General features: G+C 42.0%; 7 protein-coding genes across 12 annotated transcripts; 2 read left to right on the top strand and 5 right to left on the bottom strand.

Annotated features, from left to right (window-relative positions):
- Positions 1–10,454: 10,454 nt before the first annotated feature.
- SEMA5B (semaphorin 5B) lies at positions 10,455–140,622 on the bottom strand. The gene is made up of 21 exons (XM_066323069.1): positions 140,278–140,622; positions 125,535–125,634; positions 110,626–110,671; positions 87,700–87,762; positions 78,622–78,720; positions 77,678–77,891; positions 74,792–75,077; positions 70,386–70,521; positions 66,656–66,863; positions 64,327–64,534; positions 49,367–49,484; positions 43,656–43,837; positions 40,543–40,686; positions 38,934–39,081; positions 37,462–37,687; positions 36,616–36,834; positions 34,598–34,768; positions 33,554–33,703; positions 32,634–32,678; positions 29,258–29,463; positions 10,455–12,248 (listed from the first exon to the last, which is right to left on the bottom strand). Exons 1-21 carry the CDS (start codon positions 140,429–140,431, stop codon positions 12,093–12,095), a joined length of 3,279 nt encoding a protein of 1,092 aa, XP_066179166.1. The 5' UTR covers positions 140,432–140,622; the 3' UTR covers positions 10,455–12,092.
- Positions 140,623–302,947: 162,325 nt separating this feature from the next.
- PDIA5 (protein disulfide isomerase family A member 5) lies at positions 302,948–400,416 on the top strand. Its single transcript, XM_066323078.1, has 17 exons — positions 302,948–303,151; positions 314,570–314,696; positions 317,664–317,751; positions 331,282–331,365; positions 332,119–332,164; positions 337,775–337,867; positions 339,238–339,298; positions 342,848–342,915; positions 347,290–347,381; positions 347,486–347,557; positions 351,975–352,111; positions 368,772–368,842; positions 370,149–370,312; positions 372,873–373,003; positions 387,682–387,752; positions 396,578–396,712; positions 399,144–400,416. The coding sequence occupies exons 1-17, from the start codon at positions 302,963–302,965 to the stop codon at positions 399,222–399,224; spliced, it is 1,710 nt and encodes a 569-aa protein (XP_066179175.1). The 5' UTR covers positions 302,948–302,962; the 3' UTR covers positions 399,225–400,416.
- SEC22A (SEC22 homolog A, vesicle trafficking protein) lies at positions 386,307–433,500 on the top strand. 3 transcript variants are annotated; one of them, XM_066323082.1, is made up of 8 exons: positions 413,017–413,072; positions 416,523–416,754; positions 418,235–418,438; positions 419,750–419,913; positions 420,975–421,169; positions 425,760–425,878; positions 429,005–429,070; positions 432,303–433,500. In XM_066323082.1, the coding sequence occupies exons 3-8, from the start codon at positions 418,257–418,259 to the stop codon at positions 432,501–432,503; spliced, it is 927 nt and encodes a 308-aa protein (XP_066179179.1). In that variant the 5' UTR covers positions 413,017–413,072; positions 416,523–416,754; positions 418,235–418,256; the 3' UTR covers positions 432,504–433,500. The 3 variants fall into 3 exon arrangements, with proteins under 3 accessions (XP_066179181.1, XP_066179179.1, XP_066179180.1); XM_066323083.1 differs by lacking the exon at positions 413,017–413,072 and adding an exon at positions 413,491–413,644; XM_066323084.1 differs by lacking the exons at positions 413,017–413,072; positions 416,523–416,754 and adding an exon at positions 386,307–386,321.
- Positions 433,501–436,814: 3,314 nt separating this feature from the next.
- On the bottom strand, positions 436,815–642,003 carry ADCY5 (adenylate cyclase 5). Its single transcript, XM_066323077.1, has 21 exons — positions 640,959–642,003; positions 520,964–521,113; positions 515,802–515,923; positions 493,755–493,866; positions 493,450–493,577; positions 489,703–489,861; positions 489,364–489,505; positions 480,391–480,531; positions 467,635–467,657; positions 462,988–463,132; positions 461,258–461,355; positions 458,452–458,539; positions 452,091–452,207; positions 451,202–451,366; positions 448,768–448,943; positions 444,469–444,495; positions 443,530–443,662; positions 442,143–442,406; positions 441,613–441,817; positions 440,754–440,878; positions 436,815–439,390 (listed from the first exon to the last, which is right to left on the bottom strand). The coding sequence occupies exons 1-21, from the start codon at positions 641,958–641,960 to the stop codon at positions 439,262–439,264; spliced, it is 3,651 nt and encodes a 1,216-aa protein (XP_066179174.1). The 5' UTR covers positions 641,961–642,003; the 3' UTR covers positions 436,815–439,261.
- A 7,939-nt stretch (positions 642,004–649,942) lies between these two features.
- Positions 649,943–670,863, bottom strand: HACD2 (3-hydroxyacyl-CoA dehydratase 2). 2 transcript variants are annotated; one of them, XM_066323085.1, is made up of 7 exons: positions 670,709–670,863; positions 664,688–664,805; positions 664,391–664,409; positions 661,646–661,734; positions 655,509–655,630; positions 654,655–654,833; positions 649,943–653,956 (listed from the first exon to the last, which is right to left on the bottom strand). In XM_066323085.1, the coding sequence occupies exons 1-7, from the start codon at positions 670,837–670,839 to the stop codon at positions 653,874–653,876; spliced, it is 741 nt and encodes a 246-aa protein (XP_066179182.1). In that variant the 5' UTR covers positions 670,840–670,863; the 3' UTR covers positions 649,943–653,873. The 2 variants fall into 2 exon arrangements, with proteins under 2 accessions (XP_066179182.1, XP_066179183.1); XM_066323086.1 differs by lacking the exons at positions 664,391–664,409; positions 670,709–670,863 and having other exon boundaries at positions 664,688–664,775.
- A 2,914-nt stretch (positions 670,864–673,777) lies between these two features.
- On the bottom strand, positions 673,778–873,267 carry MYLK (myosin light chain kinase). 2 transcript variants are annotated; one of them, XM_066323075.1, is made up of 32 exons: positions 873,090–873,267; positions 817,291–817,448; positions 795,849–796,056; positions 794,240–794,288; positions 791,603–791,768; positions 789,559–789,724; positions 786,776–786,812; positions 784,424–784,974; positions 782,570–782,773; positions 781,366–781,500; positions 773,714–773,866; positions 757,439–757,576; positions 756,617–756,814; positions 755,179–755,425; positions 747,710–747,790; positions 746,461–747,350; positions 736,746–736,862; positions 733,348–733,428; positions 722,086–722,136; positions 720,347–720,474; positions 716,784–716,937; positions 704,585–704,887; positions 700,966–701,001; positions 700,781–700,874; positions 699,568–699,771; positions 695,224–695,441; positions 689,689–689,812; positions 681,178–681,330; positions 680,079–680,202; positions 678,767–678,896; positions 677,740–677,859; positions 673,778–675,905 (listed from the first exon to the last, which is right to left on the bottom strand). In XM_066323075.1, the coding sequence occupies exons 1-32, from the start codon at positions 873,250–873,252 to the stop codon at positions 675,652–675,654; spliced, it is 5,835 nt and encodes a 1,944-aa protein (XP_066179172.1). In that variant the 5' UTR covers positions 873,253–873,267; the 3' UTR covers positions 673,778–675,651. The 2 variants fall into 2 exon arrangements, with proteins under 2 accessions (XP_066179172.1, XP_066179173.1); XM_066323076.1 differs by lacking the exons at positions 773,714–773,866; positions 781,366–781,500; positions 782,570–782,773; ... (6 more) ...; positions 817,291–817,448; positions 873,090–873,267 and adding an exon at positions 768,422–768,494.
- A 22,505-nt stretch (positions 873,268–895,772) lies between these two features.
- CCDC14 (coiled-coil domain containing 14) lies at positions 895,773–905,641 on the bottom strand. Of its 2 annotated transcripts, XM_066323070.1 has the most exons (13): positions 905,597–905,641; positions 904,547–904,602; positions 904,007–904,070; positions 903,242–903,314; positions 903,008–903,148; positions 902,032–902,268; positions 901,850–901,944; positions 900,337–900,895; positions 899,666–899,807; positions 899,049–899,128; positions 898,390–898,608; positions 898,171–898,303; positions 895,773–897,172 (listed from the first exon to the last, which is right to left on the bottom strand). In XM_066323070.1, the coding sequence occupies exons 1-13, from the start codon at positions 905,627–905,629 to the stop codon at positions 896,197–896,199; spliced, it is 2,808 nt and encodes a 935-aa protein (XP_066179167.1). In that variant the 5' UTR covers positions 905,630–905,641; the 3' UTR covers positions 895,773–896,196. The 2 variants fall into 2 exon arrangements, with proteins under 2 accessions (XP_066179167.1, XP_066179169.1); XM_066323072.1 differs by lacking the exon at positions 902,032–902,268.
- Positions 905,642–963,432: the final 57,791 nt, after the last annotated feature.

Here is a 963,432-nt window from a genome sequence, read left to right on the forward strand (position 1 = left end):
CCTCAGGATGCTGCAGGCCAGCTGATTTTGCTGGCTCCCACCACCACTGTCTCTGTTGGGGCTTTTAGAAAGGAGACCCTTTTGCAATATCCTTCCTTATGTTTATCCTGCATTTAATTGAAGTGGACCCTACCTGGCATCTCTTAATCCATGTTTATTTTCTAGGACCAGCTCTTCAAGAACACCCTGACTATTTACCAGGGCGAGTTTAAAATAGCCTCACATCCTATTAGTGCTGGGAAGAAATCTGTCAACTCTCATGTCATGGAATATCTGGGCCCCACTATTCTTAGCAACAGTCTCTTTCCAGGCTATATATGGGAGCTTAAAGCACCTCTAATGATACAGTTCCCAGTTGTATTTATCTTTGCCGTGTTACAGAAATCTCCATCCTTAGGGGGATGAGAACTGAGGGTCTGTGTCAGACCCCTGATGTAGTTTTGTGTGTTGGTGAAGTCCCTGTGCTCCTTCTTTCTCAGTTTTTTTTCCCCATTTTCTGTTTTATCTTTGCTGTTGTTGAAGTCTGCTGTTTTCCTGGCACAAAAATGACATTTATTCTGCCTTTCCTGAGAGAGTGCCGGGTGCTGGCATCTCCCTCTTCAGCTGTGCTGCAGTTGCACATGGGGGAGCAGCTGGGCTGGGGCCAGCTGGTTGAAAGCTCTTGGTGCTGTGCCCAGATGTGCCCAGATGTGGGTGAGCTCTCACAGATACCTCATGTCCTCATGCAGCCATGGGACCTGCAGAGGCTGGGGAAAAGGTTGGGGCCACTTGTGAATGCTGGATCTGTGTGTTTTGGGATCTTTGGGCTGCAGCCCAGCACCAAGGATGCTGATGCTGGGAAACAAGAGCAGCATTCCCCCAAGGCAGGTGGATCTGCCTTTACCCTCTGGCCATGGGTCACGAGAGCTGGGCAGCTGCAGGGCTTTACCTGCTCCAGGAGCATGATTTGGGCTCACAGCAGGGACTTCGGACACAAGGCATTCCCCTTTAGCCGGCACAAGTCACGGATGTTACTCTGTACCCACCACCACGTGAACACAAATTTCCAACCAGGGATTTTTTTCTTTTTTATTTGCCACGACTTGAGTTTGTGCCAACAGAGGGGAAGGTCCAGAGAATGCACCATGCCAGGAGTCCTCACGGCAGCTGCCAGGAGCAGCACACTCCCAGCGCAGGCCAGCCACCCACTGAGGTCATCCTTGGCCAAGGGCTGCAAAAACCACCTTAACTCTTCAGGAGTCACATGGGCACGGGAGCAGGAGCCCTGGAGGCTTTGCAGGTCCCACGGCCACAGTGAGGTTTCTCTTTGGGAGCTTCCTTGCTTTGCTCCATTTCTTTGCTCTGTATCTGCAGGCAGGTCCCAGGGCTGGGGAGGTTCTGCCGGTGGCACCAGGATGGGCTGGACCCCTCCCATCCGTCTGTCTGTCCATCCACCTGCTCGGCCACGGACGGACAGCCACCGTGAGCCCCCGGCTCAGGCACTGAAAGGAGCGGGCAGGAGACACAACCTCTCCCCGGGCAGCACAAGGGATGGCTCAGGAGAGCGGAGGAAATGCCAGCAGCCAAGGAACTGGGACTCCTCCCGGGCTCCCTAAACCTGCCTTTGATTGCAGAGCTGAGCGTCGGGATTGCGGCTTTACGCCGAGTTGGTGCTGGAAGAGCAAAGGGTGATGAATGAGGGTGACAAGGAGAAGGTGGTTCTGAAGGGTTTGGGGTGAGTGGATGAGCAGCAGGAGTGTGAACACACATCACACACACAGATCAGCACAGCTCACACAGAAATGCCTTCACCGCCTCTGATGTGCAGAAAAAACGTTTGGAGAGAGGTTTTCAGCATAGGCCTGAGCCCATGGCAGGCACTGCAGCCCGTGCCACCTCGTACACTCAGCGTGTTAGAGTTCATTTTATCTGCCTGGGGTGGGGTGTGGGGCTCTGGGCCGGCGTGCAGAAGTGATGCTCAGAGTACAAGTTTGTACCTGTTCACTCCAGACCCTCCTTGGCTCCAGCAGCTCCTGGCACGGTGGGGCCTGCCAGGGGCTGAGCTGCTCCCCAGCACAGGCAGCTCTGGCAGGCAGGAGGTTGGTCTCCTCCAGCGCCAAAGGAGTGATGGATCAGCAGAAGACAGCAGTAATTGCCAGGAGGCTTTCAGGCAGAAAGCAAGGCTCTCGCTCGAGGGCAGGCTGATGTAAGTCAGCATGTAAATTGGGGACAACATAAAAATAATTCCAGCCAAGCTCACAGGAAGAAACCTATGAACAAAAAAATGTTGTAGCTAAGGAATGTGAAAACAGAAAACAATAATGTGGCTCCTGGCAGGGTAATAAAAGTGTATCAGCGTTGTGCCCGCTCTCTCGCACAGATCGCTTGCTCGTGACAGTAAATTAAGTACTGCCAAAATGGGAACAGTTTTCTCTGTGGCCGTTGATGCTTCACATCATGGAAATATCAAATGTTTCTGATGGCTGTTCATTACCCTGTGCTTGAGAGGGGAGCAATTCTTTGCTGGCTCCATTATTTCCATGACAGCAAGGAAATGACTATGGGAGGTTTAAAAATGAAGGAGTACAGCAAGGTTAGATGGATGGAACCTCAGCAGCCTGTTGCTGTTCACTGTGGTCAATGCTAGCTCTGAGTCTTGGAGACACCTCACTGTCTCAGGAGTGATGGAAAGCCAGGACTACCTTCTGCTTCCAGCTAACTGCCAGTTCACAAACTGTGAAGTTTGACCTTGAAAATCTCCAGAGATGTTATCTTGAAGGGTGACAGTGCTGCAGCACAACTGCTCAGCCAGAAAACACTTTCCACAGCTCCCCCACAGCCAGAAGGAGCTTTAAGTGGTTGCTGGATTCCAGATCTGCCTCAGATAATGTGAGGACCCAAAAAGTTGCACCTTCCGTGTTCTGTACAGATCCACACCACAGAGCTGACAGATGGTTGTGGCTGGTGTGCTGCACAACGTTCCCTTGTCATCTTAGTAGTTTTAAAACAAAAACCAGCTGACCTTACACACGTTTGAGTTGCTGTGAGGTGTCAACATAAGGCCAGCTGGAACAAAAAAAAGAATGATAAAACTCCAGGTCACAAAATAAACCTGGGCTGTGATCACACGGGGGCAGGCAGGAAAAGGTGAGAGTCTGCCCAGCTGCCAAGAGCCAGCTTTACATTTCTGTCACACCACCAAAATCACCTTCAGCCAGTTCAGTCCTTACCACAGGAGGATGGTTTGGTTTGGAGATACTGTCAGCAGATTGAAGGGTTGAAAGGGTCTTTGGGGCACCAAAGACAGAGGATGTGTGCATGAGGTTGGGTTTTTTTCCTTTGGGCACAGCTGAACTCTGTCACCTTCTTGATTAATTTGAACTTCAGTTTTTTAAACAGAAAGTGCAATGACAACTCTGTCAGTGTTTTTTTACGAATGAACAAAACAAACCATGTCAAAATGCATTTCAACTCTTAGCAAAACAGTTTGTAATGAGTCTCCAAAGCTTTTGGTGACTGAGTGTGTGGTCCCTCGGCTGTACCCTCGAGGGGGAAGCACACACGAGGTACCCTGGGGAGCAGAGGTTTTGCATTTGAGGGTTGACTCTCACAGTGAGGAGGTGCTTGTTCTGTGCTGATCCCTTCAGCACGGCTGCATTGAGCTGATTTCGGCCAGCACAGGGAATGTTGCCGAGCCTGGGGACCGTCTCCTTCCTGGTCACAGCAGCACGTGGGCTCTCACAGAGGAGTGAAATGGTTGTCTGGGCAGAGGGAAATTCGGGAGTCGGCGCCAGGCCATGTCCCCACATGGTGATGGGGGGACTGGGGGCACTGGTGCCTGTGGGGGCACTGGTGGGGGAGTGGGGAATTAGTGGCAGTGCTGGCTGTGGAAGTGGGGGATTCACCTGAGGCTTTTTTACTGCTGCAGCCTGACTGCTTTCCAAGGAAAGTGCTGCACAGTGCTCTGCCTGGACACTGCTCCTGGCAGCATATGGGGCTCATGTATGGAGAGTCAACAGCCTTGCTAAAATCAGGCTGCAGGGTATTTCTTATCGCCATGCTATCTGCAGATGTGGTGCACGTTCAGAGGAGGAAATTCACTTGCTCTGACATGACTGGCTCTGGATACTGCCCGAGTGCCCAAACACATCTGCCCAGCTGCTCTATGGTGGTTACAACTCGTTCATCCCAGTCCCTGCTCCAGTGTTTTCATGAGCACGGGCGTTACCTGGGCTGGGCTGCAGTTCTCTCACCTCCTCACCTCCACAGCACCAAGTGCTGGCAGTGCCCTTGCCCAGGCGAGTGCCCCACCAGCCATGGACACTTCCAGCCCTTAACAGAGAAGAAAACACCAGCAAATGGGCTTCATATGGAGGGTCAGGGCTGGGACAGGTTTGTCACTGCAGCATCTGGCCCACCTTGTCCCCAAAGCCCCTCTTGCAGGGAGCTGGGAGGAGACAGGGAGACCAGACACGAGTCATGAGGAAACTCCTGTTCTTTCCTTTTCCTGCATTTTTTTATCCTGAACCTCAGAGCACTCCCAAAGGCAGGTTGGAGGGGTCTGTGGGGCTGCAGCTGTTGCTGTGGTCACCCCAGACAGCTCCACAGCCTGGCCTGGCTCCCTGCTTTGCCCACGCTGCTGGGGTTGCTCTCACACCTCATGGGGAACCCACAGGACAACAAAACTTTCTCTGTTTTCGACACAATTAAGGATTAAAGAGAGAAAAGGGCACACTTGGGATGCACAGTGTGAAGGTGAGAGAACCAAATTTACTGAGGCTAAAAGTGAAACTGCTATGTTAATGAATCAAATTAGCAACTAGAAAAAAAAATGTGGTGGTAGACACATTTAAGGGAAATTGGAAATCGGTTCCAACGTAATAGTTTGCTCTAATTGTATGCAGAGGTGTCTTGATGCAAAACAAAACTGTTCAAAAATGACCTCCCTGTGTTACCGTGCAAACTAACTGGGGAAAAAAAATCCATCTTATTCACAGCAAGTTTGTTTTTACTGATCTTGTGCCTCTCAATTACTTTTTAATGGTCTGCATTGAAAAGAAATTCCTGTATGCACACTTGAGAATATGAAAACACCCAAATGATAGCTTATGATTTAGTAGGATTAAAGTATTATGTATGCAGGTGTAGCACGTTTCAGGTTATTAGCAACCCAATCTATTTTTTACGACATTATGGTGTAATTTTCTGTATGGAACTTCAATATAAGTCTTGAGCTGTATCGGAACATAAACTAAAATGTTCCTGACTCTGTCACTTTTCATGGTCTTTACTTTGATTAATAAATGCAACAAGAGCTATAACGTTCTTCAATACGAGGCTACGATCATCCTTCAATCAAAATGTGTCCCTCAGCTTTTTCTAACTTTTTGCATCAATATGTAGGGCTTGAGCAGCAGCAGCAGCAGTGACAGGATTTCATTGCAGCTGAGCACATACAGCTGAAAGGCTCTGCAGAGGATGAATGTCTCTTTGCTGGCTGCAGAGAGCAGTTGTGCCCTTGGGGGCTCGGTGTCACCTGCAGAGAGCTGAGGAGCAGAAGGGAGACACTGCAAACCTGGACAAGGATTTGGCACCCTGAATTTCATATCTGATCTTACCTCAGCGGGAACCTCACTCAGAAATGTCTTTTTTTGAAAGGCACCTCATGTTTGGTGTGGAGCTTGTGATGGGAGAAGGGAGTCTTACATTCAGTAACACAATCTGGGGTCCACAGAGACTACAGATAGAATCCAGACCTGGGCCTCAGGATGCAGCCAAAGTGCAGACAGGGAGGAAAGATGGATGCTGTGATTCCCCATCCCCACTCAGACAGCTGAGTGGATTTTGCATGGCCATTGGCCACCAAGGTCAGGAGGAAGCTCCTCCTCATTCCTGCTGGCCCACCCTGCCAGCACTGTCAGGAGCCCCAGCCCTGCTGTGCACCGGCCACAGGAGAAATAACTCACAGGCTTGTCAGGTTGGTCTGTTTTATTTCTGAATTATTCTTTACATTGTACAATATATAAAAATACAGAGTACCCAAAAAAAATTCACAGTGTCTAAAGGCAGTGATTATAGTCTAGGTCACCTTTATGCTAAAGTACCATCAAGTTCGATTGCATAGGAAAGGTGATGTGCCTTCACAACAGAGTCCAATAATACTCTCCAGGTTTTGTTGTTTTGGGGCAAGCATTCTGTGTTCACGTAAGTGTTTCCCATGTATCCAAGATCCAATATTGCATCTGTCACTCTCCCACCTCAACCACAAGATAAATCCTATCATTTCCATCTCACATACCATGCATCCTCCCTAAAGCTTCCTCTGTGGGAATGCTCCCAGTTAAGCACATGGCTTTTAGGTATGGGCAGGTCTGGATGCTGTCTAAGGACGGGTGTGGAAAGAAAGCACACTGCTGTGCAGCTGGCGGGCTTTTACACTGTTTGACATTTTGGTACTAATAACATTTTTGCTCCAGTTATTAATGGCCCATCCACACCGACCTCTGCTTGACTCCGTGGCCTGAGAATCAGCAGCATCCTGCTGGTGGAGGCGTCAGAACCAGAGTGCAGTGTTAATACTTTTCATGACCAGATTTGTTTAAACCCAAATCGTGGCTGGGGCCTGCAGAAAGCCAAATGCTGCTCTTATAGCACTGACTCCTCTTGAATAGCAGGGGTGAGTTTGCAGCTGAGGCTGGAGGCAGAATGGAAAAAGGAACAGGTTCAAGACCCAAACTTACACTGAATGCTATTGAGCATTGACGTTTGTGGTTATGTAAATAGTGAGTTCCTGGTTTTGCTTCTCCAGTCAGGATTAATGCAGACATTAATTTTTCCCAGAGGTGCTAATGAAGGAATTTCCAGGCAGAACAGCTGAGATTGGGTAAGTCCCATAAGGACTCAGCTCCAGCGGGGTTTCTGCCCAGTTTTGAAGGCTCTGGCAACCAGGCAAGACAAAGCTGCACAGAAAGCTCTCTCACCTACCCCAAACCACTCCTGGAGACACCTGGAACTTCCTTCCAGAAAGCTTAAGGGAAAGATTCATCTCTTGGGAGTTCAGGCCTTGGCCATGAGGGGATTTAAGTGATTTGCTGGAGAAGAATGACTCCTTCAGAGCTGACTGACTGGGTATTTCCCTGCCATGCCAGCCCTGAGGGTGCTGTGCCCTGCCGTGTGTGAGGGCTGGCTCCTGGGGGTGGTGGGGGCAGAGCCTTGGTCACTGACATGGAAAGCTCCAGACACACCCATGGCACCAGGTGTCTCCACGGCCTGGTGGGTTTTTTTGGACCCTTCTGAAAAACAAAAGCCATGGGTTCACAGGGCTTCTTTTCCTACATTTCAGATAAAACGTCCTGGTGTGACTGTAAGGCAAGGCTTGTAAAGCTGATCAATAACTCAGAAGGCAGTTACTGACTTCTTCAACACGGAAGATGACATTTTCCCTGTTCTAACAGATGATGTCTTTTGCTCTAATAGTACAAGACTTGTTACTCCTACTTGCTATTTTAATTTTCTTTGCACAATTACTTCCTACTTATAATTAAAAAAACAATTGAGCGATACACATGAGAAATTTAGGAGGCTTATTATGAAAATATAAACAGTATCAAGTATCTCTTTCTTAATAACTCTTAACCAGAATGATTTAGGAGAGAATCAGCATTTCTAACTAGAAAAATCAATTTATTTTTCAATTAAAAAATTATATTTATTTACCTCAAAACTGGGTTTTTAAACCTAATGGAAAAGGTACTAGATTTTTATTGGGTTTTTTTTCTTCAGTTTGTCCCTGTGGAATTTGAATACCAGCACTGCCTTTCTTATTCTAAGTTTGCTCTGCAGGCATTTTGCTAAATATATATATTGCGTGTGTATATATTATAAATATATACTGTATCTATCCACTGATAGATGTATACACTGTTACAAAAAGAAGAGTAAGTTGTTACAGAAACTTTAAATTTACATTTTTATATATATATTTATATATATATATATATGTATATATATAACTCTCCCCCACTACATTTGGTACAAAGAATAAATCAATCTCAATGGACAGCAGTTTTCTCTCCAGGTGGGCTGAACAGCAGATTATCACTGGAGGCATCAAATTGTCTGCGTCAGACACAGGCTCCATTCCTGCTCTCTGTTGGTTTCAAAGCAAACACTTCATTTTCTGGACATAAGGCAGTAGGAACAGTGGTTTTAGGCAATAAATGTTATTCTCCTATGGTATCTGTACAGGTCATACATTTAAGAGCAGCCCTGGCTCATATGCTGAACATTCAAGTGCACCTTTAGAGCAACAGTACCTCTTATGTGAGGGTTTGATCCTCAAGTGGTTTGTCCGTCAGTGAGCTGTGAGTTATGGAAACTGCTCAAAGAAAACCCGACAGCAATGGCACAACATCCCTGGGCAGCAGCACCAGGCACACCCCCTTGGCTGGGAGAAAGGCAGCCGCTTCCATGGAAAAAGAGAGAGTGGCCTAATTACAGATGTTTCCACTACATACTTGGCTGTAAGATTTCCATCATATTTCATGTCCTGTACACCTGAATCCTGTCCAAAGGGCTTGCAGAGACACAGAGTCTCCAGACCTACAGAGGAACCACCCAGGGTTCCTCTTCTCTGTCTTAGAAATAAAGGGAAAAAATTATATATATAGCATAATGAACTTTCTGGAAAGCAATGCTCCCAAAGGAAACACATTTCCACTCCAGTTTAAGATGGTGTTAGGAATAGGAAATTTTATCAAGTTTAACATCCAGCTGCAGGAGCAACTCAGACTTCTTCAGATATTACAGACCTGGTGCTCAAGGTGCCAAATTACCTGGACTGCAAGAATATCCCTGCACATGGTGTTGTTAACCTGCCACACATCAGACAGCTCATAAAAAATGGAACTCTCACACCGCATTAAAATCGTCCTTAAAGAACTGCCCTCTCCTGCAAACATTAATTGAGTAATAGTGTTCTGATTTCTTTTTTTCCCTCTCTACTGGATTCTGCTTTCTGCTCAAATGGAGACTACAGCCCCTTGCTGTGATTGCCAATTATATGAAAAAGGGCCAAATCCATTTGGATGGCTGATAAGAAGGGATGTCTTGATGAAACTATAACCACATGCACCACCCTCAAAGCATCTGCCCTCCAATAGCCTACAAAATATCCACCTCCTGAGCACAATGGCAGTAATCACCCATCTTGGTGACTTGAGCATTTAAATAATTTCATATGGTACTCCGGGAAAAAGAAATCAGTTTACATCATTTTATTCTGTGAACCTAAAAATGGGGGGAAAAAAATTAAAGGGGGAGTGGGGAAAAGAGAAAGGAAAAATAGAAAATTGAGATAATTGCAAGGTTTGATTTGCTTGCATCCCCTCAACCTCCAGCTGCAATCTTGCCACGTGTATGGTAACTGCAGAGTGTGTTACTACAGGGGATCTTCTGATGGGGAAGCTCAGAGACAGCTTTGATTTTCCAGTGGCTGGAATGATCTTGGGAGCCAGTGTTTTCTCCCGAATCACATAAATTAACGCTGGGAAATCCCATCCTGATAGTCTAATGTAATAATTTCCAACCCTTGGGCTACATACTTGTTAGAACTACTTTAAGTCAGGATTTTAAATATTGCTGAGGGGCATGTGGAAATTCAGTGAGACAGGGTGAACTCGTCATGGCACGAGGCACGAAGTCATCACTCCTCAAATGGGATTTAGCAGCCTGGGAAGAGCCTTCCTGAAGGCGACCTGCCACCAGTGCTGTCCTGCTTCCCTGGTGATCCTGCTCTGCTCCAGCTGCTCCTGCCTGGCTGTGCTGAACCACTCCACCAACTTGGAGAGTTGGAGAAGGTGTTTCTAGGTCTGCATCAGCTCCTGACTCTGCTGCTTAAAATCTATTTAAGGGCATCCCTCTCTCTCCCTCTGCCCCATCTATTTCACCTGGTGAGACCAGAGCAGAAACAGGATGAGCTGCTAAATAAGAAAAGCAGCTGCTGAAAATGATGGGCACTGCTGAGCCTGAGGTGTCCTCGTGGCAGTGCTAATAACCCCACCTTATTGCAAATATCCCTACAGCTTTCAATCACTGCAAACTGAAGTCAAACGAAGTAATTTAAAAATGGGAGGCTGTTTTATACTTGCCCTCTGGTCAAACCGCCGTAACACACAGGCTTGCAGAGTCACGTTGGCTCTTCCTCACAGGAAAAGCAATATGCTTGTCACAAGCAACACAGGCTTTCTTCATTCCCTACCAGCTGCCTACGTGAAAGAGCTGAGTACACGGCCCAAGCCGGGCTTCCAAACAAGCAACTGCAAAGGAACAGCACCGAGAAACAACCGATGTGGGCTCACAGCGAAATCCGAAACCAAGCGGGGACAGACAGGACAGCTGGGAACAGACCGAGCCCGGGGCCCGGCACTGCTGGGCAAGGGGCAGACAACAAAGCCAAGCTCAGGACCACGTGGAGCTCATGCGTATTTCAGGGTGTACTTTTATCTCATGCTCAGTACTGCGACATTCTAAAATACTTAGCATCAGGAGTTCATCATAAATATTTAGAAACACTGAATGATAACAGCGGTGAACTTGTTCACGTTGCTAACACACTGGATGTAGTTGTACATTAAGCACCAGCAATAAGTTTCCTTTTTGCCAAACAATTATGTCAGACAAACATCTGGCTGTAGACAACATGGCTTCTGCATCAGACTAATACAGTTCTTATAGACACAGTCACACACATACACAAAATTACATTTCAAGGCTGGATATACTGTTTAATAATGCTACCGCTCCAATTTACTTCAATAGCTGCAGCAGCATTTGGTTGTTGGGCTGTTTTTCCTCAGAAGAATTAAAGAAATATTGGCAAACAATGCACATTACTCAGCTGTGTTACTATTTTATAGAGTACTGACTGGAAGATGCTATAAGAACGTGCAGCAGACTTTCTGGGTCATGTCAGACTATGGAAACATTCCTTAAAAAAATACCTTCCCCCTGCAAAGTCAGAATCACTCATTTTTTGAAAGTATATGAACTAAACCCCAATAATAAAACAAGAGGAAATATTAGCTGAAAGCATGGTGATTTCCCACAAGAAGAGCATGGCCTCTAAAGTTGCCTCTCCTGGCAGACACAATCAGGATCAAAGCTAGAACAAAAGGAGTTAACACTGTCTCAGAAAAAAAGAAAAAGGAAGAAAGAAAAAAAGCCCATGGCTCTTGTGCGGCAATCATCACATCTCTTTTTCCAGTGATATAAACATCTTTGTTTGTTAGGCACTCCAAGTTCATGTCTCCAATGTTATTCCAACATTTACTTTTCTCAGTGTCTCACTGCCTGTATAATTTTCTTTTAATTAAGACTGGAAACATTCTGGAAAGCTTCTTTGGATAATGCACTTCGTTTGTGTGTTGTTTCTCATCAGCTGAACTGCATTTTACCAAAGAAGGCTGCAGAGAGTATTTCCTGTAATATGAAAAGATTCAGTTGAAGATACAGGGAACACTGCCCTAGAAAATTACTACTTTTTTCTTTTCTCAGAAACATAAAAAATCAAAAATAAAACCAAGAATTAAAAAAAAAAAAGGAAAAAGAAAATGTTCTTCAAGTTGTTGGCGTGATGGAGTCCTGTTTGGTCTGTCCCATGAGCTGTGTGTCATCCAGCACACCATTGTTGTCCTGGCTCAGGAAGGATGCATCCAACCCTGCTCCAGGAGGCCACCTCTTGCCGTGCTTGGAGTGCTCCCATGTGTTGTGTGTGGCTGCTCAATGGCCACCAAGCCCAGCACACAGCCCCTTCCTCGAAAACCTCAGCCTTGGACAGCACGCTGACCTTCCAGCCAGAAACAGTTGCAGTAGAAGAGCCATCTCCAGACAAATATCCACAAAAGCTCTGCAGAATGGTCCCTTTGAATTTTTGTCCTTATAAGGAGATGTGCTGTTTACAAGAAACACAATTAACCAAAGGGAAAAAAAAAAAAAAAAAAAAGACCCTACTGTACAATATTTACATCTAGAAGCTGGGCCGGTATTTGGTCCATAAAATCAATAAAAAAAAAATCATATAGGAAGTTATCCAGTCCCATAGGATCTGTCCATCATCAGCTGTTGGTAAAGGTCCTTCCAGGGGAGGTCTCGGGCCTGTAATCATATTTATTCAGTGTACTGGGATAATAGGTTGTTGTGTACACATTGGTTTGCTGCAGCGGGTAGAAGTTGGTCCTGTCGTCTGGTATCAAGTTGTTCTTGTTAAGTGTCTGTAAAAGAGAAGAGGAGATGACAGGCATGGCCACAGTGCCCCACAGTTACTCTCTTCTATCTGCAGGCACCTCCCTCTCACCTGCACGGACTCTGCTGTGGCCACCACCACCTTCCCTCCTGCTGGGAGAGCAAGCTGGCACCTCGCGCTCGCTACGGGCTGGGCTTGGGGACCACAGCTCCTGCCAGGTCTGCCTCAGCATCCCTGAGCTCAGCTACTGCTGGGGATGGACCCAGAGCCTTCTCCAGGGACACGGAGTCTCCTGTGGATGGCGCGGTCTGAACACCATTGTCACACAAAGCCATGCTGGGCCTACACCAAGGCTGGCGATTAATGGCAGCGCTCAGCTCTAGCCTGGTCCAAAATGCTCATGGTACAGCCTGTGACTCCCTCTCCAACTGGTGCCCAAGTGGCAACTTTTCCTCTTTGGAAGAGCAGGTGTGCATTTACCTGATCTCCATCTCCATTGGTAGATATCCAGGTTTGGACCCCCCGATATTAAGTGTGTCACTTCTGTAAGCTACAGTATAAGTAACAAATCATGGTCACTTTTGGAAAATCTAAAATGACTTAAAAAATTTAACAACCACGTAACAATTGTCGGAAACAAAAACATAAAAAATGAGAATGACAAATGCCCGTTTTACCAGAAAAAAATAGAAATTATTTTTTTCTCCCTCCCCTCTTCCCAACCAACAAGCAGATGTCCCCCTCTCCCCAGATTAAAGCCCATTGCTATGCCAGCTGTTACCTATGTACAAGGATAAAAACCACACTTTGTGTGTATGTGTCCAGTTATTCTATGGGACTTTCTTCTACCTCAGAGTCATCTGATTTCTGTGAATTTGTCTGAGATACTTTTATCAGGTTTTTCACCTAACCCCTGGCTTAAATTTCTTATGCCTGTCTCTGGTTTATGTCAGTCCAAAGTGCACCTTTAATGGCTGTTGTGCAGGGAACTCACTCCTTTGATCTGGGAGTCAACACTAGGCGTGCTGCTACAGCATCCTTATCTTCAGGGAACATTTAATTAACAGCACATTTAAAGAGAGTATGAGCATCTCTCCTGTCAGGAGCAGAGATGGAGAGGTCTAATGAGCCAGCTAGTCCTGGGCCCTAATGGTTGCTCTGGGCCCTAATGGTTGTTCTGGCATGATCCAATGCTTCTTTAGTGATGAACCACTTCACCTCAGTTCCCCCTTGAGACAAACACCTCATATCTGACCCAGCTCAGGGCAAGGTGAGAACTAATTAACTAATTCTCAAGCCCAGGAACTACCCAGCCCCTTCAGCTTTACTCGACCCACTGAACTTCAGGCAGAGTGGCTCTGTCAGCAAGGTGAGAAATCTCTGTTCTGCCTGAGGACAGTGCAGATGGAAGTTTCTGGGGAAGGCTCTGTTCCTCCCCACCCAGCTGCAGCGGGGTGACCTGACAGCAGTGGGTTCCCTACAGACAGGGAGCAGGGTCTCCCCTTGTGCATGTGCCCACTGCACAGTCAGGGTTTATCCACATCCCAGCTGTGAGCACTGAAAGGATCAGCTACCCTGGGCTCAGAGGCCACAGCCAGTACACTTATCTCCCTATTTCTTTGTAATCAAATCATTTTACTGCATGGGGAAGGGGAGAGGAGGAGGAAGAAAGAAAATGTTTTCTTCTAATCAGCAGACTGACAGCTACAACTGGGAGCTTGCAACTCCCAATTTCATACAAGACATTAGGAGGAAAAGCTTTCCTGTGACAAAGCTACCCTGGCAAAGAAATCTCCCAATTGCTGAACTACTGAGTAAGTTTTTCAGAAGTGAGCACTGCCTGAAACATCTCATACATGAAAACTGGAGGAGACCCAGCCCTCTCCTGGTCTGACTGCGATCTCCCCCTGCCTGGAGTCCCTAAATCGATCCCACAGCACACCACTTGTAGGAACCAAGAAGAGAATTTGTATAGGCATGCTATAAGTGACAAATATTTTCAAGAAATGAGAATTTGTGCCCTTCAGTATGGAAGTAAAAAAGGGAATGTCATGCTTTGCTCCCAGTCACCCAAAGAAATATTGAAGTACTGTGGCCAACAGTTTGCTGCTTTGTGCTGGAGGCTGGGAAACAAGGAAGCCAGCCTCAGTCCTCTGGTGCTTGCTATTTTTTTCCATGGGAAATCCAATTAACTGCTCTGCACTTCCATGTCTTCTGACCCAGCTTGAGAAAAACAAAGTTTGAGAACCCCTGTAAAAAGGCACTTTACTAAGCACTACCACTGAGTATTTGGGGGAGTTGCTCTCTGCTGTTCACGCTGGCTGTACATGATGGCTCTGTTTCCTAATGATGTTCCTATTCCAGGAACCCACTGCCAGCACTGTAACTCCATGGCCACAGCAGGGAGGAAGATGAAGAGGCTGAGTCCCACTGCCACAGTTTCTCTGGACTCTCTTGAAGCTGGTCCAGCACCCAAGCCTTGTCTGGGTTGGTTAAGATTCATGACAGGACTGCCACCTCTGAAACTCAGTTAGATGAAAATCCTGACCTGTACTTGCTCAGGGCCATCTTGCTCTGAGGACAAAGACCTCAGGACTCAACTTCTTTGGCTTCGAGATGGAAAATCTGTATGAGTTTCAACATGTTCCACACTATTTAAAACTAGCCCATTATAACAGATTTAGCAATTAATTAACATGATTTTCATTTTTCCTTCTCTCTTCTTACATTCATATAATACTTACTTAGGAAAAACCCCGCAACTGGTTATTTGCTCCTTTTGGTTTTATTTTTGATGAAGGGCTCGTATCTTAGGGAAATACCTCATAAAATGGTTTAGTGGAATTTATAATGCAATTAGCTGCAAAGAATTTGTCTCTGGAAATGCTGCGATGGCAGTACTGTCCTAAATCAGGATGATCAATGTGCACTGCCTTAACATTTCCCCCCACAAACTTATTGTCTGTCTCATTTTAATAAACAGATGATTAGGTTCCTTGGCACTAGAAATTGGTTGATATGCTGTAGAAGGGAAATTAGGCGGCAGTGAAATTTAGAGATGTACACAGACACACTCATGCATTCACTGCAGGAGAAGAAGATGCAGTTAAATCTCTCTGGGTCGGTTCCTGTGCTGCTTTGCTCAGAGTTTTAACCCCTGCTCTCATCCCACAGCTCTTCACAGTGACAGTACAGAGATGGCCAACAACTTTCCTTTTGGAAAGCATTTCCCCACTGCTGTGTGGGTTATGCCATCATGGTCAGAGCTCCTGACAGCCTGAACTGCCTGGAGCTCCTGTGTGATGGGAACAGCCTGCTGCTCCTATGGATGCCCCCAGCAATATGGATCAGCTCCAACAGGAAAGGCAAGAGTTGTCACCAAAGCACAAGTACAGCCTGTCACAAAACCCAACACAGACCAACCAGACCCTGGCTCTCAGCCCAGCTCCTGCCAGTGTTTCATCCCCTCAGCCCCTGAGCCAGGTTCCCAGTATTCCCAGGGCCAAGAAGTGCTTCCTGAAGACAACACCCAACAAGTTCTCCTAGAAGGGACAGTCCTTTGGTGCTTTTGCAGGGACGTGTCAGTGGCTGCAGCAGCTGAGCTGACTGAAGCAGCCCAGCCAGCACTAGAGCTCAGGCTGCCCTCACCAGAGGTTTCAGGGAAGGAAAAGAGACCTGCCTTTGCAACATGAGCCCTCCTGCACCACTGTCCTGCACCCTCCAGAGCGAAAGATGTGTCTGAGGGGTGGCTCATCTCAGCACCTCCACACCCGACTAATGACATTTTTCCTGACACTCAGCCTGTATCTTTTCTTGTCTGCTTCCTCCCGTATCAAACACTACTGATTGCCCTTGCCAGCAACTACAGTCTTTTACCACTGTCTGCTCAGTAAGCAGAAAGAACCAAAAGACCAAAAGCCTATCAATGCTTACTGCTGCAAATTACTTGTGGCCCAATCTCTGTGCCATTTACATGACGTATTCCAAACACCAAGGAAAATGCACTTCAGGCCCTCATTTTGATCCTATCCTGCCTTGAGAAGAAAGAAGCTCCTGGTATTTATGCAAGCATAATGTTACACATAAAAAGTTAGTCCAGACTGAGCTAATATGAAAACCTGTGGAATGTGCTTAGGAAAAATACTCCATTCAACTAACAATTGGTTCTTTTGCCTGCTTCCTCCCTCACAGTATGAGCCATGCCATCCTGGCATAACTGATATAATTTGTTTCTTTTGGTCTGCTCACCACTAACCTCAATTCAAGGCCTGTTAGCAGAAGGAATGCCACCAGCATGCTCTACCCCAGCCAAGTGGATCTCTCAAAAGCAGGCCCAACTTCCACTGCTTTCTTTAAATGATACTTTACTAGGCTGCATTGGCATATGACTAATATAATTTAAAAAATCTCTGACCCAGGAACTCTGCTTTGTCAAACAGGGATGTTTTCAGAGGGACTAAGATGGTTATGGCTTTCACAGAATGTAAAAGAATGGCAGCTTGCTACGTTATATGTGATTTGTCCACTAACCAAGAGGTCCAATCTTGTTGTCAGTGAATTGCATGTCCATGCCAAGCACAACAGAATCCCGGGTATTTCAATATTTATGGAATTATATGAACAATTTGATCGCTCATGCTAGTGTGTTTGCAGTTGGAGGTGGAGCAGCCTGAGGGGAAGGGTCACAGATCCTCCCCTCGTGTGGGGCTCTGTCCCCGGGCTCACACCAGAGGCAGAGCACTCACAGGCTGCTCCTCCCAGTCACAGCCGAGCGCTGGGCGTGTTAAACATGACTCTACCGTACCATATGCACACATTTAACTTTGTTCAGTTTTCTCCATGGATATTTTTAGCCCAAGCCATCATTCAGATTTTCCGTTTGCTCCTTTTTCTCCAGCAAGGCCTTGTCACTACTTCCCCAAATTCTGCCTCTGCTCCAGATCATTAAGTCATTATCCACTGACCTACTTGCTTATATTCTCCCACATGTATCAAAACATCTTTACACGTAACGCTATGGGACTTCCAGTACTACTCCCAACTCCCATCCTACAGCTGCAAATATAAGCTGTGTAAACACTTCTTAACACACATAAACAGATCAAATGCTTCAATTTTCAATATACAGTCATGAAAATTTCAAAACTTGATTTAAAAAGTAGATGGGCATCTCTCCACTCCCAATTAAAAGGTATTCAATATATTTTTGAGAAGCTAAAATGAAAATAATACTTATAAAAGCATCTGCTACTCGTACAACTAATACCAAAATTAGGGCCATAATGTAGTTCCTACAGGGTAACATATGATGGCAAGATTTCCTTAATCTGCTCATGTAGAAAGCTCTCAGCTTTTCAGAGCTCAGCATTCTCTCTGAGCTCCAGATCTTCCTTTCTATTTTGAGGGTTGTGGAGGAAGAGTCAGCAAGTTTCCCGGGAGTTTTGTAGGTTAATCTTCACCAGCTATGCAGCACCACAATCCCAGTGAAGTCAGTGAGCAAGGACAGTTTCCCCCAGCCTCACAGTTTCTCCACTATTTCTCTGTGAACAGGTACAATTTCACTTCTTCTACCACCTGCCCATGATACTTTCCTCTTAAAAAAGTTAAAAAAGAAGAAATTGGGTGGCCTTCCCTGGGCAGCTTCAAACCATTTCTTTCAGTGTTTATGGTTACCACCACCTCAACCTGTGAAGAGGCAGTGCACACCTTCCCATGGCTCATCAGAGCTGTGCTGCTTGTCCCAGGGCTGCACGGGTTTAAGTTTCCACCTGGGAAGTTTGTTTGTAATGTTGAATGTCCCAGTGTACTACAGAGAAAAGCTTCTCCTTTCCTTCACCACGGAGTGAGTGCAGGCATGAAGGAACCAGAGGTAACAGCTCCAACCACTGTTAACCCTGGTCATCCACTGTGAACACAGGAGAAGGTCTAAAATCAGGGCCCAGGGAGCAGACAGCAACTTTGTAGCCAACCCATTCCTCTCAGTAAATCCAAATGAAGCCCACGTGCCTTCCTCATCCTCCTGCTGCAGAAATCAAGGACAACGCTCCTGCTGACCTCAGTCACACAATTATCCCTAGAAGAATTGAGGCAGCCTTTCCAACTTTCCTTGTAACAGCATCCAACAGACCTCCTGTAACAGTGGGATGGCCATTACGCCCCCTCATTCCCCGGGAAAACGGAGGGATAAGGGAATTGTGCAATGATGTAATGAAACCAAGTTCCAACATTTAGTTTCTTTTGCACTCCTTTTAAGCTGTTTGCTTCTTGCAGCGAAATCGGATTGAGAAAAATGCCTTTTTGATGCAGATCAGCTGTTCCATGGAGCTAGCCATGCCTTCTTGCTAAAGGATGTTACTTTTTGCATTATAGGAACATTAGCCAAATGACTCAGGGTTGTGGAAATATATTAATACTATGAAACATTTCCCAAAGCTTGTACATCTCTGGAAGTACCAGGGCAGAGATCTTGGAATAATAATTAACCACTAAATTTGGGAATAATTAGCATAATAATTACATCTCAACAAAACAAACCATACAACTAAAATAACCTCTTTTGGCAATAACTGACATCAAGAAAATACATGACGTCTGGCCCACCCACATGCTCCCTTTCTTCTGATCAACTGGATGCCACAACACTGCTGTGCCTCTCGAGCTAAGAATTACAAATAACCCTGGAAAGATGGAAAGTTGCCAGAAAGACCTTATGAGACCCGTGTATTTACTCCAAGCTAGGAGTGATTTTTAAGACTTGAATGGTTCCTCTTTCTGATTTTTCTTTAAAATTTGCTTAGTGTCTTATGCCAAGCAAACTATCTCACCTGATGCTTTTATAAAACCTCTCAAGCTCTGCCTACAGGAAGTCAAAGAAAGCAGCGGCCAGGGTTTATGTATTGAGGTTTTTCCTGATGAATTCAATAAGGCTGTTTGCAGGATTTACAGTGAAGTGTAGATGTACAGATGAGGAACCTATTTTCTATATAAGAAGGTTATTCATCTCAAAAAGAGATACAAAAAAAAATCCCACTGGGACTACTAAACTTATGATTGCGTGTTCTTTTTGGATGGAAGCTTACCATATTTTTAGACTGGAGATTCTTTGTTCACTGTTATTGGTAAATAAATTAAACAACCCCCAAATGATGGCAGCATCTGTAGCTGTGCTCAGGTTGACAATAGACCTAACATCCAATTATCAGAAAATGAATAGCCTAAGTTATCTATAGCTGTTTGAAAATAGCTATTTTATCCTTGCACTTAGGAGGGAGTGAAGTTATATTACTGCCATTGTAAACTTATAAAACCCTTCAGAGCTGGCAACATAAAGGACCATTGTCAGAAGGATGCTTTGGCACATCTCTGACTCCAAGCACATGAGTAAGATGGCAAAACAAACTGCATGTAATAGTAAGGCAAACCGAAGTATTTTTCTGAACTGGAAACTGAAGTCTGAGGAGGTCATGGAAATCTTCCCACTGGCAAGTGCAGGTGTCTAGCCCAAAGCTTGCAATTTAGCCCCAGCTTGCCTATGATTTGCTGGTGGCAACACCCATGACGTGGTGTCCAGACACAAAAGAGGAATTCAAGGCTGCCCCAACTGCTTCCCAATATAGCTGGTGCACAGGATACAGCAGACATGATCTCAGCTGTGTGGGAAGGTGTAAACTGTCTCCTCACTGCACTCCTGTGTCTTGGTGAATGCCCTTCCTGGGTGCCCCCCCCCCACAAGAGTGTTACTAGAGAGGCTCAGCAGCTCAGCTACAGCACCTGAGCCTGCACATGCTCCAGTACTCAGACAAACTCACCAGAGGCATAACCATGGCCCTTTAAAACTGACATTAATGGTCACTCTGGATGGTTTGGAGCACTGGCCTCTACTGGGCTTCAGCTGATGGTGACTAGTCTGGGGCTATCTGAGGGGCAGCTCCCACTGCCTCACTGCACTCTTACTGTAGCAAGCAGCCTTGAGGTTTTGGATGGCCTCAGAGCTGCTTGTTCTGGTGAATTACCAGCACAAATTGTGCAGCCTGGTGCCAGCCCACAGTGCTGCATTTAGACTGAGAATTGCAAAGGTGCAACTGCAGTGGTGAAAAAAGAAGTAGTAAAAATAAAAATAAAAGTAAAAACTGGGTCCAATTTGCCATCTGTTAGCTTCATTCAGTCTCTTATAGTCTTACTGCTTTCCAAATTCTCCCACCCTCTAAATAGCTGCTTTTTGATTATTTTCCTCAGGATTGCTTTGTTTTCTCCCCATGTTGCCTCTCACCTTGTTATTTCCTCTCTACATTTGTAACCTCCTCAGGTCATTTTCCATTATTTCTATACCAGTGGCTGTTTTTCTGACACACCTCCCAGTTTAATATCTTCTGCTCATTTAATTAACACACTGACTGCACTCTCTCCAAGCTCATTAATGAAGATATTAAATAAAGCCAAACCTTGCATTACTGCTTGCAGTGCCCCAAACAACTCCTCCCCATAGCCCTGTTTGTTCCCATCAACAATTGCCTGATGTTCACAGTCCATTAGCCAGGTTTCAATCTCTACAGCAGCCTTCCTGTCCAAGCCAATTTCTATTTACACATCACAAGATTATTTAAGACACCAATACCACCCTCTTTTCTTCAGATGTATGGACAAGTGAAGCTACATTTTTAACCAGCTGAGAATCTGCAGCTCAAACTCTGTGCAAAAAGCGATTATGTTTGATTTCTCCCTGCTCAGCATTAGGTCTTGGCTCAGCTGTCAGCTCAGCTGAACCACCTTTCATTTCATCAGAGTATGTGATATGTTGCCTCTCAAATATTAATTCAGATCTTCCTGCATATTAATACTGACACAGATTTGTTTCAATGAGTTTCCATTGCTGTAACTGAGAGCACAGTCGAGTCAATCCCATTTGTTTCTCCTGGTTTCACTCTCTATGGCCCTGACTGCCAGATTTTACAGACAGAGTGGGATTTAACACCCCATTGATGTGCTTGGTTGAATGGGGAAGGTCCAGGCGTTCTCTAGTGGTTCATGCTCACAGATGTTTTGTCTTATGCCCAAAAGCAACTGACGTTTCCCACACAGACTTACTGGAGCTACTTGTGTGACTTTAGTGTATTGGACTTCTGTAGCTTAACAGTGCCTCAATTAGCAGGGCAGAAATTGGCCTGCTTTCTCACTAACACTTGTGTATTACCTTTGCAATTCATGGCACTGGGGGTTTGCCTAAGGTCCATGATATTTATAAAGGTAATTGGAGTTGTTCATTAGCTGGTTCTCAGAGACTCTGGGATACAGTCCATGTGGATTCCTTCATCCACAGATTTTCAGTCCTTCCCCTTATTCACATGCCTTGTGCCAAATCTCAGGATGATATTAGAGCTGACTTAATAAGGATTCCCCCAGCTGTATGGGAGTGCAGGCAGAGTTATTCCTGCTTCCCCTATGCCAAACCTCTCCTGTTTATATAAATCATGCAGCAGGGAAAGTGTCTGTGGGTGTAGTGTTGCCCCAGCCTGTGCAGCCCATGCTGTGGCAGCAGCCAGCTCATCTGAGCAGCCCAGAGCTCACGACGACTCTTCAGGACTGGGTGGTCATGGTCCACAGAAAAAAAAAAAAACTCAGGTATTTCATCTGTCCTCACTCAGAGCTGCCAAACACTTTAGAAACTGAGCTCTAGTCCTGACTTCTGACACAGCTATCTTTATTTTGTAGGCACATAGCTCAATTTCTTTATAACTCTACTTAAGAACCCATTATTTGCAAGTGGAACTGTTCAAGAAGAATAGCAAGGCAGCTCATCTCCAAGTGCAGCACAAAAGTTAGATGTTTTCTGGTATTTATTGTTTTGTCTAGTATTATCCTCTCCCTTTACTTCAGCTCCCTGCCTCTTCCATGGCTCCCTTTAAAGTCCTCTGCAAACACATAACTAATTCCTCATGCACATCTTGCATCTTGGTGGTGCTGAGGATTTCCTGGTTCAGCTCATACACATAACACTTCTAGCCAGGGCTTCGAGATGACAAAGGAGAGAGAATCACCCCAAGCACCTGGACCAAGGGAGAACCATTAACTTCTTTCTAGCAAATGAGGAAAGGTTATATTTGAAATATTCCTCTGCTGACCAGTAGAGGGAAGTCATGTAAGCAAGCAGCAGCAAGTCCAGTGCAATTTTGTCATGCCGATTCCTGTAGTTCTTCAATTAATTATTCTTCCAGCACAGTTGGGTGGGTGCAGGCATGTACATGTCAACCCCAGAGAAATTAGGAAAAGGGGAAAATTGCAAGAAAAAGGTAATATCAGTCATTAGATCAATGAGTGTAGCTGGAAAATCAGATAAGCTTTAGAATACATCTGTCTGTCTTCAGTTCTCAAAGAGCAGCTCACATGTTGAAAAACCTGCCAGATTTTCCAGAAACACTCATTGATCTAATTAAAAACAAACCAAAACTTGTCTCCCTACAAACAGATTGTCACAGCTGCACTAATACAACTCCAAAGAAAGGCTCATGTGAGCATCCATGATGATTTAGCCTGTGAGAAGGCAGAGCATGGACCATATCCCCAACCTGGCTGTAGAGAAGGTATGCCTGGTTGTAAAGAGGGAGCAGAGAGGGCTGAGTCAATTAAGAGAAAAACGTGACAGGATTACTGTGAAGCATCTACCCACAGTGTTAAAATTTCTTAACATGGCTTAAAAACAAGAAGTCATCCCAAAAGCCAGACTCCCTTAAAAATGGTGAGGAAAATGGAACAGTGAGGATTCCCATCCCACAGGGAGCAGCAACAGCCCTGTGGAGGTGCAAGGGTTTGCATGAAAAGCAGATGGAGCAGAGACTCAATTCCCACTGGGGGACTGCTGTGAGCAGCTGCTTAGTATCCCAGAGGGAGCAGAAGCAAGGTAACACTCAGATCCGAATTGGCAGTCTCCCCTACTCTTAAATACTTTATCTATGCGAGTGTGTATCTGTGACACACACCGCAACCTGCTGAGCCTCTGCTGCCACGGGGTAAGGACAGCACCAGGAGAGGCACATCCCTCTCTGGGCACAATCATCCCAGGACAGCCACACCTCCAGGCATGCTTGACTGCTCAATTTGACTCGAGCCAGTGATATAAAGGGAGAAAAGACACTAACAGATTTTGACTGAGACACACCACTTAATCCTTTTTTCCCCATCAGTAAGCTCTCTTGCTTTCCCTTCATAGTAGGCATTATGCAAATCAAGAGTCCCCTGAAGTGATATTTGCAACTGCAGGATCATACAAGAAAGGGCACAATGCTTCTTTGCCAATTCAACCCCCTGCCCCTACTATTCTATTTCACATAATACTATACTCATGGTAAGTACTAAAAATACGTACTCTACCATTCAAGCACTTAATGTTCTTAAATGCCACTTTGTTCAAGGAAAATAGCCTTTGTTAAACGTGAAATTCACTGGGAACAGAATTTATATTTCAATCTGATTTACTATATATACATACATACATCTATCTATCTATCTATCTTTTCCCCCCAGCTGATTATATCAGGTAATGCCACGCAGCTAAAGCAAATACTTCAGGGAGACTGTTGATAACTTCTTGATAATGTTGGGTATCATCAACTACTGCTTTATATATGAACTTTACAGCCACTTCCTGGGGCTTGAACGATGCACAGTGAAAGGTCACCAGGGGGGAAAAAGCTTATATCACAGTGCTATCAGTGTATGTGCTGTGCTCACCAAAAATAAATGGGTTAGCCAATTTTAGTTGAAGTAGCAACACATCAAATTAAGTGGCAGGACACTGAAACACAAAGTTTTCCATGGAGAAGCAAACATCCTCAGAGACCAAGGCTGACTTTGACAAACATTCCTCTACAGCACTTGACAGCTGTTTAAATAGCTTTAACTTAAACTACTGGCTGCCTTCTCTCTATAAAAAAGGTGTGATTTTCAGCAGCAATGAAAATGACCATCACCAAGAGAGAGACATTTAAAATCCATACAGAGATTCACTTTCCTATTTCCTAAGCTCTACTTCTTTTTCACAGAATAAAATCACAGAATATTCTGAACTGGAAGGGACCCACAAGGATCATCCAGTCCATCTCTCAAGAGAATGGCCCATACAGAATAACCTTGGCATTAAGCACTGTGCTCCAACCAACTGAACTAATCTTCTTTTTGCTAATTTTTGCAAGGTTGAAAGCCACACCAAACACCCAGCTTGTTGTTTTATTCAGAAGGATTCATCTTCCAAAGACAGAATTGGTTTCTGTGTCTCAGCTCTCCATATTAGTATTTTATTGCCAAGAATTATTTGGGATTAGTAATGAAGTGTGGATCACAGGGCTCGGAGTCCTTCACAGGGGGTGTCTGCTCTGCACTCTGTCATTTGTTTCCCAACAGTATCGTTCTCACTTCATTAGAAAATATTCATTGCAGCTTCTAATTCATACAGAGTCCAAGTGATCTGCTGATTATTCCTCCCATTTTCTGGTAACTGCATCTATATTTGCTGTATAATTTCAGGCAAGTGCAGGAGTCACAGTTCTACTGAAATTAATGTGTATTGTTCTAATGTTCTAGAAAATTCAGATATCAAGCAATAGATCAAACACTTTAGTTTCCCTCTTTCATTGCCATATCCTGCAATCTCACTCAGTTCTCACCACATCTTTTCCCACAATAAATTTAATCCTTGACATAAATGACTGTTTTCCTTCAGTGTTTGACCCTTAGGTCCTACCACAGCAGTGCTGATGCCAGAGAAGATGCAATGCTCAGGTGCTTCCTCAGCTTATTTGAGGCATCAGTACAGAGAGTTTTACTGCGTGACTCACGACTAAAGCTGTGTTGAAGGAAGGAAGGACAGAGGGAGGTCTGTCCAGCACAATCACAAGGAAAATCTGCAGAATCATCATCAAAACCATCCTGCAAACTTACGTTTCTCACTGATCCCATCTGGCCTGATCCAAAGGCCATTGGATTTTGGATTTGGACCAAGATGCAGACGCCTTTGTGCAAATCCCGCGTAGAATAAAATGTTGGCTCTGTTTGTTGGCAGAGGATTTAGCAATAGGAAAAAGTTCAGTCCAAACCCTTTCTCCATGTGTGGCTGTTCCAAGAGATCCTAATTCACAAGGGCTCAATCTTGACCCTACATCCTCCTGCTTCTACTGCAGGATCATCTGGCTTTCCATCAGCACAGCTGTGGTAAGTAACTCACACAAGGCACGGAGCAGCTGAAGCAAGACGTTAAAAAGAGGATCTCCTTGCTGCTTTGATGGTCAGTTATTATCTAATCGAGGTGGCAGTACTGGGAAGGGTTGTAGGTGGTTCTCTAACCCATCATGCCAAAATGTGAAGAGCAGATAATTTTTATTTCATTATGCTTTTGTTCTGCACAGTCTTCAATATTGTCAGATTGTTGTTTGAACTTCAACCAATTAATGAAACATAAACTGCTTATTAGGTGACCCAAAAGGTCTCTCCCTTACAATCTGTGAATACCAAGTCAAAATCAACGTGTTGCTGGTAAATGCATATGCATAAAATCTTTCAAGACATCATGGCTAAAATAGCTAAAAATAAACCCCACATCAGTATTGAGAAAGCAGAACAGGAAGGGAAAAGGAGCCAACAAAAATAAAACATGCTTCTGCAAAACACTGCCTATGCAAGTTAGCATCAGCTCCATGATCAATAGGTCACCATTATGTATGGTATTTACATCTGATCTGCATTACTGCACTGCTGTGCTGAAACGGCCAACAAGGCTCCTATCAGCTAGCACTTGCTTCATTAAAATCTGACTTCATATAAAATTTACCTTGATTTATGAGTTTCCATTCAGTGCTGTACATTTGAATGTAACACTGCCAAAATTTCTACAGTGTTCACCTGCTGATTGTAGAGCAGAGATACTTCAAGATGAAAACAAACTAAAGATGGTTGCAGAAGGCTTATTATTATCAAAGAGTGGAAAATAATAGATTTGTGCATATGGCCAGCCTTCCACTACCATCATGTCATTGTGTATTATCATTTTCTCTTACTGAAAAGTAGTCTACACACCCTCTCTTTCCTTAACCCTGAATTTATTAACCCTTATACACAGACACACACACATACAAACCTACAATTATTCTTTTGGTTTCATTAAAGATTGTTGAGGGTGGTTTTCTTGGTATCTGCTGAATTGAAACTTATTTGGGTTTAGAATCTGGAATCTCAGGTGCTTTCACTTTCTTTCACATGTACACATTTTAAATTCAGATAGACCTATATCCAAGCTCAGTCCAATCCTCCTTTGCAGGACGGGGAATTTTAACTCCTCCATCATTTTAATGTTTATTTAGTGGCATCACAATAAAACCACACATGGTCCTTAAAGGCATGAAAAACTCCCTCCTGACCCTTAAAAAAATCTGTCAGCTATTCCTAAATATAAACCTGGCTAATAACAAGTTCCATAAGTAATTACACAGCACAGAGCACACAGAGCCTTTCCTTTTACTTCATTAATGCTATATGCTTCTAGGGAACACTGAGGAGTGGCAGATTTGTAGTATGAAATGAGAATTTTTCAGCCAAGAGCTTAGGAGAGGAGGGGCAATAGAGAAGGTGAGCAGAAGGAAATACTCAACAGGGATGGAGAAAAGGAGGCTTCACTTGACAAATAGATTTTACCCTTTCTGTAAATCTCTTTGCCTCATTCACCACGCTGAAGTGTATGACTTTGAGTTCTTCTCAGCAAGTAGCCCCTTGCTCCTAAACATTTAGCTTTGGTCTGTCCAATGACTGCAGATTTATGCACTTGAACTCTTTCACTTCCTAACATTCTGTAAATAAGTCCCATCTGGTCTATCTCTCCTTGTGTCCAAGTCCCTTCTCCCCCCAGTGTAAGTCATACAGTCTCAGTTAGCTAATGCCTTCCTTTAAATAAACCAGACTTTTCAAAACTTGATCTAATGCCTAAGCTCTTTATGTCCCTCGAAAGAAGACTCTAACAGCTGCTCACTGTTACTATACACTAGATCAAGTATTCAGAGATGGATCTATCAAAAAGGTCAACTCCCTCCTGACACTACATTAACTAATCTGCTGCTATTTTAAACTTTGCTTAGCTTTGTTATTACTTCTACTTCACTGCACCACTTGACACAGACATCGTGCATTTCATAACCCATTTACCCAATTGATCAAGATTGTTCTGTGAACAACCTCATCCTTCTAAATTTTAACCATTCTGCCTATTTTAGCATCATCTGATAACACATGATAGCACAGTATAAATCAGGAAGATAATGTTAACACAAATCCAACCCTCTAACTACCTGCTTTTGCCCACAAAAATAAATTTGTCTCTTTTCTTTATTGTTTGCTATGTAAGAAACAAGGGAATACTCTTGCTCATTTCTTTATCCTTGCAAGCCTTTTTAATCTGGGTCTTCCTATTGACTTTGCCACAGCAGCTCCCATAATGGAAAGGATTACTTGGAAGTTTGATGCTTCCAAGATCAAGTTCCTGTTCTTTACCTGTCTTAATAATTTATTACTCAACCTGTATATGCAGAGTGTGTAGAATAATACATCCCAGGAAACTTTGTTAAAAGTCTGAAAATCCTGATATGTCTGCTGCTTCCGTCCGATCTAGATCAATATTTATTTAATTTTAAAAAGGAATCCAATTTGCTTGACATGATTTGCTTTCCAAAAATCTATGCTGACTTGCATTATTATGCTGGAGTCTTATTAAACTGTATGCAACTGTAGTCTTCAGCTTGCTGGGAAATGTGTTTTTTGGGACTGCAGCAGGAGCCTCTGAGAGGCTGCAATGCCCAGCAAGGATTTCACCACATTCTTATTACACTGGTCAGTTATTTTCCAGCTCACACTTTTTTCCTTTAAAACAGCAAAACAGCACTGACTCTTCTCAAATTATTTGATGCAAACTTTTTTTTTCTTATGTGTATTCACACTAAAAATCATAGCCACGTATCAGGAGTAGTCCTGTGCCCAGCATTACACAATTCCTACGTAGGAACAGTCCTCAACACCCGGGGAGTTTAGACTGTGGCAATGGTCCCACCACTGATCTTATTGTTGGGTCTTAGTGAGAAGCTGGGCCAGACCAGCAGAGGCAGACAATCAAAATGTCAACAGCACGTAGCTGTAGGAAGGAACAAGCAGCTGCAGGGCTTCCTTCTGGCTTGTGTTCATGACCCAAATAATGCTCCACACTGTTCAAGTGACCCTCGGCAGGCTGCTCCTCCTGAGGTGACGTGAAGCCCCTCCACCCATGCCACTGCTCACTGCTCTGATCCCACGCTTCATCAGCAGACTGCTGCTCAAATCCAACGAAGTGCTGCTGTCTCAGGGTATTGTCTGCAGCACCCCGGGCCCTATCTGCTCTGATAATGGGCAGTGCTCCCTTTAGCAAGCCAACATGCCAACAACACATGCCACTTCAGCACTCATCTCCTAAGGCTTCAGCTCCCCACTCTGCTACTGTCACTGAATTCTGCACACCTGCCTGGGGTAAGTTCTGTCCAGTACTGACAGAGGGGGGCAGAACCCTCTCTCTGCTTTCTCATTCACTCCAATTTGGCAGTTACCAAAGAATTTCCAAAATCTCGTCCTACCAGTGCACATTTTCCCAGCTATTTGTGCAATGAAGTTTCCATTTTTATTCTTCCTCCCCTCCATTTCCTCTTACCACGCACTAACAATGCACTGAACTGAGCTCTTACTGATTTTTTTAGAGGACAATTTGTATACATTCAATAGTCAGAATGGGCTGGAGTATCTTGGTATGTACTTGCCAGACTGGCATTCATCAGGACTGTGAAACAGAACAAAATCCCACTGCAGTAATGAGGCTTTTTAACCCCTTTGTGACAGCACAGCTAAATGCCCTTTCAACCCCATGTATAATGCCATCAGCTGGGCACAGAAACACAGACCTACCCAGTTCCAACCATGACACGAATACAGAATTTATTTAGGCAGTATCAAGCTGTTTGTGGTATTTCTCCTCAAGTACCCTACCTTGAACTCCATGGGGGTGTACTTCTCGTTCTTGGGTGTTGTGTTGCCCTTGTAATGGAGATGGTTGGGAGTGGTTGGGTGGATAACAGTGGACTCCTGGGACTGCCTCTGGCAGCGCTGGCAGTACACGTAAATCACAAACGTTAACAGGCTGGAGCCGAAGAAACAGGAGACCCCAGTGGCAATCAGATGGATGAGACTAAAACCTGTGAGGGAAATGACACGAGATGCTATTTTTAAAGAACAGCCCTTTTCCCTCCCCTGACAAGACCACAGGTGCAAATCAGAGCAGTGACATCTCGGGATCAACATTAATAAGCTGTTGAAGCCAGAGTCTTACGTCCTAACATAAACTGACATAATCTCCCTGCAAATCGGTCTCCCCACTGCAGCTCTGCCTTGTGCAGTTTAACAGGTTCATGCATTGTTTCCTCAAAGCTCCCTCCCTGTCTCTCCTCTCTCCCCTCTATTGATATTGAAACTAAACATTATGTTAAGCTGACAGCTAAAGAAATGAGCCATACAAACAATGCACATTAATGGATTCCAAAGCATGTGCATGTCATGGAAATAAGGGGATAAAAATGCTCAGTGTTTCTCTGAAGGGGAAGGAAGGGAGGAAAAAGCCCTTTCTGTCAGCTGCCCAAAATGCCTATGGGTCTGTGTGGGGTGGGGGAGATACACATTCGTTCCCCTTGTAATCCAAGTGTGCTCAGCATTCTTGCTTATTCATGGCATGGCATTGCCTTGGTCTTGGCTGCACTACCTCTGAGGTGTATTTGTACTGCTAACAGTGAACTAGGGTTCCTCTGGAGAACGGGAAAGATAAAGTGGACAAAGGAAAGGGGGGCAGGGCTTGAGAAACACTTCTTTGTTGGCTTTCTCCACAAATTGCAGACATAGGACATCAGTTGCAGGCAGGTGCTGGCGGGGTAGCTACAGTGCAAACACTTCAAACAGAAAAACTGCTGGACTGTAAAAGCCTCCTGCAGAGATCTCTCCATGAGGGATTGCAAGAGCACCCTTCGAGGCCAGCACTGACCCCTGGAAGGGATGCCCCCTGTAGCTGGGCATCCCACACACTGGGAAGTATCCAACTCACAGCTCTGACTGGTGAGGGAAGACAAAGTCAAACCGCGCTCCTCATTCCTCCCTCACCTCACTGAGTCCCACACCCATGGTAAAACCCACCACCACCACATCTCCACTGACAACAGAACCAACAGTAGTGACCATTAGAGCCACCAAGTTATCAAAGCAACCAGAGGCATTATGGGATGGCAAAACTTTATGACCCTGTTGTATTTTGCTATGTGCAGGGGGTGCTACACAGAAAATAATCAGCTATTTGACTCCAAATGCTTCTGCCTTTCCTCTGCCTTTGCTCTGTCATCTTTCAAACAGGGATGGCAGAGGCCCTAGAGCCCGAGGGGACCCCCTGACTGCTGGCCCCAGGGCAGCTGTCCCGGGGTCAGTCACATCGCCTCAGTGGCGACTGCAGTGATAAATCTCCTGTAATACTTAAAAAGCCAATTCATTTGGACAGGCTGCTGTGTTGACTTGACTGTGTGCAGAGAAATGGGGCTACTCAGACACTGGCTTTAGAGAAGGCTCATTCTTAGTCTGATCACGGTGTGCAGTTTTTTGGTGCCATCTTACATTTTAAGTGATATGCTTTTCAAATAGCAGATTCTGCCCATTAGTCAATGGCTCTCGTCTAATCTTTTAGTTAAAAAATATCCTTCTGGTTTTAAAAAGAACAAAACCAATAGAGTTCTACAGCAAAGTAATGCACTTCAATCATAATTACAGTATGGAACATGCAGAATTTGTTAGATTGATGAGCTACATTTATTTTTCAAACCACACTATGAAATTCCATTGCAAGATTACAATTTTCTATTGTTTTGGATGATGCAAAAATGTTATAATTTCCTACTAAATGTCACAAGACTTTTTCAAATATAAATTTCCTTTCTAAAAACCTCTGCCTGTTTTGCATCACTCACGAGACCTAAAACATAGAATATGCAACTGTGTTCAGTACAGCCACATGACACGCTGCCACATTCTCCTCCTGCCCAGCTTTGCTTATATTGTAGTGAATGCTTTATTTCACTGCCACATTTGCAAGTCACAACATAAAGCTCTCTTCTATTTCACTCTCACCTTTGAAACACCCATCTGATTTTTGAAATGAGTTTTGGCTGTATCTTAGGGGGAGAAAAATCATATTATTTTGTTTGCAGCATGTGAGCCCCCAGGGGGGAAGCTTTCTGATTCATCACTTTGAAAATATAGATTTTCTAAAATGCGTCAACAGAATTTCCATTGATTGGCTTCTTTGCCAAATATTGTAAAACACTACATTAATAAATAATATTAGCTATGGCAAAATGTAGATAGCAACAGCAAATACAATGGTGGTGGAAAAAGAAGGAAATGTGGGCACAGTGCACAACAGTAGAGTGCAAGCTATAGCAAGCTATTCCAAGTCCTGGAATCAAAGCAGAACCTTTGCACCCTCTGAGAGAGAAGGAGTGACGCAGGAAGCCAAATGTTACGTTGCAGGGGCTGAAATCTTAATTCCACTGATTGCCCTCAGCTGCAAACGGAGAAGCCACATTTCCATGCCACAGGTGGCATCCCGGTTTTTGCCACGATCTCTACAGGGAGAAGAGATTTTGGCAGCCTGAAGATCATCTAGATTTCAGGAAAGCAGGGATGTGACGCTAGCTGGAATTGGCATGGCCATTAGTGTGAAACTAGCATTTTAAAACATTAAAGGAACCTGCCATTTTCTTCAGTCTGCTTTTTCACCATAAGGGCTCCCAGGGTAATGGAAAAGTGACACTAATGACTGGATCTTTCCAAGTTACATGCAGAAAGGAGACACAGTTTCTGTGAGAGGTGAGAACTTGAGTGAAAGGAAGTGCTTGGAGGACAAGTATAAACCTCTAATCTCATCCTATATCAGTAAACGATCTGTCTAAGGGACCCTGTTCCCTGAAATCTTTATAGGTTATTTAAAAACACCTGCCTCCAAACAGCTGGAGGCTTACTGTGGTGAATGGGGAATAACCCTTTCTTCCACCTAAACCATTCACCCTGGAGGTAGAGAGACACAAGCAATTGCTCTCTGGTAATTAATGACCCTCAGTGGCCAACCCAAACTTCCAAATAAATAAGAATCTTGGAACTGACAAGTGGACATGTGATACATTCCTCCAGTCTGACTCAGACAGCAAGACTCCAGCGGAATTAAGGCTATCAGTGGGATATGAGCTGTATAGATTAATGGTTTGGTTGATACTGCACAGGGAGAAAAGAAGTCAGGTTAAGATAAAAATAAGATATATAGTTAGTGGTAACTTACCTCCACAGTTTGTGCTCTCATCGATGCTGGAGGCTGGTAGGATCACTAAACAAAGAAAAGAAGATTGGAGAAAACTGTCATTTTACCATCCCTTTACTTCAAGTAATTAAACCCTCTGTGCTACAGACACGAGAAGGTGCTCGTATGTTCTGCAGTCAGCTGAGAGTCTCCCTAAATTGAATTATAAGCTCATGGTTGGAAACACATGCAACAAAACCTCTCCAAAGATGTTACAATTCCAGGACTGTTACCTGATCACTCTTTAGCTTCTTCAATTTAGGGTAAAGATGGTAGCTGAGAAAACCATGAAAAAGAATACCATTGCCTGGAGATCTCAGATTTTTAAGTCAGTGTACTCTAATCCAAAAAAAGAACATGTGGAAAGGCACCATTCAGTCTAGACCCATATCAGATATTCACCTGGGAGATTCAGTTTCCAGAAAGCACAGGGTGGAATATGCTGATGACCATCTGTCCATCAACAGTGTTGCTTTGTTAGACCCCGGATTAATCTCCCACCATCACACCCCAATTTCTGCATCTGCCTCACCTTAATTCTTTGCTCTTTTGGGATGCTTTTTGGATACCTGAAATCAACAACCTTCTGTTCCCCATACGCATACTGAGAACAGAGACATAACCCAGCCTAAGACAAACTATAGAAGTTTTAAAGCTTCAGTTCAGGTGAAGCAATACTAGTCATTTGTTACGGATCAAGGTAATTCTGTTTAAAAGAAATGTTAAGCTGCTTAAGGGAAAGCCATTTACCCTGTGCCTGCCAAAAGGGAATTTATAATGTTTGTCTATTTCTGATTTTTTCTAGAAGCATCCGAGCCCAATTTATAATAGCCTTGTTTGACAGTGCAAGCACAAGCTGCTCTCCCAAACCACCGTGTCCTCCTCAATGACAGGGCACGTACCAGGAATTTCATTGTACAGGCAGTCCTGGAACTGAGTGCTGTTCCCGACGCACTGGGAGGAGTCCGGGCTGTGCACCTCGCAGTAGCGGCTGCGGTACTGGATGCCCTCTTCATTGCACAGGCTCCACTCCGACCACTCCGACCAGCCACCTGGAATCCAGGGTCAGGAAAACACACACAGCATTACCAACAAGGAAAAGGGTGCTTTGTAGATACTAGACTTCTCCCATGCTGAAGAATCCTAGGTCCCGGCCTGGGTCTCTCTCACACATCTATTTCATGGGTCTTTAATGGATTTAATTTTCTCAGTGCAAGCATCACACCCTACTTGTCAGGTTGTAGTTCTCTTAATATGGACTAAACCGACCCTTGGTGGAGCGCTGCACAGAACAAAGTTGTCTTAAAAGCTCCTATCTCAGCTCCCTGGTTAAAGACATACAAGGAGCAGGGTGGGGCAACGTTGCACCAGGACCTCCAAGCTTTTGATGTAGCCTCCCAGGGATACCTCAAGCAGCCAGCAAAAATTAGAGCATTCAAAGAGTTTTGCTGAGGTTCTTAAGGGCAGGAGTCAGCCTGCACTGGATCAGAAATACACAAAAGTAGTTCAAAAACAGCACAGATCTAAACCGTATCCTCTGAGTTGTAGCACATGCTGATTTGTTGTCTGTGAAACAAAAAGTAAGGACCGTCCCTTCAGCAACTATACAGACTGCTGCCTCATGACCACTTTTGTTTGTGAACTTCCACGCTGAAGAACCAATCTCTCACTTCCTCAGTTACTTTTTCAGTTACTTGAAAAGGATCAACCATCAGCAAAATTTGCTTGACTGGCACCAGAATGTCAGAGCAAGGGCCAGTGAACAGGCAAAGACAAAGGGGTTGCAGTGCAGTTAATGCTGGGATGTCTCCTTATCCCCTGGCTCAACAGACATCAAATAAATTACCAAAACACTTGTTTCTGATTTGTTTTTTTCAACATTTTGCAGCCGTGCCTTGCTCCCACCAGCACGGAAGCCAGCGGGTGCAGGGCTGAGAAGCAGCTACCTTGGCAGGGGTGTGTGTTGCAGAGGGCCTCCTCGGTGTGCAGCCCGATGCAGATGTCCTCCCCGCTGGATGGAGCTGGGTTGGTGCAGGTCCGTGTGCGCTGGTAGTGCCCACCCCCGCAGGTGGCTGAGCAGTGAGACCAGGGAGTCCAGCAAGACCACGAGCCTTTCACTGCAGGGCATTGGGAAGCAAGCACAGACAGGCAGAGGCCACTGGTTACTCCTCTCCCTGTGACAAAGCTGGAGAGCCCCAGTGTCTCGCCTTGCACATCCACCCTGCCCACACTAGCAAGCAGTTTCCTGCACCCCAGGACATTTGGGCCTGACAACAAGAACTTCCAAGAGAGGGTACAAATCCACTTCACTCTGTGGATGCAGAATGAAATCTATGCAGAAAAAGACTGCATCGTAAAGTGCCAAAACCAGAAAATATTCTTTGTTGCAGTCATTAATATTCACTGAAATATTCTGCTCCATTCTGTTCCTTTCCTTTTTATAAAACAGCATTGCTGCTATTATTATTACTACTACTACCACAACAACGACTACTATGTTATCTCCTGAAACTTCATAGCAACAGCAGATTTACTTGGGAAAAAAGTGCTGTAGCACCGAAGTGGAGCTTATCTGGCACCTTTCTGTGGGAGGCCCAAGTCCTCTAGTTCCAGCCTTCAGGAAACAGAAACACTGAGGCTTTATTTATTGATCCTGCTCATTGCAGGGGCATTGGTCTAGGTGACCTTTAAAGCTCCCTTCCAACCCAAACAGCTCCATGATCTAAGCATAACCCCATAAGAGGTTAATAATAAAACTAGGGAGGGGCTTAAGATCCCTGAATCCCCCACCCCCCACCCACTAAACTGCCTGGTTTGCAGGTCCACATGCCATTAATTCAGAAGATAATAACCTGATGACTTAGAGCAAAATAAACCCAGGATTTGTGTATACACACTGAGTGAGGCAGGGAAGGAAGGAGACACAGAGAAGTAGTAATCATGCACTCAGAACAGATTGTAAAACATCAGTGTCCAAGGGAAGAAAACAGCACAGAAAAAGGGCACAGACATTAGTGAAAAGCCACTGAGAGCTTCCAAAATAGTACTAATAGCTGCCTTTATAGTGCTAGAGTTATTTCCTTTTTATAGGCCATAGAGTGCAATATTTGACACTCCTGCTATGCTCTTGCTGCACATTCTGATCATATCTGCATTTGAATTTTATCTTTGTATTGAATTTTAGAATCATAATAATATTACTATAATAGAGCATTTTCAAGTGTAGGCCACAAACTGTATTGCCAGAGGTAGATAATTGCTGGAACTGCAAAGAGGCAAGGTAATTTGTGTAAGATCACTTAAATTTACTTTAGACAGTTATTACAGAGCAAGGAGAAGGATAAGTGAGAGAGAATACAGTAGTCAATGGTCTATTACTACTATTCTGGACCAGGAGTGCAACATAAACATGAGGACAAACTCGAAAACCAGGAAACCAGGCAAGAATACTCCCTGCTGGCTGTGCAGGAAATGGTAACTGATGTCAAGAGTAGATGCCCATCGCAAGAACAATACGTAAGCAGGAGAGGGGGAAGAAACAAGTGTTCACAAGAAGAACCACCACATCAAGCATCTCTATACAGTATTAAGCCACATTTATTAAGCCTGCCTCCTCTCATCACAGAGCAGATGCACCATGATGCCCTCCACTGGATGGAGCATCAAACCTTCCTGAAGCAAAGGATTGCTACAAGCCACCATACTACTTCCTCTAGAGGATGTGGCTAGGGATGTTAGTCTCTGAGCTGAGGTGAAGCCTAAGTCAGCACTAAAGATAACATACGTGGGTCATTACAATAGCTTTAAAAAACATAAGGAAAAATCCCCCAAATTAAAAAAAAAAAGAAAAAAAAGAAAAAAAAAGGCAGCTTAAGAATACTGTTTTTGTGGTTGCTGTTGCTGCTCTACCATTACGATTTGGGAAAACACCTCTGAATTAATGCAGGAAGATGATTGTAGTTACCTGGGCAGGGGTGAGGATTGCAGTCTTGGTACTCCATCGCTGACCCCACACAAGGCAAGCCACCATTTTTAGGTTCAGGGTTTGTGCATGTTCTCTTCCTGATCCTAAAGCCCAGCTCACAGTCCCTGGAGCAGGAAGACCAGGCCCCCCAAAAGGACCAGCCCCCATTGATAATCCGTGCAGAGGTCTTACCAGTCTTGAGGAGGTCATCAACAAGAGCTTGAAGGAAAACAAACAAGACACCATAATATCACAAATTACTCATTTGTTGGGCTTTTAAAAGCTCATTAATAAAATCAGGATCAATGTGGCCTGCAGAACAGTTTCTGTTGAAAGCCCTTGGCAAGAGGTTTTTTTTTTTCCCCAGAGCTACAGCTAAGCTAGACAGAAAAATAAATTTGTACTCATACAAATTGAGTCTGCTGGTAACCTTGATAAATGACCTCCCTGGGCAGCAAATTGTGGCAGTGTAGGCTGTGCCCTCAAGATGCTGCCTTGCATCACAGCAGTCCTGCAGAGAACAACCTGAGAGACAGTGCACAAGGGGAGCTCCACGGAGAAAGAAAAGACACACTGTCCTGAGAATAGTCTTCTCTTCTTTACACCCTCATCACTCGCCTGTTGTCTTTGGGGCAGCCTAGCAGGAGCAAGAACCAATCAATACACTGCCATAAGCACAGAGCTCACCACTGTGTATATGTCACAGGGCTCTCCCCATCCATGCCACTTTGCAGTTGTCCATGTGCACACTACTGCAGACGCAGTCAGGGGCTCACTGTTCCAAGAGCATCCCCCTCCACCACCACACCGAGGGCTGCCCCACGGCCCCCAGAGCTGGGGACGTACCGTCAGTGTCACACACTGCGGAGCCATCGTTGGGGCAGAAGCGGCTCTCGGTTTTCTTCCTCCCGAACTGCAGCTCGTGGGGGTCGGACAGCTGTGCCCTGCACGTGTAGCGGAACCGCTGCTCCTGCCGGGCCCCACCCTGGGTGATGTTGACGGGCATCCACGGGGTCCAGGGCGTGTTCCTGCGCACCTCCGGACAGCTCTCCGGGTTGCAGGTCTTATATTCCTGCCAAGAAGGAAAACCATTCCCTCCTTACTTATTAAACAGCAGCAGCCTAACTGGCAGAGGCCTATTTATGCTTCAGAAAATAAGGGGGTGCTCTCTGGATCTCAAACAATCCCCATCCACCTTATCTGACCTCACAGGAACAAGTCAAATGTGGTGACTGTGTAGGCAGTCATGGTGCATAGGTGGAACTTCAGGGTAACCTGTTCTTGCTATTTTTATGTCTCCCTGAGGTTTGTGTTTCTTTGCTGACTCAAACTCCTTTGGGGCTTCGACATCTTGGTTCATTTTGGGCAGGAGAATAATTCAGGCAATAGATAATAGTAACAGAAAACAAGTTTTCTGGTCTGACCCTGAGATGCTGTTTTCAGGTCAGCCTAGAGAAGCCTCAAGAGGACAAAATGTCAGTAAGGTTTATTCCTTGAAGGTTTATAATTTTATTTTTAATATGGGTTTAGAGCATATCTTTTTACAGCTATTTTTGTTTGGTTGGCTTTTCAAACTCTCTAGTGAAGGTTATGAACCACTTGTCATCCTTGGTCTAGAGAAGCCATTGAGCATAGACAATATTCTGGCTGGCTGGGAACGGGGAGATTTGAGGGTTTTACAATTCTCATCACTAATGGGAGGAATTCCAGTGACAAACATTTGTGCCCTTAATTTAAAATAATTAAATAAGCAACTCTTTTCTGGCAGAGGGGAAGAAATGTAATGCTTCAGGACTTCATGATTCTAGTGTAAATGCCAAACAGCTTGTGAAGAAGAAATGGGAGGTTCCAGATCAAGTCTACTTACATCAAAATGAAACCCCACAAAACCGATTAAAACAGCTACACAAAACAGCTGCCAGAACAGGAAAGTGAAAGTAAAGAGAGCAAATGGGGTGTTGGATCTGTTTTTTACTCAAGTATGATAGTGCAACTCATTTCTGATGTGTGTCTGGCCTCCTTGACTCAACAGGATCATCCTTGGGAGCGGGTCAGAAGAAAACAACATGTATAGAGCTTTCAGGTAAAGGACTTGGTATCAGCCTACAGAGGCCTAAGGAAGAACACCAGTCTGTCCCTAAATCTGCCACCTCTCTGTTTCCAAGTTCATTTCAGCACCCTCTGCAGCAAAAACTGAGGACAGCATTTTCTTCTTGCTTGAGAAATAAAACCACAATGGAGAGAAAAGCTAAATACCCCATTCCTCGATGCTACTGTCAATAGGTGCCCCTCATGCAATGTCAGGAAATAATACATACCACAGCACAGCCTGGACATGTGTTTCCATTTTCACAGGACCTCTGCCTTGAATGAATCCCTCCACCACAATTCACGCTACATTTATTCCAAGGTCCCCATGAAGACCAAAAAATCGGTAATGGACATGGACTGTTTTCATTACAGAATCTGAAAGGAGAAAGTGCATTGCTCAAAAAACTCCATGTCAGCACATCCGAGGGACGAAACTGTGCGGGACGCAAGACTGCACACTGCATTTGGGCACAACTGATGCATGCACAGAAAGCCAGTGGAGGCTGACACAATGTCAGATTAGCAATATTCCTGTCCAGGGAGAGAAATGCAGCCTTTGTACCAAATGGGAGTGGTTAATCAGGCTGAGCTCAGTGAGGGTGAAACAGTTGGAGTAAATGGTCGAGATCAGGTTTTCTGAAGTGCTCTGTCTCAAAACTTTTCCACAGAGTCCATAGAAGAGGTCATAAACAGAAGAAGTGTCACAAAGAGAGAGTGGATAGAAAATATTCTAAACGAGATGACTGGTGGGAGGACAACTCAACAGTGATCTGTCACTAATGGCAGGTGCTAAACACCTGACAGTCTTCTCTTCACACAATCTGGCTTTTACTGCTGCCTCGACCTCAACAAGCTGGAGTTTGCAACTGGATCCTATATACATCCAAAAGCAGGCCTTAAGTGAATGCTATTTCATGTTCTCTGTCAAAAGGAATTGTAATTTTGTTCAGCTTTTTAATTAATATTGTTCTCAAATTTAATCACATGGAACTGCAACTGACTCAGAGGTAGTTGTTAAACCCAAAAAGGACCATTGTGAATGGGCACAAATCAAACCAAACATTAAAATGTCCTGAAACATGGAACTTAAATGAATTGCTCTTTTTTTTCTGAGAAATGCAGAGACATACGTCTTAGTGACCACTCAAGGGACAAGCAGCAGCCTATTGCCAAGCAGAGGTGGCCTTTAATGAAATGTCAGGCCTGCAAAGAAGTTGGGATGCCTTGAAGCATATATTTCATAAGGGGTCAAGCCTGAAGAAGCGTTATAGTGCAGATGGCTCTGTAGGTTCAGAAAGTTTTGGGGTTTAGTAATTTTATGTGAAATTTTCATAGTTTAGAGGGGGAAAAAGATGTTTTTCTGATACCATGTCCTGCAAAAACTCAAGCCTGAATCTGTGAGTTAAGCTATATTTTGCCTTGAATTGCTTTTAGAGCATCACCACAAGTAATAGAGACTTGGGAATGATGCAACTGGCCGTGAAAACTGCACATACTCAGCTGCCACTCCAGGGACAGATCAGAATGGAGTAACTGTGTCGATAAACTCCACAGTGCCAACAGCAGGCACAGCTTCTCCCTTCGGGAAGGAAGTCAGCCCTCTGTGTGGGACAGGAATGCTTGCAAAGGTCTCAAGGGTCCTGCTTGGGAGTGAGGGCAGCTCAGAAGTGTCTGATGTTTCAGGCTCACTGAAAGAGAGTGTCCATGCACAGAAACAGCTGCATCCCTCCCAGACTCTGGGACTGCTTCTGCTCTGTGCACTGAGCCCAACAGCCTCAATCCCAGGCGCCACTTCCAGCTGCCAATGTCACAGCCACAGAAAGGAACAACCCTTACCTTTCCTCCCTGCTCTGTCCAACGCAGACCCTGCCCCCGTAGCGTGGAGCAGGATTGCTGCAGGATCGCTGCCGGACCTGGAAGCCGATCCCACAGGAGGTGCTGCACGGGGCCCAGGAAGACCACGGTGTCCAAGCGCCATTCCTAGCAAAAAGGGTGAGAGAGAACAGAGTATGGGACAAGTGTTGAACTGATGGGAGAATAGATGATTCATTCCAATCAGACTTTGTATCAGGGGAGTTTTTAAAAGGGTGTTTCAAAAGTGTTTTACAGTGGCATAACTTTCCTCCCTTTGAAGTCTTGAAGAATTGGAAAGGAAGACAACTAAGACAATGCTGAATGATTTTGAAAATGTCTCCTAAGATTTACTGAGCAATAGTGTGGTTAGTGTCATTTTCATTGACTATTACCCTATCATCTTCCCCACATATCATGACCCTGCTCTTCTGACCCAGTGGCTGATCCCAAAGTTGTATGTCCTAAACCTTTCCGCACAAAGAGTTCAAGTTTTGAGGATCATGAATGCCAGTTGTACTGAAGCATGTAAAAACCCTACTCTCTCCTAATTCAGTAGGTACTGATGCTTTAAAATCTTCTAGAGCAACACCACTGCCAGCTCTCATGTTTTTATCACAAACCTCATAATATTTTGTGTTTTCCTAAAGCCTTCAGCATTGAATCCTATTAAGTGGAAATCTCGAATTTCATTAAAAATAACAATAATTGCTTCTAGCTTTCATGGCCGCCTGCAGACGTCACTGTAGTGTGACCTTAAATCTGTAGAACCAGAGGCAATTAAGAGCTCAGGGGCAGCATCGAGTTTCATGGTTTAATGAGTGATCACATCTCTGCTGAACAGTGGTAACACAGCCTGAAGCCAGTGTGATGTAAACCCCCCTAGTTCACACCTCAGCGCTGGAGACATTGGCAAAGCTCCTGTGAGAGGCTGAGCACATGCAGGTGCCTCAAACATGTGCTTACACAGAAGCCAACATTTTCATCTTTAAAATCTTGCATCTATTAAGGCTCACCTTCCTCTGGTTTGGCAGCACTGGGCCTTGAAGCAGGAGAGGAGGAACCATATCTCATCTATTCTGTGCTGCAGGTTTCATTTCATATGGAGCCAGTGGTAATGCTCTGTCTTATAAAACTGCCTAATCTTGACACTTCAGTGCCTTAAGCCAAAAAATATCTTTTCTGGGTTTTTTTTTTAATAAAGAAAAACCTTTCTAAAAAGTCTAGTCAAAAAACAACTCAGGTGCTCTCTGACTCTTGAAAGCTAAGCTTGAAAACAGATGTTAATTTTCAAAGCATTTACTGAACTAATAACACTGCTGGCAAGAAATATTTTCTGGCATAGCACCAACCAGGGCAGAGGATGAAAGTTAAAACCCACATTGCCCTTCACAGTTTTTGTATTTTTTATCAACTCTTGCCTGTTCTTGGCAGCTTTATTTCAGAACCCTGTTAGATCTTTCCCCCCCTCCTCTTCTTGTTCTCTCATCCCTTTCTCCCTTTCCCTCTCCCACCCTAAACAAGGTCAAAGAACAAGAAATCCACTCATAAAAATCCTACTATTCCATATTATTCTGCTATGTTTTAAACCACCTACTACCTTGCCATTCTTTAATCCAAAAGAATGATTATCTATAAAATCATAAAAAGAAAAAAAAATCAAATGGAAGGTTGCTGTTACTGCTGCAAACAGGGCAAGTAATTTCTACTAAAGAAATCCTCAAAACCCCAACAATTCTCAGAATCTATTTGTGTTTCAGGATTTTTAACAGAAATAAAGACACTTTCCACTTTCAGATCTCCAGCTTTTTAATAGAACTCATCTTTAAACATTCTACTCCCTCTTTGCAGAAAGAAATCTCAATGCCATATGAAGTCAATTAAAGGAAATTTGAGGGCTGAAGCGGATGTAGGATGACCAGATGTCCCTATTTTTCAAACCATGCTGTTTTCGTATGTCTTAAGATTGAATAATCTGTTTTTCATCCCCTTCTTAGAAGCTGTTCCTGCCTCTTTTGCCATCAGAGCAGTGCTGAGAAATCCATCCCACTGGCATGTTTTCCATTTGCCACTGATGGAAAAAGCCTGCCTGGGGAAGGCTTTGCTCAGCCCATGGTGGGACACAAGGGCAGGAATGACTGCACACCTTTTGGGCAACACAGCCCATAACTGGAAAGAGAGATGCCAATTAAAACATGAGTATTGCTGAATTTTTGGTGCCAAGGCCTGCACTGATCTCCAGGGATGAGTCAAGAGGCAGCTGTCCTTAATGGAATGAATGTTTATGGAGAAGATAAAGTAGATAAAAACTGTATTGACCCAATATTTACCAAAATCCTGGCTGCCCCCACCCTGATTAAATAGTGCTTACACTACTGCATCATCTTCCCTTGAGTCATGACATGATGTAGTCTGAGGGTGGTGGGGTAGCAGGGACACAAACATGGCTATGTTTGGGCACCCTACAGGAGGACATTTAGTTTCCATGCTGCCAAAGCTGAGCTTCAGGCTGCCGTGGGCAGGCAGCACTCGGGCACAAGCTGAGCTGCCTGTGCTGTTCCAGCACCTGCTGGCTGCCAAAGGATGACGTGCTGCTCTCACCTGCCCAGCAGACAGACTGTGCTGCAGACAGGTCACAGACTCACAGAACAAGGCAAACAAGCTTTGCCTGGAGCTAGGCTCAGCCCTGTCCTTACAAGTGTTGCTCTGAAGGAGCTCTGCTTGGTTTTGGCGATGTGGCTTGGAACCCAAACTCTGAAAAATTGTGAGCTTATTGATTTTTTTAGTCTGTTGTTCAGCTGCCTGACAGCTACCTCTGCCTTACTCACCTGATGGGTCACTACTCACTGTACTGAGGGAAACCAAGGCCCAGTGTAATGTAGTGTAGTGTACAGTAATTTGGGGTGCTCATCTTCCAAGAGCCTTGGCTGAGGGCCCATCACTCAGAGCCTTTGGGTTTCTTCCTTTTACACTGACTCCAAGCTGGACCTCACACATCTCACTTTGGCTGAGACACGGTGACATGGTCACAAGGAAGGAGCAAAGCTGTGGACAACACAACTCTTTCTCCCATAAGAAGCACAAAGATGCTGAGGTACCTTGAACAATTTGCGACCTCAATCCTGGCCCCTTCACAGCTGCGACCTCCACAGCGAGGACGAGGGCTGTCACATGAACGTGACCTACACATACAGGAGCCTGTGCTGTCCCCATCTGAATGCTCACACTGTTGCCATGGGGACCAAGGCCCCAATCTTCCATTTGTTGTCAGGTTTTTCACCTAATTTTAAGAGGAAAAAAAAAAAAGTCAGTAATAGCAAGTTTAGATTTCTGGAGACAGGCCCACAATAGAAATGCCAAACAAAGCTGCCAGGGGGATTAGGATGCATCCTAGATGGGAGCTGCCTGTGCTTGCGAGCAGGATTCAAAACAGAGGGTTGTTTTCAGACAATGCCACATCAATATTTACCCTCCAAATTCCACACTGCATACCTAACATGTGCACACAGGCACCGAGCCGACCCAGGCAGCACCACACCAGGAGCAAGCATCCATCTGCCGCACCACACTCCCTGTTCCACACTGCACAGCCTCAGCCTTTCAAGCAACACCATGGCCAGTACTGACCAACCCCACTCTATCCTATTCCAGCCTCTGCAGGGCTTCCTGCAGAGCGTTTCCCAAGGCAGTGTTCATATAACCATAGTGACCAGCTGAGGCTGGGGCCTTACTGAGCCTGTCCAAACCTGCAGCAAGAGCTGTCTCCCTCTCTAAACTGAGCCGTAGCCTAAACGGCCATGTGGATGAAGAACAAAAAGTGAAGGAGATGATGGTTACTACCATTAATGCTGAGGATCACACAGTCACGTAAAGAGCAAGAATTCATCTCGAGATGATTTATAGACCAGACCACGCTGCTTTCTGTACCCTCTGCCCTTTGTTTCATGCCTGCACAGCCCTGAACAGACTGGGACTGGACAGCTTTCTGCACACTGTAATGAAGGAAAAATACAGTAGTCCTGGCAGACCAAGAACACAGGAAATATAACTATTTCAGGGCTGGTGACGACCCTCCAGTAGACAGGATGTCAGAGCTTGCTCTCCTGTGCCCTGTTTTAACCAGTGCTTCTAGCAAAGCCCTAAGCCAAGGTTGCTGGGGCCCTTGCCCCTACGGCTGTCTGGAGAGGATGTGTGCTACCTGCTTCTCCTGGAATCACTCCTAGCCACTACCGCCTTCTTGTGCCTACTGCACCACTGCTGCAAAATCCTGCAGCCCAAGACCATGTCTTGAAAGCTGCCCTGAACACCCCTGTCCTGGCATCCCCTCTGCTACTGAGAAACACGACACAGAAAGGGATGGGTGCTGGTCCTGCCTGCGTACGGCTACTCCCCTGTACCAGCACAGCACCATGATGCACTCCTGCCCTGGTGGCTCCCTCCATGCTCCCCACCTCATGCCCCATCCCAAAGTGCCAGGCCTTGCAGGCAGATGGCACAGATGGTGGCTGCCTGCCAGTGGCTCATGCCTGTGGGGTGACCCATGTGGTGGTGGGGTGCTCAGCAGGTTTGGTAAAGCCGCTGGCAAAGGCAGCACTGGATTTGGCCTCGGTGTTGCACATAATGAAGGGTGAAGGAAGGAAGAGGCTCGGCCCCTGGCAAGCAGCCCTGGCCCCAAATCTGAGCCAGCTGCCCTGACAGTTCTCACTGTGCCGTGCCTCACTGAGCTCTGCTGCCAGCAGGGTAAGTCCCCCTGGGCTGCCCCAGAGGGGGAATGATTGTTCCTGCTTTATAGACAAGGAAACCGAGGCACGGAGTGGCTGTGAGCCTGCTCAGGAGTCATGCAGGGAGCCAACCATAGCCATGGGAAGAGTGCTTTCCAACACTCATCCTCTGAAACATGCTGCTCTGTGCTTATTCTTGAAGATTGGCACTGCATTTAACACTCAGAATGTACCTCTGGTGGGTTGTCATCTTCCCCTCTCACCCATCTACAGCAACATCAAAAATATGCAGCAGTGGCATGGAAGCAATTTAGATCTGATACTGCACTCATCAGGCTGCAGCTGGGGGTTTCAGGCATCTGCTGTAAGCCTTTGTTTGCAATAGATTATCATGTAGTTGTAAAAATTTGCTCTGGGCTGCAGGTTACAAGGCGAGATGCCCACAGAGGAGATCACTGAGCTTTGTTGTTGTTGAATTTGCTCTTTTAGGCATTGTTTTAAAATCAATACCGTTGGGTTTCTAGAAGTTGGAGGGGGAGAGTCAAAGTAAGTGCTTTGAGATATTTAATACTAGATTTTTATCTCTTTTTTCCTCTTGCCTTACGAGAGTCATAATCCAAGTATTGGATCATTTCTACTAATTTTTGAGCCAGAAAGCCTTGCTGATTCCAGCAGGGAGTTCTGTTCAGAAATCAATGGTATGATACGGCCCGTGGCATCAATTAAAAAAAAAAGCTAACAAATAATTATTGGCTCCTAAATGATACTGGGAAACAACCCAAAAATTAAACAAATAAGCAACCATAACCAAAATGTTGAGATTTATAAACATGTCACACTGTGAGTGTGGGAAGTTTTTATGCTTAAGAAATTACATATGGATTATTATTCCATCTTTAAATTCACAAAAATATCTTCAAAAGAGCAAACTTGGGAAGTGGGATAAAAACCCACATGCACTGATCTTTTTCAGGAATACCTTTACAAGGCAAATCCTTTGAAGCCTACACAGTGCCCATCAGACAGAGAGGACATCTTTAAAAACACATCTGATCAAATGCCCTTCTCTCACAATATTGCCAATTCTGGAATCCTTGTCTTTTATAAACTACCATACTCACACCAAAGGCCTCATCTTTTTCTTTCTACCTTGTAGAATCTAAAAGCTCAAGTGCAGGATCTAAAAATTCAGACTGACCACTCCTCATCCCTGCTACAAGAATATTTTCCATGTTTGTTCTGATATTACTAGTAAGACTGGATGCATTCCTCGTTCTTTCAATTCATCTATTCTTTATCTTAGGATTCAGATATCAATTGCTTATAATTTTGCCAAGCTTTAATTACTTAATCTGGAAATTTCCATGCTAGCTGTTTGATGAAAGCTGAAAATTCTTGCAAAGTGCAAAAACTACTTAAAACCATTTATAAAATCAAATATAGAGGAAAGACTGTTCATAAGTAGCAATATTTTCCTTGAAATACACTAGTGTTCAGAACAAGGATCTGAATTTTATGTCCTTCTAACACCTTTCTGCAATTCCCATGAAAAGCCATTCAGAACTGTCCAGGGTATAAAATCCTTGGGACATGGCAAAAATTTAGTTTTCAGAAATTCATAGATTTTAATCCCAGCACCCAAAGACTTTTCTGTGCACTAGAGATGCTTCAGTGTGGGCCCAGGCACAATCACCCTGGGCACTGCAGCTCTGAGCAACTGAGTCCACATGAATTGACAGCAGGGTTCAAGACACCCAAAAACTGAATGGGGAAACTGCCACTAATTAGCAAGAAAATGAGGTAGCATGGAACAGATTCAATGTGACTAAGATACGGGTTTGCTGGAAACACAGAGGGACTGGGATGAAAACCTGGAAGGAAAATCATTGTTTGGCTCAGGATAAGGAGGACAGCACACTTTACTGGGAATACTCAACTCCTGACTTGCCAAACACCCTCAACAGTGACACCATGAGTTTAGCTAATAGCTTCTTAGTTAAAGTTCCTTTCCTGTTGGTGGCTCATGTTGGCATCAGTAAGATATCACAAAATAGGATGTGTCTGTTTTTCTAAAATCAAAGTGCACCTCCCTCCCTTCTCCCAAGCTTCACTCCCTTCTCCCAAGCCTCACTCCCTTCTCCCAAGAAAGCACGTACAATCCTGTATCAGGACTCCCTGATAAAGCATGGGCACATGCACGGAAGAGTAGTTTAGTTTGTGGAATTTGTTTGTGCTCCCATTTCTTTATGTTAAAAATGGTTGACACTGCAACCTCAGTAGTGAACCCTTAGGAGATCCTGGATGTTATCTAGTAATAACATACAGTAACCATTACCCAATGTATTATGTTAATACTGCATGATTAAGCCTCTATCTAAAGTCCCCTTAATATTAAAGCTGGAGAGTGGGAATATGTGGCATGATGTAGTGCTGTACAAAGATGTTCAGACCAGCTCTGAACAAGCCTGTTTGCTCAAGAGCAGCAGTCAAGTTGTGTTAGTGTTGTGGTTGACTCACACAAATGCCTGGCCCATGTAGGATATAATTCAATAATATGCCAGTTCTGGCTATAAAAGTTGCTGAATGCCAGTCTCTCAGCTGTGCCAGGACATCTGTTTGTGGGCTAGGCTGCAGAAGAACTCACTGACATTAGCTGGGTTAGGAAAAGTTTATTTGGGAGGGGTTCTTTTAATCTACACCATTTCACACTTGACTGTGATCTCACATACAGCTGTACCAGCACAGCTGAGTGCCTGGTGCTCAGCCCAGAAAAGTAGGGTGGGAAAAGCCAGGACTTCTTATGATAATAACTCATCCAACTAAACTCACAGACAGGTCTTTTGCAGGAATGAAGTTTGGCATTGGGTCACTACATTCCCCCTTGCCTTTCACTGCTCATCTGCACATGCTGTTCTAGACCCTTGCTTCTATTGACCATGACCTTTGTCCAGCACTGAATACAAGGAAATACTTGGATAGTGCTGATGTAGGTGCTTAAATGAGCCATCCCACTCCAAGCTAGTGTGAATTTGTTCCAGTGAGTGGCAGGGGTTAAAGAAAAAGCAAGAACTTGCATGTGGATTTTAAACAGCTTGGCAGCCTGTCAGTGAAAGAGGACAAGGCTGATATATGTAACAGAATAGGAGCATCTACGCAGAAAATAATCTACAATGGAATGTTAAAATAAATGTAAAACTACCACCCTAAGAACAGGCAAAGCTCCTGAATATTCTGTGCTGGATTTTTATGACCTTGAAACAATGATCTGGAATAGTTTATTCCCTAGTGTGCACCACAGCAGACATGTTCAAACTAGAGGATTAACACCTCACACACCTATCAACAGACACAGGCATTAGGCAGGACGAGATAACAGCATGGGCAATCAAGAAGCACTGCATCCCAGTTCAACACAGGAGGGTTATAAACACACAAGCCTCCGAATCCAGCAGTGAAAAACTTAAGCCTGCCAAGCTGAGGATGGATTGAAGTAATGACTAATATTTCCTGGGAAAATATCTGAGGAGTAAGAAAGATAAGGGGAATAAACATCCCAGCACCTCCAGACAGAAATAGCATACTGAAGATACAACCCATCCAGTCCTCTCTCCCTATCTACTGGACTTAGCAGTATTAACATGCTAATTGACGTTAGATAATAACAATGAACATTAATGACGATTTCTCCTCCACCCTCAATTTATTTAACAAGGCTGGTTTTTCATCCCCAGCCATCTTGGAGGTACAGTTCAAGCAGCAGGAATTACACTCGGCCAGACAGCTTCTGGGGATCACAGCCAGTCACTGGATATTGTCATCAGAGAAGGGTGGGTGGCTGGGAAGGGATCTGGAGAGTCAACTCCAACTGATTCAAGAAGAGACACTTCTTTTCTATATGCATCTCTTGGAGACCAGGGCCAGGAAAAAAGGCCATCTCTTTGCAATATCATGTGGATTTGGCCTCAGGTCTGCTGGAGTGAGATTAGAACAGCCAGACCACTTCAGGCTGCCACAGACTCACCTTTCCTTCTCCCTTCCACACATACACACATCAGTATATATAAAGTATTTCCACTCCGTCCACTTACTGGGCACTCAGTAATATTTTGGGTCCAGAGGCTCATGTCGGAGCTGTCCTCAATGGTAGTGCATCGCTTCTGCTTGCTATCCCAGCCACAATAAGGGTCTCTGGCTCCCAGGCATTCCCTGCATGGGCAAAGACAAAATATTAAAGCCCTTCAAGACTGTCTAGCTCTAAAGACATCTCTTCAAGTATAGTCGTCGTATATGACAGCTGTCAACTGCACCAAGGCTCAGCAGAAGAAACAATTTCTTTAAGCAGAGGTTTACCTGCTTGGAAAGAGGAAAAATGAATAGAAGGGCGATAGGACACAAAGCAAGTATCACCTCATAGAAGCTGTAGATTAAAAACCAGTTCACTTCTCTCCAAGGCCTAGGGAAAGAAAATGACTTTACAAATTTTAGTCAAAGAACACTTGTCATTGAGATATCTTTGTGCCCCCATGTAATCACACAGCAGGCCAAATCTCACACAAAGCAACCTCTGTGACTATGTTTTCTGACACTGTGTCCATCCAAAGGGGTTAGACAAGCAGAATTAGCCAATGGACCGATAATAAAGGCTTTCTATTAGTCTTGGCCTTTGCTGGAACAATGGTTTCATTTATAATCCCAGCATCAAGATGTCAGTTTGGAAAAGTCACAGCAGAACATTATTTCTAAGCTTTTGGCTGCTTTGAACACTGCCGTATTCATTTTCTTCCTGAATCCATATTTACAGGCTAAGTGTGTGTTCCCAACATGTGAGTTGCTGCAGAAAAATATCTAGGGCTATTACTGCCACTAAACAGAGAAGATCAGTCACAGAAGTAGTCTGTACCAATAAAATTCAGCTGTATTGGTCGTTCCCATGAGTTGCTTTCAAATTGTTAATTTTCATTAAGAAAACATAAAGGTACAAGCCACATCATGCATGTATTAGTGAAAGACAAAGAGAGGACTAAACCTAAAAAGATTCACAACACTATTTTTAATCCCTGTGATCTATTCTCTTCTAGCACACAAAAGGCTGATAAGATCTTTCAAAAAATCCCAAATGACTTGAAAACTGCCAATTAGACAGCAGCAAGGGACTGAGGGGAAAGATTCAGTTCAAGAATCCAAACAGGAGAGTAATAAAATGTATTCTAAGTCAAGGTATCAGTATGATTAACAAAACATTAAAAAGAAAAAAACCAAAAAAACCTCAAATGCAAGGAGATGTTATTAACTGTTCCCTCCCAGAAATCTTTGAAATCCTATTAGCCTGTAATCAGCTGCAAATGAAAAAGCAAGTCCCTCACACACAGCTGAGAACACTCTATTAGTCTGTACTGACTCCACAGTGATTTGTCTCAAAGCAAACCCCAGATTGTTTTGATGTCTGGTACCCATCACTTTATATATATCTATACACACACACATTTATATTTTAATTATGAGTTCCCAGTTTGCCCCACTCCTACATTTCCGCTGCTTAAGATTTCACACACAGAGTTGTAAGGAATGTAACTTCCTTTTTCATGCTTTAGGAAGGTAGTTACAATGATGTCTCTACTGTAGTTTTGCTTCAGTTGTTTCAGCACGCCCAAGGAAAAGGCAAAGATGATTCTACCCCAGCCCCAGGCAACAGAACATCAAATATTGACCTAGAAAATTACTTGGGATCCTCAGTCCAAGGACACAGAAGGGACATGTGCAGCTTTGCTCGTAGCTTTGGCTGAAGACCCCTGTCCTGCTGTTTTGGCAATCCACATCACCCCCATGCACAAAGTAGGGCTGCTGCCACATCCAGAGCTGCCTTTGGGTCCCTCAGCAAGGGCAGCACCCAGTTCAGCACAGAGCAGACCCTGGGACATCTGCCCACACTACTGACAACTTGGCACCTCAGGAGCAAACTGGGCAGTTTCTAAAAGGTAGAATTAGAGAAGGGAGGGTGGCGTGGGGGGAAGGCCCCGCGTTTCGTCAGAGAGCCTTTTGGTCAGGTTTTCAGACCCTGACACCACATACACTATTGTTTCCAACTGCACGGAGCCATTTCTCGGGGCACCCAGCGAGCTGAGAGAGGTCATTGTCATTCATAACAGGGAAGGCTCTTGCGAGCATCACCCTATTATGACACACATTTTCTCTGAATTTAATTTATAGGAAAACATGTGCTGCATAAATTCAGGAAATAATCTCCATATGTTCTGTGCTGCAGCCCCACTCGGCAGGCTGCAGCACAGCCCAGTCAGGCACTGGCCACTTTGCTGGCACTACCATCATGTGTGTCACGGAGCTCATGTGCTGCTCTTGGCGGGCAGCGGCGGGCCCTGGATCCCGAACAGAGCTCTCACCGAATGAGTGCTCCCTCCCCGACACTGCCCTGAGCCCCGGCTGACCGCCCGAGGGCCCGAGCGGGACCGCCGCCAGCCGGCACTGGGAATGGGCTCTGGGAATGCTGGCACAGCGGGCACTGGGGATGGGAGCTGGGAATGCTGGCACAGCGGGCACTGGTGATGGGCTCTGGGAATGCTGGCACAGCGGGCACTGGGGATGGGAGCTGGGAATGCCTGGTACAGCGGGCACCGGGGATGGGATCTGGGAATGCCTGGTACAGCGGGCACTGGGCTCTGGGAAATGCCTGGCACAGCGGGCACTGCTGATGGGCTCTGGGAATGCTGGCACAGCGGGCACTGCTGACGGGCTCTGGGAATGCTGGCACAGCGGGCACTGGGCTCTGGGAAATGCCTGGCACAGCGGGCACTGGTGATGGGCTCTGGGAATGCCTGGTACAGCGGGCACCGGGAATGGGCTCTGGGAATGCCTGGCACAGCGGGCACTGGTGATGGGCTCTGGGAATGCCTGGCACAGCGGGCACTGCTGACGGGCTCTGGGAATGCCTGGCACAGCAGGCACTGGGCTCTGGGAATGCTGGCACAGCGGGCACTGCTGATGGGATCTGGGAACGCCTGGCACAGCGGGCACTGCTGATGGGCTCTGGGAATGCCTGGCACAGAGGGAACTGGTGAAGGACTCTGGGAATGCCTGGCACAGAGGGAACTGGTGAAGGACTCTGGGAATGCCTGGCACAGCGGGCACTGGTGATGGGCTCTGGGAATGCCTGGCACAGAAGGAACTGGTGATGGGCTCTGGGAATGCCTGGCACAGAGGGAACTGGTGAAGGACTCTGGGAATGCCTGGCACAGCAGGCACTGGTGATGGGCTCTGGGAATGCCTGGCACAGAGGGAACTGGTGAAGGGCTCTGGGAATGCCTGGCACAGCAGGCACTGGTGATGGGCTCTGGGAATGCCTGGCACAGAGGGAACTGGTGAAGGACTCTGGGAATGCCTGGCACGGCACCTGTTTGCCGGGAGCTGCAGCCAGCCCCGTGCTCTGCATCCAGGGTGTAACGAGTTCCTACCCAGCCCGGGCTCTGCTGGGCTGTCAAAACACGCACTCTGTAATTTAACAACCATCACAGCCCGGGACTTCTCATCTCGTGGCAGGCCCTCAAAATCATTTGAAATCTAAAACCAAAATAGCTCTGCTGTCTACCTCCCTTCAGGACTCAGAGCACACTCATCTGCCTCAGCTCTGGTGAGAAACCTATTATATCAGCTGACAGCGATGCACTTAGGGGTGAGGAAAAATGTATTTACTTACACAAAATTTAGCCCATTTTTCCCTTTTTAAGCAGGAAAAGCTTTGCGATGTACATAATGCAAGAAAATGACATTTCTGGCAAATATTTCCAGTGAACACTTCAAAAGCCATGCTAATTTATATCCTTACAGTATCTTTAGAATATATATATCCCTATTTATGCCATTAAAAGATAAAACCACATCAGCAAACACATACCAAAAGACAAATAGATGCAAGCAGACATGCACACCCAAATCAAAATGCTTCAGAAGTACTGTCATTCTTAGTAGATCAGGCACCATGGTGTGGAAAATGCAAAGATATCACAGCATTTCCCTGTGCTCATAACACAAAATAAATTGAAATGTTTACATGTAAATACCATTTTGTATTATGATACTACTGAAAAATCTCACAGAGACCACAGGGCCTGCAGTGTTGCAGGGTAGTATATAAATACTGTGAAATAAGATACAAAGGAGTTTACATACAACAATGAAATTCTGATATTTTAAAGGCAATGGGACTTCTGCCACTGGCTCAGTTGCCCAGATTTTATATTGTAGATAAAGGGAACATTTCACCTAAGTCTCCTCAGTAGCAGGCTGGGAATGCCTCAAGGCACTAATGAGACAGTATCCTGTTATCTCCCGGCACAATTCCCAGGGGTAGAGGGAACCCATTATCCCGGAAGACCACATGAGCATAGCAGGTTAACACTGATTCTTACTGCTAATGACTTAGTTAATGGAATCCTACAAAGTTAGATGCTTATAAGAAGATGATGTTGATGATACAACACGGCCCATGCCCTCAGTTTCCCTCTGGCCGCCTAGTAACCTCACATTCAGCGAGGACTTGGAGCCTCCTGACCAATATCTAAGAGGCTGGATTTATTTTAATAGGACATTACTATCAATAGTGATTCATTTTAATTCATTGCCTCACAATAAATGTCTTGTGTGAGACATAAAGGCATACACTGAAAAGTTCAATTGAAAAACAATTCCATTTGTGTCTCCTATTCAAGGTTTTTTTTCTTTTTTTTCCTCCAGTTCCTCATTCTCACTTACTAAGGTCATTTGCATGAAAATAAGACCTTGCTCGTAAGAGCTCACCTGCTGTCTGCTGTTTGGGAGCTGTAAGCCTCCCTGTTGTCGGCTGTTGCAATCATTTCTACAGCAGTGATCTGGGATAACACAAAGGATTAAGACTCTGTGAGAGGGACACTATCCACAACCCACTAAAATCAATGGGAACTCTTACCTATGACTCAGAAGAGTTTTGATATGGTCTTTAACACCTGGTGTGCTGAGCCTTCACTTTTGGCATGTGCTGTAAAAAGGCTTCTGCTTCCAGTATGCTGATGCTGCCCAAGATCCCTTTTTTGTAATGTCCTGAATGACATCTTCTTTCAGAATCTTCATTAAAGCTTAAACATCTGTATTTCAAAAGTTTTTCATTCCCACTTTAATTTGCTCTGGGTCTAGACAACCTCATCTTTTGGTCATTTTTTCCCTGAGACTTAAAATTTTAGACTGTATAATAAATGAATCATCAAATCAATGGAACCAGACCCAAGGGGTTAGGCTTTGACAGACCAAAGGAAAGAATTACTGTAGCCTCTTCCCATTCTTACTACCAGACAGAAGACACATAAAAATGTCATTTTTTACCAAGAGCCACAAAACTCATGCAAAATATTCACAGCTAAGAACTCTGCTCCTTTCATCTGTCAGTTGTGCTTACTCTCCCAGTTTTCATTTCCTCTCCTTCATTTAACTTTTTATCACTCCTTTTTTATGACTAAGAGTAAACAGGAATGGAATGGCAGGACATTGATGTGCAGAGGCAGGGCTCTATACCCAAAGGCTGAGAAGTTCCTTCTCAAACTGTGTTTGCTCACAAAAGCCTGTCACTGCACCAGGAGACAGTTCTGTGTTTTCACTCATGAGTTTGGAACCTACAGGGAAGGTTTCATTTGTCAGGAGACACAAGAACTATCTCTGTACCTAGTCCTTTAGACCCCATGGGCATCACCAGTCAGTCCAGCAGAGGCACATCCACTGTGCAGTGCAAACATTTATAACCCTGATCCTGCACGGCACTGAACAAGCCCCATCCATGCTCAGCACCTCAGGAGCATGGGCAGCATAGGAGTGCCCCTCTCTCTTTTGGGGAATAAGACCTCAGAATTCCAGTTCCACACTGGTTTGTTGCACTCTTAGAATGGTTACCTGCGAGAGAACAGCCCTTTGCAAGCAATAAAGGCTTAGCTGTTAGTTGTAAGCATGAGGCTGTGTTTGGCAGACAGGCATTTCCTGACATGGTTAGCTTACTGTGTCCCATTGCTAGCAACCTGCAGAGGGGATGAACTAAACAAATAATCATATTAGCTTCCAGCCAACCGAATCATAATTACTGACACCCTCAACAGCTCGTGCAAGGAAGAGTGGACCTGTGTCTTCCCTAAAGCCAGATGGCATGAAAAGAGAAGAATGAGAGTCAAAAGGATGATTGTGGCTTAAGAAAATAAGATTATAAAGGGGAAAAAAAGCACCACACATTCTAACAATCCCTCTAATTTTGGTACCTTTAAAAATTCAAACTGCAGAAATGAGTTAGTGATCTGTACAAACCCATTATCTTTCCCCATGAGAAGAGAAGCCAAGTGGAATTGAGCTGCTTTAGTCGGATGCTGGTCAAGTAGCATTTCTCATTTCTCAGCTGGTGAATATAACATTCCATTCCAGATGTTACTGCCCTTTCCTCAAGACCAGGAGCCACATACTACGTAGGGAATTCACAGGGCTATTTGTGGATCAGGGCCCTGCTTGGGAGGAGCATGCTACAGCTCACAGGTACCACCACTGTGAGGGGAGCAGTTGATCTGGACGGACAAGGGTTGGTATTTTGGCATGTGATATTGGATGCAGAGGCAGAGAAGCTGAAGTGGGCATGTGTCATTTATCACCCACACATGCTTAGCATCAGTGATTGCTGCTCTGCACATGATTTGCTTTGAATGCATAAATTAAAGCCATGGTGTAAAACACCCTCCAAAACTGAAGTCCATTTATGAGTCAAACACATGTTACATATTAAATTAAAAGCAGTGCACAGAGAGAGGATTTTCACAGGCAGTTTCATCTAATTTTCTTTTCCACATCAGGGACCTGGGCTTGCTAGAGTTCACCTTCTGGCCTACCATTTTCAATATCACTTTAATCGATTGAGGTTTATAGATTATGGCCTCGCACAAGCTACACAACTATTCAATTTCTTACTTTCTGACATCCCATTCCATCATCTTCTAGCAACAGTGACTTCTTTATTGGATAGGAATTTATTTTTATCTTTAAAGCTGTGAAATAAAACAACATTTCATTTATTCAAACATGAAGAATAATGCCATCTCTGATTAAATTTGGATTTATGTTTACATCAGTAAAACAGATTAGTTAAAAAAAATATATGAGTGTTCCTTCATGAACACTTTTAGAAACTCTTGTAACTGTGCCAAACAAAACTGACCTCTAATAAAAACAAAAGTACAGAGGGTCTCTGACTACCAGTGACAGGATCATTCATCCACAAGAAAACTCAGATACTATTGAAGTCCTAATGAAAGCAATAGCCAGAAGGAATTCCTGAATGTGGGGCATGTTTGTCTGGGTTGCGAAGCACCACTGTTTCCAAGCCTCAGCAGGCTTTTGAGCCTTAAGAAAACATGCTCCCCAGGGCTGCCATATGGGAAGAGGCAGAGGGGACCAGGCACCCTTTTGGAAAGGCAGCTTGGGCGAATCAGTGCACTCAAGTGCAAGACACAGTCTCTGCCCTGTGTCAGTCAGTGTCTGGAGGCAGCTGTCAGATTAAGTGCTCTGCTCCTGTGCTTCTGCTCTGTGGTTGCAGATCTGAGACTTCTGTGTGAACATGGCAAATTGCTGCAGAGTGGTGCTGTGGATGGAGACAGGCAAAGGGTGGCTTAGGCAAGAGCAAATCCACTGCAAGGGATGCAAACAGGTGCTTTATGCAGCCTCTGCAAGATATTGATGATTTAAGAACACAAGTTACACTAAAATGGGAACTCAGGATGGGAAAGAAAATTGCAAAGGCAGAAAACTTAGAACACAGTGTGAACGATGATAAAGAAACCTGAAAATAGCCTACAGTTGTCACCTAGGCTGCACTAAGTAATCCATATTCAAGCAGCTCCTTTGTGGAAGTTGGATTTTGTTAAGATCTGGGTAATTATTTTCAGCTCAACAAGATGCAGATTAAACTAGATAGAGCCTTTGTATATTAAGGTGTCTTGGAAAAGGCAAATAAATATTAGACCATCCATTACAGCCTGAGGATCAAACACATCTCCTTTCTAATGCAGGGATATTTTAACACTGTATAAGGAGGAAAATGGTCTCTCACATATTCGCCAGTGCTTCTTTCCATGTAATTATAAAAACACCATCAACTCTTTTTAAAAAGAGAACGTCACTTAAGTAAACGGATATTCTAGAAATCCAGCTCTACCTCTTGCAGACTGGAGTGTTCCCATAATTCTACAATATTTGGGTATTTTGACAGATGATACCAGCCTGTACAACATTATGTTTTACTATAACCCATACATATTTTATGTATTTATATGTACTTAAATTTTAAACTTGAACCAGCAAAACCAAATTTGGTCTGACTCCAGACACTTCCTCTTCCCCAAACAGGTAAAACAGAACATCTCCTGATAAAAAGTTAATGATGCATCTGTAGCAATACATTAATTCAGTATTAACATTGGACACATTTGTGTTTTACCCTGCAAATTCTGCCTGAAGCTTGAGACATGCAGAAAACGAGCCACAGCAGCAGTAAGACTGCAGACCCCTTCATCAGGAGCCACGTTTCTGAATGTGACCATTGCCTAGAATACAAATCTTATGACATAATGGTAGCAAATGGCAAGAATTGACAGATGCAATGGATATCTGCCCTGGGGCTTGCTGGTAGCTTTAGTTATTAATCTTGTTTGTATAACAATAGCATAGATGTCATCCTAACACAACATATTCCAAGAAAACTACATGCGTTCCTGTCAGTTGCCACTGTGTTGAAAGTAATTTCACACAGCCCACCTAGCAGGCATCAGATGGTAATGACTTTTAGCATTGATCTGAGCTGGCCTAAAGCCAGCCTCTTAGAGGTAAAAGGATCCATTCACTAAACTGTTCCTAAGTCATGTTGGCAGGATGCTTTAAAAATAGGGAGCAAATAAAAGCCCTGGCATGTTTAACCTATGCCCTCCCTCCTGGTAAACCCAAAAGGAACTGTCAACCTAGTCATGATATGAAGAAGACAAAAGGAAGCGAGTCCTGAAATCAGCTGATTTTGTTTGGCTTCTTCTGAAGTGACCTTCATCTGTTTCAGCAATTGTGTAACTCTGGACTCCAGCTACTGCTAAATTCTCCTTCTGTTCATTCAGGGTCATTTCCAGACTTCAGAACTAAAAGTGGGAGCCTAAAAGTGTACAGGCTGCTTAAAATTAATATATGTTGTTGGTTTGAGCATTTAGTAGAAACGAGTAAAACTGTCATAATTCACCTAGTTGGGAGCAGAGCCCCTTCCTATTTTGTACCTTCTCTCTTTTTCAGTAACACATGCACCAGAAATCTCAGCACAGGCTTATTCCTCAAACTCAGCCTCTTGCTGGTTTCCCTGCTGGCCTCGCACTGCATTTCTATCCTCACTGTTATTTGTGATTCCTTCATACTTAAATGCCATCTACAAAGTATGCTATTTTCTTTCTTCCATGCCATTAAAGATAATGTCAAATAAGATGAAACTGAAAATCAGTCTCTCTGGCATCTTACAGGAAACATGCCCCAGCTCACTACCTCACTGCTTGTCCTTGTCTGCTTTTATTTCCAATTTCAGACACGTCCCTTTCCCAGACCATTCAAGTGAAGCTCTTTGACTGCTATTCTGAAAGCCACATTCCTTAGGCCTTACCATCCCTTCAAACCTTAGAGGTCCATATCCTGCAAATAGTATGGATGCACTTAACTTTACATATATAAACAGCTACATTAAAGAAAATGGGAGTAATTGCCTGCTACAGCAGATGCAAATGTGTTGTCAGGAGAGAGAAAATGGTATAATTTTGTACTTCTATTTAAAGAACACAGATCCATTTCATCTGCAAACTTCATTCTTTCCAAGAGCTTTAGTGATCATGGTTCTGTTTGATGTCTTCATTCTCTGTCAGTGGGAGTCTCGCTATTTCCTTAAATGCAACCAGAATGTCAAACCAGATGTTTAGTGATTTATTCTGATATATTATTGGATACTGTGGATGACAAAACATTGGGCTGAGCACTCTCCTTTCTGCCTATGAAGTCTTCCAAAGCTTTTCAGCATTATTGGTGATACAATAATTAGCTAATTCCCTTAATTGTGGAGAGGCCATATCAGCCAGAACAGATGGAAATTAATGATTAAGCTTTACCACAACATTTTTGTAGTCTGTTACCTTTCCTTTTGCCTCTATTTTTAAACGGATATTCAACGTGCTGAATGTTTTCTTAAACTCTCAGGGAGAAGATCTTCAAAACAAAATCTGGGCCAGATTTTCAACAGCCTCAGCTAAGAAAAAGGTGTTGGATTTTCAAGATCTCTGATGAACAATCTGGCCATCAGTGTCAACTCAGTGATCTGCTGGATGCTGGGCTCCACTGAACAAGTGTCTATGTTTTTCCCCTCCCCTATCTTTTTAAACATTTTTCTTTTACCGAACAACAGTCCATTCTTTGTCTTCCAAGGAACTATCATCATTCTGATGAAGGAATCAGAGGATTTCCAGCCCACATTCAATTAAATCCTTCCCCAACACTGGAAGATTTTTAGACCCCTTCCCAGATTATGTTATTTCTCCAAACGAATTCCCCAACAGCTTCACTCCTGAAATATGGTAATCCTGTAATTCAGGTTTTAGAATCCAACATTCAAGTGCTTCACTCCTTTGTTACAGAGGATTTTGCATCATATAAGGCTTAAAAAAAGAGAAGAACATAACATTTAACTCCAAAGCCATCCTCCATGTGATATCTCAACCCCCTCAAAGGTGGACATGGTACAGTGATCATGCTTGAAGCTCCAGTTCCACTTTGGAGAGAGACAAAGAGGGCAGAAAACTCTCTGCTTCTTTAGTGTAGCTGCTGACCTTTTTCTTCCAAAAAGTCCCTGGAGCCATTTCAGGAGTTACTCACCTATATGCACTTAGTTTGTCTGATCACTGGCCCAGAGCTATTTAGAGGTGAGCTGAGCTTCTCTCACAGATATCAAGTCAGCAAATAGGAGTCCTTGTCAGCTGAGTCATTTCTGCCAGCTTTGCATTAAGTGCCATGGCTGGAGGGGATGTGCAGCAGAATTTAGGCCAAGCAAGAGGGCAAAAACCTCACCATCACTCAACAGCAAATCCCCTGCAATGGGGTCAAAAAGCAGACAAGGGTTCAGGTAAGAGCATGTCATAGCTGCGTGCAAGAGGACCTGGCTCTGGAAGCAGGAGGATCCACATTAGCATGAAGGTAACCTGAGGTGGCACTGACACAACCTGTACATCCAAAATTACAACCTGCATCACGTTAACTGCAAGTTTTAGGCAGAAAAAAAATTCTGGAAGGAATTAAAATCAAGATAAAGTGCATTAAAATAAACTGCTCAGGACAGGGAGAGGAGAAGGGCTGGGTATTCAAGAGACCATCTGGTCTTATTTCCAAACATTTTCTTTTCCTCATTTAAATGTGCAATCAAAACCCTTGGCCCACCTCAGGGTTTCTGTCAGCTCAGAAGCCCAGGTTCTTAGGTTGCAAAGAGTCAACAGAAAGAGATCATAAACTATTCCTTCTAACAACCAGCTTCATTTTCCTATCTGTCTGATTGCAATTCTAAAAATGAGTAACTGCACCCTAGCCTTTGAAAAAATTACTGAACTATGCCTTACAGATACATCCCACCTGAAAATAACGCTGCAGATCTGAGGTCCTCAGCTCTCTGAAATTCAGATTTGGGATTTTGCTCAGGCACATTCTAAGGATACAGTGATGTCAGTGATAAGGCTGCAGTACTGGTTCTTCAGATATTTCTCACCAAAGCTTAGGGGCAACTTGAAGTAAAAGAATCGAAGCTCATTTGAAAATTGCAGGGAAGTTCCAAAGATTTCAAAGCCATGCAAAATTCAGCAGCAAAAGCACAGCCAAACTACCACCCAGCAAAGCAACCTTCAAAACATTCTGCATATTCAAAGGGCTCATAGGTTTTGCTCATGTTGGCCATCTTCCTAAGAGTCTCCAGCGAGTGGGGAACAGCAGCACTCCAGAGAGCAGGAAAGACAAACACCAGGAACACACACGCACAAGGCAAGGTCCCTGCAGCCAAGTCCAGCCTGTAAATTTGGACAGCTGACATTACAGATGTCTTCCCATTGCCCTGTTGCTAAGAGTGGCTGTTCTGAAAAGACAGACTGAGACAGGTCAGTGGGCAAGCACAAAACACTGCTCAGACACCCACTACATCAAGACACGGGGCTGAGTTACTGGTCACCATTTAAGAGATTAAATCGGTGCCGTGTCAATAAACAAACAGTAAAGGAGACGGCAGAAATCCTTATCCCTTTCCAGCTCTTCTGTTTGCTGCTGTTTTTCCCTCTGTCCCAATTCTGAGCCCTGGTACCAAGCCCCGAGGTTTTGAAGCAGCAGAGCAGCAAAGATCGCTGCTCAGGATCAATGCTGGGGTCAATTTTCTCTCGATACACGATTGCCTGTTCCAGGGAGATGGGGGAAGGCAGGTTGAAGGCATCAGCTCTGTATCAGCAATCACAAACCCACATCAGCCCCCAGGGTCTAAAAGGCTGAAAAGTTTCCTGATAACAGAAGGCAGAGCCTACAACAATGTGATATTCCTGCCTGGGAGGCACAAATTCTCTCCATCATCTCCAAGCTTCCCGAGCCGCCCCACCAAAACAATTACATTATAAAAACTGCTGAAACCAGAGCTTTTCGAGGAGGCCAGTCACGAAGTCACAGCACAACAAAAAAGTAAACAGGGAGTGTTGAAGAGGTGGGAGCCCTTCTTCCCATAGTGGCTGAATATTGGCGTGTATTAAATATAGACACAACAATAAGCAATAAATCACAGCCCAGGAGAAGTGCCAGGTGGAATGCACTGCAGGAAATTAAAATATCCTTCTTGATACTGTTCAGGATTGAAAGAAATACAAAGGAGGTCAAATTGACTTATCACCTACACAGCCAGGGTGCTAAGTGGAGAAAGGGTTCCAACATTTGCAGCTGAAAAAATTGCAGTTGAATAATTTCATACGCAAAAAACCTCCAAACAAACAAACAAACAAAACCCCACAACCAAAACAACAAAAATTACTTAGCCTAAAATGTAATATTAATACCATAAACATCCTCTCAAACAAATAAATAAATGATGGAGTTTCTTGGGTTTCCTATATTATCTTTTTTTCCCCTTCCTTTTTCCAAATGCACAGTCCCTCCACAAGACTCATCTACAGGGCAAAGGATCCTTTGCAATGTGCACAACACCAAATGGTCAGCACCCAAATTCAGCAAATTCTGACCTCCCACATCACATCCCACCAGGCCATCAGGAGGCCCTATCCCTTGTACCTTGCCATTGCCCAGTGGCTAGATATTGGTGATTTCTATCATGAAACTAGTCAATGGACACAAAATTTGCATCTCCCAATCCTGAAGAACTGAGCTGTTCTATTATTTCACTCAAAATTGCCTCCAGAAGGTTTGTTTTAGAAAAAACCCAGCACTGGTACACAAACTTCCCAGTAATTTCAGCCAGGACTCAGTGCCATGCAGTGCATAAAACTGAGGATGCTTTGGGTCACCAGATGGCAAGGGAACCTCTGTGAGGATAGGTTTTTGTTTACCTGGGATAAGCTTATAAAGACTGCTGTGAAGCCTCCAGGACCTAAATATGCTGCTCCTGTGAGATACCCCACCCTGACTGCTCTCCAGTAACTGCTTTTTTCTTGCTTGCCCAATTTTAAGGCAATTCAGCAAACCTCCAACATTTGAATTTTAATGGAAGTGTCATACAAAGTACTTGGGCAGGCTGAAAATAGGACAGCATCTATAAATTACTGGTAAGCTGAACTGAAGATTAGGAAAGGAAAGGAAGATCTTGAAACTGGATCATATATATGTATACACACATAAATATTCTCAGACTGAGACTATACAGGACAGCCTGAAAAAGACAGCTGTTATGTTCTACCTTTTAAAATCTCTGCTTTTAAGGGCTGAGGACAGGATGGCATTTTCCAGCTGTGGTTTTCTCTCACTAAACACTTTTGTGTCCATCTGTTCTAGACAGACATGGATTTAGTACAAGCTGATAGATAACCTCTACCTGTTGAAAATAAAATTATAGTGACATTTTCTATATCAATTTTTTTTGGCAAGAGAACAGGGAGATCTTTTAGTAGGCCATAGAAGAGGTAATCTGTTTAAATCCTTCCTCTTGTCTAGCACAGAGGACATCAGTTTCGTACAAAACTCTCACATCAGAAAGCAAGGCAAAAGCATGAGAGAAGTATTTTCAGAGATGTAAACAAGTCACTGCAGCACCCAGTGAGATTACTTGAGTATCTGTCTCAAACAGTTGCAATCACACTCTTTCCCCTGCTTAAATGGAGAGGCACCATTTGGATGCAAAAACCTTGTACAGCTCTCTGTGGAAGACTGCTCTGGAGCCAAGGCAGATAATTAGAAAAAAGTCATTTTCTTACTCTCTTTATGAGGTACGATCAAGGCACAGAATCTATCCAGGTGTAAGAGGTGTCACACACAGTTGAGATGAACTATTGATTTCCAAAAGCAGTAACAAGTTGCCACACAGCCCCATCCTGCCTCATCGTGTATTTGAGAGGTGATCACTCAGATAAGCAAGGGAAGGCTGGCTGCAGCCCAAATTCAGAAACCTTCAGCTATACTGCCAATAAGAAGCACCAGGAAAACACATGGGCTTAATAAAAGCAACACTATAATATGAAGTTGAAAAAAAAGATGTAAATATTGTAAGCACTTCCTTGGTAAACATATGATTAATTTCTGAAGAAGGCTAATTAACATTTACAAAACAAAAAAATTGCTTATCCTCATTGCTCCTGTCATGAATGTATCTATCAGAGGATGCACTTCAGCAGTGTTTCTTTCACTGATGAAACAAAAAGCCTTTTAAACCGAATCACACTGGAACATGTTACCGTGGTTGTTTTTTTCTTTAACCAGAAGTGGGATCAATTAGAGCTGTAAATTTACTTACTCTTCTGTTCTGTACATGGAGCATCTCTCCAAAGGAATTTTTAGCACTCCATTGTTTAGACCCACAAAGAGTGACCTGTCGCTGTGCAGGATTTGGAGACTCTTGATTGCTTCCTGTTGTCCATCAGGGAGGATCTGCATTTCCTCTAAATAACAACTCCTCAGACTCCTGTTAGTGGTAGAAAGGGCCTTCAAGATGGTGCCATACTCTAATAGAACAAGAAACAAGGCACAAGTAAATCTTGGAGGCAATGACTTCATTTCATACCTGCCTAAAGAGTGAAATATTAATGTCATCTTTACAGAGCTGGTTTGACCTAGTTCTGGGTCACCTGCTGCCCATAGTAGAGAGCTTCAGCTACATCGTTACAATCCTCAGCAGAAACCACCTGAGAATGCACTAAAATGGGAATTCAGAAGGATGTGAACCATCTGGACAGTGAGCACCTGGCAGTTTTTCCCAGCTGGAGCACTGAGGCAGAGTAGTCTGGACCTGTTACCAGAGAGTTACAGAGCAAGGTGACCCAGGATGGCAAGAATAATTTCTGGTGCCTTGAGTCTGTATTTCCATTGGTTTATGGAGCAGATCAGTGTGATTTGATGTCATGACAAATGACAACAGATGCAGCAGCCCTGCTGGAAATCTCTGAGGCCTCCATAATGACTGCATGGGTCACAGACCTAATTGATCCTCTTCCTGGAAGAAGCCAGCTTGACAAGGGGGTGTTATGGCATGAGGAGTGCATACACAGAAGCATATATGTTTGTGCTCACAATGCTCTTACCTAAACAATTTAAAGATCTGCTAAGCTGTGGGAGATTAATGCACACCACTTTTCATCGAAACCCCCAAGAGGTCTGTCAGCCTGATTGTTCCTGAAACCTAATCTTCCTGTTCCAGTAACTTCTGCATTGGTGCCAGAGCTCAGCAATTTATAGCGGTGGGGTTGGCCGCCACATGAAGTTTCCCTTTCAGTTACATGTGGAACAAGACTGAAGTTTGGGCTCAGTTAGTTTCAGGACTAGGTTTGTGTTCAGGGCTGCCTCTGGGCAGGGCTGTCTCTACTGAAGATACACAGGTTTAAACATATCCAGCAAATCTTACTCTTCAGCCACCACTAAACACGGCCATAAAGGAAACATGAGTAAGTAGTTACAGCTATGGCATTGGACCTTTCTGCACTAAAGATATGAAGCACAAAGTATTCCAGCTTTCTGTGAGGCTTTGTAACTTGGACTCCTCACTTTAAATATCAAGATATTGTATTGGCAGAACCGTGTTGTATTTCCATTTAACTACAATCTTCTCACCATAATCAATGGTCATGGAATTCCCATACTGCGAGTGTTGCTAGAACATATAAATAATGAACCAAGATGATCACTTTTGAAGTAAGTGGTGGTAAATGTTGGATAAATTATGACACAGACCTGAAGGTCTATTCTCCTAAACATGAGAATGAGGCAATGACTGCATTCAGATGTGAGATTAAATTAACACTTATGGAAGCAATCAATCTTATTCTAAAGGCAAAGCTTCTGCAATAGAGGATAACAACATTATACCCATGAGGCTGGCCATATGCTCTGATTAATCAAACTATTTAATTTAACCTCTATCATTAGTATGAATATGTGCTAAGACAATAATTTATAACACTTTGTCCTTCTTCAGCATCTTCACTTATCCAAGATACCTGTGCTTTTCAGAAGAGGCAACATGCCCTGGTAATTAGAGGATGGAAGTCAAAATCAAGAGACTAAATAATACACTTAATTCTACCACTGTGTGCTATGCTCCCACAAAAAATCACTTGCCTCAGCTTCCCTATCTGCCTTAAACTTCAGTGCATGCCCATTCCTGAAAGCATCGGGAGTCATACACCAGTAGGGACGTGGAAGTGCAAAGAAAGACATAATTAAATCCCAGGGCAAGCCTGGAGGTTATGCATTATTATTGTTTATTCAGAGATGGGTCTGTCATAGCACTGAGAGGCAACTGACATGCATGAAACCACAGAACATTCCAGCCACCTCTGCTCTTGCCCACTGTTATTTATTAGCCTGATTAGTTGAAATATGTTTTTATAAGAGGGAGAAAAATGTTATTGTTCTTTTTAAACGAAATGGAGATTTATAGTCTGATCATTTAGGACTCTGCCTCAAGTCCTCCATCCTGCTTTTAATTTACTCAGGCAAACAACTTCAATGAGGTTTTGTACCAAAATCATAATGAATGACAACTGTTTAAGGACTTCACAACTGGGTTCCCAGGGCTGCTAGGTCTAAAAGCAAGCAGGAGGAACTGTTTGAAGCCCTCATGCTCTTACCTGTTCCAATATACATGACGTGGTAGAGAGTATCCTTCCCCTGAACAATATCAACCACGAGTTTGGAAAATCGGATGCTGTCCTGAGTCACATATGGATCCACAGTCACCGGCTGCACCACATCATTCATCAGGAACAAGCGCTGTGCATCCTGCAGGACCCTCTCTGTCAGGTTCTCGTTAGGGCTGTCATCGTTCAGTGTCCCACACTAAAATACAGAAGATTGAATTTCAGAAAGTGCATCTTCTCCCCAGCCCAGCATGGAAACACATGTCCTGTTGATTTCCTGGGAAGGTGGCTCTGTGTGAGGGTCACAGGACTAAGGACATAGCCTGACCACAGGTTCTCAGCCTAGATTTGGCCTGCAGCCCACTCTGAAAACTTTTCTCCTAGGTGGTCCACTGACCAGCATTGTGGAGTTTCATTCCCTTGTAGTACCCTCAACCAGCACAGCAGAAGAGCAAAAGGCTTTAACAAACCATGGAGAAAAAAGAAATAATTAACACTAGCTGTAGAAATATTTAAAGGCAGCAGTGGAGAGAATGTTTTGTGATGATATCTTTGAAACATTTCAGACAATCTTTGGACTCTACCTAGCATCTCAGTCTGTATAACCTGGAGTTTAAAAAAAAACCTGAAAATGGACTGGTTTTGCATCAAAGAACCAACCTTCCACACTGCTTTTCTTTGATGTGCTACCTTTTGGACAGGCCCCCTCAGCTGCATCTGAAGCAAGGCAGGTTAACCCCAAGCTCCCCCCACCCCACACTCTTCTCTCCTGATAGGAAATGGCAGATCAAGCCATGACTACTCATCCTCCAGCACCAAGGAAGCCACTTGACTGGGAAATAGCACTCAATTCCCTTGCACAGCAAGAACAGAGGAGAGAAAGAGCTTGTCCTGTGTCTTTTAAACAGTGTAAGTCCTACCAGGTGGATAATGCATTTTAAGGCCTGAGTTTCAATCTTAGATTAATCTCTAGAACTCAGTATTTTCAAAAGCCAATGCTAGTTTTTTAATCCATGTCAGTAGCTGGGGCTGGATCTCACTCTTCCCCACAATATCATGCAGAAAATTTATTACTCCAAAAGGCAGCAGGGTGACTGGTAATTTATCTTCCCAAGACCATGAGAGACAGTGGTACAACTAAATCCTGCCGAGTCCCATACTCAGTCTATGAACAACTTCACTACTCACTAAATGGAACCCACACCTGAGCAACTTCACTAGAAGTAAAATCTCACACATTTCTTTTCCTTCATTTTGGGTCCAGGTGTTTGGGCTTTCCTTGAAGGAAAGTCAGAATACGAGAATTAGGATGTTGGTTTACAGCACTTGAGCTGCAGTGTACAAATTTCCCATGTGCACACTCAGGATACTCATCACAGCAGCTCTTGGTGCTATCGCTGCCTTTCCCTGGTGCACCATGCAGCCCTTCTCCTACCATGTGCTAAAATGAGTTGTCAGGGATTTAACACATTCACACAGTAAATATGGAGTCCAATGGCTGGTGTACTAAGCCTTACAATATTCTAGAGGGTGTATGAACTAGGAGAACACAGTTATGTTAATTCTCACCACCTATAAACATGGTACTTGTTAATCAATTTAAGCATCTTTCTGAATAGCCAGACTAAGGAAACATCAGTGGGTTTTTTATGTGTCCTCAGGTGGGTTTTAATGCTTTATTTCTATTGCAATGATCTTTTATTTAGTTCATGACTCATCCCACATTCTAAAGAGTTCTTAGATCTCTCTCTTTTGTTGTATCCTATACTCCTTCTGGTTCACACCACTGTCTTCCTTTGGATGCTTTTCTCCCCATGCACTTTTCCTTCTAGAGCATCATCTAAAAGGAGTCCCAGTGGCAGGAATGTCATTACTGGTTTTGTTTTCTGTTCTCGGCAAGTCACAGATAATTCTTTTGGTCTGTTGGCAGCTTATGTGCTGACACAGCATCCCTCTGGTTTGGTTTAATGTTGTTTTGTTCTAATTTCCTGATTATCTGTACTGTCCTGATCCCCTGCATCCTTCAGTATTTCTCCTTCCTCTCTGCAAGAAAAAAAAAATAATTCTGGCATGCTTCCCTCATCCTTCTTTGTGAACACTGAGGCAAAAAAATTAATTTAATGTTTTTGCAATATCTGCCTCTTCTGTCACTAAATTACCCTTGTCACATCCCTAAGGCTCCTCACTGACCTCTTGTTCCTTCTGTACTTGAAAAACATCTTAATCTCTTCTTGCAATCTTCCTTTTGTCTACCACGTACCTCTTTTTCCTTTCCTTATTTTCCTCTGACCCTTTTCTTTCATCTTGCTGCTGCAATCTTTACACTCCACATTTTATCTGATACTTTTCACTATATGGAAATGTTTCCCAAAGTCCTTTAGTATTCTTTCTGGGTTAGCCTAGTAAGGGACAGAAAGTCCTTGATTCTCAGTTTGCCTTAATATTCCCTTCAAAACAAAACAAAACAAAACAAAACAGAACAAACAAACAAAAAAACAAACCCAAGAACGACAGCAATAAAAACCTGGCATGTTGGGCATGGCTGGACCTTCAGCGAGGCTTTGTTTCTCGGTTTTGAGTGCACCAAGCTGAGAGGGTGATCAAGAGGCCAAGCCTGTCCCATCTTGTATGGGCAGGAGCCCTCATCAGGTGCCAAGAGGGAATTCAAGAGGAGAAATCAGGTTCCTCAGCAGGGAGATAAGGCTGTCCCTGCCTGCAGCAGGGATCAGCCTCCCATCTGCTCTTGCTGCAATTTCAGGCGACTGTAGAGTTCTTTTTGGAAGGTCCTTGACATCACCAGTTTGAAGGCAGATGGCACTTGCAGGCAGCCTCAGCACATTTGCCATAATAAAGGAGAGGCAGATTCAGACAATTGGGCTGAAAGGATTTGCTATGGGGAAGAAGGACATGAAGACAAATCCATCTTCCCCAGGATTCCTCTGCTGGGAAGGGGCTGAGCTGTAAAATGGGCTCATGCTTCAGAGGACTGAGGTTTGTTGGAGCTGTCTCACACATAGTCTGCCCCACTGGATCTGTGATAAAGCACCTGAAGCTGTTCTATAATTTTCAAAATTGTTTTCTTTAACTGGTAATCCTGGAAAGTTGCTCATTCATAAACTCAAAGATTTTTAAAAGGAGAAGGAACCCCTGTGACAATCCTCATGTGTCCCCTTCCACCAGCTACTGTGGCAGCATGTCCATGGCTTCTGGCTGAGCTACCATGTGTTAGAAAGTCATCCATCTTCCCCTGAAGTGCTGGTAGCCTTAGGGGCCCTATCAAGTGATGGTAAATTCATCACCTGCTTACAGATCACCGTGGTTAATTACCCTTCTTGTTTACAAAATACAGGTTGTCTCCATTCTAGTTTGACTTTGTCCAGCTTCAGCTTTCAGTCCTTCCCAGTTCTAGTAGGGACATTCTTATGTCCTCTTGTGAGAATCACATCCTCAGAGTACACGTGTCAGTGGAAAGTGCAACAGAGATTTAAATCATTCATTATTATAAAGAAATACAAATATTCTTATTATTCCTTAAACCATTCAATTTTTGCCACGAATTCTGTGGCAAGGAGTTCCACAGACTAAAACACTCATAAATGTGGAGAAATATAATTTATCTGTACCATGGGTCTACCTGGAAAAACAAACCCTACACAAATCAACCCTCTGAAGTGACAGAACACCAAAGAGAATGCAGCAAACTAAAGGGCAACAGCAATACCTGGAAATTAGGGATGGGGTTTAACGTTGGCAGCCAGGCTGATCTTGGGTTTTCTTGGTAGCGGAAGGGGCCATTAAATGCCTGAGTAATGGCACTCAGATTGAAGGCACACACTGCTGAGGCAGCTATGCTGTTTCTGGAAAAGGGGAGGGGGGGAAAAATCAATTTAATCATTCGATTATTGACATTTTCATCATAACAGACATCAAACTCCACTCAAATAAAATACATGTAAATTGCTAGGTAAATGTGCAGTGATCCCACAGGGAGTAAAAATAAATAAATAATTAAACTGTAAAATGCAGATGATTTGTGTGACGATTTTGAGAAGGAATTTTAAGTTTGGTTTTAAAATGTCAGAGATTTAAGGGCCACAGAAGCAGTTCTGACAAGAAAGGAATACAGTTTAATTTGCATGGATTATTTGTGTCTGGTTTTATTTTCATCTTTTTAACAACCCATCTACCTTTATTGATTACAAACAAGCTAATTTTTAATCTCTTGTCGTTTCTCAAGGTGAAATTCTGTTTCTACAGGTTCCTGAAATCTTCAGCTATAAAATATGCCACCTAATATTGTATTTATACATGTGCAGTGGAAGGGAAAAGGTGACAGTGACAATCCAGCTGGTTCTTCTGACAGCAGCTCAGCATGCAAAAGGTCCTGATAATTCGTGGAAACCTCTGTTTTCAATGACCACAGTTCACTTCTGTCTGCTCCCAGGTGGGAACAGGATCTGTCTGGGACAGAATGTTCACCAAGCACACTCAGCTGGGGGAGGTACAGCACAGTGAGGGAAATGCTGCTGTGGGAAGGACTCTTTGGAAAGGACTGTGTTTTAAAGATGCTGGGCTGCCCAATCACACAGATCAGTTGGCCTTTGCTGTCCCATTTCAGTCCTGGAGAACCCATTTCTGCAGGGTCCTGAGGCAGCTCATCTCCTCCTGCCTCAAGAGGGTTGGAGGGCACTTCCTAGACGGTGACCTCAACAAACCTGACCCAGAGGGAGATTTGATAAGTGATGACCTGAAATTCAAACCTGCTCCCAGTCAGTTCTTCCCTTCCCACCACCCTCCCTATTTTTTTTTTTTTAAGTAAAGCCACAAGATTTAGAGAAAAAGATATCAAAATAAAACTAAAAATAGGGCCAGCATGAGACTGATTTGTCACGGTGCCTTTTAAATAACCCAAGCTCTGCTGTATGTATCTTTCTGCTAATTAAGGCAATTTAAATTCCCTGAAAAGAACACTTTTTTTTTTTTTTTTTTTTTTTTAACTAAACCAATAATTACACTCTCTTGCACACAAAAAAAGCCTTTCTTCACCACTCCAGGCTGGAAAGCAGAAGAACAGATTCTTTCAGAGCATATTTCTTCCTAGCAATACAACATCAGGAAGAACTTCCTGCTTTGCCTTCCCATTCCCTGCTCCCCCCTGCCCCTTGCATCCCCAGAATGATGGAGTAGCTCACTTTGAACATGTCAAAGCAACGCCAGGCAAACCTTTCTCCACTTTTGTCTGAACACTGCTGATGCAGTGCATGCTCACAGACAGCAGCTTTTAAGACAAACCTAATGATGGATGACAAGTAAATGCCTTGAGGCACACACAGGAAAAAAAAGACAATGAGGGAGAAAATGAAAAAGGAAAAGAAAGAATAAAATTCCACTAGTCTAATGAAAATACTTAGGAAAAAAAAAAAAAAAAAAGGATATTTTTAGTGCCCTGCTAAGGACTTCATAGTTTTGCCTTTTCTCTTTGCTGGAAAGGTGAAAGCAAAGAGACTTTCCATTAAATCTGTAGACCATTTTCTTTTCCATCTGTGGCCTGGCATATTTCCCATCCCTCCTTATGAAAAGTTTTATCCCAGTCTCAAGCCAGTGACATCAGCTGGTGCAGCTGGCCCCTGTGTTTTGGTGTGAAGTGTAACTTCCTTTATTCCCACCTCCTACCTCCTGTGACTAACTAGCTGGTTTAAAGAACGGGCTAAGTTCAAAGAGGTTTTAACATTGTCTCTATTACCTCCCAGAAAATTTTAATAAAAACATATTAAATATTTCATTAGCAGCTTCCCCTAAAAGTTCTCTTTCCCACTGATTCAGCTGGGTATAACATAACATGAAGCAATAAATCTATACGTGGGTGTTACTACAACCACTAATTCCCCTTTGTTATAAGATGACCTTAAATTCATTAAACATGAACCTTCCAAAGTAAAAATACCTGTATAAAACAGCAACAAAAAAATCATAGTTTTGTGTTGCCTTGGCATTTTATCACAAAGAACCTCAGACTGGTGCATAAATTAACCCTCTTTGGTATGCAGAGCTCATGCAGCATGATATAAGTCCCAGTGAAAGTTAAAAGAATAATTACCATTATTTCTCTGGTCGGATGACAAATTGGAACATTTTCTCTTTGAACTTTTAAAAGAACACCATGTTGTAGACCCAAAATGCTATTTGATCTAACTTCAGCTGTTATCAATTACTAATTTCTTCAATTAGACAAATGTGCATATTTTATTGTCTTCAGAAGATACAAGAGAGATCCTATATCCCTGATGTACAAAGAATGCTCAAGTGTACCCAGAGGAGACTGGTAACACTCATCACAGCTCATGTTAAACTTGGGAGATGGACACAGCAGAAGACAACTGTCCCATCCAGAGCTAATCTATGTCTCCCCCTTGATTGTCCAAAAATGTCACCAATTTGATAAATCAAATACAATTATTATTAGCTTTCTCATTTCCAACTTCCATTTTTGGCTTTATGAATGGACAAATGGATAGATAAAACATTATCACTATGGGCACAGAAGTCCTCGCCACAAAAAAAAAAAAAAAAAAAAAAAAAAAAAAAAAAAAAGTCAGCTCAAATGCCCAAAGCAATAGCCAGATTTCCTTTTAATGTTCAGGAAATTTGGCTAATATCCTCTAAATGTTTTAAAGAATGACTCATGTGCCTTTCAGTCTGAGGACAGATCTTCCCCTAGTCCACAGTCAAGGTGCAGTGCTCAATCATGTTTATTTTTTCTAGGTGCTTCTCTGCTGGCTCACTTTTGACTGACATTGGTAATGATGGAACAGAAACAAAACATGGAAAGAGGGACGAGGGTGGCCAAACACTCGCCTATTTCTTGGAATTCACAGAGGGGGAAGAACATTCAGGCTCTGTTGACTCACTGTGAAGCTCCCCAACAGCACTTTAGCTCACGAAGTTGGGGCTAATGCTTTGTGACTTCAGGGGCTGAAGTTCAAGCCCTGTCACACCAGCAGGTGACACATTAAAACAGGAGGGTTTGTACTTCAGTGGGGCTTCACTTCTCTGGATTTCTGTGGGCTCCCCAGGAAGAGGCCTTTATTCATATTGGGCAGTACAGCAGTGCACACAAAAACCCCAAAGAAGTTGGCTGCCCAGCACGAGGAAGGCACTTTGAGCATTTGCCATACGGAGTAACTACTCAGATTTTCATTCTCTAGTTTACGTGTCAGGCTAAAACCCCCCTGGAGAACATGTATTATTGAAACTCAATACCATGCAGACTGGTTATAGCTTGAAACTTATCATCTTAGCCTTAGGCATCAGAGAAAAAGTTATTTGAGTTTTCCTGACTTAAAAATATACATTATGAGTTTTTTAATATATTTTTTAATTAACTCCTCTTCTCCTTTCTGCTTTCACAGCTACAGTAAATCATTCCAATTACAAGTTTTTTCAATATCAAGCCAAGAAGAGGTGATTATGAAGTATCAGAAATCATACCTTCCCCTCAGAGTTCTGACACTGCTTTTGATTTGTGGACGTCAAACAGTTTGTGGCAGAGGAAAACCCCCCCGCCTTGGGAATGCTAAATGGCTTGTGACCCTCATGACCTTGCTATTACAGTGTTGTTCAACTGCAAAAGATGTTTTCAGTCTAGGCTGTTGTGATCCTATCTGCCTCATTCTTCTCCTTCCAGCCCTTCTCTCCCAAGTGTGTGCACCTGTCCATCTCATGGACAGCTCCAGTGTTCACACAATTGTGGCACTGTCCAGGCAATTAGCCTGGCTGGAAATTAATGTGTTTCTGTTGGGTCATTTTTAGATCAAGTCTCTAAACTACACAAGTTGCAATGTCCCTACAAAAAGTCTGAAGTCTGTCAATGACCAAGTTTGTATCAAATTAATTTACCCTAAAACTGCACAGTCATCTTTTACGGACTCCAGGAATCTGTGAACCGTGGATTAAAAGCACTGTCCTAGAGGCCATATTGTCATGATGGATAACACAGACCTATCCATTCTTTCACGTTTACCAAACGATCTTTCAAAAATCATTGCTCAGACTGTCTAGGAAATCAATACACTGTCAGTCCCAGACTGCTGGGGATAGAGGAAGGGCAGTAAAGCCAGTGCAACTTACACATTAGTAGTGAAGACACCGTAGATCAGATCTTGCTCAGGAAGGTAGAAGGTGCTTTGCAATTCATTGTAATAGAAAGGGATTTCTCCAGCACGGGAGCAGTTCAGTCTGGCCTTCATGAAAGTCGTCCATGTGTCCTCCAGCAAAAATCTCCCCCCAATATCATTTTTGCAAACCCTTGCCACACGAGAATACACTGTTTTCCCACAGTCATGTTCCACTGCGTTCTCACGGAAGAAGAAGTAGGTGAACAAGCCGATGTCATAGGCAGCAATAAAGTTAGGCTCTGAAAAACAAACATTTGAAGAGATTTATATAGGTTAAAAATCAATCCATGCTCACTGACTTGCTCAATGCATTGCGCTGCCAGCTCCATTTATGCAGTCTGTCAAAGCTGGGAGCACTGGGAGTTTGGAGTCAGTAGAGGACATAAAAACAGTAGATGGGAATAATGATATATGAGGATATAGCCCTAGTACCTTTTTTGAGATCTTGGAAAGGCCCCATTGTTTCTCCACTTTATTGGCAAAGCTGCTACTGATTTCAGTGAAAGCAGAGTTCAACACTTTGCATATGCATGACTATTCTCTGTACCTATACTCATTTTACAAGACAAAGCCTTCCCATTGGGCTGCTTCACCTATTCACTTTTGAAGTGGACCTTATGATGTGTTAAATATGCTGCGTGCATCCGCTGGATTCCCCAGACAGCTGCACTGAAATATTCAAGGTACTCTCCCAGCACTGTCACATCTGGCTTTTATCATGAAACCTTTCCAGTTTCTAGGCACAAAAGATTTTCTTATGTCCATGAAACAAAACCATGCCAGATACTGACTGTAGTGAAACGTGCTCTCCTTAATGTTTTTTCTCCTAGAATCTTTGGTATTATTTTCACAATAACTGAAAACAACCTTGAATTTAGTAGGCTTAGTAATAAATATTTTAATTGGGGATATAACAAAGCTTTAAAGTGTATAGTCTTTTATCCTAGAAGTTTTTTTGGTAAATGAAAAATTTTTATTCATTTACCAAAATGAATAATGTTTGATCAAACAAACAAGCAAACAAAAAGCTTCCCCGAATCTGTTGGTTTTATAGGATGTTTTTACAATGCTCATTTCTGAATAGTGACCAAATGAAGAAGAAAAAAGGGAAGTACAGAATTCCTTTAAAGCTGCAGCCCAGGAGTGAAAGGAGAACAGAGAAAGGCAGGCCACTGCTGATGCAGGGCAAGTTTAGGAGGCAGATGATGGTACAGCAGGGAGGGCATTGCAATCATCTCCTGTCAAACTTTCTCCTTCAGACTAACCATGAACCTTCAAGGGACCACTGTGATCCCTAATCTGACCTTCTGTCTAACACAAGCCAGAGAATTTCACCCTGTAATTCCACCATCACATCCTGTAACTACCAGGAGAATTAGACCACATCTTTGGAAGTAGATTACTGGACATGTCACCTGGCTTTACATCCATCACTTTCCTCAGTGACTAGTTCAAATGACTGAAGACTGACCCAGCTGCAACCTGTACTTCTTTTCCCATTTGACATTATCAGGTTTCAGCTTCCAATCACAGGTTCTTGTCATGACTTGTCTGCTAGATTTAAGAACTTTATCCTTTCCAAAATCTTCTCTTGATGTAAGTACTTCCATATCATGAACAAAACACCTTTTATCTCCTTTTCAGAAAGATATATAAATTGAGCTCCTTAAGTCTCTCTCTGTGAGGCAGGCTTTCCAAGTTTCAAATCACTGAATGGCTCTTCTCTGAATCACCTTCAGGTTTTCTGTTTCTTGTTGAAAAGTGGCCAGAACAGGACGAAATTACTCTGATGTCACTAATGCTGCACAAGGTTATAAATCCAAGAGTCACATTAGTTTTTCCAGTCACATACAAGAACTTCAGTTACTGCTTGTCTTCCTTAAACTCCCCTGTTCCAATGTGGCTTCCTTCTGAATCTTTCTCTCTTCTGAATCTATGAATTCATGCATAGACAAGAGGAACATGTTTCCAGTGAGTGTACATGGGCTATGATGCTTCTTGGTCCTAATTTGCAGTCCTTCCTGGTAACATCCTTTTCCTTACACTCCAGGTCTCCAAACGAACTTCAGTATGCCTGCAGAAGCCTAGTTCAGCCTTATTAAGCTCCAGAGAGTGCACAGTCCCACTGCCCTTATCTTTAATTGAAAGGTCCTCAAATCTAATAGAAAGATTTCAAATATATGGTCAATTTACCTGGGTTAAAGGAGATATGGGGAATATTGGGGACTCCATCACTACAGTCTACTCAGATGAAAGTGCTTTGCCCCAGTTGGAAGGTGTGGACTCAGTGCAGGATTACTGGTTGAAATTCTATAGCTTGCTTGATGCAGGGTATTATCACATTGGAGTAAGAGTTGCTTTTTAATAACTATAAATCCACATCAGCTTGGACTCACATGGAACATAATGTGCTGTGAAATTTCTCATTTTTGGAGTGATCTTGCACTGAAACCAGGTATCTTCAGCTGAGTTAGTAGAAGGAAAAAGTGCCTATAACTCTGCAAAATTGGGTCAACAATATGATGCTTTAAGTTGATTTTGATCTTCAAATCTTTGAGCAGTTTTCTTGTTAAAATGATGTATTTGGTCATCTCACAAGACAGAGACCCATATATATGTTAAGTAGCCTGTAAGACCCACTTTCTATATTCTAAATCAACTTTTCTGAAATAATTCCAGGGTCTTTTTAAATGTCTTCTAAGCTGCATTGATTATTGCTCCGGAAGCCCTTCCCCATCATAACTCTGGATCTCAATATGAAAAGAGAGAGAAAGATTTACAAGCCTGTCAAGCTGACTTTAATACATCTCTTGCTCAGATGTGACCCACATGACTTTACCATTGAGCCATTTGGAGTTGTATTGTGCCGTCCTAAGTGGGGGAACATTTCCAAGGCTGCGGTAAATAGCAGGATCCCGTCCAGAAAAATCAATCACAGTTGCAGCATAGAGCTCTCCTCGTGATGTAATCACAGCTGTCGAGTTATGCCGAGGGTCGTATGGGCACCGAGCCACTCCATTAATTCTATCAATGATTTTGCTGAGGTTTCCTACCTGTATTTAAAAGGACAGAAAAGAAAATTTAAAGAGCATCTGACTTTCTTAACGGTATAAAGAATTTGGTTTGCCCATGAGTATCCATGAGCAAATCCCTGATTTTTAAAAATCAGGTAGCTATGAGAATGTAATCTTAGTGATGACCAGAAATTGATCTTTACAGTCATCATTTGCCCATATAAGAAGTTGTGTCTGAGCCTCACTGACCCTATTGCTTTGTACAAAGGGTGATTCCCCAGCCAATAAAGCCCAAACCCACTTGGTGTGATCAGGTGCTCCTGGCACAAGCACAGGTTTTTAATCTTCCATAGACACCTCCTGAATACATACTGGCCTCAAAAAAACAGACAAACATTTCTCTGGGCCAGCTCCTGTCTGCCTTGAATCCAAAGGGAGTTTTGACACTTATTTTAAAGCAACTTCAAAGTATTCAGCTCAGGAGGTAGTTTCAGCTAAGCTTGTCTATATCCCCCATTTTCAGTGCCATGCCCAAGGTTTACATGAGCAGCACTTTGTCCAGACCAAACTCACCCATAATGTGAACTTTCTGCTCCCCAGCTGCAGACACACTCATTGCCCCAAAGCAGCCCAAAGAAGAAAACCAACATAATTTCAGTCAGCTACATTTGGAACGTATTTTGTGCAGCCGTGATAGCCTGCCAAATGATGTCCTTCCCCAGAGCATGTATCCAACCCTCTCTCTCACTGCAAAAGAGGCAAAACAGACCTGTCGACTGGAACACACTGGTGAAAAGGCATTGGTACCACAGGTAAACACCTTCTTGCCATAAACAATCAGCACTCGGACATAGTTCTGGCACTCTTCCTATAGAGACACAAGACAGAGACAAAGGATTTTTGAAATATTTTTTACATTTAAAAAAAATACCTGTATTGCAGCAGGAATGCACCTTCCTTAGCTCTTGGGCTTGGGCTGAGGTTTGTTGCCTCAAGCAGCACACAGCTGTAGGGAGCCAGCAGTCTAAGTGAGCGAGGCCAATTTGCTGGTTATTTCTCTAACCACAGCCCTGCACAGTCCTGGGTTAGGATGTTATCCATCAGGTCAATTTTGTCATAGATACAAGTACCTCTTTCTGTGCTCCGGTTAGATTGGAGGAGAAACTCTCCCTCTTTCCATGATGATACTTCTGACCTATTTTCCCAGTAATGCTGCAGCTTTGAAAACATTACCCAGACACCAGCTCCAGTGAAGGACAACAGGTCTGTCTGCACTATAATTCAAACCAGTGCCAGCAAGAAAACAGCAGGAACTTCTCTTTAAGAGACCAGCCTGGTCAGAGAATCTCGTGCTTGAGCAGGCTGTTACTTCCTGAAGAAGACTGTGTGCTCAGGATTGTTCACAGTGGAAGTTCTCTTTCAGGCCAGGCCAGTGAGAAATAGCAAGTTCCCAGTCTCAACTGCTTGACCAGTTGCTGGTACCAATAGATAACTCTCTCCATGTGCCAGTCCCCAAAGGTGTGGGGGTCCTGCTGTCCCATGCTGTGCTGGGGTGGCAGCAAAAGGCTGCAGTTGCTTTTGTGTTCAGAAAATCACCTTCATGTTGCCAGAGAGCCACGGTCTCTCTTTCTCCCCATGGCCAGAGACCTGTGGAGTGCAGACCTGGCTAACTGAGCATCTGCTGGAGTTAGTTAGTGGGAATGGAGGAGGCCACAGAAGACAGGAACTTTCTAACAATACACACAGGAAAAGGGAGGTGAGACACTAGTGTGCAATTCCCAGAGGCAGTGCGAGAGGCTGCAGAGCCACCTGCCCCAAGACCACCCCAAGAGCCCCACTGAGCCATGTGCACCAGCCTGCCTGCCCCAGGCCCTGGGCCACCTCAGAGGAGACAATCTGAGCAACGACTGGGCTCCATAACAGAAAGTCTATTATGTTATAACATAAACAGAAAAGGAAACTTGTTAAAAAATAACAACCTCAGCTGGGTTACCCGGGCTGCTTTGCTTTCTTCCCTCCAATAGATCATCATTTGCCACTAAGCTGAGCCTACAGCTGCAGACACCACTTCTCCCTCCTGTAAGCAGCAATCATTCAGCAAGCTCCCGTCTCACAGCCCTCCATGCTGTTGATCATTTCCCTGAAGACTTCATTTGCAAGACTCAGCAGTGTAAAAACACCCCCTGTCATCTGGAAAGGAAGAGGCTTACTTAGCTGGATTACACGCTATCTTATTTAATTTGCTCTATGGAAAGGATTCAGCATAGAAACCTGCCAGGGTTAGCCACAGATGGCCACTGCATGGACATGATATGTGATCCTTGCTTTTGAATGGCACAGACTCACTCCAGAGCCAGCCCAGGAGCACTTGCCCAGCCTGGAAAGAGGCTACTGAGTGTCACAGAGCACATGCTGCCAGTCTTGAGGAGCAGCAGGAATCAGATACCCAATCCTTGGCACCCAGAAATGAGGTGGGAGCTTAGATTCACAGCTGGGTCACCTCATTTTATTTCAGAAGCAGATCAGTCATGGTGACTGTGTATCAGTCTATCAAACAGGACCTTGAGAAGCACTGTCCCACCTGCTGTGTGTTGCGAATAGTGGTCTCATTACTTCCTTTAACGAGACAAAGGGCTTGCCAGCCTCTCTGCCCTCTCCTGTCATTGCTGCACGGTGCTGGGAGCCCTGTCAGTTCCTTCTTGCCCTAGAGATGTCTACGTTTCACGTCTGGGTTAAGTAATTCCTCTTTCTGTAGAATGCAGTTATTCAGTCCCACATAATTTTAGGACCACTATATATTTGACTGCAAAGTACTAAAAACTCTTGAATGAATGCTGTTAAAAAAAAGTATTAGGTTGTTTCTCTAAAGAGTGTTGCTTTCAGAATATGACTGATTTGCCATCTAACCTAGAATGCAGTTCTGTACTCAAATTTCACATAATAAGAGAATACCCAACTGCTCCCCCTCCACTGCCACCATTCTCTGCTTTCTGCAAGGTCTGACCACAGCTTCTGAGCTAGAACAGCTAAGACCAGTTATGCTGCTGGACCCTTTCCTGCCTAGCTACTACAATGTATTCCTAACTAAAGCCCTGTCCAGCAAAAATCTAAAACCCTAATTTGGAGAATTGCCTTTATTTGCACAGAGCTGTATTACAGATTAACAAACTTCTACTTCCCAGCTGAGAAGATAACACACAAAAATAATTTCTGTGGAAGGTTATGTGCTGCAGTCTACTGGCAGTGATGAATCTGTTACACACTTTTACCCAATTTTTACTGCTTAAAAACAATGCTGCTAGGCGTGGGCCATGTCCACCTGTAGCTGTTCCTGTGAGTTAACTGAGCAGGCATTTTCCCTAGACCTGCCTTACTGATGGTGGTAGCAGCACTCCATGCTCCTGGAGGAAGAGCAATGATAATATGCTCATTTCATGCACTGGTCTCAAAGCAATTTAGACACTTTAAGTAATGTTCTGAAACAGATGCACATTGTCTGCCCTGCTCTCTCAGCCGGGGGAATTGAAACAATGCAGGCGCTGAACTCACTGTGGTGACACACCGGGTTAGAGGACACACACAAAGGTCTGACTACCTCACCACACCTCTCCAACCTGCCTGGCCCAAAGAGGCATACAGTGCTCACCTCGTGTTTCTTATTGCTCTACCCATGGCCAGTCACATCAGTCCATGAAGCCTCCAGCAAAAGCAAAGAAATAAAACCACCTAAATGCTCCAGCTTGCAGGATTTTTCTCAAGACAGTGTCTGGGAGATTTAATTAGATCCTCTTACTACCCCATGCTCAAAATAAATAGCAAGGAACAGCATCCTCTCTGTGTTCTTTACACCAGCCCGGATTTGCTCTGAAAAGTCATTCAATACAGTGCTCTCTGCAACAAGTCATAGCTGAGGCAACTGGCTACTCAAATGATCTTACAAACCCCTACAGAAAATAGGAACTATTTAATGCAGTTTCTTCCATGTGTCTGGAAAACTCTAGGCACACAGGAAGCAAAAATCAGATGGGCTGTAATAGAAGCAGAAAATTTGGCAAGTTTGAACCCACCTCTGTCCAGACAAGACAATACTTGGATCCTGCTCTCACATTATGGAGCAGACAGTTAAATCTATGTATGATCAGTCTGCAAATCTCATCACCAGAAGATATTACAGGGATCAAGAGATTAAGGTTTTAAATAAAGGGGGAAGACTGCATATTTATATGGTTAATAAGAATAACTCAGTTATATTAGTTAGGATTATTATTAAATATATGGCAGAGCTGATAAAAACCTGTAGCTCACCACCAAAGAATTAAGCATATTTCTGATTTTCCTGTGAATGTTTATGTTACATACTTTGAGGTTCTTGTTCCTTCCCCAGAATTACCTGGTACTCATCCCTTTATTGAGATATGGCCATAAATTTAGAAGGTGTCAGTTTTCTCAGTCTAATGACCCTTGTTTTCCTACAAAGGAAGAGGACATGACTTCTAACGCTCAACGCTACAGGCCACAGGATCTCACAGTCAGAACAAACTGCACTGAAGCCCCTTCCTGCCACCTCCTCAGTTTATGCCTATTCTCCTTAATTTAATTTTTTGTAGTATGTAGACCTACTGTTCAAGCACTGTCTGTGAGTGCTGTATGTCCATGACTGTGGACAGGACCAGCTCTCTTTCTAGCTCACAGAGACATCAGGTTGCTTTGAGAGCACAATTCAAACCTGAGAAGCAAGAGTGGTGCCCTGTTACTGCCTCCATTCACATGGACAGATCAAATGGAGGGGCTGACCTCCTGCAGCTTCCATTTGAGGTAAAATTCAAAAAGTTTCAGGCTGCTGCAAATAAGCTAGCTGTAGGTGCTCCTGAGTTGTTTATTCTGTCATCTCTAAACTCCAGAGTTCCAAAATGTTGTAAACCCTTAATCTCATTGTACAGATGCATTTTTCTTTCAAAGCATAGCTATATATAGGCACTACTTTAATGGCTTTCTAGTTTAAATAAACTACCCAAGCCCTGTTGTCAGAGATCTCCTTTTTAATTATTGGTTAACACTATTTCATCACATACTGATCTATTTTACAGTTACACACTGTATAGAAAAATAGCTGTTGCAGACAGTCTGCCATGCTCACTAGAGAAACACAGACTCCTGGAGCACAACTTGGAGTTCAGAGAATCAGCCAGCAGAACTCCAAATTACCCCTTCTGTGACATTTTAGAGTGCAGCAAACATTTAGTTTATTAGCTGCAGTTTATCCCAATTTATTAAAAAATAAGCCAGACACAACTTGGTTCTTGAGCACTGCTATTGATACACTCTCAGGCATCTGTATTTACTTCTTTGGACAAGCAATTCTGTTAATCATTTTAAGCCAAGGCCTCAACCAAACTACTCTTCTCCTCTGAGTGGAACAGATACCAAAGAGAATTGCTAATGATTTTTCCAGCCAAATGTTCTTTAATAAACTTCTAATCAAATTTATTTGGGGGGTGATTCTGCATTGATAGCTTAGCAGAAGTAATAGGAATGTAGGTTCAAGTCTCTAGGAACAGGGAATACACAGGGGATAAAAGTATTTGGTAGCCTCCCAGTTATTTCTGTTTCCCCAGGGATTTCTCTTTTGCCTCTCCTACCTGGATTCCTATTACTTTTAAGTGGTGTGGAGTTTCCCAGTTCCACCAGATAAGCATCCTTTGTGTGACACATAGCCACTGGAAGGCCTGAGGTAGCTCATTCCTCCTTTAGCTCAGCAATTTCTATGCATTGATCTCGTTCCACTGGGCTGAAGCCTTGGGCTAGGATTTCCCTGTAACCTTGTGCATCCACAACAGAACACCATAAAAAAAAAAAAAAAAAAAAAAAAAAAAAGCTATACTGGAAATGCAGTGGTGCAGTGGGACAACCCAGCTGGATGCCTATCAGATAGTACTCTCACTTCTTTCTTGCTCCAGAAATGGTATTACTGCATCATCTTCCTCCTGGCTACACAAAGCACTTAGGACAGAACATAAGAGCTGCCATTTTTCACTGTCATTTTCACAAATGGTTTCTTTACACAGTTTAAAATGATGGTGTGCTGCTTTTGGAACATTAACAAATAATTTGGTGTTTAGACAAAAGAAAGACCAAAGTTCTAACGTTTAAAAAGCCACAATTTTCCGTGTTAGGCAAAATTCCTTAGATGTGGTGAATGGCCATTGTTATGCAGAGACAAACCAATTACAAACTAGGAACTGAGCAACTCCTAATGAAATTAAATACAGCTCTTCCCCTTCTGCTCTATCCATCATTCATTTTAACTACAACTTCTGGATGATTTCATTTGGAAGACACAAAGAAAGGCAACATAACACTGACTTTGTTCTCTGCACTGTCTCAGTAATGTGGATGTTTTCCAGGGGACAGTTTAAAGATATTGATCACTCTACATGATATAAATGGTGCAAAAATAAGAATGATTACTTGTGAAAGCCAGCGTGGCTCTCCAGAGACATGGCAAGCAAAGCATGTACACTTCTTTGAGGAAACCACAAGTTTCAGTAGATAAAAACAACATCAATGAAAGAGACTTTTCTGAGGTGCTTGTTTTAATGCTGCATGATATATTGCAGAGAGTTAATTTTAAAATCAGGTTCAGGGACTTATATATTAAGTGATTAAAATCTGATAAATTACTGTGATGAAAAAAATCCTCCAAGTGAAATTACTCATAAACTTGCTGTTCTAGTGGAGCCCCAGCTGGGGTGGTACTAGTCCAATATCAACATTTTTCTGAACAAACATCTGACCTAAAGATAGCACGAGTTGCAGCTATCAGTGGGGCATATATACAGTGACATGTGCCAGGCTGGTTGGTGAGCTGAACCTGACAACAACAAAAAAGCATTTTTAAAAGATATTATGCATTAAAGAAAGAGGAACAAAAGGACTTTATGTATAAGCACAGAGATGACAGAAGAGTAGTAAGTGTGAAAAAGATTTTGTGGTCACAGTGGCCAGGCAATTCTGCACAAGGAGCTTACAAAACTGCCATGTATATGAGCTGGGGAGGGTGGAAGGCTGTTTTAATCACACTCAGGCATTAGAGAGATTGACAAGGGAATACAGGTGAAAAATTGGAGTGTGCAGAAAACAGACAAAAAGTATTCAAGGGTGGTAGGAAAGCTACTTAAGAGAAAGAGGCTTGGTGAACTCATCTTTTTACTTTATGAAAAAGCCAAAGTACTACATTGAAAAGAGCATATAAGTGCCTCTGTAAAAAATAAATATTGGTAACTAAATGGCTCTTTAATCTAGCAGAGAAGGTCAAAACAAAATCCAGCCACTCAAAACTGAAGCCAGATCCAAATCAAAACTAAAGTACATGTTACCAGGGAAGGTGATCTGCCATTAGAACAACACAGCAAAGCACAGGGAGCACATTTGCTTCAGTCCTTCAGTGCAAAACTTTCCACCTTTTTCAAAAAGGTACAGCAGACAAACAGAGGTACTGAGCTCAGTTTTGGAATAAGCAGGTGAAATTCATGGCCAGAGGTGTCAGAAAAAATGGTACCTCCTAACCCTTATATCTGAGACCCAGATTTTTCATCTGCCTCTTCTCTAGACAATAGGTACTCAAATGGGAAGTAACTATTATAATAATTACACTTCTGTGATATGCGTTTTATGGCTTTTATTCTTGTGCTTCTTATTTTTCTTTGGGTACAGCTCTGTACATTTTAGGATAAGGGTTTCTAAGCAGCAGGAAGAATCTTATTTAGATATTCAACAGGCACAATAAAAAAGGCATTTTAATACATGAGCCAGTTTTGAAAGCTTCACCTAAAATACATATATTATTAAATGGGCAAGAAAAATTTACCAGTCATATAACTTAGGGAAACTAGATGGTGAATCAATGTAGGATCCAAAGGTTCTCCTTATTTCTTGCCTCCATCACCACATTTCTAAGTGTCTGACAATCCATAACCTATTTATCATCAAATCATCTGTGCTGGGTAGAAACCTGCCATTAGTCAAGTTTTGACAAAGCAGAGCTGAGGCAGACAGAGCTCTGCACCTTTTACCACCATTGCACAGCAGAATCAGAGGTGTTCACGACAGTGCTGCCCTCAGCTGCTGCATTTACCCAGCCAAGGGGAAATCCTGGGTCACATCTGGACTCAGCTGGAGCAGAGCACTTCAACAGCTGCCTAGACTGAACTCGGTATTTTTGAGCTGTGCTGAGTCATTTCTCTGCACTGTAACTCACAATGTATAGGGGGACTCAGCTGTGGACACAGAGGTTAGAGCAGATACAGACCTGGGAGATCAGAGACCAGGGAGATCCTTCTGCCTTTGTAGCTTCTTGTCGTCTGGTCAGAGTCTTAGTCAACACCTTTGTTTGCCATTAACTGTATATCAAGAAGTGCCTAACAGACTGCTTGACTGCTGCTCCTCCAAACTTCATGGTCACTGTAGCCATCAAATGATTTCAGACTCTGTGTCACAGTCAGCATAAACTCAGCTGTTCAGAGCATTATGCTCATGAATTTTTTTTGCAGAGTGAGAGGGCAGCAGTGAAGATACTGAGATCATTGCTTACTTTTGGCATAACAGTAACAAAGATTGAAATTACCCTAGAATTTGTTCAGTCCCATTTATCCAACGTTTGACAAAATATTTCTGGGTTATAAATACAAATTCTTCAGGAACAAGAAGATACAACCTAAATCTCACAGACTTTACAATGAAAGAAAAGAGGGAAACCCTTCTTTGCACACCTAAAGTGAAAATTATACAAATTCAAAAATTCCTCATGTCTTGGGTTTTAGAGTTTTTCAATTTTGTCCTACTTCTTCTCATTGCTGACTGTGACTTTTTTTTTTTTTTTTTTTTTTTGTGTGTGTGTGTGTGTGTGTGTGTACAAGTTAATACAGTAATCACATGAACTTTATTATATAAAAACAATATTGTCAATGGAACATCAGATAATTCCATGTTTAAAGCAGCAAACTGGAATGTGGCAGATTCTAGCATTCTGGGTCAGCCACACAATCACACTCTGCTTGATTGTCTGTGCCTAATCAAAGGTTCTGCTTATTCTGTCTTATCTTTTGTCCAGCTCCTCTGGTTTGGACTGAGAGCTCTTTGCAGTATTAAAGATAATGGACACCTCTCAGTTGAGGACTGAAGATTTTTTAAGGGCACGAATATCACATTTGAAAAATAAAAAAAAAAATCCTGCTTTTAGATAGATGCCTTCATTTTAGCTTCTCAGAAGAAGGGTGGAAAGGCCCCATGGCTGGATCAGAAATGCCTGCAAACTCTGAACTTGTGGGACAGCATGTGCAAGTTCAAGCAATCCTTACTTCACACTGCAGTTTAACAGAGTGCACCTGCCTCCGAAGCAGCTCTGTGATATTCAACCTGAACAGATTGCAGTGTGTGAGCACATTCAATTCTCACCTTCCAGGGAATTATACAACTATGAACTCCAACTGCAAGCAAACATTGAATCCCATGTGGCTGAATGCCAGTGGCTCGGTGCTGAGGACCTGGGCTAAGCCAGCCTGCCTGGCCTCACAGCACTCTGCAGGATGCTACCCCTGGCTTGGCACCACTCCGCTCTCTGATGTGTCACAAATTGTGTCCTCTCCAGCAGTGAAATCACTTTTAAATTTCATGCAGAGCAAGTGTAATAACTTGGACGGGGGGCCTTTGAAGTGGCTTGCTTGTTGGTGCTCATCCCCACGTGGCAGTACAACTAAACTGCTGCAAATTTGAGCTGGTGTCAGACATTCTCCGTGTACATTTCACATGTTGCAAATATATTTACCCATAACATCATTGCAAAACTTACCTCTGTTTTCCCTTTACTTTGACAGGACCTCCTGGTGTCTTCATCTGAACCCCATGCTGTTGCCTGAAAAACCAAAATGCACAAGTCACACAAGAATGCCACCAAGCACCATGTCTGGAGACTCCCAAAACAAAAGCAAGCATCTCCAGCCAATTTACACAGCCCAGTTTAAAAGCAGCATTGTGACAGTAAACATGTATCTAACTCCCACTGTGCTCACAGTGCACACAAATGATAAATAGATGAGAAGTTCAGAGGCAGAGGCAACTGGAATCTTCACGGAGAACAGACTTTAATTTACATGTAAATATAACTTCTGATCATCATTCAGCTGGAAGGTCCAAGACATAAGCCCCACACACCAAGTCATCACTTTAAAGAGGACAGCGCTGTATAAAACCCCAGCTTTCATTGCCAAAAAGAAAAATTCCCTACAGCAAAGTCCAGCAGTTCTGCACAAATCTGTTGGTCTTCTTAAATTTACCCCCTAGATTATCGCCTTCTGAGTAACCCTGCAGTGAATCAAGCTGGATCAAAACTGGGATCTGACAGGTGAAACCCAGAGAGATGGGAAGAGGGGAGAAAGGCTGATGGTGATTTGTGATGCCAGACAAGTGGGGTCAGGTCCTGGTGTAGAGTAAAACACATTAGGGCTGAGGGCACTATTCACTGGAGGCTGAGAGCACGTGGGATCCCCAGTCACCTCTGACTGCTTGAAGAGGTCCCTTCCTTGACAAGTAAAGTCAAGACCAGAAGAGCTGCATTAGAGAGAACTTTTAGATTTAAAATATTTAGCAACATATCCAACTATTCAATGCCCTCTCCAATTTTCCTCCCTTCAGCACTTTTTAAAAATAGTCCTAACAAATTCAAGCAGGTATTGTTAGCTGCAGGTGAAAATACATATAAATATCCATACTATACATAATACATCATTCTAAGTACCAGAAAAACAGCTCTGTTACACAGGGAAAGGCCAGGCTCACAAAGTTCAGATAAAGATCCAAAGCTCCCTTAACAAAGCCAGATTTTCTTTATTTTCCTCAGTCCATTACCAACAAAGGAAATAGCTTCAAAGTTCGGTCCGGATCTGAACTCCTCTTGAACTTCTCACTGCAGCCAATATGCTTTTTAAACCCTAGGCTGTCATAGAAATTGTCCTCTTGACACAGGATAAATCCAGTTTTTTGCAGGAGAAAGTTGGGAAACCACTAAAAAGAGAGGACGAATTTTCCTACTCCCACCTCAGGTCCATGAAGACATTTATTCAGAACTACAAGAAATGCAACCAGCCAGGAAATGCATTTATATACAACATTTGGGGAAGGGATATTTCTATCTCATTCAAATGAAAAAAAAATCATATCTCCATTAGCTGAGCATTCAATTTTACTTCAAATAAAGACTTCATGAGCACAGGTGAAGATCTGATGTGAGAAGAGAAGAGCACAAGTCTTCTCCTGGAAGCCACTTGGGAAATACCTCCCATATTCTGCAGTCCAGTCCAGGGTGGAAGCCAAAAGCTTGTGCCTCAGAAAGGTTTTTGTGAGAGCTGGGATAAGTCCTTGCTGAAAAGGATCATTCAGTCATGTCCTGAGAGGGACTGCCACTGAACAACGGAGCTCACATTGTAAACCATCACAGGAGAGCAAGGAACTTTGCCTGCTGACTACCAGGAGTCACTGACATCAGCAAAGCAACTGCACAGTACGATTTTGGTCTGTAACCCCAGCTCTAGCCCATGCTCATTAAAACACAGTGTCTTTGTACCTTCAATCCAGTTTTGACAATTTTAATTTAAAAAAAAAGAAAAAAGTTATTTAGAAAAGACATCATTTATTGTGAGGCACTTATTCTCATCTTAAAAGCAGAGACAGAGAACTTTCCATTATACAGCCCAGTTTACCTTAACAGTGCTTGACAGGAGAAAATGAAAACAAAAATTGTTGGTTGCTTCAGCAATCGATGCTGCTTCTCTGCAAATACTCTGGGTCATCTGGGATTGCAGCAGTGCAACACAGAAGAATGTGGCCTGCCAGGGGTCACCCAGCTCTTGCTGCCAGACACCTGCACCACAGAACTTCAAGGCATGTTGCAAACACAGCTCCAGTCAGAGCACTGCTCTCCTCCAGCTATGTTCTAATGTGCCTAAATGTTTTCTTCTGTTAGGCACACTGCCCCTCAGCCTTCTGAAGCACTACCTTGATGACTAGTGATAAAGATGATCTTGGTGATGGCCCAAATTATAGCAACATGTTGTTTGTGCCTACACCATTAGTCAGGGTGCACTTCATTAGAGCTAAGAGGATAATTAAGCAATATGGCAATCCAGAGCATGTTTTACAAGTCCCACACATGCCTTTGGCAGGACAGGGAAGAGCTGGCTTAAGGGCTGAGTAACTCCAATGACCTCTGGTGACTCAAAGAAAATATTCATGACCCTGAGAAGCAGAACATCTTGACAATAATAAAAGTATAACTGCAAAGCCAAGCAGCTAACGTGCACTTAAATATTTGCACTGCAAGGTCTGCTGACCTACAGACTAGATCAGTGCTGACTCTCAGGAGCCCACACACATCTGTGGCCATGGCCTGTGGCTTGGACCTGGCTAGGCTCTGACCTCTGATCCTGGGGCTTTCACATAAGCTCTCCAGCACTGTTTGGTTTCTTTACTTGACTGACCAGCTGTCTTTTCAGGTCAAAATGTCTCACCTGTGTCACCTCTATTGTCTTGGGCTACTCTGTGCAAACTCCCCATGGGATGCTGGTGCTCTGTGTCTTCTCATGTCCAACCAAAGCCCCTCTTCCACAGATGAACATATGTTCTTCCTCTGCCTTTGATCCATTTTGCCCCAGGATCAAACTACTGGACATTTGACAGAGCAGAGCAAAGACTCTCTCTGGGGTGCATCTGTATGAACCCATATATTTATCAGCAAGGCACAGACCCACTTAACACTTACACAACACCATGGCAGCGTAAGAGATGCTTTGTACTTCGGCTTCTTTACCTCATCATAATGCATCTTAAAACCCACGTTCTTGAACAATAGCTTAGGTGCCTCCCCTCCCTTTCCTCCTCTCCCTCAACAAACCAAATTTTATTTTCTCTTTTTTTACTGCTTTAACTGCCTCTGCACACTTGGATGAGATACAAACTGTATCCACCAGATGTTTTTTGGTCACTCTGTTGGGATATCATCCTGAATTTATGATTAATTTTCTCAGTTGTCTGAGACATTTCAGTTTCCCAGCCCCAGAAAACACATCTGGGATAATTTTTATACCTCCTGCTACATACGTCAGTCAAAAGCTGTACACATCTCTGGACCCATATGCAATAAAACAATTTTCATGGCATGGGTTGTGGAAGACAGTTTGAGGATGTGACAAACCTGGGAGCAGGGCTATATCCAAATACAAGATAGTATGTATCAGCCATGAGCTTAAGCAACCAAGCAATCAACATTTTAGGCTGTCAGGGGGTCAGCAATTCCTCCCATTTCATCCATATAGAGAGCACTTCAGCTTCTCAAGCTACCTCCTTGCAAACCCTGAAGTATTTATTCCCTCATGCATTTCTAGAAGAAATGCAGTTTCTCACAGTGTTTCCAGCCACTTTGAAGACCTACTCTATAACCACATGGCCCATTTGCAGGATGGGGGTACCCAGACTCATGTGCCATGTGAAGGAGCAGCTCGGGGCTGCAGCTGTTGTGCAGGATGAGCCATGCAAACCATGGGCTGGACTGCCCAGTCACCTGTGCAGACAGATCACAAGCAACTTTGCCCCTGAACTGAAAATGCAGATAAAAATGCCTTCATTCAGCCTGTTTGCAAGGTCAGCTGGTCATTCCCATCTCTGTTTCTTGAGTTCTACGCAGGCAGATTTTCTCAATCATAAAAAAAAAAATTAAAAATTGCATGTTTGTGTATTATTTCTGCATTTTTAGAAGTCTCATGAGGGAGACAATCCCAGAGAAGCATTCATGTGTACAATCACATGTACTCAGTGTGACATTGCCCAACTAGAAATTAACAGAAGGGGCCACAGTAGCTAAGCCTACTCAGTGCATGTCTGAATATTCAGAGGTCACATCCAGACACAGAAAGAAAGAGTTAATGTCTCTCCCAATAAGTTATATGCATCACAGTTTGCTACCAGCTCTGACTGCAGATCAGCAGTGCTCTGGAATTCTAGCTCATCATGTTCTGTCACATCAGTTATTCAGCAGGCACTGCTGAGAGAAGCTTTCTAGATACATTTATTTAATTACCTGCACATCCCAGTGTTGGCTTCTAAAGTACCTGCTTGTCACTAGCAAGTCTTGTTATCAATAGTTACATGCATCCTCAGCTGTTAATGTGAAAATTTCTTAGAGTTCTATGGACCAGCTTTTACACTCAGGTCAGCAATTTATACTTCACCACCACAGTATGAATTTATAGATTAAGCATACACTAATCCCTGCACTGTACTTGCACAATAGAGGTTGCAGGTTTTCATGCAAAACCAAAACACTGCTTTAAAACTGGAAAGTTAAGATTGGATGAGAATATGTTACATGCATATTGATCAATTAAACCCACTGTTATTTAGACCTATCAAAGGTGTCTTATTACAAACCTACCCATCTGTTACCAACTTCACTTCCATGAAACAAGTGCTCCATGCAAACCACTTGCATGCCTGCAGATAAACCCACAGCCATGTTGTTCTCTCCTATTAGGAGAAAAATGAGTAATACCAGAATGCACGCTGTATATATCTGAAAGGAAACAAAAATCCCTCAAGTACAAGCTTACTAGAAAAAAACAACAAACTCAACAAACAAAACCACCACAAAGCAAACAAGCCAACACCCTCCCAAACCAGGTACAGATTCTGTGAGATACCAGCTTTTTCTACAAGGTGCTGTGTTCCTCAGGTTTCTGCTGCTGTCAGCAGATGCAGAAGCAGAAGCAAAAGCAGCACCTTGTGTCCCAGGTGTGCAGTGATTGCTGACGCAGGAGTTTCCATTTCCATCAACCCTCTGCAGTGCCCACAGGAGACTTCTCACCCTGCCCACAGAATGCGAGGTGATTTTGGTTCTCTGCCTGTGCTGCGAGGGCACCCCGAGCAGAGCCTGCCAGTCACATCAGCCTTTGCTGAGTTATGCATGAGGAAGGAGGGCAGGAGGTGCTGTGCTGTGACAGCTGTAGTGCACCAGAGACCTGAGCTGGCAGACTGATTCCTTTCCCAGTGTAGTTATCTATATCTTCCTTTCCACTAACTGTACAAGGCACAAGTATGTCCAGAAAAATGTACCTCTGGAAAAAAAAAAAAAAAAAAAAAAAAAAAAAAAAAAAAAAAAAAAAAAAAAAGAGGCCAAAACCTTGCTTCCTAGATTCCATATACAGGCCAAAAATCTCTTCATCTCTTATTTACATTCACAAAATTGTTTTGGATCAGCTCATTTCACAGCAAGGTATGGAAGCTTTTCTTCAAGTCTGAGGAGAGAAGAACATAGAGGGACTACGTTTCTGCTCTACATTTAGAATCTGCCAACTTCAATGTAAATAAAGCACATATTTACACACCCTACTGGACCAGTTTAGACTAACCACATTCTTAGGGACTTTGCTAAATTGGGGTGCAGAGCCATTCCTGCAGTGCCTGCTCAGAGGCTGGTTCATTCCCTTACAAAATGCCAGCCTCAGTCTTTCCGTACACACCGATGGACAGATTTCAGACCTCTAAAATATCACCCATAGATTATTGCTGATAATGACAAATCCATTTCACAAGTGTTTCCCTATGTTTCTAAATACTTTGTAGTGTATACATAACATAGCAGCAGTTGAGATCTACCCTTCTCTGGGCAAATGCTGCAGCATTTTAAAAAAATTGATAAACGCTGGGTCTTACGGTACTTAGAAGAAAAAAATTTCAAAGAATTCTATAGGCTGAATGCAGAAAATCCATGAAGAGGTTCTTCTATTTCTATGACGTTTACAATGAAAACACTTCTACTTTAGCTATTTCCTCCCTATTTAATCCTCCAGAACTTCTCCATAAACACTTGCTGTTTTAGTCTAAAACTGAAAAGTTAAATTCCCTTTTTGAAGCATTGGTTTTTGTCTCTTGAGGATGAGGAAAATTTACAGTGCTCCATAAATAATAACTTTTTGAAATCTAACTTCTTTATAATAGAGAACAGTAGCCTAATACCCTAGAGGCCATTTCTGAAGTTCCAACACTGGTAATTTATTAAAACTGTGATAAGCATGTCTGATAAAAAGATAACTAATACTGAAAGAACAGAATGCCAAACTTCAATAATTAGTTCTGCTTCACACTGCAGTATACGAATTGCAGATCACTGCTGTGTGCAGTGACAGGTATGAGGAATGATCACAAAATTCAGTCAATTCATTGCAGAGAGAGGAGGGGGTTTGGATGAAGGGAATTGCGTTGTGTTTTATCAAATTATTAATTGATTTCCCTTAAGTGATCTCAGATCCTTCAAGATGTGGTAAAACTCGAGCTGTTTGTTTCATTTAAACCCGTGGTGACTAACAATAGACTGGCCCAGCCCCATGGCTTTTTCTGGAGTGGCTGGACAGCAACCCAGCTGGGGAAGACTTCAAATGTAACACTTGGAAGATGGGAGGTTGGCAAACAAACAAAAACAAACAAGTGGAAAAAAATCCATCAGTGGGTTTCAGTTCCTATAACCTTAATCTCTGAGTCAGACCCTCTCTCTACAAACAAGTGTCAGCGTGTCACTGTACAGGGATTGTTTTTGGCCCAGCATTTATTGGCTGCTGAACACAATTGCTCACTCTGTTTATGCCAGAGAAGAAGTGGATGCTTCATACTGGTATAGTAAGGATGGAATAATCCATCAGAAGAAGGACATGTCATTTTAAGAATGGCTATTTCACTCAGTTCCAAATAATACCATCTTTGGATATTCATGATTCTCTGTCTCATAGACTGCTATCACATCCTTGCAAAGGGAAATGCAATAGTCTGAGCTACATTCCTCTGGCCTGGTTCACCTATTGCACAAAATACTGGTGTCCATCAGCATTCAACCAAGAGACAGGGAGGAGTGTTTTCAGAAGACAGACGTTGTTTTCTTCAGCTTCATTCTTAAGCCTTGTTGAGTTAGAGTAGTCTGTCTCTCATTTTAATTTTCCAGGCACAACTGGACACTCTAACACCAGGCAGAACAGGGCTCCAGACGCCAGGTAAGTGAGCTCTGCCGTTTTGATCAAGTTATCCTAGCCCAAATGAGGTCCTGTACCTCAGCTGAGTCATGGTAACTCACTCTGTTCATAGTCCTCCTGTATCTCAGATGCAAGGTAAAATGCTTCACCCTTCTCTTCCTGTGCACAGCTCTGCAGCAAGCAGGTAAGCTCCTGAACCACAGCTGGGTGTCCAAGCCTAAAGGCACAATCTGCTCTCAACTGCAAATATTACTCTTTCAGAGAAAGTTCTTAGATGCTGTGAGTTCTTCTTTGGTGGTCAATGTTACTGATTTTCTCTTTCACAGCTTCAAAATCCCTTGTTATTTACTTGTATTATAGAAAAACATAGAGGAGTGAACTGAGATTGTGACCCCATATTTCTAGGCAATACACAAACATGCTGTGGGAGAGAATTTCTGTCTGAGAGCACTTAGAATCTAAACAGAAAACGCAGCCATATGGGAGGAAGGGAAAACTACATGCACAGAGAGGTCAACTGACTAGGAAAAGCCACCGAGCATGTCAGAGGCAGAGATGAGCACTGACCTTTGCTCTCTTGCAGACTAAAAACTTTCCTGTCTAGCACAAATGAGTTCTTAGACAGCACTTTTTTGTCAGTGCCACAAAATACATCCACTGATTCAGTGATGTGTGAGGGAGTGTGGTTAGAGATTAGAACAATGGGCAAGACTCCATGCATCCTGTCCTTTCTGACATCTTGGGGCACAGTCTCATCTGCAAAAAGAAATTTGAGGTTTTGTGCCTTCAGCTTCCATTTGTCCTGCAGGAGATTCCATTAAACAACATAAGATCTGTAAATCTGACATTCCCCCCTCTCTGCAGTGTCAGGTAGGAATTTACAACTCCAGACTATGCATTCCCTTATCTGAAAGGAGCATTGTATGAGGCTTAACAGATCACAGTTTCTAGTGTACCCAAATAGAAGCACTATACAAGTCCAAGGTCTTATTATTAAATAAGATGATTGTCTAAAGATTTAGTAAAGAACATTTGATACCAAGTACTAAAACTAAAACGGTGTTTTCTAAGATGAACAACAGTCATGTACAGGTTACAGCTTTTTTCAGCTCTTCAGGAATTTTAGTGTACAAAGAACATGTTACAATGGAGCAGCTGGCTCAGTCTTAGGTGCTGTCAAATTAAAATTCATATTTGAAGTAAGCAGATTGTCGTGCCACTGCTTTAAGTGTATTTTCAGTAACTCTGCTGTAAAACATTTGTAACTCGATGCTGAATCCCATACAGAAGAGATTTTGAGCTATTTAACATAATGGAACTTTGTCATCCAGATCTGCAGTTTGCACAGGACCTGTGAGCCTCCACTGCAGCCCAGGACCACCCCCGTGCAAGCCTGTGTAGGTACAGCCTTGTCAAAATGCATTAAAAGTGAAGTGCAATAATAAATGGGGCATCAGGTAGCAGCGGACAGCAGAGCACTGAGAGAGACAAGAGAGCACAACCACACAAAAGGGAAAGGTCACAGCTCACCAGCCACATAACTCATGGTGAGGTTTTCGTAAGCAGAAGAGTTTTATTATATTAAGGATGGGACCCAAAGTGGACACATGTTGAAAAGCAAGAGGAGAACGCACATTAACCAAAGACAAGAGAGCTGCTGGCTTAATGGGCTGATTCAGAGTGGGGTAAACTTCTCACTGACAGCGATAAGAAGGTTTGTGAAAGACCCTTAATGGTAATACAAGCACTAATGCAGTGCCACAAGGATAGATCCAAAGAGAGGGGAATCAGTGTAAGGGTACAAGGATGCTGGAATGCAGAGCTGTCCATAATGATGAAGAGAGGAGTGCCCACTCTGCTCTGCCTGTATGCTGAGCTTTGACAGTTCCATATTTACACAGCAATGTTAGATCAACACGCCAACACGATGCTTTGGAAGGAAGATACAGCTCTGAAGAAGAGAGATAAAGATGGCACTGCATTTCTGTTTCCACTATCTAGTGTTTGTATTTTTATCATTCTATGTAAAGAAAAATGTCAGTCTGTGACAATGATTTCATTTAGCTGTTGATCTACTTCCTTTTGCTTGAAAGTGCTTAACAGTGTAATGATTTAGTTGAAAGTTCTATATGGGAATGCTTATCTTTTTTTGAAAGCAATTGCTTTTAAGCATGAAAAAGCATGGATGGGGCCAAATATAAATTGACAGTCTCTGTAAACTGGGAGGATAGTGAAAAAAGACCTTGAAGCTCTCACCTACAGCCAGTTTAGAATGAATGGCAACATCTGGAACTGGAGAACAGCAGAGAGGATGTTGGGGAAAGATGACAATGTTTTTCCTATTAGTGAAGATCGAAAGCATACAGAAACTGAGATGAGACTTTCTGCACACTGGGTAATTAACTGCCACAGCAGAATTTGGTTTCTTGCCATGTCACATTCAGTTTACAGCTTAGGATAACAAACATTTACAAAATGTACTGGAGACTACCGAGACATAAGATTATATGTTACATCAATAAAATAAATAAAGAGGTTAAAAATATACTGAGCGGGAAATAATTAAAGAAAAATTTCACTGCAGTCAAGCACAGATCAGGAATGTAAGTACAGCTGATGTAGGCAGGTGCAGTTGTCACTGGCCAGGTGGGTATCACACAGCCCAATTTCTCACAGCACCAGCACTGTTTATTCTGTAAAGAACAGGCTTTGTTTGGGATTTCTTTTCTTCAGTTGATACAAACAAGGTACAACAAGCTATTTCTAAGAAGTGAGCCAACGAATGTAGTCACAGCAATGGTTTCCCTTGATATAGTGGAGGCAATTCTTCTCTCAAGGCTCCTCTACAGCCAAAAGATGTCCATCTCCACCCCTTTATGTTCTTTGGCAGAGTCGCCATTCAGAACCAAATCCCTCCTTCTTCTTTGTGGCCTCTGCTGATAGATGTGACAAGACTTCTAAGCAGCCTCCTCTTACTGTTTTACACAATGATTTCTGGAGTAGGAGGTTCAAAATCCCCTCCAATGGACCAGCCCATATTCAGTACAAAATCAATTTACCATGGCTATAGTCTCCTTTGTATTTCTGCATCAAGCAAAGCGATTTTGTTCTCCTTCATTTTTCTACTCTGGGTTTCCTTGCCATTGTAACTCTTCGAAGCTCACTGCTTATGGAGAGATGTTAATGGTTCTCCACTATAAATTTTTTGCGTTCCCTCCCCCTCTCTTATGGACAAGTCCTGTACCATCAACTGAGTGCAATTTTGTGCACCCACATTAAGGTTCAGCAATATTTCCATATATGCTTCAAACAGAAAATGCAGTCACTGAAGCCCATGTGAAACGTCTGTGTATTACCAGCTTTCCAAGCACGGAAGTCTTGCATTCTTTATTCCGCTCCAGGTTACATCACTGAATGTACTTGTTCAGCATTTATTTGTTTGCTTTGAGAAGAAGCTAAAATAAGTTTGAGGAACTGTCCAATTTGGATCTGATCCTTACAACAATTAGGCTAAGACTCAGGAATCAAAATCAGCACTTCCTGCAGTATTAAAGAGACTAATGAAGAACTAAGATGACATTTTCACTGTTTTGTGCCTCTTATTTTTCTTTAGGGAAATCACATCTATTGCATTGGGAGTTGCTAATACTCTTTCAGATGACAAACAATGCAATATATTCTCATTAAAACTGTGTAAGAGGTTGAACATGGTTTGAGTCTTGCCTTGGCTTGGGAAAAAAAAGAGGGCAGTGTGAAATTAAACAAGTAAACGTGCACATGATTAATTTTTTCCTATCAAAATTCTTTTCTGGTTTGCACTTAGGCTTGGTGTAGTACAACCAAAAGGGGAAAAAAAAGGCACTGGAAATCTTTAATTAAGTGAAAGCTGCATCATTGAGACCAAACGAAAGCTCTGAGACTACTTTAATGAGCCAAGGCCAGTCTTGTGCAAGCCAGAGAGACAAGGAAAGTTTTGCAAGGCAGGCTGAAAACAGAGATCCTGCCTGAACCACAGGAACTTAAGTGAAACCAGACTCTCCCTCTTGCTCTTCCCCAGTTTAAAGTAATAGTTTTTGAGCTTCAATAATATGAGCAAAAAAATTCTAAACCCTCAACTAAAAAGGAGTCTTTGTACTTTCCTGTTCAGCTCAGCAGATGTATGTGAAAACTTCTATTTGTTTTCTAGCACACCTAGAAAAAAGATCCAGATCCTGTTCCTACTATGATTTTGACACATACTGCAGAAGCACATGGACTATGCAGCTGCATACTGCTAGTCATTTCTGTTGGAAATTAAAAGGCAATTCTGCCCCAGTGGGCCTAAATCCTAGCATAGAGGTGAAACCCAGCACATGGCTGCAAATAACAGGCAGAAAGAACGAGAGGGACCAGTGAGACGGCTGATATTTGCAATCAGGGAGTTCACATGGTGCGCAGGCAAGTGTGCTGTAAGCTTCCCAGGAAGGTTTGTTGGCAACACACATAGATTTTGACCTTTAAACTCTCTGGCTTCTATGGGGCTTGGTGGTCAGCATCACAATCTGTCAGCAAAAGGCCATTTTTGATAAATCACTAATAGCCAAGAATAAGTAGAACCTTCCAGAAATTACCAGGCTGGGCTGGAAGAGAAAGCCAGCAGTGAAAAGTCCTCCATGTTTCATAAAAGTGATTTCAGTATTTTTTATTGTTCTATAGCTACACTGTGCATTAGATCGCTGCTTTCCTGCACCAGGTGCCTAACGCTCTTGATAAGCTAATTACAGCCTTCTGCTTATTTCATGTCAAGCTTAACTCCCAGTCTGAGCCTAGACTGCACTTCTGGCATGTATTTTCCTCAATCTAAGACCATCTGTGCTCCATCAGAAAGGAACACTTAAATACAGAGAAAGTGAAGAACCGAAAGTGTAGAATTCCCTGTATCCTGCCTCCAACTCCTCTAGCCAGCATTACCAATTAAGTGTGAAGCCAACATCCATCCAGTCCTAAATACTCTGAAGGCTCAGAGGAGGCTACATTTATCCAGAGATGCAGCAATATTTTTCAGTGGTCAGTGTGGAAATGATGAGCCAAAAAGGACCCAAATCTCTCAATTTCTTCTAATCAAGAGCTTCATAATTCAAATACCACCACATCCCCAGCAACATGCGCAGAGCTTGAGTCCAGCACTTGATCAGTGTAAATCAAATACTCATATCGAAGAAGCGGTCAGTTTGGGGAAAGAAAGCAATGGGCTTGATTTATCAAGAATCCAAATGATATTTCTCAAGCCTATTTTTTACTGGAAGTGCACTACAATTTAAATCAAAACTGGACTGCAGTGTTAGGGATGACGGCCCTCTGTCACTACTGTCCCACCACCAAAATTTCAATTGTTTCTAAGCCCTACTCTCCCCTCGCTGCCCAGCCCAGCTGAACACAGCCCCCACCTGCTGCCACTGCCAGGGGCCAGAACCTGACCACTGTGCACGGCATCGATCCACCCATCATCCTCCTCAGGCTGGGAAACAGATGCCTTCAGGCTCCCTGCTTGGTCTGTCACAGTTTGCCTTGCTTCTGCCTCCTCTTTTCCAACACCAGACGTCAGCACCTGATGCTGTAGTAAGCTCTGCCAAGCTTCATCTCAACAAGGAGTGTATTTGGTCCTTCTCCTGCAAAGATGGCTCTGGTGCAGTGTCTTTTATTCCTTCCTCCCAGATCCTCTGTTCTGTTCTCCAGTCTGCACTCTCCTGCCAACCCAGGATTTATTTTTCAATTCTGTTCAGTTTGACTCCTGCCCTAACATTCCCACTTCCACCTGGCTCTTTCCTCACCTCCCCTCCAGCACATTTGCATTTGACCTCTATGAAGGTCAAAGGTTCCATAAATGAGTTTTGAGAATATGCCTTATAATTAAGATGAGGGAATACAAAATGATTCTGCAACAGGATTAATGCAGCATACTTCTTTGTGCTTCTTGCACCTAACTCCTTTCTGGTGGTTTTCAAAGCTTTCACATTTATCTTGTATTGAAAAAAATTCTTTTTCTTTTTTTGCCTTGTTCTTAAATCTTCTATAACTGATCTCTCAGCAAAAGCTACTAAATTTGTAACAATCATATTAGCCACATACATTTTTTCTCTTGTCACTGTGTTTACCACTATTATATTTATGAACCATTGATCATTCTTTTCTGCCCCATGCATCAAAATTCTCTCCTTTTAGGCAACTGCAGTTTGTCTTTTAATATTCCCAGGCTAAGTTAGGATTTTTTTTCATATTCTTAATAAAGCTTAAATCACTTCTCTCTGGGTGACCTTGCAGCCTATTCAAATGGCTGCAGCCCTGTTAGCCCTTTTTCCTTACTTATAAGGAAGTAAAATACTCTTTTTCTAAAATCTCAAAACCCTGCTTTGTCTCCTGTCTGAAGTGAATAACTAATAATTAAAACAGTGTATAGAATTCTTGACAAAAAAGTGTTTCTGATGAAAACATATTTTTATTAACCCTCCCCCACATTCCTTCCAAGCCGTTCTCTCTTTTACATTAATTTGCCAGTTTATTCATAATCTAAGTATTTTTATCTGAAGGGATACAGTTGTATAGCATTCTTCTCCTAGCAGACCCCAACTACTCTATTTTTACATTCAAAATGTGTAGAAAACAAGTAGTGAAAAAGGAGTCCATTTTAAACACATGGACATGCTGGAATTGCCTAATTGCTTACTTAAAAAGCAGAGGTGAAGGTAACAACTGCTTAATACTACATCTACTATGAAGCAGAACATGACAAGTTTGTAGGCTCACAGTTAAGGCAAATTTCCTATATTTACAAGCGTATGTAATCACATATAACATTCAGATCTTAAACAGAAAACCACGTATTTCAGAGCACTTCAAAAGGACAAAGTGTCATTATCTCAGCTTCACATCTGGAGAAAGGGAAGTTCAGACTGGGGATTGCTGGAAACCACCTTACCTCTTCACAGCTGTCCGTAAGTGAAGCAACCAGCCCATGCTACCAAACCCTTTTTATACAGAATGGAGAAAAAGATGTCATTTTTCTGTATGTGCCCTTCCCCTGACTCGCCACACCTGGTCTCTGCAGTCTCAGAATAGTCTACTTGGTCATGTTAGTGATAAAAATATAACAGACGGCTATAACCATGGTGTGGTTTCTTCTAGATGAAAGGAGCATTTCAGTGACAGTAGAATAACTTAAGATCATTGTTTCTATTAACTGCTCAAGCTGCAGGGGCACTCAGGAACTCATTTATGTCCCACAGCCACATTCCCTCACCCTCCTCCAGTGGTGTAACCCACCTTCCCTTTCCTATTGCCCACCCAGTAGCAGGAAACCCACAGCAGCTATTGCCTGATCTTATTCAGCTGAAGCTTTGCTGCTGATCCTCCTCCAGCCCTGAAGAAAGGTTTCTGAGGATGCAAACTTCCCACCCTTCTCCAGTCAGGGTGGCTGGAGATGCCAAAGGCACAGTCAAGGTTGTGCCCATTTACTCATCTGTCCTTTTAGACTGTGAGTTGAGCTCTCCTTGAGCTCAGCCTTGGGGAGGGCAGGTGAAACCTTAGAGGCCAAAGCTCTTTGAGGCTTTCATAGGATTCAGGGATTCAGCTGCACCTGCCATGCTGAGACAGGATCAATATCCTGTGGGAGTCATGAGCAAACTGTTCCCATCTCAGCTCCCCAGCTCTGGGTGTCTGGTGACAGCTGTGCAGGGCACGTCTGTGACTGCTCCGGAGCGCCGATAATCCCCTCCTATTAGTCATTCACAACGGCTGCGCTTAAAAGAAGCTGTAAAACACACATCAGCTAAACTGTTACTAGCAGAGAAAAGCAGGATTATTTACCTAGGGAAAAAAGTACATACAGTAATATGAAATGTGTTTACTATAAAATATCATTTTTCTTTTTTGCAAAGAGCTCAATAGTTGGTTTTAGAGCAGACGTGAGGTCATTTGTGGGCCCTTGAGAGATGCAAATCAATAAATGGTGATTTTTGTAATGCTCTCATTATAAATGACTGGATGCTAACAGGGTCAAACTTAATCCTGTGCGGAGAGCCACTGCAAGGTACATGAATCATTTAGATCTCTCTTAAGCTCTGCTTTGAGAACAAAATGTAGATATTCCTCTCTGTATGCTCAGTCTTTAAGAAGTGCCATCCTGGAGCAAGTCGGAAATGCGTTCTGTGCCTTGCAGTACGCCAGCCTTTACAGCCAGCGAATAAACCACTCCTGCGCCTGAAAAATATCCCACATACCCAGAGTAAAAAAGCCTATTTTTGTATAAATCTCATTTTGTGTAAATGTTGGCTCAGGTAAGGTGTTGCCTACAAGAGGCTGATTTGCCTCTCAGAACATCTGCAGGGCGGCAATTGTTGACAGCACCACAGCTGAGTGAGTTTGTCAGAGAGCGGACAGCACATAGAGACCCCCCAGAGCCCCCTGGAACTGCTGGAGTGGGAAGCAGCCCGCAGAGAAAAAGGGCTAAACGTGCAACCCAAAATGTATTTTGCAATGATAAAGAAGTAACATTGGTAACAGGAAATGAGAAGTCCAAGGAATTTATTTTTCTTTTGATTTTCATTTTTTTTTTCTCTTCCCTTTCTAAAGTATGTCTAATGGTCCTGACTGTAAGTTGCAAGAAATAAGAGCATTAGTCTTCATTCCCTACACATAAAATGCCTGACAGGGTTTTATCAAATAAAGAGTCCAATATGCTACTGTTATCAGTAAGTGACTTCAGCAGCTAATTAAATTCTCAGTTCCTAAATCCTGCTCATAATGTCTGCTGACAAAGACCAAAACCTCTGTAGTAATTCTGGCTTTTAGGCGAGGTGAGGCTGGGAAGGAGGGAATGACAACTAAGGAATTACCCAGGGAAGCAGGCTGGCAATCCACAGCTGACATCCATCATGTAAACCTCACTTGACTGAGCATTACAGGGTAGTTCCCCTCTGGATGCAAATCAGCTCCTTGGCCTTCATTACTCCAGGAAAGCTGCCCTGCTTTAAGTACAAATCCAAACAGGTACAGCTCCTCCTGGACCTCCTCTATAGGAGTGCTGCCCCTATGTATGTGATCCTCCAGTGTATAGGTATATATACAAAAATAGATATGTAAAGAAAAAATATATATATATATGTACATAAAAAAGAACTTTCTATAGCAGGCCTAAATACTCACTTTACAGAGCAATTAAATTGATCATGACTAGACAGTAGACTCTGAGCCAGTTTAGCAGACCTATGAATGTGCATTTTGAAACATTTTTACTCACTAAAGCATGCAGTATGTTCTTAACTTAGAGAATTCTCAGAGGAAAGCTGACATTTATTTAAAGTTAAACCTGGGCTTAAAAGCTTTTCTGGTTATAAATGGACTCATGAGCTGGGTCCTCTCAGACAGAGGGGATGTTGTGTTCAGAAATCACTCAACACTATGGACTGTGAGAAGAGATTTGCTTTCTCTGCTCTCTGAATTTCAGCTGATGAGTAACATCAGCAGAAGTTTGGTTCACAACTCAGATGCTGGAGCCCATCAGAGAGTGCAGTTCCCTGCAGGGAGGACTGGAGAAGTGTGTCCTTGAAGGATGAGGTGTGGCCTTCAGACATGGCCACCTCCAGTCTGGCATGCATTATTTCTGTCCCTCATCTCTCACTCCACACAGAAATTTCTGTCGTACATAAATCTGGGGAAGGATGACTTGCACCTGAAAGCTGCAATCTAGCTCCTGACCAGTCATTTTAAGGAAGAGAATATTCAGGGAGTAGATTTTATTTGCAGACCCAAAACCATAAGAATAAATAGCTGAATTTACCAGAAAGTTTTTCCAGCCAATATAAGCTTTATTATGGAATAGCTCTAAACCTCTGGGCTGAGAGTGAGAGGTTTTAGGTGCAGCTTTGGAAGGTGATTTATGAATAGATTTATATGTTAATCTGTTAATAAAAAATGTTTCATACTGATAAAATATGTGACAACCAGGACTCAGCTATGAGCCACATATTAAAAACTGCATCTGCTCTAGTGGAGGTCTTTTGATTATGTTTTTAAATGAGGGAACTGCATTGGCCTGAAAATAAAGAAATAAACGTTGTATCTAGAAATATGTGCCGCATAATTCAAATGCATATCTGGAAATCTGCAAGAAACAAATAATAAACTGCTTCTGGAAAGTGAAGCTTATTCCTGAACATTTGAAAATAGAGTTCCTGTCAAGAAACTCAATGGTACATAAAGATAGGCAAAGTATTCTTACTCTTTTCCAAAATTACTTCCCAAACTGGATTTTAAATTGGATGATAATCTTCACATTCCAGCTAGATTGAAGAAATAAATACCTTCAGTAAAGTTGGATCAGCCCAGCCCTGGGCTTGCACTGCCTTATCAATGCCTAATTTTTTCATGATCTTTGAAAGGATATTTTGAAAAATAGGAACAGCTTTGGCTCAAGGATGTTTCTGCAAGGGAATCTGAAATACAATACTTTTAGGCCTCTTTTACTGGCAAACCCCACAGCACGATATAATGGAGTGCTACAGCCCTACTTCATGTCTTGAACGCCAGGCAGACAAACTGGGCAGATTAACTTTACCTCAGGCATCCATGGGCAGAGCCAGCAGCACGAATTTGGCCCTCGAAGCCACATCTGGTGCCTCTCCAGCAACTTTTGGGGATGGAAAATTCATCCAACAGTTGCAAGTTTTCTGATAAGTGCCCGGGCTTTATGAACATATTGTGAATCCTTAATATTTGCCAGTGAAGTGTTTTCACCAGGAAAGATTACTTGAGTGGCAATTTGTGCTGTAAACGATATTACTCACTGTTCCCTGTTGATTTTGTTTATCATATTTTATTCAACTATACAGAGAAAAACCAAGTTAAACTCTGCCACCTCTCCTCACACTTCTATACCCACTTCTATGCTAACAGAGCATGTTTCTCATCAGCAGATGTGTGGCACTACTGAGCCCTAAATAAGTAGAAAATAATACATTTAATGCTTGGTTTGATTCAAAGTGCAAAAGACAAAACCTGTTCCGTTCGTTGCTATGTGACATATTGAGAACTGATAGGCAAGTTTTATTATTATTAACTACACTTTGTTGATACATGCAGTTGATTTACCAGTGATTATGCCACAGAGTTAAAGATCCCTTCAGGGAGTAGCAGGGAGGGAAGTGTGTCTTCAGGAGCAGCTGTGCAGTTTAAGAGCTTCATCTCTGTAGCAAGGATGTTGCTGCTTCTTAGACCGAGAGAAGAAAAACTAGAGTAAAACCATCCTTATCAGAAATGCACTGGATAGGTGGCTGCAGTTTATATTCTACAGGACACTACGGAAATGTTTTGTCTCTATTTCAGGTTTAAAAAAAAAGCTTATTCCAAAATCCCAAGAATATCAGCAGAAAGAAATTTATTTCAGTAAGGTTCAGATCATGATTTAAGAGAGCATACTGCCTCAGTATATTGATAAATTTACTTTAAGCTTGGTTTTAAGTCTTATGCCTCAGTGGGACTGAGAAGTTCATCAAGTTTTTGTCCTAGTGACTGGGTAACACTATCATAAGTGCTCCTATGAATACAGGGGATCTTATTCAGAAATGGGGAGCCAAATTTCAGAAGCAAATGAAGTTATGTGTTCTGTAGCATTTTTGTGTTTTGCAGTGGGGTACCAGTAGATCTGTAATTGTAGACCTAGGTGCTACTGGACAGTGTGGAACTCCACAGGGAATCCTTCCTAAATTAGGTTTATGAATACCGGGGAACTCACACACTAACTCTCTGCACTTAAGCCACACTTCAATTTTTCTCCGTAGGAAAAAAAACAAATTGGCAATTAAAGCTTGCTGCTTGTTGTTGCTGTTGTTGTTGTTGTTAGGTGAAATAACTTATGTCTTCCAAATAGTTTTGCAGTAGGTGCACTTATTTATTCTTTCATGGTTTGTTAAAATACAGTACAAACTCTTGAAGTATTTTAAACACCTAAAATACTACTAGTCTGACATACCAGCACACAAACTTCACAGGGCTGCTTAAAAACTTTTTTATAAGAGATCTTCCACAAACAATTGAAATCAAAGTATTTTATTAAATTCTGGTATTTTCTATTACACTTACCAGATGAAAGTCTTAGATCCATAGAGAAGAGAAAAGGAAATGAAAATAAGAAAGAGGAAAGGGAAATGAAAAGGAAAGAGAAAGGGAAAGGGAAAGGAAAAAAAGGAATGCCCCAAAATTGTTTGAGATGAAAGAAATGCACATGAAAAATTTCTCTTTTGATGCTTCAGAAAATAACTTGACCCAGAGAATTTGCATGCAATTAACCACATGTCTATCTCATTCTCCTTCAGATTTTACAAATATGTCAAAGTGGCTTGTTTTCATCTCAGTGCAAAAAGGCTGGAAATCTTTCTATCTCAAAAAGGTTGAAAAAAGAATTTCCTACTCATTGAATTGAGAACTAAGAATCCAGGTAAAATCACAGTGAGTAAAGGGGTAGGCACTGTATTGTGATTTACGAAATGCCAGCCAAACAGCCTGCTTTTAACACACACCCCAGAGCAGCAGTCCTTGCTAAGAAATCCCAATCACTATTGTAAGTTTTAAAAAATTTGCTTAAAAGCTTGTTTTTAAAATGACCCTTCCACCTACTCTATTAATTACCAACTCCAGTATAAAGCTGACTTTTCTATGGCCTCACCACGAAAGCTGCAGATTAGGAGCTAGCCTTGTTTCAGATCCATGCATAAATTAAACAGCATGCTCTCCAAGTGCACATCATTTAAAAGAAGTGTTCTATAAAATGTCTAACAACAACAGTTTACAATACATATAAGACAATCATTTAAAGACAGACATGAAACAGAGATTTTGTTTGAAAGAGATGCTTAAGATTTAGGGAAGAGTATCCATTTTAAAACTGTGCTTCTTGACGGTTGCAAGAATTTAATGCTACATGCCAAAGTTTCAAATATTAACAGATGCTTTTGGATACCCCACCTCAAGATGCTGATTTTCAGTAATCCCTTAATAAAGTGTTTCAATTTTGGCAAGAAAAAGAGGTAGACAAAATCACAAATGATCTCCAAAATACCTGGGCCATAATTTCCTTATGGATATTGAAGATCAGCCAAAATGTTTTTCCAGGAAGTATTAACCACCACCAAAGTTCCCACACAAGTAAAACCCATTTGGTGAAAAGCTTCACAGATTCTAAATGGAATTCTTGAAACCCATTTTGGAAACAAAGAGAGGAGGAGGAAAAATCTCTGAGAAGTTGGTACATTTGGTTCTGTGGAGCAGGAAATGAGCTTGTTCTGTTTCAGTTTTTGCTCTACTCCAGTTTTTTTTTGCTCCACTAGAACTCACTAGTTCCCATGTAAAAGATTAGTGCCTTCTAGAAAAACCTCAGCAGAACCAACAGAAAATTCTAAGTGAGGAGGAAACATCAACACATAGTAGAGCAGATGAGAGATAAGAAAGGAAAGGAATTGACCCCTTAACTGTAAACGGGCTCGAGAGCTGACATATCCCAAAATCGACCTCTCTTCTTTCACTCCCCTGAAATCAAAATTCTTCTATAGAGTAATGCTGGTTTTTTACACAATTCCTTATCAATTTCCCAGTTAATACTAAATTTTGTCTTTTAGTTTACTGCAATTCCAAGACAGTAACTTCCTATGTAAACTGTGTGGCATGCCTCTTTCCCACAGGAACCATGCAGCCTCAGGATACAGCACAAGAGCACTTAGGAAAAAACAGCTTTATACTTCATCGAGCCATGCTTAGAGGGGTACATTCCTCTCACTGCCAGGCTTTGTCCCACAGCCAACTTATCCTGATGCCTCCACAGACCATGTTCCTCATGTTTCTGCCCTCACCTCATGGAAGTACAAATGCAAGGGAGCAGATATCTGTCAGCACAAACCTGCACCATGCAGCAGATTTAGCACCACTGGCAGGATGACAGTGAAGTTGCATGAGCAGAAATAAATCAGAATACAATCTCAAGATGAAAAACTGGCCCGATTCAGGCCTGGCAAGATCCAGACTGTATTTCATTTACAAGCAACGAAGAGATACAAAATATTGCAAATAAACATTGTGATTATTTCTTGAACTGCATTCTCACCCTTATAGGACTAAACACAAGTTCCTTGCGTTTCTTGTCTCACTTTCTGATCTGACCTTTAAAATGATGCCCGGCAAAGGGAAGGTGGTTCCTTTAAACCACATCGTGAGCTTTATGGAGAAAAGCCAAGCAGCTACTTAGGCAACCATTAGGTCGGGAAACAATCACTTCCATCATTCCCAACACGTGTGTCAACATAATTCCATGCTCTCTTTGTCATGCAAAAAGTCTTGGCAGAGTAACCGGATACACCCAGAAAGCAGGAGCGAACTAAGCTCATTATGTTAACCGGAGATCCCACAGCAACCTCCAGTGCCATAGAAGGAGACTTCCCATGTTTTGCAGCGTAGAAAAGGAAACTCACTGCACTGAAGAGGGCCAAGCCTGGCTTCAGAAGTGCATGAGGGCGATTCACAATTGGGTTTTGTGGAAGGGGATTCCTGACGAGCACCAGAGGCTGTGTCAGGCGGTGTGATAACTGGTGTTGCAGAGGGTATGACACCTCTCATAACTACGAGACTTCTCTCTCCTGTGTGCTCGCTGGAAACCTTCCAGCCATGCTAATATGGCTCTGCAAAAGGGAAGGCACTGCCAAATGGGAGTAGCAGCTTCGCTAACTCCCTATTGTTGTCATTGGTAACTCCGGACTTTGTTTTCCTTTTGAAGGAAGATTCAATGCATTTTACAACCATTAAACATCTTTTCTTCTCTCCAGCTATACTTGTAACTCTTACTAACAGCAAAAGGCTTGTGCACATCAGAACGGCTGGCAACACTACTCTAATGGCTTCTTTGTGTCGTCAGGTACAGGAGCAAGGCCTCTCAGTCTGTCTGAAAAAATGCTGAATACTTCTTTGGTGATCTAGCAACTATAGAAGATCTTAAGTATGGCAGAGCACAAGTGTTAATTTATTTAAAGATAAGCAGCTGGTGTTTTCATTAACAATTTTTGCTGCATCCTTCAATTCCAGATTCAGTGCAGTGAGAGTAAAGTCATAATAGTGCTGGATATTTTCAAACCACTTTTAAACTTCAGCTGCTTTACCTTGGTAAAGGCAATAGTGACACACATTTTTCAACCCCTTTTGCCTCTTGAATGCTTGCAAGTCCAATTGCAGTTTTAGTAATACATTCAGCAAAACACAGCTCCTCAACAATCCATGTTCACAAAGGCCTACAAGGTCTAAAATGAGGATGGATGAGAGTAGTAAAACCTTCTCCAGCATGTTGCTGACATCTCTAAAGAAAGCCAAGGATTTCTATTGATTGTTGTGTTTACGCCTGTATCAGTCACACTACATGCTTTCTTCCTTAAGATACATACTTTTGGCAGACGCCATTACCACCCAAATACTCAAGAATCAAAACCAGAGAGCACCATCCAAGTGAGCAAGTGTAGCAGTACCCTTCCCTCAGCATTATCGCTGGAGTAGGAATAAGCATTTGGTTCTGACTTTGTCTTCTCCCTGCTCCACCACTTCAGGCAAATTTACATTATACAGGCTTCTGAACATGTACATCAAATATTACAGAACTTTCATTAACAAGTCAAATAAAATAAGAGAGTAAAAAGTGAACATACCTGAATAAGAGAAACGTTGTGTAGACTAAGTCTGAAGAGGTAGTTCCTGCATGAACAAGCAGAAAAATTACAAACTATTAGGCTACCAAAGAAGGAAGGGAAAAGTTATTAAAGCAAGTAATAGTTTTTGGTCATTCATGTCTACAAACAAAAGTTTTTCTGGACTCCCCTCCACAGAATACAAAAGCAGTTATATGCCTGTTCACTGACTTGTTCATCAGTATCTGAGTGAACCTGATAGCAAAGTTCTGAGCAGGTCCTACTATTAAATATTCCAGAACACATAATGAAGAACCACAGTGAAATCCCAGCCACAAAGGGTCACTTGCAAATTCTCGGCAGGCTTTAGTTGAAGTCCATATGGGCTGCAGTCATGTTTTTCACTGAATTCTGAGAAAACTGGGATTGGACAGAAGCCAGCTGGAGCAGAGCTGACTTCCTAGTATGCTCTCCCAAGCCTGTTCTTGTGGGAATTCCCATTCAGGACTTCGTGGAAGAGAAGAGAGCAGATACTTCTCAGTGGAATCTCTCTGCACAGAAAATCAGCAGGGAAATCAAGGCAGTGACCGCAGATATTCCCAATCCTCCTGTCATCGTCTCTTCACAGGCAAAGCAAGGGAATTCCTGACAGAAGTCACTGTAGCATGAGATACCAAGTATCAGCTGAGCTCCTGTCACTCTTCTTAATGTTCATATCCCATCACAAATAGGAGGCAATGCATATTTGCATAAACATTTCTACATAAGGCTTATTTAACAGGATTTATCTCGCATTTTTGCTTGTTAAGACAAGGCAGTTACCAGGAATCAGCTGATATAATAAGCCATACAGACTGGATTGTGTGCTTGAGGCTTTTGGCCATGTCTAACTTCATTATTTTGCATCCTATCTGTCAGAAGGTCTAAAGAGCTGTGATCCTTTTCCAACATCACTGACACCACAATCTCCCGGAGAACACACATTTATATCATACAAGGTGAATTGAACTCCACTTCTGGAGGTGGCTCTCTTAAAATGGTAGAAAGTGCAGTTTTGATGATATAGGTTCATCTGCTCTAGAAATGCCAATATACAGACATTCCCCCATGGAGTGAAAATGCAAATTCCAGTCCTAGGTCAGTTACCCCAGAAGGAAGACCCTATAATGATGAAAAGGTCGTAAGGACTCTTCTGAAGAGCCTTCTTTAGGATCAGTACAGCAGTACACCCTGACTAGGCAAAGAAAGAAATTCAAACTTCAGTAGTGAGAACTTCATATTGGGTCACAATGACCACGACAAGGCTTGAGCAATTTTCCCTTTTTCTGTTATATATCACTTGTGTATCATCTAAGCCATAAGCATGGAGTTGCCTGCATACTTTTTCCCAGTTCTATGAATAAATCAAAAGCTCTCAAATGCTGCTGACTGTTAAGAAAGAAGGATGGGGACAAGGATAATGGGGAACTTAGGATGTCAAACTCCTGATACTAAATCTTCAGCTGATACAGCTCTGACTTGCTCTTGACTTGCACCATTGTATCCTGTATTGGGACTGGTTACCCAGAGAAGAATGAGATCCAATAGCAATATCTGAAGAAAATACATCAGTGATTATTATACCTGCTATAAGTACACAGAGAAGTATACAGACACACACACAGAGGAAATCTCCATCCACTGTCACTGAGGATCCAGCAGTTCTTTTGTACAGTCTGAAAGCCCATTCTGTCTCAAAGGGCTGCATACCTGCCCCTCTCCAAAAAATTTGTTAACTTTTTAGCAACTGACTTAAATAAAGGTGCATGCAGCAGACCAGAAGCACTAAACTACACACAGCTTAAATTTCAAAATGGAGCTAAATTCTCATCCAGTGTCAGATCTGATTGCTCTCTTAGAAGAGCACATAGCTACTCACACCAAAATCTTCATGCAACTCCAGCACATGAGGTATCATGGAATAAGCCTTCTGCTGGGGAAGGCCTCCAATCTTACAATACCCTCAGAAAAAAAGTTCTCATAACTAGGGACTTGGAAGTTTCACTCCTGTTGTTAAGCATGCTATTTAAATGCATTGATTTTGGAAGGCTATAATGCAGATTTCAGCTCCTTGTTCTAGGCTTGAAAAAAGCTGGACAGTTTGACTAGGTAATAAGTTTTAATATTAGGGTTTTTTTTTTCCCTGATAGCACTGCAGAGCAAATTCAACCAAAATATCTTTAATGAAAGAGACATATCCAAAGGACACAATTTTCATTGCACTCAGCCAAAACAGATGCAGACAGGGATAGTGTCCATTTCAATAAAGCCAGTCTGTTCTCTCAGTGACTGCTATGTAGCACCTGGACAAAGCCACTGGGGTGGCTGAGACCTAAACCAGGCAGGAACACAGTGCTAATGTGAACAGCACAATGATCTTCCAAAAGCTTTATACTAACTTTAGCTCTCTAAGTCTGACCTTGGGGCTTTCTTACAGAAAGGAGGGTTTCCCTATGTTTTTTATCAGCTTGCCTCACCTGGTGTCTGTACAGGCACTGGCAGTTCCTTTTTGTTTGTTTGATCCTTCTCACATCTTACCAGCAGCAACACAAACACCTGTAGGCAAACCAGGCTATCAGAGACACCTACTGACTCCAGTTGACCTGCCCAGCTAGAACAGACTAAATCCTTAATTAATAACATGCTCTTTTGAGCATACTTGTTCTGTAAAGCTGTACCAGGAGTAAAACGCCAAAGGGAAACATCTGCTGAATCAGACAGTGCCATTTTTATGAATTGCATTTTAACTGCAATTTCAGTCCAAGAATGAGCAAGGTCTCTGAATTACAGGCATGCTTTATTGTAGCTAGAATTGCCCCATTTGTGTCCTTTTTTAGCTTGTGTTTGAAGCTATGTCTGTTTAATACCTTGCTGAACTATAATTTAAAGCAGCTGAAGGTGCATGATTAAGAAGTATATAAGAACATTGAGATCTCCACATGAATGCATGAGGTACCTTCTTAGTATTTTTTTTTCTCTCTTTTTTGCTGTCTTTTTCTTTCCCTCCTATCTTCTCTTGTGAGTGAATGCTGGTCAATTCCTTTCTCTCCTAAATTAAACCCACTGGACTAGGCCAGAAGAGCAATTGCCTGGTGCAGCCAGGATATTCCATTATCCTCCTCCTTCTGTATGAAAAGCTGGTGCACAAATTTGGAGGGATAGGACAACCTTCTTAATTGCTGTCCTGAAAGGTCACACAACATCACAGTATTAAACCCAAGCTTTGTTTTACCCCAGATTTGGCTGCATTTCAGCCATCTTCAGAGTAAGTGACTACACTCCCCTGAGTACTCTGGAACAAATGACAATATGCCTCAATCTACTAATTAATATTATGACTAACCTTATTTTTTCATAAACATCACTGCCTTTCTGAAAATGCCCATGTTAAACAGTAATGCCATGAAGTCTCAGGCAAGGCTGTGGTTTTGTTCCATTAAGACATAGAGTGGGTTGATGATGATTCCTCTGGAGATTGATTCCCAGCCAATGCCCGTTCAAACAACCTGAGGGCAGATCCTCTCTCTGTCACCTCTGATTGCAGTGGGATATTATTCCCCAGCTCAGATATAGAAAGTTAGCTGCTCTAAAGACTGTCCTGCTCTATAAAACCTAGGCTTGAGGAATTTGACATCTGAATATATACTGAAGAGAGAAAAAGAGACATCATTCTCATTTAATTTTTAATCACAGATTGAACAATTTAGCCAACATCATAGAACAGATCTGCAGCACAACCAGAGGATGATCTCCTGGACCATTAGTTTATGCCCTAGTTAGGAGAATAACTCACACCCAAAGTTGGGGCACAGAATGTAAAGTGTCATTTACACTCATAAATAGGTGTTGAATTACTTTCTTGACTGGGAGCTCTATCCTGTGTGCATATGAATGGAGTCAAGCTGCAGCAGAAATCCTTTAAATGAAAGTATTTGTTAATTGGCTTAATAATTTGTATTTGGCTGCTTGTAAAATGATTAAGTGCTCACTGTGCCTGGTACCACAAAACACACATACCAGAGCAGCAAGAGAGCAGCTGAGATGTGATTCAGGGAAGGGTGTGGAAGAATATACCCACTTAAATCTGTTTGCCATGACATTTACAAGTCAAATCTGCTTATTAAGTATTTATTTCATGTAGCCAATAGCACCCTGGGTGAACTTTCTAACATGGTGCCCATGCATTTGTTCACACATTGCCTGGCCTTGAAACAGTTTACTTTGAAGGCAGAGCACTTTGGCTATGATACCACTGAGCAATAGAGATACAAGACAAATTTAAGCCTTTTCATTTGGAAGCCACATAACAAGAGTGCCTGAATAATAACGGAGACCCTTCTTGAGAGCTCTGAAACCATAAGCGTTGCAACACGCTTCAGTCACTCATTCAGGCCTCCTCCTCAGTGCCTCTTTTCAGGCACCACATCTGTCAGCACTGTACTGGCTGATTAAAAGGTGCTTCCTCCTAATTAAGAGAGAGCAGCTTTTCAGTTCTGCTGTGGTAGATCAAGAGGAACATCCCTGCAGTTGATGGACTGATCATGTATAAATAAAAGGCTATCTTAACTTCAGATTTTTTTTTTTGTATTTAAATGAGTGAGGCTTGTTCACATTTCCTAGCTCCTCACACACACCAAGTAGGTAAGTAAACCTCTCTATATTTCAGAATAACCCCCCTGCTATCAAATTTGGAGCCATGAGAGCTCACATGTTGACCACTACCAGAACGTCTCAGGACTTGGACATGCACACAGAAACCAAGGATATGCTGCCTTACCTCAGCTGGTCTCTATCAGTATATGCTACACCTGCTCAGTTGTAGCTACTTCCCTGCACCTTACAGTACGTGTAAGAAGTTCCCCCCTCCCTCCTTTCAGGGCAGGCTGTCTTAAGCTCTCTCTCTTTCTAGGCAATTACTCTGCAAGTAGAAACAAAGCCAAAAGAAGCTGATAATAATGTTTGATCATGCATAAAAAATACACGCTGAGAGAATGTTGTGGTTTAACCCCAGCCAGCAGCTAAGTACCATGCAACCACTTGCTCACTCCCACCCTCCTCACTGGGACTGGGAGAACTGGGAAAAGGTAAAACCCACAGGCTGAGATAAGAAGTATTTAATAATTAAAACAAAGTAATTTGTTGATTTTGTTGTTGTTTTTGTTGTTACAATAATAATAATAATAATAATAATGAGAAAGAGGAATAAAGCCCAAGAAACACAGGTGCTGCACAATAAAATGCTCACTCCTCCTACTCGATGCCCAGCTCATCCCCCAGCAGCAACTAGCCCCTCCTGGCCAACTGCCCCCAGTTAGTCTTCTCAAGCATGGTGTTCCAGGGTATGGGATATCCTCCTGGCTAGTTCAGGCCAGCTATCCTGACCACCCTCCTGGCTTTTTGTGCATCTGCTCCCTGGCAGAGCATGGGAAACAGGAAAGTCCTTGACTTAGCAGAAGCACTTGCTTAGCAAAAACTAAAACATCAGTGTCTTATCAGCATTATTCTTATACTGAGTCCAAACCACACCCCTGTGCCAGCTATGAAGAAGAAAATTAACTCTATTCCAACTAAAACCAGGACAGGGAAAGTTGAAGAATTACTGTCCCTTTTGAGGACTAATATTGCACTGCTCCGGTCATGCAACACAGCCTGGGTGAGGTATTGGAGCCTCAGATAGGCTCATGATGCTCTGGGAAGAGGTTCCTTGTGTAAATAAAATAAAATGAAATAGACTATTTCAGTAAAGAAATGCTTCCTAATGTCCAGTCAGAACCTTCTTTGTCACAGTTTTGAACCATTCCAATGCAGCCTATCACTGGATGTCAGGAAGAAGAGATCTGCATTTCCCTCTCACTTTTCCTCTGCAGGGTGGGATTGTGCTGCAGTCCAGGTCCAGGTCTGCAAGAGGGTCTCACAAGTGTCACAAAGTAGATAATAAGAAAAATAATTAACAGAATGGGGTCCTTTGGGTGATATGAAACAAGACAGAGGATTATGCATATGACAACTAATGCTCCCTTCTGGCACTCCTGGAAGCCACGTGCTGGGCTGAGCCTTGGGCCAGGAGCCAGCAACTCCTGTCAGCTCTTCCTATCTTTGCTCCTGGAGGCCTTAGATATACTTTGTACTTCCACACTACATGACAAACACAGCTTAGTCATGCTTCACAACTCCCTAGGAGCTGGTTAGGATCATTCCCCCCTTACACTAATGGAGAAAATGAGCCAGAGAAAGGTTAAATGACCTTCTCCAAAGCACACAGCAAGCCAGTGATGGAATCAAGATCAGACCCCGGGGCTCTTGGCTCCCAAATCTCATGCTAGATTAATGCACAGTGCCTCTATGCAGGTCCAGCTGTGGCTGAACTTTTCAGATGGTTATGCACATTTCAGAACTAGCCAACCATATTAAGAAACCCAGCTCCTGAAGGAGGATTCTGGCCTTTGCTTTCAGGAGGAGTTAATTACATGCCTGATCCAGAGTGTGATGTGACAATCCATTTGCAAATGTTACTCCAGTGGTTCATTTGAAGCTCCTGGCAAACACTTGCTGGAGAAAAGGTGGAGGACCAGCAGGTACCCTACAAGCTGGATCCTTATTCTTCAGTGATTTTGTTTCTATTGAGGAAAAACTTGTCCAGTACATCATTCTTCCTCAAAAATCAATAGCTGTACAACAGAGAACCATACTAAATGGCAGACAGTAATATGATGCAGTTGCTGCATGAAGAATTACTTTTCCCAATGCAACTTTTCTTGGTTATGAATTCAGAGAGAGTTGGAGAAACAACCTCTTAGAAGAGGATCTTTATGCAGGCAGCATATCATTCCTATTAAACAGCTTCCAGATTAAGCCAGGGGCTCAGCTACTGTTTCTGTGTTGCACTGAAGCCCAGTTAGTACTTCTCTGTGGAAATGAGGATGAAATTCCTCTATATTGCATTCAGTGGAGAACTACCATCAGCTTTAATGGCACAGGGTGCATGGCACAGCTCTGTTCCTCTTGATGTTGTGTATTCAGGGCCAACTCTAGGAAGAGTCAAAAGAGGCAGACACAGCTGCAGAGCAGGCAAGACAACAGCAAAGCTGAGGCACACTTGGGCTATGCCAATATGCAGAAATCTAGATGGATGGATGCTGCTGGGGTAGGGAGAAGCAAAAAGGGGATTAGCCTTTGGATTGACAGCCTTGTCCCCTCTTCTATCAGTTTGCAAGGGGAATAGCAAGCTGGCTCTGATGTCTCTGGCCCTTCTCTTTCCTCAGGGCAGGTGAGGAAATGCCTCACTGCAGAGTGATTCCAAATCCTTGGGGGTTATAGTATTTACTATGCTCCTGAGACACTTCAAAGAATGGGGATGGGGATTTGTTTTGTAATATTGCTTGAATGTATTTATCAAATTCTTTAAAACCTCAGAGATGGAAACTGAGCCAAATTTTTAAAAGTCATGTGTCGGTCTGTTCTTATTTTCCTGGAAGAGTGACTCCATCTCTCAGACCATCACATATTATCCCATATGCCACCTCAAGTCTTTTTTGACATATGGCTGACAGCTCCTCTCTTCCTTTCTCATCCAGCTGCAGTCACAGAGCACTTAACAGCACCTTGAGACACACAAAGACCTTTGCTTTCCTATTTGCTCATCACTTTCAGTAAGTCACAACATAAAATTCCTCTTCTTCTGATGCACTGATTATTGTTCAAATCTTCCCTGGCAGCCTCCCCACTTGCCTACTTAGGCTGATAAACATCCTCATTTCTCTAGATGCATTCAACATGACTTGTATGTAAATACTGATAGACTTGGCCAGTGAGATTACATTATTGCACAACAATCCTATCTCTTTGCTGGGTTTTTACACCTTTGCAGTGGCACAGAAGAGTAGGCTTAGCACCTAAACATCTGGATATAAAGTGATATGCAAACCACTGTGGTGAGCTGTGCCATATAAAACTGACATATCGCTGCCTTAACCAGAGCAAGAGAAAGTATTCTCAGTAATGCAGAGGAAAATTGCTCCGCAGCCCCACTCTGTGATGCTGTAAAACACATTATGTCCAAGTCTCCAAGGCTTTTGCCAAAGTATCCTGACCTTGTGTTTGCACCCATCCCACTCTCAGAAACACAATCTCCAAACTTAATTATTCTCAGTGCGTTACTAAAGCAAGTGAGCCTCTCATGGGTGGCTGCTTTCGTGATAGGGTATCACCAATTTTCATTTTATCTGGAATATGAGATATTTTTCTAGTGAGGCCTGCAATTTGCTGTGTAAAGATGCTTCCTATCAGCCTGTGCTGCACGAAGATTGCCTTTCACACAGCGCTGGCTGTGCAGGCACTGGCTGTGAAAGTGCTCAGCCCCACAACAATGCTGAGGTCACTTGCAGAGAGGTGGATGGTGCTGCCTTGCAGGCAATTTGAAGGACCAACAGTTTTCCCTGCTGACAAAGATGACAGACCAGAGACTGCCACTGCCTCACCCTCTTCTCCACGTGCAACATTAATGTGCAAAACTGCCCCTCTGCCCTCCTACAGCTGCAGCTTCTTCTGCACATTGATCCCTTCCAACCACCTGACAGTATAGCATTTTATTTGATTTTTTTTAAATTCTGAGTTAACTAAAATTCATATCCTTTGCTTGAAAAAATGAACAATTTTAAACTAAGAAAAAAAAATTTACACTTTGAACAGAATTTTGGCCAGGCTCTAAACCTTCCAGAATCCCATCATCATAAAACCTGTCCTCCATCCTATCCACACGTTTTTCTCTACACCCCAAGAGGTACAAGGCAGGGACAGCATAGATTTAGGGTATGCCCCATTCACACTGGCTGCAGACCAGCAGAGGAAAGCAAACCCTATAGGCAAAAACCAGACACCCCAGTGAGGCTTCACCCTCCACACTTTATACAAGGGCTCAGCTGACCTCACCTGGCAGAGTATCAGAGAGGAAAATCTCCCTTTGAACCATCCCAGACTCAACCAGAGAGATTAAAACCTGCACTTTAAATCACACTTTTGTTCCCTTTGGAAAGAAACTGTGCACCCCAACTATGGATTTAACTAGCTGCAGTGTCTAATCACAGCTTTCTCACCTTCACCACATTCTTTACATCACAGGTCAAGCAATGTCTTTAAAAAAATCTAGTCCTTTGAAAGTTTCTGTTAATTTCAGAGACTGATCTGGGTTTTTTTTTTCCCCTCACACTGCCATGTCATCTGCCCCTCTCTAGTCTATGATACAAGAATGCAACCTTAATTAGAGCATTCTTTTGTCTGATAGGAAAAAGTTACAGTGAGAAAGGAGGGCATTTGTTTCTCTCCATTTCTCTGCACTAGCACTTTCAGCTGCCCACCTATGATCTGGATATAATCAAAAACATTATCATGCTCTTTGCTTGCTCACGTCCTCATTAATACCTGAGCTGGCAAGGTAATTTCTGAGCCCAATGCGACTTAGCAGGGGGTAAAGCTGGCATAAGACTGTGCAAAAATAACGCAAAGCCACCAGAAATGGTTCAGTCCATTTTTTTTTTTTCAGAGAAGTATTGAGAAAAATCCTGTAGTCAGATGCTAACAGGGACAAATGGCACACCACTCCTGGCTGTTCCAGGGCAAGCCTGTGGACTGTATAACTGTTGGCTATGTTCATGTGGTTGTGCCCAACGTTAATTGGTTTGCATGTTAGTCCCTCCATGCTATATGGGTTTTTACATTTTGGCCATGCAGCAGCCCCACTTTCCCAGTGTAAGTGCATGGGACTCACAGGCTTTCATGGACATTTTGCATCTTCTTTGGAGAAGCAAGGCTGAGAGCAAGTGATTAAAATACCAAGTGTTTACAAGAGTAAAGGGCCCAAATTACACCTCTGCCATGGATTTTCTGAGCCCAGAGAAGAGCTTTGGCTATGTCTACATTAGTCAAGTGCAGACTGAGGTTGTGCAGACCTTGACTGGTATCTTCAGAAAGTGCAGTCTCACTGCAGCTACTCACTGCAGGAGTAGCTATGTTAGGTGCAGTACTGTAGTACTTTTCAGATATGCTATATATTCATGTGCCTCAACATCACAGCCATTTCACAGGGCAGGGTGACTCTTAATCCCTCTTGCCCTTGGATTCCCATCCATAGTGTGAAATTATTAGTGCTTTCTTGCCTCACTGTAAGAATAAATGTTGGTGAGAGGCTCTGATCATTTAGCAACAGAAAGTATTGCTGACAGATTTGATACTCTGTGGATCTGTGGAACTTCTCTGACCCAACTGCTGCCACTGAATTTTCTGGTTTGTAAAATGCTTTTTGCCTAGACAACATTATCTATGGAGACTTAAAGGTTTAGTGGCAGTCCAGATGTGGAGAGATTGAAGGTGCCCAAGGGTAGGAGTGATATTTTCTGACAGGCACAGATTCTGAGCATTTTACTGCAGTGCTCTGGAGCTTTCTGCCAAACAGGCAGGAAAGAGCCCATGTTCAGCCACAAATCTGCATGTAACCTGGTGCCTGACAGATTAATCTATCATACACCAGAGACTTTCAATAAACTCAGGGTGCCAAACCTGCTGGTTGAGGGTCCTAGAATATATTTACAATTTGCCATATTTCTGCAAGCTGCAGCTTGAAGGAACTCTTTTGGGACATCAGTCATTCTACTCAGCCTTCAGCTCCTAAGCACACATGATCCTGACTTTTTTTAATGCTTATACAGCCAGAAGCATAATAGTCAGAAAAGGGTGTGCCTAGGCTGCTGTGCTTTCCCTAAAACAAGCCTTGAAAATTCATACAGCACCTTCCCTGCTCCCCAAACTAACCATATTGATGTTCCATCCCTGGAAGTGTTCAAGGCCAGGTTTAGTGGGGCCCTGAGAAACCTGATCTAGTGGGTGGCATATTTGTCCATGGTGGGAAGGTTGGAACTAGATGATCTTTGAGGTCCCTACCAACCCAAGTCTTTCTATGATTCTGTAATATCTCCTCTCTTGCACCTCTCCACTTGGCAGTAACAGGCACATTCAGATCAGCTCTAAATCAAGTAGGAAAATCACCTCTGTCAAGCATCAAGACTCGCATCACCAGCAGCTTAGTAGTTTTACATTTATTGCAGAGAAGTCTGGCAGTCCATAATGATGAGCACTTTACTTGCCAGTTCAGAGTCCCCTGATGCAGCTTTTTATCCCTATTCTCCACCTCTGGGCTCTTGGTAACAGCCAGTTGTGACAAGGGTTCCTGAGCTGCACTTCCCTGTGCAACAGCCATGGGGGATGATCTTTCCCATCTCCTGATGGAGCTGACAGCCCTCTTGGCAGGCAGAACTGTGAGGGCTTCTGGCCATGACTCTTTATGGCTGGTTCTCCTCAGTAATACCTCCACTCACTGTGAATGGCTGACCCTCGTAGCCATGCCTCTCGCATCCACAGCCCCGCCAGGCTATGGCCCCAAGCTCACACCCGTGTAGTTTCCTTCTGGAAAAAGTCAAATATTTCCCTTAGGACTTCCCAGACACTGTACAGTCATTTGTTTGGATGCCATCCTCCTGTTGTCCAAGCTGTTTCCCTTCAGCTTGCCGTTGTGCCAGATTGTCACACGGTGTCTCAACCACCCTCCTTTACACCTTTCATGTTGTCCTCGCCAGGGAGCTCTTGTGAGGCATGATTTCTGGCCTGCCTCCAAGCAGGGTCTTTCACGTCATCACTTCTTTACTGGCTCCTGTCTGTGCCCCAGCCAGCAATGAGACAGTCTCAAGGAGTAAGGCTCCTTGAGGAGGTGGAATGTCACAGCTACCATGTCCCTCCTCCACAAAACTCACACTCCCTGGGGCCTGGGCACCCTGCCTACAGCACAGGTGAGACAGCAGAGCACTGCTTTTCTAACAGACAGGTGAAATCATTGTGACCATATTTTCAATTTTTTTTTTTTTTTTCACTAAAAATGAGGTCTAGATTACAGTTTTTCCTCCCATTAAAATAAGCTCAAATAGCGATCACTTGTGCTCAAGAGCTGCAAAAAGCAGCAAAATATTTCAAAACAATCACTCATTCACAGAAGAAAAACAGTGCATTAAAACACTAACACTATATCCAAAACAAAAACAAAACATGCGAACTGTGAGTCAAAATGAAGGTTATGAATTTTTGAAATGTGTGTTTTTATACTTAATGAAATGTGACTCATAATATGGGTAGTGTAGATTTACAATGTTCTAAACTATTCATATCCTTTCTCACAACCATTTGGATTTTACAAATGATGTGACAAGTAAATACGTTGCTTAGAAACCATGGTGGGCTTTTGAAACTAATTCTTTTGTTTCTGGGATTTTAACTTGGCAGGTGTTTGGTGCAGTGGAGTTATCGAACTCCTCTGGTTTACTCTCAGACAGCACCAGTCATTTAAGGAGAGCTCGTAGATAAGGATAAAGCTTAAAAATCTGAGGCTCATGTTATTCCAGCTCCCTGTCTGCATGGCATGCTCTCAATAGCTCTTACAGTTTCAGTCACGCTGTGTCCAATTCCTGAAACCAAAAACTCTTGTGAACCCCCTGGTTTTCTAGGAAGTATTTTCTATGAAGCTTTGAAACACAGAACGAACTAAGCCAAAGAGATGCTGTGGTGAGATCATACTGCTTTTAAATAGAGACAGACAGAAGTAGTCTGAAATAATTTATAACACTATCATCTAAGAGAATGATGTTAACCAGGAAATTGAGAAGTGGGAGTACTTATAAACGCCACCCTGATCCCAAACTCCTTCCACAACCCCAGAATAGCTGGCATTACTACTAATATGATCTACAGCAGCACATTTAAACATGGTTAACATTTAAATTTAGGTTTCATAAATTACACCCTGCAGAGATGGATAGAGACAGCTCCTATCTCTTTGAGGTATTGTTTCATTTGCAAATTCAAGCAGATGGTGCACGAGCAACTAATGACTCAAAAAATCACCCCTAAAAATAGTCCAGAACAAGGTGTGGATTTATCAGGGAAGGAGGGAACAGAAAAGGCTTTACATCCCCTTCTCATTTCTCAGGCACCACTCCAGAAGCTCAACACACCCAGAGCCATGCAGCGCCAAGGACCCCATCCACACCCCATTTTTGAGAACCTCTCCCCATCACCTCCCACAGGGTGGAGCTAGATGGGCTCAGCACTCCCCACTTTCTCCACACCAAGCATGTGTATCCAACCAAAAAAGAAAAACCACCCTGGGAAATGACATCTTCATTAAATGTTCCCTGAGCTCCTCAGTCCAGCTGTGCAGCACCGCTGAAACTTTCAGTCTCCCAGTCAGGTGGGCAGCGCTTCATGAAAACTGACTTTTCCAAGCAAATTCTATAAATACTTGTCACTGCTTCCTCATGAGGCAATGTCCTGAAACACAGTGAAGGTGCACTGGGAAGCCAGCTTTGCTGTCACTCCCCTGTTTGTGATGATGTTGTACCCCTGTCTAACCACACTTGTACAAACTCTCGGGGAGGCAGAGAGTCCCTTCAGGATGTGCTGTGGGGTTTGAGGAGGGGTGAGGGACTGCGTGGGGGAAACCTGCCATGCAGCCCAATTATGTAAACCACAAATTCCTCTGAGCACTGTGCCTGTGCAATGCCTGGCAGAAGGCACTGTTCACAGCCATCCCCAAAGCAATGCCGTTCTGAAGTAATAAATATTAATCATTTCTGGTTAAAGATCCCAGCACAAGTGAAGCCGCAGCTTGAAAAGTAAAATGTTTCTGTATGAAAAGCAGGAGGGCCTCTGGCAATTTGAACAGCTACAGGAAGGTAAGTGTATTTTTTACTGCACATATACAGGCAGAAAATGTATATTAAATTACAATTCGGTTGTTGCTGTGAAGCATAAAACTCTCTTTCTGCTACATATCTTGCTCTTTTCTGTTCTTCGTACCATGAGTTCTTCCACCTCTGCTCCTCATGTCCCTGTCCTCTAGTGCTGAATACACTGGGAAGAAGGACTCTCCCTCCATTTTTGTTGATAGCAGAGACTGATACAGCAATGTTATCTGATTCTGAATGTTATACTTTAACTGATTTGTTAGACCATGCTTGGCTGGCTTTGGGGGAGGTGTGGGTTTTTTGTTTGTTTGTTTGTTCTTTTGGGGTTTTGTTGTTGTTGTTGTTGTTGTTGTTTTGTCTTATCTGGTTCTTATACAATAAAAAATAGTTGCTGTTGGGGCTTATGATTCAACCATTTCCGACATATATTATTTCACTGAAGCATAACTCTTTTCCCCATTACAAATGGAGCTCTAAATTTCTAAGACCTTGCCTGTGCTTATCTTATGTGTTTCCCCTCCTCCTGTGACATCCTAAATAAAAATAATGTTTAAAAATAAAGGAAAATATATGATAATTATATACAATGGACCAGAAGAAAGAGTTGCACCAGAATGCATTGGGTGAGGATCTGACTGCATCAGCCAGAGGAGGCAAACAAGTTCTGAAGTGGATTCAATAGAGAGGAAAGCAACCATTCACATTGGCTCTATCACTTACACAAAGGTGTATGGGTGAACCTGGTTCTGAGCTGAAGTCTTGCCATGGCAGATAAACCATAAAGTCAAATTCTGTGCTGACAGAGGGATGATGCAGAATTATTTACTGTAGCTCTTCTAACAATCACGAAACTGAGTGAGATGCCAGCATTCTGCTTCATTAACCAGTCTTTTTGATTGCATCTTTTTTTTTTTTTTTCTTTTTAATTGTAGTAATTTTCTCTTCTTTGCAATTACACTAGATGTCTAAATCCCTCTACATAAATTATAGCTTTCTTCTCGATGGGGGAAACTGGCCACATAAGCTGGAAACACGCTCTCCTCTGAAGCCAGAACCTGAAAGGAAAGAGCTTGAGCAGCAACCCTAGACTAATAAAAGGATTATCTTTACCTTGCTCCCACAATGAGCTGGTTCCTGTTGGCATCCAGTGCAAGCTGAGAAAAGTCATGCACGCCCGGATAGGTGAAATTCGACACCCAGGGCTTCAGATCTGCAATGGAAAGGAGAAAGCAGAAAACAGTAAAGCTGCTCCAGAAGCAGTGAGTTCACCCGGACATCCACTAATGGATTTCCTACTGAGCTATCTGTCAGGGGAAGGCTAATTAATAATCTCTTTAAAGTGTTTCTATTTATTCTGATTCTCAGCAGAATGTGCAAAAAACCCACACATAAACACAAAGCTGTCTCAGCAGTTATTTTCACGTTCACGATGGAGTGTCAGCATTGGTTTCAGAGACAACAGCAGCTCAATTTTACTTCTTAAAGTAAATTTTACTCCTTAAAATTTTACTCCTTAAAACTGAGGAAACATCTTCAGTTTCAGGATTAAGTGGTGTAAAGGGATGAGGCTGCCTGCTGTAACAATTCCCCAGCCTTGCCTTCTGTGCTAATCAAGGGGAAACAGCTGCCAGAAAGAGAAAGTTGTGCCAACTGATGAAGAACCAAGTTAGAGTACTGGTGGTCTGCACTCAAGACCTGGCTGCTTCAATGAAAGATTTTGCCTTCTATTTCAGGCCTTAGGTTTTCTTCTAGGTTTCACTTTACCTAGCATTTCACAGCCTATTAGCTAAATCTTTCCCTCATTTTTAGATGTCAGGATGTTGGGTGTCATCACAGCATCTCTGTGGCCGAGCAATTGCACAGGCTTGGGACTATCAACTGCCTTGGATTTGCCCATCTAGGTAACTGTCCAAAATGCAAAGCAATAGATCTGGCTATGTTTTGCTCGAAGAGACAAAGCTTTTCCAGAAGCTACATCTGTTAACATCAACTGAGCAATCTAGGGCAGGAAGTCCTGTTGTAATTTAAAAATATACCTGCTTTAAAAGAAAAAAGGTGAATTACCATTTTTAGGGTACCCTCAGGCCTGATGCTAGGGCATTCACAGCATCCCATCTTTCAATAACACTACTAACTTTGACCTTGTGTATATTACAGATCAAAGAATTTCAGTATCTTACCTTACACCTTTATTGCACAAAATAACTGGGAATATATTTAAATGTATCTTTCAGAAAGTCATCCAGCTTTACTGTGAGTATTTCTCTTGAGAATTTAATCTGTTAACTACTCTGGCTGTAAAATACATGGAGAATACCAAATACCTCAGGGGGCAAGGTACAGATGAGACCAAATAAGTATGACTGTAGTCCCTCTGTGACTTGTTGACAAGTAGCCTTGCCTCATCCAGAGACTGGTTGTTGAAGATCCAGGAGACTCAGCATGGGAGGTAATATCTTCTGGTCTCATGCCAACAGGACACCAATAAATGGGCCAATGACGCAGTGACTCATAACAATAATGACGTAGTTCAGACCAGTTCAAAAGAGCTCTGAAAACACATGTTCCACTGTCATTTTATATCCCCAATGATAAATTGAGAAGTCTCACTGAAGGCAGGTTTGAATGTTTTGTTGCAGGCGTTGGTTTCCCTTTCCACAGGGGCAAGAGGACAATGCTGATAGGAATCTCACTAAGGCCTGTGGTGTCTTGGCATGTTTCATAGGATTACAGATGTGCAACAGTTTAAAAACTTTTTATAGGGACACTGTCTAACAATTTCAAGTCCTTTCTTCTTCCAGGGATGGATGAACCTTATCAAGCCCTTAAGTTATCAAAACCTTAAGAAAACACATATAAAAAGTCTCTGAAGTCTACAGGGCTGCCTCTCTTTCCAAAGCAAGACCTTGTCTGCCTCTGCCCTGAACATCATCCATTATCATAACAGCTCCTATAGCCCCTCACCACGAGCTGGACACCATCTGGCCTGGCCCCAGGCTCTGCCTATCTGGACGCTGCCAGGGCCCCTTCAACAGTGAGACCTCCATCCTCACAATAATAGAAACTCTACTGCTGGGAGCTGGAGGGTTTCAGCCCTTCTCAGCATTCCTGTCACACTGTGTAACCACACACAACACGTGTACCTCCTCTGCTCTTCAATGAAAAGGCATGAGTTAAGGAATAACTCCTCTAACCTTCAAGCATCTCCACCTCCTACACTCCTCTGGGACCCTTAATGATGTACTAGCACCAGGGAGGCACTGCAGTTTCACCTCTGGCATTCTCCTAACTAATGGGGCTCTGACTTCTTTTCCTGTAGCTCTTTAGCTGCAGAGACATTTCTGAGCCAAGCAGCAGAACCAGCAACAATAACACCTTTCAGGCAGGTTAGCTGGCTGACATGCTGCAGATCTTCGGGCATTTCTGTTGGTGATGGGGGGAGGATTAGAGGATTGCTATATAATGATGATACCTTTTAAGTATCCTGCTTTTAGGCCATAATTTCTCTTGTTATTTTACCTCCTCTTCTACTGACTCTTTCCTACTAACTAACCCACTGTTAGAGTGCAGTGGCAAGAAGAATATTTCTTCATCTGCTGCTCTAAGCCAAAGCTCACCACTTCAGAGAGGTACACTCATCAGTGCTTCCCTTTAATGGCAAGCTCTGACAAACTACAGGTAAAAATATTTTTTTTTTTTAAATTAAAGGCAGTAGTTTGCTTGAATCTTTCCAAGTTGGCTCAAATGTCAATCAAGCCCCAGAAATAACAGGCAGTGTCTTGATTTCTGTTAGTACTGCAGGTGGTACAACTTATAAAGAAACCCTTCCCAGTTATTAAATTAAAGGCTGAAAGGCATGCATCCTCATAGCAAAATTAAGCTTTTATAGGCATGTAGTTGGAGATTATTAAACCCAGCATGGTCCCAGATAAGAATGTATAAATGGAGGTTGTCAGAATTAATGCCAAATGGCACATTTTCCTTCCCAAACTTCTTTCTTCCTGTTAGGAGGGAATGCAACTGCAACCAAGAATCAGGACATGGGTCTTTCTTCATTCAACACATTCAAATCCACTGCTCAGACCACAGGCATCCGTGAAAACATTTTCAGCTTCACTCTGAAACTAAATCAGTACTTCAAGGTAAGTGCTGCCTTAGGTACATCCCATATTAGCTGAAGTTTACACATATGGACCCAATGAACTCCAGAGATTGCTTGTATTTGACCTTCTTCTGAAGGCTGATTTTTCCAGTGCTGACTCTTTAATTTGGCTGGAAACCTTCAGTGCTGGGGTATGTTTACATTTGCAAAAGTATCTGTTTAAAAACAGTATGAAAAATTAAAAACCAAGGCTCTGGCTTTGCATGTCAGCAGCAGGAGACGGAAAACTAGGAACCACATGGCTTAGGGGCAAAATGTTCATCAAGGCCTCCTTTGTGCTTTTTGTCTCTAATCATTTCCAGGGGGTTAAAGATCCATGCTCTCACTTCCTGCACATGAAAACCAACGAACAAAAGTTTAATAGTTTCCAACATCATCCATCTCCAGAAATCTGATTCAGAACCTCTAAAGCTCTGCAAGTCGCTCTACAGCTCAAGGTGGTTCAGGTATCCAGCTGCAAAGAAGACAAAGCTTTGAAGGAAATGTAAGTCTGCAGGCACAGCTGTGCTCAGCTATTATGCAAGCCTAAGATAAGGTCAAAAGAGGCCCTCTGCCATTTCAGAGAGTGCTCCCTGCAGCCTCTAGCACACTGCTCTGCTCTGACTTCCTGAGAGCACAGGGCTAAGACCAGGATTACTCAGGTTCACAAAGGACAGCAAGCCAAATTACAGGAGCTGGATTTGAGGGCCTGATCCACAAGCTTTTCAAGTCATTGGTGCTTTTCCACTGAGTTTGATAGGTTTTGGATGAGTTTCTAAAGATGTGGTAAACCTGGTAATACTTTAATATTCATCTCCTCAAAAGCAACTGCTCCCCACCTCATCCTTACTCTGTGTGTTTTGGAGGGAGGAAATATGTAAACACTGAGCTGAGGCTTCCCTGTCTGAAGGACATCATTCACTGCTTCATCTCACTTAAGCCCACTTGTTGCTCTCATGCCTAGCAGGCTGTTAACAGCTTTGTGCACCCAGCACACATCACACAAGAGCAGAGAGGTTAAATGTCTGTGCCTCGAAATCAAAAAGTCATTGTAGGTGCATGGAGAATGGCTACCCACAGTGCAATTCAAGAACAGCTCTTGCAAAATAATTCTCAGCAAGGATTTCCTATTTGAAGCAAAAGAAACTAAACTGAACAGGACCAAGGATTCTTTGTGTAAAATGAGGGTATACCCACAAGCACAGACTAACCGTGCTCCTATCCTAGGACTGCACAGAAAAGCTTCAAAGAGATCATAAAAAGATCTTTAGAGAGATAAATTCAGAGGGTCCCCATCCCAGAAAAGATAACCTGAATCCCATTCCTTACGTAAGGCTCTGTAAAACAGGCTGATTCAACAGTAAAAGTTTGTGCAATGAAGTAGAGCATACACAGCACTTTGGACCTGTCAGACTCAATGGCAATAAAGAAGTACCTGTTCTGAAGATACTCAGACCTACTTTTGTGCAGTGCTAACTTGAGCACACATTTAATGCTCCCCTTACTGCCTCAGCATGGTCTTGTCTAAGTTCTCTTCACTTACTAGTTCAGGACATGCTTAATTACTGTGTGTGAGTACTGAAGCACTCCTGGCAAGGCCCAGATGACAGCCATGACTTCTGTAACTTGTACAGTATCCTCCCCTTTTGATTTGCTTCAGCACAGAGCAGATTATGTATAGTGATTGGCAGATACTCCAGTTTGCAAGTGCTCAACCACTCAGTTTTATTTCAGACCACCCACTAGGCTGGAGGGCTCCCAGGATGGGATTTGAACCATGACCAAGAGATGCAAATCATATTGTAAAACAAGGAAAGGCCTCAGGCTCTCTTCTTGGTACAGCCTGAAATGTCCCCTTTTCAGAATCAGACCTACCATCTCAGTCCTCTGCTTCAATTATCCTCCGTATTCAGAGATTTTCCATGAAGCAGACAGTTGCCTGCTAAGGCTGAGGCCACAGTTTCCATCCTGGGAGGCCCCTGACCAGACCCATCAGAGACAAGGCAAACAAGGCTGTAACCAAAGCTGAGAAAGCTAATGATTACCAAGCCACATTATCACCTGTCTTCTCAATTGCTGCAAGTGTGGACATTTCCAACAAGAATGCATAGAAGTTACAGTGAAATTATGGCATTATCTTTATTGGACTGACAATGAATCATATTTTAATATCAGCTTCATTTTAAATTTTAGCTCTCAGTTCTAGGTCACACCACAGGTGAGTGCAATAGACTTTGGACATTAACTTTCACTCCCACTCCATGCTGAGTTTTAAGAGTAGCCTCCACAACATGAAACCACTCCACAATTTAGCAAATTTATCAAGGGAGGGAGAAATCTTTTGCTGCACGAGCAGAGCTGAGCAAACAAATGTGTCAGCACTCAGAGCTCAACTTTACTTTTGAGGCCAAAAAACTCAATCTGGCTTTACCCCAGAAGTCCTCCTACACATACATATCACCCTGCTGTCTTGTCTTCCCATCACCACCTCCACCTCATTACTGGTATTCTTTCTTTCTTTCTTTAAACCTGATCCATTGAAATCTTTAATTGTACATTAAATATGTCCTCATCCCAACTGCTGCAATTTCCAGTGTCATTGTCTTCTCAAATCTCTGCTCTCCACTCGCAGCTTTGAGGACTTAGAATGCTGTTGACAGAATACATGTCCTCCTACAAAACAGGTCAAACAGCAGTTTCCTTCTCTCACCCCTTAATATCTAAACCCAACTCAGATGTTCTTCCAGCTGCCTCAGTTTCATGGTTTCATTTGGTTTACCCTTCCGACCCCATATTCACCTCTCCTCCCATTCCTGCTTTCTTTCCTAGCAGTCTTCACCTTCTAGACATGTTTCTACCTTGTTTCCTGCCCACTCAAAAAATTTCTCCTGTCTTGACCAACTACAAAACCCCTTCTCAGATGGAAGAACAATGAACTAACCCATGAGTGGCCTGTGAGTCACTGGATAGCAGCTTGCAGTGAGCCATTCCTTCTCCATGAGATCTGAGAAGCAAGAGTTGCTAATGTCCCTCTCCAAACTGTCCTAGAATACGTGGAAAGGAGATGACTGGAAAAAGAAAGAATAAGACTTTTTCTCTTGGTCTTGTAAAAGAAGGAATAGTCCTATCCCTCAGCTATCAAGGAATAGAACAGGACAGAAGAAAAGGCTCAGTTTTTTACCATCCTGAAGGAAAAAAATCCCCAAGCCAAAGACTCAGGTCTTGCCTCCACAGAGCCATAGGAATCACAATAAACATAGTGACATTTAAAGATCTGGAGGATTTTGTGCCTCTTCCCTTAATGTCTATAGCTCCTCTCTGAACTGATCTTGCTGAGCTTCTTCCACCCCAAGAGAGAAATGACAGCTGGAGATGTAGGCATTGTCCCAAGAGCCCAACAGCACTGACACAGGAGTTCTCTGTCTTGAGAAAATCATGAAACTATTTAATGTCTCAGTGGTTCCAGTTGTTAAATGGGTTTAGGGATACTGGTTGGTGCATCAAGGTGTAATTATCTGTAGCACATGTGGTGTACAGGAGGCACTAAGTATTGCATGTTGCATGCCAAGCATTTTGACTCTTTATTTCCTAAATTTTAATCGTTTCTTCAAAACAAGTGCTGCCAAATTGTTTCAATATGAAGAATAAAGGACTTAGTCCAAACCAAATTTTTGCAAAAATACAATTATAACTGCTTGTTTATTTAATTTTTTTATTATTAATAGGGAGCAGCTGGCAAAACACACCAATATATGAGGAAGAACCCAAGAATTCAATCCCAGATAAAGCAAACACTAACTAATAGCATGAACTAGTGCTCACTTCCAGTATGGCACAGTATGCTGGTAAGTTGTCCTGAGGCCACGTCAAGGAAGGATATTGAAGGACTGCAATCCACATTCCCAATTTGGCACATTTCTACAGTGTGCAGCCGTCTGTTCCATCAGAGAGGTCAGTCTCAGCCCTCTGTTCCACTTGGGCTCCTAATTTGCACATGGGGAAGAGTGGGCAGATGTTCCATCCAGACCTGACCCAGGGCAAAGCTGGGAGACTTCCAGGAGCCAGGAGACGTTCACTTGGTAAGTCCCCAGGCCTCAGGCTGGGGATTGGGAAAGAAGTCCTGTAACTCAAGGGAGGTTCTTCTCTCTTCAGCATGGTTCCTATAGCTCAGGCTTGCCAAGACCTCAATCCCCAACTAACATGAAATGATTTCGGGTGGAAAAGATGTCTAAGATCAAGTCCAGCCATTAAATTCATTAATTCAGCACTTCCAAATCCACCACTGAACTTTAAGTTTAAATACTTAAATACACTTTAAATACTTTAAATACACTGAAGTTTAAATACTTCCAGGGATGGTGACTCAAATACACCATTTCAGGTTCGCCATGGCAAATGAAGAGCAAGAGGGGATGCCACAGAGCTGCAAGAGTGGTGGATGTGGATGTGTGTCCCTGAGACATAAGCATGTCTGTTTGCCCTGCCTGAGATTTACAGGAACAAAGGTGTGTGTCTGCATAGCACAGGACTTTATGGAAAGAATGGATTTGGCTTTCCTCAGCTGGCTGTCAGCTGGGACAAACACCACCCTAACACTTCCTCCCATCCTCAGCCACCTTGGCTGTGACCCCACACAGCACTGCAGTGTCCTGTGGCCACAGCTCTGTGCCCCACCACCAGCTGGTGAAACTTGGCTAAGCAGTGCCACACACAGCCCCACTTGAGTGAACCCAAAGACTTCTTGTTCTCATGAGGATGTTGCAGAGTGTTTAAGTATTGTGATCTGTTGTTTACTGAGACAAGCCCCGCAGCTGTCACGCAATCTCCCTCACTGAGAAAGATAAAGTGAGTGCTCACGCCTCACTTCCAGCTTCCTATGACATTCTGATCAGTATAATCCCTCTTTTCAGACAAGAAAGGAAGCTGCATCCTGGCTCCTACATCCCCAGCAGTGTGATGGGGAAAAAAACCAACACTCCTTTGTCATCATTCAAGGATCCTTCAGCCTTCCCCCTCCACACCTGGTGGTCAAGTTTTTTCACTGTCCTTACAGTTACATGTCTACATCAGCCACTTGTGCTGATTTAGAGGTGGTGCAATATGCAGGACAACCATTTTCACTAGTGAGAAGGTAGGAAAAGGCAGAGAAAGCAGGGCTAAACTCTCCTTGAATTTTTCCTGCAGGTAGCCAGATCTGCCACAGAAGCAGAAGTTTCGGATTGTGGTGAACATCTGAAGCAGAAGGTGATGCTCTTTGCTGGTTAACCAAAGACTGAACTGGAGATGCCCAGTTTAATGCATGCTTTGTGCTGTGTAGCTGCAAGCTTACAAGGACTCCTATCTTATGCAGACAAAGCTCCCACCATGAGGCAGTTACAGCAAGGAAGGAGAGCAAAGGCTGCAAATTCCTGGAAGAGTTTTGAAATTAGGCTGTTCTCATAAGAATCAGTGGTTTAAATTGGAATCTGGCTAATAATAAACAACCCCACTGGCTTCAAGAAAAGTACATATTCAGAACCTGACTGAGCTGAGACTATCTGTGGGCTTTCCAGATATGATAAAACAAAAATATTTCTTATGAGATTGCTAGTACTAAAGTGAACTTTATCAAAGCATAATGTCATCTTTGAATGGAAGGTTTTAGGAGAATGTGATATATTAACACTCACCAGAAGTAGATGTGCTAAATAAATGAGGCCTGCTGTACCACTGCTGTATCACAAACTTGTTCAGTTAGGAAACTATATTAAGTCAGACTTGAAATTGAAAATGAGGTCTCTCCAAGGGATGTCTTTGTTTGCACTGAACCACAGAAAAAGAAGATAAGCACTTCACTTTAGATTTCCACTCTATTCCCTTTCTCTGATGTGTGCCTGAGATCCAAAAAAAGGCTGCCCATCTCTATGTCCTAGATCCAACCCCTGTGCCAAAGACAGGACCATGCACATGTTGCCATTGGCCTCAGTGACACCAGTGGTACCTCTGGAAAATATCCATCAGCTCCTCTGTTGCTCACATGACGTTTTCATGGCCTTGGTCCACGCAAAATGGTGAGCTGAGGACCTGCTGCTCCATGCTGTGAGTCTACCTCACTCAGTCCTGTTGCTGAGGATGCCTCCCTCTCATGAACATCACCACTCATGGTCAGAGGCTGCACCTTCACTTGAGCTCTTGCACCTCTTTAAAGTTTTACCTTCCCTCACTCCCCTATGTAAGTTACCTGATCACGTCACTTCCTGAAGCTTCACTGCAAAGTCTTCCTTTTCTCTCCTGCTTGACATGATTCATTCCATCTAAAGCATTTTGTGCATGAAGGGCATTCTTCCAACTCCCCCTTTCTTCCTGAGGTCCCAAGAAACAGCACACTGAGTAATTTTTTCAATCAAATCTCATTGCAATAACTTGTCAAGTGCTTTGGACACCATTAATGAGGAAGTCTTAAAGAACTAGCATCCTTACTGTTATAATTATTATTATGGAATGAAACATACATTGAGAGCAGTTGGGTGTAATTTTCAGAAGTTTTGCCTGAGAGCAATTATTTCCCTAACTACTGTATATTTATGGCTTTATCAGTCATAATTTTCAAACAAATTCTAAGTCAAATCCAAAGAAGAAAGTTCTAGTTTCCATTTCCCACAGTTCTATTTTTCAAGATTAAAAGGAAAATTGCTACAAGCCCTGCTTAATGGAAACAAAATCCATCCTGAAATATTCTGAAGCACCCACAGGATGCCACCAGTTTCCAGTCAAAACTCCATCATTAGTTAATGTTTGGATTCCCTGTATGGAGAACCAAGGGCAGCAAGGCTATCATCTAGAAGACAATTCTCCCATAAGATATTGTGCCTTCCTTTAATGCTTACATAGATACACCTCAAATACTTCACCTCACAATCTTCATCCTTTGTTAACTAAAATTTTGGTTTGGATTGTCAAAATCTCACTTGCTTAAGAAAAGGGTAAATCTCGTCCAGAATTTCCTGTGGGGCTTTCCCAGCAGGCCTTTGGAGTTGATGAATGCTAATGTGCCTTTTTTTACCATCAGTATACAGTAAAGGGAATAATGTATTAGTGACCAATCCAACAATACTGGGGGTGTTTGGTGAAATGTCAAGAACTTTCCAAACAAATAAATCATACCTTATTATCCTCTAGCCCACAAAGTTAAAATAGCTTTTGCTTCCAATATAAGAAAACGTTTAGCTGCTCCCCACAGGTTTCAGTGTTTGCATCTGGCCACATTTCAATAAAATGTTTTTTAAAGAAATAAAATATTGAGAAAATACATAGCAAGCTAAATTCAAGTCTCCTGGATCACGTTTATCTGGTAGGAGGTAATAATTACAGACAGTCTGAAGTAAAGCCCCAGATTTAAACACTCCCAAACTAAATCACTCTGAAAACCTGAGGCAACAGACACAGCAACTTGCCTTCATCTAGGAGAGCTTGAGGATTAGACAATGGATCAAATGCCAGACACTGAGAACTCACATCAGCCATAATGATACAGTCTGCAATGCTGAGATTTGCAGTCCTGAGAAGGTCTGAGATATAAACTATTTAACCAAGTCCACCTCTGTCCTGTGCCTCAGTATAGGATCAGCTGAGGTGTTTTTATGGATGAAAACAGGCTGCAAGTATTAAAGCAGGGACAAATTATGTTCTTCCAGCTTACCCTAACTGCCATGACCCAGGAAAAATGGCTCTGAGAGACAGAACAGAGAAAAATCTGGGAAGTTATGATACTTTTTCCTGAGCATACTGATTTAATGGCTGAAATTAATGGGAAATAAATAATGGTAGGAACTGTAAGTGGAAACCTGTCTGCAGCTCATTTCCAGTGAAGCTGTGAACATCCAAATGATTCACGTAACACAAGTGAGTTTGCAAACTTTGAAGCACTTCCTTGGTAAACAAGCTGAAGCCAAACACTCTGCAGCCATTACAAACATGAATGCATGTCCCTCGTGGCTCTGCCTCTAGAAATAACAAACCTTATATACTATTGGCATGGAAGATGTTTCTGGTTTTCCCAAGAGTCACATTACAGAGGAGCTCCAAATGTCTTTAAGGAATAGCAAAGGTGCTTTATGTCCAAGAAGGAGCTGTACAACAATGAAGCATACTCCTGGCAACCAGGATAGTACAACACATGCACAGCCCAATTGCAAATGCAAGCACTGATCTATTGGCAGTAAGATCCATACAGAAAAAATGAGAAATATGAACATGATTGACAAGAAGTAGAAACAAATTCTCTGGTGTTTGGCTTGCCAGAGTGGACCACAGGGGAGCTGTGCTGGGATGACAAACTGTTTTGTGTAATGGGACTTGGATGCATATGTACATGCATGTATAAATAAAAAGGGATGCACTAAGAATACACTTGACTTGTTTCGCTAAATTCTCAACTCACTGAAAAACAAACAAGCATGCAACATCCTTAATGTAGCTACTCACTAACAGTCAAATAGGTAGTAAGACACCAGAAACAGCCTCCTGGGAAGTAGAAAATCATTTTCTTATTGATCTAACAAGGGAAATCAAACTTTAACTGAATTTCCTATAAGCACAGAGTAGAACAATCTAATTATGAAAAGCCCAAACTGGGTACGTTATTATCGCTGGTGAACTGTACAATGAGCACCATTTATAAGCCCCAGGGAAACTGGGGCACTGTTGTGTTAGTTTGGTACTTTGCAAACACACAGGACGGTGTTTGCAGCACACAATTTCTATTGTGTCTCTCAGGATCTCCATGCAGGCTGCAAGGATAAACCACTCAGCTCATGGCCCCTTCCCAGCCCACATCTCTCCTGGCAGAGCAAATGTTATCTTTAGCATTTAAAGTATGTATATCTAGAACCAGAATTTATGTCCCTTGACTTGTCTAGACCATTTTCTCTATGTCACAAGTAATGGCACAAATAATTTTGGGAATGGAGTCTGTAAAGAAACAGGCATTTCTTCAGGTCTGAACACAGCTAAAGCAAAAGCATTTTACAAACATAATCTCCTTTCCGCTTTAATGAGTAGGACATGTACTGGATTCTATCTTTCTTACCCACTCTTACCCACTAGCAAGACAAAGAAATACCAATTCAAACAGATGACTGGCTACTGTGGATGAGATAAAATAACAATAACATAAAAAATACAGAGTTTCTCAGGAAGTAAGAGAAAAATAGACAGAACAAAGTTTTACTTGGATTTTTCTACAACAAGGATATTATCCAGTCAACTGGATGTTAAGAACATAATCTAGGGCTAAAGTATAATAAAAAGAGACTGAGCACAAGCAAAGTGGGAACTGAAGACTAGAGAACACAAAACATGCTATGGCATCCCATTTGTCAGGTGATGGGAGTCCTGCTTCACAAGGCTGTGAAAAAGAATCTATTCAATCCCTTTCTAACATAAACTGTTTTGTTAACCTATTCATTCTGGCAGTAAATTAATGTCCCCTGTATGACTGAATGGTATTATTATTATGGCCCATCCACAGAAAATTGCTGGTGTAACATAATCCTTTCCCCTGGCAGCAGGAGCATCAGAAGGGCTCTGCTGGGGTCACTCTTTCAGTCTTTGCACACTCCCATTGTGTACCAGGTTGTGATTCATGAGTCGATGCATCTGGAGACCCACAGAAAGCCCCTAAGCCTGTTAAACAGAGGCACCCTCAGAGCAGTCTGGGAACACTACGTAAAATTTAGATTCCCCTACTTGTCTATTGCAGGCTAAACCCGCATGTGCCAGCATCAAAACAAGGTACAGCTTTAAGAGAAATCGGATGATGCACTGAGGTGTGGTCTTGGACATGTGAGCCCTCTTTACCAGACCTTAAAAGCTATGTGCAGTGGACAAAAGGTGCCTTGAATTTAATTCCTGTGTATCTTCCAGCTGAGCTTTGCAGCAAAAAAGACAAGATTAAAATGTATCATGAACGATCATAAGGAAAAAGGTGCTGTGAAAAAACGTAACTCTGAATCTAACTCGGGGTTAAGAAACTCAGATTATAATCTGCGTCATTTTCTTGACACATCTGCAATTTCAACCTTTCTTTTGCAAAATTGTCAGGTTCTAATTAACTCACCAGTTTTTGCCCTCTATCATTGAAGACAGGAAGGGAACAAGAACAGGAGAAGAGGAGGACAGATTTTTTTTTTCCTGTGAAATATTGATGCCTTATTAAAACAAAGCAAACTGGCAGATTATGAGTGTGTTTACACAGCCATCAATTCTGCAGAGTAGCACTCATATTGAGTGCCAAGAAATGCCCACCAATTCCTCAGCTTCAGGAACTGGGACTTTTAATATCCCCTGCAGAATGATTTACCTCAGTGCAGGATTGCACAGACACAGCCTCTGCAACTCGAAGTTTGGTGTTCCTGGTTAACAGAGAGAGCAGCACTTTTTCTCTTTTCCATACCTATATTATTCTCATTATTTTTTTATCTATTGAACTGATTTTCACTATTTTTTAACAGCAAGGGCTTCTCCTTTTGGCCCTCCCCAGTTAAAACAGATGGTTAGATTTATTTAGCAATTAAAATCAAGGTTTACTTACCAGAGCAAGGTTAGAGCCAGTGCCATATATGTAGGTTTAAGGACTCTGCTAATTTATTTTAATCCACTTAAGCCTTTAAGGCATAGATAATGGAAAACAGACAAGAAATCTCTTAAACTTTCCAAATTAAGAGACAAGAGTTTCCTCTTCTGTGAAGAATAGTAAAGCTCTCTAGAAGAACCCTGAAAGGTCAGCAAGGAAACCTTTGACTACTTTCTTCCTGGAAACCCTATCTCAAAGGTCACAAAACCACTAAATTGCCTTTAGCAAAGAACCTTAACTAGAGACACATTGCAAGGTACAATTGCCTTTAGCAAAGAATGTAACTGGAGATGCATTGCGAAGTCTTAAATGGGAACCAAAATCGATATTCCAACATTTTGGAGGAAACCATTTTTAGCAAGGAGACGCAGCAGCTGCTGATGCTGGCACACTGAGTTGAACACACTAGTCTGGAATGAATTTTCAAATAATAGTGGTACTGATATAAAGATCTGGCTGTTGTGTGGATAAGCGGACAGATTATCCAGACAACAATTGAGGAGTACATGAAATGTACGTTCATGGGATAAGGACGAGAAATCCCACGCTTCAAAAGAACAGGAAAAGAATTGGCCATTACAACACAAAGGCCCCCTCTCACATTCTAGTTAAATGCCCAGATGAACGACAGAAAAACTACTACCCCAGGTGACAAATACATAACAAAACCAAATGCTACAAACAAAAGCTCAGCCACTCCCTGCAATTTTAAATCAACTCACTTCTCTCGAATTCAAGCGTGTCCAAATTTTCTATCACATTTCACTTATTAAGTGTCTGGCTCCAGCAAGCCAGGTGAGGCATTACTGAAACCAGGTAGAGAAAAGGAAACTGAAACAGGGTTTCAGCATGGCACAAGATTACAGGGAGCCTGTAACAGAGTAGAAAATTGAGATTCTTAGACCAGTAGTCCCAAAACTGCCTGAATTAAGTGACTGCTGTGAAACCTCAGAATTAAAACACTGTGAAGCATCAAAGGGAAAATGATTCGTCAGGCTACTTCCCCTGGCCTGTGGATCATAGTTGTAAGGAAAAACAGCACAGACTAAACCTAAAGGGATCATCCAATTGGAATCTGAAACAGGAACAGAAGCTCTTACCTTCAAAAGAAATTGTGGGGTGTTCTTTCCTAACACATTGCTGATGTTCAGCTTCAGTGTATTCAGGTACATTCTGTGACGATGAGAGATGAAAAGCAAGAAGAAAAAGGCTTGGCAATGACAGGGAAATGGCCTTTAATCTTGAAACAATCATGACTGGAGGGAGGCTGCAGATCTAGCTTCCAAGATAGGCCCACGGAGGATACCTGAAATACAAATAATTCCACTTTCAAAAAGGTGAATGCTTATCCAGAGCGTGTAACATGGGGAAGGGTGGACTTCTCCTTTCCTACCAACCCCACTTGTGCTTGAGTACATAAGGTAATATTCCACAAACAGCACAAAAAAAAAGTCAAAGCAAAACAAAGCAAAGCAAAAAATACCCCACAAAAACAAACAACAAAAATTTTTAAAAACCCACACCAATTTACAAGCACAAAGAAGGGAAGTGCATGGCTCCCTAAATACCTATCTCTGTATGCTTGGGGTGTGCAGGTTATGAAGCACCTGGTGTGCAATGGCTGGCACTGACAACACGAAATTTCAAATATCCCAGGTGTAAATGCTTCCCCCAGCGTGGACACCTCCCTCCCCAGTTTCATAAGGTGTCCATAGTAAACTCCATGCTAAACTCAAGAGATTGCTATGGGGAAAGGCCAACATCAGTCACCATGAAAACACATGGGCAATTAACACTGTTCTAACATGCAATTCATACATCTGACTACTGCTCCTTTAAATGTCTTGAAACAAAACAAGCCAGTATAAAGGTCTTGCCAGAAAAGTGATAATTGAGGTAACATAAGAATAATTTAAAGGGGAAAATGATGAGAAGTTTGTCGATTGTCTTCATTATTATGGGATGCTATAGCTCCCAGCCACAAGAGCTGAGGCACAGCTAAAGAGGAGGAGCATTCACTCTCAAGAGAGGAGAGAGGAAAGTCATGCCTTTTCTACGTGAGCATTTTTAACAACAGTAGCAGTAAAGGCACAGCTCTAAAGATTCCCCCGGGCCTACCAGGCCCGAGACAGGGGTTGGAGGATTAATTAGTCCATGCCACAGGCTCCCCAAGATGACACTGCAGCTTAAGAGAATCTGTATTGCCAAATTTAATCTTATTGATGTGCATAGTTTATTTTCCTATGTACCTTTGTTGAATTATTGCAGACACATGATTTCAAATAAATAGAGTCTCCCACCTTTAAATCTTATCTAGTGATAAAGCTCATTCTGATTAAATTCACCCATAATGAGATTTTCAATTCCTGCAGAGGTCATTCATAAAGTTAGTGTAACAGTCAACACCTGCAGTGTCTGATACTTCTGTATTTTTGTTTGGAGTCTCCAAAACACTGTCAGTGACCTGAAATGGGCAGGCTGATGGCAGGTAACATGAGGCACTGATGCACAATGACAGGCTCGTGATATGGAGGTAACTCCAATATAGGGGACAATATTGTGACATCAGGCAGCTTGAAGAAACTTGTAAATGTCTCCAGATATCCCAAGAGCAATAAGGGACTGCTTACACCAGAAATGGGGTACAGTTGGATTGAAAAATGGATCCTGTGTTTTATTCTTAACTGTATTTCTCTGTGATTTTAAACACACATGAAGATGAGCTGCCCGTGCATCCATTCTGCATGTCCTCAGCAGCAGCTCCATACCTCTGACTGAGAACAGCATTGGCATTCAGGGCTCAGGGTAGCTCTAGGGACTTGGTTTCCCAACCAGTGTGAGTGAGACATTACAGCATTGCACATTTTTTCCATCCCCGTATAGATGCAGATTTTATGCAGTGATATATAAAATCCCTTTCCAGCTCTCCAAAAGAGGTTCTACACCACTTTACTACAGAGAGAGGCTGTTTTTAAAAACACAGCAAATATAATGTTAAATTAAAAAATGGGGCTGGCAGAAGGAAGAGATGTGAAATCATTTAAAGCTAAAGCCAGCGCAGCATTTAGTCATTAAGCACACTGCAGGGTGTACACCACTGAGTACTGTGGCACCTCACATGATGGACATGTTGTATGAGCCACACTGTAATAAAAATTATTGATGATGAAGCTTCACATTATATTTTCAGCCACTGGATTAAATGATCCTTTTTTTCCAGTAAAGATCCAGAAATGAAGCACAGCACAGAGATGTGAAGACCAGGGAGATGCATTTTATATAGCTTTCGGATACACTTAAAGTCAAAGCCAAACTTTCCTAAGATAGGAGATGGTTGTTGTGTGAAATGCTCAAAAGGCAAAAGGACTTTTTCACTGTCAGATACCTTTGCTGGAAACTGGAAAAGACAGTCATGGAAATCTCACTTTATGCACACTCTACCACTCCCAGTGCAGCCATTACTAGCTAATCCTAGAAAGAAGGTAATAAACTAGAAACACTTCTAGTTCGAAACAATAGGGCCATTTTCACGCACTAATCATCCAAACAATGATCTCAAGTTAGGTGAAATAAGATCTTTAAACAAAACACATGATAGGGTCCTATGCCCCTCTACAGCCCTATGTGGTGTGGTGTGCAATTAGCAGAAGAGTAAATTCAAGTTTCACACTCATTATGGTCATGAAATGATAAAAAGTTGCATACAGGAAAGCTTTATAACATGCCACAGTCTATTCTGTGCCAAAGCAGAGTACATTTACTAGTGTTTTGTCTGGACTAGTTGTAAAATGTGCCAAGCATCTGGATTTCTGCCACTTTCCCTGGGAGATTTTACCACAGTCCAAGAGACTTTAGCGTTCCTTAGAAAGCTGTAACCAGTATCTGGGGTAAAGTTCCATCTTCTTTTTCCTTATTGTCATAGGGAAATTCAAAGTGTGCATGAAAATAATGGCTTCGAACTTGAAGTGCAAAGTAAAAATGACGAAACCAAGGTGAAAAAGAAACATTACAAAAACCTCACATCCCTCACTGTGTTCTCTACCTCCTGGTAGAGGAAAATCAGTGTCCTGTGCAGCCCTGAGTTGGTGTCTTACTGGAGTCAGAGTCAGTGGGTAAATGCCAGCTTGATCAAGGGCAACAGAAGTCAGCCCTAGAGCTCAACAATATTGAGACAGTAGATAACACTAAAAAACCTGAGTCCTTCAACCTGTCCATTCCCAGGCTGCCTTGTTCACTTTTTCCCAATATTTTAAGACCCTAAGTTATTATTTCCCAGCTGCTGCAAATTTATTTCCAAAAATAACCCACACTCCTCGTGTGAAGCAGTGCCATGTGCAACGCAGGTCAGCTGTACGCCAAGAGCAAGCTCGTAACTGCCTGGGAGAGTCCAGAAGTTATGAAGAGTTTTAATGAAATGAAATGTTTAAATTTTACTGGAGGTGGTCAAAGCCAAGCGTCAAATTTGCCCAAGCTGCAGATTTTCACTGTGAAGCCTGGAGTATGACCAGTGCTTAGGGCAGTCCCCATCCAGACTGCTAAAATGGGGCACGTCCCAAGCCCAGACTAGTGCTGCTTTGCCCTGCTGGAACTTGTCCTGGCCTTAAGCCATATAGATACAGTTAAATGCTACAAAAAGAGCTGTTCTTATTAAAATGCCTGCTCAGAATGGCTTTGGGCTCAAGAAATCAGTTGTCAAGGATTCAGTGCAGATGAGAGACAAGAGCTCAAATCCCTGGTTAAACTGAAATCTCAGACAGGATATATCATTTCAATTCTTTATTTGCTCATCTTGATGCATCTTTACCACCTTAGCTATTCCTCTCCCTGGCCCAATGCGGACACATTGAAAAGAGTTAAAAACGTCCAAAAGTATTATCTGTCCAAATTTATCTGTCTTGTTCCTCATGAAAGCCTGTCCTCTGAGCTGCTGCACAGCCCCAAGGGCCACTGATGGGGCATCTTTCTCCCCTTTTCTACTCCACATAGTGAATCCCTACAGTCCTCTAACAGAAAAAGGTCAATAAATTCAGGGGACACTGGATTTGGTGAAATTTGCTCCACAGACATGTATTCTGTAGAGAACCGCTTCTGCCACCATCCTCTTGTCTCTTCAGTCAGGTTTTCTCAGCTTGTGGACCTCCCTGACTGTAGTGGCAGCAGCAGGAGATGGGGAAAGAGCTGCTCCATCTGGGAAAGGCAGGAGGTCTGCACACTCGGAGCATCTCCAAAGCTGAGATTTGCAACCTCAGTGCCCATGTCAGCCCAAACCCACTCTGCTTGTCCATCTCCCAGCCAGGACATTCCATGGCAGCCCAAGAGGGACAGGGTATAATTCTGCTTTGCCTAACTCCAGCACAAGGGCAGCGTTCAGGGGATTGCCCAGAGTCCCTCCCTTATTTATTGTCAGGGCAGGAATCTTTTCCAACTCACTCCATATTGTATCATTGCAACTCCATTGATTTCACAGGAACTAATCCTGATTTACAGAGGCTAACTCAGATCAGGCCCCTTTTGACTAAAGCTTTGTGTCTAAAAGAAAAATACCTTCAATCAATTTCCAGGGCTTTAAAACAAAGCACACTTTAAAAATGGCTGTACCAGGAATTCATATCCTGCTTTCCTCTGACTGTAACTATCATTTTGACTTAATAAAATGTGACAGTAAAGTTAAAGGATAAAAGAAAATGCTTCATCTTTCATTTTAAAAGAAAGAGATGCCTTTAAAAAAGACTAAAAAAGGAACCTCCTGCAAAAGATTTAATTCTTCTGTTCAGGATCTTTTGTGATTGCCACAGTTATGGTTTTATTAGACTGGGATAGCAGAGGGAAGAGGAGCAATGGAAAGATGTGGACATTAAAGTATTTTTAAAAAGTACTGGAAGAATAAGGGAAATAAATATAAACATTGTAAAGCAAGACAGCTCAGAAATGTGGCTATGACAGGCAGGCACAGGCAGCTCTGCCCTAGAAAACAAAGCTCCAATGCCAACAAAACTATGGTCCTTTATTCATCCGATGCTCCTCACCCTTCTCTCTCTCTCTGGCTGGAATCCATCCCACCCAACTGGCTCCAAGGGCCATTCCACACGCTCGAAGAAAAGGCACAGCTTTTCCTCTGCCCCTGGCCACATCCACACACTGGCCCCTCAGCTGTGCCCATGCTGGGGACATGGACCTGTCCTACAGCCAAAACATGGCAGGCTGCACTTGTTTGTCCAGAAGTCAAATCTCATATGCACTGTTAGATTGCCTTGTGGATACTAAATGAGTTTTTCTCATTTATTTAATTGTGAGGCAGATCTGTGGAAATGGTCAAACTATGGTTGAGATGAGAATCTGTGATCTTGTTTTTCTTTAATTAAACCACCCTACAGCCTTCTGAAGAATTGGTGAACTCACTTTGGATTTCATGGCAGTTTATATGCCACAGATTTTGCTCTGCCTGTCACCAGGCTTACGTGTACCCACCTTGTTCAGGGCTCCCCACAGCCTCAATTGCAACATCATCTACGCGTCTCACACTGAACTCACTCTCACAACACCTCAAGAAGACAAACCCACATTTTCATACATGTAATGCAATGGTTATGTTCAAACACCCCTGCAATTCAGCAGCAGGGTGCATCTCAAGTGTATGCAGGCAATATGCTGTCCTGTGGCAGAGCAGAAGTTTGAGCTCCATGCTGACCCTCCTCACAGCACCTGCCTCACAGAGTCTGCAGGGCACCACTTGCAGTATCATAGTAGCTTTTGTATCAGGAATAAAACAATCAAGATTTTGTGACACAGGTCAATTCATTGAAACCCTTCTGTTATCTAGATCTGTATAAATAATTCAGGTAACTCTTTGCAAAGGAGAAATCAGTTTTTCCTAACACACTGTTTGGTTCATGGCTCATGAAGCCTGTAGTGGAGCTGAATAGTAATGGTGTATACTTTGATGTTCTTAGGACTACATTCCACAAAAAATTGACAGTGCACTTGGGGGCACTTTATTTCTAGGGCTCTTTCTGATTGCTGATCAAAGCCATCCAGGACTGGTCAAGGTCCGAAACCAAGCCCACAAAATGCAACGGGATATTTTCTTTCAGAATAGGTGACAGAGACAAAACTCTTAATGGTTTAGCACAAAATGAATTCGTTGTTGTCAGGCCACTTCTCTATGGACTGGTGTAGGTCCTCAGTAAACCATCAGCCACCACTTGGTTACTTGGCCTTAAAAGTGCAGTCTATTGCCACAAGGTCCTGGAAACAGAACTGTTTCCTCACCTGTAGAGGAAGCCCTCCAAAACAAGACCCTATTATAGAAAGCCTCCATTAAATAAAGCTGATCCAACAATTAAAGTCTGTGTGAGAGGGTAAAATATACTGTACCCCTGGGTTCCTGCCAAATCCAGTGGGCATAAATAAATACCTGCTCTGCTGACACTCAGACTTGCTTTTGAGTAGTGCTAACCTGACCACACATTGAGTGTGTCCCCAAGCACTTCAAGAGGCTCCCCAGAGAGCTCTGGATCTTTTTTTTTTCTTACCGGCTACACTTAATATAACGACATGAGAGGCTTTGTTAGCATTTGTTTGGGGTATGAATTTAGCACTTGTGAAAAGGAGCCTTGGAGTCTGAAGTCTTCTGTTTATTCAAAGATTGTATTTGGCAATGAAGGCCCACACTCATTTATCTCCCTGGTGGTATGCTGCCCCTGTGCTCTAGCAAAGTGCCTCTACAGGGAGGATGGAAATATCTTCTATTTACTGTTCACAGAATGCCCTCTCAGAGAAACGTCAAAGTTTCATCAAATAATTACCAAATTTTTGGTAATTCCTGGACTTGGACTGGCTATGGAATTACTTTTATGTCTTCCATCTGTGAAACACAGAGATGAAGGCAAAGCCTAACACAACAGCAGAATGTAATGGATGCTATGGTACTTAGCACAACTGCAACTCAGACATGACATTTACTGGAGCCTAGGTGTAGAATCAGGAGCTCCTGACTCCCAGTCAGAGTCTCTGGATGCTCAGTCAAAAAGAGGAAAAGTGTGCACAGTCCAAGAGAGGAGCCATCCCAGGGCTCATGAGACAGCAGCAACAGTAATTTACACAGTATTTACTATTCCAGTAAATAACTATTGCAGAGTTATTCCTATTATAACTATTCCTGCCTGCAGCAGGGGAGCGTGCACAGGGCTCAGCACCCCTTGCAGTGCAGTCACCTTTCTCACTGAACATGTGATTTGGAATCCTCTGCATAAGGGCTGTAAATCCAAGTTGCCAGACATGCTGTTTAAGTGCAGATCAGCTACTTAATGCAAGTACAGCAGATTCAGCATCACATTTACTGCAAATTGTCACCTGGCTGCAAGAGTTCTTTCTGGCTTGAACTCAACCCATAGACTGATGCCTTAAGCCTGTAGCTGTTACAGAAACACCAACACAGCAGCTTTTCTTCAAGCTGCTCCCCTGCACAACATAGTTGGTTTGTAAATGTGTGAAGTAGCAAGGCCACAGTCCCCAAGACTGCACTGTACAGCCACTGTCACTCCAACACACTCTTGTGCTTCACAGTTTGGAGACAATCCTCTATTTTGCAGTGACTTCCAGACATGAGATGCTCCTGCTCACACACCTCCCCACTACAGCTGTGACATTACAACTGAGGACACAAATTTGTCATTCAGTCACTGGTATCTGCAGACAGTTTTAGACAGAGACAGAAAGAAGAATTTATTTGTCCTGACTTTTCAAAATGCTTTTTGGTATGGGCTTGTCTTTTGTCTCACAATATGAAAACCTTAAGTGTTATTGAATTTTTGACTTACTAGAATATTAACCATTTTTTTACTGACACTACTTTTTTATTCAACTCCAATTATAGGGTCTACTGCAGACATCCCATGGATGTTTAGTAAGGAAGTTAGTGACAATAGCTCCAAATTATATTAGACCTAATACACTTTGGTAACTGACAAAGTTTCTCTTCAACACCATGACAGCAATCTGGGGTCAAGTGCAGTCCCCAGACTGTGCCATGCAGATAAGCAACCCTGATAAACTATGTAGAGTGTCTGTGGTGCCCTTGTGTCCACAGAGCTGGGAAAACAATAGAAGGAATAAAATTTTTTAAAAAAAGCACATCCTAAAAAATCTAATTTTCCTCTGACCTAAAGAAATTCCACAATTCAAGTCTCCAGAAGACACACACCAAGCCATGAAATCATTACACCAATGAATCTCCTGCCTGAGAGTGAGCCGTAACATATGGGCTGGCCTTTCCCAGAGGCTTGTTTTTCCTGTTTAAAACCTCTGGCACTACCTCCAGCTTCTGACACCCACTCCCTTCTACTCCATCCAACAAATCCTTTTGCATCACTGACACAGCCCCACACGCCAGGGTCAAAGGCAGTTGTTGCACATTGCAAACCCAACTCATCCCTCCCAGCAGCTCCTTCCTCCACCGCTGTGTTGGAAAAACAGGATGAGAAGAATTTTTTCTTGTAATGCTTGCACATGCAGGAGAAACCAGAGCTTGTTTTGTCAAAGATTTGTCATTACCCGGTGCCACATAACACACACTCATGGTTTAATTGTAACTCTAGGAGAAGCAGCATAAAATATCCCTGTAGCACAACTCCAAGTTTCAGCCTGTTTGGAAACAAGAGTATGTTTTGCTGCATTGTCTTCTTGGCACAGCGCAGCATCATTTATCATAGAGAAACTTTTGGCTAGAAAGCATTCAGCCAGCCTATATATGCCCCAAACGTGAACAGACAAAACAATAATTGTCAGCCAGACTCTTTTTTTCTCCCGCCATGCTCAGCTTTTCTCATATTTTATGCAACAGCAGGTACCTGTTGAGCTCTGTTAACTGTTCCCTCATTGGAACAGCAGGACTGCTTTGGTCTGCCCCAACTCTTGCACTGTACTTGGGATTCTGAAAAGTAGGGCTGCTCTTCCCAGATCCTCCTGGCTCCAGGGCAGCACTGAAGGGAAGCAGTGCAGCACATACACAGCTCACAAATTACAGGTTATTACTGACTGCTGTGTTATAAACAAAATGGGACTGATTCCTCATCAATTTTTCCTGTGATCAACAGTTTCTGAAAGGACAGAGCTCCTTCCCCCTCCTTCCACACATGCTATGCAACTTCTCTGATACGAGGAGCAGGGTACTGTGCTACCTGCTAACTGAAGCTCACCAGCCTCAGAACACAGGCATTAATTACTATGCTGGGTCACAGAGACATCCTTTTAGAGCTTTTCTCAAAAAGAGTATTTAGGCAAAGGCAAGCAGGACAGCTGACCTTCAAATAGGCCTGGGGTGTATTCTTTTAAGGAACTGCAGTTGTAATTTTCTCTGTCTGCAGATTTACTTTAAATAAACAGTACAGAGTCCCCATCCTGTAGTGGGACTCGCTAAATTCCCAAAGACATCACAGTGATCCAGGACTTAATGCAAATCCAATGATGTACAATTTAGCTAAGAAATTCCATTCTGGAATAGAAGGGAAGAATGTCTGAGAGTGAAAGCTGGGATCCTCCTCTGCACTTATGGTTTTGACAGTCAGATGTCCAGCCAAGATTGGGTATGTGAATATTTTCCCACCAGGCAGGAGAAGCAGCCTGCCAGAGGACACCCCAGCCCCAGGGTGTCAGCTCTTTGCCTCAGAAAAGCTATAAAAAACCCAAACAATCCCTCAGACAGAACCTTGCCATCATCTCCCAGAGGCAGGGTCTGAGCAAGCATTTGGGAGCTGATATAATTTTAATAGACTCTGAGGCCAGCCTTCCTAGAGAAAATGAATTATTTGTAATGAATTCCAATCACATGGTGCTCCAGCCCCCACACCTTCATCCTGCATATATAACCAAATTAGTTTAGGAGATGTAAGTTATTCAGGGACTTAGCTGTTCAGTCTGGCCTTGGAGGATTTGCTCTCATTATGGCTTTTATGCAAATTCTGTCCTCCAAATCTCTTCTGAATCAATTATTACTAGATTAATTTAAACATGTCCACCTGGGGTGCCTGTATATCATGTGCCTCATGTTAAAAAGTAAAAAGGATGATAATGAATTCAGGAGGTGACTGAAACAGATTCCTGCTTTGTGGAAATGTGACCTTTTTGCATAATGTCATAAAAGAAGTTCCTTCAAGAAACATGGCAGATAGGGTCGTTCATTGGATCAGCTGGGCTTTCAATCACTCTTTGGATATTAGCATGATACAATAAAAAATTAATAAGAAATTTAAAAAAATATCACTTTAATGCTCCAGACTATTAAAGTCTTTGATGGACTACTAATTGAAATGTAATGCTTAATTTTAAGCAATGCCATTTTATTAATGGTAAAAACTTGAATTAATGTCATTAACCAATGTTAATATTACAAATCCCCTGAGGGATAACAAAGCAATTATGTTATTCACAGAACTGAAAGAGAGAAAAAGATGTAATCTGTACATGACTGCACCAAGGCAGAGAGACTGCTTCCATCTGCATTTCCTCTACTAAGAAAGGGGGTTTGTTTGTTTTTTTGAGCAAAGAGGAGGGAGAGGAAGAGAAGAACTTGTGCTAAGTTAATTACTGCTGATTTTCAGGCACTTAATAGCTAGGAAATTATTCTGTTACTCAAACACCATACTGTGGGGACCCTGGAAAAATAATTTGGGAATGAGAAATTGATTACAAACCCTCCTTCTTGGAGGTCTCCCCTGTGTGTGCTTGGATTCTAACACATGCACTAACAACCTTCACCTGATGAAAAGCCTGATGCAAATATGCAGCCCCACACCTGGCAGCAAATGGCTTTATGAAGCTGTGCTGGTTTGTATCTGCCAGGGATCACCAAGGAGAGCACCTTCTGCACTACCGAGTGCCCTCAATTTCATGTGAGGGCAGGTGCTTTTATTTTATATAGTTTAGCAAGTTCAGCATCTTGTCAGATCCACTGCTCATACAGCAGGGGAGATGGGGTTAGACTTAATTAAAGAACCAAAACCAATGCTCTTGCTAACTTGCAGAAGTCACATTGCCCAGAGGGAGTAAGAACTTTGCATGATGCTGGTATAATACTGCATTTACTCCAGAATAACCATGTTTGACATAAACCCTGAATTAACTGTATTTTTATTGTCTGGCTGATAATTCAGAGACAATGGGGAGATTCAGCAAGCCAGAGCATGAAGAATTCCCCAAGGAGCTACAAACCTTTTTTATTGCTAAGAATCCCAAAGGCTTTTGTTTTTCATTTACAGAAAGTGAAAGTACTGCAATGCACCCAACACACCATTGTCAAAATCCAAATGCCTCTTTCAGTGTGCACTTTTCAATGCAACCAGTCAAATGTGTCACAAATTCACAAACAGTATTAATCCACAGGAAGAGATACAATAATTAATTTCCTCTGTTGCATGTCACATGACAATGCTCTGGTGTAAACCAGCACTGAGGATGCTCAGGATATTCTTCTGAAACTGTCCTGCCAAGCACTTTTTAAAAATCAGGTTTCTTCACAAAAAAAGAAAAGCATTGACACTAATTACTACCAGACTTCCTATTTATGTTGTACAGGGTGTAAACCTCAATACCAACTTAAAATAAATTAACTGAAAAAAAACCCTAAGGCTATGAGGGGAGTGAGAATCTATGCCTAAACTTGGCTGGATGTAGTAACAAGGATTCATACTTGGTGGCTGGGACCAGAGTGTCTTTCTTTGTAGACCAAGCACAGAACACCCAGGTGCCTCTTTATGTTTCTGTTCAGGATATAACTACAGCTGTAAAACACGATGAGATTTGGGGATTTTACTTAAATTGATATATTACTTAGCAATGGTATTATAAATGGCAGAATGAGCAAGGGGAAGAATTACTGCAAGGTTTCCACTCTGCTTACCAATGAGGTCCTGCATGTGGTAGGCTTTAGTTGGTGGAGCAGGTTATGCTTGACACCATGATAGCTTTTCTCCTGCAAATTCACAAATCGTTGCATTTTCACCTCCCAGCAACGGTTCCTCTCTTACCTCTTGTCTCCCCCATCTTCTCAAAGAACAACATCAAATCTCCTGTGTAGTATCTCCATTCTGTCACTCTTCCATTTTCTGGTCCAACTCCCCACTCCCGATTTGAAAACGAGGGAGGGGAAGCCACTGAAGACACCAAGGTCAAGGCAGAGCGAGACAAAGTCAAATTCATGCAATCATTTAACACCACACGCCATCAGACCATTACAGAGACATGAGACGTTATGGATTGCAGCTTAATAGATCGCAATAGAGGATGATGGGGGAGAGGAGAAGAGAGAAATGTTCCTTCTGGGCTGAGACCTGCTGATTAAAGTGCACGAGTGGGCAGGGGACAGCATTTGTGTTCATAAAGCTGAGTCTTAGCTCTCGATATTAATGGACACACCACTGTCGCCAGACGCAATGTTTTGTTATTGCGTGATTAATTGAGAGTCACACGCAATGACATATTACAGGCAGGATAAAGCTGTCACTTGAAAGCAATTCTTCACAGTAATTCCTGCCAGTCTCTACAGTCTGAAATTGCATACCTCGTTACAGACGACCCCTCAAGCACAAATGCATTACATATCTTTATATAAATAACAGTGACTAACAACGGCGGTCTGAGGTAATCTCTGTGGGATGTGAAATACGGAAAAAGGTAAGGCAGAGAAATTGCCTTCAAATATTAGTAAGCTTGTCTGTGCTAATCCCCATAAAATGAGCCATTTCTCTTTTCCTTTAAAATAAAAACTGTTCCTGCTGGAGACACAGAAAGTGTGATAAAAGGACATGTTGTGACATAAATGACAACTAGAAGCCTTACTTCTTCAAAAGGCCACTAGTACTAAATCTTAAAAACTTATATTGATCAAGACTAATTAAACTTCCACACAGTGGCTTTATCACTTACTTAGGTCAGTAAGTATCAGTAACTGGTCCAGCACACTTTTTTAAAGCCACCAGATCAAAGACTCTTTTTCATTTCTTTTGGCAGCAGCAAGAACATATCAAATCATTAATTTTCTCCACGCATTTTATTTCAGTCAGAATCACTGAGTTCAAAATACAATACAGGAAAAAAAAATTCAATTGCTCAAGGGAAAGGACATAGCCCAGGGGAATACACGTGCCCAGGAAAACCAGCTTGCATCACTTTTGCTCTGTGTATGACAAATTCCTGACTGAATTGCCAGTTGCCTAATCTCCAGTTGGCATTCAGCATTTCCCATAAAATTGGCTAATGGTCAGATCTGTTGCAGTGCTCTTTTCTTCCTGTCTGATTGGAGCCAATACCCCACAACTCGAGTGAGCAATATTTTAAAGACTGACCATCAAATAGGGTGGCACCATCCAAAACCATCAGTAGCTTCTCTTTGGCAGCCTCTCCATCAGAGAGTTCCATTTCACACCACCACTGAGACACTGTTTTAAGCCATTTCAAGCTCAACCACTGGGACTTTCTGTTACCAACCACCTGTAAACTAAGGAAAAGTCATGGAAAGGTCTTTACCTGCTTGGAAGATGTTCTCTACCTCCTCAGAAGACAGGCTCTTGCAGTCTCTCATAAATCTGCTACTGACAGGAGCCAAGAGAAATGGGGACAGGAAAGCACAAAGCCTGGGCTGTCCTGTGGCCTGGAGGCAAATAGCAATCTCTGTCTTCACCTAACCAAACCAGAGCCCTGCAAGAGAGTAAATCTGTGTCCACTGGCCTTTTTAACAGCCCCTTAATGACCGTTAACTTTTTTCAGCCGGCCATTGATTCTAATGGCATGTGCATTCACACACAATAATACCTCAGACGGCCTTCATTAATTTACCATGCATAATTTCTCTGAAAGCTTTTGCCAATAGAATACCCCTAAACTGACTCACTAACTCATGAAGATAAAGCACTTTCTGTGTGAAACCATTATGCAGATGCACAGCATTCTCCTCAAATAAGTTAAAAAGTAGGTATTGTTCGGTGTCTACCCATTTTTTGGACACAGCAAAGTACCAGGGCTTGAAAATGTAAAGCTGCTGCTGGAGTATCCGGTGTGACAATGAATATGTAAGATACTCCAGGCTGAAGAAAGAACAACAAGAAAAAAGGCAAATTATATGAAAAAGCCTTTCTGCTGTGAAGTTCCTAGAATCTTTTACAAATTTCAACAATGGGAAGTCCTAAAAGTGAAAGGCTGTTAAAATACCAAAGGAAAATGCAGCAATATAGATATTCACAGGCCTAGGTCCATTCATCCAGAGAGAGGGTGGGGGAAGATCCAGCAAAGGGAGTGTATTAGAAACAAACCATCCCAGAGAACAAGGGTTTGGAGCTGTCAGGAGCTACAGTGCTGCCGTTAGCCTTGCAGTAAATTATGGAGCTGTCAGCATTTTCCCATTATAAATCGCTCAAGCTTCCTCTTATGTACACTGATGTAAGATTCAGGCCTCAGTCCCATGGTGGCAATGATACTGCAGACAAAAGCATCACAGATCCCCCTTGGAAGTATAAGACCCATAAATATAACCTGTGGTCTTATAAACTCCCTAAGATTTGGTCATAGGGAAAAAAATAAAAGGTCAATGTTTCTTTTTTTTTTAATTACAATTAGTTTGTCTTTAAACAGAGGACGAGAAGTGAAGAGCTGATTGAAAAGGTGATCAGGAATAGGCTACTCTTTTGCACTACACTCAAGTCTTTCATCAACCTGCAAGTCTCTTATCCCTTTCCGGAGGATTGATCACAGAGCCCATGAATGCTGCGACTCCACTTCCAAGGTTATAGGTGTTGTCCTTACTCATGTAAAAAAACCACCTTCCATAGACAGTCACTTGTGAGGCCCCGTGATATTAAATGTAAAGGTAAAATAAAGATTAAAATAAAATTAGATCTGAAAATTTAATCTGTCTCAAATTCATGAGTCCTGGGACTCAGGGTTTTAGTTTCTCGTCAAGGAGCAGTGAACCACTTGCAGGCAGTTCAGAAGCCACAGAGCAGGTGGATTAGGAGCAGAGCTCTTCAAAAATTTTCCATTAATACCAAGCCTCATATTTTTAAGTAATTGGATTTTTTGTTGTTATTTCAGGATATAGGCTGCAAAAGAGGCCCTATGTACTTCCATGCAAAGAAAAGAAAAAAAGGAAAAGAAAGATAATGAAGAGTGACAGTTATATGTGGGGGGAATATGCTCACATGGAGTTATTTTTTAAGTGAAAACCACCAGGAGGATTTTGGCAATATGGATTTAGTACAAAGGATATAAGCCATTATCAGCATTAATGTAATGAAAACGAAGGGAAAACACCTCTGCCTGGAGTTAGTATCATTAAAGACCGTTAATATTGCCACTAATTACACACACGTAACTACAGCTCCACCTGGAACTGTAACATCACAACATGCCAATAAACTGTCTAGGGAGTAACAACCTGCTTCAAAGGTCCCCAAATATGTGTTTACAGATGATGAGGAGTCAGATGATGATGATAAGTGATTTCTCACACCTGAAGAGGAGCATCTCCTCTCTTTATGTTTTTCCTTTTTTTTTTTTTCCATTTGCCCTCTCCAGACACCAATCCCTTCCTCCATGCTCTTGAGGCCAGCCCAGGATGCTGAGCCTGGCCTGTCAAACCGGGCACACTTGGGCAGGGGCTACAGCTCTCCCAGTCACCCAGGGGCCAGTAGTAAATCTCAGCACCACATACACGCCTGTACTAGGCATCAAGTAGTGCGTATGCTGGAGGAGTTGGGACTGCAAGCAGTCTGTCTGCTCCAGATAAAGTAATGACTCAAACACAAGGCAGGAGACACTCGAGGCTCCCAGTGCGTGCGACAGCCCAGCAGAGTTACAGCCGCCCCCAGCCCTCCATTCAGCAGGAATAGCAAATCACTCCTCACGTTTTGCTAACCCTTTAGCAGTGTTTCCATAGAGTACCATCCTTTGCTCTTGGCTTGTGTACTATAGGAGAAAAAGTAGGACAATGACTCCCTTCTTAATTCTTGATTTTTACTATTTTTTAACTGTACAGGGTTTTTACTGGAATCTTGCAGTGTATCTGCTTATAAAGTAACCAGCATAGCACTCTGCTTCAGTGAGAATACATAACAGCAGAATAAAATTCTATCCATATGTCCGAAGTACAAGAGGTTCACAGTAGAGCTGGCAAATGGTGTAATTAATCCTGACTGCATTTCAGCAAAGACAAATCTAGAAATAATGTACAATTTCTCTCTTTGTGAATTACCACTTGAGAAAACTCCCTGCCTGTATCATATATACTCAAAGCAATTTTTGCAGATTGTTTACAATAAATCAAATTTGGGACAGTGCTTGACTGATGAAATTTCAAACACCATCTCTTTATTCTTTGGGTGCTCCTTTTATAATGTCAAGTTAACAGAAAAAACACAGCGGATACACAGACGCCAGACACATTCAAAGGTTTCCATCTGGGCTTTAATTACTATCACAGTTGCCTCACTAAATTGAATACGTTCCTCCTCCTCCTAAGGGCTTTGCCTTGTATCTGATTTAGCTTACTTTGCCTTGATGAACAAAATCTGGTATAATAATTTTCTATGATGCCCCAGAGGAGCATCATCCCATGTATAAACTTGCTGCTCCACAAGTCAGTTTTTTACATTTCTTTCTTCAGACATTATCCTGAACTGTACTGATTATTTTTTTTTTCTTCAGGAAATTATTTTGGAAAAGTCCTAAAGCAGATTTTCTCCAAAAGCCACATTTAGATTACATTAAGTCACTGTTGTTATTGTAAAATTTAAAAAGAGGAAACAACGTCCAAACCACTTCTTCCAAATGCAGAAGACAAACAAACCCCCCTTTCTCCTCTCCACACAGCATCACCTGTTCCTGACCCCACTGACCGGTTCATTATTGCTTTCAGATGGTAATTAGTGAGGCCAGACAGCCTGAGCTTTGCCATTTCTCCTGACCTGTTAGGCTTGGCCTCCCCCAGTTATTATCAGTGTCATTCTCTAGGTGTTCTCAGAGAGCAGGGAAGTGTGTGCCATCTGTTTAAGCTCTCCTGATTTGAACGGTTAAATAAAAACACATAACATCATCCACAAGAATGCCATTGTTAGGGTTCTGCAGCAAGCTCTGAACCCTTTATAATTAACTGCAGACCTACTTGTTGGTTTCCAATAAGGTCATTCTTTCAGTAATCAGAGGTGGTCCCAGGAGGTAGTACATAAATAGCCTATATTGAAGCCTAAATTAGGCTAACTCAGAACTTCCTGTACTCTTCACTGCAAATAAAGCAAATATTTATAGACCCTTGCAATCTTTGAGGTTCCTACCTAAGAATTAGCATCAGAGCAGCTCTTCTTGCTCGTGGTAAATCAGAATCCTAGCAAATGTCCTGAAGCTCAGATTCTCAGTGTATTATTTTTATTTGAAACACCCCTCATTACTCTTTAGATAAAGTAAAATAAAATAAAATAAATAAATAAATATGAAAAGAGATTTTGAAGGAAAACATCCCTCTGTTAAAACCTTGTTAAGTCATATTGCTATAGACTTGGAACATCTGGCTTCTATTCCGGGCTCTGCCACTGATTCTCTCTGTAGCCTCAGGCAAGTCCTTTCAGCTCTAAGTCTCCATTTTTTCTTTCTTTTCAAACAAGTAAGAGTTTTCCTTAATTCTCTCCTTTTCATTCTCCCTTGACCATCCAGAGCCATAATTTTAAAGAAGGCAAGTAACAATACTTCTCACTGGATGCACCAAACAAGTAGACACTTCTCTGAAGGATGGAGGCTCTGGACTGTAAACACTTCAGGGTAAAGACCATCTCCTAACATTTCTGAACTCTTCTGTTTTTTAGAGTATTTAGAGAAGGCTAATGTTATTCTGTAGGAGTTTCTGGAAGCAGCTGGCTGAGTTTCTGCTGGAATCATCACTTTAAACATTGTTGGGATGTCATTGTTTTATTCAGAGGTGTCAGAATGCCTAGAGCTTTGGCCAGCCATCTTCTCTCATTAGTAATTTTCACACAAGTCTAAATAAATGTGTTTGTACTGTGCCCAACGTAATGCAGCTCCTGTGTGCCACATTAACACAGCTAATAAATAAAAAATCCTATTCAGGATATTCTTACACCAAGCCAGCAGTAGAAAATGGCCACTCATCAGGGAAGTGGGAAGCATTAGTGGCTGGGGTGGATGGTGTTAGCAAACAGGCTCCAGCTGGAAGAGCAAGCAACTTTATCAATTATTTTCAATAGCAAAGTGCATTTCCTTGCCCCTCTACTCCCTCACAGAGAAGGTCTGGTGAAAAGCATTGTACCCATTTATCCTTAGCAAGCTCTTGAGCCAGCAAGCTCCTTTGTTAAATTTTGGCCTGAAACTGAGATCTGAATGATCAATGCTGTTCGGCTGCTGCCTCTACACAGTGCAGGAAGAATCATAGCAGTGGGCAGTGAAGAATACTCCCTCAGTAGATGCCACCAACGTGCTAGATGCTTTTCAAATGTACAACATCCAGCCTAAAAGTGATGTCAAAGAGCTCTCAGGCACCACTGGAACACAAAGTTAACACACAGGGGAATGCCTCTGTGAATACATCAGCAGAACTCCATGCCTCGTGTCTGGACTGCAACCAGCCGTGGTGCAGCTTCCTCACATCTCCTTATCACTGTCAATAATTTTATCATTCCATCTTACCTGGAATGATAAAATTATCTCATTTCACAAGAAAGTGTTTTGAGAACAAAAACTTGATTTTAGAGACAAACATAGTTAATTATGATAGCATAATTACATTACATTACAAATTGTTTTACATTACAAATTGTATTCCACAGAATAAACATATTTGAACAAGTGTCCCAGAACCACAGTATCTCCATTGAACTCCCCCCAGTCTGTGGGCTTACAGAGCAAAGGTTTCCATCCTTGTCAGCCAGGAAACAAGCTCCTGTCCTTTTAGGACTGGACAATACAAATACAAATAATCCTATATCATCTTACTCAGATGCACTCAGTCTTTGATAGAAGCAATTTCATGAACAGCCTGCAGAAACTCCCCCTCTCTGCAGTCCCAGTTCAGAGTTCTTTATTTCCACTGCCTTTTTCTTCACCTCTCTTTTTCCTCAGATGAGCCCAGCTCCCAGGCTCAGACAACCACATTTTTTCCAGAGCAATGGAGCTAATATTGCTCCCAACAAAGTTCAAGCGAGTTACAACAACATTCATGGCCAAGACCCCTTGCCTATGAAGACAGAGGAGAAAGATGGTGCCTTCCTAACCACCAGGCTTGCAAAAATCCAAAACAAGAAATCGCCTGTGCTCTTAAAATAATACTTTCCTGTGATTTTTAAAAGCGAGCTACTGAAATCTAGGACTGCTAAAGGAAAAGCAGCCTCCTATGAATCCTGGGTGGTTCACTATGAAGATGACAGTTGCCCTAGAAACCTCATAAACTGGAGTGGCAGATAACTGAAGTAGATGAGATCTGTCAGAAAAAGTTTGGCACCATCAAACCAATGCTTTGAAAGCATAAAAATGACTAATTGTCTGTGTTTTCTTTGCCACATCAGACAAAAGGCTTTCCTGGCAGTGAGGGACAGCTTTCTGAGCTGTGTTTTGCTATTCACTCATCTGCTTAAATTTTGAGTGTAGGATTTAAAAAATTTAAAAGCTTATTTTATCCAAATGAAAACTAAGTAATGGGTTTGTGTTCTTTCCCCTTCTTTTCCAAAGGTCTGAATTCAGATAACCTTCTGAAAAATTCTGGTGTCCTGCTGGTCCTAAACCTTACTCAACCATACAAATGCCACCCAATTCAGCCCAGGTCTTATTTTATGAACAGGAGATAATCAACAAAAAAAAATTTTTTGAAGGTCTGACCTGTGATGCACTGATGCACCAACCTTACTTTGAACAGATTCTGAGTTATATCAAATTTACAGAATCACAGAGTCATCTGTGTTGGAAAAGACCTCCCAGATCATCAAGTCCTACCATTAACCCAGCCCTGTCAAGCCCACCACTAAACCATGTCCCTAAGGGCCATATCTACAGGTCTTTTAAACACCTCTAGGGAGGATGACTCAACTATTTTCCTGGGCAGCCTGTTCCAGTGCTTGACAGCCCTTCCAGAGAAGATTTTTTTTCCCAATATCGAATCTAAACCTCCCCTGGTACAACTTCAGGCTCTTGCCTCTTGCCCTATCACTTGCAGCTTTGGAGAAGAGACCCACCCTCACCTTACTACAGCTTCTTTTCAGGTAGTATATAGAAAGCAACAAGGTCTGCCCAAGCCTCCTTTTATCCAGGCTAAAGAAGTTGAGTTTCCTCAACCACTCCTGATAAGACTTGTTCTCTAGATTATCTGCTCGAGGTAGTGACTTTTGCCAAGCCCACTAATCCTGATTTCTCATCTACAGTAAATAGACAGCAACATTGAAAAAGAGAAGGTTGAGTCCAAAAAGAAAAAACCCTTCGCTATGGAGTATTTAAACTTGTGTTTCCTTATTTGGCCTCTTTGTTTCTCATTCCTTTTCCCTCCCTTTAACTGGCCAGTAACCAATAGAGGAGAAGAGATAAGCAACAAAAATTGATTATAAGCAATAAAAGGAATTTCAAACTTTCTTAAGGACTGAGCCAGAGGAGGAGGGAAAACTTGGGAACTGTGGATTTGCTACATTCTTCTTCACAGGTCCTGAGCAATGCCAGTGGATCTGTGCAAGGAGCACACAAGCAAATGGCACAGCTGTTTGCATTCTCTCTGTGCACAGGGAAGCAATTTCCCCCTTTTATTTATTATTCACAACTTGCTGCAGCCATTCTGCAAATTCAGTACATCTCCTTTAATGCAACAATGAGATTGAGATGCAGATTCTTTCCCTTGTGCTGTTTGTGTTTTGTTTTTTGGTTGGTTTTTTTTCCTTGAATACCGAGAATGCTGGATATGGGTTTTCTTTGTACTTAAATTTCTCTTTTCAATTTGGAGATGATTTAAACTATGCAGAATGCAGACAGGCAACAAGTAAGGATTTCCTGCTCTGATCCATGCATTCTCCTCCAGTCAAGCCTGCAAAAATAACCCTTGAATCCTCAACATGGACACACCACTTAGAATTTAGAGAAGATAGAATTTAGAGGAAATAGTCCCAACTCTCACAAAAATGGTTTGGAATTGAATGGCTTCAGAGAAAATGCTGTCTCCTTTTCCTCGCTACACTAATTGTACAAACCACAGTCAACTCCTTTGCAAAAAGTAAACATTTAACACTGATAGCCATTACCATTATTAACTCCCTGCTTTTGAAAAAAGCCCTTGACTGCAATCCCCAGTATTTATTCTCACTTGATGTTAAGATGACAGATTTGCCAACCAGCTTGGGAGGTGAAATAGCATCAGTAGGCCACCTGCTCCCTTGAAGTTTAGCTTTAATAATGCAATCCAATATCATAAGATGAAGTCATCTGATGCAATTGATGCAGGAGGAAAACGTAGCTTTTCCCACTCTCTCAAAAAGTTTTGATTTAGGCACCAAAATAAGCTGTATTGTTGTGCTCCTACACATCCAAACTGAACAGAGCAAAGTTAGATCCATCCCTGGTGTGAGCCTTGGCTTGGCATGGGGCCAAAAAAAAGAGCATAGATTTCTTCCCACAGTGCAGGGTTGGCAGCCACCCTGCATTTCTTCTCCAGATAAAGTGGAATATCTTTGTTTTGCTTTGAGAAGTTAATAATTTTATCATTGAGGCTTCATAACATACTGCATAGTAGTGTCTCTGGACAACACCCCTCCTGTGGCTCAGCGTGGTTGGTTACCTGTTCACTCACTACAGCATCACTGCAGTTTCTACACTGTCAGGGCTGTGTGACACAGATCAGATTTCATTTCAATATCTCATTGGTGTCACACCCTGAACATGAAAACAGTTTGAACACAACATGTTAGGAGCCAGATTGCACAGCTGGAACTCAGTCCAAGAGCACTGACAAGAGCAGAAGTGCATCATGCACATCAGCAGATCGCCTGGCCAGGTCTGATGTTTAGGGGCAGAACTGCCCAGCAAAAATTCTGGGTTTGAATCTAACACAGTCTGGGCAGTTCTTTGAACTTTTATAAACACTGACTTCCTTTTTGATGATGTGGTGCTTAGATTGCCTGTTTACCTTACCAAATCTTAGTTGCTTAAATTTGTGAAATGCATTGAGATTTTAGGGTGAAACAGGCTGTGGGGAGTCTGAGCATTGCTGCAGATGTGATCAAATGTGCTGTACACCATGGGGAATGTTACAGTTCTGCCAACATATGCTAGCAGATTTCTGCCCTGTGTAGCTTGATATGATTGGCATGATACAAAGGACTAAGTTTCAGAGGAAAATTTAGTAACATAAGCCCTCTCATCCCAACCTGGCTATCTGCATGACTTACACAGGTTATTGAAGTAGCCCATCTCCAACATTCACAATTCTATTGAAGATTATCACTCCTGTTTAAGAGACACCAAGTAAGTCCCCTGTTCCCACCGACGGGAAATCCTTTTAGGAAAATTGTGAAGCTTTAGACTGCATTCTAACCCAGAAAGCAGGGGACCCTGCTAAATAAATGTGTAAGCCTGGGTTCTTCACCATCAGTTAGGCTGGGATGAAAGCCCTTCTTTTCATAGACAGGCTGATATATTAAATGTGAGGGTCCTGACAGTGAGATCAGCTCCAGGTTTAAATCAGAAAGCAGAAAATCCCTGTGTAAATTCAGTAGTGCTACTTCACTGAATAAATGCTTACACCAAATTCAAGTCAACCCAAATGTCACCAGTACTGGCTGGTGTGACATGCAGTGGGTAAGGGTTTCTCTGTCAGGAGCAGGTATCTGCAGAGCTTCTTTTCTACTTTTGCAGGGAAACAGGAACTGATCATTTACAGAATTGCAAATACACCTGAGTATCATATAAGGCAGAGCCTCTATCAGAACAGAGTTCTGTTATCAGTTACAGGGGCTCATGTTGTTGTTTCTCCCCCACTGAATAGGCTGCTAAATGAACAAAATCAATTTGATCTCACACATCTAACTAGCATATTAGAAAAAAATTCAAGAGCAGCTGCTGCCTACCTACAACTCTCTAATTCCAGCCCAAACAATCTGTTTCCCAGTTGTGGGAGAGCAATCCACAGAAGGACCCAACAATCAGAGTCAGCAGAGACACGATGTTGTGCCTCCATCTCTAGCATGCAGCTAATTACAAAGGACAATTATTATAATTAATACCAGTGGATGTGGCCAAGTCTCCCTGCAACTGCTGTGGGGAATTTCTACCCCTACTTCAACCAAAAACCATCTGTCAGACAGGAAAAGCACAAAATAAAACCCCTCCTTGCCAAAGATTCTCAGTAAAATGTTTTATTGCTGCTAACCTGGCAGTAAGAGAGAGATCACACAAGTTTCACACTGAGAAGTGAAAATCCCTGACTCCATATTCTCTGCCCCATCATGTAAACAGTTCACTGATTTATGCAGCAAGAGGCTGTTGCTGGAGAGGCTCAGGGATGGATAAGTTACACACTCATGTTTGTCATGAGCTGGTTTGTTTTCTATAGAAGCAGAGATCAGTTAGAAAAAATGGACTGGAAATGCGGCTGCTGCAGAGCTCTATCAAGTAGTGAGTTACTCAAATCCACTTGATACTGACACATTTAAATTTTCGCATCCTTGTACCTCAGTGACCAGTTGAAAGGCAACAGGAATAAGGACAAATCATGAAAGTAGATATATCATGTTCCTGATTGATCCATACACACATTGTTAAGAGGAAAATTTGGCTAATAAGGAAATGTGTTGACTGTGTTAGGCTTCCTTCTGTGCAACACACAAAGTCCACATAATTGTCATGGTGATCTGATTTCTTCTGAGCAGATCTCTTGCTGCTGAAGATGAGCTCTCATCAAAAAAGACCCACCCAGTGATCTCTTTATCACTTGCTTCAGGCAAAGTATTGGCACCCAGGCCACTGTAAGGAATTTGGTGATGGTACTCAGGCGTACCTGAACCAGCTGAGACTGTCACAGACTCAAGAACTTGTTGTCCACTAGAGAAAAAAGAAAATGGCCAAGACAAAAGCCTTGCAAAGCAGAAGTGTTTTCAAAAACATTACATAGTGAATAATATTGGGTTTTTTTTTTCTTCCCAAAGGGTAATTTTTACTGGCATACAAAAATAATAGCCTATAAAGTTTCATTACCTTCTTCTGGACAGTACAATCATGTTCTGCAGTCTCACCAACTCAAGTGAGAAGCCTCTCACATTTTAGGGGTGATCTACCCTGTCTGTGATCCCTAAGCCAGGTGCAAATACATTCACAGCATCTCCAAAATGTGTACTAGAGGTATCATCAGCAATTTAGGCAGGGCAGAATGGAGCACAGCTACACATCCTGCCTGGAAATATCTGAGTGGTAATGCTGCTGGAAAGACTCAGACTCACAGCACATAGCTGCACATTGACACTGCCTGGTAGACAGGCTCCAAGGAGTTGAAAAGGCAGAACCAGAGCCTGCTGAAGAAAGAGATACCTGCCGATGAATCCACAGCCATTCACTTGCACCAAGTTGTTACAAGATCAAAGAGGATGTGAATTGGGGCTAATAAGCCTGGAACACCTGGTTCAGCTCCTAGCACTGCGAGAGGTAACTTATCCAATTTAATGCAGGCAAATAGATATGGGCAACTTACTAGTATGTGCAAAAGCATCTGGGGATATATTTCTATTCACCCCTGTTACTGAAATAATTATTGAAATAGACTTCTGCTGTCTGCAGTGCCTCATGGGTCTGAGTTAAGGTGTCTTTGCAGGATATTTCTGTACAAGTGCACTGAATTACGTACATGGATTGATCTGAGCTGAATGAAGATTTGTTCTTCTAGTTCTTGTTGATGTACCACTACGCAACATTCAACATAAGTTAATTAAAAACTGCTCAGTAGTCTTCACACATAGGCCAATGGTGAATACATCTGTAAAACCAAAACCATTACAAAGGACAGTTGTTTTCAGCTGGAATGCACACATGTAGGTTGGTGACATACTAGAGAAAGATGAAATATTACTATTTAATTTAAACACTTTTAGAGTCATGACAATTATTATTTTTAGCCCCTTTAAAATGTTTGCCTTATTTGTCATCAATATTTAATTCTTCTCTGCTTAATGGTTAGCTCTAAAAGAGAATAAAAGGCTCCAAAGGAATAAGGAAAGCAATTCATAACTTTCAAGAAAAATCATCTGTGTCTTCCAGCTAAGTAAACCAAGCTCTTTTATGATATAATGTGGGTAAGACAATGTTTATTCTAAGGATTTAAATGTAAAAATGTTCCCAAAAATCTAACATGTTTTTTACGTTTGAAATAACTCTTGCTCAGACTAGTGAGAGAAAATAATCTTCTTAGCTTTAAAAAACCCCAACATCTGAAGCAGTTTTCTCACCATGGAGGGGGTTCAAATGTTGGTATATGCTTTTTCAATATCTAAAATTACTTCTGTTTTCATATTGATTTCTGGAACTTCAATGAGGAAACAATCTTTGTATCAATGGTGGGAATCCCCTGAACTGCCTGAGCCTGAAGAGAGGAGAAAAATAGAGATGTCCAAGTCAAGGAAGGTAGTTTAGTATAATAACTAAGCACGTGGTACAGCAACTGTTTTTAAACCCACCTTCCTGTCAGATAACATACTCATAAATCCATCAGCACCACATCACTGCTGCGTCCCTCTTGGGTGCAAATGTAATTGAAACCTCACAGCCACTTAAAAGCTGTTGTTTTTCTATGTTTAAGAGGCTAGAGAGGTTAGACTCAACTGCACTAATAGAGCAGATCAGGTTGGCATTTATACCACCACTGTCTAACTGCAAATCTCCGTGTAAGCCTACAGACAAATGTTTTGCTTCTGATTTGCACCAGCTTGCTGTACACACACCCAAACCACTCGGCTGTGAGAGTCAGGGGAGATGAGCCTTTGGAAGAATATATAATCAGTTAAAGGTGCTTAACATCTGTTACTTAACTACATTATGTCTCATCAGTAAGATTTGATTCTACTTCCCATTGGTGTTTTTCTTTATCCTTCTATCCTCTTTCCATTATTTCTGTTCAAAGGAGTAAAGAGAGTAGATGAAATTTTAAAATTATTTAGGATTTTCAGCTGTAAGAAGAGTGTATAAGCAACATTTAAAGTCTGTTTTCAGTGTAAGATAGGATATTTGGGTAAATCAGATATCCCAGAGCAATTTGGCAGCTTGGAATTGTTGATTAAAGAAAGATCTGCTGTTCTCTCCCTAGAATGGTGAAACACTGTGTGTAGCTGACCTAGGTATCTTTTAATTTTTTTCTCTGTTCTTTCCTTTTTATATAATTTTTGAATGTTGCCTTCTTAAATTTTTAAGTGTAATTTTGTACCAGGTGCTGTAGACTCTAATGGAACTGCAAGATTGTTTGCAGCACAGTGTAGACAAAAGTCTGCAGGGCCAGGTCTCATTTAGCTACATCTGGAAGAGGAGGCAGCTGAGCTGAGACACACAGACATTAGCACAGGTTAGCCACCGAATTCAGGCACCTCAGCGCAGGCTGACTTCTGCATTGCTGCAGCCTCATTGATGCGCATTCTCTGAATGGCAAAGTGCTCAGAAGACCAGAATAAAAGAGTTCAATGTTGAGGGCAAGAGGCATTGTATTGCCCCTGTGCTGATAAAGTTTTCTATAGGGGACTGGAGATGTGCTGAAGCTTTAAAATATGAGAAAAATCCAAGCTCAAGTCAAGTTGATTTCTACCTGAGAAGACAAGAGGTGGACTGGTGTTGCCTGTGAGCCTGCCTGGGCAGCAAGGTCTGCCTGTCCCTGAGGGCAGCAGGGGAAAATTGCCTGTTACACCAGGGGCCAATGGACTCCACGATCTTCAGTCCTATTCTGTTTCACTCTGCTGATAGTGTTGGGTGAAAATGGATTTGCCCACATAACCATGGCTAAACCTGCTGCCATTCTGCAGCTTGTGTGGGCCTTTCTCCAGCAAATGCCTCCTTAAAATTGCAGGAGTGGAGTCCCACAATCACACTGTGTCTGTGCCTCCCACACCTACTAAATCAGCCAGCAGTGCCTGGCACCCTGACATTGCACAGCCAGAGAGCAAGAAACACACAAACCTTATTTGAATGTTCTTTTTAATAGTGTTTTACAGAGCTGAGTGGAATTCTTTGGGATATTTAATCTCCTTTTGTTACAGGGAACTACCTGCTAGAACGATACAGCAGAGCCTCCCAAGGCAGGTTGATGTCAGGGTTGGCAATGCTCAGGTCTGACTTGCAGGAAGGATATTTTGGGCTGATGTTGACATCCTGTACATTGAGATGTTATAGCCAAGTTATCTGTAACAATTCTGTCTAAATTCTCTCTTCGATAGGTGGGAATTAAGAAATTACAAGAAGTCAAGTGGCCCAAATCTCCTACATGGTTATTATATCAAAACTGAGGGATCATTCTGCTGACTCAAATACATGGGGAAAGAGCAAAATCACAGTCACTCAAATATAAAAAAGCATCTAAAAGTGAATGCAGACTGTGGCTAATTAAGTAATGAGGAAAAAAGCACACCTATTTTTCATTTGAGCTCTATGTAATTCAGATGCTCACAAGTCTTCACTGCTTCATGATAGGCCATAAGAACTCATTAGCAAAGCTTATTTTAATTCTGAGAAAATTATTATAATATTTGCCTATGGACTTGCATAAGTGATTTACTTAATTTATCCAGTTGAAAGAATGGACTAAACTGTATGGACTGTAAGTGATAAATGTAATGAAAATGGAGCATTTCTACTGCACTATTTAAATTTATCCTGACCTTCCCTGGTTCCACAGCTGGCCAAGCCATACTGGTCCAGCTACCTTTGCTTCCACCACTGTTCTGCTCTGTAACATCAGCATCTCCCTCCCAACATCCCTGTATGCACCACGTCAACATGCTTCAGGAGACCAGCCAGCTCTGATGGCTGTGAGTGAGAGAAAACTCCTTTACAGCACCATAAAGATGTTTCTCATATCTTCCCTAAAGCATGTGACATTGGATACTGCCAGTGGCAGCACACTGGAGAGAGAACGACTGCCGGTTTTATCTGCATCTGTCAAAAAGAACTGCTTAAACTATGCACCCTTAATTGTTGAGCCAGCACCCTTCTGGAGTCCTGTAGGAATATACCACCCACAAGAATGATATAACCAACATCCTGCTGAATGAAAGCTATCTTCAGGAAGGTATTAAAAAAATATTGCTGGATACCAGATACTGCTACGTTCACTTTTTCATCTGCACAATATTTGCATCATTCACAAACAAGGGGCTGGTGCTGCACAACCAAAGTAACTCTGGAGAACAGACTTTGTCCTATTCTGCCCTGTGTATAATATGCAAAATTAGCAGCCAGCTTCCTAACCCAGCCTCCTCAGTGCTACTGCATCCCTTTAAAAAGCAGGAGGAAAAATTGTTTTCTCCTCTACATAAGAGGAAGAGTTTGCAGTGGTCAGTGACAGAGAAAAAAACCTTCTAACCTGGAAACTGGCTGGGTTTACTGTGTGAACATTAATCAGAAATAATTAAGAAATATCAAGGTATGTATTGCACTGTAGGCCTGGACCATGCTCCAATGTTCATTACTGCCAAACCTACTCACTAAAGTAGGAAATGCTGCAAAGAGGGGGATCTGAATGCCAGAAAAAGAAGTCAAGGCAACAAGGGTAAAAAAATAAGCATAAAGAAAAGACAAGAGTTTTAAAAAACTGGTTATTTACTCCTGGGAATATGGGGAGAATGAAGAAGAGCACACTCAGGGTCTGTGAAGAAAGAGCTTCAGTGACTTCCCCTTCCTTTCCAGTCATTCAGTCCTGACAGGCAGGGACAAACTGAATAAAAATCAAAACCTCTGAAGGAAAAGGGAAAACAACACTTTTCATTAGCTTTCATATCTGACAGTGTGGTGGGAATCCCTGGAGGAGTGGAGCAGTGTGTGATAGCCTGGACACAGAGCTGCAGTCCGTGCCCACAGACTGCGTGAAAGTCGTTTAGAGGCGGGACAGAGCAGGCAACCAGTTAAATGCAAAACCAAAAGATCAAACAAATAGGCAAGTCCTAGAATCTTAAAAATCAACCAGCTGCTTTATTATTGGGAATCAATCTTGCTCCCTTAGGAAAGAAATAAGATAATGGAAAGACTTGCACTCAGTAAAGAGTCCTTCACCTGAATTCTGTACAGAAGGGCAGCAGTGACTCAGAATAAAAATGGCCAAACCCAGGCTGAGACAGAATAAAAGCAGACAGCACTTTTCTGTACTACCACTGAAATGAATAGTCTTAATTCATGTGATCAATTTGTCTGCCTCTCAGGCGCAGAATTTCTCTTTAATATCACCCTCTGTTTCAAATAAGATACTTTTCCTTCTTTCTTTGCAAAAATCCAGGTTCTACCTTTCTACTGCTTCTTTCAAGCCTCATCCCATCACTTTAGGTCAATTCTTCCATATCATCACTCATCCTGATCTTCTTACAGCTTTCCACCCAACAGTAATATTGACCCAATGCTCCCCTGGAATTCACCATAAAACAACACAGCAAGCAAAAGGGTGACTTACAGCTGTCTGAAGATACATCCTCCCTCTTTCCCTCTTCCTTGCCTGCTTCCACCCTCTCTCCTATCTTCTAGATCTCTACCACATGTCCACTAGGTCCATCTCCTCTACAGGTTGGAGAGTCCTGGTCCGTTTTACTCATTTACAGAGAGACCTGGTGATAAACTTCACTTGGTTTTCTTACAATTAAGGTCAGTTATTTCACTTCTCAAGATCAAGTCTAAAATGCAGCTGAAGGCTGTAACAGCACTCCTGAGCCTCCATGATTAGGGTTTATCCATGAGTAGCCAAGACCTCAGTGCACCTGATGCCCTACAAACACCCTCAGCCCAGCTCAGCACTGGGAGCAACAGCATCCACCAGAAATACATCAAAACTACTGGTGTGTCCTGAAAGGGTCAAAGTAAAGATGATAAAGGGTTTATGCTCAAGATTCTCATGTATTATTCTGGCTCTCCTTGCAACAGGCACAAGTCAGGAGACTCCTTCCAAGGCCTGATCTCATTAAACTGCAACAGAATTTCACCGAACATTCACTCAGTTTTCTGTGCTTTTTGCCCTTTTTGGCAGGAAAAGGTGCTTTTGATAGCTCGTCTGTTTAACAAGGAAATTCCTCAGAGGGTCTTTTCTGAGAACATACAAAAATCCACTGACAGCTGCTGTGATGCTTGCTTGTGTTTGGGCTAACACACAGTATTTAGACAGGAAGCAGTTGAGGAAAGGTACAATTTATTAAAAACAGGCTCAGCTCCAAAACTCACATTACGGTACAACACATGGCACAGAGACAACACACTCCCACTGCAGCTACCTGCACGGACAGGCAAAGATTCCCATGTTTGTGTGAGCCTGGTGCAGGAGCTGCACCTACTCCCAGGGAGAAGGGGACCCACACCACTCGCAGTCCCTCAGAACAAGAACTCTGCCATAAATTCCTTTCTTAAAAGACACATCCTGCTTTTCCACATGGTGCAAAGTGAAGCCTAGTTTTTGGATTTCTTTTTGCATCATTAAAGCAGTTGTCAGATAGAAAGCTCTTTCTGTCTCTCTGAAAGACTCATACCACAGTGTGGTCTCTCAAACCACAGCTTCAGTGTGACCCTAATTATCTTCACTGCATCTTTGGGAAAGATCTCCAACTTACAGGAGGGGAAACTGAGTCAGAAAGCCACTGAGTGGTTTTGCTTGGTGCTCCCCACTGTAGAGTAGGATGATAGTCACACTGACTCTCACAGAATCCCCCCAGCAGTTATCTCACTGAAAAACACTGAGATAAGTGCACATTTTCTCCTCCACTCCAGCACTGGGGCAGACATGGGGTTTTGTCCCCCCTTCCCCATCCTGGTGGCTGCAGAGAGGCTGCAGAAGCCTCTCCCCTTCTGCTCTCCTACCCCCAGGGAGGCTGCATGGCTTTGGTGGGACAATTTCAGTATGTTCCAATCCATGAACCCCACGGGGACTCACACTGAGAGTGCTGGAAAATGCCCATCTCCCTTCTGGCAGAGGAAAGACCCTGATGTGCCCTGCCAGGCACCAGCTCACACCAGCACAAGGTTTGTGCTCCAGACACACAGACTCCCATTCTCCTCAAGTACCCAGCAAAGAAAATCTCTGAAGCAGGTTCACAAAGCACCTGATGTCGGCCTACACAAAACAGCAACAAAATGGTCACTTGCAGAAAATGGTTGCTATAAAAAGAGATGAGATTTTGCCATCCACTTCAGAAATTCCCATTACCAGGTGGTGACTATTTTACCCTCTTTACAAAAGCACAGAAACTCCCACCTCCTCCTCTCCCTGCCAGTGTCTGCAGGCTTGCTGGGATGTTTTCATGTACACCCACATTTGTCTTTCCTCACATGATATTACAAAAACATCTCAGTTTGCTCTTTTCATATGCTAGATTCCAAAGCATTTCTGTCAACAGGGAGCTGCATCCCCACCATGTGTGTAGTCAACTGGTGGGCAGCCATTAAATCCCACATACAGCCACAGCCTGTTGGTAGAGACGAGGATCAGCACAAAGCAATGACACACCACAAGGACACAAACACACACATGCCTCTCCTGCCCTCACTGCAAAGGCTTTTTGCCCACTTGAAGCCCCACATAAGCCCCTGATGTGCGAAACAAAACATCAATGAAATTTGTTCACACACAGATTTCCCCCCCAGCAGCTTGTTGGTGCAGGTTGTGCAGTAGCTGGTTGCTGTACCAGAGGCACCATGGGCACTGGTAATTTATCGTGTAGATGGAGGATCTGGGCACGGCTGACATGAAAGTCAGAGTTTCTGGGCATTTAAGAACTAAGTCCTGGCTGCTGCACTGAACACAAGAACTTCAGCAGGGGCACTGAACTGTGCTTAGGGGGAAGAGAAGCAGTGCTTGCCTAAAAGTGGTGGTACTTTGCATTTTTCCACAATTAGAAAATTCAGCTGTGGCTGAATGGATTTATATCTGAAGTATCAAAAAGAGTATTTTTTCTGCCTCCAGAGAAAATAGCATCCCAAGCTCTAATTTTTATTAAAGCAACTGTAGAGAGCAGTCTAGAATGAAATTGCCATCTGAATCTTAATTATACCTTCACATTGAAACATTGTAGCGAATTACATGTAAGATTAAAAAAAAGGAGTGATATTAACATATAATGAGCCTCATCAATTACTATGGATCAGGAAAAGTAGCCCTCATAATATTGAAATGGTTTAATTTGCATGACTGGATGATTCAGATTCTTCTTGGTCATTCATTCAAATCTCCCCAGAAGACATAGCCACAGAGAAATGTCCCGTAGCAGTCTTGGCCTCAGATAACTAAATTAAATACACTGTTAGTTACCTTCTCATTTTGCAACAGGGAAATTGAAGAGATCTCCTATGGTAAGTCCAGGGAGGAACACAGATCTTTAGCCATTACTGAGCTAACTGTATATGTATATAAAATTAGTATGATTTTTATAGTGCAGTAGTATGTAAAATGACTTGCATATTTGAGTTCAGCTTCTCATGGACAGAGGCTCAGTCCCATGCTGGAAACAGGAGATATATTTTAACAGTAAAGCAAGGAATGGACTTCAGGATAAAGATCAGTGTTCCCACCATTTGAAGAAGAGCCCAATAACTAATAAAACAACCCAGTCAACAAATAAACTACACTCAGGTCTAAGGTTGTGTGTGCACTTGGGTTTAGTCCCAACTTAGCCACTGGAGACAAGTAGTTGAGAGATCTGGGAATACAGTAGCACATACAGGAGAACCACATTGAGATGTTTCCTTCAGTTTTGTCAGTCTTCAATTTTCTTGGCCATCCTTCTTGGCCTCCACATCCTGTGGAGTTTTCCACAGCTATGACTGCACTGGTTTATGACAACAAACAGCTGGATGATGGGCACAATGACACAAGTCAGGAGCTACTTGGCAATGTTTGGACACCACATTTATCCTCTCTACTTTAATATTCCTGCTCAACAGTTACATTATTTCCCTGCATTGCAAGGACATTGGGGCAATCCATTTAATACTGTTGAGCAGATTAAGATGTTGAATGAATATCGATCACTAAACTCATTCTGACTTTAGTACCATATACATACATAGGCCAATCTTCAGGACACTTCTGATGATCAGCATTGACTGATTATATTTAATGAAAACTAGTTTAGAAACACATTTGAGTCAGGTATCATTCATTCATTTCCAGATTCAATCAGTAAAGGAGAGGGCAAAAGTTTGTTTCCGTTTCTGCAGATTAAAGGCTGTGTCTGCTTTGAAAATTAATCACTTTGTGCTGTCATGAAGTCCTCCAAGAAGAAAACTGATGGATTGGCATCAAGTTACTCACAATAAACAGATATCCACATGCCTGCAAGCTTGTAAAGATTAAGGATGGAAAAGGATTTTTGGAGGTACACAGAGATACCATCACGAGTAATGACTTGAGGAAAACAAAGGCAAAATCTTAATTTGAAAATCCACTGTGGAGTGTTTATGAGAGAATGGAGCAGAGATAAACTTCCAAAGAGAGTTCTGAAAATTTCATCACTTGCAACTGGGTAGAAATGAACCAGACAAAGCACCTGAGAACATACTATCAGGTGCACTCACATTTTGGCGGGCAAATCACTCAGGTAACTTAAAAAGCTCCATTTCTATCTGATACTCCGGGAAAGCCCATAGATTTTATTACAAACCCCTGGTCCACTGAGGCCCTCAATGAGCCTGGGCTGTTAGCAGAGAAAAGAGGAGAGAAAAGACCAACATATCCTTGGGACACTAACATTTTTCAGGAGCACAACCCAGCCATGCACCATGCCCTGCTCTTTCCCAACCCCCGCCTCAGTCACCATGCACAGAAAAGAGCCTGCAGGCATTTATTGCCTTTAAAAACTTTCTATCTGACAAGGGACTGCCTGGCCGTGTCCTGGCTTTAAATCAGAGAGATGGCAGGACATTCAAAACATCCCCTGTGGTCCACAGGCATCCTTGTGCCCTCACCAAGCCACTGGTGTCCCAGCCATGCCCTTGTGGTGGGCAGCACAATAACAAAGACTGGATAATGACTCCAATTAGGAGGTGTGAATGTCATTCCACTCCCCCTGCTCTCTTCCAGGTCACTATGAATGTGTTTGAAAACTACTGGCACAGCAATTTAGCGATAATTCAGATTTAATTTGCACTCTGTCATGTCTGTTTTTTCTATAGGCTTTAATAGTTTAATTTAACAGTCTTAAACACTGTCTATATTACCGAGACATAATGTGTATTTGAGATTTGAGCAGCTGCATGGCACAAAATAATATTTCACATTTATACTGTGCCTTTCATGCTGAAGATGCTGAAAAGTGCCTTGATTACTATATCCACAGAAGAATCAACTCATCCATCACTAAAATGCAGTCACTTCTAGGTTGGAAACCTCATCAGTCTTTAATAATTGAGGCAAAATAGAGCAGAATATTCCACTCTATGAGGAGGCAAGTTGTGGAGGTGAAATTAAATTATCCAAAACTGCAGTTGGGCAGGGCTGTCTCATACGCTCACCCTCATGACAGGAAGTTTTTATGACACTCAGATATCTAATCAAAAGGCAGTACCTGCAGGAACAGTTTCCCTTACACCAGCATGGTTTATTACCAGTCCAGGGAAGGAAGGCTCTATTGTCTGCTGCCTGCCTCAGCTCTGCCACTCCCCTCGGGGTCAGTAGGTCCCAGTCTGATGCCAGTCAGAACAGACCCTTGAAAACATAAAGAAGCAGTGAAACGATTTCCAAAGCTCCTCACTGCGGCACTGTCAAAGCCAGAACCTTCAAACCAGCAAGAAAGAGCCCACTGAGGTTGCTGTGCTCTGGATGAGGCCCTAATGAAGCCCAACCTTGCTCTGCCCTTCAGCCCCATGCCTGCTCCCATCACCAGCTGCCAAATTCCCAACTGAACAGGTGCCTGGGGAGAGCAACTTTCATGTCTTGGTGAGTGCTCTGCTCAATCTTTCAACAATGGCAGAGGAGAGCTCTCTTACACACACAGATAGAAACCATCTGGTGATGAATTTGGCTCTCATTTCCTTCAGCTGCCCCATGACCCCTCCTCTGACCAGAGCAAATCCATGGTGTTGCAGCCTCTTCCCAAAATGTTATGTTCTCTAGGCCCTGGCAGCCATGGAAACTCATGCTTTCCCATATAGTATCCCAACTCAAGCTTTGTCCCACAGCCATGTTTTTGTGAAGGTGATCCAGGGATCAAAGAGAGTAACAGGGAAGTGGGTGGGTGGAGAACAAATGTGCCAAGCTTAATAAAGATTCTCTCTGTTTCCAAGGGCATTATTATCCATGTTCATCACTTATGAAAAGGCTTTCATTTATGAAGCCTTTAAAGCTCAGTTTAATAACCTGCAATCATTACTTGAATCACAAAATTTGCTTTTTATTATATTGTGTAAATGAAGCACTGTAGCATTTAATGTAATTTTTTTTCCTCTTCCTCTTTTCTCAATGTTTTTAAAACCATTATGATCAGGTGTTTTTCTCAACCTCCCCTAAAAATGCACTGCACAATATCTGTGGGCCCAAAGTAACACTGTCCCTGGGATTTGAGTACAGCAATGAAATGAGCAAAGATAATAAACCAGCCTTTCCTGTGTGCTTGCTGCCTCTGAGGTTTCTAACTAGATTGTTCAGACCATTCACCTCCATAGGGAGAGGCTTTAGGTCCCCTTATATCCAGGAGACATAAAAAAGAATTTGTTCATTATTAATACACTGTCTCCAGAAGACTATATTTTTTTAATCAGAGTATAAATTCACAATTGAATTTATACATATGCAGATGAGAACATGGCACTGTCGATGGGCTGGTCTGGAGTTATGGGTGAAGGCACAGTAACAAAACCACCAGTCAGATTCTGCAGCTGGGGACTTGCCAAGACTCATGGCATTTCAGGACAGTAAGAAAGATATTTGCCCAGGGACTGGCCTTACTGGGCTGCCAGGGTGGCAGCAGGGGCAGCCACCTGCCTGCTGAGATGGCACAAAAATGCTTCTCAGCCCCAAGTGTAGTGCGAGCTGTCCCAGAGTGTACAGGCACATCCTGAAACCAAATTATGCCTCTGCAGCCCCCGTGGGACTTATGAGCACGTCTCACATCCTTCATGAGGCCGGTCTTTCATGGAGACAAAACGAAAACATTAAAACACCTGGAATACAACCAGAAGGGAAAATAAAACAGGAAGAAAATTTAACACTGGAAACTGGTCAAAACTGCAAAGCTGAGAGACGTGGATCCAAAATTTGGAGCAATTCTAATCAGGGGTTTGGTTCTGGCTCATCTGTAATTGAAATGAAGTAAAAAATCTGCCTGAGACAGTCAACAATCTCAGCTGTTTCCGAGATCTGGCTTTCATTAATTTCATTAACATCTAAAATGCATTCTTACTGCTTGTTCATATGCTGAAGAGTAAGCGAAAGAACAACACACCAGGAACAAGTTTATCTTTGTCTTTGCAGAGGAGCAGATGCAGTATCAGTCTCAGGGGCACACAGACCCCTTGCATGGAAAATGACAGCAAACAGTTGTGCTAGTGTGGGAATCCTTACCCTGAAAAATAAATAAATTGGAACTAGTACTTCAATCAGCCCCTCATGCACTTTGGGGAGCTGCACCAATATTATTAGTATTAATCAGTGTGACAATCTCAAGCTACACTTTGCCCACCTTGCTCCAGAGAAACAGTCAAAAAGACAGAACTCATATGGAGCCCTCCCAAGAACCCGTGCTTTGTGAAGCCAGATCTGGGGATCCTGCAGAAGGCTCACACCCTTCCTGATTCTCATGGAAGGATAAATATAAAAGACCAATCCATCCTGGGCAGAGGGATGGATTAAATGTGCTCCAGTTGGGTGTATGTAAATGGCATTTCCAGGGTAAAATGGCATTTCCACCCTTCCCTTCAGATAATTCAGATATGTAAGAACGGGGTGAAAATGGAAACTGTGAGGCTGGTTCCTCATACCTCTGAAACAAAGCTGCAGCATCTGATGAGATGAATTTCCCGTGTGCTCTCCACTGCTCTGCAGGTGTCAAACCCCAGCCCGTGTGGCAGAAGGGGCAGTGTGTGTCCGCAGCCTCAGCAGTCACAGTGAGGGCTGTGCCCTCCCACCAGCCCCACCAGAATCCCTGCACTCACCAAAGCCACATCCAGCAGCTCCCCGGGGCACACACCACGTGCCAGGGGCAAGGATGCCACTTTCAGCCTGTGGAGGGTATCGGGGCACAGAAACCCTGGGCAAACTTTTAGTCAAATTTCCTTTGATCTGAACCATTTTGCCAGATTCCATCTATGCTCTAGTGTGAGGCAAGTCACCAACAGGGCGACTAGAGGGTGCTACAACATATATGGGCCTCAGATTCCATCCCCTGGCATTTAGAAATTCATGGCATAAATTAACTGTTCAGCTCCGTGATGATGCTGATGTGCTTCACTTGGCATAAGCAGATATTTTGCTACAAGAGAGATGATACTTTCTGAGACCTGTCATCTTTGGGTTTTCAAATCCACTGGCATGTTTAATAGCAAAAAATATGAAAGGCAAAAATAATCTTGTACAGATAAAGACCTCCGTGTCACAAATGACAATTCAGTTTAATTAAGCCAACTCACATATATTATATTCCACCCATAAAACTTAATATCAGCTAAAAATTCCCATCAAATGCAAATTTTCTTTAGTGATTTATTTATGCAATTGTGAGACAGAGAAAGCACACAAAGCAGTGGGAGCTGCAGGCTGAAGTAAACAGTGCTGTCAGAATATGCAAAACAAGGGAAGAACACAAAAAAAAAGAGAGGGAAAAGGAAGGGACAAACATTCTCTAGCTGGAAAGTTATTGAGTGTTTGGAGCCAAAGGGGAGTGGAAAGCTTGGAAAGGAATTCCTACATGTAACCTACAGACTCTACCCTATTTCCACCCCCAGCATCTCTCCCATTTAGCTAACAAATGAAAAATCTTTTTGGGGGTAGACATAGGGTTACATTTGTGGTTTTAAAGGTCATTGCCTAAAAGCAGCACCGCAGCAGGCAGAAAGGAGCTTTGCAGTTGGTCGGCTCGGCGGATCCCACACTTTGAGGAGCGCTGGCAGTGAGGTAATCCCTTAGGAATGTGTGTGCGGTTGGATGGCTGTGAAAAGAGAGCGGTCAGCTACCAAAGCTCTGTGCTGAATATTCACGTCACACACACACAATCATTTTTCTTGTTAAGTATTGAGAAGAATGGGAACATTATAAATGCGGTATCTTCTCTGGCTACAAGTTTAGCTGCTTTAAAAAGATCTCCCTCCCCGCTCCTCCGCTCCACCAGCTGTGCTGCACCTCCAGCCCCAAACCAAATCTGCACACACTGAACTTTACAAGACATTAAAAAACTGGGAGAAAAATTAAATACAACTGAACTGAAGCTAAAGAGTAGGAAGTTTAAAAGGTGATAATGCAGAAAACTGTTAAAAGCATTTCAAGGTCACTTGTCTGTCCAAAAATGACTCTTTATTGAGCACATAGCCCCATGCTACATGACTGGGTTATATCCATATCCACAGTCAAAGCAAGTGCTTTCCTCTCTACGTGTTGAGGAGTCCTTCTGCCAACAAACAGATGAGTTTGCTTTGCCAGTGCCAGGTAGTATTGATAGTGCTGGTTGTTGACAATATTTTTATTTGCTTGAGGCACTTAGCAATTTGTAGCAGAGAGAAAGTCTTACTCGGGCCTCCTAGACCAAAATCAAGAACATCATAGAAAGTTTCCCACTTATTTTACTGAGTTTTTATCAAACCCTAGGCAGCAAAAATGCAATATAATGATTTCAGTCAATTTTCTGATCATTTGCCAAAAAGGCTAGACAAATAATCTTCCTTTTTTCCTTTTATTTTCTTTTTTCCCTCTTCCTTTCTTCCTGTTTCAAATAGGTCTGCATTGGCATTTATCTATCCATTTTCATATGTACTTGGTCACCCTCTGCTTACTTCTGGGGGCTAGGGCTCACAGTTTGCCTGAACAGAAGCAAGATAACAGCACCTCAGAAGTAATTTTCAAATTAATGGTATCAACAAAAAAAGAGAGAATTAGACCAATCACATGCCTCATTTGAAAATAATATTTTTTTCTGTTTTCTAAAAAAAAAAGTTGCAGATACTTGAACTCACAAGACTAGATTAAGTTTCTAGGTCAGTAAACTCCTGATTATGAGATGATTAACTTGAATGGCACATTTAAATGCCAATCTCTTTTCTTGCAGGAAACAAGCAGTTTAAACATGCAATTCTTGACCTACTCTAGTACCTTTAAACTTACTATTTAACACAAAGAAAGAAAGAAGGGTGGTGAAAAGTTGCCAATCCACTTCAAAGCTTCTTCTATATTTGTGGGTAAGCAAAGTCCAAAAAGGATTAATGAATGTACTCAGATGAAAACTCACTGGGAACAAACTTTCTAGAACTAAGCAGCAAAAGACTCAAACAGATGCTCTGTACCAGGGGCCAGAATGCAAATTTGCTTCAAATGTATTACAAATTTTAGCCTTCCACTTCTAAGCATGCACATAGAAATGTCTTTACAGCTGTAACTAATTTCAGCACAGAGGTCTTCAACAACGTGGCACTGGGGAAGGTCCTGGATGGTGTTTGGTACTGTTTATTTCCAGCTGAGGATTGCCCCACAGTGTAACTTCTCTCCCTCAGGAGACATTAACCCTCCAGAGATACTAATTGTCCAGTCTTTACAATCCAACTATTCCCTCTAGTTCAAAGCCCTCAACTTTACTAGTGGGAAAAGTGAAATACAGCCCTCCCAAGGGGCCCTAAGGTACAATTCCCTTGTCTCTTGGGGAATTGAAGTCTCCTGTGAGACCACATCTTAACACTGTCCCCAGGTATTTCACAACAGGATGTGAAATGCCCACTTCAGACAAGGAGGACCACTTTTTCACTCTCCATTAATGAAGTTCATTAACTCACACAGACAAAAGGTGCTTTCTGGGTTTCTATTTCTACCACCATGACTACAGCAAAGTCTGCTCATGCTTCATTTACAGAATAGTTGCCCCCACTAGAATTTTTGCAAACAGTGCATCTCCCATGCAACGTATCCAGGAAGCTGACTGTCTGCATGAAATCATTTCCATAATTTTGAAACAGTCCCAATTCCCCATGTTTGGAAGGAGAGAACCAGGGACAACGGTTAAAAAAATTACACTACTAAAAAGTTATTTTCCTTTCAACTATTGTATCAAGTTCATTAATACCTTCTGCTGTTGGTGAAATGATCCCCCATTAACATTTCCATTTATTATTGCTGCTCCATTAATGAGACCACAAAAAATGGAAATGAGGCCTATAAATATGCTAGGAGTTAAAGTCACGAATCGTAACAGCGTGTGCACTTTATGAGTAATGTTTCGGTACCACTGGCATTCAAAACAGCATAAGGATCTGGATTAACAAACAACACCCCAAAAGGTCCAAACTGAAAACCACAATTCCTGAAATGACAGGTTAAATTATCAGCAGAGTCAAATCAGTCTTAACCCCAGTGCTGAGTTCCATGGGATTCATTGTTAAAATGCTTTTGGAGAAGGACTTATTCAGTGAAGGTCATTGGGATTGTTAAACTTCAACAAGCAAATCCTGCAGGAGGAAGGACTTGTCTCCATGTCCTTTGTTTAAAAAACCTCTTTATTCCATGTTAAATATCTGCTTACTAGCACCACATCCAGTACTGGGGGACACTGATCTCTTGACAGTGCACATCATATCTTTCAGGAAAAAGGGCAAGCTACAAACAGAGAATTCCAGTCTTGGGATTCATCTGAGAAATAAATTTATTGCCAGGTAGCCTTTTAGATCCATCAGGCTCCCACAGTTCTTCTGTTGATATTTTCTCCAACAAACAGTGAATATCCTCCATGGGTCAAGAAACATCCTCATGCAAATGGCATTACTGCAACTTGCATTTTCAATTATTAATATTCCACTTCCCATCTTACAGATGTTTTCAGAAAAGGAGGAAAGCAGAAGCTCGTTCCCCCAGGAACAAAACCACAAAATGTGATACCTCAGTGAGTTAGGAAAAGAACGGTCCTTTCAGCACAGGGATGTCATATCATCCTAGCAACACTTTTGTTTCTGCATTTCATTTCTCTCTGCTGATTAAAAATGATCAATTCTACCCCATTTTTTGAGCATAGCTGACAGCACTAGGCTTATGCTAGATGAAATGTGTAGCACTATAACTAGCACTATCATCTTGCAAGGAATAAACTTATCATTATTACATTATTTTTTCTGATTTATTTTCCAGGAATCTCAGATTTCATGACAGGGACTGGCTTTGCTCTGAGGTCCTGCAATGCTAGTGAGAAGAGAACACTGCAGGCCATGCTGCTTTTAAGCATTAACAGAATGGTCTAAATTAGCCAGTTTGCCACGGCAGCAATAGTAGGTTTGGGAAAAACCCCAGACCTTCAGTAAGATGAAATAAAACAAAAACATGAAAAGCAAACTATTTAATGAGAGCACAGGCTATTTCAATAAATCTAGTTATTTGATAAGCAGACTGCCACTGTCAGCCTTTTATCATCTGTAAAAATGCATGATGGATCTTCTCTGTTTGCTTACAATTTCAGACCTTCACCCTCTGATCAACATCAGCATTTTGCTCCAGTGCCTCTAGGGACATGGATTGCTAGCAACCAGCCAGATTCCACCTTTCAGGAAGACTCTGAAGACTGACAACACAGGCGTGGCTCAGTGCTGTGTACATATGGCACACAGACTGGGTGGTTCAAGGCTGTTAAATGTTCAGCCTCTTCTGAATTTGCCTCAAGGGAGTGAAAATGGTTCCCGTGGAGAGTGTATGCACATAAAGCTGTAACAAACATTTAATTTTAGCTTCTCTGAAACGGAATTAGTCTGTGCATTCTTCACGGCCAGTTATTAGTGCTGCTGCTCAGATGAGGTGGCTTTGGAGGGTTATTAATTCCCATATTAATGGTCGGCCTCCCCTAGAATGCTGAAATATAGGCTCCTGAGTGCATTTCAGTCTTACTTTCCCACACTTCATTCAATTCTTCCATAATAAGCAGATAAAGTCATTATTTGGATGAAAAGGCCTTCAGTCCAGCACAGGCTCACAATACTTTATCCAGCTTTGTGATTCAACTAAATATTTTACCTTCACATAAGAAAAAGCCTGGAGAAAGAAAAAAAAAAAAAAAAAGTAGAAAATAATTTTAAATGTACAGCAAGTTCCAGGGAAACTGCTGAAACAGCTACATCCTGTGTGCACTGTTTGTTTGTGCTGAACCAGTTAGCAGGAGAGAAAGGCTCAGATATGATTTTTAAACTAGGCTGGTGAAAAATGTTTCACTCTCCAACAGAGTTGATTTGAAAGGATTATTTCTCTGCTACACTCTGAGAGAGCAATGCTGCCAGATGTCATGAATCTAAAATGCTTTATCTAAATCACAAGGTATCGCCTGAAATAATGTGTACTTTACATACCATGCAGCCTCTTTCTGTCCTTTTGCTGAAGTTTAGGTATAAAGCTTAGAGGTACTACTGAAACGACCCCAGAAAACTCTGTGGAGATTGAAACTGCTTGAACTGGAGCAAAGCAGAAGTTACTCCATCAAAGTCAGCTCTTTAGTACTGAAGTTTATCTCATTTATGCTGGCTAAGGATCTAACTCTACTATCTACAGATTGAAAAATGCTAAAAAAAGGACTATTTTTATATGCTCTACCAAGTATAAAATATGTGAGTGAAACGTAGGCAGAGATTCATCTCACCCTACTTTATTCACCTGAGCTAAGCTAGGCTGCAAGGCCTTGGCACGTCAGCAGGAGATCAGCAGTCCCAAAGGTCAGCTCTTGTCACCCATGGGAGGGCCCTTCTTGTGAGTCACCCTCTGGAGATGCTCATCTCCTTCCTCCCCTCCTCAACAAAACTGGATTATGACAGACCTTCCCAATCAGTTGTTACAAAACAATCTGATAGCTATGTGCAATACTGATCCTCCCTTTCTTCTCCCTCACTATTTTTGTGTCAGCAGGAATCCACTGACTTCTGCAAGGTTATTCACACTCAAACCCATATAGTTATTATACTCTCCATAAACCACGTTCACCTGGACTGAAAGTTGCTGAGGATGCTGATTTCAGTTGTCCTAACTTCTCCAGAAAAGGTGCCCAAAACGCAGGAGACTCACAGATCATGCTTTCATTCTTTTCATCCAGGTTTACCTCAACAAGAAGTTTGGTTTGACACCAGACAACTCTACCACAAAACCACTGTGAAATATAAAATACTGTAAAAGCCCCTTACCATGGGACAAATTGTCCTGGATGTGAAGCAAAAGCAGATATTGTTCACACTTCACTGCATCACTTTATAGTGAATTTTGCTGAAGTTTTTGAGAGTTAATAAGCTGCCTGCTTCTCTTTCAGTGTTCAACAGTGTCAAGTCTGTATAGAGAGAGGTACAGAAACAATATCTGATCTAAAGCTAGAAACTAAAGAGCTTATTTCCCCTCATCTGGCGAAGAATCCAGTAAGCCTCTTAGGCATGTAGTTGAAACCACAGTAAGGACAGTATAACCCTTCCTAGAACTGAAGGATCAGGAAGAAAACAAGAAACAAGGTAAATGAGTTGTTAAATAGAGTATGCTTGGGGAGAGCTTTAATCAAAGGTGATGCACTGAGCAGGTCCTTCAGCAGACACCACAGCACTCACTTCATACAGGGAACTGGGATTGTGCCTAGTCTTGACTCCGGGCTGATTCCACCTTTGAGCACCTCTCCCTTCCCCATCTGCAAAATGGTGATAACTCCTTATGAATAAAAATCAGTATATGGGAGCTAAGCCTTATCCTTCATGTCTTCAGGCAGGCAACACCCTGGGGAAATCAGCGTGGGATTTCCAAGGCAAAAGGTTAGAGGACAGAGCCCAAAGCTGTGGGACAAAGCCTGGATAAGGGGGAAGGGGTGACCAAGTACCATGCCCTTCACATATCTCCTGAGTGGTGCAAAGTATTTCCCAAGTTTGTTGTTGCAAAGCAAAGCTGAGAGATATTGCTTCTCTACAAACACAGACATTTCATCAAAGGACATCAAAACAAGTTTTGCCTTTGTCTTGCCCTTCATAACTTAAAAAGGCCTCTCCCAAATAAACGAATTCCCTTCTTGTTTCATTGTCTTCAAACATGGTGCTTCCACCTGGAGCCAGCCTCTGCAGCAGCTATCATTTTTCTCCAATATGGAAAACGACCTTTCTTCCTTTCCCCCTCCTCTCCTATGTGGGGAATTCAGCTGCTAGCAGAAAAACTTGAAAAGAGAAAAACTGAATAAAATGTTGGCTTCTATGACCCAGAAATAAGGACTGAAAAAAAAAAAAAGTGAAACCTTATGCCTCGTCCCCAGTGGTTCAGAGACTTGGAGCCAAATCAAGGCCATGAAAACAGAATATTGCTCTTTGTTTACACTAAATAAATAAATAAATAAAGGACTACTCACTCCTGCCCTTTGGGATCTGTTTTCTGAGGAAGAAATTCCCCGTGGAGTTTATTATGTGTAGAAGGGATGTGTGCCTCCTAGGGAAAAGCAGTGGGGGTAGTTTTTCCCTTGGTGATTTCTTTCCCACCTTTATATCACTTTTTTATTAATTTTTGCAAGTCTCACTCCCCTCCCTTCTGCAATCAGTGAAAGGAACACAAAGGAACGTGCAGGTAATTCAGCCACTCAAAACTACACAGCATCTCCTCTCCTATATAAACGATCAGTGTGTGGCCTGGGTTTCATTTGCAACTGTAAATGAAACAGGCCTACAACTGTGTTCATAATCCTCCTTAATTGAATTTCTGTGACAAAACCCAGACAAAATTATTACCCTCAAGTTAACAGTTTGTGCAAAGTAGCCAAGGGTTCCTGGGAAGCTTTAAAACAAATGCAGGACAAAACTGGATACCACAAAGCAGCTATTTGGTGTTGGTACCATTTGTTTGAAGCGGAGGAGGTTTCCCTGGAGGAACAAGGTCATTTTAATATGAAGGACAGGCCAAGAATTCAACACAGGCCAAAAAAAGTGAGAATTAAATAAGCAGTGGATGAGCTTGGATGTAAACCAGCACATACTGCTCACACCACAGCTACTGGAAGGAGGTATTGGGCTGTCCTGGCTGTTGGAAAGGCAGCATCATTCACAGCTTGGTGTGGCTCATGGGACAGTTTCACAAATCCAGAAGGACTTTAGGCAACTATTAGGTTTGTGTTGAAGCTCACACCCCATTGAAAGGGTATCTCCTTTAAAGTTCTCATGTAATAATTTCCTTCAACTAGATCATCAATTCTATGGTAAACATGCAGAGCCTTAGTAATGATGTCAGGCTGCTGGTAAAATATCTAAACTTGCTTTTAAAATGTGAGAACCACTGCTAAATGAAAGCAGTGATGAAAAAGGGCACTGTCCTGCAGGGCACTCCCACAGTTTGCAGAAGAAAAGAATTAAAGCCTTTCCTGTTACCCAAATTTAGTATTTGTTTTTCTTTTAGATGATACAGATATTTTCTTGACAAATTGGATGTGAACAGAGACGTCTGTTTGCAACAGCTAATTTGGAGTGTCATGGCCATGTACTTGGACAAACATTTTATATTTTACCCCAAAGTACCATGTTTAAGTCATTTCTGTATCAACTGGTAACTAAAGCAAACTAGCAAAGTTATTAGGGATCAAAGCAGGCTCTTTATGCTCCAGTTTACAGAGTTGATCAGAGCAGGAAAAACCATGTCATCCCAAGGCAGTGCCGGCCTGAATTACCACCCCACATGCTCACAGAAGTTAATACCCTTTGCATTTGAAGCAGAAGGCAAGGCTGCAAGGGAATGGGGAAGGCTGAGGTAATGGAAATAGAAATCCTACAATTCCTCAGTATGCGCCCATGGTTTGTGTGTTACCCAGCCCTCTTTGCAGGCAGAGGTGATGGAAATTTAGGGGTAGAGGAGGCTGGCGGGGCCTCATGTTAAAATTTCCTCCAAGTAAAATATTGCTATAGGTGATTAAATGAGCATTCCTGTTCAGAAACAGGCAGGCAGGGACCAGGACTCATTTCCACAGACCTCTGTGCCATGGGAGGATACTGGGTCTCTGTCCCCACCCTCTGTTGCAAGGCACAGCTGACATAATGAGGGACCTCACAAGAGTTTCCAGGAGACATCTCCCAGAGGGGTAACAATCAGGTGCTACTGCTTTCTTCAGTGTCTCTGCTGCGCCAAACATTTCAGCAGTTGCATTAATACTTGACTTTGAGAGATTGCTTATTAGCCCTTGGGTCCTGTGCCACTTTAAGCAACCTTTTCAGAACAACTTTTTTATAGTTTGTGTGCTCTGTTTTTCCTCAGGCCACAAGTCAAACATACTGAACAACACCGGAGAAAGAAATAAACACTGAGTCAGAAATAAATAGATGCATATGCACATGCCTAATAATCACACACACACACACAGAGTCAGGGCCAGAGATGAATGTGTTCAGGAAAAGGCATGAGGGAACAAATTATCACGGTGCTTTGTCAGTGGTAGCAAAGGAAAGAAAAAGGAACATTCAAAAGGGTGATGAAATATTACAAGAAAAAGCAATATATATTTTATGTACTTGTAAAATCCATTGCCAATGATTTTTCTGGTTAATTGGTTTCATCTTATTAAACTGAAAACATATTTGTAAAATCCAGACATATTCAAGCATAAGTCCAAGTTCTTCACCAAAAGCCAATACACCATTTCAAAACCGAAAATTCAGCAATACAAACCATTTTCAATTAGCCTGAAATCACAGCACTCTTATTGGGAAGAGAAATTCATAGAGTGCTTGACTTCTCTAAAATGAACTTTGGAAAAGTCACGTAACTCATTTACCCCAAAACTGCTGTCCTTTTCCTCCCTGGCCCTGTGAAAATGGATGAGTATTTTTGGCCCAGTTATGCGGTGATTTATAAACCAACATTCTGCTATCTTTCCTTGCACTTGTCATGTTCAACTTCTTCCCCTCTATTAGACCACTCTTCTTCCCATTAAATAGTCCCTCTGTCTCACTTGCCAAAGAACTGCCAATGGGCCCCTGATTTTACAGAAGAATAGACTCAGCTTTACCAATAGAAAATGGCCTCTAATGTACCATGGACACAGCACAGTGAAGCATGGTAATTTGCCTGTGTTAATGATGCTACTTCACAATGATCAGGAAAACAAAAAATCTCTAATAGCTAAATGACATCCAGTCCTTCTGTGGCCTGTTGAATTCAAAATCAGTGGGAGCAAAACCCAGCATCCTTTAGGACATGAGCTAAAAGGGGTTGCAATGTTTCCTTTCTTTCCCCCAAATTCCTGATCAGCACTGAATCATTAAAATGGGTGATTTGGTGCTGTGAGCAGGACAAAAAAACCCAAAACCAAGTGTTTCAAAATGCTTTAGCAGCTCAAAAGCAAATGGATGAACATATGTGTAAATATTTTTGGACATACTTGACACTGGCATGATTTTGTGTAAAATGCCACTATTAAGCATCACTAAAATATAATTCAAAATTTTTTCCTTTTTTAGGTGAAAAGAGGAAGTCATTACTGTGAGAAGGACAGAGCAGCAATCTGCATGTGCCACTGCTTACTTCTGAAGATGCTCCAGTTCCACAAAGCTCTGAGCTCTTGAGTGCTAAATCAACCCCGAGAAATGTCTTCAACCACAGTTCTCATCAGAAAGCTTCTTAGATCTGGGTTCCCTAGACTGCCTGGCTGGGCAAAGCACTGATTGCTTTGGCCAAAGAGTCACTGGTCCAAAAGTCAATCTTCAAATACAGCACATTAAGCTACTCCGTGGGAGAAACTCTGCTCTCATATTTGGCCAAACACAACAGGCAGAACAGCACCGGCTTTGATGACATTATTTGGAGTGCACAAGAAGGGTCCAGGGATCATAAACAATCATTTGGTGCATGTTTGGTAATCCTTTGGCACTGTTGAAAGGTTGGAGAATAGACTCAAACACAGGTTTATGAAAAAAAGATGAACAATATTTACAATATTGCTCATATAAGAAAAGGCTTCTATGATATTTTCCAAGGGCAGAGGGAGTCATTTGTCATCCAGCTGCAGTTCTGTGGATTTTGTAGCAGTCTGATTGGCACACTCCACACGTTCCTTGTCCAAAACTTTCTGGTACAGCTGTGCAAAACAGGAGCAGGACTTGAATTCAAGAGTGGCTGAGAATATAGGACCAAGCCATTTCAATTTCATCTCCATTTCATTTCACAGACTCACACAGAATCACAGAATCATTTGGGTTGAAAAAGACCTCTGAGATCATCGAGTCCAACCTTTGACTGACCTCCAACTTGTCAACCAGACTATGGCACTGAGGGCCACGTCCAGTCACTTCTTGAACACCTTCAGGGGTGGTGACTCCAGCACCTCTGTGGGCAGCCCCTTCCAATGCAATCCTTGTCCAGGCATTTTTCAATCCATGATGTTCATGACTTAATAAACCCTGAGGTAAAACCCCATCCCTATTAAGAGACAGCTTTTACTGTAGAGTGCTTAGGGTGTTGTTTGGGATGGAAGTTGAGGGGGAAGGAAGATTATTTACTGTAGAGCTCTACACTTGATTCTCCTGTGCTTACCACAGGAAAAGTTTGTCAATGCAGGTTGAAAATAAGCACCTGAAGACTCTCTAAATACCTGTTTATTCAATCTGGAGTGGCACTTAAGGGAGTACTAAAATCTTCAAGACAAATGCCACACACCACATATTAAAATTTCTCCAAAATGCTGTATTATTAAGTTTTTTTACTAATGTGCCTGCTTCAATGAAAAGACATGATCTAAAAAAATCCACAAGATGAGTGTTTCAAGTGCTGGCTCACTGATTTGCAGAAAATGTGTCTATAGCACTAGCAACCAGCCCTTGGGAGAGACATAAGCAAAGGAGCAGTGACATGCCTTATACACCAAAAAATTTACTGTGATGTTAAATATTAACATTTTCTGAATGAAGAGTTTTGATATCTTGCGTCTTGTGCTTTGTAGACTTTGCCAAGTTACGACCATAATACTTATGGCAGAACCATGGCTGCCTCTGCAGAGGTCTGATATTTGAGACCTGCCAGGCAATCTGACTGTGAAGGGGCCAAGGAAACAGCCCCAGCTGTGGCCCAGCAGAAGTGCTTCTGCAGTGGAGTATTCAGTCTCTCAACCAGGCCTTGCTGAAAGCTGCTTGGCAGGGTGCAAAAGGCATGTTGTCTTCCAGGGGCTGAATGCAAAACAAACTTCACCCCTGGCGCAAAATTCACACCTCTGGCAGAGCTTAGCAGAGGTGCTGTTTCAGGTGGGCCAGGGCAGGTAACCAGAACAGCTCTCACTGCTAGCAATGAACAGCCAGCAGAGCACAGAACCACCCCCACCTTTGGGCAGCAGAAGCTCTGCAAGCAAAGCCAGAGGCAGGGACAGGGCAGGTCCACAGGCCACAGCCACGTTTACTGTGGACAGGGACATCCCTGTGGTGCAAAGCCTTGGGCCCCTCAGTGATCACATCAAGGGAGGCTGCACATCATCCCTCCTCTGCCCTTATCTAAACAACAACAACACCACAATAAAAATGTGAGCAGAAAGGCTGGAGGAGCTCACACAGCCAAGTTTCTTTCTTGGTGTCTCTCTTGATATCAAACTGCTCCTGTGAACAGTACTGCTCATCTACAGGGTTGCCAACACTTGGAGATGGTGCAAGGTTCTTGTCATAGCAACTTAAGTATTACCCATTATTGTTCCTCTAGATTTTGCAAGATGAGTGCACAGGCAAAATCATGACACCCTTTAATTTTAAAGTAGTAGTATCTCTTTTGCTTGCTGCTTGCCAGGCAAGTACAGCCAGCAAGGTGTTCAGCTATTAAATGCTAACTACAGTTCCAATCACCCTTTTTTATTCTTCACCTTCCTTTCACTGTGCATTTTCCTCAAGATCTTTCTTCCTTGATTTTCTTGAGAAAAATGGCCTCCTTTATTGATTAAATTACAAATTCCAATGCCGGATGATTGAGTTATATGATAACACCTGAAGAAAGACAATTGAAATAAATGGAAAAATTAGCACTCTCTTTATTACAAAAGGTTTGGATGTTGAGTAGCTGACTGAATTAAATGGAGATTGAGCAGATCTGAGAGAACTGATTAGGAAAAACAATGCAGAATTCAGAAAAGAGATACCAAAATTAGCACCTTACTAATTCACCTTCAAAAAAGATGGCAAATGTTGAGAAGGAGAAGGAAACTGTATCCTTTTTGTGCATTTGCGACCAGGAATTGCCCAAAAGCTCACCTCTGTGATAAGATTCCTAAGATACTGAACTCTGATATCAAATTACCAAAGGCTAACAAAAACAAGACCAGGTCAGCAGCCTCTAAGGTTCATTTGTTCAGCTTCTAGTAGGTCTTTTTAATTAGTACCACAAGCAAAAGAAGGTTCCTGGCCTGTGTTCTGTGCCTGGGAACCAATGGCATGCCAGCTTTTGATAATGTATCATTGCATTTTATTCACTGCTCATAGATGCTAATGAGATATTTTTAATTTTGTCTGTTTGTGACATTTCCTACAATACTGACAGATGTCTTGGGCTTTCTTCCTGCGGATTAGGCAACCATTATTGGAGATCTTAGCTTAAACAAGAAGCTGATAAAGGAAAGCATTTAAAATGGCACGATCAAATTTGAAACCATGTCTTCTCTCAGTGACTTCCCTGCAAGCTTGTTGTGAGGTACACAAAGTCTAGCAAAGATGAGTTCAAGCAAAGCTCTGGAGAGAGTGTAAACACAGCTCTTAAACAAGGGCTGCAAACACGTTATCATTTACTTACAGCTTCTGCATTACTGAAGTGTCATATTCGAAGTCATGCTCCAGGGAAAACCTTAAGTGACCTGTGGAAACATCAGAAAACGAGTCTTCAGTGGATATTTCTAAGTAAATCTCCTACTAGACAGGGAAGACTTTTTACATTATTTGGAAATCGAATGTAATGAAAATATTATTTAAGTTTAACCACAAAGCAATGTAAAAATGTTCCTTAATGCTCACCTAAAGGTTGGTTCAAAACTAGCTTCAGCTGCAATTATTTGCTTTCTGCAAAAAATCCTAGCCCACAGATTGGGGAGCAGAAAACCTTTGTGGAAACAATAAATATTTTAACACAATCGATCTGACTGTGAAATTTTGCAGCCCTGTCTGAACTTTTCATAATCCTAAATGCTTCATCCTCATAGAAGGATGAAGGAATCACTCTTCTCCCAGTTTCCAAGTGGGAGATCTGCACCAGTGAGAAATGTGGGCTGCAAACACGTATCTTGCTCCTCATTGCAACGCTCTCTTTGGGAAGACTCCTGTCCCCACCATCCATCACCCTGCCTCATCATTCACTCCTCCTGGAGTTCACTGCACCTTCCATTCTGCCAGTTGAACTACAAGTGCACTCAGGTTAGTCAAGAGTTATTTGAACTGCTCAAGTCAATGCAGGAGCTGCAGCCAGATGAAGATGTGTGAGTGCAGCCTACACGATTTGCCCCCAAGTCTCACAGCAGGTGTGGTAGGGCAGAGCCTGCACACTGGCTGTGAGCCATAAATCCCCTCTTTCAAGCACCAAAAGCCCAGCTCAGAATGAACAGATTTGCTCAAGAAACCCACATCTGAAAGGTTATTCTCACTGTTTTCACCCTTGTGTCTTATCCAATCCCCACAACAGTCTCATGAAAGTAAAAAGGCAAAAATTATGACAAATTCTAACAAATTCTAGATTAGTCCTTACTAATTTATCCTTTAGTTATGGCAGCACCACAAAGCCTACCCTGTGCCTGAACTCTTTGCATTGAGCAGAGTGCAGACATTGGCCGTGGTAGTCTCTGCTCCCTGGAGCTCATCAGCAAGAGATCAAAGAGCTAAAAGTGTAGGCAGGGAAAAGACAGAGACAGCAAAAATTGGAGGACACTTTTGTACAATGGCTTGTGAGCTCGAATCCCACTCAGCCAGTAAGAAATTAATCACTGTGTAGAGATTCTGACCCTGGTACCTATTATGCTTGACAGACAAACTCAGTGAAATAATTTATCTAGTTATTTACATGGCTTCCATTAGAGCAATGTCTGAGCATTCACAAACCAGATGGGTTTTGCTCCTGAGAAGGAGCACATGCTGATAATGGTACTATGGTATTCCTATATCATAGAGGATATAGGAATAGAGATTCTAAAAAAACAAAGTGCTTTTCCCAGGGAAATTGGTATCTGATCTGACAAAATTCTATATAATGCCAGAGGGTTTCTGTAGGTTAGGGGATGGGCCATCAGGCTTTAGCCATAGACAGACTTCTTACCACCCTGGTAATTCTTTTTTGAACAATGGCTTCTATACAGTATGAATCAGGAAAAGTGAAAGGGAAAAAGAGAAAGGGAGGGTAAAAAGGGAAAATAGGAAAAAAAAAACATTATAAAGGAAAGTCATGATAAATGTAGCACTATCTGAAAAAAACCAAACTGCAGAAACAGAGGAACCAGTCACGCAGTTCACTGAGAGGACTGAAGCAATTGTTTCCTTCAAGAAACCTCATTCATCACATTTCCATAACCCAGAAAAGGCTTCTCACAGTCCCCTCTTTCAACATATTAAGACTAACACGCATACAGGCTCTCACATTCCCTTCCTTCTCCATTAGTCTTTCCTCATGGTAGAAATCATAGGAAAGGGATGAAAATGTGAACATTTCTGCAGCTGTTCTGCCAGGGCTGAATCCTGAGGGTGGGACACCCAAAGGAATCCAGGGGTGACAGAGCACCCACCAAAAGGACTCAGTCTTCACTGTCAGATAACTCCTGCTTCTTTAAAATGGTGACAGTGGAAATGCTTTTTTGGTGATGTCCCAGGAGGCAGATCAGAGCCCAGCATATCAGTTTGTGAGAAAGCAAGATCCATCTGTTAGCTCAAACCTCCAGGACTGACAGATCGTCTTTTCTATGGTAAGCCACTGGACATAACAAACTCTAGGTTTCATCAGCAGGAGAATTCTGGTCTGCACACTGCCTCTCTAAACATAATAGAGCTCCCCTTTGGCTAGAGAATAGAGGATTCCCTAAATGAACCCTTTGATCTGCAAGACACTGAGCCTTCTTCTGAAATTTCTTCTCAGATGTTTGAATTCCCTGCCAGGTTACAGCATGAAACTTTTCTCATCTCTCTATTAAACCAGCAGATAGACAGATGGGATAGTCTTCATCTTTCAGGACCCTTGAAGTTCACTTCCCATCAATTTTAACAGGAATGCTCAGAGCTCCTGTTAAGTTTAAGAGAACCAAACCTATAGACTGTGCTCAGTCAAAGTCAGGAGAATCCCAAGCCTGGTAGTCCCTCCTCCACAGGGCTGTCATCAATTAAAAAGCAGCAGCATAATATAAATAATAGAATAATGGCCAAACTTCCCCTTCCACATACATTGCCAGATTATTTTTTAACACTCTACGAGCATTGCAGATAAAAAGCCCAGTGAGTGCTGTTAGTGGAGGTGGAGCTGTACCAGAACCACCACTCGGCCTAAATGTCTTCTCTTCATTAATAGGTTTTATTCTCTCTTTGCCACCAGTCGAAGGAAACAAGACATTATTGCCCTTTTGCAAGGTATAAAAAATCCAACACAGCAGATGGATTGCACACCTCACCCAAGGTCCCTTGGGACACCCACGTTTCCACAGAGATCCCAAAATGCCACATACCCAGTGCCCTGCCCTTCCCTCCAGCCCAGCCTGATTCTCTGAATTTCATCATGATTTTAAAGTGTCCTTAAAGCCCCTACACCTACGAGTGTATGCAAGGAATTAAGGCTGAGCCAAAAAGTTTTAATTGAGCAGCTCTGGTTGAGATTCTTGGTAAGAACGAAACACAGAGCTGGGACGGTTTAACCCAACATGGGAAAGTGGGTTATGATGTGAACCCCCAAGAAGATACAGCAGCAATGCCAGTGTCCTCCTCCCAGTCAATCTGCCCCATAAACCCTCCTATGGTACCCACACAGCCTAGCCAAAGCCTTGTTTGCATAGCAAGTGCTGCTACGAAACAGGAAAAAAAAAAAAACCAGATACAGAGGAAGAGCTCCTAATAACTCTTGTGTTTCCCAGTGTAAAAAGAGTGGCCAGGCACAGTTACACACTGAAAGGAAAGGCAGCCAGGAGAACTGACAAGGTTCATAGACACACAGCCATGGTTTACTACTCAAACCATGCTAAGCTCTTTAGGTAAGCTTTGTTATTACAGATGGTATTGCTTGCCCCAGATTTGATGTCCAAATGGGGTTGCTCTCTGTAATCCTTCAGAGGCTGCTTATAAATCAGAGAATGCTTCACCTCTTGACACATGGCACTAATAGATGATAATGTAAATGGTGCAGTGTTTTAACCTTAACAGGCATTTGCTTAGGTTATTGTAGACAAAAATGAGGTCAGGAACTGTGGTCACGAGCCTTAATCTCAAAGAGCCTCAGTCTGGAGTCGTCTGGAGCCCTCTGGCTTGTACAGCGCTGACTGGTACAATGAGCAAAGGGCTGAGGTGCCAAGGGGGGCTCTCCTGTCCCACCTCTGCAGGGCTGTACCCCACAGTGCCCCCTGCACCTCCCAGGACCCTTCCAAGCCACTTTGCCTAGTAAGAAAAAGCAACTGCAGTAACATAATTGCTTGAAATTATTTTTAAGGCATCAACCCCTAAACACAGAGAGTAAACAAAATCTGCTTCTGTATGAGCTCTTCCACTTTTCTCAGGCGTCTGAGGGATGTCCTTTATAAACCATGAGATAAGAGCAGACTCGCTGTTCAGACTGCATATCTGGTTCCTTAGATACCAACGAAAGCCCAAAGGCACGGCTTGGCATCTCATCCCCTTTGTATAAACTCTTTCAGAAAGTTACAGCTGATTTTGACACAAAGATGATGAGAAATGGGGAGCTATTTGTGCCATTCTGGGGAACATGCCAAGCCCTGCATTAACACCCCCAACCCTGTTAAAAACAAAATAAAGCAAAAAAAACCCCAAAACCCAGCGACCAAACCAGCAAAAAACAACCCTCCTGTTTGCTACTGATTAGGCAGCCGAATTAAAACTGATGAAGTGATTGGATAGCATCCAAAGCTGTTTATCTGCACATAAATCACAGACATGCTTTACTCAGCCAGTATGGATTTATTGAGCTAGAGGAAAGACCTCATACTCAGAATGCTGATTATTATAGCAATTAAAATATCAGTGAAGCAAACATTTTTGGGTAGAAAGCTGTTAGGGGCTACTGCAGAAATCATTCCATTAAATTTGAATTCAATTAGGTTTCAAATTTTTAAAAAGGGAGTTTTAATAGAGGGTTTCTTTTCTCTCATTAAGTATATGTTGTTAGAAAAATCAAATTCAAAGGAGGAAAGACACAAAATAACTAGCTGGACATGCCAAAGGAGATTAGAAAGGAAGGCTGATACATATTTTATGATCACAAGGGAATTAAAAAAATAAATTGAGAGATGTACTGTCAAACCAGACACAGTGTTAATAGCTAAAGTATATGGCAGTAAGAACTGCTGTTCCCACAGCTATTAATGTAAAATTGAAGATTTGGAGCAGGCTGCAGCAAAGGAAAATAAATCACACTTCTTTTTTTTTTTTTTTCGATTTGAAAATATATATAAAATAAATGCCTACCCCCATCATTCACTCTCTGCATCTCAACCCCCCAGCATCAAGACTGTCATTTCAGCAAGCTACAACTTCCAGGCAAGTGAGACAAGTGACAATTTCTTCCTATTAATCATTGCTAATTTATTTATGCAATTTTTCTACTTATGAGAATCACTGGCCTGGAGATTATTTCCTCTTTCCCCTTTGAGTCCTGAGAAACTATTTAACATGGGAAGTAGTTAAGGGGGGGTAAAGAGGGGAGAGTGTCATGTAGCCAAGTTACGCATCCCAGCTGGAATTTGGGATGATGTCTTGCAGTTCTGACTCCTTCAGCCAAGTTTCATGCAGGAAGCACGAATGCGCCAAGGGCGCAGTGAAATCCACTGCAGCCAATAAATAGCACTGGACTCCATTAACACGCTCCTGCTGTGGATCCCTTCACGAAACCCTCAGTCACCTTGCACCCAGTTTGCTTATGAGGTAGCCAACAACTTGCACAGGGGAAAGGTTCAGGAGCCAAGAGGATCCTCTGATGAAGCCTCACAGATTCCGAGTGTGTATGCACGTGGGACGTGTATCCAGAGCCCTTCCAGAAGAATCAAACACTGCTGATATATAAGGCTCATATGGAGTAGTGGCCATGGAAGGTCATGGTGTCACTAGGGAGGTAAAGGGCAAATTTCAGAGAGGAACTCCACGAGGCCCCTGGAAGACAGCTCGCTCCTTGCCCAGAGGCTCCTCTCCAGGCCTGGGATGAGTCCAGAGGTATCACAGAGGAGCAGGCATCCCCATCAGTTCATGCAGTTTTGGCCTATACACCTGTTCCAGCCAGGAAAAAGGACTAGAAACACATTTCTAAAATTTGTAGATTCAAATTTTGTAATGCATCCATTACGAGTCTGATTGTTATTTCAAAGGTATTAGTAGCAAGAATAATTTCACCTAACATAGAAATATGTCTGTGATAACTTTCTGGAGTAAGAGATAGCTTTTGAGAAAAGTAGCTGACAAATTACTTGACAAATTTGTCAACTACTTTGGAGCCATCAAGATAAAAGGCTTTATATGTTGTATGATTTTTTTTTTATGTATATATATAAAACACTTTTATTGGGCTGTTGATAAAAGCCTGAGCTACAAAGGGACTTTTTCCCCCAGCTGAGAAAAGGCAAGCTGCTAGACAAATCAGTTCAATCTCTGCCTTTCAAACAATATAAAGCAGTATAACTTTCAGGAGTAACACCTCATCTGTTTTTTTTTCCAGACTGCCTATCAGGAATCAAGCAGTAAGTAAACATTTGAAAAGTGTTCCTCTGAGAGCAAAGGTTTAGATTTGAGTCACAGGATCCATTGAAAAGAAAAATTGCTTCTGTGCATTGGGACAGTGCCTTCCCTTCTGAAAAGTTTCTAAAAAGAGCAAATGGAGATAATCTTTTTACAAGGTATAACTCATATGGAAATTCATTATTGTTTCCCCTTAAAAAAAGTCAAGACAGTTCAGAAAGTGAGAATGAAATCACTATTTTAAAAAAGGTTAAAATATGCAGAAGATTTCCTAACAACTATAGCCAGTAAAGGCATGGTTAAAGCGCTTTATCATGGTCTAAAATAAAGCTCTGATTGATGAGAACATAAGATAAACAAAAGACGTAAAGAGGTAATAGAGCCCTAAATCACTAGGAGTATTTAATTCAGAAGTGGGGGCATTTATACCCAGTGATTGTTGATTAAATATTTTAAGGATCTATTCTTCTCCCAGCACAAAACACTGCTAGAGTGGCTTCAGCACTGCAGCTCCCTGAAGGCTGCATTACTGCTCGTTATCCCCGTGCAATCACCACTGTGGATGCAGAGCTGAAAGGAATCATTGTTCCTGCTGTACAAAAGCTAAACTGAACCTCCAGGGAAGGTGAATGATTTGCAAAGGATTTTACAGCAAACCAGTGGCACAGCTGGGGGAAGGGGGGAACCCCAATTTATGAGCCGGTGCCTCCCAGACACCATTCCTCATTGCTTGTAAGAAAACCCTGGAGTTAGGCATTACTTTCATTTCTGCGTTTTTCCACAGACAGCCATGACTATTAACTTAAGACTGTCACCAAAAGCATGTACATATGCTTGGAAGGTCACAGAAGCAGGGCCCGGGATAGTGCTCGAAGACAATACTTAGCTCTAGGTTCTACTTCCAAGAGGTGTGAAAGATAAACTCTTCCCTTCAATGGATTTAAATTGGAGATGAATAGTTGATCCTAAAGGGCCTAAAGTAGAGCTACAGCTGCTTGGAAATAGTTTTCTGTCATAGCCAGCATTTGTCCTGAATTCAGTCTTATTACACAGCATTAAGTACAGCAGGCACCTGAGGACAGAGCATAATCCCACACCAGAGCACACTGGATACACAGGCAAGGCAGGGTAAGTCATGGAGCCAGACAGAGTGTCCTGGATGGTCACACCAAACTGCACATTTTTTTTTAACACTAATTAATTGAGGTGGTTAGATGAGGCAAAAATTCGCAGGGAGATGTTTTAAGGGACAAATGATCTTTTAAACATATGGTTATGCTTCTCATTAGCACTAAACCCATGAATATGAATATGAAAAGAATTCAAGGAGAGACAGGAAATTACTGCAAACATCTTTAGCTAAAGAAAATTTCTATTCTTCCTCCAAAGAGTACAGCTGCACCATTCTGGGCAGGACAGATCAAAGAAATAAAAGCCACTGAGCTAAGTTCACCTTTCACATTGTTTCTTAGCCAGACCCAGGATACAGGGAGCAGCTCTGCCCAAGACATTTCCAACATGACTCTTTCCTGATTAAAGCTTGATCTGCTGACATTGGGAGATCCAGACTTTTCCTTTTGCCGGATCTTTCAAAGAAGAGATGTGAGGGGACCAGGTCTGTGTTGCTGATCCTGTCGGCTGCTCAGCTCCCCACCTGGTCACACTGCAGGACGTGGGTGAAACAGCCAACGAGGCCAGAGCTTCTACAGGCCAGAGACCCCCAACCTCAACCACGGCCAGAGTTCTTTGATAGGCCAGTGACCCCCAGCCTGCAGCAGCCATGCCATAAACCAAAGCACTTGGACTGGAAGTCCAAGCAAATTTTAAGTTCAAACTCGCAGGGCTTTTAGGATCCCTCATATGCAGTCAAACAGTTCTCAATAAAATGACATTCCTCTGCCCCTAGACTGTCCACAGCACAGGAGAGACATGCTTGAGCAAGCCTCTGGAGCAGAAGGAGCACATGACTATCCCTTTTTCCCTAGGCACGGTGGCACTCGGTCGCTCTGGATGTATATTTTTGTCTAGGAGCAGAATTAGGTCATATGATCCATGTCCATCCATTTTCCCTTGTGAGATGCTATGCTCAAGTAGAGCAACCAAGTCTATGCTCAGTATAGCAACCTGCAAAGGAACAGTGTATCTGGGATTTCTTGGGCTTTCTGAACACGTCTCTGCAGACTGTTGCCTGCTAATGGCACCACTTGATTGATTGATTCCTGCAGCCTCCTTCACATCTCCTCTCTTTCAGAGGACTCCCAGCTGGGACCTGTCTGCAGGACTGAAACTGACACTTCCCCTGGAAAAACATTTTCTGGACCCACATGTCTTTGCCAGACAGACCAAAGGGAAATGAATCAACACAATAGGACCAGATCGGTTGTTCTGGAAAACTCTGTGTTGGGACCATCGTTCTACAAAATCAGAGAGAAACACTTTATATTTCTGTCAAAGTAAAAAAATTAATTTTCAATAAGGAATTTAAAAACGCCTTTCCATTTTCCAAACTGAAACTGCAATCTTTCCAAAGTGGAAACTCTTCCTAGTTTCAGACAGCACAAAATGAGCACAAACTATAAATAGTACCTTCTTGTAGTGCTCCTGTGGAAAATCTGTTGAGTTTTTGTGGGATATATTCTAGGATCAAACAGATCAATTTCTACTCAGCATTCCCCTGCTTATACTACATCTATCTGTCCTGAGTAACTGAGAAGTAGTAGGTTCTTGTGTAATAACGAACTGTGGCAAAACACACCAACATTATTTTGGATTTGAAGTAGTATATAACCAGGTCCTTCAGCAGTGATCCACCTTTTTAGTTAACTGAGATTTCCCTGCCCATTACACAGCAGCTAAAAAGTTGCATTAATTCCCTACACGGCAGCAGGCACATATTTTTTTAATAATCAAAAGATTAGAGGAACCTACATGCTTTATAGACAGTCTGAAATATAAGGTTCTCAACAAAGTCAAGAGAGAAAGTCCCATTGAGTCTAGTGACAGCAAAGTCATTGAGCCACTGGAAAATGCAACATCTGATGTCTGTCATTCTCTGCCTTTTCCAAAATCACAAATAGGCTGTGGCAGCCTCAGGAACAGTGGCCAAGTCTTCCAGCTCCCAGATCTGTGCTTTAACTACTTTGACATATCCTCTCATCACTGGAGCAGGAGATAGAATGATCAGAGACCAAAACCCCTCACACAGAGCAATCTGAAAATATCATGTTTCAGCCCAACAGAGACGTGTGTCCTTCCATCACTAACTCACCAGCTCAGAGGACAAGTCCAAGACAAATGTCCCGGCAGCAGTCCAAGGTGAGAGTCCCAGAAGGTAAACCCGTCAAGAATGGGTGATGTAAACACTTCCTCTCAGAGAGAGTCCCACTGCAGCCTTCTCTGAATCCCTTGGACTCCACAAACTTCCTTCTCTGGCATGCCTCTTTGGACTTCTTCCCTCTAATTTTCACATCAGTTTGTTTGTGGATGATTTATCTATTTTTTAAAAAAGGCACATTTTTCCTTCATTAAAAAAGAAGAGCATCTGCATTTGGCTGATATAAATAATGATGTTATAAAGCCCTCTTTGAGGAAGGATCTCTCTACTTCACGTACTTCCTCTTTCCTGAGTTATGTGACAAAGATCCTGGGAAAATAGCTCATAAACTTCATGGTAAGCACCAGCTCCCCTTCTCCCTTTTCCCTCGTCACAACATTTTTTGAACCAATTTAAATTATCCCATTGTGGGCCTGAGCATTGAGTCTGATATGTCATCATTTCTGAAGGCCTACTTTTCATCCATCACTGACCAGGACACAGAATCCCTATTCAGTGTAAACATGACTCAGTTTAATTTTCCCAGAGACCATTTGTTTTTACTTTCTGGTATACACAAGTGAATAAATATTACTTGGTAGGCTAGAATTTCATGAAGCCCAACTAAAATGAGGACACTAGATCACTAGATGCAGCATAAACATATGGTGAAAACTTTGTAATCATCCCCAAGACTACAGAGACATCCTGTGAGGCAGCCAGGAAAGGAACTGAAGTCAAAGTTTTCTGAGTCCCTGTGTAGAGCCTTAAACATAAGCCATCTTTCCTCCATATCTCTGTTCTCAGAAAACACATATTTTCTCCGTTTCTGCCTAGCTAGCAAATATCAAAAGCTAACAGTTTTCTGTCTCCAGTATCAACTCCGTTACAACAATTTTAATTGCAACTGGTTTTCTAAGTCATCATCTCCTCTCACAGTATTTTTTTCTGAAAATGCACCTCCTGTCATTGCATGGGCTCCATTCTCATCAAGCTACACTGTTCTCTCCACACTTTTTGGCACTGCATTTAAAAATCAAAGTGCCAAATCCCTCTGTGAACTACTCAGATGCAGCACTTCTATATGCCTATCAAATTCAGAGAGAAGTCTAACTTTGACCCTAAGTAAGTTGATATATGAAAACATGACAGTGCTGCTTTGGCTAGAGGAAAAAAGAGATTACTTATAAAGACTCTACTTAATTCTTTGTGTCTGCATTACAAAACAAGCAATTCTAAATCTCCTCAGATTGTTCTAAACAATACAAGCAAACCTATCAAAATGAAATGCACATGCCAGCATCATAAATGCTTTTCCAAACAAACGTTAAGCACAGTTGCAGCATCGCTTCAGGTCAGTGCAGTCCTGTAGTAATTACAAGCGCTAAGAACAAGGCAAAGACCAGATTCAGAACAGAACCCATCTATTTTCACCTATAAAGAAAACAAATTCCAGGGAGAACCCAAGAAAGAGTGAGGGAAACTTCAGAAAAGCAATGAAATCCCCAAGCCTGCCACTATATGCAGAGCTAATGATGGCTCTGTTAGTGAGCTGAAGAGGGATGGCACAGAGGATGGAGAATCTGCCAAGCCGAGACAGAATGAAGAGTTATAAACAGTTATAAAGAAAGACCTGTGTTCCCCTGGAGATGAACTACTCTGTTCAACTACAAACCCAGGGCAGGCACAGGATTTAGTCCATGGCATCTAACCAAAAAAATGTGACTGACACCTACTTAAAGGAGGGAAGATATTTTAAGTAAGTCCTTAGTTTAACAACCCAGGAAAGAGTTCCCTCATCCCACAAAGCATTGCCCATTTCACATAGGGATAAAGATGAGACCTGCTAGGGGAAGACCACCTGGCATTTGCACTCTGAGGAGCAATTCAATGCCACAGCATAAAAGACTAAAGCTTGAATCAGCTACATAGCTGGGTCCAGTACATGCTACATATTAGTTGATAAACACTGGTCATGTGCTATATAGGTCCAAAAAATATTTGACAAAACACTGTGGAAGTGTTACATTTCCTATGGTCCTGGAACGCTACTAGTATAACTTTCATGGGTTATTGTTCAACTGCTTCACTGCCTCGTATGAGAGGTGGATCAAATCTGTGACTATCCCCAGCTTAAAAGATTGAGTTACTGCACCAAAATCTCTTGCACTGACTCCTGATAATTTGCATTTACTTTCCTCAGCCTTTACAGCTTCTTTATTTGACATTTACTGCCAGTGCAACTGCTGCCATTGCTTTTCCACAGAACAACACAAACACTTTGTTACTAATTTTCACCAAAGAGCAGAGAAGATCTGAAAGCAATTAGGATGGCAAGTCCTCCAAGCAACATACAAACTTTTGATTGAAACAGAAACCTAGAAGCAAAAACTTGAAATGTCACAACTGGAGTGAAGAATTTGCAGCTAAAGTGACTTATACATCCAGTAAGGGTAAGCTGCAGAACCAAGAGACAGGACAGATTGCAAAAATGGACTCATTTGCACTGCAGAGGAAATAATGTCCACAGCAGCACAGACCATTTCCTTCAAGTGTTTATGTGTTTGAACTGGGAAAAGAAATTGACTAGCAACCAGGTTTCCATCTGAAACTTTCTGGTAGCTGGAAACTGCTAATTTTCCACTTCTCCAATGAAAATCTCAAAGCTCAAAGCAGATCTCTATAAAGCAATGCTTTTACAGGAATAAATTAATCTTCCAGCAAGCTCTCTAACACACACATCCATAGTAGCATGTAACAACCAGTGCTAGTATTTAGGCTGACCTATTTTCCTTGCTAAAAGCAACATTACCCTATTTCTCTTTAGGACACCTCCCATTTTCATTTCAGGTAATTACAGAATAAAATCTACTGCCTTCTCTACTTCCATTGCTGTTGACAGAGACCAATGCCTAAAGACTTATTTTCCAGTGTACAGTTAGATCCCTAGCAAGCTCTGCCCATCAGATTATTCCATTAATTTTCCAAATGACATGAGATCACAGTTTTACATTCATTTCCTGATGATTATCAAGGTCCTGGAAAAAAAACGCATTTAATTTTGAGCGGCTCAAATTCTTATGAGAATTCTCGTTCTTAAACACAGTAATCGTCAGCTGTTTTGGACAATAGAAGCCACTTCCATGCACTGAATGTTTCATTTTGAGACACTGCAAAACTCATCAGTTGGCAATTGTTAACTGTTAGCTGGGATCCCTATGCAACCTCATAAATTAGGTACTTTGTGCCTATCAGTGTATTTAAAATAAAGCAAGAACTATCAACTGCATATCTGTGCTATAAAGAGATAAGCAGTTTTGTTAATCACTTGTCTTCATTGTATCAGAATCACTGATTTAAATATCAGTATCAATTCTTGCACTGTTCACCAATTACAGTAAACTTGCACTCAAAATATATTTGCTTCATTCTTACTCAGATGTGAGGTTCTGGCAGTATGCATTTGTAGTCTCTTTTTCATAAAGTCCTCCTGGGAAGGAGGTGGTTTCAGACATGCTCCTAAAAGAGCTGTAAGCAGGCAGGAGCCCAAGAGCCCATTTGGAGCAGCGAGCCCTGCAGGCAGGGAATTGAGATCACCCATTGCATAACAACAGCCTTGGGGTCAGCTCTGCTTCAAGGAAACAGTAGGAGCAGAATACAAGAGTAGGATTAACAACAGGTACTTCTGAGGTGTCCACAGTTCTCGGAACAGTGAAGAGTGAAGCATCCAAACCCCTCATAAACCGATGAAGAGTTTACCCAAGCGTTTCTCTGACATTGTTCTGACCAAGCACAAACGTCATGAGGCTGTAAATCCCCATCACCTGTACAACCACAGCACGCTTAAGTTTTTGTTTCATATTATGAAGATACAAAATATCCAAAATATCCAGTTTCTTTCTTCAGAAAAACAAGAAGAATTCTACAATGCCACCCTAGTGCCTTTATTCAAACACGGATTATTAATGCCACTGATGGTCATGATGGACAAGGCTGACAAAACACCACTGGACTCTGCCTTTGAACCCACTGCATCAGGCAGGAAAGACTGAACGCCACACTTGCTGATTTCAGAAAACAGAGTATCTCTACCTAGTTTGTCATAACTACCTCATTAAGCAAACGATTTCCCCCTCTGCTGCTCCTAACCATCTAAAAGTTTAGCCTCATTTCCAATTTGAATCTGCCCTTTATTAAATTGAATTCACTGTTCTTTGTGTTACTACTTGCGTTATGTATCATTTCCTTTTCCCGGTATTAAATGACCCTTAAGATGATCATCCTGCCATTAAGCATTTCTCTAGATGAAACTGGCTAAATTCATTCCTGCTTCTGTATCTCCTTTAATGGTGCAGTATTCCTTTGGAGTCTGGTTTCTGACATTAAGAGCATGATCTTGGGGCATGATGCTACAGGGGTGATCTTAGCAACAGCATGACACATTTGTGAATTCTCTTACCCCAACCAAGTTGTTTTACAACCTTCACTAAAACAAGCAGTGTTTTGATAACTTCCATCAATAAATACGTCTTTTCCTGACTGCTTTCATTTTGCATCACTCATCTCAGGATAGATTTGCTGATTGACACCAGACTTCCCTTGTGGTACCACAAATATCTGTACATGGAATTAAAAACCCGCAGAGTCTCAGTACTGCCCAAGCCTTCTGAGAGCTGGCAATCCAGTTCACAGTGATGTGAGAGGCACTGGCTCATGCTGTCAAGCAGGAATGAAGTTAAAAACTCATGTTTTCCTAAATCTTGAGCTGTGGGATAAAGGATTTATTGTAGAGTTAGGCATCCAACACTGGTAAGGTTAATGCAGTTGTGAGTTTCAACTGAACTGCCTGTCCCTTCATTTACATGTTCTTTTAACTCAGCTCTTTTTCATATGCATTCTACCTTCTCACCGTTCAAGTGCGATTTGACACAGTCATTTCCTTACTCGTGATCCTTTCCTGTATGCCCTTCTCTAGACCTGGACCAAACCCCATTTTGTAAAGATATTTCTGAGCTACCTTAATAGGCTCAGCCTCCCATATTTCAAAACAGTATCAATGGACAGAAGTAGTAAAACTCGTCTGATCAGTGTAAGTACAGACATCCCTCACAGATGCTTACTGCATGTGTGCACATGCAGTCACATAATCACATGTGCTTCTTCACCTGTAGGGTCAAATCTCTTGAAATTCTTCCATTATTAAATTGCAAATAACTTATAACCCAACTAGAGACTCACTTAGAAGTCTGCTAACAGTACCTATATTCTGCCTGCCAAAGCTGTTCGCTCCTAAGCCTTTTTTTTTTTTTTAACAAATATTAACATGGACATTAGTCTGAGCACATATATGTGTCTATATCTATATATGTATGTGTATATATGTCTGTATATTTATGTATGTAAGTATAAATGTATATGTATAATTACACACACTTATTTGTAATTCTGGTCTCATATGCCTCCAAAGAGCAAAACACTCGAAAATTATTCTTCCAGTAGGGCTACGGCAGCATGGTGGAAATCTCTCTGCTCTTAATTAGTCAAAGGCTCTTAAACTCATGTAGTTATAAACTGCCAGAAGTAGAAATCTATTGAATGTAAGAAATGTGCTTTAGATAAGCAGCAGAGAATAAAATACAAGATGGCCCAGTGTTACTTGGCTTGGCAAAGTTTTACTTTCCCTGGATCAGCAGCAGAGCTTTCAGTGCTCCTTCTTTACTTTTAATGAAACTTTACCACAGAATCTCCCTTGCACCATGACCTGGGATTCATAAAAACAATGCAACAGCCTATATATTTTTCTGATTCTATTTTCCAGACCCAATTTCACACAGACTGTTTATAAGCCACTCACCAGAAAGCAGAAAAGAAAAAAAAAGAATGTTTTCCATCTCTTTACTGAAAAGCAAAAAGCCTCAAACCAAACAGAATTGTACACAGTTGTGTGACACCAGCAGCGACTTTTATGATACCATATGCCCTGCTGAATGGTGTTTCACTCAGCTGATGTAGCCCTACTGAAAGGTTAATAAAGAGGCATGATCTTTGGCAAATAAAGGTAGAGTCCATTATAAAGGAGATATATTTCAATTTGCAAGGAGAAAGAGGGAAGAAAAGAGACAGGCAGGAGAAATCTCTGCTGAGGGCACTGTTGGCATGCCATGATTTGCAATGCAAGGACAAGGGGCCTTTTATGGGGTTTCACTATGACAGCACATGGGGCAAGCAGAGCCAGGACCTGCTCCAAAGCCCCCTGCAGGGTTTTTTCTCCAGAGCCACACGGCAAACCCAGGGCTTGTTTTTCAGCTTAAGGATAAGAGAAACCAACGTCTCAGTTCTCATCTGCTTCTGTATTTGACACTATTTATCACTGATGGACTGTGTTACAATTACAAAGTTATGCAGGGTTGCCAGCCTGGGAGGCTTTTTTCATCTAGGTTGCAAAAGAAAGTCTGAGATGCAAACCACTTTAGAAGCACACACATGGAATTGTGAGATGCACTGTCCCTGAGAGATGGGGCTGGGCCACCCACAGCACCAAACAGCCTTCAGAGAAAAGATGGATCCTCGCCTGCCCTTTCTACCACTCAGAAAGTGGGAAGCAAAGATGATTTTTACTGAAGCAAGCCTCCCTTTCACATATGCAGACACTTCTGCAGAGCCTGGCAGGTTTCTTCCAGCCTTCCAGGAAAGCATTTCCAGCACACCCTGTCCCAAGACCCTCTATTCCCCCACACACACTCAAATCCCATCAAGGTAAACAAGTGGTAAGACTTCAGGATTAGGTCTACTGACCTCAGAAGGAATTTTGCTCAAACAAGCATTAAGCCTGGAAGGATTTTGTCCTTACTGAGAGGCTTCTAAAGGTTTCCCACATAAGAGTTTCAGGAAAATGACTTGTGGAATTTACATCCCGCTTTGCTCCCTCAGACATTTTGGCAGCTTATCCTGGAGGACACCAGAGCTGGCACTAAGACAAGACGTCAGCTCACAGCCTAACAAATTATTGATTTTCTTCTCACTTTGAAGCAAGGCAACAACAAACTCCTAAATGCACTGCATCCTTCAATATCTCCCTCCAGAGAAATACCCATATGTAACACTGGCAGTAAGGGGCTGTTTCCATCTCAGGCCATCTCAGCTGGACAGAGCTCTGTGCTTACGTATTTTGTTCTCAATGATCAGGTGAGATTTCTGCACAGAGCAACTTTCAAATCCACACTGAGAAAAAGACAGACATATATACAAAATTTTGAGTGCACATATATGAGATAGATTGAATTTGGAGTGCGGAATGTGTCCAACAGAAAATGGGGTTAAAAGTTTGTTTTCCCCAGTATTACATTATTAAGAGATAAACAGAACTTTCCATGCGTCACACACTTAATGAGCTCCAGACTGAAGACACAAAAAGATCTTGACATTGGCTTGAAGAAACAAAATGTTCAAAATGATCTTGACAAATTGAGGCACTTCATCATAAAAGGCACATCACCACATGAGCATCAGTTTTTTGAAATTCTTGTAATTTCTCTGCAACTAATAGCAACATGACCCAAGCTTTCTTGTTTTCCTCCATCTCTCTTCACTGCGCACTCACTAGGGATGTAGGTTCTCCCTTGACCCACTGCTCTGCAAGGGCTGTGCCTTCTCCTGCTGCTGATGGCCCAACTCTGCAGCCCCCAAATGCCAAAACCATCATGCAGCCACCAAAAAGTGATGGTGACTCAACACTAGACTCACGTCACAAGCAGACTGAAGAGTAACATCTACTTCTACCTCTCTGAGTGTAGTTGTGGGAGCAGCTTTCCCTTGTGTCAGGGGCTAGAAATGAGGTCATTTGATGGAATCCATCACGGGATGCCTTGTTGGGAAGTGCAGGAGAGGCCGGGAGCCAAACCCAAGAGCTGCAGCTTGCAGTCATTTGATACATCTCATATGCGATGCTTCCCACTGCCTTGCACCAGCTCACATTAGGACTAGAAGGGGTCCCTTGGGCAAATTCTGCATTCTCACAACTTAGAATACAGATAAATCCAGCAGCTCATCTATTCTGCTTTGGAATGCTTCCCCTGCACCTGAAATCAATATGGTCTTCATGCAAATTTTTACTACATGTGCTGCATGGATTCTAAACATTCATTCAGTCGACACACCTAAATAGCTCAGAAAATGATATTACAGCTTAGCAAGTCAATGATCTACAATTTTATATCTCCCTAACCACATATTTATAAACAACACTATCAACATTGTTAAGCCTACTGTGTGAAACTCTTATACCATTTCTAAATGTATTTTTTGCAAATGTTACTTTTATCAGAAATATTAAACAGCTTTTTTTTTTTTTTCCTCCAGGTACCCTTTTCTGATTAAGATTGATACAACAGAGATTTCAAATGTGCAAAATATTCTGTACCACAAATACATTTTATTGTCCCTGTGAATTGCAGTATTCCCCAATTTCAACAGTCTGCTTTGCTTTAGATAATGTTCCCAAGTTACTAAAAAAACCATCAGCAGTGGACTGTTTGTATCCCAGGGTCATAATAATGTATCCTGGTGATACTGAAACATCAAAATGTAAACAATAAAGAGACAGAAGGATGTTGACCCAAGTGGCCAAGGCTAAAAAAACTGCATTTCTAAAGCAAAGCAGGATTTTGACCATGGGATAGTACTGGCATAGGTACCTGCAGAACTAGGTGCCAGTTTTAGCATTTCTCAGATGGATTTGCAAACTGAGTTCATATGTTGGGCTCACAGCAGAATAGAAACCTCAAAAGATGCAGATTCCTGTATACTGGAGAGGCTGGAATGATCACTCCTAGCCTCAAGGCAGAGAAACAGGAGAACATTTGTTTTCAATATTTAAATCAACTAATGCTGCAGGATATCTCATCATTAATACAAACATACATAAGAGGCAGAGGACAGCACTGAGACAGACACCTATCCTGCTACACAGGTTTGCAGCCTTAAAATACCCTGGATAGAAATTAAATGAGCCACATTAGCTGCAGCAACATTTTTTAGAAGATGGACTGATAGCAAGACAAGGCAGATCGTGAATCTTTTATTGGGCTGATACATAAGCTGAAACACACGAGCCTTCAGGCCAAAGAAGTCTCCAGGGGCTGGCAGCAGAAAGAACATTTCTGGCCTGGAAGCATATCAATGTTTCGAGCCAACACAAAGTCTCTACCTCTGCCCATTTTATCTCAAGCAGCTGAAAATATTTTTTTGCAGCCTGCTTGTGACAGTGACAATGACAACCTGCACAAACCCAGCAGGCCCAACAGAAAAGTCCTTACTGTTTAAGTGCTCAGTTTGGTCTCTGTCCATCCAGGCTATTTATAGATATTTATTTTAGAACAGGCACAGGGACGCTCACAGCCCAATCATGGTGAGGCGAGTTTTGCAAGAAATACAGTCACAAAATTAACGATTCTCTGTGAAAACACACTATTATTTTCCCCTGTCACTAGTACTTGGATGTCCCTGGAAGTGACTGCTGCAAATCTCTTGCAATTACAGTGCAACTTAAGGGAGGAAAATACTGTTGTCAAGGTGTTTCTCAGAGACAAAGGGATGTGTCCAGGACTGACTTTCATCTCTTCTGATAAGGTTTCCATACAAACATAAGGGCCACTTAGCAGAGATTTGAACAAAATGTTTCCAAACTAAAAGACTGAGGAGGTGTTGGTTGAGTTAAAAAGCTGGGCTCTGAAATTTAGCACTGCAATAATTCAGACCCTGCAGAGACAACATAGAAGCCAAAAAGAAAAACAACTTTATTGTTGTTCACATAATATCACAGAATTTATGAAGCACAGAGAGTTTAAGCAATCTGGCCACCAGGATCAGAAACTTAACTGTGGTCTCTTGCATCTGCAAAACATCTTTTGCAGCAGTCAATGGGATGGATTTTTCAAGTCTCTAGGAAGCACATGAGTACTGAAATAGGGTTTCCGGCAGCAGTAAGGTTGAAGTGGTCAGAAAATCTTTGGGAACATTTTTCCTTGAGCCAAAACAATTTGTGGTATCATATCAGTTCTGCTAAAATTGTGTCTGAAAGGCAAAAAAAGGGAAGAAAACTGGGAAAGCTATCAAAAGGGGAAAATCAAACATGGAAAAGCTTTGAGAAGCATAAAACATTCTGAAATAAGGTTTTGCTTCTGCATGCTCAGTATTATGTGTCTGAAGATAAATATTTCTTAAAACAAAGCATTTCTGTGAACCCCATACAAAGCTTCCTCCTTCCCTCACCTCAGAATCTCCTTTCCAGTTTTGAAATTTTCTCTGATGCTAACCAGAGTAAGTCAACTATTAAAATCCTACATAAAACATAACTTTTGTCCATACCATAACTTACACCTAAAACTCCATTTTTCTTTGTAAGGACAATGTACCTGAGCAGTTCACAAAATGTTCTGTGCCTCTTTATTAGGCATCTAATAAATAATTATTTTTTTTAATATATATAAGCTCAGCTGCTTAGGAAGACATGAAGCCAGGTAGCCCTAAGCACACACCAGACTCTTCAGACATTTTCAGACCAGTCAGTTAGAAGCATAAGGCTATAAATAATTTGATCCCAAATATCCCAATGAACAGGAAAAAATGATGAAAGAAAAGGGGAGAAGGAAGGAATTCAAACAAGCAGTGGATGCATGATAACAACACTGCTAGAGCATCACTGTCGTGTAGCCAGGCTGTGGCAGGCGATAACATTCACTCCCCAGAGAAACCTTTAGGCTTATGACAAATCAAGGATGATGCTCAACAGCCATTTGATGAGCTCTGCAACAGCTGCTGAGGTCTGCACGCCACTGCAACACAGCTGGAAATGCACAGTGCCACAGCATTAACTGGATAATGACTCAGGGCTTGCCAAGCAACTGAATATCAGTAACTTTTTCTGATGAGTTATTTGTGCCCATAATCATCTGTGAAACTCTTTAGGAAAGATGTTCTCTGAAAAGGAGGATTTATCTGCAAAGCAAACCACTGTTGTTAATAAAGTCGTCTGGCCTCAAAGCCTCAACAAATCAGACTCAAAACCACTTTGCAAGCTTAGGGCAATTAAATATTTTCCCAGTGATGGAAATTTAAGGAGTATTTAAAAGACAGAAAACACGGTAAATTAATGAATTTGTGGACCTTTGTCTATGAAATGGAAGATGCGCTGGGGGAGCAGAAGAACTACAATGCACTCATCATAGTAGGATCAAGGATGAAAAATTTTACATCACTGGAGGGGCATTTTTGACTTGGAAAAAAATCCTAATAGTGCAATCACTTACATCTTGATTGTAAGATATGTGATAAAGGCTGATAAAGGCTGGCACCAGCTTTCCCAATGAGCAGAATCCAGGGAACAAATTGTGGCACAGGCAGTTCTAGTTCCCTCAGTCTTGCCAGAGAAAAGCTGTATCCACTTCACTGCAAGAAACATTAAACATCAGGCTGTGTGCAGCCACCCTACAGAGAAAACAAAGGGCAGAACCAAGTTTGTTGCTTCCCCTGACTCTGTCATGGTGAAATGAGCCACTGTAGGAGGAAATATTGTGGACAACACAGTGGGGGATTAGACTCTACTCCCCTGTGCACAGGGACAGGGTCTGGCTAACCCAGCTCTTCTAGTTTGGCTTTTATTGTGCATAATGCAAGAAAATCCCTGGCACAGCTCTAAGCCACAGGATCTCTCCTTCCACTGAGTGATTGCTCTGGCCAGTTAAGGAGCATCTCTCAGCTGGTGGTGGAACAGCACTGCAGTTGTCATCACCATTCCTGGAACTGGAATCATCAGCAGCTGCCATGTTCTGGGTGAGCCCATGAATCACTGCCCACAGAGAGGTGACAAGGGAGGGTATGGCAGGTGAGGATGATCTGCAGAAAGAAGGCAGGGGGTACATTCCTGTCTTTGCCGAAATACATGAAAAATCAGCCTCAGTCCAGGCTTAAGACATTCACACATTGCCACACAGACCAGTCTTTTCCCATCCCTCACGGGTCAAAGGCATCTGCCTTAAAGAAAGTAAATTAAATAACAATCATTGCCTTCTTCTTTATTATACTAATGCCTAGAGCACGGAAAGGGGGCAGGGGGAATCTAGCAGAACCTTACTCTGATTTACATCAAATACCATTTGTACTTTTCACTGGCTGCCTGAGGGGGAGGAAATTCACAGAATGAATATGGGGGGTCTTTATCACCACCAAAAGAAGAGAAGCACAAGAGAAGAGCAGATGGGAGAAGGTGAAAAGAGGAAAAGGAAGTATTTCATAGAAGTGAGTTTATAACTGTTGTTTCTTCAGCATTTCACAGGTTCCTTCTGAGCACACATGCTGAGGAAGGAGAAGAGGTTTCTGCAGCCAATAGCAGAGGCTGTAGCACTTTTCCAGAGGTTTCTACTACTCAGAAGCTGAGTCCTAGGAACTATTCCATAACAGAGTTTTAGGTAGGACACTGATGAGAGCACTGGTTTTGCAAACATTAGAGGAAAAGGACTCATTTTGATGGATCTCAGCATGCTTGACATGCCTAGCAGGGACAGAGCCCACAAAGTTAGTGCATTCACTGCAGATGCCTGTTCATGTCGCTGTATCAGGGAGTAACTGAAAGAGCCTGCTGGTGCAGAAGGTTCCCCAACAGGAGCTACAATGCTGAAAAAAGCTGTATTCCCCATATTTTCCTTGGACAACCTGGTAATGACTGCGCAGAGCACAAACTCCTCTTACTCTCCTCACGTGACAACCCAGGTGTGTCACACTGAGCTCACTGAGCTCTCACAGAGAACGTGGCAATCAAGCAGAACTAAAAAACATCCAGCCTGGTTGGACTGTCTCCTCAAACAGGCTCAGTGGTAATCAGGCCTTTTATTCCCTTGTGCATGATGACCCATCAGGAGAAATCATCATTGTCAATGCTCAATTTTATCCCAAATCTTGCACTGGCTGGTCATTCCTTTAAAGCACTGGTTTCTATAGTTACACAAAAAAGAGTTCCTAAGTTCCTGGTTCCTAAGGAAATGAGGCCAAACGCGCAGAATGGCTTTCTCTTCTTCCTACTAACTTGAGAACTCATGGACCAGCTTTTATCCAGAGCAGAGAAGAGTGGAGGCTTCCAGTTCTCACAAATTTCATGAGCACAAGCTCTGGAGAGGATATAGCTCCAGGAAAGGCTGAAATGTGAACTGAGGCTGAGGAAGACACAGCTCTGTCTCGCTACAGAAGCAAAACAAAGAGAATTCATCCACATTAATTTCAGAGAAATTACCTTTCCCAAACATAAGGTTTAAAACCATTTGTTTCTAAGGATCATCGAATTAATAATCATGAAAACCAGTGCTTTTTCCAAAAGTTATTTTATTTCCCATCATTAATTCAGCTTCTTTGAACTGCTAAAGATATGTGCACACGAATGGCAAACTGAGGGTGTCCTACAAGTGCGACATCAAGATGATGCTATGAAAGGCACTACCAAACCCTTTGTTCCCTCACTACATCTGCCCTGGGGATAAGTTTAAACCATACCTATGGGACTTAGCCAAAACCCACTGCAGACCACAGCAGAGATAAAGCTGGCATTTCTGGTATTGCCTTAACTACAGCTGTTTATGATGCCAGTATTCCAGGCTTCCTGAGCAGGTCTACCATTCATTTTTCATTTACATTGTCACTGACGGAGGGGGCACCCACAGAGAGTTAGAGCTCTGAAATTATCTCCATGCAGACAGGGCCAAAGAGGCCTCCTCCTCATGGTGATTTACTTCACTGCAGCAATGAAAATTCCTGTCTGGAACCAAGTGCCTTACTGCAAACTTACCACAGCTCCAGGGCTAACAGAGTCAAAAGGTCACATTATTTATTTGTTGCTCTTCCAAGATAACTTTCCCATGAACTAGATGGATTCTCAAATGCCTTCTCTTGCACAGAAGACTGTGATTAATGTAAGCCTTGGTTCAATTTGGGACTAGCAGTGTTTTCTTAAAAAAACTGTCTTCAATTCACTCCTTGGATTCTTAGCAGTTTTAAAACTGGACAATTAGTTTTAAACTAGAATATATAAAGGTCTTCTTTTGCTAAGCAAGTATAATGACTGCAGAAAATAAATTGCTTTAATTCTTAATGTAATTCTTTGCCCAGCAGAGGAAGAATTCCATGTTCAGGATCTTCAGCTGCTCTCTTTTTCCCCTCTGTGTTAAGACATGGAAGAGATCTGTCCTGATCCCAGTCCTGCTACCCACCCTGTGTGCTGTTGCATGTAAAAATCAAATTTCATGTGTGTTTTCTCAGCTAATAAAAGTGCTTCTCTGTCTCTGAAGTATGGTATTAATTTTTACGTAATATAATAGAGCATGATTTTATATGATATCTCATAACTTTCTCTTCTTCACAAAGCTGCAGTTCCTGGAGCCATGATGTTACACAAAATTCTCATTACACCAAAAATTAAAATAATAAAAGAAAAAAAGACAAAAAAGGCAAAACCCCTCAGCTTTTAGTGCTCAGGGTAAGAAAGAGGAGATTGCAAAGGTGAAAATGCCACAGGTTCAAAAACCAGACCAGCCCTAGCAAATTATGTTAGAGCAGTTAAGTCATCACCATCCCCAGATGGCTGGCTCAACCGAGGTTTCCATTGCTTGAGGCAATGGCAGAGCACAACATGTGTCGGCACTTAAGCACAACAGCTTAGAGCCAGAGATCTCTGCTCAGCCATCAGCCTCAGGTTTGAGCTTTGGAGCTAAAGGGGAGGTTTTGCACAGAGCTGGAGGCAGCAGGGGCCCTGACAGACAGGGCTGCCCAGACAGTGGGGCCACGTCTTGGGCCCCAGGTTCATCTGCCCTCATTTTCTACCCCAGCATTTCACAGAAGCTGTTTTGGAAGCAGCAATGCCAATGCTGCCATAAAATCCAAGTCAGGCTGGCTTCCATGCTCAGTCACTCTGTAACCCCAGCTCATCAGTGTCCTCTGTAAGCCCACCTGGCCTTGCAACATCCCTCATCCAGATCTGACATCCCCTCATGACAGACTCTGTCCCACACCCCCAGCCATGGGCTTTCTCCCCAGACAGCCTGGCATGCCGAGCTGAACACTGCCAGTCACTGAGCTGACAGCCCAGCCCACTCAGCCACTGTGGCACTGAGGCAACTGCTGCTCCATGGAGGCATTGATTTGGCTTCCTGTCCCCAATCCAACTACAGCATTTCCATTTGCCAGTCACAGGAATGCTTCTTGTGCCTTTCCAGGGGAACACCTGTGTGTCAGGAACCATCAACACCACTGATCCAGTGATCCAATTGCTCTGCAAAAGGAGCTTGGGATACAGATGTTGGCTACACATAACCTAGCCATGGTTTAGACTCGTGACCTTGGGGGTTTACTCCCTCCAGATACAACACTTAATTATGAGATTGCCTTTCCACCTCAAACACTCATCAAAACATTAATAAGGCATGAGGTCTTATATGCCAAAATGGGCACATTCCCACTGGGAAAACAGCCGTTCCAGAAGTCTCAAGCCTGGCAGGCAAGAGCCTGGAGTTATGTGGGACAAGCTAAATGATGCTACTCAGCAACTGTTTCCCAGAGAAATACAGCAAGGGCCATGACAAGGCCAACAAAGACTAAAAATATCCCAGAATTCAGCCCATGCCCTACATATTGTTCCATTTAACGTGCCATAATTAAGGCTTTCTGTCCACACAGAGAGATGTATGAAGTGCAACACCGTCACACAACTGGGAACAGCAACGCCTGAGAGACTCAAAAACAAGGGGATGGTGTTGCTGTTCAGCACAGAAGACACTGGAGTCTGAGGGATAACAGCAAACCGAGGGGGATGCCTCAGAAGGAAAATATCTTCTCACATGGTAATGGGAAGCTGGAGTAAAAAATCAGCACTTTAGGTGGATCCCAGCAATTTGGTAAGTGTAGCTGCCTTCAACATTTAAATTTCTCTGAGTTATGTCTACAAATGGTAGTTATCTGAGACTGCAAAGCATCTGTTTAAAGCAGGCTCTAATTTGAGACATTTTTCCCTTTGATAACATGACGGCATCAAATTCCAAAGTGCTAAAATCCAGACAAAAATCAAGAGCTGAGATGCTGCAAGATGTGACATTTTTCATGTAACAGCAAGCCAGTCTGACACTCACATGGATCCCAGCATGCTGTTACTGCATGAAGCTCTAATGCCATTCATAATAGTTAAAGGATGGCAGCTATGTTTCAGAAGACAAAAATAATTTAAAAACCTTGAAGTGCCTTTAAACAAACCGTACTGAAATCTCTCCTTGTGGTCCTTGAATTCCCATCGGGTAGACAGTATACCCTTCATGTAACCCCTGGCTGCTGATTAATTAAACTTGGCAAAGGGTAGCAAAGCCATGCCAAAGGCAGTACAATATCGCAGGTTTCTTCAGATCCCAGGGGTGAAAATGCATAGACACCAACACCACCCCCCAATCATTTTCTGACTTCACTCTAGCAAGAAGTTTGAGATAAGAGTGCTCAAATAGGCAGAGCTTTTCCCTCTGCGTTCCTGACAATGGCTCCACATTCAAAGCAATCACAGCCATCTCCTGTGTACAATTACAGCCTTTTACAGTCTCACCTTGTCTAACTCCCCACCACGGACCACAGGTCTAGTCAGACACTACGTGCATTTGCAGTAAGTTCTCATGTTGTTGCCTGGATCTCTGGCTCCTGTAGGAACTCTACTGTCTGCAAAGTTAACAGGCATGAAAAAGTTGGATACAATTCTCACGTAAGCTAAAACTGAGCTTTTTGGATCATTAGTGTTCATAGCACCTAATTATGCTACTGCAAGAATAACTAACCCTTTATATTCTGCACTGGTCTGAGCTGCAAAGGCCAAACATCCAGACTGGCTATGTGTTCATGTTCTACATCACATCTTCGTTTTATTTATGACTAAAAAGCAATAATCCACATGCCATGTGATCAGATAATCTATACTCTGGTCTGCTCTCTCTGCAGCAAGATTCAAAAGATAACACTCAGCAAGCAGCAGCATGCCAGCTTTGTGTGTACAAACCAGCAGCTTGGGACCACTGGTGCACAGATAGGTCAGAGCAGCACACTGCAGTAACAACCAGATACAGCCAAAGACCTAAAGCAGACTAGCCCAAGTCCCAGGTCTCGTCTGGAACAAGAAGGAATGCCTGTTCAGCCAGAGCACTGCAGCACCCGAGATACCCCCAACAGACCCTGTGCAGCAGAGAAGGAGAAGAGCCGTGTTAAGGGGAGAGTGTAACTCGCTGCCTGAGCCAAGGGCAGAGCCAGTCGTTTGCTGCTTCACTGTGGCAGTGCTGCCAGAGATGCAAAACTCAGGAAAACCCATCGAGACAAGTTTGCACACAGCCTGACAAGTCAGTGCTAAAAAAAACCCATAGAGATTTCCCACCTTGTGCAATGCCACTATTCTTCAGATCAACAGTGGGGCAAATGGCTTGCTACATTACAGCAATTAACTTTTATGCTGTTCGGCCATTTGTAGACAGAAATCATTTCGAGCAGGGATCTTGGATGTAAGTAATTATTTTTTTTAGTCAACTAAAGGAAATTTCACGAAATGTATCCTATGTGTCATATATCATGATATGTGCCATGTGACATCTTAAACCCATGCTTCTCCCAAAGCTGCACCTCAGTCCTACTGCTCAAAATTTGCCAGCTGTCCACGCCTGGTGGTGGTTTCCATGGCATGTGGTAGAGGATAGGTGCTGTGCATGCACTACGGCAGCAGAAAACCTGTTGAAGACATTCCAACAATGTCTGGCAGCAGCAGTGCAAAATCCCAATCTCAGTTCTGTTTTTGATTTCCTCCTGTGACCCCAGTTAAGCTTCTGTGTGCCAGCTTTCCCACCAGAGCAAGACCCCAGTTCCTGGGGTTCTTGTGAAGATTACCTTCTGTAAGGTTCTTAGGAGAATTAAAATTAAGTATTTCCCTTGTGGTTGCACAGACGTCCATGTGGAAAAGTCCTGGGCTTCTCAACATAAAAGCAACCAAGGGCTTCTGCAGCACTGCAACCACGTTCTACAGAAAGGACCAAAACCTGCATTTAAAGAGAAGAATGTAAGGCTTCTGGGAATAATTTTTAGCCAGCGCCTAGGATGCTGCTTCTGGGAGCTTGTGCTCTGCAGAACTTTACAGGATGATTTAAGAATACTCAAAAGTCCGTTTTCCTGTATAAAAGAGTGAGACTGGGAAGGCTAAAAAAGAAGACTGGGATGACAAAATGCAGAGAGAAAATATCAGACAGGGTCTACAAAAGAAATGCAAAGTGTTAAATGTCTAGGGAAGACAGGGCAAGATAGGAAACAACATCCCAGGTATGAAAACCAGAAAAAGCGAGGCTATAAGAAATCTTTATATAACAGTGAGTGAGCAGTAGCTCCTCTGGGAAGAGGTCTGAAAGAATTAATTCAACAGTGAAGTGGGAAAAGGCAATGAAGAAAGCACTGGTGTGACACTTACAGACTACTCAGAAACGTCATGGGTAAAGTGCTGATGAAGTGCACACTGTTAATTGCCACTGAGCCCCCCACCAGGCCAAGGTGCAAGATCATAGAACCTGAGCAGATGGGTTTGCTGACCATCCCGTCACAAGCCATGGTTGAACACCAGAGAATTTACAGGGGCTCATAAAGCAGGTGAGGAAAAAAGGTTAGAGCTGGGTGATGGGAAGAAAAGAGGGATGTGTACGTCCTCGTTTCTCCCCATGGAGCTACACACTGTCCTTGCCACAGCAGCTCCATGACTACCCATGCACCAGGCTAAAAAGTAGCAGCACAGACCCAGGTGCCACATCCAGACCCACCGTTTCTTGGTTGTCACACACCCAGCACTGGCTGGATAACAGTACATGGCACTGGCAGAATACCTGTGATTACCAAAGCACTTTGCGAGTATGAATGCAACCTCTGTCACTAGGAGACAAATTAATATTTGTCCTCATTATACGGGAAGGAACTGAGACACAGAAAGGTTACGTGATTTGTTCTACACAGCAAAAGTGAACAGCAGAGCAAGGAGGATGATGACTGACAGACAGTCACCAAATTTCCTCCACACTCCTGGTTTTCCTCTGCTCCTGGCTCTGACAGACTGCAATACACTTGTACTGGCAGCTGTTGGGAGAAAGTACAAAACACAGAGCTGGGGCTGGGCATTCATACTGCTAATAAGTCTATCCAGCTTTGTGATGGCAAACTGTAGACAGGGAGAGGCAAAATGTTTTGCAAAATGCTACCCATTTCAGAGCCAATCCCTGGATATTAGGAGCTGGGAGAAGACATTCACAAAGAACCATTTATTGCATGCACACACCCCACAAGGCAACCAATTTTTACCAGTGTCAGAACCAGCAGATGCACAGCTCAAACAGGAATCCAAATCCAGGCAGATTCCCACCAAAATCAGAAAAGAGACAAAAGTGCAGAGTGGACTTGTTACTAGCTGATACATATGACGAGGGACCTTGAAACAATTCAGTTCCTGGCTGACATATCCTGCTTTGGAGCTATTTTCAAACCAGCAAGAAAAAGAGAATAAAAATATTTCCTCCATGAATCTGGACTTCCCTCCCTTCCTATAATACTTTTGCTGTGCTTGCCAGATTGGAAACTGCTTCTGGCCAACACGTCCCCCCCAGGAACAGAACAGAAACTGAGGTGTCTGCTCTCAATATCACCTAACAATACAGGAAAGAGTTATTTCACTTGCAGTCCATGCTGGTATCTTTGAAGGACTTGGAGAGCCATGCATTCAGATGGTGATTTCATAAACCATAGTTTAAACTTCTGATATCTCCTTCACTGCTGAGCATCAGCCTCCCTGCAGGCTAACACTGGGTGCCTCATTCACCTTGGCCCTGTACCTTGTGAATTCACGAAGCCTGTGGTCAACGTGGTGTGAATGTGCTCAGCTTCTGAGCTGCACACTCGGAACTATTTCAAACCCAGCCCCCAGGCTGAGCCCGTCACACTGCCAGCAGTGCAGGCATAAGCACAAGTCACTGCTGCAGGTCAAGTGAGCTGATCATCACTCATTTCTCACCCTGAAACCCCTTTGCATGCCCAGTCCAGCCTCGTCCCGCAGCGGAATGGACCTTTGCAGATTTTGTCTCTTCTCCCATCTCTAAATTAGGCTCAGCTCCCCCTCCAGCTCCCCAAGGCATGCTGTATGTATTTCATGGCCTTCAGCCACACGGAGAATTTAGACTGCCCAGAACTTGTAGGGTCAGAAATCTTGGCCATCTCTACATTCAGCTAATGAAAAGGAAAGGAGCAACGCTAGATCTGGAGACAGCTGCACTGCTCTGGAAGAGAAGTACTCAGAAGTACAGCTGCTCCTTTCCCACATGACAGTGGCAGCAGGCAGGGACCTGCAGCCCCCTCAGGCTGCACATTTTGATCTGCTCACACTCCATATCTTTTTTGGATTAGTATAGCTTACTGCAGAAAGCAAGCAGCAAAAAAAAATCCCACCCCAAGAGAGAATAAAGATTTCAATGAAAGAAGGTTGCAAATGTCAGGGTGCATATTAGAGGACAGAGAAGTAAACACAGGTGGCTACTACATTAAAAATCAACGTTTGCAAACTCAGGGTGGCTGAGTTTACTTTCTTACTGTCTTTCCTCTTCCCCTCCCACACTTGATGGGGGAGCCTGACAACCTATAAAAACCAAATGCCAAGAAACAGCAGTTTTGTAATAATTTGTGCAAGTCAAGATTATAGGGCTGGACAGGAGGAACTCCCAGAACACCTGAGAAGCAAAAATGTCTCAACCTTCACATCTAGTGCAAGCTCCAGAAAATTCACAGGAATTTCCCCTACTAAAAACCAGACCTCAGTACCAGGATCCCACGGGGCAGCTGCTCCAGCCTCCACCCCTCCTTGTCCCCCCCAAAAGGGAAGGAAACCTCAGTGGGCCAGCTCAGAGTGTGGAGGCAGCCCTGTGAAAATCAGCAGGGAAGGAGCTCTGCAGCTGCTGGTGGGGTTTTGCTCACCACAGTCCCCAGGGCAGAGGGAGAGGCTGTGGGAAGCACAACCCCAAGGGCTGGCTGGGAAGGAAAGTTCCCTGATGGTTAATGTGTCTCCAAGCAAGACAGAATCCACCTCCTTCCATGGAGAAAAGGTGAAATGTGGGGTCCACACAGCCTTACATGGCAGTGGGAATGCTGCCTCAGCATGGACACTTTGACCTCTCTTCCAAGCATATGAAAACTATTGCGCCTTATCGCCTCTCCTATGCTGGAAACCTCCCGCAATCCCATGCTGGGGACTTAGAAGGAGGTCAGGGAGAGAGAATTTTACATGCTGAATCATTCCCAGACAAATCGTTTCCTTATTATACATGGCAGCCTCCCACGGACAGACTGCCAGAGGGCTCTCTGAAATCGTATTAGGTGCCTTTGCCTTGCTTCTCTTTATCCCCCCGTCATCCTTCTCTCGCTTGAAACGTTATAGCTTGCAGTCCCACTGGAGAGGGTCTGGGGGTCATGAGCACGCAAACAGTCCAAGGGGCCCAAGGAAGGGAACAGCACAAGGGCCTGCTGTGAACAGCTCCAGGCTCAGCCACTCCTGCATGGAGCGGCCGCGCTCCCAGCTCATGCTCCCAGCTCATGCTCCCGGCTCACACTCCCGGCTCACACTCCCAAACTCACACTCCCAAACTCACACTCCCAAACTCACACTCCCAAACTCACACTCCGGGCTCACACTCCCAAACTCACACTCCCAAACTCACACTCCCGGGCTCACACTCCCGGCTCACACTCCGGGCTCACACTCCCAAACTCACACTCCCGGCTCACACTCCCAAACTCACACTCCCGGGCTCACACTCCCGGCTCACACTCCCAAACTCACACTCCCAAACTCACACTCCCGGGCTCACACTCCCGGCTCACACTCCGGGCTCACACTCCCAAACTCACACTCCGGGCTCACACTCCTAAACTCACACTCCCGGGCTCACACTCCCAAACTCACACTCCCAAACTCACACTCCGGGCTCACACTCCTAAACTCACACTCCCGGGCTCACACTCCCAAACTCACACTCCCAAACTCACACTCCCAGGCTCACACTCCGGGCTCACACTCCGGGCTCACACTCCCAAACTCACACTCCGGGCTCACACTCCCAAACTCACACTCCCAAACTCACACTCCCAGGCTCACACTCCGGGCTCACAGTCCCAGCCTATTGTGGGACTTACAGCCAGATGTCAGGATCCGGTGAGCCTGCAGGCAGAGCTGCCCTTCAGCCCCGCAATGCCTTTGCTGTGGCACGCTGCCGATCGTGCCTGCAGGTCAGGTGTGCGCACCCGTACCGCTCTGCTCACAGCCCGGGCTCTCTGGATGCCGACCAGCAGCCGCAGAACTGTATTGCAGAGAGCATCAAAGGGGAGTTTGTTAATACCCCGAGGAGGCACTTAGCGCTGTGCCATGCCGAGGCTCCGGTTGCAGCCTCCGGGCTGGAGCTGACTTGCACCCAGCCAGGCAGAAGCGTGGGGAGAAGGGGCTAATTCCCTCTCCAAACCGCAGCACCCCGCGTGGGGGATGGCTGGTGCTGGAGGCTCCTTGCTGAAGGGCTGCGTGCCCGTGCCTCCCGAGCCGCGGCTGCCTGCGAGCGGAGGACGGGCAGCGGAGAGCACAGCTGCGGCTCCCGGCCCCTCCGTGCGGCCTGGGGACAGCAACGAGACACTCAAACTTCACATGGGCGGCTTCTGAACTCAGCACAGTGTCTTGACGGCACTACAGCAGCATTATTGTGCACAGCTGGGGGGTAAATTACTCCTTATGTAACTTTTATTTAACATAGCAACTTCCCTTGTAAATCACGCTGCTTGGGCCTCAGTCACTGCAGGGACGCTGCCAATCGAGGCTGTGACAGAAGTAATGCCAGATCTGAATCAAACACACAAACCCTTCTGAGGTTATTCAAAACGTGCTCAAGAGCTTTTCAGCAGGGCTGGGTCTGCAGGCTCACAACACATGCTTGGGCCGCTTCTGGTGTGTTACTCCGATTCCTCTGCTAAGGAGGGCTGGGGCTGTCCCACAGCATTCCCGGGTTTCCATTTATTCCCACAGAACCGAAGATGCTGCCTCTCCACTCAGATGCTTTGGAGCCATAAGAATCATTAACACGTCAGGGAAAACAGAAATCTTCTATACATACTCACAGTTTCCTAAAAATTTTATCATCAGACCTGGCTACCAGCCATGTCTCTCTGTTGTTGTTTGTTTTCTCCTACCCTCTGTGCTTTGCTTTATCTTGGGGAGCATCTACCCTGCAGAGCTCTCTTCTGTTTCAGGAGGGTTCACTGGAAGCCCCACGATGCTGTAACAGGTACAACATGTAAGGGTGACCTAGCACCACGAGGCCATTTAAAATGCAGTCACAGGGATTGGTAGCAAACTGTTTCAGGTTCCAGCTTGGAAATGACTTGTCACCGTAAGAACTCAGTCTCTTAGTGTCATTTTGAGCATGAGGCTGAACTCAAATGGTGTCTGTCCTACGGAGTTACAAATCCCATGTTAGCCTCTAGGTTCCTCTGAACCTTAACAGATGCGCTGTGAACCTCAGGTAAGTAAAGCAAGTATCAGGCTTGGGAAATGAAACAAAAACTGCAAGTAGACTTTTATTGCTTAGAGTCTGCCCTGAAATCTGGACCCACAGGAATTTGCCCAGCACACACAGTTTCTCCTATCAGCACAGCACCTCGTTGTCCCTTGTGGCTGACGTGGCACTGCATCATCACAGAGTCCTTGTCTCCAGCACACTCAACAGAGACATTCAGCACAACTGTGAGAGTTCTCCCCAGAGAGGCATTCCTGCAGGCACCCATGAGGCACAGTTCTCCCAAGCCTGGCAAGCACCAGCTCCCCACCCTCTCATTCCATCTGTCCAAGGCCTGAATCAGCTCAGGGTGGCCTGGGTTTTTGTTCTGTTTTTCCTGCAGCCCATGGAGCCCTACTGTCCCATTATTGCATTAGGCAAAAGAAACAGAGACCATAATTGCCCCAAGTGGCTCATATGCAAAACAAGAAAGAAAAAGGCTGGGGAAGGATTCTCCCTACAACTGCAGTACTGACAGGACATGGAGATTAACCAACTCACTTGGGGTTACACAAGCAGTCTATGGCAAAGGCAAGAATTCAACCTCCAAGAACCGTCCAAGTCCTGTGCTCGTGCCCTTACCACAGGCCTTTACTCTCTGCCTCTAATGGAGTGTCTTCACCTTTCAAGGGCAAAGCAGGAAAAGTGGCAGTGCTGCTTTGTTCCCCTCCTGCAGCACAAGCAGAAACGAGACTTAGAGCACAGCCAGGTGAGACTGAAAACAGAGCACTTGGAGCAGCAATGTCAAGGAGGTAAACTTTTTTGACAATTAATGAAGATGTGCTACAGGCAGAGACCTCCCTTCCCCCAGCTGCTTCCAGCTCCTGAAGTGTTTAGGTCACTTCCCCATTCCCTCTCTGCACAGTTATGGAGATGTGGACATTTGAGCAAGCAGAGCTGATTTACCTTCACTTGCTTTGCTTCTCACCAGTGCCTGCATCCCCTCAGAACATCTGCTATGTGTTTTATAGCAGTTTTAATTGGGAGCAATGCTGAATGCTTAGTAACTGGCTCTTTTGTTCAGTTCCACAGTCAGGCTCTAACAGTATTTTTTATTTCTAACTGGACAACTCCGCCAGGGCAAACCTGAAAGCACAACTGAGGCAAGTAACTGCTGACACTGTGTGTTTTGAGAGAGAGTGCCCACACAATCCTTTTCCTCAGTTTCCTGCTCGAACAGTGGGACAGAAAGATGAAGATGCATTTGATCTTCCTAAATTGTGAGGGTGTCATGATTTGTGACTACAACTTTTCTTCAGCAGAATGGGCCAACCATATTTTTAAAATCAGCCTTGAAACATCAAATTAAGAAAATCAAGTCATATAATCAGAACAGAGACTGACCTATACATCCCTGAGTACTTTTTTCAGGGCCAGATATTTCAGATGACCACTATTCACTCTCTCTGCTGACAGAATTAAGCTGCCATATCTGGATGTTTCTCAGATGTAAACCTCATATCAAAATGACATGAACAAGCCAACTTTAGTAGTCTGGAAATGAAAAAAGTTTCTATGATTTCTGATTTGATTTCAATCCTGAAATATAGATAAAGGTGACTGATAGACCAGTGCAGGCTTGACACAGGGCAATGTTCATTTTCAGAATCCTGAAAGTCCTGATAATAAAATAAATAATTTCTCTGTGAGGTGGTAAAGAAACAAAGCAACTGGCACCCAACATTCTCCACCCAGCCCCAGACTGCCTTTCTACAGAAAACAGATTGTTTCCAAACAAAACTAGTTTCCAAGCCTGCCACAACAGCCCTGCTTCATGCTTTAAAAAATTTCTGCATGCATTCAAGCCTCCTTATGCACTCAGGTGGAAATCCAATACTCTCCATGATAATGACTGAACTTGAAGCCAATCAGGTTTCCAAACTTTGTTTTGAGATCCCAGCTTCATGCAATATGAGGGCTCCAGGCAAGAACCCCCCCAGTGTAAGCCAGCCAGATCTAAGGCTGGTTATTACCCTTTATACAAGCCCAAGCACAGCAGAAACAATGAGCTTTGATATAAGAACAGGGAAACAATCATGACGGTGAACATCTGAAATGCCATCAGAGCCATCAGTACAGTTTTTCATACGTCACTGTGTCATTATATCACAGGTTGGTGGACAAGAGATGGGTCGATGACCAAGTCTAATTCCAGCCCTAACATTGTTGTCTCTTTGGACTGCATTCAGTCTTCATTTAATGAGCTGCAGTTTTAATGATTTACTTCCAAGTATGCCAAGTCTCTATTTAGTTGGGTTTTTTTTTGTGGCTTGAGGCATATGTTAAATAGGATCATAATATTTACTTACCTCACCAAAGTGGTGGGAGATTTAAAGCACTAACTTTAATGCAATACAAAAAGATAATATCTGAAGCAGTTTCAGGCACTATCCTGAACTCCACCATTCTGTTTTTAAGGCTCAAAAAATCATATATTTTTGTGATGTTCTTTCTATTTTGTTCTGCACAAAAAGGTAATGAACTAAAGGTAAAAGCATTAGAATCCAAACAGCCCCAATTTGCAATACTGCCGATTTGCAGTAAAAGCAGGCTGGAGGGAATGTAGCTAATTTCTTTTTCTTGATGTTTAGTGATTTGAGCCAGTTAATAAAGGAAAAAATGAATTAAAATTTCATCAATCACAACTTTGACCAGAAAAAGAAGACAAAAAGAAATCCATGGAATTTTCCTTTCCTTATTCTATGAGCAGCATTTATTACAGTACTCAGGTAGGGTTTTTAAGAAAGTATTTGAAAATCAAACAGGCAAAACTGATTTCTTGGTCGACACCAACTCTTCCAATGTGTTTGCAACACATTTTGAAGATGTAAATGATTACTGTAAGTGTTAAAACATTATTCCTGACTTTACTGGGAGAGAACTTCAGCACAGGTCAGCCACTGGAGAGGAACAAAACAAACTGACTGGCAGTTCTGAAAAACTGTAACCCAAGAAGTGCCCATGATGTGCTCTGACCCTGCATACAGGTGGATTTTTTATGGAGATTGCATGACTTCAAGCAGTAAACTTAAGGCACAGCTCTGAGAAGTAGGCTTAACTCTTACACAGCCATTTTAATTGTCATACTTAAAGGCAGTATTTACTCAGAACTCTGCATTACTAGATCTGTTCTCCATGATGGGACATGGATGGGGAACACATGAGAGCTAAGGCTGTAATGGATGGCCCGAGTCCCAGCTCAGTTTTGTGGGCACATCGCTGTGCTGCTGGTCCTGGTCACACGAGGGAGTGCAAACATGCAGGAAGACCTGGCCAAACCACTTAATGAGACTGAGCTCTACAGGAAAAACTAAGGAACTGCCATCTGCTCAACAAGGAGATAAGACTAGGAGGACCATGCCCCATTAACCACTTTGACTTGGATGGGAAAGAAGCATCTTATTCTGCCTGGACCAATCCCTCTCTGAGTGTTTATGAATCCTTTCACCTACATCCACCCATCTCAGCTGTTTGCCTATTCTTTAATCTCTCCAGTAAAACATTAACATGGGAGCACTTGGAACAGAAGTCAATCAAACAGGAAGCATTCACTCCTCTCCATGCCTTCCCAAACACAAACAGTTTGTTCCCAGCGCCCAATTAACATCCCAAACACTCCTTCCTTTCTTTAGTAATCACCTGAGCAAACAGGTGTGTCTAACAGACTGCTCTCAAGCCCAGCAAATCTCCTGGGAAGCAGCTCATGGCTAAGCTGTCCTGTCTAATAGTTGATCCCCTTTTACATCCTTGGGTGAAGACAGGACTCGTGGGAAACCTAGCAGGCAGTGCTGTGTAGATCAGAAGCTCTGGTTTCATTTTCAGATCTAGGCTGTTAACTTGTGGTGCACTGGCACAGGTCTGTCAGACTCTGCCTCCCAAAGTGCATTCACTATTTAAACAGCAAGCCCCTGGGAGAGATATTCCTGCTGTCTAAATGAGGGAGCACAGGCTGTGACTACATCAGATAATTTAGGAGCAGTGTTAAAGTGCAGGAGGGCTGGGAGAGCTACCAATGCCTTTTTAGCTTTTGCCCGTCCTGGAAAATCTGCAACCATCTGACGCTGTCTCCCAGGACATGTTTGTAGCTGCCTATTGTAACAGATCCCTGGCTTTTGCCAGACCTTCCTGGGTGTTAACCAAAACAGCATAAATACTAGAAGGCTGAGGGCTGTCTCACAAGACGAAATAATTTACATCTGTAGCTCAACAGAGTGTTTGAACCCAAGGCCATTGAAATGAACGGCTGATATCAGACATCCGCTACACGACCCACATCACCCTCCCACACTGCTTTGACCTCAGCTGAAACCATTTGCAATTTACTTCTTCCACAGTGGCAGGGATTAATGATTGATCATGAACCTTCACCATGAATCTCCAGGCTTCTGTCAGCCAGTGTCACAAACTTAACATTATCTAATTGTAAGTTTTCCCATTTAATTGCAATATACACCTGCTCAATGTCCCTCTGTGTGTGAAAAAGCATCATACTTCATTTAAAAAGCCCTCATTTAAATTCAACAGCTAGCTGCACAGATTTAACCATTAAACTGATTTATGTTGCATAAAAGATCAAACCAGATCGCACCTTGTGGCCAAATAACCATAAAAGGTTTCTGTAAAGATCATTAATTCACCTCCCTGGGCAGTTAGTTTAGCAGTAAATATGACTTAGATGACTTTATCCAGTTAACCTTAATCAATTTGTTATTATGATTAGTCACCCTAAATAATAGAAATGTGAGAGGGGAAGGTGCTACAGTTCAGCAATGAAGTGGTAATGAACAGGCTGCTGGTGTGCTGACCCCAGATTCCCACACTCCTGGGAAACAGGAATCCATCCTCTGCCTGCACCTCAGGGGACCTCAGCCAACCTGTGCTGGGGAGAGCATCTCAGAGGCTGGGCTTTGCCTGATCCTTTCCAGTGGCCTGTAGGCAGGCAGCTCCCCCCATTGCAACCCAGGAGGGAGAAGAAAGGGTAGAGGGGGACAGAAGGCACGAACAGCCCATCCATCCCTTGCCACGAGGAAAGCTGGCCCAGTCGTCCACATACCAGCTTGAAACCTGGCAAGGTTTAATTTGGCAGACCTTGCTCTGTCACAGATTTCCACAGTGACCTTGGCCAAGGTATTTCATCTTACTGTATCTCAGCTCCCCAGCTGTTAGACAGAGATGACAGCGCTTCCATCTCTCACAGGAGTGGTCTTTAAGTTTGTGAGGCATTCAAACATCACAGCTCCGGGAGCTATAAAATCTCCTGAAGTAGGTAGGTCCATCACTCTGGATGCTCTGTTCTCCTCTCACCCTGCATGGCTCCATTGACTTCAACCCATCTAACCTGTCACAGAGAATGTGAAATCAGATTCAGGCCCTTGATCTGACAAAGGGATTGCCTCCTCCTCACAGTCACTGCAATAACCAGCAGAATGGCACCCAGTGGTGTCTATAGTAACCTAAGTGGCCATCAATTCTAAAGGAAATAGGCTCATATCTTGGCCACCAAAGTTATTCACACCCGAGCAAAGCACATTATACTGACAGCCCAGCACTCCCTGTGCAAACTGCTGGTATCAACTAACTGCCTTTTACACCAGTTTGAAAATGGGGGGAAGAGAAGATGAGAATGGGCTTAAATCATAACATCCATACTGGTATAGGCCAGCAGTAAATTCATGCAGTCAGTGGAACAATATCGGTGTAAGGAAGAAAAGAGGACTCGAGGTGTTTGGGTGTCTGCCCCCAGGCCCCCATAAGGGCAGAGCCTTGCTCTTGTCACAACTGCACCTGGTATGCAGTCAGCACATCATAAATCATCACTCCCTGCATGAAAGGGCTCATTCTGTCTGGGTGCATTTCTATGTCTGTGATCGCTCTCATTAGCACAAGGGAAGAACTTTATCCTTCATTTTTATGCTTAGCCACATGCTTCTCCAGCCTTCCCACGTTGTGTACACAAGTGAGAATGTAGAACACGTCTCTTTGCAATATCCACAGATCTCCACCTCCCAGGGAAAGGACTCCAAACTCCCACCTGTATTCAGCATGAACTGCTAGACGCTTTCTCATAAACTCAGTTTCTACTTCAGTGTTTGGTCTGAACAGAAAACAAGGGTATCATCAAAACTAGTAAGGACCTTTTCACTAACCCCAGCAGGCTTTAGTTTAGAATCTCTGTGTTCAATTATTTCAGTCACTATCACTAAACAAGAGGCTCAAGCACATGCAACCTTCAAATCTGCTAACGTGGAACACAGGACATGAGAACAGACAATGCAGTTCACTTGAGAAATGCAACATGCTAATGGAGATCCCTTCCTCCAATGTCAATGATGTTTTCTATTAACTTGGTCATCTTCCCATGATCATCTGTTCTTGGATGTAAGTTTAGCTTGCTACAAGTGAAGAAGGGGGTTTGTAGACTTGCACAGTGTACAAGAAATCTCTGTGCCTATGAAAACAGTTTGTACTCTTTGGATGTGGCTGTAGGACAGTGGCCAAAGCAGTATTGTGGAAACTATATAGTCTATTGCCATTTTTAGGGACATTTCCAAATCCACAGAAATTAGAGCACCAATAAAGTCTAAAAATGAAATCTGATGGATTTTAAGAAAAGTGGGGCCTCACTTTTAAGCATTTAAGAAGCATTTCCTTAAAATTCAGCATATGTCTAGGGGTCATTGATTTCAGTGGCTTATTGGTGGGTCCATGTTCTGTCTTGATCTGGGATCTGAAAGCTTCAACATTAGAAAGAAAATGCACACTTTTCATTTTTATGATTAAAGGCATATCACATCAATCTCAAATAACAAGGAGTCTTTATTAATGGAATATGATATTAAATCTGGATTCCTCTCAAATACTGGGAGTATTTTGTTACAGTATGCATCCAGGTGCTACATGTGATTTTGACAGACAGGCTCATCTGAGAGGTGCCAATTAACAAACACTCTCAGAAGCAGAGCGTGACAAAAGTCACAACACCATCACAGAAGGAATGTGTTTTCTCTCACAGGAGGAGGTATCAGTGAGGAAGAAGTTCGTTCATCTCCTCCAACAATATATGAATAGTTTCCTTCAATTACCCCATTACTCCTTTACTGACTATAAAGAGACATCATGAAGAAACGAATATATATTACATTTCTATTTTACATAATTCATCTCCATCATTACTAACGAGTCAGAGAGAGTTAAAACTCGATGAAAAGGTTGTTGATTTTTTATCATCATGTTTGCTTTTAAACTTGCTGGAGTGCTTAAGCAAGCCTGTGAGTTCCACATTTGTTCCTAATTTGCTCTGAAGGCAGGGGGCCAACGGCAGGGCAAAACAGGCAGTGTCTGGCACTTCTGCTTATTTTCAGATAGAGTTTAAGGCAGGAGTCCAGACCTGGAGGGTGTTTTAAAATACAGACCTTGAATTTCTACAGTACTTTCCTTGGGAGGAGATAATGGTGTCTTATACACTATGGCCACAACTCTACACTGAATTAATTCAGGCTTCATGTATGAAAAAGAGAATGAATTTGAGAAGGATTGGAGCTACAGATCACTATGGCCACTGCTTAATGCATGCTTGCTGTTGAACAGTACAGAGAAGAAAATCCTACATGAATTCTTATTCTATTATATCTGCCAAGAAATAACCATGCAAAATGGAACAATGACTTCTTCACTTTTAAAAACTGCTAAGTGATAATTAATGATTTCAAATGTCAGAAACTTTATTTAATATCTTTTCTGGGGGACTAGTGACTCCGTGCCTGACCAATTCATCAGGAACAACTCTCTCACCAATGTCACCATCTGCCAACACCTTGAAAGAGTCTTTTCTTTAGGATCAGACCTGTTCAAATATAATTTCCTATACAAGATCTGGCAAGGGCACAACATGCCCGAGGCTGTGACTACACACTGCTGAGAAGTGGGGCTTTGTGTCCTGCTGGTAACTGAAAATGGCCCAACTCACCCCCTCCAGTCATGTCTTTAGACAAGACCTGTTGCTGACTCACATCCTGCCAAGTAAGTAACAGTCTCACACAAGAATCATCTCAGACCCTCAAGTTGCTTCCTACTGGGTGTGCACAACCCACACCTCACCTGCAGCATGAAGCAGGGAGATGCTTGTTTATGCTACTAAACTCACTAAGCAAGAAGCTTGGCAATGCAAGCTTGTTTTTACATATTTTGTCTATACCTTCATGTAATGGAAAGACAAGATATTCAGCAATGAAGACATCAATGTGTTTTCAAGTTAATTGGTGCGAGCTCCTTGATGGTTAGTTTTTCTTGTGATGTCAAGTGAATTGCCTTTAAATCTTTCCTATTTCTGAGATAAAGCAAAAGATCCCATCTTGTTGGGCAACAATTTTAATTTCATGTTTTATCAATCTCAGACAAGGGTAGCAGGTTAGTTGCTGTTTTCATTGGTATAATGAAGGCTAATTATAAGGTGTGTGTTAAATTCTTATGTTCTAGCCATGTGAGAAAAAAACAGATCAAATATACCCTCTACATGCAGCTATCTAAAGTAATAAAAAGTTGGAATATCCCAGGTAACAGAAACAAAAACAACAATAACAACAACAAGATAATTAAATTTATAAAGACGCCTCATTACTCAGCATGGATTCTGCACTGCCAGCTCTGAGACAAAGCTGAAAAGCTCTGCCTGGTCTGCACCAGCTCCCCAGATCTCATTAGGCTGAGCTTACATGCTCAGTCTCTACAGAGGTCCTTTACAAGCAAATCCTTCGTGTAAGCAAATCCTTCTGGACCTGAGGGCCAGGGGGGGCTGCAGCCACAGAGCTCTCTGAGTGCTCTGCTGGTTTGGACCCAGCCCCAGCCATGTTTACTAGTTCCAGCTGTGCCAGAACCATTCCTGACCCCCTGTTCAGGGTGGTGGTTACAGCACAGGCTCTCCCCTCTCCCACGGGAAACATAAAGTGTCTTGTGGGCCACCCTGACCACACCTGTAACATGATTCTGGCCTCAAAGAGTTCACAGAGCTACATGCTAGTTTAAGAAGCTTACTAATGGACTTGGCAAGAAAAAGTGTAGGATTTAACATTTTTCTTCTTTCTTTAAATGTGGAAACAATTTGCAGATGCAATTAACCTTGTGTGGTCATCTCTTTCCACAACTTCAGGCAGCTAGGTAACATTCTCATTCAAATTGTTCCTTCGGTGCGAAGCTTCTCTTCAGAGAGGTTTTTTTTTTCCAATTTTCCCTCCCTCTTCAAGTGGTCTTAAAGAAAGGATTTGGTCAGCTGGACTTCAAATGACCCTTGAATGCTGTGCTTACTTCCACAGCAGGATGCTTCAACTGCTTCATCAAATAAGTCTCAAGCTGACAGGTTTGTTGATTGGGAAAGCAAAGTCTCAAACTGAGGGTAAAGGGTATGTCACAAATATTAGTGTAGGTATGGTGAAGACCCTATATCCTTGCAGAGAACAGTGTTTGCCCTAGGCTAAAGTCTGTGCTAATATTTTGAATTTATATCACATCTTCTCAGCTGATCTTACGGGAAAAAGGCCAATTGGATTTTACAGCTCAACAGCTAATAGGATTCTACAGGATTTGATAAAGAAAGAAACTGCCGTTATAGGTTTAACTATCCTGCAACAAGGAACATAGAGTTCTGTTAAATTTCAATATTTTATAAAATATTTGCACTGAAAACAGAGCTGCAAATCCATGTTATGTGTTAATAGTTTAAAATTAAATACCTGGATGCCTAGCTGCTGCTGAACCACATACTGAGAAAAATAAGTTATCCTATAATTTTACAGCCTGAATCTCTGACATCTGCAGTATCTTCCACTTCAGGTGTTCCCTTTGCTTTGGAAATTTGGATTCAGAGAAGGAAAACCGGGACTCTGCAAAAGCTTAATCCAGAACCAAGGTAGATCAAATGAATTCAGGCACTGCTGCTTACAGAAATATCCACTGTGGTGGATGGCACACTAATGAGACCCTGGGCTGATAACACCAGTTATTTCCTCTCCTGAGGGAGAGCAGCATCTGGGCTCCCCCCCAACATGTGTGAGCCTCCTTTTTTGAGTACCACTGGTGCCTTCAGACAGGGATATGGCAGCCTGAGCTTCTCCTCCAACACAGAGAGCTCCCAGGGGCGGTCAGTGCTGCAGCTGCCCACAGACAAGTGCTAACACCAAAAGATACCAAGAACTTGTTGTTTTTACCAGAGTGCTTTTGAGGAGAACTGAACTGAACTAGCAGAGAAGGAAAGAATCATTAAAAATTTGTATGGAGGCCCAAGGGTGGAATCAGATTGTTAAAGAAGGAAACAAAATCGTGAACTAAGCATGTGAGGGACCTCAAAGTCCCAGGTGGACAAGACAGTGAAGCATGGACTGAGCCCAGCTGATGCTGACAGCTCTCTACAAACATGACCCATAAGAAAGGTAGGTCCCTCCTGAGAAGCTGATGGGGAGAAAAAGAGCAAACTGGACCTTATCAGAGAAGAGCCAAATAAGTGTATGACAAACACCACACCTGATCTAGGGAGAAGATCTGACATGCCACACTCAGGAGCCAGAAGCCATTTACAGTGGCAGCAAAAAAATAAACTCACAACTATAACCTTGGAAGCAACAGGCTTGCTGAGCCAAGCATCATCTCCCAGATAACAATCTAATGAGAAATCTCTCCCCAGCTCCCTTTCTCCTTCCCTCCTCTGTGTACATCCCTTTGATGTACAGCTGCAAGGGCTGGCCAGGTGCAATCTGTTTCAGTGAGTAATATGCATATAGCTTTGTAAACTATTTTCAAGACTTCAGGTGAACCTGGGTTCAATGTTTTATGTCTGTGTCAGCTCCTGATAGGGAAGTTCAGCAGATGCTGGCTGAGTACACCTCCTCACTTGGAAGGCACTGTACCTCCCCTCTCCGGCTTGGAGGCACCTGAATAAAGGAGCTGAGGTGCAGGACAACCCTGCATCTTCCTACAAGAAAAGGCTGAGCAGGGAGCTGGTTCTTGGGGAGGGAAAGGTAGTTGAATGTCAGTTTGTAAGGGATTCAATCATTTGAACTCTCTCTAAACCTGCAGGGTTCTGCCTGTGAACTGAGGACTGAAGAGAGGGAAGGGGCTGGAGATTTTTCATGTGTTGGCTTCCATAAACTGGGCCACCAGGCACACATGTACTTCCCCATTACTCAGCTTCCAAAGTGAGGCCAAACTGTTCATCCTGGCTATGACTCCTTTGCACAAGTCCAGCCACACACTGTGAAGCTGGTTTGGATGACTCCCCTCTCTTCACCGTGCAAAGATGGGTCTGTTTAAACTTGCCTCCATCCCCAAGAGTAGGTGTCTGGAGCACACTGCTGGGCAGACACCCAAGACAGCTCTCGACAAGCTACACTGAGCCTTGAGAGAAACAAAATCACTTTCTGTTTGGCACCTGGGAGCAATGTAACCACACTGCCAAGCTGATGCAACCCGCTTCCAAGGAAGACTAATTAACCCCAAAAGGCATCACCCTGGTGTCATCGCCTGGCTCTGGACGGCTAAACAGGCACCTCCCGGGCTCACCTGGGCATTTCCGAGAAACGCTGCTCAACGCTGCTGTGCCCGAGGTGAGCTGCGTTCCGGGGCAAGCCGTGTGCCGCCCCGGGGCACACACCCAGCGAGGGGAGAGGCTGCGCGCACAGACACTGCGGGAGCGCACCACGGACACGGCACAAAGGTAACTGCAAGGCAGGCGTCTTTTCAACACACCCAGCTGCTCAGCGCTCATCACTGTCCTGCTCATTGGAGCTACTCTCCTGTATCAACACGTGCCGCTCCCTTGACCCTCAGGAAGTGCAGACAGGAGTGTCTGAGCTCAAAGCCCAGTGCCAGCCTTACACAGCATGTACAAAGGTTCGAGAGCATCCATCCCCTTCTTTCTCTGCCAGGGAGTCAGTGGATGCTGGATTCCATCTACAGGTTTTTGCCTCTCACCGCACAGACAAGGAGCAATTTCCAATATACACGCTCATTACGCTCCAGCGGAGCAGACAATAAAGGACAGGGAAGCGGCAGCCAGAGGACTGTCTGCACACGGCAGCCAGTGATGGGGAAGCTGTCCTCATCGTGCAAAATTGACTCAGACACTTCCAGAAATTCACATCAGATATCCAGCCTCTCTGAACAGATAATAAATACGTCTGACCCAATAATCCAAGTGTTATCTGTGTTTCAACTACCAAATCAAACAATACAGCTACACACCTGATGTAATTTTAATAACATAACACCACAAAGAGCAACGGAGCGCAATAGTGAAAGCAGACAAGGGAACATTGATTTTCAGATTGCATTCCACTATAAACATCAAGCTGCCGGTGGTTTACCTGAAATATAAGCAGACCAAAGCAGAGCAAAAGGGGCTGAAGTTCATGCATTTAGGCTGAAGAGTGCTTTATGTGCCAGCCCCAGAGGATCCTGCAGGCAAACTGCCTCTGCCAGCCATAAACAGGAATTCTTCATTCAGGATCAATGCAACTTCAGCTATGGTTGTACTAATTGTAGTAGCTTGATATTGACAATGTTCATGTACATGTTATGCATTAGAGCTTCCTGCCTACAGGGGAAGAATTTAAACTTCTTTGAGCACAGATACTTTATCTTAAAACCTTGACCAAACTCCTTATGCTCATGGCATGTAAGTTTTAACATCCTAAACACATTCAGCTCTCACTGACTGCTTGTAGTCCCAGGAAGTTTTTCAAGTACAGCCTCTGGGGAACCTGTCCATAGGAGGAGGCTCACTGCTGGCTTTTGCTGTCCTTTACTTGGTTATCAACCAGGTATAACTTCCCTAACATCAGATGAATTATTCTTTTGTACAACCAGGAAATAAAAAAGAGCAAAATTTTGTACACTGTACTTTGCCTTTAATTAGTGTCAGATAAGAGACCTGAGTTTCCTTTCAGAACCTACTTTCCACCTTTAAATACATACATGAGCACACATAGTATGTTTCTTTGGCTAAACCTTAATCCCTTAATCCCTCAATCTGTCTCCTCTTCCAGAAGACATAAGATTCCAAGCCATATACCAAATGGCACACTTTAGAAAAAAAGGACTTAAAACTTTAACCACCATCTCTACAGGTGGGTTGAATAAACCTGTATTCCTAAATCTAACACTGGCATGAGCTAAGAAATGTGGATTTATCTTCTGGTGAAGATGAGCTCAAACAACTTAAAAAAGGGCCAAGGTAGGAGCACTAAAGAAGACTTCACCCCTGGATGCAGGGAGAGCTTTCTAGGGATGAATTCTCTATACACTGATGCAATGCATGCTGCATGGATTCTGCCCTGAGCATCTGCAGCTGCCTGCTGTCAGAGGCAGACACCAGGAGAAATGGGGCTTTGGAGTGCTAATGTCTAGTGAATGACACAGAGGAGAACTTCTAAACTCTGATGGTTTTTTGATCCTGTGCTACTGGAACCAGGAGGCAAATTTCCTTCTTTACTGGGACACTGAACAAACATCAAGGGACCTCCTTCTGTCTGGGCCAGCAAAATCCACAGCCGGATCTCAGCAAAAAGTCAATACTTATTTATAGCACAGTGTTACTTTATGCTTGGATTTCTCAAGAAGTGCAGTTGTCAGAGAATGGAGATGGCTGGATTAAGCAGGTACAGCCTCCAAGGAGATGACAGTGGTTGGATACCCTCTTCCTTCCATGGGATTCTGAGGAGGACTCCCTACTGATTTCATCAGCAACAGGATCATCAAGACAGATAATTCACTCACCTAGCTGATAAAAACATCATATTGGCATTCACTGGTCCAAATGTTCTCTGAAAGAATATTTTTTCTTTCTGAGCTTTTAAAGCACAACAGAGGCTCAGTGAACCATGAGCATACTTCATCATAACTGAAACATTTACCAGTATGCAAATATTTAAAATTGTGAATTTACACAAGGGAAGATGCTTCTAGACAACTGTCAGTTTTTCTTTGGCAGAAATACAAAGCTGGTCACATTTTGGAAAGTATTTAAAGCCTAATCTTTTTCAAAGAGCAAGAGCATCTACAAAATAAATAAAGCACAGAGCTTGATTCTCCATTGGACACCTCCAATTTCACACCAGTGCAGCAGTAGCAAACAAATGGCCAAGAATGATTTATGGTCATTCTGGGAAACACGTTTTTCTGTGGGAGATTTAGAGAATTCAATCATGTTAGCTTATCAAAGAGCAGGTTAAGAGATGATTTGATCACAGTCTGTAAGTACCTGCACAGTATCTGGTCCTGGGCAGTCCTTTAATCTGGCACATCAAAGCACTAGAAGGTGAAATTAGACAAACAAACTGGAAAAAGCAGACATTTTACTCTCTACCTACTCCTTCAACATGGGATGCCACAGACTGTGAATTTCTTAGATGTCTCAGTTTGAATTACTCCCTAGTATAGATATGTTCGAACAAGGTAATATATTATTGTATTAAATTCCAGAATTAGCACATGAAATTCCATGTTCTGAAGTGTTACAGAAAATCAGGCTAGACACTCAGAGGCTATTCTGCCTTAAAAAGAAAAATAAATACACAGTAAGAGTTATGGAAATGGCATGAAATTAATTTGCAAAAACATGCAATGTAGTAACAACACTTTCGGTTACTTTTTTACATTTAGAATACATTTTTGCAAAAAAAAAAGCTGTGTTGATTATGAAACAGCAGGTAAAGCATTGTTCCAATTATTTGTAAGGAAGTTGGGTCCCTTGCTTTGAAAACTCATGCAGTTTATTTTGAGGTTAAGTGAGAAGCATTGGGCTTTGTTCGGGTGGATTTCTTGTTAATTTCTCCCCTATAAAATTAATATTGAGGCATCTTCCCAATTCCCACACATGGAAAAAGCACATTCATAACCATGAAAATCATCAGTTTTCAGCCTGGAATGCAGCTGACCTTTCCTTTTTCAGCCATTGCAGTTTCTTAGCTTCCACAAATGGATATTTACTCTTTTTTCTTTATTTCCTTTTTTTTTTTTTTTTTTTTGGAAACATTCCATTCACAATGTGCTAGGGGATTTCACTCAAAGTAACACATGCTCCACAGATTAGCAGGCTCTTAAAAATATGCTTGTTTCTCTTTATGGGTCTGGTCTATTAAAATGAAGTTAACGGAAAGACACCCATTACTTCTGTGGGTATTGGATTGGGGCCTAAATTATTGCTAGTGCTGAACATGCACAGTCAGAAAGCATTTCAGAAAACATGTGCTTTTGAGTTTAAAGCGGATTTCCCTGAGATCCTTTCCAAACTCCAGTGACTAGTTCTGGAGAAGACATCTGCTCTCCCACGGAGCTTCTCCCTCTAATGATGGGCAGGATCAGGCAATCCCTGAGTACTCACAGTGGGGTTTTATATCACTTATCTTGGGCTTTTTGCCCTCTACACACACACACACAGAGCTCTTTTATACACCAGATTCTCCACTTCCCATCCTGCCCTGGCAGCTTCTCCTCTCCAGGCCATCCATGGGAACAGTGCTGGCCTCTCACAAATCCCGAATTGTGAGTGAAACACCGATTTTGATGTGGTCACATTCTCCTGTGGCTGCACCATGCCCCATATACACACACCACGTGTAGATGTGCATCAAATACATCTTGTGAGCTGAGGTGAAATGCCTCAGTGGATCCAAGTATTGCATGTGATGTACAAAGGCCATTTTGCAGAGTCCTAAACATTTCCCTGGCAAGACCATCAGTGAACTCACCAGTTCATTACAGAATGCTAATTACATCCCATTAAGTGACCTGAAACTGCTCAGCAGCACTGAGCTAAGTATTCTGCCATGGGAAACACCAGAAAGCTAAACCTCTCCACAGCTGGCTTAGAAAAGATTAGTTTACAGAGACGTCTGCTCCTTGTCAAAAAATTCCTTCCATTTCTTTCTTTCATGTTATACACAGACAGATCATTATTGGCTTGAAATTGCAGAATCCATTTCTTCCCCTTAAGAAAATCCATGGTAAGTCTTACTGGGTTAAACTAGTAATTTAAAGAACTAAATGAAAACAGGCAGAAACAGGTTTCTGAAGATAAACATAGGTTTAAAAAATAGTTTTAGTTTTAAATGGAAGCAGAAGTGCACATATAGAGAGCTGATTTTTTTTTTCCTAAGTGAAACCAGAATTTGAAATCCAGTTGTGAGCACTCTGGATTGCTCAGCCACTCCCACTTATTCCAGTTACCTCTCCATTTCCCTGCTACTGCAATGCTCAATTATTGCCTCTTTAATTAGGCATCCATCCCACAAACTGTTTATGGCAGCAGTGTCCCATTAACTGCAACAGGGCCTGGGGTCTATCAAGCTGCACAGAACACTTGCCCCTCTGTACAGGGCTTTGTCTGACTTACACTGCCTATTTGAAAAGCATCCCATATGATGAAGACCAAGTCCTAATAGAGACCCCTCAGGCAAGAAAGAACAGGAGCCTGCTTACATCCTAGTACAAAAATTTAAACTTCCAGATTGTTTTCTAGCACCAAGTCATTTCTTTATTATTACAGCTCTCCCATGTTATTTTTTAACTGGTTTTAAAGCTCTCCAGAAGGAGATAAGTCTTTATTTACAAACAGCAAAACCTCACAGGAAAAACTGATAGCAGAAACAGAACCTCAGCTCCCCAGTCCTAGGCCAGCACCAAATGCACTAAGCTACACTCACCTCTCAGGAAGCTGCTACAATCAACTCCTTTAATCTCTTGTTGCATTAGCACTTCTGGGATAATTTTAAATGCCTCCTACTGAGGGAGAGCAAGTTAGCTTGTGCATAAAGTATACTCATATGCATTTCTGATTTGATGTCCACAGCATCCTGTGTGTTTTATGCTAAAGCAGAAGAAAAAGCTTCAGGATACTACCTGTTTCCACTGCTGAAATGGCAGAGTATAAAGACATGCATGGGGAAGGCAGGAATTGATTCACATAAATGTCCTATCTGTTCCAGTTCTGGCTGCATTAACAGTGAGGCTCCTGTGAGTCTTTTCTGCTGGGTATGCTCAATGTCAGTTTAGGGAAGGGAAAACTATTCAGCTCCTAAAGAAGCTCCTGCCTTACCAACACTATTGTGGTACTGCTCAAAATGCCAGACACAGTGGAGCTACAGATTTTAAAACTAAACTCATCAATATGGAGAGGGGAGACAGACATCTCTCAAATCTGCACACTCACCAGGTCTCTTTTTTTCCTGACAGTTTTGCTTCAGCCCATCTCAAAGGTGCACTCTTGAGCACTGCAGCATTTGAGCTCTGCCCTCCTCACAGAATGTGAGCTGTCTGACCCCCGTGGCCCTGAGGTGATAGGGGTGACAAGTGACATCTGACAAAGAGTGACAAGAGAGAACACTTGCAGAGCTGAGAGATGCCAAAGAGGAGCCTGGAACATGGAGCTAGGCTCTTAGCTGGAATAGGAACACTTGGGTCCACAGGTATTAACTATTTGAATTTGATCACACCCCCAGTTCTTGAGGAACAGATTGTGACCAAAACCAAAAAACGGACCTGGCTAAGGAATGCAAAGAAAGTAGGAATTGCCTTTAATAAGGGATGTATTCAGTTGGTCCTCACAGTCCAGGTGTGTGCAATATGCCCCAGACTTCTTTATATTCTGCTTCTACTAAAAAAAAAAAATACAGTTAATTTAATCAAATGTTGGGGGGAGGATCATTCATCTAGAGACAAGAATGCATCCCAGAAAGCTAAAGAACTGCTTACAGAGCTACTGCTTTCCAGGAAAGGAGTCAGGGAGTCAGAACAAACAAGGAACTCAACATGCAGTGGGATCAGCAAAGCCATACATCAACAACAAATGGAGAGCTGAAGCAGAAAGGTCATTTAACTTGAGCTGAAACAGTATATACTCTACTCCAGCTCATCTGCACCAAAACAGCAGGCGCATTCGCACCCCTAATGAGCAGCTGACCTAAGAGGGCAGTAACACCAATAGAGGTGGAGCCTGAGGAGAATATGGGAACACAGATTTGACATTTAAAAGCTGGAGAAAACAGAGTGAAAATGGTGAAGACAGCTCTGTATTTCCTGAGCTGTCTCAGAAGGGTGGAAGATGGGAAGCAGCAGTACCGTGGGAATGTCCTCTACATTTCTAAGCAATTTGAGAGAACGTGCTTCTAACTTTTGCACTTCCAGACTCCTTCTTTCCTCTCCTCCAGCAATTAACACAGAGGATATGCCTGACACACAGGATCACACAACAGGAAACAGCTTTGGAGACCTTTGGGAAGCACCCTGCACTGGGGTGTAACACTGTGCTGGTCCTGTTCTCCAAGCACAGGCCCTCGGTGAGCCCAAGGATGCACTGGCAAGCTGCACCTTCAACAGGGGCTCACCAAATGGGACAGTGGTCCCAACACACCCCAGCAAATGAATAGCAGATGCTCTCAGGGACTAAGAGAGCTCTCTGTAGATGTGCAGCCAGGACAGATGTGACCGGTACATGACCATGCTCCTTGCTGCTTGAAGTATTTTCTCACAGAAACACCAAAAATTTTTGTCTCTGACTCAGCAATGGTTAAACACATATATCCAAGTACTTGCTATAAAGCAGAAAGACTATCAGCTTTCCTTCAACCATGGCCTGGAAAACCCACAGTGATGGTAGAAAACAAAAACCTGCCAGAATGGCTCAATGTAAGCCTGTGCAAACACATCCAGGATCCATATTCCATGGTGGGGAGGGCAGGCTAAGCCACCCTCACAGTGTATGCATACCAAGTGGAGGCTTTGCAGTGCTACCAAAGAGAATACATGAGGTGTCTCTTTGCCCAGACAAACACAGTAGTCAGATTCAAGTATTCTGTGTGGATGGCTCAGAAAAAAATATTAACACACTAAACAGCGTTCTGATGAGAGTCCCATTCCTGAAGACCTGATAGTTCAATTTATATGGGACAATCTTGTCTGCATAACTGGAAAAAAGGATGGCATACCTAAAATGTTCAGAATTGCCATATGATTTCATTTGCCAGGTGATTTTCCATGTCCTCCTCTCCTGTGCTTGGCTTTGGCCTATTGTCTGATAATACAGAATGTAAAAGAGGGATTTCTGTTGGAAGCCTCCAACATACCATATTCTAAAAACATTCAGGGTTAATGAGAGGAAACAAGGCTTTTCTTAAAAATGCTGTTTTCTCCACACTCAGAAGACATGGAAGCCCGTTAAGGCTAGAGGAAGCTATAAATTTAAAATGCAGCTCAGTGACCTAAATGGTGGTATCTAGAATTAAATACTGCAACACAGACAATCCAGGGTCAGTGCTGGTTCTGCCACTGACCCCTGCTCAGTCCCCCAGTCACCTGCAGCCCCGATTATCCTGGTTATCATAGTGAAAATGGATTGCAAAAATGGAGTCCTAAGCAGGCAATGTGATTTGTGCCTGTACTACAGCTAGTTAAAAAGGTACCAACAATTCTGGGCAACTATAACAATACCACTCTGTGGATTTCACTTCAGATTCAACTTTTTTTTTTTTTTTTTTTTTTTTTTTTTTTTTTTTTTTTTTTTTTTTCCCTAGACTGAAAGAATGAGCTAAGACAGCCACTCCTCTGGTTGTGTCAACTAAAAACTTGTAGAAATTTAAAACCTGTCCCAGAGTCATAGGTTTAAGATCCACCATTTCAGCTTGGACTCATTTATAGTTTAAATCACCAAGGAAGAAAATTCCTCATTTGATTGAAACCACTCATGTACAGAGCTCTCCTTACTGATCGAAGAAAAGTGATTATCTGCCTTTTTTTTTTTTTTTTTGAGAAGGAAAACGACTATTCCTAAAAAAGAGCTCACAAATGCCAATGTCCATTTTCTATAGAGTTCTGAATTACATTTCACAGCTCCAGATAAAAATTAATGACCTCTGCAGTGTGGAGAATGCTCCAACTGGGATCACTTTTTCTTTTATTCTTAATGCCTTACAGCACAAACACTGAGCAAAATGTCCTCACAGATATAATTGTGTTATATCACGATACTAGACAGACACGGTGCTGAGACCAGACAGTAATTTACTCACCGAAGCTCTGATCCAGTTTCATTGAAATCAATGTAAAGGCTTCCTCCAACTTGAATGGCTATTGACTGGATCAATCTTTTTCTCTTCATAGCTGAACACAGCAATTTCCCATTATTGTTCTGTGACCTTGCTTTCTCATTAAACTTCACTCAAGGGGTTCATAAGATACAGAGTACTGCACATGGAAGATAACTCAAGAGATTTATTCTACCCAATCATGTCTAAATAAAGTAGTGACAAGCAGAAGAACATACTTCTTTTCCTACCAAGCAGTCTGCTTGCCATCATGAGAATGTCAAGTTTTACTTTTAAAGTAAGGTAAAATCTTACACATAATATCCAGACTTCACCCTCTACAAAATCACAGAAATGTGTGCAGTGGGGTAAGCTAAGGACGAGCTGAACTGCAGTGTTGCTGGGGTTTGTTTGAATCGGACACTTCAATGCCTATAACAAAAGTTTGGCTGTTTGTGCTCCTTTATTGAACTCTGCTGGGTCATCCAGTCTGCTGCTCTCGCACACAGCCACACTATTGATCCTTTTCATAAACAACCACGATCCCCACTAAACACACTCTCCCTTTCAGAAGCTGTGACAGAAAACTGCCTCTCACTTCTCCAGCGGCCAGAATTTTACAGTTCCCAGTCTGAACTCACAACCAGTGAATACACACCTAATCCTGTGCCAGCCTAGTACTTCAGCTTAAATCGTTCTTTCCTTCCCTGGTGTTAACACTCCTGATATATTTATGAACACTTATGTCCCCTTTCCACCTCAGCTCTGCTGGGCCAAGCAAGGCAGGCTGTTTTCATTTCCTCTCTGATGATGGCTCTTCACTCTGTTTAGAATACTTTGTACCTTGCAGTACTTTAAACTACTTGCACAAGTTTAGACAAATCATTATATTTTAGAGAGAGATTAAGCTATGACGACCTTCTGAATTACTTAGGGTACAGAATATCACCTGTAATTCCTGCATCTTGGACATAATTTCAGGTTGAATTAGGTCATATATTTAATAAGCAAAGAAGCAAATTCGTAATACTCTAATGCATCAGGTACTCCAATGTGCTCAGGTACCAAAATGGTCAGAAGCTCAGTGAAGGACATTCAGAGGGTAGAGCAGTAAAAACCAGCAGCCATGAAAAATGCTGCATTGTTTTAACAAATACACGTTCTGTGATATGCTGAGCATCACGAAGTGCTTTCAAAGTTAAACTGGTTATTTACCCTACATTTATATCAATACCAAGCTTTTCTTTACAAGATCTTTACAATCTTAGAAACAGTTCCGCTTGTTTTTATTTCTGTGCAAATATTTAAAATCATTCCAGGAGTACAGAGGGAAGACAGCAACGAAGAAAACACAGAGCTGGAAAGGGAAATTCATTAAAGATAAAAGGCAAACTAGCTTTGTGGTTTTGATCCAAACCAAAAAAACATATGGAAAACATATTGGCACCATTGGATCTTACATTCTATTTTGAAAACAACAATGTAATGTAACAATAGGCCTTCATGCAACAGAGTATGTTCATCCCTTGGCCATAGATCTTCAGCTGGCGTGGGTGTGCAGCATGCAGAAATATCCTATCAGGATCCAAGACTTCCGTGGACTGACCCTTCCAAAAAGAGCTGAGGCACCCCTGGGCATCTCACCCTCCTTCATTTCAGTGACTCCAGTCATCTGGCCCTGGGGGTCACTCCTACAGCAAAGTGCCTCCTTCGATTTGGGATTGCTTTGAAGCAAGTGGAACTATTTGCAGATGAGGTACTAATTTTACATGAGCAAACACAGCACAACCTGTGGCTTAGCTTTAAGAGGTCCTGAGCCCCCACAGCTTCCATTGGCTGCCTCTGAAGCTCAGAGTCTTCAAAAGCAGAGCCAGCACATCCTCAGGACCTGATATTTCCCCAAGCTCAGAAGCACTGAAAACTAAAGCACAAGGGTTATCAAAGGAGTGTGTGGAAACGTACTAGATTGTATACTGTACATTAATACTGAATGTGTATCTGTCTAGTGCTCCCTGCAGCTGGTCTGCCAGTGAGACACCAACCAGGACAGTTCCACAATTGGAAAAGCAGATGGGCTGTGATATTTCCATTACAAAGAACCAAACAAGGTCTTGCTGCCCACAGGTCCATGGACATATGCTTCCCCAGGACTGATGATTTATGAGCTAAAAAATGTCAAGGCACTGCACAAATCTGTGAAGGTGTTCTAGTCTAAAAAAGATCTGTGAACACCGGGGTTTTTCTGTCACTGGCCATGTAAACACTGCTGCAATAAGGAATATGAGTATTGTTAAGTCTGAATCTATAGCTTTCCTGTAATGTCTGGATTTAATTTCCAATAAGTCTGCACTTTACAAGAACATATTTTTTCCCCAGTTTTCTTTGGCTCAGTTTTCCAGGACCTTGTATTTTGTTACAAGGGAAAGCAATCCATAAATTACTTTAAAAACAGTATATCCTATGGATATAGGGCAAGACACGTCTTTAAAAATATGAACCAAACCTCTGTCCTCTGCCCCTTCAAAGGCTTTTGCAAGTGTTGCAGTTATTGCCCTATCTTTATTTCTGAAAACAATTGTGCTTTAAGATCTGGCCATCCCTTCTTGCTATCAGCTTCATTAAAAGCTTCATTAAACGAACTGCTTCACTTTGTACTGAAACAAATTAGGAATACTTACATGATCAGTCAGCTGAGCAGCAGATAATGAACAGCTGAGAGACAGTAACAACCTAAATCAGTACAGCTGTTTAAAACGCAGGGACATGACTATCTTTCAAAAACTGCCATATCCTGGTGAAATAGATAAATACTCTAATAGACACACTCCTTCCACACCTAGATTTCCTGATTACCCTTGTGTGGTCTGTTGTAGCCATTTGGGATCCAGGACAGAACTGAGGGCAGAAATCAGTTTATCCTTACTGCACCTACTTCTCAGCTGATCTCACCCTCGGGTATTGACAGTAGCACCAGGCAGGATCCCTTTCTATGTGAACTCCCCTCCAGCAAATTCCTCTTAACCAGCATTGCAAACGTATTTTAGTCTACAAACAGCGCTAAGGCTGATTTTATTGTAGTCCAGAAAGCATTTGCATTTGAACAAAACAAAACAACCCAAAAAAACCCCCACACCACAAAACCCCAAAAAAATCCTAGACAAAGAACTATCACTGAGGAAGTCCCAGCAGTTTCATGAATGCTCCTGTAAATATGCTTTGGCATGAACATCTGCAAAACGGACTCATTTAAGCCCCCCATTTTTAGTGAACACATCTCCCATTCACTCAGACTGATGACAGACTCACATGTGGCTTTCGTACATTACGCCAGCGGCCACCAAAAAATGAGAGCCATGCAAAACCACAATGGGCTACTCTCAAGCAACTCTAAAACTGAGATTTGTCTCCATAAAAGCCTATGTGAACACTTACTTTAAGTAACAAACAAATTTATCAAGTCACAAATCCCTGTGTGAAGACAAAAACCAGAGCTGTGCTTGCTGAAAGCAGTTGCTGTGATTTAGATAAGGGATCTCAAATCACAAAGAAGCTCCCTGTTTAGCACAAGCCACTGATTTACAGATGCAGTGGCCTAAGCAACACATTGCATTTTCTAAAAGGGCCATGGCACCCCAACTACCAAACAGGCAATATAAGCTCTCATCACACACAAAACCAGATTCTCTGTGTGTACACACAGATTCATATGATAATCTTTAACACAAATCCACCCCAGAGACACAGGTGAATATGAAAAAGTCTGAAACAAACTCCTACTTATTTCTAATCCAGGAAATCAGACTAAAAATCCTCAATGGGGTTTGGGTATTCTATTTGTTGTATTTTGTTTTGCAAAAGGAGAAAATCCGTACTCTGTACTCCCAGGATGAGGAGATGCTGTATGCCAAATGTCAGCATGGAGCACATTTTTACAGCCAGCTTCTAAACCCATGAATAAAGAAAAGGGCTTAGCGGAAATACTGACAGAAGTTTAACCACAGTGGGCCAAAGTTAGCCCTGTGTAGGTGCAGGCAACTCCACTGATGTTAATGGACTTATACCAAGGCTGGAGTTGGCCCAGTGCCTCCAGCTGGCACAGCTAAAATCTGCAGGCATGATACAGAAAGACAGCAGCCTGGAGGGACTGGACGCTTCCCTCTGAACCTGGCGGGATTCATGTTCGTCAGAATGGATTGCATCAATTCCTTCATGAATGAGCACCTGCAGATTCACCCACGATCAGCTCTAAGGAAACTCAACGATGCCAGTTTTTCATGGGGCAGTGATTATGGATTACAGTGCTCCCAGTAAACTGTAAAGCCTGAGGGATGATAATGTGCCCCTCACTGGCAGAAACCTCCATCAGGCCTCCTTCTGCACACAGTGCTGCGCTTTGTTTTTTTCCCTAAGAGAAAGACCACACAGGGATTTTGACATCCTGTAAATGGAAAGCTGTAGTTGGTTTCTAAACGTGATGAATCCGATCCTGAGGGCCTTAGCTTCAGCAGGGAATGAATGAGCAAGCTCAGGAAAAACAATGGTGCATTATCAAATTAATTTCACAGCACAGATCACGTGAGATTCCCCGGAGTCCCTCCAATGCCAAAACACAATCCAATTGTGTGGATCAGCGGCACAACTGCTGTCATCAACGGTAAATTAACTGGCCAGACTCATCCCCTGGTGTAACCTCACTTGAATTACTGAATAGGACAGTGGGATCCTGCAATAGACAATTTTAATATGGAATTTTCCCAGTTTCAGGTTTTGCCAGTAAGCGGAATTTCCAGTCTTTGCCTAGATTAGCAGATTTAGTAATATTGCATAAAATCCTGCTTTACTGAAGAGCTCCATATAGGCATAAATTTTGTCCATATGGAGTTCCACTGCTTTGAAGTAAATCATGCTTGCTCCAGTTTCATTAATGGAATGACAGTGGGTCACAGCAGGTGACCTCCAAATCCTACACACAGAGGGAAGGATAAATACCCTTACACAGCCTGACATGGACTGCATCTGTATCACAATCAAACTGAAAGTGATTTAGGCTACAGTCCTGCAAAGATTTCTGCATGGGCACATCTAGAAATGTATATTGCTGAAAAGCTGCCTGAGCAAAGCAGCTTTGTCTTAACATATGCTGAGTACCTTGAAGTGTGCACAGACTGAAATAGTGCAGCACAGCACAAGATCTTGCAACACTGTGGAAACCAACATGACGGGTATGTTGGGGATTTAACTGAAGACATTCAGAGTTAAGTTATCTTCTCCCATGAGCTGAAGGATGAAAACTTTCTGACTGCAGCTTCTGTAGGTTCATTACAGACTAAGTCCCTGCAGATGAGGCAGACACTCAGGAAGTGCTACAGCAAAACTTGCAGCCCCAGTTCTCCATCTCACAAGCTCTTAATTCAGCAGTGTGCTCTAAAGAAAGGTGATGCTGATTCACAGTTCAAAAAAATGTAGTGATACAGCAGAGAGCAGTGATATCATACATGATGTAAGAGGTATGAATCAAGAAGTCAAATAAAGCAAAGGGCAAGATTGGGTACTTAAAACTCAGCAAGAGTATTGTGGATATAACTGGCTGGAAAGAAAAAGACCTGGGTTTATAACTGCATTCACAAGCCACTTGAGCCATTATCAGGGCATAGATGTTAAAAAGACAAATGAAGCTACATCATTGTATTAAAAAACATTTTTCTAGCAGAGGTGAAAAAGTATTAACAGAGTTGTGCAATACAGTTCTATCTTGTACCCAAAGCAGAGGAATTCAAATTTGAGTAGATCCAGAGAAAAGCTACTCATGCTATCAGACACTTTATGGATCTCATGAGCTTAGACTGGTTTAGGAAAACAAAAGCTAAGAGAGGATATGATTACTAACTATAAATATATCAGTATAAAATAACTAGGTTAAAAGAAAATGTTCATACAAGAAATGAAGTTATATAAACTATCTCTGAATAGTATTAGCTTACACCTTTGAAAGTATTTCTGGCTATCAAAGGGCTGAGTTTCTTCAATAATGTTCCAGTGAGAATCGTGGAACAAGACAACTATTAAAAGTAGGTCTTGCTGGGACTGAACAACATACCACCTTATCAAGAGCAGGGAGCAGGGTCAATAGTCTGGAGATGTCATCCCAATCTTGCTTCTCTGTGGGGTACTTGGGACTCCCCAGCCTTGCTGAGGAATCAAAATCCCACTTATACATGGGCTTATCACAAAATTATGGACTCTTACTATACTGTAGCTTTGCTTTTCTTACCTGATAGATTCAAAAGGGCATCCTACTTAAAAACTAATAAAATGATCTGGCCAAAATTTAAGGGAAAATTACAGGATTTGAGAGCAGAATGATTGGAGGGGAGTAGCAGCTGAGGAAAAAAATACTTCATCAACAGGAGTGTTAATAAAAAGGTAAATAAAAACATGCAACAACTACAATCTAAGCAATAGCTATGCCTATAAAGAAAGTAACAACAGTAAATCTTGTGGTAGCATGTTACCACTTGCCAGATGAAGATAAAAAATTGATTCCATGACTGCTTCTAGCCCATTGCAAATGAGTGAAGCATGTTAACCAAAACAAATAACTTCTAGCAAGATTCTGGAGATGAGCAGCTGGAGTGATAACATCTTACTCTAGGTTGACTCCAACCACAACACATTTGATGGCAGCCTCCACTGTGCAGAGAATCAGCCATCAAAGAGTAGCTCATTACACTGTGGCTATGATGTAAGTAGTCACACCAGTGTACTGCAGGCAGCTGCAGCAATAAGCCTTCCCTGACACTTATAAATTCTATATGATTTATGTATTTGGGGGTGTAAAGCATAATTTGCATGACGTATTTAGAAAGTTCAATTAATTTAGTGATTGATGCTCTGAAACTACTGAGTGAAGTTAAGACTTTTGAAAATTGTTAAATTATATTTGGGAATTAACACGAGCAGGGCTGAGTAATCACCACTTCATGTTCATGTATAGATCATTCAGTTCAATTAGGTTCTTGTATATAATGAAGAAGAAAAAGCAGCCAAACAAAATGCTTGTGCAAGAATCTGGGTGACAACTAGTACAGTTCACAGAAGAGTAAGAAAAATAGTAGATTTTCTTTAACCCATTAAAAGAAAGCAAGTCTGAGAATTATTAAGAAGGCAGGATATATACTGTTCATGGTAGAATTATCTCATGCTCAGAGTGATGAAATATTTTGTGAACTATGCTTAGAAGACTTTCCATCCTGCCCAGCAATACAGTTACAGGTACCTGTTTAACTGTATATATTATACAGATGCACAAATATTTTAGGAGAGAAGAGAAAGAATACCATAACCAGTTGAAATACTATGGAGAATTACAAGCAAATTCAAATACAGGAGATCTTGAACATTCCTTGTTATAGGGAACACCTGGAATGCTTCCTCTTGGAGAAGAGGCTAAAAGTATTCCTATCTCTTCTGCTTTTACCTTACTAAATACCAGTAGAGAATCAGTGAAAAAATAATAACAATATCGCTGGCATCAAGGATTAAAAGAGATCAACTGGATTTTTAGGGAAAAAATATGTGTAATTTTTTAGTGTGTCTCACAAACTGGTTCCTGAGCTTACTTGTAACAAGTCTGAGGAGGTTAATTTAAAAGAGAGGAGTTGGCTGATACACCAACAGCGAATATGAATCCAGATTATCCAAACTCATCAATCCTAATTCTTTGTATGTAGAAATTTCTGCACAGCCCCTCTCTCTTGGTGTAAAAGTTCAAGAAAATCAATCAATACCTTCTACTTTTGTTATTAGCCACACACATTCCCTCCAGTTGTGCCTGCCCTGGTCCCCTTGGGGACATTGCTTAGTGCCTACTCACACATAAGCCCAACACACATTTCTCTGGAGATTTATTCTCCTCTGTATCTCACCATGGCACCAAGAATACAAATTGATCCAATTTGCCACCTGTCAGGACTCAAGGACTCAAAAGCAAAGAGCGCTGAGGTATGAAATGGATGGATACTGACCGTGATAAAACAGTTCAGATTATCAGAATTACTTCACCCCTTAAAGATAAGGACTCCAGCAACATCCTACCCTTTGGCAGAGGAACTCAGCACATGAATAATAATTATCACCCTCAGTTCTGCACTGAAGATCTGGTTGTATCTGACTCTTCTCAGCTTGTGAGACCCCTCCAGTCCCACCCCAGGCAGAGATCTGCAGCCTGCCAGTCCTGTCCTCTTCACACCATGACAGAACAAGGCACTGGCTGTCAGCAGAGGTGCTGGGATCACAAACCCCTGGTGCCTCTGGTTTCTCTGTACCCATGCTGACAGATGCAACTGCTGGTGATCTGTCAGTGAGCTCTCCACCTGCAAGAAGTCCACATCAGAAAGACAAAACCTTTTACACATCCATCTTTCTCAATTTGCCAGGCACACCAAGAGGAGAGCACGAAGTGGTGCTAACTGACTGGAGAGCAGATGAACACTGTAACATTGTGCTGCACAGGCAGCACAGTCAATTCCTGCAGCAGACACTCATTTGATCAAAAGTGGTTCTGCTGGCAATTTACTTTTCTTGATCCCACAGAAAAAGAGTTTTAATCTCTGTCTTAAACTTGACTTCTACTTGCTGCCCTGAGGAAAATCAAGGCCAGATAAATGATTTTCAAAGACAAGACAGTTTCTTTACTTCCAGATTCAGAAAATGATTTTGTCTTGATGAATAATACAGGCTTTAGTCATTTAACTCAACTCTGAGCTACAAAGCACCTCTGCTCTCTCCAGGTAACCAAGGACACATGCATTTTTAACACACCTGTTTCAAAATGAGTTTGCAGGGCAGGCAATCAAAAATCTACCCTGTAATCTGGATAACCAGATGTAGAGCCATTTGAAACCACTCAACATGCAGCCCCATGCTGTCACTTCTCAGATTCATTTTATTAATGACAGCTACATTGTAACATATTTCTCTTTGGGGGGGAAGAAAAGAAGTTGGGCAAAACTAGTATTTTTTGTAGCTAACTGCACTTGCACTTCACAGAAATCTGAAACCCTACCAGAAAGTAGACAAAAAGACTACTGGTTATTCGACAACATCAAAGCACAGATAATTTAAACAGAGAAAATAGTTTCCTCTGAATTTTCTGGATCTGATACCAAGATTGTCTTGACATGTCCTTATCTTTCTCATTTCTGATTCCCTCCTTGCATCCACACACCAAACCTCTCCTCTCCACATTCTAACCACTTGTGCTTTTGATACCACATCCCAGCGTATTTCTACATCATTCAACATCTCCACCACTTGGTTCCTGAGCAAGGCAAATAATCCAACCCCACATCAAAACAACAGGTAGGAGCAATCTCAAAACTTCACAGGTGTCTGTAATGGAAGACAGCAAGGAACAAGCAAGGTCTTATTGCCAAACAGCAAGGAAAATTAATGAGGCTTTCAAATGCCCAACTGGCAGCAATAGTGCGTTAAAAAGAATGTAAAAGGGGGGAAAGGACCATCTGCCTGCCAACTATCAGCACTCTCTGGCTGGTGCTAAAACCTCCACTGACTGCTGGGCTTGAGATTCAGGTGTTAAAGTTTAAGAGATGTGTTCAAGACTTTTATGAAATTAATGTGATTTACACCAAAAGACACAGCCACTGATGCTTCTTATCCTCTCTTACTTTTACTAGTCTTTTTCCTCTAAATGGATTTTCTGGATCTTTGACCACCAGTAAAATTTCAGGCTTCCAATAAAGGATTCTTTTTAAATTACAATGAATCAAAAAATATATGAAACAGGGGTTGACATGCAATTCCAGATTGCTTGGTCACTGAGCTGAAAAAAAGAAAATGGTGGTCTAATCATCAGGCTGAAAGATGGCAAAGATAGCCTAAAAAGAAGTATTTCCTCTGAAACCTTTCAGATTCAGATCTGATAAAGACAAAAGCAAAATCTCTAGGATTTGGTGGTAGCTGAGCCTATCTTGAAGATAAGGCGTTATTTGACAGAACAGTGATTAGTATTTGGTCAAATATGAAGTGAAGTTTTACAATAGTCCCCACAATTGACATTACCCCTAACTCAGAGCTGGGAAGCCTGAAGCATCTCAGTTACATTTGCACCCGTCTATCACACACACACACAGACACAGTTTGGGGACAGCAATCTGTACTAATCACACACAAACCTCCATTCTTATCAAGTAAAATCACTTTCCTAGGGCAATGAAATAATCAGGTGTTCACATATCAAAAAAGGGGGTTAGTTGCTTTCTGCTGCATGGACTCATCTTGTTCCAAGGCTATGTTTATGGTAGTAGTGTAGTAATGCCACATTTTTAAAGGTATCCAAAACAACAGATTTATGCAGAGCCCGTAAGATGCACAAGTTAGTTTAATGAAGGACATGCTGTTGTTTGAGCTGAGCATTGAGTGGTGGCACTGGAAGATGTACATCTCCACAGTGAAACTTGTAGTAGTATTAAACTGCAATTTGTAAGAATGAAGCCTACTGATCACTCACATAAAGCATGGTACCAACAGAGCTATCTACAAATACTGGAAAAGTGTAAAAATCTAGAAAGAGTTAACTGAAGGAATGGGCAAAAAATTAAGGAAAGTTTAGGCTGATTGCTATACAGAGTTCACTACTGGTCAATGATATGCACTCCCCAGGAAAGCAGTAGGTGCTTAGTTATTTAAAGCCACATTAGTAAGAGATAAAGTGGATAGGCTGACAGCCTTTTCCAGTTCTAGCTAGCTTATGATTGACTAATAATTCTTCTTTGGGTTAAAAGGTTAAGACTCCCACTACTCTTGCTGGTCGCCATAAATGCACGTTACCCAACAGATTAAAAGTTCTCCCTGTACAATATGCTGTACTGTCACCTTGCAATTACCGAAATATCATGCAGTGAAGCCTTTTTCACCACAGAGATTTTACTTGCCAAATGATGGTGAGGATCACTTTAACTAGACCTCCTTGCACTTTGCAAAACAACAGAGCAGTTGCACTCTGTCTCTCTGAGACTGAGTGTGCCTGGAAGTTATGCCTGGATGAAGAAAACAGGTTGTGATTAAGATCTACTGAGATACCTGGAGCAATTCCGGGCTCTGGCTACAAACACTGTCTGCATTCCTAGCAGCTGTAATGCGCTTTCAGCTCAGGCTCCAAACTTCAACACATTTTGCATCAGCCCTAGACTAGGTGGACTAAGAGCCAGGCACATCTCACACTGCTCCTGGAAGATGACATGACGCAAAGAGAAGACAAAGTGAGCAGCTTTATGTAAGACAGGACAAAAGATGTGCTAAGAGCTGGACGTGCTGGAGCAGCCAGTTATTTCAGGTAAGCAGCAAGGAGAGACATTTGGAAAAGGAAGTTTCCCCATCTGTGGAAAACAAAGAAAATTGTTGTCACTCTAGAATTAAAAGCCTCTGTGTGTTACCAGAGATGAAGGAAACAATGTAAGGGGAGAGAAACAAAAGGGGGAGGTTTTGCAATGATTCAGCTATCAGCCATTAATTTCCATGTTCAAAGGGTGACTCTGGGATTTAGAAGAGAAGCCAAGCATGGGAAGGAAAAGAGATTGTATACAGACATTTTTTATACTCCCTAGTTTTCTGATGCCTATTCTGGGAAGGACAGAGCTAGTAGCTTAGGAATTTTCTGAAAATCCTATTTCTCTGATCTATCACACAGATCTAGAGAGACAAACTGTTGTCCAGAATGAGCTGGGATCTAGAAATACAAGGATACAGGACTGAAAAAGAGCCCATGAGAAACCACGGTTTACTCCCTGCTCTTGTATGACGGTGGTTAAAGGCACCAAATTAAAATGCCTGTGGTAACACATTCCTGCCTTAGCCAGGCCGAGGTGAGCCTCCCGACCAGGAAGAGCTGCGGGGCACACAAAAGCACCAGATGTTTGCCTGCTGAATGACTAATCGTGCCCTCACCCTCACTGAAGTGTTCGAGTGGCATGAAGAGACACATTCTTGGCTTCGTAAACAGCTAACGTTAACATTCAGGAGAAAATGTCATTAAAAGTCCGTACTTTAGCCCAAAGTTGGAGTAGCTTAAAACTCCTGGTTCCCTTACCACCTCGACCAGCCCCCCAGACAGATGGGGAGGCTTCCTGGGGAAACACAAACAGCTGTATTCACTTGATTAGGTACAGTTCTGGGGATGAAAGCAAAGGACAGAGTCCAAGCACTGCAGGGACTGGGCAGAGGGAGGGAAGGGCAGCAATCCTGTCGGCAGCAGCCCAGCCGGCAGCAGATGGGAGCTTGCCCACTTCTGACAATGCAGATGGGAATTGGGAAAGGAACAGAGGTTACAGGGCAAACAGCATGGGAAAGGTTGGAGCTCAGCCCATTTCCATCCAAAAAAGCCACATAATTAAAAAAACCTGTGAGAGGCAATTCAACTGCAGCTTGCTCTTGCTCTTGGGGCGATTTCTGACAGAAAAACGACAGACCTGCCCTCCTGCGTTCAGCAGAACAGTTCCACAACCTCTAAGGAGAAGCTAACACAGCGACACTTCCATGCATCAGGAACTCTAGGCTGAGAAACACTGTCCTCAAACCCCTGCCCAAAGAGGGCAGCAATAGCCAAAAGGCTCTTTCTGAGAAGCAGTAACTGCGATTATCCTTCTCACACCGATTTCAACCAGCACCCAGGAAGTCCTTCTTTCTCTAGCAGGTAAAACACCCCTAGCAGAAAAGGACTCAAGTTGTTACTTGAGTCCTTCCTGATGGGAATAGGATGCCAACCAAGCATGCTTTAGATTTTTTACTAAAACTACCTGTCAGGCTGCCAAAGGTATTAAATAACAAATCTGCTTATTTTCAACCATGAACACAGTTCAGCGCAGCCAAGTGAAAACAGTCCCTCACAGGTGGACAGCATATAAAGTGCTACACCCAGGCCCTGGAGAGGACACCCTGCCCTTAACGATGTGTATTCCAGCTGTACTGCACAGATGTACAGTCCCTGTTCCAATTTAAAAAATACTGACTTTGGTAGACTCACTAGTTTAAAGGTAAAATATGCTATTGGCTCTAACTTCAACTGTACTACACTGATCTATTCTACCTTCTATTAAAACACAATCTTGGTAGCCATCCATGTCGGATGCAGTAATGAAAACCAATCAGCTTCTACAGACCACAAGCCCTTCTAAATGAGAGGAACTGTTAACTGGGCACGCATGAAGGAGTGAAATGAAAAAACTCTGCAACAGTAAAGACATGCCCAGTCCTCAAGAATACTTGGTTCAGATTAAAGAAAAGTATTTTCAAAACATAGCCTCACCCAAAGACAGTGGAAAGAATTTTAAGACACTCTCTCCCTTTTATGTCATTGGTCTTTGGATCAGGTCCATAGCTGGAAGTTCATAGCCAATCCATAGGTTTTAAATTCAGGAGGAGCAAATACAGTAACTTCTTAAGTAACTCCTAGAGGGGTAGTCTATAAAGACAACTTGCTCTCAGCATTTCAGAACACATCAGAGCTGGTGCCAGCTAATCAAGCTGATGGAAACTTCAGTGGTCGCTGGATGTACATTTGGAGAGGAGAGGATGGGGAGCATCTTCATTTGCAGCCCACTTCAAAGTGAAGTTATCTGGGGAATCGTAGGAACACTGAATACAAGAGAGCTTTGGCAACTCCTTAGTAATCTCTTAGTCCTGAAAGGAAGCTCAACAATTAAAGCTAGCATGTGAGCCTTAATGCACCAGAGAGGTCTGGCTTTCAATTTGAATGCTGAGGTTTGGAGGCTCATTGCCAACAGCAGCCACAGAGTCAGCAGCTTGTTTCCAGTTCGTGAACTCCATATGCAAGCTGGATTTCCACTTCGGGGAGAGGTGAAGGGAAATAATTCAAGTTATCATGCCTTTAGGGTCTCTGTTTTTTTAATTTCTTTTTCTTTTCCACCCAGGCTGGCACATGTCACTAGGAGCAAAGCCAACACTAGACACTCAGTGTGTCAAAGTGACTCACCGCTGATCACTGCATGTTACTGGGAGCACAGATGTGGAGGAATCTAAGAACTGGAAATGCAAACTTCTTGCACCAAAGGAAGTAAGGGCAGCTAATACCAGCTGTTCTGCAAATAATTTAGGCAATTAATTCAAAGAGTTAGCAGCAGCTAACTGGTGGGAATCTACTTTTTCTGAAAGCACGGCTCTGGCAGGGTGTGTTTCAGAGATGATGCTGCCAGTTTGAACTAGAACATCTTGTTTTTAATAGCACATATCTGTCCTTTCTGCTATTTTGATGAAAGAAAGGGTCATTTCAAATGGAAATGACCAAATGGGAGCTGTGTTTCAGACTGATTATTTCCTATGCATATAACTAATATAGGGGGATTAGAAACCATTTAAAATACATAGCACTTTTCAGGTAATCCTCTAAAGCAATCTTTGATTCATTCTTACAACTCTAGAAAATGCTGTCTGTCTCCTTTTTTTTTTTTTTTTTCCTTAAGCATTATTACTTCAACAGAGAAACCTGATACTGACTTCCCAGTGTTTGCCCAAGGCATTGAATGAGCTGTTGGCAGAGATGAGTTTAGAAGTTAAAACTCACCAATTCCCAGGTTTGTCTTTAAGCAATCACAGCACATGTCTCTCTTTCTCAGTTAATTCATGTCCCTTTCTAACTATTGCCACAGACCAAAGCAGGTGACATTTATACAGAATTACTTGAATGCAACCAATATTAATACCTGCAATTCTATAGCTGGCCCAGATTAAATGTTCCCAGAGCTTGACAAATCCCAGATGCCAAAGCCTTACAACATCCCTGTGCAGTACTATTTGCTTTGTGGGGGGGCTGAGTAACGAACCATGGAGTGTTCATGGGACATATTCATATTCACAGAGTAAGCATGTGACAGGACATGATGCTAGTCATGAAGTCCAGGTCATTCCCAGTTGTTTCAAGTGTTCTCTGAGTCTTCAACCAATGTTCAGCTCAAGAGTCCATTTTGCCCTTCCTTCAGTTCAGTTTTCAGCCAGAAATGTTCTTCATAAGAGGCACAGAGAAGATGTAGGAAGACCGTTCTCAAACAACCCCATTAAGGACTGACATCCACACACAGAGGTTTTGTAGGGTGAAAGGACCAGTCACAAGAGACTTTTGTTTTGTTCTCTAAACAAATTTTGCGGCTGTGTGCAGTGTAACGTACATACCATTTAACCTTTTAACACTGTTAGTTGTAGGTGCCAATAAACTCAACAAGGGAACATTTGAAATCAGTCTCACCTAACTGTAAAATCGATGCTACCTGTCACAGCACAGTAAAATGCTACAGCTCCAGCTGTACCGTATGACTGCACCCACCCCCCAATTCCATGAAAACACACACAACGTTCTCTATGATGTTGCAGTCCCGTTAAAACTATTTTCATTAAATGCCTCAAAGAGCTAAAGAGATTGCTATCAGAAAACACACAGAAAGCATTTAAACCACAAGGTGCTTGGATTTCAGATGGATTCCCACTGCTATTTGAGTTAGTCAGGCAGAGGTTCCACATGAGTGGCACTGCGTAAGTCGCTATCCACAGAGTAACTTCTCATCCCCAAACAAGTTTTGACCTCAATGAACAAAACAGATTACAGGTACTCTAGTGCTCATTCATGGCAGAAAGTTGAGAGAGCATTCATCAGACATCCTCCTGGAGCTGGTCTAAACTTCCTGTCCCAGCATTATCTGACCTCTGCATGAATTAGAACTTCCTGCAAAAAGAAAATTATTGCCCAATAATCCAGGATGTAAATCTAAATTGCATTAGGTAATTCCTATTAACACCCACGTGGATACTGTATTGCACAGTCAGAGCATCTTCTTGTGGTTGAGGGGATTACAGTTAACCACATAAAGGCACTTTTTAGTTATCATTCCACCTCAGGCAGGAGATGCAACCACTGCACAGGTAGGCACACCTGTGATAGCTGATAAGCAGAAGGCTGTATTAGCACTCCCAGCATCCAGGTATTTACTTGGGCACTCAACACCTTTGCTGCTAAACTAGAGCCCTCAGGAGCCATGAGGGAACAGTGAGCTTTCAGAGCTCATGTGCACAGAGAAAAAAATTCTAAACCTAAAGATGCTAAAGAGGTTTTTGTTTAAGTGACATATTTGTTCCTTCACAGTTCATCATTTGACTAGGTTCAGCTACATCTGAAAATCTCCAGTGAGGAAAAAAGAAAACAGCAACTGTCAGAAGACAGGACTTTTTAAAGTACATTTGTGAGTGATGATGGTTTTATTAATTTAACTCAGCCAAAGACAAGTAGGTGCCAAGAACTCTTCCCAATAACATGGTATCATGCAGCATCCCATTGGCCCTCAGCTCTGATATTCCAAAGCCTCCTCCAAATGCATACTCCATTCCCTGCAGTCCTGAAGAAAAGCCAGGAAGAAGCTCACCACATGACATGCTGTACTTTAACAGCAGAAAGGGTGTTTTGGCTGCTGACTCCACAGTAAACCCTTTCTTTTCACTACGGGTATATCCAAACAGTATTTTACTGGCAGACACGGACTTCTGCTTAGACTCAAGACAGTCATTTACAATCCTTGTTCACCTGCATCCTTAATTGGGGATCTGATTTGGCTATGATCTCTTACCACTCTTTCCCACATAAGAAACTCCAGCTCAGGAGAGGAAGTGCTTTGAACTCTGGTTATTTAACACAGCAAGAGAAAGTCAGAGCTCAAAATCTATCCTCCCTATCAGAAACTCCTTACTCTGCAGTTAAGAAACATAAAGATGCTGACAACTCTTAAACACTCCTCCCACAGGGAATATATTTCTCCCATAACTTCTGGGGAATTACTCCTATACAGTCCCAACATAAAAAAATCCCAGTAAACAGTGACACCCACACATACACACACCTTCCCAGAGGCAAGCACAGAAGCACTGAGGACAGGCACATGACTTTGCTATCTACTACTCACATAGAGCTTCCAACCTCCTAGATGAGTTGTGAAGACAAGGATATGCATTTGGGACTAAATTGTCCAGTTCTGGCACAGCATGTTCAGGAAACTGGACACCTGCCCTTCTCTCTCAGCTCTGCACATCCCAGCTGTAAGCCATTGAACCCTAGCAGCCAAATTGAACAATGAGATGCCCTGCTGGAGAGTCGTGGTTCTGAGATCCCTATGTCTCTGTCATGACTTCTATCTGCTTTGAGCTTTTAGGACCCCTGAGACTAGAAATGCACTACCAGACATCCAAAAGTAGAGGCTGTACCTCATTAGCCTCTGGGAAAAGCCAGGTATGTCCTCTGCTGTTCTACACAAGGAGCATACAAGCATATACATTTTAGTACAGCTATCCCTTCTAATACAACATGGGGATGTTGCATATGGGCCCTAGTCTTCTCTCTCTCCCTTTCACTTTATCCTTGCCTAAAACGTAAATAAATAATACCCACAAAATATGGCAAAACACTTTGTAATCCCCAAATGAAGGGTTCTGTAGGTGTGAAGTATTCATAAGATGTATTTATTTCCAAACTGCAAAAAAACTGGTTGCTGTGTTTCCTGGCTGTGTTTAGCAGACCTCTCTGCTGTGCACATCTGAAGCACACATCAGGGAAAGAAATGCTGCAATAATCAACTCCAAATCCCACAATCTATTTGTTCTAGTAATTAAAGAAATATTTGCTCAGGAAGCAGGTTTACACAGGACGAATAGTTTCTAAGAACAAATATGATTTAATTACGTGTAAGTGCAAGAAGCATGCTACATATTAAGTAGATTAATTTATGCTCACTAAAAATACACACAAAATTGGTGCTTGGCTATTAATTTTCAGTGTTGGAGAAAAGACATGGTAAAGAAGTGCTCACAGAGTTTTATAAATAATATATTATTCATATAATATATATATTTATATATAAATATAAATAATATATTTATTTTATAAATAAATTGTATTCTGAAGTGTCAGAATTGTTCATTTAATGACACTGAGGATAAAACCCCTTTTTTAAAAATACTTACCATAAGTATTTGCAATATATTCTTCAACAGCATTTGGCCTTGTTTTACAGGAAAACATAATTTCCCAGAATGTACAGGGACTATTTCAAGGCCCTTTTTTAACATAAAGAATCCATCATATTTCTGCTGTCAAACAAGAAAAAATGTTCGTGGCTGCAGGACTGTCTTTCACTGCCGCCCTCTATGAGCTTAGACAAGAGACTTATCTTCTCTTTGTCCCATCTTCTTCCGTGGTAAAAAATCAATTTGTTCACTTAAGACTCGTAAAGGACAATGAATGAGTGTGTTATATTACAGCTGGAAAAGGCACCAAATAACAATGATGACTGTTTTTGTGAATTCTTCTTCCTGTCCTCTGCATGTGCTACTAAATATAGTGGAGCAAGACAGTTCTAATTGATTCTTGTCTTTGTTCCTATGGCTGCCTTTCATTTTCTGCTCGAGCTTCCTCTCTTCTCAACATCCTTGAAAACCAAGAAAAATTTACTGGCATCCCACCACAGTTCAATGTGCTGTTACCACCTAGTTTTATCCCAAAAAGAACGATGGCTTTTCACGCTTGCTCCTATGTTTGCTATTAAGAAGACTTCAATTCTCAAAGCCTACAAGTAAAGTTTTTAGCAGTCTTGATGAAATGGAATATCATTAGCCTCATGTGTGAAAACTCAAAAGTTAATACATTTAAAGGCATTTCCAGTTCCTATCATGGTTTAGCTACTGCTGAGCATGTGTTCAGCTCAATGGTGGAGGTTTGGTTGATGCTGTTTGAGCTGGAGGAATGGACTAGACAATGTGCTATGGTCAGTTCTATGAAAGTCTGCCCACAATATATTAAATTAGTGTCTGCCTTTATCAGATGCAGCTCAGTATTTCATTATAATCTTTAAATCTTAGCCTTTAAAATATACCAAACAAATTTAGAAGGATATGAGAGAAAGGAAATACAACCTTTGAACTCTACTGTGAAATGGAGGGCCAGCAAAATAAAAGGAGCTTTGTAGTACTTCGGAAATTAAGAGCAGACCATTTCTATCAAATAAACGCTGTTGTAGCTGAAACAACACAGATTGCAGGCACATTTGTAGATTTCTGTTTTACAGAGAAGCTGAAGTTTTTGGTGAAAGATCTTCCTGCATCAATCTGCTTTGAAGTGCTTCCGACAATCATGATAATCTGTTCCAGAAACCGGTCATAATAGAAAACACTATTTCAATGCAGCCTACAAAGCACATTTCTAGAAAAGCTTTCAGTTACACCTTAATTGTAAATATGCCACTGAGCCACTCACTTCTTCACTGGGGAGAGTTGGCTGTGGTAAGCACACGTTTCCTCATCTCCTGCCTTCTAATCGTGTCTATCAAGTCTTTGTGACTGACAGATATGTTAGCTCTGCTATTCAAAACAAATAAGAGATGCCTAAATTATACTGCTGCATCTTAAAGAGGCACTGTCAGGTTGGAAATGTGGGGCCATCTCCTGCATCTCTGACTCCTGTAGTGTGCCAATTTCAAAACCAAATATTCTTTGGGTAAGAACTGCATAATGTGAAGTTTGGGGGATTTTTTTAAGGTGAAAAATACTATTCTAACTTTCAAAAATTGAACTCTTCCTACTGATATCCCTTGTTGCAGGGTCAGGCTCTTGTCTCCTCGACAAATATCTTAGATGATTAGAACTACATATATCAGACTATTTCCACTTCTTTAAACTATTAATTTAAACCTCTGCCTCTATCAGGTAGAAGTCTGCCATGGAAATAATCCTGCTGGCTCAAGGCTGTTGTGCTAACTTCACTGAAGCACTTCAGTAGTTCATTTGGTCTATTTGTGAAGAGAAGTCTTACTCATCTCAAGTTAAATCTTCAGAATTTTTTTTTTTCCTTCCCCAGTTGAATCAGTTTGGGAAAGGAAAAAAATGCAAGCCTCATTATTTTACTTCTGTCTCTAATCAATTACTTCTGCATCTTATGCTCAAACATGTGGAAGCCTAAACTTCAGCAGAAATAGAGATCATGTTGATTCAAGTTTTTGTTTTAATTAAAACTAAAAATGCTTTTCTTGGTGCTGGATTTTGCAACAGCAATAATGTGGCAGAGCTCATTTTGGAGAGTGTCTCCAGACCACTATCATCCCTATGCAATCTGGTTCCATAGGTACAAACTTGTCTCTGATATTTTGGGCTCGCATTACAAGGCTCAGCCAAGCACAACTGCAGCTCTTCACTGAGGTTGCACTCATCTATCAGTAGGTAGAATTGGGCTCTTGAACTTTTCATGGACATCCAAGCCCTCTGAGAGCTTTGTAAATGGATAGCAGAGTAGGCTGCCAGAAAACAAAGGGTTTTCATTAAATGATAACATCTTTCCAAACTAAGAAATTGTACTACTTATGGGAAGATTCGAGTCTCTCAAACCACAAGTATCACAGTTAAGGTTAGTGCAACCCAACCCAATGCTACTATAACTTTTGCAAATAATTTAACTATTTGACTTGTGTTAGCAATCCAGAAGTCAGGCCAGTAAACTCTCATCCACAGGTCATTTTACTGAAATTAGTAACACCCTGAGTTTGTACAGATTGCAAAAGTGAGTTTGATTCTACAGGCTCAGATCTCACACTTGAAGAATGGAATGTCTTCCTCACCAGAAATTCTGCCTGCACTCTGCCCTCAGTTTTGAAGTGTCTCTTTTCACCTTGCCTGCATCACAGTTCTCCTGAATGAGAGTCTGATTATGCCCAGGCAAAGTGCAGACAGATGTTTTGACATTTCCCCACAGAGAGTTCCCCTGACACAACACTGCTCGGACTTACAAGCAGTGCTGCTGCTGCTGCTGCAATCCCCACCCAGCTCCAAGCCACCCTCCTCTGCCAGTAAAAACCTGCTGTCACCTTTAACCACTGCAGCCACTGCAGCTCTTCAAGAGGCATGTAACACACCAGGCTCCTCATGCCAAGAGCTTCCTACACCACTATCCTTTTTTCCTGTGTTCCAACTTTACAGTCCTTATCTCCTGCTGTCTATGTGCTCATTTCTGCTCTACAACCTCTGCTGTTTCAGTTCTCCCAAACCTTTGTAGCTGTCAGTACTACTGTCTTCTTCAGCCAGTAGCATCCTTAGAAAGTTCAGGGAAGAGCCATCAAGCAATAAGGATTGAAAAAACATTGGAAAATCCAGTTTCATACTGAATTATCACAGAAAAATTAAGAGATCACTTGACTGCAGATCAAAGTACTTCCACAGCAAGAAAATGTGATGCTCTCCTCTTTGGATGAGAGTATAACAGGACCAAGAACCTAGCAACTAAGGGGCAACATTATCACAAGAGTTGCTAAATTTTAAACACTTAACCAAGAATTTCAGGATGTTCTCTCCCTTCATAAATATTTAAATCAAAATGTTTAATTTCATTTAGAGCAATTGACCAGCTTGAACATGAATCAGGTTGGGGAAGTTCTTTGCCTTCAGGGAAGACAGAAAAAATGACTGGAAGCACCTTCCAGAATCCCAAAAATCAAAACTAAAATGCAAACTAAAGGGTAAAATGCTAAAACTTGTGTTCTCTCACAGTTCAATGAACTCCATTTGAATAAAGACCAAGTGACCAAAGACTGCTCACCCAAAACACATCATCCTCAAATCTGCCCATGAGTTTTCAATGCAAAATTAAATTTAGGCTTGTCAGCCTTGATGTGCTTTGTTTTGATGAAACCAGGAATGAAATATAGCACTGGCAGTAACCTTATCCAGTTATCGTAACTAATTTAGCATTTTGGATGCTTTAGCTTACAAACTTTGCAAAGAAATTTTTGGCAAAAATAGATGGCATTGTAATTTCAGCCTTCTTAAAATGAACTCACTCCAGCTATTCTCAGTAGTACCATCATTATCTGTGAAACTGTGCGCAAATGAAGAATCAATAAATAAATATGAAGAAGAAATTTAAGGGGAAAATGAAATGCTATTAGCATTCCAGGAGTATAATAAACTCATAATTCTCCGAGGTAAAACAGTGAAGCCTGGATTTGCAAAGCTGCCATAGACAAGGAGGTGTGCAAAATTCATTCCGAATATAAGCTGGTTTAATATTTCAAAGACTCATTAGAGGGAACACACAGCATTAGTAAAATCACAGTTTGTATTCCTGTGTACAGTCCTAGACAAATACAGAACGTGTCTAGTAAATTACTCTCTCGGGAACAATTTCTGTTGGTTAAGGGGGGGAAATGTTAAATTTTAAAGATGTTAATCACTTGTTTTTATTTTATTTTAACCGGTATAGATGCATGTCTGGTATGCATATGAAAATGCAAAACACAGGAATAATCCCTAGTTCATCTTGAAAACGATGAACCAATAGTGCACATGAAAGCAGGGTACTTATTTTCTCAACCCATAGTCACACTAACTTACACTGAACTGTTTAGATGAGTAAAGGATTTGTACGACATACTGGCAGTGTTGTGCATGGAGATAAATGCACAGTCTTGCAAGGCACGAGTTTAGGGCTTTGATGCAGGAAAGCAACAAGATAAAGCATTTCACTCATAGGACTTAACTACATTTACAGAATTAAGTAATTGAGTAAGTGTTTTCAGGGCTTGTAACCTTGCCTCTGCTACTAACATACTCTACGACCTTGAGCAAGTCACATCAGACCAGCTTTTCACAGACCTCAAAGTTTAATATGTACAGATTTCAGTCACTGGCAACCCTACCTGGCACCCATCTGCATCATTATTCATGATATCTTTAACAGATGAGCACAAAATTCTCCAGGCCACAGTCCTTTTATGCCTCACTTTCTGTCTCTGATGATAATTACTTCTGACTGCTGAGCCTGCATGTTAAAATGGAAATAAGGTAAGTTGTACTATTATATCACTTGATTATCCTCGCAAAGCAGAAACTGTGAAATTTTTTATATTATGTGTTACCTCATCCTTTGTCAGTATTGGAACAGCACACAGTTACTGTGCATATTCCTACTTTGCTCATGCTGAGCAAGTATGTATCTTCATCCTACCTCAAGCCACTAATGATATTCTTCCCCCTGTTGTTTTTTATTTTAAGTAGGTGGTTACAAGCTGCAATTACAACTAAAAGCTAAGTTCTTTTAGACTGGAGGAGCACACTGGACACAGGGAGAAACTGAGTCTCAGCTTTGTGTTTCTAATGAAAATGCCCTTCATATGTGGAATGGACCCCAAAAAGATCAGAGAGTGAAATATTAAGTGTTCTATAAATATAAACTGATTGCCCTGTCCAAATCATGTGTTTGAAAATCTCCTCCTGGCAGAAAATCATCTTCCATCAGGAAGGGAAAGCAGAGAAAGGAACATGAGGCAGGGCAGTGGGATCTGTAATCACTCTAACAAACTTCTGAGACATAGCCAATTTTTCCTTCCATGTGTTATAGATATACAGGCTCCAAATGCATCTCCTTCTGCATTCCTGAATTTACTATATTATCCTGTTGAACTGAGTTATCCAGAGTGAACTTCCTCCCCTTTCCTTTCTTGCCTTATTTCCCCCCCTATCTTTGATGTGCTGTAAATCAGCACCATAGGAGATAAATAAGCAACCTTTAGCTGAAACAGCAGGCTAAACAATTTCCACGTGGCCAAGCAACACAGCAAAGCAATTAAACCTGCCCAACAGGCCATCCATAGTCAAACTCCTCTTCCCTTAAGAGGCTGGCCCCAAAGTATTCCCAGATTTAGCCTAATCCTACCTTTGAGTTGTGCAGATGGTTCCACAGCACCCCCTCAAAACCCCTTTGAAGTTACTATGAATCCACACATCTGGATAAGCTTGTTGTCCCCAATTCTGCTGCAGGAATGAGGATGTGGCCAAAGTCTCATGGAAGTTTGCTTCCTGCCCTTCAAGAAGACAAGCAGGATCTGCTTCTTTCCCACAAAACTAGTCATAACGGTCACAGCCATATTTTGGAACCACCAATTTGATCTCTGAGTCAGGACACTTTCATACAACATAAGATATTTTCATTCTGTTATCCTTTCAAATAAAATTGAAGCTATTTTTTTCATTTTCACTCTACATCGGTAACCTGCACAGCGTTTGCACAAGGTTTGCACTTGAAATGAAAAATACTGCTTTTAAAATGACAAACACTGAACACAGGACATTTGTTATCACTAAAAAAAAGCTTTCTCTGTCTGTGGAGAAGCATAATTCATTCACTGATACATGCACCCACATTTTCTCCAGGGAGTTTCACAAATTCACATGCACTCCCAGCACTAAATTTTGCATTTCAATCTAGGCATTAGCTATAAAAGATGTGTAAAATCTTATGTAGTCAGACAGAAGCTGTTCCCTATTGGCTACATAATAAGCACCTTAGGTGGCTCCAGGGTATAAAATTATTCCAAAAGGGGTGTGGAAAAAATTACACTGCATAAATTGATTCCAGATCCACCTGTTCCAGGTGCCAGCAAATATATTTTGTTAAAGCCATCTGGTTGTCTAAAAAGCTAACAGTTTTTGAAGACTACGGCACAAACAATCTGCAAAATACACAAACTTCCGAAGCCACAAACCCTGAAACTGCAAATGGCTTATAGATAATTTATGCAGGACTCAGCTGGGCTGTTTTGCAGGACTGTGGGTGGCATCCCTGCCTAACATCTGAACCTATCCAGCATCAGGGTACGTCCTCCATAGCACAGAGGGTTCAAGGCTACTGGAGGATCCATTTGGCATCACCAGATCCTCATGTGATATTCCTAGTTACAGAATGGGTTTGCCTCATGGGTCTGAAGTTATGATGAAGCTTTTGAGCGCAGCACAGTATTTGGCAGAAATGAAACCGATGACTGTGGTTCTCTGTAGGTGGCTATGTCCTGACTGGTCATGTGTTGCTGCAATTTATTTAACTTGCAGCAACAGCCTGTTAGGGAGTATGTTATCTAGACTAACAAGCCCATAAGCATTTTGCCTGCTCACAAAGCCACAGAGGTCAGACACTGCTACAGTTTGTGTTTATCAGGCTCTGGTTGTGCTGGGTGCTGTTTCCCAGAGACGCATTAACAACAATGAAGAACACGCAGCACCTTGTAAGATCAAGCTCCTTCACAGCAGCTTCTGGGAAGAAAACACCGTGTTGTCTCCACAAATGACCCCTTTCTGAACACCAGTGAAATTACACATATGATTTATAAACTTTCAAGGTGTTCACAATTGATTTGGGTATTAAAACCAGTAATCAGCATGTTTACTTATTGTCTCATTTAGAGCTCACTAAAAAGTAAATAAAGACACACCAGTCCTTAACCAGCACAGTGCTTTGGTACATGTTTAATTATAAGCACATGAATAGCCCTGCTACCAATTCAGAGTCATACTTTGTAACTTGGTAACATCCTTCACATGCAAATTACCTCCCCGAGTTATTACATTCGAAAACAAAACAAATCCACTTAGTCTGTAGAAACATTTTTGGTAACAGTAACACTTCTGGACTATTACTACTGATACACTCATATTCAGAAAATCACCTTGAGTGATTTTTTTGTGGATCTTAAAAAATTATGCTTTGTGTGAGTTCTGAAGCAGAGGTAACTTTGGGAGTCACGGCGCTGTAGTCAAGGAGACCCTGCGTGCTGAAAGTCACAGTTGTGCTGTCAGAGCTCTGCTGCACTTTACTCACATGGTTTGAGCCTGGGGTAAGAAATAACGGCTGTCAGGCAGTAAATTTTTTTTCGGACAACAATGAGAACAGCAGGGAAATAAATACTGAGGTTAACTGTGCTTGAAGAATAATCTCCAGAAAGCAAAGTGCTGTCCACACAAGTTGCAGGCTCAAAAAGCTGTCAAAGTCTCACACTCAGCTCGCACTGAAACTCATGAAAATTGTCACCATGGACAGAGATGGGATGAGTCCTGATACTGGGCACACTGGACAAGTCAGCAGTCTAAAAGCAAGAGAAACAATCCCGACAATAAACTATCTGACACAGTGCCTTCAGTGAGTTAATTTTTGTTTGCTTAAGTAACAGAACAATAATGAAGAGCTGTTGACTTGATCCTCAGAAGCAACATGGACACAGCCCATTTCAAGGCCCAGCATGGATAGTGCAATATGCCACAGTTTGTTTCCTGCACTAAATCACAAGAATCCAACACAACACTGTGGCAGTTCACCTTCACAGCATTGTCTGTAAAAGGTAAGTCCATCATTTAAGACTGACTTTGTGATTTCTGTGTGATTTGGTACTTACACAGCTGCTACACATTGAACACTGATGAATTTTAGCTCTCGAGGACCATTCTGAACTGTCTCCACCACTCTCTGCAGGTAATTAAATTTCCCTTTTTCAGTTTTATACCAGAAATTATCTCATGGGCATGATCTGCAGCAAGGCAAATCCAGTTGAAGACTTCACACTGGACTGCACCTGAACTCTGAATCTCAGCACCATCCCTGCAGTGGAACATCTTCACATTGCAGTGACTGACTTCCTACTCCTCAGCACATCCCATCTCTTGGGGCTGGTCTGCCCCTGCTGCTGCAGCTCTTGTCATGAGGGCAGTGAGCAATACTTAGGAGACCTGACAAAGCTGGAGTCCAGTGCATGACTTTTCAATGACAGACCCTCAGTAAAATTGCCCATGGCTCCCAGTAAAAAATGAAATAAGAAATGATAATCTAATAATCCAGGCATGTAGATAAATGAAAGGTGAAAAGGCTTTTAAACGCATTCTAAAACCAATATTTTATGAGATGGATCAATATATTTCTCTAGGCTGGAAACAAATGAGTTCTCAAAGAAAGTTAAATTTGGAGAAGAAACTGTTTGGTTTTCTTACTACGGAGAACAGTGATGACAATTCCTTGGAGGGCATTTATACCAACAGCACTCCAAAGCTAAGGCTTAACCATGCTTTCCCTAAAACCAGTACAGAAAAAATGAGGGTGAAGTGACTGCTGTCAGCCTACTAAACGTGAACCAAACTAGCTTTGCAATCATACAGTACTGTCCTTAATAACCAATCCTTCACCAACACATGGAAGTGATGCAACCACGAAATAAAACAATTACACCTTTGATCCTGCATCTTTTAGACAGTCAATTAACATCTCTGATGTCTTTACAAGGAATCACCCGAATATGGGCTACCGTCTAACACCCTGAATTCCCAGATCCCAGGTGACAGAGCATGCACCAGCCAGCGCTCGAGAAGGGAGGCGGCAGCGGCAGATCGCTCCCTGGCACTGTTGGATACTGCCCCCTTTTGCCCAACAGCAAGGCAACAGCCCCGGCTGCACACTGAAACTTTGCCCGGCATCTATTTGTTTTCGGGAAGATATATTCATGCAGATGGTCTTATTTAACCCTAGTATGTCTGTTCGCACCATTGTTTGTCCTGGCTGAAATAGAAATCTATCGTTCGAGCCATGTTTAACATCACAGAGTGAGCCTGCTCCCCAGCAACTTTCCCTCTCACAGGGCCTTATCATGTCTCAGCCCAAGTCAAGCAGCACTTTTACAATTGACTACAAGGTAAGAAGAAAAGAATTTACAGTCTGAGGGTATGTTCCCCCAGGTCAGCCGTCGGCCTGGAGAATAAAGGGCAATCACAGTGGATGACCAAAGCCATTTTGTCTGGGAACTTTTTTCATCTTACTGCAAAGCAACTAAAATTCCATGGCACCACTTGTATTAAGCTTTTCTCGGGCTACCCACATTCCTACTGAACCCATCCCCATGCCATCGTTTCCAGTCAATGTGAGCTGATCAAGGCCAGTTTGCTGAAAGTAGTTTTCTATGCAGAACCTCAATCCCCCACATCTCTCTGTTCAAGCCTTTTGTCCTCCGGGGTTGTGCTTTTTCACTTGCTGGAGTTTGCACATTTTCTCCTCCCTGGTTGCCCCAGCTTTTTGCAGGGAGGGAGGGAGGTCACGGAGGGCAGCCACTGCCAATTCCATCAGCCTAACAGGATGGGGGGATGAACAAAGCAAATATCTATATTCTGAAGAGTGAGATCTCTCTCTTTCCCCCATGACTTTAGGATTAGCATGTCCCTGGCAGGGGAGGACAAAAATTTGGCCTCTTTAATAAAAGAAAACCAAATAGAGAGAAAAATAGAACGACTTGCCTAGACTTCAATGAAAATGCAAGAAGCATAACACAAAACACCGAAATTCCCTCTATTGCCTAGGACTGAGTCTACTTATCATCCAATCCAATCAGAAAAGTTTTAGTGCAAAAGGAGAAAAAATGAAAGATACGGATTATTCAAGTGTCTGTTTAAATAACAAATCCACTGCCACTTTGTCTGCAGTTATGACCAGTTTTCTACTCTGGTGCTTACAAATCAGATCACGAGAGTACTTTTCTGTATGAGTAGTTTGTTGCAGCTACCCTCACTCCTCCTCCTTGCCTTCGCTCACCTGGGATCTCTTTAGATCTAAAGCAGCAGTAAGAATCAAAGCCCATTATAACTTCTAGCTTTGTTGGTTTCTATTTTCTTCACAGTGCAGTCAGTCTGGGGTCTTAGCCTACCCCTGAACCTATCCAGAGGCAAAGACATCAAACCTCTTGCAGCTCAGACTGTAATTTAGGAAAAGAAGTATTTTCTGTAATGAGAGGGAACACTTGCACAACAAAAAAAGGAACTTTACTATGGTTCCTAACCAATATATCCATACATAAATAGTTTGATGAAAAAAGAAATAGGAAAACAAATGTAAACCCCAACCAAAACCAGATAAATAAATTAGGGGGAAAAAAGAAACAACAAAACAGGACCTGGCATCTACCATGTTTGGAGACCTTTTTTAAGGACAGAAAATTATCTAAGTGTCTAAACTGAGCCAAGAGAGGAGAGTGAACCTTTAGGACATAGAAACTCCTCTATACTTAATGCTCCACCTAAAAGCCTATGAAGAGGCAGGCTCAGGACCGACTTGGTAAGCACACCTTTTGTTTGTTTCCTCTGAGGCGTAACAGTAAGCGTGCTCCTGGGCAGCACCAGGAGCAGATGGTAGTGCTGGAAAATACAGCTCTCCAACTTTGGTGCGGATACTGGAGCTGGATCGACAAAGGTTGTTTCTGGCAATCCTACCCCCCCACCCCCCCTACACTCCCCGTAAGTTTCTAACAATGCGCGGAGCTAAGGAGAAGCACAAGGCTCTCTGCTTCCCTCTCCCTCTCCCCTTCGCTTTTGATCTCCATCAGGACGTGAGCTGAAATTTAATGGGCCACCCCTACCACAAAGACAAATTACCATCTGAAAACCAAAAAATCATTAATAACCCTTCGTCTAGGCTGTCCGGCTTCCCACCACTGCACCCCTTCGCTCCCGCCACAGCCCCCCTCAGCGGGTTTAGGAAGAGCTGGAAAGGTGGCGGGGAGAGAAGGAAGAAAAAACACCTCCACTGCCACCTCCAAGCCAGCGTGCTCCCAGCGCTGCCGGACTGCGAACACAGCGACGAGAAAAAGAAAGCCCCTTTGCCTCCTCGGCGGGCAAGGGGCACAAACACACCCCCACGGCCCGCAGGTCGGCCCCGGCCCCCCATCATCGGGCGCTGCGCCGGGGCCGGCGGAGACGCGGAGCAGCCCCGGGGTTCCCACCTCCCGGATCCCCTTCCCGGCGCCGCCCGCTCGCCCCGACCCCGCCAAGTTGGGAAGTTTGCGCGCCCCCCGGCCCGGCCCGCCGCCCGCCCCCCGGGCCGCCGCTGCGCTTACGGGGTGGCCGCCGGGCTCCCGGTGCGGGGCTCACCGGCACATCGCGCTCCGGCTGCCGCAGGAGCGGGGGCAGCCGCGGCGCCGCTGGGCTGGGCTGGGCTCGGCGCGGCTGGGCTCGGCTCGGGGCGAGCAGGGGAGCGGAGCGGCGGTTCTGCCCGGCCCGGCGCTCAGGGAGTGCCGCCCCGGGCCATGCGAGCGGCGGCGGGCAGCGTCCCCGCCGTACGGCCGGAGTTGGGACCGAAGTCCTCCCGGGCGCTCCGCTGTCTCTTCCAGGCGGCTCCTATCAGCACGGCTTCAACTCTTTCCATCGGAGACCGAGGGGAGGAGGAGAAGGAGGCGGAGGAGGAGGAGGTAGGGAAGAAGGAGGAGGGAGCTAGGGGCTGGCAGCCCCAACTCGCACTGATGTCAACTAATATATTCAAAGTTCAACAGGGCATTTCTCTCGCAAGCGAATCGCCCTCGCCGCCCTCCCCGCTGGTCGCAGTCGGTCTCCCCGGGCCGGTGGGGAGTCCTGCGGAGCACAGCGGCGCTCCCCGGCCGGAGCCTGCGGAGGGAGGCCGGCGGGGCTGGCCCGGAGAGGAGGTGGTGGTCGAGGATGGGGGACGGCACACTTTTCAGGCGGGCAGGTTCAAGTGCCGCCGGTGTGGGGAGGGCTAAGGGCGGAGGTGAGGCACCAGGCAAGAGCGAAAATAATCCACCGAGCGGCGGAGCGATGTTTGTGTTCAAATCCAGCCTCTTCCCTCCCTGCTGGAAGGGGCAGGGCCGGCTCCGTTGCTGTGGCTGTGATGGGAGAGGTGCGCGGGGAAGCGGCTGCGCTGGGGCTCGGAGTGGCTCCGCGGGGCTCCGGGCGCCCTTACACCGCCCGGACACGCCGCTCGGCCGGGGCTTGCACCGAGCCCGGAGCGGAGCGCGGTCCGCTGCCCGTGACTGAGCCCCTCACTCGGGCCCGGGGCTGTGGCCGCGTCTCCCCGTGGCGATGTCCCCTTGTTTGCCGGAGGCTAACGGGGTCGAGATGAACCCGGAGGGGAAAGCGGCAGTTTTCTCACGCCAAAGCGCAGACAGCGGCGGAAAATCCGCGACGAGGAGCGTATACGCGGCGCGGAGCGCACGGGAGAAGCAGCGCTGTCTCTCCGCGGCCCCAGCGCTGCCCGGGGGCCGCCCGCGGGGAATCGCTGCGAGGCCGGGGGCGGCTGCATCGAGCGAGGTTTTGGGAAGGCTGATGTGCCGCGCTGTCCCCGCGGTGATGCGCAGCGCCTGAACGCCGTTAGCGGCAGCCGCATAAAGCCGTAGGATGGATGGACCCTGCTGATGGACAAGCGGCCCGGCAGTCAAGGGATAAAAACACATCTGGGCTGGTCTAGTGACATATAAAAATCGCCAGAGAAGAGCTTCAGTTATTTATCAGCTGAATACCCAGACAGAATGGCCTGCACTGATGCCGTTGCATATGTATGTGTGCATACTTAATGAGGCTGGGTTTTTTTCCTTCTGTAAACTGATCCTGTCATTCATGTTGACAGTATGTTATAGCTATATAAAAACAGTGTAATTGTATGATGGCTCATCAGTGCTATGACAGCCAATTGTGGTGGCAGTGGGTGTGCTCCCAATTCTCATCTCAGAGAAGTAACTGCATAGATCTGCTGAGATGATCATTATACAACATGTAGTTGTTTGCCTGTCCATAATTTCCCAGTTCTCCCCTAATCAAGAAACTATATCACTACATCTGCTTGTGCAGTAATGCATTTTTTGATACCTTGAGTGAATATATTATTTATATATTCAATATACTCAATATTTCATATTGAGTCAATATATTATTTATATGCATAACATTTTTTATTTGCTTTCCATTTTAAAACTCACACTGGAAAGCATAGGACAGGTAAAGGATACAAAACAATTGCAATTTAGCTATGTATTCTGCTCAAAACTCAAACTCTGGTAGAAGACTTGAATCAGGCATAGTCTGGAAAGTGCTGAGCAAACTGCCCCATTCTCAGTAGCATCACATTTGTGCCTTTTTTCTTCCCAATCTTTCATAACACTGAAAAAAACCTACCCCTCTAGCTGGTGGTGGTTTTTGGTGGTTTTTTTTGTTTGTTTTTTTGTTTTTTTTTTTTTTTCCCCCTGTTTTTGGGTGTAATAGTATCTTCTTAGAATATGGTCTTAATTTACATGTGAATAAGTAAGTAACAGTCCCTCCATTTCTTTAATATATAGGATGATATGTTTCAATTTAGTGAATTGAATTTTAAATAATGATGTACAACAGCCTGGGTGGACAGAGGAGAACACAGTGAAGGTTGGCTCTGTGCTGGGATACTATTTGTCTTCTTTTTCAGTTTTACTGTAGAGCGAGTCACTTGGTTATCTAAGCCTCAGGGACAGATCACCTCACCAAATGCCATAACTACACATGTAATTGCCAGAAGACAGCTCAATCTTTGCTCCTGCTAAGATTTCCAGATGCAGCACTGAGCATTGAATAATACATAGCTAAAGACCACATAAATGTCTGTCAACATTTAAAGATATAATGGGTAGTACTTTTCTATTAAAGAAAAGATTGTTTGTCCTAAAATCTTCTATCATTTCCCTGCCACTATTTTGCTGTTTCCCCCACAAGGGTGGGAGAAGTTCTGTCGGTCTTGTGTGTGTATGCATTGCTCAAAGACTAACTAATAAAATGTGCGCATAAATAAAAGTTTTGTAATGTTTCCATGGACAGTCAGGTCCTGACACCTTAATGCCTTCACACAGCGTGGTATCTGGGAAATCACTGGCCAGACAGGGAAACTACTCAAATCCTTTTGGTAAAGGGCTTGTGACGCAAAGCGCTACAATTACAATTCTATGAAAAAGAGAAATGTCATGGGAAAAGTCAGGGTATTGCATGTGAAGTGATCTGTATCAAACATTTTGTTTCCAGTCTCCAAAGGAGAGGATGTACCGGGTTCCTATTCTGGGCTTGCAGAGGCCGAGGTCACGGCAGGACTCATCGCAGTTGCTCGCAGAAGTGTTGAACCGTAACCCTGTCCAGAGCCGCCGCCGCTGGAGGAACGCCCTTTTCTCGGGGGGAAGAGACGCGGCCGGTGCGGCTGCGGGGAGCGGGCGCTGGGCGCGGCTGTCACCGCTAGGGGCTGCTGCTGCCTCCCGGAGCGCCGGCCCCGCGCACAGCGCTCCCGCCGCCGGGCCGCCGGACCTCGGGGCGCCCGGTGAGCGGGACCGGCACCCCGTGAGCGGGACCGGAGCCCCGTGAGCGGGACCGGAGCCCCGTGAGCGGGACCGGAGCCCCGTGAGCGGGACCCGCACCCCGTGAGCGGGACCGGAGCCCCGTGAGCGGGACCGGAGCCCCGTGAGCGGGGCCAGAACCCCGTGAGCGGGACCGGAGCCCCGTGAGCGGGACCGGAGCCCCGTGAGCGGGACCGGCACCCCGTGAGCGGGACCGGAGCCCCGTGAGCGGGACCGGAGCCCCGTGAGTGGGACCGGCACCCCGTGAGCGGGACCGGAGCCCCGTGAGCGGGACCGGAGCCCCGTGAGCGGGACCGGAGCCCCGTGAGTGGGACCGGCACCCCGTGAGCGGGACCGGCACCCCGTGAGCGGGACCCGCACCCCGTGAGAGGGACCGGCACCCCGTGAGCGGGGCCAGAACCCCGTGAGCGGGACCCGCACCCCGTGAGCGGGACCGGAGCCCCGTGAGCGGGACCCGCACCCCGTGAGCGGGGCCAGAACCCCGTGAGCGGGACCGGCACCCTGTGAGCGTGACCGGAGCCCCGTGAGCGGGACCGGCACCCCGTGAGCGGGACCGGAGCCCCGTGAGTGGGACCGGAGCCCCGTGAGCGGGACCGGAGCCCCGTGAGCGGGACCGGCACCCCGTGAGCGGGACCGGAGCCCCGTGAGCGGGACCCGCACCCCGTGAGCGGGGCCAGAACCCCGTGAGCGGGACCGGCACCCCGTGAGCGGGGCCAGAACCCCGTGAGCGGGACCGGCACCCTGTGAGCGGGGCCAGAACCCCGTGAGCGGGACCGGCACCCCGTGAGCGGGACCCGCAGCCCGTGAGCGGGACCAGAACCCCGTGAGCGGGACCGGCACCCTGTGAGCGGGACCGGCACCCCGTGAGCGGGACCAGAACCTCGTGAGCCTGGATCCGCACCCCGTTAGCGGGACCGGCACCCCGTGAGCGGGACCGGCACCCCGTGAGCCGGACCAGCACCCCATGAGTGGGACCCGCACCCCGTGAGCGGGACCCGCACCCCGCGAGCGGGACCAGAACCCCGTGAGCGGGACCCGCAGCCCGTGTGGGTTCTGTAGCACCGTGTGCGCAGCCTGCCTGGCCACCCAGAGCAGGGATGCGTCTGGCACAGGCGCTCCGGGAACACTGTAGGGAGAAGGGGCTCCCACTGCTTGCAGGGATGAGAGGCCGCCTTTGCTGCCTTCAGACTCCGCGGTGCAGAGCACGGAGAGAGTTCAAGAGAGGGGAAGGAGACACGCTGCAGGGAAGAGGAACAGAACTCGGATGGGAGCGCTTTGGGCTACAGAGCAGGAGGAAGCAGGATAACAGGTACAGCTGGGCTCTGGTGGGGACGAGGACCTGCCAGTGTAGAACAGAGCTCTCTGGTGAAAGGAGAGACCAAACCCAGGCTTTTTGTGAGTCGGGTCATCCAAAGACAGTCCCCCAAATTGCAGACAGAATGGTATTTTTGCAGCCTAACCACAGCAGTCTGTAAGCCTGCATTTGCACACAGGTCAGTCTGTTTATGACTGACCTGACTGCACAGACCTGCTTGAGCTTAAGCTGTTTTGAGCATTCAGATAAGCTTTCCGGTAGATGTTTTAGAGGGTGATCTAGAGGAACATCAACCCCGGCCTCATTGTCTGGAGGCTAGGCAACAACATTGACTCACATGATGTCTACAACATGAGTCCACACTAGTAGCAGTCTCATTAGAATATTATTTCTGCTGTAGATACCCAGACCATTTCACACTGACTGACAGTGCATACATCAGTGGCAAAAATATTTAACTATGCTGGAAGTTAGAGCTGGACACATATGTTCATGCAATCATTGCACTGGCCTACTACAAGTTTTTATTTCCCCATAGCACTGCAAGGGACGAAACAGAGTTGCCTTGAAAAAAAACAGTCAAAATATATGCAGCAGACTATCTCTATGCTGATTCAAATGCCTGACCCCGAGTGAAGCCCAAATGCCCTTCTAGTGCAGTTTCCTCAAAAGAGATAAAATACATTTCTAAACACAGTATCAGCAAATACTCAGAAGCAATGACATGCAGCAATAGCAATATAAGCATTATCTTGAATACTGAGATCTAGATCTGAAGCCAAATGGCAATTAGCCATAAAATATTTAGGTGTATGGCTTTTTTCCTGAATTTAAAATAGATTGCTAAATAGCCACAGTTGTGGTTTCCGGGCTCAGTCTGGTGGTGACAGTAACATTTTAATTTTTACTAAAGATAAGTCGAATTTAAATCCATGACATTAACTAAAAGTCAGATGACCTTAATGCAGGGGAATACAAATGAGCTCCCTGGAGAAAAGACACTGTGATGAAACAAATAGAATAATATATAAGGATGACTTGACACTGTCACCAGAGTGACAGTATTTAACTTCTTTGGAAAGAAATTAAATGAGCTTAAATTGGGACAACTGCTTTATTTTCAGAAAATTGCTTCTGAAGCCTACAGACAAGTGCTATACAGTTGTTTCCCCCCATGAAACCAGGGGCCAATCTTCATATGTCAGTCGACATGACAAAGTCAGCAAATGTCACCACACTTCATAAAGGCAGGCCTGAGTATTCCCACTGAGTTTCACAAAAGTAGAAAGTTCCCTTTTTGCAGACAAAGACTTGGGAAACATAAAAGTTGTGTTAACATGATACACTAGGAGGAAGGGAAACTGAGACACATCTTGTTGCCCAGTAAGCATCTACACTGAGGTAAGATATACAGCACCTAGCAGCCACCTATTTGTTGGCAAATAAAAAGAGCAGTGAAAAATTAGTTTTTTAACAACACCATTAGGAGGTTTAGCACTACATCAAAACTTGTTTTCCCCCTCCTCTAACTCAAGCCTAGTGACTGTGTTTATTGTATATTACTTTTGCCTTGAGACTGGAAGTGTAAAACCCAGCACTGAACACCTTTATAGTGCTCCTAGACACATATTATCTGAGGGACTGAAAACTTCCTTGGTAAATACAAGTGGGATTTTTATTTTTTTCCCTGGGAAGTAGAGGTACCTTTACAATTAGCCTTAACTTTTATTTAAACACGTTGTTTAGCACATCAGACATCTCACCAAACACTCTCCAGAAAAAACACATTTTAATGGAAAGTGAATTATGGACTGTTGACAGCTTATCTGCTGACTTTCTATCCCACCTTAGGCAATTCAGCTGAAAGATGAACTCAACGCTGCAAGTTCCCATTACAGCCTTTGTAGTATCTTGTCCTATTTTAATTTTCCTTTAAAAAGCTAAATTAAAAAGCTTTACAGGAACCCTCTCATACAACAAACTGTTATGTCCAGCAAGCTGAAAAGTCCAAGTCTAAATGTGAGTAGGTTTTGAAAGTATTAATATTCCTTCCTCCATTTGCTTACATGATGACCAATGTCTTGATAATGCAACTTGCAGTGTCTGGTTTGGATAATGCAATTCTCAGTATAGTGGAATGTGAACATGCTGATAAAATTGAATATCTGTTCTGCAGACTGTAGTTCTCTTGTAGTATTTTAAACTCATGACCTGCAAAGCCATTCTGAGGATTTAAGAAGTTCACAGCTCCCAATTAACACAGGGCCTTCCATATTTGCATGTTTTTAATGAACTTACTAAAACTAAAAAACATACTGTACCTACTCAGTCTGTGATATTCAAATGGTTATAATTCAAATCAAAACCAATTTACTTTCAAATCTCACCCACTTTGGCTACAAGTCTGTTTAAACTAAAGTGTCAGGAGAAAAAAAAAGATTTTTAAAAAAACTTTTTTAGTCTTTTCAATCAAAATATAAAGTGCCTTCAAACATATACTTTTATCCTTAGGCAGGGGCCAACTAGTTTAGATTTCAGCCTTCTATTTTGGAGGTTTTCAGATGAGCATTGAAAATAAGGGCTTAGAGCAGAGACTATTGTAGCTTCAGCTACAGTGGTTGTGAGGAAGTCACCAAATCTTTCATCTCTTAAGAAAGAGGCCGTTAGAACTGATGCAGACAGGTCAGTGATTTTGGGGAAAATGTGGTTCCAAATCCGTAGAAAGGTTAGCTACAATTTCACAGGTTGAGACGTTTCCTAACAAACCTGAAATGTCACAAAAAGCTCTTCCTGCTACTTTAGGGAAATGTAGCATATTGTAGCCATGTTCCCTCTCACACTGCAGTGTCTCCCTTTGTGACTTGGCAATGGAAGGCTCTGCATTAAGGAGGAGCTGGAGGTCTCCCATAGAAAGCCCTCTCTGCCCTTTTCACTGTTTGATTCAGTAAGGCAAGGTGGCTTCTCAGCCACACAGAGAGAAGTGTGGTGGAAGAAGTTCTGTGATGAAGGAGAATGTCTGCCCTAAGCTGAGAAGTAATATGTTAAACATGAATATTGCTTGTTACTTTGTTGTCGGAAAATCTAATCACCAGGAAGAGGCTGGGCTGGATGTTTCTACAGTGTGTAGCCTGTTTTTGTTAAAGAAAAAAGTTGGAAGAGATAGACACCTTTTTTCTTGCAGTACCTCAGCAAAGAGATTGTGGCATACTGCAAACCTTGCAGTAACAGAAAGCCAAGCACACTGTCACATCAGGCTGCACTTAACGGAGAGTGCCTGCTTCTCTTCACCAGGAGTGTCAATAAAGGAGAATGATTGCAGCACTGTGGGTTAGTGCACCGAGAGAAGCTTTCTGCTTTCTATTTTCAATAATTAAAAACACTGTAGCTTCTTCTCCAAAACATCACATCCTTCCTTCAGCTTGGCCATCAGAACATAGAGTGGCGGCACCTCAGTTATAAGGCACAACACAATAGCAAGCAAGAGCTTCATAGTGCCTTCTGAAGTTACATGGTGCAGTCACACAGATCAGGGTGGTTGGAATGGGCAGGGTCAGGTATTGGGTCCCAGGTATCAAGCAGTGCACTGTTATTCTACTCAGATAATCCCAACCATTTCCTTTATGTGTATGCAATGATATATTACTGATTATCTATTTTCCATTTCTTTTCCATGCAAAGTTGTTCATCAGAAATACCTTTACCAGATTAAAACACATTTGGATATGTATGATCAAAATACAATCTCTCTCTCTCTCTCTCTATTTTAATTAGCATAACATACTGCAAAGTATATTGTAAACTCAGTCTAGTCTAGTGGCAAAAAATATTCCATGAATTCTGGTCAACAATTATCAAGAATTCTACTCCTGCCAGATAAGCTGAAAATTATCACTCGCTGACTACGTCAATATGTTACCCTGCTGCTATGCCATATGGCCCTGAATGCTGAGACACAACACAACCTCATCAAGTGACACCCAAACCGGAGGAGTGGAACACTGGAGAGAGCAGGGTTTCCATCTGAAAGGACCTCAACAAACCAGAGGAGCAAGCTAGCAGGGACCTCGTGAGGTTCAACGAAGCCAAATGAAGTTGTGCACTGGGGTCAGAATGTCCCCTGTGCCAGGCCAGGCTGAGGGCTGAGCACACAGCCCCACAGCTGGAGTTTGGGGCTCACACAACAGCAGCTGCTCACAACCTGGAGAGACTCCAGGGAAGGGCTGCTGAGGCAATAAGGGAACCACAGCACCTGAGGTACAAGGAGAGGCAGAGGCCACTGCCTTGCTCAGGCTGGAGACAAGACAGGATGCAGCTACAGTCTTCCACTACCTTAATCCATTGGAGAAGACAGACATAGACATTTCTCAGGACTGCACAGCAAAAGAACAAAAGGCAACAGTCACAAGGGAAATACTAATTGGGAAGGGGAAAAAAATCATCTCGGTGGGACTAGAGCATCGCTGAAACAGGCCCAAAGGGGCTGTTCAGTCATCCTTGGAGATTCTCGAAACATCTCAACTCTTGGAATAATTTGATCTGATTTTGAAGCAAGTCCTGCTTTGCGGGGAAGCTTGGAATACAGAACTCCAGATGTGACTCCCAACCTAAAGTTTTCTATGAATGTGTCTCACAAGATGCAGTTCTGTAAGATACTATGTATCCTTTCCACCAGCTATAAAAGGTGCTCAAGCCTGTCAGGGGTCAACAGAGATGGCTTTTTACAGCAGTGACCTATCTAAATCTCAGTTCTGATTTGATTTGATTAATCAGGCTAAGTGAAATCAATTATTAGATTGTCTATATATTATATTCAGATTATTGTAACACAGTGAAATAAACAAACCTTGACTCTGCTCTCCTTTTCTTCAAAAATGTGAGATTCAACAGTGATAATGAAGGAAGAAAGAACAAAAGATAGAAACTGCTCTGCCCTGAACAATGAATGGAACTGCTATATTTCACGTAAATATTATCACAGATCTATGATACAATCATATCTACAGTCAACAGGCTCATAATATTCCTTCCTCATCAAAACATATAGGGTTACTCAATACAAGTAAAGGGTTGTAGGCATGCAAATTAATTTGTAGTAAGATGGTTAAAGTTCTAAATCATGTATTAAATTACTTCTATTGTACAAGTTTAACTTCATTTTCCAAGCTAGTCACATGCAACAGAGATGCAGTAATGTAGGTATTCCAGCTGCACAGTGATTAGCTGCTGGTGCCTTCTAAAACTAGATTTGTAAGTCAGATCATTGGAAAGATCAGTGGTTTGTTTCCTGGATATCATGAGACCAGAGAGGTGGAATATTGGCAGAAGATTAGGTTTATTTTGTGTATGTGTTTGAAATATTTAAACAGACTAGGATAGAAATCAACTTACAGGGTTATAAACCCTGATCCAGCAAAGCAAAAAAGTCATATGCAAGCTCATCTCAGGTGTATAAGGAGCACAAATACAGATTTATCCTTGAACAGAGGCTCAAAGTCTCATTAAAGTTCAGGGAAGGACAGTGATATTCAAGCACTTGCTTAAAGATAGGCATGTGCTTAAATGCCCAATGGTCTGGGGTATTTTTACTTGCATATCCCTGAGTATAAAACAGGGAGCTTTCACCATCTTTGTTAATATTGCAGGTGTTTCTGCACCTCCTTGTTTCCATATAGAACTATACTCCTGGCACTTCTGATTTTGCCACAGAAGAAAAGTAGCATTCCAATATGAGTTGTCAGCCTGGGTCTGATTAAATCAGAGAAGTCAGCCACCAGTTTCTGTAGGGGTCAGATTTGGCCATAAATATTTATTCTAATGAATAAATATATTTGGACCCTTAAGATGCTTTGGCAGAAAGGTAATGACTTCTGAACAGTCTGACTGGGACCAATACACACAGTTAGACTGAGATGCCAGTCAGTACCTTTACCTCCCTCAGGATCTTTTTCCTTTATTGTTTGTAGGTTTACCTGTGAAAGCTCATCACAGTTACAGGCTCTGACTCAAGAGCTGTCATTAATCACTGCCTGAGAACACTGCATCAGGTAAGTAAACACATTGGATGCTGAGCTGAAGCAGCAGTACTCAAAACTGTCATTTGCTCTTGACATGACAAGGGAAAAGATTTTCCAGCCTAAGTACCAATAATTTTTCACTTCATGATTTGAAACAAGCTTTTGAGATTGGTGCCACATTGCTACAAATGATGGCACTGAGGTTTCATGAGGGTCAGTGGTTGGCACTGAAACACCATCCTGTACCTCACTGCATGTCCTGCCTTACACCCACTTCTACTTACTCAGAGGTTGATGAGTCTGAATAACAGTGTTAGAATTTAGGTTCTCTCAGCTCCCAAGTTTGAAAGCTAGACATGAATAATCACATTTTTTGACAGAGCCAGATACATTTTATGAGAGCTCAGATTCAGTTTAATCCAGATTGTCACCTGTGTTCCATCCCTAATTCCTCGTCTGAACAGCTAGAGGAAGCAAGGAAAGATCTTTGCATAGGTATTCAAGTATTTAGTGGTTCAGTTTCCAGGCAATCAGCAAATGCAGCGCTTCTCAAATTTCAATCCACTGAGACCACTGCTGCCAGAGTAGTAAAGCATGTGTCAGTCTCAGGGCTGTGATGTTTCGCTGCTGCTTGGAGCTCAGGTCAAGATTCATTTAGGATTTCCAAAAGCTTTTTCAGGTTTGTTTTTCTTCCCCTTTGACCTGGAGCTTGGTGGTTTTGTTTAGTTTGGTGTGTGGATTTTTGTTTGTTTGGGGTTTTTTTTTGATCAGCTCTGAAATAAGCATATTTCTTTGAGCTGTTTCTGTATCAGGTATCTCTGGAAAGCAAACAAAACAAAAAAAAAAAACAAACCAGCCATGAGTGAACTTTCAGCTGCTGCTGAAAACAAGAGGGCAACAAACAAGAGGAGAGAACCAACACACTGAGTGACCTGGAGAGAAAATTATATGTCTGCATGCAAAAAAGTCCCCAGTAACAAGTGTAAATTCCTAACACTTCTGCCAAGAGAATGCTGAATGACAGCAGATGCAGGGTGCAGCAAAGCAGATACACACCTCCTGTTTGAAGGAAGCTCAGTTTTATATTGTTGCCAACAGTCACTCTAATTTTGCTTAACTGTTTTTATGGTAACTCCAGTGTATGTTAGAAAGTATTGAGAAAAAGGCTGTGACACTGGAAGGAGAAACAGAATCCATTAAAGATCTGAGGTGCAGATTGTGATGATACAGTATTTGAAAAATCAGTAAATTCATGCATTACTGTTCATATTTGCCATGTGGTTTCAGGAAGAGATGATATTCTTCCCACACAGTGTTCAAACTGTTCATTAGTGGATCTTGCAGCAGCTGCTGTTTTGCAGCCAAGGAATGACTGCACTTTAGTGGCAGGCAAAGGATCCCAATAGCTCCCAAAGTGCTGGGGCATTTTGCTATGTGGACTTAAAAGTATATAAAGAAATATGTTTCTAATTTATTACCTTTTACACAGATGTGTGCTTTATGGGAAAAGCTTGATACAACTAATGCAAATTTCACTTTAAGATTCACCCAGGAGTTCTTTAAGGTCAACTTGTAGTCTGTATATTTTGAAGAACCCCATATTAGTGCCAAACTGGGAATGGCAGCAGGACAGCTGGTACAAATGGCACCCTTCTTCCCATGTTTTCCATATCATAACTTTTCTAAACTGGTATGTGAGTTGCAACAGGATTCCATGTCCCACTTATTGTTTGCTGTGCTGATACACTGGCACATCCAGAGGTGATTTTTCATGTGTCATCAGAAATGTTACAAGACTGGATTGGTTTTGTAAATACAAGAGATTACCTAAGTGATGGAGTATTCCTGTCTCCTATGCACACAAGAATAAAAAGGGAGGGCAGGAGACAGAGAACAAAGCCCTACATACCAGATAAAAGAGCTGAAAACCTGAATTAATTTGTGGAAGCAATAACATTTTTGTCAGTTATTCCTCCTTCCTGAAGGATGGAACCTCACTGATTGAAAGATGCTCAGGTCAGATATGCTTTCAACTGTCAGCAGTTAAGTTGGCATGGCCCTTTCAAAATCCAAAATCACATCTCTTTCATATCCCCTGTTGTTTTCCAGGGCTGCACACAGCATAGAGTATAGGAATTTTCATATGTTATCAACCTAGCAATCCGTTCAGATCAGTATCCTCTCTAATTGTAGTCTAAGAGGGCAGTGCTATAATCTGGTACTTTTTTTTACCTGCTTTAAATCTCAAGTTAATCTCTTGAGAGACTCAATACTTCTCTGAAGCACATGCTTTAAAATTTCTCTGAAATCTGACATAAATAATGCCAATGCTGGGCAATCTTGCTATAACATAACTGACCAAACCCTCTTCAATCTTTTTAAGGTCTTGGCCTCAGCGGCTTCCTGTCACAGGATGTTCCATGCTCAGCAAAAGTGCTCATTTTTATCAGATGCTTCTTTTTGTGGAATTCTCTGCTGTTTAATTTAATTTCTTGCCCAGTTGTGCAGTAGCTTCCAGCCCATTGCCAGGGCCCTGTGTGCACTTTTAGACCTGAATGCCCTGATCGGCCCTGGAGCCCTCAGTTCCTGCCTGTGCTGATGCAGCAGCACCAGTCTCCAGCTCCCCACAGCTCTATCCATGGGTCCCATCGAGCTGATCCCTGTGTAGCTCCAGGGAGCTACTGGATGCCTGGAGCTGGAGCTGCCCCGCATCCCCTTCTGCTCTGAGCCCTGGAAAGGGATGTCCCGCCACCTCCAGAAGCCAGGGAGCTGCCACTTCTTATGGCTCCCTGACACACGTTCGCTGTGAAGCAGCACAACAAAGGTTGTCTTTTCCTTCCCCTCCACAAATACTTGTTATGAATTCACAGAGAACCGTACTATGAGCAGCAGCCCCGGAGCCCAACCAGCTGGCAGTGCTGACTGCTGCCCTGAGGGCGACATTCCCAGTGCCGCTGTGCCCAGCAGGGCAGCGTCCTCAGGACCTCTGGACTCCAGGGGCTCCCTTCACACCTTCCAGCAGCACCTTCCCCAAAACCACTCCGTCCCTGTACAGCGAATGAAATCACCTCTGGGTCAGGCAAGCACTGATAGCCACCCAGAGATCTCCCGCCACACACTGGAGAGACGGTCTACAGAAACCCAGGAATCAGTTATAAATGAGAGTGTGGAGCTCTGAACACCATGATCCGCCATCACCCCAAGGATGACAGCCTTACCTCCTCCTGGATGACAGCCGCCGGAGAGCTCCGGAGAAGGCAGCGGGACCCGGCTCCGCTTCCCTGCCCGCCCGGCATGTCCGGGCACCGCAGCAGCCCCGAGGGAAGGGCGCTGTCGGCACGGCTGAGCAGGAACACCATTGTCCGGGGAGCCATTGCCCGGGGAGCACCATTGCCCGGGGAGCCATTGCCCGGGGAGCCCCATTGCCCGGGGAACACCATTGTCCGGGGAGCCATTGCCCGGGGAACACCATTGCCCGGACAGCCATTGTCCGGGGAGCCCCATTGCCCGGGGAGCCATTGTCTGGGGAACACTATTGCCCGGGGACACATTGCCCGGGGAACACCATTGCCCGGGGAACACCATTGTCTGGGGAACAGAATTGCCCGGGGGAGCCCCATTGCCCGGGGAACACTATTGCCCGGGGAACACCATTGCCCGGGGAGCCATTGTCCGGGAGCCCCATTGCCCGGGGAACACCATTGTCCGGGGAGCCATTGCCCGGGGAACACCATTGCCCGGACAGCCATTGTCCGGGGAGCCCCATTGCCCGGGGAGCCATTGTCTGGGGAACACTATTGCCCGGGGACACATTGCCCGGGGAACACCATTGCCCGGGGAACACCATTGTCTGGGGAACAGAATTGCCCGGGGGAGCCCCATTGCCCGGGGAACACTATTGCCCGGGGAACACCATTGCCCGGGGAGCCATTGTCCGGGAGCCCCATTGCCCGGGGAGCCATTGTCCGGGAGCCCCATTGCCCTGGGAGCCCCATTGCCCGGGGAGCCCCATTGCCCGGGGAACACCATTGCCCGGGGAACACCATTGCCCGGGGAGCCCCATTGCCCGGGGAACACCATTGCCGGGGGAACACCATTGCCAGGGGAACACCATTGCCCGGGGAACACCATTGCCCGGACAGCCATTGCCCGGACAGCCATTGCCCTGGGAGCCCCATTGCCCTGGGAGCCCCATTGCCCGGACAGCCATTGCCCGGGAGCCCCATTGCCCGGACAGCCATTGCCCGGGAGCCCGCCGGGCCTCGGGAAGAACAGCCATTGCCTGGGAGCCCCATTGCCCGTGAGCCCCATTGCCCGGACAGCCATTGCCCGGGAGCCCGCCGGGCCGCCGGCCGGACAGCGCTGCCCCTCAGGCCGCTCCTCCAGGGGCCGACTCTTTCTGAGGGGCATCCCCGGCCAGGTCTGCTCAACCCGTCTCTGGGCCAGCACTAACAACGTCTCTAAGTTCTTCCCTTCCAAATTTAGCCGTGTTTTGGCCGAGATGCCGGAGGCCCCGGGAGAATGCTGGGATTGTCCTTCACGCAGAAGAGGTGCACAGCTTTAGCTGTCCAAAGCCCAGGTATGGTCTCAAATGGCGACACGTCACGTCTTCACTGAAGATTTTTGTGGTGCAGAATGGTAAAAATTGATTTTACTCAGGGAGCAGACCCAGAGAGGGGGAGATTTTCACATCACAAGACGAGAGTCCAGCCCTTCCCAGTCCTGCACTAAAGCCATAGCTACAAGCCCATCCTTACTCTTTAGTGACAGCTCTCTAATGAAATGTGTTTTCTCTAGTCTAATCCACTACACTCTGCTCTGCACCGAGGTTGTCAGCTCATTGTAACAGCTCCGGTTCAGGTTTTGTTCTCTTTTTAAATAACTCTGAAACAAATTCATCTGTGAGCTGTGGATTAATAGCTGGCATGGATTTGGGCCAAAGTACTTGGATGTATTCATGAAATGTCGCTTCATCCCTGGTGTCTTTTCCTCAAGAATAATTTAAATTTTCAATTCTTTCTTTTATCTTTGTTGTGTTTCACTTGCTTGTAAATACACATAATACATCCTGATTTTGTTTGCATGTTGTTTGTCTTTCTCGGGAAAATAGATAAATAATTAATTGGTGAATAAGAGGCAAACTGGTGTTGGAGTTATGCCAGATCTAACCTTGGGTCTTCTTTGTTTCTTTATTGTCATTGAGGGAAAGAGAAATGAAACGAAGAAACAAGAACATTTAAGCATGTGATAAATTACTGGCTGTAAAGAAGAGCATTACGGAAAACTTCCATTCCAAGAACATCTTTGGCTTATTTGATACAGTGCTGTTGTCAGGTGTATTTGGGTAGCTTTGAATGGAGGATGATGAACAAATGTTGTTTGTATGATAATTAAATACAGCCGTCTACAACTACCAGTCAGGATCAAGTTCAGAAATTTTAGCAGCAGAAGCACAAATTCCTAAACTGAAGGAGGAACTCCTTCATCTAGAAATGAGCAACAGTCTCTGCAGCCAGCTGTAAAAGGGAAGCATTCAGTACACTGCAATTATGCCATGCATCATAACCTCTGCAGTTATGTGCAGAGTAAATGTAGACTGATCATTATTAGCTTCCAATTTTTCTGAAGAATCAGCCTAAGTACCTCCCATAAAGGAAAATAAACTCATTAGAAGATGATGAAATATGAAAAAAGTCTAGGTTTCTTTTTTTCCTTTAAGTAAGTCTCCTCAGTTGTGTCGTTGTGGATCCTTGGTTTTAGCGCTGCCTGGAAAATGGACAGTTAAGGAGACCTTGTTTTATACAGAATAGACTGAAATGGCAGGAAAAAAGAAAAATATTTTGATTCCTAAACATAGCTGCTCTGCCTCCTGGGAACTGTGGTCCAGGTATTGCAAAATTATATTCTTCATTGTAGGTCAGGTTCCATGTAATAAATAAGTAGATCAACCTGCCCTCCTCTTCCAATTTATACAGGGAAATGGTGCATCACAGCAGTCCACAACACACCAAAGGGATAACACTGCCTAAGCAGAACAGTATAAAGCAATCAAAATAAATATATGAAAGACTCAGTAATGTTACAAAATTGTTATAGTAGGATTATTATCATCACTGCTTCAGCTGCATTTTTCTACAGAGAACAAGCACCATTGACCAGAAGCATTTTTAATTAAAATAGTTCTATAAAAAGCTCAGCTCTTCACCTAAACTAGAACAGAATTGTACTTCTTTTGGTCAGATTTCCTGTTGACAAAATGAGCAGACACTGCTTCTGCCTGCTTCTTTCTCAGCCCCCTGTGAATCAGATTAAATGATGGGGGCTGCTCCCTCCAGTTCTCATATATGAACTGAAGTGCTAAGATGCCTTTATGGTCATGATCATGCCTTCTAGCAGAGTTTGCTTCTCCAAAAGCTTGATAGAAACAACCCTCTTAGAGAGAAAGGAAGCAATTTTTTTTCCTCAGAAAAAGTCTGTAGGAGAAAACAGCCTTCTCTAGATTCTGGCACAGTAGGTTAAGTATCGTTTAGCAGGCATGCAGAAAAAGGCAGGCCTGACTGTTTTCTGACACACAAATCCCACCTTAAATAGGCATTCAGAAGGGAGTGGGGCTTTGTGGAGGCTGTTGTTTCTGGAGAATTCAAAGGAACCCAGTATATAGTGTTGGCTGGTCCAGAAACTGGCATAATACTGAAAATGAAGCAACAACAATGAATCAAATCTACTGGAAATGGCAATGTGCTAGGAGAAAAATGTAATCCAGGAATGATAATACTAGCCTGTAGTTTTACAGACTTCAGTGTCCTGTAATGCCACAGATTTCCCATATCCATCTTTTAAACCTGTAACTTCTAAGGGATTAACACCTTTCGATGCTGGTTTTATCAATAACAGAAACACTTTCAAATAGTTCTGGGCCCAAAATTAGAATGTACAATGGTCTTTTTTATAAGTTTAGATTAGTGCAATGCTCCTAGAGTGTAGATTCCTGCATCATTGTTCTTTTAAATTTGATAGGATGAGTGAACCTAAAGTGTGTTCACGTCCAGTTTTAAAAATTTAAATACAATTCTGAATTTTGAATGCAGGGATCTCAGCCTACTTAATGCTCCAGCAACAAGACCTGAGATCCTGGCCAACGAAACAAAATCCTTACTTTAAAAAAGCTAAAAAGAGAAAGATGCAGAAGAAATAGATAGGAGAGAAAAAAGATCAAGTAGAAAGAGCAACAGACACTGATCTCTCCTCACTGGTGATTTGTGACAGGAACTGAGGGAATGGCATGAAACTGTGTCCAGGAAGGTTTAGCTTGGATATTAGAAAAAAAGTTCTTCACCCAGAGGGTGATTTGGCACTGGAACAGGCTCCCCAGGGCAGTGGTCACAGCACCAGTCCTGGCAGAGCTCAAGTGTTTGGAGAATGTTCTCAGGAACATGGTGTGGCTCGTGGGGTGTCCTGTGTAGGGTCAGAAGTTGGACTTGGATGATCCTTGTGGGTCCCTTCCAACTCAGGCTGTTCTGTGATTCAATGAGTCAATGAACAGGAATTCAGTGCTTGTTCAAGTTTAAGCCAAAGCTGGCAAAAGCAATGAGTCACCAAGGTTTTCCTCTATGGCCTGATCTGCTCCAGCAGTGCACTGGTGTAACACAGGTGATGCAGGAAGGAGCCATTAAAAAACGTCTCACTTTCCTTTCATGACCGTCTTAAATCTTCTTCAGTCTTTTTCTTTTTAATGGCCCTTCCAAAGATTTGAATAGCCGATCCCTCTAGTAAAATAGAGATGTCAGCTTAATGCAGCATATTCTTTTCTAGTTGTGTTTCCCTTTTCCTTGCCACAAATGATTTTAGCAGTACAATTAGGCTTTTTTGTTTGGATTAATCCAAGCCTATTCCTGCTTTTTATAGACAAATCATTGTTACCTTAAGCAACTTAGCATATTGGGCATATGAAATAGTCACAATCATCTTTTTCGTCTGTTTGTATAGCAGCTAACGAAATAGAGCCATGCTCCATGCTGGTGTCTCTGCACAACTATCACAATGTAAATAATTAATAATAACAGTTGTTCAACACTTGAATAGGAGTCTGTTGTTTGCAAACAAAGAACATTTATTTTCTCTGCATTTCTTATTACATAAAACATAAAACTATTCCAAAGGAAGGAAGCTGTCTTACTCATACACTTGTTGAAATTCCTCAGAACTCCACAACACATCAAAAGTGAAAGGTCAAATGGATTTTTAAAATTATTTTAAATATTTTTTACTAGCAATGCGGGCAGATAAATGTGGTGTTTATGCCAACAAATTTGGCTGCCAAAATGCAATTGTAAATCAAATAGGCCTTGTGGTATTATTGTCAACATTGTAAGCGAAAAACAATGAACAGATTTAAATAGAAGGAAATGTAAAAGGACATCTTACTACAGTATGTAAATCCAATTACAAAAGCAAAACTGTATCAGAAGTCAGCTGGGCTTTTTCCACACAACATGCCTTAAGAAAGGAACATGAGTTAACATTGCAAAAAAAATTAACTTCTTTTGCTGAGTCTCCATATGTAATCTTTATTGCATGTATTGTAATATTTAACTATTAATAGGAAAAAAGACAAAAGATTTTGATTAAAGCTGTCGGTTTGTAATTCCAGAAGATTTAGAGAGTCATGATTTTCCATTGCATAAGGCATATCATCCCTCTTGTGGTACAAACACTGAGTGTTTTGATTTATGTCATCCAAATATACCCATGTTCCTTATCACAGAATTACATTATATCTATTTGCCAATTAAAGAAAAGGTCCTTGCCCTTAAAATCCTCCTGTAAGTGCACAATATTAAAAACAGGTTCATTCCCACTTCAAAGTTTGGCATTTATGCCTATATAACCAATCAGATACTAATGTGATGGGGAAAATTATAAACTCAAGGTAAGGAAGGTGGAAGATAAAGTGGTAAGGAAGAATTCATAGATGACACATAATTGAACATTTCCATTTCTGTCTTTTTCTGACCACCTCAGGAGTGAATCAAGAGGAAAAGGAAAATAAATATTTCTGTAACTACATGCAACACACTGGTGGAGAGGTGTTCTAATCAGATCAGAACACTGGTGCAAGATGTTATCTAGAGAAAAGGAGATTCCTCTTCCAAAGAGATGACAGCAGAATAAAAGTGCTTATACCTTAGAGCTCTTGTCTTGAGGTTTGCTAGAAGAACATAAGTGTTTGGTAATTCTTCTTTTAGGCAAATTCACTGAATCCCACATTGCTCATGTTCTCCTCAGAGCAGACTTTAAGCATAACCTACTGAAGAAGATACTTGGTGTCCTTTTACTTCTGGAGACTCTGCACACCCAGCCCATCAAACCCTCACCTGCAGAGAGGAGCTGCAGCTCAGCTGCAGTGGCAGTAACTCCCTGTTATTACAGCACTAATGTACATGCAGCCCTTTTCCATGGGACTCAGAGAAACCATATGCAAAGTGAGATAAAAGCTTACACATGGGAATTCACAGAGGAATAGGTCTTCTGCCGATGACAGAAGATTTTGGGTGCTTGGCCTCTTAAGGAGTATTTTGACAGAGCTGGGAACAGTGTGTCCAGCTGACTTAGAGCAGGGCCAGCAAATCTGGCAACAGGATTGGCCCAGGAATTTGACAAAAATGGGTAATGTGGGTTCTCTTTTCTTCACTATAGCAGTAAGACCCCTTTCTAAATGATGCTTAGTACCTTGCACTTTCTGTCTTTCCACAGTAATATCACAGACATGTGCCCTGTCATGGTCTCCTGTGTGAGCTGCCCAGATGTACTGCTTTCATAAACTTGAAGAACTATGGCACACTTCAAACCTGCAGCATTTTTCACTGTCGGCCTGTATTTCTCAGGTCACATTTACTGCACTGCCTTGCACTTTTAGTGCTACCATTTGCTGCTTGTCATTGACAAGAGCCTTCAGCAGGTGCTCACTTTTCCTGCTGGATAACTGGCAAAAGTGAAAAAAAACCCAAACCTGTCCCTTTCAGCTAAATTCCTTCTGCAGCATGTGTGGGGATATGAGCTTGAGGTCACCCTGGCAGCATCCGCTAAGCCTTGTTCTATTGTTTTATACAAGTTCAACTGGACAATGCCTTTGTGGAGACTCAGTGCTCTCTCCCTCATATACTTCACGGACTTCAGTGGCTGTTTTATGACCATGCTATCCTTTCTCTTATTTTTAAATGTATATTGCTTTTTTCTGGGTTGCTGCCAAGACACGACTTGTTTAAAAAATAAACCAAACCCAGATCCTGGCTTATGTCACCCTAATAACCTCAACTCCATGATTTTGTCTCTAGGGTGTACAATTCATGACATCAAGCCACTTCATAAAATTGAACTGGGTTAGATGGCTTGTGGATTTTGCTCCAAAACCCCTGAAATTAACGAACTTCCCACTGACTAAAATTGTCTTCGGATTCATCCTTTGAGTTATCCTGGAGTCACTTGGTAAAATCTTACAGTTTCCATGAAAAGAAAAATGCATTATGTCTTTTGGCAGATTTCACCAGCAGTTCTCCAAGCACTTTGCTTGCAAGGAAAAGTATCATTATCTCAGTTTTATAGGTCCTTAACACATTTTTGCATAGGCTTGACAGGATGTTTTTGAACACATTCTTGTCTTGTCACTGCTCGTTTCCTCTAAAACTGTTTTCTTCGATGAACAGGCATCTGTTAATATTTGACCATACTTTTTCCCCACAATCCCTTTCCTTTTTCAGTGTACAATCCCTTACCCTTTTTCAGGGGTAGAGGGTGCTCAGTAGATGCATAGCTTTTCATATTTTAACTTCCATGATCCCTGTGTGTTCCTTGCCTCCCTCCCTGTGTGCCTCTGACACTTGCCTTTGATGTGAGTTATACCTCTGCATGCTGTTTATCATTTAAGAGCTCGAATGCTTCATGCCTGTGATGAGCTTGTCTGTGACATAGTAGAACAAAACAGGACGTCTCTCCGCTTCATAGATAGGGAATATATGGTTGAGTTCTCTATTTTGAATGTAGAGTTTAGCAGTCAAAGATCTCCTATTTTGGAATAGTCAGCTGTACAGAGAGTTAAGTACTCACTGCATTGCTCCTATTCAATTCAAGTTTCTCTTACGAGTGCTCAGCATTTCTACAAATCTCTTCAGATACCAAGCTGGATACTCAGAAATGGAGATATGAACATTTAGAGATAATGTGGGGAAATTTTCATTTAAGCAATTTGCCCAATGTTACAGAGGTCACATTGCATTAACGATAAGAACATCTTTTTCCTTTCAGTTATCTCCTGTCTTTAATTATACATCTCCCAACTATTGCAACAAACAGCTTAGGCAATCTGTGAGGAAAAAATAATTGTGTCATTAAAAACCCCATTCCACAAACTGCATTCAAGGGAGGCTACTAAAATTTTTCAAAAATTCTTAATCTAGCATCTCCTGACTTTTTGAGTGAGTGACTTTGTTCCCTCAGAACAGTTTTGTGCACATGTGTGCAAAATTCCTATTTTTTTAAAGCAATCCAGACAAAAAAGGTTTCCATTCTGAAGGTGATGTTCTATCTTTGACATCAGTAAAATTCCACATCATCATCCTGGTTGTTGAGACACCAGAATTAACTCATAGAAATAGCAAATTGCCATCTGTAGATAAGAGTGTGTTGAGGCACATACTGACTGAGAGCAGAAATCTGGGAATCTAATGGCTCTGGGGGAGGGTGTGCCAACAGCTTCTGCTGTCCTGCTAGCTCCTGTCTTGTTACCTTACATTTCATCCACCAATTCTGAAAATTCAGTTGCGTTTTCCTCATTCAATCCATCATTCAGTCCTACACTCTGTTCCCAATGTCCTCATGCAATCACAGACTCCTCATCCACCCATGAGTTTTGCCCACAGCCCTACCTGCGCCTCTACGGTCTCTCTTGGAGCTGCCCTTCACACTGTTTCCTGAGCATGTTTTCTTGCCCATCCTGATCTCCATCAGACTGATGTGAGTTCTGATCTGATTCTGGGGGTACTTTTCAGCCTGTGAGCTCCCAAGAGGCCAAAACCAAAGTCAAGTCAGGTGTATGCACATTTCAAGACAAGAAAATGAGAAAAAAAATATTTTACAGACATATTTCCAGAGCTTTGTGACAGGCAACAGTCAACATTCTTTGAAACAGAATTCAGGTCTCCTATCTTCTGTTCTTGGCCTCCAAAACAATCTTGTGCTTATAGGATCTATGCTAAATGATATATTCATTGCTGCAGTGGAAGCAAGAGGCAAGACCGTGTCTTGTTTTGACACTGAGCTCTTTCCATTCCCACTGACTTCTGCAGGGCTAACCCCAATACCCAAGGGGAGACCCAGGTGCACACAGGGTGCTCCATGCACAGGAAACCTCGAGGCAGAGAACACTTGGGAGCCATGGTGCTCTCTACAAAGTGCTGGCTTGGTGCCCAGAGAAGCTGGGACACAGGGCATGACAGGAAGCACATCAAGAGGTGGTGATTCAGTCACGGTGATGGGGTTGTTCTATGTGAAACCAGCTTAAAAACCAGGAGCCAATGAGCTTCCTGCACAGTCCATTTCACAGGTTGTTCATTTTTTTTCCTCACTCCTCTCTACTTCTGTTTTAGTGGCATACGCTATTACTCTCCTCTGTCTTTTTTCCCTTGGCACTCTACCTTTTACCCTTTCTGGTTTTTTCCTTTTTCTTCAGTGCTTTTTCTTTCTTCTTTTGTTTCCCTGTTGATTCTCAGCTTGTTTTCCTCCTTTTTTTACCGACTTTCCTCCCTGACAGCTAGGGATTGAGCCAAATCCTGCTGAAGTCAATCCATTACATTCAAAGAGTTTAGGATCAAGGTCTTATTCCCGCTTGCTTCTCTGCTTATTCTACAATCTCTTTTCCTATGCAGCATTCTCTGTGGTGTTTTCCTCCTAAAAGATGGGTTACTGCAATATGCAGGGAAGGAAGAAGGTTTATAGAGAAAATCCTAAGGACCTAGTAAATTCCTTACGGGATTGCTAAATTACTACTCTGAGTGCACAGCTGCAGAAAGCCAAGGAATTTGATCATAAGATTAGGGGAGTTTTTCATGCTTGCTTCATCACAGAACTGATTCTTTCAAATGGCTCTGAGTAGTGGTCTTTGCAAAGATAAGGTCTTCCAGGAAGAAAATCCCTCATTAAACTTTGCTACATTACATGTTGTAGCTGCTGACTGCATAATCATACACTTAATTCAGTCTGCTGATCTTAAGCTCAAACAGGCAGTGCTTAATCACACAAACTAATTCCAGGAAACCTGAAAATGGAGGAAAACCCACAATATTGACTGGATATTTACTAAAATAAAATCGTGTAAATCCACAAGGCATCTCTAATATGTGTGCATGTATATGTGTGCATGTGTGTGTGTGTACACATGTGTAAAAAAAGTAGATACAAAGTTATCTATCTACATATGGAGAGGGAAAAGTACTGAATATGTGGGATGGGATCTATATATATGGGATGTATTGGTTATGTTCTCATAGGATAGATGTATGAAAATATTTTAGTAGAACATTGTCTGCAGTAAATATGTGCTGATGGTTGAATGTTAATACATTTTTGGACATAATAGGAAGACATGCTATACAAACTTGCATATTGAACTCAAACATTTTGCCAAGAGAAGAGCGACCTATATTGTTCAAAAATAACCAGACAGGCCCCTGTTACTAGAGTATGTAGGCCATCACCATCCAGGGGGTATTAGCTAAACTCCATTTATGCACCTATTTTTGATTTATAGGTGGAGACGTCAGCCCCCACAGATCACATGATGTGTAAACCCTCATGCAGGAAACCTGTGGTTGGACTCTGCATTGAATTCAGATCTCTGCCCTCTTCACAAGCTCATTGTTCAATACTTTCCTGATGATACAGTAAAGGTAAAGCAGCATAAATATTTTATAAAGCTTCTGCAAATCACTGGAAAACTGTTGACCACAGTACGTGGGGAACATGCAGCAGTGCAGCAGTCAGTGCACAACAGCTATATTCCAATGGTTGTTTTAATCCTGTTTAACTATTGTCTCAGCAGGTAACTGTGAGACATAAATTATCTACTACCTGCCAGCAAGGTGCCTGTACTGTAGAAGCTTTTCATTTTACTCAGGAACACATTATATCCAGCTTTGGAGACTCAGTCAAAGAAACGACAGTGTTCTTAACAGTAGGGCCTCTTAAATGTAAAGGGGCATGCAGACCTCAGACTTAGCGAACGCAATAAGAACTGTAATGGGAAATATCTAGGAGGAAATACTTGGAAAATATCTGTACTCAACTTTTAACTGACTCCTGCAGTACCGACTGGTTTTTTCCTCTCCTATATAAAGAGTGTCTGTCTACCCGTGGTCCAAAAGTACTTTTATTCTAGAATGAAGGAAACAACAACCATAAAGTACAAAAGTAAAATCCCCATGAAAGCACACTGCATGTGTGTATTTTTCCCTTGTGCTGTTCAAGGTCTGTACAAACAGTCCAGAGGCCTTCTAGGTTTCCAAAATGTAAAAGGATATGACGTAGCAAATGGAGGCCCAGAGTTCTATGCTGCGTAGAACTCCATTGCAGAGCATTGCTATTGAGGCATTCCAACTAAACTCCATCCCAACTTGTCTCCGTGCCATTCCCATTGACCTCAGTGAGCGAACCGGGTGAAAAGCACAAATATGTCACAGCTTGAATAATAGCAGTCTCTTGAGACTCATGATGTATTTTAAAATGGTGTGAAAAAGAGTTCATGCAACAGTATGAAACTAGAATGTGTGGCCTAAGAAACAATCTTTTATGTAACAGCTGCACCTTTGTATCCATGACCATGGTGTGCTAATGGTATTCCCTGGAACTTGCTAGTTGATGTGTATGGAAATGCTGCATGTGCAGCCCTGCTGTCAGGTGCTGAGGAGGCTGCAGGAGTGGAAAGCTGCCTTCAGGCTCTCCCCTCTGACAGACATCAGCTGGAGAAAAGCAATGTACAGCTGTGCCTCTTTTCTGAGACCACTCCCACGTAAAGTCCTACAGGGGCTGGTCCTGTCTCTTTTCCTTTTCATCATGTGCTGAAAAGCTTAAGAAAGGTCATGAGGAGCCCAGGGCTATGATACCATCAATCTGTTGATGGCAACCAGCTCGTATGTCTCTTCTCAGCTGATGCAATCAGCACCACAGACACAGATGTCACAAAACTTATAGGAGGTAAGCCTGCAGATCAGAATCAGTTGGCTGAAGAGGAAGGAAGGAAGGAAGGAAGGAAGGAAGGAAGGAAGGAAAGACGGAAGGAAGGAAGGAAGCTTTGTGTAGTTAAGGCAGTGAGCAAATCCTGCCTCCAATTCTGGGCAAATGACATGTAGTTTTGGGTCCCAGCAGAGCCTGTGTTCTTCCTGGATTCCATATGGCTTGAAATTTGACTTGTATCTTTTTCTGTCTGCTCTGCTATCACTTTTTGTGGTAAAGGTGATTCATTTTACCTTTTGTGAGAAGCCGACAGAGACTTGTTCGGGTTAAAAAGAGAACAAAGAATAAAACTTGTCAAAAATAGCAGAAACATAGAGGAAATGTGGAAGGTGTAATTCCTTACAGACATACTTACTGTCAGTCCAGTTTGTATTTTATTCTTGGTAGAAGAGGTGTTTGAATGTAGAAAGTCAAGTAAGGATTAGCAGACCCAGTGCAGGCTTTGGAAATGAACATGATCTGAAACTGTCTGGTTTTATAGCCTTGAGCAAATCATATAACCTCTCTGTTACTGTTTTCTGATCTATAATCCAAAGGTAGTAATGTTGTCTTCTCCATGGTGAATAAATGAATGCTTTCACAGTGTTTTGAAGTGCTATATACAAATATTACAATTACAGAGATGCAAGCAACATATGATATTAATGTCAAACAGATACGGGGTAAACTTGGGATGCTGGATAGCAGTGCACTGAGATACAACTGTAATGAGTTCATTAGTAATGCACGACTGGATTGATTAAGTAGTTGCCACTGTGTAAAGCCTTGTCTAGAGCTGATACTTGATATATTATTTTGACCTGCGACAGATGCTCAATGATCTTGTCTCTTAAGTTTTGGCAGTGCCTGTCATGTCAATACAAATTATTGAGCCAAACCGAATGAAAGAAGCTGTAGTTGCCACATGGATACCTTTTTTATATTCTCCTGTATATAAAAACTGCAGCTTCCCAAACTGGATTTTTTATATAACCTTTCAGAAGCTCAGTTTGAAATAGCTTGTCTTCTTTTTTTCTTCCTTCCTGAGAACGTTTCCTCTTGCCGTCATGATAAAAATGTACTGCTGTGACAAAACAACCATGTTCCCATGATTTTATCCTTTCCTATCACAATGGCAGCACATCCTTTATGGTTATGACACAGCACAGAAAATTCTACCACACTGAGGTTACTTTTACATTGCCTGATAATGGTAACTGTGATGTGAAGCATCAGAAGATGTAACATTTTTTCTACACAAAAGAGTCACAGGAGGACTCAAACACTCTTTGAGGATCTGGATATCCAGCTGAGATTAGAGGTCTGGATATGTCAAGGTAGTTGCATGCAGAAGCTTTTCAGCTGTAGGCTGGGGATTTGAAGATGATCAGCATCTAGAAGAGGTTACCAATTCCTGGAAGTTTTGACAGCTTATTTGAACTGGGATTCAGCTGGAGATCCAGACCTTTTTACTATCAGGCTGATTATCACAGACTGGGAAGTTGGCACCAGCAGTGATAGTAACTAGTGCAGAACATCATCCATCCCTCCATCCATCCACCCCAGTGCAGTCAGTAAGGACAGCAGGTGAGAAGTGGCAGTGTGGATAGCACATGTGTTAGGGGTACAAATATTTGATATAAAGGATGTTTTGTTTTGAGTCCTTCAACTGTGAAGTGAAAAGATTCAGTTTTTCCTTCCCTAGGTCTCCCCTCAGCCATCCATCCCTTCTAATCCCAAACAGCTTCTGATGGCTCCTGGGCTGTGCCTCATGTGTGCTTTCACTGGCATTTTAGTGAGAGCTGAGGATTGCTAACCTTGTTTTAAGGCAGGTTAACCGAGGCCTTTTGCAGATGAGAAGTGAGGCATAGCACTGTGAAATGATTTGCTAAAGGTTATCCAGCTGTGACTGAGAAAGTGTGCTCTGATTCTGCTGCAAAAGATGCCACAAAAGCATAAACGTTAATAGTAATAACTTTCTCTATGTGTGTTTCTGCTTTACAAAATTATATCTCCACCAGGGGACTTGTTAATGTCAACGTCATTCAGTTTTCATGATCACCACTTGAAGTGATCAGTCAGCTGTGTGGATCTACAAATTGCTCCCTTGCAGCCAGCCTCTTAGTCTAATGCTCGGGTGACAGTCAGTTGTAAGGATCAGACTCGAAGATGTCTTTGATTTTCCTTTGATGTTTCTGAGCCAAGGAAGAATTTCACACAGCCACTGGGCGGTAGGTGAAGATCCCTTCTGTTTGTGGGAAGCCAATTACAACGCGGCTGACCCGCCTTGACCTTAAGATTACTGGCAGGACATCTGGGATGTCCTTGCGAGGCACAGCTACCTCCCTGGATGCGCCAGACTCAGGGCATAGACCGATTTGTTTGTCTGGATGCAGCAACCATTCCGATACAGCGATTAGAACGGAGGCTGCACAAATTGATCCTGGTCAGACTCACTGTATTTATTTATTTGCTTGCACTTTGGCATCATTGCTGACATGTGAGGATAAACAGGGTTCACCTTTAGGATTTAATGAGTGGGAACAACTTACAAGGACAACAGATCCTAGTTTCTAATCCTCTCTACCAGTTAACTCTCTCTCCCTTTTCATTATTTTTTTGTTCCCTTATTTACCTCTTATTCCAGATCTAAGATCAGCTAAAGCTTTTAAACCCCCTGACAAACAAGCATCACGAAAGAGGCTGTGTGCCAGAAGCCTCTTTGGAGTAAAGCACACGCCGGGAGAGAGGCGGAGGCACAAAGAACCCCCGGACGGGAGGCCAGTCAGAGAAGAGCTGGAACTTTTTAACCTCTGCTGAAGCAAACGAGCTGGGGGTCGCCGCGTGACTGCCGGCAGCATTTCGGCGGGGGCCAGGCGCGTATTTCCCCGCGCGGGCGGGCTGCGGGAGCCGCCCCGCTGCCGGGAGGGACGAGCATCCCGGGCGCGGGCCGGACTACAGCCCCCGTCATGCCGCGGCGCGGGCGGGCGGTGGCGGCCAGCGCGCCTGCGCCGCCAGACGTGGCAGCAGCCGCAGCGGCGGCGGGTCCGGAGCGGGTCCGGCGCGGCGGCGGGATGGCAGCGCCGGGGCAGGGCGCGGGGGCTGCGCGGCGCCGCGGGCGGCTCCCGCCGCTGCCGCTGCTGCTGCTCGGCCTGGCGGTGAGTGGCGGCGGAGGGGCGGCGGGGACGGCGAGGGGCGTCCCCCGTCCCCGGGCCGGGGCGGGGGCGCGGCGCGGCCGGCGGAGTTGGGCGAAAGTTGGGAGCGGGACGGGCCCCCGGGGCCGGGCGCGGCGGCTCCTCCGCCGCCCGCACCCGCCGCCGCCGCGGGTGGCTTCGGCTCGGCACAGCCCGGCGTGGCTGGGCTCCGGCAGCGCTCCTCCCGGGTGTCTTCCCGGCGCTCAGCCCGTGTGCTTCTCGCCTGCTTCCCCTTTCTCAATCTTCCCAAAGCGCCGCCCGGAGAAAGCGCATCCCCGGCGTGCGGCGGCGCCTCCCCGAGCGGCTGCGGGCCGGGGCCCCCGGCTGCCCCGGCGGCTCCGACCCGCGGCGCTTCGGTCCCAAGTTTCGTGTGAGAAGCGGTGCGGTGGCAGGGGGTTCGCAGAGGGTTTCCCTCGGCGGCTCGGCTTTGTGCACCTGTGTGCGGCACCCCCGGGCCGGGCACCCCCGCCCCTGCGCCCCTCGCCCGCGGCGCTCTCCGCCCCGGCGCTCCGGGCTGTCGCGCTGTGCTCCGCTGACACTGCGCTGAGCGGAGCACCGCGCACCTCGGGGAGGCTCCTGCACTTCCAGAAAGACTTTAAAGTCTGATTTTTTTTTATTTTTTTTATTTAATCCGCAGAATTTAGCATGAATAGCTCGAAAGATTGATGAAGGCGTGCTTTAAAACACTACTTTATTCACTTTATTGTTATGAACTGCAGTTCATCCTTCTGCCTGGACAAATGAAGCTAATAATTAATGAAAAATTACGTTAATTTTTTTATGCACGAGTGATATGAAATGTATTTGGAAATGCATGACCATGGAGTGCTCATCTAATTCGTACAAATCAAGTGTGGAATTGCTAATTTCCCTATGCTTATCCTGTACTAATATTAGAATTGCCTTTGTGGGGCAGAAAGATTTGGCCCTGTCTGATGTAGCCTTTTGCCCCTGGCAGGGCCGTAGCTCTCGGCTCATTCAGGAGGGAGAAGAAATGCTGTGCATTCTGAACAATTTTTGCTTTGTTTTAAGCTTGGTCTAAAATCACAGACCTCTGCTATCTGTACTTTATTGATTTCAAGTGAAACTGAAGTCAGGCTGAACTCTCCCTAAATGCTGGAGAGGTCTTACTGTGGATTTTTTTCCTCTGTGGCTCATTTTTAATATATACAGTAGTTTTCTCAGTAATACTTGTGGCAGTGCATTCCTCAGATTGGGCATATACTGTGGACCAAGTGGACTGAATTTTCCCTCCCTTCAAAACAGCTAAGCACATGGAGTCATTTCTGGTATTTCCTACTATATCCACTGTGACTGTCAGACCTTATCTTACTGTAACATTCATTTTATGTTAATGTAAATATTTTCCTGTGATTTTTCTTTGTAGATTAAAAGATACTATCCCCATCTTTCTTCATATGAATCTGTAGTTCCCAATTGTTCTGGTTTCCCTCTTTGACCTTTTGTGTTGCAGAGCTGGTGCCTTTGATTTGAACAGAGGGGGCCTGCTGTTGTCAGTGAAATTATACAAAGCCATTTTAATTTATCCACATTATTCTTTCTTACCTTCCTTAATTTGCCACAGCAGTTTATTTGCTCTGTGATGCTTCATGCTGAGCAGATGTCTTCATTGAGCTGTTGATTCAGCTAATTCTTTCCCCTTTGCTGTGTACAAGTAGTTTAAATTATTTCTTCCAATTTGCATTATCTTGCACTTGAAGGTGTGATTTTTCATCTTGAAATATGTAACTCGCTGTACTCCACGACCGAAAAACTAGCCTACAGCTGTGACACAGCAAAACCTGCGTTTAATTTTTTTGAGTTGATGTGAGGCTGTTAAATCAGGAGGTTCTCAGTGTGTAAAGCTAAGGTAATACCAGCTGCTTGGCAGGTCAGTGAGAAACTTTTTTTTTTTCTTTCAGCCAGTCCCCAAATATGTTTTGGTTTTTTTGGTTTTGTTTGTTTGTTAGTTTTTCTGGAAGTGCTGACTACTTGCAGTGCACCTGGAACAGTGGCTAGAGTTGTGCATGCATAGCACTTCTGAAAAATAGGGCTCATTTTTTAGCTCATTTTTTGACCCAAAATTGGAGGTGGCTTTTGAGAAATGAAATCTTTATCTCCGTAAGACTTCCTACGTATGTAAAAGGGAACCTATAAAGCTGGATAAAGAGAACATTCAAGTATCTTCTAATGTAAGCTTTTTAATACTAATTTGTTACCTTCAGCATCACTGTGGGTGTGTGAAACACACATGAGGAAGATGGTGGAGTGATCTCTGACTACTGTGAAGTTTTATTTCTTGAATGAGTTGGAGAGCTGTGAGGAAGTTGTGGGTTCCCTGCTTGGTTTATCAAGTGGTTGACTGTATTTTGTGCTCAAAGGACTGAATTTACTGTTCAAGGCACGGGGAAGGAGTTTCACACCAAGGTGGATTAGCATTTCCTCTGATGCATCAGGTGCTGTGCTTTCCCTAGCAGGAGGCAACCCCTGCTTCCAACAGGATTACACATCTGGGTCCGTTTGCTTTGCAAACACCAATGAATATTATCTCATACCAGTGTGGCAAAGATCAGTTTGTCTTCCGAATGTTGGCTTAATGACAGAGAAACAGAGTCAAGAGTTCACCTGACTGAGCGCTGTTGGGAAGCAGACTTTGTGATCTGGTGCTACTCAAATCCCATGCGCTCAAAGAAGGGCTTGAAAGGAACATCTCAGGCTTCTGGCTCCTCAAGTACTTCCTTAATCCTTGCCTTGTAGGGTCACAGGAATGCACTAGTGAGCACTGATATGTGAATCCAGGCCTGCAGGGAAGGCTTGGGCGTGATTCACTCTGTGTTTCAGGTAGCCCTGCAGAATGGGCAGCAGTGACTTGCCTCTGGTGAGGTTGCAGGCAGGGTGTGAGCACTGCTTCACCACTTTGGGCTTGAATTCAGAAATGCCTCTTCCCATCCAGTTATTGTTTGTACTACAGGAGCCTCTTTGGACAGTGTTTCCTGGCAGTCAGAGGGAGGGTACTGCAGAGAGAAATCCCTCACTTGCTGTCCCCCCACTGTATTCATACTTTGTCCATTCCCTCTTCAAACTATGGATTTGTAAAACTCTGATGTCAGCTATGCTGTGTGTCCTCAGATGCCCTTCCCAAATCAAACCTTGGCTTTGTTACTCCACTCCATGTGTTATGGAGGGATGTTTTCAATCCATTGATTTTGGTGCCACGGCACCTGTTTACCTCAGAGGCCCTGGGATGTTGATGCAAGCACAGTGTGGTCATCAGAAGTGATGTTTCTGCCCAGGGATGAGTTCATGGTGTCCTGAGCAATTGGTCATGGAAGAGGTGCTTGTTCTGTTGTTAACCATTTCTTTTGCCTTTTGATGGTGGAGTTCCTTGAATTCATCTGTTTCAGTAAAATGGAGGTAGTGAGGTGTTTCTTCAGAACTGTGGCTGGAGATCTGTGAATGGAAAAACTCTGGTTTTGGTTGCAAATTGCATGGCACTAACTAGCATTGCCTTAAATTTCTTGATGCAGGCAGGGTCACTTTGGAAGTTGTTGTTTACCTTGTTCCTGCCACCTTTTCAAGCTTGTGAATGGCAAAAAATTGTGATAGCAAAGCACGTCTTTAGTTTTGGCACTGTGCTAGCTGTGAGTGGCTGGTAGCATTGGTGGAGAGTGCTGTGAATTGCATTCTTGCAGAACACAGATAGCAAAGGTAATTTAATTTGTGACTGTCTTGATGATGTCCTGTCGCCTTTGGGTTTAGAGTTGTATAATCTATTTGCTGGGTGATTGCAGAGAGAGTCTTTCTCTCCCCCTCTTCACTTTTCCTGAATGTGGCACACCATGACTGTGTGATTGTGCTGCTCTAGGATTAGGTGTGTGCTGGTTTGTTCTGGTGCTGCCTTCCTTTCACCTCTTGCAGATCACTTCCTTTCTGTGTGAACCTTGCTCCAGCTATTAAAATTAAACTTTGCCTCCTATCACCTGGCACAAAAATGTAAGGATTAATTAGTTAACATTTGTCCAATGCTTTGAAGATAACAAGTGCAATATAAAGTGCTAGAGATTTTCATGTGTCATTTTTTGCCCTCTCTTCCTTATAAATCCCATTAATAGTGGTTTTGTCTTCTTTTTATAGTACCTCCTACGTGCTTCTTGAGTAGGTGGTATTTCTTTAAACTTCTCGAAAACCCAGTTTTTAGTGGAGGATTATGTGGCATATGCTTTGCTCATGCCCTTAACTTCTGTAGTCAAATGTGCTCATTCAGAAGTGATATCTGAAATATTATTTCATCAGCAGCTTGTTTAATATATATGTATGGTGCCAGTGCCTGGCTTGATGAGAGAGAGCTTCACAGTCATAATATAGAGAAAGTTTTTTTGTCAGTGTTAGTAATTGACCCTATTACAGTCAGTTGTTAATTAGTAAATAGTTGCATGGGTTTTCCTTCACAGAGCATTTGAAACCCGGTATAAACCATACAATTAATTTGCCACTCAGTGCCCTTAAGAACATCCTTTAATATAGACTATTATGCCTGTAGCTTAAACCCCACTGTTTAAGAACAATATGAACAGTAGAGTCTAGTCAAATCTTGACGTCTCCATGGTATTTTTTGCTACCTTCTATATTTGGAAAGTGAACATAGCGAGCACCACGTTAAATGGAATGTCTTATTTGTAGCATTCTTCAGCCTAAGTTAAAGAGTACCAAGACACTCTGTGTCAGGGTTTTAATTTGCTTTCCTTTGAAAACAAAAGAAAACATGACACCTGCCTCTTTGCAAATATGACCTCCCACAACAAAATGTCAGTAGTGCTTCAGTTTCTTAATATCTGGAATGGCTTGAGGAGTTAACTGATCTGGATTATGTATGCAGTAAGAACGTGCTCTTCCACAGAGCTTGTGGGAATGAACAAAGCCCAGGAAGTGTCCAGTGGGCTGTCTGCAAATGTAAATCTGTCGGGCAGACCCATGGTTTTGGAATGCTGTCGGTCTTGCAGTGCAGTTGTTGATTTTCCCGAGTGTCTGCTGGAGCCCTCCTCAGCTGGCCCCATCCCATGCTGCTGTAGGTGTGGCAGTCGCTGCCCCCTATTCGGATGGTGGCTTTTTGGATGGGTCACAGACATCGCGGAGCAGCCTTTGTTCTGGGAGTCTTCAGCAGGTTGCATTTTGTGAATCCCTGCAGGGGCAATTGGCAGAAGACGTTTTGAGATTCCAGTGGGATTGCTGAGACTACTGCACTTCAACTGTGACCCCTGAAGTCTGAGACCCAAGAGCTACTACTCTTTCTCTTCCCCACTCCACAAAGTAATTTTTTACCAGGCTTCCTTGATGTACCTTTGGGTAACAGAGCTAACCTGTTTCCTCCCATCTGATTTGATTAAAATATTTCTACAGCTATTTTAGATATTAATCATGAACGGGAAAAGGGGACTGTCCTACTTATCACTACCCATCTTGGAAGGCATTTGTTACAAATGGCTCAGTGATCAAAGCAGCACAACCCTGAATGTAAATAGCAGCAGAGGGAGGGCTCCTGAGTGAAAAGCAAGCAATTATTGCACAAGGTCAAGAGTAGTTTGTATGATGAACAAGGAACATAAAGCATCTGCAGTCAAACTGTGATTCTTGTAAACAAGGGGGCTTTGGATTTGAACATCTTGTATTTTTCAGTGGGAAGGAATTGGGGGAATGGAAACAAAGGGTCAGTTTTTCCCTTGTGCTTGCCTGGAGATCAGTTAGACCCGCTATTGTCAGTACGTGCACAGTCTGTGCACCACGGGACTTGGCTGTGTAACCAGCTGGTCTGCAGATTTACAAACCTCTGTCACCACGGTACGGGGGTGTCCCTTCAAGCCAGCCTTCCGAGGTTAAGTGCACAGTCCATCATAGGGCTCATTTTGGGAGCTGAGTGGGAAAGGAAAGGTGATTTCCTGTCTTGTTGGAATTTCTTGCCTGTTCCCCCCCTCCCCCCATTTTAATGCAGCAGATGAGAGCCTTGTTCAGAATGTGAACTACTCCTTTCCTGAAGAAGTTAATAATGAAATTAAATTCAGTCATCTCCATTACTGCTTGGAATTTTGAGGCAGGTTTCCTCTTCAACTAGACTCCTATAAAATGCCTTGTCAGACGCAATCTGTTTCATATGCGCAGGGTTGCTGATTGATCATATTTACAGTGGGTTGAGTGCTGTTGTCCCAAAATGAGAATGACACCAGTGGGTGGCTAAGCTAAGGCAGAAATTTGAGTCCATGTCTTCCTGAAAAAGTGGAGTTTAGAAATTGTGGTCGAGTGAGTGTAAGGCTGTGTGCCTCCCAAGCAGTAGTTGTGCTAGTCTGTTGTCACAGCCCCAGCATTCTTGATGAATAGTGTGCAAATTGGCTGCCTAATTATACATGTGTTAGTGCGTGCATAAAAATTGCATGTTGACATATGGATTCAGGCACCTAAGCACTGTTTCAGCTGCATATCCATTTATACTTTTTATGCATTATTTGTGTCCAGGGAAGTATATGTTTTGGGTTCTTGAGCTGGAAATAGGAGAAATAGGGAAGACTTTTTTCTGTCTGGTGTATATTGCTACTCTTCTGATAGAAATCAAAATTAAATAAGGAAGATCTATTTTCTTGTTTTTAAAACAGTGTGTTTTCATTGCCCTTGATATAAAATAAATACATAAGTAATTCTCCAGATATGCTGCTTATCCTTAGCAAAAGACCATGCTGTCATGAAGCTTTTGTGGGGAGCAGCTCATAAATTGAACTGGGTTCTGTGGGACAAGTAGTTAAGCATTTATCACATTTAATTTGAATAATAAATGTAAAATATGAAAATACATTCTTGTGGCTGTTTGAAAGATATTCCCTTTTTTCATTTTAAAATGAGATTCAGAGAAGAGTACAAACTTGAGAAATAAACTCTGCTTTCTCAGATCCTTTATGATTCTGAGAAAACACGGCCTGAGGGATGACCAGGTTTTTCAATAGTGTCAGTCCTGGAAGTATAATTAGCAAATAGTTACTTGCCTGTAACTCTTTGCCTCTGGGTTTCAGAAAGTTCAGATCTTCCTTGGGTACCAATTCTAAGGGAGTGGGGTTGTGCCAGTGTTTACTGCTCTTTAACACATGCATATGTTTGTCGGCTCTGCAAGGAATTGCTAGAGAGTGAGGAAAAAAAGAAAATTAAACCTTTTTGGCTGATCAGACTTCTGCCACTAAGCTTGCAAGATCATATATTAAAATACATCCTTTGAAGAACAGAGACATCTAGAACACATGGGGGTTTTGTCCCTTGTACTTGAATAGCCGTGTCTCAGCAGTTTTGAATTGGCTGTCTTGAGGATTTGGGTTCACTTATGTTTTACTTGAGAGTCTTTCATGCATCTCAGACACTATGGTCACATGACTGATGTGTGACCTACCCCATAAAAATTCTGTGAAAATAAATTCAGATTGCGATTTTGAGCTGGGGAAAATCTGCAGACTAGAATTGCTATGAGATTTGCATTTCATAGTCTGCCACGTGTAGTCTGTCATTTTTTGAAGGTCTCCACTAAAGTTTCCTGCATCTGAGAGCACCAGGTGACAGTCATGTCACTGAGCCAGCCATGGATGAGGACCTGTTATGATAGGCAACTGTGCAAACACAGCATGGAATAAAATAGACCTTCCCTCAATTTCTATGCAGTTTCTCATTGCCATAACTGGCTAGGGTGGCAGAGATGTTGCAAATGTTGGTCCTATTATGCCTTTTACTTTAGCAGGTATCAAGGTGGGCAGCTTCTTGAGAAAAATTGGAGCATTCCTTAACTTTCTGGGCAGTGGACGTGAATAGATTTTAAAGCTTTAGGATGCTCAAGTGACAAGAGAGTTTAGCTTGTTTCTTATTTATAGATTTCCATATGTGTGAATGTAGCACTTCCTGACGCATATGAAAAGAGGCTTCCTGCCCAGGAGGGACTGTCACCTTTCTTGACCTCTTCTTTTTTTAATATGCGCTCATCTCCTCTTGTGCCCTGGATTTAAACAAGAAGCAGTGTGCCTGATTGGGCAGTGCCTGGCTGATGAGCTCTCCTGCAAAATGTCTGGAGTAAATCTACCTGAGTCATGTCTTACAAATAAATTCATGTAGCACAGTAAATGCAAATTAGCTTCGTCTTTGCTGCTGCTTTACCTATAGGCTGTGCAGGAACATGAGTTTGTTGTTTTGTGGAAGAGTATAACTGCTTCCATAGAATTCTTTTTTCCCATCCTCTTAATTTTACAGTGTTGCCTGTTCTACAGAACTCATGGCTGTAGCCCTGATGAGGCTGTAGCTGCTGGTACAGTTGTCACTGCTGTGACTCTAGAGCAGGGCAAAGCAGCCCCGTGTTTGGGACTGGCATCTTGTAGAATTGACTCCTTGATAGCCCTTGCCTTCAACAGAGCCAGAGCTGGTAGGGAAGGCAGAGGTTCTGCTGGAGGTTTAACCATAAACCAGCCTCTCGTTTATTCTGGGTAGGGTCTTGATTAATTTCAGCGGGAGAAGGCTGGAGAGTGCGGAACTACTTAATTCTTATCAGTTTGCAAACATCGTATAGGGCAAACCCGAACTGGGGCTGGTGAATTTCTCCGCTCAGCCGATAACCTCCCAGTGTTGCTGTGACTGCCTTAGATGTGCAGGCAGGGCTGTTCTGTCCAACTGGATGCCTTTGGCTTGGACTTTTAGGGTTTTATAACCAGGAAAGGCTGCAACATTAATCTTAATTAAAGGGAGATGATGATTTATTCAGCTGGGCTGACTGGTGTGCTTGTATGCACAATGCCATTCCCAGTGGGTTTTGGGCTAATCCATACGAACAGAGCGGGCTACTGTAGTAAAAGTGTAGGAAAATGAGTAACACGTATTGATTTGATACCTGGAGAGGAATCGGGCAAAGAAGCAATGGGTATATGCAATGTGACATGCATCTCCCTCCAAGCACCTGCTGTTCCACCAGCACAGGGAGTTTTCTGCTAGTGGCAACACTGACGAGGCAGTAGTTAAAGCTCTCATTGTTTTCAGAATCCAATTTTTCAAGAGCTTTACAGCTATGCCATTATAAGGAAGGAAAGAAAGAAAGAAAAAGAAAATTCCTGAAATTGGCAAAACAGCCTTTCTACCTGGAAAAGACGTGGAATGCTTATACTTAAAACCATAAAATGGTGTGGGTTGGAAGGGAGCACAAAGATCATCTCATTTTAACACCTCTCTTATGAGTTATTGGTAAACACTTTAAACAAAGTTTACAGTATCTATAATTTGGTGTCATGTTGAAAGCAGCTTTTGTGGGGTTTTTAAGTCAAATTGCTTCTTTTTGATAGGGTTCACAGACTAGGGTATCCTTAATTGAGTCCAGTTTTTTAAACCAAACTAGCAACCTGTAGTTTCGCTTTTTCCCCTGTGTTCAGCCTTTCAGTTAAGCTTATTTCTTGTCTTCTGTAACTCAAGGCATAAGTAAAACTATAAGACACTTGGATAGTTACAAAAATTGAGGTGAAGGGGAGAGTTTAAAATAGCATTAAAGAGATCTGCCCATAATGTTGGATTAATTTCTCTTGTGCAGCTCCTGATTATGGTGGTTTTGGGCAGGATTATTCACGTCTGCATCACCTCACTTAGCCCAGCTATATTTGCCTGCTTTGATTGGCAACACCATGTATTCATCTCAGAAAATACACAAGTGGTTCACGTACATCAGCCTGGAATAGGAAGGTTGAGCTCTGCACATCTGGGTTTAGAAGAATCTGAGACTTTCGGTCGAATTAAAACATCAAGGACATTTATGATGAATGCAGAGGCTGACTTGCAGATGTGCTGACTTCCTTCTCACAATCTGACAGTCTGGTCAGCAGGCCTGGTGCTGGGAATCCTGCCTGTGGAGTGGGGTAACTTGTTCACTCTCAGATTTTATGCTATAGATGTATTTTCTAGTAATTTCTAAATTCTCAAACATCCTGGTTGTTTTGAGGATGATCTCCATCTCGGCTCAGCATCTCTCCATTACCTCGTTGTCCCAGGATTCCCCCCTCATGCCCTTCTCTTTTCCACATGTAAAGACTTCTGGCATTTATACAGTCTGTGTCATAGGTGCAGGTTTTGTTTCTGTGCCTCAGTTACTGTGGTGCTTGGAAATAGCTGAATTTGAATGAAGTGCGTGCCTGGGGCTGTGTGTTCTCACTTCATTGGCTTAGTCCCTCCTTAAATGCTACATGATGTAACACATGGGATGCAAGAACAGCCTTTTACTTCTTCACATTCACGGTGGACATATTTTCCAGCCTGGTTGGAGTAAGGCACAATCAAAATCAGTTCTGTAATTAAGGAAATGTTGAACCTCTTGTGTGTGTTAGGCAAATGAGCTAAAGCTTTTAGCCAGGCAATTAAGTGTTTTTACTGTAAGGTGAATGGAAACTAGATAATTTCTTCAGCTAAGCTTCACTTAATCATTCCATTAGCACGAATTCAGTACAGTGCAGAAGGGAAGCAGCATAGCCTGATGGATAAGATTATTATTATATTATTATTATTGAAGATGATTGCAGTAAGAATAAGCAGTAAAGGCCCCTGCTGAGGATATGGTCATAATTTGGTAGGAGTTTTACTTTATGACAGTCAAACTCTGCTCTGGAATGGTCGTGATTTAAATAGACTAGAAGATGCAGTGGAAAATAACCTGTTTGCATAGATCCAGAACTGAGATACAGAGAGATTAAATGCTGTGTGTTCCGTGTGGCCAGTGGAAGCTGAACAAGACACTGCTGTGTGTGTGTTTGACACGGTGTGGGCACTGGGGAACATGAGCCCTGTTCCACTTTGGAAGGGTGGGTGGCAGAGGGTTGTGCTTAGTGCGGTAATGCGGATGCTGGATTTCTGCATTTTCTGTTCTCATTTCCTACATCTGCTCCCTGTCAGTGTGGGTTATTTTAACTTTATGGCTCTCGCTGTGTTCTGTAGAGTATCAAAGTACCGGATTGAGTTTGCAGCATGTTCAGAGATGTAGGGACAAGAGTGCTTTCAAAGTGGCAATTTGCTGCTTCTCTTGGTAAAGTATATTAAATTTACATAGGAATTGTTATCTGGTTATCTGACTTGGGAGCAAACTTTTGAAAGGGCTGGCATCTTAAGTAAAATCATATTTCTTGATGTTGTGTTCATTTTTTCATTTAAGGCTACTCGTTAGGGATGTAGTGGCCCAGTTTCAATAAATCACATGCCTGGCATTTTTTCTTTTGCTGATCAAATCAATGTGATAGCCTATTTAAGGCAGCATGTCTCAAGATTATTAAAAAACATCATGGCAATTTGCAAAAGCAGGTTGTCTTTGTATTTGTGACTGATGGTTTTGGCTCTCTGTTTCCTTAGGCATTCCTGCCAGCATTCGTGTACTCATTGAAGGTGTCTCCACTCATAGAAAAAATAAGTGATCACAAGGATTTTAAGAAGCTTCTCAGGACACGGAACAATGTACTAGTGCTCTATTCCAAATCTGGTAAGTCATCTTTTGTTTTTTTTTTTTTTTTTGATGGCATGGCTCTTTGTGCCCAGCAAGGTTTATACCAAGGGGCTTCTATGTGGCTGCGAGGGCTTCCTTGAGACCAGTGTTCTTTGTTTTAATTCAGAGGCTCTTGATGTTTCAAGATTGGAGACCTCTTAGCTCAGCCTTCTAATTGCTCTGTCACATTGGCAGAAATGTACTTTATTCTGGCTTTGTCTCCAGAGCTGGCTCCCTGTAATAAGAGCTTTCTAGTGTGTTTATCACGGTAGTTTGCAAGTTTCGATTTCCTGGTGACACTGAAAGGCATAATGAATAGTTACAGTACTGAAATCAGTCCATCTTTGCTTCTGACAGTTTTGAGTGTCCCCTGGTTGTCTTTCAGCTTTAATTAACAAAATACAAAAATAAAAAAGAACTGTTGTGTAAGATGGAAAATGACTCATTTCACATTATGCCACCTGTCCCCTTGAATCTTCTTGTTGTTTCCTCTGTCATTCAGGCTCACCTTTCTGGCTGTTTGGTTACCTGTTTGCTCTTCATTTGCTCTGTTCTGCTCCTACTGTACCTTTTCTTCTTTCTTGCCTTGTCTTTTTTTGGGGGGTGTTTTGTGTAATGCCACATAAAATCAAGAAACTATCTTTAAACTCCATACACAAGTGCAGAATGCTTTTGTGAATGTGGACATCATAGAACAGCAAGACGATGTGTAATAAAGATGATTTTCCTTAATGCTGTATTGTTATTTTTGTTGTTGCTTCCTTCTTCTTCCTGTAGGCAGACAGGACAAGATAATGCCTCGTTTGGGTGTTGGGTCCTCCTTTTCTGACCTGTCGCAAAGGTCTTGTGTCAATTAAACCCAGTGATTGTAGAGGTGCTCTGAGTTCTTAGGGTAACAAATTGGAGCAGTATATGGTGACCAATATCCTCCTCCCCATGTCCCCCAGCACCAGAGAATTTTGCAGACAAAGATGTGCAGGCGCTGGAATAATTAGCTTTATTTCCTAGAGATATACTTATTGTGAAACAGTTAAAATTATATACGTGGCTTGTTTTTTTGTTAAAATACTTGTGTTTTGCTATAGTGGGGAACTTTGAGGGCTTGAACTTGGCCAAATGGTTTTGTAGTAACAGGTTCAAAGTGAAAATCATAAAAGAGTTTCTAATGCTTTTTGATTTTTGAAAGGAACACTTTAGATAAAAAGACGTCTGTATTATTCAGCTTCTTAAAGGGAAAATTTTCTTTTTACGCTTAATATTTTAAGTGGTGGTTGCTTTCATTTTTAGCAGCACAACCAGAACACTTCAGCTGTGACACTCATCTAATAAATGTTGCCCTATGGGCAGTGTTCAAAAGCCATGTTATGGAGATTTCTTTTTTTTCTGTTTTTGTTATTTAATTGGTTGGTGTTAGCAGTCTAAAGCATTGCATGCAGAGCTGACTGTGGAATTAATGTTTCTTCCTGGAACAGTGATCCTTGCACAATTAGAAATCTCTTGCTCAACAGTCATCCAGAAAGAGGGGAGAAAAGAGATGGGAATTTGGAGGTGCAATTTCAATCCCAGATATACATCCCCCAGATATGATGAGATGTTGGCTGGCATCAGGTCCTACTGCTGGAACAAAGGCTTTACTTCCCAGCTGAGCAGAGCTAGATGTCACTTTCTATTGCAATCAGAAAATTCATTGGTTTTGGGAGGTGTCATAATTTGTAGGAGATGTTTAGTTCCCTCTACCAGCTGGGTGTCCTACTGGGTACTCAGCTACTGAGTCTTCTGGGTTAAGTGGGGCCCTGAATGCTTATTTTTAAAAGCGTATTTGTCAAACTGTTCCACTCCAAGTACATGCAAAGAATTTCCCCACCCGTTTAAGTTCCTATGTTGGTGAGAGGTGGCAATTACATGTTCTGGGTATTGGGGGTATGAGAGTTTCTTGAGAGCTGATCCGTGTAGGTTGGTGCCTCTGGTGGCATCAGGCCCAAGCAAAGTCTGTCCAATACAGAGAGGTTGTTTCTGGCTCAGGAGATCGCTGAGGTTAAAATTGTGAATTTTAGAGATTATTTGGTGGGTTATCCCTGCAGGCTGGCTCTACTTGTCTACTCTGATATCTACAGGCCCTCACTTCCTCAGATGCTGGAGACAAGATACTGGTCTACAGAAGCTTTCTGTCTGTCCCAATATTGCATTCTTACATTCAGTTACTTGAAGTAGTTGAGGAGATCTGGAAGAGGCTCTTGGTTTCTATTTTCTGTTTATTGAGGAAGGAAACAGGTCCTCTTAGATTTTTTGGGGGAATAGATACTTACTTGTACTGCTATATTTTTCTATTTTCTGTTTATTTTTAATATATTTATAAGACTCTTGGAATGATAGTGTTTTGCAAAATCTACACATGTGGCATGGCATTATAAAAATCCTCTGTTGGGTGTTTATAATACAGCCAGTACTTGGAAGGACCTTTTCTGGGTACTGCTCATGACTTGGTTTGTGTAGCTCCCAGGGTTATTACGAGAATAAAGTCTGTTATTTTCTGTGTATGATTGGGGTAGAATTATTGAGGCAGAGATGGATGAATGACTTGCCCTTACAGCTGATGAAAGTCCTAAATAAAATTGCTCTAATTAGCAGGCTGTGGTACAAACTGGTTCCTTCCCAGCCACAGGGGAAAAAGGCAGTGTTTGGATGGAAGCTGTAGGAGAGGACACAGTATAGCTTCATAAATGTAGCTCAGGGAGCACGTCTGGAAATACCAATTTCATTGTCTTGTTTAAGGGGGTAGAGGGAAGGAGTCACCCAGCTTCAGTTTAGAGAAGATTTTGCTGATCCCTGCTAGGCTGGTTTCTTCAAATGACATAAGGTGTTCTTCAGGTGTTTCGGAACTTAGAAATGCAAACATTGTATTGTTTTGTGTGGAGTAGTAATGCTGTTGTTCATTTAGTTTTATTACTTAATTTTGTCTTCCAGCTGCTGCTGCTGAAAGTTCACTCAGATTACTGTCCAGTGTGGCCCAGGAGGTAAAAGGACGAGGTACTATAAGCTGGATAGACTGTGGGTACGTGTCATGCTCTTTTCCTCCTTATTTTCCCTTTTCCCTTTTGGCTTTTATTGCTATCTTAGCTTTTTTGATGGCTCTGAAACTTTTTGCCTTTAACTGGACCCACATAATTCTGTGCAGTTTATTCTGTAGGGAGCTTACATCTTGCCATCTTCGCTTCCTTTGAACGAGTGGAGGGAAGTAATTTTTTTTCTTATGGCTGTTGTTACTTCTCTGACAGCATGTTTTTCAGCCTGAAGTTTAGACCCCAGCTAGCATTTACTTTCATAGGGGACACGCAGGGTGCAAGCTTTTTTTCCACAAACTGGGGAAGGAGAAATCTCACATGTTGTGCCTCAGCTGGAGGGCAATGGAATTCTGCTCTGACAGCAAATGTTGTGTGAGCAGTAAGGCTGTTTGCTTGGTTTTGAAGCATCCACCCATTTGTGTTTCTCAATTAAATGTGCTTTCTTTTAAAGACCTTCCTCTGTGCTGGCATAAGTTGCCGCTAGTTTTTAATGTGAAGGCAGAGAAGCTTGCTTTTGTAAGTGGTTGTGTGTGTGGGGAGGAATGAACAGGTGTGTACTTTCTGGTTTGCAGATGTGAAAATCTCCACTGTGGTTCAACTCAATAACAGTTTGCTTGTGGTTTTAGCTTGTGTATCGTAGCGCCTCTGCAGCTTTGAGAGCTTTGCCTGCAGGTGGCAAGGTCCCCTTCCTGCACTGCAGAGGAGCAGCTTGCAGCCTACCTGTGTGTTTGGGTGGATTGCCATGGTATGAACAGACTGTACACTGTGTACAAATGTAAGTCAGCTCTGCACATCATGTGGCTCCCTGAAAATTACACTTTTGAAACTAACCCTCATCCATCAAACAGTGACCCAGGATAAGTCATTGGTAAATGCAACTTAACGTGGGTTTGTTACTGTTAACCTGCCCGGCTCCCCCTCTGCCACCAGGCAGGTGTCTCTCCTGTGGAGTCCTCTGCCTCTGCCTTCTGTTTGCATTCTGCTGGGCTTGTCCAAGTGCACACACACTTTCATCTCTGCCCAACTGGTGGGGACAGAGTTCCAAGTCATCTGCTGGCAGAAAGCAGGGCTGTTCCTATGAGGACAGTGAAGCCTCAACCACTTGCTACCTGCTGAGGAGCCAGTGGATAAATTGTATTGACTGACAAGGTGAAGGTTGTGAGATCTGGCATACCTCTGAAATCCATGAAAACCAGTCTCCATTTCTAACAAAAGCACTGATAAGTATTTTTTTGTTGTCAGCAATGAGGGCTACCAAATAGGATACTGAGCCAACCTCTTGGCTTCAGTTTCTAATCAGCTTCAGTTTCTGGTTATGGACTGGTTGCTACCTTTTTGTGTCTTTTGTTTTGGGCTACCTCTGCGTTGGGGGACTTACTGCTTACTCTGTGTGGGTGTATGAGGTAAATACAGTGCTGGATGATGAGGCTGCTCAGCTCGCCCTTCAAAATCCTGCTGTAATAGAACTAAACAATAACTCCCTTCAGGATTTATTTTAGTTCTGGGTTGGAGAAGGAAAGTGTTTAGGTGTTTAGGACTTCAGTTTGAAATCCAAGGAAGTTTTGGCACTTAGTTAAACAGGTCAGTCTCCACTCCTGAGTTTGTAAGTAATGGTGATAGAGAGGAAAATGTATTATTTGGTTTTGCTGTAAAATAAACTTCAATTCATCAAACCCTAATATACTCTCATTTTCCAAATGTTGACATCTAGACCAAACTTTGTTATGGAAGCTAGTTGCAAGAAATGTATTTTCAAGTCTCTCCCACGCAGTGCTTTAGTACTTTTCATAGGAAGCTTGCTACTTGCACTGCCTTTCCTCTCACCATGATGGGGAAATATTGAAAGGTGAGTTAATCTCCAACAGTGAAGCAGCATGGTGAAAGTCATGCTGTTGGGAGACCTGGGAATAGATTGGTAGGTTCCCAAAATTTTCTTCGACACCAGTAATGCTACAATCAGAATGCCACTTGCCAAGTGGCAGGCAGTGACCAGGATGTTGTAACATCGCAGTAGATGTGGTTCTCTCTTTGAGGCTAAAGCAGAGCTGCCATTCATGCCTCGTTTGACAGGAACCTGGAAAAAATAGCTGGGTATTTTTCAGAGATGGACTTCTATCCCTTCTGTCACTCCTGCTAAGGGATACCATAACAGAGTTTGTGAACTGGCTTCATGGGACAAGGTGAGCTGGAAGACTGTCTTGTGGTAAAGGAGGTCTTGATGGATGCAAAAAGTAACCCTAAACCGGTAGTTTGAGCCTAAACCAAGTTTTGTGGTTGATTTGCTTGTTAAGCTTTTGAAGCATTCTGAAATCAATCTAGTAGTGTTGAGGTAACTTTTAAACAATTTACTTTTTTTGTGAAAGGTTTTTTTTCCTTTGCTTGTTACTTTTTAAAAAATTGTATAGAGGTGGCTGCAAACTACTGCCTCCCTTGCTGCAGTGACAATACCAGAGGCTGCAGTGGTGCTGTCTGCCCCAGGTCACAGAGGGCCAGTTGTAGGACCTGGACAGCTGAGTCCTACCAGAGTGGGTCAAGCCACTCTCCTGCAGCACGTGTGCTGGGAGGCTTATTTGCTAGTATTCGTGCTGAAACAAACAGCACACAGATGCAGGGATATTTACAGCACAGGCTCAATTTGTTTTACAAATACTGACAAGAAATGTCTTGTTTGGCAGCAATATTTAGCGGGAAATTTTGGCTTTGCTTTTCACATCCTGCTGCACTGGGCTTCTTTGCCTTCAGATCCAAGCGTTGGCAAGGCTGGCGTACATGCAGAGTTGTGGTTTATGCCTCTGCTTCCCTGTGGTGATAATGGCAGTCCTTTTCCTTTACTGGCAGTACTTTTTCTGTTTCTTGTCGTTCTCCTTCCCCTCATTTTCAGGAGAAGGCAAGAATATTCTGCTGCACAGACTGAGATCAGTGTGGATTGCTGAGTCTCAGCAGCATGTTCTGGATTTCATGCGGTGGAGGGGAGTGTGCAGATTTGTGTCTGGAAGTGTGGCCTTCAGGGCTCCTTTAATGCTGGTTTGCATGGAAACCATGCTCCTTGGCCTTGGCTTCTGTTGTGTCTGTGGTATAAGACAGAGATTAGATTTGTGCTTTCAGTTCCAGGTTGGGTGGTCTCAGGGAGAGAGGGAAGTTACTTTTCAGCATGATGTAGGGAAATACTTGGTTTCTTGCTGAGACAGTGTGGAGTAGAGGAGGTTGCCATTTAGTTTGTTGCTTTGTGCAGGGTAGCAGAGATCCCCAGAGTGCTGGGGCTTGGGAAGTGTAGGGCTGGGGATGCCATGTGCCTGCCTTTCCTGCACAGTTGTGCTCACTTGTGCCAATGCTGTGCTGGAGTGTGACCCCTGCATGTGGCACTGTAGATAAGGTCCTCGTTTGGGAGGGCTCAGTCTGTTCCTGCAGGCAGATCGACACCTCCTCCCAGAGATGAAGGGGCAGCTCGAGAATTACTCACAGCATTGAAGTGGTCACTGTTTACTGCTCTGTGCTGAGATAGCATATGTGGCTCTGTACACAGTTCAACACGAAGCTATTTCAGTTGTGAATGAAAGACCCAGCAGTGATGTAACAAAAACATGTTTTATTTTAGCCTTTACATGTTTTAATTAAGAAGTCCTTGCTGAGGCATTTGATGTTGAACGAATGGTAGTGTGAGAGACAAAAGAATACTGAACTAATTATGCCTGGTGAGATGCATGGTGTTGAGGATAGAGCACACCATTGCAGGTTGCTAAATCTTCAGTGTTCCAGAGAGATGGATCAGGCACCTTGGGAGCAAGTGTTCTGGGACTCCTGTCTGGGGAGATGCCACGTTAATAGGAGCTGGGAGTCATAGCTTCTGTTCCTGACTCTGCTGAGGAGTTACTTCTTGTTACTTCGTGCAGTTACAAAAGGTGTATCAGTTTTCCAAGCAACTGGGTAAATATTGCCTGATTCATTAGTCAATGTTTATAAAGAGTGTGGAGAACTTTGAAAGGAAAAATGCTGCAGCAGCATGAATGGGTGCTCTTTAGGGCATTCAGGTGAAGTTGGAATGGGCATGTAAGAAAGCAGGAGGTTGGGCTATTTATTGAATTATTTTTTTAGTTGTAGGCTGATAGAAGTTTGGAAAATTGAAGGGCATCGTAGGGGGTTAAAGGCTTAGGATATCTGCCAAAAGGCACAAAAGGACGTGGCATTTCTGTGTCAGAGACTGGCTGCTGCTAGCTCTGACAGCAGGTTGGGTTTGTGCTGCAAAGCCTCTGCGTCCCCCCAGTCTCCCAAGAGCTCTGTTTTTTAAGGCTTGGTACAACTGGAGGTAGGCACTATGTGGTCAAGTAAAAGAGGAGTTTTGTTAAAAATAGAAACTCCTGTCAGATCCTTGTGGTGGCAAGCAAAAGGTACAGTGATGTGCCTGGGAACACAGGAAGATTGAGTTACCTTTTAAATGAAAGGCAAAATTGTTGCTGTTTGTATTTAAAGCAGACAAAGCTCTAGTCTCAGTTTGTGATGTTCTGAGGTGTGGCTTAGAAGAATAGTCATTAGAAAGTTATTCTCTAGCCTTCTGAAGTGGGTTTTGTGATAGACCACAGTGTGGCCAAGGAACGATGTTACTTCAAAGAGTAACTAGTTTGGGTGAAGTGGAAAGAAAGTAAAATGGCTTTGTTGAGGAGAAGAAAATGTGTTTGGCAAGTTATAAAGCACATTGTGGTCAGGTGCAGCTTTGAAGAGGTTGAAAGTAGCTCTCTCCATCATGAATATGATTTAGAGAATACTCCTGGGTTCTCCAGTTACTGAATTGTCTCGAGTTTTTATTGGCTATAACTCCCGCCCAATTGTGGATTGGTATTTTTTTTTTAAACACCCATTTCTTTGGCTCTGGGTAATTATTCTCTGCTCAGACTTGCATGGTTCCCTTTACTGTAGGTCCCAAACATAAACAAAGCTGTGTGATTTCCATCTGCTGTCATAGCGCGTGTGCTTGGCTTTAGCACATCAGACTGCTAGGAAGAGGAAATGCCATCTGGTTAAAATGTCTGACTAATTTTTGTTTGGTTTTAATCCCACTTCTTCTGCTTTTGTGTGTCATTCTTTTAGTCCCTTCTGTGTGTCATGTGCATCATTCTTTGTAGACCCCCATCTCCAATAATTACTTGTTATTGTAGCAGTCCCATGGCACTTAGCATAAAGGTGAGACCATTATTTGGCTGGCAAAGCAGTATGTTCAAACCTACACAGCTAAACATGCTGCTTCACAAGAGAGCCAAATCTAACAAGTATTTGTCTTTTCGGGGGTTTTCCCTAATATCCCTGCTTTTCCGTCTTTTAGGTGATGTCTTCCCAAATTTCTAATTTCCTATTTTTAGATACAGAAAGGCTTTACCTATCCAAACAGTCATAAATAGATGTGTTTAATGCCTTGACATAGCAGGGAGAAATTTCAGAAATAAGGCTTGGCAGTACAGATGGTGTTACAGTAATTTTGCTCTCTAGTTTTTACCTTCATCTAATAAAGACACTCAGAAGTAGGATTTATTTAAGAGAATAAGTCTACTCATCTTTCTTACTTGTAGCTGAATTTTAAAGCTGATGAAAAGCTTTGAAATTGCAAATAAAGCTGACCAGACCTAATAGAGAGAGAAAAAAGAAAGGAGGAGTGCTGCTCTTGCCCTAGTACAGCCATTTCCATCCAAGCAGATTTGTGACGTCTGGGTTTTCTGCATTTTTCTACAGTAGCCTTGAAGGTGAAAGGCAGCTCAGGAGAGGATGGCTCGTAGTGCCAGCCTGGGGGAGGTAACAGGGGCTCTGTTTGCTACTGGTCCAGGGGAGGTAAGGCAGGTGTCCCTCAGGAACCCTTTGCAAGTGAATTATACTGCCAGTGTGAGTGCCATTTGTATGGGCAAACTGCATTTACAACATAGATTTTTGATGCCTTCCTCCTGTCTCTGTTGTAATCGGTCTATGTGGTTAATGTTCATTCACATTAAAGCCTTTGTATTTTACTGTAAGAGTGACCATGCAGGAAGTGTTATCCCAATCTGAAAAAAAAATCCTTTTTTAAGTAAGCTCTCAGTTCTTAACTTAAACCCATTCAGTCTGGTGTATTGCATTAATTCAGAAACACAGAGCAATTAACTAAATCCACAGTAATGGTTGTGTGTATGAGCCTGAGGTTATGTCTGTTTCATCTTAAACTTAAGTATTCCGTGGGTTTTTTCCTAGCGTTGCTCATTAGCTGAATCTTCAACGTTGCTGCTTTTCTGACCAAAATGAGCAGTAAGCGAGTTCAGATGTAATATAATTTTTACTCTGTTTTCCTGCATCCAGTAATTCATTTAAAGCATCCTCTAGCATCCATCCTCTCCAGGCCCATGGTGCACCTAAAGGTCATAAGTGGGTATACAAAAGGCTGCAGTAATTGTGTGCCCATGGGTGACATGTTCAAAACCAGCATTTTGGGGTTCTTAGATTTGTGTGAGCTCAAAGACAGAGCAGTAGTCATCTTGTGTCCCACATTAAAACAGTGTTCCCCTGTGCCATGGTGTGGGATGAGAGAAGCTGCTGCTTTGCAAAAAAATTTGAGTGTTCAGTGGTTTTAGAAGTTCCTGCAAAGCCTTTGGTAGCTCTTGTTAATGTGTTTACCTTATTTCTGTGCAGGTATGTGGGCTGCCAAGTGCCTCTTGCTAATTTATATTTCCATGGAAAGTATTGTTCATCATAACTTCTTGACTTTCTGCAGGGGCTGGAGCTTATAATTTTCCCCTTAATTGTTTTAGCTTGACGATATGATGATACGTGTTACCTCTTCTCGGTTTTCCTTCTGCTTTTTGGCTTGCTCTTGCTTGCAGTAAGAATTAATCTCATGGGGTTTAATTTTCAGAAAATACTTCTTTTTAATTTTATTCCTCTAGATCCCTGGCCTCTCTAATTGACTAATGGGCACAGGGAGTCGTTTGTATTGGGTGACAAGTGGTGCTGGGTCTCCACAGCACATGGATTATTCTGTTTGCATTCCTGGCACGTTCCAGGGGAGCGTTTGGAGCAGAAGGCTGCAATCATCTGCAAGGTGATTGCAATACCCCCTTGAAGCGGGGATTTTTGCTGCATCCTAGGGGGTAAAATCAGGCCCTAAGTTCACATGAGACTCTGTCCTGTTCATCTGCTAATCCGTATTTTTAATTCTTTCCAGCAGTTTATTTTCTGGTTTTGGCTTTCAAGCTCCCCCATCCCTTAAAAGGTTCAAGCTTTTCATGTGCCGCACTGTTTAACTGGTTCATTTCTTCCGTGCTGTGGAAACCTGTTGCTATTGTTACTTGTTCTAGAAGATAATTTCCATCAGGAACCCAGAATGGGTGCAAAGCAGTGCTTTGTTTTTCAAGACAAATCTTGTGTTTAAGCTTCCTGTGCTCATTACTTCTGCATCCGTTTCTCCTGGGTCCTGTTCCTATTTTGGTGCCTGCAGATCCTTAAACCCCACTCAGGAGCAGAGTGTCTAAGTGCCTTTCTGCACTGATGGCTGAGAATGGGTTTTCTGATCAAGTGGGTGTAAGCCATTACCATCCAGCTCTTTGGAGAAGTGCAAGCCAGCGTGATGGTTTGAGACGTGATTTTTTCGCTGGGATTTATTTTTTTGTTTCTGATTTCAGATTGGTCTTGAGAGAGTGATACAGGAAGGTGTGAGATCATTATAGAATATGAGGAGCCTTACAAATGTGACATACTGTTAGCAGCATTTATGGCAGCTACTGGCCTGGGATGGGAGGGAGAAATGAGGATGACAGGGAGGCAGGCAATGGCTGCAGTCTGAGAAGAGTTTTGCTAGAATCAATCTGGTTTTGTTTGGTCAGCAAAGTACACAAACTGCTGTATTGTAAATGGATCACACAGTCTTTGTTGGAGAGTGGAATCGATGACTACAAGGAGCGTAGGTCAAAATCCCGTGTTGTCCCCAACAATGGCTAATAAATTCCCTTTTTTATTTCAAAACCTTGTTGGAGCACATCTAACTATAACTGACTGTTAATGACTTCCTCTTTCAAATTAGGTTTGCAAGTGCAAATGTGTTTCATACTTTCAGGAGGTTTGAGGGAATTTTTGCTGCTAACACTTCTTTTGCTGCTTTTTTGGGGTCACAAGCTCAATTAGTTGTTTGGCAGGATCTCAACTCTGTGCTTTCCCAGGATGTTCATCAGTCTGTTGTCTGGAGTGTGTATTTTATGGAAGGTAGCCAGAGGGTATTGCAGAGGCTGTGCATTGGGCTGGGAAACCTTGTTTGATAGTTCACTTCTGACAGCTGGACGGAAATTGCAGTTGAACTTCCCTGAAGTTGTAACTGGACTTCTCTGTGATGGTTTTCACTATAACATAGAAGAACGAAAGCACCTGAACAACAGAGACAAGAGTGAGAGAGTGTGCTGGTAACAAGACGACAGCTTTGACTGTGTTGGGAGCTTTTCCAGTGTTGGGAGGCTTGCTTTACAGTCAGTCTTGCTTCTGTTTTGCTGTATTCCCTTGCTCTTGGAGCCTGCTGTTTCTCCTTACCCGTTCAGTTTAGTCTCTTCCAGCTGTTGGGACAGTGACAATGTTTGTACAGTCACTGATACAACAGAGCCTCCATTGCATTAGAGTCTACAGGCACAACTGTGATTTCAGGGACTGCTGAAGCATAATTTACGTGGATTGTTGAACCCTGTTTCAGATAGTACAGATAAAAGAGAAAATCTGTTTAGAAATTGTGAGGTCTGTGGTTTGCATGTGGTTACATCATATGCTGATAGAGGAATGAGAGAGTTTTTGTGCAGGCATATTTACTGACCTGGTTACTTAAATTGGTTCTGTCAGCACTTTTATTAATTACTTTTCTTGTGCCTGGAAGTCATGTAGGTATGGATGAAAAAGCAAGCTGGGTGCAGTCTGCATTGCAAGGTGTTAGAGGATGCCAGGGCAGTGGTATGGAAGTGATGTGGCCACACAGCACTTGCACACTCTGCTGTTACATTGGCAACTGGAGACCTGAACGTTTTGGGATGGCATTTTTGTCATTGCTGAAGAGGGGATTTGACAGTCATTCCAGATCCTTCCTCCCCAGAGGTGTGGTTGTGGGGCTGTTTTCCTGTCTTCATGAGAGGCCAATGGGCAGCATTACATAATCAGGGAAACAATTAGAAAGCTGCAGTTATTTGTGCTCATGAAAGAGAATTTGTGCTCATGAAAGAGTGCTGAGGATGTTTGACTCCTTTGGGACCTGACTGGGCAGTATTTGAATTTTCCCTGAGGAGAGGGTTTTTCACTTTCACCTCCATGCACCATTTTTCATTTGGGATCCATCCAGATTGGACTAGTTTTGGATTTAGAAACTATGTGGACTTAACTGCAGCAAAACTCCTGGGTCTTATTTTGTGTTTCTTCTGTCTGGCTTTAGCCTCTCTTCTTTCTCTCTCCAAATTACCTGCACACATTGCTGCAATAGCCTTTTTCTGTGTTTCTCCTCCTGCCACTGGGGCCTGCCATCAGCATCTCTCACTGCTTCTCCATCCTTATGGCCATGGGTGTCCAGACCTGTGGGCAGTCCTGGACAGGCAGAGCATCTTGTGCCACTCCTAAGGCATGGCTGTGACATGTCCCTTTCAGGAGCTGGCTGCACTGGTGGTGAGCCAAAGGAGGCCAGATCTCCTTCATGAGTCCCTCACTGCCCTCCTGCCCTGGTAGCAGCTGGCTGCCTGTGCTGAGGGTTTATTCATGCATGACAACACTGACAAGGGACCCCAGAGGTTTACAGGGACTGCTCCAGTCGGGCTTCCTGCCAGCTCCACTGTAACCCCCAGTGACAGAAATATGTCCCAGTGGAGGAGATGGGGATGAGAAGGAGAGGGGTGAAGTGTGCACGCGATCTTTGCAATGCACGCTACCTTTGTTGTTAGACTTCTTGCTTAGGTCAGCTTGGATCGTTCATTTCATTCTTCTTTTTACCAAGCTGTCATATGTCTTCACTTCTCCTGCAAAGGCACGTTTTGGAGCCCTGGTCTGGTTTTGTGGAAGGGGAAGAATAGAGAACATGCCTGTGGGAGTGGAAGGAAGCTGTGCCATCCATGCCACTTAAGGTTTGACCTTATTACCACATAGACAGCTGCTGTGGTCCTTGTGGTATTGAAAATAGCTTGATGTTCTGGATGATTTTCCAGAGAGATAATGCTGAATTATTGTAGGACTGCCTGCAAGGGTGCCTTTGGCAGTAGCACAGCAGGGACCTGCCAGGGTTCAAATTGCTCTACACAGAAATGGCAAGAGGCAGCCAAGGATGGCTGCTGGGGACACATTACTGACCTCATCCTCAAGCCAGTATTTCCTGAGCCTGGTGCCTTGTCTGGAGTGACCTGGCCTGGGTTGGTAGAGTGCTGATTTTGGGAGTAGTTCCTGGCTTCTTAGGTTGTGCTTTGTTGGGGCTTTTTTGGGGGTTTTGAGTTTTTTTCCTTTTATTTCCTGGTTTGGGTGTTCTGTTTTTTTTAGAGGTTTTTTTGGTTGCTTTTTTTTTTTTTTTTTACTTTTAGTCATTATAACAAACTCTTACACTGCCTCTTCAAGTGATATAATTAAATTGCAAGAACCGGAGTCCTAATTACCCTCTCCCATGTGAGAGTTGAGGAGCTCATCTTCAGAGAGAGGCTGTTGGCTGAGATTCAAAAGAGACAAGTCTCAGAGCAGGCTGCATCTGTGTTGATATTTACTCTTATTAGAATAATGGTCATTACCAAGTGATATCAGAGCAGGTTGCTCTTTGCAGGTTATTTTTGTCTGTTTGTAAGTGAAGGCAGAAGGAAAAGCAGACGGGTCCATCTCTGCCATTTCTGTACATCTCCTGCTTTTTCTGAATAATTGTTAGCATAGAATCCGAGCTGGTGGGTCTGGCATGTGCAAAAATCGGCACTGATGCATGAAAAAATTACTGATACATATTTAGACATTTCCTATTCTTAGAATTTGCTCCTCTTCTGTGCCGTGCATCAGTGCAGATAGCTTGCATAAACAGGCCTAACTCTCAATGCAGTGGTGCAGAGAATCTGCCCACTAAATGGTAGGAGACATACTGGAGCAAACTGCTGCTTTCTTTCCTGTGATAATGTCTGTGCATTCAGGCAGCTGCGTGAATCTCTGCAAATGGAGAAATCCTGAAAGCAGGGCACACTTAGATCCAGTGAAATAGCTATTCTTATCTTTCTTCTTTTTTTTTTTTTTTTTTTTTTTTAAATAGAAACTCATGCAAACAGAAAATTAATTGCTAGGAGTTGAAGTGGTAGGAGTTGCTAGCTCCTTACTCACAGGTATAGCTCAGTAATAATGCTTTGTAGCTTTTTTCCCACTATAAACCTGGCAGAATGTAGAATGTTAATATCCATTCAGATCTCTAAATGACACATAAGGGAAAATTACGCTTTCTTCCCTACATGGTGAGAAGTTGCACCAAATAGGTGGTAGAACAGGCACAGGATTCTCTTGATATGCAATTTAGTCCTCTGTTTATGCCAGAACAATTGTCTGCACATCTTGGGGTTTCACAAACCCTGCTACTGAAGTTTCAGCATTCTGCTGTTTGCATCAAGCACCTAACATTTGTCCTGGAAAGCTGAGAACAGCCACAGATACACCTGGCAACGTTTGGGAATGCCTAGAAGAGCATTTATGAATGTTGACTGTCCTGTGGGCTGAGTGTAGTTAACTGCTTGGCATTCAGCTGCAGCAGGGCCACAGGATCTTCTCTGTGCCTCTGAATCTGTCTGGGGTAGGACAAAAGGATGGTCTGAAACTGGTGTCTGCTCTGGAGATGCCTTGACCTTCAAGTCATTTAGGTTTAGCCCATGGGACCACTGGAGAACTGCAGGGGAGAGAAGACAGAATATTTCTGACCCCTGGGTTTGATGTTGCTGCAGGCTTTTTGTGTGAACTCCATGTGCCAAACACAGTTTTTTGGCGTAACTACAAATCCAGGGCACTTGTTCCGTAGTCTACTTTTGTTACAAGGAGACGTGTCCACATTATTCAGTTCTCGAGCTCAGATCTCCAGCCTCCCAGAGAAGCAAAGAGAGTGTTTATGGGTTACAGTGATGTGAAAATGCAAAACTCAGATGAATTCAGTAAGGCTCTTCAGATAAATACACTTCTGTTCAATTGGGATTACAAGTGCTCCTTCCTGGCATGGTAGTTTGTGCGCTTTGTTAGTTCCTTAAAATGTTCATCTCTATTTTCAGCATAATATTCTGATTTTGCTACATGTGTCCATGGCACATCCCTCCTATTTCCATGTGCCATAAGCATTGGGAAGTTTCCACTAAAGTGCGTTCTCACTTGCAGCTTACTGTGAACTTGGTGTTTGTTGTTCTTCACATTTTTAGAAAGGCAGCTGGAGAACATTGGGAGAATTAGCACCAGTGCTGGCAGCAGCACTTAATTTGGTGAAGCTCTTGCAAGCCTTGCATCTTGTTGTCTCAAATCAGTTTAAACTTGATGGGTTTTCAGTGTTTTCATTTTCTAAATTGATTTATCTGCTTAAAAGGTACAAGTTGTCCTCTGCTGGGAACAAGTTTCTGAGCTGTTTAATCTTGCTGTTTGTCAATGCAGAGAACAGCCTTGTCAATGTGAATCATCATCTTTTCTGTTTTACTCATCTCTCCAGCTCTTTGACCAACTTCTTATTCACTTCAGCTTGAAGTCTCCTTATGGCTTCCCCCTGCACTGTTTAGGAGAGCAGTTAGGCTGTTACCTGCCCACTGAAACAAACGTATTTGAAGTTCTCTCCCATGACCCTTCTCTCTTCTTCATGTCAGCCTAATCTGGTGCTGGAACCAATTCAATCTTGTTCAATTTGAAGACCACCTCGAGCAGGTCTGTCTGCTGATACCTCCCTCCTTCTTTAAGAACTGTTTTTACCTCTGCTTTCCAGGTGTGGCTCCAGGACACGCCTTTCATACCTAGAATAAACGGGGTTGCTGAGCTTGGGGCTCCAGAATGTCAGTTGGTTTTTGTTTTCTGCAGGACCTTTTTGAGGCTGAGCACTTGTGATTTGGACTTGGACATACCATGAACATGGGGGCTTTTTGCTTTTTACTATCTTCTGCAAAATGTAAAAGCTGACCTGCTCTTTCCTTTTTCATCTGTTCACAAACAGCGCTCTTTGACCACCACCCCAACAGTAGCATTGTCTTACTGAAATCTGACTTCCTAAACTTTATGTTAATCTCATGGCAGAAGATCTGCTGAGGTCCTTGGACATGCTGGAATGAACTGCTTCTTTACTGGTTAAGGCTTGGCTTTGGAATGTAAATTTAACACAGTTCACTGTGTCCTGACCAAGCAAACAGAGAAATTAAATTGACTAATGGAGCTTTTCATAATGCTTGTCCCACAAACTTAGCTAAACAGCTTCCAAATTACTGTTAGTTTGAATTAATTGCTGATGAGGAAGCACAGCAGTGAGTTCTCAGAACTGAATGCATTTGATTTTCTTTTTTGGTAACCTTTCTTCCAATATGTGTTTTTTGCAGTGATACTGAAAGCCGAAAATTATGCAAGAAGATGAAGGTAGATCCTAATTCAAAGGAGAAGGGAGTGGATTTACTCCATTATAAGTGAGTGCTGGGCTGGGATTTGTAGTTCATAATTGTTATTGCCCCCATTAAGAGTGTTCTTCTTTCAGCCCTATGCTGCTGCAGCATTAAGATGACTTATTTTTTATCCTATGAAATTAATTGCTGTTTCTTCACTGTGCAAGGATGTGTTATGACAGAGGTTGAGTTAAATTTATTCTGTTGAACAGAGAGCACTAAAAGCATGAGTGGGGGCAGGGAGAGATGTCCAATGGACTAGAACTGCCCAGTGCATGGGGCTGATGCCTGAGATTTGAGTTCTCTTGTTTTCTGTCACTTGCCTGCTGGCATGTGCCTTGGACAAGTTTCTTCACCTCTCTTGTCTTTCTGACTTGAGATAGTCCTTCATAATGTGAGTGGAGAGAGGCAAGTATTGTGAGACAGCAAGGGATTTTTCTTCCTGAAAATAATAGGAGTGGGAGTACTGTTAGGTGCACCAAGCAGCTGCATCTCCAAAGATCATGCCACAGTAAATAATCTTGTTAATGTGTCAGGGAGGAAATTGTTTACCTGGAAACTGTTTTCTTTACACTGGTTTGCACCCTCCCTTTTTCCTTCCTCTTGTTCCTTCCCACCCCAGCCCCCCCTTAAGTCACTGTACTGTAAATTCTACTTAGTTCTGTGGCTTCAGCTGGATAATGTTATTCTGGTTAGGGAGAAGTCAGGAAGAGCAGCTGTATGAATTCCAGTAATGCTGCTGTAAGTTAACTCTCTTCCCCACTCCTCGTTTAACAGGGACGGTGCATTTCATACTGCATATAACAGAGCGGTCACATTGAAGGTAAATTCAAATATTCCATTATTATTCTTTTGGTTCTGCTAGATATGGGCGAGACATTTGTGGATAAAAAAACTGGTTTTGATATTTTTTCATGCTGAAGGCATAAAAGGAAGGGGATTAATCTTCATAAACAGCTGTCAGAATGGCCTAAAGGCTTTTGTGTGCATACATGTCTGTCAACTACAGATCCAGGAAAATGGTTTATTATTTAAAAAATTGACCCCATGTTGAACTAGAAGGTAAATTTTAAGTTAACTTAAACACTAGTAACAAATAAGGATTTTCTTGTTTTCATTACAAGGTGCTCTTTGTGGTAGTATAACTAAAAGTATTAGCCAATACTGCATTTTGATAAGGAGTTCTCTGAGGTTCTTAGATTGTGTGTTTATAAACTTTAAAGAGAGCTGAGTGGCCTTATCTTTTATCAGATTGTGGAACCACAGCTCCTATGAAAGTGCTTTGAGTGCATCAGGTATAAAATGACCTTTCTTCTTTTCTGGCAAATCTTGACATAAAGCAGCGGAAGGCAGTGTTCAGTGAGCAAGGGAAGAGAGAAGGCATGAGGCATGATACAAATGTGTAGATCCAGGTGATTGTGGAAATGGTGGACTAAAAGTGCAGTGAGCAGGCCAGAAGTGTGCAGCTTTCCTTTGCAAGGCCCTGGTAAAGTGCTGGGAGTATCCTGACCTGAGGAGCCCTGCAAAGACTTGGCTTCCAGAAATCACTTCTCTCCAGCTCTGATGCCCAGTTCCTGTTTCTCTTCCTCTTCCAGCAAACTGAGCTCTGCACGGTCATTGGTCTTTTGAAGGCTTGATGACATCACCCCAGGTTGACTTAATTCCATGTACATCCCCCTTCTGGCTTGTTCAGGGCATTGCCCTGGGATGGATGAAAGCCTATGTGAGATGCTGTGTGAACCTGAGTCTGCCAGAGTGGCTGTTTCTAAGTGCACTTGCTCTGGACCCTGCTTTTACAGCCAGAGTTGGAGAGTATCTGATGGAGGACTGTCTTGGAAGTGTGCCTTGACTTGAGTTCAGTCAGTCTTCACTTGAGGCTGTGATGCAGATTTGTCTGAGATGGGGAGAGTAGGGCCATGCATCTTCCCATCTCCTGCAGCAGAAATCTTGCCTGGCATTAGGAAGGGCAATGTTAAATACCCAGCCCAGTCAGCAGCTGCCTAAACCAGCTTCTGTACTTAGTGAGGAATTGGAGCTGGTGATTGTTTTTTCCTTCATGGTGGGTGATGGGTTAAGGGAGACTTGCTAGTTGCCTGAATCTGGGTGATTTGAACAACACATGATGTGTCTCTCCTGCCCTCCATATAGAGCTGCAACCAGGAATTAGTGCTGTGACTCTTCCTTACAGATCAGATCAAGTGGAAAGCACCTGCAGTGCTCCAGGGAGCACTGGGCTGAGAAGCAATCATAGCACAACAGGAACCAGATCATTTATTCTTTCAGCTGTTCTGTGATGAGCATTTCACCCTACCCTTTTGCCCTGCCTGCTGGGAAGAAGAAAGCAGCATCCCATGGACAGGGATGTGGAATTCCATTGGGGTGGCAGAAGAATTTTGAAGCTCCCTCACTCTAGGGGCTAGAGTCTTTCTCAATTAAACTGCCCCAGTGAAACCAGCCACTAATGATTTACAGGTTGGGCAGTGGATCAGATCTGGGCCGTGATCAAATAATTCAGCTGTTTGCTTGTTCTGCTGCTCACAGCTGCCTGGATATTTTCTGTATTTCTCCCTCTGTTCCACTTGTCCCTGTTTTCTTCTGTTGAGGCAGTGACCTTTGTTTCTCTCCCTCAGCTGTGTTTGTCAGGAGTCTTCCAGTACATACAAACAGAGAGTAGCAGAGCAAGACAATTACATAGGGTATCATATTTATTTTATGGACAGGTGGACACACTGAAGAACAGGAAGATTAAAGGATTTGTTTCACATCATTCAGCAAACTTATGGTAATAAAACTTGGATCTTTTTTCCAGACATCCAGTAGACATATTAATATATGTATGACATTTTGGAGAGCGATGGACACAGCTCTGAAGAACTGTAAAGGAATTCTTCTGGAGTAATCAGCAATTTCATAGATGTGGCTGATGGAGCTGATAGTGTACTCAGGTTTTTAGAAAAGCTTTTCATTTCTTAAAGTAACTAAATCCTTATGTAATTAGCAGAGATGCCCTTCTGGTTTCGCTGTTAGAAAAATGAGGAATAAAGGATGGCTCAGTGTTCACAGTAGGGAGAAGTTACTTGGCAGTCAGAACCTCCTGCTGCTGAGACCTGTGTTAAGATCTGAGCAGTTTGGGGTATCTAGGAAAGCGTGATGGAAGGCAAGAGAACAAAATTCAGTGATGCAAAATTATTAGGAATAGTTTAAAAAATACATTTCTAATTCTTTGCACCTAATAGGATTTAGGTTCTCACAATACTAAAAAGGATTGCTGGAGGCAGTTCCAATAGAGACTTCTGTGAGTAGCTTAAAAAAGGGAGTGATTACTTTTTTTCTCCAAATTTGAGGGCAAACAGTGGCGTTTTGGGATGGCTGATTTGAAAGAAATAACTGCAATGTTAAAAAGAAATTGGAAATAGTAGCTACATGTTGTGAAAGCCAAGAATTTAGGAGTGTGAAAAACGGGTTTAGATAGTCATAAGAGATAGATCCATTGATAGTTAGAAAGCCCAAAGGTCCATATACAACAGCTGGTGCAGAGTCTGTAAACTTAATTCCTTTTTGCCAGAAATTGAGACCATGTGCCAGTGTAAGCTATATAAGAACTGTAAGTACTACTCTTATCTTCTTCTCAGGTAGCTGTAGTCATCTGCTGTTGAAGACCTATACTTAGATCAGTCTTTGATCTTACCTGGAATGTCTGTTCACATTGCTGTTGCTTGTTGCTTCAGCCGCAAGACGTCTAATTCTCAAGAGAGCCACAATGCCAGTATCCAGGCTGTGTTTATTACATGATGAAGCCTTTTCTGGAGTATAAAGTACAGAGAGAGTTTTACCCTTCTTCTAAAATGGAGAAAACTCACTTAAGTACAAATCTGCTTAGTAGTAGCAAAGGGAATAGACTAACTCAATAAATTGGTCCTGCTCTAAACTCTGAATCCTTTTCAAGTTGGCTGTTGCAAGGAGTGTATGTGTGAAATTGAGGCAGGTCTTGTTATTAGCATCCTTACTGCATGATACTTCAAAGGAGTGAAAAGCACAAGGATGTGTTTGTTTATATTTTCTTTCAGGTTAAAACCTTAGTCTGTGTGTATGATTATGGATCAGCTCTCCTGTTAAAACTTGCTTGTTTTCTGCAGCATGCGCTGGATGAAGCATGTCCTGTACTCTGCTGAATTGAGCTTTAAGGTTCAAAGCTGGCACAGCTGGTTACAGCCCGTGGTGCTTCTGCCCATGCCGAGGGGTCGGAGCAGGTCCTGACCGTACCACGGCAGGACGAGAGTGGAGCTGGTTCTACACCAGGGTTACTGCGGCCTCTAACACAGCAGCCTGGGGACCAGACTGCTTTTCTGTGATTAGAGAATGCTGTGGTTTGTTTGGGTGTTGTTCTTCCCCATTTAAAGTAAGAGAGGAAGTTCTTGTTCACTGCATGAAGAATTGAAGGCAAGGGAACGTACTGCCTGCTCCTGCCAGAAGACATTACACATCTAATTTTTTTCTGTCTTGGCTGAGAGGGAGATGCTGGATGAATTAAATCTCTTTAATCCCCCATCCTCTAACCACATCTGTTTCTACATGGCTGAATTTGGCATGCAGGAATTCTTGAAACTAGCAGAGTCAATTACACTCATTAGCAGTTCAAAATGTTGACCCCTCTCTCCTCCTCTCCAGTGTATAGTTGAGGTCTGTGCATGCTGAGGGTGAGCAGAACTTGATGCAGCTGTCCTAAAGGTAGAATATCTCTGCTGTTTTGTGCTCATCTTTCCTTCCCCCATGTGTTATTAGTTTTCTTAGGATGTCATTTGGGATGTTAATGCCTGTAAGTCTACAGCTTTTTACATTGTAACTCCATTGTAAATTTCTTGATTTTATATATATTTTTTTTCCTAACTAGCTCCTTTCCCTGATAATGCCACTGTAAAAAAAATTTCTTCTGGAAGCATTTGTCGTCTTCACCCTTTAGATCCTTTTTACTGTGTACATTAAGTGTTTTGCTTGCTGTCTGGTGACTGATACATGCTGCCTCTTGTGATAAGACAAATCTTTTCAATATTAGCTGTGCAAGCAGACAGAAACATAAATGCAATAAATGGATCCTGCTGTAAGCTCTGAATCCTCCTGATCCTTGCAGTACCAACTGAGAGGCAGGGAAATGAGCTAAACTGTTGTACCACAGCAGCCCCACCAAAGGCAGACAGGCAGCAAAAATGTCTCTGGACCATTCCAGAGATGGGACATCTCACCAGGCGTGCTGCCAGCCTGCTCCTGAGAAAGTGGAGTACACACCCAGGCTTTTAGATAAGTAGTCTTGGTGTGTGTTGGTATAGCCCAGTGCTGGGGCAGCTTCCTCCACTCACACACTGAAGGAAGCTCCTCAGGGACCTCACTGTGTTACTCATGTGGCAGAGATCCTGTATGGGAATGGGCACAAACCTACAAGCAATGCCCCAGACAAAGCAGTGAGGACATTCTGAGTGGTAAATGAACATGGAATACCAGGTATTTGTTATGTTTCCTAGAGCACAGACTTCTGAGGATAAACGTGATCAAGCCTGTGCTTGCATGTACATCTGGGAGCAGGGAGTAGTGTGACTGCCAGAATCCATGGAAAGTGTCTCATTGATTTGAGGGGCTAGAGTTTACTTCAGGCCCAGGTTGAAATAGACCTACCAGAGTATATTTCCTTATGGTAAGGAGAGAATATCTGTGGTCTGCTGAAAGAGATTTTTGGTTGCATGTCAGTCAGGTAAAGTGGTTACAAAGCGTGTGTGCAGGTGTACTCAGTTTGTTGGATGTGGGAGCTGCAGAATCCTAGGGTTTTGTATTTCCCACTTCTCCTGTCACATTTGCTTCTTATTCTCATACTTGAAATTGCACTCAATGGATTTTTTAGGTAGGTGGGTCACACAGGGAACTGTTGGTGGATTATTCTTCCTTTGACCAAATGAGGATTTGATCTGTAAGTGTGTTCATTTGCTTTTGCTCACAGCGAGTATCAGTGTGCCCTCCAGCTAGTTCTTTTACTCAGATACAGTGAAGGGCATGGGAGCCTGACCTCTACATAAAGAGAAGTGTTTCCTGCTAACCCAGGGACTCGCTGGGGAAGGTCTAGTACCATTGAAAGAGCTCTCTGAAGGATCCTTGAAGCTATTCTCTGTGTGTGCTGGTGCACTTCCACTCTGTTTTCCACAGGCTTATAGTGGGAGTGGGAACTGGTAAGTTGGAATACCAGTTATGATGAAGGTACACACCCACGTATCACTTGGTTCTGCAACAGGAGATTTGTGCTAATCTGCATTAGAGCAGATGAATAGATGAGCAGAAAAGCAAAGGCACTAATTGGGTGGGGTTTACATCACAGCATGGATTTGAGATTGGATATCTCATGGTTTCCGTTTGTGTTGCTTTAAAAGCTTTTTCCCCCTGTTTATTACAGTCCTTGGTGGCCTTTCTGAAGGATCCAGAAGGTGCTCCACTGTGGGAGGAAGATCCTGAAGCCAAAGATATTGTGCATGTCGACAGTGAAAAGGTACATTAGCTGGATAGATGTTCTGTTGTATTATAAATATATGGTATATTTATAAAATATATATATATCTTTATATAAACATAAAGCTATTCTGTTGTATTATAAATATGTGTAAAACACCATTATTTTGTTTCTTTGGAGGGGAAATTTAAAGCACCCAGCCTGTTTGAAGTTATTTGACAAATTTTCTGGGTTATGATAACCTGCTCTGCCTTGCATGTGGTTATGACCTCAGTCTGCCAGTTACACAGCAAGTGTCAGAGCTTGTGGATGGTGTTGGGGCACAGCCCTCTTTGTCTCAGGAAAGTGGAGCAGCTTGCAAGGTGCAGTCACTGCAGAATGCAAGTGTGAGGTAAAATGCTGCACTTCAAACTGCAGGTTGTCACTGAACCTTGGTTCCCTCATGTGCCTGAGGTTAGGAGGTGTGAAGCAGGAAGAAACAGGATCCAAATCTTGAGGGATTTAACTTGGTGCACTAACTGTCTTCTCCATGTTAAGTGGGGAATGTGATGAAACTACCTTGAAAAGCCACCAGTTACTCATTATGTTCTTTCTAATAAAATCAGCTTGGTCTTTTATATTAGTTTTCTAGTCTATAGATTTTTTAAACTTTAATTGATTGGACTCTAGCTGGTATTTTGTAAAGGGCTTTTTCAATTTTCTGGCTTTCATTTTTAATATTAGAAATGGTTATTCTGACATTCAGTTTTTGTAGGGAGATTAATTTTTAATGTTCACCCTCTGTACTCTATTACAAGGCTTCCAAGGGTTGCATTCAATTTGAAAACTTCATCTACTTTTTCTGTCGTGCTGGTACTGAAAAATCCTTTTCACATGGCATCTCATAGGTTTGGCAAGGTTTCATAGTGTGAAAACCGAACTTGTTTTGTTATTATTGAGTCTGACTTTTTGAATTGCAATATGGATTTTGGATGTGTCAGCGAAGAAAGAGTTTCCAGGTAGAGATTCTGCAGTAAGAATGAACTAAACCATGGAACTTCCACATATTAACAATAAAGATAGTGGTCTAGGATATTCAGCAGATAGCTGAATGTACAATACATTTTGTCATCTTCTTTCAAGTTAAAATTGAGCAAGGAAGAAAAAAAAATGAGTCCTGTCTGTTAGGAAAGATGAATCTTTTTCCCTCAGATCAATGAGCCTGCATTCTATGAATACATATATTTTTATGAATTACATCTATTTTACAAACATATTTTCATATCTGTAATATATGTAAAATAAATATATTTTACGTATATGTATTGACATATGTTTTATTAATACATACTTTTTTTAAAGTTGTGGTACAAATAATAAGAGAGGTCATTGAGTATAAGTGGTTTTATTTTCTCTGCTTCATTCATTAGGAATTGAGAAGGCTTCTGAAAAAGGAAGACAAGCCCTTACTGATGATGTTCTATGCCCCATGTAAGTAGCCCAGCATGTCCTGCCACCTCTTTCCCCCTTCTCCACTGAGAGATGTCCAGGTCTGACTAGAAGCTTCACCTGTGCTTCTAATAATACCATCTTGTGCCACCTTTATCATTCAGCTCCTTGTGTTGTTCTGCCTGTTTGTCATCAGTTCTTCCCTGGTTGTCTGTCACTTGTATCACATTCTTGTCTTTCTCTTGTCATGATGACTCTTGCTCGATGTTCTTTTAAGCAGTTACTTTCTGTAATTTTGTTACCTGTTGTCCTTTCTAGATTTGTGCTGCACAGAACAGAAACACTGTGCTGCAGGCAGAGGGAACAGTGCAGTTGTCAGGAGCAGGATTATTGCTCCTGCTCCATCCCAGAGGCACCCTGCACTCAAATGGGAGTGGGGTTTCAGGAAGGGGAGAGCACACTGGAGTCTTCCCCTTTCTTTTGTGACCTGGAGCTTGTATTGCTGCTATCTTGTCGTTGCACTGGCTACTTGTTCCTTAATGTTACAGATTTACAGCTGCTTTTTTGTGCTTTTGGTAACTGCTGTGTGAAGCTTTCCTGCTCTTCTAAGCAAGATTGTGTTGCACTTGAGTTGTTGCTCAGTTCAGGGAGCAGGGAAGCCAGGAGAAGGGAAGAGATCTGTGACCTAAACCAGGAAAGCCTCCCAGCACTGCCCTGATAGGGAAGTTGATGTTAGTTACCACAAGCAATTTGCTGGCACGTTCTCTTTAAAACTTGTATCCCATGGCAGCATTATCTGGTGTTCCTCAATGCATTTTCTCTTGTAATTACTGCCTGAAACACCGGTCTACCTTTTTATTCTCATCTGAGTACAGCCAATATGGCCAAAATTGCCCAAGACTTAGTCTGATGCATCACAAAGAAGATGATTTTTCTTTTAATTGAATCACTCTGCAGTGGCATGGTGCTGTGTGGCCTGGCTGGTGTGTGGCTGTTCCCAGTAGCTGCTGCCTTGGATCAGCGGGAGATGATACGGCTGCTCTGCTGGAAATCGTCCCTTCAGGGAGAGATGGCCTGCACTGTGCTTTCACAGTTTACCTGTATCAGGAATAATTGTTTTCCACAACTGAGTCTCTATCTGAAATGTGCCTTATCTAACCCTTCGTTCTCTTTGAACCATTCCCCCAGAAACCCTCCTCCTTCCAGTTTCTCTTCTTTGAAGTAGCAAAACACCTGCTAGTTTTCAGTGCTGTAGTACTTGTGCTGTTTTCCAAACTGCTGGGAAGGAAGTCTACTTGTGAGGTTTTTTTCTTCCTCTGATTTCTCAGTTTGTAACTCCCTCATCTTTTATTTAACACACAAGACCTTCTGAATTGGTTGTTGTCCAAATTTTTTTTTCTTGCTCCTTTTACTGGAGACAGAATACATCCAGCAGTTGCAATAAAACACGGGCTTTGAGCAGCTGAAATTATTGGTTACATACAGGTGTTACCTTTCATAACTGGGAGCAGCAAATCAAGACTGGTCACTAAAAGAAATTCTGCTTTTCATTACTTGTAAGGGAGGTCTTTGGCACGAGAGGACATCAGAGGCTTTGTCTGGAAGGCTGTGGGGAAGACAGCTGCCTTATTTCTCTGCTTTGTTGGAAGCAGGGGCTTTAGATTCGTTGTGGCAGATTGATAGGAAATGGGCCCTTTCATTATGTACCGGTGCAGAGGGAGATGAAAGCAACCACAGACTTAGATGTAGTTACTTTAATATTTCAGGAATGCCTGGTCTGGGTAAAACAACTCAAAGCAAAGGCTTGCTTTCCTCAGAAGATATTACCTGCCATTTGCAGACCTTTCACTGTACTTTCGGGCCTATATTAGGAAGTCAGACAGCACTAAAGATGAAATACTAGGTATACTTGAAGGCATTCAGATTTATTTGTAGTTAACTCTGTCAAAGAAGACTCCTGCAGGAGACTCTCTGGATTTGGCAACAAGAAGGAGCTGTTTATAAATATGATTGAAAACAAGGTTATAAAAATGAAGGTGTTAACTAGTGGAAAGACTCATTTGTATTTAATTAAGTTCCCCCTTTTGGGACAAAATGCAAGAAGAAAGAACATAAGAAAATTAGTTTTTTGAGGTTCCCCTTTTATGCCTGTTGAGGGGTATATGTTGCTTGGCAGCATCCTGAACAATATAACCCAGAATTACGAGGACAGGAGAGGGTGTGCTGCAGTGGGTTTGGGAGCAGTAAAGTTTGAGGCAGCAGCAGAGCTGGGGTGAGGAGGATGACAGGGGTGATGGCTGGGTGGAAGAAGCTGGTGTGTGCCTGTGCTCTAGGAGGTACTCCAGGGAGCAGTAAGAAAGTGAAGAGAGGAAGATAAGGAAATTTGCTGCAAGACTTAAGGGCCTGAGGCTTCTGAGGAGAGAAGAAGTAGAGGATTCAGAAGATGATGTCTCTCAACTCATCTTTTGATGTATGTCCAGTGGTTTGCATGAAGCTGCAAGACCTCAGTCGGCCTTCAATGAGTGGTCTGTGCCCACCAAGAAATTGTCATTTTGACCAGCACTGATTTAACAACCTCATTGTCAATTTGAGCAGAGAGATCAAAGATGGAAAGACCACAGAAACAAGAACTTTCCTTCATCAGATTAAAGGATGTTCTTTTCCAGGCATGCTGATGTGATCCTAAATGAGTGGCTGCAAAATCTGTTCCCCCTTTCTGGAAGATATTTTCAAGACTCTCTGTCTGTTTGCCAGAACAGAAGTGTTGACTACTGTCCCGTGGTGGACTGAGGCTTTCCACAATAAGTGTCTGGAGAGCTTGGCTCCAGCCACCTTTCTTCCATGCTGTCTGCACTCCTGCCCCTTCCCATCTGCATGCACAGATTTTACTTGGCAGGGATGAAAACTGCTGTTTACAAGGTGATTAACTGCTAATCTGCTTAGCACTGCAGAGCATCATCAAACAACTCTCACTCAGCACAGTCCAACTACACATTGGTGGTCTTCCTCACTCGCCCTTTGTCTTTTCCACAGCACATTATTGTATCTTACAAGGGCTGTTGCTTCTGAGCTATGTCTGCTCAATTAACAGAGCACTGTTTAACACTTGATGTCTGAGTAACGTGTTTAGGAAATGTGTCTCAAATTAATTTCAAAGCCTTGTTAAGCTGGGATGAATCTGAAGTACCTTCCTCCTGTCCCTTCAAAGACCAGAAATGCACGAAGCTTTTTGTTTTGAGTTCATAATTATGACATCTTCTGTTGACTTTTGATATGTATGTTTCATCTTGTATTCTCCTCTGGGCTCAGCTCGGAGCCTGAGGAATACAAGGTGGTTTTACTCTCTTCGTACTAGGATGAGAAATGAATATGAAAACGAAAAGCATGAAAAATGTGCAAAAATAGAGGCTTGTAACAAGTAACATCCTTGGAAACTAAAAATCTAATAATGATTTAGTGAAGCAGATAAAGAATTTTTGTTTAATTCTTTTTAATATAAAATATTATTTCATATGTTTTGGAACATAGGTACTGTAGAAGATGCTGAATAGAGTTGTTGGCATATTACTTACACAATTTATTTTTTATCAGGGTGTGGTGTTTGTAAGAGAATGATGCCATCTTATCAGCAGGCAGCCACAGAACTCAAGGGTAAATATGTAAGTGAGACAATGAGATTTATATGACATTTTAAAAATAATTTTAATACTTTTTTTAAAAGTATATAAATTGACAAATATTTATGAAAACCAAAATTATCAATATTTAAGCAAGCTGAAACAAAACAGAAATAAACTACTCTGTTCCAGATCTCTTCAGGATTCTCTCTTGGTTTTTTTTTTTCTTCTAAAACTTCAGAGAATGAGATGTGAACTCCCTTGCCTTTTAGATCCACTTTTCCCCATAGAGGTTCTGACACTATAAAGATTTATGTTTAGCCTCTAATTTGTGAGTTGGTAGGCCTTTTGAGCTCATTTTGGTAAAGAAAGAAATGTTTGTCCAAATGGGTTTGATCAGCTTTTTGGCCTGATGTTTCATAGCAAGGTCAGGGATGGGTGCCCTTATTGCAGTCATTAATTCACTTCCTTAGTGGAGAATCACGGTGTTATGGGGAAGGAAATCCCCCTCCCATAAGCTACTGGTCACCACTCAGCATTAGTAGAATCTTACAATTCAACTGTAGCTCTGTGAAAGTGAGCATTGATGTCACACTGATATGAAAGTAAGTTTTGACTAATAAAATACAGCATTCACAATAATTCAGCTACCCCTTTGTACCTATAAGCTGTATTGATCTCCGTAAGCAACTCAAAGGCACTTGTCTAGTTGAGATTTTGTAATGTGCTTAATGTATGATTTATATGATGCCAGTAGTACATAAAGGATGAAGAAATAGGATTGTTGTTTCATGTCTGTAGCAGGATTTGGTCTAATCCTACCTCTTGGATCATCCCCTGCTGTGTTTACAGGTTTCCTTGTGAGGAAAAGATGAAGCACTGCAGTTCATTGCTAGGGCAGCTCTGGCCATTCCTTCTCATGACCACTTGGTGCTGTCAGACCGCCCAACATTCTCCAAAACTAGTTGTTTTCAGAAGTGTTTTCTCTAAATCCTAGTTTGCTTAGGGCTGAAATGAGTGGGAGTTACTCAGATTTATTTAGGACATGGCACAAGCCTTAGAAGATATTTTCAGGAGTGTTTTTGTCCAGCCAGGCAGCACTCTAAGGCCATCTCCCCTCAGTGGAGCATGTGCTGCAGGCTTTGGGAAGGCACTCCTGCCCTGCATGGCAGTACATTGTGGGGTGGGAGGGATTAGGAACGTAAAGCATCACCTATAGAGACAGTGCCAGAGAGAAAGCATGCTGCAGAGCACTCTGTCCTCCTGCAGTTATCCCTTCCTTGTCCATGTGCAGCTCATTTATTAAATTCAGACCAGAGAATTTAAACTCTAGATCTATTCTGGTTTGATTATTTCCTTCCTCACTTGGAAATCGTTTCTATAGATCCGTGCTAATCCTGCACAGCTGACTGACAGGCCTGAGACACAGTTTTTTGCAGTGGAGTGTAGTAGAGCAGAATCAGTTCAGAGCAAAGTCTGGTTATGCCACTGCCACGTGTGTTTTTTACAAAAATCGATCTCTTTGTCAAAATTTGACCCAATTAGCTTCCTGAGTGGGATGTGTTCACAGCTTGCCATTTCTAAAGTTAATTGTGCTGAACCCACACATTCATGGAGTGCCTTAGAGTGATGCTGACCTCCAGATCAGACTTAGCTGCAAAGTTTATGATTGATTTGGATGATTTGAAGGTTTGGCCTTTTAATCTGACCTGTCATTAGCTGTCAGGATATGCCAGACTCAAAAGTGAATATTGCTGTTATACAGCAGGAAAATTAAGTACAGTATCACCTATTGAAGAGGTCATAAAAGTGGAAGGGTGAACTGTACCTGTCACTGGTCACTGTGGTCCCTTGGGACTGGTTGTTTCTTGTCCCAGTGCTGTTACTGAGAGGAAGGCAGGGTGGCATTTTTAGTTTGTATTATGGTTGTACATTTGGTCTTACAATGGTCTTACAATTCCATTGCACCCAGTGCAGAAGGAAAAAGTGCTCCAAATCAGAAGTGGACTTATTTTATCCTTGGCAAGAAAAATTCCTGTGGTTAGAGGGTTAACTGGACTTTGGTGAGTGACTGTCACTATGGCCCCAGAGCAGGGGGGAGCTGGATATTAGCAAATCATTCATCATTTCCCTAAGCCCATGAACTTTAAGTGTAAAGTGTTCCAGAATGTTCTGCTCAGTGAAGACCAACTTGAGAATATGCTTTCTCAAGACCAACTTGAGAAGTGCTTTCCTCCTTTTTTTTAAAAAAAACTTGTGTTCTGTAAGGTGCCAGTTTTGGAGCAATCCCATCAAGAAAACTAAGAATCAGGGTAGAGGGTCACAACTAGACAGGAATGGCCAGAAGCTCCAAATTCTTGGGCAGCTAGGAAAGGTTCAGAGTTGGTTTAGATTATAGGTAGCTTGTTGGAGATCAGATAAGTGTTGAAATGTGTCAAGTGTCACTGCAGAGGTAAAAGGAATAAACAGATCTTTGTTTCTGCAATAGTTATTACAAGTAGTAATGGACCTAAATTGAAGTTGGGGTCATTCAGTCATTTGCTAAAAGCAGATTTGCCAAACGTCTGGCAGGAGGACCCTGGCTTTGGGCAGTAGGTGTGTTTTGATGGTCTCTGGCAGCCTGATATTTCATAATTCTGTGGTTATTGGCCAGCTAAAGCTGTTACTTTTGTCAATTAAAACAAATCCCGTTGTAATAAGCTTTTTGCTAAATACGCTTCATATAATGTAACGAACACTAGAATGAATACAAGTTATTGACTTTTATCAACCACCATTAGATGGACACTGTGAAATTGTCTGACATGGCCAGGAGTGCCCATTTAAATCATGGGAAAGCCTCTGAAAATTGACAGCAAACATGGAATCTGGTAGGCTGGTGTTAATTAGGGAACTAGTTAACAACTCTGGTTCTTGCTTTATAAAGCAGCCATAGTATCTCGATCCTATTGAATTCACCTGCCTTTAGGGGCTGACATGAAGGATAAGGAAAGGAGAGAATTGAGTCTAGATAATCTCATACGAATTAAGTGTCAGTCTAGTTGTTTGAACTACAAGGAAAATTCAAAGAGGAAGACTAGGCCAGCAGGTGTAAACCTTACCTTCTGTACTCTCCTTGTTCAATTTATCCTTTCTTAGGATAGGGAAGAGAAAACAAAGTATCTTTTTGTGACTTTCCAGCATATTCTTAGGAACGGTTGACCTTCAAATGAGGATTTTCTGCTTTAAGATTTATTTCATGCTGGCTCTGAGCACATTTGGTTGGTCTGTGCATTGCTGCAGTCAGGAACATGGTATTAAATTCTGATGTGGTATTTCAGCTGGAAGGAGAAAATCCTGGTTTTGGAGAGGGAAGGAGGAGGGGGTTGGATTAAGACCCTGCTGCTAAAATGATTTAAGCCGTCAATGCCATTAAACTAAGTTAATCAGGAAGTGGTATCTCAGCAACTTGCTGGGTCCAGGTTTGACAGCAGAATGACCTCTGTGTGAATTGCACACCCACAAAAACTTGGAATCAATCCCATCTTCCAATTTTCATGTCAGAAATATTTGGAAGACATTTGGACAGGGCACAGAATAAGTCACAGGAGCCCTGAACCTGAAGCTCAAGGATTGCTGAGATGAAGAATAGGTTGGGGTGGAGGAGAGTTTTTGTTTTTCATGCTGGTCTGAAAAGCTACTGTGCTTCTGTGCCTCTCTTTCCAAGACTGTAGGACAAAGTTAATTCTTAACTCTCATTATACCCTGCCCTATGTTAAGTTAACATATTTAAAGCATATAAATGCCATGTGCTATTTCCTGAGCTCATGGAAATAGGGCACATTTTATTTTCGCATCAAAGTCATGCCGATTTCCCCTTGCCATTCACTAAGTGCTTTTTTGAACTGGGTAATGTCTGTGCTCGTGGTTGTTGGACATAGGCAAGTTCATTGCTGGAGTGGAAACTACAGAGCTGAGGGTAGAATTTCTGGTGTTCTGTTTAATGTTTGGGTATGAATTAAGAACCCTTTTTTTTCCCTACTTGCAGAGGAAGAAAAAAATCTAGTTGTAGCTTAAAATCCAAATGTGTAAAGAAGAGCACAAGTGCTGCAATTGAGAGGATTCCATTTAGGTATTTCTGTTACTGGGTGAATGAAAAGAAACAGAGATGCTTCCAGAGCCATGAGGAGGTGACATGCTGACTGGTGTATGTTTTCTCTGGGTTAGACTCAAGTATTGTTCTCTTCCCCCTTGCACAAAATCAGAAAAACTTCAATGCAGAGAGCCCCTTGGACAGAGAGCCCCTTGCTTGACAGCTCTATGAATGAAATCAGAATCTGCCTAGATTGAAGTGGGTTTTACTTAAATCTTCAAACAAATGGTGTGATATTCCTGCTCTTTTGCAAGAATCAGTAAGATTATGCTCTGTTTTTCCAGGTTCTTGCGGGGATGAATGTTTACTCTGCTGAATTTGAAAGGATAAAGGAAGAATTCAATGTCCGGGGATATCCTACAATCTGCTATTTTGAGTTGGTTATGTTTTGCTACTATTTTGGAAATCATGCACTCTTATATAATTGTGTGTTTTTATCTTTTAGGGCAAGGACTAAAACTTGTTTTGTTGCTTTAACAGGAAAGGAAAGTTCCTGTTCAACTTTGAGAACTTTGGTGCTACCGCAGCAGATATCGCAGAGTGGCTGAAAAAGTAAGGCACTGAACTTCATGCACTCCACCTTTTATGTACTCTTCATTATTTACAGAATGTAATGGTGTAGGAGCAGACATCTCTCCCTCCTTCCCTCTGCTCAGAAGAGCAAACAAAACTACCCCGCTGAGATCAGCTAAACTCATAGAGAGAGATTGACTAATGTTTGGTTTTTAGCATGCATGCCTTGCATTTCACAATTGCATTTTGTCTGTAATGGGAGACTGACTGTGGACTAAAATAATGCAGATACACAGATCTCAGCTTCATTAAAAATGCCAGCTTATATTTCCAGTGATCTTGGGTGCTTGAAATTAATACCTTGCAAAAGGTTTGACTTTTGTTGTGGTGTTAAAAATGTATTTACCAAGTGTGCAGTTTTTGTTGGTTCATCAGCCTTTAGCTGAAGCCTTTAAAGTGTCTTGCAGCAACAAACTGAAGATCAAGGCACCCTGGATAAGCAGTCACTTTTACAACATCTGTGTTTGCTGTCATGACATGAAAGTGTAGAAAGCACCTGGTTCTACCTAAAGAGAGCTATTTGCAGTTATAAACATTTCAGGGGCTGAATGAGCCTGTGGGACTAGCAGTTCAGAGACACACAGGAGAAGTGCGTGTGTATAGCTGCTCTGCAACATGTGGTGCAAATCCACATGGTCAGTGAAGCTGATGGAGCAGCTGGAGAGAGCTGAGGTAATGGTGATGGAGAAATCCCATTTGCAGATAGCCCAGGCTCTTGGGCGTGGTGTCATCTTTGTAACCCTCCCTCCTTTGCTTCAGTTGAGGAAACAATACTGAAATTAAGCTAATGAAAGGAAACAAACACATGGGAAGGAACAGACTGTTGCAAACTATTGTAATAGTACAGCTTAGCAAAATTGGCTCAGAATAAATGTATTTTTGCTGTACAATGGGGCTGTGCTGGGGATGTGCACATGGTTGCAGGTAGCCCAGGGTCTCCAGCAGCAGTAGGCTGAGTGCTTCAGGATTTAGAACCCACAAATGAAGTGAGAGCAGCATCCTGTTAGCATCAGGAGCTACAGACACTGCAAGTGAGTACTGCCCAGTGACTCAAACAGGAAGAATTTAGATAGTCATTAAACCCTCCTGTAGTCAGTTAAGCCTTCAAATGTGAGTGATCAAGATGGCAGCTCCAAGTTGAAGGAGATGATCATCCCTTGGAGCAAGGATATGGCTTCATCACCTGCACTTTGTTATGCTTTTCAATTCTGCAAGGATGTGGTTATCTCTTGGCTACCATATGTGAAACATTAGCTGTTTGGGGTGTTTTTTTTCCCCTGTCTGCCCACATAATATCCAGATAATCCCTGCAATATGCAGTACCTTTCTATCAGTGCTGTGACAGCAAGTGAACACAGCTACTGGAGGCAAAGCAGAACAGCTGCAAGCTCTTTCCAATGATAATCTCTGCTAACAAGCCACTGTGGGCTTTGGCTGATACTTCAGCAGTCCAGAGCTAAAGACAGCTGTTTGTCCTCACTTAGTGCATGCTTATTAGTTGCCCAGAAGATGATCTGAGCAGTAGCCTTGTGCCTATGTTTTGTGTAATACATATAACTTTTAAGGGAACCACATTGAGTGGTTATGTGTACTTACATTTTGCCAGTAATGTGTGCTTAAATTATGATAAATTAAATTGTTAATAAAACCACATAGAGTAAACATGCTACATACATAATATACTATTCTGAAGAATCTGCAGTACAGGTAGTCAAAATGGTGTGGCAAGGGCTTTAGGAAAGCCAAGGAGTGCAATGAGATAGCTGCAGGGTGTACAGACTATGTTTCAGAATAGCAGTATTAAAATATTGAAAGGTTGGTTTTGTACAGAATGTTACTCAGAGGACCAGAGCATGGCAGGGCTGTGGCAAGGAAAGCCAATGCATTTTTATACTGTGCATGCCTGTCCTGTCATTGTAGAGTCTTGAAAGCAAATCCAGCAGACATTGAGCTGTATGAAATGGCCCATTTTGTGTGGACAATGAGTATACTCTGCAGAAAAGCAGCTGTTCTCCCTCTTCCTCTTCTTGTTTTTTTTCCTCTAAATATTACTGGTAAAGTGCTGAAAGTGGGTGATCTTAGGCTCATTTATGGGAAGAACATGATATAACTTAATGAAAGTTAGAATTATTTAAATTATTGTCCATGCTTTTTCCTCTCAGGACAAGAACTGATAGTTTGGAGGGCTTTAATAGTTCTTTTTTTTTTTTTTTTTTTTTTTTTTTTTTTTTTTTTTTTTTTCTTCCCTACTTATTAAAGGTACTTCTTTCGTATACTGAAGTGTGCTAATGCATCAGTCTTACAGATACTTCACATTTTTTATCATCCCAATAGGCACTGGCCACTGTGTTATGGAGATTCAGATGTTTTTATGAGATGATAGAGATGAACCACTGCCTTAATCCAACACGAGAGATGCTATCTTGTACATACCACTTTTTTGTTAAATCTGATGCACAGCTGCATCAGCCTGAGTGGTAGGCAAGCCCAACAGCTTCTTGCTCCCTTCAACAGCTGCTTAGTTTGTCTTGCTGGTTTTATAGACTCTCCTCAGGCCCTTCCTTAGCATCAGCTACTCCGTTAAATCAAGAACTTGTTCTGTACTCTCAACTGAATTAGCTTTTCATAACTCTTCTGGACTTCTGTCATCCTGATCAGGTGTTGGGTATGCCTTGTCTCAGTGTTAAATGACATTTTAAATTTTGCTTGTTGCTTTCTCCAGGCCTTGAGGTGTTTCTTACCACCTCCTGTACAGGCTCATTAGCATGCACAGCATTTTAAATTAGGCGATTTGAATAAACATCCCGTGCCCTGCTTTACTAATTCCTGACTGAAATAGGTCATGCCAGGCCCTGCTAAACACCACCAGTGCTTTGCAGGCACTGTGTCCATGTTCACCATGCTCTGCTTACTCAACCCAGCTCCCAAATCCATGGAGGTGTCGTGGTGTTTGCTGGAAAGCCTTCACTCTGCCAGGATACCTGGACATTACTGCTCTCTGGGCTGCCTGGCCAGGTGCAGCTCTGACCTCTTATTTGATGTTTGCTTCTCAGTTTGGTTATCACAGAAGCAGCAGCAGAAGTGTGCATCACAGTTCTGCATGGATTGCTTAATTCTTGGATCACACCCATTGCTTACATCAACAGAATTTGCTATCTGAATCTGTGTATCTCTACTTCCTTTTTTTTTTTTTTTTTTTTTTTTTTTTTTTTTTTTTTTTTTTTTTTTTTTAAATCAAACTAGGCTTTCAGCCTAGAAATGAGTAAGGCAGGATAAATGAGTTATCATCTGTTTGCCATTCCTTGTTCCAGGCAGCTAACACAATAATACGTTTTAATCAAAATTAGTAAGTCTGCTTTCAGCAGAGATGGGGCCACATCCAGGCCTGTACTTTGCCAAAGAATTTGGGGAATTTTGGGGGGTATTTGGAACTCATTACTGCAACTGATAGAAATAGCTTCAAAGTCTGGCTCCCAGTGTTCATATGTTTGGGTGTCTTTTCTGTGAACACTGCTTTAATAAATAAAATGTCAATAGCATAGTTTAGTTCACAGCTGCCAAATTAATTCTCTTTTTAATGTGCATTAATAAAAGCCAAAACCAATTGTTTATTGGGATGATGAGCTCCAGAGGAGCATAGGTTCAGTTTCCAGACTTGCCACTGTGTCTTTGAGCAGTCTCTGTGGCTCTGACCCATCAAAGAGAATTGAACTCAGTTGCAATCATGGTGAAGTTGGTAGAACACATCACTTGCCTTTTAGGTGAAGCATGCAGCTGAGTGTCTTTGCTGAGTTATGCCTATAGGCCCACTGCAGAGTAAGGACATAATGATGCTTCCCTGGCTCACAAGAGCTGTTCAGGGAAAAACTATGGATTCCTGGGGAAATGGTGTGTGTAGCTGGCTCATGGTCCCAACACTGCTCCTCCTTTCTCTGCTGGCCCTAATCATGCTGTCAGTATCCAAGGTGATGGGTTAAATTGGCTGTTTCTGCTCACTGCTTTTTTCTTTCATTGCAATGGCTCCTGTGAACTACAAAGTGGGAATGCTGTGAGAAAGGGAGCATCCTGCTGAGGAGGGTAAAAGGGAAATAGAAAATGCATTTGATTTCTATAATGAAATAACCAAGCAGTCTGGATATCTCCTTGCTCCATCCCCTTCCATTGCCGATCTGTCCTCAGGAGCTTCTTGCAGATTTTTTTTGTTCCTCCTCCAGTTTTATCTGTGTTTCAGTGCCTGTGAGTTCTGGCTGGGTACAGTCATGGAAGCTGTGCAGTAGGGCTGGTGTGTCAGACATGTGTGAACATCTGCACAAAGTGGATCCTTACAGTTTGACTTGCCAAGATGACTGCTCAGCACCAGAGAGCTGCCTTTAAGCTGTGTCTGTTTGTCTTGTAGCCCACAGGCACCTCAGCCACAGGCTCCAGAGACTCCCTGGGCAGATGAAGAAAATGTAGTTTATCACCTGACGGATGAGGACTTCGACAAGTTTATAAAAGATCATTCATCTGTGCTAGTGATGTTCCATGCACCATGTGAGTTTGTTTTCTCTTCTGTACTCTGAGCCGAGTGCTTGCTAACGAAATCAGTGAAGTTTTTCCATGGAAATTTCACAGAACCATGAACTCAAAAGTCCAGGCTTTTCTTGTTTGTGATGACTGTTAAATACATAAGGCATGAAATGTTTGTGAAGTTGCTGAGTTCACATTTAGGATGGAGATGTGCCTCTGAAAGAGGAGCACTTTGAAGGCTGAGTCAAAACATAACTGAGGAATCTAATGATGCTTAAGTAGTCTGGGTACTCCTCAGTTTGTAGCATGCCTTCCCATTTTCAACTTCTCTTCAGTATCATTTGCTTTCAAAGCAGGACTCTGGTTGATTGCATAACACAACTTGAGAACCTTGAGCTCCTGGGTTCTTGTCCATGGCTGCTGCTATGTCATTTTGAGCATTTTCACTCCTATGTCCCAGTTTCTCTGGCAGTATAAAGGGTGATTGTCATTACATATTGTGCTGAACTATGCCAAAACTAGGCCTAAGTTTAGAAAGACTGCAGGACTTCTGATTACTAATGCAGAGTTGGTGGTGATACTACTTATTGTTCTGCTGAGACTGCATTGAACTGGTCTTTTTCATGATTTGAGATTTTAGCTTGACAAATAAAATGCAGTGGGTTGCCTTCAGGAAGCTGAAGGGGGCTCCAGCCACGCTGCCCTCCTGTATGCTCTTGGGTGGAAGAGTGCATTAACCTCTTAGTTCACTGTGGATGTAACTTGCTTCAGATACATATCTGGTTCTTCCAGTTGTTTGTGCCTGTGATGGACAGTTCAGGCTCCAATCTGCTACTGTGACACAGCTTCTGTCTCCTCTTGCTGCTGTGCTGGCAGCAATACTTGGGTGAGATGTTCATTTTCAAGGGCACAGATTTAAAGGTTAGGACTCTGGAGGAAGACTCTGTGCTCACAGCTGAGGGTCTTGGCACAGAGTCTGAAATCCTGCTTCCCTTTGAGCCAGCAGGAGTTAGCTCTGAAATGCCTTTTTTGCAGGTCTGCTCATAAGACTCATTTGAAAAACATACCATAATGAATTTCCTCTGCCTGATGAAATGTCTAAGAATTTGGTCCACTGAAGCAGGGCACTGACTGCTGTTTTGTCACTGTGTTCTCTGGATTATTTGTACTAATGAAGGTGGGACCGGAGATGAGCGCCTGGTCTGAAACCCCAAACACAAGTAGCAGAACTGATGAGGCCTGGTTTGCTCAGGAGTTATCCTTCGTTACCCAAATACTTCCTTCCTCAGATTTCCCTGCACCCCAGTGTGCAAGCGACAGCATGGGCTGCTGCTCCTCAGCAGCTGTGTGCTTGCTGAGCAGCTGCTGCTGAGCACAAATGTAACTCCTAAATTTCCCTCCTTTCCCTCTCTCTCTGCACAATGGCATGGGACGAGTGTCCCCTCTCTCTCAACATGTTCACAGAGATTTAGCAGTACTTTAAAGCTTTGCCTTTTTTTGAGTTTGTAAATGGGCAAAGGAGTCTGGTCATGTATTCAGGAGGAGGAAGAAATCAACAGTTGGCCCTGTAAAACTTATTCCTTCAGGAAGCCAGATGAAAAATAGATGAATACATACAAATGCAATCAAATTTTATATGTATATTTTGTATGATTCTGTTCAGTTTTAGTGTTTTTTTAGTATTTTCAAGAGCACAAGTAGCACAGTTTTGGGAGTAACAATATTGCATTAATTATTTTGAGAGTAGGGGTGCTTCCACACAGGTATGTTTTGTACTAAGGTGCATTCTGCACTAAGGTACAGCAGTACTTTGGCAAATGCTGTTTTGAAAGTAAATCAAATGCCTTAATTGGGCTGTCACAATCTTCTGATAACATTTTCCAGCTGCTCAAAACTGGGATAGAGAGTGTTCCTTGCTAGAATAACTCCATTTTAAATGCAACTCAACTATCTGGGCACTTTATTTACATTCAGGTGGTAATGGTATGCCTGCGTGCAGCATCCAGCTCCTACATGTGTAAACGATGTGTGTTGGTAAGAATCCTCTCTGGGCATCCTTAGCAGAGAGTATGAGGCTTGCAAACTAATTAATGATAGACAACCATAATAAACAGTTATCTCCATGATTAAAAGCTCTTCTCTTAGCACTTCTTAAATGTGCTAATGGTGTCACCTTATGAATATTAGGAGATAAATTATTCCAGTAAAAGAAGTGGTAAAACCAGTGAGCATCTTGTTTTAACCTTGGTAGCTTAGGCTGAGGAAGTTTTTTTCTAAAAATTATGTATTAATAATGAAGTTGAAACATCTATAAAATAGGCTCATAACACAGGATATACTTCTGTGTGACTACGAATAATCCAGGGGATTTCAGCACTGGCCTGGAATTAGCAAGTACTTAAAGTCCTGTGTCACCACGCAGCATACATGTGACTTCGAGTTTTTCTGGCACACTGTTGTGGTTTAGCCTCAGCCACAGCTCAGCCCCACACAGCTGCTGTGTCATGGTGGGGTGGGGGAAGAGTCTGAAAGCCAAGAAAAGTCATGGGTTTGTGAGATAAAGGTAGTTTATTAAGAAAAGCAAAAACCATGTACAGGCAAACCAAAACAAGGAATTTGTTCATTACTTTGCATTGACTGGCAGGTGCTTGACCATTCCCAAGAAAGCAGAACTTTATCACACACAGTGCTGACTTGGGAAGACAAACTCCATCGCTCTAAATGTGCCCCCTCTCCCTCTTCCCCAGTTGTATGGGCTGAGCACATCATGTGGTCTGGGATATCCCTGTGGTCATTTGGGGTCAGCTGTCCTGGCTGTGTCCCCTGACAGCTTCTTGTGCACCCCCAGCCTCCTTGTGGTGGGATGAAGTGAGGAGCAGGAGAGGTCTGGATTCTGTAAGCACTTCCCATCAATAGCTAAAACATCCCTGAGTTACCATCACTGTTCCCAGCACAAATCCAACTCATGTCTCAATACCAGCTACTGTGGAGAAAATGAACACTATCCCAGCCCAAACCATCACATGTACCTGAGGAGCTATTTTACTAGAAGGGAATTATTTCAGTGATGCTTTAATTGTGTATTCAGATGGCCAATGCGTTAATAGAGTGTAGTATGAAAAGAGGTGTGGGGAATTGGCAGCTTTTTATCTGCCCCCTGCCCCCAGTGCTGAAGATACAGCTGAACTTAACATATCCCAGGTAAATACCTGTGAACTGCACCATTAGGCACTGTGATGGATGTGGCCAGTTGGGTCTCCATGCCTGTGGCTGCTAATGATCATCCCTGAGGAGCACACTGTAATTATTTACAATCAGTTGCGCTTAGTAGCCCAGTCAAAGGCATGGCAACATTTAAAGTGCTGCCTAGCATAACTAAGTTCAAGGAGAGCAGCTAGTCTGTTTTTTAAACACATCAGGAAGGTCTGCAGCATGCAGCTTGCACCTCTTGGGATCAGAGACACCGTACCTTTTGTGCAGTAATTTATCACAACCATTAAACAGAAGATGTGCTGCTTCAGGTCATTACTGCTGGCTCTGAGCAAGGGTGGGCAGGATGAGTTCATCCTGCTTTCATTTCACAGGTCACTGGGGACACAGAGCAGGATTTCTAACCTTCTGAAACTCCTTTGTAAAGCCCTTAAGAGGATGTTCAATAAATCTGAATATTTAGCATAGGTAAACAGTGGTGACCCAGCCAGTCAGGGTCTGAAGGCACTCTCCTCCCCAGCCATCTGTGAAGGGTGTGTAGTGTTGTGCTTCTTACCTAAGCATTTTGCTGAAATTTCATAATTTCTCCCAAAGGATTTGGAGTTTTTACTTGGATTGATTATATTTGGTAACAGGAGATAGCAGTTATGTTAGCAGACCTATTTCTGAGTCTATAACAAAGGATTTATTGCACCAACCAAAGTTATTTCGGTACTGTAACATAACTAAGGGCACCGTTGCTGATTATGATAAGCTTCTGCTAGCAATGAGAATAAAGACTCCATGTCTGTATGTGCTTCTTGATATCTGTGCCTACAGCTGATTGATTTATTTAGATGCCCAAGATGACAGCTGGGTTCTGAATGTCTCTAAATTTGGGTTATGCTGCCAGTCAAGCGTTGTTAAATGCTTTAGTGTCATGGGTGCTCACTGGGGACTCAAAATGCTCCTGAGTCACTTGATCATGAAAAAATAGCCCTGTTTGTGTTTTCATTTCCCTCATCAAACTGTTTGCTGAGTCCAATGCAGTTTTTAAAATAATTCTGTCCAAAATATTTGCCAAATTAGTGAGGATTGCAGTCTTTCTGACTGTTTTGTTGAAGGAATAAACTCCCTACACATTTATCTTTTCTACATTTTCCGCACATTTTCCTCCAAATCACATCTCAGTCACAAAATAAACCAAACCAATTCACTGATAAGTCAATTCAAATGCCACTGAAAGGTTTTTAAAGTCCAGGATTGAAATTCAAGTCAACTCAGAAATGGTTTCTGGAAGTGTCTGCTGTTCATGCACAGGAGTTACTTTTCATTATGTTTTGTTAACACAAGCGACACTGCTAACATTTTAAAGGATACCTGTTCTTGCAGCCTCATGCAGAATAATGTCCTGGTGCCACTGTGAGCTGTAGCCTCCCTCTATACCTTCAGCAGGCACGGGTCTGAGGAGTCTCTGATGCTGCTGGTGGCTGTAGTCTGTCACCCCAGATGTTTGCTTGGGGCTGCTTTGCCCTCCCTCATACCCCATTAGCCAAAGTTTGTGATACAGCACTGATGCCAGAGGTAATGAGGAGAAAAAAGTGCTATGACTGTACTGTTAGTCTAAAAGTGCATTTGCTTTGTAAAGGATTAAACAATTAATATGTTCTCCTGCAACATTTCTACCTTGTATGCAAGCTTAAATTCAGGTTAAATCTGTGTTCCTCCGAGTCCTCTTCATAGGGCTCCTTCAGAGACTCTATAAGCTGATTGCAGGACTTAAGGTTAGAAAAAATGTCAATAACCTTAGTCGGGTATTGGAGCCGTTGTGGTTTTTCCTCCATTGATAAAGAGGGAAAGCAGGGAAAATGCAGCCTAATAGACCTTTGCTTGCTTCCTCCCAGTGGCGAAGGGAGTGCAAAAATAAACCTTGAAATGATAAAGTGCACCACAGTTTTCATGTGATGTTGAAATGTCCATGAAATTCCTTTCCTGTCCTCGGATATTTTCTCTCCCTTTATAAACCGACCCGATAAATTATGCAGTTGCTGCTTTCCAATGTCAGCTATTCAGCTGTTCAGGGTTTTAATTGCACAGGGAGTGGCTTTATCAATTTAGCTTTGAAAAACAGCTTTTCACACCCTTCACTCCTTCCCTCCTTCTTCCAGTGCATTTAAACCCAAGGTTTTAAGCGACTTTGTGAACTCATTATTAAGGATCCCAAGCAATTAGCCTAGTACAAGAAGAAGGCCTCAGCTTCTAACCAAGTAGTGAACTTGGCTCTCTCCCTGCTTTCAGTGGCCTTGTTTTTGTTTCTTACTGCTGCATGTGGTGAGATTGGGATGCAGAAATCCATTGCTCGCTTTAGATATGGAGCAAAGTGAACCCAAAATATGTGCACAAAATCAAATCTATTTCTTCAAACCATGTTTTACAATTATAAATAAATAAGTCTCCCTTTCAGACCCCCACTGGTTCCTTTTGAAAACAAGCTATGTTGCTGTGGGCTCTGATTGGGATGTCTGTTGGCAGCATCAACAGAAAGGCCATGAGTTGAAAAGGCTGAAGAATAATCTACTCTACAGCCTGAAAAAAATGGCCTTTCTAGCACAGGTCAGCAGCAGCCTAACATTGGCAGCCTGTGATAAATAAAGAAATTAAATTACTTATAAATAAATAAAGTTTTTCCATGCTATTTCATGATTCAATCAAAGGGTGTTTTTTTTTTAAATGTCAACCAACACAGTTGTTCCAGCAGAGGTTAAAGGCTTGTGGGTTATCCAAACACCCAGCAGCACTGAATGTGGATGGAAGCATCCTTTAATTTTAATTTGTCTGTGTCATATATGGCACTTGTGATTTTCAAAATAGAACATTGGTTGTGTTTAGTGGCTACATATAGAGCCTTTGGAATCTGTCTTCAGCTGTAGAGGCTCTGGGATCAAGGCAGACAGGGGGTAGCAGGGAGGCTGGTTTTGAGACCTTTCATGTCTGGATTACTGGAATTTTGTAGTGTGTTGTACAAGCTGGAAGGTTGTAGTGTGTAGGGCATATGGAATCTGATCAGATGCCATATCCCCATGATCCAGGTGCATATACTAGCCCATAGGAAGCCACACAGGGAGACATTTATGTGTCGGGGTGCTTGCTGTGGGCTCAGTCCTGTTCATAGCAGAGCCTGTGAACGTGTTCTCCTTGTTTCAGAGTAGAGAAAGCTTTGAACAAGCCAGACTTTCTGGGCTGTTATGTGGGTCACAGACAGTGCCTGTCTCTGGTGGGGTTTTGGTGGAGCAATGCAGATGTCAGGGTGGCCTGTTGCAGTGCCCACATCACTGAAAACTGAATTATTGTGTAAGGGCAGTCTGATGATGAATGTTGCTGTTTAAGAGTCTGGACAGATTGTTGAAGAGAAAAGATCTGCTTCTATTTCAGAATCGTGTTTCCTGACTCTCTTATGTCCCATAGGCTCCTAATTTTAATGTTGCCTTAGAGTATTTTTAATGGAATGTATAATAAAATACTTCCCTGTACAAGCATAAATTGTGCCAACTTTCTGTGCATTGTATGTGTGTACTTCTCAGCTGAAGATTCCTGGCAGGCTTCTGGAGCAGATACATTCTTCATGTAAACCAGTTAGAAATCGGTACATTCTTGGCTTCAGAATCTGCTTCCACTGAGATGAGCAAGTCCTGACTGTTGGTTTCAGAGAGAGGAGATCTGGGACACTTAGACTGTGTTCTTCATTATTTAAAAGCATGGAAGTCTATAGCAAAGTGTTGCTTGATACTACATATATTTGAATATCACAAGAAATCTTAAGGAGTTCAGCGTAGTGACCTGCCTGTGCAATGACCTGTCTCATTAAACTAATTACAGAAATTATTTTCAGGGAGATTGAATCACACATTAAAACAGAAGTTCTTGGAAAGGCAGCAAAGCAGTAAAATGAAGAACCTGACATGGATTTTTCCTTTTAATGACAATACCACTCATGTATCTCAAGGATCTAAAAATAAAAATCAATAGGGGTTTTTAGTGGTACTTAATATAAATAGGAATGTGAAGAGTATAAGAATCCTGATAATTATCTTGCGCAGTAAAACTTGATAGGATACCTAATGAAAGGGTCGAAGACAGTAATGACTGAGACCATTGTCTCTTTTTTGTCAGTCTTCTGATACTGGAGTACACAGTTCATATGGGATTATTGTCTCTTTGAAGCAGTTTGTGCTCTTTGAGCAGGGCATGGTCATAAAAAAGGATGATCCAGTGATAAAAGCGATAGCCTTGGCCTGGAGATGTAAAAGTTTAGTTCTTTGCTTTGCTTTGATTTGTACAGTCACAACCCAAGTCACTAAATATTTGTCTCGGTTTCCAACCTGTGAAGTGGAGATAACATTTCACCTTGTGTGGGAGTTTTATCTAGCAAGCCATGGCCAGGCTGCACGCTGCTCCAGGATTGCAGGAATTGAGATATGGAAGGTGTATGAGCACTGCAAAGTCTTGATTAACGTGAAGGAAGTAGGATTTTGCCTTTGGTGTTCCCTGGCTTGTGGCAGACATCAATTTTTTGGCCCCCAAGTTTAGGAAACCCCATCTGCCACTGGGTGAGCACAGAGCTCAGACAAGATTATCGCTGCTGGAGCTGATGGCTCACAACCTGGTTACACCTCATGCCAAGCCTAAAAGGGGGAGCCTTGACTTGCTCTGGTTCAGCATCATGACAGGGAGTGGCAAAAAAAAAGTGGGGTGCTTTGGGCTGCTCTACCTTTGGGCTGGATCTTGGCTTGCTCTGTGGCATGATGCTGTTCTGGGGGCGCAGTGTGTACACTGGATAATTTACTTGGAGGCAGTCGTGGGTGTTGAGCAGAGTGCAGGGTAGAAGTAAAGGAGGAAGGAAATGAGACCAAATGTGGGTTTTGGGGGCTGTGAAATTTGGGAGGTTTGTTTGAAATGCATTGCTGTGCGCTCATCTCCAATTGGGAGCAATTACTTTCTCTATTAAAGAAGACATTTGCAAAGGCTATTCCAATCAGAAAAAAAGCTTCATGTGAATGTGTGGCAGGTGGTGTGAAGGGAACATTAGTTTCTTTGGGGATTTGCTGCCTCATTTCTCACATTATTATTGCCTTCCCTCTCTCCTAACGAGTCCTTATCGACTGACTCAGCCTGTGACATAGGAGTAGCTGCTGGAGCACCAAGGAGCAGCTGAGAGGTGATGGTTGAAGAGAGACTGGCCTCATTCTCTGGGTATTTGTTGTAGGTTGTTTAGGTGTTCAGAGGGGTCTTTTAGAGGACTTAGGTAATTCTAGCTGTTAAAAATCCACATTTGAGTGCATGAATTGGGTGACTGTCCTCCTGGCAAGCTTGACCCCAGGGTACATATAAGCCCTTACTGCTCTTGTGGTAAGTTCTGATAGGAATGAAGCATAACTTATTTTATAGGTTTACTTTGCTTGTCTCTAATGATGGAGTAACAGTAGGAATTAGCTTTAAGAATTAGACTCCAGGTTTATTTTTTCTTAAATAAATTAATTTTCTTGCTTGGATAAGCTCAATATACTCTGCAGGGCTCTTGTTAGGAAAGTGCCTTACAGTATCTCTGCTACTTCAGTCATTACCAGTGGAATTTTCATTGTCAGGTTTATCTTCCTAAATACTTTATGGCTTCAACTTTTATTCTGTGGAAGGTAGAGAACTTATCTAAAGGGCAAATAGTGAACAGAGACACCTAGAGTGAGATATTGCTTGCCTGCCTGTCTGCTCCTGGTGCCCTTTCAGACGGTGAGTTGGCAAGTGATGCCATTTTTCTGAGTTACTAATAAATGAATCCATTGCTTGGACACTGAGCCATTGTGCTGATGGTGGAGCTGTGTTTACTGGGGTTCTGGCTGCTTGTGGTTGGCAACTGTGCCTGCACACTTCTCCTAAATAGGTGAGTAGATCTCAGATGGGTGCCACTTCTGCTGTGGCTTTGGACAAAAACTGTGCATTCTGCATAGCATCTCTTCTTGATAATGTGACCTTTCCAGATATCTTCACAGTAATATTCAATGTCATCATTCCTTTTAACACCCCTGCCCCATGAGCTTGAGTTCCTTGGGATGTACCTTTCTCGGGAAGATCTCTTTGCATGGCAAGTATTTTGCTGATGTCTTGTATAAATTGCATCGTAGGAAAGAATTCACAGGTTATGCTGTTTTTGTGAGCTGAACATTCAAGGCTCTTTCATCTCACCTGTGTTCTCTGATATTTTCACTGCTAAATTCAAAGCATAAAGTCTTCCATAGTAGGGTAAGAGTGTGAGGGAAAGCAATGCAACTTCTCTTCCCTCCTTAAGGTAGAATTTTATTGTTTACCTGGCAGTGGAGAAGAACCTTTTTTGGATGTAAAATAATTCTGGCTTAATTGAGAAGGAAACCTTCTGGTGGTATTTTTCATAAACTCTCAAGAGTTTCACCTTAAGGCAACCATGCTGTTGTCTCACATTTCAATAGGGGAAGATTAATTTTCAACACCTACTCAGGGCCATGTTCCTCAGAGCTGGTGTAGGAAGTGTAATTCATATCTCCCTATGCCAGCTGATCCACCTTCCTTCACTTCTTTTCCCTCCCAAGAGGGATGGGAGGAGGCACCATCATCTCCCAACACTGATTTCTGCACTTGCACCACAGTCTTGAGTGAGAGTGTATATGTGCAGTTTTGGTATATACGTGCAGTATAATCTCCAGTAGCCAGAAGCTGAAACCACCTTTGGAATGAAAATAAGGAACCGTGTGATTTTTTGTTTTAGTTTATTTTACTTAAAGATGATGATTAACTTTGAGGTTGTTCCTGGATGTGTGCTGGAGTCTGTGCTGTGCAGATGGGGTATATTTTTTCAAAGGCTGCTTTCAGGAGTCCAGCTCAGCCACGGCCCCCTGTGAGCTCAGAAGCAGAGAATGCACACTGAGGGCAAGATAGAGCAGAAATCTCTCTCCTTGCCTGACTCCCAGGAATCCTTGGGAGGCAGCAGCCTCTGACTGACATTAGCCTTGGAGAATATTCACCCTTTCCCCTGGGCCTGAGTCAGCAGAAGATACGCTCCAGTGTGACCAGAAATAAAGGCAGAAGTGTGTGTTGTGCAGTTCACCAGAGCTGCTGTCTTTTAAATCCCGTGGAGGCAGCCTGCAGGACCCACTCCATGTTTGCCCCCCTGTCCAGGGCTGTTGCTGGCTAAAGGTGGCCCTTCTGGTGGAGCTGTGAATATGGCTCAGCTGCAGACTGAGTTCCTGGAGGATATGTTTAGTTGATCTCTCTTCCCAGTTTGATCTGATTTATGAAATGCATCCAACTGTCTTTTTTAAAAATAAATAAATAGTTTTAACTCATACTACAGCTGTCTCAAACTGTTACGACTCTTCTCCTGAGCAGTTTCAGTAATGCTGGGAGGGAAGAAATTATGCCACCATAGAAAAGATAAGATGGTGTCTGGGTTTGGGTCACTACCGCCTCAGCAAGTCATACAGACAGGAGAAACAGTGACCAATTTGTAATGATTTTGTGCCCCAGCTTCGCACTGAAGGGCTCCTGGACACAGGCAGAGACTTTCTTCTGTGTGCCCATGCTGGGACTGGATTTGCACAGCTCATTGCACGCACAGATTGCCTGTGGTAATGCCAGTGAGGTGGTGATGATGGCGGGGCCGAGGCGCTGCAGTGCTCTGGGATGAACTGTGCAGCCCACGCAGCCGCGGCATTCGCTGCAACCGCGTAGCATGACTGCAATAATCCAAACTGCTGTAGTGCTTTCCTTTTAATTCTGTATTTCTAGTTCCTCTGAGTCTTTTCCAGGCTGACCTTTCATAGGCTTTGTCTTTTGTAAAGCCGTAAAGCTGTTTGCTTGTCGCTGATCTCTAAGCAATGTAATGCCTGATGGAATCAAACCTGCCTTTAAAAATACAGTGTTGGGGGTGGGGTGTCTGGATTTGTGTATGTATGTGCACATTTCTAGCTGTTGGAAATTTGAATTCAAGGTTGAATTCATGTTAAAGATGTTGAAAATACACCTCTTAAAAGAAAGCATAAAGTCTTGAAACGTTGTCTTTAAGTATCTGGAATTTCACCTGGGTGTGCAGTGCTGCTGGTGAGAGGATGAATGGTTTGGTGGGAGTAAGTACCCAGAGGGAAAAGATTGTGCAAAATTCTTTGAGCTCCTGATCCTTCCTAAAGTGATTTTTTTATGTTCATTCATGGAGATCATGGCATGGCCTGACTGCTTTGACCATTGTGACTATTAAGTGAACATGCAACCAACATGATTGCAAATTCATACCTGTGATTATGGGGACAAACAGCTGCTTTTGTCATCCTCCCTCCCTGCCAAATTTGTGGATGATTTTCCATCAGATGTCTGCAATGCAGATGGCTAAATTATGCAAGGGAGTCTGCAGCTGTTGTAGTTTATGCTCTCCTACACTGGTGAAGGAGCTGTAGACTGCCTCATGTCAGACCTGAGAGATCCTCTTTTACAGGACGCATAAGAAGTCTTTGCATGTTTCAGACTTCCATGGTAGAAGAGAATACATTTGTGTTGTTGCGTGGGTGAGAAGAGGGCTGCCTGGCATTTGTGTGTCCTTGCTGTGGCTGCAAGGACTGTGTCTCCCATGCTCCATGTAGATACTCCTGCTTTTATATGTAGGCATGCAAGTTCAAAGCTAACAATGTTGACTTAGAAGAACTGGCTATTCTGCTGTTTTCAGAGGTCACTGCTCCTCTGGGAATAAGAATGGAGAAACCAATGTGTTATCCCCAAGTGTTAAATGTTTAGAGGGTGAAGGTGCATCTGATTTTTTTTACTTTCTTTTCTTTTCTTGAAGTTGTTTGTAAATCTTCTATGAGTGTATTCTGAACTGCCAGTGGCCCACTTGCTGAAAGCAGGGCATGTTTTGTGCTTCAAATTTGTTTTCTCATCAGGCTAATGGAGGTATTTTTGGTATGCAGCTATAGATGGATATAGAGTTGGCATGATACGACAAATAACTGGTACATGATAACAGTATTCGAGCAGTTCTGTTGATGACAGAAATGTAATGATTCTTTAAAATCTTTATTTGCAATTTAGTTTACCTCTAGGGTTCTTGATGTCAGAAATTGCTTCTTCACAACTGCTTGGATGTTGTCTTTTATCTCTTGCTTGTCACGCACACTTCAGATCCTCAGACAATGTTGTCTTGAAATGAGAGGACATGGCCAAAAGCATGGCATTTATTTATATAGTCATAATAACCTGAAAGCAGCAAACAGTGAATGACAAACAGAGATTTATATTCTTGGGACACCACTGAGATAGCATATGCAGGAGCTTAGCTGGAGCTGCTTGACTGGTTTTCTGCCTGTAAAACCTGGTTCTAACAGTAAAAGTACTTGTATTAGTTCATTTCTGAAAAGATTTGGAGCAACTGTGTTGCAAGTCTTTGCCATGGTGCTGAACAGGCTGCTGTAACAGATATTTCCTTGGGGAAAGAGTTGCTTGGTACATCTGTTAGGCTTTCCTTTGTCCTTGTGCTGCTCGGCCATTCACTTCAGCATTGCTCTGTCCACACTTGGCTTTTGCCTCTACATTTGCATATGGTCACACTACAAAGGACAAAGTGCTGAGCAGGTGTTGTCCTCTGCCCTGCAGTGGGGCCTGGAGGGAGGTGACTTGTCTGCACTGGGGTGATATGGGGTCCTTTGATCACCACTGTCTGGGGGTGCAGCTGAGCTAAGCTGTGTCACAGTGACTACACCAAAGGAAGGAGCTGCTTATCTGCCCATCTGCGCAGTGCAAGTGAGAAGATTGATTATAAATAAACTGGGAAAGGAGAATTCTTACTTCATTTAGACATCTGTTTTAAAAATGGTTAGCAAGGGTGCATACCAGATGTCCTAGCACTGATTGTTGTAAGTTTTGACTTCTTTTCCCTTATCTTGTAACACTTCCTTTTTGCTTATTTATGTGCTCTTTCAATCCAAGCCTTGCCCTAGCAGCCTGGGGCTCCTTTTGTGCAAGAGGAGCAAGATGAGGTGTGAGAGCTCAGAGGAGTTGTCCTGCACTGGTCAGAAGAACCAGGCACTGAACCTGGACTGGTTTCTGCTGCCAGATGGAGAGTAACTCTGTCTTGCACCTCTGGAGCAGCTGCCTGTCTTCTGCAAGAGAAGACTGAGGCTGTGGGAGTTCTCTTGGATAGACACCTACAAGACTCCTGGTGTTCCCACCAGCCGTGACCCACAGAGGCTCAGAGGATGGCAGTGCTTGGAGTAGGCACAGGACATCCTTGTGTTGACTGCTGCCCTTCTTCTCACCTGGGATTGAATGAGTCACTTCCATTGCTTAGTCTTTTAGTTTTAATATCAGTAAACACTGAACAGGACAGTGCATCTTCCAGAAGCACATCTGTCACAGATGCCCACTGCAGACCTGTGGGCTCCTTCCATTGTCCCAGCAGCACACAGGAGCATCTGGCCTCAGGGCCTGTAGGGTTCTTGTTATTTTCTCCACTCATTTTATGATCAGAAAGCTAGAGGAGCGTAGCACAGAGGGATGAAGCTGCTGCTGAGCACCCTAATGTAGCAATCAAAGGAGAGGCAGTGACCTTGGAATTAATTTGAATAACTTTTCACTGGCCTCAAAAATTTAATGGCAATATTCACAGGATTAGTCAAAGATAGGATAAATAATCATAAGAGAGATTAATTGATTTGCAGTGTGTAGGTCTGACTTCTAATTTGTATGTCCCCTTTTCTACAATGGTAGGTGAAAGCAGGCAAAATTCTCATGAAGACAGTCAGAAAAGCATAGTTTATTGTGGGAGAAACTCTTAAAATTTGTTGTCCCTCTCTCAGGTTCAGTTTAATGCTGTGATTTTTTCCAGGCTAATACATCATGCTGTCCTCTGTCAGGAGTAGAACAAACATTCACGATAAAGATTTGAAGACTTCAGTTTGCATTTAAGTGCTTTTTAAAGATCTGATGTTGCTTCCCTTTATTTCAAGCTTGAAGTGAGTTAGCTTTGTGGCAGTCAGTAGTGCTGTGTCCGTGTGATGTTCATGAAAAAGCCTGGAACAGTGACATTTCATGGTCTGGATATCTTGATCCAAAATATTACTTACATGATTTTCAGAGGCTTGGATATTTTTTCGTTTTCTGGGTAAAATGTGCCTGTGTTATTGGTTTGGTTTTTTTCTCCTCTGCATAGCTTTGTGAAAACTCTGGTTTTTGATGCCTTTGGTTGATCAGATCTAATTAATGATTGTAGTATAATTTGAATATAGAGTGGATTACATGGATGCTGTGGCTAGAGCACAGTATGAACCTTGCTGTGGCTAAGGGACACACTGTGTAAAGCCCACCAAGGTGAAGTTAGCCCTGCAGAAAATCATTGTTTGTACAGACTTAAGCTACCTAATTCAGAGAAGTTCCCAGGTATCTGAACTGGGAATTCGCTTTGGTTAAAAGCGAGGAAGAGCACAAAATGAATAAAGTTCCCTGCTCCTAAAAGGAGAAATAAATCAACTTGGGCAGGTGTCAGAGGGATCTGTCAGCCCCTTACACAAAGCCATATGCCTGCAAGTTTTCTGTGGGTGGCAAATAAATCATTTTGCCAGCCTCTTTTGTGCTTTTAACCAAGATAAGCAGTGCTGAGACAGTAACTCTTCCTCAGCCTGTCCCCGCTTCTTCCTGAATTCACCTGTGAAGCTGTCGCATCAGATTCCCAGCATTCTCACACCACGGTGCAAAATAAGGCAAAGTTTTCTCCACCAGCTGAGCTCCCCTTGTTGTGCTGCTCCTACCACATTATTGCTTTTTGCTTAGAAGAATGGCGTGGGGCTGTTCAGTGCTGTGGTCTCTGTGCAGATGACTAAGCGCTGTGGACTGTAGCTGGTGTTTGAACAGGAGCTGGTCTGAGATCAACAGCTTTGGTATTTGCTGTAGTTCTTAGGTGGGATTTGCAGTTGTTTTTCAGATGTGTTCACCCTGTTGTATAAACATGCCCTGAAAGTGTTCCATGATGTGCTGTGGTGGCTCTGTTTGCTCTGGTGAAGTTACTTACACCTGGACATCTTACTGCTTCTTGCTGCAAACACTTTTTGACTTGTGCTACATAAAACATGTTTGTCTGGTTGAGTTCAGGCTCAGCTTTGTGTCTGCTGGCTTCAGCAGTCATCCCATTAGAGAGAAACAAAGCAGCACTGAGCTTCAGAGTCTTTGGTTTATTTTCTTTTGGACAGAGGTATAAAAATAGCCCCAGCCTTGTTCCCCGAACATCTCAGAGTCGGCTTTTGCTGGCAAGCATTGAAACACATTTCTAGCTATATCTTCTGGTACAACTTTCAAAAGCTCAGCAAAGTCTGGGCTTTCAAGTGCCCACTCCAACAATAACAGCTCAGGAAAGCGAGCTGGCTGCTGCTGCAGACAAGAGGGAGAGGTGCAGCAAAGCTCTGCCTGGGGATTGCAGCGCACTGGGCAGGCGAAGACAGCACACCGGGGCTGTGCCAGCGCCTTGTCCCAGTGCACCTCCAGTCTGACCACCCTCACCGTGCTGGGTGGTCACCCCAGCCACCCTGTCCCTGTGCTCTGTCACAGAGGGGCTGCCACTCCCTTGGGGACAGCGCAGGGGCTGTCACTGAGGCTCAGAATTGCACTGGAGGTGCCAAAGTGTAAAACTTCACGTTGCAGCAGGAACCCTTGCCTGGGCCTGAAAATTCAGCCTGCCTGCAAGCAACTGCACCAGCTGAAAGCAGTTTAATTTACACCCAAATAATTTATTCTAAGTCTGCTTTTCTCACTCATGCATTCATTTTACTTTATTGTAATGTCAGCACTTAGCAGTGAAGTAATGGCAGATCTCTGGAGAACTTCTCACAAGCGAGAAAGCACCATTATCTCAGTTTTACAGATCCTGCTTATGTTGGGAACATATGTGGTGGTGTAATTACACTGATGTGATTAAATCAGTGCAAATCCTTGCTACAGGGACATGCTGCACCACTGTAAAGCAGGGCTTATTATCAGTGCAGTTGAATTCAAATTATATCATTCTATTAAGCCTCCAATGAGTGTCACAAAGTCACGTGAGGAGCTGTGTTGTTTCTTTTTAAACCAGATAAAGATTTGGAAACTGAAATGGGTGAGGTTGTGCCTTGCCCAAGAGCATGCTAGAAGCAATGGGCTTGACAAATGTTTATAGTACTTTTTGTAAGGAAAGAGGTGTGGGTGTGGAAGCAGGAGTGTACTATTATTGTTGTTGTTATTATTAATAAATTGAATTCTTTGTTTAAATTCTTTATTTAAATTCTTTGTGTCCATTTTGGACAAAATCCTATATCATACTAGACTTTACAGATATATTAAGTAAAATGTGTACAAAATTCTAATAAATCTTTATTACATTTTGGATTTTGATAATGGCTGGATGGGTCAATCAATAACCATGGTGTATACAACTTAATTGTATTTTTTTTTTTTTTGGCAGGGTGTGGGCACTGTAAGAAAATGAAGCCAGAATATGAGAAGGCTGCAGAGGTTCTCCATGTAACCAGTGATGTAAGCTAATTTCCTCTATTATATCCTTCAAATAATCAGTAATAAATAACTAGAGTAATAAAAGTGACTTTTCTCCCTACAACAAATTCAGCTGTTCTCATCCTCCCACAGGACCCTTCAAAATGTGCTTCCAAAGTACAGTCTCATCGCTAATGCATGAGCCCTGCCAAAGTCTGAGAAAGAACATTCTGTCTTGAATGAAAACAAAATCGAAAAATGTTTATGTATTCTGCTGTAGGCCTTATACATAATATGATCAAATCCAAAAATGGATTTTTTTCCCCTTACTTAAAGGCATTGAATGTGAAGAAACATAAGCTTTTATTTATGAATTAGACTTGGAAAAAAAACAAAAGGGTTTGATCCCTGTTGCAAATATCCTGATTTTAATGGTTGCACCACTCCATTAGCTTCATCATAAGTGCCCCATCAGCATGGCTGGAGAAGAGAGATCCAATAATACAAGTATTATTGTTATTGATTCAGTCTCATGCTGTGTATGCCATGCAGGAGGAGAAGTAGAATCGGTCTCCCCCATACTTTAGGCATCTTCTGTGGAGACATCTAGAGTTCCTTTGTTGCTGTTGGAGAGGACGAGATGAGAAAAACAAAGATCTGATGAATCACGCTCTACAAATGCCTGTTCTTCTGTGTGTCTAAAGGTGGTCCACAAAAAGATGTCCACAAGTTAGGGAAAGATGAATTTGCCTTAAAGTCAACTTATCTTTAGCAGTGCTTGTTTCTTCTGGGAGAAACAGGGATTTCTGGGAGGAAATGCAATTTCTGGGAATGGCTCTTAAGCATTATAAAGTGAATTATATAAAGAAAATCCTTCAGAAATGGGAGGGGAACAAGTAAGACTCTGGTAACATTTAGTCCATAGTATGTCCTCTTCTGGTTTTGCATCAGTCCTCTGTGTCTTTCTGTATGGCTGTGCACAAAATCACAGAATTAATCAGGTTGGAAAAGACCACTGAAATCAAGTCCAACCCATGACCAAGCACTACCACGTCAACTAGACCGTGGCACCAAGTGCCACATCCAGTCTTTCCTTAAACACCTCCAGGGCTGGTGACTCCACCACATCCCTGGGCAGCCCCTTCCAATGGCTAATCACCTTTTATGTGAAAAAATTCTTACTCATGTCCAACTGAAGCCTCTCCTGACACCACTTAAGACTATGTCCTCTTGTCCTAGAGGCAGCAAAGGCAGCTAGACCATGAATGATTGCCCTCAAGCTCACTGTGTCCCGCTGAAAGGGTGTGTATATGTGGCTGGGATTTACTGGAGGTGATCTCTGTTTCAGAGTCCAGGTGTCCTTGCAGCAGTCGATGCTACTGTCAACAAGGCGCTGGCAGAAAGATATCACATCTCAGGGTTTCCTACTTTGAAGTATTTTAAGGATGGAGAGGAGAAATACACTCTGCCACACCTCAGAACAAAGAAGAAGATCATTGACTGGCTGCAAAAGTAAGTTTTGAGGGTTTTAAGATAGTATTTGGGTTCCTGGTCAGTGACTCCTCCAGATGGCTTTGGTGAGGAACTAAACAGAGCTTCAACACTGCCTAAATCCCTTGCTAACAAAACTACACTGAATTCCAGTATTCAAACCCACAGAAACATGTATATTAATCATGGTCTCTAATACACCAAATCCTTTATTTGCTGTGGATTTTTTCATAGCTGCCCTGGTATTTCTTTCCCAAAATAAATATTTTTTAAATATACCTTAAGCCTTTCCCCGGAAAAGGAATAGCAATGGCTCTGAAAAATAAACAGAACATTTGTTGTTCCCTCTTTATACAAAGCAGCAAATCTTAGTGTTAGTAACTGAATTTCTACAGTTGCACTTTTCTTTTTCCAGCATTTCAGAGCCAATGCCTAGAATTCCACCCACGTGGGGCTGAAGGAAAGCCAGTGAGACCAACAAAACCAGCCCCTCTGAGTGCAATAACCAACTTTCTTTGTGTGGTGTGCTGAAATATGCAGAAATAAGTTTGATATGAAAACGATGACAATAATTCCATTTCAAATTAAATTGCTGGTACAATTCTCTCTTTAAGTTTGCATTATATATGCATGTATGTAAAAGTATGCATATATATATATAAAATATGCATTTTCTTTAGGTAAGCCTAATGTATTTTCTGCATTAGTCAAGGGGAAGAAAACCTGCCAGAGTTTTGTGAATATTTTAATCATTTAACTATTACATGCAGTTGGTATGAGGAGTGTAATCTTTATCTTCCACCTCTTATTTGCTGGAGAAGGAGGTTGTGCTAGGTTTTTTCTCTCCTCTTCCTCTTCCTCTTCTCTCTGACTGCTTCAGAGCAGGTAATAGATATGGTCTGGCAGTATTGTTGTGGCATGTTGAGGAGCTTTATCTGTATTTTACTTTTAGACATGGTTTTCCCTTGGCCTCCCTGCCCACGCAGGCTCCAGCTACTGTATCTGTATTGTACATTAAGTCATTGTCCTCATTTCACTGCTTTGCTTGACTCTTTTGAGCACTGTGTAATTTGTGGTGAGTTAAACAGTCAGGCTGATGCTGCCTGTACATACTGGCAGGTGAATAAGCAGTCAGGAACAGGGAAGTAGTGTTAATTCTTCTGGATCCTGCTGTGGCTCTTAAAGACTTCTGTCTGCGTCCTCAGCTAGTCAGCAATACAGGTGAAGCCCAGACAGCTTGTCTCCTGCTCTTGGCTCCTGGATGTTCTCCCAGATAGAGATGTAGTAGAACAACATCCTTGTTTTCTGACCAGGGATAGAATTGACACAGCTGCACTGAAACTGGTGGAAAGAGGGATACATTTGGGGTGCAGGCTGGTGATAAAAGTACAGCTTGTGGAGACCTGTCTCAGTGGGTGGCTGCAGCCACATGGGTTTTGGCTGTGGTTCGTTTCTGGTGGTTGTGCTGCCACACTAGGCTCTTACCAGTTGCTGGGTACCTTATTCCAGGTCAGAATGGAAAAGTTTGTGTGAAAGTACATCACACCTCTGTAACTGTTATCAGTGATAGCTCATAACAACTGTGTTCATAGAGGAGTTCAGCTAAAGGACACACTGTGTAACTCTTCTCTTTCTCTGAAACACATCTAAGTCTTTCTCTAAAAACTGGAAAATCAGTAATGGTGGAAATACAATGAATGTTCACCAAGTGACCTTGAGAAGGACTTTAAAAATTGAGTTTTTCTCCATTTGGTTTTTATGTACCTGATACAACTTAAAATGGTGTCATTCAAAGTGTCAGGAAAGTCTGAAAAGCTAATTTATTACCAAGGCGACATATGAAGGTCTTTATACCGTGGCACCATTCTGATGATTTTATATAAGTAATCACTATTTAAGATACAGCAGGAATGAATTTAATGAGTCTGAGAGAGGTCTGTGAACTACTGAATAGCAGAATTTTTGTTAGAGACACTCTAGGTGTGCGGGACTGCTCTGATCTAGCCAGTATGTGCAGTCATAATTGAAACCTGACATTCTCTACCAAAGTAAAATATTCTGGTTCAGTCACCCCCAGTATTCCAAGTGGAATGATGCTGATTTTTGCATCCTGACTTTAATATCTGAATCCTAGAGAAGGTCATTAAATTCGTTACAGAAGTTTGCCTGATAGCCATAAAGAGTACAAAAAGGATGTTTGAATGGAAGATGCTGTTCTATATCAGTTGCCTTTTGATTCCACCTGCTTGCTGTCTTCTCAGTTCATGCCTGTGGAAGATACAGTGGTATGTATCAATGTTTTTTTCCACCCAGATGTTGGATGCAATGCAGGAAGTCTTTATTCGACATTTCTATTCATATGCCTGACTACAGTCACTTAAATTATATTTTTATTGAGTTCCAGAAATTAACTTACATCTTTTTTGCTGTTGCCTCATGTTGGAAATATTGAGTATGTCTTTCTACTGCACAGGCACCCTGAAGGATTTTTCACATCAGTTTCTGCATGCTAATTATGACCAGGATGATGCTGTCCCTTTATCTGCTTTCCAGAAACATTTTCATTGTCTTTCTTTTCTAGTCCCGAAGCACCACCTCCACCTGAGCCTGCATGGGAAGAAAAACAGACCAGTGTTATCCACCTTGCTGGAGAAGACTTCAGGGAGTCCTTGAAGAAGAAGAAGCACACGCTTGTCATGTTCTATGCACCATGTGAGTAAATAACCTTTTATAAGCCCTGCATTTTCTATGAAATCTTGAATGAATTCCCTTGCTGTCCCCAGACATTTAAGGGTAAAGAACTGATTCTGAATATAAGTGCATGGGAGCATCATTGACACCATCATTTGTATCTTTATAAATGGAAACAAAACAGTATATAATGGTTATATTATTTAATGCAGATACCAAAGCAGGCAGCCATACAGAAACAAAACAGATTTATTTTCCTCTGCTGTATTTTATGGTCCATATAACAAAATGGGATCCTTTATAGTAGCACAGTGGACATGGAGAGCCTGATTCATTAGTGCAGCCCTTCAGTGGTGAAATCAATACAGTAGTGTAGGAGGAATCAGTCCACGAGGTGGAGAACAACTTTTGATGGAATAAATTTTGTCTGTCATAAATCTGCATTTAAGTCTCCACTGGGACTAGGGGCATAGCTTCCTCCTTCCAGATTGTTTTGCATGCATCACATAATCACTTTGTTTTTGAAGTTCCTGAGAATATTTCTAGAGAAGTTTAGAATTGGGCCTTTTATAAATAAGGTGAATGAGAGGGACCTCTTCTGTTTTCCTTTGCTGTCCCAGAGATAGAGACACTAGGTACAAGTTAACTTTTGAGAGGTTTATCAAAGGCAGAAGATAATCCAGGTATTTAATATTAGATGCTATTAACATGCCTTTATGGCACCATGACTCAGCCCCCCACAGATGCAAAAAAATCTTCCATATCGTATGGCCAGCAATTAATGGATAACCTTCAGATAAACAGCTACCAGCTTGTTCCCATTAAATCAAAGGTATTTTCCATAAAGAGAGAAAAAGGTCCTTAATGTTTAATCAGGCAGCCCCTTATTTTGCTTTTCTGTTAGAGAATTAAACATGAATGCTTTGGGGCTCATATGAAGGGATGTGGGAGAAAGCAGGGGTGCTGTTCAGGAGGGAGATTTCTGGAAGGTTTTAAAAGAAAACAGAAGGGGACATAATCCATTCTCCAGCCCAGTTCCCACCACCTATTGACTTAAAATTGCCTGTGTACCAGGAATTTCTGGTTCATGGACCTCAGCTAGTTAAGAGCAAATTGTAATTTTAAAATTAAATGATTGCACATGAAATGGTAAGATTTAGGAGTTCACTGTCTCTTTGAGTTCTCTTTACCCGATTAGTGACTTTCTGCATAAGGGGGATTTATTTCACTTTTGGTTTTTAGCTGCATCTTTTTAAGACAGTTTGCTTTAAACGTGGCCTTAAAAAGGACCAAGAATCTAAGAGTCTATGTGCGATGAATATGCATCTCCCAGGGCTGAAAGCATGAGGGAACTTGCCTGATGGGCTAATTTTTTTGCCATTTGACTTCCACCCTTACTTCAGAAGGGGTGAGTAAAGATCAGCCTGGCCCTTTCTGTATGAGCAGGCTGTAAAAGCAAGGCTTGCATGATGTAAAACTGTTGGGTCCTTTGAGGCTGCCCTTCAGACACATTTTTGCACTGTTTTTGACACAGTGCTGCATGAGACCACCTATACACAGGACGGAGGGGTGTTAACTGGAGCCCCATCTGGCCTTCCTGTGACTCCTAAGAGCATTGCTATTGTGGGGTCAGTACGTGGGTCACGCAGTTTCTGATTTGTCAGAGTTGTTCTCTCTAAGTGTGGAAGTGTCTGTGAGCAAAGCACAAAGCAGGCACACGCAGGGAATGCAACAAGCCTGCACTTTGTTGGGCGTAGGGGAAAGTACCAGATGAGTATTTTAAATCTCTGTTTTCTATGAAATAAACATTAATGCAGTAGAATAGTTACAATTATTCAAATCACTATATGTTTTTAGTTTTTGTGCAGTGATAATGTGCTTCCTGATAAATATGGTAGATTAGCTTTTGCTTAGCATCTTCTCAATCTTGAGACTTCTTGGAGCTTATATTGCCAATTAATCTTAACTTGCTTATTTTAGTGCAGAAGGAACACTGCTAAAATTTCAAGGTCCCATTACCTCAAAAAATTTTCTTTTTCTATTCAAATCCACAGCTTGGGTCAGGGCAGACTCTCAGTATGCTACTCCATTCACTTGTGGCTCTGTGGCAATATTTGTTACACTTACACATATGCTGAGATATTTTAGGATTGGGGGGGTGTGTATACATGCATATATAAAATATGTTTATATATAAATATTTATGCTAAGAAATGTATCTCTCATCTGTCATTAGAATTTAAAGCAGAAAGTTGAGTATTCTGACCTTTGTCAAACTTTCAGCTAGAGTGACAAACCTTTAGGCAAAGGCCAGAGATATATATCTTAGATGCAAATTAAAATGAGATCTGGCTTTCCTGTGGCAGCTTCCAGTCCAATTACTTAGTATGTATAGGAGAGCCACCAATCTGCTGCTGCGCCGATAACTCAGGGCTGAGCTGAGCAGGGCTTTAATGGTACTGAACAGAGCTTCACAGTGATTTACCTCTGCAGGAGAAGACTGCTACATCCACATGGAAAAGATAGGGAACTCATTACTCTGTCTCCTGGAATACGGGCGAAGCGTAAAGGTTATTCCTCGTGCCTGTGGAATATTTTAAGGACTGAGAATCAGAATCAAGACTCTGGAAATTATTGGGGGAAGAAATCTGCTCCTGTGGACTTGGCATCTCAGAGATCTTGATTTCACATTCCCTTTCCTGCCTGGTGGCGTCTGTGTGTGCTCTAATGACTGATTTGGGGCAGGAGGCAGGAATAGGGGCAGGTTCCTAGTACTGACTTGGGAAAAAGTGCCTGCTGCAGAAAACCCAGTGCTGCTTGTGCCAATAATGACTTGGGAGCAGATCTTCCTCCAGATGTCCTTTGGGTAGGTCTGTACCATGCCACACAGTGTGGGCTGGCATGTGTTAGAGCTCCTCAGGGATAGGACTTGGGGCAGGCTGCTGGCATCTCTGCTGCACAGCACCTGGCCCAGATCTTCTCTGGACCCTTGTGCAGCTCTTGTGAAGACGTAATTGCCATCCCACTCATGTACCTTTAAGTTCAAAAGTGCCTAAAATAAGAGGAAGACAATGGTACCATCTGCAGAAGGGAAGCATGAAGCCTCAAGTGTGTGTATGGACTGCTGTGAGAGGTTGGAGCAGTAGGATTAATGCACCAGCATTTGAGAAGCTTTTGGGGAGAGTTTATGGGATTTGTGTCTGTATTTTTTCCATCATTCAGTCCTTGGAGTACTAGTTCCATCAGCTACTTCAGGTTTACTTTTTTAACTGCTTGGCTTTGTTCAGAAATGGGGAGAGGAGACAACTATTGTGAGTATGGTTTGGTGTGCACACGGAGCTTGGTACATGGATGAACAGGATTTGGGGGCTACAGACTGTATTGGGAAGTGAGCCAAAAGGACAAGAGCAGGTAGACTGCAGTGCTGAACAGTCAGGGTGGGGAGGGCAGTGGCTGCAGAGCTGTGCTCCACACCCAGAGCTTGGTTCAACACTCGCAGCACTAAACGAGTTGTCCTGGGCCGACCCGTTTGCATCAGCGCCTCTTCTGGGATCAGTGCCCTGACTTTTCTTTCTTCTTTCTCTTATGTCCTCCCTGTTCATGTAGCTTATCTGGATGTGTTTTATCTGCATTTTTACTTTTATGTGCTCTCTCCACTCCGTTATTCCAGATAATTGAGATTTGACTTTGACAATGCATTAAATTTTAACCTCCTACTACCGTAGCACTGAAAACTGTGCAAAATAGAAGCAGTTGGTTGTGATTAGTTGTCAGAATCACAAAGGGTAACAAAAGTTCCAGTAAATAATGTCTTTGTGGTTGGCGATGTTTTTGCTGCATTACTCAAACAGAATTGAGGGAAAAAAAGAATGATTGAGGCTAGGTGAGACTCTCTGCAGTGCCAGGGAGAGGACAAGAGGCAAAGGGCTCAAATTGAAACACAGGAAAGTTTGCTTAGACATTTAAAGGAAGTGGTGGGTTTTTTCACTATGGTTGGGGTTGAATATTTGAACAAGTTGACCTAAGAGGCTCGACCCTTGGAGATATTCAAAACCCATCTGGAGACAGTGCTGGGCAACCTGCTGTAGTTGACCCTGTTTTGAGCAAAGGAGTTAGACTAGATGATCTCCAGAAGTTCCTTCCAACACAGCAGTGCTGTATTTCTAGGAATACTGAAGTTTGAGACACACAGTGGGTTTTAATTTGGTTTGGGGTTTGGTTTTGCTGATTGTGGTTTGGGTTGTTTTTCTCCTTCTCATCCAGTTCTGATTTTGTCTAAACAGGAAAGGTTTAATTACACCCCCTGCTAATTCTTGCACAGAAACAGAAAATGTCCACTTTTAAGTTACAAGAATGTCATTTTTTGGTTGAGATTGCTGCTTCCAAAGAGACTACAAATGAATCAACTGTGTCAGAAAGGAATTATATATAATAAACCAGTCATTAACAGGTCCAAATGATGAGGAGGGGGGCACTCTGTATTTAGATCAGTCATTTTTAGTGGCAGGACTCAGCACCTATCAAATTCATTCAGTTTCTACTTTTAGTGTCAAAACACAAGTTAATAAGCACTTTTTAAAAAATAAAGACTTTCAGCAGCAATGGGAAGTAGTCAGGGGAAAGTGCTCCTTTTTAATGGTTCATAAGGGGGGCACTTGCCAGTGTTATTGACTTGCCAAATGGCCTCAATTTGTGGGACTCAACAGGGTTCACAGAATGGGTATTTTTAATAAATGCTTTGCTGGGAGCTGATTTCCAGTTCTGTGTTCAGCAGTGAAACTTTCACTTCACTGAAAATGAATTTCATCAGCTGGAAAAAGTTATTTTCTGGCGAAGCCTGACTCACAGGGGTTACCCAAAGAACACCCAGAAGTAAACCATCCTGAGGATGGTTTTAATGAAGTATTTTTGGATAGAGCAAGTGGCTGTACTGCTGCAAGAGGATGTGCAGTTAGAGACATTAGCCTCCTTGGTTCTTTACTTAAAACCTTTTTGTAGAGTTTTTCTTTCAGGGCTGGAAGAAGTGAATGAAGGTACCTAATATGTGTTGCATCTGATAAAGTCCCAGAAGACTTTGGGATGTTTTTGGAGCCATTAAAAGGCTGTGTGTTGATGTAAGGTGTTTGTGGGAGACAGTACCTGGGTATTGTTCTGATGTAAAACAAAGAGAGTAAAGCAGGAATATTGACATCACTGTTGTCTGATGGGTCAACTCCTGGCCACCATTAGAAGTCAGTGAGAAATCAGGTAGGACTTTCCTCAGCAGTAAGAAATCAGACAGGGATCTGACTGAATGAGTCACGCTCATCCCTGTGTGTTTCATCAGGAGCACATAAAATGCTGAGAGCTAAGCAAACCTGCATTCATTTTACCCACAAAGTTTGTTCAAAATTCTAATTATTCTGTATTCTGGTATGCTCCTTCTCTGTGTTTTCACAACAGAAACTGCTTGGCTTCTTCTGTCCAAGTTATGCATCAAGGAATATCCAGTGACAGAAAGCACTTGGCTGAGAGTTCTTGCCAGAGGGGGTCACGCTGTGAGCACGGAGGGTGCACATGGCTTTTAGCTGCTAATGCTGCCAGCCAGGAGGGCAGTGTGCTCCTCCCGCCCTGGGGCCCAACCTGTCACTAAAAAGCTGTTCTGAAGGAAGCAGTAGTGTTTCCTTTTCATCCTTCCTATTTTTTGGAGCAAGCTTGGACAAAGCTGGTTGCACCATATCTCAGCCTTTGCACAGGCAGTTTTGGGGAGTTAATGCTGTGTTTTGGTTAAGCTGCACTGCTTTAGGAAAACATGGCAAATTCTGTTGGCTGAGAGGCCTCAGCCTGTGGCTGCTGGGCCTGGGATGAGCAGTCTGGGTCTCTGCTGGGTCACTCAGCAGACTTGGGTGACATAGTTCTGTGTGAAGGATGCACAGAGGGGGAGAACATACTTGACAATTGAGTTTATGAGTTCAGATGTGCGGAGCAAAGCAGCAGCACAGATGAATTTAGTGTCCCATGATGGCCTCAGATTGGCTCCCACCAAGAGGTTTTCCTGTCACTTGCAAGCACATCTTGTTAAGTTTTGATTAGGAGGCTGTATCAAAGAGCCTGAACAAAATGTGTGCGTTTGTAAATGAAGCTTAAGCTATCAAAAATTATTAAAAACATGCTGAACAGAAAGAATCTTTTTCAAGGCAAAAACCCTTGCAGGAAGGATTTTCTGGTTGTTTTCTGAGGCAGAGGTAAGGTCTGGACCCTCTGATAATGAGGCTTTAAATCCTGTGTGGGCTGGCACTGCAGAATTTTGATATGTTAGCTCTGCCACTAACTGCTTTCTCTCCTGCATCAGTGGTGCTCTCGTTACCAAGGTGTGTTCCTGTCGCTGTAAATAGTGCTGAGCCACAGAGACCCTTAACAGGCTGGGTTTGATAAAGGATGGATTTATAGAGTGGGCTCTGCAATCAGGCTGGCAGAACTGCTCTTAGCCCCAGCGTTTGTGCCGAGGAGAGTAATTAGTGCCGAGAGAACAGTTTGAACTGCTCTCAGCTCAGAAGTTGAGGCGCTTCCCCAGACTCTGCGTGACCGTCACAAAGTGCTCACAGCGGCTCTGGTGGAGTGGTGACATTAAACTAAAAGTTGTTGGGGTGATCCAACCCCTCTTCCTTTGTAACCCCAAAATGTTACAGTTTCTTGATTTGGCGTGCAGAATGTTGCCTGTATATAAACAGCTCCAGCTCTTGAGAAGGGAGGAGGAGGGAAGTGCGTGCTCTTGCTCCATGGAATTCTCTCCTCACAGACACACAGCTGTGTTGGTGCAGTGTCACTGTGGGTACATTAAGAAATTATGAATATGCCACCCATCCTTCTGCACTGTCACGAAACCCGTTTCCAATAATACAAATGATTTTTTTTGGTGATGTGTAACATTGTCTTGACAGGAGCTGCTTTTAAGCATCAACACAGCTGAAATTCCAGTGCTCTGCTGGCTGTTGCTAACTTAGCAGTGTATCTTCTATTAGTGGTGTCCACTGGCATGTCAGATGGCAAAATTACTTCGTTTGCTCTGTAACTGTGTTTGCAGTTAGCCAGGGCTGATGTTGGCTTGGTTAGCTGCGGCTACACAGGCCAGGGCCACAGTGGAAAATGCAGGTCTGCTGGAACTAGAGCTCAGGTTTGTTCTAGGTGTAACTGCTGACCTTGACACTCTTTCTGTCCAGAGGTGACTTGCTGTACAGCTTTCTATCTCAAAGAATTGCTTGTTGCCAAATGCGGAGTGGTGGCATGTCATTTGTAATTCAGTCGGTTATATCCTTGCTTTTTGTAGTGGATGAAACTACTGTGCCAGGTCTTTTTACACTCCTCACTTTACAATTTGTCCTGTTCTGATGACTTTGTTGCTGCTGTTGCAATTGTTCGTGTCTCATGGCTCTGATTTCCCAATAATTTGAGGTTTGTATATTTTGTCTCATTTGTATACCTCCAAGGTGTTACAAAATAAGAGTTCAGATAGCTTGGGAAAAACTCAACAAAAGCCACCAGCAGGCTATGAAATTTGAAGTAGTTTGCCTGTTTTTAAGATTAGTCAGACAAGCCTTGGTTGACCTGATGCTTAACTGAAAGCCTCATAACATTCTTCAAATCAAAGGACACATCACCCTCTTTCAGTTACTAATATCTGGTGTCTTAGAGATATGATTATACCATGGTGTCAGGTCACGTCATCAAATGAGCTTTGGGTCCAGATGTGCAATAAAAAGGCCCTCCAGTTCTCTATTAGTAAAACAAAGTGATTAAACCTTTCAGTTACATCTGCAAATGCCTTCCTCAAGTCTGCCTGTGGATTCAGTAACTCCTGTAGCTGCACAAATTGCATTGGTTTAGGCAGTATACCCTTTTTCAGCTCTTATCTGCGCAGTTACTGTCTGTGGCCTGTCTTTCCTTGATTGACCAAGTAATATTCTTGTTTTAATTCTAGTTAATCGCTTGGAACTCTTGAAGTGGAAACAGGCTTTGCTTGGCTCTGCAGTGTGGAGGCTCCCGGGCTGGCTTTGATTGCTGTGCAGAGTTGCTGCTTGCACTTGCTTAGAATTGCAGTCATTTAAAAACCAATAACGGAGGGCACTATCTACCCCTGTTATTTAAAAGGTGATGATTTCAAGCAGAGATGGGGAATTGGAAAGTCATTCTCTGCTCTGCACTTTGCACGCTGAGGGCTCCATCCTGCCACGTGCTGAGCCCTCTGAGGCCCTGATGGTTTCACAGCTGAACAAATGGAGTCAGCACCTTGCAGCCCAGCTCCCTGTCAGGCAGCATTGTGAGCCCTGTGAGTCACTTAACCTCTTCCTGACTCTACTTAACCTTGGATGTAATGACAGAGGGGGATAATCACGTCTGTCTCTCTTAGGGGCAATTTGAAGCGTAATTAATTGATATTAGTTAAAGCATTTGAGATCACCCGTTGAGAGGTACTAAAGGAAGCCGGGGGCTGAGGGGGGAGCAGAGCCCTTTCTCATGCTGAGGGTAGAGCACAGACACAAATGCCACGGTCTCACAAATCACTGGGCAAATCACAGACCCCCTCTAAGGAGTTGGCCAGGACTTGGTTACGAAAGTACTGACAGTTTAAGTTAGTGTGTTTAATATGAAAGCGGTCTACATTAAGATGTGTGCGTGATTAAACTATGTCCTTGAAAAGAAATCTCATGTAAAATATATGCACACCGCTTTGTTACTTTATTTATCAAGATTTTATTGCATACGAGATGCTGAAAGCACGCACGGCAACAACAAGGGTAGGGTTATAAATCATTATGTATTAATGGTGGGCAGAAGGTATAAGGTAGTGCTTTCTGAAGTCAAAATGCCCAGTCTGTGCTGCTGTAGTGTTCCAGTTGGGATGCTCAGGTTAGGATTGGCAAGGGTTGTTGTCCTTGCCTGACCCACGGGCAGTGCTGGCCTCCTGCAGCTCCAGCCACTTGGAGATGGTGACACAGGGACAGCCAGACTATGTCACTGCTGTGGCAGTCTCAGCTCAGCGATGCAAGTCAAGGACAGCTGTCTTCTGATCAGGTACAGAGCCACTGTGTGAAAGCATCTCTTCTAGAAAACCATTTCCTTTCAGACTAAAAATCACTAGTGATGGGGAATGTGAATTTCCATCTAAATTTGACCGGCTTCAGCATGCAGCCAGCTCTGGAGCTTACTCAGCCTTTGGCAGCCAGATTGAATAGCTCGTTATAATGAAATCTAGAGACTGACTTTTCTCAATTTTTATCACTTTTTAATCTTTGGATTTAAGCTGTTGACACACTGAGCTTCTTGACTCCCTTCGCCATGAAACACATCTTTCAGTTCTGTTGTTTTTCTTATGGGTCTTCTGAACCCTCTCCAGTTTGAACTCATTGTTGACTTGTGGGCCCAGAATTGCAAACAGCATTTCAGAGGTGCCAGGCATAGAAGCCCTCTCCACATCTGCTTACTATTTTAATTTATATATTCAGTGAAGCTTTTTTTGACAACTCCATCATTTTCTTTCAAAGCTATATTGCTAGCATTATTTGGATTTCTTTTGCTTCTAATACATTTAAAGCCCCTTATATACTTAAAGCATCATTATTACCTCTGCTGACTGTAGATACTGCTTTGATGTCCATTTGCTTCCTTTATCTATTTTGTACAAATTGTTAGCTTTTGATTTATATTCATTAAAAAACAGCTTCACCTTTCTTCTCTGTGCTATGCTAATACAACTTCCACTCTTCTAAGGAAACTGAATTAACCTTGTACTGTTCAGCTGTAGAGAGGTTATATTATAGCACTGGGCTTTGTAGTTTCAAATTAAACAAAGCATGAAGTAACCTAACTTAAAGGATGTTTTTCATATTTAAGAAAATGGAAACCTGTTTTTTTGGAAAGAGGACTTGATTCCTTTAGGCAGTTCTGAAAGTTTGCCACAATTTTATTTTAAATGTAATGAGGTGACTGTTGTACAACAGGGTGCATCTGTTTCATGCACTACTCTCAAGACATCTTTGGAATTGCCATCTGGTCCTAATACCTTTGTACACGGAAATTTTAAGACTCTCTTAAGTTTTACTTTTGAGTCACTATTATCTCTAAACAATTAGTTGGTTAAAAAAAGAAGCCCTGTTCAATGGAAAATTCTCCATTTAAATGTGATAAAGATATGTAGGTTATTCACTAGGTTGTTCCACTGCTTTGAAATCCTCCTTGCATCCCATCTGCATCCCATGGGATCCTGCAATTATGGAAAATGTTTTCACAGGGTATTATTATTATGTCTGAAAATTTGTCAATTGCTACCATATCATATCAATTTTGTGTCATTCTTACCTTATCCAAAAAATGTGTTTATGTTACTTTTTCCTCAGTCTGCTTTTTGTTTAAAAAACAAAAAAGCAGTTCACAAGGTGATGGGAGCATTTAATTAAGTTTTTCTATTTCCCCATGTGCTATCTTTGTTTTGTATCACGTAACAAATGTGTTGTGGCATCATTTTGGAAATCACATCCAGTTCAGCCATGCAGTTCTCTTTACTTCTCCACAGTCCTCAAAGCAGTGTTTCCATGAGAATGAACTTCCAGCCCCTTTCTGTGCCCAAACCAATGCTGGCTCCCTGCATCTTTCCTCGAAGATACCTTGAGAAGGTGCTGAACCTTGAGGTTGTTCTTGCTATCAGTAAATCCAGTCCATGGAAAATAAGCTGGGTTATATATTTTCCATCACTCCATCTCCCTAAAGACCCAGTAACTTTCTTTTCAATGCCTCTCTAATTAGAGGAGATTTAATCTGACTCCCTCTCCCCTCAGTGATAATGGCTCTGAGTGAAGCCTGCTTGCTTGCTTGCTTGATTTCCCTCGTCTGCTGTTCATAGACCATTCCTCTTGAATTTTTCCCACAGAAACCATATTTCTCATATACTGGCTCAGTTGAGAACTACTTGCTTTTCAAGGTGAGGAATGTGATGGTGCCTGCTGTGACTGTACCACATCTCCTACCAACTTTTCAACATGAATGGTGGAGAAAAACCTTGTAGAAAATACTGGGTTGGTGTAAATCTTTTAATTTGTAGTACAGAGACAAAAAGGACTTCAGAACTCTTCAGTTGCAGGTGTTTTCACAAGGATCCAGGGACTTATGATTTAAGCAGGCAGCCCTTGTGCCATCAGATGCCACGATGGACTGCATGGGGGTTTTTCAGAGAGCCAGATTCTGAGCACAGAGCTGAGTGCCTGGCCAGAGCTCTATTAAAGCTGTATTGTTTGCTGATTGTGAACAGAGAATGGTCCCAGCACATGCTACTCAACTTGCCTGGGGTGGCAGGTTCTCTTGTTTTCCCACCAGGTGATGCAACTGTATTTCAGCACTAGGAAATGGAATTATCTTGAGATGTGCAGGAATGATAGAGGTTTTGAGTGTCAGTACTGGGATCCTGTGGAAAGGCTGGATGTTTCTTTCACGTTTCTCAAGTCAGGCACAGGAAATTACTGTTCAGTTCACATCTGCTCTTAACCCTGTTGAGATCAAATTTGACACTGTTGTAAAAATGAAAAAAGAAAATTGTTAAAGCAAAGCCCTGCATCTCTGTCAGAAGGCTCTGCTCCCAGAAGTGCTGCTTTCAGTGCTGCTCAGTAAAAATTCCACTTCTTGTCCTTGCAGGAAGTCTGTGTGCTTACCATAGGATCCAAATTATTGAACTAAAATGAATTTTTCCACTCGTTTAGTCCATAGTGACTGAGAAGGGGCAGGGCTTTTTGGTTCTTGACAACTAACCCACACCTTCATACGCCACCGGTTTAATCTCTTTTCATTGCAGCCCATCTGAAAAAGCCTTTGTAAGGAAGCTGCACACTTCCTATCCTCCTGTACTGTGCTCAGTACATTTCCTTTCCTTGCACTTTCGAATCTAGAAGATAGTGTTAACACTTAAAATAAACGTGTGATAGTGGGTGTGAAGAGGGAATGGGGAGAACAAGTTTTCCGTCTGTCAAAATGAAGACATCAACCTCTGCTTTTATTTTTTTTGGCGTGTGTGCTTTAAATAGAATGACTGGGTTGGGTGACTTCCAAGTGTTTGCTGCATTTGGCAATCCTTCTAAGTTGTAACAGATGAAGTTCTGCTGTTCCATATGATGTGCTCCTTCCCCCTTTTTCAGTGACTCCTTGAAACTCCTTGGGAATTCAGTGTAGCATTCACATCTGTTCCGTGGATGGATGTCCAAGGCTAACAAAATGCCTACTGGACTTGGAGGCAGCTCTGCCAAAAGCCATATGGTTGTGTTTTAGTTTTGTGAGCACAGTGCAGTAAAGAAAGGAGGTTGGGCCAAGAGAGAAGTGAAGGGAGGAGGGATGGAGCTTCAGATGGGTAAATGAAGGTAACTTCTCATGATTTGGTACCGGATTTGGTATTTTTGTTTGGATGAATATGCTTGTCATTTGTGTTCTCATTTTCTTGCGGAATGTGGCTCATGAAGAGCTCTTACCTGCTACAACTTCACTAGTGGCTTTGAGAGAGGCCTTACTGTCCTGAAATATCTTTTATTGAGGGTTTAAAAGATGTTCTCTGGTGAAATTTAAATTTCAAGATCATAAGCAAAAAAGGGAACCTGAAAGGTTTAAGTTTTTAGGAGCATTTGTGTTTTACTGTAACAGTTGGAAGTGCTTTCCAGAAAATCTGCAGCATGTAGTTAAGAACAAGTGTTCCTGTTTTAGAGGTGCCTGATTTTTATCCATTTTTTGTTTCTGAAATTCTTTTTAGATGTTGTCACCAGTTCTGATTTATTTGTGTAGAGCAGTGTTAACAAGTCAACCGAGGCAGTCCCCCCCAGTACAGGAAATTATCCAACATTTGTTAAGAGGCAGGCTTGAATTGACCTGCAGGCTCCTCAGTACCAGGCAGACAGGCCAGACAAGTGGAAAGAGAGAAAACGGGTCACCAAAGTGGGCTGATGGACTTGGGAGCAGCCTGAAACCCTAACCTCCTTCTTCTCTTCTTCCTCCTCCTCCTTTTCTTTCTCGGCCATTTTCTTCCAGGCACATGATGAACAACTCAACAAGGTCAATAGTTTGCAAACTATAGAACGTTGTGCTATCTACCTCTGAAACACAGCTGCCATCGTGCTGCATAAAGAGTTTGAAGCCATTAAGATGGATTTACACAAGTGCCTCAGTTTCCCAGGAAACATCCCCTTGACTTTCTGGTATTCTTAGCTACTGCATAGACTCTCAGTGTATTTACACAGTATCACTGCAGTGCTTTCAGAATCCTATTCTGAAGGAAAAAATGCTCTAAAATTCACAGCAGTGCATGTAAGCAATGAAATTACATTTTGGTGAAGTTGGAAGGGGTATTTAGCCTTTCCTTTGTGGAAGGGGGTGTGCAGTGTTTATGCACAGATACTATTTTTCTTGCCAGCTGAAAGGGAGAGTAGCTTAGGAGGGTGGCTGCAAGTCTCCTGAGAGGGCATTTGTTCAGTCCTGATTTGAAAGTAACACAGACTCTTGTTCATCATGTAAAATACTGGTAAAGCTGTAATTGGTGCTTGTGAGCAACTCATTTTGTGATTTTTATGTTCCTATCCAGAAATAATACCAAGATTAACTCCTTTGCCAGCACTACACAGGCTTGACTCAAATGCATCCATATTCCTTTTTTAATGTGCATCTAAGCAAAAAATAGTGTCCTGAGTCTTTGCTTGGGATCAGCCTCTGTGCTGGGTTTAAAAAAATAATTTATTACACATATGCAGGTACTTTCCTTTTAAAAGCCTTACTTAGTATAGTAATGATAATTTGAGAGTAGTGTAAATTATTAATAGACAATAATTTGTAGGCATTGCTTCTGAATTAAGAGTACTCACATCTGAACCTCGAATCAAGAGAACAGTTCTCATTTCCTTTCTGTGACTTTCTCTGAAATACTTGAGTAAAATCAGTGTGTATTTGAGGAAGGGATCAGCTGGCCTTTAGTTCAATGCTGCAGTGGTACAAAGAAGTATCAGCCCATTTCCCATACAAAGCTCTGGGGTTCCTGTGTGCTGTGTCTGTAAAACTCTTCAGGGGTTGCCCGGTTGTGGTGAACAGCAGGAAGGTCTCCAGGACGGCCAGCAGCAGTCACCCTAACCCAGGATATCTGGACATCTGCTCTCCATCCGTGAAAGATGTCTGGCCTGTTGGACTTGCTTCTCTTCCCCTCCCTTATGTTCCCAATGGCTTGGCTTTAACACAGGCCATTTCCAAATATTATAAATGCTCCCAGCAATTTCCTTTCCAGCTTCCAGCCTCCTTCTGTTCCCAGCTGTGCTGTCTTTATTCCCATGCCCAAATGTAGCTGGTATCTGTGGCGAGCGCAGCAATAACCTACCTGGCAATACCAGGAGGTGCAGAGCAGGGCAGTGGAGTGCCCTTATGGCACTGGTGATGGAGAAAAGCCTCCTGCACCATGGGCCCTATTATGGGATGTCTTGTAACTATAAATATACACCTAAAATACAGGGATTTAAAACATGTGCTTACTTTCACGTGGCTGACACATGGTCTACACATGCTTTGTCCTGCTCATTCCAGAATTGGAGAGCTCCTGTCAAGAGCAATTTTTAATTCAGATTTTCCACTGATTCACCTTGTGTCTTGACTTTGTCCCAGTATCTTTCCTACAACTAAAGTTTATGATGTCTTTTTCTTCCTGTGTCAAACAGGGTGTCCTCACTGTAAAAATGCCATTCCACATTTCACAACTGCTGCTGAAGTCTTTAAAGAAGATCGCAAGGTAACTTGCTGTTAATTATTTCTGTGATATTTAAGAATGTTTTCCAAATTTTTTCCCTTATAGGCTTTCCTTGTTGATAAGGTAATAGGTTTGTAGATAAAATTGCTATTACACTAAAAGAAATGTATCTGCATCATATGGGTTCTGTCTTTTATGGTCAACTTGAGTTACATTTCCAACCTGTTCTGTTTTCCCTAATTTGCTGTCTTTTATGTTTAAGTCTTTGTGTAAGAGTTACTTTGTATGAAAAGAAGTACAGTTCTTTCTCACTGAGGGATTAAATAAAGATAATTCATATTATCTCCATTCCCCTTCAACTTTTGTCAGCTGTTGGGGTGCATGTAGAGAAAACACAAGTTGTGTGATAGTCCTGAAGACCTCAATCCTATAACTAACTAGTCCTTGCTTGCATAGCACAAAGTATAATACATTTCTATAAGTTGGCTGACTTGAGCCCAGGATGCTGTTCTAGGGCCCTTATGCTTTGGCCTTGAAAATGCATCTGATGGCTGAATCACACTGGGTAATTTCCCTTCATCAGCTGAACCATTTTTTAACTGAGCACATGCAGATCTAGGATTTTAAAAAAACCAAACACTTGAGCCTCTGTATTTAACCAGACAACTAGCTAGGAACCTGTTTGATATCTTTCAGTGAACCATATTTCATTCTGATCTCTGAATTTGTTCCAACTTCACAATTGCTTTGTGTTTAGGTGTGGCAAGAAAACGATTTGGTAATTTAATATGGAAGTTGCTATTCACACTTTCCTCAGGAGGGGAAACAGGGAGATGCTGAGCTCTTCTCCCTGGAATCCAATGACAGGACACATGGGAATAATTCAAAGCTGTGCCAGGGGAGGTTCTGACTGTACAGCAGGAGACACTTCTTTACCAAGAGGATGATCAGTCCCTGGAACAAGCTTCCTTAGAGAGGTGGTCGGTGCCCTGAGCCTGTCAGCATTTAAGGGACATTTGGGACAACATCTTAACAATAGGCTTTCACTTTTGATCAGCTCTAAATTGGTCAGGCAGCTGGACTAGATAATCCTTGTAGGTCCCATGCAGCTGAAATAGTTCATCTATTCTGTGTTCTAAATAAAGATGTAATTTTGTAACAGTTGTACTCCAGAACAAGAATTTTTGTAATTTTTTTTCTTCTCCTCTCAGCTGTTTTGTAACTCACAGAAAATGCATGAGATTGACAAGAAACAAATCATTCTTCTATCACTGACTGCCTAAATTAGGAGTACATCACTTCTGCCCTCTGGCACACAGAAGATTCATAGGCATGCAGCTTTTGGTTCTCCTACTGCTGTAAATTAGTTTGCTCAGATGCCTTTTGGTTACTCCTTTGTTTCCAAGATCTCTGAGAAAGTATCCTTGTTTTCCCACTTTCCTGGTAGTTCCCAATGAAGCCTCTCTCTCCTGAACTCATTAAAATTTCAGTCAGAGGATGTGAAACAAATGTACCAAACAATGTGAAACTTGCTTATTAGAGCCCCAGGATGTATTAACAAGCTGAATCATGGCACAGTAAGTTGGACTGGGTGATGGTGGGAAATGCAGAGGCCTGGGAAGCTTTTCCTTCAGACTGCAGGTTATGAAAGGACTCTAAGGGCAGAGCTGTGATTGACAGTTGCAACTCTTGACTTCAGTTTAAGACTGAAGTGGGGAGATATAAAATGTAATGAGTTGGAACTGGAGAGCCAATAGGGAATATTAAGGCTGGTACAGTTTTAAAGAGGTGTGTGCAGCTAGGGAGAATGATGTTATTCCACCCCAATGACTTATGAAAGTGCCAGGGACTGATTATGTTGGGAGCCCCTATTTAATTGTGTACAGCCATAACCTGCCAAGGTGCTTCCTGCTGCCAGTTTGTGCCACTGTGGAAAAGAAAACAAACCTGTTTTAGACTTTAGAAGGGCATATTGCTGTTCCCACAGTACAGGTCATATTCCCATGTTTCAAACTGGACTGGGCCTTCAAACTAATTTGTGGTTCTGTAGGGTTTCAAACTTCGGTAAAATCAGTGCTTAAGAGAAAGGAAGTATTTATTCTTTCAAAAACAGGGCAAGATTACTAATTTTCATTTTAAGTAGTAGATTCTTTTCACTACTTCATTTCTATAGTAGTGTTCTCTTTTTTTTCCCTGGAGAAAGGTTTTCTATTTAACAGAGTATTTTAGCATTTAAACTGTATCTTCTTCTTAAAAGAAGGGTCTTTTAATTAAACATTTAATACTGCAGAAGCCAAAGAACAATCAAAACCATTCCAGCCTTGAATTGGTTATAAACAGTATCCTAAAAGGTATCCTTTGGGAGACTTTGAGTCTTTACATTGGAATTTTGAAGATGAGCAGAGCTTGAAGCTGTTAAATCCGTGTCTCTGGCTCTGCAGATTGACTGCAAGGGGGTGGTTTTGGCACAGGAGCCCCTCCCCCGGGGCTCTGTGTAATGCTCTGTACTCTTTCATCATCTGCACTGCTGGAGTTGGAGTTTAAAAATGCAGTGCTTGGAACATTCGCCCCAGATGTCAGCTCTCGTTGGCCACATCACTGCTGGTGGTTTTAGCCGGAGTCCCCAGTCTGCTCACTGGCCTGGGGCAGTGCTGTGGCTGCTGCAAAACACAGCTCAGCCTGAGACCACAAACCAGAGCTTCAGTCTTTCCATCTTCCTGGAGAAATTCAGTGCCAGTAGGACCAGATCAGTGGAGAGGCTACTCCAGTGGCAGTAAGGGTATTGCTTCAGTTATTTAAAAGGAAAAACCCCATCTGGAGCATTCTTAGCTTGGGACGCTGTGGCCTTAGCACACAGCTGCCAGGGAAAAGCCTTTGGCCAATGCCCCACAGCTCAGGTTCTGGCAGTGACCAGTGAACGTCAGAAAATGCAAATGTGAGGGTTGTCACTTATCTGCACAGATTGGAGAGCAGGAAGGCATGTTCAGTAACTGCTCCACAGTCCCTCTTAAAAACTAAATCTTTAAGAAATCTGTGTTCTGCCTTTTGGCTGATCCTAAAGCTCAGCTTGAAGGAACTGATTTGTGATGTTCCAGCTTGGATTTGCTGAAGGAAAGCTCTTGACTCTTCAAGGCCTCTCAGTAACAAATCTCTGGCACTCCTGCAAAGGAGCTGCTCTTTGACCAATCTTCCCCTTTTCACTGTTCCTGTACAAATGCATTGACCCAAATCAGAGCACCACAGCTGGGTTCTAGTGAGTTTCCCAGGGAAAGAGCTGTGGCAGCAATTGCTGGAAAGGATGCAGCAAATGGGGGGAGCTGGGCTATTAGTGGGTCAGTCAGCAGTGCAACTGGTGGGTCCCCAATGTTTTGTGAATCACAGTTTAAAATTATTATACCAACCAAATGACTGTACAGAGTTGTTCAAATGAGTCAATATTTTAGTTTGGCACGGAATTTGATCCCTGTTTGCTTAAAAAGCATGTGCTGAACTTCTTTTTAATTAGACTCACTAAATATGGTGATGTTAGCACTGTACATCACATTGTACTAATGGATGTCCCCTTTGCAAATAGGCCTGCTTTGAGAACAGCTGATGAACTGCACCTCCTGTAATGGTGCCATGCCACATCTGGGCAACTAATAATGAATCTCCCATTTGCAAGGCCTTCCAGAGAACAGTAGCTGAAATACAACAAACTTCAGCAGACCAGTCCCTAACTGCTGTTAGGATCCAGAACAAGTGATATAAATAGAAACCTATGGAGTAATCATAGGGAAGAATGCACATCTGTCTTATTTATAGGTGCTTTCAAGGTGGTTGGCAACAACAGACTTTTTTACTAGTAATCAGGTAATTGTCATCTGGAATTGATTATACTTTTAAAATGTTGTTTGGAAGCATTTATTTCCATGCTGCAGTTTTGTTTTTACTTTTTTTAAGCTTATCAAATATCATTCCTCTCTCAAATCAATATTCAGTTAGCTATTCACTTCCATTTTCATAACAAAAGTCAATATTAGCTCTAGCAGAGATTTATTTTCTTAAATCAATAAACCAGTGTGTGGCAGTACATATTTTTACAGGAGAGCAGCTAGGATTGCAGGGGGTTATTTTTACTACATCATCACGTGGTGACTGAGAGGCAAACTTTTAAAAAGAAAGCTTTAAGGACAGAAAAGAGTTACTTGGAAGGTCAAGGGATCCCACTTTCAATTTTCTACACATCTGTTTGAACCGCTGAATGTAATTGTGTTTCTTACCTGTAAGATCCCTCTAGAGCAAAAAGTTGTTTCATAATTCGGTTGGAAGGGAACTGTGATTCCTGATGTATGATTAGATTATACTCCAGTACATCTTTTTCCTTCTAACACTTAGTAACAAAATAATGCATCACCCTTCTGTTACAGTTGGGGCATCTGGAGATCAGTGGTCACATTTTCAGCACAGCTCCACTTCTACTGAAGCACCTAAAAGAAAAGTTCTGGGTTTTGCAACAGCTCAGCTTTTGTGATCAATCCTCTTCATCTGAAAAATATGCCATGCTCTATTTCCTCAGAGCTCTTCAGAGCTGCTCATACACTGCTCACAGTCTATTGCCATGCTGAGTTAAGTTTGCAACTGTAGTTAAGGTCCCATTTTTTTGGTAGAAACATGAAACGTTGGAGGGTTCCTTTTTCAAGTAAAACTTTCCTGTCTCAGATGTTTCTAGACTCATATTAGCCTATACTGACTATGGAGAATTGCATACTTACTGAGTGGGTTATTCTTGTTGCTGTTGTTATCATTACTGTGCATACTCATACTATTAATTATTATAGAGTGCATACCAGTTGTGAGGAACTACTTGTAAAATTAAGGAAGTTGGATGTACTCCAAGAAACCTCCTTTGGGGTCCACAGTCTCTGATTGATTATCTTTTTATTTGATAACATTTCTTTTCCTGCTACAGCTACTGAACAAGCTAGTCATAGATCTGAACAGCATTGGCTCTGGAGAAAGGACTTCTATATAATGATGTATGGTCAATATCTAAGACAGCAGAGCTTTGGGTTATAGAGAATCCATAATCCCGAGGAGTTTTGTGCATGTTGCAGATATAGCCCTTACAGGTTTTTCTCCCTGAAATGCTTTTTCAGTGGATTTTCCCCTCTGGTTAGAGGAAAGCTCAAGAAATTAAATTTTAGCCCTAACAATCAAAATCTCCATAAAATCAATCTTGCCTTCTGAAAGCTGTTACACTGGATTTTTCCATAATGGACATCTATACACACACAAACACACACACATTAGACTAGTGTTAGCAGAGTTTCTTTCTCTCACAGATTTTTAGAGCTCTTTTCCCTCTTGATGAGAGGGAATTTGTGAGAGGGGATGCTCCTCGACACCTATTACAGATGTCTCATGCTTAATATGTCTGTAGTTTGTGGTTGAATAAATGTAGTAGGTTTGCAGGTCAAAACATGTAGGTCTTTCTAACTTGTGCTCTCCAGTGCACTTCTGTGTAACTTGTTGCTGGTAGTTGAATACGAAGACCAGTGCTGAAAGGAAAATTCTCCAGAAGTCTGTAACCACATTTTGAGAGAGGTTTTTTGGGTTGATACTTTTCCTGACTCAGTTTACTTCTTTAGTGAGGCAGAAAAGCTGATTGTTGCTAAGAGGGTTGAGAATGAGGGGAAACTTTTCCCTCATTTCCCTCATACACCAACAGTATATCACCACTTGAGCCACGATTCTGGATCTTTTTACACGCAGCCTTTCAGTAGAGCCATGCAGGAATTCACTCTGGTAGGACACACCTCTATCAGCAGTGGAGCTCCATATTGACAGTCTACGAAAATGCAAACTGAAAGAAGCAAAGGGCATCAGTGTTATTTGCTGAAATTCTGGTGTGTCTCAGAGTTCAGCTCTCTGGAGTTGATGGAATGGAGATGAGAATTGGTTCTCAGTCCAGAAGTGTGTTTTGCTACAAGTGTTTTCCAGCATCACTTTTCTCTCAGTGCACTATATTTGATCTTCCGCTGTGAGACAGGCAAGACAATTAGGACGGTGATGCTATGATAATGAGTTCACAGAGATGGTAGCAACCTCTATATTTAGGCTGCCTTAACATTTCCACTCTAAAGTAATCACTCAAGCTCTCCTAAGTACTCTTACTCAGCCACTGTTGGCAGCAGGCATTGAAATGCAGCCTCAGATACAGTCTTGGGAATTAGATGTTCCTCTATGAAATTTTGCTCACGTCTGTATGAGTTACAAGGCTTTTGAAAATCACTGTTCCTGTTCTCTCACTGGCTGTAAAAATAACCAAACGTATGTGTTCTGAAGAGCTGGGCTCAAAATGGTGTTTGCAGTGGTGGGGCTGTGTGGGAGCTTGCATTAGGAGCATTGCAGAGAGGACAGACCATGGACACATCCCCCAGATGCTATTCCAGATGTGCCATTAGACTTGTTGGATTAGACACAGCAGTGGGCTCATGTGGCTGCTGTGGACAGACTTAGACTGGGATCTCTGTGAGCACAACTGATGCACAGATGGGCTCAGGTTTCCATGTGCTGTAGAGGAGAGCTGTGCCTCAAGGACGCTACTGAGCATTTCTGTCAGAAGCCACCTCTTTAACATCCATCAGTCATCTGTTCTGAGGTAACAGGTGAAGATGTTCTGAACAAGGTGAACAGTGGCTCATGCATTTCTGTACTGCACCCTCTCGTCCCTGGGGGCTGTTCTCACAAAAGCCTTTTGTAAATGAAATTGGGCTTTTTTCCCCAGCCAGTAGCAGTTTAGATATTTCCAGAGGTACAGACAGTTTCTCTTCCTTCTTCCTTCCAGTGTAGCAAAAACTAATTTTCTTAATCTCCAAGACACTAAGAACAGATGGGTCATCAGTCGCAACAGTTTCATGTCTCAAACCAGCTACTAAGATCTGGATGAGCACATGCTGCATACCTTCCTTTTTATCCTGGCTGTAATCCCTCCCTGTGTGATATTTAGAGCAGTGAGAAAAAAGACTATTTTATTTATTCTTCTAGTTTGAAAGAAATCAGGACTTCTAGTATTCTTTCTACCTTCATGCTGTGTCATGAAATAAATGTTTGTCTCCATTGTAAGCTTTTCTTTACACAGAAGTAGCCAACAGAGCTCTAAATTTTGGCTGGCTGCTAAGGTCAGGAAGGCAGAAATACTTAGATGAAACTCTTGTGCAGTTTATTATTCCTAACTTTTCATTTAAATTGGCCCTGAATGTGTAGGAGTCTTTGTGTTTACAAAAAGAAAAAAAACAGGATCATACCTGTTTTTAACAACTCTCAAGAGTCCTGGTTCTGTAATAGCCTTATTAATGTTTAAAATCAGAAACCAGGTATTTAAGGTAAGAATGCTGTTCACTTTATCTAGTATTTTCCACTTGAAGACAGACCAAGCAAGATCACACTGAGTATTGTCCTGTCAGGCTTTCAAAGCCAAAACAAAACAAGCAAATTAACTGAAGTTGGCTTTGCCAATCTATTTAATTACTGCTAGGATAATGAGATCAGGTTTTCTCATTTTGACAGTGTCACCATGAAACAGGAGGGCTTTGTGGAATATTAAGTGATCTTTTAATTATGGAAGAACAGTTCAACCGCAACTCTAAAGTCATACAAGCAAAAGGTATTTTGATCAGCTGTTTGAAGGAGGCTTGTGGAATGGAAACTTCAAATTAAGATGTGTCTGCTATGAAATTAGCGCTTGATAAATTGCAACCCACAAAAAAGTTGCAAAAAGTAATTCCTCTTAATTTGTTTGGTTTCGTTACCTAGGTTGTACTTTAACATGCTTGTCCTTCAGCAGGGCCCGGCTCGGGCTGTGAAGGCAGAGCTTCTGTGAGCAGCCTGCATTCAGAGCCCCAACTGCTGCTCACAGGAACAGCCAGGGTGAAATCACAGGGCTCAGCTGCTTTGAGTGGAAGCCTATGAATTACATTTTGTTTCAGCATCAGAACTGTTAAGGACAGCTCCTTCACAGAGTCAGGACTTGAATGTTTGGAGGTGCTGCTCTGGGGCGCTGAGGCTCTGTTTCCTTGCCCTGCCTGTGTGGAAGCAGGCACAGACTGAGGGTGTTGCTCCACTGTCAATAGGCTGAAAGTGTGGCAGGCTCTTTCCTACTCAGGGTTTGTCTGTGTGACAGTAGCATCTAGAGGTTTCAAAAGGAATTAAAGCCCACTTTGCTAATGGCTGCATATAAAATACAGTCTGGAGGAAGACAGGAAAGGAAATACAAATCCAGGCTGAGACTGTAAGCAAGCCACCTTCTTCTCTACGAGCAGTGCTTGGTAGATGATGCTCTGGCCTCTCACCCATCCCCATCTGACTGCATGGAAGAACTGCATAGAGTTTAGAAAAGCTATTTGCAGTAGAAATTTTTAATCTCTGAATAAGCTGCATAGGTGACCAGCCATGTTTGGTAACTTTTCCAAGCACTGGAAAAATTGGGTTAAGTGGATCATTACTGTCACCAAAGCCACTGTTCATCACTTAAAACCAAAGTGAAGGGAAAACATTGCAGCATGACAGAGCTGTGACCATGTGCCTGGGTTTGGTTTTATTAATCCAGACTGTGCATTTCCTGTTTGGAGTCTAGCACAGAACTCAGTGGGAAGGCTGCAGAGGTGATTTTCTGCTCTGTGAGTTGAATGTGCCGTGCAGCTGCACAGGCCAGGTGATGACCATCCTCTGCTCTCCTTCCTCAGCTGAGCTCTTAGAGAAGCCTTTGCATGTTTGGCAGAAGACTTGGGTCTCTCTCAGTGCTAAGGCTAAGCTGCAGCAGCATCACCATGGAATGGGCCCTTGCTTTGTCTTCTCCTGCCTCAGTGTGATCTCTTGTGTTTCAGATTGCCTACGCTGCAGTGGACTGTGCCAAAGGACAGAATCATGACCTGTGCAAGCAGGAGGGGGTCGATGGCTACCCCACCTTCAACTACTACAACTATGGGAAATTTGTGGAAAAATATACTGGAGATCGAGGGGTAAGTGAAGGCAAGAGTCATCACCTGGTACAGGGAGGAAAGTCTCCTCTGCCTGTCCTGCCTTGCAAATGGAAACTGTGGAGTGAATTTTTACCATGTCTCTGCTGCTGTCTTACATGGATGAATCATAGTGTACCACACCCCTGTACATCTCTGCATTAGGAACTCTCTTGGTCTATTTTTAGAGGGAAAAGAGAAGAGGGAAAAGGATTAGATTTGGTAATACTCTTTGTATATTTTATTCTTTAAGCTGAAATCTGTGAGTGAATTTGGACTGAGTGAAAGGAAGGGGTTTATTGCATGTGCTGCTGGCAGAAATGCCAGAAAATCCAGGACTTAACTCCTCTCAGTTCTGGATCACATGGACACTGCAAACATGTTACAGGTCCACCAGGCTGCCAAATGGTGACAGACCATTGGTTTTATAGCCAGGACAAAGCTGTCCTTTGGAGACTAGAGGAAAGTAAATATCTCATTTGCCCTGAATCAGATTCACTCCTGGCACTCAGGATGGGAAGAAAAATCGTGCCATCTACCCCCGGGGCTGAAGTTCCATTCTTTTCTCCTGCTGTGGCCAGCTAATTATATGCTATGAGTGCAAGAAATGGGGGCAGAAATGGCATAATGCCTTCAGGAGTTGTAAAGTGCCTGAAAATGAGGAAGCAATTCAATTATTTGTGGGCTCCCTTTGTCAAACTCCTAGAGGGAGGTTACTCCTCAGCAGCCATTGATTGCCTGGGGTCTGCAAGAAAAACTTGGGGTCTTTGAGCCATGCAGTGATTTTGAAAAAAGATTCCTGCCTAAAAGTTATTGCTGCTGTTAGAACTCAGAAAATTATATAGAAGCATGAATTAAAAAGCCAGGTTCTGAGGTTCTCTGTTAGTCAGGATCTTGGGGAAGTCTCCATGGAGCTTCACCTTCCAGTTTTCTTCGGCATACTTGGACTCCAGTAATTACCATTTCATGGTGCTGATCCAGCCGTTGTTATGGATACCGTGTTTGGTTCCAGTTCTGGATCTTTTCTTAAAAGTAAAGATAGGTGCAGTAGCCAACAACTGAAGTAAGATTTCAGCAGCAGTTCTTGCATCTTTAACCCATTCTTAGAGAAACGATACATGAAAGGAAGGATCCGTGGTGGCTGATAAAAAGAAATGGTGCTCTGAGGCCACAGGAGTTAGGAGATATTTATCCATATGCTGGAAAGTGGACGAACAAATCCCCTATATGCAGCCCACCCTTTCTGGGGTAAAAATTACCCAACAGGAACATCCCAGTGTCTCTGCTGATGGCTGCTGTGTTCCCCTTCCCCCTCTCTGGGGCCCTACAGTCTTCTGCTTGTGCAGCACTGAATTGGGGTTTGTTATCTCTTACCGTGGTAATGCTGGAGGCAGTGCTTAGCACAGTGCCTGCCGTGGGGGCTGTTGATTGCCAGATGTCTCCAGGTGACAAACAGCTGAAGCTTGTCACTTCATTTATTTTCAGTGGAAGAATAGTCAGTAGCTTTAGAAAAGCTTTTTTTTTTTTTTTTTTTTTCAGCCTTCTAAAAACTTTCCAGCCTTGTGGTTTGGTTTGGGTTTATTTTGTTTTGTTGTTCCTCAACATGGCTTAAAGTCTTTAACTTCTGTTAGTTGCTCTCTACTTTTGGTATTTTCCCTCTCTGTCACCACTTTTGAGTGGTGTGTTCTGTGATTGTTTAAATGCAAAAATGGTCAGATTGGGTGGGAGCAGTGTCCCTTGCCCAGAAAACTTCAGTGTTGGGGTACCAGTAGACAGTGTATTACAACACAGGTGTTCACACCTCCACCCATCTGAGCCTTCTGAAATGCCTGAGAGCTGTGTTCACAGCTTTCCTTGGAAAAGGAAACCGCTGGCATTCAGCAGCCCTAAATCATAACTTGTTGAAATACAGAGGTTGGCATCTAGACAGTTTTGAAACTTCTGATAATAATTTTAATAGTAACTTGAAAAAAAAATTCCATCATTGGAATGTTTATAGAAGGAGGAAAATCGTGATTGAAACTATTACAGAATGAATGGCAAATGTGTGTATAGTCAACAAACAATCCAGTAACTGCTTTTAAAATGACAAAAACAGCATACAAAGGCAGCTTGAAAATGTCTTTTTGAGTGTTTTCAACAAAAAGGCATCAATGGCACTTCTAGTGACAAATTTTACCTTATCCTGTGAGTTTTAGGGACTTTTTCTCTGTGTCCCATCTCTTCAAAGTGTGACATGTGGGATGTGGATGGATATTTTCCCCTTGCAGTGGAGCAGCACACAACCAGAGCATGGCAAGATGAGGCAGTGCAGAAGCAATGACTGCTCCTTAGTTTATATTCTGCTGGGATACAGAAGCTCAAAGTGTTCTTGATGCATTGTTTTGCTTTGTTGGTAAATATATGACCCATATTTTTCTTCCTTCAAAACCAGGAGTCTGGATTCACCACTTTCATGCGAACCCTGAGAGAAAGAGATCATGAAAGAGTAGGAAAGAAGAAGGATGAATTGTAGTTTCTGCCTCAAAAGAAGCTTTCCGCTGCACTGTGAATGGTTCCAGGTCTTTTGTTGATGCACCTGAGACTTCACATATTCTCAAGACAGAGACTTTTTTTTATAAACAGCCATGGCCATTTTGTACAATTTTGAAATAAAGTAAAACCACTTGATTTTTAAAAGGAAAATAAATTAGAATGTTGCCATAATGTTTTAAAGAAAACTTAGCATTTTCTCTCATGTTGGGAGACTATGCCCACTGACACTCCTATGCAATATTTTTGTAGTCTGTAGTGTGTCTGTAGGTGATGTTGTTTGTTAGGGTGAAATTTTTGTTCTGGTATTGCAGTACATGTAAAAAAACAAAGGGGAGGGGACACAGTTTGTTTTGGGTTTGTTTTGTTATGTTTTGTTTAAATCAGTGCAGGAAAATGGGATTTATAAGACACAGATTTATTCAAATGAAGTTCTACATTCTTGTGAAATAGTTACTTGTTCTTGACTGAGATTTGGGGGGAACAATTTTAAGGTGCTCAGGGATAAATAAGGTGTCTGAGTTAATGAAGACATTAACATTGACCAGTCCAGATCTGTTAATTTCATTTAAACCTCTCTGGTCTTTAAATCAGAACTGTTTACATACCTTTATAAAATGTATTGAGTGAATTAAGCCACACATTAAAAATCAGCAGAGCATGGTGCAATCAGACTAAACCCTCCTTCTTTGGCATCAATACTGTCAATGTATCTGTGAGTTATGGCAGGAATGACTATCTTATAGGGTACATGATTACTCTTACAGGGTACAGTTTCCCTTCGAGTTAGGATTGGGTCATATCAAATGTGTGTTGTAAAGTGTTATGTTCAACTGTTTTGAGAAATGCATAGTACTAAATGCATAATACTTCTGGTAATGCAGTAATTGTGTGTATTACCTGTTTACATTCCAAAAGCTTATCTGCATTCATAGGAGGGATTTTTCCTTTTTGCTCCTTAAGGAGTTGCACAAACAATCTCTCTCTGACAGTCATCTCTGTAAAACCTGTATCAGCAGCAGTTGAAATGTGTTACACTTTTGATGCTTAAAAAAAAAAAAAGTTGATCTGGAGGTACTTCTGTCTTCACAGGAGGGGAGAGTGAGGGGCAGGAAGTTGTGATTCATTTTGAACTAAAAATAAACTTTTAAAAGGCCAAGTATTTTTATCATTAATCAGCCTTGTTCAGCTTCTTCCCCACTGGGCAAATGACCACAGCTGGTGGTGGCTTAGGAAAAGCTGGTGCCCACAGGACGAGTTCACTCCGCCTGCAGGTGTGTGCTGGTGTCAGGGTCCAAGTCCCTCTGCCCTGGCACTCCAGGGGACACAAAACAGCTTCTCACAGCTGAGAGCTGTGACCTGGGTCTGGAACGTTCCTCTTGCTCCTCAGTCTGCCCATCTCATTTTCTTCTAGTTCGGATCTGCCGGCTGTGCTGAGGGGCTGCCCAGGAGGTGAATGGCATCTTACCTCTTTCCTGGGTGTTTTTTCCTTCTCTCTCTTGCCTAATTAATGGCGCTGTATGTTTGGCACCGTTAAGCTGCTGAAGCCATTAGTGAGTATTGTGGAATACCAGTAGCCTGATTGGCCTTGTATGGTAGCCAGCTTGTTAACCACAACAGCAATTGGAATGGCCATGGGGCTCTGCCAAGTATCTTCTCTTATTAGGCACCTGATGAGCCTCTTCACCCAAAAAAATCAGCTGCCTGATAGTACATAATATCATCGTTGTAAAAGTAGCTTAATTTATGAAGACTCTTACTCTGTTTTTTCCCTTTCAATTAGCACAGTTAGTTATGTTGTGCATAGCACTTTTGCAGAAGATCGTGATAATTCTTTATTTCAAGCTGTCCTCACGTAAGTAGTAGGCACTCCACCCTGCATTTAGGGAACAATACACATTGATGCCATTTGATCTCCAGCAGGAATTCTTCTTTTAGCAAACTGTCAAATATGATCAGTCCGTAACTTGCTTCATCTCGTTTGATCTCAGAGTCAAAGCAGCTGGCACTAACGAAATACAGCCTCCAGAAAATGTTGAGCACTTCTCTGCATAGGCTGTGCCTATGTTTGTGCTAATTGGTGAGAAATTTAGACTTCTTCAAAAATAGGAAAGAAAAAATGATAGCTTGCCAATGGTGACTTCACTAGTCAGGATCATTCTGAATTATAGGCTTTAGTAAATGTTTAGGATAAGACAATTGCACACTGTGCTTCAGACCAGTAATTCCTTACAGTTGGTTACACCATAATAAAATTAGGAATTCTCATTTTTCCCTTCAGTCTTTTGTCAGTTACTTCTTGGACTTGGGCATTCATTTTTTCTTGGCTAAAGAAAAAATATGTTGTGCGTGTGTTAATGCACGAATATAAAATATTTGAGAACAATTTACTTTCTGTTACAGGGTCATGACTCATCGGGTTTATGGTCTGAATGTTTATTGAAAAGTACAGTTTTGAACACCATAAATGATTACATCGAATGGCTGACAAAAGCCTTAGTTACTGTGAACTAGACTGTACCAGGAGCTCAGAGCTTTGCTTTCAAGCCTTTTTAATTAGTAGGCCAGGTCTGGATATCAGTCACACTGTTTTAGTTCTGTTGCCTCCAGTAAAGCAAAAGTTGGTGTTTATATTTGCTAATGAAGTCAGTTTATGTTTATATTCACATCAATCACGTTGAAGTATGTTATTTTCTACAAATTGTGAATGAAAAATATATGTAAGAGCTCTTATTTTCTGTATTTAAATGGTTGGTCATTTCACACATTCAGACTTCCCAGCCTGTCACAGTAGATGCGTAGCCCAGGCGTTCATAATCACACAGGAATTTCTGCCGTGGTTAAAAGTGAGTAATCTGGGCTTTCAAGTCATGAATCATTTATCAGCAAGAAACTTAATTGCTGATAACAAATGGTTTGCAGTGAATCAGAGATTCTGCTCTTGCAATTATGGGTTTGGTCTTTCAGTCTTTTTAAGGTGTGATTCAAAGGTCTTGCACATCCGCTACATAGTTAACCCTAAGCTGATTAAATCTTGTCGAGGAAGGGTAAAACGTGTACACAGCAGAGAGGCTGAGCAAGGATTGTGCATCACTTTGTTCCCCAGTGTTGGCTTAAACAAGATATAAATAGCCCACGGGCAGTGTTAGTCCTGCTGTGTGGTTGGAGCAAGAGATGAAGGGCAGCAGGGCCAAGCATTTTGTGCATACTGGAAGCTGGAGAGGAAAGGGTTTTCCCATCTAATGAAAGAGCCTGAGATATTGGATTTGTTTCATCCACCAAAAGGAGGGAAACGTTCCCAGGAAACTGAATGCTCTGGGATATGGCAAGCACAAGTTGGGAGTCCCAAGATAAGCATAACTTCTATCCCAGCCCCTGTGACCCCAGAGGATGATTTGGCTCTGTTGTAATCCATCTATCTCTGACCCAGTAATTATGTCCTTACTTGTTCAAAGCAGAGCAACTCCTCCAAGTGACTGGAAGAGACTTGCTTTCCAGTCTGAGTCAAGAAAAGCAGCCTAACTAATCTCCATTTCCTCTTTCCTCCCCCATAAAATTGCATTTTAGATCTGACAGTCACATTGACCCCCAAGCCCCTCTTAAGTAGTTGCAGTTGGGTGAAAAAGCCTTGGGAATTTTTTTAAACTCCAACTCAGACCAAATTAAGTCCCCAAATCTTGCTAATTTAAAATCCTTTCGATAGGCATCTGCAAAGATAGATTGATATTACTGGTGAAAAAAGATTAGAGGTAAGGTCTATGTTCTTGCAGCATTTAATTTGGGAGTAAAATAGCAGATAAAACTCCCATCATGAGTAAGCTCTAAGAGAATGCTTCAGAGAGTCTTGTTTCAGATGGAATTGCTTTATGGGTGATTTCGATTTTAGAGGTGAACTGCTTTCCAAAAGAAAAGTCAAGACCTGGCGACATAGCCTACAGATGTTTTGTCTGTTTGCCTTTTAAAAAATAAAAATCAGAATCACTTTCCATATTCTTGATAGTGTTATATTGCAATAAAGAAATGTTGCCTACATGGATTTCCTGGAATAACACTGAACCCCTGCCAACTGCGTTTTACAAACTATGAAACAAGCTATTTGCTCTAAACGACACTCGGGGGAGTGGGGACTGCTGCCCACGTGCACCTCGTTTTAATTTAATAGCTTACTTTAGTGTGATTGGGTCTGTAATGGAACACTGGGATTGCAGGAGTAAATTCTGAAAACTGAGAGGTGGGGGGGAAATCAGCTTTTATCAGCAGGTGTTGAGCACTGTAGCCAAACGCTGGCATTTCCTTTGCCTTTGGCAGCCCAGCATCCCTGAGCATTCCATGGCTCTGCAGGAACCACAGGAGTGCAGCCCTTTGGCTGATCTGGTTGTGTACATTACTGCTCTGTGCTGGAACTGATTGGAAACCAGAATTTTTCCCATTCGTTTCTTTCACAGGTCATAAGAAGATGCTATGTTTTCTCTGCACATCCTGCTTTTATTTACAGAGTGAGGAAGGAGGATACCTGGGTATCTACAAAGGAAATGAAGCCAAATGCCATTTTTTCTGCTGGCAGCCTGGATTCCTGGGGACTGACCATTGCTGCTGAAATACTCCCTGCACAGCACTGTCGACTGGCTTGGCTTTTGCAAGGTTTTGGAAGATACTGTGTGATGCAATATTGCAAAAAATCTCAGTATCCAAGGCAGCAGTTTCCAACCTCTGGTTTCCGAGGAGTTAAGCTGAAGTGTAAACTCTATTCATCAGCCCAGTGTAGTTGGTTTTGAGATAGAAAAAAAGATTACTGTTAGCCCAGAATTTAGGAAATCACAGCTCTAATGCAGGCCCATTGGATGGGTGTTTCCACACAGCTGCCCTGGTCCTTGGTTTGTCAGATTCCTGCCCCTGGAAGTCATGCCCTCCTGCCCAGAGCACTCGGCACTGCTGCAGGGAGACAGCACTCCTTAAGGAACAGTTATTCTGTGTTTGCTTAGAAAGCATAATAGTGCTAATTATTCTCATTAGCTTTGAGCCACTAATAAATTATCTTTGCTATTGCTCTTCCATCACTCAGTAATGAGAACCATTTAGCCAGATTTTGCAGATACTGCTTGCTCCCTCTCTACAGCATGATTCCCTGCAAGCATTCATCATAGGAAAAGAGCTACGTGAACAAAATCTTTTCAAATTAGTCTCTGGTGCCCCAGTTAAGTGGGTGTCTACATCGCAGGCATGCAGAAGAGCCTTCTTCATTAATATGTGCAATTCTGCACGAGCTGATTAGCTCTTGCAGCTCATTTGATAGCAAATGTGTAAATCCGTCACACTCTAAATGCCAAATATGTGCACAGCTAAATTATGGAGAAGTAAGAAACTGCAAGAGTTGGGAGTCTTTATTTGGAAAAAGAGGTCCTTATCCCATGCATTAAATTGGAGCTCTGGGTTTATCTAGAGCATTTGTCACTCCTCTGCTTTGTCATTTTACTGCTGGCAAAATGAATAATTCTTCATGTCATGTTGCTGGTCCTTTCAGGATGTGTGGGTGTTTAATTTGGTGCCCAACATTTGTAACAGACACCTCGTATCCAGCCTGAGTTCCCACAAGACAATAGTCACAGCACAATGCCATCTTCCTTGTGCAGGACAGGAAACCAAACTAATCAGTTACAACTATGTATCATTAATAATGCAGTTACCATCACTTCTGTTCTTTTTTGTTTTGTAAAAATATAATGAAGGAAAGGAGGGGGATGACGTTAGTTATTTTTAACATTCACGTTTTTTAGCCAGGGTAGTGCTGCACAGTGTAATTAATGTCGTGATGCATCTGCCAGCACAAGGGAAGCACTAAAGAGTGTCGCCTGTCAGCATGGACGGGTTGGTCTGCTGCTGCAATACAAGTGCCCTCGGCCAGTTACTCTGGGACCAAAGAAGGAAACTGGCCTTAAGAGCTCCTAATTTATGCATGTTTTTCCTCTTCTCCATGCCAAGTAGCTGCAGAGCCAGCCCAGCCTCAGGGCCTGGATACACCAGCTCAGGGCAGCCAAGCACCCTCTGTTTTATTTTCTCTCAGCACGCCGAGAAATCACAGGGAAATCATGAACCCAGCCTGACCTCCAACATATTTTGGCACTACCTTCTGGGCATACAGGCTGGGGGAAAAAGCTTCCCACTTCCCAAAAGTTCTGGCGTGGGAAGCTGTGTTTCTCCAAGCTGAGCATAAACTCTTCAGAGAACATTTCCTAGGAGAATGTGCAGCTCAATCACAGATCTCCAATCCTGTGGCCTCCAGGTTGATGGTGAGGGGATGCTTATTGCTGTATCCCACCCCACAAGCACAGAACAGGACGAGCACATCCAACATTTCCTACTGCATCCCCAAACGTTCTGAGACTCTCCAAGGGTGTAGTGTTTGCTTACCAAGAAGACAGCTCCGTGTTGGCCTCACCTGCAGTGGGTGCACAGTTCTCTGCAGGGCCAATATGGATGAGAGGCTCTTTCTTTTCCCTTTTCACAGAGGGACAAACATCCTTTAAGGCAGATCTTCCCTGATCCAGCGGGATGTGAATGGGGCCACAGGAGAGCTGCTGCAGAAATGCAGAGACGCTGCACAATGCTGCCTGGTTCCATGCAATTCCCTTTTGACTCTGAGGTCCATTGTGCCTTCCACCTGCAATACAGCACAAAAGCACTGTCACTGCTTACCTTAAACTTAACTCTCTGCCAAGGCTTTCCTCAGGCAAAAGAGCAGCACAAGAGGAGGGACTGCAGAAATCAAAAAAACAGAATTCACCGTGGAATAAAGTCATGTCTCTCTGGCAAGGTACTGTAGTATGAGGTGCATTAGGTATAATTTGGATGAATGTATAATCTTAATTGTTGTGTATTGTTTGTGTTGTAGTCCCAAGATCCAGTTCCTCATTATTCTAGATGCTGTACAAATATATAAGAGTCTGTCATGCATGGAAAGGCTTTTATTATGTAAATAGTCAGGTTGGGAAAAAAGAAATAGTGTTATCTCTGTTTTACAGATGAGGCAGTGAGACGAAGAAAAAAAACATAAAAGCATTTTGCCCAAGGACACACAGAGTCTATGGGTCAGTAGTGGACTTGAAATTCAAGTCTTGATTTTGTTTCTTACTCGCTCTTCTTTCAAATTGTGTACTGCCTGCAACATAATTAAAATTAAGCACAAAGAAGACAACACTCTCTGCAATTTATCTTTATCTGAAACCATCACCCAGCACCTCTCAGCCAAATCCTCCCCAACTTTTCTCTGTTTCTTCAAAACATGCATTTTTGCCACACCCAACACCTGTAATCTCCACACAAGTCACTGTACAAGCTGTGCTCTGATATTCTGCAACATGTATCAGTTAACTGTAAAGCCCTTCAGGAAAAGACCCTGTTGCATGTGGGGCTGTGTCTCAGTTGGACCAGCCTGCCAAATTTGTATTCCAATCCTTTTGAAAAGGGATACTAACACTATTTAGAATAGAAAAGGATGCATATACATTTCTGTTGGGAATATAGAGTCAACCAACCTATAACTGCTGCTCAACACTACCTGCTAGTCAAAATTGTATATCGATGTAAATAACTAATCTAAACCACAGACAAATAAAACATGGATTTTTCACTGGAAAAACACAATATAATTTGTTTCGTGTACAGCAATATTTTACGTCAGGCTTTTGGAAAGAATGTGGGAGGAGAGAATTGTGAAAGTCATGACAGTCATTGGAAAGCAGAATGAAATGGAACAGGTATTTACCAAGGCTAGAAAATATCAAACTAATTTGATAGGTTTCTTTGATAGAATAATTAATTAGCTAGACAAAGAAGGGAAATGTGGCTGTCTGGACTTGAATAAAATAGCCGATGAGGAGCCATGTATAGATTTATATCTCCTGCATGGAGAAGTCTGAGATTTATAGAGGAACTGCAAGGCATACATGGTGTTGGTAGATAAGCTGAACTGTATTGAAAGGGAATTATTCAGAGCTCCTAAACTGTAAGTCAAAAGACTGATTGTTATTATTTTCATCAGTGACCTCTTTGGAAAACAGAGGTGTCTGATCATAAAAATACAGTGAAGTCACCAAGTTAGGAGGTATTATCAATGTAGAGAAATATTCAAAATATTCACAATATTCAGAATATTGCACAGCAAGAGCTGAATATCCTTGAAGAGTGAGGCCACAGAAATAGTAATGGAGGTAGCAGCAGACAAAATTCTGAAGGAAATGACACTGAAAGATTTCATGTTTCAGTGCTGCATGGGCATGGAAAAGGCAACTGAAGCTCTAAAATGCAGTCAGAGACACATTTCTAGCAAAGCAAGGGAAGTATAAACATCCCTGAATAAGACTCTAATAAGATTTTGTTTGGAATAAAATGCATAATTCTGATTGTGTTAAAGGAAGCTGGATTCTTAATGAAATGGGTACAGCAAAGGGCTGCTAAAAGCAGACTGGAGAGCCTTTCATGAAAGGACAGTGTGCATAAGGGGCTCGTTCAGCCCAGCAGCTGAAGAGTGAGATGTGGTTTGATTACTTTCTGTAAATACATCAGGTAGGGGGAATATTTAGGGTAGACCATCCGCGTGTATGAGCAAGTGGGTATAAATTGGCCATGAATAATTTAGACTATCAATTAGGTGTTTATCCACCAGCATAGTGAGGGTATAAAAATCATAAGGATGAAACCATACCTAGTTTTTCATGAAGCTCACAAAATGTATTAAGTGGACCATGTGATCCAGTTGTCTTCAGTAGCTGGGGACTGGATTTGATAATCCAGAGAGTTGTGCCTATCCTGTGTCTTAGTGGGTTTCTATTACAGTGAGCCATCATCTCCATCTTATAATCTTATTAGATATTTCAGTACCTATAATCCCTTCAGTCCTAAGAAACCTTTCTATCCTTCTGAATTAAATTTCAAATAGAACAACCTAACTGTGGATTACAAAGCCATATGTGTTTTCTTTCTTACTCCATAAATTTGTTGTGGTGATTAACATAAACAAAGACAAATTTCATTATGGAATAAGAATTAATATAAATTATGATGTTTATGGCACAACTGTACTGACAAATAACGATTTTTTTATTTATTGTAATTGTTCAAATGGCTCCTAATGAAATTTTTGGCCTCATGAAGTGATCAGCTTGGAATGACTTCCCCTTTCTATGAAAATATTTAAATACAAACAAAGTCTGCCAATGTGTTCAATTACAGTCATGCAGGGAACTAAAGGGATTATGTGTACTAGGAGTATATTCATGTGGCTTTTCAGATCAGCTGCTTCTCCCAGAAAGGGAATAAAGTAAGCAGAAAACCCCCAAAGAGAGCCCATCACTGTTGGAATGGCTTGGGACATGATCATCAGAAAAGCTCACTCATGTAATTTCCATAAGCCCATAACGCTTATGGCCCTGTAAATAAAAATACATTAACAACACATTGCTTTTCAAACTAATTGAGATGCAGTGTGAAGATTACTTTTCAGAAATAGGATGTTCTTTATGCAGGAGATCATACTGGGCCCTGCTGCAACAAGAGCCATTGGGATAATGCTGCATTTTGTTCCAACAGCTGCACTTATTACCAGTGAGAGACTTTCTGTGACAGTATGAGGTTGCTTCAGTCTTGCAAAGCCCTTGAGAGGTAAGAGTTCCAGGAAAGAAACTTGTGGGCCCAGCACAGAACCGTAAGACTGAATCAGCAGAGGAGATTTTTAAAAAAGAGAAGCAAGGAAATAAACTGCATATTCTGCTGATGATTTTTATGACCTTGCTCACACTTCTGCTGATGCTGTGTTAGCAAGAACAGTTCATTCCAGTGAACATAATCCTTGCTCTTGCGATTATGGACACAGGTTTCTGTAAAACCTCTGAAATCAAATGCAATTTTTTAGAGTGGGAAATTGTTAGAAAGTCAGTGCCATGATTTCAGGAGCCTGATTTGGAGTGTAAAGGCCTCATGATGCAGCTGGGCTGCACTCCATGTGAATTCACTAATTCAACATACCTGTTTTTTGTGGGAATTGACATTACTATCCAAGGAACAGCAAGAATATTAATGGTTGTTAGTCTGTTTCTTAGCTAAAGCCCCAGGTTGAATATTACCTTCAGCTTCAAGCACCAAACTTTAAGAAGGATATAACAAAATAAAATGGAACAGAGAAAGGAGTAATAGAACGAGAAATGTGTAGTAAACAGAAGGGCTTTTTTTTTTTTTTTTTTTTTTTTTTTCCTTTTGGGTTAAAAAAAAAAGGAGATGAAGGTTTTGGGTTTAATTAGTCTAAGTCAGAGAAGGCTTTTATTTTCCCCATAAAAAAAGTTACAAAGTGGATCAATAATCTGATATATTCCAAGTTTATTTGCTGAAAAAAAACCCCTTTAGTTGAATTTTCCTTTCAGAACTTCACTTTTGTGTTGCTCCTGTGACTCCATCACTGATGAACACAACTACTGCCAGCTCCTCAAGCTGGATATTTTTCCTTGGGGAAGCCTGATTTAAAAGTCATGTTTAAATCCAGTGGACAGAGCCCAAGGGTTTGTCTTTCCTACCTTTGCTCATCCAAAGCCGAGGTGTATAAATGCAGCTGGACATGTCTGCTCCCTGCAGTGACTGAGGAGAAATAGCAACAAAGAGCTTCTTCACAGAGGGCAATTTCCAGATCACTGAACTTTGGTGAGGGAAATCCTGTCCTAACTCATCTCTGAGTATTTGCTGTTGGGCTTTGCTTTCAGCTGGCTGATGACACACTCAGCAAGTGCATTGGCTTCTCTATCTTGCTCATGTAGAGGCCCCTCGCTGGCATCTCTGAGGGGTTTGGCACCGTGGGCACTCCTTTGTCACCTGTCCTTCCCACCCCGCTCTCTCTTCAGCCTCTGACACTGTTCACACCTCTTTGTCCCCTCATCTCTTCTCCTTCTGGAACGCTTCATTCCTCCACTTTGGCTTCCCTTTGCACTGACTGGATTTACTTCCTATGAATCTGTTTTATCTCTGGCTGCAGCTTTCACTAATGCATTCACTGCACGCTGCCCCTCTGATGATGTTTTACTGCTTCCATGTCTTAGGGGACTCAATGGGACAAGAAAAAGACGCATTTTAAAGTGTAACTGGCTTGTTAGCCATGCAAATTCTTGAATAAAAGATATGATTCAAGTTCACCATGAGAGCTGGGAGGGCTGGAGCTGTAACCTCACATCTGACTCTGCCACTACCTCCCTCAAGTGACCCTGTGTGATTAATTTAACCTCTTGGGGCCAGGTTCACTTGAAAATAAAGAATAATGTGGCGTTTTTTCCCTAGTAATCTTAACTAATAGATGTATATACAATACTTGAAATCCTGTTTATGTAAATGCAAAATGCTTATCTTTTTTCTTTAAAACATTTACAGAAGGTTAAGAGAATTTTAGGGTTGAAAGATAAACAGTTCAGAAGAACTAGAAAAATTAAAATTACACATGTATGCACTTATCACAGACCTTTAGACAGCCTCTAATTAAGTAATCACTAGTTCTCTGCATTACAGTAGATGCTATCATAAGCTGTTAAACTGTGCAGCAGCTTGTAATACTGTGCACTCTGTTTATGCTGGATAAGGACTCTCTGGATATTATTCAGATTAATGTATCATCTTTTGAACATGTGCTTTACTTGTGCATAGTCAGTCAGGATTGAGATGTTCCCATGCTCCAATCTACAAAAGCCGGACTGGGAACAGCTTTTTCCTGACAGGCCAAGGTACTGGCTTGCAGATACCAAGTTGTGTACTCAAATCTGTAGATGTTCCATCCCTTGTGAAGCTTTAGCACGACCTGTCCATGGTGCTTTCACTGAGAGAAGGATGCTCAGGAAAGGCTCTCCTGGACATCACTTTTCTTCAGCTTTTATGTTCAGAGAAAAACTTGAAGCAGATGACCTCTGCTGCTGTGGCCCCTCTGGTCGCTCACCAGCTCCTTCCTTCCTATCCCACACTTCCATGCCAGTCCCATCTTCTGACCCCCCTCTTCACCACTTTTCTGTCTCAAATCTGCTTTAAAAACAATTCTCCCTTTTTGCTGGTTTTCCCTGCTACTCAGCCCCAGAGCCACAGTAAATCTTGTATCCCTTGCTGTGGCCTTGCTTGACTCAGAGACCTCGAGCCCTTGGCCTGGCTGAGCTTTGCTCGAAGCATGGAGAAGAAAGCCTGGAGGCTGAAAGGGTGAAATTAATCTTCAGCAACAGCAATTTACTCCTCATTCTAAGATCCAAGAGATCCTTTTTCCTCACCTGGATCACTGGAATAGGGAGTGAGGTGATGCTCCTCTGATATCCAGGGCTGCCATAGGTATCCACTTAAAATTGCTTGGAGAAAGCAGAATAGAAGTTGGAGAGCACTGATTTTCTCCAGCACCATCTTCCTGATCCCCTTGCTCCTGAGTAGAGCTCAGGAGATCCTGAGAGTCCAGAGTGTGAGGTGTGTTACCTCTGTCCCAACACTGCCATGCTACAGGCACTTGGATAGTGAAGTAGTAACAGATGGAAGGAGAAATTAAAAGGCGTTAGTGAGGAAATAAGCTGCTTTCATTTCAGATTTGAGCCAACAGACTAAAACTGTGCGATTTGGTAGGAAACAGTGAAGTCAAAGAGCGGTACAGGGAGAAAATTATCCTTGTGCCAGTAAAGAAAGTAGTTTTAAAATAGGAACCTTACTCTAGGGTTACTAATGAGGTTTGCAACCTTTCACTTTTGTATTGTCATTTATTCTTGAAACACGGCCAGTCAATTTGTTGGGAAATGAGCGAGATTAGCCTAGCATCTCAGTCTCATCTCAGTGCACTTTTGCTGGTGGCTGTTCTGTCCCCATCCCACACATGCCAGCAGCCACGCTTGCTGCCCCAGCAGAGGACCCCAAACACACCTGGTTACTCACACAGTGCCAGGCATATGCCAAGGGCTGTGTGTTCCATTAAACCTGGTGGACATCAGCCAGCTGCTGTCAAAGTTAATATATAGAGAACCCAAAGAGCACAGCTCCTAAAGCTCAGCTGTGCTGACAACAGAGCGAATTATCCTGGAGGAGGCTCGGGGGTGAGTTTCTCTCCCCACAACTCCCTGGGATGAGCCTGGAGCCAGGTGGGGTCGGCTCTTGTCCCAGGGCACAGCACAAGAGGACAGTCGATGCACCAGGGGAGGTTCAGATTGGTCATTGGGAAGCACTTCTTCACAGAATGAGGGACTGGACATTGGACTGGGCTGCCCAGGGCTGCGGTGGAGTCACCATCCTTGGAGGTGTTTACGTAAAGACTGGATGTGGCACTGGGTGCCCTGGTCTGGTTGACATTGGTAGTGTTGGTTCATAGGTCGGTCCTGGTGATCCCGGAGATATTTTCCAACCTGACTGATTCTATGATAAATTCAGCCTCAGGCAAGGCTGTGCGAGAGGCAGCGCTGGCGGTGGCTGGGCTGCTCCCGCCCGGGCGGTGACAGACACACACGCCCGGGAGCCCGGCAGTCTGGCCGTCTCACCTCAGCCACGCAAGGGCGGCATCCTCTTCTTACACAGCGGCCCCGGGCCGGCCCCGCAGGCCCCAGCGCGGCTGCTCAGGCTCCGCGGGCTGACAGGGGGGCTCCCCGGGGCCCTCAGGGCGGGGCTCCCTCAGGGCGGGGCTCCCCGGGGCCCTCAGGGCGGGGCTCCCTCAGGGCGGGGCTCCCCGGGGCCCTCAGGGCGGCCCCGCCCCGCAGCGCCCCGGCCGCCACGCGCGAGGGCGCTGCGGCGCGCGCGGACGTGTCCGCTCCCACAATGCCCGGCGGGAGCCGCGCGCCGCCGCCCCGCTGCCCAGGTACGGCTCGCGCCCCCCGCGCGGGGCCGGCGCCGTGAGGGGCGCGGGCGGGGCGGGACCCGCGGCCGGAGCCGCCGCCCTGCTCTGCCCTGCCCTGCCCTGCCCGGCCCTGCCTTGCCTTGTCCTGCCCGGCCCGGCCCTGCCTTGTCCTGTCCTGTCCTGCCCTGCCCGGCCCGGCCCTGCCTTGTCCTGTCCTGCCGTGCTGTGCCCGCGCCGCGGCCTCGCCTCCCCTCTCTCCCCTCCGCTGCCGCCTGCCCGCCTCTGCCGGCCCCAGGCCTGGCCGCGGAGCCTCAGGGCCGGCTGCGTTCGCGCCTCAGCCGCGGTCAGCGCGGGGCCGTCTCGGGGGTGGTGGCGGCGGCAGTGCCGCTGCCGCGGGCAGGGCGGGCGCGGGAGGCAGCGAGGGCCGCTCGGTAGCGGGAGCCGGCTGTGTGTAGGGGTGTCCGCCGCTCTCCGGCCTCTGCGGGAGGTTGTGTGAAGTTTTGTGACCTGGAGCGGTGCGGAAACGCCTCAGTCAGTGACCACTGAGTCAGCGCTTCTGCTGCGGCTGCAGATGGTCGTGTCGGAGCTGCCACGTAAGTAGGTGGTAGGTGAAAGGGTCAAGCTCCCAGACTTCGGGATCCAGCTTGTTCCGTTCCCTTAGTTTTTCGTTGTTTGGACGTTAGGAGGAATTCCTTCAGAAGCGGTGATTATATATTGTATTGGGATGCCAGGGAGGGGATGGAGTCCCTGTGCCTGGAGCCACCTGTTAAGGACGTGGCGCTTAGTGGTGGCTGGTGACATGATGGTGTCCACTCACAGGCTGGACTCGAAGATCTCAGAGATCTTTTCCAACCTCATTGATTCTGTGATTCTTGATTCTGCCTCTGAGGTCTCTTTCCCCCTGGCTTTATGGAAAGGATTATTTTGACTGGTGATTTAGGATTATTCTCTTGCCTCATCGTACCCAGTGATGTCAAAATGGCGTTATTTGTTGTGTCCTTCTGTAGTGCTTCATTTTGTAAAACGAATTTCTGAAATATGATGTAGAGTGGAAAAAATTAAGGCTCTTCCCTGTGTAATGAAGCTGTCACAACACTCAGAAGTGGGGACAATAAATTGTCTAACAGTATTTAGGTACGTTTGAAGTAAGCACAGAAGTTTTATCCTTATTCTGTGTCAGACAGGAGTGCAGCTTGCACACACTTCCCAATTTTATATTTTTATGAGAGGCAGACATCCCAGCAAGAAATGCTGTGATTAAGTTGGCTGAAGGCTACCAAGTGCTGGAGGGTAGGCTTGCCATTGCACTTGATCTGCTCAGAATTTTGAGAAAACTAGATTTTTTTTTTTTTAAAGGGGAAGTATCCTGAGCAAATCATAGTCACAAGTAACTTTCAAATACTTGCTAAAATGTTACAAGGCTATCTCAGATAGGTTAAAAACAGTTAACTGTCAGGTCACAAGTTAGATGATTAATTTGTTACAAAAGGCTGGAATGTTCCAGTTTCTGTTTTCGGTGTTTCTAAGACTTTTCTAGATGCTGCTTCAGTGTCAAGTGCCGTCATAACACAGAAATAAACAACATGATAATTGAATATGTCTAAAAAAAAAAAAATACAGTGAAACAGGCTCTGGTTTCCATCACCTGAGGTTCCTTGTTCATGGGAGGAAATGAGACTAGGCACATGTGCTAATTCCTAGTTGTGGAACAGTGGATGCTGACATGTGCATGAGGGATTGGACAGCTCTTGGGAAGGTGGAGTGACAGCCACCCTGCTGACTCTTACATGTCTGTGGCCAGCCTTTCCATGCTTCTCTTTTCCATGAGTTCTCCCTGTCCTCATTGCGGGGAGGGCTGTGAAGGGGAAGTCACAACCATGGGGCAGAGGTAAATACTAACTAAGGGAGACAAGAATGGTGCAAGCATGGGGTGATGCTTCTGTGATGTACTCTCCCTGTTGGTGTTCATGTGGGGGTCAGAATCCTCTGAGCAAAGGGTTGTGATTTGGTTTTAGTACCCCTGGTAGTTTTTCTGTGAACTTTTCCAGTTGCCTCTTCAATCCATGTAATGTTGTAGCATGGACAACAGCCTGTGACAAGGGGTTCCACTGGCTGGTGACATGTTTTGGGCCCTCTGTGATACCTGTGAGCCAAACACCTGCTGGTTGGATTTGGTATTCCACAGTTCTGTCATGGAGGGAGACAGTGAACCCAGTCTGTTCATTTCCTTGCAACTGTAATAGATTTATAGACCATTTGTAGTGGAAGTGCAGTCTTCTGTTATCTTCAGGTGGTTGAGGGTTATAGAATTTTTGGAGAAAAAAGGATGAAGTTTGTAACGATTGGACGAGCTACTTAATGCAGCTTTGAGTAGAAGTTTAAAAAAGACATTTAGAGGTAGCTTTAAAAGCACTGCCTTCAATCTCTAAATATGTAAGTGCATATCGAATTTACCACTTGGCTCCTTGTGTAAACTTGTATTGTTTTGGGAGCTGGATAAAGTAGATTTAGTAAACTTTTTTTGTTTATCAGTACATTTTCAGGCAAGGCTGAATGTTCTGTTACAGTATGTGCATTATACATTACATACGTATGATGTTCCAGCCAAAGTGATTTTCTTTTATTAGCTTTTGTTTTTAGGTAGCTTTCTGATTCTGCTGTTAGGAGGCTGAGAAAAAAAGTTCATATTTTCACTGGGTGGGTTTTTGAGCTGATGGTAACAAAACCTAACTAGTGTTAAGATCTTCAGCTCAACACAATTTCTACCTTGTGTGATTTCATGGTATATTAAGAGAATTGTCAGGTTTCAATAGAGGGTTGTCTTCTGTTATAGAGCTTGTATTTCTCTGTAAGCAGGAGTTTTGAAGAAAGTTTTGTTCAAGATTTATGCAAATATTTATTTACATACAGGACAGACATAAAAGTCAAAAGAATGCCTCTCAAGATGTCTTTATCATTTGCTTTGTGTGTTGTCTGAAAATACGTGCTGTTTTTGGTGGTATTATGTGCTTTGTCCTTAGCTGTAGGAGCAAAGCAACTCTGATGGGATTGAGCCTTGAAAATCTTAATGCCTTGGAAATAGAGCCATGGTGGTGCTGTGTTTTGTTCCTGAAGTGTTCTGAGCAGAGGAAATGATGGATTAATCCAACATAGTGGATGAGGGGAATGATGGGGTTCTGAGTTAAAGGTTGTGCAAACCTGAGTTACTCCTGTGCTGTGCAGACAGGTAACATGTTTTCCCATTTTAAATGCCTCAAGTGATGGGACTTCTTGAACTTCACTTAAGGAACACAGAAGCATTTTAATATCTCTATGATCCTAGTCTTCTTTTTCTTTGATTATCTTTTGAGTAACCTGGCTTGGCTGTGTTCAGGCCTTTCTAACATGTATGGCCTCACAAAAAGAGCTGAAGCTTGTTATTACCCAGTAAATATATTTCTTAACTTCTTGTGTTTGTTCTTATCTCATCAGAAAGCTCAACATGAACTTTAACCATCGAGATCATTTGAGAAGTGAAGAGAATAGTATCTGTTCTGCTGAGAGCTGGCTGTGGGATTCTGGGGTTCTCCTGCAGTGCAGTCCCATTCACTGCCTTTTACTGGAACAGGACATGGAGCTACACTCCTTTCTTCATGTTAAGTGCTGAGGACGTTATTTGTTTCATCAGGGGAAATGCAGATCCATGAAATTGCGTTTTGTGCAAGTAAGTTAATGAAGGGGTATTTAAACTTTGCCATTGCATCATTGCTCTTTTGTTTGTATTGGTACAGCTCCCACAGGCCCCTGTCAGGATTGAGTTCTGACTGGTAGAGATGGTTATTGTCAGAGAACCATTACAATTTAATGCTCCTCTGCAGTTTTATTGTGCTCTTGAGCTGCTGCCTTGGTTATATGGTTAGCAGCATAGTTAAGGAAACGAATCCACATGCATTCCATGTGAATTGTCCTTCCAGGAACACGTGTGTGAATTTGGAGATAGGTAAAAGTTTTTAGAGCTGTTGGTTTAGTTTCTTGAATGCATGATGCCAGCAAGCTGATCCAGAGGAAGCCCTGGAGTTGGGGCTGTTTTCTGTTTTTGTGTCCAGCTGATGGAAGCACTTTGTTTAGGAGGGAATTAATTCTCTAGTGAAGTGCTGAAATAACAAGGACACCTGATAAAAGCCCCAAGGTATTGAGCAGACTGCAGTCAGCAGTGGCTTCCACTGCTGTTACAGCTTTGAGGAGAGTCTGATGTGCTGTACAAGTAAAATATGAGGGTATTAATTTGGAATTTATTCAGCTAATGTGATGGATCTCAAAGGAGGTTGAAGTTTGACTGCTGATGAAGCTGAATTTACTAAACTGAAAATGACAACACATTTTTAGTGCTTAGGTTATTATATGATTCTTTCTCTCGGAGGAGTAAATAACCTTGAAAAGGCTGAACATTGTTGATTATTCATTAAGTATCCTGATGGATATATAATCTTTGGGGAGTGGGAAATAGAGAAGACGAGAGTTCAGGTAAAAAATAGCTATTTCCTGTCTCTTGTGAAGAGGTAGTGTCTTTTTGGGGAAAATTTGGATTTCTGACTTGTGAGAATGCAGTCATTCAGCTGCTGAGGCTTGTAAAGCACCCTTAACGTCATAGTTTGAAAGGTGCTGTAAACATGTCAGTATCACACCCAAAAGCATATTTCAGCTGTATCCAGAAATCTGTTTCCTTTTGCAATTTGTGACTGTATGGAACTTGAGTAGCATCATCTGAGGGAGGCAAAAATATTTTTTCATAGTGTCTGAAGTGATAGGTGTAGTATATGGTAGGAGTCTGCAGAGCAGTGTTAAGAGCTGAGGAAGTGTTTGCTTTTGGCTTCATACAAATTCTAGCAGTTCGCCCACTTGAAGGAGAACAAATTTGTGTACTGATGCTTAGCAAATAAGTAATCCTTTTAATACTTGCCTTGCTAAACTTTGGAATGTTTAGATTTAATGTAAGGTTTGAAAAATGATTTTTTGGCTTATGTAGATTAGTAGGTTCTGTTCAGTTAAGACTCTAGTCTGAATTATAGCTGGAGATCCTAACTGTGCTGCAGTTGAGGCCTGAACCCACTGTACAGCTTGAGAAATTTGATTATTCACAGTTGACTCTGTTGTTTCTGGTTTTGCCTTAATTCTGCTTCCTCCTGATTTGTGTTTTGTTGCAGGTGGTCATTAGCACTGTTGGCAATGTCTATGATTTTATCTGCCTCTGTGGTCCGTGTGAGGGATGGACTCCCACTTTCTGCGTCCACTGATTATGACCAGAGCACGGGAATGCAAGAATGTAGAAAATATTTTAAAATGCTCTCAAAAAAACTTTCTCAGCTTCCTGATAGATGTACTCTGAAGACTGGACAGTATAACATAAAGTAAGGCTTCTCATTTAAGCATTTGCAGTATCCTAGGTTGTATCTCTCTGTAAATGGAAAGTTAACTGTTCACATTAGAAGTGCTTAATCAAGCTAAGATTCATTCTTGGCACTATTTATGTGTCAGAAATTTAAAACAGAGAAATTTGAGAAAGATTTGAACCTATTCAGACTTATAAGGAAGTTCCTTTATAATGGCACAAAGTCATAGACAACATCATGGGAGGAGTGGCTTTACACTGAAAGAGTAGGTTTGGATGAAATATTCAAAAGAAATTCTTTATTGTTTATAGTTCACTTGCACTTCAGCTGACCTAAATTCTGATTCTAATTTAGGTATTTTAAATGAGATATGTAATTTCATCTTAACCCCTAGTTAACCATGTAGGAGTTACAGTGGTGGAAAGTGTACCACCTGAATGATCCTAGAAAATCCTAAGACCTTTCCATCTCCTATAGGGATATGTGAGTTTCCAGCTTTTCTTGGATTAAAGCCCAGGATGGGCTAAATTTTTTGAGTCTTTATTTTCTTTTGATTTTTACGGGCCAACTGTAGTTGGCTTGTAAACTGATTAGCTTAAAACAAGCTTTTAAGAATGAGATAAAAGGCTTAATCAGGGTAGATTTTACTGCTTTTGTCTATGATTACTTTTAATACTGGAGGTTATCCAGCAAGATTTTAAAGAAATTTGAATGTATCATGAAAACCAGAATTATAATGAATTGCCTAAATTTACATATATTGAAAACTGTTCTTTTCTGATTTCATATTTGCCATCTCTGCTAATATGAAACTCTCTTGCAACTATCTTTAGAGAATTATTAATTCTGCACTCTACAGAAGAGTTTTATTTCTTGCCATGTTCTAGAAAGAGCCAACAGCCCTCCCCTCAATCTGAAGATAAGGTTTTGCAGTTTTGGTCTGCACTAGATCACACATTGTGCATCTGAGTTGAGTGAAAAGCTGTTATGGGACAAACCTGCAGTGTTTGTGCATTTTAAAACCTCTGTTATTTTCTGTTTCATAAGTGTGTGGGTATATGTGTGCACACACATATATAGATACATACATACCTATATGTGTAAAAGGCTTCTGAGATGATTGTACAATGTAGTGTTCAAGTAAGACATTGCCTAAAAATAACTTGTTTTTCTTCTAAAATACTGTTGGACTTTTCAGTAAACATTTATTCCTTTGCTATCCCAGATAAGTTTTTGTTTTTCTGGTTGTAGAATATAAGATCAGACTAGAAAAGCAGTCAATTCACTGAATTTAAATTTGAAATTTTGAATATGTTTTCTCTATTCTAGCTTTATAAGTTCTCTAGGAGTAAGCTACATGATGTTGTGTACTGAAAATTATCCCAATGTCCTGGCATTCTGTTTCCTGGATGAGCTTCAGAAGGAATTCATCACTACCTACAATATGATGAAGACAAATACTGCTATCAGACCATACTGTTTTATAGAATTTGGTAAGGATCTGACTTTTTTCCCCTTCATTCTCATACTAAGACAAATGAGCAGTAAATAAGTGCAACTTAAAGCACACACACAAAAAAATGTCCAAAGCAGTTTATAGCTCTGTTTCAGGTGGATTTACAATCTGATTTAAGTCCTGTCAGAATCAATAAAGAAATACTTCTGGGGGCATTAAATTAGGTTTTATCCAAACTTAATTCTGTTCATTCTAGTAGGTTTTGATTGAAGCCTTGTCTGACCAGCTCTGGAGTTCATCTTCTGGTTAGTAATACTAGGAGTTGTTTGACTTCATACCTGTTGAAGAACTTAACCTGTGAAGTCATTGTGCTTCACACATTTCTCACGTAAAAGATTGCAGCTTTGTGTTATCTCATAGCTGTGCTGCCTTTTGTTCAATACATGAAAGGGAGAAACTTTTATTTCTTATGATGTAGTGGAGCATTTAATCTTGAAACTCCAAAATGCAGCTCGTCTCATATATATGTTATCACCAGATAACAGCTGTTAGGAATTCCATTAATTTATGTTGCTTTAATACTATATATTAGAAATTCCTGTAGTTAGATATTCTTATAAAACACATTAGAGCTGCAGTTTTAGAAACACAGGGCAAGATACTCCAGTTGGTTAATTCCTGTCTATAATTCAGTCAGTTATTGACAATTTCTGTTTAACATTTTTGTCTTGCTTGTGAAGATCCCTATGAACACTTTGTTTCTTTCAGAACATAATTTTTTCATAAGGATATTTACTAAACTAACAGAAAAACTTGAACAAATGCAGCAAATCCATTATATTAGAAATGCATTCAAATGAAAAGTCATTAGTTTATTCAGTTATTACATAATTAGATTTTTAGAGCTTTATTTTTAACTGCAGAATTAAATAACGCATGATGCATTAGGCACAGAACAGAAATAGTGTTAAAAATCCAAGATAAATACAAATATATCAAACTATATTTCAGTTTGTGAACTGGAAAGCTGCATGATCTTGGATTATGTAATTAACCAATTCCATAGAAAACCACTTTTTTATTTTCAATTTTGCATAGATAATTTCATTCAGAGGACCAAACAGAGATACAACAACACACGTTCTTTGTCAACAAAGATGAATCTTGCTGATATGCAGACAGAAATCAAACTGAGACCACCGTATCAAATTTCTGTGTCAGAACTTGGTTCAGCCAATGGCTTTTCTCATATACCAGTGGGGGAGTATAAGGGTACTGGTAAGATATCTGCAGGTAAGTTCCAGACTTCTGTTGTTGTATCCTTGAAAGAGACAGATGCAGCAAAATTCTGTTTTTTCTTTTTTTCATATTTCTAAATCATAAAGGTGATATGACCTTATGTGTATTTTAGCTCAGATGTCTATTTTGTCTCCTGCTCCACATGCTTACCTTCCCAAGGCACTCAGAGGAAGAAATGGACTGATTTATTGAAGTAAAAAAACCCTGAAAACAAAGATGAGCACTTAGCAAGAAGATGATTTATATTTTTTGACCTTTTAAGATTTCTGAAAATTTTTGAGATTTCTGCCCAGTAAGAACTCAGTGTTGACATAAGCTGAGAGCAGTGTCAGGAGTTAAAGCAGCTGAGGGGAGAAGCATCAGTTTAGGAAACCTCTGCAGTGGTGAGAATCCAAAGAGCTGTGCTGGCTAAAAGATGCACTCTCTAAAATGAGTGCCTTGTGTACAAGGTTAAGAATTGCAATTTTGTATAAAACTGCCAAATTCATTGAAGGAGTCGTTAATTTTTTAAACTAATTTCCTTCACGTATGAGGTAAATGTGGAATTGTGGGGTTGTGTTGGGTTAAGGGTTTGTGCTATTAAGGGAATCCTCTGAATGGGTTTGGGGCCCACCTTCAGATATTTCCCAGCAGGACAGAAACAAAATGCCAAATCCTTGCACTGATACATGGACTCCACATGTGATACTGACATCATCTGATCTCAGTCCTCCAAGTTTAGTGAAGCCAAATCATAAATAGAATGGAAGGAAGTGTTGATTTTAATTAGTTAATATATTTCCCTTTTTTTTCAGAATTACTTCTGTCTGTAAATTACCCTGAGCAGACACACACTGATGCAGTTCACTTTACAGCGTCAGGGTGCAGTCATAAATCATAGAATTGCAATTGTAAATCTAAACACCTCCTACAGTGTTGTAATGAATGAGATTTTGTGCAGTTTATGTATATGTATATATTAATAGGATCTCTTTGCCAGTATATTATCCTTATTATGTGCTTACTCATGAGGATTACTCCAGAAGATTGAAAACTGCTTCTATGGAAGATGAAAACCAAACAAAATCAGTAGGGTGCCCTGTTTGTGCTCTGGGGCCCTGATTCTGAGGGCCATGTGTTATTCTGAGGGCCATTCCCATGTGCTATGAGATAGTGCAGAAATAGCTTACAATCTCTATATTTGCAATTAAACAGTGTTGGACTTAGATTCAGGAAAATTAAAAAAGGAAAAGTGTGAAGGTGTTTAAATTGTTTAAAAGAGTGCAATGTTCTAAGCAGCACTGAACATACCTTTGTCATCTTTTTAAATGTGTGGGCTCTTCTTAAAGGTATATCATGCTCTGATGCCACTTTTGATATTTGTACTGTTATTTACTCTTCATGTTATCATGTAATCCTGCTTTGTGGAAAGGGTTATGGTGGCAGAAGGGGCAGCTGGTTATCTCTGAAAAATGTCCAGATTTGAACTTCCTGCAGCTGGAAAAAGAAAAAGCAATAAGCACTCAGCTTGTGTCAAAATTGGCCGTTTTTTAAAAGTTGTCCATATAGTGGGAGATGCGGGTTTTTATCACTTTTCTGAGTAAGAGTGTTGGAAGGTCATATAGACCTAAATTAAAAAACATAGAGACCATTTCCCTTTTAACTAAAAAAGAAGATTCAACAATAATTGGCAGGTGATAGTCTTTTTTTTTTTTTTTTTTTTTTTTTTTTACTTACCTCTCCACAGCTTCTTACAGAAGCAGTTCTGTTCTCTTTTCTTTCCATGTCATTATTCTTCTGTTTCTCTTTCAGTTACTTTTAACTTTCTTCTTCCTCTGAATTCCATAGATCTCTGTTCAGTTACCCACTTCCTTCCTTGAGTTGCTGTAGAAACCCACCATCAAAGGGCTGTACATTATGAGAGGCTGGCACTTTGCTGCTTTTTCAGCTCTTCACGTTTTAGATGCTGTTGAATAACAGTGTCTTTTTTAAAAAGTCTGCTGATGGTTTTGTAGTTCTTTACATTCATCATTTCTCTCCACCCTTGAAAAGAATTTTCTCTGGACATTTGCTGCCCACTCAGTTGGCTGGACTTCCAAGTTTCTCCTTTGCTCTAGGGACAGATTCTCACAAAAAGATGTTTTGCCTGGTGGAATTTCCTGTATATCCTGTACTGTTAAAAAGTAGGACTTTCTGGAGTGCACTGTGTTAAATGAAGTTGGGGAGCATCCAGAGGTGGGAAGTCAGGTGGATGCAGATCTTGTTTTGTTGTGCAGGGTGGTGGCAGGGAGCAGTGGCTGACACTTGCTCACACTGAAACTGGGTGTGGAGTCCTGCTGTGCTGGCAGCAGCAGCCCTATTCCCTCTGGGGGCTGTGCAGTGCAGTGAGGAATAGGGGAAATTCTGCGTGTGGGAAGCACAAAGTGGGCAGATCATGGATAGAATCTTCCTGAAAAGGTACATGTAGGTGTTGGCAGGCATTAGAAATAGGGTCACAGCATGCTGATGTGTGATGTTTCAGGTTAGGATAAAATTACTGTTTTCTCAGAGTTTTTTCAGTGAAGAAACAGTTGTCAGATCAAAGTTATTTTTTGCTTGATGGTATACTCCATGCTTTTAGGTTTTTTTTACATTTTAGTTTTAAATGAACTTTCTTACAAGTAATGTAGTTTCTCATGTCATATAAATTGCTGGAATTTTCATTTAAATGTAAACATTAAATTCAGAATTTGTGCTTTATTTGAACTGAGAATTTTTGATATGGCACTTAATCGTATTTCTAAGGTTGATGGATGTACCACTTCAAAGTCAGTTGCCCTTTACCCTGCCTTCACTGACATTCCTTCTTCGTTCTTTTAGTTTTGCCTCCATCTTTTTGTATATAAATGTTTCTTGTTGTTTTGATTGTAACACTAAAATTTGTTGAGCCCTGGAGAGTTTAATGCCATTAGTAATGGTACATAATGTCCTTTATATTTTTTGGATTTCTTTTTTCATATTTTAATAAGAGAGAAGTTACTGTTTTATGGACCTTCATGGACTGTGTTGATTTAGCTGACCAGACTCTTTATTTTTCTCCCCACGGTTCTCAAAGAGGATTTTTAGATGCTGTTTTAGCACACGATGATTTTAAGTTAGCCAATACGTGGGGAAAAGAAGATTTTCTGGAGAGCTGCAAGTGGAGAGCAGTGAACTAATTTTATCCACCAGTTAATGGAATGGAATTACTTTTGGCTAAAAACAGTCATATACACCCTCAGCTTTTTGCCACTCTCTAGATGAGATGGTTTAAAAAAAGCCAAAACAGAACAACCACTTGGGAGTCATTGAAAAAGAATGGTTTGGTATGCAAATAGCACATCTAGCATATCTAACCTTAACTGAATGATTGCTGGGAGTAATGGGCCCTACAGTTAGACAAGCACTGAGCTCTCAAAGTTAAACATGGGTTATGCTTTTGTTTAAAAAGAAACCAACCCAACTGATTAATACACTATTAAATTCAGCACAAATGAATTAACTGAACTCATCCTGTATTTTATTTTTGTGTTATTTTAGACTCATAATTAGACAGCCCTGCCAGCTTATCAATGTGAAATAGCTTTTGTTGGGGCTTTTTTATGTTCTGTAACTTCATAAACTGTTTGAAAAACCTTTTTCCTGGATCTGTGCAATACAAACAACCAGGATTGACACCCCTCTCTCTATTAATGTTACAGTTCATTAACCTCATTGTTCACATCTTTACACTTGGTTGATTTGAGCAGAATGATTGGAGTACAGCTCAGCAGTCCCATTGTTATCCCAGTGTCGCTCAGACTGTTCACAGTTTTGCATTGTTTTTTCACATTTGCTTTCTGTTTTTCATTATGGAAAGGGGCAGTAATGAGGAACATACAGAACTGTTACGTGCTTGTGACCCTAGATAGGTTTGAAAGAGTGGGTGTGCATGGAAAGAAAGAGTGTTTTAATTTTAATGTCTTCTACTTGAAGAGGCTAAGCACAGTCTGGAAGGTCCTATAAGATTGTGCTGTAGATCCCAGCTGTGTTTCAGAGCTGTGTTTCGGAGCTGTTTCTTCATGTGTGTTTTTAGTAACACTCACTGTGTTTTTTAAGGAAGGGGACTACTGTGATTACTTTGCCTCAGTGTTCTGTTCAGCAAACAAGCTAAATCAGTCTCAACATCTCACTAATGCATTAGTGTTAAAGAAGAGTGGAGGTTGTGAAAGAAGCTCTTAAGTATGTGACTTATTAGGTGGTTACTAATTTTGGACAGATTTCACTAGCAAGTGCATCTTTTACTATTGATTTCCTGGCATGTTTGAGCAGCCATCAGTACCATACTGAAGAAATGGAATGTATTGAGATAAAGACTAAATATAACAAGACAATATTTATGTGAACTGGAGGAAAGTTTTCTTTTTGCTAACCCTTGTGCTGAAACGTTTACAATGTTTGGTCTTTTTAGAAAACAGAAATGACATTTTGTGATTTACTTCAGCAATCTCTTGAGCTAGAAGCCACTGACAAATGAGATTATTATTTTACTGATTTTCTGAAGGCACTGCTTTGACCTGTGATATCTTTTTTTGATCTGCTTTGCAGCTCCTCATCAGCGGCTGGAACCTGTGACTCTGCCAGGAATTGTCTCATTTGTGCTTAGTCTGTTATGTGGAGCTTTGAATTTAATCCGTGGCTTCCATGCCATAGAAAGCCTTCTCCAGGTACTGCACATGTTTATGAATTTTAAAGTTATGCATTGTAGCAATCACAATTTTCATTTTAGAAGATGCTCTATGAGCTGAGTTGTGCCAGTCTTATTTCAGAAGTAGTTTGTGAGGTCAGGCCTGTGTTACAGAACCTGAATTGTTTGTGATCTGTGCTGCCTCATTCATCAAGGCTGGGAGTTTCAACAGCAGTGGAAGGTGGGTGGCCAGCTCCTTCCCTGGTACCTTGGTAGCAGTGAGGATGTGAACATAATGTTCTGTTTTCTAAATTTATGCCAGGGTATGATGTGTTTAATTTCTATAGATGCTATTTAAAAACACTTGAGTGAAATGATGAACAGCTTTGAAAATCTGGGCAGTTTTTTAAAAAAAAATCCACAGAGAGGGAATCTTTAAACAGGTTTTGTAAAATTTTTAGAGAACTTTTGTAGTTTTTCTGTTTGTATTTAATGAATCCTATTTCTTATTGTGTATTGAAAGGATTGGTGGCAGAAAATTGTCACATGATTTCTTCTAAACTCCCCTCAAGAAACAACCTTCCCCAAACATTTTTTTTTTTTTTTACTGTAAAATCTCTATGACTCTCCCTGTAGCCTTTCAGTTTCTTTCTATTCCATTTCTTATGCTGGTTGTATTCCCACAAGTGCCACAGTGTCGCTAATAATTGTTTATGCTTTCAAGCAGTTCAGGTGAATGTGCTGGTAGTACTTGGCATGCACAGAAAGTTCATGTGTGTTGCCACAAAAAAACCAAAGACTTCCTTACCATTTAATGGCTGTTATTGTGGTGATAGACATAGAAACTGAAAAGCCCATGGAAGTTTTCTGAGAGAAAATGGTAATCGGCTTGCTTGGCTGGCTGGTAGATGGTAATTTTATTCGAACATAGCTGGACTTCATAGAGTTGTTTAGGTTGGAAAAGACCTGAGTCCAGCCATAACCCAGCACTGCCAAGTTCACTAAACCACGTTCCAAAGTGCCACATCTACAAGGCTTTTAAAATTCCTTCAGGGGTGGTGACTCAACCACTTCCCTGGGCAGCTTGACAGCCCTTTCAGTGAAGAAATTTTCCCCCTGGTGCAACATGAGGCCATTTCCTCTCATCTTACCCTTTGTTACCTGGGAGAAGAGCTCAACCCCCACCTTGCTACAGCTTACTTTCAGCTAGTTGCAGAGAGCAGCAAATTCTCTCCTGAGCCTCTTCTCCAGGCTAAACAGCCCCAGTTTCCTCAGCTGCTCCTTGTGAGTCTTGGTCTCTAGGCCTTTCAGCAGCCAACTGCAATATTTTTGATACCTAATGGATTTTTTTTTTTTAGGGAAATAAGGTAAAGAAGAATACCTTCTGTATTGCAGTTATCTTACATGGTATTGATATAATAATAACAATAACATCATATTATATTAATATAATAATATACATAATATATATTTTATATTAATATATAATAATATATATTTATTATATAATAATAAATACATTATTATATTATTAATAATTGATATAATAATTGAATAAACAGTACTGTTGAGTCTCAGCATTTTGTGAAGACTAGTGGATAGATGAACAAGGTTAATGAAAATGTTCCATGCTAGGTTCTTCATCTTGAGTTGTCTTTGGTTTGTTTTTTAAAGAAAGACCAAGTGAACCTACATCTCTACTTTATCTCTAGGTTTTTCTGTGTTTTGCACAATTCTCTGACTTTATAAATAATAATGATTTTGAAGTATACTGTAATACAAATAGTACTGAACAGAGTTCTGTTGGTTAGTGTGACGTTGCTAAAACTTACTTTATTACCTTCCTGCAGCTGATTTTTTAAAAATAACCCCAATGTTAGATTAATCTATTTAAGTGATGACAGGACATCCAGTTAATTTTATTCTCTTTTATTGCATCTGGAGGTAATAGATTGCAGTACAGATGGAAGATAATTTTTGTTTCTGACAAATGAGGCACACTAAAAATCCATTAAAATTTCTCTTAATTTACTTTATTATGGAAAAATCCACAAGGTCTAGGGAGAAGTAATTCAAAACACAATTAATGAAATGTGTTCTGAGAAGTCATTCAAAAACGTCACTCTGAATTACTGTTTGCTTTATAATCAGTGGTTTTATTTGGCTGTTAATAAAATTCTGTTACAATCTGTAACTGTACTCCACCAAATATGCAGTGGCACTGGGGCAAAGACTTACACTCTGGGTAGAAGTTACTGCTTTGTGCATGTGATTTTTATGTGCAGACATGCAAAGTTTTTCCTGGTCAGCACAGGACATGGAAATGCTTCACACTGAACATGCTCTCAGCAGACACAAGTTATACTTGTGAATGGACCACCATCTTCTCAAGTGGTATTTGCTCTCAAGGACAGAGATTTGCATGAATACGCATTGTTTTCCTAGGAAAGTTCTTGGTGGTTGCAAAGGTTTGCTAGAAATGTAGTTAGTAGTTATTGAGTATGGAAATTTACTCCACTCAGCTCTGTAGGAATTTTGACAACCCATTTGAATAACTTAAAGGATTTGTTTTGTTTTCTAAACACATAGAAAAATCTGTGACTTCAGTTAAGTTTTTACATCTTTCCTTCAAGAGAACCTTATTTTCCAAGTCTCTCTGATAAATTCTTGTGCTGCTGTTAGCTCTCACTGCATGAGCAGAGAGCTGCCTTCGTTATTCTGTGTGTGGAGTTTTACCCCACCCTAGTGGCCAGTTTGGGTCCTTTGCTGTTACCTCGTTTCCATTTTGTAAAGCTTTCGGAAGGCACAATTCTACGAAGTTGCTCTTAAAGGTAGTTGCCCGTGTTCAGACTTGAATTTTCAAAGGCATCTGGAGAAGGTAAATGCCCACTGTTACAGCAGGACTTCTTTAAAGCTTTTGAAAATATTGGCAAGAGTTGTTGGTTGTGAATAAACATTTTGGTCAGACTCTAGATCACAATTTTGCTGCAGACATGTCTGTAACCACTGATGAGTCCTAATCCTTGGTTTAGTGTGGTAAAGGAATCGCTTTAAATCCCTGTGTGAAACTATTTTAACGTGCAATAATTCATAACTTTCATACTGTAAATGCCTGGTATTTCACTTGTTTCATTGTAAAACATGGCTTTTTGTTTTATTCTTGCAGAATGAAGGTGAAGATTTCAGCTATGTTATTGCATTTTTTCTTGGAACGGCAGCGTGTTTGTACCAGGTGTGTTTTTCTGTTTGCATAATTCACTAGAGTTTAGAAACATTACCCAGTCATGCATAAGTGCCACCATGTTTTCTTAAATGTCACAGATACTTGAACAAGGTGATTACAAAAAATATTTTCTGCTCAGTTTTTTTTTTCATTAATCATAAACTATTGTGTAGTAGTAGGTTGATACAAAAAGATTCTGTTTGCTGCATTTTTTTCTCCAGCTGGATAATTAAGACATTTAATTAAGACAATTATATCTGAAGTCACAAGCAGTGAAGGTTATATTATTTTCTTGAAATAATAGTTTCACAGTTCAAGTAAATGTAACCATTGAATAAACAGCTTATTGCTTCTTCCCTTTGGGCAGATTTGAAGTAAATACAGTAATACCTAAGCACTGCACCCCGGGATTTTCCTCACTTTCTACTTTAATGTGCATCTCCTTCCTTTTGAAAGCTTGTGGCCACTTTTCACTGTCTTCCTTTTCCTGCCTGACACTTCCCCTTGCTTTCCTTGTATGTCAGTTTTCCATTTCTGCATCTGAATTTGACTTTCCTTTATAATTTATAGCAAGATGTCTACTGGCATCTCTCATTCAGTGGCACTGCTATTACATTAGCTTATGTCTGTGTCTGTCATTCTCAGTTGCTGCTATTATAATTACTTTGACTTTTAATCTTAGACTTCTGGAGTATGCAGTTTTTACTTGTTTCTGTGTGCCAGTGTTTAGTACTGTGTCAGACAATAATATAAGAAAATGCCTTTCTATCAGTCTTTTATCCAGGCTATCTGTAATCTTCATTCTCTACAATTTATCTCTAGCAAAATAATGTGGCAGTGTGACTTGTGTTCTTCACCACTTGTTGACTTTTCATCAACTTCTGTGTTAAGTAATGTAGATTTGTGTTAATTTTCCATGCCAACAGTCTGTTTCTGTTCCGTATCAGATAAAGTAGAGCTCCTCCATTCTTTTTCTGTGTAAAAAGTACACTTTCTCCTCCTCTACCAAACTGGAAACCTTACTCTTTATAAAAGTATTCGTGTCTGTCCATTGATACATGAGGATGTATGTCTTTCCTCCACTGTTTGCCTTGAACAGAGGTGTCTAAAAGAAAAATTCATGCAACTTGGAGTGTAGGCTTTTTATTAATATTCAAAATACATCCCTTGAAACTCTTTATTTCCCACCCTCTGGTATCATTCCTGCAATATGTGATTGGTCAGTTTTCAGAATTGAGGGATGTTGGTTCTCTGGCATGTTGTGATGTTCTTTGGCTGAGTTAAGAGCTCAGGACATTAATTCCCTGTGTTCCATGGCAGCACATTTCAGTGTTGTTCACCCACCAGGTGTCCATCATGCTGTATTGTCTTGTTCTGTTAATAACAACACAGCAGTATGTCTCCAGTTCCCAACAAATGTTTGTATCTTGGGTGTGCAGGCAAAAGAACAGGACTTACATGGAACAGGATGTTGTAGGCTCACTGACATGGTAACACTTCCCTTTAGTTAGCAGAAAAACAACCCTCAGGAGTTTCATAACAGTACTTGTTATAGTAAGCTATTAAAACTACACTGTTTTGGCCTTTTGACTGTTTTTTTGCCTTTTCATCTGTTCTGTAAGGGGCACATCCAGTAATTCAGAGCTACACCAATGAAAGATTCTCTTCAGAATTAATTTCAAACAGTTCTTCAGTAAAATTCACAGTCATGTGACATCATGTTACAGTAACATTTTTAAACTACTGTTTTCAAGGCTTTATTAATCATTTTGATGAGGCATATCCTGACTCTTATTTTAATCTTGGAAGCAGTCACACTTGTTCATACATTGTCAGTGGAAGTGACAACACTAGGAAATTATCTCAATTCTTATTGCTGAGATACCAGTACCAACTAATTGCTCTTTTAGATATGATTTGTGAAGTTGTCAGCACAAGTAGGTTGCATTTACTCTGCTCAAAATGGCCAAGCAGGTTCAGAACACTTCTGTCTTGATTCTGAAACATGCAGATTATTCATCTCCAGTTTTACTCTGCTTTGGAGGAAAGACATACAAATCTTATTGATAGTGCTGGTCCTCACCTCTCTGACAATATTTAGATATCCCAGACACTGCAAATAGCTTTGTTGCTCTCAGCCACACTTGCAGTGGAAATGCATGCTTTATAACAAAGTGGTAGAGTTGAATGGAATATAAAGTAACCTCAATAAATTGCATTGTTCAGTTGCCCTTTTTTGAGGAACATGAAAAATGAAAAGAAAATTAAGTAGAGTTTTTTTGACTCGTAAAACATGGCAAATGCCCAGGAAGATCAGAAATGGCACTTAGATAATCTGATGATGGATGCTGTTAAATCTCTGTGACCATAGTTATAAATCCACTGGGAACAAACAGATCTGGAATAGAAAGTAAGCATAAATACTACTATTATCTACCTTAAAGCTCAGAAAAAAAAACTTACTTCAGCAGAAATGACCTGATTCCAGGGAAGGAGCAAAGGATTTTTTTTTTTTTTAAATTTTGTAGCAGTTAAGGGAGTAGTTCAAACAGTAGAAGAAATAAAAATAATGTCTGGGAAAAACTGAGAGAAAAACTAAGGCAAAAGAACACGTTTCCAGATATAGTAAGAGGGCTGAGTAGGGAGCTGTGGGCAGTCCTGACAGGCTGTGTTACACCACAATGGGCAGAACCTTGTCTAAAATGTGGTAGAATTACAGCAGAGTAGTTGTGTCCCTCTCCAAACGTCATCAGCCCTGCAGCAGCTGAAGTGGACCTCTGCATCTGCCAGGTAACCCTCAGCATCACCCCTGGCAGGACTCTGGGAGGTGTCTGGGGGATTGCCTTGTGCTGAGCTCTGGGTGTTGTCCTGTCCTTCCTGTTGCATTCCTGAACAAGACTTCTCTTATTCCTTCTCCACTGCTTGAGTAGAACAGAGTTTATTTTGACCAGAGATTGCCAGGAACATCCACTGTCTTTTGTCATGGGCCACTCATTGCAGGCTGTAATTAAATATTATGAGAGAATTGTTGTCAGAGAGGGCTTAATACAAGCAGAATGTTATCTTGTAGTGATACCAGATTCTCTTAATCCTTCTGTGACTGCTAGATTGGTACTGTCTTCCATGTTTGGCTCAGACTTTTCCTTGGTTTGGGCTGTGATTTTTCAGTGACCAGATAGCTTTTCTTCAGTAGAAGTTATTTTCCATAGGGTAACCTGCTTTCTTTTTTATTTCCTGACAGTGTTACCTGTTTGTGTACTACACAGGCTGGAGGAATGCCAAATCCTTCCTGACTTTTGGCTTGATCTGCCTGTGTAACATGTACCTGTATGAGCTGCGCAACCTGTGGCAGCTCTTCTTCCATGTGACTGTGGGAGCTTTTTCCACCTTACAAATCCGACTGCGACAACCCCAGGGAAAGTCCCCTGATTACAATGTCTGACAAGTCCTGGAACACTGAGACCAAAGTCTTGTTCCATAGTTACTCTCAGGAATGTAAAGCTGATCTCCAAAAGAAGAAGCTGTCTGAATGGAGCTTTTTTTTTTTTTTTTTTTTTTTTTTTTTAAATAAATCAATGTAAGATGCCTGTGGACATTTTACACTTGGTGGTTGAACCTTTTTTTAATTATTTTTTTATTTTCTTGAAAAGGACACAAAAGAATATGGGACTGAAGGAGGAGAGTGAAGCATATCCATGCAGTGAAATGTATGTAGAATGTGACTGATGGCATAAAAAAGCTTTGTTAATACATTCGTGGAGATAATCTGATGTGGAATTATCTGATGGTATTACATGGTCACATTATCTGATGGTAATGTGGAAGCACATCTGTAAATTAATGGAGGAACGTGTAGAGTATGTTCTGCATATCCTGCAAGCTTTTCGCTTCCAAGGTCAGTTTTGCCTTTGTGAGGCAGTAGAGAATAGGCTAAATAAATAATAATAATGCTATTGCATATTAGCAAACTAGATGTGGAATATGTAAGATACTAAATTTTGGAATGTTTTGTTTCACATTGACATAGATGTGAATGTTTTCTTAATTAAAATGTAACCTGGAAATTCAGTTTCTGGGGATTGGCTTCACCTGTGGCGCTCCATCTTGTGCTGTAAGTTCTTTAATGTGTTTTCATTCATGATTTTCTTTTAATTATTCTTTGAAAATGGTTTATGTAGATAGGGCTCCTTTTTTTGTAATTATTCAAAAAGTTCTGCCACTAAACCCAGGATTCTTGGACACTTCATGTGTTTGGACTCTGGAAGGGTTGAAAGAGAAGGGATTGGTGAGTAAATGGAGTGACTTGCACTTGTTGGAATACTGTTCTTTTTATATGTTCTTCCTTCCTTTCAGAAATGAATGAATAATTAGCTCAAACCTGAGACAGACAACTGGTGACAGGAAAATAATAAATCAGTCTGATTAGCTTAAACATGAAATACAGGGATTGTGTTGATTCTTTGGGCTTTATGGATTGGGTATTTCTGTGCTAGGATAAAACCTCTGTGATCTAGTTGAGAGAGCAGTTGTATGCTCCTAAAGCTGGTGAATCAACCAGCAAACCCCAACCGACCACAGAGGAGCACCACCACATACACTGGGGTTTTATTTTTATATGACAGTTACTTATGATGATTTATAATGTACAAACAGATGTAGTTGTAATCAGCCTTAATGGCAGAGAGGTTGCAATGCTTTTGTGTTGCTGGATTTGGGAATTGGCAGAGCTTTGCTGTACTATGAAATGTTGGCCCAGGCAAATTTTCTTGGTCATTTCATACCAAAATGTTATGTTTTTAAAGAAGTTATTTAGTATCAGATTTTATGACCAAGAAAAAAGGAATTGGATATCTTACTTTCTTTTTAAATTGATGGAGTATTTGTTAAGAAAACTGTGCCTAATACAACCAAGTAGAACCTGCAATGGGAAGAGCTGTGTCTCAGAGTGCTGTCTGAGGTGTGCAGGCTCCAGGGTTGGTGCTTTGCAGTTAATTCTCTTCCCTCCCCACTCAGAGACAGGGGAGAAGAAGGTGTTCATGAACATGAGCAGCAAACAGCCTTTGCTTAGCACCAAGAATTGCTTTAGCATCCAGTGCTAAGGATGAAGAGCAGTCCTTTACTATTTAAAATCAGTGATTAAAACCCAGAGCTATTATGTTTTAAGTATTATCTTGTAAGTATTTTGCTTACAGTGTCTAGAAGAACACTTATATACCTGTCTTTTAACCTCCATTGATAGGCAGGGGAGCTACTATGAATGCCGCAAGTACTGCTTAGTTTTTAACTCAGGTCATTGTGCACATACAGAATTTTTTGTTGCATCATTTCTTCGGTTTATATGTTGGCAGAGAATTTCATTTTTTCTGAAGCACTGTCTCTTCCTTCTATTCCCAAAGATCCATTTTTAAGGAATGAAAACTTCCTTTCTCATAGCATCTGGAGCCATTATTCCATTCCAGTTATGCTGGCATTAAACTAATTGCTGATTAGCAGGTATAATGAACAAATGCAACTGCCAGTGTAACAGAAAACAGTTGGGGTTTTGTTTGCTTGTTTTTATAGCACTGATAAAAATCCCATTTCACGATGAAAAGTTAATGAGCGAGACTGTTCTTCATTATGTGGTATTACTAGGTGCTAAGAACATGGCTTCTTAGCATGTTTTGACTGTAATATTAGAACTTGCTGACATTTGGGTGTGAGATCAGAACCAAGATGCAGCAGGCCGGGTTGGAGGTGAAAATTTATTGAAAATTCCCAGGATTTCTCAACCCTCAGGCAGGGGCTTCCCTGCTGATTTTACCAGATACTTGAGTTACCAGATTTAGGGAGATGAATTCAGGAAAACTGATTACTCTCTTGAACAGCAGGCTTTACTTAAGTGTGAAGTGCAGATGGTCTTAGTGGTTGCTCAATTGTTCTGGGGGATTTAGTAGAAGCAGAGCCCATTTCATGCTGTATTTATAAAGGAAGACCTCCTGAAGGTTGGAATGGCTTCACCCAACACACACAACAGAACGTTTATCAATAAGGTGTCACTGTATTTGCTTTCAGGAAGGAATGACCAAAGGCTTACCTGACTAACACAAGGTAGGTATATAATGCCATTTCCAGTAGATGGCAATAGTTATTTGCATCTGGCATTCTCTGTTAAAAGCTCTCTGGGGCCAGATGCTTACAGGGCAGCTCGCTGCAGCTGCTGTCCCCTGGAGCTTTTCCTTGGAAGGCCAGTGCCGTGGTGCCCCAGCCGCGCTCCGAGCGAGTCAGGGCCGGGCTCTCAGTGCGGGAACTGCCGGCGGCACAGGGCTGGCCCCAGCACTGCAGCCGCCTCGCCTGCACTGGGCAGGCAGGGACTGAAAATACACAACTCTGCTTTATACAGGAAACTATCTGCCTCCCAAAGGGCAGGAAAATACTGCTGCATCTGCCCGCCCCCCCCGCCTGAAATTCAGTTTTCTCAGTCCTCCCCCCACCTCCCCGAGCCTACTTGCTCCTTCAGTTGCAAGGACAGAGCGGGGCCAGAGCATGGAAACTTGAGTTTTCAGCTTAAAACAGCTGAGCTGCCCTTTTCCCACCAGCAGCCCAAGCTTGCAGTCTCTGACAACTCCTGAATTTCAGTCTGGAAGTGATGGTGCCCTGAGGAGCAGTTGGAAAACTTAACAGAATGAAAATATTTGCCTCTGGGCATACTTTTGGCCAGGTGCTGGTGTGTGTGGATGTTGTATAACACATAAACAGCCAAGCCAGAGATACTTGCAGTGCAGGACACACATATAAGGAATTCAGTGTGTCCCAAATGTATCATTTTATTAAGTGCAGGCAGATACTTGATGTAGCCAGATCTGTGTTGGGGAGAAGTGGCTAAACACCTTAAAATTCATCAAAATGCTTTCTGGGTGGGAAAAAGATGCGTTTTGGGAAAACTATTCAGCCAGTCACTGTACAGTAATTGAAATGAGAGGGCCCAGTATTGGAGATTCCTGCCTTTCCTCCCCTGGGGAATACCCTTCTCCACATAGTTAAAAAAAAAGTTGCTTACATCAGACAATGTCCTAAACTGTCCTAAATTTAAGAGAGCATAGCATAGAAAGTATTAAATAATTCTCCAGCAATTTTCATAAAGACTGATCCCTTAATTACTTCATGGCTTTTTGTTCCTGCAGCTGTGTTCTCAGTACACCCATAAAATCCCTCCTAACCTATAACAGATTGTAGGGCACTTGGTTTTTAGCTGCCTGTGTAATGTCTTCTCAACTAAAAGAAGTCAGCAGGAAGCTGCAGGGTGTTGTTTCTCAGCTCTACCTAAAGCTCCTGTTAATTGGTAGTCACCTGTAGTGTTTACTTTTACCTGTAAAGATTGAAAATGTTGCATTAGCAGCAGTGCTCTCTCCTTACGGTGTCCTTGAGAGGACAAGTATCGACGTGCCCGGGGGATTCTTTGGCAAAGGTGATGTGCTTTTGAAAATACAAACTTTTTTTTTTTTAAAGGACATAGACACAAATTTAAGCTGTTCAGTTATGCCAGTATATTTTGTTAGCTGCCCTGAGACTGATTCCAAGGGCAGTTGGGAGCACAGGAAGGCTGTTTGCTGGGCAGCCAAGCCCTTGGGGCTCTAAATGGGGCAGTGCAAAAGATCAGGGCATCCATCGGTGCCAGGCAAGACCTGGATGTTTCTATTTGCAGATCCAGCAGCTCCTACACAACACTCTCCACCAGCCAAATGAAGCTAAAATAAAACAGAGACACTTACACTTTACCAGTGAAACAGTGTTTAATATAGTTAAATTACTTAAATAGATTTCAATTTCCATGGGAAATCATAACTGTATCCATTTTTGCAAGATCCAGAGTAAAGAGTGTGTGAATACCCCTTGAAATGATCATGACACACTGTCAACAATCACAGCTAGAGATACTGGGGACTTGAAATTTCATTGACAACACAACTTCATAAGATGAATCAAAAGTTAAGAAGACTGCAGACTTTTGGAAAGCAGAAAGCAAACCTAAAACCAAGTGTATGGCATGAAAGTAATGAAACTCAGTGAGGGACAAAGGGGATGGGAGGTGGAGGAGGGGAGAAAGGCATAACAGCGTGATGCAACTTAAGTATTTTGCAAACCAGGAAAGATGTAAAGGAGCAAAAGTATAGTACAAGGGCAGACTTGGCAGTTTTACAGAAGTCAATATACTATACTTTTCAGAGATGTTTCCTAGTGGAAGGGAGAAGGAAAGGGGCAATGCCATTTAAGCTCATGTTTAAATGGCTTAATGCTCAGGTCATGCTTAGCAATACAGCAAATTAATTAAGACAGGTCCATGGATTTTCACTTAATCTCATTGTCGAGTAGGAAAAAGAAATCGCCACCACCATAGTGCAATCATTATGCTGTGAGTACTACAATAATTCTGCCCTGAGAAGAGTGGAAAACAAGTTTATTAAATGTCAAAAGATTGGAGTAATTTTTAGTGCTAGCCAAATTCAATATCAAAACTTTCCCCTCATAGAATATAAAAAATATAGCTTTTTTTAAATTATTTTTTTAATAAAATATCAAGGGATTTTTCTTTCATATCTAGAAAAGGTACATAAATGATAACAGTGAACTATTCAGAAACCCCCCCACTAGTGATAAAGATGCCCAACACAGTATCAATGGCACTGTCTTAAGGTAGACCACCTCATAATACACACTTGCCATCATAATCTTTTCTGAAGATCACCTAATTCCTGAAAATTGAAAATCTGTGAGTCAGTTTAAATAAGTGCTTACTACAGGAAAGTCAACTCGATGCTGCAGCACATAGTTCCTTGTAATGTCACATGGCAGTTACAATGTCAGACAACTCTCAGATCAGCAGCATTCTATTAAGACCATCTATGAAAAATTATTTTTTTTAAAAATAAAAGTTCAAATGAGCTTTTTTTCCTTTCCTTTTCTCATAAGAGCTCCTGTTAAGAGTTAGAAGATGGGGTTAGAGCTCTTTTTGGCATGTTTGATACCGTCTCAGTAGCTAAAACTCAAAGGTCCCGTTTCCATTGGGAAGCCGCCACCCTCCGCTGGAATGCTGCACGGAACAATTCTGTGACTACCGCGGGTTTTTCCTCTTCTTTGGGGTTGTAGATTTTTCTGGATTTTCATTTAAAAATGCATCTGATTCAGCCTGGAAACTCACCTGTTTGTTGTTGGTTGACTGTATAGTGATAATCTGAAAACTGCCAAGTCTGTGTTCAGAGTATTACACAGAAAAAAGTTACACAAAAGTCTACAGGTTATATACACCTCCCCCCACACCTCGGTGTGGACAGCCTGCCTTCTAATTTATATATAATTTACAAAATATAGAATTTGGTATATCTGTTAGATCTCCATGTTTTCAATATTACAAAATAAAAAATACAAAAAAACCCACAACAAATTTCAGGGGAGTTCCCCCCACAAAGTGTCTCTTGTTTACATCTAGTCTTTCCCATGTAAACTGATAGATACCAAAGAAGAGCACAGATGACTTTTTAATAAATATGGTTGTAGAGCCATCTTCCTTTATCCTGATCTTCCCCTTCATCAGGTGTGCCAGCCCCACTCAGAGGAGCAGTCATTTAGCCATGGAGAAGAGGGGAAAAGAGGGGGCCAAGGCTACAATGTCTTTTCACACTAAAACATTACCAACGCCCTTCTAAAAGGCCTTTTTGTGTGCTGCAACAGTGGGTGTCAGTTTTGAAAGCCCATTCAAAACAGCTAATAAAAGCACAGTGGTACAATTCAAATAGCTGGCAGTATGGGATGGAAATATTATGGGAGTGCAAATCCATTCCAAAATAATGCTTTGTAGTGAATCATACATTCCTTCAACCAAGTAAATGTTGTGTTGCGTCAATAAATACTTAAATAGCTTCTTATGCCATCCTGTGGTAGCAGCCTTTATAAAAATGCCGAATTCATGTCTTATCTGTGAACTCTGTAGTGCACATCTTTGGTCAGCTTAGCACTCAGCCAGGAACAATTCCAAGGTGGTTTCGTTCCTCCTCTTGCCTTTCTTGATGGGTGGCCAAAGAATTTGCTGATACCAGCTCTGGAGTCATGGGGTAAAATTTCAACTGCGCCGCATGTTCAGCTTCACTGCTAAAAAATGATTCTTCTCCAATTCACAATCCTGGGTAATGCAAAATCCATCTTTGTGTGGCGCTGCAGTCAGTGCTAACTAATTGGAGGCCCTTCATTTAGAAAGTAGGTGGTCATTTCTCCTTTGCCTTTGACCTTTATGACCCCTCGATACTCCAGCTGGTAGTTGTTGGCTGCTAAAACCTGGTACATGTCTGTGGTTACCTGCAGAATAAAGAAGAGTAAACAGATGCTTGCTTTGTCTTCTACAGAGTCTTCCCTTTTGCTTTTGGAGTAATCCATGGACAAAATAAAGTGGGATCAACTGTTGTGTTTCTAAGTCAATCAACATTTGCACATCAGTCACTAACTGAATGGTTGGCACAAGGTGCTGAACAAACACAACCCATTAGAACCTGAGAAAGTACAGATGTCACATGCAGTTCACAACTGGGAGAACTGCGTGTTTCAAGGAGGTCACTGGATAAAGCCTAACAAATCTGTCATATTTTTTAAAACACACCAGTGAGTTCAGTCTACTCACATGCATTAATTATATTACTGGAGTAGCGGTAGGAAAACAGGTCAGACTTACTAAAATATCCTCAAAAATTACCTAGAAGTTACACAGTGGATGTACAGCTTAGGAGTCAGGGGTTGTTTTTATGAAGGAGAAGGTAGTGGGCAATGGGAGAGAACTGATCAAATGGAATACTGTAGCCTGTATCCAAACTGTCTCTGCATATGCCAGTCAAAAATAATCACTTGTGCTACAGAACAACAGAAATTTAAAGACTGGATTTTCTGAGGTACTTATTTATTACAATGTATTTTCTCACTCTTTTTCAGATGGCTTTACAGACCATCTTGTAGGGAAGTTAAAGAGTGATGTATAAATATGGATCCAGTTACTGACAGGCAAGGAAACAGCGTGGCTGCCTCTCTTGGGCTTTACATCATCTGCTCTATTTTTATAACCCTTCAGTATTTTCCCAAGGAATGACTTTCTGTTGCTGTGGACATTGGCTCAGCAAAAGCAGGACAGTGGAACTGAATCACTCACAGGCAGGGCCACATCTGAAGGCCAAGGAGATGTGTGATTATCAGACAGGTCCTATTAACCCCTTAAACAATCCCCTTTCTCTGTTGTGTATCCCCATCCTGCTGATGCCTGGACCCTTGCTGGCCTCATGGCACACATGGCAAAGTGAATGACAGAAATACATAGCTGAATCAGACCCTTGGGAAACGAAACAACCACCACACACAGCTGAACAGCACGTGTGAGCAGGGATCAGACAGGACTGTGCTCAGTGCCAGTGAGGCACACAGGGAAGGAAGCTCAGCTCAGCACTTCCACCCGGAGCTAAACTGCATGTTTTAAACAAAGGTTGCAGTGTTGTCACAATTAAAAGATAAAACTTGCTGGTACCATCAGATTCCCTAAGTGGCTTTTCTTTCAGTTCTCTGTAGGTAAATGTAGGTAATAAAGGGATAAAATGAACCCAAAATTTCAATTCTAATTAAGTTTCAAAATCCGTAAGTGACACAGGGCTGGCAGCGTAGTGCTTTCCTGGGCTTGCCTTACCTGAATCCTGTCAGGCACTCCTGTGCTGTCCATTCTGCTGGCTACATTCACTGTGTTGCCCCAGATGTCGTACTGGGGTTTGCGGGCTCCTATCACCCCAGCTACGACAGGACCGATATTGAGGCCTGGGAGGAGAGGAGAAATACACTCACATCCATTTACTCGAGGCACGTTATTATTCAGACAGTAAAAACCCATCCTGAGGCTCAGTGGTTCTAGCTGGGCTTTACCTTGACATGTAAAGCTATGGCCAAACTGTGGGGAGAGAAATGTTAAAAGAGAATTTGGCTTCTTTGATCCATTATGCCCAACTCACTGGCAACTGGGGCTGGATCTGCCCAATCCAGAGCTACTTCCCAGTGCCAGATAATGAGATAAAGTTTGTTTGCCACCTGGCTAACAAGCAAACTGCTCGCTTGAAGTCAGCACATACCTGCTGCAATGCTGAGGGCCTGCAAGGCAGCAGCACAGAGCCTTCCAAAACAAACACCACGCTTGACATCCTCACATTTCTTCTCCCTTTCCTGTTGCTTTTTATTCCCTGACTTAAAAGACAATTTAATGTCCAAGAATGCCAGAGCTGCAAGCACAGGAGCAAAATGAGCCCAAGGTAACCACCATGTAAGACTATGCTGTGGTAGGTGCTACGGTGCTTCTAATTATCCAGGGAGCATCGGTGATGCTGCTATACCCTAAAAAACTACTGTGATGTTTCACAGAGGCCAAAGTGGTCACCAGGCACCAGACAATCAACATCACCATACAGCCAATGTAATATCTGTGGTTTTTACTGTTCACAAAATCCCCACCTCAGAATGACCACTACCTACATGGAATCCTGTGAGCACAAGGTCATTACCTATCTTCATCTGGAAGTTGTTGAATGAATGCTCATTAATGTATTTCATTTGGTCCATTAACCTCATGGCAAAATCCGCCAGAGCTTTGATGTGTGTCTTCCCTTCCTTGTCGTAAGTGGAGTCATTGAGGCCTGAGGCTGCCATGTAGGTGCTGCCAATGGTCTTGATCTTCTCCAGCTGCCGGAATTGGTCTTCACTTATTATCTGTGTCACAAGAGCAAAAGAAGCAAATAAACCTTGACAAACACACAGATGCCGGTGATGTCCATGCCACATGTCCCGCCTTGCTGCAAGCACTGCAAAGTAGTGGACAGAGCCAGGGAGACAGAGGAAGAAAGGGGATTAGATATTCAAAGGAGTGCCAAGGGAATAGAAGGGATTTCAGTGTGGGAAAAAACCCTGAAGATTCCTAGGGTAAGGAGAAATGAACCATGGATTTGATAAACCCCCCTCCTTAAGGAGCTCAGCAAAGCCCAGCTAAACTCATGGATTCAGTCCACTTTGTTCACCCAGATTTTCTCCGACTTACTTCATCAAAATCAGCAATGATCTCATTGAGCAGCCTCAGACACTCCACCCCTTCATTGTTGGCTTCCAGCTCCACATAAAACTCAGAGAAGTTGCTTATGGAGGCGAACATGACAGCCACACACTCGCAGGACTGATAGTACAGTTCATCATTGCGCCGCTCCTGAGCCAAGAAATGGGCTGCCACATCCTTGGGCAGAATGTTGTGGAGGAGGCGTCTGTTGTAGGCCTGCAGCTCCTCCATTTCCTCCTTCTCTTCCGTGGCCTAGTTTAGGGGGGAGACACAGTGATGCACTTACTCTTTTGGTAGCTGTTCTGGAGAGGGGAAAAAAGCTGAAAATCTACTTGCAGTGAGGGCAGAAATAGAACAGGGGAAACTGCAAAGGAGAGCAGAACCAGAGAGATGCAGAAATTTGTGTTTTGCAGTGGAAAATGTTCTATCTCTTCGTGCACAAATGTATGGAAAAGCAGGCAGAGAATAATGCCAGAATCCAGCGTTGTATTTCTGAGCCCCGAACTGGGTAACCACTCAGCTCAGCTCGCCCCTTCCTTGTTTTGCCATTTATAAATGAGGATTACAATGTTTATCTGCTTCCCAAGGAGCTTTAATTAATTGTTGCTTCCTCAGTGCCTTGTACTCAAACCACAAAGACCTATAATTAGAATGATGTCCTGCCACCCCAGAAGGTAGAAAATCTAAATAAAACCTGCAGTCCTGTGCCCCCCCAGCCATGAGTGCTGGCCAGAGCCCAGGCCTGTCCTGCCTGCTTGGGAATCTCACACAGGGCCCCAACATCACTCATGGGCACAAGCAGTAAAAACATTAACAGTGAACCAGGAGCACAGTGTGGCATTATCCACAGTGTGTTGGTTAGCCAGTACTGCTGCCTGGGGGCTAATGAAGGCTGGACATTGAGCCAGTTCCCACTGCTTAACAGGAAACTGAATGAAAATGCAAATGTGAATCTTTCACACCCTTGAACACAGCAAACTAAAGCTCACTGAACTCTGGGAAACAATTCAGCAGTGGATATGAGCTTCCTATATTTATAAATTGTGTTACATCACATGTTCCTGCAGCAGTAACAGCTCAGTTGCCCAAATTCAGTAATCTCCACGTTCAGATCTATAACCCTTTACCATGGGGACCATCCAAGGTATATTTACAAGGAAAAAAAGGAGTTTTAGAAAATAACTGGGATGAGATCCACAGAGCATGCAAAATACCGAAGAAGAGCAGAGCATTATTAGCATGCCCAGTTATAAACCAGATTCAGATTAAATTCAAAGGCACTTTATCACACTCCTCAACTCCACAGTGAAGACCTCAGTCATTTCACATTATCACCAAAGACCACATGTGATCCTCCCAGCCAACACCCACTAACCTGAAGTTTCCAGAGGAAATCAAGCCTTGCAGTGGATTCCACTTGCTGGGCATGCAAGTACAGTGCCAGGACAAAGACAGTAATGATGACAGGGGTCACAATCTTCAGTGCCACTCGTGTTGTCACCGGGGGGCTGCAGCCAAGGAAAGAGCAGAATTTCCCTGTTACTGGAAGCACACAGCCTCATCACGCCCCACACTTCCCACCTGAAGGCCAACTAGCCTCTCAGGAAAAAGCTTTTTTTTTCCTTTCCCCTCAAAGCCTGTGTTGGCAAAGGGACAAACAATACCTGCAAAAAGCTGGAGACTCGGGCTCGTGGGTGCCACTTTCTAAAGAAGGACTTGGAAATTGGAAATGTAATCCAACTTCTTAGAAAGGGTTGTCACTGATATAAAGGCCACTCTTCAGAGAATGGCCACACATGTTAAGGGTGACAACAGTGAAATGCTGACAGCCCCTCAGACTCTGTTCATCCTGTTGTCTGCACTGGCTTCCCCAGGCTCCTGAGTCTGGAACTGCTCTAACTCATGGCTTCTCTAATTAGTCACTTCTTAATGGGCTTTGTCGTGTAAGTGTTCTGTAAGCTGAAAAGAGCACTAAGGCACATTCACACCTCCTCTGACAAGCAGGCAAATAAAAACTGTTAAATATGAATTACAGAGTTATACAGTACGAAAATATTTTGATAAAACCTTTAAATTGTATTACAAATAAGCCCTGAGCTGACACAGTCCTACAGGAAAAAGGATGCTCTGAGAGTAGCTACACACACAAAAGGGCAACAGTCCACTCAGGACATCTGCACTGTGTTGTACCAGCCCACAGCAACACACAAACACCAGACACTGATGGTGAGTCCATGTGCTGATATTGCACCTTGTGAACAGAAAATACCTACCAACAAAAACCTGAAAAATATTTCATGTCGAAGTGACTCACCATGAAGATGTATCATTTGCAGACACGCTGGAAAAAAAAAAAAAGCACAAACACAAGGTCAGTGGAGTGTCTGGCTCCCTGCAGCTCTTGCCCTTCTGCACATCACTGCACAGCACCTCTGCAGTGTGGCACCTCTAACGCTGTGAGGGGCTACAGCTCTTTTGAAGCAGAAAGCTACTAAAAGATGGGAGGAGAAAAACAGGCTTCTGAGCTACACTCGAAACTCCAGAGTGATCGTGTGACATGGTTAATGTGGATGAAATACCTAAGGAGCATTAAGAGTGAGAGAATAATTTGGGATTTTAATGTCAGTGTAGAATGCCTGTGCATCCATCACTATTTCATTAGGTCAGACTACAAAATTCGACCTAAGGAAGAAAACTTTGAGCTTTTTAATCTTGTGAGGGATAGCTCCTTTCTTCTCCTTATATTGTGGCATGGAGATGTGTTTAATTCCTTTAACTCTAATCCTGATCCCTTCTTCTGCACATTCCTCCCTGCCAGCTTGTGCCCAGCCCTGGGTACCACACACAAGGGCACTGAAGAAAAAACCCTTTAGCATATTCCTGTTACTACTGACAACTCTGCAAATACCCACGTGTACAGAGCTGCTGGGGGAGATGGAGGGTGTGCTTTTTGACACTGAAAGCATGGAATGGAGCTTTCTGCTAGGCAGCAGCTGTCTGAGCTCCTGATTGATTGATTAATGCTGCTGGCTTTGTTCTCCAGTGCGGGAGGAGTATTAGAACCATGTGCAAGCATCTTTTAAAACACTATTTAAATGGAAGGAAAGAGATCAGTGCTTAAATTACTGTAGTGTCATCAATGCAATTAGAACTTTGCAGGCTAAAAACGTGATATTAACCTGAGAATGTGACAGCTCTCTGGAGAGCTTCAGGCCACAGTTTTATGGGGTTGGAGGGAATCTTGCTACACAATCAGGCATATAAATGATCAAAATCAAAATAGGCAAGGGAACCTAACTGCGAATCTAAAGGGAACATAACATCAAACATTAAAAGAATAGCAACTTTCTAACCTTGTTTGTTCCAAGATATTTTCTGCAGTTCTGAGCATGGAATTTCTTCTAACATGGATTTTGCAACCCACTGTTGTCTTGCACACAATCTATTGCATGGCTCTTGGCCAGCTCCAGCACTGAACATGTGTGCCTGGACACAGACAGGGTTTGGAAAGGCTGGGGACTCCCACATTAAAAGCTGGATCTAGCTGGAGACACTTCCCACATGCAGCATGATTCCCCTGCTTCCCTAAATCACCACCTGGCCAAGGATGACTGACTGCCCCCCTTTATCACTCTCTTACAGTGGGAGCACGGCAGACTGACCCTTTGTCCTGAGGCTGCAGCTCACTGTGGGTGTTACTCTTGCTCTAAAACCTTCATCAGAGACTATGAAGTGCAGCAAACCCAGTATTTACATTAACTCTCTGGGTAAGTGAGGATGCCCAGCGCAAGGGTGTTACATTGGTAGGTTGTTCCTCCACGGAATAGACATTTCCAGTAGCAGATGGTTCTTTAATTACTGGAAGGGAACACAGAGAGAAGCTTGCTAACTACACTCCTGCTCAACTGAAGTGCACATTTTTAGCAGGAAAGGCAGTTCATTTTAGAGACAGCTCCCATAGGACCAGAGCATCTCTCTTTCCCCAGCTGCAGTGGCAAGGACAGACAGCTGGAACAGAAATGATGGGTTTGATGAACAAATCACAGGGCAAAGCTCTTAGGGCTTCCCTGTGCAGGAACTGTTTAGAAGATCACGTTGGTCCATCACACCTTTAAACCAATGCATTAGTTTTATCTCCTGCACAAGAAAAAGGTAACCCAAGATAGCCCTGTGCCTCCAGTGACACTCCATGTGGCACACACTGGTGTGGCTGCAGTCAAGTCTAGCAGCTCCCAACGCGCTGTAATCAGCCTTTCAGCTGCCTGCATGCTGGGCTGGTTTGTACACAGAACTGTGAAGTGACATCTGCATCACTTCTAATTAGTCAGAGCACCACAGTGGCTGCAGAGCAGACACTAATTATGTAGCTACAATGGGCACCCAATTAAAGCAGTATGAGGTCATGGTGGCTTTTCTGTTTTCTTAGTATCAGCTGGACAATAAGGTCCATCTCTGAACTCTGTGCTACACGCTGAGCTCCCATTTCCCACAACACACAAATGGCCTTCCAGACACTGAGGCAATAAATAGCCATCCATGGGGCTCTTTGGACAAAACAAATTGTCCTGGATACCACTGGAATAGGGTTAAATTTCTTCCTAGCTGGTGAAGTGCTGTGTTTTGGATTAAGTATGAGAATGATGTTGATAACATGCTGATGTATTAGTTGTTGCTAAGTACTGTTTATATTAAGTCAAGGACTTTTCAGCTTCTCAACAACCCCAGCGAGCAGGCTGGAAGGACACAAGGGCACATCCAGGACAACTGACCCCAACTGGCCAAAGGAACATTCCATATCATATGGCATCATGGTGAGTGTGGGAACTGGGGGGAAATCTGGCCTGGGGCTGCTGCTCAGGGACTGGCTGGACATTGGATGGCAAGTGGTGAGTAATTATATTGTGCATCACTTGTTTTGTCTATTCTAATTCTATTGTTATTTTTGTTATTATTATTATTTTCTCTCTTTTCTGTCCCATTAAACTGTCTTTATCTCAAGCCATGAGTCTTCTCTCTTTTCCCCTTCCAACTCTCTCCTCCAGCCCAGCACAGGGCAGTGGGTGAGTGGCTGTGTGGGGCTCAGCTGCAGCTGGGGCTGAACCACCACACAAATCCCACTTATTGAGAGATAATACAGCATCACAGAAAGCTATTTCTGGGAAAACATGCTAACCTTCTCCCCTTTATTACTGACATTCTGATTGTGAAGTGATGTAAATTATACTTCCAAGTGCTGTAATTTCACTTAGTGCTTGAATTACAAGAATGAAATTATATTTGAGATACAAAATGCTTTTATTTCACTAATTGTGTTAAAAAACGCTAAATAGCTTCTGCTGATGGAACACCTAATATCTGAAAAAAGGGGAAGAAAACCTCATTCTCCTTATACCTCCCCACAGAAAGCTCCATGGGGTTTCCTGCCTAATTTCACTCACTTGAGTTAACAAAATAATTTAAGTGATAACTGCCAATGGCAGCAAAAGCTGCACTTCCATTAACTGGCAATGCCAGCAAAAGCTATATATTCATTAATTATTACTGGACACACAGGAATGCTGAAATCATGGAATAGTCATGTGAAAGAGAGGAGCAGCCAGATGCATCAGACTTGAAGGGTTGATGGTTAATGGCCATCCTGAAATCTGAGCAACTACAGAAGGTATTTCATAACACACAGAGTATGGGAATCTTCTCAAACACCCTCCTGTCCAAGGCAGGAACAGCCACAGCTATCAGCCTTGACAAATAGTTCACCTAAACTGGCATAATTTGATTCACTCACACTTAAGTACAGCTTATAAGGGGAAATCATCAAAACAAGGAGTTAACACAACAATGCAATTCCCAGCAAGAAACAAAACTTGTGGGGGAGGACAGGCTTGTGGATGTGCCAAACTTCCCTCCCTGGTGTGGGGACCTCCAGGAGATGGGGAACCACCACAGCCGTGGAAGGAGGCTGCCACCAGGATTTAATGTGTGACCTGGTGAGAAGCCAGCTTTTGTCAGTAAAAGGGCAACTGTCCACTCACACTGAGCCCAGACCCTTCTGCTGGGAATTGTGCTGAGCCCAGCTGTGATACTGGTTTTCAAACAAGGACATATGTCCAGCAGCAACTGGCAGGAGATCGCTGGCCAAACATCAAGCACCACCATTCCACCACCCCAAGCTGGGTTTGATATGTTATGGTGGCTCACATCACATCCCTGAGTGAGCTCAAGTCTGTTGGAAGATTGTTTTTTCCCTTGTTTGAGAAATGACATTTCTATATTGGGAGTGTAATATCAGAATTAAGAATGACTAACTCCAGCTCCCCATTTCTGGAAAAAAGGAAATACAGATCCACTCTGATTCCAGTTATATTCTGTTATTAATAGATAGTTCATTAGTCAAGTTCCACATTAAAAAGATCTTAAAGGGAATTGTATTCTCCCACTTGTCTGAGGCACAGAGCAGCACTGGCAAAGCTTTACCTTCCAGCCATGCCTTCCCTGGCATCCTGCACTTCCCTTGCCTGCACCACAGCCTTGGCACTCCCATCCACCTAATGGCACACTGAAATCACTGTGTGAAAGAAATCAGGTGAAGATTTCAGAAGGGAAAGGCACTTACTAGGTGTTGGCTGTAACCAGGAGATCTGCATTGTCAAAAAGGTTGACCCCTGGCACTTCCACAATGAGAACATATATAAATTCAATGATTAACATAAGGATGAATTTTCCAATACAGCTGATCTGAAGGAACACAGAGCAGGCCAGGAGACTCAATAAGACACTGTAGGTAAAGTACTGTATAAAGACAAAAATGGGAAAAAAAATAGAAGAGAGATGAATGTCAGCTGGATAAATCAAAACTGAAAACAAAGGAAACTAAACACAAGGATAGAAAGGGATTGGTGGTTTTGTAGTTGAGCTGGCCAAACATATAGACCTGGGACTGTCTGTGGAATTCTCCCACGTCACAGAAATTAAAACTGACTGGATGAAGAGGAAAACTGTGGCATTTTTCTCCAGGCATTATGTGCTTCACTCTCGAGAGGCACAGGCCTCACAGTTGGACACCCGAGGTGGTGACATGGCTTTTCCCTGGACACAGTCACTGAATTAGCAAAAAGAATCACCCAGTTATGCTGGATCCCGCTGCGCTTTAAGGCCAATTCTAGACTCAAACTTGCATATCTGCACAACACATAGGACCAAAGGTGTTGGCAATTCACACTCCTGGACAGGTGCCCACAGGAGGCCAGTGGGAAAGCACTGTCCCCTCTGAGGTGACACACAGGCTCCGTTGGCAAGGTCCAGCTGGACAAACGTCCCCCTGCCCACCCTGTGACAAGCCCGTGAGAATCTGTCCAGCCAGCAGCTGCAGAGTGCACATGTGTGGCTGTGGAGCACCTCTGGCACCCCTGGGTGGGGCAGGAGCAGCTCCTGCCAGGCTGGGGGCTGAGTGCTCAGCATGCCAGTGCTTCCCAGTGAGACTGTGGGTGCCATTTATGGCTCCTGGGAAAGATAGCAGGGATGCAAATTGAAGAGAGGCATGTTATCCAGCTCACCACCTTCCTGCTATCGAATCTGTGAAGATTTAAGCTTCCACTCTGCCTGGCCAGGCCTATTTCTGGCAAAAACCCCATACCATGTGCCTGAGGCAATCCATCCTTTCAGTTAAAAGCAAGCCCTAGTTGAAGTCGAAATATGCTTATGTTCTGAGCTCATTTATTAATAGTCTGATATATTAAATTAGAGAAAATAACTTGTACAGCTTGTACTTGACTCCTCAGTCATGACTGAGGGGTAGGATTCCATTGTGTCCTATGTGGGGCTCAGGGAGCAACAGGCAACACCTGTAACAGATCCAACCTGTGCCCTGCAGAGAGCAGGCAAGGGACTCCTCACTTCTTAGCCCACTGAACAGAAGGACCTGACTCAGGGCTGCCAGAGCAACCTCAGTATGCAAAATGGTTATCCCTCACTGCTTAAAATTCCTCTCTGTCCTGGGCCAGCATTCCATACAAATTCATGGTGGGCACAGACTGTTTCTAGATCTCCACTGTGCCAGATTCTGCTCCTGGGTCTTTCTGCAGACCCACTAAAGCCTCTGCAAGGTCACAGTAATGGTGGTCTCAGAAACCTCACTGAATCACACAGGGACCATATTCCTGTTAAGTTAAAAGGAAATATGTTCAGTAGGATACCAGGACTTTCAGTAGCACCTTGGACATCTGGGTGGTAACAGATCCACCATGAATCTGTCAGGTCCCCATAAACCCAGATGACCTTGACATAAATTCTGCCTCCATCTTAGACAGAGGGTTTTTTTTTCCTTTTCAATTTCCAGTAAACAGCACATGTAACAGCCGTGACCTAAAAACTCGGAGAAAGGTCTTGAATAGCTATGCAAAAAGATTTTTTTTTTCCTTTGTAAAGTATTCCACCAGTGTGAAAAACATATTTGGGCTGGTTTGGGTTGTGGGTTTGTTTGGGGGTTTTTTCTCTTAGAAGAATTTTAATTTTTTTCTCAATGAGATGTCCTGAAGACACAGGATTTGCATTGCAAATTGAAGCAGACCACTGTCTGGGCTGCTGACCTCTCTGAAGCCAGACCTACCATACCTTGGGAAAGAATACAGAAGCCAAGTTCTTCATCAGGATATAAAACAACGGAGGGAAGCATCAAATCTATGACTAGACATTGATTTTCAGAGAACTGATTTTTAGGTAAAACTGAGCACCCACAAACTCCTTTGAAATGACGTGCAGTTCTGCATGCCATTAAAAACCTCATGGAGAGGGACGTTTCCCCTGCTACAGACAGGACCAAACTATTTTAAAAAGCCTACTAATTATTCCGCCCTGAAGGAACTCAGACATTAATGTGGATTCATGATAATAACTTCAGACACTTAAGTCTGTGTGTAGCAGCCTGTGTCAGTCCTGTAGTGTCAGTCAAGAAGAACCTTGTTCTCCTCAGAATCACTGAGATTTACCACACAGGTTCTATAGCCTTTTTCCAGACTGACCCCTGAAACCCATTTTTTTCCAAGCAATACCTCTGGAAAGTTGCAGTTGGGCAAAGGACTGTCACAGAACCCCTGCAAGGTGCCCAGGCTGTAGTTGGAAGTCAGGTTGCTGATAAGGCATATGTCCACCCGGTCAGGAGTGATGTTGTATTCAGCAGCCATGCAGCTGGCAAGATCCACAGTGCTGCACATGAACTGGAAAACAAAGGTGGTATTAAGCTCCACAGCACAGAAGAAGAGAAGAAAACAAAATAGTTTGTATCAGTTTAAAAGCCCCTTGGAAATGGCTGTAGCAATGTGCAAAATATGCAACATGAAATCATCAGCTTATGTTTTACTGCAGATGCAGTAGCTATGCTTTTATTCCCCCAAAATATTAATTTAAAAAAATTAATTAAAAATCCAGGCTGCAGAGAACAGCCCATCTCTCTCTGAGCCTGAACTCAGCAGTGGTGGTTGGAATCACAGCCACACTACCTCAGTCTCAAAAGTGCAACTCAAAGCAGAGTCATCCCCGTGCCCATGAGCTGATCTCTGACTCCAGAGCAGGAGGCAGCACCGTGCAGGGCAGGCACAAAGCTCAAGGAACACTTGCATCCCACTCAGTATGGTGGGAGTTAAATAACACATCAGCCTCGTGCCAGCCCTTCCTGCAGGGATACACATCAGCTTGGCTCCTGCACTTGGAGCAGAGGCATTTGGAGAATCACAAAAGGACCTGGGCACAAATCACTGCCAGGCATATAATGGGCTCTAGGGATGGAGCTGTTGGGCTGCCATTTCTTTTCTGTGCCCAAAAAACAAAGGGCATTGACCTCAGATGCTGTCAGGCAGGACCATGGTAAATTCACAATGCTGCAGAGCACCACTAAGAAAACAGTGCAGAATTGAATGGATCCAAAGGAAATAATGGACATACCATGTTGACAAAGGCAGACAGGAAAACCAGGATAATGGCAAAGACTCCAACTAAGGTACTATTGGTCCTGGACTGTACAATCTTCTTAGAAAGAGTCTGGAGAGGAACTGGGAAAAGCTGCATGAGAGGAAAAAAAAAATCACACTACACATAAAACCCCTGTTTGTTTTACAGATTACAACCTGCATTTGAGCAGCCTGCATCCTTCAGCATGGGTCTGTGTGGATGCTGCAGAGGGGCTGGAGGATGGCGATGGGGGCTGGCGGCTCTGGGACAAGGGCGAGCAGAGACGTGACTGCCTCATGGCAGCAGGCCCAGCTGGCTCTCCAAATCTACTTAGCCTTTCCTAATGGGAGTGATGGCTCCTGAGCCCAGATAGCATGGCTTGCAGGGCTGTGCTCATCCTGTCGTGAGAAGCAAACCACAAGCCATCTGTAACTGAAATAGCCAGGAGCTTGAGCCTGGAAATTACTGGAGCAAAAATCTAAAAATGCAGCAATGAAAATACACGAGTGTCCCTTTGATCACCAAGGCGTATTGCAGGACTCCCCGGTGCCATTTCAGACACAGGTGGTGACACAGCCCAGGCAAGCCCTTGGATCTGCCAGACCCTGGGCAAAAGGCTCTGCAGAGCTCAGCTGGCCCAGGCTGGTGGCGGCTCTGTGCTCCACGCTCACGGTGACACAAACCCCTGTGGGTGAGGGCCCTCAGGGCGCTGCTGCGGCCCCACCACCACAGTGGCTCCCTGCTGCTGGCGTGGGCACTGACTGCAGCTGCTGCACTGCACTGGTGCAAACAGCCTGTGTGTCAGAGCAGAGCCCGAGCCTGTGCCCGTGGCAGCCTGGGTCACCCCTGCTGGACCTGAGGCCTCCCTGCATTGCCCTGGCCGCAGGAGTGTCCAGGAGACAGCCAGGGGAACCCTGTCCCCTCACGGGCCACCGCTGTGCCAGTGGAGGCTCAGGGCTAGAGCAGGAATGCCAGGAAAGCCTCGTGCCCTGCCACATCCCGTGGGAAATTGTCCTCCCACAGTGTCCACACCACCATGCCAGGGCAGAGGGGCTCTGCCCAGGACTACCAAAGCCTTTCCCAGAGCCCAGCTCTCCCTTCCCTTACTCACTGCATGAATAACCAAGCCACTAGAGGGTATTTTTAGAGACACAAAGAAACAGCAGCGCAGCGCCATGGCACTGCAATTTAACTATGACTAATGTTTCTATTAAAAGTCTTGCTTTTCCCTTTTATCCTTCACTCTTACATCTTCGGATATGCAACATTTTGTCAGTGCTGTGCTTCCCACACAGCAGCCCTGCAGTGTAATTACCGAGTGCTGGAGCGGCCAAGGCGCTGATTAGCTGGTGAATTTTACAGAGGCAGGGAGAGCTTGTGGCAGGAGTTCTGAAAGAGGTGATTTCACCTGCTACCAGCACATGCTGCAGGTGAAAGGAGAGGACAAGGCTCTGGAGGACTGGAGTAAAGGGGAAAGTGGGGTTGTAATTTATTTGCACTGAATGAGGATCGATTGAAATACACTGGAAGCTTATGCAATCCTTCAGCCACGCTAAAACAAAGGAAAACACCTTTCTCTCAGAAATGAACCTTGACACAGAAATCCTTAGCTTTGATGATAAGCCATGAACTAAAATATCCCTTGCTCTACCACATCCAGCTGTGTCCACACAGATGTCAGCTAGCAGATTCCTACTAGAATAGGGAAATGGAAAATCCAGTGGGGCTTTCCTCTGCTCTAGCCCCTTTAGGATTTGGAAGGAGAAGGAGGATGTCTACTGCATTTAGACAGTTTTCTCACTAGATTAGAGCAGGACAGGGTTTCCTGCCACCTCTTTGTTTAGGCCTTGACCTCCACAAAGGTATTCAGGGATCAAACCTCCATCTGTAATCTCTGGGAAATCAGGCACCTAAATAAAACTTTGGAGTTTTTTGTTGTGGATCTTGGCTCAAGCCCCTGCTGCCAACAATCCGAAAAAAGCCTGACTTTGAACCAAGCGTGAGATATCAAGCGAAGCCATCAGTGGAATACACTTAAATTCTAATGAAAACATGTTTTCTTTGTATTAATCTTGGTTCTCATTACTTTGCGAACTAGGGAAAATTTTAGGTCAGTAAACAAGTACAGCTGGGAAAAGTCCTGAAGAAGAAAGAAATGCCAAACCCCACAGGAGGTCAGGGCTGCAGTTGAGAGTGCAACAACACAGTCAGGCCATGTATCTGAGGAACCTCTGCCTCAGGAACACTGTTTGTAGCTCTGTCACACCAGTCATGCTCCCCCCATTTCACAGAGGCAGGTGGAGACCAGGAACACCTGCAGCTTGAAGGACTTCTATGATAGACATGGGGAGCCCACGTCAGGTCCGACAGTTCGGCTCCATTCTTGCAGTGCTTCCTTCACAAAATCAGCCACGAGTCAGGGGTATTGCACAAAAGTAGAAAAAAACATGACTTTCCCTCCCATTTTTGAAAAAAAACCACCCTAAAATAAGGCCTCTTCTGTCCTCGTAAAAGAAGCAGAGTATCAGGACATTAGAGTACAGTGAAAATCTAAGCAGCACTGCTGGTTGGCCCATTGGTTTGTACTGTGCAAAGTGACACTCAAATCCTGCCTGACTGAAGAACAGGAGATCTGATGAAATGGCAACTCCCAGCCTGCATCTGCACTACTGAGAAGGGGCTGAGAGGAAGGAGGTGATGCATTTGGGGAGCTCAGATCTGTGTTTGGGCAGCCACACAAGCGTGGGGTCACTCAGCACTCCTGAAATCTCCATGTGAAGGAAAATAACCCCAATGGGAAAGAAGGAAATTGGACTGTCCAGCTGATTCCAGTTCACTCTGAACTGAAATGCGTAAGTGCAGGTGAAGAAAGGGCACTGGTGTGCAAGTGAAAGTACAAGTTTAAAAAGTGACCCAACAAGTCATATGTTGCACTGAAAATAATCCATAACTTCCAGTCATTTGGCTTTAAATTACTCTAAATAAAGCCCATTCTTTGGAGCAACAGCTGATCTAGGACAGAAGAGAAATACTTCTTTTTGTCTTCTTAACATGTAGTGTGGGTATGGAAAACTGCTTAGATAATTGCTGTTATCTTGTAAGATGAGGTCCTCAAGGTCTGATTTTTCAATTTGTAATAAAAGCCTTTGAGTCATTTTGAAGTATATTAAGATGCTTCTGGAGTAAAAGACAACATCTCCAGGCAACTTGATAGTGCAAGTCCATTTATGTAACTTATTTCACAGTGATTTATTAGTGTATTAAAAAAGTACAGTTTTCAGAGGGTTCTATTTTTCCTCATTGAGACAAAACCCCCAAATGCTTTAGGAGCATCTAGACCAGCTTTTGGAGGCAAAGAAAGTGATAGGCAAGCTACACCTATGTAGAGCTACAGAAAAGGTTATTTTCTCATAAAGGATAACTTGAAATTTCTCTCCTATGTGCTCCCAGAACCATGCAAGAAGTTGAATTCTACACAGTAGTGTAGATGCCAGAAGTTTAAGGATTTAAAGAAAAAAACCACACACTTGGTAAGTTAGTAGCAAAACAGATGTCTGTCAGCAGAGTATTTGAGAAGGGACCCTGGTTCCCATGACCTTAGACTCTACTGGGAAGGGACACCACCTCACAGTGGCCAAGTCTTCATGGAGCATCAAAGCAAAGAACTGGAACTCTCTTGTTTATTACAGCTGAAGAAACTTGGAAAGCCAAGCTGGCTGTGCTGGCAGTTCCAGCATCAACTTCTAGTCCGTGGAGAATTTTATAGTGGAAGATAATAATGACAGAGAAGGAAAATAAAACATGATCAAGCTGTTCAGAAAGAGCCTGCTGGCCACTGTCAGCGCCACAGAGGGAGAGGCCAAAACAGGGAGGGAAAATCTCACATGAAAGTTGGAAGGAGGAAGAAAAAAGAGACACTTACCATGTAACAGCACAGCAAACAGTCAAAAGTTATGCTTATGCTGATGTCCTGGGGTGGACACCTGCTTTCCAACTTTGTGTGGAATGAACCATTGGTATTTAAAACACATACTCATCTATCCCACATCTGAGTGTGAAACAAAGCAAACAATGCTGACATCTCTGGCTTCAGGGATTTCATCTGAAGGATCTGTAAAAATGCCTTCCTTCTGCAGGTGTGTAAAAGTGTCTCCTGGAGCAATGTGGAGTACAGAAATAAAGTAACATCCCTCATCCAGGGGCTGAGTAAACCCATTGCTTAAAAATCAAAGACTTGAAGCCCCAAGATCTGGATGACAGAAGTGGGCTGGAGCTATTAGGAGCTGCTGCCATCAGATGTGGAGCTGACAAGCTACAAGTACCTGTTCCCTAAACAAGCCATCTCATAATCAGGTGCTGTCAGCAGAGGCTAATTTGCAGCACTAAGAAGGGACTGGAGCTGGAAGGCCCAATATTTTCAATATTTGCAATCTGTGCACAGAAGCCAACTCTGGATGTTATACATGAGCTTGTTGTGAGGATGAAAACTCACTGCTGGAAATGTCTGGGGCTTCAGAAAATCCCATTAAATTCTGATGTTATTCTGAATTCCCTCTGATGTCTTGTGCATCCAGAGCCTATGCACTGAGGCAAAGCCAGCCTAGAAACAGTAGCAGGCACCACTGAACAGACTGCTTCTACAGGAATTTGGAAGATCAAGTTAAAGAACAAAAGAAAGAATGAAATTGGCCTACCATCCCAGGGACTGAAAAGTCCTGTGTGCCTTTCAAATTAATCAGTGATTAAAATCAGTAATAATTTTAACCAAAAAGCCCAAACAGAACCAGAAGATTTGAATGATGACAGAAGATCAGAGTGCTGCTGTCAGTATGTGGAAGTGGCCTGTAAATGCCAGTGGTGACAAACAGCTCTGAGCCTTGGAATCTGGCTGGCTGCAGGTCAGGCAGCTCGGGTGCTCCAGAGCTCCAGGCCTGCCCCAGCTCTCATCCCAGCAGAACCAGTGACTTGGGGTGACCCTGTTTGGCTGGCAGAGTGCTGGGATGGTGCTGACAGAGAATGCAGTGTGAGGAGGCAGCACAGCTCCTGTTCTCTGTGGCTGTGACCAAAATCTCGTCATATTGGTGGTTAATTAACTGCTAATCACATTAACTGCTGATACAAGTTTACAAATGGATGACTTTCAGTAGCATTCTCAAGTGTGACCAGGCATCCCTGGGTGCCATTCCCAGCTCAAGGCACCCAAGCCTTCCTACCAGGAGGGTTATTTCTGACCCTGCTTCTCACTGCTGGTAAACAAGCAAGACCAATTGGATGCTTCACTTACAAACTAGGTTCCCTTTAATGTTGTCATAAGGCAAAAGGAAACCCTGTGAGTTGAGTTCAAATAGAAATTGAAGCTTCTTTCACTGGGAACAGTCTGCAGCTCTTATTGTACGAGAAGACAAAGTTTAATTTCCAAATCTAACTTTAAAAAAATCAAAAAGACATGTAAGGTGCAAGTCTGTCAAGAGCACCCACATTCAACTGTTGAAAATGGCAGAGAGAAGATAATTAAAGTGAGACAAATCATCTGCCTGACATTATCCATTATCCCACTGTTTCTTCTGCAGGAAACCCAGTGCTACTGAGCTATTTTGTTCCAGGCACTGAGGAACAAAGCTGAGCTTGGGCAAAGGAACCTGAATCTGAACATGTTCCATGTTCAGACACTTCCAGACTAGAAGGAGCCCTAAAACTGAAACACATCAATGTTTTTAATAGGAACACCTTTGAGTGAAATAGATGAACACAACACCCTTCCCACAGTGCTCACTGCCAATTTACCACAGGCTGACAAGAAGAATTAATATGTTTTTGGAACTTCACACAATGTATTTCTCTTCTGATCAAAGCCAGCTACAAGAAAGAACCCAGCAAATGTTGGAAGTTCTGTACACTAATCTGAGACAGGCTGATAAAATTCTATATGTTTATGGCCTTTACTTCCCTCCAGGACATTTTTCCTTGATGATATTCTGCTTCTCATTATCTGCCTACCCAAACACGTATATGCAGCAGGGGTCAGTACACAGGAGACACTGCAGGAAGTTTACAGGGAGGAAATGAATGGTCAGGATTTGGTCCCACATTGGAAAATGTGTTCTTCTTATATCAATATGAGAGTGTCTGCAGGGGACTTAATAGACATGCAGATCTACAGAGTGATTACTTCTTGCTGAGCTACAGAGATGCCAACCCTAACATCTGTTTGCAGTTCATTCTGCCTTATCAAAGGCTTTTTCTGTAACCCTTATCACATAGTGTGGAAAGGATGGCTAACAAAACACACTCTGTGTACTGAAGAAGCAGATTGCTGATTTTAGGCAGAGGACTACAAAGAAACCACAGTACTCACCTTTACACAGGAGTAAATGACTGAAACAAACACCACTGTGGTCAGGATCAGGAAACAGGTCAGGTAAAAACCCAGCATAAATGTAGAGCTGAAATCAAGGAGAGGTTTGGTTGGTTTTGTTTTTTTAAATGCACATTGTATAGAATAGCTACAGCTCTGCTCTCCAGAACACATTTGTACAAGCTATGACACACTGCACAGGCTTTCCAATTAGGATAGCAGTAGGAGACACGAGGTGCCTTGAATACCAACAGATACTCTGGCCTATTTAGAATTATTCAGACAAGCTGCAGAATAGAGAATGCTGCATCTTTTACAGCAATCACCTTCCTGCTGGGGTGACAGAGGGACTGAAAAACATTTCATGCAGGAGAGGAGGTGACAGAACAACTTGTTGTGGCAGTGGCCCCCAGCTGGCCGTGGCCAGGGCACCCCTGGGAAGGAAGGCAGGCTGAGTGCTCAAGTGCAGCTGGGGGGGAATAGTATCAGTGGGAATCACTGCCTGTCTCGCACAGGGAATGTCTGTGCAGAACCATTCTTTGTGCTCTGTCTTGTGCATGGGATGTGAGCAACCACAGCATAAGGGTAGTCAGGGATAACAGCCTTATCTTGGCCAGCTTGAGAGGTTCCTGCTCCTCCCAGCTTGGAAGTACAAAGAGGATTCCAGGGCCAACTTTGTACTGTGGATTTTCATCTGTTTTCCTCACGAAGATATTCAACACCAGTTTCCCGGTGATTGGTCTCAGTGTGACAGGACAGATCCCCTCCCAGGAGTCAGCCTTGTTCATAATCTAAAGGAAGTATTCTTGTGATGTGACACTGAGGGCAACAACACCAAAGCCAGCTGGTCTCTGTTCTCTCATGACTACTAAGATAATTGTACTTGCTAATTCACTGCTTGAGCCTTTTTTGAAATTCCTTAAAGCTATTCCTCTTTATCATAATAAATTGACACTGACATTCTGTCTCTAGTTTCAAATTCAGATTCCACGGTGTGTCTTTCATGAAGCTCTGATGGTGACACAAGTGCACCTGTGGTTTCAGCTGGTGTTTAACTGCTACCTTCAACAAAAGACCAAAGCTATGCAATTGAAATATAAGGAAAAACAAAGCAAAAGGTGAAGGGAAGCCTATCTGACCTGCTGTTAAAATATAAAATTTTATTTACTCTTGAACCAGATCACCTTTCAGACAGGCCACGCTGACTAAGGACACTTCAGAACTTGCAAAAAGAAAATCCCAAATAAACAACCACCCTCTTTATGGGCAGGATGGAAGGAGACTGAACAGCACACCACTTACACCCCAGTGCTGTAAGGGATTGGCTCCTGTGTAATACAAAGGAGGCAGCCATATGTTGCCACACATCAGAAATTGTCAAGTTGTCATTTAAATGTTAAACTGGGTTTTATGGAGACAGCGTAGTGGCTGCTTAGGGAGTTTGATGAGCAACACAAGGCTGGTAGAGGGCCTCTGCAGGTGTGGAATTATGACAGAAATATCCAGAAATCCAAAGTGTAAGCCCCTGTTAAATTAGTTACTCTCAGAGAACATTTCTGGATGTAATTAACAATGGGAATTATCTAGTTCCAATTGTGAGCCTCTTTCAGCTTCACTTGCAGTTTCCCAAAGCAGACCTGTCTGTTGACACAGTGCATTTGTCCTGATGTTATTTTGCTGATTCAATCCTTCTGTGAGCACTCCTGCCTGGGAGAGTGAACGACAAACATCAGACTACGTGTTGTTTCTGTGACCTTCCAAATATCTGATCTGAACACTACAAACCAATCTCTGTCCTACAAAAGATCTGTGGTGGGGACACACGTAGAAAACAGTTGTAATGGTATAAAATAGTGCTGGAGCTCTCTTTAGGGACAATTTTTTTGTCTTCTTGTAAGGAAGATAAATTTGGAGCATTTTCAGAGCTTCTGTGATCTTGTTCTTCAGTTTAAAAATTACTAACTCCAAATTTATTTCCACCACAACATTTCTCAGTGAATGGTGCTAAACCAGAGCATAGGAAATACCCACATGCTGTAATTTTAAGTGAATTTTAAAGAACTCTTTGAGAGGAAGTCCCATTTCTGCAGAGCTCACTGCTGGAAAAGATTTAGTGGGCTGTGATGTGCCTTGCAGACAAAGCTGCAGAGCTCTGCAGTGGGCCAAGAGCACTGTGCCCCACAGCCCTGAGGAGCCTATGCCATTCTTGCCTGGGGAAAGGAACGACTGCAACCCTTAAACCTGGAGCAAACCACAAGCTCAGGCATGTGCAGCTCAGCCCCCTTTGTACCTCTCTTCTTGCCCAGCTGCTCTGAGTCCAGAAGAATAAATGTATGAGAGATTATGCCTCATTTGCTAGGCAGGCCCTGAGACCTCAGTGCTCTGAGCAATGAGGCTGTGATGGGAGGTTTTCACCTCCCTGTCCCACTGTGTTTAGATAAGAGGACAGCCCAGCCCTGTGCTGTGAGTGTGTGCTATGCCTTGGTAGGCAATCCTTCCTACTCACTGATATTTGTTTTCCACAGGCTTATAAATGTGCTGAACTGATTTTCCTAAGACAGAGGTAAATTATAAGAGAAATCACATTGGGAAAACAGATATCCTCACATGCCAGTGAGGAGGTTTTAATCTGCACTAGATATGGCTGAAAACAATAAGCACCATGCATCACTTGAGCATGAATTATTTAAGGATTTTTCTCTTCCCCTTGGTGTTCTGAATTTTCAAGGAAAAAAAAAACAAAAAAAAAGTGGGCTGGAATAGAAGAGGGGAGCAGATGGGAGCAAAGGGATGAAAGGGTACTCACTGTGGCACGATTATGATTTGAACAAAGCAGATGAAGAGGAAGACTAGGGAGGCACAAGCCACATAGGCTCCAAACCTGTCATCCACCTGCTTGGAGTACTGCAAAAAAACACAGTTACGTTAGTGGGAAATTTGGCTGGCTGCCCTTTCTCCAAAACCACCTCTTACTTGGCTTTTGTCTAGGTCTCTTGGAAAGCAGTGATGGTAGGAAACATTCCCAATTCCCCTTCTCCCCCAGGCAATCTGTAAGGGCTTGAACAGGCTCAAAGGCCAGGCAAGGAACCCACAGAGCTGGGTGAAGAGAGGATTCCCAACTGCCCCTTGCAGACAGGAACAGAAATGGATTCACTGGGACCGAGATTCTCGGTCACTGTCATCAGACCTAAACTTCTTTCCACGGGAAGTTTCCTCCAAGAGGGACAAATGCTGCTAATGAGAAAAGCTGGCATTTGGTGCAGATGACTTGAGTTGTTCTAATGACAGTGCAAGGCTGCTGTGGTTTTCACACAGCCACTCCTTCCAGCTCCCTGTCAATGTATTGGCCACGTGGGAGCTGCACCCGATTCCCAAAGATGCTTTATTCAGCTGGAAGCTCAGGTCTCAGCACAGACCGTCTCAATGTTTGAACCACAAACTAAGAGATGCTCTCAACAGGTGAACTGCTAATTTCCCTGGCAGTTTCCACCTAGAATATTGAAGAGGAGAAGTGGGGGGAAATAACACGCTCGAGCTTTTATTCAGTTCCACACTGATTCATTGAACAGCTGTAAATCCTGAAAAGCTCTGCTTTTTTAATAGATAGTCATTCTTGTCAAGGAAAGACTGTTTCGAAATAAAATTATAAAATAATGCAAACTTATGAAGTTTTTTTCCACTGAATGATGAGTTTAACCCAAAGACCACTCAAGCATTGCTTGAACAAAAAAATAAAATAAAAAAGGATTACTTTCTTTGTGCAATTAGACCCACCATTTCTTATGGTGCCTTTAATAATGTCATCCAGCTACCTCTAGATTTAGAAATTAGACTTGGAAATTTAACTTTGCAGCCATCTAGAGCTGATGATAGCTGTTAGTCTCTACTATATAGTCAGGAAAATGATCTTTGCCTCACAGCAATATCTGAAACCAAATCAGGAAGAAATCAACTGCTCATGAGCTTTAGGTCTGTTACTCCGTTTTCTCACATTTGTGGGATAGAGAACTATTTCTGACTTAAAATGGGCTCCCAAAAATATCCAGAGTACATATTGCATCCCAATGAACCCTAGTAGTACCTGGGGCTCTTTTGGGGGACAAAGGGCAGGGAAAAGTCCCTCCAGAGGTGTTTCAAGGCTTAGGTAGGCTGAAGTGTGTTTCTCCAGTGATTTGAAGGAGATAAGGGGTGACTTATCTTGGTCGACTTAAGATGGTTTGGAGTCTCAAAGTCAGCAAAACAATCTGCTTTATTCTGGATTCCCTTTACTGCTTGTCACTGCATATTCACATGTATCTGATAGAAATGGCTTCATTTTCCTGGCCAGGGCTCCCTTCAGATGACTGTGATGTTTTTTTTTAGGACAAGTTATATTAAGGTTTCCATGAAGAAGCATGGATTTTTTAAGATCACAACCCCACCTCCAGCACCTAAGCCATAGCTTAAACTCTAAACATAAAAGCCTGACCTTCTGCAGGAGAATCAAAACTCCCAGCAAGCCTGCCTGATGCACTGCAATGGTTTTTTGGACATTACCTTCTTCTCCAAGTCAGGCTCCCTGAATGTCAAGAGGAATTTGCGCACGTGCTCGGAGCGTAACCGATCGATGCTTCTGGCGTCGATGGCCCGGCCCAGAAACTCATCCACTTCATCCTCTGGGTTCATACTCTCCTGGGTACTCCTGAGGGGGTCATGGAAAGGGAGCATAAGAGCACAAGATAATTTCTGCCTCTGCACCGTGTGTTATCACTGCAGTGTATGATGAGCTGGAGGTTAATGGCATTTTGCTTATGACAGCCTCAGTTGGGAAAGGGGCCGGGAGCAGAGTGGAGTGATGTCAGCTCTAGAGCTCACTGCCAGTCCCCTGCCATTATTACAAGGCTTCCATTTCTTTGCCCTTTTTCTGTACTACATCTGTCTCCTGACACCCAGGTCTAATTTCCATCCCTCATTCTCTAAAACCACTGGGTAGCCTCCTTCCCCTTGTCCTCTGACTTACTCTTCCCTGCACTGCCGTGCTGTTGTAGCTCTTAGTGCCTGCACTGAAAAAATTATTTAAGCATCCAGTCACATTTCTTGCTTTCTAATAACAATTTCTGTAAATATTACTGTGAAAATTTCCAAACTTGAACAATTCTCCTTTTTTGAAAAAAAAATTGTTTACAGAACAAACATGTGGAGGAAAAATGTGGCTTGACTCCCCTTCACACAATTACTTAGGAGTATAAAACATAAAACAGAAAGAAAAATCTGTTTACAAGATATTTACTTAAGGAAAAGTTGAAAAAAAAATCAACAGAAGAAAAAAAATACAAAATAGATTCTGCTTCCTAAATATGTCAAACAAGATTATAATCTTTTGTGCCACCATTTTTCTGAATCTCCGCTATAGCTTCAGAAAAATGAAGCTGATTTTCAAAAACTGTTGAGAAGAAGTAACACCGTAAACTCATTTTTCCTGAGGCATTTTGCACTGAGGATCAGGAAACCTGAAGCACATCCTCAGATTCTAGTTATTTTTAAAATCTAACAGTATTTTAATGACTTGATGCTGTCACTTTAATGGCTGCCCTCAAACGAGCTATAGGCAGAAATTAAAAGCTAATCCTAAAGTGCTGTTTTTCTGCTCTGCTTGCATGATTGCTCAGGTTATCTCCAGGGTTTGCCAACAGTTATCCACTGAAATACGCCCCTCCCTTGCACTGGAGTATATTCCAGCAGATAACTATTTCTGTCTGCAAACCCCACAGTGGCACAGCAACTTAAGGCTCACGTTGTGTGACCCTCTGTTTAGGCACTCTGGAGGAAAAATCCTGGGGTCTGACAAGCATGATGAAAAGCCACTCTGCTTTATTTCCCTGGTTTCATTTGTAGTGCACCAAAGCACACAATGCACTCCGTGTTGCTGCCAGCAGACTCCCACAGGTAAGGCTGTGCTGGAAAGCAGCTTACAAACCAGAATGTGACTGTTTTAAAAGTTAAAGGTCCCTTTCCAAAAGGAAGGCTCTTTCAAAGCTTTCAGAAATTTTAAGATTTTAAGAAGCCCTCTGTACCTCAACTCTTCTGTGCAGCTCTAGGCAAGAGAAAAATAAATCAAGTAAATCTGCTCATTTCCATTCTACCACTCCTTGCCTCAGCCAGTGGGTTGAGTGTGTCTGCACCTTAGCAGGGTCAGGACAACACACCAGGGGCACCTATTCAGTGCCCATAAAGCAATTACAAGCCTAGTTTTTCTCAAGGTCTAATCTCTATTTTAGCCAACCTTAGTATTTCACAAGGGTTGAGGGAGGTCTTTTTTTTTTTTTTTTTTTTTTTTCGTCTCTAGAAGTTATTTAGTTCCTAGAAATTCATATAATTAGCTTTGAAAATAAAAGTGGATTTTTCCCTACAAGGTCAGGACATTCAATTTACTTCCTCAGAGGAAGTACATCTGCTTGAGCATTCAAGGGGAAGCTGCTTATTTTCATTCAGTCCTTGCAACATCTCCTGGGCTCATAAAAATGAGCAAGGAAATCATTAGGCTTTGTATTTACAGAATGTCTTCCAAGGTCCTGTGAGTTATGTACACACTTGGGTCATTCACATTTCACTATTTCATACCACGCACGGGAGACGTGATGCATTTTCTGCTGGAACTGAAGCAAAGGAGTCAGCTCAGCATCTCAGCAAAGCACGGGCAAAATTCAAGTTTCAGTCTGAAAACGTCACTCAGGAAGGTGCCAAGAGAAGAACCTGTCTGCCTGGTCTCTACCTCGGCTGCCTGCAGGTGTGTAATAGGTGGTTGGACTGCTCAGGGTGTTTCTAACACTACAGTAAACTCCAAGGCTGCAGGCTCTATAGAAACACCTCTGCTGGTTTTAAATTGCCTTGCTGGGACATTGGCAGTGGGCAGCTACCCTCACACAGACTGCAGGAAAGCTCAGGCACCTCGCACAGACTGAGCTGTTCAGGTGACTTTCACTGCCCACTATACCCAAGCTAATTACAGTACAGTAAGTTTGGGTACATTTGCATAAATGTAATTTTAAATTGGCATATAAAAGTTCCCTGGGCTAAGGAGTGCCCTGGAGGCAGTGCCTGTAAGTCAGAGCTGAGGTACTGTCATAGATTAATGAAATTCATGTGTCAAAATGCCTTTTGATACATTGATAGCGTGGTTGGGGGTAGGGGGGAATGAGGATTTCAGGCTGCCATGAAACTTCCAAAAACACATCCTAAAAACAATGTTGAGATTTCTTCAAATGCAGCCAACAGAAAATTGTGTCAAGGGGCAGGAACAGCACAAACAGAGCTTGTAGCAACTTTTTTCACTCTGCTTGCAAATGTGAACACTACCAATTAACCCAGAGATGCTGGCTTCAGAGCAGTCCAAAAATGTACTGCTGATTTAATTACTTTCTGCCAATGCAGAGTGTGACCACTGCCAAAGCTCCATGTATGCCATAATTTTAAGTGCTTCATGCTTAGATTCAGTAACTAAACCTGCACTCAGGCACGTAAGGTTCGGTTCTGTTTTCAGGGATGTGTGGTGCCCACGTCTCCCCTTGCTGCCAGACAAAAGTACTGACCCTCAGTATTACTGCTCCAGAAGGAACTGTCTTGGTACTCAACATGGTTTAGGTGTCTAATTTTAACCCCTCTCACCATGAACATTCTCTGCTAGGGATTTATTTTTGCCAAATCTTTGTAGTTGAGTTAAACAGATTTCTGGATAAAAGGAAATCAGAGGCAAGTAGTAGCTTCTTTTGGTACTGAACAGAAATGCCAATACCTGTATAATAAGCTGGCACCACGCTGCGTGAGACAGCTCAGCTATTGGCTGTAACAGCCCAAGGAACCTTTCCAACTATAGGATGGAGAACAGATAGTATGGACCTTGGAGCAACAGAGGAGATGCTGCTCCTCAGCTCTTGGGTGACTCTGCTGTGGACCAGCACTAAGGTAGCTGATTTTTGTGATTTCTTGCAGAAACTATGAGGAAAAATACTATTTCATGAGGGATACTGAAAACTTCTTTATTTCTATGAATTATTTTGTTGTAATCTGTTAGCTCTTTTCTGCCCAAGGCATATCTAACGTGAAATGAATTGCCAACATCCATGGATACAACAGGCAACATGAAACAGTGGGACCAGGGAAACATCCCAAGGTGCACAGAGCTAAATGTTAAAATTCAGTTAGCAGGGAAGGGCAAGAGAAGGAGAGAATGACTCTTAAAATTGCCATGTTCAAACTCATCACTTTCCTTTTCCTTTTAGGCAGCTGGTCTCAGTGCTCAACCACCATAATGTGAATTTTCCCACAGCTGGATGCCTGGAGCCCACAGGAGCATTTACCTGTCCCAGCTCACAGAAATCCACTCAGCCCTGACCAGCAGCCTGAGAAATATAATGAGTAACAGCAACATAATTTAGGCAGCAGTCTCCTCTAGTGTTGCCTAACTTGCTCAAAACAAGCTTATAATTAAGGCCACTCAGCAGGACTGAACAAGAAAACACCTTCAACATAGGAAATGCTTATTTTATATACAGCTGTAGAAGTTTAAAAGTGAATGTATTTGGGTTTTTTACTCCAAAGGCAATTTTTCAAAATAGCACTCTCATTAAATTGTTATTTAACCATTTCTCTAAAGTTCTATAGGAAAAAAATGAAAATGCTGCTGAAATTTTGCTATATTTTAGAGTACAAAACTTGGAATTTACTTTTTCTAACAAGCTATCATTTCTGACTGTTTTTATATGTAGAAATAATAATACGCAATAATGAGTAATGTAAAATAAATACAAATGAACTCAGAAATTTTACAGGCATTTCAATACATACATAAACCTTTCTTATTGGAGATGTCCAACACACATATATACTTTAGAGGAAGATTTTGTCTTGGGTTATTTTTAAAGGGTGGAGATTATCTGGGGCGAGGGGAAGTGCAGCAAAAGCATTTTAATTAGAAAAGCGAGTTAGAACCACCAAACAAATAAATGTTTTGAGGGCAGTGGCTGTTCTGAATGCACATCAGTCAATCCTGTGCCCTCAACTGCCTGTCCCTCCAGGACAAACCTCTGGGGAGTCCAAGCATTATTTTTGGCTTCTGGGCATCAATTTTTGTCCTTTTTTAATATGAGAAAAAAAAATCCCAAATGTGTAAACATAACAGTGTATGACAGAAGTATATTTGCTTACTTGTCCTTGGGGTCCTCGAAGCCCTGAAAGAAAGGAAAAGGGCACAAGGGTGAGCAAACAGGCTGACCTTGAGAACACAAAGCATCCCGGGAATGGCATCTCACAGGGGGCTCTTCAGGGAGCTCATTTGTTAGGTGTGGATTTTCCCACCCACAACAATATTTTGTGCAGCCAGAGCAGCTTTGGAAAAACACATCCCTTCAGATATAAATTCATGGAAGTGCAGAAAAAGGAAATGACTGCTGGCACACTTTATTTCAGGTGTCTTCTTTTTAGCAGTCACCATTACAAATGATACAATGGAAATTGTACTGATATTATAACTGAGGATGTAATTTACTTGAAATAAAATTCAGAACAATAAGAGAAATCAACCTCTGTATCCAACAAGGCTGCATCTCTTTGTGTCAGGGCTCAGCTAAGGGCAATGGATGTGTTTTGGTTTTCATCTCCCCCAGGGGCCTCCCTGCTCCTCCCCTCATCATGCACACACAGAATATGCTTTTGTGAATAAGATTTCATGAATGATTTATAATGACTGCAATAGCCCAAATATTCACAATTCTTTCAGGACCACCTGAATTGTGGCATAAGTGTAAGTATTTATGTGAGTATTTATGTAAGTGTAAGTATAGTTAAGTGTAAGTATTTATGAGTCATCCACAGTTATAAAGGCTAGAAGGCCTTAGACAAAATTTTACGTGGAGGCATAAGTTTGTATGTTTAGCATTAACATACCTAACAAACCAAATTGCATCAAAATTGCCATTTTGCATGGGCTGCAACAAAATGTGCCCTCTGACATCTTGTCTTAAATTTAACTGTAGTCAAGACAAGCTGTATATTTGACAAGTAGGGTCAAATACTCAGGCACAGAGTTTGTACCCTGTGTTCCAAAACATAAAACGAATGTAGCTGGGAGATACAAAGAACTGCTTTTGTTTTTCTCCCAGAGACCTCAGGCCAAAACTGCTCAGGGCACGAGAGGATATTCCAGCTGCTGGACCTGCAGCAGCAACCATCCTGGGGTCAGCACACTGAGATCCACCCTGACTGGAAATCAAACATCTTCGGACAAAAGTCTTCCCACAGCCGCCTTGTCCAGCACCATCAGAAACAACAGTGACCAGATACTAAGGGAGAACAGATTTTACCCTTGCAATGAGTCTGCAATGTGGCCACATGGCAGAAGGAAAGCCAACACAGTGTCCCTGAACAGCACCAGCTTTGCCAGAGGGAAAAAGTGAGGTCTGTCACTCAGGTCAGCAGCCAGGACTGTGATTCACTGAGAGCAATTTCCATTTTTACATACTCGGTTTCAGATTAAAACCACACTCCTAAACTGAAACTGCCGCTTCAACTTAACCCATCAGAAATTCAGATCAAGAAGTCCCTCAGTTCCATGTCACAACCACCAGTGGGGAGAAGGAAATAGTAATGTTGATTCAAAGTTAGCATGTCCAGCTATCCAAGCCAAAAAAAAAAAAGTACTTTCTGATTTCACAGAATCAGAGTGAAGTGATCATTCAACTTTTTGTTGTGTGATTTTTTCCTTCTTCTTTTGCCTAATTATTTTACAGTTGTCAGAAATATCTGATTGATTTATTTATTTATCTATCCTCTAAGTAATCCTACAACACAGTGCCAAAGTAGAAAGCTCGCTGATTAATCATGGAGACAAAATGCTCACTAATTTGTCTGGTGTCATAGTCAGGCTGCAAAGAAAAAAGAAAATCAACTGAACATGAATAACTACCAGCCAAGAAATAAGCAGAGGGAAGCAATGAGAAAACAGCCAGTACTTGCTTATTAGATAGATATCAAGGTCACATTTTCAAGCTTGGCCTGCTGGGAACTGGAGAACTGACTGCAGTGGGACAGTCCCCTAAAATGGTCTGATTTTCTCAAGCAGCTGCGTAACCATCCATCCCTGAATTCCTCAAACTAAACAGAGATCTCACACTCCTGCCTTTGAAATGCACAAGTTTGAGGACACAGGCTGACCAGGTCAAGTTACTAGAACACCTCAGCAAGCACATCCTCAAAAAATTCCCCAATATTTCAAGTGTGGGATAATATTTAACTGGCCATTTATATGGGTGAACACTTAATCCACATAGAGTTTGATTCTGCCCTGCTTCTCTCCCTCAGCAAAACTGTTACGAGGAAAGTTTCTAAAGTGAAAAAGAATTAATTGATCTAGCTTTTCAATTCACAATACTAAACTGTGCTTGAAATGCTGGAAATTATTCTTGCTGGTAACTCAAATTAAATTAGTGTTTCAAAACTAAAGACCAAAAAAATAAGTATTTCAGGTAAAGCAGAAAAGGAAAAGACTTACCACATTTTCTTTCCTGGATCTTTATTTAATGAGGTTAAATATTAAAGAGTGACTTGAACTTTAATTAGGGAGAATCAGCTTAAAATTAAATGTTGTAGGAACCTCTTTAAGTTAAGCAAATTAAATGATTCACTTCAAACACTCCCATTTCATACTAAAGATTCTTCAAGCAGACTTGCCAAAAATGGAATTGTTATGGATAAAAGTCTGTGGGATCATTTTAGGAAAAAAAATCCTTAAACACAGATTCTTAAATCTGGTCGTTTAGAACAGATATCTTTCTTATTCGCACTGGAAGACTTTGCCAGGATATAGAGCAAATACACCTCTAGGATCTGGCAGTGTCCAGAGACTTTCCTCCCTCTCCACTGAAGCATCCATGTTTCAGTCACTCCCCAGGAAAACTCAGGTGGAGGAGTTGATCTCATGCTCAGAGCCACGCTGCCCACCCTGCTTTGGATTGGGAGGGAATTTCCCCCTGGGTTTTGGTTAATGTGCTCTCACCTCCTCCAGTCTTGTGGGCAGGCTTGGTTCATTGAAAAATCTGCACTTCAAATTATTTCCTTCCCCTTGCACAAGGCCTGAGCACTAATGACATACTGGTCTTTTTTTCTTCCCCACAGCTGGCGAACAGTTTAATATCTTCAGGAGTCAGATGTTTTGCTCCAGTTAAAGCCCTTGGCTCAGAGTAAGGCTGCTCCCATCAATTGGAATGGTTTGTCTTTTATACAGGATAAACACACAACCCATCCTGCAGCAATAGGGTCTACGTGGATTTTCCTTCATTCCTACTCAAAATCTGGGAGCCAAACTTCCAAACTCAAGCAGGAAAGTGAAATATGAGGGGCTAAAGGCACTGTCCAGCACTCCTCATGTCATCTGTCTGTGCCCCACTGTTGGACAGCTGAAAAGCTGGTAAAAATGAGGGGCCTGTCATTTAGGAGAGGGGGTGTAAAGGGATCGGAAAAGAAACAACCAATTCCTGGAGTTAAGAATATAAATCCCCTCTTGCCAGTGGTTTTCTAGGGCACTATGAAGAATAGGCTGGAAATTGTCAGCAGGGATGACAATGGTAAAAGTAATGATGGCTACAAGAATTGGACAGAGAGGAGCTCACAGGAGCTCAAGAACAGCTCCATAATCATGATGATAACGTAGTCTTTGTTCAGGCCAAAATTCCTTTCCTCCAGAAGGGACCATAAGGCATGAGATAGGCCTTATCACAGTGCAGTACTAACGGACTGCTGCACACAGGACCTCGTGCAAATTTTATCCAGTCTCATTTTAAATATCCCTGATACTGATGGTTTTCTCATTCCCCCAGGAAGCTGTATTACTCTGCCATCAGATTGCAAAAGCAAAGGTAATAGCATTTAATAATGCTCTGGGACCAAAACAGTCCTCTCTTTGACTTCAGGAACATTAACCCAAACTCAGCTGAACCAACTCCCTTAAAGGCTCTGCTCTTTTGTCTTTTCTGCATGAGATTATTAAAAAAGCCTTATTTTTTTATGGCAGGTCAGGTGACTCAGAATCTACACTGACAGCCTCAGTGGGAGTAGACGTGCAGGAGGAAGAAAAGAGGGAATGTTATATTGCTGCATCTGTCCCTATGGCCCCTAAGGCTTATTACTTTATGGGGGATATTTTATGAATATCTATTGTGCTAAAAGCTCACATGACTGCCATCTCTCTGCTTGACTTCTAAATTAACTAAGCCCTTTTCTTTGAAGATTAAAACTGATTCCTTAAATAGAATGATAAAGTGTTTGTCAAAGACATGACAAACTGACTGCTATACCATAACACTTCAAATCAAGAACGATTAGAAATAATAATTCTAACTTCGAGAACATTGGCTGCAATTATTAACATATCTTAAGTATGCAAAGAAAAGTGGAATAGATTTTATATGCTTTTAACTTTTCATTTAACTCCAAAAATAAGACAGCAGAGGGGCTGATGAGCTTCATGACCTTCTTAATGGCAATGTGTGTGGGAAGCATGAATTCCACCCTCCTTAAAAACTTCATTTTCAACTCCAGCAAAGATCTTAAGAGCAAAAATGACAAAGAAACTAATTTTTCTTGCCCTGTTTTCATCCCCAGAACAAAGTCAAAATAGAACTTACATGATGTTAAAGCAGAAATCGAAATAACTTCGGACTTAGGGACAAAATGAGCTTTTTAAGAGTTAAGGCCAACTTGCAGAGGTGCTTCCCAGAGACAGTGACCATGGAAAACAGAAAGGGAGAGTGACAGGCTGAGAGTGGATGTTGTTAAAAACAAACCTGTTTCGGCTCTACCACAAAACTAATTATTCACATCTATTTTCAGCACTGTTGTACCTTCTGCTTTGTCCCTGTGGTCAAAAAGACAAGGCTATGAAGATAGATGCTGTCAGGTGTAAATGTAGAAGCAAAACTGAAGGACTTCAAAGCACTCAAGCCAAAAATAACACAATTTCTGTTTCCAGAGTCCAGAAAGAATAAAGCCTGATATGAAGGATATTTAACAAGCATCTAAGTGCAGAACAACAGACTGGCAGAAAACCAGTTTATGAAACAGATTAAATGACGAGTGTGTCTGCTATAACTGGAACACAGACTAATGAGGTCTGAAAAGGAAAGTTGAAGTGCTCCTTTTCTGCAGCCCACCCCACTTGATAAATAGACTTCCATTCCATGGTGCTGGTCACAGATGGTGAAACCCTCTGCTTTCTTCCGCTCAAAATGATTCTGCAGACAGTCCTCAGCTGGCAGACCAGACCTGGCCAATGCCACGAATGTATCTGGGCCATCAGATTTAAATCTAGAGACCGTAAGAGATTTTTTTGGTTGAAATAGTCTTTCTCCACCTTACTTTTAATTAACTTCTGGCTCTGAACTCACACATCAGAAAAGTGCAGGTTGCTCACACTTTCCAGTTTTCTGCGAACTCTGAATTCAAATTTCTCCAGTCCAAAGGTCACATTTTCAAGTGAAATAATTTCTGGTTCCGTGCTTCATTTGTGAACAGTTTTTAGAATTTGCAAAGCAGACATAAAAATAAGCAGCCCTAGAAATGCTCTGAATTAGTTCCTGGCTCCACAATCTCTGCCCTTCCATGTCTACGCTCCAAACAATGATCAACACAACAAACTTTTCCAGAAGCTACTGTTAGCCTTCTAATCAGATGCAGACAGACTGGATCCATGCCTAACCAGCCTTAATTGAAATTGCCCACTGGTGCTGGCCAGAGCTGCTCATCCTCTCTGAAACCCAGACCCAAACTTGCTGACCTGCAGCCTTTTGACATTAAGGCTTACTGTCTGCTTGAGGAAGCTTTGGAAATCGTTCTGGTAAGTGCCTCAAATTCACCTGTGCAATGCTTTCATGAACATTGGAGGAAATGTTCCTGGGAATAAAAGGGAACTGTATCTTTATTTCTGCAAGCTAAATTTAGCCCCACTCAAAACCAGTCTGACACATTTTAGTACTGTCTCAATCCAAATGACCTTTCCCACATGAGTAAAATTTATTCTAGAAGAGGGTGTTGAATGGTGGAAAAACTATCAGGTCAAGGATTCCAAGCAAATACTAAACTCTATCTAGGTTTCTCAATAGCAGCTGCAGATCTGCTGTTGCATTGATTAATTTTTTAAAAGACGGATTCTTATCCCTCTTTTAAAGAAGTAATCAAGGATGATTGCAAGTCCTGATCAGCTAGAATAAAAGTTAGCTTAGCAGATGAGGATACAAAACAGTGCAAAGCCTCTGACAAATTGAGCAATGTACATGGTACTCCCACTCATTTATATGAGTTCCCATGGATCATGTGCACCAGGCAAACCCTTTCTCCAGGTGAGCACCAAAGCAATTACACAGCATCACTGCTGGATGGGATTCCTCCCCTTGCTATTTGAGAGCTATCAAAACCAAATTGGCCCTATAAAACCTAGACTAGAGTAACAATTTCCTCCCCGATCTATAGCAATATGTGGAGATTACAGCAGAAAGGATTTTGAGAGTTTCTCCCTGCTTGATTACAAGTTAGATTACTACAATAGCAGTGAAAAAATAGTGGGCCTAATTCTTCTCCACTGGGGGCCCCTGTCCAGCTTTGCTGATGTCACTGTTGCAATTACCAGATTTAGCAGATGATTGCTGGAAAAGAGGATAATGATGACCTGCAGTCAAATGAAACCTCTCGAAGGAGGGTGAACCCTCGGTGCCTAATTCATGGACTCAAATCCCATTCTCTTTGACAGAGCTGACTGAGGAAAACTTGTCCTGTGGAGCTTTTATTTTCAGTTTTAATTGTTTCTCATATTTAAGAGGTAGAATTGGCACAGAACCAGCTATGGCATCTGTTCCTCTGAGGCACCTGTTACCCAGTTTTGATTTCCAAGTAACAAGAGCTATTGTAAGGGCAACTTGGAGACATAAAGAGAGGAAATGAGCTGTATTTACAATGCAGAATGATTTAGGACAGGGGGAACAGGACAAAGAATTATCTGAATGACCCTGCTTGTAGCTGAGTGCTGTTTCATTAGAAAACAAACACCAAGCAATCAAATATCACCTAAAAGGATGTGCAGAGCTCTGAGCAGCACAAGGACAGCACCTACCTGAAAGAGCCTGTTCTTTACCATGCCAGCCATATCCAGGATCCATTTTTATAACCTTGTCTCACATCTTTAACATCTGCATGAAGTAATATTTCCTACACAAATATAACCTCTATTTGATTTTATGTCAGTTTTTACTTTGTAACTAACATGGATTTCACTGCAAATTAAATGGCTCATTAGCTGTACTCAGACTCATGACAGGAGCGTGGTCAGACTGAAACCAGCATTGCAATCTTCAGGGCTTCCTCTTTCTTTTCCTAAACTTCCTAATGTTAAACCTCTCCAGCAGCTGGAAAATGAAGGAGATCTGCCAGGCATCTACATGGCACTCAGTAATCCACTCTGCTCATATTTGATTGTAACAATTCAGAGGTACCTGCTTATGAAGCAAACCTTCCCCAAAGCATGTACCAGTGAAACAGGCTAAGCTGTTATGCTTCGCAAATATGATGGCTTCATGGCAGCCTTAAGATCCAACAGCAGGACTTCCCACTTACAACTCATGACACAATGCTGTTGCTTTTTTTTTAAGCCAGACAGCATCAGACTCTGTCAAGTCGGGTTATAAGACCTCAAAAATGTCCAACGTATTCTGGGCAGCACTCCTGATGTGAGAATGCCACCATGGTACTGTTGTACAGGGAACTGAAGGGGCATTTTGTGACGTAATGTCCAACGTTGTGGATGCCCCTTCCCTGGAATTGTTTAAGGCTGGATTGGATGGAGGTCTGAGAAAGTTGTCTAGGGAAAGGTGTTCCTGTTTGGGGTTGGAACAGGGTGACTTTTAATGTCCCTTTCAACCACGCAGGCCATTCCATGATTCCCTGATTAATAAAACCCCAGGATGAGTGCTGGGTTCAGCAAGGGGACTCCCTCTTACCCATGAAATGGCAAGAGCTCAGTGGGAGGAAGAACAACCATCGGGCTGGAAAGCACCGACTAGGGCACAAACTTGATGTGGGAACCAGAGCTTTGCAGAGGCCTGGTAATAGTCTTCAAACACAGAGAAGATAATGGTAAAGGAGAGAAAATGAAACTGTCTTCTATCTACTGTGAATACATGCAGCACCATGGTGCCCAACTGAAGTGAGGACATGTGAAGTAAATCATCAAGAAAAATCATAAAACTGTTGAAGAAATGCCCAGAAAGACTGTGGAATTTCCATCCTTTCGGGTCTTTAAACAAGGGCTAGACAAGTATCAGCCAGCAATGTTGGGGGTGTAGGTGACTCCTGTACAAAGGGGGGATCGATGGCATGGAGCTCTCTGCAGCCCAGATTGGAAACTTTCTAAAATCTTTACATGTATCTTATATTATTCATATATTATTTATTCCCTATACATTCTCCTAGTAGAGTATTTTTAACCTTATTGTTTCAATATTTGCAAAGGATTTTGTGATTCCACTCCAGACTGAAAAGCCCTGAATAAAATAAAGTTTGTTCAGGAAAATCAGGGATTTCACAAGCTTCTTATACAGTCCGTTTCTTGCATCTAAGTTTTTTTCTTAAGTTAGACCTTCCTTTCAGTAAATTAGGATGATTATTTTTAAACCTGCCCTTTACAGTAATGGAGAATGATTTATCATTATTTTTTGTCCTTATAAACATTCCTGTATTTGAAGACTTTTGTTTCTAATCAGTCTTCTCCCTTCTAGGTTAGAGCAAACACAATATTTCAGAGTACACACAGTTGAAACTCTGCTAATTCGTAATTTTGTCCACTAGATTATCTGTAACTCATCCACATTCTCCTAAATTATTGTAATCCCAAAAATGGGTGTGATTTTCTGGATACAAACTTAACAATGTTGAGCAGACTAAAAGATGCAAGAGAATAATTTGTCATCTAGAACAGCCTTGTAATTTTGGAAAGTATCAACATTTGCCTTTTTATTGCTGTTTACAACAAACCTCTTTCAGTTTACAGTCAACTACAATCCCCAAATTGGTTTTTCTTTAATAGCAATTTTGTTCTGCTGATGAAAACTGAGACATGAGTATTATTTCCAGAAGTCTAAAATTCATCAATATTTATAAAAGCCCTCTGAAATATATACTGGGAAAAGCAGAGTATTTCTCAGTGGTATAAAAATATTGTTGTAGCTATAAATATACCTGTACTCTCAAATGCTTTTAAGTCCACTTATTTTTGACTCTTTTGCAATTACAAACTGGACTAGTCAGACAGTGGGGAAGACAAAGCTGCAGTATGGAGACTTGGGGGAACGAGCAGCATTCCCAAAGTCTCCATTTCCAGAGAGACACACTGGTCCTGGAGACTGATTGCTTTTGTTTAGGAAATGAGAGGACAAGCTGTAGAAAGCAAGACAAAGAGAAAGCAGCTCTGCTGCTCTGCCAGCCTGTGGCTGTGTTCCTGCTCTGTGAACAGGCACCAAGCTGATCGTGTGCACGTTCCCTCGAGCTGCTCCCTGTCCCCAGGACCAGCCCCTGCAGCAGCCTGGGCTCCCAGCAGCAGGTGCCAGCTCAGGGCAGGGCTCTTGGCCCTCCCAGGGCATTGCTGTCTGACCTTCCCCTGCACATTTACCAGTCTGTCTGGGGCAGTGGCTCCACCAGCTAATGGAGGGCAGGATCAGCAGTGTGCAGCATTGATGTCTCTGGGCTGCTGCCTCCCTGGAGGCTCTGCAGGGCAAGAAAGGCCATGCTAAGCAATGGGAAGGGGAAAAGAAGGATTTGTGACGGTCTGGAGAGAAGACCAGTGCACAAGGAAAGTGCAGGGGCTGGATGGGAAGAGCTGACAGAATTGCAACCCCATCTGACTCAGGTCCCAGGTAGACAGGGTAGAAGTAGGAAAGTGACTCTCATTTTCCAGGACATTTTAGATTACTACCACATGGCCACGTGTAGGATAATTTATCTTATTCATATGTGCAATTGTCTGCAAAAACTCCTGTGTGCACAAGGGAAAAACTTTAACTAGAAGCATCATGGAAAATCTGCTGGACCTGGTGCAGGTTAAGGTCTAAGCCACAGCATGGAGAGAAGCAGGGACCAAGGGCCTCCCCATGGCACTGTCCCCACAGTCCCCACCAACTGCACTGGTGGTGTGCCCAGGCAAGGCAGCACATTGAAATGCTTGACAAAGGAGGAGGAGGAGGAGGAGAAAAAAAAGGCATATAGGGCTACATTTGAAGCTAATCCGTCTCCTCAGACTACTGCTAATATATCCTAAGAATAGAGACAGCTACCAGAGCCAGCACTCATTGGAAAGAAAAATGGCCAAAATAATTCTGTTTTCTATTAAATATAACAGTGCCTTCCCAAAAATGCAATTCAGGGAACTTTAATATTCTCTTTCAGGGAATTGTAAGTAGAGCCACAAAAAAACTGTGTCTCTTTTTTTTTTTTTTCTTTTTCCTGAAAATATGGTTGTCTTTAAAATGCAAAATGTTTTCCATTTGTAACAAAACCCAGTGCCCTCCATAACCATCTGTATTATTTACTATACACAAATTTGTTCATATCTACACATTAATATAATGGAACTGCACATCACTGCAATATCACCTGGCTCCTGCCTGAGGACCATCTCACAATTACCCTTATACCCTGTTTTGAAATCACAGAGCTAAGGAGCTCCAGGACTTGAAGAGAAAGGCAATGCTGCGCTGCCTGCCTTTGGCATAATACTTTGACTAATCCAACCTTACACGTTCACAGCTTCCAAGAAGAAAGACTCCATAAAACAACATGCAAAAGGTCTGGGGAAAGGTGGGTGATGTGAAACAAAGAGCACATTTTCAGGAGGTTTGAGAGCTGGCGCTGCTTACCAAGATCAATGGCACGTCATCCCAGAGGAGCACCAATAAAAGCCTCTGTAGTTCTGCTCCCCTTCTGTCTCTCTGTATTTCTAAGCAGGCAGTTTGCAGCCAGCATGCACTCTGCATGCATTAAGCTCACACAGCATACATGTAACGCAGTGTTAGAGATTACAGAGTACTCTGCAAAGCTGCGTAGTACAAAGAAATGCATATTTAAATCAGAAGTTGACACGGAGGGAGTTGAGACAGGAGACGGAGAGGTTGGTCCTGTGTTCTAATCACTAAAATGTCCTTCTAGCAGATATTAAAATGGGGAGGCCTTGGGCAGCATGTTTACATTTTCACTAATGCATCTCAAACACAACAGATCTGTAAATAACAGATTTTAAAAAACAGCCCATAAAAACAACAAAAAGTCTAGCTGAAAATAATACATCCGAATCAGGTTTCACTTGGTTTCCAAGAAACAGCCTGATGCACACAACATCAGCTTCTCAAAAGAGAGCTTAATACAAGAGGAAGATTGAGTAGAAGAGACTTTCTGAGCTGTTGAATTTTCAAGAAGGTTAATAGCATTGTAGAGAATGGCTCAAGATAAGGGAAAAAAAAAAAGTCTTTCCTCCTACAAGTGAGGGGCAGTGAAGTTTTTAGGACTCAGCTTGGTATTTCAATAAATAATTATGTTTTTCCAACTGAACAACCAGCTAGACACGGCAAACTGTAATTAACACCAAGAAGCATAATAGCATTTGGCATGCATACACCTTGTTTCTGAACAGGAGGTTTCAAGAACCCCTTAAAAGCTATTCAAAGAAACTTATAATTATAATTATGTGCTAGTGTGATTAGTCTCTTCTAATAATGCCATGCCTATTGAGCACACCCTATTGAAAAGCCCACATAAAAAATGCACAGTTCCACTGATCTGTATGTTCATGTCAGAAGCCCTCATTTGGAGACTTGAGGAATGGAAGAAACTTCACTATTACTATGGAGACTATGAAACTTGGTTTAGCACTGTAAAATAATATTAGGATTGAATAATATTAGCACCAACTATTAATAAATGTGGCAGCATTTCCCTTTCAAAGATATTATATGCAGTTTCTTATAGCTACGCCTAAATTTTTAAACCGTGGGATTGAATCTCATATTCATAACTTTTTTAAAATACTTAAAGGTTTTGGTGAACTGGAGCAGAACTTTGACTATAGACAACAAAGTGAGTAACAAATAGACACTTTTGACTGTGCATTGACAGCATAAATAATGTTATAGAACAATCCAAATACGCATGCAATTATACAGGTGCTAAATATTAATATTATTATTAAAAATAGCCACTATAATATAAGCTATCTTCCTAATCTTTCTTGCAGAAAACAGAGATATCATCTACACCTTTATGTAAAATAAGCCATAAAAGTTCTCTCAGTGCAGTTGAATTGGTAATTAGCTGTTCATTTTAATTTAGAAAGACTGTGGAAGGTACAAGGAAGAAATGAAGATGCCTGCTACCTTAGGCCAATTAATCCATGCACTTGTGAATGTATTCTCTGGGATTAATCATGGCAGTGACATCCCTGGGGCCCCACGAGCACACAGCTTAGAGAGGAGAACAGCACCTGGCTGTGGCAAAGCTAGCCAGAAACCTCTGCAGGTACTGAGCTAATAAAAATGTATTCAAGATGCCTCTGGAACACTTGGGTTACGGAGCAGTTTTTGCAGATAATCACATCTTCTCACACAGCCTGGATGAGTGTTCAGAATGTGGGACAAGTCAGACAAAAGAGCCTTCTTTGTGCCATTCAGCCTCCCTTCCCCTCTCAAACAACCTTGTGCCTCATCTCACCATCACTCACCTCCAGATGTACCGATTATTGTTATTTCTGGAGTCAAAGAAGAATTTTCCACCCCCATTTGGAAAACGCCCTCAGGGCTGTAAAAACCCTCAGGCAAAGCAGGAGGGATATATAACGCCGTATTTAAGAAGAAACTAAATTCCTGTCCATAAAGCAATTACCATTCTCTTCATCTCCTTGGAGACCTGGTGACCTCCGAGGTGGTTGTAGAAGGGCCGGTCCACGCCCCAGTGTGGTGGGTTATGGCTGATGGAATTGGCACGCTGGCGGTTCATCTTGGCTATCGTGGCTTTCTCGTCTTTCTGGAGCACAAACCAGAGAGAAATGCACAATAAATTTTCAAACATTCACATGGCAGTCATTCCCCAAGCATCTCTCACTTCTGAGCTCTCACTCCAAAAGCTGGCTTTGCACCTTGAACCCTATGAAGCAGCCACTGATCAGAAGCAGTCCCAGTCCACCATCTCTTATTTTTAGAACACTTTACTCTAAGTGGTGCCTGTCATTTTATTCCTGTACTTGTTCTGAACAACCAGCATAACCTGTGTAAACATAGGGAGCATTCAAAAATGGAGACATCTATTTTCTTTATTAGCAAATTGAATCAAACTAAATAATTTCAGATAGAAAATTGCAGCTCCAAGATGAGATACTACACAAAAGGTCCTCAAAAAGGAAAAGAACAGTTATATCTAGAAGAGAAATTACACACAGAGTGATTTTGTTGAAGAACAGGAGCCTTGAAGCTCCTTGAAGCTATGAGAACAGAGGACACCTTTCTCCATAGGCACAAGCAAACAATTTTCCACACTTGAAATTGAATATTCCCAGGCATGCTAAGGAAAGCAGGTAAATCTTGCAAAAAACTGTGTACACGTTAAGGGTAATGCAATTGCAGAGTGTGACAAAACGGTCTTCCTGACTCCAATGCTAGCTTCCAATATGCCATTGACACCAATTCTCCTGAAGTTTGGACAAAGACTTCGATTTTGTTATCAAGGCTTTGACTCCTGGCTGTAATGGAAGCTTACTGTGAGGCTGGAAAAGGATGTGTCGGTCAGGTTTCATTGGAGCTCAGGGCCACTTTCAAGAGCACAGACGTGCAACATGTAACTAGGCTCAACAACAAGCAGATTAGCTCCTGGTTTTCAATATAGTCCCTAGCCAAAAAAACAAGCAGGTTTCTACATGGAATGTGTTTTGTGGACAGAAGTCCCTCCAGCAAGGGCTGCACTGCAGACTGGCTCAGGGAGGACTGTGTGAGTTACCTGTATGGACTCACAAGGCAGAGGGGTTATTGTATCTTTGCTTAAAACAGACAAACTCTGGAGAGCTTGAAAATTTGGAAAGTAGAGATTGTTGTTTATTACTTGAGGGATTAAACCTTTTCAAGAGAATGCTTCAATGACGTTAGAGAGGAAAACAGACTTAATAGTTAATTTTGGATTTCCAGACAACTGAGTTATTTAAAAAGAAAGCTTCCACTGCTTTCAACTCTAGAATTTTGGTTCAAATGTTATTTGACAATACAAGTAGGACTGCTGCTTTTCTTGCCTGGAGTCTGCATTCCATACCTATTTATTTCGATTCCCCACTATTCAGTGTAACTTGTACCTCTCAGGAGTTTGCAAAATACCTGGTGTTATCTCCATGGTAACCACAGAGTTAAATGTCAAGTGCTATGCTGCCTTAAATTAGGGTTTTTAAAAAGAAATTTAAAAAGGCTTGCTGAAATTCAGAGCTGGAGAAAGCTGCCTGATTGACAAGCATGGGAAATCATCTTCCCTTTCCTTGCAAGGAAGAGACAGCCACAATGACAACATTTCCCTCGAGACCACGGCTCACCACGCAGGCACCAAATATTGCTGAGCACGTGGGGCTGCAGCTTCATGGCCATGGGCTGGGGAAATGGGGCCGCCTGTCACAGGAGCCAAGTGGCCCCATGACAGTGCCAGCAGGGTGCCAGCAAAGACCTTCACTCGGCCAGAATGACAAGGTTCACAAGGAAACCCTGTGGGAGCAGAGCTAAGGGAGCTGTCAGCTCCTCGGGATGACCATCAGGAGAACCACAGGTGTTCCCACATGGATGTCCCCAGGACAGCAAGTGCCTCCCACATCATCTCTTCCCCACATTGAACCCACCACGGGTTCATCTGCAATGGCTGGAAATTCCAGCACTTGGCACCAGCTGAGTTTCACATGAGCAGCCATGACGGAGCCACTGGATAACCTCCAGGAGAGACATCTTTTAAATGTTTCTAAAAATACATTAATGTGATGAAATCTCAATGTCCAGATTTGAGTTGGTTTGAGGTTTTGTTTTTTAAGACTCGCTGCTCTTTATACACTTTGCCATCATTTGTAGTACTTTCTTGTGGCTTTTTCACTTATGCAATAATTTTCATAGTTATGATTCTTTCTTTTATGATGTGATGCCAGAAAACTGGTGGGAAATACAGTTTCATTATCGTCAAGCAAATAGATATTGTTTTTCAATAATACAAGTGACACTGTCAATCCTTTGTATTCCAACTAAGGGGAGAGTTTTCAACCAAATGGAATAAAAAGACCCAGATGTTGAAACTAGTCTGGGGACCCATAAAAGCAAAGCTATCTGGTTGCTTTAAAAATGCCTTTACATCAACAGATAATAAAAGTGATGTACAGCAGGTTTCTGCCCCAGGAGTTAGGAAATCTGGTCAGAATTTGAGAAAAGCCTTAATGCCAAAGTCCATGAAGACATACTACCCCTCTCAGGCCATGAGTGATCCTTGCCTGCTGCAAGTGCTAGCGAGTCTGAGGGATTGCTTGATGAATTTGAAGGAAATAAAAGACCTCATACATATTTTTTGACACATCTGGATTGAGGTAAGGACAGGACAAATGGGTAAACATGTAATTCTGAGATTGTTTCTAACCATGAGGTCAGGCACCATAAATTTTCCATGGCTTCATGATCTCTGGCAGTATTTCCCCCCCACCTCTTGTAGGAAGTTTCCACTGGATTGTGGACTATGTTTCAGCAATATTTCCAATCAGATTACAACACATATATACAAGCACAGTGCACTTTTGCTTTTCCACATTACATAATGTGCTACTATGTCATCTTGAACAATAGGCCTTTGCTGTTAACGTCAACACTTATTAAAGAAAAAATAAAACCTGTTGTTTTAAAAACTTGAGATAATTTATTTTCTACAAAATCACTTGTTCAGTGGGTGATGAAAATAACACACTTAAAAATGAAGCATTAGATGGGTCACAGCTCCTCTGTGGAAATTTATGAGGATGCCTCCTCTGTTTCTTTTTGGCCAAGTGACAGCATAAGGACAACTTGCACACAAGGCTGCCTGAGGCATAACAAGACTGGAAAAGAAAAATAAAGAAAGAGAAGTGAAGATACCTTTCAGTCCTACTCATCACAGGTAATACCAACAAGAGAAGAAGGTGCAAAAGTTTCTGACAGCAATGAGTTTTTCAGATTTTAGGTGGCTAAACTCCAGAAAGCTGTTGTGGGAACTTTTCAAATCTGGACTCACAAAGAGATTGTAAATCTGATTCCCAGGGGTTTTATTGTGTTCCCACCACCAGTTCCCACACACTGAGCTACAGTATTGCTACAGTAAAACTGCAGAAAGAGATGAGGTTTTCTTGTACTTATCAATTGAAACAAGAATGCCTGCTACTTCTTTCGTGTGTGTGTGACAGCATTTTCCAACATATTGATCACTACCGGTGCAACAGTGAAATCTGATCATGGATCAGCCATATCAGATTTAGCTACATATTATTCTTTAAATTTTCTTTAAGTCCTTCTGACATGTGCTTGATGTTTCTGGTAGTGTTACATGCTCCAAACCACTGCCTTCATAAATCTACATGAGTGAAACCCTGCTGAGTCCTGATTAAATGTGTTAAATTGAGGAATCATCACATCAGATTGATTGTGTTTTAGGAGAGTCACATGCTTAACATTTAAAGGACCATTTTGTTTCTTCAGCTGGATGGAATTCCAGGGCGCTATTTAGAAAAGAATGAGAATTGTTTTTCTAGGAGTTACAGCCAAACTTTTGTTGAGCTGTTTTAAGGCCACCATCAACAATCCTTTCTGAAACTGGTGTGTACCTGCTATTGTTAAAAGAAACACCCAAGTGTAATCAATGGAAAGACATTAGAAAAAATAAACATTTTTTCCCTTTGCAGACTTTGTGCACTCAGGACAGCATGTTTGGTCAGCAGTATTGCTCATCTGTTTGCAGGCACAGTTTGTTTCTACTCGTGTTTAAAGCAAAGCATTCCCCTAGATTTCTGACCATGTTGAGGATGGTAAAACTAGCTGTAAAACTGTGTGCCTTTAAAACATTATTCACTTTAAGGTCTGTTTCCCACTCCTCCAAACACACACTTTTCTACCCTTCTCAGAGCAAAACTTTGAAGTGTTGGGAGGAGTAGTTGTGAGGGTTTCTGCAACACCTGATCTCAGAGAAGAGCAGAAAGTGAGCAACAATCACTGAGTGACACACTCCTGTACAAGCATCAGAAACCTGGGCAGCACAAGAACTGGGAATAAATGGAGCACTGTAAGAACATGAGGGAAGTGATAAGATACCAATAATGACTGGGACAAATGTTTTGAATAAGATTCAGAAGGGCAGATATGAAAGTTGTGAAGGTGGAGGGCCAGAGTTATGCAATTACATATTACAGTCTGCAGGGTAAGCTAAAAATGCCCTGTGTAACATGGATAAAACAAAACCACTCTGGGGGAGGGTAAAGACATTGTTGTGCAGGCAATTGCAATGCCTAGGGGTTAAGTCTGGGAATCACTAAAATGTGGGCAACAGTTTTAGTAATTCTAGCTGATAAATTGCTGTTTATCTGGAAATACAGACTTTCAGGTAAAGAATGCCAGTAAGGAAGAAAAGCAAAGATCTCCTTGGAGAATTCCTGTTTTTCCAACATGATAATGTATTAAGTCCATTAGAAACCCACATCCAAATGGCTGTGAAAATTAACTGGATAAGAACCGAAGTCACCCTGTGTAAATCACCCTATACCACATGAGGATAACAGAAACCTAAAACTCTTCATTACTGTAGAACTGAAGGAGCAGGTTGGTTTTTTTTCCAGGTAATCACTACTGCCACAGTAGAGGCAAAAGGGAAGAAGGCACATAAGCATAGGGTTATAATGGAAAGTATTGAATCATAGAATCATTTAGGTTGCATTTAGGATCATTAAATACAACTGTAAATACAGCACTGCCAAGTCCCACTAAATCATGTCTGGAAGCAAAACTTAAAGTGTGATGTGCTGAAGTCAGAAAGACAACCTCCATTCAAGATCTGTGGAAAACTGCCAAATTCCATTTAAGTTCTGGTAACAGACATTTTTAATAACTATTTAGATCATGATACAGAATTTGTAGAGCAGCAAATGCTGGGTTTGGATTAACAGCCTTGAATCCAAGTTCTTCTAAAGAGAAAAAAGTGCAGTAGCTGTCACTGGCTTTGTTTCTTCCATAGAGCATTTGACAGAGTGCTGTGCTGGAGAGTAAGGGCTAAGACATGGGGAATGTGAAGCTGGGAAAAGAGCCTGTTTCTAGTGAAATGGCAAGAGACAGTGTTGAATAAGGAAGTATTAGTCTGGATGAAAGTTACTAGCAGAGTTACTCAGTTACTGCTCCCAGGGCATATTTGGTTGAATTTTTTTGTTATCTCACCTGGTGGCAAGTGAGCAGTGACAGATTTGGCTAATGAGACAAGCAGAGGTGTATTTGATAGGTACGAAGGAAAGAAGCACTAGTACCCAACATTTGAGGACTAACGTAGTAGAAATGGAACTGGAGACTTCCAAGTGTACAAAATGCATGATCATTCCCTTAGAGATCACAGACAGAAACTTCATTTCATTATCAGGAATCACATTAGTTCATCACAGAATAAATAGAAGACACTAAGATAACCCAACTTTGCAAAAGGCAAAGGTTTCCTCTGATGAGCAAGAAAATATGAGAGCTAGTGCTTGTCTCTTCTTTGCTGTGTGAAGACATTAGAAGAGTCTGTCTCAGGAGAAAAAAAAGGAGAGGAGATACAATTGCTGACAGCAGACAAGCAGAGCAACTGGGTTTTAGAGCAGCTCAGTGTTAGCACTAATGGGAGCAAACTGCAAAAGATTCAACAGACCTTTATGGCAGAACCTGCTAATTTCATCTTTTTATATGCTTCACAGGTAAGTGCTCACCCACGAGGGCAGCAGAATCACAGGACAGGGCAAATAGGTAAAACCAGATCTGCAGATAAAGATGAGGAGAAAAAAAAAATCCAGAAAGACTGGATTTTAAAACTTTGCATTTTACTATATTTTCAGGTCTAGCAATATTATTAAAGACTGAGGGAGCAGAATCCAGCTTTTTTCTCTACTAAAACTGCACTGACTATATTTCAGTTAATAGCATTTTTAAAAAGGAAAAAGAAAAAAAATCAGAGAAGCAGAAGCTATTTTCAGTTCATGGAACAAAAATACTAGATAGATGTTCCTCCCACTTACTCTGTGCCCAAGAAATGGCCTTAACATGATGAAAAACTCAAACAAACAAAAAAGACTGAAAATCCAAAGTTGTGGCTCCCCATGACAACAGTAAGCAGGAAGGGTATGGAACACTTACCCTTATATTTTATCTATTTATCATAACTCATGGTATTGTTGGGGTTTGATGGCTGTGGGACTGCTGAACCAGGTATTTAGATAATTTTGCTGTGTGAACTGAGGAACAGCTCAGGCAGTTACTTGGATCTGCTCTCAGGTCAATGCTGATGCCAAGCCTTATGTGTGAGGACAACAGGAACCTAGACAGAACTCACAGGAACTCTTCACTAAGTTAGATGAACATTTTTTGGCCATTACTGGAACAGAATGAACTGAAAACCTGTCTAAACACATCACAGGAAGTCATTAAGATCAAGTAGAAATGAAAGGAAAAAGTAAAGTACCAGATCTCTGCCTGCCATCAGGCAAAAGGTTCAAGACTGACTGAACTGACAATGGGAAAAGCTTTTCTCACTTCTGATCTTCATGTTATGTGAAAAAAGAGTTTTTGAACAGGGAGAGATCTTTAAACACTAGAACAGGTTGTCAAGTGGAATAGTGGATGTCCCATCCCTGGAAGTGTCCATGGTCAGGCTGGATGGGGCTTTGAGAAACCTGGTCTAATGGAAGGTGTCCTTGCCCTGACAGGGGGCTTGGGACAAGATGATCTTTAAGGTCCTTTCCACCAAGGCTCCTATGATGCTATGAAACTATTCACAAAGAGGTAAAAAATAGCTATGGGAGCACAGAAGTTGCAACACTATGAGCAAACCAGAAACTCTTCTAAACTCCAAATACCTAATACCCATGACAGTGGGTAGATGCGTTTTTATGTTTCAGTTTAGGCCAATAATTACCTAAGTCATGCAAATGTCTCAGTTTTTAGCTACTCTGGGATGCAACAGCACTATAGCATTGCTCAGAGACTTCAGCTAAAGGCTACAATGTAAGAGAGCTGTGATAAATACATATAAAGCAGTGAAAGAATGGTCCATTTTGTTTTCCTGTGGCAAATCAAGGCATAAAGATGCAAGTTCCTAAAAAGCTCTGTCTGGAATGGAATCCACATCTCTTATGAGTCTCTGTCCAATCTCCTACTCAAAATACATCTCATGTTCAGAAATGAAGCCAGGTGGCAAGCACTCTGAAGTCTCTGTTTCTGAGGTATTTTGCCTACACTTGCAAACAGCAGAATCCTGATCTTATGTCTTCATCTTCTCTCCAGAGAAACTTCAGGCTCTCCATAAGAACACGCAGACAACCTGGTGACTACATGATTTAAGATGTCTGTATAGGCTCTGACTCCAGGAGATGAGGTCTGACCACAAGAGTATTTTGGTTTATATTCTTAAATCTACCCAGCAAGAGGAAGTGACTTGGATACCTAAACATCAGCTGGCTCACTGACAGGCAGTGATGCTCAGGAACAAAAATCTTGCACTGCAAGTTCTAATCCTCTTTCGAAGATTGACAATTGTTAATGAGATTTACTTTATGAGCAGATAGAGACCAAAATATCAGCTTCTCTCTTCAGCAGATGATAAGGGATTTTCTTGGAGATTTTTTACACAATATCCATTAAGGAGATTTGAGGCTTCCATTCTCTCAGGAAATGAAGCAATGGTAGCAAAGTCTTTTTGTACAGGTGTTGGTTATTCAAATCAACTGTGCTATTGCAACATGTCACAAACACTAATTCACTTAATCTCATGGCAGTCATAGTTAAAGACGAGGGAAGGTTTAATTTGCTTTAGATTCAGGAACATATGAAATTATTTTCAATGCAGGCCAATCTGTATATGCTTGCCCACACTGTGAACAGCAAAGTAGAGGCTCCAGTGCAGACATTACTAAGAGAAATATTATTGGCTATGCTCAACTACACCAAAAAGATCCTTTTTTAGTATTTCAGTCTACTGTTTTTAAAAAGAATAAAAACTAGTGATAATTTGCTATTGGCAGTGTCACAAAAAGAAGATTTATCAGCTGAAGTCCACTTGAGTTTGACTTGATTCAAGTCCAAGTCAGTAATGCCCTCATAGCCTGACCCATGTCACAGTTGGTATGATCTCATCTTGCTATCATGGTGAAGATCGATAACTACAGTGGACCAGCTTTTCTCATCTTCACAAAGAGAGGCAGAAAACCAATGATAGGAAGTGCTCTAATCTTCACGTTCATTCACCTGGTGAGCAGGCAGACAAAATCACCTCTGTAATCTGACAGAGAAAAGATCTTTGTGGTTTTAATCTATTCCTTTAAGTACTTCTACAAAGTACATATCTATACTAACAACATTTTTCAGCATGATTTTGAAAATAACTGAGAGTAATTTCTTTGAAAGAACTAGCACTTGATGCAGACACCTTTGTAGATGGTGGCTATTCCCTTCTATGCACATTAAACTTCAGGAAGAGGAGAGAGAAACGGGAATTTTTGTCACTGAATGTCAACTGTCTCATCTATAAAGGCTCTACTCTGGTGTGGCAGAGACATCAGGTTATTAAAGGTCCCTAACCCTGCCTCAGTCTGTCTGGTCTTACCCGCTTCTGGCTGCAGCGCACGATCAGGAAGGTCTCGATGCTGTGCTCCTTCAGATAAGCGTTGCGCTCCCCTCCAAAGCCCAGCTCCACCTCGTAGTCCCCATTGAGATAGTTCAGGGTGGCTTTTGTTATGTGGATGCGCCTTGAATGAGACAAAAAGATGAGTTTTGTAGACTCTGGAAAGTGACCACCTGAAAAGCCAGGTCCTGTCAGGGAGGGGTTCCGTGCACGGGAACAAACAAGCAGTAAACCCCAACTGATTTAGCCATGCCACCACTCTTACACATTTAGTGCGGGAGTTTCATGGATAAACACAACAACTTCGATGAAGCAACTTACCCAGCTTTGCCCCCAGCTTCCATGTGGTTGGCTAATGTGACATCGTTGGACCACACATCAAACTGCCACTTCCTCAGGCCCAGGACCCCGCAGTGAACTCTCCCACTGTGGATTCCGACCCTCATGTTGACATTCACACCTGTAACCTCACGGACCAGGCTGAAAAGAGACATGGGGGAGAAGGGTTATTACTAACAACTGAGGGGTTGCAGTCAGCGGCACACGCTTGCATCCAGAACATAAAAACCTGTAATGACCCATAAATTATTTACAGATACACATGGTGCAGCTCATCCACATCAACAGGACAAGAGAACAAAACTGGACGAGCTGTACTGCTCTCGGATGGCCAGGCTGGCCAAGAAGAGCCCTAATTAGAACGGGGAGCTCTTGGAGTAAATCCATATACACTAATCTCAGGATCAAGTTGAGAACTCATAAAAAATTATCTCTGGGGCAGTAAAAGGAATAAAGTGCTGGTCTCTGATTTCCATACCAAAGCTGGACATAACCTGCCAGCATTCGGCCTCATTAAGAGTAATAGCATGCTGCAAAGAGAAAAAGGAAATGATTTCAGAGATCTTAATTTGTCTGTATGGCACCAAGCATCAACTCTTCCACAGATGAAATATGATATGTGTGTGAAATACCCCACTGAAGCTGGAAAGCTTGAACGAGCTTTACAGCAGTAAAACCAGAGAACCACATCTATTGCAGTCACTCCAAACAGGCAGCTACGAATACTCAAGTTCTGAATGCAATGAGGTTTTGGATGCTCTTCTTAATCCCAAAAAGACTGCTGGAATACTTTGTGGGTTTTCCCCTTTAGGGCAAAAGTTAACTTCAAGAGCTGTTCACATGAGAAATATATTTAGGAGTGTGGGTAGGGAGAAGTCTTGATGAGGCCTTCAGAACCACTCTGCTTCTCATTATTGCCAGTCATCATTCCCAGAACATGCTTCACAGGCAAATTCACCTACTCACATATCACTGTCCCTTCCTTTGAACAGTAAGTTCCTTGCAGCAAGGAAGTACTTTATACCTATCAGATTTCAATCTCCAGTTTTCAGGTTCATCCAGTCCCTTCTAGATAACATCATCTGGATAGGTAAGTCCTCCCAGCTCCCTTCCATCAACACAGTCCTCATATTTCTGCTTTAGTTATTAATGAAATTGCATGAATAAAGATAGACCACTTCTGGACTCCAGTTCACTCCTAACAGTGCAGCATGTCCCTTAAAACAGTGTCCAAGATGACTTCTTGTTGAAACAGCTCCTATCCTCTTTGAGTTCCTTTCTCTTTATGATCCCTATCTTATGTTTCACTACCCACTTGCTGAAGTGACATTCATTACTTTTATTAACAAGCAGCAGAGCTTGTCCAGCAGGTAAAGGAAGCTGATACAGGTAAAGTATTACAGGCTTCTGAACTGCAAGAGCTCCAACCACAGCACTGGGGAAAGGAACAGGAACTGGAGTAATAAAAATGTAGCTGCACCCATAAACCTGACAGCAACAACACAGCTGCAGTTCCTCCCTCTACTTGGTGCCACAACCCCACCTGCAGCCCTTGCCAAGCCATGTTACTGACACAAGACCGGGGAACTCTCCTCAGTAGAGTCACTGGTGAGCAGGTGACTTTGTCCAGACTTTGCAGCAAACAAATAAGTTTGCTTATTCTTTATAGAGTAATGAAATATCCTTTGTTACCGTCCTTTTTTTTCAGCTCGTTTATACCAGCAGTACAGTGAATACAATTTTCTTGAAGTCTTTCCTATTTGGGGTAACATTCCCTGCTGTTATTACACACAGATGAAATCAGCCTACGGGCAGGGCCCAGTGTTGGTGAAGTCTGCAATCAAATGTTCAGTAGTTATTTGTTACCTGCAATCAAGTGTTCAGTAGCTATTGGTTACCTTAATTGTGAAACCTCTTATCCTGATCCTCAGGGGAGGAGGGGAGAATAGGAGAGCAGGGATAGTGAGAACAGAGTCACCTTCCAGACTTATTAAGATTGTTGAATGCATTCATTATACAGGGAGTGGGAAACAAGTTTTAAAGGCTGCTGAAGAGCTATTTGTAAACAAACACTGAGCACCTCAGCTCTGTGTTTATTCCAAGTAAGGTGGGTTGCAGCTAATCAATGGAGTCTAGACTTCCTGGTGTCATTTAGCCTTGTGGGGAATTACACAGCAACACGTGAAGACCTCTGGATTTCATCAGGCCAGTCACTGGGCAATGAACACAGTATTCTGTTTGCAGGGCTAGTGGCTAAGGATTTCTGCTTCTCATGTTTGACAAGATTCTTTGTCAACTACTGCTTAATTTTATCTCATGTGGAAGAAATAGCATTCTTTCAAGGGCTACTGGACACTAGTTACTTGCAATTCCTCTTATTTTGCACACTGCATACAAACCCCAAAAGAAGATTGGTGTAGGGCAGTGGAATTTAAAACCAGTAAAGAAGAGGTAGAAAGTGTACACTGTATACAAAGCAAGGAAATGCTGTTTCACACTGTGCTTTGAATGGGGTCTCCTGGGTGAAAACACTGCTTTTCACCCTGTGTATTTGTGTTACAAAAATGAGGTTTTTCAGGGGTGTACTGATGTCATTGAAGAAATTCAGGTGGTTAGGGATGTACTGAACCGAGCTCAGCAAGGAGGTGCCTCTAGATTTTATCAAGCTGAACTGGAAACTCCATCAATTTAGTGTATGGAATAAGAGGAGAACTGCTGAGAGATCTTCTGCTTCTCTGTTGGTACCACTAATACTTCAGAAGATGCTTTCAGAAAATAAAAAAAATCTAAGAGAGAAGGGAAAGAGCAGGAGAGTCTCTGCAGCAGGGATGGTGTAGATATCAAGGTCAGCTCAGCTACCATCCAAAACTGACTGAACTTTGCACCTAAACTTGCATACACTCAAGACGAACACATAAATCTTCCTTCCCTGAATTCTGAAAGAATTAGCCTGTGGAAGCACAATGTACAATGCAAACAATATTCAGCACTGTCTGTAATCCTCCAAGTAATAAAACTAGAAATGGTTCTCCTATTGGTTACTCTCTAAATACAGGAATGCTCTGGACTAACAGACAGTTGCTTGTTTGACCTCGGGAGCAGGCAAAGCATCACCACAGGTTTTAAAAGAAAAAAAATAAAGACAGGGAAGTAAATGGAATTAAAGAAAATAAAGGAAAAAGATCATGAATCTGTCCCAGTCTGTGCCAGAGCAACTTCATGCTTTATTTCAGTAATTAATTTAACTAAAGTGATAAAGTCTTGAATCTGACCCTTTTGGCATAGGGCCACACGGAGAAGGATTAGTTGAACTAGACAAGACAGACCTTAGCAGAGCAATTTTAAGGTGAGTAAAAAACTGATTTAAAGACATATAAATGAATAGTGACTGAAATTTAATGAAGTTATTATTAATCCTCTGAATTCATGATTCTGCAATTCACTGGAATCCTTCTTTGGGAATGAGACTTCCAGTAACTGCAATAACCTTTGCCTTTCTCATCAAGAGACTGAGCTCTGATATCCACATGACTGTATGCACACAAGTGTCTGCTTTGTTGCTGTCAAACCTTAACAGCACTTTGGTTTTTTGCTCCAGCTGGTTTCCCTCTTTGCTGGCCAGAGTTCTCTGGCTTGGTTACCTTGCTCCTAACATTAAGAAGAACTAACAGGAAAAAGAAATCTACTTGCATTTGTTTTGAGCTTCTCTATGGGGAATATGGTACTTACGAGATGGCCTCTATCATATCCATTCCCATCTCAACACAGCAGTGTGCATGGTCAGCTCTTGCTTCTGGCAACCCAGACACACAGTAATAGCAATCACCCAGGATCTTGATCCGTAAACAGTGGTTTTCCTAAAAAAATACAAGAATAATAAAGGAGAAAGAAGCATTCAGCTTATATTCATGCTTGCAATAGCTTGCCTTTTAGGGCAGTGAATATTTAAGAAATCCAGTGAACCAGCACAGTATGTCATTCTTGCAACAGGAGAACAAAAACAAGAGGAAACAAAATTATAATAGAAAACTTACAGCTGCAAGCTTATCGAATCTGGCAAAGAGCTCGTTCAGCGTCATGACCAGCTCCTGAGCAGTGCACTGGGAGGCCAGACTGGTGAAACCCTCTATGTCTGCAAACAGGATGCTTGGGAAAAGAGAGAGGAAAAAAAAAAAAAAGAGAAGAAAAAGGTGTTACAAATTTGTTGCTGCTGTTTGTGTAAGTGTAAATTCCATGGCAGAATTCTGGGGTGGGAAGGCATGTAGGGGTGTCCCAGCCACAGGGAGATGAGCAGCCCTAACTGCACCTTATGATGAAGCCCCTGCCCCAGCTGTAGCACCCAGGAGCTCCTCTCAGCAAGGCTGAGAGCACAGAATGCCCAATGTGCTGCCAAATGACAACTGCAGACATGGCCAAAGGAGGCCAACAGTGACATAAGGATATCACATCACACATCCACCCAGGACGGACTGGGAAAGCCCTGTGAAAGCAGCCTGGACTGTTCTGAAAGCACAATTATTTGAATCACAAGTATTATTAATGACTCTTTGATTTCAGTGAATATTAATGCTGTGCTGCAAGGACAACAGTGGGTTAACAACAGGTTTGTTTTAAACTGCACAAAGATTCTGTGTTATTCGTAATTATAACATGGAAAATACCAACTTGCAAACAAACCCAGCCATAATGGCAAATTTAAAACTATTCAGTAAAACAAACAGCAGACTTCATCTATATAGATCTAAGATCAAATGTAGACATGCACACACATTTATATAAATAGAAAATTCATAAGCCCTACTTGTATATTGGAACACTTATCCAGTGGTTGATTTGTTCTTTGAAGTTGATTATTGCCATCAAGATGTACTTGGAAAAGAAATTAAAAGTCTAAATAACAACCACTTTGGAATTGTTTCTTCTTTGTAAAATAAAACTCCAACATGTTTTAGGCAAATTGCAGAGGTATGTTTTCAGCTGGAATTCCCTGCAATGCCTTCAAGTCAGAAAGCAAAACCAACAAAAATATTTTCACAAGCATTTTTTGTAAAAATCCTGAAACACATTTAAATTCTGGCATGCTTTTCATATTTTCCATCTAGATTTCAACTCCAATAAATCACCAACCAAACATATTGCATTAAGTACTTCTTTGTTAGTCACACTGATGCTAAAATGTACAAGAAAAAAACAGGATAGGAATGCAGGGATGTCTGAATCAAAATATACTTTGCCATTTTTAAACACTTGAGAAAACACACAGAAATAAATCAAGATTCCACATATTTACAAATAAAAGTAAACCTCCTGAAGGAACACACTTGAAATCAAATGAAAGCTTAGACAAGTCTATACTGCACATAAGCAATTCAAGTATGTGCTAATATGTAATGTACAAATGGGAAATGTCTCCAGTTCTGGTGGCAGTAACAAAATGTGTCTTGTTGCAAGCACGTTCCTCTTCCAACACGGGGCAAATTGCAAATCACTCGTTTTTGAACATGTTCACACTCTGCTTGGGTGCATGTTGCAATAGCCTTGTGTTAGAACAGGAGAAATCAAGATGAGCTGCTGCTCTGATGTTCAGCTATCAATGGGTGTATCTGAAAATATTACACAAGGATACCCTGAGCCTTCTCCTCATGCCTAACAAATGTGAATAAATGACTGAGGTTGCTCCCTCCATTCCCCATGACAATCATGCTAGATAAATGGATGAGACATTTCCAGAACTGAAATGCTGGCAATATTTTCAACCACACAAATGAAGCAATCAGCAGAGACCTATGGAGCTGTTCTACACAGATTTGTGTCAGCTAACTGAGCACCTGAGTGCATTACAGCCAGCCAGCAGTGTGCCCTGCCCCGCCACCAAACAGCTACACTACTGAGCTATTGGAAGACACTCTCTGGGACAGATGGGCTGCAGGGAATGGAAAACCTCATCAGGGCATGGAAAGGACTGCATGTGAGATGGCAGAGGACAGAGCAGCTATCTGGTGGGGCAGCAGAGAGGATAGACACATTTGTGTCAGGAGACTGGAGAAGGAACAGGACACAATAGTCAGAGAAAACAGCTCTTGAGAACAGGAATCCAGCCTGAGGTCTCTGCCCTCTGCTCTCAGTAAGGAACTCTGAAAGCCACTAAATCACATTTTACTCCTCTGCCTAATCTGTCCCCTCCACACACTCACTGCAGCTCCAGCAGCAGAGACCCCAGCCAGGTTTCTCAGTCCCAGCCCTGCTAATGACCCACAAGGGACGAACAGGAACCAAGGAACTTCTGTTTCTTCTGTTATTAGCCCTTGTAACCCTTCAATTCAGCCTGGTCCCTGTAAAATACCCAACAATCCAGCAGTGACTAGGAAAAGAGATGTCTCTTGGTAGCCATCAGGGAACAGCACACAATCCTCATCCTGTGTTTACTCAGAGCTGTTATTTGAAAATGAAGCCTGTTATATTCATGTCCTTAAACACACAACACATGCAGTGAGATGCCTGAAGCACCTTCAGAGCCTGCCAGTGCAGCTTACCCAGACTAGCAGCCTTAGAGATCAAACACACAGCTTCCCACTACCCTTAACTCCTCACTCCACACTTCAGTCTTACATGTCAGACTACCCTCAGCAATGAAAAGCTTTTACTAAAGGACCATGGTGTTGGTGATTGCGATGAAGGGCCCAGCTCAGGCCAACTATTTGTCAGTCTTCAGAGGGCATGCCATTTCCTTGCTGGTGGGAGGATAATGCCAGTAATAGGCCTCCTTTGTGCCAAAATGTGCAGTAAATGACAGTGGTCAACAAAAGGCCAAATGAAATAATCATTGTATCTATAAAATATCATGAGATAAGTAAGGCAGTGGTTTAGCAATACTATTAGCTGAAGCTGATTAGAAGGGATTGACCACACAATCTGCAGCCTGGGCATCAGCAACTATTATCAACCCTGAGTCCCAGTCCCTGCATCTGGGAGGCTACTGCTTTGTGGAAAAAACAGTTTAGCATGTAATTAAAATGTTGTAATGGTTTCAGAGCTCTTGATATATTTTCCACTCCATCACTGTCTTCAGATTTACCATCTGATTGGGTTTTGTCCAGCAGTAACCAGGGTATGACCTCAAAAGATACAGAAAATGGTTTATTTCTGGGAAATACAGAGAAGAAAAGAGGAGTTATCATTAATTTTATATGTATTTTTAAGTTCTTTCTGTTTTATTTTGGTTGAAAAGTACCACAAATTGTGTTTTAGGGTAGAGGTGAATACTTTCCTAAGCTCCTATTTCAGTTCCTATTTCCAGCAAGGACTGGCTCAAGATTTCATAGCTGTACAAGGCAAGCTCAGTTCTGTGCCTGTTGCCCTATGTGGCTCATGATACTGACAGGAAAAAAGGATGAAAAAGAGCCTGATGGCAGATCCTGCCATCCTCCTCTCTGCTTAGGGACCAGCCTGGTACCTGCCTGTTCCAGGCAGGGGAACAGGGAAGGTGGATACAGGGACTGAACAGCCCACAGATGCTGGCTCCTATGGATTGCAGCATGTCTGAAGGGCAGCACAGGGCAGGATGGGCTCACAGCTCCAGCTGCTGCTGCCATGGGAATGCCAGCCTCTGCCTGAGCTTGGCTCTGCCCAAAACCACCAGGACACAGTGGACTGCAAGGCCTCCATGAGAAGGATGTCTGGGTGCTTTGTGCACAGTGCTTCACAGAACTGCAAAGGCAGACTGAACTGAAACGGGAGGCACAGCTGGGATGCAGAGACAAGAAGAGATAATTCCCAACCTGCTGAGTTCAGCTTTCCCATTTTTTGGTCTGTAATGCATTCACACAACAGTTAAGGTACACCTGGACAAGCAGCTCTGGGACCAGCAGGAGCCTCAGTGCAACATCCCAAAGATGAGGTCAAGTCCATCTCACTGCACCTGGAGTCCTACCACTGCAGGTCCTTTAAAGCTATCTCCTGGAAGTCAGATAGATGATCCTTGCACTACTGATGTACCCTGAGGCAGAAGCATCACAGGATCTTTGGGATGGCAAAAGATGGCAAAGGAGACCTTTCTTTGCAAGCGTGCAGAAGGGAAGAGATTTGGCAGAAAGCAAAGAACATAAGGAGTAAGAAGAGCTAAGGATAAGGTGGGAAGCGGAAAACCACGAGATGTTTAAAAACCACACATATCTACAGAGAATGATTTTGCAGTGTCTGGAGCTAATAGAGTTATCAAAGGAGGGACATGACACAAGTTTCCCTGAAAATGCAAGATTATTCAAAATGCTAAATTAAATTGTGAGTGCTTCTAATGTAAAAACAAAAAAACCCAGTCATGTTCTATTTCAAGCCATGTGCGTGCCATGCACGCCAGCCACAACATAAATCAAGCAAGGCAAGAAACACAAACCCTATCACCATCACAACGGTAATGCCAGTCATGAATATAAACACCATGTGTTGCTGGAAACCAAACACCACAGGCACTGCATGAGAAACAGAACAAAAACCCAGACTCGGTGAGCTTTAATGGCTTATAATAACTGCAAAGTGCTTTTGACTGGATCTGAACCAAAGCCATGGTATTTTACCACAATGAACACCACCTACAAGAGAAGAAAGAGTTAATGTTCCATGATAAAATAATCACTTTTCACTAGAAACAAACATTCATAAGCAAAGGTGTAACAAGAATGCCACTGGCTATAGACACAGCCTGCCCTTGTCAGTGAGCTCACCAGGCTGGTGGGTGAGGACAGGGTCTCAGGGTGCTACAACACCATCCACTGCAATTGCTGCTGCATGCCACTGAGTCATACTGTGAACAAGCAAGAACAAAGAAGGATGGACCAGGATGAAGCTGACAAAACTCTCACTTGAAAGGCTGGGTCAAGCTCTTAAAACCACAGCAGGTTTTCAGAGAACCATGGTAATGTTGAAGTGGGAAGGGACGTCCAGAGGTCATCTTGTCTAACCTTCTGCTCAAGCAGGACCAGCTAGAGATGGTTACCCAAGGCCATGTTCAGATGTCTTTTGATTATTTCCAAGGTGGGAGCACCTTTTCAGCATTTTGGTAAATGAGTCAATTTTTGCACTTGGATGTCTGTTTAAAAGCCAGTTCCCCTCCAGCACTGTAAGCCCAGAATCATTTTCCAGCTCCAGTGGCATAAACATAGCATTAAGTTCATCTAGAAGTTCCTGGAATAGACAAGACATCAGGAGACATCCAATCTCTCCTTCCTAGCTATAGCTACTTGGGGATGAGATGGCACGGAGATCCTCTGTGTCTTCTACTTACCCTGTGCACAAAATAGGATTCCAGCTTCCATAAACACTGAGAACATCTCATCATGCTCTTTCCCTGCTGAATTTGATAGCAGCAACAAAAGGACAAACCAAAAGAAGCCGAGGACAAGTTCACAGCAGTGGCACAGTGACCGTGGTCAGGCTGGAGTGTGATGGGAAAAGCATCACTAATGTGAGCAGGGGCAGCACAGCCCAGCTAGGGAGGCTGAAGTGACCCACACAGATCACTGTGCTCAGTGACAGCCCAGTGACCAGTCCAGCAAGCTGCTCCTAGACTATCTCAGGGCTCAACAGCACGTCAGCCCTGCCCTCTGGGGATGTCTGTGTGACAGGATAAAGACATGGTCTTAACGATGCAAAAAATGTTCTCCAGAACAGCAGGACATCAGACAGACCAGAGGTTACAGTTTTTCCTTCTCCTACAGTCATGGGAAAAAACCAAACACAACAGTAAAAAGATACACTCTCTATCCTAAACTTATATGGTCATTTCAGAGAAGATCCATCTAGTATTGGAAATCACCTATTGTTTCAAATGAGCCCTAGCACTGCTGTGACACATGAGCTGGCACAGCTCTCCCCTGGAAAGCAGGACTCAGTCTTGCACCATGTTCCATCTTGAGATCAGTCCTGCTGGCTCCCACTTGCTCAAGAGGGTGAGAAGGCACACACGTACACAAATGCTGTGGTAAGCAAAGGAGTACTGGTGAGAGAGACAAAAACACAAAATAGGAGGAAATACACAAAAACCCCCTACAAAACCAAAACCCAGGAAAACTGTGAGCCTTTTCACCTTTTTCTCTACAGCCAAAGGCAGGAAGCTTCCCTCCCATCCCTCTTCCAAAGCTGCCAAAAATATAAACCAAACCCACATGCCGTATTTGAGAACTTCACCCTGCAAGGCCATACTAAGTGACTGTGGTGACAGCAAAAACCAACAAAGAAGCAGGAGACCAGATGGCTCTGGTAGACACTGGTGGCAACGTGCAGACTGCCATCCACAGCCACTGCACGATGACAGCCAGGCTCACTGCAAAGACACAAACTGCAGAGCCCTGCTTTGACTTGATTTTCCCAATTTTGCTCTCAGGTGAGTGTTACTGGAGGTTGGAACTGCCTGAGGGACTCATCTGGGAGATGCACATCTCCAGCACAAACACTGCACGTTTGTGGCTGCAGCTCTGTCTGCATTAGCAGTGCTGGGAATGCCCCATGGAAAGGGTCTGACCCTGCTGATGCTCAGGAGCTGCTGAGAAAAATGGCACCATACTGTCCATCATGGTCAGTGCTCCTCACCTCAGTGCCTGTGGTCTGTCCCTCACTGACAGCATAGGAAATGAGAAGAAATTTAGATCCTGAAATCACTAACCAGAATGGGAAAAAGGCACCAGTCATGCAAAGAAAAGTTTTTCCATGACCTCCCTAGGTTTGCAGTTTACAAGCATGAGCAGCATCCCCAGTTACTGGAATATAGCTATAGCTAGGCAACATCAACTTTTTTTTTTTTTTTTTTTTTTTTTTTTTTTTTTAAACATGAAAAACTTGCTATCCTCTCCTAAACATTTTGGGTTACAAGATTTTCCTATTTCAGCAGACTATATTTAACCAGATTGATTTTTCACTAGACACAAGAGTAATAAATAGTCTTTTGGGAAGAAAAACTACTTTAGAAAGGCAAAACCCAAATAAAAATAGATATGTAGGAGCTACCAGCTGAACTATAGGTGTGACACTCTATCGATGGCTTTGAGATGAGTGAAAGGAATTTTAATCCTCCATCATTGCCAGCTGAATTAGATGCTGCTGTCTGTCAAACCCAAAAAGGAGACTCAACCATTTTAAATAAGACTTTGTGTTATTAAGAAGGAGGAAATTCAGACCTTTTTCATTTCTCTAAGGAGGGACTAATGGGAATACCAATTTTTTTTCCAGTTGTTCGGGTCAGAGGAAAAAACCATGCAAATACGAAAGATGTCAATTCTATCTCCAAGGAAGTTTAGGAGGGCAAAGTTGAAGGATAAGCCTTTTGCAGGAAGGAACCATGCACAGTGCTGACCCCAACCACGTGTCTTTGCTGTGGCTCTGGGCAAGCCCAAACCCACCCATCTCTGCCTGACCAGAACAAAAGAGCTGGCAGGTCTGTCCAAACTGGACTGAATCCAGCCCACACCAAAATAAATCTCAGATGCATTTTTGTTCCACAAGACAGCCTGAAATTCAGAACTGAATGTAAAACAGAAAGGAAAAGCCATATTCTGGTTTTCAAACTTCAGGTGTGTTTTTTTTCTTTGACCGTTCCGGCAGTCTGTCTTCTGGGATTAGAACAATGTCTGGTATCAAAATCCTGCTGTAAGCCAATAAGTAGGACATCAGAGCTAAGTAAATTCTGAAAAAAGGGACCAACACAGTTGTAGTTCTGTGCAGGGCAGGAAGGCACTATTCCTTCCACTATGCCTTCTCTTTGAGACAATTGCAAAATTGACTGAAGCTGTAGAAGCAGCACTGTAGGAAAGACAAACAACTAAAAATTTGAGCATTAAAGCAAAAGAAAACCTGTTGCAAAGAGACTGCGTCCCAGCAATCAATTGGTTGTCAGAGAAGGCAAGAGAGTAATATGTTCTGTCACAGTTAACAGCTTCACAAGTGTATCCTGGCTCAGGCACATGGCAGAGAGATGAAATTGCCTCTAATCAGGTTTGAGATGCTTTCTCTTATATATTGCTCAGGTCTTTGTATTTGATGGAGAAAGAATGAGCTCTTCATAGCTGTGAAAACTGCCTTCAGTCTGTTCTTCTCTGGTATCATGGATATTCAGGCAAACAATGATGCTTTTGTACTCCCCAGCCAAAGACCTGCAGTAATTTCTGCACACAGCCATCAGTTCAATCTAACCTTACTTCTTTGCTCTTTCCCCAGCTTTCCCAGTGTCCTGTCCTCTTGGGATTTATTTAATTTGTCATTTCAGCAAGTCAGGGTTTTCCCTCTGGAAAGTCACAACATAATGAAAACATTACATCAGTATATAAATGTCATAATTTAAAACATTAAGGAGCAATTGTGCCTTTCCCAAAGTGGGTAGGTAGCAAAATACAGACTCCCAATGGGTCAGCTGAGAAGGGGCAAACAATGTGATGTTCCGTGCACACGATTTCCATTGGTAGATTATTAGATCAATAGTACAAAGAGGCCATTTGGTGGGAAAACTGAGTGCTGGAGAACATGAACCTGAGTCTTCCTGCCCCTTTTGGAACAGTCAGCACGAGTGGACTCGCTGCTCCCTCGCTTTTACATTTTTAAATGTAGTTGAGCAGTTGTGTTTTTAAAATTACACTGGAAAGAGAAGTAGCCCCAAAGCACTTAGAGACACTTAACAGTGCACACTACATAATGGTCACTTTTCTGAGAAACACCAACGAACATCAGTGGAGAGGAACTGTAAAATGAAGACGTAATTCTTCGTCAGGTATTTTGAAAGTTAAAATGGCTGTCCAAAGAAAATGGTACAGCTCATTAACTGAGGGATCAATGTTGTTTGATTAATAAACAAACCCGATAATAAATTTAATAATAAAGCACATTCATGTTTTCAATGACAAGGGAGATTGGCTGCAATGCCAGAATCAAATGAAAAGGAAAAAAATCCTGCAGGAAATTGAACTCGTTATCTGGTTGTTGTACACTGCATTAATTTTTCTTACCTGATTAGAACCAATAATGAATAGACACCCTCAACTCACAACTAAAGTCTCTCAACTTTACAAAGGCTATAATTTAACATTAGGTTTTTTTTTCCTTTTTAAGATGTCACCTACCATCACATGTGAATTTGACCATGGTGCTTGGGTGGATATCTATCTTCTGTTCCCTTAGGTGACACAGAAAACTCCAGCTTCCATTGAGAAACAAGGTAAATATGATGAAATTCTGTACAACTGGTATCAGCAGTAAACCCACTCCTCCTCAGAAGGCAGTTCAGGTGAGTTACTGCATAAGGATTTCTATGCCAAGATGGTCCTTGAACAGGGAATATGAAATTCTGTGCACCTCTTCAGCCCCCAACATATCTCATATTCCAAATACTTGGCATATTTCCATGATTTCATAGAGAGTGAGCAGTGACATTAAGCAACTGTTAAAATGTCATTGGTGCTACAAAAGCAAAACCACACTATTTTCTGGAAACAGCAGTATGGTCTACAGCTAAAATACATAAAGATGCTCAAGGTGACAAGGGAAAACCCTGGCAAAGCAGGAATGTGGATCCTGGCCTCCTAAGTCCAGGAAACATCCACACAAACTGTACTTCTGACAGGCTGGACCAGGAACCATGGTGATGGCAGGTCTGCTTGCTGCATATGTAAGTCTCTCTAAGTTTCCCTTAAATCTCCCCTGATTTTTTCAATCACTGGTTTCTTCTCATAATGAAGCAGACATATAATTTTAACTTGATTTCAAGAGAATTACTGCAATTGCTACCACCAGAATAATAGAGCTTCATATAAAGAAATGGCTTTTCTCTTGCATTTTCCAATGGAAAATTTAATTTCTGTGTTAATGCATTAAGATATTTCACTAAGACGCTTGCTACTCTCAATATTCGCAAAATATTATCATCAAATGTAGTTCCTGCAAACAGCTATTAGTTTACCAGTGTACTAGTATCAATAAACTCAGTAGAGTCTGACCAGATCTTTTCCAGAGCACAGAAAGCCACCTTGGAGACCACTTAAAACATATAATATGGTAATGTGTCTCATAGCATAAAAAGAAAGAGGAAAGTTGCTGTTTCAGATCTTTCTACATCTATACAAAACCAGTCTAGATAATTTCTGCTTATTTTCTATATCACTGCAGTAGCAGCAATTTTAGTTTCCACAGAGCTGCATGAAATGGAATTTAAGTGCCAGGGAGGACACATGCCCATGTGAAGTCTAACACAACTGACAATAAAATTGTGGCTAATCTGCAGGACAGACAGTTGGAACTTTCCCTGTTGGGAATCTGGGGAAACCAGAGCTGAATCCACCTGTGGAGAAGGAAGGAGTTTGAACAGACTGCCTCAAGTGAAATGCCTTTTAGAGTAGCCATGTTAACAGCCACACTGATCTTGTCCCTAGCACTGATACATTCAGGTTTCTAACAGATGCCTTGGATTAGAAAGATTTGCTCTTCCAGACAAGAGCAGCCATGACCATAGTAAAGTGTTTCTCAAAGAACACCCCCGTGTTCTCCCTGGGGCTCTGTGCTGTAATGCAGGAATTGATGTGGTCCAAGTGCCCAGGGTGAGCAGGGCCTGGGGCTGCCAGGCAGAGCTGGAGCAGTGCAGAGGGCAGCAGAAGGAAACGGAGCGTGCAAACGGAACACAAACCGTAAAAATCTTTGAACAGTCTGCAATTTGCAAGATGCTCACTAAGGCAAATGGCAGCTGTGGTATTTGGTGTTTGTATGGCTGGGTTAAATGCTCCTGTAGTGCAGATACCAGGACATGATTCCCTATTCTTACACACCGAGCCACTCTCAGGAAGCCTGAAAATGCTTAGCACAGCTACTCTATTTCTTATATACCACAATAAACAAACTTGCAGAAGTGCTGGATTCTAATAGCCACTGCAAAGAAAGAAAGAAAGGGGGGCAGGGGGGGAAGCACAGCAGCCCACATGACATCAAATACTGGTAGGCTCAGTGCTAAACAGCAGATGATTCTTACTGAATAAGTGCCCTAGATTTTGCAAACAATACAGGGAACAAAAATAGAAACCCATTTACATATTGCTGTTAATAACTTTATTTATAGTGTCACAGCTAGAGCACAATAACTGCAGCCATGGCTTAACTTGAAAGCCATTCACTGTGGAAGAGTCAGACAGATACTGTTTTCTCAATCCTTATGCAACTGAAAAAAAATCCTGCTAACAACACCCAGTCACCAAAATCCTTGTAAACAGATCCAGAAAAGAAGTTAAAAGCAGTCAAAGCTAAAAGCACATCATCCCCAGGATCCCCTTGGCTTCTGCACCTTCTGGCTTAGGACACGCTGTGGTTAATCAAAGACCACTGGGGCTAGAGGCCCGGGCAAGTAATTCTTCACTTCAGTTTGAGCCTCGTGATAGCACCTTACAGAAATACTTGACTGTTGTTTAATTTACTTCTTTGGTTGTCATTTGTTTGTTTGAATTAAGAAATACAGACGGATCTCAGACTAAGTCAGCAGCTACAGTAAGAAAGAGCACGTGTCCAGGATTTAAGAGAATCCCTCCCACATCCGTGCTGCCATTTACATGACTGGAGCCAAATCTTACCTGGGAGCCAAGATTCCTGCCAGCTAAAATACCACCGGCCTGACACAAAAAACTGGCACATCTTTAAGGTACAGAAACATACACAGAAATTTGTGTTTTTGATTCCATAGTATTTTGCAAATGCCTGATGTTTATAAGCAAATGGAGTGAAATTGAAAGCAAGAAAACAATCTCCTAAGACTTGTCACCCAAGATGTGAGGAAACATGGATCTAATTTTCCCTCTGCCTGAATCCAGCCTGAACTGGACAACGGGCTATTTTGGAATGGGAACAGGGGTGCCCTCAGGACCTCATGCTGCAGCTGCTCATTACATATAAAATACTCAGAATAATTAGAGGCAGAGACAGCAAGCGCTCCGCTCTGCCCTGCTGATTATGGTGCACGCTGTGACATGGGACAGTGGGATTCAAGCCACCGCTGCGGGGTTTGGTTCTTTTATAAAAAAAGGAAACAGAATTAACAAAAGAGAATGAGGATGCCTTCTTCATTTATGGCCTCTCCTAGGAGATGTGGCCTCAAGCGCCCTCTGGCACATGAGAAAACCGAATTGGGATAACCTACCCTGGTGTGGGTCGAGCCTCTACGCTCCCGATGAGCACAGTGTGCCTCATCACTTGTGCCTCTTCAGGTCTGCACTACCTCTGTGTTGTCCTTTCTGCCACATGGAATGTCCACTGAATGAATGAATTCTCTGGGTTTCCATTTCAGTGAGGCACAGAAAGATGCTCCTCTGGCTCGGCAGCCCAGCTGAACTCCCCCAGAGATGCCACCATGAGGAGCCAGCACAGAGTGTGTGTGTCTGTGCACATCCCTGCTTGCTCCTCAGAGCCTTCCAGACATGGGCATCAGGACATTTCTGCAACGGGAGCCGAGCATTTCTGAACTCTGATCAGCTTCACTACCAAGTCAAATTAAAGAACTCACTCACTGTCCATCTCAGGTTTTAACTTTTCAGACAAGACACCATTTTCAGTTCACTTCTTCCCCCACTGCATACTTGCAAGGAAAAGCAGCTGAGCAGGTAAGCCACACCTGCAATCTCAATGGCCCTGGGCTTTGCAAGAAATTTGTAATCACTTCCAATTTCACCAACAAAATTTTACTCAGCTGAAAATTATAAACAGCACTGGATAGTAAGAACAGAATATCACTTCCAATTTACACTCTGTAACACAGCTTTGTCTGTACATGAGACCTGTCATCCTAAACTGATCTGATGGCCACTATTCCACAGAAGGGATGAATCTTAGGAAAGAAAGGCAAGGACGTGAGTTTTTTCTCATTTTTAATTGAAACGAAGTAGAACAATTAAATGAAAAGGCCTCTTTTTCTCTTGCTTGGAAAGGAAATGAATCTCACAAAGGGGCTTACAGTAGTTTTGAATGCAATCCAGAACAAAAGGTTCCAAATGAAACAGAATAATTATACTTTTATGGATCAGCTCTTGGCATTTGTTGAAGCCTGATCTGTAACTGCAATTGCTCAAGTTCCCCTGAGCAGAAGCCAAAGTTTTGTTTGTTTTGTTCTACAAATTGATTCTTATTAGCTGACTCTTTGGAAACAGCCAAGGCACAAAGCAGTGGTGCATTGCTGTGCATGCTCCTGGGAATGGAGGCTGTCCACCAGCACTGCTGTGGCACATAACTGTCCACCATCCACATCTGGTTTCCATCATCCCTTCTCTTTTCCTCCAGACATGCTAACAATTGGTAAATTTGCTCCTTTCTTTCCAAGGTTTTTTTTTTTCCTCTTCCCCATATTTTTTTGCCTACCTCTCCTCCCCACTAATATGCCATCAGCTCTGTGACACAGGTTCTCTCAGTTCCTTCATGGTACAGGGAGTTACAAAGCTCTGAATTGCTGCTTCATTCAGCACTGTTGTATGGGTCTGCCAGGCCTTGGAGATAACAGAAATGAAGTAGTTGTGAGAAGAAGAAGGGTTGTCCTAGTAACCCTCTATTAGCAGCATTCCCCACAGTGAGCAGGAATGGAGCCAGTGGATGATCACACTCTGCAAAGAATCATGCTTAAATTAAACACCTACCCAAACCACCACCATAAAAATCCCCAAAACAATGAGCTGACATGGTGGATCTGTACTCTGTCACTACTGTAACTCTGCTGGGAAAATTTCCCACTGCCTCCTACATGCACCTTCCTCTTCATGTGAGAGGGCAAGTCATGTTCCTGAATGCTTTGCACAGCTGCTGCTTGGACAAACGGGTATTTACAGCTGATCCTACACCTCAACAAGCCCTGGTCACCCAGCCTTCTGCACGCCACTTACTGGGGACATCCCTGCAACAGGAGGGTAGGAGAGAATATTTTGCTGATGGTCACACAGATCCAAGTTTTATAAACAGTCACACCAGGTTTTTCATCTTGGAGGTTGGTTCTGTAGGACTGCAGATGAGGAAGGTGGTTTTGAATGTTGATGATCCTCCTATATATTTAAGGCATAAGTTTAGGAGGTTGCCTCAAAAAACAGACATACTTACTGGTCAAGAACATCCTTAGACTTTTCTCAGTGCCTTTGAAAGCCTCAGATGTTTCCCAAAATCACACACAGCAACCACAAAGAGCTTGGCTGGTCATGGTATCAAGGAAGATAACACCTATATTGCTATATTTTTAAATATAAATTGCTTTTGCTTTTAAAAGCAAAATCACACAGACACTTCCCAATCTCTGAAAGCTACCTGCAAACTTCCAAGTCCCAAGAATCTACGCAGTTTTACAAATCTTTACTCCCACCATTTAAAATTGTGTGCATCCTTCTTGGGACTTTGTAACAGAAACACAAATGGGCACAGAAAAACCTCAGTTTTCTAAAAAGAGCACTTCTACCATTCCACAAGGGCAATGCCATATCAGTGGAATGTGTGTGATGAAATTTTTCAAACCTTTGGTCTTTTGCCTCCTTTGCTCTTTTGTGCTGTTCTCTGGTACTCCTCATTTCTGTTAGTTCTGGTTCTGAGGTGACCTGCCCTTAGCTTGGTTTCTTACAAAAACTCCACTTATGGGATGCAGACTGCACATAAAGTACCAACCTCTCCCCAGCTTTTTCACCACTTATAAATAAAGCAAAGTATAAAGCAAAGTTAATAAAAAAGAGGAAGTTTAGAAACTACACTATGACTTTCATTTACTGAAGGGCACAGACTCAAGTTAGCAATGGTACTAAGTTGAGTCACAGGATGCCAGACCACTCGAGAGCTCTTCCCTACTAATTGGTTTCAGCTTTTGTCTCTTCATTATTTATCCAGTGTCAAAATTATATATACACCAGTAGGAACAGATGCACAAATTAGCAGCAATTGTTGGGGGATATAAATATAGTATAAAACAAGAGAAGTTAATCCATCTCCATCCAAAACTGTGCCTGTTTTATAGCTTCTGTAAGAGAGCTTCAAATGATTTTGCAAAGTTCCCTGCATTACAGAATAAAAAGTTTAACTATTTTCTGCTTTTCAGTCATTATCATCTAGGGAGGAAGCAAAAGGTGGGATGATGATTTTAATAAAAACCTCTTCAAATGTTATATAAACTCAATGTTCTTAAAACCACTTTGCATGTTAACTACAGTTCATCAACTGAAATTTCACAAAGTCTTTACAGGAGAAAAGCAACTCTGTAAAAGCAAGTCTTCACAAAAGAAAAGTTTTGTTCAGAGAATACTCAATTCTTCTTGTCAAGGTTACTAGAGAGTAGAGAGGAGTGGGAGTGAATTAGTTGAATAAATATAATTTGATGGAATTTTTAACTAAAAATTTGACACATTTGTTTTAATCAGACCAATCAGTAGTCATATTTACATTTTAAAAAATTCATCTGTTCTTAGCACTATTGAAGAAAAAAGAGAATCCAAATAACCTTGATGAGTTAAAATCCTGTAAACTTCTACAGGCACCTTCAGTATTCTCTCCAAATTACTCTTCACAGTATTTCATCATTAAAACATCTAACACTCTTCAATCCACGACCCTGTGAACCTCACAGGCCCTTGTGTAAACTCAGAACTGCAGGGTGTGAATTATACATCACAGGCCCTTCCTAATTGCTGATGGCTCGCTGGTGGCTGCAGATCTGCAGTCACCTGGCACTGCACTTGTGGGATGTTATCTTTATTCCAGCACATGTGTTCAGGGGGTGCATCCAGCGGGGTGCCCTGCAGCCACTGATTTATCTGGTTTGTTCCTCGGAGGGTACAAGGCTCGCTCACGCCCCTGAAGACTCCAGGGGCTCCCAGCAGGGACCAAGATCACAGTATATTCCCAGTTCAAAGGGGAACATCACAGAGGAAATGAATACTTAAACAAGTTAGCAAGTATTTGTTCTTAAAAGTTGCTTTGCACATGCACAAAGAGGTAGATTTGTTAAAATCTATAAAACTGCTGTATTTTTTGGCTTCCGAGTTTTCATGACTGAACCATCAATACATTTATTATCTAGAGGGAGTGATCCTGGGCTGAACCATCCTCTGTAATAGTAACACCCAGACTGATTGATGAGCTTTGAGGTCAACTCCAGGTGTATCAGGGCTGCAAAGTAAGTGAATTTCTTTATATGTGAATTTTAGCGTGAATGACAATCTCCAAAAGACAGGTGACTTTTTCCGCTCAAAAACAACAAATTGATTAGGAAGAGAGAAGTGGTTAGTGGTGGTAAGAGCAGAGTATTTCACCTTCATCCAAGGGTGAAACCTACTTCTGCACTTCCTTAAACTTATTGCCAACTTGAAAGGAAAAAGAAAAATCTGCAACGTTAAAAAGCAAAGATTCGCACCTGCCAGGCATAGGTGAAACCCCCAGGAGCTGGCTCTTGACAGAGAAAGTTCCTGCTTAGGTAAAATTCACTGCTGTCATTTGGGGAAAGACGTGGGCAGGCTCATCTTCCTCCTACTCACTTTTCTCGTCCTCCAGATTCAACCAGAAATTACAGCAATTAAATGCTCTGAACTCACATGAAACCCACAGCTACCCCTCACCTATGGGCAAAAATAACTTTCTACTGCTCGTGGGCACAAGCACTGAATAAGGAAAAGGAGGGAGAGGTCGTGCCAAACTTCATTCTGAGAAACAACCAAACAACCCATCAATGCACTCTGGAGGAAATCAAAGCTCATGGCCTGGCACAGAGAGCAGCAGCAAGGATGCAAGACATGGAAAAAAGTGGCTCTTGGGCTTTCTCTTGCTTAATGCTGCTCTTCCTTGTTTTTAAACAGAAGCCATCAATTTTCATTCTGCCTCCTCACAGAAAGGAAAGAAGACAAGGAGGAAGATGGATTATACAGTAAATATTAAAATATTTAAAAAGTTACTGCTCCTGCCCTTTCCTGGCAATGAGGCCTTCCAGAGGAATTAAAGCTACACTTTGGCTGAGCTGAGGGATTGTGTAATACCTGAAAATATTCATGGAAGAACTGTCCGAAATTTATACCTGCCATAATGTAATTTAATTTGTTAAGGAGCATAAGTCTTCATCACCAGGAAACATTAGGAACGGATGTCCTGCATGTGAGGACAGTGGGAGAAGGGAAGAAAAAGATGTTTGCTTAGTTGAATTTTTCCTCAAATGTCATAGTTCACAATTCCATAGAACCCTGCAATCTGGGAATTTAAAAAAACTTCATAAGCAACTAATTAGGCATCACAACACCTAAAAGGTGAAGAGGTTAGGTTGACACAGCTGGTCTGAATACCCTGACACTCAGCCAAAGTCCAACTATTCGGCTGTTTTTAAGGGGAGAATTTTTTGGTGTTAGAATGTCATTAAATCAGAAGACGAGTTGCAAACGTTTTTAATTTAAAAAGCTGAAAGTAAATGGTCTTGTTTCATTTCTGCAAATGGTTTAGTTCAAGTTGTCAAGAAGTTTAAGAAACTCTGAAAACAGGTTGATGTTGTTAATGTTGTTGAGTACATGATTCATAAGAATTATGTGAAGGGGTGAAGAGAGGAAACTGTCACTTTTACTGCACTTGGATGCCAGCCCTAAAATAAGCTTCTAGAAACAGTTCGTCAAAGGAATTTCAATGACAAAGCCAAGCTTTATCCCTTCACAGAGGACTTCAAGCCTCCTTTTATAGCACAGAGATTACTATATTTGGCCAAACCTAGATAACATTAAAGCCATTATCACTGCAGTGAGACACTATAAATAGCAATAGTAATGTAAGACACTTAAAATTCTGTCTGGGAAGCATGACAGATAAACAATATTATCTATGCATAATTCAGGGTTTGTCTATCAGGCATAATCTCATTCATGATAACATGAACAAATTTAGTTACATAATTCACCTTGTTGTTTACCCAAAATTACTTGCATAGTCTTGGGAACTCCTTTCCTGATTGCTTTTGACAATAGACTTTATATTTAACACACACACATATGTGGGAAAGGTCAAATCATGCTCTGAGGTTCTGGATTTGTCAAAGTTAATTCTCATTCAATAAATCAGAACAGGAAACTTTCATTCTCTGTTTAAAAGTTCTGTTCATGTGCATTGAAAAAGAGCGTATTAACCTCAAACATTTGCTTTATTGTTTTGTCACCACACTAAAATTTTCAGAAGAACATAATCCTGAAACAAATTTTGCTGCCAAAAATTACAGGAAATTATATTTTCATTGTGGATAAATTAGTCTCCGAACTTTACTTTCCATAACAATAATCAGGAGATTATGAACTCATTTGCAGGAAGTCCAGATAAAAAGATTTGCTCAAAAAAGACAGTCTTTTACCCATTCAGGTCAAAATGACCACAGTATTTTGCATTTAAAAAATCATATTTTCCTTATGGAGAGATAGCCCACCCTGTAAGAGAAGTGTACCATGGTAAGCAATATCACAGCAGAGCTGCTCCTTGTTAAAGGATCATGGCTATGTTTTACTGACTGACTGCTTGTACTTGAGGAAGATCTCTTCTACACAGGTTTAAATTGACTTCTTTTTTCTTAAACAGACAGAGGGAAAAAAAAAAAGAAGTGTGTAATCTCTTTCTCTAAAAACAATAAATCAAACAAAATCATGTAACACAGAATCTAAAACTAAGCATGTAACAGCAGAACTGTAAAGTTAAGGACACTTCATTTTTCAACTAGAAAAGAAAGCCTACACACATTAACTTCACATAATTTTATATTAACGTTTTCTGCTGGTAGAGTGGTTTGGTTTTTAATTAAAATTAGAGGTGGTCCCAAAAGCCCAGATCCAATCATCCCTGAAAATTAAAATATTTTATCTTGTCTGGAAGAGAACTTAGTAAGTCACTTCTCCCACACAAACTGTCAAACCAGGCCAAGTGTACAAGACTTTGCTCCTGTGCCTCCTGAGTTCAAAGGACCCAAGTTAAACCCATCTGCGTGGAAACCTCCAGAGTCTCATTATTTCCATGTTGACAGTGGGTTTGGAGAGCAACCTCACTCTGAAGATCCAGTAAAAATCAAGATGTCAGGTTCCAGGCATTAAGATGACAATCAAACTTTTAAATCAACAGCTAACAAAAATTCCCATCCATTATACTTTCATTTAAAATCTACCTTTACACACAATCTGGGAGAATGGGGGAAAAAAGGGATCGCTGAATACAGCTGATGGAGAAGGAAAACCCACACCTCTGTGCAAACATACAGACCTTCCCACTCCTCTGAACTGCAGAGGAAATGCTCCTGCTGATAAATCATCAACAGGAAGCCAGATTCAATGGCTGGGCACAGCACCCTTGCACTGACTTCACATACTTCTCAATTGCCTTGACACAATAACCTTTAGCTCATAAAAACTTAGCTCTTATGACATTTTTGAATAGTGACGAACACAGAACAGAATTGCTTGGAGCGTTCTCATCTCAAAAGCCTCCCCTTGAGCATTTCCCTGTGCAAAGTCAAGAGCATGCTTGCTTTTATTCAGCCAGTTCATTAATCAGCATCACCGAGATGCCACCTCCCCCTTCCATGGTGTTTCTGTGTGCACGTAAATGCTTCAAAATCATCCACAGTCATTCCCACCAGAGGTGGTTTCAGTGCACCCAGGCAAGAGCAAAGGCTCTGTGCTGAACTCCTGGTGTGAAATGAGTCATTTGTTCCAAATCATGTTTCCTTTCTTTAATATTCGCACTTAGTTATTCATTTCCCTAAAGTACATGAAGATGAGATGTTCCTGAGTTATTTTCTATTTGCTCTCAGCACACACACTATTTTATTCCTATTTCTTATCTCACTTTTCCAGCCTTTTCCATGATTTCAGTGGGCTTTGATTTAGGACCTCACAGGCACAGACAACAAACCCCACACTTTGAGGAAGATATCATTTAAGTTGTTTCCTCTGTAGATCTTTTGAGACCTTAGAGTCCCTTTGCACTGGAGATAGCTGGCACCTGCAAGGGCCTGATTCCTAAACACTCATTACCATGAGGAACAGAGTTAAAATTACTTTTAAGCTGCAGACGTGAAACTATTACATAAATGCCTATATTATTGCAAGACATGAAAATTAAATGTTTGCAAGTGTTCTGTTAGCTACCCGTCAGGAACCGACTGCTGCACACACCCATTTGTGTTTCACCTTTCATGTTTCTTCACAGCCATAGCTGAAAGTCACAGCACTTTTCTCTTTCTATACTCTTAGCCACGTGCCATTTTTAATGCATCTTTTGAGATCTCCATGTCTCCATACCCGCCATTATCTTCGGTCTATTTTTTTCCAGTTGCAATAGTTAAATCAGATTCCCCTTCCCCCTTTAAATTTTTTCATTTGAAAAGTTAGTTCATAATTGCTTATTTACTTTTCATATGTGTAGTCATATAAATTAAAATTTTAAATCAGTATCATCCTAAATATTTACTAAGATTTGACTACTGAACAACTTTCAAACCTGCAAAATAATGACATATGGAAATTGATGTGGAAGACTAAAATACCATAGTCTTATGGCATAGCTAATGAATTGCACTTAGTTTGAATGTCAAGTTGACCTTTAAGTAATGGAAAAAGTAAGTCACAATCAGTATCTATCACAAGAAATTTATATACCGACATGAACAAGCTCAGTGTCATTAAGGAAATAATGAATGTGAAGACAAAATTTAATTTACTGTAGCACAAAGTCTGCTGAGGGCACTGTGGATGGCCTCTTCCCCTCCCCTTCATCACCATGTATATATCCTTTATTTTTCATCACTGAACTGTCATTGTCTTTGATTTCTGATACTGTTTTTGCCTCCATTGTATTGCTAGTGGATCTTTATCTCTTCACTGAGTCACAACCAAAAGAACTGAAGGGCTGAATTCCACCCAAGCCAGCAGACAGACTCTCCCTGATTTCAGTGAGTTTTATATGAGACACTACATTTCAACACTGAAAATTCCCAATTTTCTGCTTGTACATTGCCTCTCCCAGCTACCCTCAATCCTAAGGCAACGTCTGCAAACGCATCAGAATTTCAGGTGGATTTTTTCACGTCAGCTATTGGAAGGTGCAGTATGGTAGAAACTCACTTTTATTTGTTGAGCATAATGTATTAGAAGATACAACTCACCAACATACTAAAGCTGCATGAGAGAGAAAGGCTACACGGGGAGTCCACAGGAAAAAACCTCTTGTTGTAAGGGGAGATGGAAAAGGGAAAGCTCTCTGTCCCCAGTCCCTGTGTCTCAGAAGTATTTACAGACTGACAGAGCAGTTACTCAGTTCCAGGACCTGGCTTATCTGAGACATAAGTGATCTCCAAAGACATCAGGTGCAACAGCAAAGGGGAAATACATTAAGATTAGGTTAAACTTTGCAACTGCAGCCTATAAAGCAATGAAGCCACCTGAAATACTCCCTTATTGCCTTATCCCTGGGAAACTGGACAATGGGAACCAGGAGATGTTCAGAAGCTCCTGGGGCTGGACTACCCCAGCAACACACACAGGCTGAGTTTGATTTTGTGTGACTTGCCAGAGACTGGATCTCAAACTCGTCTCCTCATCCAGGTAGAGCAAGGAGCTGGGTGGCTGAGCAGGTGTCAAGGCTGTCACTAATGGACCCTCTGCTTGTCATTCCAAACTGTCAGAAACCACTCCAGAAAACCTAGACCTTAGCCAGGCTCTGCAATTCACCCTGTGGGAAGTGTTCCCAATTTTTAACTTGCATTCGATCATCTCTTTTCAGAGGGGTGCTTGTAATTGTCCAGAAATAATTGACCCCCCAATATAACACCTCCTCAAAACCATCAACACTTACTCCAGGAAAGAAAAAAAGAAACAAAAAAGGAAAATATAAGAAAAGAGATCAGTTCAAGTCACTTGTCAAAGTAAGATGGTGCACGAATGAGGCAATCCTCCTACCATCCTATAAACAAACTTTCAAAAGTCAGCTAGTGACACTGTAAAGTCTTTACACTGATTTTGGGTTATGTGTCACTGACATTGTCCCTGGGTGCTCAGGGCCAAGCACTGGGAGGGTCCCTCCTTCCCCATGGCCGGGAGACAGGCTGCTGTTCTTACCTGACATTGTCATGCTTCTGGATGTAGATCTTATGAAACATCATGTCTTCCTGTTTGGCATTAATGTCAGCTTTCATCTCCATGGCAACATGTCGAGGAAGTACAGAGAGCAGGAGACGCTCCTGTGGAGTCAGACAGATGAACCAATTAAAACACCTGCTGCCCAGTTAACAAACACACTTTGTTCCTTACTGGGGAGAAATGACTCATCCCTTTGGTGAGAGATGAGTACAACCAAGCAAAATGGGCTCCATAAACCCACTAGCTGAGCCCCTAACCAGTCATCTGCAATTCTGTTCCCAACCCCACAGTCAGAACTCAATGGCTTTAGAAGAAAAAGTATTATTTTTCATTCCAGATGCACTGGGCTTGCAATTCATGGTTGCCAGTTCTTGCAAATGAAGGAACCATGCAACTCAATGAGTGTCCGTGCACCGTTTTTGGAAGGACTCTGATAATTGATATTGTCTGATCTCCCACACAGACTCTGCACACCACCATCGAGGCTTCCTTCGCCTAACACCAGAGGAATGATACCCCAACACCCTTGGGCACTATTTAAAATTCCTTCCTTGCTTATCTAATTATCTAAGCACATTCCCCCAGCAGGCACAAACTTGCTCTTAGGAGCTAAAATATCGTAGAAATGCCCTGATAAAAGCAGCATGAAAAGTATTACACTGCTACACTTTAAACTGCTATTTATGCCCAATTGCATTGAGATCTGTAAAGCCACCCACTCAACTACAAGAGTATTTTTGATAACCACATATCATCAACAGTTTGTGGCTCTCCTTGCCCCTCACTTGGCACCTTTATTTACTGATCATAGCTTTTGTGTGACTTTTGTAACATTATTTGCAAGCTGTTCCTACACAGTATGCAAAAACTGACAAAATTACGACTTTCTGGTGATTTTCCTAAAAACTCACATATAAACAAGTGCTTGTTTTTATTCTAAATTTGGTGCCAATTTCACACAGAAATTATAGAATTTAAATCTGCAGGTAATTTGTGCCCCAGGGATGCATTTTTGTATATTAGGAATCACACCTGAGAATTCTGCCCAGAGCTTCATTCTATTCCCAGTCACGCCCCGTGAAGTTCAAAAGGCGTTGTTGCTATGGCTCATGAGGGTGGGCAGCATCTCCTCTGGGATCAGCTCTGCTCTGGTCTGGTCCAACCTGCAGGCAGTGCTCTGGCATAGCTGAAGAATCCCAAAAGCGTGTGCCACTCTTGTCTTTATTTTCCTTTCCCTGCAGTGAGCAGGAGGAAGAAAAGGCCTTTCCTTCTTGATGACCCAGGCGGAAGGTGGTGCAAAGGAAGGTCCCCAGCCTTATCTAACAGCTCATTAATCCCCAAGAACACAAAGGGCAGCAGGGTTCAATCACAGGCCTGACCCAGAGGGGTCAGCAATCCTGTCCCCAGTACTCACATCACCAAACCACTTGCCCATACTGCAGTTATAAGCACATTTCTGGGTTCTAATTCCTAGTTTTAACTGAAAGTTCACCATTTATTTCTTCCTCTAAGGAGACAGAGGAACCCTGGGGGAACCAGAGGAAGATGAATTCACTGAAAATGTGCTCAGCATGCACTGAGACATTTTATAGTCTGTAGCACTGCTCAGTGTTTCTTTTCCCCCTTTCAATGTGCACCTTAAAGAGACTGAGTCTGCCTTCAGTCTTTGAAGAGATAGTAATAACACAGAAGATGTGTTGAAGGGATTTGTATCTCTGCTTAAAACTGCAGCAGTCATGAAAAGATACTTGTTTTTTAAAGCACTGCCACCGTCACTAGCATACTGCAGGTGCTAACAGTTACATACCCATTTTTTTTTTAAAAAAAGCAGCTCATGAATCATGCACGTGTCCTTAGGCTTCTGTCAGCTATTGGTGCACTCCTTGAGTGGAAAAGCACAACACATTTGTTTGCTTTCCAGAATAAATGGTGTATACACTGTTGTCATTTGCATATTCTAATAGGCATCCTCAAATGTGTGAAAGCTGCTATTTTATGTGTGATTTTACACATCCTCTAAATAACTTGGAGCTTTATGGGAGGTTCAGGGGCACCCACAGGTTTGGAACATTCCCTGTGGGCGCATGAGCATGGAGGGTTTACTTGCTTCCAAAACAGAGACAGGAGCCTGAGTGTCTGTCATGAGCACTCCAGGAGATTGTCACCTACATTTCCGAGTAGTTTTTCCTTGAGAGCCCCCAGCCCTACTCTTCCTGACACCACAGGCACTTGCTAGATTAAATCACCAATATTTTCAAGACACTTGAGATCTCCAGGAGCTGCACTAGCGCTGCTCTGAAATAATAATCAGGGAAAAAGATAGGATCATCAGGTGAAACAAATGCATGTGGCACAACATCCCTTCATGCAGCTACTAATTAGGGAGTTGAGCTGTGTGACAGAGCTGAGATTATCTTTATTCTGTTTGCTTGGAGTCATCACAATCACTGAAAACAACCTCTGAAGCTAACAGGAGAAGGCTACAAGTGCATTTGTAAGGCATAAGCCACATGAAACGGCCTTCAAAACAACAAAATCCCTATGTTTGATTTCAAATGGAGAAGAGAAATCAGGGTCCCCACTAGAGCACAAATTTCATTTTCATACAACAACTAGGAAATGCTGCAGCCCTCACTGTAAAATCATTTATTATGCACCAGTGAGGTGACTAGGACTGCTGTTTTACAAGTATAACAAGGCAGCATTCTGACCTGATAAAAAAGCAAGAGCAAACCCATATATAATTCTCACTTCAAAATAACATGCAAGTATAGTTCCACTGAATTATACATTAACTGCATCTAAGAAGCACTAGTCTCTAAAAGAGGCACATAGATGGAGGAGTTCAACACAGATCTACTCTGTTTACACCCGTACACATGGATACATGTGCACATGGGCACACACTTTCCCACAACGACTCTGCAAAGGAATTTCAACTGTTCATGAAGTCCTCTCCCCAAATGACCTCAAATCACTATCAATATTTAGTATTTTAGGATTATCCATTTCTCCTCAGGTTTACTAATGGTTACTTCTTACCAAAAGTGATGCTGAAATAAAAAAACAAAAGGAGAGAACACCTTTACAGAGACAAAAGAGATGCAATACTAGAATTAAGACAGTGCTGTCCCAACATCCCATTTCTCACTCAAATGAAAGAAACTTGATTTTTCATCCAAGAATATTCTGTTTTGGGCAAACAACAGTGATTCCTGTTACGGCTCTGCCCTAGATTATCTCAAGTAATGAAATCACAAGTCATCTCTTTTCTGAATAGAACATTTTGGATTTTTTTATTTACTTTCAGGTTACTTTTGGGCGCTGGTAGATGCTTAATAAAGGAAAATACAAGGTCATTTGCCTGAGAAAATGTGCCTGCCTTCAACAGAGAACAGCACACAGGAGCACCATCGATCTCCAGAAAAAGACAAGCAACTATAAATAACGGTGTTGGGCTGTGCAGTTGTGTTTTCCTCCACCCCTGTTTGGAGACTGGCTCTCCTAGATGTGGGCTGAGCTGTCCTTATTTGTGTCTGCTGTCACCTCATGCTTATCTCAATGCATTATGCATAGAGAGGCATCTGAACTGAACCTGGAGATCAATGTCAGCGCAGGCTGTGGCAGCAAATAATCTCATTAGGAATCTCCAGCTGCCACGACCCACAGTTACTGCTGGAGGGACTGAAGAGCACTTGGCAGTGACTGGCTTTGACCCACGTTTTTTTGATGTCCTGGCTTTCTTATGTATGGTATAGTACTTCCTGGAGAGGGGGAGAAGAAAAAAGCAGCCAGACAAGGCATTTGCCAGGACTGCTCTCGGGAGCTGCCTCTGAAACAGAAGAGCCCAAATCCAGCCCAGTAGAGGCATCTGAGCCATGCTGCTAAGGCAGACTCTCAGCAGGGAGGACAGAGCTGTAATCAATAAGTAAAATGGCATATTCTTTTGGTTCAATCCTTTCCTTCACTTCAAGGTGTGGAAGGAGAAGTGGCTGCTCATTTCATCTTTCTGAGACAACATTCGTTGCAAAGGAAAAAGGAGTCTTGAGTGTGAATCTTGTTTTCATACAAAAAGTACCAAATAAGCACATGTGAACGTTATTTCACAGTAAGGATTGAACAGCAGCTATGTCAGCCAGAGGTACCCCATGAAACACTGCCAAAACACAAATCCTACATGCAGATGGGCTGAGACATGAAGGAAAATGAAACCGAGCTGCCACAGAGATGCAACGACTCCCCAGCTGATTCATTCCCCTGACCTCTTCCCAAACCCACAACCAAGCCCTGAGATACCTCCCGAGGGATGAGTGGATGCCCCATTTCATGATTAATTTTGAATTGGATCACACAGACCATGAGATGTACTGCAGGGCAGAGATGTGTGTTAGCAAGGGAATAGTTAAGCTGCCCCAAAAGACCTTCTGTGTCCAATTCCGAGGACACAAGAGATTCATTCAAGAGAACCCACAAACGCATTAGGGGAGCAGATACATTCAGTACCCCGACAACTAAGCTGTATGTTGGCAGCAAGAGGGTTTTTATAGCAAAAAACCAATGAAGCTGACGATGAATCTTACTTTTTGAGCACATATAATTCATTTGAAGCCAGTAAGATACAGAGAGGTGTGTAAGCAGGTAGGAACCTTTGGGAAAAGAGGGAAGAGGACCTTCTTTGGAGGTATCAAGGAATGTTATGCTGTGTGGACCAATTCTTGCCTGCCTTACAGCTACCTTTTGGCAGTGGCTTGGCTGACAGTCACGCCAGGCTTTGACCTCACAAAGAGGGTCAGTCCAAAGCCTGTGTGTTGCATCTGCGTTTAACACTCGGCAGCAATGATGGATGCAAAAAAACTATGCAGACTCCTTGTGTACTGTGTAATTTTAATCCACAGAGCACATGCCACTGGATATGTTGCTTGTCTCTGGAAAAGTCCATCAGAGTATTGGACAAGAACTACACCCCTGAGCTTTCTTTTCAACCTTTAAAAATCCCATCCTCTAATAACAACCTATTCTTGCCTGGATTACTCACAAAGCAAGAAGCTTGCAAATCCCATCCTACAGGAACAATTTGCATGCTAATTCTGTTTCACTGTTTTGGTTTTTTTTGTTTTTTTATTTCCAACTGTTGCTCTTACCTGCTGCTGGTTTTCCCTTTGAGAATGCAGCCTGGCTTGTATGCATTCCCTGGTTTCCTGGAAAGCCTGTCTTTGGGACACCTCTGCTGGGTAGTGGGTACACACGCCTACAATGTTTGTACAGGAGAAGATGAGAACATTGGAGACCAGCTGCAACAAAAACAAAAACAAAAACAAAAACAAAAAAAAAGAAGAAAAAAAAGAGAGAAAAAAAGAGAAAAAAACCTTGGTTACTCTTCGGTAAACTGCCATTGGTAACAAAGCATCAGCCAGAATCCAGCCCCTTCCATGACTCCTTAATCCAACACATATTTAAACTTCAGGCATTTAATTCCAGTGTATTTTACCTCTCTAGTCTTTAAAATATAAAACTCCCATATATGATCTCAAATATATTTTCTTTCCACTGTGTACTACTTCACAAATAAAAGGTGCAATTCCACTCGTAATTCTCCAATCCTGCTTTTGGTTATCTATTATCTGGGAACTACTGAGACACAAATCAAGCTAAAAATGCATCATTGCTCCATCACTGGAAGGCACCTATAACTCACGGAGAGAGATCTGGCAGAGGAACACTAATATTTTCATGTTTGTGTACCTACATATCTGGCTCAAAAACATTTCAAAGGTACATTAACCATTATTTTGGAATAGTGCTTAAAATACTGAAGATAAAGTGTTGGTATTCACGAGGTTTCAGAGCAGTTTTATAATCTAGTTCAAACTCAAAATTTTATGTTTCTAGATAAAAACATAAATGTTTTGCATTTCTGCACGGGTACAGAAAAGAGTTGCTAAGTCTGAAGCATATTTCAGCTGGACAAGCATGAAGGAAGAGCTATGTCACTCTTCCACTCCCATGTGTGTTATGTTTTGTACGGAAACAGTCACATAACTTTTGCTGAAAACTTGTGTTGCAACCTTTTATTTCCCAACTCTTTTTTAATAAAAAGGAAAAAACATTCATGCCCACTGTTGGTATTTGTTTCAAGCAAACTGCTCAAAGCCTGTTCTCATGGTGTAATGTAAATATTTCCCTTAACAGGGGAAAAAATCCGACAGTTCCAGTAGGAGCTTTTGACACTTGCACAAGCTGTACTGGATCACCCTTTGAGGACAGGCTGATTTGAAACATCTCACATCTCTTACAGGGGGAAAGACTGTCAGACCTCCAAGATCTTTGCTCTATTCCCTAATGAGCCCAAATATATCCTTTTGCCTTTATTAATTTTTTACTTGCAGAATAAAAAAAGCAGTTTCCAGCCCAGCCCATTCCTTGAAAATATGGAGCCACTCTGAAGGGCAGGAGAGCTGCAGGACACCCCTCAAGCCCTGAGCTCACAGGAGGGCCTCAGGACTCCTCAAACCACCCTGGACACTGTGCAGGAGAGAGGAGCTGTCCCCATCTCAAACATGGACCCACACCCCAAGAGCAACAACCTTTCCATAAAAATCTGACTGCTATTACTCCAACTGTTTGACTGCATCCATATGCTAAGGACAGCAACAATTGTTTTATGGACAACTCTGACTCAAAACAGGACTTAGGCAGAAAACCCTCACCTTTCAGCTCAAGATAAGCAACACCATCCCCTACAGCCAGAGGAGGGACTCCTCTCTGTGGATGGCTGCCAGAAGATGGCAACACTCCAGCTTCCCAAGCTGCTGCACCCAAGCTCTGCGTTTGGGCCACGTCCTGCAGTGAGGGTGTCCCACATTTGTGTGCCACACTACAGCACAAGGACCTGCCAGTCATGGACACCCCCAGGTGACTGTCACCAATCGAGATGTATTTGCAGACAACTGGTTTCCTAGGTGTTGGATGAAATTATTCTCAACTCCTACAGATGGGTCCCTCCATGCAGAGCCCACGGTTCGCATAGAGGTGGGGCTGTTGAAGATGCAGGTCACACACATGGACATGAAATAAGTCCCAATTCTAAACTCACACATTCCCTTCTCAATTATATTCTCCCTCAGCTCTTTATGAGCCCGGCTGGATCCTGCCAGATCCAAGGTTCTCCACCTCTCTCCCCCAAGTTGATCGGACACCAATCAACCCCCTCCCAGATCCTGCCCAGTTAACTTGAGCCAGTGCTGCATCCAGTGGGCATTTGACGGTATTCTTTTGGTGATAATGATGGTTTTTAAAAATGAAAAATCCCCCCTAGCATAAAAAACCTCCAGCCAGTGCTTATTATATTGAAAAATAGCCCTATTAAAAGGGTGCCAAAATAGTGGTTTCCTGGGATTTACTCCATGGGTGCATTGATTGAGACTCTCAATCAATGAACAGAACTTGTACAAGTTCAATCTGGTTAATATGGGCTCAAAGAGGTTAAAACTAAACAGCATCTTTTGCATGCCCAGATTGCAGCATGACTGCCAAATCCTTGCTATTGGAGTTGTGCAGTAATTAGAAAATTTGTAAGACCATATAAAATGGTATAAGCATTTAAGATAAGTTTTAAATGAATAAAACTGAGAACAAAGAAGGTTTTAAGGAAATAAGTAGTTTTCCGTTTTAATCCCAAGACTCTGAGATTTCATTTCACTTACAGTCACTAGCACAAACCCCAAAAAACATCCCCAAAACAAAGACTCAAGTCTTTCACCAAGAACAGGAGAAAATGGGTGGTTTAGATGCCAGGCAACACATCAAGAACTGACCCAGCAGAAAGAGGAACACCTCAGTCCTGAAAACAAGATTTTTTAGGTCTTCCTGGACAAATTGGTGTAGTGCCAACAAAAAGCCCCCCAGTGGGGTCCACACACAAAGGTCCAGTTGCTGTGATGATGCCTTAAAGAGCCAGGCTGCACTGTTCAGGGCGTGTGGTTCATGTTGGACACGGAGACAGGGAGTACAAAAAACACCACCAGAATTGACATTATTGATAATATTTTGGAACACCAAGAGGTTCAACTTCTCAGCACTCACTAACATCACCCTACACAAACCCAAGGGACTTCACAGACTGATTTACAAGACAGACTCAGACGACCATGCTTCATCAAGTAAGAGCAAAAACTATATTGAAATGTAATTTTTAAGTAGCAGGGGGACAGGTATCTGTATTTATTCTGTTTAGCAGGAGCTCATTTAATTCATAGTATGGCATCAGCAACACCCCGAAACATAGGGAGTGAAATTATTGTGTAATATCTGTGTTACTGTGTAACTTTTCTGTGAAAATATTAAAGATCTTCAGAGATTTAAAACCAACTCTCCTTTTATTTGCAGCCACACTTATTAGTGAGCAAGAGAATTTTGTTCAATATCTGTTCACAATATTCTACACAGCCATTTTAAAACACAATAAAGGAAAAAAAAATCTAGGAGCAATAGGTGTTTTTCACAGTCCTCTGTCTTAACAAAATAAATTTATATCCTGTTTGCCAAATGGTACTACTTGCTTATCAGCTTCCTTGCCATTTTGCTATGGTAACCAGCTTCAGTCCCAAGAGGAAAGAGATGATGTAGATACTAAAAATCTGATTCCTAAGCTCCATGGCCTGAAAAGTAAAAACATATTATGGCAGCTCTTTCAGACAATCTGTGCTTGAAGAGCTGTTCAAGGCAATGGAAAGATAAAATTGTCTGTTTTGTAGTTGCCTTCCGTCCCCTGCCTAATTAGAGATTTAAGGTAAGAAGATTCCTGCCTTTCTGATTTTGGAAAACAATAGTTTATAAAGACCATTTAACTTCAATATAACTCCTAGACAAGGTAATAAACCTGCCTGCCTATTGGCACATGTGAGTATTTCATAAACTAACACGTTTACTCTTCCCTGACCCGTGTGAGGCAGAGAAATGCTGCTCTCCTGGTGTTTCCAAGGCAGGGCTCCTCAAAGGTGATTCAGTACCTAAGGAAGAGCTTCGTGCTATGAGGGTTTTCAGAAACCACTGTGACTCCTTAGTGCCACTGAAATAATAGATCCCTCAATCTCAGACAACAAAACAGTTTCCAGTTGCTTTGATTTCATCGCACAAACAGAGCACTGCAACGCTTTTGTTGAATCTCCCGCAGGAAACTGTTTTCAATAATTTTTTCCCCTGGTGACTGAAGGGGAAAAAAGACAAGAGATGGAAACAGTTTAGTTCCACATGTTCTAGCAGTTATGAAAACCTGGTATTACAAAATCAAAACTGAGAGCTAAATTTGGCCCTCACACCAGTGTTACAAAATTGATGTTTTGGGCACCTCAGGCCAGGCTGAGGAAGAAGCTGGATGTCTCAATGGCCAGGAGAGAGCCTCCAGCTCACCGCAGCAGAAAAAGTATCAGCTTGCATCAATATTGCCACACTTCCCCCTGCTGTGTTTCTATTCGATAATTCTTCAAACACCAGATGCTATTCAATATGTAATTAAGAGACAACAACATGCTTAAGAGAAATAGCATCAGGATAAATTTAGTTAGTTCCCTACCTCTGCCAGACCCAACAAGGCTGGCTACTGACATGGGAAGGTGGGCCATATTCCTTGCAATATCACTGCTTATTATAAAAGTCACAGTTTTTTGCCAAGTTACTCTGCTTTGGTCACTTCTGTTGCAGAGGCTCAGGGTTACTTCTGTTCTAAGATCACAGAATTAGGCTAGTCCCTTTAGTCTCCAACACCACTAACCAGTATTCTGGTTCTCTATTTATTTTTCATTTAAATCAAAATATTGTTTTGATATTTTTGTAAGGTCATGTTTTGAAAACAATTGCTTTTGAAGCTTTTACTGTGGGGCAATAAAACTGTCACAAGGAGAAATAAAGCACATATATGGAGATTAAAAAGTCATGCAAAACAACCTGCAACAAACACCAAACCATGTACTCCTTTCTTCCAGAGCGTGACACTGCTCTGCCTCAGCTTTTCAACTCTCATAATAATCATCCAGTAGCAATTTTTTGTTAAAGTGATCATCTGTGCAATAGCCACATTAAAAGCAGGTAACACTCGACTTTCTATGCTACATTTCAATGTGGTTGTATATTGAATTGGAAAAATGGTCCCAATAGTAATTGCAGGGGCAGACACTGAGATTATCTTTACTTTTGAGAGTTACTTTTTTAACCTTTAAAAATGATTATGAAATCTTGAATACTTACTGCAAACAATATAAGAACAAAAATATGGTGATGAAAAAAGCTCTAACCATCCAAGACAATTCTGCTGCGCCAATATGTGCAATCATGAATTAGAAGTATGGATAAATTCTAATGACAAAACCCACAAACATTAAGAGAAAATGTTATTGTTGTAAGATATAGCTGGTGCTGTTTTTTAAACACTTTCCCTGAACAGCAATTAACCCTCTACTGCCTCTTTATACAGTACTGTCTAATAAAAAAATTGGAGCAGCTACAGAGCCAAAGGCATAATGAAAATTAAAATGAAAGACAACATCAGCTGGCTCCAAGATCAAATTACTCATGTATTTGTGTTGTATATACAACAACATCTTTCATTTCCCAGAGCTACAGCCAGCAGAGTACTAAAATAGTGAAAACTTGTAGATTATGCTAGAAAGATAATTAAACAGTTAAAGTCACATGGTCTTCTCCCACAGTTTGGCCAGTAAAGAACAGTGTAAGTACTAGTGAAGAAATCAGGTTTCAACTTCAAACGTGGCAAGTACTTTTACTGAGTATTGAGAGATAACTGCAGCATCCAAAGATTACATCAATCCACCAGAGCCTGAGAACAAATTTTCTGAAGGGGCTATGTGGTGCCTTCCCCCTGTTTGCCACTGCCGTTCAGCAGCCACTGTCTTGAGCAGAACAGAAAACCAGTTACAGCCACTGCCTTCCAAAGGCTTCTCTAACACAAGAGCAGTGCTGCTGAGGCCAGTGTCAAGAGTTTAAATGCCTCCCTAAGTCATAGTTCAACTATTGCAAAGTGGCAGAATTCTTTAGAGAGTATTACAGAGCGACGCTCTACATATGCAGTTAATCCCTTCAGCGGATGGTGAGAACAAAAAATGTCTCTGCAGAAACACTTCTGAAACTCTTTTGATGTTCCTTTACTTTGGTGAGCCTACAAGGAACAAAAGCTGCCCACTCCACTCTTTCAGCTAGATTCTGTATTTGGCATAAAGTTACTTGTTGAGAGTGAAACGTGTTATTTTATCTGAAAACACTAAAAGAACCCTTCTGCCACTTGTGAATATCTCTGTTCACAAACTGCAGTCAACAAAAACATTAATCTGATGCCATCCATTCTGTGTATTTCAGTGACCATCCCACTTTCCAGCCCCAATAATACACTGATCTCTCAAACGTGATGATCTTCTCCCAGAGGAAAGCTAAACTAGCATTTTGCCCCACATAAGTTCATTCTTTCTTTAGAATGAAAAGAATTATTATCTAATTTACTTTTTAAATACATAGTTGCATGTGGAGACATAATACATTATACCCCTAATGCAGGGCAAAAAATCAAGATATTTATATTTTTCATTTCTCTTGTTTCAGAGCATATCAAAATCTTTGATGCTGCATTCTTAATTCTAATGCTTCACAACTTATTCTGCATAATTTTAATTCATTTACTGATTGTTGCAACTGCAAACCTTCTGCGCATTCTTGCCCACCAATATTTGTACTGTCACGTAGAATACAGTATTTATGATTTGGGGGTTTTATCATTAAAACCTTTAAATCCTGCTTTTATGAAAGAATAAAATATTATCAATATAGATTTTTTTTAAAATGAAATTTCTCAAGAGGAAAAGTTCTTACATAAAATAGATAAATTCTACTTCCCTATCAGCATTTTATTAATTTTTCTGCTGGGATTTCATTTTCTTTCATTACTGACTGATAAGATGAAGAAGCAGAGAACATATTGTCCTAACCAAATCTTGGTGTAACATCAGCTAAAAGAAATATTTGTGTATCTCAGTTTTCCTGGCACTCTATCACAATCCCAGAAGAGCATCCTTTGCACGGTGGCACAGCCTGGGGGGAGGAAGTGCTGTGCTTCTCTAGCAATGAAACAGCAGGGAAGGAGATTCCTGGGTCTGCCATCCATCCTCAACAAATCTCCGTGGCAAACAAGTTTTTCTTTGTCTCCACACTAAACATTAAGAGCAACAAATCAGCACCAGTTTTCATGCAAGGATCCTCAATGCTGATTCAGATGGAGCAAGGCAAAAGCTGCACAGGAAGCTGGAATTCCAGGGAAACACCCCGTGGCCAAGAGTGAGACTCTGAAACAAATTAGGGGGAGGCTTCCTCCACTACAACAGAGGGATTTCTTCTTTCCTTTCCCCTGCTGACAATTCAGCCCCTGCTTTTTTATTTAAATTACCACCTGAGTCTTTGCAAACAGCCTGTCTCCTTGAAATCCAGTGGCTTCTTATCTGATCTGAAGAGATGGAACACCAGCCAGGTGCTTCTACTGAGCACAAGCTGCAAGTTTGGCCTGTTTCAAATCTGCTGTGGCAGCCTCCCGAAGGAACAACATGATAGAAACGGAGGACCTGGATTGAAACACCTCTCATGATGCACAGCAGTACTGTGCAGTACCCTGTACTGTATTTTTAACATTTTAACCCTCCAGCTCACTTGACCTGACCCTAGTAAAAATGCATTTGTACCACGAGTGAGTTCATCTCCCTGGAAGTGTGGTTATTTCTGATCCACAGAGGTGACAAAGACTTCAGCAACCAAATACAGTCTTACCAAAATAACAGCCCTTCAAACGGGCCTTGAAACATTAGGTACTTCTCTTTGAGGATGTGAAAGTGGATGAAAGCTTCTAGACTTTCTGTGCATGACTCACAGCTGTCACTGGATAAACATCTTCCCATAAAAAACATGTCAAGATAATTTTGACAACTGTACAAAATCTGCCCAGATGCATGATAGCTTAGGCAATTTAGACAATGACTTTAGTTAAGAAAATTAAGCAAAGCTCTGATATTCCAGCAAAATCAATTGTTCTGCAAATGATGGTAATCACGTTTGAGTTATTTTCATGCCAGTCCCACCTGTCCTCGTGCTCCCAAGACACGAGGAGCTGGTAAGATAAGAAGATACAATAGGTGTTAATAGAAAAATATTGTATTTGAATAGAAGTTGGATTAAGATGTCTGGTTATCCAGATTCTGCAAAATGTCTCTGAAGTTAATGAGAGCTCTAATCAATGAGGAGAAAAGTCGAGAAATGTGCTTTATTCATCATTTATATCCCATTTCTTTCCATATCTGATGGATGGGATGTGAGGGACAGAAGACAAATGCCTAGGTTTTCTATCAGGCTCTCTTAAAATTAATCTGCTACACTGAAACACATATGTAAGTCCATTAATACACACCAACTAACTCAACAAGCAAATACATGAAGTGATCTAAGCCATAGTGGGAGTAATATTATGTTTACTTTGCTTTTCTGGATTTTTTTTTTCCCCTTTGGAAGAGGTTGTGTCCCCATCCTCCTGTCCAGGGGTGCTCTGCCTTTCCCACACCCCACACAGTGCCAGCAAATGCTGCACAGAGAAGCACATGCCCAAGACTTGTGGTTGCATACAATGGCTATGGGAGAAAACATCTGTACTAAATAGGCAAAAACCATGAAGACAAACACCCCTCTGCTTCCCCCTGTCACAGTGAATCCCAGTCCTTCGTGTTCCTGGGAATATTTCAGGCAGCCCTGGACTCAGATACAGGCAATGCATCACATCTCTTATCTTCCATCGTCATTTAAGCACAGGAGTCACCTCCAGGTCACTGGGAAAACAAAAATATTTATCTAGTTACATGAAAGTCTTAGTTATCTGGGAAAAAGGAACATTCTCCACTTGCTCAGCAGGCAGAAATGAGTGCCCTAAATATGGTCTGTAAGATATAAAAACTACTATTTCCCAAGCATTTAGAATGTGTGTTTTTGAGAGGTGGTGAGTTCGACTGGTTTTGTTTGTTTGTGTGGGAAGAAATGTAAAATTGAAGAAAGAATGGAACACAGATGGGTATTTTGGTTTTGATTTAAAAAAGACCTCCTTTCTTCTTCTGTTGCTGGATTTCAAATCAAGCCAGAGCAGCTTGCCCACAAGCTCCATTCCTTCCTATTAACATCCCTATCCCAACATATATTTTTAATAAACAAAACTTACCAAGCACCACCAGCAAAGTTTGAACTCCTGAACTGAAGCAGGGGCTTGCACTAGATGAGGTGAAGGAGAAGCATTCATAGCAGATCACAAAGATTGTGCACAGCCACCACTAATATCCAAGTCAATCTGTGAGGGACCTGGCTGGATCACATCCCTCCTTCAAAGGCTGCTGTGTGGTTCTGCCAGGTGTTACAGTAAACTGGGCTTACTTCTGCATCACAGGGGTGGCACACAAGTCTGAGATCTGTTATCTTATCTGGCTGCTCCAGCAGCTGAGCATACTGATCTATGAGCAGATTTGGATTCAACAGCACGAAAACTCAGTAAGCAAATTCCTGACCAAATTTTAACCCAGCCCAATGATCAGCTTGCAGGCACATTACTTGGCCTTCAGCTTTGTCACGCTGAATTTCAAAAGGCTACAGTAATATAATAAGGATTTTATGGAGAAGCTCTAAAAGACACTTCAGAACTGTTTATGAAGGCAAGTGTAAGACAACCCAACAACATTGGTTATGACCGGCTCTGTTTATAATACAAATTACAACATAATTTAGCCTGCCTCGATTTCACCGTACACAACCCCTCTGCTCTGTGCCTTTGGAGCTGCACTACTGCACTCTTCATGAGTCTTTCATTCTGCCTTCTCTACACGGTAAATCCTGTTATTATCCACCCTGCACTTTCTCCTCAGCTCCCCAGTTGTGCCTGTCCCCAAACACGCACAGGAACACCTCACGATTCCAGGATCAAACCAAATAACTGGTGGTAAATTAGCCCAGACAAACCTCATTCTCTTCCAGCAGCATCAACAATTTGGTCACTTGCTACTACGTGAGTTTTTCACAGCAAATTCTGCAAGCCACAATTTACATTGCTTTGCGGAATCTGAAGGAAAACATTTCAAGGTAAATTTTCAAGGCATATGTATTGAAAACATGATCCAAGCCCCACACCACAGGAGTACACCATTAATTTCTGCAAGCATTATGAAATGGCAGGAAGCTGGATTCTTGAATCAAGATATGCTACAGGCAAAGAATATTTTAGTAGGATCTTAAACCTCCTTTTTATTACTGTCAAATGTGTAAGATGAATATACTGAAAATACTGGAAATACAATACTGTAAAAATTCCACTGTTTCCCAGAACAAAACAAATTAACCTCACTTTCTTGGAGATGCACAGTTTGGAAGTGCCTTTGAATTCTGACAAGTGAAATAAGTTGGGTTGGCTGGGAATTGGGTAGGATATAAAGAAACTAAATCCAAATTTCTGCTGCTAGTGGAAAATTTTGAGCCTGTAATTGAGCCTGTACTTTTATTCTCTCCGAGATCATTACCAGAGATTATGCAGCTGAATAGGTTTTCTGAGGTGAACCTAAAATAGACTGAATATCATACTAAGTTCCCCAAGAGGATACTGTACACCACAGAACTGAACTTTAAAAAACAATACATTACAATTATTTAAAGCAATCTAATATGAGGAAGACATACAGAAAAAAATAGGGAGTATTTCTTTTCAGAATTTTCTGTAATATGACAACAGGACAGGACCTAAGAGACCTCCTGGACTATACAGCTCATTTCCCACTTGCCTCTTAAAAATTGTCATACCAAAAAACTGATACCACAAGTCTGTTGAAGTCCTCTGAACAGCAGTAGTTGCTTTTCTGGTATTATATGCAATATTTCTCTTAATATATTCCAAAGAGAGATTTTTTTCTTGGAGTGGACAATATTGACAATAAACAAACTAGATTGCAATATTCTTTCCTTGTCATCATCATCTGTTCCACTACTGCTTAAATATTTAGTCACAGCATTAGATTTTTAATTTCCAAGAACACAGCTCTTATGCACTTGGCCTTGCCTAGCAAGCCTTTCACAAATCAGCCCTTGTATCAAAGTCAGATTAACTAGTTCACTTCAAAACGAAATGAGTTTATGGAAAGTCATTCAAACGTGGAAGATAACTGGATAAACAACTGCCTAAAGAGGAAAAACAGCCGAGAGGTTTTGCTGTCTACTGAAAACCAGGTACAGTTGTTGCCTTTAAATCTAGGAAATGAAAGCCACACAAATGAAGATTTTAGCAAGAGACTATAATAGAAAAGTGCTGTGAAATGTTTCAGTATGTGATCAGATCCATGACTATGGCTTCAAATCCTCAGCTGGTTCTTTGCCATGCTACTGTAATGTGATAGCATTTGTCAGTTTAAATCCAATAGAGAGCTCCTAAGCCATTTGGATAGGATAAAGATATTGGAAGCAGTCGTCTACTCTTATCAGTTTAACTGTATCAGCATAAGACAGAACTAGAGAAAATTATTAATTATATCTCTAAGATGTTATTTCATCACACACTTCTTTGTGCTTTCTGGTGAAGCAAATATGACCTATCCCTTCAAATGTGAAGTAGGTGGTCCTTGACAGCAGTGATAGCTGGGACATCCTGCTGCAGAGCTGGCAAAATAACACTAAACAGAAAATAAAACTAAACAGAAGAAAAACTGAGAGGATGGAAAAAATCACAAATCACAAATCTCCTGCTATGCAACGTAGGAGAACACACAAACACAACAGACTAAACCAAAAGACTTAAAGGGGTCATTTTTGTCATTGACTTCATTCACCCACTGAGATCTACAAGACAGTCTTTATAAGTAGCCAACTGCTCTTTGAGAACAGCAACAGCAAAATAAACTGACTCAGATGTACATTGCCTATGAACAAAGAACCTCCAAACTACTCCTTTTTAAGAAACCATTTTGGAAATTTATAGCAGAAATCAGCTGGCAAACACAACTAGTCCAGCAATCAGATGCTAAGCTGTTGGTACAATATCAGGCATCACAAGCAGCACTGACCACTGCTGAGTTTGTCTGGTGCTTTTGTTATTACCATAGCCTGCTCGACAATTTCTTATGTGGTTATCATTTACCAGTTTTCTTCTTGCATTCATGTTTAACTGACAAGTTCACAAAATTTTTGCAGCTGTGGAAAACACACACACACACACAAAAGTCAGAGAGAAGGGAGAGCACAGTGAATCCTCAGAAGGGGCAGAACTCACACCAAATGGGATGGGAGAAAAAGATGGAGATCAGAACAGAGGACCAAGAGTGGTAAGTTATGGACAAAAAAGCACAAACAGCTTTTTGGAATGATTACATATTTCCATCCTTTAGAACCTGAAATCAAACCACTAGTTTTTCCCCACTGTTTTTTCTGCCTCAAAAAACAACCTCTGCTGAATAACAAACTACATGTACAGTGCCTTCAATGTGGAAAGGACCAAATGGACTCTGTTGCCATCCCTTGCACAGAGAATGTAAGTATTAAACACTGTATTTGCCCTGAGACTGCCTTGAACCAGAGAAGTGAATTAGGGCTGCACAGCAAATACCTAAATGCTGAATAATGTTCATCAGCTCACAGGCAAGTTTTTATCTGTTTCAAGCAAGGCTCAGTGGGTAATGTGTCACATTTCTGGGCACGAGTAGCCAAGTTCAGAGATTCCATTTGCCCTTAAAATATTATTTTTACAAGGCAAAATTGCTATATCTGATGATCAGCACTGCACAGATCACGAAGAACTATCTTAAAAAGGGCTGTTTAATTACTTCAGAACAAACTGTGCTCTTTTGAAAGAGAAACTATTTGGAAAATCTGCATCATATTTTATTGGAATTTCAATACATATGTCAGACAGCTGAATATTTAGGACATGGACTCCAAGGAGAATATTTACCTTCCCCATCATTTCCTACCACTGTGCATGGGTCAGATGCAAGATATCATCTAACTATGCATGCATCAGTTCTAAATGCTAGAAAATTGCTAGAAGTTACCTATCCACAAGAAGAATGATAATTAGAGCTTGAAAACAACAGAAACAGGAAGATAAATTTGTTTACTACCCATGTGTTTCTTTTATTCCAGAAACATGAGCAGCACGAGCGGAAAGGTAGAGAAAAGGAAGACCCTAAAGTGTTCACTGTCCTAAGTCCACTGCCATAAAAGCCACTCCAGACCTGGAGCCAGTGTGGCTGACACTGACTAAACAGTAAAACAGTTTGGTGGATCATGAAGAGCCTGTTGCAAGCATGCCTTCTCAGCTCTGCTCCTGGCAGCTCCAGTGCCAAACATCAGCTCTGCACCAAAGGAAAAAAGATACACCTGGCAGGAACAGCTTCCACTTCAGGGAGAAGAAAGTCAGCCCTTGGTCTGAAAGCAGATGGAAAATGTGCTCAAGTACACTGATTCCCAAACTGTCGGGAAGCAGATGAAGATCCCTGACGTTGAAAATCATCTTATTATCAGCAGGTGCAATTCCCTGAGGGGAGGGGAATAACTCCATGCAATGGCATCTCAGTCTTTCTCCAGCTCTACAGAATTGCCTCAGCCCAGACACACTTAAATCTCACCCTCCAGGAGTTCCATCAAGTCCCCTTTTTACCTTCTCTGCCTGCAACAGCTGCATGAAACAGAAAACACACATTTCTTCATGTTACCTTACACTTCATGTAGTCAAGAAGTTTGTGCTTAGACCCATAAAATACTGACACTGTCACAAGTATTTTATTCAGACAGAGAGATTTTATTTAATCCCTGAAGCTATTCCCACTAATTTTTACTACTATCACAGAGGGAGTTATCTTTTCAAGAAATTATTAGGTTTCTCAAAATAATTTGTTTTTATATATTCTCCCTTTCAACACAGTCTGCTCTGATCTTTAGGCCTCAATTACACTGTTTCCTGTCCCCCTGAGTATAATTCTAGTCCTTCTCTATTTGGCAAGATACACAGAAACTGGACTTACAGTCCAGACTTCTAGGATTAGGAACCAAACAGAATTTTAGCACTTCCAGGAGACCTTTTACTTACCAGACATCATTATACCAGATCCCTTTCCATGTTCATTTTGGTAAATCAGACTTTCCTGTCTTTTGTTTGGCTATTACCACCTTTTCTCACTGTGTGCATTACAGAACCCAGTTTTAATTGCTCTGCAACACCTGATTTAAAAACATCTTGGGCATATTCAAAGTATGCACATTAGAAATATTCTCTAGATCTTATGCTGAGGGACTCAGTCACTAATCCATTTAAGCAGCACGAAGTGATAGGAAAGTCATGTGCAAATTCAACCAGAAGATTAAAAAAAATTGCGTTTTTTTCCTGGTCCCACAGGGAATCAATTTTTGGCATTTCTGCCCACACACTCAAAGATCTTTCAGGTGTATAGCTGTCACCAGTTCATTAAGATGCTTTGATGAGGTGTTTTTGGGATCTAAAACTCAGGATCTGTACAGAAAGTTAAATTTGTAAAAGCAGTTTAAACAAATGAGCTGCTCCCACAGTAAAGCATTTACTTTGGGCACCCAAAATCAAATGCAATTAATGTACTTTTTAAAACTTTAAAAAACCCTTTAGTTCTTGTTCCCCTGTATATTCTGGTTGAGCAATTATATCCTGAGTTTCGATAGAGACAGACACTAAAAGGTATTAACAAACACAGTGAGGATCACTGTTCAGAAGAGGAGAGGCTGTTGATTTTATTTCCCACTGGAATCTACTGGGAATAAATGAACTAAAGAATTCCAGAAGAACAGCTTGTTCTCCAGGCCTCGCTCAGTTCAAACAGGAAAAACATAAGTTATTAAAATATATACACAGAGCACGAGGACTGAAAACAGGCTGTGAGTTCTTTTGCTCTCCAGATCACAAGCCTGGACCAAATGCCTTTACTCTTCTTACTGCTTTTTATTACTACTAGTGACATGTCAGCACTTCTGTCCTTGCTGCCTCCCTCACCATACTGTCAGAGACTGCCCATACCACAGAGATTCCCATTCCAATCAAGTTTTTGTAGTGGTTCCATGGCAAGGGAGATAATGACTGCATAAAAAAGGGACAGCAGTCCTCTTCAAACAGGCTCAGTTTTCCAAGCTAACACACAAAACACTAAGTACTGCTACCTCTGTTACACAGCAAAATTCCAGTCCTAATACTTCAGAGAAAGATACCTCAAGAAATTCTACATTAGACCAATGTGTCACTACAATAACCCACACAATACTCCTCCAAGAGCCCACTATTTTGATACATCATGGTTAATGTTTCTTTTGCTATCCTGAATGCAATATGCAAGGGATTCTCAGGCAGTCCTCTTTGTACTTACCTGCTACAGTCCCTGCCCTACCACCCGACTCTACGTTTAGTTCCTGATTTTAGATCTAGGAAGGACAGAGTTAATCTATCCTTTCTACATCTAACATTAACAAGTGTTAAACAATTTCCTACTCGATCATTAACCTGTCAAATTCAGCATAATAAAATCATCACCACCTTAAGGAACTACAAAGGACTTGTCATGGAGAGAATTTTAAGAACACGACAATCATGTATAAATTTAAAAAACTAAGTGATGATCCTTTCTAAAGCTGGATCTTGAAGAATAATTTTCCACCTTCACACAATAAAAGCAAATGCTTCTGCAAGAAGTTTTTTTCTTTAAAAAAACTTCTTAAAACTTTCTGAGCTTTTTTGCAAGGAACTAATTTGAATCACAGAATCAGTTGATGTGACACTTTAATGCTTTTCAGGAATTAGGCAGTGGCCTGGTATACTTTAAGTTCATGATGTATATTTCCCTGTAGTCTATCACAACCTATTACAACTATCAACAAGAGTTAAGGTGGGAGAACTAACACAGTAATTTTCCATCCACATTATGCCAGCACTCAAATGCCAGACCTCTACTCCCGGTGTGTCTGCAGAGCCTGCAGAGGCAGTGCAGTGAGTATATTGCAAGCCGTGAGCAAGTTACTGCTGGGCAATTTTCTAATACAGCGTTAAAATGCAAGAGATAATTCCAGGATCTCCACAAGCAGTAGGAGGAGGACAGTATTCCAGGCACAGTTTGCACTCCTGAGTTTGGAAACATCTGCACTATCAGATAAAGAGCCTTTTAGAAGCAGTACTAAATTAATGAATTTCTATGAAGTATAAAGAGAGCCACAGAACAGAGATGCTGAAGTGGTAGCACACTGACAGATGAGGCCTATAATTTTGTGGGAGGAATTTCGGTGTAACTGCTTTTCCCTCACTCAGTTGTTTCTTCTGGTGACCAGCTCCACTGCCTACACCCTTCCTAGAAAGAGGGCTGGGATGGCAGCCAGGGCTTTCAGGCTCCAGGATCTACCTGACCACGCTGCTGCCACCAGGTTTAGCGCAGCAGTCACACTGTCACCTGACAGAAACCGTGAGGGTCAGAGCCACGAAAAAGGTTTGTCCTCAGGACTCAAGAAAAGAGGGTCTTCAAGGGCATTGCAGAAGGCTTCACATCCTTATTCTGAATAAATGACAATCCAAGCCCTTTGGGTATTCACAGAAAGGAGGGCTGCTGGCTAAGGTCTGGGTGTCTCCACTGAGCACGTTTTAACACAGCCAGTATTTCACTGCTGAAGTGAGCAGACAGTCTTAGGGTGGCCTTGTCTGATAGTGATGGACGAGACTGTCCTGTCTCATTCACTCACTGCTTTGCTCCTAGCCCTGCTTGATTTATTTGTAGCAGCAATGCATTAATGTTGTCTGACAGCTTCTATTAAAGTGTCACAAGCATGTGTATGCAATAACACAGATGCTGCAGGGAATTTGCTGCAGGCCACTACCTCCCAGGCACAGAAACAAGGGGAGGCAGGGGAAATACCTCATAAGAGATTGACTCCTAATTCCTCTTATTCAGAAAGAAAATTGACAAGGAAAACTACTACAGAGACCAAGCACAGGCAGAAGGCATGGCAACATTCAGACAAAGTGAATCTTCCGAATTTTCCCACCTGTGTCCTGATGGCTACAAATCCCAGCAAAAGCAAAACTAAACACAGGTACCCACAGGGCAATGTCCCACCCAGGTACCCCATGCAAGAAGGGCAGACTCACGTGGCAGTGCTGCAGTATGTAGAAGGGTGATAATGGGCTGCTGGAATAGTAGGAGACACAAGAAAATTCTTCTATCTTCACTTTATTTTTCTTTACAGCAGTGTACAAGCGTGGTGATAAAATGGCCTGCCTTTGGTTGGTGACATCTCCTGCCTCCTTCATAAACCCTCAAACACTTACAGATCTATTCTTATACCATGCTTGAAAACGAGAGATAGTACCCTCACGTCTCATACATACAGAACAAGCAAATATTTAGTCCAAGGTCACAGCAAAAACCGGTGGCAAAGCCAAGATTTGCATACAGATTTCTTAGGCAACAGATTATCCAATACTTTAATAAAAGCATTCACCATATTCTCTGTCTCAGCCTGAGACAACAGCTAAAAAACAGGGAGAACTAAGCAAAATATTGCTGTATCACCTAAAGTCAGAAATGTTACTCTGAGTTCTGAGAAGGGAAAGTGACTCGAGGTCCATAACTCATGAAGGGCTGGAAACACTTGACAGCGGCAAAAATCTCAGACACTGAGGAACAAAATCACTCTGATCTAAAGAACAACAACTTCATAACAAGAACAAAAAGAATTATTTCTGTTCTGCATGAGACAGGGCTTTTTTTATCTGCAAGAATGTGGAGGACATGTAAGGACCTCTCTGGCCCTTTTTCATGGCCTCACTCATACCATAAAGTAGTTTGTCCTCAATATTCATGGATTATGGATCAGAATGATCATTATTATATTCACTGAAATTCAATGCATCAGGTAAAACAATATCATTCTGTTAATTCTTCAAGGAATGCTCAATCTAGCCTCCAGAAAGACAGTCTGAACTGGGCTGTTTTTCACCTGTCAAACATACAAAAACCTCTTTATTTTATTATTAGGACAGCAGTCTTATGTCCTCTGCTTCTGTACTTTAAAAAGTTAACAGTACAAAGCCCTACTTTCTATCACACAATTACATTTAAAAAATAATTTGTCATATCTTCATGTTGCTTGAGTTGACCAAGCCAGCTGATGTGGCCTGCTAATCACAAAACGAAGCAACACTCATAACTGAGCAGAGTATAAAGAAATGTCAAAAAAAGGTTCTGCTCAGTATTTATTGGTGCCTGTGCCACCATTTTGACGTGATTTGCTAAAGATGCTACCACACAGGGCCTAGCAAATGCACAGCTGGAAAGGCTACTACATCTTCTCACGTCAGAGCACTCTTAAACCATCAGTGCAATCCACTTTGCTCAGCCACCTCCATCACCATCCTCCAAGCACCTCTCCTTCTACTCAGCAAGATGGCTGATGCCCCAAGGATCGTCAGGAAAACAAGCTGTATGACTCTAATAACTGCATAATCTACTTTCTCTCCTTTTAGTGCTAATATGGTCCAAAAAAAGGGTATGGGTAAGATTTGCACAAGTATCTAGGCCAGATGTGCAGATAAGCAGTTAGACTATGTAGACATACATTAAATCACCTTAAGTGCCTATCTGCACCGTGTTAAACTGAGCTTCTTTCCCTTTATCAGATTCATAGTAATTTAATGGGAGCTGATTAGAAATTAAGGTCTCCAGGGCCAATACAAAAAGTTTACACCAGATCTCTCCAAGCCACACTGCCAGCCACAAACTGCTTGCTGTTGTGCATGCAGAGACCCAGAGCCTGGAAAGAGGTGCCAGGTGAGTGAACTGGGGAGGGTGGGACACTCGTGTTGTGGGGGACACAAATCCTGAGTGTGAGTTCTGCAGAGGAACAGAGGAGGAGGCTGATGATGGCTCTGTTGGTGTGCTGCAGCCAGCTACATCTCAAGCTGTGCCTTGGCTTCAAGTGCCCCAAGGGGTAAAAGTGCACTAAAAACAAAGGCCAAATAAAACATGCTTTAATTCGCAGCCATTAAAGCCCCAGCTGCAAATATAACTGAAGCATGTTTCTTTTTAAAGAAGCAACACAACACTTTCTCCCTCCAGCCCTGTTGACTTCAAAGGCTTCAAAAGAAACTTGATGCCACGACTAGAGGCAAAGCTGCCATTAAGTGCCAACTCCCGCAGTTGCAGCGATTCTGAGGCCCCAAATTCTGTTTGGATTATTTACCTTCAAATGAATTAAAAAGCGAAGGAACAATGACAGTAAGTAAGATGGGAGGCAGTTTCCAGCGTGGCTGTCAGTGTGCCTGCATGCGTGACAAGAGCTGGGGGTGGGTAAGTAAGTGCACGGAACCCACAGTTGCAAGACATAACCTTACAAATACTTTTGATACACTCTAGTGAGAATCATCTCTGCCTAATACTACACATGGCTCGCCACAAAGGATTTCTTATGTCCCAACCAGCCTTGATCAAGGTGAGTCCTTGCAGAGAACAAGCCCGAAACCCCTTTTAAAGTGACTTCTCTGGGATGCATATGTCACAGCTCAGGGTTTAAGTCAGCAGAGCTTTATGCCATGATTTAGCACATCAGCTTCAAAAGAAACAGGGTTCCTGCATCCACACCACATACACACAGAAACTCCCTGAATTCAGCTTGCTTGGCCTGCCCTGATTCCTGCTTTAGCCTCATGAAACCCTCCCTGAGCTGGAGCCACAGAGCAGGGGCCAGGTGAGCTGTGACTTCAGAAGACTAAAGGCAAAGGGAGCCAAGGCACCCGCCAACTGCGCTGTGCCGACACTGCCAGTCCTTCCACCTCTGCAAACCCACCGGGGCACAATCCCTGCCTTGCCAGGACTGCTGCACTGCAGCCTCAGCCCTACTGGCATGTCCACGTGCTCAGCTACACAGGACTGATAGAGATGAGAGGGGGGGAAGGAACAAACAAGAAGAATGGGGGAAGCCCTGTGGCTACCATGTTCTTTGAAGAAGGATTTGTTCCTTGCTTATGCCGCTGATGTTCTGGTACAGACTGCACATGAACAAGACATTCCCAAGCTTTTAATTTATTTTGGTGTTCCCAACGAGCACAAACTTAAAAGTTACACTTCAGAATTTTCTGTCCCTGTATATTTAAAAATAATGCAGCCACACCAAAAACTCCTTGGCCACTGCTGGATCTGTGGAGAGAGGAATCAATTCAGACAATAGTCCCCTCTTTGCTTTCCAATTCTCCATCAAACAGATGAGAAAGCAGGGAGAGAAAAAAAGCTAAGGAGCAAATAGCTGAGTTGGTCACATCTTCAAAGTGTCCATTTAAAAAGACCAAACCAGAATGAATACAAGTCTTCATATAAAAGTGTTTTGCATAAAGGCAGATGCTAATCATAAAATTCTAAGTTCAAATTAACACACATCCCATTTTTCCAGTTTAATATACAGGAATCTTGCAATCTTTCAGGTAAACTAATAGGGGTAGTAGAGGATTGAGAACAAATAGTCTTGAAGGACAAGGCTGTAATCCAGCCACACCTGCACGTGCATCTACACCACCCTCTGGACAAGACCTGATGGAAAAATTAGACCAGCTAAGTGAGAACAAAAATAATAAAGAATTATTTTTTTTTTTTAGCATTTAATGACAGCACAGAAGACTTCAGCCCAGCTTCCACCTCTGCAGCAGACCTACTGTACAACCCACAGCTACCCGCTTAATATCATTATGTGCCAGAGCTTGGTTGTGATTATTTTTGTTTCATATCCCTTCTCATATTTAACCAGGCCTCTCAGAGAACAGTTTACTGTTTTTGTTACTATGCAGCTCCACAGCCTCTAGCACAACGCAGCTCCAGTCCTGGCCCTATGGAGAACAGCTTAAACCATTTATTACAAACAGTGTGGCCGGCCAGTGGCAGCACGGAGAGGCTGCAGCAAGGCACAGAATACACAGCATAATTACTCTTCATGATTCAAACCCACAGTCCTGTCCCTTGGACGAAGTCTTAGTGCCTTCAGCTGGTCAGATTAATCTCCTAATTTCTACCAAAATTAAATCAGTGCACTTGCAGCAGCATCAATAACAGTTGTTTCCTATCACCTACCTCTAAAACCTCAACCTGTTGAATCCCCTCTGCCACCCAAAGCCCCAAACAACGTGCTGAGTCACAACAGGCAGCCATGAAGGCTATCATCAAATAGCAACCTGAAATATCATTTCTTCCTTCCAGGCCATCCTTGTCTCTCCCTGAGATGTATTTTCCTACAACAAATAAAACCTGTTTTACTTGTGTTCCTTTTAAAAGCAATTTGTAAAAAAGAAGCCGTGAAAATAAGAAACAAAACAATGCTTTTTTCTTTAAATCTTTCCAACAGAAAATAGGAAAGAATGCCTAAAGGTTTCCAGGCCAGCACAGTTTTCTTGTTTTGTTTGTTTATTTTAACATAAGTAATTCAGAAAGCATGAGAGCAGGACGTACTGGTACCAACTATGTTATCTCAGTAGTGCTGCAATTTCCCATAGCCCACACTATCTGCAGGACCTCTGTTTCTTTATGGTCATGAATTCAGAAACAATGATGGAGCTGAATAAAATCATGAGCCTTGATGAATAATAAAGCACAGAAATCCTGCGTTTGACCAAGGCTTCCTGGCTGGTGCCTTATTGGAAAAAGCCTGGCAGGGGAGATCCTTATAAACTCAAGTACTTACTATTCAAAAGACACACAAAACCTACACTGCCCTGAATCCAGCCTTATCACCAGTCTCAACTTTTCCTCATTACCTTTCATCTGCAAAGGGTATTGAGTGTGCTGAATACGCCTACAGAATATTCAGAGGCAGAACTAATGAGTGCCACGGACGATGCAGGCAGGCAGAAGACCATGTGGGTGCCCTGATGACAGCAGTGGCCCTCCTAAATTCAGCTCAGGACCCTGGTAATGCAGCCACACAAATGCTGGGTGGCCCAGCCAGGCTGACATCTGCCTGCAAAGGTCCTGAGATGCAGCCTGTTTCTCCCTGTTGAGGCTGGAGAGCCTTTCCACTGAGCAGCAGGAAGAAGGAAAGTCTGAGCAGCTGAGTCTTAATTTCTTCAACAGTCACAGTCATTTTGCACTGACAAGCAGCTCTGGATTGTGAATGCATGGCACATCTGAAAACCTGGTGGGGAGATCTCCACAAGAATTCACTTGGTTTTAAGGTGTAGTAGAGGAAAGTGCATTTCCCCAGCTCAGGGAAGGGTAAATGAGAGGGGATGAACCTACCACATTCTCCCTTTCCCCAAGTCTAGAAAATAGCAAGTTAGCAGCAGCACAGCGGAGCTCACAGTGTAATTTCCCTCCAGACTACTCTCAACTTGGAATGGGGGTTTTTCCAAATTTATTGCTTCTCTGATTTCATAACAAATTAGCTCCATGTACCATTACAAAAATTGCTTTGCTGTCAGCCCTGCAGGCTTAATTTGGGGTCTGGGAAGCAGAGGGCTCTTCCCTTCTCACACATTGTCAACAGCCACACAAGGTTTTGAACACTGAGTTCCACCCACGCTTGTCCTTGTACAACCCCAGTGAGGCCTTTCACAAGGTTGGACAGGTGTAAAATGACAGAACTTGACCTAAAACAGCACTAAAAAGACAAAGCTGAGGGGAAAAAAGAAGGCTGTTTCTCTGACATTACTTAATAGACTTGAATCAACTATGTTTTCTGTTGGCATTTTTTTATTTATTTTTAAAAAGAACATCAATGTATCAAATCAGAATGAAGATGACTGAAGGAAAGGGGTAGGAGGAAAGAGAATCGCTGCCAACAGTCAAGGCAATACTACTGTTTACATAGAGCATGTATTCCCTTTAAAAGTGGTCTGAAAAGCCAGAGCAACAGCCATCCTGCTACTCCAGCACTGTGAGAATGCAAAACAGGTGGTTGGAAACTGGGCCTGCGGTGTCACAGGCAATCTCCCAGAGATTTATGTAGGTGACTCTTGAATCTAATTAACTTTTTCCATCTCTACTACGCAGATCTCTCACTGATCATAAATACAATGCATCCAACTAGCACAGAAAGAACTCCTGTTCTATAGGTCAGAGCAGGCAAACAGGAGCAAAGGCTGCAGATTAAAATAATCCAAGTTAGATCTGGATGTAGTTGCACACACTAATTGAAAAGATTGCCCCAAAGCTGCAGTAGTCCTAAACACGCTGAGCACACGTGCAAGCAAGCATGCTGTCATGATGCTGACAGATGATGAATTTGTTTGTGCAGTGAATACATACCAGGAAGAAGCAGCTGGAAGTGCATTGTAATGTGTGCTCTATATGAATCTAATCTCTGCTAGTATTCTTTGCATTCTAGCTGCTGGCCAGCCGGGTGCAATCGTGACAACTTTGGTATAAATTTCTGTTTGTGACTAAAGGACCTGAGAACTTTAGCTGAAGGGCAGATATTTGAGGAAGGGCCAGCACAGGCTATCCTAAAATAATGTTGTTTGAAGGCATAGAAACAACAATCTTCAGCTCAAATTAACTTGCAGCCGCACATTTTTGGTTTGAACACTGTCCTCTGATTTAACTCAGTCTTCTCCTGTTCTTAGTTGTCTCATTTATACATGAAACAGGGTAAACAGCTGTATTTTAAAATATTCAATGTTACTTCTTTGTAATTAAGGAGAAGCTATTTCCTTTTAATTTCCCTATGTGAGAGAGACACTCTCCGTTCCTTTGCTAGCCCCTTCTTCTTCCACACATCTAATTTCAGGAAATTAATTCCCAAGCCTGGCTAACCAAACCTGTATGCAGTATTCCCAACTCCACAGGGTCTCATTCAGTGTACAACAGAACTGCTAATCCCCCCTTGGACAGGGAGCACTTCACCGAATGCATCCCAGGGTTGTACTTGTCTTTCATGGCTGCACTGCTCCAGCAGCTTAGTCATTCTCAGACTGACTCATGCACTGTGGTGTTTCTCCTTTGCTGTCATTTCCAGCTGAAGAAGGCTAAGCACAGAGCTGAAATTAAGCCTGTAGGATGATTTAACGCCTATCAACTCATAAGACACTACCTCTAAGAAGGAGGGTGCAGCTGTAAAAAAGGGTTTAAGGCCAAGGTTTCTCTTTGTCAATAAACATCACAACAGAGATCACCCAAAAGACCATCCCAAAAGTTCACTCAGATGAATTTCTTTTCTCAGATATCTGTATTTGCTATCCTTCAGACCTACGGCATCATCTACAAAATAAAGCGTGCCTTAAAATCCTTGTAATTCAGTGTAACACCATTTGCCTGTTACAATTTCTTTACTGATTTTCTCCCCATCTGCACTTCAGCATGCTTAAAACTTGCTTCCATTTAAATATGTCAATTACACCATCACTTCTCCGTATCTCTTCCTTAGCAATGCTCCTTTCACCTCTTCTCTCCCTCTCCCCTGCTGTTCAGCAGTATTGTCCTGAGGCAAAACAGTTATTCACCTTTAATCCATTCCTAGGTGGTCTTTAACTCAAACCCAGCCTTGGCAGCTGCTATTCTTCCCTTGCTCTATTTTTATCTTTGTAAATTTGTTCAGGCAGGCAAAAAAGGAACAGGATTGCTGCAATTAGGTGGGTAGTTAAATGACAGTGTGATAAAGAAAGCCAGTTTGTAACACCTCAGAACCTCGTTCTGTAACCCAAGAGGCAGAAATGCGGATCAGGGACAGGTGAGATATTGCTCACAGCTCTGCCACATCGGCTCATTCCTAGGAAATAACAGGGTTATTTCCTGGTATGGTATCCTTGTATTGTGTAGGCAGTTACAACTTCACTGGCTGGCAGCTCACCTCGTGTTTTTATTACTGGTCAGATCCATTTTTTCTGTTTCTGCAAGGTCAGCTTTAAGAAATAACAAAAACTGATTCACACCAACAAACCTCAAAGCAGTCAGAGAGCATGGAATCTTTTGGCAGCATATCTGGAACTAAATATTTACTGGACACGTTTCTGATCTAGGGACTTGGCCAAAATGTGAGAGAAGGCAAGTGAAGCCAGCATTTTCCAAAGCAAGCATAAAACCTCACACACATAATGCCACACATCCCCTGCTGAGAGATCAGAGAAACCTGGCCGCCCCAGAGATCATTCATCTGAAAGGAAAAACCAGAGTGGACTGGTAGGCTGGGGGGCACATCACACCGCCAGCTCGGCTCTGGTGTGCCAAGGAATAGCTGCTTTGACCCTGCCCCATGCTCCTTTTTCTCCAGCAAATATCGCTTCTTGCTCCGCTGAGGCAGAACCCCAGCAAATGTTTGCACTATCACAGGACTAAGGTAAGGCTTAAAAATACCCCGTGGAACATGTTACTGAACGTGGGATTGCCAGCATGGGCTGAAATGAGCTGCTTACTTTTGTCATCGCCTTCCTTTTCCCATGGCAACCCTTTCCAATCAAATAATCCTAACTGATCTTGGAAATCAATCAAACTTCCATTATGTTTACCTACAATAGACCACCATGACTCACTTTCATCTACAATCTTTAAGCTTCAAACACTGGTTTAAAACAGGCCCCAGATTATTATAATCATGTTTACACAAGAAGTGTAATATGCTAACCTGTCAAAATATTGTCAATATTTATTCCACATAAATCCGTCCCCCAAAATTGAAGCAAAAACTTAATGAAAGATTAGAACAGAGGCAGGCCGGAAAAAAAGGTAGAAGCAAATATTTGAATCAAACACTAACAATATATGGATGAAGTTTGAAAAAAAAACCCCAAAAACCTGAGTATCAAAAAGAGAGAGACTTCTCCCAAATAAATTAGGCAGCTTCACAACAAGCATAAAGCACATTACATTAAAACTTTCATGACCTATAGAAGACATCAATACCAAAAAGAAAAAAAGGCAGATTGCCCTTAAGAGTCAGGAGAGAGAAGTGCTGTGCAAACCTGTGTCAGAGGAGGAACAAAGTCTACCTACGTAGAAAAGCAAGCAAGCAACATGCCTTGCTTTCAAAGGATGAAAAAATATAACTAGATGGCCAAGCATCATGACAAGATGAACTACATTTCTATAAAAGTGGAAATTGGACATGCCTTTTTTACTGCCACTCCTCAAGGAAAGATCAATGTGGGAAGGGGCTATGTTATGCTGAGGGGCTGCAAGGAATCTTTGAAAACAGACTGAGCTCATTAAGCTGCTCCATGTTTCATGTCTCCTCAAGGAACCATATTTTCTATTACATCTGGGGAAAAACAGAGCTGATTTCCACATCATTCAGTGTTTTTTTCTGAGAGATTCTGCTCTGTCCTGTGCAATGCAAGCTTGGATGGATCTCAGTGGGAGTTAGCAAGTGAAGTTTGCATACAAATGTCAGGAAGGAACTCCATGTTATTTGTATGTAATCTTATTTTTCCATGTGAAGTCATCTGGGGAAGTTTTGTTCCTGCTGGAACCCTGCAGTCCAGGGGAGTTTCAGGTAATCCATATCTTGAATTAAACATTGCACAAACAAAACGGCTGACACATGAAAAAGCTGAAGTTCTCTCTGTTTTATCCAAGTTCAAATCTGTACAATATGGGGTGATACAAAATAAACTTGAAGGACTCATGAACTAGTTCTTATTTCCATATGTTTTAATGGAAATAATCCATACTCTCAGATTTGCTGCACAACTCTCAGCTCTATGAGTTTACAATAAAATCCTAAAATTAGAAAAACCTGACACAAAGATGAATTCAGTGGTTCAGAACATGAAAACAAATAGAGTATTAACACTGCTTACTAGTAATCCCTTACATTCCTATGGGCTAGAAAACATCTCTGACAGAAGTTAGAGAATATTCTGAGTTAGAAGGGACCCACAAGGATGATCAAATCCAGCTCTCAAGTGAATGGCCTGCATGGGCATCTCTTGTTAGGAGTTTACACAGTGCTCACTATAGCAAGGCCCTGATCCCTCACTGCACACTTACAGTATCACAGAAATTACGGTCTGTGAGGAACCAGTTAATGGTCATCTCAGTCCCCCCAACGCAAACAAAATTGTTTCACAATATCAGTTATTATTACGGCCATTCTCTGCTGTTACCTTTTCAATTTATCAACCAACTCCCACTACAAATCTGTGTCTTTTCATTACCAAGTTATTTTAATTGACTTCTGATCTCTTTCCCAGTTACTCTCTCTAAAATTCTTAAGATCTTCAATATCTTCAATGACATACACATATCTTTATTGCCAAAAGAGTTTTCAGCATTGAATCCAAAATTTGTGAGTTTTTTACTCTTGCTTCAAGAATATATGGCAGAACAGCATCGGTTTTTAATTTTTCCCTGTTTTCTTTGCTCCTCAGTACTCAAGTTTGTCCCATTTGGGACATAAAGCCCATAGAGAACTGATCACTAGTTTGATTTTTTGTTGTATGAGATATAAAACAACCTGTAATATAAGCATATATAATCAATACAAGATTCAATGCAAGTCTGATCAGTGATCATGGATCAGGTGATTATCCAGTAATTGATCATGCATGGCAATAGATAAAGTAGAAGAGCAAGAAACTCTTCAGAGTAAAATTACATGATAAACTGCCCACAGAAGGGAGCTTCTTCCTAACCTCCATCACTCACCATAATTCATGGTCTGAAGCAGACAAGTTTTTATCTATAAAGAAAAAAGGGGGAAGTTACTGTTGGATATGTTCCAAACCTTGGGGAGGCATCATTTTGTTCAGATCTCATTACTTTTCTACCTAGGATGCAGCAGTACTAGAATGACAGAAAATGCCTACTAATAATAATGGAAAATATTGTTTGCTGTCCTCTTCTGACATATGTTCTCTTAGATCACCACAATACAATGAGCAGACATGCTCATTCACCTTCCCACAGTGGAAGCTCTAGAAATAAATAATTTTCTTCCTAAAAATATTTTTCCACCCACAAACAATGGCTGTTAATTTAATTCCCCAGCATGCACAAACCAGTCTTTTTACTCTTTGTTCTGTGACAAAAATGCATTTAATATACCATCATGTCCATTCATCTCATTTTGCCCTAGTCTTCCTTAATCTTCATTAACCTCTACAGTTCCCTGCCATATTGAACTATTCCCTATGCTTCATCACATTTTCCCAATTATATTCACAGTGTCCATGCATCACAACATGAAATACTGGACTTGTACAAAAGGAAGTATTCCTAAATCTTTCTCTGCTGTTTCTTTGCAGGATGCTCAAAGTAATGCTACATTAGAAGCTGAAGCAACTCAAGCAAAGAGGATAACTGTGTTAGTGAGTAATTCTACCAGCATATCGTGACCTAGGGGACTCCCCACACGTAATACAATTATTTGCTTCGGAAAAATAGAGAACAATGATGTTTGCAATCCAACATTTAAGGAAACTTTGTGCCCTTTGGCATCAGGGCCGGCTGGGGGATGACAGCTTCACTCAGGTTCTCAGTAGCTGAACATACCTAAAACACAAAGGAGGTACAGGCCTTTGAATTCCTCTATTCCCTGATAAAGGAACCTATGGGTGGAGCTGGGGATGAGTGGGGTGCTGAGATGGATGAGTATTTGGTGAGAAGCATTTCTTCACTGAAAAATAAATCCTGCTGAAGTTTCCACAATTCTGTTGGAGAGTGATTTTAGGCACTAGGCTGACCTGGGAACAAAAAGCTAGGATAAATTAAAGAGCAGTCTTCCCTTCTCTCCCATGGCAGGGAATCCACATTTTCCAACACGCTATTTCAAGACAATGTGAGAATCTTAGAAAACTCCTTTAATGCTCTTTATTCCCAAATGCTGGCTTTGGGTGGGCCAGTACTATTTGTGCCCCAACATCTCCCGGCCACTTCTCTGGCTCACACCGCTTCACAAGATAGCAGCAAGGATGAAAGCAAACACCTCCTTAAAATTCTCACTGCAATCCAAACAACAGCTGCTATTCCTTCTGAGGATGGCACACATTTTTCAGCCTGGTTATTTCTCTCATCTCTTTTAAATTCACATGTTAGTAGATTTGGATTTTTTTCTCCAATGAATCTTCAGTTATACCCTGAAGCTTTTAATTTCAGAGCTGGGTACAACAATAAGGACAGTGTGTCTCTGTCTTTTTTTGCTTTGCAGCTTAAGTGGTAACACATTTCATACTGCCCTGGATTGCTGGGTTCTAAAAGCCTTTCCCTTTCAAAACGACAGTATAATGCATTACTTCAGCTTCTGAGCCTGGTCCTTAACCACAGTGTGCTCTGCACACATCTCAGGGCTGGCCACGAGACCATGACAGCATTCAGTCCTGCAGCTGCTCCTTCAGAGGTTCGGATCTATAAGACTTTTGGCCTCAGGTGAAGGATGATCCAAACACTCTTTCCCTTGACTGATTCAGTACATGGTACAGATCATCATTTGGCCATAACTCTGAAACTAAGAAATTCTATGAAGCTTTAACGCATGCCCGGTTCTGTTTGAGTTCCGGTTTTAATGCAGAATTAATACTTATTCCATTACATCTATATAATTTGTCCTGCTTCAATCCTCTCCATGTCACCTGTGGTCCAAAATGCACTGAAGAAGATAAAACCTTTTACAGTTGCTTTCAGTTTAGATCATGAGATCCGCATGATTATCAATCTCAACATCAATTTGCAGAATTGTTCACTAGGAAACAAACATTAAATTAGAGGTGCTAAAGTAGTTTTATTCTGAGGGATTTCTTACAGGAGAAGGAATAAATTAAATTGTAAAGAAGTATCCTAATGGGAAATTTGAAGTCTACCATAATTTTTGAAAATTATGCATTTATTACAACTGACTATGCTTTCCTTCTTTTGCATTTTTTAGCATTAAGACAAACATTTGCTTTATGGTAAACTGTTAATGAGGTCTAATACAGAAGCACTGTTTGCAAATATTATTAAAATAATAAGCAAGAACTTTATTAGTCTGAAGTTTCTCATTTATTTCCCTGTTTTATTCCTAATCTAATTTTCTATGCAGTTTTTCTACCTGAAACTGAAGTATTGTGGGTTTGACACCTTTCAGAGTGAAAATGCTCAGGGAGTCACAGAAGATGATTAACTGTGAAAGAGCAGAGTGCTAGTCATGCAAATTCCCTTTGAAGAGATGGAGTTCTAGCACATGGGCCTGGAAAGTTGGTTTAGCTGAAGACATCCTGCGTCCCTCAGGTTCAAGACTGAATTAGTTTAATAATGATACCAAACTCTCCCAAGAGCTTGGGACAGCTTTCAAGCAGTCCTTCATCTCCTTTAGATTTGCCATCAAATAAAAATTTATGGGGGCTATATTCCATTTATGGCCAGACACAGAAACCTTAAGTTGTTCATCTTTTAGGACATCTGTGAGGCAGTGGACAAGTTTACATGACAACATGACAGTGCAAAGAGACCTGAGTTATTGCTGGCCCAAGGCACTGTGTCTGCAATGGCATAGTTCAAAGCTATGGAAGTCTTACTAACTCTAGTTGAAGGTGAGTTTATTATGTTGCACTACTGCTGATTTAAGGGGGTCCTTAGTCAGTGACATTCAACCTGAGTGCAGCCAGCCAGCTCAGGTGTCTTTGCGCTGAATTCCTTAGCACTGTAGGCTGCAAGGACAACAGAGACAAAGGTGCAAGTCGTTGGAAAGATGGAAATTATGTTTCCTCAGGTCTTCAGTGGCAGCACTGAGAGGCAGTTTTACAGTTGATCTCTTTAAGTTTCTATCACTCTCTCCAAGTCAATCAACACAGGCTGTGGTGCTTTCTGCATTTTTATATTCCACCTGAACACATCTCAAGAACATGAGGAATACTGAGATGCCATTACACTAATGATATTGCAAAAATGTTCTGATGCTCAACAAAATCAAGATCCAGATTTGTGCTGGGAACAATCCAGAGATCATTGCTGAAGGAATCATTTCGCCTTATTAAGAATAAAGAAAACCACAATACTACAAGACCCTGTGAGACAGTAATTTGTAATTATTAACATGAATCAATTCAAAACTAATAAAACACAGCATAAATGGTAAACAATATAGTTGCTACAATTTCTACTAGCTTTCTCTATTCCAGCTCTTTACTTCTCCATTATCCTCACTCTAATTTCAACTTCATCTGATTTGCTTTGAACAAGACCTGTTAAGTCTGGCATTTTCTAAGGATGTTTTCCTGAAAGCAAGATAAATCAACCATTGGTAAAGACGTGAGCAGTTTCTTTGATTTATCTCAGTGGCCACAAACAACTATTGTTAGGAATCTCCTTCCCTGGAGATACTCTAAAGCCCCCTGGATACCATCCAGTGCTCCAGAGGACCCTGCTTGAGTGACCTCCAGCTTTCTCTTCAAACCTTACTCAGTCTGTGATTCTGTGAAACAGAGAAGGTGAATATCTACCAGTGTTCCCTATAAGAACTACAGCAAAACTGTAATGTTAGAAACCAGCATTTAAATTACAAAAATACTCATTCCCCCTCTATATACCATAATCCAACATCTTCACCTCTTTTTTGTAAGCAAAACTACATGATGCAGTTGACATGTATTTCATCACATGATATGAAATTAACTCAAATATTAAAAAAACAACAACAGAAACTCTGGTACTGGTGTATAAACAGGAACCTGGTCTGCATGACACAGACAGCAGTGCTGCCATTCTGCTCCAACAGAACACAGATGATTAAAGTAATACTGTAAGAAGTAGAGCAGCTGCAAGACTGACATTATAATATATGAAAGGCTACTGCAAAACCAAGGAAAATCATCTGTTCTGTTCTCCATGTTCTTCTCTGTTAGCCAGGACAAGAATTTAATAGCAAAAAAAAAAAAAAAAAGCAGATTATCATCATTAGTTTTCTTCTCTTTTTTTTTAAGGAACAAACACAACTTTCTAAATGTGAAGATAATTAAGCAGTGAAACAGATTGCCTAGGGAAGCTGGGAAATTTCAAACTCCAGAGATGCTACATAATAATTGAGACAGGTCAAAAATGATACTTAAACCTTCCATCTTGCCTTTTTTAATTATTATCTTACAAGCATGACTTTTTAAATGGCACAGTTTCTTAATAAATATAGTGTGTCAATTAACGTGTCTATGGATTAGACATCTCAGTTGGCTTATGCTAAGAGAATGAAACACTGAATAAATATACAAATTATTTTATTTATTAGAAACACTTATTTTCTAATTAAGAGGAAAATGCACTCTTGCTTGCATAACTAAGGGATTCAGCAGTGTTCCCAATGAGGCCAAAACTCTCACCCATTTCAGTGAGATAGCAGTAATTATGAGCATCATCATCTACATAAGACTTTTTAACACAAAATCAAAAGAAAAACAAAACAGAACAATCTTTTGCTTAAGAAGAGAAGAAGCACCCTCATGCTTTGCCAAATGAGGTTGGCATGGATGATGAGTTCCTGCTGGATGAGGGAGAGAGCAACATACTAGCTTCTTCCTACAATGTGCTTATTTTCCTAATTGCATTATATAAAAGGAATTTCATTCCATCTGCTTCATTGGTGACAATTTGCTCGTATTATGGAGTTACTACAAAAGTCAATGACACAAATATAACAAATGTGAAACAATAAAACACATGCAAAGTAAGAATGACTCTATTAGTTTAAATGTTCAGGCTGGTTTTCAAGTCCAGTTTCACATTCTAATGAAAAAACTTGTTCATCTTTCTAATCACATCATTTTTAATACGGGTTTTATTCACTGCTACAATTTAATCTCTTCAGACACTGAAGTCTTTATAGGACAGAAGTCATTTATCTGCTTAAAGCAATCTCAGTATTGCAATTTGGGTTCTGATGGGGCTCTGCTTCACTGAGATCTTCATAGTTAATCACTAAATATCTAAAATGAGAATTTTATATCAGCAGAGCTTAAGACAGAGCTACAGAAAAGGAAACTCATCCATCTTCCAAATGATAAATGTTCCCTTTCCATAAAGGTGTGGGAAAAACTTGTTTAAACCAATGGTTTTCTCTCTTCTAGAAGACTGTGTGCAGAAGTATTCTCTCCATTAAAAAAGAAAAAATAACTTTCTAACATTTATAAACAAATGACAATGATCAAGGGCATGGGAGGAAAAGGTGTTCTCACAAAATGACACGGGAGACTGGAACTGTGTACCTGAAGTAAGAAAGTGAGTGACAGAAGTATGTGCTGTCACAAAATATCAGCAGAATGGATATCAGAGTCCTTTACTGTCTTTCATAACTAAACTCCAATGGGTTATTCAAAAATTTACCCAGTCCTTAGTAAAGCTTGAAAAAAATCTAATGATGCTAATGAAGCCAAAGTCTGATCAAGGTTCAAGGAAGAATTGGACCCATCTCTGGACAGTTGATCACAGAGGCGTCCAGAAATGAAGTTCAGAAATGGCAAGTGGTGAAGGAGTTACATGTCTCATACTCTAGAGTTTATGTTAACCTTAAAGCTATTGGCTTTCAGAAGAGTAACTTCCTTGGGCAGAGTAACTGCTTTCTTCTGAGCTCTGTAAATTGACCTCTGAAACACCCTGCACTGGTTACTGTCAAACACTCTGCAGATGTAATACCATATGCTCCTTCCTACGCTTTGTTTTCAGAAACAGTGCCATGGAGATGCCCTGAAAATGCCCACTAACTGGTATTTTCCTCAAAGAAGGAAGTCTTTCTGCTAAGTTTCCTAAAAAGAAAACTGAATCATTGCCATTTGAGTAAATCTGTGGTTTAAAATCAATGCAACATTACAACAATCAAATGTTGCTCATATTATTTAACCATTAAACAGAAACTTAAGGAGTTGAAGTAATAACATTTCCATTGTAAGCAGAGTTCACATGTCAAATGACTTAGTCAATTCTACTTTGTGACTGCATACTAAGTAGTGTTATAACATGTTTGGCCGCCAACCTCAAAATTATTAAATTCTCACCACTTATTTCAATGTGGGATCCTCAGCTGCATTCAAAACACACTCTTCCCATGAATTTCCAATGGACTTCTGCTGTGTAACGCAAGCGAAGTGCCGACAGATTCTACGCAAGGAGAACAATCCTTCCCCCCTCCATTTCTACCATACAGCAGATTCCCACACCTGGAGACGAGAAGGGTCTTTGGAAGCTAAGCCTGTTTGCCTCCACATAGTGAGCAAATGTTGCCTTGCTGGACTTAACAGCGAGCCCTTGATACCTAAGGCTGTGTATGGATGAATATTATTTTAACTAGCCTCATTAATTTAAAAAGAGGGTTTCCATCTTGTGGAATGCACAATGACAAACTGCCTTCTGGGTTGCGCTCTTAAAACCTCACTGCAATAGCTTTTCCGACTGTCTTTCAAAAGGAATTTTAATTCTGCCTCAAATTCATCTGTTTATTAAAAAGGGATGCTACTTCCTCACTTTAAAGAGAAAGGGAAACGTAGTGTTAATTTGTAGTAGTCCTAATGCACGAACCGTTGCCCTCTTGGGTGCAATACCGCCACTGAAAAAGCAATGTGAGATGTTATCGTGGTGGTAATAAAACCAAGAAAACATTTCACAACACCAGAGTGCCTTAATCCCACAGGCTTTACAGAGATACCAGCAGAGGAATTGCAGCTCTCTGAAACGCAGTCACACACACTCAACTTGGTGCCATTGGATGAACCTGTTGGAAAAGGCTGAGGCAGCTCAATCACACACAGGACAGCAGAGAGGAGGAATTGAACATCACCATCTCTGAGGGAAATTCCAGTGGAAATTTAGGTAGATTGAATGCAACCTGGTAGTTAAACAGATCTTAATGTTTCCAATTATACAATTTTAATAATAAATATTCAACATGTGCCAGAAGTCCCATTTTTCAATCTCTTGTTGGATAAACTGGTCTCATATTTAAATGACCTCAAAGAGAAAGAAACCTTATCCACTGTCAAGGCTGCAAAAGAGCTACTTGGAACAAAAACACCCCACAAAGTCCTGTAGATGTTAACTGGCCTTTGAGAAGTCATCAGATACTAGTATGACTGACAAGCTTTAAAACAGAAAAATGTCATACAGAAAATTATCTAAGCATCAGTATCTCAAAAGACACAAAACATTGTCTTTAGCTGTGAAATACATTGTTCTAAAGCTTTTGTGCATGAATCATGGCTTTTTTTGTTTGGTTTACTTGTATTGCAGTGATGAGCAGAAAGACAGAGGAAGGAGGCAGAAAGGCAGAAGGCGCTCCTGTCTTACTAGCAGGCCCCTAAAAGAGCCCTCAGTTCATTAGAAAAGCCCTGGAGAGTCCCCTTCTCTCAAGCTAATCATCCTGGAGAGCTCATTTCTCTGCAGTCTGTCTGTCCGAGACCAACAGAACGACCCTTTAATCTGTGCAGGCTAAATTGAACCAACGGGGGCTGGCTGAATCATTAAATTAATGAATCATTAAAGTTTTTTTTCTTTGTGAGAAGCAAGTGTCTGAGTAGAAAAATAGCAATAAGGAAGGCTAGAACTCTGAAGTGCAGTGGTTTCATGCTGGCTGCACAATATCCATCATAGCACGACTCAGAAATCCATCTTCACATAATGTTCCATCCCACTCCCAGTAAGGCCCTGGGTAAGTCCCATCTCTCAAAGTCATGTAAGTCAAACTGTACTTATTACTAATTCAGGCTGAGCAGTGCAACAATATTAACTCTAGCATGAAATACCACAAGCAGCAGATGTCCAGCAACAACTGTTTTCGTACAAATAAGCAAACTAGAGCGCTGAATTCTTGAGTAACATCTGAAGAACACCAACGTTCACTCAGAGACCCAGCAGAGAACTAAAACAAAGCAAAGCATACTGCTTTGAGATGCTGAACTTCCTTATAGGGGCAAAAAATGTCTAAGAAAGTCCAATGATATCAAATTTATATCCCAGAAAGGAAGAAGAGGAAGAAAACATCCATAGATTGAAATAGCTTATTTTATTGAGCTTTATGTAAATAAAGATGAGCTTATGTAACTCCACCATTGTTCACAAAGAAGTTCTCAGTGTCAATTCAGTAAAAACACTTTAATTAATGCTTTGAGTAGACACTTTTTACATGTAATTATTTCAAGCACTGTTCTCTACAAACAGAGCTATCAGCTTCACAAAAAGTGGGGATTAAAAGACTGAAGAATCAAATTATTCCCTTTTTTCAGAACAACTTGCTAAACTCCCATTTTCCCCCAGCTGCTAAATATAGTTTCCCATAAAAGGAAACTACTTTGCTAACTTGAGTTCAAAAAAGACAAAAAGTCTTTTTGACCTTGACCTGAGAAGTACCTGCATCAAAACTCTTTAGAGAATGGAAGAAGAAATTTCAGTATGAAATCTAGTGTTTTCTGCGTGATGGGACACGGTGGGCTGAGGCACAAAGAGGAGTGTTCAACTAAGAGAACTTGGGTGAATGAGCTGCTATTACAAAACCATTCTGGGATTAATGCCACCCACACAGAGACTTATTGGATCCAAGAGACTTCAAGGCACAGAGTGACTGCTACATCTTCAGCATCCCTAAGGCAGCCAGGAGCAATTAACCCTACTGATATTCTGCACCACGTGCCAGAGATTTCTAAACTGCTCACAGCTTAAACCAGTTTGAAACAAGGGAATCAGGAAACCCTATTAATGCTGAGCTATCAGACAAGACCACAAAGAGTTCCTTGTTTCACACCTGGAGGTTCAGCAGATGAACAGCAAAGTTCCTCTTGTAGCCTTCCCAGTTTTGCTATGCAAGACTTTGCTTGGACACTTCACATGTCCAGATTTATTGTGCTGTGCAATTGGAACAGCCTTCACTCCTGAGGAGGATGAGATGTGCTTTGGGACGGTGAGAAATGTGGCACATACAGAGCGCTACCACCGCTCCCTGCTGACAAGAGTTTGGTACGTTCATTGCTCAATGCTGAGCCACGCTACCACGATGACTTACCATGAGCTATCGAATGCCACTGCTTAACTGTTTTTATGCTACTGCCCTCACAAAAGCAAATATTTCCTTAAATATAATTCATGTGTGCATTTTTCACAGCTGCCTCGTGAGCAGAGAAAACATTCCTCCACTCAGGAGCACTTTGCTTTGGCAGGGAAATGATGCAGAACGCTATTCCTGCTACAAAGCCATCACACTAACATCTTTTCCCTCTTTCCTGCAAAAAACTGCTTACAATGTTGGCTGAACAAGCCAGCTCCACACAACACTGCCAGATACCAGCCACAAACACTTCACAGATTGACTGCAAATGCTTTCTAGAATCTGTGTCCAGAACTAACTCTCTCAGAAACCTCACCACAGTATTTTAAGCGACATTTAGACCTCAGACAAGAAAGGAGCGTGTTTTACATCAGTGGCACCACTATTTCATTTAATATATAGGGCAGCTGTTGAGTTAGATGTCCCTCCACAACACACAATACCCATTAGATTGCCTGGAGCTCCTTCCTCTGTTTGAGGACTCTGCTAAATGCAAACTAGTTTGTAAACAGCATGTATTGTGTGTGAATAAGGCCAGGAAAAGAAGGAAAGAATCTAAAGAATATCCTCACACATAAATGCTAAGGAAAAAATAATTCTATGCTTTTTATTTATTTACAAGGAAGCTGCCCAATTTAGAAAAGACAGATGTCATCCACATTCACAATCTTAAATATATATATATATAATATATATAAAATAATATATAATATATAATATATATATAATTATTATAATAAATAAATATATATATATATATACTCTCAAAGAGTACACCTGGCAGCAAAAATTAATAGATTTTCAAATTCCTGTGATACAATAAATCTGAATAAATTGAATTAGGCGCTTTAAAAATACAAACTGCTTTGTTCCTATAAAATCAGTGCAAGGGATAGAAATGCAAGCTTTTCATTTCCATTTCATCTTGATACAAATAGAAGAGATACTTTCTATCAAAAAGTACATGAGATGTGAAAGCTTCCCGCTGGAAAGCACTACTAAAAAGAGATAGATCCTCTTAATTAAGGTTGTCTTGTATTTGTCTCCCTAAAACAGACATGATCAATAGGTGCAGAATAAAACTGATTGCTGCAGCACATTTCATTAGATGAAGCAAATGTCTCCATAGAGAATAAGCATGTCTTTAATATCAGAAGGTGGTAACACCTGTCTGCTTCAAATTTTGATCTCTCTGGGGCAAGGTTAAAAAAAAAAACAAAACAACCCAGATTACTAGTAGCTGCATAATTCTTACTGCTGTCTGCCCCACTCCAAATCACCAAACCCTGTATTACAGAAATTATCTTTAGGGCCCTTATCTAATTGACCCTTTGTACTAGCACTAAATGTCACATCCGTCCCTAGCAACAGCCGCTCGGCTGAGCAAGGTCCTGCCTGTCACACATATTTCTGCATCGAAGTCACCCTGGAGCTCCAGCAAAAAGCAGCTGGGGAGACAGGGAATGGTCCTGCATGGCCAAGACAGGAAAGTGAGGAGGGATTCTGCACCCTGGAGGGGTGTGGGGGGAGCATCTGCAGGGCAGCACCCAGAGCGAAGGCCCCTTTCAGAGGGAGACAAACGGCAAGGACAGCTCTCAAGGGAAGGGCTGAGCACAGATTTACTGCAATTACTGCCCTGTGTGTGCCTTCTCCCAGCTTCCTCTCACCCCAGGTTTCTTTCCACATTGCCAAGTCACCGCTTTAAAAGGAATGCAGCCAAATGGTGAATAAGGGACCAGCTCAAGGGAGTGAGTCAGGGATGGATGGATGGATGGATGGATGGGTGGATGGATGGATCACTCCCACTCCACTGCACGTGGGGAGTCGGATTTGGTGAGTTTTGCTGCTGGTTCTTATTTCCAAAAGGGGTTCTTGGTTTTTCTTCTCTTTTCTCCAACCACCTCACCTGTGCATGGGGGAATGAGAATGCAGAAGATGAGTCTGGCACCACAGGAAGTGTTTTGCATCAGTGAAAATGACTAACAGAGGATGTGAAGCCCTGAAAAACCAATCTCACTATTGTTTTATGCTTTCTTTCGCAGAAGGGTAAATAAAAACGCTTCTTGGAAGCCAAACAATAGGAAGGATGAGAACAGAAAGCAGCTGAACCAGCATTACTCCTTCATCCTGCACCTTTGCTGAAGGGAGAACTATTATAGGACTCCAGCTATTTGGAATGGCATGAAGCAATTTTCTGCCAGCAAAAGCCCTGAGCTGAGGAATTACTCTGCACTCAGGCTCAGATCCTGCTAGAGCTTCCACACAGCCGAAGATTCATGAAACGTTCCTCCACCCATGTTGAAGGAATTGTTTTCATTGTAACTACAGTCGCACCATCTGTCTGAGTTGCCTAAACAGTACCATGTGCACAGTTTGAGCTGCCCTCTCAGTGCAGATATTTACATGCTCTTGCACAATACACTTACTGAAAGATGGATGGAAAAGGAGGCATAATCCTACTGAGGCAGCTGCAGGGAAAACTTAGGGAGAGGCACTTGGATTTGGCATGATTTGGGATGTTCAGCAAACCATTAAAATGTTCTCATCAACAATCCACAAACACATCCACATCCATGCACATGATGGGAAGGTAGAGGCCTGGGAAACAACATTCCCACTTTCCCCATTCCTACTGAAATTTACACTCCTGTTGCCAACTAAAAGTTTAAGTCCTGCAAGATGTGAATGAACAGTGGTGAGTTCTTCACTACATGTGGATTCTGACTTGAGAAAATTTCAGTCAACTTCGGACTTAGAAGAACCATCACTGTAAATAACTCACTTGTTAATGGTGCGCTTTCTAAAGCAAGGTTTGTGAGCACTTCACTCTTTTCATGTTTTCCCTTCAGAAAACCAGCAATGAAAAAAACACAATTTGTACTTAAGCAAAACCCACACAGGAAAGACTAACAGGGTAACTACGAGCATCATCCACCAGCTTCTGGGGCTGAGGTTTGTGTCTCCACACTCTCAGACCTGAGAAATCCACGACAAACAGTTTTTTTGGGTTGTGACTAATCGTTCCCAGTGAAAGGAGGTATTGGCCAGCCTTGTCTAAACAAACCAGATGAGGCATGTTCAGGAAAGGTGTTAGCTAATGTTTTAAACACCACTTAGCTTCTACTTTAGGTAAACAGTTTAGCTAAAGCAGTTGGTAAACACTGGCCATTTTCCTGGCCTGGACAGTGGCAGAAGTTGCTTTGTCCAGATTTTCACTCTGGTGGTTTATATGAACTATTTTGCTTTAAACAATTCCTCAAATGGCATTGGCTATGATGTCCACCAGGAATTTTCTTCTCAGGTGTGGCAGGGCTACACCACAGGATCAGGGGTCACATCCACCCCTTCCCCCTCCTTACCACCTACCCAGAAACAACAGGCTTCTGCTGAGGTGGGATGAGGTAAGCCTATCCTCTAAGATAAAACAAGGCTTGTAAATTGAGGGAATATGTTTTTGTTGAACTGACATAGCAGAAAAAGCAACTTAGAGACACATAAACTATTTTTTTTTCACTTCTTCTGGCTCTGCCCTTGGATGGCCCCACTTCCAACAAAATTTCTTCCTCTAATGAGGAAGACTGCCCTACTGGTACCTGTTACTTACCATTGTGTAGATGACCACCCTGAAGTACTGCCAAGATTGCACCAAGGTTTATGGATCTACATCTACATTTAAATAATATGAATCTCAAAGACTTGACAATTTATTTAAAGGAAACTCACTTATAATGGGACTAACTCTTTTTAAAAACTTGCAGGAAATTAAAATAGAGGTGGTTTTTGATGTAGCTTTGGTTTACAGGGAAGAACCTTCTCAGGACTCAGAAGGGAAAGGTGACAGAAATCGATGTTATCCTCTGAGTGTACAGACAAAGAATAAAAGCAACGAAATGAGGATGATGTGACTTAAAAAGGCTTCACTAAATTCAGGGAACTAGCTTCAAAAAGAAAACACTGAAAAGCTGCCAGAGAGAAAGGGTAGAAGTAGGACAGAAGCAGGACAGCAGACAAGAAGGTATTAGCTGCTCAGATTCACAAGTTTTGAAAATCCAACACAGAAACAACTTCTTGTGGCTGAGTATGAATGTGAAATTACAGAAAACCTCTCTTGCCTCAAAATCAGAAACTACATCACAAGAGCGATGCATGTACTGAGGGGCATGAAAGATGAAAAGGGAATAGTCTATAAATATATCAGAAGGAAGGAATCAACCATTGAGAAAGACGAAAGCAATCCATGCTTTCACTGCTCCATGTCTGTACAAAAAAAGTTTAGCTATGACCAGAAACTTCACACAATTCCAAAAATCAGTCAAAACCACAAACTAGAATAAAGAAGGAAGCAGCTAAAAAAGATAAGACAGGGTAAGTGCAGTCAAGCCTACAGTTCTGGTGAAATCCAACACTGAATTTAATCAGAAAAACACAAACCTGTGAATCATTGCCAACCATCTTCAAGAATCTCCCATTAACATTAAATACTCAGCAAAATGGGATAGTGAAATGTTGCAATTCTCTCTAGAAAATCAAGGCTTTGGGGAATAATTAGAAGCAGAGGGTGAAAGATCTGGATTAGTTTAAGAAGGAATGTGAGAGGACTACAGTAACTTAATATATTCTAGCAATATTTAAAGAAGACAGCAATTAATCATTCATCACATTTACAGAGTAAAAGACAAGTAGTTGGCTCTATTTGCAGAAGAGAAGGTTTATTAGGGTCAGACTCTAGGGAATTTTTCCCTAAATATGGACAGTCAAGGATGGGAACATGTCCCAGGAATACTTGTTGAACTGTGTTCAATAAAAATGCTTATGAATAAAAAGACCAGCTTTCAGGAACATCTTGGGATATTCAGTTGTGCAACAAAAAAAGAGAGTGAGTCATGAAAAATGAAGCTGTGTAGTTTCTTGAAGTCCCTTCCAGGGGTAGATTAAATTTCTGATTCCCAAAGGTTTCGGGAACAAAGCTGAGCTGGGAGGGAGGGGGAAAATAAAAGTACAAAGCAGCAGAAAGCAAAGCCCACCTGCAGGTAGCTGCAAGTCTCACAACTTCTGGTTCTTTCAGAAAAGCTGAACTGACTTTGCAAAAGGATTCAGAAGAATATGCTTTTTTAGGACAGTGATTCAAGCCTGAAGCTGTGCTATGGGTGCTCTAAACTGCTCTCAGAAAAGCCTCCTAGTTGGCTCTTTAGGCTGAGAAAACAGCCTTCACAACTAAATCAATCCTCCCTAATACTATTCACTGCTCTTGACGACAATGACACATCTTAGAGCGTTAACTACTTGAAAAAAAAAAAAAGCAAAATCCTGCTTGCAATGAGGGATAATGTATGTGACCCATATTAGACGTGGACTGGACCAAAGTTCTCTTTCTCTAAGCTGCCAGCAGCTCACAGACCCTTGCATTTAATCAACTACTGAACCCTTCCTGGGGGGACATTTCCTGAGCACTGCTGAAGTGACATCACTGGTGTGAAGAAGAGAATTTGCACAATGACTGTAACCAGAAGTTTCTGTGCCATTGAGGTGCCTTTCTAAGCAGAAAGATTCTCTCAACAGAGATGTCCTGCTTATTATTATCTGCTGGACAACAAAATTTACTGACAAAGTCTTTGGTGGATGAACTCAAAAAACGAACATTTCTTTCTTTTCCCAAAATAAAAATGTCATTCCAGTGAAAAGAAATTTTTCTCTTGCTTTTTATTTAAATAAAAAAAATCACAAGTGTTTTTGCAGGGGCAGGTTCCTACAACAGGAGGAGGCACATCATCATACCTTACACTATTACCTGCCACAAGCAAGGCTTCTTCTACCCGAGTAAAGAATGCTGCTTACACCACCAGCTCCTGCCTGCAATGCTCTGCAGGAGTCAGGGAACATCATCCTCTGCCCAGGACTAGTAAATGTTTCTAATTATAGCTAAAAGAACCCTCTACTACGGGGGGGAAGTTGCTGTCTGCCATAACGTTTATAGTAGTTACACACATTAAAATGTTGGAGAAACATGATACAGTGAAACTGGCTCAGAAAGAACCACTGTGAGATTGGGAGGCTGATACAAAGGTATTTTTAAGCAAGCACTTGAAAGCAGCCCTCTAGTAGTTTGCTGCTCATGAACTCAGTAAGGCACACAAACAAAAATATTTTGGGAAATTTAATTTCAGGATTGTTTTTGTGGAGAGAACACGTTCCATATGAATGAGGCTTTGGTAAGTTTAATGCTCACCATGTATTGTAAATAGTCTTCTGTAAAGCCACACAGCTACAACCCAGCGTGGTGAACACAGACTGTGTGCAGTTTCACGTGTTTAGTTTATATGCAGACAGAACATCAAGCTATGAGTAAACCTTCTTTATGTTCCTTTTCTTCTGACTATTCTTGTGAAACACAATGAACTGAAAAAAACCCTAAATTACAGGCTGACTTGAGATCTGTATCTTATTTTGGATCACTTAAGCTACATCCCTGGATTTTTAGTGTAGTATTCTACAGCTATTACAAACATAGCAGATGCTCAGTGTACTTCCATTGCCATCAGCAGCATTCCTACAGTTGTCCTGAAACACAAATGCTTAGCAAACTTTCTGGGGAAGCTCTTCAGCTTGTGGGTTGGTTAAAAGGAAAAATGGGAATTATAAGCATGTACCTTATAAAACAGCATTATAAAAATTAAATTTATCCAAGCAGTAAACTGAACACCTGCCAAAGGAGAGAAACAAAATGCAACAAGAAGCCAGTTTAGTGGCTCCTACCCACCTACACCTTTATGTTATCTCTAGTAAATATTATCTTGAAGAACTGCCCTTACGTTATAGTTCCTTGAACTACAAAATTTCCACAATTCTCACACAATAAACAAACCCAACTGCAGATACTCTGGAGGGAAATTAACCTTAAAGAAAAGAGCCCTAACAAAGAAATACAGTTCTTTTCAGTGAGGAATGACCCCCATCAACATTTTCGGGCCATTCCATAGTCTAAAATCTGTGCTAATAAAAATCCCTCAGGAGGGGAAGCTGAAAATTCTTTTCTACACCTTAGGCTTGTACTCCACAAACACCATTGTGGGATCCACTGAGGCCACTCTCAGCAGTTACTTGAGAATGCTTGCCAGGGCAAAATCAGTCCTTGTCACTTTTCCTTGAGCAGGCAGCACATGGCACATGCATCACATCACCATCACTGTGGTGGGTTTGATACCAGAGTATTAGAAGACCTAAAGCCAGGTTTACTCTACTATCAATTACTCTCTCTGAAAAAGCTGAATTTATAACACAATTTTTATGAATGCTTTGTCATCAAATGGCTTCCAAGCAGTTTACATGTCTAATACCAGAGAAGTCCTAAAAAGTTTAATTTCAATACAAATCCTGTTTTTACGCTGCATATAAAAAAGCACATCCCAGTGAAGAATTCAACATGGTTTCCCCAAATCTGTCAGCTTTGAGTGCCAGAACTTAACTTTCAAGCCACACAATTGGGAGATGCATATGCTCACTAGTTGTAAAGATTCTGTGCTAACAACTACTTTAGTTTTTGTTTCAAAAATGAATTATTCTTTCTGAAAGCTTTCTGTACATTCTCCAAGATCAGGGAAAAAATTAGAAGGGAAGCTACAAACAAAATCTAGATGAATATATTTTAAATATATTTTCAGTGATGCACTTCATGAGACATTGCTTATTTTTGCAAAAAAACCCACACTTAAAATGAAGAAGAGTCATTCATCTCTGGCTCACATGGCACACAGCACGGCATAGTGGAGTATTTTCTTAACTTTGAAAAAGTGAGTTTTGCAAGCAACACTGCTTGTGGATGGCCCCTCATCCCTCTAGTCACAAACAATCGCCATATCTTTGCTATTCGGAGAGAATTTGGTGGAAATCAGCTGCTAGAAGTTTCTGAAGCTGGCAGTTGGAAAGCACCTTCTACAAGCTTGTCTCCCTGCTCCTGCCCCCTGTGCTGGAAGTCAGGACACACGGCCTCAGGCTGTCAGGGCTCTTCCCACAGTGACACAACAAGTGCCATGTCCCTCACGCAGCACAAGGCTGATCCTGCAGGAAGAGCTGCGCCCAAGGGGCTCTGCAGTGCTCAGAGCAAGCTGCCCAGAGTCCAGGGAAAACCGGGGTCCCACCTCATAATTCTATCCTGCTCCTCTGTCGCCACAGCGTTTTGGGGACACATCCACCCTCCCCCAGAGGATGCACGTACACTGACAGGGACAAACTCTCACGGTGCCAAGGGAGCCACAGGCAACACAACAAATGACAGCTTCACTTTCCGTTTTCCAGGAATGTGCAAGAGAGGTTTATGCTGGCTCTACCGGAAGCTGTGCTGCAAACAGGGCTTTTACAGGACTGCCTCATGTCCCTGCGAAAAACACTTCATTTTCTAGCAGATGTCATGGGGACAGGTAAAGAGCAAGGATACTGGCATGTTCCTCCAATGCTCAGCAGAAGTTGGCTTCATGTCCTCGGGCCATGGCCATGCCCTTACCCTACTGCCAGCAGGGAATGGCGTATGAGGTGACACAGGGGACACTGCACCAAGCTGGATTTTGGCTGGGATTCTGGCTGGGATCGTGGTCTTTTCCATCATTCTGATGCATTTCCTGCCTCAAAGGCTCTGGTTATGTGAATTGAACTGTGACTGGAGAGACGCTGAGGTGGCTGAGCAGGATTCCAAATCCCACTGTCCCATCTCCTTCCCTCATCAGGCCATGCCTCACATGACTTTAAGGGCCAAACCCTGACTTTTCAGTAACACAGCTCCTTAAAGCTCTGTGTAAAAGGAAAGCACAAGTGAGTGCAGACATTCAGCACGTCAGCTGAAGAAAGGAGACAGCCAAAGTTCAGTACACACGGAGGGGCTGATTTACACCTCGTACAGGTTTTCTGCTCTTACTGTGGCACCCCATTTCCCTGCCCCTTGGCAAGGAAGGGCCATCCATGGCTGCTTCACCCTTCACACTGGGCACCCAACTGCTGCTCCTGGCCCCAAGTTTTGTCAATCTTACCCTCAGCAGGGCATGAGCTAGGGTCGCCTCCCTCTCTCCAGATGTTATTTTACTCAGTTTCTGGGAGCCTCAGTAGCTCTGGAGACCTCTTCTGCATTGTCAAATATGGTAGAAAACCAGCAAGCTAGTTTAAATCTACCCTGGTGAGGGAATGAGGTGAATTCACAGACAGTGTGATCACACAGCCTTATTTGCTTGGAAAATCAGGCTGAAAATCCCAAATAGAAACAGAAAAGCCTGTCAAAGGTTGTTTCTAAGATCTGCTGGAATGAGAATGTGGGTTATGAGGAAGAGCTCCAGGAGCTGGCGTGCTTCCTCCCCCATCCCACACACAGGGAAATGGCTGAAGGTCCCCTTCACCAGCACTGTGGGTCCTCACCCTCCTGGCCTGGCCCACAGGGTTTGTGTCCCACAGGAGACCAAGCATCTGACAGAAAACAAGCAGACACAGAGAGGGAAGTTAACCAGGCCCGTCCTGAGGTATAAAAATCACATTCCTTCAGACCCCAAACCCTCAGTGTTCTCTCCAGTCAGGGTTGGGCTTTTTTGCCCAGTATAAATAACAGACTTTCCCTTTTTTAAATATGAAATTCAGAACAAAGCCCTGTGACTTAGAAGGCACAGAGGGGTTTCCAGTTTTGCTTTCTGCAGCCCTCCACAGTCCCCCTCTGCAGTATCACCTCCTCCTCACATGTGCCCACCCTTGGCATGAAAAAGCAACAAGAAAATCCCCAGGACCCAGGTGAGCCCCAGTCACTGGCACTGTACACCTGCACTCCAGACAGGACTAAACACAAGGCACAATGCTGTTTTGTTTCTAGTAGTACATAAATTGACTAGAAAAAACCTCACAAGCCAAACAGGGTGAAGCTCCAGGCGTTCATCATCTGTTCACAGAAATACAGCCACGCTAGCAGGGCTTCATTTGTTGTTTAAGCATATGCAGTCTCGGATCCCTAAACTGTCAGCAATTTCACTGGCATACATACAACTGACAAAACCACTCAGCCTCTTTTGCAAAAATTTCCAGTCCTCCCATGATGTTCCAATTAGATCTGCTACTAATAACTGTCAGCTTTGCGAAAAATTTCACATAATTCACTTGGGCAGAAATCTTCCTTACAAATCCATGACCAGGATTGAAATAATCAACCATCACTCACTTTCACACCATAAACCAGCCACATTTCATCCCATTAACTTTCCCTTCAATGCCCCACAGCGCTGCCCTAGTGACACTTTTCTATGTGTTTGTTGAATTACAATATACACAGAACATGTGAAAGTGGGAGGACCCAGGGCAGCAGCTTTGGGTCCAATACAGTTTTCTTCACAGCTGAAGGATTGCCCATAGCCTTTCTTAAGGCCCTTCTCCCATGTGGAATTCAGGAGAGCATATCCACTCCTTAACTCTGATGCTACCAGTCTATCTTCTTCCTAATATGGGAAAACGATTGATTAAGAGTCATGAATCTACCCCAAACCAGAAAAGCACAGGTATTAAAATGTGCTCAACGGTTCCATAAGCATGGCAAAGTGCAAATCTGACCTGTTTGTAATGGGGACATTTTTCTCTACTTTCTACTTTACTTCAACCCAGAGAAAATACATGGCAGTCAGTGCAGCATGCAAAATTAAATCTTGGCCTAGCAATCAGACAAAGCAGTCAACAAAAGCTGAAGAATTTCTTTCATCTCCTGGTTTTTGTTTTAAGAAATGCATATCCACTTTGAGCTTTAGATGGGGAAGCTTTTGATGTTGCAGAGCAATGGAAAGGAAACCTGCAGAAGTTTGCAGCTCATGCTCTGTTGGCAGAGGGCAAACTTTCCTTATCAGAGCAGGCACAGGACAGGAGGACTCCTCTTTGCCCTCAAATTGTAGCTGTGGCTTGGGATGCATTTCTATTATTACCTGCCCTGAACTATCACACAGTGGTGCAGAACTCTTCTAGTAAGTGGCCACATTCCTTTTCAGAGGTGGGTGCAATGACTCATTTTCTATATATAGACTTGGTGAAGTACAAAATGCTGCTGCTTTTTTTTTTCCCTTGTAGTTGTTCTCAACATATGCTTTTTCTCAACATATGCATTTCTCATTATTATGTTGCTGAAACAGTCTGCTGAATATTTATGAGGCTGAAATACAAGTTAACTGTGCCATTCCTAATAAATGTAGATTTTAAAAGTTTCTCATCTTTATTGTAAAATTTTCATGATTCAAAAGTAATCTAAAAAAGCATTCCTTGACAAATAATTCCCTTGACCAGTTTGTCAGGTCCAGTTTAGTTGTTCAAGAGTTACAAGATTAAAAAAAAAATCCATCTATGTTTATATATAGTAATACATTAGAATATAATAGAATCCAGTCAACAAGGTAAATCTCTTTTGTGTATTCTCCACTTGTCTGTAAACCATCTGCAGTTTCATTGTTAGAGGTCCATTAATGAGATCAATACAAGCTATAACCACAAAGGATTAGTTGGCTCATATGCTATTGAAAGACTCTTGGGTTCAGCAAACTGTTTTGGTTCTCATGTGCAGTTACACCTAACCGTGCCCCTCCTTTCCTCCTCCAGCAATCCAAAACCTGGAAATGGAAGTTCTCATTCTTCCTCAGTAACAACTCACACACACAAAAATCAGGCAATAAACAGATTCAGGGATTCTAAATTTATCTTTAGCGGATACTCTGGGAATGATGGGGGGATGTAAAAGAGAAGGCTCTCTGCCAGATATTGCATCTCCTGTATTTATTAACTGATTTTTTCCCAGCTCTCCTTGCATTCAGCAGTTTCAGTTTTGGTTCCAGCTGCAGTTGTTGCCCCCTCATATCAATAGCACTTAATGGCTCTCTTGTACCCTCTACTCATACCCAAGAAGTCACAGCTTCTATTTCTGGATAATAATAGGTGCAGGTGAAAAAAAAAACATTAACAGACAGCAACAATAATTTTAAAAACACTCCCTCCACTTCCATGCTCCACTTCCATCCCTAGTGTAAAGCAGCAGAAGAACAATAAACACGGAGCTGCAGAGAACAAAAGTCTGTTTGTTTCTCTGGGGAAGAAGAAACCATCAAAATGTGCATTTGCCATAGAAGAAACACTGCCTTTCTGGGTGTGTGTGAGCTCACATGACAGATAAAAATTGACATAATGCTGCAGTTATTTATCATACAGTTGTTTAAAGATGCCTCTTAATAAAACACAGTAATCACACAAAGTACTACAAATCCACCAGACCAGGAAAACTAATATTTACTCAATACCAAATACCTAATGACCATGCAAGCCTCTGAGGAACCAAATTTGGTTACTTCTTTGCTACTTGGAAAGCCAGAGCTTCAGAGAAAATAGATTATTTGGATTTTTTTACCAAGCTTCTCAGCTTTACATTTTCCATCAAACAGCCAGTCACAGCACACAAGTTTTCAGTTTCCAGAAATACTGTGCCTTTCAGCACATCAAATGCCAGTAAAGTGGATTTTTACCTTTGCATTTGGTTTTGCATTGGTTTAGCACTCATGCAGGAACAGGAGAAAGGGTTTGAAGAACAAAGCAGACCTTGACTCAAGTCACATCTGTGTACCAGGAGGTAAGGAAGGAGCTGGAGGAAAGCAGGGTCCCTTGCTGCACCCTTTGTCCTTTGCTTACACCCCTCTTTTCCTGCCCAGGTGGCATTTCCTGCCTTGCCTTTGCGAAGGACAGCATGAAGAAGCCTTCATCCACTTTTCATCTGTTTATTTAATGAATTTACACAGTCATAATCTGCCCCAAATATACCACATAATCTTTAATGTTAGCTTTTTTTTAATGTAATATTAACTGCAAATTTTATCACTCAGAGAGAAAAGTACTACTGAGAGACAGCTTCCTCTCGGAGCAGTTTCTGTGCAGGTAGAGACACGCTAGCACAGTGCAGGGCTGTGTTAGAACTCCAGAGCTAGCTTGGATCACAGGACAATGAGCAAATGGCTCATTTCCCCCTCACCACTTGGTATTGCTTTGTACAGCAGTGGAAAAACCTGAATTTGAAGAAATTGCAATTCAGCTGAAACAGACAACAACTGGGGCAAAAACCTGCACATACATTATTTGCTCAGTTCTGCCCTTTGGGCAAAGATACACGCTATAAACAGCAGGAAGGAAGAAGGCTGCTTTGGGATACTGGGAAATACAGTGTCACTAAATGCAATGGGCTACACATGGATAAGACCCATAGAGTTTCTGCATACACAGTTATGTGCTTTAAGTTACCCTTTCTTACTCAGAACAGAGATCTTGAAATCATAACATGGAATTCTCTGAAAAGCGCCAAATTGAATGCTTGGGGATGGTAACATGGAAAAACAGTGTCACAGATGATTACAGAAGAAACAGAGAACATAATTTCTCTGCATATAAACTGAGTTTTGCCCACATCTTCATTAATGGCTGCTGTTCTGAAATGGATTTGAGATAATTAGAAAAAAAAACAGGGAGAAGGAAGACATAAATAGCAGAGGTACAAACCAGGTTTTTTTTACAAGAAGAGATTACCCAGATGAGAACTTTGCAGCCTGCAAGAGAGATCACTGTGGAGAAGAATATGATTATAGTCTAGTATCAGGAATAGCACAGAGACAGTGAGCAGGAACAGCTGTTCTCATGATGCAAGAAATAGGGGGCACCAAATGAAATGGTCGGACAGTTTGCTTAAAACAAGAGGGGCCAATTTTATTTTTTTTTTATTATACACTACATAATTAAGTTGTGGAACTTATTGCCACAGGATGTTTTGAAAGCCAAAAGCATAAATGGATTAAAAGAAAAGCAATTAGAGAAATTCATGGAAGAAAGGTCCACCATGGGCTATTAAATACAGTGATGCAGATACAACCTCTGGCTGAAGCAGAACCCAAATGGCTGGCTGCCAGAAGCTGGGAAAGAATACTGCTGCTGGTGCTGCTGCTACACTGGCCACAGCAGATGCTTTGGGAAAAGAAAGAGAAGGGCCGAGCTCTGGTCTGAGTCATAGACGGTCTTTTCTGTAACCCACTGTAGCTGTTTCAATGCTCCTCTGAAATGGACTAATTTGTCTTTGATAATCTGATGCTTATTAATATCCAAATTTAATTCCTTCCCTATACCACAAATTAACAGAAATATTACAAAGAGCAATTATTTAAAGTAATGTGATTACCTATACTTCATACTTTTTGATTGTCTTTTATCTGGGCATTGCTACATGACTTAAAAGTCACTTCAGCTAAACCTACTGCTGCATGAAATTTCATGTCCATGACAAAAGCTTTCTATGCCACGACAATAATGCCTCCGTGTTGAAACCAGAAAAACATCTTGCTAAATGCACAACAGTTATTGCTTGGAGGAAGAGAAATGTATCAAAGCAATGAAAGGCCCCATCTTCTCTCATATATATCAGTATAAACTAAATCCGGTGCAATGAATTTCCATAAATCAGCAGTGCCATAGAAGGGCAGGATCACCTCCTAAAAGCCATTAAAGACATGCTAGATTGTCTCAACAATACAAATTAACAATTGCATTCTTGCAAGTTTCTCTAAGGGCAATGCAAATATGCAGAAAAATCCATTACTGAAATAACAGCTAATCAATAATTCAGGGCTATGCAGAAATGCATATGCACGAGGCAACACAAATCACTGTCAGCTTCTGGAGTTCTTCTGTTCCTGCTTTAATGTTTCCCTAGCATAGTTTTAGAATATTTAGTTATTCAGGTGCTTAAGGAACAAGATGAAGCAATTTTATCAAAGTGAGATTTGATCCTCCTCTGCATTTTCAAGAAACAGGGAAGATGAGATTCAGGTAGGTGGACAGGTTTGAAGTGAGAGCAGTTTGCACTAAATCTTTTACAACTTTCTAAGAGTTCTCAATGTTTGAAAAGTGTCCATTCCATTTCTCTTTTAGATGCTCCTCACAAAACAGGCTGGAGAGGGCCCTGTTCTCATGCATTCCACAAAACATTTGTGGGGGAAAAGTACATACTGAGAAAATGGTTAAAGGAAAATGTTATATCACCCCAAAGGGATTGCTCTTAAATTCAAGATTCACATTAAAAAGACTTAGCGTGGTTGGCTTCTAAAGCAAGTCCCTAAAATCAGCTGTAATAATGAGCTATTGAACATAAAAGGGGCAGCTTAACCCAAACTCCACCTCCTCTGGTTCTTCTAACTGGAGTATAAAGTCCATGTAAGGTCTGTAAAGGGATGTTGTACACTCCCCTCCTTCGAGAGGCCTTCAAGCTGCAGACCTTGGATGCAAAGGGGAGCACTGGGACAATCAGCTCGAAACCTCCAGAGGCAGATGCTACTCTGACACAATACTGTAGGTTTTCTACAGATAGTAGGTAGATGCCCTATACTCGCTCTCATGATGGTGTAGAGCTCTTTGTCAGAGGCTGCACTTCCCAGAGTTACATGCAGGGGAGAACTGGAAGCCCCGCAGCTCACTGTCAGTATGGTCCTAATGCTAAAATTCCCAATGCCCACAAATCATCCTGAGGTTTCCTGCAGTGTCTTTACAGCCAAGAGAAACCAGGTTCTGCCTCGTCCTGAAAAATCTCTCCTCCAGATCAAGGTGATTCAAATATAATGAGCTCTTAATGCTGGATGAAAAACTTGTAGTAAAGGACCATAAGAAAGGCACAACTTCAGCTTCCACTCCATCTCTGGGAAAAACAGCTCAGTTACCATGGGAACACAGTACCACAGTACCATAATCTCCCATCTACCATGATAAATGCAGTCCAGCACCTCAAAACAACCCCTGCTTTGAACAGTTCCCCTCTCCTCTTGCACAGGCACACAGAAGCATGCATGTACACACAGGCACAAAATTACCCTGTGCTGCTACTGGCTGGGATGCACAAGTACAACAGAGACAGAACTATGCGCTAAGTGAGGGAAAAGCTCAAGGAAAATGTTTTATATTTTCACCATCTGGTGTCGATCTAAGGCCACTTGAGCCACAGCTTCTCCAAAGGAAATCAAGGAATGCTAGCTAAGGAAATGCAGCTTGATAGGCTTTTTTACACATGTTAACTCCTTATTGCAAAGGAGCCTGAAACGTTCTCAACTGACCATCACCATAAGAATATGAATAATTCTTTTAATCTCTAGACAACTAGGGTAAATTTGTGGCATTTGGGAGCAGCAACCTTCCTCTGAGACCATGACATATTAGAGCAAGAATGAGTGAAGTATTTAAATCCATACAACCTCCTGCTTTAAAAACACACCAAGCCCTATTTGTAACAAACATGGTTTACCTGGAAGCTTGGAAATGCTTGTTGGAAGTGGGGAGGAGTGGTAATCCATGGCATGCTAGAGCCAGTTCATTTAGGGCTGTACATCACACATGCGATTAGGTCAAGTGCTGGGACACAAGAGATGGCCTATGCTTCCAGTCACTCATCACAGTGGAACTATTTCAAAACTTTTTCATGCGAAATGGTAATGAAGTGCATGGACAGTTCAAACTTAAAAAGAAGCACTTCTGGGGAATCCTTACAGAAAATGATGATTCCACACCAGTAATTGTAGTGATATGTAGTTGATTAGCTATCTATCTCCAGACCTACAAACACTCAAATTATTAAGAAGAAGCACTTCTGATCCTAGACAATAGGGCAGGAATCAAATGTCTGAGGAAAGTTACTTTATCAACAAATAGATGTCGGATTTAACACCAATAGTCTATGACCCCTTTTATCTCTGGGCCTCAGAGCACTTTAACAACATTAATTAGCCTCGTGACAGAGCTCTGATACTCATTTTATGAGCACAGAGCAATTATGTCCATGCATCAGTTAAGGGCACCTATGAGGTCAAAGGAGAGCTCTAGTATCTAGTCACCAAATCTATCCAGCAACTCATTCCACTAGTAATATATTTAATATATTATATTAAATACTTATATATTTATCAGATTAGTTCCCATCCTTGGCTGGACAATCTGAGTGAAGCTTCAAAGATCTGATATCTCCCACAAGTAGACAGCCAGGAACTGCAAAGCATTCCCCACTGTGCAAATCTATACCAACATCCACTGGATGGCAAGTCTCAGAACCAGCATTTGGAGCTTAGAAACCGTGTTTTTCCCATAACTGAAGTCAGTATTTTATGGAGACCCCTACTGCCATACAGATACCACAGTGCATTCATTCCCTCCCTCACCTGCAACCACGGACTAGAACTGAGAGACCACAGCCAGCCAACACCACAGCAAAACTCAGTTTTGCACTGATGATTGTCAGAGAAGCGTGGCTGAGAGGAGGAGGGGTGTTCCCACAGCACGAGGAAGGAGCCTTAATACCACACTGCCACTAAAGTGGGCATGGGCACAAAGAGGAGCTCTGCTCAGTCTGTCAGCCACAGGCAGGTGTTTTCCTCTCCTGCAGAGCTGAGAGGGAGCAGTGATCAAGGCACTCGAAGGTTTAACGTGTTCAGTTCTGTGACTGAACATCAACTTGTGGCGTGACTTTTTACATGCTAATTCACTCTTGTGTTTGTCCCTTCTTTAGTAAAAAACTGAGAGAATATATTTCTTTCCAAATTCAGCCTCCTCTGCTTTTAAGTTTGGGAGATATGCTCTCTAAATTCAGCCACTCAATATGTATGGAGCTGCAGATCAAAGACTTCTCCTTTTTTTGAAAAAGCTGTAACCAAATAATCAAAAAATCAAAGATTTTTTTTTTTGCTTGTTTGGGGTTTTTTTTTGTTGTTTGGTTGGTGTTTTATTTTTTTGTTTGTTTTGTTGTTGTTGTTTGTTGTTGAGGTTCACAAACTGACTGCTTTATTATTATTAGCTTCAAGTATCCAGATCATTTTTTAAGGTTCAGATCAATTTAAAGGTAAGGACACAGCTTCAAAACAAAACAGAAAATGCAATTTACCTCTCCTCTCAGCTGTTTTTCTTCTTAGACAAACCTGAATGAACTTGTGAATAAGTTCATCAGCTCCATCTCAAAACCAGCATCTTCATTTCTCCTTTTTTTCTCTCAAGGAACTAAGTAATAATTTGTCTAATTTTACCTGTCTACTTACAAAGAAAACAAAGCAGTATTTCACCACAGAATCTCAAGGTTGGAAGAGACCTTTAAGATCGAGTCCAACCCATGCCTTAACATCTCGGCTAAATGAAACCATGGCACTGAGTGTCACATCCAATCTTCTTTTAGGTACATGTGATATAAGAGCTACTGTGTAGTTGCACGTGTGAAGATTAAGAGTATCTTAATGCATCACAGCTACCCCAAGCTCTCTCAGAGAGCCTTAGATGCTGACATTTTGTAATTGTAAATAAACGACATGCCACAAACCCCCTTCCCCAAATACTGCCTGTAGGCACTGACTAAACAGGATCTGGGGCACGTTTGTAGGAATGCAGAGTGCAGAAAGTGCTTTTGGATTGACACGCTGGAGGGAGGACTGGATACTACTATATAAGAACAGGACAGAGCACCTTCTTTTTTTCCTTGCAACAGCATCTCAGGTTGCTTAACCAACAGGACTGGCCTTTGCACGGGAAGATGATCTGGTTATTATTTAGCCTGGTTAAATTCTGTAACTGACTGTGAATTATAACTTATTTTCTCCTCAACAAACGTACAAATCGATGATGTAAATACCAGCCAGTTTCACCCAAAGAAAAAAGTGTCTGAAAGGGGCAAGGCTTGAACAAAACCTTTTTAGAAGCACAGTGATAGCCCCTCTTGCTGAAGAAGCATGCTCAGGACTTCCTGGAAGCCATCAAGCTTCTCAACACCCAGGGAAGAACAGCTGTGAGACCAGTGATTTGAGGAAACAAGGGCGAGAGAAAAACTCCTTATAATGAACAGCTTTCAGTTAGTTCCCTTGGGGACACCCCACACTGTCCTACCCTTTCTCTTTTTTTTTTTTTCCATCCTGTGACCACCAGTGACTGCTCAACATACCCTGGTGACACCACGCCACAAGGTTCAGATGCCTCCCCACCACTCTCAACTGGCACAAAACATCAAACCTGGGCTGTCATTTCTCCCAAATTACAGAAAGGCAGGGCAGCAGGGAGGAAAAAGGATGTACAGGGTGGTAGGTGCTTCCAGGATCTTCCTGTAGCCTGGTGAGTGGAGAGATTTTAGCAGATGAAAGCCATTCCCTGCTCTGCACTGTCATCTTCTACACAAATCATGCACAAACAAAGGAACAAAAGAGATGTGTTTGTTCCAGTTCTATTAGAAACACAAAGACATTGTTTTGGTTGACAATTTGTTTGCTCAGGAAAGCTCAGCTCAGTTGCAGGAGTAGCAATTGCTGTGATGTCCTGCAGATGATTTAAACAGATAAAACTAAAACCCCTCCATTCAAATATCATAGGCATTATTTTTATCATCATAGAGAAGTGACCCTGGTTTGCTTGTGCAACTTTTCCCTGTAAAATAATCAACATGAAAAGACAAAGCTTCCCTTTAGATTAACTTGTACAGTCATTAACTGTGTTCACAAGGTGCTGCACCCACAACAGATACTCATCTTTCTTGGAAATGGGACTTGCACTATTTCTTCTGAAGTCTTGGTCGTGTACAAACAGCATCCACTAGCTTGGCTTTGTCTATCTTATGGCTTAATCCTTAGCTGACACATTATGTATGGATGTTTTACATTGTTTCTATTCCAGACTTTCCCAGCAAAAATGCACAAAATCTTGAAAAACAAGCATATTTTTTTAGAAGTTCTTGGATGTATTCACTTATAAAGAAAAAGCAGTCACATCTGTGCTACATGAGATGCATTAGAAGGCCAAGATGTAATTATCTCATTGGTGGTTTAAATATAGCTTTCACCAGAGAGAGTTCATCTTCACCCATGCTGTAAATTGGGTTAATTTTTCAGCATGCCAAATGGCAATTTGTTCTCTTAACATGAATGGCTTTAGTAACATCAGCTGCAGCTTCACAATATTAACATGTACCCTTTAGAACTCTGAGAAATGAATTATTCACCCTAACTTCAACAACTGCTTCATTCTCAAATCAACCAGGCAATATTAACCCTAAATTATTCTGCATTAGTCTAAGCAAGAGCTGTCTGAAACACAGATGAAGTCAGTATTTACTCCACTGAAAAATCAAGCATCTGTTTAGACATGCAAGTCTGTGACAGTGTTACCTACGGGAGCGAGAAGTGCCGAGTTGTGAATGTGCAAAATTTTGCAAAGGGACTGCTCAGTTAAAATAGCATTGGCTTAGCCCACACAGGATACAGCAAAGTATGGATTTATTTAAATGAATTGCAAAACTCATGGTGGACTAGTTGGCAGGTACTTCCACAGACATAAAATTATGGAGAGTTTGAAGAGACATAGCTGGTCTGCATTTGTGACAAGGCAACTTTAAAATAAACTTCTGTTGATTTCAGTGAAAGTTCCATGATAAAACAAACAAACAAGCCAACAAAATCCCCAAAACAAACAAGCAAATCCCAGAAGTTTTTATCTTTTTTTTTTTTTTTTTTTTTTTCCTCCTGTGGCAACCTAGATTCTAAAACACTATTTTCTAAACTGGGAAGATTTTCTACATGTTTTTCTTGAAACTGCCCTATTCAATATTTCCAATATTTTATCCTGTTTTTTTTAGAATATATTTATATTTGAGAGCTAGACTACTTTCATGTACAGTAAGCTGAGATCACTTAACTACATAAAACAGATAAGAGTCCTACCTCCATATATATGTCTCAAAAATATGTTTGGAAATTATTTTCAAGGACAACCTTTCCTAATGAAAAAAGCTGATGAAACTACAGGTATTCCAAAGGCACTATTTAGTATCAGGTAAACCTGGAAAGTGTCAGGTTCCCTTTTCCACATTTCCACCTACAGACCTGTGCACCTCCATGGGTCTGTACGAGTGTGGAGAGGCACATCAGGTACACCAGAAATCTCTGTGTTTTTTCTCAGAAATCCGAGAAGAACTGCAAAAGTGGAATTACACGACTGGACACAGGCTTTTCCTTCTTAACCCCACCTGATACTTTGTATGTGACACAATTGTAAAAAGTCAGACATCCCACAAATTCTGACATTTCATCCTTCCTAAGGAGCGGGGCGGAAGTGAAGATTGACTCTGAAGTGCGCACTTGGACTTTCCCCCAGTTTGTGTATTTCTGACCTCTAAGAGAGAGACAATGGAGGTATTCCAAGTGTGTGATGGAAGCACCTGTCCCATCTTTCCTATTTAACATTCCATGTCTCCAGTGTGAGCAGGTTCCACAGGAACTGTAAGGAGCTGAGGTACTGTGATCTCTCTTGGAAGGACTAGTGGTGCACCAGTTTCCTCCCAGACAGAGACAGACACAAACCTGTTGCCAACACACTGTGGCTGCCAGACCTGGTCTAGAAGAACTGGGTTAACTAAGCTACTCTGTTTGTAAAGCCACCTTCATCTGGGAAGAAGGGGAATTAATTCCACAAAAAGACAATTGATTACATGAGGTTAATTCAGTGCAAAGCACCAGTGCAAACTTCAAGGATTGTTATTGCTGGAGTATGTCTCTCACTAGAGATAGAGGGGTCCCCTATCAGCCCTACCTCCTTACACACAACACTTCACTCTTTTCGTGTTTCTCCTGCCCATCTTTCCCTGACTACAGGTAAATATATATTTACACAAAGACTAGCAACAATAGGCCTTCGCTGTGATTTAAGGAAAGGGAATTTAACTTTAGAGTCTGAGTAATTGCCAGGAATAAAAGCTGGTTTAAATATTATGGTTTATTTAACACTCCTCTTATTCAAAATGTAGTGCCCTATTTACAACCTAATTAGAAAGTTTTATAGAGTTTAAAGAAAAGCTATTCCCATTAGGAGGCCATCAACAACACAAATCCTGTGCAGATGTCTATAAGACATAAGCTGGCAGCATCAATCACCTGTCTTCACTGTCAGTATAGTTAATAAATTATTACTATAGCACACGAGCTGAGCACAGAACCACCAGATTTAACCTAGAAAACAATTGAACCAACAACCAACATCTTCTCCAGACCCTGAATATCGACACATGTAACAAAAATCTCAAAGTTCTACTTTATTCTTCTGTTGGCATTGTTTATGATAGAACAAATTAATGTAAGATGCTGACAGGTCTATAAAACAAACCTGTGTTGTCCATCAAAAGCAGGAGCAGTTTTGAAGCCTCTCCAAGGCTATCTCAACTTTGCAACAGACAGCGAACACGTTTTCAATACATAATTCCTTCTAGGTCTTTGAAAAATATGTTAACTTAATCTATTGACTTTGGAAACCCATCAGGAACATGAAACGTATGTGAGTGAAAAACCCAGTCTCTAACCTCTCTGTAATGCATCTTTGGGTTTGATGCTCCCACCCACAACCATCTGAGCACGCCAGACATCAAACCAGACTGGCTGCCATGCGTTTTCCAGCCTATTTCCTAGGGGAGAAGAAACAATCTTCGCAGGGTCTGACAGTGGGGTGAAAGGTGAGTTACACTGATAAAGGTGTAGCTGCTCGGGTACCATTCTGCCCTCTTCTCACACTCCACCTGTGATGCTAAAATGGCAGTCACATCAGGCACCTAACACCCAGGCCCACCCCCTTTTGGGTCACAGAACTCAGCATGCACAGTCCCTACAGGCAGTAAAGGTGTGCCTAGGAGCTCCCTGATTAAAATCCCCTCAGGCAACACACATATTTCAGTAACGTGAAATGACAGACCACTGCACTGCAGCTACAAATCATCTGCACCACGCTGAACTGTAATTTTAGCCTATTTGTTTGCAATGCAGTCTGGGTCTCTGTAACAGAACCATTTTGTATCAGCAATTGCATGTGGGAGGAGGTGTGGGCAAGTGGATGGCAGGTGCAGTATAATAAAGCCACAAACTCTGCAGTGATGAGGTTGCCCATAAATAAAAAAGCCTTCAGGTAGCCATATTTCTCAAGAGCAGTGACAATCAATCAGACTTAAACAGATGAGCTGGAAATATCTCTTGCATTCCGTTTTATCTACACTTCTCTCAATATTTTCCTTACCCTCTGTTGTGAAAAGGAAGACCTTAATTCCACTCTCCCAAGATCATCAAGCTTTCCAGTGAGCAAATAAACAGTGAGTGCACATTCGAGAGATAGAAGTGGAAATAGGACAAGAGGCAATGGGCAGAAACTGATGCACAGGAAGTTCTACTTGATTATAAGAATTTCTTTACTGTTCAGGTGACTGAGCACTGAACCAGATTGCCCAGGGTGGGTGTGGAGTCTCCCTCCCTGGAGGTATTCCAGAACTGTCTGGACACAATCCTGTGCCATGTGTTCTGGGATGACCCTGCTTGACCCAGTGTGGTCCCTTCCAACCTCACCCATGCTGTGATTCTGTGAAATGTGCCCACAGGGCCTGCAAAGAGCAAGGTCTGTGAGCACACCTTCACACAAAGATGAAATGGCAGTTTAAGGTGAGTTACCTGCCGCAGACTGAGACAGAACTGCATTATTGATTGTTGTGACTCTCTCTCGCTCATCACTGTTTTACAGGACACTTGAGAGCCTTCTTAATGCAAACTAGTATGCACAGAAACATTGGAATATGTCCCCCCGAGCATCCAGTGCTCTCCCAGTCTGTTTCATCTGAGTTCCCAGCTTGACTTTCTGTCTCTTTGGTTATTCCAATTTCAGTATTTCTAAGGTTATTCTCCCTCAGAAGGTTTATCTACAGAAAGCCTTGATTCTGGAATGAGGCATAATAGCTTTAAAGTGCAACGACCATTTCAGAATATGAAATAAAATGTTGCTCTTGCGAAGTACTTTATCGTACAATAACTGATTGGGCCAGCTTCCTGCAGAAGAATTTGCTGTGGTTGTACAGGAAAGAATACGATGAAGGAAAGCATCCCTTCCCTGTGCCAGAACACATTTCTTTACACTCCAGTTCAAATTAGTCCAATTATGATTGTCACAAAACTTTGGCTGTGAAGAGATATCAACTCTTAGAGTCTGCTCGTTGCAATGCGAGGCATCACCATCCACAGCTACTTGCCACCTTTTCTCGGTATCACAAGAGAGAAACCTGTCAGCAGTAGGGCAACAGTGGCAGCAGGTACCCCATCTTCCCTTGGACAACAGGACGTGGAGCCCACACAGATGTTTTCTACACCCTGCATGTGGCAAAGATGGCAAACACACAGGTGGAAAAAATCCTCCAAATTGCCTTTGAACTGTTTGGATGCTGCCAGCAGCACGTGCAGTCCAGCCCTAACTTACAGCTCTAGAGAACTGCAGGGGTTGCTGCTGTGCCTACCCTGAGGATGTATCCCCTAGTCTCAAGGCAGGTGAACTGCATGGGCAGAGCAGTGCTGTCCATGAACTCCATCCCAGTGCTGTCCATGGACTCCAGCCCTTCCCAGGGCTGTCCATGGACTCCAGCCTTTCCCAATGCTGACCATGAACTCCATCCCAGTGCTGTCCATGAACTCCATCCCAGTGCTGTCCATGGACTCCATCCCAGTCCTGTCCATGGACTCCAGCCCATCCCAGTGCTGTCCAGGGACTCCAGCCCTTCCCAGGGCTGTCCATGGACTCCAGCCTTTCCCAATGCTGACCATGAACTCCAGCCCTTCCCCGTGCTGTCCATGAACTCCATCCCAGTGCTGTCCATGGACTCCAGCCCATCCCAGTGCTGTCCATGGACTCCATCCCAGGGCTGTCCATGGACTCCAGCCCTTCCCAGTGCTGTCCATGGACTCCAGCCCTTCCCAGTGCTGTCCATGGACTCCAGCACATCCCAGTGCTGTCCATGAACTCCATCCCAGGGCTGTCCATGGACTCCAGCACAGCCCAGTGCTGTCCATGGACTCCAGCACAGCCCAGTGCTGTCCATGGACTCCAGCCCTTCCCCGTGCTGCAGCACTGCGGGTTCAGGTGGTGCCATCGGGTGTTAGCCCAAGGTACTGTCCATCCACGGAGCACACTGCACACACCCTGCCCTGCACAGCAGCATCACAAAGCTGGGGGAGTCAGTGAGTGGAAAAAACAAAGATGACCCCTGGCAAAGTTTTTGTGCTTCCCCTATACATTAAGTCATGCTGTCCCCTTCAGAAATCAAATAATTTAGTGTTTCTGACACAATGCCCTGGCCCTTCACCACACCTGCGTTATACTCCCATTTATGCAAAGCTGGTATTTTGACTTTTTTATTGCCCTCCAAACATTCCCTGGGTCCTGATGAAATCCCAGGCCCTCACCCTTTCAATCACCTCTCCCTCCTCAGCAGAGAGGCTGGGACGTCCCTCACGTTTGACCTTGCCCCTACACAAATATGCAGCACTGCTTCGTTTCCCTTTTATGGTGTCTCTGCTTATTGCTGACGGTGGTAATTTTAGTTTGTATCAAATCACAGCCAGATTGCTATCCCATAGTGTTTGCAGTCTCCTTAATGTATATTTTGGAAATGCTAAGGAAAACATTTTTTAAAGAGGAGAAAGGAATGACATTCAAATTGCTCACAGAGCACGAAGAAAAAAAACCCATCTTGTCAAGATTTACTGTGGGTCACTAACACTATCCTTTATTATTTAATGGCAGTCACAGGCTCCCATGGGGAGAAACACACTACAGAGCCTTCTGAAAATCACAATGCATTTTTAGATTTGAAGTTTTATAGGGTATAGGATTTGAACCTGTCCCTGATACCAAATCTGATCATTGTTTGCACATGAGAAGATTGTTTTAATCAAAAACTGGAATGGTTTTTCCAAGTAGCAACTCATGCACTGAATACAGAAATTTTCCAGGGTATGCCACTAACACCTGAGAAGAAGCAAAAAATACAGCTATAGTTACAAAATAGCTGGATTCTGCACTCTGCTCCCTTTGAAAGGAATGCCCTACACAAAGGTACAAAACTGGTTACATTCTCCTCTGTGCAGACCTCAAAACTCATGCTTCAGCCTAAATTAACATATATCTACAGTATTGTACTCTTAAAGGAAACTAATGAACTGTTTTGTATTCATCTTTCTCATTACAGATCTGTTACAGCTTATCATATTAATAATATTCCAGCTCTTAAAGGGGGGGAAATTCCCCTGTGCCAGAGAAAAGTATCTTGAATTCTCATATGCACTTAAACACTAAGTTAATCAAATAGTAATAAGTCATACAAGTTACATTTAAGCTGCTAACACAAGATGAACTCCAGCTTTGCTGTGCACAGGATGAATTTTTTAATGGTGTTCTCTCTAGCTGTAATCACTGATAAGGCTTTTGCAACAGTTTTAGAAAGAAAATGATGTAATTTTGCAGCATTATGCATTATTCTGGGAGTGAAATAAGGGCAAGATTTCATTCCACTTCCGTAAAGAGGAGCAGTTCAGAATTCAGAGCCTAAGGGTAGGACAAACTAGAGAGACTTAGTGTCACCTGTTGGCACTTCTGCTTGTGCTCTTCTGGCTGCTCTGACCTTTGGGCCTTTCCGAATTATGGTAATGTGTGAGGATGTCCCATGGGCCACAGCACTGCTCAGAGGCTGTGCTGCATTAGGGACTGTAGATGTGTCTAATCACATCAGCCCTGCCTATAAAATCACTGCCCTCTGAAGCTTTTATGCTGGAGGGATCCTGCTGCAGCCACACACGGAATTAGAGCATTTACAGTCCCTGCTAGCAGTTTAAGATTGGAGGACTGTCAAAGGGCAAGGATTTCACCCAAAAGAGGAAGCAAAATGGCACTTACAAATACCATGCAGGGTGCTCAGGCTCATTCAGCCTGCCACTCAAAGAACAACACGAAGCTACAGTTAAAAGCTGGTAACTGTGCCTTAGGGGGTACAGTCACACCTACCCCTATCTATGCAAAGCTGACAACATGAATGCAAACTGCATGTACACAACCACAGCCTTTCTGGGCTAGATACTTAATTTAATTTATTGTTAATGTGATTAAAAATAAGAACAATCCCAGAAAATTTTGTCTCCTGAGGCAGGCAGATGCTCAATTCTCATTCTGAGTCAATACAGAATTTGGAGAGCCTGAAATCAGCAGGTTCCAAGTGTACTGCACCAAATATTTGTCACCAGAACTTGCAAGTTGCACCTTCAGCAAAGGTTCTTGTTCAGCAGAACAAGAAAAAAAAATCAAAAAAGGTTATGGCTAAATACATTGGACAGGCATCTGGAACTGGCACATCTGAATGTTTTTCACTATCACCAAGGTTCTTGTTATACCAGTGGCTGCCATCTGCCTTCTGGAGAGAAATAGAACAAAACCTTCTCCTGTGTCCACAAGAAGCAGCTCTGATAAAGGAGGAGTAGACTGTGAAAAAGGTCTTCAGAGGTGTACCAGGACTGAGCTGGCTCTGGACCTCACAAGCACCAATGGATTAAAGAGTCCCACTACAAATAAGGCACTGGACTGGTCACTGAACAGGTACTATTGAATATCAGCACTGCCTACTACTCCTCTCAAATCACCCTGCTGATGGTAGTCTCTCTCCTCTATTTCAACTGTAAAAATGACAGAACATACACAACTTCTCTCTAAATTTAAATTTAATTTGTTGCTGACAGTGAAGATTCAGAGCCTAGATTTCAGGGTCTTGAGGCACTCAAGTGATAACAGCATGGTGTTTAGAAATCATCCTTGAAGCACAATAGGGATAGTTTCTATCCCAGTGAGCCCAAGGCTTCCTTATGCTCAATAAGTTTACCTGTCCAAAGTTGTTACCACCCCTGAGTTATTTTAGATTCATGGACTGTCTATGAATCTTTGCTATCTTGATCAGCTGAAAGGCTTCAAATTAACAAGATTGGCATTAAGGGTTTAATTTGGATTAGAAATGGATCTCAGGGTCTACTTCAAATACTGTGGCATCTTTTCTAAATACAGTAAACGATTTCCAATCCTAACTTTTTCTTAGATGTCCTTTATTCAAACAAATAGTCATTTATTAAAACTTCAAACACACATTTTCCCTGACTATCAAACAATTTCAATTCTGTGGTCAAAAGGATAAACACATGCAACATATAATCACTGGTTTTTGCCCACTCTGGCATAAATATAGCTAATTAGATCACTAGAGCAGCAACTTGTTCAAAGTCAAACAAATTTCTCAAAGATATCAAACAATTTTTTAACAATATGAAGACTGCAGCTTTCATCTCCAAAGATCATAAACACAACTGGAGAGAGAATCTGCCAATTATGAGAGATATAGAGGGGCTTTTCAAGTGTTCAAAAGTTGATGGATGATGTCTGACCTTAGCAGAATGGATCAGCCAAAAAATGATAGCATTTTTAAGTTTCCTTTTAAAACCACAGACACATGAGAAACCATAAGAAGTCTCAGCTGTGGGACTTTTCCAAGGTGGTTAAGTTTCCATGTTCATTTAAAGTGAAAAGCAGCAACAAGATTCCTAATATCTGAATACATTAAGTCAATCTACTTTAAAATATATAAAACTGACCAAGGTGCAAATGGAGTGAGGCTCCAATAAAATTTTCTGAACATTTCTTTTTTAAAACTTCAAAGCTTTTAGAATTTGTGACTTACAGGTTGTTTTAGTGTCTAAGAAATTCACTCCCAGAATCTCACTGTAAGTAGTTCTCCCTATATAAATAATGCAACTTGATACAGCAAGCAACAGATACAAAAAAAAAAAAAATTCTTTCTTCTGAAGGTTTTATATGTTTAAAAGTTCCAGCCAATTCTGTAGGCGACCAAAACAGGATTAGTATTGTTTCAGCAGAGGTAAAAAAATTGCTTCAAGATATTAGAGATCAAAATGAGGATTAATCTGTGCTGAAATACATGGTAGGCCTTCTAAAGACCTGTGAAATCTCAGCTGTTCAGTTTATTTTCATGCAGGATGGATCTTTCCATAAAATGGGAACTACAGTGTTAAATTCCTGCTTGCTAGTTTGAGGTTTTAAAGGAGATATGCCAATTATACTATTATTTATTTAGGAAATGCTTCTTTGGATGAACACAAAAAGAAGCTTAAAAGGCATTCCTCTATTTTGTGAATTTGAATACAGAACACTACATTACAAGATTTATGGTAGTTATACCCAGTAGCAAGATACTTCTCTTTACTGGGGGCTCAGATAACCCTCTCCCCTCATCATCTTTTTGCCTAGTTTCCCCATTTCTCTGCACTAAGTTCAGTTTCTGCTTGCCCCATCTTCAAATGTCCTTGTTTAGTTGTCTGCCCTTTCTTCACAACCTTTTCTTCTTACTTTTTCATTTCCTTATGCCAGCAGTACCAGTGCATAAGGTCTTTCAATGAGAAGCACTGCTGACTGAAAAGCTGCTAAAACCCCAGGAGCTCACAGAAGCTGAAAACCACAATATCAATACATTTCTAAACAGATGATGTATTGGACAGTGGGTAATGAGAAGTTCTGGGAATAGATTCTAATCCAGGATCTTTCCCTTGGAAAGGATAGAATAATAATGATGGAGCTTCAATCCACCCTTAACCTTTGCCCTCCACCTCCACACTTTAAAATCACAATCATTGCAGTTACCATTGAGTATTGCTTTAACTGCAGCTGCAAACAGTGCTCATCTCATTCTTTGAGGCAAACACTCTACTCTGGGCTCCTTAAATTTGACAAAGTTCATTTTTCCTAGGCATTTTCTGGAACTCATCACTGGGTAAAAATAGTAAAGAGTTGGCCCGAGGAGCATTTTTTCCTGCCTGTTAATGTATTTCCTGCTAGCTCTGTCTTGTGAAATTAAACATGTCTCAGAAAGGAGTCTGCGCTGAAGAACCTTCCAATAGCTCATCAGCTTGGAGCAGACCTAGAATTCATTTCATCTGACAAAGTATCACCCCTGCCTTGAGCAGACCAGCAGCCTCTTTATCACATGGTGTATGAAACATCTGTACAGCAAGGCCGAGCTGCTCCTGCTGGGTTTATTATTTCGGCCACTTCCCAGGCAAAATTAACTGCTTTGTCACCACGTTCGTTTTGACTTCCCCACAGATTAAAGCCATCAGTAATCACTCCCCATCCCTGCAGCTCTTTCCAGGGCACTGGACTGTTTGTTCCCACACTATCTTCACGAGGTGGGGTTGTGCACTGCTGATGTAAAGAGCCGGTCAGTTTTACGGCGGGCGTTATCGTCTGCTGCTGCTGCTGCGCAATCCCTGACCCGCTCAGCCGCCCTCCAGCCTCCAGCAGAGACCTGCCCATCACACAGCCCACACAAACTTCTGATTAGAAACACTTCTGCAAAAATTACATGATAAAGCATCGTGACACAAGACAGACTGAGTAAGAGACAAGTCTTACAATACGCAAGACCATATCTAAATAAGACATTTAGGCAGACGTTCTATGGCCTAATTTAAGGATCCTTAATTAATCGAGGATCCTTAATACTACCCACAAGTGAACTGTGAATCAGTGTTTTGTAGAGAAGCCATTAGCCAGGTCAGGATCCTACTGTCCACTCCAGGATTGTAAAATAACAACTATGTCTAACTGAAGTAAGTTATAGTTTAATATCTATAGCTACATGACTAACAGAAGAGAGGTTAGTGGGCAAGAGGGATCAAAGCAATGCCAGGATGCCTCAGTACTAACACAAGTTTAAACTTACTAAATTTGTTTTCATTTCAAATCAATGTATCATTTGAAGACTCATATGGCAGACAGCTCACTCACCTTGGACCCTCTCCTAGAAGCTGGCTCTGTTTCCCACCTGCAGTCACCATCCCGTATCACCCTAACACTGCACAAAAATTAAGTTACAGAGATTTGTTTACCAGCTACAGGAAAGTAAAGGCAAAGGAGAGTGGGGAAGCACACACTGAGGAATGAATTCCTCAGACAGCAGCCTCACTGCTCATCAGGGCAGCCTAAAAGTTTTACTCCAAGTCAAGCCTACCTAACTAGCTGGGTACCTTCTGTGGCACGGCAAGATTTGAATCAGCAATTCTGACCCTATCCTGAAGCCTTCTGTGATCTTAACACTGGGTGACCAGTTCACGTAACAGTGGCTGAGTCCAGGAGCTGAGGACACTTATACCACATAGCAAACACCGTTCTGTGGATCAAGATCTCATTCAAGTCGTGGATGAAATAGCACAGCAGGACACTGGCTGTCAGCCCCAGTGCAATCCACAGAAAAGGATGCTTTTAGCACAGATTAATGAAAAAACATACAAAGGAGGAGTTTGACTGAACTGCAAAGGCATAAGCAGAGTTCTGTTAAATGAGAGTCTGGTTGAATATAACAAACAGTTATTTGCAGCACACCCTTGCAAATTAACAACCCAGAGAGTTACAGAAGCTCCAATAATCCTACTTTTTAACTTTTTCCCCCCACGTTTCCAATCAAAAAGTTTCATAGGCAAAGGTAATCAAGAAAACTTTTTTTGAAGTAGCAAATATATTTCACATTTTGATATTTCCATGGAAACCTTTAATACCTTGTGTAGCACAATATGTTCTTTAAACCCATTAAGCTCATGAGAAGACTGCATTTTGTCAAGAGAAATGGATAGGCTTGGATTACTGCTGGCAACATTTTTAAAATAAACATTGTCTTGCACTTTCCTTCAAGTGTGTTTATCCTACATTTTCCTCTGAAAGAAAATGATCCCACAACATGGAAATAGGATATTGAATCCCATCAAGTGGCTTAGGGCTGCCTCGTGCAACAGAACTGCCCAGTACAACTCTGCTCTGATGGCTGCAGCAGGGCTCAAACAGCTCATCTCTGACATTGGTCTGCTGACATAGTTCTCCCTAGCAATTTGTCCATAAAAATAACTGGCATTCTTATTAATGTGGCTTGCCAAGACCTGGGTGGGTGTGAAAACTGAAGCTGCAGGGCTCGTTGTTCCAAGTCAAGGAGCAGACACCTGGAGATGGGCCTCTTTGCTCCTGCCTGTGCTGCTCATGCTGCATAAATAGAGTTAAACTCCATTTGCCAGAGGGGTTGGTCCAGTGCAAGTCACAAACATTAAAAGTCGTCATTGTTATAAATTACAGCCACAGCTGCCAACTGGAAAAAGCTTTGCATAGCTGTAACTGATAATTGTGCAATGCTGTCAAAACTCTATCAGAAACTAGATTATCACACACACCCTAAAAAAGTATCCTGTTCCACCTCATTTTTTGTCTTAAATCGTGTGAAGAAATTGCAGTTTCCAAAGAAACACATACTTTTTCCTCTTAATCTCTGCCATGGTTAAACACACACACTGATGAATACCAAGGATTTTCTGTTTGCTCCTGTAGCACACCCACCACACACAAGGCACATGCTATTACACACTGCACTTGTACTCCCACCTGCTGTAAATAAGATAATGAGTTTGCAACACAAAAGTCCAAGAAAGGTTCTAACTAGATACTGCAACTAACTGAATAAATTTAAGCAGTCTGGTGTTTGCCACCGGGAGAAAAACATTTAAAACTGACAGGAGAGTTAGTTTTTATTAAAGTTGTATTTCTAATGCAAGTACTATTGAGGGAACTGGGTAATCAGCATTACTTCATAACCTAGTGAATATTTCTCTGAGTTTTGGTTAGATGCATGGGCTAAAAACAGATAAATTAAGGGAGGATAAAAAGGATGCCAGCACATCAGTATATCACCACAGAGCTGTCTTCCAGGCACAAGGTGAACCATCAGGACCTTCTATCTTGTTTTAAAATTCACTCTCCTTGAGCCTAATTCTTCTTTAGGTCAGAGACAAAGCTCTTATTGACTTCCAATGGGAGCCAAATGGGGTCAAAAATTAGTGTTTTTGAAAGATTTTTCCACAGACCCAACATCAGGAACGTTTCCTGTCTAATATATCATTGCAATGAGATATTCATGGCCTGTGGAATTCACTATCTAAATAAGCAGGAAAGGTAAAGATTTTCATGCAAATTGTCCAAAATGGCAGAAGGAGCCTGTGGCAGAACTACCACCATAGATTTCCACAGTGCTGTAGAGCTATGTTCAGTCCTGCTGTGTTCCACCTCCATCAGCATTTCGTGCTCTGCATTGATAAAAAATGTCAGCAACAACTTCACGCTTTTTCCTGGTAAAAATTAGGAAAGCTCCTTCCAGAAAGGAGTTTTGGCACCAAGGCAGAAAAGCAATCTGGTAAAAGCTTGGGGAGCCCACACTGGTCTACAGAGACACACCCTGAAAGCTACAAAGCCATCAGGCTTGGGCAGTCAGGACTATTTGTATGAATGACACCTCTGTAGCAGATCCTTCGATGCTCCACCTCAGCCACACAGGCTCAGTTAGCTCAGCTTCACTCCAAAAACTGCAGCCACAGATAACACACAAGGAAGCAAACAAGAAAAAAATCCTCCCTTAACTTCTTTGGTGGCAAAAACAAGAGAGACCCCTAATGAAAAAGAACAATGGCAGCAAGAAAAGAAGTTTATAAGGACACAAGTTTTGTTCCATCCAAAGTCTTCAAAGGACAGCTTTGCAAAAGAGGACAGAGTTTAATCACCAAGTCCAGTATTGCAGTTAAGAACATAAATCTACTGTATTTATGCCCAAGAGACTTTGTGTCTTCCCTTGTAACAATGTGCCAGTCCTTTCCTTGGATGCTTGTTCCTGTCCAAGATTCTCCTGTCTTAAGCAATAAATCCGGCGGGTTTGTGTGCTAGCAGACTCAGGTTGTGCATGTTTCCAGAAACAGACACGTCTCTGGCCTGTCCTCCTGCTGCCAACATTCTTGTGCCTCCAAGGGAGCCTTTGTAAACACGATGTTAGGAATAGCTTCTGAGACACTTCCCCAGGTAGAAAATGACAGATACAGACCCAGTGAAACACTGGCAAAACAAATCCCAAAAACCAAATCAAAACCAAACCAACCAACTAACAAAACTCAACAAAAAATAGGGACTAAAAATACTTGCTGCAGTGATTAAATTGCCAAAAGAGACAGAGAAGTCCATTGCAAGACTTTCTTTGAATCACTACCTTACTGTCAGATTTCTCTATTTCACATGAATTTCATGTCAAAAGAAATACCAGGAGAGAAAGCTGAACTTCTAGATCTTCTGAATCTTACATATTTAAATGGAAAAAGACTTCTGTATGTATTTCTATCTGTTTCAATCAGATATGAGACACTTATCCCTATCACAGCTATACAAAACCCATATACTACTCCAGTCTCATGGAATAGTATTTTCTGTTGTATTTTCATCCACCTAAGCCTAATCATTCAATGTACTCATCTCTCTGATAACAGGTTCCCTGACCCATTTTGTTAAAAACAGCCCAATATGACTTTACACACTGGCATGGGTACACACACAGTGACTAACTGGTCCAAGAAAGGACTTTCCCAGTCCTTTCAGATTCATCAGCATCTTCAGCTTTCAGCTAAACATAGTAGAGATTCACAGGAAACCAAACACCTCAAGCTTAACTGAAGTACTGTCAAATGATTTAGCTCTCTGCTTCTCCAGCTAAAAGAACATCTTCAATAAAAAAATTACTCCCCTCTATTATTATCACTTCAGTCCCTTTCATCCTACCAGGTGATTTGGTAACTAAAAGAAGTTACCAGCTAAAACTGATCATGCATGGAAGACAGTTCATTCATTGACATACAAAGTTCATTTATTGCCATACAAAACATGGAGAGATCATTGCAGATTGCATTTGACAGTTCCCTGCATCACATATTTTAACTGTAGCCCTGCACAGCTGCATGCATGCACATTCCCAAAGGTTCACAACTATAGTTTAGTAACCCCAAAAACGGAGATATTATCCTCAACATTGTCCCAGTATCCAGAATTGTTGTCATTTTAACACTACTGATGGTCTGTATGATAGTAACTAAATCTTAAGTCACTTTCAAGTGAATCTACTCAACTTCATGACTTCACCATAATTTTTAAGAGGAACACTCAGGTACTCTCCCTGTCTGCCACAGCAGTTACAGGTTTGCTCTCAACCTTCTTTTCCAAGAAGTAAAACTTCCAGCAGAATATGCTTCTGAACATCACAGGGAAGTCTGCAGTACTTCTCCACTCTCCTGGGGAAACAACTCCTCCACTGTTCACCAGAAATTCCATTTCACAGCCTTCAATCACAACCAACGCAGCACCATCCAGGCACTCATGCAGGAACTGTATTCCTAAGCTTTTGAAAAGAAACAATAGGAGTTAACTGTACCTTAGAGGAGTCCTTCTTTACAAGCTATTCTTTTTAAGGCTGTGCTACAGAAAATTTAGAGAAGATTTTAACCAACCTATACATGTTATGACAAAACGTATAGAAACAGACTTAGTTCCATATTCTTTGATAACAGAGAATGTTTTTCTTTCTACCCATCCTTCTCCCTTTTCTGTATTCAGAATTACACTGAAGCATATGTTCCCAGTACCATAACCACCACTGGATTTCTTTCAAGCTTTCACATATGAAAAGCCTGAGATATACCAGCTTCTCTCAAAATTATTACAATGAATTATTCCCCAAACAGGATCTGTCCTGATTTGTGGCTTACAAGCAAATATCAGGATGACCTGTCACATGAAACAGATAAAAAAAATTGTTCATGGTTTTTCATACCATAATTTTGACCTTTTAATTTTCTGATTATTTCTCCCAATAACTGAAAAGATTTGTTTTATGATACTCATAATTTAGGAGACCTTGGCAAGTGCATACGATATCTTTCAGCATTGCTGCCAAACAACTTGAGTTAAAGCAATAAATCAAGGCCTAACTGTCCTGTGCTGATAAGCAGAATTACCAGCAACACATGTTTTATAGCTTTAGGATATCAGTTATTTGTATAATTGAAGTCCAACCATCACCTGAGAGAAATGCACACAAAATATAGTCACAAAGCATCAATGACACATTGCACAAACATGGCTAATAATTTTAACTTTATTGCTGCCCTTCCCATTGTGATTTAGGAGAACATTACTGGTTAGCAACTGCAAGCAATGACACACTTCATTCAGAGAAAACTGGTGAAAGAGGAGTTTTATTCTTCATCGGGACAGAGCCTATTCCTTTCATACGATTTGTTCTCATTTCAGCTGCCTGAACTTTGGAAAAGCAAATGCTTTAATAAACAGGCACAAAAGCATTGCAGGGTCCTTGACACCTCTGTAAGGCTCATGCTGAGGTCCAGCCCTGCACCAGCTCTCTCCTATCCAGCTGTAGGTACTTCAAGTCCCTTTTTCAGTGTCACTTTTTTGTCTGAGGAAACAGCGTAACAGATGGGAAAGAAATGCACCAGCAACTACCTGCACACTGCCATGACTCGTTTTATTTTGTGTGCAATCAGGGTGAAAGGACTGGCATTGGTTTGTACAATATCATAGAATACTAAAGTATGAAGCAAGCTGCAGCATTGTGCATCCTTTGCCATGCTCTGAGGTGAACACAGCCAGTCTGGAAGAAACTGCTTTAGAAAAGCTTTACAAAAGGAAGGGTATTGCTTGTTTTCCATCCCTCATAAGGCTGACTTGGTGCTTTCTTTTGGCTGTCCAGTCCCTGCCTTGCTAGGTGTGCCTGGTCAGAAAGAGTTCTTCACCCAAATGGGATTGGCTCTGCTCATTAGGACGTGCAACGATTCCTCATCAGCTTTAACCATGAGGATTTTCTCATGGTTAAACTTCTCACAAGAGCTGGAAGACCCAAGTAATGTGAAAGAGAGCACAGAAGTGCCGGATTCCATCTGCCCTGGAAGAGGGGAACCCATGGAGCAGCAGCAGGTAGGAAAGCAGCAGAGAGTCCATCATGACACATCCCCCCCTGCCCCTGCCATGGGGCTTGGTGAAGGCAGGAATGGCAGACTCTGTGTGCTGGGCCCTCAGGAGAAGCCGAGGGAGCAGATGACAGCAGAGCTGTACCTACCCCCCTGCCCTCTTTGCCAGTCCCTAGTGAGCTCTAAGCAGGCATGCAGTTGAATCCAGGGATAGTGCAGTAACCTGCCAGCAAGGGCCAGTAGCTCCCTCCCGGAGGGATTTAGGTTGAATTCCCCATTCCTCCTGGCTGACCTCTGGGAGCTGTCTGGCCACCTCACATCCCTATGCACCAGCCATGGCCCCAAAGGGGCAGTCACATCTCCCCCGAGGCTTGTGTGACTTGGCTTCTCTCTCCCTGCCTTACAAGACAACCGTGGCAAATGGGGCACTCAGCAGATGATGAGAGCTGACCAACCCTCATCAAAGCTGAGAGGGCTGCGTTTACATCTGGAAAGGTTTATTTGTTTTGCTGGAAGATAAATACAGGCATGACCATAAAACAAGTATTTTTACACCTAAAAAATACTGCCAAAAGGGGTTCAGATTTTTATTTGCCAATTATGAAGACATTCTATCTCTAAATTCAGAGCACTGAGATTCTGCACCAAAAGGCATGCTATTTCACTGCCAGCAAGTTAATTTTTCTTCTTCCCTGTGGAACCTATTTTTCATTGTGGCAGTTTCTGAATACAGAAATGTGAAACAGAAGAAGCCTGGAGATCTAGTGAAATTCCACAGGACTGAAAAAGTCTTAGCCTCTCAGTGCTGTGTGGCTGGGGGTACACTTATCTCCATAACTGCCCAGAAGATTTCCCTAGAGTTTTGCCACCACAGAAAACTATCTGTTGTAATGAATTTATTTCTAAGCACCTATCTCAACTGGAGACAGCAAGCTGCTATGGACAGAAGGAAAATGATTACCCTATCGAGAGAAAGATTTTCTTTGGGGAAAAGTACTGAAACATACAGTAAGAAAACAGTCTATAAGACAGATCTGCAATGTCAAATGTAACCTTGAGTTGCTGCAGGGCTTCATTTGTCCATATCTCTGTCTCCCCTCACCCGTAAAACCAGTATTAGATCTTCATTTGCAAAACTGTTAAAAATGCACTGCCATTCACCAACTGTTCAACATCCTAGTAGCCTAGTCTTGACATGAAACACCTTTCTCCTGGCTGTCAAAGAAGCAGAGTTGCAAGAGTTGCCAAAGAATCTGCCTCTTTCTGAACATTATCATCTTTACAAATTATATTAGCACTTTAGGAAACTAATTTCAATTGGCAGGCCTGGCTGGTCACTTGAAATGAAAGGCAAGAAGGAAGAAGGTGATATTTAAAAAATGCATCTCAAATCACATCAAGGAAAAAAGCAGTAGAACTACACATTTGTCTGGCACATTTTGTTGACTCAGAACTCTGAAATCTGGCATTACCTTGTTACAAAAGAAGCATTTTCAGCTGCATGTTATTTTTCTACAGGGATTTGACTCATTTTTCCAAACTTTAATTTAGAATCAATTGTTTGCTGTGTTATTTTCACACATAAAAGGCAGCATTGGCTCTTATTACCCCACAGAGATTTTTAAAAGCCTAGAATACAGTTGTGGAATAAGTTGCTCCTTTATTTAGGGAGAGGGCAGAGAGGGGGAGGAGAAGCACAAAAACACCTTCAATTGCTTGAATCACTTAGTTAGCCAAGCATCCTAATGCCTCTGTGTTTCAAAGAGCAATTCTCTAAGCCAATAGGAGTTGCAGGTTTGTAAAAATTGAAGGCTAATAAAACCATTTGACTGTCATTTCTGAGTGGGTGGAAGCTCTCTTCTGAATCCATTTGGAAATGAAATCACCCACACATTTCCATACTTGATAAAGACCATAGGGCAAATGACCACCTGCCAGCAGAGAGAGGGGAAGGGAGGAGGGAAGACATAGAAGAAACCCCAAACCCTAACACGAGATATTTCATGCTGTGTATTTGTGACAAGATGCTAGAAATTAACATTAAACTAGTTTTTATTCCTCAGTAAACCTACAGAGCTATGGAAAAGTACTTTTTTTCACAAGCATTTTTTTTCTACTTCTCAAATAGGGCTCACAATTACACACAGACTTAATATAAAACAGTTCCGCAAATTCACTAAGATCAGTACTGTGCCTTTTAAGATTTGTCTCAAGCAAGACTTTAATTTGTGAATCAGAACTTTGCATGAAAAGGGTGTGGAGATAATGCTGCTTAGAAATTAGGCATCTTCTCCAAGCTGCAACAGTTGAATCAATCAACTTGTTATCATTATGAGAAACATGTACTGTCTGGAAACCTGCAGTCAGCTGAAGCAGCAACATTACAGCCATTTGTATGCTGAACTGATAAGACATATTCCACAAGTGGGATGTGGAAGAGGCAATGAAACTCACTTTAAAAAGAAAAAAAAAAGAAAAATCCCAAATCCAACCAAAAATACAAACAAACAAACAAATCCCTCACCAAAGTAAACAACTAAAAAACCCAAAACCAAACCAAAAACCACCACAAAAATTCATATGAACTTTCCTGGGAATTTAGAATTCCCCTCTCTGTGCTGAGGATCTCAATCCTGACAATAGTCCTGTGTTCATCAATGCAATAAACTACAATTTTGGGAAGTCTAGGTCCTGTATCTGACCCAGAGGCCCCTTGCTGCCTTGGCACTACAGAAGGACTGTCCTGACATGCATTTTACTAAAAGCCCCCTCCTACTCTAAAGCCCAGCCTGCACAAAAAAAAGACAAAGTCTGAAAAGGTTTCAAGGAAAAATTACTAGAATGATCTGATCTTGAGAACTGATCATAAGGAGCTCATTTGCCCAGCTCGATGAAAGCAAGACAGAGAGACAATTATTCATATGCAGAAAAGAGCACTGATGCCACAGAGCTTTGAGTCATGCAGCTGAACACGATCGGAATGTTTTCCATTGAAGCATCCCAATCATCAGAATTTTAGAAACAAGATATTCAAGCTGGAAACAGAAGCACGTTTTTACCACACAGGTAGTCCCTTATTGTGATGGCTTAGAGAGGACAACTGTAATTAACTATCATTTAGGACCCACTTTAATCTAAACTGAGTATTTCACATGAAGATTCTCTAATTCATCAGTACACATCCCAGCTTAATGCAAAAATTAGTTAGGACTCACACAATGTGTCATTTAGGAGTTTAAGCTGTAAGTCTGAACACAGCTGTGGTAGAGGATGAATCTACTCTTTGCAGGGCTTTCCCAGCTGGGAGTTTGCAGCGATTCAACGCGTGTCCCTTTGTACAGATATGCAGTTATCATCTACAGGCATGTTCCCTTCACTGTGGAAGGGATGGCTCCTGAGCAAGGCCGGACACTGGCACATGCAGGGCACGAGGTGAGCTGGTGGCACTGAAGGCACAGTTCCTCTCACATGCAGTCCTTATGGCTCCTCCACTGCCACCCCCAGGGCAACACAGGGCTCTCTTGCCCTGCACTGGTACCCGTACATGCTCAGTTGGATTTTATCAATACAAAGTCATACAGGTTTCTAGAATATCCCCATTTGACAGAATAAAAACCATTTTCCCCCATTTTCTACGCTCATTTACTAAGCACACCCACGTCACCTGGTGGAAGGTCAAATGGACAGCTCTCATGTTTCGGAAGGTGAGGACTATGACCTCTACACCATCAACATCCTGCAGTCAGAACAATGTCTAAAATTTACATCAGAATGCAAAGTAGCAAATGCCAATTTTACACGAACAGAAAGCCCAGATTTGAAGAATTTAGCTTATAGCCTCTAAAGCTCAAACATGTCATAGCGGGGTAAATATTCTTTTTATTAGCAGTCATTCAGAATACGCTACACTGAAGTGATTTTGCTGCTAGCAAATAATGCACTACTCTTGAATTTTCTGCAATAAAAGCTTTGTACCACATCATTATTAATTTATCTCATAAATGCTATTATCTTCAAGATGTTCTCCTTAATAATTCCTTCAAAATTGTGAAAGCTGGCTGAAAGCCAGCAACAGTGCCACTGAAATGAAAATAAAAAAGATTCCTGAAAGCTGAAACAGAGAACGATTCTCATCAAAAACTAAAGCAGAATGTCAGTGTATTTTAGATGTTGACATTTTAAGTAAACCATGATGACCTTATGTCTCTGAAACTTCAGTGTAGTTGTTATATGGAACCAATTCCCCATTAAAACTTTGAGAGACATAGTCATTAAAAAAATGTAGAGAAGAAACATCCAGCTCCTTCAGCCTAAGCACATTACATTTGATGGTTTCTCATGCTTAAATACACTACACAGTACTTGACTGTGCACCTTGTTCTGAGCTGTATGCTCAGAACAGCTGCTCTGTATGCTCAGAACAGCTGAAGAATGATGCAGAGCCAGAGAAATAAATGCCTTCATGTGAACTAAGAGCAGACAGTAGTGATGAAAAAGAGGATAGGCAGTCAACAAGGTGTGACAAAGACTGAATTGCACGTAGGTCCTTATGTAAGGCTGTTCTTTAGGCACCACCGAGATGAAACTTCAAGCGAGGACATGCAATTTCATAACATATAACAGCTCTCACCACTAAGCAAAGAGAGAAACTAAACTGCAAGCCAGAAGACTTAGCTTTTCTTTCTCCTGCTGCTGTTCTGTCACAAAAGCACAGGAATCACAGAATCTCCCCAAGTCACAGCTTCTTGCCAATGGAAGACAGAGAAAAAGCATCTCAAGACGGTTTTTTTTCCTTCTTTTCTGGGACAGAAATGGCTCATGTTTGTACAGTGATACAAAGCTGAGCAACTTCCACAGCTTGTTGAGCACATGCAAGCACAGTTCCATGTGCCTGGGCAGAAACACCAGTTCTGTCACTCTGATTTCAGGACAGCTCTGCTGAGCTCCAGTGAAGCACACACAAGAATATAAGGGGGACAGAGTGAAAGTGAGACTGAGCTTTGTGAGGGAGCTTGCCAGAGAGGCCCAAGGAAGAAACCCATCTGTTCTCCTGTTATGACTAAGAGAAGAACATGACCACATGACTCGTCCAAAACACTGCCATTCTCCGTCATCAGAGATCAGCACAGCCTTACAAAACAGGGGAAGCAGTGGATGAGGCTGTACAAAGCTGGGGGTGTCCCAGCAGGAAGAGGAAAAGCTGTTTTGGTTTTTCAGAATCTGCTCTCCCATTCACTGGTCTGTGGGGATAACTTTTAAAAATGTGAGGTTCAGGCAATTTAATTTACCTTGAGCCCAGTAGCAGAATATCTCACTCATTTAAAGTAACGCAAAATTGAGAAACTTTGCCTGTCTTTAATACAACTGTCAACTGAGGGGAGGGAGGTAAATCACCATAAGCAAAGTACTTAATCAACTGTTACTGATATTCTGAGTGCTTTACTTCAACTTCCTTCTCTTGATGAGGAAGGTAAAAATGAAGGATGTTTTGCAGCAACAGTGCAAGAGGCTATGAAGAATGTCCCTGCTGATTAATTCTAATACGGACCAGGCTTTTGCAAGACTCAAATTTAAGACAATCCTGATATCCCACTTTCATCTGTCATAATTCAAGTTCCTGTAACTGAGGCTTTCATTTTTGCAGAAACTGTTTAATTCTGCCACAGGACATCCTGAGGCAGTTCTATGGATCACATGAAGAGTGCATAAGGAAACTGAGGTGAGAACAGGAAAAAGAAACTGAAATGTATCTGATCAATGCGCACTGTGAGCCAAGATGAAGCAGAGATCAAAAAAAGAACTGGGATTTCATAAGCTGAAAGAAGATGCTGCTTTTTCCTTACTGGTCTAGAAGGGATGATCCAGGATGTGATGCAGGAGGATGGGCTTAGGTCTGTATGATTTTTCAGAGGGAGGAAGGCTAAAGAAATAAACTTGGGTTTTAGTAAATATGAACAGCATTTTTAATTAAAGAGCCAACTATTCTCTATATGGTAGACACTAAACACTGGCTTAGAGCTGCTCAGATCAGCATCCCAGTGCACTATCAACACTGTTAAAATGGAAATCCCTCCAGACACTGCCACTGAAACCAGCTTTTTCATCACAAAGTCTTAGTTTTACATAGCATTTTAGGCCTGAAGCAGAGTACAGTGAAAACAGCTCTCAATGTACTTGAAATAATTAAAGAGAGACTAAAGGAAAATTGAGGGAAAATATCTGGTTGAAAACTTCAAGATCATAGGAACTATTTAAAATATCAAGAGAAGGGAAGAGCAGAAATGGGACAAAAAAAATCACTTGGAGGCTATGCATCATGGAGATGAGACTGTAAAGCCCAGGAGTATAACTAGGATTGCTTCTGCTTTGAAAAACTGTTCAGCAGTATTTCTATTTTGCAAAGAATAAAGATGTCATAACAAAAATTAGAGATCTTAAACAGTAAGAACAACTGAAGGAGGATTTATTTGTTTGTTTGAATGAGACAGAGACAGCACACACATACCCAGGAGGCCCTTCTGAAATCCCAGCCTTGGGGTTAACTGGCTTCCAGTCTAGTCTCCAGCAGGAGGTCCTCACGCTACAGATTACTGCACGTAAACACAATCCTAATGTAAATCAAGCTACAAACACAGGTATTGCTGCCAGTTGATACAGAACATGTAATTCCTTGAGTCCTGGAATCAAAGAGGTGGTTTCCTGAGAATCTGCAACTCCAGCTCAGTGATATCTCACAGCACAAGCTTCCAGCAAAGCTCTTCCCGTGGCTGGAGCTGTGTTGCAAGGCTGTGCCCTGGGCAGATTTTTCAGGGCTCATAGGAAAAAGCTCATCTGTAGTAACACAGTTATCCTTGAGACTTCCACCAGACTGTAAAATTTGGCTGTGATTGGCCAATGGGTTAAAAAAGGGAGGGGAAAAGAAGAAGGAAGGAAAATATATACAGAAGGAGCTTCATCTTGTGTGCTCGTTTCCTATGGAAACAAGGCTAAACCCAACAAATTATGAAATGAACACTCAGTTTGGTGCCAGTTCTGTTTCAGAGCATAAGATGACAGAGACACCTCAAGCAGCAGAGAGTATGTGCCCTTCACTGTGTCAAGCAAGAGTGTCAGCAATGATTGCACTGATCCGTCTTTCATGATGCATCACATTATGGCAGTGCAAGGAGGAGGGGAGGGAGGAAGGGAGGCCAAGGAGGCACCAGTAGATTCTGAGCACATGGTTAGCACAGAGATACTCCAACAATGAAAGGCTGCTAAAGAGCCAAATTAATGATGTCTAACCAGATAGTCTGGACTCTTTTTATTATCCCATCTCCTGCACACAGTTCATGGAGCTTGCTCCTCACTGACGTGGTTGCCATATATAAACAATACATAGTACACATACAGGGAGGGTAAAAAGAAAATATACAGCAATCCATGTATTTTAGCTTGCCAAGTGGTGCCATTTGTCTGTATATACAGATCTCAGAGCTACTAAAGAACAGAAAAAGCTCAAAACGCCTTTGCATTTCCAAGCATCCGTTCTCTTCTCTAGAGTGACTCTTCTTTTAATGTCAAGACGAACATTCTAAGTTAGCCAGACATATTCCAATCCAGCAGAAAGGAATTATTTTCCAAGCCCATTCTAAGTCACTTGCTCTTAGTGCCATGTAAAGCTCTGAATCATCAAGTAAATATAACTTACTTTTAGGGAGGCAGCTTTGCAGAATAACTTCTGTTCTTCAGCACCCACAAGGAGCCATCTAAATTACCCACATGCAGAAAGACACTAACTCCACCAGGCAGATAACCAAGCTAAACACCAAAGGCTCAAGCACCTTGTACACTATCTAAAAGGAAAGCCTGATTAGGTGAATCGACAGCAGAATACAAAAAGTATTTCAAAGACTCTCGGATCTGATTCTAGCCAAATTCCTTGCTGGCTCAGCAAGTGCCTTTTCCAGATCTACCACTCACCTGTGCATCTGCTGAGGATAGACACCTCTGTCTACTGCTTGTTTCCCCAACAAGGCAGCTTTGCTGGTGGCTTCTTTACACTACCAGAGAGCAGACTCCGGGATCTGCTGCCAGACAGATAAAACAACCTTCAGCTTGCACAGAATTGCTTTGTCACAAAAGAAATATTATCCAAGAACAACAGCCTTTCACTGTGCTAACAGGGTTGCAAAATCCTCTGAGAGAGGAACTTGCAGCATTGGCCCTCAGTTCCCAGCACAGGAAAAGAAAGGCTGCTCTTTGGCACTGCTCAGGGGAAAATCATGACCTTCACTTCACTCAGCCAGCTACTGGGCAATGCCACGTCACCCATCTTTCTTCCAAGCTTCACCCCAGTACCACTGAGTTACAAGCATAACATTTCCCACTGCAAAACACTGATGCCTCCCTACAGCCAAGTCTGCCATCACATTTCCAGCAGTACTCCAACCTCTTTAATAAAGACTTCATGGACACAGAACAATCCATCTTCTGGTTTTGGTCAGAAAAAATGCTTCTTCTTGATCCTTTATTTAAATTTCAGGTTCCTTACCATCAGATACTATGCTATGCTTATAGAAAGATGTACTCTACCTACCCACAATCAATAGTTATCTGAGATCTTGTCTTAATATCCCTCTTGGAAAGTTAAAGGACACCATTCTGACACACAAACACTGCCAATTGGTTATACAGGGCCTTATTTTCCAGTAGAAATAGTAATTCACATATTCATGCAACTGTGCCTAGAGATCAAGCCTTTTTGGAGACAACCATATTACCAAAAGGCACAGACATTTGCCTAGTCCTAATTTAGTCTAGCATTTTACCAAGGAACTCTATAGCTTTTATAGTCAGTAGGTTTTCATTTAGTCAGAAAAAAACCAAAATCTGCACAAAATTAATTTCTTTGTAAGAGTAACCCACTAACTCAACTGGTAACAGAGAGGTAAGCCAAAGGCAATATCTTTATTGCAGCCACCAAGACTTGACAACTCAGTATAGTCTAGGACAGCAGTAGGACAGTCCACTTAAAATATCTGGATGTAGAAGACAATCAGTGGCTGATTGTAAAGCACACTTTCCATAACAAAAGTAACTTCCTTTTCCCCAGGTGATTTTGAGACAAATAGCAGGTCCCTTGCTGCTGCCCGTTGGGAAACACGAAGCCAGAGTTTCCATGTCATGTAAAAGGAAGGTGTCATCTTTCTGTGGTGTCACTTACTCACTAGCTCACACCACCCACACCACTGCTAGAGAGGACTCGGCTCTGAGATGGAGCAGGTTTTCCCCAGGCAGGGATGCAAACAAGCCAAGGTGCTAAAACAGTCAGAGGGAGAGAAGTGACATGCAGGCTGCACACTCACTCTGCTGTGGAATCCTCTGAGTTACCTGCAAACTCATACCTGGAAGCCCAAACTTCCTGAAATGCCATGTCAGCCTCTGCCCCTTCTCATCCTCCCCACCTAACGCTAAATATTAGGTTATTTCACAATTTCCACGTCTCCCAGGACTCTGGCACCATAAAGTAGTGAAGTCAAGTAAGTAATCACCAGCAGAGGTTTCCTTTATGCGTCTTCTCTAATGTTAGAGGAGACCAGCATATTTGATTAGCCCTTAGCCCAGCTCAGGGAACCTAAAGTACAGAACCAGGTGTTGGGGCTCCCGACATGGTCACTTAGGGAGGACTGGTATTTCAGAGAAGTGGTGCTCCAGACTCACACGCCATAACAGGAAGTTACCTACATCCCACTGTTAGTTTTGTATGTGAACATCTCCAAGTCCCCATTTCTCCCTAGAGGATACAGGTGTTGGAATGAGAGCTGAGCACTGGGTATCTTCATGTAGCTGGACATGAGACCCTGACTGAGAGACCTGAGCAATGAACATGAGACTCACTCTGAAGGTTTCTTTGGAATATGTGTCAAGCAAGAAGGAGGTCATGCTGTCCCTGCTCAGCTTTAATTAACAGTTTATTCAGCCAGGAAAAATGAAAGATGTCCTACTCAGTTAAAGAACATTTACAATTATGGTACCCACCTTCCTGCACTATCTGGCTGATCTAGATGAAGGCACTCCCTAAATGCAGCCAGAAAGCAAACGCCATGGGAGCAGAAGGAAAACATGACATCACAGCCCCATGGTTAAAACACTTTCATGGATGTGGGAGAGCTCAGTGCGAGGTATCATTCCAAGAAACATTAAACATCTGAAGTGCTGGAACTACATCTACGTTCACCCAGCTCTCCTCCCTAAGGATGTGGTTATTGCAATAGCATAGGCTGTTGAAAAATCAGGACTGAAGCATGCAATTCTGATGAATGATGGCAATAAATTAGCATGTGATGAGTCTTCATCTTTTAAAGGCAGCTCTCTCCACTCATCTCTAGTGCTATGGATCTTTACATTACTTTGAAGAGATGGCAAGATAAAAAGCACTGCAAAAGCATTACTGAATACTATTTTCTCCTCTCTCCTCTCCTTCAATTTATATTTATCTCATCATTTTGCCAGTGAAAATCTTCTTATTTGATAATATCTCTAAAATCTTCTGAAATAATTTTAGAAACCTGAGTCAACTGGATGTTGAATTTTGACAAGTTTTTGAGAAAAAGAATTATGCTTAACATGTGATCCAAAAAGGTAGTCTCGGATATTTCAATTTTAAAAAGATTTTCTCTGTAAAAAACCAACCTAGATTTTTCTTCAGACTTTTTAAGCCTGTCTGTCTTCCCTCAGAGACAGCTGCTCCCTTGTTAGTAGTAGCAGAAGCAAAGAAGTGTAAGCCTCATGACTGATGATAAACACCACATCTTGCCATAGTTTCCCAGAGAAATGAATCTCTAAGATCAAGCGTGTCATTAAAAACACCTTCTAACTTTGCGACTGCAAACTGTACATAAGGAGGAGCATCTCTGACAGACTAAGAAAGCATAAAATCACCTGGGGCATCTGGTAGAGCATCAGTAATGCTGCATGGCTGCTTAGCAAGGAAGCAGCATCTCAGATGTGCTGTCCTGACTGAGACACACAGGGAGGTTTATGAAATGCCTTTTTCACTGAGCACTAAGTTACCAAATGCCAAACCGGCAAATCCCAGAATCCACACGTAAGTAAACCAGATATACTTAACTCATGTATATGCATGAAGGAAGGAGGCTGTGAAGGATATCATGACTTCATGGAACGGTAAGTTACACACAGTGCGTGCCTCTTGATGGACTGCTGGGAGTCATCAGGGCACAGGGACTGCAGGCAGACTGATAAGAGCATCAAAGGAGGCTCTTACCATTTGCATTAATGTAATTGGCTGTAGCACGGGGATGTAGACAAAAGATAATGATGCCAGTAGTTTGTTATTCTCACTCATTGTTCCTCCTTCTCCTCCTGCAATTAGAGCGACTCTACTCATAATGCAGTGCAAAATTGTGTTGCCCGAATTCAGCGTACCAGCCCCAGCAGACAGTTTCTGTTTAGCTTGTTGTCTTCCAACATGCAGCACAATGCAATATCAGAGGCTTAAGATAGATAGCAATAAACAGCACGGGCTCCTTACCAAGATTCATTACTGATTATGCCATCAGCAGAGCTGTTTTTTCCAAAATGAAACATTTGTTTTCCAGCAAGAGAAACATAGCTATTTCTGTGGCAGAGTCCTGTTGAAGCACCCAGTTTGTAAACAGGGACAGACTATGTCAGGTCTGTTTAAATCTGGGATGGGATAAAGTCACTCAGGTTTTGCTGAAAGGACGTATTCTCCTGTTATCTGGGACAGCTCCTGTGTTCTGTCAAGATGCAGGCGTGATGACAAAGTGGCTTGGCAACCATCTTGTCAGCAGCAACAACAAGAAAGAAAGAAACAGCTTAGAAACAAGAGAACAAATGCACAGTTTTCCACCACGGTGACCTTTTCCTCACAAAGGCAGAGAGTGCTGTTATCAGGAAGATATTAGGAGGGACCTTGGGAGAAGAGCGCTGCTTAGCCGACTGGTGGAGATTGTTCTGTCCTCATTTGAAACGTTCAGGAGAACATTCTGAAAGTACAGCAAGGAATTCCTAAAGAAAAGCACAATAACTGATGACCTACAAAGGGCAAGGAAAGGTCTTTAGCTGATGTGTTGCATTACAAACCCAATTCTACAAATTTAAAAAAGCAAGAGTAAATACATAGACATTTTGATATGCAACAGAGTATTACAGTGGAACACTTTATAACTTAAAGAGCACCACTAATTCTCCATATGAGAGCCAGAAATATCCTTCATTTGCTTATACAACAAAAAGAGTCATTATAAAGGCAGAGTTTGCTGAAGGTACCATCAAAACTAAAAACTAATGGAAAAGGTGAGTGCACTTAAGGATAACAACACTAATCATCCTTTCATGGACCCTGCATCAAGGACTAGAGCTGGTGTTTCTTCTGGGTTTCAAAGGAAAGTGTAAGCACCCGTGCACACAGGAGTACCTATCTCACTGCACCACAGATGGGCCCCTGTCTGTCCATGTGGGCAGCTCAGAGGTTCCAATTACTGGATTCCTCACCCTTACAAAATGACAGATCATTAGGACATAACATTCCATCATGAAATTAAGAAAGTGAAAGAAATTACCTTCCCTACTTTAATCTTACGATAAGATCTATTTCAAAGGGCAAGGTTGCTTTTTTCCCAGCTTGCCTAACATACATTCTTCAACTGTTTCTGTTTTGCACATCAAAATGCCTTGGATAAGATTAAGTCAGAATCAGTACTATTTGGCAAGGTGCTATTTACCAATTCTTGTTGCCTTGGTAGGTAAAAGAATACAGCTTCCCAGCGAGGTTTTTTCAGCTACTTTGTTTCCTGCTTTACATTACTTAATTCTGGATACAAGACAGAGAGAAAATATGAATTTCCCTGGTAACTGAGCCCTCAAACACAAAGCACATCTGTGCCTTAGAGACAGGAGAAATTAATGTTGGCAATGAGCTATCACTCCAGAAATATACCTTTCTACCAGGTGGGATTTACATTCCAGCTTGAAAACAAACTCCTGCTAAAGGAACAAAGTTTCTGCTTCAGATGGATTTTACACAGAGCTGAACCTTTATGATCACCATTCAAACATGAAGGCTAAATTCCTATTTCTATCAAAGCTGCTTAAGCTCAAAGCCTCCCTATGAGAATTTCCTGGTTCCTTATCCCAAGGAAAACAAGACGTAAATGCAAGTGGGAATTCAGCATCCTGAAAGAAGCAGTATTTGTCAACTAAATCATTTCCCAAAGCAAAAAGCTTAAGAGATGAAAACTTTGTCCACATGTGAAAGATCTGAGTGCCATGGTGACAACAGTGGGAAACACAGATTCATTCTCTATTAAAGACCTTTTGCTTAACTAGCAGAGTCACACTGCACTCTCTCTGAGTACTCTGAATATTCCTGAAATAAAAAGGGAGTCTTCCTGATACAAGGTGAAGAAAGACACATTCAGGAAAACATTTTAAAGTAAACATGTGAAAGCTCCAGCTTGACTGGTGTAGCTGGAACTTGGGAATGATTTATCGAGACTCCGCTAATACAACATTTAGAAATCTTAATAAGAGGAGCTAGCAGCCACTAATAGCAGCAATATGCAACTGAGTCCAGAAATGATGGACTATTTCCAACTCTGCCACTGACTGGAAGTATGAAATGGTCTGAGTGACAAGGCAGCATGATTAAGACAGCATCAGTATGAATTACTCATTTTTGCCACTTTAATGCAAAGGAAAGATCTCTTTGTAGATTAATAGAAGCACTGCTAGCTCTTCTTCTTGTCCCCAGAAAGTGGGATCTGTTTTCCTCACTTCATAAACAGAGCTTAAATTTTGCAATATCCATTCTCTCAGTTTATATGACCAAACAGGTGCATGAAGACACACTATATAGGAGTACAAGAGAATTAGGTATCTCAGCCCCCCCCCCCAGTATCTGGTTTTGTTCCAATGACACATACCCCAAATTCTTAATTCAAATAGCTAGGGAAGCAACTTAGCAAGATTTTGAGGAAACAGGGATAAAATTTGCTTTCTTCTCTATCTCAGTCACCATCTTCTATGTATGTAAACAAAGGTTTTAAGCTCACCTGTGGTTCAGTCACCACCTTATAGTAAGTTCATCCTCACATTTCACCAATGCTCTACTTTCTCCCTCTATCACAAGTCATGGTCCACAGCTTTTTGGACTTTAGTATAAACAATTAGTTTCCTTATTGCCATTGGTCTTCAGTGTGAATTGTTATCAGCTAAAAAGTTGTCTAAGCCCACAAACAGCCATCAGAGCAAATGAAACTTTCAGCTGCAGCACAGGTAGTCTGAACAACTACAGAGGCCAAGTTGAAAGCTTATTTTGTTCTAGGTAATAGCAACACATTCAACCACCTAAAACTGCATGAAGTAAAGAAAGGCAAGGCATTTTACTGCTAACTCTTTTTCTCCTTTGCATAGCTCACCCCAGCCTTTCCCTGAGAGAAGGGAAGAGAGCTTTTAATTATGGTGTCCAATGCAAAATAAATTCTAACATGTCCTTGGTTGGCCAACAGGGAAGAAAAAGAGACCTTGCACACCCACTGTCTCCTGCCTCCATCTAGCAATGCCTATTCCAGAGGTAAAACCTGGGCAAACCAAATCTATCAGCCACAACAGGAAAGCCTCATGGGTTTTGGGACAAAGACCTTCAGCACAGAGCTAACAGATGTGTGCTTCAAGATGTGACCTCTGCCAGAGTTTGACCACAGGGAAAGTAGAGCTGAAGTTTTCAGCTTTGTTAGCAACTGCTGGACATCCCTAGGCTAAAGCACACTACGTTTCCCCATTTATACAAAGAAGAAATTGGAGCAATTTTAACACAACAGTAGAGCATTTTATATTAAGGGCTCAGGGAAATACATTTAAATTATCTGCAGCAGTTTGCCTTCAGATTTTTATAGTCTGGACAAAAAAAAACCCCCAAAAACCCCCCCAAACCAAACAGGCAGTACAAACACTGGGAAAACAAGTGATCCACATAAAAATCCCTCCAATATCTTTTCAGTATTTTCTTCAAAGGTAACTTTATCACTAAAACAGATATTATTAGCACAGTGTCTCTAGGGCCACTGCTAACAGCAAGACTGGGGGCCTACTCACAGGTTATGGAGCTGCTGTACTGGGCATTGGACGAGATAAAAAGCAGTGTGCTTACATTTAATTTTTCACACAGCAGTTGACCTACTCAATTTTCACTGCTAAATTCAAGAGAAGCAACCAAAGCATGATTTTAATCCTTGAGAAATACAACTACTGCTTAAGCATTTAGCAGTGAAGGCAGCACATGGAAGTCCATTTAAAAACAACTAAATGCACTGATCAGCATTGCAGAGAGCCTGTTACTTTTGCTGGTTTTCCTTCTATATAGCTGAAAAGGAGCAGAGCCAGGTCATAAACACATTTCAGACACTGGTTTTCCCCAAATCCTCTGGAGCCAGGAAACTGCCTGCTGAGAGCCTGGTTGTACTTGCAGAGTTGTCCCAGAGCTGTTCCAGGTTCTGGTTCTCAGGTTCCAGCCCTGCAAATGCTGGAAAGAGACCCTCAGCCCATGCCATCTCCCCATGAACAAGGGAAATAAATATAGTTTCCCACAGATTTACTGTTTGGTTTGATGAGATTTACTTTAATTGTTGATTAAAGCTTTTATTTTGCAGTTGAGATAGTCACAACTTTTTTATTCTCTGAGCATTCAACATGGCAGAGGTCAATCTTTCAGTGTTACCATCTGTCTGAACGGGCTCTAATGCATGAGGTGTCTTGTTCTCCACTTGCCTAAATACATGCTAGTATATCTGAAATTGCTACTGTATCAGGGTCCTATTTGGTTCAAAATAATGGAAGTTGCTAACACTCTGAAAGTTACAGTGAAGAAGAAAGGAAGAGACAGGAAAGAGCCTGATTTTCATTGGAAGCCAAGCCAAAAGTATCATAAAACTATTCATATTAACATTTTATGCTTTATACCACCTCCTGATCTGTAAGCTGGTCCTCTGAATCCCAACAGCATTCTTTAAGAATGCTGTAGAAATCCATGTTGTTTTGCGTGTTTTTCAGCATCTTGTTTCCAATATGCTAATTAGAGGGGAAGCAATTAGAACAAAATTAATTTACCCATCTATATTTGCTGTTCCAAGCTTTCTCCAAATGCTGAAGGAAATTGGCAAAGTCAGCATGTCAAAGAGCTATTTCTAGCCTGTCATACAAGGTGTGAAGAAATACATGGCATTTGACTGGTTTCTCCTGTCCCTACTGAATTTATGGCTTTAAGCATCAAACTGTCAGAAAGGGTGACTGTCACTGACTGTAAATGGTAATTACTTCCAACAGCCCATGCAATGATGCTTGTATCACTTTAACTGAGGCATGCTGTCCAGCCCAGCTGGAGACAAAAAATAAAAAAAAAAGAAAAAAAAAATTAAAAAAATCAAAATTTCAGGAGCACATCTGTGCCTGAATTTCATTTCTGTGTCTGCCTGGGTGGTTTGTTTAATGTGCTCCTCCTCATGACGTGCCACGTCTGCTGGGTCAGCAGACACACTACAGCCTGGTGGAGTGATATGGGGAAGGCATGGGGTGACTGAAAAGCTCTGTAACCTTCAGGTCACCTTAGTTTTTATCAGAAAGCAGGTCTGGCTAACCTCAGCTTCAAATTTCCACCCCAGTCCTGGGACAAGATCAACAGATATTCATCACTGATTACAACCAGTTTGGATTTTATTTGTAGCCTTACAGATAGAGGCCAGAGGAGACAGATCAGGTTCAAGGAGAGGTTTCTGTCTCACCCCCACTACTGATGGACTTACAGTTCTTCCAGGGATTTGGCCATCTACACATTTGATAGCTGTATCTCTTCTGCTAAGCACTGAGTAGAAACAGTTCCAGGAACCCTCATACCTACAGAAGCATTCTTCAATGGTGAGTCCTTTACAGCTGTGCTGGGATAGACAATCATTTTTGTCTCTCCTGTCTGACCCCAAGTGGGAAAATACTCTAGATACTGTTTACTTCCAAGATTGTTGTATGAAACAGAGTGAGAAGCTGACCCACAAAACTTTACTGTTATAATTTCTTTCACTGCATTTGCAGAAGGAAATGTGACTATTTGGATGCCATTTGTTCTCAGCAAAGCTACTTTGGCTGTTCCTCATCTCTCTGTTATGACCCAGCTGCTTGTACTGCTGTGCTATTATTTCTCTCAGATTTTTCCAGGAACTGAAGCTTGATGGATCTACAATTCCCCAGTACTTCCCACTCCCCTCTCCCCTTTTTTAAAAGGCAGGCATTATGTTCGATACTTTCCATCATTCTGTTACCTCAATGACCTCTCAAATACAACTAACCCAGTAAGAAGGGGGTTTCAGCCCCTTCTTTAAGTGTTCCAGCAGGCCTTCTCCTGACAGCAAATGGGGCTTTTAAGAAAATGGCTCCTACCAACACTGAGAGAAGCACCTCTGCTCCAGTGCCCAGAGCACAGGTTGTCAGCCTGAAGGTATGACAAACAATTTTCTGCCAGATTCATCAATCACTTCTCTCACCACATGAGAGGGTCACCAGAAGTTTGAATGCAACAGAGTCACATAGTTGCTCCTGAAACAAAAACTCTGAAAATCCAACAGCCTGAAACAAAAGCCTTGCTAACATCCTGATGAGGTACACATCTAGCTCAACCACTCCCATGGAAAACAGTAAAACTTCCTCAGCATGGATGAAACTGCATTACTGTGAGAACACTTAAAACATTTTATTTATGTATAAAACCACAAGTCTTTATAAAAGGTACTGCATGCTGTCACACAACTGAATACAAGCTAAGAGTCATGTTGATATAAGCCATCATCACACTTCAAAATAAATACTCAGCTGCTAGAACTCCAAGGTATAAGCCAAGCCTAACATGTCTCATAGCCAAAAGCAACTCTCCCTTTTAATGTGACCATAGACTTCCACAATTTTCTAAACACTTTAATTCAAAATGGATAGATACATTGTGTACAATTTCATATCGATAAAAAAAAAAAAAAACAACAACAACTTCTCAAACCAATTGCAATGAGGTACTTGCAGAAAATTCACACTTAATCTTGCTGTCAGAAGAATAGCAATTTGCCAACTATAATATTTAGGAGCTACTCCTCCTTCAGCAGAGGAAGTTTAAAAATATTTGTCTCAAAGAGTTCATGAAGTTCTGTACATGCATTTGGGAGTTTGTCCTAAGGGACAGAATTAGGAGATGAAAATATTGTTTTGTATATGAGTTATCATGGGCTCATCTAGAATACCTTAGGTTGATGGCAGCCTAGCTGGTTTCCCTGGTAACTAGAGATTATCAACAAGCAAAGTTTGAGGAAAAGTGCCTGGTACAAAACCATTTACACAAACAAGAAGCTATTCTGAAAGACTCGCAAAAAGTCATCGAAGAGGAAATGTCAGTATTCCAAGAAGCCTCATGGTGCTTTGGCTCTTCGGCAGCCTTGCCTTAATCTACAGAAAAGAGCTTGGAAACACAAGGCCACTATTAGTAGTTCAAAATCCCTTCACAAGGATTCACACTGGGGCAAGGGCCTAAACTCATCCCCTTTAATTACATAGTTAAATACAAGAAAATTCTTTAAGCTTCTTCTCAGCAAGCTATTGCTTGTCTGCATTGCACTGCAACGTCCTTTGTAGAAGGAGCCCATGTTGCCTACAGTTGAGCTGCTGATTCCATTCTGGGATGTAATCATGTAAGTTCCCAAGACTTTATTCTAACTTAATCTTGAGCCAACAACCAGCTTCCACCTTTGCATCACTTTTTTACCTGAAAGAATACAACTGTATTAGAATACCTTGCTTGTAGAGCAGATTCTGATATGACACTGAGAGGTTTCCATACTTCTGTTAAGCCCAAATTTCCTCCTTTATTTTCATACTTTGAGTTTAAAATATTCCTATTCCTAACCTTAGTAGTTAAAATGGCACAATCCACGACAATACTATTTTCAGTTACAACATAAAGGCAATAAAACACACTAGACACTACCCAAAGCCTGTAAATTCAGTTCTGTAGACAGTTCTTCACTACTGATAAATGCTGTTCTTCTGAAAAACCCCCTTGTTAAATAGGTAGTTTTAGGTGAAGGTCCCAAAGGTCAGCCTGCTTTGGCAGAGATTATTATAGAATGGGCAGCTGAGGGAGACTGACATCCACGTGCAGTAATTTAGAGAGCCAAGTGCAGGAGCTCTAAGCCGGGAAATGGCACCTGCGGTATTCAGCAGAGATCCAAATTTCCATCTCCATTTAGGCACTCCTAGAGGAAAACTAATGAACCTCAGAAACAGTGAAGGGTGGAACTGTCAACAGAAGCTATTCTGCTCTGCAGGGTAGCCCAGTTTCCTACAAAGGCAATGGAAAGAATCCTAATGGTTTCAAGAAGGAACTTGATCACATTTGCATAATGCATCTAAGTCTGAAATAGCTCCATGGATGTTTAGCTCCTCAGCCCATCCAAGATGCACTGCCTTAAGAAAGTGAAAGCACACATTGCACAGCATCTGCACAGGCCTTGTCTGAGTAAAGCTTTCTGCAATTTGATTAGTTCTGGGGGGAGCCTGACCTCTGCCTATAACCTATACAAATATATCCAGCTCAGACAGAGGAAAGGTTTCTCTGGATGTCTGATGCTTTTTATTTGCAGAAAGTACATTGATACCAGGGACTCCCATCCATTTATTTTAGGCTGATCAAACTTAGCCTTTATTTATTTCCTGGTGTATGTTTCTATAGCTATATTAAAAGTCACATAACAATGTTGATAAATATAATTCAAATTTTCTTTTTTTTTTCCAATACAGGAGATATGGAAGGTAAAAGTTACACAGAATACTACAATCTCTATCAAGTAGTTTATTATTAACTTTCTCCTTCAAGGCTAAGAATGAACAAGCCATCCTGTAAACCAGAAGGAAATGCAGGTACTCCCCTATCTTCCCACTCACAGAGGTGAAATGCTGCCAGCTAAAATTTGGTTCTCAATTATGGGTTTGGAGGACTGTAGCCTCCTGACCCTTCAATGCAATGTTTGTGTATCAGCACCAACCACACCACCTGACAGCAGAAAGGTAAATGGCTATAAGTCACCAAGAGTGATAAAATTAAAAGTAAAAGGCTTTTAGGTAGTCTCACAAATGTGCCACTTCACTGCTTATCAGAGGATCTAAAAATACTATTCAATTAATTTACCCTTTAAGGGTAATTCAAATTCTAATTTAAATTAACAGTGCCTCAGTCAGTCAATATTGTTACTTGATGACAAACACAGAAAATAAATTTGGAAAATAAAGGGAAAATCGGCAAGTACTCAGCAAATGTTATGGCTGTAGGCAGAAGAGCTTTATCCAATTTCCCTGTGTTCTCTGTGAAGCAAATCAGCTGGAGGGAAGGTACAAAAAATTCACCAAACACTGACAATGTTTATAAAAAAGTGTTTTTAGGAAATTCCCACGCAGCATAGGTTAGGTTAGCAAAATGAATCTCATTTCTCTGGAAAAGTTACCACCACCTTGAATATTCAATTATGAGCACTGGCACAAGATGGAAACATTGTGCAGCATACTCCTTTGGAGCATGGACTTCCCAACTCATTTCACAATGGAAAGATGAATTGAAGAAGGAAATATTAACAGAAAGCCAAAATGCAAAAATTTGGGAGCCAAGTTGAATTTAAAATAACAGCAAATTTGACACACAGAAAAACCAGCAACAGATCACTGGAACGTTTTTTTGTTTACCTCACCACGATTTTTAAAAGCTTTATTTTTAAACATTCAAAAATTACTCCATAGCTAAAGGTAAGAGACACGCTCTTTCATGTTTCACACAACTTAAACAAGTAAATGAAAGGTAAACAGCTTTAATTGCAACATCCAAGCACATCTTCAGAGATTCTCAGCAACTCTCTGAGATTATTTCACTAGTGCAATATCATTTAGGAATCTAGTGCTAGGATCTAGGCTCAGCTGCTGCAGCAGTCTAGCTGCCTTTTACGTGATGCCAGTATTTTATGTTTTTCTAAGTCCATGCTTTTTTTTCAACAAGACCATTACCACTGCTGCTAGCATTCTGTGAGATAAAACACACTCTCTTCCCAAATGTTGTAGGACTCACTGGTAGTCGGAAAAGTGTTCTACAATTTTCCTCATTTTACAGATAGGGACATCCCTCAGCAATGATGCAGATCAGAAGGTTAGTGACAGCCAGCACAGGAATCAGTCTGATCCCATATTCCTGTCCCCTGTAAGACACAGCTCTCCTTCTGGGCCTGCAAACCACAACTATTTGTCTGAAATCTCCAGCATCTTCTCTACTCCTGTGTACATTTAGAAGATAGAGAGAGACAGAGTCAAGAGGAGTGAATCCAAAAGGCTGGTGGCTAAAGGTATCAGGATGACACACCGGGACAGGAAAGACAGAACCAGGGAAAACTGACAATAAAAGCAGAGGTGATGAACACTAACCAAAAAGATCTGGATACAGGGATGCAGTCAGAGCTACTGGAAACAAGCCAGCAAAAAATAGTGATGGAACACAGCAAACACAACCCCTTCTCCCTGTATGCAGCAATGACCTGGGAAAGAGACAGGGGCTCAAAGAACAGACCAGTCTCTTGGTGGATGGAAAGGTGGTGAAAAGAGTAGAGAAATGAAACAAAAAATTATCTGAATCAACAGAGAAAGTGGTGGCAACTTCAAGAAAATAACACGGGATCCTGTCAGTGGAAATGCACAGTTGCTGTCGGTCACAGACAAAGTCTTCGCCAAAGACTTTGAAGTTTGTTTCTTGGCAGTGATCACGTGGCATGGTAAAGGTGGCTGCACAAGTAGCTGACCACCACCATTTCTGAAACAGCAAAGGACCCCAGAGCAGGGCTCTGTGGTCTTGATGGGATAACCCAGGGACTAACTGCCCCTCCTCACTGCCATGAGCTGCAGGCTCTGCTTCCCTGAGCTCGAGGAGCTTAAGTCAGAACAAACTGTTCACTTTTTGTCTTCTCACAAGTGGTCCTTGTAAAGAGATAACTCAAGTGGGGGCTGCTCTGTGGAAATCTCCAAGGAGCACCATCCAAAAGGGCTGGGACACATGGCAGGGGGAGGGGTGCTCAGCCATCTAAGCCATGGCCTTTCTTTCCTAATTACACTTTTTTGCCAAGATGTAATTATTTTGCCTGCTTTGTCTTCAACTTGACAGTCTGCTGATCTCAGAGTCACCACTCCACATGCTGGCCTGGCAGAGCTCCTCTCCATCCTTTCCTAGAATAGGGGTATGTTTATTTAAAGCCCTTATAGACAAGATGGACTCCACAAAATCAGCAAAACTACTCCTATGATTCCCACTTCAATAACTGCCTTATACCTTTGGGTATAAAATTTCACCCAGCTCTTCTTCCCACACCTACACAAAGCATTTCATTCCAACTATGCAAGGAACAGAAGCTGTAAGTAGATATTATCAGCATTATCCCAGACCCTCCAAAGTCAATGAACTATTAAGTTAAGCATTCACTGCAGCAGGATCTGCTCATTTAACTATGAAATAACTGAAATTAACCAGCCTGTCTTAATGCAAGGTTGTCCTATGTCCACGTTAATACCAGGTGAACTGCTACAGAACACAGTTACAAAAAGTACTTCAGTCTTCTGAGAATTTGTACTTAGATAGTTCCTCTAGGATGGCTGATAAACCAAAGGAAATCCATTACCTTCCAGGTTATGTAGGGTCACAGGTGATGACCAGAGTTATTCAACTTAATGTATTTCCATGACAAATCAGACAAATAAGTCCAATTATGCTACAGACGAAGAAGGAATTTTTCACTGTGGACAAGGACTCCCTGAGATGAGACCAAATCAGAGCCCTGAGCTGTCTGGGCTTGCTCCTTGCAATTTTCTCATCCCATCAATATTACAGTGAAACGCTGAAAATTATCTCACTTTTTCACTGATGCAGTATGCACATCTGGTGCCAGGGGAAAAGACAGAGCCCTGTCCTGTCACTTCAGTTTTGTCACAGAAACTGAGAAGAGCATAGAAACTCCAGAAGAGCATTTATAAAGGCCCTTATTTTATATCACCCTGCAAAGGGGCATGGAGTTCCCAAGAACAGAAAAACTCCAGGGATGCAGCTAAGGCCATTGATTTTCTCTCTGCATCTTCTCCTCATAGGAATGATGCTTCCAGAGCAAATTCCCTCCCTAAATCTGGTAGCTGACAGTACAGGCATCCCAGAGGCCTTTTGCTTACCAGCTTTTCCCCACACATGACTTAAGATTGCTGAATCTTAAAGGCTGCTTCAGGGAGATTCATTTGCCTTAGAAAAATCAAGCCCTAAAGTTTCACCCGGAGTTCACTTTAAGCCTCCTCCACAGATTGGCAAGCTTTTATAAAAACAGTGGCTAAATCAATCAAAGTGGGCATGATGGGTTTCCTGATGCATGGTTAGGGAAAAAAATAAACCTACAAATAAATAGAACTGTAATCCTAGTCTGTGCTTAACCACAATTTTCCATGGATGTTCTCAGTGTCCCTCTTCTACAGGTCCTGTGCAAGCCCTCATCCTGCATTCCTGCAGCCAGAGCCCTGGACAAGTGGACTGGTGCCATGGTAACTCCTGATTTACCATACAGCCTCCCTCAGAAACCATGTGCACCCCTAGATGGCCCAAAGTGGGGTAGATATCTCAGATATTGAAAGGGATTTCCTCTCTCTCATTATCCCGTGTCACCTGAGATTGTCTCTGGTGTTGGAGACAGAAGTATTTTAATACTTCTCCTCTTCTGCAGTCTGCTGGCCAGCCACCCCCCAACTGCTAACAGCTTTATTTTACACTCCCAGCTCCAGGTGAGACCACTGACAGACACATCCCCAGGGACACACTTGCATGACAGGAAATCTGGAAACCACATTTATCTTTGCTACCTTGCCAGATCTCTATGCCAAGCATTATTAACACAGACAATAAAGCTGAGGGAGAAAAAAGAGATACTGTGCCCAGCCTTGTCAGTGAAATAATTGTACCATGCCCCAAACCAGCCTTTGCTGGAATTTCCATGCCCATACCAGTGCAGCAGGTGTGTGCCTATCTGGGGATGTTTGATTATCCCACACTGAGGATTTTTAAAGCCCGTGGGAGCTAGAGTTAAACCTGGTTGCCACCCGTTCCTACTGTGAACACTCTCTCAGGAACATGCCTACAGAGGAGCAAGTCTGAACGTTTTGGTGGGTTTAAAATAGCTCTCAACCAACTTGAGAAAATCAGGGCTGGTTTGGGGAGTGTTTCTGGCAGGGTTGGCTGAGAAGGCACAAGTTTGCATTCGTACTTTTGACTTGTCTGTTGAAGGCATGATAGTGCAAGAACTCTGCTGATTGTTGTGTTTTGGTATGTCCAAACAGCTTTGCTCTTCCAAACCTCTTCGCTTCTCCTTAAAGGGGGAAAACTAAACACTTTTACTCTAAACCTCCCCACCTGCTGGCAGGCTAATTCTCACCAGAGGGCATGCACTTTCTTGGACACATACTTTCCCAGACATTCTTGATAGAGAAAACTGTCTGCCCAGGATTCAGATGGATGTCTTCCAGGTCCTGGTACCACATGCTGTGAATATATGGCATGATAGGAAATGGGAATATAATGGCATGAGGTGTGACAGCTCCTATCCTAAGATACATCTTGTAGATTGGTGTGGGACATCACACAATGATTAAGTCACCCTGGGGATTAAAATGGAGCCCATTGCAGCATTGGCTGAAAAAATCAGAGCAGGCTGAGCTGACTGAGCAGTTGGCACTGCCAGAACGTACAGAGGCTGCTTTCCTCCTCCTTCCTTACATCTTGTGGCCGACCCACCTGCTCCAGCTGAGGCCTTTCTGCAGTTTTGGCACTTAGAAAAGTTTTGCTTGAGTTGATGCCCCAACCTTCGTGCAGGGGAGCATTGACACCTCAGCATTTCACCTTCAAGTGTGTGTTCCCAGTCACTGCTGGGCCAAGAGTCCCGTGTTCCCACCAAAGCCCTGGAGCCCACAGCAGCGGGTAGCAGGCACAGCTTCCATCTGAGTGGGGAAGGGAAAGGCACTTTGCAAAGAATCTGAACAGACCGATGTGAGCGCCACAGTCTGAGTTAACATCAGATTTCAAGTGGAAGAGCTGCTGGCAACTTGCCCAGATTCCCTGGCCTGCTGCCTGCCAAGTCCTCAGAGACTATTTTTATCATTATTTATTTATTAAAATTAACTGTCTTGGGGCTGGACCGCAGACAGACAGAATCTAAAAATGCAGACACTCAGTGGAAAGCTAGCTGGGAGGTAGGTGGAAAGGTTAATAACAATATCTGGTCCTGTCCCATTGAAGGGTGAAAACCCCCAACCTTCTAAGAGAGTTTGTGGCTTAACAGGTTTAAATTCTTGCAATTCTTCTAGGCACCAGGTTGCCTAGAAAGACAAGGTGCTGGTTCACCAGGCAGGTACATGTGCCATTTCCATATAGACTGGCAGACTGGGCCCACAGCTTATGAATTTGGAGAAAGGTCATGAACGAGCAAGAGCAAGAAAACAGTACTGTGAAGGCTGACAATCCACTCTACCAATAGCAAATGGGAGATCACTTCAAGGAGCAACCTGAATCAGTAACTGATCCTTCACAATAAATCATTTTTATCTGCTAGGATGCTCTACAAGGCACTCTCCTCTTTTTTTTTTTTTTTTTTTTGGCTGCCTGAGACCACCAAATTATACCACATAGGTTGCTTGTAAGTGAGCAGCCATGTCACCTTCTGCTTCTAGATGTTTCATGTTTTTCAAGTGCCTTACAAACCTAAAGAGAAGTTCTCCCCAACCTGTGCTGAAACCAAGCCAAAGAGGCCATATATCCCATATTAAGCCCAAACCACACTCTGCTATTTGGAGAATGCAAATAGAGCCAAAGCCACAAACAAAATGGATTGTTCTAAAATGCATTTCCAGATGGATTGTGATGAATGAAGTACAGAACACCTACAAAGAGATTTTCATCTTTCAAAAGGAACCGGTGCATCTGATCTCCCCGAAAACTAGGTCTGGAAACGGGGAAACTACGGAAAGGGAGACTATCTCTTTCTACAACAGAAATACTTCACGCTCAGATGAATGCTTTCCACCCACAGAACATAAAGCATTTTTTCTAAAAGCAAGCACTATTCTGGTTTCACTCAGAATAGCAGAAGCAAGGCATGTAAACCACTTGCTCAGGGTCACGCAATACAATATGGTATTGTCAGCTCTTTGACCTTGCTTTTCCAGCACTTACCTTGCCCTATTGTGCTGCCTGGACAATGTGTTGATAGACAACAGGCCTTCTAATCCAGCAGAGCCCTGTAAATCACAGCTACCAGCCTGCCCACATCGTGCCTGGCTTTAACTGATTCAGGAGCCGGCGGCTGCTGCCAGCACAACACTGATGCAGGAAACCTCATGGTATTCACACATGAACAGCATGAGCCTTGCAATCATGACACAGCACACCGCTGGGAGTGCCACGCAGAAATCACACTCACTTTGGATGCTACTGGACAGACACTCTTCTGCAGGGTGTCAGGAGTTCACATGACTCACACAGCTATGCATATCCCCGTGGTAACACATTTACCCTGGCTTCAGTGAGATCTCTTGATGCAAATGGATTCACAGGTATCATGATGCTTTCGCACACTCTGAAAAAGCCAGAATGTGTGCAGATGGCCTCACAAATTGAAGGTCTCTCCTTTTTGCACTAATCCAGGCCTGGAATTTGTGTGCCTTCCTTAGACAGATTGAAATCACAGCCCAAATCATTTCAGAGCTATCAGCACAAGATTTTAGTAACACCTTGCAGACTATATGAAAATATCTCCCTAAAGAAAGCTTTGCTTGTATTCCAAGCCTCACAGCCTACCAAACATAAAGCACAAAATCTTCTCTTCTCCCATTTAGAACAACACTTTAACTGGGAAGGCCATTTCCATGAGATGTGCACACATTTCAAAATGTAAATATAGCAGAGCAGGAAAAGAAAAAGGACTCTTTGACTGCTAATGAATCACCCTTGTTGAAAGCTTCCTTTGGGGCATTCTGCCATCTGAGTCACTTTGCTCTGCACGCTTCTTAGCTTGGCTCTCTCCAGGCTTCATTCACCTGACACATCTCTCTTTAGGTTGTAGGGATATACTTTTGTAATTCTGTATTAGCTAGGCAATGGGTGAACATATGAGTATAGATATTTTAAGGTGACTGTAAGAACAATGATGAAGGAGACAAAAGCATTCTTTAAAACATTTTACTTTTCAAGAGTAATCACGGTACAGTCAGATTAGCACTTGTATACCACTCCTCATCTTCAGGAGAACTCTGCTAAACATTAACCAGCTGCTCTTCATATCAGTTGTGGCATGGACTCTATAAACATGCATTAATTTCCTCATCAGTTTAACAAAGATGAAACTGATAAATTAAAATGAGTTGCTAGACAGCAGGGCTTAAATTAAAGACATGCATGAGGACTTGGGCCCTCTCAAGCCCTGTGATCTGGCCTACCTGTTAACAAAGGAAGCGTTAACTGCTTTCTCTTCTTTTTCTCTGATGCAATCCGGGTCAGACCCCATTAGTGAGATGCATTAAACCATATATAACCACTTCAAGAGCTGTGTTCTGGCCACTTTCTCTCACACTGAACTCAAACACAATTTCATCCACACAAGCACTAACAAGCATGCTACATGTCCTGTCTTTCCCTCTATCATCTCAAACTATCCTTCTCCCCCTTCCTCAGGTGATTTCAGATCCAGTCAGTTCCCAGATTTGGCTCTCCACACGCCACAAAACTATTTGTTCTGCCACAGCAAATGCTTCTTTTGGTGGCTGTGCCAGGCTATGCAGGTTCATAGTGAGCATTAAACCAGACCAGAAGATTTCTCTGCTGCCGAGGAGAAATCGCATTTGGTAAGCACATCCCTGACCAGCACTTCCTCCACCAGATCCTGTCAGAGTTCCCTGTCTTAATGACCTAAGTTGTCCTCATCCTCAGCAGCTCCCTTTCCCTCCATCTAGCCCTGGCAGTCTCCACCTGTTCCTTCTAGAAGAGGCCTCAGCAGGTAAAACATGAATTCAATCCGAGCATGGGAATAAAGTTGTATGAAGCACACCCCATGCAAAAGCTTAAGACCCCACAGTCAGGATTTGCTTTAACACAAGATCCAGTGCCCTCCAAGTAACACTTCTGCACACAACCACTGATCTGTGCTGCTGGGCAGGGGCAAGCAGAGGGAAAAGTATTCTGCAGAGCACTCTGCTTTGTCTCCTGAAGGTTTTCTGACATGATTAGACACCATAAAACACCCTGCAAAGAGAAACTGGAATACACCTGCTCAGCTGCCAGGCTGACTCACTCCCTGAGCCACACTAACACCCAGCGTGACTGTGGCTCAGGTGACACTCCAGCTTCACCCATTCCTGGGTCTGCCTGCTCCTGGTAATTCTGCACGTCCACATGGACACCACCACACTGTGGGAAGTTTTGATCTGCGAAATTAACTGTCCAATTCCACGGGCTGGAGCCTGGAAGAAGAGGTGGTGGCAGCAACACAAAGACAGGGCATGGGGGCCTGCCAGCAGTGTGCATTAGATGGACACTGACCCTTAGATGATTGAGCCTGCAGTCTGCTGTGTTTACAGTTACACAGCAGATGGTTCCTTTAAAACAGAAAAGCTCAAAACAGGAGGTAGCCCTACCACCAAGTTGTTTAGTGAAAGTTTCCTACAATTTTTCCATTGTCAGTCCCAGCTGAGAGATGTTTGTTATAGAGAAGTCACACGTGCAAAAAGGACAAGCACGTGCACACCAGGAAATTTCTGTGTTTGTCCCAGTATAAGATCAGTGACAAGACATTGTGGGTCTCATTTTCAGAGTGTTTCTTCTGTTCAGACCCTTGTCCTCTCCTCCCTTCACCCTCTTCTTTGAATCCTCCTTCATACAATACTGAGCAATGATTACCCATTAATCCCGTTGCCATAAACCCACAGCCCCCTTCCAAGAGAGCAGCAGGTCTTGGGCACACTTGGCCATTTTGGTGCCACAGTGAAGCCTTTGCACTTCCCTGCTTTGCACTACCAGACTGCTAATTCAGCTAGCTTGTGAGATTTTGCTCAGCAGGCAACAGGTAACACTTCACAATTGATTTTAATTGGAACTTCTTTGTAGTGTTTGCCTTTATTCAAGGGAGAGAAGAAAATGAAAAAAAAAAAAAAAAGTTTGATCCAGTCCAGATTATTACACTGATCCTTGCTTTCAAAAGAACAGAGACAAGCTTACTCTGAAAACAACAACTCCAAATGACAACTCACAGCTGTCTCTCCTCAGCTCCATGCATCGTCCTACTGATCCTCCTGGTCTCTCTCTCTCAGGCTGTTGCCCTTGCCATCTCCATACAGGCTCACCTCCATCTCAGCAAGGTGTTCACTGTGTCCCCATTTGGATTCCATTTTCAGTGTGACCCTTCCCAGGGTCCCACAAACCTCACTCCACCATCCCATATCTCTCACTTCGTCTCAGCAGTGGGCTGCCACGGCCTGCTCTTTCCATGGATGGCACAGAAGGGGTGGAGAACAGAGGGAAACGGGCAGGCAGGACTGCAAGCACAGAATTCAGCAAGGAAGCTGTAGGGAAGCCATCAGCAACTCTCAGTGCTCACCCTTTACCTGCACACCACAGACCAGGCCTTTCCCCTTCAGTCCAACACACAAAGAATTGTCAATAGCAACCTCCTTCCTTTTGCTCCCCCACATTCAGATTTAAAGCTGTATTCCCAGGAATAACAAAACCAGACACCAAGCCTCCAAGTCTCCTGTATTTTTCTTTAATTCCTAGCAGAAGTCTGCTGTTCAGAGTTCAGTCAAAGGCACTGTGAGAACTCTTTCTGCTCTGCCACACCAATTTCCACTGCAGATCACATCAGTAATCAGCATGCTGTGGTATGCAGGAGTGGTCAGGCAGCTCATGCCCGTTCAAGTGCAGCTACATTCAAAAGTTGGACTGAACAGTAGGAAATACAGAAGCCCACAAGCTCATTATTTATTCTGTAGAAATGGCTAGAGGCAAGAGGAGGCAGTCACACTGTGTAGTCAATGAAAAATGCTCTTTAGGAAGATTTTACATGTCTAAATTCACAAGACCCACTTGGGAACTTTTAGATGCCTGAGGCATACCATGCTGAGAGCCAAGGCACCACAGGAAAGAATGGCTTTGGAAACTTCATTTCACATCTTAACCAATCCAGTAGGATGCAAGAAGGTTCTACTCCTTCCTCAGACCTCCCCTAAGCTCCCTCATTACTGAGGCTGGAACGCCAAGGATCTCAGGAAGCCATAACCACTGCCTTTGTACTGCAGGGTAGATGGGTCAAGCCAGCTGTCCCATAAATTCACTGTGGCAAATATGAGATGCTGCACAACACAACCCAACCCACTTTATTCTGGCACCATGACCTCACCATGATCAAGACAGACAAACTGTGCATGCTCATCCAGGAGGATCAGACCACCATCTTCATCACACTCCTCAAACATCCCAGCACAGAGAGGGATTCTGCTGGCTCAGTGGGCTGAGCCAGCCCCAAAGCTTGGATTAGACACAAGATCACTGCAGTGGGCTATGATGCAGCCTCCCAGACTCAAAGCAAGGGAATGCTCACAAAGACAGCTGTGCAAAACAAAACAAAACAAAAAATCTAGCTATAGCATACACTGTTCCCTTAGGACAAGTTATTCTGGTATAAAAACAAAAACAAAAAAAAAAAAAAAAGAAAAAAAAGAAGTAACTTTTAGAAAACATAGCTTAGTGAAAACAAAGGCCAGCCAGCCTTTTCTGCACCTTCAAGGCAGATGCTAACACACATCTGTGCATGCAACAGCCCCAGAACATGATCCAGTTCAGAGCATAGATATGGAAAGAGGTGCTGGCACAGCTTCCTTGGCCCTTGCTGACAGTGCTGTTTTGTTCTTCCTTAAAGCTGTTTTGTTTAGGGCCTTCTTTGAAAATTCCATCATGACACATGTGCAAAGTGCCAGCTTGGATAAATGTGCTCCTCCAGGATTATTTTCACCATGGTTAATATTCTACCTCCCACAACCTCCCCAACCACGGTCTGTTCCACATGCTCATTACTTCACAAGGACAATATGCAGTCCTGTCCCACACCGTTTCTGTCTGTCTGCCCCTGCTCCTCCCAAAAGTCACCAAGCACTCTTGGGGCAGCTGCTTTTCACGGATTTTTGAAGCTGCTTTGAAGGCAGCTGGGATGACAGGGCTCACACATCCTTCATGAACTCCATCCACCTCCGTGAATCACATGAGCCAGTGCTCCTGATGACACAAAATCATGGCTCGCTGCACACTTCTCTTCCAGAAAGTGTGTTATTCATCAGCACAAGAGCCTAGGACCTTGGCACAAGGAAGTCAGGAAGCACTTGAGTATTAATGCTAGCTAAGTAAAAAACCTCCTGATTTCCTCAGCAAAACAGCACTTGACCCACATTTTCTAGAAAGCAACAGCTTGCATGTTACTCTGTGCAAACTCTACTTAGAAAGAAAGAAAACTGACCCACATTGAACTGTCTCAGTAATCAGTGGTGCATAAAAAAGGCTCCCAAAGTAACACCATTAACCCAGCGTGTTATCTGCAGTAGATGGGCTCTCTAAGACAATTTTACAGAGACTAATGCTGAACCTTTTCTTGCCTACATCATCCACTCAAAGCAAAGCTGATTACTACATACTCCCATCCTGGGCAATCGTATCCTGCTTCTGGGGAAACAACCAGATTTGACCCCAAAAATATAAATCCTAAACTACCAGCTTCCTATGAAGAAACACTCTAAAAATATGACCTTTCAAGCATTCAAACCCAAACCCAGCTGTGTGGTCCATGGCACAAGGTGCAATGAGGAAAGCCATATACAGGAAGGCCTGCACCAAAACTTCATTATCGATTTAACATGCTCCAGCTACACTTCTATGCCCTCTTCCTACTGTCAGTGACTTGTAGGTCTCTTCTAGAATTTTAATCCCTCATTTTTTCCTATAATCATTGAGTATTCAACTGCAAGCTTTTTTGTCCGACTTTTCCTATTCAGTTTAATTTTTAAAATATTCTGGAACAGTTAAAATTTTGGTTAGGAATCATATCATGTCACTTCATGTATATGGGACCTACACACATGCCATCTATACCCCAGCATACACGCCAGAGCCGTCATTGGTCACAAATACACACTGGATATCACAGACACTTGAAGGCTCCCATCACTGTGATACCTAGTTCAAGAAGATGGATCTCAGAAGAATTGCTCTGCAGTTTCCCACCAGCAGGTTCCTTCGCCAGAAGCTGCCTGCACTTGCAGTGCAGCTCATCAGAAACCAGCCCAATGCTCTGCTGAAAGGAGGTCAGAAACCAGGAGTGACAGAGCACATCAGGGAGAGATGATGCTGGATGTCTGTGAGGCCCAACTGCAGCACAGGGGCAAGTCACGGCCTGATTTGCCAGAAACAGGGAACATTTCCTCTGCAGCACTGGTAGCAGAGCAGGCAGGTGGGCCAGGCGTGGCAGCAGAAGAAAGAGGCAGGATGCCAACCTAAGCCTGAAGCAAATTAAATATCAGAAGGCAGCAGGTTCCTTTGAGACTGCTTGGTTGCTCTTTTGGCAGAGGAGAAAAGCAAGCCATTAAAGAGGCAGAATACACCCGTGTCAACTTCATTTGCAGCACTAATTGCCATGCACGTGCGCTAATTGCCCTCACATCAAGTGCAAGGGACTGGGCACTACTTGAATCCCAGGCAGTAGGTGAGTCTTCCAAACTAACACTTGTTGGATCATGCTCTCACCACACATTCCACTTGTACCAAAGAAAAATGGGAGGAATCAGTGCAGTCTTGTTTTTTTCATAAAGTTATCCACTGCAGCTTACTTAGAGACCAAAAAGGAAACTTTCAGCAGACCACCAGAGATATTCAAAACATTAGCGAAGTTTGGAGCTTTTTACCAAGATAAGAGAAGGTAACAGCCACTGAAACAAACTGTTCCCTGCTGTCACTCTGGAGGACAGGGCAATGGAGATCTATCCTGCTGCCACCTTCTGTGACTGCCTTTTCTTTTGTCAGTTACAGCAACACTATTTGACTGCTCTCAGTAAAAGCTGATGGCTGCCAGAGCTCATCCTAGTTACCTGCACAGGTAAAGTGCATCAGAAAAATAAACCCTGGTGGCAGGAACACACAGCCGCACAGCCTGGGAACTGCTGCTGGGCCTGTTTACAGCACTGAGGAGGTGAAAGCAAGGAAAAAGCAGAGGGAGGGAGGACTGCAGCAGGTGGACAGATCATGCTTGGTCATCCTCCTTTTCCTTAAGGGTTTCCTGGAAAAACAGAACTGTGAGACAGTGGAACAGATTGTCCAGAGAAGCTGTGGCTGCCCCATTCCTACCAGTGTTCAAGGCCAGGATGGATGGGGGCCGAGCAACCTGGTCTAGTAATGTCCATGTCCATGCCAGGGGTGCTGGAACTAGGTGATCTTTAAGGTCCCTTCCAACACAACCATTTCATGATTCTACAAAAAAGGGGTTTATGTCCTTCCCTCCAGCAAAATCTGAAACTAGCATATGTCCCTATCAGGATGTTAACATGTCCTTAACATCCTTCAGCTGCATGTGCTCCAAGCTCATTAACACTTCTTTCTCACTAGATGATACCAACCCCTGTAAACTCTTTGCTCGGGTGTGCATGTGCACCTCCTAGACTATTTTGGTCCAAATACATGGGCTAAACTAACTTTGGGTGAGTTAGGCTGCAAAAAACATTTCAGTTACTGAGTTTGACTGTTAGGCAGTAATGGTATTGCTGCTGAAGCACACGCAACTAAAAAAACCTGGAAAATGAGACTCCATGATCCATTACCACATAACTGAAGAGGAGGAAATGCACCTCTCACTACTACATTTTTTTACAGTATTTCTTCCCAGGTTTGTTTGTTTTGGGTTTTTGGGGTTTTTTTTTTCACCCCAGGACCTACAGAGAAGTCAGGCTGGGGAGAGAGACAGGAGACACTGCAGACACATCTTCCAACAGTGTGTCTCTGATATACTGCAGGATGCCTGGAGAAGACAGATGCCTCTCAGTAATGTGAGGATTGATCAGTGTAAATCAGTCACTATTGTTCTACACCAGCTGTCCCTTCACAGAGAAAAGCCCTGAGGGGAGTTAAAGGCATTTTGCAAGCAGCCAGAGGGAAAAAGGTATTTTTGGTGACAGGCAGGAGGCATTTGGATTCCAACTCATTTCTTGTTGTGCTAAATAAAAACTAGACAAGGCAACAATGATTTGAGGTATGGTTTGAAAAGAGGTAAGATTCCTTTTAGATCTAATTGGGACAGGGAATAGCAGAGGAGAGAAGTAAATGTCATGGCCATTAAGATTCAAAAGTTAGTTGACTCAGTCCTGGAAATTGCAGCTCTGCCCTAGACCACTGTTACTGCAGAAGGCACCCTTCAGGTTTCTTTCCCTTCTCCTGAAAGGAAATCAACACTTTCACTCTGCCCAGACCCAAATGCTGTTTCAATGAGCAAGCCAATGTTACAATGCCACCCATTTGAAGGGAGCACAATATTTCTCCAATAAGCTTCAGCAGGAGGTTTGGCAGGCAGGGAGCTGTCACAGCATCTCCCCATGAAGTCTGACATTCAGAAGATACGCTCATATTGCAGCAAGGCACTGCCTCAATAGCGTATGGAGTATTGCAAATGGCTTAAACAGAAGGAGAGCTGCTAGAAACCACGGGAGCTTCTCTCAGGAAAGACACAGAAGTGCATCACCTGCCACTTCTGTGGCATTCCAGGTGGCAGCCTGGGATCTTAGACATACAGTATTTTGTCCTGGTCACAGCTGCTAAGGAACTGGTAACGAAAAGGTTTGGTCTCAGTCCCAACCAAGAGGTCGGGCTCTGAAAGCAGATCATTTCTCTGGTGGTAAGGATGAATTGTGAGCAGTCACCCCTTGCACAGAAACAGCCAGAGAGGGCACACTCGTGACCAGGCTCCTGAAAAGCAGCTTTGGAAATGGGGCCAAGAGCTGGCTAAACATGACAGATAAGCTCCTGTCTTGACTCTGTCCCTATCACAACCAGCCCCAACTCTTGCCAAGGGGGAAGGCACACAGCACAGAGTTACACTATCTCTTCTAAAAGCAAATGACATACAAGGGCAATCCACAAAGTTAGTAGTATAAAATACTCCTCACTTACATAAGCTACAGTCTTAGCCTGAAGATATTATGGTAAAGATTGGTCTGTTCAAAAAAGTTCATCAAAATAAATTGAAGAAAATTATTTAAACCTGTGAGAACACTTCTTTTAACAAGCATGACTTTATTTAGTTTGCATTCCCTCTGGAAGTGAATTAAATTAACTAGGTCCATTTGCATCTAAAATAGACAAGTAAGGTGGTTTCAGAAGTGGACTACAGTTTCTGTATAGTGGGCTCTATATTGTGGTTTAACTAATCCACAGAGTGTTACCTTTCCTAGACACCATTACTTGGACAAACCTTCAGTGTCAGAGCCAGATGCTCCTCACCTGCATTAGGGAAAAAGGAAAACAAACCAACACAAAGTCGCAGTTTCCTACCTTTCTCTCTTGAGATACGAAAATATTTTCCGGAAATGCTTCCTTAAGTATTTGTTCACAGCCATTTCAACCACAGTGCAAAAGTGCAACCACACTTTTAAGAGTCCCTGGAGCCGGCCTGGAGTTCTAGGGAGTTACCTAAGTACAACTACTCTAACAGCTGAGCAGGGCCAGGCACCAAAAAGGAAAGGAGGTCACCTGTGAAAGGATGAGTAACCTTCAAGCTCACTGCTTGTACTGCAGTGCTTTCAGGAAGGCCCCACTCAGGAATGAGAGCCAGCTGTGCCAGATGTCATTGAAATGCACTCTTTGTGACAACAGAGAACGGCAGGCTCTGGGTGGGGTGGGAACTAAAAGCAGCCAGGTGAGACAAGGAAACTAAGCACCAGTTTCATCTGAGAGCAGCCAGAGAGCTCTAGTCATGGACAGCTCTTTACTGTCTGCTCTTACCCAGGGCTGTGCTTGCTGGTTTGCTTAACAAAAACCACCAACAAAACAAACACACCAGAAAGCACATCAGTGCTTTTGTGATCCCTGAGAGCACAAAGGAGGGGTTTTTTTCAGACAGGTCTGTGACTAGTACCTGCCACAAATGGTTTAGGCTGACTTGGTCTTGTCTTGGTGCAGCAGGAAAGCATATCTGAGCTCTGGAAGTATCCTTCAGTCATAGCATTTCTGGTTTTGTACCTTTCAAAAGTTATCAGTACATCTGTCATATGAAGGGGGTAGCACTTGTTCTAGCACACCGACACATCCAAGAAGATAAAAGCCTGAGCTCTAGTCCTTCATTTTCCTGGCTTGTCAACAGCCTTGCAGATTTCTCAGTTATGATAGTAAACCCATATGCACAGCATCTATTTGGTCATGTCCTGCTAAGAAGTCCAGAATAGACACAGAGCAAAGAAAAATGCCCTACTCAACATCAATTAAGAAGCCAAGAATGTAATTATCCAGTACAAAATCTGGGCATGATGTCAGAACCCCTTCACAACTAACATGTCCATCTGTGTTATATTTAAGTAGATGCCACCAGAGCATCTCTACTTTTTGAGCAGAGAAATATCCCCAATATGTTCCCTCACAGGGTATTAAAATCCTGTCTTACTAAGTGGAGAGAGGAAAAATTAAGTATTGGATCAGTTCACCTTCAGTTCAGAAATCACTGCAGACTGCTTTTTCAACTGACAAATACTGCACAATCCAGCATTTAAACTTTTTTTTTTTTATTCCATACCATCTGAATGGAAGAATTTTTAAAGTGTAGGAGAATTGTTCATTAGGTACTGTTAAATGAGCTCAGAAGTCCATCCTGGCCTTAAGATCCAGAGAGTTCACCACTCAACAGCAGTTCCCACACTAGTAACCTACTTCATGTTCAGCGGTCTGAAAGACTGCATTTAGCTTTCAGCATGAGTGAGACTGACACTGTGATTACACATTCTCCCACCACACTGCAGAGCCTCCTCTTTCCTTGGTAGCACAGAGCCTTTCTTGCTCTCCCCTATGAGATTACCAGTAACCACCTGCCCCCCAAAAAAGAAATCCCATTTAAATGGATACATCTTCATCAATAACACGTCCCTTGGTCCCCCCCATTTGTGCAATTCTGTGTATAAATACCCACACATTAAGCAAGAATACACAGAGAAAGCTGCCACTGGGTACCTCCCAGCAAAGGGAAAGAGTTCATCACTCAGCAAGCATGTCTGAGGAGCTCTGTCATCTGTGGGCTGACCAGCAAACTCCTGTTTTTAGAAATACTGATTTGAGTAGTCCCTTACCACACTGCTGGCTCTAAGAATTCAGTTTGCAGAGTGAGAGTGACACAGGGATCAGTGCTTGCAGCATTTAGTCTAGAGCAGGGAATTAAGGGAAGGAGGCAAGGCTTTTTCTGGAAGGGAAGATACAGCCAGGGAACTGTTTGCACCAGCAACATTTTATGACAGATCCTTGCAAGCAATGTCATAGCCTTTTCTTCTGACTATGAAGCGAGACAGAATGTCTTACACAAGCTGCAAACATATCTGAAGAATAAACAGTTTGTGTAAGTTGCCTCTTTGAGAGATCAATTTCTAATGTCAGGGGGGAAAAGAAAGAGAAAACACAAACCTTTCTTTTTTTCTATTCCCTCTGTGTTGCATCAGCACAGTCCTTTGTTTACTGTCTGCAAAGATGCACTCTGATGCTAGTGGAATGTGTATATTGAATTTGGAGAGCAGCTTTAATTCCCAAAACTCAACCTCCCAAAAGCAAAGTTTCCCAGGAAAACACAGGATGATGGCCAAGCACAGCAATACCACAAACATCCAATCCACAGTAAAAAATTTGATGGGTATTACATGGGTGTGTAAAACTTTTCATGAAAAGAAAAGGCAGTTTAATATTTCATCTGGAAACTCATCACTCAAACTGCAGAAGAAGCGTCTAGGTAAAGGAATTAAAAACAAAATCAGGGCAGGATTGAGGATGCTTTGAAATATACTTCTCTTCTGCTATTTCTGCTGCTATGAAGTAGGAGAAGCCACAAATGATGACTATACAATGCACACTACAGACAGTCCTGATAACATCTTAAATACACAAATCTGATTTGTGTTCCTGATGTCTGGGGCAGGGAATAAAGATACATGGCAATTACATTAGTGACATATAAATATGAAGAAAAAAAGTACATAATGATGTTTTATTTGCAGAACAAAGCCTGACAATACAATGAAACATTCTATAGTGAGTGCTGTAACAAAAATCCCACTTGGCATTAGTGAAGCCAGCCTGGCACCAGAAGCAAGGCTGTTGGTGATGCCAATGCTGCCCATTAATTCTTCAGCTGTGGGGGGTCCTACCATTTGTAAACACATCATCTTTGTGGTGCAAAACCGACTGCGTCTGGCTGAAGCAGTTCACAGGCTTGTCTACCTCCCAGGCTCCTGGTGGGACAGAACTTCCCAAGTGTTCAAAAAAAAAAAGACTGGAAGAAGGCAGCAAAATTTTAAAGTGTTCAGTCCATTTCTCTAAGTGTCAGAACAAGACCATTCTAGCATTTAGCAGAATGCTAAATTCTATTGCAGGTCTGCTGAATGATGCCATTCCTGTACCTGCCAGTGATGAAACCAGCAAGAGTCAGCACCATCATAAAACATCACAGAGTTTCACTGGGAGTGGTCCAGTTGCAGGCGCTAAAAAGCATTTTGAGTCTTGTCTTGGCCTGACAGCCATTTTATGTGTGACCTTATTAAGCGCTAGAAGCTTCAAACTTTCTTATGATAAGGTGAGAACATTTAGGAGTTCAGGAGACAAATATTAAAATTCTTGTCTGTTTCCCACACCCCCTCATAACTAGATTATCCTTTTTAATATCTTTGGGGTTGTGTTTTTTCATTCGCATGAGATTTCCCCTTGGGTTTTTACCTAGCCTAAGGACTCCATAATAATTAATCAAGTTTTTGGCAGTGGCAGGCCACATCTCAGGTAAAGACAAAAAAAAAAAAAAAAAAAAAAAAAATTAAAGTATCACCAATGTCAAAACAAAAAGAAGAAAGAGCATCCCATGGATGAAAGATATCACAAGTTCAGATCACTAGGCTAGACTTCAGAGGGAGGGAAGGAACTAACACCGAGCACATCCCACATCAAAACACAGGACTTGCAGGAGATGAAAAAGTTACATAGCAGTTAGACAGGAACCCCACCCATTTCCCAGAAGCTGTAAATCTTCACATTCCTTGCACACACTCTGTCACTGTCCTACCCCTCTAGGCCATAAAAAACCAACATGTAGCACATCATGAAATCATGTAGCAGCTGAAAGGCTCGAGGGAGATTCTGGCGCACTCCAGCTCCCTCCGCACTACCTCCTCTGGGTACAGATTACCTGTGCAAGGTGCCAGGTAAACCCTACAGTATAAAGCAGATGGGAGGACAAACCTTGCCCAAGGCTGGTAAAACCTGGAGCCCTGTCATCCACATCCACTTTGAGGGAAATACCCTCAAAAGTGGGTATTTCCTCTGAACTGCACCCACATGCACAAGGAAAAAGAATGGGAAAAAAAAAAAAAAACCACAAACAAAAAACCAAACCAAAGAAGATAGGGGGAGGAAAATAAGAACAGAAAAAAATAAAAACAAGTAAAATGAGACAAGAAAAAAATATATTAGAAGGAAAAGAAGAGAAGAGAAAGACAGCAGCTTTTCAAAGGACGGGTTCTCAGAAGCCACTATCAGCTACAGGGTGGATCACCTTACCACACACACGGAATCTGCTGTGAAAATAATTTTGATTTTTACCTCTCAGTTCTTCAGCTGTTGCTGGGAATTTTTCACTGCATCTTCTACCAGGATTAAAGGACAGTTTTTCTGGTTCGATTAGAAAATGAGAGTAATATCCAGTAGTACCAAAATATGATGACAAACCAGCTACTCCCAAAAGACTGTAACTATTCCAGCCACTGCAATGGCTAAAAAGTTAGCGATTGTTCCACTTTTCTTAAAAGACAGAGAGGGAGCCATGGTACATGACTGAAAGATTAGCTAATCAGACACAAATTGAATGCTTTTGGAGAACAGCCTGGTGCCCAAAGTTCACATTCCAGCTGGGCTGAGTCCCAGTCCTCTTCCACCCCAGACCTTGGCAGCGCTGCCCGCACCACAGAGGGCTCAGAGCAAAAGGGCGTTTAGGAAGCACTGGGCCATTCAGGCTCCAGGAGGGCACAACCAGTTCCAGTGAGCCTTGAACACCAGGATAATCAGCATTTTATATCCACTGCTGTTCAGGTTGATGAATCATCTGAATGAGGTTTATCACAAAAGCCCACATAAATAAGATGTCCTGCCTTGGACAGGTCTCTGACAGATGATGGGGTCCTGCTGGTGTCAAACTAAGCCACCAGGACACCGAAGGACAAGTCAGTGCCTGCTTTGCAAGACGAGGGCGTGGAAGTTTATCCTTCTGCCTCCTGCACCTTCATCAATCCTGATGTTGCGCTGAAGTATCTTCACCTCTCCAGAAATAACCAGAACTAGCACACCCTTGCCTTTTCAATCATGTCATAAAAAATGCCTAGAAAGACAAGTCTTTTTACTGTGCACCTCAATCACCTCTATTAGGGGTTTTTTGTCAATTCACCAAGATCCAAGCCACCTATAAAAGTGCAATTACTACCACAAGGCTAAGAGAAATTACACAAATAGGTCAGTTTATCAAGACAACAAACCTATTAAGAATCTAGGAACACAAGAAATTAAACACACAGGACTCTATCACACTAACAGGTTTTGATACTGGTGAACATTACAGTGAAATATTAAACTAATTTATGGGGGGGGAAGGAGGATAAAGAAAGGGGATAAATTAGGAGGTGGCAGGATCACAGGGTAATTTAGGAGATGATAAAAACAGATACGCCTTTGTAAACCTCCAGCAGTATATGCCCAAGAGATAAAGACAATATTCTTACAAAGGACTAAATTGATACACAATACCTCAGGGATTTACTTAATTACTTCTATTGCAGAATTACCCTAGGAAAGCAACTATCAATGCAACAGTTACTGAATATTTCAGGTTACCATTTCTCTGCCCCTCTCCCCCCCCAACAGAAGACAGCAAATCAATTTTCACTAACTCCGGTGCAATTGCTGCACAGGCAGATTTTTCAGTAGGGAGCAGTGCTAGAGCTCTTCTTACTGCATGAGAGCCCTACTGACATCAATGTTTATGCAGAACAGAGCATTAAATGCTGTTTGAGGCATCCAGTACCTGGACCCATGTGGCTGGGCACCTTAAAAATCCCATCCTATACGAACATTACTCAAATCTATTTTCCAGGACAAAAGTAAAACGGGCAGCACATAACCATAGGAGAGCTGACACAGATCCATCTGCATTCCAGGTAGTTCATCTCTCCTTTGCGATGAATAAAGACAATGCTGCTTGAAGGAGATGAAAGCACAATGCAAGAACTTGATTAACACACTGCTGAGAATCTGTCTGTAAATCAGTCATCACTTACATATATTAAGCATGCTGAGGCTGAGATGGAACATACAGTACTACTTCTCTTACTGTGTGACTTCTTGTTGAATGCCATTCAAATTGCCAACTAGCAATTGAGGTGCTAGGAGATCTCCACAAGATTCAAGGTGATTCCCTCTACAGTAAGAAATTGTTTTTAGCCTTGCTAAACAAGTTACAGTAAGAAACTGTTTTTAGCCCTGCTGAAGTGAGTTCATTTACGAAAAGGAGAGAGACTGGTTTTCATACCAACATCTTCTGAGAAACAGCTAAACTGGAATGCTGCACTTTCCAGAGAGCCACCATGCGGGTGCAATCAATCATCTACCATGAACATGCACTGACAGAGAGAAAGGCCAACACATACACACTTTTCCAAAGTGAAGGATGAGGAGTGCTAATGTAATGTTGTTATGATGGAGACATAGAAAAGGATTGAGTGAGAAGAAGCCCTGAATTAGAGAGACAAACAAAAGACATGTGCTGAGGTAGCTCAGAACTTTGCTATCCGAGATCCTTTGCAAACAGTTTACAGTAGTATTTGGGGAGAGAAGAGATCAATTCATTTCAGTTCCTCTTTCAATGAGGTTACTGACACAAGACAAAAAAGGAGGTATTTATTTTTCGTGGTATCTTAACAGTCACCCACTCATACAGAGTTAATAAACTATAAAGACTTAACTGTATCCTTGAACAAGGAACCTCAGAAAGTTACAATAGAACAGGTTTGGATGGGAAAACAGGAGCAAATCTAACCTCAGTCCATGGGCTTGTTTGATGTTTGTATGTGGCATTTTTATCCCCTACTCCTGGTCCCCCACCCACTCCTACACACAATCCCCATCCCTTTTTAAGTCTGATTCAGAGTCCAGTAAACTCTCTTGTGAAATTCCCTGTCCCTTAGCCCATAGGCTTACAAAAATGCCAGTGCTTACTCAAGACTATGTGTGCTGAGGGCAGCTGGTCTCCTCACATGACTTCAGTTAAGCATCTGCACCCACAGGCTGAACCTCTTCCCATGCGCCCGTACAAGTCTGCGGGTCAGCTGGGCAGAGAATAAATCTCGCTCTTATCTCTGCTGGGAGGGCAAGGCAGATCACTGATAAACAGTACACTTCTCTCTCAGTTAAGTATTAGAAAGCCTCATTCACATGTAAAGTAATGCTTACACGAATTCTAGAGTTGAGTGTGTTTTCAGAGCCTGAAAGTGCATCAAAGCCAACACACAGAAAAGGCTGGCCTGAAAAGAGGTACCCTTACATGCAGAGAGAAGATGACACTTCTATGCAGTGAAACATATTTGTAATCTGTCCCAGAATAACACAAGGACATAAACCTGAAGACAAATACAGTCATCACCCCCCACCCAGTAAATTTGAAAGCAGCTCCTCTAGAGCTAACTGATAAAAGGAACACATGAAAAATACTCTTTTAAGCAGTCAGGATTTGTAGTTGGTGGAGCATCACTTACTCACCGTGTTCTGCTTCCAGCAGCATACTGCCTTTGGAAACAAGAAAATTCTCAAACACAGGATTTCTTTTTCTCCCCCTCTCAGCATTGGATAACTTTTTTAATAGAATGCAATAATTAGCACTTTTTTATTCCAATCAAACCTCAATTCAAGAAGCCAAGATCATTGCCTCTAGCTGATGAGATTCACAGAGGTACCAACTAGACATCTTTTTGACAGAGGTGCTTTCTCTTTTGAAAGACAGACTCCTCCAGGCAGCAAAGAGAAGCCAGAGCCTACTTTCCAAATCCAGTGACCCCAGAAAATTTATTTTAAGCAGCAGCTCAGTTAAGACTGAACAATGGTAACTACTTTTACTCCTGTCACCTTATAGATTCAGAATCAGCAGACTGCATTAACCCTTCCATGAAGTCTGACTAGCATAGCCTTGGACCAGAGAGTTTGGAGACAGAAAAATCCAGCAATGACAAGAGAAGATAATTCAGACAAACTCAAGCATCTTCAGCTAGGGAATCCAAGAAGCTGCCTTTCCCCCAAAAGGGACCTTCTACCAAGAATTTCAGTCTCTTGAGAAAGAGGAGTTTTTATAAGGCTCTGTTGCCTTATAAAAGTGCTCAGGAGTCAACACAAGAGTCACTCTGCTTTAAATGTCGGTGGATCATAACAAGACTGTATTATTTCTCCTGGTTTGGAAACCAGGAGAATTCAGAGAGGATTAAAAGCAAAAAGCACAAAGGAAAATTTGTTCAAGTATTATAGTTTAAAATGCCACGAAAAAGAGAAGAAAGGTGATAATACATTCTAACCAGCCTTTCTTCTGTGACTGCTGGCTGTAAAATACTATCTGGTTACACAGTCACAAACGCATTCCCATCCACTCCTTCTCCACAAAACCCAGGCTGAGGAGACTGCCAGCGTGAAGTCACAGAAAATATCTTAACTCCCTCTTCTTGACTTATCTGGTCTTCACCTGCCTTTGCCTCTGGTAGTTTGAAAGAGGAAAACAGGGTTTGCGTGCATTAGGGGGGCACAGCTGAACACAACAGATTTCCACAGCAACGAGATACAGCCCCAGTGAGGAAGGCTTGCTAATAGCTGTGAGGCAATGTGCTCAGCAGAACAGATTTTTCTATCAGACAGCCAGAGATAGCAGCTCGTGTTCATACACAAACGTGTGAGGAATCTGATGCCTGGCCTTGTACAACCCCACTGAATTCAGCCCGTGCTTCGCCAGTGCAGACAACAGCAAGATAGAGACTGTGTTCGTAGGAAAAATACACAGGCAACGTGGAGAGACGCTTTGCCTTTGAAGACAAAGTAAGAGTGCTCCTAGGACATTCCTCATCAGCTGAGCATTTATTGCCAAACCGTAGGAAAACCCCAACATTACTATGAAAGTGAAAGCAACTGTACAATGCACAGATTTGTGCATACTGTGCCATCACCTACTGTCCATGCCTCTACCTTTGACAAGTGCACATACATACACAAGCCAATAAACAACCTGCTATTTGGAAAGGCAAGAGGTTGTAATTGTTCCAAATTTTCTACTGAGGGAATCAATCATTTGGCCTTTGTAATTTAGCCTCCCTCCTACTAAAATACAGTTACCAACATTTTCCAACATGATGACATTTTATTCGTTAGTATCCTCCAAACTCTGCTCACAACAGACTGCTAAATCTTCTAGCTGCGGTCATGATGGGATTTGCCTTGACATGAAAGGATACGGTCTCCAAACACACGGATTTCAACTGGAGAAGTATCAATTTATAAAGCAAAAAAGGACATATGAGGTTTTGCAAGAACAGAGCCCCAGTGGGGAAGAGCTGAGGCCATTAGCAAACTTTTTCAAGTCAAGCAGAAAAATACCAACTGTCCCACGCACAGTGCATGCTCTGCTGGAAATGCAAAAAAGCCATCTTTATCAAACATAAGAAAAATATGTCACGTACAGTTTATAAAAATATCTGTAGGAAACTAAGAACAAAGCCAGAAACTCTGCAAGTTGGCTTAACCAGGCAGGAGGGAGAAGAGAGTAATTTCAAGAAGAGAGAAATTTGTACAGCAGAACAGCGACAGCCTCACCATGATGAGGTTTTCTTTAAGTCCCACAACTTTTCTTGCCACTGCAATAGGCAGAACTCAAAACAATCCAGAACTAAGACTCAACGCAGGCACTGAGTGTGAGGCTTTATTTTGTGTTAGGGCTGTAAAACTACCAAACACCTGATTTTAATAAACAATTCCTGGTTACACACAAGCATCAGGGCTGACTGTGCGATAGGCTCATCCTTGCCCAGAGTCCTGCACATCAGAAGGATGACAACTGCCTCACAGCCTCAATGTTTTATGTGTGGTAAGCTTAAAGCACGAGTCCCAAGGCTGCCTGCTTCACTTGAAGAGTGGCGCCTTGTACTGCTGTTGTTTATACAGATATGGTAATTAAAAATTGCACTGTAATGCATGTGATAATAGTCTTATTGTTCCCGTAAGTTGAACTGCTTCGGTTAAACATCATATCAAAGCTAAATAACAACCAGCATTTATACTTTTTTTTTGTACTTTTTATCCTGTCTGTAGAGGAACTCCGGGCTTTTTCACATAGAGATTTGCAGCACATCTCAGAGCAAAACATTTTCCTTGTAAACCAAAAAGCCTACCCCACATTCCCGTGGAGCATGCTGTTCTAAAATGCCTAAGCTCTGCACCAACACTGAACCCAGAGTGATGCTCAAGGATAACCTCTACCCGATAAAAACAGCCAGACTTTCTACACATTTCTCAGTAATACAACAGCATGCTTGGATACTGTTCCACAGGTGTGCTTAGCACAGGGCTGTTTACATTAAATACAACTGAAGGGAATAGCAGGGCTAGCTGACAGTGCTGGAGCAGCCGTCATGGGAACCCAGCAAGGCACACTTCTTGCATGTTTAGAGCCTTAACTTGGATCAGAAACGAGGGAACACCACAGCTATGAAAAAAGTAAATTACAGGCTAGCCACCACACTGTGCACCATTCCACCCAGCAGCAGACAACCTAGGAGTTCAGCTGAAAGTCCTGTCAGCCTTCCAGCATCAGGCAGGCCTACGGAAGTCAGACTACCCCACTTCCCTTGCCCTTCAACGCTGAGCACAAATCCAAATCACTCAGGGCTTGCCTACCTGCTTCAGGAGGAACTTATCCTCCGCGTTGATCTTGAGGGAGACGGCCAGGTGGATGGCGGAGAGCACCACCCCGCTGATGACCGCAGCTCTCATCCGCACGGGCAGCAGCGTGTAGATGCTGTAGATAAAGAAGACGGTCCACCAGATGCCCTCCGAGGCGCTCCTGGGCCACACCAGCAGAACCCCTACCACTTGCACTGCCAGGATCACCAGGATGACAGAGTAGCATGCCAACCACATGTGGTCCTGGTGGAAGTTGTTGCGGTTGCACACCATGCACAGCACCACCATCAGCACGATGGCCAGGGAGAGCACCACGACATAGGATACCTCATAGCGGCCGTGTGCGGCATGGAAGATCAGCATGACCACACAGACCAGCACCAGCACGGCCATAAGCATGGTGAGGCTGCTCTGGTTTAGCCGAAAGAAGTAGCGCTGATAGAGACGTTCCAGTTTCTCAGACTGGAACTTCTTGGACCTGAAGATTTGCAGCAGGCTATTGCAACAACTGCCCATGGAGAAGGCCGCCTCGGAGTCCCCCTCGTCCCCGTCCTCTTCCTCCAGCTCCTCAATCTTGGCCTTGATGCGTTTCTCGTCCAGCCCCAACTCCACAGAGCGGGGCCGTACCTCCCCCTGCTCCCCCAGCTGCCGGGGGCTGGCATTGTTGGGGGCAGCGGGGGAATCACTGCCGGGCGGGTGGCGGGACCGGTGACGTCGGCTGTCGTCACCGTGCTCCTGCCAGGCGGATTTGGACCGAAAGCTCATCATCCTGCAGCCGCTCTCCCCGCGGGTCCGGGGCTCGTAGTCTTCCTCGCTCCTCCACCTGCTCGACATGCGGGAGGCCTTCTTGCCCGAGGACCTGTTGGGAGGCGGCGGGTAGGAGTAGCCATTGGCCCGGGCCTCCGCCTCGCCCCAGGCCGAGCGGTGCTGCTCGGTGCCTGCCCAGGGCGCCGGACCGCCGAAGCCCGGGGGGCTGACGCTGTTGGACCGGGACATGCCCTGAGGAACGGGGCCGCGGGCGACGGGATGAGCCGCCGGGAGAAAACCGCAAAAGGCAGCGGGGAAAGAGAGGGAGAAAAAAGAGGGAAAAAAAAATGGGGGGAAGAAAGAAAAAAAAAAAAAAAAAAAGAAAGGAAAAAAGGCAAAACCCGCAAATACTCCCAAAGTCTCCGGAACGGCCGGGCGTCCCCAGAGCCGGGGTGTCCCCGGCGGGACGCTCAGGCCAGTGCCATCGCCGGCCCCGGCACTTGGACACCGCCGAGCGCGCTCGGCACCGCGGGACCGGGACGCCCCCGGCTCACGGCCGCTCGCCCTCAGCCGCGCCGCGGCGGCCGCAGGGGCTCGGGGCGCCGCTCGGGAGCCGCATCGCAGCGCGCCCGCACCGCTCCGGCCCGGCCCCCGCCGCTCGGGGCCGGGCGCAGGGCGGGCGCTTCGCCGCGGGCCGGTCGGCGGGGAGCTGGCGGAGGCTCAGGCTCGCAGGGATGCGGCAGCCGGCGGCGGCGGGAGCATCCCCTGCCCCAGGGGCGCGGCGGGCGGGCTGCCCGGGGCGGACCGGGCTGCGGCGGCGCTCCCGGCTCGCCTCGCCTCCCAGCGGCGGAGCCCCGGCGGTAAGGCACGGCCGGCGGCAGCCGCGCCGCTCATGCACCCGGCCGCCGCTCCCGCTACGCCGCGGTGCCTTCTGGCGGCCGCAGCGCCTCTCCCGCAGGCACCGGGGGAGAGGGGAGAAACGGCAAACCCGAAAAACCGAAAGGGCAAGGGGAAAGAAAAAAAATTCAAAAAACCCCGAGAAGGAGCAGGGGCGGGGGCTCTGCGCCGCCTCCCCCGCGCTGCCGGCGGGGCGGCGGTGCCGGTGCGGGGCTGTAGCGGCGGCGGCGGCGGCGGCCCCGCGCGCGGCTCTCCCGGGGACGGCGGCGCCGCGTCCCGGCCGCGCTTTGTGCTCCCCATTCAGCCGCGCGCCGGCCGCGCCGCCCCCGCCCGCCCCCATTGGCGCGGCCCCGCCGCCGCGCGTCGCCATTGGCCGCCGCCGCCGCCGCCCCGCCAATGCGCGCGCCCGGGGCGGGGCGCAGTAACCCCTTCGGCGCCGGCCGGGGAGCCCCGGGCCCGAGTGAGGGGCGGGCGGCCTCCAGCACCGCCGGCCCGGCTGCCGAGCTGGGGAAATCAAACCGCGGGAAACCCCCCACAACATCAGCACCTGTTACTGCAGCTGCCTTAACACAGAAATTAAGGGTAAAATGCACCACAGGTAGGTTCACGCTGTTTTTTTCCACCACTTTAAGTTACAGCCCTCACCTTAACCCGACAGCGCTGTGACACCGGTTTATGGCATATTCCCTAACCTGGGAGGGAGGCATGACGACACCACAGCCGTTCCCAGCAAGTTTCCATCTCCAGACTCTTCCACAATGTTCTTTCAGGTGAGCCACTCTTTCTGCAGATGCGAGGGAGCCAATTAATGATTTACAGTGTTCTGAAGGTAAGCATCATATGTACTAAGAATAATATTATTGCTTGATGTTCTGCATCATGTTTTATTAAAAACAAACTGTCAAATCAGATAACTCCTTGGTTTAAGGTGCTGAAAGTGGTAATTGTCTAGATGTTTGTTCAAACATTGAAAATCCCTGCTCACAAGTAGTCCTTAGCAGTAGTAGTGCTGAAGCTGTGGTTATCAAGGGACAGAGATAAGAAACATTTGCAGAGAGGTAATATTGCTGGACACAGTTGGGGAAAAGAAGGCAAACCAGATAACCTTCCAAACAGAAGCCCTTCACGTGTCTTTTACATGTGCAAGTAACTCCACAAACGACAGCAATTTAGACCTTTGTGCATTTCAGTAGTTAGTTAAACCATATGCTGAGTTTTCAGCAGCTTCTTCTGCAGAGCATCTTTTACTTACCAGGACTTTGACTAAAGCAATACACACAACTATTACAGTGGGGCTCACTTACATGGCACTTTCCTGACAGATGCTACACACTGCACTTGATCACTACTGGTCTCAGTTTGCTTTTCACGAGGAGACATTTTTATATATAAATACCACTGCCCTTCAGATGCAATTTATCATCTCTTGTGATATTATACAACGGTGTCACTATCCATACACTACTTTTGTTCTACTTGAGTAGAACAACACTCAAGAATTGTGTGGTTGGTTACTCTGGCTGCACAGTGCCTGAACCCAGGGGATAAAGACAGTGAGACAATTCTTCAGTGAGCTGTAAACTGGGACAGGTCTTTTTGTTTTGTACACAAAGTCCCATTCTGGACTTCCTCTCTCAAAGCCAGCAGTAAAAGATCTCTCTTTTTCACACCAAAACCAAGGTAAAGAAGAAAAGTGATCCAAAAATTTAATTGGTGACCTTAAAATTAATTCTCCTTCACAGAAAATATCTATGAAGGCATGTATAAGAACAAAGCACATTCAACATCCACATCTTGTTACATTTAGTTCTGGGTATCACCAAAGCATTGCTCAGGTAACAGAGCAAGTAATTGTGAAGTTTTTATGTCTCACCACTGAGAGTAAATGAGGTCTTAGCTTTTGCATCATGGTAGTTTCTGGAAGCCTGAATCCTGGGCAGGGCTCCAGTCACAGTAAGCTACAGCCCCTTCTCCAGAAAGTTTATATACAGAGGTACCAGGAAGATGGTAGTTTCAATTCTAGGGTATCATTCATGTTTCTTTTCACTATATCATTTTGTTTGACATACAGGTTTGCTTTTCTGTAATGTCTTAAGAATTGATGCTTAATCGATTTTAGGGTGTTAAAAAAAATCAGCCAGAAGGGAAAACAGTTTTGTCTTTGCTACAGGGGAAAAGAAGTCTTCAAACAAAAGCTTGTAACTTTAGAAACAGGTGGGTAAATATGAGGTGTTGAGTTTAAAGAGAGGTAAAGGAGCATTTGGAAGAGATTCTGGAGAAAATCTGTAACTTGTGAAAACGAGGATGTAAAGAAGCTAGAAAGTCTCTTATAAGCTAAGAGCAGCACCAACTCAATGGGTACTTCACACAATGAGGACATAAAGGGCTATGACAAAGTAAGATTCCACATGGATAGGAAAAATCTTTAATGCCCAATTCTAGCTAATGATGTTACTGGGTCACACAGAACAGTAGTAGAACAAAGGCAACAAGCAGGATATTTTAATATTAAGGATACAGACCATAATACATATACCTTATCTACAGCTTTCCTCTTGACATGCAGTTTCTTCAAGCCCTGGCTCTCGTTTCTAATTCAGGAACCTCATTACAAATGGCAGTAAGATACAATGTTTGTCTCACCAAAAAAAGTTATGTACAAAAGCAAAACACTGCATATCCTGGGTGGCTGTAAAGTCATTTAAAAATGCCTAGCATTTATTACAGGAACATTCAGGCAGTCGTTCTTTGTTAATGAATTATGCATCGATAGGAGTTGCCTTTTTCTTTTACAACTTAGCCATTTTCTGAAGGATGAGTGTAAAACTGAGGAACTTCTGTATCTCAGTCCCATCATGGCTATACACAGTGATGACCTTAATCAATTCAAGTATGCTTTGCACAGAAGTCCATATAAAATGAGAATATTTACTTATTTTGTTCAGAGATCAACAAACACAAATACCACAATACTGTGTAGAAAAACAGAAACATCCTATTCCTTATCCAGAAAAGCTAATGTTAGACATTCCAGTCTAGCCTAGCCTTCACAGATTCTACCCTCCCCATCATAAAAGCTTTTTTATTATTATTATTCTTTGTGGGTGGGGTGGGGTAGTTGAGCAAAATTCCATTCACTACCTTCAATCATACCCTAATACAATTCTGGATTAAAACTGAACCATGCTTCTTTTTCAAAAGGTATTTATCCTGTTAAAGTAATACCTAAATGGAAGTAAACACTTGGAAGATTTAGAGAATGCTTGCACAAAATCACTCAGATGATGTCACCTCCTCAAGAAGCTTCTGGAAGCCATGAGGGAGTCAACAGAGACCTACTGTGGCAGCTCTAAACTTTTTCAACATACAAGTTCACATAAATTCTGGTTTCACATGCAGTCTCATGATTTGTATAAAAACATTTTTTACTTTATTTTTAATACAACAGGTGCAGTAGAGAAACATTAACATTTTTTTCTTTCCATTATTTACTTCAAATGGGGAATACCAACTAGATAGTGACCTCAGAACATCTGTGTCACATTTCACTCTTCATGGTCTTCATCCACTACGAGATTCAGGAAGCATTAAATCCAGACCAGTAGAATATCCAAAGCAGCCCTCTGAAACCAAGAGATAATCATAGAGTCCAGCTTGGAGCCATGAAATACTCAAGATGAACAAGCTGCTGTAACAAATTCTCTCCACCCCCCCCCCCAATAATCTGATGATTCAAAAGGAATAGAACCAAAAGTGAGAAAACAGTGAAAACACAAAACCACAGTGACTTAAAAAATAAACAAAAACCCCATCCCAAAACAATCTAACTCATTACTGACTTCTGTTTTTTTTAGGGATACACATGAAGCCTAGCAAGACAAGGTGCTTACTGAATCACATTTATCAGTTTTTTTCACAGCAGCACTCATATTTTACCCCGAATGTAGAAATAAAATATCCTGCATGCCCATGCTGTTTAGTACAAGTAGGGCTGGGGTACAGATCTGCATGTGCACGTTTGCAATACAGGAGGATTGCATCATGAAATTCACCATAATGCACGTAATACTGACATTAAGAAAAAAGCAGCCAAGGATTCCAGTTCTTGACACAGAATGTGAACACAGCAGTTTATTTGTTAACTGAAGCAAAGATTTGCCTGCTCACCTTTGGATAACAGCAATTAACAGGACTGAAATGTCTGAAATTAGTCTCCTGGAGCCTGCATGAAACTCAGAGCACAAGAGAAGGAGTTTTACATCTTTCTATAGGAGTTTTACATCTTTCTGTCAGCAGTTTATTTCTTCAAAACCCTGTATGCTTAGGCCTCATCTGCAGTTATGCATCACCAGGAACCTGGAGCACAGCAGCCCATGAATGCTTACATCTGTCCCTTGTCTGAACACACCTAGAGCAGGTTTTCATACATTGTCTGACTTGACAATACCTTTTGAAGAATAATTCAAGATTTTCAGACTGCAGTTTGCTTCTGCTGAAAGGCTCTAACAGTTATCAACTAAGTAACCACTTATTAAGTAACAGTATCCAGTCTTACTAAATAAACTAACCAGCGATGTCTGATTTTCAATTTCACATCCATTTTCTTGCTGATGCAAGACAGCTTTTTCCACTGTTCCAGTTTGCTAACAAAGTGCCGTGTTTACTTAATTTAAATTGCACCAAAAAGCTGGGTAAGGAAACTCATTTGATACTCTCAAACCAGCAACTTTCCCATTTATACACAGAAATGGAGGACTAAAACAAAGCACCTAAGTCAGTGCATCCAGTTTCTTATAGTCAGTCTTGTAATAAACACCTGGAGGAAAATAAAACCAACTTCATGTCATCAACACACTAGACTAAACATTGCAGCATCTCCATTAAGTGCTGCTGTTCAGTCTTAATAAACAAACAAAAAAATTCTCCCAAAACCCAAACCCAAACACCACCACCCTCGCCCCAAAGAACAACAACAACAGGATTCCAAAGGGAACAGGAAGAAAGTTTCATGTTTCATCAATGCCCAAATGTTCTTTGGGAAACACAGGGTAGAGCTCTATAACCTCCAGTACCTCTCCTCTTCCATCTCATCATTTTATTGACAGTCATTAAGTAGAGAAGACCAGCACTCATTATCTTTTTTTATCCAGTAAGTGAAGAGGATGTATTTTATCCTAAGAAACCTTTAAATGGCAAACTGATTTCATAAAAGCCATCTAGTGTTAGGCTGATTAGAGGGTCCTCCACTTTTTATATACTCTCCACAACTGATGGATTTTGTGGGCATGCTGCATGCAGAAAAGAACTAAGTGCTGATCTTTACATCCACTTACAACTAATGTTAAAGAAGATACCTGAAATGCCTCATCCCTTTATATGTATCCTTCAGATTATCTCTGTAGAGTGAGACTTATCCACTGTCTTGCCCAAGAGGGCTGAATGTAATTACACAGGAGCTACAATTCTGCAAGTTCAGGTGCTCAAACTAGAAAATGTCAGTACTGAAGTTTTTCATGTGTGCTTGTTCAAGTGGTAATAGAATGTCATAGAAGATTGTGCAGACTGTCTGTAGCAGGAGTCAAAAACACAGGACAAAATGCAATTCACTGTTCACAGTTCAGTAGAATAAACCTCTGCAAAAAGTTCCACCAAACAATTTCCCAATAATAACATCCTCATTTAGCACCAGGTAACGTAAAACTTCTATGTACAAACTGCACAGAATAAATTAAATCTACAGAGAGGCAGTTTGTGCAAGTATAATTAGACATGGAAATGTTTCTAAATATTGTGAATTATGATTTCATATAAGGAGATTGAAATAATATACCTACTTAAAGCATTTGAAAAATTAAGATATAATACTGACAGAAACTTCTCTTTCCTTAATATAAGCACATTATCAATGTCAGCACATCAAAGAGAAAAATAAACTTTTGACAATACTAAAGCCCAAGCTAACTTGGGACGCCATAATAAGGGCTTTAGGATATTTCACATTCGTGAAGTATTATTCTGGAAATTAGTGATCAACAGTATTAAAGGAGTTACAAAATTTTCATCCACATTTGGAATCGCAACTACTTCAAAGGCAGCCTTCAGAAATCACCTAAGAAGCTTTATTAATTATCTTACTACTTTAAGTCTTCTGACAAGTGTGGAAGAGCATTTGTTTAGGAGACAGGAAACAGAATTTAAAAGCCACTTGATATTAAATGGAAGTTCCAGGCAGTTGGGTGGCTTGAATCAATCACTCCCAACTGTAGAAATGCTCAGTTCACATCACATGAAACTGAATCACAGAGATATTCACACCTTTTTATTTTACATTCAGCAGCCCAGCACAGATCCCTCCTCTAGTCTTATGTCAAGAACTGCCGATGCTCTAAGATGAGCCTTACACATCATTGTGGCATTAACTTGCTGACAACCACAGAACCCTTATGCTTTTCAGACTTTTTCCTGTTACCCTAGGGAACTAAAATTGTTTCCACACACGGAGTTTTCAAAATGCAGAGAGGAAACACCAGTAGCCAGTGGTAGTTACTGTAAGGCACAAACAGAGCTCAGCACCTCTCCACGGCACAGCATTTCCGAGTTTTTAATTACACAGCAGCCCTAAGTCACAGCCATCATGCGTAGGACACGTGCTGACGCGGGACATGACAACACCATTTTATCCCGTCTTCAGTCAACAAAAAATCACTGTAGTTGTGCAATCTTATGACAAGCATATGCCTAGAATAACAGCACTCACTCTGCAGTTACCACTCAGTTCCTATCAGAGGATCATAACTTGTTATTTATGAGCATTAATGCCATCTAGACGCGGTTTTTAAATCTCTCTCAGGAAGTGTTAAAAATGCTAACACCGTTGCCGTGGTAGCAGACATATTATATTTAGTAAATGAACTCTGAAGTATTCTGCTGCATTAGTTAAGCATTCCACTATATTTATAATACTCAGTTTTGTTTTTGAAGGAAACCAACAGCACCCAGAGTACAGATAACAGCAGGAGAACAAAGAGCTCACACTCAATTGAGGATCCTTCAGGAAGTTATGAGTGTTGACACAGTCAGTTAAGGTGTTGTTATGAGCACTTCTTTTGAATGTGGAAAGCAGAGCATTAATAACAGTATGAAGTTTCTTACTTCTTTTGTCTGAGCTCCAGAGTTACATATGCTAAAAGAACTTGTAAATTAAAAGGTATACACTGAATACAATACAGCTCTAAAGCAGATACTTGTAAAGAAACGTGTATCTGCTTTTGTTCCTTAAACAGTAACAATACAACATATTGCTTTTGTTCCTTAAACAGTAACAATACAACATATTTTGTTCAGAATTATTTTATTTGGATTATAGCATTAGTATCACTGATCAGTTGGCCAAATCCAGGCAGAGAGCACAGAATCAATTTCACAAGGCAACAACACAGACTAGTATTTTAGCATACAAACCATTTCACTGCATTATCAAGTTGAAATATCTTTCAACCACGCATAAAAAAATCTATGCTTAGTCTTTCAGAGCTCCAGGTAATACCAGATTCCTAAATATACAAAAAATACATTTAACTTATAATAATCTTAGTGAATCAAGACTTATAAAATTACAATTTTATTCTTCACAACATAGAAAAAATACAAAAATGACTGTTTATAGTTTTCACCCAAGTTTCACTGATATACATCAAAATATATGATTTGATGTATACTTCTGAAAATTTTAAGCTGAAAGATAGGTTTTAAAATGACACTGCAGATTGGTCCCACACAAATGCCAACCTTCATAATGATAAAGGAAAAACCCTCTAATAAAAATATCACATTGTGAAAAATTACAATTTACCTGCACTGTAACCTGCATTCTTACTGTAATTTACAAATACGAACATTTCTACAATTCCAGTTGTAAACTACACACTGGTGAAAACCTTGGTCTTTTGGAGGGTAGTGACTAACTCAGAGCTGGCAAGGTAGAACAACGTGCTGTCAACTGAACCAGTGCACACAACAGAGTACCAAAGCAGGGGAGGCCTGCTGGTTTGGATATGCTGATAGAGAACATGCAAGCCAAGTAAACAGTCTGTGAGGAAAATAAACCCCTCTGCATTTGTGACACAGTACCAATCAAAGCTTCTAGTATAGAGTTCATGGAAACCACTTTATAATTTCAGTGACAGATGAGGGGAAACGTCTTTTATGAGGAGGAGAAACCCCACATGTGTCAGCAAAGTCAGTATTAGGGAACAACCCAAACAGTTTTAGGGCATCACACTACAGTTCTCTCTAGATTACCTTCCAGTGATTTCCAAGGAAGATAAACTTGAAAAAGCACTTCCAAGACAAAGCGCTGAATTTCTGTACATAGCAACTGCATGTTCAGACTTCAGAATGTAATTTATAAATCAACTTTGCTGGTAAGAACTCTTACTGTGAAAGCAACTTCTTTTTCTTTTGAAAGGAAAAGTAACTCCATTTTCTTTTAAAAGGCCGTAGTTTATTTGCATTTGTGTCATAAATTGATATTTTCAATAAAGTAAATATTCCATTATGAAGCCTATTCAGTAAAGGTGTTGGTTGTAGAAACTTTCTCCCTACTGGCAGCTTGCTCTGCTTTTCCATGGTGCCAGTGCTATCTGCTGTAGATCTGTACTGTATCTTTCTCATCAACAGAGCCAGGAGTTTGTTTCATGCACAAGTATTACACAGCCATTTTTTATCTCCAAATTGGACCAACAAATTCGAAACCAAATCTTTTATTTGGGCACAGAAATCAAATTAAGAAAAGTTCAGGAGCTGAGCATTGACAATATCCAGTAACCTAAGTACATCAGGAAATCAGATCTTTTAGATGACATCCTTCAGAAATATTGACATTAACTTCTTTAACAGCAAGTATAAGCAAAAGGAGACGTTTTGTTCAGAGGTGGAAGTTTACAATTTCAAACAATGAGTTAAGAATAATACAACATTTCTCAGATCACTACAACAAAGCACATAACCTAAAACAGAAATGAATTGAATTGTTGCATCTTTGAACTCAAAATAATTTTGAGGTTCTATATGGCCACAGTAATAGCATCACAGAATTGTTTGGGTTGGAAAAGACCTCCAAGATTGAGTCCAACCATTACCCTAATACTGCAAAATCCCAGTAAACCGTGTCCCTAAGCACCACATCTTCTGTTCTTTTAAATACTTTCAGGGATAGTGACTTTATCACTTCCCTGGGCAGCTTGTTCGAATGCTTGACAATCCTTTCTATGAAGAATTTTTTTCCTAATATCCATCTAGACCTTCCTTAGAACAACACGAGGCAGTATCCTCTAGTCCTATTGCTTTGTAACTCTGGAGAAAAGACCAACTCCCAGCCTGCCAGAGCCTCCAGTGTTTTTTAATCCAGTCAATAACTGGCTCCAAAATGTTGAACACAGAAGCAAAGATTATTACTGTCTCTTATCCTCTCTCTGCTTATAATAGTCCTGTTTGTGTTGAACAGGAAAGGCTCTATATAGTCAGAGTTAGGAAAATTCAGCCCCTTTGATTGAGCCAAAGAAAATTACTGAAAAATGCCAAGTTGTTTTTTTTTAATATAGCTCTGACAAGCATAAAGCTAAATAATTGTAAATCCAGCTTTTCCCAACTGCTAGAACAGAGGGTCAGTGTCCTCAGGACTTCCTGGCTGTGTTTAGGGAGAGCTGGGATGTGTCAGACACAGCTGGGCCATTCCAGGGGAGGTGCTGGCAGGCACAGCACCAGGCAGCACTGCAGGTAGCGTGGGACTGGTCACACCTCGTTTATGGACTAAACCATGTAACAAGAGGGAACCTGAGAAGCCCACACGGTCTTGTCTAGTGACTGACTGGATGCAGACATGACTATGTGCCCATCAGTTCCTAACAGAGCAAAGCCACAACCTACACTTCGTGTCTGCTTGGATATCCACTCATTTTCCTTCTTCTTTTGCTCCTTTTATTCCAAATCAGAAGTTCCTTTAGACTTGGGGCACCGCTTACACAGCTCTAGTGCTTTCTGCCTCATCACAAGACTTTCTCAGCTCTTTCATTTTCCTTCTACCTTCCCAAAGGAAGGTTAAGCCTGAGAACCCAGAGAAAGCACCTAGGAGGAAGTAACTTTTTATGGTCTTGAATCTTTCCAAAGAACAGATGAGGCTGGCTTGTCCAGTCTGCAAAGGCAGCATGTAACACATGAGATAATCTGCTCTGCAAGGGGCAGATTATGATTTTGCAGCACTTCAGAAGTTGAATGCCTAGAACTGCCTGCTTGGATGTGCCAGAGTGATGACCTCAGTCACTGGAGAAAAGTAAAGTTAAGGAACAAGGCCCCCAAACACAGCAGACCAAGCAGTCCTCAGCACTGAAAGATGAGTATCACAGACAATGACTAGAGATGATAATTTATACTAAAAAAGGGAGAACTGCACCTGTTTCTGGGTGACCTACCTCCTTACATTGTTTAGATTCATTACTGATACCACTAGAAGTATTACAGCTAGTATTAATTGTATTTTGGTTTAATATGTAAAAATGTATTCGGGGATGCAGTACTTGGGGTAGTTTTAATATTTCAGATAAGAATTACAGCCTCGGAATTAATATTAGCATTTGAGTGATCAGCTTAAACAAGATCTTCAGAGAACACACTCTGGTCAGACACTGTACTGTTTAAATTCCTAAAGAACCTCATTCCCCTCATTTTCCGTAACTGGTTTCTTGTTCTTGTTCCCATCACCTTTTAAATATACAACCTACCTTTCTAAATTCAAAACTTTGCCCAGATTACATTCTCCACTGAAGTCTCTGACATTATCCTGAAGTATTCCAGAGCACATTGTTTGCTTTCACGGCAATACATACAGTTTCTGGCATGCAGTCAAGCACTTAAAAAAAGAGGTATCAGTAATATAATCCCAATTCAGGCATTTAGTGGGTACAACTTCATCACTCATACTGCAACCTTCAGGCATTTAGTAATAAATGAAAACCATTTAGCACATCATTTAAGGAAAAGGTTAACTGCCAAGCCATATAAAGTTTAAGTTTTCTGAAGCACTGCAAGCTGAAAATTATTTCAACGTTTGACATCCTGGAATTTCACTGAAATCAGATTTATTGGTTATTCTTGCTAAATTATTGGTCTTTTACCTCTGACTTATCTTGGTATACTCTTTACAAATGTGCTGGGTATCGAAAAACTGCAGCATTTTGATGTTTGAAAAGTTCTGAAAAAGAGTTGGAATTACTCTGATTTCTTGTGTTCTTCAGTGTGGGAGAGTACTTTTCGCCTCTGATGCAGCATATGGAAATACAGCTGAGGGAATACTGAGGAGAAAACAGACTCAAGTCAATGAAGTGTGAAGAGAGGCCTGCAAGATGCACAGTCACATGGTCAAGGTCACCAATTCTCTATTAGAGCATGTGTTTATCCACTTTTTGCTTAAGCTTTCTATTGCCTTTTCCACTCTTAAAGGGATGAACTGATATTGTTCTTAGGCTTCAGGTACTATTAATTTTTTTGCTAGAGCAATCACATCCTTAATTAAATGCAAGATGCCTTATTTAACTCTGAATGTAGAGGCAGATGACAAAAGTTGCCTTAACTACATGCACACAATACAAAGAAAACAGACTGCAGGGCAGAAAAAGTCCTTCAAGGGAAATTTCCAGATTTGTTTGATTTTTTTGTAATTCTCGTGTTGCCTTTTCAGACTCTAAGGCATTTTACACACATCAGTGCCTCTTTCATCTCTCTCTCTATCCAGAGCTTTTTCTCTTCTTATTTCTAAGACTATGGTACACAGTATGTTTGCAGAACAACAAAGAAAGGGATGGAAAACATACATATACAAACAGCAAAAGCTGTAATTCCCATGAGATACTAAACCTTTATGAACCATGCAAAAATTAAACAAAGTCATCAGCAGGCTAAATTCGTTACTTTTGTGTATGTTAATCCCCCAACTGTTTGCTTTTCCCAGTACAGCTGTTAATACTAAGAAACCTAACAAATTCATACTTACTTGGAATGTAAGAGATCATGACCAGGATCAGGAATGTATAGTAGTCAAATGAAAAATTGTACTTGTTAGGTAAACTAATGGAATACAGGCCAGACTGCCTGACGAAGGGTAATGCAGCATATATTGTGAGTAATTCGCCTGAGACTCCCATTGGATACAATACTATAAACAAAGTGTACCTAGAATGAAACGTACACAGAAAGAACTGAAAGTTACGACAAACTCTGAAAAAATATTTGTTAAATTATATTACAGATACTCAGATTTTGAATTCTCCATTCAGTATTTATTTTTCTTAAATCTTATTTGATTAGAGCATGGCAAGGTATGAACATTATTGCAAGGTAAATATTCAAATCAGCAATAGTTTGGAAATATTTAAAGATTTTATCTGAGAATCTAAAAACTATCTTTAAAACTATTCTCCCCATTCACACAATTTATTACTTTGATTTCTGAAGTCTTTGGTAGAGGTCATTTTACTATTTAAAATGGGGCCAAATACAGTTAATGTTAATCAATGAGCTTAAAGATTATTTCAAGGACAACCACTGGATTCAAGAATTCCTGCTAAATGTCATTTCACTTACTGTCATCCCTTACTGTTAAATATCAGTTTCTGCCAAAAAACTATTTTGTAAATGGAACTGACTTCAGACAAACTCTTTCAGCTTGCAATGCAATAGATTTTTGTAACTCAGAAATCTGCTGGAAAGAAACTAGGCAGTCACGTTCACAAACAAGGCAATTACCTGAAGCAGAATCTAATTTTTTTGCACTGCAACTACTTTACAAGATAAATCCCCCTGTCAGATCAGTGCTTTAAGGCTGTAATTTTTTATTATGCTACCGACCTGGCCCATTTGATGAGATAAGGGAGATGGTTTAACAAGCTGAATGTGTAAAAAGAGTAACGGATTATCTCGGTGATTGTCCAGGCCACTACAAACAAGAGGACACTGTCTTCAGTTTGTACCTGTGAGAACAGAAAAAAGGCTTTGTATGAACTTGAGCATTACTAGTTACTCACCAGACCCAAGAAAACCTCACAGAAATCCATTCCTGTGGGTGGCTTTACTGCATCATTTTAGAGAACTGACTCCAAGAATGAGCTTAAAAGCAACATTAGTAACAACAGTAAAAACCCCTCTTATCGTGCTCTGTATTTTTCTAGTTGCTTAAGAATAGCTCTGCTTCATGATTGGGAAACTTCAGCTCTCATACTGAGTGCAAGGAAAATTGGCACACAAAACCCCTGAAATTATGAGTATAATTCTTAACTCTTACCATTCCCATAGAGTCTCAGCTTCTATTTCAGCCCTACAATTGTCTCCTAGTGCAGAAAGAATGGTCTAACACTTGATACCTGGTTTACACTTAATATTCTGAATATTAACAGAAGCACTGTTTTCCTTTCTCTGGTCAGAAAGTGGGTCCTACTTTTGAGCAGCAGCCAAACCCTAACAGCAGATCTCAGGCTGGGAGAACGATGCTCAGATTGTCTCACCTCAGGCAAGCTTGACAGGTACCTGATTCACTGTTCCTTGCTCCATTTTCTGCTTATCGTAACTAGCATAGTTTCTCTAATGTTACACTCAAGGCAGTATCATGTTTCACTGCTTTACACCTCTTGGAGCTTTTATGTCAGTCACACATCAGTGAACCAGCTGTAACTCCCTCCACATTTTAACCCTGAGATCAGCCCAGTTGGCCTGAGCATGGTGCTAATAATGCCAAGGTTGTGGGTTTGATCCCTGGATGGGCCATTCACTTAGAAGCTGGACTCAGAGATCCTTGTGGGTACCTTTAAACTCTAAGTATTCTGTAATAAACTGCCTTTATCTGTGATATAATCCTCAAAAGCAGGTACTTTGAAATGAAGAGTCATATTAATTAGATTATGAAGCATCATTATGAGGTTCAAGTTCCAGATGGATCAAGTATATATGGGGTCACTTACCTACATACAAACTCTTGAGGGTACTTTGTACCCACGTACAACCTCTTGAGGGAGCAGACATGATTTTTATGCAGCCTTCTCCCTCTCTCCCTCCCCTCTTCAACAGAACTCCCAGATGTATGAACACCTTGAGCCCAAATTCAGTGGACTGTGGGAACAAAAAGAGCTCAAACACAGGGGCCCATATTTTCTCTTTTCCTCTAACTCTTGGAAAAAGGAAGTCAGGAGATGTGGGTAGTGCACTCTATTCATCTTGGACAAAGTATAAACCAATAGGAAAAAAAAAAAGGAACAAGAACATTTATATATATGGACAATCAGAAAATTTTTAATAGGAGGGGTCTGATCATATACTTTTGGGTTAAAAAAAAAAAAAAAAAGGATTTTTTTTCAAGGAAATTACCCAGAAAAAACTTTGTTACAGACTGCAAAACCCAGAAAAATTTATACAGAAATCTTGAGCTATCCTGGAATGCAGAGCTGCTGGTAATCTGTATTGTGCTGTAAATCTATGTTCTGCTGCATGTAACATTTCAGGTCACTTTTACTGCATTTTGCAGCAAAAACACCTTATTCTTTTTTTCCACATTCTGACAATTTATTTATTAATCTCCCTTACATCATCATAAAAGAGCAAAATCCAAAAATTATTTGAAGACTTTCAGAGAAGAGACCAAATCTATTTTTACACATTGCTGCAGGATCCTAATCCTGTTTGAGGTCTGCTTTATAAGCAAGATTTTGTTCTCAACACGGAAAAGTGAACAGCACTTCCCAGATGCTGCTGTTCCAAAGGAGGAAAGTGCTTGACAAGCACTCCAGAGCTGCATCTTCTGGTCAAATCGGGAGTAGCAGCTTAGTGATGAATGCACCTAAACCTGTGAGTAACAGGCTTCAACCTGTGCTTTAAATCCCACTTCTTTCCCCTAGCTATGGTAAAGTCAAAATGCACAAGTTTGTAGCTTGAAGTAGGCTCCAAGGATACGAGCAAGGGCAAGAAACTGGGACACTAACAGTGAATCACACACATGGAAGTAGAAAATTACAGCAGTTACAGTCCAGTTCTATCACATGACATCTCTAACACTGCCTTCAAGGTCTGGTCTCCCCCGCTCCTTTGTATTTTAAGTTATTAAAACAGTTTACAGCATTATGAAACACACAACCCTGTCAGGTCACTTAAAGAATCACTGACATTGTGCCTTCATTGCTTGTGTCCCTATTTAAGGAAGAAAGAAGACTGGAAAGTGGTGGTTATCATTATAAAGTCTGTTTCTTGCACACTCACATAGCTGTCACCAGTCTGTCACTATCAGAACATCTCTTCGAGCACTGACAGGTTTTCAGTACTTTATCTAAAGATGACTGAGATGTACATTACCAACCCCCTTTGAACTGATTCACAAAACAGTTTCTCAGGAGTTTAATTCTTCCAGCCACTGCTAATGCTGCATTTGCATCATTCCTGCTCCAGGCTGAAGAGAGGACAAATACACAGTAGACCTTTAATAAACCACTAAGGCAAATGCTCCCTGAAAATCCAATTCTTCTTCCACTACTTTTTTTTCATGACAGTCTTTCAAGGAAGTCTTAGACACAAGTCAAAAGACATTTTGTACTTTATTTACACCTTATTTGTCCAACTCTCTTAATAGGGGTCAATCAAACAATAGGCATAATATTTTGCCATGTGCTTCAAGCCAACGTACCATCAAGGAGAGTCTTGAATATATTTTAGCTTTTCCTAAATACTGTGAATAGCAGACAATGTTTGCTAAAATATAAAAGAAATCACTGTCTTTTAAGATGGAAAGATGAGAACTGGGAGTTGACAAAATAAAGCCTGAGAGGTTTTTAATGTTTTCCTTAAGATTGGAAAGGGAAATTTCTCCACGTTAAGAGCAACAGTTTGACAAATTTGCAGAAAATTTCAGCTAAACACATAATTAAGCAATCCAATGCAGAAGAGCAAAACCAGCAGCACTATGCAAGTGTAATGATGGAAAATATTGGAACAGCACGTCTCTCTCCAAAGAGCTGGTTCTCTGGTACAGTAATTAAAAAATAAAACATAAAATGAAGGGGAAGGAAAAAAAAAAAAAAAAAAAAAAAAAAAGGAAGCTTCACAGTAGGCACAAAGGGCCTGACAGACTATTGTGTTGTATGGTATTGCTCTAATTTTACATAGATGTAAAGCAGTGATGAGTCAGGTTTTTCAACTGTACTTGGCCATTCAGAGTTCTGATCCTTCCAGCGTGGACTTTTTACTACAACTTAGTCCTAAATATCCTAAGTTGAGATCTTCTTCTCTCTTTTAAGTAAGTATGCTTTACTACTGATTGAAGATACCAATTCCCAACTGCAGATACTGGAGTCCCAATCACCAGCTCTGCATGATTTATGTGTTATTTTCACAGCATCTCTTGCCTGTGTGTTCTACAAAAGTTCCTCTAAATATGTATTACACTTTTTTGCAACTTTTCTGTAACTGAGCCCAATGGGATAAGCAAAAAATGCCTGCTGACACCATTTTTTTATTACCCATCAGAACTGGGTGCAGAATTATCTATCAGAATGGAACTCCATGAATGCTTGCCATGACATAACCAGATGATCTCATTGCTCACGCAAATTCAAACAGACCTCTTTTGAACTGAAGGGCACTTTCTGTTCTCCTGTGCCTACATACTCCCAGCCCTTCACACCAGGCTGCTCGTTCTCCACCCTCCTTTGCAGGGGAAACAGTAAAATACACTGAACCGGCTCCTTTCTGACCTAATGGCCAGCACTGATGACATACCAGGCCCTCCACAACCCCAACAACTGCTCCTACAGTGCAGGTAAGGAGAATCTCAGTGTGCAGTGCTTTAACATTTGCCATGCTTGAACATTTATTGTGAATAACTTCATATTGAGTTTAACGACACATCAGCACTGAAGTCAACAAAAAGCACAAACACGTTAGTGGCAAGAGCATGCTTCAAATCACATCACATTTCTAGAAGTGTATCCTGACAGAAGGAGGGATGCAATACACATTTCTTCTTTTAGCTGTATTATATATAAAAACAGTCTGGAAAAGCAAGATACTGAACAAGTCTCACTCAAAAAGTTAAAAGAGGAAAACTGCATTTTATTTTACAAGAACCTTATCATGCAACTGCATCGCTTACAAGTTCCATAAAGCTGTGTGAGAATTTAATCCTGGCCTTCAGCATGGAGCTCACTTGTGCAGACAGCCCTTTAGAGAAAGTAGAACACTTGTGACACTTGCAATACATCTCCCCAGGTGAGCCTGCAGGCTCCCTGGTTGGGGGAAGGGGAGGGGTCAGAATACAGCCTCTTATTTGATTTATTTGCTCAAGTCACAGGTCAGAAACTCATCACAGGCTTCCTCACCCTCGCCATTCTTATACCCACTTTCTAAGACATTAAAAAAGTAACATATAATACAGTCTCTTGCAAGAATTTAACCAGAAGACCACACAAGTGTGGGGGAAAAATTCTGCAGGGAATATTGTTGAAAGAATCCTTGTTAAAAGTCAAATGTTTGGCTAAACTCATTGCTCCCATTTTGTCTCATTTTGTTGGTTTTCTCTGCTGAGAATGTGGGCATAAGCTTCAAAAAAACCTAACCCACAATCATATTACAGGTTTTTCTTTGATGTGTAACAGACAACACATGGAATAATTCTAATCCATCCAATCTAACCTAATATTTGGGTTACTTTAAAACCAGAGGGCAATTCATAAAACAGATTACCACTGTTCTTTATGAAGCATCAGATATTCCAGCATCATATAGATAACAAGCGAAACTCCAACAGTATTTATTTTAAAGTATTTTATACATATATATAAAATCTAATGTCTTGAGATTATGGCTTGCATTTTTTTTTTGTTCAAAACCTAGTTCTTATTTCTAGTGAATTAACAGGGAAGTCCATTAGAAAATAGGTTTTAGGTTTATTGAGAAAAATAACATTCCTCCACTTCAAGTAGCATGAAACTAAAGGTTTACATGAACAAGCACCACAATACCAAAAAGGACTGTCAGTCGCTAGGAACTACAGTGACTTCTGTTACTCTACATGTGCATGGATACTCTGGTAACAGGTTTGGAGGAAGAGAAAGCAGCTTCCCTCAAGACTTTGCAATAAGACAAGTTCCTTAAGACCATCTCCATGTCAAGTCACAAATAATCTTACGCATAAAATGACTGACGCTTATTTCAGGCACCGATGCTGACACTGGTATTGAGACTGATTTCTTTCTTTAATGAGAACAAAACCAGTAAGATGAGTTTGCTAAAGCTGCAGCAGAGGTGCAGCATATTTTGGCTACTACAAGGATTGAGATGACATGAGTCAATCACCACAACCTGTGCCAATTAAAACATGTCTAGATTTTTAAAACAGCTGTCAGGAATAATCCTGAAAAAACACAGCTTCCAAAAGATTCTAGAGAGATCTGCATAAAGTACAGCACTATCTGGTGTGGTGAGCAGTGAGAAAAAACACACAGTCCTCAAAAATTACTTACATTTAAATGTAAGAAAATTAAATGAAGGACAAAGGAAAGACTATCCTGGAGAGTGACAATGGAGAGCACTGCTGTGCATGAACAATTGAGGGGGAGTTTCAGGTGCCACAGGAAGTGAATTGCATATGCAGGAGGGCAACAAGATTTTGCTTTTAATTATGGCACTAATGAGATGAACACTAGAAAGGCTGTACCAAATTCAGTGTTCTGTATTAAACATTGGAACCAGTTTAACTGTCAGTAAGGACTGCAGAATCTATCCAGGAGCTAGATGTCTTACAGGGAGAGAATCAGACCTCGCTCCGTTTGACTGTCAACAAAAGATGACATCAGATCTATTTTTATTTCTTTTGATCCACAGAAATTTGTATGAACAGTTTCCCACGTTGAGATACAAATGGAAGACATTTTAAGGACAATAAGACAGCAATCAACACTTGCTTTTCAGCATGGATCAATAGTTTTCTATCAATTTTTAGCGTGACTTACCTCTTTTACACTGTGTGTTACTGCCCACGTCAGGAAAACCCTTGACATCACTTGGAAAGCAGTCAGAACAACCGAAGAGGGAACAATGCCTGGAAGATATTTTGCAATTAGTAAATATTCCTGACTACCAGGGTGGGGAAATAAAAGACAGCTAAATCAAAGTCCAGTTATTTGAAATTTCTGGAAGGAAAGCATTTAATTTTTTTTTTAACTTGAAAATATGAAGTCAGTTCTTCAGTGTGTTTATACAGTGTAATGCAGTGCAATTCCCTGACAAGGCTTTCTGCATCAAAATGCAAACAAATGTAATTGATCTTGTTGCAATCACAGCGCATTCCTCAATACACAGAACAGCTCAGTAAGATAATTTCAATCAGCTTCTATCTTTCAAATAAATTCTGTTTGATTAAAATATCCAAGATACTCTTCATTACTGTGATTTAAAATGTAAAAATAATAAATATGTTTTGCACTGTATATCCCAAAAAAACAGCCACCAAAAATTTTAAGTATTTTTTCAGAAACACTGATCTAGCCCATATTTTGACAGATAAAAAGTTTGTATTTCCTTCCTGGAAACACAACTCAAAAAAACACCAAAAAAAACCCCCCACCAACCACCAAACCAACCAACCAACAAATCCAACCCACAACAAACAAACCCCAGGGAACAGCTGATGCACTGGGAGGTGCAGAAGCAACTTGGAGATTCTCTCAAGGAAGCAGCTATCACTGGTTCATCCAGCAAGTTCTGATGTGCCAGTTGGCCTGCCATTAAAAGGACCCTACACAGCCAGGTCTGACAGAGCAGGGAGAGTTTTAGACTGCAGATTACACAAAATTTCTAAACTTTGCATCACAAAGTTTTATTTTCTTCCAGTAGCCAAATGATAAAGAGCAGGTGTAGCTCCTAAGAAACAGTAAAAAGTGCTTGTAAAGCTAATGCAAACCACAAGCCAACCTAACAGGTTCAGAAAGATGTAGAGACCAAAGAGGAAAATGTAATGACAAGAAAGAATGACGAAAGTCAAAAGCAAGTTTCAGATTAATTATTTTCATTGATATGTTTGGCTCCTTTGAGAGGAAAAAGGAAAATCCTACAGACATAGTTCACTTTTATCATGTTGTCTTGGTCTCTGGGCTACATGTTACCTCCTTTTCAGGTAGAGATCTGCACTTTTTAAATCTTTGTCATATGTCAAAGTCCTGTTCTCAACCATGCTTACACAGACACTCCCCTATCAATCTTTGTTATTTGAAGGACTTGTCTCACAGATGCTAACATTTCAGATTCTAGTGGAAAGATGTGGAGAGAAAAGTTATGCTGATACACACAGCCATCTGTCACACATAAGCTCTTCTATTGACAAAGAATTACAGCTCTAGTTAGAGCAATTAGTTCAGCAGGGGCAAAGGAATCTGCAAATTTCCTGTTTCTCCTTGCATAGAAACTTTTGCTACAGTCAGTAGGACTGCAGCAGACAGCAGCAGTGCATCCAGCTGTGCAAAACCCCCTCACTACTTTATTTAGCTGACAAATACTTCCATTAACAGAAAAAAAATATAATCCACAGCCAGTTATAAGAAAACCAGTCTTTAGGAAAAGAGCTTTGTTAGGGAAAGCAAAAAGATAGAATAATAACAGCATAAAAGGTTTGCCACTTTCCCCTAATGGCTCTCTCTAAAATTAAATTGTGCTACTAAGGATAATATGGGCTAAATGGATCCACTCCTCAAATCAACTGAGCCAGAATGATTAGTTTTGCACACAGGCAGGCTGTATAATCATCTTATTTGCTGTTCTGCATCAGCCTGGAAGGTGAAACACAGCTCTCTCCTGCTACTCACTGATTTGATGGATATAGACACCCAACTGTGAGGAAATGATAATCCAGTTCCTTTTTTTACATTCTTAGTTTAGTACTAGTAAACACTGGTGTCAGCATACCAGTTTAGCTGAAGGAAACACCAGAGCATTATGGATTTAGAATGGTAAAACTAAGATTTATCTGCAAGGTTTTCTCTCCAGTGTTCCAAGATTTAACTTTTCCTTCTTGCCACTTGTTAAATAAGTTCTGAAAAATGGCACATTTAAACATAGATTTTTGAGAATTTTTTAAAAAATGGTTTATTCTGGTAAAAAAAGAGTAACTGAGATTTAGTAAAATTAAACAGCATTGGAAGGACTGCCTTGGCAGCACAGGCAAATAGACGACACACACAGTTTATTCTGAGAAGCCTTAACATTAATTTGGGGTGCATAAGATCATTCATTTCTTGGGATGACCTGTGCACAGTTTATAAACTGCCTTTTTAAGACATTTTCAGAATAACCGGATTCAGGAGAGTCAGAACTACTTCACCAGCGACAGAACCAGACTGCCCTCTGCTGACACATTCCTAGCACCAGTTCTCCCAACACCTCACTTGGTTATTAAAACACCCCACAGAACTCACCAGGAACCTACAATCCAACAGCCCCTTGCAGCTTTAGGAACCTCAACGCCATCTTACTCTATTTAAATAGTGGCTAGTGAACATTCAGATAGGAGCTGAAGCACTGTTTTATTGTTTTCTGACTTCTCAAATTAGGGAGTAAAAAACTTGAATGTATTTCAAACAAAAATTAGTAAGTTATGCAAGAATTAAATTCAGCAATCACAGACTGTAACATTTTTCTTGCTAATGTATTGCTAGAAGTGCAGTCTTCTATAAAAATAATAAACTGAAAATTTGCAAGCTTACCAAGTGCACAGTGCAGAATCTAGAACAAAAAGAAAAATTCAAATCACTAACATTTCAAATTAAGCAATTCAGACACACATTTAGTTCTGTTACAAGAGCTTAAGATTCAGTATTTGCATTTCAATGATTAAAATTAATATTTAGCTCTGCTGCCCAAGGTAAATAGCAGAGAGTAAAACCCCCTCATGGCTTGCTAAAAGGAAAATCCAGCTTTTGTGTGAGCTGTTCAGTAGAATTAAAGTAAATGTAAGAAATACAACACATTCATGCAAATATTAGTAACAGGGCTACACCCACCTCAAGCAAAGCTCCAGTTTGGAAGAATTTCAGGGGCTTTTCTATGGAATAGTAAAGGCTGTGGTAGCTGCCTTTAGCCAGATATGCCCGAACTAGACCAACTGCAATAACGAGCCACCTGAAAGAGAGAAAAAGGGGGACATTAAGCAAAGCATACATGAAAAAGAATCTTTAATCTCTCTTTTGATAACTGAGAAAGCAACAGGCAGAACTATCCTGAAATACACTAACTTTGTAACACTGGAATTGTTAAATATTTGCATCTTCTAGAAATTAATCCAAGTGAAAGATGATGCATTTTTAAGCATTTTTCAGCACCAACATGGTACCAATATCTCTAATGTCTCAGTTTATTTTTCAGTGAGCTCTATTTAATTTAGTTGTGGGATGTATTCATGGCAGATTGGCATCACATTTTATTTAGTTTAAGCAGAAAACCCCAGACAGCTAGTCAGAAACCTATTACCAACTTACAGCAGCATGACATAAACAAGATTCAGAAGGCATTGATTTTAACATTTCAGTTCAAAGTAAACCCCTAGAGTTTATGAGAGGTCATTCAGCTTAGTTGGCAGCATATATTGTATGAGAAACAGTTAATAGATAAATAACTGCAAAGAAACTGAGCCTGCTGAAGCCCTGAAGGCAGCATGGCAATTCTCATTCCTCTTTAACCAACAAATATATCTGAGCCTATGTAAGTAGTGCCCATTTAACTGCTACTGTATGTGAACAATGTGACCTGTTAACCCCTGCTGATTTTCCTTCAGGTAGTTTAAACAAACCCAAAATATCCTCATCCTGGCTTTCACCAACTACCACAGCTGTCCAGAGCTGGTGCTTGCCCACAACATGAGAAATTCTTCAGTCAAGTTTATGCCAAGCCACAACAAGGTGAGTGATCAACCCTGGGCAAACACTTTACGTTTGAAAGTAGCATCTCTAGTTAACTTTAGTTTCCAATTGCTTTTGGCAAACATGGGGAGAAGGGGTTGGTTGGTGAAGAAGAATCCTTACCGGGGCTCCCAAACTTTTCACTGATAGGCTCATCCTGGCTGTCCTACACTCCACTACTCTGAATGCCACCCAATTTTACCTCCATCTCCCTCCAAACCCCTCGTGTAAATCACCAAGTGTCTCTGCTAACAATTCACCTCAACACACAGACATGTAGCAAGCCCACTGACTATGCAATAGTTTTCACCCTTTGGATAAAGGTGTGTAGCTGTGGTTTTGTAATGGGGATAATGAAGAAATTCCCTTTATTTACAGCATAATAGAGTCTTACAAGTACCCCACTAGGTAGGATATTGTGAAGAATGTGCACATATTATCCCAAATGTAATAATTGTTTGAAATACAAAGTGAAGTTCAGATTTTTCAACAATAAGTAACTCTGGCATCCAAGTCTGTGTTTGAAACCAAATCCGTTAGCAGATCTGAAAGAAAGCTAATTAATTTCTGCCTTAACTTGTGGAAGACATGCACCAAAGAAAAGTAGGGAGAGTGGGGAAGATAAATGAGAAACAGAAACAAGTTCTCCCTTTTTCAGTGACAAGTTATTTCAGTTGAAGCCATCTAGCAAAACCAAAGGACAAGCATTTGCCAAATAAATGTTTACCAAGAATAAATCAGATTCATTTTGTATTTGGACTCCAGTGTAGAATAAGCCAGCAAGCACTACAGCATTTGTGATTCTCCCCTGAAACACCAAGCACTTCTTCTTTAGAACAGGAAATCAGAACAGGTTGACACTGGGCTCTTCTATCTGTCAAGTTTCTCTGTTTTTCCTGATCTTCCATGTTTGTTGGGAAACAGCTGAATTGAGCAATTTCTCCAGTTGCACAAGATGCCAGTTCTTGGCTGTGCCTGCAAACCGTTCTCACCTGAACCCAGACTGGTAAATCCCACGGCTCCCAGAGGAGCTCCAGCCTTTGGCTCATCTCCACCCTTGTGCCAGATCACTGACTCCAGCAAGACTGTACCTTCCATTCCATTTACTATCCCTCAAAAAGCATTTGATACAGATCACGGCACTAATCCACACAAAATTAAAAGCTGAGCGTAGCTTGTGGTGAAGCTTTTAGTTCCTCTGTCCTGCTTCTGTGATTCTTAAATAGTTCTTCACTCCCTAAGTCTAGACAATATGGAACAGGAGAAGGTGAAACCAAGGAATATCAGCTGAAAATGGAACTTAGCAAGAAGTTCAGAAGGGCAGCAAAAGGCACGACTGTCTCATGAAAGCTCATTTCTGTGACCTACACTGAACTGTACCTGATAGCCCAGCTGGAGTTATACTTCATTAAATTACTGCTACCCTGTCTGTAAACTCCAAACTGGATGATTACTATTCTTTGATTAATCCAGAATAAGACAAATGAATACTGCGCACACAGTTTTTTTTACTTTCGTTTGGTCGGACTTGATGGACAAGCTTTGTGCTCAGGTCCTTAGGCTAACTCCCTTCACTCTCTCACAGGTCATAAAAAGGCATTTTCTTATGCAAAATTTACCGAGGTTCTGTAACATTTACGCAAGAGAATGCAGCAGAGCTATGCAGTGAGTGCACCTGAAAGGGAGAAGTGTACTTTGACTCTCAACAAGCACTCACTGAAGACATGGACAATGAAACTCATAACCCAGAACACTCTTTGCTCAACACTGATTAACACAAACTCTTGCAAATTCAAAAGCTATTATATTACCATTGACCTCACTGAGTGAAATCCTTTTTAAATTCATTGTTTATACCACCACAGCTACTTATACCCAGAAGTACTAGTCAGTTACAGCACTTGACTAAAAATAAGAAACATAATCACCTTTTAAAGCAGCTTATCTAACATTTACACTCAGCTCTAACAGCATGCCGTGCTGTCTCTCCCCACCCAGCAATATTCAGTGATTTTGGTCAAACACAGTTTTTAGAAAAAATAATTTCTATGTCTCTAGAATGAGCTTCCCATGCTCAGGTCAGGCACGACTACACAGCTTCACACTGTGACGGGAAAAGAGTCAGCCTGAACACAAGAGAAGCAGGATGCAGAGCTTTCTGCAGGGCTCTGCTTTAAACCATGGGCAATAAAACCTGAGCAAGTACCGCTGAGAACCAACTGCAGGACTGGTCATCCCTTGTTGTGCCATGTTGGTCCCGTTTCTGAAAAAAACCCAAACACCCAAAACATGAATCAAATGGTAAGAGCATGCAGCTCCAGTCAGGGATCCACAGAACACAAGCTTTTACTGCTGTTTTGCTCTTGTAAAAACCACTGTATGTTTTTTTTTTTTTTTTTTTTACGTAGGAATCCACACACTACGTGCACTACAGCATAAAACTGGAAACAAGATCTATTATTTTTGGAGTAAGTTGTGTTTTCTTTAGCTAAGTCAAGATAAATGCAAAGTAAATACAGTAGCTATGCTGAGATTTTTCAACTGTTACTTGATCCATTTAAATAAACTTAAGGCAACTATGGTTTTAAAACATTTACTTTAGTACCTATTTACTGCATATCGACGTTGTTGTGTGCTTCAGTTTATAAGCCTTTTGTAAACCAAATCAAACCAATCACTTCAAAAAAATCCCATGTGCTGTTAGAGCACCACTTCATCATCTGGGCACCTTGAATTTTTTGGTTTCTTCTTTTGCACAATTCTCTTTCCAAGGCAGTGCAGTTGGAGAAACTAAGTCTGTGCATGCTGATTGTCATGGGGTCAGTAAACAATCACTGCCACCAGCGGTGTATCTATCTTTTGATCTTATCACCTGAACAACTGAGCTTCTGTCAACCAACTCCACAAAAACTACCTTTTTAAAAGGCTTCGCAATACTAAGAAAAAGACGGAGCTTTTTTCCTGAGCTCAACCTTGTGTATTGTGGAATTTCAGCAGTGTCCAGGGGAAGCACAAACTCCTCATCCACTTGAAGAGAAATGATCACTGAGAGCCCTCGGTGACCTACCCCAAAAGAAAAGTGAGAGAAAACACAGAGAGATGACCATGACCACAGAACTCGTATGGTAACTCCCCAAACTGCAGAAATCATCTAATCACAACCATGTCCTGAAAAAAACAGCTCATGTTGAAGCTCCATAAATCACATCCACCCAAGAGTGAAATTTCCTAAGAGGTTTGGTGTAAATCGAGAAAACAGGTAACTCCGTGATCAAGATTTACATGACAACAGAAAGCTAAATACAAGTTTGTGTTGTTTATTTCTGAGTTTCCAGTGCTCAATTTTTTTTTTAATTTGTTCTTCTGAAGAAAGAGAAATTTCCCACGCTCAGGAGCTTGCATGCCATGACAAAAAGTTCATGACCACAAAAAAAACTTTCCATTTATACCACAGCTTCTCTCTCAGGTTTTTTATACCTTTTATAAACACACAAGTAAATTGCACATGAGCAGCAAAATAAGCAGGGAAATGCTTTTATTTCTTAGAAGAGTTCAGAGGTGAAGCTGTTAATATTGTGCAGAGACACCAGAGCAAAACTGAAAAGCCCTACTGACTGCCTGCAATGTGTTGTATTACTCATGTAATTATTTTTGATTGCTTAATTCAAACTGGTGGGTAATTATCCTTGCCCTCTGAGTGAAATACCCTGCAAATATCCTATGGAGCCACAAACCTGCTCAGTCACATTTCACAGTAACACAGCTGTTGGGTAACGGGTTGTACCAAGCACCTCACAAGAGCTGAGCTCTCCCTGCTCCCCTGCCTTTGAGCCACACAAGCGTAAATATCTTCTAAGCTGAAGTAGCACCAGCTGCCACCAGCAAAGACAAGAATCTTCATATCCAACTGCCTTATCGAAGTGAATCGTATCTGTATTAATTCTACACTAACCTGCCCCCCAAACATGACACTACCCTGTTTGCTCACCACCTCACCTGCCGGGGTTTATCTGGCAGAAAGCACGCTCACTTGGGATTCATTTTAAAGGCTCTTTTCCCCTCCCACTCAAATGTCCTCAATCTTTCAAAAGATGGTTTTATTTTTATCTGGATTCTAATGAGATGCCACAGCCAAAATTAATTAATTAATTAATTAATAAAGAAAGAAAAAGTCTCCCTTCTCTTTAGAGTCCCCACTTGCTGCTATTTTTATTTTTATACCTAAGAGCACACCTGAGCAAGCATCAGCTGGGCCAGTCTGCATTCTGCCACACAGGGCAAGGGCAGAGCACCTAGCTGCTCCAGGAGCTCACACGTCCCAAAAGCAGCTTCCAGCCTCAAATCACACAGCAGCTGAGGAGCTTATGGAGAAATCCTGCAGGGCTCAAGACCTTTGCCTCTAACTACTGCTGTGGGTAAGTTCCCTGTATTTAAGGTCACCTCTCCAGTGAAAACTGCTGGAATCTACACCACGGACACGGCGATGCAAGGGATCTACAGCCACCTGGACGTGAAAATTGCCGCAGCGCAAATGACCGTGTCAACTGTGAGACCCGGCGGCGCCCGGGGAACGCGAGGCGCGGTGCAGACCTCGCGGTGGAAGGGGCACGCCAGCGAGGCCACGCTCGGGGCGGGCAGTGCCGAGGGCTCCCCCGGCCCGGAGCTGCGGGGCTGGCACAGGGACAGGCTGGGGACACCCCGGGCCCAGCCGGCTCACGGCCACAGCGCACGGCGGGCGGACGGGGCAGCGGCAAGGCGGCCGAGCGCGGACGGGCAGGAGCCTCTGTCCAGCACGGGCAGCACCGAGCGAGCGGCCGGCTGTGCGCTCCAGCGTTCCCCGCAGTGCGAGACACGGCCACCACAGCACGGGGACACGGGGACACGGCCCCGCGGCCGGACCCGGCACCCGGGCGGCGCAGCCACACGGGCTCGGGGCGGACGGGAGGGTGGGCACGGCGCTGCTCCCGGCCCGGGCCCGCTCCCTGCGGCAGGGGCAGCCGCCCTGCCCTGCCCTGCCCTGCCCTGCCCTGCCCTGCCCGCCGGAGCCTCCCGCGGCCGCAGCCCGGCCGAGCGCAGCCCCGCCGCCCCGGCCGGGGAGCTCCGCGAGCGGCCCCACCCGCTCCTTACCCCGCCGTCATCACCACGTTGTAGATAACGAGGTAGCCCGTGGCCAGCGCGCCCGGGCCCCTCCTGCGCCGCGCCTGCTGCCCGCCGTAGCCGTTGTCCGCCCGGCTCCCGCCGCTCCCGGCCGCCGCCATCTCGCGGCCCCGTGCCCCGCCCGCTCCGGCAAGCGGCGGCCGCGGGGCGGGACTTCCCGGCGCCGGGCGGGGACAGCTCTGCGCAGGCGCGGGCCTGAGGGCCGCCGGGGCCGGGATCGGGATCGGGATCGGGATCGGGATCGGGATCGGGATCGGGATCGGGATCGGGACCGCTGTTCCCGCTGTTCGCGCTGTTCGCCCCCTGCCGGGGGGCAATGGGTGTGCCTGTCCCTAATAGCCTTAGTTGTTTTGGGGCTGTCTCGTAGGTTTTCATCGCTTTTGTAACATAGCTCAGAGGAGAGAAGACTGAGAGGCCATTTCCATTAATGCATATAAATACCTCAGACAGGTGTCAAGAGGATGGTGCCAGACTTGTCGGTGGTGCCCAGCGACAGGACAAGGAGCAATGGCCATAAACTAAAACACGGGAAGTTTCACCTCAACATGAGGAAGAGCTTGGCAGTGAGGGTGGCGGAGCGCTTGGACAGGCTGCCCAGCGACATCGTGGAGTTTCCCTCTCTGGCGGCGTTCCAAACGCGCCTGGACGCGGTGCTGTGTCACCCGCTCGGGTGACCCTGCCCTGACGGGGTTGGACGGGATGATCTCCTGAGCCTCTTCCCACCCTGGCCAGCCTGTGATGCTGAGTGAATAAGAAGTTGTAACTCCTTTCCTGCTCCCTACAAGAGCAAAAAAAAGCATTACTTTCCCAGCAACAAACATAGAAGCATCCATGTCAGGGCAGACAGAGCTGCCTTTCTGAACAGCCACAACAGAAGAATTTTATTTTTTTTCTCCCGTACAGAAATTGTAAACACGTCGTGGGGTTACTCCTCCGCTCCCATAAACATCTCTCGGTTTATTTCCCATACATGTCATGGTGCCGTCCCTTTATGAGCAGTGCAGAATAACAGCATAAGCCTCAGTCCCCATCTCAGAAAAAACCTCCTTCCATTTGAGTGTTTTTGTGGCCTAATAAATTCGTGTGCATATCTCTTGCAGACAACATGGCTCAAAATGCAAAGATTTATGAGAATTCCACTTTCAAACAGCTATGCTTTACTGCAATATTTCAGTAAACATACCAAGAAATTTTAGAGAAACAAATCATTCATTATTCATGTATGCAAGTAAAAATAAACATCTGTTTGCAGAGTGTGACAGCCACTGCAGAGGAGAGGAGAGGGCTGTGCAGTCCAGTGCTGTCTTCCTTGTCAGCAAAGGGAGGCAGGGACCCAGCCGACTGCATGCCGTGCATGCAATTAGCAAAGGTCTCCTCATCAACCAGAAATGTGCACAGGATGCTCGGGAGGTTGTGCAGGACAGTCATTAAGTAAATTAAGTTTCTGCAAATCCAGAAACACAAGTGAAAAAACAGCAGCCAGTCCCAAATTCTCCGTTGTCTCTTGAGAAGACTGAATGTCATACAAAAGAAATACAAGGAGAATTAAGTGGTCCACCTTGGGCAGTAGCAGTGTCTTGGATAAACTCTGCTGTTGGGCTTTCAGTCCTATGATACCCCAAGAGTGGATTTCTTTTTACTCTGTATATGTATTTTGTACATATTCTTCATTATACAAGGAAGGCAAGGTTTATAGAAAGAGGTAATGCCTTTTATTAGACCACAGCTGGCAAAATGAGATGGGGTTTCAAGTACATAAAATATCTTTCTTCAGTGGAAGTAGAATTCTATTCTTCAAACAAAACAAAAAATTCAAGGTCAAATACAGCTTGGAGTCAATTACTCAGAGCTGAATCAGATGTGTGTCACGTAATTTTGGAAGTAGAGGTCATTGTTTCCTGCAGACTAGAATGGATGTGAATAGGAAGCTAGAGGGAGATGGTAAACTCCTTGAAATATCCTTGGAGCAAAAGAAAAGTAGGCAGCTTATGGCCTGTAGAACACAAAAGGAGTAGTGAAGGAGGAGAGGAAGGGAAGGGAAGGGAAGGGAAGGGAAGGGAAGGGAAGGGAAGGGAAGGGAAGGGAAGGGAAGGGAAGGGAAGGGAAGGGAAGGGAAGGGAAGGGAAGGGAAGGGAAGGGAAGGGAAGGGAAGGGAAGGGAAGGGAAGGGAAGGGAAGGGAAGGGAAGGGAAGGGAAGGGAAGGGAAGGGAAGGGAAGGGAAGGGAAGGGAAGGGAAGGGAAGGGAAGGGAAGGGAAGGGAAGGGAAGGGAAGGGAAGGTCTGTGCAGGAACAGCAATTCTGAGTCTGGGAGCTTTGATACCCAGTACATGCAGCCACAGACCTTGCTGTGCCCACAGAGCAGCACAGCAGAGCCCGACCTTTCCCTGCTTCAGGCGTGTGCCAAGCTGGATGGAAACCAGCAGCCACTGAACAAGGCCAGGTACATTCACAGGACAGTGGGGCACACCTTGCAAAGATGGCTTGTTGAATGGCTGAGGATTTGCTCAAGAAGCATGTTGCTACAAGCAGGGTGTTTGCACAACCTTTGCTTTAAGGCGAGTCTGTGTGCTCCTGTGTGGTCTGTGTGACGTGGGCTGCATGTTAGCAGAAGTCTGAATAAAGGCAGCACAAGCAGATTTGTCTTTATCTCTGTCTTTACAGTTTTTAGGAACATTGGTATAAATCCATATCTACATTGAGACTTCCCTGATTTCCTTTCTCTCATTCAGAACTCTAGGTTTCCCCGCCATACGGGAATTCCCAACTGTGAAACCACCCCAGCGCTGCCCTGGTGCCCCCTCCACGTTCCCACTGAGGGCTGTGAGGACACTGAGACGTGGCAGAGCACGAGGCCGTGAGTGCCAGCCCCAGGCTGCAGCTGGCACAGCACAGGGCAGGAGAAGGGCAGCAGCAGCACAGACATCAGGGAGGCCCCGCTGTTGCCCCCTCATGGGTTGGTGTGGCCAGCAGCTCCCAGGGGCAGGAGGGGAGGCTTGGCCAAGGTGAGCGCGGTGACACTGCAACAGAGCATACGAGGAGTGTGCTTTGTGGTAGTCTTTATTTAGGAACCGTGAGTAACTACAGCCGTAGCGGTCTCATCTTTGCAATTTTGATGGTTTAACAAACAGGGAGAACATTAGCATATTTTTATTAAGGTACAAAATACACCCCGTTGTTGCCTAAAACATTAAAAAAAAAAAAAAAAGTGAGGAAAGCTCTGTATGCTCTAAATCAGATTCCAAACCTTTCTGTATAAGGAATTGTGGCAATACTGTGTTTAGTATAACAAGAGGTTTTTTATCAATCGAAAAGAAAAGACATGCTGGCAATCTGAATTTAGCAACAAAGAGTAAAGCAGTTACAAACTGTTGTGTCATCCACATTAGTTGAGCTTTGAATGTAGAAGAGCAAATCATATGAAACACATACACAACTAGGTAATATCAAACAACCTAAGGTTGATAATGTACACACCTGTATTAAAGTACACTGACTACTTAATGGTGAGGATTTAAGGTAATGTCTTTTTTTAAAAGAGGTAACCTTTGAAACGCAAATGGTTGCACTTTACACACAAAAAGTGGAAAAGAAAAAAGAATCACTTTTGGAATGATACATAGATATAAGACACACTGGTTTTGGATTATGCATAATCACCTTGCAGCCTCTGATATTACCTCTGAACAACAACAACAAAAAATTTAAAAGTGCCAATATTGTGAAAGGAAAGCAAAATTACTAAGTCTGAGTGCGTTAACTATTTCTGAGGAAAAAAAAAAAAAGGGTTTGGATGTTTTTGTTTTGTTTTTCTGCGTTTTTAAAAAACGCAACAGCCTTGCTGGTGCAGGTTCAAGACAAAAACAAGACAGTCAAGCTCATAAGGTAGAAATAGGTCCTATATAGGTTAAGATTCTTTGGAAGTTGCTAAGAATAGAGGAGTTTGTAATCCAGGCTACTATCTTTTTGGCTACTTGAAAAATCAGTGGGAGTTTCCAGCTTATTATCAGTTGAAATCTGTTTTGCAATTGCCAAATAAATGCAAGTAAAACTTTAACTAACCTGGGATTCCATTCACACACATGCACAGAGAAATCACTGATTGTGCAATAACCTGTTTTTTCACAGCAGCATATATATGAATCATAAGTCTTCATTAGACTGACCAGAAACACAGAAAATATTCTCAGTCTTTGTGTTTTCAGTCTGTTTCTTAAGTAGGCAGCTGCAACTGCGCTGAAGTGACAGGTTCCATAAGGGAAAGATGACAAAGTGGGATCAGCTGGCTAAAAGCAAGATCAGGAGTATCTCAGGAAACCACCTGGATGTTTAATGCTAGCCAGTCCTACAAGGGCACTAATAGCTCACCGACAGAGGCAGTGAAAACGTCTGAAGGTTGGACTGTGAGGGATGAACCATGCCAACATACAAATTGCAGTGCTGGCTGTGTCAAACCTTCCCTTACAGAAGATACAGCTCAGGGGTAGCCTGCTCCTCAGGACTGGAGACATTCACTGCATGTCTGGCCAACGATTCCTTTAAGGTAGATCTTGGGGAGCCAACTTAGCTGCGGTTTTGGCTGAGAAAAGTGATGGTAAAGAGCAATGAGCTCAGTAAATAGACTATTTTTCTTTAAGATGTTCAGAATAGAACTTGGTTTCCATACATTTGATTTTAAAAGTAGTCTGGGCAACGTAGTTGATGGCTTGCTTAAAGTCAATCCAATCATGCTAGCAACTTAAAAAGCCTGCTGGTTTGAAGTAATGCCCATACATAAAGCTAACAGGTATCAACTGATCATGCTGAAATAACAACCCCCCAAAGACCTACGTTTCACACAAGGTGCTTTTGATAACTTGGTTTTCTGAGCCTTATAAGGAGAGTCTTTAAATATTTAAATTTTTTTTAGCCTTGTTTCATTCCTCCTCTTCGTCTTCTTCTCCTTCTCCCTCTCCTTCTTTTGCCATTGTTTCCACAAGGAGCTCTGCGGTGCACGTGGCTTCTCCAAGGCTGTTAACAGCTTTGCAGGTGTATTTGGCATCATCGTCCCCACATACTTCAGAAATAGTCAAAGAACAGTTCCCTTCCTCATCGTAATCTATCTGGAAGTGACGGGACTCCTTGACAGGCTGATCATCCTTGAACCACATCACCTCAGGGTCGGGATAGCCTGGGAGAGCAGAGAGAGAACAGTGACTGCAGTAGACGAGCATTAACTCAGTGCTAATCACCTTATGCTCTAATTCCTGTGTATGGACGTGCCAATGTGTTGATAGACAAGTATTTCATAGACTTCCATGGAAAATAAATGTGGATGATGTGAGGCTTTTTTACTTCACATTTACCTGAATTTACCATATTTTTACTTCACATTTACCGTATTTTTCAATGAATAGCAAAAACTGCTTGTGAGCACTGCGGTACTTGCTGGATTCCTCCTTCCAGTCCTTGAGCAGTGCCTGCAGACAGTTTTTTGTCTGCTGGAGCCATCAGCCAGCAGGGAACTCCTGACAGTGCATCTGAGGCTCGCGTTACACTGCAGCCTCTCTGGAGACAACAGTTCCCAACACCGAGATTTAGAATTTCAAGGGTAAGCTGTTTTTTGTGCTTACAATTTAGTATCTTTCTCAGGTTGCTTTGCTGTGGTTATTCGGAATCTTCCTGCTCCTAATCTGCTCCTTACAAGCCAGCCTGTCCTGTACACTGCACTCCCCTTTTCTGTGTTGGTTAGGGTGAGGAAGTCTGAGAGAAGCATTTTGATTGTGCATCTCACCAGGAGTTTCAGAGCCTTTTGTGAAGCAAATGGCTCTGCTAAGCCTCCAGAGCCGTACAATGCCTGCTGCAGAACAATCCCTTATACAGTACTCTTGGCTGCTGTAACAAATTGAAGGTTTGTGGTCTCAGCCAAGTTCTGGACTGGGAGGGGAGGATAACTCCCCAGTGAGCAGAGATAAAGTGCAGGAATCCCAAATACAAAGCGAACATTACTGCAATACACTGCAAAGTTTGGAACATCAGCCGTGGTACATCCATCTGTTTTATTCCATGCAGTGCTCGTGCATGTACCCCTCATGCTGAGCATCCATCAGCAATAATAATCCATCCTCACATCTCTGCTGTGAGGTAGGAAAGCCAGACAGGAAAAGATTGGGAGCACAGAAACCAATGACAGAAGGTCGATGAGGCAGTTTCTGTTCCTCATTTTAAGATTATAAATTAACTTGTACACATGCAGGATGGTGCTGACCCTACTCATTTTGTTTTCACAGCTCTTCTGTCAGAATTTCTAGTTTTCATTCACAGCTGAGATGAACAAGGTTCAATCTCATTGCAGAAGTGCCAGTGGTCTTGGCCTTTAGACTCTGGGGCTGACCAAGCCCACGCCCCTTGCATGTCTCCTCATAAACTTATACTTTGCATATTCCAGTCCGAGGTTTCTTTCTTGAACTCATATGTTAAAAAACCCCAGACAACAGAACAGTATTTTCTAGATGTGACTTATGTGACCAGCACAAGAATATTGTCTTTACTTCTTATGCATAATCAGTTAGGGACTTGTATGCCTTTAATAAAATGTATGTATAGCTTAAATTTATTTTGAGGTGACCTGAAACTGGTCTGGCATTTCAGACAACTGACCTATTAATTCTTGGTCTCTATCTGGCACTCTCTAAGAGTAAACTGTTGGAATTTATGCTTATAATTTGCATCTTGCTTTTACTGTTCCCTCAAAAATCAAATGACAGTTCCCACTTGCTATTCTAAATTAGTGATTCACACATGGACTCCTGGAGACTTCTGTTCTATGGCAAGCACAGAACAAGCTCCAAATAATTTCTGTTATTTCAGCGCATTTGTGCAGTGACATGCAGATACTGGTAAAGCAAAATGGCACCAACTCAACAACAATACAGAAGTAAAAATTGAAAAAGTGAAACAACTGCCCAGTGCAGAAAGATAACAAGGAAGGAAAGAAAGAAACAGACACACTTATTCAGAAGTACCTTCAATTTTGCAGTCAAATCTAGCAGCACTTCCTTCCACAACTTCCATGTCAAGGATTTTTTTAGTAAAATAGGGCTTTACGTGGGGCTTTTCTTCAGCCACTTCTTCGAGGAAAGCATCTGGAGGAGAGCAAAGAGGTAGTGAACAATTTTACTGGCATGTTCTCAGAAGATGTATTTTAGTTTTTAATTACCAGATGGTAATGAAAGCATCTTTTAGTTCACTTCATTCTGTCAGACGAAGAGGACAGTGAGAACGCGGGCTGCTTATCTTTGTTCCAATCTTTTGCAGCTGGACAAGGATTCAGGCCATAAATAGAAAGAAATGGATGTGCAGGGCCACCATGCTACAAATCCTCAGTATTTTTCCCTTGAATTTGTTTCTAACCAAACCTGGACTTTTGCTAGTCAGAGGGATAAACAAGCTCCACTTGTATTAGGCCCACAGTCTGTGTGGATTTGTCAAAATTACTTGCTTGATTTTCAGCAGTGTCAAACATTTGCACCTCTGACTGTTACACCACTAATTCACATTTCATCTGGGGATGTATAGGAGTAATGCAGACATTTCCTTAAATGCCCTGTCTGAGGAGCACGGTTAATGCAGGGTGTGTGCCATGGTTACAGCAAGTGTTAATACTTTATTGCTTGCTTGCTTGGTTCTTGCATGAGAAGGCAATACATCACTGTCATCTTTGTATAAACATGCATTCCCAAACTCAGAGAAAGTGCAGCTGACAAATCTGCCTTAATTCTTTGGCTTTAAAAAGAAAAGAGTTTACTGCCTGTGCCTATACTGTGGCATTTTGAGTAGCAGGACAGTATAAGAACAGTGAATTTTTGACAGATTTCTTTAAAAAATAGGAAGATAAAAACAGAAAGAGAGAGAGAGAGAGAGTGAGAGAGAGAGAGAGAGAGCTAGGACAGGAATATCCAACTCGATGGTTGGTCTCTAGCAATCTGCTAAAAGTTTTAGTAGGATTGATTCAGAGAAAGGTGAAAATATGGGGCAGAAAAAAATCCTTACCTTCATTCTCTGCTTTGTCTGCATTTATAGGGCTGGTAGGCGAGCTCCCAGAGGCCTTCCTCCCACTCATACCAGAAATCATTGCCATGGACGACAGTCTTCCTATTGCTCGGACAGCATGGCCTGTTTTCTAAGACATAACAGAAAGACTTCTGATCAATCCAATCCAACAGGCATGTGCTTTTCTGCAACAATCCTGCTTCGGGCAAATTATCTGGGATCTCAGCAAGCCTCACTGGAATTGGTGGACAAACTGCTTATATATAGCTCTGTTGTTCTAGGAGAGACAGAGCAGGCTGGACTGAATTACCAAATTTAGTTGCAGATATAAACTTCCCCTGATGAACTCATACCTAAATGAATGTCTCTGTTAGCTGTGGATAAAAAGCACTGTGCGAGAGGAGGGCCAGCAGAGCAGCCCTGTCCTGTGTAACTGGAACTGAACTCTGGTGGGGGATGCCTCTCTCCACAGCCTTCTGGGCTGGGCTGAAATTCATCCAACATGGATAACGAGCTGATATGAATGAGAAAGCACCATCTGCATGATGGGAGCAGACCTCTGACAGGACCCAGGATCAACCACCAGGCCACTAAAATATGCTCCAGCTATGAGGGCTGTAGTACAGACACTATGGCATGAGCTTCAAGAAACAAGTAGAACACAAAAGGGAATATAAGGTAGATTTACACAAATTAGTAATTTCTAGGCTACTCAGAAGGATCCAGGATTTCACACAGCAACTCCTGTAGCTAAGAGCATTGCACAGAGGGACCTGGTACTCCAGTTCCAGCATTAGGAAAAAAGAAGATACGGAGACTGAATATGTGACAGAAAACCAGTCTGACTGAACGCACGGGAAGCTGGGGAGGTACCAACAAGGCAGAACTCTTGGCTTAGTAGAATGAAACTGCCACAAAATTAGGTACCTTTAGGGAGACCAGGCAGGTAAGTTTTACCTGAACTGTTCATGTTTGTTAAGAATTACACAATCCCCCAGCTCACAGTGGCATGGAGAGGGCAGGGAAGAGAGAGAGGCGTACCCCCAGAAGAGTGGAAAAAGCTATACTTGAGCTCATATGCCTTTTAGTAGCCTGAAATGGCTGTGAATCCTGTGTAATGGCCTGAAATCCTGTGTAATCCATCTGCAGCTGCAGGAACCAGACCTGCAGTCCTGCATTCCCACCCTGGCCACGCCGGAGCTTCCACCAGCAGCAGGAACCTCCTGGTGTGACGTGTTCCCCAGCATAATAAACATTAAAAATATAGAGACTTAATAGGATATCTAGCCCAATTCCACGTCCTCTTCATTACCTGCCATTTTCTTCTGGCCATATATTTCTTCATCCTATCTTTGGAAAGCTTTTTGGCTTCCATGTTTTTGGTGTCTTTTTGCAGCCAGGGATGCTGAAGACATTGAGTACAATTTAGGCGACTCCTGTTTTTGTATAAAAAGACAGTCAGTGTTGCCAATAACGAGAGAGGAACCTACCTGCTGCAACATTATTTTGTGCTCTCTTTTCTGGGAGCTGATTTTTCTGTTTCCCAAATTTAGCAACAAAGATCACATGGTTTTGCTTTCCCAGCCATTCTAACTTCTTAAACTCACTTTCCCAATTTCTGTAGATCTTTGTGAGAGAAAACTGTGCATTTTTAAGTGTTAAAACATTATAAAACAAAGCAGGAAAAGCCATATGTTTTAGGCATGGTACACATACAGCAGAGCCACAATGGCAATGATTCAGCTGGCAGAACCCTATCCCAGATCTCCTTTCCTTCACTTACAGATTTCCCCATCCCACCACTCAATATCCTCCTGAACATCTAACAGAACAGAAATGTCCAAATCTCTTGCCACCCCTATTCTTCACTCTGCTCAGCGTGCACAGGTAAATAACCCTCTGATCTTCATCCATCCACTTGCAAACTCATTGGAAGAAATATGTTTCCTTTCCTTGGTTTGTTCAGACACTTCTGCAAAAAGGGCTTCCAACTCAGATTTTTTTTCTTGCCCAATTACTACTTGTACAGGGAAGCTGCCTACCCAGAGGTACCACGCTTAAAAGCGACACACGGCCCAGCTGCACGCCGTGCAGGGCACGACAGAAGGTGTCATGCAGGAATGTGTGTCACACAGGAGTGGGGGCAGAGCGGCCACACAAAAGCCGCGGGTGCCCCGAGGGCAGGGGAGAAAGAGCACAAAGAGCCGTGGATTGAAGCGAAAGCTCCATTCAGCCCCTGCACCCTGTGAGTGAAGTGAGGAGCGCTGCCCACGCCGGGCACAGCTCCTCCTGAAGCAGAGGATAACAGCCAGAGGTGCTGCAGCCGTGCGGAGATCCACGGCGGAAACACGGATGGCAACTTCAGCTAAACCCAAACACAGAGAGCGCGGCAACTCATCCGGCAGCTTTACTTCATGTCTTTCTTTAGCAGATTGCTGATAAAGTCCTTGGCATCGTCAGAGATTTCATCGAAAGCCTCATCATCGAAGTCCCACGTTGCTGAGGTGACGTTGGCAAGGGTTTCGTTGTCGTTGTCTCCCATGAAAGGAGAGAGTCCGCTGACCCTGGGGACGGCACAGACACAGAACAAACCACGTCAGTTTGCAAATTACCGGAGGAGCGCGCTAAAATCGCCTGTGACATCTCCCGTGCGCTGCAGTTCTTTATCAATAAAAGCTTGCTTTAACAACCAAATTAAATTTAAAGGGACTCAAAGCTAATTACAGAGAGTCTTATGGGAAGGAAACTAGAATTTTGTCAGCAAAACTGAAAGGCGCATTTTTCTAGTTTCCTTCTCTTTTCCCAAGACATTGGAGAATTAGAATTAGATGAAATTGGAGCAAAGTAGTTTGTTAAATGACTTGTCTAGTTCTGCATAACTAATACTGGATTTTTCACACCGAATTCGAATATCTTTTTTTTTTCCCCTGGTATTTCCTCAGAATCACAGAATTGTTAGGGTGGGATGGGACTTCTGGAGATCATCTAGTTTCAGGGTGATGTTGCTGCCTTTACTGTCAAACCAAGGAGGGTTTTCTACATTTTATTCCATGTACTCCTGCAGAGAGACCCCAAGAAGAAAGATGAATAATGAAATCCACAAGGCTATTTTGTAAACAAGCCCACCCTGAATTACACAGACAGATAAAACAGTGCTGCATCACTGCAGGCTGTGGAGTTATGCAGATGCATCCAGAAGTAATTCAGTCTTTATGTTCTCCATCAGTCACGATGATGCATGAAATGGAAATAATGCTCTCCTATAACCCGAGTTATAGGCTTTCTATACAATATAACTGATAAATTGCCAGTGAAAGGCCATTACAGAACATCGTGGTGTCGTTTTTGCAGTATCTTTCCAGTTGAGCATTATCCTTTATTACACTGTGCATCTGGATACTTTTGGTGCCATTATATATCACACTTTCAGGAAAAACTTAGAGGTGAAAGGTTGCTCATTCCTTAAAACTACAAGTTACTCACTATCCAGGTCTTCCTGTCATGCAATTTACAGAACAACCTGCTCTTCATGATTTTTTACAGACATTATTTGATGTCTATGTACAGTTGTGTTAACCAGTACTACTCCTTTCTTTTAAATATAGAAAAATAACTGTAACTTATTAGGGTTCTGGAAATGATACATGGAAATAATACTATATGAATATCATGGTGCCACTGAATATCACAGAACAGACTGCTTAAAAAAAAGATTGGGGTCAAATAAAGTGAGCTATTAGATTAATAATATTAGAATTATCTCCTTCAAAGTTATTTTGCTTCTTTTTTGGATCTTTTTACATTTAAAATGTGATTTGTTCCTAAGCATTTTTTTTAAATAAGCAAAGCAGAAACACACACTCTTTGAAGTCTCACACAGAGCAGACACTAAATCTTTTACCATTTCTGGAAGTTGTGTGCAGTACAGCAGAGTCTAGAATCTCACATGTATACTTCAGAAACTTCTTAGTAATAATACATGAGCTGAAGATAAAAGGTTTGTTTATTCTCAGGCAGAACGAGGTAAATCAGAACAGAATGTATTTGCTGTCTTACTTTCCATTATTAGTGATGCAACTGTGAATCCTGACTTTGTAAATGTGTAAGGTGGCATAAACCCACGTATGAAGATGTAATGGGCACAAGTTACCAAAAGCCGAAAGATGAATGTTCCAGAAATGCCCCCATGAATCAACTTTACCACGACTGTTCTCTGTGTTTGACACTTGCTTTAGTGGAGGGGAGAAGGTTTGTGCCCTGCAGAGCTGGCACAGCTGCAGCAGCCTGAGGCTCTGCTCTGCCCGGACGCCTCCAGCCCTCGTGGCCAGGTACATCCAGGAGGCACAAGGATTTCTGTCCTGGAATCACAAAGCATTCCTGCACGGCCTTACGCCCATCTCCTCTCTGATACCTGAACATTTGCTCAGTTATGGCAGTGTCAGTGTTCTCCATAATGTTTTAGCAAATGAAAAAACAATCTCAGGCAGACTGCGGTTCTGATTTTGGGTTCCATATACTGGCTGCTGCTTTGTCTCGTTTTTACCTTGTGGTAAGAACAACAGTCTCAGCCAAGCCAGCAGCTTATACAACGACATGTCTGTGAAGTATTCCTTTAGCTCGTGTCAAAAGAGGGGATGCACATTTTCTCTTCATCCAGTCAGTCTTCCAGAGGATTTGCACTTGGGCAGCCGGAGCAACAACAACCCCACTTCCCTTCGATCTCTATCGAACTATGTCAGAGGTGACCTCTGCACAGTATTACCACAAATAGTGCTGTGCAGGTCTTGCACTACACTGGACAAGATTTTGGCCTGTTTCCAGAGGTTAAAGCTGCAGTAGTGAGAGATCATATGCATACTAAAAAACCTGCTATAGGTACAGGGACATTGCTTCACGTGGAAACACCACTGTAAGAGGCACTGCTTGTACTGCATGTGCCACACAGCTTTTGAAGGGCGAGGATAAATTAAAGGATGAGAAGATTAGAGAAGGAAACAAATCCTTTGGTACTTTTTGGGTTTGTTTGTGTTTTTTGTTTTTGTGTGTGCGTATTTGTTTTTTTTTTTTTTTAAATTTTAAAATCGTACAACAGAATTATTGGATAAAATTTTAAATGCTGAGGTAGCATTGCTCCATCTCATGCATTTGGTAAATTACACGGTGGGTCTCAGATAAGCCTCCACTCACTTTGTTATTTCTGAACACTAGCCCATTCAAACATTTAAATGAAGTTATTTTAATATTTCTGAATGTGCTGTTGTAGATTTACAAAGCTAAAATAATTTTCTCTCTCTACTACAGTTTTACACTGTGAATCAGTTGCCTTGTTGTGGAAATACTTCTAAGGAGAACTGGATCCTTTTCTGTATCCAGCAACTAGTGTAGATTATAGCCATAAATTATTTTATCTCTAGCACAGATTTCACTGACCAAGGTCTTGGTTGTTCATTTCTTAATAGCCATTTAAAGTAATAATGGTCCAGCAACTCTTTTGACAGATAATGGAAACAATTTCTTTTTGGAATGCTGAAGTGATAAAGATGAGCTACTGCTCCAGAAAATTAACACTGAGCTTACACTGCAAAGTTACTCTTAGACAAGCAGCAGGCTGTTGTTTACTGAAAACATTTTTCCAGCTACTTTACTAGGCATTTTCCTGGCATGTTAAGAACCATTTGTTTAGAAAGTCTTTCACAGTTTCCACTTCTAAATAAAGAAGAAATGTATTTTATCCTCTAGGAGTTCCTTAACATGTATTGGTCTGTTCGAACAAAGCTCTGAGTGCAGACTTAGAAATGTTGGGATAGAAAGGGTCCAATGTGGATGCATATTTCATTGCCTGTGTAGCAAACACCATGGCATTTCACCTGGAAATCTCTGCGCTGAGACTCCCACTAATCCAGGGAAGTTGGCTTTGCTGCTTGTCTCAAAGGGTCAGACTGTGGATGCTCCTCTGCAAGCAGTGCTTGCAGCACCTGGGACTGCTGGCACTCAGCTCCTCCTTGCAGGCTGTGCCTTGCATTGGCAGCACAAAAAAAAGGAACAGATCTCAGTAGGAACAGATCTCGGTGTCTGCTTCTGATAAACCTGTGCAGGGCGTGTCAAATCAGCATGGGATAATGACACTTGCACCCTGGAGATCGTGCAGAGAATTAATTCTTTTTCAAGTGAACTAAGGCAAATAAACAGTTGGAGGATACTTTGTCAGGGACACACATCCATGGGACACTTAGCCCACACTGGAAGATGCAGACCACTGAGCCCATGTAAAGGAAGACAGCTCATTGCTGAAGCAAGGGCCTTATTGCTGTTCTCCTTTCACATGCCCCGTGGATTAATGAGGAATCACAGCTTGCCAGTGCCACTGAGCAAATAAAACATTTTCTTTTCATGGTACAGTCTGACATTAAAGCCTTCCTAACTCGGTTTAAGGAAAGAACAAGGAGTGCTCTCACATCTTTAATATAAAGAGGTATAAATTTTTAACATAGCACAGAGCCGAGTGTAAGCCAGCAGTGCCTTGCTTTATCCAGCTTCCAAGCCAGCACACCCAAAAGATGATCGATGCTGAAAGATCTTTCAACCAGCACAAAGTGCCAAACAAGGGAGGGATGAACACCACAAAGGATAAAAGGAAAAGGGCATGTTTGAAGAATCAGGGTGTGTGCTGTTAGGAAGGTGCTGAAGGAAAAGAGTGTACAGCAAAATCAAATGTGATATTAAAACATGGTGTAGGATAAAGTATATTAAAAAGTAATAATTGACAGAGATGAACTACACTGAAAAGATAAACACAACCTGGCACTGATAGAGCAAGGAGAACTATTGGAACAGAAGCTGGGGTTTGCATCAGCCACAGACAATTCCTCCCTGAAACTAGTCGGATCCTATGGTGCCAGAAGGAAAAGGGCAATCCACATCCAGTGTGTGCCCATGCAGTGCTGAAACCTTAGACTAAAAATGGGTTTGAAAGAAAAATCAGAAATTGTTTCAGATTATTAAATGTTCAAAACAGTGACTATCCAAATTGATCATCAGAAAAGAACTAGAAACAGAAAAAACATGTGAATTCAGCAATGCCCAGGAGAATAAATGGAACAGAAAGAGTTGGAGACAATTCAGGAGGCTTAACCTTAATTCAATAAAGATTATTATAAATGCAGAAAGAAACACTGAAATAGACATAAATGGAGATGATATACCCAAGCTATAATATTTGTGGCCTGTTATTTCAAAGGCAATAGATCAACTTAAGTATGTGGAACAGTACTGTGATGCAGAACAGGACAGAGTACAAGATAAAAATGGAAGATAAAAAACATGAGGTGGAGAATACGAACGGAAATTTAAGCAAGAACAAAGACAGATGAAGAGACAGGACTGAATAACTTATCCAGGAAGATTAAAAGGATTTAATATGTAGTTTAAAAATGTGGAAAGGGAGCCCATGAACTGTAGGATGGCATTAAATCAGTGCCATAAGGAAGACAGATGCAGTATCCCAGCAGGGAGTGCAGTATCTCTACTTACATCTGCATAGCAGAGGGCTGGGGAGAGGTTTTGCTGCAGGGTTTTGGACGAGTGCTGTCACCCTGCCTCCTACTTAAGATTACATCCCAACCATTTATTCTTCTGCAGGGAAGACCCTTCACTCACAGAGGTTACTTTAGCAGCTCACTGCTAAAGCCAGTTTGTATTCTTTGTTGTGCAGCACATCATGGAAGCCCAGTCACTTTCTAGGCAGGTGTTGTCAAGTGATGCTGTCGTGTGTTCCCTGCTGTTTCCCTGGGGACAGATGATGGGCACCGCAGCTCTGGGCCATCAGCTGCCTGTAGCAGAGCTGCCCTTGAGTCCAGTGCTGTCCTCTGCCTGCATGGCCCCACTCCCAGGGCAGGGAGAGAGATGCACATGCCCAGCTACGAGCACGCTGATGTGAGATGGACGCCAAGTGAGCGTGCCTTGCACTTCGGGTGTGAGATTTGGCAATTCTGAGCTTACAATAAAAATGGGAAAGCAGAGCTGCAGCTAAAGAGAGATGCAGATCTCAGTGACCTTTATATGCATTCTGTAACGATGCTGTGATATTTCATTTTGGATAATCACTCATAGTTTTGAGTCTGTAAAAATAACTGGGCTGTAAGAAAGTTAGGACTGATTGGGAACCTTTGTCAGCGTAGGCTGGAGAGGTAAAGTCCAAGTGATGACTCACGAGCCTTCCCTAACTTCTGCTACTTCATTCTTATGGCAAGAAAGACAAAAGCTGATTATCACTGCTAATTACTATTATGGCAGTAGAAATGCATCAAAAGAAATATTTTTCACTGTGTTTGGGTAATGCAGATTACCCCTCATGACAGCTTAAATGAGCTTAAATATACCTTAGCAAACAAGTAATTTCACAATATATTTCACAAGGCATATCCGATCAGCTAAATGAGTGTAACACCACCCAACCCCATCAGCTGAATGGTACAGAACCCAAATATCCTGCTTGGCACAGAGAAACTGGGAAGGAAGAGGCAGGCTGGTCTTTGGCAAGTCATGTCACCTTTTCCCCACTTGTTCCCTTCTCTTGGTCTCAGCCGACGCCGCCGTTCCCCAGCAGCGCTTGGAGCGGCCGCATTTCCCGGGAACCCTCGGTGCCAGCACCGGCCTGTGCCTGGCTCAGCCTGGGAGCGCACGGAGCCTCGCCAGAGGTAGAAGGAGCGGCCCCGGAGGACGGGCGCTCCCCGAGGGACGGGCGCTCCCCGAGGGACGGGCGCTCCCCAAAGGACGGGCGCTCCCCGAAGGATGGGCGCTATCCAGGGGACGGGCGCTCCCCGAGGGACGGGCGCTCCCCGGAGGACAGGCGCTCCCCAAAGGACGGGCGCTCCCCGAGGGACGGGCGCTCCCCAAAGGACGGGCGCTCCCCAAAGGACGGGCGCTCCCCGAGGGACGGGCGCTCCCGAAGGACGGGCGCTCCCGAAGGACGGGCGCTCCCCGAGGGACGGGCGCTCCCCGAGGAACGGGCGCTCCCCGAGGGACGGGCTCTCCCCGAGGGACGGGCGCTCCCCGAAGGACGGGCTCTCCCCGAGGGACGGGCGCTCCCCGAAGGACGGGCGCTCCCCGAGGGACGGGCGCTCCCCAAAGGACGGGCTCTCCCCGAGGGACGGGCGCTCCCCGAGGGACGGGCTCTCCCCGAGGGACGGGCGCTCCCCGAGGGACGGGCGCTCCCGGAGCACGGGCGCTCCCCGAAGGACGGGCGCTCCCGAGGGACGGGCGCTCCCCAAAGGACGGGCGCTCCCCAAAGGACGGGCGCTCCCCGAAGGACGGGCGCTCCCCGGAGCACGGGCGCTCCCCAAAGGACGGGCGCTCCCCGAAGGACGGGCGCTCCCCGGAGCACGGGCGCTCCCCAAAGGACGGGCGCTCCCCAAAGGACGGGCCGCTCCCCAAAGGACGGGCGCTCCCGGAGCACGGGCGCTCCCCGAGGGACGGGCGCTCCCCAAAGGACGGGCGCTCCCCAAAGGACGGGCGCTCCCCGGAGCACGGGCGCTCCCCAAAGGACGGGCGCTCCCCGGAGCACGGGCGCTCCCCGAGGGACGGGCGCTCCCGGAGCACGGGCGCTCCCCGGAGGCGCGGTGTCCGCTGCGGCGGGCTGCAGGCGGCGCTGCGGCACCGAGCCGTGCCCGGGCCGGCCCCGCTCCCGGCCGCGGACACCGCGGGTCTGGCACCGCGCTCCTGCCTGGGTGGGCTGCGGGGCTGCAGCCGCGGAACGGCCCAAAGCGGCTTTCAGCGTCCAGAAAGGAGTGCTTGGGAGTGAATGGAAAATGGAAGTGCCGTAAACAAACCGACAGAGCGAAGTGACCTTGAAGCGTGGAGCGCACTTCGCATCTGAAACTGAAGATAACAGAAATATTCCTGGGAGTAAGAAAGAGTTGATGTGGTAGCTTTCGCATAGGCCAAGTAAGGAAATTGTGTTGCTTGGTTTGGAAATGAGAAGAGCATGAACAAGTGCAGGCTTCTGAGAAAAGCAGGAGCAGAGAACGACTGAGTAAAACTGAGACAAACAACTGTGCGTTGCCAGGTGTCAAGGAGTCACACAGCCAGGGCAGAGGGGACTCCTTATTAAAGGAAGAAAGGAATTGAGAGGAGTTTTTTAAATGAACCAGTGCAAAGCAGTTCTGCCACTGACTTACTACTGAAGCTGGAAGAAGGGAGAAGGAGCCATGCTCCAAACTAAGCTTCTCTTTTGACTTGTGTTTATATGGCATTGAATGTGTAAAATCACTGCTGGAAGGAAACCACTATGGAGATACAATTTCCATATACATTTCTCTAGATTCACTGATGTTTATAAACATGCCGTATCAATTCATATACAAAGATCAAATCTAATACTGAAATAGATAACCAAGAGCTGCAGCCAAACATCCTCTAAAGTATCTCCAAAAGCTTAATCCATGCTGCTTATAAAATGTATTAATACAGTGGCTTATGCTTGGTAATAAATGAAGATGAAAAGATATGCTAATGCTGGGATACTTCAATATGTCCCACAAGACCCCAAAGTTTCACAAAAATTGTCTCTCATGGATGAAAGAATGGAAATTATTGGTTATTAGTGCATGCCCAAATATTTCTCTTTAACATCTGGAAAGGAAAAATAGTTTGAAGTTAATAATAAAACAGTCATATTGTCTTTTTAAATGTGGTGAAGCACTGCTGGTTTATGATGTAAGATTCAACACCAGATAGTTGAATTTCCAAAAGTTCCAGTTCTGCAGTTTACCAATTGCATCCTTCAGACAACAGCAAAGTTTTATGAAACATGCTGGAGCTGCTAATTACAACACAAAAGGCCTGAAAACTTTAGGAGCTGATGAAAATTTTGTATGGTCAGCAACTGTCAGAATTTGTGAATTTAAGAATAGAAAAGTACTCACAAAATGTAGCAGATAACTCCTATACTCCACATATCTGTTTCATATCCAATAGGTTCATAGTTTATAACTTCTGGAGCCACAAACTCGGGTGTCCCAAAGAGAACTTTCAGATCGCCTGAATTTTCTGTGAGGAATGAAAGAGAAAACCATTAACTGCTGCACAGAGATTTTTTTTTTAAAGTTGTTGTCCAGTAACAGAAAAACCAGACTTGCCCTAATATTCCTGACTTTGTTAAAGAGCCGTATCAGAAGGAATAACTGATGCCTGAATTGCTGTTTCCTTAGCTGATACATGTCTAGCAATAAAGGATAATTTATTAACACACAGCACTGTATAAGGCACATCGGAAGGTTCCTATTGCAAGGAGCTTCCACAAGACCAAATCAATGAAACAGGACAGCCATCAGCACTTAATTCAGATTTGTACATCCTGAAGTAAAAAAGTGTTTGAGCCTCCATCCCTTTAGCAGTTGCACAAGGGAACTGCAGGACTCCAGTGTCAGAAAAAACTACATTTTTCACAAATTATTGAACATTTATCAAAGCTTGGGGCTCTGCATGTTGTGGCAAAGAGAACGAGCAGTGGTAAAATGATAATAATAGGAAATACCTATTTCAATCTGACATATTTTCTCCTAGTGTAAACAGGAAAGAAAATCAATAGTGGGTTGAGTGCCTCTTAAATTTGAAGTGGCACAGGCCAGCAGTGAAACAAGAGAAGGAGCAGATGATGTGCACCAGTCAGATCATCACCTCACAGGTAAAACTACAGGTGTGTGCACTTCTTGTGCTGACCCACCAGTATTGCCCTGCTGGAAAATACAGCAATGGAGGTAAGAGAAAAACCTCTTCATAACCAATTACTGCCAGATTTTGCTGCCAGTGTGCAAATGAGTGATAGCTCTACTCTAGTATAGTGTGAAACAGAGAGTCATTGAGTTAGAAATTCTCAGACCAATCTCAGCAGGCTCATTTTCATCTGTGCTTATTCTTTTCTTCTTCTTGAGAAGAAGAAAAAAATAATTAAGGTCAGGAAGAAATAAAACAAAGGAATACTTTAGGGAGTGGGGTGTTACTATTAGGGACATGAAAGAAGGAAGCAGGCAGCAGAAAGGTCAGCAGGAAAGCTCTTTACTTTATTTTTCTGACTCCAACTTACATACCCTTTGACAAGCAGGTCAAAGATTGGCTACACAGGTAGCCACTTCTTCGACCTCGCTGGTGAACATCACCATCAATCATCTTTTTCCTCCCAGAGGAGAAATATGTAAACAAAATAAGTAAATTCTAAAAATATACATAATTTTCTTGATACTGTGTGAGAACAAAATACAGTGAAAAGCAAATTTAAAGCAACACTGCAGGGAAAACCCCACAGCCCAGTAATAGAAAAGTGTCAGAATATAAATCATGTCTGATTTGAAACAGGCTTGGATTTAGGTTGAGAAACTCACATGCAGTCTGCACATCTGCCTGAACCATCAGTATATGCCTCAAGTGAGATTCATTGCATTAGGTTTATCTTTTGTGCAAGAGCAGCAGCCAGACTAGGCACAGTAGAATGTCCTAGTGGGGAACCACTGCTCTGCCAAAGAGATTACCATCTAAACAAAACAGATACGGATGGGAAGGCAAACAGATGTAACACATTCCAGTCCTGCTCCTGTTAAGGTTACCATGAAGGATTACAGGGATTTGCAGCTCTGTAATAAAGAGAAAAGCTAAAAAAAATCCTCAAAGAACAGCGAATCAAAGTTTTGAGATGTCTACTAAAGAAGCAACCTGTCCGCAACACTGAACTGGAATAGAATTTTATTATTTACCAGAACTTAATTTACCAAGTTTTGCAACATAAATACTGATCCCAGTACAGACTGCACTCCAAACTTAGCTCCATTGAAACCTCTTAAGGCATTACATGAAATGTAATCAAACACCTGAAATAGTTCTCTTTTGAGGTACACAAATTCCCAACTCAACAAATGAAATCTGAAACATAAGATAAATAACTTGCCTAATGATTGAACGCCATGGTTGAGGCAACTTTTGAGCACAACTACAACAATTTACTTGCACTTGTGCCAGTTTCCACTTTTAAATGCTGTGACAACCTTTTTTACTCTGCTCAGGTATTGTTATAGTAAATTAATTGTAGAAACCTGATTTTCACAGGAACCTAATGGTCTCACCATTTTTAGAGACAGAAACAGAGAGAAGAATGCCTGGGAGCAGCTGCTGGGAATCACCGAGATCCTCCTATAGAAGTTCAGCAACATCAAACCCTCCTGGTCTCTGACTATCCTTTAAAAAGCACATTCAAAAAGTGTTCCACAATATCCCTACAGTCACATAACCAGAGTTTTCGTGCTGCAAAATGTATGATCATTTTTCTAACATGGCATCTAAAATAACTCAGCCTTTTCTCCTCAGTGTCAATGAAGAGTGAGATCACCTTCCTTTTCAGAGTGCCAATGGGAAGTCTAAGATTCCATTTTCCCATCCACCTTCATTTTAAAGTCAACAACTTACATTCTTCTTTCAAACTGTCCTTACAAGAAATTACTGAAATTTATCCCTCTGAACCTGTTTTCTAAAAGCTTCATCATGATCATCCAAGTCTCAGGCTCAGATTTTCACATCCAAGTTTGGAGGCTTTTCTGTGCGCTGTGTAAACTACCATGAGCAACTGTGTATGCAAAAGGCTGGTGTATGAAATGTGCTGCCCACAGGTCAGAGGAGTGTGGGGTTTTTTTTGAAAACATGGCATTTGAGTGCAAGCACACAGTGTGAAACAACTGACACAGCATTTCTGTGTATAAAAAAAAAAAAAAAAAAAAGAAAGGAAAAGAGTAAGACCCTTTCTATGCAGTTATATGTCAAGCCTTTACCCTGTTGTTTACAAGCTTAGTACACAAGTAAGGTCTGTGTTTGAATATCCCTTAGTTCAGACAGAAAGCTGACAAGCTAGCTGGAAACTGCTGCTGACACTGTGTATAATCAACTGATTAAAAAATATATCTTTACAGTACTCAAAAACCATTCTCTTTTCTCCTCAAGAAGTTTATCTTAAACAATTTTCTACATGTGTTCCTCAGCACACCAAAAAAGGTCAGGAAAATATCCCACTGCAGCTTTGGTATTTCCTGACAGTGCAAGAGAACTAATTAGCTGCAGGAGATGACTGAAGAAGGAGCTGATCCTAATACATTTAAAACTGATCAAAACACTGAATTTTTAGAGGCACTAGTTTGCGCTAGTTACAAAAAGTTAAATCTCAGAAGCTGAAGTGCAGAATCAGCCACTACTCCCTTCAGCAATCCCTTGGCTGAGCAGTTTCTGCTCGGTCAGGGTCAGGTGTGTAGGAGGAGGGCTCTAATCCCACATCTATCAATGCCAAAGTGAATTTGACAGCCAATTTCAGAGCCACAAAGCTTGAAGGAACACAAGGAGGAGGAATGTGCCCTCAGTGCACCGCATAAGACAACTGGCAAGAAGCAGGTATTAGCGAAGTGTTTTAGCTGGTTCTGTAAGTAAACGAACCAGTAAGAGTTGCTTTCTACTCTAGGAAACCATCTCAATTGTTACAATTCTTTGTTGCAATTAAAACAGCACTTATGCCTTCTGGGCCTGGAATGGAAAAGGACCTTTCTCTTCCTGGGCAATGCCACCCACGATGGAGTTATCCAGAATGGCAGGCTGGTGAATAGCAAATACCTACAATGGAACCTGCAAGAATTAGCAGCATATTAAACCAAACGAACGTACTGTGCTGTAAAATCAGAATCAGCATTAGTGCCCACAGCTCTCATCCTTCCACATGGAGAGAAGTCATCTGGAGTTTAGAGATTTCCTTCCTAGGGCACCACTGGAGCCATGCCCTGCACTGTGGTGCCATGAGATTAACAGAGAAGTGGGAAAGCTGATGGATATGAACATCCCACCGGAAATAGGACCTTTTGTTTGCTAAACGTGGGTTTAACTGTGGTCTGAAGCTAAAAAGGTAGCTGAAGAAGTTGCTATAAGAAGGCCATTCTTGTTCACTTTATATCCCTTGCTGATGAAATCCACTCAGTGCAGCAGTAAATGTACAGTTTGCAGGCTCACAGCTGGAACATCATGGGCTGAAATCTTTCCCACACCTCTCACACAAAACCACCAGCACTAGAACTCAGTTAACAGTTCCTCTGTTTCCTGGACAAGAGCTGAACCAGTTCGTGTTCCCAGAACACTACTGGCTCTATACTGGTGAAGGAACAAAAACGGCAGTTATCTCTTTTTTAATAAATAAAATAAACATCTCTGAGTTGACAGTGTACATGTGACCAAGATTCATTTAATAACTTTTGGAGCAGAACATCATCTAAAATTCTTCAAAGCAGGCTTCTTTTCCCTTTTTCATTCAACAAACCATTCCTAGTTTGTTTTAGTAGAATTATATTCTTGGGAATGTAGAAGTCTGTTACTCAAGTGTCAAATGAAGTAGGATAAGCTGCATTTAGGCAGATAACAAAAGAGAGGTGGTAGTAATTCATCTTTACTCTATTAAAAATAATTATTTACTTTTTAATAAGTATTAAAATTTTTTAAGGCAAAAGATTTCAAGTAAGAATCCAGCTGTGGATCTCGTTATAAACAGAGTAGGAATTCATATAAGTTGTCCCAATCAATTGTCCCCATCAACTCAGGAGAGTCACAAATCTCAGTTGTCCCAGTGTAACAGGTTCATAAACTATTTTTGTTCCTTCTAATTCCTGGAAGGATTTTTATTTCTTTTGTGAAAATACAAGATGAAAAAGGATCAGTGTAGGATGTTGGTATTTTTTAACACTGAAAATAGAGCTGAAGGGCTCCTTTTTAGAGCTGAACAATATGAAGACAAGAACCTTTGAAAGTCTTTGGATTTCAAGTTTCAGAGCATGTTGGAAGCTTAGACCAAAATGAATGATAGAAAGTAGCTAAAAAGTAGTTTAGGAAGAGGAAGGGCTTGTCAGATGGAATTTCCCCCTGTTGCATTATTTTTAAGTAGTGCTATTACACAGCTCTTTATAGAATTCCTCTTTAACATGTATGACAATATCCTGCTGTTTAAGATAAGAAATGATAAAAAATGATGGGAAAATGTAAAATTGCTGGAATTATCTGAAAGGCTTCTAGAGCATCACCTTAATTTCTGCTGTTCAAAATGTTTCAAGGGTTTGTAGTATTCGTCATTTAGTTAGACAGTTAGTGCTTTATGGTACCAAATGTAAATATTTTTTTTAATATTAGTACTACTGTGTATTTTAGGTGGAATCTACAGGGATACCCTGCTGTAGAAACAGGTAGATTCTTTACACCTCACTGCAAACTCCTCTTGAAGATGAAGTGCCCTACTCTCATTCTTGAATGTCTTCTTTTTCCCTTTTCTATTTTTTCCTGAAACCAGAAATATTAATAGGAAACATCTATTTACTCTCTATATGATAGTTAGCATTAATTACTGTTTGTCCTGCCCTCTCTCCCTGTGACACTGAAATAGGCAGAGAATTCTTTACCTAATCTTCTTGCGAGTCCGAAGTCAATGAGTTTGATACTTGTACCAGTCTTGTTGACACACATAATATTTTCTGGCTTCAAATCCAAGTGGACAATACCCTGCTTATGAATGTATTGAACTCCTTCTGAAATCTGCTTCATGTATTTAATGCACTCTCTCTCTGTCAATTCAAAGTCTTCATCAATGATTCGTTCAAAGAGTTCTCCTCCAGAAACCCTATGAAAGACACAATAAAAAGAGACTTCTGTAACATATTCATTTGGGGAATAACCAGTCTTTCTTTTTACAGCAACACGGAGTTCAAGCTTGCAGCAGTCACTTCAGGATGCAATCTGTGTTTTATGATGGCATTTTCCACAGACACGAGGGTCACGTGGGAAGAATCCCCTCTTGTGTGTAGTATAAATCAAAAGAAGTTTTCTGTTCTGAATCTCTGTCACAGGTGAGGACTGGGAAACACAGATATTGTTATTCCAGGCAGGAGAGATTTACATCCTGCCTCTAGGACTGTGTCACCTGCAGCTGACAGTGAAGTGTGTGCTCTGTGATTGCCACTCTGCCCACAGGAGCTCGTGACACTGCTCCCAACTCCGAGCACACACTTCCCACTGCTTCCTTCCCTCCTATGATCCATCAGTGCACAAATGCACAGAACAGAATTTAGAAATAAAGCTAAAATATATGGAATGGGTGCCAGGGAAAGAGGACAAAACTGCAAGCAGATGAGCAAAAATTCAGCGAGAGATTGACAGTGACAAAGGGTGAGGGAGGAAGAATTCTGATGATATGGTTAACTGGAATGCAAAGCTCAAAGGGTAAATTACTGACCGAAGTGAGCTCAGAGGGAATTTCCTCCTTAGCTATGACAGGAGAAGGATATAACCCACAACACTTTCTGTGTTGGTATTTTTAGCTGAGCCCTCATCACACTCCTTGTAGGTCAATTCCATTTTTGTGCTAATTTAGGATGTGAAATAATTGGTCTTTCCAGGGTAGCATCTCCTGGATTGAACTGTTCATGCAACTGAAGTGGGACATTTTTAACCCAGATTTAATAAAGCATAATTTAAGTTGTGGCTTATTTGGTTTGGTGGAGCTTTTTCATTCTGTTTTTGTTTGAGTTTGTGTTTTGTTTTGTTTCTTTGGGATTTTTTGTTTATTTTTTTTTTAATTTTGAGGAACCACTCAACTGGTTTATCTGCTTGCATCCAAAGATGGGAAATACTTTTTTCTTATGGCTGCGGGTGAATGACCCATAAAGGAAAGAGCCCACAGTGAAGAGGAGCTTTGCTTTTAGAAATTAAACACACCATGATCTTTATATGGTTTAATATTTTGCAGCATTCATGGCTATTGCCAAATGCAATTGCACATTTCAGTTGCAGAAGGAAAACACACAACTGAAAAGCAGGTTTCCAGATACATGATTATATCCCTCATGTACCCTCAAACTGAATTTGAAACATCTGAAATTCTGGATGCATTTCTTGCTTTGGCTATAAAATTTCAGAAAATATGTAATTAGAAATAATATTGTGGTTTCCTATGAATATGAACATAGTAAGAAGAGCATGTGCTTGACAAACGGAGAGGTTCTGTTGGATTAGAGCACATTTGTAACATAAAGCAATAGAACTGCCAGACCTGTTGAATAAACAGTCAGGGGATCTAGTGTGTTGTTGCTTTGCTAAGACATTAACCAATATGGGTGTTTATGAAAACATCTGTAGGCAAAATGTTTATAGCTGGAGTATTCTGCAACTCCAAATGATTATCATCCTCACACTAAAATGCACCAGTTGTTTCTGAATGTTTAATGCAGACAGTGACGACTTGTCTGTACTATAAAAGAGCCACCCTTTTCAGATCCCTAAAGGGAAAAGTTTTCAGAAATTGTACCGTTGTCTCAAGCACCAGTTTTTAGCACATTTTTGTAAATGAACCACTGTTAATACACCTGCCTAATGTTTTTACCATGAGAGCTCTCAACACTCGGGTAGCAATGGTAGATTAAACTGCAATGCATTTATGGGATGAATACTATTGCATTTTTATCAGGAGCCAAATCCAGTTTGATTCTTGCCAGGTTAGGAAGATAAATAAAATCAGTGTGAATGAGGTTCTGCACATACACAGAAGGAGAAGTTGGCTTTGTTCACAGCTAGTTCAGAATCCAAATCTCTACTTTTTCTGGATTGTCCTCATTTCAGTCTTCTCTACATGAGTAATTTAAGAAAATATTCATATCTATGGAATCACAGAATACACATCCAAGGTTTTGGTCCAGTAGGAACAGTGAGATGAATCGACCTTGGAGTTGCCCAGGCAAATATTCAATTGCATTTTCAAAAAACTACCTTACAAAAAAAGAAAAAATACTCAAGTAACTTGTACTAGCTTAAATCACATCACACAATAGAACTTAGTGCTGAGATTTTCCTCCAATAATCTTAATTTGCAATACAAGAATCTCCTTCTGATCTATGTAAAAATAAACTATGTGAAGCATATAAAACTTTTAGGCACTTAATCCCCAGTGCTGAATTAAAGTGACAACGTGCTACTATTTTCAGATTTACTTTTTCCACTGAGATTCTTACGGTGGAACCAATATGTTCCTATATTTGAAAAGGAAATGCCTGAGATTTGCCTCTGACTTCCAGTAAATGTTAGATGGAAAGGTTTCCAGGCAAGAGCACATCATTATTGTGTTTAATTTAAAAGTAATAATAAAAAATCTGATTTTATTTTGAATATGAAATCAAACCATATAAAATAGTGTAATGAGAAATATTAAAAGCAGAGAGTATGAAGCTTAAAAGGTTCCAGGAAAGGTATGGTAATAAAATTAAAATGAACAATTTAGAATAAATAGCAGGAAGAAAAATCAAAGGGTGGTTCTCATCAATTTGAGTAGAAGGGGAGCTCCCGAATGCCAGTCACTGCTAAAATCTGATTTGAAGGAGTCTGATAGCAAGTGAGCTTGATTTATTTGAAATCCACGCATTTACACTGTAATGGAAATGAAACAGCTTCGATTGTAAGAACTTTTAAAAGTATTTCCCACAACTTCTTTGATATGCAAATAAATATTATATTAATAGCTACAGCAGAAATGATCCCTTGGAGGCTCTTTATATACAGGGGCAGTTGCTGGGCTGGGATTGTGTCAGCTGGGGAACAAGACAGTAGAGAGGCTACCAAGTCACCTGGCACGAGGTGCCACACGAGCCCCTCACTGCCCAGACCTGCTCTGCTGCTGCTCCACACAATGGAAATGTCAGGGGGGCCTCAAAAACCACAACAGTTGGCCACCCCAAACTGAAACCACATCCTAGTGAGGCTGGGTAACAAAACTTCTTTAAATTTGATTGCAGTTTTGTACATTTTTAAAGAGTAAAACCCGTTTGCTGTCGGGGGGAACTAATGGAGTGCAAAAGCCATATGCTATTCCAGACTCTTTATACATCTCCCAGTTTTCCATCAGGCCTGCCAGCTCTCAGTTCCAAGCTAAGTAGGGTTCCCTTCCCTTACCATCATCAGTTTGCTCAACTGCTCAATTTAAAAATAAAAACACCTTCCTGCACATAAGTTCCAGGGTTGTAAAATCCAATCTCTGAAATATGCCAGTGCAGTAGTAGTTTGCACATAATCTAAGCGAGTGCCAAGCAAGCAAAATAGACAGAGAGTCTCTTTTGCCTCAAACAATTTTTACCTTACTTAGAACTTCCAGCCAGCAAAAAAACTGCTTCTCCTTGCATCAGAGAACACATGAAGTTGATGTGGCAGAAGAACTGTAACTAAAGTGACTTTTTGGGAAAAGCATCAGCACAGATCAGGATTTAATTTTCTTTCCAGCTGGTACTGCCACAACTATGGGGTTCACACTAAGCAGGTGATTTATGGATGATGTAAACACTGGTAATATTGGCCATTATTGTTTGTTAAGACTGTTCAACACATATTTTTTTTAGTAAAAAATGTTCTCCTCCTTAAACACATTCTAGGTTCTAAATGAAAGTCCAAAATGCAGCTGACCTTGTTCTCACCTCTCCCAAGCGGGCAGTAAAACTCAAAACCCCACCACATGTACTTTAAGAAACAAGCAACTAGACAATAACAACTGTAGCACATTTTGGCTGATTTTTCAGAGATTAACAGAGATTCACTTACACAGTTTAAACAAGTTGGAAAAATAATTAGAAAAACTTGCAAGATCTGAAATCCAGGCCCTGCGAATCCTGAAGCATTTGACAGTCCTGTGTCTGTAAGTTGCTACTTTTGTACACACAATCATTTTCAACATTATTAACTTCGTTAGCGTGCTCTGCTTTATACTTACATTTCCAAAACCATAACAATGTTGGCTTTTTCTTCAAAGGCATCTACACACTGGACAAGTTTTGGATGGTGTAGGCAGTTCATGATGCTGATTTCTTCCCTTATGTTTTCTTTTTCCTTAGCAGAATATGCTTTGAAAAATTTTCCTGCCCAAACTTTTCCATTCTTCTTTTCAACAAGCCTGAAGACTTGTCCAAATTTTCCCCTGAAAATATATAACTATTTCCATAAAATATATTTTTGCAATATATGGGCCACCACCAAATAGCAACAATTTACTAAATATTCCAGCACAACAATCCCCTAAATATTCCAGCACAACTATTCCATTCTGAAATAAAACTATCTTAGTATCAAGTAGTATTCTATGCTGATCTGCAAAAACTTTTGAATGAATACCATGTTTAGAGATATTCTGCCATTCCAGTTAACAAGTCTTATATAGAAGGGTTCAAAAATTGGGACTCCTACCAGGCTTTAATTCAGGGTATTTTTGCACAGTTTTCTATAGGTCATACACCTCTGAAGGTGATGGAGCATTCCAGGTACAGGATTTAGGTGAAATCCGAATCTGAATGCTCGAGGCTTCAGTGCTGTTGTTTCCCTTTGCTGTAATGTACAATTCTAGCTCTGTGTTACCCTTCTCAGGATTTGTTCATGGCAGCACAGAGGATCCCCTGGCCTTCAGCACTGGTCACTGAAAGATTATCGTGGCCTGCAGTTCACACCACCACGAGCTGGGGCCCTGAGAAACACAGCCAGGCTAATCACTGACCTTCTCTCAGCAATGGTATTAATGCTCTTGGGATTATGGCCGCTGTCAACAGAGATTCCAGCCCGTAGGCAGGATAATCTTATTACCACTAATGGATATAATGGAAGTGCAACTACACAATGTGTACCTTTTTTTTTTTTTTTTTCCAGATAGCTTTTAGGGCACTGAAAAACGAATGAATCCTCTAGCTTTGTTCATTTGTGGGCTCCATTTTCCTTGCCAGAAGTACATGTAGTGCCTATTTAAAATTATCAGCTAATCGGAGCAAAGGATCTTTCTGGAGCGGAGGCCAACGTATGTCGAAATCTATTTTTACCACAACAAAGGAGCCCAACTGGGATGTTGCAAGTGCAAAATGAAGAATAAATGCCCATGATCTTTATCACTGGCTGCCTGCCTTGAAAACTGTGTGTCTTCAAAAGCACAGCCCCATACTTACGATCCCAGCCTTTCTTCGATGTTATAGACATCTGACACCTTCTGTTCAGTGTTGATCGTAACCGTCCGATACTCGACCTCTGTTTCCTTCCCCTCTACAAAGAAGCATTAAGGACCGTGATTAAAATCCTCCAGAAAATGAGGATGAAGAGCACCGGTTTCCTGTTTAAAACATGCACTTCTTACCATCGTCAGACAGCTCCGCTTCGTCTTCTTTAGGTTCTGTGATGAAAATAAAAACACATGAATCAATTATTAAATGGGATGTGGCACTAACAGAAAATATTCAAATTACTCACAGTGACATGGACAATGGATAGACCCTATGGCAAAGCAGCAAAAAGCAGTTGGGGAGTTTGTGCATTAACTTCATAATTAAAATCTCTTCATCACTTCTTCATCACTATTGACTATCCAGCCAGTCTACTCACCATTCCTGAATAAATCAAGTTCCTGTGGTTTGCAGTACTTGTCAATTATGCTTGCCTACTAGAAACATCAGCATACTGCATCAGTTCAAAGTAATCTAAGAAATACCTTTAGAATACCTCAGGGAAATAAAAAAATGAATATAAAATATTAAAATCAATAATACTTCTTGTTTAATGACATTTTTTTCTTGGCTTTGATGTGCTTTTTTGAATTGTGAAGCCAAAAGTTAGGCAAGTTTGTACATGAAAAGATTCCCTGCAAAGATCCCGACAAACTTCAGACACGAGATATTGAGAAAATCTGAGCAGCATGCATTCCCCTGGGCATTGCTGAATTCTGCAATCATTGGGATCCAAAAGGACCCTCAGTTCTACAGGCAGACTCAAAGACAGGGGACCCAGTGACCTAAGTCAGAGTAAAAGCTGGCCTGAGTCTCCTGATTTTCATTTCTAATTTTCATGTACATTAACTGCCTGTAGCACTGCTTTTTGCCTGTGGGTGTGAGGGGAAGGGGACTACAGCTGGAATGTTGTTATACAGTACTTACACTGCTTGGGCTTGCTCCACAGACTGTGGCTGTGAGCACTGATTTGAGAACCTGCAAAGGCTGTTTGTTACCTGGTGACCTGTTAATTCTCCTGCAGCTGCTGAAGCTGCACTTTGCCATAATGGAGTGCAAGCCTAACCAAGGGATTTATGCCCCCTGTGTCAACAGATTCATGTCATGAAACATTAATGCAGCACTCTGGGCACTGTTATGTGCTTTAAAGCACAGAGTTAGATGCAGAGGATGAGAAGGAACCAGAAATAAAGAGGGCAGGGGGAGCAGATAGGTGGTCTGAGGCATCACCCTTTCCCATCCTACACAAAATGCTGCATCTGCGTGCTGGTAGCAAAGCCCATCAAGTGGATAAAATCTGTTGCTAAAGCCTTCCTCTCTTTTTTTTTTTTTTTTTTTTTTTTTTCTGGAGCTGCAACCCTTGCATATTCCTGCCCAGACGAGCTGGTTTGCAGAGCTCTACCAGAAGAGCAGGGAGGGAAGGGCGCCTTCCCCACCCGGGGTAGCTGTCCTCAGACCTTCCTCAGGCACAAACCACTCCTGCACAGAGCACATCACATTTTCCTCCCCTTTTAAGGGCTGTGTAAGGGAGCTGCTCCCAGCCAGGCTGCCAGTAGGTAATGTCTGCCAAATGCTGCTGAGGCAAGGAGTCAGTGCCCGGTTCTGCAGCGACACTGCATTGAAGCCACGGAGTAGAAACATTTTAGTCCACCAGTGGAAGCCTAAATTATTTAAGTGGTACATATCTGAGCTTGGTAAGTGCTGAGTAGCTGTGCTGAAACCTTTCTCGGAAGTGAGTCAACAGTACCAAATTTTCCTCAAACATGGCAATGGAGGCTCTAATCTGTTGTGACTTACAACTTTATTTTTTTTCTTTAAATGCACAGTGAAAATTTAGCCATGCCTTTCTTCACTAAGACCATACTGACATTGCTAATATGTGCTGTACCTCAATATGAAATTCAGTAATCAGACTTCCTTTTCTAATCAGCCTAGAAAATCCAGAGTTGTTCAGCTGTTTACATAGATGGCAGCTTAGAGTCCTGACTTTGACAGGTGTTCAACACATGCATTTTCCACTGCCTTTAATTAAGGCACGAATTATATTCACACACTTGAAAAATCACACTTTAGATGATTTGTTCTTTTCCCACACTATCTGCAATACCAAGAATTGAAATCAATGGGCCCTGGAATTGAGAGCACGAAGACAATCTCCCCCCTCTTGCAAACAGAACACGTTTTCTTTTTGCTCAAAACAACTTTTTTGTTGCTTTTTTTAATGTGTATTGCAATGACTCATACACTTTCTAGCCTTTTGTACTAAATGTATGTAAGGAAATGCTCAGACTTAAATGGAAAAATAGCTTGTTTGCTTTGGTCCAGAATAGGCAGTTGCTCTAGAAAAACCACAGAGGAGAGTCAGGTCTCCAACCCTAGAAGGTGTTTGTCCTGCAACTAAAGAAAGAGGGCATTCAAGCACAGGAAATTTTATTATGAAGAGCCAATACCATGGAGCTTCTTTTCAATTTTATTGCTACTCCTAATGTTATTTTCCCCGCTTTGAAGAGAAGGTGCATCTTGATTTAGATTTGTTTTAAATCTTGCAAATAGAGGGAAGTAATTCCTCAGCATGCATCCCATTTAGCACTTGAAGAGAAATATTATTTACTTTTGTTTGAGAGGCTTACATGGTTGTGTGATGCTGCATCACTTTGCTCTCATTTTGTCTTCCTTTAGCAATAAAAGATAACTTCACAAGGGTTATGTGGAACATAAAGCCCTGCACATGTAAATGAAGAGGGAGAGATACAAGACACAGTTCACTCCTCGAAGACAGAAAAAATGGTAAAATTTGTAATTCCTGGTCTGGGCTTTTTGGTAATGTGACTGTCAAAGTCATCCTTGCACAGTAGGTAGATGGAGGTGTGCACAAAAATATGTGGTCCCTTTCTGGTTTTGAAAAATAATGGTGACATTTGCGTGTTTCAAGTTTTTTACCAGTTCCTGAATAATTTCTGCAATGATCCAACTCTCTCTATAAGCCCTTTGAGAAGATCTTAAGCAAAAACTAAGAAGTAAAAGATACTGAAAAACATTTTTAAAAGTACATGCAGCTTTAACCAAAAAACCCTAAAAAATATTTTTGGCATCCATAATGCTGCAAAACCAACATGCTAAGAAGGATGGCCTTGAATTCAGAGGCTGGGTGTACTAGGGGGCACAGGACTGAGGTGCACGAGTGTGCTGGGATTGAAAGCATGGGAAATACAGCTAGCTGCAAAGTGCCAATTTATTTTCTGCTGCATATTCTGTGCTTGGCTAGCAGCAAGCACATTCATTATTTCCAAAAGCAAATTTGGGATGGTGTTTATGGTTTGTTTTTCCACAGCGGGTCCAGTATAAACTATAATAAATCCATTGGTGTATTTCAGGTAAGCCACCAACCATTTTCCAGCTGGGCATGGACTGAATGTGTAACAGCTGCGAAAGGTTTCATTTCCCATTACCTGTGGACTGAACTGCAGAATTCTGTCAGCCAGCACTCACAGCAAGCCAGAATGAGAATTAATGCTTGCTTTCACAAGGCAGGGATTTGGGATCCCTGAAGCCAAGTTTCCACACTGCAAATATGCAAAACTGATGTGCTCTGACCCCCAGATGAAGTCTGTGAAGGACTTGAGCACAGTTACAATCCAGCACAAACGTTCACCTCAGAGACACGTGGGAAGGAGGGTGTGCAGCTCTCCGGCCTCGGTAAGGAACTCTTAAGGAAGAGTTCAGCGAGCTGTTTTTTCCCTTGCAAGAACTAACCTTCCTGTTTCTCTCCGACCTTGACCAGCTCAGACTCCTGGCTGGGCTCGCTGATGCCGTAGACGTTGGCCGCTCGCACGCGGAACTTGTACTCGCGGTCAGCCTGCAGGTCCTGCACGCTGAAGGACGTGCTGCGGCACGTGGTCAGGTCTGTCCATTTGTTGTCCACCGAGTTCCAGATCTCCACGGTGTAGGACTGCACGGCGCTGCCGCCGTCGTACGAGGAGCCGTACCAGGAGAGGGTGAGGGAGGAGCTCCGTATGTCCGAGGCACAAGGAGTGCCGGCAGGTGGGTCTGGTTTGTCTGCGGAGACACGACACACACCGTGAGCATCAGAGCACAACTTCCACCAGGGTAATCCCGGCCCCAGCTCACAGCCCTCCTCTTCCCATCCCACTGCTCTGCCTCGCAGCTGTCACTGTAGAGACTGTGGAGACTAAAACCTGTCCCAGCAGTGCCTGCAATCTCCCCTCCTTGGTGATCTTCCTTGGAGGAACAATCCCATGGCTGTGATGTGCTTCCTTCAGCTCCCTGCATCCGCTTCCACACTGCAGGGCCACCGCTCACCTTTCACAGCCTCAGAAGGTGCCCCTCATCCAAACACACCTGGGTACAGAAACACTAGAACCAGTTTGTTGGCATGGAAACGAGGCCTTGAAGGGTGACGAGTTTATCTGCCAACAGTTTAATGAACAAATTAATCTTTGTGCTGGTTTTGGAAGTCTAGTGCACTTTTCAGTAAGAAGGAGTTCAACTTAGAATATATAATTCAAATAGTGAGATCTTTTTAATCTTATATGCATTTTGGACACTGTTGAGGAAGCAGAAGATAGAAACTTCTGTTTTTCCTCAGAGGACTGCTACTGAAGTCCTCATTTAGATGAGAAGATTGCATATCCCCAGAATCTGGTGTGCAGATGTGCAGCCAACTATGCAAACACCTGAGAAAACACAAAAGCCTTGCAGTTATACAACTTCTTCAGGATTTAGTCTAATGATTAATTATTGAAATTAATGTTCTTCTAAGACAGAAAAATGATGACTTTTAAAATAAATTGCTGGAAAATAGCTGTGGAAGTTAAGCACTTCAAAAGACTTTTAAAGGAAAAAATAGCTTCTCTGGAAATAATCCTCTCAGAAATAATCTAGCAAAACCTACAAAATAATGATGATGTTGATGTGGATGAAGTAGTGGCAAAAGGTTGGAAGATAAATCAAAGGATGGGATAAATGAGAGAAAAGGAAAAGAAAAAAGATAGAAAGTGTAAGATGCTACAAACAGTAGCTACACTGAACACAGATTGATAAAATCCTGTCCCATTTTGCTTGTTCAAGCTGCTAATGGACATTATCATCTTCTCTGTAGGAAAGGCAGAGCTGACAAAGCAGCCAAAAAATACTGCCGCTTTCTCAGCAATAAAAACATCCACATGCTGGGGGAAGCTGTTGTAGACTTTGATCAAAGTCTCACTGTGACAGACTATATCCTTCTATACTCAAATTATCATTCCTAGGAAAATTACTGAGCTGACAGAAATAGCCACCATTTGTCAGAAACACGCCTTTGGTTCTTGGACAGAGGAACCTCTCCTCTGAGTGCTGTGGTTTAACTCCTAGAGAGGGAAATTGGGACAGTCTAATCTGATCAAGATAGGTAAGTATCAGTTCACTATTTGGAAGAGTTCAAGTTTCATTGCCCAGTGACTTCCCTGAAAAATACTTTAGTTCAGTTAAGATGGAAAATACATCTCCCTCCACAACTTAAATATATTACAAGAGATATAAATAGAAATTTTGAAGTATAAGGGAAAAGACTGAGAGGGAGGAAGGGAGGTGGACACCGAGTATGCCACTGCATTCAGTATGAGAACCCCCAGGTGGAAGAAAAAGTGACTGCCAGAATCAAGATTATCTTTCTTCATTTTGGCAACACTTAAAACAGCATTCCACAAGGAGTCATCGTTATACAGCACTCTCTTGTTAAACACATGGCAGAGACCAGATGTCCTTAACTTCTGGAACAGCTTATTGTCCTGCTTAGTGGTCACATTTTACTCACCTCATTTTCTGGCAGAATGGAAGGGGCTATTAACAAGCATGGATTTATAGTGTAGATATATAATGAACTGAATCACAGAGGAGTTACATGCTTTGTCTAAGAAAAATGGATTGTAGTAAAGATGAGAACTGAATCTTGATCTCCTGGTGCCCAAACAGCAGCACTCCTCTTGCCTGTACTGAGTGGTCCTGTCCCAGCCTCCCTGGAGCTGCAAGAAGTGAGGATTCAGTGCCCACACCATTCACAGTATCAGCACGTTTGTACCGTACCCACAGCAGCCATCAGAGAGCTGCTGGCATGGCACACATGAATTCTACAATTTTAGTCAGACAGTGGCAACAGCATCTTCACTGTAGCTGGTTATCCGTGCAGACCTTGCTGGGAATTATTTTCTGTCCTTCTCAAAACCTTTACAGAAATGGAATATTCAGCCCTGTGTCTTGTTTTCCTCCCATGTAACCATCACTGCACCATCTCAAAATGCAGACAGAACTTGAATAAGTAACAGCCAATTCATCCTTAATCCAAACAGAAGAGTTGCAGATAGGAGGAGGAAAAATGCTCTGAAGAAAAAGCCAAGCCAGTAGTCCATCACCTTACAGGGGCATCTGTTGAGGTTTGTCAAAGCATTGCAGATTCTCTGACATCTGCTATGCACATAGCCAAACCTGGATGCATGTGTTGCTTTTAAAATAAAGTGTTAGGTTGCTTGAGTGCTGTCCACTGAATTTATATGAAGAAAGTGAACTGCTGTGTTTCAGTATTTGCAGAGCACAACAGCCTGCTTCCTGTGCAGGACATGAAAATACACTCTCTCATTGCTGACTCTCAACACACTGGTGTTTCCAAATGAAACTCGGGGCATGATTTATCAGTTTCTCAGCCCTCAGTTTCCTCAGTGAGCTCTCTTTCCATGACTCACCTAGACAACTGGAGTCCCTCTGGCCAGCATGGTTTACAGAAGCAAGGCTTAGGTATGTGAGCACTGCAGAGAAAACATTCATGGCCGAGGGGACATCAGTGGCAAAGGAAATGCTGTGGGGCTTTGAACTGGTGTCTGCTAGCCTTGGAAACATTTCTGTATTACTCAGGCCTTTTTCCCAATAGGCAGAGATGAAAACCTGCAACCTTGGCTGGACTCTATCGAGGCAGAAAGATGCATGTTCTGTTTGAAGTCTATCATGTGCTGCTGCTTGCAGATCTGTTCAGTGCATAAATACTGTAGTAGCTGCTATGGGAGATCATAAACAGGACTGAAAGCGTAATCTTTGCTCTTTTTTAATATGACAGATGTATATGTACCATTTTACCATGCTTAAAAATGACTTGCTATCAGACTGGATGGTATTCTACAGCTCTGCACATTCAGAGAATCTGCAGATGGTCTCTCCATGTGTCTGTTTTGTTTCTCAATAGTTTATTCTATGGAGATTTTAAAGGTTACCCTGTATTCATCTGTCTGTATTGAAAGCTAGAATATTTTGCCAAACTACATTCCCTTCTGGAATAAGAAATCTCTATCGGCACAATTAACTACTTCCAATAAAAACTTCCTATGGGTTGAGGAGGGGTGTGGAAGACAAGCACAGTTCTCTATTTTGTCCTTCTGTTTTAGTGTTTACGATACCATTAACGTCCCTGAGCTGCCTGTCTCCAATATTCCACTGCATGTCACGTGCAGTTTTTGACATGCACGATCACATTTCATACTTAGGTTTAAATTATGAGGGCTTTACATTGGCTTTAATGGACCACAATTTTGTTCTTCCTCTTCTGGAGCAATCCATAGAATCCATACAATCTAATATGTGAACTAGAAGGAAGGGAGAGCACCCAAAAATGTACTTGTGCACTTTCCTATAGGAGAAGCAACTAATTTAAAATATTGAGCTCTAACTTCAATTTCACTGTTACATGCAACAAAAGAAAGCCACCATAAGGTATCTTAACGGTATGAAACTAGGAGTACTCCAGCCTTGGCTAACCTACAGCACATACAAAATCTAGATTTAGGATATTCTGGATTATCATGGTCAGACTGGCTGTATCCACACAGTCTTGTTGAACCTGGTCAGAATCCTACAAACTCCCATTCCTTTGCAGGTAAATCTCTCTAGAAATGAGGAGGGTTGCCCCTAGCTGGCTTCCAAGGCTTTGTGGCAGGCAAAGGAGCTGGATAAGAAATTAATATGGCCTCAAACGTGACTCAAGGACTGTTTGCACAGCAGCACAGAGACTGCATTAAGCTGCTGACACCAGCAGCACAGAGGGAGCAGCAGGAGCAGCTCCTGTGTGCTGTGAGCCATAAGCCAAGCAGAGAGGAGTAAGAGGAGACTGGAGGTGATGTGAAGGAGGGCTCTACTGCTTTGTACCTCTTGTGCTCCAGCAAACCAGGCACAGGTTAAAACTCCTTGCTTCTCAACAAAGGGAGGTGTAAATTACCACTACCCCAAAAGCGAGGAGGTCAGATTCCAGTTTATTCTTTGTGGCACATATTCCTTAGGGCATAAAGTGATGAGCTGCTCCCACATGAAATGTTTAAGCCACTTTTAAGACCATACCAGCACTGAAACACACACTTGTTATTTACTGTTAAACTGAATTCAGCTGCACTCCTTCCTCAGATAAATTCTCAGAAATATTTTGGTAAACAGGTTTTGATATACAGCCTGAAGTAAACTTTAATTAACTTGTATTTGCTCACTCTAAGAAGCATAGAACATACGCATGCTCGGCCATTAAATCATTGCTATTTATCAGACAAACTTGACCTGATGTCGTTGCCTTTTTTTTTCAGTGCTGTATTGGTTAAAGCACGTTGCTAATGACATTTGTTGTGGGTTCAATCCCTGTACAGGCCATTCACTTTGGGCTGGACTTGATGATCCTTGTGGGTCCTTTCCAGCTCAGAATATCCTGTGATTCTGTGACAACTCCATAAGCAAAGGGACTTTCTCTCTTTCTGCAAGGAGGCGAACCCACAGCTCATCCAGGACACCCACATGACATGAGACTGTGCTATCTAGACCTCACTGCCTTCTCCACATGGCTCAGTTTACAGAGCCCTCAGAACACAAGAACCATTCCAAGAGACCAAAAAAGGCAGCAGTCTCCTTATCTAACTGAGTGCATGGACATAGAAATTGTTCTGCTACTTGCTGTGAGGGTCAGGCTGAGCCAAGGCAAGGCAACAGGTTTTGCTGTGCATTAAGAGCTCGCACAGCCCTGGCTCTTAAGCAGAGATATTATTTTAGGAGAAAGCCTCTGAAAACTGAGAACAGTATAACCACAGGCTCTGAAAAGTCTTTTTCCCCTTTCTTTTATGAACAGAGACAGCACTGAAGCAATGTCTCTGAAGTAGTTTTCTTTATCTGTTCTCAAAATTGGTTTGTTTTCTTTCTAAATCCAGTTATCATATTACTGTATAACACTATTATTAGCTATTGCGATATTTGTCTGCCAGATAAAGAACAGACAGAAAGAAACAATTTAATTCCATTCCACAAGCTGTTTAGCCAGGGAAGGTATTTAATATGCTGCAAAAGCCAGTTGAACACTGTCCATGCCGACAGCACTGGCAAAGCTTTCATTTGAAATCCATCAGCAGGAGAAAAGCGAAACCATAAAAGGTCATAACTGAACTCGGCACTATCGCTGACAGGGCTCGGGGTCATGGCAGACCTCGCTGCTTTGCCTGGAAAACTACGTCCTGCAGCTCCTTTTCCAAGGGAGAGGAGTGCTAGTGCTACCCCTTAACACCTGTAACTAATGTACACCCTGTATGTTAGTGCACCACAGGTTCAGGATAAAGTTCATCTAGAAAATGCCTGCATTTTCCTGCAAAACAACTCAAGAGAAACTGGAATGAACACAAGTTTTCTCCTAATGAAACAGCCTCCCCAGCAGAGGTGAGGACCCCATGGTAAAAATTTCTTAGTCCAGACTTGGAAATCTGCACCTCCCCTGTAAAATACACTGCAGAATACTCTCAACATTGCTTCTCCTGACAACTCTGACATAAAACTAACTCATTTACAAACTGCCCTTTTGAGACCTGGGGATAAAGTAGCTCACAAATACTGGGGGCCAGAGCATGTTGGGGTAACTGAGGCATAGAAATGTAAAATGACCTTGCCCAAGGACACACAGGAGAATGGAGCTGGGAACGAAACCAGAGCTCACCACTCCCACGCAAATGCCCTCAGCACAAGAACATCTCCTTCTGCCACAGCCCTAATGGAACAAACAAATATATAATGCATTCTCAGGAGCCTTTTTCTAAACCATCTGCTCCTGAGTCTGAATCAACAAGCTGTTCGGATTACTCATGGGCTGCACGTTAGGTATCTGCTTTGATAACTGAGTGAATTAGAGCTCCCAAACCTGCCCACTGAAAGGCAGAATAAATTTTAGGAGTTTCTCTAGTAGGAATTACTATCAGTCTATTAGTCTCCACTGGAGTGAGTTTGGGCCCTAGGAACCTCATGTTTATGTGCAGGAGTTGTGATTAATCATTTTTGAGTAACTAGGTAAAATACAGGAATTTTGTTGCACTTGTAAAGATATTTATTTACTTCCTCAAAAAAAACCTGACGGTAAGCATCAGGAAAAAGCAACTATGCATGGAGCTCTACTGCAGTTTCTCCTAACAGAAATGACATTGAAACTACATGGCCTTTCAAGGGATAAACCTGGATTAGTGTGCCAGCACTGATGCACAGACCAGCATAAGCTGGTTTTCCTCTACACCTTTTTTTCTTTCTGTGAAAATTTAGTTTTGGTACAGCTGCAGTGTTTTTCTACTGTGCTTTAGTGGGAAGCTGACAGTGGAGGTTACTATACTCTCCAACTACAACAGCAGCAACATAAGACATCTCTCCCTTAACAACCAGTGTAGTTGCCCTTTAACCATAAAACCAGTGACAAAAATACTCCAGCAATCCAGAGGAATCTGAAAGGTTGAAGGTTACAGAGCGAGTCCACCCACATATTCTTAGGAAATTCACTGCATTCTTGACCTGACTGTAAACAGGGAATCACATGGATACTGCAAGATACAATCTGATGCTTTTCCAAAGAAGAACTTCAGAATCATTCATATTTGCACTTGTGAGCCACAATACTCAGTGTCAAAATGTCTATGGCTGTCTCGCTTCACTGTCTGCTTCCCAGATGTCTGCACTTAACTTTTCCAGAGAGGGAACACAGAACCCTGACCACTGGGTCCTCTCTGTCTGAGTGGTGAGCACTGTGCCAGATTTCTCAGGATCTCACACAATGTATTCACAGTGCTGAAAGGGTCACTGTGCACTGCTGGTTTTACTTCCACCTTTCCCTTTAACAGAGTTTTGGGGCAGAAAACAAATATTAATATAGCTTGCGTATATGTGACCTGTGGAACCAGAACCAAGCCCTTCAGAGCAGCAATTCATAATCCTATTATTACATTCAATGACTATTGAATCTAGTGATGATCAGACCTTGTTCTCAAATAAACTTGTATTTTTTCACTTATGCCTGGAAAGACTGTGCTTACAGAGATTCTGCTAAAGACATATAGAAGTAACACTTTCCTCACAGAAAGTAACTTCTCCATCCCAAGTCAAGAATGGAATGGAACAGAGGAGCAGGTATTAGTGAGTTCATGTCACACAACTTGCATACCTGTGTGCAACATGCATATATATATATATATATATATGTGTGTGTCCTTGAGTACTTGTTTTATCACTTTCCAACAGTAGAGAAGGATGCAAAACACAGTGCATGCACTAATACTGGGAGTAGTAAAACCACCATAACTTTTAACTTTAGGCCTCTCAGGATCTAATGACATTGCTCTCATTCTTTCACATATATCTACCATAGAGCTTACTAATCACCATGATACTTACATATGTGTGTGTATAATACATATATGTATATAGGCACACATATATACACACAAAAACCACATCAGGAACAGTAAAAATCCCAAAGGATTTGTAAAAGACAAAAAAGGTTGGTCAAAATTAGCCCCCAGTTAGGTAGTGTGTGTATTTCTACTTCTGTCTTTAAAAAAGTAGAAGACAGCACTAATATCCAAAGCATTCACTAAACACTGATAAAAAAGCCTCTGCATAGTAGGCATGGAAACATGGAGCAATATGCCCAAAACCATGTGGCAAACTTGTGGCCTAGCTGCAGAACAGATTATTTCTCTAGTGCCAGATACCCTTGCTGAATACTGTGTTGTTATTCTGACTCTGTATCACAGTACCCAGTTTTAGCCAGTAGGAAAATCAAGTTTCTTTTTCAAAGATGGTTACACACCTGGGGCTAAAATGTTCAGAATCATATTTTTTTCATAAATTTGATAAATATATCAATATACATCAAATAAATGGCATGAAAGGAATGAATATTGCTTGCTGTCATTGTAAAGTGAGGGCTCTACCTTGCCTAAATCAGTCATATTTTACACTAAGCTCATCGTTGTCTCATTTAACAGCTTTGGCAACATAAGTCCACTTCAATCTGACACACTGTCTGCTATAAATCATTAGCTCAATCTCACATCAGGCTGCTTCGATTTTGGAGCAGAAACATGTTACAAAATCTCCCTAGAGAGATCAGTCAGCTAAGGAAATTGCTTCTTTAAGAGAGCTGATAGTAACAATAGAGAAGAGCTCAACATGGACATTTTGGGACCAGTCAACCCTTTAAAAGAAGATACTGCTTGACTTGGATGTCTCACAGACTTCCAGGTCTCCCAGTATTATTAGTGCTTGTACAGAGTTACACACTGAATCACAAGGCTCAGTCCTTGTGGCTGAGGGCTGTGTGCTCAGCATCACACCATTATTTAAAAAGTCTCCCCTAACTTGTTTATGTATCAGTGCATCTGCTCTGTGGACTGCACAGCTCACACTGGAGGCTGAGTGCAATGTACATTTTGTTCATTGACATTGATTAAAGGAAATAAAACCCCTTAGAATGAAGTTGGGCTTCTTTCAAGAGCATCCTTTCCCATGGCCTAAACTGCACCAAATCATAAACTATTTAAAGCTTCAAGTGTCAGAACCCTTGCACAGTTCAATTGTGATTGTTGCTGAGGCCTGAGTCTGACAGTTAAATTTAAGACTTTGGGAGTTAAATTCAAAGGAATGCAGAGTATCTTTGTTTCCCTAAATGTCCTTATTAAAAATAATCTCTACAAGTTGTACTCAGATAGAGTTTACAATCTAGGACTCGGGGTTTAAATCATAGCAGGATCATTTCTGATTTGAATCCTGGCAGATAAGCTCAATCCTTTGTCCTCTGATTGGAGGTTAAGTCAATAATGTTATTTTTTTGTGAAGAAAGGTCTTTGACAATTGCAAGTATAAAACCAAGATCCAGGATGGTCTTAAATATCCTCAGGAAGGTCTTTAGACCTTCTGTTCACAGCAGGATCAGCTATAAGGTCAGACCAGATTGTTCAGATGCTTATCCAGTCTGAGCCTGAATACCTCCAGGAATGGAGACTGCACAACTTTGCTGGGCAGCCTGCTCCTTGACATGTGTTACAGTCTGAATTTAATTTGAGAAATGCCTATTGGAGTCTTTCACATAAGAAACTTGCCCATCAGCATGAAAACTTTGAAACCTACATGATTGTAAGAGGTAATAATAAAATAAATACATGTTCATTTCCAGATGTATTTCATTTTATATTTTAACAAATGTCTTTGATTTGGTAAAATTCAGAAGAGCCAAGGCTGTTAGCTAGACCTTTGAGAAATGCAGCTCTGGGTTCTGCTCAGTCACACTCCTCCAGAAAGCAAATGTTCTGTATTTGTAGTTTCAACACATTCAAGGCTCAGTTTTGCAGTGTGGTCAGGCACTTTGAGCACACAACACACACATGGATGTGCCTTTTCTCAGTAAACTTACAGGGAAGCAGCTCACACAGAATTTAGAGCCTTATTAAAAAGGCTGAGGCAAACAGAGCTGATCTCTAGCACCAGGACTTTCTCCACCAATGCTTGTTATCAAAGTGGGGTCAGGGCAGGGAGAGCAAGTTTCTTTCCAGTGCTTGGAATGGAGCAGAGAGAATGGACAGGCAGGAATTTAGGACTAAGGGTGTGCTTTAGAAGATCCAGAAGTCTCGAGTTTTGCATATTCAGAGAAACATAGCTTCCCTATTTGACTGACAGGCTTTAGAGAAAAGTACCTTTAAACTTCAGTGAATTTGACAGCTTTAAAGGTGCAAACAGCGTGAAGGATTTTATCTCAGTAGTGAGATTAACCCCTTTCCTCGAAGGAAGACGTTTTTGCTCCCTTTTCCCACACTTTTGAGTGCCCAGATGGAAGAATCTGGCCTTAAAATGCATGTGCAGCAAGCCTGGAGCAGTGAGGCCTTGTCATGCCTTCGGCACTGCTGACATCAGCGAGATGTCTCACTGAAGAGCTTGGCAATTTTACAAGATGGAATTTATTCTTTTTAGTTGGAAACAGAGAGCTTGTCATCAGCCAAAACACATGGCAAACTCCTGCACATTGTAAGGATTCTTCACCCAACTCGCCCAAAAGCATCTCTGGGAATCCCACGGCTCTCTGGCACATTTCTTAGGGAAGAGCAAAGCAGGAGGCTGAGATGTAGCTTTATAAGGTTATAGAATTCACAGACTTTCAAACCAATTAACTCCCAAGGATATAAACCAGTGACTTATATAATAACGAGTCAAGGCTCACACAGTAACAAGATAGTAGGAATTGCTGGCCTTGTGCAGCTAAAAAATGCATCTTGCCCAATAACCTGCTACAGTTAGCTGCCTGCAGCAGTTGCCTAGGAAAGAGTGAAAAGGAAGGAAATGTAAAGAGCAATTAATCTCCTGCCATTCCTTCAGCTGCTGATCGGCTGTGTTGGGGTTTTGCAGCCAAAACCTATGCCCAGACCAAAGTATATGTTTATTCAAGGACCAGTGGTGTCCATTTTTAACCTAGCTGTACTTCTGACCTGTACAAGCCACTGTTGGAAGGGGCAGTACAATTTATCTATGCATCATGGGAAAAATGCTGATTCTATTTTCTTCTGTTCTTGAATTCTCTGGCATGTTGCTGGAGTCTACTTGATATTTATACTCATCTGTTCAGTTATCTTTTAACTGCAATTAAAGCCACAGACTGGATGAAAGGAATTAATTTAAATAATCAGGAAGCTTCTATTGACAATACGTAGAGCAACATGCAATTGAGTCACCTTCAGTCTGCTTCAGTGAATATTGTACCTGATTGTACTCATTAAACTTCGTGTGGTATCCACTGGATTACTGGAGTGAATCTCCAGCCCAGCCTGGGTTAAAGGTATTGTGCCATTTGTTTCACTGGGGTCAGACATTCATTTCTTGCCTGGCTCACAGCCACGTGGCTGTTAGGGCATCACCGTGTGTGACAACCCCTCTGCAGGCCACAGGTAACAGAGCCCAGAAACAGAGACATCCCACAGAGTAATGTTTGAGCCAAATCACACCTTTACCTGCAGCACTTCCCTGGGTTTCCCTGGCAGCTCTTTGCTGTGCATCCACACCAAGGTGGCTTCAGCCCTTCAGCTAGATGTCACTGATCTAGATTTCAGCTGCAGTTTTATCTGCAAATAAACTGCAACTGTCTGCCAGTCTACATCTCTGTGCAGCTGCCCTGAGTCTGCTACAACAAACCTAATGTGCTGCAACACCTGTGAGTGTCACCTGACAAGGCTGTTTGAAGCTTTGAGACACCTGTGTCAAAGCCCACAGATGAAGGGCTCCACATTCAAAACAACTGTCTTTATTCACTGCTTTCTGTCCCTGCAAACAATAGACCATGGTAGGAATTTAAAATGGAAACATGAGCTGTTTTTTATCTTGTGGGGGAATTTTTTTTTAACCATGACCTATTTTATATATTTTATACCTTCATCACCATGGAATTAAGAATTTTTCCAAATAAGCACAGTATAGCCCTACTGATCTTTCTTATAGTCCTTATTACAATGTCGCTGTCCATTTTTTGAAGCACTAGCTTTTATTTCAGTCTTCTTAACTGATTATTTTATTTAACCTGTTGCCTATCATATAAAATGCAAATGTAGACTGATGTCTGAAGAATAAGTATATAAATAAAATATTATGGACTTACCAACAACTGTAAGGTTGACTTGTGCTTGTCTGCTGCCAAGTTTGTTCTCTACAACCAGGGTGTAACATCCACAGTGTTCCTGCTTTGTTGATGATATTGTTAGCTTGCTACTGTTTTCAGCATTCTCAATTTTAATATATTCATTTTCTTGAATCTGCCAAATTAAAAGAAAAATTATGTGATAGACTTCTTTGTATCTGAAAGAGCTCAAAGCACAATGCAATGTTATCATATTAAGTGTAATCTGCAGATAACTCTATTACAGAAGTGATTATGTGGAGCTGGTAAACTGTGTATTTGACACAAATCATCTGTAAATGCAGCACAACATTATGATGGCTCCAGTCCTGCAAAGGCCGCAGGGAGACTGATGTTGCTGCAATCCCACTAAGGAACAGGACTGTCACTTTTTAACTTCTCTTTGAGAGGCTGAAAGCGCAAACTGTGCGATTGTCAAAGGAACAACGTTTGGTCTTACAAATCTTGGAGAAAGCACAGTGGAACAAGGGTTTAGGCTTAGTTCAGTTGCCATTCCCCTCAGAAGCTCAACGATCAGACCATCCATAGCTCTGATTTTTGCCCTCTTGTTTTAACCAGGCTTATCCTGTTCTTCCACGCAAACCAGGGTAACAGTTTCTTGGGTTTGAACAATTGAAGACAAAGTTGTATGAAATGGAGATACAACACTACGGCTGTACAGAGAGACATTCAAAGAGCAGATGGAGCTTTCCTAAAGCATTTTAATCTTCTGGAGAAGCAAAAATTCAAATCTCTGCTCAGTACCACAGGCGTATTATGAGCTAGTTTTTCATTGAAACGGAGCTGTCATAGCATAAATGGCCAAGGTGACTTAGATTTTAATCAGCATTAGCTTGAGACACGACAGTTCTTTAAAAACCTCATAATGCTACACTGCAATTACAGAAGCTGTACACTGTGTTCTTATGAAACAGACAACATAATGTCAATGCCCTTCTTCCTCCCACCACTTCCTTCTTAGATAAGTGACTCTTCCAAGCCATTCTCAGAATTTAATTAAAAATGAGGCTATTTAGTTTGCCTTATCTTGTCCCATATATTCAGAGAAGAAGAAATCAAAAGTTTAAGAACAGGACTTTCCCTGCTCTTTCCTCAAACGAGACAAAACACATGCACAACTATCTGCCCAAAAGTAACTTTAGAAGGATTATCCTACAATAACTCAAATAGAAAGTTAGAAAATGGGATTAGGTAGGGTTAAATTATACTGGAAGTTGTTCCACCCTGCCTACACACTTCTGAGATTCTAAACTGTCTTTATGTCTTGCTTCATTAAAATCAGTCAAGGGGCGATAGTAGGACTAGATCTGGACTATTCAGAGAAAGCCCAGAAGGGATACAGAGAAAGCCCTGAAGGGATAAAAAGAAATCCTTGAAAGGAAGAAAAGACAGCCCTGAAAGGGTGCAGAGATAGCCCTGGAAGGATGTGCAGTGGTTTACAGTGGGGAGCCTGGGTTGGATCCAAGGGATCCTGAAAGAAAGACTTCGGTTGTAGTTAAGAAGCTTCAACAGCTGGCAGTGTTCAGTGATGGACTCAGCTAATGAAGTAGCTTTTCCAAGGCTCTCCAAGGTTTTTCAAGGCTTTCTGTGGTTTTCCCCTCTTCAGCTCAGCACAGTTCCAGCAGCCCTCCACTACACTGCCATGGCACACAACAGTATGGGTCACACATTCATGACATTCCCTTTCTTCAAGCAAGAGAAACTCTTTGGGAACGTGCCTGAGAGAGGCCACTGTGGCTCTCCTGCACCTGAGGGAATGTGAGGAAAAAACATGGAGAGGACACTGCAGCAGGGCTGAAATCACAGCTCGCCACTTGCTGGATCAGCTCGAATAACAACTACAAATAACTCCCAGTAAATTGTCAAAACACTTGGCTGGTTTTCACCTTTAGGACTGGGAATGGAACGGAGTTGAAATCAGCCACAGTTATAGAAAAGGAAGAAATCCAAGCGTAAAACAGTATGTGGTGAAGTGTAAGTGAAAAAATAAAGCAAAATTATGGTGCAGCACAGGACACAGTAAGTGGCACCCTTTTAAATTAATAAATGAGAGACTGCTGCCCTCACTTGTCCTCCTACAGTGCTTGGTAACCTTCCTGAAGTTTTTTTGCTTTTGTATCATTCATCACCCTGAATAATTTAAAAGTTTTTGTCATTTTAATTTATGATTTTGCAATACTTCACTTCGTCTCATAGTGGATAACTAAAGAAGAAAGTATAAAGTTGGTAAAAAATAGCATTTTAAAAAGGAGAAAATATCTTGAATCACAGGTTATGGATCTGATATGGGCATTAGGAGCTGCTAGTCCCTGTTATCACATAGATCTTGCATATAGAAAAGGCCTTAAAATAAATAGCATTGTTGTGTTCAACAATAAACTCCGAATTCTGCACAAACCAGAAACTCACTTTTGAGGGGTACATTTTACCTAAATGTTAAGACAGAGCTTAGCAAAATCAAACACTGAACGTCACTGAAGCTTCTAAGACCTATTTTTCGTGGAAAGCAGTGGTTAACTCCAGTCTTGAAGCTAAAGAAATTAAAGGAAATATAAGAGTTCAAGAGAAAACTCACCCTTTCCCCTAAAGCAGGAGGTTATTTGGAGTTAGAAGGATGGACTCTGGAATACCCTTTGCACTAACAAACTGTTTTGAATTCTTTCAATTAAATGCTGACAAGTCTGGATTTAGAGTCTAAACTTCCTTCTAGGAGGAGCTTTTTTTATCTGTGTTCTATAGAGTGCATAACAAGTCCAGAATGAAATAAACAGAACAGCAGCTACAGTAGATATTTGCTCTGTCCTAACGTGACACTTCATCTTCCAGTCTGAACTTGCATATTGGGTTGATTTAAAGTCATTTTAAATAGCTTTGTTAAAGCAACTCTCTTTAGACACTGCCCTTATGGACATGTGACACAGTTTAAAGATAATAATTCAAGTAGAAGGAATTTTAAACCTAGGGAGTGAGGGCACTGATGGCATGGATTGCAGTTTTGCCCAGTATGGTGACATTTGTGTTGCAAGACAATTCACTCAAGTTTTTTATATGGCATTTTACCCTTCTGACATAACTTTAGATCCAGCATCAGCTAAGAAGAGGTCATTTTCAAAGGAGGGAAATGTCCCCTATGACAGACACTTTTCAGATACCTGTCTCTTTCCCATCACTTATCCTTTATTTCATGGTCTTTTCACAAAGAACTTGCCATTTGTTACAGGAGGGGACAGGCAGAAAAGGGTCTAAACTGTAGCAAGAAAGATTTGGTTTTGGCATTAGGAAAAAAAATTCTAACATTATGGCTATATAAACACTGCAATAATTTGCTAATGGAGGTTGTGAAATCTTCATCAGTGAAATGTTTTTAGCAGAGGTGATGAAAACATCTGCAGGAATAACATGGACTTTGCCAGTTCCTCAGGAAGGGAGAGGGAAAAATGGGACATAGTTATTGGTGTTATTGGATAGATATTTCCAGCTCTGCTTTTTCAACGATTGTCAAAAGAGACCAGAAAACTATTTACCTGCTTACGGAATTTCATCCAGGTGCAGGTTATGGGTGCTGTTCCTACCACCTTGGCAAACAATTCCACTGATTCACCTGCACGGACTTTTCTGTCTTCTGGGAACTGAGTAATCTGAGGAGGAGCAGCTGAAGGGAAAAAAAATAAAAATAATAAAATGTCCCTTTTAATGATTATAAGTTTTCTTAAAATTCAAAAGACATACATTTCTCAGCTCAACTATTTCAGAGTAGTCTTTGAAATCCAAATTAGCAGTTACCTGTTGCTCACAATGAAAAATAATTACGTGGATTTGTTATTTCTAGGGTAGTGAAGCAATAACAATTTACCCATCCAAAGTTTGCTCATGAAAGACCAAGATACAGACATCCAAAACACAAAAACGTTGGCACCTACCACCAATCCCAAATAGACAGTTTGTGAATTCTTGTTGTGGGTTTTTCAGAAAATCTTGTTTTTCTTTTGAACTTTGTATTGTTGAAGAATGGCTCCAGTTACCTTCTTATCAATTTGCATGTGCTGAGGGGGGTCTGCAAAACTACTCCCTGATGTTATCAACAAAATTCAGAAAATTTAAGACTTAAGCTCTGTCTATGAGGATTCTGGCTTCAGTAGCTGATAAACATTATGTGGCACTGAAACATCATGAGATACAAAGAAGGAAATTGATGTCTGTCTCCATCACCCTAAATTTTGCTATGAGCATTGATGGATCTTTTTGTTTGTATATAACAGTGCTTCCTTTAAACCTTGCAGTCCCATTCATTCCCCTCTACTCATGAATCAGGAATTCCTCTTTCTCTTCCCTCTCAGTGCCTGAGTATCAATAGATGGCAGAACATCTCCTGCTATCAGTGCTCCTTCCTGCCTCTCAGCTGTGCTGCTGAGTGTCAGACCCCTGGTAGCTGCTAAGCACAGATGCCAAAAATATCATGGGCTGGACGACTCCGGGGTGAAAGCTATACTGTTGCTTATAAAAGCAGCAGGAAAAAAAAATTTTCTTGTGTGTGTGTGTATGTTGGAGAGGAAGGGGGCAGACTTGAGGACATATTGACACAAAAGGTAAGAGGCATTCCCTAATATTGCAATGACCTCACTGCCAAATGTAACATTCTTTACAAAGCACAGGGCTACTGTGAAAAAAGTGCTTTCTTTTCCTTTTCAGTAATTAAAGCTATTAAAACAAAGCAGGGTTCTCCCTCATCTCACTCTAGGCTTGATCTTTTAAAAGTCTTTTTGTTTTGAAAATACCTGAAGGAAACTAGGCTGAGGAGTATATCTGCCATAGAAAGCAGCTTGAACAGTTTAAAAGTCTGGTGAAGTTTCAAGACACGGAAAGGAGGTTCCTATAGAGGAAATTTCCTTGTAACATTAATTATAGATAGCTTTACCTTGGAGAGTACAAACAGGTTACCATAATGCCAGTGATGAGAAAAAGTAGAATCTATCACTCTCTCTGTGGTAGCTACTCATGCAGAGGATTCTGTGATACACAGAAAGATTTCTTTCACGGAAGCCAAGGTTTGTTGTGGATATGCAAAAGGGCGGAAGTTACACAGTACTGACACTTTTTAGGCTCTTGCTGTAGTCCATCTGAGAGTAACTTCTTTGGATGCTCATAATTTAATTCTTAGTACAGTGTGAAGTTTTATTTTACTACCATTTAATCACATATGCAAACAATCTTAGTAGGCAAACAGCTGCACTGGTAAATGTGTGTGACACATGAAACAAATTACCTGCTTTTGGAGGAGTCTTTGGAGCTGGTTTCTTCTTCACTGTTGCTTCACCTAGTTAAAAAAAACAACAACAAACCATGTGAATTCAAAGGTGAGCTTTGCAAGGTACCAGACTAACCACAACCATCCACAGCAATGCTTTGTTGGCACTTGAAAATGTAGTATGTTCTTCCAGCATATTAAACTAAAGAATTAAAAATACCTTTAAAACTACTTTTATTATCCTGGATGATCCTTAGACTATTCACAGGTGAAGCTGAAGCTTTTAAAAGAATCAAATAAATCTTCTATACTTCTTCCATGATCTGTCATCATCCATTCCTTATAGTAGTTTAACAGGTGAAAACACTGGGTCAAGACCCATCTCATCCTGAATTTCTGCTCAGATTTCCAGCATAATCAGTGCTGAATGATCTCAGTTAAAAAGGTAGTTAACACCCTGTGCTGCCTCTCATACCACTTGTGAGCTCACAAAGAAACAGTGATATACCAAAAATAAGTATTAGCACCACCCCTCTGCCTCATCCTCTTCCTACAGCTGGGATAACTTTTTGCTGTATTCTCAAAAGAAAATGTCATAGCTACAAAAATATGGCTTAGAAGTTGAAATCTGGACCCATGAATTTTTGGAAGACAATGTTCTACAAATTGTGCGGGGTAAGTAGAAGAACAGTAGAGAAGACATAGGTAGAAAATGGCTATTAACTATTTTTCACAAAATAAGAACTAGAGGCTGTCCAATTAAATTACCAGAGAGCAGGCATAAGAGAAACAGCAAGTTAAATATAACATCCATAATCTGCCCTCACAAACAAGTAATGTTTTACAATACAGAAACATAAACAGGTTCAAAAGGACAAATTCATAGGAGTTATGTATAGTGGTGGCCTTTAAATGCAACAGTCTGGATGCCTTCAAACCACTGAATTCCAGAAGTGGAGTTCATTCCTTTTACAGCACTCTCTTTTTGCCTGCTATTCTAAGCATCCTGGTCAGAGAATGGCCTCTGCTGTGAAAGAACATTTCATATTTTCTTATGCTCAACTCGGCAGCATGATTGAAGTAGTCTGGCTTTTAAGATGTTATTGCTTCCAACGGAAGCAGCATGTGCTAAGTGCTTTTGAGTATCTGGCAGACTATACAGAGGTGCCTAGTGATAGCCATAACAGATGCAGAAGTTTTGAATTTTTTGGTCCATTTTTTAATTTTTTATTTAGTTATTTCAAATTAGAAAGACACCGAGCAGCAAAATATCCCCCTGGTTTCACAAAACCAATAAAAAACCTTTTTTGATTTTAAGCATTTTGGTTGCAGCGAGCAACAAGCTGTGCAGGATACCCTGGAACACATCAAGTGATGCTACATGAAACTCATGAGCCATGAGCTGCAAAACCACTGCGGGAGCCCAATGCTATAGCTCAAACAACAGACAGATTGATTTTTAGAGCAACTGGAGAGAGGGGGTGATGTGGTATAGGATGTGAAAAGACCAAATTACTTTAAAAATATCTAATGGCTTAGGCTGTCAACAACAGTGTTTATTCAGTTCATTCTGAAGAACTTTATTCAGTCAATACAGAAAATTTTTTTCCACTTTCTTTCCATTTTTTAGTAATTTTCCCTAAAAGTATGCTTGGCTATGCTCTGAATTTATTGATTTTGTAGCAACCAGAAACACAAAAATAGATATTCTCACAGTACTTATGGCTGAGACAAAAAAGGACAGTTGGATATTTCCCAAGGAAGCTTTTCTTCGACAATGCCAGCCCACCAGAACTACTTAAAACTTTGGGTGAGTACTTGGGAGGTGTTTGTCCCAGTATTACTGGACTACTACAGGGTGTAAGCAAGGTCTCTGTCCTGACACATCTTCCAGGGGGACTTAACCCTCTCTAAACTGAGGCCTTCAAAAAACACAACTGCCCATTAAAGAGACACATTACATTTTGTCACAACAGAGTGACATGTGCCCTGGCTGCTGTGACAGGGTAAGTGACAGCAAATGAATTTCTACATCCTCTTTCCTGCCCAAACTGTACAAACAGAGGCAGCAAGTGGTGTTTGCAGAGCAGCTTCTTTGTCATGGTGTGGTCACACCCTGAGCTGAAACTCTTATTTCTGGTTGGAGCCATGAAACTCTGTATATGATCAGGTGCCAGGTGGAAGGTCTGTAGAGTCTGGCCTCTGATCTGCTCTTGAACATCCCTACTAATGGAAATAACCCACTGGTTGCTCATTAGATGCATAACCCCATGTAAACTCACTCAGTTATATGACTTGGAGACATGTAAACATTTTTGTTTGTGCGTGTGCTGTATTTGACAGCAGATTCTCTTCTCTAAACTGAGATGAAGTAGCTGTTGGGTCTCTCTCAGAGCTGCAATGGCTTCTAATACAGCCACAATGACAGGAATTTGATTGCTTCCACACTCCATTAAGCCTGATATAAACAAGGAGCAACAAGGATGAAGAAAAATCACCTTTTGTCAAGTGCCATCTTGGGTTGCAGATACCTTTGCTATTTTTCAGAAAAAAGCAAATTACTGAATCCAGTTTGATTTTCACTCAAAGATCACCTCTTGGCCTACATTGTGCGTTAGTTGCAGTACCTTAGCTAACAGGCAAGGAGCATGCATACTGGAACAGCTCTGCTTAAGCCAGTTTAAAAGACTCTCACCTCTGAAGATTTCCATAGCAGCAAAGCAGAGAACATGAACTAATCACTTCATTCAGCTAGGGCACTGCTTTTTATATATAAGTACAATTTTTTTGGTTTAAATTTTAGTTTTTACCCACTAGGACGTTATATTCACTTAACTGAGGATACACAGACTGTCACTGGACTTCATCAAACCATGCAGATTGCCAAGGGTTGCTGGAAGGTCTGGCTGAATATCCTGTTTTGCAGACACAAATAGCCCTGAGCAGAAATGAAAGGCTGGGGCAGGATGGAAAGGGATGAGTACAAGGACAGGTCTCTGGCTCTGTGTAGCTGGCTTCTTTGGCTAACAGTTCTTAGCTCCACTGTTCTTAGATCTTCCTTAAGAATACCAACTCATCTTATGCGTCTCTTTGAAATGCAACCTTTCTTTTTTCAAAGGCTGCTGGAGACAGTTAGTGAAAAAAAATCTACTAAGATTACTCCAATTTGACAAGGTCAAATGATTGCTTTCATTAAAATATTTTTGAGCCTCTTCGAAATGTTAGTTCAAGTCTGCTTCTGCTGCATTTTTTTTTTTTCTTAAACATGGTTTGTCTTTCTTTTGGTGTTTACTTTGAAACAGGCTGATGCTGAAAATCAGCCTGGAAGTAAAAAGAACTAATATTTCCCCTTTAAATGATTCTGCCTTCTAGAAACAGCACAAACATTACAAGGCAGGTAGGTTTGCCTCTTACAGAGCTTGTTTTTGAGTGGGGGGACATAAAGCAAAAAGGGGAAAAAACCCATGCAGGCTGGTAGGTGCCAGACATTTGGTTGTGCTCTTCCTTTCCCTGATGGTGCAGTCGTGAGAGCAGATATGCTCAGAAGCCTCCGTCTTTCTTTTTTGCTTCCCTTTTTTGGAATTTTACTAAAAATAGGAAGAGCCCTCCCCTGAAATGGCTCTCTGCACAACTTGCTTTCACAAAGCATGAAGTAAAACTTCTAGATCTGAAAAAAAAATCAGTACTCAAGATAATATTTCCAACCAATCCATAATTCCTACTGTCTTCCCTGAGGGACATGCCTAAAATTATGTGCATGTCTTCTGTAGTGATGGATTTCAGCACCTGGTAAACAAGTACAGTTAATACCTAGCTCCATGAACATAAGGAACAAAACCTATCCCTGCTTCTGTCTGCTTGTGGAACAGCCTCCTTTTAGCTCAGGAGAGCAGAAGGGTTAATGACATACTCTCATACCACAAACTATTTTCCCCGCATGCAAAACATGTCAAGATTTCATCTTCCTAGAGGAAATAAACTGGGTTTTTTTCAGCATTTTCAGAGTTCAAGAGAAACTCAAAGAAGTCATGTCTGTAATGTGTCAGACACCGTGGTAAGAAGAATATTTATGGAAATTTTATGGAAAGCACAGATTCGAGTATCTGCTCCTTCTTCCCCATCTCATTTGGATCCTTCAGGCCTGTGGGATGTGAGATCATGAGGTCTTCTCTCATGTAAATGAATCCCAGTGTAACCTTCTTCAGACCCTTCTGGGGATAGATATCCTGCTCTGAATCAAAAGTCACTGTTCTCTGTCAACCTTCACTACTGCCTACTCTGCCAGAAAGCATGGAATGACTGAGAGCTAGTAGTACAGAAAAAATGAAACATTTGGCCTTGTGGTCAAAGTAATCAATTGTTCTGTACTATCTTTGCTTCTGTCACAGACTTCGTTTTTGGTGCAAAAACACATTACAGATTTTAGCACAGACAAGATGAAACAGGAAGAAAAATGATGGCTACAATTGTAGCAGGAAAAGACAACACATCATTACCTACCAGTTTATTCCTACATTCGTGACCCTGTGCTAATTGCTAGAGGGGAAAATGACAGACACAATGCACTGAACACCAGGAGCTTGAAAACTTCCTCAAGGTTTGGAAGTTTAAACAGTTTCCCTTCATTGCGTCTCAAAGAGCAAATTTCTTATGTTTCCAAATAACTGTTTAGTATCTAAATACAATAAAACAGAAAGCAACTCTGGCTTAAATGTGATGACAAGCAGAAACAAGTAAACTTAATTCCATGCAAGTCAGTTATTTGAGTTTATGTGCTTCACAACAGCTTTTTAAAGCTTTTATTTTATTTTTCATTAAAAACAACTGTCATTTTGTTGCAACATCCCATATGTAGTTTCTAAATCATGCCGAGATTGTCCTCAAATTGAGAAATATACAGCCTCTGCCTTGTGGAAACAAAAATAAAACCCAGGAAATACTCACTTTTGCATTCCAGTCACAAGAGAGCTAGCATATACCACACTCAGAGCTTCAATAATATTATTTGGTACACTGAAAATAACTCAGTATTTGAAAACAGCTCAGATGAAGGAATAAACAATTCCACAGCAGTTTACTAGCACAGTTCTTGAGCAGCTTCTCTGATTAGAGCAAGTCTGAGCAGTGCAGAAGAGATCCAATATGAAATAGAGCTCACAAACAACCCAGACCACGTCAAATGCTCTAAGAGCTGTGGTGGGAGCAAGACAGCAAGGTTAGTTTCTCAAGTATAAGTTCAATTTTTTACCTTTTTTATGTCGTGGGAGAACATCTACAATTAGACACTAAAAAGCTGTGCCCAAGTGTGTAGGGACAGGACCCTAAGGCAGGTTACTGTCCTGCTACCCAGTCTGTTCCTTAGGAAAACACTGCCAGGTCACCTGACATTCAGGAGCTCCAAATGCTTTCAGTAGGAAAAGAGAGGTGCTTTAAGCTTTTGGACACCAGTGGAGCCAATGGATTTAGCTCCTGTTTTATAGAGGAGAAACTTAATGTTTCTGTTATATGCCTATAATTATATATGTGTACATGTGCAATTTCTAGCCAAGGACTTAATTGGAAATCAATGAAGCATGACACCTCTTCAGCTGAAGGTCACATTACAAAAACTATTCCTTCTTCTCTGCATAAGACAGTCAATAAACATTTCTATCTTCTTCTGTCAACATACAGATACGTAGCATGGACTCCATGAAATAACCATGGAAAATACCATTCTGTGCCAGTATTAACTTAGAAAATGTCAGTACAATGAGAGCTGTAAAACAACTTGGCAGAGATCTGAAATGCATGCCCAGCATTAGAGAAACAGTGCTGAACTGGGCACTCAAGAGAGGGAATTTGGGCAACAAATTAGTGTTTCTCCATTGCTAATTGTATAAGAACAGTGGCAGATTAATTTTTCATCTGTGGAAGTGACCAACCTTCAGAGTGACCAGGTTAAATCTTGCACTGCCTTTTTACCTCAGCCCAGCTTGGCTGTCGAGCCTTGTGGCATAGATATTCACTCTTGGACCCCCAAGCCTCAGGAATGAAGGCAGCACCTTTCAAAGTTTAGAGTTTCAGAGAAATCCTATTTAGATCTTAAAAATAGCAGACTGCAATTTGATTTACATGCAGTAAGGGTGGAATTTTCAGCTTAGGAAAAAAGATTAATTTTTCCTTTAAAAGTTTGGTTAGAAGCTTCTCTGACAATGTAATTTATATTGTTCCAACACACTTAGTACTTGCACTCACTGTGCAGAAAATATCTTGGATATCACAACAGCCAGGAGCAGAGCAGCACGAGCCTTCTGGGAAATGAATGGGAGTGAGGGAACTGGCTTGGACAGCCTCACTGACCCTAAGAGCATCTCAGACTATCCCAGCCACCAAAGAGGTCAGCAGCAGCCACAGATCACAGCTGCCCAGTGCCCACATTTCTGCAGTTAAAAGATTATCTCTGAGCAGAACAGTAACTTCCTCAGTAATTGAGTTCTTCACTTAGAAAGTGGCAAGTTTTACACTTAGGACAAAACAATCTGTCATGAAATGAAGATTTTGAAACATTTCATATTCATCTGTGCTGTGTTTCATGTTATTTTCATAGAATGGAAATCAATAGAAAACTTTAAGTCTTTACTGGTTTAGTTATATATTAACTAAATTGGGCACATCAGGTTTAATGTTTTGTAACATTTTCTTAAAATGGTGCTTGCAGACTTGGATTCTCTAACAAGATCTTTTATTGAAGAGTAAATAACAGAACTGTATGCTAATCACTTAGCCACTGACTCATAATTTTTCCAAGGTGATTAACAATTAGAATTCTCCCTACTCTGGAGAAGACTATCTCCCTGCTATGGACAAGAATATATTAACATAATAAGGGGTCCTGTATAGCATATTTATTTTTATGGTGCAGTGTTTCAGAGATGTCACTGCTCAGCTCTGCATTCAAGTACCAATAATGTTAAAAATTCAGATCTGGGAAGGGAACAGTGAAACCTTCTGGAGGATTTGATCTGGACAGTGTCAGTGGTGACATTTTATTATTAACCATCAGCAAGAGAAGACAGATACTTAACCAAAAATGTGCTTGACATGAAATCAAATGTTTTTTATGGTAGCATGTTAAAAATATTTCTATCAGCAAGCTACCAAATACTGCTGAATAACTTGCAGGTGTGTAGCTGAAGTTATTTTTTTGATGCAACTTTATTTTTAACTGAGTAGAAGAACTTACATTTGTGCAACCAAACTCTGTGCTGGGTCAGCCCTTCAATGTATGTGGTCTGGATATGAGCACAGTGGGTTCAAGAAGAATTACTCAGATGAGGGAATCCAGGATATCCTGTTAGGTTTTCATAACAATGATTGTGACAGGTGATAATTGCCATTTCTTAATATTTACTGGAAGTAGTGCTGTGAATTAGCCCTACAAAAAACACTGGGCATTTCTTTCTAAACACTTTAATCCAATGCTTAGATTTATGAGGATTATTTTCTAAAGCATTAAAGTCATTTTTTTTCTCAGTAGCAATAAGTGGGATACAGTTTCTTCCTACTATAGTAAAGTTATGTTGCACAGCTCAGCCATGGGGAAGTTTAAAAAATAGAATCTAACTGCTGTAGTACTCCTTTTTCATCAGCAAATCTTGAAAAAAGCCTTTGAAAAAAATTCTTTTGGAAACTCATATTTTATGTAAACTATTGTGATGCCACTTAAAAAATCTGTACTATCTTAAATACTGCATGCAAACTAATCCTGAGAGTGAGGATCAAGAAAGCTGGGTTCTAGACCTGCAAACAAATCTGCCTCATCTTGGCCTAATTCCTTCTGTTTTGATCCTCTGCTTAAGACACATTAAGGACAACAAAATATTTGCAAGTGTGCAGTACTAATATTTTTTTGGAAAAAGGAATATTCATCTTTAAACATTCAAGTCTTTATTTATTCTTAAAAATCTCAAGCAGCACTCTGATTTTTCCACAGTCTGTTGCGACAAAAATTTATTTAATAGGCACTGAAGATTTTGCAAGTGGCTTTGGTAATTGAAATAAGCAATTCCCTTTAAGCTTAATTTGCAGTAAGTTCTAATTTCAAAGGGAACTGGGTGCCTAAATCCCTTCATGGAAGTTTCAAAGCTTTCTAGAGAAATGTCCAAGTGGTGAGAATTTTTGGCTTCGTGTTCCTGCTACAGGGCTGTGTCCAGCCAGGGGACCCTTGCATTACCCACTGCTTGTTCTGGCATGGCACGGAGTATGCAGCTTGATAAATAATGAAAGGGTCCAATTTTCCACTGCCTCTTTTAGAAGAAACGTAACACTTTATTATTGTAACTCAGTAACATTTGAGATCCACTGAGCAAAGACCCAAGTGACAGAGCCCAAGTCAGTGCAGCCAGTAAAGGATGAACCAGTTCCAGAGGTGCCCTTCCTCTTTTCTCCCTTTTATTTCACCCAGATTCAAAGGTGAATCTGTTTCTTATTCTCAGAAACAGCATTATTTATTCTATTTATCCTTGGAGGGTTGCATAATTATTACTAAATTCTGGTGACACAATATTAATTCTAAGCAAAAGGAAATACAATGTAAGTTTTGTAATTTGCCAGCATGGGAGCAATCTTTCTGCAGTAAACACTGCAAGAATCCATTCAAAGATGCTGTTAATCACTGAATGACACACAGCTTCCTTCTTCATGTTCTTATTCTACACCAGAATCCAGTATGTATTGCATATCAAAGGAAGCAATGCCCCAAATTCTGCTTACTATTGGATCTCTGTAGCTTACAAGCCCCAAGCTTGCAGTAATTAAATTACATTGTCAGAATGAGCAGCCAAAGGACATGAGTCAGCAACTATTCTCACAGGGAGACAAATTCTACAGGTTAACATACTGACAACATTCACTCTCTCCCACAAAAAGAAATGTATTGATATTTACTTTCAGGAACCTAAAGTTAATTACTTTCCTTGAAGTTTCTACTAGGGAAAAAAAAAAACAAACCAAAAAAACCAAAAAAAACCCCAAAAAACCAACAAAACAAAACAAAACAAAACAAAAAAAAACCAAACAAAAAAACAAACAACCAAACAAGGATCACTTGTAATTTATCTGAAGGTAGAAAAGGGTGACATAGCTGCTAACCATGAAATTTCACTTGCACTTCTTTACAGAATGTGGAAAATAGGGATCTTTTCCCTGAAAAGTATTTCTAAAAAGTACAGACAGTATATAGTCTCTCTATCCCATGGAGCATATACTGCTGTGACTGAATTCACTACTCAAAATTCAGAATCTGTTAATCATTAATTCTAATCACATTATTAGGATTCTTTTTCTTTCTTTCTTCAACCTCCACCTGCACACTCTACTTGCCATCAGGACTGTTGGTAACTTGATGTAGCAACAAAGACCAGAAAAGATCAGAATAAAAATATATCTCCTTATTAGACTGGGACATCTTAATTCACAGTTATTCCCTATTACCCTTCTTTTCAAGAGGTATACAGTAAAGATAGAAAAACATCTGACTTCTAAAGTCCATTCTCTTTCAGGTAAGGAATTTTACCATCTCTATATGTGATAAGAATTTCAGTGTAGATTGAAACTGTGTAGCCCACTAGATCTGTTTTGTATATTTTGCCCTGACAAACATAGAAATAAAAGCTTATTTCAGAAGACAAATACTCACATTCCTCAGAGACTCAGATGTCAAAAAACACCTGTGAAATCTCTGCTGCCAAATCCTTTTAAAATTGAAGATGCATTTTTCAAAGCTTTTACAAAAACTCTTTCAAAGCCCAGTTTCCTAACATTCTCTCTGGTTACCTTGATGCTTACTGTGCAGCAGGAAAGATATTTCAAAGTTATTTTGAAAAAAAGCTTATGAGAAGTTCAAGAACTTGAAACACTGAAATTATACACCATGTAGAAAAAACATTCCCCATTGTTTCAATCTTCTTTTCCCAAATATTTCAGCAGCCAGAGTTGGTAGTTCTGTTTTGTTATTTTAATTTCCACTAAAACCAGATGCAAAAGGAGCAGGATGTGGATCAGGTCATATATCTCCATATTTAGACTAAGTTCCCGACTCACACTTTCTCCTGGGAAAGCTGCAATTGATAACGCTGCTGGGAGAGCAGAGGAAATGTGTGTGTTGTGTGCATAGAAAACACAATTCAAAACGCTGTTCCACAGAGGTTTAAATGGCTTTAAAATTTTCTTTTCTGTTGATGTTCAGTGATGAAATCATTGCTTTTAATTGCTATTATTTATGGCACTTGAAGCTCATGTGCAGAGGTGGAGCATGTCAGTGTGACTCTTCCCATATCCCCAAAGACAGGCTGGAGAGGGTTACAATGCTCAGCCAGCAACTCAGAAATAGCTGTAGCCCAGGGCGTAGTTTTATGCAAGTCACATTTCCAGAAGCACAATTATTACCTGTGATCATCAATCAGTATAAAACTGTTCTGAGTACTGCTGAAAGCAGCTGAAAATGTTCTTGCTGGAAGACCAGATTAGAGTTTGTTTTTTATTTTTTGAGAGAGCTAGATAAAATATTTAATGTTTCCATTAAATCACGTCTTCACATCTTTTTAGGAACTTACATGGTGGACATGTTAAATAAACAATTTTCAAAGCCCAGTTTTGATTTAAGAGATATTTGTATCTCTTAATTTCATAAGTAGTACTGGTGTTGGTTATTCCTAAACTGACATTATTGTGCTGCCTTTACCATTTAAAGTTTCCATTTAACCATTGCATGCTGAGTAGCAAACATGGGAATTTATAGCTAATTTATTATTTCAGATAGCATTAAAAGCAAGTTAAGCATTTAGGCTTAAAACAAAGAATGTAAAATGTGCAAAGCCACTCTCCGTGGTCATGCCAAAAAAGGACAGATTATTCTACAGGGCATTTCAGTCAAGATGCTTTGCCTACCAATAGTAAAACTTCATATTGTCTACACACAACCCAACACCAATTGAAGCAAACTACTCGAGCGTTTCTGTGCTCTTTGAGAGGCAGCCAAAAATAAATTGGTGTCACAAGTTTATTGCACCATTATGAAAAACAGAGAGTAGAGTGGGTGAGGTCTGAACTCACAGTTTGGGCTCTTACTTCTAATCCCCACATGGCAAAAACTCATTTCACATGACTTAAGTACAAGGGCTAAAGAAACAACACAGGCTTCTGATACTATGTCTGCAAGCAGAAGGGAATGACCACAGAATCCCAAAGCACTCTTTTGTTTCCACTGGAAAGAAAGCAAATCGAATCACAGTCACTTACTCTCTGTTGGCAGCACTGGGGGAAGTGTGGTCTTAGGCTTCTTGGTCTTCTTCTCAGTAGGCTTTGAGGTCTTTGAGGCATCTGCAATCAAAACAAATAATAAAATACAAATCCTATTTGAAAATCAATAATGAAAAAGCTGTCTAATAAAAGGTTTATTTGGGATCTTTCTGCAAAGTTAGAGGAAATTGCTCTCCTTTAGCCTTTTAAGAAGAATTTTCTGCACAGATTTGCTGGAGACTGCCACATTCTGAAAGGAAGAGGGAGCAGAGAGGGAAAAATCCTCTACAAAAGCAGCTCAACTAAGAAACCAAATAAGCAGCTAGACTAGAGGTCCCATCTAAGCTGATAGATATTTTAGCTGAATAGACCAAACACAGAGTGCACAAAGCTGTTTAGGCAGTGCAGAGAAAAGGGAAACAAAGCCGTATTAAAACATCACTTCATTTAAAATAATCTCTTGCCATGTAATTCTTCTATTCCATTGTCTGTGTGATCAATTCAGATTAACCCATTTTGAAGAGTAACATTTCCTCAATCTGTTTAAATCTTTCCAAGAAGATATTCTTGACTATTTGTTTATTCCAAAATAGAAACAGCAAAAGGGACACCACAGGACTGAGGTTTGATGGATTCTAGTATTTCACAATTGCACAGTTCTTATCCACAAACTGCTCATCACTGCGGACTACACCAACAGCTAAGAGCCAAAAAAGGTCCCCTCCATGCGTATCCCACATGAGATATAAATAAAAGATACAACTTTTGTTTAAGGTTATTCCAAGCTGAGCACAATCACAGGGCTGGAGCACCTCTCCTATGAAGGAAGACAGGCTGGAGAGCTGGGGCAGTTCAGCCTGAAGAGGAGAGGGCTTTGGGGAGACTTTAGACCTTCCAGTAACGAAATCAGCTCCAAGAGAGCTGGGGAGGGACTTTTCACAAGCATCTGTAGTGCCACATCAAGGAGGAGTGGCTTTAAGCTCAAGGGGGCAAAATTTGTATTAGACATTAAGAAATTTGTCGCTGTGAGGGTCATGAGGCACTGGCACAGGTTGCCCAAAGAGGCTGTGGGCTTCCCATCCCTGGGGCTGCTCAAGACCAGGCTGGATGGGGCTTTGAGCAACCTGATCTGTGGGAAAAAGTCTCTGGCCATGGTAGGGGTTGGAACAAAATGATCTTTAAGGTCCCTTCCAACAGCAAACCATTCTAGGATTCTATGACCTAAAATGCAAATCTAACAAGCTCTGCTTGTTAGATTGCTTGATCCTGACATTTATCTTTGGAAGAGAGATTATGATTATAGATTATGATCTCAGCAATAGCTGTATCACTTTACAGCTTTCAAATATTCAGCTTTCAGAGTGAGTGAGAGAGCTGTTAGCTACCAGAGAAAAAGATGACATAAATGTTATGGAAACAGCTATTTTAGTCACCTTCTTCTAGGTGCTAGTGTGTGAAAATTCATCTAAGTTTCTTAAAAAGTTAACAGAGGAAGAGAGAATGTCCTAGTAAATAATTCAGAGCAGGAGGCTGTGTAAGAGTTCAGACACTCAGATTCTACAGATCTGTCAACTGAAGTCAAATGTCTCTCCAATCTTGAATCCCTGATGTCAAAAGAAATATAATGATTATGGTTACGTAGTCTAAAAATCAGCATCTGGAATCCTGACAGTGGACTGAAGAAGGGAGAAATCTGAACTCTTCTTTTAGATCACAATCCTAATTTAAAAATAAGCCATCCTCTCTGCCAGTCTCAGACACGGGATATCAAATGGCGTCTTTCCTAAATAGCTGGAGTTTGCTATGGTGCCATTCGTCAAAAACCTCTTCTCAGCAGCATGCCAGTGGAGAATGAAAAAGGCCCATGAGGCAGCCAGTATGGAGGTGAGGAATGTGGCCATCCTGGTGCCCAACACGACGTGAGCAGTAAGCTCCCAATGCCGTGGGTGCCGGCACCACAGAAAGCCAGAGAGCTGAGGTAATGTCATTCACAGCACCAGGCAAGGAGCTCACAGCCTCCCATGACAGAGGCTCTGTGAGCCAAACTCTACTGCAGCCTCCTAGAGCATGCATTGTCCAGCAGGAAACCTGAAGTGGGATATAGGCTAAAGGAAGCTTCAGGAAGAAAAGCTGCTACTTGAAGGAGATCAGAAAACAGGAAAAACGCATAAGTGACTGAGACAAAAGTTGCTTGGACAGCTGTAGAGAACTACTGTATGCTAAGCTTTTGATGATCTAATCCCTCAACACTCTGCATCTCTGGTGGTTAAGGTGTTTCAGGGACTAGATTTTGCTTAAAGCCTCTTCTTTGAACTTCAGCACTGACAAAATTTATTACTTTAAATTACAGAACCATAAGCAATAGCTTATCAAATATTTAAGACAGATTATGCTGTAACCATAATATCAGAGAAGGTATTTGTATTGTAATTGTAATTTTATGTGTGATTAATTCCTTTTCCAGTTACATGAAGACTGACCTTTAGTGAGGAGTTACAGAACCACATTCTTACCTTGTGTCATGTAACATTAGGAAAAAAATAATAGTTTTCTTTTCTAGATATCCTTCCATAAATACCACAGCCATGAAGGTTCAGTACCCCAGTTCTGCTCTTAGGCTTTCTGTCTAGCTTTGTGCTCATTTTAATCACAGTGGAAAGTCTCAGAGTATTTAAAAATAAGCTCACCAGAAGGTGAGTTGATAAGGACATTTTGTTACTTAAAACCCCTTAAATAATTTAAACTCCATGGCAGCTTTATAAGCCTGAGTCTCACTCAGCCTCACCTAGGCCTTGTCCAAGGCCAAGGCTGTTTGACAAGAGTACAGTGTCATCAGCATGACCACAGCTGAAAACAAGTACCTCAGTCAGTAAATTATCCATGTTCTAACACTGTGGAACTCAAGGCTGGTTGAGCTGGTAATTTGTTTATTTTTGCTCACTTTCAGTAGAAAACCAAAAAACTAAATATCTGTGAATGCAAAGAACTGGGGAGTTGTAGAGTGAGAAATGTGTCACACAGTCCTGAGGCAGACTGACACCCAGACTCACACAGGGGGTTCTCACTGTCTCTCAAATGATGCACACAGCTCAGAAACAAATCTTACAAGTTCAGCTCACTGCTCTGAAAACCTTCTAGAAATACAGTGGGCAGCAGGAGAATACAGATTATTTCACAGAGCATCCGGAGCCCTTGGTTCTGTACTGTCTCTCTGCTCATGCTTCTTCATGGGAGACACTGAATTATCTATTGATCAAAAAGTGCGAAGGAAAGGGGGTAGAGTTCTTTGGGGGTTTTTTTTGTGCATGTAAGTAGCTCCTAATGGTCATTCTTGGGAAATAAGTTGGAAAGGAGGAAATTCTAAGGCAGGGTTTTCTTGTACCCAGCACAGCACTTACCTTCTACCACCACTTTGCAAGCACACTCAGCTTTCCCTGCTGGGTTCTCAGCTATGCACTTGTACTCGCCCCCATCTTCAGGCATGGCCTTCTCAATGGTCAGTGAGCAGAGTGTCCCTGTACAATGGAGGGAGAGATTAAACACATGTTAGGCTGCAGCTCACAAAAACCTTAGTGCTAGTAAGGAGCAGAAGGCATCAAATGAGCCAGTCCTTCATTACAGGTGATCTTCTCTGCTAGAAAAAGCTGTCCTTAAAAATTCAGCCTTATCAGAGCTGTATTAATGCTAAATAAATCAAAAATTGAATCTTATTGCTTTTCCCTAGGATACTCCAAGTTGTCCCTGCAGCCCTGAATTAAAGGTAGAGAAGACCCAGAGCAGCACCTCTAGAGCTGCTCTCCTTTGTCTTTCAGCAGTGATCAGAAGTCCTCACTTGGGTGACTTTTTTTCCAAAAGTGCTCATAGTGTAGGACTGTGAATAAGAGGGTTCCTGTCCAATGCCCATTATCAAAGTTTTGATTCAACCTTGCCTCTAGCACTCCCCTGAGCATTCATGTGTGAGAGCAGAACTTCAACCTAGTGCCTAAGTTTAAAAACAGCACTGAAAGACATTTTCTTTTAGCTTGAACTGCCTAATAAATAACTGCCTGTAAAATATCCATTAGAAAGTCCATTATATTAGTGGCAATCAAATTTATCACTGCAACAAATCCATTTCTTTTCAAACAAAACCACAAAATTTGACTTAATTGGGTTTGCAGAAACAGGATGCGACATAAGCTCGTTATTTACCGAGGGAAGCTTGGTATGACCCAAGGGAAATTCATTTCCTCTTAAAAACTAAAACTCTGTGAACCCAAACAGAAGTTGTTCCCAGTAGATGGGGGATGAGGAAGAAGAACCTTGTCCCTTACTTTCACTTGCACTGCTTGGAACAATGAAGGACTTTCCTCCCCAGGGTTGACCCCAGTTAAAATGTTCCACATTTTCCCATTCCAAATATCCCTAATTAAGTGAAGGTGAAGTGTGGGTTTGCTTTCTCCTTCTTCATTGGGAAGCTGGGTTTGTCCCCTAAACAGAGCTGAGGCATTGTGCACTTCTGCCCGTTGCTGTTGGCCTGTCCAGAACACCTCCACCTTCCACTTACCTCAGCTGCAGTAAAACCTTCCCCCTTTCCTTCATTTGCCTTTCTCACAGCCGTTCCTAATTAAAGAATTGAAGGGATGGGTTTTTTTCAGATATTTACCCTGTTTCCTGATATGTAAGGAAATCTCCCAGCACCTTTCTCTCTATGGTAACTGGAAGCCTCCCAGAGTGCTCAACCCCATCAAATGCATCCCCTGTGATGTGGGAAATGGCGCAGGGACAAGTGATACTGGTCCATGAAAAGGACCTTGAGAAGAACTCCTCTCCATCTGAAGGACTTTAGGAGTTTACTGGTTCTCTTTGGAGATGAGCTCTGTTTCTTTGTTTGGACATGGCACTTCTGCTCTTGGCATTCAGATTTGTCTCTCATTTTAAACCTGGATGTCATTATTCAAGAAAAATCTTATAAAAACATTCAAATGGTTTCCAACAAATTTGGTCAGCCAAAACCACACATCCGTTAGAAGAAAATTATTTTTTTCCCTCTTTATCATTCTCCACAAAATCAAGCAGCTCTAAATGATGACTATTATCCCCTGAGAAATGATGTGAAAACTCTCAGAAGAGGAGCACTGACCCCTCACTCACATGGGCTGTGCTCAGCCAACCACAGGGTGAAAAGAAAATCCACGTGCCCTCCCCGAGGCAACGCTTTTCCATGAGTCAGGCTGAAGCCAAAAATGTCACGAGCTGCAGTTCCATTCCAAATGGAGGAGAGACAGTAGAAAAGTATTCATGCAGGCATCTAGCAAATATAAATTCACACGTCTCTGCTGTTTAAAGAGACGTTTGGAGAGCAAGCCAAAGATAACTTCCAGTCTAAGAATTTATATAAATCTATGTAACATGATTAGAAAAGATTGCAGATTGAAACCTAAAGATGCTATTGAAAAAGCCCATAAGCTATGGAACAAAGACACATACATATCAAGGAGACCTCTGGCCACCTTACTGCAGGAGAGGAGCCTGGCCTGTAAAAATAACTGTATCATTAAGGGACTGGAACAATGCAGAATTTACTTTAGCTTCTGCAGGAGTTTTCTACCTGTTCAAAAGCCCTTCCCCAGCTCATTGAAGACTAATACAGGGTCACTCCTCAACACTCATTTAATGAAGTGATTTTGTGAGAAAGAGGGTGAAGGAAATCTGGTTTTTATCAAGTGCCATGCCCTTTTCCATCCTAACTCTCACCTCCCAGAAGAAATAATCTGCATCCTATTTTCCTTCACTTCTTCTTTCTTCCAAGGAACTCCATGGGAACAGCACATGCAAAATGCATGGGGACTGCTGGGCTTCTTGCTACCACCAGATACAGCACTACTAGCCCTCACTGGAGGAGTGAAGGGAAAATGAGGCAATTTGGGTCACTCTCCTTTATATAGCAACTAGTATTCATGAAAATGTGGACCACTAGAACTAGGTATGAAATTGGCCAATGGATCAGAAAGATTTGGCCAGGTTGGATCAGGAGTATAAGGGAAGGCTGAGGGAGAAGGGAAGTCAAAACTTCATTTTCACAGAAAACCAGGAAAAAACCCCAAACTACCAAAACCCAGGCAAAACTTGATGAGATTTCATAAGGACAGGAAGCTTCCCAACCTTCCCAACCAGGCCTATGTTCTGTGATCTAGAGTCAGTTCCCGGGGCTAGAAGGGCAAATGTCTTTCAATGAAGTATTTGGTATTTCCTCTGCAAACCCCATCATGCCCTGAAACAAGCTTATTTTCTCAGAACTGCTAGAAAGCCCAGACTGGTTATTCTGAAATCCTGGCCCTTCACAAATCCCAGTCAGCTAAAAATGCTTGCTATCTATTTTGTCTCCCTCAGCCCTCTGTTTTTGTTAGGAACCAGGCCATGGATCATCCTTAAAGACTGTCACCGAGTGCAGGATTGGAATAAACATGAATACTGGAATCTACCACTTAGACATTGGGACTGGTGCAGCCCTAGAACAGACCTTAACAGCCACAGAAGCTGATAGTTTACTGGAGACTCTGGTGTAGATGCGGAAAGCCTTACCCTTGAATTTTGAGCTATGAAAGGGTTCTCTGACTTACTCAAAAATAGTGCAAGACAGTTTAAAATATCTCCAGGCTTCTACATTCTTTCCATGAAACTCCAGAGAAAGTCAACCTCAGATACAAAACAAATACACAAACCAACAAAACCAGCTCCTTAGTCCCATTCCCCAGACTGGCACCTAGCTGGCCAAACTCCTGATTCCAATGGAGGATGCAAACTCCAGTTTATGGCTTTCTCATTTGTATCCCGTGGTATAAGAAAGCGCTGTGGAGTATTTAGGCAATATTAATAAACACTGGTCTGTGAGAAATTGTGCCTAATTTTTGAAAGGAACTCATTGGCCTATAGTGCTAGTTTTCTAATAAATCTCAAATTGTCTGGGCAAGTTCAAATATTTGCTAGTATCACAGTCATGTTTAAAAATGAGAAGTGGATTGACCAGGAAAATATTGACTGCAGCTACAATGACAACAGGAAAAACAGTGAAACAAACACATGAATTTCAGAGAAGAAAAAAATGTCAAATGTAATTATTGATAATTGATAGAGTTTTAAGGAAAACAGTGTAAGAAACTTACTTTCATGATTCACAACATTGACATTTAACCAGCAAATGTATCTGTGCAAAGGTAGTTTTCTTAACCCATACTGAACTATTTGTGATATATCACAATTTTCTGCTTGTAATTAATTTTACATTACTATATTAATGACATTGACTTATGAGGAGTTAGAGCTGTTAAAATTAAAATCTCCTGAGGAAGCTGACAATAGGAAATCATCGCTCAGTTTGTTTCTAATGGATTTCCTCTGTGATCAGACTAGGACCCAAGCTATTAAATATTTTAACCTATGACGTGGAAGTACTCATAAACTAACTTTTGTAAATTTACAGATGCTAGAAAGAATCTTGGAAAGGGAAAAGATAGCAGGGCATTTATTTATTCATTTTCTTGTTAAGCTGAGTCCCATTCATTCAAAGAAAGTGGGGCTTGAGACTGTGAGAAGGCAAGCACTGATGGCAGCAAGGGATGCTGGATATTCAGGAGGTTTAAAGGTTTAAAGGAGAAAAGACAAACTTGAATTGTGAGGTAGAAAGAGGACCAATAACCTCCAGTAAGAGCAGTAATAGTAAGGTGATCTCCTCACTGATGCTGATACCCACACACAATTCTGCTTCCTCTTTTCTAAATAAGATAATAAACTAGCAAACAGCAACTGGAGAGGAGGCATTGGAAAGAAAACCAAACCAAAACAACGCCAAGCCTCCAAGGGCTGGATGAAGTGCATCATGGAGAGAAAGTTAGTAAGAGATTGACTTGTCAAGTTTTAAAAGAAAGAGAAAGCTATCTTGGTTACAGAGCCATAACCTTTCTGTCATGTTAGAAATAAGGCATTGTTCTGTTTCTTGATTTAATAACAAAACTCTTACTAGAATAGACTTCACAATAAATTGCCAGTGGTTATAGGAAATCTCTCTCTTTTGCTGTATTTAAATCCACACTATATGCATTTTATGGAAGAGGAGAGATTCAAACATTAATGACAGTGCAGAGGGAAATGTGGCCTGTGACAAACATGGTATTGTGTCAGAACTGACCCTCAGATGATCTTCCTAACCTTAAATTTTCCCAAGACGCTTCTATAAAGTGCAAAATGTATCTACTTTCAGCAGTACATAGAGTGGTGTTAACGATACACCAAATTCTTGCTCAAATTTAATTAAAAAGAAAACAAGTCATGGCAGATCCTGGCTAGACTGGCATGATTGATAGGAAGATTTAGGAGTTAAGTCACAAGAAAGTTGTTAAGGCATTATTGCTAATAAGATTATCAAATCTTTATGCTGCCAAGAAACTTGGGAAGCAAAAAATGCTTGCTTAGACAAAGCAATACAAACTCAGGCATTTTCTAAGCTACACCATCACTGCTACCTGAGTGTATATCAAACAGTTCCTCTTCCATCTAGATAGTCACAGAGTACTTAATGTATCCAATAAAAGCTGAGCAAGCTGACTTAAAAATGGCAAATGTGTGAGTTTAGACTTGCATTCACCTGTACACCTCAGCTGGACAGTTTACTAAGGATGCTGTGCAAAACCCTTTCACTGCCATCTTATAGAACAGCTTTTGGGACCATGCAAGAACTTTCTCTGTGGATTTTCTGTCCAGGAGCAAGTCATACAGCAGGAGAGTGGCACAGGGAACTGCTGGGCCAGTGCTATACAAATGTAAAACAAGATGGGTCCTGCTTCTAAAGGGTTCACCCTGTGAGGAAAATTGTTCTACTCAGTCCTTATATGTCTAACTTCACTGCAATGTCTGCTAGAGCCTTCTTAAAAACTTGTTTTCCAAACAAAAAGCCCCCTATAACTTCAAGTAAAGAAGCCTCTCATTAAATTGCCTCTTCACCATGCATCACCTACCCCATACCGTACAAATGTATAATGCTCTAATTTATGGGAACTTTTTATTGCTAGTACCCATTTATTTTGATCTTTAATGGGCAAAAAGCACATGAATATCTATCTCAGGAATGTAGATAATTGGACTCTGACAAGTTTAAAAGAAGAAAAATATAAAATCAAACCATTAATAAAATTGTACCGCCTCAGAAAAATAGTACAAGAGCTCACTTTTATCACTTCGTCATAAAAATGATACATGAGGCAAAAAATCGTGCCAATCAACCAACAGAGTACTGTTTGGGGAACTGTAAAAAGGAATGGAAGAACAAGTGCACTGATGTTCATGATTTCAAAGGGAAAGTAGTTGAAATGTAAAATGGAAGGAACGTGACACGCTATCAGCTATTGTTGTAATTGTGGCATTCAGGATAATGCTGCCCAGATTCTGACTTCTAACTACACTTAACCTTGGAAAAATGGAATACACTGCAAGGCCCAGATTAACTACCATAAATCAGCACAAATGCTGCATAAATATGCCTGAAGATGAAGATGATTTTTAGAGCAGGGTTTAGCTTTTCTTTTGGCCTTACCAGTCTATTCTGATGCTGGTGTTTGTACACAGGCTTCCCCAATGGTACGGGGCAGGGATAACACTCTCCCTTCTCCTGCACTCCAATGGCTAAACTGCCTTGGGGGGGAAATTCAGTGTCAGTCAGGCTCTGCCAGCACAGAGAAGACCTGTGAACAGCGTGGCTTCTAACTGGTCAAGGGCCTCCCTATCAACTAGGACAAATATGCCAAGGAAAGTTATTTTCAGTGGGTGACTACACATTGTTTTTACACAGTTTGCCTGTCCTCTTATACTTCTAAGTTTGACCTTCCTGGCCAAATAAGCCACTGTTTAATCACATGTTCCTGAAACTGAATTTTAAGTATTTGTCTTCACAATATATTTGGCACCAGGTAATGAGCAAATTTCTGTCTCTTTTCTCTCACTCTCTCTCTCTCTCTCTCTCTCTCTCTCTCGGGAATGACAGAGAGGAATAATTCAGTTTCCAAAATACAAATACATAGCATTCTGGGGGTTCGTGCATTTACTTACACTGGCCAGTTTGTGGGACAGTATTCCATACTAAGATAGGCTAGTACTGTGGCTAAGAAGCAGATGGACATGCATTACTCTAGATATGGAATTTTCCAGTATCCAACTTATTAAGAACATGTAAGTTATTGTGAAATACCGCTGGTGAATCTGTAAAAAACCCCGTGGTCACCAGCAAACATCACAACAGCACAAAAGCAGTTGGTGAAATGGCCAAGAACATTTCTAGATCTATCCTCTTCCATAGTGGATTTTGTTGCTGAACACAAGGAGGAGCAAGGTCATACCAAAATGGCTTTGCAAGCCCACTAAGGTGAGCTAGGTCTGTTTGCTCTGAATTGCTCTTCTTCCCCACAGACTTAGCCTTCTTTCAGGTGAGGATGACTCTAGGACATTACCTCCAGGGCACATTAAATGCTGCTCCCAGCTTTGCTAAAGGCACTGCTGCTGAAGTACACTTGTGGGTGTGATGGTGTTGCATTTTTAGTGTTTGGAGCAAAGGATGGATCTTTGCCTTTGGCCTGCTGTGTACTGCCTCCAGTGTTATTGTTGCTCTCTATGTTTAAAGCTGCTCCAAACTCTATCCATGAAACTAAGCCATACAGTTTCCCTATTGAACAGTATTTCCTGATAGTGAATGAATTTGCTATTTCTCAGTTCTATTCTGTTATAAGAATAATTTAATAATAATAATAATTCCAGTTATTCCTCCTCCTCTTTTGGTTCCCTCAAGTATGTATGCGTTCCTAATTAGGGAAAAAGAGAAAACTGAATCTCTATGAAATCTGGAACTTACTTATAGTATCATGCATACTTTAAGTAAGTTCTTAAGTAATTACTTAACAGTTGGCATGAAAGAATCTTATAGTGAGAGAGCAGCAACACATTCTTCTCCAAGAGCCAAAGCTAGCAGGTACTGTCAGGAAAAAATCAAAATTTGCCATCATGCAATACACGCTCTCTGTGTACTAGAGGGTATGTAATAAGGTTTAAAAAAACAGCTCTAACCCTCATTCCTTGTCTTTCCATTAAAGGACAAAACTTACAGCCCAGTGTAATATTTCTTTCCAAGATCCTCTGCAAATATGTGCAGAAGAAAGCCTGCCTTTGAGGTACTGATAACACTCACTACTAAGCATGATTCAAGTGTAGCAATGCAGGTACTAAAGGAACATAAGGACAGTGTCTTCATTCCCTGCAAGAAGCTGTCCTGGAACAGTGGATTCCTTTTGCAGGACTGGCCTTTGATCCTGACCTCGGTGGAAAGCACTGTGAATGCCTGACACCTTGGAGTGTTGTGACCAGGTGTGTCACCCAGCCCAGACCGGATGGAAGAAACCCTGTGCCCTGCTCAGACAGGTGGCAGAGCCTTTCTGGGCATCAGGATCACTTCACTGTAAACAGCTACCCTTGATTTGCAGCTCCACAGTACCATTTTATAGAGGGAATAGGAGTTGGGGGATTGTAAGAGTCAATTACTCAGGTGATTTCAGTGAAGAAAACAGCTTTCTGCAGCACCATGAAAGCTCTGGGACTTTAGGGGGCTCCACCATAGCTCAGAAGCTTTGCTACAGAGGTGCTGTCCGTCTGATGTACTTTGACAGGAGTCATGGAACTTTGGGATGCATAATTTCTTTTTCACTCTGAGCAACTCCAAGAAAAGCCTTGAAATCTTGCTTTCAGCATAAGGCTAGCTAAACTGACTGATTCTGTCAGTCCTTTTTATAAGAATGGCATTTCCAGTCAGTGTTTTCTCATGTGCATGACACTTATTCTATACAGTCCCCTTGGGTGAAAGTTAGTGTACTCATTAAAAAAACCAAAAAGCATTATGCTACTTCAGACACAGGCCAGACACAATGCACCTGCTACCATTTGCCTTTCTCCATCTATTTACTCTGGTATCTCCTTAATGCACCACCTGAGTACCCCCAGCCTCCCTGAAGACAATATCTGACTGCATCCACTTCAGGAGAATGCCCGTGTTAGTCTGCTTGGGGCACTGCACAAGGATTCACTGCTTGTGAGGAACTGTTCTGTACACTAATTTGGTTCTCCTTTGGTAACACTAAAAATAGTCTGGATCAAATCAAGGAAGATTCAAAAGTAAGAGTGCAGACCCCTGTGTCAAGCTACAATTCTCACTGTGAGCATGAACTTTTTTGCTATAGTGTGCCAGAGGGTATCATTCTCCAGATAATTCTCTCAGTGTTTTAGGGAACACATATGAAGTAAAGAAGAGGTTTTTGTACTATCAATTGTCCTTCCTTCCTATTTTTGTCCCAAGAAAATATATTTTATCTAGATACAGCATTAGCTTTCATGCAAAAAACAGTCTAGTGAGTTTGATCACCCAAAATGTGAAATACAAAGGAATCACTCAGTTTGAAAACAATAAGTATTCCCTTTAGGGACTTCTACCAAATTCTATACAGCTTTGAAGTTAGTTAAAAGTCACCAAGCTAGTGGAGTTCAAATATTTCAATGCTTGTAATGGCAGCAGAAGCATCTGTGGTGGGGCATTAAATACACTGGAAATCTGTTCTCAACTCTGATCTTAACTTCCAGTTGTAGTAACTTCTTTCTATGACACAACCCCTCTTTGCTTCTGTGTTTCTTATTGCAATAAAAAGTCTGAAATATTAAACATACAGAAGAATTCAATTAGAATTTGTAAACCAGCAGTAATATTATTATGTTTTCAATGTTCTAAATCCTTAAAGTTCAGTTTAAATAAGCATCATGTACCAGCTCCTTAAACAACGTTAGCAATGTAAACAGCATTTAAAAATGCAAGAAGTTCAACTTCAGAAAATTTACATCTGCAGGCTGTTAAAGGGGAATCTGCAAGAAATGTCAAACAATGCTGTTCCTTGTGTACCCACTGAAATAATAAGAAAGCTGCATCTGGAAACAGTTACTGGCACAGGACTTAAATAAATATTGCATTACCTTTAATGAACTAAATATTATTAATCAAGAGCCAGATATAACAATATGCCATCCAGCTGGCTTGTAATGCAATTAATTTACCTTCTTGGGAGATGACAATAGACTTCGACGATTTGATGGCTTTGCTGTCTAGAGTCCAGGTGACAGCTGCAGGGGGATCAGAGGAAATCCGACATTGTAAGACCAATTTTTCACCATCAGCTACTTGAGCATCCTGAAGCTTCTCTGTAAAGGAGGGTGCTGTTCCTTTGCTTGCTGGTGGTTTGCTTGCTGGTGCTTTGTTTTCAGGTTTTTTCCCAATTATTCCGCCATCCACCACTGCACACCCATGTTCACAGTTTCTGTCATTCTTCTCCTCTTTTTTCACCGCTGGTTTGGCAACAGGGGCTTGAGAATTGGGGGTCGCGTTCTGGGCTTCAGAGTTGGCACGAGCATTGGGTGCAGGGGTGCCAGCACTGCCATTCTCTGCAGGTGGCTTTTTCTTGGCGCCCAGCACAGACCTGAAATCTGTCACTGCAGGTTTAGGAGGTGGCACCTTCTCTGGCAATGGGGTTTTTGGGGTGCCCTTCTTGCCCAGCACAGAACGGAAGTCCACCTGCTGGGGAGCATGGACTTTCCTCTCCTCCTCTGACAAGGTCTTGGGTTTGACCTGCCGCTGCAGGTTTGCTCGGAAGTCCATTTGCTCGGCTGGGATTTCTTTCAGTTCCTCCTCAGAAAAACTTTTGGTGCTGACTTTCTTGCCTAAAATATCACGGAAATCAAGTTGTTCAGCTTCCTGCTGCCTCAGGCTCTCCTCTGTGTGCTCCCGAGTTTCCACTCGCCTCTTCAGCACGCCTCGGACGTCTTCCTGCTCTTCCTCAGCTACTCTGGTTACACTGCTGTTCTTTTTGAAGCCACTTGTTCTACCAAATGTTAGTTTACCATGATCTCCACCATCTCTTTGCTCTCCAGAGCTGGCTGATTCCCTCCCACTATGATCCGAAAAAGAAAAGAAAGAGAGAGCCAGGAAAGGGGCTGGTTTAAAAATGTCAGGGAACAATCTCAGAGCAGGAACAAAATGTGTTTATAGAAGGGGAGGTTGATTAGAGGAGCATACTCCATTAGTTTATTGCATCAATGATGACTTCAGGAGCCATATAAGGGCACAAACAAAAAAGATCCTCTCTACTCTGGCTTGGTACAATGTGCTTAGCTTGTATGATGAAAACAATTTGTTAGGTCACATTTGGGGATTAGGTTGAACAGCAGCCAGCCTGGGTCTGTAAGGGCAGGGAATTAACGGAGCAAAAAATAGAACCCACCCATGCAAGTCCCTGGGAAAAATACTCACTCTCTGAGCATTTCTGCTGTGGAAGCTGAACTCTCCCGCAGCATCAGAGACACCTGGCAGCTGCATTCTCCAACTTGGTTCCTGAAATATTTAAGTGAAATCAGAAAAACAGGGTTTTTTTCCTCTGTAACTTGCCTGAGCTAAGTGATTGTGTATTGCACTAAAGGAGCTCAAACCCAGTGTGGCATTCCCCTTTTCCATGCCCACCACTGTGGGGATTGACTGGGTGGATTTGGTCCCCTTATTTTGGAGCCAAGCTATCTCAAACAGCTTTTACAGATCTGTTGCTATCTGCACTGGGAACAACATACTCCCTGAAGAAAAATCAAAGCAATTTGCAGAACGAAGCAGCTGCAAACAAACAAGCTAAAGGAAAATAAATACAAAAACTGGAAAATCAAGACAGAGGAAAGGGCTATTTTGCAAAGCTGAAAATCTTTCCAACTCTGCCTACTGTTTATTTATTCAAACCCAAGCTCTTAAGTTTTCTAATGTTAAGATATTAAAAACAGGGTCTCATTTCCTTCCCTCCCCTCTGGCCCAACCAATCAGCAAACCCATCTACACAGATTGCTCCAGCCTGTACATGTTTATATTAAAAAACATAAAAGTGTCACCATATATGGTGCTGAGTACTTATTCTTCCTTTTGCAGAGGAATGCCACGGATGCCTTCAGCAAAGGGCTCCCATTAAAGAATTCATTTAAAGTGCTCCCTGCTCCCCTGAAGCTCCCTCCCTCTCGCAGATATATATCATTCTTCCAGCCCCAAACAGCTCTTCTCTGCTTAACACAGGAGATGCCAAAAGCAAAAGTTAACTCCTCCAGGGCAGCAGTTGTGCAACTATCGCCACCACTCCCCTGACTGCTATTAAAAAACCAGAATTGAACTGATTAAGGACTAGAGAGATCTTTTATTAGTGAAAACACTTCTGTCCTTCCCAGCTTAGGTATAAGCTTGTAAATGGACTAGAAAGTCCTGGATTGTTTGTCTTTTTTGAACAAAAATAATTTTTGCTACTGGAAACATTTCCTGGACATGAGCAAAACACATATGTTGGAGGGGAGGGAGGCAACAGAGGCAGGTTTTCCCAGCTGTGCTCTGCTTTGAACTTGCTAGATAAGAGCACCTTGAAGTCCACTTAGCCCTGAAGTTTGAAACAGACTCAGGACTGTTAGCTTGCCATAAATATATTGTCTGGCCTGGTTTTTAAATAGAGCATGGAAATACTTTCCTAGATATGGTTCTGTTTGGGTGAAAAATACCCTACAATTTCACCCATTTTTAACTTGCAGTGAAGGCAAGATAATTAACACAGATCACAGAATCAAAGATTGAGCACAAAGCTTTGTCTTTGTAAGAGCAATTAATCACCTTCTCAGACAGATATCCCTTGATTTCTGCTGCTTCAGAAAAAGAAACAGTGGATCAGCCAAATATGAAAACTAAAAAGAAACTGGTAGGTTTGATCACAGTATCTGGATTGTAAAGACCCTGCTGATGGAAACATATCTTGACTTTAAGGCCACTAACAAGAAGAAACCAGACAAATGTTTTTAACCCTTTCATATCCAGCACTTCAGAATATGTACACTACAAACTGCTAATGAAGGCAATCCATGAGAACAGCACTGAAAGCCACAAGCGTCGTTTCCTTTAATACAAAAAACTAGATAACATCTGAGTAATCAAACAGAAACTGTCCAAAGGGCAGGAGAGGATCCAAGTCAATGCAGAGAGTATTTAAACTCAGCCCTGCACTGGACATCTGCCATTCTTATTCTTATGTGTGGCCTCCATTTGGAAGCAAGAGAAATAGAAAGAAGGCAAGACAAATGGAAAGATAAATAAAAAGAATTGCACGTCTCCTCCTCCCAACATAATGACTGGCATATAATTGTGGCAGGGTGGCAACATTGCTGAAAACATGTTTTTTTTTCATACAACGTGCTTCAAGCTGGCCCCTTTTGCCATTATTGGAACTCATGAGGTTTTTTCTCTGCTTCTCCCAAGTTTTTAAGGAAACTTTTAAGACACACTCTGGAACTGCTCATTCACCAGTGCTGCAGGGCTTTAACAGGCTGTTAGTTTACCTGAAGAGTCCTCGTGTTCAGGACTTCACACCAATCCAAAGCTGACACAGGACAAGCCATGCATGCTGAAGTATAGACAATTTGCAGAGCACATTAAATGTTGAGGCACCCCTGCTCAGCTTCTGTCATGAATGGCTGGCAAAAATATTTGTCCACAAGAATTGTGTCACCAGTGGGAGAGGTTGAAGGGACAGAGACAGCACTGTCCCAGGAGAGGAATTCAGGGATCCTGAATGTGGTCCTGACCACTGTGAAGAATGGTAGAATTTCTGCAGGACCAGTTTCTGCAAGGCGTCTTTCCCTCTGCAAATTCTTCGCATATGCGAAGAAACAAATAAGGCAGGCAAAGTAAATCCTTCTAAAGTAAGCTATTTTTCACAGGGTTTGGAAAATAAAGGAGGGGGTAAGAAAGTAGGAGATCATTTTGTTCTTTCTATTTTTAAAACCTTGGGAAGCACTTACAAATTATGGCAACAGTGGGTCATACAAGTACCTAGATGGAAAAATGATTCACAAGGTAGTTTTTTGATCTTAATTATGATTTCTGATTCAAGTGAATAGCTGAAAACCAGACTACTGGATACAAACCTTGAGTCTGTGTCTGTTCAAAAGTGTAGCCTCCCCAGGGTAAGGCCTGCTCCCAGTGAAATCAAACTGATGATTTTAAGAGCAGGGAGAACATACTTTTGTCTTCTGAATCCAGTGGCAGAGTCTAAAAAGGTGAAGTTAAAAACACTGACCCACCTTGGAGATCACAGAATGGAAAAAGAGAAACAAGCCAAGAAAAATTAAGAGGGAATCGGTGATTTAGATACCAATCTCAATCAAGAGCAATTCTGGAACCTTGGTAATTATTTTTACATTTATGCAATTTCAGAATCTAGGCAAGGCAAAGATGCATGGGGGCCGTTAGAAAAAAGAGGACCTTGCAATACATGGGCACTTCTTCAAGTCTTTTCACGCCTCTGCTGTTTGGAGTCTTGGCAATAACAATATTACTTGTGTGGCTTGAGGTTCTCTGTGTTGGCATTTTATCAACAAAATCCTAGACACAGACAGATCTTAGTGGCTCTGTTATGGTGGAATAACGATAGACATGGATAAAACCTGTGCTTTGTAGCTTTGCTGTGAAGAAGTGCCTGGAAGTGTTTACTTTTGCAGGACTGTTCTGTAAAATGCTCATGCACAGGACTAATCTTTAAAATGTCAAGGAATATTAATAAAAAAGCCCACCAAAAACAAATAAAACCCCAGCTGCAAAGCCCGAGGCAATTTTAAAAATAGCTCTGTATCCTATTGTGGGATCAGTTTTCCCTGGAATGGCTTTTATGTTCAAAATATCTCGAAATACTAGTTTCTTGGCAGAACCTACTCAAATATTTTCACTGAACCTTAGATGAGACTTATTGTCTGCTTGTCCCTAGGAAGCACAAACTCCCTGGAGGAACAGGAAAAAAGCACAGTTGTAATTATACTGGGGGGGACATTCTGAAATTTCCTACCAGCCTACGAAATGTGAAATAAAAATTGCAGAGTAAATGACTTTTTTTTTTTCAAGAATGAACTGAAAGGGGCAAAGAGGTCTATCCCTATTTACAGCTGGTGCCTCAGTGCAGGTAACAGCAAATCCTCAGGAGGAAGTTTAGCAGCTTTTCTGTGAGTTAAATGGAGAGACAGTCCAGACTCCAGAAATCTTGAGGCCCAGAGAAAGCAACTAATCTACTGGATCACAACTCTATCTGGTAAAAAGCAGAACAGCTCTACTGGCTTCAGAGGATGCACTGATATACCTCACTTGAGGGTTGTGGTGGGAGTGGGGGAGAAGAAAACACTTAATGTCTGAGAAGACAAAGGTTAACAAAGCAGATGATTTGTTTAAGGAACTGCAGGATGGTTCTGAGGTCCCTCATGTTGACTGTATTGCTATAAAGATAAAGGTTTTGCTCAAAAAGCAATCTCTGCTCAGTTCTCACAGGGTTTTTGTTTACCTCTTCATTTATGATGTACACACTGAGTGAAAGAACACAGAAAAGTCATATTGGGATAACAGGATACCAGTGCCTGCATCACTGGAAAGATACAAAGGATGAGAGGGGAAATAGATATATTTATTTTTATGAGTAAGGAAAAAGATTTTTATTTTCTAGATTAAGCATTTTGCAGGCTGTAAAATGTCTAAATTTTAATAGATGGACTGCAGAAGTGGCTAAATCTGTTCTTTTAGCATTTATGCAACACTATTTCTCTGAGCCTGAGTCATAAGAGGTTCAATGGAACATTATTAGGACAATTAAAATGGAAAATGCAAATATAGAGGAATCATAGGCCTGTGTAGGTTTAAAAAAAGGACCAGAAGAGGCTACATTGACTACTCTTCAAAAAGCCAGACTTAGCAGTCTGCTAAATAGTAAAAGGCAAAGCAAAGATGTGTTCTAAGTAATGCTGAGGGGTGGTAAACCAGAAAGCCAACGAGCAATCATGAATGGATCACACCAGGATCTCACTGGGCTCCACGTCCTTGTCAGCTCACTCTGACTGAAGGAGAAACCACCAGCAAGAGTCAAACAGGTCTTTTGTTAAACCCACATTTTTAAGACCAGAGTTTTAATTTGTGAGCAGCCAACACAAAAGGGCAATTGTGGAGGTATTAGGATTTAGAGCTTAGGAATAATGGAGAAGGAAATTGGAAAATAATTAACACTAGTATGAAAGTATGCCCAGACTAAATTAAAAGTTGGAGAAGGAGTAACTCCCTAAGAGCAGCTATGCAACCTGCTTCTAAAATTAATATGTGAAAAGGAGCTGCACATTTTATTTGAAATGAAAATGATTATGTTTAAAAATAGCCTACTGACAACTCTGTAAACTCTTTAGTGAATTGACTTATGTTTTCTCAGTTATTCCATATTTTTTAATAGACTTTTTAGGAGTTTTTGAGAGAAAGACACAAAACACAGCTCTCTGCTCTTCAGGTACTGTTAAAACTGTTTCTGAATATATAAACAATTCTCAATCAAGTATTGAAGACAAATGCAGCCAGTTCAACAGCTATTTAGTCAAGACTATTTAGTGCTGGAGATTACTGCAACTCTATTGCAAATTTGTAGTTACAGAGCTGACTTTTGGCTCCTTGGATATGCCTGAGGCTGTTACCTCTCTGTTACTCATCGTACACAACCAGTGCCTAAAAACTTATGACTTTCTATTCCCTGAACATTAACTGCAATTTTACAAATGACAGCAGGATAAAATGAGGTATCAGCATTCCCTTTGCTCTAATTGCAGCACAGCATTACTCAATATGGATTAGAAAAAGCCAACATGAATGCACTGATCTTTGTGGGATCCCCAGTTATTTCTCCTGCAAAAGGACTAGGGAATAGCTGCAACTAGCATGTAATCTGCTGTGTTGTTTTCTAGATGCAGCTTTGCTTTCTCTACTTCCCCCCAGAACTTCCTCTCATCTACTAATTGTCTGAAATAATTTATTTTCTAAGTGCGTGTTCTAGAGTTATGATAATGTCAGACTTCTACTTTGAACAAAAGGGCTCCAGTGACAAATTTGGCCTGAGGGATTACCAACTACACCTGGTCAGTACACTCAACTTCCTGCATCAGTCCCAACAAAACCCTCCACAAAGCTCTCTTGGATCTCCTTAGTCCTCTTTCATTCTTCCACCCCTGAAGTTTTGCTGAAATATGTCATTCTCTTTTCAGTTCCAGTGAAACCACCATCATACCACAAGAGAAGATGTCCACGCCCAGGGCACACACACTGAAGTGTGGAAATGTACCAGCAGAAGGCAGCAATTCTCACAGTTTCTGTTCTCTCCTGTCGAGGTTGGTGACCTGAATGAAATTGAACTGGCATTTCTAATCCTGCCAGTGGTACCAAGTGTTAGAAACACCCCTGATCCCCAAAGGAAAATAAATGCAAGGATTTCTGTAGACCTGGCCTGCTCAAACGAGCATTAGGAATGTCCCAGATGACCTGGGCCAATTGCAAACAAGCCAGTTCTGAAATGAGCTAGTTCACAATTTATTGCAGACTACAATATACTGAAGAGCTGATTTGCAAGAAGCTCATAGCACATGTGGCTCTCTCTACATAAATGTTATTAATAAGACTTGAAATTGTGTGGAAAAGCTTCATTATAGGAAATCTTGATATTCAACAGCTGTAACTTTCTAAAACGTCCTTTTCTGGTGAAAAGTGAGTGCCTCATTTGACTTTCAGTGCTAAAATATGCTGAAGCTAGTTTGTGTCTGCCTGTGATAATCTATAAAAACATACCTTTGAGCTAGGAGGCATCTACATAGTGACATATCCATCATTTGGGCCACACTGGTTGGAAAAAAAACCCTATAACTATAAAAAATTAAACTCATTGTTTACAAGCCAAATAGGTTGAATTTATTAGGAAATTAAGAAAATATGAGTAATTTATTTGCAAGTAGGCAAAGGACAATTCAGACCAGTGCACCTGGACTAAAAATTTAGTGTGTGGAGCAAATCAAATAATTTTCTTCCAGTGTAATGGACTCAAATGTCCATGATGATGAAGCTATTTTAATAAAGAAAGGCAAAAAGACTAACCAAGTAAAGCAACTACATCTATACACAGTAAATAGCATGGATTGATAACATCACTTTAAGGTTTTACACTGTTTTCTACAACCATATAGGGGATATGTAATGTTCACCATTGGAGGTGGAAAGTGCTATGACACTTTCTACAAGGTAAAGAGCCAATAAATACGGCTCTTCATTTAAAGGACAGTTATTATACCAGAATAAAATAAAATCAAATTCAAAACAACTCTTTCAGATTTTGTAGGAATGACAAGATCTTCCAAGTGTCAAAGTGCCTCATTTCAAAGATACATCAGCAAAAGGAGACTACAACATGCATGTCAGATTCGGACATTTCAAACATGGCCAGGAAACACTTTTTCCCCTTAAAGATATGGATCTTGTGTAACAGCTCTCCAGTTGTTTCCATGGAAAGAGACATCCTTACAAACACCTGGAGAGATGCCAAACATGATAAACAATAGCTCCAAAACTCAGGACACTGATTGTTGTTTTCCTTGCTAGAAATTGCTTCCCATACTGCTGCCACAAAGCTTTCTTTTACAGGTTCACAAAAAGAAACCATATTGCTTTGTTCTTTTTTCTGACTTTTCTTGTGTTTCCTCTCTTCTCTTGGAGTTTTATTAGCTCTTTTTAATCCCTCAGAAATATTCTGTTCTTTTAGTGCCCTAGTGTTTCCCTTGAATAGGATGGAACTCCTCTCTTCTTCAAGCGGGAAGTTTAACTTGAGGGTAAACAGAATTGGTCAAAGGGAAGAACCTTCTTTTTCACAGCAAACATACCTGAGCTGAATTTCATATTGCCCTGCATGACGAGACTGCACATTCCTCAAGACCAGTGTGAAGATGTCTTCATTCTGCAGGATTTCACACGCTGTTCCTGGCGTTATTTCTTTCCCATCTTTAAACCAGTGGACAGTGGGGAAAGGATCTCCAGCAATGGCACAGGATATCAGGACATTTTGCCCAGGAGCTGCTGTCACTGATCTCGGTTTGCTAATGAACCAGGGCTGAATACCATCCTGAGGTTCTGGAGTTTACAAACACAGTTTACAAACACAGTTTACAAATCAGAAGAAAATGCCAAGCTTGAATGTCACCACTAAGCTGACTAATTTCAGGGAAAGCAATCACAGGCAAGGGAAGTTATTTTGAACACGGAGGGTATAAGTTTTTAATATGAAAATAAGTCAGACTTTAATTTTGGAAGTAACTTGTGTTCGTACTAAAATTAATCATTCACTTGGCACTTTACTGGCTCGATCCAAGCTTATATTAAGAGCAAAACAAAGGGACTTTAAAGCTGCCCTAAAAGGAATCTTGGAGATTTGTCCTTAGAGAATACGGGTAGGAATAGCTTTAAGGGCAAGTAACAGTACTATAACTGCTGTGCAGTTGAGAGCTCATGCGATAAATCATCATTAACAATTGCAGAAAATCACATTTAATATAGAAGACTGACCCCAAGGCTGGATCTCAGGGGGGACTGGAGAAGAGAGGAGGGTCTGAATTCAGAGCATGCAGTGACAACAGACTAAACAACTCTCTCAAACACTGCAGATAGGCTATTCTACATTAAAAATAATAAAAGTGATTTCCACTAATTCTCAGTAGTGGCTGCGAGGAAATGTCGATATTCAGTAATACTAGAAGAAGCCCCTGTCACAAAAGCAGTGTGTGCCCAGTCACGGGCAGTTTGTAGGTACTTGAGTGTTTGCTGTGGGGTTAGAATCATGTGAGGAGATTCAAAGCTAAAATTTTTGCAGCTAGTTCTCAGACCGCAGAAATCATGTCTTCCTTACCTTCTACCACTATAAGGCTAGCATTAAAGACAGGGTACCTAGCTCCAAGAAAGCTTTTTCAAATACTAAGGACTTCAATTAGAAACAAAAACATATTAAAAGGTTTACTTTAATTCATAGTTAAGTAAGCCTGATAGTTAAAAACTGAAGCTGCATTTAGCAGAAGTTTTGCAGGGTCCCTAGAAATAGGACTCAGGAATGCATTTTTGAAATAGTAACATAATGTCCCAGAGTGAAAAGGTTTTTTTAAAGCTGCTTCTGCTCTATATCCTTTTTAATTCAGATGCAGAGACTGAGAGCTTGAGAGTTCTTCACAACAAATCTTATAAACACTCATGTATTTTAAATAGACATTCCTCCAGCACATTAGAATAAAAATTTTCTTTCACCATTTTATAAGGTAAAGAGGAACTTTATACCTTGAACTGTCAATGTAGCCTGTGTTTGACTTTCTCCTACTTCATTCCAGGCTTCACAGGTGTATTTGCCTGTGTCTTCAGGAAACACCTCCTGGATGTACAGACTGTACTCATTGCCTTTCTTCTCAAAGTGGAAATCTTCTGTCTCCTGGATTTCTTTCCCATTATGCAGCCAGATAATTTCAGGAGATGGGTTAGCTAAAAAAAAAAACAATTAACAAAAATCTGAGGCAGAACAAAACCCCACCATATGTCAATTAAGAAAAGGAACAAGTCTGAAGGTTTTTTGCCATCTGATTCTGCAAATTTATCTTCAAAACATTCAAGAATTTCTATTATTAACTCTATTACAATGCTGTGTGATGTGAAATAGTCTGTCTTCTTGTGATTAAAACACAAATGAATAAGGGAAGCATGTACACAACAGAGAGGGAGAATGAGTTCTAGACACCACAAAGGTGGTTGTTGAGAGTATCTGATACCAAAGTTCATACTGGGACTGCTCTTTTTGCAGCAATTGACAGGAACTGAATCTTGTTTGGTTGACAATAAAGCTATTACCAGTCCACTTCAACAAGAAGACCCATATTAAACTCATATCATTATATCATTCCAATGAAGAAACACTTGTACAGGTCTGAGCATGTTAACAATGGACGATGTTCAGCCACGCTGAAGATTGCATTAGACCAATCTAGCTTTTAAGAAACTGGTTCCTAGAAATATTATTTCCAAATGCAAAGACATCTGCTAAAAATATGGAAAAAACACCACACACTTTGCAGCAGGATTTACATTTTTTTAAGTAATACTGTTCTATACCTGATACCTCCACAGTCATTATCACTTGACTTCCATCCATCACTTTGAGGTCAGTCAGGCCTTTAAGGAAGACGGGTGCAAAAGTCTTGTTTAACTTTGCAGCCTGTGCACTCTCTGCCTTCTTGCTGCTCTTCTTTTCTGTGAAGTCAAAAAAAGAACAAAAGGGGTCTCTTACTGGAATTTTCATGACAAACTCTAACTGACCTTAGGCTTAACATGATTTGGAGACAGTGGTTTTGCTTCAGCTCTCAGAAGGCAAAAACAACTGAAACCACCTAAAATAGCTGTTTTGCCTTGCCAGTATTCCAAGCAGAAAGAAAAGAAATAGGAATGGAACTGTCCTCCTTCTGAGAATCCTCTTAAATCATTGTTAGCAGATATCAGAGAGTGTCACTGAGAAATTACACTCATTTTTCCTCAAGTAAACATGCTCAGGTTGAAAGAAAAAGAAAAGAAAAAAAAAAAGCAGCAAAGCAACCCAGAAACTTGTAACCAAAAATTCAATGCCTGTAATCACTGCTAAATGAATCTGAAAACCCTAGGGGATGTCAAAGGTTCCCATTGTTGTGATTGATGAGTTAGAAACGTAAGCTCACTGCAGCACAGGATTTGTAACTCTGTAAGAAATTACAAACCATTTAGATTGTTAGATGGTCAATATCCAATAGGTTTGAGTTCACCACACTCCTCTCGTGTACTTCACTTCAGCAATTGATTGATGATGGCAAAGACTGAAACCTGAGGTTGTCAATATATATCACAAAACACACTGCTGGATTAGGGCTTATAAAATTTTTCTTTTGAGGCTGTACAACTGCAGGCTGAGGCAATTTGGAATTAAATAGGTCACTTTTAAGTCTGTGATATGTTGTTTCCAGCAGCCACAGCCATTCAGAGGCTATGAAACAAGACCATTTAACTGTGATCTATATGGTACACTGGAGCAGGAAGTCTTCTCCTGCTCTAAAAACCTGAGGAAAGACACTTCTGAAGCCCAAGCAGTGATCATGACCAAATGAAAAAAGCCATAAATATTTATTGGTCCCTTGGATACACTTTTTGTTTGCTTTAGCTTGTGTTCAGACCTCTTACGTCTTGCCTTTAAAATTCCAACCCTACGTTCGTTCTATCCACATGTGAAAATATTTTCATTTCGCTTATCCCTACCTTCAAAAATTTTAAAGGAATATCAAGCACATCCAAAATAGTATTACAGCAACAGAAAGTGCCAGGCTGGAGAAAAACCACAATTCATAAAATTAGTGATTATTTAAAAATAAAAAGACAGCAACTCACTGAGAATGCCCACCGAACCTCCTGGAGGTAAAAAGTTAAGTTTGTACTGGGGTAATTTGAGCTCAACATAAATTTGGAAGCAGCCGGGAGGGGAAGTTTTTCCTCTTCTCTAGCAAAGATTTTCTAGCCAAAATCTTGTCTTGCTGGCTCATGCCAAAGGTCTTTTCTTGGCACTGAGTGGGGAGACATTGATGCATGTGAGAATGGAAATCTGGGACCTGAGCGAGACCCATTTGGATTGCTGCTATGGAAGCAAGGCTCTGAAGTGCCTGATTCACCATCAGACCACACTGATCAGTCCTAGGGCTTCCCCACAGCACCTGCCTGGAAGTGACTAATGCTGTGCAGAAAGTAGCTGGGTGAAACCCATCCACAGAAATAAACTCCTATGGTTCACCGTAGCCCTCTGTTTTGTAATGTTTACTCAGAGAAAAAGCTTCAAACTGCTGTACTAAGCAATATCAGTGCTCCTTCACTGCTCTAATGCCTTGCAGGAAATTCCCCGGTCCCTCAAAGTGAAACTCTGTCTCACAAAATGTGGGGGAAAGAAGAAATCTATATAATGAAAAAAGGAGGAAAAGAAGACAAAGAAAGGAAGAAAAGGAAAAAAACCAATAAAATAGTAAGACAGGAAATAAACATAGAGAAAAAAAAAAGAATGGATAAATGTTAAAAACATTTAAATGTTTTTAATGTAAAAACATTTAAAAAATGTTCTTGTTATCCTTTTTAATGGAAATAACTGATAACACTGCAAATCTAGAAGGCAAATATACAAGAAGAGGAAAGCAGAGAAAGAAAAACAAAGACAGAGGTGTGGCTCTAGACCAACGAAGAAACAGATCTTGTGTCTGATCAGGAAAGTTCAAGTCTTCAGAGAAGGACAGGCAACAAAAAAAAAAGTGGAACCACCTCCCACAAAGTTTAACAGTGACTAGGAACCAAATTTGCTCATAGTGGTTCAAGCAACAATTCTCTCAAAAAAGCCCTGGTACAAACAGCATCAAGTCTGAGCAGCACTCCACATCCCTCACAACTGGCTCTTTGCTCTGTTGGACTTGCAAACCTTCTCCATGTAGTCTAAATAAATGGATTTTTATAATCAAGGAAGGCAATACAGCATAACAGCCTCAGCTTATTAAAAAGAAATGTACGAGCAACTGCAGAAGAAGCAGAGAAGAATAATTTCCCATAAGGAATTTTTCAGCAATGCTAACTCCTCCAAAACCTGTGCTGCAGACATAAAAGATTCATGTACTGGAATAAACCACCTTGCACAGAGCTGTGTAAACATTACATGGAAGCAAGCAAGTACTTCACAGTAATTGCACATATGAATCACAAACCCCAAAACATTTAGGCCTCAATTTTTTAAGTTATCTCAGACAGATGTATCCTATGGTAGTGAGGAGACCCACTGGTATGAGGGACATCAAGATTTACTGGGGCTGCAGGGATCTACTCTACACTAAATTTAAGCACTGCATAGGTTAATAGTGACCTCCTGGATGAAGACCAGGTCTGTGCTTAAACAGAAACTTAGGAGGGCAAGAATCAGAAAAAATAGAAGTATGTGGTATGTGAGTAGTAAAAAACTTTAAAGAATAGAGCTTGAGTACAAGAAAAGTTACTGGAGAGACTAAAGAGCTATTTCATTGGAGAGAATGAATGTAATCATGCAGAGAAACGTTAAGGTGGACCATTAAATCTGAAATACTGAAAACTCAAGGGTTAGTCCTGGAACAGAAAGGAAAAGCAGCTTTCTGAAAACATTCTTATCCTTGTAAATGTACTATATAAAATGCACATAGACTTTGCTTTAATCGTTGAAGTTTATTCCTTTAGTCCCTGAAGAACCTGATTTCTCAATTCCTGTTGTAAGGCAGGGGTAATAACATCTCCCTGTGTATTGCTGCTGTTTTTTGGAGCACGGGGAACTGAAGACATTTCTTTACCAACAGATACAAAAATCCGTTGTACATAAGAGCTCAAAATTTAGAAGCTATCATAGCTAAAGCAACCAGTTACACAAATGTGTGCCATCAAGGATACAGCAAATATATGACTAATAAGTCTGGCTTCATGGCAACTTGGACAGGCTTTCTTCAAAACACAAACTTTCCCCCCACCTCTAAAAATATATATATTTTTAAAGGGGACCGCTAATCTTATGCTACTGTTGTTTAGAAGTGTATGGTTATCAGTAGCATAATTTAATCAGAATTTCACAAAAATCATCAAATATTTCTTCATGTAGCAGTGACAGTTAAAAAGACTTTAGTTCTAACTCATAAATGCTATTCATTAAGAAACCATAGGAGCTCATGTCATGCAATTTTTCTTCCTTTACTTAAAATCTGATGTTATGGATTTTGAGGCTTAGAAAAAACTAAAATGACCTACTGACAACTTTAGTTTCTCACAGATGTTTTACATAGGACAACACAGTCCATTTTAATTCTGCTATTTAGTCTAAAATCATTGCATTTTCTCAGAAGAGACAGATAAAATCATGCAAAGGCCAAACTAAAAAGCCTGAATGTTAACTATTTTCAGATTCTTCTGAAGCTTGTAAATGCTTTTAGTTGTTTATTTATGATTGCACTATGCAGTGACTCAGTGTTTGTCTGATAAATGCTTTAACATTTCACAATTTTACGATGAAACAGCAGTACTCTACATATAATATACCTAAGGGCTTCTTCAATTTTAGCCTTATAGGTCTTGTTTGGAAAAACAGCAATAAAACTGATTTAGGAGTGAAAAGATGAGATGCTAATCATTCGAGATGAAGCAAATAACTCCTGTTCCTATTTATGTCAAAAAGATACTGTGGGATTTTACTTCCTTTTGAAAACACCTGGCTTTATTTTGACGGAAAAATATTTAAAGGAAAAGAATACACAAAAGCCCAGAAACCGTTTGCAAAAGGGTGGCTTCAAAAAGTGCAACAACCCTATGGTAGAAGTTCATACTCCCTGGCCACTGCTAGGTGCTTGCTAGTTCCATACATAAGGAACAAAATCCATGACCTGCAGCAGGAAAATAGTAGGGAAGCAGATATGAAAACAAGACACAAATAAACAAACTGTACAGAAAGTCCTGGCGAGGATTAGGGCTCGCTTTCCCTCATTCCTCCAAAGTCCCTTTGACCCCAAACTCTGCTGTGGTTCAAAATCCATATGCTCACAGGGAGCACTGGCTTCAGAGCCCAAAGCAGGAGGACAGAAAGGAAAGAAGAAGGCAGAGGTAAAGCTCTCAGCTGAGATACTGCACACCACTGTGGGTCTGGCTGAAACATCCTCTTTCGTAACACTGCAGGGTATTTCTGCTGCCAAAACTACAGACAATAAAATATGGCACATCTGGCACCAGAAAGCAAATCTGGAACCTAAGGAAAATTTAGTTTGACATTAGCATATGGGCATGACCTCATTCTGCATCTATGCATCCTCAAGCTCATCCAACTGGATGTGAAAAAAGAGGAGATCTGATCTCTGTCTATTATGTTAATGCTCTCTAATCGCCTATAGCCATTTAATAGCTCCCTCATCACTCTTAATTCTTATTGCTCTCACACAGGAGTAGGTTCACCTCTAAGAGTGAAAACAAAGAGTATAAGAGTCAACACAGAGATACTAAAAATTGCTTTGTCAGTTAATTTTCTCTGTCCCTTTCCCTTCCTCAATCAGCTTCTGCTAGTGCACTAAATTGCCCCCACCCCTCTCATGCCGAGGCAGTTCCTGGGGACCATCAGAGAGCCCGACCTACTGCTCCCATAGATGGGCTTGATAAAACACAGGTACACTTCAGAGACTTCTTTTCAGACCTTGAGTCTAGTTTACTTTATTGCAGCTTACAAAAGCTGCGACGATTTTACAGCCACAGATGAAACTGTTGGTTTCCTCCAGGTCCAATTGTGTAAGATAATGTGGAAGGGAGCTATGATTTTCTGAAAGGTGTCCTACAGAGCACAGTTTTTGCACAGAGCCCTGGTCTGGCACAATGTGCAAGCCCAGCTGGAGCCTTTCTGTGGGCAGTGGTCTCTCTGTCACTTCAACAGGTTTTTGATAAGGCGTTACACAGGATGATAGATTTAAAACTCCACCACAATGATTGCACATGCAAGTTTCCTGTTTTTTGCCTTTCCTCAGGATTTAATATGCAAGAATGTTGGGAAAGAGCAAGTAATAAGATGCATAACTCAGTGGGAAACACAGCCTGGGAGACCAGAAATAGTAAGCAAAGCATGTAAATGGTACTTTATATACTCACATATATTTTTTACAAAGCAAAGGGAATATAGGCTTTTCCCACCACATTCCCTTACCCCTGAGGGGTCATTTTTTTATTGGAAAGACACTCTAATAAGCCCACAGATCTATGTTTAAAAAGCCATTTACTGCATCAAATCCATAGAGATTAAGGAGAATTTAAACTCTTTCAATTTCTGAGGAAAAATACAAATTCTCAGCTTATTCGGATGGCAATGGGAAAAGATATATTACATTTGATGAAAAACTATTTCTATTCATCTCTTACACTGTGTTCCAGTATTTGTGTCATCAATAGTACGATAACCTATCTACAGTGACTATATAAAAATTTAGATTATGTAGTAGCCTGTATTATTAGAAATATAAGGTGATAAAAAATGCTTTCCTTTTGCTTGAATTTTCCCAATCCAGATTTTAAGGAGTCCTTACATAAATTTAACCTCTGCATATGAACAGACTGGAAGTTATTGCAAGAAGAGTTATAGTGTTAGCTGTGAGTCTAAGCCAAAATAAACGTGAATTTTGTAAAATCTTGCCCTGGATCAGGACTTAGGGCTGGAGCATATTTTTAAACACATTTATATTGATAAGAAATGGTGAGTATTGATTGAAGGAGCATATCTAGTAGAAAAGGGAAAAATTCTTGCTGTAATAAACAGTTAACCTAGTACAAGTCAATTGCACAACACAGCTGTACCAGTTTAAATGCAATTATGCAGCCAACTATTTATATTCTAAGGTAAAAGTCATAGAAAAATCTATATCCTTGGAGAGAAGGAAAAAAAAATTAATAATTGCACTGTGCCATTCCCATTCCCAGATTTGCTGCTGAAACTGAAGAAGAATATCCATATGAAGATGCAAACTTTAAGAAGGTTTCCAAGGACTAGACCTGGGTTTGACCTGGCCTGTATCAAACCAGTTAACAATTTATGGACATCATCTGCTCTAGGAATTTTTCTCGTTCATTTGCCTACCCAGACGAACTGAAGGCATTTTCACGTGAGCTGCAGAATGCTGACATCTCCTGTTGAAATATCAGGACTTCAGCAAGCTGAGCACTGCACAGAACCACACAACAACTGAGTTTGGGAGGAACCTCTGGAGATTGGCCTTTCCAGCCCCCAGCTGAAGCTGGGTCAGCCACAGCACTGCATCTCCACACGGCTGCAGGCAGCAGCTCAGCGGCCAAGGCCAGGGTTACAACTGGTCACAAGTCAAGGACACGGGAAGAATAGAGAGTTTGCTGCCTTATGTTCAGAACGCTGCAAAACTCGCAATGTTTAGTCTTACAAGAGGTTTAATTATACTCGAGGAATCTGTTTGCCAGCATTAGGGGGTTGACTGCCAACTAATGCCTGCTCCAAGCCGTGCGGAAGGGCTGCCTCGGCAACATTTACCATTTATGGTGTTTAAATATCATTCTGGCTCACAGGCTAATAACTCAACTGAGCTGAGGAGAATGTGTAACTCAAAAAGCTCTGTGCGAGCAGGCTCAGGGAGAGAAGCACCAGATTCCACTAAAACCTCTCAAAGCAAGACTCAGGTTCACACACAGATCGCAAGCTTGAAAAGGGTTTTACATCCTCAAATGTTCTTGGTGTAAACAAATCCAGCCATTACCAGATCTTAAGCTAACAATGCTATTGATTGTAAAGTTAAGAGATTTTATAAGGCAGAAAATTGATATGAAGACACACATTTGTCTTTCTGTAAAGACAGAAATCAGAAATTTTCTGCCTCAGGCCTGAGACATATCCTTTTCTGCAAATATTTCAAAAATTCAAAACTTGATTTATAATGGCATAAAAAGTATCAGACCTTTATGTTCCTGAGACATGTAGGAACATTTCTGCTTTATTAAAGATCTCAGGTTAGTATGCCATTTTGCAAACTTAGGTCATGAGAACAAGGTGTTCAATGACCTAGCAGTGTTATTTACACATTTACCTCCCATCATTTATTTTTGCAGTTATAATCCTTTTTTTTTTTTTTTTTTGTAAATGGAAGGTAAGATTTAAGAGCTGAGACAAGTTATAGTCTGTATGACGCCCTTGCATTTGACAGAAAAACTGTTAACCTAAGACTGACAATGCCCAAAGCCCAAACCCCAGTCAGGGTAGTTTGGAGTATACAAAGGAGACCAAGTTCCACTTTATCTTGTCTGGAAATCGTTATTTTACTCTGGGCTAGGTTTCCAGCCCTACCCTGCAGCTCCATGTATGCCCCTTCTTTCCAGGGTCTTTCCTCTGTATGGGACAGGATACCACCAGGTCAGCCTTTTCACGAGGTCAGCATTTTAACTCTTTTGCCAGCTCAGTTTGTTGTGCAGACAAACAGAGTTGTTCCAGTGGAGCTCTGGAACAGGCTCCCCAGGGAGATGGTCACGGCACCAAGCTTGTCTGAGTTAAAGAGCCGTTTGGACAAGGCTCTCAGGCACACAGTGGGATTCTTGGAGTGTCCTGTGCAGGGCCAGGAGCTGGGCTCAATGATCCTGATGGGTCCCTTCCAACTCAGCATATTCTATGGTTCTGTGTGACTGAGATGGCACCACAATCATGACGTGGGTGAACAGAAAGAATAGAATGGACTATCTCAGCTGAATGGGGTCTACAGGGATTATCTAGTCCAGCTGCCTGACCAGTTCAGAGCAGACCAAAAGCTAAAGCCTGCTGTTTGGGACATTGTCCAAATAACCCACAAACACTGACAGCCTTGGGGCATTGATCACCTCTTTAGGGAGGATGTTCCAGTGTTTGACCACCCTCTTAAAAGATGATTCCTAATGTCCAGCCAGAACTTCTCCTGGCAGTTTTCAACCATTCCATGAGTCCTATTGTGAGTCCCATTGGATTTCAGAGAGAACAGAGCTGCACCTCCTTACCACCCTCTCTGCTTCCCCTCAGGAGAAAGCTCCATGAAAGTGCAGGGGTCAGATACAAAATAGATGTCTGGGTTCACAGCAGATCACTTTGCAGTCAGCAGACTGAATTCCTCCCTGACAGGCTCACTGGAAGCTTCTGCAGCCAAAGTGGTGTTTGCTTTTGCCTTCAGAACTCTCTGCCTTATTAATGACTTACCCCGTTTGCAAGTTATTTACATCAAGTAATTGCTCTTTTGTCACTGTCACAGAAAGCAACTCCATGGAAGGCCTGAGAGCCTGTACACCTACCAAATACATTTACAAGGCAGCTCAGCTGGCCCATTGCTAACGAATTCCCCAGCATTAGATACCAGTCTGACATGGAAATCTGCAGGAGAGGTGCTTCAGGTACGCTAGATCGAGCCAGGTCAGCTCCACAGTGAAAATATGCATTCTGCTGAGGCAGGATTTCACCTCTACATGTATAGTCTCAATTTTTGTGTGACTGCCCAGGTAGATTTTAATTTATTTGCAGAGTCATAATGTGTTTGACTGTTCCATTGGAGAAAATATACCATATACCAGTCCCATTAGAGAAAAAAACTGGGATGTGCATGAGTTGAAATGCAGTGGAACAACAATAAGAACAGGCAACCACATGAAGAACATGTGTCCCATGAGATGCCACTGATCTAAAGAGTTACAGCCCCTTCAGCCTTTCCCTTCTCTGGAAACTCCACAATGGCAACAAAATTAGTTATCCTGTGGTAATATTAAAACAATTTAGCTCCTCTCTTGGGTGAGCAATCAAAAGGATACTGTACTAAGAATGCTGTTAAGGAATGCCTCAAAGACAAATAAGACTCAGACTGAGAGCTAAGAAATCAAATTTGAAGTAAGACTAATATAAAATGGAAAAAAGGAGGAAAAATACAACAATATTGTATTTCTGGGTCTAAGTTGGTGTCAGAAAAGTATTCTAAAGCAAGACCAATTTAAGTCCATAAAAGATAAGATAGCTCTAGTACAGCATTGCTTGTGGTCAGTTTTCTCTTCTTATTAATTTATATTAAAAATATTTTGAACCAAGACACCACTCTTCAAAAAAAAAAAAGCAAAGACAGAATGAGTCTGTGTATGTGGCCCAACAGCCAAGCTTTCATTAAAATATATGTATAGACAAGGTTCCTACCCTCTGTTCTGTTCCTCTGCTGCAGAGAAATGATGGATGCTTCCCTTAGGCAACTTCTGGAAAGTTTTAAAAATGGAGCTAATCCTGTGAGGTAGTTTGATGGCTGATTGTTTAACTTCCCATCAGCTAATCCACATCAGCTGCTCCTGAAAACATTCTTTGGGGTAACATCATGCCCCTGTTTTCAAAATTACACAGGCATATATTCAGTGAACAGGTTTTATACGTATTTTGATGACTTCCACTTTTCAGCTGAATCTTAGAACACTGTAGAATTTGGCAATCCAAGCTGGGACAGTTTGCCCTTTGACCAATGTAGGGCTGTTCCCTACTGTTATAATAATCATCTGTTTTCTGTCATTCTGGTACATAATAATTTAATGCTCACAGTATTTGATCGTGTGTCACAGTTGATTTAAGGGTAAGTTTTTTTTCTTTTCTCTCTTGTCTTTAATTTTTTTCCTGTCAGCATCTCACCTTTTAATTTCATTTATAAGAAATGTTAATGCAATTTCTGACATTTAAATTTTTCTTATTCTGCAAGCACTCATCTCTCATTCTCATCCAAACCTTGTTCCCCTTTTCCTGGAAATGATATATAACAAGAAACTTTCTTTAGAGCACATTTTTTATATTGATGGCACATCTATCATTGACAGCTTTCACGTGTTTTGCTTTTGCCCTTCAGTTTTGGTTTCTAGCTGGCATTCTGTTCCACATTTGGTCTTGAAGGAAATTTAAAGGAAAAAGGCAAGAAGGCAATTTAAAAAAAAACAACCCCAAACTTAGAAGGGTTCTAGCTATTGAACCATACAGAGTGCTGGACTGAGACCTTTGAGGCACTCTTGAAATCTTTGGAACAGAGTTTTTTTGATGCTTATGACAGTTTACCTCTGACTTTTCAATACAGGAAGAAAACCTTTCTCTCTTTCACTTAGTGCTCTGAAACCAATTCTTACACAGACAAGTGGTCCCACCCAGCCACTGGTCTGGAATACCTTTTGGACATTTAACAGGACTAGACTGATGTGTTTTATAAAGTCATCTGTAGTCATTTATGTTATACTTGAAATAAAGCAAAATGCGTTCAAATAAGCAGTGACTTTGAAAAGCTGTCACAGACATTTCATCAGTGTTGGCAAGTAAGACACTGTCCTTTGCTTACCTTCGGCAGAAATACGGATCTCAGAGAAACAGAGCTGTGGCCTCTCAATTAATTCTTCAAAGAGAGGCTGCTTATTGCAGTGATAACCTTCTTGAAACGATTAATGTCTGAGAAGGGTCAATCTGAGACAGAAAGAAAAACAACCCACGACCTGAAGAGTCCTCTTATGATTGAAGGAAAAGATTCCTACCTGTAAGGTTTTCTTCCACCTGGTTATATTTTATGGTCCCACTCACACCAGATGGAAGAGTGACAGGAACAAAACAAACTGGCTTTTCAGAAAGCATCTCCCTCTGCGGCTCTGATAAACTGGTTCCAGCAGGGGCTGTGACAGGCTTTCAGGTGGCTCTAATCTGCTCGTCCAGTGATCAATGAATGACTACAGTAATCGGCTTGGAAGGGTTACAGGCTTCCCAACATAGACACTTATGCTGGGGAGGCTGCACTGGGAAAAAAAAGGCATGAACAGAAAGTGCTGGGGGAGAAAGGGGAACAGATGTGAGTCCAGGCCAATGCACTGCTGGCAGGGAAAGAGAAATGAGGTCAAGAGCCAATAAGCAGGAGCAGCACTATCTGCTGAATAGTGTTTGCTTACAAAGAGTATTAGGCCTGTATTTAAAAAGCAGCAAACAAACAAAAAACTAGCAGAAAACAAGCATCAGCAAAATGTGTGGCTGCAGAGCATCAGAGCCCACAGGAACACTGCAGCCTCCAGCCTGTCCTGCTGCTCTCACTGCCCACACCACATGCTCCATCTTAGGAAACCACCAGCGATGCTGCTGCCTGGTACAGGGAGGCTGGAGAAATCTCAAGGAGCATGCAGTGGTCAGGTATTTGTTTGTCATTTACTGCAGAAATGCAAGACAGAGGACATTCTCCTAGGAGCCACAGCAAGTGCTCCAGCTGGACACCAGACCTAGAGAAAGCTGAACCAGCCAATCCCTACCCCTCTGATATGCAGAGTCTGTTTGCAAAATAAGAGAAGTTTTCCACTTGCAGAATTGATGTGGTTTGGCACAACAGAGCTCACACCTATTCCCACTCTCCCTGCAGTCCATAATCATGTGTAGCACACTCAGGTATTGCTGTGAATGTCAGGTCATTAAATATACACATTTTTTCTGCAGGTAGATCTGACCTGTAACTCCATGTCAGTGATTAATTAACTGACAAACAACATATCAGAAGGTTTATCTCAGGAATGGGGCAGACCTGAAGAACTGTCACCATTCCTGGGAGCTGGCCTTACCTTCCAACCATACCAGTTACTACCTCCATCTGTCTTGCCTTCATGCTCTGGCTGTCACAGCCTCAGCAGAACAGTAACACCAACTCACTGCACGTGTACATCCAGAGTCAATTAACTGTTCCTCACCTCGGTTTCCTATTCATAAAATACCTGATTAAAATATTCAACCATCCTGATAAAAATGATTAATAAATTAATAATAAAGAACTTCATAATTTATTCATAGCCTGATTAATAAATTCATAAATAAAACTGAGTATCTGCAATTCTCATCAGTATAGAATCACCATATATTTCAGGTGACCCTGGATATCCCTGTTAAGAGCTGGTAGGTTTGTTTGTTTTTTAAGTAGGATGCCTGGTGTATTTAAAAATGGCTTGTATACTTATTTTCATATCATAGAACAGTAAGCAAATTGTAATATTAACTGTGAAAATGTGAACACCAAATACAATAGCTTGCACACAGAATAACAGGAACAAACCAGTCATGCACATGTTTAAAAACCTTAAAAATAAAATGTGCATGAGCCCCAAAGCCTTCCAAAATTTGATTTTGCTGTGTGTAGAAAACAATGCAAAAAGAAAAAAATAAACCTACATTTAGTAGCAAATGGTACTATTTCAGAAATATCTATAACTGAGTGTTTGAGTAACACTGAACCACGTTTCTCACCTCTCAGGTTACATGCATTAGGCCAATTGATGCAGCATTTACTCAGTGCACCCCACTTCCCTGGGAGGTTCAGTCAGAAATAATGCTTGTGGTGAAGATATTTGTTAAGCTGTTTTTTGCAGGGAGCACTGCTCAGTCTCTAGTTCATCTCTACCTCTGTGTCAGCTTTGAGAAACTGCTGACAGAGGGAAGAACCTGGAACCCTGGCTGCCAGGGTTCAGCCTTGTCTACTTAGTCCTTTACAAGGCCAAAATTAGCTTCACCTTGATTAACTCCGTTTCTCCCCAGAGTACCTAATGGATCTACCCCAATCTGCTCAGCCTTCAGATCACTTACTTAAGTGAGAGAGATCTGAAGTGATCTGAATATGGTAATTTCTCACTTAAATTAAGCAGAAGACTGATGAACTTGATTTTTTAAAGACTATTGTGTTTCTGTATGAATCCCACCCATATGAAATGTGGGACTTTTTTTTTTTTTTACACAGTGCAAAAAGCCTCCTACAAATAACTAAGTTCCTTCACTGTTTTCCATACAAAACAAAGGGGTAATACTGAGGTTGCCCAGTGCTAGACAGAATTTATCCTGTGTAATAATAAGGAAGAAAAAGACAACCATAAATGAATCTGAGACTGATGACTTAGAAGGAAAGTTATGCCACAATTAGCTTAGACAATTATCCAGGGCCTAATGCAAATCATGCTGAAACTACTGGAAAAAATCCCACTCTTGTATTTAACTGGACTTGGAACAGTAACCCTTTGTTGGACAAAGGACCTTTAAAAGACTTCCTACAATAACTTCCTTTCACAAAAACAAGGTAATAGACCGTCAAAAAGGCAAAGAATGCACAGAAGTTGATTAGAAAACACAATATGTGGCTAGATAACAGCTGTGACCTACTAGCAGGTTAAGGATCATCTTGTACTACAATTCAAATGTGAACTGAACAGTTTGACACACACTATCCTTGCTGCTAACTTTCCTGAGTTATCTGTGAGCTGAATTTCATTCAGAAAAATAAAACTGAGTTTTACTGTTGAGACAGGCTATTCACTCCAGGTAAAATTCCCTCAGTGATCAAGACTAGATACGTCCCTTCATGGAATCCCTGATGCAGCAGAATAGCAGAGCCAAAAATGGCAGCATGAAGTGAAAGGTAGACCTAGACAGAGATGTGTCCAAGGACCACAGAAGCAAGTTAAGGAAAAACTGGATTCAGACACTGGTCTGACACTGATGATATGCCAAGAACATCCATCCCTTCTTGGATTAAATATGGATTACTTCTCGCATACGAAAGGAAAATATTTCTCTAACAGCGAATGAACAAACTGAGCATTGCAGGAAACTTGACATCCTTAAATCATCTTGGAGACAAAAAAGACCTGGATAAAGATGGGTTACAATTCAGAAACGATTTTACAGACTTTATTCCAGAAAGCAGTGTTTGGTCAGGAGAGGGTTTTTGAAGTTTTCTCCCTTTCTGCACAAGCAATCATTTTCTGTTATAATCTGTTTGCACAAGACGAGCCTTTAGAGAAGCCTTAAGTAGCAGCATTCAGAGACTCAGAGAACTCTAATGCCAATAAGCTTTTGACAGAGGTTCTGATGGAAAAATATAGACACACAGATAAGAGATTTAGAAATTAGATTTTAAATCTGGTACTATTTTGGGCAGAAAAATTCACTTTGTTCTGAGTTTTGGGGAAAGTTACTGTAATCCTCATGGCAACAGGGACATTAGGGAAGAAGAAGACAGGATAGCTAAAGCTGTAAAAATATTGAACATGTAGTTTTACAGCCTGTCATGAATGTTCTTAATTCTGCTCTTATTCTTCCCCCTCCCTACTCCATGACTCCTAGGAAATAGAATGGGATGCAGATGAGAGTAACATCCCCATGATGGTGGCAATGCAGCCTTCTAGCCCCAGACTGTGTGAAGTGCGAGAGGAACCCAACACAGTGCAACAGTGACTATGTGGCCTGAAATAACTCAGCAGAGCCCAGGGAAAGGCTCGCTCACTACTGCTCCCACGTTAGGATTGCCTGTCAGCCCTGAAATAACTCAGAAATGCCCAGTGACAGGGGACTGGCCCTTTGGTTTCTGAGTCCCAGTCATGGATCAGAGAGCCTGGGCCAAAAACAGTTCCCTTGAGGTGGACCTCTCTAAGGTGGCCCTTAGCTAATGCAGAAGAAAGGCTTCAGACAAATCATAAATGATAACTTTGAGAACAGATTCATTTCAGGCTTATTTTAAATTGATGTTTTCTTACTTGCTGCCATTTTTCAGAAGGGGAAGATGAAGAGGGGATGACTGCATTTTCAATTTGGTCATCAAGAAATTAACTCACAGGTTTGTCAGAATTGCTTTGTTTTTATTTCAGCCTTGTCATACAGACAGAATAGGGGCAGGCATAGCACTAAAGAGCTGTAGACAAACACCCCAGAACACTGGTAAACAAAGACACATCTTGAGATCCCAGGGATCAGGGTACATTTCCCACCAAACTGAGTGTACAAATTTAGGGCAGGTATTATTTACTCATAAACAAAAAGAATATTTTCGTTGGCAGCTGTCACTCAGCAGTCTGTTGGACAGGCAGTGACAAACTATTTTAACTCTGGGGAAAAATCATTTGCAGGTGAAAAATACCAAATACAGGACTGATTGTACATAGGGGGAGAGTCTGAGGGAGAGAGATTGAAGAGAGAGAATGAAGAGGAGGGGTAATCTCCAGGCCATGAAACAAAACACCTGTATAGACTGATGTCAGGGGAGATTGAAAGAATAAAGACCACACTATTGATGGATTCTACCTCACTGTTGAATTTATCCATGAAATTCTGTCACCTCAGGTCTTCATTTTGAACTCTGGTCTTTTAGAATGTGTTTGTTGAGATTCTAGTACAGAATTATGGCTTCCATGAATAAATCAATTCTGTCACATCAGCACTCAGTCAGATTTCTGAAACAACACGTCACCTCAATTGCTTACTACAATTTTCTTCTGGTACTTTCAGTACCAAAATTCCACTTATTTAGGGTTATACAGTCTCCAGTTAGCTGATAGATGCCTGTTCAGAATGATATCTGATAAATCCTGGTAACAGAACAAGAATATTGGCATTTACTATCATAACTGGAGTCCCTGACACTGGTCTCTGCTCTGCCTTTCAGGAGAAAGGAGCAGCATCTCCCTCCTCCCTGTAACATTCTCTGATGGGTGACACTGGTGATACTGCAGTGGGGGTTTTTTGAGCAGTTCCAGTCCTTTCTTACACTGGTAAACCTTTTCCAGAACAACCTCACTGCTCTGTACACTAAGCCCTTGGGAAGGTCGAAGCACTAATACCTTTTTCTGAAACATGCTAATTACTTTACACTCCACAGTCCTTCAGCACTTAAGCTGCACACGCCTCTGAGGGGGAGAAGAGATACCCAGCTGACAAAAGCTTGGCAAAAACAAGGAATCCACTTACAACCACCTCTGTTAAGGATCCAAAGTTATTTGAGTTAAAAAAGGTTATATGTTACAGTAGTCTGAGATATTCACCTTTGACTGTGACCTGAGCACTACACGATGCCTGTCCTGTGTTGTTTTCAGCCAGACAGGTGTAAACTCCATCATCTTCTGGTAGGGCATCTTGGACAGTCAGTTTTGCAACTCCATCTTCAAAGGTGGAATGAGCATATTGAATTGGCTGGTCTGCAGACAGAAAGGAAGAGAATTGACTTAACATGTCTGCCACAAATTTCAAAAGCGCTTTAGTTTTCAGTGAAATCGGGATGCCTGACACCAGCCAGCCTGTGAAAGCGCAGACCAAATCCCACTCTGTGCACAGCCACTGCTCTCTAGTGACTAAAACCAGCAGCACCCCAAGCTCTGAGCACAACATGGCTGTCAAAGCTCACCACCAGACTCACTGCAAGCTGCCTTGAATAGCAGCAAAAGGACAAAAGTTTGGGTTTGCTTCTCTTTGAGGTGGATGAGACAAGAAATGTGTGCTTACTTCAGACATGGTCTCCATTTTGTAATTTGCCTGAAACTAGATGAAATGCAGACAAAGCTAGATGTGCAAAATCTGTCGGGCGGGAGAAGCCCTTGAAGCCCTCCAAGGGGTACTTTGTAGTGGAAAACATTCCAATAGAGACAGTAAGATCTGCAAGGGAGCCAAGAAGCTGCTTTACAGAAGCAGTCGATCTACACTACAGTACAGCCAGTAACAGAAGGGTGCAGTGACATCATTAAAGAAGTTTATTTTGAGAAACTGGTTCCTTGAATTAGTTTGACATGCTTAAATATTAGTATAGATGGCTCAAAGTTGTCTTGCTCTTGTTTCAGAAACCATCATCAGTCCCAGCCTTACTTTCTGAAATGCTTCTGCAATCTGTTTTCCCAATATTAAATAGTTTCCACTACTGACTCATCTCTGGTTGCTTTCCCAGTGTATGCAATAATTAAGACAGCCTTATACCTGTGCATAAACATCACGCTGGAAATAGAAATCACGGTCATCTAAGAGAAGAGAATGAAACAGCAGAGAAATTGTGCAGGAGTGATCTGAAGATGTCTGTTGCTTGGGAGTTGGTGGTCAAAAAAGATGGAAATCTATTTCATTACCAAAATAATTTTAAGGGATCCAGCTCTGGGGTTTTCAAGAACCAGTTCTGCACTATGAGCAGGATAAATTAAATGATGGGACAGATTTTTCTCTTATCTCTGATTTTCAACAGAAGCCAACTCAAAAGGCAATTATTATCTGTGCACTATCTACATGCACACAAAGTTTCATTCTGAAATACAAACATGTGCCAAAATCAGCATCATCCAACACTTGCATATATTATAAAATACGGTAGATGATCTTCCTCCTTTGCTTATAAGCCATCTGTTAAGTTAGCAAATTTTCTATTGCGTGAAAAACTGGGGTGAATACTTAATCAACTACCCAGAAAAATGTTAGAATAAAATCTCTCCAACCTTTGTCACAGGTCACATATTCTTATTATTGTTTCCTCTGAGCCAATTTTCACTCAGTCACACACAGACTGTTGGAACTATTACACTAAACCACAGTGTTTCTGCATGTGGGAACAGCACTACATTCAAATAAGTACAGGTAGAGCTAAAGCCCAAGCAGACAAAGCCTTCTGTTGGAGGACAAAGGGACTGGACTGCCTTTCTTGGTCCAACTGTAGAATGTCTAACCTGACAGGGTCCTTGCCTGGCATTCTGACATTGAAACTATGAGTGGTGACAAATGGTGCCATGATGCCGTATCAGAAACACACCCGGGATAAAAGCTGCTTCATGAAAAGCAGAACAACGCCTGTGTATTTCTTTTGTAAGTAACCAAATGAGTAGGGCAAGTGTTCTGCATGGAAAAGCAAAATGAGGACTCTTTACCATGCCCTCAAATTTTACCAGGGCTCTTCACCTCAGCTCCCAACAAAACTGGCTAATTTTTAGCATTAATCAAAAAATAGTGAATTCACTTACAGAACAGCATTTTCATTAGAACCCAGGAAATAGACACAAGTGTATCAGCCCTTAGGAATAACCTGCAGCAAGATTCTAAGCTACATCCACAGTACTTATATTTTGATGTAATAAAAACAACTCTCCCAGTAGTGAAACGTTCCCTTCTCCAGAGGCAGAACAGTCAAATCTCCAGGACAGCTTGGCAGCAGGAACAATAACAAAAAATACCTTTCTGCTGGCATGTTATGCCTGAAGAAAGGAAATTTTCCCCTGGCCCATTTATTAAAAGCTTTCTGGACAAATCACAAAGCTATCCTAAAACCAAACACTACTCAGAGAATTGTTATGCTAAAGTCATCATCATATTGTTCTTAAATTCAGCAGAAAGAGGTTCAGTTAAACTTTGGGAGAAAAAAAAAAAAACCACTCAGAAAGCAATATGAATAAAAACTTACTTAAAGCACTCATATTTATTCCTGCAATTGAAAAAGAAGCTAGCTAGAATTATTTCAAAAGACAAAGTAAGTTGGAGTTACACACTGAAGTATTGTCACTGAGAGCACAAGAAATTATTTATAAGGCTTTGGTGAGGACAGAATTAAAATACAAGAATTTTACTTTCAGGGAAGTTTGGCAGTAAATCAGTGAAAATTCAGAAAGAAACTTAAATAAAACATAGAGGGAGAACAAATGGAGAAAAGAACCATCTTGAAAAAGTTGGGAAAAAAAGCTTTAATGGTAGATTTGCAGAGAAGAGTAAGAGCTTGGATGAAATTCATAGTTCAGTCAGGTAGCTCTTATGTGTCTCTATGAATATGAAAAAACTACTCATCCTTACAGATGGTAAGAGGTAATTACAGACAATGCAGAATATACATCATCTATTTTTTGTCTCACTTGACCTGAAGGGGAGGTCAACCTGTGTAATGCTTGGAAAATGTTTTGAATTGGTATGCAGTCGAAGCTGATAAATATTCTTGGTATCTAAAGTAGTACTTGGATGTAACATTACAGAAGAAGTTTCAAGGCTTTCAGTTCTCAGGTGGTGTGCGTTCCTTGGAGATTGGGGAAGGCAAACTGGACATCACACAGCCTGTTCCCAAGGGATGGCCAGCCTGGAATGGAGCAGGTTCTGCTGCCTTCCTTTTTGTTCTTATTTGTTTCTCAAAGCAGCCTTCTGTTCCTGTTTCTTATGATTCATAACCTGGTCTTCACATCCATTATTTCACCAATATATATATATTCTTTCCTTACTATTCTGCTCAAATTAATTCTGGTTTGTTATCATTGTCATGCTTGGATGACAATTGGCATTTAATATTTTCTAGTGGACTTTATCCATCCTGTTCCATGTGATTTTTATTTCTTTAGAGTTCTGCAAAAGTGCTGTATTTTGAACAGTATTGGGATTGCTCACAGCATACTGCCTTTTCCCCTGTCCTACTAGAGTTCAGTTGTGAATATAAAGAGCTTTATATTCCAAACATGGAGAGCAGATGCTAATACACCTTTTAGTCTTAAAACAGAATTGGTCTGCCTGCCTCCAAGTTTATACTGTGAATATACCATTTTCTTCATGTGGCCAGTTGATGAAAGACTCCAACACATCATTTTGCCAAGAGCACTGTAAGGTCTGCTTGGAGTAATTTCCACAACTTTCTCCTTTATTTGATCAGAGATATAAATATGAGGGGTTTGTAGTATGGAGCTAGGTGGTAGACAGGAAGGAAATTTTTGCATTCAAGTCAGTATCACAAACAGCCAATCTGATCCTTAAGTAAAATAATAACCCTAGGAGTGTACATGGAATTATCAACATTAAACAACTGTTTATAATCCTTTTGCGTTTGTATCAAAATGGTACATAAACAGTTATGTCTCACAGTCCTGTGCAAGACAGAAAAGCTTTAAACTACAGTGATATGTTTCAGCAGCCTGGAATGAAAATCGTGTGCTCGTGTCTTCTGAGTAATATACGATGTGTCTAGTTTTTATTATTATGAGAGTTTCTTGTGCTTCTTTTACACAGACTCATCACTGCTGTTTGATTTGAGAGCAGAGTTACTGCACTGACTCTCACTTACACAACCCTAATGGCTAGGGTTGTTATACCTGAAGAAAGGAAATCCAGGTAACTAGGAAAAAACCCACCTACATCGTGACACCGAGCCAATTGCAGTCAGAAGCTTGGATGCAATGTAAATATCACCATACCTGAACAGGGGCAGACATATGAATTCATTGGGAAGAATGGTCAATAGAAAGTAAACGGCCTGAATGAAAAGGCAGGGGAGCACTGTGCGTCACAGAAACATGTGGCTTATTTACCTCTAGGCTTTGTTTTCTGGGAGACAACAGTGTTCTGATTAGAACATGGATATCTAAGTGGAGACCATCCATATATCTGTGCTTGATGAGCTGTAAGTCGTTTGAAAATCAACCCAAAGTCAGTCATCTGAGACAGGAAGATACTCTGTATGTGAAGACAACTGAGTATAAGTCAGTCAATGTCTAAGGGGGCAGTAGGAGGGAGGGTTCCTTGGAATATAAACATGAAACGACTGACTCAGAGCTGCTCCTGAGCTGCAAGGCAATTCTTGCACAGCCAAACAGAGATTCTACTCACATCTGCAAAGGAGGAACTTCAGCATGGCCTTCAGACAGAGAAACAAATTATGTCCAATGGGAGAGGGTCAGAACCTTTGCTCACATGTTTTTTGTCATAAATAAAGCACTGGCCTTTCTATTCTAGCCATGGAGTTATTGGGAAGGGGACCAGCCCAGGCTGTGGGAACATACCAATCTCAAGGTCATGGTTCATTTGCCCTGCCACCTTTTTTAGTTAGCCCAATTACCCTGAATAGCTAAAGGAAAACAGAGATCATGTGCAAATAATTAATTTTAAAATAATCCTGGAGCAAACATCTTTATGGCAAAGTATGCTGCTCTTTGTAACCACACACACACGTAAAGATAGATAGCCTGGGAGAGTCTGGGGGAAAAAATCAATTGCACTTCAGGAGTAAAAGAGGTGATCAAGAGTTAAGCTGAATAAACTTTTCTAGTGTTTTACAGATATGGGTCTAAATGGAAAGAGTCCTTAGCCAAAGCATGTAGTGCCTGGATTTCTGAAATCATTTAGAATTGAAGCAAAACACTTTGGGCCTAATTGATATTAAGAGGAATTTAAGAAAACTTGACTCTTCAGCTGTGTGATCAGGGCAGGGTACTGCCTCTGCAGGATCATGATGCCAAACCATCACTCTCAGAGCAGAAGCTTGTGCCAGAGGTGTGGGGGCAGCACAGGATTCATCATAGGGCAGCAGCAGCAGCCATGTCACAGCGCTGTGAGGAGCTGTGTGTCACAGCCCAGGTAACTCACCTGGCACAGCTGTGTGTCACAGCCCAGCTAACTCACCTGGCACAGCTGTGTCACAGCCCAGGTAACCCACCTGGCACAGCTGTGTGACAGTCATGGTAACTCACCTGGCACAGCCGTGTGACAGTCATGGTAACTCATCTGGCACAGCCGTGTGTCACAGCCCAGGTAACCCACCCGGCACAGCCCTGTGTCACAGCCCAGCTAACTCACCTGGCACAGCTGTGTGACACAGCCCAGGTAACCCACCTGGCACAGCGCTGTGTCACAGCCCAGGTAACCCACCCGGCACAGCTGTGTGTCACAGCCCAGGTAACTCACCTGGCACAGCCCTGTGTCACAGCCCAGCTAACTCACCTGGCACAGCTGTGTGACACAGCCCAGGTAACCCACCTGGCACAGCCGTGTGTCATGGCCCAGGTAACTCACCTGGCACAGCCCTGTGTCACAGCCCAGGTAACCCACTCGGCACAGCCGTGTGTCACAGCCCCAGGTAACTCACCTGGCACAGCTGTGTCACAGCCCAGGTAACCCACTCGGCACAGCCGTGTGTCACAGCCCAGGTAACTCACCTGGCACAGCCGTGTGTCACAGCCCAGGTAACCCACCTGGCACAGCGCTGTGTCACAGCCCAGGTAACTCACCTGGCACAGCTGTATCACAGCCCAGGTAACCCACCTGGCACCGCTGTGTCACAGCCCAAGTAACTCACCTGGCACAGCTGTGTCACAGCCCAGGTAACCCACCCGGCACAGCCCTGTGTGACAGCCCAGGTAACCCACCTGGCACAGCTGTGTCACAGCCCAGGTAACCCACCCGGCACAGCCCTGTGTCACAGCCCAGGTAACTCACCCGGCACAGCCCTGTGTCACAGCCCAGGTAACTCACCCGGCACAGCCCTGTGTCACAGCCCAGGTAACCCACCCGGCACAGCCCTGTGTCACAGCCCAGGTAACCCACCCGGCACAGCCCTGTGTCACAGCCCAGGTAACTCACCTGGCACAGCCGTGTGTCACAGCCCAGGTAACTCACCCGGCACAGCCCTGTGTCACAGCCCAGGTAACCCACCCGGCACAGCCGTGTGTCACGGCCCAGGTAACCCACCTGGCACAGCGCTGTGTTACAGCCCAGGTAACTCACCCGGCACAGCCCTGTGTGACAGCCCAGGTAACTCACCTGGCACAGCCCTGTGTCACAGCCCAGGTAACTCACCTGGCACAGCTGTGTCACAGCCCAGGTAACCCACCCGGCACAGCCCTGTGTCACAGCCCAGGTAACCCACCCGGCACAGCCGTGTGTCACAGCCCAGCTAACTCACCTGGCACAGCCCTGTGTCACAGCCCAGGTAACTCACCCGGCACAGCCGTGTGACAGCCCCAGGTAACCCACCCGGCACAGCCGTGTGTCACGGCCCAGGTAACCCACCTGGCACAGCCCTGTGTCACAGCCCAGGTAACTCACCTGGCACAGCTGTGTCACAGCCCAGGTAACTCACCTGGCACAGCCGTGTGTCACAGCCCAGGTAACTCACCTGGCACAGCCCTGTGTCACAGCCCAGGTAACCCACCCGGCACAGCCCTGTGTCACAGCCCAGGTAACCCACCCGGCACAGCTGTGTGTCACAGCCCAGGTAACTCACCCGGCACAGCCCTGTGTCACAGCCCAGGTAACCCACCCGGCACAGCCCTGTGTCACAGCCCAGGTAACCCACCCGGCACAGCCCTGTGTGACAGCCCAGGTAACTCACCTGGCACAGCCGTGTGTCACAGCCCAGGTAACTCACCCGGCACAGCCCTGTGTCACAGCCCAGGTAACTCACCCGGCACAGCCCTGTGTGACAGTCATGGTAACCCACCTGGCACAGCTGTGACACAGCCCAGGTAACCCACCCGGCACAGCCCTGTGTGACAGCCCAGGTAACCCACCCGGCACAGCCGTGTGTCACAGCCCCAGGTAACTCACCTGGCACAGCTGTGACACAGCCCAGGTAACCCACCTGGCACAGCCCTGTGTCACAGCCCAGGTAACTCACCTGGCACAGCTGTGTCACAGCCCAGGTAACTCACCCGGCACAGCCCTGTGTGACAGCCCAGGTAACCCACCCGGCACAGCCGTGTGTCACAGCCCAGGTAACCCACCTGGCACAGCCGTGCCACCAGCGCACCCTGCTGGACATTTGTCAGAACTGCGGCAGCACAGACCCAGCTCAGCGCGCCCATCGCGCACTCGGGGCTCCTGTAAAGGGTTTTCCTCAGGTGTGCCAGCGGGTCGTCTGAGGGGGATTTAGCGCCCTTTGGGCTGTCAGTGCGTTCATGCAGGTGTTGCAGAGCAGGGGAGTCCTTACCATTGAGCAGCCATGTGATGTGGGGCACAGGGACCCCTCCCACGCAGCACTGCAGCACAAAGTCTTGCCCTTCGCTCACAGTGCATCCTTTCAAGACGCTGGAAAAGCACGGAGCAACCTCTTCAACTTTAGGCCCTTGGAAACGATAATGAAAACAGCTCCTTTAACTGAAATTGATGAAATCAGATTTACCACTTAGAATCTTTTTCTAAGTATGCTTAGATGACATGGGTGGGCAAACCACGGAGAAATGTTTTATTGGGGGATAGAAATCATCTTGAGCAGTGGACTGGTATAAAGAAGGGATTCTTCTCTCATCTCTAAGGCAGGCGTTGCTGAGCCTCAAGCTCTGTTTTAGGTGGTGATTTTCTATGCCAGAACCCAGCATTTGCAGCCCATCACTATGCAGCATATTAGCAGAGAGCTCAGCACAAAGAAGAGGATGGGTCATTCTCTCCTCTTGTCTTCTTCCAGTCCCTCTCCCAGTGAGAAATAGTGTGACTTAAGGATGCAGTTTATAGATCTCTCATGAGACAGAAAGAAATTATCTTGGGTATCCTGGTTTAACTTCAGACACAACAAATGGAGAAAAACTGCATGAACATGAACACTGATCCAGAATGTAACTTAAAAACAGGTGAAAACATTAGAATTGAGGACAGGATTTCCTAGACCCAACAAAAATTTCAACCAGACCAGTAAGACACTGCCTGCAAGCTTAAAATAATTTGTCACTGGGACATGTTCTTGAATTTAGCAAAGCACGATTCTCGTTCCTTCCCTTTTCTTCTTTTTCGCTTTACTGTGCAGAATTGGTTTGTATTCAAAAACATTTCTAATTTGGGGTGTAGAAATGCTAAGGAACTTAAAAAACCCGTAACAGAACAACAACAATAAGCCCATTGATAACCTGTATTAAATACAGGCATTAATAGAAACCTGAGCAGAGAACAGGCCTGTGTACAAAACATATTGAGATGGCTTTAGCTACACAAACAACAAAACCCACAATGTGTCAGAAGGAAAACTGATGCAGAAAGTGGCTTGCCAGCTATCACAGACCACTTTATTCTCAGAGGTAGGAATCAGAATTACCCTGCACTGAGAAGTCAAATAAAAATTTTGTTGTAACCACCCTCTGACAGCTTAAAAAAGCCCAGTCACAGTTTCCAAAGTACAGATAGACTCACAAAAACTTACTTACTTTTGACAGTTAACAACCAGCTGGTGGAAGTCTGGCCTTTGGGGCTGACAGCTGTACAGCTGTAGGATCCACTGTCCCTCAAGCAGGCTTTCTTTATCCATAGGCAATGAATTCCACCTTCCTCATATATTTGGACATCTTCTCCAGCTTTAATAGGTCGGCCTTCTTTGAACCACTCCACATTGGGTTTTGGCTTCCCTGAAACTAGACAGTCAGACATTTGGATTTTTATGCCTAGGTATTCATAATTACTATTATCTAGTATACATTTATTTAGTATTATTTACTTTATTATAAATTAGGTACACTTTACACATACATAATTATATAAATCTTAATGGGGAATACACAAAACTGTTGTCAGAAAGTTTGATATTCTGATCTTCTAAAACCTCTTAGCCAGTCCATCTCCTAAAATAACAAATATTTGGTAACATAAAACCATATCTGAAAAAAACTTCTGTCTAAAATCTGCTCTTCTAAATGTCACAGCCAAAATGGATATGAAACGGAAACAGAGAAGGTTCTGAACAAACACAAACCCTTCCTCACTCAGCACTGGCACAGGTTGCCCAGAGAGGCTGGGGAATTTCCCCACCCTGGAGATATTCAAAGGTCACCCAGGTACAGTCCTGGACCTGCCTGAGGTGAGGCTGCATGAGCAGGGAGAAGGGCCAGGGAAAGCAGCCCTGGTCACCATCTGCAGAGAGGATCCTCAGGAAAGTTTCTGGGATTATTAATTTAAGTGCATTGGGGACGTCCCACTGTGATTTCCCTGCAGACACCTTGCCTTGTGTGTAAGGGTTTGTGCTTTGGGTCCAAAGCCAAATGATACGGCGTTCACTGGCTTCAATAAACACTGGATGAGCTCCCTGTTTCTCTATGATAGAGACTGTATTTCCCTGCCAAACAGAGTGAAGAATTAGTCAAAGCTTGAAAAGTGTGTGAGATACTCTGACAGAAAACAATTAATTTTTAGTAATATACCTGAAAAATGAATTGTTCAAAATGTGCCAGGATCTTTGGAATCTTTTCTCCACTCCAAATGCTCTGGCCTTGTGACAGAAATTATATTCTGTACTCATGGGGCAAGACTCATCAAGAAATGAAATAAATTACAATGGTGTTGTGTGATTTTTTTTTTTTTTGCCTCTAGAGAAACAAAACCCCAATTTCTCTCTCATTTATGCAAACACACACAATGTGTGAATGTTATTTTTTTTAAAAGGCAGAAAAATGCTTCCAGATTATTTGGTAAAATTGCAATCTAAAAAAAGAGGAATGTTTCAAATCTACTACCCACATTCAGCAAAATGCAGCTCTCATTACTCTTCTAAGAGGTTTAAATCCATTCAGATTCTGTGGAGCAAACTCTAAACTTCCCTTTTAATTCCCACTTTATCATTTCAGCTGTTAGGAAGCACTCAGATCAAGCTTACCAAATATGAGACATAAAAATAGATGCCACTAGGGACATGCTGTGACTGATTGCATTTTCTCCTCTGATTTTTTTGCCTCAAGGGCAGTGTCACTAATTACAGTTCTGGAAAGTGTACCATCCATTTTCTCTCTTGCACCCTCACATAAGAGGGCCTAAAACTACCTCCTAGAAGAAGCAGCATTGGTTGCATCTGGGGACACTCCAGATGAGAGAGAAGATGGACACTATGGTATAGGATGGTTTGAAAATGTCAGTGTGTTGTGGAAACAGCACTGCATTCTGCATCTGTTTCCAAAAGGCTTTAAGAGGAGAACCACTTTCAAAAAAGCAGAAATTGCTTTGCTCTTCTAAACACAGAAAGGGAACCCCTTTCTGACTAAACCCAGGAACTCCAGTAATTTTCATCCCTTTACCTTTGCTCTTGAATTTAATCTCCTGGCCTTCTGATGCTTCCAGGCTCTGCGGATGGATCTCAAACTGAGGGGGAATTCCCAGGGGTTCCCTCTTCTCCTCCATTACAGCCTCCCAGGCTCCAGACCTGTTTCCTGCTTCTCTGGTCCTGGGACTGACATGCCCTGTCAGAGGTGGAGTTTGTTGGGCTGACATCAAGAGCTGCACACCCCTTTTCCTGTTTTCACCCTGTCTGATGGAAGGGGCCTGGGATTCTGGTTGCAGTTTGACAGATTGTAGTGTGATAGTGCTTGAAGTTTTCTGCAAGACCTGAGGTCCCTTTTTTCCTTCTTTATGTTCTGTGTTGGTTTCTTGGTGCTGTCCCTGTTTACTTTCTTTGCCTTCTCTGGTGATAAAAAAGGACTCTTTCTTTGCTGGCACTCTGTCTTTGGTTTCAACCGTGAGTTCTGTGCTGCTGGATTTCAGCTCTTTAGCAATCCCATTGCTGGTTGCCTGCTTGAATTCTGAATTTTCAACAGCTTTAACGGCAAGTGTGGTTGGTTTTGATGGCACGCTGAAGGAAAATGAGAGGTTTGGAGATACATGACACTGCAAAAAGACTCATTATTATTATCAGTAATGATACAAATATATAAGCCCTTAGCAAGAAGGTGAACTGATTAGCCTTTAGATTCTTTCACACAGATCAAGAACATGGGTCAAAGAGGTGAAATTAAAAGCTTCATAAAATTAAATCAGGGCTCAGACACTATCTCAACTCAGGAATTTCTGGATGCAAGTCCACTGCTCAAGTTCTAACATGCTTTGTGACTCACACATTCACCTTGCATGCACTGCTTTAGATGGGAAGCAATTACATGAGATCTGAATGACCATGATGTAACACTACTTGATACTTTAATAAATTGACGTCATGTACAATATAGCTCAAAATGTCACATAAAATACTTCCCTAAAGGGAATGAAAATGTAAATTGTGAAGTGATTTTACTGTTTCTAATTATGGCGTCTTGTAATTCAGGTAATTTTAAAACAAGACTGATAGGAAACTTGACCAAAGCCCAGGGGAGGAAGAAGGCGTGTTGGCACATTAAAAACTTGACTGGATGTAACAATATCAGCTATGGATTTAATAGGAGGAGTTTCTCAGGATTATGGTGGAGCTGCTGCTCAGTACTTTGGGGGCACAAGAGTAGCTGACTAACTGGGGACTTGAATCTAAGTCTCCTTCATTGAAGGTGACTGCCTTGACCCCTAACTATTACCTGTGGATCACTGTGCCAGTGTCTCACTTCCACAGAATTACTCCAAGGCAGAATGGGAACACATCTGAAACAAGGGCAGTAATTTCCAGCCCAGCTCTGTTTAGTTACACTTTGTGTGATAAACTTATTCTCTCAGAGAGACTTGGGATATTTACTGGGGTGATTTCTTCAGCAGAGTTTGATGAACTGTAACATTTTTTCATTTTACAAAACCTTTTTTTTGGTGAATAAATGATGGAGGATGCAGAACTACTCTGGAGAACCACATGCATGGGGAGTTCTGTCTCCAGTGCTGCACAGTTTCATTTACACTAAACTTACTTTCAAGTATGTTCCTAAAAATCATGCAGATCTGCAAAACAGAATAGCACAGCATTTTCAATTCCACTTTGCAGTGAGGACAGTGTGAGCATGCCATTTAGATATCTCATCCAGGGCATGTGAGGACAGATTAAACATCCCAATGACTGCAAAGCAACTGGCCTTCATCAAAGTGTCTTACACAGACAGCCTCGAACTTTTCATTCCTGCATTTTCAATTCATGAAGAAAAGCAATTTTATAAAATAATTTTAAAATATTATAGTAATTTAATTTTTAAAATCTTGATAAAGGGCTAAATATTAATTTTTTTCTTTCTTGTTACTTTACCCCTACTTTTGTATGGATTTTCAAACAACAGCAAAGACCATGGCCATACCATGTTTAGTTTATGACAGGAGAGAACAACCAGCTCAGTACTGACAAGGTGCACTCACACTGCTGTCTCTGAAAAAGAAGTTTGACCCTCTGGTACAGCATACAATTTCTATTCACACAGTTTGGGTTTTTTCAATTTTGCTTTCCTGAACCAGACCAGAGCTCTGTACTTCATAATGTTGCCACCAGTTCCACCAACTGTTTCCTACGAGTCTGCCAGGACAACTGCATTGAGCAGCAAGAAAGAATCTTATTCCAAGCAAACATTTTCTGGCTTCCAAACACAGACTGGCCCCCAAAAATGTATCACTTTGTGAAGAAAGCACATGCAGTAAATGTCAAAATCAGTGCACTGCAATTTAATAGAGAAAGTACTCCAGTTAAAACATACCAAGGTGGCTGAGTGTACGTGTCGGTCTTATCTGAACCTGAAATATGAAAGAAGAAACAGGTAAATTATACAGAAAATACTGGGCACAATTCCAAAAATTTGAAAGATTTTAAGCAAAAAATATGCTTAAGAACCTTCACTCTTCAAATTTTCAATGCACTGAAGTCAAGATTGACAATCACGACATGTGAAATTGATATGGACAACAGGAAGCTACTCAGCTGCCAGCCAAGAGGTCTTGGTCCATTTTGAGACATTGCTGCATCGTGTTCTCACAACCCTGCAGAACTAAAGGGACCCTCAAAAGCTCCATGCTGGGGGAGAGAAGTATGGAAGAAATTCCAACTGGAAAGCAGCTTATCAAATCTTATGATAATTCCACAGATTTTGTAGAGAATGACAAACCATCAGTCAGTCCTACACCTGAGCATGCTCACAGTGAAACAGCAGCTGTCCTCTGGCTAAAACACAGAACCAAGTCAAAAGGAGTAAAACCTCCCAAAACCTGGACCCACCTTTAAACATTTACCAACTCATCTGCTCTGTAGGAAGAATTATCATGATTAACATGCACAGGAAAACTAATGCATTGCATTTTTTCACTTTGCAACACCACTGGGGAATCTGGGAACACAGCTGAGCTATACTGATATTCCAAGGTGCCTCCTCAGCTGCACCGATAAAACTGAGCACATATTGACCCACAGTCAGTCTCCTCATTTGTAATCCTCCCTGAATTCTCAAAAACCTTGACTGTGTTTGTTTCTCCTGGGGGCAGCATGAGATAATAAATAGTTGTGAGGAGAGAAATACCATTCTAGGTCAAATACCAACCACATCTCTCCATTATCCCCTGATTAAGATTCCAGGATGGAATTTGTTTTCTCCTGGCCAGACCAAAGCTGCACCTATGTCAGCTGTGAGACTGGAAACTACAGCAGAAAGACATGTAATAGTTAATTTGCAAGATAAGAAATTTTTCAAGTCACCAACAAGCATGTCAAAAAAGGCTTTCAGTCTCTGCCTCAGGGAAAAGACAAAACCACGAGATGGATGATATTCTGATTTGCACTGTGTTTTGCAAGCAAAAAGCCACATCTAAATGCTTGGACTTGCCATGCCACTCAGAGTGACCAAAAGAATCTATTTACACACAAATCAAATTTGAGGTGAGAGAGGGGAAAAAACCCACTGTCCTCATTTCAATAAACCTGTCAAACAGTAACAGAAATATAGAAATTAAAACTGAAAAGTCTGGATAAATGCAGAAAAGGAAGCTTTGTAACTACTGGTTGCAGACAAGACAATACCACGCAACCCTGTCTATTAAAAGAATAGTTCCTCTTCCCTCTTCACCTTCCACTCTGGGAAAAAATATAGCTATTGGAGGAAAATATCTATATATGAGATTACATGTCTTTGAAAGAACATGTACTTCTGAGCTACTTGATTGTCTGACAGCATCTTGCAGCCACTCTGACAATCTGCTTTAATTGATAATGAAAGGGTTGGGTATTATATATTGTGGCTAGGTAAGTGGAACCATCCAATTAATCAAGAGCATTGCAAAAGAGTGCCCTTTTTACTGACCTGCACTAATCCAAGAAAGAATGGATTATTCAGAGATGTGGTCAGCACCTGAAGCAAACATACACCACAACTGACTTTGTGACCCCAGTTCCACATCATCTCTCAAGGCAGATGTAGCCATTACAGAACAGAAAGCTCTCCACTTCAGGGAGAGCAATTAGGGTTCGAGTTTTATGTTTAGATAGAAGCCTTATTGAAAGAAACAGGCCTTTCTGTACAACCTCTGTGAACAGGAAAACTGTAGAAGCTTCTTCTACAATGGCTTTGTCAGATTGGAACTTACAGATAAAAAGTACAGCTTTAATTTGTAGAAAGGTTAGCTGTGGTTCTGAGCATCCCAAATATACATCCTCTTGTTATTTATACTCTTGATACCCTACAGAGTGACAGCACTGATGTGAAACTAAAAGTCTTGGAACAAAACCTCACTGCTGAAGCCAGCAGCTGTGGATTTATTATTTAATTGGGTCCAGTGACTGCTTACCCACTGACTGATGAACTCCCTCTTTAGTGTGCTTGCTGAAGGCTGTACAATTTTGAGGTGGATGCAAAGGGCACCCTAAGAAGCATCAAACTGCAAAAACGAGCTGTATGTGATACTGCATGTCTGAAATAGAACATTCTACTTATGCAAAAACATTCGTTTCCCCAACAAGTAGTGAAATACGCCGGGTTGGGAGTTGAGAAGACTAAATTTTTATCTTATTAAGGTGGGTTTTTTTTTTCTCTCTCACAATTTAGAATTATGCTCTTTTACTTTACTTCCCTTGCTTTACATATATAGATAGGATTTTGCCTCCCATAAGGAAGTTGGTATAAATGTGCATCTGGTGCTAGAGCTCAAAAAATACAAAATTAATTACTCATTATAATGACAAGTGCCAGGTTCCATTAGCTGAAAATCAAATCAATGTTCAAAACAGAGAAGTTGAAGTCACAGTCAAAGTGAAAAGGTGTTTTTAAAGGAATCTGTTACAAAGCACTTGGATTGCCTTTTTTTCCCTGTTAAACCAACACACTGTTTACAGTTGTAGCATGCTCCAAGCTATCACAGCATCATTTAATGAACAGAGGGGGAGAAGATAACGGGAAGAAGTGAATGTTTCTTGCTATATATTGAGAACACAACCAGAGACATTTTAACAGAATATCTGTGGCTCACTTTTCTCTCCCCTGCACACTCTTTGCTGTACCTTGAACGGTGAGCTCTGCAGACACTGATGCCTTCCCAGCACTGTTCACCACTGTGCACGTGTAAATTCCTGAATCAGCAAGCTGAACGTTCTGGATCTCCAAGAACTGGATGCCTGTTCTCTCATACATGTTGAAACGCTCATTTTGCTGTAACTGAATATCACCCTGCAAACATCACAAGGCACCATGAGGCAGCAGCTATTGTTAAGAGAAAGGGAGCAAGAATTTTTCAGTAAAACATTAGGTCAAAATGTCTTTCACCTATCCTTTAGCCAAATTCCTTCTATGAATAATACTCATATGGTATAAACAAAAGAATAAATCACACCCAAAATTCTGTAATTCACATCTTCAAGAGGTTTCCTTTTTTTTCTATTTTGCCATCTACTCATCTCAGTTTGGTTTTGGCCTTTCCCTATTTATTATATCCAGATTCCTAGAAAAAATTCTTTTCATTGTATGTGGGCTCAAACTAGTTTTATGTTCCTGTTTGTTCCAGGAAGTCAAATGCTCTTGAGCAAAAGCTTCCAATCTGGAGAATAGTTCTCTATCCCTCAAAAGTGACACTGGAGTTAAATCCAAAGATATGGCTTTGAGGCAGGAAGAAGTGTGTGTACTCGTGTGCTCTCTGTTACACAGAGTAGATGGTCACAATGACAATGTTTGCCTTTAAATTCTACAAAGCAATTGATCAGTATCTCATCTGTGAGTAAATCAGTGCTTCTGCTTCAGCACCACCCATTAAGAATGAGTGCCTTGCTATCAGATACCTCAGTTTCTCCCATCCAAAGTTTAGGAAGGGAAAGCCTATAAATCCACTATTTTACTTGGGCAGTAAACATCACAGTGTTTACAGACACTGCCATTCTGGAGGTTTATCAACTTACTGCTATTTGGGTGCTTTAGGTCCTAATGGAATTAAAAAAAGCTAGTTCACATCAGGGGGTTGGTGATGATACAGAAGCTTCTGTTCCTTGCAACTTAACAAGTAAGAAAATCAGAAAGAAAACAATAAGCAGAGTCAGAGGTTTACAAACAGGCTTAATAATTAGTTCTGAAAAGTGCAATTTTACTGGTTGATAAAGCTTCTCTGTTGTAAGGAGGGTGGTCATATGTTGGCTCTGAGGTAGTCAGATGTGGTCCAGCAGCCATGTAAGTTCATTTCCATGAGGCACACATTATGGAAGGTGATAATCAATACCAAAATACACAATAAAACCTCCAGGAAATTGCAAAGAAGGTATGGAAAAGTACCGAAGTGTAGATCCAAACTGCTGGATTGGTAATCCCTACTTCCCATTTACCACACAGCCCTGAACAAAGAGAATTGAGTAAGAAATCCTGTTTGGAAAACCTGCGCGAGCCTGGTGGGACTGGAACCAGGCTGTGGTGGAGCAGCTGCACTGCAGAGTCCCAGAGAGCCAGCAGGTCCCAAAGAATGGACAGCAGCTGCAAGGGAGGCACGCTCCAGATGGAGCCAGCAGCTGAAGGAGATGTCAGTGAGTGCTTGCTCTGCAAGAGGCTGCCTGTGTTTGGGGATGTACCCTGACATTCTTGTATTACAGGCAAGGATAAGCCTGGGATAAAGCAGACAATGACTTGGAAGCGTTTCTCTGTTCTCTGAGAAGTTTTCAGAGGATTTGGGGTTTTTTTGGCTTCTTTCGCCCCACAAACCTGGAGATCTCAAGAGAAAACAGAAGCACTGATAACAGCTGCAGTTTTTTCTGTTCACTATAGTATAAGGTATTTGTCTGTCAAAGGGCAGAGGGGAGCAGGATGCCACAGGAGCAATCATATATTTGGTTTTCCAAATTAAAGTAACTTTGATTCTCTAAAATATGACAGTTTCAGTAAAAATTACCTCATCAGTGTAATACCTAATTTCACCTGAAAGCCCTCTCCTTACAAAGAAAAACTGTGTTTGGAGATCTTGTGAATGCCCAAAAGGGACACTTGGACCTAAGACTTCAATGTGCATTTCATCCTTTTAAGTGATAAAATTTCAAAAGAGAAGGAAAACATAAACTTTTGAGGAAATCCTACCTTAAACCATGTTACTTGAGGCTGAGGCCGTCCTGTTATTTTACATGAGAATTTGCCTGTTTGTCCTTCACGCACAACAACTCTGTTGGGTTTGGTCGCAAACTTGGGTGGACTTTCTCCCCAGATGCTTGGCCTCTGCTCCACAGATGGAACAGCAAGTCTTCCCCTGCAAGGGCAATTGAAATTCTGGTTTTAGAGCAGAGCTGGAAGCTGTTGTGGTTAGAGCACACATCAGGAACCATTTTAGTCCTGTGGCTGCCAACAAGGGTATATCATTGGTGGCAACCTAGACTGTAGTATGATATTTTTCTTGGCCATGGAAGAAATGGAGATGCTGGTGATGACTACTCTCGACTCCTCATGCAACTAAACTGTGTTATGCTATGCACCCTCATCTGGCATACACAGAACAGATCTTGGGAAATATTCCAGCTTTTTATAAGCAGAGCTGGGCAACCCAAAAGATAGGAAACACTGTATGCATTTAGTTTTCCCCATTTTTTGCTTTTCAGTTGTCTCCTAAGAGTTTATTTGTGCATATTTGTTTACTATCCACAGGTTTTTATCATGTAATTTGTTTCATTCTTGAGTGCAATTGACACAGTAATTTCTGATTAATGAATCATCACCTTGGTTCTGCAACACTTCTGACATGCCCTGGTAAATATTTTTTTCCCAGGTCTGGGTAAAAGACTTTTACTTTCTGGGGAAGACTCTTATTTGTAACCTCACTTGCTACAATATTACCAAAGCAAATGTGAAGAGGGCACAAAACCAAAGTGCGCCTGTCCTGGGTGAATTACTGCTAAGTGTAAATGCCCAGCTCTACTTACGTGGCTGGCACAGCTGGGAAATGACATGTAGGATGAAACTAAAAAGTGGCATCAGTGATGCACTCCAAAACTGTAAACAGTTACACAACTATAAAACATAAAACATCAAGCACCATTATAGCATGAGAAAAATCAAAAAGGTGCAACTTCAGGCCTGTTAATGTCAAAGGGAACACACTCACTCTTTGCTCTGAGGCCTTGGTACAACACAGACACATTAGCAAATGGCAGATGGTGGTTGTTTTTTTATTTTTTTTACATTTCAAGCAAACTGAACCATTTTCAAGGCTGCCTTCTACAGATGGCGTTTTACCACATGCAAGTAAGATGTGTCAGTACCTCACCATTTCTACCAGGTGTCAGATACTAACAGAGGCCACATCCCCTTAGTCCAAGGTGCTGCCAGGACATGGTGGTTGCCATATGGGCAGCTCGAGGTTTCTGAGCAAGAGATGATACATAATGAAAATATTTACATGGACAAGAGGACCAGAAAAAGTACTGAGAGAAGCGTGACCGTAACATGCTAAAACGGAAATCACTTTATCGTATGATTAAATATCTGATAGTTTTGAATGTCGTCTCCTTCATACTACCACTAAAGAAGAACATAAATGTGTACTAAAGAAGTCTTTTAGTAACCATCTTTAGGTGATAAGTATATATTTATCTATCTATACATACAGCATATTGAAAGAAAATCAGTTAATAGCTGGCCTGCAGCTTTATGGCTGCTTCCCAGACATGAACAAATGGAAATGTGCAATTTGTTTTTCTTTTCCCTCTTTCTATCATAGAATTATTAATACTGAACAGGAGGAAAACAAAGAGGACAATAATTCTATGCAATGCAATGGATTAGAATAGTGAACTGTCCTTTCTTGTTTTGATTATTTATCCTGTGGGTATACCTGTAGGTCACTTGAAATACGGAATTTATCATGTAAAAGCCTTCCTGATTACTCAGTTTTACTTAGCATTTTCACTGTTGTAATCTGTTAATTTAAAAAAAAAATTATAAACAATGTCCATATCAATGACGAAATTAAAACCTCCAGTTTTAACCGTCTGTATTTTAATCACTAACATAATCAGAACATGTATTTTTGCCTATATCCCAAGCAACTCAGTGCCAGAGATATAAGTCAGAGAAAATTTTGCCTAAATTCAAACTATTTATAAAGAAATTAATTCAGCTGTAGGAAGAATCAGGCCTCAGGCTTTCAAAACAGTGACATTCATGTAATTGTAAATGCTTACTGAAGTGCAGAAGGTACAAGCAGGCTTTTGTGTGCCACCTTACATCACCCCATCAACTCGCTCTTGGTAAAGTTACTCCAAACCAGAACAATTATTTCTTCTGGACTTCAGTTTACCCGCAGACTTGCTTGGAAATATTTAAATTCTGTGTGTGAGAATGCTGGTTTCAGTTGCTTTTATTTCTTAAAGCAGTATTTGCTCTGCCTTTAAAAAGAGACTGCCATCTCATGGAAGTTGTGGGGAAGGACTCTTCAATATCAGAGAGCAGAGGAGAGGGTGCAAAATTACAGCAGAGGAGGGTGCAATATTCAGGTATCAGCAGGATGTTCTGTTTTCAGCCACATTAATTCCTCAGTCAGTCTGCTGGAGCAGTAGCTGTGCATCTTCCTGACTGCCTCAGCCATCCTGCTTAGCCAGCAGCTCTCACAGTAGCTACTCTACTTGGGCTACATGGAGACTTTTAGAAAGAGTAATTTTACTTGTTTTCCTACCAAAACATAGTTGAGTGACTGTTAAACAATATCCAAGCCAGGAGGCTGCTTACCCAGAGGTTTTGGCACTGGATGGCAGGCTGTACTTCATCAAGGAGTTTCCTGCAAGCACAGGATAGAAACACAGGAAGTCAAAAGTTTTGTCAAGCCCATTGGGAATTACAGATAACAAAGACTATGTAAAATATGCATTTCTCCAGGTTAGAAACATAAAGGAGGAATGCAACACCTGCACTATAAGGCTATGTCATCTGTAGTTCAAAGTAAGGCTCTCCAGTTTCAAAGCCAAGCTTTAGCAGAGTTGCTGTGTAACCCCCAGCCTCAGCTTAACAAAGCTGAAGATTATTCATGAAAAAATGTCTAATTTCTAATTTGCAGTGCACCAGTACTTGAAATTAAGACAGCAGGAGGTTTTCAGACTGTGACAGAGGCGTTGCTTGGCTGTTTTCAGCCCTGTGCCAGCCCAAGGCGCCTTTGCTGTACACGGCACAGGGGGAGATGCCGCGGGAGCCCAGCGCCATCTGCTGCACACCGAGCCCGACCCGGGGGACTCGGGAGCCGCAGCAGCCCAAGGACAGCTCCCGGCTGTGAAAAATCACCTGCCCTAGGGCCTTACGAGAGCCCACACCGCTGTCACACAGGACAGCCCTGCAGACGGAAAGAGCAGATCATGTTTCAGTCACTCATTTTTCCAGCAGCCCCACGTGGTTATCTTTGCAGAGGACAGAAAAAAAACCAAAAAATTGGGCTTTGCTATCTTGATGGATAAAGGGAATTTAGAACGACGACCATATAATACTTAAACTCAGAGAAATTCAGTCATTGGATGGTGCCCCGAAGTTGTTTTGAACTGCAGCAAAAAACAGATCAGAAAAAACTGATACAAAAACAGCTTCAAAAAAATCCCCCACCTCCATGAAAACTGTCATTCATAAAGTTGTCCCAACTTAAAATAAGGGGAAAAAATTACTTTGCATAACTTTTACAGCCGAAGGATCATGTCAGATCTATGCATATTTCAGTAAGTACTCTGAGTATATTAGAGTTTTTGACTCTGAATAAACCCAAAATACTGATAGCTTCAGGACTGCTGCAGGTTTTTCCTTTTCTTCAAGAATTCAACACAGTTGTGACCTGAGAGGTTTTGATATTTAACAGATCTCTGGCATGACCAAATTGCAAAAGGAGAAGCAGTACAATTGATTTCAATCTTTCCCTGGATTTGTGTCACTCTTTGAATTTTGGCAGTTTGCAACTATCTAATATGCAGATGTGCTCTTAAAAATTCCTGGGTTTGATCCTGGCTGTTTCCTGTGTGACAGTAAGCATGCAATTACAACCAGGCGTGCAGTTTAGCAGTTTCTGTCCTGAGTGGTGGCTTCCATGAAAATTACAAAGTTTAGAACAAAGTCTTTAAAGCTAGGCTTTTTGTGACCTGCACATCATCACCCACACCTGAAACAGAACTCACACTGTGTCCAATTGTAGACATGCAGCTCCCTGCCCAATGTCTGAACCTGTGAAATGCAGTAAATGAACCTTACTCTTGCCTCAATGAGAAGGCACGTGAGTATGGCAGTGATTTTCACCTGACTGTTCAGCACACCTTGTTCCTTTATTTAACCTCTAACCACCAAAACAACAGAATAAGAATCCTCTGACCTTCCACTGTCAGTTCCACGGTCACTTGACGGACCCCACCATCATTTGCAGCCTCACAGGTGTATTTGCCAGCATCACCTTCCTGCACACCTTTGATGACCAAGCTGAACACGCCCCGGATGCTGCGGTCCACGACACAATGGTCTCCCTCGGGGACAGGGTGCCCATTTCGGTACCATGTGATCTGTGGCTCAGGGTAGCCTCTGACCTGGGAAGATGTGAGACAGAGTGGAGAAAGAAGGTAAACTTAACAGATGATGATATCAGGAAGAAATGCTGGACATTTAGAAGTGCAGTGGAAAGTTCTTGAGACTTATTCTCTAATATGTCTGTTAAAGACATATTCTTTGCAAGCCAAATGGCAGAAGATAATGAAATGAAAAAAACTCTTGGATAAGCCAAACTTAAAATCATAAGACTAGTCAGGCAGATAGATAGTCATGCAGAAAAATTTCCCTCTCTGCAAAAACACAGAGAGAGTGCCAACGAAAAGTCCTGACACCTGGGTCCCTACTGCTCAGAAACTCAAAAATAAAAGGGCAGTAATGCTACTACACCTCTGAGTATGCAAGAGTGCAAGGCTGTTGGACCAAATACTTCTAGCATGGTTGCCAAGGATTGGGCTTATAACGTGAATCTGTATGCAGCCATCTAGTTTTCAAGTGTGCTGAGACATAGTAGTTCCTGACAATATACAGGCAAAAAATGCACATACCAAACTCTGCCTTGACCTTTCAAAGTAGAAGATAAGGAGCTGAAATTTGAGGAAGCATCATTAAGGGTCATTCTCAAGTTATGGTGGGAGAGGACTATAAGCACCTACATATAGTCACACAAACATACAGCTCAATTTGGGTCTACCCAAAATAAAAAATTTCAGCAGAATGAATCAGTCCTGTTCTCATTCAATAACAACCAGACTGGTCTATCCCTGCCTGCTATGGCATTAATGATGCCTTCAGATTTACAGGCAGATCCTCGGCTGGTGTAACTGAAAACTGAGTTACTGATTTGCAATTGAGCTCTTGCAGCTTGATGAAGATCTGTGACTTTCTTTCAGAAAAAATACAAAACAAAACAAAACAAAACAAAATACACCACAAAAAAAAAAAAAAAAAAAAAAAAAAAAAACAAAAAAAAACAAAACACGGGAAAAGCAGACACATACCAATTTCTACCAAATAAAAAACTACTCAGGCAAAGGTCCCTCCTCTGCTTTGTGAGAAATGCCATCCTCTTTGAGAGTCAATTTAGAATGTGTTAATTATTAGCACGCTTGCCAAAGTCATCATAACAATTCCTGATTGCAGCACTCCTTTCCTATCCCCCCTCTGATATGTCAGCTCTCCATCTCCCCACTCTTTGATCCTTTGCCTCCGAGTCATGAAGTAAGTGAGTGAATCAAGATGAGCTGGAATGAGTAATAGTCGTGGCTGTGTTTGCTCATGGGGAAAGAAGCAATGTTGTCTTCTGAACTACATATCAAAATTTGGCAACTGAGCAGGAAGTCCCTTCAACCTCCAGGTGGGCAAAATATTGATGATCTGTCTTGAAGTGAAGAAGGCTTGGTTGTGGCTTGGGCAAATTCCTCCCAGCATTCTCCTCTCAGTTTCCAATTCTCATTTCAGCTGTGCTTTCTCTGACTGTGCAGCACAACAATATTTACTTTGCAGTATTTAGCCAACCAATCTTACTCATTCTTAGGCTCTCTTCTTTAAAAAACTTTCATTTTTAATCCAGCCCCACCTCACTCCAGCTGGGTTTCTCATCTGCTGCAGTTTAACCTACAGCTGTCAGAAATTTTTCTCTTTCCTTTAAATCCTGGGATATTAGTTCAGACAAATTAATTTTGCCAGTGATGTGGTGACCTCTTCTCCCTGGCACTACCTACTCAATATTAAGGACATTTACATTTGCCAAGAGCTGAATATGCTGAATAAACAGGAGAAACTTTCCACTTCTAATATAATTTCTCAAATTATTTTTAGTTTATCTTTAACTAAGCAAAAGCCATGTTCCATGAAGTACAAATTGTGGTATCCTGCACAATGGAGAGCTAATTTCTGTTTAAAAATGCCACAGCATTTTTCTAAAGCTCTTTGTGGCCATGTCTTTTTCCAGTGCTTTCTGAAATACAGCAGCTCTTTCTCATCCCAGACCCCTCACCCTACTCCAGCATATTGATTCAGTGCTTACTCAGAGCACAGGCCCCAAGGAATATCTTTCTCAACACATTTCATTTCCAGAAAAAGGGAGTTGTGAAGCAGCAATATGAGATTATTACAATACTGTAACTCCAGGTAGCTGATGATGTGCTCACTGTCCCAAAAAGTGACCTGCACCAAATAACTGTTTCTTACTATTAACTTCTCAATGCCCTCATACCTGTCTTTTCTTTCTAGATTAAGAAACCTATAGAGAGATTAAGTGATTTACCCAAAGGCAGAGAGTATATTAGAATGGAGTAACTAGTTCTTATTTTTGCTTCACTGGATGTTAAGATTTACTTATAATATTTGAGGCAAAATTGTTTTCACACTAATGTGTCAAGTATCTACAGTACAGGTGGAAGAGTAGCACTTCAGGTGATGTGAAGACAGAAGCAGCTTTTCAGTGGCTCTGTCTTCACATCACAGCCTCTTTACTAGCATTAGTGTAGCCACATCTGTTTACAGCTGCTGAGATTCTGGCCTGCAAATGAAAGTCATCAATTACACATCACCTAATATATTTACCATTTTTTCAGTTCATAATCATTTCTTCTGGTGATTTCATTAAATTGTGCAATCCACCTCCAAAGACCCCGAGACTTAACCTTCCATCACTTGTAACAGGGAACAACTGGGGTCAGAACAATGGGAAATACCATCTTCCTTTTCGATTTTATTTTACAATATTCCTAAGTCTCTCTTGGACCACACAAGGCCATTTTTAGCTGACCCTTCAAGCCCTGGTAGACCATTATGTATGTCCCTCCAGTATCACGTGGCTGAGGCTACAATAAGTATTTTTCCGTTTCTTCTCTGTGTATTTTATATTTGCCTGTATTATTGTGTTCATCCACATCTCTGCACTGAGGAAATGCTGCACCAAAAACTACAAGCACAGACAATGAGCATTCCATTTCCTTTCAGAAGGTTGAGTCATTCTCTTCTCAAACTATGATGGTTTTTTCCTTTAATTTTTTGTCAAAAATGAAATAATGGGAAAGCAGAAGTTTACAGGATTGCTCTGTTGCAAGGATTTATTTCAGGTTTGGGTTTGGAATGTGTTTCAAACTGAGCCAGCCCTCTCTGAAATACATGGTCGTGCCATAAAAGTGTCAGGGACCCTTAAACAAATCACCGGTTACCAGATTTTGATCCTCATGGATCAATTCCAGAACTGCAGCAGGTTTTATATCCCTCCAAACCTTTCCAGAGCTCACTAAAAACATGTGCCTTGAATAAATCCACAGCAAAGAGAAATTTATCTGCTTATTTAATGCCCAGCAGCAGCATGCTATAACCCTTATTTACAACTTGGACTGTGTGAGTATTGCCAGTCCCAGTGAGGCTGTAGCTTCTCTTTACCTGCTCTACAACAGGAATGAGTGGAAAATTGACAGCAAGCAGAAAATAACCATTGTATTACATGTACATGAGTTTTGAGTTTTTGCCTGGACCACTGAATTGCTTAGAGCCTTTCTGGAAAAGTCTGGTACTGCCAAAGAGTAAATCAACAGGAAGGGAGAAGAGCTGAGAGAGAACCTGTGGTGTGTGAAACTCCCAGAGTTTGGGGTCTGAGAGAATGCTACTGAAAAGGGATGGTGCTCAGTTCCCAAAGAACAAAAAAAAAAATACAACAAGTCCATGGAAGCTGTACACTAAAGGCCAGTATTATTAGAAAATGTGCCCCTACAAACAATTCCCCACTGTCACAATCTGAAAGGCAGTCAGGGAGGACCAAAACCAAATACATTCAGTGATCCTTTTTCTTGTTCAAAAGCACAGGAAATATTTTCTAAAGCTTGGTCTCTATCTATGCTCCATAAAAGACCAGCTTATATACCAATTTTAAAAAAACCCATAGGCTTGCTTAAAAACAGTTGCAATAACAGTTTAAGGCAATGGGATGCATCCTTTTGGCTTATGCTTTTACCTTCCAATTTATATTCTGCATTATAATAACTGGTGCTGGCTCCAGTGGGGTCAGCAATGAACACAAACCCACAGCACCCAAAAAGAGGCAGCCATAAGTTACAATAAACCGAAGAGTAAGTGTGAAACATTGACAGGGTGTGTACTGTTGCTGACTATTGCTCAGTTTGACAGTAACACCTAAAAATTATTAGAAGTGATGGCAAACATTACAAGACACCTTCCAGCACGACATCCATTGTATTGGCTGAGGTGTTCAGTGCTTGATGTTAAGGACTAGATACATGTCCCATTTTGCTGTTTAAGGTCACACAGCAATGAGACCAGGAAGAAGACAGTTATCAAAAGGATTTATCGGCTTGCAAAATCTCCCTGGATTACATCATATATAGAGAGGCACATCGAAAGATGTACTAAGACTGGCAATGTTACAAATGTTAAGAAGTTGCTATTCAAAATAACTCCCCTCATAGAGATGATTTCATGTACTGAAATATTAATTCACTAATGACTAAAATTCCTCTCCAGAGAAAATCCTTCTCCCATGAAATCAGAATTTTAAAACATACAAATTCTGTCAGCACACAGCATTCAGTTGTGCTATTTCTATAGATTACCTTTGCCTTATTTCCACAAAGTCCAGAAATAAGACCAATGTGTGTACAGTCCTGAATCACTGAATGAAAGAATCAGTTTTATTTCGGTGGTTCAATACACCTAAAGAAAATTGACTTTGAATGTACATTTGAAAGACAGAAATTTTATCTATTCACATGCATGTAGTGTAGTTAGTACATTCACAGTCAGACTGTAGTGTCTGGAAATAGTAAAACAACACAAAAACAAAGTTAGGATCTCCTGGGTAAAAAGTCATAAATGAAGAATGGCAGTAATGGGAAATGTTGAATATTTTCTAATGCATATAGGTACCTGCAATGCAGAAGATAATAAACTATTTCGCACATCCATGGTGGATTGAGCAAGCAATAAACTTCCAAGAGAAATTGGCCAGTGGGTTGCTGGATGACCTCTGTCAGCAGTCACCTCCTTTAAAGGAACAGCAGGTGGTTTGCTTAATTCGGCTGCCTGCCTGTTACAACATTAAGGAATGCCAGAAATTGAGGAAAGCTTGGGACAGCTTTGTAGCCTATTCTCTGTTGCATTCCCATCTTCAGGAGGAAACCAGTAATTTCTCGGATCTACATCTCAGAAAAGGCCATAGAGATCAGAAGCTTCAAAGCAATAAAATGGGGATAGCATCAGCCAGAGCTGTCAGATGTTACCACTGAGCTCCCAAACGTGCTTTTGGCACACCCTTAGAAGTCACCATAAGGAGATGTTAAGGGAGAGGTGGAAAACTACTCTCAATGTCTGACAAAGTCTGACCTTTATTCTGCTGCCTGCAAACCTGGCAGACCAAATACTCATTTCTAGCAGGGAGTAAACTGTTTGCACTTTTTGCAAAACTTAAGAGTAATAAGTCATCAGATTGTATCAAGAAAGCAGCAGAAGAAATGCCATTGAATAGCATGACACATCTTGCAAGTGTAATCATGATCAAAGAAGTTAAGATGCAGGAAAAAATGCTGCATAACAGACTTAAAATGTGGTAGAATCTGGATAGTGTGCCTCTTCTGCCATTGTCTAGGTATCAGCAAAAATAGAACATTTTTGCCTTTATTGCAAATTACATATCAGATGGGCTCATCTGAAGCTCATGGAGTTGAAGGCTCTCATGCAGCCCCAAAAGATTCAATCCATACAATAGCAGCAGTTCTGTGATGTGGCTCATCCTAGCTCCTACAAATAAAGTGTTTCCCACAGTCATCAGGGAGCCAGAGCCCTCTATTTTATTTGAATCAAGATCCAATGGGGTTTGGCCCTGATTTTGATCAAAAGACTTGTGAAGGGAACTTAGCAGAGGATGCTACACCACAACATATACTCTGTCCATGTAGACAGAGATATATTCCTCTCAAACTAGAGACAGCTGCCTCTTCTTCTAATATCCCATACTGCTGTGAACTCTTAATTTCAGTCTTAGGAAAGAAGTACTATAAAACTGTTGAGACTACAACATAAACGTTGTAACTACAGCCCACCTAATAGGTGCTATATTTTGAATTAGATTTAATTTTTAATGTTAGTGCAGGTGGGAAACATGGTTCTGGCCAGTGCAGCTCTTTTTAGGTCTTGTAACAAAGCTTCTGTTAGGCTCAAGCTGCAGTTTGCTTTAACAAATGAACAGCAGATGTTCTTGATAAGGGAAAGTGGACACGATACATTGTTAAGCTCCTTCTGAGACTTTAAACACACACAAACCATACCTCAAGAATAGTTTATCCCTTTTAAAAGCTTGCCTCTAAAACAGAGAACTTGCCTGGCAAGGTTAAACATGAAAAAGTTAAATATTTGGAGACTTAGCTATGATTTTGCAAACAAAGTGAAAAAACCCACCTCTTCTGCAGAACAGTCTAGAATCCACAGTGGTGTCATTAACTCAAAACTGGAATACAGAGTAGGAGCAAACATGCTCACTTCAAAGCATTACCTACTGTACGTTCAAGAAAAACCAATGGTCTTTCTGTAAACCTAGGATGTGTTTTATCTTTCTACTTTGCACTCCCAAGTGCCAGATGGCATTTGATACTTTATAGTCCAAGCACCAAACACAAGATCCTTCTGCAGATGGCACCCCAAAAAATTTTAGTTTTGACTCCTGAAAAGTAGTTCTGCATAGTGTGTTTATTCAGTATCACACTCTTCAACCCCTTTTTGCAGATTGCAAAGGTGCTGAACACTACACAAACTACCACAGGTCTTTGGGGAATCAGTTTTTATGGTGCTCAGCAGGGAAGAATTTATGATCTATCCATGGAAGACATGGTCTGCTAACTGAAAAGCAGACAGCAGCTGCACGTAATTTCTTCTTCAATCTTCTACATTGAAACTTTTTTTTTTTTTTTAAATTCAGTGTCAAGAGTTCCCAGAGGTGCACGGAGTATTGGCTTTATGCTCAGCCACCAGAGTAAAACTGTTTGAAAAAAGCATTGCTATCCCAGGTACCATAACTTTGACAAGTCCATTTGTCATATCTTTTTCTGAAGGACTCAAGTGGAATTTCAGAGTAGCATTGGGTGTGAAGCTGCCTTGAGTTTATCCAAGTTCAAACATCAAGCAGCTCTTAAGAGAATGTCTAAGCCCTATCTATGTATTTTGGAACTAATCACATATACAGGTGCTTTTCCTAAATCAATTTTATTTAATTTAAAGAATAAGTTTAACTTATTGCTTTAAAGAAACATTGTTGGAGGAATCTTCATACAACCACAAAAGAACCTGAAACGTCAGTCAGCTGAAATACAGAACTCTGCCATGATGAGTCTCCCCTTTCACGTACAGAGGACGTGAAGGGAACCCACGGCATAGTGGAACACATCTGTGGAGATGTCACAACAGAGTGGAACACATCTGAGATGTCACTCAGCAGCTGAATCAGGGGCAGTAACCTCTGCTGCACTAATGGGGGCATTCTCCCACAGCTGCTGCTGTCTCAGACTGGCAGAACTTTTCTGATGCAGTTTCATAAATCATTCTACCAGCAGCAGCATCTGCCTTTTTACTCTCCCCACACTGTAGCCAGCTGACCTGTAGCAATTAGGTGTGTGATGAGAGTTTTATGCAAACCACCCACAGAGTCCACCTACACCAATTTTTCTGTAAGTACAAGTTTTCTGAACTTAGTATGGCATTATAGGCAGACTGAATCTCTGTCCATCTTTAGATCTTTTTTATATTTGTATTTAGTAATCAAAAGATTTTGCCCATTTCTAAAAAGCCTTCCTCTAGGCTGCCAATTCAAATAAATGCCTTGGATAAAGTCTAGGAGAAAGGCTAGGCTATTTCCTCCAATGCCACTCAGATGCTGTCCTAGCACACAAAGATGACAAGGTCTCCATAAAGTGGTAACATTCTGGCCTTTTGTCAAAGTAGGAGTGTGCAGGAAACTGAGTTTTGTAGAGGAAACTGAAGATCATTCCAGTCCAAAATAGGTAGTGGTAGCTGTCGCTTGGGAAAGTCTAACTTTGAATTCATAGCTGAGGATCTGAGACATGGAGACACTCAGAACTTGCCAAACTTACACTTAAAAGAACTTTGCTTTCAATATTTAGTACTATTAGATGAAATAATCTGACCATATTTCCTCCTTGCCAACAAATTTGCTGTTGGAGGAATCAATGCAAAGTGTGAAGATCCAGCACAGGGCGGGCACTGCTCTTCTCCTGATGAACAATGACTGAATGTGTTTGTATACAGATACCAAAGTGCACAGTATTGAGTGAACAGTGAAGAGGATACAGACACAGCAGGTCCAGAGCCTTGGCAGTGAAAGAAAAACCATGCAAAACAGTGTTGCAAATAAGAGAAATAAAGGCACCACCACAGGAAAATGTGAGCAACACAATAAGAAATGACTCTGTCAGCTCTCAATAGCTTCAGTACTGCCACACAGTATGGGCCAAAAAGATTCCAAAGGCAAGGGCAGGTACAAGAGCTCTCAAATCAACAGTGAAGATAAACTTTGCAGCCCTCTCCTGAGTGAAAATTCTCATCAATTTTAATGAAAGTTTTCCCTGGTTCTAAGTTTCTCCTTTGAGAAGAAATGAAAAGGCAAACTGCAAAGACAAAGACTTCTTCCCACGGTCTAACTTTTATTTTTTTTCTAAGTTTTAGATTTTATGAGGTGCTGAATAGCTTAAAATGCTAAAAAAACTGCAAATAGCTGACCTCTGTGCATGGTAAAGGATCATTTAGGATTATGCAGTACAAATTTAAGGGATTTCAAAGGGAAAGAACTGTGGCTGTGGAATGGAAATAAGGCTCTTGCTAATTGTTCCACATAGCCCAGTAAGTCCCTAAAATTTTCTCCCCCTATCCTTCTTCTAGTTCCCATTCTGGTGATTCTGAGTCAGGATGTCTATCCAATATTCGTAGATGGAGCAGCTGCTTTATGTCAGTTCAGTGAGTTCAGGAGTGTGTCAGAAGTTTCCTGATAGGAACTGGTGTTCATTTCAGAGCAGCAGCAACCTTTGCTATGGGAAACAAGATTTTGGGAAATCAGACCAAACTTTTCAAAAGCTGTCAGAACAAAAGTGGTTCATTCATTTCCAGTTCAGCAGGACAGCCTGATTTATGGTGTTGGCCACTACTTTTGTTCATAAATTTCTTGTGGAAGCAATAGAAGAAAGACTGAAATATAAAACAGTTTAACACATTAAAAATAAATAGCTGATAAATTTATTCCCTCTTATCATCAAAAAAAGCTGAATTTTTAAGACTTGGAAGATGTTTACTTTCAGATGTGAATCCTTCCTTCATTCTTCATCCAGTAATAATTCAGAAAGGTGGATAATGATTGTGTAGACACAGCAGAAGCAGAAGGAAACTCCCTGAGCAAGTACAGGATGAAATGAACAACATTTTGCTCTGTCATTAGCACTTCTAAGTCTCCACTTAGAAGGAGAACTGTAAACATTAAGGTGTTTTATCTCACAGAACTGATCACAGAATTCAGATGTTTTAAGCCACAGCCTGAGACTGGGATATCATCTGGTCAAAAGACTCTGCTCATACCACAGCAACGCAGCACAATCAAACACCAACAATCCCTTCATAACTGTAATACCTGGGGTTGGAATTGGCATTTTTAAAGATGATCATTCACCCTGTTTCTTTCCTTTCCCAAGAGAATGTTCATCATTTATTGCAATAAAACTTGCAAAGACTTATGTATCCATTGCATATTATTTCTGGAAGAATGAACGATTGTTTGTTTTTACTTACTCATGTAAAGTTTCTGTCTTAATACGGCAAGAATTTATTTCCTAGGGATGCTGTTTTTATTATACTATCAACAGATAAGGAATCTCTACAAATTTACATGAGTGCACACTGAATGCCCAACCTATCATGGAAAATTATTGAGAAAAACCTGCTTTTTTTTCTGTGCCCAAAACAAACAGCCAGTGGAAAATACGTTTGCAGCTATGAAATTCGTAATTAAGGCAGCAATCCACTTCTGAAATGTAAGGTGGTAACAAACACCATGTGCTTTGAATGAACATGCCTATACTTTATCAGTTTCCAAGCAGACAAGATTTATTTCCTGCAATTTAGGAGTCTGGCCATGGCCACAGAAAATGCTGAAACTGGATTTTGTTGCTGGGTTGCTTGCACAGTTAATGACTATCTGCTGATAGTGGCAAAGACTGCTGGAGAAGGCTGTGCACTGGAGGGGCTATAAAAATTCTGTTATGTCTCCTGCTTTGAAAGTGCTTCTTGGTAGGGCTGAGAAAACACTGGGCATGAAATGTCATTTGTTACAAACTTCACTAAAAAGTGATGTGATTATGAAGAGATACAAAACACAGTGTTGGATCATGAAGATATGAACACATTAGACAGCCTAAACAACTGGCATTTCCCACTGCACCATTTATTCCACCATGTGCAACTTACTGGTATGCCTTAAACAATTAGGACTTCTGAACAAAATCCTACTGAAAAACATCAACTGCTCATTAGTAACTGTCAGTGATTCTTTTACCCTGTAATAATCTGTGAAATTGATAAGCTTTCCTAACTTCACACATAGACCTTTTAATAACATCTTAGCAGAGGTAGCTCAGAAAGTACAAGGCACAAGCAGCTGTGTTTAAAATAAAAATAAAAACTAAGGTCTGAGCAACAACTGTTTAAAAGAAAAAACCCTCAAAGTACTAACTGAAATACGAAGTATAAATTGCTGTTACCATAAATTTCTATTTCAATAGTTCAGGATAAATATTTATAGACATGCTGAGTTCAAGAGAAAGTTTGTGGGCTCACCTCTTCTTTTTCACGCTTTCTCTCAAAGCTAAAATTGCTGTGATCTTGGTAAGAGAAACACACGTGCATTCAAAAGTAGCTGTTAAGGTTGTGGAAAAAGTGCTTACTCTGCATGTGCTTTCAATAGAGCTCCACATAACCACAGTTGCTCCATTCCTGCTGAGAGGTCTGAACAAATCCAACATGGTGTTTTCCATTAAACCCATGGGGCTGCAATAGTCTCCCAAGCAGACAAACCTGTTCATTTGCACAGCCCAACAAACCAGCTTTGAGTCAAGGCTCTGAAGACCCAATTCTGGCATTGTGAGTGATGCTCTGAATCCAACAGGAGGCACTTAGCTGTGATATTTGCACCCATTGCACATCTTAATTTTCTCTTCCAAATCAGAAGTTATTTATCTCCCAAATGGATAGGTTCATGTCTAGGATTCTGGATGGGAATTGAACTTCTGGAAGACAGACTTTCAGCTCTGAATCCAGGCATGCATCTCTGCATTTCTGTGTCATCTTGCACAAGACAATAAATCTCACAATGCCTTGGTACCCCACATAAATTCAAGGGGGGAACAATGATTATTTTCTCTGTTGTTTTAGCTAGCAAGGCCACCAGAGAAGGGTCCAACTCTTCTCTGGCCTTTGTAGGTGTTAAATACTGCAGACAAACGCTAGGACTCCAGTTGAATGAGGCTGTTTAAGTGGTACCATGAAATGAGCAGAAATCAATACCATTTGCAATAGTTCTTTTATCTATACTTCCAAGATTTTATCATAACTTTTCTTCCAGTGCTTTGGCTTTCAGCATAACTTTGTTTTGAAATATTTATATTTGCCTCCCTGCAGAGACAAACTGCTGAGTTATTCTTTTAGAAAGGAACACCAGAATTTATATAGACAAAAGTAATCAAGCTTAAGTATATTGCAGTCTTGTTCCAGAGTTCACAGAACAGAAAAATGCTTTACTCACTGTTTGCCAGTATGGGAGTGTGATATAAATGAGTTAGATTTGGGATACAAGTTAGATTTTACTGCCATGTGTGTGCAGGTGCTTTTACAAACCTTTTACAAAACAGTGTGCATTGCATTAATATTCTAAGCTTTGCAAAAACAATTTGAATAATACATGGACCATAAATAGAGGCTTGCTTGTGTATTGTGGGACATACTGAAGGAATGGCAAACTCTCAAGCCACACAGTTATGATTTGACTCTACCATGCAGCTGGAGGAAAATTACCATTCTCATTCAACGTGAGTTGAGAGAGCACAGAGCTGGATGAAGTAAGCTCAATATGCCCATTGCCAACAAGCAAAAAACCATGAGCAGAATTATTTCATTTGTCAGTCTTTGCCTCTCCATTTTCTTTGGGCTCTATGTGCAGATTGTTGTCATTTTTAAATGAAAAGTTGCACTTGGAATGCAGTAAGACTATTAATTAGTCTTTAGTAAGCCCAGCTGTTGTATTTATAATAAATAGTATATTCCATAGAGTAACATTTACCACAGTATTTTTAAAAAGATGCAGAAAAGCAGGTAAAACTCAGAAAAAGATAAAATAGCTTATTTTCTATTTTGCCTCATTCTTCAAATGATATCCAAAGGTCTCCATCTAAGCAATAAAAAAATGCAAAGCTGACTTTGAATTTGTACCAGTTTTAGCCACGCCATTTTCAGAAGCCAAAGACTGCTTTGTTCTGTCTGCCTAAAACAGGTTTACAACAATGCACTGACATATAGAGAATAAAGCTGTCTTCTCCATCAGAAAACCTAGAATTTTAATTTTATATAAAAAAAAAATCCAGGTTTTATCTCTGTCTCTTCCTAAAACTCCTCTGAAGAAGAATGGTGTAAGAGTTTAGATCATTGCTAGAATCTCACTGCAACATATTCTTCGTGTGGGATGGCTAGCCCAGAGGCCATGTTACTAACTCATGAGCCAAACATGATTTAATTCCTAACCTACAGCCTGCTTGTTAGGTTCCCTAGAAAAATAAAATCCACATATTTAGGCAAGTAATTCAAAGCCCTTACACTGGACTAGTCACCACAGGGACAACCAGCCAGTGGAATGCCTTGATTTTCTGGCACCAACCGGTGCAGAGCTTTGACATGTAACCTCTGACAGCAACAGGAGCAGCAGTGCCTCCCTCAGCAAGCACTAGCCCAACACTCCAACATCACTCCTATTCCAAAACTTATTTCCCCAACATAAGAGAAGAACAGAGATGTGTATTCACATGGGATGCTGAATTATGAACTGGGAGGACTTTTGGCTTAAGAATCACGATGAAGGCAGATTTGTCCCCAGACACTAAACAATGAACTCTGAAAGCTTAGGCAGAAAAATGGATGATGTTTCAGGCCCCTGCTGGAGATCCAGTAACCTCCAGTGACAAAATGATGTCTTACAGGCTGAACATTCAAAACTGCACTGGAAACCTACAGAGGAACAATCTGGCCTTGCTTACTTTTGCCCCTGACTGTATCCTCTTTTGGGATCCTGACCCTGGTTCACAGTTTTCTGTGTCTGGGTGCATCAGAGGACCCTGTCAGAGCCCCTGGCAGTGCCTGCTGGGAGCAAAGCTGCAGGACTCATCACCAGCTGCTGATGGCACAGCCCGTGCACGGCTCCCCTCGGCTCCTGGCTCACGTCCTTTGGGGAGCAGCCAGCCCTTGCTGCTCCCTGTCAGACAGATGGGTTTCTCCCCCTCATGAATGGGTTGAATTCACAGCAATGTAATTTTCTGTTCAGCATGCACTTAGATACTGGGGAGTCCAAATTGTACGTGGAAAAATATTATGTTGTCTGGTTTTGCCCAGTAGGTTTCCAAACTTCATACTATATCCATGAGTGAACAGAGCCAAGTAACATGTCAAAAGCAGAAATTTTTAGCTTTGGAGTCCAGGTGCTAGAGTGAGCATGGACTGAGCAAAACCACAGTGAGTAATGGTGTGTTTTGATTATAAACCTTCTCCACATGTGGCCTTCTGCAGATTCTGAATGCATCATGCTTGCTGTCTATTAATGACTACTCTCTTTTCCCACAGGGGAAAAGCAGAATTATATCAAAGAGTGTAACCTGGAGTCATTTGGTGCAAATTCTCAAGGACCCATTTACAGACAGTCAAAAGCACACTTTGCTGTTTTATGTGTGGTTCTTATTTCTACATATGGAACTGAACCCTTCCCTGATCTTTCTGGTTTCATCAGCCAGATGCAGGCAAGGGCCTTGAATTCAAACCTTGTTTATGATGGCAGAAAGCAAATATATTACTAGTTAGCCAAATGCACATTTGATGATAAGCACTCTGTCCTACCTTTAGGGTGAGCTAGAAAAACAAAATTTAAAGCTTTCCAGTCAGAGACATATTTCTGGAAGAAAAAAAAATCAACCAAAATATTTTTCCTCCTTTTCGTACCTCTCACAGCACTACAGGCCATTGCAGCACAAGGAAAAGAAAGTCAGCCACTCTCAGTTCTGTTACAGTTACTTGGTCTTTTTAAACTTTCAAACCTAATGTGGGTGTGATAAGAGTTAAAGACACAATTCCCTAAAAAATTAAGTTTAAAACATCATCATGCTAAGTTTCAGTCATGTTTCATGTACTGCTAAGAAAGTTTATTTAAATAAGAAAGCACAATGCTACACCATGAGTTTTATTGCCAGTGGAATCGACCACAACAAAGACTTATGCAGTGACCCAGCGGAGGAAGGAGACTAGTCTGGAAAAGATGATGATATTTTTCAAATTAAAAGCAGAACTGAAGAACTTAATAAGACGTTGTTGAAATTTGAGAGATTCATGATTAACCATCATGGGACAGAAAACCCAAGGAGAATTGTAATGACTGGTTTTGCTCTGACCTACATGGATTCAGTCTCTGGGCATATCTTTGTTCAGCTATTTAGGATCTGCTGATCAGCTGTTTTTCTCTTTGGAAATAGCTAGATTTTAGCAACTTCTTTTCCGGATACATGTACATTATCAATCCTGAACAGTGGACTTTACGATTAATCATGGCATTTAGTCCATCCTTATTTTTCTAAAAGACTGAACCTCTTTTACACCACAATACGAATATTTTATGTCTCCTTTTCATCAGCCAACTTGTCAATACATAATTTAGGATTTTTTTCCCCCTCTTCATGACTACAGAAAAATAGCATGTCCAGAAATCCCTGCTAATGAAGTAAATTTTCTCAAAATCAACCCTAGGGACATCACTATGGATAAATTCTTAAATGGACACTCTTCCTCTTTAGTTGACACAAAGCTATTCTTTAAAATAATGCACTACAGTAGAGGGTGATCACAAAAAAATATACCTTAAATAAACTCATCAGAGCCAACAGTTTGTTGGTTCCCCCAAAGCAAACTCAGGACTGGTAAATGCAATTAAATCACACAGACTTTTACTGTCAGCTTTGTCATGTGATTTTAATTGCTTCCACCTAAAAATGCAAAATATTTAGGAACACATTAAAGAAAAAGTAAAGAAAGAAAGAAAGAAAATGGTGACCAAGAGCACACAAATATGTGGTCTGGCTTCAGCTAAAACAACACTGGTTTGGATACATACTACACAAAAGAACAGAAAATTCTCTTTAATTCCATATGTACATTAGTTGTAGTGTTTTTAAAAACTTCTATTATTATTACCATCACAGTTATTAGATTGCTTTGATATTCCTTTAATTACAGCAGTTCCTACTACAACAACCAAAAATAGGGAGCCAATCTTTCTGGCACTGCATGAAGCAAAACTCCTGTCACCAGCTGGTGGTAGATAAGAAATTAAGGTGGGAAAGGAAAACAAATAGAACAAGAAATGTGATTGGATCAAAAGGCACATTTCTTCCACAGTTTGGAGGTGGGTGGGTTACTGAACACAGGCTCAATTATACAAAATAAAACCAACCCTGAGAAAAGACAACTCAGAATAGGGAGTATATATGTATGTTCAGTGTTCCCCAGTCACGGCCTCTTTCTTGTGTAGAAATTTTGTCTGGGTGGAATTTGAGGATATTCAGCATTGTCTAGGATTTCTGAACATCTGGCAGATTGAAAAAAAAAAAAAAAAACCTCTGCAAAAGGTCTGACCAAACTTTGCTGCCAAACATCCAGAAATATTGGCTGTGGCCTCAGCGCATGCACAGATCAGTTGCAGGGGACAGTGTTTTACATCCAGCACTATTGAGCATCATCACATCCTCTGCACACAGTCTACACAAGGAATGCTTAAATACTTCTACCAGGAAAATCCTGAGCATAGCTATGATGGCCACAGTTGACAGGGAGGCTGATGTGGAGAGACAGAAGTGGAGCTTATGGCAACCTCTCCTGCCTAAAACCTAGAAATTACTTGAGCAGCAACCTGAACACCTACAATTTTTCTAAAGCATGTACCATCTGCAAAGCAAGGAAAATGTGTGTCAACACATGAGTGCTTGTGTCAGGTAATGAAAGGAAGTGTGTTTGAACAATTCTGGTTGTAGATGACACTGTGTGGGGAAGACTGAATCCCACCTTAACCACTTCCCAGCAGAGCAGCCACTTCCACTTTGGCCTTGTGTAAAGCTGACACTGTTCCCATATGCCAATGCAGGGTTATACAGTAAAATAAACCCAAATAAAACCATGCATGCATTACTCATGAGAACATGTATGTGGTAAATGAATATGGTCGATTATGCCAAGGAAGAAGACACAGCAGTAGAAGATCCAAACAGAAGACAGCGTGCAATAAGCTGTTCACAGCCATCCTTGGTGTCTATTTTTATGTTTGTGGTTTTTTCTTTTATTTCAGCTGTCTATACCTCCATGTCTGCCTAACACAAAATGCCTAAGTAACTTCTCAATGCACCACATTTTTCCCAAGAATGCTCAAGTGGTGTATGGAAAGGAAGATCAAATAAAATCCACAGTAAAGTCGAGCACTTTTTCAATTCTTTCCCCTTCAAAACATGCCTCAATGTTTCATATCAGGTTTCTGGGAGTATCACAGTATCACAGATCTGCACAAGTCCTCTCACAGCACTCACTTCCATCAGACAATTGTCTCCCATCAAAACATGAGTCTCTCCTGAATTTCTTCCTTATAAGGCTCAGGACAGGCATCCCTCCAGAAAATGCAAATCCAAAGCCACTGGCAGCTTCATGCATTCAGCTGCCCAGTACATTTTGTAGCAGCAAACATCTCAGGCCAACAGCAAAGGATGTTGTGCCATGTCATTATCCTCTGTCATTACATGGGCTCCTCTCAGATCCTGCCATCTGAAATCCAGGCATGTGGTGTAATTAAGGCATTCTTCTGGAGTGCCTGCTGACTGAGAGTTGGAAATGGCACACACACTGCTGCCTTGAGTCCACATCTAAGGGAAGATAGCAAAGACTTTGCCATGCATAGCTCATGCTATTCATGTAAAATATGCCACAGCAAAACAAACAGGTTAAAATTTAGTTTTTGTGTTAGCAGCTAGTTGAAAGAATTTATAAATGCTGTGGGAGTGTTTGCCTTTAACACAATCTTCATTCTTGTAATGCTTCCCTATTCTTTACCTCTTAACACACGGCAGAAATGGGTCTCCTCTCTATCCAGAATACATGGCAGAATGGCTGCTGATCTTCCCATTGCCTCTTGCTTCTTACTGCCTGATCCCAATTCATTTTCTCAGGCATGTTTTTATAAACAGTACCCGTGCAACCACCAGCAGCACAAGCAACTGTAAGTCATTGGACATAATTGATTCGAACAGATGCAACAGCAGGGTGGTGGAACAACCAGAAAGCACATTAAAAGGGGGAGGATTTGACACTGACCTGGCTTGCCTTAAAATTTACCATCCAGCTCCCTTCCCTGGAGGGTGATGGAAGGGGAAGGGCAGAATAGTAACTATTTAATGAGCACCAAACTGAACTTAGTGCCCTAACACCTACTCAAACCATTAGCTACATGAAATCTAGCTCCCTGGGATTAGAATACAAGACTAGATTTAGTAGTTTGATATCTTGGTTCTGGCAACGGACCACATATGATGGCCCACATGAAGCAGAAAAACCACTCATACTGCACTGTTGGCAACTGTAAAATGCTTTGTCCAAGCAGGAAAATTCTTTCCTGACCCCTAGGCAATGGGTTTGTGGTCTGTAGGCCATTTGGCTGTTCCTCTCAAGCCAAGTTATAGCAAGAGTTTTTTTTAGGCTCACAAAATTAATGACCATCAATAGTACCCTCAAAAATTATACACGTGCAAATAAGGCAGGCTAAGTGCTTGCCTCCACCAAACACACAAGTTAACATGCAGTGTTCAATACAATCAAGAAAGAAGTAGCTTAAACCAAAGCCTGGTAACATTTTGGCTTGCTCTCCTTTTCTAGGAGTGTTTTAAAGGTTCTGACAAATGAGCTGAAACGTCTTAACACAGGGCATGAGGTTACTGCCTTGAGCTGTTCACCTCACACATGATGTGCTATTGAAGAACATATCAATCCAGTCCTAACAAGTTGAGAACATACAACACAATTTCACAATTATCTGAGGTGGTTTTCTTAAAAACCATCTCAGCAATTTACTGATGAATAATAGAGATGTCCATCCAGGAGATCTTTGAGGAGTGTCTAGTGAAGGTAACCTTGCCTTTGCCTTACTGTTTCCACTCCGTGCTCCAAGCCAAAATCATGCTCATACTCTTGAAAGATGATGATTTAACATTCTATGCAGAGGTGCCACTGGAAAACTGACATCTGCAGTCAGATATAAATAAACTTCCTGAAATTTGAAAGAAAGTAAGAAAATCATGGTGGTAGTTGAAGGAACAGGAAAAATATCCTGTTAAAGAAAGCCCCATTTATGGTCTATTCCTCAATTTCTGCACTCTCTTTGATCTCGAACTGCCATTTCACACAACTTATCTAATAATGCCGCTGGAAACAAAACTAACAAGTTTTATTCTGGGGCCCTCTCTTCCTTGTTCACTTAATGAGAATACAGGATCATCACAATATCAGATTTATATCCTGTCTTGGATTCTAAAAATATTTGTTCTTTCTGATAAGATCAATTCCACTGCAAAGAAACTCTTTGAAGAAAAGCTCCTGTCTAGCCATTTAAAAAAACGTTTTATTTTTCTTTAGCCTGAGTCTGGTTTAATATTTATAATGCAACAACATATCATAACATCTGTAACCTAGATAGGCTTTCCAGGATAGAAAAACCTAAGTATGTTGAGTAGCTTCTATTACTAAATCTCAATAAATTGTTTTTGTTAGGATTGTCCTTCTGAACCTGTTTTTCTGAACAGGTCAACCATCCTTCTGAACCACTGAAACATTAAAGCGGCAGAAGAAGCAACATTGTATTGCCCAGCTGAAGATGGAGCCAGATGATAACAGCTCTGCAGGCTCCTGCAGCTGCTCAGCAACAGTGCCTTTCAAACAAATTGCCCACATCACTACAGTAAGAGCACGAACAAAACAGTAATGCTGTTACCCCCATTTTAAGGATGGAAAACTAAAGGGTTTGGCCATGCTCTTATACTGAACTGCCAGAAGAGATATCCAGATTTTTCATCAAGTACGTACAAGCCAGGACTTCAATCAAAGTTCTGTTCCTTCAAGGAAATTAAACTTGACAGTTTAATTAGTATTGAATTTGTGTATTTTTTGCAAGCTACTAAAAAAACCCCTCAGACTTTACCCTTCCAGTCTTCAAAGTGGCTTTAAAAAGTGGATAGGTATCCCTAGAAAATTAACACTTTAAAACCAGACATTAAAAACAACGCAAAGCAGTGATGGCACTCTAGCTTGTAGGTCATTATATTTTACAATGGTTTCCATTTGACTTAAATAGTAACAACTCTGCAGAGTGCAATAAAAACTGGAAATATCCCAATTGAGCTTTTAATTAGGAAACATGAGAACTGGAAAACCAAATTGTAACACATGCTTCAGCTTTGATTTCACTGAACTGTTATTGCAGTGCAGTCTGGAAGAACAAGTTGGAATTAGAGCAGCATTGTATACAGGTGTCCCAGGGATAAAGTGAAAACACAGTGCCATTTTTCTACTGCATTGGCAGCAAGGTAAAACAGTGAGGGGAAGAGAAAATATGACACAGAGTAAGAACAGAAGTGTTCATGGGGGCTGGCCAATGTCATACACACAAAGAGTTTCTGACTGGTGCCTTATAATCGCCTAAAAGTAAGCAGATTTAAAAAAAAATTCTTGAAGGTTTGGTAAAAAATCGTTTTTTGGTTTAAGCACTTTATTGACATTTGCTTTCTATGAAAAATGCCACCTTTTCTTCAAAAAGTCAAATCTAAGAACTACTTCTCAGTTTTGCTTCACCACTTCAAAATTAATATACTCCAAAACCCTTTTTTCCCACACAGTTCCTGTTGAAAAATCCCAGTTCCTGGCCTGGTCTTACATAAACAAATAAGATAAATATCAGATGCCCTCTACCGGCCCTGTGTTTAAGTTAGAGTTTCAGGAGTTAAGAATTTCCCAAATTCCTTCTAGCCCTTGCTTTTGTTACAGTAGAGTTACAGTTTCCTGCCTCTGTCAGACGAGTCCCACCACTTCAAAGATGAAAAGCGCGGTGGGTTTGATGGTGCAGCTGTCAGCGTGCAGCCGGAGCGTGACAGGAACCAAAGAAGCTGAAAGGACGGGAAGGGATAGCTAACAGCTCCAGCAAAAAGATCTGGGTTAAGGGAGGAGAAACGAAGATAGCCAGACCAAGGATGAGTACATACCAGGATTGATAAATGGAAGAAATATGGATGCCAGGATGCACAATTCAATATCCCAAACATGAGGGGAACTGGGGGTACACAAGCCACTGCACAGTCTTTTAAACCCTTTGAGTTAACAAGTTCTCCTGAACAAATCAATCTTTCCTCTGAAAATGCTCTTTTTTCTTACAAGTAAAGAACATGTATGGCAGGCAGTGCAGATACAGAACTATCTCAACACCCACTGCAGACTCCTGCCTTGACTGCTAGGAAGGCCTTGCTGCAGCAGGGTTGGATTTGTGTCACACACGAAGCTTCATGAATGGGCAGAGGTTTGGGATGCAGGGATGTGAAAGTGCAGTAAGGGAATATGTAGAGCTGCAGCAGGGGACCATGCTGACTAGAGACAGCCCTTGAAGCAGTCTCTCACTGACAATCACCTCAGTTCTTGGCATGCCCAACAAGGTTATTCTCTGCAAAGCTCAGGTTTTGCAACACTCTCCTCTACACAGAAAGAGACCTGCAATGCTCCTGCCTCCCCTGGTGGCAGGGTAAACACTGGTGTATTCCTCTTGAGCAAAGGTCCCATATTGCAGAGGTAATTTCACAACATTCACAGCCCCCTTGTCAGCCTCAGGAAAGGGCAAAACCCAAGGCAGGAGCCCTCCATTGTCTGTTCCTTACCTTCCCCTCAAACCTGGCGGTGGCTCCCAGCTGCACCCGGATATTCCGAGGAGGAAGAGTGAATGCTGGTGCTTCGGCAGGGACAGGGGGGCTGAGTGTCAGGGAGGTTTTGGAGACTCGGGTAGATGTCACCAGTTTCACATCCCCCATGATGTGGACTGTAAAAGAGAAACAAGTGATAATACAGAAATTATGATGTTTAATTACCTTTATGGCAGAACCAACTAGGGGCAGAGGTTCTGTATGTGGGCTGTACTTGTGTCCACAGCAGGATCTTCACCCTCAGGTGGCAGGTGTTATTTTCTGGGAGGGGAACTGAGACCCAGGAATGGTGCCTGTGCCCACAGCTGTGGTCAGGGCCACAGTCTTGAGGTGAACTCAGTTTGAACTTTCAAGTCCCAGGCCAGAGTCTTAAGCAAGAAGTCATCTCTTACAACTGAACTAAAAGGTAATAGCTTATTTCGGGAGGATATTTTCATACCATGACTTTGATTTTCCTGGCCTGGAATACAACAAAATCAATAAGTCTCAAAAGTGAGCCAGCGTTAAGCAAGTACTTCTGAAATAAAGAGAGCTCTGTTTGCACTGGATTTAAGTTGCAAGCGGGAATGTGGAAAATCTGATTTTTCATACCAAGCTTTCAAAATCTTAAGAAATATCTGGATATCTCCCTGCAAAGTACTGCTAGTACAGAACAAATGCCTTTGCAGAAATTCAAAGTCTTTACTGCAAATTCTTCTTACAGCACATAGACTAGTAAAATAGCATGGAAACCAAATTTCATAATGTTAAAAAAATAGCATTTTAGAGAAATATTTATGGTTACCTGCTTCAGAAGAAATTCTTCTGCTGAACAGTTTATATTTCCCAAAGAAAAGCAGAAATTATTGTATTTTTAAAAGCAAAATTTTATGGTTTTCAGGGAAAAAAAGTAATAGCTGACCCTAGTACTAATTCCTTGAATTGCCAACGTAAATTAGAAGCCCCACTGTAAAATGCCTATATAACAAACAAGCTTAACAAAGAAAAATCCTGAGAAATGGCCTAACTTACCAATAAGTCATGTTAAACCAATGAAAAACACTGGACTTCCAGTTTTAATCCTCTGCCATACACACCAATCTTGGATGGACTATGTAGGTATTCATCTGATTCTGATAAAAGTTGCAATTAACAATACTTGACTAAACAATGAAACTTCAATTTGAACAAGACAAAAATCAATTAAAGGCCATGTTATTTTTGACTGGATGAAGGACACTTTTTCTAGTTATCTGGGGAGCAGGGGAGCAGAAAACTCATTCATTTCCAAACAGGAATTACACTACAGCGTCACATGTGTGCACCTGGAAACCGAGTCTGAGATCTTAGTTTTCCATAGAAGACACCTGACCTGCTCCACGAACAAACAGAAACACCTTCTCTAGGTTTATCCAAAACAGTTTAAGAGGGCAGCTCCTCTCATAGAAGATACTAGCCTAAAAGTTACATATTTCATCTGAATTTTCTCTCCCTCACAGCCAATAGAGAGAAAGAGGCACCTCCAGAGGGTGTTTTGTTGTAAGGTGTGGGAGCCACAGAGCTTTGTGCTTCACAGTATACACTTGTCAGGAACTACAGTTTAGAAGGAAAATCCTTCCAAGATATCAGATAAATTATGCACACAGATTTTCAAATAATGCTTGTAATCTCCTTCCTCATTCATAAGAACACAGATGATGTGGACTTTGGATTTCTTCTGGCATACTGCTCTGTTAGCATTTCTGTATACTGACATCAAAACCCCCAGAAAATTCTCCAGGGTTTCTAGCATTTGAATTGGTGAGGTCAGCATAGAAATGGGATAAAGATGACTTCCTTAATCATGATGTAAAGCTTCCAAATGAGAAATTCTGCCCTCAGTTCCACAAGTTAAACTTGCAGTGAATGTCTGTATTGACACCCAGTCACTTGAGAGCACAGCATAAGTCTCCCTTTCCAGTATAAGCACCTCTTTAAAACACACAGGGAAAAAATTATCTTTGTACTTTAAAGAATTATACAAAATCAAAATACCATTTAAATAAGAAAGAATAAGACTGCATTTCCAAATTGCAATCTTTAAATAAGATTGCATTTCCAAAGACACATGATGAAATCAAAACCCTGCTTCTCTTCTAACAAATGTACTTACTACCTGAAGGGACAAACAATGAAAGACTCTCACAGCTACAGTCACAGCAATAAACAACAATTTCCCTGAAAAATAAGAAGAGTGATTGGTTCTACTAATTGTTCTTTCATTAAGGACAAGACTCCAAATTCAGCTCTCCCTCAGCTAAAACCACAATTTACCCCAGTGGATTTTCAATCAACTACACAGCTGTAAAATGCTGCATACTGAGTCCATACATGCCAGCACATTTTTAAAATTTATTTTTCTTTACAGATGAAGACAGAACTTTTCAAATAATCAATCATCAGTATTTCTTCCCAAGTGTCCTCCTCCCCTGCTAAGATACACCTTTCCACAGCCTAAAAATGCCAGAATTTGCAACGTCTCCCTAGCTTTGAACTCTTAATAAATCAGTCCATTCTTAAAAACCTGCAATTAAATTTTCAGGTCATCAGTAGTGACAATAATATGTCAGGTATAAGGTAGGTGGTTTGAAAATCTTTCCTTGTCAGGAGGCACTATAATGCAACACAATCTAAACTGCAGTGAAGCTGCAATACAAGCCATAAGAGGCCAGGAACAAAACATCTCCTTCCCCACACATCTGTGTCGACTTTGCAGAGTGTTTACAAGACCAAAACAACATCAGAGAAAGCATAGGCCACCTAAATGTTGTTTTAAAAATAATGTTGTAAGGGTAATAAAATTGAAAACAAAGCTAAACCAAACAACCAACATCCAGAATGCAATTCAAACCATGTTCACCCGTGCAAAGAGCACTCCACTTTGGTCCTTGCCATTGCACGAGTAATGAGGCAAAAGAGCAAGAGGGAAAATTATAGGTACTGCAGATGCTCACAGGACTTCTATAGGGACAAAATGCACAAGTATCTGTACTTGGGTCCAATGAACTTCTGTCACAGGGTGTGCCACGGAAATCCACAGAAACCTGGATATGGTGCCAAGTACCTGCAACAGCTGCTGGCACATGGCTAGAAAATATTCAACATTCAACGTCCATTCATCCTCCAAGCATCAGTGGCTTCACGTATGCACTGGACAAACAGTCCTGTGGATAAAGTCCAACTCCAAGCTCTACACAAAATGAAATGAAAGAAAGAAAGAAAGAAGAAAGAAAGAAGCAGTATAGGAGGAAGTAGAAGGAAAGGAAAAAAAGAAATCCTAAACAATTAAACATTACTGGTCAGGTTACACTTCTATTGCATGTTGGTAAGATACCAAAAACTATGGACAAATTGATGTGTCATATAGTGAGACTGTAAAGCATAAAGACATAGCTAGTCTTTTTCATAAGAACATCTTGCAAATATTTAAGCTTTTTCTAAATAAAGTGTCTAAAAAGGATTGAATTTACAAATTAAATACTAGCTCAAATCAGCACAAGCAGTTTTCTAGCAACATAAGCCTCTAATCATCCACATTTAGCAGCCTGACTTTAATTAACTATGGATGCTTCTAGTAAATAATTAGGAAGTATCCCTTTACAGCTTAGAGGATGTTTAAAAATTCTGTTCCTAAACAAATAACTAATTCCATGTTGTGCAGTCTGGTGTTACTAGGGAACTACCATGTCCAAATATTTTAAAGAAATAATGTTCCAGAGAACAAATCTTGTTCAAGCTTACAAACTGATAGACAGGAAGAAAGCATACTCTTAAAAGCTATGTAATGTGCCTGATTTTTTTTTTCTTTTATTTAAGCAGCTCTGTAGAATAAGAATATCCCTAAAATATTTTTCTTGGGTGTTTCAAGCTTGCTCCTGAATAAGATTTCAAGGATGCCACATGAACTCTTAACATTTCATCTCACATGCTGTGCACACCTAGACCATGGTCTTTAAACAAAACCAACTCTAACTGAAGCTGCAATGCAAACATTGTGGTATTAAACATAAAAGAAAACCACCATGCAAATGTTGGCCTGTAGAGTAGTGATGTGGTTAGACGGCATTTCTAATCTGGATTTTTTTTTTTTTTTTAATTCTTAATCCTTTCTAAAAAGCACATAAATCCTTACAAATTCTCACAGTGTGCCCTCTAATCTTTCTAATACCAATGCAGACTAATGTGTTTCAAGCATTTTCTACTGGGAACAAATCTCTGTCACTCAATACTCTGCTGCCAAAAATAAACCCAAAAAAGCAAACACTAAGAAATCCACTTCATAGCTTTTTTTCTTCTCTTCCACTTATTTTATAAAAGTAAATACTTACCATCAGCTTCCTACATAACCATTTAATTATACCAATTTCCTTTCACCAAGTTCTTCCTCCGAGGCAGGAGAAAAATGAGTTGCAGAGAGTGCCTGTGTGTGTGTATGAGAGCAAGCTCAGGCAAGTGAGAGGAAACCAGAGCTGCCAGCGGAAAAACCTTTATTTGACTTACTGATATTGCAACTCTACACTAAGCAGCACATTTTCACTTGGTCCAGATATTCTGTTATTTTAGTCAGACTGGATTCAATAACCCCTGAACCATCTCTGAAATCTGGCTACAGCCTTTTGAGTGCTTTAAAAATACGAGTGAAAGGACAGACAGCCCTGGGGTTGGAGCATTTGTCTGCTGTTTAGGAGTCCTGGTTGAATTCCCTGCTCCATAATGGGCTGCCTGCATGACCTCAGGCGAGTCACTAAGCCTCTCTTTTGCCATGGCTCCCCATTTGTAAAGTGGGGATTATTGTACTTCCTTACCACAAAGAAGTGCTGTGAGGATAACTATATTAGAGGGTGGGAGCCTGGCTACAGTAAAGGACCACATAAATAGAACAACTAGCAAAAGGCACAAAATTACCATAAACTTACAGGAAGCTGGATCTCATTATACCTTCTTTTTTTATAAATCAGCTGGGGGGGGGATGCGGTGTGTTAAAGCACATATTTTAAAACACTGAGTACAGTTTATTCCCTTACGCAGATCACTGATCTCAGGTTTTTGCCAGGGACTAAAATGCTATCCATTATGCTTCAAAATATTCAGTATTTAAATTAAGGTTTTTCCTATTCTAAACCTGCTTGAGTTTCCCTTTCTCACACAGTTTATTTCCTTTCTTACAGCTTCTTTTTTTACCACAGGACTAACAAGCACAAGGACTAACATGTGGTTACCATACTTCTGCACAAATCTATAACTTAATACATTCTCCACGGAACTGCAGACACGAATTTTTGCAGCCATATGACTTGTGCCTATCTTTTCTGTCTTGCCCTACCAGACCACACACGGAAGTATCCTGCCCTCTTTCAGCTACTGACACTCAAGAATCAGCCTGTAGGAAGAACAATAAACCACAAAGGATCACCAAAGGTGATAAATTCATGGTTCATTTTAGGAGAGGGGAAGAGGCTGAACAAGAAGCAGGGGACTCGGAATGCCACCAATCATGGCCACGCTGTTCTTGGGCAGCTTCTTCAGACACAGGGGCTGTAACAAGTATTGGGCTCTGTAGGAGCAAGATTGTGGTGCTAAAAGTGGGACTACTTTGAACTAGCAACAATATTAATAAGAGTGAAATAAGTCTCTTTCTTTCTTGAGAGTATAATAGGATACTGCCCACAAATCATGCTTTTTGTGATGTTCAGAGCTTGTGCCTGCGCTCTGCTATTTGTAGGTCTTTCTAAGTGCTGTGGTCGAGCAGAACCTGAATGTGTCCCGACACTGTAGGAGTAAGAGAGATTTCCTACCAGTACTGACTTGACTGGGTTTCTTCCTTTGTTGCCTCATCAATACGTTTCTTGTTCTCCACAAGCCTGGTTTCTAGAAAAGTCAGTTAGAAAAAAAAAAATAGGAATTTTAAACCCAGACTCCTAAATGTCCTATCCTTTTCCCAGTAAAATTTGATAGCTACTATTAGACATCGCAGTAGGAACGGGAGCAGATGCCAAATCTTCATGCACACCTCCATGATCCAAAAGTTTTGCAAGCTAAAGTTTTGGCAAATGTGTGTAAAATCCTTGAATATGTTCCCACAATATGCTGTTGCATAACTGACACACAGAAAATGGGAATTACAGATCAACTGGCAATTTATGTAAAAGCTTAGACTCAGTAAAGTGACAGCAAAAAAAATTCAAATTTAAGTCACAATTTGATTTGTGACAACCACTTCACAGATTTTCCCAGAAGCAAGTAAGTTCTTCAATTCCCATAATTTCAGTGTGTTGAATTTCACATACAGCACATCAGCCATGAGGCTTTGTACTAGCATAAATTTTGCCCATGAACAGAAAAAGGAAAGAACAGGTTCAAACTGTTATTTTGACAAAATACTGTTGCAGTACCTCTGTTCCATTCTGAAACAATTAAGTTTTCCAAGATGCTTCAAACACTGAGATACTGTCAAGCTCTCATGCAGCTGCGTGTGAGATTCTGATAGGGTTTGAGCTATGAAATACAGAAGGAGCTTTCTGAAAGGAACTGAGGCCATTTCTTTAATGTAGCAATGTACAATATCTTCTAGGAGTTTGGCCTACAGTGTTAGAGATGTGTTCTGTGGCAGATTCCCTTTATTGTATGTCTTGTGTATCCTTCCAAGAAGTACAACTATTCCTATGTACTTTTCCAAGTGAAGTTCAATTGATCAGGTTTTGTTGAATATGCAAATCACAACAATGGCTGCTGTAGAAGAATCTGCAGGTAGAAGTGACTAATCTGGTGTGACTCAGGACAAACTCCATCATTAATATTCAAATGATAAATCTCTAAAAGAGACTAAAATATATTATACAGCTTTCATTACACAGAACTTAATACTTTTAATGGAGAGAAATGTAAGAAGCTAATATGACTAATCAATGAACTTTTTTGCTTTTATTACATTTGCATAACTAATGCAGCATGGACTTTTAACCAAAATGGTGTCCATGGTACAATGACATAGATGGATGAGGAATTTCATCCTGATCTTTTTACATGAATATCTCAAGATGATGCTAAGTGACCTACATTTCTTTAAAGCCAGGTTTGTTTAGCGACAAGGATGGGAGTAAAAACTTTTATTTATATAAATCCAATAAGAAAACAAACAAATTAAAATTCATCCATGTTCTTTTAAAGATCATGCCCTCCATGCAAGTCTGTGCTGCCTAGGAAATATTCACTAGCAATGATGACTTTCTTCCAATTACAAACAGTTTAAAATGTCCTCTAATTTTCCTCAATTTTTCATTGTTATTTAGGGTACTCAATAAAGATACCAGGCCCACTGGATCGGTACAAATATCTAACTTCACTTACTCTCAGGAGTTCATGTGGCTGCAATGGAATGTCTAACATGAGCCCTGATGTTTGCCCTTGAACAATTACACCTTAAAGGTTTATTGATAAATTAAAGCAGCTGCAAAGGGTATTTCAGGTACAAGGAAGGGTGCAGAAATATAAAGAAAAGTGAGAAATAAACGTCTACCTTCGATAACACAGAATCATCTTGATTATAAACAGACATGCTACATTATTCAATTGTTCCATAACCACTGAGCATTAAACTGTAGGAAAGAACACACCCATTACACAGCGGCTGAACATGTCTTAAAAGAATGCAATGACATTTGAAGACTCAGGTTTAATTTGAAACATCAGATTAAGAAGCAGTAAATCAAGAGACCACAAGAAACAGCTTCTTTGCAGTCGTTATCTTGGAAGAAATATGAGTAACTAAATGTGACATGCATCGGGCAGGTTCAGTACAGCATCCATACCTAAGAACTGTTTTATAGCAGCAAATTGAAGCCAGAGGGAAACCCAGATGGCAAACGGGATGCAAGTTGGGCTTGTTCTTGCTGATTCCAAAGGGGCTTCCTATAGAAGCACACCGGGAAGAGTAATTCAATCTGACTTCAAAACCTCCTAAAATTCTAGGTTTATAAGCAACATTTAAAAAGAGGGAAAAAAAAAAAAAAAAAGGCAAGATCTACAGAAATGTTTTCAGTGTACTAAGCAGCAGGTCACTGCCAATAAAATTCTACTGGTTTTCCTTTAAAGGATCATTTCTAGCATTCAATATATACCAAAATCAAAACATTTTGTCTAGAGAAGGTTTGGACTAAAAATCTCAATGTGAATTTCATCACTGACAGCTGGTCTCATAAAGGATAAAATTCTAGTAACGCCTTTTATAGTTCTTAAAGAAGGATTTTCAGGATATGCAGAGCATGCACTTAGAGTATCTGAAGAGAGATTGCACCAGGCCTCATCTTACCAATAAACCTTTTTGTTTGTGTCGTGTATCTTGTGCTTGAGAGGTACAGAATAACTGGTACCAGTTGGTGCTTGTGATAGAAACACGTATGTGACTTGTGTGATCCAAAATTCAGGGAAACTTCAGGGTGTGGGTATGACCTTGATCATTGAACAGCAGGACCTAGACTAGTAACCCCTTTTTGCAGGAAGGAAAACAGTTTTTGCAGTACTGTGCTGCCTTTCAGGACATACACTGATGTAAGCAGCAGGGAAATCACTAGGAAGATATTTGTTTTCATCTTCTCAGAGCAGTTGGCATTTGCACAGCTCCTCCAGAACATGTATGTGCCACCAGTGACTGACCACCACAGAACACCTGAGCATCATCTGGGAAATCCAGATAAAAATGTATTTAAGAGGACTTGCACAAAACATTTGGGAGAGGGGCTCTTGAAACCATCTTGAAATGCAACTTGCAATTACAGAGTAATTTTCAGTGCCAGTGGATACGAAGCTTGTCAGTAATAAGCTGATAGTAGCGTGAAGTTTCAAGTACACAAGATAAATTTGCAACTACAGCTCTGGCTTCAGACCTAAACACAAGTCCAACACTGCTTTGCTAGCATTTAAAAAACACCTTCCATTCAAGCCCTTTAGAAGTAATTTATATATATTGACTCCCTCAGTGTTGAGGGAGAAGAATGATTCAGTGCTTCGATTATTTAGTCTAGGATTATAGAGCTAGGAGACTGTAAAAAAAGTATAAAAACAAGATTTCAAAGAATGAAGGGCTGAGTAAAAAGATTTTGACTTCGAAAAAGAAAGAAAAGTATTATTTCCTGTTTATTTGATACAGTACTTCATTCTAGCTGAGTGCAGGTTTCAGCAAGGCTTCTAGCAGAGCCAACAAGTTTTATTCTGGTGCGCATTAGCACAGGACAAGTTTTGAGAGGTCTGCCTACCCTCTGATTTAAATAAAAAGTTTTTCTGTAAAAATCCTATTGTTACAATGTCTTACTGGTGGTGGAAGGTTATGCTAAATCAGCATTTACACTGAAATTTCGGTTGGTTTGGGTTTTTTTTTCAGGTTCCACATTTCAAAGAGTTACCACATTAACTTTCCTTGATGCTGATGCTGCAGGTGGTCAACTGCTGTTGCCTATTTCCAAGCCAGTAGGGCCATAAAACTGCATGAAAGGTGAGTCATGGAAGATTAGTGGTTCATAAACCACAGAATTTTTAGCCTTTAAATTTTGCTCTATGCTTTAGTTTTAAATATGTCCAGAACTCAAAGGAACAAAGACAGACCCAAGTCTGCCAAGTTCTAAACCATTTGGGAAAATGAACACATGTACTCTACTGGCAGAGGTGTGTGAACCCTGGGGTAACATTGGAAAGAAACCTGTTGACTTCAGCCAGAGATAGACAGGGCCATGGATAAACACCACTAAGTTTCAAATTATACTGCAAATACTTAATACTAAAGGAATTAGTTCTTCATTTGAAAGAGCCACTGGTCCTCCATGCTGAGATCCTCTGCACAAGGCCAAATTCTGAGCTGCCTTCTATTCTGTGAAGTCCCATTAACTGTCAGCAGAAAACCCAGAGCCTAAGCTCTCCTGCGAGTTTATTTTTTCTGGAAGCAGAAGGTTTTTTTCATGCATGCAAACCAGCATACTCCAACAGTCACTGGGTATACCTCAATCCTTAACAATGCATTTGGCACTGTAAAACAAAGAGAAACACCACCTTGCACAAAAAGTTATAACCTTGGTGTGAGATGGGGCTGTACAATGACAGTTCCTCTTTTTTTTCTACAGGGAAAACTTTGGGATAATGCAATGTCTATCAGAGGTCATGGTTGGTCCACAACACCCACATTTCCCCCTGATACAGGACATCTTCCTGTGACCACCTTCCCATTTGTATTCCCATAGATAAATGGAAGTGAAACTTTTAAGAGTGTCATTCCAAGAGAGCTGTAACAGAGATCCAGAAGATTAGGCACTCTTCTGATGATGAAATGTGAACCCCCTACATGCATCCTTCAACATGGAGATTTCTTGTCTAATTTACTGTCCAGATTTTAGCAATGATGTAACCAAAGAAGACGGGCTCCTAACACTGAAGCCATTTGTCTACTCTTCCCACAAATAGTAATGTTTCACATCCAATGCTACCTGCTGCATTTCAAGTCTAAATCACTTCAGACTTCAGAAAAAATTAAACAAAAATGGTAGCATTTTTACAAATTCTTAAACTGAATAATTCCCCATAAGGGCCTCACTAAGTGAAGTTAAGGTGGTAATTATTTTCAAACAGTTAAAAGCTTGCTGTAAGGAAAAGGAAGACAAAATTATTCTCAATGTACATGGGAAATAAGATGTGAAGTCATAAGCTTTTAATTGTACCACGGACAATTCAGACATGGGAAAAAGTTTAACAATTAAGAATTGAAGAACTCCTGGAAGAGATTGCTCCAGAAGTCTGTGGAGTCTTCAGTGCTGGAAGTCATACAAATGTCTGTCAAGACTATGTGATAAACTGGATGACCCTCTGAAGTCCCTTCCAAGCCCATGACTCTGTGATTCATCTAACAGTTGCTGTTAAATTTGAAGTACAATATAGGACTTTCACATGCTGGATATGGGCCAGCAAGACAACTCTTACTCTGTAGAGAACACTGTAAATCTGAAAAGAGGCAACTGCTATAAGGTGAAAAAAAATCAGCCTATGAAAATGTCAACAATATCAATATATAAATCATTAACATTGCAGAGCCTGACGAGAAGCAGTGAGACAGAAGTAATCTGGTTTAATCTTACTTACTTAGCATCAGTTGTCAAATCTCAGCCAAATGTCCACTGCACGTAGCAAGTGGAAACAGCTTTCATTTGAGACTGCAGAGAGTGGGACATGCAGGCAGAGATATTAATGCCTTTAAGGACGTTTCTCCATTTTCAAACATAAACTGCTCTGTTACATTCAGACACCACACTGCATATAAAAGTTCTTTCACATACTTTTTACTGGATTTGTAAAGTAGAGAATTACAGTAAGTTACTTGGATCACATCACATTTCTTCAGCTATGTTCTACACAAGCACACAATGGGTGTTCTTGAAGGTAACAACTTGAAAGTGCATAATAAAAGAAGATCCAAATGTGAATCAGTGGTTTGGAGTTTCTTCACATTTCCATGGGGCTTGTACGGACACAAGAATGGCTGGACTGCCTGAAATCCAGGTCTGTCCTGACTGCCCTGCTTCCAGCCCAGACAAGGGCTTGTTTTCCTTCTTCTGCTTGGAGTTTCATTAGGATGGCTCTTCTCACAAAATCTGGACCCCATCCAGTCCTTAGCCCCTCTTTACACACTACATCTATTCAATGACCATATCAACATTTGTTCTATCAGCAGGGAAAAATTGGTAGGAATAATGAAATCTTTCCATCAAGTCCTCCATGTTTTCCTGACTCTTTCTAAAAGGCCCCAGTTCAGCCAGACAGAGCACTGTGATGCCTTTGTGAAGATCTACAGAGACTTGATCCCACAAGTCACATCAGATTGTCTAACAAGGAAGTGGCCCGGCTCTCCTCCCAGGCAGGGAGAGGTAGAAGGTGATTACAACTGCCAGGCAGAGAAGATCATTAGAAATGGATGGAACAGGGAAGAAAAAGGATAAAATCAAAGAAAATAAGACACTGAGGGGGAAAAAGAAATCAACAGGAGATGAAAGAGATAACTTGGAGGACACAAAAAGTTTCCATGGAGGGGGAGGATTATGGTCAGTCAGGCAGAGAGAAAATAAGAAAGAAAATATGATGAAGACTGCCACAGACCAACCAATATCCAGATACACTAGCAGTATGGCTCAGAGTCATGATGGCTCACTTTTTAATTCCACAGTTCCAACTAAAGAAATTTCAGGATTTTTTTCCGCTCCTCTCCCCCATATAAAAACAAACAAATGATTCAAGAATGAGTGAGGTTCATACAAACGTTTTTTGACAGAATTTCAATCACAAAGTTGGTTGCTGACCATCCTCCAGAATTCCCTCCTCCCCTTTTCTCAAGATTTGTTGTTTGCAAAGTGTTTAATATTTCTCCACACCCAAGTGCCTCACTAAATCTGTCTGCTTTCCACTTTAGGGGAATTCCCCTTTATATGAGATCCCAACAACTGCTCTGCATGCCAATACTGAAAGTGAGCAGGTCAGAAAGACACCAATTATCCAAATGTTTACACAGATGTGAATAAAAATGTGCAACGTTGATATTAGAAACAGAGAAATGCATTCTTCCCTTTTTTTTTTTTTTTTTTTTTTTAAAGATAAACCATTAAAGAAGATTAAAAAACTGAAAAAAGCTAGTTTTTCAAATGCTGCTGACACTTCACATCCCATTACCTCTGTGGTATACTTCTTGCATATATAAAAATTGATTGTGTTTGCTCCATCCTTTTTTTCCAGTTTGCTTGACATAGAGTTCCTTTCAGAAATTTTTTTCTTCAATGACAGATTAAGAAAATTATCCCTCTACTTCCATTAGGTCCCATTCCAACACTGAGATAGTTACACTTCTTAGCAGATGAGCATATTAAAGCCTTGAGATTAAAATTTGACCTTTCTCTGTTAAATTTATTCGCACAGCCAATTTCAGCCATGAGGACAAAGGGCAGAACCTGGCCAGGGTTCTGTGTTTTGTTCTTGACCACACACTCCATTCCACGGGCAGTACAGCAGAGGTGAGCAACAGGCAGAATAATGTTGTCTCACTTCAATTTTGCTGAAGTCAGGTGAAAGACTGCCAATGCCTCCAGAGAGAGCTGGAAAGGGAACCAGGTGCAAGGCAAGCTCTTGCTTTACAAGCACTCACCAGGAGACTTCTATGAACTCCAGACAGAGTTCTACAGACCCTGAAAACCAGTTTGGAACTGGGTACACTTTTAAACTCTGCAAAGGAGCTCCAAACCAGATGTGCCTCAGGGATTTATTTATCAATTTAAAATGCAGCAGTAGGCCTCAGTTCTCGGGGTAAGGACAATGAACAAGAGGTTCATTGATTTCCTTAATTAATTTGGAAATAAAGGAAATGGGGAAAATGATGTTTGCCTAGTATTGATGAGATAAAAATATCAAAGAACTTTATAAATATTGGAGAGGGGGATTGCGAAAATATTGGTAAAACTGGTATAATTTTATACCAGGACAACCAGAAAGCTATCCTATGAAATTGTCACAGAAAGTGCCAAAAGAAAATGAAAGCCCTGAAGATCCTCCTTTAGACAAAAAAAATCTCAATGTTCTAAGAAGTTAAGAGAGAAAGATAGAAAATTGCTTTTCCCAGTGTACTCTGGCATACAGCATGGACACAATTCTAGCAAAAGGTGGTTTGGCCTGTTACAGAATGAAATTTTGGTCTCTCATGGAGATAATTAAAACAGCATTTTTGCAATAAAAGACATTGAAATAGACAATTTATATCCAGAGCCTGTAAATAGGGAGCAGAAATAATTTCACTGAAAACTGCAAAGGTACACAAACAGAAAGTTCATTGGTCTTGCCAAGGAAATTCCTGGAATATTTGCACCTCGTGATACATACTCAAGTCTGCTGATCACGGAATGTATAGGCTTCAGATTTAAAATATGCCCCCAAAACCGCATGTAAAATAACATATTTATTTCTCTTAATTAGTGTTTGAGTACAAACATTAATTAAGAGAAATAAGATACCTAAACACTCAGTTGTTTCAAAGAAAATAAAAAGAGGACTAAGCTACTTTTAAAGACATCAGAATAAGGTGGCTTTTTAAAAATATCAAGTACAGTTTCTGAGGAATCTGGCTGTGAAGTCAGAGGAATAAAAATAAGATAATAAAACTGTATGAATATATAGATTAGTTACAAGCATCACTGAACAACTTCAAATCATCACAGGACTATTTTGACAAATATCAGTAAATTCTAAACCCTCAGGAAGTACCTGTAAGATCCACAGAGAAGGAAGCTGAGATGGCAGGAAAAGCAGAGACCTGTTTGCACAGCAAGTTAGAGTTCTGCAGGGGAATTCCTGCTATGTAACATCACAGCTCTCAACACAGGAAGATTTCCCCAATTCCTCAAATACTGTTCCTACTTTTCCTGTAAGCATGACCACTTGGCTACTTTTTTCAGTTGCCACAGATCCCTTCTCCAACAACACAGAATCATTAAGGTTTGAAAAGACCTCCAAGATCATGGAGTCCAACCTTTGAGCAAAAATAATGCTTCTAAGATTACTACGATGTTCCCATAAGGGAAAGGAATGTTTCAAGGTATGGACCTAGGATTTAAGTTGGTTTAAGTCAGCCTGTTTCCACAGGGCCACAGAAATGAGTCAGCTTACATCAGCCAGGGATCTGGTAGCAAAACTCTGTAAAAGTTTTGGCAGCTCAGTGTAAAATCCATTAATCTTGAACTCAGGACTACAGTTTTGTGAGATCTGCAATCACCATGACCCTATGGTAGTATTTATTCTGTTTCTTATCTGACAGGAAAAACCAGCCTCCAGGAATCTGCATGGTGAGGTACAGGACAATGGACAATTTCTGCCTCTGAGGCAGCAGCCTCATATTTGGAATGACTCAGTTATCTGAAAGCAGAGGCAGGTACTGGGTGCTTTCTACTTTAGATCAAACAGATGGTCCTGCTTTCAAATAGTGGAGATATTTCAAAGCATCTTTGTATTGCTTTAATAGATAACTTTTAACCCAGGCAAATCTTACACAAAATCTAGTAATTTCAAGTGAGGACTGGGAACCCAAACTTCCAGATTTCTGAACTTGATTCCCAGCACTGTTGCTTATGTGTGGTTCTACAGGAAACATCTGAAAGATTCACCCCACAGGTGACAAGGATAACAGCTGTCCTAGGGTTCTAAAGATGATGCTACAAAGTATGTCCAGCAAAGCATCAGTATTTTAAACATACACAAATTCATGAACACATAATGAAAAGAATTATCTTTTGAGAAGTCAAAGGAGAAGAAAAAGGACAATTCCACTCAGGATAGCTACCAAAAAGACTTGCCACTGCTCCATTTTCTATTTTTAAGTTTCTGATGCGGAATAGCAGCAAGAACAAATAACAGGATGCAGCAGAATTCCAAATAAGAATTGGTTTGTTGGTTTAACAGACAAGAACAATTTTTCCCAGCAGAATTATCTAAGTCTATGAGATGTCCTAACCAATTATTAACCACTTATTACAAGGAGGCAGTTGCTCCTGTGCTAGAAAAGACAGACATTATCTAAATATATTGGTGCTCTGCATGAAGAGTCTGGAAGAAAATAAGAAGTTAACCAACATTTACAGGTTTTTGATATCACAATTGGAAATCCTGAGAGCAAAACTCCAAAAAAGAACACAACTGCCTAATCTGAAGTAGTTTCTTGTAAGTCTAAAACTTAGGCCAGTTTCCTGAAGCTGGCAAACATTTCAGTTGCCATTGCCACCCCTAATCACAACAAGTTTTTCCATCCAGCATTGGCTTTTCTCTGAATTTGAAACCCAAGCCTAATGCAAAACCACATCAAGCAGAAACAGGATAAAACAGATCCATGCTGAGCCTGAATGGGTAAAACTGCAGAGATTCTTGCTGTTCTAGTCACAATAATAGTTCCAGCTTAAAAACTACTGGTCCATTTCAGCAAGTGGCTGCTTTTCTGCTGTGCCACACAAAGCCACATACAAATGAAGAGAGCCTTCTCCTAGAATTTTTTTTTAGTGTACAATATATGGGACTCAGCAGCTGAGAATCTTAGAAGCTTGTAAAATGAATTAAGCAGGCAAATGCACTGTGTTTGTTTTCAGTTCAATAGGAGGCTTTAATTTAATATTGAATACATATGAAGGACGAGACATGCTAAATTGAACGAGCCTGGAGGCTTAAAGTGATATTAATTCCACTTGCAATCAACCATGTGGATCCAATGATCAAAGAGACTTGGAAGCAAGAAGGGAATAATGGAAGTATCAACACTCAGCAATATTCCGTTGCCTTGGGGCAGCACAGGACCTGAACAGATGCCAGGAGAGCAGCAGGGCTATCTATCTCCTCTCACACTGAGGGGAGGCAGGAGCTAAAGCCGCATCTTCAAGATGCTGCCATGAAGAGGCGTCAATTTTATGTCTACTTTTTTGCTTTATAAGCTTAGGTACTGCCCTGGTTTTGGCTGGGAGAGAGTTAATTTTTTCTTAAACCACGTCACATCAAACCATGACAGAAACTTTCTGTATAAAGCACTGCTGGTGTGACAAAGCATGACTTTGAAGAGATGAGAGACAAACACCAAAACACAACTGTAGTTACTGAAAATTATCAGATAGGTCTTTAAGGAGACCAGAGACAGGCCTATGGAATAAGCAAGAGTTTGTTTTAGCAAAAGCGCTTGCCACAGGAAAATAAAATCGTGGTTTAAGCTATTTTAAAAAAGCCTTCCCAGATCTAGCACATGTATTTTGCGTTATCCAGAAGAAATAATGAACTAAACTAGAAATATTAGCTGTGTAAAAAGGTAAAATCCCCAAGATTTACATGGTTGCACTTCTGAATCAAACTAATCATGAAAGCAAGTCCTCATATTATGAGGGCCTGAAATGTTCTCTACATTCTTGTAGCAAGACAGTTAAGGTCAGTATATGAATTTTCCTTATTATATGCCAGGCCTTAGCTGTGTGAAAGAACAGGCCTGACATTTACAAGGGCTTCAAGTTTAAAACAAGTGGTCAAAACTTGACATGTAATGAGCAAGTTCATACTCAGCTTTACTATTCAACCTGCCTCAAGTCAAAATAAGGCTAATACTTCCCATTCAAGTTCTGTTGAAATGAATGGGAATGTTCTCCTGATTTAACAGAATATTGATCATGCTTTTTGGCAAACTTCATCAGTTGCAGTCTTTCATTCTTCTGTACAACACATCCATCCAGGAAAATGGGAAGTATTCTCATAGTAACTGGACATTGTTGGAAGAGTATTTGATGAAATGCTTCTCCCCTAGTGCTTGCTTTGTTTTTAAAAGAGCAATTGTTTTAATGGATCAGAGGATTTGGATTTTGTTGTTCTTAGATGTTTAAGGTCTTTATCTTCCTGCGATAAGTTTAAAAAAAACTGTTAAAAAACTTTCCTGATATCTTGCTACATTTTTTAAATAGTTTAAATTTACTTTGGGAAGATCCTGTGGTACCTTATAAATCTCCCAGAGAGTAGAAAAGGATTTTTGTGGGCTTTCTTTTTGCCAGTTTTCCCATGCTATGTGTATTTTAACTACTACTTTCTCTAGACTGAAGTGCTGCCTATGTTTTAACTCCTCCTAGGCAGAGCTGCTGTGACTCCTGCAGGGGAGATTCAAATCACCAGAGCCTTAAATGATCTGTTGCAGGCAAAAAAACTTTTACACATCACTTAAACAACTAGTAGATATCTGTTACTGTTCCAAAAAGGTGGAACTTTCAGTGTTCAGAATAAACTAAAACCAAGCTCCTCACGAAGACATGTAGCTTCAGGTAAAAAAGGGTGAATGATGAAAAAGATATATATGTCTCCTTACAGTTTTCTAGCCCTTTCAAGCTATCTGTGCTGTTACTAAGTTATTTCTTTCCCCATTCTTTGGAGATGGCTAAGTGAACTTTTAGCTATGAACTGCTGAAGGGTTTTTCAAAATAACTTTATATCTGGGAAGAAAAAAAAAAAAAGAATCAGTGTGAGATTTTTATTGCTAATGTTAAATACACAAAAGAGACAAATGCAAACCATATAGAACATAGCAGTTTAAAAATGCCAGCCATTTGTCATCAATACCTAGTCTTAGCTCATGTCAGCTCCTTTCCTTACGGATTTTGTTGCAAGATTTGTAGCCTTGCATATACATAAAGCTCTTTATTAATGAATTTAGTGGGTCTGCTTACATAAATAATAGAAAGTTTGCAGACCTAGGTCAAAATGGAAATGAAGCAATAATCATGGAACGAGGATAAAAGAAATCTTAGTACAACTTCCAGTCAGAAGAAGCATGGTCCTGTGAAGTCTTTGGATGTAATATTATTGGCATCTGACTTTTCCATTTGAGTTAAGCAAATATTGAGCAAAGTAAATGTTTTAATGGCAGCAATTGGTTCTAAACTTACAAGGCATGACAAACACCACTGTAACACAGAGTGGGGCACTGCTGACAGGCTTAAGGCAAAACATCAGACATCTAATGAAATCTGGGCACATAAACATGGCTAAGTGAGACATCTGCTTCAAGTTACTCAGTTCATCCACAGGGTGTCAATGGTTTGCACTGTTTACAAATAAATATAATAAATAATCAGGCAAATCTGTTGTTAGTTAAAGCATTAGGAAAAATACACCCTTTAAAATGCCTCTTGCAGAAAGACATCTGTTAACTTGAACTCTCCAACCCAAATTGTTTACAGAACCCTTTATTTGAGTTTACCTTTTGTCTCTTTCCATTTCATTTTCTTTTCTCACTGGTCACTTTATGAGTTATTTTTATGAAGGAAACATGTTTTCTAGCAACAAAGGACATCATAATTTTGGCCATATGCTTACCCTTACACCAGAGACTCAACAATCAAAACTTATTTAACCAGAAGAAGATGGTAATGTTTTCAAAATACCTTGGCGACAAATTTACTCATCTATGAAGAAAACAGAAAACTTGTTTGTGCTACCACATGTGTTATCAGAGATTAATTTGCTTAAAAACCAAACCTTTCTTTAAGGGAATCTGAGTAAGAAATTTAAAATGAGGAGTAGATTTATAGCTGTAAACTCTTCTCAAGACGAGTAGTTTTCCCATTAGTGCATCTTCTACTATCATCTGCTTTCTGTAGTGAGCTTTTTCATTCTGATCCCATTGAGAAGAGAATTATCCATGGCATAGTGGCCTCTCTTGAGCTGAGCATTCAAGTCATGACTATTAGAACCAGAATTATATACATATATATATATAGAGAGAGAGAGGTAGAGAGAGAGAGTAATAGATTTCACAGACGACACTAGCACAAATCAATAAGGAAAGGCAGCACATAAGAATGTCTTCCACTATTCTAAAGGAAAACAATCAGAATCAGTTTCAGAATAATAATTTTCCATCTTAACAAATGATTTAACTTCCAGTCTCAAGCCAGCTTTCTAAACTGCATTGATTCCTTTACAGACCCCAGATAGGGGCTGCATATCAGGTGCTGCGGAGTCAGTACATGATAAATCTCATTCACTGGGAAAAGATACCAAAAGAAAAATATAACATCTAACAACAGCCTAAAAACAGCCAGATGAACTTTATTCTAATAAGGTTACTGAATGAACATTCTGAAAACTGGTGTATTTTATTTATTGAAGACTCAGAGTCCTCTGGCAACAGGCAGAGATGGCACCTTGCTGTGGTTAAGCTGCAGGTGTCACTGTCAGCACCAGACTACATCTTTAACCCTCCTCTCCTAATGGGGGACGGCGCACATGAGACAACAGGGAAGTGAGGAACACTTCGGTGTCCCTCTTAACCCGCACATGTCAGGAACAGAGCTGAAAATAAGAGGGAAAAAACCATACACAATTGAGTCACGGTTAACAGCCCAGCACCAAAGCACCTCCTTTGCAGGTCAGATATTGCCTGTTCTCGGCACATTCTGTTTTTACTTGGTAGGGACAGAAAAGGAGACATGTAACTTGAACTACTGAGTTTCTTCTGAATACCAGCAGCTATCTTGACTTGCCTTTACTCAGTACAATTGCTATTTTGTTTCTGGTTGAAAATGCATATTTATCACCGCAATGCAAACCAGACATGTGAAACTACAAAGAAATCAGGATTCCAAAGCTGATGGAGGATCAAAATATCTGGATTTTATTGTATGTGGATCAAGAGACTGGCTGTGCAATGAAATTGTTACAGCATGAGCAAGAAGAGAAAATGGATTAAGCAATACCTGCTTATGACCAGTTTTTGCCAGCTTCTGATCTCTCACTAGTGTCAAAACTTGGAAATAAAAAAACTTAAATAAAAACCTAATGTCTTTAAATGCTGGTAAAATTTACTTACTCCTCTGGAATGAGCCTCTAATCAAAGAAAAAAAATTAACATCTTCCGCTCTTGTGAATTTTGGCTGCTCCATCTCTATTCATATTCTTTCTTTATGCCTGCAATGATGTCACCCAATAATAGCAAAAATGGAAACTCACCACAAGCTTAATTCACAGCCCTTTAAAGGATTCAAGATTCAAATTGTACAGAACTAATGAATTTACAGGAATGGGGCCACTGCCTTAAAGAGTTTTATACAGATGTTATTTAGAGATCCAGACATCCACGAACAGTGGAAAATACAATAACTGAAAATGCAATCACTGACATATCTTTAACCAGAAGAAGGCTGGTTACACCAGATTCCATTTTTAATCATAAAAGGAAGAAAAAGAACATCAGACATTCCAGTAGTTTAAAAGCTGATGACTCTAAGTCATAAAAATATTTTAGTTTAGAATTTTCATGTTTTTCATGTTTAATGCTTGTAATATTTCATTGCTTCTCCTTTCATTGTGTATGTGCTCATATACATAACATAATCCTGTTTATCTGAAATTCTTTAGGGATTTCTAAATCCACTTGAGAAGCAGACATTCATGAGAGGGAAATGGAAGGATTACAATGACTTGCATCAGTTTTCTGAAGAGTTATAGTTCCCTTAATGTAGTCTCTTAAAGGGAGTCTGTGTTCTTTTTTTATTGCACTGAAGGGGTATTTGGAGAGGGACCAGACTGGGAAGGAAAGCCCAATCACATAAAATATAGTGAACTTCCATTTAATCAGGATTTCAATTAATCAAATATGTTAATTAATCTGGCAAAAGTATGTGCCACTGCTAGTAAAGAAACAAACCTGGACCCCTTCTGGTCCCTATGAGATTTTGAATAACTACAAACACTTTTGCTTTGAGAAGTATCAGCAAAAAACCCCTCAGATTGCAGACATGCTGTACTACTCCTTGCCTCTGGGTATTTCCAGGAGACATACAAAAAGCCCACAAAAAAGAGTGAGGAGAAGAAACTGACAGCATCCATAGAAGAGAATTTTCCACCTCCCTTAAGATTAACTCTTCCCTAGACTACTCAAGAACTCCAGTGCATCCTTCTCCCACGTACATTCCTCACTGCAATCTATAAGCCTAAATGTTTCTCTCACTGCCAATCACCACACTTTTCAATTTCTATGGGTCTGAGTGAGACCGAGGCTTTTTCCAACCAAAACAAATAAGACAATGTTTACAGCTTTCACCCAGGGTGATTTGTTGACTTTGGCATAAACTCCCTCATTAATCTTTTGAGATTACTCAAAAACAAGAATGTATCCACATGAAAAGCACTAGCGCTTAGTGGTAGAAACACTGGGCTGTTACTCTTGGTAATTTTGCTTACTAAAAACCTGATTGCTTTTCAGCTTTTTATCTCAAACTCAGATCTGCACATTCATAATTAGATGTTATTTAGGCTTACCTGTAACTGTGGCTGCTCTCTTTAAAAGATTTCAAATTTCTCTTAAAAAATAAGTCATTCTCCTTGTGTGACATATTTTCATACATATTACATATGTATACATACATACAAATACATATTTTCATTAAAAGTAGCTGACAACTCAGCCAGACTGAAGATGAAGACAGTTTATTCCTATTTTGTGTTTCAATTTGAGTAAGAGCTGAAAAGTGAGGTATTTGAAAGGATTGCCAGCTTTCCCCTAGCCCTGACAGAAGGAGACAGCCGTCCTTCCTGTGGCTTGACACACCTACACTAATAATACTACCCAGCTGCTCTTTGTGGCTCTCTTCAGTCAAATTACTATGATTGTTTCCAAAGGTCACCATTACAGTGGACAAAATAACCCAAATCACGCTTTGAAACTTGAGTTTCGCTTAAGTTTCTTTGTTTTGCACAACAAACTAAGACTTGCCCAAGCTCTCCTTGCTGCTTCTACACAAATCTCATATTTGAGCATGTCCTGAGCAGACACACGCTCGTCGTCACTTACAACATTTTTGACCAAAGTGTATTTTCAAAAATTGCAGAAGTGGAATTAAAGCTTGAAAGGTTTGTCCTTGTCCTGTGTTCCAAGGCTGGCAGGATACTCCAGTTTTTCCATGACATACCTAGTCATACATTCCAGTCATCCTAAGATGTCTCTAAAGACATATTACTTTTTAAGGTTGTTGAGCACTTTGGCATCTCAGTTCTATTGAAAATTAAAATCTCCTTTGGATTCCAACCTCTGGATCTAATTCTACCATCAGTAACTGCCTGTCCAGTTAGGTACAATCATAGTGAGAGTCATGTTCTTAACTTTTTCAAACATTAAAAGGACCGAGCTTTAGTCTCTATCTTCACAGCAGTTTTCCAGACAATGCATCATTCTTCTCTATCTTTCCTGAATCATTTCCAAGTCCAGCCTCTGTGAATTGTAGCTACCAGAAGTGGATATGCTAAGTGTACCATTATCTCCACTGTATTACAAAAATGTAACATCCCCACCTCTGTTCTCCTTGACTTTTCTTTCACTTCTCTACATGTGCATTGGGGCTTAACCAGATCTCTTACCTACAACATCACAAAAAACCCCCATATTTTCTTGTTTATCAAACCCTTTCCCCAAAATATTTCCCCAAAACATTTCCAAAGCTGCTTTCTCAGATGTAACATCCCATTTTATGTCACCCACATTCCACTCCCGTATACATGATCTAACAACTGACTGTTACCAAACATGAGTCTGCCTTGCAATAAGATCCAGAATAGCACATATGCACTCCTTACATTATTGATTAAAAATCAAATATAAAAAGAAAGAAAGAAGGCAAAAAAACCCCAAACCAAACTCTCTGTCCCATTGAGGCTCATATTCTGCCAACAAGTCCTTGGAACTAAGCACTCACCTAGAATCAGAACATGGTGTGCTGCAGTCAGGGTTCTGATGGGGGGGAATTTCCCATCAGATTTCAGTAGACAATAACAGGTTTGTACACATTGTATCGAAATGCTGATTTGAAACACAGCGTGGATAAAAATAAGTATTGAATTTGATCCATTTCCAGTGACTCTTGGAAACAAATGCTGGGGTTTTTACTGATGCATTAATAGATGAACATCACCTCTGATGCAACTGATGCCAGTGATGGATTTATTTGGAGCATTTAGCCTGCTAATCCCATTAGTGAAGGCACAGTTGATAGAAAAAACATCCCTAGAGATGTCGCTATTTTCTCTTCCAGAAAGACTAAGAAACAGCAAGTGAATGACTTAGAGATTTTCCACACATCATTCACACAAATCTTCCATTGCTTCATGCTGCTGACAGTCAGGCAGGTAGCATATATCACAAAATGGGAAAGACAATTTCATTGGGAAAAGGAGAAGGGATTTTGCTAAAGCTGTTTTCTACTGCAAAACTCCTAAATGGAAACTTATTTGGCATCTCTGTTGGAGCTGAATTGGCAGAGTAAGATGGAAAGCAGTCCTGTATCTCATTACTGCCTCTACTATCACTAGCTGGAAACCTTGGAAAAACAGACCCCTTTCTGTTTAGACACAACTGCTCTGCTGCTGTACAGAGTGTCTGGCTTTCTCCTTCCTCCCCAGTATGGGATGACACCTGCATAGAAAGGCTCTTTGTCTTTTCAAAGCTTTACCTTCTACTGCCTATTTTGTACCTGACATCAATTTGTGATATCACAAGTATTTCCTAAGGAACAATTACAATGCCAGCAAGGCAGATAAAAAGCCACTACACATATATAATTAAGTGTTCTCAACTTAATTTCAGGTTAACTTGGTGTAGTAAGTATTTTCATTAATTCCTAAATGCAGACAGATACAGCTTTCTAATAGGAATAAAAATTGGTACATAGGAAGAGCAATATCAAGAGCCACTCAATCTTCAGTGGAGCCCAAACAAGACCTGGATTTCACGTGACAGGAAGAAGCAAGATCCGTAGGAAAAACTCTGCTTTCGTGTCAGGATTCCACAGAAAGAAAGGATGGTGGAAAAGGAGATCAAAAGCTATGACACATGCTTGACTGGGTGAATTATTTCCAAATAGCTGCATTGAAAAAGAAACATACCAGCTACTTTACCAGAACAGGAAAGGTGTTCTTACACCTCACATAAGCCTCATCAGGGCAGTACAGTATTCTACAGACATATCCAGGCCAGTGCAAGGCTAAAATAGCAACAAGAGCACCTTAATCCACTGGACTAATTAACACTCTTGAGACCTAAGCTAATTTTTCCAGGTGTTTCTTTGCATGAGATATACCAGTACAGAAAGCAAAAGTGTGGGCTCCTAATATTCTACCTTACTTTTCTAGTTTGGGGGATGCAGTTTCCATGCAAGAGCAGCAGAAATCTGAATTCCATCATTACACTGTTTAAAGTCTGACGCTGAAAAAACAACTTGGTTTAGCAGGCAGAGAAATCTAGTAGGAAATGCAATAGCTGACACTATTTCTAGAGAAATCTACGTAATTTTTTTACTTTTTCTTTTTTTTATCAGTAGTTTATTCAGTGCCAAGGATCTGTGTGCTTTTACAGGGCGGAGCACAATGGCATCATAAGCAGTCTTTTTTCACTGCAACAAAAACGCTACATTTTTTGTTCCTAGGCTCTGACAGTAGGTTAGGGCTGCATCTCACTTAAAGATGTCTGGAAAATAGAACACTACTATATCCAGATTAAGACAGAAGGAAAAAAAAAGTTTAATCCAGTCATATTACACAAAGAACCATAGTCCCTTTGCACACCCAGTCTTTAAGTACTTGTTTTACAGCTAACACTGGAAATTAGAGCCCCACCATCCTCTTCTCTCCCTAACAAACTGACTGATTTCTCTTAAAGTCACAGACACTCAAAGGGCACATTTGTTACAATTGTGCTGTATGTGCTCAGACAAAACTATCTCCAGTCAGATTGGTCTCTTTAGACACAGTGAGATCAAACAGCTCACAAACTCCTTTGATGGAAATTTAATTTTTAAAAAATATGCACGAGGTAATTGAAAACACATTTTATGATATTTCAGATTATAAACAGTAGATCTCTGGCTGGGTTGAACAAATAGCATTAAGCCTTTTTCTTCCTTCTGAAAAACCACAGTCCTTGGCAGCATAAGGCGCTGATGTGTTTTCTGTACCAGCACAGGGAAGCCAGTGATTATAATGAAGAGCTTGTGTTAAAATGCAAATTGTACTTCTTTTACAGAAGAAACGATCTGTAAACATCAGTTATTGTTCATTCCAAGCCATTTTGTGATATTAGCATGTTTTTCCAAGATCTAAGCACAAGGCCTGGGTTTATTACACACCCTCCCCTGCCCCCTTGCACAAGTCTTCAGGAAAAAGCAAAAATAAGGATCCTTTGCTCACAATCTCCAGTCTTATCATCAATTCTACACACTCTAGAACAGAAAAAAAATTCCAAGTCCAGCTTCACTCACCTGGTATTTAAAGCCCCTTGACTTCGCTAGGACTGTGAAGCTTTGATGAAACAGATTCGCTTGCAAGCTTTATAAAATAGCAGTTACAAGAGGAGACACTGCTTTAGCCATAAGCTGCCACTTCCACACTCATGGGGTCTGTTTGGCACCATCACTGGTATTTTGTGCATTTATATGAACAAGGAACCCCGAGCAGCAAATGCCATGGGGCTGTTCAAAACTTCAGCACTTCATGCTGCCTGACCATTCTGACTTTGCCTCTATTTGCTTCTGTCTTCCTGGCAGCAAGGTAGAGCTCTTACATGTCTGTGTTACGTGTCTCAGAAACCACGTGTGAGAAAATGACAACCAAGGTCTCTTTTTCTTCCTCTGAAGAAGACAGGATGTTTATGGGGTGGAGTGAGTGAGAATTTCTCTGGTAGGACTGTTTTAGAAAACAGTTCTTTTGTCAGAGCTAAAGTATTTCATTCAGGATAGTGTGAAGGAGGTGATTTCTAATCAAAGAAAAAAAGCACAAAAGCAGCCTTAGCTTACCCCGAAGGAACTGGGATCCAGGAGTGCACAGGTGTTCAGTCTGTGGAAGACTCTGCTTCAGACCCTACTGGAATCATGCACAGACCACCTGGGTACCTCAGTCTGCCATATGATTTAATGCATGGGAAGCATCTCAATGCATTTAAAAGGTCTTTTAGTAGTAAAAGCATAAGGAGCCTGTGTCTCCCCTTTCTCCTCTCCTCAAGGGAAAAGAGGTGGGGAGAATCCAGAACTGTCTGGGGTTCCCTCTGAGGTAGAGGCACAGGAAAATCCTCATGCTCAACACACCTCAGGCTCAATTTCAGTGCGTGTTGCTCTTCATTATCTGCCACATTTTTGACTGACTGCATAACCCAGTCCCCACACTTTCTCCTCAAACTGCAAATTATACTCAGTCCTAAAAAAGAACCAGCTATGATTTTTATTTCCACAAACTTCATGTTTCATCTCAACTTCTTCCAAGTCTGTGGGCCTTGAGAAATGCAGAAGTTTTTCTCCTGAGTTGGAACAACACAGATCAAGGAAGGTCCAAAAAGCAGGCCAAGACTGATGTAGCCTTTCACTAGGGTATAATGCACCTTCTCTTGCTTCAGCTTTCTTACTGCTTAAGTCACAAACGAGAAAGCAAAGACAAACATTTGGTGAAACAGTGGTCCTCACCCTCTCCCTCTCTGCCTCCCATCCTGTCTATTTATACTGACAGAAGCCTCTTCATTGTGCGAGGGTTAAAGGGAAACCCTCGTTTGAAGGAGAAGCTTCCCCCACCTCAGAAGTAGTCGATGTTTAAATTAAGGCTTCCTGGCTTGTTAGATTAACAAGAACACACCTAATGTCTGAAAGATCTATGCATTTGAAATTATAAGTTACCATCCATCCTTTAAACCACTGCTCTTGTTTTCCCTGGGTCACTGAAAGAGTGTGCTGCCCTTCATACAAAAAAATAAAAAGTTAATGTGTGAAGTCTACAGGGCTCTTCTCTTCCATAAATTACTTTTAAGAGATTCTTCATCATAACTGAAGTTCTGAAAAGTGCAACAATCCAAAAGGACAGTGCAATCTAATAATAAATCAACCTTTAAAGCGAGAGCACACTCAAACTGTGCAGGAGGAATTGCAGTGCCATGTGAAGGGAGGCATCTGTGCCTAGGTAAAGCCTAGCACACAGTGGTGAGGCACAGCTGAATGGGCTGCTTATTGTACTGCTTCACACTCCCTGGGTGAAGTGAAAGTAGAAGAAAATGAACTCTTTCCCTCTCACAACTAAAGCTAGAACAATGAAAATCACAGGGCAGCATTGACTTGTTAAACAGTTTCTGCTGGCTCTATTTTAAAACTCTAAGGGCTTTGAAGTGGAGTTGTAAACTCAATTGATTTCAAACAAAAGGCTAATGTAATCCACTTTCAACACCAGTACCATGCTGGCAGTGAATACACCCTTCTCAGTAATAGAAATTACTTATTAGTGTTTAAAGCAATTCATTTCAGTGTTTTCAAGCCACTTAAGAAGTTGGATAGGAATGCTCTTGGCTGAATTCAGCCACAGAGAAACAAAGCCAATATCTGCACCTATTTTACTGGGGGACAGTGAGGCCTCCAGGAACACTGGCGTTAATATCTGACACATTCACGTGCCCTTTTGGTCCCAAACTGCTGTCCAGGTATCCTAGTTTTATAAGTGACTTGTTACACCAGCTCTGGAGGGCAGCCATCTCTGAGGTGGGATGCACAGGATTTAGCTGTCCAAGGTCAGCAGGATCAGTCTGGGCAGTAGCAGACACTGCATCAGCTTATGGGGTTGGCCAGCTCTCAGATTCAGACACTGGAATATGGAAAGTTTGGGAAATACTGGCCACCCTTTAAAAAATTTATAACACAAGTCATGAAACTGTGGCAACAAGATCAGAAGTCTGCAAGAGCAGCCAAATGGAAAAAGATCTAGGCAGGAATTGATTAGAAGAACACGGAATAGACTGAATGGAATTATCAATTGTAGAAAGTCTAAGAAAAACAAGAACAAGTAGAACATAGAACAGGTCAAAAATTTTAAATGTTTCCAATAAGTTTCACAGCATTTGGCCCATTTATTTGGAAAGTATAAGTGATACCCCAGGGGAAAAGGATGACCCCAGGCAGAGTATGAAACTCCGCAGATTTTAAAGTGGTCTTGACATAGTTTTACTTGTGCATAAGAAAGCTGCATTGCCTGGTTTCACCGTGGGTTTGAGTTTCTAATCAAAAGGTAGAATTTGTGTTAACAGACCCCCAGGGATGGAAAAACCTCTAGAATAGTCCAGAAGGCCAGTGCTTGGCAGTGGGCACCCAGGAAAATGAGCCCAGGAGTGATTCAAACTCCCTGAGGTAACTGGAGGCCTGTTAAAGGCCCAGTGACTACAGCTCAGATCATGTTGTCCAGCAGATAGATTCTGGGAAAGATCTGCCCTTTGAGCTTTCAGACCTCTTGGCAAAAATCTACCGTGTCATTGATGTCCACATAGATTTGGACAAGGAGAATCTGCCTTCAAGAAGCTTTTGCAAAAGGAGGGAGGGAGGACACAGCCTGAGAGGATTTTGCTATAACCAATTATAAATATTTGAATTAACATTCCCATATTGTTGACAGTTTCCAATGTCTGTCTATCCTTGCTTCTGCAGAAGTGACCTGCATGTCAATCCAGGAGCTCTTCTTCATGGATAAACAAGGATAAACATGCTGAATGCCTTGCAAAGCTTTACTACTTTCTTCTTCTACTTTCACATCACTTGACCTGATTCCAGACTTAAGAACTTTGAGACTATCAGTTTCTTCCTCAAACTGGGACACTGAAACCTATTAATCTAATGGCAATTCAAAAAATATTAATATTAATCTGTAATTAGGGGAATTAAGCCATGTTTGGTTTAGAGAAAGAGAAAGGAGATTTTTAGATGCATCTCAGCCTCTCAGAATAGTTTATTTTAATAAACTTTATTTTATTTACTAATCAATGATTTAAAATAATTTTATTATTTCATTCACTTCAATAATGGCTTAATTTAGTAAACTTAATGTAAATGTCCTGCATGTTTTCTAACTCAGATGAGCACAAAGCCATTTTTAATGTGAACGTAAATTTCTCCTGAGTCAGGTTACACAGCAACAGCATTGTCCCTCTCAAATTAAAGTTTTACTCCAAACAAAGTACAGAAATTATTCTTTACTTTCGTTAGTAACAAAATACCACAGGCACATCCCTATCTCAAACTTCTCTTTACCAGGTAGGAGGTGTATGCAGTCTCTCCAGAAGACCAGACAGGTAACAACCCCAAATCCAGCAAGCAGATAAAATCCTATTGCTTTGCCAAGGATGGAAAAGAATTTGATGAGCATGAGACCTCCCACAGGCAAACATGAAATGTTATGACAACGGTCTCTTTCTCTTATCTTTTTACTCACTTCATACCCCCCATTGTTTGGTGCTGCTCATCAGTCGCTAATGTTTAATTGAGCAGACTGGGACTGCACAGATACTCAGAAGTGAAGGTTTAGCTGTAACAAGAGTGCCCAACACAGCACTACTCACCTTCATTACACATTCTCCTATTTTTCTAGCTTCTGTGATGCACGATGAAACAGTTAATGCTCACCGTTAAAGCTGTGTCAATGCCACTGGAATTAGCCATCCATTGAATGAATGAAAGGAATTCAGCACCTCAAGGCTCCTTGTTTCAGGCTGCCTGCCAACTCAGGTGGCTGCAGCAGTTGCTCTCTTTCAAACGTCTCTCCACAACTCCCAAAGCTAGAAATTTACTCATACAAAATAGAGTATAACTGTGGTATCTGTCCAGTCCCCAAATTTTACCCAGTTCTTTAAGTCTGTCTCACTAGTTTAAAAGTCCTGTGTTAACCTACAGCTCTTTGATTTTCATCAGGACAGCATTTTACAACAAGACAGCCTTCTCAGGAGGACACATTTTCTCTGCTTGCTTAGGGTTGCACACATCTACACTATATGCGAGCTGTATTTTAATGTGCACGGCCAGGGAGGCAAGCTGTCACCTCTGCACCTCCAGAGGAGTGTGAAAGCTGGACTGTGGCACAAACCACAAAAACAGGCAGTGGGCCAGATCCCAGAAAGCAAAGCAATTCTCATTCCTAAGTACTTGCTGGTTTCCTATTGACTGCAGTGGGAAACTTCCAAGTTCCCACTCCCTGTCTCTGAGACAGTAGCAAAAAAAAATATACACACTCTGCGAGCACAGCACTATGGAGGTTAACAAACGTGCACAGCCCTGCAGCCTCACCACACTGGCTCACACACACTAACGGGGCACTGGCACTGGTCTGGAATTCACTCATGGCAGTCACAGATTGAAACAAGCAAACCCCACAACAGCCACATCTCAAAGGCATTTTGCCCATGTGAAATACAATTGTCTGTCACTTGTCAAGGGAAGCTTGACAGAACTAACAGCTTACAGTACCACTTCCTTCAAATTCACAAACATGAACCAGAGCACCACACTTCCATCCCTTCCATGACAAAAGCAGGAAGTTCCCCCCACCCATATATTACAGGGGAGGAATATTTAGAACCCAAAGTGGACAATCAGAAAGGATAGCTGGAGAGAAGCATGGGTCCCAACAGCTAAAGTACCTGGATAATAACAGTAAATAACTTCTATAAACAGAAATGGAAAAGGCTCCCAAGATGATTAAAGCCACAGCAAGTGAAACTGAGGTGAATGTAAAGATGCCACAGAAGAGATAAAACTTCTGTTTTTTTGGGATCAGCATCTCACAAATAAATCATTCTGATGAAATTGATAAGAGCCACACTGAATGGACAACTGAGAAACTCCTGGGCAAGTTCTGGCAGACAGGGCTACTGAGAACCTTGATGTATGAAGAAAGTAGAGAATAAATTATAGGCTGTAGTTTGATCATTAAGTGCAACGTTACCAAACTATCATGTCTGTAAATGAAGTCAGACAGTGAGAGATGTTGGAAAGCAAGCCACAAAAATGCCCCAATGTCTCATTCTTATGCATATCATATCTCTAGTGACCATCAGTAGCACTTGCCTTGGGAAAGAACACAAAGCCAGAGTAAGCTTACAGCAATTCTTTCCCAAATACACCCTCCTGGCTTTTGGCAGACAGCAGTTTATGGACTTAAGAAGTCAGACCATCATGTTTCATAGTCCCCGAGTTTAACCTCTATTAATTTAACCTCTTCCTGAACCCAGTCTGGCTTTCTTGAAATTTTATTGTAGTGAGTTCCACAATCGATTGCACATGCCTTGTACTAAAAGGAAAATAAAATTAAAATATATAAAACAATTTGTTTTAAGCTTGCTGTCTGGGTTTTACTGACTTCTCCTTTTCTTCAAATGAAGCTATGTCTGATTATTCCTTGTTTACCCTCTCTACATAATTTTTAGTTTTTGGCACCCTTGGCCTCCAACCAAGATTTTTTTCTCAAACTGGAGAGTCATAGTTTACCCTCTGGTCCTATGGATGTCATTCCATACCTAGGGGGTTTCTGCACATCTCTGAGTCCTCAGTCCTACCAAGCCTTTCTGAGTTATAGTCAGAGCTGTGAACACAAGTTATGGAAATAACAGAATAATTGCTTCTGGTTTATTCTGAACTTTGTCATTTGGCCATCCCTGGAACTGACAGTTTAAAAGAACTATCCAAAGTAATGCCAAATCCGCTTGCTCTATTATAAGAACCTAAATTACATTCTTCATTAACATACTGCATGCCGGTTTTCAAATCCTTAGTTGTATTTATTACTACAATACTTTCTGATAATCTGTCTAGAATTAACCCAGACACAATCCTCAGCACCACATCTCAGCAATGTCGTACATGTAAGTGAACATTCATTCCAATTCCATAAAATTTTTCAAGTAGAAAGTTTGGTTGGGAATAAAATACACCATGAACTAGTCTTGTATCATCTCTAGTACTCAGAGGCATTTGACATACAGAGGGACAAAAAGCTGCCAAAAAATCCCTCCGTAAGTTGATCTATAATGAAGAGAAGCCTCAAGAAACCCTGTGTGCTCGATTCTCACTCTTTGCACTCTTGTGTTTCCCCTTCTCCAAATGCATGATATATGGTATAAACCAGTAGCCTTAAAGCTTCACACACACCTCCCAAGTTAACAGAAAAGATGAAAAACAGCTGTATTCTAATTTGCCTCTGTTCTAAGCAATTCCCACATTTATCAATATTTCATCTACCTTTTTTTTTTTTTTTTTTTTTTTTTTTTGGCACCAGCATTTTCCATATTATTTAAAGGGGAGACTACAGACAGGAGTGGAAAACATAAATGTAACTCCCACACAAAAGAAAAAAAACCCAGTGCTGCAAGGTTTTATAGCGGGACACTTGCTTTGCAAGATCTTTCACAGCCTTTTACGATTTTTTTCTCTCTTGTGATAGGACTTTAAGTAACTTTCTCATTTTGAAAAACAAGAACAAGCAAAATAATTATAGATTCCTCTGGAAGTAGAAGAAAGCTTCTTATTCCCTAGTTCTTCACTGTCAACTCAGAGAGATTGACCAGTTTTAATCCTCTCCTAAACACCAAATAAACTTCAAAGAGTGCTTGGAAAAGATTGCTTTTTGCTCACCCACTGAGAGCTTCCGGGTTCTGCACATGCAACAACAGGTTCCAAAACAGCAGCTGGCTCAGGAAACTTCTAAGGTACCAAATCCACAGGTGGAATGCTGCTTGCCTGGTCAGCAAGTGAGAGAAAATTACTTCTAGAGGCTCTTGGAGGGCAGCGCTGTGGTTTTATCCTGTGCAGCAAATGCTCACAGGCACTGGCTCCATCGCACAGGGAAGAGCTCTGCCGGCTCCCTGGTAACCAGCTCTCTGTTTTGTTGACCAGACTGTTGGAAATCATTAGGGAAAGAAAAGACTTGGCAGTAGTGCCCTGGACTCAGAATATGTGAGCTGTGCCACTATCAGTTTTTGTGAAAAGGGATAACTACAGGGACCTTTGTCAAGGTACTTTATCTTTCCAGGACAGAGTTCTTCGGTTTTTATTTACAAAAGGATGGGACCTCTGTGTTTTTAAGTGCAAACTCCTCAGCCCAGGAGCTGTGTCTGTTGTTATGCTTAACAAGCAACACAAACACGTTTCTGATCTCCAGCCCTGAGGGACCGTAGATCCACACTTTAAATATCAGCAATTACCAGTGACAACCTGTCCCCCTAGCCCTGTTCTCATATTCTTACCTTTTCCTTTTTAACAACTCCAGCATTCACCTAAGCACAGAGGGATCTGGATCAGGACTGAAAATAAAATCACATTACATTCAAAAGGACCAGAATTTGGAGTTTAATATCTTCCTCTATTCCAAGATGCAACTTTTCAAAGGTCTCTCCCTATATGATGTCAATAATATATTCTAGGTAAAATTCCTGAAATTGTTTGTTGAGGAAAATAAGAGAAGTAGGACAATATCATTTCCATGAGCAGAAAGATTGTTTGTCACATAAAAAAAAAAAAAAAAGAATAAATCCACATATGAAAATATGATGAAAATGTACCATTACTTGCTGAGATCCAGAATGGTGCAGAATTGGGATGGTAGAGACAGCTTCAGAAACTTTCCAATAAATGAGCTGTCCACATTTATAAACTGATAACTGGAGTTTTGAGCAACTCGGTCCTGTACAAGGTGTCTCTGGTCATGGCAGTGGGCTCTGAATGAGATGATTTTAAAGGGCCCTTCCAGCCCAAGCCACTCTGTGACTCAATGAACTGGTGAACAGAGTTCAGCAGTTTTGTGAGATGCTGTAAAAGGTCTTTCCCTTATGGATGAGGACGAAAGAAGGAGTACCAATAAAAAGGTAACACAATGGCTGAGTCCCAGGAAATGTTAGCTGGAAAGGATCTCAACACATCCCTAACCCAAAATCTTGCTTGAAGCGGTGACAGAAGTGCCACAACATTTCTGGGCAACCAATTTCACAGCTGCACTGCACTAAGCTCAGCAGCTTCAACAGGAACCACTCAAACTGCAACCTGTGGACACTGCCCCTCACTTTTGTATCTGCCACTACTGAGAAAAGCTTGGCTGTTCCATAGATGTAGTTCAAGTAATTGTAGGTTGTGATTTGACTGACAGCTCAGTAGCAAGACTAAGTATGAAGTCTTTGTAAATCCACCACTAGAGTAGGATACACAAAATCACACAGAATCACAGAATGTGTAGGTTGGAGGAGACCTTCAAGATCATTGAGTCCAACCCAGCCTTAACACCTCAACTACATCATGGCATCAAGTCCCACATCCAGTCTTTCCTTAAACACGTCCAGGGATGGTGACTCCAGCACCTGCCTGGGCGGACTATTCCAGTATTTAATGAAATGAAATCTCTTTGAAAAGGAAATAGTAAAACTGAAGGGTTACATTTTCAGTTTCCCATTAATTTACAGAATTTTTAATTAAATACAATAGCAGAGAGTAAAATAATTTCCTTCATTAAAAGTAGAGTTTAGTTAAAACAGACATTTTTCTTCCATGCTATTTGAAGAGAAACAACTCTTGCCCTGGTGGCTGTGATTCCCATCTCTCAATTCCTCACAGGAAATAAAATAAGAAACTTTTTTCTCCCCTTTAATATAGGAGTGGAAAAGGGGAAGAATTTAATGAGTATTATCTGCTCTGTTGGCACTCAGAAAGTCTATGATTGAGAGAAGAAACACCCCATGGAATATGTAAAAATGGATTTCATTACAAAACTTAATTAGTTCCTGAAAAAATATCCCTTTTTAATGAATTCTTTTCCAAGTTTAATGTCATCATCGCAATCTAAGTTATACACTCAAATCTGTGGTGTGCCAGGACGTTTGTACTAGCCTGTTTCCTTACTAAACAAACACACATTTTAACTAGAATAGTATGTGTAAAGTTAGTGTGTTCATGCCAAGACACTGCAGTTTCACTGTTATTTGCTTTTCTTCCCTCTGCTTCTGAGTACCTTTGGGATGTGTCTTCATAAAGCAGCTATTGAATTTACATACAGAAGGTTAGTGTTTTGCAATATGCATTCAAGTTACTTTAAAGGTAAAATTTTGGGTCAACTAAAGGTAAAATTTTGGGTCAACTAACTGATTTGAGGGAAAAATTTAATACATTTACCTCACTAAAGCCAAAACTCCTCCCTAGGTAATTCTCCCTAACTCTTAAGGTCAAGAGTGCACAACATTCCCAATTCAATATATTTCTGTTCTTGGATGAAAACAGGTTAATGACCTGATCCAGACTAGATGCATCTCCAATGACTCTATATGGTCTCACACACTTTGAGAAGAATAGTCATGGTAATGATAAGCATGAGCTAATCCACCCAAAGTATGAAGCTGTTCATGTCTGAGTGAGAATTGTCTTAACCTGGCCATTCTCATAAAAATCAGCACTTTCCATGCAATGAAGTCAAGCTGCTGAAGACCCACAAAAAGTTTTTCCATCATTTTTCTACATAAATTTATCTTACTATGTTGTTTATTCGGCCCATATTTTAAAAGTTCAAGTCCAAGAACTGCTGCAGTTTTAGTCAAAGATGTGGGGTTTTTCAAGAAAATGTGTCATAGTTTAGACAGAGACATCACTGGTATGCTTTTAATCTTAAAACATGCTCTTTACAGCTATAGCTTAAGGCATTTGTGCTTATTTGCAGAGTAACTCAACAAAATCTGCACAATAGCAATTTTGAGAAGAAAAACGGAAGGAAGAACTCGAACACCACAATATTTGTTATATTTAACAGCTCTTTTCTAATCAGAGCTTGACCTTCCTTTTCAAAGGGAAAAACATCTATTAGGAAAACAAGGTGAATTTCCCAGTGGGTACAGGATGATCAGGACAGTGGCCAACACAAAACATGAAATGTACCATGTTACCCTCACAAGGAGCTCACTTAGATTAATGCACCTGTTTATCAAAGGAGAATAAACAAAGGAACACACATACCTTAATCCCACACTAGGGTAAAGTGGTGTTTGCTTCACTAGGCAACTAGTGGGTGGAGGTGTCTATTCCTTTTCTCTAAACACTTGAATACATTTTTTAACAACTATGACAGTAAAGTTACAAAAGTAAAAACACGTGGAGAGGGAAGTGGAGCAATTAGGAGATAGAATGAAGCAGTAGTCTGTCAACAGCTTGTCTTGTTTTCCCCTCACCACCTTTTCCCCAAATCCAGCTAACAGGGAAAAGCCTAAGACAACCAAGAGGAGTATCCCCATTGGCAGATGGATGTCTTCTATAGAGTTCATCTGCAATAGTATTCATGTCCCTGTAGGCCTCTGTTTGAACATTGTCACTATGGAAACAGATCTCTGATGCCCTGCACCTTATCAGGCCTTCTCTATTTAAATTCTTTTCTTGTGTTTTCAACAAAGCCATTCACTGAACCTCAACTAATCCAAGATTCTGTTAGGGGTGAGGTTTTTGCTTGGTGGGGTTTTTTTTTGCCTTCACTATCGTGTCTCTTCCAAAAGGTTCTCTCTCCCACTAATGCCATCTGACAGGCTTTATTTGACTCACACCTCTTCAGTTCCTGGCTCAAAAATATTATGGCTGCATTTATTGCCTAACGGATTCTAAAGTTTTTATTCCCCCCTCCTGCCCCCTAGGGTACATAGTTTTCAATGAAAATTCCACTCATTCAACAGCAACTTTTTCATTTTGGTTTTAGCTGTTTAGAATCTGTCTGCATCTACATCAGATGTGCCGTAAGTCCTCTCTAGAGCACTCCTAGGTTAGAGGTAGGAAGGGTTACATCTCAGTAATACCAACAGTTTATCAATTCCAGATGCATATGGAATCCAAAATCCTGTGTTTACAAATTCCAAATATTAGAATGCTTTTGGGGAACAGAGAACAGGAGGGGAGCTGGGAAGTGTCAATGTTACATTATGCAAATGAAAGGAGGCAAATCTGCGTTTGACCTCACTGCATCCAAATCTGGTGCACAGGCAAGAACCAGAGCAATTCTTCTGCAAACTAAGAAATGATAATCCTGCAAATGCCCCTGCAGTACTAACTGAAATTCATGCTATAGTCCTCCACCTATAGCGCCTCTCAAAGAGCATTATTTGCCTCTTTAGTTTTTAATATGGCCCATAACAGCAATTTAAAGTCAGTCTCCAAGAGACATTTTTAAGAGGATTTTTTGATATTTTCTAATGTGAGGAGACATGGAGTCTTATCAGTTTGCATGAAACTTTGGTGCAGAGACAAAAATGGCAATTATGAAACAATTTTATTTTATTCTTTCATTACCTTAGGTATTCTGGGCTGGCTGAGGAAGCAGAAGATACAGCAACACAGTAGCCTAAGACATGCTGTGGCTCTCACAGTTCCCAAGAGAACTGGCATAACCATAGAGCCAATTGCCACTAACTATGGAAATGAGCTTCACAACCTCTTTATGACTTCCCCTGGGACAAAGTACCTGTGTATGTGATGATGCTTTACCAGAAGGTGAAACTGGAAGAAAGGACACACCTCGAACAATTCCCTTTATAAATTTAACTGCATTATTTCTAGGCTTTAATTGAGTAAGCTGTCTGATGGAAGCAGGACAGCACAATTCACAGGCAATACTCACTGGAGCCCAGTGAATATTTAAAATGAAAATAAATTTTAGGAACCTCATAAGAAAACATAGTTGCTTTCTTGTGTTGATACTGCAGATGTGTATTTATTTTCTTTGCCCTCTTCATAATATACCACCAAATAGCTTTTGAGAGGTGTGAAACATGACACATCACAGTAATGAACTTCAAGTAATATTTTGTACAGCTAATTTTGGTTTCCTGAGGAACAAGTTTGAGGTTCAGCTAAGGTGAGGACTAAACACACTGCTGATTTTCAGGAACTTAGAAGTTGAGATATATAGCAGGGAACTAGGAAGAACTGTGCTAATTTAATTTTTTGGCACAGCTCACTTTTCACTAAAAGTGAAAATTAGGGGATTTCTAGGGACTGTGGGTATAACACCATCAGTGCTCCCACCTCCTTTTGCACAGACAGCAAAGCAGCACAGTGAGAGGTCAGTGGCACTTCTGGACAGCAACAGTTCCACACCAAAAGCTGCATCTTTGCAACCTAATTGGGTTAACTTCTATTTGTACACAACCTCCAAGTTAATTTTGTTTCTCATGAAAAGCATCCCTCTTTTGAGTTTGAGCCCTACTCTAGCTAGCCCCTGTTAACTGATATCAAACCACTTGAAGCAAGCAGAAAAATACTAAAACAATTCTGAGTACTGGGAGGATGGGATAACCAGAGGCATGACAATCATAGGTGCAAAATGAACAGTGAACATACTCAGGTGAGAAACCAGAAAGACACTTCCAATATGGCAGACAGCAGCATCACAGTAAATAAAGGAACCTAATTTTACCTAATTATCAGATTATGAAAGAGGTTGTAAGGCATAGCCATTGTAAATAAGGCTGCACAGCCCACCTGGGTCTCATTCACTGCAAGGATAGTGCTGGAGTTGGATACTTCTGTGTACCACATTATCCTCTCATTATTTCATGCAGTTCTCTCTGAAACTACTGAAAGTTGTGCTTACATTTCTGAGGGCAGATCTGGGCAATTTGCCTTTAGCCTCATACCACTGAACACACTTCCTTTTCTCCCTCCCTGCCCACAGCTTTAAGAATTATACTGGGAACATAAATCTCCTTTTCAGATTTCCTTGGTTTAGATGGACCAAGCCAAGACATTTCCTGCCCCTCTCAAACACCTATAGCAATGAACCAAATGTCTTCTCCTATGGAAGAAACTAGCCAATGACACTGATATGTATTTTCTGTCCACATTAATTCCATTTTTTAAGCCAAACTAGAGCAAGACTTTGGTTGCTTCTGTATTTTTCAGGCTGCTGTGGGTCTTCAAAAGACAATTTAAGTGGTGAAATGAATTTGGAACACTGGTTTTCCTCAAAAGCTTTCCCACAGAAAGCTTTAGTGATCCTTCCACTAGAAACTGATCACCAGGCAGTTGCCATTAATTACGGCAGGGAAACATTTGGCCAGATACACACAAGACACAAATCATTAGGGATTTAGTTGGTTTAGAGCTATGGCAGAAGGAGTTGGCTCTCTCACGTTGTGTCTTGTATCCATCATTTCAAACTCCTATGGCATTTTTGCTGATCTGGCTGTAAACAGAAGCAAAATAGAACTCAGGAGTGAAGCCAATGAAAGACAGGTCACAAACAATTTAAATGAAGTAGAGAAATGGAATTTAGCCAAACCCATGAGCTTCTCCTTGCTACACTGCACCCTACCACCCTAGAGGTAGGGTGCAGAAGCCCACGTCTAAAAAGAAGCCACTACTTCATGGTTTGGGAGAAAAAAAAAAAAATGCTGATTAAGAGAAAAAACAGGGTTTGCAGCATTGTTGATGTCAGCAGTGGTAGAATCAGCTGCTAGTCCTCTTAGAATGAGGAGGCATATTGCAATAGAAACCACATTGTCTCTAAAAAGATTGCAGAGAACATTACGAGCAAGTTGTCTCCAACATCTCAGATTTATAGCACGGCCTGGCTCAGAATCACTGCAATTTTGGTGCTTCCTCCCAACAAAAACTGTTATTAAGGCCTGAAACTCTGTCCAAGACTTTTATTCCTATAGCAGTTTATTATCATTCTCTCTTCTAACCCTAGAAATTCAACAGCTCAATGATCTCCCTAAGCTGAATGTCAATCTATGTGCAGGAACAGTTCAGAGCTACAGCATCCACCTCCAATAAAACACTTTCTGTGCAAACCACTGGGGGCATGTGGAGTCTCAAAGTCACCAAAACACATCTCATTCCACCTTAATCTCTTCTGGTATTAAGAGAGATCAACAGGTAAGAAAGGAGAAAAATGTGCCCTGGCATGTCCATAGGTGGTATCAGGCATTGATGTGTGGAAAGAGTGTGGAACACTAATGCCATGAAGGTGGAAGAGAAAAGTGCAGGGGAATTTCTATGTAAGATGTGATGCACAAAACAAACAAACAATATGTTTGCACAGATAACAGCTCTTCCAGACAGCTGAACTGGCTTTAAAATGAATTAGAGATGGTGAAACAGCACAACTTGCATATCCCACCAAAAAGCAAGCAAACTTTCAATTTATCGATTCCAGCTCTTTTCCCTTCAGAGAACTGAAACATTTTCCTACAACTGAGAGGACTCAGATCCAAAGGCAGATCCACTGTGACACTCCAAGGCTCCCAGTTGATTCTTCTGTGCCACCATGTCTGCACTTTATATACTGATATATGGAAGAAATCCCCGTGTAAGAAAGAGGAGATTAGAGGTTAATCTTTGCTTTAACAATAAATATAAGAAGCTACTTGACAAACCATTTCAGTCTCATGGGTTAAATGGAACCAGCTGTACCTGTGGCCATCATGCAAACAAAACACTGTCACTAAAAAAGAAGCAATTTCTTTGGGGGTCAAAAAAGTGGGTAGGACAGTACACTGCCATCACAAAGGGTCAGCTCAGTCAGTCTGACCCACTAGATACTGTCAGTAATTTAACCCTTTCTCATCTATATTGAGCCTGATCAGTGCTGCCTGGTTGAAGCACAAAATACAGGATGAAAATTCTAAGCAGTGATGTTTCTGGAATTTTTAACAGCTGCTGCCTGCTTCATTGCTTGAACTCAATTCTCTGAATTAAATCCTGTGAAATCCAGTATTTTCCCCAAGAAACACGTCTGGGATTATCCTAGAGATTTCACATGCACAGGATACTGGCAGCTTCAAAAGACAGCTCCCTGCTGACTGAAGGAGGAGCAGGTATTACAGGGCTCCTAAGTCTCTGCAAGCAATATAGATATCATATCCTTTTCCTGTATTACTCTATAGACTCCAATAAATCTACAGAATTCAGCTTACCACAAGGCTACTGTTTTTCAGACCAACTGACCCAATGACTGGTATTTATTTGCTGAGACAAGCTCCATTAAAATAAAAAAGTTAGAAATCCACACTCTTCCTCCTCATCACCACAAAGATGACATCTTGTTGCCAATCTGCCTGCCAAGAAGGCATCTGGAAATAATATCAATACCACAATCTACAGGCATCCCTCCAATGCATTAATCAGGTCATTAGAGTTCAATACTGACAGCATCTTTAGGAACTGGAAAGGATAAAGCTGTGGTAATAAGGCACAGTGAAGATGGATCCCCAGGGTCTAGTTAGATCTTCCCCTCCTTTTTTCTTTAAAAAGCATACAGCATTAGCATTTTGTTCCTCAGTATTTGGTTTAAATTTACCATTTTGAAGCTCGAGCAAGGCCTCTCAGTTTGACGCACAAACACGTAATAGAAAATGTCTTCCACCTCACTCCTGTCCTTAAAAGGACATTGAAAAAGTCTGGAGAGAATTAAATGGGGCATGAGAACGATTTGGAGACCAGGAAAAATAGATTAAAAATATAAATATATACATATATGCATATTATAGCCAAAATCCATATAAAGTTCAGTTTAAGAGTGTTGCAAGTTCTGTTATCACACAGAGCAGTACCTTCAGGGGTAACCCAGCAGTACCAGGTGATAAAGTTATCTCAGAGGCATACAAAACCCAGGGGCTGGAAACTGAAGTTGCAGAAATCTAAATTTGAGAATGCCTTTCTTCTAAAGCATGAGGAAATGTAACAAATCAGGAGGAAAAAAAAAAAAAAAAAAAAAAAAAAAAAAAAAAAAAAAAAAAAAAAAAGTGTTACGTGAGATTCTGGTCTCATATCTCTCCTTCTCAAATGAGGAAAAAACTCCACGTGACTTTCTGAGAGATTTGTTTTGACACTTGTTGCTGAATATGGTACAAGATGAATGAAATGACACACACTTTTGAAAAGCAGCAGAGTAAAAGCAGAAACACAGTGTATGCCCCGAGATTAAAGAAACAAACATATCACAAATACTCAGTTCTGTCATTTCAGCACATATCTATCTATGTATATATATGCAGATATATCATTGCACTAGAAGTAAGCAGCTGTTGTTCATCATCTTGGACAAAACCCTTCAGGGGCAGTGACAAGGCTTTCCTCAGTGTTTGCACAGCGAGCTGCCATAACATAACTCCCAGTTAACTGCTGTACTCTGTAACTCCAGCATACAAAAGGGAGCAGTCTGCCCTTGTTCCGAGTCTAAGTTATCCAGGGCTGTTCAAAATAACAGCATCAAATTCTGATACTAACCTCAGGTTTTGTTTTCACAAGTTGAGATGCAATATTTGTGAGACAGTTCAAAACTTTTCATTTATCTGGTAAGTCTTCTGGATTTTTTGGGTTTTTTTTTGTTTTGTTCTGTTTTGTTTCCAGAAGTATTTCTCTTTCTCCTACAAGAAACTTTGCAGGGTAGTTTTCCTATAAACCACATTCAAATGGTTTCATTTGAATAATAGAGTGAATAACTGTCATCTGGAAGGGGCAACGTACAGAGAATCCATATAATAAGTTTAAAGGTTTATTTTTATCCTTATTTCTTTATTTTTTTCAAACAAACTCCCAGAAGTAGCTTATAGTAACTTCATGCCTACTTTATAAGCACCTAAAAGTCTTTTTGATCAGCAGACTGAGTAGAGCACGTATGGATAATAAGACATCAGAATAAATGTAAAAACAGTTTCAGAAGTTGAATCTCTTATTTCGGACGAAGTTATTATTTTGCCACTTAAATAAGTACATATTTTTAAACTAATTAATCCAGTTGAACCAATAGAATTAATATTAAATTTCAAGTATGGGGGGGAAAATTGCATATCAGAGACTCACAGTGAATTAGCCTAAAAAAATCACCCCCCAAAAATTCTCCAGTGATCTCCAGAAATTCTGCATGTGAAGCATGCAGTTTATAGTCAAGAGTTTAAATATTTGATAATACTTAAACTCTCTCATGGGTACATTTGCATTTCTAGTGACTTTTATTTTTGTTTGTTTTGTTGGGTTTTTTTCTGGTACATTAGGCTAAATCTAGGCTGAGCCTGCACTGAAGGTAAAGAAAATACGTTCACTCACAAGTTTTATTCAGTGACCTCCTAAACTGATTTTAGTTAGAATAAGACAACTTTGCATTCAGATATAAAAACAGAAGATTCACATTTCTTACCTTTTTTCAGGCCTTAGAGAAGTTCTTTCAAATTCCTTTCTCTCTGATACTTCTTTGTAAAGTGTTTTGAAACCTAGTGATGAAAGTATTAAGAACTATGTATTTGACCACACCATTCATGAAACATTCTAGTAGAGATCCTTCAAATACTCCAAATTAAGGAATGTATTATACAGTTAAAAATTAATTGAAAGCAATGAATTATTATCCTGTTGAAATCATTGATACCAAAGCATCAGACAAGAGAAGTTAGGCTGCAGTAGCCACATAAACCTACCAATCCAACTGCCAAGTAGGAGAAGGTCTCTAGATAACAATGAAAATCCTTCTGAAGCACAGCTAAACCCCTCCACAGAAGATCCTGACAGCCACAGAAATTTCACTTGATAAGAAATCACTCAAGAGAATGGATTAGTCAGATACAGGACTGTAAGAAGTCTTCTGTACCATGAAGATCAGTTCCTGTCCATGACAAGCAACTGTTTCACTTAACGTCATTTCCCTTGCATGTGCCACAATGAGGTGATGAGGCACAGGTTTTCACCACAGATGTTATTTCAGTCAGCTTTGATGAAGAAATTGCTCTGGACGATTTCACTTTCTTTTTTTCTTTCTTCTTCTTTTTTTTTTTTTTTTTTTTTTTTTTTTTTTTTTTTTTTTTTTTTCAGGAGCTATAGAAATATAGAACTTTGCTTCATTATTTAGCTCATCATAGGATGAAGAACTCCTGCAACTCATCAGTAAAGTCATCACCCAGAGAGAGCATATACATTTCCAACAGCTTTCTGGTCCTGGGAGAAATGTAGTAGGCTTGAACCCAAGAGTTTCAACAACAAAGCCCAGACACATAGCTAGATTTGAAGCAAGATTGGTCCAGTACTCACAGGTTAAGTAAAGGCTCAAACAGATGAACTCTGCAATTTTAGGTGTTTCCATTTACAGAATGAGAGGCATTCTGCTATTAGCAGGGGACAGGATGTGCCTCAGTGGTTTAAAAAAAAAAAAACCAAACCATCAAACAAAACCACAAACACTTTAATCCTGTGGTCAGGGCAAAGAGAAGACAGTACCTACATTTATTCACCTACCTAGGTATTGTTGATTAATATTAGCTTCATTTAGCCAAGCATTATTAATCAACAATAACCTGTTTGCATATTTTGTTTCAGTGCTGGATTGCATCTGTACTAGCAGCCCTTCAAAGTGCATCTGTAAAGAGTAAACACCTGTAATGCTCCTTCAAATGCATACACATGCTTTATGGAATAAGGAAAATCCTCCAGTAATTGCACAGGAATGAATATAAACACACTTGAGCTCTTGTAAACATGTCCACAGAGAGTTCTCACATAACCACTGAGTGTTCTCCTACAGGTTTTTTTCTTGTCTGCAAAACTGGAAAAGCAAGGCTAACTTCTTGTTGGATATTTCAAGTGCGTAGGTTTGGATTTATTTATCATTTAGTCCACGATTTCAGGAGTGCAAAGTTTTCATTACCACTGCACATACTCTGTGCATGCAAAAGGTAATAACATGTCCAGCTCCATTAGCACCAGAACAGCTTCATACAAACCTTGTGACCTTCAGTTTTGATAGAAGCCTCCAGAGAGTATTACAACACTGATAGCTGCTGTACAACAAGAATGCATGAGGATGTTTAGAAATACTCAGAACTAGCCCCCATGCAAAAGAAAGGGATGGTACAACATCATTTCTCTAGATCCATATACAGTTTTCCAGTGGAAAAGAAATTTCTGAGTACAGGGACCATCCAAACCAGAGAAAGCTATAAAGCTTACTTGTTAAGGAACACAAAGAACAGCTTTGATTTAAGAGTCACCAAACAAAACCTATATACAGTTAGTTAATTTTAAGAAAGAGGATCATGTAAAGATGTGGGAGAAAAAAAAAAAAAAAAAAAAAAAAAGGACACTCAAAAGGAGCAGTTCAAAAAGCAGGAAGCCTCAGGGAGAGTTAGGAGAGTATTGCAGGGCATAGGTCAGCTCTTAGAAAATGGATTGCTTAAGTAAAGACGGGGGAGCCCATAAAATATGGCAAGTAAAATGTAAGCAGGAAATTAAAAGAGCTAAAAGACAATCCAAAAATTGCCTGCAAACAAAGATCACCGTTCTAGTAAACAGCTCTTGAAATACATCAAGGACAGGAAACCAGCTAGGAAAAGGAGTCCAGCTGCTGGGTGAAAAAGGTGTACAAGACGCAGATGGGGATGATACAGTTATAGCAGAGAAGCTCAGCTAAATCATTACACCAGCCTTTACTGATGAAACCTTTGGGGAGATTTCCACACCCAATACACTCTCTGTTGCAAATCTGGTAGAGGAACCAGACCAATCTGAACTAAAATCAGGAAATACCAGACTGAACAAGGAAGCTAGATGTTAATAAAGCACTGAGACAAAACAATTTTCACACAAGTTCCAAAGAAACTCAAATACAAATTTAAGGACCACTACCCGAGGTATGTAAACCAGAGCTACAGAGAGTCTCTGTGCTTGAGAATCACAGATCCTGCCTGCATCACTTCCAGCTGCAGGAAGGGCTGTGTAGGGAACCTGGAAACCACAATCTGGCAAGTCTGAACTCATTTAAGTAGGAGACTGAATTTTAGAAAGAGTAGTGCTTCACAGGCTTTTTAAGATAGAGAGGAATCAGCAATGCAGGTCCTGGGATTAGTGCTGGGACTGGTGTTACTCAGCATGTTTATCCATAACAAAATTAAATGATTGAGGAAAATGTTGGCAGGTAGGCTTTACTGTAGTAATTCCTCAAGGCAATATCAATTCTAAATATTCCTACTTGGAAGCCAGAGCCATCCTTGACAGTTCTCTGAAGCCCTTGGTTTAGTGTCCAACAGCAGTCCAGAAAAGCCAGCACCTTCACTGGAATCCTCAGGAAAAGAGGAAGGCAGGACATTTCTGCCACTCCTCACAGCCTGAGTGCTCCCACAGCTTTAGTGCTGTGATCTGCTCTCCACATACCAAGGAGGACATTACCAAGGTGTCAAAAAGGCCAACCACATGCAAAGAGACCTACTAAAAAGGCTGGGAGTCCTCAGTTCAGAAGGAAGGCATATGTAGTGGATATGACCAGGTATAACAAAAACCCCATGAGCTACTAAATGCAGAACAGTTGTTTGCCCAACCCTACAAAAGTAGAACAAGGCAGTACTCACTGCAACCAACTCATTTAAATAGAAGGGACATGTTTATCCAGCAGGTTACTAGCTTCTGGAACTTGCTGTCACGCAAGACTCTGAAGGCAAAGGATGTTCATGGGTTCAAAAAGGGATTAAACAAACTCTAGTCAACAGGTCCATAAATAGAGACTTAGAGGACTAAACAGGTACATATCCTCTAATATCCTTAACAGAAGAGCTGTGGAAACTGGAGATGTGTGGAGAGAAATGGATCTCGAGAAACAGCTGCTGGAGGTTCTCCTGTTGTCAGACACAATACTGGGCTAACAGGAACACTGAGGCAGTTCTAAAGTTATTCATTTTTTAGGCCAACTTAGAGTTCCCACACATCACACACTTCCTGAGGATGAATGATGACCCCAACAAAGGAGCAAGGTGATGGCAAGCAAACATATTCATTACCCCTTTATGACAGGGGTGAGAATGGGACAGGGACAGATACAACCAGCAAAGAAAGGGAAATGAAACAATTCAGACCAGTTCAAGGTGCCAGAACTTCTCTTATAACACCCTTCTCCTGAAAACACCCTTAACATCTGTACACACAGTACAGCAAGTAATTATTTTACCCACCCAACTTAATTTTTAATTCATCAAAGTTTCATTTTAGAACCTTTTTTAAATTAACACCATCTTTGAAGACAGTAAGTTATTTATAGCTCTAAAAATGCAATCAGCAAGGCTGTATTTCCTGTCTTGTAAGTGAAATATAAGCTCGGACCAAAAAAAAAAAACCTCACAAGAAATGCAATTACAGCAAGTTTGTTTTCAAGACAATAAATCCTTTGTTTTGATGTTCAATTTATTTCATTATCTTGTTACTCATACAGTTTTAAAAAATATTTTTGTTTGGCCCTTGAGGAAAAAAAAAAATCTACACTCTACAGATAAAAAACTAACAAAGTTTAACAAAGTTCTCTTATTCTTGCCCTCAACACAATCTGTCTCAAAACCTTACACTAGTAAGAAAACCTGCTTGAAAGGAACTAGGACTGGAAAATTCACCACAGAAATCATGACAGGCATGAACAGACATGGAACATCACACATTTTTCTCCTCCTCTGCAGTTTAGTGAGAAGTAGGCTTGTTACTACAGTCCCCTGCTCCAATATCAATAGCCATACGTTACTAATATACTTGTTTTTATACTTGTATTACAGGAATATAAACATTTAATAAACGCACTGCATTCTGCAGTGCTCATGAACTCAAAGAAAGTTACCTCAGTTGTCCAGCAGAGTACAATATAATATAATATAATATAATCAATGTAACATCAAGTACTAAAACTTATTTACATCTTTATGTTTGCTTTCACCCTCTGAGACAAAGCAGAAAGTAAAGAAGTGGTAAAGCACTTGCAGTTAGGGGATCTTACATTAAGTTTAAGGCCAATAGCACATGTAGAGAATGGAACAAAGCCCACACTATTTCACCTGGGGAACTACCTGACCATGTGTGACTGTCCTTGCTGGGGAGGTGTCTGCAAGTCCTTGACTTTTGTAAGCTCATTTTCTGTCTGTCGCTGTGGTCCAGTCAGGAAGTGACCCCTCACTTCTGCTCAGGCCACCCAGGACCCTTCAGCATCCACATATAGCTTGGAAACACCCTGAAAAACGAATATAACTGAGCTCTGTATCAGGGAAGATCTAAATAGATTGAATGGCAACTCAATACTTCCTTATTCATCTGAAGCGACCTTGATAAAGGCCAAATTTCAGGTAAATTGAAGGAGCAATGCTTCTGCTGACTGAGTTTAGAAGCATTTTAAGAAAACACACATGAAACAGACTTTTTCTCTGCACAAGATGGGATTATTTGATCAATAAGCCCCCCAGTGGCCGCGTTCAGGCTGGTTTTAATTTTAATCTGAGCAGAATTCCCGTGGGCCGCCATGAGGGCCTGGTGGCACAGGCCGGGCACATGGCGGGAGCGCGGCCTGCCCCGCGCCTCCCCGGCCTGCTCACCGTGAGGGGAGTCCCGCCTGCTCACCGCCCCACGGACACACCTTGGGCCACATCCCTCAGCAGGGAATGCAAATCCTGCCCCTCCCTTGGGAATGCTGGAGCTCCGGCCTTCCCAAACCCGCCGCCTCTGCCATTCTAATGTGCTCGCTTCACAGTGACAGGAAAAACCTCTGCACTGCAAAGGAACAGGAAAATGAGTAGGAAGAAGAAAGGGGAAATGTGGGAGAAAATTAAACAAACCTTCTTTCACCACTCCCCTGTCTCTGTGAAAAAGAGGCAGCCAGAATGCATAGACTCGCAAGCCAAGATCTCTTCTTAAAAAACCTGCAGGACACATGCTCAGATATTTGCCTGCCTCTTTATACAGAGTTCAGCTAGCACTAACTGCCTCCAGCTGGTTTCAAGTTACAGCCAGGGGAAGTAGTACCATAAAATTCCTCATAGCCACCCAAACCATTACTCTTGTATTTTCTTCCATGTGGGGTCATCACACCCCCTCGGGAAAGCTCAGAGGTATGATAGCGCTGCAGGCCTCTTCAGAGAGAGCCTGACAATGGCGTATTATGAGGCTTGTTGTAACATCCTTTCAAAATTCTTAAGGTCCAGTGGTTTAGAGAAGAGGGCCTTTTGTGTCCGCTGTCAGCTCCAGGAAGCTCCTGTCACTGGCATGGAGACTGCATATGGAAAAGAGCTGCTAAATAGACCAGTTAAAAGAATATAGGCCCAGTTTTGCTCCCACGTCACTGAAAACCATTGAATGCTGCAACTCTGTCGAGGTCAGAGGAACTGCGCTGCTGTGACGACGGGGGTGAGACACCAGCTGTTGTTTCCAAGGCAGGGCTCCCTCTGTGATGTTCTCTCAGGCTCTGCCCAAGACAGGCCACCACGGCACGGTGCCAGGCTGTGTGCAGGCAGGGCTCCCCAGCCTCACCCACACCAGCGCTGCACACCTGCACAGAACAGCACCGGCTTCTCACCGCCCAAACCCGGCTGGGCTTCAGCCACTGATGAGCCTGCAACGCTGTCAGACACAAAGCACTGACTGAGTATCTTCACCTTCTTCCACCAAAGGAAGGGAAAGGTTATGATCATAAAAGACCTGAGGTAAAGAGCTTAAGTAAAACAGGCCGTTCTTGACAAATTTCTCTTTCCTGTGTATTTTAAACACAGCTTGCTTATTGCTTTTGGTTCGTAACTTTCCTTTTGATACAAACAGTGTAAGAACAGACAGTGCATGCCTGGCCTGAACTTTCTGAGTGCTTCTTACAGAACATGCCCTCATACTTTATTCTTTTCACTGAATCAGACTTAATCCTTGTCCAGGAGAGATGGTCAGTATTTTGGCTCTGAGGTTTGGGATTTTTTTTTTTTTAATTTATTTTTAATGACATTGATTCCAATTACATGACATAAAACATACATATGAAAAAACCCTTTTCAAAACCCCTTTACTTAATTTAACTGCTTACACCATTATAAAGAATTAATGGAATCATATATTTCTTCTGTTAGGAGACAAGCAACTTCTTAAGAGTCAACACTGCCAAAAATATTAGGCAACGGTATGCATTTTATAATGGGGTATTAAAGCAGACATCCTGGTTACTATTTGCACCGCACATTCATATATTAAATTAAATTAAATGGTGACTGTCATTTAGAAGATATGGAAAATCTCACACCCCTGTCTCACCTTGTTTGCCTATTGTTTTGCACCGGAAGTGTTCATCAGTTTACAGAATTTAGGGAAAGCAACATCACCTTGAAATCAAGTGCAACAATGCCCTGCTCGGAACACAGAGCTGGGAGCTCTAGTTCCTCTGGCCCGTGCTGCCTGCAAAACACAGCTCTCATAGGCCTCTGCAGCAAACAGGAAACTTGCAGTACTTCCAGGCAGATAAGAAAAGCTAAAACTGGGATCCTTTCATTATTTCTAATAGCTCAGAATGCCTGTGCCATACTGGGTACCACTGTGTCTCCCAAGCCCTCTTTGTAAGAGTATTTGCAGCTCGGTCCTTGGTCTCCCCACTACTCCCTCATCCTCTAACATTTTGCTGAGGTTAACAATCAGGATAGTGATTTTTGCTGCTTAGCAGTGGTTCCCACTGAAAGCTGGATTACACTGGTTTAAACAGTAGCTAAAAGGTCTCTGGGTGAAACTACAGGCTTGGTGATCAGATTATCCTTCACTACACAGTTCCAGTATCCTTTTTGGGTACTTTTGGTTTTTTTTTTTTTGTTCAGATATCATCCTGCCACTCTGCAAATACTTCAGATCACAGAACTGCTGAAGAATGACAGAAAAAAGCAATAAAACAACACAAAATAATGGTTTTAACCTGCTGTACAATAATTAGAAATAAACTACAGTGAGTGTGTAAAACAGCACATGCCATCACTCATTTTCCTCAGCCAGGATGTTTGTGGACTCCCAGCAATTTATCACATTTCACAAGAAGCAACAGCAAGTGATGCACAGGACTGACAAATAGAGCAAGTAGTTTCTTCCCCCACAGGTTAGATTTTCTACTTTGACACAGAATGTATAGTCTGTTTGAAGCCTTTTGCCATGAGGAAAATAACTGAAAACATCCCCCTGTGACAATTTTGTATCCTGTGATGCATTGGCTGCATCACAAGCCCTAAAATTGCCTTTGGTACCATGGAACCTATGCACACATAACAGCACTTCAGTCTGAAGAATTAATATGCTGTCAGCTGGTCGTGTTTCTGGCCAGTGAGTGAATTTAATCCAATTACAGCAAAGGTGATGAGGTCAAGCTGACTCTCAGTAAAGAATCACCAGAAAGACTATCCTCAAAACAGAAGACACTGCAGCTTGCTAGACATGCTGCAGTGAAGTTTAGCAATGCTCAGACTTGTTATAACAAAGGTAAGTGCCAAGAAACTGCTTAGTGCCAGCAAACAGAAGAGGAAAGGGATTCAGCAAGAACACACTTTGTAAAGAACACTGTAATCCTAAGCACTTAATTGCCTTTGGCAAGAGCTGCATCCCATTGCTGTCTCAGAAGTCGTTTTATCTGCAACTTGATGCTCACAGCCACAGGGATGAATGGAGTGGGGGAGGAGAAGGAGCTGGGGGAACTAGTGAGAGAACTACAGTTACCAGTCTGTCTTTGATGAGCCACCAAAGCAAAATATAAAAATTACTGGTATGTGCATAGCCTGATCTGCATATCCAATGCCTCTCATAGAAGCAGATGAGAAACCAACTCTCCTCCAGGCCCTTTAAGTCACCTACAGCTGCAGAGAAATTTGTTGTAGAGTTACACACCTGTATTTATACTTTAGTATTTATGTATGACTGGCCTCGCTTTCAGTCGTTCTCACTGAACCCATGTAGGTTAATAAAGCCTTGTGAATTTGAAGGTGTAGCCAAAGTTTGTTTATTTTCCCTGCCTATAATGCAGCATTCACAAATATTTTACAATATGGTAACCCCAACTCATTGTTCCCACATAAATGGAAGACTCAAAAGTAAATAATGCACCAAGCCTCTTTAATTAAATAAGGAGTTTGGGGGAGGAGTTTCTGCAGACCCTTTTAAATCTTAAAGCCTGCCAACTGGATGAACAAAAGGTAGATTAGGCTCACATGATAAATCCCAGCAAACCTGAAAAGCCTTTGTTAATAAGTCACTAAGGGAATTTTTCTTTTTCCCTAGAATTTCTGCTTACCAGAAGTGAGAGTTAGGATTATTCAAGCAGGTTTGGTTTCCAGCAGCATTAAATGGGTATATGCCTCATGGAGCTCTAATCTCCTCATTTCTATAGAGCTCAATTCTCCTTTCATTCCTACTAAAGCAGAACCAGTTATTCCTAGCTTTTATAGAGGGAGCAGCTGCTGAAAGTTTAGAGGCAAAAAAAGTTTATGAAATTAGTTAAGATTCCCATGAAAATTAACTAGAATTCTGTATCAGCTTGAATAGCGACAACAACAGGAATATAAATGTATTTTCATTTTACTTTGGCATTTCTTTCATGTAGCAGGTTGCTAATGAGCCTTTTAAGTTTCTATTCATAAGTTCGTGTTCAGTAGCTTGTTCACAGAGCCAAATGACATGTTAGTCTGGCAATTAGTTTACTCTTCTGTCTGTAGAGAGGCTTAATGAAAACATTATTAGAGACAGACCTTGCTGTAGCACACTCAATAGACCCGGTACAACTGCTCAGAAGAGACACAGATTTCAGCTAAACCCATACTGTAAAAGACACAGATTTCAGTAAAACCCAGACAACACAGATGACATTTAAAGCTATGTTAAATTTAAAAAAAACTCTGGAGTCCATCCTACCTGGAACCATCTGGGTTCACTAATGAATCCTTTTCAGCACTACAGATTAATCATATCTTCTCTGCATCCAGTGCTGAAACCCAAACAACATATGTAGCCCTAATGTACATCATGGAAGCATTCTCATCAGTGGGATGAAGGCAGCAGTACAAAGCTTGATAAGATCCTGTTTGGTGCAGTGGATGCCACAGAAAAGGTTTAAAAAGTCTACTGCAACAGGTGCAGCAATGTGCTTCTAGAGCCATGAGAGACAGGATCACCTAACCTTCCATGGGAGGTTATAAAAAACAAACAAAAAAAAGAGTAATTTAGCATCAAAGAGAGAAGAGTGTGTTAATCAGCCAAGGGAAGAAAAAACTACCTTCACCTGTGGAATAAAGTTTGGAAAAGCTATTGAGTACAGCTTCTGAACACAGTGAAAGCAAACAACCGTACTGTGTTTTATTATGTACTTGACAAGTTTATGAATGAAAGGAGAGGAGTATGTCTGCAAAACCAGGATCACTTCCAGCCCAAGCTCAGACCTGAATTCAAACTACCTAGAAGAGTCCAATAACCACAGACTGTGGCTACGAGTTCTCCAGAGTCTAACAAGAAACTTCATCCATCTCCTTACATGGCTCTCAAATAGAGCTTCTGAGCACATTTTCTGGATTTAGCCACATCCACAGCTTTAAGGCACAGCATTTGGAGCAGTTCTGAACTCTATTTATATCTGCATTTTGTTTTAGGAGGGCTCTGAAAGTAATTTGTAGCTGTTGGTTTATAGTGTTTCTAAGTTCAGTGTATTTGGCCTGTGTAAGGCTATTGGTATGGATTTTGATTGACTGTAAAAATCGGATCATCGCCCAGAGGAAGTCCTAATGAACTTAAAGGAGGAGCCAGGGAGAACAGAGAACACAAAACAGACCAAAAACTAGAGAAAAATTATGCATCTCTTACATTTAACCTAAGCCAGTAGCAATACGTAATCCCAGCTTATTTCAGACTTTATAAATTCCCTTTCAGCAATATACAAGCAAACCAACAGAACTTCACTGAATTATTTCCTTCCTTCTCCTTTGCACCATGCAGTAGGGCAACTACAGCTATGGACACATGCTTGCAACTGCAGAGTATCTGATTTATAACTTTCTTTACAGCAGACCTTTTAAGACTTCCCTACAAGACCAATAAAAATGGGGTCAGTGATATTAACTGGTGTGAGCCTCCCACGTTTATATAATATTCTAGCTGTGATATTTATTAAACCAGGCATTTCCTATCTCCTCATGTCCATCTAAAAAGGTTAAATGTCATTAATACGTCATCAATACACCAGCACAGGACATCCTGCCTATCACTCTAGGGGCTGGTCCTCTGGCAGCAAACATCCTTCTACTATAACCAAAAAGTCACTCCAGTTACTTTTTGAGTTAAAACACACGTCCTGTAGCATTCATTTGCAAAAGGCTGAAGATGGGTGTAACATTAGTGTATTATGAGAACACAGCACACAGTGACCAGCTAGAGAATAGCATCACTTGAGGAACCAGAAAATACTGGATATGTGCCAGATGAAAATTAACTATTCAGTTATTAAATATAATTCTGGTTCAAAAACAGAAGGCTCCTAAAATGCACTCCTAGAACCTAGTTCCAGGAACATCTCAGCAAATATAGTTGCACAGGAAGACACATATCATATTCTGCAAATAATGAGGCAAGTCATTAGCAGAATAAAATAAAATAAAGATGTGTGCAGGAAGTAGGGGAAGAAAGATAGTAGTTCTCTTAGGGATTTAAAGTTAGAGAGAAATTACTAGTTCTCTTGCAATTCCACTGACAGGAATGTCATTCCCAGCACTCCACAAAGAGGCAGCATAATTTTGTAGGGTCTTAGTGGCGAACACACCTTCTGCGTGTCATGTAACTCCACACTCACCCCACAAATGCTTGGAAACCCCTTAAAAGAAGGGTGTGGAATCAGGTATTTGCACTTATCCTCTCAGCTATTACCTTTGTAGGGAGAATAATGCAGCCTTCAAAACAGTTTTGATTCCCCTTCCTGACTCTAGAAGTATTCCTGTGGATTTACTCTGCAGAAGACCAGACCAGAGCAAAAAAGTATCTTTTAAGTGTAGGAGGAGGGAAGGCTCCTCTGTCTTTTCATCCCTGGTCTCCAGCCCCAGCCAGTCTGCCATGCCACTCCCTTCTAGCCTGAGTGCAGGGAGCAGTGCCAGGCCAGAGTCCAGATGTGCACATACAGGAAAGAGGATTAAAAGGCAAAGAATCCCCAAAAGCATATTGCTCTGTAGCGTGAAGGCAGCCTGCAGAGAAGTGACTTTCCCGCCTCTGCCAAGTTAATGATTTTAAACATTCATCTCCTTCCCCCATCCTCATGCAGCATGTTTAAGTGGTTGTCACCAGGATTTATCCTTCTCTGAGACTCTAAGCGTGTTGTGCAACATGATATAAATTACTTTGAGAACAGCAGAAGCTAAAAAAAAAAAAAAATCCCGGCACATACATTTTTTTTCCTGAAACATTAAAGATGTAGATGTGTAGTGAAGGAATGTTGCTACATGTGCCTCCACATATGCACCTCTATATCGGAAAGGCTCAGGACGCCAAGAGAGAGCCGGAGAGATTATCCTTACAGCCGAGCCTATAAATGCTTCATCTTAGAAATCCTTTGCTACCTGCCAGCAGAGAACAATAAAACTGTAAAAAAATCATACATAAAAGATGACAAGTACTTACTACCAGGTTTGCTTGCTCTGGGATTAATGCACTCCGGGAGGGGAGCCGTAGGTGAGCCCTCCTCCCTGCCGGAGCCCGGCTGTCGCTCTCGCCGGGGAAGGGACGGGAGCTGGGCTGAGACACCCGCAGGAATTCCGCGGCTCCGGTGCTCCAAGCCCGGCATGTGCCCGCAGCCCGCGCCGCTGGGCTGGCTCGCTGCAGCGCCGCTACCTCGTCCCTCAGGAGAAGCAGGTTTCCCTCTTCTCCTTCTCCTCCTCCTTCTCCGCCTCCTTCACCTCCCCCTGCGGAGGATGCCGCGGTACTCCCCACCCGTGCCCGCCCACGGGCTTCGCTCCGCGTCCCGGGGCGCGGCCGGCCGGGAGAGCCCCTGGGCTGCGGGCAGCGCTGCCGGGGCCGCCGAGCCCCGAGCCGCCCAGCCCCGGCTCTGCGGCTCCGGCCGCAGCCCACCTGCTGCTGCTCCGGGCCGGGCCGGGCCGAGCGCCGCGGCAGCGGGGGAAGCGGGAGCCCGCGGGGGAAGCGGTGCCCGGCGCCGATACCGCCTGCGGTCGGCTGCCCTTCGCTCCTTCCCGGAGGAGCCCCGCTCGGCGGCGGCCGGGGGTCCTGGGGGCCAGCGAAGGGACGGGGGCAGCCCAGCACCTGTGGAGCGCCGCTCGCCCCGCGGCGGATGGGGGATGTCCAGATCTGTAAGAGGAGGGAGTAGGGATGCACATGGATGCCGCATGAGCCGTGCACCGCAGAGCCTATGGGGATGTGGGAGTTATAGATCTTGGATCTCTGGGATGCATGTATGGGAAGTGTAGAGGAGTGTGGTTATGGGCTGGCATGGGATGTGAATGAAATACATATGGGAGATGTGTGTGTGTTCTGGAGGAACTGGGTAGCTTGCGTATAGGGGAGAGCACAGAGGACGTGTGTGAAGGTTTGCCCGGGACTGGGATAGCACGCCCTAGGCGTGTGCATGTGGGTATGTGTGCGGAGTGTAGGGCTCTGTATGGAGCTGCAGCCCTGCCCTGCCACAGGCACAAAGGGGGCTCAGGGCTGCCCCTGCCTCCCCCAGCCCCAGGGCCTGCCTAGCGCCCAGGCTCTGCACATCTGCCTGGGGACGTCCAAATCTGGGGCAGGGGATTTAATTTAATAAACCGTTTACAGTTAATTGTGTTAAGTGCTAAAGTAGTGTAGAAGGAAGAGCAAATGCGAGATGGGGACAAATTGAATCCTCTTCAAACAATAAGACCTTAGAACTGCTGTTTCATAATGTGGGGCTGGAGACCCTGAAGAGGAAATGTATGAAGTCACATACATTGCGAACTTAAAGTCTTTTTACTCTGATACTTTAATGTTTTTTTTCATTTACACATTTAAAAAACACAATCAGCTCTGTATTTGAAATGGACTTAGAGCCAGATCATAAGCATAAATGGGGACAGACATACAGAAAGCCCAGGTTCTATGGATAAAGCCTTTCTTTCCTGTCCTCTTATGTTCTTCTGTGCTGCAGATTGCTGCTAGGTATGTTAATACACGGTTCTGAACTGCTACAGAAAAAGAAAAGCACAAGCTGTAGAAAACCTGCCTCTTCACTAGGCACTAAGGTGCTTTTAAGGGTGATGGAGTAAACTACAGCCCAGGCTTCAATTCTTTCTCTCCCCTGACTGTTTCATCCTAAAAGCCCTCAACTCAGAAAAATGGGGCCAAGATAAGCAAGTCACAGCAAAGCTGTTCTTGGCTACAGTGATGTCAAGAGGTTTGTATTTGCAGAGACCCCAATGTTTTCCATTTCGATTCTGAGGTGAATCTTTCTGCCATTGATGGAGCATGTGTCCTGCAACCCAAGAAGGCTGTACATGGAGGCAGTGCAGGATGCTGCCTTTTCCTGGTACCTGAGCTTCTGTGAAGGATGAGAGCAGTCAGCAGCATGAGTCCATGAAAAGCTACAGCCATCGCTTTTGGCTTTTTCAGGTGCAGTACAAAGGGACTGCACTGGGGGGAATTGCTGCTAACTCTTCAGGAGGACGCAGTGTTAGTTTTCTTTTTCCTAATTCCTTTAGATTGACTCTTAGGAGAACAAGATGCTTTTGCTGTTTTAAAGGCTCTGGGACTTTGAAAATAGGTTAATAGAGACTTATTTATTTGTTTATTTTTATTTCGACCAGAATCATTGAAAAGGGAATCCTAAAGAAAAGCTGTTTTATTGTCAGAGGTCCTGAGTGCCTCAGTCCTCACTTGCTCTATTAAACCTCTCTACCTGTTTGCTACATCCAGCCAGACTGACACTTCTGGGCCTTTTCCTTCTCCACTCTCCTTGGTTGTGGCAAATTCTGGATTGCCAGATGTTTTTCTCTTTAGTCCAAAACAAACGGGCATCCATCCCTGATCCTTCCGGATGCGCATAACTGTCTGTCTGTAGTGGATTTCAGATGGCAGTGCGTGCACACAGAGCTCCACAGCTACACACCCATCAGCACATGAGCTGTTAAAAGCAAGATGCTTGTTGCATGAACACTTGTTTTCAGCAGATAAATTATTATTTGGCATCAGAGTACAGAAAGTACATGAAAACCAAAGAGCCACACAGAGCCAGGGACAAGCTTGCTTCAATCTTCTCTGTGGTCTGATTGAAGACTTCCAACACCTTTTTGGAAGAAGTTTTCTTCTCAACATATTTTAACTGTTAAGAAGATGCTGCTCTGCATCATGCTTATGCTTTTCTGTGCTGATTTCTAGCCTAGACTTCATGAAACCTTTTTCTTGTAAATGTTCTCATGTCTTACCAGTTGGAAATCGCTGCTCTAGACAATCTTGTAATAGCATCGCCGTCTCTGCTTTCAATTTAAAATGATTGCTTGGGCCTTAAACACTCACAAAGAACAAGGCCCAATGCTGCCAGTGAACCCACATCTGCCTTCAGCTGAGAGGGAGGAGTAGGAGACACTTGAATCATGATGAAAGCCACTGAGCTCCATAAGGAGAGCAGACGGTGCCCCTGCTGGGTTTCAAGGGATTGACTCATTTTCAGCAGAGCTCATCTTTTTTTCCTGTTTTGTTTTGCTGGGTTTTTTTCTTTGCTGGTTTGTTTTGTTGGGATTTTAATTGCACAAGTGAGATCAAGAAAGAAAAGGAAAAAAGTGAGGGATCTCCCATCCTGGTAGAAACCAGAATGACATAATACTTGAGGTCCAGTCACACTTCGTCCCTAGAGTCCTTTTGGGACCATTTATCTTCTAGTTGGGCCTTTGTTCTAAGGGCCCTCTAGGATGCTGGAAGTCAATAGTTCCACTTCTTTAGATGCTGATCTTAAATCTGATCGAGCTCAAGATAATGAAACTTCAGAAATGACTTTTAATGAATGCTGCTGGCTGCAGTAATCCTGTGCATTCTGAACTGACTGCTTGAGGGTTGTTTTTTAATTGTAAACATCCTCCATGCAGCTGCTCCAGGGACGTGTTTAGGAAACAGTGGCTGGCTGTGTTTAAAAGATTTCAACTCATCTTGACCTACATTTAGATTTTTGTAGCTTACAAGCCACGGGCTGTAACCAGCAAAACCCTCAGAGAGCTTATATAGCTTCTGTGGGGCAGGGCACGGGAAATGAGCGAAGGATGAAGTTACCCAGCTGAAGTGTCAGGAAAAGTGAGTAACTGAAGCTGAACTACGGGGCTGGGATGATTATCAGGTGATTATGAGAACAAGGAGCAGCACTGCAGAGAGAGAGTAAAGACAACCTCTCCTTTTGCCTTGTGCTCTCTTCCCCATTCATCCTTTCAGTGGCAATCTTTCTGTAAAATCCTTTTGGCTCCTTTCAGGATAAAGTTCAGGATGTACCCAAAACACAATTGTATTTTGATATGTGCTGCCTTCTCACTTACACTTCTGCTCCACAAATTGCTTAAGTTTAGGGCTTATTCCTGATATGACCCCTAATTAAGCAGGGAAACTGCTAGAATCAGATACATAGGAATTAACTTTATTGAAAAGAAACATGTTTTTCCATTTCTCTGAGGCCATTCTTTCTTTTCTTTCTGGCACAAGAGCTTGTTTTGGGGTTTGTTTTTTTTTTCAGAATATAAACTCTAATTTTAGATGCAATGCAGTTTCGAGCCTCTTAAGATTAGAAAATAATCTTCTAAAAAGGGAGCCACTATAATATCTTCTCAAATCTGCAGGCAGACTAAATTATCATCCTCATCCTGCTTATGTCTTTGCTGATTGTGAACATAGAAAGCATTAAAAGCCTGTGAGTTTCGTGCTGCAAATAGAGATTGAGCATGTAAGGAGGGGGGAAGCCAAGAGGTCATACAAGTACTGTATGTCAGTACTAACACTGACGTACAGCATTTAGGGCAGCATCAGTTTACTCAGCCCAGGAGAAAGAAAACTGGATTAGATGTGCCAGCAAAAGACCACACAGGTAGTTTATGCCTATCTGGTGACTTGCACTGGTATCTCAGCCTTTATACTTCTATTTTTGATGGAGAAAGGGAACAAGGCTGTAAGCATTTGGCTGCTGGGGAAGTTTCAGATTTGGAAACTCAGCAGCTGTTTTATCATCTTGTGATAAAACAAGGCTGGAACAACATAAGCTAGTGAATAAAGAAGGAAAATCTAGCAATTTCATTGACTTTAATAGCAGCTAAATTGCACAACTTGTATTTCAAACTAACAGACTGTTCAGACTAGCAGACCAAATATTTGGTTGAACTACAAATATTCTGCATCTTCATTTTTCCAAAGCCACAGGTGGTGGCAGAGAACTTCCACTTTCATAAATTAGAGCATCAAAAACAGTAATTACTTCTGACTTGCTGAATGAAATCCATCAGCAGGGTGCTATGGGTTTTCATGCAAGCCAAGTGGGTAGATAAAGGGAGTGTGTTGTGCAAATGGACACAGAGAAACAGATACCAGCTGAAGCTTGATTGACCCTGCAGATCAAACAGAGTCACAGAACATCCTGAGCTGAAAGAGACCTACAGGTCTTCGAAATCCAGCTCCTGGCCCTGCCCAGGACACCTCAAGAATCACACCATGACCCTGAGAGCATTGTCCATACACTTCTTTGGCTGGCGCTGTGCCTACTGCCCTGGGGGGCTTGTTCCAGTGCCCAACCACCTTCTGGGTGAAGAACCTTTTTCTAATATCCAACCTAAACCTTCTTAGGGTTTATTGTAAAGACAGTCAACAGAAGGAAAATCTTCCCACTGTGCAATGTGCAGTCAGCTTTGTCCTTTTTCATTAAATGGAAACAGTGCCTGTGCATGGGGAAGATACAGCTTTTTGTCCTAAAGCTCTCACTCCAGCAGAGCTAAGTTCAAATTGACCAGGGGAGATTGAGATGAATCAGAGGCTGGGAAAAATCAGCAAATATGCTTGTTACTGTTTCTATCAAAGCACAGTTCTATTCTTCTCAATAATCTAGAGTAGAAAGTTTCCATTACATCTGGAGTTAGTGTCCTCTGCTATGCGTACAGAGACCAGCCAAGCCAGCTACAGAGTATAATTTACTTTTATTACAACCTTTAGTCTCTAATCTCAATTTCTAGCCTAAAGAAAGAAGCACTGGTGGTGGCTACATGGCTGCAGCATAATTACAGAGATGCACGGTATTCTGATTTTATTGTTCTCTTTTTATTTTCTTCCCTTTTTAATGCAAAGCTAAAGAATGCAAACACCCCAACCCTCGGGAATGAAAGTGAAGAACAGTGTGACAGAAACAATGTCTGGCAAGTGTTACGTAACACAGATTTGTTGCCCTCAAGAAGTAAACATGATAAATTGAGAGATATATTTGAAGTTTGCCTAATTCATGGCAATAAAATTGTTGTTATTTGACAAAGCTCAGATTAGGTAACTTCAACAGTTATGGGAGAGTAATGCACCATTTGTAATTAAAAGCTTTTGCCAGGAAATTCTGTTCAGTTATCAACCAATACACCAACAGTAAAAATGCAAGAAGATATTATAGTTACCTGTGAATGCAGCACATACCTGACCATGCTCCAGTGCACATTTGGAATTCCCAACCTCCCACAGCAAGTGTTTCACACAAGAAGTTCACTATCTATATTTTGGAAGCCAACTCCAGTTACGCTGCAGATACACCCAGGCTTCTGGATTTATGGCCAGAAATGTGAGTGAGTCTACTGCAGAGCAGGTGAAAATATGCAACTTACTGAGGGGAATGCTTCCCTCCAGGAGGGGAATGCTTCCCTCCAGGAGGGGAATGCAGGATTTCCCAGGCACTTCCAAGATAACTGTATTTGCACATCATTCAGCTGTGGCACACGTACCTGAAGATACCATGTAGGTGTAGCTAGTACAATTTACACATCTAAGGAGAGAGAAAATGAATACTTGTCCCATTCCTTCTTGTTCCCTGAAAGAGGAAAACATTCATTTTTACCAAATTTAATGAGAGAAACCAATCTGTCTTTATTGGTGCCCTAGCTGAAAGTATTGTCAGCAAATTCCATCTAGACTAAAAGCTTTAAGTCCCCGTGGTGGTGTCAGATTTCTCAGACTTTAAGTTAAAAATGTGTTTGAGCAGATTAACTAGCTGGGACTTGAAGATAAAGCTGGCTTCTCTTAAAGAAATGTGTTTTACACACTGCTAAGTGTGCCTGGTTCTTCTTTTATTCAAAGGAAGTAAAGGAGTTTTGTGAAAAGACCCTTCAATAGGGTCTTTTCCTTTTTAAACTGTGTGAGAGTTCCAGCCAGTCTGTAGCACTGGCTGGAACTTTGTTTGTCTCTGAAGCAAGAATGCTTTAGTTTTTAGTGGCTTCCACATTTTTTCCTCCTTCTTTTGTAAAATGTGCCAGTGAAGTCAAGTGGGTTGTATTAACATTTTTCCAAACATTCACACTTAGGACCAAAAAAGGAAGTATTTAATAAATATAACCAGGAATATGTTGGAATGTTGATCTTCTGATGATCATAAGAATTTTCAGTCATAAGGTCTAATTAAATATCCCAAGTTGGAAATGCTTGCAGTGACTGTTACATCTCCTTGTTATCTGGTCAAGCATTTTTTAAGTCATCCCAAGTGGCTTCTGTGCCAAAGTGACAGTTTTAATGTGAATAACACACATGCACAAGAGACAGCATTAAAATTCACCTAGGCTAGTAACATTTAGGCATCTCAAATCTGCTCTGAAGGCTTTGATTTAATTTTATGTACAGGGGGATAACTGGCAATGAAGCAGCTCTGCAGTGGTAGTTGTATGTGTTTGTTTAGAACAAAAATTTTCTGGTGTAAGAAAAATTTGTGTGGCTTAGCATGGCAGTTTGAGCTACCATTGCTGACATTCTTAAATTGTGATGGAGTGGGGGAAAAGGGAAATAAATACATCACGTGAGATAGTTTTCCAAAAATAAACGTAACACTGTTATTTAAGAAAAAAAAATTTTTTTTTGCAAATATTAGATAAAGAAAACAAAAATTAAACCCAGAGATAGCAAGTGACTAATTAACCACTTCTGATTAGGAGCAGGAAAATTCCAGCAGTACTCAGATAGAGCTGCTCTGCATTAACTGGTAAAACAAAAAACGCTTAAAGAGACAATCAGTGTGCCAAGGAGCATCTCCTCTATGTAGACAAGTCAGACAAAGGAAGCTCATTGTTTTAGAATTAGGGAACTGAGGCACAGAATAATTGTCTTGTCTGCAGCCAGTCTGTGGTAGGAGGGTAATTGAATGCAGATCTCCTCACCACATGCACATTCTCTATCTATATTCCAACTGGTCAGCTGAAACAGCCTTTCATTAACTGCTCTGTCAACATACCAAGAATTACAGAAGACCAAGAACATTTCATATGCTTCAAATCCACTTTTCCCACCATGGCATTTAAAAGCACATAGAGCAAACACTTACAGTCTGAGTTCTCCAACCTAGAGAGCAAGTTGGAAACTTCCAGACTCCTCTTCCTGTGATATTCACACTGATCTTCTATTTCTAACGCCTGCTTCCTGATGCAGGATCAAGTTTTTCTTTAAAAAATGTTGAAAAACATTTCCAGCTTTCCCTTAGTTGAAAGGTGAAGCTTTACTTACCTTAACCTAGGATGTGCCTTTTACCATGCCTTTCCTCCCACAGTGAAGGGCATTTACCTGCTCAAACAAGGTAAACTGCATCATCCAAGGAGGAGAGAGGCTCTCACAGCACTCCTAGAGGCAGTAAGTGCAATTCTCAGCTCTACCAAGAACCAGCAGACGCCAGGAATTCATCTTGTTTGTGTCTAGGTAGTTTGTGGAGAAATCAAGTAAGAAAATAACCACAGGAAGGATTTGGGACACCAAAGAAAGTTAGATCAGGCCAGTTAGCTGAGCTCATTGACTCCAGATAAAAGGGGCAATTCACAGTCCAACTCCACTTCTGGGCTGTGACACAAGGGAGGCAGAAGGTGTTCCCCAAAGCAAAGTATTTTCTTTTATAGACCTGTGAAAATACCTCACCCAGTGGGGCTCCACAGGCCCCCTGCAGTACAAATAACCAACTGCCAAGTCAGGCCATTTGTTTTGCTAAACACAACCTTCTCCAAAGCATTTTTATGTTACACATTTGTGTATTTTATTCATACACATCTTACCCTACCGGGAGCCAGGGAGGAGAAAGCACTTGGAGAACAAAGTGTGAGGGCCTCCATTTGCTCACAGGACAACTGAGAAACTGTTTAAGAACTTTGGCACACGGGCTGTGATAGAAACGTCATTTCAGGTGCTTAAAATGAGGGATAGTAATAATAAGATGTGAAAGCAATTGAGGGCATTTTGGTCCTTCTCTTTGCTTGAAATATAGAAATCGTTTGATCTTTGCATAACAAGGGGTTTCATCAGCACAAGGGAAATGTTACCAAGTCGGAAACAAACCGATGGTTCCTTAGGAGCCTGGGAGTGCCAAATCAGTGTTTGTTACCCCTCAGCCGTCACCTCACCAGTGCCAAGTTACCCTGCCAGTCAGGCTGCCCCGCTCTTTCCTCACAGTGCAACATAGCAGAGCCCCATTTCCTAAAACATTCCCTGTTAAAGCTTGTGCCTGGAGCTCTACCCTAAAGCCTGTTCCTTTTGAAGACTCGGCGTTTGCTGGTGGCCAGGAACATGTTCAGATTCTTTCAGGTAATGACACTAGGACACTGACTCCGATGTGTCCTGTGGCAGGGATTTCCATAATCTAGTCCTGTGAAAATATATTTTAAATCAGTATTGGCTACTGCCTGTCTGATACCACTTAAAAGAACAAACAAACAAACAACAACAAAAACAACAACAACAAAAAACCACTAACAAATGAAAAAAACCCCAAAGGAATAATTTGTTCAAGGTTAAATTTTGTTTCTTAGAAAAATACCCTGTACCCTCCTTCATCTCCTCACCAAGGAAAGATAAAGGATGCCTAGAATCTGAGTGCAAGGTGAGAACTAAATGAGACAAGTGCTTCTTCCCTTTTTTTTTTTTTTTTGTGATTGCAAAGTGATGGGTAATTTACAGTGGTTTCTATTGATTTTACTTACAGTAAAATGAATACTTAGAGTGTTCTCTATTAATTTTACTTACACAAGGAATACATCCCCCAGCTGCTGGCATCTTACAGCACCAGAGGAGACAGGTCTAAAGTACAGCTTTAGAAGTTTAATTGTTTGCCGTAGCTCCCAGGCATGGAGGTGTGATAAACCTCTCTTATTCCTTCAGGCAAGCCCTCGGGCAGAGGAGAGGAGAGCTCAGTAAACAGTGTCCTCCCGATGGAATAAAGTGCCTGGTTGCAGACCAGGCGCTTGGCTCCATCCACGGGGTGCTTTGGAGAAGAGAAGGCAGGGCAGCATTCAAGTGAGCAGTTTCCATGATGGAGAGCAAATGAATTAACTGTACTCTAAATAAAATCATTCCCTCTCTAGACCACTTCCAAAACAGCAACTACTGCTAGTGAGGCTGGCACAACACCATCAGCATATACACAGCCAAACTTTCCTAGAGTTAGACCTTCTCCTCCATCCCCAAAGCAAGGGCTCCCTTCTCTGCTGGAGAGGAGCAGGACTCCCCACGGAGAAGGAAAATAGATGGAGAGCAGCTGACTCTGTCTCACGTCCATCCTTGAGCTAAGCACAGGATAACTTCAGTGTCCCTGAACTTTCAGGCTTAAAATGGCTCAGCACAGCAATGAGTACCAGCCCAGAGACACACATAGTACTGAAAAGAAGTGCAACTCCTTTTTTCCCCCTCTGATCTTTCTCTGCTCTTCTTCCCGGTCTGATCCCCCGTGTTCAGTGTAAAATACTGGATCTGCTTGTACTCACTCACAGCACAGCTCTTCTGGCACAGTGTCACTACCAATTACTGTTCCGGGGGCAGTTTCTTAGTACCAGTTACCCTCTTCCTTTCACCTGTGCTAGGAAAAGAGTAATTTAAAAATAGATTATCTTCCTTGTAGTGGAGAATCTTCAGACATCAAAGCTAGCATCTTTTCTCTGCAGCCCTGCAGTGAAAGATTGGGTATTCAAGTAATTTCTGATCAAAAGAACTACTTTTGTCATGGGCTGCTTTATGCCTTTGCAGTCTCTAAATATTTTGGCAGCCAAATCCAAACAAGTACACTTAGAGAAAACTCTTTTCATGCAGCTTTGATGCAGCTTACTGTCTGTTCAAGCAGTGCCAGCTCCACAGGCTGCCAGCCCCAGCCCCTGTGGCTGATCCTCAGCCCAGCACAAGGAAGATCTGGTCCCTTTCTCACTCTAGTGACAGTTCCTCCTGTGCATCACAAGATGTGCTGCTTTTTGACGGAAAAGCAGACTAATTCCCTGGGCACCAGCCTAACTCAAGCTTTAGTTGCAGTTTATTTGTGTTCCTTGATCAACTACAGCTTCTAGGTGTTTGGGTTTTGGATTTTCCCTGCAGAGGGGGAATTTGTAAGAAATCGTTACTGTATGAATAATCTCAGCCTGCATGAGCACTCTTGCAGCAGGCTTTCAGGGCATTTACAGCTCACTCTCTTCTGTACAACTTCTAATTTCCCTGAAGCTTGTAGCAACTCAATTATCTTGTTCCCCTCACTTCTGTCACATTAGCTCAAAATCAGGCAATGAGTTCAAAAGCTATTAAAGGCACACAGACAGATACCAGGATCATATAAGTCTCATTTCCTTAATAAAGTAAATTCACATTTCAGATGGTGTCTGGTTCTCATTGCTCACAGTCTAGACAAAACAGGCATTCACAGGACAGACAGGGCATTAGAGTTGAAATTTATTTTTATCTTTATTACATTTTCACAGAAAAGAAATTGCAAGTTGACAATAAGAATAATTTTACGTGGTTTTGGGGACAGCTCAAGAGAATGGCTACAGAAGTAGCAGCTGTTCATTCCTATGTTTCCAGATTTATTCCAGAAGATGAAAATACTGATCAAAATCCAGGAGTGTCTAAATGGAGCTCTCATTAGATGGGTGCCCACTGTAGACAGCACTGGTTGTCAAAGCCATTTTGATTTTTAGAAGAGATCTCCAAACTGGTTTTTATCGATATTCAATCTTCCCACTGGTTCCAGATGACGAGGAAGAAACTCGTACAATGACATTAAAAAGTGAATTATATATAAAAGTTGGAAATAGACATTAGGTGTACGGGTGATGGCAGAACATGAGCATTAACCTACAAAAAATTAATGCTGAGTTTGAAATGAGAAAAGAAAAAAAAAAAAAAAAGAGGGAGAAAAGCAGACAAAGGGGGAGCTTTGAAGTACACTCCAATGTCACAGCTGAAGGACTCCATCATCAGAAATCAAAAGAGAACGTAGATGGATATTGCCTTATAAGTGCCCATAAAAACTGGATGTGCAGTAAGACAGCTGTAAGAAGCTGAATGCTGTGAGTTAATCCATACTTTTTTCACAAGAGCACTGAAGCTAATCCATACTGGCGTTAGGCTCAGTAATTACCCAGTGCAGGTGCATACATTTGCTGTGCCTGCAGCCAGCTTTGATGCTGCTCCAGCTCAGGCTGCTAGCTGGGAAGGGCGGCAGCTGTGGGTACGGATTTTGTACCTGGTGTTCATTAAGACATCCAGAGAGAGATCCCTGCCAGGACTCCGCTCTGCTTAGAGTGTGTGCTTTGTGGATCTGGTTTCTGGAAGTGCTTAGGGTTCAGAAAACTGTGACTAATGCTCTGTTATTCCACTATAAGGATTAACAAAATATTAGAGTATTTTAAAAATTATGCTGTGGCTGGAGGATTTTTTTGCCTCTTTATGTGTACATGTGTAAGTATACATAGGTATATGTGTGCCACTGTCTTTAGCATGAAGGCAATATTTAGTCATTAAGCAGAGGACTAGGATCTTTCCAAGCCTTAATCTGGAAAAAGGTGCCTAATTTGCCTCTCTGATCTCCAAAACAGACTAAAATGTCATTGCACTGCAGATGTCAACTCTGATCATTATTTTCAAAAGCAGTTTCTTTGAATGAGCTTGAGATATTTGAAGATGGATGGCTGTGATAGCTCAAAATGCTAAATATGTTTTTGGTGAACTGCAGAATAAAGGAGTGGAGCAGAGTGGAACAGAAATATTGTAAGCAGCAGATTCTTCCAATGAACTTTTTAAGCTTCTCCTGAATTTTCAAACATATACTAACCACAGCTTGCTTACAGATCTTTGGTGACATTTCATCAGAATGGTTGTTTCTATTGGAGTATTGCAGAAATTCTACCTTAAAGAAGAAGAAAACCCAGCCCTGAAAAGTGAGATTCAGATGAATGATGGTAATATCTGGCTGTTTATCAATATGCTTGCTGCAAGAGATGAGTCAGTGTTCCTCCCACACTCATTAACCTAATTCTACACAGAAAGTGTCTCTCAAAAGGTACCTTGATAATTTTGTGAGTAGGTTTTTAAGGTCTGGAAGTATTTCTGGTACTTGGTTATTCTTAAATCAGGTTATTGCTCAGATTTATCACCCCAGTGGTGCTGATTTAGCACCTTCATGGGCCACCTCAGAAGTGATGAGGGTTTGAGCAGAAAGAACAACCTTTCTGACCAGCTACACTTTCCAGAGGGGTGAGAGGCACAGAAGAGGAACAGATGTTTCCACACGTGAACAGAAAGTGTTGGTCTCCAGACATTCCAATTCCCAACGTTTTCATATACATTAAAAAAGTCAGTTGCAATTGTACCCCTTAAAGGAGAGGGTTCCTAGCAGCTGTGTTTCTCTGCATACATGTAAGTTGGAAACCATGCTCACTTCAGCTGGAACACTGCACTCATTACTTCCTAAACATCCACGGGGCTGGGGTCACAAACAACAAAAAAATGACTCCAAAACCTACCCCAGAATAAACTGCAGAAAAGCCTACAGCTATATGTTTTCCTGCCAGAGTTTAATTTTTGACTGGAGCTGTTTGACATGTTTGCATGTTGCACATATTGCTTTTATCCCAGAGTGTGGGTTCATTAGGAACAGAAACGTGTCCCTCATGTGAGCTGGAGATGGGAAATTAGAGGCAGCCGAGTCACATCAAAGGGAAATGTTTTCACCACAGCTGTGATGCTCAAGAAACACTTTAATTTCTTTACCACATTCTTACAATGTAATCTGATTTGGGCAGCTTTCTGTATCTCAACCTCTCTGCTTTTAAATAGAGGTTCTAATAATAATTAATTACACATATTCTTTGCCTATTTGTACTAGACTTTTCAGGACTTTTTCTCTATACATATCCCTCATCTTCTAAAACAGAGTCTAGTTTGCAGTCTTTTAGCCTCATAACAATAGAAATAATTATGTTGACTGCACAGAAAAAATGGCCATAATTAATTAAGAGAATGAGCTAGAGTCTGAGACTCAGATCAGACTCTTATTCATCAGTAGAGACATTCAAGTGCTAAATGATTTGCAATAAAACCTGTAATTAAAGCTCTAACAGTTTTTCTAGTGCAAAAGGCTTTTTTCTCCGAGAACATTTCAAATAATTTGCTATATTTCTAAAGAACTGAGCCCATGAATGAACTAGTTATTCATGGGACGATGGCTATAAGGTAATCTCATTAAGGCAAGTGTAATGATAGGGCAAAAACCATTAATCAAAGAGATCTAGAACCAAATCCTTAGGGGAAAAAAAAAAAAAGTTTGAAAACAACTTAAGTATGAGCAGTATGTTGTTAACACACCTCTACCTGAGGCTTTTGGCTGGACAATGGCTATTGGAAAGCTCCTTTTCTCTGAACACATAAACTTTGTCTGAGGTATCATCTTTTATTTTATCAGAATTAATTTGATTTCAGTAAATCTGCATAGCAAATGCTAGCATTGTAATGCATGTAACATCATCTGCTTTGAATGTGGCTATGAGTGTGTGCAGTGTAGAGAGAGGGTGATGAGGGAGGGACAGTAGGACTGGGAAATCGTGTGTTGTATCAAAGGATGTCAAGTGCTTGACTGCCAGTACTGAGCTATGGAATATCAGCTGAAACTTCCAGGAAATGTATGACAACTGAGCAAACTGGAGGTGATGTCCACTAGTCCCCAAAATGACCTTTACACTTTGGTGAGAAATCATCCCATCTCCCATTATCCCAAATATGCCTTGGGTTGGAGACCCCTGAGGGCATTCTATCTGCACTACTGTTTTAATTAGAGTTGATGTTTCCAGAGAAACAAAATACCTTGTGCCTGCTAGAGCTAACTGGAATCCTTTGTAGGCCCAGGCATGCTTAAACAGAAAACAAAGGCATTCTAGCAACTGATTTTTGGGAATAAAAGTGGAGAGGAGAAGCCCAGAAATTAAAAAATATAAATAGTGAGGACACCTAACTGTGAAGGAGCTCTTTGGGTGTTCCAGTGACTCAACCATCCTGGAAATGGAAAGATGGACAATGTCACCAGCCTGGTGTCTGCTGCTGTTGATTGTGCAGAAGGATTTTTCCTCTTTTATCTACAAAAGAGATTTTCTCCCTATTTCCTTTGATTCTCTGCATCTCTCTCTCTCACATGTTTCAGCCCCAGTCTGACTTTCACTGCCGTTCACTGTCACTGTGATAAGCTGGGCCCAAGCCCCTCCCCTGAGAAACGAGGGAAGCAATGCTGCTCCTGGATGTGTCTGTCTAATAAGATGGGGAGCAGTGTTTTGCCTTGCACCTTTAGGGCACTCATCCATGCTTAAATGACTCCAGATGATCAGAATTAACCCCGAGAGCTACAAACCTCCAAAAGTCACGTAACAAAGCAAGTTTTTGCTGTCTGTATGTCTCACAGAGAGACTGACTTATTTACAGACTTCACTGTGCTCTGAGCTCTTCAGGAGAGCTGCACATCCAGTGTAATAATGACAGCAGCAGGTCCAGCATTAGAGCTCAGTGGTGAAGGAGAAAGGAAGGATAGCTCCAGCTGAACTTCCAGGGAAATATTTCCTGAGAGATCAGGGCTATCACAGTCACTGCTTCCACCTGCTGCAGATATCTACGGTTCCTTTTAAGCTTTCACTGAAACACAGAAATTATTTGCAAGGAAAATAAATAGGGAAAAAAACCCCCATGATTTCCTCCAAATGTGTTTGGCACATTCAAGGCTCAGGTAGGAGATTGCTGACAGAATTCCACTGCCATGCAACAGTCACATATGGGAAAAGTGTTTATGAAAAAGCTTGCTGGAAACTGCAATTTAACAAGAAGTTTAACAGCAATTCCATGCTCAGCCTAATTAGAAAATGGGAACACATTAGGACCAAAGAATATTGCAATTTATGTGAGAATATAGCAATTTATTATCAATTATGGATGGAGTAGGAAGGCCAGAATTAGCAAGCTTAGCTAATACATCCTGTCAGCTATTAGCTTCTCTGTTAAATACAGTGATAGGACAATATTTTAGCAAATACAGGTCCTGATCCTGAAACTGAGATGGAGAGTTCCTTCACAGGCTCAGAGCTGAGATACTTAAGACTGATTACAAGTACACAGACTTTTACAAGCAATTTTTTGGGAACTTGGCTTGGAGGGTCCCTGGAAGTTAGAGCTATAATTTATAATGAACTACCCACAGACATTCAGATTCCATTATGGTAAGAGTCTATTTTCTCCAGCGGATAACCGAGGAAGAGTCTTATCCTCGTAAGGGTTGCACTGGAAGGAAGATGGGAGCAGACTCATTTACAACATGGTATTTGCAAGGAGAGAAGTATGGCAGGAAGGAAAGGGAGAGGCTTTAATATATAAGCATAAAGCCACAAAGGTTAGAAATGCAAAACTGCTCCATAGGAGAAAAGCCCAGTCTGCCGGGGTTATTCAGTGTAGTAACACACAGAAGGAACACATTAATTGTAACCTTGATTCGAATGTCAATACTCACAAGAGGTGGATGAGAACAACAAGGCTAGTTAATGTCCCCTCAAACTGCCAGAATAACTTCTTTAAAACCCTGCAAACCCACAAACATCAAATCCCTGGTGACTTGGCATTCTACACCGCCAGGCTGTCTGAGCACAGGCTGAGAATGATCAATTACAAGCCTCGTGACTCAAGTAATGAATCTTGTCGCAAGCCTGTAAAGTAAACTTCAAAAGGAGAAGGGTTCTTTTGCTAATTTTTGGAGCCCTGAACGATTTTTCAACAAAACCCAGGCATGCTAAAATGACTTCCCTTTGCAGTCCTCCCAGGTCTGGGTAAAAGGGAAACCAGACTTGGAGTGAATTTTGTGTGTTCCTGTTTAAAAGGTGAAAAAGCTGCTGCTCAGTTACTTCAGCAGAGGGGATCCAGCTGAAGGAGCCAACTGGGGGGAAATTTCTAGGCTTTTAGAAGTTGTTTCTGGAATTTAGGAGCAAAATGTTTCTAATTGTGGCTTCTGTGGGATGAAATGACTGATGAAACAGTGTATTTGGAAGATGTGTCCAAATCCAAAGCACCCGCTTTCTGCAGCACGGCTGGATGACAACAGCTTTTGTTGTAGCCGAGTAAAGCAGTGGGTTAGAAATGCCCAGAGCTGTTTACAAAGCAAGAAAATCAGCTTCAGATAACTTTTAGAAATGGCCCCTTTTATACTGTCATGGCCATGAAATGTAGATAACACCCAAAATTGCGCCTGAAAACCCTTAAGCAAGAAGGGGCTAAAGTACAGCACAGGACCACGTCCTGTCACTTTTGGAATCTTCGGTGGAAGTTTCTAAGGAAGGCCATCAGAACAGATTCAGCAAACATCTCAGTAATTTAAAATAATAATGGTGAACATGTGTTGTAACTGCAGTTAATTAAGCGTTGATAAAAGAATCTGAGCATAAACAATTACACACTCGCTGGAATATTTCCTAGGCAGCACCAACAATAGCAGCTCTGCCGCGCACAGACGGGCCTCAGGAACGAGCGGAGTCTGAGTCTTCTCCGTGGCTTCGTGGTGATAATTCCTGCTCTTGTCTCCAGAGCCAGCTGCTGGGAGACAGCTCTGCTGCAGTGACAGTGCTCCGAGCTGGCCCTTGGAGCACTGATTTCCCTGATGTAAGGATTAGCGCTGGATTATGATGGCAGAAGGGGAGTACAGGGAGTGATGGCAGGTGAGGAGGGCTCGATGCGTTCACCCAACACAGGGTGTGGATGGGTGGGGTTGTGACTCCAGTCTGTACACACCCTGCTCGCTGTGATGTGATTGTAGGTGAGATTACCTTTTGCAGAGGGAAGGTTGTCAGTGACACTCGAGGCTTCCTAAATCACAGCAGGGATTGCAGGACCCTGTTCAGGAATGCTCCCGGGAAGAAGGAGGAAGCTTGAACAGGCACATGCCTGTATTTGCTCAGTATATGTTACCCTGAGCAAATTGGATTGATGATGGATAGTGTTTGTAAAATAAAAAGTGAGTGCTTTTGAAAAAAACTCACTTAAAAGTCTGATCTGAGCCTGTTGTTCCTCAGTCAATGACTACTATTAGTCACTTAAACTCTTGCTTCAGTGATTAGAGGGTGGATCCACAGCTCTCTCACACAAAGGGTCCGGGTTTAAAAGATGGACAAGGTGTCAACATTCCCATGGGTTTGGTGCTACAGAGGGAAAGCAGTAGTCCTTGAATGACATGTTCCTGCCCAGGGCCTGTGTGGGACATAAAAACGCCACGCTGAAAATCCTTTGAGTGGAAATGAAACTTTGGTTGGAGACACTTGTGCTGGAGAGAGCTCAGTGTCATGGTGAACTGCTGCATCTCTGCAGACTGGGAGGGAAGGGGGATGAAGGATCAGGGAATAACGGGAACATCTTCCCAGTGTTGTCTGTCTGAGGCCCTGGGGAGTAGAGCAGAGTACTTGGCCCTGGTTTGCTTGTGCTTCATGGAAAGGGGTGCTGGAGCAATATTGGGATGATCTTACTGCTCAGACTAACTATGGAAGAGAATTGGCATTCCTCAGGGAATAAGGAGAACAAGAAACTGATGTTAAAGCTATTTATATTCTCAGTTATGCCAAGGAAAATATTTTACACTTAGCTTAATATCATAATTGCAAATCCAAAACCATCGCTGCTAGCTTCTAAATACAGAATAAAATCTGGGAGGAGGCAGTAAGTAAATATATGTTTTGGCTTTATGATTGCAGCAGAGAAATAGCCAGAATTCATCATGGGCTTGGACAAGACCAGGAGTCTTAAAAGAAGTAATACCTCTAAGTGGTCTTCAGCCATTCAAATTCCTAAAGAGCCTATAAACCACATAATGTTAGCTGTAACACAGACGGCCACTACACTTTGAGCCGTTTAAGCTGCTTTTTGCAGTCAGTGAAGCACTGAGTTTACACTCTTTGGAACACAGCGTAAAAACTCCAGTAATGGATATTCCCGTGAATGCAAAAGGATTTGCCCCTGCCTCTGAAATGGCAATACTACTGGTGTCACCTCATGACTGGGGATTGCTGCATGCCTGTGCACTGTGACTCCAGTCTTCTGTGGGGTAAGTGCAACTGGAGAACCTTTGGATAACATTCTCTCCATTCTGTGCGCTGATAAACAGATGTCTGTGAAAGCATTGGGCTTTCAGTTCAGCTTGGTGTTTGGCTTTAAAGAGTGAAACCATTCACTGATGATGCACTTAGGTATGACCACAGGGTCTGTGTAAATCTGAATTTCATGGCTGACACTTCTTGCTCACCTATGATTTCACCCCTGAAAAAGATCCCCGTGTAACTGTGGCATTTCCACCAAGCCCTAAGAGGGAAAGCAGTGTGGAGTGCTGACAGAAGGCATCTTTCCCTTACCTCACTGCAGTAAAAGGCAAAAATCTATAGTGAATACACTTCCCACGACTGTTAAAGAACAAACAATCCCTTTTCACAGATTAAGAGAAATCTGGAGACTAAAGAAACTATTTTCTTCTCTACCAAAAAGATTTCTCAGAACAAACAAACTCAGCCTGTGCTTATGCTGAAGAGAGACCTGATCAACTGCAATACGAATCAAAGGCTGGGGGAAAGTTGTTCTCCTCAGGGTCCTGTCTGGTTACAGCCCAGGTTACAGGAACAGTCATGAAAGTGACAGTGACTCTTGGTTTCATCTTAAGGCAGAGGTTAAAGTGAGCACAGCAAGAAGACCTCATCTCCTACCTGACTCCTCTGTACACAAGGCTGTGCAGGCAAAAGCCCTGACTCATGTAACTGAACACCCCAGAATATCCCTGCAGCTGGCTGAAGGAGAACAGTCTGTAGGACTTCGTTGTGCAAGGAAATTACGGAAGAAATTCCATGAATTTTTGGGAAGACAGATACTATCTCTAACACTATTTGCATTAATCTTGAAGAACCACTTCAGATGGCCTGCCTGAGCTTAACTGGAAACAGGTAATTAATGTGGATAGTCTGATCTCCTAGCATGGTTTAGAGCTAAATCTGTGTTTGGACTGAATTATGTGCCATCCCCACTTTAACATCCCAAATCTGACTTGACATTTTCATGTCTTCTGGTAAATTCTGGTGCTAAGGCAGGAAAGCAGAACTGTCCTGGCTGACCAAACCTGAATATTCATCTACACTATTTGGGGACCACTGATGTGACTTAACCTATGACTTTCTTTTTTTCTTTTTTGGGGACCACTGATATGACTTTACCTACAACTTTTTTTTTATTATTTTTTTTTCCTTACCCTGTGTTTCTCTGATCTAACAAAGGAAGTGTTTCTTTCCCTTCTAAGGAAAAAAGTCACCCTTGTTAACACGCCTGCATTAACTCAGAGACTTAAGAAAGGTACTTGAGGTAACAATGATTCCTGGTTTGGATTTTTTTTGTTACATACTTTGTGAAATATTGAGGTCTAAAACCTCCATTCCATAGGTGAGTGAATCATGTTGCCACTTGACCTCAACTGGTGTCCCAGGTAACCTATTAACACACACACAGATGCAATACTGGCTTTCCTTCAGCAGCTCTTGTTCCTCATTAAGTTTTTGATGTAATTGGACACAGTAAGAAGACCCCAGTCTTTTGTGTTTGCAGGCAGCCATTGCTATTCCCCAGTTCTTGGAGTGGGACACTGGATTATAGGCACTCATTGCTCAAGAAATCAGAGCAGGGTGGTTAAACTCAGGTACTCTGGAGTATTATCTGATCTTTTCTATGTTCCACAAGAGAAAGGGTTCATAAAGGGAAAAGAGCTTGATGACATGTTTTAAGAGTTCCTTTCCTTTCCACATCACTGGAAGGTGCAGATGTCAACTTCACAGAATATGATTTATTAAAATGAAACTCTTGTAACTTCTGTGTTCACAAGAAAAGCCTAGATGAGGCTACATATCATAGAATGGTTTGGGCTGGAAGGGATGGAAAACATCCTCTAGTTCCAACCCCTGCCCTAGGCAGGGACATGTTCCCATACAGGAGGTTGTTCAAAGCCTACAACAGCCTCTTCAGCCTGGCCTCAAACATTTCCAGGGATGGGGCATCCACAGTTTTGGGGGGAAATCTCCTCCAGTGCCTCACCAGCCTCATAATGAAGATTGTTTTTTTGTAATATCTAATCATGATCACTGATGTTGCTGTTTGAGCTGCTCAAGTTAATCCACACAACAGAAGAGGAGTTTCACAGCTGTTACTGAATACATAACAGTGCACATTTATACTGCCCAAATATGGGAAATGTTATATTTCATTGAGTTACCATAGCTCTGATTGACATACTGGAGTACAAAAAGAAAGGCCACATTAAAAAAGTCTCCTTCCTGTTTCTTCCTCTAAGTTTCTCCTCCTTGGAAGTGGGCACACATTTCAGACCTGCTCCTGTGTCATTGTGCCCAGGAGTGTTTTCCAGTAGTCATCTCCTGCTTTCTCAGAACTGACTTTGTGAAGGCAAACAGGAAAGAAGTAAGATGGTGAAACATCTTCCCCCACTGAGGGAAAATGAATGTAAGTGCTCTCAACACAAGAGCAACATGCTTGGGCATCTTGACACCACAGCTGCCTTTACACACAGCAGTTGGCTTTGGCCAGGAGGAATACTCTCCTTCAAATGGAGAAAGCCTTGGCTGCAAGGAGAAAATTGAATGAGTTGTCTAATACTGAATATATTCTTCCCATCTTTTTTCAGGTTTCTTGTGAGTTCTAAAGATTACAATTTATTGTAGCTTGTCTTTCACCCACACCATAATAATTGTTTAAATCTTGTTTAGCTTCTGCACTGAAACTGCTTGTAAATACTTAATTTAAACTTGTTCACTTTCAACCACCTTATTTTGAATCTGAGCACAGTGAGTGTGGAGAATACTGAGAAATCCAGGCCAAGCCTTAAAAGCATTCTAAATGACTGAAGTCACTATTTAGTCTAACTTTCCTTTTTCAAAGCAGGAGTGCCAGTTGGCATCTTCTGTAGTGTGTGTTCTCTTCATACCTTTGTATGACTCAGTTACCAATAACTAAAATAATCACAGAGCTGCTCCCCAGCACAATGCATGGACAGTGTCCTAACTTTAAAATGTGTCCACACAAGCAGAGAACCATGAGGGACTTTTCTCCTACGTGGAAACATACAAGAAAAGAGTGCCAGGAAAGACAACAGTGTTTTCTAGGAAAAAAAAATGATCAGCAGTTCTGTGGAAACACCAGCCTTAAACTCAGGTCTTTATGCTGCTGTTCCTTTTCCAAAGCTATTTTCCCTGAAAAACAGCTCTGAAGCATTGCTGAGGGTGTAAGAGGCACGGAGTGGTGCCAGTGGTACCTTCCTCTACCTGTAACCTAAACACATTATGCATATTCTTGAGACTGAGAGATGGAAAAGCCTGTCAGGGAGAATAGACTGGAATCATTCCCTGCTCCACTCCCATTCCTGTGAGAGCCAATTCGGGTGATTCAGTCCAGACTCTGTATTAATGTCCAAGAGATGTTTGACACCTCAACAACTGTAGAATTTCCCTGCCTTCCTCAGGCTGTATATTCTGGTGCTTTCCTAACTGTACTGGTTTGCCAGCTTTCTGCTAAAGCCTCATTTGTCTCCTGTGTGTCAGCTCTGCTGCTTCTGTTCCTCAGCAGCTTTTGTTCTGTGTTTATCCACTGGTACTACATTCCCTTTTACTTTAGACAAAAAGCAAACATCTGTAAAAAGCAGGCCCTATAACAGAACTGTAGAAAGCAATGGAACTTTGCTGATCCTTTTTTGGATCCTTGTCCTTGTCTGGACTCTCCCCTTCAAGAACTCCTTTCTTCAAGGACAATTCTCCAAAGAGAAAATAGTTTTATCAGTGGTGAGTGAAAAAGGACTGGAATAGCATGATCCTGATTTAGCAACTCTAACTCTCAGCATTCATGCAGAACTGCTCTGTAACCAGCTCTGCCCTGGCTTCTGCCTGTGGAACCTCTTGCTTCTGTACAGCACCTTGCAATATTCTTTGGGGAAGGAAAAAAACCACAAGTAAACAAGTACGTTTAATTTTGCAAGTAAAGAGTATAAAACCAAGTCATAATTTAAAAAGCCATTTCTATTTTATATAAAAAGCCAGTCATTTCAAGTTGTACACATGAAGGGGAACAGCACCACAGCCTAATGAGAAACAAATTCTATCCATAATTGAGACAGCTAGGAACAAGGTGTTATATACAAATATTCCTATCAGTACCGTACTTAATATACTTCAGATAAACTTAATTTATCCAAATAGCTGCAGCCCATTTTGCTTTCTCACACTCACTGTTTCCTAATGTTACTTTGCAGAGTCCTTTGTAACCTGGCTATGTTGGCATCCAAAGCTGCTAAGCTATTTTTAAAGTCCTCTTCATCTCGAGAGGTAAACGTTGAGAAAGAAGAGATGCTCCAGTCAGACCTCCCTGAGAAATCATCCAATGAAATGCAACTAAAATCAGCTGCTTTACTGCCTGTTTTCTGAGAAATCCCTGTTGGAAATGGCATTGATGCACGAGGGTATGTACCAGGCTGAGGCTGGTCTGGTTTATCCAAGAAATCTTTTGCAGCCCCACTGGCAATGCCTCTGGGCCTCACTTGGCCTTTGTCTCCTTCTGGCTTTGCTTTATCCCCTGTACCCTCAGGTGTGTTTTCCAGAGTCTTTTTCACACTGTACCCAGCATTTAGTTTATCCAGCAGAGGTGGATCCTCACATCCACACTGCTGCACAGAGCTTGGGAGCTCACAGTGGTAATCCAGCCTCTGAGAAGCCCCTCTGCTCTGGGGTAGCACACCACTTCTTCCAGAGACTGCCTGCTGTTTTTGAGAGGCACTGCTAGTCAGTGGAATATAAATTGTCTCATCCAACTTGCTTTGGTCATCTAGTAAAGTTCCAGAATCACTCCCTGCTTCTGCATCTTGCTTCAGTGGAGCTGGTGGTCCTCTGGGAGCTGATGTTCCTTCTTCTGTGACTGTACTGTTAATTTTACTTCCTTCAGCAGCAAACTTTTCATAGGACAGATTTTGCATTTCTACTTCTCCGATTTTATTTGAGAATTGAAGATCCGTATCTATCAAAATATGATCCATTTCTAATGTTTTAAGGTAAGTCATTACTGAAGTACTCCCAGGAAACAGCTCAGGTTGCATCTGCTTTTCATGGTCCTCCAAAAGAGACTTTGAGAGAGCTTTTTCAGGTTTGGGTCTAACATTGTCCCCTGTGAGGTCAGACAGAAGCTTGGCCATGCTGCCCTGCAAGGTTCTGTTAGGGTAAAATCAACCAGACAGATTCACAATCAGTCACTAAAAAAACAGTTAAAAACCTTTCTATGGAAACAAAGAATTAGATTTATCAGGCTGTGGCAAAGCTGCAATGCACTTTCTAGATAGTGCCATAAAATGCAGTACAAATGTGAACCAATTCCAAATTTTTTGAATTCTTCTTCAGCTCACTGTGGCTAAAAAGTAACAAAAATAGCACAACCCAATGAAGTTCTCCAGATTATTCCTGGTGTACCTGCTTTGAGCAGCACACGATGGAATGAATTGATGCCAAGAAACTGTTACAAGGCTGAAAGAAGCAGTAATTAAAATCACTAAGACACTAAGAAAGGTTTTCTGAATTATTCTTTCCATTGCATCTCAATAAAAAAAAATTATAAAAGAAATAATTCCTCTAACTTACTGCTCTGTCCATCAAAGAGATGAAAGTTTAGATGTTTCTGTCTCTGGCATACACACACACGTGTGATATCACATCGTTCTACCACCACCTGGTGGACAGCACAGCAGCCACAGAAGTGTCTAAACTTCTCTGAAGAGTTTGCACAATATATCCAAAGCAATTGTATATACACACCGCTGTGCATCTGCAAAAAGCTGTTTATATTTCCCAACCTGCCACTATTTTCAGCATAAAAAAAGTAAGATAAAATAAATTCACAGCAATAGTTCTTACTGGCAGATCTGCTATTAGGAGTTAAGACTTCCCATAAGTTATGGCAGATAGTATTTTACTTTACCACAGAACTCAAGGAATATGACAACTCTGTTTTAAAACAAAATGATAGCAGCACTGTAACAAAACAAACTGCAGAGAGAAGTTTTAGCTTATGTGATCTCCCACCACCAAGATACTCAGACTACAATAATCCACAGGATAAAAAGAAACCCCAAAACCCCCATGGAATAAGAAAGAGGAAAGATTTTTAAAAAGAAAAATAATGTCAGGAGGCCCAAAAAACCCTTAGCCAATAGTACCTGGTTAATTCCCTCAGTCTCTGAACTTCTGCATCACGCTGGCGTAATGTTATGCCCAAAATCTTATTTTCTTTCTCTGCAGCTTCCAGCTTAAACTGAAGGCTCTTCACAGTTCCTAATGCCTCTTCCACTTCTGAAATGCCAACAAGAACTTACAATAATTATTTCTTTTAACTTTCAAAATGCTAGACAAAGAATAAACAAACTGAAAACACGCACCAATCTTGAGCTTGGTGGAATGGATGTCATAATGCTGTTTGTTTTCTAGCAATTCTTCTTCTTTATCTTGAATACTTTTTGCAAGATGTTTATTTTCTTTTTTCTGGCTTTCTATTATTTTCAGTAGTTCTTCATTTTTAGCCTGCAGTGAATCAAGGCCTTTCTGCGATTCTTTCAATTGACTCTGGAGCATCATGTTCAAGGACTGCAAAGAAACCACTACCAAAAGTAAAACAGAAAATGTTCAAGTGTTTTGTGTGGTAGTTTGAATTTCTAAACCAAACCAAGTTTTTAAATAATCTTGGTAATATGAATTTTGGTTACAGATAGAAGCTTTTTCATTTGGTTGGTTTTTTTAGCAAGATAAAGCTCAAGCTTTCCTCTTAATCATTTAATCAGTCATCTTCATTTTTAAGAGGCACATAAGAAAACGTGCTTGGCAGCTGAAGAGCCAAATCCTACTATATAGAGTCTAAAAAGGCCCAACTGTACATGCAAATGCATCTGCAGCATTAGATCCACTTAGTTCAGCTATTAGTAAAGGCTACAATTCATACAGATACATGAGACTGCAGATATATAAATAAAAAAATACAATATCTATTGTAATAAAGCTGTAACAAATATGCCACTACCAAGCAAAATTATTGGTACTTTACATTCATAGTTGCAGCTCTGTCCAGATGTCTTCTCACTGCTTTCTTGTTCCCTAAGTTGCTGGTTTAATATTCTTAGTCTCCTAAATGTGAATTGTGAAAAGGCACAAATTCAGAAATATTAGAATACACTCAAAAGGGCTGCACTTTAAATCAGTTTGGTGAGAAGTTGCTTTTGGGAATTAAATGTCAGGGAATACTTCCGAAATATAAAGTCTTAATAACACATTTTTCTTACATTCTGGTACTTATTCAACCCAGAAGCTCCTTTCCAAGTATCTGGTAAATATCTGGCATATAACCCTGTTCTGAAGTAAATGCTACCCAGTTATGTGAGAGCCCCCCGAAATGAGAGACACTTTTGCATTTCAGAATAAACTACACAAAGAATATGAGCAGGCTAACTCTTGGTAGTGCAGTCTTCAGAGTGATGCACTGACCGCACGACCACCAGATAACCGACAGTACTAACTAATAATTAACACCAAAGTGTTAATTATTGCTTTTTAAAGTATATGCCCTTACCCCAGCCGCTTTCTAATTCATAAAAAGGCAGTTTAAAGCAGAGCAGAGCAGATGCTGCAGGTGCAGTGAGCACAGCTCAGTGAGGAGCTCCCCACCTGCGCAGCTGGGCGTTCTCGCTCCGCAGAGGCTGCAGGGCCACAGCGATTTCAGCCTGGATATTCCAACTCTCCACCACGGCTGGGAGCAGGGACACGGAGCTTTCTATCTCACCCACCAGCCTCAGCATCTCTGAGTCACCTGCAACAAGCGAGGGGGGAAAGAGACTCCATAAACCCACAAATCTGTAATACAACTAGTGCTTTACATGTGAGTAAGCAATCTGCAAAATTATTTAATTTAACTTAATAGTATCTGGGGGTTTTTCTCTCCAAGTAAACTTCATCTTTAACTATATGTATTTAAAATTGTTAAGCTTGAGTATGAAAACTATTCTTCACATCCTCAATAAAACACAACCCACCATCTTTCCAACCAGCCTTGGTGGGACTGCTGTTGCAATCTGTCCACACCAGGACCCTTCTCAGGGGAAAGGCTGTACATGAATAACAACAACCTTTATCTTACTGTCAGGATAATACTAAAATATTACAAAAATAAATACTTATCCAGAGTGAATCCTGAAGGTTTTACAGTTGTGAAAAAACACAGTAAGATGTCACACATCATCTAACACATACAACTTTCAGAAACTGAAGTGCTCACTCTTAATAGAACTCTTGTGTTATTTGTATGTAATAACTATACTGCACAATGAAAATATCCTCACCTTGATCTGTTACCAGTGCTCTGAGCTCCCCCATAAGGTATTTTACAGTCCTAACTTTATGGGCTGTTTCTTCTGAACTTTCTTTTCTAGATTTTAGAACTTTCTTGACATAACTCGTCTTACAGCTTGTATCTTTCACTGGAGACCAATCAAGTACATTCAACTCATCTTCTTCAGTGCCCACGTCCTCCCTGTGCTCCTCAGGAGTGTCGTCCTCTGTGTCACTTGAGCCATCACACTGTGCTGGACAGTGATGAGGGCCCCTCTGTTCAGTCCTGCCATTCAGCATTTCATGGGACTGTAACAGGGCTTGTATGCACCACATCAGATCTGCTTCTCTCATCTGCTGCTCCTGGCCTGGGGCCGTGTCTCTGGCAGAAGATGCTGGGATCAACGCAGGCACTGAAGGGGTTGATGCTCTTGGTGCTGTAGGAGGGATCACACCAGGAAGAGCAGCTCCAGACCCTGTTTGTGCAGCAGCAGCAGGAAAAACCATTGGGCAAGCCACAGGTCCTCCCATCTCTGGCACACATTCATTGGCACCGTCTACAGGAACACCCTGCATAAAACATATTCTCATTAAGCAAAAAATTAACATGATTTTTAAATCTTTAGGAGAAAAACCCCAACCAGCACCACCCTTATCTGACTCACTGTAGGCTTGTTCATTCTTTGCTAATTATGAGAACAACTACAAATTAATAATGGAATAATTTTCCTGTATAAAAAGGAGCAATTAAAATGTAAATCTGATTTAGATTACCTTTATCTGAAATGTTATTGGCAACATTAAAGCACAGTTCTTTTACATTGTTCTGTAATGAAAAAACCTCAGCAGTTTCTTGAATCCAAGCAGAAGAGGGAAGAAAAGAAACATAAAGGACAATACCTTTTAGTATTTTAAGTAGATGAAATTTTAAAAGTCAAGGTCATCACTAGCTACATATGGAGTGCCTGCAGATGGAAGGTAAGTTTACAGGTTTACAGATTCAAGCCCTTTGCCACATTTCCTGAGGTGGCAGCTGGTATCCTCCATCACCTCTATTCTATACCCTGAAATATAGGGTATTCTATACCCTGAAAAGGCATCTCAACACGTGGCTCTAAGATGACACAGCATGTCTGAAGAAATAATTGCCTTGATCATTGGCAGGGAAAGCTCCATATGATATATGGGTTCTTCTATCAGGAGCTGCCTAATGATCCTAGTGTGCATTACTGAGAATGCAATTAACAGTAATCAATAATTTCCTGCACTTTCCATGTTTGCTGTCCATTACAGAAGTCCCCAGGCAGAAGCAAGCAGCCAGTTGAAATGCCTCTAATTCCATTTCTTGGTGTCTACATAAAATGTGTTGTGAATAGCAGCGTTTTCTCTGTGCATCATTACAGCTTGAAATACACAATTTTTTTAAAGGAAGATTATTAGGAAAACTGATGCAAGGAAATGTACAAATAAACAGGCAGTGCTAATTCAGTGTTTGCTGATAGTGAGCATCAAACTTTTACTTACTGACTGAGTGGATGAGGGATTAGATGAATGCTGCAGGGACAGTGCTGATGTGGAGGTAGGTAACTGATAATTCAAAGCTGTAACATTTTGACATCCTAAAAGAAAACAACACTCAGATCAGGGCAATGTGGGCAAAACTCATGCCGTTAAATAGTCAACTCCACACTAATAGGTCCACTAACCCTGGTTTGAGGTGGGACAAGGAGTTACAGCAGGAATTTCATTATTCTTCTGTGGGGGCTGGCCAGTCAGAGACATCTGAGTTTGCACATGCTCATACAATTTCTGAAAGGCCCCAGGAGAGTGTTCACTGCAGGGCACATGAATTGATTGAACCATCTGATTCTGTGCTGCACTGGAAAGCTCCTTCTCACTAGAGGGTGTGGTAGATGAGGCAACTTTTCTATTTGATATTGGCACTGTAGGAAAATAACAAAAAACTCCAGCTGAAGTTGCCTGTTTTCTTGATCTACACAAACCCATTGCATCATCTGGCAGATTCTGCAAGGCTCCCTTGAAAACAGAAACAAAGGCTGTCTACAGGCCCCACTCACCTACTGGATTAGAAACTGCACAGAAGAAGCAGGTGGCAGAGAGGCAGAAATGATAATAAATGAAATATTTTCCCTGGGAGCAACTCAACTGACAGCACCCCATCTACCTTTCTCTTCAGTGCTTTGGCCACTAAACCATTTGAGGTGTTGTCATTTCTAGCCACACTTCCCTGTTTCCACAAACCCATCTTTGAGAAAAGCCTGGCTGGACACTGAACTTCAGAGCAGCTTCTAGCTGTGGATCCTAAACTGAGGCCAAGCATTGCAGTTCTTCCCTGTCCAAGAAAAGCAGGGAAAGGTTTTTCTCTGTTTTCATTTTCCTCCACACTTCCTACCAGATAAACCTGATGATGCTGGTACCTGTAAACACACCCAACTTTCTTCCTTGTACCTGAAATTCAAACACTTATGAATTTCAATAATTGTTTAGTGAACATTTGAGGTTGCTAAAAGGGAATAATACATCCTTTTGTGGATCCAACCCAGGATCAACCTGTCACAAACAGCAACAATTATTTGAAGCCTTGCTGCATCTCAATAAGTTGAGGAGTCTTTCAAGGTTGCTTGAACAAAAAATAAATCAAGCCTAAGAAAGCCCACTTACCAATTTCTTTTTGGACAGGGGCAGGAGTGATGATTCTTTTTAACCCTTTCTTCTTGGAAGTGTTTCCTTTGGTTAGCAGAGGCTTGGAAGTAAATTTAAAGGTAGCTGTTTTCCCAGGTTGTTTATGGACAGTTTCCCTTCCTAGGAGTAGTTGAAAGAAAAAGCAGTCAACAAAACTAATCAAGAGAGTATTACAAAACCTAAAAATGTAAGTGTGTTTTCAATAGGTACAACCTGAAGCCTCCTTTTGTAAGATATTCTTCAGTAAAGCTGCACAGTGGTCAAGCCCATTAGGAACAGCATCAACCTGCACAAAGAGCACTGCAGTCAGTAAATGAGCACCACGTTTCAGTACACCGAGGTGCTGTTTTAGAGGTGAGTGTACCCCAATCTGCCATGACAGGACAAAGAACAACTCATAACCAAAAAATGTGCAATTTCTCATGTACTACTCTGCAAATACACGAAAGTTTGCAAACACACAGACCATGCAAAATACCTGAATTGTGCTGTTGCATCCGTGTCCATCTGCTGGATTTTATGTTAATTACATGTATGTTTTTTATTCTTATTTCTATGTACATTAAAACAATACAGCCTACTTTATTTTGGAGACAACTGGCTCAGGACCAGTAAAACCAGTCCTGCAGCACTGACTCCGTGCTACCCTTTCTTTCCAGCACAAAAACCTAACAGGGGCAGCTGCTCTTCGGTGAGGGCCAGCCCTTGCCCATGAGCAGCTCATCTGTGTTTGCACAATGTATCCTTGCCTCCAGGAGATCTGTCCCGGCCAGACTCAGGGCACACAAAGCCCATTTGCTCCTGTCTGAAAGATGCAGGACAGACACGCTCTTGCTCACCTTGCAGGAGCAATTTCAGGTTCAGATGGAAATTAATTAGGATCTAAATTAATCTGGCTTTCTTCTGTTACTCAAGGTATGCCATTTTCCCTTCTCTTTAGATGACAGGGATGACTGTGTTAAAGAGCCATTTAATTACCTGACTGTCTGATTCAGTGGAATGGAATTCTGCATCAGAATGACATCCTTTCCTTAAGCCAAGCCTGAAAAAGTGAAATTCACTGTTTATACCACCTCCTTAATGGGAAACAAAGTAAAAAAATACAAACTTACTTTCATTAAATAATAGCAAGCAAAACAAAATTAATTTCATCATCAAACAAAATAACTCTTTCTGAAAACTATGCATGGCTGCAACAAACATGTTAAGCAGATAATAAAAATGTATGTCAAAGAAGAATTCAGTCTCCACTCAACCGTCTTACATACAGTTAGTAATTATATAAATTCAGTCTTTTATAGATAAAACTTTAAGAATGAAATCTGTATTTTTATTTGCCAAATTTCTATTCAGTTTGTGCCTGTCCATGGGATGCTTAGAACCTTTCAGTTCAAAATGTCTTATATACACACACAAAGATTTTTTTGTTCAGCTGTGACAAGTTCATGACAAGTATAAGACTCCCAAATGCTCACACACACACACAATTTAAAACAGTATTAATGAATAAAGTCTTACTGATTTCTTCCATTTGTTAGTTTAACTGCTCCTGACAGCCTTCCAGAGGACAGAGCCTGTTGATTACAGAAACACACTTTGATTTTCACGCAGTATTTTCACAACACTTGAAGACTACTATTGCCCACCAATTCCACAAACTTTTGCCAAGGTGGATCAATTCAAGAGAAGTTACAGCCCTCAACACAAGGGGCCAACTGCTGCCAGTAGAGCCCGAGGCTTATGGTTTTCATCTCACAAAGATGCCTTGACAGCAGGATGCTTTGTGAATTTCCACAGCATTCTACAGACACAGCCACTCACTGGAGGACTCTCCAAGAGCTGAAGTACAACTGTGTTTCAAGTGGAAACCATGCTTGATAAATACAGGCCTGATCTGTGGGGACTTTAAGAATCATCTGTGGCCAGAGCACAGCACAGAAACACAGTTACAGAATCACAGCGTGGGTGAGGCTGGAAGGGACTCAGTGGCTCAAGCAGTGACATCCCAGAGCACATGGCTCAGGTCTGTATCCTGACCCGCTCCTGGATATCTCCAGTGAGGGCCACTCCACACCCTCTCTGGACAACCCGCTCTCCCTCACGTTCAGGTGACCTCCCTGTGCCTCGGTTTGTGCCCATGGCCCCGTGTCCGAGCAGAGCCTGGCTCCGTCCTCCGACACCCCCGGCAGCTCTTCGCACACACTGCTAAGGTCCGCTCTCGGCCATCTCCTCCCGAACACCCACAGCCCCTTCAGCCTTTCCTCGCAAGGGATGATGCTCCAGAGCCCACTGGAGCCGCTCTAGGAGCTCCACATCCCTCGGGCAGAGAGGCAGGCCCAGAGCCGCGCACAGCCCCTCAGGAGCACGGTCAGGTGGCTGCGGTACAAGGCGGGCTCGGCCTCGCAAGGCCCGACCTCGCGCAGGAGGCGTTACGCGGACGGCGAAGGGCGATCCTCCGACGCCCCGTCACCCCCTCCGAGCACGGCCGGGCTCTGGCGAGGGGCCCTGAACGAGGACCGAGCCCCGAAGCAGGGCAGACCCCGCCCGATCCCCCCGGCCCTCACGCACCTTGCGGGGCCGAGCAGCCCTCGGCGCGGCCATGGCCCCGGCCCGGCCCCGCCCACACTCGCCCCGCCCCCACCAGCGCCGGCCAATCACCACCCGATCCGTCCGAGGGGGGCGGGGCTAATTCAAGGGGCGGAGCTAATAGCCCCGCCTCGCGGCGCGCCGGCGGCCTCGGGCGCGGGAAGGGGAAGGAGATGAGCGAGGCAGCGCGGCCGGGGATTGGTGGAGAGAGGGAGCAGAGGAGCCAATGGGAAGCGAGAAGGGGAAAGGGCGGGGCTAAGGCGGGCCGTGAGGGGGCGGTGCGTGCCCCGCCCCGCCGCGCCCCGAGGGAACGCCCCTCAGGAGACGGGAATTCTCGCCCCGTCGCTGTTCAGCCGGGATAGCTTCTTTGTGTGTTCCCGGGGACCGCCCTGAGGGACCGCCCCGAGGGACCGCCCCGAGGGACCGCCCCGAGGGAGCGCCCCGAGGGAGCGCCCCGAGGGAGCGCTCCGAGGTAGCGCTCTGAGGGAACGCCCCGAGGGAGCGCCCTGAGGGAACGCCCCTCAGGAGACGGGAATTCTCGCCCCGTCGCTGTTCAGCCGGGATAGCGTCTTTGTACACTTCTAAAATAAGTGGAAAACCGAGCCCCGCAGGTGAGTGGTCACAGAATCAATCAGGTTGGAAGAGATCTCCCTGCTCGTCCAGTCCAGCCTATGACCGAACACCACCATGTCATACACACCGTGGCACTCAGTGTCACCTCCAGTCTTTCTTAAACACTCCCAGGGTCCGCCACTTTACCACACGCCTGGTCAGCCCATTCCAATGTCTAATCGCCCTCTCAGTGAAAAAATTCCGCCTCGTGTGCAGCCTGAATTACAGAATTACAGTCCCCTGTGGCAGCTCGGGACTGTCCCGCCGTGCGGGCCGGGCCGTGCTCCGCAGGGCCCCGATGTGAGGCCGGCTGACGGGGGAAGGAGCCGCCGGAGCGCGGTGTGCGGGCCGAGCCATCGCTGCTCGGGTCTGCGCTGGCTCCCGCCTCGATAAACCTCCGGGGGTTCCCGGGGACAGCCGTGTGCTCCCGAGGACAGCCGTGTGTTCCCACAGACAGCCGTGTGTTCCCAGGGACAGCCGTGTGTTCCAGGGACAGCCGTGTGTTCCCACAGACAGCCGTGTGTTCCCACAGACAGCCGTGTGTTCCCACAGACAGCCGTGTGTTCCAGGGACAGCCGTGTGTTCCCGGGGACAGCCGTGTGTTCCCAGGGACAGCCGTGTGTTCCCAGGGACAGCCGTGTGCTCCCAGGGACAGCCGTGTGTTCCCAGGGACAGCCGTGTGTTCCAGGGACAGCCGTGTGTTCCCACAGACAGCCGTGTGTTCCAGGGACAGCCGTGTGTTCCAGGGACAGCCGTGTGTTCCCACAGACAGCCGTGTGTTCCAGGGACAGCCGTGTGTTCCCACAGACAGCCGTGTGCTCCAGGGACAGCCGTGTCTTCCCAGGGACAGCCGTGTGTTCCCAGGGACAGCCGTGTGTTCCCAGGGACAGCCGTGTGTTCCAGGGACAGCCGTGTGTTCCCAGGGACAGCCGTGTGTTCCCACGGACAGCCGTGTGTTCCAGGGACAGCCGTGTGTTCCAGGGACAGCCGTGTGTTCCCACAGACAGCCGTGTGTTCCAGGGACAGCCGTGTCTTCCCAGGGACAGCCGTGTGTTCCCAGGGACAGCCGTGTGTTCCCAGGGACAGCCGTGTGTTCCAGGGACAGCCGTGTGTTCCCAGGGACAGCCGTGTGTTCCCACGGACAGCCGTGTGTTCCAGGGACAGCCGTGTGTTCCCACAGACAGCCGTGTGTTCCAGGGACAGCCGTGTGCTCCCACAGACAGCCGTGTGTTCCCAGGGACAGCCGTGTGTTCCCACAGACAGCCGTGTGTTCCCACAGACAGCCGTGTGTTCCAGGGACAGCCGTGTGCTCCCACAGACAGCCGTGTGTTCCAGGGACAGCCGTGTGTTCCCAGGGACAGCCGTGTGTTCCCACAGACAGCCGTGTGTTCCCGGGGACAGCCGTGTGTTCCCAGACAGCCGTGTGTTCCCAGGGACAGCCGTGTGTTCCCACAGACAGCCGTGTGTTCCCAGGGACAGCCGTGTGTTCCCAGACAGCCGTGTGTTCCCAGGGACAGCCGTGTGTTCCCACAGACAGCCGTGTGTTCCCAGGGACAGCCGTGTGTTCCCAGGGACAGCCGTGTGTTCCCACAGACAGCCGTGTGTTCCAGGAACAGCCGTGTGTTCCCACAGACAGCCGTGTGTTCCCACAGACAGCCGTGTGTTCCCACAGACAGCCGTGTGTTCCAGGAACAGCCGTGTGTTCCCACAGACAGCCGTGTGTTCCCGGGGACAGCCGTGTGTTCCCACAGACAGCCGTGTGTTCCCAGGGACAGCCGTGTGTTCCCACAGACAGCCGTGTGTTCCCAGGGACAGCCGTGTGTTCCCGGGGACAGCCGTGTGTTCCCACAGACAGCCGTGTGTTCCCAGGGACAGCCGTGTGTTCCCGGGGACAGCCGTGTGTTCCCACAGACAGCCGTGTGTTCCCAGGGACAGCCGTGTGTTCCTACAGACAGCCGTGTGTTCCCACAGACAGCCGTGTGTTCCCAGGGACAGCCGTGTGTTCCAGGGACAGCCGTGTGTTCCAGGAACAGCCGTGTGCTCCCACAGACAGCCGTGTGCTCCCGAGGACAGCCGTGTGTTCCCGGGGACAGTCGTGTGTTCCAGGGACAGCCGTGTGTTCCCACAGACAGCCGTGTGTTCCCGGGGACAGCCGTGTGTTCCCACAGACAGCCGTGTGTTCCCAGGGACAGCCGTGTGTTCCAGGGACAGCCGTGTGTTCCCGGGGACAGCCGTGTGTTCCCACAGACAGCCGTGTGTTCCAGGGACAGCCGTGTGTTCCCACAGACAGCCGTGTGTTCCCAGGGACAGCCGTGTGTTCCCACAGACAGCCGTGTGTTCCCGAGGACAGCCGTGTGTTCCAGGGACAGCCGTGTGCTCCCACAGACAGCCGTGTGTTCCAGGGACAGCCGTGTGTTCCCGGGGACAGCCGTGTGTTCCCAGGGACAGCCGTGTGCTCCCACAGACAGCCGTGTGTTCCCACAGACAGCTGTGTGCTCCCAGGGACAGCCGTGTGTTCCCACAGACAGCCGTGTGTTCCAGGGACAGCCGTGTGTTCCCAGGGACAGCCGTGTGTTCCCACAGACAGCCGTGTGTTCCAGGGACAGCCGTGTGTTCCCACAGACAGCCGTGTGTTCCCAGGGACAGCCGTGTGTTCCCACAGACAGCCGTGTGTTCCAGGGACAGCCGTGTGTTCCCAGGGACAGCCGTGTGTTCCCACAGACAGCCGTGTGTTCCAGGGACAGCCGTGTGTTCCCGGGGACAGCCGTGTGTTCCCAGGGACAGCCGTGTGTTCCAGGCACAGCCGTGTGTTCCCAGGGACAGCCGTGTGTTCCCACAGACAGCCGTGTGTTCCAGGGACAGCCGTGTGTTCCCACAGACAGCCGTGTGTTCCCACAGACAGCCGTGTGTTCCAGGGACAGCCGTGTGTTCCCAGGGACAGCCGTGTGTTCCAGGGACAGCCGTGTGTTCCCACAGACAGCCGTGTGTTCCTGGGACAGCCGTGTGTTCCCAGGGACAGCCGTGTGTTCCAGGGACAGCCGTGTGTTCCAGGGACAGCCGTGTGTTCCCACAGACAGCCGTGTGTTCCCACAGACAGCCGTGTGTTCCCACAGACAGCCGTGTGTTCCAGGGACAGCCGTGTGTTCCCGGGGACAGCCGTGTGTTCCCAGGGACAGCCGTGTGTTCCCACAGACAGCCGTGTGTTCCCATCATCGAGGCTGCTGCCGCAGGCTCCGCGCTCACACACACACTGAATCACCGGCGTGTCACTCTTCTGCATGTCCTCGCTTTTATTAGCTGAATAAACAGACTGTGACCACTCAGAGTTGGAAGCAATGACATTTTCAGGCTGAAAATGTGATTGCATTACTATTGCAATTACTATTAAGACTACTATAGCAGAAGTGTATATAAATATTCAACATCTTTGCTCTCTCAATGTGTAAATTTTGGTTTTATTACCATGTTAACATTTATGCTGAAACTATGACAAGCTTGAATTAAAAATATATTGTGAAGATGTTTATCATCTTGTCTAGAAAACCCCAAACAAAACAGTAACTCAGTAGGGTTTTCTGGTAGGAATTTGGGGATGCTTCAATTCTTCTCTATTCCAAATGGTTACTGTAACAGAACAGCTGAAGGAAGGAATATAAACTAGAAAGATAGAAAAGGAAGATAAAAAATCTCAAAAAGGGTTGTAGCAACTGCCAGATTAAAGCCAGAACCATTGGTATACTTTCTTCTTATGGTAGTTTCTGGAAGTTTATGGTTTAGTTCTCATTGAACTGACAGATGTGGGTGCAATATTTAAATAAGGAAGGGTTATTCCAAGGTGTTTAGCAACAGGTAACATAACAAAATCCGATCTCCCCCTCAATCTCATCCTTTGGTTTGAAGACACACGCATCAGCCAGCACTTCATTTTTATTCATGTGAAGGAAAATGAATACAGAAAGCTATCAGGTCCCATTCTTGCCAACTGAACCATTTTGAAGCTACAGATGAAGCAGCATGATTGTCTTATAAATAATTTTTAAAAATACAACCTCAAGGATTAGAAAGACCATAAATAATTAAAAATTCTCATGGTCACAGAGCTCCAAGTAGTCACTCTTTAAAGGCAAGAACAAGCTGTTATGGGACTGCAAGGGTTTGTAGCAGTACATGCTGAGCAGAGTCAGGCATCAGAAGATGGGTACTTTTTCTGATTTACACTGGCTTTCTTTATTGAAATAGTGTGGGGAATCACTGAATATCTCTGGACCTGTCTGGTTATTATGGTAAAACAGTGATTAAAAAAAATACTCTTTTTTGCCTTACATACTGAAATGCTTCAGAGTCCTGAGCTGCTTTAATACATAATATTATATTGTTACTCCAATTTATCATCAAGATATCTTTCAGAGATAAAAGTTAATTCCATTTAGTGAAACCATTCTTATATTTTCCTCCTGTTTGACAGAAAAGCAACAATCCTCAAACAATTCCAGGTCATAGTTTTGAATGTTGCTGAGATCTTTGTGAAAGAAAACTGACAATCTCCCAGGTTTCACCTGTTTGATGTAGAAATAATGCTAATGCCAATCAAAAAAAGAAGAAAAAAGCTGGGAAATTCGAGATAAATAAAAAAGCATAGTATATGTGGAAAAAAAGACTCAAATCATTAGCCAAGGAAGAGCTGCCTGAATGATGAATAATTAAAACATACATGTGGTTGTATTTGCAATCTTAATGCTTGAGGTGCTGTCCATATTGCATGAAGCATCACTGAAAATAAAAAAAAAAGCTTGTTCCTACCCTAAATTATTTACAGAGTGAGTTGAAACACCAGGGTCTTACAGAAAACTGTGTACAAGACTGATGTGCTTAATAATGATGAAGAAAAAAATATACACAGAACACAAGCGTTTGAGGAGCAGAGATCTTTGAGGGAACAATTCTCAAATGAAATAAAACAATGCTCTTTTGTTGCAGGAAGGAGAGAAAGCAAAGAAAATGAAGCTAATAAAGGTGAGAGGAGATACCCATCAATCAATCAATCCATTTTCATCGGAAAACGGGTTTTTTTCCAGTACCTACCTAGGAAAACCAAGGCAAGTTCACATTCAGTGTAAGTCTGAAAGTCTCTTGTTACCAGTACTAACAGGTTCTAGTGGTGTAATTAAATACTAACCTGAGCATGATTGAGCACCAGCACAAAGCTGTATTAAGCTTTCCTCTGAGCAGGTTACAACTTTTCTTTTGACCAAAAAGTTGTGTGGACTTAACAAGGGAGCATTTCACAAAATAAGGAGCTTTTTAAAACACAACTAGGCCGAGAATATCAGTGGTTATTGTTTGAGACTATTTTGGTAGTTCTCCAAATCCCTGTAAGTGTGGAATTAGGGAATAAAGCTACAACCTGGCAAACAGAAAGCAGATTAACAGATTTTTGTCTATCCACCTATCTTTCAATCTTCAAAGAGCCAACAGAGAAGAGCAGGTGAAGAGCAATGAACATGTAGCAACCTGTGTTTTTCAAAGTCAGGCTTAAGGATTGTCTTGACAACAGTAAAATATTATGAGAGGGAGCAGAAATTGAATAGGGAAAGTTTCAGTTGGATAGGTAGAGATATAATGAGGAGGTAAAGATTGATGTATTGTGGACCTTAGAATTGTGGTGCATCTGTAAAAGAGGTTTCAAGACAATCTGCAGTAGATTTTCAATGTCTCAGTCCAGTTTCAGTCACGCACAGTGAAAGCTACAGCAGGACTTCCTGCATGAGACCTGCGGTCTCAGTGGATCACAAAGCCTGTCATCACATTTTTACACTCTGATGTCTTCGGAATTAATATGTCTATAAGCCATGAATTTCTTCTTGATATTATGCAAATATAGAGGGGAAAAATAACTTGGTTTTGGTCTGTCTGCCCGCATTTAAGTGAAGGATCGGATGTAAAGCACATTAAATGCTCTTCATCCTGAGAAGTTCTCAGCAGGACGAGATCAGAAGGGTGTGGAGTTATGACTTGTAGGAGCCACCGGTCAGAGTCGAGCTGTCACGGCTTTCCTGAGCTGGTGGCGGTGCCACACGCCGAGTGCCCGGGCAGCAGGTGACACGGTGCTGGCAGCAGGTGACACGGTGCTGACACGGGACTGGTGCAGGGGGCTTCGCTCCCGCCAGATGGCAGCACGGGCACATGAAAGAATTCTCTCCGCGCTGAACCTAAAAGGGGCTTGGCGTTTCCATGCGATAAATCCCGGCGCACCTTCGTTTAGGGACTACTGGGAGAATTCCACTGATACTTCACAGAATCTTTGTCACGACTTGTCTTTTCAGCAAATCTTACTGACAAGAGTAATGTTTTATTAGTGAAAGTGTGTGAAAATACGAATTTTTATCTAAGCCACTGTTTGTTTATTGCTGTATGAAATATAAAATCTACTGTGGCATCAAACTGATCTTTAAAACCACGTAGACAATTTTCACAGTATGCAAGTTTGATAGCAGATCTAGAATCTGATGGGTTTAGGGGAAAAACAAACTCTAACAACAGATTAATTCCGCAGATATTAATTTTCATTCTAAGTTATGAAAAGAAATTAAGCAATAGAGGAACAGCAAATAAAATATCTGAACAGATTTGTCTCTAATTAGAACTTCTGTTCAGGTTTCCCATGAGGCAGGTTTTGGAACTAGTATCAGCAGTGAGAGTATTGAGGTCAAAGGTCAATGAAGTTGGTCCCACAGGGTTAAATCCTGTAACTTTTATTGTTTTAGGAGAAAATTCATAGATAAGCAAGGTATAATATCTAAAAGACTTAAAAATAATATACTTGTGTTGCAAACAGCAGAGCTTTAACCACAAATTTCTGCTTGAAGCTTTAACTTCTATTCGAGCTGTACCAGACCATTCAGATAACCTCAGGGGCTCCCTTCCAAGCTGAATGATTCTGTGATTCTCTTTCAAAACCTTTCTCTTCTACTTTTTTTTTCTTTTTTTTTCCACATTCACGTTTGATTATCTCCGTGCAATGTATCGCCTTGCTCACATTCATGGCCTTACCTCATCTGTACCAAAGCTTTGGGTGGGAAATAAAGCTGGTTATTCTGATATAAAATATTCTGATGTAAAAACAGTGATGTAGCCAGTGCTCTGCTAATCCTCCTCATGATCCCACACAGAAATTATGGGACTATGTATGTAAATGTGTGCTCAACTGTGCAAAATTGGATGAGAGAGAGGTCCTTTCCTCAGATCAGCTGTGAATCAATCTCACCAATATCTCTAACTAGTCACATCAGCACTGTAACCTGCTTGTTTCCACTGATAACAGAAACTCACAAATCCATTTTCCTCTCTCTATTGAATAGTTAAAAGAATTGAAGAAGTCACACATTCAAGTGCTGTGAGAAGGATGTAGGTACTTTTCTGAATCCATAGTGAGACCCATGACTGTACTTCCTGTGTTGTCAGCATTAAATGATAAGCTTTAAAATTCTGGTTCCTTGAGGATATGTGAGAAGACTGCAGTTTGCTTTCCATGCATATTGACTATCAATTGCCATTAGATCCAAACCCATTACCTGCCCTTTGGTTTTCTTAGTAACTGAAAACACATGTTGTGGTACTGGCTTCCCCTCATGCTCTTGGGTTTCTTTGACAGAGGCTGCCTGAATATGAGGTAGTGTGGAAAGATGCTGATGTTTCTTTTGACACAAGAAGTTTGCTCCAGTCTTCTACATTAGCCATACAAAATCAGAGTGAGTGAGGGATAGCAAGACAGAACCAGGATATTGGTTCAGTAATCAGTCCTGGCTGCTGAGTGATGCTGGAAACAAAGGAAATCTTTTGTGATCACACCCACAGCAAAGGCACAGCCCTGCAGAAACAGCTGTAGCAAACTGTTACATGAAGCCTGCAGCTTTTGTCCCTGTCTCTCCAGCTGTCTTCCCCAATGCTTAATTTGTTGTCAATTGTCTGGAAAGGAAAAAGCTATTACCAATATTCTTGCCTCATTGATCCTTGAAAGAAGATAGTCAAAGTAATTCCCTCATTCCTAAAAAAAAATATTTCCTCCTGACTTTTAGTGGTTGCCTGGTAAAAACCTTGATCTCCTTTTTCAACACAAACATCAACACAGAATCACAATATACGGCATATTCATTCAGGACACCATGGAAGTATGGATAAACTTTCAGCTCTGAGCAGGTTTCATGCCATGGTTAAAAACTTCAGCCCCTCAGTTCTTTCAGTAAAGTGTCCAATATTCCTTGCACTCTCAAGTGAGTCTTCTGGGAGAGTGAGTGCCTCCTACATGTGAGCCACTCCAGCTACAGGCAATATATCTCTCCCTTCCACCTGGGGATAAGCACAAATTAAAAATGCATCACAGGAAAAATGCATCCTATTTGCCTTCATTCAGAGGATGACAGCATTTTCTGTAATCCAATATCATCCCTCAAAATAATTGAATTTGGCTTGACCTAGGCTGTTCTTTTTGAGGTGTGCTGTGATATGTGGGGAGCATCAGTGACATCACAGACTAACTGGATGCCCAAAGTACATATTTGTTGGGTACATTTAAGAAAGATTATAGCAAAAATACTCCATAAATAAATGGGAGGATAAAGTGGAAGCACATAAATTATTACAAGTAATAAAAATACAAGTAAAATTAACAGTGTAAGTACAGAAAATAACTAGTTCTGTAACATCTGGAAGGATGTTAATTTTACAGAAGCATGGCCTGGCTATAATTTTATATTTGTTACTGGACATTTATTCATGCATATTCTTTCTTTGGCAAAGGGGATGTGACTTGGGGGAGCAAGTGATCTGACTATGAAAACCAGAAGTCTTCAGGGCCAGAGGAAGCACAGCTGAAGAAATAATCTACCTTGCATTATATAGAAACAGCTAATAGATCAGTATTCACCATCTCTTGTACTTAGTATTATCTATATAGAATATTTACAGACATATGAGTGGAAGCAAAGTATCCAAACTGAAAATGTAGTCAGTGTTAACACTGTTACTGGAATTATAGAATAGGAAACCTATGGATGTGAATTATCAATGTTAAACATATCTGCCCCAGAAGTGGGGAAGATCTCTCTTGCTTTTTGATTCAGGACCTTTAGAGCTCTGGTGCGGTGTCTTCACTCTGTCCAAAGCATCCTTCCTGATGTCTGGGGAACATCACTGTGGGCCACTGCGGTTGTACAATAGAGAGATTCAGATTTCTGGCATCCAACTTGAGATGCCAAAACAAAGAAGGCAAGCCTAGAGGTCACCCGATCTCTTCTTCTGCCCCAAGGCTGGATCAGAGATGTCTCTGCCCATCCTGCCAGGAGCCTACTCTTGAAGAGCTCCAGCCTTTCCATGTGGCATTCCATGTCCTGCAGCCCTAATGGTCCTGCCCAGCCTCCCTTGGAATGAGCTCATGCCTGCCCTTGGACCAGGGACTTTTCCTTCAGCTGCTACACATCTCTCTTGAAATATAATGCCCAAAATGGGGCAAAACACTTCAGCTGAGACCTTACCAATACGAAGAATAACAGGAGGGTTACATCATCTGTCTATAAATGTTAACTCTGTTTATATTTCCCTGAACGTTTTTCTCTTTTGCAACAGCACAGTGTTGTCAACTAATGCTGAACTTGGATTTCATGGTAGTCCTCCAAACTTTCTGCAACAGCATAAGAAACCCAGTCATTCTTTATGTTGTGTATATTGCTGCTGAATTCTGACTTGCTGTAGAATGTTGCATATTCCTGTATTGAATAGCTATCTTTTTTTCCACAAGACTTTTCTAATTTGTTAAAACATGTTAAGGGAAGTTTTAATGGAGGTTTCATCCTCTAGGTCTTTCGGGTTAGAAACTTCTTCCTTTAATCTTACCTACATGTAGCAATCTCTACACAATTCATATATCAAATAGTTTCCCTTCCTTTCAGCAAAGTAATTAATAACACAAACATTTCAATTAACGTTCTGGTTCAATGTTAACATCACAGTATGATGGATCAGTTTTGTCAGAAGATGTGAGAAAAATTCAGTGTACGACACCTTTCTATACTTCTTGGTTATTCCAGGCTAGGCTTGCTGCTGCAGTGGATTGGCTTCAAAACATGGCAGTGAGGTGATGAGGAAACAGATTCACTACAAACCTAGTCACTAAATGTACACATCTTACTTATGTAATTTATAGCCATATATTATTGAGTATTATTTTTGTAGGTTTGATAAATTCCCCTCTGAATTAAAAAAAAAAAAAAAGGCACCAGACTTCTCTGCCTGTGAAAATTAAGAGCTTTGATTATCTTTCTAGGGAATTAGGTAAGTCCTGGGCCAGATACCACCATCCATTAAAAATTGAACCTCAGCTGGCCCCAATACAATTGATGTAAATCTATACAAATCCCTATTAATCAATATTAATCAATAAATTTACCTGAGCTAGGAAGCTGACCTGTATTCTTGATTTAGCAAATGGGAACTTTTGGAATCCAAGCCTATCAAAGCTCCAAATATTTTTTACTCTCTTTGGGCCTTAACCTCAAGCATTTGAAGTGATTAAGGAACTTACTATTTATTTAATAGCAGGGCTGTGATTATTTCCTTTATAAACCACATAATCGTGCAGAAAATGTATCATTATCTGCTTCTTGAAACAATGAGGAAATGACTGAAAATAAGCATGTGTTAGATATGTCTCCTTAGCACTGGGACTGCATCAAAGGATGCAAGTAATGGCTTGAAGGCAAAGTGTTGTTTTCACCTTAAATTATTCAGTAGGATTAAAGAGCTTTAAATCATAGATATCATCATCTTCACCTTAATTATCTTCTCTGAGAAAAGCAATTATTGAAGTAAAATAAACCTTAGTCACAGAAAAGTATTTATCCTCTAAGCACAGGTTCTCCTAACCTGTTTTATGGGATGGGAATTATCCTTCACTTTTTCTCATGCAGTTCTACCACAGTCTTTATCTGGAAAGTCTGGTTTTGATCTTCAATATTTCAGTATATTACAGCTAAATCTCTCAGGCAATCATTTTTACTCCCACTTGTGGAACAGCCATGCAAATCCTTCAGTCATATCCTGCTTATCATATTTCCTGAAATATTTGGACAAATAATTAAAAAATCGTTTTTAGAATCTGTGTTGTATCTCTTTTATGTAAAAAAAAAAAAAAAAAAAAAAACCCAAAAAAACCCCAAAACAAAACAAACAAAAAAAAAACCAACCCAGAAAATTAAAAAGTTAAAATCACTGCCTACTATTTTGCCCAGACTGGTAATGAAAGTGACTGGAGATCTCATCTTATGACTCTTTGTTGTCTTATGAGAAATTAATTCTGTGGTCTCACTCTGTTTGCTAGTGAATATGTTAGCATAATTTGTGACTCCCACAGCAGAGAAGGCTGAAAACATAAAGACTTGAAAACAGTTTTTCCTTTTTCTAATATAAGTTATTGAGCATTGCCGCTGAGGGACACTGCCTGGCTTGAGCCAGGGAAGCGTGGACTGTCTTCTCCATGTGGTGAGCCATAAAGGAGCCATATGTGAGAACTTCTCTGAGGCCACATTCTCTGTCCTTCTCCAAGAGCCTAAGCTGTCAGTGTTGACCTCAAACTCAGATGTTTTGCAATGGTTGTTGTATCATGGGACTGGCTGCCTTGTGAGCTCTGTATGCCTTGCCTCAGGTGAACCAGGGTCTCCTCAGGGCTGAATTAGGCTAAGGTGACCCAATGCAAAACACAACCTGACCTCCAGAGACTGTCCTGAATTTTGAGAAAAAATTGGATTTTCCCCCCTTATTTGGGGGGGAACATCTTTATTCTATAAAGATGTTGGATTTTCTCCCTTTCCTTCTCTTTGATTTGATCTCCAGGGCTTATAACTTATTCACAGCTTCATTTTCAGTTTCACTCTCAGAGATGAAACTGACAGCCTTGGTCTTGGTGTCTGTGTCAGAACACATAAAGAAGCTTTCTGACTTGCAGTAAGTTGCTTCTGTGCTCAGTGTCTCCCACTGGATTCCTCACTTTCACTCATAACTCAAATCCCCAGTCTGAGTCCAGCAGTTGTCATCTCCCTTTGTTTATTTCCTATTTCTTTTGCCTTCTTCTTGCACCAAAAATGTCAGCTCTTGAGTTCTGGTGGACCTGCCTTTACAAGGTTCAGTGCTGGTGTCTTGCTTCCTGTCCCACGTGGTTTCTTGCAGAGAGGAGTGTGACCTGTGCTCTCATGTTGTGGCTTAGTGGGCACTTCAGGAGGTGTGGGATAGACACAGATTGGATTTATTGTTTGGGTCGTGTTTCTGCGCATCAACCAGAGGATGAAACCAAAAAAAAATATTTACAGTCTTGGAATTTATTAATCAGCTTCTGCTGTTCAGTGTGATTAAGAGTAAAATGAATGGGGGAAAGGAAGATTTTATAATAATCTCCCAAGTGATTACTAATAGGCAAAATAGGACTTGGAAAGTGTTAGCTCCTAAACAGTAAGACCAAAAACCACTTCTGGAGGTGAATCTTAACTTCCAGCACAAGTTGGCAGTACATGTTTATGTGACTTTACTCTACAAATGAAATATAAACAATTATTTTATTTCTACATAAAATGTCTTTCTCTGTTCCTGATGCTTTTGTCTCAAATTGCATTTAGGGATATCTTTGAAGGTCAGAAAATGCTGGGGAGTTAGCCTGCTGCTTGTGGAAGTGAAACTTCCTTCGAGCAGTTCTTTTTCTTCCAGAGATGCAAAAAGCTAAATAGTGTTGCTAAATTGTCACTCAGCAAAGCATGAAGTGGACATTGGGGTTTGCCAGCTGAAATCACTGCTGGGCTGGCTGCAGGCTTGGTGGGGATTCTTAATGCAGTTCTCATGCTCAGTTATGTGTTCCCCTATGTGACTGTTTCAAGTTGTGAATAGGCTTCATATGTCCCAGAGAGATTTGATACTAACTAATTAGCACTAATAATATTACTTTCTCTTTCTTGTTGATGTCAGAGCTGGCTTTTGTACTTAAAAATTGTGGGAAGAGGATGGGCATCTTAATTACTGAGGGCTGGATCATGCTGCCTTGTAGGAAACTCTGTGGGAGGAATACAAAAGAAAGCAAGATTCCTCCATAAGAAAAGTAGTAGAAGGCCAACTTCTTCTTCCCCCTGCACAGAAGACTCAAGAAGCACTGTCTCTAACACTTGTGAGCAATCTGCAAGGGACACTGGCGTCAGCAGCAATTGGACTTCATGCTCTTCAGTTGGCAAAACACTGCTTAAAGAAAAGGGCACAGGAGCTTGGTATAAATTAAAACTAGAACAGTGCTTTTATCTCTTCTGTTGACTCCCCATAGCACCTGGGAAATGAACAGCTATGTCTGGGCTTCCTCACCTTCGGGATTCACAGAAACTGTTTAAGAATCTTCTGAAAATATTCACCCTGACTGCATATACATAATTATTTCAATCTAGATACACTTTTTTTTTTTAAATTACTGCTATCTAAACTGGCTTTAACAGGAAGGTAATTTTAAATAATATTTTGTGTGCTGTACTAGGTGAGAATATAATGACAGAACCATCATGTTTAATTCTGTTTCTCCTTAAAGATATTTTGTGCAAAAGCAATAGAACATGGGCACAGTAACTTTCTCTTGTGGATTACTAAGAGCAGAAGTAAAGCTTGTGGAGAATGAATGAAATCAATCAGAGAAACTGAAAATACAGATACTTAGTCCTTGATAAAAATAAATTAAGTAATTTTTATTGGAGTTTATTAAATAATAGGTGATTTTTGTTGTGATTCAAATTTATATGCTATTTGCCATAATTTATTACCACATCACCACTGATGGAAGCAAGTCACAGGAGGTTGCTGTGGATGTGCACCCTGTGACTGTTGGGAAAATTGTCCCTGCACTCGTTCCTCCCTCAGTCTGCTCCTAGTGGTTCATCCTTCTCTAATCCATGTTTTGATAAGAAGGTGAGCAGAGAAGAGAGGCTGAGCAGTCCTTCATGGGTTGGATCATTTGACAAGCACAAAAATAAAAGCCAAGAGCCCAGTCAGTGCAGGCAGGCTGTGTTTGCATCTGGGCTTTTGGAAATAACAGAGTCCATGAGAGAGATGGAAGAAGGACAATGAAGAGGAGCTTGCTGGTTTTGTATAACCATATCCCTAAGTAGGGAGAGGAGATGTGAATGTTTATAATTTCCCTGTTTGTAGCCATAGCCAAGGCAAACAATAGCCTTGCACACCAGCCCTGCATATGTTGTCAGCCCTGGGGCCTTAGCAGGGTGCAGTATGTATGCAGGTGGAGGGGTTTGGATGCTGAATACATTTTGAAACTCAAATATTCGTCTCTTCCTGTCAAGGATACATCTTTCATCAAGCCTGGGAGGTCAAAATCAATTATTTACTCTAAGTTCCTTGTTTGATCTTGGTTTTTTGATATCCAATCTGACAATCCAAGGACAGCAAAATTAAGTAGGGTGTCTCTTTCAGGCAGAAAATTTTTCATTCTGTAATTCTTTGGTGCAGGTGGGATGATACAGGAATGGCATGTGGCCATGGCTGAAGCAAAGTGTGCTGTCACTCATCCTAAATGACCCCTGAGCCTTTCCAGCCACCTGCTGCTCTGACACTTGGCAGGGAAAGAGAAACGACAGTTATGACCTGGTTGCTGGATTTTCTTACTGCGCGGCCCCAAGGCTTACACAGTGGCAGAGGAAGCCTGTTCATTTGGATCAGTCATTCCTCCACTCTGGTTCTCCTGTAAACTCCATGCTTCAAAGAAAAACAGAAATGAAAGCAGCCAGGGCAGTTTTCTCTCTCTTCTCTCCATGACCCAGCCAGCATCCAGCAGAGAAGTTGCTGTACAGCTGCAGCAGCAGGGAAGGAACAGTGGCTTGCCCAGCCTTGGATGTACCATGCAGCTACTTTAGGCCTGCTGGAGAAGAGGCAGAAGAGGTATTGTGTGTTATAGCAATAGCAACTGACCCCATCTAAAGCCTCATGTTTTCAACTCTCCATCAAATACATATTTTTCTTAAGTCAAATTGGCACCATAGGAGCTACAGGCCATCAGCAGGTGAAGGCACAGCACCTCTGACATGCTGCTCTATAAACATGTTTGCTTTCTGGCCTTGGCTTTGAAAGTTTGGAATCAAAGAGTGGAGGGTCACAGGGACATGGAGGAAGGAGATTCATTAACCAATCTGTGAGTAAAATATGGCATTCATACAAGTTCTGTGAAGCCACCTTACACTTTCAACCTCTCCCTGCCCTTCCGTCTCTCCTTTCTTCTTCTGTCTGTGGATTTCTCACTCCCCACATCTGTATCCCTCTGCATCAGTGTCCTACTACATCTGTCCAGATGTTTCCAGGAAGAGAAAAGACCCATGTTTATGCTGTGTGACAAAGGCCACTGGCAAATGTTACATTCCTCACTCTTGTTCTCTTGTTGTGCATCTTGATCAGTCCCCTGCCCACCACCAGAAACCTACAAGTTTGGATAAACATCTCCTGTTTTGGTCTATTTTAACCAGGTTTGTTGGGGGTTTTTTTGGGCATTTCTAATGCAAAGAGACCAGAGAGTTGCAAAGAACAGTACATAATGAAAGATGGAGGTGCTGTGTACATCTATAATTGTAATAATTTTGGCTAGTATCTAAATTAGGAAGAGATTTAAAGCATCTGAATTTTGCTTTGACTTATAATTCTTTTGGTCCTTTACCACATAACTGGAACTTTCTTAATACTGTATCAGTGTACTGTAAAGTGGAAAGCCCAACTCCATTTTAGTAGAATTCATAATGAAAATAAGAAAATAAGATTAAAGATGAAGTTTTTGACTTCTGGGCTTTTTCAGTCTCTAGGAAAAAAAAATTACATTTTCAGCTGGAGAGAAGAGGAACTGGGCAGCCAGAGGACATAGATGAAGTAAGATGAAAGCAGTTGAGAAAGAAGAGGAGGTGAACGAGGCAAAAAAGCGTGGAGGAGGTATGAAAGGGTCAGGTGGCTTACTTGGAAAGCAAAAAAAGGATCAAAGGGTAGGAAGCCAAGTAGCAGAAGAAATAATTAGTATTTTCAACAAACTAGAATAGAGGAGCCTTGATGGCGCACAGTTGGAAAGGGAAACGGAAAGGTACTAACCCAAAAAATGATAGCAAGATAAAACTTGTGGGGGAACAGCAGAGAAAAGCAAATGAAAGTGGCTGCTAAATAGAGAAGCATTCTGTCATTTGTATGAAGGGATGGTGGCATAAGAACAGTAATAGCTTCAGCTGTTCAGGGAGAGATGTTGGAAATCCTTTTGCAGAGGTGCAAAGAGAAATGTATTTTCCATATAATGTTCAGCTGAGGCACTTCATTTAACTGGTGGAAGCAATTAGCACAGCTGATTGGTGCAGCATTCTTTGGATGGTCTGCTAGGCCTCGTCTTGGCTAACATGATACAAACATTTCTTTCAAAGCATTAAGTTACACATCAAGAAACTAATGAGAAACTCGATAAATATTATCCTGCTTTTAGGGACAAGTCTGGGGGCAGAGGCTGAATAATGATCTTCATGTGGGAATGGACTGACCTTCAGGAAGGTTATCAGGTGGGAATTGGAGAAAATAAGAGTGACTTTTCTCATTTTCTGGCTCTAGTTTTTTCTGTGTCAGCTTTTGTTGCAGTCTGTGTAGGTGGTGGAGAGATTTGAGCTCTTTATCATTGGAGCCTGCAGAGGAATCTATAATTTCCTTGAATTCTCTATGGATTTATGCTGAAAATGATGCAGCAAAACCACTTGCTATGAATATGTTTTCTTTTGCTTACAACGTTTTTTCCTACTGTATTTTTTAGAGTTATTTCTTCATTCTCTACTATGTGACAACCTTTTGTGAGGGTTTTATCCCCATATTGTGTTAACAAATGATCAAGATTTTTAGTGCCTCGTCTAGATTTGGCTTGAGCCAAAAACACAGTAAAGCAACATAGGGTTGTTCTCCCTCAAATTTCTATGATGGAAAAAAGACAGAAAAGCCAGACACAGACACAGTGTTTTCCCTGGAGATGGAGAAAAAAAGAGGGTGTCAAGAGAGCAAATGTATTGTTTTAAAAACCTCTTTTCACTATATGTAATTACTGGTGAGATTCCAGCCTGTTTTCAATGAACTGAATAACAATATTAAGATTTGCAGTTTTAGTGACATTAATGTAAATGGCAGAACACCTCCAGTTTAGGCTCTCTCCTCACAATGTTTTGTCCACTAAAAAGGGAAATATGTAAGGGATGATACATCAGCAGAGAATATATTGAAATCAAATAACAATCAAATGGGAGGAATTGATGTGCAGGTGCAGGAGATATTATCCCCTTCCAGTGATAATTCTAACAATTTTTACCTGGTGGGCATCTCAGCAGATTGTCTTCTAATCTATAGAAGACTTGCACATGCATGTGTGTAGCACAAAGGAAGTTGAAGAGAACAATATCACAAACCCCAAGAACTGAATTGGTTATTCAGTCTCACAAAATAATAAGCAGACAAAATATTTAATGGATATACATTAGCAGACAGAAATAAAAAATCCATTGCCTTGCAAAGAACCTGTTAAGTTTCTCCTTTTGACCCCTTTTTGTGCTCACCTCCAGTTGTCAATTGACCTGTCTCTAATCATGAAGCCACAGATGCAGATGCATTAATGAACGAGAGCTCTGAAATGGGTCCTGCTTAAACAGCATTAGGGGTAGAAAAACGTACATGGAAACTTGTTTCATTTTGTAGTGAGCTATTACTGCTGCTGTAGCAACTTTCTATAGAGTGTTGATGTAGGTGTGTGGCAAGTGAGGCTGAGCATGAAAAAGCCAAGGCTTCTTGTCACCTTCTGCGTGGGAGGAAGCAGTAGCTGGTGAGTTTTAGCAAGAGCCCAAATGGAATTCTCTGCAGGAGTAATCTGGGGTTCAATCTTGCTGCATCAATGATGCCTTTGGTGCTGGCATCCTGCAATCAGGGCTTAAGCCTGCGACCTTATCCCACAGGTTTGTGTACTGTGCATGGCAGTTTGAAATAGGATATGGTGTCTTCAGCTTCCTGCTTTATGGTGCATTTTTTCTGAAGTTTAGGTGTCTCTACTGCCCCACATTTTGCCCAGTATGATTCTTTCTTGCTCAGTTTCAAAACTCTACAGTTCTGCAGCCAAGACAGAATTTACTTGCCCTTCCATGCTGAGGGAGAAAAAAATGTTTTGGGACAGTGGAGAGCACAAGTGGGGTTAAAATGCCACTTTGTCTATTTCCCAAATTACCAATTCTGTAAATGCCATTGTAAATTAACAAATTAGACTGACATCATTCCTACCATGCTATTTTGATATAAGTAAGGTTCAGAAAGGCTCTGGAGCTTTTCTTTGATAAACAAGAAGGAATGCAATATGACTGCAAACTTTTCAGTGAAAATAAAATAAAACCTTGCTTTTTATGATCTTGAAGAGTATTGTAATGAAACTACTGATATGGGAACCTATCGTAAATCCTTTGAGTTCAGAAAGCCTATCTCCCTCCTTTGCCTAAACAAGATGAAATCAAATAAGGTTCTCTTTAAAGTTTAAAGATCAGGGCTTGGAATGAGGCACAGGAAGAGGCAGACCAAGGTGGTGCCTGGGGTGCCACAGGTCCTTCAGTGCTAGCAAGGGAAGAGGATGGAGTCTAATACTGACTTAATTAACAGACAGCTCTTGCTGTACAGCAGTTGGTTAATCAGGAAGGCTGCTAAATCACAGCTTTACTGTGGAGAAAGAGCTGATGTGTTTGAACACACAGTGAAACTAGAGAATCGTGTAATCATTTTGTTACAAAGCAGTACTTCTTTTGTCTGCCCTGTGCTATTTGTCACTTTTTTGTTCTGGATCATTGGAAAATGAGAGCCTGATTTTTCTTCTGGCCCTGGAAAGGCAATCAAACATTCCTGCCCAAAGACCCTTCGTGTGAGTCCATCCCCAGGGGTCTGAGATGGGCTCCTCCTGTCACCTACTGACACCGGCAAAGGAGCAGTGTCTTCTACTTTTCCTGTGAAGCAGCTGTTGCTGTACAAATAACAACATAATGACCATGGGAGGAAATGACTTGGCAGTGAAAGTTGGAAGGAAACTACTGTTGATTAGTTTAGCAGTCAGAGCCTGCTTTTTTCACCTTTTGCTTTGATAAAAGTGGTTGGATTTCTTGCACCAAATAGAGGCATTATAAAATCAAGTTGTCAGCAGCATACCTCTGCCCACACCATGCAAGCACCATTTATTACGTATATGGGGGAAAGCTGCGAAAACATAGGGAATCTGCATATCCACAAGTTATGTACTGTGGGTTGAGTCTTCAGCAAACCTTTAAAGGAGAATTTCCTAAGGCAACAGCAAGGGAAGCAAGGATATGATGCCAATGGATAAGTTATTTATTGATAGAATTAGATTAGTTACTATAGTTTTTACCCAGAATCCATGAAAAGCTAGTAAAAAGGTAAGCTTTGGATCAGGTTAAGTGAAGGTTACAAAATCATGAAATGACACAGCCTTGTTACAGCATAGCATTTATTAATTAACCCGGTCATAATGACCAAATCAAGAGTCCTGAGAGCTACTGATACATTTGACATGGAGATTTCTTTTCTTGTCACCAGTGGCTTCTTTGTGCCTGGAAATGCATTAAGATTATTGTTGAAGAACTATTTCTGGGTGATGAAAGGCTGTTGGTACCTCCCCACCTGGGTGCAAAACAAACTACAAATGTAGGATTCAATCTGGCCACAGCATTGCAGTGTTGCAGCTGGGATGATCCAACCTTAAAGTATAAGGCAAACAATGGAGCAAAACATTCTACAGTTTAGATGAGATGGCATTACTGGTGAAAACCAGATGTATTTTGGATAATGTGTACCTCTTTTTAGGGGAAAGTATTTCAAGGGCCTGAAGGAAGAATTCTGTGCCCCAAACCATATCTGGTGTTTCCCAGTTATATCTGCTGAACTAATAGAAGATATCCCTTCCCTTTGCACATCAAATCTCTTTTTGTGGTAGCAGCATGATTTAAGATCCTGGACCTTTGAAATTTATCCTTTTTAGTTCCGCTCATCTTCTGAGATGTGCAGCAGCTGGAATAGCCAGCTGCTGCTCTCCTCTAATCTACCATGGAAAAAATGTCAGGTGAGTTATAAATTATGGCTGGAGAGAAGTTTTGGTAAAAGTTCACCGTTCTCTATCTGTTCTGTCCTTTGTGTCCCAACACAGAGCAAGGAACAGCTGCAAGATTTTGGTAAAAGGTTCAAGTGGGAGGTGCATTGAGGTAGTGAAAAGCCACTTTGGCACTATATCTCACTTCTATTTTTTCTTGTCTTTAGATAAGAAATAATCAAAGTGGAAAGGAGGTGCATGTAAAGAAGGAATTTCCTTCTTGTATTTTAATGTGTGTTTTCTCTTTACTTGAAATAAATGGCTTTTGTTAATTCAGTTGGTGGTTAAACATCTAGAACTTTCAAGTTTAATTTAAGACAATAATCCTTGTGTCTGAAAACAAACACACCTGAATATCAAATCTTTCTGGCCAGGTCATGAAAATAGTTTAGAGGTAAAAGTTTTGTAAGTAGTTCCAGACTTGGCCAAGTCTTTCTTTCACACTAAACCCCTCTTTATTCTCTGTGGATGCCTTCACTTTAATGTATTCTGAAGTGCATAACTTTTATTTTGTGACTTGTTTCTTTCCTCCTCTAAAATGAAAAATATTAATGGAGGAAAAAAAATATTGCAATTGTATGTGCTCATTAATCCCTGTGATTCCAATTATACACAGGCCAGGATAATTGTAGTTTGAACACAAGGCTGGCTATACAAGTCTCATTGAATTTTAAAATATATTTCTGACAAATGGTTTTAATTAGATTCAAGTGATAGTGCTGCTATTTTGGGTATGCAGTCTTCATAAGGTATTTGTCCATGAAGATTCAAAAGAAAAAAAAGTCCTTTTGTACTCGAAATAAGTTTTTATCACTGGAAAAAGCTGTCCTAAGAGTGGTCAGTGATGTGATAATGTCAAATTCAGAAATGCTTAGAAGTGATACTGACTTTGAGTTCTCTTTTATTAGCTCTGAAATCATAGACCAATGGCTCACATTCATATATTTGAAACTAATGCCAATTTATAGGGCTTCAAGCACAAAGAGCCATATGCTTCCACAAGCAGGAGCCCAGAGTGAAGACACTTGCAAGACACTCCCCAGAGTGCCTGACACTGCTTTCTGGCACAAGAGAAAAAATCTCTTATGTTTAAATGCAGTCACGACTTCAGATCCTTGTGGGCTGCAGAGCACAAAGAGCTGATCCATCTCTCAGTGAAATCACTGCCAATTTTACTACTGATTTTAATCAGTGATAAATCAAGAAGAGGTGCTTTGTCCAGGCTGAAGAGTGGAGAGTGTGTTAAAACTAATCAGTTGAGGAGCCTTGACCTACACAATTCAGATCAGCAGAAAATGGAAGTTATCTCATTCCTTCCTGTAAAGTATTTTAGAGATAGGATAGAAGGGAAATATTTAGATGGGAAGTTTGGAGGTGTATGAATCTTTTCTGTCCTGTGGTCTTAGAAGTCTTTATCAAAGATGCTGCAGCCTCTGCAAATGCCAACCAAGTCCAGGGGTGATGTTCTGGTAATTGCCTGCTGTCAGCCCCTCCTTGGCTGGACTCCCTTTGCCACTGATTGCTTTGAGCCATAGCAGAGACTGAGAAAGGCAATTTCATGCTGCCTCCCAGCAGGAATCTTGCACTAAAAATCTAGTGGCTATACTCTCATTCTCCATTACTGTAATATTGCAGAAAAGATAGAAGGAGCTTTTTTTCTTAGATTACGAATCTCTCGTTGCAAAGGAATAAAGCCTCTGAAAGAGCAGTTTGGTGCTAAGGCAACTCCTCTTTGTCCTCTGCTCAATAGCAATCTATTTTTAGATGGTTTGGATAAAATTATGTTTGGCCTCTTTGGCCTGTGACAGAGAACCTGAGTTTGTTTGAGGACTTTTTGGGTGAGCCTGGCACCTCGGCACTGAGCCCGTTCGGATGCTGAGCTGAGAAATGAGGCAGTTCTGGTAACGGAAGGCTCTGTGTGATTCAGTAATCTGCTTTCCCATGCATGTACAATTCAGCCCCATAAATCTCCTCATGAATCACCTTCTTGTTTATTTTCCACTCTCCCTGATTAATTTGCTGATTTCCTCAGTGCTGATGTTCATAATGGGGGGCTGTTCCGAAGGTCAAAATTCTTCTCACTGGGCACTTATTTCTTTTTTTTTTTGTTTGCCACTAGGAAGCAAGAGTGTGATCAGCAGGAGAAAAGTTTCCTCATGTGTTTATTTTTTAAGTTAAAACCTACAGATACCTTGCTGGTTTCTTATACAGTGAAAAAGGCATCAAAAAGCAACATATTTCCTTAGATATTCTTTCCACCGCATTCCTAGGAAACATAATGATTTGGTTAAGTCATTCTGAAAGCATGTTTTTTTGTAGCTATTTTTTTTATTAGTTGAAGTATTTTTAATGACTTGGATTGTATTGTATTACCTGTAATAAGAAATCATGAATATTTACAGTAGAGGGAGCAATAGCCCCATTACTGCACTATTTCTCTTTGGCTGTATGTTGTGTTATAGCTTTATATCGCAGATGTATAGAAAAACAACAATTATGAGATGTAATGACGTGTTCTTTTCTGTAGTAAAGTTTCCCTCGTGATTCATAGTAACTATTGAACTAATACTTTCCTTTTAAAAAGAAGAGAATTATGCTTATGGAGTTGTCTTACAATAAGCTGGATGTGCAAAACAGCGATACTTTTTCAACCTGAAAGAGATTTCCTTTTTCAATTGCTACCTTAAAATTGTGCTCTTATCAGAGAATTTTAAATTCTAATCAGCATATTTAGCACTTTTTTTTTTTTTTTGAGACCTGCTGAAAGGTTTAAAACCTTTGTGAGTGTTTTGTGCTATCTGTGGTTAACAGGACCCTTCTGGTGTTGCTATGGAAATTGTCAGGTTACAGTATGCACACGCTGGATCCTCTCCATACTCAAATGGGAGTGGAAGAGGTAGTGGTGGTTCAGTGTCTCTTTGTTCAACCACACTTCCCTGAAGCAGGAAGCAGTCAGAAAAATTAGAAAATTATTTGGGTAAAGTCATCTTACTACAGGATGTGTCTTTAAGACCTCTACTCAATGCAATGAGCCATACAGGCTATTTCCAGTATCAGCCTTCCCAGATTGGACTTTTAACTGCAGGTCAAATAAAAATCAATGCCATTACTGGGCAGCCCATTTTCACTAATCCTTTGGGTAGTCACTTGAGAAAGATTTCTGTATTGTACAGTGTATTTCCTTCGACTGAAAAGGCTCTTGAAAATGAGGAGGAGGAGGATGAGCTTGGCACTGATGTATCAACTGAAGCTTTTGTGTGAGGCTGCAGTGACTGCACATGAGTGCAGGGGTTGAGTTGGTCTGGATGATGTGGCCAAGAACTGACATGTGCCTATGTGCTGGTTGGGATTCCAGTTTCCGACCCATCTTTACTTCAGCACAGTTAGAGGAAGGATATTTCTGCTATATGGTTGGGATTTTTTAACAGATTGGCTCCTGTAACATGCAGTGTCTTATGAAGGGCAGAGATGTGACTCATCATGGCATGTGGTTCAGGCTGGAGGACTAATCTTAGGTGAGACTGGAAGGGTAAGGAATTTGAGCTGAAAGAAAAAGAAAAATCAAATCTTCTTTCTATCATAAAAGGAAAGAAAAAAAGAAACTTGGCAAATCAGGAATATTCCTATTGGGAAATTTTGAAATTTGGAAGACTGTTTTCCTTTAAATGTAATACTTTGGTTGAAACTTCCTACTGAGTTCTGGTGTTCAGGCTACAAATTCTTCCAAACAAGGGACTGTCTGCAAATACAGTCTAGATAGTATGAGGCAAGATAAGATCTGATCTTAGCATGTTCTCTAGACATTGTAGTAAAAATGAGACATTATAGGGAAAGAAGTAGGAATAGAGCTTTTTCTTGTGGTCACTGACAATGAGTAAATACAGATCTCAAGAGTGTTGTCTTTAAACCACTCCTCTTACCAGAAACTCTTACCAGACTCTTTACAGTCTCTTTGGAAGGTGATCAGAGGAAGGGGGGAAAAAGAAGACTTGTGGCTCAGATGATCCTCTTGCCATTCAAGATGAACTGTCAAAACATTGTCATTTATTGTCACTGACTCATTTAAAAAGCTGAATCACTAATGCATAAATGGCTCTTGTTCATAACATGATTTAAATGGAATGCCTCTGATTTAGTTCAGTTTAATTTGGACATCATGCCCTCTTTGCAGAGTCGTGTTAGTGTCACTTCCATTTTCTCCTTAAATGTTGCTCAGCAACTATTCCCAGCATCACCCTTTCATTTCACTTTGGCAGCCCAGTGTTTCCTCCATGTGTGCAGGAGTGAGGGCTTCATTCTGATATAGACTCACAGAATGGTTTGGGTATCGTGACAGAACCATGGAAACATTGTTTTGTCTCCACAGCGGTGTTATAATTACATCACAATGTCTTGAAGCAATTATTATTACAATAGTATGTTACAAAGTGTATGTGATGTGTGCATAGCAGTCTGTGCTGCTAACTTTGTTTGGTTTGTACTGAAGTTTGTTTTGGAGGCCTCCAAAGGGTGGTAGTTTGTTATAAATGTTTACACAATAATTAGCATTTGGGTACATTTCAGCAAAAAATACCCCCGATCTTCCTACCTTGTCATAATTAATTGCCTTTTTCTGTGTTAGCTCAGAAAGAATTGACGTATTAAAGATATTTTTAACCACAAGGTTGACAACTTATGAACTAATTAACTCTCCACTTTTCAATAGCACTCCTTGAGCATGTCGGAGCACTGTAAAATAGAACGAGGGCTCCTTGCCACTCTTGCGAGGCAAATAGTATCACTATACACCTTTTACAGAAGTATAAAAGAGAGGCACAGAAATGTGAATTACTTGAGGTTGTTTTGGAGACCCATAGCAGAATTGTTACAAGATCCAGAGATTCCTGTGTGTGTACTGAGAATGTGTGTGCATGCACTCACTCGTGTGTGCAAATCACCCAAAGCCATCAAGTCCTTCTAACTTACTGCTGACAACTCTGTCACACAGAGTTCAGTTGAGTTTTACTGATCAGCTTCCAACTCTGTTTTTTTATTCAAATACTTTGTCTTTCATTAAGATTATAGAGCAAAAGATGGAAAATGAGATTTCTAAAACCGTGGGTAGAAAATTGCCAATTGCAAGGGAATAGAAAGCACTGCCCTAAAGAATCAGAAAGTACAAATAAGAGTCAAGCTCTGCCATTGTACTCTGTTTGAAATCTTGAAATAAGGCTAATGACCATTTTGTTTCATCTGAGAGTACTCCCAAAATGAATAAGCAAGTGACAGCCCTGGAACTTGAACTGTCTTTCCTCTGACTTCTATGACAAATATGCTGGACTCTAAAGAAGTGGATGTCTGCTTGTGGGGTGAACTAAAAGCAACATCTGCTGGGTAGGCTCAGAAGGAGGTTTCTGTGACCTTTTCATGGATTGGTTTCTTCGAGACTGACAAAGTTTTGTGGAGGGAGATTCCTGTTAGGTTGAAAGTTCAGAGCAGATTCTGAGTCAGTACGTCCTCTGCTGATGTTAGTGTCTAACAATGTCCACCTACACTGTTATGGACAAAACCATAGCACAGCAGAGAGGCAGCTCTGTGCCTTGGCAAAATGTGGCAGATGTAGTACTTTCTTTAGGGATTTTTTAACTTATTTCATGGTCTTTGGCACTAAACATCTACAAAACTGTAGTGGGAATGGAGTGCCTAGGTCTACCAGGATCTTGGCATAATCCCAGCATGGTGATGCTTTCCTTCTCTCCTCTTTTCCACTTCGCTACTCTCCCTCTCCCAGCCTGGGTTTGCAGGAGATGGAAGAGTTCCTAGAAGGAAGGTGGGTGTGTCAGCAAGCAGTAGCAGGTTTGTGGTGCTCTTCCTGGGCACAAGGAGGACTAAAGCAAATGCAGCCATTGCTGGTGCAGTGCGTTCAGCGCGCTTGCACTGCAGGGGTTGGAAGCTTTAGACTCAGTTTCAAGTGCCTGCTGTTTTGTTAGCATACCATAAACCACAGAAACTGTTACTGGGCCTGGAACAACAAAGTTTTGTGTCCCTGGCGAGCATGGGAAGCCCTTTGAGCTCTTGTTTTCTTTGGGGACGTATGCTGAAGTATTTTTTCTTTGTCTAATGCTTTCGTTCTTGTGTTTCTTGCACCACTGAATGTATCACAGCAAAATCCAATCTCAAGAATAATCACTTTGTAGTTTGGAGAGTGTACCTTTCAATACACACCATAATGATCTGGAAGATTAATTGAATAATGAGGTGGTGAAACCAAGCAAGAAAGTATGGAGGACTGGGAGAACGTCCCGAAGGATTTAATAAATTGGATGATTGGGCAATATGATGGCAAATGAAATTCACAGAAGATAAACACACAATAATGCATTGGGGGAAATAATTGAAGCTGCTCCTGTGCACTGATGTGTTCTGAATTAACTGCAACTTCTCAAGTGTAAGAACTTGGTGTTATTGAGGGGAGTGCAAGGTCCAAGAACTGATGCAGAAGCAATACCGAGGGACATCCTGGGCCACATTAATACAAGGTGAAAAACCAATTTTCTGGACAACCTACTTTACTGAGAGCATGTAGAATGCAAACATGTTGATTTTTAATTCAAGTAAGAAATTGCTCCTGATTAAACTTCCTAGGATTCATTCTGGTTACTCAGTCTAAATGTATGATGAGTTGTGCTGATAGTAGTATTTGAACCTGAGGTTTTCAGCAATAAAGTATCTTATACTGGTTAAACTGAAAGGCATTTGGATGAAACAGTCTTTTTAATGCTTGGCTTTTAATTTCACCAGACCAGAGACATTACTCCAGTCCCACAGTTAGTCAATAGAAGGCATAGGACACTCATATATATTACTGACTAAAACTAAATCCTGCTATTGGGCCAGTGTTGCAGATACAAAGCATAAAAAACCCCTATTCAATCTAATAAGTTAGACAAGATGATAATCATTGGTAAATAAAGAAAAGTATTTAGTAGAGAACATTAATCTTCATCGTCAAAACTAGTTTTGTTTTCCCATATTTTAGAAAAACACATATATTAAAAAAAGAAGTGTGTGTTAGAAAAATACGTATTTTAAAAAAGAAGTGTGTGTGAAACTTTCCATGGATTGTGGGAGAATTAGCACAAGTACGCGTGTGTACCCACACATATATGAAAGGAACAGGAGGGATAGCCTTGGCAAGAGATTAAAATAAAAGGATTGAAATGCCATTACATATAAACAAATATGAATTCATGGATTCCAAATGATATTTGACTATGTGAATGATAATAATGACTGTAGTGTTTATTTCTGTTGCCTAGGAAAGCCGCATGTGTTTGCAATATTGACATTTGAATCTTAAATTCATATTATGCTGTTCGATTTTATAACTGATGAAGAGATGTATCTCTGAAATAAAAGCTTCTCCTGGCAGAGCTTATAATCAGTTATTCTTTAGCACTTGCAGAACATCAGACAGGAGCAGGAGTGGCTGGGTCTTTGAGCAAAGGGGACCAATGTGGCTGTTGCTCAGTGAGCCACTTGGGAGGAGAAGACAGAAGCTGCAAGAGGAATGTGTGTTCTTGGGCATGGAAGTGTCCTGCTGAGGCTCTCTAGCATCCATCATAAACGGGAATATGGAAATCACCTCTATGCATAAGATCCACTAATGCTTCTTGTAGGAGTAAAATTCACCGCGAGGTTGTGTGTTGTTCAGATGTAGATCTAAGAGTATTTCACTGAACTGTGATGAATTTAGCCTTTCCCTGAAGGCAGGAATATACTATAGCCCTGTTGCAGATAGGTTAATTATTATTTGGAGGGGTAATTATTCTCTGGAATGTCACAGTTCACAGCATAAAGAAACCTTGCATTTGAATCTAAGAATGCTTACTCTTAATATTTGTTTCTAATATGTATTTTTTATTGGATCTTGGTAGCCAGATGGCTGTGGCTTATAGCTCAGACTTCTGGCAGCTCTGGAGCATGAGCTGTTGGTGCTGGCTATGCAATAAGGCATGCTAGCGTAGCATAGCATGGAGTTGGTCTCTTCCAGATGTTCACCAGAGCACAGGGAAGAGCTGACATGACACAGGCAAGGAAATGAAGATGGTTGGTTCTTGTGTACAATTTCTAGATTCATTATATCAGTCAGTGATACAGAGCGCTTCTTTTTAGCAGATATCAGTGTTCCTAAACAGATCCAGATGACCGTGGAGGGTTTACCCTTTGAAGGAAGGCAGTACTTCAACTCCAGCAGCTGTGAGGCATTATGTTTTCAAAGATATTCAGAATCATGTGTGGTCCTAAAGAATTTATAGCACAGCTTTCCTGGAGGTCAATTTTGATACCAGCCTCTATCAGGTTGACAGATGGGGCTGTAGAAATACCTACCTTGAAGGGAGCTCTTCTGCAGAAAGTATGTCAGTCTTACCTGCTGTTGTATAAATGACCTCCCTCTCAGAGCAAGTGTCACAGTGGTTTGGAACATATTGTTTTGAAAATAGTATCTGCAGATACTGTCTTGCCCCTTCTGCAGAACAGTATCATCTGTGACTTCCCATCTGGTTCCTAATTTTGTCTCCTTCTAAGCTGTCAGCACACCAGATCCTCACACTTCTGTATGAATCTTGGCCCCATCAGCACTGGAGCTTTAAATACAGATATCAAGTGGCAATATATATTGAAAACTCAAATTATACAGAGGTTCTTTCTTGAATGTTCTGCCACTGAAGCATCTCTTCTAGTGTGAAAAACCTTAATACTTGAGCTTTTGGAATGGGCACAAACCTCATCAGGAATCTGCAGTACACCATATGTACCTTATCATCCCTGACTCTCTAGGTCTCCTTGGGAGCCATAGGGATCCATCCCTGACCTTTTAATGCATGAGAAATGTGAGATACTCTGGAGCTAGATGTGGTGGCAGTAGAGACCTACTTTTAAACTTCAGAGCTAAGCTGGGGTTTGAACTGAGATCCAAAGTACCACTGCAAGTAGGTACCAGGTCTGGAGTCACTGTGGAGAGGGGTGGAAGGCTGGTCCTCAGCCCAGGGGTTCTGGGAAGCACGAGGATGTGGGAGTGTGGGCACATCTTCCTCCTTGTCTAGTTACGAGTTTCTGGTTGCAGTCACACGTGCTTCCCCCGTATTCCCAGTATCCCAACACCTCCCCTCCATCATACTTGCCTGTAGCAAGCAGTACTGGAGGAAGATGGGGCTACTCTCCATCCTTGTAAATCTCTTTATAGGGAGCAGGGAAATGAGACCTGCTATTAGTAGAAAATAAAAAGCCAAAAGGACAGTAAATGAAGGAGAACATCTGGAACATTTCCAGCTGTAGCTGTAAACCAGGCTGAAAATATACCTGGGGAAAGTGGCAGAAGTGGAAGTGTGCTCAGCAAGGCTCTTAGAACCTTCTGGAGAGAAGTGGTGACTTGGAAGCAGGGGGACACTGAGTAACTGAGCTCCTGGTGTCAGGAGGAGTGCTGGCTGCCCCTGAACTGTGGCTGCAAGAACTGCTCTGTGTGCCTGGAGGAGTGTGAGGGAAAACTCAGAGTCACTGAATGACTCCAGTGCATTGGATTTGCTCTCAGTAATTTACTGATTGCTTCCTTCAAATACATGATTTTTTTTAAACACCTCCCTGCCTCCCTTCCTTCCCAAAACCCAACAAAGCAACAAACCAAATCAAAACTGCCTCAAAAAATACCACTGAGGGGTATCTTCTGACAGTTCCTCAGGTAAGGATTTGTAGATAAGACTTGTTACATAAGCAACACTGGGATATTTGCTTAATACCAAAATAAAGTTTATTTGATTAACTTTATTCATTTGGGTAATTAATGGAAAAAAACCCATTCCCCTTAGTGAGTGGAATCTGGTATGAATATCATCACAATGTACATTGTCAGTGTTACAGCTATTGCAAAGCACTAAGCTGGATAAACAGCTGCCAGTTACAGGGGCTGCTGGCAGGATTTTCAAGGACTGTACTTTGTAGTAAGGAGTTCTAGGGGATTTTGAAAGGTTGTCACCTGATTCAATAGGAATGCATGACTCATTTGATGTGTTAGCTGATTAATTTTAATTTTACTAGGGCTTTTGAGGAGAATCCAAAGATTAAACATTATGGCACATTTACAGATCCAAACTTTGCTTTTCTAGCTTTGTGTAAAAACAAACAAACAAACCAGGCTCAGATTGTTTTTGTTTTTGCATATACCACTACTAGTTTTATCACAGCAAGAAACTTCTTTCTCACACTAATTTATACTGGTGAAATGGAGAACAGGTTAGTATTTATGCCCAACCATGTGTGAAATTAGTATCCTACAAGTGCATTGAAATGAATGCTTGTGGTAATAAAGTAGTAGTCACTGTTTAATTTTAATGCATGCTTCACTTTAAAATTGGTTTTCTGAATAGCTACTATGTACATTTACATTCTTCCCAAAAACACTTCAATATTTAATACTTCCTTTTTCTGGTCTGGTCCTGTAACTCTTTCTCTACTGGTTCAGAATTTGCCTGGGAGATTGCTTCAAATTTAGGAGCTACTGGTAAAAAAGTGCTTCTCAGTACCACCAAGAATCTGGCAGAACTTCAGAATCAGGATTAAAAGTTTACAGGAAACTCAGAATAAAATGTTCCAGCTTAACAGTGCTTAAGACTGATGTTCTTTATGTACATAAAAGTACAATGTAGGCTTGGCCAACACAACCTTCTCTTTTCAAGCCTCATGTAGCAAATGGAGCCTGGTTGAGGAATACCATTTTTGTGTTCAGATTTATTTGTTTCATTAGTTAACAGAATCTGGGATCTACTACCACTTATTAGCAACTTATTTAGCAGATTAATCTAAATAGTTACCAAGGAGAAAAGAATTTTCAGTCACTGTTGGCTCTTCCAGATTCATATCTGTAAACTTAGCTAAGACTTGTGTCGTCTTCTTGGATGCATCAGCTGTTCTACTTGTTGCTAATTCAGTCTAAGCTTCTGTGGCCAGAGTGGCAAATACAGTTCTGGAATTTATGGAGGAGACACATTTGTCTGATTGATGATGCTACTAAACCTTTGCACTGCCACTGTTATAAAAATATTCTATAATTTGTCAATAGTTTTGCTAATTGCTATTGCTTTCTTCTTGGTGGGGGTGATGTTTCTGTAGAGAAGTGATTATTGCTCAGCTTTCTGTTCAAACTTGGGGAACTTGGAATTTCTGTCAGCTCTGAAAGCAGAAGACTAGATGGCAGCTGAGCAGGCATTGCCACTTCAGTTGTGATCCAGAGGGGGAATATAAAAAAAGTAGGGACGGTACTGGGACAGGGACATGGTATTAGAGCTTGCTCTGTGCCTGCCCATACAGCTGTTCCACATCTGAATAAACAGTAGAGCTAAGCCACATGTGTGAGTGTGAACGTGGGTGCTGCAAAGCCAACCTTGATGTGTGCGTGCTGTCTGTTGAGCCAGAAATAATCTTTGGCATATAAATGGGCATTTGAGTCTGAGCATATGAAACACGTCTTCTGCCTCCTCCATCCTGCCCTGGAGGCTTCTCTGAACACCCTGTTTCCGGGGACTTGCAGATTTTCCCCTGCAGGATTCCTGATAGTCTAGAATACAGATGGAAATTTCCACCCCGCTGTGCCTGGTCCCATATAAGAGCCTAGTAATTTCAATTCTAATACCTAGACATAGGCCTAAACATGTGTGAGAAATTCTTCTCCCATACGCAGAATGTAGCTGCAGATAACTTATTAACAAGGCAGCCTTAGGTGCTTTTAAGACTTACATTTTCCTGCTCTACTATTCAGGTTTTCTCTCGATCCCACCTCCTAAAAACACTCTCTGTTTAGGCGTTGCTGTGTCACTGAATGGGAGGGACTTTCTGCACAAGCGATGGTCTCTGCAGCACCTTGCAGACAGCAGCTTGTCTGCTGTGTCTGGCAGATTGATTTTCTCCCTGTCGCTTTTGAATGACAGCTCTTGGCCCGTGTACTGTGTTTTGTAGCACTGGCTTCTTGAGCCTTTGTGCAGGACTTCACAGGTGCCTTCTCAGAGTTCTGTTCTGATTCCAGCTGTGCAGCTGTCCTGGAGCCATCAAATAGATTTCTCTTGTCTTGGATCTGCTATCTTGGAAAGATGGATTTTACTGATTTCTTGCTCACATTCTTCTCCCTCCTCTCATCCTGTAGCATGCAAGCTCATGAGATTTAGCTAAAAAATGTTTCATCCAAGCTACCACCTATTGCCATCCCACTGGAAAACTTGACTGTAGCAGAGGCCTTAAATCAAAAGCCTGTGTGACAGTTTCTGATCTTTGAGCAGCTTTAGGGGCTGTCAAAAAGAAAAACAGTCGTACCTAGTTAAACGAAGTTGTTTGGCATGGATTGAGTATTTGTCAAGTACAGCCATGCAAAAGATTAAAGCACTGTCTGTCAGTGAAACTACTGTATTTTGGCTTATGTAATTCTACAGGGCTTTTTTCCGTGTTTTGCTTTTCAAGGAAACTGTAGGTGCCTTCAGCATTATATCTATAAAGGGAATTATACATTGCAGATAGTATTTCGTTCTATATTTAACAGCTCTTCTTTGAACAACAAAAACTGTAAATTCATTGCTGGGTCTTGAACTGAAATCATCGTGGTTCCTAGTTGTTAATGATATTTTACAGTGACGGCTCTGTTCTGCTTGCAGTGTTAAGAAAAACAGTAGATCACTCAGCGTCTGGGTTTCCACGGAAGTTTACTGATATTGGACTGTAGTGCTGCCCATCCTGCATTGCCATGGTGTGTGCATATGAGAGGTATGTGCAAAATGTGACAGCAGGACTCCTGCTTCAGTGATAAAGCCATGAAAACAGGGAATAAACTGGGCAGGGCTTCCCTGGCCAGTGGAGCTGCAAGCAGAGAAGAACACACTTGCTGTGTCTTGTGCAGCAGAGATGAGCAAGAAAAAGGTGTGGCCATGTCTTGATAGACTTTAAGAAAAAAAAGTCTCAAAACACTTTTATTCTTTAGAAAGTGGAAATTCCCACTTGTTTTAAATTATGAGAGATTTAGGACCATTCATGTTCCCATGACAGTTTTCTGTGAAGAAAAAAAAAATTCTTTTTTGGAAGATACTGGTATTTAATATGGTTAAATATGAGTATTTTCACTGGTCTAATCATTAATCAGGATTCTGTGTTGGTATTGGGGTGGCAGGTAAGCTAAATGAACTGCTCTCTCTCCCTTCAGCATTTTCTAACACCTTTGATTAGAGGTTATACAGACAAATGTGCTTTCTGTAGCCTACATAGTTCCTATATCTGATGCTGTAGGACACATCTGCAGGGCTCCTAAGGAAAGGGAAATATAAATTTCTCTGGCATTGACAAAAATAATTCCCTTTGGACCTTCCTTGCTTATGGGCAACTCCTGTCTAGCTTCTAAGGATGCTCCAGAATGCTTTAACTCCAAAACCAATCAGGTTGTACCAAATCCTGAGTTGATTCAAGGCTTCATGAGGAAACCACATTCTTCCCAGCTGCCAAGCTCACACTCCTGAATGAACCCATATGTAAGATTCCTGGGGAGCAAATCTGCTTTGGGCTGGTGAATATTCAGAAATGAGATCTTGAGATGGGATCCAAAATGGTGCAGCTTGTTTAAGCCTGGAAGAGGGAAGGCTTTTCCACACTGTGCTGTGATGTGGAAGAGGTAAATGGTCACTGAAGGAAGTCTGGTGCTTGAAAGTCTGATTTTACTCAGATTATTGTACTGTGGTAATACTGTACTGCTGCCATACCTGATATGGAGGTGCTTCTGGCATCCTGGTAGTCCTAAGAAGAGGAGTCAGAGGGGTCTGTAATGAGCTTTGGCAGCCTGGACATAGACTTTGTGTTGTTACTTCCTGCAGATAGTTGTGAAATGACCCTTTTTAATCCATAAACATGAAAAGATAAATGGCTTCAGTTAAAACCAGCAGGAGGTATGCGTGGGAAATGGCACTACAGGAGATAGCAGGAGGGAGAGAATGAGGAAACAAAGTTCTAGGTGGATCTCTCTATGATGTTTGCTTATTTCTGAGTCCCTGGCCATGACATATTCTGTTTCAGTTGGAGTAATAAACAGTAAGGTCAGAGGAGAAGAGACTGGGATCTCCTGTGCTCATCCTGCCTGGTCAATATAGTTTTGACAGTTAAATTTCTGCAGGGAAATTTTCAATCTTTTTATCAAGTGTAATTTGCATCCAAATCCAGCCTTCCCTTATGTTCTATTGAGAAGAGATCAGGTGGAGGAAACGCATGCCCCTTTGGCATCTAAAATAATCTAGGCTAAAACAGAAAATGTTCTCTTAGCCTCAATTGCTACACTACTTACGGATTGAGAACTGATCCAAACAATGTCACTTACAACCAGTTGGCTCTGGCACTTCTGCTAGACTAAGTATTTTCTTCCTTAAGATGCACTTGACTGATACCTTTTTCGAAGTGCTCCAGTGTGTCCCTCCATGCTGACCAGGTTTTTGGATAGGTTTTGTCCTCAAGTCCCTTAAATATCAGAGATTTTCAATGGCAAATGAGTGATGATTAGGCATTACCCCTAAAGGATAAAGACAGTGAGGCCACAGGGGTGTTCTGGCTAAAAGACTTCTGTTCTTGAGAGTGATGGATGGGATTTTGCAGCAAGGATGGGTTATCCAAGGGTAGTACAGCCAGAGGGGTCACCACACCAACAGTTGCTTTTTCTTTCTGAAGGCAGAGGAAGCAAAGATGAACAACTGTGAGGTGTGAGAGTAACATTCCTGTTTTACAGTGGTGGTTAGGTGAAAAAGCAACATTTCTCCTTAAGCTCATTTTAGAGCTGTTATGCGATTGTAGAAGAATAGGGAAACTTCAAATAGGTGAATAGGAAAAGAAAGTGCCTAAATGGCAAACATCTGTCTTCATCTATCTCTGCCTGTCAACCTTGATAGCTGGACTCGGGGAAGAACATTTAACTCAGCGGCTAACAAAGTACAAACAAGTATTCCTCACAGCACTCCTTTTGAGACAATTATTGTCCCAAATCACAAATATTGGAGCTACAGTAGAAAAATCAAAATCATTTAGCGAGCAGAATCAATGTCTGAGCTGGGACCAGGATCTTGGCTTTCCAAACTCCTTTTTGGCTCTCTCATCACCGAGGACTGTAAAGAATAAAATATGAAGGCATACCTGCAACAACATGCAGTTTCGCTGATCGTTTCCAAAGCAATCGTGCCCAACAGATCCTGAACATAAAAAAAAAAAACCCAAAAAACCCCAAACCAACCCTAACCGCCCTACTCAACCCCAAAACAAAGAACAGTTTTTTGTGTCCGTATAAGCACATCAGCGTTCACTTTCGGCCCCCAGTATCTGCCCAGCTAACAGCCGAGCGCCTCGCCGTGCCCCCGCGGCTCTTCATGAGGGGAGCCATGGCAGCGGTGCAGCCCAGGGATGCACAGCGATACGGCCGCGGAGGGTACAGGGGTAGGGAGTACACCAAAAATTCCCTCCCGGCCCCCGCGGGGCGTCCGTGCCCGCACCTGTGCCCGGCCGGCCCCGCCCGGAGCGGCCGCGCCCCGCAGAGGGGCTGCCCCGGCGGCGGGGGGCGCCGCAGCCTCCCCGGCCGGCGGCCGGCCTGGCTCAGGAAGTGCCGGCGGGGAAGCGGCGGGGGCGGCCGCCGGGGGCCGGGCTGTCAGCGCGGCGAGGGGCAGCGGCGGCGGCGGGGGGAGCGGAGCGGAGCAGGTCGGAACAATAGCGGGTGGAGGGGAGGGGGCCGGCGGCGGCGGCGGGGCTCGGCACCGGCACCCCGCCCCGGCCGCACCGCCCAGCGCGGCCCGGGGGCAGCGCAGCCCGGCCCCGGGGCAGCCGCCCCGCAGGCACCGCGGAAGGGATGATCCGAGCGGCGCTCGCTTGGGCTCGCAGCTGAACGCGCCTCCATCCCTCCCTCCCTCCTGTTCTCCCTCCCTCTTTCTCTCTCTCTCTCTCTCGGCTCTCCTCCTCCCTAACTCACTGGATATTACCAGCCGCCGGGCTCGCCGCCGCCTCTCCCCCAGCCATGAATCCCGCCGAAGGGGCGGCGGAGGAAGGCGCTGTCCCTGACTCCGAGGTGGATGCTTTCTTCCGAACAGGTAGGGGAACCGCGGGGAAGGGGCCAGGGGCAGCGCCGGGCCCTGCCTCCGCCGCGGGATGCGGGGCTGGCGGCGGCGGCGCGGGCACCGCCAGCGGCGGAGCCGCGGGGAGGGGAGAAGAGGGGATGGAGGGGGTCCCCGCCCGTCTCCTCGCTTTGTCCGCCGCAGCCCCTCGGTGCGCCCGTGTCCCCGGCGCCGCTCCCGCCCCTGGGAGGATGCTACCGCGGGGCTGCGCTCCCACCGCCTCGGGAGAGGACCGGCCAGGCCCCCGCCCCAAGCCGGCACAAAAGCCCCGCGGGGATGCTCGGGGAGAGCTGCCGCGTTGTCGCCCCCGCGGGAACCGGCCCCGGCTGGGCCCCGCCGGGCCCCCGCCCCGGGCGGCGGCGGCCACCCGGGTACCGGCTGGTCTTTGGAAGCGGAACTGGCTGCCTGCCCCGCTCCAGCCGGGCGAAGCGCCGGGCGCTACCGCTGCCGCCCTCGGGTGGACAGTGAGTGGGCGCGGAGGCGCCCTGGGCAGCGCTCGCCCGCACCCCGCGGCCGGCCGGGGATGCTGACCCCGCGGAGACGGGCTCGCTGAGTAGCTCAGGGCTGGGTGGGAGCCCTGTGTTTTACTCTCCCGGTTCAAAGGATGCTGAAGTGCAGCCAAAGTGTATCTGGACTACAGCAGAGCGTCCCTACGCTAATGAAGCAGTGGTTAATTAAATTTTGTGGGCAATAGGTGCTTTCTGGGGTCCTCGCTGCATCTCCCGTTTGTGTGGTGGTGTTTGTGTTGGAGCCCCCTGCTCTGAAACATGGCTTTGCACAAGATGAGCATCTCAACTGAAGCAACTTGTGGTCTGCATGACACACACCCTCCTTTTCCCTCACTACCTCCCCCATCAAAATCTTAAGAAAGTTTTATAATCTTCTTGGTAGATTTTTAATTAAAAATTGTAAAGGATTAAGTACTTGTTTCATAAGGGGATTGACCCTTTTGGGCTAGGACTGACACTTACTGCCACAGCTGTTTGTCAAGACTGCTTTTCAGCTGTTTCCCTTTTTCTACCTGCTCATTAGCTACACACAATGCTTTGAGCTCCAGTTACAAAAAAGCGATTATGTAATCACCAAAACTTTAAAGAAGTAAAATCCTGAAGGCCTGCAGCATGCTATGGTAGACTGCACCCCATTTATGTGAAAACCCTTTGATCTGAGGATAACTATAATAAGGTCTGGCTGTATGTATCTTATGATCCACAAGTCATTAAGCCATAGGGTATTTGCCTGTTGATAGCCTACCTGGTTACAACATAATTTCCTAAGTCTCAACAATGACAGGTTTGTTAGAAAAAAGAAAAGAAAAACAACCCACCAATTTCCTTTTAAAAGGAACATTAATTAAGGTTCCCCCCTACCTTGTCACTCTCTTCCCCTTCTTCACCCAAAGCTGAATCATTTCTCTGTGACACTGCCTTCTCAATGTAAGCACATTAGTAGAATTGAATTTGGAGAGAGTCAAATCTGTCTAGCTTATATAAAAAAAGTGTTCCTAAATGAGGAAAAAAGCACAGGGAGCCATGTGGCTAGACATTTCTCTTAAGCTTCTCTCCTCCTTCACCTTAAATTTCACCTGTAGATCTGTGAATACACTTGTAACCTGCATTATACATTTAGCCCTGAGATTTCATAGAGCCTCCTAACACTTCTGCTTCTTAAGGAAACAAAATCACAAGAACCTGGGCTTGGGAGAGGTGCCTAGGTCCTATCCTTGCACTGAAACGTGTGCATAGGCCATCCCTGATGGTTGTCTGTTTCACCCTAAGCTTCATAAAAGAAGATGGCAAAATTCTTGTTTCTGCATCATTACATAGCATGTTGTGTCCAAAATGATGATGTGGGAAAAATCCCCCAGACTACTGGTAATTAATGTTGGCTGTCTGCTGGCAGCATCCCTGAGAAATGGGGAAAGCACAAGCACAGGTATGACTGGTGTGAAATGCCGGCGTTGGTTCTCTGTGTCGTTTGGGGCCCCTTCACTTGTGGGTTTGTGCGCTGCTGTTTGTGCCTGTGGGAAGTTGGGTGTAATGGGGGGTGGAGAGAACAGCTCATGCGGGGCTTGGGGACACAACTGACTCCCACAGCTCTCAGGCTGACAACAGTGATCCTGTCTGAGTAAGGACTGTGAGATGGGGTCTGATTTGTAATGACTACAGAGACCTGCATTGGCTTAGCATTCTTTTTCCCTTGATACTGGGTTTTTCTCCTTCTGTACCTTGTCCTGGCTTGTGTTCTGGATTTGTAAAGCATAACTATTGTCTTACATTCTCACATCAAATAAAAAATGACTGTATATGGTTAAAGATTAGCTGCTCTGATAACCCAAGCTTACACTAAACAGCCTAAACTCTTCCCAAATTCCCACTTACCACATGAAAAAGCATGAACTCATCATTTGTTAAAAAAAACGGAGTGGAAACAACTAAAGCCGTCTGCGAGGCTTTAGCAGGCAGCTGGGCTTTGCACTGAGCCGGGAGGATCGATAGGCTGCTCCCTGGTACCGGCAGAGGAGGCTGATGCTGGGAGTGGCGCCGCTCGCAGAGCAGCTCCCCCAGCAGCACCCAAACACTCCAGGTCTCCGTCCCTTATCAGCGGGGACACCTGAGACAGCGGCTTTCTGAGCTGTACCTGCACAGGCAAACTGAAGAAATTAACATTAAGTAAAAAGGCAGGTCTATTGTGGTGCTTACACTGATGAGAACTAGGAATGACTTCTAAGAAAAGGGAGGATTTAACAACTGTGTAGTTGATGCTGGCAGTCATTTAAAATCTCCTTGGAGTCAGGCAGGAAAGGGACTGTTCTAATTTTCACCATCTGATATATGCAGTAAGAAATTCAGGCATTCTCTTTCAGACAATCAATCCCATGAAGTTGAGATAAAAATTAACAGGCAGAGGGACGTGAAGGGCAGAAATTAGTGTTGCCTTCTCCAGCTCTGATTTCTAGGATAACACCATCTGCTGAATTGTAGCAGCAATTTCTGCATGTCTCTTGCTTCTGCTTGAGTAAAACCTGAATCTATGCCTAGGTATGCCTTACCAAGTTTCTTAAGTCTGGGTTTTGACAGGTAAAATATGACCAGGTTCTCTGGAACTCTTAATAGTCTGTATTAAATGTGTACTGAAACTTTTTTATTATGTGGAATAGAATGCAAATACTTACAGTTTCAAACATAAAGTAAGTCACTTTCCAAGTGTACAAATAAGAGATATCCCTTGAATACTGCCACAGAGATAAAGCTTTAGCTTCCTGCTTAAGCTACAGTAATTCATGCAGTGTGTTTTGGATACAGGGGTGAAACACATAAGGAAATTCCTTATCAAAATTTTTAATATTTATAGAGGTCAGTGACACAACAATTCAGCAAACTACCAATTACTAGCAGAAGTAGTCATCATATTTCTTGTGCACTAGCAAGTACTGTTTTATTTTCTAATTTATTTTTCTGGCACTTAGTTATAACATTGATTGTGTGTGATATGAAGATGCCGACTTTGTCATCAATACTTCTTGTGAGATGAAAATTGACGTTGTTCCATCTCCTTTGGATGCGATGAATTATTCTGTTTGCTCTCTGCTTTTCAGCCAGCCATACTTCTAGTGTTCTTCATTTGTGTGTGACTGGCAGTTCTTCTGCTAAATAACTTTAAAGTTATTTGCATTGGCCAGGCTGTTTGAACAAAAGATGTGCTTAAAATGATGTCAGCAGAGAAGTGCTCCTCGAGGTTGATGGACTCAAGTGTGTTCTCCTAGAGCAGGTAAATTGATTCAATTGAGTTGTCACTGGGATGAGGTGTGTTTGTGTGATGCCTGGCTCCCTTACCTTGAGACTTTATAATTCATAAGGCCTGGTCTGGTAATGTGTGCTGCTGTTAAAGGAGGCTCTCTTGCAGAAAAGCCTGTCAGGTCTGTCCTACCATTGGGAAAGCTCTTGTGTTCTTTGAGGTGATGCTTTTAATCAAAATCTGTACCCGTCTCTGGAGGCTTTGACCTCTGACCCTGTCAGGAAGATGAGTTTTGTTGTTTTCTTTCTTTATTGTCTAGTGTAGGTGGTTTTTTTTTTTATTTTTTCATGTGGTTGGTGTGGGGGAGGAGTTGCTGTTTTACTACAGGTGGGACCCCAGGTCCCCTCAAGCCTCCCCAGTGCATGGGGAAGGGCTGTGTGGCTCTTGCCCTGTGGTTGTTCCATCTCCTCCACCTCAGGATTTGGAGGCAGATCTGCTAGTTCAGGAATTTTGATGTAGATATGGGAAAGGACATATAAATGACTTAAGAGGTTTTGGTGGGAATGGGAATGATGGTCCTCTTCCCTCTCTTGTCATGCAGATGCTGCTAAGAAATGGGGCAGAAACTGCTGGATTGTGGGGTCTTGTGTCAAAAAAGAGGATCTCTTTTTATCTGATGCTGGAAGGGAATGATTTACATGAATGATTAATGTTCAGAGGAGCATTTCTTTCCTATACCGCTTCCTTCCTTCACACATAGAAGTACGTCAGGGCAACAGGGATGATAGGTGATAGTTATTTACAATGTGTTTATTCTGGATGAGATTGCACTGTGTTATAGACCAGTAGGAAGATAGTTATTCTATTTGATATTAATTCAATTAATCTTGAACATAATTACTTCCAGAGGAAGGGGTTTTCATACCCAGCTTCTGTTCAGAGCTCATCTGTACTGAAGTTCAGAATCCTTGATTTCCAGGTCAGGGTGCAATAGGGAACATAAGCTTAAAACACAGGCGTTAGTAAAGCACACAGGCACAGTAGTAAGGCTTGGTATGGCACCTACAGAAGTCATGGGGGGGACCTGCTGCCTACATTTTGTTTTGGGGTTGAAGCTCTGAAAGAAGAGAAGTATAATCCTGAAGTCATCACGAAAGAGGAACCCTCCTAGTGCTCGTGTAGACCATTTTACATGTGGAGTTAGACAGCCACGTGAGTCTTGGAATGATGAGGGGCTTGGATACAAGTGAGTATCCAACCTGGCCAGGCAAATGTAACTATGACTCTTTCCTACCACCTGCCTCCCATACTGTATTTTATCAAGTCTCATAATAATAACCTGCTGGGGAAACGTGAGGTTTTAAAAATGGGAGCCGCTTTGATGGGTTTGGTGGGTTCTTTGCTGTAATTTCCAGGCACACCCTCATGTTAAGAGCCTTTTAGGGAATCCTCTGGCTGCACAGGTGCTCTGGGCCTCTCGAAGGTTGGGAATGAAGTATTCTGTTGTTTCAGCTGCTGTGACCTTACGGTCTCTGGAAAGGCTGATTATGGATGTAGAGCAGCTTTATTGCTCCATGGTGACATGTACCATACAGTACCCAGTGGTATTTAAGTACTTCATAGTTACATCAAAGAAAATACTTATGGAGTATTAGGCTTATAAACCCATAGTGCTGTGCCTTTTATGGCTGGAACCTAAAGTCATGAAACGACTTAGAGGTATTTGTGCTTTTGTTTAATTTGGACTGGTGTCCTGCTTTAATATTTCTTTGGATAAACCACTCCCGTTTTACAGCCTTGCATGGCTCACGCACCCTGTGTTGAACTGAAGGGACTCTGCCACTTAGGGAATTTTGCCTAGAGAACCTGGCAAGAAAAATAGGAATATTCCAATACACATTCTGCAAAAGAGAGTTGGATATGAAAAAGAGAAGTCAAATATGATTGTCTGAATGGAGAGCCTTAAAGTGTAAAAAAAAGAAGTCATAATATTTTGAATTATTTCTTTCCTACTCGCTTCTCGGATGGATTGTGTTACTGCTGTACAGATCCAGAGAACTTCAGAGGAATTGCTTGGGAATTTTCACAGATGTAACTGAAAACAGAACTTGGCCAGGCACTGCAATGGCAATCGTAAATCTAGGTTTAAGTCAGTCACCTGTGTGATATGTGGCCTGCAGTGTGTTGAAATGGGATTTAGAGCATTTCGTGCCAGGGAAGAGAGTAACATTTCAACAAAATATCTAAGTTTTCATGTTGCATTTCATATTTGATTCAGATTGATCCTTGTATTTGAATCCAGGGCAAAGACTTTCCTCTGTTTATAAGTCATTGTGAAACCATTAACCTATGTGATTACTGTGGATTCACATTAGTTTTCAGTTGTTTTTCATTTATTTATTTTATTTGAACTATTCAGTAAACATTCAGAGTGATGTATTGAAACAATGTATATTCACTGCTGAATGTTAAATATCATTTAAAACATTTGTTGAAGTTATTTCTGCTACTTAATCAAGGGCTCAGAAGATAATTCTGTCTCTACTTTTAAATGTAAGTATTCATTGTGTTTGCTCATTTTAATTAATGAGTGCCTGAAATAAATTGTGGTTTATTGGGGTTCTTTGTCTGTTATCAACGTGTGGCTTTCTTACTAAAATCTAGGAGTGTTTTTTGTTTCTTTCAAATTGCACAAAATGAAAACATTCAGGTACATAGGTCTAATTTGTTGCGATTCAAGGCAACAAATTACCTTTAGAACTAAAAGTGAAATTCCTTTTTTAGTAACCATAATTATATGAAGCAGCATTTCAGTTTCACTGATGGAACAAACTACCGTAATTAGGCAGAGTGTAGTTTTTAGTGTAAGGTCACATCATGTTTTGCTGAGAATAATAAGAGGAAATGATCTTCAATTTAACATCTTGGTGACTGGCAGACCAGCTGCTCTGGTCATTTCTTTTAGTGAAGTGGCCTTGGGAAAAGGGTGAATGTATGTTGTTTGTGAGAGAATTAAATTAACCTTGTTACGTAATAGTACCCGTGTAGACACAGTGGAGTTTTTACGTTTTTAAATACTTTTTTTTGGGTGGAGGGAGGGTAGTTTTGGTGTGTGGAATTAGCTGTGCTGAACTGGTAGAAGACATGCCTTATCTTTAAAATGATAATCATAGTAAGAACTTAACAAGGAAACGTTTTACTCCAAGCCGTTGCTCTCTTCCGAGGATTGTGGCCCTTGGTGAAGCAGTGAAGGCAGCAGGTCAGGCGTGCCCCAGTGCAGCTGCCACAGAACGGGCGGTGGTTGGCCAGGGCTGGTTTGTTACCTGCAATCAGAAAATAGATCTGCCTCTCTCTGTATTTACGTATCTCAAAAAGTGCTTTGTGTAGGTTCCCCGGTAATATCGGTGCTGCTGGCATGGTTCCTGACTCCCGGAGCGTACCCTAGTGCTCCCGCTGTTTTAGTGGCAACTGGCAGCCTACTTTGGGAGCAGCATCGTCAGCTGGAAACAATAGTGTCTGATTCTTGTTTGTCAGCAGGGACAATGGCCCCGCTGCTGGGCTGTGGCGCAGGAGAGGGGGCTTCCTTTGTATGGCAGTGCGGGCATGGCAGATGGCTAATTGGACATGATAAACCACGGGGGCAATGGGGGAGAAAAAGGAGATCTGCAGGGATTAGCGGCTTGTATCCCCCACACCACGGAAAAAAATATATTTTAAAGATGTCATCAACTTTAGTGCTTGCCATGAATATATCATTCGGTAATGAAGAAGGAGGACATCCTAACTAAAGTCTTTCCTGGGTTGATGTGAAGTCAGCTTTATTAGCTGGGAACAAATCCTGTTACTGTATGGGAAGGTGGGTGAATGCATGGCCCCCAAAGGCACTGGCATGACACTTAAGAAAATTAGCAATGCATATTTTTTCATCGGTCTTGTAAGTCAATGTCAGAGTGTTGTGCCAAACAGCATCCAAGCTGAACACAAAGAGCTTGCCAGCTGGGTTTGTCAGGAGTGGAAAGTTATGATCCGCCGTAGCTTGAGTTGATAAGAAGAGATGTTGCTCAGTGTTGGAGCACTGAAAAGTTGAGCTGATTATCAAAGATGGAATTTATTTATTTAAATATATTTTCTTGTTCTTATTAGGGTATACACTCTAAAACCAAAACCTGAGACCCGTGCGCAAACAAACTGTGGCTTATTTAAACAGTTTAGTGGGAAATGGAACAAAGGCCTCAAGATTAGGTCTGTAAAAATGATAGGAGGAGTTGGACACCTATTCTATGAGAAAGACTGAGAGAGCTGGAGAAGAGAATGCTCAGAAAAAGATCGGTTGCAGTAAGACAGAAAGCACCATTTTTAAAGTAAAAGAGGGTAGATGTGGACTAGAGATAAGGAAGAAACTTTTATGATGAGGAAGATAAACCCTTGAACCGTTTGCCTGCGGAAGTTGGGGATGCTCCATCCCTGGAAGTTTGGATGGGACTCTGAGTAATCTGAGGCAGTGGAAAATGTCTCTACCTGTGGCAGGGGTACTGGACTATATGAACTTTAAAGGGCCTTTCAATCCAAACTGTTCTCTGATTCTGAAGTATCCCAGGTAGTTTTGGTAGGAGGTGTGTCGGCTTAGCTGATGGCTTCAGCAGCTTCAAGCTGTGGGCTGTGAGCCCAAAGCTGCATCCACGGCTTGGCAGCAGAAATTCATCCTAATAAATTGAATTGATTTTAGTTCCTTTTTTCCTCTTGCTGCCCCCCTCCCTCTCTCCAACCAGCTAAACTACAGAAGGCGGCACACCACAACTTCGGGAGTAACTCCACAGAGGAGTTCTAGGAAGCAAGGCTGAAAGGGGGGGTCACAAGCATTGGTGGCTGCTGCAGTGAGCAGCAGTCAAATCATTGCTGGCTGTAATTCCTGTTCTGGAAAATGGTATCAAGTGCCTAGAATACTTTGCTATTTTAGTGTCTCTCATAATAATAATGTTATGGCATATAACAGATACATTTAAATTGTAGTAAAAATAAATCTGTAAGAGGTTTAAAATAATAGCTAGCAAGAAATATGCAGTTCTCTGTGGAAGCAGATTTACTTTCTGTGGAAATATCTGGACTGTGTTTCTCTTCACTGTTTACTACTGTCTTTTCCCATGGGACAAGTTTAGTGGAGAATCCAGATGAAAACTTCAAGTGAGTTGCCTTTGGTTTTCAGCAGGCCATTCAAGTGCTGTACCTGTCAGTCTGCACAGCTTTTGAAGCTGTAGGTGCCTGAGAATATTCAAAAGTTTGTGAGTGAATGCAATAAAACTTCCAGTTGGGCTGTCCTCCTGTAGGACCTATAATGTTGTCATATACTATGATGGTTTTCTACCAGGGTTTATTATTTGTATTTCTATCTCAGTCACTGATTAATTCCTTCTGAAGCAGATCCTACATGAACACTGAACAAAAAGACGATCCTTGCCATTGAGTGCTTATGATAGTAGCTGTCAAGTAGACTGTGATTTCATTTAACCAAAGATTGATGTTTTGCTTTTGTTTTTTAACACGTCTGAAGGACAAGTCTGATGAATTACTGAGTCAAGGACTGGGTGCAGAGCAGAAGAACTGGCTGAGAATAAGGTACAAGCAGGAAGATAGGGAAGAAATGAGGAAAACTGTATGGAAAGCATGGAAGAATGCCATAGAGTTACTTAACAGAGCACTTCAGAACTGGAGGGCACTTGGCTGAGAAAGGGATCACAGCCTGCATCCTCCATGGAAGGGAAGCAGATGATTTCAGTGTGGGGAAGGTCAGAAGCCAGAGGAAATCACAGGAATGATACAATAAGAGGTTTGATGGGAGTTGTAGCTTTTGGGATAGAAAGCCAAAGGTTGGTTTTCTTGCACACTAGAGAAAAAAATGGCTAGATTGCCTGGGTGCATAGTGAAAGGAAGGAACAGGCAAAGCCTGTGCGTGTTCCATGCTCAGACGGGTAAGGAGGCCATAAGAACTATGACAAAGCACAGGAAAATAGCAAGGTTTTCTCTTCTCATGTCCCTCACCATTGAAGACTTATTATCACACTGCACTCTTTTATAGTGGTGAACCAGATGCCTGCCTTGCTTTGATGCTGTGAAGAGAAGGCATTTCCATATGACGTGAAGACACAGCCAAAATCCTTACGTGTTCTGCTTCATGTTTAATGCCTCTTGTTCACAGAAATATGTCATGGAGAGCCGACCTCCTTGGATCTGACTGCCACTCTGTTCACAGCAATTTAACTTTCCTGCTCTGCTCTGTGCTGAGGCAGAGTTCAGGAGTGATGCTAATTGAGTCAGTCTGAAGCATTCAGATAAATTTAGTCCGAAGGAGAAAGTCAGGCCTACCGGGTATATGGTAATGATCTTGTGAGCTTGAAGAACTTAGATCTAAGGTGTGCGAATCTCCTGTTAACAGTTTGCTCCTATTCAACTCAGCCCTGCTCAAAAGTTAGCTGGACTGTTAAATAGGTCAGCTACAGATTCCTGCTAGTCTGTAATGTGTCTGCTGCTTCAAGTTATTTATCAAATCCCTAATGAGGCTGTCTTGAGCTATTTGAGCCACATGAAGTTTCCAAGTATGTCTTGGTTTAGAACCACCTGATGCTAAAATTGGAGGGGAAACCCTATTGATGGAATGAGCTTAAGTGAATTGAAACTGATCCATGTGGTAATGGGAGTTTGTAAAATGACACTTCCCAGCATGTAAGTCCTTACGATAGAAAAAGACTTTTTTTCTTTTTTTTTAAAGCTGATTGTCTTTGTCATTGAGCTGTGCAGTAAGGTGTTGGCTGGCAGCTTAGACCTGGTTGCTGTGATTTGGGTTGATTTCAGTATTTCTTTCCAGCTTCAGCTCCATCATGATGTTTCAGCCTGGGGGCCTTATGCTCATTTGCAATAGTTCAAACCCAATGACTGGTAGGTTCTTTCTCAGGTAGACAAAGGGCAAGTTTCTACAGCATCCACCTCCAAAATCAAGAAGGACTTGGCATACAGCAGAGCGAACAATATTTTCCTTGCTTGGCTCAGCCATCCTCAGCTCCTCTTGGTGTGCAGTGGTAATGGAGATAACATAATTAGAAAGAATACACAGAATTAATACGGCATTTCAGAACACTGTGTTGAGTTTTTGCAATCTTTGTGTAAAATAGGGAAGTCTCCTCTGCCGAAAGGGAGAAAATCAGGCCAAAGCTGTAGTAAGTGGTTTTCTTGAGACTGCATGGACTAAGTGCCCATGTACATGGGGAACACTCATGTACTGTGGTGGAGCAAACCCTGACAAAGCATTGAATGGCCTCACTTTCTGTTGGCAGGGCACAGGCCAGGAAAAGCGAACCAATCCCTTTTTATTGTAGGATTTTCAAAAGTTCATGCTGAAGTGACAGGTGAAATCAGAAAGATTTGCAAACTCTCTCTTCTTGAACCACTTGGTCTGGGTTCCTGTGTGTGGATGCAGGTGACCTGCAGACAGGTTGTACTTCTTGGCCTTAGTCCTGGAAATGAGGTTAACACACTTTGCCTGTGTCCACACCAAGAAGTCAAATGGTCCTCAGATTTTTATGACACTTGGCACTATGGCACTATTTTTAAATATCCGTAGGTCAGAGCCACGGCTGGCATAAGAAATGGCCCAGTGCCAGTGACAGCAGAGGAGCTACAGTAATTGACACAGGCAGACATTTTGGCCTGTGTTTAGCCGACAGACTTGTGTGGGGATAGGGCCAAAGAAGACTGGTAGCACAGTAAGGATATTTCCAGTTTAATGTGTTAAGACATCCACATGATTTTGCTCACACCGCGGTACCGAATGCTGAGAAAAGAAGGCATTTGGGCTCTGGGTCTATTCTGCTCACTGTTTGGTGAGGTCCCTGTGTCTTTTGGTAATGAGTGTGCTGCTGTGAAAGTTACATCTATTAAATAGTAAATGTAAGATAATTTTAATTACATGCTATTAAAATGTTCCACCTACCTAGGAATGCTTTGCTTTCTAGCCCAGGTTTGCTAATATATTCCATATTTCACAGAAATCTCTCCATGAACAGAGTGCTGTCAGGAGCCATTTACAGCTCTTATCCTTTGTGGTTGTTTACAAGTGCCAGATTCCTTTTGCTGCAGAGTCACCCACTCTATCATAGAGTTTGTGCTGGAGATATCTCCCATGAGCATGTTAGTTACTTGGGGCATGGGAAGGTACCTCCTGACTGGTTCTACAGAGTTTAATAGAGCTATAACCACAGTATATAATTTCCTTTTCTTGTACATTTCTCCTTGTACATTTTCCTCTTGGATTATATCTAGCAAATGTAGAACCTGTGTGTTGCTATTCCAAATGTTTGTGTAATGTGGCATTGTCCAGGGCAGGATAAATACCGTGGCCTTCTGAGGAGCACTGATTGATTGCACATCTCACCTATGTTTGCCCAGCAATGTTCTCTGTGTAACATGTGAAGGAGACAACTGCAGAGATTTCTGATTAGGTGCTGCTCCGAACAGTAGTTTTCACACTGACCAACAGAAAGTCACGGTGCATCTTCCTTCAGGAATATATAGACAAAGGAAAGTTTCCTCTTTGGAAATTATCTTTAGAGACAGAAGCTGTGGGAGGTATAGCACAGGCAGTGATCACCAGTTTGAGGCCTGTAGAGATTCATAGGGAGCTCTCTTCCCCCTCTAAATGCCTCTGGTGGGTTGACCTTGGCTGGTGCCCATTGAACCACTCTGTCACTCTCCTCTTCGGGCCAGGGGGAAGAAAATAAGATGGAAAAAAACCCCTCATGGATCAAGATAAAGGTAGCTTGATAAAGAAAAAGCAAAAGTTGGATGTGGAAGCAAAGGAAAACCAAATGTTTTAATGTCTACTTCCCTTGAGCAGGCAACATACAGCCAATTCCCGGGAAGCAGGGCTTCAGTGTGCATAATGATAGCTCCAGAAGACAAGAGATGTAAATAACAAATGACCCCCTTTCTTCCTCTTTCTCTTAGCTTTTATTGCTGAGCAGACATGATACAGTATGGAATATCCCTTTGGGTCCTGTCCTGGCTATGTCCCTTCTCAAGCCTGCTGGTGAGGGAGAGAATGTGAGAGAGACAGTCAGTGTTGGTGCTGTGAGTGCTGCTCAGCCGTAGCCAAAACACTGGTGTGTTATCAACACCTTTCTAGCTACTTCTGCAAAGCACAGCACTGTGAGGGCTGCCATGAGCTGGCAGTGTGCCCAGGTAGCCCAGGTCAGTAGCATCCTGGCTGTGTCAGAAATAGCATGGCCAGCAGGACCAGGGAAGTGATTAATGTCCCTGTACTTCACACTGATGAGGCATCTAAAGTCCTGTTTTCAGTTTTGTGCCCCTCAAGACAAGAAGTAACAAACCTGCCCTAGCTCCGTTTCCTAGATGTGTCCAATCAAGTGGGCCTCCACTGGTTGTACTGAATGAGATGCGTGCTGGGGGAGTCTATCACTCCTTTTCCTCTTGTCCTGCTCCTGAAAGTATGCAGTGACCTCTGCACACAAAGTAGATGAAAGTCAAATGGTCAAGACAGAGATTGTACACAGTTTAAACTGAAAATCTGAAACTCATAGGATAGCGTGGAGGGCCAGACTAGAAGTGCAAGCAGGGCTAAAGTTTTGTTTTTGGTTTTGTTTGGTTTTTTTTGTTGGGTTTGTGTTGTGTTTTTTTTTTTTTTTTTTTAATCTGACATGCAGCTATGTTAGCAGCTGCAAGTAATGACTTCTGGAGACATCTCCTCTCCTGGCTCCCTTTTTGCTCTTCCAATCTCTGTCTGTATTTTCCCAGAGAAGTGTTCCAGGAAATGCATTTAAACCTCCCTAGACATTACTTTTCCTTTCCGTGTGAGGACACCTTGCAAACTGTGGCTCAGGCAAGAGCCTGAAGCAGTAGATTCCAGAGGTAACCAACTGTAGCAATCTATTTTTAAAAGGTATTTGATGAATTGGATTTTAGACCTGATTTGAACTGGTGTTGAGCACCACATATTATGTTGTTGCAGCCTGGACCCACAGGAGTGTCCGTGTGTGCTTTTCTGCATCAGACAGAACCAAATTATTGTCTTCATTCTCAGTCCTACTTGTCCTGTGTGTCAGTAGTGGGAAAGCTGCAGATCTTTTGCTGAGGAAAATAAAACTTGTTACATTGCATTTTCTTGGCTGTTCCTGTTTCCATTGAAAACACTGGGAGTCGAGGGTTGGGGCTGTCATCTTTTTATGAAACATTATTATGCTTATCTTTGACTGTCCTTTAAAAAGTTATTTAAAAACTCCTCTATGACCAAAGATTTTATGCAAGAATTTACATAAGATCCATCCTTAATTTTGTTATAGAGTTACAGATAGAGGTATTATATTACGACCTTAAAAAACCCAAACATTCATACCTCTCAACTACAGTGAATGAAATTTGAACAGCCTTGATCCAGAAAGCCAGGGGCTATTGCAGCATCAGTCCCTGATGGCCTTGTCTGGACACATCCTTGCACAGCTCCTCTTAACATCAGTGGCCAGGAGCTTTACAGTGGGATTTTGGCGGGCACCAGCCTGGGCTTGTACTTCCTTGTAGGAGGCATTCGAGCATGTAGGAGTGAATATAAACCTTGTATTCAGTCTCTTGAAACTGTCTCAGTATTTCTCTTGTATAATTCTACACAATATTTCAATTGTACTGAAGTAACTTCAGTTGATTCTCAATCCAGGAACAAATGGAAAGCTGTAATGGATGGCTTTGGATTAGGTATTGATGCTCAAGAAAGCTGTCTAAGTGACACACTTTTACACATGGATAAGTAAATGAATATGTTAATTTGTAAGTTTAGAACTTGTCATGTAGGTTTTTATCATACTGAAGTCCTGCTGAGACTCTGCTGACACATGGGATTTTTAGATAGAAAGCCTCCATGGATGAGTAGGTTGCTAATGGCTCTGTTGTGGCACCCATCCCTTTGAGTCCCTAAGTGGCACTTAGATATTAGAAGTACACTTTTTTTTTTTTTAAGTTAAAGCTTGAGGTCCATAGTTTTGAAGCTGTTGGTGCAATAAGGCATTCCCTGAGCAATTTCTGAAAAGGAAGGCTGCATTTCTGTGTCTTGCCCAGATTCCACTTGGAATAGCTATGTTCTTCTCTTGCTTTTCAACATTTCTACTCTGGGTTATGCTTTGCAGTAAGCACATGGTTATGGTGGTGTGCATGAGTAGTTGCTGAATTTGACTGCATGAATGCTGCATTTTCATCTTGAGAGGTGATTTTATTTGTGACTCTTCCATAGGACTTCAGTGTGAAGAACATATTCTTAGAACCTCTGCTTGTCTTTGCACGCTGTCTCTTGCTTTAGTCAAGGTAAAATAAACACACTCCCTGGCAGCCGTGTCAGGAACAGCCCATGCAGACACCGTGTCCAGGCAGCCCGTCCTTCCCGGCTGCTAGCAGAGCTGTCCGGGAACACACGGGCTTCCCCTGCGTCACACGCCAGCCTCTGTGCCGAAAGGAAACCTCCCTGGATCTTCAGCTCTTCCTGTCCAGCTGCACATGGCTCCAGCACGTCACAGCTCATTGTTTCAGGTCTCAAAGTGTGCCACGCTCTGCAGCGTGAGAGGAGCTGGAAAATGTTATTTTACTACAATATTATTGTTATTAAAGGACTCAATAAATGGTTAAGCAGCATGTGTTGGTCAGACAGAGCTTCCCTACTTATGCTGCTCGGTAAGAGGCTTGTGGAAGAGCACCTGCTATGAAAAGAAGGGGAAAAACAGGCACTGATTGTCTCCAGATCCCAAATCAAGGGTGCTTTTCCTGGTGCTGCCTGGAATTGAGTTCCCAATATCTCAGCTATCTCCTGCTGTTTTGTGTGTCATGTTCTTATAGGGTCAAATTAGGATGCAGCAGCCAAATTACAAGCTTTTATGACAAGAACTCTTGAGCTTCTGCATCCATAACTTTCCCGAAGCTCTCTGAGGAAAAGAGCTTTAGGACGGATAGCTCAGTTGATACTTCCAAAGGTTTACTTTCCTGGTGTCAGTGCATCTAGGTGCAGCCAGAAACGTTCATCCTGAAGTACTGGGTTTCCCCAAGTTCCATTTACAAGAATTCTATTACATTTACAATAGAAATGCCTCAGCAGTAAGGCAGGAAGTGGGCATAAAGCTGTAAGGAGTGCAGCATCCCCATAAGGTGAAACAGTTGTACCTTTTTGGGTGGGAACCATAATTTGGAAAGGGGAAATCAGGCTTCTAATTTTATGCTATCACCTCTTCTGATCTATGCCAGACCAGAAGGTTCCTCAGTTATTCTTGTTCATCTTAAATATCAGTTATCCCCTTGCTGTGAAAACAGATCCATTGCGGAACAAGAAATTTTTTTTGCATTAGAGTAATCCTAAGAGGAAAGATTGCTGCTGTGAAAAGTAAAGCTCTTGGTGTTCTTGTTCTGTGTTCCTCTTGTCATCATTAAAGCTTCTTGTGTTAGACCGTGAGCAGCCCACATCATCACCGGCTTTCCCTGCTGCTGGAGCCTGCAGTGAGACAGTAATCCTGCATTTACCATCACAGTGTCTTCACATCCAGTGTGATTTTACAACTCTAATATTATGTTTCTCTGCAGGAACAAGAGCAACAACAAGGCAGCTAAACAGCAGTGCTAGCACAAGTAAGCAAGTATCATGCCATCTGACAGTGCTGGACAAAGAGCAAGCTAATTTTTGCTGTGTTTTCCAAGGTTGTAGATAAGTTTAGAAGATAGCGTAAAAAAATCTGAAGACCCTACTTCTGCTCTGACCTACTGGATGACATTCAGCAATGAGTGTTGCTCCGTGCCTCAGTTTCCCTCTGAGAGTTGGGTAATTGGCTGTGAATAAAAAGCCCTGTAAAATAATAACACTTAAAGCAGTGCGTATAACAGTTAAAACACAGAACACTGTCATCATCTCCACTCCATAAATGTGAGGAGCTGAGGCAGAAAATGGTTTGCCAAAAGCTATTGATGTAGCTGGGGCAGGAAGTCCTCATTAGACCTCTGGAGCTGGGGGCTGCCTGCCCAGCCTGCCGCCTTTGTGCTGCTCATGGCCCTCCTGCGCTGCCACGAGCACTGCAGCCTTGGGGGAATGCACAGGGCTTGGGTGTGGGCAGCAGACTTAGGCCCATTCCTTTCGCTGTTTCTGCTGGGTGAATTGGAAAAGTAATAAAATGCTTTTTATCTAGGAAGAAGGTTTTAGAGCCCTCTGTTTTTAGCTGTCGTCTGCTAAATAGTACAAAGTATATGGGACAGCATTGTCCTAATTAGTTTTCTGTCAAATTAACAGCCCTTGAGTTCAGTAGGAACAGATTTAGGCCAATACAGTGTCTTTGAAAAATTTACAGGACTTTTGGATATGAGTTGAAGCTTCAACATCATGGAACCTCCTCTGAGCAGAGCTTTACTCTTCATATAAACATTCTCCCTCCTTAAAGACTGCATCTTAGTGTAATTCGAATCCATCTTATTTTAGGATATATATTTAGTATCCAGCTGATTTTTTCCCTCTAAAGTTCTTGGATAGCAAGTCCACTAGGAAATCTCAGCATGCCAAACCATTTTAAGACATTTGGAACTTCAATTACCTGCTGAACTCTTTAAAAAGTAATTGGTAATGAAAGCAGTGAATGCATTCTGCAGTGTTTAAGGATTGCTTACAGAGATAAAATGGTTTTGGCTGCAGGTCAGATAAATACTTTTATGATGAAGCATATGTGCAACCAGTTTTTCTGCCTTTTTTTTTTTTTTTTTTTTTTTAATGAATCTGGAGACTCTCATCCTTCAGAATATCCCCAAACAAATTTTGGGTTACTAGACTCTGTGTTTTTAAATGAAGAGAAGCATTTAGCATTTTGCACCTAAGGAACATCTTTCATCTTGATGGATTTTACAAAGCCAAATATGTTCAGTTTAACCAAACTTGTGTGAAACAAGAAAATGTAATTTCCTATTTCAGAGCTGTGTTGGCCAGCAGCAGGACATGATCTGACTCTCAAGTCAGGCTGGTAGCACAGATGGCTGGAAGATGATGGTGGCATGCCTAGGTACAAAACTTGGGTAATAGATTCTTGGACTCTTGCTATGTTTGACATTGACTCAAATGTGATCCTGGTCACAAATCTGGTGCCTCTTGTGGGTGTACAAAAGGAGGGTGCAAAACAGTTTGTCTCCACTCTCCCAACTCTCCCACTGATCTGCAGATTCTGTTTGCATATGAATCCTTTATGAGTTCTACCCATGCCTGGGAAGCCAGACAAAGGCTCTGGTGAGTGTAACCACAGCCAGCATAGAGAAAGACCTGAACTGCCTTGCTACCATACAGGTAACACACAGTTTTCTTGTGGGAGAGAAACTTCTCAGCTCTTCTAGTGTGCTTTCATTTTAAAATTCACATTTCTGGCTGAAATAAATACCCACATAGTTCTGATTTGAGATGTGATTGAATTACTGTGGGATGCCTGTCTTGGTGTGTGGCTATGTAGTATTAGCAGTTTATCCTAGTCACCCAAAATGAAGAATTTAGTTGAAAACTGAAGACCATTACTACCAGAATTCGGGGAGGGGGGAAGGAGGAGGAGGAGGTTAAATTGTGATAATAGAATCTGAAGCCAAGTTTCTGAGTTTCCTGTGAATCATATCCTTACTTTTTACACTCCATAGTTTATCTGGGACATTGAATGTAGCCTCATTTGCCATTTTTTTTCTTGAACTACAGCACCTACAGCTGTGGCCAGATGTGCTACTTGGCTTGCAGCTGATCATGGGTTCAAAGGCTTTGAACCCAAGCCAGGCTTAAAGTGCCTGGGCACTGTCCCCACTGCTGGGGGTTGTTGTCTGCAAACGTAGCTGCAAATGTAGTCCTTCTCTAACCTAAATCAGTCAAAATGATCTGGGTTAAAGAAAACCCTCCATGCTTTTAAATAGAAAGCCAACCTGGATTATTTTGACACAACCGGGTTAGGGAGCGACTGTGTACAGATATAGTGACAGATTGGAGGGGCAGAACCCAGCTCTGCTGCAGCTGAACCCTGAGTGGGACCACAGGCCAAGCAACACTGTTATGTGAGAGTCCAGGAAGCTTTTGTGCTATACAATAATCTTGTTTGTAGGAAATCATGAAATAGGCTAAGGGAGAGAAAAGCGGCTGGTGTTTTCCCAGTCTTAGCCTCTGATGGCCCGTTTGCAGCTTGATGCCATCTATTGTAGATGTATGTCCTGCCCAAGGGCCTGGTAATGGCTGGGTTTCCCTATAGGCAGTTTAGAGCAACTTCAAGGTTCTGCTAAACTGTGCTTGCTTTCCTGGGCTGTAAGGAAGCTGCTGCAGGCAGTGTTTTCTGCATAACATCAGTAGTTTTCAGATATTATGAACATGAGTGACACACATGTAATACTGACACGAGACATGCTCTTGTGGGTTTTCACAGCCTTCTAAGCATGCTGATAAAAGGCAGATACAGCAAGACTTTCTGCAGAAACTGAATGAAAACATTCAAGATTTTAGTTCACAGAGGATAGTATGAAAATCTCTTGGGCAAGTTTGTAAGTGTGTGTGTTTGACATTGGACTTGACAGTGATCTCATTGATTTTGCGGGCTCAGACTCAATTACTTTGGTTTACATCAGTGCATTTGAGAGCAGAGTTAGACCTGCTGAAAGTATGGATGCTTTTTCTTTCCTCTGGGGAATCTTTTGGCAGTGGTTATGCAGGTCATGTCCACATGCTGTGACCTGTCTGCACAACAAGCCACCCCTCTATCACTTGGCTTTAGATATTTCAGAAACCTTCAGCTATGAAAAAGCATTTCCTCACCCCGTCTTCCCTCCCCAGGAGATACAATCCCCTTGTTCCCATAGCACACACTGGATGCTGTGGTCCAGCTCCTCACCAGGGCATTGTGTTCTTGCCATCATGCGTCCTGTTCTCTTTCAGTTTCTGGTGGAGGCAACAATAGGAGACTCCAGGGTTTGTGTGTGGACTGGTTCAGGAGAGTCGAGCATCCATGTAAACAAAGGGAGGGAGGCCTGCTGCAGTGAGGTGTGTGGTGAAGGGAGATGGCTGGGCCATTGGATGGGGTGCTCCCCAAACACCAAGGCCCATGTCACTGACTTCAGTAGTCCCATCTGGTGCATGCTGCAGGTGTCTTGATGATGACTTGTGACAGCTTCATGTCCTGTAGCCTTCAGGCTCACGACAACCAGAAAGAAAAGACTTTCCCTTGTCAAGTGATTATTTCCAAATGCATTCACAGCACAATGCAGTGCTTCCTCCAGCTGTCTGAGGCAAAGACTGTTTCACTCTCGTGACATTTACTCACAACAAACAGGCCTAGCTGTTGCAGTATGTTTTTCGGGTCACTGAATGAATTTGTATGCTTGTCTTCCAAAGAAGTAATACAGCATCTTTAATCTAAGCCCATTAGTAGTTTTGTTAGTTTTAGTTTTTGTCGAAGTCTTTTAAACCCAATCATTTTGGGGCCTTGAGGGAAAGCCGTATGAGATGTTAGGACAATACTCTCAGGCACATTGGTGTGACCCCTGGGATGGTGCTGTGCAAGGACAGGAGATGGACTTGATGATCCTTGTGGGTCCATTCCATCTCAGCTTATTCTGCGGTTCTGTCAATAGGTATTATTCATATGGAGAGATGAATTGGCTCATATGGAAGCACGTTTCCTCATGAACACACTCCACAGGGCTCCAGATGAGGCAACAGCTAGAGTCCAGCCCAAGAGGGTCAGCTACAGTGCTGTGCTATGAGGGGGTGGGCTACAAAATCCTACAGCAGGACTCAGACACCAGTGGGGCTGAGCTGTCCCAAACCAGTCGACCTCAGGTGGTTGTACTGGCAAATCTACAATGTCTCCTGTGTTATGAGCGTGTGCTCCCAGCCGAGGCTCTCCTGTCTCCTGTTTGCTGTGTTATATGCAGAGACAAGGTCTTCATGCAGCCTACAGGCTGTCTCCAGTGTTTTGGAAACCTCTTTGCATGAATGGTTTATCTGCACATCTGGAAATGAGCTTGATTGACACAAAACACAGGAAAAAGCTGCATCCCAGCTGCTTTGCTTGATTTGGTTGTGTTTTCTGTGAATACTTGGC

The sequence above is a fragment of the Sylvia atricapilla genome, chromosome 7 (assembly GCF_009819655.1).
Source record: "Sylvia atricapilla isolate bSylAtr1 chromosome 7, bSylAtr1.pri, whole genome shotgun sequence".
Taxonomy (NCBI): Eukaryota; Metazoa; Chordata; class Aves; order Passeriformes; family Sylviidae; genus Sylvia; species Sylvia atricapilla.

Coding starts and splice junctions, on each gene's coding strand:
- CCDC14 (XM_066323070.1), bottom strand. CDS start 905,629: ATGGCCGCGCCGAGGGCTGCTCGGCCCCGCAAG. Junction 898,609..899,048: donor ACAGAGCTGCAACTATGAAT/GTAAAGTACCAA, acceptor TACTTTTGGTAG/TGGTTTCTTTGCAGTCCTTG. Junction 898,304..898,389: donor TTCCACCAAGCTCAAGATTG/GTGCGTGTTTTC, acceptor TTGGCATTTCAG/AAGTGGAAGAGGCATTAGGA.
- SEC22A (XM_066323084.1), top strand. CDS start 418,257: ATGTCTATGATTTTATCTGCCTCTGTGGTCCGTGTGAGGGATGGACTC. Junction 425,879..429,004: donor CCATAGAAAGCCTTCTCCAG/GTACTGCACATG, acceptor TTATTCTTGCAG/AATGAAGGTGAAGATTTCAG. Junction 429,071..432,302: donor CGGCAGCGTGTTTGTACCAG/GTGTGTTTTTCT, acceptor ATTTCCTGACAG/TGTTACCTGTTTGTGTACTA.
- SEMA5B (XM_066323069.1), bottom strand. CDS start 140,431: ATGATTGTTTCAAGATTAAAGGCCATTTCCCTGTCATTGCCAAGCCTT. Junction 125,635..140,277: donor CCCCACAATTTCTTTTGAAG/GTAAGAGCTTCT, acceptor TTTCCATTGCAG/ATCTGAAGCCCTGGGTGTCG. Junction 39,082..40,542: donor GGACAGAGCAGGGAGGAAAG/GTAAGGGTTGTT, acceptor TTCTCCTTTCAG/ATTCTGTAATGAAAACAGTC.
- HACD2 (XM_066323085.1), bottom strand. CDS start 670,839: ATGGCGGCGGCCGGGAGCGGCGGGAGCCGGGCGGACAACGGCTACGGC. Junction 664,806..670,708: donor AACGTGGTGATGACGGCGGG/GTAAGGAGCGGG, acceptor TCTCTCTTTCAG/GTGGCTCGTTATTGCAGTTG. Junction 654,834..655,508: donor TATCTCATCAAATGGGCCAG/GTCGGTAGCATA, acceptor GTTTCATTCTAG/GTACACTTTGTTTATAGTAT.
- PDIA5 (XM_066323078.1), top strand. CDS start 302,963: ATGCCGCGGCGCGGGCGGGCGGTGGCGGCCAGCGCGCCTGCGCCGCCA. Junction 347,558..351,974: donor ATCGCAGAGTGGCTGAAAAA/GTAAGGCACTGA, acceptor TTTGTCTTGTAG/CCCACAGGCACCTCAGCCAC. Junction 373,004..387,681: donor TGTCATGTTCTATGCACCAT/GTGAGTAAATAA, acceptor TGTGTCAAACAG/GGTGTCCTCACTGTAAAAAT.
- MYLK (XM_066323075.1), bottom strand. CDS start 873,252: ATGCCGGGCTTGGAGCACCGGAGCCGCGGAATTCCTGCGGGTGTCTCA. Junction 756,815..757,438: donor AATGACTGTGGAGGTATCAG/GTATAGAACAGT, acceptor TTTTTTTTTTAG/CTAACCCATCTCCTGAAATT. Junction 681,331..689,688: donor GGAGTTATCTGCTACATTTT/GTGAGTACTTTT, acceptor TGCCGTCCCCAG/GGTCAGCGGACTCTCTCCTT.
- ADCY5 (XM_066323077.1), bottom strand. CDS start 641,960: ATGTCCCGGTCCAACAGCGTCAGCCCCCCGGGCTTCGGCGGTCCGGCG. Junction 444,496..448,767: donor CTGGTTACAGCCAACACCTA/GTAAGTGCCTTT, acceptor TTTTTTTTCCAG/CGTGTCTGCAAATGATACAT. Junction 440,879..441,612: donor CAACTTCCAGATGAAGATAG/GTAATGACCTTG, acceptor CTCTCCTCCCAG/GCCTCAATATCGGTCCTGTC.